We start from the raw sequence: 1,153,433 nt of genomic DNA on the forward strand, positions 1-1,153,433 counted from the left end.
CCACCCAATGAACCCCTAGCAGAGCACTTACCGGCCGTTCGTGGAAAAAAACTTGTCAAACGTCGCGACTCCACAGACTGTCAGCCCGACCGTGAATGAAAACCAAATTCTGAACATTTGCACTCTTACTAGGGCCCGGGTACCTATGGTGCAACAAACTGAAATACCTCAGAAGATAAAGGAAGTCCTGACTACACCTGTCTCTGACTTAATGCTGAACGGTATTTTCATAACAGGTCATTTTGGTTTGTCAAAAGACAACGGTGCTGTGCATGCACCTGCAATGTGGATTGTGATATTACAGTGTTGCTGTACAAATCTGGGCAACACACTCCCCTCCTGACCCTCGCCTCAGAGTGTTGAAGCTGCCTGCTCTGAACCATAGCGGAGGTGAGAGATGTCGCACACTCCTCTCAGGGGCCCCTGTAAGTTCACTTCATTTATGCTCTGCTTCTGAATCCGCTGCTGCCAGTCTCCATTCACATCTGCGCTGCCCTAGCCTGCTGCTGCTCCTGAGAGCGCCACCTCACACCTCCTTTTCCCTGTCTGGATCCCAGTCTGGGCTGTCACGTGCACCTAATTATGTACTCTGATTTTTTTGTACTTTTGGTGTGCACGGACCCAGTGGCTATGTGTACGTGCTTTGCATGTTTATAGTCAGTCACTCAGTGGAAAGGTATGTCGCTGGAAGAAGGGGGCCCGCAGCGTGTCGGCCGGCAGTGAGTAGGGTGCATGGAGAAGCTTTGACCTGAGTCCTCTTTTACGGAACAACCCTCACGTTTCGTGTCTTCAAAAATACAGCGTGTCTGCCTGTTTCGTATGATTATAAGAAGAAGTGATCTGGTAACTAAACTGCACTCTTTGGAACCAAAGATCCGGGTTTGCAAATTGGTTGCTTCTGTTGTGTGATCCTGCCCAAATTACCCGAGTGTCTTCCTCTGACCCGCGTCTCTTGTCTGGCAAAAATAAACGGGAGTGCCTCGGTGCATTGTGTAAAGTTTGCATTGTATGTTCTCCATGAAAAACATACTTATAGTTAAAAAATAACTTAATGATGGTAAGTGATGAGCATTATACGCGGTAGGTTGTATATGAGGTGCACTTGTTTACAAGTTGGATTCTGAACCAAACCGACACATCGGTGATTGCTGGCCATTTACTTAACCCTTATTTGTTTGATGCTGGAGGCGAGAGTGCGTATAAACTCCTCCCCCTCGTTAATCCAATTCCGCTTTGGAATTCAGAGATTCGTGCCTGCCCCGGTCACGCTAGAAGCTGTTATTTTTAAACATTAGCATATCTGCCAAGTCATCCCTGGTTATGAGATAGTTTAGTGTTTGTCCACGATTCACAAACATTTTGTGCTGGTTTTGTGTTACAAAAATGATGCAAATCGGAGAAGGTAAGATTAAAATGTTTGTGGTGCACACCTGCCAACTTAATTTTTAGTGATAAATGCAAAGATCTAGAAACAACGGTGCCACTTCTGCTTTGGCCCCCAAAATCAATATGTATGTGTCTAGATCTATGTGTGTGTGTGTGGTTCTGTATGTGTGTGTGTGTGTGGCTGTGTGTGTATGTGGCTCTGTGTATGTGTATGTGGCTCTGTGTATGTATGTGTGGCTCTGTGTGTGTGGCTTTGTGTGTGTGGCTCTGTGTAAGTGTGGGTGGCTCTGTGTGTGTGTGGGAGGCTCTATATGTGTGTGCCTCTGTGTGTGGCTCTGTGTGGATGGCTTTTTTTGTAGGTGGCTCTATGCGTGGGTGGCTCTCTGTGTGTGGGTAACTCTGTGTGTGTAGGTGGCTCTGTGTGGGTGGCTCTATTTGTGTGTGGGTTGCTCTGTGTACGTGGCTCTGTGTAGGTGGCTCTGTGTAGGTGGCTCTGTGTGGGTGGCTCTGTGTGGGTGGCTCTGTGTGTGTGGGTGGCTCTGTGTGTGTGGGTGGTTCTGTGTGTGTGGGTGGCTCTGTGTGTGTGGGTGGCTCTATTTGTCTGTGGGTGGCTCTGTGTGTGGGTGCAAATGCAATAGGTCTCGCATTTGAGAGAGATCACGCTATTGACATTGTAAATAACAATGCCGTTTCTTTAAATGTTTTAAAAACAAAAACATAAACAAGAATAATGTCATGAGCAATGCCAATAGCTCTAACTTTAACAATGCCGAGACCGTTGCATTGTAAATGCTTGTTCTCCTTACTCTTAGGACAATGTGCAACAATTTTAGGAGTAAAGTGTTTTGATTGGCAGTACTTCTCAATATTCCCAGGTTGCCTGTTCCCATGAGACCGGGCATGACACCCCCCCCCCAAATTGTATTCTTTTCAGTGAGTTCACAGGCGAAAGGTCCGAAGTAACAACATGTAAACCTTCTGGTATAGGTCACTATTGTCCTCTCAGTCATTCACACTAGTTTGGATTTTGCAGTCCTCCACGTCCCTATCCTTGACAAGGAACATCACGTCTTTTGTCGGAGGTCGCCTGGAGATCTTCAGAGCCATCGAGTCTGCGCAGTAGGCATCGCGCTCACATAACGGTGGCCACATCCGAACTCCATTTTCATACTGCGGCCTAGTAGGCCCGATTGCCAACTTTAAGCAAAACAAACATAAGGGTAATTAATATATCGAATTGAAGATTCTAATGTTTAATTCCATACTAACCCCAATATATTTTAGTATTTTCCTTTCTTATAGCAACATTTAAAGCAATAATACTCACCATTCCGCAACTCTGGAAGCACAAACCATCACAAAAGCAACATAACTCATGCAACTCTCTATTTCAACACATCCTACAGTTAGTTTGCGTACCATAGTTAATCATTGAATTATTAGCCATGCAATTAGCATTTTAGTTCCACGTGTATCTTGTGTTTATCAAGGTGCACTTAGTCAACCAGACAAACTTGGTTAGTTATAACACTCCACACAATTAGTACGAATTAATATTTAGAATGATTACGTAACTAATATTTTCATGCAAAATAGAGAAGGTATACACATTTTTGATTTACCTGCTCCATCAATCCCCCCTTTGGTGATTTTTAACATCACCACAAATCCCACTAAATGGTATAAATTTTCTTTGTGGAAATGATTACTCAGTTCCCTTACACTTGGTTAAGTTACATCATAGTCTCTCCCATCTCATCATCTCTTGTTTTCTTGTACATGTTTTCTTTCCATTCTTCTAGTTCTATATCATCTACTTCTCTTTCTCTCATCTCCTTCTCCTTTCTTTTCACAACCTCTCTTTTTCGAAACCACCTACTTGTCCATCTGTCTACATCACCCCATTTCCTTAACAAGGCAATACATTCTTTAATTTGAGTCAATCTCCCTGCAGTATTCAGATTTTCAATATCTTTCTCAGAAAAATCTACTCGATATGGCTTCTGTATTTATCTTATTTTCTCAAAGTCAATGCCCATTTCACTTGCTGTCTCTTCAAGTTTCTCATGCAAACTCCTCGCTCTCCAAGTTATACTCTTGCAGAGAAACATTAGTTTCTCATCCTAATATGCTTTTAATTTTTCAGTTGGAATAGTCCCTACTATTAATTCTTCCAATGTTACTTTCAATTTGCCACATCTAAAGGTTGAGGTTCTGTATCTTTTCGCTGTAAACTCCTTAACCAATTGCTTAATTCTTCAGAAGTGGAACCTACAGGGATTGTTTCACTTCTTATTCTCTCCGTATTTCTTTCGGGTGTTTCTGGTGCCGATTCTGTTGTCATCATGGTCTTACCTGCTGGACTTTCATTTATATTTTAGCAACCAATGGGGTAACCCAGTATCCCTCAGAACCTGGGCAATCTTATATCAAAAACACAATGGTTCTGTCGGGTAAAACCATATCTTACTAGGACTTTCATTTATAGTCAGATTTTTAGGAGTAATTAAACCTGATGTTCCTGCCATTTTTCCCCATGCATTTCCTCCAGATCCACTTCTCTCTGTCTCGATTCGTCTATTACTATTGTAGGGTACTGTTAAACCATGCTCACTATCTTTCTGTTCATCAAAGACAGGCATCACTGGCCCTATAGTTACAGGTACAGTTACAGCTTCCATATTTTTAGTTAATTCTCTAATTTTCTCAGTTAATTCCAGAGTAGTCCTAGCTAGTTCAGCCGAATTTTCATTTCCAGTCCTAACAGGTTGTGCCATTTCAGAGTCTCTAAATGGATTATTTTTCCCTAAATCAAGTGGCGTTTGCTCATAGTTTTTATTTAGCAGGGTTTCTTTTACCGGCGCGCTCGGCGTCAGCAACGTAGAATTTGGTTGATACGGGGGACGACTTTTATAAAAACATGTCCTCTAGCACTTCATCCTCCGATTCATTCACACCATACTTATAACCTGCTGACCCTGTATTGTTTCTCTTTTCGGTGCACTTTCTACCACTTATCTCTTCACCATTTCTCAATGGAAACATACCATCAGTCATGTTTGCACTCCGCCATCTTCTCATCTTGTCATCATGACTTTCCTGACCACAATGTCTACCAAACATGTAATTATACCTTCTTCCATTCCGATGCCATTCCCTTTCATACATCTCTTCTTCCCATTCTGTCAAAGCCTCAAACTGAGTAGGTCTAGGTCTCGGTTCTAACCTCATCATTCTTTCTCTTAAGTTTCTTAATACAGCTAAACTAAATGAACCACTTTCTGGAAACACTAGGACTCCATCTTCTTTTGTATACTTTGCCCAATTCTCTAGCCAAATACATGTATGGTACCCATATTTTGATACCATAAAAGATGCAGGCGATTTCGGTGGAGGAAGTATCTGTCCTTCCCTAGTCACAATTGGCTTATCCTTTTTAAATAGACTTTTAATTTTCCCAAACCATTACTTTTTCTCTTTCTCAGGGGGATCGTACTACATCATTCTTATTTATCCTTAGTTCTGAATCCCTAGACTTTCAAATCACTTCTTTTGCGGCTATTGCGTATGCTCTCCAATCCCAGCGCGACCCACACTAACGCACCAATCCAGTGCATCTACGTCACACCGGCAATTCTCCACTCCTAGCGCGGCTCACACCAACGCACCAATCCGTGAAGGCTTCGTCTCTCTATGGCTGGCCAATCCCAGCGCGGTCTTTCTGACGTCAGCGTTTTCCGCTACTCCTGCTTCTGCTGACCCCTCCTTTACAAAATTTATCGGCAAACTTTTTCTTACGTTTGCTTCAATCAAAATCTGTTAGTAACGACATAAAAACACCACCATTGCCTGTTTCGCTAAACCAAAGAGATAGTTTTATTCATTTACACAAGAATTCTGTATTTCCAGTAGGCAGCGCTTACCTCTACCCTACCATAGAATTATTCTGTTTCGCCGAAAAAGTAGCACTTCCCTCTACCTTACCCTTCTAACAAGCAAAAAGGCTAACAGTTTCACTGGGGATAAAACACATGTGGAAACTACACTGCTCCTGAGAATTAAGGCCAGAGTTTCACGAGAGAACCTGTTGCTATTGCACTCACACACATTCACACAGAAATGTCCCTAGCGATAACACACGACGATGTTATCAACTCGAAACCAGACAATGCGTTGTGCGACTTCACTTGTCACACATTTCCCCATGTACCTACAGGGCAACCAGAAAACACACTGTGCGACTTCACTTGCCACACATTTTCCCCGTTTACATACAGGGCTTCCAACTTCCTACATCCCGTAAGTCTTAAAAAACAACATAAAACGCAACACGACTCAACATAGAATGTTAGAACATAAATCAATAATCACCAAACCAATGCAATAAAACCATAACACTGCTACCAGAAAACTGCTCCAGCGGGAAAGGGCCAATTTACATATCCTCCCTATGTCACAGACTCGTCACCACATTAACTCATTCATACATTCATTCATTGGTGGGGCCCATAACACCAACACTCATACGTCTCACACTAGTCTGCACACAGGAGGAAAAAAAGGTGCTGGACATGTGGGGGTAACTTGTTACCTATCGGAAGAAATTCTTTTACATTATATACATTATAGACATCAGTACCTATAGAATCCTAACTTTAACATCAAGGCACTCCACCACTTGGTCGATGGACCAATTAGTTGGACTGGTTGATGGTGATTTGGAACCAGCTAAAACACATCTAAAGCTTCGGAACCTTTCAGTCAACCTTCAATACCTTATGAAAGAATAACCAACTCATTTCTTATTAATCAAGGTTTAGTTTATCTAATTAATTCACTCTGTTAGCATATTCAGGATTACAGTTCGTATCAGATTTCCATTAGCGATTTCAATCTTTAATCTCGAATATAAATTTACAGAACATTCATATTTACCTAAATTTGTACATTGGCGACCATTTCCAGAAGAACCCGTCAACCCACGGTATAAATCAAATCCCTTCAGATGGAATCTGCCCTTTTAGCTCAAGAGGAACCCAGGTAAGTCCAGGAAATCTCCCTCTGCACGACGCAGGCCTCACAATTAACCCAAGGACCAGGCGATCGCACCAGCAAATCGATTCTCCACACCCAGTCACCAGCGGGAAAATGATACAGACTTTTTTCCCTCATCTAAGTTCCCCCCTTATATATCCTTTTTCTCCTTACTCTTAGGACAATGGGCAACAATTTTAGGAGTAAAGTGTTCTGATTGGCTAAATCCCCTGAATCTTGCAATACTTCTCAATATTTCCAGGTTGCCTGTTCCCATGAGACCGGGCATGACATCCCCCCCAAATTGTATTCTTTTCAGTGAGTTCACAGGCAAAAGTTCCGAAGTAACAACATGTAAACCTTCTGGTATAGGTCGCTATTGTCCTCTCAGTCATTCACACTAGTTTTGATTTTGGCAGTCCTCCACGTCCCTATCCTTGACAAGGAACATCACGTCTTTTGTCGGAGGTCGCCTGGAGATCTTCAGAGCCATCCGAGTCTGCGCAGTAGGCATCGCGCTCACATGACGGTGGCCACATCCGAACTCCATTTTTATACTGCGGCCTAGTAGCTTTAAGCAAAACAAACATAACGGTAATTAATATATGGAACTGAAGATTCTAATGTTTAATCCCACACTAATCCCAATATATTTTAGTATTTTCCTAGCTTATAGCAACATTTAAAGCAATAATACTCACCATTCCGCAACTCTGGAAGCACAAACCATCACAAAAGCAACATGACTCATGCAATTCTCTATTTCAACACATCCTACAGTTAGTTTGCGTACCATAGTTAATCATTGAATTATTAGCCATGCAATTAGCAATAATGTCCCACGTGTATCTTGTGTTTATCAAGGTGCAAAGTTGGGTGGTTATAACACTCCACACAATTAGTACAAATTAATATTTAGAATGATTACGTAATTCATATTTTCATGCAAAATAGAGAAGGTATACCAATTTTTACTTTACCTGCTCCATCAGTGTAAATGTAACACAATAAAACTTATGCTAAATACACTAAACACAGTAATCAGGATTTATCAGAGATTGTGTAAAAAATTATCTTTGGACCTAGTTAAAACCTGCAAGAATTCGTATGTACACCTGGCAGTTTATACCTACCCTCTAACGGTGACAGTGATCACAAATTGTAAACCAGGAGTTGTACCCCCCTATTTATCAAGCATGTTAGCACTTTATTGGGAAAGAAAGTTCCTGGCTCTAAGGATCGGTGAATGGCCTTTTTTAAAGAACCTCCCAGAATGGCGCCGCCCAGATAACTACGCCCAATGTAGGTTGTGCGGCTACCATACTGAAGGAATGGAATATATAGTTTGCCTATGTCCCACAATGCTCACCGTCAGATGATTTTTACTGCGAGAAGAATGGATTAGGCTCGGAATTCGATCATGCCGCCAAGCCATAATAGCAGCCTTAAACCCGGAGAACACGAAGTTGAATATCGGGTTAACAAAACTTGTCACCAAGGCGTAAAAACTGTTGGAAGTCATTGGTGCCACTAACCACCCCCCATTATAGCAGCGCGGCACTCCATCCTTGGGTTCAGTAACAGTCCTCCGACCACCAATTAACTGCTGACCCTAACCTGGTCTTCGAGTCTAACATTAACTGTCAAAAAGCTCTGAAGAGTTTAAGTAAAATGTAAATTTTGCAACTCTCAGTAATTTTATATAGTGTTTCTTTTAAGAATACGCTGCAAGTGTTTTTATATTGTAAGTGCTTTAATTAACCAACAATAAAGTTCTTATGCACCTACCCTCTAATGGTGACAGATAGAAAATTATTATTTCTCAAAAAAAGGTGATTGCATTTTAGTAATCTGAAAGCTATTGATATTTTGCTTATTGTACATGTTCCTGAATCAACTTCTGATTAAAGAGACCTTTAAAAAGACAAACGATCCGGACAAACTTCAACACTAAGGGGCCGATTCCGATCCTGTATTTTTTTTTCCGTACGACTCGTATCCGTATTTTTTTCCGTACGAATCGTACAAGTCACGTCCGACCCGTGAAGTACGATTCGTACGGGAAAAAGTACATACGGATCAGCCCTATCCGTACGAATCAGATCGGGAAAAGTTGTACGAGACGTACCCGGACACTTTTCCGTACGAATCGTAAAAATGCAGTCCGACCGTACTAGTACGATCCGGACCGGCTTTCCGATTTACGATTTGTACGGAAAACGTCCGTCCCGTACACGGGGAATGACTTGTACATATGCAATGACTGTGTACGCACCGTACAGTAGCAATGTTGGTGTACGCACCGTACATATGCGATGGCGGTGTACGCACCGTACATAAGCGATGGTGGTGTATGCACCGTACATAAGCGATGGCGGTGTACGCACCATACATAGTAATGGGGGTGTTCGCATCGTACATAAGCGATGGCAGTGTACGCACCATACATAATCGATGGCGGTGTATGCACAGTACATAGCAATGGGGTTGTACGCACCGTACATAGCAATGGGGTTGTACGCACCATACATAGCAATGGGGGTGTACGCACCGTACATAGCGATGGGGGTGTTCGCACCGTACATAAGCGATGGCGGTGTACGCACCGGACATAGCAATGGCGGTGTACGCACCTACATAAGCGATGGCGGTGTACGCACCATACATAGCAATGGGGGTGTGCGCACCGTACATAAGCGATGGTGGTGTACACACCGTACATAAGCGATGGCGGTGTACGCACCGTACATAGCAATGGGGGTGTTCGCACCGTACATAGCAATGGCGGTGTACGCAGCGTACATAGCAATGGCGGTGTACGCACCGAACATACACAACGCATGGGGGTGTGTGTCTGTACGACTCGTACCCCTGTAACGTACTGAACCACGGACACTGTAAAACAGCACAAGGAGGGTCTATTCGACTCGCACAACACCACAAAAAAAGTCTACACTGCACAAAAAATGGAAAGGACTGACCTGGACACATCCAAACAGGTAAACAGAGGGGCAAACTCACAACCACCCCTTATAACACACCCACCAAAAATTGAAACTGAGCCACACCCACAAATGGGCCAATAAAAAGGGCCCACACGCACAAACCATGAGCCTTTGCAACAGACTCACTGCAGCTAGAGAGCACACACCAACAACTGCACCCATCCACCTTAATTATATATACCTTCACACAGCCTCCTTCACACATACCCCCTTTTCACATTCACACCCACACCGTCACATTCAGACCCACATACCCACAACCCTCCACTCCCTCACCCTACGCAATGCCCACAGACAAGAATCCAAAGTTCACAAGGGAGGAGCTGGAGATCCTTGTCAATGAAGTCATCAGAGTCGAACCACAGCTGTTTGGAACATTGGTCAGACAGACCAGCATAGCTGAAAAATCACGCCTGTGGCAGAGGATCGTCGATAGGGTGAATGCTGTTGCACCCATCCGAAGGACCAGGACCGAATGCCAAGCCAGATGGTACAATCTGCGGAGGGCGGTCAAGAGAAAAATGAATGACGACTACGCCCAGAGCAACATCACTGGAGGTGGTGCGCCCCGCAGACCAGTACATTACCATCCCTGGAAGGAGAAGGTGATGGCCATGCTTCCGCCGGTGGGAGTACATGGACTCCAGGGACTTGCAGAGCCTGGTGAGCACACAAACAACTTACGTAACATGGGGGTAATGGCATCCACACCCCAACTACACCAAATGCACGCAACTACCCCCAAGCCATCACTCGCCAGAACCACAGTCAAAAACTACGCTAATGCCAATAACATGTGTATGCCCCATTGAGAAAGCAAGGCCATGCTATGTCCCATGCTACATGAAGCACCAACCCAAGAATGGATGTCCGGTATGCTGGGAGGGTGGGTGGGACAAAACGCATGTTTGATTCATAAATCAGACACAATTGCCCTCATCCTATATGGCCCAGCTACATACCATGCACCATGCGCAATGCACAGGGATTGGGAAAGTACTGACAAGATAGCTCACACTTGGCCCTGGTGTAGGCAGCACAAGGTCCTCCTGTGACCAGTGCAAACACAAACACCAAGACAACAAGGTCAGATATCTAGGACAGGAACTCACACTCACTGTCATGGCAGCATGCTCCATGGGGGGACAGCTACATCACCTGGGAGCCCCAGGGCCAAATCACACTACACCCACCAGCAGGCCCTGTCACCCACACCCCTTACACAAGCAGACACCACCAGGACAGGCAATGGATTTACCCACTGTCACAATGGACATGCAACACAACAAGACCGATACATAGCCGAAGAAGCATCCAAGCCACAAATCGACATGTCAAAGACTCAGGAGAACATATCAATCTGTCCCCCGCAACATACCCATCCACAAGTGAACATTGAGGAGAATGCTAGGCACATACAACTACCTGGAGGAACAGTGCCAACTTGAATGTGTATGAAACATGCATGTTGCATGAAACAGCATTAACATTGTCGGTCTCTCACACACAGGGCAACGTGATGAATATCCCCCCAACAATGGGGGGAAGAATCACAGTCACAGGCTCGGGAGGAACCTGATCCCACCGGCAGCGACGCCTCTCAACACTCCGCGGATGACCCCGACCGACCTGGACCCTCTGGTTTCCAAGCCTCTGCAGCACCTGGTTCAGGAACATCTGTGCCAACCACCACCCCCATTCCTGCCACATCCCAGGAGACACCGAGGAGCCCTGCCCGCAGTGAACAACTGAGCTAGTCTGACCAGGAGGGACAAGGTGCGGCGGGCACCCAGGAGGAGGCAGACAACACCGCCACTGCCATCCCTCAGGGGTCCCGTAGACCCGATGTGCCCACAACGGCAGCCCAGGCTTGTGTGGGCAGGGGTGGTGGGAGTGGAGGACGGCGGAGGCGAGAACCTGACCAGCCAGCTGAAGGGACCGGTATGTCTCACATCCACAACATCATGGAGGCATACCGGCATGACACCAGGGAGTTCAGCCAGGTAGTGGTGACCCTCACAGAGATCAAGAACCAGCAGGCCGAGCAACACGCCAGTCAACAAGAACACCAAGGACGGATGGAGGCAAGACTGGCTGAGCTCCTGGCGGTGCAAAGGGGCATAAGCCATTCACTCCGTCGGATCGCCGACAACATGGGCAACCCTCCCTGTGCCACCAGGCGCAGACCACCACCAGCCACAGGGAGGGAGGAGGAGGAGGATTCGTCCGACGGAGCGTCCCAAGCATCGTCAAGGCCTGCATCTGTGGGTCCCGCGAGGAAGGTGGGTCGTCCACGGAAAAGACCATGAGAGGCAGCGGCCCATCCACATCTCCCAGGTCACCTGGCCTGGCACCTGGCCTTCATGTGCGACAGCATCACCTCATTGACTGACATCATCTGCCACATGGACTTGCTGGTCACAGTCTGACCAATGATGCCAAACACTGTGGTCTGGACTCTGATGACTTCAAATGCCAAGGATCACATCTCCCCCTGTGAACTTTGGATTCTATGGTCCCTGCATAGCACCTTTTTCTGTGCACAAATCACGCCCCAGAGCTATAAATAAAAAATGAATACATGAAATTTTATGTTGCAATCATTTAGCATGAGTCCACAACATATGTGTGGGGATATGTCGAAGTATGCCTGAGTGTGGAACAAACTCCAGCCATCCATACACTTGGATCCGAGTCTGGTCGAGGACGCACATGGGTCACAATGTATCACAAAATACAGGCATGGAGCCCAATACTCACCCGTGATGGCCTCAAGCTGCTGAGGGGGTGCTTGCAATACTGCTCAGACAGACCAATTTGGAAGAGTATCATGAAGGTGTGGAGGTCATGGGTCATGTTGATGTGCCCGGGAGGGAGTCCCGGCTCTGTTTGGCGAGGTGGGAGAACTATCTCCTGCATGCAGTTTTTATGTGGATGTGATGAATGATGGCCAGGGCAAGGTGGGCTGCATGGAGTTGGGCCAACGGGGTGTTGGATGACAGACATCCATGGTCGGTGTTGGGTCTGGGGTTGTGGACTGCCTCCTGAGTGTGGTTGAGGAGTCTGAAGGTGATCCTGCAGCACACAGTGAGCCATTGTACCTATCTCAGGTGGACGGTGATGTGTCTGGGGCAGGGGATGTTGCAGATGAGGTGTGCGGATGCACCCTAGATGTGGACAACTTCTCCTGCAGTTTTGCTGTTGTTCTCCGTAGAGGCCGGTGCTGTAGTTGAGTCGGCTGGTGTCGTGGACTAGGGGGACGGTCTGTCTTGCCTTGGAGTGGATCCATCTGTGGGTCATTTGCAGCATGTGGAGGGTGTCGCAGCATGAGGTACAGATGGTGGTGAGTTGCATGGTAATTGTGAGCGATGGGTCCATGATGAACACCAGCTTGCGTGCGAGGCCACTGGGTGCTGGTGCGGTGCACAGACCAGTGGGACACAAGGAGTTGACCCAGCTGTAAGGGGACAATCCTCAGATGATGACCTCTGTCCTGTCCAAGTCCAGCCTCAGGTGGCTGATGTTCAGCAATTCCTCAACGGATCTCATACCTTCTTGAAGTTTGGATCTGGCAATGGCTGGGTCTTTGGTGAGTTTGAGGAGCAGCTGGGTGTCAATGGCATACGAGATGATGAGGTCATGTGCGCATGTGATGGTGGAGAGGGGGGTCATGGAGACATTGAAGATCGTCACGCTGAGAGAAGAGCCCTGTGGCATGGGCCAGATGACCCCAGTGTACTACATGTTGCAGGGTGGAGGCAGACTCCCATGGCCTTGCTGGTGAGCGACTTTCTGATTTAACCCTGGGCCCTCCTCTGGATACCAGTGTTGGAGATGTGTGAGCTGATAGTGTGGTAGCACATGGTGTAGAATGCCATTGAGAGGTCAAGGGTGGTGGCCTCACCATTGTTGAGCATGGCAAAGTTGTCGTTGGTGGTGGCAATGCTGACGGTTGCAGTGGTGTGATTACTGTGGAAGAGGGTCTGGTGCCGGTTGCCTGGAGATGGTTGCATGGAGGAAAATTGTAATTTGCTTGTTGAGTGTCTTCCTGATGACATTTGCTGGGTAGGGAAGCAGGGTGATGTACCAGGAGATCCTGCGGTACTGCAGTCCATTGTTTAAAAAGGGCCTGGGTCTCTGCACCCATGGAATGTGGCAAACTCAAAGGAGACATTCAGGACGCGCTGGACGTGGGCTTCAAGGATGTGGAATGATGTGGTTTAGATGTTGTGTGGGAAGGGGCCTGATGGAGAGCCAGAGTGTATGTTGCACATGAGCCAGGTTGTGTACTTGCTGCTGATGGGAGTCCATAACCTGATGGGGGTTTGTCCTGTGGATAATAGTGCTGTCTGCCTCTGGGGGCCAAGGCTGTCGTGTATGCCCATGAGCTTGCAGTGGTACAAAGTTGCAAGGGATGTGATCTGCCTTGCAAGGGTGGGGTGTCTTGGATGGAGATCTGCTGTCAGTTCACTCACAATGCTGATGAGCTCCTTGATGTCGTGTGTTTGGGCGTCTCAGCACTATCTGAAGGATCTCCACTTGTCCTTGCTGATGATATGGTGATGGCTGTGTGTGGTGTTTTCCAGGGCTGTAAGGCAAATGATGGCTCTTTGTGTTGCAAGGTTTGCACAAGAGTCCGGCTAAGTCTGTAGGAGTGCAGTAGGTCTGCCTTGTCCCAGGTTCCTTAACTGTTGTTGTGCTTCACAGGAAAGTCCGTCAATGTGGCAAGATTGTTGGATCAGTTGCTGATCCAGTGCGTGAGGTTGCAGGGTGTGGCGGGGTTGTTGTTTTGAGTGTCCCACACAGCTTGTCTGTGGTGACTTACATCAAGCATCTTTGGGGGATCGGTAGCGGGGTGTGGGGCAGTGTGTTGCTTGTCGGAGACGTGGATTCAAATGTTGATGGACCAATGATGGATGGTGGTGTGGTTCCCCTCCAGCAAGAAGTTACTGGCCCTCAGCCACATGTAGCCCGTGGAGGTGAGGGCGTGCGTGCAGATGTACGTGTTGATGGCTTAGCGGAATAGTGGATGTAGGCCTGCAGATCTGTAGATGAGTGTTACTCTGAGGGTTGCCATGGAGTTGCTGCAAACCCGGATTTGTGACTCTGAGGGTGTACTTGTGAATAAATAGCAATTCATCCCCCGGGATTGGTGTTGCCGTCCCTGCGGGTGATCTTGTATGGAGATGGCAATGAAGACGTCATGTGCTGAGGATGCTTTTGTCCAGGTTACTGTCATGAAGGTGATGTGTGGGGCTGTTGTGTTGAGGAGGTAACAGAGTCCAATGGCGTGCTGGTGGACGGAGCGGGTGTGGAGTAGGAGGCACATTACCTGGTTGTTCTGACAGGGTCTTGTAGGCTGGGCAGCGCTGTGTAGGCAGTTGGAGTAGCACACTCGGCATGCGAAGGTGTCGTGTGTGTACTTAGGGGTTGCCTGATAGCAGGAGGATGATTGTCACGATGACATTGCTTGGAGAGTGGCTGCAGCATGAGCCTGTTGTGTGACGTGGGTCATGCAAAGACTAGAGGGTCGTGCACTGTGCATGTTGCAGGCGCAGACGTTCCTGCCTTTGGCACGGCGCTGGGGCTACAGTGGCACAGAAAAGCTGCTGCCTGCATTTCGAATGGGTGGAGGGGGAAGGGCAGAGCATTTTTGAGGCGTGGGGGTTGCAGAATCAGGGCACTCGGTGGGGCGGTGCCGCAGGTGAGGTAGCAGCAGGCGGAAGGGGTTAGAAATTAGGCAAAACGTAGCACACAAAGACAAGGTCTGAAAGGCACAGTGCAACAGGTGTATGTAAAGGAAGGAGTGTCAGGTTACTCATGGGTCACTCCGCGAAAATGTATGAACAATCACCATAAATTACAGCCACTGGATCAGGCAACAAAAAGCAGAGATGCGCAAAGGAGACACACCATCAGCAGGCGTTCATGTCTTGTTGTGGGGAGCAACCTGCACAAATACATACCCAACCAGGTACTTCATGCACAATAGAGATCATTAGCCATAAAGCACTGCATGCATGTTGCCAAAGTACACATACACACAGATGCTCAATCTTTGACAATTATGCCATAGAGGACGCATGCAAACTGTCACGAGAGCTGCAGTGACAGAGATGAGGCACTTTGGATTGTGCTGAACACCTTTATTCCACATACACACACAAAGGGATATGCATCCATATTAACAGACTCACAGGTCAGTTGACAGAACATGTGGGACATACGCTGGACACCCCCTTCACAACACGGATGATGTAAATCCCAATGAACTGGCACACAAGTTAAGGGGATGAACCAAACACATCCTGCTGCACACGGAGAGGCTGCAATTCCCCATGGAGCCTGTTGTTGTGATGTCCCTCACTATGTCCACCCGTAGCATCTGCAATGTTTCAGAGGCAAGGTTTACACACATTGATGCCTTCATCAGACGCCACACTCCACTACAGATGACTGTCAAGAAGGGTGACTATCATGTCATGGGAGTGATGCTACATGTTATATGCTCCATGGTGAGAAGACATGTATGCATGGTACCACAACATGCACAGAAGCAGTCCCCACACATTCCAAACCCGTACCACCACAAAAAATCCTTGCTGCAATCCTTACCAAAACTGACCTTTCCACATGTACGTGCATGGAACGCTGATTCAGCACACGTTGCAATCCTCATGAGGAATAGCAGGAGGACAACGAAGACACGAGCAGACAACAGGCGCAAAATACCTGGGAATGACAGACACACAAGAAGTCACCTAAAACAATTCTCACCGCACACATGGACATTTACCAAAACATGAACAATGTTTGACACATGTAAATTGCAAAGAAAGTCTCTCCGCAAAACTGTGTGGCATGACATCATCACTCGAGTGACACATCCAAGTCACTTTGCATTCAGTCAGCTGGACACACACATTGCAACACATGCCGCTCAATGCTACAAGCTTGCACACTCATACCCAGTGACTCACCATTATGAGAAGAAGTTGCGTATGAGCTGACTCCGGATATCATCCTCCTCCTCCTCCTCCTCATCACTAGCCTCGTGAGCAAGCCCTCAATCCTCCACGGGTGGATGTTCCTGCTCATCCGGATCCAGGATGAGTGGCACTGCCTTCTCAACTGCCATGTTGTGCAGAATGCAGCACACGAGGAAGATTCGGAAGACCTTCTCCGGGGCATAAGGGAGGGACGCGCCTGTCTTGTCCAGGCACCGGAATCGGCTCTTCAGGAGGCCAAACGTCCTCTCAATCACTCGCCTGGTCTGCCCGTGTGCATTGTTGTACCTGTGATCTGCAGCTGTCTGGCATTGGTCTTGGGACAGGCGGTGACCTGCAAGACATTGTTTGTAAGAATGAAGATTGAGAGTCTGCCAATATTAATGTCAATGAACATAGCACATGCTACACTGTTAATACACATCAGGTAACTATGGAGTCGGGTGTGTGTAATACATACAGGACACATTTGCCAGCTTGCTGGCACTCCTACAAAAAACCAGATACACCTGTTGATTGTCAAGTCAACATGACATGCCCTGAAATGATTTGGGGGCCAGTCTGAGTGAAGAGCCACAGATATCACCAGAGTGACACATAACCACATAGCTGCATTGGAAGGATGTCATCTCATCCAGACAGCTGACTGAAAGGCGCACGCACAGGTCACATGGAATGTCAAATGTACATATCAAACACAGTGCGATGAAGGGGTACACGTGGCAGCACAAAGACACAGCCATTGAGACAACGCACACATGTATGACTGGGAAAATATGATGTCCGATGCACACAGACCCTACAGCCGTGTGAATCCACATGTGGCAGGGTGTGCGTAGATGTGTTCCATGCCCATCTCCACACAGACCCCTGTTGGATGCACCAACAGCAGATGCAGTTGACGGCATACTGACATCAAGCTCATGGGCACACATGACACACACCTGCCATAGTCCCAAAGGGGCACGCTGATCGTGACAGGTCAGTTGATAGAGTGTCCCTGTCCCTGGCATCAGGAGACAGGTGCGGGTGTTGATGACTGTGCCATCCCACTGCTGCTGTGCATAACACAGTTGGACTACAGACACACCTGTGGCAAGTGTCAAGGTGATGTGTGCCACATAGTGCCCCATCACACATGACATGTGTCCACAGGTCATCACACATCAATTGTGCAACTAGATGAGATGACCTGTGCAATATCACTGGCTAACACACCTAGGGCCTGCACATGAAAGTATGCAATGACAAGTACTTGATGGACATCCTTGTGCGACTCGTAGCCCTCTATTCCTGGCATGTGTACGCCTGTATTACCATTGTAAGCGTGTGAAATGCGTACCCATACGTGTACGCACGAGTAGTACACGTACGTGTGCTACTATTGCGATCCCCTTACGGGTACGCACTAGTAGTACACGTACGTGTACTACTAGTTCGTACACGTACGTGTACACCTATGGCGATACCCTTATGGGTACGCACTAGTAGTACACGTACGTGTACGCACTAGTAGTACACGTACGTGTACTACCAGTGCATACCCGTAAGGGGATCGTACTAGTTGTACACGCACGTGTACTACTAGTGCGATCCCCTTACGGGTACGCACTAGTAGTACACGTACATGTACTACTAGTGCGTACACGTATGTGTACTACTATTGCGATCCCCTTACGTGTACGCACTAGTAGTACACGTACGTGTACTACTAGTGCGTCCCCATAAGGGGATCGCACTAGTAGTACACGTACGTGTACTGCTAGTGCGTACCCATAAGGGGATCGCAATAGTAGTACACGTACGTGTACTACTATTGCGATCCCCTTATGTGTACGCACTAGTAGTACACGTACGTGTACTACTAGTGCGTACACGTACGTGTACTACTAGTGCGTACACGTACGTGTCAAACGCACTGCACAACTGGTGCCGTAGGGGTACGTGTGAAACGCACAGTACCTGTGTGTGGATTTCAAAATTACATAGGGGGGACACATAAGGGACAAGTGGTAGGCCATAAATGCATGCTGGTTGTCATGGATACCGAGTTTTCAGTTGAAATTTGTCCATCAGGTGTCCTGGAAAAGTCAGTTGGCCACAAAATACAATGTCGCAAAGTGGTTGTTGACTTGACATGATGCTCAAATTTTGAACGATGCAAATGCTGTCACTGGTGTATGTTTAAAGGGATTGGAGTAAACATACAATGTGAATGATTCAGACCAATCACTATGTACTCCTCAAAATGAATGCCCCTCAGCAAGACAGATATAAGGCAGCCAGAACCCATGAGAGGGCACTTGCCTGCACAACTTAAGAGTCGACAACACTGCTGCTGTTTCTGCTTCCTCTGGCCATGTCACGTGCTGTGGAGAGGGCCCAGCCATTCACCCTGGAGGAGAATGAGGCCTTGCTGGACGTCCTCCTCCCACAGTAAACCAGCCTGTATGGGAGACCAGGGGAGCAGGTGAGTGCTGAGTCCACTACCTTTGCCTATGCACCTGTTGTGTGACAGTCAATATAGTGTCCAGGAGGGACACACATGCAATGTTGTTTAGAGTGTAACCCGGGGGGGGGTCATGCTTATGGCTCTCATGCAGAGCATGATGTAGTTCCTGTGTGCACTCCTCACTTGCATAGTGCTTACAGTGACTTTCACTGCATAGTGCATGACACATTCAGCTTGGCAAATCCTTGGTGGCTTTTTTTCCTGTTGTCCTGAGGTGATTCAGTGGCGGCTGGTGACATTTGAAAGTGGTGAGCCGTAAAGTTATCGTGGTACTGCACTGTGGCGAGCGAGCGTAGCGAGCGAGCCCGAACAACATACGGGGGTTCGGGGAGAAAATTTAGAAAAAAAGACTGGATAAATGGAGCATTTTCAAGCAAAAAGGTTGATAAAGCACTTGCGAAAGTGTTATGACAGGATCTGTAACAACATCCTCATATCCATCAACTTCACCCCAACACTCCCGCAATGTATGAAAGATTTGAAGACACACTTCTTCAAAGAATAGTACATCACAATGAAGTAACAAATCACTGGAGGAGCCACTGATTCATGATGCAAGTAAGAGAGGAGAAAATGTGTCAGAATGATGGCACACATTTTAATAGACTGAACAAAGTGAATTTTATTAATCAGCAGAACACATGCTAAAGCGTATTTCTAATGCAATCTGTTGCACCAGCCTTGGCACCAAAGCATTTCATGCTCCTTCCACAGATATTAAACAGAAGAGAGGTGCCCTCCGTGGCACTTGATCGAAACAGACTGTGCCCAGGTGCAAACCGCTTTATTACATTTTAGGCAAGATTCTCTTTGCAGTCCAAGGAGACTCGACTGTGGCATGTACTCAAGTTGACCATGTGTACTGAGACGGAAATAAAATCTCAAAATTCATCTTTTGTTACATCTTTGTGCACCTACTCCAAAACAGACATAACTTAAGGCAAGCCAGTTTTCAAGATTTTGCTAGACAACTCTTCAAATACAAGCATCAGACTTGCATGATCTTTAGAATGGGCCAGAGTGCATCCTCATCATTGCCAGGAGCCTACACGGTGAATCACCCCAGGCGAGGGCTGGTAAGGTGCGGGCAAGGGTGCCACATTTCCACACAAAACTGACCTCCGCATCCCCCCGATCAATCACTCCGTGGTTGCCCCTTCTTGGTTTACTTTCCGTCCCTCCGTGTTTAGCGCTCTAAGACCGGCCATACCCATGTCTGGGTGAATCACCCCAGGCGAGGGCTGGTAAGGTGCGGGCAAGGGTGCCATATTTCCACACGACACTGACCTCCGCATCCCCCCGATCAATCACTCCGTGGTTGCCCCTTCTTGGTTTACTTTCTGTCCCTCCGTGTTTAGCGCTCTAAGACCGGCCATACCCATGTCTGGATTTTATATCTGGCCTCCCCTCGAAGGACAGCACTCGGCGTCCTTTCCCTCTCCAGACAGCACCGACTGGCCTCCAATGCTGGCCCTCTCCTCTCCTGCAGAGTGCTGTGTGGCTGCCGCTATTTGTTACGCCTTCCATCGCTCAGTCTGCGGTGCCTGGGGACCGCGCGTGCTCCTCGAGGCACAAGCTCTCCGTGCTCTGTACCCCTAGCCCCCGCCCAGCACTGCCTTGTCTCTATAGCACTCCATACCCTACCTCCTCCCTGGCACAGCAGTCCATGCCCGCCCCTTGTCTCTACACCATTCCATGTCCGTTCAAATAAATTAAAAGAGTGAATATTTTGGGGTCGGATAAAACATGCACTTAGCCAGTAAGAATACCGTGCCCCTCCAATTACAGCCATCAATGTCCCATTCACAAAGAGATTGGTCCGTGTGGGACAAGGGAAGACTAAAAGTGAAAACCATCTGTGTCCCCGTCTATATCACTGTTGCAGGGGGTAGTGAATCTGATAAACTGTACACAAAGTTCATTCGCTCCGACAGGTTCCCTGTTTGCACGTCTCATCATTCCTTCATTCATCCACAGCATAAGTGGGGGAGTAGAATTCACGTGGGAACGAGCCATGCAGTATGTATATTAGAGTGAGTGCAGTGTACTTCTGTGGATATTGCAGTGTGTAGTGGGAAGCGTATCACATGGGTTTTAATAACTTGTTTCCATGTAGCGCCTCGCACAGCACTTCTCAGTATTCAAGTATTGCAAACAGCAAGTGTCACTCGATTTATTGCTACTCAATTTACCGATCTCGGGAAGATGAGAGGCTGTCTGAAGTGGTCTTGCCACAGCTAGATCATGTGAAACTCAGCCCACAGCAGAGGTCAACGGTGAGCGATCAATGTGGGTAAAAATTAGGCTTACCATACCTGTGCTAGTACATCCTCACATTTCGGGTTTGTGCTGATTCATGTGGGTATGAGAGGGCAACTGCTCTCTACACACTGAGCAGGTCTTCTGTTGTGGAGAGATGTGTTACACAGCTGCGAAGTCAAGTGGGCGGGCCTGGCATTTTAGACAACAGTGCTGTACATGCAGGGGTAGTTGAATCTCTGATTTTAATTTTAAAAGTCCTTCAAAATACACCATATTTACCGCACTAAAAGCGCTTTTCACGAACCGTCAGTTCAACAAACCCACGCGTTTATGACGTTGAAACGGCGTGACCTTTGATCCCTGATAACTTCTTGAGAAGTGACATCACCCACATAATGGGTTCATTTTTTATTTTTAAGAACATTCTGTATTGAGACTCAAAACGATGCAGTGAGTTAATAAACATTCATAAGCAACAAACAGCAAGGGTCCCGGAGTAGTATTTACAAGCCATAAAGCGCTTCAACGCCTTTCTTAGGGAAGTAAGCACTATAAAGTTACTATCGCAATACATAAAAACTCAGGCACTAACACCCCTATGTGTATAAGAACTCATTGGTTCGCTCACATGTGGGGCAAAGCAGGATAACAGAAATAAAGCGCTATTTTTTGTTAGACCAGACTGGAAACAGACCAGACTGAGGCTTCCTGTCCTGACTAAGCCACGGGCCCACATTAAGGTGGAAACAATGAGCTTGAAGGGAGAGTTTAGACATTCGGTTGAACGAGAGCGAGAGCGAGAGTGAAAGAGGGAGGAAAGGGAATGTGACCTAGGGAGGCGAAAATTGACAGAGGAAGCCGGTGAGAGAGAGAGAGAGAGTATAGAAGCCGAGAGAAAGTGACACAGAGCATGAGAGGGTGAGAAACAGAACCACTGAGAGTGAAAGAGAGGATTAGAGAAAGAGGGAGAGAGAGTGAGGGGTTTGGGAAAGACAGAAAGAGAGCGAGAGAAAGAGAGCGAGAGAGACGGAGTGTGTTTACCTTCAAGAACTGGGAGCAGAGGGTGCTCTAGAGGGTGGGGTGACGGATGCTGCACTACATGTCCTACAACTTAAGCAGGCGGCCTACAGGGCCCTCGTCACGGAGGCGGCCAGGGGCCTCTGTAGAGAGCAACAGGGGCGACTGTATGATGTGGGTGATAAGGCTGGTAAACTGCTTGCATGGTTGGATAAAAAGGAGAGAGCGAGTCGTGTGGTCCCGCTGATTGAGAGGATGGATGGTGTGCGTGTCACCGAGCCAGAAGACATTGTCTCTTGTTTCGCGGATTATTTCCGCGAGGTGTATTCCCCGGTTTCTCCTTGCTCGGAGGAGGATTCCCATGCCCTGCTTAGGGATATCGCGCTGCCGTCCCTTTCGGTGGAGGACAGGGTGTCGTTAGATGCCGCTCCTACCTCCGACGAAATTGCCCTCGCCATACGCTCGGTCGCATCCGGCAAGGCCATGGGCCCGAACGGCATCCCTATCGAGTTGTATAAGCTGCGACCGGATGTACTGGCACCCCACCTCCGCGCGATGTTCCTGGCGGCCCACTCGCTGGGCTCCCTCCCGCCGGACCAGCGTCTGGCTACAATCGTGGTGATTCACAAGGAAGGGAGACCCCGAGACCGGGTTACATCCTATCGGCCTATCTCGCTCTTGAATGCGGAGCCCAAAATCCTCGCCAAGGTGCTAGCGTGGGCGATCTGGTTCACCAAGACCAGTCCGGCTTTATTCCCCATCGTAGCACGGCCCTCAATCTGCGGCGCTTGCACGGGGTGCTCGCGCGTGTCCCGTTTGTGCGGGAGCCGGCCATATTGGCGTCCTTAGACGCCACCATGGCGTTTGACACGCTCGAGTGGCCATACATCTGGGCGATGCTGGCGAAGTTTGGATTTGGCCCGGGGTTCATCAGCTGGGTCAAATTGTTGTATTCGGGCCCATTGGCGCAGGTGGTGGTGAATGGAAGAGTATCGGTCCCATTCGAGCTGGGACGGGGCACGCGACAGGGCTGCCCCTTGTCGCCGCTCCTGTTCGCGCTGGCCTTGGAACCCCTGGCGGAGTGGCTGCGGTGGCACCCTTCCATCCGTGGTCTCCGTTGGACCCCCGAGTATGAGGACCGCGTGTCCCTATACGCTGACGATATCCTTTTGTACCTAGCCTCCCCGCGTAAATCACTGATTGTCCCGGTTGATGTTTTGCGCTCATTCGGCCGCAACTCAGGCCTTGTCATCAACTGGGCTAAATCATGTGTGTATGTGCTATCCGGGGAGGCTCCCGTCCTCCCGCGGGGCTGCCCGATCCAGATTGCCTCTCAGGGGTTTCGGTACCTGGGTGTTTATATTACTCTGGACCCGGAGGCCCGCTACGAGCGGAATTTGCTTCCCCCCCTCCAGCGCTTGAAGGAGGACGTCGCGCGCTGGCAGCGCCTGCCGCTTTCGCCGCTCGGCCGGGCGGCATTGTTTAAGATGGTGTCGTTGCCACGCTTCCTGTACGCTCTCCAGAACACTATGGATTTAGTCCCGGCGCGCTACTTTCGTGAGGTGGAGAGTCTACAGCGCCGCCTGTTCTGGGACGGGAGGCCGCGTATTGCCCTGGCGAAGTTGACGCTCCCATGGTACGACGGGGGGATTGCCCTCCCGGATATTAAACGGTATTACTGGGCCTCCCAGCTAGCTGCAATTAATCATGGCCTTTACGGGCCCGCCTTAAACTCGGCATTTGAAATGGACAAGATGCTCCTGCCTGGTGGCGACTATAATCGAGCGCTCTACTCTGGTGCGCCCGACCCCCGCCTGACGGGACCTACGCGTGTCATGGTGCGAGTATGGCACGCGGCTAATGCAGCTATGGGGTGGAAGGACCGTTTGACCCGGGCATCACCGTTGTACGCGTCTGAGCGATTGGGCTCCCTGTGGACCTCGAAGGGCTTCGAGAAGTGGGACACGATAGGCATCAGTAAAGTGGGGGATCTCTGGACGAGGGGGGGCTTTAAAACATTCGAGACGCTGCAGACGGAGTTTCAGCTGCAGGGCAGTGAATACTTTCGGTACTTGCAGGTCCGTCACGCACTGGGCTCCGTCTTCTCAGACGTCGCCTCCATCCCGGAGTCTTCCCCCCTGGAGGATAGAGTGCTGGATGGCCACGTTCCGGACAGCACGATCTCCCTTATTTACAAAAAATTGATTAATGACCGCTCGGGCTTGCTGACTGGCCTCCGCGAGGCTTGGGTTGCCGATGGGCTGGAGTTGGACGACGAGGACTGGATTTCCGCGGTGGCCTCTCCGAAGGAGGTGGCCATACCGGCTCGCCTTCGCTTCGTCCAGCTTAAGGTACTCCACCGGGTTTACATGACGGGGCCAAGGCTTCTGCGTATGGGCTATGCTGAGGATGGGTTGTGTAAGCGTGGGTGTGGTGCTTTGGCGACTTTTTTGCATATTTTGTGGGAATGCCCGAAGGTGGAGCGATTCTGGCGTGGTGTGCATGAGGTCCTGCGAGTGGTTACACATGTCGCGCTGCTGCCTGAAGCGAGGAGATGCCTGCTGAATGTGTGGGAACCAACTGACTACTCGGTTCCGCAGACGCGATGGGTGACTCTGGGATATATGATAGCTAAGCGTGACATTGCTCAATTGTGGGGATCCCAGAGGCCCCCGGCGGTGCCGGCCTGGAAAGAACACATGGATTGGTGCATGTTCCGAGAAAAGGTGGTGTATGTGGCGAGGGGTAAGCCTGGGGCATGGGTGAAAGTATGGGGCCCCTGGAACGCCTACCGCGGGGGTATCTGCGCGCCACCACTGCTGCCTGCTGCCTCACCAGCCCCGTCCCCTTAGTTGACTCCTTTCCCTAGCCCCGGGCACAGAGTTCCCCCAGTCCTCGATCTGTTCCCCTTCCCCTCTTTAGACTCCTGTGGATGGCGGGGGTCCCCCATTCGGGGAGCACGTGCTGTTACTTTCGATTGCGGGTTGCCTTGCGGGTGTGGTTTTTTCGTGTTGTTTGTATAAAATGAAACCGTATTGTGGGGTCAGAGCGATGTGGCCCACGACGTTGATACCTCCTGATTTTGCTTCTCTGCAACGCCAAGTGTTTTTTGAACGTATGTCATATGCTCCTGCCATTCTAGCGGCCGGCCGGAAGGTTGTAGGCCCATACTTGTATATTCTTGAGATTGCAATAAACGGTTTCAAAAAAAAAAAAAAAAAAAAAAGAACTGGGAGCAGATGACTAATAATTTAAGGTCACACTTGCCCCATGATTTATTGCGAAGTAAAGGATAACAGACACTTTGGAAGAACATTTGAGATTTTTAAAGATTCCGTTTTGATTGGCACGGTATGTAATTTAGACCCAGGCCTTTAGAATTTCCTTGGCGTCCTTTGGCAGGGAGATGAAAACACCCGCTCCGCGGGTTTCTCTCCCACCGTGGGCGCAGCAGCCGCTACTGGGCTGCTCACCACGGGCACTTCCCGCCTCATCCCGCGCACTGCCACGATACAACCTTACAGCCTAGCGGAGCCATCAAAGTTGTTAATGTAGGCTGCCGTTTACCTTCTAAAACCGTAGGTTTAAAGTTTTAAGAAGCGAATAATTCTTCTTCTTGTAAATCATTTCGTCTCCTTATAATTTTGTCAGTCCAAATAGCAAGGCCCCTGTGCCAATCTCTCACAGACTTCGCTTGCACTGTCTGAGCCAAAATTCAAAGAAGTACCCTTTTGATTCGTCTCTGCCATCCCCTCTCCCCCCACCCCCTCTACCTTGTCAGAGTTGTAAGAGTTCTGACGTTTCGCAGGTCCTGTCCAAGATTTCCGTGGTGCATTCTGGCACATGCGGGTTGGTTCGCGCGCAGGAAGGGGGCGGGGGTGGGGGATGAGAGAAGTGGAATGGTAATCTTCAGTAAAAAATAAAAAACTTACCTGCTTTCTCCAAAACCGCATCACCCACCGCCTCAGCTCCTGCTTGCTCTGGAGTCCTGGCGCCCTTTGAGGCAGCCTCCCTCCTCATGGGCCCTAAGACAATCTCAACGCTGCAATGGCAGCGTTGAGATTGGCGAGGTGCAGCGGACAGCACCCCAGCTGGGGGAGTGCGCATGACTGCTTTGTTCGGTACTGCGGCCGACCAAACAGTCTGTACCCACAACATGGGTAAGCCACTCCCCCCTGCCCGTGAGCAGCACCGCCCACCCGCCCGCCCCCAACCAGGCACAGAGGCACTTCTGCTTTCTCGCAATGCGAGAAGGCAGAAACATAAACAGTAGTTTTTACAGTTTATGTTTCTGCCTTCTCGCACTGCAAGAAAGTAGTGGGGCAATGCCCCCACGCCCCAATGGGGGAGCCGCTGCTGTTCAGTGGTCCCCCCGGTGTGACAGGTGACTGTACCCACACATGTGTATGAGTTGAGTTGACCTGTGGTGAGAGTGTCCAAATGATGTGTACGGCCTCATGGACCTTGATGTGTGTGAATGTTCCTTGTCATGTGGGTGAGTGTCTATGTGAAGTGTTGCACCACAGCTGCATGGTGGAGGCAACAGATCTACCCATCTGATGTGACAAGTAAGCCGTGCTTTGTGTCTGACTTGCAGAGCTAGCACGACACCTGTGACTCCCCACTGGCAAATGGCACATGTGCAGAGTGAGGGTTGTATCTGCTGTTGTTAATGACAGGCGAGTGATCTGTGCCTGGGTGTGTCTGTCTAGTCTGCTGAGGGTGCGTCAGTGGAGTGGGACATGTGACTGCTTGGCACGTGCTGGCCATCAGCCTGCTGTTGCATGTGCTGCACAGTGTGTGGCATGATCAGTGAGTGTGTTGCACCCCTCATGCCACCTGTTGACTTTCAATGCCATGTAGTGCATTGGCGCTTGCACACAGGGCTATTTCTTGTTGTGAATGAGGCAATTCATGTCAGCATCCTATGCCCTGTTTAACATTTCAAAGATGTTCTAATGTGTGTCTCTGGGACATGGAGCAGGTGTATTGATGTAGTGTCACTTTGTCATCCTGACAGGTAACTGCCTACGAGAAGGGGGTGATCTGGAACAAAGTCGTCAGGGCCGTGAGATCTGCGGGGGAGCGTAGTCGGCAGCTGCCACAGGTCCACAAGAGGTGGCAGGGCATCCGGTGCTGGACCCGGCGGATCGCCCGGGTCCAGCTGGGGCTCGACAGTCATCGCCCCCATGGCAGCCGCCGACGCCTGACCCCCCACATGAGACGTGTCCTGGCGGTGGTCTTCCCTGACCTCGATAGGCAGTTACAGGAGTGACTGCAGCAAGGAGGGGATAGGTACATGACTTTTGGTCATGTTATGTGTCGCCTGGTTTTGAAAGTGCTCTTTCGCATGAATACACACCCAGAGTTGATATGTGCAGTGCATTTTCTTTTCCCCAATGTCACCTGGGGCTCTTTTTCATCCCTTCCCCTCCTTGACATGTGTCCTTTGGTCTGTGTGTAATCACATTTGCACATGGTCATCTAGGGTGCCGGTAAATCTAAGTGCACATAGCTTTCTGCATCATGTTGGAGGGTGGTCTGTGACTTGTGTTGGTACCTTGCCTGTGCCATGACCTGTTCACTATGTTGAGGGTCCATATTTGTTGTCACTGATGATGATTCTCAACATAGGAGTGTGAGCTTTCAACTGAACCCCCTTGCAGCATGCATGACCAATTTTGTGGCCTCAGACATGATGTGCATGAGTGGGAGATATGCATAGTGCCATGACGGTTGAACATGGTACAGTCAGCTCATTCCAGGACCACGGAGCAGTGTGCCCACTACAGTCCCCTGAGACACCCTGGTCTCCTAATCATGTGTGTCATCCAACACTGTGCACATTCACTGTGGGTTCAGCATAGGTCTGCCTCAGTGGCATTGTTACCTGGCCTAGTTTGTATTTTTCAAATGTGTGCTCCATGTGTCCACTGGACAGGGATACACCATTTTGCTTGTGCATACTCACACTGGGCAGTGCCTGTGTGGCTATTCACAACAATCTGTTGATGGTTGTTTGTTACAAATATGTGTTGCCAGCCCCACGAGGTGATGTTGTGTCAATGAAGCAAGTTTTCAAGCACAGTTATTGTAACCCTGAATAAGAGGTGTCACTTCTTTATCTGTATCAGTCACATTGACTCAGGTATGGGGGGGGGTGCGGGAGGGGCATACCTGTGCAACCCTGATTTTTTATTGCCAGGTCTGACTTGTGTGTGAGAATTGGCTGTACAAAAAATCAACGTTCAGTGCACCTGTGATGGTGGCCAGTGCTTAATGTTCGTGCTTTGCAGCCTGTGTCAGTTTTTTACAAACATGTATCGTGCACATACATTTTTTGCACCTGTGTGTGGTTCAGATGCAACGCAGTTTTGACTTTGTGTGCTGACATCTGTGTCTACATTCTGGCTTGCCATGAGGGTGTCCCCACAGTACAGCTAGGCTTTTTCAAACCAATTGCAGGCCCATTAGCTTATGCATTGTCCTGGGTGTGGACATGTGTGCCACTCCAGATGACAGGCAGTAGGTCATATGTGTAGCCAACTGTGTAATCAGGTGACGGATAGCCATGTGACAAATGATATAATTCAAGTTGTTACTCTAAATAAATTGTACCTTGGCACTCACAGCACTTGTCAACAGTACTTCATGTTTTAAATGTGGTAATTTGATGATTTGTGTTGAGAACAATGTGGTGCCTGCATGAAAGATATCTCCCAAGGAAGTGCACACCAAACGGCATTTCCACTTTCATTGAACACACTGGCACCTTTTCAAAGAAGCCACTGTTAGAATTAATTGGTGTTGCAGATTCTCCATATACATGTTCCCACAGTGGTCTGGATTTTGTGAGACTCCTTTGTTGTTGGTGATACGAACTAACGAGTGTCAAGACATCAAGACCTCCGTGGGCACATGTATATGTACTTTCTGCAACACCATTTATTTCTAACTGTGGCTTCTTATAAAAGGTGTCAGCTTCTTCAATGACAGGGTAAATGTACTTTTGTGTGCACTGCCTTGTGCGACATATTTCATCCAGGCACATGAGTGTTCTTTACACAAGATGGCGAATTTCCACATTCAAAACATGTCGATTGTGTAAAGTATTGTGAGTCCCAAGGTAACAACATTTTTTTGTTTTGTGTTCCAAAGTACTTACAGGTCTCTGAGTGTGGTGACACCTTGAGTATTGAGGTGTGTTAGTTTACCTTGGGTGCACCACTACTTTTTATTTCAGGGTAAACAAGAGGTGGCATGACTTCATTGTATTGCTGTGCTCACCGGTTCACAGACACTAGCTTCTCAGTGTATTTCTCATTCAAGTTGTGGCCTGGTGTGTTCTTTTTTTCATGGTGTCCAAGTGGCAGTAAGGGGCATACATATGTGCGGAGTAATGTAGCTGTTACTCATGATGCATTGCCGGATATGCACTGTAACCAATTATTTTGTGCTCATGTGTCAGATGTATACAGGTGACTGATGCATTTTGGTTTCTTATCCTTGCCCACAGCATCATCAACCGAAACCGAGAGAGACACCTGCATGGACCTGGAGGAGGGACCCAGCGACAGTGCCGCCAGTGCTGTTGAGTGAGCAGGAGCCAGTGGCACGGAGGGCGAGGGGAGTCAGTTGGAGGACCTGTCTGGAGGCGAGAGCAGCTACGACACCGACGGGTCCGAGGCTGAACTCCCTGAGGAGGCGGAGGCTGCAACACCAACTGGCAGCATCCCCACAGAACTGTCCCCACCTCCTCCATTCCCATCTCCGCCCTCCCAGTTGCTCCCGTCCCTCCTGTCCGTGCAGCGTCCCACCATGTCTCCTTCGTGCCAGGCACCACACCCCCTGCCCCTGTCACCCCTGCTGCCCTCAATGAAGAGTCTGTGGACATACTGCGGGAGTTGCAGGTTGGGCAGGCATCGATGCTGAATGTCCTCCATGACCACACTAGACTGCTCACACAGGTGGTGTCGTTCATGGAGGGCATGTCAGCAACGATGTCTGACCAACGCAGGATTCTGCGGTCCATGGACTCTTGACTGACGGCAGCAGTTACTGCCCTGCAGCGCTCCGTCCCCCCTCCTACCCCGGACTCATCCACACTGCCCTCTCCCATGCCTGCCCAACGCACACCCAGACAGTCACGGGCACGCACCCCAACAGACACATCCAGCACACCCACAAGTAAGGCACAGCTCACACATCCTGGCACGCACACTCAGGGGGATGTAGGCACACCCACAGGGTCTGGGGGAAGATGACAGCCACACAGCCACAGTCATAGTCCGCAGTCCTCACAATCCAGTTCCTCCAAAACCACTCCCCTTAGCTCCCCTGCCAAACTGTCACCCAAGGACATCTACATGGCTGATCTGGCCCTCACCCCCACTGTGACACCACCCCACAAGCGGGCGAGGAAGTCCCCGGGCAGGGGAGTTGAGTCCCCCCCATGTCCACCCCCTCTCCAAAGAGCGCTGCACCCCATCCCTCGGCCACCACACCCTCCGTTGGCCCTGGGGTATCTTCAGGTGCAGGGGTTAGGATGGAGGCCCTAGCAGAAGTGTGCAGCGCCGTGTTCACCTCCACCTTTGGCGCTGCCCCGCCCCCTGTGGTGGAGACGTCCAGCCCTGCACCCACCACACCTACCCAACCCCCTCCTGTCCCTGCGGTGCCTGGTCCTGCCACAGATGATGCCCCCCCCCCCGGTCGACAAACCTTGAGGTTCGTTTGTGCAGGCAAGGTAGGGGTGGACGCGGTCCCCTACGTCCACCCTTGGACTCGAGAAATGGACTGACCATTGGCCTTTGTACATAGTCTTATTAATTTATTATTTTTCTGTGCTGAATAAAGCCTTTTCTTTTACTTTCAACACTATTGCATTTCAGGTACTTGATGTTGGTGATGAGGCTCATGAAGTTGGTGTTCTGGTAATGTGTTAGGGTTCTGAGATATTTTTTGTATGATGGTCATGAGGTGGACCATGGTTTCTGTGTGCCATCACAATGTCTGTGCAAATAATCATTGGTAGTGTGTGTTCATTTGCTTTGGAGACATTGTCCCAAGGAGTGTTCCTTCCTCTGTGGCACCTGACATCGTCCCTGCAAACAGTTGCACAATTGTTGTGCTGACCTGTGTCCACATTTCCTTTGTTGGTGACGGATCCCTTCAACAATGGCCATGCCTGCTCACCGATGTCTCCTGCTGAATCGTCTGTGCCATCCTTGCTAGTCACTGTACTTGTGTTTTGGGTATGTAGGAATGGCATCAGGGACAAATTGTCCCTTTTCAGCACTATGCATGTGTGTAATCACGGCCTAACACACAAATGGTACGTGTTATGCAGGGTATTTGGGCACCTGACTCACAATTGTGGGCATTGTATCTAGTGGCATTGAACCCTATTCCTTCCATGTGAGACAACATCTTGGTGGCTGGACCAGCACCTGGACATTCCTATCAGTCCTGGGATGTGCGTGACAGTGTGTGTTCCCTTTGGCTATCTTAGTTTTGTATGCAGTTACATGACTATACTGTCTGTTGGCATGAAATCAGGGTGTGTATTGTGCTGCATCCGTCATGGGTGGGTATGCATGTGTTATATGTCCTCACACCCACATGTGGTGTGTCATGCAGTGTGTGAAAGACATCCATCCTCCTGGGAGTGGGACATTGCTGGGAGTCCTCTGCACCCACCCCCATATGTCTGTCCACTGCTGGGAGTCATATGCACCCACCCCCATATGTCTGTCCACTGCTGGGAGTCATATGCACCCACCCCCATATGTCTGTCCACTGCTGGTAGTGATATGCACCCACCCCCATATGTCGGTCCACTGCTGGGAGTCATATGCACCCACCCCTCATATGTCTGTCCACTACTGGTAGTGATATGCACCCACCCCCATATGTCTGTCCACTGCTGGGAGTCATATGCACCCACCCCTCATATGTCTGGACACTGCTGGTAGTGATATGCACCCACCCCCATATCTCTGTCCACTGCTGGGAGTCCTCTGCACCCACCCCCATATGTCTGTCCACTGCTGGTAGTGATATGCACCCACCCCCATATGTCTGGACACTGCTGGTAGTGATATGCACCCACCCCCATATCTCTGTCCACTGCTGGGAGTACTCTGCACCCACCCCCATATGTCTGGACACTGCTGGTAGTGATATGAACCCACCCCCATATGTCTGGACACTGCTGGTAGTGATATGCACCCACCCCCATATGTCTGTCCACTGCTGGTAGTGATATGCACCCACCCCTCATATGTCTGTCCACTGCTGGGAGTCATATGCACCCAACCCTTATATATGTCTGGACACTGCTGGTAGTGATCTGCACCCACCAACATATGTCTGTCCACTGCTGGGAGTCCTATGCACCCACCCCCATATGTCTGTCCACTGCTGGGAGTCATATGCACCCACCCCCATATGTCTGTCCACTGCTCGGAGTCATATGCACCCACCCCCATATGTCTGTCCACTGCTGGTAGTGATATGCACCCACCCCCATATGTCTGTCCACTGCTGGGAGTCATATGCACCCACCCCTCATATGTCTATCCACTGCTGGTAGTGATATGCACCCACCCCCATATCTCTGTCCACTGCTGGGAGTCCTCTGCACCCACCCCTATATGTCTGTCCACTGCTGGTAGTGATATGCACCCACCCCCATATGTCTGGACACTGCTGGTAGTGATATGCACCCACCCCCATATGTCTGTCCACTGCTGGTAATGATATGCACCCACCCCTCATATGTCTGTCCACTGCTGGTAGTGATATGCACCCACCCCCATATGTCTGTCCACTGCTGGTAATGATATGCACCCACCCCTCATATGTCTGTCCACTGCTGGTAGTGATATGCACCCACCCTTCATATGTCTGTCCACTGCTGGGAGTCATATGCACCCAACCCTCATATGTCTGTCCACTGCTGGTAGTGATATGCACCCACCCCCATATGTCTGTACACTGCTGGTAGTGATATGCACCCACCCCCATATGTCGGTCCACTGCTGGGAGTCATATGCACCCACCCCCATATGTCTGTCCACTGCTGGGAGTCATATGCACCCACCCCCATATGTCAGTCCACTGCTGGGAGTCATATGCACCCACCCCCATATATCTGTCCACTGCTGGTAGTGATATGCACCCACCCCCATATGTCTGTCCACTGCTGGGAGTCATATGCACCCACCCCTCATATGTCTGTCCACTGCTGGTAGTGATCTGCACCCACCCCCATATGTCTGTCCACTGCTGATAGTGATATGCACCCACCCCTCATATGTCTGGACACTGCTGGGAGTCATATGCACCCACCCCTTATATGTCTGTCCACTGCTGGTAGTGATATGCACCCACCCCCATATGTCTGTCCACTCCTGGTAGTGATATGCACCCACCCCCATATGTCTGTCCACTGCTGGTAGTGATAGGCACCCAACCCTCATATGTCTGTCCACTGCTGGTAGTGATATGCACCCACCCCCATATGTCTGGACACTGCTGGGAGTCATATGCACCCACCCACGCACCCCCTAGGAGCTGTACACTGCTGGCCTGGACCTACACACACACCAATATGATGTTAACATGCTGGCCCAGTCCTCTAAGCCCACATTCATGGCGTGTGTACACCTCGTATCCCAAATGTACTGATGCCGTAGGGGTACGTGTGGTACGCACCATACCCACGCATGAATGCGTGGGTACGGTCCGTACCACTGTTGTAATGGTGCTGTAGGGGTACATGTGGTGCGCACCGTACCCACACATTCATGCGTGGGTATGGTCCGTAGCTGAGTTGTCATGGTGCCGTAGGGGTACGTGTGGTACGCACCGTACCCACGCATTCATGCGTGGGTACGGTCCGTACCACTGTTGTAATGGTGCCGTAGGGGTACGTGTGGTACGCACCGTACCCACGCATTCATGCGTGGGTACGGTCCGTACCTGAGTTGTCATGGCGCCGTAGGGGTACGTGTGGTATGCACCATACCCACGCATTCATGCATGGGTACGGTCCGTACCACTGTTGTAATGGTGCCGTAGGGGTACGTGTGGTATGCACCATACCCACGCATTTATGCGTGGGTACGGTCTGTACCTGAGTAGTCATGGTGCCGTAGGGGTACGTGTGGTATGCACCGTACCCACGCCTTCATGCGTGGGTACGGTCCGTACCTGAGTTGTCATGGTGCCGTAGGGGTAAGTGTGGTACGCACCGTACCCACGCATTCATGCGTGGGTATGGTCCGTACCACTGTTGTAATGGTGCCGTAGGGGTACATATGGTACGCACCGTACCCACGCATTCATGCGTGGGTACGGTCCGTACCTGAGTTGTCATGGTGCCGTAGGGGTACGTGTGGTACACACCGTACACGTCCACTTCTGTTGTTGCGGTACGCAGGGGTTGCTGGACAAGCCCCCCCAAGTGACCAGAGCCTGGTGGTAATGTATGTCCTACATATTATAAGTTTGGGTTTGTGTATGGGGTGTCTTTCCTGCCCCTCACCCCCACCCTGGCCCCTGGGTGTTGTTCTCACCTTCTGCGGCTTGTGCATCGGGTGCGGTGCACCAGGTCGTAGGCCAAGAGGACCGGGATGATACGTACGATGGGGTTCATGGCGTGTACGTCGCATACCGGAGCTCCGTTGCGTAGCGGTTCGCGTCGAACTCTGCTTTTCCGGCTATGTTTGACTCCCGTAAAAAAAAGAGCCGTACGGAGTGACGTAGGGACGAATCGTACTTGCTGGGCCGGAAACCGCTGCCTGAATAGGTCCGGACTTCACGTACAAGCTGTTCCGGATCAGAATTGTAGGTATTTTTTCCACGTACGGTCTTTTGTACGATTTGTACGGAAATAGGCTTTCTGTACGAATCGTACTTCCTAGGTTGTAGGGACAGTTTACCGGGTGCGAGTCGTACGGAGAAAACGCTCCGTACGACAATTCGTAGGGCCTTTTTACAGGATCGGAATCGGACCCTTAATGTTCAGACTGAATATCAGACTTTAACTACCAGGCGACAAGCATTGTTCTTTTGAACTGGGAGTAAAAATACCTATTACTTGAAATCCAGAAAGGAATTCTTGAGGCTACATAGATGACTGCTAAAAAACTATTCTACAATTAGGAAAAAAATATGGTTATATTTTAGCACTAGGAAAGCTACTGGCTTTTCACTTATGTAAAGATCGTTAGAATACTTTGACCCTCATTAAAAGTAGCATCTTAATGGTGTTACCGGCCCCATCAGAATGATAAAATCCACTGTGTTTCCGGAGATCTGTTTATTTTCACGTGAAGAAGTAGACAAAATCTCCATGTGAAAACCCAGGGTAAATGAGAAGTTACAAGAGGAATCATACCCCGTTGTACCCATTCTAATTGTTATTCCTCATTTATAAAAGAAACTCAGGGTCCAACTTGTAATACCCTAAATTTTCCACATCTCCAGAGTTACCATCACACCAGCCATTGGTAACTCCGAGGATGAGTGAAGAGACCTTTTTGCAGCAGATGACCACGAAGACGCAAACCCTGAACTCTCAGACTGAGTGCCAGAGACCTCGAACAGGTGACCACAAGTGCCGCTCTATTGAGCTGGGTGGAAGCACACCTCTGACTCATGTCTTGGCCTATCTAGAAAACTGCAATGCTTTATATCTTGACCTTCTAGATCAATGCTTCTACAAAATATGGCTATCAGAAGAGAATATGATCACGTTTCCCTACATTCAGTGCCTAATTTGAGCCCGGTGGTCGCAGCTGTGGCCCTCAGGCATTCATTTTTGGGGAGGACACTTACTTTTCCTCATCAGACTTTCACCCCGAGCAAGGGAGAGACAAACACAAAAGAGAGAAAGAGGAAGGAGAAGCAAGAAAAAAAAATAGTGACAAAGCGAGAAACCAGGGATGAAAAAGAGCCAGAAAGAATGAGATAAAGGCAAAGTGGTGAATGAAACAGGCATGAGATGAAATCAACCTAAAATAAATAAATAATGAAGAGCAAGAGGCTGTTCCGAGCATAGTGAAAAGATGTGGAAGCCTGGAAGCTTCAACATTAAGCCACAACTCTCATGTTTTTGCAAACAGTTTGAGACAGCCTTTACCATAACTATTGCACATTATCCTTCTGCTATACTTCCTTCACATGCCACAAAATCATGTGTTTTCATGTAATAAAAGAACCTAACAATTTCTCTCTCTCATCGGTTCTCGGCTCCACACATTTCTGCTCCTCCTGGCCTCTTATTGTGTGGCCCTTTTCACAACTTAAAGGTTTTCCTCACAACAAACCATGCCCCAATATGCCATAGCAAGTGCAGGTTTCTGGCATGTTGTGCTCTGCCTATGCCAAAACGCCATAGACAGTTACCACTGAAAGTGATCCATTCTCGAGTAGGCCATAACAGGTAGATCCATCACCACTAGGCCCACCTCAAATGCATCAGCAAGTAGCCTAAAAGGGTTTTAAGCAATGTAACCCTTTTCACTAATCAAAGTCTTTCTTCGCAAGTACCACCTCGCCTCCCCTGCATGCTGTCCCATGCCGAAACCTGCCCAGATAGTCCCACTGAGTGCTTCTGAAGGTGATCAAGTCTTGATTAGAGAATGCAAATAAAAATATCAGGACGGTGGTCTCCAAATGTAGTCAAAAAGTATCAGAGTCAAATTTCTTCAGCACTCAGCCACTAGCTCTCTCCTTTGTAGGCACCCACTCTAACAGAATTTCAGCATAGTAATTTTGCATTTGCAGTCTTCTACTCTTCCCTTTCATGCAACAAACTCCCACGTGTTTTTGTGCAAAAAAAGTGCTAACCATTCCTATATTTTACTGTTCCTACCCATTTCTGCACCGCCAAATCTCCCCTACTCTACCCGTGCGGGGGGAGGATCCCTGCACTGCAGGCATCACAGCAAAAGTTCACAAATGCATTCTGGTAAATGGAGTTCATGATCATATCAGCAGCTTACATGTGTTCACCATCAGCTGGTGCAGCCAGTGCTGGTATTTCTGAACGCCTTTATTCTGCAGGAAGTAGCAGGAACCTTTAAGGGTACTTGAAATGTTGCTTTTATTTCATCAGGTCAGAACCACTGGTGGCTTCACACCAAAGTACACAAAGAAATGATGGATGGAATGCTTGCATTAATCTCAGCCACTGGTAACTATTCGGGGTCACATCCCAATCCATAGTTATTTTGCATACCATGTCACCTCCATTTGGACCCAGCAAAATGCAAATCAGGCTTGACCCTGCTCCAATCGGAACACCATTGTAATCGATTCCACGCACCATTGTAACCCATTTCACAAATTAAAGGCTTACTTCACGCCAAGGCATACCCGATCCATAAAACAGTCCGGGCACGTTTCACAAAAAAGGTGTAAAGGTACTTAAGGAGACTTAAACCTTCTCTAGAAAGTGTTTTTACACTATTTGGCAATTCACAAAATAGTCAAAGTAGTTCACTTGGAAAGCTGCACAGGCGTAGGTTTCCAGGCATGCTACTACGAATGTCTTGTGACTTATTCCACGGGCAACTTTTTCCCCAGTGCCAATGTGTAATGGTACAGAGTGTACAATCACACACTGGGGAATTGCAGCCAGATTTTTTCTTTTTTTCTTTTCGCCACGGCGAAAACTTTTCTTTTCATAAAGAAACCCTTTCCTCCACATCCACTCCAAGTTTGGAGGTATCCATTACCCTTCCTACCTTGGAAATGGAGTTTCACCCAACCCTATAGTGGAGTAAACCTCCAATCATTTCCAGTTTGAGTAAGAATTAGAGTTTCTAAATGGCCACAAACTCTCAAGTTTGTGTGTGTTCACAAACTTACAAGACAAGGCACTCCTTGTTCAAACTACTCCTCACTCTTTGCGTTGGATTTACTACAGTCTTTTGGGGGAGGACAACACAGTAGTAAAACCATGCAAACCTGTCAAGAATCCTTTGTAAATTTCTAATGTGTAAATGAAGGCATTTTCATCTGTTAAAGTATGTGAACTACCACAAATGCCCTTGTGGCTCATGTTTTCGGCTTTCCTTCTGTGAATATCAAGTCAAAGAAACAAAAAAGATTCCCCTGCTTCAGCTTTTCGCACCATCGGTCCTGTCATCAATCTGCCATGGTCAACACTCTCACTACACATGCTTATTGTGCACAGAATATGTTCATAAGCGTTATAGCCTTACACTAGTAGTATTTCTGATAGAAAGCATGTCATGTTTTAGGTATGTGTGTACTGTCGTTAATTGCAGAACCACAATAAGGCTAAAGCAGACCGTTATTCTGAATACAACAGATATTCTTTCAGATACCACTTTGATGCACCATTGTAGGAGTAAACCATGAACTCTGGGTAGGTTGCAATATGCCTCTGATCTGATTACCTGAGCTCCTCTGTTCTCAGTTTTCTGTCCTTGCTGGTTGGCTCCTTACAGCTGAACACCATCATCAGGCTTCCTGTTCAGGCATTTGAGAGACCATGCATAGAATGCGCCAACACCATCATGTTGGACCCAGGCTCAAATCCAAGAACACTCCATCTTCGTTCAATTAAATAACAAAGGGTGGTAGCTACACCATGTCAGAGTCCCTTTGAGGGTTTGATATTGTAGCATGTGCGTTGTCACTCCTAGGACAGCAGAGGAATACTGATGCCAATCCGCCTCTCTCCCCTCTACCTTAGCCTCACCTACAGTAAAGTGTGCAGACTAGGAGGGGGAGAGAGAGAGAGAGAGAGAGAGAGAGAGAGAGAGAGAGAGAGAAAACACGATTTGATGGGTTCACTGTTGTTTTTTAAAGTCTATTATGACTTGATTTCGATAAGTGAATGGTAGAAGTCTATGTCCTTTGGATCCCAACTTGGAGAAAGGAAAGAGAGTTGAGAAACACTATGTTGGGATGGAAATGTCCAGGAGTGGTATACAGCATTTTTCCCTAACCTGAGTGCCCAACTGCGTGTATATCTGGAATTCTGGCTTTTACTTTGGCCCTGGCGTCATGCTAATCTAAGCATGTGTGCATAAGCCTAGGCCTGAATATAACGATGCAAGGTACTAGATCTGTCCTGTGACCTGGAGGGTTGCTCCAAGTGTGCCCTCGTTAGGGAAAGTGGACTACTGCCCCTAAAGCAGTGGTAGCAGAAATAGAGTAACTAGACCTTTTTTACTTGTATCATTGAGGGTAGAGGACTTCTGGCCCACCTGTGTAAAGTTCCACTGTTATGGGTTTTTATTAATAAAACGAATTTCGTTGCGTGCACTGCATCCCCAAATGCGATGCAGTGCTCGCAACAAAATTCGTTTTATTAATTTATATGTTAACTTACCTGTAAACCTCCGTAATCTATAGTTTACTACCCCCCACCCTGCCCCTCCCCCTCCCCACGTCACCGCCCTGCAGCTACTCCTACTACCGACCACGGCTGCATTTAACACAGTTGATTAAAGAACAAGACATTCCCAACAGGTGAGATGATTTGGGTTGACAACATGTAGGGGGAAAGGGCTGAGCAATGACAGGTTTCTGGAGTCTAGCCGAGGGGTGAGAAACATCTTCAGAGAGCTCTTTATTGTCTGCTTCTTCATCTGCTGATGAGAGTTCACAAGGGTCCCCACCTAGTGTGTGTTAATAAGAGCAGTTTACATTGTTTACACACTGCATCCCTCCCTCTATACTCTGAGGACTGAACTTGTTTTGTCAGAACCAGATTTGGCTGTGGAACAAAAGATGGGGGATCATCGTGAGTCAAAATTATGTTTCCGTGGCTTAGTTCCTAAGGTCTAGAGCCTCAATGTCTTTCTTCTTCATACTCTGGCAACAGCCCTGATGTTCCACATCAAAGTGATCTGAACTTGTCCTGAAGAAGATGAGTACAGAGTGAGACGCAACTCAGCAGGCCTCTCAGTAGTCGTACTGTGGGGTGTGTCACAGGAATCTCTGACCATGTGCCACACCATGTCTGAGACATAAGAGTCGGGAAGCTTGAGACATGACCTTTTTAATGTTGCTATGAAATGCTTGACTATGCCATTCGCTTGGGCCAAAAGGGTGTAATCTTGCAATGAAAAAAACCTGTGCATTTGTCAAAAGCCTTGCAGTCTCTTCCATTGGAGCAGGACCAATTGTTCGACTTGACAGTTGCAGGATTTCCAAAATTGAAGGAAAATCTTGTTTGCCTGTCTTTTAACTTCATCCGGCCCTTGAAGAGTTGGAAGAGTAACTTCTCCATTTCTGGTTCTTCTGAAGCCCTAGGTGGCCTTCACATTTAGCCTACAAATGACCTGGAGCAGTGCTGGAGCTGAACCTCAACAAACGCCCTGTCCCTTTATCTTTATTGATGACATATCCAATGAATAAATAAATACTAATGAATGTTACCTGGCAGATGGGTAATATTTTCATTGGTCAAAACATTGATGAATGTACTGTTGTTGATGACTAAGGTAATTTCTAATGCAGTGACATTGATATCTAGTACTAAATTCTATGACCATATCATCCTTTTCAGTTACACAGTGAATTGAATGGATGAAATCCTTCTAGTCTGTGACTTACCTTATTTGGCAGACTGAGAACAATCAGATGAGCTTTTGCATGCTAAAATTTCCACAGATCAGGACCAGGGGTCATCTACCCAGCAGACACTTGCAGCATTTCACACTACACCATATCTGGAAACATATAATAAGAATGAACTCACAAGTAGGTGGCAGAAACCGACATTGCAGACTATGGATAACAGGAATATGCTGGTTGAGAGAAATTGCACTGAGGGACATAGTAAGAGATGCTTTTTCACAAGGTAAAATCACCTTAGAAAACACTACAATTCCTAAAATTAGTATGGTGCCATTAACAAATAATTTATATTGTAACAAAAATATGTTATCACCCTTTATATGTTCTCCTTTTGGTGACCCGCAAAACCTGCCATTCACTACAATGCCTTTTAATGTAGTGCTATCATATATATTGGTCCCAAGATGGCTGGCAGCACTTCCTTGCTAAAATGCTGACAGTCAACCAGATCTCACCATGAGTTCTGAACATAGACTCTACCCAGACATACACATTTCTTTTGCCTTTAATATCTCCAAAACTACTGAACGTATTTACACCAAATCCCAAAAAGAGCTCTTTCTAGATCAAGAGCTAGCTTTCTGCCTAATGTGATGTACTTCCGTTCAGCAGTTCAGGCTGTAGTCATGTTCAGAATCCCTGTGGGAATTAACATGGGAAACACACTTTTTTGCCTCCCCCCCCCGCTTTTATCGGCCCCCGCTTGACAGATCACCCCGAAACTTTCCATGCACAACTAGAATCAGGAAGACACTTTTTGGGGAAAATGTTGTGAAGATTTGTCAAACGGGCGCCAAAGTTATAAACAAGTCAAAAAACTCTTTTCCTATGGAAACTAGGTCCTAACTATTACAACCTACTGGCGACCGCGTGTGTGTGTATATATATGATGGGACCGGGTTCCACATCCTACATTTACCCGGGAACCCCTGGCCGACAGACCTTTGGCTCCTGCTTAGAAGTGTAGAGGGGAGAAATATCTTGTCTAATAAGATTTGATTAGTTGGATAAACCATGACTCCAAAGAATCACTGACTCCAGGTTCTAATTTTAGTTAACGAACGAGGGTGTAGAAATGCATCGGAACTAATACAAAGCCAAATCTATGGGCAAAGTTCAATCTATGAAGCATACAAAGGATGGCCAGATCTAAAATCAGGACGCAGATAATCACTGCACCAACATCAAGAGTATTCTTCATTTGAGATTCGTAGGTGAAAAGCATTAGTCTGTCCCTACACTACCACTAACATGACATCCCTACTTAGCATTTCCCCAGGCAAGCTCAGGAAAAGGTGTCAGCGCGTGAAGACTTCCTAAGAAGTACACTCACGTTGAATGGGTCAAGTAGCATAAAGCTACAGAGCTCGTTCTAGGATGCTCCCTCTCTCTCCATCAGATCTCCTCTCCTAACTCAACTTCCAGGGCACTGTCCCTAATTCCAACATCAAAATTCTAGGACACACCCATCTTTGCATCACAAGATCATTCCATCCGGCTGGACACCTCCTCGTAGGTAACTTTCCAGTCGACTTCGATCCTCACAGCCTCTGGCTCGATGACCTTGATTCCCAGGCCTTCTCCTTTGAGAAAGAACACTCTCCCACATTATCAGCACTCCTTGTTCAAATGTATCCTCTCCTCTCCTCCCTATGCCTAACTCCTAAAACAAAAGCGTTATTCTAACTAACAAAGATGCATTTCTCCACTTGCAACAGAAATGTGAAAAAGAAAAGATTCTACATACACATGAACATTACAAATGCTTCAGTTATGAGAGCCAGGGAGAAATGCACAACGCCTACAGAAAATCGGCTAACATAAGAATCACCATAGATCTACGTTGAACACACATATACATGAGCATTATTACTGTGCACGTTTAAATCAATGCGTTACATAGCAGTAAATGAATTTCTCATTAGTCATTTGTAAAACGAGCATTAAGACTTTTCCATTTAAAGCACAGTTACAAGGTTAATTTCTTTACGTTGCACGAAATCCCTCTACCGCATCAATTTACACAAGAATATATGCGGGTGCAAACTACTCGTGTTTATAATGCACCCCTACAAATTGAAGAGCACTGTCGTGCTCTATCATATATATATATATATATATAATTTTATTTTTCAGAGTAACCACCCCAAGCCCCCACTCTTTTTTAAATCCCCTTACCTCCCTTTACCTCTACCTGCCTCTAACCTTAACTTCTTTCCACTTTTATCTCTACCCACTCCTTAACCTGAAAATTATCTTTATTTCTCTTTACCCATAACCACACCAAACACAACATTCATCCTTACCCCCTTTACTTGTACCTACCCCTTAAACCTAAAGTCACCCTTACCTCCCTTTACGGCTACCCACCCCTTAACCCTAAAATTATCCTTACCTCCATTAATCTCTTCCCACCCCAATCAACCTAAAATCAAATACCCCTTGCCCCTATTACCTCTACCTATGCCTTACACTTAAAATTGGTTTTAACTTAATGTTATTTAAAAAAACTGTGGCGTAAACTACTGCGAATTAAAGGTAAAAGCACAATAAAGTCATTTACCTATGTGATACTTAACTCGATTGTACAAATTACGAGGTAAAAAGTGCATGGTAACTGCAACATACTCAGACTACAGAAGAGCTCAGCCAATATGGACTAGTCCTTCAAGAAGTAGTGAAATTCGCGGTCTTTGAGGCCAGGGGTTGCCCCAAGAAATGGGATAGAAAGTGGTCACAGTGGAATGTGTATCGAGGAAATCTCTGTGTGTCACCTACTGTTGCAATGGGAATGAACACTCGTATGGGCCGGGAGGAGAGGTTATAATCCACAGTAAGTACTAACAGCTGGCATTTGATCTGTCGAGCATATTAGAGTTGTTGTCCGATCATGTATGTATGGCTTTGATGTAAAAACCAATAAACAAATTAAAAAAAAAAAAAAAAAAGAAGTAGTGAAATTGACCCACCACATCAACATTCCATGACTTGCATGTGTAAAATCTATGCTGCATACGTTAGGGCTTGAGGCTTTGTAGCTCTTACCGACTAATGCGCTTTTAGATTTTTGGACCATAAATGCACACTAGCCTTTGAACCCTTTTTAGATAATTTAGTCCGTCCACCTGCCAATGATTTGTATGGCAAATGTAGGTACAAGATCCTGCTATTGCAGGAGATGGGGCAAGAATTTCCATGCCAATGATAAGTACCCAGCATGCAAAGTAGAGATAGAGGGCCTGATTTAGACTGGAATAGAGGCTACTTGGTCGCAATGGTGACAGAGTTCTCTCGCCGCCAAAGCGAAGTTCAAACCGCCTCATTAAGAGTCAGACAGAAATTCAGTATGTAGATGGCGGAGACCACCCCGTCTCTCTCACCTACATAAACCTCCAACAGCCCGATGAAGAAATTGCCATCGGATTTTTGGCCATGTATTCACCCTATTTAGAATGGGAGAACACATGGCTAGTTTTCACTGTTTGTAAGGGGCAGTCAAAACTGCAAAATTACCCCAATGCCATAGAGAAAACCGCCATGGGGAAGGGGTCATTTTAAAATTTAATTTTCAAAAAACAAAACCCTGCTTTTTAGATTTTGTTTTTAAAAGTAAAAAAAGATTGAAAGTTTTACGTACGGCTCTGTCATCCATCAAACTTTTAATGTATTTACAGGAACAGTCATGACAGCGGTTCCTGGAAATGTCCACTGATCGGGTGGAGTACCCTCGCCATGACGGGAGTAACCTGCTATGGTGCCAGAACAAAATCCGTCCGCCAAACTCTAAATCAGACCTAGAGACAGTTGCACATTTGATGTGTTTTGTTAAGCTTATGTTTGCCCATGTAGGAAGTGGATCAAACTATTTGTCGAATGCTAGGGATAAGCTGTTATGCAGAAGCTCTGAGAGCTTTAAGAACTGATACAAGTGAAATTATTGTACATACAATGGTAAACGTTTTATGATTATGTGAACACTAAGAAATAAGTGCTGTGTCGTGGAAGCTGCTAATCTGTACGATGAACTGCTGATTTGTTCCCAGCAATATACATTTTTCTGAAATGTGCAAAAATGTATTGCAATTGGTCTTAAATTAATTCAAGAACAACTAATGGATTGTCATTGTTTGTATGTTTTATTATCTTGTGTTTTGTTGGGTCTTACCTGAAATAAACATAATTTGGAATAATAGGTCAATTCTATGGTCATGACCATTGGCTGGCCACCATAACCAAATCGAGTATATAAGCTTTGTCACCAGCCAAAAAGTGCAATACAAGCAGATGTTTTGGTGGAAGGACACAAATTCGACCCAATCAATTCATGTATTCAGGGAAACCAACATGTGCATGGAGTCTAAGCCCTTCTCTCTTTAGTATTTGCAAAGCCCTTTTTTGTTGATCACATAAGGTCGAGAGACATTACACTCTCAAGCATCAGACCTTAAAATCCATGTAGATTGATGCAGCTCTGGAAATCCCACACTGCTCCCAAACACAAAACTATACTCTGAATTAAAATGTTAATAGTGGAAGGGGAGGGGAGGGTACTGGGACTGCACTACATTCCTCATGATGGCCCTCCTCCCATCTGTTAGTCAGAAAAAGGAAGATCTCCCTTGGATCTCTATATGCCAACAATCATTCAAACACATAAAACTTTTTTTTAAACAAATGGCAGGGCAAGAATCGGCTTCAATGAAACAAACAAACTGTACAAAAATTCATTTATTAAAATAATTCACAATAGTATCCCACCTAGCAAGCAGTTGTACATATCAGTTAAAAAACAGTTGGGAAATAATTTCACCAACATGTAAACAGATTAAAATCAATTGGAGTTTAACATATGAAAAGGTGGCACACAATAAAACAAAGTACCAACAGTGAAAATCAATATCAATACATGATTGAATAATTCATAAAAACAAAAGAATTGGGAAAAAGAAGAACAAAGAGGGAAATTATTCCCATTCAACAAAGAAAATCACTAAATCAAAGAATCATCGGTTGTGATCCCAATAGAGATATGATTACATTGCATATATGACACAACCCATATTGTCATAGATTTTATCCGATTTTCTTTTTTTGTTAAAGCATCGACGCGTTTCGGTAGGCCACAGGTTAAAGCCAACACCTTCCTCAGGATATATTGCTGATCCCAATTAAGTTCTTAACGGTTCCTTTTTCTTTTATGAGTTCTTTTAAGCTTGCATGAAAAGTGGTGCCATAGGGCTAGTATTCCATCGGTTGACTTATGGACAATATTCTCATAGAAGTCTGTTACCGATATATCTTTAGTGCAGCCAGGTTGTGTAAATGCACTTCCTTGACCAAGGTTTTCTAAGTTTGAAGGAATCGTAGGTAGTTGTCCTATCAGATATCTTTAGGACTACTAACACACTTCCGACGTGGAGTGGATGGAACCTCCGATATAGAGCGTTCCTTTGACTAATTCGAAAGCCCTTCCAGCGTGGTTAAGATAGGCACTTAGATCCAATGCGTCCCTTAGCAGGGCTCAACGCGGTCCACAAGATGGATTCCTTCAAATGTATTGAACAATTGTTGGCATATAGAGATCCAAGGGAGATCTTCCTTTTTCTGACTAACGGTCTTGCTTGGCACCCCTCTCCCTTGGTACAGGGGTCCCTCTCTCTCTGTTTGAAACCTCCTCCCATCTGTACTGCTGCCAGAGAAAAACAAGCACCATACGTTAGCTAGTTATCTAAGACACTATAACAGCAATACGGTGTTCCGTGTGTGGCCCTGAAAGTTCAAACTCAGGCAGCCATAACAATGCTGCCTCTGGCAGCATGATAAATAAAATAATCACAGCTGTGTCGATGGGGACCACTTTTTCTATGGCAGCACACTATTCTGCCGTATCAAAACATGTACTTCTGAATACCAACATGTGGGTGGAACCAAAGCCCCTCCCTCTAATAATCTTGAAAGCTCTTTTTTAGGTTGATTGCATTAGGTCAGCACCAGCTGTGCTGTCAAGCCAGGCCTAAAAATAGCAAAGTTCAGGCAGGGACTGGAAAGGTAATATTCAGGAAGCTGCTGCAGCAATGCACAGGAGGAGAACAAGGAGTGCTTATACCAAGAGATAGTCTTCTGGTGCATACTTTCCTTGCTTCTGTTATACTCTTCATTAGCTGGAGATTTTCCAAAAGTGCCATTAGCGGCTGCTGCCAATCAGGCTTGGAGGGTGTGGGGGTGGGGAGAGTGGAGGTAGGAGGGAATTATAAATAAATACATTTTAAAAACCCACTTACCTGGATGCGGCCAGCCGCCGCCTTTCTTCCGACCTCTCGTTCACTTCCTGGCTTCTGTGGAAGCAGGAAGCACCCATGCTCCCCTGAGCCGATCACAACGTTGCAATGCAACATTGTTATTGGTGAGCACCCAGGCTCCCCTGAGCCAATCACAACGATGCAATGCAACATTGTTATTGGTGAGCACCCAGGCTCCCCTAAGCTAATCACACGATGTAATGCAGTGTTGTCATTGGTCTGAGCGCTTTGGTTCGAGGCTCAGACAGGGAATGGGACCCTGGGAATGTTCTCCACCCAGGCTGTAATGCAGCCTGGGTACAGAACAGTCAGTCAGTTTGGCTGGCCCCAGAGGGCCGGCCAAACATTCATGCACACTTAGGAGGGTGCCACCACTCCTCCCCCAGCATCTAAACAACTCAGCCCGGCCCCCCCCCCAAACAACAGAGACAGTATGTTTAAATAAAATTATAATAACATTAAATTATAATTTTATTTTTCCATTTTTAGTTGCTCACTCACTGAACAGTGAGGCAACGCTCCTCTGCCTTAACAAAGGAGCCGCCACTGAAAACCGCCCTTTAAACGTATTTCCTTTTTTTCTGCTAACTGTACTTATTTCATATCAAATTAGAACGACTCGTAATTTGATTTGAGGGGGAGGACGAAAACACATTATCCATTGTGTAACCTTTTATTTTGCGATGTCTGACTGTTCTATATTCAAGTTTTGTCACCCTCTCAGAGTGCTTTCTCCTCTGCTGTTAATCCCACCCCATCAACCTAAAATCAAATACCCCTTGCCCCTATTACCTCTACCTATGCCTTACACTTAAAGTGGATTGGGTACGGGCTATTCCAATTACCCCACCGCATCTCTGGCTGCTCAGACAGTGCTGCAACACTGCGCTTCTTGACTAGTACAGTTAATATCCACAAGATAGTGTGGTGGTACCCACCTTCACACCCTCCATCTTCACATCCCTGGTAGATACTGAACCAATATCATCACATATCCCCGATAGGTACCCATACCCACCATCACAGACATCTCTGGAAGTAATCCATAAACCCCACCTTGCAAACATTGCTATCAGGTACCTTCTTCAGGGATCACATACTACTGCAAGCAGCCCAATGCGATAACTGCACCCACCATTCCACAAAAAGATTGCACCAGCCATGGTAGACATCTCTTGTTGGTACCCGCTTTTGCCCACTTTTGGTATCCACTTTATTATTCAGCACAACTTTCTGGGAAATAAAAGCTCCTGTCAGTTCACACATCTTGTATAGGCATTTACACGGCCATTTCGGACCCCCTTAATAAGGGCCCACACCTACCATTTCACAAATCCATGGTAGGAACCTGCTGAAGCCAACCACACAGCTGTCATAGGTACGTAACCACATTTGCTATCCATCAATTCACTGGTTGACATCTGCTCCCAACATCTCACTATCACCTTGTATTTACTGGTTTATGAAATCTTAATATTGTTGGTTGCAATTTGCTGTCAACATCATGTCATCTTTGATTGGTACCTGCTTCTGCCATCGCTCACATTCCTGACAGTTAATTGTTTCTGGCATCATACACATCCTTGACCTGTACCTGCCATCAAACATCTCTGGTAGGTATTCTCTCCTATATAATATATATATATTGATACCGGCATCCTTCACATCTTTGGTCAGTCTTTACATCGACCATTTTACACATCCTTTATCTGTACCCACACTCCACTCACATACCTTTTGTAGATACTTTCTCCTCCTTCTCACACATCCTTTGTAGATACCTTGTACGGCATTCCCATTACTAGGCAAATGTTCCTGGCATCTCAAAACATCAATGATAGGTAATAGCAGCCCTATACATCCCTGGTACTTACTTGCTGCCACCATCATAGCATCCCTTGTGGAAGTTGTGAGAAGGTGGGTTGGTATATGCTGTCCACTAATTAAAGTGGGCACCTTGTACCAGGCCACACAACCCTTATGATGTCTGAGGTCAAAGATAACCTTATTGAAAGCTATCCTAGTGGTAGCTATGGAGAGCAGCCTTCAGGCTTCATCTTGAAGGAATGTAAAGCAGCTTGTTTTACCAGAATATCACCTCCTAAATGATTAAATGGAAGGAGAACCACACAGTGTTTATATAAAAATAAGTATGTATTAATATAACATTCTCTACTAGTCTCTACACAAGACTAGGGCACAAAGCACCCAATACTAAATCAATAGAACATTTATAAATAGCAAAATACACAGCGGCCTCCTGGGGGAGACTGAACCATATACTAAAAAAATGGTATACCAACAATGACTTCAACAGACACAGGGCCTAGAGCACGTAGAATCGCTGGGACCCCAAGGAACCACCCAGAGGAGTGACGCAGGGAGCCCACGGAGGACGGGTGCAGTGATGAAACACAGACGCGTGCTCCATACAACTCTATGGGAAAGTCGCGGTTGGAAATTTACAAGTTAAGGACACTTCTAAGAGGACTTCGAGCAAACCCTTTGGAACTTAGGAGGTTCTAAGGCCAACCCACCAGTGAGTACCGAAGTACCCGTGTTACCTATCCCAGAGGAGCCGGGTGCATAGGGGTCAAGTGGTGTCGGAAACCTTCATCAATTTCCAAGGGAAACTGCAAAGAATTCCTGCTGCCAGGAGGGCGAAGAGTGTCTGGTGGAATCCAAGCCTGGATTCGAGCTGAAAAAAACCTGAAAGTAGAGGGTTTAGAGTCTGGGTCACTTCAGGTGACCAGGGGCTCGGAAGTCGAATGTCCACCGATGTCGAGTGCTTCAGAAGTGAAGAAGCGTTGCTTGCCTTTGCAGCCATGGGGACCAGGAGACATCGAGGACAACCAGAGTCCAGAGGTGAGCTGTCCCATAAAAGATATTGAGAGCTGTGGGGTCGGTGTCCGGCTGAAGCACCAACAAGCCTTGGCAACTGCAACCCATGTGGTAGGAGGAAACAGGTTACGGTGTGGACCAGCAAGGTCCAGGGGACTCTCCAAACAATGGAGAGTCAGGGCACGTCTGGAGCAACCAGGTAAGCCCAAGAATTAGCAAGGTGACCCTTGCCAGGACCCACAGGACAACGGACCAGGGATCGCGAGGAGACATCAATCAAGCTAGCAAAATACCAGCCCACAGGACACTTGTGGAGTGGAGGTTGGAAATCTTTGGTGCAAACGCTGCTCGAGGTCGGGACTACACAGAGTCTAAAGCACAGGCTCAGGAATTGTCACTAAGCATATGCAACTGCAAAAATACATGGTGCACAGGGGTTCAGGTTGCACGGTCTCCACGAGGGATACTGGTCTCAGAATAGCTGAGAGGGCAGATGGACCTCAGGGACCTTCAGTAACCCACCTCCTGTGCTGCTGAAATCTTCTGAGTCCTCAGGAGCTCGGGAGAAGCCAACTGGTCAGATACGTTTAGGTGCCTGCTTTTGCAGGGGAGTAACTCCTTTACTCCAAGGGAGATTCTTCAGTCATCCAGCATCGTGCCGGCAGTCGAAATACTTGGTTTCTTCTTTGCAGAATCTTGTCCAGGTAAAATCTAAAGTCCTGTAGCCAGGTTACCCACTTCATACCCATGGGAAGGGGGTGGAAAGAGTCTGTGGACCCTCCTAGGGGAGGGGCAGGACAGAGGGGTGGCTACACCCATGTCCTTTTCCAGTTTCGCGCCAGAGCAGGAGCAAATGGCTCCTAGAACAGGTTTGAGCTGGATTGTACACAGGGACACCAAATGTGCCCCTAGTGCAGACTTTCTGGCACTCTAAGAGTACACCCACCCAGCCCCAATACACTAAATCCTGTCTGAGAGGTGGTTACACCTCCCTGTGACAGGATGCCTATTGTCATGCCTTCCTCTGGGCAAGCTTGGATCAGCAGCAGGAGAGCAGAATATTGTCTGTGGCTGGCAGCATCCATTTGTGCTGCCCAGGTTAAGAAAGCTGGTACCGGGTATACCAGTGACCCACATATGTCCCTTTAGAAGGGTGGAATCATACCTCCCACACCAGTTACTGGTGTGGAGGTATGATTCCAAGGTGTTTGACACCAAACACAACATGTTTCTAAGCAGCCGTTTTAAAGTTAGCATTTACCGCGAGGTTATAATGCACTTAAACATATATGTCTGGCTGCATCACAGATAACCCCGGAGAATGGTCTCCGAAGGCTGCAGAGGGGCTCTGCTCATGCAGGGGCACCCTCTCCCGTAAAACCCAGCACCCTGATAAGGGTATCCCAGAATCCGATCTGGAGTGTACCTAAAGTACATGCATATCAATCTACAGGAGAAAGCAGATAGACTGGGGTCCTGGATAGCAGTATCCCAGTCATACTAGGCCAAAAACAGTGTGACATCAGCAAAAAGTGGGGGTAACCATAAGAAGCAGATACTACTTTCCTACAGAAGTAAGCTCCCACATTCATAACATCGCCATGAAGTATTTGCTCCTTCTATCGCACAAAACCTGGAAAGTGCCTGTTCTTACCATGCCGCAAATCCGGCAAGATGGAGTTAGCTTGCAAATGCTGACGTTCGTCTGTTTGTACTCTGCAAGTCACAAGTTTGAATCCTGATGGAGCTAGCTCAGCTTTTCATACTTCTGAAGTTGATCCATGCTATTAAATTGGGTACTCCAGTAACATCTGTTATTTACAACTCTTAAAGACAAGAGTTGGTTACGAGTTGGTTATTCTGATTGTACAACTAAATATCCACAATAAAAAAATATTAATAGGTAAGTGCACATTGGGAAGTATAGATTTACTATTCCTAAATCCATAACTATGGACCATGAAGATATCTGTACTGTATATGTGGAATTAGGTATAGAAAATCTTACTTACTTACTTACCTGTTGATTAGTTTTATGCGATCAAGGAAACCATTCCATTTATTTCTTCCACTTTTTTGTGGTAGAATAAATTAATAGGATTTAGGGCCCAATTTATAATTTGGTGGAGAGGGTATTGTGTTACAACTGCGACAGAAGACCCTTTCTGCCAAACTGAAGGTCCGCCTACCTCATTTAGAGTTGGGCATATCTTTAGTATACTGATGGTGGAGACTACTTTGTCTCCACCGCTGACATACACCTCTATCGGCTCCACAGAGTAAAGGCTGTTGGGGGTTTTGTCTTTTGTCCACACACCCTATTTCAAGTGGGCGCTCAAATGGGCAGTTTTCACTGTACTTCATCAGCAGGTACAAACCTGGCTGTAAGAGACAGTGAAAACTGTAAAATGACCCCCAAGCCATGGGAGAAAACTCCAGTGGCATGGGGGTCATTATATTTTATTATCTTCAAGAAGAAAATCCAAAACAAGGATTTTCTTTTTGAAAATTAAAAAAAAACATTGAAAGTTTTCCTCAAGGCTTCATCATGTTGATGAAGCCATCTGTCAAACTTTCAAGGCATTTAGAGGAACCGCCGTAAGTTGTGGGCATCATAAAATTTGGAGGGCAAATACTCCCTCAGGATGAAAGAGTACTTTTCTCTGTCACCCTGATGGAGTAAATACCCATCTGCCAAACTCTAAATCAGGTAAAATTTTCATACATGGTTTAGGAATATAGAGGATACTTTTTGAGATAGCATGCACTCTGAGCATGTAAAAGTGTGGAATGCAACAACATTTTTTACATGTGGGATAGCATATACTGCATTTTAGCATTTGTATTTTGCTTACTATCCCCATATGAGCTCTTCAAGTGCATAGCCGCACAGATAGACAGCTACACCAAGATAAGTAAACGTATGTAGAAAAACACCAACCTACAATGAAAACTTAAATGTAAACTTGTAAAGCACTTTTTGATTTGGTTCTCCCTTGATTTTAGTGAGGGTTTGTATGTGGAACAGTGTTGATATGGTATGCCCTTGATCATTAAGTGGTTGTGAAAGGGCATCTGTTTGTAGACAGGGATGCAAGAATTTTGGTTGGCACTCATCTTTATGAATAAGATCACACAGATTCTCAGAGGGATCAGGTTGGGAATAACCAAGTCTTAATCATCTTTCCTAACTCAAAGTTATTCTCAGTGGCTGTAGGCTTTGCAGGTAGGGAATTCCATTGGCAGCTGGAATGGAGAAAGTAGTGCCACCAATGGTTTTCTTCCTGTAAGATGGAATTATTACATGTTGAATCAGCTAGTGGAGAGCCTTATGAATGGGGAAGATGTGTGTTTGTATGTTTAGATAGTAGCATTGATGCTAAATTCTGGATTCTCTGCAATTCACCTCACTCACCGCAGCCTCCAGTCCACCTCAACTTTGTGTTCCTCACCCTGGCCCGTACCCATCTAAATACCCTATTATCAAACCTGCTCAAAGCACATGAACACATTGCCACCCATACCGACTCAAGCAGCACACACATGCACCCTCCACAAAAAGAAAGTACTTGCATCCAAACGCACAGACACCACACCCACCACTGACAATACCTCAGCCACATACTCTCACCACTTCCTCCATCACATCTCCACAAAGCACAGGAGACAACACATGCACACACCACACCCCCACCACCACATCCCCACCCAGCGCATACACTTCACACCCACATGCACCACCACAACCACCATCAAGTCCATATACACAACACACACATCCACACCCACAGTCAGCACTCATCAGCAGTCACAACACACACCCCCTGCACTTCCACTGCACCAACAAACACAGACACATCACTCACACTAAATACACACATGAAAATCAGACATAAACAATCATGTACCCAACAGACACCAGAGAAAGAAGGCACAGCCATACTTTCAGCACATACACCTGCCACACATGCATCTGCACCCGCAACAGTCTACCTCTAAGACCCCACTCCCTCCCAAAGCCATTCCAAAGTTACCGACTGAGGATCTAACCTTTGACCTGGCCCTCTGCCCTCCCAACCTACCTACCACCCTTTCCACAAAGGTTCCAACCTCTGCCACACCCAAACCCATATCGTCCACCTCCAAATCCACCCCTAGTCCAGACCCATTAACCCCTTCCAAGGGTCAAACATCAGTCCACCCCTTGTGACTACCAAACCCCCCCACCTAAACATCAGTCCACCCCTTCCTCTTCCAAACCCCCACCTTCAAAACCCAAGGACACCCCTCCCAAACCAAAACGTCCCCCTCTCAAGTAACATCTTTGAGGTGCTTGCCAATATCCTTTCAGGCATAGAGTGACGCATACGTTATGCAAAATAGAAGCAAAGAACTCTAGGTAGTTCCTCAAGTTTAGGTGGAAAGCAGCTCCTGTATAGAGCACTCTCAACACCAGCGGCACTCTAGATCAGCTCACCCAAAATGTCTGCTTTTCTATTGATGCAGCGGTAATTTCACGCAAATTTCTGAATGCAAAACCTCATTACCTCCAATTCACCGCTTTAAAGGTACTGGACCCTTGCCACTGTATATTACCTTCAGGAGACTTTATATGAACATGAAAAATCAAAAATGCATTTAATATTTAAGCCAATAAAGAGAGTTGTGAGTATTTTTACAGGGTTTTATTTTCGTAGTTAAAAGTGAAGTTTTTCTGACCCTTTATTCATTAGTCAAATATCAATCAGGTTACAGAATTTGGAATTTAGGAAAAATATCATTAATACAGAACATATTACAGTCTGCATATGAGCATCACATGTAGAAAAGAAAATGTGGCGCAAAATGTCAGTCAAAACTCTTAAAGAGTTTCTAAGAAAAGAGTGAGTCTTGCAAGGCTAATCAATAATTAATAAATGGCAAAAATCTCCCATAAAGAGAAATAAATGCATAAGACAAATAAATCTTTTCAAAAACTAATTAATTAGTCAAAGCATGAACCTGTTCTATCCAGCTTCACTCTCTGCCCTGGTCTGATCCTCTGAATCTCTGTGCTACACAAGGAGTAAACCAGCCCCTCCTTCACAGACCATCAGAGGAATGTGATCTACCTTGCCAAAAATATGACGTGCAAGGACTCTCTGAAAAAAAATATGAGCAAAAGGCTCCCACCTCTCTCTGTCTCTCCTCGAACGCAATCTCCACCCAGGCTGCACCCGCGACGATTACATACCTAACCCATATGATGTCTGGCCTCATCTGCTGCCTTTCCTCTCTCCTCCTCCTAAAAGCAGCCAAGCAGCAAAAGGCACATGCCCCCAAAGAGTTCATTATTTATACTCTAATTCTTGGCAGACTATACTAATAATTGTTTCATATTCAGAGAAACCCTCACTCTGATTGGTTACCATAGATGACATGAAGGTCTCACCATCCTGTTCTCATTGCAAATTCCAAACCATACTGGTTTTAACAAAAGAAGCATTAATGATAAATATAATCATATATTTCAGCAACATTTACTAGGAAAAATGTTTCAGTCCAGTTTCCTGCATCCTGTGACATCGCACGCAGGATAAGCACATTCCACAAACACTGGTACCTTGCCAGAATAGCAAGAATTTAGAGTTCACAGTGGCCTTGAACTAGGTCTTCACTCGAGGCAAGCTGGTATAATCTGCGCATGCTCTCAAATTCAGCACCATTCTCAGCCTTGCTGGATTCACAGGCAGCCATTTTAGGCCCAAAAATAAAACAAACACAAAAACAATATTAATTTACGAAATAGAACCCATTCTGTTTACCACCCCCATACTAATACCTTGTATTATTTTCCCAAGCAAAAGCTATTAGTTTAAAGCAGCTTTTCTATTATTTGTGCACAACATGCAAAAATGTGCAACATAGCATATAACATGCACTAGTGCAAGTTTCAAAGTGCACACAGTTAATACACACTCATGGCAACATGCTCTAATGTTTTAAATGGCTTTTCATGCAAAAAGCTTTAGCCCCACTTGTAGAGTTTGGTGCATGGTTAATGAACACACATTATAAGATGTGTTATGAACTGAATATATTTGTCTAAATATGCAACAAAGCCAAAGTCTCTAGAGACAGGGAACAGGGAGTGTAATTTACAAGGAAAATGAGCTGGGTAGAGAACACATTCAATGATTATTTTCACAGCTAAAGAGGCCACTAAAATCACGAGTTTTCTCTACACTGCAAAAACACAGGTTAATTCAGCACAAACATTTCACACTGAAAGCATTGACCAGGCCTCATTTCATGTCTTTCATTTTGAATGCAAGCCTCTTGGCGCACTGGTGGTGGGGCAATGAGGTCCTCTTGTGTCCTGAGGACCTCAGGACACAAGTGGACTTCATACCCCGAGCAGCAGTTCGCTAGGATCTGCATTTGCAGAGTGGTGTAGAAAGGGGGCGTGGCCTCGGACCACCTCTCTGCAACGCAGCTCTGTGGCGCATATTGGCGGTACCTGGTGGGCTAGTTGGCCCCCAGGGACCCTCAGGAATGAAGGGGACTTAATACCCCAACTTAGAACGCGCCAGGAGGTGCGTTTGCAGAGTGGTGGAGAAAGGGGGCGTGGCCTGTGTCCACCTCTCATTAATCCCACTGTGTGGGACTTACTGGAGGTAAGACGTAGGCTAGTTGGCCCCTAAAGGACCACCAGCAGCGAAGGGGACTTCAATCCCCATCCAAGAGCGCGTCAGGGAGCGCGTTTGCAGAGTGGTGAGAAAAGGGGGCATGGCCTGCTATGAGAACTTAGCAATCCTGCTGTGTGGGACTTACTGGAGGTAATTGGAGGGATAGTTGGCCCCCAAGGTTGTCCTTGGTGGCCAACTACCCCTCTTGTTACATGCATTAAGTCCCACACAGTGGGATTGCTAAAACGTCTAAGGAGGACATGCCCCCCTTTCGCCAACACTCTGCAAATGCGCCTCCTGGGAGACTACGGGATGGGGGATGAAGTTCAATTTACTCCGGAAGGACTTTGGCGGCCAAGAAGCCCTCTTGGTACCTTGTCAAAGTCCTATGCAGCGGAATTCCTGAGCACTGGTCGGAGGCCCAGCACCCTTTCTCCACCATTCTGCAAATGTGACTACTACTTAAAGAAGCGTCTTTCTGCACCTCTGACTTGGAGGTAGTTTTAATCCCCCTGCCCTATTATGTACTAGGGCCTCACAGAGGAGGTCATGCCAATCACAGGGATACCCCAACGCATAGTGTTCCCTAGTGTATGTATGGGTTTTCACTGTATTCTAAGTGTCTTTTAGCATAGCACTGGCTCTAGGCCTAGTTAGTCAGAGTCAGTTACTACCGGTACCCGTCAGCAAAAAGTTGGGGGCACAGTATGTCTTTGCAACAAGGCCTCATTCTGCTTCTCTGTTGGTTCTTTTTGCACACATCTTGCTTCTTTCTGCACCTTTCTTCATCTTTCTGGACTTCTGTTGCCTCTTTCTGCGCCTTTCTTGCTCTTTCTACACATGTCCTACCTCTGTAGGCATAGTTAGAAATTAGCATTTAAAAAACCTTTGAAATTCACTGAAAAAACCATAGGTTTCAGGGACGTTATAGTTAGAAATTAGCATTTCAAAAACCTTTGAAATTCACTGAAAAAAACACAGGTTTCAGGGACGTTATAGTTAGAAATTAGCTTTTAAAAAACCTTACAAATTCACTGAAAAAAACACAGGTTTCAGGGACGTTATAGTTAGAAATTAGCATTTAAAAAACCTTAGAAATTCACTTAAAAAACACAGGTTTCAGGGACATTATAGTTAGTTGAACATTTCACTCGTACAAAACCAGTGAAATTCGGACGTTATAGTTAGTTCAGCTAACTATTACTCGTGCCCCCGCAATGCACTGCTGATGACATCATGCTCAGTGACATCAGTGATGACTTCACTGATGACATCTCAAATGACATCACTGATGACATCATCCACGTGATAATGTGATGCAACTTCTCACACCCTAATATAACCATTGATACACCCACTCTAAATTACAGACTGACATTCTCAAAACCATAGACACTCCAACACCAATAACTGCATACCCACTCACTGATTCTTAGGTCTACACACCCATCCACTCACTCACCCATACAGTCACTCATACTTTCGGTCACTCAATAGTACAGGACTATCATATGCACTCATACATCTATACAGACACTCACACACTGCCACTCATCCATAGAGTTACTCACACACCTAGTCAGTCATGCAAAGAATTAATCACACTCCCATTTACTCACCTATACAGTTATATACACACCACCTCACTTCCTCATACAGATACTAACACATACTTACGCTCTTATACAATCACTGATACAAGCACACACTCATCCATACAGCCACTCTCACAATCACTCACTCTCACTTATAGTCATTTATATACTCCAACAGTCACATATTCTGCCTTTTACATATGTAGTTACTCACACATGTACCACTGAGACATCCATTCACTCACCAACACACCCATACACACACTCACCCACCCATACAGTCCATCACAGAAGCACTCTTGAATCCATACACCCAGTGAATCACCCACTCACACATCTATGCATAGAGTCACACCCCCCCACCCACTCAAACACTCAGGCACCCATACAGATACTCAGACAACCAATCAATAACCCATATAGACACTCATGTAGCTATTCACAAACCCAAGCAGCCGCTTACACACCAACAGACAGACTGATACAGACATTCACACAGTTTAGTCACTAACCCATGCATTCAGTAAGATACATTTAATCACTCACTAATAGAGTCAGTCACGCACCTACTAAATCATCCATTCAGACACTCATACACCCACTCATTCTTCGATACACCTTGGCCTATATTTATTAAACATATTTAAACTTTACAGAAACACACAGTCACTGGATGATGTCATCAGTGATGTCATCAGTGATGTCATTTGAGATGTCATCAGTGATGTCACTGACCATGTCATGAGTGATGTAATTAATATGTGAAGTCCTCAGCAGTGCATTGCGGGGGCACGAGTTATAGTTAGCTGAACTAACTATAACATCTGAATTTCATTGGTTCTGTACGAGTGAAATGTCCAACTAACTATAACGTCCCTGAAACCTGTGGTTTTTCAGTGAATTTCTAAGTTTTTTAAATGCTAATTTCTAACAATAACGTCCCTGAAACCTGTGGTTTTTTCAGTGAATATATACATATATATATATATATATGATCCACAAATGGATGGGAACACCCGTTGCCTCCAGAACGAAGGGCGCGTCGAAGAAGAGACCTCCCAAACGCGGTCACAAATATTGTCCAAACTTCTCCAAACTTAAGAAAAGCAATCGACGCCGTGTCTGTGCTGAAAGTTATTTATTGCCAGCTGAAAAAGCTAGACGCGTTTCGCCTGTCCTGCAGGCTTGTTCACCAGCAGTTTAGTAAAGTTTTCCAAGGCAATTTAAAACAGTGAATGACGATCAAGTCACGTGATGGACTACAAGTATTAAAATAAACAACAGACTCGTAGTTCAACAAACTGCGATAGATAAACAATCCAGGCAAGTGCCACAGAGTATAAGACCAATTCATTACGGTCAATCGAACATAGTTTGAACTCAATAGATCTGAAATATTAGGTAACATTCAGCATTTATAACAAAAGATATTACCATAATGGTACTATCATATTGCTCGTTAAACATTTTAAACCAAGTCAGTATATAACTGGCAAAAGTAACACATTGCACGAGTAATTAGATCAAGTGATCAGACGCTCTGAATGTAATTTCAGCCGATATGCCAAAATAATAAATAATCAGATCAGAATGAAAATGAAAGTGAATATGAAGTTACTGCCCAAGTGGGCTACAATGGACATCAACAGAGAGTCTGTAACAGTTAATAGTAGCTATTTATAGTCCAAAATAGTGACGAAATCACACAATAAACAGAATACAACTAAAATCAAGTAGAAAAAGGGCGAGAGGATTCTATAAATGCGTGTGTAAGTCTTCTTCCATATTAAGACCATGTGGTGTTTTGGTATTAAGTCTAATGATATAGCAAGATTCTAGTTTGCGCAGTTTCTTTTCCCGGTTTCCACCCCGGCTGCCAGCTGGAACAGCATCAATTACATAATAGAGAAGACCATCAGGGTCTTTATTGTGACATCTGTCAAAATGCCGTGCCACGGGATAGCTTTTGTCCCCATTTTTGATGGCACGTAGGTGTTGTAACACCCTTTTATGCACAGGCAGAATCGTGGAGCCTACATATTTAAGGCCACAAGGGCACTGTAGTATGTAGACCGCATAGTCAGTCTTACATGTGTAATGGCCCTTGATTTGTTGGGTGGCTTTATGGGAAAACCCTGCTGGGAAACAAGTGATGTTTTTTCCATACATACAGGCCTTACATTTGTGGCATTTAATAAAACCATCCTTTCTTTGAAGCCAAGAGCCTGATGATTTCTTTTGATTGCTAGGCAACACATTGCTAACTAATGCTTGGTGCAAAGATCTGGCCTTTCTAAATGTAAATTGTGGTCTTCTTTGAACAATTTTACCCAACACTGGATCACTCCGAATGATGTGCCAATGCTTGTTAAAAATTGTTCTCAGCTTATCCTGTTGCTTGTTGTAAGTAGTGATAAACCTACATTGGTTGGTGTCTTTTGATGAATTTTTGGCTGACTTGGTATCTTTATTGAAAAGGATTTGTTCTCTGTTAGTTTTTTCAATTTTAGTGACAGCTTGATTGAGACCTTTTTATTATTTGGAAAGGCACCATGAAAAGTGCGCAAGATTTTGTTAAAGAGTTGCAATGTAACAACTTGAACCTGAAACTCACCAGTACTATCAGTGATTCTGAAATCAACTTTTTAGATTTAACACTGTACGTGAATGAGGGTAAATTGCACACTAAACTGTTCCGCAAGCCCACGGATGGGAATACATTATTACATGCATCTAGTTTCCATCCGGCTAAACTAGTCAATAGCATCCCCTATGGGGAATGTCTTAGAGCCAGGCGTAACTGCAGCAACCAACATGATTTTAATAAAGAACTTGCATGTTGGAAATCTCGTTTTCAAGCCAGATGCTATTCGGAAATCTGTCTCAATCAAGCTGTCACTAAAATTGAAAAAACTAACAGAGAACAAATCCTTTTCAATAAAGATACCAAGTCAGCCAAAAATTCATCAAAAGACACCAACCAATGTAGGTTTATCACTACTTACAACAAGCAACAGGATAAGCTGAGAACAATTTTTAACAAGCATTGGCACATCATTCGGAGTGATCCAGTGTTGGGTAAAATTGTTCAAAGAAGACCACAATTTACATTTAGAAAGGCCAGATCTTTGCACCAAGCATTAGTTAGCAATGTGTTACCTAGCAATCAAAAGAAATCATCAGGCTCTTGGCTTCAAAGAAAGGATGGTTTTATTAAATGCCACAAATGTAAGGCCTGTATGTATGGAAAAAACATCACTTGTTTCCCAGCAGGTTTTTCCCATAAAGCCACCCAACAAATCAAGGGCCATTACACATGTAAGACTGACTATGCGGTCTACATACTACAGTGCCCTTGTGGCCTTAAATATGTAGGCTCCACGATTCTGCCTGTGCATAAAAGGGTGTTACAACACCTACGTGCCATCAAAAATGGGGACAAAAGCTATCCCGTGGCACGGCATTTTGACAGATGTCACAATAAAGACCCTGATGGTCTTCTCTATTATGTAATTGATGCTGTTCCAGCTGGCAGCCGGGGTGGAAACCGGGAAAAGAAACTGCGCAAACTAGAATCTTGCTATATCATTAGACTTAATACCAAAACACCACATGGTCTTAATATGGAAGAAGACTTACACACGCATTTATAGAATCCTCTCGCCCTTTTTCTACTTGGTTTTAGTTGTATTCTGTTTATTGTGTGATTTCGTCACTATTTTGGACTATAAATAGCTACTATTAACTGTTACAGACTCTCTGTTGATGTCCATTGTAGCCCACTTGGGCAGTAACTTCATATTCACTTTCATTTTCATTCTGATCTGATTATTTATTATTTTGGCATATCGGCTGAAATTACATTCAGAGCGTCTGATCACTTGATCTAATTACTCGTGCAATGTGTTACTTTTGCCAGTTATATACTGACTTGGTTTAAAATGTTTAAAGAGCAATATGATAGTACCATTATGGTAATATCTTTTGTTATAAATGCTGAATGTTACCTAATATTTCAGATCTATTGAGTTCAAACTATGTTCGATTGACCGTAATGAATTGGTCTTATACTCTGTGGCACTTGCCTGGATTGTTTATCTATCGCAGTTTGTTGAACTACGAGTCTGTTGTTTATTTTAATACTTGTAGTCCATCACGTGACTTGATCGTCATTCACTGTTTTAAATTGCCTTGGAAAACTTTACTAAACTGCTAGTGAACAAGCCTGCAGGACAGGCGAAACACGTCTAGCTTTTTCAGCTGGCAATAAATAACTTTCAGCACAGACACGGCGTCGATTGCTTTTCTTAAGTCTGGAGAAGTTTGGACAATATATATATATATATAGATATATATATATATATTCACTGAAAAAACCACAGGTTTCACACATGTTATAGTTAGCTCGACATTTCACTTGTAAAAAACCAATGAAATTCCCCCGTTATAGTTAGTTCAGCTAACTATAACTCGCGCGCCCGCAATCCACTGCTGATGACGTCACATATTACATCACTCATGACATGGTCAGTGACATCACTCATGACATCACTCATGACATCTCAAATGACATCACTGATGACATCATCCATTGAGTATGTGTTTCTGAACAATTTTAATATGTTTAATATATATAGGGAAAGGCCTGTTGAAGAATGAGTGGGTGTACAAGTGTGTAAATGGATGATTTTCTTTGGTGCGTAACTGACTCTATAAGTGAGTCATTAAATGTATCTTACTGCAGACTAGTGACTAAACTGTGTAAATGTTTGTATGTGTCTGTATGTTGGTGTATAAGTGGTGGCATGGTTTTGTGAATACCTATATAAGTGTCTATATGAGTTATTGATTGCTTGTCTCAGTATCTGTATGGGTTCCTGAGTGTTTGTGTGGGTAGGGTGTGTGTGACTCTATGCATAGATGTGTGAGTGGGTGATTCTATGGGTGCATGGTTTTAAGAGTGCATCTGTGATGGACTGTATGGTTGAGTGAGTGTATGTATGGGTGTGTTAGGGATTGAATATATATCTCAGTGGTACATTTGTGACTAACTACATATGTGAAAGGCAGTATATATGTGTGTAAGAGTATATAAGTGGGTAGATGTGAGAGTGTGTGATTGTGAGAGTGACTGTATGGATGAGTGTGTGCTTGTATCAATGATTCTATAAGAGCGTAAGAATGTGATACTATTTTTATGAGTAAGTGAACTTGAGTGTGTATAACCGCATAGGTGAGTAAATGGGAGTGTGATTATTTGCATGACTGAGTAGGTGTGAGAGTACCTCTATGGATGATTGGTAGTGTGTGAGTGTCTATATAGGTGTATAAATGCATATGATAGTTTTGTGTGGAGTGACTGTAAGTATGAGTGACTGTACAGGTGAATGAGTGGAGGTGTATGTAGACCTAAGAGTTAATAAGTGGGTATGTAGTTATTGGTATTGCAGTATGTATGGTTTTGAGAATGGAACTCTTAAATTTTGAGTCGGTGTATCAAAGGTTATATTAGGTGTGAGAAGATGTGGTAATTTATCACATGGATGACATCATCAGTGATGTCATCAGTGATGTCATTTGAGATGTCATCAGTGATGTCATGAGTGATGTCACAGACCATGTCATGAGTGATGTAATATGTGACGTCATCAGCAGTGGATTGCGGGCACGCGAGTTATAGTTAGCTGAACTAACTATAACGGGGGAATTTCATTGGTTTTTTACGAGTGAAATGTCCAGTAACTATAACATGTGTGAAACCTATGGTTTTTCAGTGAATTTGCAAGGTTTTTTAAATGCTAATTCCTAACTATAACGTGTGTGAAATCTATGGTTTTTTTCAGTGAATTTGCAAGGTTTTTTAAATGCTAATTCCTAACTATAACATGTGTGAAACCTATGTTTTTTTTAGTGAATTTCAAATGTTTTTTAAATGCTAATTCCTAACTATAACGTGTGTGAAACCTATGGTTTTTTAAGTGAATTTGCAAGGTTTTTTAAATGCTAATTTATGAATGTGTTATAATATTTTTTAAATATTTATTTTACAATAAGCTACCTATATATATAGTTATAGATTAACTTTATCCTGTAATATGGAATGGCTCAGTTTTTTTTTTTTAAATTTGGATAGAGTTGAACAGCATAGTTAATATCTTCTATAAACTTATAAACACTTTTTTTTTAAAGTGTTTTTGATCGTGCGCGCACGGTGCACGCATGCGTACGTGCTCCGTGTGCGCATGCGTACGTGCTCTACATGCACATGCATACGTCATGCGTGCTCCGTACGCGCGTGCTCCGTACGCGCATGCACGCGTCATCCGTGCGCGCATGCGCGCGTGCTCTGTACGTGCATGCGTGCGTGCTCCGTGCGCGTACGCCCATGCGCGCGTGCTCCGTACGCGCACGGTGCGCGCACGGCAAGTCATGTGATTTAGAAACAACACTTTTCATTGGTTTATAGTAGTTTCAGGTCATGTGATAACACATTTCATTGGTTTAAAGTAGTTTCAGTTCCAGAAACTTCCAACACCACACCCACTCCCCTCATTATTACTTCTGATTCCCTGGGAGAAGGACCTGAGCAGCTTTTCCAGTACTCCAGTACTTGAGAATGGCAGAGCAGCAGTCATCTTCTGGGAGTGAGCAGGAGACCCGTGTGCCTTAGAGATAGAGGAAACAGAAAAACTCTTTTATATGGCAATTTTTCACTTTTCCAGAGGGGCAGAAGAAGGTGAATGCTCCAAAAGTCACCTGCACTCTTTGTGGTGGTGTCTTATCAAGAGGAGATCCTAAAAAGAAATACTCTTTTAGTATCTTCACTATGATCAGGCACGTTAGAGATGTACATCCTGTGGCTTATGCTCGAGCTGCTAGAGAAAACCCTCCAGCAGCTCAGCCGAGCACATCCGCAGCAGCTCAGCCGAGCACATCATCGGCAGCTCAGCCGAGCACTTCATCTGCGGCGGCAGCTTCACCTGCTTCTGTTCCTCTGGATATAGACCCTCTGTTTAAGAGGGTACATATACGGTGCAATGCGTGCAATGCTCTTCTCTCTTATGGGGACACCAGCATTCCCCTAATAGAGAGCACGATACAGCAGCACACGTGCGGCACCCTATAATTTTTGCCATTTTTTTGTTCCTCTGTCCCTCAATTAACACAACGGCTCTTTTTAGAGCCACCTAACATCTAAACACTTAAATTTGATTTTTAATTCTATTTTTTTAATGATTTTTTTCCTGCCGTGCGCGCACGGTGCGCGCACCTCGCGACGGTGCGCGCACGGTGCGCGCACCCCGCGATTTAAAATAAAATAAATGTTTTTTTCACCCTTCATGGTCCTTCAGGGACCCCCTGACAAAAGCTAGGGGGTCAGGAACTCTGTACCCTGTCCCCTTTTCACGTTCTCCACCTTTCTTTTTCACTGTTACACACAAAATGGCGGACAACACTTCCTGATTTCGACCGATTCGAATGTTGACTGACATGTAACCACCAATCAGAATTACGCTCGCGCGCGGCACCGTGCACGCCTATAGATATTTATGTACTTTTAACTGCAATTTTCTCAGGAACTACTGAACAGATTGACACCATATATGCAAAAGGCACATCCCTGACCTGAGGACTACCTCTTTGCCAAATTTCAAGTAGTTCTGTTCAGCCGTTCGGGCTGTACCTTCGACTAAAGGTCCTATGGGAAAATGCATGGGAATAAACGCGTTTTGGGACCCCACTTTTTTCTCAGCCCCCGCTTGACGAATCACCCCGAGACTTCTAGGGTAGGAGCTGAGCGGAGCGCCCCATTAGTTTTGAAAATTTCGCGAGGATCCGTCAACCGGCGCCAAAGTTATTCAAAATAGAATTTTCAGATTTCCTATGGAAACACGGTCCTAACTATAACTATCTACTGGCGACCGCCAGTAGATAATATATACACATATATATATTATATATATATATATATATATATATTTTGTTTAGTTATATGTTGTAATTGGTGGTTTTAACTGTAGTATCATTGAATATTATATTAAATTATTGTTTTATGTGTTACTCAAAGAATTTTTAAAGTAGATGTTCTGGTGACACTGGACCAATGAAGAGGTTTTCGCAGAGGAGAGATATGGGTTGGAGGGATTGTGTGTAGGAACTATCTTGCTGTTGCATGTTGAGTTCTTTGAAGTCATTTCATACTGAAATTGAAATTTTGTGTTAAAAGCCTTTGGCATAACACACTTGTGACATGACAATTGAAATAGTTGCCTGGCCCTTCTAGGTAAGGCAGCATTATACAAGATGATTAGGCTCCTAAAATTTCTTTACATCCTCCAAAATACTCCCCACAAGGTGCTGGGTGCCTTCTTTATGCCACTGCAGTCCTCTGCAGACACCTAAAGGTTACACAGATTTACGGGCAAATAGAAGAGACTTCACTGGAGCTTTAGATGTACGCGGCACCTTCACTCAAACCCGAGACTTGACACTTTTACTGAACACCTATGTTGAATTGTGAAGACCCCCTAGGCAAACTGAAAGCTAGATGGGAAGTAGACATGGGGGACTTTGGAGGAAGTGCACTGGGCGGACGCCAGTAGCTTCTGCACGCAGGCCCTGTCAAGTGCACTGCTTCAGTAAGGAAAAATCTGACACCCAAGGACACACCTGCACCTGTCGCCCTTGTGCCTTGAAGAAGAGAGCTAAAGCTGTCCCGCATCCCCGAGCATCGCAAGGCCTGAGCCGACTTGCTGGCTCAGCCCAACTGGCTTCCTAGCCAGAACCTGCAGCCTCTTTTTCCAGTGACCAATTGTAACGCCCTGAACGTCTCAGGATCGTTTAACAGACACGACAATGAGGACGCAACCACTTGTGAAGGGTTAGTTCTTTTAATGAAGGCAAATAAAATACAAAGAACAAACAAAAGTTATAGTCACTGGAATCCTCCAGGCTAAGTACGTTACCAGCCCACAGCACGGATGGTCCTAACCGTCCTCTGCATATACGCCGATCCCGGCGTATGCCAACAGAGGGCGGAAATGAAATGGCCGACAATGCCAATCGGTAGGCTGTGAGGGGCACGAAGAGTGTTGGGGAGAATCGAGGAGTCAGGGAAACACCCAGCCGGGGTCTCTACCTGAAGGGAGCAGCCGCTCAACCTCTTCCTCAGACTGCACCAGGACGCGGAGTCACCTCCTGGTGATGCGTCACCGATACCCCAATCACAAGCAAGAAGACTGAACCGAGAGCAGCCGCTCGATCGATCCTGTGGACTTCCGAGTCTGTAACGCGGCAAACACCTCCTGGTGTGCGTTACAGCTGGCAGTCCCTGTGTCTCTGGTCGGGCTGGGAGTTACGACTCCAACCAGCAATAGCGCCACTGCGCTTGGACTCAGCCGAGTCAAAAAGCGAAGCTCAATGGTTGACCGGTAGAGCTTCCGGGTCCTTCACAGGTGACGATGGGGCAAGACACGGCCCAGGGAGTAACGACTCGACCTACCTCCGTTCTTGCCTTACTGGAGCACCACTCCGGAACACTGCTCTTCACGAAGCAGGTACGTCGGTGTAAACACAATATCCGACAGCCTTGTACCTCCCGGTTCCTCCCTTTATAGGGCGTGTTTTCCTTGAGTTATGTAACAGCTCTCCTGTTTACATAAGGGCGTGTTTCCCTTGAGTTATGTAACAGCTCTCCTGTTTACATAAGGGCGTGTTTCCCTTGAGTTATGTAACAGCTCTCCTGTTTACATAAGGGCGTGTTTCCCTTGAGTTATGTAACAGCTCTCCTGTTTACATAAGGGCGTGTTTCCCTTGTATGACAGGAATTCTTGACAGTACATCCTCCCTCTCAGCGGCTCCCCACGGGTCCAGCGCTGGCAGGAAAACGCCGATGGAACAAGGAGACCAAGCGCGGAGCATGAACCCCTTCAGCCGGTTCCCATGAATGCTCCTCCGGGCCATAGCCTTTCCACGCAACCAGGTACCACAGCTTCCCCCTGCGCCATTTGGACGCCCGTATGCCCGACACTTCATACTCCACCTCTGACTCCACGCATACCGGCCTAGGTGTCCCAGACGGCTTGGAGGGTGCTGGTTTGAGCAATGATACATGAAAGACAGGGTGTATCCGCAATGACTGGGGCAAGCACACCTTCACGTTCACGGGACCCATACACTTGGTAATTCGATAGGGGCCCATGTACTTGGGATGGAACACACTGTTCTTTCGAAACCTCATGTTTCTTGTGGATATCCAGACGTAGTCTCCAGTGCGGTACAGTGGCCCGGGCCTTCTCTTCCTATCTGCCGCAGCCTTGTATCTTCTCTTGGCCTCTATTAGGACAGCCCTTGAGCGCATCAACGTGTCTTTTATGTGTGCCACCCTGTCCACTGTGGCGGGAATCCTGTCCTCTCTGAACGGATGTAGAAATGGCAAGAACCTGGGATGTTGGCCATAGTTGCTATAGAACGGAGATGACTGTGTGGAGCTGTGAGTGGCGTTGTTATAGGCTATCTCTGCAACCCATAGCAAGTCGACCCATTCTTCCCTGCCCTGGACCACAAAACATCGCAGATACTGTTTGAGCGTTTGGTTCAGGCGCTCGGTTTGGCCGTCCGTTTGAGGGTGGTAGCTGGTGGACAGGGCGGTCTTAACATGCAGCGCAGTGCACCAAGTCTTCCAGAATTGCGCAGTAAACTGCGACCCCCGGTCCGACACGATCACCCCAGGTAATCCATGCAGTCGTACCACATTCTTTAGGAGTAGTGACGCCAATTCCCCGGCCGTAGGGACTCTCTTGCAGGGGATGAAGTGCCCCATTTTCGTCAAGTAATCCACCACCACCAGTATTGCCGTCATCCCCTGGTCTACCGGTAGGCCCACCACGAAGTCCAGTGATATGCTATCCCATGGTCTTTCCGGGGTCGGAAGTGGATGTAAGAGCCCTTGGGTTCGGCCATGGTCGGCCTTCATGGTAGCACACGTAGGACACTCCTGTCCCCACCTCCTGACATCCACTCTCATGGTTGGCCACCAGAAATGCCGTCCCATGCTAGCCACCGTTTTTTCAAAGCCCAAATGACCTGCGCATGGAGAGTCATGGCACCAGATGAATGCTTGTTTCCTTAGCCTAGGCGTGGGTATCAATAGGCACCTGCCCTTCAGGGGTATCCCGTCCTTCAGCTGCCATTCTCTGTGACTGAGGAGCCACCTCCGCCATGCGAATGACCTGATCCCTCTCTTTATTCCCCTCAGGAAAGTATCCGGTTGGATAACCCCCAATACCATCCTCGGGGAAATGATGGAACGCTCGGTTGCAGGCAATGGTTCCTTAACTGCAGATTGACGGGACAGGGCGTCCGACTTCCGGTTTTCCGTCCCCGGCCGATATGTGATGCGGAAGTTGAACCCCGCAAAGAAGATCATCCACCGCAGCTGCCTGGGAGAAAGGTGTCTAGTGGCCGTCATGAACTGTAGGTTCCGATGGTCCGTGTACACCGATACCACATGTCTTGCCCCCATCAACCAATGCCTCCATTCGGTGAAGGCGTCCTTGATTGCGAGAAGCTCCTTCTCCGCAATATGGTAGTTGCGTTCGGCGTCGTTGAGTTTGCGGGACATGTACGCAACGGGATGAAGCACCCCTGTGTCGTGGTTGCGTTGGGACAAGATAGCCCCCAGCGCCACATCCGACGCGTCCGCTTCCACCACGTAGGGGAGATCCGGATCGGGGTGAGCCAACACCGGCGCCTTACCAAAGGCGCTTTTCAGGGCCTCAAAGGCTTTGTTCGCTTCATGGGACCAGACAAACTCCTTGGACTTCCTCAGTAGCTGTGTGATTGGGGCCACCACTCCTGAAAATCCATCTATAAACCGCCTGTAAAAGTTGGCGAAGCCAATGAAACTTTGGACGTCCTTCACGCTTTGGGGCACCGGCCATTCTTTCACCGCCTTGATCTTTCGTTCTGCCATCTCCTGTCCCTCTGGACTCAGCATCACTCCGAGGAATTCCACGGATGTGACGTGGAAGTCACACTTGCTGAGTTTACAAAACAGCATGTTTTCCCTCAGCTTTTGGAGCACAGCTTTGACGTGGTGTACGTGCTCCTCCACACTGGACGAATAGATGAGGATGTCGTCGATATATACGACCACGTAGATATCCAACTCCTCTCTGAATACCTCATTCAAAAAGTACTGAAAGGCTGCCGGGGCGTTGCACAGACCGAACGGCATGACGAGGTACTCAAAAAGGCCGAACCTGGTCTTAAAGGCGGTCTTCCACTCGTCTCCGTCCCTCATGCGCACCAGATGGTATGCCCCTTTCAAATCCAACTTGGTGTAGATACGAGCTTTCTTGACCTGTTCCAGAAGTACACTGATGAGAGGCAAGGGGTACCGATTTTTTATGGTTATCGCATTCAATGCCCTAAAGTCCACACAGGCTCTCAGCTCCCCATTAGACTTCGGGATGAAGAAGAGTGGCGAGGCGGCCGGAGACTTGGACGGGCGGATGAATCCTAGCTTGAGGAGTTTATCCAGGTACCCCCGGAGATGCACGTTTTCAGGCTCCGTCAGGGCATACAGCCTGCCGCTGGGAACGCTGGCCCCTGGCACCAGGTCGATCTGGCAGTCAAACTGTCTATGTGGTGGTAGCACTTCCGCCTTCACCTCATCAAATACGTCCTCAAAACTGTGATAAGCCTGGGGGAGAGCCACATCTTTTTCTGCCGCTGTAGCCACCGTCTGACTCCCGCTCTCATCTGCGTCAAGGGATTCCGTTCTTATTCCACAATGCAGGATGCAATACGGTGACGTCATTTCGATGCGATGTGTTGGCCAATCCACAAAGGGGTTGTGTTTCTGTAGCCACGGCAATCCCAATATGACGCCATATTGGGGCGCTCGGATGATGTTAAAATCGATTTGTTCCAAATGGTTCCTCCCATATCTCATCGGAAGGACCCCCGTGTGCTGTCCGATGGGCCCCGTCACCAATCGCCTTCCGTCTACCACATAGACGTCTTCGGGTACTGCTTTGGGAAGAAGCACTAGCCCTAGCCTGCATGCCTCGTTGTGGTCCATAAACATGCCAGTGGCCCCTGAATCCACCATGGCCACAACGGGTATCCACTGGTCATGCACTCCCACGTGCACCGTGATAAACAGGTGTCGTTGTCCCTTAGTGACCGAGTTGGAAAGTGAAGGGATGGATGAGTGACTCCGAGATGCCCCTTCTCTGGTCTTGGAGTCCTCTAGTTTTCCGCCGGTATGTCCACCACGGCTGTTACCGACCGGTTGGCCCGATAACGTGACGTCTTCGGTTTGGCAGGGCATTCACGTACGTAGTGGCCTTTTTTGCCACAATATAGGCACAATCCTTGTTTACGGCGTGACTCTTTCTCCGTGGCTGTGAGGCTCGCTCGTATTGCGCTGATGTCCATGGGTTCTCCCTTGGATGCGGTGGAAGTTTCAGGACTTCCCACCGTCACATAGGATGGAAGGGATTTTCCTTTTCTCCCATGATCCCCCTTTCTTTCACTTAGCCTATGTTCCAGCCGTAATACCAGGTTGATAAGGCCCTCACATGTCTTGGGTTGAGGGTCAATATGAGCCACGGCGTCCTTGAGCTCATCGCACAGCCCTTGATGGAAGAGCGCCGTCTGTTTAGCAACAGGCCACTTGGTTTCCGCAACCAGCCTTCGGAACGCGTTGAGATACTGCACCAGGTCGTTGGATCCCTGTCTCAACTCAAGCATTTCACGGTCCGCCGTGTACGAGTCAACCCTTCTGTCGAATACCTTCAGGAATTCCTCGCGAAAAGCACCCCAATCACATAAGAGGGGGTCGTCCCTGCTCACCAGAGGTACGGCCCATTGTGCCGCGTTTCCAGCCAAATAGGATATAAGGAAAGCCACACGAGCCTGACTCGTGGGGAACGCCTTTGGTTTGCACGATAAATGTAGCGCCACTTGTGTGAGGAATACCTGCACTGTGTTAGGATCCCCACTGTACCTCTCTGGTGTTGCCAAGGGGATGGCTACCGGCATTTCCACTACTACCGCAGGGGTCTGGTTCGTGAGGGAGGTGCTGGGCGTGAGCGGGTCCAATTGGATAGCATCCAGTCTGGCTTTTACATCGGCTGTTTCTTGCCTAGAGGCAGCCACTTCAACTTGCATGGCCGCTAAAGCAGCCAGCACATCATCAAGTGTTGCCATGTCTGTTATCGACCGGGAGACAGTTAGTGTTATTAAGGTCGGATATTTTGTAACGCCCTGAACGTCTCAGGATCGTTTAACAGACACGACAATGAGGACGCAACCACTTGTGAAGGGTTAGTTCTTTTAATGAAGGCAAATAAAATACAAAGAACAAACAAAAGTTATAGTCACTGGAATCCTCCAGGCTAAGTACGTTACCAGCCCACAGCACGGATGGTCCTAACCGTCCTCTGCATATACGCCGATCCCGGCGTATGCCAACAGAGGGCAGAAATGAAATGGCCGACAATGCCAATCGGTAGGCTGTGAGGGGCACGAAGAGTGTTGGGGAGAATCGAGGAGTCAGGGAAACACCCAGCCGGGGTCTCTACCTGAAGGGAGCAGCCGCTCAACCTCTTCCTCAGACTGCACCGGGACGCGGAGTCACCTCCTGGATGCGTCACCGATACCCCAATCACAAGCAAGAAGACTGAACCGAGAGCAGCCGCTCGATCGATCCTGTGGACTTCCGAGTCTGTAACGCGGCAAACACCTCCTGGTGTGCGTTACAGCTGGCAGTCCCTGTGTCTCTGGTCGGGCTGGGAGTTACGACTCCAACCAGCAATAGCGCCACTGCGCTTGGACTCAGCCGAGTCAAAAAGCGAAGCTCAATGGTTGACCGGTAGAGCTTCCGGGTCCTTCACAGGTGACGATGGGGCAAGACACGGCCCAGGGAGTAACGACTCGACCTACCTCCGTTCTTGCCTTACTGGAGCACCACTCCGGAACACTGCTCTTCACGAAGCAGGTACGTCGGTGTAAACACAATATCCGACAGCCTTGTACCTCCCGGTTCCTCCCTTTATAGGGCGTGTTTTCCTTGAGTTATGTAACAGCTCTCCTGTTTACATAAGGGCGTGTTTCCCTTGAGTTATGTAACAGCTCTCCTGTTTACATAAGGGCGTGTTTCCCTTGAGTTATGTAACAGCTCTCCTGTTTACATAAGGGCGTGTTTCCCTTGAGTTATGTAACAGCTCTCCTGTTTACATAAGGGCGTGTTTCCCTTGTATGACAGGAATTCTTGACACCAATCCTCATTGAAACTCATTGGGCTCCCGACACTGATTTGCACCCTGCACCCGGCTGCCCCGTCCTGCTGGTGGTGTACTATTAGTGTGCTGTTGGTGCTGCCTTGGACCTTTCCCATAAATCACCATAACTCCTAGAGATTGGTCATGTAAGTCGATGTATGGTACCTGTTTGCAGAACTTGTTCTTCCTTCCATAAGATAACATTGCAGAACTCAGAAATTGCACTGTGTCCACTTTTAAAAGTGAAAAGAATGTATATTTAAAAACGTACTTACCTTAATAATTTTTCTCTGATGTCAAATCATTTATAAAGGTACTTGGTATTTTTAATGGTGTGGAACTCCTTCTTGTGTTGTGTTGTCATTTATTATCATTGTGTGTATTTTACAAATGTCTTGCTCTCCTCTGTGTTAAGCCTAAGTCTGCTCGACCACACTACCCCCTAATAGAGCACTTTGGGTTGCATAGCAAGCCCCTGTCCACTCATAAGGGAACCCCTGAACTCTTTAAAAGGGTATACCAACTTATCGATTTATCACATATAGGGCTATCTTCCTACAGACTTGATTAATTCTGGGAGGGGTCTGATGCAAATGTTAAAATGTAGATGGGTGCTGATTGTGCTTTGAGGAACTCCTGCTTTGTTGCTGTTGTGAATGTATTACAGTAAATGGGAATTATTTAGGGCGAATCCTTGACCGGTCCATAGATAGGAGGCCCAGTCCAGAATTGTTCTCTCAATTCAACTTTCTATCATTTATAAGATTAAATGTATCATGGTGCACAGTATTCTGTTCTGCAGATAGCCAATGAGAAGCAGAGCCATTACTCTATTACTCTGTGTTGGACTTTACCCTTTCTGCAGGGTCCTCCCCAAACCTTTTGCCTTTTTGTTGGAGATTTAGAGCTCTGTGCATTTTACCACTGCTAACCAGTGCTAAAGTGCTTGTGCTCTCCCTTTTAAACATGGTAAAATTGGTTTACACCCAATTGGCACATTTCATTTGCTTTTAAGTCCCTAGTAAAGTGGTATTGCCTGCAAGGCTGGACTGGGAACCCAAAGGAGCCCTGGCAGTTGTGTCAGACCAGCCCCTGTGGGGGGTGGAGGGGTTGTGCAAGTGTGAAGCACTGCTGCTTTTGTTATAGGGGGCCAATATCGCAGCACTGCTCCAAAACCGGCCCCCAGTAACAACAGCTGCCCCTAACACTGCAAAACCGGCCCCCATCCTTCCAGCCTGGAAGGGGGGGCCGATTCTCGCTACAGCCAGTCCGGCTCTGATTGCCTGTAACCAGGGCCTGTAAATGAAATGCTACTAGTGGGTCTGCAGCACTTATTGTGCCGCACACTTACGTAGCCTATATAGCCAATGGGTAGGGTGCAGTGTATTTAAAAAGTTGGGCATGCACTTTTGACTTTTACATGTCCTGTTAGTGAAAAACTCTTAAATTAGTTGTTTTACTACTGCAAAGCCTACCACTCCCATAGGATAACAATAGGTTGCCTTATTACATGTAATAAGTGCTAACTTTTAATTGGGAACAGGTAAACATTTCATATTTGGTCTCTGGGAAATTGTGATTATTTAAAATCCTCTTTAATGGCAAAGTCAAATTTTAAATAACAATTTTGAAAATGTCACTTTAAGTAAGTTTGCATTTTCCTGCCCTAACTATTTGGTGCCCGCATCCTCTTCCTGGGTCACCTGACTGGGTGTAGTTGGCAGTTGAACTTTGTTTATTCCTCTCGAACAGCCACATAATAGAAGAAGTAGGTGTGCCTGAATGGGGAATCAACCGGCAAGATGGGGGGCGTAGCTGGGCGCAGTCCCACTTTCAACTGAATAGGCTGTGCCCTGCCTTCAAACAAAGGATTTGTCGCCACTGCATTGTTCAGGCAGCCAGCTTGGAGCCAGGGCAAGCGAGGCAGGGAATTTCAAGACCTTACAAGGGAATTATCTAGAAACGTCCTCTGCTTCAAAGTGGTCCCCAGGTACAAATATTGGACCCTCAGACCCAAATTTTCAGTACACAACGGGACCTGTGGATACTACAGAAGAAGGACTGCTGTGCTGCTTTACTGCCAGAAGGATTGCCACTCTGCTGTCCTACTACTTGGCTGCTCTGCTTGCTGAGAAGGTAGACTGGACCTACATCCTTCATCCTAGGCTGAAATGACTCCAAGGATCAGCAGACTGACCTCCAGTTTTGAGCTACAGGTACATAACAAGCTCCAGAGGCTCCCTGCAACTGCCCATTTCACTTGCTGCATAGACCTGCAACTGGACATGTGAGAGCCCTGCTTGTCTCTGCTGGAGTGAGTTCCTGATCCCTAAGAGCTGTCCCTCGTGTCCTGGATCCTTGGTGTGGCATCAATTGAGCTCTTTCCTCAAGAAAATGATAAATCCTAAGGCTTTGGGCTCTTCGTGAATACAAACTGGCCCATTTGTGCCATAATCTTACTGTTTGCGCCACCCGGCAACACAAAGTTCCAGTGAACCCAACTCTTCACATCACTGCGACCACCAGCAACGCCCGGCAGTGCGAGATCTGTACTTCGTGCTACAGCATTAACAGCTCACGGTGACCGCTAGCGCAAAGCTCCAGCAACAAGTATACGCAACACCTGACAGGATCTTTGCTGTACAGCAACGACCGCCGCCAAGCCCTGTCTGCTCTTTGCGCTACTTCAACAACCATCCGCGACTCTCTCCCTGCTCCCTGCCACCCCTGCCACTGCAAATGGAACTTTTTGCGCTGGAATTTAAAGGTAACTCTTTCAGCTGGACTAACCTATTCCCCTTATCTGGCCCGCTCTCCATTGCGGTCTGCCTTAACTTGTGCCTTTCACCTTGTTTTGCACAACCAGATAACGGTGAGTGGCATTTGGTGCTTTCAGGCGCTTTACTTACCTGAAATCTTTAAAATTGCATACCTCCAATTCTACTGATTGGATTTTTGTTGCTTCAGTGTCAAATAATGTATTAAATGTTACTCTATTTTTCTAAATTGGTGTGGGGGTTGTCTTGTGTTGTGTGTTCACTGTATTACTGTTTGTAGTGCTGCATAAATACTTTACGCATTGCCTCTAAGTTAAGCCTGATTGCTTTTGTGCCATGCTTCCAGAGGGTTAAGCACAGGTTAATTTGGGGTTTGCTTGTGACTTACCCCTGACAGAAATAGTGGCTGCTGCTTGAGTAGGGTTTCACCTCCTCAATCAGTAACCCAATTTCCAACACTCTGGGACTTAGATCTTGGCGGACGGGTTGCTGTCACAACAGTGATGGATGTACCATCTGCAGAAGTATGAATACCATGGGATATAATGAGAATTATATTTCGGCAGAAGGGATATTCGTCACGGTTGTGACTGAGTAACCTGTTTGCCAAGATCTAAATCAGGCCTTCTATTTGTGTTAACTGTATTTTTCAAATCATCCTAGATCAAGTTTCTGTGGATTCATCGCCTCTCCCTGGATGGAAGCCTGTTTTTGCTCCAGCAGTAAGTTTTTTACTTCCAAGAAGTTTGAAGTCTGGAAGAAAGCAGTTCTTTTTCTTAACTTACTGAGGAATGGTCCACTTGATATTGATCTGCAGTTGTTTGAGTCATCAAGATCCAGGGTATTTTTCATCAACAGTGCGAGTATAAATGAGGTCTTTAGGTCTGAGGTTAAAGAGTTGTTGATCATATTCATTGCTAGTTTTGCAGATGAAGTTTATAGTCGAGTATTCTTGAAATTTTGTGGTATACAAGAGTCTGATGGTGCTCTGGCAGATCCATTCCCTCTCAAGTAGTCTTAAAAGTAAGGAAGAGTAAGTTGTCGGATGGAATTTAGTGTTGGAATTTGTGTCTTGGTGGGAATTCCATTATATTCCTGTTCCGGCTGACAGTTTGCTTGATATATAGAGGTCTCATTTCTTTGCATAAGAGATTAAGTGGTCAAATATTAGGTGAAGTATTCCTGTGATTGAGGCATAGACATCGAGGCACATTCCAGATTTCAACATTTTGAAAGAATTCTGTGTACTTCATTGGGGTGGAATTTGCCATTTGAAATTCTTTTTGAATAGTGAGCTGTCTTCATTTCTTGGTCCTGTCTTTATACATTCTGCTGTGTGTTCTGAGTCATATTTTGACTGCTGCGTTTTTGAATTTATGCCACTCGAGTTGAAGTGAGTACGACTGAGGTTTTACATTTTTTCATTTCCTCATTTACCCATGGAGTCTTCTGTTTTATTGTAGATTGTGTTGATGTTTTCAGGGGGGTTAATTTTTCAATTGCTTTGTTCATTCTTTCATACAGATTTTGATTCAGATTTTCTACAGAGGTTATTTTCGCAAGGTTTGAGTTTGCTTCAAGCAGGTTTCAATAATTTCCATAGTCAGTTTGTTTCATTGTCTGTAGGTTGTAAGCCACAGGAGAGTTGATGATAGATTTTTTTTTTTTTTTTTTTTTTTTTTTAACGTGTAAATGGCTTCTATGTTTTTTAAGGTAGTCAGTCTGTTTTTTTCTTTTTTTTTTTTCTTTTTTTGTTGAAACCGTTTATTACAAAGTTCAAAGAATATACAAAGATGGGCCTACAACCTTCAGGCCGGCCGCTAGCAAGCAAGAGGAGCATAAGATACACACAGTAGAACGCAGGCAGCGGCAAAGGGAAACATACAGGAGTGAGCCGCGTTGATGGCCACACCATACGGTCCCCACATGACGGTTTCTTTTAAACATAAATAACAACAAACAAAATCCAACCACAAGGCAACCCACGATCGAAAACAGCAGCATGTGCTCCCCAGAAGGGGGACCCTACCAAACCATAGGAGTATCAAGGGGGGGGAGAAGGTCAGAACAGGGACTGGGTGGACTCAGTGCCCGGTACCGGAGAGCTAAACCGGCTAAGGGGACGGGGCAGGCGACGGATCGGGCAGTAACGGCGGGGCGCAGATTCCACCACGGTAGGCGTTCCAGGGGCCCCACACTTTCACCCATGTCCCAGGCTTACCTCTCGCTACATACACCACCTTTTCCCGAAACATGCACCAGTCCATATTTTCTTTCCAGGCCGAAACAGTCGGGGGCCTCTGGGAACCCCACAGCTGAGCAATATCGCGCTTGGCCACCATATATCCCAGAGTCACCCACCACGTCTGTGGCGCCGAATAGTCGGTTGGTTCCCACACGTTCAACAGGCATCTCCTCGCTTCGGGCAGCAGCGGCACACGCGTAACCACACGCAGGACCTCATGCACACCACGCCAGAATCGCTCCACCTCTGGGCATTCCCACAAAATATGAAGAAAGGTCCCCAAAGAACCACACCCACGCTTACACAACCCGTCCATAGCATAGCCCATTCGCAATAGCCTTGGCCCCGTTATGTAGACCCTATGGAGTATCTTGAGCTGGATGAAGCGAAGGCGGGCCGGTATGGCCACCTCTTTCGGGGAGGCCACCGCAGAGACCCAGTCCTCGTTGTCCAGCTCCAATCCATCGGCAACCCAAGCCTCGCGAAGATCAAGCAGCAATCCCACGCTGTCATTGATCAGTTTTTTATAGATTAACGAGATCGTGCTTTCCGGAACATGTCCATCCAGCACTCTATCTTCCAGAGGGGAGTACTCCGGGATGGAGGCAACGTCCGGGAAGGCGGAGCATAGTGCATGACGGATCTGCATATACCGAAAGTACTCCCTGTCTTGCAACTGGAATTCCGTCTGCAGCATCCCGAACGTTTTGAATCCCCCCCTCGTCCAGAGACCCCCACCCTGCTAATGCCTATCATGTCCCACTTCTCGAAGCCCTTCGAGGTCCACAAGGAGCCCAACTGCTCAGATGCGTACAGTGGTGGCGCCCGGGTCAAACGATCCTTCTACCCCATCGCTACATTAGCCGCGTGCCACACTCTTACCATGACACGCGTGGGGCCCGTAAGACGTGCGTCGAGCGAGTTGGAGTAGAGCGCTCGATTATAGTCACCACCCGGCAGTAGCATCTTATCCATTTCAAAGGCCGGGTTTAGGGCGGGCCCGTATAGGCCGTGATTAATCGCAGCCAGCTGGGAGGCCCAATAATACCGTTTAATATCCGGGAGAGCAATCCCCCCGTCATACCACGGGAGCGTCAGCTTCGCCAGGGCGATACGCGGTCTCCCGTCCCAGAACAGGCGGCGTTGCAAGCTCTCCACCTCGCGGAAGTAGCGCGCCGGGACGAGGTCCATTGTATTCTGCAGAGCGTACAGGAAACGCGGCAGCGACATCATCTTAAACAATGCCGCCCGGCCGAGCGGCGAGAGCGGCAAACGCCACCAACGCACGACATCCTCCTTCAGGCGCTGGAGGGGGGGCAGCAGGTTTCGATCATACCGGGCCTCCGCGTCTAGGGTGATGAAGACACCCAGGTACCTAAATCCCTGCGGGGCGATCTGGATAGGACAGCCCCGCGGAAGGATAGGAGCCTCCCCAGAGAGAACATACACGCACGATTTAGCCCAGTTGATGACGAGACCGGAGTTACGACCAAATGAGTGCAATACATCAACCAGGACTATCAGTGATTTACGTGGGGAAGCCAGGTACAGGAGAATATCGTCAGCATATAGAGACACGCGGTCCTCATACTCGGGGGTCCAGCGGAGACCACGAATAGAAGGTTCCCACCGCAGCCACTCCGCCAGGGGCTCCAAGGCAAGCGCAAAAAGAAGCGGCGATAACGGGCAGCCCTGCCGCGTGCCCCTGCCCAACTCAAACGGAGCCGACACTCTACCGTTCACAACCACCTGCGCCAGTGGGCCAGAGTACAACAATTTAACCCAGCTGATAAACCCTGGGCCAAACCCAAATTTCGCGAGCGTCGCCCAAATATATGGCCATTCAAGTGTGTCAAGATGGCCGGCTCCCGCATGAACGGGACACGTGCAAGCACCCCATGCAAACGCCGCAGGTTAAGCGCTGTGTTACGATGGGGGATAAAGCCGGACTGGTCCTGGTGGACCAAGTCACACACCACGCCGACCAGCCGATTGGCCAGAACCTTGGCAAGAATTTTGGGCTCCGCATTCAATAACGAAATGGGTCGATAGGATGTGACCCGGTCCCGAGGCCTCCCCTCCTTGTGGATAACCACGATGGTAGCCAGACGCTGGTCTAGCGGGAGGGAACCCACCGAGTGGGCCGCAAGGAACATAGCACGGAGATGCGGCGCCAGCGTATCCGGTCGCAGCTTATACAACTCGATGGGAAGACCATTAGGACCCATGGCCTTGCCGGAAGCGACCGAGCGTATGGCGAGGGCAATTTCTTCGGAGGTTGGAGCGGCGTCCAACAACACTCTGTCCTCCTCAGAAAGGGAAGGCAGCGCGATATCTCTGAGCAGGGCATGGGAATCCTCTTCAGAGCGGGAAGACACTGGAGAATATACCCCACGGAAATAGTCCGCGAAGCAGGAGACAATTTCCTCCGGTTCAGTGACACATACACCATTCATTTTCTCAATCAACGGGACAACACGACTCGCTCTCTCTTTTTTATCCAGCCACGCAATCAATTTACCAGCCTTATCACCCACATCATACAGTCTCCCCTGTTGCTCCCTACTGAGGCCCCTGGCTGCCTCGGTGACGATGGCCTTATAGGCCGCTTGCTTGAGTTGGAGAACATGTAATTTATCCTCCGTCACCCCACGTTCTAGATCCCCCTCCAACTCGGTTATCTCAGCTTCAACACGGGTCACCTCCTCCCGCTCGCGCCTCCGGGAGTGGGAAATAAGGGACAGGGCTTCTCCTCGGAGTACTGTCTTAAACGCCTCCCACAGTGAGACCGCCGAAGACACAGACCCCACATTCTCATCAAAATAGCGCTTAAGGGATTTAATCAACTCTGCGCGAATGGTGGGGTCACGCAGGTACCAGGGATTGATCGGGGCCACTCTACCCTCTCCCCTCGGCAAAATATCAAAGTGCAACAAGAGCGGAGAGTGGTCCGAAATACCCCGTGCCAAATGGCGCACTTCTCCCACCCTCCCTACATAAGCCGCTGGGACCAGGACATAATCTAGCCGTGAGAGACTACCATGGGCCCCTGAATGGAAGGTGTACTGTAGCTGCGTGGGATGTTTTAGACGCCAACAATCCACCAGCCCCAGGGTATCCAGGAGGCCAGATAACCACTCTTGGGCCCGGGGGAGATCCCTAGGGGGGTGACGATCCACAGTTCCGGAAACAACAGCATTAAAATCCCCCCCACCACTAGAATCCCCTCCGGAAGGCCAAGGAGGAGGTGCCCCAGGTCCGCAAAGGTGGTCGTCTGCAGCCCCGGTGGGACATATACTGACACAAAAACGATCACTTTGCCCTCCAGTCTGCCCACCAAAACCGTGTAACGTCCCCTATCGTCATGGTGCACCTCATCAATCTCCAACGGGAGCGAGTTCTTAACCATAATGCCCACACCTCTTGAACCGGACGTGAAGCCCGCATGGGCCACAAGGCGGTAGCCCCGTCGATTCATGGCGCAAAAGGAATTGCCAATGAGGTGCGTCTCCTGCAGAAAAACTATATCGGGCGAAGTTCGCTTCAAGAACTGCAGGACCACACCTCGTTTTATCCTGTCCCCCAGTCCATTAACATTCCAGGACAACAAACTCAGTCCCCTACCCCCCATCATAAACAGAAGTCATCACTCGTCCCCCAGAGAGCACTGTAGAGATAACACAAAGATACGTTTGCCTTGTGGTGGAAACGAACAACACCCCACCCCAACCCACCCATTCCAACAAAACTACCCCACCCTGCACCCCTGCATGAGCCCGGACAGCCCCCCCAACTTGCAGTGTGCCTGTCGCCCCTATAAAAGAAACTAGCTAGACCCCCTAGAGGAGGAAAGAGTACCCCTTCTAGACCCCATACAACCTCCATGGGAGGGGAATGTACAAAGACAGACGCTTGATCGAAAGTAGCATCGTATTTGTCCTGAGTGAGGCCCAGTATTGACCCCTCAGTCCCGATCCAGTGGGCCGCCTCCTCCCGCCGCCCCCCCCCGCCATCTCGATCACGATCCCCAGACAGAGTGTCCAGCCAGTCCCCTGCCGCTTCGGGACGATCAAAAAAGTGCGTGCGACCATCCACCTCCACTCGCAGCTTGGCCGGGAAGAGCATGGCGTACTTTAAGTTCAGGTCCCGGAGTCGGCGTTTAACGCCGAGGAAGCTCAGTCTTTGCTTCTGGACCGCCTGGGTGAAATCAGGGTAAAAGTTCACCTCCATATTGTCCAACTTAACCGGCCCATGTAGTCTGGAAGCTTGCAGGATAGCGTCTCTGTCCCGAAAATTAAAAATCCGGGCAATGAGAGGTCGCGGAGGGGCTCCGACCTTCGGCCTTCCCCCGGGAACCCTGTGGGCCCTCTCCACAGCAAAAAATTTACTCAGGCCCCGAGGCTGGAGATGGGTAGCAATCAGGTCCTCCACAAATAGATCCGCCGCCGCTTCCTCCCGTCCCTCGGGCACTCCGATGATGCGGACGTTATTCCTCCGGGCCCGACCCTCGGAATCCTCGAGGCGCCGATCCATAAGTGCGCTCGCCTGACTTAGCCGGCGTACCTCCAGTTGTAGTGCCGCCACCTCAGTCGTAAGGCCCGATGCGGTGTGGGCCAAAGAGTCAACTCGATCGTTGGTCTTGGAAAGATCGGCCCTCACCAGGCCAACGTCTACAAGGACCGCATCGATCTTCTGTGCCAGGGTGTCGAACCGCTGGCCTACCGAGGCCTTCATCTCGGAAATGGCGCCCATGACGTCGTGGAGAGTCAGATCCGTGGGCAAGTCCGGGGCATCAGAGGGGCCCTCAGGGGACTTATGCGGTCCGCCGGGAGATCCCCTCTGGAGGGTATAGCGGTCCATACTGTTGGCCGGATGGACGGTGCCACGTCGGGTCGGCTTGGTCTTTGACCGATCCCCATCTTGTTTCGTGGCCATCGCCGCTGGTCCCACAATCGAACCAGCCACGTCGTAGAGGGCAGGCAATCAGGGCCACGAGCTCCGGGGGGGCCACCCCAGATCGGCAGGGTGGGCCACAGCAGGCAGGCAGGCCGGGTCCCCCAGCGAGGCCACACCAACACAAAAGGCTCCGCGATCCACTTGCAGTAACGGCGAGAAAGCGAAAGCGAAAGTGCGGGGTACGCGACTCGCCAGGCCCGGCTCGCCGTTGTTGTTCACTTTGCCACTGGGTCACCCCCCAACGCAAATCCGGGGTTCGGCGAGAAGAAGGCCGCAAACCTCAATCAGTGCTCACTCCGGAACCCGGGGTCCAATGCGAGAACGGAAAACGGGTTCCACCTCAGCTCAGGCACACCAACACAGTCCCCTCAATCGAGGCAGGATGAATTCAGGATAAATGTAGGAGGTTGCGGAGGTCCTCGGGAGCCTCGCACCTACGCGGCCATCTTGGTTGCGCGCTAGGCTCCTCCCCCGATGATAGATTTTGATGGGGTGTTATAAGTAAAAGAAAGGTGGTAGAGATAGCTACACAAGTCTGTGTCAACTCTTTTAATCGTGATTGACTCTTGAGTATCGAAAATGACATCCAAGAAATGCCCAGTACCGTGAGTAGGTCCTGTGATCAGTTGATGGGAGATTTAAGACTTCCAAGGCATTAAGGTGTTATTCAGTGCAATAGTTTTGTTTGTCATACCAGATACTGAGGTCACCAAGGATGCACAGATTAGGGAATTTCATAATTATATCTGATACAATATCAAGAAGGTTATACATGAAAGAGAAAATTTGTTTGGTGTTAGCCTGTAAAATAATAGAAATGTGTAGGAGAAGGTGTGGGTAGGGATACACCGTTTAGAGGTGATTCATATTGTGTGAATCAAGAATCTTTTATTTTGGTAATGACAACTGATTCCTTGGACATAACAGTTGGTGTTGAAGGGGTGTGGCAGATGCCTGGTTTATGAAAAAGCCCAATGAGCCGAGGATTGAGTTTGCTGTACTTGTGCAAATAAGAGTTATAAGCAATTCCATTAAGGTTGGATAGGGGAGAACAACAATAGTGGATAAGACTAGGCTTCGCCCACTTCTTTTTTGGCTTCGCCTAAAACAGACTCCTGAGCTTTTCCACTATTCAGCTGCCATGTACAAATTGGTTAAGCTTGACTGTTTTTAAAAAATTGGCTGGTTTAACAACATCCAGAAATGGCTTGGAGCACTAGGCCTGGGTAATCTATGGAAAGTAACAGATACCAGTTCTCTTCCCTGCAGAGAGTTTGTTAAGTCGTATTACTTCAATTGGGTGGCAGAGAGAGTTATTACACACACACAAGCAGGCCGACTTACGTTAGCATTTCTGGAATTTAAGTTGTTAGGTGTATATGAGCAATATATGGAGATTATTACTATTCCTCAGGAAAGAAAGTTATACATTCAATTTAGGTTCGACTGTCTCCCTTTGAGATCGCTCACGGGATCATAGAACAGTGGCGCTTTGGCTACATCATGTTACAATCCATGTTGCCCTGAGATTGATGAGACGATAAAACACATTCTTTTTGTATGTTTGTCTTACAAATCTGTAAGACACAAATGGCTAGCCCCTCTTTGTAGACAATTGGGAACCCGTTGCCATCAGGAGGCATTGCGCATCCTCCGAACAGATATGAGGCCAGTGGTGGTATGCGCAGTGGCCAAATTCTTGGGTAAAGTGTGGCTCATCAGGAGGCTGTTAATACAGAATGTCTCAAGCAGACCCTTATTAAGTGATGTAATTTTAGCTCCCTCAGTTACTAGTCTAACCTGATGTCTCTATTCCTAGTTTGTCTAAATAAATTGAACACAGGAATAAGGCACAATCTACTAAGATTTTGCTTACGGTTTCCAGGCATTGTTTTGCATTAGGGCTAGGCCTAGAGATTGACTGAGGTCCATATAGATATGTATGCCCCTCTGCATGTTTCAAAGTATCCTTGCACATGACTCTAGCACTTTATTCATTTTAAAAGGTCCTTTTTCCCCTGAGGCTTTTGGAAAGGTTGTCTGGCTCTAGCAAATGGGTTATTATATACAAAATATTGTTTTAGATTGAGATTTTATCTGATGGATTTTTCTTAATGATATTGATGTTTAATACTTAATTTTGTTTTTAAAAATTATTTCAATTTTTATATTATATACTCCACAGGCAAGGGCCTTTGTGGGTATTTATACTGGATGATTTTTTTCTGGGAGATTCTTTGAACAGTGCATTCTACGTTTGATGTAAATAGGGACTTTATTAATTAAGATGCTATTTAACACTGTTATCATCTTAGGCTTTATAGTGTGATACGTCAAGTTCTGCTATTTAATATCTTTGACTGTGTATTGTACTGTATGCCTATATACTTTGATGGTCGTAAAGACCGAATAAAGTCTGATGATACGTAAATTGTTAGATAGGGGAAGATTAGGTCGCGTGTAGGTAGTCCTGGTTCTGTTCCCCAAAGATTGGGTAGAAAGTGAGGGCAGAGAAAAGTGAGATTCAGGGGACTGTAGAATTCACAAACTAAAGTGGGTACAAAATCTCAAAATATCAAGCAAACTATAATCAGCTTACAGATACATATTACAGAAAATGTCTATATGCAATCTAGGCAGGGTAATTATCCCTTCTGTGTCTTGAACAGGATTATAACATGTAGAAGAGAAAGCTCACACATTTTTCACTCTGTGGTAGGACCAGAAACAAAGATTTTCAAACTTAGCTATTATAACACTAGAAACCAATTTAAAGTAAAAAAAAAAAGTAAAACTCAATTCCTTCAACCAGTTTGCCGATTGTGGCATCCTGATTTGAATCAATAATTGAGGGAGAATCTCAAAAAGAGAAGATGCATTATGACCTTTGCCCAATTCTGGAGAAATTATTCTCAGACCTGGTGGTCAGCTGAAAAACGACAGGTCAGTGGATAATTTAAACAAGTGGCAAACAGAGCCCCAAGCTCAGACTCATGACATGGAATGTCAACGGGTTAGGGGACAAAATTAAGCGGGGTATTGTGCTGCAATATGTCCACCGTCAGGGACTTGATATGGTGCTGTTTCAAGAAACCCATCTAACAGGTAATTCCTGTATGGCCCTTAACAGGAAGGGATATCGGATGGTGGCACACTCGGGCTTCACCACGAGGTCCAGGGGGGTGGGGGTCCTCCTTTGTAAAGCCTGCCCTTATGTGATAGAAAACCTGTGGACTGATCCGCAGGGTAGATACGCTGCTTGTACGGGCATTTGGGAGGGCAGAGTCTTTAATGTTATCTCGGTATATGCCCCACCAGGTCTGCAACGTATGACACTAACAGATGTTGGGGCGCTATTATTGAACTTACCTGTGGGTACTCTGGTGATGGGGGGTGACTTTAACCTGACAATGAATGGCCAAATTGACAGATCCCCACCCAGACGTGACTCGACACATGGTTCAAAACTACATGACTTCACTAATGCCTTGGGGGTGGTAGATATCTGGAGATGGTCACATCCCCACGACACACTTTTCATGTTCCAATCCGGTGTGCACGGCAGTCAGTCACGAATTTACTACCTGTTTACCCACGCACGACATATACAAGACTTCACCGATTCCGCTTGCCTCGCGCGGGGAGTGTCGGATCAATCCCCGGTCCTGGCGGTCTTCGGAGCTCAACGTGCCACACAACCCGGTCCCATCATGATCCAGCCTTGGGCATTAAAGATCCCGCACATCAGGGAAAACGTATGGAAAGATACTGACTATTACTTTGAGGAGAACATAGGGTCTGTGAAATCGGCAATTACACTTTGGGGTGCATATGGGGTGGTGATAAAGGGAAGAGCACTGTCTATGATGGTGGGCCACAGGGCAAAGCGCAACCGGAGAGTGAGCAAACTGGAAAAGGAGATCCTAAGACTTGAACGTGCCACTGCGCAGAACCCTGGTCGGGATACTCAACATGACCTTAATATTAAGAGACAGGATTATAGGCAACAGCTCTTGGAGGACGCCAACAGGCGTGTTCTCGCCACCCGTCATAGAATATACGAACAGGGTGAGTGAACTGGGAATCTATTGGCAGGCTGGAACGTAAGGAACAGTCAGCGAGATGGGTGCGCGCAATTAAGGAGCCTGATGACGCTCTGATCACCGACCCCCATGGCATTACTGAGATGTTTGCGCACCACTATGAGCAAGTGTACGGTAGCCCACAACACTCATAAGCATCGTGGGCGGCAGATCGCCTTGCTACCATCGATGTAACATGTATCTCCCAACAGGATAGGGAGGCTTTAGACGTTGATCTCTCAGTTGATGAGATTCAGAAAGCCATTCAAGACGTTTGTGCGGGTAAGGCCATGGGCCCCAATGGGCTTCCGATTGAACTGCTAAAACCCATGGCTATGATGCTCGCCCCCACCCTTGCTGAATCTATATAATGAATGCTATGAGATTGGCCTCCTTCCGGCTGATCTCCGTGCCGGTTGACGAGTGCACATCATACCGACCCATATCGCTGATAACCGTGGAGGCCACAATTCTGACCAAACTGCTAGCTAACCGTCTGCTTCCCTATCTCACCGACTTAGTTCACCCAGACCAGTCGGAATTCATGCTGGGTCGGAACATGGCGCGAAATTTACGTCGAGTCCATAGCGTGCTAGGCCGTGTGGTGACACTAGAGGAAGAGGCGATATTGCTCACGCTTGACGCAAAAATGGCCTTCGACACCGTGGCATGGGATTATCTATTTGCAGTTCTGACCCGCATAGGGTTCGGACCCAAGTTGCTTAGATGGATCAGACTTTTATATACGCTCCCCATTGCACATGTCTCAGTGAACAACCACCGCTCCAATTCATTCCCCCTTTGTCGTGTACGAGGCAGGGCTGCCCTTTGTCGACGCTCCTCTTTGCCCTGGTCCTTGAACCTTTGGCGGTCTGGATTAGGGGGGACTCAGAGATCAGAAGTATCAAGTGGACGGACGAACACGGAGACCGCATATCAATATATGCAGACGATATTCTGCTCTACCTCGCCTCACCGGCACGCTCACTCCACCGCGTTCTCCATATTTTCCACATTTTTGGGTCCACTCCGGTTACCAGATAAACTGGTCCAAATCCCAGATGTATTCCCTCTGGAGTGACCCTCCGCAAAGTCCTCGGGGATATACCATTCCAGTAGCGTCCCAGGGTTTCCAATACCTTGGCATCTTTATAACATTAGACGCAACTTTGTTTTATGAACATAATCTGTTGGGACCGTTACAGAGATTTAAATCGGATGTCATCCACTGGAAGTCACTCCCCCTTACTCTTCTGGGACGGGCATCATTATTCAAGATGCTCGCCCTACCACGCTTCATTTATGCCCTGCAGAATACTCCCATTCCGGTCCCTGACTCCTACTTCTTGCAGATTGAGGCCGCTGTTAGAGACTTACTGTGGGATAACAGGCCACCTCGGATAGCTATGAACATACTCACTATGGGATGGTACGATGGCGGTATCGGGCTGCCGGACATGCGCCTCTACTACCAAGCGTCGCAATTAATCGCCATCAATAAATGGGTGTTTGGGTCACATGCCGACCCTAGCTTCCGCATCGACCTTTGGTTAATGGGGAAGGGAGGCTACAAGAGAGCTCTATACACAAAACACAAGAAATTACATTTCACTGGCCCCACGGCCCGCATAGTGGAAGTGTGGCATGGAGTCCAGCGGCGGATGGGCTGGCAGGGGCGCCTAACAGAGGCTACCCCCCTGTGGGAACCAGACATTTTTGGATGATTGAGTGCTTGTCCAGCGTTTGATAAATGGGAAATTATCGGAATTTCCACGGTGGGGGATATGTGGATTAAGGGCAAGAAAGCGTTGTTTGTGGATCTCCAACTCAAATATCAACTAGCACCCTCAGAATATTTTCGCTATCTCCAGATCAGCCATGCCATAGACGGTGCCCTCCCTAAAGGCACCCCCCTCCCAGACTCCTCCCCTCTCGAAGACAGACTATTGCTGGACCCAATGGACCGTAAGGCCATCTCCCTCACGTACAAGAAACTGATCAATAACCGGGCCGACCCGATGCAGAAGCTACGAGCAAGTTGGAAGGTGGATTTGGGGGAAATGGCTGACGAGGACTGGATAGAGGCTCTGACTTGCCCCCGAGTGGTGGCAGTCTCGATGCGACTCCGGCTTGTCCAGCTTAAGATCCTCCATCCGGTATACTTTGATGCTAAACTGTTATTTAGACTAGGTAGGAGACCAGACACGCTCTGCCTTATACACTGTAACCAAATTGGTACATTCATACACATCCTGTGGGAATGCCCCCACATACAACAATACTGGAAAGACGTCACTCGATAACTAACAAGGACTTGTGACAAACCCATACATCCATCTCCCACACTATGCCGCCTCAATATCTGGGAGGCAACAGACCTCACACAAACTGAACAATCATGGGCCACCAGGAGGTGGAGTATGGAGAAACGAAACATCGCCCAGACGTGGGGGTGAGTAATGTACCTCATTTACAAGATTGAGCAAAAGATATGGACCACGCAATGGTAGCGGAGAAAACTGTATATAAAGGTAGAGGATGCCCACGAAAATGGGATCAAAAGTGGGGACGCTGGAATAAATACAGGGGTGAAATCTGCATCTCTCACACGGTGGAATATAGAAGGGAGAGGCTTGCGGTGGTGGAGGAGTCGAGTGCAGACTTAATGACATAAATTCCGGGCTATCAATAACATAGTCTATAAGTGATGTTCCCTGACCCGAAGGCGTAATTGTAACCCTCATTGTACTGTTAAGCCTTGCACATTGTGTAATATTAGGTGCTCCTGGTGGATTGCAGATCGTAATGTCATGCTATAATGCTTGCAACCCCTGCTGAAATGCCTCTGTAATGTCATCATTGCTGCAGTTTTGTTTCTAAAAAATTGTTAAAAAAAAAATGAATAGAGAATCTATACTTACTTATTTCAACATACCTTCGCGATATTTTGGTACTCAATTTTTTTACACGATATTCTGTCCACACAATATTTTTGTTTCTGATATTCTGTCAATGATCCCTTGAGATTCAGCCGAACCATCTAATAAACCTATCAGAGGATATCTTGCAGGAGATGGATGCTCTCCATTTTGAAATGCTGACAAAGTATTCGAACATTGAGTTTTCTTTGTCACTAGGTGGAACCCTTTGTTGTTTTTCTTTAATACAAGGACATTGCATAACCAGCCCTTGGATGAGCAGAAGAAGCACCAATCCTTCCTTTCTGCAACGTCTGAGACTTCAGCGTCCACCAATTCCTGTTCCTAAAGGGAAAAATAGATCTCTCAAGGGCACCCAAGTGGACATGTGGTCTCCTAGAACTGCAGGCTATAGCCTTGAAAGCTTGTAACATCCATTCATTCACAGTTAGCAGACACTGATTCTGAACACGTTTTTGTTCTGCACCCCAATCTTGGTTGAAAAAATGGGTGAATCCTAATTAGAAGGCATTAACTTCCCTGGAGTACCTTATGGAATGCCTTGTCCTCCAAGGAGTTGGAGAAGAGTCCTTGGTATCAGATGCCTTTTCACCTGATGTTTAGTTATCATTGAACACCAATATTAAGAAGGAGTGAGAAGCTATACTAAGGCTGAACCCTCAGCGTCCCGAACTGTATTGAAAAACTACACTATGGATGGGTGATCTATCTCTCATAAATCCAAATTTTTCACAAGTCGCATGGCCCTTAGTATACCTCAAGTGAATGTGAATGTGTGATTTACACCCAGTTGAATTAGTGTGATCCCCATCTCTTGGATATTTTTGTTGGGTCCTCACCCACAGGTCCCACATGTGGCCTGCTTCATCATTGGGCCCACACCCACATCACCTTGTGTGAGTGGCTGGGCTCTACGTGTTTGTAAGCAGAGCGCTTAGACTACAACCAAGGAATTGTGAGTGAATTAAAATTGCCTCCTGGATCCAAATTGCTTTTGCTCAGAAGGTCCTTAGGCAAGGTTAAAAACAGTGAGATGTCCTAGAGGTATGATAGCCCTTGACATCAGATGGTCAACGTGTTTCAGTCATTTACTCCCCAGTGGGTCAATCAGCTTTCTTCAGGACCACAAATAACTTGTTAAATACCTGCGTGGTTTGGTTGCTAATTTCAACCTATCCACATGCATTCATATAAAGTTCAGTAAAGCAGACATGCAACTATACAGATCATAATTAAGACTCTTGGCTATAAAGAGAAAATATATGTCTTAAACATGTATATTTAAGACATTTTCAATGGAAGTCTAGTCCACTTTAATGAAAAAGAGAAAATGGGCCTCAGAGCGAATGTCTTGCTTTTTTGCCAAAAGGGTCTCTTTTAGCTTTTCAATGCATCCTCATGGGATGAGCGATTCATTTTCCCTTTCAACTTTGGAAAGAAAGGTCATTCTGCATGGCCAGAGTTCCAATCAGTCTTGGAATTCTGTCCCTCTTGCTTTTTATCTTCTGTTGGGATGGTAATGTCCACTGCATGGTGTACAGTCATGTTCTTCTGTCCTGAGTGCCAGACTGCATGGATCTGGTATCCAGGATTTTGGTAGTTGGCCCTAACCTCATAATAATTTTGTGTGTGTGGCCAGAGACCTATGCCTGTCGCTTGACATGAGTGAGGTTTTAGGCCTGTCCTATAACCTGGAGAGGCACACCAAGCATTCCTTCATTATACTATCAATGGACTACTGTCTCTATCCTGGGTTTAGCACATTGAAGGGTGGTGGAAGTGTACAGTATGTTTTGAATCTATACTAGCAACCAGACCTTTGTATATGTGTAACACGAGTGGCGGCCTACTGCCCCACTTGTGTAGTTTCACTTGTATGTGCTATTCGATATCCTAGCACTTATATCCCAATTGTATGTTGTGCATGTTAGAGTATATAGCCTACATGGAACATGCATAGTGTGTATGAAAGAACCACAGTAATGGGGGCCCTGTGCAGTCACTGGCCTGGAATTTTGAACATGATGGAGGTGAGGTTGTTTTAATAGAAAATGGAAGTTCCTTGCTGACATTCCTGGCGCTGGAGGGAGAAGTCCTAGAAACTGAAGTAGTGAGAGAGGACACAAGGCTCCTTTAGAAATTACAGAAGGCCTTTTGCTGGGAGGAGCTGTTGATTACTCTTTCTATAGCAATGCTATTTGGTAGATGATGGGATGAATGGTGGGACTGCAGTCTTTGTTGTTCAATGTAAAAGAGACCCTTGAATGAGGTTAGCCTTTTGTCTTTCCCCTGATCACTCTTCAGTATGGCTGATGACAGCCAGGTGTGGAAAGCTCACACCGCTTTGTGCCGCTATTGTGGGTGGTCCAGGCTGTGGACAACCCTGCTGTGAGAATCAGCACTGTACACAAAGGCTGTGTCTGGAGAGTAGCCTGGAATGTGCACTTGAAAGTAGAATGTTAGAAATGGAATTCCTAGTTGGCTGAGGTATGCACCCTAGCCAGGCAGGAACCACCATTCTAGTCAGGGTAAGCTGAGTACACACTAAAAGATAACATGTGCTCACTCTCTGTTAGCTTGACATGGAGCCGTCAGGCTTATCTGAAGAGGCAATGTGTGAAGTATTTATGCAACACACACACAAGGTAACACAATGAATACATCACAAAACGAATCCACACAGCTGCATAAAAAGGTGTCTGTATTATTGGCAAAAGAAGAAAAATATTACAAATATCTTTCAAGATATGCCCATTTAAAGAATACCAAGAATCACAGCGTTCAATACTTCTTGAGTGTCTAAAGGACACTCACATTCAAAGCGTTTTTTTTATAGTAGGTAAAAATGCAAGATTAGCAAACTCTGGAGTGTTGAAAGAACACTCTGCTTGGATTGGGCAGTCTCAGTATCACAGTTTTACACTACCAAGTGCAAACAGAGGAGTTGGAACAACAGAGCCCTGCTACTGAGGCAGACAATGCCATCTGTTAGTGGGAGCACAAAAGCTACTGGTAGCTACAAGGTCTTCTGTGAACCCATACTTGCTCCGAGCCCTGAGTAAAAGGGAAGCAGGTCTCAGGCGTCAGGCGGTCCAAGGCTGCTGGGGTGGGGATGACATAGTCGCTGCACTCCACATTGCCCAGACAATGTGTTAGAAGGAAATACAGCTGATCAGCTCATCACCCACCCCAAGGCGCCACTCTCATCTGGAGTATCCACTAACAGGGCACGGACGTGGGGGGTACAGAGCGTTGGCATCCCAAGGTGGAGTGCTTATCTTTAGAGAAGTGAAGCGTGGAGTCTGAGGAGGGTTCAGCTGCTGGATTCAGAGTCCCAATGCAGCATTTGTACAGCAAAAGTCTTTGATGACCCCGAGACTTTTAGGAACAGGGGGCAAGCCAACAAGCCCTCGGAGAACACTTGCAGCACAACAGAAGGGAAGCAGGCAGCAGCCCAGCACGTGAAAGCCGATCGCAGAGTGGCAGTCCTTCCTGCAGTACACCACTCACCAAGCAGAAGGCCAACACTGCAAAGCAGTTAGCAAAGTGGTGGTCCCTCCTGGCAGCACAGCAGTCCTTCTGGCAATGTGCAGATGTACAGCCAGCAATGTCTGGTTACAAGTAACATGCAGTGTACGATTTTAGGGGGTCAGAGCCCCAGTATTTATACCCAAAAGTGCCTTTGATGTAGGGGTGACTTCAAAGGAGTTCTCTGAATTGCACAAGGATCCCTTTCAACCTAGTACTGTCTGTCAGGCTATTGGTGGGGGGTTATCAGTACCTTGTATGTGGGTAGGACACTACCTATCCTAATGAAGTGTGAGCCCCTGCCACCCCTCCCAGACCAGGAAGATCCATCAGAATGCAGATGAATGCAGATTGAGTTGAGTGACTATCTAGAGGGAATGCACAAATGTAGCTATCACCCAGCCCAACCCAGACGTGTATGGAGACAGGCTGTCAGGCACCCAGAGCAATACGTACAGAGAAATGGCCACTTTCTAAAACAGTGAGGTTAAACCTAACTGCACCAGCAGGAAGAATTTATCATTACCATTCCTTAAAGATACAAAACATGAAAAAGCCACTCTGAAATATACAGCAGACACCGTCGATGTAAGTACAGCTTACTTTATTCTGCTGGTACCGATATCCATTGCCCAGAATGACCGTTATTGCCGGGCGCCTGCAATAGAATCTCACCAACGTTCTAACGGTGAAATGGGAGAGGGCAATGGGCTGGGGGAGGACGGGACGGACCATTTAGGAAAGGAATAACTTACAACACATCTCCCTTCTATATAATATTTGAAAAACACCAACATATAATGTGATGGATACAACAATTATGTCATACTGTAGTCTCTATGCCATATTGGCTTCTTGCATTGGTTTCTTAAACACCTTCCCTCGGAACTGGAAGAACACCAACATATAATGTAATAGATACAACAATTATGTCATACTGTAGTCTCTGTGCCATATTGGCTTCTTGCATTGGTTTCTTAAACACCATCCCTCAGAACTGGAAATAAATGGTTCATTGACTCGTTGGGCTTGCTTTCCAACAGGGTCACACAAATCGGTGCTATTATCTCTTGCTATTCTGTCCTGACTCCAAATTTGCCCATCCTCAAGACAAACCACATTTTTGAACACTTTAGTAATTCTTTTCCTTTCAGAAAACTTGGAGCTACTTGAAGGTGTGTGCCTGGGTAGTTTCACCCTTACCCATTCACCTTCTTTCCAGCTCGTCTTCTTCTCTGATACTTTGGTGTTGTACCTATCAATGTAGCGCCCTTGATGGCGCTCTATTCTTTCCATTATCTCATCTCTATTGACTGCCCCAACGTCATTTCCCACCAGCCATAGAGGACTTAATCTGGTGCCAGGTTCCCTTCCCTTAAGGGCCTTAAAAGGTGTAACTTTTGTTATTGAATGGGGTGTTATTAAATATGACCAAATCATGTTGTCTAATTCGGTCTTAATGTCAATACTTTTTATGGTGTTTAATTGAATACAATCCTTGATCATTCTGTTCACCCGTTCCACAAGGCCATTTGCCCTAGGACAATACAATGCTGAATATTGATGTTTCACAGAAAAGGTGTGCAAAAACTCTTTCATCAACACAGAAGTAAATTGGACACCATTGTCCGTTATCAATACCTTGGGTACTCCCTCCCTCCTGAATACCTCTTGGAGGAACTTGATAACTGTGCTGGTAACTACACTCTCGACAATTTTGATTTCAACCCATTTAGAGTGATAACCTACTAACGTTAGGATGAATTTACCATTCAACCCCTTGACATCAATGGGCCCAATGATATCCAATGCCAATTTATTCCAAGGTGCGTCTGGAACTTCCACAGCTGAAATCTTCCCCTTTTGTACATGTTTACTTTTATCACTATAAGCACAACTTATACATTGTCTTATATTCCTTTCCACCATGGAATCCATGCCTGGCCACCAGTAGTGTAATCTGATCTTGTTCTTTGTTAAACTACAACCTAAATGTCCTTCATGAGCTAACAATACAATTTTCTCCCGTAAATTTTCTGGAGGTACAAGTTTACTCCCTCTATACACATTATCATCCTGTATAAAGAGCTCATCTCTCACATCCCAGTATCCTCTTATACTGCTATCTAATTCTGAGCATCCACTGGGCCACCCTTTAGTTACAAAATCCTTCACACTCCTTAATGCAGGATCACTGCTAACACTCACCTTCCACTCATCTTCCTGAATGCCGTACATTACCCTTGCCACCACAAATTCATCCACCCCATAAAGATCTTCTCCAGTGGCGTGTAGCGGTAATCTAGATAAAAAGTCCGCTGCATGATTGCTAGGTCCTGGAATGTAAACAATTCTGAAGTTATACCCTTCCAACCCTAGAAACCATCTTGAAATTCTAGGCGTGGTCCTTTCAATATTTTTGACAGAAAAAACATTCACCAGGGGTTTGTGGTCTGTTTTTATGACAAATGGAATACCCCATAAGAACACCCTGAAATGCTTAACAGCCCAAAAGCATGCCAACGCCTCCCTTTCTACTACAGAGTAACGTGCTTCCGCCTCGGACAATGACCTGGATGCGAAAGCCACAATTCTTTCTACCCCATTGACCACCTGGCTCAAAGTTGCCCCTAACCCTTTGGTACTGGCATCTGTAGTGAGTATTGTGGGTTTACATGTGTCAAAATGTCCTAGGAAAGGTGCATTACTGATACATTCTTTAAGGTCATGGAATGCTTTTCCACAATCCTCATCCCATGCAAATCTAACATTTTTTTTTAACAATAATCTTAAAGGGTGCGTAATGTCCGCAAATTTTTTTACAAACTTGGAATAATATTCCGACAACCCAAGAAAGGATTTTACTTCATCTTTTGTAGTAGGTGTAGGTGCTGACTTGATCGCATTGATCAAGTTGATTTTGGGTTTTATTCCCTCACGCGATATTACATGCCCTAAATATGTCACTGATTTTACACCCATCTGACATTTTTCTTTTCTCAACGTCAGGCCCGCCACCTTTAACCTACTTAACACTTTCCTGAAGTTCTCATTGTGTTCCTTCTCATCTTCTCCAAAAATTAATAAGTCATCTTGGAAGCACAACACACAGTCTATACCATTAAGAATACCTTGCATCGCTCTCTGGAATACTGCGGCCGCAGAAGCCAGACCAAAAGGCATCTTGCGAAACCTGAACGCCCCAAGAGGCGTAATAAACGATGTTAAAGGTTTACTATCAGGGTGCAACTCGATCTGGTGGTATGCTGATGACAAATCAATTACTGAGAAGAACTCAGCCTCACCTATTTGACTTAACATCTCGTTGATGTTGGGTAAGGGATGTCTGTCAATCCATATATTGTTATTCAACTCCCTCAAATCAATGCATAATCTTATTGCTTTGTTGTCAGCCTTGGAAGTAATAACAATGGGAGCAACCCACTCCGCACTTTCAATAGGTTCAATGACATTCTGTCTGACTAACTTCTCTAATTCTTGTTTGAGGGGTTCCTTCAGCAAAATAGGCACATTCCTACATTTATATGCCACAGGTTTAGCGTTATCCTTTAGAATTATTTTGTGTTGATACTCCTTCAAACATCCTAATCTCTCTGTGAATACTTTAATTAATTCAGTGCCACAAACAGATCTGTCTACGAGAAGAACGGGAATTGCTGCACTGGGGTCGAGTTTGATTCCAAGATCTTTTTGGTGTGCCCACCCTAAAAGGTTCGAACCCTTCTTGGCTACATACACCTTACCTACTGTGCTACGTCCCTTGAACATGATCCTCATAACAGCCATTCCCACTAACGGTATAGGATCTTTGTTGTATCCCACAGGAACCACATCTGGTTCAATGAGCGACACAACTTTCTCATCAAACCTAGATAGAAATGTTTCACTATTAATGAATGTAAAAGGGGAGCATGAATCTGCATAGACCTCCACTTTTTGTCCCTCTAGTTCTATTTCACATTTGGGTAGGTCCACACTATTCACACTCATATTTCCTTCTACTTTGACCTGTAATACAAATCTACTATTACCCTCTTCTTGCTGATCAATAGTATTTACATTTTTCTCTGTCATGTCTTTGCACATACGCGCAAAATGTCCCTTGCGGTTACATTTTCTGCACAATGCCGTTCTAGCCCAACACCCCATGCTATTTGCTAAATGTCCAGTGCTGCCGCGCCTAAAGCATCTCAACTTGTTATCCATTGTCAATGTTTTCCTCTGATGCTCATTAAAATTTTCATACTTCTTCTTACTGTTTACAGCACACACATGTTTCAGTTCCTCACTTATTCTATTTACATCCTTGTCACTAGAGACAGACATCTCTTTTATACATACTGCCGTGTGCTCTATGCTCTTAGCAATTTCTATGGCTTTCCTTAAATCCGGATTCCCAACTAACAATTTTTCCTGTATCTTCTTATTGTTAGTACATCTCACTAACTGGTCCCTTATGAGTGAATCAGTCAACTCATTAAACTCGCATGTATTGGCCAATCCTCTCACAATAGCAATGTAATTGCTCACACTTTCGTTTTTCCTTTGGATTCTTCCATAGAACTTATGTCTTTCAAGAACTACATTAATTTCATCCGCAAACTGTAATTCCAACTTCCTTAAGGTGACATTATACACATCTCTTTCCTCCATTTCCTCATCATCTTCCTCAATATCCGGCAGACTATCAAATACTTTCCTTCCCTCTGCTCCTAGGTTATGAAGCAAAATATGCTGTCTACGTAGTGCTGAGAACCCACTTGCGCCAATAGCTATTAGATAAGTCTCAAAACCTTTTTTCCAATTTTTCCATGTCATACTGGGTTCCCCAGCTTCCGAAAGGAATGGAGGCGGTTGGCTCATACTTGCCGCTGCCATGTTACTCACTACACTTTCCTTAAGTGCTTACTGGAATCTAAAAATACTCTTGGCAATGGTTCTTTCTTTTTTTTTTCTCTTTTTCCCACTTGAACTGTTATGTGATCTCCTTTATTCCCACTTTTCCTGTCACCACACAGCTTCCAAAAGCTCTTCACAGAGATTTTCGCGTCACTTCACCTCATTTGAAATATAAAATATTCACGAAATTCACTGCTTACTCCCTATGAAGACTGTACTTGCCCCCTAGTTTAACTTACAGGATCCAGTCATCTGACACGGAAACTGTGCTAACCAGTCACACGTGGGGTTTACTTTCGCGCGTCACTCCCCAGGTTCTAGGTGCAAGAATGCTGTTCTTCCCCCTTAATTCAATATTTCCACTGCTGCAGCCACATACGTTATTCTCCAAGACGTGATACCCACCCGAATAGCAGAGCAGGTAACTTCAACTGCTACCACTTCAAACCCGGAGTAAATCAGTGAAGTGTTTCCTCTCAAAACGCCGGCCGAGATACTGACGCAGATTACGGATCTAGAGTTGCTGGAACACTATTCTCACATCTTACTCATGACCCGGATGACTTCTCCACTGCGCTTCTCCCCAGGGCTGCACATGCGTGTACTCGATCCTATCTTCACTGTAGCAACGCCCCTCACAACGCTGCTCCCTCAGATTACTCACGACCCGGATGTTTTCTCCAACACGCTCCTCCCCTGGGTTGTACTAGCGTGTACTGGTTCTTCGATGAAGCGGCGCCCCTCACATTTCACCGCAACCGAAGATACGGAAGATCTCCCTCCTCCTGCACTTCTTGTTCCGATTTTCCTTAAACCTCAAGCAGTGCAGATCCGTATCCTCTCTGGGCCACACACGAAGGGGATATCGATAGTTGCCCTTCCCGCAACACTCGTCGCCAGTGAAATATACAGCAGACACCGTCGATGTAAGTACAGCTTACTTTATTCTGCTGGTACCGATATCCATTGCCCAGAATGACCGTTATTGCCGGGCGCCTGCAATAGAATCTCACCAACGTTCTAACGGTGAAATGGGAGAGGGCAATGGGCTGGGGGAGGACGGGAAGGACCATTTAGGAAAGGAATAACTTACAACACACTCCTCTCTGATCAGGAATTACCCCTTAATAAGGCAAAAGGGAATTCCCAATGCTAACCTAGGAGAGGGGCAGGCCTTACAGTAGTGAAAACCAAATAGGCTGTTTCTCACTACCAAGACATGCAACCACAAGAATACATGTCCCACCTTTTACTTACATAGCACCCTGCCCTTTGGGCTACCTAGGGCCTACCTTAGGGGTGACTTATATCTAATAAAAGGGGAGTTTAAGGCTGGGCAAGTACTTTTAAATGCCAAGTCGAAGTAGCAGTACACTTCACACACAGGCATGGCAATGGCAGACCTAGGACAGGTTTGAAAGGCTACTTCTGTGGGTGGCAAATTCAGTGCTGCAGCCCGCTAGTATCATTACAAGTAAGTTACATATGTCAATCAGGTATAAACCAATTACACACATGTTTAGGGAAGAAGCACATGCACTTTAGCACTGATTACCAACAAAAGGATACAGCAAAACGTGGAGGTAAAACGCAAAAAGATTGGGGGAAGACCACCCTAAGGATGCCAGGTCTAACAGAGAACCACCCCAAACTTGTTCTGAAAGAGCAGACAGTGGATTCACATCTTTTGTCTGCTTTGAATGTATAAAGGTGCGGCCCATTTACCCATTAATTCCAATTCCAAGTTCTTTATGTCTAAGGAGGGTGTTTAATGAGGGATGTGCTCCCCAGAGTACTCAGGGAACTGCTGTACAACAAGAGCTGGTGTCTGGTTGACACCTAGCTTCCCAGAGGTTAGAGAACATACCCTGAGTCTATACCAAGTTGCAAGAGATGGTCGCTATCTGAAGCCCCTAGAAAACATCAACATGACCCTCTGTACACTGGATCTGCAGTAGCAGGGGCTACAGAGAGTGATCTGTGCTTCCCGGTGCCTGCAGGCTCTAGACTCTCCTATGATTTTTAGAAGGAATCTTGAAAACATGGTATCATGCTTCCAGTTATCGACTGTCGCTCTGCGCAAGTTAATTGACCAGGCATTACCTGTGCCACAATACAAAAAGTATTTTAATGCAGCGTAGCCTAAGTAATCAACTGTGGTGTGACTGGAACTGTCAACTCCCACCCATCCAGAGTGGCCCATCAATTTAATTTGGTCACCTACTGCAAATAATCTGGCCTGCTCATAGCAGCAAGCATTCAGTTCTGCACAGCCCAGGTAGGCTGCATCATGCACAGTGCACCTACCAAGATCCAGCACCCTTCTGAGACGCCTTCAAAAAGCAGGGCTGCCGCCGAGATGACTGTTAAGAAGGCCTGACTAGGAAGTGTCTTGCGCTCAGCCCAGAAGCAGAGGAGTGGACTAGCCATCAGAATCAGGGTAGCTACAGACATTCAACCTAATCTATAGACTTGCATAAGTATTGGTGAGAACCTGGACAAAGACCAATTGACTTTGCACTAGCTTAGGAGTGTTGGGGCAAAATGCACCTGGGGCGAGTCTTGCTAATTAGGCCCAAAAGGGGTGGAATCCACAAGAGCTGGGAGTCATGTCCATAGAGAGGAGAGGCACCATTGGACATTAGTATCAGGACACTAAGTTGCATTATGTATACTTCTGTGCGTGGTTCAATAAAGTACTTTTCTTTTTGAAAGTCAGGTACCAGATTGGACAATCTTTTATAAAAATGGAAGTGTGTTTGTTGAGTGCTGAGCTTGAGCACCACCACACTACTTCCATGAAAAGTATTTGTCTGCTTGCCATTGCTCCCCCTGATAGTCAAGTATTGAAATTGATTGCTCTTGGCCAAGGTTAGAGAGCAATAGCAGGACAGACCATGGGACATCAGAGGCAAATAGTCTTAACCTCCAAGTAGCCCTTGCTTGAAAAAGGGGTGAGACAATTCCGAAGGAGGAATCAATTTATCCATGGCTAGTTTATGAAGACAGGAGCTCAGTAGTTTCAGGGCCACTGAAGTAACTTTCTCAACCACCTCCTGCACCCTCTGCAAGTTCTCTCGCCACCATAATAATTGATTTCAAGCAAGAAGAAAATGGCCACAGGCATAGTCTGACTCAAGTCCTGAATGATTAGATAGTAAAATGAAAACACACACCTCAATACTTATAACAGGATAGCTCAGCCTCAGAACTTGATTTGGCAGTGGTGTGAACTATGGGATTGCTTGCTCCACTTTTTCCCTCAAAATGAAAATGAATATGTTGGTGTGTTTTGGCCATTGATTGTAATGATTCATCATAATGAAGCTTGACCATAAAAGCGTATTTAGCCCATGGTGGACTATACTCTGTTCTGCTAGGGCAGAAGAGGGATGTACTCCACTGCCCTGGAGGGCTACAGCCCGCAAAGTTTAGAGATCTCCCCCTGTCGGGCAGAGATCTTCATGTGTTCAGAGGAGCTATTTTCATGGTAGCTCCTCTAAAGGCACTGAAGATTTGTAGTGAGGATGTCACGTTCACTGCACCCGAATGGCAATGTTTTTTGTTAAAAATGCCCCTGGAATGCTTGGAGTTTTCACCTGTGAGGGGGGCAATTATTTGAGTCACTGTTTGGGAACGTCAGAAACATGTCAATCATACACAGCAATGAAAGACTCCGAAAATTATACAATTACACAATTAAAAACTAGTAATAGGAGTACCACTTATATGGACTTCTAGCATGAAAGGAAGACGCTACAAAAGCCATTCTGTTTATTGATATCACAGTTTGTGGTGTTGATTAGTGCTTTTGGTCATGTGGCTAATTTTGTTCTGAGAGTTCAAAAAATGTAAATTTTCCTAGCCTGGGTGTTAGAAAGGCTAGATTTTATTAAAGACACGTAGGCAAGTATAATGCAGTCTTTTCTTGTTTAATTTTAACAGCAGACAAGTAAGAACTACATTATCCAGAAAAAACAAGATCAGAACTACCAGATAACATCACAATGGGAACAGCCAATAGGACGTTGAGTAACCAAATAACTAACTTGACTGAGAACAGAAATTCCTCTCTTCTTGTAGTAAGTCAGTTAATGAGGTATAGAATTCAACAGAAGAATAGCACACAATGCAAGTAACATGGTAAACAAGGCTATGACGCAGTCCAAAAGAAGGTGAGGAGCATGAAGGAGATCAAGGTAGAACAATTCATGGAGAGAATTAGCATCTAGATTTTGAGAAAATAGCTCAGTGAGATTAGGAGGAAGCCACGCTGGAGGAAGGTGTTGGTATGGCAGAAAAAAGAAACCAGGGAGGGTTAATAAAAACAGTGGAGGTATAATACTTGCCTCTGTGTTTTTGATAAAAATCTAGCCTTTATAACAGCAAGGATAGGAAAATCAAAATGTTATTATAAGACCAGAGGCTCATATTATGCATGTTCAAAGCATTGCAATAACAGAATCAGAGACATGTGGAATTGATTTACAATAAAAGTTTCTAAAGTTCAGAAAGCTTGAGAGGCCATGGCTCCACTAGCTGAATGAGCACTAAAAGAATAAAGGTTAATTCCAGCTAAGGAGACGATCCATTTGACCTAACGAGCTAAAGCGGTAGAGGAAACGGGTTTATCGAGTTTTTAGTAACGAGATGGCAACTGATTAGAAGAAAGAGGTCTCAAATCTGCAGTGCAAGTAACATACATTTTTAGACAATGACCAACACATACTTTAGGTTGAGAAGGAAAAAAAGGATAATGAATTGTAATGGAAAGAAGACACATCTAATGCTCTCACATCTGAAACACATTTTAATTAAATTAAGCATAATAACATTGTTAATTTTGCAGACAGTTGCTTGAGAGAAAGCGATGCATTGTCATGTCATGCAATAAAAAATTGAAACACAAACTTTACACCCCACATAGGACATTTTACCTTTAAGTTGTGAAGGCTGGGAAAGGAAGACGGCCCTATACGCAGACGACATACTCATCTTTTCATCAAACATTGTAGATACGTTCCCAGCTGTTCTATATCAAGCAGAGGAGTTTGGTAAGATCTCGGGGTATGAGGACAAATGCAGGGAAAATGGAGGTAATGACTTGGAATTTAGAAGCAACTCAGTATCAAACCTCAAAAGTGATGAGATATCTGGGGGTGAAAATAGTGCATGAGATCGATAGAATCGCCAGAGTTAACATGTTTAACGTCACAAATTAGTGCCTGCGGCTTATGAATGGCTGGGCCCATTCCCCCTTGTCGATTTGTGGGAGGGTAAACTTGATTAAAATGATAATCTTACCAAAAATCACTTTCATCTTTAATACTATCCCTCTTCATATCGAAAAGTCCCTCATCGATAAACTCCAGCAGGCCATAAATTCCTTTATCTGGGCCAATAAGGAGATTAGAATCGCTTGGAAGAAACTAAGACGGAGGAGGGAGAAGGGGGGGTCATCCCTTCCAGACCTACAGTATTACGCTTGGGCATTCCAGTTAACTCACTTTAGAATGCTGTTAAAATCTCTGTATTACTCTGGCATAGGCTCAATGTTTTCAGCTATGCTGAAGGGGGCTAAATTGGGCAAAGACGGCTTTATGTTTAAATACGGAGACCCCAAGTTCTTCAAAAAGGTAAGACTAAAGTGTTACAGGCAGCAGCTAGACCTTGGGCCAGTATCAGAAAGTCGATGGGACTTAGTTACTATTCTAATCTCGCCCCTCTAAGGGACTCTCCCGATACACCAGATTGTTTGAAAGACAAGCTAGCACAACCAATGAGGAAAGCGGGGCTTAGTGTCTGGAGATATCTCGCCCAAGAGGGCATAATCTATTCTTGGTCATCACTACAGGTCACTCTGAAAGGAGAACTCTCCAGATTCAAATATATCCAGGTGAAGAGTTGGGTCCAGAGGATATTGAAGGGTCCATTAGGTGGGGGCAACTCATTGGAAGAACACTTGATGGAAAAACCACCACAGAAAAAGAAGTCTCCAGGTGGTATTGGGAGATCACAGAAATAATAGATGGAGATTTCAGACTTCCAGAAGAACCATGGGGTGCTTGCATACCGGGAGTCGCCTGGGAAGATCTGTGGCAAGTATCAATGAACACATTGATCATAACGGTTAAGCCTGCCTGGCTAAGGAGGAACCATTTTTTTCTATCCAAAGGGCTTACCAAACTCCTCAAAAGTTGTCGAAAATATCAACTGCCCCCCAGTGAGATCTGGGGAGCAGAGAACATTTTTCTCGCATTCCAGGCGTCTAAATGAGACAGCCACCAAAGGACTTCTCTGGATTCTTGAACGAATGAAACTGGATCTGAATAGGCGAGACCTATGCAAAGGTGTCGGATTTTTAGTGTTTGAAGGGCCCAATAGTTAAGAGGGCCCAGAAAAATATTCTGAATTGAGGAAGCTAGCAGATCTACTAACCAGGCTTGAGACCTGAGAGAAAAATTAGAACGAGTTAATAAATGATGGATCTCCTTTTCTAAGAGAGTGACTATGTGTTGAGGAAGCTGAAGAATAGAGTGAGAAGTGTGTAACAGGAAACCCAGAAACTCCCACTGTTGTGCAGGATCTAGAGCAGACTTCTGGGTATTGATAAGAAAATCTAAATCAAGAAGAAGATCTTGGCAAAGATGCAAATGAAAAAGAAGAAGCTTGTCTTGGTTCATGATAAGAAAGTCATTGAGGTAAACAATTAGACTAACTCCTTATGCTGGGAGAAAGGCCACAATCGGTTTAAGAATCTTGGTGAAACATCAAGGAGCTGAAGACAGACCAAAAGGAAGATACTTGTAATGATAAAAAGAATCCCCCCATTGAAACTGGAGATATTTTCTGTGAGAGGGACAAAGTGGAACAGTGAGGTAAGCATTTTGAAGGTATCGTCTAACCAACCAATAGTTTTGAAGGCGAATATCTCTGAGATGGAGAACAGTCTCCATTTTGAAATGATGATACACTCTGAAGTTGTTTAAGGTTTTGAGATTTAGAACATGTTGCAACTTTTTGTTCTTTTTCTGAGCCAGAAACATGGTGCTGAGAAAACCTGAAGGTTTGAAAAGGATTGGTTCTATAGCATGTTTGGAAAGAAGAGACTGAATTTCATTGTAGATGAGGAGATTTTGATCCTGAACAAAAAAGTAGACAATGAGGGAGATGAAATTGAACTGGAGTTTGGTAAAACTCTACGAGATACCCCTGAACTGACTGAATTACCAAGGGATCTGTAAAGAGAGAAAAACATAAATTTGGAAAAAGAGCCAATCTGCCTCCAATGGGAGGAAGGCCAGAATTGGAAACTCTTCCCGGACTATTCCCCTCCTTTGCATCTATATCCTATGAAGCACTAACCTCTAGATCAATGGGGATAGAATTGTGTTTTGTATCCGGATAGGTATCAACTTGCGATTCCTGGTCGAAGGAGCCTCTGTTGGCCTATTGACCCTTTGGAATCACAGCCGTTAATGCAACTCCTACCTTTGCCAGCCCTGGAAAAAAACAGAGAGGATAAAAAATGTATTTAGGGAAATTTTAGCTTTTTCCATAGTAGCAAAAGTAGAGACATATCTCCCCAATTCCTTGATAAATGAGTCACCGAGCAATAGTCCCTTGGCCAAGGGACCTTCCTCCTTATAAGCAAGAGAGCTAAGTTTGTTGTCAATTTTGAACAATAAACTTTTTCCTCTCTCTTGAGAAATATGAGCATTTGCATTACCCAGAATACAAATAGCCTGTTAGTCCCAATTAGAGAGAGTCTCAGGATCAGTCAAAGTGCCTTCCATCTTGGCTTCCTCAACCAGATCCAAAATTCTGGTTAGAGGACCCACCAAATCCAACATCCTGTGCTGACAAGAGGACCAAGCTCTGTCCACACCTTTTTTGGGATCTTTACCAAATTTTGTGAAGAACATCAACATATGTGGGTCAATTATAGGGGTGGCTGTGACGTTTCTAAGTAGGGAAGGATGGAAGCACTTAGATTTTAATTTGTTCCTAGTAGATTTATCTAAAGGGTTGGAAAGTAAGAGGAGATGTAATCTGCAACATGATCTGTAGGGTACCATTTAGTAGTGTTGGGGGGGTGGATATAAGAGGGGTTAAACATTGGCTCACCAAGGTGATCAACAAGTTCTATATGCACTGGGTGAGACTCACCACCGTCATCAGGAGAAATGTTCTGCATTTCCTCCGGAGGCCCATCATTAATAGGATCAGCCGATCCATCGATATCACCTGTGTCACCCAACACATTGTCATCATCATCATCAGTGTCTCGTAATTGGGATATGTATCAAGGGAAGAATGGGGTACCCGACATAGAAACCAGTAGCAGCCGGTGTCAGAGGAGAGGGGAGAGGCAGGTGGAGGCATGAAGACGATGAACAACGGAAAAAAGGATATAAAAAAAGAACTTACCTGCTGACTGCAGCCCGCCACATCGCCATCTTCTGCTCCTCTTGTGGCTCCACTACAGGCAGAGACTCCCCTGCAGCCAATCCTGAAGCTGCTCTCACGCATGAGAGCAGCTTCAGGATTGACCTGAGCGCCGATGATTTGTGCTCCCAGGGAGACTGGGAGCCTTTGCTTTACTGTCTCCAACCCAGCAACGCAGCTGGGTTGGGGAGAACATCAATGCGCATGACGGTTTGGTGGGCCAAACCATCATGCACATTGATAACAGTGCATACCACTCCCCGTGGGTGCCTGTTATACCCCTGGCCCCGTCCCCATGACTCCTGTAAACAAAATAAAACGATAATAAACATAAAGTTATCATACTTTTATTATTATTTACACAGCGGGCAAGGGGTGACGCTCCTCCGTTATAGTGGAGGAGCCGTGCCTGATAGAAACCTCTGGGTGGGAGGACCAAATTTCACTGCAACGCCTTTCGCAAATCCAACCAAGGTGGCTGCATGTTTCTTGCCCTTCAAAGGGCGTTCATTGGAGGAAGAAAACATTTTGGAAATGGAGGCTTTGAGATTTTTTGAAACATCCAGCATGGATACTAAAACTGTCTGCTGAACAGAATCCTTAATAAATTATCCTTAAAAAGTTGTGTATCCTCCTCTTCAGACATTTACTGTTTAGAAAATAAATGTCAGAGAAAAACTAAATAAACAATCAACTTATGAAGAAACAAAATGGAAGGCAAGGGTTAATATTGTGAGAACAAACAGTAATGTTCCTTTAAATTTCCTTTAAGGGAAGAGGAGATGAGAGAAAAAAAGGGTGAAACTCAAGGAAAGGGGAGTTAACCAAAGAGACTCCCACCGTAGACCAACTGAGGCAAGGAGAGGAGAAAACAACCGCCGCATGACATGGCGGGGCAAAGTAATGATGCTCCGCATCGGAAACAAAGACTGAAGAAGCAGTGAAGAGTGGAGTAGGAGTGACTGAAAATGGGACAGTAGAGGGCCCAAAGGGGAGATAGCTTAAGAGCAGACTCATCCCGTAACAGCAGACTGGAAAACCGTTATAATGAAGCATGTGACAAGAGCGTGTGAGGATGATGAAAGTGAATCTACCAGAAAGATGTCAGGTTAAAATTTTGCCAATAATAAATATACACAATCATATTAAAAATTGAATAAAAACACTAAAAGGAATTTATAAGTACTGCGAGCAGCAAGAAAAGAGGAACTGCTGTTCTCAGTCAAGTTAGTTATTTGGTTACCCGACATCCTATTGACTGTTCCCATTGTGATGTTATCCAGTAGTTCTGATGTTGTTTTTTCTGGTAAATATAGTTCTTGGCTGTCTACTGTTAAAATAAAGCAAGAGAAGAATGCATAATATGAGCCTCCTGTCTTGCAATAAAATTTGGGTACAGTAGTCTTTCAGCAATGTCACATGGCCTTCCATTAGAAGGAAAGGAAGAGTGTAAATCCCAAACCATGAAATAGAAATTAATATTTCCACAAATTATGTTTCTAAATGCCCCAAAATGGTGGCATGTTGACTCAGCAGGCAGCCACAGACGTATGCAGCAAGAAATCCATGTGCAATCAATAAATTAAAACCTGCTTCATTTCGACTTCAAGTCTCACTCAGTGCGAGTCAGACTCACACATTGGGAGTCCAGGTTAAGCTCCTACTTACAGTATGCTATATGTCACAATTAGGCAAAAAACAAGCTCTGCTATGTGTAGAGCAGCTCGTTAGAGCTATACAAAACAGTGACTGCTTCTATACATCTCACAATGACATTCAGACATGGGATCATATATATCATTATTTCAGAACAAGAAAGTAGAAGATTTGGGGGGAAAAAATCAGTTGAATGTATTTCTTGCATTGACTTCTATTGAGGCAGAGTCAATTTCAGAAGGCACACAACTAAAATAATGCCACTTTTTGCTTAATAAATTGTCAGTCTCCAGTCTGAATCGGGTCTATTAGCATGTATGATGTGATGATAGTAACAAAGCCCATCCCAGCAGATCTCTCCACTTCTTTTTCTCTTCTTTCAACAATGATGACTCCAGAAAAAAACATTAAAAATGTCAGGTTTGACAATCCAGGACAGTAACCAGCTAAACAGACTATGAACATAAGAAATATCATAAAGGGAACTGCAAAGCTGCACAAAGCTGCCAGCTTACTGAAATCCCAAATCTGCACATCGATATCTAACACCTTATCATCCACCATACTCCTAAGCCCTGAGTTCCATACTACAATAACTGCACCTCCGTGGTCATAATGCATATACATGCCAATAGACCTGATTGAGGTGGGAGACTTCCAACTTGTGAAGTCAAAAATTGCTTTATTTGTGTCTCTCTCGCTAAAAAGTGCTTCTGCTTCAAAGTAAACCAATGGGGAAAATACATTCCCCCAATTTTTTCCCCCAAAACTTCACACTTCCCAGTTTGACAACGTTGCCATGGAAACACTTACTTACAACACAGGATCACAGAACTAAGACAACAATCTTCCAACCACACACCTACATGGTGTATCTGGCTGCCCATGTAGGCAAGTGCTTCAGTACCCCACCTACATATGGATAACAAATGCTATATATACGATGTAGTACAATACAATACACACCCACCACAGGGTAGACCTTCTACAGATACTTTGACAAGAGGATTTGTTTTGGACACAATTGTCAGAATGCTACTCCGGGACTTTTGTAAACGAATCTACTTCATTTTAGATGTAGTTTGATTTTATAAATTTACTGATGATCCGTACCTTGTTGTCAGTGATGTCAAAGTATGAGACATCACAAATTTTGATTTAAAATATTGTGCAAATTAGCTTACACTCATAAAAAATTTCAAAACTTGTGAGCACTGCTTATTTTTAGTAAACAGTAGTTAATTTTGTGAATTAACCATAGTGTAAAACAGTGAGTGGTTTTTAGGGTTCACACGTCTTGAAAACTTCCGAAGTCGAGACTGATCCACAACCAGGGTGACGGTGCTGAGTCTTCAGTTATCACTGGAGCTGGGGCCTCCGGGTGTTGCGCCGACCGGTCCTCAGGAGCGGGTTGATGATTGAGGGGTCCACCTCTTGATCTAACCAAGCCTGATTGCCGTAACGGCACAGGTCAGCGGAAGGATCAAGCGAGGGAAGGAAAGGAAGGGAACACCAGGGAGGGAGATCTGTAAAGAGAAAGAACAGAACACACACCAATAAGGACCACCTCAAACATATGCAAGAATCAACACTTGTTTTCTGGACCTGTTATCTCCCCTAGCCCCTATACCTGTAAAGGAAAATAACATCCATTCTTATCATGGCGATGGTGAATTAAAGTTGAGGGTTGGTTGAGAGGTGGGCGGACTTTGCTTGTGGTGGGTTTTTTTTTCTGTAGCAATGACAAATAAACAATGGTCAACCCCCACAACAGGATCCTACTCTGGATAATGAGGCCCTACAGCATGAACCATCACATACCCTCCATTTGACTCCATCGTGCCTCACAGGGGTAGAGCGTAGCCCTCTACCACTCGTGATAACCCCTGTTAAGATAGAGTCATAGAATACACCATTTAGACAATACGACACGGTATTGCATCAATCACTGTATGCCCCCTCAAGCATTCACCACACTCTCCCCTTCGTGAGCTGTCGACACTGGTAGCGTAAAGTTATGTATATCATTTCATGCAAACAAGGTATGGCCCTGCGCAAATGAGCTTCCTTGTTCTGTGCTCTCCGGTCTCACTGGACCGTGCAATATTCCTATGGTCTTTTTCAGGCTATGCGACCCCACCCCGCCGGCCGAACACATCCAAAGCGAGAGCCTCGCTCTCCCCGCCTGCCGACAAATGCAGGCCGATTAAATCCACAAAGGTTCTTTCGCCAGCCTCTGTAGGAGCACCCGCTCAGACACGGAGGTTCCAAAGACTGTTGGTGCAAGCACCCTTACCGTACTCAAGGTAACGGACCTGGAACAAGGATCGGATGAAGAAGACGTCTCCACGAACGAATTTCCGACATCGGGAGGCCGGGGACTTCCTGCTTTATGCGTCTGGGGCGCGTAGTCTCGCGCGACGTGCTAAGCCCCATGGGAGATGTAGTTCGGGCGGCGCGGTGAGTGAACAACGTTGTTTCGCTGCCGGCGCTCGCCAGGGGGGTCCTGACAGTACATCCCTCCCGCACCGAGAGCGCACCTAAGGGCCGGGCTTCGATGGATGTGAGCGATGAAAGGCCGCCACCAACCGTGGAGCATGAATGCCCAAGGCCGGTTCCCAGGAGTTTTCCTCCGGACCGTAACCCTTCCATGCCACCAAATACCACACCTTCCCGCGGCGTAATTTCGAGTCCAATACCCTCAGGACTTCGTATTCCAGTTCGCTCTCCACCAGAACAGGCTGAGGCGGCCTCCGGAGTACTGCAGTAGATGGCTTCAAGAGGGAAACGTGGAACACTGGATGGATGCGCATGTGCGCCGGCAGTCTTAGTTTCACTGCCACCGGGCTGATTCTTTTCACGATCCTGTACGGCCCAATGTATTTGGGGTTAAACACACTACGTCTTTGGAAGTGGATGTTTCTAGTGGACAACCAAACAGTATCCCCGGTACAATACAAGGGCCCTTGCCGACGGTGTTTGTCAGCTGCTGCCTTGTAGCGCTCTTTCACTGCTCGGAGATGTACCTGTGCCTGAGTTAAAGTCTCCCGTATATGTGCCACCCGTGCGGACACTTCCGGCAGGGCGTGCTTCATCACCGGAGTAACAAAAGGGAGAAACCGCGGATGGTGGCCATAGTTACAATAGAAGGGGGAAGCTCCAGTTGAGCTGTGCTTGGCATTGCTATAGGCTATCTCCGCCAACCAAAGCTGTTCCACCCACTTGTTCGAACTGACGTCCACATAACAGCGGAGATATTGCTTGAGAGATTGATTCAGACGCTCCGTCTGACCGTCAGTTTGTGGGTGGAAGCTGATGGACAAGGCTGTGCTGATATGCAGGGCAGAGCACCATTTCCTCCAAAACTGCGCCGTAAATTGCGATCCACTGTCCGACACAATCACACTAGGCAGTCCGTGCAGACGTACCACGTTTTCCAACAACAATCCTGCCATCTGACCCGCCGTGGGCACCTGTTTACAGGCTATGAAGTGCCCCATCTTTGTTAAAAAGTCGATAACCACCATTATGGTCGTGCACCCCTGATCCAAGGGTAACCCGACTATGAAATCCACTGAAATGCGGTCCCATGGCTTCGTAGGCGTGGGTAGCGTCTATGGTCTGTTTTCATGGTGGCGCATGTAGCACAGGAGGACACCCACTTCTGTACATCCCCTCTTATCGAGGGCCACCAAAACTGTCGTAAGATGTGGTCTCTGGTCTTGTCCGCCCCAAGGTGCCCCGCACTGGGGGATGCGTGGCACCACAGGAATACTTGTTTTCTCAACCGTACCGAAGGAAGCAACAGACGGTTATTACGCATGGGGAACCCCCCATGGAGATGCCATTCTGGATGGAAGCGAAGCCAGGTCCTCCATTTGGCAGAAGCCACCCCTCTTTGGACCCCGAGAAGGAAGGTGTCCGGTTGTATGGCTCCTATCACCTGTCCCTTGGCAATGATGCTATCCATAGGAGCCCCCTCCGATCTCACGGTGGACGTTTGCCTTGTGAGGGCATCCGCCTTCCGGTTCTCGGCTCCTGGTCGGTAGGTGATGATGAAGTTGAAGCCGGCAAAAAACAACGTCCAGCGTAGCTGCCGGGGGGTCAGATGTCTAGCGGCGGCCATGAACTGTAAGTTCCGGTGGTCGGTATAGACCGTCACCACGTGTCTGGCTCCCATAAGGAAATGTCTCCACTCCCCGAAGGCCACCTTGATGGCCAGTAGCTCCTTTTCGGCTATCGGATAATTCCTCTCCGCAGCGTTCAGCTTCTTGGACATGTAAGCCACCGGGTGACGTTGCCCTGTGGTGGCATGTCTCTGTGACAAGACGGCGCCCACCGCGTCGTCAGAGGCGTCAGCCTCCACCACGTATGGTTTGTCAGGGTCTGGGTGCGACAGGATGGGAGCCGAAACGATGGCTGTTTTTAACGCCTCAAATGCCCTGTGGGCAGCCACGTCCCAAACAAATCGTTGAGATTTCCTTAACAACTGAGTGAGAGGGGCCACCAGCTTGGAGAATTGATGGATAAATCTCCGATAAAAGTTGGCAAAGCCAATGAAACATTGTACGTCACGTTCATTCCGAGGAGGCGGCCACACCTTCACCGCTGCAACTTTTCATTCAGCCATCTCCTGGCCGGCGGGACTCAGCATAACCCCCAGGAACTCCACTGTCCGAACGTGGAAATCGCACTTGCTTAGCTTACAGAAGAGGTTATGCTCCTGTAAGATACCGAGCACTGTCTTTACGTGTTGTATGTGGGAGACTTCATCGGTTGAATACACCAGAATGTCATCGATATACACCACAACATAGTGGTCCAAAATGTGCCGCAGAACATCATTGAGGAAATATTGGAATGCCGCCGGGGCGTTACACAGCCTGAACGGCATTACCAAATATTCAAATAGCCCGTAGCGGGTCTTAAATGCGGTCTTCCACTCGTCTCCGTGTCTCATGCGGACCAAGTGATATGCCCCCTTGAGGTCTAGCTTGGTGAAGATTGTTGCCTTTTTGACTTGTTCCAACAATACGCTTATTAGGGGCAGCGGGTACCGATTTTTTACGGTAATAGCATTCAACGCCCTGTAGTCCACACAAGCCCGTAACTCGCCATTGGCCTTCGGGATGAAAAAGAGTGGGGAAGCTGCCGGGGATTTGGACGGGCGAATAAAGCCCAATTCCAGGAGTTTGTCCAGATAGTTGCGTAGATGTTGTGTTTCGGGTTCCGTCAGGGCGTAGATACGACCGGTAGGGACCACAGCCCCAGGAACCAGGTCTATCCGACAATCGTATAGTCTGTGTGGCGGTAACGCCTCGGCCTGGACTTCACTAAACACTCGGTATTGCTGATAGACCTCGGGTAACTGGACGTCCTTTTCGGCGGCGGTGGCGGTGGCGATTACGGAACCCTGGGCTAACACCAGGGCGGGTTCCACCGACTTGTCAAGGCAATGCTTCAAACAACACGAGGATGACATGTGTACCGTTTTGTCCACCCAATCTATCACCGGATTGTGTCGCTGTAACCAGGGCAACCCAAATATAATCCTGTATTGTGGGGCTTGTATGATGCTAAAGATCACCTGTTCTTTATGGGAGTCCCCGTAGAAGACCTCTAGGCTTTCCGTGTTATACCCCACCGGACCCATACTCAATTGTCGGCCATCCACGGCGTATACCACCTCAGGCTTGTCTTTAGGCACTAATCGAATACCTGTCCTTTGTGCCACCCCTAAGTCCATAAACATGCCCGTAGCCCCAGAGTCCACCATGGCTGACATTCGGATTCTCTCTGAAGCTATGCTCAAATCCACCTGAATCAACAAATGTCCCCTGGCTACCGTCTCTTCTCCCGCCACAGAAGGACTCCAAGAAACCCCTTCGTCTTTCTTTGAGTCCGCTAGTTTTCCGACATCGCCTCTGTGCTTGCGGTGGCTAAGCGTGGGTTGCGAAAACGGCTTGGTTTTGGCTTCACAGGACACTCTCTAACGAAGTGCCCTCTTTTGCCGCAATAGAGACAAAGACCCTGCTTGTGGCGAGTCTCTTTTTGGGTAAAGGTCAACGCCGTTCTTACCGCCCCAATGTCCATAGGCTCACTGGAAGAAGCAGGACTGGTATGCGTGACCTTCTGTTTCTCCTGCGGGTGCGGGTATCTATCCTTCCGTCCTCCTTTCCTTTCGCTCAGCCGATGGTCTAACCTGAGCACCAAATTGATCAAGTCCTCACATGAGGAAGGCTGTGGGTCTATCTGGGCTATGACATCCTTGAGGTCTTCCCGCAACCCCTGATGAAATAGGGCAGCCTGTTTGCTTTCTGGCCACTTGGTTTCGGCCACCAGCCGTCGAAAGGAATTCAGATAGATGACCAGTTCCTTATCTCCCTGTCTGAGCTCAAGCAACTCCCTGTCCGCTGTATAGGAGTCCGCTCTCCTATCAAACACTCTCAGGAACTCTGCCATGAAGGCTTCCCAATCGTGCAACAGCGGATCGTCACAACTCACTAGCGGTACTGCCCATTGAGTAGGAGATCAAAAACGCCACCTTGGCCTGATTCGTGGGGAAGGACTTGGGCTTGCATGCAAAGTGAAGCATCACTTGCGTGAGGAATACATGTACGGTGTCCGGACCCCCATGATACCTTTCCGGAGAGGCTAGCGGGATGGATACGGGCATTACTACCACTACGGGAGCGGCCGGCCCTGCCACCGGGCCTATGGTAAACGGGTTTCTCTGAATACTATCCATCCTTGCTCGTAAATCAGCGGTCTCTTGTCGTGAGGTAGCTAGTTCACCCTGCATGGTAGCCAGGATGGCTAACACTTCCTCAAGAGTGGCCATCCTCAAAAACAACCCGACCGGGAGGACCGAAATTTGTGGGTCGGAAATTCTGTTGCGCCGACCGGTCCTCAGGAGCGGGTTGATGATTGAGGGGTCCACCTCTTGATCTAACCAAGCCTGATTGCCGTAACGGCACAGGTCAGTGGAAGGATAAACGTTGTTTTGCTGCCGGCGCTCGCCAGGGGGGTCCTGACACCGGGCCTCCAGTGAGTTGACATGCCCGGCACCTGCGTACAAAGTCATCTACAGCTTCTTCTAGGTTCAGGAACCAAATCTTCTCCCTCATCCTGGCTTTCATCCGTCTGGTGCCTTGGTGACCCTCATGTGCTAGAGCGGTCACTCGATCTTGGAGGGTCAGGGGTATGACATTGCGTGAGCCTCTCAATACCACACCGTTGGCTGCGGCGCTCAGTTCTTCATGAATTCGCCACACCTTCCCAAGGCGGGCTCGGTCTACTTCCTTCCATCCACTCACGTCGTGGAGAAAACCGGTCCATGATCCTTTCTGTATTGCCTCCAGCACTTTCTTTAGAACCATGTCCGACTGGGTATGAGTCTCACTTTCCGACATTGTCAGGGCTTTTGGGCAGGCTCATTATGTGACCATGTTGACAAACTCCTCTGTCAACTTTTCTTGGTCAGAGGTTTCTTCTGGGGCAACCGCTGGATGTCGTGACAAGAAATCCGCTGGATTTTTGGCACCTGGCCTGTATAATAGATCGAATTGATAGTGCTGGAGTTGAATCGCCCACCTTTCGATCCGTGGCAGCGGGTGAGGTGCGGTTCCTTTGAACAACGGAATGAGTGGTTGGTGGTCTGTTACTACACGGAACGGGTGCCCACTCAGATATAGATGGAAATGGTTGCAGGCCCACTTGATGGCAAGCGCTTCGCGCTGAATTTGTGAATACCTTGTTTCTGTTGCTGTCGGTGACTTGCTTGCGAATGCTAGCGGGACCCATGTTCCTGGGTCTGTTTCTTGTGACAGCAGGGCTCCCAGACCTACAGGGCTGGCGTCCACTATCAGTTCAGTTGGTCGCTTAGTATCGAAGTATGCCATGGTCGTCTTTCCAATAAAGACGACTTCACCTTGCAGAAAGCTTCCTCTTCCTCCGGACCCCACTTCCACACAACGTCCTTCTTTGTCAAGCTTCGCAATGGCTCTGCAACAGTTGCATGATTGGGTATGAATCTCCCACAGTACGTTGCCATGCCTAAAAAGCTTCGAACTTCTGACGCCGTTGTGGGGGCTGGAGCTAGTTGGATTGCTTGTGATTTTCGGGTATCTACTTTGACACCCTCCTGGCTGAAAACATAGCCAAAGAATTCAATAGATTTTCTAAAGAACTGGCACTTCTCCTTGTGGAGGGTCACCCCATGTTCGGCGAGGCGCTGGAGGGTGGCTCGGAGTTGCCGGTGATGATCCTCTAGGGTCGCTGAGTGTATTAAGATGTCATCGCTGACATTCAATACTCCTTGGAGCCCAGACAAGACTTCCCTCACGGCGTTTTGGAAAATTTCTGCGGCCGATGATATTCCAAGGTTTAGCCTTTTGTAACGTCTGAGCCCCAGGTGTGTCGAAAAGGTGGTTATATACCTGCTTTCCTCCGCCAACCTCAACTGGTGATATCCTGCGTTGAGGTCTAGTTTAGAAAACCACCTAGACCCGTTTAGATCAGCGAGGATATCATCCAAGGTGGGTGTTAAGTGCCTTTCCCTTTGTATTGCCTGATTAGCATGCGCATGTCTATGCAAAGTCTGATTTCTCCAGGCTGTTTCGGGTTTTCAGCAATTACCATGGGTGATACCCAGGGGGTTGGTCCAGTTACTTTTTCTATCACCCCTTGTTGTTCAAGTATAAGTAACTCCTGCTCAACCAATGGTCATAGGTGAAACGGGATGCGTCTGTGTCTGAGGGATACGGGCTTTACTGATGTGTCAATGTGTAAGCGCTCAGGGGGTCTAGGATATCTTCTGTTTGTAGAGTCCTCACCGCATTTGCGAAAGTCACTAGGCTTAGATCTTCGGCGGTGTGACTTTCCACTAGGATATCTGCTTCTCTATCGACCACATGGAACGTGGTTGTTACCTCGTGACTTTCTGACTTTACTTGAACAGTCATTTTGCCTTTTAGTGGTAGAGGCGTTTAGCTCCCATACGTGAGGATCCTTACTTTGGACGGTGTGAGTTGTGGTCTTGGGTTTAGTCTCTTGTAATGTTGGCTCCCCATCACATTGACTGAGGCCCCGTGTCAATGAGAGCCGTAACAGGGGATCCTGCAATCTCAATAGCCCATGTCGGCTGAGGACGTCGCCTCCTTTTAAGGTCGCTTGCAAATGATATGAGGAGGCACTCTTCTTCCTCGTCAGTGGACGGGTCTTCGAGGTATGTTCTGTGCTGTGGAGACGCCTTCAGTGTCCGTGCCATGTGGGGTTCCTCTAGCGAGAGGTGTCTTACTGCTTTTGTTGGTGGCCATCGTCCTGCAACTCCTCTGCCCCGCATACCCCCTCGGCATACGCTGGAGAAATGATTGGTAATCCCGCACTTCGAGCAAGTCTCCCCTTGGGCAGGGCACTCGCCTGGGGCGTGTTCTTCTCTGCCGCAGTACCCGCACTGCGACTGACGTGGCCTTCTCGTGGGCAATCGCCCTCGGTTGCCACGCCCTGGGGTGTGCGCTGCGTCCACCCACTCTATTTTGACTGTCACTGCTTGACCCGCTGTGGGCATAAGCGCCGCTTCCATCGCTGTGGACCTGACCTCGGACAGGTCGTGGGACCGCGCCTAGACAAGCATATCTTCCAGGGAGATTCGGGGTTCCCCAAGAATGAGCGTCCTTAGGGTTTTGTTTCTGAACCCTTGGATGAGTTGCGTGCGCACTTCTTTGACTGGATCATCCTCAGTGCATGTGCTGGCCAACTCCCTCAAGCGTGCGTGGAACGCGTCCATCGACTCGCCTTCTCTTTGACGGGCCTGTCGCAACTTAAAGCGCTCATAATCGGGATTTAGTTGAGGGTCGAAATAGGCATTGAGTGCCCTTACGGCTGCGTCGTAATCTGTGGAGGCCCCAGTGTTTGGTAGGTGCGCAAACAATTTGTATATCTCGTCCCCTGCGAAATGTAGCAGCAACGATCTCTTGACGGCGCCATCCGTTTCTCTGGTGGCGATGAAATAGTAGTCCAGCCGGCCAACCCACACGTTCCACCTTGGGGGTGCAGTTGCGGGATCAATCAGTTCACTAAACTGTGGTAGCGCGCTAACTTGAGAGAATATGGGTGCTGCTGGAGCTGCTGCTCCTGGTTGCTGTAGAGCTGCTGCTGCCCCCGCCTGATCTGTCATGGCTAAGCGTGGTGACACCGCCTACCTGCTTCCTGACGGCCTCTGATGTGTGTGACCTGACGTGCTTCCCCAGCTTGTGGCTGCTGTTACTTGTGTTTGACAGTGCTTGTTTCTGGCTTATAGCTGGACAGTCCTCCTTTCTCTTTTGAACTTGCCAGTGCTTGTTTCTTATGTGTGACTCCTTGTGATTCTTTTACATTGGACTCTGCCAATGCTTATTGATTTCCTGGGGCTGGACCTTGCCAGTGCTTGTTTATTTTTTTTCTCCCTCTGCCGGGGCCGCTGGGTGCTGTTGCTGCCTTTGTTCGATGGCAGCTTAATTGATCAGGCCGGTCTGTTCAGCGCACACGCGCTTCCTCAATTTCAGTGCGGCCTGGCCTGTGAGCGTCTCGCTTGCGTTCATGGGACTCCTCAGGCTTTCGCGCGGGCCTCAGCAGGACGCTGCCAGAAGCATCGACGCTTCGCTGCGGGGGAGAAGGAAATTCTTTCGGGCTGCGCTGTTGACGTTAGCGGTACCTTCTTCCACCGGCCTGTGGTTTTCCGCATGATGGTCCGCTTTCCTTCTCGCTTTCACTTTCTCAGCGAAGCACTCCGGAGGATCGGCTGGACCAGGCAATTCCGGCGGACGGGGAACAGCTGATGCGGTGAGGGTTTCTCTACGATCCCACCCTCGTCGCCAGTGTCAGGGCCTAGCAGTGGGGGTAGGCCATGAATATGAAATGAGGAGACTACTGACTCATAGTGCACAGGTATGGACCGGACGTTCTGAGCGACTCCGGCCCGTTTATTTAAAGCCTTCTGGCCACGCCTGGCCAGAAGGTGATACAATGTGTGTGTCATGTTGGGGTTGGGGGTCTCCACTCTCTGAGGCGGCCAACAACTAGACCGCTACAGTTACCATTTGTAAAGTGTCTTGTGTGCCATTGCACCCTGCACACAGCAGCTTTTAATTACTTTGGGTCTGATGTATAAATGCTTTTTGTGCCCAAAATGCTTTCACAAAATCAAACGTTCCAACCTCAAAAAGTAGTGTTGCAGTGCACTAAAAAACACTGAGACACAAGGATTTTCTACTTGTACATCCACCTTTGTCACCCATATGAATTGCATTAGGGAAGGGGGTGAAAGGGACTTCTCACGTTCACTTGTGATTCAGAAATCAACCTATCAGTGGTTTATGATGGCAAATCTGATGGCGAATTGATCCGTTGCAGATATCGTACTTAGGGTGGTAAGGGATGCGCTCTGGACAGGTTCCCTTCTCATCATTACGGCGGCGGCCTCGTGGCATGGGGGAGCAGACAGAGGTCCAAGGGCTACTGCATGCCCACCACCCCTATTTATTTTAAAGCAGCGACTGTCTTTTTACGGGGCATTGGCTATTTTTTATTTTTTTACAAGAAATGTGGTGGAGGGCAGCTGCCTCACAGGTTTCCATACATATGCTGGCAGCCAGGTGTAAGGGTTTTCAAAATGCCTCCTGCTTCATGAATATTAATGAAGCAGGAGGTTTTGCAGCCTCTCCCGAACATGCATTTTCAGTGGGATATGTTAGTACATCAGTTGCAACGCAGAATAGAGGGCGCAGCTGCACGACCCATAGGCGCGGTGAGCTTATCTTTTAGTTGAAGCAAATATGTTCATGCCGAAGATTGCACAGCATGAGACAGCATCTTTCAGCGGCCCTTCCATTGTATGCCGCAATGATGGCAAAAGAGGGCTCCGGAATTAGAATAAGGAAGTGCATCTTCAACAGGACTAACAGGTCAGCTGTAGGGACAGAATTAAAACAAGCATTGAAAATGCAAAAGGTCTCGCCTTTTATTAAGTTAAAACCATTTGCTTTGCTATACAATACCATTAGCAAAGCAAATGGCTTTAACTTAATCAAAGGCGCGACCTATTGCATTTTCAATGCTTGTTTATTGATGTACTTTTTAATTGCCACTAAACTCCCTCTTTTTAATTTTAAATGGAAGGAGTCATAGATTGCGAATTGCGATTATACTCCTAGTGCGGAAACTCTAGGTATACGAACTACACTCGGAACCATTTTATCTTTGATTTCATCGGGGAATAGCAGGGTCATTAACAAAATAAATGTGTTAAAGACATAAAAGAAGGACTGGGTGTAGTTGACTATTTGGAGCCGGTAGTGGTACATGGCTGACACCGAAGCATAGCGTCATATACAGGAACAATATCTTTTCTGTAAAATACAAAAAAATGATGAGACAGAGAACCCGCTACCATAAAGAAAAATTTACGTTCATATTACATACTTTTATTACAAATAAATAACAAGTTTAGTTTCGTAAAATGTGTAATGTTGAAAAACTTGCATAGACGAAAAGAAAGTCACCTTTAAGCTTGTAAAAATGTTTCCTTATTCTGAAAAACGTAACACAAAGTGGGTATTACAAAGGCGTCTCTGCCAGAATAGCCAGTCACCTCACTGAATGTAAAGTCCGTACCACTCTAAAATGGCCGCCACGATCTTACTTTCTGATTCACTCAGCCGAAAGTCAAGCCCTCGGTATACAGTTTCATCTTCTACAACATATCTTGACAGGTGCCGGTGGAACATATGTAAGTTGGGGTAAGCCATGGCCATCTAGCCTGTGACCCATAACAGCTGACCCATAACAGCCCCCACTGCACCGCGACAGTGACCCGGCCAAGAGCTAAGGCACGTCACAGGCGGCAACGTGTGCGGGACAGAGCATGGAGCGGGGACGGGCAGCCCGTCTTGGGGCTTTGGCTGGAGGCGGTGTTTGCGCACTGCTGCTGGGAGGCGTCTTGCTGGTTCAGTTCATCCTGGGATCCAAGAGGCGCACCGGCCGCAAGACAAAAATCATTGAGATGGTGAGTGCTGACCTTCATTCCACCCCCTTACAGCTGTATATCAGACCCCACACAGCAGTGCTCTGAATCGCAACGTGTACATCTGACAAGGGTATCCTGCAGAATCCTCCCAGAATCGATAATGGCCCTGTTAAAAAAATATAAAAAAAAGATTCATGCAACATACATTATTGCTGGAATATGAATTTACCTTTAAAATACAAGAGGCGTTCGGCAAAACGGGTACAGTTGATTTAATTAAACCCTTTGCGCAGTTACAGAAGCAGGTCTGAGGACTGTCTCAAAGTATAATCTGAACAGGGTTTTTATACATTTCTTTGGCTATCAGAATATTTCTGTTGATCCTTTTTTGGTCAAAGAAGCAGGCCTTGTCTGTGGAGTCCTAAATAAGGCCCCTGATAACAATGCTTGTGGGTCTCGACCTTGCATGGACACAGTGAGGGCCAGTGGATAACGTGTCCAGATGTGTTACATGAGGGATGTGTGATCACTGTGTGTGCTGCGTCCTGATTGGCTGTGTGTGCCTAACTTCATGTGGCATCTGACTTAATGGTGTTTTAGGTATGTGCGCACCCCTCTGGCCAAGTGTACTTAACTGGGTCCAATCTCCCTGGACCATTGTGGTGTTGCTGCTCTTATCTGGGTGATGGACCAGAATTTCTTGTTCTCACGTTTGTCTTCTGGCTATCTGCCATCCCACCTGTGACCTGTCAATCAGTAACCTCAGGCCTAGGTCGCATAGTCTGCCTGACCATGTACTTCTGAGTCGGGTTGATGGAGAGTTCATGACAGGTGAATTTGATAATAGTAATGCGATTTTGTTCTTATATACAAATGTATCATCATAAACATTAACACCGATTCTATCAATAGTACCAACATAAAGGTAGGATTTATATTTCGGCAGCCACTATTATTATATGACTACGATGACAGTACTCACTTACATAGAGCACTAACACGGTGTTCGGGAGACATTAACACTTAATTCTTAATCCTAACTGCAAGAGGCTCACTTCGCAGTTAGTACATATTTAAATGCCATTTTAGCAGTAATCGCACAAGAAAATTTAAGCGCACATTATATATTCCATTGCACGTTTTGGTTCAGAAAGTATAGAAATGGTTAGGGTTGTAAACTTGAATGGGCGGAGAGGCAATGACCAGGAATTGGCATTGTAATGTTGCTGGCTGTAGGGGTGTTTCCCTGAGCACCCCTGATATTTGGGCGAATGTGGTTTAATCGAGGTCACCTGAGCCCAGTGTGCTATAAACAGGGCGGTCAGCGTAACGGCAGTGTTTTGCACATACCCAAACTAAGCAAGTGATTATTTGCGCTAGCTGGTGCGTTTGGGACCTAAGTGGTAACCTGGCACCCTGGTGTGAACCAGCACATCCCTGATCAACAAATGGGGGCTCCGGACTGCCTAAGAACACAACAGTTGGTGACGAGGGCTGCTCGCCTACGCGCCCCCACACTGAATGCCTGCCACACTGAACATGTGCTCTGTGCTCGTTCTGCCAGCATCGGGCGTCGGCTGCAGTCGCTGCCTTGGCTGTTTTCTACCACGAAGTGTCTCAACACCATGCTACTTGGCAGGGGTATGGTATGATCCACGCCCGTTGAAGAGGCGCCACTCCCGCGCAGCAGTTCCACTTGCCCACGCCCAGCTGCCACATTTGGAGCCCAGGAAATCCGAATTGGTTCGCAGGCTGGAGGTAAAGTGTGGCACTGGCAAGGAGCATGATCTCACCCATAGCAGCCAGGGAGGGACATCAGATTCATGCATGCCTTATCGTGCCCCTATTTAGTTTCCAATTCACTGTACACACACAGGTGGGCTGTTTAGTGGTGTGCTGCTCTGGGTGTGTCTGCTTGCCTGCCCCAAGGAAGAAGGGAGCCATATTGCCCCCTCCCCCACCACCAAGCAGCGACCCTTGCTCTGACAAGCCTATCTCCCCCAAATTCCGGGGTAAAGCTAGCCTCAGGCTGACCACAGTGGCACGATGTCTTCTGTCCCGGCTATTTAACTTTTTCATAATCTCTAGTGCCCCTTCCTCGCAACCAGCAAAATGGGCCACATGGCTCGACTGCCTTGAAATGTACTATGTCATAGTGGGCCTGGAGGCCGACAGATGCTGCCCCATGCTTCTAAATTTAAGGGTCATTCGAATCTATAAACTCTCTTAAGTTAGTGGCGGAAGCAGGTCCCCCTTTCACCAATGTCACGCTCCAAAGCTGCTTTGACGGCACACTTTGCTCCTCTAGCCAACTTGGATTATGAGTGTTTCCTGCTACAAGAGGCTCAGCAGGCACCCGGGGAATCGGTGGATGAATTATATGCCAGACTCTGAGAACTCACTAGCACCTGCACCCTAAAGAACGAACTTGATGAGCTCTGGGTACAGTTCATATGAGTTTGTTCCTCTGGCAAGTTACGGGAGCAAATTCTACAAGTCTCTGGCATGAGCATGGCGGACATCCTCAAGCTGGGTAGGTCAAAGGAACTTTCAAAGGCTATAGTGGCCCACAAGGAGGTGGCCCTCCAACACAACATCAAGACAGAGCCATCCATCAGGTTACCAGTACACCAAGTCAAACACCAACAGACGTGATCAGCAGCAGTCATCCCAGCACAGCAGGTCATGTCGGTGGTGTGGAGGTGCCACTCTACATGCAGGTAAATTCCCTGCCAAAGGGAGGTAGTGCTCCTCCTGCAGAAAGATGAATCACTATACCAAAGTCTGCCGGTGTGCTCCACTTTAGAAAACACAAAAAAAAGCACCTACCTGCGGAGTGCGTGATGGCAGAGGAGGACGACAACATGGATAATGACACCATGGAAGGCACAGTGCATGTCATACAATCCTGTAAAATTAACCCAGGAACGAAGACCCAGGGGCCCCGGTGCATAATCAAGCTGGATGGCCAGCACATCACAGCCCTAGTAGACACAGGGACCTCCATCAATATCTTGCCCCCATCGTTGCTACAGGCCATGCCCACACTACCAGTTGTCTGCCCCATGGCCACCAGGGTGTACACGTTTGGCACTCACACATGTCTCCTGCTTGCTGGAGTCTTTACCTTGGTCATCGAACATCAGGGCAGGTCAACCAAAGCCAAGATGTATGTCACCAAGAGGGGATCGGACATGCTGCTCAGCTGCCACACTGCCCAACGAATCCAGTTGGTACATTTTGCTTTTGGGATTCATGCCAGTGCAGTAGACTTACGTTCTAGGTGAATTTGAGCACCTATTTAAAGGAATTGGCCCTTAATAAACCAAAAAGTTATTAAACACTGAAAAAAATCATTGAGCACACATCATTAAAAAAGTCCACTGTAAATATAGCACAAGTCCAGTTTCTAGTTGTCACATTCTTGAATCTTTATTACTTCTCTGCCAACATGTGTTTCGTTGCGAAGGCGTATCGCCCACGACTTTGTCAGGGCTAGAAAATGAACAAAATTTCCATTTACACAAGATATCCATAATATTACATTACCACTAGTATCCAACACCTCGTGATGAAATCACACATTATAAAAGTCATTAATTTCCAACAGATACCATATTGGTATACCCGCTGTTGAAACCCTTCAACAATAGTACAGATACATATTTCAATTACAGTACCGTACTCACAAAATATATAAAGAATTATCAATAACACAAAATGTTTTGTAAGGTCCGGTTACCACCAAATCCTCTTGGCACCTCTGTCCTGTCACATAACAACTTTCTCTACCCACATTGAATGACGGCACTACAAACGCCTCAGCTTTGGGATTTACAGCGCAGCTGAAGTGTTTCAGAACATTATCTGAGTAGTGCTAGCTGACTCCAGGGGATATTAAATTCTGGTACACAGCCCCTCCATTGAAGAACATATCCACAGAATGGTGTCCAAGGGCCTTCAGGAGAGTAGGCTTTCTCTCCACCAAGTGGGGAGAAATGTGAATTCCTTAAAGAAGATATGTGTTTCTTCGGCAATTGTTTTACGCAGAGAGAGTCACCCCTGATCCTGCCAAAGTCTGGGACATACAAGCTGCACCTGCACCCAACACAGTCACTGGTTTTTGCAGTTTTTCGGAATGCTGACTTACTGTGGTCATATTATGTGGAATCTCTCACAACTCCCAGAACCACTGAGAGAACTCACTAAAGCCTTAGCCCCCTGGCAATGTAATGCGGAGCAGGAACAGCCGTTCCAGGCTACGAAACAGGCACTATCGGAGGACACTACTGTGTCACATTTTAATCCAGGAAAAGATACCAAACTCTTTATGGATGCCAGCGCAACGCGCCTTGAAGCTGTTATATTCCAGAAACAGCAGTGTGGAAAGTGAGTTACCATGGCCTATGCCAGCAGCTTCTAATCCTGACTAAACAGAAGTATTCCCACATAGAAAAAGCAATACATTGGGGGTGCCATCATTCTATGTGTACCTGTCTGGCCATCCGTTCAGAGTGAACACAGACTACAACCTCTCAATGCATTTTTTAAGGGGTCGGCAGCAAAAACCCTGCCAAGGATTAAGAAATGGGTCCTCCAGTTGCAAGACTACAATTTCTCAGTCGAGTACAAGCCAGGGTCTCACAATACAGTGGACTATTGGTAGAGACACGCATGGTCAGCCACTCCTCAAGAAACTAAGGAAGCTATGGATACGAAGGATTATTTAAAAATGGTTGTGGAGTAATGTCGCCCTCTACCCATCTCCCTAGCTGGCATTATTGAGGTGACGGGACTGATGACTGCCTCCAGTCCACCATCGCTGCCACCCGCTCTAGGAAATGGGTCAACATACTTGCCAACTTGGCACACAACACAGCAGCGGCCTGATACACATTCCAATCCTTGCATAAAGTGAGGGGTGAGCTCACGGTGACTGCAGATGGATGCCTCCTCTGGGGACCTCATTTGGTAATACTGTCCCGTTTGACACATGATGGAAGCTCTTGCCCATGGGTCACACCAAGGAATCATCCGAACCAAGAATAGTCTGCGCAGTAAGTTGTAGTTCCCCAGCCTGGATGATATGGTTGAATGTGATTATGCCTAGGAGCAGGCAGTCCTAACCCTCCGCCGCCCATAATCCCTGAGCTAATCTTGGAAACCAATGGCACCGTGCCAGTGTGGATTTTGGCAGCCTTCCTGATGGTCGTTACCTGCTGTCATCATTGATGATTTTTCTGAATACCCAGAAGTGAAATTCATAGCATCTACATCCGTGGAGAAAACCATATCAAAGTTTCAAAAAGTCATGGCCACTCATAGTCGGATAAAAGAATTACGTACGGGCAATAGTCCCCCTTTCAATAGCCAGGAGGTGGCTAGCTATTTGTTGTCAAGGAACACCAAGCATCGCTAAATCTCTCCTTGTTGACCCCAGGCAAATGGTGATGCCAAGTGTTTCATGCGAACCATCAACAAGGTAATCCAGATTGCTCAAGCGGAGCAACAAAATATGAAAATGGCTGTCTATACGTTTCCAAAAGACTACTGACTCGCACCTCACCCCACCACTGGGGTAGCTCCCAGTATCCTCTGTTTCGGACAAAGGGTGTAAAACTAAATGCCACACCCTCCTCGGTTGGAGAGCACCCCAGCCAGTTACAGACTGGCCCCATCTTGGAGACGCACACAAAACCAAAAGATTTCCCAATGCAGGCGGGCTACGGTCTATAACATCCAAATCAATAACATGATGCTGGTACAAGATCACCACCTCTCGGAAGCAAATTCCGCCTGCCTTTTGAGTGTTTCCCATGGCAAGTCACGAGGATCCAAGGGACGATGGTAACGGCTATTAGTGGTCAGTTAACTGTAACTCGAACCATAACTCGAACTGTAACCATGAGGCACCTGTTGGCCCATCAAGGTGTGCTGTAACGCCTATGGGGTGCACGGAGAGATCATCCCCACCTGACGCTGCAGTAGATGAATTTGACTGAGCAGGATTACCTCCCTTAGTTTCAGAAGTGCCTTAGGACTTTGGTCCGAGCCCCAAGCCACTGACCACAGACTCCTCTACAATAGAGGACTCTGGGTGTGGTTTATCAAGATATAACCTCAGACGGAACCCTACTCCTTCACAGCAATTTCAGAATTATGTGGTTAGACCACTGCAGGTTGTTTGGGGTGGTCTCGCCAGATGGCACAAGGAACGTTCCAAGAATTCTGTGTTTTGTGTGTTAATAATGTGTTTTTTTGGAAGTTAAGGAGGAATGTAATGTTGATGGCCGTAGGGGTGTTTCCTTGAGCACCCCTGATAGTTTGGGCAATTGTGATTTGATCCAAGGTCACCTGACCCCTGTGTATAATAAACGGGCGGTGCCCCATCAGAACTAAGCGTGTGATTATTTGTGCTAGCCATTGCGTGCACCGCCTAAGTGGTAAGCCAGTGCCCCGGTATGAGCCAGCATGGCCCAATCACCATAAAGGGAGTCGGAACTGCCCAAGAACACAACAGCCATCTATCCTGCTGCGCAAACTGCATGTCCCTACCACTAGGGCCTTTTTAACAATGTCTTTCTTGGAATGTAACATACAAAACATATCAGCAGTAGTGGTAATGTTAACATTACAAATGCACAAAAATGTGACATGCTTTGATACAAACACAACTGTGGACGGGCCAAGTTTTAGCTGGTTATCCAACACAGTAGTGCCTGGCACCACAAGGGTTTTTAAAAGAACCCTCACGCACCAACCCAGTTGGTGTCATGTTTCATCATCGGGTTCCCAGCTGAGTAGCCGAATGCTACTCAGCTGTGCTGAGATACCTGATTACAGTGGAGCTGTTTTTTTGTGTGTAGTTGTGGTGAAGTGGTGAAATATAAAAATACCTCTGGGTTTGTAACTGATAGTTACTTTATTCCCAGCGGCTCAGGGTATGTTTAAAAACAATGAGTGGATAATAAATGAGACTAATAAATGTGTCTTAATTATCACTGGTCGACATGTTTCAGCCCTTTTGATAGATTTAATGGGGCTTTCTTCAGGACCTCTCTCACATAAAAGGTTAAAGTGCAAAAAAGTGAAAAAAGTGAATGGTAAAAATTGAAACCACGTTAATATGCATTTAAATACACACGCTAAGGTGTGCTGTATGCTGTGTGGACTAACTGTAATAAGCGTCCACCTCTTTGCGTATTCGTTGAATAACGAGAAGGCAGATCAGATCTGATCCCGGGAGGGGTTAGCCCCTGTAGCGCACTTTGGTCGAAGAGCTCGCCCGCTGTATAACCTACTCCGTCTCCTCAGGAACATGTTTCTTTGACATGGCACATGACCAACTTGGCTTCAGCTTTGCTAAAGATATGCCCTTCAAAACTAAGTGTTATAACTAGATGGACCTGTGAGCATAAGCTACATTTAAATGAGGCCCTCTTGCTCACCCGACCAGCTCTGAGAACTGAGACTATTTTATTGGTATAAAATTGTTGGGAAGTCGGAATATATGTGAAAACTACATAGTAACAACAAGTCCTGGACATCCGGTCACCCATGGTTATTAATGACAGGTTGTGAGCAATATGAACAGGGAGGTGTAAGAATATCGTCCAGTGAGATGCAAACCCATAACATCAGAGTGTCTCAGTCCCTTATATGATTCCGCTGGGCAACGCTGACTTTTTGACGGACAGCAGATTGCGTTCTGGGACCTGTACATTTCCTCCCAGCAAACAAAGTGTTGGTTAATAAGACTGGAATGTGTAAAGGTTTCATACACGTGAGACTGATTGCCAGCAGTGGAAACATCTGTACCACTGTGTATAGACTCCCTGCATATGTGTATGTGCAGACCATACCTGTGTTTTGTAACTCCCTGATATTCCTTGACTGCAAATCCTTCACGCATGCATACGTTTGTGTATATCACACATCTACTTGCATTTAGACTCTTTTGCTTACCTTTGTTGAGTCTCCCATTGACCTGTGGGCGTGGATCTCTATATGTTTATATACTCAGAGCCCATTCTCTCTTGCAGCAAACCTTTTAAAGCCTTAACTGTGGCTGTGAAGCACAGGACTCTCTGGGTCGGTGGACTGATGCTTTCCCAGAGACTGTGCTTTGCTTGTTCAAATGATGCTACTGTATTCATTCTCTCCACTGAATTTCTCAGAGGCTTTCCTGTTGCTGATCGATTCCACAGCCTGGATTGCTATTGATTACTCTCTTGTTTCAGGTAATGCTCAATCAGGACTACTTTCCGCAGTTTGAGCATTGGAATGTATAGTATTAATCTTTCTGCCCAGAAAGGTCTTCTGGTGGTTCCTAGTCACCGAAATCTTGGAATGGATTAATTTTCATGGTATCGTCTATGACTGATACCATTATTTTTGTATTTCATTATTGGATTTCGACAAGTTAACAGCAGTGCAAGCCTATCCCCACTTTCAACAACATTGTTGTAATTTTGTAACACAAAATCCACTGTTCTGTCACAAAACTTACATCAATTCAGCATCATGCATATGCAGTGCATATCTTACCCAGAGGAACACAGTCTTTAGCTTTGGAGGTTGCTGCAAGTCCAAAACCAACCCTGGTCAGAGAGGAGGGGCATGCAAGAGCATAACATGTGCTTAGTTACATCCACTACCACTGCTTAACATTGTAGTTTCTGGTTACAGGTTTTGTCTCTGCTTCCGAAGTAAGTAGGAGCTCTATTGTATGTGGTCAGGGTGATTTCGTATAATTTTTTAGGTCTCGGCTGGCGATAGCAGCACTCATGCGCTGCTCTCGGCATTCAAGAGCTTCTTGAAATCAATACGGTTGAGGAAGGGGACTTGAAGCCCCGCCCTCTCTTCCCATTGGCTCGTGTCATAGCTTAGGCTAGATGCTGGCATTCTATTGTTAAAGAGGCTTTTTAGTCCCTCCTTGTTGCCGCCCTGTCCACTTTTGGCCCCGCCCATCGGACTGGATCTTTTACTGGCGGCAGTACACACACTCCTTTAATTATTAGCTAGGCACTTTTTTCCCCATTATTGTAATGTGTTGCAATAACAATCGGACGCGCTTTTTGCCCTCGGGGTGAAAACAAAAATCTTACCTCTGCATAAGTGCCACTCGTCACTGCTTTCGAGGTAACTTCAAGGAGACTCGTTATAGTTCTTTCAGTCTCATCATTTCAGAACGGAAGCATTTTCAATGTTATATACAAGGAAGCTGTAGTTGTTGCTGATTTATCTTACACAAACAACAACCATTGACAAAGCCAATAGCCCTGGTTTGCTGTAGGTGTAATGTTACTTGCTTTATCAGTATTATATATCTGTATGCAATGACAGAAGCAGCAAAATACAAGTTGTCGTACACGTCCACCAGCAAGGCTCCGTTTAATGGCGCTGTGCGTCTTAATCTCCATGTCTGTCCAGCTGCAGGGTTGACTGTCGCGTTACAACCAGAACAGCAGAAATTGGAATTTGAGAACCATGATTGAATCTCGGCGGGCTCAAAATCCTGTGATTCTGGGCACTTCACTTCTCCCCGTGCCTCAAAACATGAATGTGATCTTGTGTAATTTAACCGGTGCTCATGCACAGTGATCCAATATCTTTGTGTGGAGTTCGCGCTATATAAAACTGCACTAAACGCTACTGCATCATGGTTTTACATTTGTTTTCATCTTGTTACTTAGAGGAGTCGAGAGAAATGCTGCGCATGGGCGGCCTGCTGTGCCACTTCTTTTCAATCTCCTAGTACTTGGGCTGGCTTCTCAGGCGTCTCTCCCGGCCCCAGCTGCACGAAAAACCTCTTGTGTGACTTCGCAAGTAGCCGCTCTTCCTCACACTTTTCAGGTTACTGCTGCTGCACTTTGACTCCAGGGAGCACTTCAGCTGCATGCCGCAGATCCTCTGCTGCCCCCCCTCCTACCCCACTGCCGGAGTCTTTAATGGTGCACTTGTATGTGCCCCCGACCGAGGCTAACAGAGGGCACCTTGGCCCCTGCACTGCAGTGGTTCGTAATCCTCGAAAGCGTTTGCCTCGAGTTTAACTGCAAACGTGAAGCACTCTTCATAATTTCACCACGCAGTACGCTGTTTATTTGCAGTCTGCACCCATTATTGTGTGCCCTTGTGCTTGTGCAAATTATCAAAGCAGTGCTTTCATTTAGCTACATAAATGCAAACATTCCGATTTTAAAACGCAACTGCCACTTTAATTTCAGGCGCCATTTACGGGTGCTTCTTGTTGTACATGTTTTGTGTTTAACGCACTATTCATTTATTTATAGCCTGTAAGATTTATTGCTCAATGTTTCTCATTTTTGTGCTGGAATGAGGGGAAAATGACATAATTGGCGTTAGTTTAACCCCAAAGCGCAGCGGCAGGGCTGTTTCAGAGGTCTCCCTTCTGTTGCTCTTCCCCGCACATCTATGCTTTTATGGCTCTCTCGCCAGTGTGCCTCTCTGCTCCGTGCACCTCCCCCACATGACGGATCTGGCATGCTGTCCTGCTCCTCTGTATTCTTTCTGCTCTGCCACACTTTTCACACACAACAGCTATTTATTTTCTCACTTGAGCGCCTGCCGAGCTGGGCCGCTTTGGTTCGCTAGGTGGCTCTTTTCCGTAAATGAGCTCCCTGACGAGATTTATGGCTGCGTCTGCTACTCCACCCTCCTACAGTGAGCCATTAGACTTCACATGTAATGTAACCAGGGCAGTGTCATAAACCCAGCACACTAGCAGATCATCACTTTGTATTTAGATTACTGTGCACTTTGTATGTCTGAGTTCTAATCCTCTTTCAAGAAACCTGTTTAGAGTTTGCATTTTTAAACATTTGAAATGCTGCTGAAGCCTTGTTCATTAAATCTGCATTCACCTCCTAAATTATGTTTAAAAAGTTATTTATTTTCCAAGTCATGGGCAAGGGATGGTTTAAAGTGCTGCATCCAAATTTTAATATCACCTGACACCCTTTATTTAAGTACTCTTTCTGACAGCATCTCCAGGATCTGTGTTTGTTTATTTTTTGGAAATGTTGTGGCGGTTTCTGTCTGGTAACTTTGCATCCAACAACTTACTAAGGCTAAAACAGGCCATGCAAACAGATATCATTTTGACAGTCCTCCTGCAGCTGTTTTTACCGTTATTCATAAAGGATAATAAAGTGCATTCAATATAGCCTTTGCACATACGTGCACATTAATCATTGCCACCTAATTACACTCCTCTAAATACCAGATAAATACATCCCACATAAAACCACTATGCCACACAGCAACCATCCGTACAAATACACTCCTCACCATGCCACATATTTCACTCAAAATACCACACAGTTCCACGCCACGCAATTCAGCTCCACACATTTCCATTCTGCACCACATAATTCAACAACAAACCACATAATTCAAATCAACACACTTACACAACAAATGCATCCAATCCACACCTCAAAATTCAACATCATGTCACACAATTCAACAGCTCACCACATAATTAAATTCCACTACATACCACGCCACAAGACAACATACCAATACATATATTTACACTCCATAACTCTCAATCCCATTCTACATAATTCCAGCTAATTTAATACCACATAATTACTATCCACATAATTCCACTACACAAATAAACACACACACAGTTCCACCCCACACAGTTCCACCCCACACAATTCCACAACTAACAAGTTCAATCCAATCCATATAATTAAACTCCACACTACATACATCCACTCCATAAACAAAAGACATTGTCATTTACAACCCCATTAACTCCAACTTTCATTAATGGGAGACCAATTGCATTGCAAATGCTTGTGTTTTTGTACTTTGTGGCAGATCTGCTCCACTGTATCTCTTGGGGCTCTAGAAACAAATTTGGTGGTGAAGAGTAAATTGTATTTTTCTTGACAACTTTTTAATTACAAAGTTCTTGTCTTTAATGGCCTGTAATTCCCATAGTTGAAAAAACAAGCATTTACCCTGCAATAGGTCTTGCATTTCGCGAGTTTGAGCTATTGGCAAGTGGGTTGCTGGATGCTGTTGGCGTAGGAGTGGTTGGTCATAAGAACTTGCAGGAGACACATGTGAACTCTCGTTCAACGTTGTGTGGTGCAATGTGGCAGCAGTGCGGTGAGCGGCAGCCAGGCCTGAAAACACAGAGGAGTGTAGCACAGTAGCCGGGCTTGGGACAGAACCAGGGTCCCTGGTGCTGGCCACGGTGCAGGTGCAGATAGGCGCAGCTGTGCCTGCTGCACGCATCCTTTCATCCGTTTTGCAGCTGCCATTAAGTAGTTCGTGGGAAAGAGGAGGAGTGCAGGGTGCCGTGGGCGGGAAACAGAAACCAGTTATGTCACTTCCTGTACGATGGATGATCGGAAATCCGGTGATGTCCCTTTCTGTGCAGATGGTTGATAGGAAATTAAGTTCTCTTTGTAGGTTTCTTCTATTGCCTAGATATAAGCCCTCATTTATTCCTCCTGCTTGCATTGCAGTATAGCAGGTTCAACATTCACACTACACATATAGCCAGCGTACCTTTGTGCATGACGGCGTTTACATGCATGAGCACATTGAAGCTTGGTACAATCAGACTACAGCATTAGTTCTGTATTGAAGAGATAAAAGGTGGAGAGATTGCGGCTCTTCTCGAGAGTACATATGGAAAGAAACTGTTTCCAAAGCCTGTGTTCCATACGTTTTATCTTGAGTAAAACAGATGCAGGCCATGGAACTGCTAAGCTCGGCGTTTCATTATTGCAAAATATTCAAGATCAGGATTGACTGAAAACTGGTAAATATAAAACTTTAGATCACTTTGCAATTAACACGACGGTGTCTTATTACAATGAGTGCTTGGCGCTGTACCCGTGTGCGCTGCACTGTAATGGCATTCTTGTAAAAAAAACATCGCTGGGGTAAAAATCTTTGACAACAGGGCACATAATTTGACAGATTAATTTCCCCTTCTTACTACCATACTCCCGTCGGTGCACTGTAGTCACCAGCAAGCCACTTTCGTCCTCATGAGAAGGAATGACAACAGCTGTTTCACCAACTCTCTGAGGAATACGGCTGGGTTTGGCAGGTACCATGCATGCAGTCGGTACAACTCGCAAAAAAAAAGCATTACAAATACAATAGGTCTTGCCTTTCATTAAGTTAAAGCCATTTGCTTTGCTATACAATACCATTAGCAAAGCAAATGGCTTTAACTTAATCAAAGGCGAGACCTATTGCATTTTCAATGCTTGTTACTTCTAGCTTAGTGACCTATTCTTCCTAAACTGATCCACCCATACCCTTCCCACCTCTTTGTCGAGTTAATGTAATAACATCTGATGCCACTTTGGCCCATTTACACAGGCCACGTAGCCAACTTTCTACATCCAGTGATTTTCTGGCTTTCCATACTGTTGCATTGTGCCGTTTAAACAATACGAGAACTTAATTTATAAACCTGCACAGATATTTGTTCCCTTTTGGTCTCGGCATTAGGCACAGCAAACACAGTTCCAGTGTACTGGGTATTGTCTGATCTAGCAGTTCGGGCACTGTTTACATCACTGTCTCCCATGTCTGATATAACCCTGGACATTCCTAGACCATATGGTAGAAGCCAGCTTTGCGTTGTTGGCATCTCAGGCATTCTGAGGATGCTCCCTCAACATTTGGTGTATGCGTTTCAGGGTGAGGCTTGTCTGGTGTAAGTAGTTGAATTGTGTGTATTGAATTCGGATTCAGAAATACTCTTTTGAGTTGTCCTGTTATTTTCTTCCACTTATTTTTTATTTGCCTCTCATTACTGGGTGAGCAGTGTAGTTCTCTGTGATGGTTTTCCTACCAGTGCCAGGTGATAATCGCCCCTGCAGAGGAGCAGATGTCGCCAGCTCCAATTGACACTTTCTCTACTGGGTACCTACTGCATGTTGTATTTGTCGCGCCTTCCGAATCCGAGTCCTCAGGGCTGTGTCGATGCTCTATGGGGGCCCACCTCTGAATCGACCCAAGTCTGGCGCATATAGAAATACACAGACTCTTGGGGCAATTGAGCGGGGGAAGGAAAGGATGGGGACTGCAGGGAGGGAGACCTGTGTGAAGAAACAATATAAATACCGAACCGCTGTATCTTTCTTCTTACTTCCCACTACACCTAACCCCTCTATTTCTCCTTTATCCTACCTGCAAAGAAAAAGATGGATGGCTCTGAGCATAGTCCGAGAGAAACCAATGGGGTATTGAAGGAGGCAAGCCAGGAGTAATCCGGACCGGTAACCAGGTGTCACTACTACCTTTCTTCCTCCGGAATGCTTAAGTGTTGGTTCCTGAGTAAAATGCAAAAAAGGAGGAAAACAAAACTACCGCACAACAAAGCGCTCTACTGTATAGCATATATCTGAGAACTCTCGTTTTGCTTATATGGCCACACCTGGCGGTTTGTATCTAAGGGAGCTCTGAGTTCAAAGCCACAAGTCACAATAGTTGCGTGTTTATCAAGCACCCACACCTTCCTTTTTTAACTGAACAAAGGTGATATTGCAGGAACGATAGCCCCTTTACACCAATTCAATCCATAGATCTGGAAGTGTGTTTTTTCCATTGTTCGAAAGTCACTTCACACACCCACTTTCACTGATATAAGACATCACTCTAAATGCTTGTCTTTTCCACGGTTCGATAGGCACCGCACACTTCCACGCACACTGACTAAATGCGCAAATGTGAATGCGTATCTTTCCCAAAGTACGAAAAGGCACTACACACTTCCACGCTCACTGACGAAATGCGCAAATGTGAGTGCGTATCTTTCCCACAGTACGAATGGCACAGCACACACACCCACGCTCACTGGTTAAAGGCGTAGACCCGGATGTGTGTCAATCGCGGGCACTATACCCTCCCTGCATAAATGACCACGTCTGGCCGTTTTCCAACAGGGAGAATGTTGCCCAAGCGCCTCTACGGGCGACAACTCTCCTCTGCATGTAACGGCTAAGGAAGCGCGTTACCGCCAACAGAGGAGATAGCGTGACCTGGGATGTCCGTCACCGGACCGGAGCAAGGATCTGGCGGTCCCAAGAGTTTGCACTCCAGAACCCTCTTACCGCTTTAGTGAAGAAGCCGGAGTTCCGATCTGCGCGGAAACAGACCACGGAGAGGAATAATCGGCAACGCCGCCCGGGGCTCCAGCCGCTTTGTTCCTGTTTTAGGCTCCGCCCCTGCGTTACGCACGCCACGCCCCGCTAAGGATTCTGGGGACTCTAGTTCCTGGCCGGAAATAAGCTTTTACAGCTAGCGTTACAACCGGCCAGGGAATCGTGACAGTATTACACTGTATGCTATAGAGTGTCAACCAACTATACAGTATGTATCATGTATATCTTGGAATGTATGAAGTCTCCTCTCTGTAAGTATAGTGGCAACTTGTGTAAGGGGCCCTCCAGGATTTCTTATCATTTGTCAACGTAATACTTTTTAGTTCGGGTACTGCCTGCAACAATAGCATTGGGGCATATGGGGGGTGATCCGCCAGAATTTTCTCACTACCAACATACGGGCTGTCTCCTTGGGCAGTTTTCCGTAGAGGCGTATTCTCCAGGACACGATAGATTTGTCAATAAATACACGTGCTACGACATCTCTCACTCCGCAGGGACCATCTGTCAGCTAGTGCATCGGCCATTGTAATTGTTTCACACCAAAGTACATTTCATAATTGAGACAACTCTTTTCTTTCCATGTCCCCATATTAAATCCGATAGGAGACTTTGAAGACCCTTTAATATGGATTTTGGGAGGAATATCGTCAACATAGCAAAGAAGTATAACAGCCTAGGTAGTATCCATATTTTAACTATCGCCATCATCAGACCCATAGGGGAGAGTGGTAGAGCGGTCCAAAATGGAATAGAGCAAGGTATTGATGTGAGAGCTCTACCCAGATTGCCTTTTGCAAGCTCTGTATCTGTGTGGTATATTTGAACTCCCAAGGATTTAATTGTGTTGGTGCGCTATTCTAACCTACTCCATAGTGCGAGACCACTGTAAGTATTGGGTATCTGTCTCAAATGCCGAAGACTGGATTTGGTCCAGTTGATTTTAATTTCTGATGGTGCTCTGAAGATCTAGGTCTCTATTAGTTTTGAAAGGGACTCACACATGTTGGGAAAGTAAATCAGTGCATCATCAGCATATAATGGTATCACCTGCCACCTCCCAAATGCTTTTATTCCCCAGCCCAGGGCTCTCATACGCAGCATGCACGCCAAGGGTTCCATGGCCAAAGCAAATATTAGCAAGGAGAGAGAGGGCATCCCTACCGAGTTCCCTTGCATATTTCAAACCGGTCAGAGATGGTCTGACTCTAATCCTTATTCTAGCCAGTAATCAATTTTACATAGCGTTCTCATCCAGCTAAAGAATTTTGGGCCCATTCTCTTGAGGCCTGCTAATTGAGTGTTTTAAATGCCTTTTCAATATCAAGGGATACAACCAGTCAGTTCTCAGTGGCCTCTTCACTTGTCCTTATCAGGCAGTAAATGTTTAGAAAATTGTTACTTTCAGGTATGAAACCATTTTGGTCCACGTGGAACTGGGACCAGACGCAAAGTATCAGTATATTTGCTGTATTTTCTCTAGTATAATCTAGGTTAGGAAAGAGAGAGGCTGGTTAGACTGCATGTCGGAGGGCTCTTGCTAAGGCGACACTACTATCCGTGTTTCCCTGAGGGATTTCAGGAGCAGATCTGCTACCCTTGCTTCCTCATACATGTGACACTGTTTCATTGTTATCTGTGCACTGTACATTGAATAAAATTCAATAGGAAGCCTATCTATTGCTGGGTTTAATTTCTTGCCATATGACCTATGGCTGTACGAATCTCCTCCACCAGGTGGGGCCTCTCCAGTTCACTATGAGTGAGTCAATTTGGGGTGATGGGGTTTAGTTTTTATTTTTATTCTTATTCTTTTTATTTAAGCAAAGTGAAACAAAATACAATTAACAAAATCAGTGCACATTTAGTACCATGTTACTTGTTGTGGGGCTCGCACCGTGATATCATATCCCTATTGGCAAGATCATATAGATTTAGGACATTACCGATCCTTTCCTCGGGACCCCATCCCCAGGATTTCTCAAATTGGTTTCTTTGCCCTGGTGGGTGTATTTGTGCACATATCGTGCCTCGATACTCATTCCACCTCCCCCAAACATTTGACCATTTGCCAGGGCAGCCCCTACTTTCATATATGGTTTTTTCAGCCACCATGCTCCAGTCCATGTCACTTTTCCAATCATTTAGACTAGGCGCCAATGGGGCTTTTCATAATCTAGCAATATTTTGTTTAGCTACAATAAATCCCAGTGTCACCCAGAGGCTGTCTTTACTAGTAAGATTGGTTTCACTCCAAATATTCAAAAGACACCACTGTGCTGACCTCTATGTAGTTATAGGGTGAATCTCACGCATAGAAAAGATAACTCCCTCCCAGTATACTTGCACTTCTGGACAATCCCATATGGTGTGGAGGAAGGTGGCCTCTTGCCCCCACCCCCTGGCGTCAGATGTATGATCTGTGGACTACTTTCAATTGTACACGCCTAAAACGTGAGTGGATCGCCATCTCCCTGGGTGAAGTTGAGCGTCCAACCAATCCTTATCTTCTATATGACTTAGGTCTTTTTCCCAGTGGATGCGGTGGGCGAGCAAGGAATCTAGAGAGTTATTCATGAGCTTATGATAAACCAATGATATCGCCTTTTTTCCAAACAGTCATCTAATGACCTGTCTTCTAACTGCGAGGAGTCTGGAAGTTCCTCTCCCTTTATCAGCTCTGCCCTCATTGCATGTCTAACTTGCAGGTATCTGAAGGTCTCGGAGGTAGCTAGCTGATATTCTTGTTGTAATGTCACGAAAGGTTTCACATCTCCCCCCACCCACAGGTCTCCAACCTCGAGATGCCAATCAAGTCCCACCTCTTCAAGCCGCTTTGCTTTACCAGAAGTCCCAAATGTGCAGTATCCCACAGTGGTCTCATCTTTGTGGGCTTATTCCTCCACCCCAGGGCTGTGAGCGCCTCTTTACAAACCTGTAGTGTAGTGTAGTGGAGGTTGGCTCAAAAAAGAAGTCCACCCTGCCCCTTCCATAAATGGCCCTTAAGTATCCACCTGGTTGCATGTTATGACGATCCATTTTATAGGCTGGGTCATCCTGGGGGTAGTGCACCCAATGATTTACCACTGTCAGCTGAGCCGCCCAATGGTACATTTGTAAGGCAGGGAGTGCCACTCCTCCATCGTACCACCCTCTTGTCAGTTTCTGCAGGGAGATCATTGGGGAGCTGCCATCCAACAGGAGTAATCGCATAACTGTTTCAATTGCTTGGAAGTATGCTTGGGAGATCTGGTAGGGGGAGTTATGCAGTACATAGAGAGAACGCGGCTGGGCCATCATTTTAAAAAGTGAGGCTCTAACCAAAAGAGAAGAGAAGGAGAGTTATCTTCAGTGCTGCACATCGCTGTGCAAGCAACAGAGCGGAGGTTCTAAGTTCCGATCGTAAACATTTCTATGATCTCTGGTAACATATATGCCTAAGTATTTAAACCCTTCCATCTGAACAGGTATTGCACATCCTCTAGGTAAGTCCGGCGGGGCTCCTGAGATCACATACAGCACTGGCTTCTCCCAATTTATTGTATACCCAGAGTATTTCCGATAGAGCTCGAATTTATGCAGGATCCTGGGCAATGTGGTTTCTTGAATGTACGGGGGCATTTGATCTGTGGTTGCTGGGGTGTGGTCTGCGTATAATGTGTTGTAATAGTTAGCAAAAGCTGTGTTTGTCTTCTTTTGAGTTGGCCATCGTACCTGCTGATGGTCTAAAAGCACCTATCGGGCCCATGCCAGTTCCTCCTTCAATAGCCATGCCACCAGCCTGCCAGTTCTCTCCCTGTCTCTGTGGTGCAAGGCTATGTATTCTCTTTAGTAGATTTTCCCCAACCTATTGGTTAGTTTTGTATGTTGCTGTCTGAGCTCGCAGAGGTGTACCACTTGCTAAGTCATCAGTATCACTGCTTCATTAAGGCGCATGTCATGTTCGACTTCTAGAATGTTTCAGAGTAAGGACCATTTCACTCCCCATGTTGTGTTAACACAAGGTCCTCATGCAACTGCTTTGCATGTTTCCTATTCAGTCGCCCTTGAAGAGGTCTATCCTTCGTTCTTGCTGAAATATTGTGAAGTGTGTGTTATATAGTTTCATGGAACGGCATATTGTGTAACGCCTCCTTTCACAACTTCCAGGTCGGTATTCTAGCTTTTCATTTGGCCCATAATAGCACTATTTTTAGTGGACAATGACCTGATATGGTGCGGTCCAGGTATTCAGAGTCAGTGTTTCGCAATCCAGTATTTTGCTGCAGATAAACAGATTTAGTTGTGTGTGGAGATGGTGTACTGGAGAACAAAATGAGTGTTCTCTATGGGTGGGGTGCGTCAATCTTCACACATTATGCACCATCCTACTCTTTGTCTAGCGCTGGAACTGTTGTCAGTCTACGGCAATTGTTGCTATGCATGGAGGATGGGTAGATGACTCCATGTCTGTATCTGGGACAAAATTCAAATCCCCCCTCCCCCCCCCCCCCCCCATAAGGAAGGGACCTATGAAGTATATGTCAATCAATCAATCCGGATTTATAAAGTGCGGCTAATCACCCGATAGGGTATCCAGGTGCTTAGTGTGAAAGGTAGTGTCAACTGGTCCAGAAAACCTGAGTGATTGGTGTTTGGTGCATAGATCGCTCTCAATGCCAAGAAGTCTCCGTCCATCTGCCTGTCTATGACCATATATCTACCCTCGGGGGTCAATCTTATTTGCATCCACCACAAATGGGACCCCTTATGTGATCCAGACCAGCGCACCTAAAGCATATGCCAAAAGGATTTACTATTCTTCTGTCCCGCCATCTGTTGCCAAACTTGTAGAGCTCTGAGTATACCAGGTGTGTTTGATTCAAGCAGGCTATATATATATGTACACATTTGCATTGAGATACATGTATACTTTGTGCCGTTTTCTTGGCATAGACCTGTCATTTATGTTCCATGTCTGAATATATTTAAGGATATAAACCCTGTTTTCCTCCACTATTTTGTGTCCCCATTGAGCCTGCTCTCCTTTGTGTTTGCTTCTACTGTGGCTCTATAGCGCCTTCCATGAAATCCTCCACGATCTCAAGTGTTGTCACTTGTTGCAAAATGGGATAGGTGCCCGACGGTGAAGTGCGTTGCGCCATTACTAAAACATGAACAATTATTGGAACATCCCCCTCAATATCCTCTGGCAGGGTGTATTACGTACACTCTGCCATTAACTTCTAATGAATGTAAACAAAAAAGTAGCATTCAAAAAAACCATGGCCATGCCCTGTTTTGGAATTTAGGTGTGTTTTCCTATATTGTAATGATCCACCTGCATCCCAAACAGGACCCCTCCAACTTTTCGTATGTCCACTGTACCAATGCCTAACGCATAACCATCAAAGAGTGGATGTCGGGTTCGACCTGTCAGGCTGTGTCACTTGCCAGCCTGGGTGTCCTGATTGGGCTGCTTTCTCGTGCCTCACTGGAACCATTGGTTCCAGTCTCGGAGTCCGATCCATGATCTGATCCCAGTACGTCGGAGGTGTTTTTTTGCTGTGTTGTATTACATCCAGTACCACTTGAGCTCTTGCTATGGGTGCCTGTTCATCGATAGGTGACTTTGGAATTCCTACCCTTGTCTTTTTTTTGCTCTCTTTCGCTTCCATCTCCCAACGGGTGTTGCTCCATCCATTGGGAATTACAATCCCGTCAGTTGCAACCACGGTGATTAGAAGAAGTGTGTTGTCTCCTTCCACTATCTGTAGCTTAGCGGAGAAGAGGAGGGCGTATTTCAAGCCCATGTGGCGCAGTTGTTGTTTGACTGCTATATAGGACTTGGGTACTTTTGTACATCCACAGTGTAGCCTGGGTAGGCCATCACGACCATGCCTTCTAATAGCTATGGGCCTTTGGTTTGCAAAAGCTGCAAGAGAAGGTCTCTGTAATTGAGCAGCCTAGAAATGAGGTGTTGCAGGGTGGCTTCTGGCTGTTGGGCCTTCCCAGGATTCGTTGCGCCCTTCCAATGTGGGATACTTTTCAAAATCTTCCGGCCAGCACGATCTCGGATTGCCGTTTCTCAAGAAAGTGTTCCACATTCCGTCCTTCAGTGCACTCAGGCAGTCCCAACATGCGAATATATTAATATGCCTTGAGCGGCCTTCAGCATTTTCCACACGCATTTGGAGTTCTTTCACCTCTGCTTTCATGTTTTGTAGTTGGGTTTACATATCCTACACCATGGGACACATCGAAGTTAACGCAGATTCCGTGTAGTCCCCATTCTGTTAATTTTATTTGGTCAGCTCTGAGCAGGTTTACCTCTACGGTGACAGCGTCTGTTTTATTTTCCAGTGTGGTTTTGGTGTCTTGTATTACTTGCAGTATCCTCTCAAATGTCCCGAATATTTCTCCAAGGCTGATTCCAACTGGCTCTTGGGGGGCGCTCCTGATGAGTTACGTCAACAGCTTCTTTAATATTTCTTTGGATGGAGTAGTTTGGGGCTTTACACTCTATATGATCTGCCATATATGCCCTTTAATATTTGTGGCATTTTTGCATTTAGTCGGCATGTGAGATCTTTGGTGGTGAACAAATTAATCTACTGGGTTATCGACTCCCAGGTCAGAATTAGTTTTCAAATAGGTATTCTAGAATCTACAGTTTTCTCTTTTTGATTTTCTCCTTTGATCCCTGTCCTCCTAGAGTACAACATGCACTTGTGGACATTATCAATCTGACTATAAATCAAATAATTAACTCTTCATTGGAATCCTCTAGTGTACCAGATAAGTGGAAGATTGCGGCGGTAAAATCCCTTCAAAAAAAAGAAAATCGCGGACCCTACCACCCTCTCCAATCTCAGACCAATCTCACTGTTACCATGGATGAGTAAAATAGTGGATAAGTTGGCCAACAAGCAACTAAATGACTATCTGCAGAAGGAAAACATTCTACACCCAAAACAATCTGGGTTCAGACCTGGCCATTCAACGAAATCAGTGCTGCTTCACACTACGGAAACCCTAAAGCTTGCCTTAGACCAGGGCAAAGATGCAGTACTGGATTTATCGGCCGCGTTCGACACGGTCTCCCACAACATTTTGCGAGACAGACTTGCGAAAAGTGGCATTACTAATAAGGCGCTTGCCTGGTTTTCTTCTTTTTTTTAAAGGACAGACGTAATATAGTCACCCTCGGCTGTCACAAGTCTGCAGAAAAGCAGCTAACATCAGGGTTGCCACAGGGCTCTTCCTTAAGCCCAACGTTATTTAACCTCTACATGACCCCGCTGCTTGTACTAATAGATACTTTCGATGTTGAAACCATTACATATACGCAGATGACACACAGATCATCCTTCCCAATGACAAAAACTCCACCGCGGCGGAAGAAAAATGCTATCACTGCCTACCGGCAGTCATGTACTGGATGAAACTCAACCATCTGAAATGTAACAGCCCAAAAACCTGAAATCATGCTGTTCGGGAAAGCCAATCTCTTCACGCCCAGTCAATAGTGGCCTGCAAACATGGTTCCACTGCCAAATACTGCAGACACAGTACGGAACCTAGGGATTAAGTTCGACCCCCACTTTATCCTTCCACAGTCAAGCACTTGCAGTGGTTGGCATGTGCTTTCACACCATAAAAATCTTGAGAAAGTTCCTGGACCTACTCCCTATGAATGCTAGGAAGACAGCTGCTGTAGCACTGGTTCTATCGCGTTTGGACTACTGCAACAGCCTGTATGCAGGAGTAAATAAGGCTGTTTAAAAAAAATTACAGGTGGTCCAGAATGCAGCAGCCAGGTTGGTGCTTAGGCTACCCAGAGGATCCCCGTCAGCTCTAAAACGCCTGCACTGGCTGCCAATTCATAAAAGGATCCGGATTAAAGTTTTAACAATCACTTCTAAAGCCATAAAAGCATCAGGGCCGACATATCTTAGGTCCAGAATACGCCCATATACCACACAACGCCTTTTGCGGTCTTCTTCGGGTAACTTTCTAGCCGCCCCCAGCTATCGTTTGAAAACTAAAGGAGGCAAAACCATAGCTGTTCTAGGAACCAAAGCCTGGAACATTTTACCGCTCCAGCTGAGATTGGCCCAATCAGAACTTCTGTTCAGGAAACTGTTGAAAACATGGATTTTCTCTGCCCCTGCCAACATTGTGCTCTCCATCATCTGATCTTCGTTTCTAATGCATCTCCCCTGCTGCGGTATACTAACTGACCTCTTGGTCACTTTCTGCTAGCGCCAAGATGCTCCTTGGAGTGAACGTAGCCAACAAATTGGACAACCCGTCTTGGAGCCCCTTCATTGAGCAGAAAGATATTTGCCTGCTCCAAGAGACGTGGGCAAGAGAAGACATCACCCACACGGGATTTGCAACATTCTCAACTCACGCATCCTGGGGGGGTAGAAGGCGCCCTTCTGGCGGCCTCGCAATATGGGTTGCCACCGACCTGGGTTGCAGGGCTGATGTACTTCCTACTAACTCGGCAGATATTCTTGCTGTATTGTTGGAATGGCCAAATGCCCAAAGTCTCCTGTTGATTAATATCTATTCCAGGCCAACTAACATCAACCAGGAATCACCCACTATTGCGGAGCTTGCTCTGTTCTTGAACAATATAGCAGAGGGCACCCCTTACCTCATAGGAGGAGATTTTAATTGCCACTATGAGCCCCTCTTGGGTACCATGGAAGGCCTGGCTATGGAGGAGGATCTCCTCTGGCATATAACGCCCCCGCAGGCTACGGCTCCAAAAACATGGTCCCCCCTGGCCCTACAAATTACCTCCCTAACTTTGAAATACGGCTTGCGGGCATGCAACGGAAGGTTTAACTCCGATATTCCGGCAAGATGTACTTTTAACAGGCAGGGTAGTGAGTCTAGGCTGGACTACATTCTGGTCCCCTTGCCCTCCTGGTCGCATATTAAAGATTTCTGGGTTACCAACAGGGACGATAGCGATCATAACGCCCTTGAATTAAATTATAGCCATCCCGGTCCAACGGCCACGGGGGAACAAAGGGAGGCAACTGAGGAGAGCCTGGTCCTTGGGAATAATAGGCGTAGTATAAAGTGGGAGTTAATATCTTCCCACCCGGTCAAATTACCTAATTTATATGCACAGGTAGTGCCCGTACTTGAAAAGGTGGAGGCGCGTATGATGAAAGACACCACCGTGGACACCCATTTCCAATTAGGACAGCTACATGCCGCCCTTGCTAAAACCCTTTCCGAATTTTTAACTAAAAAAATAACCAGGTCCAATGGAAAAACACCTGGCCCTCTCTGGTATAATGGTGCCTGTCGTAAGGCAAAAACTGATCATCTTAGATCAATCAAAGAAGGAAAGGGTAGTGAGGACATCAGGGCGAGGCGATTGGCATACAAGTATTTGACCTCTAATGCCAAAAGTGAGTGGGAACAGTCCGCTCCCATCACCACCGCGCACGGACGCGCATAAATTCGAACAGAGCCCCCGCGCCGCGGGACGCGCGCGGGCGACGCCGGGAGAAGCCCGGGACAAGGGCGGGCCGTCTGTGGCCTGAGGAGGCCGGGCTGGGCTATCCCTCTAAGTTCGTGTGTGAGACTACCATCGTTCGGTCCTCCTGTTGAGTTAACGTACAATATTATCTCTATGTTGATGGTAATTGGGAGCATTGCCACGCTCGTATAGCTACTAAGGAGGCTGACTATAATTGTTGCAGTATTTTGTGTGCTCTGGCGTTTACATTGGTTGTTCCCATTTAATTTTTGGTCTGGCACGCTTGTACTCATTTTTATGATCTCTTACTCTCGTTATGGCAAAAAATAACATCAAAGTTGCGGCTAAAGGGGGCTCGGGGACCTTGGATGCTTTCCTGAAGAAAGCGGAATCTGTTGTTGCCAGAGAAATCGAAATTGTTGAGAGGAGACTTTCCTTGGAACCAGTTTTATTGCCTAATTCTGGTTCACAATTGGATGTACTTGCTGCTGTCATTGACGTGAGGCTGGCTAGTTGTCCATCCGTTGTAGAGCCCGCATCAGAAGTTACTGATGCTGTTGCTCCACCTGTATTAGATCATACTGGTGGCTCTCTTCTCTCACCTCGAGCTACTCACTCTGGCCAATCTCGAGTATCACTGGGCTCCACTACTAACTTAAACAAGGGTAAAAGAAAAGCGACTAAGGGCCCTAATGGAACTCGTCAAAAAGTAAAACAATGCAGGAATGAAAAGCCTGCTATTGACCTAGTTCCCCAGGATTGTACGTTGGCCCCCCTGGCACAGGGGAATAAGACTCTTGGGTTAAATGCTAATACTGCTCAGGTTTCTGTCATTTCTGCTGGTTTTAATTTGATTGAAATTTTAAAGCTTATGGATGAGCAATTGAAGGTTTCTCTGTCGCCGGTTTTGAATAGACTTGATAAAATTGACGATAGACTTACTTTGATTGAGCGGCATATAGCTGGTCAGGAAACATCATTATCAAACCGTAATCTACAGGAGAGACCCATCTTATCTGGAGCTATTTCCAGAGTATCCGACCTAGCCGATTCTATGATATCCACTGTTGTAAGCGCTACTAATCCACCCGCAGTGGTCGCTGAACCATCTGGGGGTGTTATTGCGAGACCTCGGGATATGTTAAGGAGAGTAAGTTTGCCCCCTACACAGGTAGCCAAGGAATTTCCCCTGCATTTGCCACCAGAGGCTTGTCCTTATACTGTCATCCTGGCAAACGTTCCAGCTCCCACTGATGGGAAGGAAGAGAATTGGTCCCCTTTGAGGAACAAAGCCCTACATTTTTTAGCTGGAAAGACTGTTTTGGGGAGTCACCTTTTTGAGTGTTTTAAAATGGTAAGAAGGGTCCCCTGGGTTGGGAAGTTAAATAAGACACTTAAGGGTGACTGTGTTGTGGTGAGTTTCAGCTCCCCTGAATTGGTAGCCAACATTTTTAGACAGGCAGGGACGTCTAGATTACATGAGGATTATGTGAACATCCTCCCATTGGGGTTTTTTTATCCACCTCATTTACAGAGATGGAGTGGGAACAGTGGTTCTATTGTTCAACCTGTCCCTGCGACTAGGACTTTGGCCCTTAGTAACAGATACGAGGCCCTTAGCTCTCTGGATATAAATGACTGACTTTATGTAGTACATACCCAGTTTCTGGATATTGAATCCAGTTGGTTGTGTATGGAAGAAGAGGGAAACGTGATGCCTGTTAATTATAATACCGTTCTTTATGGTTCTGGTGATTGTCCCGCTACCCGAAAAACTTATCGGATAACGGTACTATCCGGTCGATAATTAAGTGCACTCAAGATGATCAGGCCAAGGTCCCCGCTGGCATATTCAATCATGTGCCTGTTGGGCCCCTTGTCAGCGAGGAGGTAGTGGACCCCTTTTCCCAACCATTGTCTTTGGGAAATAGTGTGGTACAAGTTAATGGTCCTGAGGGGGCAAACTTATCAGTAAATAAGGTCACAACTTTGTCATGGAATATAGCTGGGTTGAGAGCAAAAAGAGAGGATATATGTTGGAAGTCATTTCTCTCTACCTTTCACATAATTGCACTGCAAGAGACGTGGGAGGCTAGAGATTCTTTTTATTTGGACGGGTTTGAGTCATTTATTAAATATGCTGTGTCCTCATCCTCGGGGAGACCTAGGGGTGGTCTCTTGTTGTTATTCAGTCTTAAGTTGATGTATAGCACTGAACTTGTTGAGACTAGTTCACCCAATATATTGGCGGTTAAAGTTGCAGGTGATAATCTTCAGTCAATATTGGTTGTGAATTTTTATAACTCATATACGAGGATGGAGGAATTAGAGCATTTAAAGGCCTTATCCTCCTTTTTGGATGATTTTGATGCAAACAATGTTACACCTTATTATTTGTTATTGTTTGGCGATTTTAATATTCACATAAGCCAATCTAATTGTTCTGGAAATTTTAATCAGGTCTATTGCCCGCAGGAGGAAGCCCATTTTGATCATTCAAAGGGGGGGATGTTTCTAGACAGTATTGTATCTGCCTTCAATTTATTTGTGCCAATGCAAAATTTATTATTTCCCGTTCCCACATTTACTGGTCAGGGCCACAACAGTATTATTGATCATATATTAATTTCCTGTACTTTGAAGGATCAGATAGGTCCTTTTTGTGTCATTCCAAATGCCCTAAGTGATCACAATCCCCTATCTTTGGAATTAAATATTAATGCGGTGATTAGGCCTAATTATAGGACTATAATTTCTAATTCAAACATAGTCCCTATTAAACAGGGAACACGCCTGAGATGGGATGCTATCACTCCGATTGATTTTCTAGATAAATTATATCACAGTAATTTGGAGGATTTTAATATCTGCATAGCAACAGAATCTAAACCAGGGGATATTCTTGGTGCCTTTGAGAGAATAACCAGCCAGATTATGGATAATCTAACCCTCATCGGGAAACCAAGACCTAAGAAGCATAAAAACTGGTTTGATCAGGCATGTAGTAGTGCGCACTCCGCTCTTTTACTGGCCTTAAAAGATGGTGCGAAAGATACCAGCAGGATTGCGGAGGCAAGAAGATCCTTCAAAAAAACACTAAAGGCAAGGAAAATTTGTCTAAAAAATATGGCGTGGGAAGAATTGTCAGACGCTAGTGTCTTAAAAAGTAGTTCCCAATTCTGGAAGGTAATTAATAGCCCACTTTTTAATGAATGGGAAAATACTATTAATGATTGTCTTATTTCCCCAGACAAATGGGTGTCTCATTTTAGTGGGCTTTATTCTGAAATTCCAGAACAGAATCCAGTAAATTTTGGGGATATTAATCAGTCATCGAAAATTAATTTTAATGAGGCTGAAGTTCGGGACGCCATCGAGTCAATGGCAAAGGGCAAAGCACCTGGCCCCGATGGCATTCCCGCAGATTTGTACAAGGCAGATTCAAAATACTGGGCGAAACTTTTAACCTCAGTTTTTAATGCGGCAGCAAAGGAGGGTGTTCCTCGTTCTTGGGGTAAGACCGTGATAGTACCAATATTTAAGAAAGGTGCTAGAGAGGATCCGGTTTGCTATCGGCCTATTTCTCTTCTAGATTCTGCCATGAAAATAATGGGCAAAGTTGTCCTAGCAAGGTTAACAACTTGGTTGGAGGACAACTCCATTATTTCGGATCTACAATATGGGTTCAGAAAGGGAAGGAGCACGGTGAGTCAATGCCTTAATTTGCATCTTATTATTGGGAAGTATACGATTGCGAAGCAGGGGGTCTTACATTTAGCATTTATGGACCTGTCTACTGCTTTTGATTTGGTTAATCGACAAAAATTATGGGCTTCCCTGGCACTTATGGGTCTTGACCCTGTGCTGATTTCCTTTTTAGCACTCATACACGAAGATACTACTGCGGCGGTCCGTTATAATAAGGATGGGAATCTATCTGAAGCCTGGCAGGTGAAGCGTGGGGTAAGACAGGGGTGCATTCTTGCGCCCCTGCTTTTCTCGCTTTATATTAACAACCTGGGGGAAGTTTTGTCCTCATCTAGTAAAGACATACCAAGAGCAGGTACTAAGTTGATTCCCGCTTTGTTGTATGCGGATGATACGGTCTTGCTGGCAAGAACTGCGAGAGGCCTTCAAGCCCTTTTAAATGGTTTTAACGATTTTTTGGTCTCCTTGGACTTAGTAATACATTTTAAAAAATCACATTCAATGACAATAGGAGATGGAGCTGCAAAAAAGGTCAAATTCTTCTGCAACGCGCAGGAGCTTACCAAAGTGCAGACCTTTCCATATTTGGGGGTCACCTTTGATGACAGAGGATCATGGGTCACGCAACGTGCTCAGAAACAGAACATTCTCGCTAGGGCAACCGGAGCCTTGTTGGGTTTTGCAAAACGGTTGGGCTGCAAACCCTTGCCCGCGATTTTGAAGATATATAATGCTAAGTGCGTGCCTATGGCCCTGTATGGCAGTGAGGTCTGGGGCTATACGTCGCCAGTTGAGATTCAATTAATTGAGAATGCCTTTTATCGGAAACTATTGTCATTACCCGTTTCTACTTCAATCCTTAATATCCACGAAGACTTGGGGGCTGAGTACTTAATGGATCAGATTTCTGTTGCCCCATTAATGTGTTGGTTAAGGGTTTGGGCACAGCACCCTCCAAGCCTAAACCAGCTCATCATACAAGATTGTCTGGTTCTTGACAAAGCCTTGTGTATTCCTTGGCTGCGTTATATTAAATCTAAACTGGAGACTCTTGGCTATTTAGAATTATTTGATAGACCATGCGAGTTGTCTAAATCAGAAATAAAAGATTTTAAGTCTCAGTTCATGTGCAGGGCAAAGTTGTTGAGAGAAGGCGAGGAAGTGTGCAAACCATCTGTTAGGAGATTTGTCATGTTAAGTATTGGCAATGTGATTCAGCCATACTTGACCTATATAAATAATCCATTTCACTTGTTTTTATTGATTAGGTTTAAACATGGCATGTTACCTTGGCTCCTAGCTCACCCGAAGGGCTTTTTTAAAGAGGGCACCTTGGGCCTTTGTCCTTGTGATAATGCCTCTGAACAAAATACGCTGCATATGATTTTCTTCTGTAAATTTTACATTTTGCAACGTAAAAAATTTATTTGCCCCATTTTTAAGAACTGTCACTTTGAGCAAGTGAGGCCCGCGTTGGTATACTTGCAAATGCTGGGTTCTCCTCTTGTCTGTTTTGGAGTTGCCAGCTACCTTGCTGGGGCTATTAGAAGTAGAAACCGAATGTAGTTTAATATATCTTACCCTCATTTTTAGTACGTTTGATAGTCAGAGACTGGGCCTTTTTTTTTTTTTTTTTTTTTTCCTCTTCTTTCTTTTTTTGAAACTATAAAATAGTTTTATAATTTCTGGCTTGTCTTATTATTTTTTAATGTCAATGTTCGCCAAACATGTTTTAAGTATAATTGTAAATTGTGTATTGTTTGAAATTCCTTTGTAAATTATTCTCAAGTGTAACTATTTGCAAATGAAAGTTTGTGTATGCTTTGATGGTTCTAATTATTAACCGAATAAAGCTATTGTTGACTGACTGACTGACTGAGTGGGAACACGATAAATGGATTAAATTTACCAACTCCCTGGCCTGTGCGGACTCGCGCAAATTTTGGCGCTGCGTCAACACAGGCTCAGAGGAATTGACATCTGCCATAGAACCTAATATTTCAGCTAAGATATGGCAGAACCATTTTCAATCCCTCTACAAATTACCCGAGGACGCCAGGGCAAAGCCTAGCCAATCCCACTGCCCCGTCGAGACTGGCGAGCCGTTTACACTCAAGGAGGTACGTGTTGCCGTCCTTGGACTCGCATCAGGAAAGGCCCCAGGGCTGGATGGGCTGCCGGGTGATTTGTTTAGGCAGGAACCAGATGTCTGGTCCCCCTACCTTATGACTCTCTTCAATGCCATTCTTGGAGGCATGGCCGTGCCAGGTACTTGGCTGGGCGCAGAGATTGTGCCAATTTTCAAAAAGGGCTCACCTCTGCTCCCAGCCAACTACAGACCTATTAGTCTTATAGATGTTCCACAGAAGATCTTTGGCAGACTCATTCTAAATCGACTCCAGGAATGGATTGAAGATTCGGCGATCATGAGCCCTTATCAGGCAGGTTTCAGAAGAGGTATTTCTACCACTGACCAAATCTTCCGTCTAAATCTTTTATACTGGAAGACGGTGCTGATTGAGGGCGGCAGCCTGTACACAGTTTTTGTGGATCTTCGCGCCGCCTTTGACCTGGTGCCCAGGGACAAATTATGGGCGGTGCTAATGGACCTGGGGGTTCCTACTGACATTCTCTCAATTTTGAGAAGATTGCACCAGGGTAATTTTGCCAAGGACAGATGTGGAAGAGGACGCACTCTATCGGACGCTTTCCCCGTTGACAAGGGGGTTAGACAAGGATGTGTCCTTGCTCCGACCCTCTTCTTTCTTTTTGTCAACAGGGTTATAAATCATCTTAGCGCCCTGAGTAATATCGATGCCCCAAAGTTGGACGGCAGCAGGGTTCCTGCAATTATGTTTGCAGATGATACCCTGCTGCTTTCCAAATCCCCTATGGGTCTGCAACGGGTCCTGGATGGGTTCGCAAGCTTTTGTGTGGAACGCGGTCTGGAGATCAACGCTGCCAAAACGAAATACATGATCTTCAACCCGCCCCCTACCACACGCGCGAGCCCTACCATAGGGGCCTCTAGACTAGAGAGGGTCTATACCTTTGAATACTTGGGGATAGTTATTAATCATTCTATGACCTGGGACGCACACAAAACAAGGGCAAATATCAAATTGACTCAGTTGGTGGGCGGCATTGCCAGGATGACGAAAGGACTGACCTATAGGCCCCTAGGCCCTCGTATACAAATCTACAAAGTACAGGCTAGAGGGACAGTCACTTATGCAGTCGAAATCTGGGGGCACACGCTAATGCAGAAGCTTCAGGTAACGGAGAATACTTTTCTCAGGCAGTTGGCAGCCCTGCCTGTAAGTACACCTCTCCTCCCACTTAGACTAGATTTGGGTCTAAGACCGATTTCAGAGGAGTTGGGCCTGAAAACCCCTAACCTTCTGGTGCAAAATCTGGTCTTCGCCGGAACTCTCTAAATATAGAGCGGAGCTGGCAGAGATTTTGCGTCTTTGCAAGAATATACAAATTCCATGGTTAAGTTACATAAAGCACACTTGTGAGCTATTAGATAGATCAGATCTGTGGCACAACCCTGGAACAGCATGCCCCAGGGTCTCTCGCAAATTAATCTCGAAGGCTTATTACGAGCACTGCCTACGAGATGCTGTATCAAACGTGCGGGAGGGGTCCCACATTGCCTATTTCTTGGCCTTCAAAGACTCATACTATCTAGAGCCGACTTTTAATGACATGGGCCCACCACTCACAAGGAAGCTTTTTATTCAATGGCGCTATAATACTCTCCCTCTTAGGGCGTACACGGCACATTGGGCACACTCAGATCACACAGTCCTATGCCCATTTTGTAAGCACAAACAAGAGACAGATTTGCATGTTATATTTTTCTGCCCAGCGTACCAAAGACCTAGGATGTACTGGATTCGCCCTTTGCTTAGAAATCTGGGCTTTAAACAGTATTTCCCTGCTTTTAGAATATTGAAGACAGATCTTTCGGTTTCAATAGCCTTTGCTGTTGCTAAATTTTTAACGTCTATGTGGTTTATCCGTTTGCGTCATCTTAAATTACTTCAGCAGATGAACTAACTTGATGACTTATTTTAAATTGAGTAATTTCCTATTTTTTTAATGAAATATGAATACATTTATATTGTCATGATTTTATTGTATTTTTCTGTATTCTTTTATGGTCCGAGAGACCGAAATAGAGAGAAATAAATGAAATGAAATGAAATTCATAAAAGGATCCGGATTAAAGTTTTAACAATCACTTCTAAAGCCATAAAAGCATCAGGGCCGACATATCTTAGGTCCAGAATACGCCCATATACCACACAACGCCTTTTGCGGTCTTCTTCGGGTAACTTTCTAGCCGCCCCCAGCTATCGTTTGAAAACTAAAGGAGGCAAAACCATAGCTGTTCTAGGAACCAAAGCCTGGAACATTTTACCGCTCCAGCTGAGATTGGCCCAATCAGAACTTCTGTTCAGGAAACTGTTGAAAACATGGATTTTCTCTGCCCCTGACAATATTGTGCTCTCCATCATCTGATCTTCGTTTCTAATGCATCTCCCCCGCTGCGGTATACTAACTGACCTCTTGGTCACTTTCTGCTAGCGCCAAGATGCTCCTTGGAGTGAACGTAGTGCTTTATAAAAATACTCATTCATTCATTGAATCTGGGGAGAGGCAGAGAAACTGACTATTCAGTACTCAGTCACTACCTTAAATGCGTGTGTGCATAAATGTATTCATGTGTCTATATGCTCTACTATAGGACCATCATTGGCTCCTTTTTCCATTGAGAGTTTTGTTTTTTCATGGCAGTGAATACTCTCTTTTCATAGAACGTAGGAATTTGGCAACCCTAAAAATTATCTCGATGCAGTAAAGCACCTAATCCAAACAGGGCGGGTGTCCTTTACCAGTGCAGTGGCCGTACCTAGATGACATGGGCATGGCCTTATTAACCAGAGATATAGCATCTTTAGCTTGGAATGCCCCTTCTTGCAATGCCCAGTTTGACTCTGTTCATCTGAGCATGTCTATGAGTGTGACTAAATTTAGGATAAAATGTCCATAGTGCCATGCCGTTCTCTAGAAGCTTCTTCCCACCAGTGCATGATTTGTGTTGATGGCTCAAGGTGGTGGGCACTGACGCTCATTTTTGGGGACCAGGACTTTCTTTTTCATCTTCGTACTTTGATCCAGGGCATGAGAGAGACAGAAAAATAAGAAGAAAGGAGGATATAGAGATAGATTGGAAAATAGTGACAAACGGAAAAGTCATGCATGAAAAACAAAACCTACATGAGTGAGATCACGGACATAAAGTGAATGGTGGTAGTAGAAAGAGGTGTGAGGTTGACATAAGACTATGTAGTCTTGGCATTCAGCAATCCTCAGTGGCGCCTAAGAAAAACCTTGGTCATCTACACTTTATTAGATTATCACGTGCCAACGGAATTGCCTTTGGGGTCAGCACTGTTTTACTCCTCTGTAACTCCACGAGGGTGAGTGGACATTCCATTTGCTGTAAATATGTAGCTAAAGAATTTCTAGCTAGATTTAATATATTGGCATGCAGATAACTGGTTAACTTCTTTTCTTTCAATAAAGTATGTAGCGTTTTCGCTTTAGGGCACTCACACACATATTTTCTTTTGTTACTGCTGGTCCTCATCCTCTTCCATCTTATGTTGACCTCTGCTACCCATAGGGTGTACAGCAGAAAAAATGCTCGTTCTTGATTTTGCATGTTTCTTTTACCTTACAATTTCCACCCCCTACGCCTACTTAAGCTATTTATTAAATAACCATGAGATGAGTTATGGACATTAAGATTTATAATGCAAATACTGAGCTGGTCGAGACATGACGAGGCCTAATTTAACTTGTATTGTTACCTACCAAATCACAAACCTACCTTTAAAAAAAGTAGAAATGGAGAAATAAATGAAGGAAGAAATGAAAGTATTAAAAGGTATTGTTTTTCCTTGCCGCTCTATGTATATGTGCGCTTGGTGTGCAGCTTTCCCTTCTCTGATGCACAGCACATGAAGTAGAAATATGCCGAAGATCTCGCATTTCAAATGTCCTCTTGTATTTCAGTACAAGTTAAGAAAGCATGGAACTCTTTTTCCAGATAGGATCGTCCTATAAAATGTTTAGTTTGTGCTAGTTTGTTTGCCAGTTCACAATTATTCTTTGAGTTAGTACTATGCGCACCATGCTGTGACATGTACCTAAAACACCCAGAAGTGCAACATTATTTGTGGATTTGGAGAGAGAGGGGGAGAGAGAGGGAGAGGAAGAGGGAGAGGGAATTTCCAATAAAGTTTTGCGTTTATTAGCAGTGTGTTATACTCTGAGCCCATGGTATACAAATAATTTGAGTCTATACTTTTCTCGGCGCTCATATTATTTTGGATTGCTTTTTACTTACAATCTGGCTGATCCTTTAGAACTACAATTCCGACTTTTATAGGAATGATAACTACTTTGGTTGCTGAAGTTACTAAATCATTTATTTGGCAATGATGAATTTCTGTTCCCATTCCATGAGGCTTGGTAATTGGACAAGGGGCACGTTGCCAAAGTGGGACACCAGTCCTGTTGTTGGAGATTCCAGCTTTTTTAATTTGAAAGGTTTTTATTACATTTTTGTGAAGGAAAGGCATAGTCTCATAATAAAGACAATACAAAATTATTTGTGTATGCTTTTGTTACAGCTTTGAATAAACAGTGAGTGCATACCTACATCGTGGTTACTTCTGAAGCATTCTTGGTAAATAGGGAGAAAGGAGAAGAGGAATAGGAGAGCAGGGAGAGCCAGACCAAGGTTGACATTAGATTAGTGCTGGATGTACATTTGTAGTAATCAGTTTAAGATTTAACAGAGGAGGTGTTGTGTGGAAATGTTGGTCCTTTGTGTGTGAGCTAGGCATTTAGCATGAATATGAGGGTTTCACTTTTTGGATATATAGATCCAATGTGTTCCACATCTTGTGTCATGAGTGAGCGTGGGTGTTCATGTTGAACGCTGAATTATCTGCACTTCTAGCGATGCAGACCCAAGCCCAGTAGGTATGATAAGATCAGTTATGGTATGATTTCCATTTTCATAATATATTTTTGATCCCTATTGTTAGTAGTAAGTCGTGGAGATAGAGGTAGTTGGTGTTTTGATCAGGGGATAGTGATAGGGACAGCGGGTCTAAGTATACAGTGAAGTAATTGAGGGAGATATTAGTAAGGAATACTTTTCTTTTATATATAGTTTCACTTTCTGATCAGAACGGTTTAACTATCCAACATAAGTTTGATTCAATATGCCAGATTTGAAAAGTGTATCAGGTGTCCAACAGGCTTTATGTAGTGTCTATAGTTTGTGTTGCGATAAGATGGGAAATATTTTGTTTTTTTATGGAAGATTTGTAAATATCTCTCTGTGAATTTTGAGATATTGCTAGAGCAGAATCGTTTGGGGGAGTATATTGCACTTTATTTTGGATCTCTAAGTTGAGGTTTTTGTTAAAGTTGGAGTTCAGTATTTTATATATTCTAGCTGCAGCCTATGGGTGGAAGGATAGCATATAGATGAGGTCCGAGTACTGTGTTCTTTTGTGTTTGCTCAGTGTCACTTTGGGCTTGAATAAGCTATAGATATCAAAGTTATTTAAGTTGTAAGCACTTTGTAGCTCAGAAAAGGTCTTGGTGGTTACAGAGGAGCCTAAATCTTTAAAATATAAAAAAAAGCCATTGTTTGCCCAAATTGACCACAACTAGGATTTATCTTCTATCGTAATTTTTGTATTCCCCCAGACAAAAGCAAACTCCTACCCATGCATTTTATTGGTAAGGCTTTTGCCTAGATTTGTTTGGGCCATGATAGTATCCATGTTGATATAATAGGAATGTTGAACTTTACTTTTTTATCGTTAGTGTAGATAATAAGGAAAATAGTATTACAAAATGTTCTTCAATGTATGACCTTAAGGGTTTGTCATCTATTCTGGTGTGGGTCCACCATGTGCCTGTCTAGTTAAAAAGGCAATGTGATATTTGAAGGAGTTTGCAGGCTGACTGCACCTTCAGATTTATTAATTCTTAACAACATAGTAAGGGAAATTCTGCTTCTCTTATTTTTCCACATGGAGTCAGTTATCAACGTATCCAAATGTTTCAAAGGAGTTGTTTGACCGTTGAAGGGGGAGGGTGAAAGTGATACCATTGACTCGGGGTGAGTGAGAGATACCATAATTTTTATACATTCTAATCTACCCCCCCCCCCGCGTCTTATATTTGAGGGGGCATGTAGAAAATAGATCTTTCACTTTCTGAAGGAGGCTGGCTTCAATACGTTTTTTTGTGTTCTCCAGGATTCTCCTAAATTGTAGCCCAAGATGTTTAATTTGGATTGATTGCCATTGTATTTTTGTGTTAGTATTGATGGCACGCATAGATTGTTTAGGGGAACATTTTCAATTTTGTCTAGATTTAGGAAATAACCCAACACGTCGGAATACTGACTGATTGTGTTAAAAATTGCAGGAATGGCAGAATCCTCTTGTGAGAAAATCAAAACATCGTCAACATAAGCCGCCACTTTGTATGTGTCATTAGTGAAAGGAATTCCATTGATGGATGTTCATTCTGATTGCTGATAGCAGGGGTTCAGTTGCTGGTACGAATAGTAATGATATAAATGGGCAGCCTTTTCAGTCCTTTGGGAGAAATGTAGTTTTTCTCAGAGGTACCCATTAACCAGGATTCAGGCTGAAGGTTAGGTGTACAGAGCGAAGACTATGAGTTCAAATGTATTTTCTATGTTAAATTTATGCATGACTAAATGTAGAAAGGTCCGCTAAACCTTATCAAACACATTTTCTGCAGCCAGTGCCATGGCCAATATAGGGGAGGGTAGTGCATTAGCCTTTTCTATTACGTGATGAAAGAGCCTGATATTGTCAGAGCGAGTCTGCCTTTGACAAAGCCAGTTTGTGAGCTGTGAATCAGTAGTGGAAGATTTCTTTTCAAGTCTCAGTGCCCACATTTTGTTTAGAGTTTGCAGTTTACATTTAAAAAAAATAATTTTTATTGATTTTACATAACTTCAGTCAATCGTCCAATACAAATATCATTATCAACCAAGTACAATTCACTGTCCCCTTTTGAGCATGCAGTGTTTTCAATTGCATTTTAACCTTTGTTTTAGGCTACATTGTTCATACAGTGTGATACTATAGGACCTATGGATGGAAACAGTTTGCTAGTCCTTGCATTCTGTAGAGGTATACAGGAATCCTACAAATGCAAACTTATAACAAAGAACAGAACCCTCGCCAAGCGTGCCCCCAAACATTATACAGATATTCAAAAATACTAGAACATATGTGCACCAGCCCCTTCTAGAAGACCAGCAATCACATCACCTACGGATTTATGAAGCAATAGTATCGGCACACATCATTACATCTGGCCCTTTTATATGTCTTATTATCTCAAGGGTTTCAGCTAACAAGTTTACTAGTTCGCACTAGAAGTCTCCAATACTGTATCTATTTACATCACCCCAGTCGCTCCTCAGTATATAGGGTAGCACCCTCTGCTGTCGCCCACTTTTTGACCTCTCCGTTACACTTGCACCACGGGAACTCTCTGGGGACCTCCAGTACATTGCAATAGCCCGCTTAGCGAGCACCAAGGCCAGATCTAGAATTTTGGAGTCCACCCTTCTCTCTTACGATCACGTGGAGAGCCCCAATAGACTAGTCTTAACCATATGCAGGTCTATTCTGCCCACCAACCTCTCCAGCTCCTTGGTCACCGCCGACCAAATAGTTGTAATCACTGGGCAGCTCTATGTCATATGTATAAAATCCGCCTCCCTTAGAGCACACCTAGGGTATTGCTTATCGTGGGTTTCGGCTGTGACGCTGAGCCTACAGGAGATGTATGTGTATATGTGTATATATATATATATATATATATATATATATATATATATATATCTTTATTCGGGTGCAAAGGCATCCAAAAGATACAGTCAAACATTCATACAATAAAAGGAAAATACACCACATAATATATAAAAAACATTTAATGCAGCTAACATTTTTAAAACAGTACAAATTGATAAAACTCTGGGGGACAAGGCTGTACACACCCTTGTTCTAAAAAAAACTTGCAGGCCACACACGTTTAGTCAACTCTGGAAAGCCTAGATCTATAAGCGGCCTGCAAAAAACTTGGCACTGCACAGAGTGTAAAGGGATGGTTAAGTAACAGCTGTAAGTGCAAAAGTGCCACTGTGGCCTGCCTAAAAGTAAGACTTTTTAACAAGGGCCGGAGGAAGCGTTTTCTGGGCAAAGAATTTTTTTACACAATAGTACAAAATGTAACGTGTCCTGAGGAGATCGAAGATCGCAGATCGCATCACAGGGACCTCTTTGATCTGACGGAAAAAAGAAACCAGCCGGAGATACTAAAAAGTGTCAAAGCTGATTGAATCTAAAATGTGTGATTACAAATCTGTCGTGAGCCCTAGTTAGGGCCAAAAAGTATGGTTCAATACCTGGGACCGATTTTAACATTACATGGGACCTCACTGAAGGTTTACTAAGCTCAGTGTTTTCGCGATTCACAGTAAAAAATTTGTGATGTAGGTCTTTTACAATTTTAACGTCCACGAAACTTTAAAGTGTCATGTGCAAGGAAAATGTCTGGCCTTCCTATGGCCTGGAAAGACTCCTTTACGTATCGTATTCAAGACATTTTATTGCAATGATCCAATGCCAGACAATCTGATAGGATCATGCGGTTTAAACCCTTATGTTCGCATGTCAATATCTTTATCCAGCACACTAAACATTTGATTGCCACTTGATCCGCCAGATAACCAACCCCTAGCTCTTCATGCACAGACCAGGCTGGCGTGCCTTGGGGGACTCACAGGATCCGGTGCAGAAACCTATTTTCTGCCACCTGCAACCTGTGTGGTGGCACATACCCCCAAATTTCGCTGTTGTATAAAACTCTAGAAATGCCTTTAGACTTGTACAGTTTTAAGATGACCTCCTGGTTCCATGAACCCAATCTACCTGCAAAGCTAGTGATGGCTCCCAAGGATTTATTCAGGTAGCTCATCTTTCCATCTAAGAGGGCTTCCCACTGTAATTTGTCATCAAATAACACACCCAGATAGGGAAAAGCTGGGACCTTACCAAGAGTATGGTTGCCAGCTTTAAAACTTTTTGTCCGGAGCCCACGGGGGCACGCCACTAAAACATAGGACTTAGTAAAATTAACAGATAGGTCCCTCACCTGTCCATGAATGCCACAAAACCATCTATTAAAACCTGCAGGCCCTGGCACGTATGGGACATGAGCACTGCGTCATCGGCATAAAGTAGACATGGCAAAGCTCTCCTGCCTTGCTCTAGGGGAGTCTGACTGGAATGCCAAAAAGGCAGCCTCAAGGCATTAATATAAAGCGAGAATAAGAAAAGAGCTACAATACAGCCTTGTGCACCCCCTGTGTACAATTTAAATGATTAGAGAGGTGTCCCTCATGGGAAAATCTCGCTGCTGCCATTGTGTGGGCATGGAGGGATATAAGTAAATGGACAATGCAAGGATCCACTCCGAGAGAGGTTAATATGTCCCACAACTTAGTCCGGTTTACCCGGTCAAAAGCGAATGTAAGATCCCAAAAATCTAAGTACAGAGCGCCCGGTTGTGCCACTGTATATTTAGATATCAGGAGAGAACGATTGAGACATTGGTCCGTAGTTGACAGACTTTCCTAGAAGCCGTATTGGACATCTGAAAAAATCTGGTTATCTGTGGCCCACGAAGACAATCTGGATAAGAGTACCCAACCCAAGACCTTGACTACAGCATCAATGATGGAGATTGGACGATAAGATTGCGGGTTATACTTCTCTCCTTTTTAAAAAATTGGTTCTATAATGGCAGTGGACCAGGAGGGCAACATCCCCTTGGAGGCCACCGCATTTATGACTTGGGTCAATATAGGAGCCCAAACCTCGATGTTATCGCGGAAAAGGTCCTGGGGTATGCTGTCACGGCCCGGGGCCTTGTTTAGTGCCAACAACTCAATGCTTGAAGATAACTCCTCCATAGAAAAACCAATGAGGGAAACCGCCAGGCCGGAAGTTATGTCTACGCATCGGTCGCCCTGGCAGCCTACATTGTAAACTTTTTCATAATGGAACACTCACTGACCTGGCGTGATGTGATGGCACACGGACAATTTGACTGGATCTGCAAAGCATGGGCTATTGATGACTTTCCAAAATAAGGATGAATCCCTCAATTTGCCCGCTTTGGTTAAGTCCTCCCAAGCCTGCTTTTGGAGTTGGATTCTGCGCTCTTTCAGCGTCTCTTTATAAAAGCGTCGGCACAAGGACACTCTATCTTTCTCCCGTGGCACCTGTTTCAAGGCTGCTTTTAGCCTCCTTAAAGCCTGCGAACACTTGTGATCAAACCATTAGGGGGAAGCCGGGGCACGCCCCGCTGCCTGTGTGGTTAAAAGGCCAGAAACTACCTGAGCAATGGAAGAGAACAAGCTTAAAATTTGCTCGCTCGGTGTATGAGGTTCCAGACATGCTCCTATCACTTCCTGACATGAAGAAAAAAGACTATGGTTTCGGGGGCTTCTTGGGGGTTAGCCCAGCTCTATCAGCACAAGTGTAAGTGGATTGGGTCGCTAAAAGCACTGTGCTCTATAGTAAATGAACCGGGGATCACCCCCAATGGTGCTGTCACGAATATAAAGTCTATGATAGATGCAGAACCCCTTCCTTTATAGGTCGGGGGCAATTGAGAAGTAGACCCGGCATGCCACTGGTCTAGGGTGTGTACCAGGTTATGAGTAGCTAAGAGGCTGTTTAACACCTTCCCTTCCTTGGTGTGTTCCATGTGGAGGTCGTCCAAAAGCGGGCAAGGCTGGGCAATCAACTGATTCATCACAAAGAATGGGCACAAACGACAGTTGAAGTCGCCCACTAAAATAAGGTTCATGTGCCCACAACCCTCCTCCCTTATTGAGTCTAGGGCACAATTTAAGGCATTGAGATTGGAAGACCCGCCCTCCTCCCTCTTGGCATTATAAAAATTGATAATAACAAGTGTTAAGTGCTCTCCCCATGTGCAATTCTATACCCTGAAATACCTGAGAGTCCCACTTTAAAATCTTTGTATAATTCTAGATCCACAAATCTAATGAGACCCCCACTAGCTCGTCCCATGATTGAGCCTGATGCTGGGCAGAAGATAGTCTTATACACATCCATAAGAAAAATGAATCTTAGTCTCCCTCGTTTCCTGTAAGAATATGATTTTGTATGACCTAACAAACAGTAGTCATCTGTCGTCTGTAAACTTGGAATACCGACCTGCCATATTCCAGGAGATAAGACTAAATTCTCTACCAGGAGTATGGTTGGGGTTACCGGGTGTGGGTAATAAAGAGGCGCATGAGGGCTCACCTGGGGCGTGCGTTAATCACAGGAAGCTCGTGAGGGAGGAAAGCTGATAAAATCACATATGGGATATTAGTGAGGAGCTAGCTTCCTCAACACGCTGTATTAAAGGGCCTTGTTGTTGGAGTTGAACAGACGATTGTCTCCTCAACCTCCTGAAGGCAATCCAACTCATTCAGATCTGCACCGGGGCATAAGCGTTTGAAAGTAGCAACGGCTGCCCCATGCCTCCTCCAATAAGTCTGCCCCTTGTGAGGTTCCTCCCCTGAGGTGCCCAGCAGAGGTCTATAGAAAAAGCCCAGCTGGTGTAGTTTAATGCATGAGGTTGGGGAAAATAATTTAGATGCTCCAGAGAGGGTCTTCCATGCTAACTCTGGATATCGTACCAAGATAATGATGCAGTCTCCCTCAAAGGTTTTCCTTGATGGGCCTATCCACTCCACCCTCCGCGCCATCAAGATATCATTATGATCCCTGACAGAATACACAGAGTGCATTGCCAACCTATAGGAAGCTTTATTGATCCATTGGACCATAGATTCCTCTTTGTGAGCTGGTAGGCTGGGCACCCCTGACAGGACCACAGAGTAGGGGCACATGCTGGGGAAAAGTCGATCACTGGTAGCTGGAAATCTTTGGGTAGTTGCACCCCTCTTCCCCCAGTTGCACACTCTTCCCCCAGTTGCACACTCTTCCCCCAGTGGGCCTGTACCCTAGGGTACAGGCCCACTGGGGGAAGAGTGTCGACGTTTCGACCCTGGTGCAATGAAGGTAATTTATATCCTCTGTAGGCGGGTCTTCCTCACGATGGGGGGAGGGGAGGCAACCTAGGGTGAGGTACAGTCAGGATACAGCCCCTAAGGAAGACCCGCCTGCAGAGGATATAAATTACCCTCATTGCACCAGGGTGGAAACGTCGACACTCTCCCCCAGTGGGCCTGTACCTGATATCATCCCATGAATGTTCTCGGTGCATCATCAGAAAATCAAGAAATGAATATTTGTAAATCCATAAGGGACTGGCCTACCTGTAAAACTGGTGCTACTATGATCCATGACCAGTTTTACTAAGGATACCAGAATGTGTAATTGATTGGTTATTGAATTTGCCTTTTGGATTCTCCTCCTTTATATCTGTCCTATTTCACGAGCACTTTCCTTATTCACACTCCCCTTGTACTAACCTCTTTCTCTATTTGTAGCATTGAATATGGTGATCTGTTATAAAAGTAACTAAATAATAAACCGTCACTATTGGAGCAATATTTTGTGCCTTTGTGTCTTTTGAGGATATACTTGTTTGCATTGTAAAGAAAATGGTGGTACATTAATGATACAATGCTAGTTCTATATGTACCGGATGCCCTTTGACTAATGAATGTTTTTCATAACTGAATTGTAGCTTTAAAGAGGTCTAGGACTGTTCGTTACCCAGGTCCATGGACAATTGTGGGTTACCCCTTTATATCATAATGGATGCTCACCATAGCACCACGGATACCTGAATTATCCCAGTAATGCCCACAATTATACTAGGGTCACAGTTGTGCCAAGGCTGGAAACCAGAAGGATCAGGGATAAGACCACATATCAGTCATGACCATTAATATGCCAGGAATTGGTACATGTAGACCAGTCATGCTCAGAGTAGGTCTATGATGGCTGCCAGCATACCACAACTAGACCAAAAATACTAAAATAGTCAAGGATGACCATAATTATGCCATTGGCACTATTATGTCAGGAATGGACACAATTATGCCAAATATAACACTGTTATGTTGGTGCTAGCATATATATTTGGTGGTTCTTGGCACCAGGCATAGTTTCTGGAAGCAATAGTGTTTATTATGGGCACACACATAAATGTTGATGAGTCTCTTAATTTTCTCTGGTCTGGATCATACCCTGTTCTCCTCAGGACTTGAGCTGATCATGCATCTAACTGACACATTTTCACTCTGACTCCTGCAGTCCTGCGCTTTGGTGGGTCAGCACTGATTACAGCTCAGGCTACTGCTGCCATATTTTTTTGATGGTGCACTGTTCACACACATGTTGTGACTGATAAAGGAGGGACTGCAACATGGTCAATCTCCTTGTGGCTTAATTATATTGAGATTGGATACAGACTGTCATGTAGCAGGTCCTATAAGCTGGCACAGTGTGTGTTTGAGTGTTAGAATGAGTTACTGTGATAAGTTTGGCTGGCTGTCACTCTTAGGGTCTTTGGATGATCTGTGCTACTTTTTGGAGACCCCTGGGTTAGACCGAGCAACATGGGGTGCACCGTAACCCACAGTGCAAGATCTACCAGCCCCGAACACTGTATGCTGGACCATAACTCCCTTGGGCTTTAGGGAAGCATTCGCGTGCAGTGTACCACTGCTATTCAAGGGATTAGCGAGGGGCGTGGTATCAGCTAATGAGGGACACTCTGGAAGTTGTTAAGGTGGATGTTTAGCCACTGAAGTCAAAAGAATATTCATTTTGTTGGCCAAATCCCTGGGCGCTAACTCCAGCTTATCCAATCTATTCAGGAGCGGAGATAAGAGGTCCGTAAGAGTCACCGTGAAATTATGTAGAGCTGGCGCCAGGTGGGTCAGCAATTCATCCGCAATAAGCCCAGTTGCAGCCTTCGCATGTCCCTGGCGTGTGGTCACAGGAGCTTCCGTGGTCCTCTTGGCGTTCTGTAGCCGTTTAGGGACAGGCAAACTCGCAGGGTCAGAGGGTGTGGTGGATGGGGGGGGGGGGGGGGGGTGGGGGAGGCTCAAGCCTCGGGTAGGAGAGACTCAACTAGTGCCAAATGTGTGGACAATAGAGATGGAGCTGGGGGGGTGGCCATGACCTGGGCCTTGGGGATGAATGACAAGGTAGGTGAAAAACTTAGTCCCGAACATCCTATGTCTACTGAAAGCTGCCTCTCCGCCCGATCTATCTCCTTGTTGATAGCTCCCACAGCCTTTGCCAGAAATGTGTCAATTGTACGGCACGGCTGAATCGTAGTAGTCGCTGGCTGAGCCTTCCTTTTTCCCATTACACTGAGTCAAACAGGCCCCATGGCAAAAAGGACCAATTACCCAATAGACCCAGGCGGGCTACAATGGGTATGACTATACTTTGCTGGAGTTTGCTCAAATTCCTCATGGGTGCCCAGGATAACTAACCAAGTGGAAAGGGTCCTCACAAGTGATCCTGTGTCCTGGGGTCCTGAAGCAGTCCCTCCGGGCGCAGAGTGAAGGCGGCAATGGCCGCAGGGACTGCTGGGGCTTGGTGTCCTGGCTGCCACCTCCTTCAGCAACAGGTAACGGGCTCCCAGGCTGTGGGTCGAAGAACTCTTAATGTCACTGAGAGAGTGCTGTGTGGCGTCACTTTTTGTTGCGGGAAACCAGCAACCAAGCACAAGTTTACTAATAATATATCCTTTTAAACGCAATGTGTTATTTTTTTATTGAGTTAATATAATCCTTTGCCTGACTGGCTCAATTTTCTATCGTTTTCCTACTTCACTAATTTTAAACGACTCCTTCGGAAGATGGCTGTCGTTTAATTTCGTAGACCGGTGATTGCACGTAAGCCAGCCGTCATGAGTTAACTTTTTGGCCATATTGAAATGGTGCTGGTTGACAATGTTCTACTAGCCTTTAATATTTTTTAAACTGAGATCTAGAACAAACTAATTGTTGATAATCAATTGTGCTTTTGCAATTATTTACCAGTTAAGCAAAACTTCGAAGAGTTGAATTAATTGTAGGGTCGGTCTGCAAATTTGAAAATAAAATGTCTTTGTCCGTTTCTTGACAGACAAACGATGGCTGAAACACCGGCGGTGACATGACCTCGGCCATGACATAGTAGATCGTGTATTTAACCCGAAAGGGTCAAGCGTCACTACGCACGCGCGCGCAGTTAAGCATGGGTTATGGTTCAGAAAAAAAGAAAGCAGCATAGATATAACTGGGATTCGAGGTTTTTCCCTGATCACCCAACCATGAATAAGTATTTTTTGCCGCTGTCAGTGGTAGGCACTTCTATCGGCGGCACAATCATACTCAAGTGAGTGATAACTTTTAGACATATAGTTTTAAAAACTGATGCAAACCTCTTCCTATTACTGAGTGACACGACTAGCATATATACCTGTAAACCTTTCAAATTGTGACGTTTTTTCTAATGCACAATTTTGGATGATAAATTATTTAGAAGATTATTACTTGTTATGATTTTTTTTGTAGTAACTGCTGCAATAACAATGTTGCACGTAAAAGTATTTTATGTCATTTAGATTTTTTTTTTCACCTTTATACAGCTCAGGGCTTTTAATTGGATGAAAAAACTGGGGGTCTCTCATAGGAGCGTGGCCGATGTAAATGAGGAGGTGGCGAAAAAAACACTTAAACAAAAAATCTGTACTTAGCATAGTGTGATGCCCCCTGGTATTTTGTTTTTTTTGGTTCCAGTATCCTCTGAGCCCCACCCCCCTTCATCTTTACAATAAATAAGGTTATAAATAAGAGTATGCATTCATTTGTAATGTGACTTTTCTGTCTTTGTTCCCTTTAATTATCAGTCATGGATCATTCAGGCTGCCCTAGAACAGAATGAAAAGTGCTTTCTATTTATAGTTACTATTCGACGTATGCACAGATAAGTCAGTGTGGGACATCAAAATAATGAGCTGGCAACCCTAATCATAAGACTGGAAGTTTGTTACAGGATCATCACATTATTTATTTCTCCACTCTCAATCCCTGATTAATGCCATAATAGCAATAGTTCAACTTATATCTGAAACCCTACGCCGCTAGCAATAACATGCTGAGTTACTTCAAGTGTCTGTGAATACACCCTGCATTCAGACAACTCACTCGTCATTCTCACCCTTCACTTTCGCACTCACCTTGCACTCACAGCGATCACAATGGACTCACGCTGATCACCATGCACTCACATCATTCACCCGCTCACCCTGCACTCACAGTGATCACTCTGCACTCACAATGCACTTGTGCTGTTCACCCTGTACCTTACCCTGCAGTCACAGGAGCACACTGTTTACCGTGCACTAAGGTGACACTTCATTCACCTGTCCCCCTCACTGCTCAATCTGCAATCTCACTCAAACTAGCCCATCACTAACCATGCATTCATTCATCCGACCCTGCACTTACATCCACACCTAAATTCATATGGTCACCTCACTAACCCTGCAGTCACTCCTCTTACCCTACCCTCCCACTGTCGCATCGCTCACCATGCACTCACATGGGCACTGTTGCCATTCACACAGCCGGTTAATGTGCCTGCTACAAAGAACGTGTACCATGCAGATCACAGAACTGAGTGTGAGTAAACTATGAGTAGCGCTATTTAAAAATGAAATATTTGTCAGAAAGGTGCTATAGAGAGATGAGGTGCATTGTTGGTGAGTGGTAGTGAGGGAATGCATGGAGAAGGAGGAAATGGGTGGAGGTGCCAAAAAAGACTGTTGCACTGTGTGCAAACAGTGCTAGGCCAGCCCTGGCTAGGAGTGTTAGCCCCCCCTCCCCTCCCCCCCCCCCCCCCCCACTGAAATTCGGGTCTAGTTGCGCCCCGGATCCAGACATCTAATACAACAAGTAACCTTACACCTACAACAAGCCAGGGCTACGGGCTTTGTCAATAATTGTGAATTGCATATGATAAATAGGCAACAACTATGGCTTAGTCGTATATATTATTGAAAAGGCTTCCGTTCTTGTGGGTAAGGTTGTGGCATAAGGCTAGCGCTGCCGACTTTCGAGCTGAGAAAACAGGTGTTGAGCCTCACATTGGATCAACATCCTGTGATTCTAAACATTAAAATGTCCTTGAGTAAGGTAACTGGTACTCGTTTTTGAGCTATATCAAACTGAACAAGCATTGAAAATGCAATAGGCCTCGCCTTTTATTTATTTATTTTTTATATAAAAACTTTTTATTTCAAGTTACAAGTCAAAACATCATCAAGGCAGAGATTTTTCCATTTGTTTGACACATACATTGTTAATCATTAAACCACAGTTTCGGCTCTACGTTGCGTACAGTTACAATATATCTAATACATACCCCGTGGCACCCATTAAACATCCTCCGTCCTCCCTATCAATCCCCCTCCATGCTCCCTTCCGCCTGTTCTTTTGGTGGGTCACAGATGTTGCCTCTGTACTTATTCCATGCCCCCAGATCTTATTCCATTTTTGGGGACAGCCGCGGTTAATAAATACTGTTCTTTCCGCTACCATGACCGTGTCCATGTCTTTACACCATGCGCTAAGCGATGGCACCTCCATCGCCCCCCCCATTTCTGTGCTATATTACGTTTGGCTGTCATAATCCCCAGTGTCGCCCAATCTTGCGCCAACTGTGTTAAATCGTTTGGGTCCCATATATTCAGTAGACAACTCTTAGGCTCCGGCAAGAGGGATACTCCCACTGTCTGTGAAATCGCCTCATCACTTTCACCCGATATACCCCAATCTTCAGGCATTGCCATATCGTGTGGTAAAAGGTACCCTCCTCCCCACACCGCCTAAGACAATATGGGTGTGAAGCCCTGCCCATCTTAACCATGATGCATCTGGTGTAGTATGTTCTGTGCAGAATTTCGAGTTGTACTAATCTGAGTCTCGAGGGTATGCCCACTTCCTTTGGTGAGGACAGCGCCTCCTGCCATTCTGTGTCGTCCAGGTCACCCACATCACGGATCCATTGGTCCCTGAGAGACGTTGTGGGGTCCAGTAGGTTGTTAACTAACTTGCGGTAAGTGAATGATGTAGCTCGCTTATGCATATGATCTGTTAGTAACCTGTCCTCCAGAGGGGAGGCTTCCGGGACCACATCACCAGGTGATAGGGCCGTTGTAATTGCATGTTTTATCTGCGTATAGCGATCTATTTCAGTGGGTGCTAAATCGTACTGTTGCTGGAGGCGCTCGAAGGTGGCCACCCCCCCCCCCCCCCCTTATGCCACATGTCTCCCACTGTGGATATGCCAATGGCATCCCATTGATCAAAGCCTTTACTATTCCTGAGTCTTCCCAGCCTCCCCGTGTCCCATAGCGGAGTAAGTTGGGTTATGACCCCTTGCCAGCCCATCTTTGCCTGTGCTGCATGCCATATGGTGACTGTGTGTTTCGTGGGCCCTATTAATGTTCGAGTTTGCTTCTTGTTGTAGAGGGGGGACAGCATACTTCCTGTTCCTAATTGGATCCTGTCAGCCATAAATGCAGGATCCGCTTGTGCTGCATATACCCACTGATTATTCACTTTCAGCCGCGCTGCCCAGTAGTAGAGGTGTATATTTGGAAGCGCTATCCCCCCCATCATACCACCCTCGCACCAGTTTGGCCTGTGCTATGCGTGCTGGTTTGGGTCCCCACATTAAGTTGGAGACCTGGGCTGCAATTGCTCTGAAGTAGCTTGGGTGTATCGGGAATGGAGCATTTTCAATTACATATAGAAAACGAGGTAGTGCCATCATTTTAAAAAGCGCTGCCTTGCCTAGAAGAGTCGGCGGTAATGACTCCCAGTGTGCTGTGTCCCTTTTTAGACGCTCTAACGGAGGCGTTAGGTTTCTCTTGAAAAAGTCATCAGGGTCAGCCGTGACGTTGATGCCTAAATATTTAAACGTGTCGACCGCGATCTGCAACGGACAATCGGAAGGCAGTTGCGATGGGGGACCATGCAGCACAAACAAGGTGGATTTGGACCAGTTAATGGTGTACCCCGACGCCCGTCCGAAGAGTTTGCATATATTGAGGAGGACCAGTATGGAGCACCTGGGGGAAGCCATATACAATAAAATGTCGTCTGCATACAGGGAGATATGGTCATCCCATCCTGCTGCCCACCTGAGTCCCCTTATCATTGGTGCCCACCTTATCCATGCCGCCAACGGCTCCAGTACTAGGGCAAAGAGCAGCGGTGACAGGGGGCAGCCTTGACGCGTGCCCCTCGCAAGATGAAAGTCCCTGGAGATGTGCCCATTCGCCGTAACGTGAGTTATTGGCTTGGTGTACTGAAGGTGGACCCATGCACAAAAATGTAGGGCCAGAGCCCATGTGGCGAAGGACTGCGAATAAAAATGGCCACTCAACCATGTCAAACGCCATTCTGGCGTCTACGGAGAGTATAACCGCCGGTTCCTGTATAAATGGGATACGGGCCATGACTGCGTGCAGGCGCCGCAAGTTTAATGCCGTGCTCCTGCCTGGCATAAATTCGGACTGATCCGGATGGATCAGGGTCGATAGGTGCGGCGTGAGCCAAATTGCCAATAGTTTTGTCAGAATTTTTGCCTCTGCGTTAATTAATGATATCGGGCGATATGAAGTGCACTCCTCAGCAGGTTAGCCTGGTTTAGGTATTGTCACTATCGTGGCCGTCCGTTGGTCTAGTGGTAACTCGCCCATCGTCAAGCAGTCGGTGTACATATGCAACAAGTGCGGGGCTATGGTTCCTGCTACAGTTTTATAGAGTTGCACTGGTATACCGTTTGGTCCCGTTGCCTTGCCGGATTGTACTGAGGCCTCGCCTTTTATTAATGGTATTATATAGCAAAGCAAATGGCTTTAACTTAATAAAAGGTGAGGCCTATTGCATTTTCAATGCTTGTTAAAATATGCTCACCCTAAGATGGGACGGGTTACCACGTGTGTATGTTTGGTGCAAACAAACACACAACTACAAAGCAAATCAGAGTCTGTCGGATTATATCTAAATGCGTGCCTCTGTTTGCTCATGATTGTGTTTCTGCGTGTGAAGCATGGCTGCATGTATCTCTTCACTGTTGGTATTTGTTTTATGCCTCTGTGATCGCATTGTCGGTCCCACAGAGGGGCTCTCGCTGTCTATACCCCCCCCCCCAATTCTAATGCTTATGTGTGCATGTGTCGGTTTGCGTGCATTTGTGTTTGAATTTTTGACTGGATGTTTGCACGCACAACCTCACGCCACCAAACAAATGTCTTTTTGTTGCACACTTTCACTAAGCATGTCAAACGGTTTTTGCACGTGCAATGATTTATTTCCATCTATGATATGATAGGCAAACTAAAGGCACGACCTGTCATTACCACATAAAGACGCACAGCAGGTGCAGTCTCTCTTCCCTCAAACAATTCACACTGATAGACTGGCGAAACTGGATTACTTCTGACTAAGGCGGGAGTATCTCTTGTACCAACCACCCCGTAAAGCTGCATTGTGCCCGTCCACAGTTATTCAATTAAGAGGGTTCAGCTGATTCACAACAATAGGATTTCTTCACCAATGGAACTAATTATAAAGCACTTAGATCTTTTTTGTCGTGTAGAAAAATAGTGGCGCCATCCCTGTCTCTGGTATTCTGTCACAGCATTCTGAAAGGAGCCTTCTGTATTGTACTCTCACCAATTATTTGTATTAAATTCATTCATTCCGTTTAAAGAAGAAACCACTTTTAACTTGCAGTTTTGCAACTGGCTTAAATGCGTCGGGGACATTTCTGACTTCGAGTAGCCTGCAAGATCAAATGTCATTAAAGAATCCTTCCTACAGCTGGCCCACGGATTACAAGCCACGGTGGTTCTCGGAAGTTCCAACCACAATAAATATTTTATATTAATTTGTCGATCCCAAAGTTAAGTCAGGTCATTAAGAAATAGTGGCATTCGTTTATATGATTATCTCAAGATTTGACTTCCAGTCTAATTGGTGCTTTGCAGCTTGACTGGAGTTTGATCTGCACATTACAGGGTCCATCCAGAGCATGAGTTTACTGCAAGGCTTCATAACCATAGGCCGTAACTGCTTCTGCTTAGCTAAAATGAGTGATAAAATGTGTTTGCTATCAGGGGAATGGACGTTGTTGCACAACCTTCTCATGGCATAAACCAAAGAAGATGCCTGACCGTCAGTTCAGATCCCCATATAGTTATATATTTTAGCTCTTTTCATCGATACATCTGCTCGCTACCTGGCTATATTACATGTTCTTCTTCCACCCACCAGTACTGCTTACTTTTAATTTATTGCTAACTTTTCTTGGTTTTCCTTGATGTACATCTCTCAACCGTAACCTCCAGTCAGACAGATAATTTTAAATTGGAAAATCCACAAGAGACAAGTTAGGGGTAATGTGAGACTGCACATATTTCTTCTCCACCTGGGGACATTGTCATGTGAGCTAACACCTTTATTACACCTTCTGGAAAAGAAACATTTTAAATATTTGTGTTTTCCCAAACATATTGTACTGCATACACCTATTGAAAATAGTTGTATTTTAGAGTAGTCGACTAGGGACCGCACATTGTTTTAGTACCCACAAAGTTATGACTTTGTAGTGTGCAGGCTAACTCCATCATACTTCCATTGGAATATCTATTTTTCGGACCCTACTTCACATTTTCGACTGCGGAAAATCCACCTGTCCATTGCATTATCTAGAATTGTTAGTGCGTCTGCCAATGGTAAATGTACTACCTTCCAACTCAGTGCATAACAAAATTGTGGATTGATCCTCCGTGTGCACATTTCATTTGATAAGCGCAATAGTTGAATTATGAGGTTGAACCTGGCTATGCATATTTAAGGTCTAAGTGGTGAGTCAATGGCTCTCTAACATTAGACCTGTTGAACCGGGGAATTCCCTTACTAAAACTAGGTCTCTGATGAAGGTCAAGTTATTAGGTTAACAAATCAGAAAGAGGAGTGTTTGCATTCTCCAGCCATGCATTGGTGTCTTTTGACATTGCTGTTTGTAACCAAATAAGAACCTAAGATGTGAAAATTGAGATTCTATCTATGTCTTTCATAAGCTAAGACGGTTTTAGGTCTCGCCTATGCAGCACGCATGCGCTGCTTAGGAGACCTTTAGCCGTCGTACAACTCTTTTTCCAAGCACATACTCGTGCTTGTGGCGGCATTGCAGGAGTGTGCAGCGGCGCGCCACAAGCACGAGTGTGTGCTTTGAAAAAGAGCAAACAGCTGCTGCTGAGCGCGTGTGCACTCCCCCCATCCCTCCCACTTGTTTACTTCTTCAAGGCTCAAGCCCGCCCAGCTGCAAGAGTTGTCTCCTGTGTGTGCGCGCGTGCACTCCCCCACCCCTCCCACTTGTTTACTTCTTCAAGCCTCAAGGCTCAATCCCGCCCAGCTGCAAGAGATGTCTCCTGTACCGATATTCCATTTTGCAACTTATATAATTGTGCTATGTGCTGCTAAATGGTTTACGCAAAATAATTAACTACAGAAATATACTTAAACAGCAAGTTGTTAAGCTTTCTATTCCAGGACCAAATGGCTCAGTGCGTTTTATAATGCACTGTTTCCCGGACAATGACCCTCCAGGCTGTGTATTGTTCCAGTCCAGAACAGTAAAGGGTGCGCCCACGGGTAATTCTGACTAGGATCTAAAGATGCCTGTGCCCACATTCTTCGAAAGAGTATCCCAACTCCCCTTCCGCTCACCCCCCCTTTCCCACCCGAAGTTTGGTTTTAGGTGCGCATCTGCTGACTTTAATTCCATTCCGGAATTAAAAAGCAGCTGCTTTGCAACATGTAACACTTTAAAAATGTAAACATTTCTTCTATGGCGTCTTAGAGCTGAGATGATGCTCGACCGTGACTCAGCAAGGTGGGCTCCGAGAGGCGTCTCTTCTCCGATTCTCTGGTCCAACTCCACCCTGCTTTAACTCTTCTCCGGCCGCATTTCTTTCTCCACCCTTCCCTTTCTTCTCCCCCTCATCTCTGCTCTCCGCTCCCCTTTAACGGGCTTCCTTTTCGTCCACCCCTTTCTTTTCCTCTTATCTTCATTTCCCTTTTCAATACCCGTACTCCTCTTGCCTGCAGGGCCTTAATTGGGGCAGTTTAGGTGTTAGAGGTGTCTTCCGGGAGGTTGTGCCGTGGGCGTGACCGAGTAACAAACCAGCCTGGGGAGAGGAAGCAGACGGGCGGACTTTTGGCAACTGCGAAATATTAAACTGTTGCATGGCTAATAGAATTTTGTTGCGCTACTTACGGTGAGCCTATTCTCTACATGATGGCACATTCTTGATGCTCATTTGGCTTTTCCTCCTTCACGGTGGCCCATATTTACGTGCATTGAGCTTGATATGGTGAATTTTAATTCTTCCTTCTTTATGGCCCATTATTTACGCATATTGATTTCACTTCCTCAATCATTAGTGAACCTACTTATTGTGAAGCGATTTCTACATGCAGTGATTCTCACATGGCGCTTCTTTACTTGTAGAATCCACTATCCCTTAGTGGATCCTCCGAGCAACTACCTGGGTGGCTCACCCCTGGCACCCTTAATTTGTGCGTACTTCCTACCTCTGGGTGAGACCCTACGCCATTTCCTGGACCCGTACACACACGTGCTTCCTCCACCCTCTCTCTCTCTCTCTCCCTCTCTCTCTCTACCTCTCTCTCTACCTTTCTTCCTCCACCCCTCTTCCTCCACCCTCTCTCCCTCTACCTCTCTCTCTCTACCTCTCTATCTCTCTATCTCTCTACCTCTCTATCTCTCTCTCTCTACCTCTCGCTCTCCCTCTCTCTCTACCTCTCTCTCTCTCTCTCTCTCTCTCTCTCTCTCTCTCTCTCTCTCTCTCTCTCTCTCTCTACCTCTCCCTCTCTCTCTCTCTCTACCTCTACCTCTTTACACCTCTTTCTACCTCTCTCTACCTCTACCTCTCTACCTCTACCTCTCCCGCTCTCTCTCTTTCTACCTCTCTCTTTCTACCCCTCTCTCTCTCTCTACCTCTCTCTCTCTACCACTCTCGCTACCTCTCTCTACCACTCTCTCGCTACCTCTCTCTCTACCACTCTCTCGCTACCTCTCTCTCTACCACTCTCTCTCTACCTCTCTCTCTACCTCTCTCTCTCTACCGCTCTCTACCTCTCTCGCTACCTCTACCACTCTCTCTCTACGCACCTCTCTCTCTACGCACCTCTCTCTCTACGCACCTCTCTACACCCCTCTCTCTCTACGCACCTCTCTCTACACCCCTCTCTCTCTCTACGCACCTCTCTCTCTCTACGCACCTCTCTCTCTCTACGCACCTCTCTCTCTCTACGCACCTCTCTCTCTCTACGCACCTCTCTCTCTCTTCGCACCTCTCTCTTCGCACCTCTCTCTCTCTCTTCGCACCTCTCTCTCTCTCTTCGCACCTCTCTCTCTCTTCGCACATCTCTCTCTCTTCGCGCCTCTCACTCTCTTCGCACCTCTCACTCTCTCTTCGCACCTCTCACTCTCTCTTCGCACCTCTCTCTCTCGCTCTTCGCACCTCTCTCTCTCTCTCTACCCACCTCTCTCTCTACCCTCCTCTCTCTCTACCCTCCTCTCTCTCTCTCTCTCTCTCTTCGCACCTCTCTCTCTCTCTACCCACCTCTCTCTCTACCCACCTCTCTCTCTCTCTCTACACACCTCTCGCTCTCTCTACCTCTAATTGGTAGCCGGAGCCTGATAGCACTGCTTGTCCTTTAAAAAAAAAAAAAAAAACAAGCATCGGCATAGCCAATAGGTCTCGCCTTTAGGGCCTTATACGTGTTTAACCATGAAAGAGTTAATGTTGTTGCACCGAGGATATTGTGCTGCATAACTAAATACTTATAAGGTCCCAAATGCGAGACCGATTGGCTATGCCAATGTTTGTTTAAAATGAAAGTTATATTATATGCACCAATAAATGGCTTTTGGTCAGCCTGCATCAGCCATTTGCTTTCTTAGGCTCAGGACTCCTCCGTTTTAGGATTGAGGCAGGGTGTGGGTTTGCTTCATAGGGGGCGATGTTGCGAAGTAGTAGCAGGAGATTGCGGACTTAAAATGCATGCATGCTCACATGTTAAAAACAGACATTGTTTGAATTATATTACCTATTGCAAAGCCCCAAGCAGTAGTATTTATGCTCACATCGGTTGTGCTTGTCCTGTGCATTATTGCATATTTTCTATCTTGTGTACATTTTGCCTGTGGTGAATTACTTTTTTACTCCTAGCAGCACTTATCAGCAAGCACTATGGATTGCACGGAACAAGCAATCAAAAGACTCCCCGAAAGTAGTGCCGCACTTGTGGGAGCTAGTGCAAGCATTGGTAAAGCCAGTAGTACTTGCTTTAATGTACTAATAATAAATACACAGGCATGTCCAAATACTGTTTGCCAGGGTTGTCACTTTCAAGCCAGACCCATTGACTTTGCCAGTGTTTGTTAATTAAAGATGCTGTTCTAAAGAAAGAAATGGATCACAACGCTCCCTTCAAAAGAGTGAAATGTGCCCTTCTTAGAACTAGGCAAGTGCTCTGTTGCAAAGGAGGGGAGTCTAATGAGCAGTTGGCATGCAGGTGAAACTCGTGAATCAGGCAGCAGCCTGTCCATGGGATTGTCAACAAATGGGAACAAGCATTTGCAATGCAATAGGTCTCGCATTAGAAAAGTTTGAGCTTTTTGTATTGTAAATTGACTAATTTTTTATTTATGTGTTGGTATTGAAATATTGAAATTACTAGCTTTCTCATGTACAATGTCAATAGTTTTAACTGTTGCAAATGTGACACCTATAGCATTTGTAATGCAATATGTGTTGTATTTACGTGACTTAGATGTATTGATATTACAAATAACAATGGCTTTTAATTTTTGCAAATAATTAATACTTAAAAGTTAATGTAAATTATAATGGCAATCGTTTAAACTTTTGTTAATAACTCTTGTGAAGATTATGTTTCGTGTATTTAATTGCGCCTAAAATCCAAGAACAGAAGTTAAATATTATCATTTTTTGTGCCATTTGTAATGAAGCCTAAATATTGAGAGAACATATTAGAGCCAGTTGTTGTTGAATGGTTGTACAGATTGATACTGTGGTGGCGGTGAGTGATGTTGTGGTGGTGTCGAGTGATGCTGTGGCGTTAATTGATGCTGTGGTAGCGCATAGTGATGTAGTGGTGCCCTTGAGTGATGCTGTGGTGGTGCTAAATGATGCTGTGGTGATGCGATAGATAGAGTGCAATAGTCCGATAGATAGGATAGATAGATAAGATAGATAGATAGATAGATAGAGAGTGAGGGCGATAGATAGATAGAGTGTAATTATGTAGAATATAATTATGTGGCACTGAGTGGTTTTGTGTGGAGTGTATGTTGATTTTAGTGGCGTGTAATTATGTGGCATTGAGTGTTATTTTGAGTGTATCTTGCATTGTTTGCATTGTAATTAATTGGCACTGAGTGTTATTTGGAGTGCATGTGGCATTGAGTGTAGTGTAATTATGTGGTGTGTAATTATGTGGCGCTGAGTGGTATTTGAAGTGTATGTGGCATTGAGCACTGTGTAATTATGTGGTGTGTAACTATGTGGCACTGATTGGTTTTTGGAGTGTCTGTTGTATTGAGTGCATTGTAGTTATGTGGCATGTAATTATGTGGCTCTGAGTGGCATTTGGAGTGTATGTTGCATCGAGTGCAATGCAATTATGTGTTGTGTAATTATGTGGCCCTGAGTGATATTTGGGGTGTATGTTGAATTCAATGGAGTGTAAATATGTGGCGTGTAATTATGTGGCAGTAACTGGCATTTGCAGTGCATGTTGCATTGAGTGCAGTGTAATTATTTGGCGTGTAATTATGTGGCACTGAGTTGTATTTGAAGTGCATGTTGCCTCTAGTGAAGTGGAATATGCTCCCAACTTGCGACATTTAGGCCAGTAACCCCCAACGAGGTAGAAGCAACCATGAACAATATGAAAAGCGGATCACCTCTGGACCCTGCACCCATTAGATTCCTTAAAACCGTAGCTCCCGTCATCTCCCCCACGCTCACGGAGCTTATTAACAGCTCACTCGCTCAGGGATCTGTCCCCGCTAGCTGGAAAAGTGCGGTGGTGAAAGCACTCCTTAAAAAACCCCAGCTCGACCCAGCAGATATGGCAAACTACCGGCCAATATCACTCCTCCCTGGCATCAGCAAGGTAGCCGAGAAATTGGTCAACGGACAACTGTCTCAGTTTCTCGAGGCAAACAACATCCTACGGCAATCCCAAACTGGGTTCCGCCCGGGACACGGCACAGATACCGCCCTTCTTGCCGTCATCGAGGAGGCAAGGCGCATTCTAGATTCAGGAGGGCCAGTGGCAGTGATCCTCCTGGATCTTAGCGCAGCCTTCGACACAGTCAACCATCGTGTCCTTCTCCATCGGTTGGCGACAGCAGGGCTTACCGGGACGGCACTCAGCTGGATAGAGTCCTTCCTTACCGGACGCACGTTCCAGGTATGGGACGGCAACTACCACTCGTCCACCCTCCCCCTCACGAGCGGGGTCCCTCAGGGATCCTCCCTGAGCCCTACGCTTTTTAATGCATATATGGCCCCCCTTGAAGACGTAGTGACACCATTCGGTATAAAAATAGTGAGCTACGCCGATGACACACAACTGGTCGTCTCCCTATCCCAACTAGACGACCACCCAGACAACCTGGCAAACTGCCTCACTGAAATCCATGGTTGGATGTGTGAATCATCATTAAAACTAAACGGATCAAAAACCGAAGTGATGCTCATGGGTAAACAATGGGTGACCATCCCCCCAGCGGTCTGGCCAGACATGTTCGGGGAAATCCCCATCCCGAAACACGAAATTAAGACCCTCGGAGTCTGGCTAGAACCCGACCTCTCAATGAAGACGCAAGCGGCCAAAACTGCAGGTACTTGTTTTGGGCTTATGCGCACTACCCGCAGGATTCTTCCCCTACTTCCACCCGCGTCCAGGAAATTATTAGTCCAAGGGCTCATACTGTCACGGTTGGACTATAGTAATACGGTCTATTTGGGAGCGCCTGAGGCTACCCTGGCGAGACTGCAACGAACACAGAATGCAGCAGCCCGTCTACTCATGAACCTTCCCTCCAGAGTGTCAGCCAAACCTGCCATCAAGGCCCTGCACTGGCTCCCTGTGCGCCAAAGGGTGGAATTCAAAGCCATGTGCACGGCATACAAACTGATCAACGGATCAGGACCTGCGATTCTCAGCGGCCTGGTTACTCCATACAAAGCACCCAGAGCTCTACGGTCCGAAAACGAGCACCTAGCCAACATCCCCAAATTCAAAAGGACACGTACCGGAGGCCGACGCTTCTCTGTAAAAGCGTCCACTGGATGGAACTCCCTCCCACGTTCCCTCAGACTGGAACCCAGTTATCTGATTTTCAGAAAAAAACTTAAAACCCTTCTATTTCCTAAATAAAGCCCTCTCTCCTTCTCCCTCTCATCTGGATAACAAATTTTCATAGCGCGGGGATGCCCTCGGGTCACCAGGCGCTTTACAAGTCGCTAAATAAATAAAATAAAATAAATAAATGTGGTGTGTAATTATGTGGCACTGAGTGTTATTTGGAGTGTATGTTGCATTGAGTGCAGTGTAATTATGTGGCGTGTAAATATGTTGCACTGAGTGTAATTTGCAGTGTATATTGGATTGAGTGCAGTGTAATTACGTTGTGTCTAATTGTGTGGCTCTGAGTGGTATTTGGAGTGTATGTTGCATTGAGCGCAGTGTTATTATGTTGCGTGTAATTATGTGGCATTGAGTTGTTTTTGGAGTGTATGTTGCATTGAGCGCAGTGTAATTATGTGGAACTGAGTGCAATTTGGATTGTATGTTGCATTGAGTGTAGGGTAATTATGTCACATGTAAGTAGGTGGCATTTACTGGTATTAAGAGTGTATCTTGCAATTAGTGCAGTGTCATTTTGTGATGTGTAATTATATGGCATTGAGTGTTATTGTTTTGTGGGTTGTCGTATTGTGTGCATTGTAATTATGTAGCATATAAACATGTGGTGCTGAGGGGGCGTGGCTTGGCGCGCGAACAAGATGGCCGCAAGCTAGAGGAGCTCCGGCGCATCGGTGCCTGCATCCTGTAAAATATCCTGTCAGGGACCCCCATAGCGGCCGAAAATGATGGCGGAGACGGCTCGCCCACCCCCCGCTGCAGCGGTCTGCTGAGCGGAGCGAGAAGTTGCTGGGCGGCGGCTCGGGATCGCCTGAGGAGGGAGACCGGCGGCTGGTGAGGGGAGCTGGAGCCCTGCGGCCGGCCGCACACGCTACTGTGCGCCGCGGCTTGCCACGTGACCCCTGGGCCGTGACCGTTGGAGCGCTGGTTGTGGCGGCCTGGTGGCGCGGCGGAGCTTGGACCTCGGGAGCACACTGAGGGCATATCGGAGGTCCGCACCGGGAGCACCAGCGGCGGAGCGGCGATGCTCGGCAGGTCAGTGGCCGGAGGCGCGGACGCAGGAGGCGGCTGATCCCCGAGTGAGGGGCCTCTTGCCTGGCCGCCGCTTGGACGGGACGCGTCCGGAGCCTTAGCGGGGGTGGGCCCTGTGATCCGGGACCCGCCGGGGCCCGGCAGCCCGGAGGAGGCGGCGGAGGGGGCGCGCCCCCCTGCAGCGGCGATCGCGTGGCTGCCCCGGAGCGGAGACAGCAGACGGAGGAGGCGGCACGACCCCGGTGGGACCTGCAACTTGGGAGCCTCGGCCCTTGAGGAGGTGGAAGGCGAGGGATCACGACGCCCGACGCTTGGCGCGCTGCGAGACGCCCACCGACGGCGGGCACTTTCTGGCTCCCTACGTTGTGGCACCTGGACTGTGACGGTGACCGCTGAGCCGGGACGGGGGGCCGCCTGGAGTGCGGTGGGGCCCTGACACAGCGGCTGGCTCTGAAGAGGAGGGGCCTGCTGCGGCTAGACCGGGCCCATCTACCGGCGGACTGGACTACGGGCGGATGCCCACTGCACAACAGTTGGTTATGGGCCGGCTGCGCAATGCCCAGAAAGACGGCCGGGCCCCGGTGACGGGACTGGGCCCTGCCCCGGCGCCTGGGGACCCTGAAGCGGCCCCGCCCACTGCTCTACTGGCCGCCAAGCTGGACTCGGTACTGGCGGCTGTGGAGCGGATCGGCTCCTCGCTTGAACAGACTAGGTCGTCGTTGGAAGCCCGCATCGACAAGGTCACGGTCGACTTCACGCTGCTCCACGCGGACCACCGCAAGTTGGCGGACAAGGTAGAGCAGCAGGAGCAAACTCTCCAGGAGGTGCGACCAGTTGTGTCTACTCATACAGCCGCCCTCCAGGATCTCATTGACCGCGTCCATGCATTGGAGGACCGCGCGGAGGATGCAGAAGGGCGCTCTCGGCGCAACTACGTGCGCGTGGTGGGCCTGCCGGAGGGCGAGGAGGGGAGACAGCCGGAGCAGTATGTAGAAGTGTGGCTACGCAACCTGATCGGATCGGAGAAACTCTCCCCGCACTTCGTGGTGGAACGTGCCCACAGGGTCCCCACGCAGAGGCCCGCCCCGGGGTCCCGACCGCGGCCCTTCCTCTTCAAACTCCTCAACTATCGGGATAGGGACGTGGTGCTCCGCGAGACCCGGGGGATGGGCGACATCACTGTTGGCGGTGGACAGGTGCATTTCTTCCCGGACTACACTGCCCTGGTGCAGAGACGCCGCAGCAACTACCTGGCGGTGAAGCGTCGCCTGCGAGAACTAGGAATGTCATATGCTCTTTTGTTCCCCTCCCGCCTGCGGGTGGCCACCACGGATGGTGTCCGCTTCTTCGACACGCCATCTGAGGTCTGGGATTGGCTGGAGTACACGGGGCGCAGTGATGGCCGGCGGCCGCGGAGTCAGGAGGCTGCCACACCGCGCGGCAGGAGATCTCGCCAAAGGCAGGGAAGGAGGCGGCGGCACGCTGAGGGGCGGGGGCTGGGGGTGGCCCCCAGCCCGGAGAAGAGCAGACTGGAGCGCCAGGATGCGCTGGCGGCGGTGGCCACTCTCGGGTCGCCGGACGGCGGGAGTGGAGACGCTGCCCAAGAGCGGGGTGAAGTGTTGTCCAGCGGCTTATCCTCCCCATCAACTGTGATCTCTGACGACCAGCTGTTGCCGCTGGTCACTCCGCAGACATCGGACCAAGTGATGTAATATGAACGAAACTTTGAGGGATCTGGGGTCGCGGCTGGAGGTGCTCCTTGGGTATGGGTCCTGCAGCCCTCCGACGGACACTTTGTGGCTCCTGACCGTGCAGTGGGCGGAGGCATGAGCTGCGGATGGGAGCACGCCTGCTGCTGGACTACCGGGGACGGATGGACCAGGTGGGCTGCGGTGGTGGCTGAACTTCCGCCCCCCTGAGATAGGGCGGCTGCCCGAACTAGGGCTCATCTGCCTTTGTGGGTGGCGGGGTGGGGGGGGATCCTACACTCCCCGGGCCGGCGCTGCGCTCTGACTCTGGGGGTCCCTTCATGTCACATATACACAGGCATCCCTGCAGATGTGCACCCGCGCGGACTGACTCTCACTTGCCTGCCCCCTAGCCACAATTGGGCTTAGCTCTACTTAGCGAGCATTGATACATGGTTTGGACGATTACCCGTAGAGGGGTTCGCCCTGTCAGTTCAGTTGGCCTGTTTGGCTCGGTTTTTCGCACGGCTTCATGGTGGTGCGTAGTTGCGTTGAGGTGTTTATGTTGCAGCTTTCTACATAGTCAGGTGAAGGCCCGCCGCCCCCCGCCCCGGACGAGCGTCCCTACTCCCCTGCCACAGTATTACCCTTAGTCCTTTCCGCATGGCTGTTACAAATGTGATTACATGGAATGTCAGGGGCATGCATACACCGGTGTGGCGATACTCAGTCTATGCGTACATGCAGCGACACGCGGTGGCAATCGCTCTCCTGCAGGAGACACACATGACGGCCGGGGAACTGGGTAGGCTGCGTGCGCGCTGGAGGGGGCAGGTCTATGGCACCACGTGTTCGGCGCACGCTAGAGGCACGCTGATATGGATAAGGGCGGGTACCCCGTTTATCTGTCTGCAGGCGCTGGTGGACCCTGGTGGGAGGTACACCTTAGTTCATGGGAAACTAGATGGCCAGCAGGTGCTGCTGGGGTCTCTTTATGCGCCAAATGTGGAGCAGCCATCCTACCTGGCCAGCCTGTCGTCGGTGCTGGAACCGTTTGTTGGCCTCCCCTGGCTTTTGGGGGGGGGACTTTAATTCCGTGCTGGATGTGCACATGGACCGGTCCTTTCCGCCCCTGCGGGGCACGCAGGTGGGATCGAACGCCAGGGCCCTCGCCGCATGGCTGTCTCACTGGACGCTCACCGACCTGTGGCGGAATGCCCATCCGGGCGACCGAGTGTACTCCTACTACTCCGCGGTCCACGGCTTACATGTTCGGTTGGACAGGGTGGTGGGCACCCATTCGGTGCTTCCGTGGGTGGCCCGGGCGGAATACATGAGTCGGACGCACTCAGACCACAATCCACTTATTCTGGGGCTTCGCTGGAGGCCCGATAGGCCCCCAGTGCCGACGTGGCGTCTTCAGACAGCGGCGCTGGAGGACCCGGAATTTCGGGCCTCCCTGGGCACTGCAATCGAACAGTATTTTGATCTCAATGAGGGCTCCACGGATAGTGAGCTGATAGAGTGGGACGCGCATAAGGTGTACATCAGGGGCCATTGCATAGGTGCGACCTGGAATATTCGGAAGCAGTTGTCGGGGGCTCTCGCCTCCTTGGAATCTCGCCTCCTCTCATGGGAGGTGCGTGGTGAGGGGGGGGGGGGCTCGGACGCGAGCCATCTATCTGACCTCCGGGCGCAACATGCCGATCTCCTTGAGCGGCTCCGCTGCCTTAATTATGCGGCGCACTCGGCCCGGGTACACGCCACGTCAGACAGGGCAGGGAGGCTTCTGGCCTGGCTCATCCGGCAGGATGCGACCCGTACCCCCGTGGGTGCGATCGCGGGGCCGGACGGAGTGCTGGTTCACACGCAGTGGGAAATACATCGGGCGTTCACGGCACATTACACCTCTCTGTACCGGTCAACGGGCAGGAGGAATGCGTGTGATCTGGATGAGTTCCTGGAAGCGGTGGAATTACCGGTGGTTCCGGTGGAGTACCATGAGAGCCTGGAATGCCCCCCCACGATGGAGGAGATAGGGGACGCTATTTCCTCTTTAGCCTCAGGAAAAACGCCGGGACCGGACGGACTCCCGGCGGAATACTACAAAACTCACCGTGAGTCCCTTATCCCTAAGCTTCATAGTCTCTACTTGGCTGCCCTAGAGGAAGGCACATTGCCAGCGTCGCTGAAGGAGGCTTATCTGATCTCCCTGCTTAAGCCAGGGCGAGATGCCACGCAGCTGGGGTCCTATCGCCCACTCGCCCTACTCAACACGGACTATAAAATATTGGCGAAGGTGCTGGCGGAGAGATTGGCGCCGGTGGTGCCTACGCTGGTGCACGGCGACCAAAATGGTTTCGTGCCCAAGCGCAGCACTTCGCTTAATTTACGGCGGTTCTTTAGGGTGATGGGGGAGAGCACCCGACCATGGCCCAGGGCGGGCTGTTTGGTCCTGGACCTCGAGAAAGCCTTTGATTGCTTGGAATGGGGATACCTAGTGTCGACACTGTCGAGGTTCGGATTGGGGCTGGGCTTCCTGCAACTTGCGGCTCTGCTGTACAAAGGACCCACGGTGCGGGTGTGCACTGGCCTATATGTCTCGGATCCCATCGTAATTGGCCGGGGCACTAGGCAGGGGTGTCCGTTGTCACCCCTCCTGTTTGCGCTTGCAATGGAGCCGTTGGCGGCGACGCTCCGTGGGGAACTTGCGGATGGCATCCCGCTGGGGGACGCAACCCATCAGGTGTCCCTTTTTGCGGATGACCTCCTAGTATATGTCAGGGATGTATCTTCCATTCCTGAGGGGCTGGATCGCATCCTACACACCTTTGAGCGGCTCTCAGGCCTCCGAGTGAACGCGGCCAAATCCTGTCTGTACGCCTTTGGGGGCGACGTCCAGGACCCCGGCTACTGCCTTGGAGGAGTGCGTTTACAGTGGCAGCCGGACACCTTTCGCTATCTGGGTGTCCAGATCTATCGCCGCCCGGCGGACCTAGTGGAGGGTAATCTGGGACGCGCGGTGACCGCGATCCGGACCCAGATGGCGTTTTGGAGCACGCTTACCCTTTCGGTGACTGGCCGAATAGCGCTCGTTAAAATGGTGGTACTGCCCCGTCTGCTGTACTATTTTGCCAACTTGTCGGTGTACCTACCGGTGTCCTTCTTTGCGCCCCTCACGCGCTCCCTCCGCGACTTCATATGGGGAGCGGCGCGCCACAGAGTTGCGCTGCCGAAATTGTTCCTTCCCGTGGGTGGGGGCGGGCTCGGGATGCCCTGCCTGGAGCATTACTATCTGGCCGCACAGCTGCAGTGGGTGGCTCGCTGGCTGGCTGACAGGTGTCGTGAGGATACGGCGACAGCGGAGAATCCGCCGCTGTCATTGACCGAGCTCCTCAAGATTTTCACCCGACGATGGGAGTGCTGAAGCCTAAACCGTTGCTGTTAGTGGTGGCTTGTAAAAGCTACCGAAGAAGCCTCCGGCTGACGAGGGCCACGCTCCCATACGCCCCGGCCATCCCACTGGAGGGTTCCCCCTGTGGGCGAGACACGTTGGGAGCTGCGGAGTTACGGGATTGGCATGCGGTTGATATTCACACTATGGAGGACCTATACCATGAAGGGGGCCTCTTGCCGTTTGCGACCCTTGCAGAAGAGACGGGGCTGGCGCAGGGCCAGTTTCTCCGTCACCGGGCCCTGATAGAGACTCTGGTGGGTCACTGGGGGGACCTGCAGGTGGAACCGGAGCAGCATTTAGTGCTGCAGTATCTCCATGTTATGGGCCGAGGAGGACACCTGATCAAGTGGTTCGCTGGGGCCTTGCGGATTCATGCGGCGCCGAGTCTGGAGACACTGCGCGAGAAATGGGAGGGGGACCTTGCCCGCCCTATGGTAGACAGGGAATGGGAGGGAGCGCTGAGGGGGCCAAGGAGGGTGCCCCGAAATATGAGATTCCGTCAAATACAGTTTTTTGTCCTACACAGGGCCTACCTCACACCGGGCGCCATCAATAAGTATTTTTGCAGAACGGACGCGTGCTGCCCCCGTTGTGCGACGCTTGGCGCCGACCTGATCCACATGCTGTGGGGCTGCCCCACACTGCAGATATACTGGCAGGCGATACATGGGGAACTCCGCAGGTGTACAGGCCGGGAGATTCCATCGGAGTGGCCCACATACCTGCTGCATCTCTTTCCCCGACCGCCACCGGCTAAGATGGCCTGTCGTTTCCTTGATCTGGGGATAATAGTGGCTAAGCGGCTCATCACCAAGCGCTGGAAGGCAGATACCGCACCGCATGTGCGAGCGTGGCGTAGCTCTTTTATGGTGTGGGCGAAGGCAGAAGAGGTGGCGCTTCGGCGGGAAGAGACACTGGGCCTTAGGACGACGCCCGTCGCCGCCCAGTGGGGGGAAATGAGGCAGCTCCTGTCACAATCGGAGGAGGTGGCCCTGGGGGAGGGCACGGCTGCGCTATAGGAGCCGCGTTAGGCGATGGGGCACTGTTCACTTGACTGGGACTCCGCGCTGGTGGGTGCGACTGGCTGGCTGGCGAAGATAGTGCAAGCCGCAGATAGGATATCAGCGCCTGATTCCCTTTTTGAGTGGTGGGGGCCAGGGAGGGTGGAGCCTGATGGGAGAGGGGTCAGCGAAGTGGGGGCCGACTAGACTAGAAGACGCAAGCTGCTGTTGTACATTGTTTTAGTTGTTAGATTGTTGGAAGGACAGCTGCCCAGCTACAGACTGGGGAGTATAGCACTGTTTGTATAATTATTCGGGGAAGCACTGAGAATAGCACACAATTGGCATCGACGCTGGTGAGCGGATGCTCTCCACTAGGGCTGGGGCCATAACGATACGAATGGAGATGGATTTACTTATGACCTGACAGGTTATACCTTGGGACACAACCGGTTACAGTACACTTAATGTAACGCACCATGTTTGTATCAGTTATACATTGATGCCTGACTACAAGATTTATGTAACAATGCTATTTGATGAAGTATGATGTATTGTGTGGTTTTACCTGCAACGAAAACTCTAATAAACAGATTTCTAAATAAATAAACATGTGGTGCTGAGTGGTATTGTGTGGAGTGTGTGTGGCATTTAGTGCAGTGTAAATCTGTGGCGTGCAATTGTGTTGCATTTTGTGGTATATGTAGTGTATGTTTTATATAGTGCAGTGTACGGGAGCAGAGAGTAGAGAGGAGTGGATGTAGTGGCAGGTAAGAGTATTCGGTGTGTTTCTAGTGATGTAATATGTATCCCTTTGAAAAATAAAACTAACATTTTATTTTCCTTTAAGGTGTTGTTTTGAATATGTAAAAAATATAAATGAATCTTAAATTCAATATTTCCTGTTTTTTTGTTTTCTTTAATGTTGTGGCTGTTTTTTTGCTGTGTAATATAAAGTGTGCCGGTGTCTTTCGAAAGTGCTGTTGTTAAGAATGCGCTTGTTTGTTACGCATGCAGGGTAAACTATTTTTTGGGGTTGTTTGAGACGCGGGGTGCGTGTGATCAGTGCCTGTGTGTGTGAGCAGTGGGGCTGTGTGTGTGAAGTGCCTAAAGTTGCAAGAAAACATATGGTTATTTAAATCCTTAGACGCAGAATTAATGGAGCTAATGTTATCGACCTTAGAAGGATGAAAAGAGAATGAGCGCGGCATATGTTAACTTTGTAAGCGCAGAAAGCGTGCAGGGCAAACTTATTATTTTGGTTGTTTGTGACTCAGATCTGGTCAAAGCTGCAAGAAAACACGAAGGGGGGAGGGCGGGCTGTGTGCTGAAAGGCAAAGAGAACACTGGCATGAAAGTGAAATCGATGGATGGCAATGCGTCCGTGAGACTAGCCCTGTGGTGGGGGAGGGACAGTTGTGAGAGGCGCCATGAGGAAACAATCTCTCGGCATGCTGTGGCAGGGAAGGGGAAGCGCATTCCAGGCTGGGGAGCAGACCCTTTGAAGTATGATGCCGAGGCTGTGGCTACACGCGCCAGTGGGCTGAAGCGCTTCCCTAAACGGATTGCATGGCAGCACGATGCACGTGATTGTGCGCGTGCTCGCCATACAATCCACTTTTGGGAGCACTTTGAAATGCCCCTCTTACTAGAGTCTCGCATAGCGATTGCGTAAACGCAATAGCTAGGCGAGACCTAAAAAGTAGATTGAAAGAGAAGTATGAATTGAGACAGCCATGAATTGCTGCCTGAAGTAATTGACCTGAATTTGGGGAAAAACATGAATCTAAAATGTACCTGGATGGTCTGACTACCCAGGTTCTCCTTGGGTGGCACTAGGGAGTGAGTGCTTTGAGCGTCCCATTTGAGGTTACCCTTGCAATAAACTTTTCGACAGTTATTAAAATGTCAGGACTGGATGGCTTTTGTGTGAATTTTGCAAAATGTTACTAGTTTTGTTAAATGTGAGAGATCGATGTAGGAGTGAGGCTGCAGTTGCTGTCCTCACCGAGCTGGACTGGAATTAGAAATATGTGTTTTTTCCAAATGCCTGCCGTCATATCTGCAGACCTTGGTGGCTCAGCAAACAATCCTGTCAATAGAACAGGCTGTTTAGGTCTCACCTGACCCAGCGCATGCGCTGGTCTGGCGAGACATTTTCTGAGGACTCCAAAAAGTGCTACCAGGCCAGCCTAGAGCTACAGTGCATGTGCGCTGCGATTACCGCGATTACTTTCACTTTCGCGGCCGCTTTGATGTTTGATCGCGATCACTTTCGCGGCCGCAGGGCAGCTTTGATGTTCTCCGTGAGGCATCAATAGATTGCAGCAGTTAAAACAAGCATTGGCATAGTCAATAGGTCTCGCTTTTGGGACCTTATAAGTGTTTAGTTATGCAACTGTTGCATGGCTAAACACTTATAAGGTCCCAAAGGCGAGACCTATTGGCTATGCCAATGCTTGTTTTGTTTTTGTATCCCAATTAACCTCTCTCGAAAGTTTTGTAGGTGGTATTGGACAAACAAGTGAGTGAACGTTTGAATTAACCTCAGCCAGTGATAGATAAGTACTCGGCGTCGCATCTAGAACAAGTCAAGCTTTTAATGGGGCTTTTGTCTGCTGCTCTGCGCTCGTTGTTCGAGCTCCCACCACATAACACCTTTCAGCAGAGGAGGTGCTGGCCAGTGCTGCGCCACGGTCTTTTTGCGTGTTTTGTTACTCCGGGCGTGGGGTCATGGCATGATTGTGAAGATGCCAATCGGGTGCTGTAAAAGAGCTCAGGTGGGGGCGTCATGTTAGTGGTTTTTCGTACAGTCGTCTGTTGTGTGATGTGAGGATTTGAAAAATCACTAGCATTCTCTATCCCTCTCCAAACAGTTTCACAGCACTATACCGCTACCTGCACCGCCGGCACCACTCGGGTAAAAATGCACAATGTTTGCAATCGTGAGAGCGACGTGTTGAAAAGCCTGTCTGTGACTGACTTGTAACTGTGGGGTGCCCGAGACCCCTTTGTTTTGTTAATATGTGTAACACCCGCGGAGTTAAGCCTCTTTTGAAATCGGTGTATTTGTCAAATAAAGCATGTGATATCAGTATGAAAAAATAGTGCCCCCCTTCCCTTAACTATGTATTGTGTCTAGAAAGACTTCTTGTGACCGCTTGATTTAACACTTAATGGTTGTGTGTATTTAACAAAGTACTGCTTTTCCTTCTTAAAGATTAAACAAAAAGCATTGCCCCGTGGTGTAAAAGGTAGAGAGAAGAATAGTCCATCTAGTGGCTGAATTACACATTGTAATCAAATTCGGCTTCACTAAATTGTGTTATCTTGGTCAACTACTTTACTTCACTACGCCTTCTTTTCCGCTATAATTACATTTGACATCCTGAAGCCATTCGGTTCAAGGTGTGTGATATGCATCAAATTGACGACTACAATGTGGCTCCATCTATGGCTAGAATATAGTCATAAGGATGGGGCAAATGACAACTGATTGGCTTCTTGGTTCATAAATGGTATCACCAGGCAGGTGTCACATGTCATAAATGTTTCAAGTTAATGTTTAGAAATGATCCCTTCCAATAAATGCTTCAATCCATTGATATAATATAATATACTCAAGTGAAGATTCTCCAGATGTTAAAGAAAAAACTTTTTCAAATTTGGAAGAATCTTTATCATGCTTTCACATACAGTTATTTGCACGTGCTTACATACTTAATAGTTTAATGGCTCGGCTTGTGCGCTTGGGGGCCAAACCAGACCGTTTGCTTGCTTCTGACTCATCACTGTTAATTTGCTGCTTTGCCCACCTCCAGGAGTAGCCTGCAAGCCTTTCAACTTAACAGGTGTTTACTTTCCAACGGTATGAGCCGTAATAAGATGGCGTTCTCAAATACATTTAGCAGGAGCCTATTGCGTTAAGAGAAGTGATAGGTTGAAAGACAATCCCCACTGTTTATCAGTTAGGTTTACATTTAGGAGTAATCTTTAACTAGCGCTTAAGTTTTAATACTGCGCTACATAATTTTTTACATGGGCAACCGCAGCTTCCATAAACTGCATTCTTCAGACAAGAAGGAGCTGAATTAAGTATTACACTTTATAAGGAGCATTGTTCAGAAATAGGTTGGCCCTCCTAGAGTCAATTGCATGAAGAGAATGGGGTGTGTGATATACTGGACCGTTCATTGCATAGATTGAGTTTCTTAATATTGCAATGTTGGGCTGGCTCTGATGATTAGTAGGGGATGATGAACAAGCCTTAGCAGCAAAAAGTTATTGTACTCTTTGTAGCCAAGCCATCACAGAGGCGCCTAATCCCTCGGGTCTCACGTTTCCTAGGTGCTTTAGCAAAGTGTATTTATAGATTTGTAATAGTCAGCAAGCCTGCTGTCTTAATAATAATAACGAGGAAGCTTGCATGGCAATAGCGCTTGATGGCGCGATGTGCTATATTTTCTCTGTATTAAACATCTAAAAACATGTTCCTCAGAAACCTGTCAAACGAAAGAAAGGTCCAGAGGGTTCCACATTGATTTGGCCCCAGCCAGTGCAGGACACCTGGGGGTGATCCAGCCGGATTCTGGATCTGACAGCTATTATTGAGAAAAGATCCAGACTGACCCTAGTGAAACATTCTCAAGTTTGCCCAGTGTAATTGCTGATGCTGGACACGTTCAGTATCGCCCATGAGGGGCTCTCATTTCCTGCTGTACCTAAAACAAAGGCCTGATTAAAGGACCCTCAGGCCACCTTTTGTTCAGGTATCACCCTGGCTGGGGGATATCTGGCGCCTAACTCCTAGATTCCAATGCAATGGCAGGAAACCAAGGCAGGCAGCTGTATATCACTTCAGAAGTATTTAAACAAAACTATGATTGGGAGTCATCAGAGCCGGCTCCTCCATTTTAGCGGAGGGCAGCAAGCGCTGACGAATAAGTAAAATGGCATATCCATGCCATTTTACTTAACCGCCGCAGTGCGAGGGCAGGGAGCGGGGCAGATTCCTGCAATTGCAGGATTACAGCTGTTCCTGCAATTGCAGGATGACATCTGTCCCGGCAATTGCAGGATTACAGCTGTCCCTGCAGTTGCAGGATTACAGCTGCCCCTGCAGTTGCAGGATTACAGCTGCCCCTGCAGTTGCAGGATTACAGCTGCCCCTGCAGTGCGCATGTTGGGTTGGGTGGCTCTATTGCTATGGCCAGCCCAACATGAGCAGTGCGCACCCAGCAATCCTCTGGCTGTGAAAATAGTCGGAGGATGGCACAGGCACCCAACCTCAAAATGAGCGCTGGGTTAGCCTGCTCCCACCAATCCTGGAGTTGCTCTCAGCATGATTGCAACTCCAGGATTGGTTATATCGATGTCCACTGAACGGGAAGGAAGTCCCTCCCTTTCCTGCTCCTGGTGGACGCTGATCATGAGAGCGGTGCGCACTGGGGGTGAAGTATATGGGAGTTTGGTGCTGTAGCGCTCTACCATATATTTATACTTCTAGCCACCACTGCATGCATTTGACTATGTTAAATCCCAGTAAGTAAGAGTATGCATGCACTGTATGTCAAATGTATCGGTCTGCATGCATAATTACGCTAATTACAATTTAAATGTTACAGATGGCAACCCCACAGGTGTTTTTAATGGCTATTGTTAAGATGCCCGGGGGAGGGCAAGATGCGCTTGAAGTTTTTGCAGTTGGCACTGGTGTTGGCAAAACAGAGGGTGGCCTTGGATGGTTGAGTACGAGGGTGGCATCAATAGAATTATGTATAAAGATGTTGTTGAATGGGCCCTGGTGGAGGAAGTGGACATGATACTGGTCCGCATGAATAATAAGTTGGAAGAAGATTTAGTGGACTGGGCGGCCCTCAAGGGAACATGCATCAGAACATAAGAGAGGAAAGGGGGTGAAGTAACGGTGGGAGAAAGCACACAGGAAAGAGGCACACGTGATGTGAAGGAGCAAAAACTCTGACATGTACTGTTGAAAGCACTGTGGACATGATTAGTATAAAAGCGCTATGGGTCCAAACTTACATGGCGTGGACATGAAACTGAGGTAAAAGTGAAGGTGTCTGGTTCCCTAATGACAACGGAGGGTAATATTTGAGACTGTGTGATAACACTGTGATCGTTGTTGGTTTATAGTCTGTCTTTTCTGCACGTATACTTTACAAGTCGTTACTGATGGAATATGGTCTATTTGTATGTATACTGAATATGCCATTGTAATGTCCTTGTTGAAAGACACTGTAACATATAATAACTAATAAAGACTATACAAAAAAATAGCAATTTACACACACTAATAATTATTTATTAACTAAGTATATAGTACAACTCATATACATATAGGGTGTCGGAGTGTCTTTTAATCACACACACTACACGTGTTTCACCAATGAACATGCTTTCATTCAGAGACGAATATTAGTTTAGTAGTCAATTAAAACTACAAACATTGTTAAAATAAACAGTTAACATAAGGCCAATGTTAAAAAGGGAACCGATCAATATACAAACACATCAGGACAACATCATAAAACCATCTCCCCATACCCATATGACCTTCATTACTATGGGACCAGGATGCCTACCATTTGTAAAGTACCAGGGTGCATTCGTTCAGGACTAACATACACTGCCCCAGAATGTTATGACACGCTGAAAGTGCCGAAGTACTTAGATACATTTTTAACATGGTAGATCCCTGCTAGTAAAGAATCGAGGGGTCCTGTGGGCACATAGAGTGCTGGGGAATAAACAAAGAGAGCACATAATACAGTTTTCAGCAGTTAAACATTGGCACTAGGTGCCAGGCAGTTTCTAACAAGGGAATCTAACAGACCTTTTACATTAGCCTGATTATCTGAGCCCTGGCCATATGTGCAAGATAATGCATAAAGGGGGACAGCGCATGTGTTTACTGAGAATAACGCCCAATGTGGCGGGATAGGGAGCTAATGAATCCTAACCCTCCTTAGCACCCTGCTGTAATATGGGAAGCTTCCATAGTTTCTTGTGGGAGTTCTTCGCAGACAACAACCTTAGCCCCAGACTGAGCATGGCGATTCTCCTTAACCAGATCCTTAAAAATGGCCAACAATTGCACCAGACGGATGTTGAGCATTGTATTCCGTGTGTCCAACAACCCTGTTACTGCAGATCTGCAAGTCCTAATCCTTAATGCCTTAAATTCCTTCCTTAACAAGATTCTTGTTAAGGGCTAGGGCGCTCGACCTCGGACGTGGGAAACTGGGTTTGAGTCTGGGTAATGACGCTGAACCTCCTGTGATTCTGGGCAAATCATTTAATCTCCCCGTACCTAACAAAAACAAGCATTGGCATAGCCAATAGGTCTCGCCTTTGGGACCTTATAAGTGTTTAGCCATGCAACAGTTGATGTTGTTGCACCAAGGATATTGTGCCAGATAACTAAATACTTATAAGGTCCCAAAGGCGAGTCCTATTGGCTATGCCAATGCTTGTTTCCATAATCCTGCCACTATCATTTGATTATTGTAAGAGCAAAGTGGGATCTGTCATGGTGTGTACATATTGTGATGAGTGGCTTAAATTTGTAATCTTTTCAAAAAATCAATGTGCACAGATAATCTGTGCAAGTACTAGATTAGTTGCTCCAAAATAATAAGCTAATCAAGAAAAAAATAGCAGGTTAAGTGTAAAGCTTGTGGGTATGCAAACAGAAAAGTGGTATGTCGTCTGAGGTGACTGGCTAATGTGGGATCACAGCAGAATACAAACAAATATCCAAGTTCTTGTCAAATGTCATAGGGTAAGTGAAGCAACTATTATGGGGATATGCAAAAGTTAATATATTATGTTCTATTTGTATTACGATGTAATACATTTTGTGTTTTAAAAATGTTGTTCATTGTAAGTTTGTATTATCAATTTGCGAATTACTGTAGTACTGTTGCAGGTATTTAGTGCTTCAATCCACTAGGTGTGGTGCCAAAAAGCAGGTTCCTAGGTGTCCTGACAGCTGCTGCTTCCGCAATGTCACAGAATACCTTAAAACTTAACTCTGACAAAAAGTAAGATCCTCTGACATCTGGTCTATGAATTGGTGGCCTACACAGCTTGGATCATTACCCATCCGGTCAAGGAGTTTTATAAAATAAAAATAAAAAGTGGGACTTTAGTTAATTTGCTGTTGAAAGCACAACATCGTTTCAGTCTGCTACCATCATTTGAGGCTACTGGTCAAACAGTGTTAGTTTCTATTGGTTCCGGCTAGAAGACAGTGGTACAAGCAATCATCTTAACTAGGTTAGAAGCATCAGCATCCTATTTATGAGAAGGTGCTTTACAAAAACTTGCGTTATTCATAGCATTCACACAAAGCCTAATGTATTTATAAACTGAATTGTTTTATTACTGTCCACCATGAAGCTTTTGCTTCTCTACAGCACAGCTAGCCGAAAGTGGCAACATTTAAAAAATAGGTTAAGTGGTTCAGTATTCTGGTAAGAAAGGCATGGAATTAAAGGCCTTCTAGTTTAGCAGCCAAGATAAACCATTCTGTGTTCAGAAGGGACTCAAGACCTGGCTCTTACTTTGATTTTCATGCTCCCTCTGGTTTTAATTCAGTCTATTTACTAGAGTGCACTAGGACACTCAGGGGTAGCAGTGCATTTTCTTAAATTCATTAACATAACATGTTGGAACAGATTGTGTGTTACATCAAAGGGGGGGTGGGGGGGATATTTGTGTAATCTACTTTTATTAGACAACGGGAGGGTGTCCTGAAGGCAGACTATACCAAGGCCTTGCTTGCAATGAGTGTATATTTTAATCAACTCGTTTCATCAACTATTTGTGCAGAGAATTGGATTCATATTTAAATCAGCTTCATGTTTGCCCACAACGTACTACCTCACACTGCATGCATATCTAAATCAGTTTTGTTTTTTCCACTTGAAGCTGTTGTCCTAGCTGAAACAACGGAAGCAGGTCAAGTCTCTTTTCAAGAGCTTGCCTTTTTATCCTGAAATGTCTCTCCCTAATAGAAGTGGAAGTTGTGTGGGAGAAAATTCTACATGGGCAGAAATGTATCAGGTAAAATTAGAAAGAGCAGGGGCCACTGGGATTTAAGAAACGTATTGATGTCCCATAGAGCTAAGACAAAAGGGTGAGTTGGGCCGGCTGATTCATCTGTGCGCTGTCATGGCAACAATCTACCAAACGATTAATACCTAATCCTCGCAAGGGCACAGTGCTACCGTAGAATATTTTCTATGGTTTAAATAAACTGTCAAACTTCAATAATTAAGCCACTGCTGTCTTGTTAGCCATTGCACTTTTGTTTCTGGGACATGTAGTTTCACCTTGAGGATTAAATGTAGGACCTTAAACATTCAAGCTGGCAAGGTGTAGTTGGATTTATAGCCAGGCTTTAATTAAAGGGTCACAAAAAACGAAACTCCTGTATACAACAATATTAACAGAACCAGGAGGAAAGTTATCAGGCTGCGAAAGCGATACAAGGTCAAACCGATGGCAGGAAGTAGTCTGTGTGAGAGGCAGCAACATTACACCATATACGGCTCCTATGGAGAGACCCCGCCACCTCCCTCCACAGCGCCTTGAGATCCTAACGTTTGAGTAGTCACGCTTTACAAGAACCCTAATTGATTGAGAGACTGGTGCTCATCACAATGACCTTTGCAGGATGACCACTACGGCCATGGCGAAGGTGCTGTTTTCGTTTCCAAAGAAGATAATAGGTCTCTGAGCCCATCTGGACAAGATCTTGAGGGAGGTTGGCTATATCCAGTTTGCGCATTAAAGGGCCTACTAAATCTAAAAGCATCTCTTAACAAGCTTGCCATGACCGATCGATCCCTTTTTTAGGGTCGCAAACATATTTCCCCAGGAATGCATCCATATGCTCATCTATGCCTGGGGTGAGTGCTACCATATCCCCCAAGGATAGGCATGGCCATTCTGCACTCAGGCAGTTCCACACCTCCTTATCCAGCAGCTTATGAAGCAGCCCTGCGACAAAAGTCACAACCTTTTTTGTGGGGGTCATTTGGTTGAGCGTGTTTACCAAGCTCTCCGTATATAGCATATCTGAGTTGGGTTGGGGAGGTTCGTCCCCTGGTATGTTTTAAGCAATGTGGGAGAAGGGGCGCCATAATCTAGACCTCAACTCGAGTTCGGCCTCGGAATCAGATGGGGAGATAGTACCCTGTAGGGTCATGGGAGGATCTGTGAGAAAAGATGCCCCAATGGGCTGTGACCTCGAGGGTCCAGGTTTGGTGTGGTCTATGGGAGGGGGCTGGGTGTAATCCATAAAGGCCCATTTGAGCCTATCAAAGGCCTGAAGGAGCACGCTCCAGATGATACGGAGCACCATGGGAGGGAAAAACCCATCCGGCCACGCTGCTTCTTTGATCTAAATGCATGCACCAGCTTGGAAACAGCAAGACACAATCCACATCTAGAGTTGCTGCAACTCCATCTAGCAGCCAACATGTCGCACTGCAAGGCCCCAGGGCGACTTGTGGCATGAAAGGAAATCAGTAGCAGCCGTGGAGGAGCGACTAGTGTTTCCGCGGCCATATAAACGATGCAGTGAACAAAGTAGTATTTGTTAGAAAAGAAAAGCAAACTTTAATCAAATATGCTAACAAAAATAAGAAACAGACCGGAGGCCAGAGGCACTCAACTACGCTGTGGAGCAGCGAAGAAAGACGAGGCGCTGGCAACAATAGAGTACTTTTAAGGGGTCCAGCCTCTATCTCCGAGGTCTTCAAACTTTTGGATGCCGAGACCCCCCTGTCAAGATTTTGAGGCGAAAGGACCCCCTCCTGACAAAAATTTCTAAACCTGTAGGCAGGGCTACTGGAATTATGTGGCAGGTGAGGACCAAATTACGCGACAGGCTTGACTAAATTGTGTGGGAAGAAAATGTAAATGAGGTTATGTGATGCCGCATATTTTGGGATAGCATTGCTTCATTATTTTGACATTTGTTTCACACAGTAACACTGAGGAAAGATTTCACCCAATCAGTACCCGTTTATAACCAAAATACAGCAATTATCATCAGAAAGATTCCTAGTCAATCTTTGTGAAGGACCGTCCACTCTGCAGGAATACGTGCTGCCACATTAGAAGCTCACCTGGCCCTGGCCGGGAGAAGCAGGGGTTCCTTAAAACCCTGGCGGTTCTGTGCGGAGTTGAGCAGTTTACCCATGCAGCTTTCCTCTCACCCCTCCCTTCCATCCCTCTCTCCTCTCATAACCCCGGATCCCTCTCTCACTTTGCAGGCCATTTTCTTTCACCCCTTTTTACAACTTCGGAACTTTCCCCATTCACCCTCTCACTTCACCTTTAATCACCTCTTGCCATTCTGTCTTTTCACTGCCCTCATCTCGTAACAGTCTCCCGCATTTATCTCATGGCCTCTCTGGTCCTGTCACCTCCCGTGCCCCTCAGCACTTCTCATTCACCTCATCTCTCCATTCAAATTTGTGTCTGTTTGTATCTTACACATCCCCCATTCATCTTCTACATCTCCCCTATGTTCTAGCAGAAGCCCTCACCTTTGGCTCACACTCACTTCTTGCGTGTCCACACTTCTCTTCGGCAATTCACATTTCTCCTCATCCCTGACCTCTTCAATCAAATTCTCTCACTCCCTTGCTGTCCTCTATTATCCTCTCATCTCTCCTCACCAAGCATACGGGTCGGACCCATATGTTCCTCTCGGCATGTGCCACTCTGCTTATTGTTCCCTAATTCAAGAAGGCATGAGTTGTCTGTCTCGCTGTTTTGATGCAGGCCGCGCAGTTATGGAACGTGCACCCTCCTTTGCTTTGCTCCACCAAGAATCTGTTATCCTTTAGGAAGATATAAAAACCTTTCTCTATGCTCTGTAGGTTACCCCATTTGGCTGGTTCTCCTTCTGTGTGTTTCTCATTTGCCTTCAGGCAGCAGATGGTTATTAGCCCCAGGACATCTTTTGGTAACAGTAGCGCACTACAAATGTAAATAATAATAATAGGCAGAAGCAGGGGAGTCACTAGACCAGAACTTCGGAGGGGGGGGGGGCTAAAACTCCCAGCTAGGGCTGGTCCTAACACTGGTCTCACCCGGCGCAACAGTCTTTTTTGATGCCCCACCCCCGTTTCCTCCTTCTCCATGAATTCCTTCACTGCCACTCACCAACAATGCACCTCATCTCTCTATAGCACCTTTCTGACAAACATTTCATTTTTTTATAGCGCTACTCATAGTTTACTCACACTCATTTCTGTGATCTGCATGGTACATATTCTTTTTAGCAGGCACATTAACCCTCTGCACTGTGTGGGTGATAAGAGTGCACGGTGAGCGATGCAACAGTGTGAGAGTAGGGCAAGAGGAGTGACTGCAGGGTGAGTGAGGCGGCGTATGAATTTACGTGCGGATGCAAGTTCAGAATGGGATGAATGAATGTATGATTACTGATGGGCTTGTTTGAGTGAGTTGCATATTGAGCAGTGAGGGGGACAGGTGAGTGAAGTGTCACATGAGTGCAGGATGAGTAGTGTACTTGTGTGACTGCAGGGTGAGGTATAGGGTGAACAGCGCAAGTGCATTGTGAGTGCAGAGTGATCACTGCGAGTGCAGGGTGAGCGGGTGAATGGTGTGAGTGCATGGTGATAAGTGTGAGTGCATTGTGATCGCTGTGAGTGCAGGGTGAGCGTGAAAGTGAAGGGCGAGAATGACGAATGAGTTGTCTGAATGCAGGGTGCATTCACAGACCCATGAAGTAACTCAGCATGTTATTGACGGCGACGTAGAGTTTAAGACCTAAGTTAAACTATTGCGGCATTAATCGGGGATCGAGGGTGAAGGAAATAAATAATGTGCTGATCCTGCAACAAACTTCCAGTCCTATGGTTAGGGTTGCCAGCAGATTATTTTGATGGCCCAGTCGGTACAAAAATAAGCAGTCACCTAAAGCTGTATTTTCAGCACTTATCTGTGCATACTTCGAACAGCAAATGCACTTTTAATTGTGTTCTAGGGCTGCCTCAATGATACTCATAATTAAAGAGAACAAAGACAGAAAAGTCACATAACGAATGCGTACATCCTTTTTTTATTTATAAGTCTATTTAGTGTCAAGAGGAGATCTTCGCAGGCTCTTTAAACAAAACACAGCAGGTATTTTTCTTTTGGCAACCCTACTTTATATTCCTTTTCATTAAATGCATTCTCACACTACAGCAGTAAATGTAAAATACAAATGTAAGGAAAAGGCAGAGTTGGGGCCCAGGGGGAACTGGGGGTACTGGACCCAGAAAAAAAACTAAACCTCAGTAACCAGTTTACAAAGCCATGTAAATGGTCTTTAAAGACGTATGAAAAACTCGGGTGTGCCGGAGATAAAACTCCAGACACTGCCCAGTAGAGCCCCCAGCAGCTCGAGTTGCACTGCAGGAGCCCGGGCTGAGACACAGGACGGGGGAAGAGGGGGCTGAAGCCCTTGGGCCTGGGCAGAAGTGTGACTGGGAAGGCGCAACCCCCTTTGCATCGCACCACGGCCCCCCTGGGGGTCGCGCCCCACAGTTTGAAGACCCCTGCTCTATCTGATTGGACATTACTTCTGTTTGGAATGTTGTATTTTTCCCCGATGTTCATGGGAAATGAAGTACTTTCTGTTGTTATTCACCTTATAGCTGCTGTAAAAAAGTGAAGAGAAAATATAGTGTAATCCTGGTGGGTCCACTCAGCCATTCATCCATTTGAGGTCGATAAAATGAGTACCATTGAGTTGGGTAACAGTATACATCTGTTATTTCAGCGCTAAGATGCCCCGTTGCTGGGGTGAACGTGCGCTTTATAAATACACATGTTATGTTATGTTAATCCTCAGGGCCATAGTCACAGGGGGCATTTGAGTCCGCCCATGTTATTCGTCCACCCCCCCCCCCCCCAAACAACACAGGCAGCTTGTACGGTATTATTAAAACTCTTAATATTTGAATGCGCACAATGTAAAATGGAAGCATTCAGACTTGAAATGCAGCCTTACTAAAAGAAAGAAAACTCTGCAATGTGGCATCTTCAAAAAACACAGCAGTTTGTTGCGTTGCTGACAGCAGCCTACAGAAGGAGGAGGGCGGTTTGTCCTGGGTATGACCTCTGAGGGGGGAGGAATGATAGACCACTTGCCTGAAAAGTTAACTCCTCTCAGCATTGTCTCTGCTGAGTGCCTGCCGGATGTCTGACCTGACTAGAGAAAAAGAGCGGGCAGTTTCAAAGAAGGACAGAATATCTTTCTCTTTGCCTGTAGACTGCCTGAATTTTTCGGACATACAGGAACTGGAACTGAATCTTTCCCCAGACATGACACCCACTTTATAAACTGTGGTGTGGGTAAGTTTTGCATTTCTTTCACTTGTGCACTGTAGCAGAAAGGGAGCCACTGAACTTTCCTGATACATTGTAACAAGCAATGCGACAAAAGAAATGTTTGAAAAGCAAAGTTAGTCCTGCAGACGAGACCCCTGAAATCCTCGTACGTTATAGTTTGGAGCGCTAATGTACGTTTTAATTACAGCAATTGATTACACTGTCCGGATGATAACTGCGATTGGTATTTTCATGTATTCAGAGATTATCAAGTATTACTTTCACACAGTGGCAGGGGAGGGAATGAAGAAAAAAAACCAATACCGGTCTGCGGCCACAGCATCCTCTCGGTCCTCTTTGTCCGCTTCCAGGGCAGGAAGCAGCCGACTCCCAGCCTCCAATAGCCAATCCCAATGCTGCAATGCAGTGTTGTTATTGGTCTGAATGTCGTGGGTCAGCGCTCAGCCAGAGAATGGGAGGCTGGGCATGTTCGCCTTACAGGCTGTAATGCAGACTGCATGGAGAACATGCAAAGTGCTCATGACGGTTTGACCAGCCCGAAACGGCCGGCCAAAGCGTCCTGTATACTCACCTGAGCAAGGGGAAAATAACATGATAACAATTAGTTATTTTATTTATTCCTTTTTTGACCTGCTCAGTGGGGTGACGCTTCTCCGCCTTAGTGGAGGAGCTGCCATTGCGTAGAAATGGTGCCAGTGGGCCACATTATGTGTAACACAACCAACCACTCAAACGTTAAATCCAATCGCACTTTGCATTTTAGTTTTACTACACAAATCATGTCTGTAAACATCAGATCATGTAAGGTACTGTTGCGGGGATTCTGCTCATGCACAGAACTATGCACAGGAAACCAGGACCTCAGTGAATTGTGGTGTACCAAAAAACTCACCTCAGTACCCAGAACCCCTAACCGACTAGCATCAGTGTCTCATTCGTTCTCCATATCATTTCGAAGCTACCAATGATTAGACAACCCAGAGCAAGCAACTTAGAATACTCTCAGGAATGATGGGAATCAGAAACACCTTTTCGTTATTATTCTCATATCAGTCCACAACAAGAGTAATCAGAGACACGGAAAAGTTTAAAATGTTTATTTTTAACTACGTGCTCTAAGGTGCAGTACTTTGGCTAACATAAGCAGACAAATGATTAGAAATAAAACCATCAGCATTGTTACAATTCCATAGAAAATGAAGGGAGAAATCATATTAAAATGATAGTGAAAACAGGTCCTATAATATCCTGTGAACCACCCTCCCCTGGCTAGTAAGCTAGTTTTATATACTAATAGAAGGTCTCTAGGTTTGAATGGGGAACCCCATACCTCAAAGATCAGCTTATGTGAATCACATCACAGGATCAGCTCTGCTCTCTGTGTCTGGAAAGGTTTTCTCCATGTGTCTGAATTTGCATGCAAATGCAATATTAAAGGCACCAGAGTTTCAGATATTTGCAGCTGTGTGCTTGTTGTGTCTAGAGTGTGGGCCGATCAACCTGAATTTAACAGCATACATTGTTATTTGACCTTGACGGTTTCTGCACAAAGTGTTCAGACTAAGGTCGCGGTGCACATCTAGAGATGTGAACAACAGACCGTTCTCATGTGAATAAAAAGCAAGCAAGCAGTTTAACTTGTAATAACAGCTACGTTTAGTGTCGTGTGCAAAAGCAGCAAAGTGGCAAGATGGCGTTTAACTTCTAAAGCGCTTATGCTAACGTAGCAGTGTGTGCACATAAAACCCTGTCTTCGCTACACCCTCCCTTGATCGGACCACAAACAGAATAGGGAAGCAATGTAGGAACGCAGAGTTCAAGCTCGAGTGAGACAGAACCAAGTTCATATATTGCCAAGCCGTATAATTGGTAGTGAAAGTTCGAAACATTTGTTGGGAAAAAGCAAAAAACAAAAACATCACTATGGGGCGATACACAGCCCATATCGGAGTAAAAAAGAAAAATTTTAAAATTTCAAGTTAGTACGTGCGGAAGATGGATAATAGCCAATCTAATCCATCAACGTGTAGGCACAGGATGTTGCAACAGCCTCCAAGAGGAAGTCACTGTAATCTTCAGTAAATGAGTCAGCCATCCAGTCTAATGAAGTAAATGAACATACATGTTCTTCGATAACCGGAGCCTCTAGCACCATCAGAGGACAACTTGCGTGTTCTTCAAGATAACTTCGCGCCAGGAAGTCATGGGCTGCAGCATATATTTCCCAATTCCCTAGGATTCCGTGCGTAGCTCCACAGGCCATAATCCCGATACCAGAACAGTCCAACTCATGAGCCCCTAAGGGACTCATTAGTCGATCATAATCCGGGACAGGAGACGCCGTGTTCGACAGGCACAAATCCAGAGCCCATTCAAATGGACAATCTAGGCAATGGAAAACTGGTTGCACGCAAGTAAAGTATGAGAACTGGAAGGACAATCCATAGGGTACGCTCAAAGTGGCCAGAGGTAGGGTTCCATAGTATTCAAGCATCCGGTTGCGCAGTTGGAGCAGCCGGGGCAGGCTGTCGTGTGACACAGATCGTGCAGCCATTGCGGAGCAAACAAATCAACAGCAGCACACCAGCAGTCAAGGCGAGAATTAACGGAAGCCCACTGAAGACGCTGGAAAAAATAAAGTGAAAAAATGCCGGTATCACACCAAATATTGTTTGGAACAAGGTTACAAGGCCAGAGCCCACAACTTTGAAAAAATGTGCCAAGCCAGTTGTTGACGAGGCATTGAATATAGTGTGAATCAGAGCACCAAAATGAAGGGGGAGATCAGTATTTAAGAGCGTGCTCCTCGGTGCGGGTGTTTGCTACGTGAAGGACAAATGTTTCACGAGAGGAAGTCAGGGCGACTTCTTTTTGAGACAATAGAGCCCTTATTCTGCTCATCTTGTTTGAACTCTGCTTTCAAGGTTGATATGGAAGGCCAGATGGATACATCCAGTCTCCTATGCGGGGGTGGGAAAAGGACATTCTTACAACAGACTACTCGTTGGGAGACAGTTACAATGTACGGAATCCCTACAAGCATCCCGCAGCATGCCTTATTATTTAAAAGCAAATAACTACCGTTAGCTAATAACGTGAAAGTGGGTGTAATTGCTGGCACAGGATTTCCCTTCAGAATGCAAGCTAAATTCGGTACGTGAACGTTGCATGCGCCATGCAATTGGATGTTCCTACAAACTACAGAGTGATCAGGTGTGGAAGTGCAATCCTTTCCTTTTAAATATACCTCCTTACCCTCTCTCTCATGCACCTGTATGTAAATGGGAGTGACCAAACTTAATGTAGGAAAGCGGTACCCAGTGGTTCATATCTGCCTAAGGCTAAGGGTGGGCGTAGTTCGCGAAGTAGCACTTCGCGAAGCTACGCAAAGTGAAGTTCGCACTACGTGAGCTACGCGTAGCACTTCGCGAACTGCGTAGTAACATGTTCGCACTGTGCAAGATGTTGTTTTCAATGATTGCACAGTGCCGGTTGCTTGTCCGCACTGTGCAATCATTGAAAATGGCATCTTGCACAGTGCGAGCTGTAGTTTTCTGCTGCTCGAGTAGATTTTTACTCGAGCGGCAGCTTTCTCAACGCGAACTGGTAGTTTCTCATCGCGAGCGGTCGCGAGCATACGCGACCCCTCGCAATGAGAAACCTGACCTCCTCGCGTTGGGAATCTCGCCGGGAGGTTTATTTTCCATGCTCGCGATCGCGAACAAGGAAAAAGTCTCGCCGGGATGTCATTTTGCTTGCTCGCGGTCGCCAACTTGACGTTGAGGACCGCGAGCAAGCAAAAAATGACCGCAGCACTACGCAACACTACGCTACGCTTGTTCGCACTGTGCAGTTCGCGTAGTGCGAAGTAGCGCGAACTTCGCAAACTACGCGAGCGTAGTGTAGTGCTTCGCCCAGGCCTACCTAAGGCATAGTGTTTCATACATGAACTGAGCTTAAACAATGGAATAGGTAGAGTGATTAATCCATGGATAAGCCACACAGCTGAGTTTGATTCGGCCACAGAGAATGGTAAAGGTTCCAACTTTTCAATATGCAATAATGAGTATGTCGCATCCTTCATGGACATGAACTGTTGTTATCTGTCAGATTAAACGGCAGGAACAAAGATGATGTGTTCATGTAGTCCCAGGAACTTTCCCAGCCTTCAATGTTTGTAAAGTCCATGCAAACCGTATTATAGAACACAATTGATTTTGACCATGGTATAAAACAGACATATCATCCTGTACAATATCCACAACAGATGAAACAATATTATCTAATGTGTAAATTCTGGAAGGAAGGGTGTTAATGCTATTATCAATGACAGCAAGCACTTTTTCCAAATTTACTTGATCGATTGCTCTCAATCTAGAAGCAGCCTCAATTTGAGATCCTTTCCAAACTTCGTTGTAAAAAGCATACACCCGTCTTTTTGACCTGCCAACCACAGGGCCCTTAACAAAATCATTCAAATCTACATTGTCAGTTAATTTGGACAAATGAAGTTTAACTGACGCTAAGGTGGAGTGTTGAAGCCAATTTTGACATAATTTTCCTACTGAATAGGTAGTAACCGATTGGGAAGATTCAAATCGGGGGTCCACCCTAACCTGTGTATAACCGGGGAGCAGACCCAGAAAACGATGTTGACAGGAATCTGAACTTCTCTATCATAATAACCATCCTTGAGGATTCAGGGTAGAAATATTAAAGGATATATTAGTAATTAAGGACTGCAATTCATCAAGGTACATATCTGTGTGATTATCCCAGGTCGGATAAGCAGCCATATCAGGAATATTAGGGGAATTCATCTTTTTAGAAGTAGCCAATCCAAAGCAGGGGGTCTGAAAAATAGTAGAATTCAAAAATAACATATGGTTCGGAATGAGGCATGCACGATGCAAAGCCTCAGAACCTTGTCCCTGCCATGTTTTAGAACCCCAAACAGATTTAAGGTCAATGGTCTCTCTCCACAGCTCATAGTCCCCTATTGCTAATTCATCCATAAAGGACTTTGAATACAGTAATTTTGTATGTGTCAGTCTAACTCTGGAAGCTGTCTCAGCAGCCATTTTAAAATAAAAGGCTTCAGGTTTAGATGCACTGAAATCAGTAAAATATGTAAATTTTTTCTCTAGAGTTTTGCACCTGCCTTCAATGGGTGCTGGACAATGTTCCCATTGTGTATAATTATTGACATTTCTAAAGGTATTCACTTTATGCAGGAAATGATTGCCATAGTGTTGGTAGCAAAATAATTCTCCATAATTTGCTGTGTCTAAATACAAATCTTCAGCATCAAACGCAGCATAATATTTCAAATCAGAAAAAAGAGCCTCTACGGCTTGGACATCCCAATCATCAGAGCGTATGTTTTGTTTGACAACAGCACATTGGGGACATTAATCACCTCTGTGGGGCCATGAATTTGAAATTTAACCGCATTCCATACAATCCCATCTAACACAGGCCAGGCAGTAATGTTAACAAAAGTCTGGTCCCTCTTCATAATGTGTGATGAGTAGTGAGGAGCCAAAGTTCCATCAATTAATCTAATTGCAGATCTTTCTTTAAGACTATGTCCATTCACTAGATGAAAAAAGACAACCACAAATGCAATGGACATGAACACAAAAATAGATATGAGCACCAGCCAAATGTAAGTCCAAGGGGGAATTAAAAAATGTCTTTTAAACCAAACAGCAAAAATTGAAATTTTCGATGGGGCATTCGATGTGGTAGAGTTAGTGTCAAACGAAAAATGTGACTGGTCAACTGCACTTGATTGTAAACCAGGCAACGACACATCTGTGGGATAGGTATACTCAGTATCTTCAACGGGACCACCAGCCGGTGGAGGCAATAAAGGACTAGTAACTGTATGCATCTCGATGGCAATGTCAGGCGTGTTGGTATTTGCCAGAGCCAAAACAGAATTTCTCAGCATTGCTGGACAGAGACCGCTGGAGTCATACTAAAAAGAATCGGCCACTCTTTGTAGTTTGACATTGTCAATGGAGAGGTACCTGTTATCCTTGCGACCAGCAAGTGGAGGTAAAATGACTGTTCGTGTACCCTGCACGCCAAGCACTGGAACTGGAGCACGATTAGAGGGGCCGAACTCCTTGTTCTTCACCTTCTCACGGACCAGGTCACCAACTCGAGGTAGCCAGCCAACTACCGGACTCTGAAGTGCAGCATTAGTTGTGGAGGGCAAGTGTTCCTTTGCAAGACTGTCTCAGGTCTCTTGTATATTCTGTAATACAGCAGAATGATCATCTACATCAAAGGGTGCGGCTGACGCCGCCATGTCTAGACCATCAAGGTCCGGGACACACTTTTTTATGCCAAAGAGTATTTCGTATGGGGTCCGCCCACCTAGAGACCTTCAAGGAGATTATTAAGTGCACGTTGAACGCTATACAAATGGGCCAACCAGTTCCTGCCAGTACCTAAAACCCTAGCTGTCAAGGATTGCTTTAAATCACGGTTCATTCGCTCCACAACACTATTGCCTTCATGCCGGTATGGAGACGGAAATTTGACTTGGACCCCCAAAGATCTCATGGCATCCTTGTACGCCTTAGAGGCGAACGCTGGACCCTGGTCTGAATGGAGGGTACCACATGCAAAAATTCCCACAAAGACACGCAAATCCCTGATGACAGTTCGAGCACCAGCACTCCTTTGTGGCCAGATGCATAGAAAACGTGTGCACGAATCCACTGCAACTAAGATGTACTTACATGCACTATCAGAGGAGAAAGGACCGCAGTGATCCAAATAAACACACCCAAGTGGTTTATTAGATATGTACAACTGTGTTTGAGGTGTACGCGCAGCAGTCAAAGGTTTAATCTGCTGGCAATGTCACAATTGAGGACATAAGCACGAGTCTGTTTATACAATCCGAGCAACCTGTAAAGTTTTTGTAAAAGAGTAACAGTCGCAGAGACGCCGGCATGGGCAGATGCCATACCTTCGTGAGCGGCTGTTATCAAGGAAAGCTTGCAGTCCGCGTTGGGAATCAATCTGTCACCAACGTCGTTAATTCTCATGTAGGGATCTTTATCAGGACTTAAATGATAAGAGTATTTGGAAGGAAAAACTCTAGGGTAATTATCGCCCTTCTCTGTAGCAGCAATAGCTGCCAAGATGTCATCATCAATTTTACTTTTGGATCTTGTAAATGCTGCTACCAGATATGTTGCCACTGCCATTTTCGCTATTTCGTCAGCTAAACTGTTGCCAACAGCGTGAACACCTACGCGCTGGAGAGCAAGAGTATGAATCACATTCACGAGGGGCAGACGTTGTTTAAGTTCTGCGACTCGTACCCAAAGCATTTTATGTTTGGTTGTGCTACCTTTGGAATCACGATATTCATTTTGAGACCAAAAGAATAAATTGTCGTTGAAAGACTGAACACAGTAAAAAGAGTCACTCACAATAAGAGTAGTCACTCAAGGATCAGCAAACTCCAGTGCAAGCACCAGAGCACGTAGCTCTGCCAACTGAGCGGTACAATCACCCAATGTCTGCGTATGCACGACATCAGACTTGAATTCTCCGTTCACAAAAATACCAGCAACTATTGAGCAGGCCGCTAAATATGCATGATTAGATTCCATCGCCGGTTGCGCTGAAGCGTCAGTGTAAATGATACAATGGTAATCTTCAAGCGGGCGCAAAGACAGAGGAGCTGGATGAACAAATTCATACTGCAAATACTCCTGAGTCTGCGATGAGGCATCAAAGATAAAAGTGACATCCGGAGACGTCAAAGAAGTTGCCCATTGTATCCAACGCGGATACAAAGCTTTTGAATTTGGCACACTGGCTTTCGTCACTGCCTCAAGGGCAGGATACGGTGTGACGAACTGTTGAAAAGCGCATTTCAGTCGAAGTGTACAAGTGTGATTTGTAAGCAATAGGGACTGTGTCTCCTTCATTAAACGTTAAGTACGTGAAACCCACTGCACCTGGCACAATTCTTATTACGAGGTTAGTGTGATTGTCACGTGTCAATAAGTAGAAGCAAGAAGATCAGCCTGCAAAGATTGCAGGACAGCTGAATGTTCTGGCAGCCAGCTCGATTTGGAAAAAGTAGGTTGTACCAAGACATATAGCGGCTTGATACGCTGGGCATAATCGGGAATGTAAGTACGCCCGAAATTTTAAAAACCCAGCAAAGACTGTAGTTTTTTCAGAGTTGTCGGAACGCGCAAACATGCGCATTTCTCTAGGAAGTGAGGTGCTAAACCTCAACCTTCATTGTTGAGTTCATAGCCCAGAAACAACACTGTATACTCTGCAATGTGTGACACCAGGACTGTTTTTATAGCCCATGGCTAATCTTCTAAACTGTTTGTTTGCCGCCAGAAGTAGAGGCTGTCCATTGACTACTAATAGAGGACAGGTTATGGCTGTAAAAGCCATTGGAGATGTCAAGTGTGGTCTTAAACCTTTTTTTCATGAGACTATCAATGAGGGCAGAACTGTGGGTATTTTGTACCGTGCACGTCCGACAGTGAGAGTTCAAATCCCGATAATCCAAAACTAGGCAGTACGACCCATCAGGTTTGATTACAGTGAAAAGAGGATTATTCATGGGTGTCACACATGTTTCATTTACACCTTGATATTCCAATTGTTCAACGATTTCTGCGACATGAGATCTAGCTTCACGGCGCATGGGATATTGGGGTTGTGGCTGTGGCATAGACCGTAATGGAATCTCATGGCTTGGCGATAATTTATCCCACCCAAACTGAGTACGATACAACGCCGGAGCAAGCACTTGTGCCCACTCTTCTGCAAAGTTCTGAGCCTGCTCCTTCGGCACAGTGTGCGCGAAATATGGGAGGATTACCTCCTCCCCTCTAGGAGCGGCCAAAGCGAAAGCTGGGGGCAAGTCCGCCTCTGCCAACAAGATGTCATATGTAGAGGTCAGATTTTCCCAAAAAATCCCTTTTATGGTACGCTGTATGTCACCTTCAATTAAAAGGACTATGTCCTATAGTTTGTCAGGGGGAGCCACTCTAGTGTCAGCAATTTCTACAGTAATAAATGTCAGTTGCTGTCGCCTTCAGATATGGACGCAGTGCTTGCCGCACTATTGTAACCTCCGCTGCGCTCTCTAGCAGCTTTCGTGCCCATGTCAGGTTCCGGAGCTGTGTTCTCACTATCTGTGGCATACCTCGCTGCTAGTGCAGCAACTTTCTTTTTCTGAAACGCAGGTCGTTGACGTGCAAATTCGTCCTGCTTGCCTTTACCATCAGCCGGGCAGGGCTGCTCTCGTTCTTGAGGGGCACTCCGACCTTTGCCACGTTCACCTCCGCCGGACTGTGAGACCGATGTTTCCTGTGAAGAACGAGGAGAACGTTGTTCAGGGACCTGAAATCTAGTGCGATCGCGCAATTCATAAGTGCGTTCAGTAGTCACTGATATCGGTGACGCGGGACAAGACCCTTGTTTCTGTTGCTGCTTCCCCTGTTTCTTAGTTTTCCAATTTTGTTTAGGAAAAGCTGGACGGTTGTGTTTAGTAGACTTAACCGTCTGAGTTTGCGGTTGCTCTGTTGTTTTAGCAAAAGGCTTAACACCCAAACTATTGTGGCCAATGGTCTTCTAAGCCTCCGCAATAATTTTCGGTAACTGCCGGGGTTTATCGACGTCGTCGACGAGGCGTAGGGCATTCGACACTTGAAAGTTAACTGTATTTCCCTTGACGTTAGCAAGGATGAGATCAGCAACTACATCGAACACGCTGACAAGCCTCATTCCTAACTCGACCGCCGCCTCCGGACCGTGCTCATCCTGGACACGCTTGATCACGGAGGGCAGTACAGTCATAGACGGTGTGCCGAAGCACTAGACTGCTGCAAACACTTTACCCCAGTTCTCACAATCTGTTAGCTCTGGGACTAAGTCTTTCTGCAAACTAATGGTAAGGATCCTGTGTTTTTCCACAGGAGTAGAATTTGAAAATACCGTTTCCAGCTGGTCAAATTTCTCAGCAAGCCAATAAGGCATATCGTCCTTTTTCTGAGGGCACTTGCCCATTACCGAATTAACCATAACGGACTAATAGTAATCCCGGCCAGTCCAGCTGGTTGCGCCGCAACCCCAGGTGCCCCCACCTGGACATTGCGAGAGACGTATTGCACTAAATCCCTATGTACCGTAATCAAGGCGGTATGGAGTTGACGTAAGTCATCCACAGGGGCTTGCAAATAACGTGGATGTGGTGTGAACCCGGCCAAGACTGGCCAAGTGCCCCTGGAATAGACAAGGGACCTAACCGAACCGGTGTAACGGTGTGGGGGAGGACGCCATTGAACCAAATACGATGCTGCCAAGCAGAAATAGGAATTTCCTGCGTCCTATACGGCGTGTAATTAGCTGGAACTGCCGTAGGAGTGTATGCGTGAAACGTCTTATTGTCCACATTCACCTCTGGAAAATTAACCCAAGAGTAAAACAGCTCCATGGGGAACGATGCATCGGCACTCACCACAAAGATAATAGACATTCCATCGCGTGGCGCCCCGAACTGCGCCAAGTGACGCCGGAGAGGTGCGCTACTATACGCTGCAATAGCAACTTCAGCCATAAGGACGCAGAGAAGAAAAACTATCTATATTAAACCTTAACAGAAAAAGGGGCAGTAACTCAAAAAGAAACCTTTTTAATTGTCAAGCTTGAATGAACCTGTAAGTCAACTATATAGGTAGGTTTAAACCGTCACTCCCGTTAACCGGAAACAAGAGTGAGGGTGTTGTGGACAAATATAAGCACAACTAAGGCGTCTCAATCATAAGACCAAAACGTTGGGCGCCATGTTGCGGGGATTCTTCTAATGCACAGAACTATGCACAGGAAACCAGGACCTCAGTGAATTGTGGTGTACCAAAAGACTCACCTCAATACCCAGAACCTCTAACCGACTAGCATCAGTGTCTCATTCGTTCTCCATATCATTTCAAAGCTACCAATGATTAGACAACCAAGACCAAGCGACTTAGAATACTCTCAGGAATGGTGGGAATCAGAAACACCTTTTCGTTGTTATTCTCATATTAGTCCACAACAAGAGTAATCAGAGACACGGAAAAGTTTAAAATGTTTATTTTTAACTATGTGCTCTAAGGTGCAGTACTTTGGATAACATAAGCAGACAAATGATTAGAAATAAAACCATCAGCATTGTTACAATTCCATAGAAAATGAAGGGAGGAATCATATTAAAATTATAGTGGAAACAGGTCCTATAATAACTTGTGAACCACCCTCCCCTGGCTAGTAAGCTAGTTTTATATACTAGTAGAAGGTCTCTAGGTTTGAATGGGGAACCCCATACCTCAAAGATCAGCTTAGGTGAATCACATCACAGGATCAGCTCTGCTCTCTGTGTCTGGAAAGGTTTTCTCCAAGTGTCTGAATCATGCATGAAAATGCAATATTAAAGGCACCTGAGTTTCAGATATTTGCAGCTGTGTGCTTGCTGTGTCTAGAGCGTGTGCCGATCAACCTGAATTCAACAGCATACATTGTTATTTGACCTTGACGGTTTCTGCACACAGTGTTCAGACTAAGGTCGTGGTGCACGTCTAGAGATGTGAACAACAGACCGTTCTCATGTGAATAAAAAGCAAGCAAGCAGTTTTACTTGTAATAACAGCTACTTCCAGTGTCGTGTGCAAAAGTGGCAAGATGGTGTTTAACTTTTAAAGCACTTATGCTAACATAGCAATGTGTGCACATAAAACCCTGTCTTCACTACAGTACTGTTAGGTGAAATCAAGGACGACTCTAAAGTCTGCTACATGACCTGATGTTCCTTGGCAGCTTTGCACACCTGTCCCTGCTAGCAGTGTGCACATGTTTTGTGAGGGACTCTTGAAGTGATGATTGCTTCCTGTTCGTCTCTTTTGTAAATGTTAGTGACGTTTGCACAGTTGTTATCAATGGTGTATATTTTGTGAAGGTGAGTTTCAGCACCTGAACACCCTCCCGGGAGATACTGCGCTCTACAAATAAGCATACTATAACACTTGCTTCAAGTTATCTACCTGTTTTAAGAGCTGCTGCCTATGCTGCCCATGTTTTGTGCGAAGTTGTACACTTGTCTCCTACCATTCTTTGCCTATATTGCGAGGGAGCATTCTCCTGTTACTTCATATAAATATGTGAAGGACACTTGCACAGCTCATTACTGTGATGCACCATGTTGTGGGAGAGATGCCTGCCCAACTAATTTCCATGGATCAGCTGCTTTTCCTAAGAGTGATTTTTAGGGTCAAGCCTGTGAGAGCATGCGCCTTGCCTGCGAGACACTCTTGTATAGAGAAAAGGGCTTGGAGCCCGCCTGTTTCGTACCATTTTTAGGTCTCGCCTGACCCAGCGCATGTGCTGGTCTGGCGAGACTTTTTGTGAGGGCTCAAAAAAGTGCTACCACTGTAGCCTAGAGCTACAGTGCATGTGCGCGGGCGCGCGCGCCTCACTTTCGCGGCCGCACGCCGCTTTGATGTTCTCCGTGAGCCAGTTTTTTATTCTCCTGTTTATTACTTCTATGTAGTAATGGTGGCACCCATGGGCCGCCATTACTACAGAGCAGTAATAAACAGAAACAAGCATTGGCATAGCCAATAGGTCTCGCTTTTGGGACCTTATAAGTATTTAGTTATGCAACTGTTGCATGGCTAAACACTTATAAGGTCCCAAAAGCGAGACCTATTGGCTATGCCAAAGCTTGTTTGGCTTGCATGGCACTCTTCTTTACAGCCTTGTCATTCGTCACTGCAGGCCGAACATAATTTCCGTTCATCTCTGTGGAGCAGGGACCAAGCACTAATTGATTCAACATAATCAGTGTGTGTCCACTGCTCCTGACATGATTGAGGTACTATTTTGTTTTTTAAAACTTTTAGTGCCTTGCGAACAGAAGGCTTATGACTGGCAAAAAAACATACCCAGCAGGATAAACAAAATTGCAAAGATTTAATTTCGATAGTTAACTTAATTTATTTTATTTTCTCACTTTGCACTCATGTTTTATTTTATTTCTGATCATGGGTGCTGTTCTAAAATAATGAGGATCATGTTATTGCAAAGGAACATTAACACATAATCGTGCACTACAGCCCAAACCACCCCACTCCGCCCCATTCAATTCAATACACACAAGACCAATACAAACCACTCACCCCAATCAAATCCAATTCCAATCCATCACACTTGAATACTCTCAACCCACCCCACCCCAGTCTGCCCCACTCCAATCCAAAACAGTGTGCCCTGCTCCAATCCAAAACAATCTGCCCCACTCCAATCCACCCCACTGCAATCCAAAACAAGCTGCCCCACTCCAAACCATCCCACTCCAATCTAAAACAATCTGCACCAATCCAAAACAGTTTGTCCCACCAGTCCGCCCTGCCCAATCCATAACAATCCACCCCACTCCAATCCGAAACAATCTGCCCCACTCAATCCAAAACAATCTGCCTACTCCAATTCACTCTACTCCAATCTGCCCCACTCCAATGCAAAACTATTTGCCCCACTCCAATCTGCCCTTCTCCAGTCTACCCCACACAAGTCTGCCCCACTTCAATCCAATCCACCTCACCCCACTCCATCCCAATTCACCAATCTCCAATCCAACACAATCCCCACCACTCCAATCCAATCCAGTCCAATCCAAGCTACCCCACTCCAATCTACCACATCCAATCCACCCCACTCCAATCCGCCCACTCGATCCTGCCCCACTCCAATATAAAACAATCTTCTCCACTCTAATCTTCCCCAATCCAAAACAGTTTGCCCCACCAGTTTGCCCCACTCCAATCCAAAACAATCCGCCCCACTCCGATCCAAAACAGTCTGCTCCAATCCAAAACAATCTGCCTACTCCAATCCACCCCAAAACAATCCGCCCCACTCCAGTCCGCCCCGCTCCAACCTACCCTGCTCCAACCTGCCCTGCTCCAATCCAGTCCACTTCACCTCAGTTTATCCCACACCACCTCAATTCACCACACTCCAATCCTCCACAATCCACCCCACTACAACACAGTCCAGCCCAGACCAATTCAATCCAGCCCACTCCAATCTACCCCACTCCAGTTCAACCCACTTCAGTCCAAAACAATCTGCCAGGGGTGGCTCCTCCATGTGGGCGGAGGAGCATCGCCCCACTGCTTTCTCACAGTGTGAGAAGCAGTAACATAAAATGGTATGAATACCATTTTATGTTACTGCTTCTCTCACTGCGAGAGGCCGACCAAATCAGTCATGCGCACTCTGCCATTTTCTCCATGTAGGCTGCATGCAGCCTACATGGAGAAAATGGCCTCCCCATAGGCGCCTGGCTGGGTACCGTCCTCACCAATCATAACACTGCCATTGCAGTGTTGTGATTGGCTTAGTGGAGTGGAGGGAGGCTGCCTGCTTCCTGTGAGGAGAAGAGACGGCGCCGACCGGAACAGGCCAGCTAAAGTAAGTTATATTTTTAAATCATTTTAAATTAATCCTCCCTCCACCCACCCCCAAACTACCCCTCCGCCCACGACTACAGTGTGCTCCAATCCAAAACAATTTGCTCACTCCAGTCCAAAACAATCTACCCCACTCCAATCCAAAACACAATCTGCCCCACTCCAATCCAAAACACAATCTGCCCCACTCCAATCCAAAACACAATCTGCCCCACTCCAATCCAAAACAATCTGCCCCACTCTAATCCAAAATAATCTGCCCCACTCTAATCCAAAACAACCAGCCCGACTCCAATCCAAAACAATCTGCCCGACTCCAATCCAAAACAATCTGCCCGACTCCAATCCAAAACAACCTGCTCCGCTCCAACCCAAAACACCCTGTCCTTTTCCAATCTGCCCCACTCCAGTCCAAAACAATCTGCTCACTCCAATGTGCCCTACTCCAATCAAAATAATCTACCCTATTCCAATCCGAGACATTCAGCCCAACTTCAATCTGCTCCAATCCAACCCACCTCCCCTAATCCAATCCACTGTGCTCCTATCCAATCCACCCCTTCCCAAATTCAATTCACCCCACTCCAATCTAATCCACCCCACCCCACCTCAATCCAATCCACCCTACTGCAATCCAATCAACCCCAATGCAATCCAATCTAATCTACTCCAATCCACCCCATGCCAATCCAATCCAACCACTCCACTACAATCCACCCCACTCCACTCAATCCAACCCACTCAATCCAATCTACTCCAGTCCACTCCACTATCTCGATCCACTCTACCCTATTCAACCCCACTACACTCCAAACCACTCTACGACACTGTACTCTATGACACTCTCTGCCACCTAATGGCTGCTGTAATAAAGTTAAGAGAGAATACAGCGTAATCTAACCTCACCTCCTGTCCTGACATAGAATTGGCTTTTTATCCACCATGAGGCCTTTCAGCAGCCACAGATGCTGATAGGCTTTGTGAGTTCCACAGTCAAAATAATTGGGCATCATTGCCTGCGGTTGCGAGCAATAACTATTAATTACTAGCAATTATGGGCCCGAGTTGCAGAGTACTCCATAAAGAGGGTTAATTAAGAACCTTTATTGCCCTGCAGGCACGCTTACCACACCAACAAAACAAAAAAGCAGTGGAGCCAGAGCCGTAACTCACCAAGCAGCCACATAAAACAGCTCCTCAGTGCACTCCTCCACAGCCATTACCTTCAAGGGATCTTTTTTTTTTTGTTTAAATATCTTTATTAGGGTTTTTTTTTCCAAAAAATTTCCCCATTTGCTCATGGTACATATCATAACAGTTCTTCAGAAAACAAAGATTAAATCAGAGCAATGTTTCCAAATATACATTGCATTTTTGCGTCAATATTGTTGCGAGTAAACCACTCAGATTATTGCAGATCATAGTACAATGCGTTACAACATACACAATTTTCATCGAGTGACTATCGCTCCTAACACTCCCCTGATCAGCAGACCTACATATCCCTCCACAGTTCTTAATCGCCTGCGGAGAGAGAGGAGTACAGCCAAGTGAGACGTGAGGGAGAGAAAAAGATGCCAGTGCTACTTAATAACATTTCCTATAGCAGTAAGACCACCCTTATCAGATTGTCGTGCGAATGACAAGTGTTGAAAAACAATCTTCAGTGGCCAGTACACCAGGCCAACGAGGGACTGGTGCCAGAGGGAAATAGGAAGGAGAAAAGCAGATACCCCAACAAATTAAACCTTTTATATATAAACTATAAACAACAATTAAAAGGCTGCCTTCTAAAGACCGTTCCGAAAATCACTGCACTATAGAGTAGGGGACATTACCTTCAAGGGATCTTGTGGTACTCTTTAACCTTTCTGTTTTTACTACAGTTCATGTCAGGGAGAATGTGATCCCAGTCCAGTGGCGTCTGCTGACATTTAAAAGTTGTGAGGCGTAATCCTTGGTTCGAATTCCAATAAGCTTCTTCTTGAAGAGTTCTCTCACACTTTCTTGTTCAAAGGGTCTCATTTATAAGATGTGGCGTAGGAAAGCGCTGCAAGTCTTTTTGCTGCACTGCCCTACGCACAATTGAAAGGGCAGGTATGGACCGTACCTACGAGATAAGGTGTATTCCTGTCCTTTCAGCCAGCACCGGCGCACAATTTGGTACCTAGCGCCAACACAGGCAACCTTCTGCGTGGTTGGCACGATTGTTTTTGTCCAGGAACAGCCATCTTCCTGGACAAAAACAATCTATGGAGGCAGTGTCCTCCTTCTATGTGTGCTACAAATGCTATGAATACAGCACACGTAGAAAGAGGGAAAACCTAGGGGAAATGAAAACCTTTCTCCTCGTTATGCCTGCTCTGGGGAGTTGTAAGGTTTTGGCACTGCCCCAGGTTTACATAAGTTTGTAAATCTGGGGCAGCGTCAAAATCCATGGGTTTTGCATGGGAGTACCCACTGAAATGCCCGCATGGAACACCTCCTTGACACAGAGTAAGGCATTGCGCTGCTTTATCTTACTCCATGTCTATTAGGCCATGCAAAGCCACCCAGGGTGGCTTTGCGTTGCCTCATAGATATGATTGAGAGGCCTACGTCACTGGAGCGTCTAAAAAAGTGATTCTCCGGTGGCACAGGCCTCTTGTAAATAACCCCCTAAGTTTACTGTCTCACTTTGGCTCACTCTTTAATTCACGCAGTCTGTCATTTCACTCTGTCCCACTCTCTCACTCATTCTGAGTTACTCAGTCTTACTGTGCCTCACACACAGTAACACTCAGTTACACTCAGTCATTCTCCCTCACTCTCACACATACTTGTCCTTATTGTCACTCATTCTCACTCACTCTGACTTACTCCTTCACTGACTCTCTCTCACTTTAACTCATAGTCACACAGACATGCTCACAATGCTGGAATGACGCAGGCACCTTCATGCACCTGTGTCAGCAATCAATGTCACTAGCTGCCTCAGTTTGTTGCTGGACCCAAAGTGAGTCTGCATTTTATTTGTATTGTACCAAGAGTGAATAATAACTCTTGGGACAATAAAAATGGACCACTAAACAAGGAGGGTGTAGTATAGCTGTGTATCCCATAAAGTAGAGCCGCCGCTGGTCCTGGGGCACCAATCCATCTAACCAATCCATGCACTCAATCATCCATTCTTTCACTTATCCACCTTCCCCTTTCACTTCTCTACCCTCCCCTTTTATCCATCCTTTCAATCATCCATCCATTCTTTCGCTTCTTCAGCCACACTTTAGCTCCATATATTCATCCACCCTTTCACTCAGCCATCCATCCTTACAAACATCCATCCAGCCTTCGTCCCATGCATCTGTCCACTCATACATCCTTCCATTCATACATCCCTCCAGTTACCCTTTTACTTACTCGTCCATCTTTTCACTCACTCATCCAACAATTCATCCTCCATCAATTCACCCTTTCACTCATCCATCCTTTTGTCAACATTCATCCACCCCTCCTTTCACTCATCTATCCATTGTTTTACTCATCCATCTTTACTCACAGATCTTTTCGCTCACCCATCCACATTTTCACTCTATCTGTTCATTCACTCATACATTCTTTCACACTCCACCCAATTTTTAATTCTTCTATCCATTCTTTCACTCCTCTATCCATTCACCCTTCCACCTATCCACCCACCCATAAACCTTCTCTCTGTTTCAGCCCCCCCCCCTTTCACCCCACCCCACCACAAGGTCCCTTCGCTGCAATTGAAGTCTACATCAAAGCAGGAAATTGGGGCCTCAAGATAGAATATTTGCACGGAGAGACCAGCCTCGCACTCCCCATTAAACAGAAGCTTTGTGGAGTGGGAGGTAGAGGAGGCACAGCTCTTCTCGCAATACAACAGATACGAAGAGTCACCACTTTCCGAGGGTTATCTCACTCCAGTCCTGTGTGACTTTGTACCCAACACACTGCATGACTTTGTGAGGCGTTGTGGAAGGATCCCATGTACGAGAGTTTCAAACATGTCACGTCTTTGTTGACCTCCAAAACATTACAAATGTATATGTCTTTATAGACTTTATTGGGCTTTTATCATAAACTGTTTTCGTGGGGCCTTATACTTAACTAATATTGTATAGTAAAATGTATTTGTGTCCTGACTGCTCCTGTTGTCATCCTCTGTGTTGTAGTCAAAACTAATCAGTATTTTTTTTAATAGTTTTTCTCGCTAGTGAATATTTCATATCCTAACTATTTTGCATTTTTGTGTCCTGAACCCCCAGCTCTTTGTATAGAGTTATGTATTTAGCTTTCCCAAGCGAATTAAAGCAGAAGCAAGGGTGGTTTCGTGAAAGATCTGCTTTGATTTCTTTACTGAGTGAAGTGAGATCTGCGAACAGTTGAAATGTAACTACCAAGGATTACAGGTTTTAGACATGCCAGCAATAAAAGTTTGCTGACGCGTCTTTTCTTACCTAAATGTTGGTGATTCTAGGTGTAAATATGTTCTTTAGTGCATAGTAAGTGTAGTATAGCCTGCCTGGTGTGGTGTGTGTGGTTTTGCTAAGGTGGTCATTTGCAATCTACGGCATTGTCGATTATGAGGTCTACCTTCACAAAGGACGGTGATTTTTTGAGGAACCAGTGAGATGAAGCTAAGAGTAGGTGTTTGGTAGAGTTTCAAGTATACTTTTAGGTTGCCGAGTCCATGGTGTTAATGGGATCGCCACTCTGTTAGTGTGTTCTTGTGAATGTGTTTTGCGGATAAGGTATGGTTTGACTTACTATTCTAATGTCACTGTTTTTTGGTGCTGAGATCTTGACAGAAGTGAGAGCTAAACAAGAAGCATGAGAAATTGGCTTTAGTGACTAAATGCTGATAAATCATTCCATAAGTTCGCGTATGGCAGTTGTCAGAGGTAAGCATTTAAGAGTATCTACTTTGCAGGTTTTTCTGTGTGCAAGTTCTTGTGCTTGGGTAATTTCAAGATACAGAAGGGGGAGGGAGCACACTGCTTCACCTCCCAGCAAGTTCACCCCTTAGCATTATGGTAAATGCAGTTCACTTTAAATGCTTACTTGATTTTTTACTGAAGTGTTTCACCAAGGTTGGTGCAAGTTAGTGCTGTAAATCTCTAGACACTTGTTTCTGGAAATTATCCTTCATCAGTAGAGATAAAAAACGAAATTCATCTGGGGTTGCTGAGAAAGTTGCCCCAATCCTCTTAGGTCTCTGTACCCCTCTCTGGCGCACAGGTGCATCTCCAAAAGCTTGTCAGCTCAATGGCTCAAGAGAGCCTTTTCAAACAGAAGGGGGATGGGAGCACACTGCTTTACCTCCCAGCCTCTTCTGATGAAGGGCTGAACCCAGAGACACGTGTCTAGAGATATACAGCAATGTCTGCACCAACTGGCGCCTGGCGAACATTTCTGGGGGTCACGCTGCCGCTGACTTACTGTCCTCCTCCTCTGCTGCCCGTTTCCTTGCCTGTTCCCGCCTCCCGCCGCCGCAGTTCCACCCATCGCGGCCGCGGAGTGGAGGTGGGGACTACACAACCCAGGCTCCTTTGCGGCAGGGAAGCCGCCAACGCTGTTTTCGCGCCCGGAGGTGCATTAAAGGGAAGGCCAGCACCCGCGTCGCGGGACCGCACGCGGGCTAAGCCCGGGCAAAGGGTGGGCCGTCTGTGGCCGTCTGTGGCCGTCCGGGGCAGGTAGAGGCAGGGCTGGGCCTCCCCCCTTGGCTGGTCGTTGTACGTGTGCCCGTTGTGGAGATAAGGCCAGCCTACCCTTGGAAAATAACGCTGAGGTGACAATGGGTTTGGTTGTGTATATATACTCGTTACGGGTCTAGTTAACGATCATCCTATATATATTAGTTATTGTTACAGAGATATTGTTGGTGTAGTTAGTAGAAATGGGGAAAAATGCCCCTGAACAATCCCGTCCTAACACCAGGCAGAACAAATCTACAAATAACCCTCTTCCAAGTCTAACAGCCATAGACAGGATGCTACAAAAGACTATTGGGGTAGTTGCCACAGCGATAGAGAATACGGTAAGACGCCTCTCGCTTCCTATTGGCTCAGCCCCACCTTTATTACCTGTTAATTCATCTACAGTAATGGCCAATTCCTTTGACTCTATGTTAATGACATCATATGCTGGACTTCCAGGTGCAGATAAAAATCCTGAGACACTTATTAATCACCACATCTTGCACTCGGATTTGTCCCCCCTGGCAAGCAGACTTTCTACTACACCAGTATTGCAGGAGCAGGATTTAAGTACAGAACTCCATCTTATTAGTGATCCAACGGACTTTGATGGTAATAATACCCAATTGCTGACTAACAGTATATGTACGGACAGGACAAATGCTGAAATCTCGTCTGTTAGAACTAGAGGGCAAAAAGCCAAAAGTAAACAAAAGCACATCAATAAGGAGCAGCCTGTACATAAACATAGGGGTAAAGGCAGCCGAATACATCATAAAACGGCACTGAATTCGTTGGGCCAAAAGGGGGAACTATGTGAAGGTCAGTCAAGTGTTATAGATGTTCAGCTTAATGGAAAGAAGAATGAGGTTAGCGAAGAGAGTTTTTGGGTAAGAATGGAGACGCTGTTATCAACACTCTTAGGGCCAATTTGTGAGAAAATTAATGTTATTGAAGCCAGGGTAGGTTTTATTGAACAACACATAAAACAAATTCCCTACCCAACTAAGACTACTCAAGTCTTAACAGTCGCCCCCCCCATCTGTACCCACTCTAAATAAGGTTGTGCCTGGATCTGTCCCACATACGACCGAGGGTCCCAAGGATAAGTCAGGGGGAACAGTTACACAACGTATAGTTCCAAATAACTTACCGAAAACCATCAGTAATAATTTTAGTCGTCCTATTGATGGTGGAAGATGTGAAGAAAAGGACAAAGCATTGATGGAAAATGGTGTTACTTTAATGGAAGGCAATGGGAAACAAGGGGTCCAAACAACAGACCAGATAAAGGGCATACGTCACCTAGAAGATTTTAAAGGTAACACCGTACCACCTGTGATGAATTTACCACCAGAATGTGGAGCATATGTCACAGTTCTTTGTAATGTTCCCAGATTACGGGAAGGGCAATTTGAAACTAACGAAACCCTCAAAAATAAAACCCTTCATTGGTTAAATAAAAATTGTGGTTTTTCAACACTAGGCGCAGATCAGATTATACTTCCACAAAGAGTGGGTTGGATAGGTCCCACAATGAAAACATTTGATGGGGACTGTATCATAGTTAATTTTAGGTCACCGGTCTGGGCCCATAAAACTTTACTTAGGGCCCCTCCACCTTCTTGCCGGAAATTTAATACAACTTTATTGCCACTTGCCTATTTTTATAGACATTCGTTGGTAAATAACTCTGTCATTGACCATATGGCCTACCATTCTAGTAACAACTGGTTGCCCACAATATCGGTAACCCGTCCAGTGCGATCCCCTTTACCACTATATAATAGGTTCCAGTGTTTGATCCAAATGGAGGACAATGATTGACACAAAAATATAGCGGGGACCACTGACTTCAGGGAGGATGGTGAGTTCTAATTTACCAACAAGGCAAAGCGAAATAAGTAATACCCATTCTTTATTTATGGATCCCATTGCGATGAGTAAGACATTGGTTATTAATGAGACTGGTATTTTAACCACTAGTACATCTGCAGAGCCTTTAACGAGTGTGGATGTGCCCACAAACCCTAATAATTCTAAAGGAGCATTAACACAAGAAGGGTATACACTGACAACATGGAATATCGCAGGTCTCGGGAAAAAATTAGGTACGCCTTTTTGGCAGGATTTTATCACTTCCGGTAGCGATATAATGTGCCTACAAGAAACATGGAGCACAGACTATGTCACAGTCGAAGGCTATACATCATATTGTTTAAATGCTACACCTTCCCTAATAGGTAGAGCAAAGGGTGGATTACTGATGCTTATTTCCACCAAATTGATTGGATGTAAAATTGTAACCTATTCATTTATTGGTAATCATAGTCAAGTTTTGCGACTATCGTTCCCAAAGGGTAAGGATTTGGTGCTAATTAATCACTATAATAACAACTTTCATAAAGATAGGGGAGCTCCTTTAGATCCACTGGAAAAACAGATAGATAGGGTACTGAATATTTCAAATAAACTCGCGGTTATTTTGTGGGCAGGCGATTTTAATATTCAAGCGTGCCCCGCTACATATACTAACTCATATGGTTATATGAAGACCTATACTATTGCAGTGGGGGGCTAAGGATGATATGTTACATTTTCCACATTGTGAATATGGTATGACCCTTAATACATTAATGGCAAAATTCGATCTTGAGCTGTTAGATTGTACTATGAGAAAGGGCCATATCAAATGTCCAACATTTACTGGTAGGAATGCAAATAGTAATATAGACCATATCTTATTCTCGAAGAATAGTCCATATACGAACCTTTGGATATCAGAACAGGTGGTTAGTGACCACAATAGTATCTCTATAGTCCTGTTGGCCTGGGGCAACAGATTGACTAATACTGCTCATACAATCTTAGATATCCTCCCGATTAGGCCGAATGGTATGAGAATTAAGTGGGATGGCGTGGACCCACATAAGATACAATTGGATGTGGTCAGTACATGCAGAGACAGTATTAATTACTGTCTTAGTGAAGAGGCTACCGCCGAAATGTTATGTATGGAATTTTCTAATATAAATAATGCAATTAGGAGCATTTTAACTAGAAATACTAAAGGTTTGAAACAAGATGGAAAGAAGTGGTTTGATTCTGAATGTACTGAGATATCATTTAAATTAAAATCAGCATTAAGGACTAAGCCCCGTAACCAAATATTTGTCCGTAAGCTGCGAACCGATTATAAACAATCTGTTCTGGCGCACAAAAAGGTGATGAGATCAGATGCCTGGGACAAATTAAGTATGGCAAGTGAAACCAATAACACAAAACTTTTTGGGGAAATTGTAAATAGCCCCTTTTTAAAGGATGATCATATTCCTGAACTGACGTCTTATGTTAATTGCACGGAATGGATTGAACACTTTTCTAACATTTTTAATCCGGATAAGGTATTTTTAAATTCCTTTTTACCTAATGATTTTACATGGCCTTCATTAGCACTAACAATTAGTGTTGAGGAGGTGCGTGAAGGGATGGTAAACAGTAAAGGGGGCAAGGCACCAGGACCGGATGGTGTTCCGATTTATTTATATAAGGACGAAATGGACCTTTGGGCACCAATCCTCACAAGAATTTTTAATATTGCTGCTATGGGGAATTTCCCAACATCATGGGCCAAATCATTAATTGTTCCACTTTATAAAAAGGGTTCGCGCTCTGAAGCATGTAACTATCGCCCAATATCACTACTGGACTCTTCAATAAAAGTGATGAGTAGGGTGCTTTTAAAAAGACTGGAAACATGGGCCAAAGATTCAAAAATATTGACTCCAGTTCAATATGGTTTTAGGAAGGGCCTAGGGACCATCGAACAATGTTTAAATCTGGACCTACTTATTAATAAATACACAGTGGTGAAAGGGGGAAACCTGTTTTTATGCTTCGCAGACCTGAGTAGTGCGTTTGACCTAGTGGACCACTCGCTCCTTTGGTCAGTATTGCTCGAATTGGGAGCACCAAAAGAGATTGTGTTCTTTTTAGCAAGGGTTTACGAGAAACTTTCCTGCAGCGTACGATATGGATCTACTGGTGAGCGAACCCCGTTCTTTGATGTGCGAAGAGGTATCAGACAAGGGTGTGTACTGGCACCTTTCTTATTCTCCCTTTTTATTAATCAAATAGCCATGGTTTTAAATAATATCCCGGCTGATGCCCCCAAAATAGATAATACTGTTGTGTCTGTATTGTTATATGCGGACGATGCTGTTTTAATTTCACGTACCTCTTTAGGTCTTCAACGCCTTATTGATGCTTTTAATGATTTTATTAACGGCAGGAAATTGTTGATTAATAAACTAAAGACATATACCATGATATGTGATAAGAAATTAAAGTCACCGCGGTCTTTCTTTTTAGAAGGCTCAAAGATTCAAGCTGTTAAGACCTTTTGCTATTTAGGCATTAGCTTTGATGGAAATGGTAAATGGATTAATGAGCAAGAAAACATTAGACATAAAGTGATTAGAAATATCAATGGTATTTTTCGTTTTGCTGCAAAAATAGGGGACCATAGAATAAAAGATATGGTGACTATATATAACGCAAGATGTGTTTCTTCAGCCTTGTATGGAGCTGGATTATGGGGTTATTCCTCTACGGCCCAACTCCAAACAAATGAAAATAATTTCCATAAACGAATGCTATGTGTCCCGGTCTCAGCATCAACTGACCTAATACATCAAGAAACTGGTCTTAAATATATATCAGATCTGGCTGCCTTACGTCCTTTATTACTATGGCGTTCAATTTGGCACAAAAAGGAAACTGAGTTTACACAGTCCATAATTAAAGACTGCCTCAAGTTAGACCATTGTTCCCGCATTCCGTGGTTGAACTATATCATCCATTGGTATAACATATATTATTTGATATTACTATTTCTAAAGAGTCAGATTATGTAATACCGTTCTCCAAAAAAGAAATAAAAGATTCATTTTTGCTTTACAAGGTGGAAGAAATAAATAAATTGCTTAGGACCCAAAAGACCTCTGTATTTTACCGGCAGTTAAACCTTAAGAGTGGACTCCAGACATATTTGGTGGACGTGACCAGACAATCGCATCGATTTGTACTAGTACGTTTAAGGTTGGGCATTGCACACCATCTTGTATCCTTCCCCATAATCGGGGCAGGTTCTAACTTAAAGTGCCCTTGTGACAATGTTTTCAAACAAAGTTGTTGTCACTTTTTGTTATTTTGTAAATTTTATGTATTTTTAAGGAAATTTTATCTGAAACCTATCCTTTTAAAATACAATATTCGTTTAACAGTAGATGCCATGAAATTATTATGTTCTCTTCAGAGCTCAGATGTTTGCTTCCATGTCGCACTATTTATTTTGGAATGTAGAGCTGCTAGGAAATCTATAATAATATGACCAATGTGAAATTGTGTTTTGTTATGGCCCAATTTGCACTTATGCATAAGTCACTTTATTATAGCGAGGTAGAGTTTTCTACTTTGTTATGGCCTAATTTGCATTCATGCACAAGTCACTTTATTATGGCGAGGGAGAGCCCTCTACTATGATGAAAATCAATGTCTTTTGAGCACTTTAACATATGTAGTACTGACATGTTTGATTTTATTTTACTTTATTTCCAAATTGATGCAATACTACCATGTTAAGGCTTATTTTGCACTTATGCACAGGTCACTTTATTACAGTAAGGTGGAGCCCTCTACTCTGTTGAAAATCAATGTTTATCGAGTATTTTCATATATGTAGTTTTGACATATGTTTGATTTTATCCTTAATTGATGTAATACTTGTTTATTTATTGATGTATTTATGATTAGTGTACTACCATTCCCTACGAGATACTAGGGCCGGTTCAGGAATAACCTTTTTTTTTTTTTTAAATGTTTAAGATTATGCGGAATAATATTTCATTGTATTTTATTGTTTAGCTTATATGGTTGTATTCATACAAACCGAATAAAAGCTTTTTGAACTGAACTGTCTGCACCAACTTTGGTGAAAAACTACAGCTTAATTTCAAGTAAGCACTAATTTTGTACTGTATTTACCAGGATGCAAAGGGGCAAACTGTGCTGGGATGTGGAGGCAGTGTGCTCCCAACCCCCTTTCTTTTAATTTCAAGATACTGCTGTGTATGATCATCATATTTGTATGCTTTGCATGCCTCTAAACTCGCCTTTCTTTGGTGAGAAACACTTGCCTTGAGGGGGTTTTCCATCAGCTGACACTTCAGCTATTCTTTTTCACCTGCTTTGTTGCAGCAGGCTCCTTAACAAAAGCTGCACTGAAGAATATGCGTGAAGCAATAACAGCTTGTTTTTATATCGCACGTGACATGTTAGCCATTTATTGGTACTTAGTTTACCTTCAGGAGAGGCTGATCTGCGATTCAGAGTCGCAGCCTCTTTGTTTAAAGTTTAACTTATTTAGCTAGAGCTCTCAGCTGGAAGAAGGGTGCTAGGCAGAGCCCATGTATTCAAATAAATTATAATAATGCTTTCTTAAATATGCCATTACCCTTGAATCAATGTTTATCTAGTGTTTAAATGTAGTGATTTGAATACATGACTGAGAGCTAAAATAATGGCTTGCTACTAAACAAAAACAAAAATGCCCCTCCCAAATCGACAGTATCCCCCACCAAGCTGCTTCAAAATGTTGAGAGGTCTGGCTTTACTACCTTGGCTGCCCATCCATCAAGGCTCACAGAGAAACGATATAAATGTTGAAGAGCATAGGGGAGAGGATCAGTCCCAGAGGCACTCATTGTAGCATTGTGGTCAGGGTTCTCACTTTTGACTAAATTCCACTGATGTGGTGATGGCCCGGTGTCTGAGTTCAGTTAGGTGGCATGCTTCAGGTTTCAGGATTAAGAGGAGTTCGCCTTTGATGAACTTAATAGTGGCCGCTTTTGTGCTGCATTCCAATTGGAAACTTGACTGAAATGCCCCGAAAAGATTTGATGAAGACAGGCTGTGCTGGATGGAAAGCGCTCAAGTTTAATTTTTCTTTTAATAATATTAGTATTTTGATGGAGCAGTAATTGCTGCTGTTGCTGGCAGGATAGTGGAAGGTTCTAGAGAGGTTACTTGACCTTTTAGTGAACCACTGCTGGCAGGGACTGTGACATTAAATGTTTTGAGTCAGCTTAGGTCACAGTTCAAAGGTAAGCTTTGCCAAGAGAAGTGGATAATATGGTCTGTGTAGTATCTAGTGAGACTCCGAGGGCAGACGGCTTTTAATGAATGTTTTTTGGGGGTAGTGGTAACGTAGACCATTCCAGCTGTGGTGTTTGTCTTATGATCTGTATTTTCAGCTGACATTGAATTGAACTGATAATATCTTTTTGTGCATTTTAAACCAAGAGTTCTGAGATGAGGCGTATCCAGATAACATTTAATAAATCATACTTAAGACGAAAATTAAAATGGGCTTTCAGTACGTTTGGTAAATTAAAGCAGAGCATTTATTTGATAAAACGCACTCGGGGAACACCCGTGAAGAACCTGTCAGTGTTTGAGGCTTTGTTGTGCAATGTGCGGGATAAAAGTACAGACGTGTGACCTCTTCGCCAGACATTGATAAACGGCGGAGCTGACACCAGTCCAGACGGCTGCTGGCCTTGGCGGTTTCTGCAGATAGCAGTGCGGATCCTTTACCACTGACGTTGCGCATTCGGTTTGCCCGGTTTGTTGTAAACACTACGTGTCCACATTCTTTGTGACGTTTTCTCTATTTGTAGCCCTAGCACGGCTAGGCACACGCTTCAGAACGTAAGGAAACAGAAAGCTTGTCATGCTCTGCAACCACTGATACTTTACAGAGATAATAAATAGCATTTATTTTTCTTTGAAAGAAAATGTAATCATTCGGCAGCTGCACACTCTAAAGCGCATCGACGGAAGTAGAGTAAGAGCCACGCCCCTCGAAGTCAGAAGCACATACCCATTTCTGCTCTTGGGGCCAGTCCCGTGACTGGTCGTCGTTGTGATCCAAGTTTTTGGGTAAATCAAAATCTAAAAAGAAACACAAGAAGTCGAAGTGGGCCTTGTCCCAGCCTTCCCACTCTCCATCCGAGAGGTCGTGACATCAAGGTGCCCTGCGGTCTTGTTCCCAGTCACCTACTGAAGAGTAGATTCCGCAGCTGAATCCTTGCACCCCAAATGATCTGCTCCATTAGCAATGCCACAACAGATTAAGGCTGTTAAGGAGGCCATGCTCCGTATTTTAAAGCACCCTACAGGCTCCTTCTGGCCGCATGGATTCTCAGAGACCTCCAGTCAGGCTACTGCTGACAAGTCCCTCCTCTGCATTGTCTGTGCCTTTTGAACCCGCTTCAGGTTCAACTCCAACTCCGGTGCAACGATCTATGCCGGCTCGTACCGTACCGACACTGACACTGATACTGCCAGTGCCGGAGAAGGACTTTGATCCCATAATTTTATCCGACTCCAAGTCAAATCCATATTGAACTTGAATGAAGCCTTGCTGGAGCTCAGTCCCTACTTGCTCGGCTACCGTACACTCAAACTCTGATAAGACTGCACGTTTACCTAGGATCTGCTGTCCAGTGCTCTCGCAACTCTTTAGATTGGACCTGATCAGAGCCAACCAGTTTTTGGTGATGATGGTAATGGTGATTTTCCCCACAATATTTTGTTTAGACCTAGAAGAGACCGGTGAGCTGGACACTTCCCTTGACACAGGGCTGGTCTTCCTGTTGGTCCTTCTATGGAAGAGTCTGCTTCGTTCGCCATGGTCATTAGAAGGGCATCCCAAGTTTTAGAACTACAATTTGCCTTCCATTTGGGTAAAAACCAGCATCCTCGCAGAAGTGTTCCAACCTTGACAATCCTCACCTTACTTGAACCCCTGCTGCTGTTCAGTGAGTCCCTGACCGATTCCTTCATGAGCATTTTGACCAACCCCTGCTTTCAACTGATCACACTTTAGTATAGCTGCTTACCAGACAGGTGCAGAAAGTTCACATCTCTTTGTGCCTCTTTTGTGAATAGCTTAAACTGTAGACTGCCCTACTGTGAGGAGCATCACTCGATGCTGTGTCTAGAGAAAAGAAGTACAGTTTAAATGCCTTTTGCTCCAGCCACTAGTACCAGCGAGCGGGATGAAGTTTGGAAAGCTTGCCGCTCGGGAATGTGCTTGTGTACTATGCCACAAGGCATTTGTAACCACCTAAAAGGAAGGAGGCACTTGGGCCACAGAGTACGCTGCTTTGCTTTCTGTAAATTCCTCAACAGGTCAAAACATGAATTGATTCTGTGTGCAAGATTCCCTTGGAAGATCCTGAACACACATTTTAAATCAATACAATATTTCATATTGGGTACAGTAAAGAAGTACATTTTTAGTCGACAGTTTTCTGGGCACAATATAGATTATGCAGCCTGGGTAGTATGTTTATTTTGCAGGGAAACCCAAAGGTGGAGTGTGATTTTTCATGTGACGTAGTTATTGCTAGCACGATATCTAGGTCAATTTTAGATTGTAACCTGGGAGTTCCGCTACGTAACACATCTGAACAGCCGACCGAGCTGCAAGATCTTCTCCTGTGTTCCCTCCAGAGTGGGTCCCCTCATACTGATATACCAATGTATGTGGCTCTGGAACTCAACTATCCAATCCAAAAGCTTTTGCGCTTTGATCAGATATTCCCTCTCTAGTTTTTCTGTTCAAGGGTTCTCCAATGTTTTAGGTCTGTGGTGTAACCCTGTACGCAGCAGAGCGAGGAGTAGTGTGTTAATCGCTGCTATTTGTGCAGTGGATTTTATAAGATTTCATTTTGAAATTTTTGAAAATACCCTGAAATGCTGCTCATGCAGAAGAGTAGTGGTATTAATTATCCGTTGCTAGCTGTGCAGAAAGCTCAGTGTCAAACTATGTGTGCTATTTTTGTAAGGTTTGAATGACTAGCGTATGCAATGTAACCTGCTGCTTTTATAAGAACACTTGTGTCTGTAAATTTGGATCATATTCAAATTGTTTATCTGCTGCAGAGTGAGTTTTTGCCCACTGCGCCCATAGAAAGTGTGGAGCTCTAGTTTTGGGGATACTGACTTTGGTACTAACTTCCAAAGTGGGAATGGGAAAAACTAATATTTTATTTGCCTTGAATAGTAGATTGCTCTGGAAGGTATTTGTCCCTCATTGCACAAGATTTACTTACGGTAGAGACTTTTTTTTGTGAACGGATTTTATTGGTTTTACAAAACATAAAAACATTACCAGCTGCAATATGCATTTCTGTCTTTCTTTCACAGTGGGATTCAGAACACCATAGGTAAAGCAATGAGGAATCAACCCCAACCCCTGTACTGCCCACCCTCTGTCGTGCACCAAGATTGTTGTAAACCAGGTGAAATGTTAATTGTCACTGTAGACAGAACTGTTAGGTTATAACTCAGGTCCAACTCCTGTAAATTAATGCCTAATCCCTGCTCCCCATAATCCCAATACTGCAGTACCGGTTACTCAGTGAATGGGTATGTTCTAGGGTATGTTCGGCTATGATTCAAGTGGGAGGAGATCCCTGGTTTCTTTAGAGCTCCCATTAATACTTCCCAGGCTCTCTCTATATAATTCTGATAGAGACTTCTAACTGCTATTCCTCACCTTCGAGCATTTCCCAGGTGTGTGTCAGACCCGATCCGGAAAACCCTGAGCAGTGCCTCTACGCACCAGTAGGTGGTGTTGATCGGCTCCGCTTTGGTGTCAGAAGTGACGTGGCAGTGCTCTTTAAGCGCAACTCAGGTGCACTGACATCACTTTCTTTCTGTGCTAACAACGTGGATCTGGTGAGCTACCATGCTCATTTTTTGTCCAATTCTTTTTTTTTTTTTAACTCTTTGGTCCACTATTTTTGAGCTTTGCTCCTAGTGTGCTAGGGTAATGTATTTTGTCAAATCTACACGGTTTAAATCGTGCGGGGAATGTTAGATAGAGGCTTGTGTCTGATCCCCACTTGCTCTGTTTCTGGTGCCTGAAGTTGGGCCATGACTTTAAGGCCTGCATCGAGTGCAAGTTGGTGCACCTTATGGCAGTTCACGAGGGAGTGGCAACGCATAACAAGGCTCTGCGCATTTCCCGATCCTGTTCTCGGAGTAGATCTCACGGTCCTGTGGATAATCGTCTTTGCATTCTAAGACCTCTTCCTCCAAGTTGGTTGGGTGAGTCCAAGAAGCACACAAAGTCGTTGAAGCATTCTTCAGATTTTCCATCCAGCCACCGTGGTTCTAAGCCTTTCTCCCACATGCCACCTGCGGAGTCGACATACGGGTCCACTCGCTACTACCCCGAATTCCCTGGAGCTGACACCCACTCATTACGATGGCACGCCCCATGGAGCTGTGAGGTGCCTCAGCTGCTTTATGGCCGGCGTGTTAGCCCCCAACACTAGCTGGGCCCTCTGAGTCTGGTGAACATGCTGACCCGTTGCCTTTACCCACCCCAGCCCCAGTCCCCCTGGCTGCGAGACGACTAAACATCCACCCCAGCGCTGTCCAGACCATATCAACCTCTGGATTTGCTGCCTTTGGACGGCCCTTTATTCATGAGGGGGCAATGAGGAAGAAGGGTATGGTCCTTTTGAGGATGACCCTACCAGGAAGAAAACTGGTTCGAGGAGCTGGGTGATGCCAGCGGCCTGGACTCCTTCCCAGACTCAGGATCCTGTTTCGGAGGAAAGCACATCCTTCACAATCGTGACATGCAGGGCAGCTCAGGTCCTTGATCTAAAATAAAGTACAACTGGCACCTGGCAAAAGTCAAGCTGGAAGTCGTACAAGACTACAAATACCTGGGGGTTATGATCGATAACAAAGGCAACTACAAAGCACAATGTGAGGCAATAAAAAAGAGGGGACTAACGACAGCGGTGGCATTAAGAAATCTGAAAAATATGACCGCTGGACCAAGCTTTCTCCCTCTGACCAGGGGTGATACAGGCTAAACTAATTCCATCAATCACCTATGGAAGTGAAGCCATAAGAGGGGGAGACACGGAAACATTGAACGTTACCATTGCTAGAGCCCTGAGAATAATATACTGGTTGCCTGGACATACATCTCCGGCAAAAGTGAGACTAGAATTCGGGATGCAAAGACCAGAGCAGGCCCGCAAATGAGCTTTTGTTAAAACCTGGTACAAAATAATAAAGGGCAGCCAGAAACGCTAAACTCCTACTTGTAGAGGGAGCTAGAAGCCTCCGAGACCTGCCCAGCTAGACACTTCTTGGACACTGCACTGGACCAGCTGGGGTTACAGCAACTCTGGGAATAGTCGGGGTCCATGGCAAGCTTCAATCAAAAAAATTGTAAACAGTGTCAAAAACAAATCTATCATACAAGACAAAGCGGCCATGACAGAACGCGCACACGGCTGGCTCACTGTACAATCCTACAGCAAAGCGACTCCTCAAGCATACCTCCTATCTAACTTCTCCAAAACCACCAAAGAGAAGTTTCTGAAATTTCGGTTAGGCTTATTGCCATCCCCATATCATCTGCCGCTATGGTTACGCCCTCCTAAGTCGGCAGTCTGCCGTCTCTGTGGGGAAGGAGAGGAGGATATAGTCCACATCATAACCATATGCCGGGAACTAATGCAGGAGCGCCGGTCACTACTTAGACCAATCTTTAACAAGAAATAAATACGGTCCTGTAGACAAGCGGTGCTCTGAAGTTTCTCTGGTAAAGATATTCAACTAAGCTGCTGCCTGGTAAAAATTTTAACTGCTGCTGATCTCGGACTGAAAAGGATATCACCAGATCATCTGAGAAGTAGCACTGGAACCGGGATGGAGCCGGCCCGCTAACCCATTATGTAAAAGCCTTAACAGCGCTTTGTACATCAAGCACTAAGCATCCTTGCACATCCAAGCCTCGAAGAAAAACATCAACAGGCTAACCTCGGCCATTCTCGCATTGAGCAACAGAAGTTGATGCTGCACTACGCACTTTAAACTTGTACCCAATCGCCCGTCCTCATTCTGTTGCCAAGACTCTGTCCAGGGAGGTAATTCTACCTCACCAACTGCTGCTAAATTCTCACAAACAAAAAATGAAGAAACTGGACTATGGGTCACCAAGGCCGGTGGAGTGGATCTCTTCTGCAATTTTAAGTGTGTTCTTAACTGTGGCTATCAGCCTTTTTTTTTATTAATACATAGTTTATTTGTCAATTGCATACACATCGCAGAGCTCTGTACATCAGAATCATCTGCGATATCATACTGCACATTGTTACAGGAGCAATCGACTTTTATAGGTGTCATCCAAAAAAGTGGTAGAAATGCATAACATAATACAACCAGACCCCCCCCCCCCCCCCCCCCCGTGCCCCCTCACTCTCCCCGCCCCCGGAAGTCGCACAATGTCCACACAGTCCCTGCCACAACCTTAATATATGGCTATCAGCCTTTTAAATTGATGTTTTACTGTTTTATAGGAGACGGACAACTTTTGTAAAGGTTTTAATTAACTGTACAATAAACACATTACTTACTCCCATTTTTGGAAACTCCTCCCCTTCTGCCACCATTCCCAGGATGGCTGATGGAGGACCATCTCTACATGTTCTGCCAGAAAGTTCTCTCTTGTCCAAAGGAGCCATTGAGAGGGTGCCAGCGGCAGAAGTAGGATGTGGTTGCTATCTCAGCTACTTTCGGGTGCCGGAAAAGGATGGAGGACCCTCTCAGTGCCTTTCTATGGAAAGAAAAATTCAAGATGCTCACCTTGGCTCAGGCCTTGTCTACACTGGACCTTAGGGACTGGACGGTTTCATTGGACTTGCAGGATGCTTATTTTCACATTCTTCGTACTGAAAGCCCATGGGTGTTACATGTGGTTCATGTATGGCCACAAACATTTCCAGTTCCCTGTTCTCCACTTTGGTCTCACCTGTGCCTCCCCAGGTGTTCATGAAAGTGGTGGTGGTGGTTTCAGCTTATCTTCGGAGGTCAGGGATTCCAGTCTTCCCCCTACCTCGACAACTGACTGGTGAAGTCGGGCCCACCCCAGGCAGTTGTCACCCACCTCCAGACAATGGTGAACCTCCAGCATTCACTGGGTTACACATTCAATATGCTGAAGTCACACCTGAATCCATTCCAGACACTCCCTTTCATTGGAGCTATTCTGGATATAGTGCTGTTCCTCGCTTTCCCTCTGGAGCGGAGTGCCCAGGACATTAGGGCTGTGATCACTATGTTTTAACCTCTGTCCTGGATTTTAGTGACACTGAATCTGAGGTTACTGGGCCTGATGGCCTCCTGGATCCTACTGGTAAAGCACTGCTGATGGCACACGCAGGCTCTGCAATGGGATTTCAAGTCCCAGTGGGTGCAGCGTCAGGGGAATCTCTCTGAACTGGTCCAGATTTGAATGTATCCTGCAAAAGATATGCAGTGGTTTCTAATGAAACACGATTGGCCCAGTGGCAGACCCCTCTCCCGTACCCTACCTTTAGCTGATGGTGGTGATTGATGCGTCACTTCTGGTCTGGCCCAGCCACCAGGGAGAGGTGGAGATCAGAGGACTCTGTTCTCCAGTGGAGTCACAGCTCCACATCAACCTTATGCAAGGCGATTCACATGGCATTGAAAGCCTACCACGAATCCATCAGAGGAAGGTTGGTTCAAGTGTTCACTGACACCACCACCATGTGATTTTTCAACAAACGGGGTGGGGTGGGATTGCGGACCCTGTGCCTAAAGGTGCTGCGACTCTGGACATGGCTGCGACAGAACATCTTCCTGGTTGTGCAGCACCTAACGGAATCTCTGAATGCCAGGGTGGAGCAGTTCAGCCACAGATGCCTTGTGGATCACGAATGGCATCTACATCTGGAGGTGGTGTAAGAACTCTTCTGAAAATGATGAAAACCTTGGCTCAGTCTGTTCCCCTCTGCCGAGAATGCGCATTGTCAGCATTTCTGCGTTTTGGAGCTTCCAAAGCGGTTCTCGCTTAAAGACACTGCCCGTTTTAGATTGGGAGCCCTGTACGCCTTCCTACCAATACCGCTCCTCCTCTGAGTTCTCAAGAATTTTAGGACCAACACGGCTCAAGTCACCCTAGTGGTTCCATAGTGGGCAAGAAGAGTTTGGTGTCCCTAACTCCTGAGCATGAGCATCTGCTCTTTAGTCAGGGTGCCCCTTTGGAAGGACCTTCTGTCACAGCAACAGGGCAGGATTCTACAGCCAAACCTACACATGCTTCACCTTCATGCATGGAAATGGAGCAGCGACAGTTAAATGCCTATGATGTGCCTCCCGCGAGCTGTGACGTACTTTTGGCAGCAAGGCTTTTCTCGGCAAAAACCGCATACGCCTTCTGTTGGGACAGATTTGTGACTTGGTGCTACACTCGCCAAGTTGACCCACTCTCGGCCCCCTTGTTGGAGGTCTTAATGTTTGCGTTGTCCTTAGCCCAGCAAAGCCTTGCCCTGGGCACCGTTAAAAGTTTCCTTTCAGAATTATCTGCTTTTTTTGCGGTTGCCAGATCAGCCCTCGCTGTTTGTCACCAATAGTGATTCGTTTTCTTATGGGCCTGCAACATTTGTTTCTGCCTATCCCTTTCATCGTGCCCCAATGGGACCGTAATTTGGACCTTACGTTTCTCATTGGCTCACCATTCGAGTCTGTCCATATGTCCACTCAGACTTCTAACCCTCAAGGCGGCTTTCTTGGTGGCCATTACATCGGCTAAGAGGGTCAGCAAGTTACAAGCTGTCTGTTAACCCTCCATACCAGCTTCTACCCAGACAAACAAACTGGTTCTTCTGACTCATGCCTCTTTTCTTTTGAAGGTGGTTTCTCCCTTTCATATCAGCTAGACCATCATGCTGCCAACATTTTTCGCTCCGCCTCATCCTTCTAGAGAGGAGGAGGGACTTAACCGCCTGGACCCAAAGAGCTCTTTCTTTCTACATTGATGGTACCAAAGAACCTCGGGTGTACGATCAGCCCTTCATTGTGTTCACTGGAGTGAAAAAGGGTAAGACTGTGCAGAAACGGGCCACATCTCGATGGCTTGTATTACATATCGAGATCTGCTAGGCATTAGCTAAAATGCAGCCTCCTGAAAGTTTGAGTACTCATTCCACTAGTGCCAAGGCTGCTAAACCTGCTTTAGCACGTGAGGTACTTGTCCTGGGTATCTGCCAAGCAGCTACGTGAGCGTCCCCCATACAGCATTTCACCCACTCTGTCCTCCAGGACTTTTTGGTTTGAGCCAGTTCGCAGACCCACCTGTGGGGAGGTATTTCCTGCATATCTATTCTAAGATGAAGAATCTGTAGTTAGAAATCTCTAACAGATGAACAAATTATCTTTGGTAACACTTTTTCCAGTAGAGATTCCACACCCATCTTCCCTGCTCTGCAAACTGGGCTTTTCACTCTAAAGATCACATTAAACACTGCATACTAGTGAAACATTGTTTTTCATGGCTCTGTGTTTTTCGCACTGAAATAGTCCCAAAAGAAACTGATCTCAGTACACTGGGTTGGAGCTTATGTGGGCACCATGACGTCATTTCCAACGCAGATGCCGCCAATGTGGAGCCACTGGAAACCATCTACTTCTACCATTCTTGGGAATACTTAAAGCTTAACAATCTGTGGTTGGATAGATAGCTACCAGAAAAAGCTTTACCGAAAGTAAGTAACTTATTCATCAACCCTGCTGTACCAGGTACACTTTAATGACTAGACTACAAGTATTATCCATATCCTGTAAATATGCAGCTTTTTCATGTCTGCTTGGAGGTCTTCTAATATTAAGTTTATTTAACCAATCCTTGCCTGAGAGTGTGGGAGTTGATCAAGTGGTATAGGGTCTGATCTACTCGCCACAGTATGGCAGGTATATGCGGCCAAAGTCTCAATGTACCAAAGAGATTGAAATTTGCAAAATTGGTTAGGGGTGTTTAAAGCTGAAATGTTTTCAAGCAAATCAGGGTATATCTCTTTTTCTGAATTCGACGATTAAGATCCCTAAAATGTTACATTTAAAAAAGCAATTTTTAGACCAGGCTTGCCAGCAGTCATGATGATAGCACTCTGTTAGAGCTCCTTGGAGGGTCACCGATCCTGCACTGGTGAGAGGCCTGTCCCTGGGAGCCTTTGGATTAAAGTAGGCGTGAATGTGCTGGAGACACAGTCGTCTTGGAAGATCTGCTCAGATAGCTGAACATGTAGTGCCTGAGACATTCAGTATTGTGCATGGGAGTAGTAATAATCTGTGGTGTTTAACTGAAGTGGAGTGACACCCGGTGGTGGCAACTCGGCATCAGTGGAGTAACTGCTTCCAGCAAGGCTGCGATTTAACCTGGGCTGCGGTGCAGTATGCTGGTACCTGGGGAGACAGCCGGCACTGGATCTTGCTGGGCAGGATTGCAGACTCTCAGAGAGCCGATGAAGAATGTGGGCTCATGAGTCTCTAGGGATCATGATGTGTGGGTGGTAGAAACCTTGAGGCGGTGGCATAGAGAGGGTAGTGAAGTCAGTGGTGGACAAATTAAAAGGTTTGCATAACAGAGTGCCAGGGATAGAGCGGGAGCATGACTTGACATCAAGGAAGCTGCAAACGATGGAGAGCTAACTGGGAGGTACTTCCATAGTAGTGTTAGATCTGGAAGCCTTTAAAACTGATGCAATAAAGAAAATGACTTTGAAGTCCAAGATTGAGAGTCTAGATAATTTGCAAGGAAAGACCACACTCACTGTGCTGGGGGTCCCTGCATGGATTTAATCTGAGAATCTCTCAAAAGAACTGAGTGCGATGTTTAGTGGACTTCTAGAGGTGGGGTTGAAAGTATTTTACATATCGGTGAGGGACACTCTCCGGCTGCTGCAGAAAACTCGGGGAAACAGTGTGGTTACAGGAGGGACTGTCGGTGACCATGACAGAAGCTGAGCTGAGCAACCAGATACAAGTTATCAGGAAAGAGATGTTGGCTGGTAAGAAAGTGTCCCGGGGTAAAGAGCACATCAGCAATTGGCATAATGTAATCAGTTAGATATCTGGCATCCGTGAGGTGTATTTTGCTGGGAAGCAATAAATCTTAAAGGTTTGTAGCCAGCATGTCAGCAAATAAAATTGGGTAAAGGGGGCATGGCATACAGTGTTATTATATCGGGGTTGTCGTCCTTTGGTTTGTGTTCAGGCTGAAGGTCCTCAGAGGTGGCACTGGGGGTGTAGAGTAAGTATGTTACATTAAGTAGCTGTTTGGTTGACTATTGCATTCTCTCTCCTCAAAGTCTGTTTAACCTGGTGACACTAATATTTCGATGTTGTATTGCTCAAACTTCATTTTGATGATGTTGTTATTGTTGATTTATGACAATTATAATGCAATAAACAGATTGAAACATAAAAAAGCAGTTTTGGACTTGCTGAAGTTTCTTTCATCTTCTTGTCTGACTACATTCTCAGCCTATTTTAAGTGTTTGCCTACATCATTGTTTGTAAGATATATATGTATATCATTAATGGTGGACTCTGCTTCTGAATCTCCCTGTAAGAGTTTTGTGATCCTTGTAGCCTTTAACTAGGTTTGTGAATGCATATGTAGTACCTCCAAATGTGAAGGCAGTCAAGTATTGAGAGTCAGGCACTATGCTTTCAGAAAAGAACCATTATTTTGTTCAATCATTGTTTTTCATTTTTGGGTAAATTTGGGGGTTTTCTGCTCAGCATATGTTTGACAATGGGAGTTGAGCTTGTGATACTACAGTTCTAATCTCCAAGATCGCTCTGGTTTAGATACAGGAAAAATCAGAGTGTACTTAGAAGACTGATATGGAGTTTAATATGCACTGATACAATATCTCATCAGTAATCTTTTTTTATGGATATTTTAGGTTCAGGACAGAAAAGGTATTGGCACTGAATTTGTGTGTCATCGTCAAGGGAAGTAACTTGTGGTGTTCCTTTCCTATCCCATCCATTCTGAATTTTATGAAGGGTAAGAGATAGCTGCTTCTTCTGTGGGTGTCTTGATCACAAATTGTGGGGGCCATTCATTTTCTACCAACATTATAACCAATGCTTCAGCCAAATGAGTCCGAAAAAGTATTCTCATTTTGTCTGTGCCATCCTCAATTTGAATTTTAGGTTTTTAGATCACATCTACCTCATGAAGGTGCCCAGAGAGAGTCTCCCTTTAAATGTAATTATTCGTCACATTCTTGTTCGGAAGGAGCTGGAGAGTCTTGTGGGCTATTGTGATTTCTGCTGCACTTTGTAGAATCATTGTTGCCCAGGCACTCCTCGTTAGAACAACTTTCTGTGAGGCTTCTTTTATGCTGCTTTCTTATTCTTCCTCCAGATCTGTGATTTCTTTACTGAACTTGATTCCTCCCAATTCCTTGTACATTCTTGGTCCCTATGTGAGGTATATCCCTTTCCTGTCACCTTATCTGATGAAGACCGCTCATTCTTTGTGATGTCAGGATGCTCGCTTCTCCAACCATCTGAGTATCCAAGAGTGACTTCGGTCTGCTCGACCCTGTGAAGACTGAGGATAGTGCTCACCAGAATATTGATGTCCATCTAGGGCAGAGGTCTTCAAACTGGGGAACGGCCCCCTCTAGGGGTCCTTTAGTTATCCCAGGGGGTGCCAGACTCTTGTCAAAATAAGCACAATGCTGATAACAGTGCTTTGTTTTAAGTTGGGGAAAACGAGCGGTAGTAAGCCTCTCAGTAATGAGCCATCACTAACATGCTTTTCCATTTATATGGGAGTATGGGTCAAAAGGGAAGGGACTCCAAATATTCTTCAAAACCCCTACCCCACTATTGATACTTGTACACGTTTGGACTGGCTGATAAAAATAGTATGTTTGGCAATCATGTATTTGATTGCATTTTTAAAAGGGTAACACAGCTTAAGTGCTATATGCAATGTTTAATCTAGTCTAGATATATTAAAACAATGGCAATTGAAAGGAATATTTGTGAAAATCTTTGAGGAGGGGCCCCTAAAAAAATGTTGTTAACACTGGGGGGGCGCAGGATTAAAAAGTTTGAAGACCACTGATCTAGAGTTTGATATACTGATTTGCTCTTAACTATTATTCCTCCTGGTATTCTCTTTATAATCGGATGGTGGCTATAAGCCATGGGGTCCACCCAGTTTTAAGAACTATGTTTAGGATGTTTCATCTGTTCCTTCTTCTTGTCTGTGGAACCTGGGATATACATTTTGGGCATTTTTGGCTCTTTCTAGTGTCGAGAAGACACTCTAATCACCTGCTCTATGACCTGGAGGGTTCCTTTGCTTTAATTGTTGCCAAGAATTATCTCTGCAAAGAATCAGTTTCATAACAAGATCTATGTCTGGATGGGCCCCTTTTTCCCTTCTGGGCATACTTAAGTAACTCCTGTTGTTCAGTTCGAGAAGGTGTGTCATGGGTTGTGAGATATAGGGTAGCAAACATAGCCCTTTGCTGTGGCGTTGGAGCCATTCCTCGTCAATTTGTGCTCTCTTGGTGTGCAGTGTGAGGGTGTGCAGGATCTAATTGATTCATTTTACAGGCCGCCCAAAAGGGGCTCTCGTCCCTCTGAATTAGGCTACTCTCCATTAGTGTGTTTATACACTGCTGGTTGATGTTTGGAGTGGGCACAGTGTGTGGCTCTCTGTTCACTATGTTTGTAATAAATGTGTTCTCAGTTGCCTGTAAACCTCTGTAAAATGTCACCATGTCCTTCTATCTGCTACCTCTTGTTGATCTCTTGCTGGGTGGTGAGCGTACTCTACCAGAGCTGGTCTTGTTTGCCTTGTAGCATTAGATGACCACCTGGCGAATTAAATAACATGTGGTAACTTAGCCTGAAAACATTTTGTGTACTCTGAATCTGTAAGGAGAACCTTGAATAAACAATCTGTTAGTGTGTTTGCCGCCACCTTTATCGTAGCTGGATGACCAACTGTGGCGGCCCAACAAAAGGTTCTCTGTATTTCCCACATCTCTTCTCTTATATCACCTAGTGATTTCTGCATATACGAAGGTAAAGAAATGTTGGTGCATGTTTTATTGAATTGACCCCATCACGATAGCATTGTAAGGCACATTGTGAAAAAAGGTGAATGCGAGTAGAAGATTGGAGAAGTGAACAAAACAATGCACATGATCTCCGACACGAATAACATATTTTGACGACTGTTAGGGTAAATGCATTTCACAATAATATTGTTAAATATGGTAGCATGCTTGAGTTGATACGGATGCTCTATGCTAATCCAATAGCGCATGTGGCAGCCAATGGGCACATATCCGGAGACTTCCCACTGGCGCGGGGAACGCGCCAGGGGGTGTCCGCTGTCCCCGCTGCTCTTCGCATTGGTGCTGGAGCCGCTGGCGGCGTGGATCAGATGGGAACCGATGATTCGAGGGCTTCGATGGGCACCACACTGGGAAGACCGCATTTCCCTTTATGCAGATTATGTGCTGCTATACCTGGCATCCCCCAAATGCTCTATCCGAACGCTCTTAAATATCTGTGAAATATTCGGGCGGGTATCCGGATACACCATCAACTGGTCCAAATCGGTCCTATTTGTATTGCATGGTCCGACGCCGTTGCTTCCCGGGGATTGCCCGTTACAGGTCGCAGAGACGACCTTTAAATATTTAGGTATTCATATTACCTCTACACCTGAGGACTTCCAGCAAAGAAATCTTAGGCCCCCTCTGGAGCGGTTTCAGCGTGGTGCGAGAGTATGGCGCGGTCTGCCGTTGTCAATGCTGGGGCGGGCGGCACTTTTTAAAATGATGGCACTCCCACGTTTTTTGTATGTTTTGGAGAATACCCCGTTTCGAGTGCCACCGAGCTATTTTAAAACAATCGCGTCTGAAGTTTCGGGTCTGCTCTGGGGAAATAAACCGGCGCGCATTGGACAGGTAAAGCTGGTCAGAAGCTGGTACGACGGGGGTATAGCCCTCCCGAGTATACAACTATATTACTGGGCGACCCAATTAAAAGTGATTAACAGCTGGATGCACGCCTCTCAAACCGACCTGGCATTCCAGGGGGATAGACAGGGCCTGGGAGAGGATGGAGTCATGTCTGTGCTGTATAATAGAACAAGATCCAAACACCTGATTGGGCCAACAGCACACACGGTACATATATGGTATGAAGCACATGCCAGGCTGGGATGGAAGGGGGTTATTACACAAATGACTCCACTCTGGACATCTAGGCGCCTTGGGCGGTTGAAGAATAGTAAAGGCTTTGATAAATGGGATGTGATCGAGATATCTACGGCGGGTGATCTCTGGAAAAAGGGCGCGGTAATTTCGTTTGAGCAACTACAGACCAAGTATGAACTTGCTGCATCAGAATTCTATAGAAATATGCAAGTGAAGCATGCGCTACAGGCGGCTATACCTGCAGGCACCGTCCTGACTGAGGCCACTCCCTTAGAGGATAGATTACTGACTGAATATATGCATAAAAGGGCCACTTCATTCACCTATCGTAAGCTGGTAAATAATCTACCGGACCCTATGTTGGCGCTTAGACGGAAATGGGTCATAGATTTGGGAGAACTGGATGAGGGAGAGTGGCAGGAGGCGCTGTCGTCCCCTCGGGAGGTGGCAATAGCGGCGCGCATGCGGTTGATACATCTGAAAGTGCTTCACCGTACGTACTATACCAGAGTGACCCTCTTCAAAATAGGGACGGTTGCGCTTCAATTCTGTCTGAGGAAATGCGGGGAGGAGGGTACCTTTTATCACACAATATGGGACTGTCCGATGATTAGGGCATATTGGATCAAGGTAATGAGGACTGTGTCGCAAACCGTGGGGGACTCTGTGCTTCCGGAACCGAAACGTTGCTTATTAAACATATGGGAGCCAACTGACCTAACCCACCCGGCGCAGGATTGGGTAACACTGGGAACCATGGTTGCTAAAAGAAATATAGCAAGGAGGTGGAGGTCGAGTGAGTCTCCTACGCTGCGAGAATGGTGTACGGATATGGATGAAGCCATGGTAGCAGAAAGGGCAGTGTATTTACATCGGGGATGTCCCCAAAAATGGGCGCGAATCTGGGGAGACTGGAACAAATTCAGGGGATATATTTGTGACCCACCCCAGTCAGAAGATGTCTGAAGGTCGGAATAAAAGTAACGGAAGGAAAGTGATGGGGGCGGTGGGTGGTGCTGCAGATAAAAGATAAACGGAGTTGTGTACAAATGGTGCTTTCAGATACGTAAAAAGATATTTGTATTGTCAAGATGTAAGTGTGTCTAGATCATGTGAATTACTGATGGCCAATGTTCTTAATAAAAATTTACATAACAAATATGGTAGCATGCTAATGGATGTATGGATGATCTATTTTAAGAAATTGTAGTTTCTGATTTCAAAATGAACCTTGGCTGTCAAACTCTCATCTGACGGAGGACAGCACCCATAGTGGCCCTTGCAAGACCACCGCCTCCTGAAGTACTTATCTGGCCCACAAATTCGTTGCTTGATGCATCGTTTTTGTTGATTCGGTGGATCATATGAGAACTATAGGCCGTTATTGAGTGCACTGGGCCCACTGTAGGAACCGGATACCTGTAATGGGTATTGTGCTATATAGGCACACTCTCCGTGTACTCATTGCCTTGTGAGTGTTTGCATATAGAGTTGAAATTCTCATTGATTGAACAGTTTCATTGGCTACGTTGGAAATAGCAAAATTAAATTTGTTTTGCCGGTTCTTTCAAAGTACTTAATTATATTCTACTGTTTAAAAGTGTTTACCGCTATACTTTGTGCTTGCTGCACTGAGTAAGTGCTCTGACCATAATACCCTATTCTTCGGTGTAGGAAACTACAACTAAAAATGAATAGATATTGGAGACTGGTTTACCTGCTTCTTTCGGGGGACTTTAGAGGTTAAATGGAACATGCCATTGAAATATGCCTGGAGCTTGTGCACGCTTGGGGATATGGGGCGTTCCATATTCTGAAATGTAAAACGAAAGCACTCGCATTCGCACGCAAAGAAACCTGTTTTTAATGCTGATGGAGGCTCTGCCATCCAAAGCAAGGTTGTTATTCAAGGTCATCCCGTTACAGCCACGACGGCTTTGCCTTCTGTAACATATGCACAGGGATTAGCCCTAGATGCCCTCTGATTGGTTTCTCAGACCTCAATGTGTTTATGGTTATGTAATTATTATGTGCAAATAATCGCAAAGTGCAAATAGGATGGGGGAGGAAGAGGGGTTGGTAGTCGATCACCAGCCAGCTGTTAGCACATTTAGTTCTGCTAGTATTTATATGTCAGTAATTTTTGGCTATCTCGATTTACAGTATTTTTACGTGATCCAATATTGCATGCCTTTTTAATTTTTTATCATCCATATTTTTGTATTTTTCTTTTGCATATTTCGTTTTGATATATTTTGCTTCTCACTTATGTTTTCTTGCAGTGGTTGTTTTCTTCTTCTTTCTGGACACAAAGATTGAAGCCCACACGTCCCAGAATGAGAACTGGTGTTGAATAACTGATGACTTTCATAGTGGTAGTGAGGATTTGTACCCTTTCACACAACCGAAGTCATTGTGAACATGAGGTGGTAGTGAGGATTTGTACCCTTCCACACAACCGAAGTCATTATGAACATGAGGGAGGTATGGTCTCTTAAGCTGAGCTGCACCTAGCACCTTCCTGAATGGGTGCAGTTACATCCTAGCTCCCTGAATTATACTCGAATTCTCTCCCCGGATCACTGGCATTTCTGAAAGTTATCTTCTGTTACTTGCTTGTAACATGCACAGTACAAAATAAGGATCTGATTCACAAAACCTTTTCTGCAGATATGTCAGATTTAGTGTGGAATCCCCAAATCATGATTCCGGAATTGGTGCTATTAGTTTAGTCTGTGGAAGTTCTGTTAAGTGCACGAAATTATGGGGAGTGTGAAGTTGGGGGTGAATACAACTCATATGGACATTCACAGAGGATTAATTTGGTGGGTGTCCACATACATTTGTATGGTTTTCTAGCACTCCGTTTTAAACTTATGCCTGGAAAACGGAGGCTTATATGGTGCTGAGCGTTTGGGCAAGAGCCTAGAGCGCTGCCATTTTTAAGAGGGAAGACATTTTCAGCAATGCTATTAGATATTCTCGATTTTAGTTTTTTGTGAATAGTGCCAGAATTTAGAAATAGCTGTAACTCTTAGGCATACCTAGACACTTAATGAAACTTCCAAACTTTTGTGACTCAGACTTGGTATTGCCTGTGGTCTTCTCCCTGAGGATATGACATTGAGAGCCAAAGGTATCAAGGTGAAAAGGAATAGAATCCTCATTTACTATGAAACACTACAAATCTCCTTGCTCGGGATACTTATTAAATTAACATGAAAAATGGAGACCTTAAATCTTCCCGTGCCTCAGTTCCCTTCTACTCCAAATTGTCAAATTTAAAACAGGTTCACATCTAGCATTTAGGGCTACACACCTTTTCCAATGCTCACATCATCAGCAATGTTTAGTGTCAGTTTGTCTTCCTCTTTATAACGATAGGCTTCAGCTTCTGCTTTGTTTTTGTGGCATTACGTATACTGGGCAAAATCACTCGATTTTCTTTGAAGTCTCCAAGATAATTTATCCTATTTCCAAAACTGCATGATTTCGTTCTCTTGTATCCTATATATACAGACGACCGATTGAGACATCCTTACGATCTCTTTACCTCTTCATAGTTGGAGTCCTCGGATGATTGGGCAGTGAGAGATTATTTTTTTCACTCATCTCAGCATAAAAATTAGGAGGTTAAATTTCCTTTTTTTGCGGTTGGAGCGTTTGCTATTCTAGGGGACGCGCCAAACTTTGTTTTTTCTCTGCCAACAGCGAGTGGGGAACGGCCGAAGGGCTCTCTGCTGCTACAAACTCACCACCAGTGCCGCTGCTTGCCTCCTTGTCCCGCCGTGAGGGAAACGGCTGAACTTTGCCTACAACTACCAGGGGGCTTAGCGAATCGACGCTGAGCGTCACTAGAGGGCGCAGAGGTGTATACATTGTGGGAGAGCCTCCCGCAGCGCGGGATGCGCCAAACGTTGTTTTTTCTCTGCCAACAGCGAGGTGGGAACGGCCGAAGGGCTCTCTGCTGCTACAAACTCACCACCAGTGCCGCTGCTTGCCTCCTTGTTCCGCCGTGAGGGAAACGGCTGAACTTTGCCTTCAACTACCAGGGGGCTTAGCGAATCGACGCTGAGCGTCACTAGAGGGCGCAGAGGTGTATACATTTCGGGAGAGCCTCCCGCAGCGCGGGACGCGCCAAACTTTGTTTTTTCTCTGCCAACAGGGAGTGGGGAACGGCCGAAGGGCTCTCTGCTGCTACAAACTCACCACCAGTGCCGCTGCTTGCCCCCTTGTCCCGCCGTGAGGGAAACGGCTGAACTTTGCCTACAACTACCAGGGGGCTTAGCGAATCGATGCTGAGGGTCACTAGAGGGCGCAGAGGTGTATACATTTCGGGAGAGTGCCAGGAAGAGGCAGGGCAGGGCCTGTCCGCTAAGCTGTCGGGTGTGGCTGAGAGTTGTGATTTATGATAAGGTGGGCGGTGTAGCAAAGGCACTTTTGATGAGCTCATTTATTACCTTTTATCGTAGTATTTGTTTGCTGTTCTTCGTTATAGGTTGCTGAGTTGGCACTTGGGGAATGTGGGCTGCTTTTGTGTGGGGTGGGCTTTGGATTTACTATAACATGACCAAGAGGAGGGCTGTCGATAAGGTGGGGGGACACTAGATGATTACTTAATCAGGGCAGAGTCGGCATTGAATCTTGAGATCCAAGCTGTGGAACGTAGACTCTCTTTAGATCCCGCTTCTTCATTACCCTGTGCTCAGATACAGGGAGACCCACTCCTTTCTAGCAATCCCTGTACTGTTGTTAGCACCACTATCCCCCCATGCTTATTTCTCCTATCTCGGGGACGTTGGATACGCCCCAGGGCTGTGATAGTATCTTGTGCTCTCCCAGGGTTACAACAAGAGGGAGGTTGGCCCATAAAGGGAAAAAGAAAGAGGCTCCGAGCAAAAAAAGGAAAGGCCAAGGTATTAGTAAGCAATATGTCGTGCTGCCCCAACATGAGCCTAGAGGGACATCCGCAAAAGGGAAGAGTCTTGATCCTAAGACCAATACTTTGACTCAGGTTACGATCCAGCCTCTCTTGGATTCCTTAATTGTTAGTCTTAAGGACCATTTAGCTGGCCTTTTAGAACCTGTCTTACATAGATTGGATTTAGTGGCCGGAAGGTTGGATACGTTAGAAGCTAGACTTATTGGTGACAAGATTTCTGCCATAGGGCCTCCCTTACAGTCAAATGGGGTGATGTCCGTCGGTCTGACCAATGAGGTCTGTAATGTTAGACCGTCCAAGCCTTCGGGGGTCTTGCCAGTTATCCCTCCTATAGGGGAAGCGAAGGATCATAACCCTGGTTCAGAAGTGGTTTCAGTTAGGGGTACCATTTATCGCGACGAGCAAAGTCGCCCCCTTATGGGTAATAGGGTTGGTAATGAGGAGATGGGAGCTGGGGTTCTTAATACTCTTCCCAATTTACACCTCCCACCCCAAGCCACTCCCTACTCCATAGTCTTGGCTAATGTCCCACCTCTTATAGATGGGACCTATGAACACTGGTCAAACCTCAAGAACAAATCCCTGCATTATTTGGGTACTAAAGTAGGGAATAGCAAGGCCTTGTTCGATGATTTTAAAATGGTGAGGCATATTAACTGGATTGGCCAGTCTTACAAGTCCCTACCAGGTGACTGTGTGGTGTTGAGCTTTAGGTCCCCGTCATTGGTCGAATACATATTAGATGTTGCCTCCCACCAACCTTCAGTGTCCAACTCGATTAAAATTCTCCCACTAGGCTTCTTTTATAAGCCAGGGTGTATCCAATTTACGGGGGATAGTCGTGCTTTCTCGAGTTTCCCAGCAAGGTTTAACCAGCCCATTTTGACTTCTAATCGCTTTGATATCCTTTCAACACTGGAGGATAATGATTGACGTAGGGCTAGTTCTGCTTGTCATCTATCGATAGAACCTGGGGTCTCGGCTCCCTCATGTCAACTGAGCCCGGATATTGCCATGTTATCGCTTCCTAGAGTTACTTCTTGCTTGCCTAACCCCTCTGTTTCCATACAGTCTTCTTTTGTTAGTTTGGATGACCCATTGGTTGTGCCAGGTCAGGTGGTGGTAACCGGCCCTGTAAGTTCGCCCTTGAAGTTTGGGTCATGGAATATTGCAGGCTTGGGATCCAAGCTAGATATTCCTGATTGGGCCACTTTTATTGACGACTTTGAGATATGGTCGTTTCAAGAGACTTGGGCAACGGTCCCCCTTTTTCGTATAGGTTTTTTGAACTTTTTTAAACCTGCTGTTAAGGGCCATAGGGGTAGACCGATGGGCGGTCTAACCATGTGGGTTCGACAATGTGAGGGTGTTTCTGTGGTAGAGGTCCCAATCGATAGTCCAGACATTCTGATTATTAGGGTTCAATCTCTTAATGGCCTTAATCTCCTTATTATAAACATTTATGTGAGGGGCCTCCCGGGTGGTAAATGTTCACCCACTTGTCTCCTTTTGGAGAACTTTTTAGGGTTCGAATTGAAGTCCATTAATAAGATAGTGGGTGGAGACTTCAATATTTGTTTTGAGCCCTTGGGTGTTGACAGCGGGGATCTAACAGAGGTTGAAGACTCTCTCTGGGGTGTTCCCCAGCTGGAGTTGGATCCTGTAAGGAAATGGACACAAGCGGCCCTGTTCATGAAGGGTTTATGTTTAAATCAGGGAATGAGAGCCGTTAATGGGCGAACCAAATCTGATAGGTCAGGGAGGATGACCTTTGACAATGGTAGAACTGGGAGTCGAATTGACTATATTTTAGTCAATTTGGAGTTGTGGTCGCTTATTGAGGATATGGTGGTAACAAGCAGAGTAGAGAGTGACCATAACCCACTTGTCCTCTCTATTAATGATAATAGCTTTACTGGCTCTCTTACTATCCATGATGCCCGTGCCTCTGTGGATGTTATTCTCACTAACGATCAAAGAAGGGTGAGATGGCCGAAAATCGCCACTAGCGAGGCTTCTCGGGTGGCCATCAGGAATCTGGTCAGTAATACCATGGTAACACTCAACCGGCTGAAGTCCCAAGACTTGATTAAGGGTAATATTCGGGAAATTCACAATGTGCTCTTTACCGAACTTAAATCTTTTTTTGTTAGAACTACACCTCCTATCGGTAAAGGCAAAGAGTTGAGAACTTGTACATGGTTCAACAAGGGCTGCAGACTGGCCCAAAGTGCCCTGATACAGGCCATTAAATCTAGATTACCTACCACCATCCAAAAATGTAGGGCTGCATACAAATCTGCCCAACTAAAGGCCAAGCAAAACTGGGATGAGGACCGCTGGAGGGAGCTGTATCAGGCTTGTCAAGACCGTAATATGGTCCAATTTTGGCATCTTCTCAAATGGGGCAATTGCCCCTCGGATAATCGGCCCACTACCTATGTTGAGCCACAGCAGTGGGTTGCGTATTTTGAGAAGCAGTTTATGGTTAGTGATAGGTCGGTTTTCAATATTCCTCTATCTGATCCTGAAACCCCCTTGGAATTCTCTCCCTGTGAGGTCAAGTCTGTTTTAAAAAGTATTAGGAGTGGCAAAGCCCCGGGTCCCGAATGTATCCCTGCCGATTTATTCATCCAAGAGCAAGATGTACCTGACTATGCTAGTAAATGGCCTTGCGGGTGGTGCTGCTGTCCCCGACTCGTGGCTTGGGGCAGAGATACTGCCGATCTATAAGAAAGGCGATCGCTCTGCCCCGGCCAATTATTGACCGATTAGTCTTATTGACGCAGTACAAAAAATTATAGCCCGCCTTGTACTGAGACGTATACAAAACTGGATGATTGATTCTAATGTGCTGACCCCTCTCCAGGCGGGGTTTCGTTCACACATTGGTACCCTGGATCAAGCATTTAGGGTTGTACTTTTATACTGGAAGGAGGTTTTTTTGGGGGGGTGGTAAGCTCTATGCGGCCTTTGTGGACCTATGGTCTGCGTTTGACCTCGTGCCGAGGGCCACGTTATGGGAAGCACTTCTGGAGATGGGCATGGCCAAAGAATTGGTGTCTTTCCTGGTTACTATTCACGACAATACGTATGCCCGTGTTCGTTGGGGCAAACCAGGGGAGGTGACGGACAGTTAAAGTATCCAAAGGTGTTCGTCAAGGGTGCGTGCTTGCCCCCACCCTGTTTTCATTAGTTATTAACAGGGTCATAAGTTATTTCTCCAACCACCCGACTGATGCTCCCTCCTTGGCTGGAATGAAGATTCCCCTACTCATGTTCGCAGATGATACTCTTTTGATTTCAAAGACAAGACAGGGCTTGCAGCTAGCCCTGTCTCGTTTTGAGTTATTTTGTCGTGAACATGAGTTGGAAATAAACGTAGGAAAGACGAAGTTTATGGTTTTTCGAGGCCCTAGGCGCGTTAATGCGCGGGTATGTTTGGGTGGCGTCAGTTTGGATCAAACGGCTGTGTTTACTTATTTAGGGGTTACCTTTAGCGAGACCTGTAGCTGGTCACATCAGCTGGACCTCCTCGCTCTTAAACACACCCAACTAGGTGGAGCTCTGTTGAAAGAGCATAGTCATTCTTTAACAAAACCAATAGCTCCCCTAATGAAGATTTATGGCTCCAAGATCACTCCTGCCATTTTATATGGTGCTGAAATTTGGGGCTTTAGTAATTTGTCCAAACTGATGACTGCCCAGAACAAATTTCTCAGGTCAGCAATAGGGCTTCCACAATCAACACCGCGCATTCCATTATTGTATGACTTGGGAATCCAGCCCCTAGAGGATATGGCAGGGTATAGACCCCTGGTGTTTTGGCGACGCCTGTGGACCACACCCGAATTATCTATTTATGCTAAAGCCCTTTTGGAAGTTAAAGGGCTCGAGGGTTCACACAGGATATCATGGCTGTCTGGTGTTAAAACCCTGCTGACTGATCTTGGGATGGGTGACCTCTGGGCCAACCCAGACACTGCTGTTTTCCCGACGAAAATTGTTCTTCGGGACGCCTATTGGTGTATGATTAAGAACAGGAGATTTGCCTCCCTCTCGGGTAGCTCCATGACAGCTACATTTTATGCTCTTAAGGACGAGTCCGCTTACGAAGGTTACTGGGACACCATTATGAAACATCTTGATCGTAAACTGTATCATCAGTTTAGAGTGGGCGCCCTACCACTGCGAGGGCTCACTAAAAGCTGGAGCTCTCTTGGTAGTGATAAGTGCCCCTTTTGTGTGGATAAGATCGAATCTATGGATCACTTTCTTTTTTGTTCTCCAACATACCTTCTTCCACGACCTATATGGCTTCGTCCCGTATGCAGATTGATGAGTACCCGTTCTGCTCAGGTTGCCAGTAGAATTTTGAAAACGGATACATCTAAACCTGTTGTTATAGGTGTTGCCAAATTTATCAGCTGGGCTTGGATTCTTAGGTTACCGAAACTCAATCCTTGATATGTGTCCCACTTGGATTTAGTTGGTTTTTAAACTAGTGTTACCACTATGGTTTTAGGATAGATTTGTGTGTGTTTTTTAAAATTTTTCTATGTCTAGTCATCATGTTTTAATAATTTGACTACTATGAAATATTCTATATGATCTTAATATTTTTATCTTGTATTGCTATATGATATTGTATTGTACTCTATATGAATCTTTTTTCAATATGCGACTCGAATCACAATACCTGCGCTTCAGGAAGCAGCTAAAGACTCATCTCTTTCCCTAAGGTCTTAAGCCCTCCCCTTATTCGGAGTCTTTGTTCCCCCCCCCCCCCACCTCCCCCCTCCTTTTCTCTGCCCCTGGTCCGCTGAACTGTAGAATTAGGGTTCCTAGCGCTGGGATACCTCTGGGTAACTATGCGCTCTACAAAAATAAATAATAATAATAATAAGTATGTCTTTTATGATGACAATCGAATAAAGACTTCTTGACTGACTGACTGGCTATTCTAAAATTATGTTATCGAATTGTTTAATAATTAACAAGTTGACAGCATATGTACACCGTTGTGTTGAAAATCATAAAGGCTGGGCACATGAACTTCATAATGTAAAACATTTCACCAATTAGTGTGAAATTTACTCTGAATTTCTCATCACTCATTTTAACCAGCTACAAAAAAACATATTGAATTAATTAAATATTTCTAATGCGTACAGCTGCTCACAGCCAAGTGTCCCAGCGCTTAAACCAGTGGTAGAAAGAAAGAAAATGGAGAGAATTACTAAAGAGGGAAGAACCAATTTTTGATGAGTTTATGAAAAGTAGCCGCGGACGTTATAAGTTGAAGATGAACTGGGATGGAGTCTTAAAGTTTCACTGCCTCAAATGCAAAGGAACGACAGCCAATATGGGCCTTGCAGTATCAAGGTTTGACAAGGAGATTATGTCCTGATGACCTGAGGGCCCGAGTAGGTGTGCACCCGGGTAACAATATATGGAGGTATTTAAGGCCTTTTCCAATGACTGCCCGATAAGTATCGGTAAGTAGCTTCAATTGGATTCTTCTGTGAATAGGCAGCCAGTGGAGGGATTTTGGGTCTGATGAGACAGGCTGATGCTAGACGATGTTGAAGATCAGTCTCACCATAGGATTTTGGAATACTTGTAACTGATAAATCAGATTTTTGAGAGAGACGGCCAACATGAAATTTACATAATCCTCTCTGAAGGTTATCAGAGCGTGGACAACAGTTTACTGTGTAGCCTTAGGAATAAACTCAAAAATGTTCCCAAAGACCCTTATTATAAAGAAACAAGTAGCTGACATGGCGCATATATGTGGTGTGAAGGTGACGTTTGAGCCCACCTTAATGCCTAGATTTCTAGCCATCTGAATAGGGACTGGTGGGAAACCAAGTAAGTTAGGCCACCAGGTAGGCGACCAGGTGTATACTGACCAAAGTGGGTTACCTCTGTTTTCTCTGACTAAAATCTTAGGCAATCAAGGTTTATCCACCTTGCTACCTCAGAAAGATAGTTTTTAAAAATGATTTTGCAAAGTGCAGTCGGTTTTGGAAAGCATGACAACCAATTGTGTCATAATGTAGAATTGAATATGTGTTCTATACTTTACACATCTTTTTAGAAGTTCTGTTGATGAGTCTGTATTTTTCCTATTAGGCAAAGTATTGACAGTTTAAGTGAATGAGAAATGGATAGTGCATACACAGTGAGAGGGTTGAATGCATTTGCCCTCTGATTTGCTCAGTATTAATGTTATGTTCTCAAAAGTGATAGTGTTTCTGATGTAGCTTTAATGCATGGCAGGAGTGATATATATATTTTTACCGTATGGTTAGTGCTGGTTTGCTGTGATTTAGGTTTATTGGAAGAATGCTGCTTGAATATGATTTTGTGTTTTTAGGTCTCGCCTGACCCAGCGCATGCGATGGTCTGGCGAGCCTTTTTGAGAGGGCTCCAAATAGTGCTACCAGGCCACCCTAGAGCTACAGTGCATGTGCGTGGGCGCGCGCGCGCTTGACCTCGATTACTTTCGCGACCGCACGGCCGCTTGGCATAGCCAATAGGTCTCACTTTTGGGACCTTATAAGTATTTAGTTATGCAACTGTTGCATGGCTAAACACTTCTAAGGTCCCAAAGGCGAGACCTGTTGGCTATGCCAATGCTTGTTTAATTTAGGTTACTGCTTTATAGGTTTCACTGGTTTGCTGTGATTTCTGTTTATTGAAAGAATGCTGCTTGAATATGATTTTTTGTTTTTTACTTTAGGTTACTGCTTTATAGGTGTCACTAAATCCTACAAACTTTTAATCAAATTATACAAAAAATAAAAACCTTGGAACACAATCTCTTCATTCCTAATGATTTAAGCATTCAAAAAAATAATTGTGCTATAATCCCTTTCCTAACTAAAAGGATTAATTACCCTTCCCATATAGTTGTTGTTTATTTTCCTACTGCGAAGATCTTTTAAAGTGCTGACATTTACCCGTTTTTTGTCAGTAATCCTGTCTTCTTGACTTGCAAAGATATTAAAGTGCACTCTGGGTAAAGATTTTTGGCAGCTAAAGAGTCCAACGGTAATACTATGATGACCCCTTTATGACCAACGTTAGATATGTTGACACACTTCTCTCCTTCTCTTTCAGTGCTGTAACCATTTTCTTAATACATTCAGAACGTCATTCTCTCTATGTTGGCAAAACCTAATTTGAAATCACTGACTTCCTTCCAGTCAGTTTTGATGATATGGACATCTTGTCTGTGCCTGGGCTCGTTGAAGGCCAGTTTCTTTCTGCTTTACAGCATTCACTTTTTTCAGTCATCGTGGTACTTTTAATAATACATCTTTCATATTTTAGACAGTTAAAAATTTTATATCAACTAGGCAGTCTCACCTAGGGGTCTTTCCTACATCTCGGAACTTCCAAGACCATATGCATGTTGCATAATTTGGCTTCAAGACTTAACTTTAAGATTTTGTTATGGACACTCTTTTGCTTTTTTGTGCCTTACGATTCAACCATGTTCACTAAGCACTTTCCACAGGTTATTTTTCTCATTTGATTTTGACTTGCGTGCCCTTGCGTTCCATGCAAACACCCATCTCACCACGACAGAAGTAGCTTATGTGTTTTTCTAGAAATATGCCTCAGTAGGACCGATAAATGTCACTCCTGTTTTTTACTTACAAATGCATTTTTAGCACTAAGAATGAACTTAATATTATACAATTATTACTGCATTCCCTTAAAAGCAATTTATCCTATTATTCTAAAGTTCAACGGAATCCTATTCATTGTTAGGACTAGAAATTCTACCTTGAATTAACTTTTTTAATTCGTCAAAAAGTAAGGAGGTTTGTGCATTTATTATGTTTATTAGTAAAAACATTATTTCGTTTTCGGTTGCAAAACAAGAAGAAAGATGGTCGAGCCATACTTGAAAGTGTCATAGTGTGATGCATAAATTCTACGTTCCAGGCATCTTCACATATATTCTAAAAATCAACATTGGCTGGAGTGTATATATTCAATATGGCTAAGCAGTTTTTCACTTTTTAGGTCTCGCCTGGCGTAGGCTGCGCGCATGCGCAGTCTCGATGGCGAGATTTAGTGTTAACAAGGTATTTTCTGTAAGGGGCTTTAAGCTTTATGCTAAACGGTGGCCAGCCATTGGAACAGAGGTGTCGATGACGTTTTTGCTTCGCTTTTCGAGCCGTCCCATTTGGACGGACTCGCTTGCTTTGTGTTGGTCGCAAAGGGTTTCTTAACTTTATGGGGCCAAACACATGGCCCCATAAAGACAAGGAACCTTTTGGCAGGCGAGGCCGTCCAAGTGGCTCTGCAGAAAAAGCCGAGCAAATACGTCATGGCGATCTGCTCCGTACCCGCGGTCGACAACCGCCACTGGACTGTATGGGCCGGACAACGCCTCCGCCACAGGGCGAGACGACTGCATCTACTCAGCTGGCCTTGCAGCTGCCACGGATAGCAGATAGACCACTTTTACATCTTCATATTAGAAATTTGTTGCCCAGAGGTTCATTCCAGGATGCCAGGGTGACACGAAGGATCAGACAAGAGGTCTGCCTGGCAACTGCTTTCATGCACAGGCGATACCGTGGCTTACCCAGGGGCCAGGCTTCGAAGAGCTTTCTGCTCTACATCAAGTCCCTGGTGTCCCTTTCAGTAACCGCGCAGGGATCAGATTGAAACACGTCCACAACGCCTTCAGTACCACAGTGTATCCTAGCGCAACAGGCCGGAAATTGGGGTACACAGAGCTGGTACTTCTGAGACTTAACATTTACATCGACATGCTCTAAAGTTCCCAAACACAAAAACACTACACAAACCCCAAATGCTCTTGATTGTTGAATACTGTGCTCAATACTAGGAGACAGGTTCTTTGTAGGGGTGTCATAGGAGTTTGTACTCACTGCCTGACATCCGTAATGAAACAAAGCACTGCCTGGAATCTTTTAAACCACTAATTTAGGCACTAAGCCATAAACCACTAGCAATTCAATGAACGAACAAACAGTAAGAAGAGCGCAATGCACCAGCTTAACAAGCCACGTAACATCACTTCCACACCGAGAACATCGATCTGAGTAGTTTTAAATCAGCAGTGTAGCCGTCCGAGTTGAAAATTAATATTTACCGGACTCTGCGCCGTGCTGCAACCCTGAACCGGCTGTGGGCCCTTGGCACGCCCGCCGCTGCCATTTTGGATGGTGGCCCAGCGCTGAGAACCATATAGTGTTTCACTGAGTCATATTTACTCAGCAACCTGTGCCAAAATACCAGTTCAAGGAAATGACTTGCAATTATCCCATTAGCCCCCCTTCTCAGCCCGCCCTACATTGGAAAAGGGACCAATTACATACACAACCTCAGTTCTCTCTGGACGCGCACCTGGCAAGGGGAGTCGGCTTCTGTGAGACAGAGCGCTTTGAAGTAACTTGCACGCACTTGTCGGCCAGCCCTGAAAGGCCATAAAGAGCCAACACCCCCGCGAGAGCTGCGCGCCCCTCTGAAGTGGGCGGGCTATAAATAGCGACGGCGGGAAAGGCCGCAGCGGAGCTTGCTTCCAGGCAGGGCTGCAGTGTGCCCGCAGGTGGGATCGGGAGAGAGGATTATCGGACGGATAACAGGGATAAACGCGGGAAAGGGTCACAGCGCGGACAGGAATAGACCTCAGGCAAACGTGGCGACAGAGGGCTGGCTGGAAAAGTATCCAAACACCATGGGCACTTTATAGCTGGAGCAGGACTGCAGCAAAAGTAAAGAAATAGAAAAACATTTTATTTTCTATTTCTTTACATTTGATGCAGCAATAGGTATTGCATTTACAAAAGTTTAAGCTATTGGCATTGTATATGACGATGCGTTTTATTTGTTTTAAAACCCAAAACACAATTAAAAGGCATTGTCATTTACAATGCCAATAGCTCAAACTTGCATAAATGCACGACCTATTGCATTGCAAATGCTTGTTATCTAAAGGGAGCCACGTCTAGGTGATCACAATCCTGCTATTGGTTAATTTGTCACCCCAAGTTGTGGGGGAAGGAGTAAAAGAAATGAAGTAGATGCATCACCAGTTATTTCTCACTCATGAGGACCATCATTAAAAAGTCGGTTTTATGCTGTGTCACCTGGTTGTGGGGTGATCACAAGAGTTGGTAATTGATGGAATTTTTTTAACTAAGGGTACTGAAGTTCTTGCCGTTTAATAACCACTCCAATTTTTACATTAGGAAGATGGAGGTACACTCAGTAATGTTTTTTTCTGATATCAAATTTACTCCACTCTGATTTGAACTTAATCTTTTCCTTTCCTTAACCATAACTCAAAATGTTCTTGGAATACCTCTCCTCTAGGTATTTAAAAGAATCCTCTATCAAAAAGAAACTCTTGTATCTCTGCATGCAAGACTCGCCCATGGCAGCAATTTAAATTTGTGGTTGTGGAAGCCAGTTCTAAGACTGTCTATTTACTTTTTACGTAGGGCCAGGAAACAATTGAGATGCTGTTTGGGTGGTAAGAGGTGGGGGGTGTAAGGCCATTAAGAAGTGGGAGTTACTAATTTTTTAGCACCTTTGAATATATATTGTGCAAAATAATTCCTTCTCTGCTGGAGAATAATTCCTACCCTGTAGTCATCTTGCCCGTGCCCCACTGGCAAATTTATGAGCTAAAAAATAGTGTACAACTATCACCTTAATATTCTAAAGGATTTCTTTCTGGCCAGGGCACACTGAAGAGATGTAGAAAGTTTGCACCTGTTAAGGGGATTTTTCGCACTCCAGGCAAAGGGATATTCTGTACCCCTTTACATGTCAATGTTATCATGTTGGATGCCTTCTGACCATTGTGCTTCCTTCTCGACGATGATGATGATGATACTCTAGGTGGCTCCACCAGTCCCTCGTGCAGCATATCTGATGACACATCTTCCTTGTGTTTAGAAGTTCACATGTTTTTTAGACACATGATTATCCATGCGTGAAGCCATACAATATCTGTATATCATACTGAAACCGGCATTTCTACAGAAAAGCCCGCTAGGCGTTTGGGCTATGTGCGCACACGAGGCGATCTCTGGTTCGTTATTACCGCATCTTAAAAAGTATACAATTCACCGTGCATATTAGTTATGCCGTATAGTGACTATATGGCATGCGGGTCCGTTTGTGTTTGCTGAACTCGTTATGTTTCCATATCCGTCCATCCCACGCGCGACTCTGTTCTCGATATGAAGGGTTTCCTTTCTGTCAGTGACACATATACAGGGGCAGTAACCGCCGACATACGTGTCGATCGCAGAGGCTCTTAAGCAAAGCATCATGTATTCTCATTATGGGCGACGTCTCGGGGCCGCTGCCGGGTCAAAGGTTTGTGGTGCTCCTTGAGGGGTCGTGCCCTGGACGTGTGTCAGAATACGTACGGCGGGTGCAGGGCGCCAGCGCCCTTTGGGTTTTGCAGAGGGCTTTACTCGGGCTATATTTGGGAACGCCCTGAGAGGCCGGCGCCTGATGCTATATAAACCCTCCCCAGACGAGCACAATTTTCTTTCCTCTCGCTCCCCGGCGCAGCTGCTTCGGCGCATCCCCGTAAGTATGAGCGTCGAAGTAAACACGGCTTGCGCCGTCACAACAAGCTGCCAGCCGGGCTTGTTTTTCGCATAATAGGTCAGAACAGAAACTGGTAATCTTTACAAGAGAAGCTGCAGTTCATATATAGTGCTGCTATTCTTTTTTTTGATGGTGCAGTTCAAATCTAAAAGTAAGTGTTGGTTCGAAGCCCAATAAAGTAAATTCTACAAGATCGCAGAAGCTTTAGTGTAATTAACCAGCGTGAGATGTTAGCAACGGTTTCGATTGTCGACTCTTCTGCTGTGTGATCACCTGACTGCAGAACAATGGCCCGCTCTGCTTGAATGTTAAATGTCAGGCGAGTAGAGTCTCGTCCGTTTATGTTTACAGAGCTGTGGCATTGTGTTCGGAACCTGCTAGACTACATGTTTATTTCGCACAAGCAGTTTGATTCGGTAAGTAGGATGCCCATCATTTATCAGAAGCTCGACAGAGAAGATATTAAATCATTTTAAGATGAAAGAAAAAGAAAGGAAAACGTGCACTTTTACTTGTAAGGGATTTAATATTTTGATCGAGTGTCAGTAAAACGGAACTAAAACGATGCATAAGCAGGGGCAACTGTAAACACTAAAATATCCCTTAAACACATTTAGTTCATTTATATTTTTGATTGATGAGGGTTACAAATTTACAAAATTAAATTCTAATAATCATTAGGTAGACCGATCTTCCTTAAGGTGGAAAGGCGTAGTCTTGATTGGCCTCTGGGGCATGTGAAGAGGGTGGAGTGCTGTTTTAACTGTTGGGCAGGCCCATTGTGTTAAAGAGGTTTGCTTCCTTTTCGTTGGCAGTGTGCATGCAAGCCTTGCATCTCTGGACCCTGCTTGTCACCTATGCGGTTGCACTAGGACAACACTGTCAAGGACCGAAGAATCAGGACTGCCCTGATCCAAAGTCAAAGGTACAACTTCAAAACTTGTTTGTCAGTGCTCAGCTGTGGACCAGAAATATTGTGGCTTTCTAGTCTGCATTGAAAACTATGCCCTAGCAGCTTCAGTCAGGCAGTGGCACTAATTCCCCCAGAAATGAACCTACCAACATTTGAAAATATTATCAGTCTTCTGCTATGAATGTGCATATGGGTCTGTACATTCATGGGATAGAGCATAGCTTCAACTCCTCTCTCCTTAACATAATGCCCCATGGCATTTCTTTTTAATTTAATTCATTGTTTTCTGTGTAGGACTGGTGGAGCCAGGCAACTGTTTCAGTGCGGCCGTAGAGTAGGAAGCATGGGAAGGAACCCAGGGGACAAAATTAGGACTTGTAGGGAATCCAGTTCAGGGGCTTTCTGTAATATATGATCCTTCACATATTTCACAAACTGTTATGGTGCTGTCTGGCGTAACCTCAAGACAAATTTACAGGTTTGGAGCACATGGACAAAATGTGGGTAGCTGGTAAAACAGTGGAGAACTCTGGCCTCCAATCCTTTCCTTCTGTCCACTTTTGCACGCACTAACAGCTAAGAGTGTAATTCATATGAAAATTATACTCGCCTCCATTTGTGCATATTGCTAATTTCGTAGTGGAAATTTAGCTAGAGAGCAACGCAGCAATGATCAAAAAGAGCTGCAGAAACGCATGGATTAACATAGGGAATGGGGAGGAAGTAGTAATCAGTTGTTCTAGGTTGGGATCTGGTTGGATCTAGCAAAGTCACCACTAGTCCATAATACCACAATTTACAAATACATTTATAAAATAAAGTTACTTTAAGATTCAGACAAATCTGATGTGCAGCGGGTTGCCACCTCTGAAGGACCTCCTTTCTACAAATTTTTTATCCTTTAAAGGGCCACTAAAATGTCTGGTAACAGACTAAAATTACAGCTATGTAGCATGTTTGCAAAGTATGATACATTTTGTAGCAATTTCAGGACCCTATAAACCCCAGATTTACACTCCATAGTACAGTGCATGTTTTAAACGAGTTGTTGCTTAGGGGAATACATTTTGTCTCTGAAATGACCCATCATGGAGAACATTTTACTTTGAATTTAGTTTTTAAGATCAACTACTAAAGAGCAAGAGACTTAATCTTGCTTGTTTTCTTCAAGAGTCAATCAGAAAAGTCTGGGTCAGAATACGAATGCTGTCCAGTAGAAGGATAAAGGACCCGTTCACTTAAAAATTATGCCTGGCAGCGCTCATAACTACACCCTTCTATCAACAGGTTCCTAAATCATGCTACTCGTCCCACACATACCTCAGATTCAGACATTCTCCCACATAAACATTATTTTGAGGTATTCGTAGACAGTAGGCGTAATAGTGGTGCATACAGAATCTAGGGAGGAACTAATTGCTGATGCCAATAACTGATGTTACTTGAATATGTTCTTTTCTCTTCAAGTACTCTCTTCAAAGTAGTAACACCATATGCTTTGCTCAGTAATATCCACCTAGAGCGGGAATTTGCTAAGTTTATTTCTTGCAAGATGTGTTGATGTAAGAGAGCCTCACATACCTAAACTTTAATCCTAAAATCAGTTTCTACGCAATATTGTGCATAGGTACAGTCTAGTTGTTGTACTGGCCATGTTAGCCTTCAGGATCTTTATTTTTGCCCTGTAAATGTCGAAGTCTAGTTGTGCTGATGTGGCTGCCACTTTCTCAGTCTTCTCTTGCATCTGAAGATGGGTTTGGGAGAGTAGGGTCAGGTCTTCTGAAAAGTCCAGGTCGTCGAGCTGCATCCAAGGTGTACATTGGATTCCATTTCTTTTCCTTGCAGTGCATGTCTTCACGAAACAGTCTGTGGCCAGCAGTAAGAGAATAGGCTAGAGTAAACAACCCTGGTGGACTCTGGTCTTCACTTTGAAGGCTTCCTTGAGTTGTCCTCCATGGACCATCTTGCAGGCGATTCCCTCGTGAGAGTCCTTGATGATTAATGCACGTGTATGTGGCACAGTGTAGTGGTGGAGGAGTTTCCAAAGGGTCTCCCTGGTCACGATGTCGCGTGCCTTCCCATACTTTGCAAATGTTCTGGGCACTCAGAGTTCCAAAACGAGTCAAATGTCTGATCCAAAGAGTCGTATGAGAATCTGTCAGCTTTAATCCGAACCAACAATTCAAATCCTAGGCAAGCTTTTGACATTAGCGTTTTTTAAATTCTGACATTTACCCCAAATATTTTAGATGAGTTTGGAGAGATTCCAAATATTGAGGAAGAAGCTTAACACAACCCTTCTCTGAACCCTAAACCCCCTAGCAATGCTTTTACACTGTGCGTCCCTTAACCCCATAACTAACAAACCACCCCTTAATGCTGTTTCCTTAGTTTTAAAAAATTTACTATCACTTGAGCCTACCAATCCATGAACCCAAGTAATCCCTTACTACCCTTTATTAGCATTCTTCCCTGATTCTTAAAAAAACATTTTACTAGACTTCTGCCCTCTTCCCACACCACTTTAAATGCTCCCTTCTACGCCTACTACCAATACACGTATCTTTGCCCTAAAAGGCACACTTTTTTATTGTAAAGTTAATATTTTTTGTCGCCAGAACTTTTCTCATTCTTTTTTTCAGTTGACAACATTTTTGGCTCAACTTTTTTCAGCCTTCTTTTATCTCGCACTGTTTTTACTGCAAACTGTGAAAGGGGGGCAGCAAGCTATAGATCTTACTGCAGCCCTGAGTGATCTAAATCCGGAACAACTAGCAAGTCTCCCAACTCACATCAAAGGACACATCTTGGATCAGATGTGGACCACCAGACTCCCGTTGAGGGATCAGATGGTGGTCAGACCTTGTGGTTGGTCTGACCACCATCTGATTTCCTTTTCTGTGTTCCTGCCTAATTGGAATAGCTCCCCCATCAGACAGCCTATTATCGCAAAAAATAGGGCTCGTGTCAACCTCACAGCCTTCTGTCAGGCATTAAGAAGGTCCCCGCCTGAATCTAAGTAGTATATTGAGGTTTTTGAGCACGAAATCACGAGCTGGCTGAGGAAGGCCAGTAATGATCATGCTCCACTCCATAGAATTAGCCTATCAAGAACACATGAGGCTAATAAATGGGTTTCGGATGAGCTGAAACTAGCAAAACGAAAGCTCAGATAAACAGAGAGGAAATTGCGATCTAAGTGCTCGCCAGACTCTAAAATTATGTCTATTCAACATCTGAAAATGTACAAAACTCTCCTAAGGCAAACAAAGGTGATATTTTTTACAAGCAGAATTACAAACGCCTCTAATAATTCTAAAGAGACATTTAAGATTGTCTCAGACCTCTCCAACCCAGACAGAGTCACCCTCTCAGTCACTCCTACCCAAAATCTGTGACTCGCTCAACACCTTCTTTGTTAACAAAATTGAGGCTATTAAAAATAGCATTCCTTCCAGCCCTTTACACAATAATCCACAATCGGGTGTTGGGAATAGTCACATGATCTCTTGCTTCCCACACATATCGCAAGAGGACCTTGTCAATTTGCTGACAAAAGTTAAATCAGGGTCACAAAGTGATATTTGCCCACCAAAGGTCATAAAGGCGGTATGTACCAGATTTGCCTACTTGGTACTGTCACTCCTTAATCAGTCCATCAATTCTGTGTTGGTTCCCAGATCTTTTAAGAGAGCGATTATTGTTCCTATACTAAAGAAAGCGGGAGCAGATCCCACAGATATGAAAAACCTTAGCCTGGTTTCCCCCCTACCATACTTGGCAAAATTACTTGAGGCGCATGTAGCTCGCCATCTCTGCTCTTTCATTGAAGAAAAAAAAAGTTCTTGGACCCAATTCAGGCGCGATATAGGCCAGTGCACTCCACTGAGGCTGTGATCATTTCAGTTGTTGATGACATGCGGAAGGAAGCTGACCACTGTAATACTCAAGCCTTGGTGCTGATGGACCTGTCTGCGGCTTTTGACACGGTCAACCATGTCATTTTGGCTAACCGGGTCAGGACCACAGGGCTTCGGTATTCCGCTTTGAACTGGATCATTTGTTTTTTTTTGAGTGAGAGATCCTAATCAGTTAGGCTACCCCCCTTTGTGTCATCTGAGGTACAACTGAACTGCGGAGTACCACAAGGTTGTTCTTTCTCCTCACCTTTTTAATATCCATATCTGCCCCTTGATCAGTTCCCTTAAGAACAAGGAAATTAACTTGTTTAACTATGCTGATGATATGCAATTACTATTCACGATCGTTAAAAGCCCCACCGCTAGACAATAATTTCAGGACACTATGCTGTTCATCTGGGATTGATTGAACAGTAATCAGTTGAAGATGAATTCCGACAAAACTGAGATAGTTGTTACAGCAAGTAAGGTGGACCATTGGATCCCTTCACTCTGGCCCAGCGAGATGGGTCCCCCTCCCTCTCCTAAAAAGGCAGTAAAAAGCCTTGGGGTCATAATTGATGAAGAGTTATCATTTAAGCAGCAGGTAGGAGCTGTGACATCGGCCCGCTTCTGCCAACTGCGGCGCATGAAAAAGATCAAGAAATTCCTTACTAGGGAGACTCTGACCCAAGTAATAATAGCCCTAGTCAATTCTAGAATTGACTATACCAACTCCCTTTACTTGGGTCTTCCCAAAGTCCTATTGCGTCAATAGGGCTACAGGGGTGGGGAAATCATATCGCCCGACGCCCGAACCAAGTAGATTTTTATAATGGGCAAGAAGATTTATTGTCTATTTTGCCCGACGGACAAGTAGACATTAAACCACTAAAGATATTTGAGCTGTGGGCACTATGGGGCTCACAGCCAATTAGAAATGCGGTCTGAATGCTTTTGGAGGCCTTTCACTGTCTGGAAGCCCATGACTGGGCTGTATCTAGCCAGTGATTGGCGGGGGAGTCTTGCGCTAAACGTCAGTGTTCTAGCGCGGATTCAGTCATTGTTGCAGCCCACCTGCTCTTGGAACCCAGCTGCCGAACGTGCAAGGGCAGGCCCCGAGGCAGGAAACACTTTTTCCACTGCCAGGTCACAGCGCTGTGGGCCGAATGGTCTCTCTGCTGCGGATTGCTGCGTGGCTCGATCGCCCTGCCCCGTGGGATCCATCCAAGGCAGGTCACTGATCTTTGGTGCGCTGCTGCGCACTTCCTGGAGTCGGGAGCAACAAGTCGGTGTCTCCAGCAGCAGGTGAGTCCGTCTGATAATGGGTTTTGCAGCAGTCCAAGCTTTAAGAAAACAATATTAACCGTGATTCTGCATGCAATGGTCTGGATTCAGTGAGCGTGGGGCCAGGGTTAAATGTGTGGCATGTTAACAATTTACAATAAGGCGGGAACCTCTCCTTTTGCAATCTAGCAATGGAACCAGTACAGTGTGAAAACACGATGAAAGGAAGTTTACTATTGAGAGACATTGACCTTTACTTTGTCTCTGCTTTTATGGACAAGGTCACATTTGGGGGCACAGAGCGAACGATAATACTTTAAACACCTGGCAGGCTTACAGAAAATGAAGACTTGAAAGATTATGCGTGCGTTGTTAATAGAAACATTTTTTAAAGTGCATTGTTGTCCTGCTGTTAAACAAATCAAGCTATAGTCGAATAAAGGAAACACCACATAATGCAGAAGGCAGAAAGTATCTTCGTAATCCAGGCAATGCTATGTGTGCAGCGTATTTCACACTGTTCACCGAGATGTGGACCTCTCTTGGCGTCTGAAACGTTGCACTGTCCACATTTTGCCCAAGATGAGATCTCCTTTACCAATACCCTCCCCCACAGTCTTTTTTGCCTTTTCCTTATTCTGTTACCTCCCCCCTCATAGACCTTAAGTCTGTCACCAAAGCAATTTAAAGTACTGCCAATGGGAAAGTCCCAGGTCCTGATGGGGAATGCATTGATTTATTCAAGCATAACGTGGCGTTCTGGGCACCTCTTGTTACTAACATATTGAGGACAGCAGTGAAGGGAAAGGTGATTGATACCCGGAGAGAAGCCATTATAGTGCCCATCTACAAAAAAGGCAGAATGAAACCTACCAACATGTTACCGTTTGATCTCACTGCTCAATTCTACAGTTAAGATTTTGGGCCGTGTAATTTTTAACAAATGAGAGGACTGGGCAGAGGTACATTCCTTTTTTTTTTTACCAAGACAATATGGTTTTTACCCAGGCCTAAGAACTGTGGAACAAACATTTAACCTTACTCTCACCACAGGTAAATATGTTAAAAAGCCAGGAGTGGTGCCTTACACATGGCTTTCACGGACCTCTCCTGTGCTATTAACTTGGTTGATGGGGATCTGCTGTGGACTAGATGGCTAAAGCGGATATAGAGGCACCCCTTTTGGATCTCATAAAACCTTTACACTGGAATTCTCCAACAAGAGTTAATTTTACGAAGAACGGGGATTGCACTGCACCCATTAAAGTCACAAGAGGGGTCAGGCAAGGCTGTATTTTAGGATTTAGATCTGTTTTATGATTTTGTTTTAAAGAAGTGAAACAGAACTGCCCATCTACATCCATTGGCCGGTGTTGACTCGTATATTAAGCGCCATGAGCGTGTATCACAGAAAAACCAAGTAGAGAAATAAAATAGGAAAGGGATAGATATAAGAGGTTCAGAATAGGAAGGAGGGTACGTTCAGGCGTGCGCTGATATGAAGACGCTGGAGGGTATACTCAGGGAGATTGTTGGTCGTCCGTAGAGTTGCAGAGTTTAAACGCAGTACTTGTAGGTATCGGGGGCAGGATAATTCACGCAATTTGTCAGTTAAATATTTAAGGCAGGGTTGCCATATCTTGTTGAAAAGAAGGCAGCTGTGCATACCCATAGCCATCAGTTTTTCCATCCATATTATGTCCCAAAATTTATGTAGCCCGTCCAGTTGTGTTGGTACAGCATCCATACCCCATTTGGCGAGGAGGAGTTGCTTGGCTGCTCCCAATGCAAGGGTAATGCTCTGCCTCTAGTGGACTGAAGGGGATAAGTGAGTGGGTTGGGAAGAACCAAAAGAGCATAGCTTGCGAACCTGGGGATATCAGTTGTGAACATAGCATTTACCGCTTCCAAGACCCCTTCTCAGAAAGACTGCAACTTGGGACATTGCCATAAAAGATGTGTAAGCTTACCCTGTTGACCAGCGCCGGCAACAGCCATCCCCTGCGGGAGCCCAAGTGGCAATTCTGGCCAGTGTGAGGTACCAGTAGTGAGTAATTTTCAGGAGCATTTCTTCACTAGTCGTGTTAAGGGCAGATGTGTGCTTGGTGCAGAATGTCATTCCACTACCTGTCTGTAAAAGGTCTCCCACATTCCCCCTCGCATCTGGTGCACGTGGGTGAATTCAGGGGAATCTGTGGTGTAACAAAAAAAACATAAAGGTCGGAAAGTAGTTTCTTGTCAGTGAGAAGCCACTTTCCAAAAGGTGTTAGTACCTTACTGGCGTGCGTTCCAATCCAAGGCTGAGTCACCCAGTGTGTCACTGTCAGGTATAACCAGCTTACTTTGTCAGGGAGACCATAAGAGGACTTCAAGGTCGGGAAGTCCATAAGCCATTTAGCATCAAACAAGTCGCCCACCCGTTTGCAATTGGCTTCCTGCCAGGCCACGAATGCCAAGCCCAATGTGGCCGGAGGGAAGTCTGGGTTGCTTATCAGTGGCGTCTGTGGAGCTATTGGTAAATTTTTTGGCATCGACATTCAAAAGAGAGATGGGGCGGTTGGAGGAACAGCAATACGGGTAAACATCCTTGCCAAGGCCAGGGCAAGCTGCGGGGCGAAAGCCTTAATGAATTCAGCACTGTAGCTCTCCAGTCCCACTGCCGCCTTAGGCTATAGCTTTTGAATGGCTGTTAGGACTTCCTGCGAAGTGATATCTATATCCAGAGCTGTGAATTTAGTTGTGTAAGCAATGGGAGGGGGCCATCTGAGATAGATACGCCTGTACTTCAGCCTCCAGCAGGGGTTCTGCCATATAGAGGGTTGCATAGAATGCTCAAAAGACATCTGCAATGTCTTCGTCCTGATGTCGCAGGGTGCCATCTGCTCCCTGTATTTTGGGGATTCTCTGATCGGTTGCCTGCGCTCGGAGGCTTTGCGCAAACATGAGCCCCGCCTTGTTACCACCAGCATAATATTTCTGGCGAATACGAAGCAGTGCGTATTCCGCTCTCCTCATGTCTATCTCCAGTAGTTGTTTCTGGGCAGCTGTCAATTAATGGTGGACCGCTATCTAGGCCGCCCGGACATGGGTGGCCTCGAGCTCCCTAACATGTAACTCCGGCTGGTGACGTTTGGTCTATGTTTCCCTGTAGTAGACTGTGGCCAGGGCAATGAAATGGCCCCTGATCACAACCTTGAACATCTCACATAATGTAGCAACAGCAATGTTGGGTGTGCCATTAATTTTCAAAATGGAGTTTATGATCGCCAGGCTATCTGTATGTATTTGATTGTAATTGAGGAGTTTTACATTAAGCCGCCAGACCAATGGGGCCGGCGGACGTCTGCCAAGTTCGAGCCACAGCGTTATGGGGGAATGGTTAGAGAGCGCTGCCGCTCCAATGTCTACCGAGACCGTGTCTCGAGTCACCCCGGGGGAGGTGAGGAAATAATCGATACAGGCATATGTCTGGTGGGTAGCTGAGAAGAAAGTGTATTCCAAAATTGTGGGATGTTTGCATCGCCATATGTCAGTTAATCCTGCCTTCTCCAACCAGTGCCAAGTGCCCCAAGTGAGTCCCCTAACCTGTCTCGCCCTCAGGATAGACCGATCCCTATGTGTATCCATTGCGATATTGAAGTCCCCACCCACCACCAAGTCCTTGTCTGGGAGGTCACCAATCGGCCCAGTGAGTCCCTGAGGAGAGCTTCCTGACGTTCGTTAGGTGCATAGATTGTGTCCATAGTGTATCTAGTGCCCTGGATTAAGACATGCAACTCTAAGAGCCTGTACGGGATTTCCATAAAAACCATTCACCTCTCCTCAATAAATGGGTAGCAAACGAATAGCAACCCGCGCCCTCTTGGCTCCCCCATACTTGAAGTATTGGCGATCGAACCAGCGGGAGCGCAGCCTACGCCAATCATCATGGAGCAGGTGAGTTTCCTTTAGCATACAGATGTCGCATTTAGTGTCTTTAAGGAAGGGGAGGAGTGCTAAGAGAGGTTGACTCCGGAGCGCAGGGCTCACTGTCGGCAGCAGCACAGCTCAGCACCATGTGACTCTGGGCAATAGCTCACTTAATCTCCCCGACGGCCCCCAGCACCTTGACACCCTTAGGGTGAGTAGTTCGTACTTTACAAATAACAGATTTAGATTTCTCAGCACTTAGCTGGTGCGTTAAGGCCACGAACGTTGATGCCAAGTATCGACAGTACCATGCAAACACCAGAAAGAGGGTATGCCAGTACACCACTAACAGAAGGGCACGCCAAGCCTCCTATGGGGAAAATGCGGGGTCATCCATACGAGGGGTGGGGGGTAGGAGAGTAGAAAAGGGGAAGAAGACATTAGAAAAAGAAGTGAAACAGTAAATCGAATATGTCCTTCACCTGGGAACAACCAGACAGCACTGGGCCTATGGATGAGGAGCCCTGTTATGGGGACGTCACATGCGCAGCAGACTATAGGTCCAGCATATTGGGGAGCGCTCGAGCATCCTCAAGAGAGATTACACTCGGACCTCCTCCTGCCACACAAACTGGAGATGGACGGGATGACCCCATTTCTTTTAAATGTTCTGGGCCGTAGGAGATCCGTGAGGGGTGTGAGAGCTCTCCGTCGCTGCAGTGTCATCAGGTAGTGATCTTGGTAGAGCCATAGTCGTTGGGCCTCAAAGTCAATGAGTGACAGTTCCTGGGCAGTGGCCATGAAAACTTCCTTCTACCGGAAAGAATGGAGGCAGGTAAGTATGTCTTGAGGTTGGCCCGGCGCAGCAGCCAGTCGCCCAGCGCGATTTGCGTGTTGTCCAAAATGATCTCCTGGTCCCTCAGGGAAGGGGCTACATGCTTAAAGAGGCGAGTGACAAAGTCCTTGAGACTGCCTGGAATCCCCTGCAGGGTGACACCTTTGATTCATTAGTTAGAGCGACGGGACAGATTCTCAAGGTACTCAAACTGATAGCGGAGGTCTAAATTCTGGTCATGTAGGGCCAGCAACTGCTGGCGATGGCTCTCCAACTCCTCCTTCCGTGCATCTCGGCCTTCCTCTAGCGACGCCACTCTCAGGCCTACCACCTCAACATCATGGCATATCTCCCTAATCTCGGTAGCAATCTCTTGCTTGAGCCCCGTGAAGTTGTCCTGCAGGGTCCCAAACAGGTGCTCCAGGAACGTCTTGGTAATGGCGTCATCCTGAGCCAGTTCACCCCCTCGGGCGTTCTCTGCAGAGGGGTCTGGCGCTGTAGTCCAGGCATCCCCTCTCCTTTCTTCGCGGCAGACTTGGCAATGACGTCCCTGACCGATGGGTCTTTTTTCCCTGCACGATGGGAGGACATGGATTAAAGTCCCTGGCTATAATTGTCTGGTGTGTCTCATATTTGGTCAGCAGGTCATTAACCGTATTTACTAAGAGGACCATGGCCTGTTTCTTCAGGAGTGGTGCCAAGTTCAGGTAGCAATTTGCCAACAGCTGAAGTAGGGGCTGAAAGTTGAACTTTATACCTTTAATTAGGAAAACTTGAACGGCTTGCGACTTGGTTGGTATTTCCGTGGCCTCTATTTTACGGGCATGTTTAATGAAGAAAGAGAGACCGCCTGATGGTCGCCCAAATGTGTTGCGTCTTGAGGCAGCACTATGAAATTCGTAATAGCCTACTAGCGATGTAGTTGTCGTAGCACATGTCTCCTGGAGACACAAAATCTCACCATAAAAAAAGATAATCAAGAGCGGCTTTTTCTTTAAGAATGTTTTTGACCCCTTTATTTCTTTGAAATTACTATTAGTTTTTGTGCGCAGCCTTCTTCCTTTGGGGCATTTCGGTTCTGCCTGTCTGGGCTCATTGCTAGGAATAACTCCTGTGCTGGCTTCCATCCTCCACTGGGTTCCCTATTGGGGTCTGAAGATGCGCAGCCAATTGGTTGTCGCTGCAAATTATTCGGAGATCCTTTGGAATCTTGGGAAAAGCATTGGAGTTTCTCATGCTGTGGTGGTTGCGGTTTGTGCCATTCAAGACTGAATGGACCTCCGTACCCTGTGTGGGAGGGTGCAAGACATGCAGATATTTCTCCAGGCAGAGGGTTGTATGTCTATTCCCCAATCCGTAAGCTGTGGTGCTTCCTTGAGTGCTGCGAGTAGATGGCTCTGTAGCCAAAATCCCAGCAGGGTAGATTCACCATGAGTCTCTCCTTGCAGATTCTGGAATCTTACCCACTTATGGTTTTCTGACTGAATTGTGGCCAAAGATGGTAGATGGCTAAATAGACTCAAAATATTTCTCCTGTTCAGAGTGTCAAATGGCCCTTTTGCATAACACTTCAGAGTGAGCACTGCCTTGTACGTATGGGGGGGGGGCACATTTGGAGATGGGCATGTAGCTAGTCTGTTTATCTGAGGTAGAATTGAGGTGCCAAGGCCTTGGGTACCTGTTGTTAAGTTTCCTTTGTAACTATTATCTCTATTGGGTGCCGCCAAAGGCTGACTGTTGGATGGGATCGGCCAAGTGTACAGATGGGAAAGTGTCCTGCTGCTTGCTCATAGATTGTAGTACATGTAGCTGTGACTGGGGAGAACTGGGTACAGGCATCCGTCGTCTTCTTTGTGAGTACCATTGTGCTCACCTGGACGGGGCTTGCTTCATAAGGGTCAAGACATTCCAGTGAGTTCTTGTGCAAAATGGAGTCAATTGCCTCTTGACCCTTCCCCTCCCTTAATGGATGGTTGTGAGAGTTGGCTTTAAAATTGAAGATTGGATAGAGTGGCCCCGGAACGTTGGCTCTTAAGGTGTAAGGGTTCAAGGTGACTGCAGCACCGCTTTTTTGGCTTTTGATTTTTTTGCTTTGTTTCCTCAACTTTTTTCTTAGCCCTCCTAGATAAAGGGCCCATTGGACATTAATACTGGTTAGGGCCTTATTTTGTTGCCTCTTTGGGTTCCACGACAAAATTGAGGCTTGATTCCTGTAAGGAGGATAGAGGTTCAAGCTGATTGTCTGTGACCGAGGAGACCAAGATGAGCTCAGGACTGTCACTAATATTTGTTGATAAGCTGGAGGGTACGCCCCTTTGTACTTTCAGGGGCATGGATGACATCAGAACGGGCTTTCAGGCTTGATGATATTATATTATTCTTTGTTCTCCTAACTGTGGCGATTATCTCACCAAGTATCTCTGGCAGTATCGCCCACCTGTCAACGATAGCTGCGCATGAGCAATTAACACTTCATGGACCTCATGGTGTTTTGTATTCTCTCTTTCGATGGTGTCCAGCTTGTTGCTTAAAGTAACCAGACAGTGCGCCATCAATTGCAGGTCATCTATTTGTAGCTCCATTTTTGAGGACTGCAATATTCTTGCTATGGAGTTTTGTGCTGCATTATTGACTGGGGAATGTAAAGCATCGCTATGAGTTGTTTCTAGTATTTCTCTTGGTGATCCCCTGGGGACAATCTAGGTCCTAAACAGCTTTGGAGTAAGCGCCAGAGTTGTTTTGATTTTGGACTCAAGGTTTTGTAGAAAAGAAGCAGTTAGTTCGCCCATAGCCGTTTTTCCGTTGATTGTGCTGTTCTTTTCCGCTGTTGGACCAAAAGTATTTGGCGGAGTGTACCTCTTTGGTTCCGCGTGCCCTGTTGCATTGTTGAAATGAATTTGCACACTTGTTAGCTGCACTTTTTCTGCTTTTCCCTCAAATACCCCTGCATGCTCTATATTTTGCGTGTGAGCTAAGCCTGGCGTTGAGTGCTCGAATGCTTGAGAGATGAGGGAAACAGCTGAAGGATACCGTTGATTTGCTGTGTTTTGCCTCTGAACACCCCTAGCCCCAGGACACGACAAATTTGGCCGGTTACCACTCACTGTTACCCCCTTCCTTTTTAGGGACTGTGCATCTTGGGGAAAGGTTTGAATTACTACACCCCCTCTGGACTAACTTCCAGAATGTAGTCATTTCCTTACCCTTGAGAGTGCAAATCATAAGGCCCCAATTACACTGATATTAAGCCTGGTTCTTAGCACTGATCAGGGTCTCATACGTCTTTTTTTTATACAGTTAAATCCATCTCTTTCATTTGGGGCCTCCTTGCCCTTCATGCTATCCTCAACTTCTTCCTGGCGGCTAAGCACTCCTTATTGAACCAAGGCTGGTTTAAGGACCAACAGGGTTTATCCTTTTCCACCCCATGGTTACACATCCTCACTATAGGCTTGAAGCGTTTCAATACCTCTGCAATGGCTTAAAGGTTCCCTGCCAAGTCCCATCTCTAGACATTTAGAACTGCGTCAATAGGGACATTTATCTTTTGTTTATTCTTGTTGTCAGACGTTTTGGGAAAGCTACTTCCATCAGGATCACCCATTCCCTTTAGTGAGGAACAGTTAGTAAGTCTGATTTTAAACCCTATTGGTCACTATCCCTGATTCTTAGGACCCCAAAACTTCTACAAATGTCAAAGAACCATGCCTGTATAAACATGTAATCTATTGGGTAGCTCTGATTCCTGTGCAGGAATGTTTGAGCTGCAGGTATGTCCTACCTGAACCAACCATTTAGGCTAGCCAATCCTAGTGCGGAGAGAAATTTTATAAATTGCAAATCCTTATTAGATTGACTACTGTAGCTCTCTATATGGTATGCCAAAAAGAGGTATACTGTGCAAAGAGTGCAGGTATTCCTTGACTAGTGGACAGGGGCTTGCTCTAGCAAACCTAAATTGGTCTTCTAGGAGGTAGTGTTGTCGAGCAGCCTTAGGCTTATCGAAGACGAGTGTTGGACCACTGCACATACACGCAATAGTTAATAAATGATGCAAACAACTCAATAAGGAGATCCACACCAATTTATAAAAATAACACACCTTTATATAAGTTCAGGTACCAAGATCATCACAAACTGGTAAATACTTTCTAAAATAGCAGATTTGAAGAAAACTGGTTTTTGATACTTTAAATCGTAATTGAAGCACTTTGCGGCAATGTTAACTTAGGAAAAAAACATGTATTGCATTTGAGCACTCAATAGCGACTTACGGGGCCCATCTTCTGGACGATAAGGTGGGTATGGGGCATGGTCCCAGGCAACATCAACAGTCCACTTCGGGCGGCACTGGGGCGGCCGGGTGCAGAGGTGCCTTACAGCGTCTGGTGCCCCATTTTAATCTACGGAGATCTGTCTGTCGCAAAATTGGCTTCAAGCTCGGACTGGGGGGGACCTGTTGGGCTGAACCAACAAGGAGTCTCAACTCTTGCGATGCTCGGGGTCGTGAGGACACCTTTGGTCCTCTTCTCCAGGGGCCAGGAGCGACTGTCCTAGAGAACAAACAGTCTGAAACAGCAAAAATAGGTTTTTTTGTCCTGTCTGATACTCTTTATGTGCTGCATGCTTGTATGTACTAAATTCTAGACTGATAGTGTCCGTTTTTTAAGGATATTGAGTGCTGTCTCAAATTTCAGGAAGAATTATTCTTTGACGGTTGCATATTTGATTATAACAATCTCTCCTGTAGACAAGGATAGTTGATGCCAGAGAATGACTATTCATGCAAGGAAACACATATTCTTACTTCGTTCCAAAGCAGACTATTCATGCAAGGAAATACATATTCTTACTTATTTCCAAGGCAGACTTTAGCCCTAGCATTTGGTTTTTCCCACAATACAGTAAGTCTAAAGTGTATTTCAAAATGCTTTTCCCCATAGTAGAAAATTAAAGCTTTTTTTATATATATAATGTTATAAAACCTTTTTTTTCCAGAATTTAAGTAAAATTAGTGCAGAAATGTTGGTTAGGTGTCACTGAAAGTTTGTGAACAGTACTAAAACTTGATATACCTTTTTAGGGCTTAGATGTTGTGAAAAGTTGAATTGTAATTGAAATAATCCAATTCTTCTTTCAGAATATCTTTAAAGTTTACTCAGTAAAACATATGTTGGCCATTTTGTAATTTTGGCATTGCTTGTTAAAAATGTTCCTTTTAACACTACTATTTAATTTGAAAATGTTAATCCGTTTTATTTTTGTAATGTTATAGCTGACAATATAAAAAAAATATTATTTGTTTTTCAATGTACTTATTTTAAGAACATATTTCAAAATGTCTTACATGGTACACTGTATTGTGGGGAATTGTTTATAATTTGATATTGTCTGTTTAACCCCTTGTGTGCCCCGCCCTTTCCCCGCCCTGTGCCGGGCGTTGAATTAGCGGGCGGGGTTCATGACGAGATAGTCTCGTCATGGGCTCAGCGCAACCGCGCTCCATGACGAGACTATCTCGTCATGGGCACTGAAGGGGTTAAAGGTTCTACTCCAGTCAGTAATTTGTTGCACTTGTTCACAGTTTTTTAGGATATTTAAAATAATGGCACATTGTATAAAAGAGTTATACATGTGTTCGAGAATTTCAAAATAAGTAAAGCATTTTTTTTAACCTAATTCTTTTGTACCTGGCTTGTTTTACATTAAAAATAAATTTGTCATCGTAATGCATCTTACCAGTCAAGTGGAATTTTGTTTCTCCTGAATCATGTTGCAGCATTCCCCGGTTAGCGATCCATGGTATCTTTACAAAGTAACCACTCTTCTAACTTCACCTTAACCCCTTCGATGCTGCGCAGATTCCGCCGCTGTGCTGACGGAATCTTGCGCGGGTGTGGTCATGACGGAATGGTTCCGTCATGAGCACAGCTCAACCGTGGGTCATGACGGAACCATTCCGTCATGAGCACCGAAGGGGTTAATATACAATACTATATATTGTTAAAGTGCTGCATCCTCATTTCTGGACTGCAGTTTTGTAAGGGTGCTGTGTGCTTACAGCTTTAGATATTGCATCCTCTTTACCACTACACAAACCATCAAGCTCAGAACCCCTAATAATGAGACGCTTTTGTAGCAGGTGGCTGCCTTGTCAGAGAAAGTGAGACCTTTTATTTATAGCCAGAAGACTTGCTTTACAAGGTCATTCGTTAAGGCTATGCAGCTCTACTCAATACTGCTATATATACTTAATGCTGCTTTCACATTTGGCTTCCTACCAAAAATGTGTGGCATTTGCCACAGCTACCAATGCTATGGTTTGCTTCCTTGTGTAATTGCACTCTAGACAATATCATTTTTGTCTTTAAAAATATATATAATTGGGTTCATACACACAGCAAATAAACAAAAATAACATACTATTACAAATAGATATTTCCCCCAAAATAATACTGTAGCAATACTGTGGTGTTACAGCAGCAGTCAGCAATGCTTAACATACATTTTTAATAACATTTTTTATTAATGAAAAACAACCTTCCAGGCCTTACAGAATCAGCAGTGGCAAAGCAAAAATCAGTTTGAATTGGCAGTACATGAATTATACAGAGTGAGAGGATACTTAACACCTTGCTTAGTGCTGTATTGAGTCTTCTTGGCGGTGGATAACATCTGAATAGTTTACAAAAACCCCTGGAAATATGTGTAAACCCTCCACGTCGCAGAGCTCTAACGGCGTACACCCGGTGATACAGTTTCTCCTATCCCATCCTGCAGAGCCAGTAGTGTCCGCCTCTCCCTCCTCAACTCCACTGTAGGAGAGATGCATATATCGCCCCTATACTTGTTCTACTTCCCCTATTTACTGTCCCATTTTTTGGGGCACCCACGCCCCTTGAACACCGTCTTTTCAGCCACCATAACATAGACCATATCAAGAGCCCAGTCTCTCATCCGTGGTAGCACCCCTGAACCCTATTTTTGGGCGATATTACTTTTGGCTATGATTCAACCCATTGTTACCCAAGATTGTTCCATCTGGGTATGGTCTGTTGCGTCCCAGATGTTAAGGAGGCAAGTCTTGGGGGAGGGATGAACGGATTTGCCGCAGGCCCTGGACATTTGTCGGGTAAGATCTATCCAGTACTTTTGTATGTGGGCGCAGTCCCAGAGTATGTGTGTGAACGTGCCAGTCTGGTTGCAGTGTCTAAGGCAGAGTGCATCCGTCCTCCTACCCAACCTAAACAATAATGAGGCATCAAAGTAGACCCTGTGGAGTACCTTTAACTGGACAAGTCATAGTCTCTGTGGGATCGACACTTCCCGAGGGGAGGCGAGCGCATCTCTCCAATCATCATCCTCCATCGCACCAAGGTCACGCTCCCAGCCCACGCTTAGTTTCAGCATCGGGTCCATCCGGTTATTCACTAATTTTTCATCGGTTAGGGATATTAGGGTCATCGGGTCTAATAAGATTCGATCCTCCAGGGGGGAGGAGTCTGGAAGGGGGCAATCTCGGGGGAGGGCTGAGTCAATCGCATGGCTGATTTATAGATATCTAACGGTCTCCGTAGGGGCGAGGTGGTATTTCGCTTGTAGATCTGTGAACGTGGCTTTCCTACCCTTAACCCAAAGGTCCCCAACCGTGGAGATTCCAATCATGTCCCACTTGTCAAATTCCGGGCATGCACTAAGGTGTCCTAAGAGATCTGGCTCCCATAGCGGAGTAGCCTTTTGTGAGGTGGTTGTGCCACCCTAACTTGCACTGTACCGTGTGCCACGCTTCGACCGTACGGGCCGTGGGGCCTGTCAGACGCAATTTACGAGGATTGGTGTAAAGAGCCCTATTGTAAACCCCCTTCCCATCAGCCAGTGGTCTGTGCAGATATTGAGGTCATCGTGAGAGCCAAATACCCTTCTATTGATGGGTCCCAGTTGCGACGCCCGCACCCCTTCGATTTGCGAAAAGTAGGAGTCAGAGATCTGATATGGGGCATTCTCCAGGGCATATAAAAAGCGCGGAAAAGCAAGCATCTTATACAGGGAGGCGCGTCCCAACAACGTCGGGGGCAGTGACCTCCAATGCATGACATCCAATCTCAGACGTTCCAGGGGCTTCTTGAGGTTACGTTCATAGAAAAGATTCTCGTCTGGCGTGAGGAATAGGCCCAGGTATACAAAGCCCTGATCCACTACTGGGATGTTGTACCCCTTGGGCTGGGCGGGGGCTCGCCGCAGATGACATACATTTGTGATTTGGACCAGTTGATCCGATAACCCGAGTGCCCCCCGAATATGTGTAAGATATAGACAGCCCGACGTATGGATCGTGCCGGTGAGGCCAGATACTATAATATATCGTCCGCATAGAGCGATATACGATCTTCATGGTCGTAGGTCCATTTTAAGCCCCTGATCTCAGGGTCAATCCTTACCCAGACTGTAAGGGGCTCCAACACCATGGCAAAAAGGAGTGGCGACAGCAGGCAACCTTGCCTCGTGCCCTGCTGGAGGGGGAAAGAGGTAGAGCGGTGGTTATTAACTGAGACATGCGCCGTGGGTTGCCCATATAGCAGCCTGATCCACCCAATCAATTTAGGGCCCAGTCCCATACGGGCAAGTACAGTGAAAAGATATTCCCATTCAACCGTATCAAATGCCATAGTGGTGTCAAGTGACAGCAAGATCGCTTCTTCTTCAAGGCTATCAACCCGTCCCAACACCCCATTAACACGACGGAGATTCCTGGCGGTATTCCTACCCGGCATGAAGCCTGACTGATCAGGATGGATCAGGTCGGGAAGATAGGAGAGTAGGCGATTGGCCACCAGTTTAGCCAGGATTTTTGCTTCTACCCTCAATAGCGAGATGGGGCGGTGCGATTTGCATTCTTCCGCCAGCTTGCCAGGCTTATGAATCACCACAATCGCCGCATCGCGGATTTCAGGCGCCAGACGGCCCAGTTCGTAGCATTCGTTATATAGGTTCAACAAGTGGGGTGCCAACTTCACGGCCATAGGTTTGAGGAGCTCGATGGGCATACCATTAGGGACCATCGCTTTGCCCGACCTGACGTCTACTATAGCTTTTTGGACTTCCGCCGCTGAAAGGTCAGCTTCGAGTGACTCGCAATATTGCGGCGACAAACACGTCACATTTATAATGTCTAGGAGGTCTGTAGCCCATCGGGCCTGGGAGTTCTGTGGGACCCGGTAGACCTCTTCAAAATGCACTGCAAACACGTCAGCAATTCCCTGGGGGTCTGTGACGAGCGTGCCATCCTGACCAGTTATCGCCTTAATCCACCTAGCCGCCTGTTCCCTGAGCTCCAGCCACGCAAGAAGTTTACCCGTGCGCTCCCCCTGCTCATATATACGATGTCTCGTGGCCAGGGCTCGCAGAGTAGCGTCTTCTAGCAGGAGCTGTTTATAGTCGTGCCTCTTAAGGCCAATACTATGTTGAGTCTCCGGATTTGGGTCCGAGGCAAGGACCCTTTCCAATTGTAGAATATCGGTTTCCAACTCAGTCACCCTCTTGTTAAGCTCACGTTTATGTCCCATCATCCGCAACAATGCGCTCCCTTTAATTACCGCACCATACGCCCCCCAAAGTGTGGCCGCCGACTCGACTGACCCCACATTTTCTGTGAAGTAGAAGTTGGTGTCTTGGCGGAGTCCCTCCCTAATGTGGGGAACCTTCAACGCCCACGGCTGTATTCTAATAGTGGCAGGGCGTCCGAACTGTCTGGCACCAAAGACCGTCCTCACCAAGGAGTGATCAGAAATACCTTGTGCGAGTGTTGTGGGTTTCACAAATTCTTGTATGTCTTGTGCATGTGTGAATAAGTAATCGAGCCGGGATTGACTGCCATGTACTCCCAACTGGAGTGCGTAGTGTGTGTGCTGAGGGTTTAACCATCTCCACACATCTACTATACCCAAAGCGTCAGCGAACCTCTGTAGCTGGGAGCCCCGTGGTGGATCTTGACTCGACGGGAGTCTATCTCTGAGACCATTCATAACTAGGTTGAAGTCCCCCCCCTGTATCAAGGAGCCCATCGGCAATGCCAAAACCAATGTTCCAATCTCCTGCAGGGTTGGACGCTGCAAACCCGGCGGTGCATATACTGAGATGACATTTACTACTTTGCCCCCCCGAGAACGCCGCATACCTGCCAAGTGCATCAGTCCAGGTGCGCTGTATGATGCAGGGACAGCCCTTACGAAGAAGTATACCTACTACCCGGGAGCCTGTCGAGAACCCAGAATGGACGCACATGCGGTATCCCTTCTTGTTGAGTGCCATGCACGTATTGTCTATCAGGTGAGTGTCCTGCAGTAGTACTATGTCAAGGGCCTGTCGATGAATATGTTGTAGGATTTTACCTCATTTGATTTTATATCTCCCAGGCCGTTAACAGTCCCTGTCGGAGAGCCATCAAGACATAACCATCCCCCTCCTATTGACCGGAAAGGCGGGCAACGGCACCCCACGCGCCACCAGTCACTTCCCGGGCCAGCCCAAAGCGCTCCTCAACTCTGTACCCACCTTGAAATAGAGTACCACTGATCATCTTACTAGTGCCACATAGGATAAGCGTAGTCAAAAAAACACAGTTGCCTGGTGAACACCCCCATAAAAGAAACCCCAAAATTACCCCAACCCATGAAAACGCGCCCCTCTCCCTGCTTAGCGGGTCCAAAACCGCAACCCCCCCCCCCACCCCCCCAACATGCAGAGTACCTGTCGCCCACCCATATACAACTTCAGGGAACGTGCGCCACCCCCCTCCCCATCCGTCCAATCTAAAACCGGATAGACAATTCCCCCTCAACCCCAGGCCCCCCCACAAAACATTATTAAACATTGAGGCTTAAAACGGCCTCGGAGCAGTCTTTTTGTACCCAAGTCCTGGAGCTTCCACCCTTCATGCCCCTGATTCCAAGGTACAGTACTTGCATATCGGGAAACCGGTGGGCCGGCCAATCAAAAAGTCACTGGTAGGTTCATGGTGAGCCCTGATCTGTCCCCTGGGCCATGGTCCACCGCCCCCCACGCTGATCACAGTGCGCCCCTCATTTCCCATCTGAAGCAGTGCCTCCACGATCCCTCCACCCGGGGGTCAAGTCAACGTGAACATACGTAGCAGAGTTCCAGAACACCCCAGGAGGTCAGGGCCCAGTTCGTGCAACCTTACCATACCATGATTTAGCGTCCATCGGAGCTTGGAGCAGAACGTCTCTGTTGGCGCCAGTCCGCTGCATCAGAGGCCGCCGAGTGCCCCTTCCTTGATTTCTTTTCAGCCACATGCCAACCTTCCAGCCAGTCCCAAGCGTCTTCTGAGCGAGTGAAGAACCACGTTTTCCCATTCGATTCCACCCTCAACTTAGCGGGAAACAGCATGGCATATTTAACTTCATGATCCCGTAGGGCCCGTTTTAGATATTAATCTGTACACTAGTTTTCTACATTGGACAGCTAGACCAGCCACACTGAAAAATAGCTTTTGGGTGCTAGTCTCTGTATGTACATGTTAACATTAAATATCTCCATGCCCTTCTTTTAAATAGCATTCACTCTGCCTTGTGGGCTACACGGACAACATGGGGTAGCTGTCTGTCCTCCGCTAGCTCATCTATTGATGTGTGACATGTCTATGCTTTTTGGGGACTGACTGATTTGCTAATAGTTGATAGGGACTACATCTCCCATGATGCATTGCTGATTTTAGACAAAACATGTTCTGGAGTGGGATTCTTGCAAGGGGATTGGGGTTAGGGAGGGGAGACAGCATGCTGTGCATGCATCTTACCTTGTCTGTTGGATGCTGTTGCTGAGCTGTCCACATCCCCGATGCCACTGACGCTCTCCGGCTGGAGGGTGGACTCAACCATTTGCTCTAGGGCAGTCGAAGCAGGCGCAGTTGAGGTTCCCCCGCCTGTCTTCCTGGCTTGTTTCAGCCGGTCAGCCACTCTCTCCTTGGCACGTTTCCTCAGATCATACCATCGCTTCTTTAGGTCATCTGTTGAGCGATATGTGACGCCAATCACATTGATCTTCAGCTGGATCCCCAGCCAAATCCTCCTTTTTTGTGCCTCAGGGACGTGAAGAGGTTTCGTGCCAAAGAGCTGGTCATGATCTTTGACAACCTCCTCTATGAGGATCTCCAACTCCCTCTTACTAAACTTGTGCTTGCGCTTTCTTTCGCCAGCATCCTTCCCCTTTTCCTGTGAGGCCATGGTGCAGTTCCTCTGTGTTAGCTAGTTGGTAGCTGTGCAGCTCCTGTGCTCTTGCTCCTGTGCCTCCACCAGCTTCAGGATAAGTGCAGCTGCATGGGTGTGGCCACTTCCTGGTTGTGATGTCATCAGGCGGCACAGGATGGGCTGAATCTGGATTTTGCGATTTTTCAAACTCCCGGAATCGCTAATTACCGAATCGGTATTGCCGAATCGGTAATAACGATTCGGTAATGTGGATTCGGTATTTATAGCGATTTTTACCGATTCGGTGATTTTTAACCAATTTTTTCCTACATCGGAAATAGTGAGTTCTTAATAGCGAATCGGTAAAAATCGCTATTGAGGACTCGGTATTTGGGTTTTACCTACATAGGGCCCTTAGTCCTTTAAGTCTCAACACTAGAAGAATACACTTCTAAAGCCCCAAAGACTTCAGGGGATGCACTTAGAGATTCTCAGGGTGGCGGGCAACTAGGCAGTTGCAGAAAAGGCCTCTTGTAACTAATTGTATTCCTTTAGCATGAACAGAAGATCAGGCATATTCTCTTAAAGTCCAATTCTTTGTCCTCTCGGGTCACAAATAACAGACCCAGTTCCCTTCTTTTATTCCTCAGATCCATACGTTTTCTGAAGTAGGTACTTGAAGGTGCCCCATTCATGCCTGGCACTAGCTAGTGGGTGGGAATGACTAATTAACACCCTTAATTAATGGGGTCCTGTGCCCTTCCTTCCAAGTGTGCCCCACGTTTTATACGTAAAACCCAGAAAAAGAAGCCTGTTCGGACAAAAGCATAGTCCTTCAGCAACCAGACAGCGCATACAAATGAATCGCCTTGGCATCCGATTCTCTCTGTTTCAAGTGTTATGTGTTATATGGGGCTCAGGAGACCTGTCAAGCATGAATTAACACTGTGCTGTCAAAAGTAGGCCCACAGTCCCACCCTGCATATTCTGCCGAGCTCAGAGGAGTCATTTCTGCGCATTCTGGCCAGCCTGTTGTCTGCTCCTGGGGGGAATTTCACACGTTTTTCACATATATTCTAATGCTAATTACTGGCTGGGACCTGGGTAAGGATTATGCTAATTAGCCTTCTGATAGTTCAGGCAGGTAAAGGAGAACTTTATAAATATTTATTTAAGGGTAAACTTTCCTTCTTATAAAACATCTGGCTGCACAATTGAATTGGACTTTCAATGACTATTACAAATAGTTGCTTAATTATTTTTTAGCTGGTCCCATTCCTGAGACACAGTATTAGATATTAATCTGTACACTAGTTTTCTACATTGGACAGCTAGACCAGCCACACTGAAAAATAGCTTTTGGGTGCTAGTCTCTGTATGTACATGTTAACATTAAATATCTCCATGCCCTTCTTTTAAATAGCATTCACTCTGCCTTGTGGGCTACATGGACAACATGGGGTAACTTATTAATATTTAACTGCTCTGTTGAGTATGGTACATTAGATGCTGCAGTTCTCTAGTAGTATTTAACTTCCAGGCCCTGGGTACACGTTGGACCATGTAGGTTAAATACCTCTATTAAGAATATGCCAATTTGTCCATGTTGAAAGTGGGAGCACCTTCACTTTACCACTGGTTAGCTGGTTAAAGCGTACATAGTTGTAAATTCAGCAGAAATATAGTGTCCAGCAAAATGCAAAGTTTCCATGGTGCCCACACAGAAAAGGTGGACTTCTTACAAATTTAATTTGTTGCTTGTAAACAGCTAAGTGGTTTTGCTGCATAATACCACAAGTACTCAAATTGAAATATATATTCACATTAATAATTACCAACCGTTGTACATTTTATAAAAACAGAATGCTAAGTTCTTGCTTATTCTTAGAAATGTAAAAGAAAGATACATTACTCTCCGTCCATCCAAAAATCTTGTAAATACTCACAGAATCTAAGAAATATTTCAATTAATACAATAGAGTTAACGTGTTCAGTAGTAGCTTCAGAATGAATTCTTGTTTGTGTCTGTCTGTTTTGGGTACTCTGGGTTAAAGCTCACAACCCACAGCTTCACAAGCACTTCATTAATACTCTTTCTGTGGCTAGTTCCCATGCTTTAATCATCTGGATTGCATTTTCTCACATGTTTATACACCCCTCTTTCCCGCATCCCAGTAGGCACTATGCGTGGCTCCTCAAGAGCTGGATCTAGTCAGTATTACAACAGCATGTAGTCTTAAAATATTTTACGCAGCGTATTTGAATTGCCATTATTTTTATATCCATAGGGTATGCTTTAATCCTGACTAGATGCAGCACTTGTGGACCAACATTGTCGAGCCATGCTAGGTGCAGTTTTGTCAAAATGTTTCAGGTTTATGTTGAAGTAGGGTGGACATACATTTTATCCTGCCTACAATTATAAGTTCATAATAAACATTTTTATATAGTGCTTCTTATACCACTGTTAAGATACAATATCAAATTTTTATATTCAAAGTGTTTTATATAGCGCCAACGTGTTGCTTTTCTAATACTTCAGAGTACTTTGAAACCCTGGAAAGAGGAGGAGAAGGAGGAGGCAGAAACAGGGGTAAGTGACTTCAAACTGGATAGAATGAGTGTGAAGGGGGTTTAAAGATTGAGACCAGTACAGTGAATGTAGGGAGAGAAGGGCACTGAATTCATAGCTGAAAAGCGCGAGTATGGGGTGTGGACTACTCAGCTGTCTGCTCTCTATGTATGTTGCCAACAAATCACCCTCTGTCACTCTAGAACAACCGAAAAATGGTACATAAACACAAAATATAGACTACCGACGCAACAAAGCGAACTGTGCAGTGCCCCTCCACATTGCTGTTCTTGAACTCTTCCAAGAATACTGTATGAATGTTTGTAGCATTTCCTAGGTTACCAGCGAGATGGTAAAAAAACATTCCCTGGCATGGGAAGAGTCCCATAAAAGCTGTGCCAGGCAGCCCCCCTCTAAGTCCAGAGAAAGCTCTTCTTAAAGAGGTTATGTCTCTCTATTTAATGTGTTGGGCCAGACTCAACTCACATTCTCACCTGTCTGATCATGAGTGCAACAGCTCAAGAATCGTGACACTTAAGGAACGAACATATTTTAGGTACATACAAAGGTTGTCCGAAAAACCGTTATTTAAATGACACTAAGACTTTGCACACCTATGGGAAACAAGTATTGGCAAAGCTAATAGGTCACTACTATGATTGCTATTTGCATTGGCAGTGGTTTTTAGTTCTGCTGTACTGTGCAGCATGGGTAAAAATAGTTGTTTTTAAAAAGTACTAAGATGCTGCCAGTGCTAATGCACTTTTCTTTATTAAAGAAGTGAAGTGGGTTGTGGGATGAGACAACACAGAGGGAGGGCAGGAGAGAAGGATGCGGGTCAGGGGAGAGGGCATGTGAGAGACAACAGTGAAGCACTCGGACAACGGAGGGTCAGTGGGGTCTGGGAAGGCAAACCTAGGGCAGGCAGAGCAGAGGAAGCACACAGACAATGCAGGTTGGGTGGGAGGTGCTGGGGAACAAACTGACAACAGACGGTGAATGGGCCGAGCTGGAGGAGCAAATAGGTAAGGGGTGTTGGGGAAGCAAGAACAGCAGGGGAAGGTTGGCATGGAAGGGGGAAAAGAGGAACACTGAGAGGGGGGAAGTACACTAGGGAGACAGCTGGATACCGTGCACTCTTGTGGAGTACTCAAATAAAAAGAAAAAAGTAGTTCCTGAAAGATGAGCAGTGGAAGGACACAAGTATTGCGTCCATGCTCCAGGGAAGGGACAAACACAAGAAGAGGAAGGAAAGCCTAAGGAAGCAGATGAATGAAAAGCAAGCAAATCCGAGTGACAGTGAAGCCAACCAATGTAAGCAATAGGGATGGCTCTAAGCTCACTGTAAGATATCAAAATGTCTTGCATCAGACATGCGCCGTGTTGAATGAAACCTAAAAAATAACAAAGTAGGCAACTGTTTTTGAGTGAAGTCAGCAGGATTTTCTTTTATCGTAGATATTAATGGGTCCATGTATGTCTTTCGACTTTTGGCTAGACCACGGCTGCAATTTTTAGGCGAACTCAGTGTAAATATTGTTCCCCTCAAGTTGAGCTGGGCTTTGTGAAGTTACCTTCACATTTGGAAAGTTTTCTTGGATTTGTATCTTCTTTTTCGAATCCTGCATTTTTCTTCTTGTGGCTGAATCTAATGACTGTTCTACAAATGCTGTGGCTTAGATTGCAGAGAAAACCTTTTGATGTAAGGAAAATGGTTAGCACTCTCCTCTGGGGGAAGATAGTGAAGAGTATAGCGCATGTGATACGCTGGGTGGTCCCTTGATCAGTTCTTATGTTGAGACGTCTACAGATCATGAGCGATTCTAGTCATAGGCCGAAGAGGTTCCATGACCTTGACCTTGAAGTCGACTAGTAGGAGCCCACACTGAAGAGTTTTTCTGCTGATGAAAAAGCTCCAGGCAGGATTAGGTGCCAGCTGTCAGGATTCTTTGAGCACTGCATGTATGAAACACAGCGTCCATGATACCAACTGATCCCAAAAGTCAGCTGTTGAGCAAAGATTAAAATAGAACTCTTTGCACTTGTCCGGTCTGGGAGAGAATACAAAGCAATGATATGGCTTTGTTTTGCTATGTGACGAATGAGATAACTTGACTTAATTCTAATGTAAAGTTTTTCTAAAGACTTACTACCTTCTTCTATAACAGATTACATTTCTACTATTTTTCAGGCGTTGCCAGTTAGATTAGTTCTTGGAGAACAATTCTGTAGTTCACCCTCAAAGAAAAAAAAGATTGTTCAGGAGTTCTGTTCATACCTTATTGGTTTGTTTAATATACTTTAAGGTGTTTCTACTCCGCTCTTCAAAGATAGGTGCTGTAACTGAGCACTTTTTCTGTCTGTGATTATTGTTGTTGAGTTTCTGTAGTTAAGTTGATCTAATGTACAGTTCCAAAAAACACAATAGCTAAACCTTTTTGCTCGTTGGTGCACTTCTGTAACCTTGCAGTCACAACTGTGCAGATATTGGCAAACTCAGGTTTACAATTTATAGGACCTGATACCAATTCCTTATGTTAAATTAAGGTGACTTTTTTTCTGGGGCTCTAATTCTGGGATTTGTATTAGATCACTCATTGGGCATCTTTTAGCATCTCAATATAAAAAATACATACCCTCTGTTAGACCTTGCCTTCTCTGCAGAGTCACCCCCAAACTTTTTGCCTTCATCCCTCCTGTTTTCTGAACCCATTTGTTTGGCTTTTAGGACTGTGGTACAATTGCCTTACACTTGGTTAGTACATCTAATGTACTTCTAAGTCCCTTGTATATGGTAGAACGGGTAGCCAAGGCCTGTAAAGAATAAGCTAATAGTGGGCAGCAGTCCTCATTGTATCACCCAATAATAGTAGCCTTTTAAAACTTGTCTCAGGACTCCCAGTGTAGCCTGTAGTGCAGTTGTAAACTGCCAATTCAACCGGGCAAACTAAATCTTTTGCCATGCCTAAGCCTTCCTTTTCAATACATATAGGCCACCCCTAAAGTAGTCCCTAAACAGGGTAGGGTGCATTTGAAAAAGGTTTTACATGTCTTGGTAGTGAAAAACGACTTTTCACTTCTGTAAGGCCTACCAATCCACAGAATAACATTGGGTTACCTTATTACATTTGATAAATGGTAACGTGTTACTGGCAGCATGTAGAAATAACATATTTAGACTCAACTAAATTGTAATATAAAATCGTCTTTAATGGTAAACTCAGATTTTAGAGTAAGATTTTGAAAATGCCATGTTTAGAAAGTTGTCATTTTCCTGTCCTAAACTTTCTGAGGCCTTCTGAGTGTCCAGTTGCCTGGGCCTGATGATTGCTCCCCTATCAGGAATGTGTATTGGGCCCAGACAGTGAACAATGGCACATGGGTATAGATGCCGCCAGAGGGGAGGAAAGTAACTTTTCGGAACCATATGTGCGGGTAGACTAGATGATTCCCACACTTCAAAGGGTGGCACCGGGTATAAATATTGGACTTCCTGAGCCACTCATCAATACAGTTCTGGACCTGTGGACATTACAGAAGGACTGCCATGTTCCCAAGAGGACTGCCCTGCTGCTTGAGGCCTGCCTTGTTCTTCAGAGGTCTCCCCCCGATGCTTGAGGCCTGTCTTATTCTTCAGATGACTGCCTGCTGATTCCAAAGGACTTCCTTGCTACTTAAGCCCTGCCTTGCTCTTCAGAGGTCTCCCCTGCTGCTTGAAGTCTGCCATGCTCTCTGAGAAGGAAGACTGGGCCGGCTCCCTTCATCCCAGGATAACCTGAGCAACTCCAAAGGTTAGCTGACTTACCTTCTGTGCAAGCTCCAGAGGCCTCCGTGCCACTGCCCAGCTGACATGCTGCAACTGGCCCTGCCTGGACCCTCAACTGGACCTGCCTCAGCCCTGGTAACCTCTGCTAGAATGAGTTCCTGATCCCCAAGAGGTGCCTACCAGGACCCTTGTCCTTTGAAATTCTGAAGTTGTGACCTCTGTGCGCCGGACTTTGAAAAGGTACCTTTTTTAGTATGACTAATCTGGTACCTGTATCTGGCCCACACTCCATTGTTAACCGAAACGTGTGACTTTGCACTGGTCTAGCATGGCCAGATACCCAAGGTTAGCGATTTCTACTTCTTGGGGCTATTTTTACCTAAGCCTTTAAAATTGCATACATACGGTTGTCCATATTCGATTTTTGACTATTAAGCCTAATTTTATTTATTAAGTTTTACTTCATTTGTTTCCTCAATTGGTGTGAGATATCTCTTGTGGTGTTTTCTCTTTGTTAATGTTTGTGTGCTGAATAAATACTTTACATGTTGCCTCTCCGTTAAGCCTGAATGCTTGTGTGCCAAGCTTCCAAAAGGTTAAGCACAGGTTAATGTTGTGACTTTTGTGGTTCACTCTGACAAGGATTGTGGTTGTTGCTTGATAATGGCTTTCATTTCCCTCAATCAAAAACTCAATTTCTCACTTCTTGTCCATCACAAGGCCAGTATTGTGGTGCAGGTTTAATCTCCTACCTTGATTATGATAATGCTTCAAATGTGTACCTTTACAAGACTCTCTTGCACAGTCCTCAGATGATGCAGGTTGCCCCCATTTTATTAATCCATCAGTAAAAGCATCGTTTTCCTGGTCAGAAGTACTTATTTAATTATAATATGCATTTTTCATAATTGATTTCATATTAGGTTGTATACCATCCAGATTATCATAGTAGTGACCCAAGCTGATCCTATAAAAAGTATTCTTGACATAACAAAGCCAGGGAATGGACAGGGCCTTATCCAAATTCATACAATCTCTAATGATCGCTCTTGAAAATAGTAACTCTTCCGAAGTCCATACCTTTCCCCATAAGATCAATGGAGCAATATTTATTCTATCTCTGACATAGTCTAGGCCCACCTCGGAGTGACAAAATTTTGTAGAAGAGCTAGTTGGAATCATCAGTAATCTTTTCAAGAATTTATTTTCTAAAATTTGAATCTGGCTGCTTTTTTGGTGACCCCATACTCCTGCCCCATATGTTGCTACCGAGAGACACTTTGATTTATATAAAGTCAGCATTTCTGCCACTGGCTTATGTCCCAGTTTGGACGCAAAACGAAACAGCCCCTCTATAATTCTACTAGTATGTTGTACCCTGGTTACAATCAAATGGTCCCAATTTAATTTGTTATTAAAAACATTACCCAGGTATGTAAAATTGGGTACCTTGTCAATGATCTTTTAATTTACCACAAATGTTCGCGTTTTAGTCTGCTTGGGGCCACATACCATGACAAACTATTTGCTAAAATTTACTTTCAGGTCCAAACCCGTCATAAACTCAGTGAAAGCAATCAACACTAAGGCTATTGGCCGTTAAGGCCATCAAAACTGTGTCATCGGCATATGACAATAAGGGGACCAGCTGCCCTCCTATACTGGGATAATCCAGGTGCTGGTCTAATAAACATTTCTCCACCCCATTTGTGTATAAAAGAAATAAAAAAGGAGCCAGGATACAGCCCTGTCGAACGCCCTCTGTTGAGGCAATGGGCTTAGTCTTCTCTCCTCCTGGGCCGTAGCAGATAGAGACAGTGGTTGACGCATGAAGCCTGCGTAACAGGGTAATAAGAGCTTCCTCAAAGCCCATTTTCTCCATGAGTGTACATAACTTATCCCAACTCACTGTGCCAAATGCACTGGATAAGTCCATGAAGGCCAGGTGGATCGAACCTCCCCTAGCCTTCATGTACTTACCCATGACTAGAGAGAGTTTAAGACACTGTTCGCTTGTCCCCCTTCCTAAAACCGTATTGGGTAGGGGACATTAGACGAGTATCATCAGCCCATAATTCCAGGCGAGCCAGGATTACCCTACCCAGGACCTTGCATGTAGCATCAATTAAGGAAATGTGCCTGTAGCACACAGGGTCATGCCTGCTACCCCTCTTGTATATTGGTACCAACACTGCCTCTTTCCACGAACTAGGGATATTCCCATTGCTTCTCAAGGAAGAAAGGCAGAGTCTTCTTTGTAACATCAGGTTACGAATAGCTACAATGGGCTCAAGCTATTTTACTAAAAATTCTTAGTGGGTGCTTGGGGTGGCCAAACATCTGATCTTGATGCATTTTTTTTATTTGAAAGACAACTCTGCTGCTCATTGCATCTGTCTAGACTACTTGGCATTTACACTAGAGTGGGCATGGCTGTTTCATACCTGCTTATGTCGGCCCATCTTTCATGCCTGCCGGTGGAGATTCCATCATACCCAGGTGGAGATAAATGAGGAAGGAACCTTAAAAGGCCAGACATACAACAACTATCCCCACGATCTCTTAAAGGCCAGTATGCGGTTAGTTCTGACTTCTCCTCTTCACAAAACACCACCATAAACAATATTGGTCGTCGAGGGTTGTGTCCAATTCATTACGAAAGGAACATTTTCAATTCTAACAGACAACCTTACTTTGGGAGATAATTGGGTTTGAACAGGCCTTTCCAAAAACTATAATTTCAAATGACAAAACGTTTCTACAAATCACATTTGCTTGCAAATTCATATGACAATAAATACTTCTTGTTCTCCATAGCTATTGCTCTAAACCAACCATAGTTCAAGTCTCAACAACTGAAGGCTGCAAAGATCTACTAGAATTCTAAACAATGACTTTCAGGTTGTACACAGATTGCTGCAGCAGCAGGGGCTTAGCCTACCACACTATTTTACACAAGTGGTGTAGTTTCATTAGAGCCCCTTCCCTCTTCTACGCTGGGCTTTAAAGCATCACTTTCTTCAAGTTCAAAATTATAATTACATCTTGGTGCTAATTCTGTTTCAAATGCAATTACCCTCCCTCCTACTGTTGATTGCCCCAACCCACCCTCAATTTTCGTGTTGTCCCCTCCTTCACACATCCTTCCCCTTCCGCCCCATCAGCCATAAATTAAAAGCCCTATGACATGTCTGGCAGCACCAGCTGTGCCTTAGCATTTTTTTTTACTTTTTCATTCTACACAGTAGTCGCGCTGCTGTACATAATTGCTAAAAAGCATTGACAAAACTAATAGCTCTCCCGTAGTTGTGACCTATTGGCTTTGTCAATGCTTGTTTTCCTTATTTTCAACAGGTTACTGTTTTTCTGGCCATGCTTGTCCAAGTGGCAGGCCTGTTCCTACTGAGGGGGGAGGATTACATATGTAAACAGAGATCGCTATCCCCTCCAGCCCAACTGGGTGGGGGCCTGACTGAAAACTGCCCCTTCTTAGGAGCGTCAAAGAGCCAGTGTGAGGGACGTACACTGGGGGTAGCCAGGGCTAATAGTTGCATACAGCACTCTTGAGATCCCACTCGTAGTGTACTCACAGCCATGTAGGTCTCACTCTGTTCCCTCCAGTCACAGCCGTGTGGGTCTGCATCGGTTCACTGCTCACAGCCACGTGGGTCTCAATCAGTCAATCAAACAGGATTTGTAAAGTGCTGCCTATCACCCCAGAGGGTATTCAGGTGCTGTAGGGGAGGGAAGGCTCACCTTATTCACTCAACTCCCAGCCAAGTGGGTTTCACTCTCTTCATGGGTGTCAGTCACTCTTCTCAGACGTGGTTTCACTGTTCACTGCCCTCACAGCCATGTGGTTCTCACTCTGTTCACTCCACTCACACCCATGTGGTTCTCACTCTATTCTCTCCACTCAGAGCCATGTGGATCTCTGTTTACTGCACTCACAGCCAGGTTGAGGTCAAAGGTTCACTCTTCTCGGGCATGTGGTCTGACTCTGTTCGCAGCCATGCAGGTCTCCATCTGTTCACTGCACTTACAACCCAGCCACGTGGGTCTTACTATATTCACTGAACTCTGGGTCGTACTCAGCCTGGTCCATTCAGACGTGTGAGACTCGTTCTATGCACTGCACTCACATCAATGTGGGGCTCCCTCTGTTCACTGCACACACAAACGTTTCGTTTTTACTCTGTTCACTACACTTGTGGACATGGTTTACTCTGCTCATAGCCATGTGGGTCTCACTCTGTTCTCCGTGACTGCAATTCACAGGACATGGGACCCCTTCTGCTCACTGCTCTCCCAGGCACATGGTTCTCCCTCTGTTAGCTGCCCTCCGACCAACATGGGTCTCCCTCTGTTCACTGCACTCACAGCCTCGTAGGTCTCCCTCTGCTTAGTGCCCTCACAGCCATGTGGGCCCCACTGTGTCCATTGCGCCACAACCATTTTGATCTCACTCAGTTCTTAACCATGTGAGTCTCACTTGGTTCACTTCTCCCCCACAACAATGTAAGTCTCCGTCTATTCACTGTCACATCTGTATTGGTCTCTCACTCTTCCTTTCACACAGACATGTGGGGCTCACTGTGTTGACTCCACACACAGTAATGTGGGTCTCCCAATGTTCACTGCCCTCACAGACATGATTGCCTCATTCTGTTCATTGCCCTGACAGACACTTGGGTCACCTTTTATTAGCTACCCTCACAGACATGAGGATCTCTCTCATTCTGTTCACTGCCCTAACACACATGCATGACTCATTCTGTTAATTACTTTATTTTAGATCTGTGGATCTTGTTCTGTTCACTACATTCACACACAGGTGTGCCTGTTTATTTAGCTCACAGTTGTGGTGTCTTACTTTGTTTAACACACTCTTATAGCTGTGGTGTCTTACTGTTTGCTTCATTCTCACGGTTGTGTTGTCTTACTGTATTTTACTCATGCAGCTGTGGTGTTGTGGCTTATTTACTTCACTCTCATAGCTGTGTTGTCGTGACCTATTTGCTTCACTCTCACATTTATCTTACCTTACTGTTTACTTCACTCTCACTGCTGTTCTATCTTACTTTGTTAACTTCACTCTCACAGTTATAGTGCTTTACTCGGTTTACTTCACTCACATCTGTGGTGTCTTGGCCTGTTTACTCACAGCTGTGGTTTCTTACTCTGTTTACTTCACTCTCACTGCTGTATTGTCTTACTCAGTTTACTTCACTCTCACAGCTGTCATGGCTTACTATGTTAACTTCACACTCACAGGTGTGTGGTTCCTTACGCTGGTTACTTCCCTGTCATAGCTGTGGTATTTTACTCTGTTTACTTTAGTCTCACAGCTGTGGTGTCTCACTCTGTTCAATTCACTCTCAGCTGTGATGCCTTACCCTGTTTAGGTCACTCTCATTGCTGTGTTTTCTTACGCTCTTTACTTTCACAGCTGTGATGCCTTACTCTGTTTACTTCACTCACAGCTGTGGTGTTTTGGCCTGTTTAGTTCATTCATGTACCTTTGGATCTTTCTTTCACTCTCAAACCGGTGAGAGCTCACGGTTTACTGAACTTCCAGTATCGCGTCATTAGTGGACACCCTGTGTACGATTTTCATAAGTAAAGCCCTTGGTGCCTCAGCTGTAGTGCCAAAGTTCACTTTATCAACTTGGAATGCCTCCGTATGGGTAACAGATAGCAGCCTTAGCTGCAATGCCCATGGCACAAAAGTAATAACATAGTAATAAATGTCCCCAATGCAGCAGAATTTACATTCAATTATCAGCTTTAAATATATTTAGTAATTCAACCATTATTTTCAGCTTTTTCTACTTTCTGGAAATACACACATTTTTCAAATTGTGTATAGATATAATAATTAAACTGGGCTGAACAGAGGTGTGCTGCTTATTGGTAGCTGAATAGCTACCAGTAGCTCACAAATTACTCTTTTGAGACGACTACTCTACAGCAGTGATACGCTGAACTTACCTTAGTCAAGTCATACGGAGTCTCACTTAATACAACACTGTTGGAAACCGGGCAACCGGGTTAGCAGTCACCAGGTTCCCAGCACCATGGTAGCTTGGCTCGAGCGGTTGGGGTCAGGCACCGTGTTAAGCGTACGTCACACCCACACAATAACCATGCGTTCATCCGTTCCAAAAACGACACTACACCGTAAAAATAATGCAAGTCAAATTGAAAATATATATGTCTTTATCTTATTTTCTCTTAGTTGCAGGGTTCATAAAATAAATACAATACAATAAGATTTTCCTTAGAAGAGCAGGTCAATTAAATAATACTACATTGGAATTTCAATAAATAGGTTCAGGTCATAAATAAGCAAGGAATAAATAGGGTGCAATAAATACAGATGGCAAATAAATACAGTCAGACAATAAATATAGTGCAGGAATAAATTAGTGGATGACAATAAATAAAGCACCTCCAATAAATAAGGTAAAACAATCAATGACAGTTACAGTTCAAAGCATTTTCATGAGGTCACTTGGTCTTACTTTGCCCATACACAACTTAAGGACACTTGGATGGCATGGGGGTGTCCCACCTAGATTGGTCAAGGCTGGGGCCTAGGCTGAGGCAGAACAAGAGTAGTCTAAAGATCTGGCCCTCCAAACTACACAACCCTTTATGTAGGTCACTGTACCAGTCTCAGTTCACCCCTGGCACTCCCAGGCTGGTTCTAACACCCCTCTAGCCCCTAGAATGGTCTTTTAGGGCTCCACGGGACCTCAGACGCCCCCTCTACCACTTACTGCCCTTTTCAAGATGATCGGCTCCGCTCGGCACCGTGTCGACGCCGTGAGGCGGCTCCGGATCGATGTCGTTGGGCAGCCTCGATTCGATGTCGCTGGGCGGTCTCGACTCGATGTCGCTGGGCGGTCTCGACTCGATGTCGCTGGGCGGTCTCGACTCGATGTCGCTGGGCGGTCTCGACTCGATGTCGCTGGGCGGTCTCGACTCGATGTCGCTGGGCGGCCTCGGCTCGATGTCGCCTTCCGGCGTCACAGGGACTCGGACTCCCCACTTCCTGGTGTCTCCGGAGTGCGATCTCCACTCCCGACCTCCGGCGCGCTTCACCTCAGTTTCCGGCGACTCCGGTGGGCGGACTTCACTCCCCCGTCGACGCCTCACCTCGACCTCGGGTGACTCTTCACTCGACCTCCGGCGCCTCTCCACGACCTCCGTCGGCGCCCTCACTCGACCTCGGGTGACTCTCCACTCGACCTCCGGCGCCTCTCCACGACCTCCGTCGGCGCCCTCACCCGACCTCGGGTGACTCCTTACTCGACCTCTGGCGGCTCCGGGTACGACGTCTGCTTTCTGTCAGCGCCGCTTCTCGACCTCAGGCCCCAGGTCTCCAGGCCTCTCGACGTCAGGACTCCAGGAGGACACTGCTGAACAGGTCAGGAACTTGCTGTTCTTCTTCTTTAAGGCCTGTTCCAACTATTCAGTCCTTTAAGATGGTTCTTCTGATCTTGATCCCACACAGGGCTTTAGGTTGGGCTTGGTCAGTAGAGACTAGCATCAAGGGTGGGTTTCTGGACCCCACTCCAAGCACTGGTTTCCACCTCTGCTGCCTTACTCCGACCTCCTTCTATCTATGTCCTCTCTCTTCTCCAGTCAGATGCCAACTGCCACTCTGAGATGGCCTCCCAACATTCTAAACTGCCTCCCACTGTCCCAGGAGTCTAGAATGTTCTGGAAACCTCCAGTGAGTTCTGATGATGTCACAGGTGACAATGGGTGGCCACCATTTTGTGTCTCAGGCCCTCAGACAGAAGTTCCAGGGGTAGGGAAAATGGCTCCCTGACCCTGCATCAACACTAAAAAGTCTGGTGGTTCCCAAAAAGGAAAAATTATAATAGGGTTTGAGGCAAAAGTGGGACAAAATAAATAATGATGAGGAGGGACCACCCAAAGAGCTGACAGGTCTAACACGCGTCCCCCCCAGCTGAAAGTGGAGAGAGCTACCCAACCCCTTGGGAGTTCTCATCACTAAGGCGGAAATACCTTGAGAGACCGTCTGCATTGGCGTGGTCCACTCCAGGCCGATGTTCCACCTGAAAGTCCATTCCCTGTAGGGAGATAGACCTCCTTAGCAACTTGGGATTCTCCCCCTTCATCTGCATCAGCCACCGAAGGGGTCTGTGGTCGGTCTGAACTAGGAAGTGCGAGCCAAACAGGTATGGCCGCAACTTCTTCAGAGCCCATACCACGGCAAAGGCTTCACGCTCTATTGCACTCCACTTCTGTTCCCTGGGAAGTAGTCTCCGGGATAGGAAGACCATGGGTTGATCCAGACCCTCTTTATTGAGTTGCGATAACACTGCCCCAATGCCATGTTCCGATGCATCCGTCTGGACAATGAACTCCTTGGAAAAATCTGGGGCCCTTAAGACCGGGGCCTCGCACATGGCTTGCTTCAGTTTCACAAAGGCCTGCTGGCAAGCCTCCGTCCAGACTACCCGTCGAGGTTGTTTCTTGGACGTAAGCTCCGTGAAGGGGGCCACAATGGTACCATACCCCTTCACGAAGCGGCGGTAATATCCGGTGAGGCCCAGAAAAGCTCGGACCTCAGTCTGAGTCTTGGGGGGTTCCCAGGCCATGATAGCCTCGATTTTCGCCTGGAGGGGTTGCACCACTCCCCTACCCACCAAGTGTCCAAGGTACACTACCGACCCCTGCCCGATCTGGCATTTACTGGCCTTGATCGTTAAACCAGCGTGTTTCAGGGCCTGGAGAACAGCTTGCAGGTGACGCAAGTGATCCTCCCAGCTGTTACTGAAGACGGCAATGTCGTCCCGATAAGCAGCAGAGAAACTCTCCATTCCAGTGAGGATCTGGTTCACCAGACGCTGAGACGTGGCAGGTGCGTTCTTGAGCCCAAAGGGCATCACGCAGAACTGGTAGTGGCCCTTGGGCGTGGAGAAGGCTGACCTTTCCTTAGCTCCATCAGTCAGAGAGATCTGCCAGTACCCAGAAGTAAGGTCAAAGGTACTCAGATATTGGGCAGCTCCCAGCCGGTCAATCAGTTCATCCGCCATCGGGATCGGATGAGCATCAGTCTTGGTTACTGAGTTCAGTCCCCGGTAGTCCACACAGAACCTCAGTTCCGGTTGGGCTCCCGGTGGTGCAGCTTTTGGTACTAGTACCACCGGACTGGACCAGGGGCTGCTGGAAGGTTCAATCACTCCTAGCTCCAGCATCTTAGTGACTTCACTGTGAATGCTGGCCTTCACCTTGTCTGTCATCCGGTAGATCTTTGACTTCACAGGTGGGCTGTCTCCTGTGTCCACGTCATGGACGCACAGGTGAGTCCTACCCGGAACAAGGGAGAACAACGAAGAGTACTGCCCCAGGACCTGGCGGCAGTCCTCCTGCTGTTCAGGAGTTAGGGATGGGGAGAGAATCACTCCCTCCACCAACCCATCCTTCTCTTGAGACGCAAATAAGTCGGGGAGAGGCTCGCTTTCCACGTCCTCTGCTCCGTCAGTCACCATCAGCAATATGACTTCGGGCCTCTCATGGTGGGGTTTGAGGCGGTTGGCATGCAGCACCCGTAGGGGCTGGCGAGGGGTCTTCAGATCCACCAAGTAGGTAGCCTTACCCTTCTTCTCCAACACCTCAAAGGGTCCTGACCAGCGATCCTGGAGGGCGCTAAGCTCTCCTGGTTCGATCACCCACACCTTCTGGCCAGGCTCCAACTCCACCGGGTGAGCATTGTGGTCATACCACGCCTTCATCACTGCTTGGCTGGCTTCCAAGTTGTCAGAAGCTTGCTTCCACAACTTAGCCATTTGGCTCCGGAAGGCCAGCATGTAGCTCACCACGTCCTGGGGAAGCTTTCTGGGAGTTCTTTCCCATCCGTCTCTCACCAGGCTGAGAGGTCCACGCACAGGGTGCCCATACAAAAGCTCGAAGGGGCTGAAGCCCACTCCCTTCTGTGGCACTTCCCTGTAAGAAAACAATAGACAGGGTAGGAGGACGTCCCATTTCCTCCGCAGGCTTTCAGGCAGACTTCTGATCATGCCTTTCAAGGTTTTATTGAACCTCTCCACCAGACCATTGGTCTGGGGGTGGTAAGGAGTGGTGAACCGGTAGGTCACTCCACACTCCTTCCACATGGCCCGCATTTATGCTGACATGAAGTTGGTCCCCCTGTCGGACACAACTTCCTTGGGAAAACCCACTCGGGTAAAGATTCCCATCAGGGCCCTAGCCACAACAGGTGCAGTAATGGTCCTCAGAGGTATAGCCTCTGGGTACCGTGTGGCATGATCCACCAGAACCAGGATAAACCTGTGACCAGCTGTAGTAGGCGGATCTAACGGACCCACAATGTCGATGCCCACCCTTTCAAAGGGGGTGCTAACGACAGGAAGTGGTTCCAGGGGAGCTTTCAGCTTCACCCCTGTTTTCCCACTGGCTTGACAAGACACACACATCCGGCAGTAGGTGTCGGACGACACTTTCATATGAGGCCAATAAAAGTGTGGGACAAGCCGGGCAAAGGTCTTTTCTTGCCCCAGGTGTCCTGCCAAGGGGATCTCATGAGCCAATTCCAGGAGGAAGGCTCGGTAACGTTGAGGGACAACCAAGGCCCGTGACGATCCGTGCATGGGTGCCTTGGGTTCACTGTAGAGGAGGCCATCCTCCCAGTAAATATTGTAGTTCCCCTCAACGTTCCCTGCTGCCTGGGCTTCGGCCTGACGCCTCAGTCCCTCAAGGGTAGGACACTCCCTCTGGCCCTTGCAGAATTCCTCCCTGGTCGGCCCTCCCTCCACGTGCCACTCGGCCGGGATGGGTAGGTTCTCCAGTTCGGTAACATCCCCCCCCCGCGGACTCCTGGTCCACCACCTCCGGTGGCCTATCCGTCACACAGGGCGCGGATGCAGAGGCAGGCTCCTCCTGCCTTCGGTTCTTCCCGCCTGAACGAACTCCCCCTCCGGGTAGTCGCAGACCTTGTGCTGACACAGGCCCAGTCAGGTGTACCCAGCATCTCAGCATGAGTCCGGTATTCCACCTCCTTCCAAGCATTATGCTCCATGTCATTCCCCAGCAGACAATCGACTGGCACGGCAGGGCTTACGGCAACTCGAAGTAACCCTGCAACCCCTTCCCATTCAAATGGAACCTCGGCCACCGGATAGTGGCCCATTCTGCCATCAGCCATCGCGGCAGGGTGGAGTACATGGGGAATCACCTGCTCTGGAGACACCAGTTGGCTACGTACCATAGTCATACTGGCTCCTGTGTCTCTCAGAGCCTCCCCTCTTTGGCCATTGATGGTGACCCACTGCCCATACTTTGTGGTATTTGCGGGCACCTGGATCTTAGGAACCATCTCCCGTTCTCCCAGGGACACTAAAGTGACACCCGCCCACTCCCTTCCCTTATCTAAAGGCATCTCCTCCCCGAGCACTACACTAGCTACTCCGGGGGCCTTCCCTCCGATGGGAGGGGGTGGTCTTTTCGGGCACTTCACATCTCCCTTATAGTGTCCGACACCACCGCACTCGTAGCAATGGACAACCCTTGGCTGCTGACTCTGGCCAGGATTAGGGTTTCTGGGTGGGTTAGCCCTAGGGGTGAATCCTGTTCCCTTCCCTTGGAAACTATTTTGGGGGCCTTTAGAGAACTCAGTTTTCTTTTCCCCTCCCTCTTTCTTCTGGGGGGCGCCCTCTCTGGTCTTTTGAGAGTCCCCTCCAGTCCCCCTTGTGGACACCCGGGTACTAGCCCAAATGTCCGCCTCCTCAGCAAGCTTCCGGGGATTGGTCAGCTTGCTATCCACCAGGTGTTGACGCAGTTCAGGGAAACATTTTTCGAGCAGGTGTTCCTTCAACATCAAATCAAACAACCCCTCATAATCCCTCACCTCACTGCCTTGTATCCAACCCTCTAATGCCTTTTTTGCATAGTCCAGGAAATCCACCCAATTCTGTGTGCCCAGTTTGTGGCTACCCCGGAACTTCTGTCTGTACTTCTCGGGTGTTAGTCCAAACTTCCTCACGAGCGCCACTTTCATGGTGGGGTAGTGGGTCTGCTCATCCTGCTCCAGGGCCAATAATGTATCCCTACCAGCTGGAGGCATGTATCTATACAATCCCCCTCCCCAATATTTCTCTGGAACCCCATGGATTCTTAAAGAGACCTCATAGGCTGCTAGCCACCTGGCGATATCATCACCCGCACTATAGCTAGCTACTATGTCTTTTGGCAAATAGGGTTTGGATTCCCTGGTTATTTCTCTTTCTTCGCTGCCACCATTAGGAACAGGGTGTGCCCCGACCCGTAGGATCTGGAGATCTATCTCCCTGAGCCTCAACTCGTGAGCCATCCTCCGTTCCTCCTTTTCTTTCTCCAGCTTCGCCAATTCCCACGTGAGCTGTCTTTTCTCCCTCCGGTCAGTGAATTCTGCTTCTAATAAGCCGTTGCTAGAGACACTGCTGCCCTTCCTTGAAAGTGTTCTGGTCCCCGCTACTAGGTCCCCCACCTCAGGTTGGTACAAACCAGCCCCCTCGCTGTCAGGCTCTCCATCCCTGTCCTCCTTTTCAACCTTACTTTCTCATTGTGCCTCCCCCCAAGCCCTCAAGCTGGTTTGGAGCTCACCCTTCTTTGCACCTTGGGGACAAAACACCCCCTCTCGCTGACAAAACTCCCTGAGTTGGGCCACAGTGTAAGTTTCCACATCCTCCAACACAAACTCCATTTTGCCCACTCAGGATAGAAGACAGTTGCTTACAGAAGCTATGCAGGGGGGTACCTTTTGTAATACCTCCTCCCACCACCAGAAGTAAATTTGGAAAAAACAAAACTCAAAATTAGGAAGTCCGCTTGGAGAAAACTCCCGGTGTAGGCCTATGGACTACCCACAGTTATTGTCGAATAGACGCAAGCACAGCTCAATCCCACCGCTGAACACCAATTTTATGTTGGAAACCGGGCAACCGGGTTAGCAGTCACCAGGTTCCCAGCACAATGGTAGCTTGGCTCGAGCGGTTGGGGTCAGGCACCGTGTTAAGCGTACGTCACACCCACACAATAACCATGCGTTCATCCGTTCCAAAAACGACACTACACCGTAAAAATAATGCAAGTCAAATTGAAAATATATATGTCTTTATCTTATTTTCTCTAAGTTGCAGGTTTCATAAAATAAATACAATACAATAAGATTTTCCTTAGAAGAGCAGGTCAATTAAATAATACTACATTGGAATTTCAATAAATAGGTTCAGGTCATAAATAAGCAAGGAATAAATAGGGTGCAATAAATACAGATGGCAAATAAATACAGTCAGACAATAAATATAGTGCAGGAATAAATTAGTGGATGACAATAAATAAAGCACCTCCAATAAATAAGGTAAAACAATCAATGACAGTTACAGTTCAAAGCATTTTCATGAGGTCACTTGGTCTTACTTTGCCCATACACAACTTAAGGACACTTGGATGGCATGGGGGTGTCCCACCTAGATTGGTCAAGGCTGGGGCCTAGGCAGAGGCAGAACAAGAGTAGTCTAAAGATCTGGCCCTCCAAACTACACAACCCTTTATGTAGGTCACTGTACCAGTCTCAGTTCACCCCTGGCACTCCCAGGCTGGTTCTAACACCCCTCTAGCCCCTAGAATGGTCTTTTAGGGCTCCACGGGACCTCAGACGCCCCCTCTACCACTTACTGCCCTTTTCAAGATGATCGGCTCCGCTCGGCACCGTGTCGACGCCGTGAGGCGGCTCCGGATCGATGTCGTTGGGCAGCCTCGATTCGATGTCGCTGGGCGGTCTCGACTCGATGTCGCTGGGCGGTCTCGACTCGATGTCGCTGGGCGGTCTCGACTCGATGTCGCTGGGCGGTCTCGACTCGATGTCGCTGGGCGGTCTCGACTCGATGTCGCTGGGCGGTCTCGACTCGATGTCGCTGGGCGGTCTCGACTCGATGTCGCTGGGCGGCCTCGACTCTATGTCGCCTTCCGGCGTCACAGGGACTCGGACTCCCCACTTCCTGGTGTCTCCGGAGTGCGATCTCCACTCCCGACCTCCGGCGCGCTTCACCTCAGTTTCCGGCGACTCCGGTGGGCGGACTTCACTCCCCCGTCGACGCCTCACCTCGACCTCGGGTGACTATTCACTCGACCTCCGGCGCCTCTCCACGACCTCCGTCGGCGCCCTCACTCGACCTCGGGTGACTCTCCACTCGACCTCCGGCGCCTCTCCACGACCTCCGTCGGCGCCCTCACCCGACCTCGGGTGACTCCTTACTCGACCTCCGGTGTCTCTCCACGACCTCCGTCGGCGCCCTCACTCGACCTCTGGCGGCTCCGGGTACGACGTCTGCTTTCTGTCAGCGCCGCTTCTTGACCTCAGGCCCCAGGTCTCCAGGCTTCTCGACGTCAGAACTCCAGGATGACACTGCTGAACAGATCAGGAACTTGCTGTTCTTCTTCTTTAAGGCCTGTTCCAACTATTCAGTCCTTTAAGATGGTTCTTCTGATCTTGATCCCACACAGGGCTTTAGGTTGGGCTTGGTCAGTAGAGACTAGCATCAAGGGTGGGTTTCTGGACCCCACTCCAAGCACTGGTTTCCACCTCTGCTGCCTTACTCCGACCTCCTTCTATCTATGTCCTCTCTCTTCTCCAGTCAGATGCCAACTGCCACTCTGAGATGGCCTCCCAACATTCTAAACTGCCTCCCACTGTCCCAGGAGTCTAGAATGTTCTGGAAACCTCCAGTGAGTTCTGATGATGTCACAGGTGACACTGGGTGGCAACCATTTTGTGTCTCAGGCCCTCAGACAGAAGTTCCAGGGGTAGGGAAAATGGCTCCCTGACCCCGCATCAACACTAAAAAGTCTGGTGGTTCCCAAAAAGGAAAAATTATAATAGGGTTTGAGGCAAAAGTGGGACAAAATAAATAATGATGAGGAGGGACCACCCAAAGGGCTGACAGGTCTAACAAACACAATCCTAGATCTTAAGGTCTTGCCCTTGTGCAGTAAGTGTTGCAGTCTTTGGTTTTGCTCTGTTCTCTGCACTCATAACCATGAGGGTCTCACCCGTTTACTCATTTACCCCTGTGACCCTCCTCTTTGCTCTATCTTGACTTGAGGAATTCACGCAGTTGAACCTGAAAGTTCTTCTTAGTTGCTTTGGTCACCAGTTAGAGTTGTCTTACTCTCAAAGTGTACCTCGCTTTTGTTTACCCCAAGCCTGCGCAGTCTCACAAGCAAGGAGGGGGGGTAGTCGCTGTCTGCGAGTGTCTCTATGCGCGTACAGGGCTCAGTTGAGTCTCCTTGCAGTTTCCCTCCCAGGCACTGTCTCACAGTATGATCCTCTTGTAGACCAATATCTGTATCCAGCAGCTGAAAGGTGCAAGGTCCGAGAGAGTCCTGTCCTCTAGGACCAGCGTGTGGTCTGGCTGCAGCCTATCGGTGTGCTTGGAGGCTGCAGATTAGCCATTTCAAAAGATACCGCTGGTATTCTACACTAGCAACCTATAATAAGGGCCACTGGAATTATGCGATTCAGCGGCTGCAGCTTTTTCCTGCATAATTTTAGATTTGCCACATAATCCGTTATCTGCTGCATAATCTGCAGCTTTTTTAACAGTATAAAATGTTGTTTATAGTTTGGACAAATCAAAAGTTACAAAAATGGTGGCAATATGTTTTTGCATGCACTGGAAGGCCCTTCCCAAAGGTTAGTTGGTCATATTCCAGTTGCTTATTTCTGTATTTGGTTCTTAAACTAGTACTAATGTGGGGACATCTTTGCTCAGACAGTACTTCCACATGTAAAAATGACAAAGTAATGAAGTAATACTATCAAAAATATTCTGCATTATATCACATCATTTCCCTTTTTTTGCTGCATAAATTAGTCAACCATGGCGCATAATCTGGTGATCCCCTGTCACATTATTCCAGTGGCCCTACATATAATCCATTTTAGCGTTGATTGGAAGAGCATGCTAAACTTGAAGCAATGGGCAGGGCAGCCACCAACAGCGTCGGTTATTGAGCCACACTAACTAGAATACCTCATCACCTAAGGGGTAGTTGGGCTTTCCAGGCCTGCCTGCAAAGAGAGCTTGCAATGTCATTTGTGTAGCACAGCTGCTGTCTCATGAGCACACGTCTCACCTGACTTGTCACTTCCCGATCTCGTGTGGTTCAACCTCCCTTATATATCTAAGAACTGGGATGCAGTGTCTTATAACTAGTGATCATGGAAGTGTTCTTCATTTTCAGATTAGCCAGGCAATTCCCCGCATTTAGGAATAGATGTGCATTAATGAGTTAGAGTATTACAAAAGAGTTATGTGTCTGTAGTTACATAGATAAAATTCATAAGGTATATGATATAGTACCCAATAAGTATTTTTGTTGCAACAAAAGCAACTCAGGCATGAGGCGTTGCACACAGAACCACATGGAGTGCATGTTCTGGTTGAGACTAGAATACTGAAGCCAGGATATGGGGGTGTTAGTGACATGTCACACCCCTGTATGTTACTTAGACACCACCTAACCTCTGAAACTGTCCCTGTCACCTGCTGACTTATGGTGGTTCAGCTGTCGGGCTGGCCTTGATCCATCATCTGCTGTACTCTCTGTGCTATAGTCTATCTCTGTCTCTAAGCTCAGCCTTCCTTTCTTCCTGGCCATGGGTCTAACTGGATAGTTTACTTGACAACAATGTTCTGTCTGGAGAAGGGCTACCAACTATTATCTCCCAGCTATCTTCTCTGCAGAAGACACTTTATTTTATTCTCCTTCCCCTCCCCAGTATCAGCAATATTTGCTTGGTGCCTTGGTCAACACAGGTTTGGACTATGGAAGTAGGCTTTATATAGAGATATCATATCCGCAAGCTATATTTGCCCTGGAGTACAGGGTAACATTGGCTCCAGCTCTCCATTAATTTGACCATATTTCACGGAAAGCAGAACACTACAATGGCTCAAACTTGAAGATCACATTAGGTTCAAATTTGTGCCTGGTAGCAAAACCTTAAATGAAAAGGTGCTGGGTTGAATGACTCCAAATTTCTCCTTCTGTCGTCCACCAATCAATTTTTTACTGTCAGAAAAGGTTTCCACCATACACAGATTGGGAGGGTGAGCTTTCTTGTACCTAGTTTCATATAATGCCTTGCCAACGAATAACAGTCAGGAACTCTGATATTTAGGATTCTGTTCTAACCATTTTTCAATCATATCAGGGAGGAGTTGATAGAAATGGAATCTCTCAACACTGAAATATCCTGCTAGAGAGAATTTGTTGGATTAGACTCTTGAACTACTGCTGTAGTGTATAGAGGAGTGCTAATGGGCCAAGCCTTGTTTCTGTATTAGGCGGCTAACACACGTCTCTGCAACACCTGCGTCACAGAAAGGCCCAAACACTTCAAGGGCCTTGCAGCCCTTTAGTGGACCACCATTCAGCCCATGGACAATGACTGTGTGCAATATGAGAGACTCAAGAGCCCCTCGTCACATTCTGCATGGGAGCCCCATCATTTTGCATTACACCACTGTGCTCTGCTGCACCCTACCAGAGCCAACTGGACTTACTCTCTTTAGCCCCTACCATAGCCTGCTGTAGAGACGCTAATGGGCCCAGCCTTGGATCTTTACTGGACTTACTGTCTCCGGCCCCCACTGCGGCCTGTCGAAGAGTAGCTGAAGGATCAAACTTTAGATGTCTAGTACACCCTGCCAGACCTGACTGGGTTTACTCTCTTCGGCTCGTACCATGGCCAATCAAAGAACAGCTGATGGGGCCAAACTCCGGTTTCTCACAGAGCAGCAGAGATGATTAGACTACTTGTAATCCAGCTGCAGGGGCCACTCGCCATGCTTGTTATCGCCTGTCAGTGAGCTACTGACCAGTCTACACTCTGTGGTCCTAAAGACCACCTGTCCGGGCTTAGCTCCCTTTAGACTCTGCAATAGCCCATGAACAGAAGCTGTCTCCTTTTACAGCCCACCAGAAAGCAGATGTCAGATGTTCAATCTCTGGCTCCTGCTACAGTCCACAAGAGACCAGTTGTCCGATCTGGCCCCAGCTGTAGCCCACCAGAGAGCAGCAGTCTGGTCTGAGCTTTTTGGCCTCTTCTGCATCCTACCAGAATTATCTGGCAGGTCTGAGATCTCTGACCTCTTCTGCAGCCCACCAAAGAGCGGCTCTCAGTTCTGGGCTCTCACTACACCTGCTTCGGACACCGACAGGAATAGGGTACCTCTGGTTTCAGCAATACTCTGAGACGGCAGCAGACAACGCTAGGCCCTCGTCACTTCTAGAATCCATGAGACAGCCGTCAATGATGGAACCTAGTACTTTTTTACCTCTGCTGCAGCTATCAGAGACTAGCTAACCTTTGCCACAGTCAGGGCAGCTGCTATCACCTTGTACTCTTTTTCACCTTTACAGCAGACTGTCAGAGACCATCTGAGAGGGGTAGTCTCTCTAACCCTGCTAGAGACCTCCAGAGAGCAGCTGATGCAACCCGACAGTCGTTTACTTTTTCTGCAGCCTGTCAGAGACTAGATGAAATTGCTAGCATCTCACACCCCTTCTATAAACCTCCAGGGAGCAGCAGATGGAAACGTAAGCCATTCTAACAACCTTTTGTAGAGGAGCTGAAATTGCTAGAGCCTCAAACCCAAGTTACAAACCATCTGGAGTTCCAGGTGGAACCTTACGCCCTTTGAATTCTACTGCAGCCTATCAGAGACTAGATGAAAGTGCTAACCTCTCACACCCCTTTTACAAACGCCCCAGGGAGCAGATGATCATAATGTAAGCCCTTTGACCTCTACTAACAGCCTATCAGAGTGCAGCTGATAGGACTGGACACCGACTGCTGACACGTGACTGACAGTGCCCAAGGCGTAGCAGAAACCACTTCCCCATACCCGTCCAATCATTTTTGGGGGATAGACCCAACACATTCTCCTCCCCTCGCCCCACCCCGCTACCCACCGGCAGTGAGGTGTACCTTTTATACTTGACTTACCCTGACAGTGAATTGTACAAAAAAGCATCAGATCTCTAATCTGATAAGCGTGTGTGACTGGTGTACACAAGTGTGCCTCCCATTCCCACGTTCTGCAGTAACACTGCTATTCACTCCTGACAAAAACCATCGGGCTTTTTCCACAAAGTGCTTAAGCTGGGACTTCGTTTAGTGGAATTTGTGAGCAGTGCTATTGTTTATATTCAAATCTTCGCCAAGATGATAAAGCTCCCAGCAACCCTGGGCCTTCTGCAATGTGGCGTAGTCTTTCCTTTTTCTAGGAACATACGGTGGTGAAGTGACAAGGCCGTTAATAGGGGCGGGGATGCACAATTTCCTGGAAGGGAGTGGCTGTGCACTGTGAGCCTACATCAAGTGGAAGTCTTGGCACACTTTCCACAGTCAGGTGTTGTAAGAAAGGTTCCAAAAAAAGTCCCATTGTCTTTGCGAGCAGGTCGTCTTCCACCTTCTGGAGTATTAATGGCAGGTGAGATGTGAGCTCTGGGTGGGCCTCGTCATCCCCTAGAAGAAGTGGCAGGTCTCTGGCAAGAGCATCTCCTTACAAGTGGAGAAGGGCTCTGGGTGGGCATGATTGTCCCCTGGGTGAAAGGTTCAGCATCTCCCTCTGATGAGATCTCTACTTCTCGGGTAGTGAAAGAGTTCTAGGTGGGCATGCGCATGCCCTGACAGAAAGGTTCCACCTCTCCCACTGTTGAGACCTCTAGCCATCTGGTGGCAGGTGGTGAGAGAGTTCTGGGTCTGTATGGGGGTTCCACACACATCCTTCCCCATCCGCCCCACCAGCAATAAAAACAAGCATTGGCATAGCCAATAGGTCTCGCTTTTGGGACTGTATAAGTCGATGTTGTTGCACCAAGGATATTGTGCTGCATAACTAAATACTTATAAGGTCCCAAAAGCGAGACCTATTGGCTATGCCAATGCTTGTTTGTTTTACCATTGATATTATGTCAAAGGTATAATGTTGTGGATAATGTTAGCATTCCCAGCTGGCAGTGTGCTAGAGCAACGTTTCCCAAAAATGTGGGTCAAGACAATTTTTTGTGGGTCAGGAAAGTCCAAGCAATAATTAAAGATACCTTTAAATTCTGTGTTTATCTTGTCACGTTTGCCTTTGCTTCAAAGACAGAGGCCAAATGTTAGGCTATGTCTTCTGACAGATTACTGCTTATCTTCTAACATGGGATTGGTATTTACTTTTCTTTCTCTGACTAAAGTTAGAGGAGTTTTTATAGAGTGAAGTATGTGACAATCTTGCTGGAGTACAGCGAGTGTGAATGGTAAGGCTATAGGATGTCTATTTTTTGCAACACATAACAAAATGTCTATGCAAAGTTAGCGGCCATTTCAATGAGAAATGTGTTGTCTGTAAATGACAATGCGCTACCACCCAATACTTTAGTTACATCATAAAATCGCCCATCATGTCAATAAACATAGGTGGGTTGTGAATGTTTGTTCTAAAAAGTGGGTCATGGTTTTAAAATGTTTATGAACCACTGTAATAGAGAATAATGCCCTCTGAGGGATTATTGGACGTTGCTGGGAGTACTTTGTAGTCAGTCAGCCAGCACCTACATCAGCTGGGGCCTCTAAACTCTAGAAGGGCCTATACCTCACCCGCCCACTCAGTATCTGTGTAATATTTCTTCCTATCAGCTCTACAAGCGGCCCCCTCTCACAACCGTACTTATTTAGACTGCAGTGCTTGAAATGGATATGCAGATGGGTAGGTGATCACTAATATAGAGCACCTATTTTCTCCTCGGATGTGCCAGTACTATCCCATTAAAATTGTACTCCACCCTTGTTGAGAGGTGCTGTTATTTCCCCTTTTCAAAATAAATAAATGCAGGTACTTGGTGACTGACAGTATGCGCTGCGTGCCTGCAAGGTCTGCAGGGGTCTCTTCCTCACCTCCTTGTATAAACTGTGTGCTTGTAAGCTGTTCACACTGCCCTCGTCCTTAACTTGTTTGAGTTGTATTCTTGCCAGGTTTGTGTCACCCTCTCCCACCATCTGTGCCTGTGAGGCCTGTTCATGGTAAGCTCTGCAGAGAGCGGCCCCTCGGTACCTATGGCCATATTTCTTCTCTGCTGAAAAAGTAATGCCTCAAGCAAGACTATAAAGCACAGGACACACGCAAGACAGGAATTCAACCCCTGCGTCTGTGTAACTAAGCCTTGGGGCAATGATGGGAAGGCTGTAACTGTGTCTGTGCCTAGAGGAGGCAGTAGGGATCGCGGGCACTGGTGCAGACTGTCCTGGTTTGCCATTAAAATTTATTTTTCCGTGTCAGCGATCCTGCCAGAATAGTTTAAAATAAAACGACGACTGCTTCAGTGTTCCCCTCCCTCGGTGCATAAACACATTCCAGCCACATTATTAAATAACCGCCCTCTGCATGCGCTCGCAGCCCCTTAAAGATGCAGGTCACAGCTGCAGCCCGGTAAGGATAGAGGCCCGTTAGGATGAGCGTCGTTGAAGAGAGGAGCTGCGTCAGGAACGTCGTGATGGAATGTGAAAAGTACTTCCTCTCAATAACTTCCTGGTTCTGTTATGGTACAGCTTTGTGTCTTATCACCTAAAAGACCCGAGTCAACACTGAAACACGTCCCTCCTAAGCCATATAATAAACCATCAGTTTTATTAATACCGTACACCTAAGCTTGCCAGGGACATGACGCGTTTTATTAATTCAGCCATAGTACAATGCGGAAAGTATAAGTCTGATTTTCAAAATAATTTAAATCTGGGCACTTTGGATGCATCAATATTGTGAACAGAGACATGGGGGTTGTGGGCTGGAGATAGAACAGAACATTTACTTGTTAATCTTGAGCAGAGTTTTAAACAAGCATTGGCTGTACGCGCGCCTTGCGCTCAAAGTTCCACACAAAAAAAAAACGCTGCGAGACGCGCTCTGTGGTGGGGGAGGGGCATTGAAGCGAGGCTCGCGCGCTATGCCGAGCGAGAGGAAAGCCATATGGCGCCTCTGCTCATGCCTGTGCACGTGAACGCACGCAGAATGCCAGCCAAAAGTGTGGTCGCACTTTTAAAAGCCCTGTTTACTAAATGTCTCGCCGAGCAGCGCATGCGCTGACTCAGGCGAGTCCTAAAAAGCGCTAGGATGTGTCCAGCAGCACTGGCTTTGCCTTAGCATTTATTTATCTTTACTTTGTCATACTGTCAACAAACAACATCGCTAAAAAACATTGACAAAGCCAGTAGCCCTCACGTGGGCGAGACCTATTGGCTTTGCCAATGCTTGTTTTTATTCCACGTCTTTGGCCCCCACTTTCTATGAATATTCACTTTTACCTTTTCTGCTAAATCAAAGGGGAAGTTAACCGGAGAGTTGGAAGAAGTGGCAGGACTTTCTGCCATTGATCTTGGTCAGTAGTGGCTCTCAAAGACTAAAGGCTTCTGCATCTTTAGTAATTAGCCCTTTCATGGCCCATCCCGAGAGGATTTATTAGAATTTATGCTGTTCTCTGCCACTGCCCCGTGAAGGGAGTGTGTATTGTGCATGGATGTATAAATATAACGGCATTTAACCTCTGCAAAATCTAATTTCTGAAAAGGTTATCACAGATAGCTACTTGAATTTAGGGATTTAATAAATCTGGCTTTTCATAATTTCAAAATGTTGCAGATTAAATCAACCTTCATTTTTGTTAGAAGTCCCATTTATAACGGCTAACAGGTCTTTTGCGCATTAAATTTACGATTTGTGTGCAGTTGCCTGTTTTCATAGCACAATGGGAGAAAGTTGAAAACATTTTCCCCATGCTCAACATGAAATTTTAACAGCTAAATGCAGTGGGAAGCTGGGCACGAAAACACACTCCACTTTCTTTGCACTGTGAAGAACAGGCATCCACAGTTCTCAGCCAGCATGTCTGACTGAGATAGCTCGCTCTCTTGATTTTAGGATTGCAGTTCTACACGGGATAAAGGAATAGTCCAATTCATGACACAGGTGACATAGACAAGAAATGTACATGGCTGTACTCCTTGGAAGTTGGGCACAAGAATACAGTTTTATAGACCTAACTTTTTCTATTACTAGCAACGTAGGTTTGCCAACAGAAGGGATTATACATCGTGCCAACAGAAGTCTCATTATGCTTGGGATACTTATAGCACAAAACATCTTGATATAAAATGTTGCATAGAAAAGTCTGACACTTGGTTTAAACTATTGGAAGGTATTGAAAGGGACCTAGAGGGCCAGTTACGGGCCCCAGACCAGAGAGGGGAAGAAGATCAGACGACGAGACCTGAATTAAACACACTTTTCTGTAAGTCAGTCAGTTTCTCAGTACAAAAAAGCAAAATATCATGGAACAACTTCATAGGCACCCCGATGCCTAAATAAAGGGCTACCACGAGGCCTATTCACAGAACAGGACGACTCCAAAGCCTCGCAGTCTCTCATCTCCATTAATCCTCCGGTAAAGCTCTCCGCGTTATTTGTTTGCTTTGCGGGTCTGCTGACCTGCCCAAGTCTAGCTGGACTCAGCTGTGTGTTCCTGTTTCTGATTTATGTAGGTAATTGTATTATATAGCGCGTACTACCCCTGACGAGGCGTAGAAGCGCTTTTTTCTGATGTATGTCTGATTTGTGTTTCTCAAGTCTGCTGTCTCGTGCCTTTCATCACTGTGAGTCGTGCGTCTCTTTATCTGTGTGTCTATTCTGACTTCTGTTTATATATGCGGTCTCTTGCCTACGGTCTGATTCAGGTCCCAGCGGCCATACTGTGTCTGTGCAGTCTTCAGTCTATCTGATAATTGTGTTTGTGTCCAGTCCCTTTCTGTGCCTGCAATCTGCAACCTTGGTTTTTGTGCCTACAATCGCCTGTCTTTGATCTTTGTGGCTGTCCTCTGTATGTCTCTGTTCTTTGTCTATGCTTCCTGTCTCAACATCCCGCATTTTTGCCTTTATCTCTACAGTCACTTAACACGATCTGTCTCCGCAGTCTCCGACCCCTTATCGTCGCAGTCTCCGTCTCTGATCAGTGCCTGCGGTCTCTAATCTTTGCCTCTTCCGTCGCCTGTCTCAGATATGCATGGCAGTCTACGCAGCGTCTGATCCATGTCTCAGCAGTCCCCTCTGCCTCTGATCAGTGCCTCTGAAGTGGCCTGCACCTTATCAAGCCTAGGTGTGCCCTTCCTACACGTCTCTTATCACAGTGTCTACTGTCTCTAGCCCATGTCTCTGCAGTCACCTTTCTTAACACAGTCTGTGCAACCTGATCCGTGTGTCTGTCAGTCTAGGTCCACTCTCTCCCGGCAGCTCCGCTGTGTCATCTCTTGCCTCCAGACCCCGACCTCCTCCTTGGGAGGTTCGAGGCTGCTGCCCGCTTCTGCGCCTGCTGCCCGCTCCAACTGTGACCACACTGCCTACAACCACCGTAACCATTTCATAATTATTCTTTGTTGTGCCACTGTTATTGTGCCCATCTGAGTCTTGCTCTAATTCCACCACTGTTTTTATTTTCTCATGCCTGCATGTTCCTTTCGCCGCTGCTGCCCCTCCCCCCCAGAATTCCCCCTGGAAATTCCCCCCTGGAATTCCCCCGCTCCCGCCTCCCAGCCCCTCCTCCCTCCCACCTCCCCTACTTAATGGCAGCCGCTGTGCGTTCACGCAGTGGACGGTCGCCGCGGGTGCGCTGCTGGCGCGCCTCAAGCCCATTTGCACCCGTCCGCGACCTGACCGCAGCCAGCGCCAGGAACCCTGGACCTCCCACTACCCATCGCTACAACACCACGACCCTCCTTGCACTCAACCCTGGAAGACTTTGAGAATGCCAACAGGCTTCGCCGAACACGACCCACGGGCAGTTCTCCTGCTTCCACTGCCGCCAGACCCTCACCACCACCCCGGCCTCCAACCCAGCCGATGCCAGCACCGGCGACACCCTAAAATGCATCCTCCTCAACGTACGCTCCGTACACAAACACGCCATGGGAGTCTGGAACCTACTCGACTCTCTCGCCCGACATCGCCTTCTTCGCAGAGACCTGGACCAACGCATTCTCAGCCCCCGACATCAGCAACGCCATCCCAGACGGATACAAGATCCAGAGGAAAGACCGCCCCAACCACCCAGGAGGGGGCCTCGCCATCACCCTCAAGAGCACCCTCCCTTACCACCTCCAGCGAAACCTTCCCCTCCGCCGAACACCTGCACTTCCAGATCCAGACCACCCCCAAAGCCACACTCCGAGGAACCCTCGTCTACAGAACACCCTTCGCCACCACCATCACCGACTTCATTGCACCCCACGCCATCGCCTCGACAAACTACATACTCATTGGAGACCTGAACTTCCACCTCGACAACCCCAGCGACCTCCACTCCACTATTCTTCATGAAACATAAAGCGAGAAATCATTATATATAGTCTTTCAGTGTATTCACATCACTGCAGCAGGGCTTCAGAGGGAGGCTGTATATCCACAAGACAGCAACTGTTTATCTTCTCTCTCTTTTTTTTTTTTTAACATCCTGTAGTTCTGGCCTTTTTTGCCAGCGCCAACAAATCAATATGTGTACTCTGCTACCTACCCATTAGATGAAGGTTATGATTTTCTTCTGCTGCTTTAGTAAAGCTTCCCTCTTGACTTTAGGTGTTCCACGAACAACGTCCCCACATGTGAATCCCTCCTCAGGAGTCTATTAACTTTGAGGACCCGGATTTGATAAGTAGAGTAATTCCCAACTCTTTCGCTTGTAAAAATCTCTGAATTGCACCAGATCCTAACGTTCGCCTGTTGTGGCACCTCCAGAATTTGAAGGCAGGAGTTCTCTCGCACTAACACCTTCCTGTCCAGATGCACAAGAGTGGTGTAAGCAGTTTTCAAACCGCTGTCTGTGACTCTATTTTGTATACCACCTCTTTCTCTGATTCCAGAACTGTAAACCGGTCCTCAGGGCTTTTCATGATTTGTTTAGACATGGAGACCCAGCTTTGATCTCCTCTACGCCAATTTAAATAGGTGACTCTTAATTCTGATATGTTGGGTGGATCTCGCAATGTGCTCATGGCAGACATTATCTTGGAATCTCTCAGAGACTAATTGCCCCATCGGGGGCAGCCCCTTGAGGCTCCTCACCACTTATAGATTTTTAAAAAAAATATATATTTTTTATTAAAGAACAGCGGTCAGCACATTAGCAATGATGGGTGGACATTGTTCACATGGGAGCAAACAACAATCAGACATAATATTAAGCATGGTATGGGTTGAGCAAAGTACAGCAACACAGTGAGCTTTACAGTTTGGGAGACGACATGTCAGCAGTAGGAGGAGCCTGTGGCGGGGTGCAGCTCTCACCTCGGAAGGAGTTCCAAGCCCCCCATATCAGTGACCATTTATTTGGGCAGCCCCAGGCGAGGTAAACTGTCTTTTCACGAAACATACACCAATCCATGTATTTTTCCCAGTCCGCTACTGTTGGTGGGGTCGTGGCTCCCCATAGCTGGGCTATGTTCCGTTTTGCCACCATAAGGCCAAGGGTGACTCAGATCTTACCCATTCTGCTCAAGTCTGTCGGCTCCCACACATTTAGGAGGCACCTCTTGGCCTCCAATCAGATATCCATTTCAAGCCCCTCACTAAGAACAGAGTGTATCCCCCCTCCAATATGATTGAATGTGTGCGCACTCCCAGATGATGTGCATGAAAGTACCTTCGCCACGCACTGTCTTCTACATTCTCCTCCCTGTGCTCTCCCCATATGAACTAGACAGGGCCCAGTGACATATATCCTGTGTAGTATCTTCAACTGAACAATCCTCAGCCTTTGCCGATATAGCTACCTCTCTCGGGGAGGAGAGGGCCTCCTCATCGTCCAATTCGAGGCCATCTCTCTCCCATTTCTCTCTGACTGCCTGGAGGGAGGCCCTGGTGTTGGCGACCAGTTTTTTGTATGTGAGGGAGACCGTCTTCTCCGGTAAATAGCCATCAAATAGCCTATCCTTGAGGAGCGTGTATGGTGGGGGGGGGGGGGGTGGACCCTTTAGGAATACATGATTGCGTAGCATGCCAAACCTGAATGTATCGAAAGTACTCCGTCTGTGCGATTTCGTATTTTTGTTGCATAGTGTTAAGACATTACGCCACCCTTCTCCAAGAGGTCTCTGACAGTCGAGATCCCAATGAGATACCATTTGTCGAACCCCTTCGACTTCCAGAGGTCCCCAAGTATTTCCGAGTCCCAGAGTGGTTTCATCATCGTCAGTTTCCGTTCCCATCCCAGACTTTTTGTTGCCACGTGCCAGATGTGTACTGAGTGTTTAGTAGGCCCGGTAAGAGGGAAGCGCCGCAGCCTCGAATAGAGGGCTCTATTATAGTTTCCTCCTGGGAGAAGCCAGCGATCCATGGCGTATCCCCAGGGCCGGACTGGGAACTGAAAGCAGCCCTGGCAAATTTTGCCAGACCAGCCCCCGCCTGGCACGCAGCGAGCGAGCCCGACTGCTACTAGGGGGATTGGGGGGGGGGGGGGGGGGGTTCTCAAACCCCGAAAATTTTGGAAAAAGACAGACCAAAATGGTGAATTTTACAGCACCTTTTTCATTACATATTCAATTGTATCAACTTTCAAAGCACAGTAAATAGTAGATGATGACCTTAAAGAGCACCAGGTTACCCACCCAGTCATATGTACCCATAGACATTCTTTCAGAGAGCACCAAAAATAGACACAAGTAGTGAATCAGAGAGAACAAAGTAAAAGTGAGACCAGCCCCCACATGGTGTGTAGCGAGCAAGCAACCCCTTCTAGGGGGAGTTGTCCCCCCGAGAAAATTTTGGAGACAGAAAGGCCAAAACAACACATTTTTCATTACATATTAGATAGTATTAACTTTTAAAGCATAGTAAATGATTACCTTATGGAGCACCAGGATACTCCAACATAAATCATAGACATTCCTACAGAGAACACTAAAAAATGAAATGTCTAGCACGAAACATGAATTTAAATACAACCAATTTATTCTTCATATAAAATAGCATTAAGACATTTAAAAACGCACTTAACCTCAAACAATTGTGCAAAGGTTCAGAGTAAAAAGTGTACAAGACAATGTGCAAACATTAAAGGATTTTTATATCCTGAGTTTTGTAAACAGTGCTCAAATGAAGCATCTTATGTAAAGTGAGGCCTGAAACTGGAAATTCACACATAAGCACTGAGGCACTAACCCAGGCCTGATCACAACAGGCCAGAAAGCACGGAAACGTCACACATAAGCACCCAGGCCAGTAAGCATTGAAATGTCACAAATGAGCCTCCAGGTCACGGAGGCCAGAAACTAGGAAACGTCACACATAAGCACCCAGGCTGCCAGAAGGCATGGAAATGTCTCACATGGTACCCTAGCCAGAAAGCATGAAAAATTCACACAAAGGCACCCAGGCCAGTGGCACTGGAACACTTTTCAGAGTGTGGGTGCTGCCATCAATGTTGCCTGTACATCACTGAAGTCATGGGATTGTGAAAAATTCAAGAATCACACAAACAAGAGTAGCAATTCAGCCTTGCCTATTCCGGGACATATACAACTTAAAAGTATATGCCAAACTATTTAAATACACTGCACTCTGCATACTGAATCCTGCCTTATGGAAAGGGCTTGCACTAGTGATGACATCCTGGTGACATATGTAGTAAAAGGGAATATTTTTAGGCCTGGCAAAAGGTTCCTTTTGCCAGGTCAACATGGCAGTTTTACAACTTCACAGGCAGACTGGAATGACAGGCCCTGGCCTTGGCACATGTTTTTAATAGGCTACTTACGTGGGTGGCACAATAAGTGTTGCAGTCCCACTGGCAGCCTTTAATTTACAGTCCTTCGGTACATGTAGAACCACATTTCTAGGGACTTACAAGTAAATTTTCCAATTCGGAGTAAGCCAATTTTACCATGTTTAAAGGAGGGATCAGCTTATGCAAATACGATTTCCGGAGTCCGTGACAGAGTGCAGAGCAGCATCTAGAGACAGCACGGGCCTCACTATCACCGACGAGACGCGAGCCTCTGATGTTGCAAGAGCCACCAGGTTGCTGTTACTGTTAGTGACAACAGGGCAATGTTCAAAATTATTTTAATAATGCTTGAGTTGAAGGCGAGCCAGAGCATCAGGTATAAATACAGCACACAGATCTGTCCCAGAGAAGGAGCCGATAAATGGGTGAGCCCACTTTGGAATGAGAGGGGGTTTGGACAAGTTTACAAAGAATCCAAGATGACAGAGCACCTTGCATACCCGAGAAGTGACATTCAGCATGATCCTTTATGAATCATCCAGTCTTTCAGGCATGAATGGACAGAGATCACCAGCTTGTGGAGAAATCCCATGAATGAGCTCAGAGACTTGGTGAAGACACAGGGCAGATTTAAGGCTGGTAAATAGGACCCAAAATGAAAGTATAGCTCCGCCACACCTGCCGAAACACCTTAACCCAATGTGTGCGTTGTTTGTTACCACATTATATATACAGAAAGGAGAAAGCACTACAACATGTACAGGTAGTGTAAAACAAAATATAGGAAGGACATTGTATTCAATTAGAAATCATCTCATTTACTCATTTGTTTGTGGTGATTATAGTTATTCTCTAGCAGAGTTTCCTGGTTATATGACTTACATTTTGAAGGATCAACTCTTGCATTTATTCCAATGTAGTTGAGTAGCTAATGCCTTAAAGAGGTCCACAGATCACATCCGTGATTATGAAGACAGTGCCAGTGCATCCTGCTCCAAATGCTTTGCTTACTATGTAGAGCTTCTAGGGGGTTCCTGAACTGAATCCGCCTGACCTCCATGATAAGTTGTTCTGCAGCCTCCTACTCAGATCCCCGCTTAGCCCTCAGCATTGTGTCATATGACTGGGGCAGCCCTCAGGCCCCTAGGGGTCTCGCAGAATGTGGTCAGAAGAGACAAAGCTTTGGGCTTCATCTTGAAGACTATAGGGTTGCCTGAAGACCCTGTAACCTGAGGAAGAGCTCTCCGGGACGAGCCTGTGGGAATTATTTCACCCCTAAGAGATAGCTTTGCTGTCAGTTGCCTGGAACTAGTCATCTGTAACCGGAAAAATCTCTCTCCTGGCTTAGAACTACACAATTCTGAGTCCCCTGAATAGAATCCCTATGTGAACAAAAATGAATTAAATAAATCGTCAAACCATTTCTCTTTCTAATCTTGTGTGTGGGGTGACATTCTGGTTTGGCTTGTGTCTTTATCATTTGTATAGGCTCAAATGCCGGGGCCTCAAATTAGGTCGGTGGCCGAGGCCTAGGATTGTTTAACATGATCATGGCGACAGGTTTAAAATGTCCTTCAGCAGGGCTTTAAGTGGGATAAAAAAAATGGATTGGGGTGGGGGAGGGCTCTCAAAGGGGCATGGTTGATGTCATTGAGGCGGTGGCTTAAAATACCTAAGCTAATAGCCTGTGCTTAGCAGAGTGTCCGCCCGACTGGTATTTTGATGCATCTGTCATTGCATCCAGATACATAATACAGCAAGTAACATTATACCTACAACAAGCCAGCACTATTGGCTTTGTCAATGGATGTTAGTTGCACAAGATAAATAAGCGCCAACTATGGCTTCGTAGTATATAATATTGAAAATGCTTCAGTTCTGAAATGATGAGACTGAAAGAACGATAACGAGGCTCTTTGAAGTTGCAGTAAATGCAGCGAAGGGTGGCACTGCTGCAGAGTTGAGATTTTTTTGAGGGCGAGGGCAAAAATGGAGACCCCGATAGGGACCCGTCTCAGTGCATGCTTTTTAGAACTACACCGGCAGCACCCGGCCCACTTAAAGCCCTGTTCCTCAGCAGAACGAGACTGAGTGTGTGAAAGCAAACGCCTTCCATTTCTGCCCTTTTGCTGCCCCTTCCGTGTAGCATTGATGCTGACTAACATTATCCACTATACAAAAGCCCAATCAATTGGCATTGGCTGCACCTGTTTTTAAATGAGTTTGTTCCACAGCTGGGCGATAACTATTAGTCTGGCAAGGAAGTCTGTGACAGTCCCAGAGATGATGGAATCTACACTGGGGAAGTAAGGCAGTATTTATTGCACTTCACAACCAATGTGCTGCTATTTCACACGCATCTCTTTGCAAGGAGGCTCATGAAGGTGGATGTCACTGCATCTCCCACTAGAAGGCATGTGGCACTGTGTTCAAAGGCATCATTTTACAAGTAGCGACTGAATACACAAAGCGCTTCCAGTTAATTTGGAGAAATAGAAGAAGAACACAAACATAAAAAGAAGAGGATACACTGCGTGGGTATTCTGATTTATGTACTGATAGGCAATATTCTGAAGCATGCACGTAATTTGCTTCATGGCTGATGCTCACGGGGCTCCAGCCAGATCAAGCAAGAAGTGTCCCCACCTGCTGAGCTATTCTCACTTCTATTTCGAGATGAGGAAATATAACTGCCTGAATGGGCAGTTTCTCCGCGCCCTGTGCTGGCATCACAGTAGCATGGGAGTCGGTGGTTCAAATCTCGAAAGTATGTGCATCAACTAATATGTTACACTTCAGTTCTGAGACTGGTACCACCGCAGCCAGAATCTGGTGCCTAGTGTAAGCGACTAGAACAGACTGCTTGGTAATGAATTACGGTGGCCAGAGATAACATCTAATCAGATGTTTAAGGCATCATTAATCATGGGGGCGGCGTCTTGAGGCCTTTCAGGGTATCCCACGAACAATGCCGAGACGCCAACATCCCGCCTAGCAGATCACAGACTGTGAGAAGAACCAGCCCTCGAACACTGCCAGTCTGAACGGGTCCTGCTTTTTTAGGTCGAGCTTAGAGCAGCGCATGCACTGTTGCTTGCTCGACTTTTAGTAAGGGGGTTTTAAAAGTGCTACCCACAAGCTTTTCCTGGCCTAAAGTTTGTGTGCACGCTCGCGTGCACGCGCGCCATCTGCCTTTCTTATCTCATTAAGCCGTCAAGGCTCAATGCTTGTCAATTAGAGGCAATCGCTGCTGCTTAGCCCTGGCCCAAAAGTCAAACAAACGTCTGCCTTTCCATGTGTACGTGTTTTGGGATGTACCAAGTCATCAGGCAATCCGTTCCTCATTACACAGAATGCCTTTTGCAGCACAATGAAAACTCTGGAAAAACGTCAGTACTTTCTAATTAAGGTTAATATTGCTGATCAGAGGCTCGTCTGTGTCTGGCTCTCGCTGATCTGACTGTTCAGGCGCAGCAGAAAGTCCACGGTTCTTTTGGGATGCAAAATGTGTACATTTCGATAGTGTTTCGTTTTAGTCACTTGCTGCTGCTGGCCTCACGGCTTGCTTTTCTCCTGCATCACTAAACATTTCATGGCCTTGGTGGTAAGACCCTGCTGCTAGGTACAAGCATCTTTTACCACCACATCATAAAAGCAGGTTTGTGTAGGTGGTAATATGTGGCAAAACTATCTCTGCTTATTTGTTGTATTGGTTTTGATGTGTTCTGTAGTTTTAATTTAGTTTATTTGTGCTGCATTATTGCTATGTTGTACTGTACTTGATAGTATGCGTTATTTTGTGATTGTTTTTTGCATTGTGTCCTGTTAGGATGTGTTATTTTGTTTTTATGGATGTTATTTTGTTTTTATTTATGTTATTGTGTTCTGTTATATCACTGCTCCAGCTCTTTAACTACTTAGGACGCCTGTCAGCCCAAAACTACGCCTTAAGTGATCACGATCATTGCTCAGTTACGCGCTACAGCCCAACACATCAGCACCAGTGGCCTTTCTCTGAAGACTTCAAGTGCCCTTCGAGCAACTGACAAGAGGAGTTTAGATTTTTTTCCAGCATAAAAATGCAATAAATGTCAATGGCACATAGAAGTGATGACATTCCTCTTGGGTGCCACTTTCTAATATCTCACAGCAGATGGGCAATGCGATTTGAGCTAGCGCCAGCAACTGTGTGGGGGCAGAAAGCACATGTAACAATCTCTGCAAATACACAGTTACTGCACTATATGTTAAACGTCCTTTTTGCTTATAGGCTATCTCTAAACAGGTTACCACCAGAGGCCCAAATGATTAGGAACTGAGCATCATGCAAATCAGTTTATGCATGTACAGTATGAAAAAAGGCAGCTGCTGCAGCACACAGGCAACTCAAACTGGGCCTAAGCAAACAAAGCATCAGAGAATAAAACTTGCAAAGAGCATTCACTCTGATTAAGCACACCTATTGGCAACTGACGAAACACACAGAATTCAATTGAAGGGACCAAAGGATATGTTAAGCTTCCTTTTTTTTCTTTCCTCACAAAACTCTGTACATTAAAGAAGGGTCTTTAAGCGATTGATTAGTTTGGGGTTCTCTGGAAAATCTATGGAGACCATCATCTTTAATTTTCTGTGATTTCTCCATGGTTTCCTTCTACTGTTTCACAATCTGGTGCAGTTTACTTTTTAGAAAGCCATCAGGCAAGGGATTGTTTTCTCTAGTAGGATTGTAACTCCTGCCCGCTGGTTCCTAAATGCTGTCCTCCTTGCTTGGGAGCAACTAAAGCCCCTCCCCCCACGTCAGGACGATGCGTATGTGGCCGGCAATGGCCGCAATCGAGGAGCCCGAGTCTGAGGAACTACAACGCCTTCCTCACCACGGGTGCTAGATTATGTTAAACTTTTTGATTAATCTTGGGAAATTCGACTGCATCTTCCCAATGGATGTTTGCCTTCACAGCTAAAAGCTGGAAAAACAAGCATTGGCATAGCCAATAGGACTCGCTTTTGGGACCTTATAAGTGTTTAGCAATGCAGCACTTGATGTTGTTGCATCAAGAATATTGTGCTGGATAACTAAACACTTATAAGGTCCCAAAGGCGAGACCTATTGGCTATGCCAATGCTTGTCTTTGGTATCTCAGGGAAGGAGAGCCTTCCACTGCCATCAAAGTTGATGGTCTCTATGGACTGAAGGAAAATGACCACACATGTCAATCAAAACAAGAACCACTCCTCTACTGCAGGCACACAGGCCCATACGAACCCAAAACAGACTACATTAATAGCTGCATTCTCAAACATAAGTCAGTTCGTAAATCTCCGTATACAAAACATGGCTGCTGCTAAAGAAAATAATTCAATACAAGTTCAATGTTTTGCACGTGCAAGTGAATTCGAGCTTCACCATTTCAGAAATGTACATCAACAGCACAAGATTCCCTAACGCAGACAGCACAATCACGAGATGTGCATCAATCATGTGCACTTTCCTAACAGGACGGGCGCAAGGCAACATAAGAGGAAGCAGTGCAAGCTTCCCTCTCAGGCAGGTACATATCACGGTCTGCAGTATTTTTTTTTTTTTATAATGCAGAAGGCCAGTATAGCACAGCGACAGTGCACGCTTTGCCAACACGCATCAACACATTAGCATGGGCAGAATGACTGCAAGGTTTCTTCACACAAATTTCAGTGAGTAGGATAAGCTACCCTCACCTAGAAACCGTATAGGAGAATGCAGATTGAAAACAGCTAAAGCCATGGCAGATTTAGAATGCCCACAAAAGAAATGTGCATGCATTTAAATCCAAATGAGAATCATTTACGTAATTCACGATTACAAAATAGATGTAGAAGTACTTCTAAAGCATGAATGTGTCTGGCGCAGCAATAAAGGTCAGGAGCTCAAGGTACAGTTGAGATGGGTAACCAACAAGTAAGGTGGCAGTATTTAGTGAACAAGGGCTTCTTCGGGATCTTCTGAACTGCAGGATTTGAGCAGTTTTTAGGTCAGTCTGGATGCTGCTCCAGAACCTTGCTATAGAGGGCAGCGTTCTAGTCCTTTGGCCCAGTGTCTCCTAGTCTCCAATTTGGCAATGTTTTGGCTTCCTGGGCACACTGTCCACCTGAGATTGCCAAGTTCTGGTCTAGGTATGCAGGGTTGTTTCTGAAGTCCGTTTAAGTGACGCATGATGGTTTTAAACATGATGCAGCTCCACGGCCAGATTCAGCATGGCTACTTCAGTGAGGGGTTGCCTATTTTCTACATGCCAATGAGGAGCCCAGCAGCAGTATTTACGATTAGTTTAACATAGCTGGCAAGGTTTCAGAATGTTGTGTGTGAAATTTTCACAATTTCAGTGTAATTATGAGTGACATTTCAACTTCTATGAGTGACACTTTCTTGCAAGCAAAAATCAAGCAATGAAGAGGAGGGAAACATAGAAATATCAGACATTACACCCATTGGAGCATCCAGAAACTCTAAGGCCTTGCAACTGCTGCAAAGCACCAGAAATCAGGAGAGTGAGGCACACATTACAGCCAGCCAGGACACTGTATTAGACTTGACTATAGAACTGCTTGCTCAACCCTAATAAAAGTGATTAACAGCACTGTTGAGCGGTGTCTGCCCCAGTGGGCGCCCTGCTGCCTGCTGCCCAACCCCGCAGCACCAGATGACAGCAGCAGGCGGTGGCTGCCACAGAGCTACTACAAACACCAGGCTCTTCACTACGTGACGCTGGATGCACTGAAAGTTGGACCAGCACCAGCGTGGTCACTGCGCGCTAGATCTATAATTATAGGCTGCCATGACTAGGGCTGCCTGAAGCTTCAGAGCTCTCTTGGTCCTAAGAGGAGTTATCTCAGGCCAGTTCCCTAGGAATCACTGTGCGGCCTTAGTCCGCGTCCCACGCAGTGTGGGTGCTGCAAGATGGCATCAGGTTGACCACTGCTTAGAAAAGGTAGCTGCGTCTGATACCCGTTCTGCACACCATGTGATCATTGCCCAGACTGACCAGATAAGTTGCAGAGCCAGTGGTATCAGGCTAACACCATTGGCGCTGCGAGGCACAAGCCGGGACCAATGTAAAAGCCACCACTGTAGACTTTGATACGAAGTGTACAAATACAGGCACAGAGATGAACGTATTCAGCAGATGGGGCAAGACAGGTGTGACTGTGCGCGCATTATCAAGTATATGGTACCAGGTAATGTAGCTCTCCTGTATTGTATTCAGGGGCTGATGCTGTTCCTCCGTCTTTGGGTATCAGGTATGATGATCAGCTTGGCTTTCTGGAGTATCCAAAGCTGTTATTGTGTCTGTTAGTGAACAGAATGAATGCTTTTACCGTGTTACGGAGTCTCGTGTCACTATAAAAACAATTACAGAGGTTAAGCCCTTCCTAAGCAGAGCAACACATGTCCGGGATTTGTCATCCCTGTGTGCAATGTAAGAAGGACCTGAAAAAGCTCCTCAGAAGGTGCTAAATCAACGTATGCTCCTTATGTGCAGCGATGCTTGGAGAGCTGTTTCAGACACTGGCTTACGTCTGCCCCTGGGGATAGGAACACCTGTTATCTAGGCCACTAAGGCATCGGCTACAAGTGCCATCCCTCAGGCTGCTGCCACTGATGGCTGTCCTCACTCAGGCTGGAGGCTGCAATGGCGGAAGTACCGCTCGCCAGAAACTCATTCACCTACAATCCACCCAACCCGGCAATGCTAAATATGTGACGTATGTGCGCACCAGTACAGTGTATATCTACAGCCAGTTATTAGGAAGAGGATCGAAACTGCCGATCCTCCGCTTTAAGTTCACTGCAGAAGAAAAAAGGTACTTTTTTCCATGTTGCATTTCTATTTTTGCAATATATTGCTACGTCACGTCTTGTCTTTTTTATTTGACACTTTTTATGCATGGAAAAAGCTAGTGTCATTACAAATAATGAATTTCATAATTTTTACCTTCTTGCCCAATACATTGAGGCGGCAGGCCGTGGCTCCAGGTCGACCCCAGGGCTCTGGTCCTATCACCCAGACAGCCTAGGAATGCAGGCACTTCCGCTAAACATGGACAACAAGGACAGTTCAGGTGGTTCAAGCCCTGCTCCTTGGTCATTAAACCATACACATCTCGCTTTCATTCTTTTCCTGCTCTGCCTCCGACCAGCACTTTTTTCTGTCCCTTGTAATCTGCAGCGGCTCTCTCGTCCAGCCCTGCCGCTAATTTAAAAGTCTGAGCTGATCACGACTTGGTTGTGTGCCTGTGCCTCTCTGCTAGTGTGTGTCCCTATGTCCAAGTGATGCTCTTTGTACCTGTGTCTGGTTGTGTGCCTTTGCCTCTCTGTGTCCCTATGTTCAAGTCATGCTCTCTTTGTACCTGTGTCTGGCTGTGTGCCTGTGTCTCTCTGATTGCATCTCTATGTTCTAGTGTTCTCTTCTATTTCTTGTTGTTTAGTTGTGTGCCTTATCCTTTCTTTCCTGCTGGTGTCCCTCTGGTTCAGTTTTCAGAGTGGGGGTGCTGCCATCAAGGTAACTGCACTGAAGTCACAGGGGTTGTGAAAATTGCAAACATCACACAAAGAGCAAGTGTTACAAATGAGCCACACCCCTTCAGCAGGAGAGGAGTGAGGGTGTGGTATGTAGCCAGATGTGTATTAAGGGGCACACTCACAAATATACTACTAAAGGACTGTGTAGTAGCACAGTCATTTACAGACAGCACCTTTTCCATCGATATGAGCATTACAGGTGCACAGATATCCAGTTTTACTTGTGAAACTACCTACATCACAAACAATAATATTTCTGGAAATCTGTTTTTAGCAAATATTTGTTGTGTGCATCACCATGTAAAGTCTTGTGACTTTGTTTTGATCCTAGTAAAATCGTTGTTTCCTTCACACTTCTAAATTACAAAAAGTGTTTTTCTGGTTCCCTAACAGCTGACGGAGAAAGTAAAGAAAACACCAATCTCCAGGTTAAAAGATTTGTCTAAAGGGATGGCCTGGCGTTTGACCTCTGTATATGAACTCACAGAAAATGTGACAAAATAAAAACACAAGTTAAGGCGTTGTATTGCTCATTCACTTCTAAACTCCACGGTGGTTATTTAGGGGTTGCAGCAGAACCCCTGCAGCCCTACACTCAGTGCCTGTGGGTTGTAGCATTCCTCTCTATGCTGTATCTTTGTCTAGTTGTGTGTCTCTCTCCTCATGTCCATGGGTTCTAGTGTTTCTCTCTTTGTCTGGTTCTGTGCGTGTGTATTTCTGCTCCTGTCTCTTAAGTTCTAGTTTCCCCCCTCCTCCTCTTTGTCGGGTTGTGTACCTGTGTCTCTCTGGTCATTTACCTCTGTTCCCCTCTCTGCAACTTTGTTCAGTTGTGTGCCTGAATCTTTCTGTTCTACTGGTATCTCTCTTCTCTTCTCTATCGTTCCTGTCTCTATATCTTTATCTGGTTGTGTGTCTGTGTCCCTCTGCTCATATCACTGTGTTCTAGTGTTTTTGTCTTTCTATTTGTCTGGTTGTGTGTTTGTGAATCTATGGTTGTCTCTAAGTTCTAGTGTCCCCCTCTCTTCCTCTTTGTCGGGTTGTGTACCTGTCTCAGTCTGTTCATTTACCTCTGTTCCTGTCTCTGCATCTGTGCTCAGTTGTGTGCCTGTATCTTTCTGCTCTACTGGTGTACCTCTGCTCTATCGTTCTTCTCTCTGTATCTTTATCTGGGTGTGTGTCTGTGTCTACCTGCTCAAGTTCTCTAGAACAATCCGTAATGTATGTGAACAACTGCGCCCCACGGTCATCTGTCTTAATACAGAGAACCCCTTTCACGGCTGCGATGCCAGTTCCAGCAAACTCCAGGCAGGCTCTGTGTTTTGGTGATTAATAATCACGTGCTGTCGCAGGAGCCTTATTGCCGATTATCATGGGTAGGCCGGGGCCTAATGGCTTTTGCTTTTAATTGCGGCCCGGGCCTGATCACGCTGCTCTTCCCCCCCCCCCCCCCAGCCTGGCCATGAAACTCACGCTGGTGATGGCCTGGGCTGTCACTCACCTTTGGCTACGGGCGCTGGGCGGCAGACACGGGGGCAGGCTCCACTCCATCCATGCCTGCCAGTCTTTCAGTCGTCTCTGCCACGCGCACTTTTTTTGCCCGACCCGCCGACCCCCAATGCGCTTGCGCTGTCTCCAGACTCCACCCTAAGGGTGAATGACTTTACCGCGGCGCGCAGACTAAGCGTAGACGTCACTGCGCGACGCGCATCACGGTGCACCCACCCAACCCAGGTCAGAGGTCACAATTGGAATTTTAATAAATAAAATAAAATCGGGTGACATCAAGAACACGGTCCCGGACGGTGCGTGCAGCCCCAGTAGCAGCTGCATTTTATGCAGATTGTGCTTGTTTGCTCGGTCACGCCTCAGGGGCCAAATCGGCCCCAGCAACAAAACCGGCCCCCTGTCACCTCACCAAACCGGCCCCCACCCCATCCAGCCTACCGGGGGATTGCCCGGTGCCCGGAAGTGCCAGTCCGGCCCTGCGTATCCCGGATCATTCATGGGACGATATGTGCCATGATTGATGGCTGCCAGATGCGCGGCCCAGTAATATTTTCGTATGTCTGGGAGGCCAATACCCCCGTCATACCAGGTAAGGGCGAGCTTGGCTAGTGCAATTCTGGGCTTACCCTCCCACAACAATTCTCTTTGCAATCCCTCGATTTCCTCAAAATAGTGGGATGGCACCGGATCAGGGTAGTTCTGTAGTGCGTAAAGGAAGCGGGGCAGGGACATCATTTTAAATAGTGCTGCCCTACCCAAAAAGGAGAGAGGGAGTGACTTCCGGGCCGAGATGTCTCTTTTCAATTTTTGTAGGGGTGGCCGCAGGTTATTAGTGAATCGGGAGTTGTGGGTTATGAGTTACGAATATACCCAGGTATTTAAAACCTGTTGTGGTAATCTGTATAGGGCAGTCTTGGGGTATCCTCGGGGGCTCTCCGTGTAGAACATATAGAACAGATTTACTCCAGTTTATAGAGTATCCAGAGAACCTGCCAAAACTTGCAAATATGTCAAATACTGCAATCAGGGATGCCTGGGGAGCGGCTAGGAATAATAGGATATCGTCGGCATATTACGAAATGCGGTCCTCCCACGTTTCTGACCATCGAAAGCCGCGTACGACTGGATCCCTTCGAATCCAAGCGGTTCTAGTGCTAGAGCGAACAGCAGCTGGGACAATGGGCAGCCCTGACGGGTTCCCCGACCAAGTTCAAACACCTCCGATTTCTTGTTATTCACCACAACCTGCGCCATAGGCTCGGTATATAAAAGTCTAATCCAGCCGATAAATTCACGTCCAAAGCCTAATTTGGTCAATACCGCGAAGAGGTAAGGCCATTCTACAGTATTGAATGCCATTGAGGCATCGAGCGAAACTATGACCTCCGGTTCCTGTAGAGTAGCGAGTCTTCCCATCGCACCGTGCACCCTCCGGAGATTCAACGCTGTATTGCGCTGGGGCATGAACCCCGACTGGTTGGGGTGGACGATATAATTAATTACTTTGATCAGACGATTAGCTAGGAGCTTAGCAAGGATTTTAGGTTCTGCATTAAGGAGGGAAATAGGCCTATATGAGGTGCAAGTTGTCCTGGGTTTACCCTCCTTGTGGATGGTAATAAGCGTGGCTATGCGTTGGTCTCGTGGGAGCTTCCAGTGCTCTTTACTGTCAGTGAACATGGATCGGAGATAAGGGGCAAGCTTATCTGGGGCTAGTTTGTAGAGCTCAATCGGAAGGCCACTGGAGCCAAGCGCCTTGCCTGACCTGAGGCCACGAATCGTCAATTGTGATTTCGTCATTTGTACAGTCACTGTCCAGGAAATCTCTGTACTGATCTGTCAGGACCGCGAGGGCGATGTCTCTGAGAAGGGACTGAGAGTCTGTTTCAGTGTAAGAAGTGTGCGATCGGTAAATGTCTCTAAAATGTTCTGTAAATGTGTCGACGACAACCTGTGGATCCGATATGGAACAGCCGTCTCCATCCTTCAACTCCGGTACCAGGCGGGACGCTAGCTCCTTCTTGTCTAGCCACGCTAGAAGTTTACCTGCCTTGTCCCCAAGGCCGTATATCCTACCTGCCTGTTACCTTCCCATAGATTTGGCCCTGTCAGTTGCTATGGCCTTATATTCGTCTTGTTTGAGCTGTAGTGTATGAAGTTTTTCTTGCGTTACTTCCTCCCCTAGCTCCTCTTCCAGCTTAAGGACTGCCTCCTCGATTTCGACTAAGGCTTTCATTTTCTCCTTCCGGGTGCCAGCTATAAGAGAAAGCGCATGTCCCCGAAGGACCATTTTGAAGGCTTCCCATAGTGTTTGAGGGGAGCCTACAGAGCCTTCGTTATCTTGATAACACGGATCCATTGCCTGAAGCAGAGCCTTAGGTATTTTGGGGTCACGAAGGTGCCATGGGTTGATGGGAGCCACCCTACCCACCCCTCCCCGTGTCAGATGGGCCCATAGTGGAGAGTGGTCTAAAATGCCTCTTGCCATGTGTCTGACTTCATTAATGTGTATGATCTGGGAGGCTGGTATGATCAGGTAGTCTATACGGGAGAGACTGTTGTGCGCCCCAGAATAGAACGTGTATTGTATAGAGTCCGGGTGGCATATTCGCCATGCGTCGATGAGGCCCATAGCCTCCAGGAAATCAGGAGCCTTCTGGCCGAGACCCCAATATCTCGAGGGGGATGTCTGTCCATTGTTCCGGAGACCACTGCATTAAAGTCTCCCCCCATCAGCTATAGTCCCTCTGGAAGAGAGAGCAGTACACCCCCTATGTCTTTAAATGTGCGATTTTGCAAGCCTGGCGGCACATAGACGTGCATGGAAGTGATCGTGTGTCCCTCCCACTGCCCTGTAGAGCCAACGTATCTCCCAAGGTCGTCTGCCCACACGGATTGAATCATAAAGGGGAAGGAGTTTCGAACCATGATCCCCACCCCCCGGGAACCAGAGGTAAATCCAGTGTGTGCTATCAATTTATATCCCCACCTATTCAGCGCCTTACAGGTGTTCCCAATCAAGTGTGTTTCCTGGAGGAGGACCACATCCGGGGCATGCCTCTTAATATATTGCAAAACCATACATCTTTTGATCTTATCTGCAAGTCCATTAACGTTCCAGCTCAACAATTTTATGGAGCTACCTCTCTGCTCTCCTATAATTAGATAAGTGAATTAGCAATGTCTCCCATGTTACAACATTTTCGTGTTCTGAGTCGTCAAGAACAAAACAAAACTCCAAAACACCCTCCCTGCTCCCCTGCACCCTAGGCCATAACCAGCTCAAAAAAACAACCATGCAGAGTGCACGTCGCCCTAACGTTAACTAAAAGTAGAACTGTGGGGTTAAGACAGGAGCGACACCCCCCCCTCCCCCCCCGAAGTAGTTTATCATATACTGTCCCATCCTCAAATACCATATATCAGACGTTGTAACCGCAACTGATCGTACAAGGTCAGGTAGACAGGAGCTATAGTCGAAGTCCGATGCCTTCAGCAAGACCCGAGGCCGGCCACCTGTTTCCAAACAAGGGGGTTGCGCTGCAGCTCCGCGGGATCTGGTTCACAGAACATTTCCAGGACGGTCATATTGTCATCTTAGTGTGCGCCATGGTCTCAGACTTCCCGCGAGCCCTCCAGCCACTCCGCAGCAGTCTCAGGGGTGTCAAAGAATCAGGCTCTCCCATCTTTTTCCACCCGGAGTTGTGCCGGGAAGAGCATTGCGTGCTTCACTCCTTTGTAGCGCAGTGACTTTTTTATGGCCAGAAAAGATCTGCGCTGCCTTTGTACTGTTAGCGTGAAGTCAGGGAAAAAAGGAAATCTCTGCGTTCTCAAGCCGGAGCGGAGAGTTCATCCTAGCATTTTGTAAGATCACGTCCCTGTCGTGGTAGTTCAGTACCCGTGCGAGTATCGGTCGTGGGGGATGTGAGAAAGTGCCATCTTTCTTGCATGGTATGCCCCCACTTTTTGCTGAATTGCTGAATGTACTTTTACTGAGTGTGCTGCCAATCAGGTGCCCAGGGCCTATGTTCCTTCCCTAAAACACAAAACACAAATTGGCAAACCCTGGCCACATGTCAGCCCCTGGCAAATGGTACCCTAGGTACCCAGGGCCTTGTGACCAGGGAAGGCCTCTCAGGGCTGCAGCACTCATTGTGCCACCCTTAGAGGCCCTGTACCCTTACACACACACTGCCCTTGCAGGCTGAGTGTCTAGGTACAAGACAAAACAAAGAGTCGACATAACACACATCCCTGTGTGCCATGCCCACCACCTACACTGCCATGGCATACATCAGCCACCCCTCTAGCTGGGTGCTCTATGCCAATGGTGTGGGCTACAGTACCCAGGTCCATTCCTGGGCACTGTAAGTGCAGTGCTGCCATTTAAGAGTATATGGTGCTGGGAGCTCGTCAAACACGAACTCCACAGCACTATAATGGCAACACTGAAGACTGAGAAGTTTGGTATCAAACTTCTCAGCACATTAAACCCACACTGATGCCAGTGTGTGATTTAATGTACCAAGCACCCCAGATGGCATCTTAGAGATGTCCCCTGAAACCTAACCTACAATCCACGTCTGTTCTGAGGCTGCCTAGGCTGCCACACAGCAGACATGTTGCTGGACCCCTAAGTAGGAGAGCCCCTGCTCTCCTGGGTCTGCAACAATGCACATCCTGGGTGAGTTGCTAAATCTCCACCCCCAGGACGGGCAGGGGGAAGTTTCAAAGGCATGCTGCCTCTGTGAGCTTCCCCAGGCCACTGCAACCCCCCACTCTGGCGGGAAGCTTGGCCGGAAACCCCAAATAAGGACAGGGCATGTACCAGCCTGCCAACCCCACCCCTCAGGTGGGGGAGGTGAGGTGAAGCACATCTCTGGGCTCTCGCCATCTTGAAGATGGGAAGCTGTGCCCAATCAGGACTAGGCTACTGCCCCCCTCCCACAGGAGAGAGGCAGGATAGGGGGTGTACCCACCCCAGGACAGGGACCCATTGGTCCCTGCCCTTCACCTACCTGTAACGCCCCTAAATCTAGTATTTAGGGGCACCCTGAACCTTCCTTCCCCAGATTCCAGATTCCAAAATCCGAAGAAGAGCTAGAAGGAGACCTGCCCTGCAGCTGCTAAGAAGAGGAAGACACCAACTGCTTTGGCCCCAGCCCTACCGGCCTGTCGACCCTCGAACCTGCTCCTACTCCAACCCGGCATCTCTTGTGGCCAGCAACCTCACAAACCCCGGAGGACCTGGCTACCTTTTGACTCTAAGCCCCCTGGGACTCCCATGAGTAGAGGCTCTACTTAAAAACTACTTCTAATCCCTGGCAGCAGCCCGGAACCGCGAACCCAGCACACTCTGCACCCGCCAAGCCTGGCCTGTGCCGGAGTGAACAAAGACAACGAGGACGACCCCACGGCGACTGTGACCCCGAGTCCGGCACCCAAGGACCTCCCTCGACACTCCTGAAGAAGCATGCAGCTTCAGAACCAAGTGCCCCTCCAACCGCGATCAACAGAGGGTAAGCTTTCCCGACACCAAAAAGGCACCCCTGCACCCGGTGCCCCGCGGCCCCCTGTGCCCAATCCCGGGGTACCTACCTATCCTCCAACTCGCCAACTTACCTCTCGAAGTGGTGGTGGCTCCCGAAGAATCTTCGTCCCCGAGCTTGTAGTCTTTTTCTAAACCGGAGATTTCCCATTGAAATCAATTGAGCACCCGAAGGCTCAAAAGCACCCTGCACCCAGCCGCCCGAGTGGCCCTGGCAGTGCAACCTATCTACTTCCCCACGTGCCCTGAGTAAGTGACCAGGAGCCCAGCTCCCACAGCCGCGTGGCCTGCTAGTCAGCAGCCACCAACCAAGGCCCCCCTACCTCTCATAGGATAACATTGGGCCTAACTCTCTCTGCACCCGGCCGCCCTTGTGCCGCTGAGGGTGAACCAACTGTACCTACCTGACACTGGGAGACCCCTGAGTCTATGCCCAGAACCTTAACTCTGCCAGTCGAGTACTTACATTTAAACCGATAACTCAATTTCCTCCATAGGGTAACATTGACTGGCTTTTCCTGACATTTCTTCTAAGTGTGGACTTTTCAAAATTTAAAATATTCACCAAAATCAGCCGAGTAACGAAAACGAAAATACTCACCTGCTCTTAGGTGAGCTCCCAGTGCTGGATCTTGGTGCCCAGCACTGACTCTGAAAAATACGTACAACTGTACTTACCAGTAACCCAATTTTCTCCCATAGGAAACCATTGACTGTTTTTCTGTGAAATTTCTTCTAAGTGTCGATTTCTGCAAATGTTAAATATTCTTTAAAAATCGTATAATATCTGAAAACGTAATTACTTACCTGTTTTGGATAAAGGTCCCAGTACTGAGTCTAGGCACCCAGTACTTGATTACAAAAGTAACGAGAACATACTATACATGCAACTTGAATTTTCTGCCATAGGGAATCATTGACTGTTTTCTATGAAATATTTTTTAAGTGTCAACTTTTAAAATAGCAAAATATTGTCTAAAAATCAGCACAGTAATTAAGTCGACTTTTATCACTTGATTCCAAGTACTGACCCAGGACTGAATCTAGGATCCAGTCCTGGAGTTCCAAAAGTAATCCTAAAAGTAATCTGTGGCAAATAACGTGAAACTTCCATTGAACTCAATGCATTATTGTGTTTAGAATTGTGTTGCCTATTGCAACCACTTGTAACTTTCTACAAAAGTCAATTGCATATTGCAAAAGTATTTCTATAAAGCATCTGATTCTGAGAAAGTATATTTTAATATGTGTTGTTGGTTCTAAAATAAAACAAGCATATATTTTTTATATATAAACCATTGGCCTAGAGTTCAGTTATTGAGTGTGTGAGACCATATGCTGGCTGAGTGTGTGCAACACATGCTTTACACTGTCCTCTGATACTGCCTTATTGCTCGACCAAGCTACCACTTTAGAGAGTAAGGTTATATCTAACTTTAGCCTCTGCCAAACCTCTGGGGACTGTGGACTCTGTACACCCTGTACCTATTTAGAAACAGTATATACAGAGCCACTTTCGCACAGGGGAGCCCCAGGCTTTGGGCGCCCTTCAAGTACTCTGTGTGCCCTCTCTATCACAAAGAATTTTGATAGACCCTTCGGCTGCAGGTGATTGAGGATAAGGTCTTCAATAAAGAGGTCCGGGCCTGCCCTTCTGCCCGCTTCGGCACCCCCAGTATTTTAACGTTGCTGCGGCATGAGCGGCCTTCGTATTCATCTAGCTTACTTTCGGCTAGCTTCCTGATTTGTTGAAGCTCACGCATCTCCCCCTGCAGTTGCAAAGTGTCCTCCACCAGGCTCTACGTTTTGACCTCAAGTTGTTTGACTTTCTCACCGTTTCTGTGAAGGTCTGCTCTGATCATTGTCACCTCTGTAGAGATTGTGTCCATCCTCTGCTCCAGGGAGGATCGGACCCCTGAAATGGCTTCATGACCTCTTTAAGGGTTAACTCCGTGAGACCTTCCTCCGGATTGTCCGTCGTCTTGTCCCTCGCTGATTGGTCCCGGGCCATAGTTTTGGAAACTGCAAAGTGGTCGTGTCTACTCTGCTGGGTCATTCTGGATCCTTTTACCCCTGACATGGCGGTCAGCGTCTGTGCCCCTTTCACTTTTGACTGCGTCTGTAGGGCCCTCCCACCGCGGTGTCTAGGGGGCAGGTTTGTCACTGCTGCCAGGGTATAGTGACCAGGACAGTGTTGAGCGCGCTCAGCGTTTAGCGTCCGGTTAGCAGTAGCACTGTAGTTGTTAATCTGGACCCTCGCCAGTGAGGACAGCTCACTCTCGCGCTGGCAGATAGCTTCAGATACGTTGTGCTAGGCTGTGAGTCTGCCAACGGAGCTGCGCATGGTGGGGGAGGGGTATATGCACGTGTAGCAGGCGAGCGTGCCAGTCTCCAGATGAGGTGCGGGATATTCAGGCCCCTCCCCGTGCAGCAAATCGCCAGCTCGAGGGAGCCCCCGTCTAGGGATCGACTCACCTCCCCTCTCTGACAGTAGCGATGGCTCCGGGGGAGGGGGTAGTCTAGGATGCTCGTCACACCACTCCTCTGCTTGTCACCAAGGGCGAGCGGGCTGGTCTGCGGGCCCCAGGGGGTGCTGTTAATCGCCTGATGTCAGGGCGTGAGGCTGTGCAGCATCAACAAACTCCGCACTGGGGGAGCTTATCGGGCACTTTTACGATGCGCACTGGCCGTCACTCACCATGCCAGTCCCAGCCGTAGACTCTGCGGGCCCGCGGCAGCCAGAGTTCAGCACCTGGCCGCGGGCGAGATTCCGACGGCCGTTGTTCTTTACGTCGGTGGCTGCTTAGGGGCACGTCACAACCCGGCTCCGATCGCTCCGCAGGCCTTGGGTCTCGGCTCAGGGAAACTCTGGCTTCCAGACGATTTATGCTGCGGTTTTAATATCCACTGGGTCAGCCCCCACTCCACCAGCGTGTGGCACACGGAGGGACCGGATCAATGTGGTGGATGTACGTGGACAGGAGAGGAAGGACGGAGCTACTCCATCAGGCGGCCATCTCGCTACGCAGCGTAGCCACGACCCCCACCACTTATAGCTTTTGAAGTCGAGGCTTAGGGCAAAAGGTTCTTGGCATTTGGGTCCCTCTCTTTGGGTTCCATTGGTGCTATTCTCACAGTCAGCTAAATCAACACCAATCTGTTACATTAGGGCAGCTTATCTTCCTGATCTAGATGTAGCCTTCCCCATAGATGACTGGCATGTGGTCCTTCTCTAGCCACCTCTTCAGCTCCTTTGTCCATACTGCATCAGGCGTGGACAAAACCGCTCAGTGCCAGAGCACCGGGAGCCACCCCCATAAACCCCCACCCCCCCTTAAAGAAATAAATGCCTGCATGTTTGCTTCACTGCGTCCACTCCTGGCGTTACTAGAAAACAGTGAACCACCACAGGAAAACATGGGTCCCATTCTGATCTCCATCCACCGGCCAGGGCAGCTGACTCTTCTACTGGCCTGCATCAGCAGAGCTCTGTGCTTGGGCTTCCAAGAACTGCAGCCATCTTTGCAGCTCACTTCACACATTTTTTATGTCTAGCCTGGCGAAAGCAGCGCATGCGGTGCTCTCGCCATGCGAGTGCCTTTTGCAAACAATTCTCCCGAGGGCTTACATGCACGGGTCTGCATGGACAAAGATGGCTGCTCTCGCCATTTGTCCAAAGCAAACAGCATGCGCGTGTCCGTACGGACTGTGGACAGTCAGACGCCATCTTGCGAAGCTTTCGTTGTCGTAGCAATGAAAATGACGCTTCGCGTATGCAGCTTGTTTCCATTCTCGTCACATTGTATCCTTTCTACTTCGATGATGGACTTGGTGCATTAGACCGGAAGTATGGTTGACGGAAGATGGCGCTGTTTCCGGGCGCAGTGGAAGCCGACAGTTTGATGTAGTACTCCGAAAGCTGCTGTGGGTCCCTCTGTGACAGAGACCCTCTTGTGCGCAGCGCCCCACTATGAACTACATGCCGGGGACCGCAAGCCTCATAGAGGACATAGACAGTGAGTGTAGCTAGGATATTTCCCACTCTCTATTTAAGAGCAAGAGTTTTTTTTGTAGCCAGATTTAATTTCTCCCAACTTGTTTTTGTGTGTGTTTTATTATTGCGCAGCAGCTGTGCCGTGTTAGCTTTTCATGAGGTCTAGTTTCTAACATTATGTTCGCTGCAGGCGCCGGGAACTCTGGATGCAACTTTTGGTTAAAGCTGATACCGCCACTCCCTCCCCTGGATTTGTTTTTCAACAGTAGTGTGTGAAAACACTTTTTAGAAGCTGGGCCGCCTTTCTTTTGTTTCGCACGGTGCTGCATGTTCCTTGGAGCAGTTTAGGCTTCCCCCTCCTGCTTTGCATTATGAGCCCTCCCCCCACACTTTAAGCACAAACGCAGCCTTTCCCTTAAACAGACGGCAACGTTTCCTCATTCCTCCTCCCGCAGCCGTTCACTGCTCTGCCGAACCTCCTCCCAAGGGTCTCCCCGCTCCACCATGGCCATCACGAGCCGCCTTGATTCCACCGGTCCTTTACTTTGACGGCGCAAATCAGTGCAAGGAATAAATAACCCGTCTACACGGATGAACCCACCTGCACTTTGAAAGTGCTGAAACACACGGACACCCACACGGCTATGGAAGCCTAACCCTCCTGCACAGGTCCCGCATGCACCTACAAGGTTCGGGGTTCCGCAGCTGCTCCATGTATTTTCGGGCTGCTGCAGTTGTGAAATGAGCACAGGGACCGGAGGAGGTGTCCCGCATAGTCCCCGTGGATTTATTTTTACCTGTCATTGCTGGCTTTTAATTGTTGAATTTCAGCGGAGTGTTCAATAAACAAGTTACCTTGCTTTTTACTTCGGCACTACAGGCGTGTAGTGGTGCATGTTTGTTAGCATGACGCATGTGTAACTGTCTTAGTGTAAAATAAACATTTTAATAGACCCGGTAATGACCACTTCCCTCGTCTGTTCGGTCTAATCCCAATACCACAGACCAGTGCTGTGTAAGGGGGTTTGGAGGGATTACATGGTGTGGGGGTCACGTGGTACATCAGTCACTGGACAATACTCCACCGAAGCACAAAACATCTCACACTTATTTGAACCAACTTCCTAAGGTCTCTAAACCTTTAACTTTACCCGTCGAAAGCGAAGGAAAGCAAAGCATTTCATTCCAGTACATATTATTTCAGAAAATATTATTTTATTTTGGCCCAGCGCAGCTCTGTTCGAAGGTTCTGTACTGCAGGTGAACGTGTGAATATTTAAAACAGACTAACACGTTTTACTTCTGGTCCTCGCCCCAGTAGCATAGATTTCTCATAACTTTTAGGCTTACACCTGAAAAGGTTTGTGTTTGGTGTCAGAGTTGTTTTCTGCAGCTGATAACACGGCCCGCCACAAGTCCCACAATGCAGCTTTCTCTCAACTGCCGTTTACTCAACTCTTATTGGCTCTTCTTAAAACCGAGGAGCAAAAGAGGCCTGCCCAGGATCACACAGAGTGATATTGATAGAGCGGAGGATAATCTCAAACACTGGTTTAACCAAGATCACACAGAAGGTCAACTGGCCGACTAAATTTAAGCTGATGCAGGTGGAAGGGATGTGATGTGCCCCGGATTTTTATTTATCCAATTTTTTTTATAGGATGAAAATTACTCAAAGGTGCCAGTGCTCATAATAGAAATTGATTAGTACATACTGTACATAATATATTACTACAGTAGAGTATAAGAGCTGGGCATTACATAGGGCACAAAATTACATTGCCCGAAGATGTAGGTACATTTAAAAAGCCACACACATTGCAGTACAGTGCATGTTGCAGTAGTCGTGAAATGTGAGTAACAGTATTTCGACTTGTGCCAAGATGGAGTGCAGTGAATCTCAGGAGTGCAGTGAATCTCAAGGAACTGACTGGTGTGGAGAGTAAACCAGAAAGGTGAAACCTAGGGAGGAGAGGTTAGCTAAAATACCCTTGAAGGAGAAGCACTTTCAGGTGGTGCAAAGGTTCAGCGGTGAGAGTTCCCTCTTCTGGTCGCACTTCTTGAGAAGTATTGAACCGTGAGTCGTTCCTTTTAAAGGTCGGTGTTGTAGTAGGTGCTTCAGCATTTCTCAATAGTCTAGTGCCCCCAGCTATCTTACGTTTGTCAGCAGGGTACCATGGAGTGGATGTGTGTAGGGACTTATGAGTCATGCAAGCCGTCTTGTATATGGCTCTAAAGGTCAGGTATTTTACTTTGCCAATAGCTCTGGCTAAACACTTATAAGGTCCCACAGGCGGGACCTATTGGCTATGCCAATGCTTGTTTATCATTTAGTTAGGATGTGTGCAAACACAGTTCCTACAGAAATGCATTGTTAATAAATGTAAAAAACAGAAGAACGGCTTAGAGAACATAAAGATAATTATTTTCATCTATCCAAGTTCAGTTTACCCCAAATACAAAAGTATCTTTAAACAGATAATTACTTTTTAGTGCCAATAACGTATTCAATATAATACCCACAAACCTCAGATTTTGTAATTGCGTTACTTCTATGATGAAAGACATTCCAGATTTCTTATTTTGGGCATTAGGTTCAACCAATTGGATAACACGGGAGTGGAGTGAGATTTCCATTCGTTGTGATCGTGGCCATAAAAACAGTTCTGCTCTTCCAAGGAGTATCGAACCTGGACCTACACATATGTCTTCCAAAAAAGTTACAAATTGTGGCAGATAACACGTAAAAATAAGAAATCGAGTGTCACGGTGGGGATAAGACAAACACATATGAATCCAAACTAAGATATTAATGTACATGTATGTGTTTATAAAAAAAAAAGGTCGAAATGTAGTACAACACCCATATACCATAAAGCTGCATATGGATGAGTACAATCAAGCAAAAAAAAATCTGAACATAGGTATGTATTGTGTATGTAAAGCAGCAGAGCGTTGTACATTACAGTGGAGGCGATTTGGGAGACGGTCGTTGATCGTGTACATCAAGTGGGGATTGCCCATATATACGTTACATTTTTTTAAATTGAGTTTATGTGATTAGCTACTCAGCCACATTTCTTACACAGGCAAATGGAGTGCATTGTAGTGGTTCTTGTTTAATTGACTCTCTAAGACTAAACGGGACCAATGCTGATTAGATCCGGTCATTTGTAGGTGTTACAAAAATGATGCAGAAATTGCATTACACACGGAGATATATTCCTAGTTTACTTGTCTAGGCATAAATCGGTGTGGAATAAAGGAGTTAACATGAATCACGGACTAATAGATTGTCAGTTTTCACCAGATGCCTGAACCAGCAGACCCAGAGGAATGAAGTGATTAATTTCTGCTTCACCTGTCCTTTGGCAAAATCCCAACAATATGCCTTGTGAAAGAACGGAGACAGTGAGGTTTTGTGTTAACGTTGGTTCATAATGGCTTTCTGTATATTATTATGGTAACCTAGTGTGAATACAAGCATCATCATACACATCTGTAACCTTTAATCCTCCTGAGTAGCACGATGGCTAATCGTGGTTGAAGTGCTTAATGGGGGTGTATACATTTAAAAATTTAAAGAGTGAAAATAAAAAAGTACTCTATACACCTTAAAGTAGTACAATTTATATTCTATAAAATAAGTGCATTAACTTACTGACCCGTTGAACCAGCTCCCACAAGCTGCTGAGCGCGGATCTTGGATTAAGGGATGGCAATTGCGGAAGTTAAAAAGGGTAATTACTTGCCTTTATTAAAAAGGCGTTAAAAACTATGACTGTGAGTTTGCGCACATAACTGCATTGTGACTTGTTCATTAACTCACTGAGATGTGGTAGCTATATAGAAGCTAGCAGAAAAGTTAAACGCATTTTATGCATAGGTACATGAATCAATACACCAATTAGAGCCGTTTTGTGCCAGGGGTGAAGTGGCAGATAACCGATAAACGGACGCGACGAAATGCTGATTTACAGAGAGCCGTCATTCTTTCTCTAAATAAATGCTCTCTGTCAAAGGACACTTCCAGGTTGCCCCCTCCAGTTCTCCCTAGGCGGTGAAAGGGGCGAGTGACCAGGCCAGGTAGTAGCGAGTGGGGCTGGATTCACAGAGCCCAAGAGTAGGATTTCTGTCTTCTCTTTATTCCGGAATATCTAGTTTTTTTACCTCCATTGATGAACCCGTGAAAAGCATTGAGACGCCCTTGGGAGATACCAGGAATTGTTTTTGAACTTGAGACAGTTACATAAGGCACCAACTTCTTGGTACAAACTGCTTGGTACAAACCTCATGGGCTGGAGCCGTTAAATAACCCATTGAACAATGGTGTAGCTACGAGTGCTGAAAAGAAAGGTGGGGGACTGGAAGTACCTTGAGCCAGCCCTGCGAAGACTTCAAATACCGTACTGTAACAAAGAGAAGCCACGTAATTCTAACTTGAAGCTATGCCCCGGTGACCTCCTCCACTCGGGCGTCCTTTCACCTGGAGATCAGGAGTGCACTGGAAGCACTTTTACCGGAAGACTCCGCTCCATTCTCTAATCAACTTATACCGTAATGACGAGACTTGATAAATGTACCTCAAAAAATGTGAAAGACGACGATCGTCCTCTTAAAATTGTGCTCTTCACTTTACCCCCCTAACCAATGTTATCGACCCAGCATCTGTCTAATCTCAGACACCCCTCTCATCCACTGGCTGTCCCTATGGAAACCGCTTTCCTGTTCAGGCTAAATTCGCGTTAATGAATACCCTTAATGAAATATTCACCTTTACAGTCTTCCTTCCCACACATGGTTTGCAGCCCAGGCATTCTGTTTTCATGGTATCCCCTTGCAAAGATTATATTTTGCCACAATCTCAGAATATGTGCTATTCCACATATTTTCACGTGGCTGGAGGCTGTGAATTCCACCCAGGGTGGCTCATCGGAAGTATGTGGCTGTTCTCCCGAAAGAAGTGTTTGTTGATTTCAGTGTTTTACAACATTTTTTTTTTCTGAAACAAACATCTAATGTACTCAATACAGATCATCCCATCTTGCTTCTCTCACAGACGGGCCTAGGTTCATTTGACTTGAGGATTTGGATGTGTGTTGTGTTAAAAAACGTTTTATTTTTGTGGATACTACACCTTTTTTTCTCTCTTCGTAACTCCGCCTTTACTCTCTTCGTTTACTAAACCTGTTGCGCCTTTCCTTAAATATTTTCTAATATCTCCAATTTTATGTTTGCAGATGCCGGAATTTCAGAAGAAAACGGTCCACATTAAGGACACGAAGAGAGTGGAAGAAATTATCTGTGGCCTTATCAAGGGAGGTGCTTCCAAACTTCAGGTATGTCGAAATGCCAGCATGTAGGCTCCACCCTGATTAGTACAAAGCATGACCTGAAACACTATGCCGACTGCATAACCACTCATTCAGCTTAAACATGTTTAACATATAACTCACACAGGTTGGCAACCCATAGTTCTTCTCATCCCTTGCCTGATACTAGCGTACTAGACACATCTTCCCCTGCTTTTGGGGGGAGACTTCAGTGGGGTTCTGGATGCACAACTTGATCGTTTCCTACCCCCGCCCCCTGCTACATGCACCAGTTCATGCAACATCCAAGTCCCTTAGAGACTGGTTTGATCAATGATCCACGACAGACATATTGAGATGCAGCTACCCCCTTATAAAGAAATATTTCTTTTATTCCCCAGTGCACAACGTTCACATTTTTATTGTGGGCACAAGGGGATTGGTATCCGAAGTAGGTACGATTGAATATCTATGCAGGCCCATATCTGACCTTAGCCTGTCCAGTGTAACTATCAACTAGGGCAGATGACTGGCACCCATACCAGTGTGGCGGCTTCAAAGCGCTCCACTAGTTGACCCTACGTTTCAAGCCTCATTGGACGAAATCAGTGCAAACTTTGAAGAAAATGAGAGATCAACCTCCTCGCTACTTACAGAGTGGGAGGCCTTTAAATTAGTGGTGACTGGACGCTGTGCTGGTGAAGTCTCACATTGTCAGGCAGCTGAGGGACTTAAAGGCAAAATTTCAGAGTGCTGGAGTGCAAGGTAGCAGGCAAGCTCGAGGATCATGCCCTCGTTGAGACCAGGGAGGCCCACGTTGCTGTGGGTGAGCGACAGAGGTGGGTCGACCATACAGCCCTATGCGACATGCTAGCTTGCAGTAGGTGAAAACACGGGTAGACTCTATCTGGCTAGCTAGTTCAGACAGGAAGGAGTCAACCACTGGCTAAGGTCAAAGTCTCACAAGGGGTCCAACATGATTCCCAAGAGGCAATCAATAAGACATTCTATGAGTACTATGCTGAACTATATCGCAGGCAGGAGCACAGTACTAAGAAAGAAATTGATAGATTTCTGGCTGACATCCCACTCCTTTGTCTCGAAAGACAGGAAAAAAGACCACACTCCACCAGCCCATTTTGTCTCAAAAGTAAAAGATTCCTTATCGTCTCTTGCCCGTGGGAAAGTACCAGGCCCTGATGGACTTCCACTAGGATTTTATGCTACTTTCATGTCTCAGCTGACACCCAAGTTGAGTGCGCTAAATAATAAGGTATTCAAACTAGGCAGGTAGCCCCCCTACAGCTAGTGAAACCCTAATAATCTTCCTTCCTGAAGGGGGGGGATCCGGGAGAGAAAACCACATACTGTCGTCAATAGATTCTTTGGCCAGCAGACTCTGCACGTCAGTGCTTATACATGGTGAGCAAAAGGGCTTCATACCAGGTAGCAGTACGTCGCTGAACATCCGGCGGCTGTTTAAAATAATAAAAGTTACCTCAAATCAGTGGCCCAGTGTATTTGGGGAAAGTGTTTGACTCACTGAGAGTGCTTGGAAAATTCGGACTGTGATGTGGTTTTCGTAAATGAATGCCAGTACTGGACACATCTGTAGCTGGAGAACAACAGTAAAGTGATATGGACACAGTATTATCTGATGTGGAATGAGGCAGGGCTGCCTTATCTACTTCTTTCTCTTTGCGCTGGCAGTGGAGCTCTTTGCTGCACAGCTTAAAGTGGACAAAGAGGCGGGGGTGGGGGGGAATGGAGAGGCATATAATATTGTCTCCCTTTGTACAGATGCTCTCCTGTTATATATATATAATCTATATATATCTCTATATCGAATGCAAGGGCTGATCTCTGAACCATCACAAAAGTGCTGGACGACTGTGGGAGATTATCGGGCTGAAAGTTAACTTGGGGAAGTCCTGTTTCTTCCCACTGGACCCTGAGGCCACACAGGAACGAGTGGGCAGAAGCGGAGAAGCCATTAAGTAGGAGAGTGCCACTTTTTAAATACCTTGCGGTATAGATATATATTTGAAGCAACTGGTCTTTTAGAATGTAATGTCACACGTGCCCTTAGGTCCTTAAGTCCCAAGTAGCATTTTGGAGGACTCTGTCACTTACAGTTGCAGGAAGGAGAGCCCTAGCTAAAATGATTGCTTCCCTGCTTCTTGTCCCACTTCACAAACCTACTTTTATTCATTCTCAAATTGTATTTCTAAGAACGTCTTAGTCTACTGCTAGATTTCATATGGGATGGGAGATGGCATAGGATTGCGCTAAGAATTTCGAAAAGGCGGGCAGGACATATAGGCATGGGGCCCCTGACTTCGAATGGAACTACCTTCCAACTCAAACCCAGTGGATTGTCAGATGGAATGCTGGGTGCAACCCTCCTGGAGTTGCATACGGAGGAACGATCAGACTGCATTTCCCAGATCCTTGGTACACTTTCCAGGATGCAAACATCCCCACCATGTCTCCAGCGAGTGGCTGAATGTTGCCATTGGTATGTGCTGCAGCGCAGCTGTAACTCTGTGCCGTATTCAGACAATATTCTGTTGAATATGGTACTTACCTCCCTGGAATTGCAAAGCAGCAATGGAGTGGAAAGTTGAGTGTAAGTTAGGATAGCTGCAGTGGGAGAGCTGTTTGAAAATGAGGAACTGATGTCATTTGATGCTTTACTTTTTTCTTGCAATATAAATCTATAACAAAGGGGATGCACAAGCAAGGGGACATTAGAGATACAGAGCCGCAGACCTCAACTATTTGCAAGCACTATTTACCATTGGATTGTGAATGGAGTCTTATCACCTGGATATAAAGTCTGTTACTAGACCTAGGCGGGTTCCCTTTGAATAAGCTAAAAGAAAGGTGGGGAAACGTTATTGGTAGGCTGTTTCAAGATAAGGAGTGAGATAAAGTATTACAAAATCCTCAAAGTTTCTAGGAATGCCAGGTGCAGTACATTCAATACAACCAGTTAAACGGAGCCTATATAAGCAAACACACTATCAGTAAGCTGTATCCATGCGAAGTAGCAAACTGTCCTCGCTGTAAAGTCGACCAGGCTGGCTTCCTCTAGATGTTGTGGGAATGCACCATCATAGAAAAGTTATTTCGGGTAGGTGGGACACATTGAGCCTACAACAGGAAGGAGGCACTAAATGACTATAAAGGGTTGCACATGGGGCCTTGCCACCTACCCCAAAGTGGAACGGCCAAGGCAAACTTTGTGGATCTGTTGTTAGCACTGGGCAAGTGGGCCATCACCATGCACTGGAGAGCCAGTACGGTCCCACCCATCAGACATTGGGTGGATTACTCCTGTGAAATTCACAGACAGGAAGAGTACGTCGCTGCAGAGGGAGAAAGTGAGAGGCCTCAGAAACTTCCCATTTACCATGGAATGGAACAAACTAGCATTTTCATTCTGAGGGACCAAGAGTGATGGCAAACCACCTTAAAAGGACCGTGTTCAGTTACCCTGCGATGGATCTAGCTCATGCAATTCAAGCCACACTAGCTCCAGGTCTCCCTCCCCAACACATTAAATGTGCAAGTTCTTTACCACCTGTTCTGCCTCCCCCATCGCAGATAGCAAAGCCTCTCCGACATTATGCCACTGACACAGGCACCATGCACTCATAAGTTGGTCCAGGTCTAGCTCAGTCTTGATGGGACTTCCCCAGTGTTTGTTTAAAAAGTCAATACTGTGCTATCTTGCAGAGGAATTTTGAGTACACTTTGGACACAATCTCGACACAAACAAACCTAGATTACATAAAAGAGAAACATACTGGGGGTATTGATCCAACGAATACTCTAAAAGGCCACCTGTCGCACAACGTCAAAGAGAACTCTTGATGTACGACTGAAAATGTATCACAACGTTCTATTTGAATTGCCAATAAAACGATGGTAAAAAAGCATGTAATGCACACCGACACGCACGCTCGCTCACTCGCTCGCTCGCTCGCTCGCTCGCTCGCTCGCTCACTCACTCACTCACTCACTCACTCCCACACTTACTCTCAAACAGTGGCCGATAACAATACTGTTATGGTTAGATCGTGTTTCCATAGTAAAGGTTTTTTTTAGTTCTTGCCTGGTGTTAGCGCGCATGCGCTGCCCTCGCCATGCGAGGGCTTCTTGGAATCGATTCCAGAAGCTCGCTTTCTGCTCCGCCCATTTTGAGTTGGTGTGTGTCATTTTGCATCACCAATTATGCAAAACCGGGTGTTTTGATTGTCCAGGAGGCGTTTTAGTCCCTCTTGGTTACCACACTGTCCGCTTGTGGCCCCACCCACCGTTTCTTCTTGCTCCTTCTCACTAGCGTCAACCTTTCTCCTTCATGTTCTTTTCTCTGCCTTCTTCCTTGCTTCCACTTTTTCAACTTCACTCCACCTCTTACTTGTGTTCCTAAATTGCCTTTTTCCTTTATTTTCATTCCCCTTCTCCTTTCAACCCGTCCCATCCATTTTTGCCTCTTCCCCATCACTCCTCTATCCTGCTGGTCATTCATATTTTTCGATTCCCCTCTTTGCTATTTTCTTTCATATTTCTGCCCCCTCTCCCTTCTGCGTTTTCCGGTTTCTACGTTGTCCTCTCGCCTCTATCTCAGTTACGCATCTCATCCCTCCGCCTCTCCCATATCCCACGCGTCCTCCCCTCCCCCTGACGTCTCCCCCTTTTCCTCGCACCCCCTTCACACTTCATCCTCTGACTGGCCGTGTCCCCACCCAAATGGTGGTTTGCTTCAAGGGGCATGGCATGTACAATTTAGGGTGTGACTTACACATGTAAACTACATTTCTGTGATTCCCGTAGTGTGCCACCCATCTAGCATTTTGGTGCCTCTATGAGGTTTCGGTTATTTCATCCTAATGTTGTCCTGGGGCTTTCGGCCACAGTAGCACTGCCCGTTGGGCGGCTTGAAAAGGCAGTGTGTGCCAGAGTGCAAGACAGGCCATTCCATCACTGTCGCACCCAACTATATATACACAACAACCAACATACACCTAAAACCAGCCATGACTATTGGCTTTATCAATAATCGTAAAGTGTTTAGGATAAAGCATTCTACAAGAGTAACATGACACACTGAAAAAAAAGAAAGAAACCGACATCCTAAAAAAAAAAAAAAACATTTTTAGGGAATGCAAAATTAAATAAAACAAGTGAAATATATGCCAAATCACCAACGTGGATTACCTTAACAGTTTTTGCATTAATTGTTCAGTAATCGATCAGTGTTTTTACTGGTTAGGGACAGGACAATGGTATAGGGGCCGATAGGGACTGCTTCAATGTCTATTTTTAATTACTATCGGTCCCGAGTCCTGGATGGAACTGGCCCATTTAAAGCCCTGCTACTCTCTATGCATGCACACACAAACACACAGGGTCTTATTTACAAGCCTCTCACGCCACTGGTACGTCACTTTTCCAATATTAAAAGTGATGCATCAGCGGCGTAAGGGGCATGTATATAAGCCCCACAGTCTTTCCATGTCTTTCTCTTTTCCTCTCTCACAACATACACACATTTGTGTCTCTTATCACAGTCTCACACATACATGCCCTTACCCGCTTCAATTCCCACAACATGCACAGACACATTATCTCCACGCACAAAGTAATACTCTTTCCCATACAGTGGCAGTATGCTTTAAACTACTACACAACTACTACTACAATTCTAACAACCAAAAATCACAACATATCAAAAACAAACCCTAGTATATATACAAATACAAAACAATACCATTCACAAGGCAATTTGCTTTAACTTAAACAAAGGCGAGACCTATTGCATTTTCAATGCTTGTTTGTTTTCTTAATAATGTTTTCAACAAATTTGCGTTAAGCTTTCCAAAAAACAGCACCTCGACTTTGGTTTCTTCAAGTTTCATGCGGATCTGCTAAGCAGGGTCTAAGAAAAGGGGAGTTTCTAAATGTGCTGTTTCTCGTTTCAATACCCATAGGATTTTTTTGCTCTTCAGTATAGAAAATACAGCGGAACAGAAATACGTCAAATTTGGCATGAAGGGGGAACTTTACTCAAGCATTGTGTGTCTGTTGCTATGGTGTGAATCTGTTCTGTAGGTGTCATTAAATTAGCATGTACAATGTTGCTTAGGTTGGGCATGATACATTTGAAATATATGTAGACCGTTAATTTGCATATTCTCTACGGATTCGCTAATCCACAGAAGAGTCATGGCTCAAATAAACAAATAAAAATAAAGGCAATCCCTTGGACTAGGGAGCTTTTCCTCTGTCCGTGCATTACAGATTCACAAATTCATCCCTGGATTCGCTAATACACGTGGTCTGATTTCTCTTGCAGCCACTATTACCCCACACTGTGCAAAGAGAGCTGTGATGGAAAAAGGAACAAAACGCATAATTGGGCAGGGTGAACCTACCCTGACCCTCAGGGCCTTGCGGAGGGGCCCAGTATTAAAATCAAAATCAAAAAATGATTTTTTTATTATCCCAATTTCAAAGTATCTTTATTGAGATTTTATGCAAAAGCGGAACAGGAGCTGGTATCATGGTCTAGAGCCACAATGTACATGAAATGGTGTTTCAACTGATCAACAGACAAATGCCAGCAATAGACGTACATCTTAACAGTGAAGTAACCCCTGAGTCACCAGCTCAAGAAAGGAAGGAAGGAAAGAGTGAATAAAGGAAAAAAGTGGAAAGGAAAGCCGAAAGGGGAAGAGAAGAGAGAAAGAGATTATCTAGCGCCTCGAGCCTCATACTTAATATAGCCTAGTACAACAAATATCCGGCCAGTACAATATCCGTAAATGTGAAGCCCACATAGGAATCATCGATCAAAATAATGAAATCATGGCGGCTTATGAGAAGCAAAATATTCGTCCAGGGTAGACCATCTACTTCTCGTGGAGGTTTTCCAAGGTGACTGTTGCAAGACAATGTTATCTGCCCCCCTGAGGTGTATGACCCAGTTCATCCAGCAATTGTAGGAGGCCTTGCTAGTATCCTTCCAATTGGTGAGTACCATTTTAACTGCAGAAATCAACAGTAGATCAAGGAGAGCTCGGTCACCCTCCGACTGCAAATCCACCTGTAAAAAAGCAGTTACCACTGACTGTAGGATCCTGGGGAGTACACAGTTAAACAAATTATTCAAAAATAAGTAGACCCTATCCCAGAAGGGTTTCACTACAGGACAGTGTAAAATAAGGTGAGCCAAATCTCCTCTGCCTTGATTACAATTCCAACACACATCATCATCCTGGATCCCCATGGAGAACAGCCTAACCGGTGTCCAAAAGGCCTTGTGTAATAGCCAGAATTTCGTTTGGGAGAGAACTGGGGAAATCTTATTGCGTGTAACTGACCTCCATAACGGGGACCACGATTCTTCGGTTAGCTGATTAGCCGAAAGCAAGTTCCAGTAATCTACTACCTTAGAATTAAGCTTGGAGGATTTTGGACGCAAAAGTTGGTAAATCTGGGAGACCTGATGGCCAAGCCTATTAAGTTTTGATGCAAACGTGGGTAACGATGGGGAACTAGGGGACATTCTGGATTTCGCAATGGCAGCCCTCACTTTCAGGAAATTATAAAATTCAGTATCAGCTAAAAGGAAACGAGATTGAAGTTCCTTGAACGTAAATGGCTATGCATTATTTTCCAATTGATGGGGAAAAAAATACCTTTTTTGCACCAGGAGTCAAGGAATAATGGTTTACCATTATAAAGGAACTTGGAATTTAGCCAAAGCGATTCCATATTGGAGCCCTTCATACTGACATCCATGGACCTATCTATTTTTAAGAGAGCTAATTTAGTGTTCTTAAAGATGGACCTAGAGTGGGTGGCGACAAGACGATTAGCCGTGAGAATCGACAGGTAGTGTATGTCATTGAGGAGGGCCCCTTCCACTTCCAGCCACACTGGTATATAGTGATCAGGAGGAGAAACCCAAAGTAGGCCTTGCTTCGCCAAAAAGGCGTATTGGTAGAGACGAAAATCGGCCAGGTTAACGCCTCCCATTGTCTTGTCAAGCCTCAATTTTCGAATGCTAATTCTGGCTTTTTTACCGCGCCAAAGAAAGGATGTTAAAAGAGTATCTAATTTATGGTGAAAGGAGTCAGTTAATATAAGTGGCAGCATACTTATGAGATAATTAACTAAAGGAGTAACCATCATCTTGATAGTCTCAATTCTCCCCCACCACGTGATGAATTTTGGGGACCAGGCATCCAAAAGTTTCTTAATTTTCTGTAGGAGTACCTTTTCATTTTGATACAGGGTGTCCATAATGTTATTACCAAATTCAATCCCTAAATATTTAATAAAACTCGACTGCCATGTTAACCCAGAGTCCCCCAACATTTCGCTAGTGCAAAACACGTTTAATGGTTTAACTTCCGATTTGTCTCTATTGAGTTTATACCCGGAGTGTAAAGAATATAATGCAATCGTTTCCATTAGGGCTGTAATGGAGGAATCCGGACGTTCTGTAACTATCAAAATATCATCCGCATACGCGGCCAATTTGACACGTACACCATTGATGTCAATACCTGTAATATCCGAGTTGAGCTTGATGGCCTGAAGAAGAGGTTCCAATGCCAAGAGGAAAAGTGATGGAGATAGAGGGCATCCCTGTCTGGTACCCTGATAAAGAGGGAAGGACTCCGAAAGTGACCCTTTGACAGCAATACGGCCAGTCGGTTTTAAGTAAAGTGACATAACCATTTTAATAAAGTCCTTACCCAAACTAAAGAAATGCAGGCAACGTTCCAAGAACGACCAAGAGACTCTGTCGAAGGCCTTCTCGGCGTCTAACGTAATGGCAATAGAGGGTTCAGATTTAGTTGCAGCATTTTCTAATACATGGCATAACAGACGTGTGTTATCATTGGATAACCGGTTCCGGAGGAACCCCACCTGGGAATTGCTTATCAATTCATGAAGGACCAAATTTAGCCTGACTGCTAGAATTTTGGCATATATTTTGCCATCGACATAAGCGAAATAGGCCTATAATTTTTTGGATATACAGGGTCTTTCCCCTCCTTGGGAATAACAACAATGTTAGCTTCGGACATAGAATCAGGTGTGTGTCCCGTGTCAGCAATATGGTTAAAAACCTGTTTCATAGCAGGACCTAATTGGATTAAAAAGGATTTATAGAAGGATGCCGTGAAGCCATCTGGCCCTGGCGCTTTATTTTCTTTCAAGGACCTGACCGTCTTATCTATTTCCGAGCTGTTGATATCCATGACTAACATGGCAGAATCCTCTTCTGAGAGTTGCGGCAGGTTAAGATCACGGAGGAAAGCAGTGCACTTCTCAGTGTCAAAAGTCTGATTATTTGAATATAGGTCCTGGTAAAATTGTTTAAAAGTATTGAGAATGCCCTTGTGTGTTGTATGGGTTAGGTTATTAGCATCCTTGATTGAAGAGATAACATGTTGATTTTGTCTATGTTTAAGATATGAAGCTAAAAGTTTCCCTGCCTTGTTGGCCTCACATAGATTCAGCGCTTTAAATTTATTAATCCACACCCCCGCGCGTTCACTTAATATCTTATTGTACTCATGCTTCTTCTGTGTCAAAGTCAGCAATAGAGTAGAATCGTTTAAGGAGGCAATGTGGGCAGTCTCTAAGTCTCTAATTTCCCGTTCTAGCTGGAGTAGTCCCTGGTTCAGGCGTTTATTTATTTTTGTTTTTATAGCAATGACTAGCCCCCTTATAGTGGCCTTCAATGCATCCCAGTGTGTATTTATATTAGTATCAGACACCTTGTTATGACCAAGGTATTCTGAAATGGCCTCCGCAATCTTCTTTTTATCTTCAGGGTCTGATAAGACATCATTGTTAAACCGCCAACGTTTGGGAGTTTGTTCCTTGTGACGTCCGGTTAAGTTAAGAGAGATGCAAGAGTGATCAGAAATCAATCGTGGGGCTATATCAGAGGACTCAATGAGGCTGGTGTATGCCCCAGAGACAAGGATATAATCAATCCTAGTGTACGAGTTGTGAGGGGCCGAATAAAAAGTATAATCCCTTGTGTCTGGGTGCTGGAGTCTCCAGGGATCTTTGAGATTAAATTTAGAACAAATAGTGGTGAGCACAGCGTGTGAGCTCGTAGGTTGATAGTGGCAGTTGGACTGCCTGTCAATTATCGGGTCCAGGGGAAGGTTGAAGTCACCTGCCATTACTATAAGATCCTCCTGAGGAATACTATCTAACCTGTCAGAGACGCTGGTCCAAAAGGAGGGGTCATCCGTGTTAGGACCATAAATATTGAGCACATGTATTAAATCTTCGCCTCTCCTCAAGTGAGTGATCAAGAAACGACCTTCATTGTCGTGTGTGGAGGATTCTAGCATGATGTTAGCAGATCTCGAAATCAAGGTTATGACCCCTCGTTTCTTCTTAGCTGCTGGAGAGCATGCCAATTGCGAAATCCAGTTACCTTTAATGAGGTTATTGTCCACTTCGGAAAGTTTAGTCTCTTGTAACAGCACAATGTCACTTTTGGTCTTGGCTAAATACTCTAAGACCTTACGTCTTTTCACAGGGTGATTAAGACCCTTAACATTTAGAGACACCATCTTCAAATCGCTCGAAAGGGCACTTTGTTTGTTAGTGGCCATTAAGAACGGTTTCAAATGGTGAACTCAATAAGTATGGGTCTTGACATAGGAACAAATGCGAATAGTTTAAATACCACATAGCTGGCCTCATATGATAGTCAACAAAATCATACATCTGCAACAGCATTATACCCATGGAAGCCGGATAATCCCATCCCGAAAATTGCATATGGGATATAGGGCACCAGACATGTCTAGCGAGTAGGAGACGCCAGGTAAAGAGAAGAGTGAAGGAGAAGGAGAAAAAGAAAGAAAAGAAAAGAAAGAAAAGTAGAAGGAGAGCAGCTGAGGAATCAACTATGAAAACATTGAAAACGTTAATGAAAACGTGGACGCTCTCAACCCAATCCCCCCCCCTTCCCCTCCCTCCCCACCCCTACCGCAATACTTAGCATGTGGGAGGTGCGACGACAGAAGTGTCCACCCGCACTCCGGAGGAAGCATCATGGTCAGATCATATACATACCTTCCCAATACTCAACTATCAATCAACCTTCGGCTAAAAATGCAAGCCTAAAGAGAAACAAATACCGTCACATCCAAATACCATCCCAACCAATAAAGGACTTGTACAAACCAACAAATTACATATGAGTCGATACAATGCACCGGAACTTCTGAAGAAGACAATGTTAAGAGGAGTGAAGGAATCAGTGCATGCACTACCCCGGACCTGGTGAGGACTTCCTCTTACTGGCCAAGAGCTGTGATGAGTCCATGTCCTGAGTAGGAGGGCCTTCTAGATAGTTCGCAAGGGCTCTGGGATCGTTGAAAAAGAGGTGTTTCCCCCCCTCAGTGATCTTAAACCTAGTAGGACCGACAAAGGAGAACAGGATACCCTTGATCCTCATCTTGTCCCTAAGATTTAGGAAACCCCTACGTGTATCAACAGTAGGCTTCGAAAAATCTTGGGTAAAAATAATTTTGTGACCCTTCCAGGTGAGATGGTGATTTTTCCGGGCATAGCCAAGTATAGCTTCTACCTGTCGAAATCGCAGAGGCTTACATATGATTGGACGGACCCCCAGCCGTGGTGAGGATTTAAATGAAGGGATTCTGTGTGCTCTGTCCAATTCAAAAGGCTGATCAAACGATATGCCAGTAAACTTAGGAATCCAGTCCTCTAGAAAGGCTAAACAAGAGCCTAGAGCCTCCTCCGACCCCTCCGGAACACCAAGGATTCGGATGTTGCCTCTACGATTGTGGTCTTCCAACTCGGCTGTCTGTCTCAAGAGCATAGATGACATATTCTTCAGGGCATTTGTTTCATTGCATGACTTGGTTACGATGTCCTCAACATCACTGATCCTCTGTTCAGCTACAGAAAGTCTGTTATTCACAGTATTCATATCTGCTCTAATGGCCGTTATCTCCAGCTGTATAGTTTCTGTGGTTTGTTTGGTTGATTTGGCCAACTCATGGACATCAGCCAGCTTTTTAGGATTAGGTCCAATGTACTGTTGATATCTGGTTTCACTTTGATGGGTGAATCAGACTGTGAGGGTTCACCTTTATTTCTCTTGTGCACCAACTTAGATTTGCGGTCAGCCATTTTGGAGGGTTTTTAGGTCGTGGTAACAGTTGGATAATTAGTTGGTTTTTCGCTTGGTTAGCGAAATTATCTAGTGACTTCCAAAAGCGCCGTGCTAGGAGAAACAGGATGACTCAAAAAGGGCCCCTATGAAGATAGTAGCGGCTCTCTGTATGAATGCATGGACCTTATGTGGGTGATTATGAAGATCTAGTGGGCCAGTCGGCCACAACACTTGCAGATTGCCGTCAAATTACCCAGGTGTTGTAGGTGTTGTAGGATTAGCCGCCATAAGGCAGTGTGGCAATAAGTCGCAGCGAAAAGGTAGTGGTCCTAGTAGGTAGCCAGTGGTATCAGGTATTATAGCAGCGTGGATAAAGACGCCCGGGGAAGAGACCAAACCTATCCCCAGCTTGGTGAGCAAGTCTTACTCTCCGCAATTCGCACACAGAGCGCACAGGGCTTGGTGTGATGGCGCTTGGTGTACAGCTCCTTCCCTCCGTGATTCGCCACACATAGAATGCACAAGAGCCTCAGAGGTCAAAGACAGGATCTCAGCCGAGAGGAGCCAACAGGAGTGCCCAGGCCGCTATCTGCTGGATGACACGAGCCATGCTTAAATGAAGTGGCATTCAGGTGCTTGCATAATGCTGTAAGGGAGCATCCATCTAATCTCAATCAGACTCAAGGCATTTTCCTGGAATCGCGCTGGTCACTCCGAGGAACGACAGCTTTGGCTGACTGAGGTTAATGAGCGCTAGTGAAGCGTGGAGCCCCTCCGCATCGCCGCCATCTTGAGGTCAGGCATGCCGATGTGTTAACTAACAGCTCGCCGAAGTAACAGAAGGTGCTGAGAATACTGTGTCATCAAGGCGCCAACAGCGCTAGTAAGCAGCCATGAACGACAGACAATCGTGTACCTGCTGTGGGACATCGGATCAGCCGAACAGGGACATCTCGTTCGGACCTTCAGATAGGCGCCATTTTGTTTTCCATCGCAGCGCGTCGCGAAGCAAAACCCTCCGAAAAGTCGACTATTCAGGCTCCGCCATCGGGTTTAGAGGGCTCCTCAAACGCCAGACTCCTTACAAAGCGATGCCCGCACTACCAGATGCGCGAACAGTCGGTCGTAGGGCACGGGAAGGGCAGCGCTTCCCCCGGTCCGACGGAGTGACTAAATCAGGCGGTCATCTCCACTGCCGTCCAAGCCACGCCCCCAATGATTTTTTATTATAAGAATTAGCAGCACTTATGTTGGATTTGCTGAGCCCGGACTGTTTCACTGTCCTCCCGGGCCTCGCGTTTCACAAATCTGGCATTGGATATGGAAATTCTGCAAAAATATATATTTTTTAAAGTACTACTTGAAGCAGTGGTTTTCAAACTTTTTAATTCTGCTTCCCCCCCCAGTTTTAACAAAAAAAATCTTCGGGGCCCCCCTCAGAGATTTTCACAAATATTCCTTTCATTGTCAATGTTTTAATATGTCTAGACTTAATTAAACATCGCACATAGCACTTAAACTTTTTTGCAATACATGATTGCGAAACATACTATTTTGGTCAGCCAGGCCTAACATGTACAAGTATCCATAGTGTGATTATCGGACATGGGGGTAGGGGTTTTTAAGAATATTTGGAGTCCCTTCCATTTTGACACATACTCCCATATAAATGGAAAAGCATATTAGTGATGGCTCATTACAGAGAGGCTTACTGCCGCTCGTTTTTCCCCACTTAAAACAAAGCACTGTTATCAGCATAGTGCTTCTTTTGCCTAGAGTCTGGTGCTCCCCCGGGATAACTAAAGGACCCCTAGGGAGGCCTGCCCCCCGTGTTTAAAGACCTCTGACTTAGAGCTTTAATGTGGGACTTCGCCAATGGCCACACACTCAGTGGGAACATTTGTACAGGCATGCAAACCATAACCCTCACAGCTAGTGTATTGCTTATGACTTCACAATATTTATATCAGTAAATAGCAACAACTGAAAGTGAAATGAAATTAAACACCTTTTTAATAGGATCTATTCCATGGAAGGCATGGGCACCAGTACAATTAGGATTTCTAATTTATTTACTATGCTGTAAAAATGGGCCATCAGGTGTTGTCTGGGTGAATGAATAGAGTAGGTACCACAAACTACCCTAAACCCTTCATATATTCTCGAGGTTTTAGATCAGCTCCAGAAATGGCTGGTATATTGAACCTGTTTGTCGTGTTAGCGCCTGTCTGAATCGGTTCAGTCAACTTAGCTGCTGTAGTTTGATACGTAGATGTTTGGGTAAAATCCTCTAAACCCTGTATGTAGCCTTTTAGGATCTGGTTGTTCATAAACACAGATCGAGCGGTAGTCCACATTGAAGACTTTCATTAGACCTTCAAAAGACCATATAGTCCTCATCACCAACTATTTAGGCATGAAACATCAAGTCCACCATCAGCTCTGTGCTACTCCTGTCCCTAACGGTCAACCCATCAACACCCCTGTCCCCTAACAAGAGCCTTGACAGCTGTCCAGTTACTAACTTGCTGGGCCACATGTGGCCCAGCAAGGCCTTGCTTTTACCACATTGACCGCTACTGGCTCATGACACCCCTACTTAACTGCGAGCCTCCTCCGGCATCAGTGTGGCATGTGTACGGTATCTTCCCCATCCTCTCCTGCCTCCCCAAGCCCTTGATGATGTCCTATATATGCTTCTTTCCCCATCCAGACAGAGCTTCATTTATTTATTTATTTAAATGTTTTCTAAAGTGTGATCAAGACCCCGAATGGTGCCAGAGCACTGCAAACTGGATTGTGGATAGAGGAGTAAAATGCCCACATTGCAATTACTGGCTCCTCTTTAGCTCACCATCATTTAGCATATTTGTGTAATATCCTACTCGAGGACCTATGTCTGGTTCTTGAAGTGCATATGCAGCATCTTTCCGGACTCCGTTCTGTTAAGAGTCTTTTGGCCCTAAATACAAATTATTTGAGAACTTGCTCCTAAAAGGTGCCTGTGGGTGGCTTAGCAATCGCTTTGTCAATCTGCATAGATGTCTGCACCATTTCCCTTTGACCTCTTAGTATAGGCACGTCACATGATGACCATTTCGAGCTACTCCATCCTCCTGGAAGATCTGAATGTATGGACTTACAACCCACCCAACTGTTATGGGGAAAACACTGATTGAGGAAATGGCAATCACAATTTCTCTCAATTGACCAGCCACTCGCTACTATCAGCAAACCTCATAATCCCAGTAGATTTTATATCTAAATGGAATTGTTCCTCAGCAAATAAAAATGTGTATAGGCGAAGGGGAAACGTGTCCTGGTGTTTAGAGCCCTAACATTTTGGCTTTTCGTAAACAATGAATTCCGAACTATACAAAATGTTAACAACCAAGAAAATCTTTGAGTGAGGCATATCACAAAATTAGCAATCTTTAGATGCTCTATATGATAGCTGTATTGCACAAGATCATTTTATTTGCTTTTGTTATTTTTTGCAGGTTATCACAGACTTTGATATGACATTAAGCAGATTCTCTCATGGTGGGAAAAGATGTCCCACATGCCATAGTAAGTATATCTCTGCATTACTATCTATCTCTGCATCTTTATCTATAACACACCTACATTTCTTCAATAAGTCTTTGTAACTGTTATAGAGAACATAACACAAAAACACACCTACATTTTTGATTATCTATTTAATTTGTGTAATCTGTAGTTATCTGTGGCTGGTAAAATATGTCTGTGAGGACCACACTTCCTAAACTGATCTGGGCAGTGTTCAGTTGGCTGTTGTAGATAACTCCTTTCCTGTATATTTCCTTCCTTAGCCTTGCGTTTTAACTTGACCATCCCTTCCTACCAACACTATTTTTATCCCCCATCCATTGCTGTTCTCAACAGGCAGTACAACTGACTGGCAAACAGTGTTGTGTAGTGGGACACGGTTCCAAAGGAACACTACCATCTTACTGGCCGCTATAGGCACTTTGGAGACAGCCAATTAAATTTTAGTCAAGGTGTTATGTTTTTCTTAGTGGTTCTTGAATGTGGTGGTATTCAGCTAAAATATGAGGATCTGAGAGAAAGAAGATGGGTTATTTGTTTTGTCTGACCCTAGACCCTCAGTATTTTAGTTTGACAGGACTACTGTGCGAAGCCCTTCACCTGGACCATGGGACAAAAGGGGCTACAGGAGAGATTCATGAAGAGATTGTTGTTTTTTTATTTTTTATTTAGTATCTTTATTAGAGTTTCAAAGATAGAAACATGAGGCCAAAACAAGAGAAAAAGAAACCGCATATGTTATTGTTAACAATCACTTATCTCATTATCAGTGGGCACTTCATGCGAGTACAGAGTTGCCAGAGTGCCATTTCAATGTGTGTTGCGTAACGTTCACCGACTCTGTCACCATGATGATGCGCAGAGCAATATTCGGAGTTCCAGTATGGGCACCTACTAGCAATACTACATTCTGAAACATTACAGCGCCCTTTACCATCTCTGAGACATGCAAAGTAATGAGAAGACAGAAACCCAAACTAAAGCTTATAGCTTAAAGGAAAGTCTTGCTCAGTGATAGTTGCCCAGTGAACCATATACACGTGCTAGCGTGGGTAATGTCCCTAGATGTTCAAGACTCTGGTGTCATGCAGATCCACCCCATATGCGCTCTAATGCATTCCTGTGCAGGGCAGCAGCGCCTTCATCCCAACTACTATGCCCCCTCCCGATCATCTTCCCCAGTGCCAGTAGCATGGGGGTGTGAAAGTAGCCCAATCAAGCGAGATGGTTCATAGGTCTCATAGTCCCTGAAGCTATTGAGCACCTCCACCCACTGGACCGCAATGGCTTATTTATGCAGCTCTCCACATTCCTCTGCACGCAGCATTGCGGCCTCCGCCCAGGTCTCCACCTCTATTTGCCGCCAGCTATGCAGGAGGGCGTGTGGGGTTTTCCACTGTTGGGTAATATCACTGCGAGCTACCCCAATGCTAAGTCCAGGAATCTCCTGCCAACTCTTTTTTCAGGTTTCCGGGCATACAGTCTAAACTGGCATATTTCCACTGTATTCAATTGGTGTCTTCCCAGCGTGCATTCCAAGTCTGATGCAACTCTGAGCCAAAAACGGTTTGAGAGCATGTGGAGAAAGCCCGTTTCAGCATGGCGCATGTGGGGCAATGGGTAGCATGATATTGAGTCTGTGGGGTGTGAGATATGTGCTATGTAGATAGTTAAATTGTGTAAACTTAAATCTAGTATTGCGAGTGAAAGTATATGCATTCTAGAGTCTGGTCCCACTCCTTCCCAACTCAAGGTCTAGTCAACAGGTTGTCTACCCACATGTCCAATATCGTTTTGTAAAATCAAGACATCAAGTATCTGCCTTCATCGAAGGTTTGTAACCGTGTGAATTGGAGGTTCAGGTTCTAGAGCACCTAAACATTGCCTTACAGCTCCGGTTAATGCTCCAAAAGTAAAAAATTGAGCCCCGGGCAGATTGTCGTCTGTCATTAGTCATGCAAAATGACCCCTCCGAGTAACAGTCCCCTAGTGTTTCCATTCCCGCCTCGAACTAGGGCCGTAGCCGGCATGCTGTGGAGTACCCACCTCCAGCGGTCAGTAGGCCTGTCAAGGTGGTTGCAGGGGCATACAAAGTGGTAGTTCCCAATTGGCGGCACATCCCTTCCAAGCGTCTAAGGGCAATCTGGAAGAGCTTCGGTTTATGCAGTGACATGAGCCTGCCCTTCCTGTGTTGGTCACCATATTCACCCACCTCAGCCAAATGATGGCCCGTCAGACAGCAAGCAACCCAGTGTAACTCTGCCGCCAGGTAATAGAGCTCGTAGTCTGGGTCGCCCAGGCCACCCCTGGTCAGCTTACCCGTGCCACCCTGTTTCACTACCCATCCCATATCAGTTTCCGGGTCAGAGTGTTCAAGTAGCAAAACCGTGCTCCAGGACTGGGAGGTACACAAAATAATAAATTGCCCTAGGGAGGATACCTATTTTGGTCAGTGCTATGCGGGCCATAACCGGCATCTGTAGTATGCACCAAAAGTCCACACTGCCCGTAAGACCCCACAGTACTTGCCCGAGGTTGCCCTCTCTGATGTCCACATCTGTGTGGTACACTCTGATCCCCAAGAACTTTAAGGACATGTGTGATAGAGATTCTGTACCGGATCTGGAGGTCTCGTACAGTTGGCAAGGGAAGGCACAGGATTTTTTCCAATATGTGTGGAGGCCAGACACTCATCTGATCTCACCCAGCAGTTGGATGCTCTATGGGATGCCTATTTAGCCATTCCGCACAAAGACTAACGTCATCCGCATTCAGTGAACAGGTGTGAACACCATCCTGCAGTGGGATCCCTTCGCCTCAGCCCTCTGAGAGCAGCAGGAAAGTGAGTGGTTCAACCTCTAGAGCGAAAGGCATTGGCGAAAGGAGTCAACCCTCCTGTGTCACTCGGCCAATCTTGATAAGGGCAGAGATGAACTCGTCCGTACGTATGCGTGCGCTTGCATTTGCATACAGCAGCCCATTTGTTCCAGCCCTCCCAACGACTTCCGAGCCATGACCACATGCAGATAATAACCCTGGAGAGTATCAAAGGCCTTTCATATTTCCACATAGAGGACCAGTGCCTCAGGGAATCGGCTTTTATCCGGTTAATCTTTTTCACTTCTTTTTATTTATATGTTTATTTATTGTATTTTATACAGCAAAAACAAAAAAAGGACAAAATATAGCTAAAGCAATCACTCCCGCCCCTGAAAGAGCATACCACGTGTCAGGCTGTAAGCTACATATAAAATCCAGAAGGTATCATACACAAAAGTAACATTGAAATAGCAATGGTCTACAATGTTTAGTTAAGGATCAGATTCATCATCATTCAGTTCCATCCTTGGCCCCGTATGGCCTGTTGCAAGTGTGTTTCCACCACATCCCTGGTAACACCACCTTGCCCATATGTATCAGTTTGCGGCATAGCCCACATTCTGCTCTTACCCTTCGTCTATATTCCCCCATCCACTGCCTGCAGGTTGGTAGTCTGGATGTAATTTATTGTCTGGCTATACATTTCTTGGCCACCACCAACCCCAATTCGACCACCTTTTCCCCACGCTTAGTATGCTTTTTTCATGGTACTAAACCCAAAAGACTCAAATGTACTGAAGCCTGCACAGGCAAATCAGTCAAATCTTTCAAAACTGTGACCACCTCCTTCTAAAAAGCTTGTATCCTCTGGCATTCCCACCACATATGTATAAATGACCCTGCAACATTCCTTCATTTAGGGCAAGTCTCATTCTTAGAAGGGTCGATTCGGTGCATCCAATTCGGCGTGATACAATCACAATGTATGAATTTATAGTGAATCAATTTGGTTCTCGCATTACTTTACACCTTTCTACAGTTACCTAGAGCTTGGGACCATTCACAATCCTGCGGTGACCCTCCAACATCCACTTCCCGTTGGCGCCTCAAGGAATCTATACGCTGCATTTCTTTTGGTAAAAGTATAGCATATAATCTAGTGATGATTTTTCTTCCCCCTCCCATATCTGACAATAATTGATTAAGTAAGTGTGCATTGGGTTCCTGAGTGAAATCTGACCAGGCCTTGTGTATGGTTGCAGCCAATTCCGCATATGTCAGAAAACACATCCTCCCGGATTCCCATGTAACACAAAAGTCAGCATAACTCGTTAAACGGCCATCCTCGTATAGATCCCCATGGTATGTGGTGATGCGCCTCTGTCCCCATATTTTTGATACATTGGTGTCCCAGGACTGAGGCTCATGCGTCACAGTACCAGATGATATGAGTATATATACCCATCATTCTCTTGTTTAGTAGTCTGTTCCCAAATGGTTAATAACGTCCGAACCTGCAGTGGGAAGAACCCTCTCTTCTTTCTATGAATCAGTGGTAAAGCTAGTAATTCACGTGATTGGACTAATCTCTCTATCATACCTGTCACTGGGTCATCTAGCTGCTCCATAAACCACGTAGTCACATACTGTAAATGGCAAGCCTGATAATAACTGTAGAGATTCGGAGCCTTTAACCCTCCATTGTCCCATAATAGCTGCAGAACTTTCAGTCTAACACGAGCTCTCCCAGTGCCCCAATATAACAATTGGAGTAAAGCATCTAAATGTCTAAAACAGACATCTGGTATTCGCATCGGCATGTGCTGCAGTCCATATGAAACTCAGGGTAAGATCATCATTTGGCTGATTGCAATGCTCCCATGAGTGACAAAGGGAATTTCAGCCACCTATGTACGCTCCGCACCATCCAGAAAGGCTCCCACATACACATCATACATTTCAGTCTCCCTAGAGCTCATAAATACTCTTAAATATTTAATGGGGGTGATCTGTAACCGTATTCCAGGAAATTACTCCTCCCTCATGTCAAGGGTTTGTAGCGGGTATAAAACAGACTTATTCACATTTAACGTGAACCCCGAATGCATCCCCACTTCCATAATCGTATTCCGCACCTCAGGCCAGGAGCGCCTCGGGTCTCTCAAGGTTAATAACAGGTCATCAGCATAGAGGGAGATAACCTCATGTTTATTTCCAACCATTATACCATGTCCCTCATATCTAGTTTGTATCAGTCTCGCCGGAGGCTCTATTACCAAAGCAAAAAAAGTGGTGACAGGGGATAGCCCCGTCGTATCCCCCTTTCAACTGGCCAACTGTCTGAGAGCCTAGTGCCGACTTAAACTCTAGCTATACTTTCAGTGTCCAGCAGCCATACCCACTGTAAATAGGAATTACCCAGATTGTATTACTCCAACACTCGAGTCATAAACAGCTCCTTCCTGCTCCGTTTGTTAACTTATCAGGAAAGCCTTCCGAATATTAGTGGCAGTAGTGCGACCACCAGCAAATCCCGCCTAATCCGGATGAATCCATTCCCCTACCACCTGAGCCAAGCGATGAGCTAGGATCTTCCCCATAATTTTTACGTCTACATTTAACATTGACAAGGGAGCGGTATGATTCACAGTCAGCTGCATCCCTCCCCTGTTTGGGCAGAATCACTATATATGCTTCCCTCAGTGTAGCAGATAACACCCCTTGTTCAAAAGCCTCCCGCTACGTTTCCAACATTGGCGCACACAGCAAGTCAATTTATTCCTTATAAAATTCTACAGTTAAGTCATTGTTCCCCGGCACCTTCCATGTATTCACATTTTTAATAGCCCATGTAACATCTGACTCTTCAATCGGGGCATTTAAAATCTCCCACATAATATCACCTTCTGCTGCCAATTGCGCCTCCTCTATTATAAGAGTCATACTCAACTCATAGTGTTCGTTCTGCCTTTTATATAGAGTAGAGTAAAACTCTGCAAAATGGCACAAGATGTCTTCCGCTGTAACAAGCAACTCACCTTTTGCTTCTCTGATATTAACAACTGCATACCCTCCCCTATTTCTCTATTAACTAACCACGCCAGTAACCGACCTGGCTTGTCTCCCTGTTTGTGCTGAATCTCTGTATATGTTTTATAATCATGATAACTTAGGGCATCTCATGCCTCATCCAGCTCAACTTGCAATCTAGGACGATCTTACCATGTCTCTTCCATGTGTCGGGCCTGTCTTATCTCTTATGCGATTCTCCACTACGGTAACCTCGTATTGCAGTGTGCAACATACCTCATAAGATGTTGCCATGCACCTACCCCTAATAGTTACCTTGAAGGCCTCCCCTATAGTCCCAGCCGAGGGAACAGTCCCTCTATTGACAACAAATATTCCATCATCACTTCTCTTATAATCTCCCTATAGGCCTGATTCTGCTGGGCACGGGCTAGAACGTGCCATTGCGGCTGCGGTCCACATGTGCCTGGTTTTTCAACGTGCCCACCAGAGGAGCATGATCAGATAATGTACGATCGAGATAACATACCTCTCCGAAATATGCTGCCTGTCCTGGATGCACCAGCATATAATCAATCCTGGAAAAGTGCCATGCGGTGGTGAATAAAAAGAATAACCCCTAGTCTTACTATGCACTGCCCACCACATCTCAATCAGGTTCAACATATCCATACTCTTCAATAATGCCTTATACGCTCTACCCATTGGGCCTGCCACTTGCTGTGAGCTGTCAAGTTCCCTGTCCAGGATGCAATTCTAGTCTCCCATCCATATAATTTTGTAGTGGGGATAGAGTGTCGTCAACTGCGTCAGCTCATCAAAAAAATTTGATGTTCCTATATTTGGTGCTTAGGAAGTGAAAATCACCGAGTGTACCACTAATTTTCCCTACCACACCTACATAGGGACCATCCACGCTTTAAGTTCAAATCCACTTGCAGCTATACTCTACTATCCACCCACAGCATCACACCTCTGGCAGACAACGTGAAACTTGCATACCAAAATCTACCCGCCCACTTGGTTGTAAGTTTCTCATGCTCCCGGGTTAGCAAATGCGTTTCCTGCAGCATAATTATTTGGTCTCGTTGCCTATGCGCATATGACCAAATTCTCTGGCGCTTAACTGAGTTTTGGATACCTTTAATATTCCATGCCAAAAATGTTACCCCCGTGTTCACATACCTAATATGACCATATGTAGAAATACCAATGTTCCTGTCTTTAATTTAGTCACTGACTGCAGTTGCTCCTTTGCTATATGAACATCAACACCACACCTACCCCAACCTGGCATCCACAAACAACACAATAAGTGTCTCCCCCCCCAACCAACACAAACATACATCCCTGTTACAACATGACAATCCCCAGGGCCCCTGGAGAGGGCCCCCCCCCCCAGGTACATCAACATCATAAGTAGCACACATACCAAGAATAACCTGCATATCTCCAGCATCCATGCCCTTACCGACTTACTCACTGTTTTCATTCATCTGCAGCACACCCCCCTAAGTTCCTAAAATAAAGAAGTCGGCACACCATCCGCTCTATGAATAATAATGCATCAGGAACAGCATTTAGAACTGTGCTGTTGATCAATAACTTTCAAGACAATGCATAGCATCCTCAGCTCGATCAAAATGTTTTTGCTGTCCATGCAAATCAATTCGCAGTCGTGCAGGAAGAAATAATGCATAATTCCACCCCCTCTCCCTGAGATTCCGCTTGACTTCTACAAATGATTTACGCTTAGACTGAGTAGCTATACCACAGTTTGGGTAGAAAGAAATCTTATAACCATTATATTCCATGTCTTCTTGCGCTCGGGCCGCTGCCAGCACCCCCACTTTATCTCTGTAACGTAACAACTGTACAGTCAGCATGCGTGGGGGCGCACCAGGCTTAGGCCTTCCACCAGGGGTTCGAGGTACTCTGTCCACATGCAGGCCCTCCTCCACATTCAGTCCCGGCAATACTTTGGGGAGCCAGGTCTCCAGAAAAAGTTCTACAGGCACTGTCTCTGTACCCTCTGGTAATCCTAAAATATGCACATTATTGTGTCTCAATCGGTCTTCCAAATCTGCCAGCTTTGTTTCGTGTTGTCGCAAACACCTTTCCTGATCTTCTGACTGGCTAGTATGAGTTCCCAGTAGTTCCTCCACGTTATCTGCTCTATTGCCCAAATCAGCAACCCGGTTCCATATTTTGTCCCTACCCTGTCGTAAGAGCATCACAGCAGTCTCCACACCATCATTTCTTTCACTTATAGCTTTATTACGCTCCATTATCACGGTCTTAGAATCCATATTGGACGGGGGTACGGGTGCACCCTCCTCAGAGGGCGCACTCGTCGCCCCCGCCTAGCCATTCTAGCAAGGCTGTCATTGATTGTATTGCAGGACTTTGAGGCCCCCCCCGGGCTTTGCCGGCATGCAAGTAGGAGCAGGCCCCTCCTGGCGGCCACCCAGACTACTGCCGATTATAAAGCCTGGTTCCCTTACGTCTCCCACACTGGTCTGTGGAGTAGGTTTCTCAGTATCTGACGCCCTTCAGCTTCAACTATTGAGGTACACTTCGCTCCGGCATTATGATCTCACCATCAGCCACTTCACATATAAGGGCAGAGTCCCCCAGCACCAATCACAACCTTCCTCGTCCTATGTCGATGTCTGCCACCCTGCGTCGGTCCCTGTAATGAGGGCCAACTCCCTCCTCACTGTCTTCCTTACTGTCAACCCCTCATTCCCCAGCAACCAAGTACTTCCCCCACCTCACAGTATTGGGGCAAATTACAGTGGGAGGTGAGCACCGCTCACCTGCTTCTCCACTCCGCCGTCTTCTCTGTTGGCTCCGGCTGAGCCCCCCATGTAAAAAAAGAGACAAAGGCTCTAGCGTGGTGGATATATGTAATGTAAGGATGAGCTCACTTTCTTTTTGTCAAACTTATTTTATTGTCATTTTCAATTTCGTACACATCATACATAGTAATACATTCAATCATTGTCTTCGCTTACAGCCATTGTGAAGCTATTACATAGTACAGATCAAACATGAAAGCTGAAGTGGCGCCCCTTTGAATTCTAAGACATGTACTACCATGAATTATCTGATTTGTTTCCATCTATTACCCATAAAAGAAACCCTCCCCACCCCCCTAGTGTCTCTCATATATTCTGAAGCTAAGTCCTCCCTGAACAATTGTCATGGTATCGTCCCCTAGTGTATACCAAAGGAGAGGTGGGTCAGAGAGAGATCCACAGTTAGGATACAAAAGAAGATAAAGAAGGGAAAGAAAAAGAAAAATCTGAACTTAAAGTTGTAAGGCCTAGTTGAGGACCTGGGTGACTTCGGGTTGTAATTATAGCAGTGGAATGGGCTCTAGCAGAAATGGTGGTGTCACTCAGAATTGGAAAAGATGCAGCGCCCTGACTCTTGAGGGGCAGGTGGTTAACAGGAGCCCTTTAGATAAATAGCTGACCAGCGGGCCCGAGGCGGCGTATTCAACATTTTTATATTCATCCCTGAAAATATCGCTAATGCGTTCCATAGTGAGTGCTTTCCATAAACATGCGTGCCATTGTGTCAGGGCTGGTGCATCTTTCTTTTTCCAGGCGGCGGCTATGTTCTTCTTGGCTTCCCCCAAGCAGAGCCACATTATGGCTTGATCGGTCGTCGTTTGATATTTCAGGCAGGGGTCTCGGAGGCCTAGGAGTGCAAAATCTGGGGTTTCTGGTATCGGATATCCCAGAATCTCTTTAATTAGAGCTAGGATTTCCGTCCATACAGGCCGGATTGTCGGGCAATGCCACCATATGTGGCGAAAGTCCCCCAGTAGGCCACAACCCCCCTAAACAGAGGTCTGATGTGTTCGGGAATATCTGTTTTAGTTTAGTGGGGTATAGGTACCAGTCATAGAGTATCTTGTAGTGTGCCTCTTGTTACTCTAGAGTAGGCCCTTCCATTGTGTCTCTGTAAAATTATGGCCTAGTGTGCGCTCCTAGAATCCAGGGTGTCGTGGGCGCCTGGACGGTATTGTGTTTAATAGCAACGAGTAGAGGAAAGAAATAGCCCCTTTTGCTGTCTCTGCCCCCTTTACATAGCGTTCTAGCACAGTGAGTTCCCTCGTGGCTCCTTCTCTGATGGCAGTTTGTAGGACCCAGTTTGGCAATTGAATGTAGTGGAAGTATTGTGTGTGCGGGAGGTTAAACTCTCTTGGGCAATTTTCGATGGTCATTATATCCCAGTTATGAAAGATGTCAGCTAAAGTAAGGCATCCCCCTCTTTCCATGCGTAGAAGGGCCCTGACTGTAGCGCCGGAGGGAATGATAGATTGTGGTGTATGGGGGTGAATGGTGAGGGGAATATTGACCAGTCCGTCTGTGTCAGTACTGTGTCCCATATTTTCAAGGTTGTCCTAGTAGGTGTGCTTAAGTAGGCATTGGCGGGACGGTCCACCTTCGGTTTCCAGAGAACATCTCAAATCACCCTCACCGTAATTGCCCGATCCATGTGCAGCCAGTGTTTATCTGACTCCCGTTGGGACCACTCCACCATGACCCAGAGTTGCGTCGCTCTGTAATAGAGTATTAGGTCTGGCAACGCCATCCCTCCCTTGTCTGATGGCTTCTGTAATAGGTGGAATGGGAGCCTTGGTCTTTTATTTTGTCATATAAATTTCTTAAGGAGAGTGTGTACTCCCTGTAGGTAATCTCTCTCTAGGTCAATGGGCAGACTCTGGAATAAGTGCAAAATGTTCGGGAGACTTTGATGGCATGTGTTCTGCCAATCCATGATAAATATAATGGCGCCCATCGCTTAAGGTCTACTTGTAGCTGCCGTAAGAGTGGGGGGTAATTAGCTGCAAAGAGTGCCGAAATTTTAGGAGTACGTTTTATGCCGAGAAAAGTTAATTCCTTCTTGGGCCATTGGAATGGGGTTATGGCCATTAGTGCACTGATCCCTGCTTCCGTTATGGTCAGGTTGAGGAAGAAGGATTTGGGGAGGTTAATGTGTAGTCCAGCCACCTCCTCGAAGCTTTTCAGCCCCGACTGGAATGTTGTGAGAGAGTGATGCGGTTCTGTGTTAGTAAGATATCGTCTGCAAACAAGGAAATCTTGTGCTCATCTGGGCCGAAATCAATTCCCCTGATCATCAGATTCTCTATGATTTTTACCGCTAGGGGTTCGATGCGGAGGGCGAAGAGGAGCAGGGACAGCAGGCATCCCTGCCTCGCCCCCCTCAGCAGAAAAGGGTCCAAACTTGTCCAGTTGACAAGGATTCTGACGCTTGGGGCCGCAAGGTTGGCCTTCATCATGTTTATGAAGGCCTCACAGGAGCCAAACCTCTGAAGAGCTTGAAAGAGAAACTGGCAGTCTACTCTGTCAAACTCCTTATCGGCGTCTAGGCCTTTCAGGATTGCTGGGACTTGCTCTTTAGTAGTCTTTTCTATGAGATGTATTACTCTGTGGACATTGTCATGCGTCTGTCTACTCTTAATGAAGCCGGACTGATCCGGGTGGATCAGTCCCGCATTAGGTCCTGTAAGCGGGTGGCCAGGATTTTGGAGTATAGCTTAGCATCTAAGTTGAGAAGGGGTATGGGTCGATAAGAGCCGCATTGTGGTGGATCTTTCCCAGTTTTAGGGATCACTTTAATAAGTGCCTCGGCATGGATTGTGTCACCTGCTAGGTATTCGCAATGTGGTAAAACAGAGAGGTCAGTTGGGGGATCAGTTCTGTACTGAATGTTTTATAAAATTGCGCTGTCAGTCCATCTGGACCTGGTGATTTGTGCAATTTTAGTTCTGAAAGCGCCAGTCGCACTTCCTCCTCTGTTAAGGGCTCGCCTAGTTGTTCAGTCTGGGATGGGGTGACTTGTGGGAGTTCTACCGCTTTAAGGTAATCTGCTTGTGCTTGTAGGTTGGGTTGGTTGGCAGTGTATAGTGTATTGTAAAAGTCCCTAAATGGGCGCGCTTTCCCCGGATCATCCCGTGATGTGATCCCGGCCGGGCCTTGTATGTCCCCAATATATTCCTTCTCTCTCTTGATCCGTAGATATCGGGCTAGGTGGGATCCCACGTTGTTGCCTTGTGCGTACAAGGTCTGTTTAAGCCTTAGCAGTGTCAGTTTGCTCTATTAGAGTAGATAGTCTGCAGTTTTCCTTTTAGGGCTGTCACCTTTCTCTGCAGTGTCAGTGCGGGGGTTAGCCTTGTGGGTGTGTTTTCAAACTTTCAGTTCTCCTTTTAAGTTCATCCTTTCCTCCGCTCTCTGTTTGTTGAGGGTGGCCATCAGTGTTATGCATGGGCCCCTCATCACTGCTTGAATGCGTCCCATGTGTTTGCCCATGACGTGTTTTCTGGGTCGTTTAATTGGAAGAATTCTCTGATGGTTGTTCTAAGTGCGTCTCGCAGTGTTTTATCCCGAACTAGTGCATTGGGAAAGAACCATCTTCTGAATGTCGGTACGGGGCGATACCACTTCAGGGAGATTGACACCGGTGCGTGATCAGATATGATGATGGAGTGAATAGTGGCATCCCTGACGTATTTATTTAAGGCTTGACTCATGAAGATGTAGTCGAGTCTGGAGTAAGTGCAGTGAATGTGGGAGAAGGTGGTGTAATCTTTGTCTTTGAGCGTCTCTCCATGTGTGCTGTAGGCCCATTTCCTGGATGGCTTGTTTCGGAAAGCTCCCTGTGGGTGATTTGTTTGGATGTGTGCTGTCGGACCCTGAGTGCCAGGTGAGGTTGAAGTCCCCCATCATCATTATGTCTCCCACTGCAAATCTCCACAGTATGGCAAATGTATTGTGTATAAACGTTGCCGGGTTAGTATTAGGTGCATATACTGTTGCTATTGTGCACTGTTTCCCTTGGATCCGGTCCGTACCATAATTACCCTCCCTTCCTTGTCAGTTTTGTAATCTTCAGGTTGGAATTTGAGGGAAGAGTGGAATAGGAGAGTCACTCAATTATGTTTTGTGGAGGAGGAGGATTTATATATTAGCGGCTACGCCTTGTGTTTTCATCTGTGGTCTTCCGCTCTTTTAAGGTGTGTCTCCTGGAGTGCATCTATATCATAGTGTTGGTCAATGAGGTATGTCCAGATCTGGCTTTTGGAGGGGGCATTCATACCCCTAACGTTCCATGAGATTGTGGTGAGTACCATTATGGTGAAGTGTACCCTTTTGTATCCCAGGTTTCCATTGTCCCCTCCCTCTCCGAGCCGGCCCTTAGTCTCCTGATGTCTCGGGCCTCCCTCGCCCAGATTTGTCCTCCCCATGTCCCTTGTCACCCAGGCCTCTGAAATTAAAACCCCCAAACAACATAAAAGAAGGAAAGTAAAGATCTAACAGTATAATACTTAACAATAGGGCAAAGTATCCCCAAACTAGTTCACCATTATGCTAAACGTTATGCATCGGGGGCAAATTGGACCAATGTCTGCAGTTGAAATATCTATACATGTTCACGTTGAGAAGATACAATCGTTTCGCCTTCTTCGATCTTGTTGACACTATTCTTAGGCGTGCGCCTGGGCATTCGACGCGTATAGTGGTCGGATTTGTTATGACTATGTTGCGGAGTGGTTGTATAAGCTGAGTTGCCTCAAGTCTTTATGATGTCTGTCTAGTGTCCGCGCTTCTGCCCAGTCTCTTCCTTGATCTCCGTTATGTGGCATACTTAATTCAAAATCCAAGCCGAAAGGATAAGTCCGTCTATTTTTAATGTTGTCATGTCTCAGTTTTTCTGTGATGGGTCTAAATTGGTGTTGGTGCATGAGAGTCGCTGGCGAGCTATCCTTGTACAGGTCACATTTGAATCCCTGGAACTCCACTGTGTCCTTTTTCCTGGCAGCTTGTAGGATGGCTTCTTTTGAACGAGTGTAGTTTGCCAAGACGTCGCAAGGTCGGGGCTTACCTCCCTGATTAGGTCTCCCCACTCTGTGCACTCTTTCCAGTTTAATTTTGATGGCTGGTGTTGCCATTTTCTCTGCGAAGAGACCGATTATGAAAGCCTTGAGATCTGGGCCCTCTGCCCCTTCTGCCAGGATGCAGATTCTTATGTTCTCTCTTCTTGACCTGTTCTCCAGGTCTTCATTTTTCAGGAGGACCGCCCGTAGGTGAGTTTGTAGATCCTTTGTGGTGGATGTTATTTGATCCATTTGCTGCTCGAGGTCTGTAGCCTTGGTCTCAACATCCATCACTCTGGCTCCGACCGTGTCTATATCCTGTTGAAGCGTGACTAGTTAGCTACTAAGGTCTGCCCTTAAGTTTTCTAGTGAATTTGTCATGTCCGCCTTAAGTTCCTTCCGTAGTTCCTGTTTGAACTCTTGGAGCGACGCCAGGAGATCCTCCTTCGTTAGTGCCATTTCTGTCCCCCCTCCTGTGGTTGGTTGTGAATCTTTGGTGCTTGTGGGGGTGAAGTACGTGGAGACTCTATTGTTCTGCTGTTTTTTGGGCGGCATAAGGGCGCGCCCTGTTGCAACTACGTTACTTTGGTCGCAGTCAGGTTCCACCAGGGAGTTGGCGTTTGTGTGATCTCCTTGCCATTTCTGTGTCCCCTGGTGGGTCCTTCTGGGTCGCTTGTGGTGTAAATGGTTGCCTTAGGGCCTTGTGGTGAGGGCCTCGAGTCGTAGCCTGAGCATGGACAGCTCAATGGCTTCATTTTGTTCCCCGGCTTGTCGTGGTGGTGGATTCAGGCCCATTCTTCAACTGCTTTGTGGTTCCTCTCCCTCGTTGTCTTTGCTCACGTACCTGTGTGCCTCAGATCGCTATTCTTGTTGAGCTTTACGCTCTCCTGACGTAAAATCGCACATGAATGTATTTGCTGTGTGAGGGCCTTCCTGCTCTCTTTGTCATTTATGCTGCGCTGTTGTCCATTGCGATCTGACTGTCTGTCCGTATTCAGGCTTCTTTCTTCTTACCTTGCCTCTCGCACGGGTGCCAGATTAGGGTCAGGCATGAGGAGGCTATTGATTAGGAGACGGTTATTGCTTTACTGGAGTTCTCTGGTGCTGATTCGTGCCGACTTCAGAGTCCCTGGCTGCTTGATAGCCCCCACGTTGTTCGAACGAGGTTATTGGCCTTCCCACTGCTCTCCTTTTGTTGGGTCTTGCTGCTTCGCAATTTTAGGGTCAGGCATTAGGGGGCTATTGATGGGGAGCCGGTTATTACTTTACCAGAATTCTCTGGTGCTGATTAGTAGCGGCTTCAGGGTCTCTGCCTGCTTTATAGCCCCCACGTGGCTCGAGCGCTGTTAGTGGGCCCCCGTTACTCTCTTTTCATGGGTTCTTGCGGCCTTGCCATGAGCTTCCCACTCACTGCATCTCCAGGGCCGGTCCATGTTATTCCATGTAGCTCTGCATCGGGGGTGAGCAGCGCCACACGACTTCTCCACTGAGGCAGGGAATGCCTGACTTTGTTGCACGGGATCTCCTCTGCCACAGACGCAGGCCGTCTCCTCCGCGGGGCCTGCCTCTCGCCCGGACGTCGTTAATTGGCTGCCATCCGGTCGCCGCTTCTCCGGTTTGCCGCACCAGACTTGTCCTGGCCACTTGCCCTCTGCTCCCGGGTAAGGCTCACCTGTTTACGTGGATTGAAACAATCATTTTCATCTGTATTTCAGATTTCGGCCGTGGAGCCGTCGTGGATCATGTCTACACGGCCATCTTGGCTGGCCACGCCCCCATGAACTCACTTTTTATTTGTGGCTTCTGGCGGAGTAGCTCGTCTACTATTATTATTGTTTTTTCTTCAAGAACAAAGGAAAGAAGAATTTTAACTCGGTGCTAAAAGGGATTACTGGGCCGAATCTAGAAATGTACAAAGTTTAGACTGACATTCTTCTTCAGAGTTTTTTTAATCAAATAGTCATAAATAATAGTTCACAGTCAATAAATTGTTGTAACTCACAATCAGTTTTCAAGTGTACTCATACTAATAGCAAAACACGTAATATAATAGGTGAAGTAGGTACGCACAAATGATGGGTATATAGCCTTTCGTAATATAATAGGTGAAGTAGGTACGCACAAATGATGGGTACATAGCCTTTCTAGGGGCACCACTGGAAAACAGTCTACAGGTACCAGTATCACATTCATATTAGACCATCTCGTGCATTTCATAGATTAATTAGCTGCAAACATTAATTTTGTGGTCTAACCAAAATGGGTGTATATCTTTTTTTCTGTGTGCTGAATAGTGCTGGTCCTAGATGGTATGCTCTCCACTCCATCGACTTCTCTGTCGGCTCCAGCCGGGCCCCCACGTAGCCAGCCTAACCCGGTAGCTCGCGTCCCCTACGGATCCTGCAGAACATACAATGCAGAATTAGTTTGCCCTGGCCGAAGCACTCCACATTGTCCCAGCACCACCAGGTGGCCACGACTGCCCTCACTTGCGAAGCCGCATCCTCGATCTCGACTGCTCCTCCCCTCCCCCAAATGTTGTCAACAGGCCTCACTCACACACTGGTTAAGAACCCTGAAAAAACGATCTTCTGTTCCCGCTATGAGCGTCATGGGTGGGAGATGACTACATCTGTCCCACAGACAGTGACAGACCGCTTTCAAGACCGAGGGGGGGTCCCAATAACAGTGAGCCACCGGAACTCTGAGCAGATACGACCGCTCAGTCGGCCATCTTGACTTTGCCCCCGTATCCGCTTAATCTAAGATGCACTACAGGCACTGGATGTTGTGCGATGTGCATCGTTGTGAAATTAAGCCATTTTGGTCCTCATGCACCAATTCAGGGGGTACGGTTGCAGTCTATTCACTAGTACGTTGCTTAAGATTTTGTAATCAAGGCACAGCATAGAAAGTGGCTGGTACATTGTTAAATCAGTAGTGTCACCTTGCAACTTGAGGATAGATACAGTCGGGGCTTTTCTGGTTGTCTCTGTTGGCTGCCTGCAGTCTAAGGCCCTAGAATGCATCTCGTCACTTTTGGGACCAGTTGTGTGACAGAGGTCTGATAAAATTCAACAGGGAGGCCATCTGACCCGGGTGTCTTGCCCTGAGCCAGTGCTTTGTTCGCTGCTTTGATCTCAAGTTTTGTAGCCGGGACACCAAGGATTTTGCCTTCTCCTCAGGTAGTTGTGGCATGATCACCCTGTCCAAGAAGGCTTACAAGCGCCCACCCTCCGCAGAGTCAGTAGCTCTATATAACACCCTGTAGTACCTTGTAAATACTTTGTGAATGCCAGTTTGGGGGCAGATCAGTTCCCCTGTTGGCCCAGCTATCTTGGTAGTGGGTTTCCGCCTATCCTTAGCGCAGAACAACCATGCCAGCAGCTAGCCTGCACACCCCCTCCTCCACATGTGCAGTGATCTTGTATTCCTGCTTCCAAAAGGACTGGAGCATTCCCAATACCTCGGCCTGTTTCACTCGCTCCCTGAGCAAGGAAGGCGCTATCTCAGGGTGGCCCGGGACTGCCGTTTTTTGGTGCCAGATGGCACCCTCCAGTTGTGTTAGTTCTTTCCATAGAGAGCTTTCTCCCCTTACAAGCTGACTCAGGCAGTGTCTCTGCATCACAACTTTAAAGGAATCCCATTCTATATTTGCATGAGTGGTAGTCTGTGCTTTTGTGTCTAAGTACTGGGAGATTGTGTCCCCCAGGGGGTTTCTAAAGGTAGATTAATGTAAGTAGCCGCAGCTAGATCAGTACCCCTCTAGAGAAGGCAGAGTAGCTAGTCACATAAAGTTGCCCCTTCCAGTGCCTTTGCAATTTTGGTATTTCCGACCCAGTGAAATGTGCCTCTTTGAGGAGGGCCAGGTCTATCCCCTCAAACGTGCCCAGCCTTCTCAAGTTCCAAGTGAGGGAGGAGTAAAGTGTCATTTCTGCCATCTTGAGAGTGTTTTAGTGCCCTCTCCCTGCTTCCCCTGCCCTCCTTTCCCCAAGAAGTCCAAGCAATCATTTATTAAAACAGGGCAAGCATAAACAAAACTATCCAAAACTCCCACACCCCAGGTCACACTAGCAACGGCTCTCTGACCAAACCACAGACTAAACCCTAAACTTTAATACCATCCGCTTGTACAAAGATTTTTTCCTCGTGGTGAGATTTGGCTGCTGCGTCGAGCACCTTAGAAGTCGCTCCGTCTCCGACTTCCCTTTCCACAGGATTACAGTCCAGTTTACCGTGGTGGAGTCAGTCCGCCCCAGCATGGGTATCATGTAGCCCCAAGGCAAGTTGTGATGACCTGTTGACTCTAAACCACCTGTCAAAATGTTTGGTTGGGATCATCCCTACACCTGCCTAATGAAAGATGAAGGGATAAATGGTGCAGTTTCTTCAAGAGCGTCACAGTTCATCGAACAGTCTCTGGGTTATCTTGTGCCTGATTGCAATTTCCTCAGGCATGTTGTCAGAGGCTAGGCTTTCAGCCCAAGGACACCCCAAGTGAGGACGCTGCTTCCAGTGCCTCCACCCTCTCCCTTTCCGTCTGTCCCTTTGTTGGGCGCGCTCTGGCGCGGCTGTCTCGTCTACCTCGGCGGCAAGTTTTGTTCCGAATGGCCTGGGGACTCGTGGCCACCATTTATATGCCTCAAGCCAATCCCATGCTGCAGCACGGTCCTTAAAGAAAGTAGCGTGGTCATGCACTACAACCTTAAGGCGCACTGGGACTAGCCGCATGTGCTGGACACCAATCTCAGCAAGAAATGAGGCTGTCTGCTGTTGTACCTGCATCGTATAATCCGGGTAAATGGCCACCAAGGCATCATCTGCACAGAAGTGTCTGGATTCCCGGGCCTTTTGCACTATTAAGTTTCTATCTCAGAAGTGTAAGAAGCGAACAATTACTGACTATGGCGGCGTGCCCAGCGGCTGCAGTTTTGCCGGCACTCTGTGAGCCTTTCCAGCTCAAAAAATGGAAGAGCCCTTGGGAGGCAACCTCTCTAGTCAGCAAGGCCTCCAGAAACTTCACCATGTCCGCCTCCTCCACTTCTCCGGCAGACCAGTTATTCTGAAGTTATTTCGGTGGCTCCTGCCTTCTGCGTCCTCCAGCGGACGATCTAGGAGGCCACCAGCTGGTACAGCTCAGTATACTGTAGGCCCCGGACTGTGGGCTCCACTTTCTCCAGGGTAGCGGCATTATGTTGGAATTTATCCGCCTGTTTTTGATGGTCATCTAAGAGTATGTAGTCTAGCTTTTCAGGAGGGCCCGCAGGTCAGTCAGGGAGTTTCTGCCATTGTCATTCTGCATTCCCCAGGTGGGCCTGCGCCAGCGTGTCCCAGGGTGGTTTAGTGCGACCCATAGTACATTGGTATCCCACCTCTGAGTAAGTCGAGCCACTACAAGTCTCCAAATCTGTGGGCCCTCCTCAAGCGTATTGCATAGCCCCTCACTTCTTAAGGCCTCTGTAAATGTGAAGGAGCCATCTGCTTCTAGCTTCCGCTGGAGAGTCGATGTGAGGTCTCACCAATTCCCAACTGTGTGCCCCCAGGGAAGTCCCCTTTGCTGCAAAAAGTCTCCTGCCAGGCAGGGGGATGGTTTAGGTCCGATGGCCACCGTCCACATAGAGAATCGCTCAGATCCTTAATGCCCCTGGGACGCCCTCTCTTTGCAGGGTACAATCTCCAGAGCCCCCTGGTACTCCCTCCAGCCACTTTGTCTCCGCACCACAATAGAGACCCGACATGGAAGGCATATAGTCCCGAAGCTCTCCATGGGGGGAGGGGGGGAGGCACCAAGCCATCATGCTGGGAGCCGCTTCTTGGCCTGGAGCGGCCACCAGCAGCCCAGTATCACCTTCTCTGCTCTGCATCGGTGCTCTCAAGTACTCTGCCCCCCTGGTGTCAGGCTCGGGGAAGCTGCGCTGAAGTGGGGCAGTGTTGTGCTTCAGCTCCTAACCTAAGACGGGGCAGGCAGGCCGATCTCAGTGCTCCTGCCTGTTGGCCACCATATTAGAGGTCACGGCCTGACCAGGAACTTGTCCCTACTGTAGGCATTCATTGTCCCTCATTCCCTTCTGTGCCCCATCCAATGTCACCACCCACTTTGCCCATGCAGGATCCGTGGGGTAAACACTTGTGGTGCAGCTGTGAGGCGGTTCACTGTGCTTCCTGAGCTTGCAGCCATCTTGATGTGCGGCAAGCCATGGCCTGAAAAGATTTTGTTGTTTACACTAATGTTCACTCCACTCGAATTGAACAGTTACTCAATTAGTACTTATGACTTACCAACCGTGGCTTGAATGAGTTGTCAAGGCCTAGGCTACGAACAAGTTGCAGATGACACCATGATGATGCACATAAAATCATTGCTCAATCAGAGGTTCATCATTGCAAACAAATAATTTAATATTTTCATTAAGAAAGGACACAAATTGAAAATGGATTTTAAGTACGGTTTTATTTTTTTTATATTAGTATCAATAAAAATGGTCCCAGTGAAGTCTCCTTTAGTCATAAAAGTGACGTGCCTGCTTCACAATGCCAATACTGTTTGAGGATCTTTTTAATCCTTGTCTAAATATCCCTGTTTTATCTTCATACCTACCGCCTTCCCATTCACTGTTATTACCATGGTTTTGCATCTGATGCAGCAAAGAACTCAAAATTACCAGGAAATAGGAACCAAAAACATAATTAACCTCCCAGCTTCAATTCTGTCCACTTTCCACTGCTGCATTGACTTCATCTCGCCCACCGCTGGCTCTAGAACACCTCTTACTCCATACTTTCCATGAGATTTAACCCCCTTATGTTCTTCCTTTGGCCGCCTTGTGGCTAGTCCCCTCATGATAATTGGTTTGCAAAGGCAATCAGTCCTCCTAGCATCTGAGAGCTTATGCAAAATACTTTTGGGCATTTGTTGCAGTTTACATTAACAAATTCCTAATGAGCAAGAACAACCAAGCTTTTTCAGGATACACCTAGTTATTAGTTATAGTAGGCATACTTTTCTCCATGGCCAGGGTATAGCCATATTCTACCCAGTCTATATATAATTATCTCCCTCAAAGTACTGCAGAGTCTGCTTAAGTGCCAGCAGTGTTTGTGACATCATTCTCCAGCTTGTTGAGTGCAAAAGGTATATGTGTCCTATCTGTTTCCCAAAAGTAGCTCTTTGTTCAGCATAAAGAGGAATGCATAAAATGTTGGGTATGTTGACAAGGACGGCATTTTCTAATTGGCCACAATCCTCCCAACTTTTTCATTAAGTCTCAGTTGTACTTAGTGCCAGTAGTGTTCAATTGAAAAAAAAACTGTATGTATTGTCATCGAAATAGTGGTGCTCCTGTTAAATGGTTTGTGCCTTGATTTTCTTTTTTTTAATTTCCCTTACAGAGTTTTGTTGTCTACCTGCCCCTTGATAAAGTATCCAGAGTCTTATTTGAAAATACTGCAGCTTCTTTCTCTCAAGAACAATATATTCTGCTCTGCTTTCATTTGTTGGGGCAATTTGGTAACAGTCTGGCCAAACATGCCTCCCACCGAGGGCCACCCGTTTTAACCCATAGCTTAAAATCTTCCCATACCAAACCACATAATGGCATGAAAAGGACTGGGAAGTCAGGCAGACCTGTCCCCACCTTCCCATGTCTTTAAATGTGCAATGTAGCCAGGTTGAGCAGAAAAACATACATTTTGAGGATCTTCTTTTTGTAGTGTGCAAAGGAATTTCTGGTAATAATGTGCACGCCAATTCATGGACAACATAACATCAATGCTTCTCTGTAACCCAGCCAAAGAGGAACTTAAGCTGTGCAGTCCAGTGGTACTTGGTCAGATTTGGTATATCTTACCCCTTTACTTTAAATGCAGTACCTCCTGCCCCCATACACTATTGATCGTTTTTTCAGGAAGACATTTATGAGCTTCACTTGTAGCATCTGAAAAGGAGCAAAGGAATCTGTGCATACCCAACACAAGATAGTGACAAACTGTCTGTGATGTAGGATTTTTCGATTGGTAGAGACCAGTCTGTGTGATTAGCTTCAAAGATGCTCTTGAGTAGTCATTGTGACGTGGATCCCAGATACACATATAGATTTTCTTTGTTTTGTTCCATTAAAAAGAATAAAGCTTATCCATATTTACTCAATTGAGAGACTTGTGGGCAAAAACTATCCCATACTAATATTGAACTCTGACTCTGCTTGGTAAGAAGTTAGTTCTTTAATTAGAATGATGACTGGGATCTCTGATAAGTACATGTTGCAAAGACGTTATCTGCATGGATAGTGAGATTGAACATACCTTTTTCATAAGGAAATCTTTCTCTCATACCATTCATTTTTGATTCTCTATGACAGTAAGAACGTAAGTGTCTTGCCTCCTTGCTTTTGAGGATAGTATCTTGCCAGAGCCTGGGTAATGAATTTCAATACAACCGCCGTTGATGGCAATAATAGGACCAAAAATACTCTTAAATGTTTTCTCTAGGGGGGCGTTGCCAAGATGGCAGCAGAGTAGCACCGTTCTTCAGGGGCTCCGCTCGCCGATAAAGTGCATCCATCGGCAGCTTTGAGACCGGTAACCTGCAGGATCGCGGTCTCAGGTCATCCGTAATGCAAGCGGCACCTGTGCACCTGCTGTGGAGGGCGGACTCCGGTGCTGAACGACCGCCGCCGCTCTGAGGGTCCAGTGACGGCGGGAACGTGTAGGCCGCGCCAGGGCGACCGTTGGAGGGAGAAGGGCGCGGAGCCCGCGCCCTTGGCAGCTGTGCCTACTTGCGGAGTCCTGGAGATATCTGTCTGGCCGGAGGCATCGGCCCCGAGGGAGAGACCCTCATACACCGGCCGCGCCACGATGTTGAAGTGACAGCCCTGGAAGATGTGGAGTGACCGGCCCCAAAGGTGAGGAGCGGTGTGAGCTGCGGCATAACTCCGGAGGTGAGAGCGTGGCCTGGGTGGTTCGAGTGGCCCTCTCCCCCAGAGGGTGTTGCACCTGACTCCCTGGCAGCAAGACAGAGCGGGCTGAGCAATGCGGGCACCCCTGCGGTGGGGGATGGCGGCTAGGCCCAGTGAGGCGATCGCCGCGTGACGGCTACGCTGCGTGGACACTGTGCTGGGAGGCACGGTGGGCTTCCTTTGGGGAACCCTGTATGTGACTGGCCCACACAACGGAGATGCCAACTGGACAACAGGAGAGGCCTTAGCAATTGAGACTGACCCATCTTTCAATTGCCTGCCCCAACTTAGGCCTCAGTGACACGAGGGTCTCCCGGGCTTGGTGGTGGGGCGCTGCGCGGAGGTAGCGCCTGAAGTGGTGGGAGTCGACACACCATGTGGGGCCGCAGATGCACTCAGCCTGTATTGAGGATTGAGGAGCCCAAGCAGGGGGTGACTCAGTGGATCGTCCTGCCTGGAGGTAGCCCTGCAGTGCTCGTCTCTGCTCACTGGGGGCCTCGGCCGCGTGCCTCGCGCCAGCCGCGGCAGGTGGAGCGGGGGGAAGGGGCCCCTTAGTATCTTTAGGCGGGTCCCCCGAAGTCCCGCGACTGCCCCGGTTGTTGGGTGAAGCGATCAGGGCCCAGATGGCCCGATCGCCTCTCGCAGTGGCCGGTTCAGAAGAGTGCCAAGACCTACAGAGGATCAGTGACACCCCCCCCATCCCCCCGAGACAGGACTCGGCGGTCGTTGTAGGAGCACTGGGCCCCCCCCACCCCCCTGCGATCTGCCGGACATGGCCACCCAGCAAGGCAAAAAGGAAGTCCCAAGCAAGGAATCTTCCATTAAAGACTTACTCCAAAAGCCAGGATGGAAGAAGACTGGGGGGCTCGGCACTGACTCTCACGGGTCACACCCTGGTGATGCCACGATGGACCCTTTCACTGGGCATGCTGCCGAGCCCGTCCTGAAGGAATTCATGGAGCAGCTTTTCGGCACGCTGCGTGACGACTCTGCTTTGCTGCGACGAGACCTGGCCGCCGACATTAAGCAGCTCAGAGCGGATCTCGGCGAGGTAGGAGATAGAGTGGGCACTCTGGAGCGTAATGGGGACAGGCGAGAGGAAGAGCTTGCTGAACAAGCCCGAGAACTCATTGACCCCCGAGAGCGACATGAGGAGCTATACCTTAAGATGGAAGGTTTGGAAAATCGCTCGAGGCGCTCCAACATCCACATCAAAGGCGTACCACTCCAAGCGGACGGCGGCAAGCTCGAAGATTGGGTTCTCCGCCTCTTCAAGCACATGGCTCCGGCACTGAGGGATCAGGAGGTCACTCTAGATCGCACACACTGTGTCAGGCGCCCTGCCTCTGTCCCTAGCAGGCCACAGGAAGTGCTGACCTGCCTACAGTCCTACAGGCAGAAGGAGGTAATTATGGCCGCCACGCATGACCGTCTAACGGTGGAGTTCGAGGGCCTCCTGGTGGGTATGTACCAGGATCTCTCGCCCCTCACCCTCCAGAGGCATAAGGAGCTGCGACCAGCCAAGACCTTCCTCCGCGAGCAGGGAGTACGCTACAGATGGGGGCATCCGTTCCGACTTTCCTTCGTCTGGAACAAAGAAACTCATGGGGTGCGTAACTTCCAGGAGGAGAAGGCTGTCCTTGGAACCGCCTTGACAATGGCTGAAGATTCGGATTTGGATGCGGCAGAGGGTGACCCAGCCTCAGGGAGGATGAGAAGATCGGGCAGGAGACGGGCCCCCAGGAGGGGGGCCCAGACGAAGCCGTCCGAAGAGGAACGCCGAACAGAGAGGGAAGCTCTGCTACGAAAGATGATGGACCGGGAGGACTCTGCTGCCCAAGCCGGTAATTGACCCGAACAGTTGCTGTCCTGAGATCAAGTGTTGGGGAGAATGGTCTCAGCCTAGTGTTCTGAGATATCGTTCTTGGGGGGGGGGGGGGGAGTGGTTGGTGGGATAGGTTATCATTGGAAGAAGACTTTGAAGTCTCTTTCTGTTCTCTTTTCCTTTGCTTGCTTATCTCCTTTTCTCTCTTTCCTTCTCTCTCCCCTTTCTTCCCACAAGAGGGCTGCAGGCCTCATGTAGTTTGTGAGAACTGATGCCACCCCACAGACAGGTAGGGCAACTCATCGACCTTGGCGGCTGGGTGCGGCAGAAGGAGATGGGGAGGAAGGCTTGTGTACAAAACAAGGGCCCCCTGTAATTACTTGTGGTTCCTAGGACAGGGAAATTATTCTGAAAGGAACTACTATTCCTAGGCAACACAGGTAATAAATATACCAACAAGGACTCGGTGTACTACCAAAATTATTTTAAAACAATACATTTTATTTTTCATTATCAATTGATTAAAATAGAAATATCGACATCAAAAAACAAATGACAAGACAATGACATGGTGATCAATAGGATCATACATATGTGTTAATGTTGGATTATATACACCAAACCTGTTGTTGTGGAAAACATATAAAAAATACATAAACAGACATGAGAGGTGGCTAGATCTAAGTAGATGGAGATGTAAATCTCTACGCGTGTTTCGGCGTGAAAAAACGCCTTCTTCAGGAGAAGCCACTTGATTTCTGTATAAAAACATAAAAATCCATATAACATAACTTGACATAACATATAACACATTATCCATATGACATGACATAACAAAACCTATGACATAGTGAAGTACACTGTGTCTGAACATATAAAATAATGCGCAAAGTACATCAGAATAATTAAAGGTGCTTCACATTTACATTAAATCTAAAGAATTGTCCACAGATTGATTACGGTGAAATGAGAAATAACAGAGAAATGACTGGAAAGAAATTAAAGAATACATGACCAAAGAATTAAATAGATGGTTAGTCCAGAAATCTTTTTTTTTATAAGACCCTGAGTATTAAGTGATAACAAAACTGAAAAGTGGAAAGTATAAAGGAACCTTGAAAATACCCAGCAAGAGATTAGGCGCTTACCTAAAAACAACAAAATGTAGGAGACTTGGGCAAATGTGGTCCAAGAAGATAACAAAACAGAAAACTAAAAAGGGGAATTGGGAAAATAAGGAAGGAACTGTCAATCACAAGTTCATAATATAGTCTCAACTTAACAAGAATTTTTTCAAAATATACTATTTAAAGGTGATACCTGTCATTATTGTGTGGCCCAGACAAGGATATATCATCTGGACTGATACGGAAGATAAACTAACTGAATTTATTGAATGGCTTAATATGTGTGATACTAATTTGCACTTCACATCACACACCAAGTGGAATTCCTTGATATCCTTATTCGACATAATGAAGGATCTTTGGAGGTGGATTTATTTATTAAACCCATTGCACGTAATACATTATTACATTTCGACAGTTACAGAGAAATGACTGGAAAGAAATTAAAGAATACATGACCAAAGAATGAAATATGGTTAGTCCAGAATGTTTTTTTTTATATAAGACCCAGAGTATTAAATGATAACAGAACTGAAAAGTGGAAAGTATAAAGTAACCTTGAAAATACCCTGCGAGAGATTAGGCGCTTACCTAAAAGCAACAAAATGTAGGAGACTTGGCAAATGTGGTCCAAGAAGATAACAGAACAGAAAACTAAAAAGGGGAATTGGGAAAATAAGGAAGGAACTGTCAATCACATGTTCATAATATAGTCTCAACTTAACGAGATTTTTTCAAAATATACTATTTAAAGGTGATACCTGTCCTTATTATTGTGTGGCCCAGACAAGGATAAATGAAAGGGTCAAAATGAGGGTATACAACAATATCCCTTATGTGTATCTAAAAGAGATGATATATGAAAAAGGAAATTAAATTAGTAAAAGCAAAAAATAAACAAAACTAGTATTAAACCTTAATCAATATGGTCAAGGATATACCTGAATTAAATCAGTTCTCAAGAGTAGAATAATATACTCCAAGCAAAGAGACGCTTGAGCCCAAGACGTCTACAGAACGAAAATCGTAGATGAAAAACTGAAGCCAAGGTAGGTAAAATCAGGTCAGAAGGCAGGCAGTGAGTTGATATAAAACTAGAAAAACATAAACAAAATTATTTATTAAATTGGATCCTCAAATCTGCTTAGAGAACCAGCGAAAAACATCTGAGTATCAAAAATACCTGATCTTATGGGGTGTATCCTATGTAATGAGAATTAGTGGAGGACGGTAGATAATCAAATGCGAAGGCATGCCAATGGAAATGATGAAAGCCCACAGCATGGCATGATGCCTGTTAAATGCAACCAAAAATTAATGTAAGGAACTGAACTTATCCCTGTGCAAATGACTAACTACGATATTTCCCCAATATAAGGGCAGCTGTATATCACAGCGTGTCTATAAATACAGACAGGTTAAGTGAGGGACGGAAAAATAACAAAAACAAACCAAAGGTTATCTGGACCTTAACAGAGCACAGATGAGAACATGCTCAGTTTACTACAAGGTTGTAAGGCTAGTGTGTAATACGAGAGAGACAACCCAAGTTCTCTAGATAACTGAAGTATTATGTAAAATGGAATGCGACCAGACTGAAATAACACAAGCAATACAAAGATGAAATATAAAGACGCCCTAGATAAATTAAACGTATAATAATGTCATAAGAAGTGGGATACAGTACTCACGTGTCAGTCAGTGCATACGATATCCATGCTGCCTCCAAATGTAGATCAAAAGAAGGGAGCATATAGAGTGTCTATATATAGACGCTCACGAACACGCTATGACGGGTCGAGAACGGATGTCCGCGTCACGTGATAGATAAGAAATTTACGTTCTTCAGGTGCTAAAATGGTGACTGTCCCGAAAATAAAAAAGGTCTCCTGGGGAGGCCGAAGATTTGTATTCGGAGCCGTCAAGGCGTGGAATGATCTTCCGGCTCAGCTTAGAAATGCACCTGATCTGCTGTCCTTTAGAAGGGCACTGAAGACTTGGTTGTTTAATAATTAGAACTTTCTACTGTTATCTAATAATTAGATTTTTCTTGGCGATGGCCGGAAAGATTGGTAACTAGCGCCAGAACACCCCAAGGTAACTGCTGCGCTACTTTGGTGGGCCAGATGCTTGCCCCCGATGTGGTTATAGTGGAGCGACTTTTCTACACATGCTCTGGGACTGTCCGCAGGTGACAGGGTTTTGGGAGGAAGTGGCGACGCTACTCCTGACGGTGACAGAGAGGGACTTGGAGGTAGGCCCGGGGGTCTGCTTGCTACATGGCTTTCCGCACACAGCAAAGACTAAGATCACCAGTAGGTTTATTGATCTAGGGCTGGTCCTGGCCAAGCGGGAGATTACTTCTCATTGGAAGGCGCGGCAGGGCCCTAATTTCTTACGGTGGGCTAGGGAAATGGAGAAATGGGCGGGAAGTGAGGGGACTTATAGATTGTGCTTGGCTCGACGCAGTGACAATGAAAGATCGCACGAAGGGGCCCGGGCATGGATGGCTCTCCTGGACTTGTTCAAAGGTTCGGTTATGGGGGATGGGGGTGATCCGGTGGGGGATGACGGGACCCCGGTTCCTTGAGTGCACTATACAGGGCTTCCCCCCTCTGCTCTTGCGGTACTGTCTGTTGGGATTGCTGGGAGGCGGACTCGACGGGTGGTGGCTGAGGTTTTGATGTACATGTACTTCTGATAGGTACGGGCGACAGGCTTGGGTGGGTGGGTAGGGAGGAGGGGCTCGTTGGGGGGGATGTTGGGAGATGGGGTGGGGGTGTTTTAGCTGTCTCGCACACTCATGGTGGATTACTCCTGTGGATGCACTACCTAGTAGCACGGACATTATTGGGGTGAATGCTGTACAGAGGTAGCTTATGTGCCGGGGTGATTATTGCAAGATGTCCTGATTTGGCTGGGGGGAGGACTATGGGGGACGGGGATTGACTGCATTGTGTTCTGTGACCTAATAAAGTTTGTTTAAAAAAAAAAAAAAGGTAACTGCTGCGCTTTACAAATCAATTAACATAACATAACATGTGCGCCGTAGCGCACTCTATGGTGCATAGCAATATTGAAAATAAAAAACAACTAGTCTGCTAACCTATAATCTTTGAAAGTAGGGAAACCCAAGCCAGGGCCATGATGGGCCAAATACGAATGTCCGCGTCATGTGATGGAAACTGGAGAAACGTGCGCAGTAGCAGTCTATATGGTGCATGACAATATCCAAAATAAAAACCAAACAACTAGTTTGCTGACCTACAATCTATAAAAAAGAAATAGGAAAGCCCAGACCAGGGGTATAATGACCTGATCAAAAAAATGATGAAAGAAACAAATAGTGCAAATAACTAAAACAGATGAGATCAGTAGTTCCCAGAGTTACAACATCGGCTCTTAATAAAAAGCAGTAAGGCCAAAATTGAAGCATGATACATGAATTCGGTTAAATCAAAGGTGCACCTAATGATCAATAATTTATGGGGGTGATTAGAATATAATAAATCCTCATTTAGTATTGTATTTGATGGCATTCTCCCATGGCATGTCGTTGTTTAGACCCTTTTTATTAGATGACAAAGTGAAAATCCAAAACGCCTCCCGTTTTTTACGGATTTATTCACTTCTGGCAATGCCTATGGTATCTAAATTTTCAATTATAAACCAACGTATTTCAGTGGATTTATGTTTGAATTCCAAAAAATGCTTTACCTGAGGGGCGTTTATTTTAGATGTATGAATAGCTGAACGGTGTTCAGTAAGTCGGGTACAGAAGGGTCTTGAGGTTTCACCCACATATCCAAGTCCGCATGGGCAAATAAGCAAATAGATAACATTTTTTGTTTTACAGTTAGAGAACTTGTGCGGGCAGATGGTGTAGTCTTGGTATGTATAGCTCACGCCTTCAAGTGCACTTTCACATGCTTTGCAATTCGAGCATTTGTATGTACCTTTGATTGGGGATTTACCATCAAAAGTTTTCTGAACAAGTGGTAAACCTTCAGTAGATCTTGACCAAGTAATGAAATCCTTAATGTTTTTATTTCTGCGATGCGCAAACAAAGGTTTAGATTTCTCATGCTCTTCTGAATTGCTATTAAGAATATGCCAGTTGGAATTGACAATTTGGCGAGCTTTGTTGTTCATAGTAGATTGTCTAGTAATACAAACAAGTTGATTTGTGATCATCATAACTTTGGGTTGTAATAGGCAATCACGATCATAGAAGCGTGCTCATTTAAAGGACTCTCGGACTAGTCTGTGTGGATATCCACAAGAGAGAAATTTGGTTTTTAACAACCCTGCCTGAATATCAAAGTCCTCGATGTTAGAACAGTTCCTCTGGAGACAGAAGAATTGACTGAAAGGTATACTTTCTTTTTGGGCACGCGGATGGTAACAGTCGAAATGTAATAATGTATTATGTGCAGTGGGTTTAATAAATAAATCCACCTCCAAAGATCCTTCATTATGTCGAATAAGGATATCAAGGAATTCCACTTGGATTTTTATTCGTGTGTGATGTGAAGTGCAAATTAGTATCACACATATTAAGCCATTCAATAAATTCAGTTAGTTTATCTTCCGTATCAGTCCAGATGATATATCCTTGTCTGGGCCACACAATAATGACAGGTATCACCGTTAAATAGTATATTTTGAAAAAATTCTTGTTAAGTTTAGACTACATTATGAACTTGTGATTGACAGTTCCTTCCTTATTTTCCCAATTACCCTTTTTAGTTTTCTGTTTTGTTATCTTCTTGGAACGCATTTGCCAAGTCTCCTACATTTTGTTGTTTTTAGGTAAGCGCCTAATCTCTTGCAGGGTATTTTCAAGGTTACTTTATTCTTTCCACTTTTCAGTTTTGTTATCACTTAATACTCTGGGTCTTATTAAAAAAAAAAAAAGATTTCTGGACTAACCATCTATTTCATTCTTTGGTCATGTATTCTTTAATTTCATTCCAGTCATTTCTCTGTTATTTCTCATTTCACCGTAATCAATCTGTGGACAATTCTTTAGATTTAATGTAAATGTTAAGCACCTTTAATTATTCTGATGTACTTTGCGCATTATTTTATATGTTCAGACTCGGTGTACTTCACTATGTCATAGGTTTTGTTATGTCATGCCATATGGATAATGTGTTATATGTTATGTTATATGGATTTTTATGTTTTTATACAGAAATCAAGTGGCTTCTCCTGAAGAAGGCGTCTTTTTCACGCCGAAACGCGCGTAGAGATTTACATCTCCATCCACTTAGATCTAGCCCCCTCTCATGTCTGTTTATGTATTTTTTATATGTTTTACACAACAACAGGTTTTGTGTATATAATCCAACATTAACACATATGTATGATCCTATTGATCACCATGTCATTGTCTTGTCATTTGTTTTTTGATGTCGATATTTCTATTTTAATCAATTGATAATGAAAAATAAAATGTTTTGTTTTTAAATAATTTTGGTAGTACACCGAGTCCTTGTTGGTATGTTTATTACCTGATCTTCGCCAGGCTCTGTGTTGCCTAGGAATTGTTGTTCCTTTCAGATGGGGAGGAAGGCGCCACTTTAGATAGGAGGGTGGTCCTGCCGTGCATACTGGGGGAAGGCGGTCTGTGCCCTTTATTTGCTCTTCCTCTGTTGAGCTGCGCTGGCTGCTTGCTTCGATGCCCTGACCCTGCCAACCCTAACGCATGTTGGGACTGCCATGTTACATTAGAAGGCCAATATGAAGAGCTGCTGCGGGTGGGGGGGACTGTTGGCGCTGGGACCCCATGGTGGGGCATGTGAGGGGCGGAGCGGGTACCCTGCTGCCACTGGTTTCCTCCATGACAGGTTCGTCCAATGCGCGGTTGAGCCCCCTTTTACTCCCACATGACACATCTTAAAGTAGTCATTATGAGCTTCAATTTGCGGGTTCCTAACTCACCAGCAAAACGGTGTGCGCCTCTTGCCTTGTTGAAGGATGATAGGTGCTATATTTGCCTCCTACAGGAGACCCACCTCATGCGGGCGGACTGGAAGCGGCTTCAATCCCACTGGTTTATCAGACAATATTTTTCATCAGGAACGGGAAAGAAGGCTGGAGTGGCAATTCTTTGGCTACGCATTTTTGAGGGTGCTCCTGGGAGAGAGGTTATATACGATAGCCTCGGTCTATAGCCCCAACGAACACCAAGAGGCCTTCTTACGAGACGCTATAAGCTCGAGTCTGGAGTCCCCTGATGAGGACCTCGTCATCGGAGGGGATTTTAACCTGGTCCCCATTGCGGAGCAGGATAGGTCGACACTACGGATGGGGCACACGGGCTCGATCTCTGACATGATGCTTCAGAGGGAGGCGGGTCTCACAGACGCCTGGTGCCATCGCTTCCCGACAGCACAGGAGTACACCTTTTTCTCAGCGGCCCATCAAATGTACGCCCTCATTGACCTTTTTTGGACTTCACCTAGGGTCACGGCGTCTACCGAGGATGTATCTATTGGCGTGGCGGTGCTCTCGGACCATTCCCCGGTCATCTTGATGTTGCTTCTCCCTGGTGGTGCCTCGCGGCAGAGTTCGTGGCGCTTAAACCGCAAACTACTCACGTATGGCGCTAATATTATTGAACTACGAGCCACTATCAAAACGTACCTGGAGGTAAACGACGTGGGCTCGGTGGGCATTGCTATGCTTTGGGACGGGTCTGAATAAGGATCGCATGGCTAAGAGGGGGGAATTGGAGGACCAAATTTGAAAGCTGGAGGGGGTGCATCACCGTACGGGGCAGTCCAAACTCTGCGCCTACTCACACAGGCGATGAAGCAACTGCGGGCATTAGACCGCGCCGCATATGCCCTGCTCCGCACCAAACAGCGCTACTACGAAGGAGGGAACAAGGCGGGGAGACTCCTTGCACACGTTCTGCGGGCTGAGACTGCGATGCGTCGAATCGGGGAAATCATGACCGACCGGGGTGAGATCCTGCACGCAGATGGACACTTAGCGTCCGAATTTGAGGCCTTCTATAAGGCTCTCTATTCAGCCTATAATCTGGACCCTAATGCGGCCAGGGAATATGCGCAAGAGGCACCGGTGACCCCGCTGGTGGACCCGGTTGCAGCCAGTTTGGACGCGGACATCAGCCGTGATGAAGTTTTACGGGCTATCCAGTGACTTTCGGCTGGCAAGGTGCCGGGAGAGGACGTCTTCTCGGTTATTTTTTTTTTACTTTTGCGTTGGACCTCGCTCCCCTTCTGGCGAGGCTGTTTAAGACCTTTAGCACCTCTGGGGAAACTCACCCCGTCGATGTTAATGGCGAAGGTAGTGGTCATTCCCAAGCCGGGCAAGGACCCCCGTGAGTTTGCCTCATACCGCCCCATTTCCCCTGCTCAATGTGGACCTGAAGATCTTCACCAGTATTCTGGCTTCCAGACTCGCTCCCCACATGCAGGGCCTGGTGGACCCTGACCAGTCGTGTTTTATCCCGGATCGCAGTTGCGGGGATGGGACTCGCAGACTCTGCCTTTTACTTGCTAAGACGCAACTAACCCAGATCCCGGCGATACGTCTCTCTGTGGATGCCAAAAAGGCATTTGACCGGATCCACTGGACCTATTTGCAACAGGTCCTCTGCCGCGTCGGACTTGGGGACAGATTCCGGAGATGGGGGAATTGCGTATACCACGGCCCGCAGGCCGCATCCGGGTTAATGGGGCGGTCTGTCGTCCCTTCCAGGTCGGACGCGGCACACGACAGGGGTGTCCCCTTTCTCCCCACCTCTTCGCGCTCTATATGGAGCCATTCGCCGAAAGAGTCTGCCAACTCCCTTCGGTCACTGGGATCCCAATGGGGGACAGGGAACATAAGATCTCCTTATACGCAGATGACGTGCTCCATTTCTTAACGCACCTGATGCTCGCTCTTCCCCCTCTGCTGGTGGAGGTCGAGGCTTTCAGTGCGGCGTCGGAATTTAAAATTAACTTGAAAAAGACTAAGCCTTTGAGCCTCACCCTTCCAGCAGCGGACTGACACCAACTATCGCTTCACTTCCCATTTTCTTGGGCTGCTACCGATATCACATACCTGGGGTAATGGGTTTTCTCTACCACTGCGAAGACTGCTCAGGTGAACTACACGGAGGCTCCGAACAAAATGTGCCTTGAACTGAACAGTTGGAAGAAACATACCCTCTCCTGGTTAGGCAAGATGGCGGACGTCAAAATGCCGATTTTGCCCCGTCTTTTTTACATCATGCAGATGCTCCCCCTATGTCCGCCACCCATGACACTGGCTCAAATGCAGCAACTCATTAACAGCTTCATCTGGAGGGGTAAGAAAGCACGCATGGCACGACATCTCACATATTTGAAGCAGGACGAAGGCGACCTCGGTATCCGGCATCTCAGGTGCTACTATGAAGCGGCGCAATTGCGATGGATGGTTGAGTGGTATCAACTAGAGTCAGAAAAACATTGGTGTTTTATAGATAGTTGGGTTGCCGGAATCCATATCTGGAAGGTTCCCTGGCTACCCAGACGTTAACGACCGCTGGGTGCGTACCTCTCCCCAGTCCTGTGAGCCACTATGCAGGTGTGGGACAGGGTCCAAGAGAAGTGTCCGCTGTCCTCAGCCATTTCACCCTTGACCCATTTTATTTGGAACCCAGGTTTCCCCCCGGCCCTAGTGGGCAACGCCTACCTAAAATGGTAAGAGGCAAACTGTAAGCGTATAGGCGACCTCTTTGACGAGCAGGGAATTCTGGATCTCCCCAGATTAGTAGCTCACTATAGGATCCCCAAGGACGCGCACTGGCAGTACCTGGCGCTGCGCCATTGGGTCACACAGCCCCAGGTCTATTTGCATGCTGGTCGGCTCCTCACAAAATTTGAGATTTGGTACATCACCCGCACATCCAACAAACGCCTTCTGTCAGATATTTATGGCTTCCTCAACAAGGCGGGAACCCAGGCCAAATTCCCCGCACAGCATAGGCGGGAGGCGGAACTGAGCCGGGAGTTCTCCCTCAAGGAGTGGGCGGATAATATTCACAGGGCCCGGGCATCCTCGTGCAGCACCTCAGGGAAGGAAATGCTCCTGAAAATTGCACACTATTGGTATTATACCCCGTGAGGGTCGCCAAATGGAAGTCCCGTAGCAGCAATCTCTGTTGGCGCAACTGCGGGCAGGAGGGTACACTGTCCCATATCCTATGGCACTGCCTAAAGATACAGGCATTTTGGGAAACTATTCTGCCCCTAGTCGATCAGATATACCAGACAGAACTCCCACGATTTCCTAGTTACATCTTGCTGGGGCTACCCAACTCTCTCACATACCCTCTCCGGTATTCTAGGGGCAGGGCGATCACTTTAGCACTAGGGTCAGCCAAGCAGGTTCTCCTGGCAAAATGGGGCACGACCGACATCCCGACCAAGTTAGATTGGCTACACAAAATGTGGGAGGTTGTGGGGATGGAACAAATCACAGCGGGGATCAACCACACACTGCCTAAATTCGATAAGACCTGGGGCTCCACGGTGGCTTACTTATCCTCAGAGTTCATAGTGCTTACCTTTCCTTGCTACCTACGAGTCCTGCGATTCGCTACAACTCACATAACGAACCCTCCGCCTCCTCCAAAGGTCACTCAGCCCTAGCCCCCACCGAGTCACACCATAAGCCGTGGGTGGATACCTGTCCTCCAGCTTCTCTGTTTCCCTCAGTCTTTTCTTTGTTTTCTTTCACCTCCTCTTTGCTTCCTCTCTTCTCTCTTTAATAAAGTTTACTTTTGAAAAAATACGTTCCCCGCCTGCCGGTGGTTGTAGGTGGACGTAATGTTTAAGATTGCAGCATACTTAATAACAAGATTTAAACCATAAATTCTTTCTCTAGGTTGAGTGAGAGGGACATGACTGCCTTGTCCATGTATTTGTCCAGTGGCACAATTTGTTTCACTTGCTTTGTGTTGTCGCTGCCTGATGCCATTGTACAAACCCAGCCTGAGCATGGTGGACCAGATTAGGTATTAAGGAATGAAGCCTAGATGTCATTATTTTAGTGGAGGCTTAACTTAAGTATACAACACCGAGCTATAAGCTGCATATCAATGGATCTATTAGAGGTCTTAGAATCACATAGCCTCTGCCATCAGTCTTTAAAGTGTTCAATGCTTTTAACTTGTTAAAAAACTTTGCCAAAATGAGCAGGATTTGGTACACAGTGGACTTGAAGGGTGGGCTCCGGGATCTCATCTGGGCCTCGCACTCTGGAGTTCTTTAGTGAGCTGATTGCGTTAAACAACTCCCCTTAAACAACTCCCCTTAACAGAAATTTTTCTCCAGAGTTTGTCTGTAGGCTTGAAACTCTAAAGTTAACCTGCCTGTAGGGACTCTTTCTTCTTGGTCTAGGGTTCTTTTTCCAGAGCATAAAGTGCTTTATAAAATGTCTTGAATTGCACCACTTTTCCTTCATCAAAATGTCTTGTGCCCTCTAGATACCGGTATGAGTATCGATTCGTCTCCTTTTCAGTCTTCTTGCCAATGGACGGCTTGCCTGTTCCCCCTTCAGAATTATTTGGCTTACCTTTATGAAATGCTTCTGCCTCCAATAAGTCTTCAGTCAGCTTTTTTTTGCTTGTCTGTCTGATTATTTTGGCATGTATCTGCCAAGACTGTCTAATGTTCCATTGCTTTTAGGGTGTCCCAAACTATATTCTCTTTTCTCTACCTGTGTTCCTGTTAATGTTCTCAAATGCGTTTGATAGTCTCCAACTTTCCAACTGCGTCCTGCAATATCAAATTGTAAAGTTTCTGTGATCCTGGGATTGGTGGAGCACACCTAGGGCCACGGCGGCCCAGGCGTGCCGATCTTCAGACAGTGTTCTCTGGTATATTTCAATTATATCTGTACTAACCTTCAGTGGTTTTGCCGCTGTGAGGTAGTCGATCCAAGCATATTAACAGGTGGTCAGGCAATGTTAAATCAGTCCATTCTAGGAGATAGCCCCTCTCCAGATCTATTGGCCATAGTTACTTGAGCCTCTCTTTCCTCTGGGCAAATCACAGACCACCTACTGGGATTGAAATCGAGTTTTATCTGAGGAAGAATTCAGAACAGATTCTGGTCCACACATCCCAATAGCATCAGTGTTCAAAACATGAATCTATGAAGGGTTGACCTCTGACATTTTTCTTCTTTTGAATTTATAGCAAAAGCTTATGATTTCTTTGTGTACTTTTTATTGATATATATCTCTTCTTTGCTTGGCTATATCTGTAATAGTTGTTTCAGAATGATTGCCGAGTACTATACACCAAAGTTCTTGTTGGCCACTAAAGCCATGTAAAGATATGTGCATGTCCTAGGTTTCGACCTAAACTGATCTTTCCACAGCGGGTCCATTTTTTAAAGAAGATTATCACATTTCTTTTCTTTCAGAAACTGTAACAACCTCACTCTTGCTTGGGGAGTTCAACCCCATTACATTAAATGTAGAAAATCGAACTATCTTCATGTTCCTCTACAAATGCTGCCATATGTGGGAATCATCCAGTTCTTAAGTTCATGCTTTGAACTATTTCCATGGTCCTTTCTTCGTAGGAAGTCACATTAGGGTGACCACCTCGTTCCATGTCATTACGGTCAGTTTCCAGTCCTTGTCTTTTGTGGTAAATCCTAAAATAGTCTGGGTTTTGTAGTTTTGGTTTGAATCTATTGATCTAATTAGACTAATACACCACTTAGAATTGTTTTGAAGGTGAAATCCAAGGACTGGAAAGATTGTTAACAATAACATTGGGTGAACTCCTTACCCTAAATCAGGACAGTTCTTCCCCCTAAGGACCGAGGATTAGCATATTTTTGTCCATTTAACTCCTCTTCTTGGTGAGCGCCATTTATCTGGAGATGATTTACCTGTAATGTCCAAGAAGAGGTGTTTTATGTCTTTGTTGGTGACCTGGACCTGATTGTTAACTTACGTCTGACCTGTTGCCTCTCCATCAGCATTCATTAACGCCTATTGGGACTCGTATCTCTCCATGGTTGTGCTCAACAGTTCACCTTTTCAGGCATCTGCCCTAGCACACCGGGACCTAGCTCACAGGGCAGCATCTCTGGTGATTCACATGCACCTAACTGTTGTCACTGGGAACCGACTCAATGATCGGGGCCAGCCGTCTCAATAGAGGTACATGGTTATTTTATCAAGCTTCACTACAGTACAAAGAGTCCATTTAAAAAAAATTTTTTTTACTTGCATTTACTGAGGATAATTGTCTGCACCAAAAGCATTCAGGTAAGAATACCCTTTTTTTTGTACATAACCGTTTTTTAAGGTCGAGCCTAAGGGCAGCATGCATACGCTGCTCGCTCTGCGAGGCTTGCTGTATTAGGGTATGCACTGGAAGCCCCGCCCACTCTCCTCTCATATTTGTCATTGGCTTGCGTCATTGTCCTTCATATGTGCTGGCTTCTGATTCGCGATTAGGCTTCTTAGTCCCTCCTCTCCTTAGTACCGTCGTGTCTGCTTTTTTTTTTTGTATTTTTTTTTTTTTTGCATATTTATATAGCGCGAACTCGACCCAAAGGTATTGGAGCGCTTTACATGAGCACCAGTTAAGTTACACAAGGACAAGTTAATTTTTTTTTTTTGGTAGGCACCAGGAGAGTAAGTGATTTGCCCAGAATCACAGGAAGTGGAGTCGATCCCGAGGCTTGAACCTTGATTTCCCAGCTCCAAAGTCGGCAGTCTAGCCGTGAGACCACATCCTCTCCCCAAGTTTTGTAACCTGTCATGTTGACTGGCCCTCTTACTTGTCGTTACCACTTAGGTTTTAATTATAGTCTGTCTGGCCTATTTTCTTAAACTGCTTCAGGCAGGATGCAATTTCCCACAATGCTTTTTAGTAGCTTGTTGTGCTGTAACTTTTAAATATACTTTACACCTACCCCTCCCCCAACCCTCAGCTGCACGGACGCAGGGCTTCATGTTCCTGAAGCGAGCGCCCTTACAGGCACTTTCTCCATGTGCCACCATTGTTCCCACACTCTCTAATATCCATGGTTTTCAGCGTACTCTCTGCTCACCCACAGACTGGGGTTTTGGCCATTTCTGGGCCGTGAGACAGCGTGACTGTAACATGCTGTTCGTGCCGGCCAGCCAGCCCTGCCTTCTGCTGACTCTGGACATGCTGTGGCACTTAGAGTCCATAAACATGCCCAATGTCAATGACCTGCAAGCAGTCCTGTTTTCTTTGTTAAACCACCGAAAGACAGAAAGGCAGTATGATTTCCCCCACTGGGACAGAGTGTTAGGAATCCATGAAATGTGCTGCTGCTGGGGTGATTTACAAAAAAGATCATTTGTTGATTTGCGTTGTCCTGGTTGAGTCTGATCTCGTAGATGCTGCTAGTGGGCTTGAAACTGGGTTAATTAACAGAGGCCATGTGAAGTTTGAGCTATTCCGCCCCCTCATCCACCCAGCAATACTTTGCCGATTTATACACTACAACCCATCTTTGTGTGCGCGAGGCTTCCGGTGATCTATTCATTTTCTGTCATGAAAAGCAAATGCCCCACCCTCTACAAAATAGTGTTTGATGTAATGCAATCCATATGCAGTCCATCGCATGTCAAGTTCCACGCATCACGGTTTAGGGCAGCTCATTTTAGTGTCGGTCCTGGCATTACAAAAACAACAATTGATGGACAGAATGCAGAACAATGTCATACATTCACCCCAGTACAGAGATCTGGGCCTGAATCCATCGTTTTTTTGCTCACCATGCCGTTCCAGTTTGAACCCAGCCATATGCAAATCAGTCTTGACCCTGTGCCTCATGGGAACAGTCCAGCCCGAACTGCCAAGCCAGGTCCTCCCTGGACTGGAAACAAGCATCCTAGGACCGGTTTCGGAGTTTCACCCCTCTTCAGCCAGGATAGCTTGATTCCAGTGGCATGGAGAGCAAGGGACCCACGTCTGGGCATACCCTTCCCACTCGGGGTGACCAATGCAAAAACAACAATTGATGGACAGAATGCAGAACAATGTCATACATTCACCCCAGTACAGAGATCTGGGCCTGAATCCATCGTTTTTTTGCTCACCATGCCGTTGCAGTTTGAACCCAGCCATATGCAAATCAGTCTTGACCCTGTGCCTCATGGGAACAGTCCAGCCCGAACTGCCAAGCCAGGTCCTCCCTGGACTGGAAACAAGCATCCTAGGACCGGTTTCGGGGTTTCACCCCTCTTCAGCCAGGATAGCTTGATTCCAGTGGCATGGAGAGCAAGGGACCCACGTCTGGGCATACCCTTCCCACTCGGGGTGACCAATGCAAAAACAACAATTGATGGACAGAATGCAGAACAATGTCATACATTCACCCCAGTACAGAGATCTGGGCCTGAATCCATCGTTTTTTTGCTCACCATGCCGTTCCAGTTTGAACCCAGCCATATGCAAATCAGTCTTGACCCTGTGCCTCATGGGAACAGTCCAGCCCGAACTGCCAAGCCAGGTCCTCCCTGGACTGGAAACAAGCATCCTAGGACCGGTTTCGGGGTTTCACCCCTCTTCAGCCAGGATAGCTTGATTCCTGGCATTACAGCACTAAACTATAAAGTCACGCTTTTTGAAGCTCCCCTCTTACAGAATCGCTCTGGCACTTCAGCTTGCTTGTAGCTGTACAGCCAGAGACACTTCTCTGTTGTGTTCCCAAGGCAGTGTAAGCTACAGGGTGGGGGAGAGGTAACTGGTTTCCATAGATACCAGTGTATCAAGAGCGTGTGCAGTTCCTAACAGGAGGTGCGGGGAAAGGGGGGTCTTTCTTCGTGATGCCCTCACACACCCCGAGGGATGCCATGCTTCATCATTGGGCCATGCTGCTCTTTGGGCTGGCGCTGCAATGCCCGACGGGCTCCCGTAAATGGGGCTCTTTGGCGGAGATCTCTTGAAGAAGCCGTAGGGTGCGTGCGGGTGTGAAGGCTGGGTAGTTAACAGGTAGGTGGGTTAAAATAAGTCTGGAGCAGTCCTATTCTGGTATGATTTATTTGCTCCAGAGTATTAGGTCGAGTCTAGCGCAGCGCGATGGGAGGCTTCATGTAATCACTTCAAACTTCCCCGCAATTTCTCTTTATCTGTTTGGCAACTCCCACAGATTTGATTGACCTTTGCGTGTGGCTTTCAATAATGAAAGCACGCAAATGGCCAAAGGCGGGTGTATGTCCCACCTTTTCTCAAAATGTTCACTCCCATAGCGTTTTGGTGTCAGGAGCGAGCAGCAGCGCTCATTGTGGCAGCTGCATTCCTCCCTTGTATACCAAGCGCCCTGTTGTGCACTTTCATGTAATGGCGGCCACGGCGCGCCAATTTTTTTTTTTTTTTTGAGGTCTCGGCCTGACGTAGGCAGCGCATGCGCTGCCTCGCCATACGTGGCTTTTTGGAATCTATACGATTCCAAAAGCCTCATCCCAGCTCTGCCTTACCTTTTCATTCGTGCCCGTCATTGTGCGTCACAAATTATGCCAAAGCCAGTACAATGATTGCACTGTAGGCATGCCACTCACTGCTTGTTGCCACCCTGTCTCCTTTTATCCACGCCCTGCGGGATTGGATCTCTAACCGCCAGCACACAGTTCTTCATTAGGCGATGTGCACTTTTTTCTTCACTTTGCTGTACACATTCGTTAATTGCGTTAATTGTATACATTATAAAGGACGCAAATGTTTTTACTTTACCATATTTGCCTGAAAATTATTTCCTTTGCAACAATGTATGTTGTGCATATCCTTTATTCAACTCTCAACTCTAATAAAAAGGTTCTCCATTAGATGTGCTTTGCAGAAAACAATTAGGACCCAAATCAGAATAGCCATGAATATGTGTGACTAACGATTGTAGTACTCGCGGTCTACTTCTGAATTCAAGGAGTGAGCCTGAAATACTGAAAGGGAACGTCATAACAAAATCTTTTTGAATCGGATCCTTTATGTTCTTCGTTCATGCAATGCCCTCATACAGAAAAATGTCAGCAAAAGTCAAACCTGCATTAAAAAAAATCTGCATGCATTTGCCATTGAGCATTGAATAGCTCTGAAAAATAAATCTGATACTCAGAAGATATCTTTGCTCAAGCCAAGGTAAACTGGTAAATGAAGGCAAAAAACTGAGAACTTGGCAAAACTGTCTCAGCACTTTTGCGGGTGGTGTGTGTCCCATATTAGTAAAATTTGCCAAATGTTTGAGCTACAAATGTTACTTTCTAAGGTACAACTCTAATTATTCGAATAAAGGGGGCTGTCGACTCAGAAACCGCACATGTACAGAGCCTGCAGCTCGACAAACCATTCTATTTTCCACAGCCCTGATGAGTTATTCATCTAAAGACTGAGTCGAAACACAATTCCGAGGGGGGCTCCATAGCTTGAGTGCAGTGGAGTAACACAATAGCAGCTGCAGCGAGCATCTGCCTGGCATCTGGGCCTCACGTGCCTGCCACCTGAAGAGCCCAGGTCTCTGCGGGTGGGCTTTAGCCAGGTGGAGCAGGGCTGACGTCATGACAGGTGTACACAAGCCGAGCCAATGTAGGGTTTGAGCGCCCTTCTACCGACCAGTCACCTGTTACTCACTGGCCATAAAGCAAGCCAAGAGGGAGAAGGGGCTGGCAGCACAATGCTTTGCTTGCCTTTGTGAATAAACTATGCTTCGAGTCTGGAGACAAGCCCGGCAAGAAACTGTATAACAAGTCCATGTGAAATCAAAAGCAATACATGATTAATAAGAGCACTTTATAGGACGCTTAATTAGCCACGGGCTTTCAGCCATATGAATCTGCTGTATAAGAACATATTAAAACGTATTAACTGTCAATCAATGGTGTATGTGTTGTGTCTTGACCTTCTGTGCTCTGTGTGCCTGGAAGAGCTGTGCTGCTCCTGCCTGGAAGTTATGGGATGTCAAGTTGCCAATGCTGTGCCTGTGTCTGTTGGAAGCTACTACACACTCACTACTCTCTATTTTTCTCTACGACTCACTCTCTACTACACACACTATACTACACACTCACTACTCTCTACTACACACTCTACTGCACACTCTCTACTACACACTCTACTACACTACTACTCTCTACTACACACTCTCTACTACACTCTCTACTACACACTCTCTACTACACACTCTACTACACACTCTACTACACACTCTACTACACACTCTACTACACACTCTCTACTACACACTCTACTACACACTCTCTACTACACTACTACTCTCTACTACACTACTACTCACTCTACTACATACTCTACTACACTACTACTCTCGACTACTCACTCTCTACTACACACTCTACTACACTACTACTCTCTACTACACACTCTCTACTACTCTCTACTACACACTCTACTACTCACTCTGTACTACACACTCTACTACACTCACTACTCTGTGCTACACACTCTATTACACACTCTCTACTACTCACTCTCTACTACACACACTACTACACACTCTACTACTCTCTACTACTCACTCTACTACTCGCTCTACTACTCTCTACTATACACTCGACTACACACACTACTACTCTACTATTCTCTACTGCTCACTCTATACTACACACTACTACACTACTACTCTCTACTACACACTCTACTACACATTCTCTACTATACACTCTACTACACACTCTCTATCTACTATTCTCTACTACTCACTTTATACTGCACACTCTACTACACACTCACTACTCTCTACTACACTCTCCACTACACACTCTCCACTCTCTACTTCACACTCTACTACACTACTACTCTCTACTACTATCTCTACTACTCACTCTACTACACACACTCTACTACACACTCACTAATCTCTACTACACTCTCTACTACTCACTCTCTACTACTCACCCTGTACTACTCACTCTCTCCTACTCACTCTCTACTACTCTACTACACACTCTCTACTACACACTCTCTACTACACACTCTCTATTACACACTCTCTACTACACATTCTCTACTACACATTCTCTACTACTCACTCTCTACTCTCTACCTCTCTCTCTACTACTCTCTACCTCTAACTCTCTACCTCTCTACCTCTCTCTACGCGCACACATATACACCTATGTATATGCATATGCATTTATATATGTATGTGTGTGTATATGTGTGTGTATATATATATATATATATATACATATATACATATGCATATCTATATAAATACATGCATACATATATGCATACATATGCATGTTATGTACATGACAGTTTGAAAAACACTAAAAAAAGCAAAGCTAGAAAACCACCTAATTACAAACAAGATTGCTTTAACTTAAACGAGGGCGAGACCTATTGCATTTTCAATGCTTGTTTAGTTTCCATCCTGTTGTCCTTTACTTTGTTCCCGCCCCCTCCCGTTGCCCCGAGTCCCTGTGCGACGAGCTGAGCTGGCAGCTGAGTGAGGACAAGCAACTGGAGAGGGACCCGCGGCTCTCCTGCACTGTCTGGTACAGTTTGGTTTACATTACTGCGTCTATTTACATTACGCGGCCACCCTTCTGAGATCACTTCTTTTTTTATGTCAATTTGTACAATTATTTAGCGACCGCACGGGGGTGATTAAGTGATTTTTCCAGATTCACTGAGGCTCGAAGACTGGTCCTTGGGTCCAGAGTCGGCAGCTCTGATCTGATGCAGCCGCTCTTTGGAGGAGGTGAGGGGATAGAGTCGGACCACTCTGGGCGCTTGTTTTTAGGTCTCGCTTGACCCAGCGCTTGCGCTGGTCTGCTTGAGACTTTAAGTGAGGGCTTCAAAAAATGCTACCGCTGGCTACAGCTTGCAGTGCATGTGCACGGGCGCGCGCTTGAGCAGAGGCGCCATATGGCGGTATTACTGCTGCGAGCACACCACTCGCGCACATGCACTGCAAGCTGTGGCCATCATCGCGATCGCGATGACTTTCGCTTTCAGAGTGATCGCGATTACTTTCGCTTTTACTGTCGCGCGGCCAATGCTTGTTTCAGTAACTCCTAAGTTAACATTATTAGCCTGGATCGCGAAAAGTATGCTACTTACTAGCTGGCAGGTCATACTGGTCTGAAACACAGCTGACAAATGTGTTTTCGAGCAGCCACAGAAAGCAAACGAAACAGTGCATTGGCAAATGTCTATAAGACATTGGTTAACCTCTTCTAATTTAACAGGCTTCACCCCATCACTAAGTGATTTAATCCAACCCTGTACCCCTGTGTGCCCATTGGCCCCGGATCACAACTTGCTGCTTCGTACTCAAGCATCCCTGAGCATTATTTTCAACTGCCTGGAGTTTGGTCGTCTGCTTTGAAGAGAACCTGAAGCTCTCCATCCATATCTCCTCCAGTGCTTCCTCGACCTAGTTCCAAGTTCTGCATTACCCGTCTTTATAGAGTGAGAAAACTCGTTAGCGCTGTGGTAATAAAAAACGAATCCGTGTGAATTTCTCGTCTGCGTTCCACTCGTGTGTTTAGTTGCCAACAGATTTTCGTTACCCGCAACTTCAGCTTTTCATGGAACAGACATTAGGCTGAGCGCCTCTTCAAAACCCAGTTAATATTCTTTACTGCTTTTGAAATCTACCTGTATGGCTCCTTAACAGCTACATTTTGTCTGCACAGGGGATCACGTGTAACAACCAATGCGCCTGCGCTCTCGGAGTCCTCACGCAGACTTGGGTTTAGGCTCAGAATGGCTGCTCCAACAGCAGTTCCTCAACCCCCTGTGCCCCCCGTCTCTGGTGAAGTCTTGTGGGATATGGCTAGTCTAGCTGTCATGATGCGTACATGGCAATAGACAACACTGGTTACCCTCTTCTAACTAAACAATAAAGACAACATCGAGGGTAAGGCGATCTCCCATGGTGATAATATTGGGTGTGGTCTTGGTAAACCTTAGGAGACAAAAGTGGATTTTTGACGTGAATGAGACCACAGTTTTATCGCGTCTACTACAAATGTGTTTATATTCACACAATGACAGGTGTTCGTCACCAACGTAATCCTGTTTGGGGCGGGGCGGAGGTTGTGATTGAAAGCAAAGCAGTAATTATTTATTGAAGCTTTGTTTCATGTGCTAGATGTAATTTCACACTTCTGAAATAGCACACTAAAAGAACCCCATACATTAAGTAGGACACAAATGTACATAAAAGGGGATTTGATCACAGGTATCAACAAGCAGGAAATGGATTGATCAAATTCAGGCTCAAACAACGACTACAAAGGGGACAGGACGAAGGGATTAGATTAGTAAAACGGGGACTAGAGCACAAATTTAATAGGATTACAATGAAGATACACAGAACATGATATCCCCAGCGCTCGGTCTCAAAGGCGACAACTACTGAGGGAGTTGGTGATCTGCATTCTCGAAAATCATGCTGTACCCTACTTTGCTGCATAGCCCCAAATAACGCAATCAAGTTAGTTAATGGTATTTATATAGTGTACCTAGCCGAAAGGGAGAACAGCGCTGTACATAGTTCAAGACACTAGCAACACAATAGGAGTTAATAGGTTCCTAAAATCAAAAGAGGACTGTTACTCCTTCATGATTTAGTGTTCTTAAAAGGGGTGTGACTTCAGCTCTCTCCTAAACTGGAGTAGGATTGGCTTATCCCTAATGTATAAAGGGTGTCTTCTTAGAGCCCGAGTGCATAGATCAGGGGTTCCTAACCTGGGGTGCAACATTTTTTTTCCTAATTGCTTAATTTATATTTGCATTTTATTCCGGATTGAAAAAGCTTTTTTTATTCATCCGCAGTGCTGTATGATGTTAAAAAAATGACTATTTGGCTTTAAATGCGATATTACTTTTGTAGGAGGTGCGAACATTTCCTAGGGGTGCGGGCATAGAAACGGTTAGAAACCCCTTGCATAGATAGAGATGGCCTGTTGCCTTATTTTTTAGGTCACACCTACTAGACTGTGCATGTGTTGTCTGTTGCGTGACATAATGTTAGCCTATAGTAAGCTTAGTCTGCTCATTGTTTATAATTGATTGGCATCATTGTCACTAATTGGCTTGCTTCTTTTTCATGAGCTTGTGTGGGCTTTCGTTTCTCCTCTTCTGTTTGTCCATACCCTGGAGCATTACTTTTGGCCCACTGCTTATTTTTCAGGCACTACTTTTTTCTTTAAGCACTCCACAAGAGTGTGGGAGCCATCTGACACACTCCCTAATGTGCTTCTCTTACTCTCTGTTGCTCTCTCACTTGCCCATGTGTTTTTCCGCTTCACATTTAATATGGCTCTCCACACCCCCTTTCTCTCTCTCCACGAGTTTACTTTCCTCCAGACGTCCTCTATGCCCCCCCATATTGTTCCCCTAAAGTGCTGTCCTCGGTGATACCCCCACCGCTCTCTAGATTGCTCTGTCTTCCACATGTTTCATTGTTTGCGCTTAACTTCCACCGAACTTGAGAAAATTTGGATCTGCCTTGCCAGGGAGCATATGACTTTCAGAACACTTAGTTCAACTTCTCCGGGGAACAACTGTAGTTCTGCTACTAAAGAGGATTGGTGGCACCAAGAACCCCGGGGCATACAATCTGGTGTGCCACAGTGGGGGAGGTCAGGACCTCCCAATGTATTTATTTTTACGCTGAAGTGCACTGCACCTTCCCCATGCATAACACCAGATGTGCTCCTGCCCTCCCAGAGATGCTGCAGAGTAAGTGCCACAGAGGAGCAAATGGGTCACTCTTTTATGCTCCACACATTTTAGATTTGACTCTACGGTTTACATCATCACACTTTTTAGGTCTCACTTATCAGACCGCTTTTAGCTGTCCGTAGGCAAAACCCCTATTATCCATCACAAAGCTTTCAGTATGATGGAAAGGGGGGGGTAATTATGGGTATGGCTTAAAACATGAACAACAATCCTATGTTTCACACGGCATGCTGCCTGACCAGCATTTGGGTGCATTTTGTGTCTTTTCTGCTAATGTACTCCGCCATAGCTCACAACAAACGTGCCTTAAGTAAGCCAGACCTTTATTGGCTGGGTGGGTTCTTGTTAAAGTTTGATATAAATGAGTTTTTGTATATAATTGGTAATTACAAATAGTATATATGTGACCATCACATGCACACTAGAGAGATGAGCAGGATTTTATGAGCATGCAATCTGAACACTGTTCTGGGCCACAGACTCGCACTGCCTTCAGCTCCAAAGCTCTCAATCGTTATGACCACCCTCCCACCACGAGAACTCACCCGGACACCTAAATGTAACTCAGCTCGCATGTACCATGCAAACACTTGAAAACCCAATAGTTAAAACTTTCAGAGACGTCTTGGCTTTACCAATACCTAGTAAAGTAAATTCCAGTGACAATAGAACATTGTACTAAAGCAAAGATAGGTTACAAATGTAAAACAAATTCAAAACCTCTACTTAGGTAAAATATTTAATGTATATACAATTCAATTACACTTTATTTCGGCTATTGCCATAAAAGCAAATATAACCATACATTAAAAGAATAAAATCTTTAGCTCATTGGAAGTAGCATACCAATTGCCCGGACTAGGCTTTTATATTCTGTTTTCTTGCGTCACTTCTGTGTAGCCGCATTCTGGTGCAGCCATTTTGGTGGTGGTTCGGTGCCTGCTAAACGTCCAAGAGTGTAGTGTAAAATACAGAGCTGTCGACCTCGTGACTGGGGAACCAAATTCAAGTCTCTGCGTTGGGTCTCCCTCGTCCCTACAAAAAATAGGTAATCAGATAAATTAAATAATGGAAACAGAATTACAAATGCCTATCATACTGGGAATGGGGAGTATGATCAGCATTTCTAATTTTGCTTCCATTGTTTGATTTGTTCTTAGGCATATTTTGGATGGCAAATATGCCATATCTGAACAAATAAATATGTCTGAGAGGGTGTGGCGTAAGAAACAGAGCTGCCAACTTTGGGACTGCGGAACCGGGTTTGAGTCTTGGCTTCTGCTCTCCCCGTGCCTACAAATTAACCATGTACTGAGAAACCCACATCTGGGTTTGTGCTCAGAGTAGAGCCCAAAATATAAAGAGGCAGCGACAGAAGGGGAATATAACGTAGCTGTAATATAAATGGCGTCCAAAACATAAAGCGCAGCGTCCGTAAAGCGGGCTGTGTGCTCGTACGTGAGAAGAATGAACATATATTAAACAAGCATTGACATAGCCAATAGGTCTCGCTTTTGGGACTTTATAAGTATTTCGTTATGCAGCACAATATCCTAGGTGCAACAACATCAACTGTTGCATGACTAATACACTTATGACACTTATAAGGTCCCAAAGGCGAGACCTATTGGCTATGCCAATGCTTGTTGAATATTGCAGCACATTCCCAGTTGCCATATGAGGTGTCACGAAAGTGCTTTGATCACCGCCACTCTTTTGATTAATGCTGTGGCAGTGGAGAGGTACCCCCTGCTGTCACAAAGTGTATCTAATTTTTTAACCTCCCGCCCCATTAAATTTGCTCCCCAGCCTCTCTCCCACCGTCACTTTCCACCCTCATTGCACTACGCCAGAAAGCCAATGTAAGTGGCGGCAACTCGTTAAACAAAGCGCTGTACCTCATGATACCGTGGTCCGGGCACTGGCTGAAGCAGAGCGTGCCGTAAAATACAGGTATTTCGATGCAGGCTAAAACCTGAAGTCTCAAACAATACCATGCACTTGTTTTCAGTTGGTATTGTAAAATATGGGGGTCTTACAGCTTAGGTGGAGCTCGTTTTCGCCCTTGCACCCTGTGTTGCTCCCCCAACCTCATTCCCCCCCAACCCTCCCACCTCCCAGTGCTCGTTTCACCTGTGGCCCTCTAAAGGTGGTTACTAGACACAACACAGCTTGGCATAGCCTGCACCATTCAAACAGGCCTCTGCCCCGGGTGAGCTGCAGAGCCTCGGGGGTCACTTCTTCACTGCCCGTTGACGGACAGGCCCCTTCAGTGGCCTAGACCCTGTTTACTGCGCCTATGGTTAGTGGGGGTGGGGGAGCCATCCTTAGCTGCTGTAGGAGCCACCATCCACACACAACCAACATGCACACTAACCTGCTGTTCTTTTTCTGCCTCGGAGCCACACATTACACCGCATTGCATGAACCGTGACACGTGGAGTCATGTCTCGCTCCCAACACACAGTGTGCTCCTGGGCATGCATCTCATCTTTGCCCCTCCTAACTGTCTATCAGAGCCTGTGCCCTACGTCTTTGCACCCCTCCCTCCCTCGCACACCATCCCACACAGTCCCCAATCACCCCCAAAACACTTGAACCGGAGTCTGCCCCAGTTCATCTCGCTCTGAGCCTGTCTCTTCTGCTATCCAAAAACTCACGATCAGGCTCCCCTCCCCATGAGTCTTTCCCACTCCCCTCCCTACCTGGGGCCCTCTTTTCATCCCTTCCCCTCCTCCTGCAAACCTTTTGGAAACTTTCAGGTGAGTTTTAGCTCCCCCAGCTTATGCTCTGGCCCCTCCCACCTGTCCATTGACCTTCCTGCGCCCTGCTGCCACAGTCATGGCTGACTCTTGCATCTGCTCTTGCTGGCTGTCGGCTTATTGCAAAACTAGCCATCTCTTGCTTGATTGCACTCACAATTCCGTCATTCTGTCGGCCTGTTTCACCCTCACACTATCTGCCCTCTCTTGCCTTCGGTACCTTTCAGTTACTCTCAATGTCCCAAAGGCGAGACCTATTGGCTATGCCAATGCTTGTAAACCCTTTCTGTTGCCTATGTGAAAATGATACCTCCCCTTTTTAGGTCTCGCCTAGCTATTGCGTTTACGCATTCACTATGCGAGACTCTAGTAAGAGGCGCATTTCAAAGTGCTCACAAAAGTGGATTGCATGGCGAGCATGCGCACAATCACGTGCATCGTGCCGCAATGCAATCCGTTTGGGGAAGCGCTTCAGCCCACTGGCGCGTGCACGTGTAGCCACAGCCTCGGCATCATACTTCAAAGGGTTCGCTCCCCCGCCTGGAATGCGCTCCCCCGCCACAGCATGCAGAGAGATTGTTTCCTCATGGCGCCTCTCACAACTGTCCCTCCCCCACCACAGGGCTAGTCTCACGGACGCATTGCCATCCATCGATTTCACTTTCATGCCTGTGTTCTCTTTGCCTTTCAGCACACAGCCCGCCCTCCCCCCTCCGTGTTTTCTTGCAGCTTTGCCCAGATCGGAGTCTCAAACAACCAAAATAATAAGTTTGCCCTGCACGCTTTCTGCGCTTACAAAGTTAACATATGCCGCGCTCATTCCCTTTTCATCCTTCTAAGGTCGATAACATTAGCTCCATTAATTCTGCGTCTAAGGATTTAAATAACCATATGTTTTCTTGCAACTTTAGGCACTTCACACACACAGCCCCACTGCTCACACACACAGGCATCAAGGCAGCAACAGAATGGTCTCAGCCCCACCAGTGTTTGCCACACACACATACCTCTCGCATCTCGTGTTTTCTTCCAGCTTTGGCCCCTGTTCTCTTTGCCTTTCAGCACTCTGCTTACCCGTAACCACCATTTAACTAACATCCTGCCACACTCATTCCATTTTCATTCTCGCTTTCACTTTCATGCCCGTGTTCTCTTTGCCTTTCAGCACAGAGCTTCTCCGTAGCCACCATTTAACGACCATCCTGCCACACTCATTCCATTTTCATCCTCGCTTTCACTTTCATGCCCGTGTTGTCTTTGCCTTTCAGCACACAGCTTCTCCGTAGCCACCATTTAACGGCCATCCTGCCGTAAACACCATTTAACTACCATCCTTTTAGTTAAAATAAAAGAATTGCCTCTAAGGGTTTAAGGAACCATAGAAATACAAGGCAAGGCAACATACACTCCGAATGCCACTCAGAGCCACATAATTACATGCCACATAACTACAATGCACTCAATACAACAGACACTCCAAAAACCAATCAGTGCCACATAGTTACACACCACATAATTACACAGAGCTCAATGCCACATACACTTCAAATACCACTCCGCGCCACATAATTACACACCACATAATTACACTACACTCAATGCCACATGCACTCCAAATAACACTCAGTGCCATTTAATTACAATGCAAACAATGCAAGATACACTCAAAATAACACTCAATGCCACATAATTACATGCCACTAAAATCAACATACACTCCACACAAAACCACTCAGTGCCACATAATTATATTCTACATAATTACACTCTATCTATCTATCGCCCTCACTCTCTATCTATCTATCTTATCTATCTATCTTATTTATCTATCTATCTATCGGACTATTGCACTCTATCTATCTATCTATCTATCGCATCACCCCAGCATCACTCAGCACCACCACAGCATCACTCAAGGGCACCACTACATCACTATGCGCTACCACAGCATCAACTAACGCCACAGCATCACTCGACACCACCACAACATCACTCACCGCCACTACAGTATCAATCTGTACAACCATTCAACAACAACTGGCTCTAATATGTTCTCTCAATATTTAGGCTTTATTACAAATGGCACAAAAAAAATTATAATATTTAACTCCTGTTCTTGGATTTTAGGCGCAATTAAATTCACTAAACATAATCTTCACAAGAGTTATTAACAAAAGTTTAAACGATTGCCATTATAATTTACATTAACTTTTATTTAAGTATTAATTATTTGCAAAAATTAAAAGCCATTGTTATTTGTAATATCAATACATCTAAGTCACGTAAATACAACACATATTGCATTACAAATGCTATAGGTGTCACATTTGCAACAGTTAAAACTATTGACATTGTACATGAGAAAGCTAGTAATTTCAATATTTTCAATACCAACACATAGATAAAAAATTAGTCAATTTACAATACAAAAAGCTCAAATTTTCCTAATGCGAGACCTATTGCATTGCAAATGCTTGTTGTGCTTGAAAGTGACACAAATACCGAAGTGCTGGTAACTGTTTAGAATTGAGAAGTGAAATGTCCCAAACTTACTTTCATTGCAGGTGCACCAGTATTGTATCCTCCTGCTGTTAATTATATAGTTTTGATTTGAGGGCTAAGTGCTTATTTTCGTTCTGCAAGAAGTTGCAAAAACGTTACTTGGCTGGTTAAAAACAGGGAGAGGTGGGAAGAATGTTGTGTACAGTGGCACTAAATGCAGATATTTCCATTATTTGAGGCCCACGGTAGCTAGAGCGGACTATAACAAAACAAGCATTTGCAGTGCAATAGGTCTCGCATTTACTACATTTTAAGCTATTGGCATTGTAAATGACAATGCCTTTTATTTATCTGTTTTCAAAACCAACACTTAGATAAAAGGTTTGTCATTTACAATTTATAAAGGATTTTACTTCAGGCAGTCTCCCCAATGAGCCTCACGGTGTAAGGGCTCATGTAAAATACACTGGGTATTTTTCCAGTTATGGAAAAATGTGTGTAAGAAAAAAATGTGTGTAAGAAAAAATGTGAGCGAGGCGAGATGGCACCTCACGTGCGCAACACCAATTGAGCCTGCTGATTGGTACTCATCAGCTCTGCCCACTCTTGTCATCATCGGTTGCCATCACGCTCCAAAAAATATTAAACAAAGTGTCCACAAAGATAAACCCAAAAATGTGAAGGTAAGTGGTGAAGAAATCACATACCAAAGTACGACTGAATAGTGAGGATAAAGAATGAAAGTAAAAAATGAAGCAGATTCTCCCTCTATAGGTTCAAACTTTATTCTTCCTTAGATGTGCACCCAATTCAAAGCTTAAAAAGGTTGCTTAAAATGCATACCATTATGTAGTGCCAACATGTTTCATCGCCAAATGTGTTTGTAGCGATTTCGTCAGGGCAAATACAGTCGCTTGGCACACGTCAGGGACACTTCTTAGAGTTTCATTCGGGGACTGCCAAAAGTAAAAGACACATAACACTCAACCCTTTCCACATCCCATTCTACATGGATGGATATATATCTCTCATTTGGATCCATCAATTACCCTTATTGAGCCATGGCCTCGCGTACCAGCTCGTTCCTATAGATCACCCTTGGGCTCCTTGTGTGAGTCCTCGTGGTGGTTCAGCATTCAGCTGTAATGCCAATCTATAGATGGGGCAATTTCGATATAGTCAAATTTCTCTTGTTTTCATAATCATACCGGCACCATAAGACCTCTCACGGATACAGCGGGCCCATTGTTATTATTGTTGCTCTTATGGAACCCTCTCCTTTTGTTGTTTCACTACATACTTATCAGCGCTGGAATTGAAAGTGCCCGGTATGCTTTCATACAGACTGGTGTATTCTCACTCGTAAAACACAGCACCCTCACTACTGGGAACAAGGGGGGGGACCCTTATTTATACACTCCCTGGCAGGCCTGTAATTATCTCAAAACTTCGATATGTACAACAACACACAGGCATTAAGAGGGGTTTTTTTTTATATATCAACTCTGGCTAACGGCCACAGTTCCGTAGTACTTCCGCCCCCATTTTTTTAAAGGTATGGTCACAGTTTTACCCATGGAAAGTATTTATAAATCATTTAAAAACAGGATCGTAGGTAAATGGAGTAGTCTGCATCACATAGAGCCCCTCCTTCTCACTCACACCTCCTTACCACCCAAAGCCTCACGGAGCTCCTTTTCTCCGCCGGTCGGATGTGTTCTGTTCCCGCATCTGATTATATTCCTATCCAGGGAACACCCACTATCTCGCGTAACACTTATACGCGCCATTTTGGATTGGGGGGATTGTGAATTCAGGATCAATATTAAGCACTTACACGTGCCAGTCTCTATTCAATATTTCTTATATATATGGTTATATCCTGGGCAACAGTTTGGAAAATACCCACTGGGGTTTCTCTCCGGAGGACTCGTTGCTGATTCTTAGTGGGTCGCTACATGTACGCTTCCCTACATGTCTCCATACTTTTCTTTTGCCACTATGGGCGCCATCTTTGACTGGTAAAATAAGTGACTTAACTTTCTACAAGCCAATAAGGTTACTAGTTTCAGGTCCCTATTCCATCGCCTTTATCATTCTCAGGGGGGCCATTTTAAATTGGGGAGGTTGTGAATTCCGGATAAAAATTAAGCACTTACACGTGACAGTCTCTATTCAGTGTTTCTTACATATGGTTATGTCCTGGGCAACGGTATGGAAAATACCCACTGGGGTTCCTCTCCGGAGGACTCGTTGGTAATTCTTAGTGGGATGCTACCTATGCGCTTCCCCATATATCTCCATGCCTTACTTTTACCACTATGGGCGCCATCTTTGACTGGTAAAATAAGTGACAACTTTCTACAAGCCAATGAAGTTACTGCTTTCAAGTCCCTGTTACATCGCTCTTATCATTCTCAGGGGAGTTCTATCTGATGGTGCTGTATTCAATCTCTATTGGATGCACCTCTGACTTATTTCTTCTACTCTTATCTTTTGTGTTTTGTATGTATATCCCTCAATGTGTAGCTCCGATCTAAATGAACCCTACCATTATAGGATATATGTCTTGTTCATCTGTTGAAATATTATTTATTTTTATTGAGTAGAGGTATTGAGATTATCAAACTAATAGATGTTATCTCATAGTTCCACCCCTACAGACCTAGTCAGAACAGACAACAGATATGCAGAAGGAGTTGATAAGGCCGTAACGAATCACCCAATAGTAAGTTTAGTTCCATGTTACAACCACTCAGTAGCTTGCCCTCCCCCACTCAATTTGGTCATTTAGCCCAAATTGGTCGGACTTCTCCTGGAAAATCCATCTGGCTTCTTTTGAGGCCAGCAGATCTTCAACATTTGGGGGTGTACCCGTTATTTTCTCAAGGACCACCCACGTGAAGGTGTGCTTGGTATCATGACAGTGTTGTACCAGTTTGGTCGTAAGCTTGCCTGAAGGTTACATTGGCAAGTCAGTCTGAAGGGGTTAGACTGATGGTATCTGACGTGTTCCTCAAACTGGCCGACATAGATACAGGCCAGACTGGGCGCCATCGTCGCGCCCATTGAGGTACCTGTAGTTTGCAGGAACATGTTATCTTTATAACAGAAATAATTCCGTGTCAGGGCGAGTTCAATGCACTGTAGCACGAACCCCTTCCAGAGTAACATCTGCCTCTGGAAGCGGTACATAGATGACGTGTTTTGCATCTGGTCTGGACAAGAGGATGGGTTACTGGAGTTCCTTAACTGGCTCAACCATCAGGACCCTAGCCTCAGGTTCACATGGAATTACAGTAGCCAGACAGCAGTATATCTTGATCTAGATATCTATGAAGAAGGGGGCAGATAATGTTCCAGAGTACATCAAAAACCCACGGATAAGAATTCCCTCCTGTCCTACAACTCATATCACCCCAGAGTGCTCAGGGATAATTTACCCGTGGGACAGTTCCTTCGGTACCGTAGGAACTGTTCATCTACTACAACATTCTTGGACCAATCAGAAGAACTCTGTGCCAAACTTGTGATGAGGCAGTATCCTCGTAAGATCATTAGACAGGCTAAAAAAAGAGCAATGAACACCCCTCGGAGTGTTTTGCTTCAGAAAAATGAAAAAACAAGAGAAGACTGCCTACCTGTGGTTATGACGTTTGATCCTCTAGCCACATAGATTCGCCAGTCCATACGAAAACATTGGGCATTATTGTCTACCAAGGATTTCATCATGCCTCCCCCTAGGTTTGCTTTTAAAAGATCTAGCAACCTGGGGGATAAACTTGTACACACACGTGTAAAAATGGCACAGAGGCCGACAGAGTCGTCTATCCCTCCAGGACAATATCCATGTGGATGTTGCTCTGTGTGTGGATTGACTAAGAAAACCCAGAGTGTCTCCCTAAATTCAGAAAAAATCTGGTACTTGAAGTATTTTAGCAATTGCAATACCACGAATGTGGTCTACAGACTGACTTGCCAATGTAACCTTCAATATATAGGGCTTACAACGAGGAAGGTGAAGGTCAGAATGCAGGAACATCTTAGCACAATCAGAGCAGGCAAGCTTACGACCAAACTGGTACAACACTGTCATGATACCAAGCACACCTTCACGTGGGTGGTCCTTGAGAAAATAACGGGTACACCCCCAAATGTTGAAGATCTGCTGGCCTCAAAAGAAGCCAGATGGATTTTCCAGGAGAAGTCCGACCAATTTGGGCTAAATGACCAAATTGAGTGGGGTAGGGCAAGCTACTGAGTGGTTGTAACATGGAACTAAACTTACTATTGGGTGATTCGTTACGGCCTTATCAACTCCTTCTGCATATCTGTTGTCTGTTCTGACTAGGTCTGTAGGGGTGGAACTATGAGATAACATCTATTAGTTTGATAATCTCAATACCTCTACTCAATAAAAATAAATAATATTTCAACAGATGAACAAGACATATATCCTATAATGGTAGGGTTCATTTAGATCGGAGCTACACATTGAGGGATATACATACAAAACACAAAAGATAAGAGTAGAAGAAATAAGTCAGAGGTGCATCCAATAGAGATTGAATACAGCACCATCAGATAGAACTCCCCTGAGAATGATAAGAGCGATGTAACAGGGACTTGAAAGCAGTAACTTCATTGGCTTGTAGAAAGTTGTCACTTATTTTACCAGTCAAAGATGGCGCCCATAGTGGTAAAAGTAAGGCATGGAGATATATGGGGAAGCGCATAGGTAGCATCCCACTAAGAATTACCAACGAGTCCTCCGGAGAGGAACCCCAGTGGGTATTTTCCATACCGTTGCCCAGGACATAACCATATGTAAGAAACACTGAATAGAGACTGTCACGTGTAAGTGCTTAATTTTTATCCGGAATTCACAACCTCCCCAATTTAAAATGGCCCCCCTGAGAATGATAAAGGCGATGGAATAGGGACCTGAAACTAACCTTATTGGCTCGTAGAAAGTTAAGTCACTTATTTTACCAGTCAAAGATGGCGCCCATAGTGGCAAAAGAAAAGTATGGAGACATGTAGGGAAGCGTACATGTAGCGACCCACTAAGAATCAGCAACGAGTCCTCCGGAGAGAAACCCCAGTGGGTATTTTCCAAACTGTTGCCCAGGATATAACCATATATATAAGAAATATTGAATAGAGACTGGCACGTGTAAGTGCTTAATATTGATCCTGAATTCACAATCCCCCCAATCCAAAATGGCGCGTATAAGTGTTACGCGAGATAGTGGGCGTTCCCTGGATAGGAATATAATCAGATGCGGGAACAGAACACATCCGACCGGCGGAGAAAAGGAGCTCCGTGAGGCTTTGGGTGGTAAGGAGGTGTGAGTGAGAAGGAGGGGCTCTATGTGATGCAGACTACTCCATTTACCTACGATCCTGTTTTTAAATGATTTATTAATACTTTCCATGGGTAAAACTGTGACCATACCTTTGAAAAAATGGGGGCGGAAGTACTACGGAACTGTGGCCGTTAGCCAGAGTTGATATATAAAAAAAAAACCCCTCTTAATGCCTGTGTGTTGTTGTACATATCGAAGTTTTGAGATAATTACAGGCCTGCCAGGGAGTGTATAAATAAGGGTCCCCCCCCTTGTTCCCAGTAGTGAGGGTGCTGTGTTTTACGAGTGAGAATACACCAGTCTGTATGAAAGCATACCGGGCACTTTCAATTCCAGCGCTGATAAGTATGTAGTGAAACAACAAAAGGAGAGGGTTCCATAAGAGCAACAATAATAACAATGGGCCCGCTGTATCCGTGAGAGGTCTTATGGTGCCGGTATGATTATGAAAACAAGAGAAATTTGACTATATCGAAATTGCCCCATCTATAGATTGGCATTACAGCTGAATGCTGAACCACCACGAGGACTCACACAAGGAGCCCAAGGGTGATCTATAGGAACGAGCTGGTACGCGAGGCCATGGCTCAATAAGGGTAATTGATGGATCCAAATGAGAGATATATATCCATCCATGTAGAATGGGATGTGGAAAGGGTTGAGTGTTATGTGTCTTTTACTTTTGGCAGTCCCCGAATGAAACTCTAAGAAGTGTCCCTGACGTGTGCCAAGCGACTGTATTTGCCCTGACGAAATCGCTACAAACACATTTGGCGATGAAACATGTTGGCACTACATAATGGTATGCATATTAAGCAACCTTTTTAAGCTTTGAGTTGGGTGCACATCTAAGGAAGAATAAAGTTTGAACCTATAGAGGGTGCATCTGCTTCATTTTTTACTTTCATTCTTTATCCTCACTATTCAGTCGTACTTTGGTATGTGATTTCTTCACCACTTACCTTCACATTTTTGGGTTCATCTTTGTGGACACTTTGTTTAATATTTTTTGGAGCGTGATGGCAACCGATGATGACAAGAGTGGGCAGAGCTGATGAGTACCAATCAGCAGGCTCAATTGGTGTTGCGCACGTGAGGTGCCATCTCGCCTCGCTCACATTTTTTCTTACACACATTTTTTTCTTACACACATTTTTCCATAACTGGAAAAATACCCGGTGTATTTTACATGAGCCCTTACACCGTGAGGCTCATTGGGGAGACTGCCTGAAGTAAAATCCTTTATAAATCAAAAACTGAAGGTGGCTAGCTTGTTGGTGACTACCTCAAATTTGAAATACGGGGAGTACAAGATACCTAAAGTGATAGGGCTTGAACCACAGCTTATGGCCATTATACCTTCTAAGACCTAGGCCTGTGTAGATAAATATTGATTGAGAGGAGGGCGACCTAGGTCTTTTTCCCTCTGTAGCTCCTTATTGTGTGCTTGTCATTTACAATGCCAATAGCTCAAAGTCTCGCAAATGCGAGACCTATTGCATTGCAAATGCTTGTATTTGTAGTTTCTTGTACTGTGTTTTTTTACCTCCTTTTAGCCTCGGGGATTTTTAGAGATAATGCCTGTGGTTGCTGCAGTATTTCCTCAGGCAGGGTGTTCATATTTTCCATTCGTGGATATCTGGCTCATCAAATTGGATTGTCATGGAGATAGAAAATATCTAATATTTAACTTGCAGCGTATCCAGACTGAGAGAAATCTTGTTCCACTCTGTTGCATGGAGTACATTGCAGAACTGCAAGCTTTAAACAAAAGTCAACAAATAGAAGTAGTAGGCATCATTTACTTGGAAGCTGTAAGGCAGGACTGAAGCCCTGGAGAGTCCTTGTTGTGCGTACACAATTTATTCATTTGATTGGATGAGGACTACGTTGTAAGAATGGTGCATTTAAGGAATGTCTATATGTCTCCAAGTGCAGTAACAAGCCACTTTTGAACCATAAGCTTGGAGTTTGGTGATCACTGTAGTTCCTTGAACTCTGAAAGCAATTATGCAAGAGAAAAGCATGTTATTGTTTTACTTACTTATTAATGTTTTTTTCTTTTGACAGACATAATCGACAATTGTAAGTTCGTTACAGAGGAATGTCGGAAGAAGGTAACTGTATTTGTTTTTGTACAAACCGGACAAAGCAAATTACATTTTCAACATTGTATGACACACCACAATACATACAGTCATGATTACAACAAAAATGTATTTTAAAAATAGGCTTTATTCATAAATATATATTTTATACCTGTTCATAGACATTACAGTTCTCACCGTGCCCTCTTTAGCAAGGTTTCCAATTCTTATATCAATGTATTCGACCTCATAGTCTCAGGTTTTATCCAAGTGCCAAGGTCGATAAAATAAGTACCATTGAGTTAAGTAACATTGCACATCTGTTATTCATCATCACTATTCCTTTGGGTGTGCATGTACACTTTACACGCACAAATATTATTTTAGGCTTTAATAGTGTTGTATTGTGCATGACATTAACATATGTTCAGTGTTTCCCAGAGCAAGACCACGTAGTCTACAAAAGTGTGCAATGCAACCTCAATCATTTTCAACTGTAGCAGGTTCAATCTAATATGTATGATCAACTGTTGAGACTTGTGATCAGGAAGCTCAGCAAAAAATAATCTGTATTTACATTGTCTGTACACAAAGAGTCCTATGCATCTGCAATAGGATACTTGTTGAGACCTTGCATTCTTCTTTTTTAAAAACAAATCTTTATTCATTTTCCATTTGCGATCCACACAACCCCCACACCCACCACCCTCCTCACTTCAGACAGGTTATAATTAAAATATAGATACCAATATCTCATACACTAATAAACCAATCGATCAAATTCACTATATTCTTACAAAAGTGCAATAAATGTATCTATCACCTTCAGATTAAAGTGGCTCGTGCAGTATCTTCCTTTCCAACCATAATACATATTGAAGCTATCTTTCCTGACGGCCCCCAGTTTTATGCACATCATTGAGTTACCTATTCCTCCTACATTATTACCATTTTTAGGTCGAGCCTGTAACAGCGCGCATGCGCTGTTCTGGCGAAGACTTCATGTAAGGGCTTTCAAAAACTGACCTAACAATCGCACACGCTTGTGCGTGTGCTTTTTGTTTTATCCCACACTATTGGCCTTTGCGTGCGTCTTTTTAACAAAGACAGCACGCAATTGGCCAAAGGCGGGCACATTGCTCCGCCCATGGCCTATTGGTGTCGGTTACCCGCACGGCCGCCATGTGGTTTCAATTATCGTGCCCAGACACGGGCACGATAATTGAAACCAGATGTCTCGCTGTGGCGCTCGCACGCGCACCACTCGTTATAGACAGGGTGCTGCTTCTCAGTCACTTGAACCCTTTTAATTTTCATGCTTTAAAGGTGTGCTTACATTTCATTAAACACCTCTGATGCATTTAAAACTTACTTTTACCTAGCCCCCCCCCCCGTCCAACTCTTACTGTTCAATCTTTACCTTTTTTGTTTGATTAACATATGATAATCGTCTCATCTGTGCTGGTTAGTGTTAGAAAAGATGCGGGGCTAGCGTGCGGTTGCGAGTGAATGTTCAAAACATAGTAGGTTACAGTTCGTCATTAGTTTGTATAGCTGCCAGGCTGGACTGGGAGACATTGTTCCAAGTGAGTGGCAGGCCAACTGTCCCGTGGTACACACCGGGCACGGCTCAGGTTTGAGAGTGCCCGGAGACATGACGCAACAGAATGCATGATTGTGGGTCGCAAATGTGTGTCACGCTAGGCAAGTCCCACTTGGCTGCACCCCTACAATTGCGCACAAATCAAGAAACTGTGTCTTTATCTAGTGTCAGTCTTATTTCAATGACTGTGGCAAAAATTCACACACCTCACTAGGGGAAGATTATAGTAGTTCACTTGGAAAAGTAGCTCAGTAGTTTAATGCGCTCATTGAAGAGATTTATGTTTAACCGGTTAGTGACCTTGGAGTCCTGGAAATCCCAGACTTAGTCCGCCATACTCCCATGTTGGATAACATGCAGATCGCTGACATTGCTCATAGTAGCGTCTGCTATAATTCGACTACATACTTTTAGGTTTGAGTGCTATGTGAAAATAAAGATAGTGCTAATAACGTCACTGTCTGACGTCATACAGTCCTAGATTTGCAGTTCATTTACATGGTGGGAGTAGTAAATCTATGTCTTGGGAGCTACCCAATGGACTTTATATGTTAATTACAGGAAAAACGTGTTTCATTTATGCTGGGCATTTTAATGTTTAGCTGATATTCTTGGATAATTGTTTTGGATAACTATTTCCATTTAGTCGAACTTTGCAACTTTCTAACTTTGAATGTGCCTCCTATTAAGGGAAGTTTGAGGTACACATTGGCTGGAGTAGTACAGTAGGAAGACTCGTGTCATTCTAGGAAGACTTGTGACTTGAATGAGACTTCTGTGAGTCCAGGGAGGCTCCTGCGAGTTCAGGGAGACGTGTGACTTTACTGAGACACATGAGTTTACGGAACAGATGTGAGCCCAAGGACACTGCTGTGATTGCAGAGAGACTCAAGTGATAGCTGTAAGACTGTCTTAAATACTGGGAGCCTGTTGTGACTGTTGGAAGATGTGTGATTGTGACACTAGAGAAAGGACAGGTAGGCCTATATCAAATTATGAAGTCTCCTAGTGAGTTTAGGTGTACTTGAACTATGTGCATTCATTCTTTTTCTATACTCGAACAACATTTTTGTATAATAGTTTATTTCAATAAAATTGCCATTTTGAAATTTGATTTAATTATGTAACTTGTAGAACAGTTGTAATTTGTATGAAGTATGTATGTGCCAACCGCCTTACTATGTGCAAAATCTGACAGTTCTCGTGGTGCATTGCGGGTCCCAGTAACACTTTGAAAACCTCATAAGCCGTAAGAAATAACAAGCATTGACATAGTCAATAGGTCTTGCCTTTGGGACCTTATAAGTGTTTAGCCATGCAACAGTTGATGTTGTTGCACCAAGGATATTGTGCTGCATAACTAAATACTTATAAGGTCCCAAAGGCAAGACCTATTGGCTATGCCAATGCTTGTTGAATTTGAACCCAGCTATCTATGGGGGTGGGTCCAAATTTTCAGCCCTCTTCTCCACATATTCCTTCCTTTTTGTTTATAGATAGCCTTCTCCAAGTTAAATATGGCTAAAAACCTGGCTAATCATTGATAAAATGTATTTGCAATTGGGTTCAGCCAAGCAGAGGCAATACACAATCTTAAAACTGTCATAGCAATAAAAATTACTTAATGTCCTGTTCTGGCAAGGTTAGTTTCGGACACACCTAAGACCATTACATCATCAGTCAATATTATTTTAGTTTCAAGTACTTCAGTTAAGAATTTTCCTATATCTTTTTTTTACTTTTTGTAAACCTTTACATGATGCGAAAATATGTATGCGTTGAACAATGTACAGCGAGGGCAAAAGGTTCCCTTTCCACTCCCCCACTTGGCGATTTTGTCTGCGATGTAATACAAAAAGAAACAAGTTTTAACAAATTGTGCCTGTAGTCTGGTGGAAATTAAAATAGATTGTGACGTCTCATACGTGTACCTGAATGTCTCATTCGATATCCCTACTTTCATCTCCCATTTCAGTGCATATTTGTCCAAGTTCTCTGGTAGTGCTGCATTTATAAAAGTGTAAACCTCACCAATAGAGCTTACTTTATCGTGAAGTATTCTTTCAATCATTTCTATTTTCTCAAACTTGACCCGACCCCCCTCCTTGTCGTAACAAAAAATCTCTAATCTGGAGAAACTTCAACATCCCGCCAGTCTAGAGAAAAGCTTTTTTTCATTTCTTCAAAAGATCAAAACCCCGTGGAGGAAAAGAAGCACCCAACCTGCTTTTTCCCACTTCTTCATACACGATCCAGCAAAAATCTCTGGGAGATTATGGTTGTTGACTAATGGCGTATAAAGATTGTCTGCCATGCCAAGCACTTTCTGATGGCCCTCCATGCTTTATACACACTATACAGGGTTTTAAACCGGACTTTTTATTTATAGTAGCTATCATGCAATTGCCGCCACAGACAGCCCCAAGTCTCACTTCCCAACATAAGTTCAAAAACAGATGGTATTTTATCTGTCTGCATATCATCATGATTAATCTGCAATAGCTCTCGACTATATGTTAAAATGGATGCCCAATAATATAACTTTATATTCGGGAGTGCCATCCCTCCCCTATCCCTTGGTAAAGTAAGAAATGTATAGGCTCGTCGAGGTCGAGAGTAAGCCCAAATAAATCTAGAGAAAATCTGCTCATTTGCTTTAAACCATGATGATGTAAATTCTGGGCATATTGCTCTAAAAAGATATAAAACCTTTGGAAAAAAAGCATTTTAATAACATTACACCTTCCTGCAATATATAAATGTAGGTTATTAATGTGTTGAAGATCTTTTTGAATAGTAACCATAAGGGGTTCCACATTAGCCTAGATACCTAGATATGTGGCCTTTTATACAACCCGTACATCGGTCATCTTGGCCTTATCATTCAAGACAACCTCGGTTTTATCCTGATTGAGTGCATAGCCTGAGATTTGTCCAAAACGTCTAGCCTCTTCTTCAATAGCTATTATAGCTGTGTTTGGGTCAGCTGTCACCAGAGCGATTTCGTCTGCGTAGGCCAAGGTCCTAGTAGCCCAATTCTGAGACCATATAGGTGGAATTTGTGCGTTATCTTCTAATCTACGAATGAATGGGTCAATATAGATCGCAAATAGGAGCAGGGAGCAGAGACAGCCCTGCCTCGTGCCCCGGGAGATTGGAAATTTCCTGGATAATATGCCATTGACCATTACGACCGCTGTTGTGTCAACATATAGTAGCTTGACTGCCTGAATGAAAACATCCCCCTCTCCAATCCTAGACACACTAGCCCATAAATATTGCCAGGAGGCACTATCAAAGGCTTTTTCTGCATCCAATAAAATCAGGACCATAGGGTCTCCTGCAATATTGGTGATGTCAAACAGCGAGATGACCCTCTGAATATGATCTATAGTCGATCTCCCTGGTATAAATCCGTGTTGACGCTCCAAGATGAGGTATGATCGTGCAAGTCTGTTGGCTAACAGTTTCAAATATATTTTTGAATCGCCATTAATTAATGTGATTGGGCGATATGATCCAAGTTGTGCAGATGGTTTACTTTTCTCCCCAAAAATTTCAATTTTTGCACGTGACCATGAGCCCGGGGGTTGCCCACCATTAAATATATGTACCATTAAATCCGTAACAATGTTTTTCAACTAACCTGCAAAGACGGTATAAAATTTGGTCGGGATACAGTCTGTTCTTGTCGCTTTCCCTTTGGCCAAGCCCTTAATAGTCAATAAACCTTCCTCCCAGTCGGGTGGACAATCTAGACCGTGCTGATCCTCTTCCTCAAATGAACTGTAAGAGATGAGATATAAATATCTTTCAGTTTCACTCTGCGCATTGCCCACCTTTGCTGTATATAGAGTGTGATAAAACCACCCAAAGCCTCTCTTATATGTTCTGGATTCGTGGTCAGGCCTATCACCGGATCATTTACCTCTCGAATTATATTTAACAAGGTTTGCTGTCTTGTGCCACCGCCAACTGATGGCCAATTTGTGCATTAAGCTCATAACTCGCTTCTTTCTGTGCGATAGCTTTACTTACTGCTTTTTCAGTATATACATTAATAATTTCCACCTTAGCAATTGCGCCTTGCCTCTGTACATCTTCTAGATCCTCCTTTCCTCTCACAGCCCTCACCAATTCCTCTTCAACCGCCCCAGAATATCCTGCAGAATCTTTATAGAATGTTTATCGCGTTTATTACAATTTAAAGAATACCTCAACGTTTCGCCCTCGATTCCAGCCTTCATGGCATCCCATACAATTTCAATAGTGGCGCTCCCTAGATTGTCTCCCAGAAACCGTGGTATCCATTGCCTCATATATGTACAATATCCCATGTCTGACAGTAGGGATCGTTCAAATGTCCAGGGCCTTGTGTTGGAGTTAGCAAATGCCTATTTCTAGTCTACATATTAAAGGATTATGGTCAGATAAGACCCGTGGTAGTTTTTCTATTTGGCATTTTGATTTTATGGAATTAGACATAAACACATAATCCATTCGGGCATGTGTCAGATGCGGATTAGAGAAATATGTATATCCTACGGTTGCCGGGTTTACAGCCTGCCAGCCATCTACTAACCCGGGAGTTCTGATGCATATTTTTTAGCGCCCGAAATTGATTTGGTTTCCTGCCCACATATTGCCACCCCTCCTCCATAGACCAATCACTTGGTAAATTAATGTTAAAATCACCACAGACTATAAGTGGGAGAGGCCAGTGCGTAAGTTCATTTGCGATAACATCCACCACGGCAGGATCGTCACAGTTGCTTCCGTATACTGTACAGAGTGTAAACTTCTGTCCCGCATTGTATTGGATTTCAGTAATCGCCCCACGGCCATATCTATCAGACTCTGATAGATTAAACAGCAGCCCACCTCCTTTAGCCAGGATCGCCATGTCCTGAACCCTAGCCCCCTGTGTCGTAGCACTTATTCTAAACCCTAGTGTTTTCAACACATGTATCTGTGAGCCCTCTATATGAGCCTCTTGGAGGCATATAACGTTAGCACCCATTGATTGCAGCCATACCGCAACCTTCAGCCTTTTTCTCCCATCATTCAGACCAAATATATTAATCGATGAAATTTTCAATACCTCCATCTGGTTTTGTACCACATTCCTACCACAGCTGTTCCGTACTCTATGTCAATTTTATCCAGTTTCTCTTATTTATGAAAGATACTACCCAACTATTTGTACCCTCCAGAAAATCATGTGCCTCTGTCATGAACCTACTTATCACCTGTCTGAAACCCCCCCAGTCCTCCCTATTCCCGCCACCCTCCCTCCACCAATACCTAGACAGCCAGGCTCAATCATGAGCCTGTGTGGAAACATCTGAATCCTTCCACCTCACTTCCCCCACCCCCTCCTTTTAGCTACAGAAACACCTAGTTTACACTCCTATCCCATGCTGTGCCCGGTATCCTGGCTTGATTCCTCCATAATTGCCTTTAGTCCATTTTTTTATGTTTTAGAACCAAACGTCCTTTTTGTGATATCCTCCAGCATCCCCTGGGTTTGAAAAGCTGAAGTTCTGCCCTTGATGAATCACTTTGAGCCTAGCCGGATTTAGTAAAAATACCATGGCTCCTGTTGCTTGAAATGGGGTCATTAGTTGCCTAAACCGCCATCTCCATTCCAACGTTGCATGTGCAAAATCCAGTTTTGCGAAAAAGGAAAAACCTTCAAACTGTCTTTTGGAGTTGGGTATAGCTAAGTCAAAAACAGCCTGTTGGAGTAGAAAGTTGCCAAAGTTGACCAAAATGGCACGGGGTAATGAATTTCCTTCGGCTGCATGTCTTGATGGAGTCAGTGGGAATCTGTGGGCTCTTTGCAATTCTCTATCCCAATCCCAAAACGACAGTTCAGGAAAGGAGTCCTTTAACATCTTTACCACAAATTTCCTTATAACGTTTCCCTCAAAATTCTCAGGTACCCCAAGCAGCCTTAGATTATTCCGGGGTTGCCGGTTTTCATAGTCCTCAAGCTTCCACATGACATCTTTAAGAGCCTTATCTTGAGATGTAGATTGTGCCTGTAAGGTTTTCACTGTATTTTCCAGCACTTCTGTGCGTGACTATACCAGGTTCATTAGTTCCGCAATGTCCGAGCAGATTTTCCCTACTTTCCGAACTGATCCTTGCAGCTTCTCGGTGGCTAGCCTTGCGATTATCCGCTTTAACATCATCCTGAAAAGCTCTTAAAGATTGTAAAATCAAAGCTAATGATGGCTCGGTTGAATTCCTTCTTTTAGTATGATCCGGGTCTGCACCACCCACAGCCATGGAGTGTTTACCATCTTCACTGGGCATCTATGGTGACAACATTAGTGTTGTTGTAATCTCACCCCAGTTCTGCCGCCAGTTCTTGTTCTCCCAGGGTCTTTCGCCCTGAGATACCCTCTTAGCCTTTTTCTTTGCCGTGGTGAGTTTTTCTCCTGGGGTGCTATCTACTGAGGATGACCCAATCTCCTCATTGCTGCTGTTGGGGAGATCAATATCTGACACCTAGGATTCCTCTGTCAAGGAGAAAAACTTCTCTCCTCGCATATCTGGGTACTGGCAGCCTAGTTCTTTTGCTCCTGTTACCTCTACTCTCTTGGGGGATAATGTATTCGATGTTATATCTCTTCTTCCATCATTAGGCACATTATCACCTAGAGTTAAGATATCTATCTCTGTCCCGAGGGATTGTCCTTCCTTCATTAATGCCCTTCCATCCAGATTGGGTCCCAAGATTGGCATTGGTGCTTTTACCGCATCCTTCACAGCTTCATTCGGTCCGAGGCACCCATTTCCCCCCTCAGGGTCCTCTACCAGAGCGTTAGATATTGCCGTCTGGTTTGCCCCCAGTATTGCGCTATTCATGGCACCATCACCCATATTTTCCCCCTTTGAATTTACAGTCTTAGAGTCAGCTAGGGGTGAGAATATACTTGATATGGCTGGCTGTGTTCTCCCGAGTTCATTATGAATCTTCGTCTGCCCACTGTTCACTTTCCCTGGAGGATCATTTTTTCCCCCCTCCGGGTCTACTTTCCCTGATTTGTCCACTTTACTGGCACATAGATCCCCCTTTTTTACCTCATTCTTAGAGTCCATTCTGTCTTGTCGCAATGGGGCAGCCGCTGCAGTCACCCGCTGCTGCTTGCCTCTTCCTCGAGCAGTCATCGTTGCTGGATTTTTCTATAATCCTTCTGGGAACGCGTTGCTGTATCCTAGCAACCACTGCGGAGCATGAACACGCACAGCCCTGGAAGCCGCAGTGAGAAGCAGCCGCTCCAGAGCCTCCCAGCGATTTTCTCCGTGAATATACAGTCTGTGTACTGCCCGTCCTAAACACAATCGTGGCCACTTGAATACGCCACACGTTCCACTTAGGCTGATCGCTTCTCCATGCATACCAGCGGACAACGCGCGGGATAATTTCTTCAGCCTGGAGGAGAGAGGTAAGCGATGTTCTCTAGTCAGACATCATCTTGCCCGACCTTGCATTCTTCTTTGTGAAGTGCCTTACTTTCAGCTTGGACCCAGCATAATGTGACAGACCGCCAGGATTCAATGTGGGAGCTAAAGATTCCTTCCAGCGGGATGTGATAATGCGTTTTGCCAGCAGGAGGCCTAAGGCTATATAGCGGATAGTGGCTCTATGGCGTTTTGGGTGTTTGACCAGTCCCAGTGCACTGGATTCCCATTTACGTGGGATTGGCACTCCAGTATGGTTTGCCAAAGCCTGGAACACTTGGCTCCAGTAAGTCGATAAGGATAAACATCCCCATAACATTTGATGCATGATGTTTATATGCCGGATTGAAAAGAATTCTATTTATTTCCTTCAAATAAAACTTTTCAATTATAGTTTATGCACATTAAAATTTGGCCTAATTTTATTAGGAAAGGTTTTTGAGTTATTCTTAGAGCATGGTAGCGATGTAGAAGAGGGTATTGCAAAGCTCTTTTCTTTACAACTTTGTTAATAAAATGCTAAACTTCATATTTTTTGCAACTTTTACAAAATTTGAGACGTTGGAAAAAATCAAAATTTGTCAGGAACAGTCTGCTAGGTATAGCATGCCTGGGGAAGGAAATATTAGAAAAAAGAACCACTTTGCAGCAGAATTCTCCTGAAGAAAATCTTTTTTTTTAATGTAGGCCGAAAATTTCTGAAATCGCGAAAATGCAAGCTGAGTGACATGGGAAGTTGCCAGCTTCATCCGACTTAAAAGAAATTGTTTAAAACTTCACCCAGCTCTGATTTTTACCTCTCTCACAAATGCCATGCAGTAGTCATAACCTGAACACATCCCCAAATACATACCCCAGGAAATGTCTCATAGTCATGACAGTTGCATTAACTTTGCCCAATTAGGGGTTGAAAACAGCTTCTGGAGTACTATTACTAACATGCAATGAATGTAATGCAGGCAGTACATAGGCGGTTTCCTTGTTGTTCTACATAGAAAAAACTTCTTATGGCCCAAACTAATACTGCAAAGTAGCTCGCAATGATTCTGCTTCATAATCTCTCGTTAAGGGAACTAATGATAAGCCGCCATAAATTGTTAAAATTGATCACGCGCTTTTACTTAGTTAACTCGAGCCTTCAATTGCTACAGATTTGTATCATTGTTTAACTTTCCAATCAATCGTATTACCTTGATATTGAAGATTAGTAAGTAGCTCGGTGCAAGGCCAAATACACACAGTCTGACACACACGAAGTGTGTAATGTGTGCCTATCTCCCGAGCACGCGTGCGCGGCTTGCGCGTTGTTCACAAATAAAAAGACACTTCGGACCTGTAGGGATCGATGCCTAGCACACACCATGGAACTGGCTGCCAAATTGGAGTTCTTGGACGACAGCGACTTGGAAAGTGAAGCAAGTAGTTTGGTTGAGGTGGGGTGGTCATCGCCAGGCCCCACTATGTCGCTTCCAATTCATCCTCTGGGGAAGAACCCGCTCAGGTGCATGAAGAGGGGCCCACATCGTCGAGACTGATCCCTGAATCTAGGCCAACGCCCAAGACGACACCACGTACTGAGAGTACTGTCAACCCCCATGTAAAGAAGATCTTACACTCACTTTTACCACCTCCGCCATGGTACGCCATGATACCCACAGCCCTTAGGCTCAGGCTGGCACCATGAGCATGCCTCTGAGCCGAGAAGGGACGCAAGCGTTCTTGATCCCAGTCGGGCAACAAGGCCACAGCGTGGGAACAGCTCTGGCACTACGCTAGCACCGAAACACAAGTTGACACCGACTGAGCCACTGGCAGATACATCGGTACTGAAGGATGCCAAGCAGGCTGTAACCCCAATAAAATCATTGGATCCAGAGTGCTTCGGAATTGAAACAGTCCCGGTCCTGAGGACTGTAAAACAACATGTATACTCTACTGGCCAGAAGAAAATTCCCACCTCTGATGTTCCAACGCCACACAAAGTTTCTGAGGACACACCACTGGCTCCAAAGAAACAAAAGTCTCGTACACAAAGAGCGAGTGAAGGACAAGGCATTGTCTTTGAAGGACTGCAACTATTTATGTAAGAAAACGTAAAGAAAATGCCAAGAGACAGGCTCAGGATCAATCCTTGCCACAGACTCCACCAAAAATATTGCCACAATAACACAGGGCCACAACCCAATGACTTTCAGCCCCCAGATCACCACAAACAAACTTGCTCTGTCCACAAGAGGAAGGAGAGGGGGAAATGCAAGACACAGATTTCCAAGGAACACAGGATACCCACAATACCCCTGACCCATGGGATGAGTATGATGTGGCCCTGCCTGACCCAGAGATGAATCCGTCAATACCTAAGGCGTCGCCTCCAGATGACATATCCTGATACCACAGTGTCATCCAAAGAGCATACCACAAGCTCCCCAAGTGCACTACAGAGCAGCCACTGGCTTCCTAGTGGTAGCACTTTAGCACACAGCGCGCACAATTCAATATCTTCCAATGATAGGATCCATCCTAAACATATCCACAGACATCTTAAAGAATCCTGTCAAATTCAGGGTCCTAACTCCTCGCATAGAGAAGAAATACAGGCCATCTCCAACTGACCCTTTTTACATATGGGGACATCCCCCAGCAGATTTCTTTTTTATCACCACTGCCAAGAAAAGAGCTGCAGCACAAGGTGCTGGAGAGGCACCTCCTCCATACAAAGAAAGTTAAACAATTGGTACAGCAGGCAAAAGAGTAGCAGCATGTCATACAAACCACTGGAGGATCACCAATTCAGTTGGCCTACTCTCCCAATAAAATAGGGCTGCCTGGGATGAAATGCTATATCTGATGCAACATTTCCCAGATGAATACAAAAAATGAGGGGATGCAGATATCAAATGCAACAATCAAATGTGCATTAGACAGAGCTGACTCTACTGCAAGGGACATCGATGCATCAATCATGCTCCGTACACATGCGTGGCTACGCATATCCTGGTTCAAACCCTAGGTGCAGCAGCACATTCTTAATGTCCCTTTTGATGGGGAAAACCTTTTTGGGCCTGCTGTGGACACACAGAGAAAATAAAGGAGGACACTGACACATCCAAATCCTTTGGTACCTTACAGACAATCAAAATTTATCAAGTATTTCGACTTGGCCTCTGCGCACTTTTGCCAGCTTGCTGTTGCTATGGAACACCAAATCTAAATATATTGTATAATAAACAATTTTAAGAACCAAGGCTTTCAAAACATATGACTTCGTACGCAGAGTTTGTTGATCATTTTTTTCTTGCGAATTTTATTCGATTGAATTAAAGAGTGCTTATCTTGAGGCATAATTTCTTTACATATACACTTTAATGTCCATGAAATCAAATTTCCAAACATGCCCAATGCATTTCGGGCCACATCGGCCCTTCCTCAGGGGTTATAATCTGTAAATAATGTAAACAAAGTAAAACAATTTTATATACTGCTCTGCATGTGCAGGGGAACAATAAAGATTCTAATTCAATTCTTAGTTGGTGATTAAAGTAAAACATTGTAACTTGATTTAACAGTTCATAGTTCATACAAACAAAATATCGGCTTTTCATGATCGAACAGTTTGATTGTTCGCAATTGTGAATAAATAACCCTGCACCTTTATTTCACAAAAACCTCGTGAGTATAATTAACTTAATAACAGCGCTCTCACTAATAATCTCAACATTACGTATAGGTTGCAGTGCACATAGGCTAAAAAAAGAGAGAAATCTCACCAGAATGTTTGTCTGTAAACCAATAAATTGAATGAACGTGACTGATGCCTCTGATAAACGCCTAAAAAAAACAAACGAACGCCATGAGTCTCCTCACTTCAAAGCAAAAATACACATCCAAACAACAGACTTCTAATTACCTTAAGTTTCTGCAGAGAATGTTATCACTGATATACTTCATCAACCAGACCCAATGGAGTTAAATCCTGGTTCTGTTTCTCAAAGTTTTCGACCGACATACGCCAAACCTACCAACTTAAACTCATGCGCGAGACTAGAAAACAAAAAAGGACTATTCTCTATTTTTTCAGCCGCCATGTTTGAGTGGTGTAGGATACTTCAATAAAGTATCAATATTGATGATCTACTTTTAAACCTGTAATGATTCAGTAAACTAAAACGAATTATAGCCGAATGTCTTAAACACGGGAGCCTCAAACTACCCAACATAAAACTCACAATAGTTTTAGGAGCAGGCCCATGAAACCTCGATCTTGAAGATAAACAAAGAACCAATGAAAACCTACGTATAGTCGGTTGTTGCAAATGACTCACCAGTTCCTATTGGCAGAAACTCACCCGAATGCTAGAAAACAGTGTTATAAAAAACCGGTGTGGAAATAAAGATTACAAAAAGTGAAATAAAATACTGTGACTGTGACAGTAAAAAACATGAAAAACCAAGGATTTAGTTACAATGTTTCATCTTGTATATAAACCTAATACAGGTCATTGAAATCTATGAATCTTAAATTATTTATGATAAATTCTCATCTTTCAAGTAGTAAAATGCCTGGGTACCTTCACATATAGTACAGTTACAAAAAGCAGCCTAAGTCAACTTTATCATTGATCCCTTTGGGATCCTGGGTTTCTAGTCTTCTGATCCAGAATATTTCTCTCTGAAGTAGCATTTTGGTAAGATCTCTACCTGGTGTGGGGTTGATCATTTCAATCACTTGAAATTTTAATTGAGCAATTGTATGGCGATGTTGAGTCCAATGTACGGATAAACTGCTTTTGGTATTTTTATTACGAATAGTACTCTTGTGTTCTGAAATGCGGGTTTTAATTTTTCGTTCCGTTTTTCCTATGTATAATGATCCACATGGGCATTTAATGCTGTAAATAAGATTCTTTGAGTTGCAGTCTGCATTGATTTTGACTTTGATGGTTTCTCCAGTATGAGGATGTTGTATTGTGTTTCCGCATAAAACATTGTTACAATGTACACAATTCTGACATCGTCTCATTCCTTTGTATTCTTGAGTATGTGCTATGGGTTAATATTTTAACATTTCTTTCAAATTTCTGGATCTTTTATATGCAAAGATAGGTATATTGCCAAATAAATCTTTTAAATCACTTTTATGTTCTATAATCTCCCATCGTTTGTTTATTATCTTTTTTTAATTGGCTCGAACAGGTAGAAAATGTTAGCACAAAGACTTGTCTGTTTGTAGTTTTCTTTGGTTGAACTTCCAAAAGCGAATCACGTGTTTAGTTGACATTTTAGAAATTGCTTCATTTAAAATGTCTTCAGAATAACCTTTAGACAAATATCTTTCATTGAGGATGTTAACTTTTTTTTAAGTGAAATTCCTTCTGAGCAAATTCTCTTAGCTCTAAGCATCTGGGAATATGGAAGATTGTATATCAAATTCTGCGAATGGAAACTGTTGAATGATAATGCATTATTTTTGTCCGTGGACTTATGATAAACTTCCATACGTATATTATTTTCATCAGCTTTTACCAAAACATCCAAATATGATAATGATCTTTTATCAATCGTACTTGTGAGTTGTATATGTTCATCATACTGATTCAATTGTGCGATTTTCCTTTCTAGAAATTGCCTGTCGTTCCCCCAGATAAGGAAAATGTCATCGATATATCTACAGTATACAAGCAGATTATCTGTCCATTCTTTATCAGTGCTAATGAACTTGTCCTCAAACATAGCCATATAGGTATTTGCATATGCTGGGGCCCCAGCCAAACCCATTGAAGTACCTTTTAGCTGTAAGCAAAAGTTGTTTTCCCATTCAAAATAACTATGATGAAGACAGAAGTGTAATTTTTCAAGAACAAATACCTTATCTGCTCCTATTGTGGATTGTTTTAATAATGCCCATTCCAACTGCTTCCATCCCACCCCTGTGGGGGATGGTTGTGTACAATGTTTTCACATCCATTGTGCATAGTAAAATCTCTTTGTCAATGATAACCATCCGAAGTTTCTGTAGGAAATGTGTAGTGTCTTTTACATAGGATGACCAGTTTTGAACAAAAGGTTGTAAAAATAATCGATGTATTGTCCAATGGGTTCAAAAATCGTCCCACACCCTGTAACGATCGGTCTTAGAGGTGGATTGTGTAGATTTTTATGAATTTTGGGTAGCATATATAACCCTGGTCTCTTGGGGTTAGTTACTGTCAAGACATTTGTAGTTGTCTGGGTTATCCAACCCATTTCAGTAGCTTTCTCTAAAATGTTATTTAGAGTGACTGTTATTAGTTGAATGGGATCTTGATCCAACCGTAAATAAGTTTCAGAATCCGAAACATGTTCGTTCACTCTAGACATATAGAATGTCCTGTCCATAATAACTGTAGCGCCTCCTTTATCCGCTTTCTGGATCACTATTCTGGAGTCGAATTTTAAGGAGTTCAAAATGTTTTTATCATGTCGAGTGAAATTGGATCTCTTTGATGCTTTAACATTGATTTTAGTAAAATCATTTTTAACTAGGTTTTCGAAGGCATTCAATATTTTAGGGGATGTAGGTGCTTGAAATGTAGATCTCTTTTTAAATTCTATAAATTACAATTCTTTCCTTTCTGCTTCATTATCAGGTAGTGTAGCAAAAAAATGTCGTAGTCGTAGAGTTCTCATAAATTTAAATAAAGCTATTTCGTTCTCCAATGCTATAGTGTGATAAGTTGGTACATAACCTAATCCTTTATTTAAAAGTTGAATTTCCTTCGAGTTGAGTTGAACAGTCGAAATGTTTACCACTAAGGTATTTTCTGGCTTCTCAAATTCAATCTTGCTTTTTCTTTGACTTCTCCCGGTTTTCCTCCTTGTTTTCCTGGGGGTTGGCTGGGATCTATTTCTTGAGATAAAAAATATTTTGAAGTTGAGGCTTCAGTAGATGTAATTATTTCTTCTGATCTTGTCTTGTCTTTGGTTTTATCAATCCTGGGTGGAGATCTATTTAGTTGCGTATCCCCCCTCGGTTGCCACACTTTCCTCTGAAGAGGTGTTTACATTCTTTCTGAAATAAGCTCTCCTTTGAGCATACACCTCCGCGCATGTATACACCTCGTTGAGTTTGTAGTCTAGAGTGTCTCTTTTATATTTCCTGAGCTTCCCTTCTTGTATTTCCTTTGAATATATTTCCAATTTAACATCTATATCTTCAAGAACTTTATTCCAGTCTTCTGTATCCATCCTGGTTTCAAGATCCGTTTTAATCACTGAAATCTCCTCGGTGATATCTTTGATCACTACTGCTAATTCCTCTATTAATAATAAAATTAAGTCGAGGGAACATTTGTTGAGAATTGCTTACCAACGATCCATGAAATCCTTTTTAAGGTGAAATCTGAACAACATTGGTTTTATTGACAGTCTTAAACCCCTCAGGATCCTCTTAGCTCGGTGATATTGTACCAATGTGGAGGCATGTAGGCGTTGATTTAATTGTCTCCTTGTTAAGAATTCCAGTTGTTTTAGCTGTTGCTGTAGAGTGCTTCCCTGCACATTGAAAGATTTTACTTCATGTATTAGAGAATAAATCTCCGAAGCTTGCTCATTTGTGTATGCCAAAGTAGTTGCTCTGTTTTCCGTTCAGTTTGTTATGGCGTCAAATGACATGGTTGGGTGCTTCCTCTATGGCGGGCAGTTGAGTAGAAAAATTGGTTAGAAGAGGAGCACTGTTTGGAAATTTGATTTCATGGACATTAAAGTGTATATGTAAAGAAATTATGCCTCAAAATAAGCACTCTTGAATTCAATCGAATAAAATTTGCAAGAAAAGAATGATCAACAAACTTTGTGTACGAAGTCATATGTTTTGAAAGCCTTGGTTCTTAAAATTGTTTATTATACAATATATTTAGAGTTGGTGTTCCATAGCAACAGCAAGCTGGCAAAAGTGTGCAGAGGCCAAGTCGAAATACTTGATACATTTTGAGTTTTGAAAAAGGCGTGTTCAGGCAGCACGTCAGCCTCCGCAGCACGCCCACAAGGATAAAAGCAACAGTATTAAAAAATATAAGACTTTATTCAAGGAGTGCTCCTCTTCTAACCAATTTACCTTACAGACAAAGCCTCAAACGCAACAGCCTTTTTGACATCACCAGGGGCGAGGGGCAGCAAAAGCCTCTATCCCAGAAAACACCACATATCAGTGTTAGCAACAGCAAGATCATGGAGGCTACAAAAACAGAGGTAGAGGTAACCCCAACAAGGGCACCTCCACACCACCAAGTAAATGTCTTACCCACTTGTCTTACCCCCACTTGCCCCCGAGCCCAAAACGAGAGAAGTCTACAACCATTCCACCAGTTGTGGCCAAACATCACAGCAGACCAATGGGTACTACAAATAAACAGGCAAGGTTGTTTCCTAGAACTAACTCAACAGCCACCAAATATCCTGCCAAATGGTGATGTTAAATCCACAACATCTACATCTCCTAAAGGAAGGCGTTAATACTAAAAGAGGCCATAAAACTAGTCCCACTCAAACTTCAAAACAAAGGAGTCTACTCCCTTTATTTCCCTGCACCAATGAAAGACGGCTAACTACGGCCCGTGCTGGACCTGCGACAACTCAATCGCTACATACTATCCAAACACTTCCATATGGTCACATTGCAAGGTGTAATGCCACTACTGCAAGAGGGTGACTTCATGACTGCATTACAGCTAAATGAAGCTTACTTCCACATTCCAATCCACCCAGTACACAACAAATACCTATGGTTTGTGGTAAGTGGACGTCCTTATCAACTCAATGAGCTACCATTTGGGGTAACAACAGCCTCAAGGGTGTTTACAAAATTGTTATTATTAGCAGCAGAATTACGAAGGGAAAACATACATGGCTTTTCCTATCTAGACAACTGGCTGATCAAGAGTCCAAACAAAGCCAAATGTCTAATAGACACTCAAAATACATTCAACCTACTTCACCAATTGGGCTTCACTATCAATGCAACAAAATGTCATCTCCAACCACTCCAGGTACAACTAGGAGCGATACTCATATCAGTATCGGGGAAACAGCTTACCCCAATCCGCAAAGGGTTCGCAATCTCCAGAACCAACTGGGTCTTTTTCAGCCACATCATCACCTACCAGTCAAAATAGTGAGGCGCCTACTAGGGATGAGTGCATCATGCATAGCGATAGTGCCACATGCATGACTATACTTGAGACCTCTTCAAGAGTGTTTAGCATCGCAATGGTCACAAGTGGGGGGGGGAGGGGAGGACATGGAAGATCTAGTGTTGATTTCAGACAAGGTCCATCGGGCACTACAATGGTGGAACACCTCAAACATACTGAAGAGAAGAGCCTTCAAGGACCCAATCCTGCAGGTGACCATCACAACTGAAGCATCACTCAAGGGGATGCGGCGCTGATATGAAGGGCATTGTGGTTCAGGGACACTGGACCTCACAACAACAGACATGCACATCAACCTGCTGGAGCTTCTAGCCATCTATATCAAATCTATATCAAATCTGGGGGACGCATAAACAAAACTGCCCGTGGTTCAACGCTAAACTAAGAGTTCAGAAAACTGCACTGAAAAGAACCGAAAGAGAATGGCGCAAGACTCTCTCTGAAGAAACCAGAAAGAATTATCTAACCGAGAGACGAACCTACCATGGACTAATCAGAAAGACAAAAACAGCATATTTTACGAATAGGATCAGTGAGGCTGGTAACTCGACGAAAGAGCTGTTTTCACTCTACAAAACTCTTTCAAGCGGAAACCCAGCTATTGCCCCTGCTGACTGCTCGCCAGAATTGTGTGACAAAATCGCAGATTTTTTCTCAGATAAAATAACAAAAATCTACTCAGCATTCCCTACGCAGTCCAAAACCGGGGCAGACTTCGTTGAAAGCCCAAGGGAGTGGGGAGATAAACCTAGACTTATCAACTTTACTACCCCTCCCACGGAAGATCTTCTAAAAATCTGGAGGTCGGTGAAGTCGGGCTCTCCGAGAGACCCTACCACACCCAAACGCCTGACGGATAGTCTAAGGGTACTAGAACCATACATTATACATGTACTCGATGTATCTTTTACCACCAAGACAGTACTTAGGGAGTGGAAAAAGGCGGTGGTTCTGCCCCTCAGGAAGAAACCTACCATCAGTTTTGAGAAACTTGATAATCTCCGCCCAATTTCTCTCCTGCCCTACCTAGCCAAGGTGGCCGAAAAAACGGTAAATAAACAACTAATGGACTTCGTGGAAAAGGCTGCCTTATTGCACGACACCCAATTCGGATTCCGCCCCCGCCACTCTACAGAGTCCGCACTGCTTACTGCAGTTGAGACCCTACGTCAGGGGGTAGATGAGGGACACAACATGGCCCTCATCCTATTGGACCTGAGCGCAGCGTTCGACACTGTGGCGCACAACAACTTGCTACAGTGTCTGAACAACGGAGGTATATTCGAAGCTGCACTCCAATGGTTACAATCCTTCCTGACAGGGAGAAGCTTCCAGGTTCGCCAGGGCGACCACTACTCGAGAAACATAGGTTTGGGTCAGGGCGTCCCCCAGGGTTTGTCCCTGAGCCCAACCTTGTTTAATCTCTATGTCTCTCCAGTGGCTTCAATTGCCGTGAGTCACGGATTGAGCATCGTGTCATACGCCGATGACACGCAGCTGGCTATCTCCCTATCGCGTGCACCCGGTCTTGCGATGGACAGTTTCAGGAACTGCATGCAAGAACTTGCAGCCTGGATGTCCACCAACTGCCTTAAGTTAAACGGCAACAAGACCGAGGTGCTCGTTGTGGGGGGGAACCCATCTGTTTGGTCATCGGCGTGGTGGCCTCCATGTCTGGATGAAGCTCCCATACCCCGCCAGGGAGTAAAAAACCTAGGCGTATGGCTCGACACTGACCTATCTTTTGGACCCCAAATAGACCGAGTTGCAGGTGTCTGTTTTGGTGTCCTAAAAACCATAAGGAAGGTCCTTGACCTCCTTCCTATGTCAGCACGGAAAACACTGGTACATGCCCTTGTGACATCACGCCTAGATTACGGCAACCTACTTTACCTGGGTACCACCTGCAAAGCCATGAATCGCCTTCAGGTAATACAGAACGCGGCAGCCCGTCTCATCCTAAAAATCCCTAAACGATCAGACACCAAAGCCGCTCTCAAAACCCTCCACTGGTTGCCAGTAAAAAGCAGAGTGGAATTCAAAGCCCTCTGTACATGCCACCGCATCCTGGCTAAGAAATCTCCTATTCCACTCCAGAACTTAGTGACAAGGTATACACCTGCGCGCGAGCTGCGCTCCTCATATGAGGGCCTACTTAAGGTTCCTAGGGTCAAAAGAGCCCGTATGGGCGGACGCTCCTTCCGCTATCTGGCAGCGAAAAGCTGGAATTCCCTCCCTCTCCATCTCCGTCTGGATCCATCCGAATCCAGCTTCCGCAAGAACCTAAAAACACACCTGTTCTCCAGATAACAGATCACTGGTCTCCACCTCGCTCAGAGTTCTTCAGTTGCAGCGCGGGGACACGCTTTGGCGTAACCATGCGCTTTATAAGCAACCCTTAATAATAATATATGGCTCTCAAAGCATTCCTAAAAAACATTGCGGGAGGAAATGTCCTCCTACGAACAGACAATATGACTGAAATGTATTACATCCTGAAACAGGGGGGGGGGGGCATTCCATACAACTGTCACAACTAGCGTAGATCATATGGAAATGGGCATACAAACATAAAATTCTCCTCCTGGAACAATACATGCCAGGGCAGGAAAACTCCATTGCGCACAGCAACACGTTCAGAGTGGGAAATACACATTCCGTTACTGCACCAATACTTCCACAAGTGAGGACCTCCCACACTAGACCTGTTTACCTCTGCAAGAAAACTCAAATCTCTAGCCAAAGGAAATGCTCTATGGAAGAATTGGTCAGGGATTTTTGCTTACGCTTTTACTCCTCTCCCACTCATTCCATACGTGACTTTGACACTTATACTGATTGCTCCCACATGGGCTCGACAGCCATGGTACACAGCACTCCTAGAGCTATCCGTAGTACACCACGAAGCTACCCAACTATCTATCCTTCTCACTCACAGCAGGGGCAGGGTGAGACATCCCAATATACAGCAGCTCAATTTTGCAATCTGGCTCCTGAGGTCATAGAGTTTGAATACCTAAATCTACCTGCAGAATGCATGACTAATCTAAAATAGACCAGAAGACCAACCACAAGGGCTTGCTTTGCAGCTAAATGGAAACATTTGGTCTGCTACTGTGCATCCTTAAACATCAACCCTTCTTCACCAGCAGTACAACTAATCTGTTACTTGTTAACAATTAAAAAAAAAAAGGCACATTTAGCTTATACTTCAATACACTTACATTTAGTAGCCATTGCTGCATAGCTACAAAACAGAAAGCACCAATTGCTTTTCCGTACTACCGTCGTTATAGCCTTCATAGAAATATTCAAACGAGTCATTCCACCATGTACACCTCCAGTACCCATGTGGAATCTGAACATTGTCCTAACACAGCTTATGGGGCCACCATTTGGACCACTACACTACTGTCAAATACAATTTTCAACATGGAAGGTGGCCTTCCTTGTAGCAATAACATCGCTAAGAAGGGTTAGCAAAATACATGCGCTCACTGTGGAAAAACATATTTCCAAATGTTCCCAGACAAAATGCATTTACACACAAACCCTAAGTTCTTACCTAAAGTTATATCTCCTTTCCATTTAAATCAAAGTAACCTTTTGCTTTTCAAAACCAAAGACAGTCTCAGAGCGTGCTTTACATACACTTGATGTTAAACTGGCACTTCTGTAATCCTTGGAAAGTACAAAACCCTATGGAAACACAACAACTATTTGTTTTGTTTTTCAAATCCACATAAAGAGAAGGCTATTTCAAAATCAAGAGTAGCAAGATGGATTGTCAAATGTATCCAAATTTGTTATGCTAAAGCAAAACTAACATTAACAACCATGCCAAGGGCTCATTCGACAGGGAAGAAAGGAGCAACCATGGCCTTTTTGGGAAATATCGCTCTAAGTAACATTTGCAAAGCGGCAACATGGATAAACCTACATACATTTACAAAACATTGTACCTCTGTTCAAGCAAGACAACAAGCTCTAGTTGAACAAACAGTCCTTCATATTCTATGTCAAACAAATGCACCATCTCATGCCTAAAGCCACCTTAAGAGGGGTACTGCTTTACAATCTATGCATAGCATGTGTATCTGCATCCAACACATGCTACGAATGGAGTAGGTTACTTACCCTGTAAGCATCTATTCGTAGTGTGTAGTGCTGCAGATTCACATGCACCCTCTCGCCTCCCTGGTAGCTACTAGATGGTGAAAAAAATACACACAACTTTGCAGACTATATCATCCCTCTATAGATGGCAAGGGGGAAAAACATTATCTAACAAAGCAGTCGTTGAACATGCACAAAAACCTCAAGGAGGAGGAGAAACGACCCACAATGCCAATCATGAAACTTCCTCCGGGAAAAACAACTTGCAGAGTCAGGACCCAACACTAGATGGTAAGAGTATGCATAGCATGTGAATCTGCAACACTACACGCTACGAATAGATGCTTACATGGTAAGTAACATGCTACTTACACTTAGTGGGGCCTGGACAACCTGACCCCTCTCAGTAAACGGCAGACCAGGAGATGTTCCCCTACCAAGATGCAATTATACAGTACATGTCCCACAGAGAGCGCTGACCTGACCATGTTAATAGTCAGAATGTCCAGCCTGTCCTGAGACCGAAAGAAAATTCAACACATGCACTAGATCTGCCCCCACGGGATCTGGATTCCGTCCCATACACCAGCGGGACCAGCGATCTCACTCAGAGCCATACTGCTTATTGGTAGAGTCAGCCCAGGCCCTACGTATAAGAAGGGAAGCGTGTTCCGATCAGCCTGAGAAACCCAAGCATCTCCTGTTAGCTGCCATGCCATCAGCCGTAATAGGCTGCTCACCGCCAGCGGGTGTAAGTTGCCCTTGGCATCCATCAGAATATTCGGACTCCGGGGAAGTAGGATTGGAGAAGCCATAGAAAGTTCCAAAAGAACTGAAAACCTGGCTTGAGATCTCCAAACCGGGGTCACTCGGACCAGTGACGCCCTGTTTATTTTTGAGCTGTGCTGTCAACCTGGTTATCATTGTGAAGAGGCGTACTGCATATCCCCGAACTGCGTATAATCCTGCATGAAGGCATCCGTCACCAATGCCTGAGGATCTGGTCTCTAACTGAAGAACCAGTGCAATTGGTGTTCGAGTCGGGATGCAATGAGGTCCACCCAACATGGGCCTCACCTGCCCATGATCCTCTGGAACAAGAGCCTATCCAGCTTCCAAGTGCTATAATGCTTGAGATATTGCAAATTCCAATCTTCTGTGTGATTGAGTCTGCTGGGAACATATTCCGCTGTGACTAAAATTCGGTGAGCGAGGCGGAAGTGCCAGAAATGCTTGGAGAGGACTGCCAGGACCCTTGATCTTGTACCTTCGAAGCAGTTGATGTATTGAACTGCGGAGATATTGTCCAACTTTAGCAGGAGGCAGCAGGACACTCTGTCCCTTGGGAGCAAATTCTCCACAAAGGAGCTTGCGTGCAGTTCTAAGTAGTTGATGTGCAACCTGTTTTCCTGCTCCGAACACAGACCTCCCTCAAGTGGTAATGGCGCCACAGTGCGCTCCCTGCCAGATCAGCTCACGTCAGATTCGATCACCACGTCTAGAACGGACCCGAGAATGGCTCTGCCATTCCACGCTACCATGTGATCCTTCCACCAAGCAAGTTTTGCTCTGATGTCACCTGACAACCAAACATTTGCTGTTAAAGAGGTCTTTTCATAAATGAGGCACTTTCAGATGTTAAAGGGCCCAATAGTGTAAAGGACCTGGGAAGTTTCCTGTGTAGAGGACTCTAATAGTCCCACTATCCTGGCCAAATGTCAGAGGGAGGCATATTCCTTGCTCAAGGTGCGACGCAGCTCTTTCTGGATGAGGGCTACCTTGTTGTGAGGGAGCTTGAGCATCTGTTGAACTGTGCCGAAGAGGAAACTCAAGATGCAAATGCATTGTGAGGGAGTGAACTGAAAATTCTGTTTGTTGATATTAAAATCAAGATCCTGTAACGAAGAGCATGTCATCTTCAAGTGTTATAGCAAGCGGGAAGGATCCTGGTTCAGTAACAGGATGTCATCCAGGTAGGTGATCAACTGGACTCCCTCAACTGTAGTAACTCAGTGACCGATTTCAGCACCTTGGTGGACACCAAGGAGCAAAAGAAAGGCAGAAGGGTACAGCCACAAACTTGTATACCTAGCCTGCCCATTGGAACTATAAGAACCTGTTATGTGAAGGTAAGATGGATATTGTGAAGTAGGCATCCTTGTGATCTATTCTCGCCAACCCATCGCCTGAAAGTAAAATGTCCCGCAAGCGATGGGGTGCCTCCATCTTGAAATGGGGGTATAAATACCACCCAACTGTTGAACTACCTCAAGTTTATCACGGGACGCAGTCACTGCTCTTTTTTCTCAACTAGGAAAAGATTGCTGCGGAACCCACAAGGATGTAAGGTTGAGAGTACAAATGCTTCCTTCTCTAAGAGGGAATTGATTTTCTGAGATATTAGAAGGGAGTCCTCTCCTGAGAACATCATAGGTCTTGGTCTGTGTTGTTGTATCGGGGTTCCCTATTACTCTATTTGAAAGTTGGAAATGGTCTGTAACACCCATACGTCCCCTGTAACCTCCCATTCTCCCTCTTTTGGGTAGGAAGAAAGGGTCCTCCTTACCTGAGACTCCACTGGGGCATTGGTAGCACCATGGACGGTTCCTCTGACTGCACTTCTGCGCCCTCCCCCTCTGGTTGGGAAGAAGCCTCCCAAAAGCTTCTTGTCTTGGAACAGGGATATCCGGTGTCTTGGAATCTTTGGGAGGCTGGGGAATAGGGATGTCCGGAACATCACCGCCTGCCTCTACCATCCCTGCCAAAAGCTTGTTTGCCAGAGTCTTTTTTCATTGATTACTGGGCCTTGTCCAAAGAAAAGGCCGTAACGAACTTTCCAAGTTCCTCGACAAATGACTCTCCGAAGATTCCACCCTTTACCACTGCTCCAGCCTCTCAGGTGGCCAGTTCACCCTACTTGGAGCCAATCATTATCAACAAGGACCGTCACCTCTCCGTTGAGAGAGTGCAGTTGGCTTTTCCTATGAAACATAAGTCATGCTGTACTCATCTTGACAGAATCTTGGGGTTATTATGTTTCCAGTGTATTTTGTCTCTTCCCTAATGCCCAAAAGCTTAGTAAGAGGTTCTAGGGCATCTAACAACTTGTCCTGGCAATTTCTCCAGGAGCGATCGATCCCATTTTTGGGATCCTTGATAAACTTTGCAATGAAAGTGGACATCTTGCCATCAATTTCCGGCATTAGTGCATCCTCACTGTCAAAAGACGGTCTGTGGCATTCCGCCCATTGGTGGCACTACCATTTTTGTCCATTGGCTTCCGTATGCATGTAACAACTCTGTCAGTCGGAACTCACTACGCAGATCGGGGGTGGTAAATGTTCTCCCGGTTTAGCATGCCTTCTGGTTCTGCTGACCCCTGGGCTCCTATAGGAGGAGAAGAGGAACCTTACCTGGGACGTTTAGGGGCCCGTTCCGACCATCAAGGTCTGCTGCGCCCTCTTTCATCAGATTCGTCACCATAACAATCAGGGTCCACGAGTACTTCCTTGCAATCAATAGTCTTGGGCGGATGATTATCGTTGATGGGGGTAGGTCCAGCCACAACGGGGTCTACCATGTGGCTTGCTCTGCATTTCAGGAACGCCAGCCAAAGGCGTCTGAAGGAGGGGTTGATAACTCTGTAGCTAGATCCAACACTTTAGGGAACCCATGAGGTTCTAGTGGCCGCCAGGGGCCTGGTTCATTTCCTAACTGGAGGTTCACACTGCGCTGGGCAGCAATCATAATCTGCTAAGGGGTTTTAGCACTGTGGACACGGACCACTGCAGAGAATTCCTCATCTAGAGGAAACGGTATGGGGTCTTTGGCAGTCTCTGTTAGAGTCCTCCCTCAAAGTTCCTTCCATAGTGCTCAGGAACAGAGTATGATTATACTGCCAAGCTTTGGAATTGGAGGCTCAGTCTCTGTAATTCACTTGTAACGCCCTAATATACTACGGTCCCCGGGTGCTCCCCAAGCGGTAGTGGCCGGTAAAGCACCTGATGCTGTTGGTGGGAGGGAGGGAAAGAAGCCTAATATTCCCAGCGTATTGCACGTGTTCAGAAAGAACACGCTTACACAGTGATTCTACCAAGCTAATATTTTCAGCCTTTAGAAGAAATTGACCACCCTCCCTCCCTGCGTTGTGAGAACGATGTGCATGCTCGCGCTCTGATCGATCGTGTCAGCGATTGTCATCTGGAGCGCGAGCATCTCTGCGAGCACAGCACTTATAGTGGCACTGAACAGCCCTTTTGAGACTGAAAGTGTCTCCGCCGAGCACACTGGCCATACGACAGCCCATCGGGAGTAACCCAGAACTGAAACGCCTTAGCAAGCAAGATCCCGGAGGCTCCGCCAGGGAGAAGAGGTAAACACTCACACGCCCAACATGATGCGCCAGTTACCTAAGAAAACAAGCATTTGCAATGCAGTCAGTCTCGCCTTTGGGACCTTATATGTATTTAGCTATGCAGCACATTAGCCTGGGTGCTGAAACATCGACTGTTCTTTAACATGGAGAGAAAGTAAACACCAAACTGCGTGACACACCAGGTATGGGAACACATGGAGAGAAATATTGCCTTTCAGCAGGAAATGGTATAGTCCAAAGCTCTGTTTTTAATATAAAATCAGGGCCTTCGGTGGTCATATTACTGAGAATACAAGATTTGAAAAAAATATTATTGTCTACGGGTACTCGTGGAAGACAATTTCTGTGGACTGGAATCTAGAGAATGCTAAAGTAATTCTGGTATTTTACTGACCTCTGCTGATCGTTTGCTATCAAGAAAGTTAAATAGAGGCAGTTGGCAGAAATGTTTTAAAAAGAAAGTCCCTCAGCAGAAAGCAATACTGGTATTTTACTGACCTCTACTGGTCGTTTTCTATAAAGACAGTTAAATAGATGCAGTTGAACAGAACAAAAGTCCCTAAGCGGAAGCAGACAAGTCCTCGGGCTTATCTCCGGAGCCCACAAAGTACATACACATATAAGTATATACTAAAGTATATACAAGAGGTCTTGAATGCTCAACCTAAAAAAGAGAAGAAATAAAGATATTTCTCCTCGTTATGCCTCCCCTGGGGAGGTGTAGCATATTGCATATTCCCAGGTCTACCACTAATTGCAAACCTGGGAATACACCAAAATCCATTGAGTGGATGCGTGGGAACACCCACGCTCCACCCATGGTACGCCCCCCTGGGGTAGAGTAACGATAGACGATTTGTGCTGCCTTGGGTTACTCCATATTTATCAAGCCATGCAGGGCCATGTAAGGTGGCCTTGTGTGGCTTGTTAAATCTGACTTTAGTATTGCGTCACCCTTGAGTGACGCAACACTATGAAACATTTTGGGCCTATATGTGTGGTGCGCACTACACATGCAATTTGTTGAATGTTTTGCGAAATTTCAACATTTTCTGTACTAGCACTTGCTTCAATGAAGTGTTATTTTTTTTACGCTAACCTCGGTCTGGCTAGCCTAGTAGATCAAACTTTACGTCAAAAACTATGGATGCTTGCGCTAATCTAAGTGACACCCAAGTAACGCTCCCTTGATGCAAAACAGCACAAAGCCCTATTTGCACTGCAAAAAGGGCATTTTTTTGCGGTAGAAAGTAAATACCCCTACACAAGTTTGCACTGCTTCGCGACTAACTAATATTTGACTTTACCCTGGCACAAACCGTTATTAAATCTGACCCTAAGTTTATATTTAGCATGCCGGAGTGTCAAATTAGAAGAATAAAAGTATTTTTATGCTAAACGTTATTATGGCCAGAATTTCGACTACCCTAATGCCCTAACCACGGGGGGCTTTGCCAATTGCCCACTTTGCCCATTTCTTAAAAAGCCTGAGGCTCTCACCCAATTACTTGGAAGAGTGCATGTTAAAGTAAATTCCTTTTGATACCATACAGTGGTCTGTCCTCTCTCTCTGGGACCTCTGTCACACATCAGAGCCCTTTACCACATCTTTCTGATTCATCTCTTGCTGTGCTTTAAATAAATAGGGACTGTCCAGTAGTCAGTACTTGCACTTCTTTATTTTGGAAGGTAGACTAGTACCGGCACTTTTCAACTATGCTGCAGTACATTTAATGGGAAAGTTCTAGCACTTCTCAGGATCAAATGGGCGCTCTGAATAGACTGGAGAAGCACTTCTGTATTTCCATTTAAAGCACTGCGCTCTCATCCATCCTCAGCCTCCAATTATTGGCGTGTCTTGCAGAGGGTGGTTGCCTAGGAATGATTCAGTCCACAGTGCTCAGCTATCAAAAAATCTGTATAAAAAGCACAATTTAATCATTTTAGAAATACTGGGTTATTAATTAGGTAATATGTTTCTTGTAGGGACAAAACACGTGAAAATTCTTAGTAACCGAACACGACCACTGATGCCGAAACCTATCATGCGTACCAGATGGCGTTTATGGAGTCTGGGCAAGTGTTTTGTACTGTAATTACACTTTTACAGCACTTACGCCTGCGAGGAGCTGTGTCGCACTCAAGTGTCCACAGAAAGGAGTAGCGTGAAGATTCGGGATAGGGGGGGCAGAAGAGGGGGTTGGGGAGCGTTACAAGCCTAAAATACAGTGGTTTGCAGATAAACCAGGGGGACACCCACCTGTCTTGTCAGAAGTGGGGGTCCTGGACGAATGGCTGCACTTCTTGGAGTCAATGCCTTTCTTTGCCTGCTTGTCCTTCTTCCCATGCTGCTGCTTCTCCGCGGAGGCAGTTTTAGGATGCTGCTTGCTCACAGTCTTCACCTTCACTCCCTCCTGGGCCTCTTCCATACATGCCATTCTCCCGGGCATAGCCGGGGGGGGGGCCCCGAGCGCCGGGCTAACCATCTGTCGACAAAGCTTCGGTACAAATCCGGTGCGCCCTGCCTTGTCTGGCTAGTTAACTGCATTCAAAAGTTTAGGCTCATCCGGCCGTTCGGACAAACCCTTTACAAATATCGCTCTGTGGTCAGTGAACGTTTAGAGATGTCATTATAAAGCCCCAGTGGCCCCCAAAATGCACCGTCCCAGCCGCCAGGAAGGGAGCTCCTCAGCCGCACCCAGGACACCATGAGTAGCGCCTCTCCTGGCTGTAGGCGCCCAGTATCTGCACGATACCTCCGGTGATAGCCCGAGGTCTTCAGGTCCCTGGTAGCAGCTACAGCAGAACATGGTGGGAGCAGCAAGAGGCCATGGTAACTGGGTGCGTTGTTTGGCGGAGGAGGGTCCGGGGCAGGCTTAGGACAGGGAGCACAGTAGGGGCCATGTAGCAGCCCTTGAACAGCCAGGGGCGCAGTGACGAGCTAAAGTCATTGTCCGAGGGAGAGTATAGTATCTGGTAACCATCCCTGCAAGGCCACGCTGATGCATGCCATGCGCGCTCAACCCCCAAGCTATCGCAGAGCGGTGTACACCTTAAATAAAGAAGCCTGGGAAACAGAGGAGAATGGGAAAAGATAAAAACGGTTTTAGAGGAGTAAAGAATGTCCGAGACGGGACGGCAGAGAGCACCCACAGCTGCCACTCACCCGATATCTCCAGCAGCACATCCCGGAGGCTGATCTGCGCGCTCACACTTAGACATGTTCCAGGGCAAGAAAAAGAAGACAAAACACGCTAGGAGCACACACCCCTGCGTCACAGAAACAAACATGGCGTCGGCCTGTCGAAATGGGTCGTACTAAAAGAGTACAAGGCGGTAACCAAAAAGACCAATTACCAACCACGCGCCAGCGTTTAACATAAACGCAGACGCGAGCCAATTAGAAAGAAGGGCGTGGCTTAAAGTCCCCTTCTCAAACCGTATCGATTGCAAAAAGCCCTCGCATGGCGAGAGCAGCGCATGCGCGCTACTAACGCCAGGCGAGACCTAAAAACAGACATGCTATAACATTTGCTAGGCCGAATTGAAAAATCCCACAATATTTCAATTGGATATAATACATTTCAGTATAATAATATTCACAAGGAAGAACACGTATCTGGCTGTTGAGCAGAGAAGAAAGTGCAAGTTCTGTTCCTTTGGGGCTGTTATTATATAGAGACTGATAGATATGATTGGCTGTCTGAAAAATGTACTCTTAACTCATGAGAGTTGTAGTCCTTGGACCTGATATAGAATACTAAAATAGCGAAAATATATCAAACTAATTAAAAAACAATATTATATACATTTATATTTAAAAATATATATTATATACACTTAAAAAAAATAAGATATTGAAACATAAAAACACGATACTCTTATCTTCCATATTCTGTCCCACAATATTCTTGACATCACAATATTTTTGACACGATATTTTGACGGAATACCGTGTCCAGACAGTTTGGCACTTCTATCAGGATATTGAAACTGTGCAGATAGGTCTTTATTCCCCTTGTTCACTAAGGCTCTACTGCTGTTGTAGTACACCGCTGGAATGGAAAAAGGTGAATGAAATTTTCATTTAGGCGCAGGTGGAATCAAAATTGTTAGGTTTCTGAGTAGAAGAGTATATGTAGAAGTGTGTAAAACATATTGTTGCTGGATGGTTGTTAAAATGTCTTTCCAAATGTTTGGTCTTTGTAATGAAAGAACTTTGGCCTCTTTATTTCAGAATTACTTTATAGACTGTTGTGCTCTTGAGTCAGTGGGCATTATGTTGAAGAATGGTGGATACATGCAATCTGAAACCGTTCTCTGTATACAAATATGAGTAGTATACTCCTGGTTTGCCTTCAGGTTAGGGGAGACATGTTTTCTAAAGCTGGCCACCAATCTACTGCTGAGTTGTCTCCTTTTTAATCAGCATATATTCTGTAGCCAGTTTATATAGAATCACACTCATCCAGACATGATCCTACAAAGCTATATAATGTTGGGTTCATCAATTCAAAGTACAGACTGCATGAATCGTAAAGTGATAATGGTAACATTTGTGGATAGAGTTGGGCAAAAGGTGCAGGTGGTTTGCAATTTAATTGGTACTGGACCTATGACAAAATGGTAGTAGCAGTGATGTGGATGTAGTTGAATCTATTGTCAGAATGATCCTACAGTTGCATTCATGGTAAGCTGTATGCACACTCTTATAGCTTATGAAAATATTTTTATAGATTGTGATAAACAACACAGTGACTGGTAAGAGCTGCAGTCACTAAGTGATTTTTTTCTGTTATGTGTTTCATTCTATCCTTTTCTTCCTTTCTAGTTATATAAACTCAGAGACACCTATTATGCCATTGAAATTGACCCCAGCCTTACCATTGCAGAGAAGTATCCTTACATAGTTGAATGGTAAGTGCTTTGATTCATATACCATATTGAAATTCTGTTTGTTGCATGAAGAGTACAAAGTTCCTTAACTGGCACATTAAAGCTTAAACCATTTAGGAAACACTTGTGTCGGAAAGTAGGATCTGCTTTCATGGTCACTCCCACTTTTTGCTGGTGTCATTTTGTTTTTCTGACTAGTCTTACTGGGATCCAACTAATCAGGACCCCAGTCACTGTGCTCTCTCCCTATATTTGGACTATGGTAAGAACTTTGGTACCTTCCTAATCGGCTACTGGTGTACCCTTCTAAGTCCCTAGTATGTGGTACTAAGGTACCCGGGGCATAGGTACACCAGGAGTCGCCCATGTGGTGCAGCAGGTATCACGCCACCCATGGCAGACCACTCAAACTGTGACTACAGGCCTGCTATTGTAGCCTGTGTGAGCTGGTGCTAGCACCACTCACAACAGATGTGTTTCCTTATATCTGAGGTTACTGCACTGAAAACCTATGTCACCCCTAAGGTAGACCTTTCAATCCTGCAGGCAGGATGCTTTGTTATAAGTGTGATGGTGCCCTGCATGAGTAGGACACCCCCTACAAACCTAGAAGTCGATTCTCCCGGCTTTGTAAGTGCGGTCAGCCATTTTATACATATAGTGGATATCAGGTCAATTACGAGATGTCTAACTATATATTGGCTGCACCGAATCTGGTCATGTTTGGTATCAAACATGTTGGAATCCTACCCCAACACCAATCCCAGTGTTGGATGTAGAATCCCATGTACTGGGCGTCTCCCCTAGGGAGCCCCCCTGAATTCCCGGTACCAGCCTTTCAGGTTATAACAGCAAGCTAGTGCTGCTGCGACCACAGACACGATTTTACCCTGAACAGGGGAAGGTATAACAAGTTTGAAACCAGTATCCCTCGTCGGAACCGCTGCAGCAGTACCCCTGTGCACCGCGTCAACTTACAGTTTCCAAGGCTTGTTGACTCTCTTCTCCAGAGATCATCGGGCTCCAAGAAGCTCTAGCTTCCAGCATCTCCTGTTACCAATATCTTCGTCCTCACCGCATCCTCTGCACCGTGGGCCTACATTCTTGGTGAGCTGCTCGAGGTCCTCTTGCGCCTCATTTGCCTTCGGCCTGTGTGTCTCTTGAGGGTCTTCTTTGGCTCCAGTGGGCTCCCCTGCTTGCTTGGGGCCTGCTCTGACTCTCCTGTGTTTGGTGAGTCCCTTGGACCTTGACGGACACAGCACCTTCTTCGTTTTCCTCTTGTGTTGCTGCTGCCAAGGCTTGTTGGTGCTCCCGCTGGACACCGACTTCCTGGCTCTCGACTTACGATGTGGGACAGCTCATGAACGGCTCCTGGTCTTCCACAGCGTCGCCTGGCCCTCACAGCTGCATCGACACGGTCACCGTCAACTCTCCTGCATCTTCGTTCATCAGTGGTCATTGGTCTTCCGTGCCTGCTGGCCACTCTTGATTGGCATAGACTCTGTCCCCTCTGCTTGCAGGTATTCCTCTTCAAGAATCCAGCCTTGGATTCCACCGGACTCTTTCACCTTCTTTACCAGCGGCATCTTCACTGAAGTCCTCCATTGTGGTCTACTGCGGTTTCCGACGTCACTTCACACCTATGCACTTGGCTTTCCTGGTGTAGGTATCCTGGTTCCTATGATATCCACGGGTGGGGTGGATCTCCACCCTTCCATCTTCCCACTGGGTTTCTTCAGGGTCCTCTGGGAAGGGTCCTTCTTCTTGAAAACTGCAACTGCGACTTCCCCATTAACTTGTATTAAGCACGCAGTCGTGTTTCCACTCTGCACACGGCCTCCGTGGGGTTCCTGGGTACTTAACTTGGGTGGTTCCTTGGGTCCCCAGCTCTTCTAAATCTTCTTTGTCCAGTCTCAACTTTGGTCGTGGTTCGCATTCCACTTTATTAGTATATGGTTTGGTCTCCCCACTAGAGACCACTATGTATTTGTGCTACTTAACTGTTCTACTGTTGAGGTATTGTGTGTATTGTGAAAATATCTCCAGGTAGGAGATATACCAATGTAATAGTGAGTGTTTATAATAAATACATATTTTTATAACTACACTGTGTGGTTCTTTTTCTGTTAACCTACACTATATGATCAGTACTAGTTAAACAAGCTGCTTTACACTCCTTCTGAACTAAGCCTGAAGGCTGCTCTCCACAGCTACCACTTAGAGAGCTTTCTATGGTTGTATAAGACCGCTAAAATCACCATAAGGTTTGTTTGGAATAGAGCTGGGTGCTTCACTTAAATAAGTGTGCACCATATACTAAGCCAGCCTCCTACAACTGCAATTATCTAAATGATCCATGTGTTTCATGCATAATAAGTCCATAACTCATCCTTTAATTTAAGAAGCTTTGTGTTAAGTAGAATATATCAATCTGTTCTTCATTATCACCTGCAATATTCGAAGAAAGATTAATATCTTTCTGTTTTGTAAAAACTAATTGTTTAAAAATGTAAACCTTTCTGCAGTTTTTGAGTCCTTATAAATGTGCTTCCCTTAAAAGCATCAATATGTGAGTTGGGGGTCAGTTTGTTGTAGATAAGTTGTGCAGTATGCTGACACCTGTCCAATGCTACTTTGAATGAAATGACATGTCCCTGCTTAGTTACTGGGGTTCCTTTCACAGACACACGTAAGACCTACTTTAGATGTGCATTAATTGAAACTTGTTTGTATAGTGCATGCTCGGAAGTTAAAATAATAGCACATTGTTGTATTGGTTCAAGGGTATGAAGAACACTATTTCCTTTCTACCTAAATAGGTGACCTACTTGGCCACCAACTGTAAAATATAAATCCCAGACAATAATAAAAAATGGTGTACACCCACATGCAAGTGATTGTTTTTTATCCTGTGCGAGGATTGTGCCACCTGGCTTCTCTAGGAGCTTTTCAACATCTAGAGTGAGCCATAGGAGGAATCTAGAAGGTATGCCTGCTATTTGGTCCATATTTAATTCAGTTTGACCTATGTAGAGGCGCATTGGTGGAGAGTGGTATACCATTGACAGCACAATCTCAGGCTACAAAGAACTTCCTTGTCACTCTGCAGATTCTCATTTTCTGAAGCTAGTACTCGTGGGCTCTTGCAGCAACTGATATGTGCATAACCTCACATTGGTTGGGAAAGTTAAAATAAACAGCTTTCCATGAATGTTTGAAACTACAGAAGCCTAAAAATACAAGAATACCAACCAAGAAAGACACAGCCCTATGAAACTCTGAATGTGTCATTGGTAGGCAATGCTCAAATTTCGCTATATCACAGTATATTTGGAGTCATTGAAACTCTTATTGTGGGTTGATGCAGATAAGCATGGAACTGTAGTCTCCAGTCAACAGCGATGGTATTTCCGCCTACGGATAGGACCAGGAGAGGGGGAATCATTGAGGGGGGTAGGGATGATAAGCCTAGGGTGTCTGAAACTATCCATGAATGAAATTATTGTGCATATGACAGTGAAAGTTGTATATTTTGTTGGTTTATCTTCTTATCTAATCATTAATAAAAAAGATATTTAAAAACAAAATCATAAATCACATTACTGTAATGCCTCATTTACCACCTCCATCGGTTTTGTTGATGCCATATTGAGCTCCCAAGACTGTGCTGGTTGTTTTACTGAGAAGAATTTTCAGAAGAACTTCAAAGAAACCACATAGAAAAATCTCTTATAGGTATCTCTCTCTAATCTAAAAGGCTTACTTAGATTTAGAGTAAATCTGCTCTGATGTAGCAGACAGGAGAAGAAAATGTACTACTCAATAGACTATGGCACCTCTTAAACTTTATCAAATAGAGGACCTCTTCCAACAGCAAAGGCAAGTTATTGTTAGAAAATCAGCTGTAGAAGACTAAGCAGCATGTGCCTGTTATGATCATATGCTACGTCACCCCTAGCACAGAACACCGCACTACTCAGTATCGGCGTATGATAGTTTCTTGTATTGCGCTGTCAATGGGCTTCAAAATCCATATCAAATGTGGTATTTTATGTGGATTATTTGGGCGTTGAGGGCCATTCTCCTGGGTTTTGTGCTAAGTGATCTCTGATAGAGATTTCTAGCAGCAGATTCCTTGCCTTAGAATATTCCCCAGGCATCAGTCGGGATCCGGGACTTTTTGAGCAGTAAGTCTGTGTGCCAAGAGGTTTTTTCTTTCAACTCTGCGTTGGTGTAATTCACGCCAGAAGTGATGTGCATGGTGCATATATAGGCACCGCACTAGTGTGCCGACGTCAGTTCTTTTCTTTCCGGGCCAGTCCGCGCTGATCTGTTAAGAGGTATCTCTCAGTCAATTTTTGACTGTCTTTTTCTCGGCTTTTTGGGGGCAAGTTTTTGAGAATTTCATCTGGTGTGATAGGGATGTCCTGTAAGAAATCTGAATTTAAAGCCATGTGATGCCTGTCACAGGCAAATCTATGTGACAGAACCAAACTTGGTTTGTCTGTGGAACATGGAGAGAGACCACGACTCTCTAAGAACTGCAAGGACTGCCGCACGGTATTCTACCTTTACTTCGCTGCCACTACTACAATTTACCGGTTTCTACGCATTTTTTACTTTGCAGGTACGATTACTTTGCATGCTTTTATTACGCATGCTACAAGTTCGCAAATACCATTACTTCGCAAATAGGTTACTGCAATGCATGTAAGTTTTTCAAAAAATTACTTAAGTATTGTTAGAGTATTAAAATGCGCAAAAAATAAAATTAAACGTTTAATATAAAAGTTTTCCCAAGGTTTTAAAATAGTTTCTATGGATATAAATACCATAACTTCACAGGCTATCCACATCGTTGTTTTCATTTGGAGGTGCTTCCGATTCCAAATAATGCTGTGCGACTCTAATGCAGGAAGCAGGAAAAGTGGCAGGTGAACCACGAGGAGAGAGAGGTAAGTGGGGCTGTGTAGTTTTTAGGGTCGTGCAGGGGGTAGTCTAATAGGTTGTAGGGTTGTGTTTGTGTAGTGTACAGTTGTGTATTTGGGTTTAGGGTAGTGTGGGGGTCGTGAAGGGTTGGGAGTAGGGATAGGACTAGGACTAGGGGTCGGGTGAGGGAAGTGCAGGGGGTAGTGTTTTAGGGTAGTGTTGTGGTGTATGTGTAGTGTAGGGTAGTGTTTTAGGGTTTAGGGAAGTGTAGGGGGGGCGTGGAGGGTAGTGTTTGCGTGTAGGGAGCGGACTGGGTGAAGGGGGAGGGTCTTGCAGGGGGTAATGATTTAGGGTTTAGGGTAGTGCTATGGTGTTTGTGTAGGGTAGTGTTTTAGGGACGTGTCGGGGGTTGTGCAGGGTAGTGATTGAGTGTAGGGACAGGAAAAGGTCGTGCAGGGAGTAGTGATTTAGGGTTTAAGGTAGTGGTGTTATGGTTGTGTAGTGAGGGTAGTTTTTTAGGGTTTAGGGTAGTGTCGGGGAGATCGTGCTGGGTAGTGTTAGAGTGTAGGGCACTGACTGGGGGAAGGGGGATGGTTGTGTAGGGAGTAGTGGTTTAGGGTAGTGTAATGGTGTTTGAGTAGTGTATGGTAGAGTAGTGTTTGAGGGTTAGTGCATTCTTGTGATTAAAATGAAAAATGAATGTGTATAAATAGTGGCAGGTGCTACAATTAAGATTGAAAAGAAATTGTCGACATATCATAAAGCATTTTACAATTGATTGAATACTGATTTATACGTTTAATGTTCAATTTATGAACACACAATTAATTTATTATTTATAAAAAATAATACAGTTTTTTTACGGACATATAATATATTTAAAGGGTAAATGAAATAAATATGGAGTGATTACAAAACGTGTGTATTTTTTTTTTAAAAGGGTGTTTACTTTAATACACGAATAATAATATATTACCGATTTTTAAAAGTACTCCTCTACCTAAAACCTCTATTATGAACTAAAAACGCTTTGTAGTTGTCTGCGTACTAATGTTAAGCGAAGTAAAAGTATATTTATTTCATTTCAATGAACTTGCGAAGTAAAAGCATGCTCACTGAAAACATGCATAGTAATGATAATTGCGAAGTAAAAACATTGCACTAAAAAACATGCGCACTAATGGTATGCGAAGTAGCGTCATATATTCCTGCTGCACCATGCACCTGAAGGTGCTGATGGAGTGATCCCTCATGCTCCTTGCTGCCCGACATTGGCTGACCCCGTGACGTTCACAATCTCGGTTGTGAGGAAGGTCCCGGGACCGCTTGCGGAGCCACATCCAGCATTTGGTGTCTTGATTGAAGTCATCGGGTAAGTCCCACAGAAAGAAGTCATCGAAGAGGTCTTGGACTGCGCTACGCCTGTCCTAATCCATGGACGAGGCACAGGAGCGTTGGCACTGCAAGCCTCGCTCCTCAGCAGAGCCTGTGCCAAGGTCTGCTCTGTATCTCCCTGACTTTCCTGGAGTCAGAGCGACCCCCTGCCCAACTAAAAATTTCTTTGGGCCCCATGAGTTCGAGAGGGGCGCCCACTGGATACCGCCGGTGGGTTCGACATCTGCGCCAGTTGGGCCCTATTAATCTGGTGATGGATCTGGGGTGGTGCCACCCGTGAGAGCACAACCATCTTCTGCACCCGCTCCAGGACTAATGCTCCCAGCGCTACTAATGCCCCAAGGTGGCACCATCCCCATCTTCATTCCTGACTCCGACACCGAGCTGGGCGGGAGTTGTCCAGCGCTGACGGGACCATCCCCTCTGAGTTGAAGCCAGTACCTTTTCCATTAGCTGTGGGGCGCGACACCATCTCAGGGGTGGCGCGCACTCCACTCTAGCATTTCATTGTTTCCCACTTTCCTAATGGATGGGGCACAACGTGCCCATACTTTTGAGATTGTTAAAAAAAGTGAAAGCAATTTGGTTTCGGTTTCACAGTAAAGGAGACTCCCTGCCTCCCACTGCAGCTGAAGCATGTCAGCTGTCGGATTGAACAGTCCCGGGACGGTTAGTTCTTCACAAAAAGGAGGCAAAGTTTCTTTAAATTACATTAGTATGGGTATGTCAATTATTTAGAATTTGTAGAATGCACATTTAATTGCCTGTGTTATAAACTTTTTTGATGCTCAAATGCGTTGTAATTGTCGCGTGCCACCTTGGAATTTCTGAAGAATTGACATACCTCTTTCTATCCAATCAGTTAATTTGCACCCTTATGTTGAAATTGTGATGAAAATGAACATTTGTGAAAGAAACTGTTAACGGAAAATACAACACTGGAGATTCACTACTCTGATCAAATTAACGCATTGAGCACATCAGCTGGCTTTGCCTAAAGTTTCAATTATGCAATGATTTCATGAAGATAGTGTGGACATTTACTGAGTTGGCAACATTTAGGCACCTTGTACATGGACAAATTTATCATTAGTTTGCATTTTAAAGCAATTTTGTTTCTGTGTTAATGATTATGTTTTTTAAACTAAACATTTGGTGAGGAGAAATGTTTGCATGTTTCACTGTTTTATTTTTTATGGGTTGGAGAAGGGGCATGTAATGAGATATCATATTTTGTTTAGTTTCATGGTATTTTTGTCACGTGGGATGATTCAAATACTCTGGAGACGCTCATGGTCATTTAATCGTACATTAGCACTTCTGTGTTTGGCAAGATGGGGCGCGAATACGGTTCAAGGTATAATGCACATTCAAGTTGCAATTGAGAAACATGTTGTTGTAATGATGTTCCCGTTGAACATAGAGATGTATTAGCACGTTTTTGGTTTTAATGTCGGGTGATGGTTCACTGACACCGAGCATGTCGAGTAGCATCAAGATGAGGTCAAAGGTTTTAGTTTATGTGCATCATAATATGATCTTTGTCTACGCTTCGTTTTTTTTCTTCATTTTCACCTTTTTCAGTTCATTTTCATTTAGTATGTTCAATTCACTTTTTTTCTCATCTACTTTGTGATGGATGCATGTTACCAAAGGATAGATTATACCCCTAAAGGTGTGTATTAAATAACAATCCATAGGTGTTTGGGCAGGGCATTTGGATGGATATGTCTTTTATTTAATTGTAATTACCCCTGAATATGGTGGTCGAGTATGTAGTGTACCAGATTCCAAACATTTCTATCAGGTGGTGCGGGGGGCGGGGGGGGAGGCAACATCTAAAAAAGTTTGAAGACCTCTGCTGGAGAGGAAGGCGTATGGGAGGGGTCTGATGACCCTTAAGGACACCAGCATTCCCTAGATGACCCAAGGGGTATGAGGAACTGGCGGATGCAAGTGGGTTAAACATCTCACTGGACACCAGCTTTTGGTCTCCCCCCTACTGTGGCAACAGAGAATGGTGTCTCGTTTGCAATGGTGGTGCAGAGGGTGGCTGAGGTCTTGAACCTTTAGTTGCTCTCTGTGTCAGTCAAGGCGAATGTCTTGACAAAGGTGTTTCAACTGGGAGCTGCCCCCTCCGAACCCTTACTCCCATTTAATGAAGCCCTTAACAATGCCCTCTTCTGGGCTTGGTCTAAGCCCTGCACAGGTGCTCCTGTGCACAGGACAATTGCCTGCTGCCATCACCCTGCTTCTGGGGACCCCAGTTTTCGCACCCCAACCTGGAGAGCTTGCTGGTTCAACCCTGGCTCATTCCCTTATACTCTACCAGATAGGGAATCCAAGATGCTGGATTCCTTTGGTAAGAGGATGTTCTTTTCCGCCAACCTCGCAAGTGCTGCCTATTGTCTCTGATGATGCCCAAGCCATACTGTTGCAGGCAATTGCAGACACGCAGCGAAGTTCACCATCAGATATGGCTGGATACTACTGGCTCGCTGGGTAGAGCGGTTTTATTCTCTGTGTCCCTTGGGCGCCATGCCTGGCAGAGAACCACTGATTTTTCGAGGGATATCCAAGCTTCGCTAATGGACATGCCCTTCGAAGGCTCTCACCTTTTTGGTGTGAAGACGGACTCAGCACACGAGCGCTTAAGAATACCAGAGCTACAGCCAAGTCCCTGACCCTATCCATCAACCCTCGCCCCCCCTTCTGCCTTCCGCCCCTTTTGTGGCTACAGAAGGGGCTCACAACCATGTTCATTCCCACCTAGCCACTGTGGCCAACAGGCTTCCCAGCCATTTCATGACTGAGGATGCAGTTCCTACAGACCAAGTGGGGCCACTAGCCAGAGGTTGGCCCAGTGCACCCCCCATCCCTCGGCAGCCTCCAAACCCCTTTAGTGTGCCCTGATATCAACATGGGCATCCAGTGGTGGGTAGGGTATGTCATCACCTGCAGTACCAGAAGTTGATAACATCCGAAAAATGGGCTTTGCAGATAGTCCAAAGGGACTACTCCATCCCTTTTCTGGTCACCCGTCGACCTATGCCTCCACTTACGCTGGCTGACTGAGGACCATCTCTCCTTGCTCTATGAGGAAGTGTTGGCTATCTTGGGCAAGGGGGCATTAAGGAGGTGCTGGCATCAGAAGTATGTTGTGTTTACTATTCCTGCTTCTTTGCCCAAGAAGGATGAAGGCCTTCATCCTATCCTACACCTTCTCAACTTCATGAAAAAGGAGAAATTCAAAATGCTTACATTAGCTGAAGCCCTGTCTGCCCTGGACCCTGGAGACTGAATGGTAGCATTGGACTTGCAGGACCCATACTTTCACATTCCCGTCCTGCCTGCCCAAAGGCGGTACCTGTGGTTCACGGTGGCCAAGAGCAGTTCCAGTTTGCTGTGATCCTTTTTGGCCTCACCAGGACCTCGCATGTGTTCGTGAAAGTGATGGGGGTGGTTGCAGCACATCTGATGAGGTCAGTGGTTCCAGTCTTCCTCTTCCTCAACGACTGACTGTCATAAGTGGGCTCGCCCCAGGCAGTTGTCTCCAGACTACATCGGACCGCTTGCGTTCAGACACTTCCTTTCATCGGGGTCATTCTGGACACTGTGCAGAACGGTGAGTCCAGGATATATGGACTATGATACAGATGTTTCAACCTCTTTTCTGGATTTCGGTAAGACTGCTGGGTCTCATGGCCTCCAGCATCCTGCTAGTTACACATACCCATTGGCATGTGCGGGCTCTGTAGTGGGACCTGAAGTCCAGTAGGCACAGCATCAGGGAAATCTCTTCGACATGGTCTGGATCTCGGAGGGAACTGCAAAAGACCTTCAGTGGTGGGTTTAACCTTGATAGGGTCAACAGCTGACCCCTCTTCCGCCTCAGCCACAGTTTACAGTAATTGCAAAAATAACAGTTGATTGGTCCAGGGAAGACATGGCTTGGCAGTTCGGGCTGGACTGTTCCCATGAGGCACAGGGTCAAACTGATTTGCATATGGCCATGTCTGAACTGGGGTGGCAGAGTGGGCTAAAGAATGGTGATGGATTAAACCCAGATCAGTTGACTGGGGGTGAGTGCTTGCAATGTTCAACACTCCGTCCATCATTTCCTTTGGTTTTTGCTTTGTTCGCCATAAGTTGGCAGGGTATGCTCAGACGTGAGTCCCTTGCTCACTTTGTCACTGGATTCAAGCAAGCCTGGCTGAAGACGGCTGAAATGCCAGAAACCGGTCCTAGGAAGCTTGTTTCCGGCCCAGGGAAGACATGGCTTGGCAGTTCGGGCTGGACTGTTCCCATGAGGCACAGGGTCAGACTGATTTGCATATGGCCATGTCTGAACTGGGGTGGCAGAGTGGGCTAAAGAATGGTGATGGATTAAACCCAGATCAGTTGACTGGGGGTGAGTGCTTGCAATGTTCAACACTCCGTCCATCATTTCCTTTGGCTTTTGCTTTGTTCGCCATAAGTTGGCAGGGTATGCTCAGACGTGAGTCCCTTGCTCACTTTGTCACTGGATTCAAGCAAGCCTGGCTGAAGACGGCTGAAATGCCAGAAACCCGTCCTAGGAAGCTTGTTTCCGGTCCAGGGAAGACATGGCTTGGCAGTTCGGGCTGAACTGTTCCCATGAGGCACAGGGTCAGACTGATTTGCATATGGCCATGTCTGAACTGGGGTGGCAGAGTGGGCTAAAGAATGGTGATGGATTAAACCCAGATCAGTTGACTGGGGGTGAGTGCTTGCAATGTTCAACACTCCGTCCATCATTTCCTTTGGTTTTTGCACAGTTTACAGTAATGGCACATGCATCACTCCTGGGCTGGGGCAGCCATCTGGGAGAGGTGGAGATCAAAGGACTCTGGTCTCTGGCAGAGTCAGGGCTCCACATCAACTTGTTGGAGCGTTGGGTGAGCCGATTGGCATTAAGGGCCTTTCTTCCTTCAATCTGGGGAAGACTGGTGCAGGTGTTCATGGACAAAACCACCACCATGTGAACCTTTGCCTCTGGACATGACTGAACGTCAGCGCATTTCCCTGGTGGTTTAGCACCTGGTGGGCTCTCTGAACACCAGGGTGCAGGAACTCAGCCGTCGATCCCTTGCGGATCACAAATGTCATCTCCATCCAGTGGTGGAAGGTCTCTTTCAAGAGTGGGGAAAACCTTGGTTAGAAATGTTCACCACTACCGAGAAGGCGCAATGTCAGTACTTCTGTGCTCTGGAGTTTCCAAAGCAGATCTTGCTCAGAAAAGCTTTTTTGTATAGAATGTTTTTGGGATGCAAGGATCCATAAAACACGGTACAACAAGTAACTGGATAATATCAAATAAATAGACCTCAGTATGTTCATCAATCTCATAAAACCTCATCCCACAATAAGAGTAGAAAAAAGTAGAAAAGAAATGGAAAGAAAAATAGAAAACATAAAAGGGGAGATTTCAAGGGAGAATGAGAAGCATCTAGAATAAAAAATAATGTTGGAAGGTTCACTATTAGGCATCATAGTTTTGAGACTTGACAATTCGCATGCGGGTGATCCAGGCAGCGTACAGATATTTTTTCACCCCAACAACAATTACCTCTCTCGTGTTCGATTGTAAAGTGCGTAGTGCGTGAGCATAGTGACGAAAGCCCAAAAGATTGCATAGTGGCCTCAGCCATTGTTTTCATGGTCTGTCGAAGGCCGGACAGAAAAAGACAAAATGATGCAGAGTTTCTTCCGCTGACTTGCATTCGGGACACACATTAGAATTACAATACTGCGCCCCACAGTATATTCAGAAGCTGTTTAGCGGCCAGACCCCGTACCGCCATCATAGAAAATGTTGCAAGGGAATGGAACCTGGAAGAAAATAAAAAGATTCATAGGCGGGGGAAAGCTTGAGGTCTAAAAAGCAATCGGTGACACTACTTGTTTTGACACCTTTCAGATCCCTCAACCACAAAAACTCTTTCAGTCGTTCTTTGACCAGGGAGCGAAATACTTCTTTTGCCGTTACAGGAGTTTCCCAAAGCAAGGGCAACCCTCTCTTGTACAATATGGCTTTTATATAATTGAACCAAGCAATACCCTCACAACCTGGAGATTTAAGAAGAGCCCTGATCACAATTCTATAGGATTCTAGTTCATCTATAGACCATAGTCTAGGCCAAAAGAAGATAGGGCGACACATAGTAAGCTGATTTATAGGAACAATCCCCAAATCCAGCAGTTGGGTGAGGTGAGGAGAGCTCTGTGGAAGGTTGAGAATGCTCCTCACAAAACTTTTTTCGGTTTTACCAAGTTCCTCGCTTTTGACGTGTCCCCATAGTTCTACACCATAAATGCTTTGATGTTCTAGATCAGAGGTCTCCATTCTTTTCTGTCATAAGAGCTGCTTATGTTCATTGAAAATCATCCCGAGCTACTAGTATTAGAGGTGTTATAATAGTGACCACATCAGACAAGATCACGTTAGTGGGCACTATATGCAAGATTACTAGATGGGATCACCTCAGTGCAACAGGCGTAGTTGCCAGCACTAACTTCTCCCCAATACTGCATAAGGTCACTAAGCGGCGCAAGCCGCTTGCGGAACCTTGGGCGGATATAGTTGAAGATTGGGAAGCCCGTCACATGCTGCTACCGCCACCGGATTTAGACTTGGCTGACCCAGTAGCCTAAATTTAAGCTCGGGTATGAGAATATAGTAATGGACTTGGGACGCTTCGTGAGGACTTGGATACCTGAGATATAAAATAAGACGTCTAAGATAGACTGGTACGGTGAGACACAGTAGGATTGCCCTATCTCGCTTGGGCTCCACCCCTGGATACATGTATACCTTAACACACGGCACTTAACTCACTCACCTTCTAATGAAGAAACCCCCTGGTAGATGGTTGTTTACATTTAGTGTTTTTGTTTACAAATGTGTTATAGGATTATGTTTGACTATAGTTATAACTCCCATGTACTTTCATATTATCGATACCTGAGATGTGCTTGTAATTATAATAGTTGTGTTACAGAATGGAAGATAGGTCTACGGTAGACGGTCGGACTCCCAATTGAGCCTCTTTTGTCAATCAGCAGAAATACCTGGTTCATATCACTGTATGAAAGTGTAATATGTGTTGATTATCCTTTTTTTTTCTTTTCTTTCCTTTTCATTTCTTTTTTTTGTCTCTTTAACTCCTATTGTTTGGTTATGTACGTTCAGTACAAGTGCTGAACTCGGTTAATAGTGGATATTACAGGTCTCGAATGACAGACCATACTCATTTATCCTGACATAGAGATAATAGAATTTGTAATTGTCTGGGTGTTTCTTCTGGTTTGTAAAAGAGATGAGTACCAGAGTACTAATTAATGAAAAGAGGGGTTACCTACGTAGATGTGTAACAAAAACAATTGTATAATGTGAATTTGGAATTTAATATAAACTGTCAATAATAATGATATTTAAAAAAAAAAAAACTCCCCAACACTGCATGATTGTTAAAAATAAATATTTTTTTTTAATTTTTGACAATATAAACTTACAGTCAAAGAAATCATGAATGCACGATACAGATTGATGCTTGGGTAATCTCAGTTGACATAGGGTAAAAAGCAGATCAATAGGTCCTCTCAAAGAGAGCATGAGGTCGGAGTTCAATATAATACATGCATATATACTAAGGGTCAGGGCCATCTGTATTCCTTTCATCCAAGACGGGCCTGGTCCCACAATCGTCAAGTCTCTTTCCCTGATCCTCCCTGTGGGAAGGGCAGTCCCTCTTCTTCATCACCCAATTCCAAGACATAATATTATATCCACGGTGCCCATATCTTTCGAAATTTACGAGGACACACTGCATGATTTTTTTAATCAAATATCAGATGTGAATATATTTTGAAAATTCACCCATTTTTCTCCCAAAATCAGCATAGGATTTCTGAAAATATAAATATATTCATCTCAAATCCACACTTTTCAATGTTGAGTTTACGTATATTAATTCAACAGCTACTTACAGGTAACTGGGTGAGCTACTCGTTGAAGAAGCCTGTTCTAGATCTCCACTGCTGGTTCTAGAGAGTACGCATTGTCACGTTTGTGCAGTTTCGCTACGGCACCAGCTTCTTGTTGGAGTTGTATTGAACATCGCTTGATATGTGAAGACCAGCTCAATTTGTGATTCAGGCAGACCACCCAAATCCACAAACTTCTGAACTTTTTCTAATGCAACGCCCTGCACCAAAATACTTGCTCCAACCGATTTGTAAGGATTAAAAAACATAAATTTCGTTTTTATTACCATTTAGTTCAAAACCACGGCCACTACAGAAAATTAAAAAGCGATCAAGTAGTGCCTGCAGACCACGCAGGGTTTTAGAGATTAAAAGCGTATGGTCTGCAAAAAGTAGCATTGCAATTTTATGAGGGCCAAGTTTGGGTGCATTGTTGCCAGGAAAAACAAGTGCGTGCACTAAATCATTAATGTAAAGAGTAAACAATGTTGGGGCCAGCACACGGTCCTGCTGAACACCGGTTTCAATCTTGAAAGGGTCTGTCAGCTCACCGCAGTTGCCATACTTAACTCTGGCAGTATTGAGTGCATGCAACCTGATAAGGACAAACAGAAGACTGCAGTGAACACCCATCTTTTCCAGAACTTCCCACAGCTTGGCCCTGGGAATAGAATCTAAAGCTGTCTAGAGGTCTACAAAGACCACATAAAGATGGCCATTGTCTAGCAAGACTGTTTTCCAATATAGGGCACAGAAACTGAGTATTTGATCCTCCGTACTGACCCTAATTCTGAAACCTGAGAAAACAGAGCTATCCTCTGCCCAATCAACCAGTTGATCCAGTATAAAACAGAATAATTTCTGTGATGTGTCGCTAAGGCTGATGAGCATATAGTTCCCAGTGCCTTCTTTGGGCCCTTTTTTGTGAATCGGAACAATCTCTGCAGTCAACCAAACAGCAGCTGGAAATATGTGGCCCAGATCAAAGGTTTTGAAATAAAGAGATCTCCAGTAAGAGAATCGGGGCTGGGTGCTTTATGTGCTGGGAGTAGCACAAGCACCGTCATTACATATTTGGGATTGAAGGATATAGAGAGACCTTCATCTAAGGGAAGACTTAGGACATTCCTTAATTGAGCATTCTCAGGGTTGGTCTTAGCTACATAAAGGTTTTGGAAATGTCCACTCATGTAAATTATAATCGACACTGGTAGTGGCATTCCGCCTGCCCTGGGCCACAATTCCCCAAAAAAGTTTTAACATCCCTTGCTCTAACTGCTGCTACTGAGTCCTCCCACATCTCTTGTTCCCAGTCAGTTTTTGCCTGATGAAGTGCCTCTTTATTCTCCGTCCTTGTGTTAACAATGTTTTGCCTGCTTCCAGTTATTTAAGCTTAGTTTAAGGCTGCCTCTTGAGTTCCTGGAACTGAAATTTAACCAGAAACAGCGGGTTTGGACCCGTTGGGTCTTGTGGACGTCTTTACTAATTAAGGCTTTGGATAGAATTCTGATCTGTAGGTGACGGCCTCACTGTCTTCATTGAATCCAGGATATCAGCTACCCGATCATATATCTCAATCAATCAGGGATTTATAGAGCGCACTAATCACCCGTGAGAGTCTCAAGGCGCAGGTGGGTGTGGGTTAGAGTGCAGCTCCGTGGTCATCCGAAGAGGCAGGTCTTGAGATCTTTTTTGAAGAGGTGCAGTGTCGGGCTTCGTCTGATGAGGAGGGGGAGTTTGTTCCAGGTCTTGGCCGCGATGGAGAAGGATCTGCCACCCGTTCTGGCCCTGTGGATACGGGGGACCGTGGCTAGAGCTAGGTCAGCGAAGCAGAGGTTTCTCTTCGGTGTGTGGAAGGAGATTCTTTCATTGAGGTATTGAGGTCCGGTTTTATGGAGGGCCTTGTAGGCGTGTGAGTAGTTTAAAGATTATTCTTTTTTCGATGGGGAGCCAGTGGAGGTCGCGGAGGTAGGTGCTGCGTGACGTGGTCATGTCGAGTAGGATGCCGAGGTTTCGGTCGTAGACCGTAGGGGTGGGAGGGTTTCCGAGGGCGGGGGGCCACCGGGTGTCGTACCATGCAGAGGGGGTGGAGCCGACGATGAGGACTTCAGTTGTCTACGATTTTAGCTTTAGGCAGCTGCTGCTCATCCAGGATGCGACGTCCTTCATCCCTTCTTGAAAACTGTGCCTGGTGATGTCGGGTTCTTTGGTCATGGAAAGCATGAGCTGGGTGTCTTCGGCATATGAGACTGTTCAGTCCATGAATTCTGACGATGGTTGCGAGCGGGGCCATGTAGACGTTGTAGAGCATGGGGCGGAGGGAGGATCCTTGGGGTACTCCGCATCTGATCTCTGTGGGTTCGAAGAGCAAGGGCAGGAGTCTTATTCTTTGTGTTCTGCCTGAGAAAAAAGATCGAATCCAGTCTAAGGCATTTCCCCGGATGCCGTCATCGTGGAATCTGGTGGCTAGTGTGCAGTGGGAGACGTTGTCGTTGGCTGCTGAGAGGTCTAGGGGAATGAGGGCTGCAGTGTGGCCTTGATCGAGGAGGGTGCGTATGTCGTCGGTGGCGGGTATGAGGGCGGCCTCTGTGCTGTAGTTGATGCGGAATCCGGATTGAGAGGAGTCGAGGATGTTGGTGGTTTCTATGAAGTGAGTTAGCTGGGTGTTGGCTTTCTCAATAATTTTGGCGGCAAAGGGGAGAAGAGAGATGGGCCTGTAGTTCTAGAGGTCTGTTGGGTCTGCGGAGGGCTTCTTGAGGAGGGGTTTGACTTCGGCGCTTTTCCAGTCATCCGGGAACGTGGCTGTTTTGAGGGCGCAGTTGATTGTTCGTCGTAGTTCGGGTGCGATGGTGGCCCTGTAGAAGATGTGCAGTGGGCAGGTGTCAGTGGGTGCTCGAAGTGGATGCTTTTCATAGTCTTTGCGGTGTCTTCTGTGGTGACAGGGGTCCAGGTGAGGAGGGTAGGCTGGGTGGCGTCGCTGGTGGGGGGTGTTGGGTCGGTGCCGTGGTCTTGGTCGTCGAAGTTGGCGTAGAGCGTCCTGATCTTGTGGTGGAAGAAGGAGCAGAGTTTGTTGCAGAGGTCTTGGGAGGTAGGGACGTCGGTAGTTTCGTTCTTGGGTCTGTTAAATTCTTGTATGATAGCAAAGAGCTCCTTGGAGTTATTGGAGTTGGAGAGGATTCTGTCTTGAATGAAGTTTCTCCTAGTTGATTTGATGAGTTGGTGGTATGCCTTGGTAGCGGCTTTGTAGGCGGAGCGTGCTTCTGGGGTTTTGCTGTTCCGCCATGTTTTCTCCAGTTGTCGGCAAGAGCGCTTGGATTCTCGGAGGTCTGTGGTGAACCAGGTGGCTTTCGCATTGTCTCGCCTGGCGGAGTTCTGGAGGGGGGCGAGAGTGTTAATGCAATTGGCGATCCATTGGTGAAGGTCGTTTGCTGCTGTGCTGTTGTGGTAGGGGGGAGGAGTGCAGCTGAGGGTGGAGGTGAGGTGTTATTCTGTGATTTTTCTCCAGTTTCTGCTTGGGAGGCGTGGCGTGAGCTCGTGTGCAGTGGGTTTCAACAAGGAGAAATAGACGCAGTGGTGGTCCGTCCAGAGCGTTTCCGGGGAGTGACTGAAGTGAATGTATATCTGGGCCAAATTTTTTTGGGTCCTTATAAACAGCCTCCCATTTTAGGGCCCGCTTGTTATTCGAGATTGACAGGGCAACCCCAGAGTTCGGGGAAGCACGTTGATGAGTAGATTTATCTTCCTTAGGGATAAGATGACGGGGATTGTTCTCGCTGTTGTGGCGCTAAACAACTATCATATTTATAAGAGATGGCCATAACTGGAGGGACAGGAATATGTAATGGATGCAGCTCTTTTGTGATGTACATTTAAGTGTGGGCACCACTAAGGTCTGACAGGACCTACCGTAACAAGCCCTGAGACTAAAGTGAAGAGTTAAGCTCATCAATTGGTCAGCAATGGGAGAGCATCTTGTAGCAAGGCCGAGATCAAATGGAGGGACACCCCAAGCTGCATATTCTTTTTCGGTTAATTTAGAAGGTTCAGGTCAGAAGGGTTCGAAAGTAACATTGAAGTCTCCGGCGATGATTACCCTGTCATATTGTGGGAGGTAATGTAAGGCTTTTTTGCTTTTTCTTGAATACCCAGAGTATTAAATATTCTGTTTACCCCGCTTGGCCAGTTGTAGACATTAAAAGCATACCAAGAAGACTCGCCCCTAACAATAAAGCTCCATAATGTTTAAACCACACTATCAAGCCTCCAGCAGGCTGCCCCCTGAAGAAGTGGAAAAACAACAGTTGAAAAAACAACAGTTGATGGACAGAATGCAGAACAATGTCATACATTCAACCCAGTACAGAGATCTGGGACTAAATCCATCGTTTTTTTGCTCACCATGCCGTTCCAGTTTGAACCCAGCCATATGCAAATCAGTCTTGACCCTGTGCCTCATGGGTACAGTCCAGCCCTAACTGCCAAGCCAGGTCCTCCCTGGACTGGAAACAAGCATCCTAGGACCGGTTTCGGGGTTTCACGCCTCTTCAGCCAGGATAGCTTGATTCCAGTGGCATGGAGAGCACTGAAGAAGTGGGGCAGAAGTAGGTGGTAAACCTGTACCTGTACACTGACTGCACACATGATGTCTCTTGAAACATGCATAAATCAAATGTGTCAATAAAGATCCCCCAGTCCGGGTCCACCAGCTTGGATTTAAGTCCAGCTAAGTTGCTTGAGGGGATGTTCCAAATCCTATGCTGAGACCATGAATTGGGAGACGATGGAGTGGCCGTGGTGTAGTGGTAAAATTGAGGGGACCGAAGTTGTCCCCCTGGGGGAAGATCCATGTGATGAAGCTGCAACCTCTACAAGTCGATTTTCCTGGTGAGTGACCACAGGTGACAGGGTTCCAGACAAAACAGGCTTCTGGGCAAAATGGGGCAAGGTATAGGGCACTGACGGTTGGAGGTCTTAGAGCATGCCGAGCTAGGCAGAGAGCTGGAGGGTGTGACAACCAATGGAGATTTTTGGCCACTGCAAGAATGGGTTCACCAGAGAATAAATAGACCTCAATATGTTCATCAATCTCATAAAACCTCATCCCACAATAAGAGTAGGAAAAAGTTGAAAAGAAATGGAAAGAAAAATAGAAAACATAAGAGGGGAGATTTCAAGGGAGAAAGAGCAGCATCTAGAATAAAAAATAATGTTGGAAGGTTCACTATTAGGCATCATAGTTTTGAGACTTGACAATTCGCATGTGGATGATCCAGGCAGCGTACAGATATTTTGTCACCCCAACAACAATTACCTCTCTCGTGTCCGATCGTAAAGTGCGTAGTGTGTGAGCATAGTGACGAAAGCCCAAAAGATTGCATAGTGGCCTCAGCCATTGTTTTCATGGTCTGTCGTAGGCCGGACAGAAAAAGGCAAAATGATGCAGAGTTTCTTCCGCTGACTTGCATGCGGGACACACATTAGAATTACAATACTGCGCCCCCCAGTTTATTCAGAAGCTGTTTAGCGGCCAGACCCCGTACCTCCATCATAGAAAATGTTGCAAGGGAATGGAACCTGGAAGAAAATAAAAAAAAGATTCATAAGCTGGGAAAAGCTTGAGGTCTAAAAAGCAATCAGTAACACTACTTGTTTTGACACCTTTCAGATCCCTCAACCACAAAAACTCTTTCAGTCATTCTTTGACTAGGGAGCAAAATAATTGTAGCCGTCAGTACTGAGCATCAAGAGATGAAACAATTAAAGGGAGATTTTTCTCATAAGCCTAGGCAATTCTGAAGCTGGAGTGGCCATACCTAATGTCTGATCCCGTCTCGACTCTTGTGGGGAGCATAGGAAAGAAGGGCCTATAGAAGTACCCCAAAGGAAGTGCTTGAAAACGGCTTGCAAGGGTGCCAGCAAGTTCAACCGTCTAAAGATTCCACAGTCAAAGGGGACTTAACATTCACCAACACACAATGCCCCCCCCCCCCCCCGATAAGCTTTAGGATGGATCCCCAGCCATGATGAATGTCTGACTGAGAGGATCTCTTGGGTCAAATCGCAGTGCCACCTTGCATTGATTTGTAGCCAATGTGCTGAGTTTTTCCTCAATCACTCAGAACTTTCGCTAGTGTTAGGAAGTAGTTCAGCGACATCACAAAGGACAATTAAATATGGTGTGCACTCAGGAGGGAGTTGTATGTAGACTAAGGGGGGGCTACCATGGCGGGTAGATGGAGAACGTTTCTCACATTTTTCTGGATGCTGGGCCAAATTACTGGCTCTATCTCCACCCCCCTATCCCGAGTCCCTGTTTTTTTCTGGATACCAGTGGTCTCCGATGGGGGTGGTAATTGAGTTTGGACATAAGAATTTGAATAACCTATTACTGACTGGGAGTGAGTCTGATGAGGATGGAGGTAGGTCTAAGTCATGGAAACTTCAAATCCATCCTTTCAGGTGTTTGGGTTGGCCCCAGAATGCCAGACATTTCAATGGTATTAATAAGAGGTCTGATCTGTCATAGTGGATGGGAGTTTGTTTGACACTACCTCATGTTGAGATTATCCAGTAGTGTATTCTTTCTTTTGTGTGTGAATTACTTAGCACACTAGTTTCAGGTTGTTATTGGTTATGAATGATTCAAGTTGTTAGATTGGAGGATCAAACCTCTTTCTCTAGTGGAGACTGAAGTCTGCAATAAGATGTGGGTTGAAGTGTAGCAGGTGCTTTCTGCAATGAAGACGATCCTTTGTCCCACAAATAGAGAGTTTTCTCCTGCTGGATTAAACTTGGTTTTTCCCTTGTTCAACCACTGAACTTTAGGAAGTGATCATCCTCTTACGTGAAACTCCCATTTCCTCCTATTGGAGCGGATACCTAAACTGCTAGTTTAATTATGTTGTCTAAGTTTGTTTGCATAAGCGTTTTAGAAGTTAAACGTCATCTTGCCACTTTGCTGCTTTTGCACACGACACTACAGGTAGCTGTTATTATAAGTAATACTGCTTGCTTGCTTTTTCTTCACAATGTATGCTATTGAATTCAGGTTGATCGGCCCACGCTCTAGACACAACAAGCACACAGCTGCAAATATCTGAAACTCGGGTGCCTTTAATATTGCATTGCATGCATGCTCCTGACACACTTCGAGAAAACCTTTCCAGACACAGCGAGCAGTGCTGATCCTGTGATGTGATTCACCTAAGCTGATCTTTGAGGTATGGGGTTACCCATTCAAACCTAGAGACCTTCTATTATTATAAAACTAGCTTAGTAGCCAGGGGAGGGTGGTACACAAGGTATTATAGAACCTGTTTCCACTATCATTGTAATATGATTTCTCCCTTTGTTTTCTATGGAATTGTAACAATGCTGATGGTTTTATTTATTTTATTTTTTTAATAATTCTTTTTATTGAACATTCAAGAAAAACAAAAAAGAAAAAGGTCATGTTGCACAATCGGTCAATCGTTCCCAAGCCATGTAGCACAGCGTCCCCAGCAGGCAGTAGAATTATACAGTGATTTTTCGTACATTTTTTTTTTAAAAACATACTTTATTGATTTTTCCTTCAAGTTTCATATGTCCCACCATCACATTACATATTGGTAGTGTCTTCAGTCATTTCTTTATAACAATTGTACACATGTACGACATATTCTTACTATAAGTTAACTTGCGCATAATCAGTCTACATAGTAATCATAACAGGATACAATTCTTTTGGGATATCCATCCCAATTGATGGTGTTACGGTAACACGAAAAATACAAAAAAAACAGTCCCCAACTCCCTCCTCCCACCCCACCCCAGTCTCACTCGTACGGCTAAATCTGTCGCCTTTGGCATCTTCCGGTCTATATTCATGCCAGATCTACATGCGTATACAATACATCTCCCTGTCTTCTGCACAGTCTGTTGCGTAGCCTGTTTGGGTTCTTAATCTACATCTGACAATTTCAGGGCTTCCAGCATCCCATCCCACTCCATTGCAATTACCGTTTTTCGCAGGCCCCTTATTTCTTCTCTGTGCAGTGCCGCGCTCTCGGCAGTGCCCCACCTCAGTAATTCCATGTACCAGGTTAGTACATCTGGGGGCTTCCGCGATTTCCATCTCATAGTTCTATTACGTATAGCTAAGATGAGCACTAGGTTTATAAAGCGGTATTGCACTTTATGTTTGGACACTTGCTTACGGAGTCCTAAAATGCATTCTTCCATTGTGTTCTGCAGTTCCCGGTTTGCCGCTTCCCCTGTTCTATGCCTTACAGTGTCCCAGCATCCCCACACCTTTGGGCAGGTCCATAACATGTGGAGTAGGTGCGCTCCCTCCAGTGAGCATCTCGGGCAATAGTGCTGAGTTTGGGGAAACATTCTATCTAATTTATGGGGGGTGAGATAGGCTCGATGCAATACCATTGTCTGTATATATTTGAATTGTGTGTTCCTCGATGTCATTCTTGGGTGTTCCAGTATCCTTTCCCATTCTTTATCCGTTATGTCCCTTCCTATGTCACCTTCCCATGCAGCCCTCCGTGTGTCTAAAGCAGGTCTTGTATGCAAACCAATGCCTGTATAGAGCCATCTGATAAGGTGTCTGCCTCTTCCCATATAATAGACCAACTTGACCAGGTCATTGGTGTAGGGTTCTTGCCTTTGCAGTGCCCAGTGCGTTTTTATGTATCTCATCAGTGCAGCGAGTAATATGTACAAGTGTGTCGGGACTCCAGTTTCACTGACAAAGGAATCATGGTCTAGTAATACTCCATCCCCAAATAGATCCGACACTGTAGTAACCCCTGCTTCCAACCAGGGCTTTAGCTTGCGTTTCGTGATTTTGCCTCCCGGTGATGGGATCCCCAATAGGGGAATGTTGCCCGCATATGCCGGTATTGTGCGTGTGTATTGTAGTGCTGCCTTCCAACATCGGAGCGCCGTGGCCAATATTGGGAGGGGGGATCTCTCGGGGGGCCTGCTACCAGGTACTAACAGCATATGTAGTGCACCATTATCTATGTCCGTCTCTGTGTACCCTATTTCCTGTAGGTTGCGTCCCGCCATCCAGTATGACAGCCATTGTAATTGGCTTGCATAGTAATAGGCTTGCAGGTCTGGGACACCCAAACCTCCCATTCGTGTGCCTATTTGCAGCTTTTTCAAGCTTATCCGTCTTCAACCATTCCCCCAAATAAGTTCAGTAATCATTGTGTTTAGTAGTTTGAACGTGGCCTGCGGTACAATTACTGGTATGTTAGTGAAATAGTATAAGAGCCTTGGCAGCACCACCATTTTTGCAAGGGCCACCCTCCCCATAACAGATAATGGCAATGCCGTCCAGAATACTATACTGGATCACAGAGCCCGTATTGCTTTGTGCAGATTACCATCTATCATATCTTCATGTGTCCTATAAATTTGTATGCCTAGATACTTAAAATTAGTCGGGGCAACCACTAGCTGTGCGTCCCCAAAGTCTATTCTGTCTGTGTCTACATGTTCTGTGAAAAAGAATGCATGCGACTTCCCCACATTGATAGCCAAGCCAGACATAATTTCAAAGCGACGGAACGTGTCATATATTGAGGCTAGTGGTATATTGAGGTCTCGCAGATATAAAATGATGTTGTCTGCATACGCCGAAAACAAGTGTAATGCATTTCCCAACTGTATGCCCCATTCTGCAAATTCTTTCCTCAGTTATATGGCTAATGGTTCCAGTGCAAGTATGAAAATAAGAGCCGATAGAGGGCAGCCCTGTCTCGTCCCTTTATGTATGGAGTATTCCTCTGAGATGTGGCTACCAGTGCGGGCCCGTGCCGTAGGGGCCTTATACAGCAGACGTAACCAAGCAATGTATCCCTCTGGGATCCCAAATCTTGCCAGTGCCTGAAACATATAGTCCCAATTAATGGAATCGAAGGCTTGTCTTAAATCGAAGGAAAGACAGCCCGCATGTGGATACCGGCTCGGGGCCTCCGTCATTAGGTGGTACAATTTTCTAATATTTAACGATGTGCTTTGGGATGGCAAGAACCCGGTTTGGTCAATGTGAATTAATCTGGACAGGGATGGTAATAGCCTATTCGCCAGCACCTTGCTCAGTATTTTATATTCTGTGCTTAGTAGAGACAACGGTCGGTAGTTGGCCATATCTGTGGGGTCTCGTCCAGCCTTCGGAAGGGACATTACCAACGCTTGCGCCATTGTATTTGGTAAAGATCCCGTCTCCCATGCTGTTTTATATAACACCTCTAATTGAGGTACTAGGTATTCTGCGTATGTACTATAGAATTCTATAGGGAGCCCGTCTATGCCAGGGGTTTTGTTATGTGGAAGTCCCTTCAGGGCCACTCTAATCTCGGATTGGGTAATGGGCCCTGTTAGCTCTTTCTGAGCTGCGTCGGTGAGCTTTTGGTACGTCAGTTGAGAGAGGAAGGCTTCTGTTTGAGATTCTGTGGCACCGTCTGTTGCACTGTATAATACAGTGTAGTAGTGTCTAAAGACCGTGTTGATATCTGCCTGTGTATGAACTGTTGTCCCATCTACAGTTGCAATTTCATGTATAACCACCGTGGGGGGGGTCATCTCGGATTAATTTAGCAAGTAGGGCCCTAGATCTATCTGCTTCAGCGTGCGCTGCCCTCGTGTATGCTTGATAGTCTGACCCGCAGAGACCCTAGAAGTTCTGCATGTTTTATTCTCGCCTCTTGCAGTGAGCTCTTCCGGTCATAGTCTGTTATAGCCTCATGCTCCATTTTACCCATTTTGTCTTCCAACTCTATCAAAGCCTTATGGAGTTCCTGTTGAGCGCCCACTGGCACGCTTATCGCTTTCCCCCGAATTACTGCCTTAAAAGCGTCCCACTCTATGAGTCTGTTTGTCGCCGTGTTGCTATTCTCTGCAAAATAATGTTTAATGGTCTCTGAGAGGTCGCTCTGGAATACGGAGTCTTCCATTAGCTGCGGCCATAGCCGCCATGTGGGAACCGGCGTGGGCACCCTCCCCCATGCCAGTGTTATCTCCAGTGGGTTATGATCAGAAAAGGTTTTTGGTAGGTACGTGGCATTAAGCGTTTGCATAGCTATCCTGGCGAAGCAGTATATCCTGTCTATTCAGGTGTGCAGGTCATGCACTGCAGAATAATAGGAGTATTCCCTGTGTGTAGGATGTCTCATTCTCCAGACATTTCATAATTCCCACCCTTGCGCCCATCTATCCAAGGCCTCAGCTTGTTTGAGTACACCCGCTCCCTGTAGTGGCGGATGTGACCTATCTAGGGCGACGTCCATTACCGCATTGCAGTCTTCCCCCAGTAACCATGGCTGTGATTCCCATCCCGCCAGTGCCCCGCTTACTATGTCCCAGTATTTATCTTGCTCGAAATTCAGAGCATATACCATGCCCATTATTACAGGTTGCCCATCCAATGTACCCTTTACAAATATGTATCGTCCTAGTTTGTCCACCCTCTGCTCCAAGGCTGTAAATGGTACGCCATGCCGTATCCAAATAGTGGTTCCTCTTGCATAGCTGGAATAAGAGGTGGAAAAAAATTGCCCTCTCTATTTCTTACGTAGCTTCTCCACCTCACTGCTGACCATATGAGATTCCTGTAAATATACTATTTGTGCTCTACTACACTGTAGTTGCGCATGTGTCCTATGTCGCTTTTGTACCGTTCCCATACCCCGTATATTCCACGTTATTATAGTGTATTTACCCTGCGCAGTCATTGCAACTATTAGGTAGTTTTAGGGAGATGCGTGTGGCGCCTATGAAAAATAGCCTAACGTTCTTTTGCCATACCGTAAGACTTTCCCTCTCCATGAAAATCCCAATACTCGGTCTGGTCCTCCAACTATACCAGACCATACAACTTAACTGTAACAATAAACCCTCAATGGTCATGCAGAGCACCTTTGCCATGTGGGGGACATCGCTAGCGCCAATCATGTGGTGTAGTCTCCGAACAACGATTCAGTTGAGCTTCTACGGAACCTAGGCCCAATCATTAGTATACATTGTACTTGTACCTTCATTATTATATACATTTCACAAATACCCATTGTGTAGTTACATAACATATACTTGCGGGTACATTCAGCCATATAAGTCTTAATGACTTGCGGGGTCGCAGATGGGAACAGCGCCACACTGCCCTCAGAGTCCGATTTGTTCGTTACTTCTTCTGAGGAGGTCTTAACGTCCACCCCCGAAGCACGCGTAAACTTGGCTGCAGCTATAAGTGCCTTCGATTTGTTCTGCTGCATCTGTTGTGTGGTGAGGTATTGCCGTGCAGGAGTCCGATGCGTTCGCCGATTACTTCGCCCAGCGGACCTTCCAGAGCTCGCTTTGCTCTTAGCGGTGTGTTGGGAGTTAGGCAATGCGGCGCTTGTTAGTTCCATCACCTCTAGCCAATCTTCCACATCTCCAGGGCTTTCAAAGAAATAGGACTTTTGATCGTGTATGATTTTTAGGTGCGCCAGAAAAAGCAGTGCATAGTTCAGGTCTTGGTCTCGGAGCTTCTTCTTTATCGCTATGAAGGAGGAGCGCTGCCTTTGGACCAACATCGTGTAGTCCGGGTATAAGGAGATTTTTGTGTTCTCAAAATTTATTGGAGAAGACTCACAGGCTTTTTGTAGAAGAATGTCTCTGTCGCGGAAGTTCAGTAATTTCACAATTAGAGGCGGAGCTCCTGGTTTCGGACAGCCAGTAGGTATCCTGTGTGCTCTCTCTATGCAATATTGCGTCATTTCCTTCACTTTTCTCAGGCAGTCCAATGACACGGAGGTTATTACGTCGGGCCCTTCCTTCTGCGTCTTCCACCCTGTCGAGCATGGTAGCCACTTGATCTTGCAGCTGTGTGATCTTGGTGTCAGCTTGCGACTAACGCGGGACCACCTCCTCCAGCGTCGCAGCATTATCTTTCACTTTATCTGCTAGTTTAGCGTGGTCCGCTCTGAGTAAGTTAAGGCCCGTAGTTAGAGTACCAATTTGTAGTTCTGTCGCCTTCCTTGATTTGCGTACCTCTTGTAGTATAAGATCCAGCTTATCTACATGTGCCACTGTCTGTGAGGTACTCTCCGTCCCTGGTTTATGATTCGCAAGGGCGCCGCATCTTGTATGAAGTTCTGGTCGCCCTGGTCTTGCTGCTTCCCTATCTTATGCCCCATCCTGCAGTGCACTCCAACAGCAGACAGCTCGTGTGGAAGGGGCCCAATTTATAATGCGTCACTCTGAGATCACCAATGCGCCTCCCCAGCACCAGATACAGCTCCCGCACTACAGTGGTACTGCCCTCTCTCTTGACGCAGACCTCACAGAGTCACTCAGCCTACCGTCTAGTGCTCCGTCTCCCACTGTGTGGTATATCTCACAGTGCAGCCACCCTGTCGTGTTACGGGTCGGGGAGCCTCCGTTGATCCTCAGTGTCCACGCAATAGCTGCAATCCCTGCAACTATAGCTCCAGAGCCTTTACCGCTGCGTCATGCCCATTCTTCGCCCCCTCCAGTGGCCTTTAGGGACGCGGCTGGGCCCGGCCGCTCGGGGGGGATCGCGTGCTTCACGGGCCCACTAGTGTCCGCCGCATGCCGCTCACCACCTTGCCCTCCACAGTTGCGCACGTAGGACTCTTGCCCCTGTCTCCGGTCCCACTGGAGTTGCCCCTACAAAGCCTTGGGTATTAGTGAATACGTGTGCACTTCAGTCGTGCCACTGGGGGAATGCCGCTCACCACACTCCCCCAGGCAATCCTTTCCCAGCCACAGTCACTTGCAGGCGCTCCCTTCCACCCTTTGCCTCATAGCGCCCATTGCGGTTCATTCCGGGGCTATAATTCACCCGCACATCGCAGTCAGGGGTCTTAGTGCGAGCGCTTGGTCCCGCCTCACTTTCTGTCCATACCTGCAGGTTAGAGAATGCGGCTGAGCGCCGGGGCAATCCGTGAGGCGCGGCCTGCAGCACACCACTTACACGTTTCTCCCTCAGTATCAGAGGGTAGGCCGCTCCTCATCCCCGGTCTCGATTAGCCGCTGGGCCCGCCGCGCCGGCACTCAGCTCAAGTTTTGCCTTTGCGCAGTACCTGCCGGCGCGCCACCTTTAACCTCTCGGCGGCAAGGCAACTTGATCTCGCTGCCTTTTCGTCTACTTGCAGCCGCAGTCACACCATCTCTCGAGCGCTGGGATCAGTTGCCGCGGTCCCATTTTGGCCCTTCGCGCTCGGTACTCTGCTGCACTATGAGGCTGCCAGGCGCATAACTTCGGCTGTGGCCGTCGCTCCTACTTCACAGTGGCACCGAGTTGTCTCCGCTGTCCCCGCTCCGTGTTCTTACACTTTTACGGCGGTTCCGCAATGCTTAGGCCATTCAAGTCAGGATTATGCCGGCCAAGGTCCAGAGCTCCTCTAAAAAGCCGCCGCCATGCTTGGCTGCTAGCCATGCCCCCCTGATTTTTCGTACATTTGTGCGACAATTACCATTTGTTAATTTCATGGCGTTAATGGTTAGTCAAGGGTGGGGACACATGGGGGTTCACACACATTTCCACGATATACATTCCATTTAGTCCAGAGCCACGGGCCACATATACTATTTTTTCCCTTGGCATACTGTTCTGCTTGGGTTTTCGGATCAGGTGGAACCCGCTCAACAGAGCCTTTCTAACCCAAACCAGAACGTTACCCCCTCCCTAGGGCCTTTTTACACCTAAATAACCACATATATATGTACCACCTAAGGACAGGGAATTCCTATTATATATATATATATATATATCAAGACCTCACAGCCTCGCGATCTCAGACAGACCCAGAACTTCCTACCCAGACGGCAGCCACAGTCTCGCGGTCTCAGACAGACCCAGAACTTCCTACCCAGACGGCAGCCACAGTCTCGCGGTCTCAGACAGACCCAGAACTTCCTACCCAGACGGCAGTCACAGTCTCGCGATCTCAGACAGACCCAGAACTTCCTACCCAGACGGCAGCCACAGTCTCGCGGTCTCAGACAGACCCAGAACTTCCTACCCAGACGGCAGTCACAGTCTCGCGGTCTCAGACAGACCCAGAACTTCCTACCCAGACGGCAGCCACAGTCTCGCGGTCTCAGACAGACCCAGAACTTCCTACCCAGACGGCAGCCTTAGCCTCGCGGTCTCGAACAGACCCAGTACTTCCTACCCAGACGGCAGCTTTAGCACGAGCTCATCCTATTATTACCGTAGTACACGACAGGGGAATCGGGGTTACTATGTATCAGATCACACAAAGACTATTAGTTGAGCACAACCTGTTCTTTAGTTCGAGGGGCTCTTTTCTCCCTCATTCAGTTACCACTTACCTGATCAGGATTAACATCTGTTCATGTCAAGTTGAATCTGACTAGAAGAATAGGCTATCCTCCTATACAAGGATACACAACACATGCTGACTCACAACAAGCTAAATACTTTATTTAATTGCTACATGCACACTCACAGAATACATCATATATACAACCTGCAAGGAAAGTAAAAGGTTAAGTTATACACTTCAATAAAAAGGGGTCGACATCACCTTAGTCGTATGTAGCCTGTGCTCAATGGTCATCTAGGTTCCCTTCTCGTCTGTGCCTCGGCTTCGCCTGGAAGTCACACCTCCGCAGTCGCGGATCTACTCCCTTCTCCCTCTCCGAGTCACTGGAACCCCTTTCTCATCGGCTACTCTCTCCTCTTAGATTCAAGTTCGTCATCTGTCTTCCCTGAAATAAGTAGTAGCTTTTCTGCTAACGGCCAGGTGCCGCCTATGGACTAGAAGCAAGTGCCAATATCTAACTCAGACTTTCACTAATATAGAGGTGCATTCTCTCATGGAAAATTCCAGCTCGAAACCTGCCGCCCACCAAATTCCTGTACCTCCCCGTGCCAAGGACACGTTCCCAGCCGGCCGGCCTGATGTAGTGTCTTCGGCAGGGGAAAAAATACACTCCTTCGATAAGGGCCGGCCTGAACCGGTTCTCTCCGAGCGAATAACACCTCATAACTAAAATATCACCCTTCACCTAGAAATGTCCCAAGCTGCCGGGGCAGAAAGAAAGATGGAGTCTCTCCTGTCTGAGGCCTACCAGGCCTGAATTCAGCATGACTCCATGAAATACCCTCACTATAGGGCAGGTTATCCTTAATACTAACGAATCTATCCCCTAGGCTATGTATGTAAGCCCTGATCTATGGGGAGGAGCACAGGATCGTGTCAAAGTGTCTAATAAATAGGCTCTATTCACTACTCTAATCCTTAGACTTGGATGGAAAGAGACTGAAGTCATATTAATCGCTCTACAACACAAGAAGGCCGGGAAAATCGAGCAGTACATTGATTATCTTTTGCTTAAACATGGACATGGCTGCTCGGACTTTGAAGGCCTCTGCTGTTTTAACTTATCTGATCATACACAATCCATTCGTGCACACCTAGATAAGTTGCATGACTTAACGGATGAAGTTAGAAAACACATTGATCAGGGCTGGTTTGACTGGCTCTTTAATTGGTTACCGGACGTGCATATGTTACGCCACACATTAGGTGGCATTTTGATTGCTATCGCTGTTTTGATTTCTATCTGTTGCTTTATTCAGTGTATCCCTTCTCTGCTTCAATTCTGTACACTCGGTACTAGACATAGATCAGTTAGTTTTGTTTCATATTATTCTTCCACCGATGTTAGTTCTGTTTAATGGATGTATAATAGACTGAAGTCAAGGGTGAAATGTACTGCTCGATTTTCCCGGCCTTCTTGTGTTGTAGAGCGATTAATATGACTTCAGTCTCTTTCCATCCAAGTCTAAGGATTAGAGTAGTGAATAGAGCCTATTTATTAGACACTTTGACACGATCCTGTGCTCCTCCCCATAGATCAGGGCTTACATACATAGCCTAGGGGATAGATTCGTTAGTATTAAGGATAACCTGCCCTATAGTGAGGGTATTTCATGGAGTCATGCTGAATTCAGGCCTGGTAGGCCTCAGACAGGAGAGACTCCATCTTTCTTTCTGCCTCGGCAGCTTGGGACATTTCTAGGTGAAGGGTGATATTTTAGTTATGAGGTGTTATTCGCTCGGAGAGAACCGGTTCAGGCCGGCCCTTATCGAAGGAGTGTATTTTTTCCCCTGCCGAAGACACTACATCAGGCCGGCCGGCTGGGAACGTGTCCTTGGCACGGGGAGGTACAGGAATTTGGTGGGCGGCAGGTTTCGAGCTGGAATTTTCCATGAGAGAATGCACCTCTATATTAGTGAAAGTCTGAGTTAGATATTGGCACTTGCTTCTAGTCCATAGGCGGCACCTGGCCGTTAGCAGAAAAGCTACTACTTATTTCAGGGAAGACAGATGACGAACTTGAATCTAAGAGGAGAGAGTAGCCGATGAGAAAGGGGTTCCAGTGACTCGGAGAGGGAGAAGGGAGTAGATCCGCGACTGCGGAGGTGTGACTTCCAGGCGAAGCCGAGGCACAGACGAGAAGGGAACCTAGATGACCATTGAGCACAGGCTACATACGACTAAGGTGATGTCGACCCCTTTTTATTGAAGTGTATAACTTAACCTTTTACTTTCCTTGCAGGTTGTATATATGATGTATTCTGTGAGTGTGCATGTAGCAATTAAATAAAGTATTTAGCTTGTTGTGAGTCAGCATGTGTTGTGTATCCTTGTATAGGAGGATAGCCTATTCTTCTAGTCAGATTCAACTTGACATGAACAGATGTTAATCCTGATCAGGTAAGTGGTAACTGAATGAGGGAGAAAAGAGCCCCTCGAACTAAAGAACAGGTTGTGCTCAACTAATAGTCTTTGTGTGATCTGATACATAGTAACCCCGATTCCCCTGTCGTGTACTACGGTAATAATAGGATGAGCTCGTGCTAAAGCTGCCGTCTGGGTAGGAAGTACTGGGTCTGTTCGAGACCGCGAGGCTAAGGCTGCCGTCTGGGTAGGAAGTTCTGGGTCTGTCTGAGACCGCGAGACTGTGGCTGCCGTCTGGGTAGGAAGTTCTGGGTCTGTCTGAGACCGCGAGACTGTGACTGCCGTCTGGGTAGGAAGTTCTGGGTCTGTCTGAGACCGCGAGACTGTGGCTGCCGTCTGGGTAGGAAGTTCTGGGTCTGTCTGAGATCGCGAGACTGTGACTGCCGTCTGGGTAGGAAGTTCTGGGTCTGTCTGAGACCGCGAGACTGTGGCTGCCGTCTGGGTAGGAAGTTCTGGGTCTGTCTGAGACCGCGAGACTGTGGCTGCCGTCTGGGTAGGAAGTTCTGGGTCTGTCTGAGATCGCGAGGCTGTGAGGTCTTGATATATATATATATATATATAATAGGAATTCCCTGTCCTTAGGTGGTACATGTATATGTGGTTATTTAGGTGTAAAAAGGCCCTAGGGAGGGGGTAACGTTCTGGTTTGGGTTAGAAAGGCTCTGTTGAGCGGGTTCCACCTGATCCGAAAACCCAAGCAGAACACATACACCAATCCAGGTCGTTTTTCCAGGCCTCGAGTGTCGGTGGCGCCTCTGCTCCCCAAAGTCTCTCTATGTTTCTCATGGCTACCATCTGACCAAGTGTCACCCATGCCTTGCCCTTTGAATTCAAATCTGTAGGCTCCCAGATGTTTAGGAGACACCTTTTGGCCTCCAGCCTAAGGCCTACCCCCCATACTGTACTCATACATTTATGCACTTTTCTCCAGTAATGTTGGATTAGTGGGCATTCCCAGAGTATGTGCAGAAAGGTCCCCTCTAGGCCACACTTCCTCCTACACCTCTCATCATTACTCCTACCCATGAGGACTAGTTGTCTCCCACTGAAGTATACCCTATGTAGAATCTTTAATTGGATCAGTTTTAGTTTTGCTGAGATGGCTACCTCTTTAGGGGAAGAGAGTGCCTCTTTCCATTCCTCATCGTCTATTTCTAGACCGTCCCTCCCCCATTTTTCCCTCAGCGCCAGTAAAGGATTTGGAGTGTGGTGTATTAGCTTTTTGTATGTGAGGGCGATGCCCTTCTCTGGCAGGTGTCCATCAAGTAGTCTGTCCTCAAGAGGGGAGGACTCCGGGAGCGACGACCCAGCTGGAATGTTGGCCTGAAGGGAGTGTCTGACCTGAGCGTACCTAAAGTACTCCGATTGCGCCAGTTCGTGGGTCTGCTGTAGTGAAGTAAAGGACACCATTCCCTGCGGTCCCCAGAGGTCTTCTATACGGGAGATACCTATGAGATCCCACTTGTCAAACCCTTTAGATCGCCCCAGCGTGCCCAGAGCCTCAGGGTCCCAGAGTGGAGTCGCAAGTGTGAGTCTGTTGGCCCACCCCAAGTTCCGGTTGACTGCATGCCAAAGTTGTACGGAATGCCTTGTAGGCCCTGTGAGAGGAAATTTGGTTGGTTTAGAGTACAGTGTCCTCGTAAAATCTCCGCCCGGGAGGGTCCACCTATCCATACTGTATGCGGGCTCATCCCCATTGCTGTACATACACTGGTTTATAGCGGACAGGTGTGCTGCCCAGTAGTACTTTCTGATGTCGGGGAGGGCGATACCCCCATCGTACCAACTGAGGGTTAGCTTGTGGAGTTCTATGAGCGGTGTCCCGTTCCATAATAGGTCCCTTTGTGTAGATTCAATTTCTTTAAAATATGCCTGTGGGACCAAGTCTGGGTAGTTCTGAAGGTCATAGAGGAAACGCGGCAATGCCATCATTTTAAAAAGTGCTGCCCGTCCCAAGAGGGACAAGGGGAGTGTTTTCCAGTTGTCGGTGTCACGTCTGAACCTCTGCAGTGGCGGGAGCAGATTTCGCTCGTAGCAGGACTTGGCATTCTTTGTAATAAATATACCAAGGTATTTAAACCCTTCTGTGACTATTTGGATAGGGCAGACTTTTGGTATGGAAGGGGGACACCCATGTAGGACGTTTAATAGCGATTTGCTCCAGTTTATTTTGTATCCAGACTTCCTTCCGAAACTGGTGAATATGTCCAACACCACCCTTACCGACTTTTGAGGGGAGGCAAGATAGAGTAGGATGTCATCTGCGTATAGGGAGATCCGATCCTCCCATTCTTCTGCCCATTTAAGTCCCCGGATAGAGGAGTCCCGTCGTATCCAGGCCGCGAGCGGCTCAAGGGATAGCGTGAAGAGCAGTGGTGAGAGTGGACAGCCCTGCCTCATCCCCCTAGCGAGTGTGAATACTTCCGATAATTTGTTGTTTACGACTACCTGGGCTAATGGTTCCGTATAGAGGAGCTGCACCCATCCAATAAATTTAGGGCCAAAGCCCATCTTTTTTAGTACCACCATTAGGTATGCCAATTCAAGTGTGTCGAAAGCCATTGTTGCATCCAGTGACACTACTATTGCATCTTCTTGAATAGTGGAGCAACGCCCCAACACTCCATGGAGACGTCGCAAGTTAAGGGCAGTATTGCGGTGCGGCATAAAACCCGATTGATCCGAGTGTACCAGTTTAGCTATAACTGGCCGGAGTCTATTTGCCAAGAGCTTTGCAAGTATTTTGGGTTCTGCGTACAAGAGGGAGATCGGTCTATATGACGCACAGCTGACCTTTGGCTTTCCTTCTTTAGGGATGGCCACCAGTGTGGCGATACGCTGATCTCTTGGCAGTATTCCCACCTCTCTACTGTCTTCAAACATACGATTTAAGTAGGGCGCCACTTTATCTGACTTTAGCTTGTACAGCTCAATTGGTAGACCGTTAGGGCCTAATACCTTGCCCGGTCGGAGGTTGATGGTTTTATTTCTAATCATTTGTTTGCTTATGTTAGCCAAAGTACTGCATTTTAGAGCACGTAGTTAAAAATAAACATTTTAAACTTTTCCGTGTCTCTGATTACTCGCGTTGTGGGCTGATATGAGAATAACAACGAAAAGGTGTTCTTGATTCCCACCATTTCTAAGTCGCTTGTTCTGGGTTGTCTAATGATTGGTAGCTTCGATATGATACGGAGAACGAATGAGACAATGATGCTAGTCGGATAGGGGTTCTAGGTACTGAGGTGAGTTTTTTGGTACACCACAATTCACTGAGGTCCTGGTTTCCTGCGCATATTTCTGTGCATGAGCAGAATCCCCTCAACATGGCGCATCTAACGTTTTGGTCTTATGATGGAGACGCCTTAGTAGTGCTATATTTGTCCACAGCACCCTCACTCTTGTTTCCGGTTGACGAGAGTGACGGTTTAAACCTACCTATATAGTTGACTTATAGGTTCATTCAAGCTTGACAATTAAAAAGGTTTCTTTTTGAATTACTGACCCTTTTTGTGCTACGGTTTAATATAGATTGTTTTTCTTCTCTGCGTTCTTATGGCTGAAGTTGCTATTGCAGCGCATCGTCGAGCACCTCTCCGGCGTCACTTGACGCAGTTCGGGGTGCCAGACGATGGAATGTCTTATCTTTGTAGTGAGTGCCGATGCATCGTTCCCCTATGAGCTGTTTTAGTCTTGGGTTACTTTTCCGGAGGTGAATGCGGACGATAAGACGTTTCACGCATACACTCCTACGGCGGTTCCAGCTAATTACACGCCGTATAGGACACAGGAAATTCCAATTTTCGTTTGGCAGCATCGTATTTTGTTCAATGGCGCCCTCCCCCACACCGTAACTTCGGTTCGGTTAGGTCCCTTGTCCATTCCTGGGGCCACTTGGCCAGTCTTGGCCGGGTTCACACCACATCCACGATATTTGCTAGCCCCGCTGGATGACTTACATCAACTCCATACCGCCTTGATTGTGGTGCATAGGGCAGTAGTACAATACGTTTCTCACAATGTCCCGGTGGGGGCACCTGGGGTTGCGACGCAACCAGTTGGACCGGCCGGGGTCACTATTAGTCCCGTCATGGTTAATTCGGTAATGGGCAAGCACCCCCAGAATAAGGACGATATGCCTTATTGGCTTGCTGAGAAATTTGACCAGCTGGAAGCAGTATTTCCAAATTCTACTCCTGTGGAAAAACACAGGATCCTTACCTTTAGTTTGCAGAAAGACTTATTCCCAGAGGTAACAGATTGTGAGAACTGGGGTAAAGAGTTTGCAGCAGTCTACGCGAAGTGCTTCGGCACACCATCTATGACTGTATTGCCCTCCGTGATTAAGCGTGTTCAGGATGAGCACGGTCCGGAGGCGGCAGTCGAGTTGGGTATGAGGCTTGTCGGTGTGTTCGACATAGTTGCTGATCTCATCCTTGCTAACGTCAAGGGAGATGTGGTTAACTTTCAAGTGTCGAATGCCCTGCGCCTCGTCGACGACGACGATAAACCCCGGCAGTTACCGAAAATTATTGCGGAGGCTTATAAGACCATTAGCCGGAATAGTTTGGGGGTTAAGCCTTTTGCTAAAACAGTACAGCGGCACACTCAGACGGTTAAGTCTACTAAAGACGACCATCCTGTTTTTGGAAAGGCAAAGGGGGAGCAGCAACAGAAACAGGGGTCTTGTCCCGCATCGCCAATACCAGTGACTACTGAACGCACATATGATTTGCGCTATCGCACAAGAATTAGGTCTCCTGATAGATTTCAGGTTCCTGATCAACGTTCTCCTCATTCTTCACAGGAAACATCAGTCTCGCAAGCCGGTGGAGGTTAACGTGGCAGTGGTCGGGGTGCCCCACAAGAACGTGAGCAGCCCCGCCCGGCTGATGGTAAAGGCAAGCAGGACGAATTTGCACGTCAACGGCCTCCATTTCAGAAAAAGAAAGTTGCTGCACTAACAGCGAGGTATGCCACAGATAGTGAGAACACAGCTTCGGAACCTGACATGGGCACTAACGCTGCTAGACAGCGCATCTGAGGTTACAATAGTACGGCAAGCACTGCGTCCATATCTGAAGGCGACAGCAACTGACACGTTTATTACTGTAGAAGCTGCTTTTAGACTATATGACCTAGTCCTTTTAATTGAAGGTGACATACAACGTACCATAAAAGGGATTTTTTGGGGAAAATCTGACCTCTACATATGACATTTTGTTAGCAGAGGCGGACTGGCCCCCAGCTTTCGTTTTGGCCGCTCCCAGAGGGGAGGAGGTCATCCTCCCATCTTTCGCGCACACAGTGCCGAAGGAGCAAGCTCAGGACTTTGCAGAAGAATGGAGCGTTGTAGCGTACTCAGGTTGGGTGGGATAAATTATCACCAAGCACGGTCTATGCCACAGCCACAACCCCAATATCCCATGCGCGTGAAGCTAGATCTCACGTCGCAGAAATCCTTGGACAATTGGAATATCAAGGTGTAATTGAAACGTGTCACCCATGAATAATCCTCTTTTCACTGTAACCAAACCTGATGGGTCGTACCGCCTAGTTTTGGATTATCGGCATTTGAACTCTCATTGCCGGACGTTCGCGGTACAGAATACCCATAGTTCTGCCCTCGTTGACAGTCTCGTGAGAAAAAGGTTTAAGACCACACTTGACATTTCAAACAGCTTTTATAGCCATAACCTGTCCTCTATTAGTAGTCAATGGACAGCCTTTACTTCTGGCGGCAAACAAAAACAGTTTAAAAGATTAGCCATGGGCTACAAAAACAGTCCTGGCGTCTTTGCCGCACGTGTAGTCTCTCTGTTGGAGAGCATTGATGTGTACTCGTATGTTGATGATATTTATCTCGCAGACGACGAATTATGGCCGCATCTGTGTCGCGTTGACCGCATCATTGTTATGTTTGCGGACTTCAGTTACAAATGGGCTATGAACTCAACAACGCAGGACGAGGTTTAGCACCTCACTTCCTGGAGAAATGTGCAAGTTTGCGCGCTCCAACAGCTTTGAAAAAACTACAATATTTGCTGGGTTTTTTAAATTTCGGGCGTACTTACATTCCCGATTATGCCAAGGGTATCAAGCCGCTATATGCCTTGGTACAACCTACTTTTACCAAATCAAGCTGGCTGCCAGAACATTCAGCTATCCTGCACTCTTTGCAGGCTGATCTTCTTGCTTTTAAATACTTATTGACACGTGATAACCACACAAACCTTGTAATCAGAATTGTACCTGGCGCAGTGGGTTTTGCGTACTTGACATTTAATGAAGGGTACGCGGTCACTATTGCTTACAAGTCACACTTGTACACTTCGGCTGAAATTCACTTTTCCACCGTCGATGCATACGCAGACATTGGGTGATTTTACCGCCCAGTTGGCAGAGCTACGTGCTCTGGTGCTTGCACCGGAGTTTGCTGATCCTCGAGTGACTACTCTTATTGTGAGTGACTCATACTACTGTGTTCAATCTTTCAACGACAATTTATTCTTTTGGTCTCAAAATGAATATCGTGATTCCAAAGGTAGCACAATCAAACATAAAATGCTTTGGGTTCGAGTCGCAGAACTTAAACAACGTCTGCCGCTCGTGAATGTAATTCATACTCTTGGTCACGAGCGCGTAGGGGTACGCATTGTTGGCAACAGTTTAGCTGACGAAGCAGCGAAAACAGCAGTGGCGACATATTTGGTAACAGCAGTTACAAGATCCAAAAGTAAGATTGATGATGACATCTTGGCAGCAATTGCTGCAACAGAGAAGGGTGATAATTACCCTCGGGTTTCCCTTCTAAATACTCTTATCATTTAAGTCCTGGTAAAGATCCCTATGTGAGAATTAACGACGTTGGTGACAGGTTGATTCCCAACGCGGACCGCAGACTTGCTTTGATGACAGCCACTTACGAAGGTATGGCATCGGCACATGCAGGCGTCTCAGCGACTGTTACTATCTTACAACAACGTTACTGGTGGCGCGGATTGTATAAACAGACTCGTGATTATGTCCTTATTTGTGACATTTGCCAGCAGATTAAATCTTCGACTGCTGTGCGTCCACCTCAAACACAGTTGTACATATCTAATAAACCACTTGGGTGTGTTTATTTGGATCACTGCGGTCCTTTCTCCTCTGATACTGCGTATAAGTACATCTTAGTTGCATTGGATTCGTGCACACGTTTTCTATGGGTCTGGCCACAAAGGAGTGGGATTTACGTGTCTTTGTGGGAATTTTTGCATGTGGTACCCTCCATTCGGACCAGGGTCCGGCGTTCGCCTCTAAGGCGTACAAGGATGCAATGAGGTCTTTGGGGGTCCAAGTAACATTTTCGTCTCCATACCGGCCTGAGGGCAATAGTGTTGTGGAGCGAATGAACCGTGATTAAAGCAATCCTTGACAGCTAGGGTTTTAGGTACTGGCAGGAACTGGTTGGCCCATTTGTATAGCGTTCAACGTGCACTTAATAATCTTCCTAGAAGGTCTCTGGGTGGGCAGAACCCATACGAAATGCTCTTTGGCTTACAAATGTTTGCCCTGGATCTTGATGGTCTAGACATGGCGGCGTCGGCCGCACCCTTTGACGTAGATGATCATTCTGCTGTGTTACAGAATCTACAAGAGGCTTGAGACAGTCTTGCAAAGGAACACTTGCCCTCCACAACTGATGCTGCACTTCAGATTCTGGTAGTTGGCTGGCTACCTTGAGTTGGTGACATGGTCCGTGAGAAGGTGGAGAACAAGAAGGAGTTCGGCCCCTCTTATCGGGCACCTGTTCCAGTGCTTGGCGTGCAGGGTACAAGAACAGTCATTTTACCTCCACTTTCTGGTCGCAAGGATAACAGGTACATCTCCATTGACAATGTCAAACTACAACGAGTGGCCGATTCTTCTTAGTATGACTCCAGCGGTCTCTTGTCCAGCAATGCTGAGAAATTCTGTTTTGGCTCCGGCAAATACCAACAGGCCTGACATTGCCATCGAGATGCATTCAGTTACTAATCCTTTGTTGACTCCACCGGCTTGTGGTCCCCATGAAGATACTGAGTATGCCTATCCCACAGATGTGTCGTTGCCTGGTGTGCAATCAAGTGCAGTTGACCAGTCACGTTTTTCATTTGACACTAACTCTACAACATCGAATGCCCCTTCGAAATTTTCTATTTTTGCCGTTTGGTTTAAAAGACATTTTTTAATTCCCCCTTGGACTTACATTTGGCTGGTGCTTATATCCATTTTTTTGTTTATGTCGATTGAATTTGTGGTTGTCTTTTTTGTCTGGTGAATGGACATTATCTTACCGAAAGATCTGCAATTAGGTTAATTGATGGAACTTTGGCACCCCACTCCTCATCACACATCACGAAGAGGGACCAGACTTTTGTTAATATTACTACCTGGCCTGTGTTAGATGGGATTGTATGGGATGCTTTGAAATTTCAAATTCATGGCCCTACAGAGGTGATTAATGTCCCGAATGTACTTCGTGTTTCTATGGGGGATGTTGTGAAACAAAACATAAGCTCTGATGATTGGGATGTCCAAGCCGTCGAGGCTCTCTTTTCTGATTTGAAATATTATGCTGCTTTTGATGCTGAAGATTTGTATTTAGACTCAGCAAATTATGGAGAGTTGTTTTGCTACCAACATTATGGCAATCATTTCCTGCATAAAGCGAATACATTTTTAAATGTCGTTAATTATACACAATGGGAACATTGTCCAGCTCCCATTGAAGGCAGCTCCAAAACTCTAGTGAAAGAATTTACATATTTTACCGATTTCAGTGTATCTAAACCTGAAGCCTTTTATTTTAAAATGTCTGCTGGGTCATCTTCCAAAGTTAGACTGACACATACTAAATTGCTGTATTCGAAGTCCTTTATGGATGACTTAGCTATAGGCGGCTATGAGCTGTGGAAAGATACCATTGATCTTAAATCTGTTTGGGGTTCTAAAACCTGGCAGGTGCAAGGTTCCAAGGCCTTGCATCGTGCGTGCCTTATCCCGAACCATATATTATTTTTTAATTCTACCATTTTTCAGACCACCTGCTTTGGATTGGCTACTTCTAAAAAGATGAATGCCCCTACTGTTCCTGATCTAGGCGCTTATCCAACCTGGGATAATCACACAGATATGTTCCTTGATGAATTGCAGTCCCTAATTACTAATACATCCTTTAATATTTCCGCCCTGGATCCTCAAGGATGGTTATTATGGCAGAAGAGTTTAGATTCATGTCACCATCGTTTTCTAGGTCTGATCCCCGGTTATACACAGGTTAGAATAGACCCCCGATTTGAATCTTCCCATTCTGTTACTACCTATTCGGTAGGCAAATTATGTCAAAACTGGCTTAAACATTCCACCTTAGTGTCAGTTAAACTTCATTTGTCCAAATTAACTTAAGATGTAGATATGAATGATTTTGTTAAGGGCCCTGTGGGTGGCAGGTCCAAAAGATGGGTATATGCCTTTTACAACGAAGTTCGGAAATTATCTCAAAATGAAGCTGCTTCTAGATTGAGAGCAATTGATCAAGCAAATTTGGACAAAGTGCTTGCTGTCATTGATAATAGCATTAACACTCTTTCTTCCAGGAGTTACACATGAGATAATATTGTTTCATCTGTTGTGGATATTGTACAGGATGACAGTCCGTCTTATACCATGGTCAAAATCAATTGCGTTCTATAACACAGTTTGCATGGACTTTACAAACGTTGAAGGCTGGGAAAGTTCCCTGGGACTACATGAACACATCATCTTTATTCCTGCCGTTTAATCTGACTGATAAATAACAGTTCATGTCCATGAAGGATGTGACATATTCATTATTGCATATTGAAAAGTTGGAACCTTTACCATTCTCTGTGGCCGAATCAAACTCAGCTGTGTGGCTTATCCATGGGTTAATCACTTTACCTTTTCCATTGTTTTAAGTTCAGTTCATGTATGAAACACTATGCCTTAGGCAGATACGAACCACTAGGTACCGCTTTCCTACATGACGTTTGGTCGCTCCCATTTACATACAGGTGCATGAGAGAGGTTTATTTAAAAGGAGAGGATTGCTCTTCCACACCTGATCACTCAGTACTTTGTAGGAACATCCAATTGCATGGCGCTTGCAATGTTCACGCCCTGAATTTAGCTTGCATTTTGAAGGGAAATCCTGTGCCAGCAATTACACCAACTTTCACGTTATTAGCTAACGGTATCTATTTGCTTTTAAATAATGAGGCGTGTTGCGGGATGCTAGCAGGGATTCCGTACATTTTAATTGTCTCCCAACGAGTAGTCTGTTGTAAGAATTTGCTTTTCCCACCCCCGCATGGGAGACTCGATGTATCCATCTGGCTTTCCTTTTTTTTTTTTATTATTGTGAAAAAATACCTGGTACATTCAATAATACATGCGGTTTCATTACAATATTAATAAAAATCCCATATGCTTAAATCTGAAACATATACAATCATATAATACATTATACAATAAATAGGCTAGGGCATAACTTTCTTGAATAATTTAAAAATTGGAAAAAATGTCATTATTACAAAATAGACCTAGGCAGGTGTCTCCATATCAGAAATAGGTATCCGACACCCTTCATAAGCTATCCCAAAAGCTTTTTACAAACGAGAATCCCTCCAACCCTTAATAGGAGCCCATATATTTAATCCAAGTTCCCTCATTTACCTTCCTTTATGCATATATAGAGCGGATTCAATATTGTGTATTCCGAGGAGTCTAGCCAACCACATCTGAAAGGATGGTGCTACAGTATCCTTCCATCCTGCCGCGAGTAATATCCTAAGGACCGCCACAGATATAAATACAAAGGCTTCCTCCTCCTTGTTGAGTCCTAGGATACTATCGGTTCCTATTATCATTAGGGTAGGGGATAGGTAGATCTTAACTCCTAGCAACCCCTCCCAAAATTTCTCAATTTCTCCTCGAATTGCATTTCATTTATCACAATGATAGAACATATGCAGTAGATCAGCGGGCCCTAACATACACCGCGAGCATCTATCATCCTCCTTTTTGCCCCACATAAATAATTTAGCTGGTATAAAATATAAGTTAAAAAGAGTCTTATAATGTTGAGCTCTTAGATTCGTGGAGCGAAAGAGTTTCCCTGCTAGTTGCAATGCTCTATCTATATCCACATCCGGGTCCCCAAGTTTCGCTGCCCATGCACCTTCACATTTTTCCAAATCGTCCTGAATTCCTGATAATAGGGACCCATATATCAATTTGATCCCAGTTCCACCACCTAATAGATAATCCAATATATGAATTCTGCCCCCAGGGATAATCCGTGGTCTGATACCCATCAGAGTCTCACGAATCTGAAAAAACTTAAAGCTCTGACTATCCGGGATACCAAATCTCTGCTGAATATCTTCATATCTCATCAGGCTGCCCCCTCAAAGATATCACCTATTTTTTAGGTCTCGCTGGCGTTGCAGCGCGAAGCGCTGCCACCAACGAGTCTTATTGTTGCCGTGTTTGCTCCCAAGGGAGACAGACCAGGGCACGCGCAGCCATCGGGGTCTGTGGCCGCGCTTCTGAGACGCGCTTGCGCAGACGCACAGACACACACGCGCGCGCACACACACTCCGCCGCTGCCGACCCCCCTCTTCGCATCCCCGGCTGCCTAACGCGCGCGCACACACCTCGTTTACAGTTTCTGGTGATGTCATTTGGGCATCCGCTTAAACTGGCATTTTACTCAATTAACACCCATGTTCTGACATAACGACTTTACAATGCTTATTCACTACTTTCTCCATCACCCACTTCGTCCCAAATCCCGCCCTTCCCATAACCACCCTCATTGGGAGAGTATGGTTTTAGCCAAGTGTATTCAAAGTGAAGCAGTTACTACTAATTACGACTGTCACCACAGCCATGGCAGTGAATCCATACATACTCACTAAGGACCCATTTACCCACCCACTACCCTTACACAGTCCACGTCACCATCCATAGATTTCACAACTGATTACAACCTACAGTATCCCCCCACCCCCGTAAACACTGTCACTTAACACCTAAGAAGTATAGCTGCTTACGTGTTAGTAGCACTCCGAATGAAACCCTATCGTCACTGCTTCAGATGTTACAAACATGTCACGCACAGTCCCCCTATAACTGTCAGCCCACGTCCTTCTAGAAGCATGTGACCAACAGCACACCAAATAATGTTACCGTGCAACAGGTCTACATGTGACAAGCTCTTGCCACCGACCTTCCAAAGATGGCTTCCACCCCTCTTCTTCCTTCCTCTATATTGATTGGTTAAGTCGTCAAGTCTGCCGCTACTATTGGTGGAGCAGGGGATTCGGCCACCCTGCTGCCGGTGTGGATTTGGCTGTTTGGGGGATGTTGAGAACCGTCATGTCCGAAGAGGCAGCAGCGGCGCTTAGAGCCGTAAGGAGCAGGGTACAAGCGGCGGAGGCCCGAAGACCGCGGGTAAGATATTGAGGTGACCGAGGGCCGGGGATATGGGTAAAATGGTGTTTTGAGATATCAGGCGTTATACGTAGTAAGAGTTCAGGAGTAGCGGGGGCAGTGAGATCCGAGAGTTATAAGCAGCGGCCGCGGTGAGACCAAGGAGAACGTTAGTAAAGTGTTAAATGACTTAAGATACTGGAGGATGAATAAAGACCTAAGGTATGGCTGTCGAAAAGCTTTAGAGACATTGAGGCGTAGCCAGCATGTTTTGTACTTTGGAATACCCGCCACCTTCCTGCCAGGAGCCGAGGATATTCCGGTGAAGAAGGCGGGGTGATGGGTGCTTCCAAACTGACAAGCATTTGCAATGCAATAGGTCTCGCCAATTACGCAAGTTTAAGCTATTGGCACTGTACATGACAATGCCTTTTAATTTATGTTTTAAAAACGAAAACAAAAATGAAAGGCATTGTTATTTGCAATGTGAATAGCTCAAACTCGCGTAAATGCGAGGCCTATTGCATTGTAACTGCTTGTTTAATTCCATGCTGCTCCCAGAGCCTCCCCATTCTGTCGATACTAAATTGAGGGAACATATTGGCCTTCCATAGCGGTGTATAGTAGTTAATTTTGGGGATTGTTATTGATTTTTGCACTAATTTCCAAATCTCCCAAACACCATCTAGAATCTTATACCGCATTTTCGTATAATAACGCCTATCAGTTTTCCGGAGAAGAAGCCCCAGAGCTTCTCTGCCCAGTAATAATTAAAAAATGGAGGGTGGATTATTATTTCCAAATGGAGTGTCCGCTAAATTTGAGGCCGGGTCAAATAGAATCGCCATCTGGCTTAGCAGGCAAGCCCAATGATAAAATCTGATAATAGGAATTGCCAGCCCTCCCTTTTCTTGTGGAAGAGACAGATATCTCATAGAGCGCTTTATTTTACCATATTGCCAGATAAAATTCATAAAAATCGCCTCTATTGATTTTATTAGGCCTTCCTCAATCATAAACTGAATAGACCGAAAGAGATATAATACCTTGGGGAGCATGGTCATTTTAAGTACATTAGCTCTACCTATTACAGACAGATGCAACGCATCTATTCTTTGAAGGTCTGTTGTCATTGATTTTAGGAGCGGGATAAAGTTATCTTTTATAATTGTATCTGTTACAGAGCCTATCCTAACTCCCAAGTAAACCGCTGAATCAGAATACCTTGCATCTCGTCTTCTGATATTATTAGTGCAAATTATCTGAGATTTACTTTCGTTCAGCAGATACCCCGTACAACATCCAAATTCCCTAGTAATCTCTGTAATAGCTGGTTCCTGAGTAATTATGGCCAGATTGTCAGCATGCGCCAGCACTTTAGTCTCAAACCGATTAAAAACTACCGGCTTGATACTATTACAGCTTAATAATCTCCGTACCAGCGGGTCTATGTACAGGGCAAAAAAAATTGGTGAACAGGGACATCCCTGGCGTGTCCCTCTAGAAATTGAAAAAAATTCCGAGCTGGCTCCCATTATCTGGATTCTAGCCCTTGGATCGGAATACATAGCTTTAATAGCCCCCATTATTCTAGGTCCGAAGCCCCTTTGTTCCAATATCTCCCATAAATACTTCCACGTTATGCGATCAAAGGCCTTTTCCGCGTCCAGGAGGATCATGGCCATCCGCCCCCCCGTGACAGCTTGCACATCAAACAGTGTGATGGCCCGCCTGATGTGATCAGTTGTTCCTCGCCCTGGGATAAACCCATGCTGCCACGGGGAGACCAGACTGCCCACGACCCTTCCCAGACGTCTAGACAAAACCTTGGCATAGATCTTAGTATCCGTATTGATAAGGGATATTGGACGATAAGATCCGGGAATCTCCTTGGGCTTCCCTTTCTTATGGAACACAATAATATTGGTTTCTTTCCAGGATTCTGGAATTAAACCGGAGCATATTATGCTATTAAATAAATCCAATAGCATAGAGTCGATCTCATTCTGGATGCATTTATATACTTCAACCGGTATACCATCCTGCCCCGCAGCCTTTCCTGCAGCCAACCCCTGTAGTGATTCCTCCACATCACCTATTACCGGATCATTCTCCAACATTTCTTTATCCATATTACCCAGCTGGGGGCCTATATCTTCAAACCCCAGGCTAGCAACCTCGGAGCCACCCTCTTCTTTATACAATGTTTGATAAAAGTTTTTTAAAACTTTCAATATATCGGTTGGCTCCGTATACTCCTGATCCCCCTCTTGTATGTTTAAAATTATATTTCTGCTACTCTCTTGCCTGATCCGGAGTGCTAATAACCTGCCCGCCTGCTCACCAGTCTCGTACATCTTACCCCTATATGTCTGCTACTCATCTGCCGCTTTCTGGGCAAGCCAATTATGTAGCTCTGCTTTAATAGTAAGTATCTTCTGCTGACTCCCAACGGACTCGGACTTTAGCTCAATATCCTTTATATGCTGTTCTTCTGCCGCTGCTACCTGGCAGACCAATCTCTCATTCTCTAACCGAGCCTCTTTTTTTAATCTAGGCGTGAAGCTGATCGTCTCGCCTCTCAAGGCTGCCTTAAATGCGTCCCAAACATTATTTCTGGATGAGCTAAAGCGATTCAGATCAAAATAATCCTGTGCCCATTTCCTCAGATGCTCTACAAATCTGAAATCAGCTAATAGCTTCCTCTCGAAAGTCCACTTAGAGTAATTTTTATTTAAAGTACCTAAATCATACGACAAAATAAGTGGACTATGATCGGACAGCAATTTAGGCAGTTTTTTAATACTAACTTTCTCCATTTCTGATGATGAAATCAAAAGATAATCCAGCTTAGTATATTTCCTGAAAGGGCACGAATAATATGTGAAACCCGGATCGGTAGGTTCCTTATGTCCCCAGATGTCTGCTAAACCGTGCGATTCCAGTAATGAAGTCACTGCTCGAAATACCCTGGGCTTGCGGCCTACATAAACCGCATTACCTATAAAATCAGCAAATATATTCAGGTCTCCGCATACTATAATGGATCTTGGCCAGTTCAATAATTCAACTTCAAGATATTCAAAAATCTCAGGGTCATCCTGATTAGAACCATATATCGTACATATTGTAAATCCTAGATCATGTTCTACCATTGCCCACCTCCCATGGGAATCTGCCAGATGACGCTTAGCCCCTCCCAAAGTAGATCTGGCCAGTATTGCCACCCCTCTAACTGTAAATGTCTGTGAGGAACCGACCAATAACTCAAAACCCCTTATTCTTAACAGGTGTTTTTTTGCCCAAGGTAGATGGGTCTCCTGCACACATAGCACATCAACATAATTCGACCTTACAAAATACCCCATCATTTGCCTCTTCCTCCAGTTATTTAGACCCCCAATATTAACTGTACATATCTTAAGTTTCCCCAACTAACCCTATTGAGGTACCAAATTTCTTTTGATCCAGCCCATACATCTGAATAGAAACAGAAGGCCCTAACCCGTCAAAGAAATAGAACCAGATATTTTTTATTTTTTCCGCTTTTCCCCCCTGCTTCCCACCCCCCACCCCCTCCAACCCCCCCACCCTACCCTCCCCCACCACTCCCTCCACCCTCAAGAGACGCTCAGACCTAGGTCTGTGCATGTGATTTCTGCAGCATTAGCGGCCTGGTTCTACCTAGGCTAGTCACCATAGCTTCCTCTTACCCCCTTAATCCTACCAAGAGATAAGTCTTACACACAAAATTATCAGAGAGACAGAAGAAAAAGAAAAAAAAATCCCTCTCCACCCATCCTCCCATTTAAACCGTAAAGTCACCAAGACCAGACTCCTTTATTCTCCTTACAGCCTCCCCTTAACTAGACTTTTTATTTGTCCACCGCGTCTAGATACTCTCTAGCTTTTATCTCCAAGGTAAAGTAACATGTACGTCCCTCATGGATTACCTTAAGTTGTGCCGGGTTTATAAGATATATCTGGTTATTCTTCTCTAGGAACGGTTTATTAACTGTATCAGCCTCCAACGTCTCTCTACTGTTGAGTGGCAGAAGTCGGGGCGATCAAAAAATGAGACCCCCCAGTAGATCTCTTAGCTTCTGGTCTGTCCTTCTCTGAAATAGCCTGTCGCAGTAGAAAGTTCCCTAGGAACACCAAAATTGCTCGTGGTTTATCCCCCTCTCTCGCTGGGGCTCGTCGTTTAAACTGGGTACGGTGTGCTCTTTGGATTTCGGCAGTCCAGTTCCATTCCAGCAGCTCAGGAAAGGCGGACTTAAACAGTTCAGTTATGTACAGCCTAATGTCCGACCCTTCGACTCCCTCTGGCACCCCCAATACCCTAAGATTATTTCTCCTCTGTCTATTCTCGAATTCCTCGAGCTTCCAGTGGATGTCCTTAATCTTTGAACTTTGAGCCTCCACTTGGGATGACACACTGGCTGCTTCCACCTCAGTCGCAACTATTCTTTCTTCCAGGTTCGTCACTCTCTCGCCTACATTAAAACATGTCTTGGAGAGCTTCCTGACAACCCCCTGCATTTTTCTCATGGTGGCCTGCGCCTTGCGACTATCCTGATGCGTTTCTTTCCTGTGGGAGAGGATGGCCTGATGTATAACCTCTAGGGTAGGAGGGGTGGTACCAGTTACCGGGGGGAGTTTGCCCGAGAGTGGGGTAGCAGATGAATAGTCCCAACTTAAGTCTTTCCCTCCTCGATCTTGTACATCAGACTGTGCCTTAGGTTTCTTAGTTATAGTAGGGAGGTCTTGATCAGTGTCCTCATGGTCTGAATCCAAATTACTCCCCCCTAATGATGAGCTTCGATCATCATCATCAGACCACTCAGCCTTTTCGGAGACAGAAAAAAACCAGTCACTGGGCTCCTTATCTTTATCCAGATCTAATCTGTCATTATCTCCTCCTGGAAGATCCATCCCCCGCATCACATCGCCAGCCCCCTGCATTGAGGCAGATTGCTGTAACCCCCTCTCAGCTGTTGCTCCTTCAAATATAAAGGTCGTATCCACATTCTTACTGTTAGTATCTAAGTCTTGTCGCGCCCCCAAAGGGGCCATAGATACCATAGAAAGAGCTACTGTACAACCCCCCGCATTCTCTACTAGGAGGAGATCCCCTCACGACCGATACCATTGTCACTGGGGGCGGCTTCTGTAGCGGGTGTAACCTAGTGGTTGAGTTGGATTTAATGCCTTGGGTGCCTTGAGAAACTCCTTTGGACCTGCCCGAGCTCACCTCCTCATTCCACTTCCTTCTTACATTCTTCTCCGTGTTCAGGGCCCCTGCCGCCTCCGCTTGTTGTTCCCTGCCACGCATCAGCATATCGACTACCGAGGAGCCTGCCGGGCGGTTCTTCCCAGAGGCCCCACCTCTCCCCCTCCTCGGCTAATCCGGCGTGCGTGTCTGCCGTGGTTCGCTCGGCGTTTGCTCCAGGACACTCTGCTTAGCACATTTTTTCAAAGTTGTGGGCTCCTGCCTTGTGACCTCGTTCCAAACAATATTTGGTGTGATACTGGCATTTTTTCATTCTATTTTTTCCAGCGTTTTCGGCGAGCTTCCCTTAATCCTCGCCTTGACTGCTGGTGTGCTGCTGTTGGTTTGTTTGCTCCGCAATGGCTGCACGATCTGTATCACGCGACAGTCTGCCCCGGCTGCTCCAACTGCGCAACCGGATGCTTGAATACTATGGAACACTACCTTTGGCCACTTTGAGCATAGCCTATTGATTGTCCTTCCGGTTCTCATACTTTACTTGTGTGCAACCTGTTTTCCATTGCCTAGATTGTTCATTTGAATGGGCTCTGGATTTGTGCCTGTTGAACACGGCGTCTCCTGCCCCGGATTGTGATCGACTGATGAGTCCCTTAGTGGCTCATGAGTTGGACTGTTCTGCACGCAGCGGGACATACATGACGCGTTTGTGGCGCATTACCAGGGGTTATACGTGTCTCGTGCACGGGGCACGACCCAGGAACTACAACTTTATTTAGACGGGATGGAGCTGCCGAACCCTACACGCACACAACGGGACGAATTAAATAGTCCTCTTCTAGCTGAGGAAATACGGGACAGCATATTCTCATTGGCAAATGGTAAATCGCCGGGACCGTACGTGCATATATTGGTGCCAAGGCTGCTACAGGTGTACGAGTTGGCGATAGAGGAATCTACACTTACTGATTCGCAAAATGAGGCCTTGCTAGTGTCCCTCCTTAAGCCTGACAAAAATCCTGAATCGCTCGGCTCCTACCGTCCACTGGCACTCCTTAATACTGACTACAAAATATTTGCATCCCTACTTGCTAAGCGTCTCTCACCCCTGGTGAAGACATTGGTGCACCCAGACCAGAACGGTTTTGGACCCACTAGGAATACCTCGCTCAATCTCCGCAGATTTTTTAAAATACAGCAATATGCGACACTTAGGTGGCCCCGCTCCGGGTGCCTGGTACTGGACCTGGAGAAGGCCTTTGTTTCTCTGGAGTGGCCCTACCTGGTGGCGATGTTGTGCAAGTATGAGCTGGGTACTGCCTTTTTCAGTATGGTCCAATTGCTGTATCAGCGCCCTACAGTTCGGTCCGCACCGGCAGGCTTGTGTCTGCCCCCATTAGAGTGAGAAGAGGAACCCGCCCGGGTTGTCCGCTGTCCCCGCTCTTTTTCTCTTTAGCCATGGAGCCAGTTGCAATGCTACTCCGCAGTAGTGGTGAGGAATGGGGCATACAATTGGGGGATGGGACGCATGCTGTGTCTCTCTATGCCGACGACTTACTGCTCTATGTGCGTGATGTCACTGCCATACCTACGTCTATAGCGGAGGTGCTGAGGGTGTTTGAAGAAATGTCAGGCCTCCAGGTCAAGTGGGCAAAGTCCGGAGTGTACCCCTTTAGCGCATACACGGTAGAAACTGATGTACTCATTAATGGTTTGAGGCTCCCGTAGTACCCCACCACCTTTCGTTTTCTGGGAATCCACATCTATCGGACTCCAGATGATCTGTTGGAGGGCAATTTGATTAGGGCAATTTCGGCAATACGGGCCTCGGTGCATTTCTGGAAGTCACTGCCATTAAATGTCATGAGCCGAGTTACCCTGCTCAAAATGATTGTCCTACCAAAGTTACTGTACTATTTCTCTAACCTCCCGGTTTATGTTCCTACCAGGATTTCCGTGTACTGGAGCGTATGTCCCGAGACCTTATTTGGAATAAAGGCAGACCCAGAGTTGCGTTGTCGAAGCTGTATGCTCCCACCTCCCAGGGAGGGCTAGCTGTTCCCAATATGGAACTGTACTACATAGCAGCTCAGCTGCAGTGGGTGACGAGGTGGCTCAATGGCACTGCTCTGGATGATACGGCAACCTTGCAGCAGCCGTGGACTCACGCTCAATTATCTCACCTATACCATCCAGCTGCCAGGTCCCCCCGTCCGCTCCAACTACATCTGGGACTAGCACATAGATGTTACAAGAGGAGCTTATATCTTACCCGTGAGACGCTCCCATATGCCCCGATACTACCGCTCTTGGGGACGCCCAGAGGGAACATGGGTACCTCCGAAGTCGTTCTTAGGCACTGGCACGCAGTGGGTATAGACACTCTGGGTGACTTCTACAGAGACGGCGCCCTCTTGACGTTCGAGGCACTGGCGGAGGGCACTGACTTACCTGCTGGGCAATTTCTCCTACATGCCTCTCTTATACAAGCCCTTTCGTCATTCCTGGGTGATTTGACGACTGAGCCGCCGACACACCTGCTGCTGCAGTATCTACATGTAATGGGGGCAGGCTCACACATAGTGCACTGGCTGGTGACAGCCTTGCTCACACATACACTGAAACCAATGTTGGCGCTCCGTGCCCACTGGGAAGCTGACAGAGGCCGACCCTGGACAGACAAGGAATGGGCAACCATCTTAGCTGGAGCCACTTATATACCAAGGATCTCTAAATTCAGGCTAATACAGACTTACATGATACAAAGGGCGTATCTCTCTCCTGACAAAATAAACAGATATTTTAATATTGCTACATCTGAATGTCCTCGTTGTCAGCAGCTCGACGCAGATCTGCTCCACATGCTGTGGTCCTGCGCTTCCCTCCACCATTACTGGCGAGGCGTTGCAGCATTGGCGACCTGCACCGACACGTTCTTGCCGCTCACGTGGGAGATCTGCATTCTGGGGATCTATGTTAGGTCCAAGAAAAACAGAGTGACCTCACGGTTCAGAGACTTAGGACTAATAGTTGCCAAACGCTTGATAACAAAGCGGTGGAGGCAGGCAGACCCCCCAAAGATAATCAGTTGGACAGGCTCACTTAGGATATGGGCGTAGGCGGAGAGCACAGCATTGCATAGGGAAGAAACGGCGGGGCTCCGCATATACCCTATGGCACAACTCTGGGACACCATACTTACAGCATTTAGTAATGGTACCACCGGGGAAGGCGTAGGCACCCAACCAGCAGTCACATAGTAAACTTGCTGCAGGCCTCGGGAGGCGGGGAGCTAGTGGATGGTGTCGGACGGACACACCCCATTGAATCTTACCTTGTACAGTAGGTCTGCTGCAATGAACCCCTGCCCCCTTCTGTCCTGGCACTCCCCTCTTGACACCAGCCCTCAACACTCACACGAGTCCGAGCTTCACCCTAGTGTATTAGCATTTTGTGACTAATACACTACACAGACCCACACCCAGTACTGTAAAGGCTATTCCGATTGAAATTATTATTATTATTTTTAATTTTCTTTTTGATGCCAGCTCTTTCAATATGTTGTTTCATATGGTTATTATAATATTGAATACTTTATTGATGTGTGTAAGTATCTCCGTATTCCTTTTATTTTGGGACACATCCGCTCATCGGCCCAGTGCGTTGGCCACGTGAGCCTATTTTTACCATTTGCTAATGTTTAGGTAGTTCTTCCATAATGGCCTCAAGGATACCAACAATGCTGTCAAAAGATATTGGCGACTCCCCCTCCCTCTTTTCTCAAATCCCTCCTACAACGTCGATTGTACACTGTGGGACAATGCGGAGGACGGGTAATCACACAGATGTTGGAGGAAGCGACCTATTAGTAGCACACTGGTGCGCTAAAACACATTGAAAAACGTTCTGCTATATTATTGACGATTTATGATAGTACTGTCGAGATGTTGTAATGTGCTACTGGTGCAATGTTGCTGACATATCTGTCTTACCATGTGTTATATGAAAATGGACAAATATGGAACAGAAAGAAAAAATAAAAAAAATAAAAAACCAATAAAGATATTAAAAAAAAAAAAAAAAATGAGTTGGACTGTTCTGGTATCGGGATTATGACCTGTGCAGCTGCGCACGGAATTCTAGGGAATTGGGATATGTATGCAGCAGCCTGGCGCAAAGTTATCTTGAAGAACACGCAAGTTGTCCTCTGTTGGTGCTAGAGGCTCCGGTTATCAAAGAACATGTATGTTTGTTTACCTTATTAGATTGGATGGCTGAATCATTTACTGAACATTACAATTGCTTCCTGTTGGAGGCTGTTGCTACATACTGTGCCTACACGTTGATGGATTAGATTGGCAATTGTCCATCTTCCGCACATACTAACTCGAATTTTTTAATTGTTTTTTTTTCTTCTCCAAACTGGGCTGTATACCGCCCCGATTGATTTTTTGTTTTTTAATTTTTCCCAACAAACTTTTCGTATTTTTATCTACCAGTTATATGGATTGGCAATATATGAACTTGGTTCTGTCTCACTCGAACTTGAACTCTGCGTTCCTACATTGCTCCCCTATTTTGTTCGTGGTCCGATCAAGGGGGGGTGTAGTGAAGACAGGGTTTGTGCCTGCACACATTGCTATGTTAGCATAAGCGTTTTAGAAGTTAAACGTCATCTTGCCACTTTGCTGCTTTTGCACACGACACTACAGGTAGCTGTTATTAAAAGTAAAACTGCTTGCTTGCTTTTTCTTCACATGAGAACGGTCTGTTGTTCACATCCCTAGACTTACACCGCAACCTTAGTCTGAACACTGTGTACAGAAACCGTCAAGGTCAAATAACAATGAATGCTGTTGAATTCAGGTTGATCGGCCCACGCTCTAGACACAACAAGTACACAGCTGCAAATATCTGAAACGCAGGTGCCGTTAATATTGCATTGCATGCATGCTCCTGACACACTTGGAGAAAACCTTTCCAGACACAGAGCAGTGCTGATCCTGTGATGTGATTCACCTAAGCTGATCTTTGAGGTATGGGGTTCCCCATTCAAACCTAGAGACCTTCTATTATAAAACTAGCTTAGTAGCCAGGGGAGGGTGGTACACAAGGTTTTATAGGACCGTATTTCACTATCATTGTAATATGATTTCTCCCTTTGTTTTCTATGGAATTGTAACAAAGCAGATGGTTTTATTTCTAATCATTTATTTGCTTATGTTAGCCAAAGTACTGCATCTTAGAGCACGTAGTTAAAAATAAACATTTTAAGCTTTTCTATGTCTCTGATTACTCATGTTGTGGACTGATATGAGAATAACAACGAAAAGGTGTTCTTGATTCCCACCATCCCTGAGAGTATTCTAAGTCGCTTGTTCTGGGTTGTCTAATCATTGGTAGCTTCAATATGATACGGAGAACGAATGAGACACTGATGCTAGTCAGATAGGGGTTCTAGGTACTGAGGTGAGTTTTTTGGTACACCACAATTCACTGAGGTCCTGGTTTCCTGCGCACAGTTCTGTGCATGAGCAGAATCCCCGCAACAACTTGGGCCAGATGTACCTAATGGGGGAGCCAGTAGCTCTGTGCTATCTTTGTGCAATGCAGCATTGCAACATGGCTAGTTTTGTACTTTGTCCCCAATGCATCCTTTAGGCTCAATGCAAAGGAGAAGTGCTTACTGAGATGCACACGGCCCATCCCATGAACATTAATGGGGTGGGTGTGGCAGTGTGCCCTATTTCACATTTGTGATGATAGGTATGAACATTTTTCAATGCACAGCAGATCTCAATGCCTTCCTCCAATTCCGTTGGGATCCCTGTTTAATTTGACCAATTTCCCTGCCCTAGTCTTTTTTCTGACCCTCATAATCCAGTTCCATCAAAATACGAGTGTTCCAACTGGTTGTTACTGAATCAATTTAAGGTAAAAGTTGGTAATGATTGGAACAGGCACGGGTGGGTTAACAAACCAGTATCCTACAGGTATTTATGTTCAGAATTAACAAAGACGTTAGAAACAATAAGCATTGTACAAAATAACTTTTAATGTGTTGCATTTAAATTGCAGAATGTTAGAGTTTGAAAGATTATTGCAAAGCTTTGTTGATTTTTCATTTTGTTCTAGGTATGCAAAGTCGCACAAACTACTCATTGAACAACGTTTACGAAAGGACAAAGTTGCAGAAATGGTTAGAGAATCGGATGTTATGCTCAAGTAAGTCTCTTTTTTTTTGGTGTTGTGTATTTTATTGAAACACACAGCCTTTTTGATTGACGAGCAGTGTTTTTTAAAAATATTTTGTTTTGAATACACAGGCCCATAGCTAGAAGTATATTTTTAGAGGGGCATGGCCTTCAGCTATGACCAAGCTTTAAAGCTGTGCACTGTAGGTGCATTCTTTCACAAATACTGGTTTGTACTACTTATATTTTGACTCCAGGATATTGTAGTATAAGAATACTGAGGACAGAATATCAAACGGTAGGTGCATGTAGGATGCTATAGATTTACTATTCCTAACTCCACATACCTTGAATATATATATATCGGGTAGGTACATAAATGTGGAGTAAGGTATAAAAAATCTACAATTACGTACCTGTCGATATTTTTGATTCAATATTCTGTCCTCGATATTCTGTGCATTGATATTCTGGTTTCGATATTGAGTGTGCCATGTGATTATATGTGAAGGAATCTTTTTTGAGGTACGTATTCAAGCCCCCTGAATCAACTTTCCACTACCCAACTGTAAATTCTTTCAATTATATGGGATTTAGAATAGAATGGTGTAAAGTTCTAAAGTAGACTGACTCTCAACTTTGTATCTTTTCTAAACTGTTCAAGCTTTGTAAAATTCAAAGCTTATGTAGTTATATTAAAAAATAATTAATAAACTAGCTTAAGCTCAGAGCCCAATCTCCCACACCTCTTACCTCAGCTGATGGCTCTCCAGCCTCTGCACTCAACTCTTTTTGCTGGAGGGTGTCTTACTTGGGACATTCTGCATCAGGAAATCCTCACACCTGGAAGGTCCAAAGGGATAAAACTTACCTCCGGTACAATTAGGAAACATCTGCTTTGTAAAGTGTGGAGTTTCCTAACGCCGCCCAACTTTGTAAGTGAATTTTCAATTAAACTCACCACAGATATAAAATAACTTAACAGAGAGCTTAGTGCATATCCATCATGAACATTTGGAGACATTATTGGTGAACAGTGTGTTTTAAATATTTTCGAGGTGCAACAACTCTGAAAACTAAACCAAATTTAGTTTCCTTTTGTCTAGTGGTGGAAGAAGGTGCTGAGTTTGTTGCAGAGGTCTTGGGAGGGTGGGACGTCTGTGGTCTCACTGTTGGGCCTGGTGAACTCCTTGACGGCGGCAAAGAGTTCTTTGCTGTTGTGTGCATTGGCGTTGATTCTGTCTTAGACAAGCAAGTACTTTTCTGAGTGCTAAATGTAGAAAGCATGAAAATCTGTCCAGTCTACTAGAAATGGAAAATATTTACTTGCAGAGGGATTGATCAATATTACTGTAGGTGCAGAAAAAAATCAAGCTTCATTTTATGAAACAGTTAAGAGACTACCATATTTAAATTTACATTAGAAAGTCAAACCATCTCCTTAATGGAACTTGGACTTCTCAGCAAGAAGGGTGTATTTTCCAGGAACTATACTTTAAATGTAGATATTGCTGAAATGCTTTTAAAGAGAAGAAGTCAGCACTTCTCCCCAAGAGCGTACAGTATCAAATAAGCAAATTGCAGTTAAGCAACATTTTCGATCAAATAACCATGGTTAGATCTTGTTAGGACTTTGAAGACCTCTATGCAGGGTGTTTTTTTGATCTTACATTATGATCCCTTCTAAAAAATACAGTGCAAAAGTGTGCATTGAAATCACATTGGGCCAGGTCTATTGGCCAAAACATGATAAACTATAAATTCCACTTAAAATCGTCAATCACCTTTTTTCCACATGAATCTAGGTCTCATTTTGCTCCTTTAGGGTCTTTCTCTGACTTTCTCCCGACTCCCTATTCTCGGTCCCCACTGCCTTTCTCAGCCTTTTCCCCACTACCCCTTTCTGTTTGCTGCTGCATCCATCTTCCCACTCCTTTATCTCCTGCTCCCTCTTTAGCTTTTTATATTTAATCTCCTTTCTTTCTCTCAATTTTCTCTCCTTTTCAAAAATCTCTTCTATCTTTTTTCTATCTTCTCTGTACTTCTCAGTATTTTATATTCTCTCTCTAGCCTTCTTCTCCATAGACCATGAATGGCAATTAAACTTTCTCTTCGCTGTGAATGACCATTTCCAGCACCTGCCACCTTTATTAGGCCACTGTAATTTTCAATGTACCCCAGTCCCAGAAGCCTACCATCCCGTGGTCCTCCTGGAACTGGAGAAGTCCCTAGAATCATGGAACAAAGAAGTTAGTACAATGTGACCATCATATCCCTGCAGCTTGTTGTCAATTCTTGTTGAACAGGAGACCAGCCTGCCTGTATTTGGTGGGTTTTAACTGATTTAGGGTAGACTAACGATGACCGTTGGTGTCCACTACACTACCTTTACAGTGTGGTGGGGGTAAACGACCTTTACAAAGCGGGCTGAGCCATACGTGCCGTTTCTCCGCAAGCGTAACAACGCTTGCCTGAACTAAGCATCTGCCTTAACCACACATATGCTTGGTTAAGGCCAATAGCAGTCTAGTGGCCGGATGGGCAGGACAAGGAAGCGTCAGAACAAGAATCTACAGACACGGACAGGAAAGTAAGGCTGGGGCAGTAGTTTTAGGGCTCAGGGCGGGGGTAGAGGGTCTGGGTACTTTTAAGGGATGTCCCCTCCGCGGGTTAAGGTGGGAGGGAGTTTTTAGGGGTCGGGGTAAGTTTTAGGGCTCAGGGTGTGGTTTTGGATAGTTTTTTTAAAGGACGCAGGATTTTAGGCCTCGGGGAAGGGGTAGGGGCAGTTTTAAGGGCAACGCAGGCATAAGTTTTAGGGCTCAGGGTAGAGAGAGCTGGGGTTGGGGTAGTTTTTGGTAGGGGGCAGGGAGGGTAAGTTTTAAGGGTGGGTCTGTTTTAGGACACAAGGCGGGGGGAGCAGATAGGGGGATAGCATTTTACGGCTTGGGGCGGGTCGGGTGATAGCAATTTACCACATATATCCCTTTAGCAAACATTCCTTTAAAACTAAATTTGTTGTAAAGGCATGCGTGAAAAAGGAATAAGTGGATAAGACTCATTCGTTATTGGGACTGCCAAGCGTGCTTCTGTTATACAACCATGCTTCAGTCTTCAAGGGGTCATCTACAGTACTGGAAAATATAATGTTTCTTGTAAAAACACCAGAAACCTAATTGTTTCCAAAATCAAAGTTGGGACACAAGGGAAATGCTTCTCACGAGCCCAAGTTTTTTTTTTTTTTTGTTTAGCTCTATTGCAAAGCACGCTGTGTGCCGGGACGTTACACTTCAAAAGAAAAGCAGACCATGCTAATGTAATCTGCGAGGATCTGCTGATAACCTACCACACAGCATTTCCACACTTTTCGTGATCCAAGTAGTACTCCACTTCTGTGAGTGCGCAATCACCCATGAAAGGAAGGCTCCCTAAGCCCCCTAACTCACAAGGAAACATCAAGAGTTTGCGTTGCAAATTGACCCAGAGAAACCTGCCAGACCCAGACATTTCTGAAAACAAGGCACCTAGAGTAATCAGGGGTGGTTTGGCATGCTTAGATCCCAATATCTTTTCTTACCCAGAATTTTCTGCGAACGCCAAGCTTTGGCTACATCACAGATTTTCCTCATATTTATGTGAAGGAAAATTCTTACATCTGCGAGGATCCATAAAATTATTACCACCCAGTGTTCCCAGACTTCCCTACAATAAAAACGCTATGCCAAATGTTCACCAAGCATTATGCATTTAGTACATTAAGTACATCGGACTTCATAACAGCAATCTATTTACTATGACCATAAATTAGATAAAGCAGAATTTTAAAGGAGTCCATAAATTTCGAAATGCAGATTCATACTACACATTTTAAATTACAATAAATAAAAATCAGAAAATGTAAGTCAATGTTCTGTGGAGATATTTTGAGAGGTTAATCATCATACAATTCCTTTCAGCCTCAGCTGCCCTGATTGTGCTTTCCACACAATATTTGGTTTGAAGATATGAATCCTCAGCGTGTTTACCCTGACAGGGGTATCTAGATATTAAACCATTTCTGAAAGATAGTCTCTTATAGCAACCCTTTTGCCATAGAAGGTTATATTGGGGCATTTCAGACTCACACGACCGCTAGTTAGGCTATTTTCAACCCTATGAAGAAGGCACATTAACTCAACAAAGTATCTGGCACCTGCAAACAAAATAAAGATCTCTAGAGCAGATACATTGTTTACCAGGCTATATTTTACAACAGCCCACTGTACATTGGAGCAATGCCTTGTGACGACAGTCTCAGCTCTGGAGATTGGACACTGCTTCTGAATTGCTGGCAGGTTTAGGTAGCGACAACCAGTTATAAATCTGGAAAAGGAAAGCTCCTGAAAGTTACTGGCTTTAGAACATGACTCAATGTCATGTACAGTTGTGCAGTCTATTCACACAACAAATTCTTGTCTGACTTACTATATGTGAAAGGTGAAAAGGTAGTTCAGCTAACGCCCATTGAATTATTGGCCTTTTCAGTTGTGACTGGGAACTAGTCTTGGTACCACCATTCAGTTCTGCTCCTCATACACAACACTGTGCGTCTCTCAGGGGTCCATCATATCCCTTCTATTACTCAACATCTACCTAACCCCCTTACCAAACCTGATTAAATAATTCAACCTCACCTATTATAACTATGCAGATGACACCCAAATCATTTAAAAAAATGAATGGTTTGGAAGACCTCAACAATTTAAAACTTGAATGCTGCATTCAGGCCATAAACACATGGATGATGAATAGGTATCTCAAGCTAAATCCTGCACAACAGAGATTACGACCTACGTACAATGGCAAAAATACCAGCCTTTCTGCAAGATTGCCTAAGGAACAGGACACCCCTCTGACAATAGGAAGAGGAGTTGGAATCCTAGTATAACTAGGATTTAGACCTACATTTGATACCATAACGTCAAACAGATTGTCTTCTATACATTGAAAACACTGTTACATTCTCCTATACTTTAGATACCAGCAGAATCTGCAAGCGATTCTCCCACTCGTAATCTCCAAGTTTGACTATGCCAACAGCCTATACCTTGGCACACCCGCTTTCATCATATGCAAAATACAAATCGTCCAAAATTCTGCTGCAAGACTTCTCTGCCTTCACCCAAGAGAAAATATGACTAAAGTCTTGCAGTCACTCCACTGGCTACCAAGACAAGGCGCTTTGCATTGTGCACGGAGCCTCCAAGTAAACACCTACAAGCTACATTCAAGCAATATGAACAAAACAGGACACTATGCTCTAGGTTTGCACCACTTTTCATACCACCTTACCACAAGAAATCAGCAGGAGGTACTGCTTTCCCAGTACAAGCCGCCAAGGTCTGGAACTTACTACATGCCAGCATTCGAAGCATCCAGAAACGCATACACTTCAGAAGACAGTTGGAAACATGGCTATGTTCAAAACAACTACACCACCACACATTCCAGCAAAAGAACACAGAAAGAAAGCCACACCCTCAAGCTCAATCTTCAGTTTACAATCCATAGTGTGGTAACAACCCAAACAGCAAACTACTTTTAATAGGGAGGTAAGTTAAGGAGGGCTTGACCCATGGTTCTTTTGGGGTATTGTATAGTTATGTAATTTCATATATAACATTTCTGGTCTACATTAATACTAATACTATCACACTCAGCGGTCAGCCAACTGTAACTTATACCTCTTACATTCACATAAGACATATATGCTATGAAGATTGCCCATCACGGCACTGTGCAACCAATAAACCAGCCATCCCTAAATTAACATACATGGAATAACTGAAGAGATCTGTTACACACTGCAGGTCAATCGGAGGACCATAATCTAATCAATGATTACAGGTCTCAAATATTACAATCTGATCGCTTCTTTACAGCTCGCAGTGACACTCCGAAATGGGATGATAGTAACAATGCACATTCCAGGACACATCTCCAGTTCTCCCTCTCCCTCCAACCATACCAGCTCAGGCTCCCAACGATGCACAAAAGTTCTGATTCGACAACCAAGTGCAGTAACCGTCTAGGCAAACTAACTAAGTGCTTCCGTGCTGCACGTAAGGATAGTATGCACTATACACATGCTGTAAAGCAATACAGTACAATATATGACTTATGCAGCACCAACATTTGTATTTATCCTATTAAAATCTTTATCTGAAAGAAACACGTTAGTTATAGATTCCTTACCTTAGAATTACCCCCCTAGGCAGCAAGATGGCGGTCGGTCAGACGACCGAGTGAGCTGGCTTGAGAGCTCTCTCTGAGAAACCCTCCCACGGCGTTCTGGCCTCAGCCGAGAGATTATGCCTTAACAGAACGGTTCAACTTTAAAGCTTTCAGACGGGGAAGCACCGGGGATGATTTGGTGGCTGCTGCTGGTGTCTGCACCCTTGAAGGACCTGACTCGGGTGCTGAGTTCGTTCCGGACTGGACGCTGTTACCTGGCGGCATCTTTCCCTTCATCTCGGTGTTTTGCTCGGGGCAGCGGAATGGCGCCGAAACAAGCACCCAAGGCGGTGAAAGTCCGCGGTGGCGGCGATAGTGGCAGCAACAGTGGGTCTCTCTGCCCCCGCTAATGAGAGTTTAAATGCGGGAAACTAGGGCAACTTTGGCGGTGGCAGCAGTAGCAATCATTTAGAGCCTAATGTGAAAACAGCGCCGTGCCAAGGTAAACAAACAGTACCTTCGATTTTTAAAACTCAGTATATCAAGGGTAAGAAGGTCGCCCAGGGAGCAGAGAACTTGAAAATTAATGTTAAGGCAGCAACTTCTAGCGAGGTTATACCTGCTGCTGTGGATGTTGCTGTGCCTGATTGTGCCGCGGCGACCCGATGTCCGGACATGAACCCTGCAGCTAAATCTATAGAATCTATAGATGTCACAGCATTTGATATTACAAGGGCACTCGGTGGGCAGCCTGAGGAGAGCCTGAGGGATTCGGAGGATTTTGGCACTACTAAGACAGGTCTAACTCTAGGAGCTGTCTCAGGAGAAGAGTCCAGTCTCAAAAACAATCCTCTGGCCAGTGGCATTATGGGCAATGTAGTTCCGTTGAGGAATAAACATAGAACTCCCAGTCTAATGGTTAATGAGGCACAAGATAAGGTGGTTATGATTAAGCAAAGTATCCCGCAGGCATCTCACCAAGCTGAGGGTACGGTGGACAGTGATCTAATGGATAATTTCTTTTCATTGTCGGACCCTTCATCTTCATCCGAGGAAGAAGATTTAAGTAAAGACTGGGCTAATTATGATCCAGACAGCACCGGGCACGAAAAACTGTATATATCCAAGATAGGAACAGTCCGCAGACCTAAAGCACATGTGGAGGCAGGGGGGAGTCATGGGATTGCGGGTACTCTGGACTGGGATTACTCGTTCACAACCTCATTAGGCAACCCGTCTTTGGTAGATAAAGGAAATGTGGTATCTGCGATAAACCCGGCCCATGATCCCCCAAAGGAGATTACCCTCGATATGATTTACCAGATTATTGTTGCCCATCGCGCTGAGACCAGACTTGAGAGTGCCAGGGCCCAGGGGGCCTGTCGCAAACTTCAGAACGTCATCAGGAGGATGGCTAAGACTTGCACAGATATCGGTCTTAGGGTAGGAGAAGCGGAGGGTAGAATCTCTATGCTAGAAGACAAACTTGTTGTACAGAAAGGAGTTACAGAGGCATTAAAAAATCAGAAAGATGATGTTACATGGAAGCTCTCCGATTTAGAGAATCGGATGAGAAGGAATAACCTTCGGATATTAGGCATTCCAGAGGGGTCAGAAGGCGAGGACATGCGCCAGTTTGTGATAGAGCTTTTTACAGAGGCATTCCCGGAACTTAATCACTGGGATTGGAAGGTCGAGCTGCAGAGAGCCCACCGTTTCCCATTTCACCTAAAATCACAACCTGGTCAATCTAATGTATTACCCCGGGCTATCTTGATTTCTATTAATAATTTTTTAGCGTTTAAGGCTGTTTTTGATCTTGCTAGGCCTAATAGAAAAAGGGCTGCTAGGGGGTTTGATTTTTTTGGGAGGCTAGATTTTTGCCAGGCGACAGTTGAGCGAAGGTGGCAGCTTCGCCAACTAATTTCTTTATTTCAAGCTAAAGGGGCACAGGTAATTCTGCTTAATCCCGCAAAATTAAAAGTGATCCACAAGGGACAAACAAAGTTTTTCACTTCGGAAATACAGGCAAAGGAGTTTTTGCATCTAATATAAGGGGTCAGAGGTGGGGAACATAAGTGAAATGCTCCGTGGGAGGGGCTCACTCTCAGTGGGGGGCTCCCGGCTCTCCATCGTTAGGGACCTACGGTCCTTTTGCTGCGTAAAGGGGGTGGGGGTGAGGAGGGATGTTGGGGGTTTCGGGGTTTGGGGTATAGAGGGGGTAGATGGAGGGATTCTGGGGGTGGGATGGGTACGGGGGAAAAATGTTCCACAGTTTCATGTTTCTATGCAAGATTATTGTTATTGATTTTCAGATTGTAATATTGCAAATGCAAACTCCGAAGATTTATCTATGGCTAATATAGGCTTACGAATATGCTCCTTCAACGTATGTGGGCTTAATGGATATGATAAAAGGAAGAGAGTTCAGTCTGAGCTCAGGGTTATTAACCCAGATATAGTTTGTATACAGGAGACTCATCTCCCATGGCTCAAGCAGCAGAGTTTATTAGATCTGGGGTTTAACCTATTGGTTGCTTCTAAACAATCTAATATAGTTAGAGGGGTAGCAATATTAGCTAGACCCTCGGTAGTGGTCCCAGGACGGCAAATGGTAGATAATCAGGGGCGGTGGGCTATCTTGGGAGTGCTTAGTGGGGGAAGCAAGATTTACTTTATGTACAGTTTATGGGTCCAATCTGGATAAGGACACGGTTATGGAATATCTGAATGGTGAGCTAGCACTTTGGCCCTCGCCTTTAGTAGTATGTGGGGATATGAACATTAACCTGTCTGGTAACACACTTCAGCTGGGCACACAGCTCTTAGGTCGTATGCCTAAAGTGTTTAGGGCTCTGAGGTCTTTGCTTATGGATCTTGGACTGGTGGATGTCTGGGCCCCCATCATGTGCAGGATCCAGGATATACCTTTTTCTCTTGTCCCCATAAGAAGCTAGTCCGGTTGATTATTTTTTTACATCTGCCGCTTGGGCCTCTGAAGCTTTAATGCAAGTCTACCCTAGGGTCACATCGGACCATGCTCCTGTCGTTATTAGGGTTTCTAATATGGCGATACATAAGCCCCCTAAGTCTTTTACGTTTGATAGGAAGCTTCTCTTAGATCCAGCCTTTGTTTGCTACATGAAGAGTTGGATTAAAGATTTTTTCCTAATAAACAGAAACTCGCCGTCATGCAACATGGTCTGGGACTCGTTTAAAGCCTGTTTTAGAGGTGAGGTGCTGAGCTATGGGCTTTATGGAGGGATATGTTAGCAGACAGCGTGATTTCGGTTGAAAACTCCCATTAAAGTTGCCAGAAAAGTATGTCTTACAGCTTCATTGAGGGCACAGCATTATAAAACGTTTTTAAACTTGTATCGTACTCCTGCCGTTATGATGAAATGGGGTGGGACGGTGAATTTTGTAAATAATGGGAAATGCTTTTGCTGCAGGGGTGACAATGCCAATATTGTGCATATATTTTTCTTGTGTCCCAGCTTGGACAATTTTTGGGTCACATTGAAAAATTTATATCATTGGTTATTGGAAAGCCGATTCGATTTTCTGCTAGTATGATGTTATTAGGGATTGGGGAGGATCTTAAGGAGGGTCAACCTTTGTTTAAACACCGCTTTTTAATTTTTATAGTGGCAGCAGTGGCTCGACTCTGTATAGCCACTTCTTGGTTACAGCCTGAGGCCCCCTCTTTTGAAATATGGCGGTCAAAGTTTCATAACATCTTTAATTTAGAAGTCAGTTTATATGCACTTAAAAACCCCAGCAGACGAAAGTTTGGTTTTGCGATATGGGAACCCATGATTGAGTATTGTAGAGGGTAGCTATCGGTATTAGCGGCGGTGGTATTAATGTATTACTGAATAACTGATCGACCCCGTTGTCATGTATCATTTGTCTATGGTGTTTATAATTGTATTTCAATCAATCAATCAATCATGACATTTGTATAGCGCACTACTCACCCGGAAGGGTCTCAAGGCGCTGTGGGGGAGGGGTACGTTACTGCTCGAACAGCCAGGTCTTGAGCTGCTTCCTGAAGGAGAGATGGTCTTGGGTTAGCCGAAGGGGGATGGGGAGGGAGTTCCAAGTCTTGGCTGCCAGGTAGGAGAAGGATCTTCCTCCGCCGGTGGCTCTGTGGATGCGTGGTACGGTGGCGAGGGCGTGGCTGGTCGATCGTAGCTGGCGGGTGGGCGTGTAGAAGGTCATGCGGTCGTTGAGGTACTTGGGGCCCAGGTCGTGGAGAGCCTTGTGTGCGTGGGTGAGGAGTCTGAACGTGATTCTCTTGTTGACGGGTGCCAGTGCAGGTCTCTCAGGTGTCCGGTTATGTGGCTTTGTTGGGGGATGTCCAGGATGAGTCGTGCGGAGGCGTTCTGGATGCGTTGGAGTCTTTTTTGAAGTTTGGCTGTGGTTCCGGCGTAGAGGGTGTTCCCGTAGTCCAGTCAGCTGGTGACGAGTGCCTGGGTAACGGTCTTCCTGGTTTCTGTGGGGATCCATCTGAAGATCTTGCGGAGCATGCGCATGGTGTTGAAGCATGATGAGGAGACAGCGTTGACTTGTCTGGTCATCGAGAGGGAGGAGTCCAGGATGAAGCCCAGGTTGCGCGCGTGGTCTGTTGGTTTGGAAGTGGTGCCCAGGGCAGGGGGCCACCAGGAGTCGTCACAGGCGGAGGGGGATGATCCCAGGCTGAGGACTTCCGTCTTGTCTGAGTTCAGTTTCAGGCGGCTGTTCTTCATCCACTCGGCGACGTCTTTCATCCCTTCGTGTAGGCTGGCTCTGGCGGTGGCGGGGTCGTTGGTGAGGGAGAGGATCAGTTGGGTGTCGTCGGCGTAGGAGATGATGTTGAGGTTGTGTTGGCGTGCGATGGCTGCGAGGGGGCTCATGTAGACGTTGAAGAGGGTTGGGCTGAGTGATGATCCTTGTGGTACGCCGCAGATGACTTCAGTGGCCTCGGATCTGAACGGGGGGAGGCGGACTCTCTGGGTTCTTCCGGCGAGGAACGAGATGATCCACTCCAGTGCCTTCTCTTGGATTCCGATGTTGCTGAGGCGCTGCACTAGGGTGCGGTGGCAGACAGTGTCGAACGCAGCAGAGAGGTCCAGGAGGATGAGGGCCGCTGTTTCCCCGTTGTCAATCAGGGATCTGATGTCGTCGGTGGCTGCGATCAGGGCAGTCTCGGTGCTGTGGTTGGCCCGAAACCCGGACTGCGAGGGGTCGAGGGATCCGTTTGTCTCGAGGAAGGCGGCGAGCTGTCTGTTGACGTTCTTCTCGATGACTTTGGCAGGAAAAGGAAGGAGCGAGATGGGACGGTAGTTCTTGAGGTCGGTGGGGTCTGCCGTTGGTTTCTTCAGGAGGGCGCTAATCTCGGCGTGCTTCCAGCTCTCCGGGAAGGTGGCGGTGTGGAAGGAGGTGTCGATGATGTCCCGGAGATGGGGTGCGATGATGGCGTCGGCCTTGTTGAAGATGTGGTGGGGACAGGGGTCGGCGGGGGATCTGGAGTGGATGTTGTTCATCGTGCGGGTGGTGTCTTCGGTGCTGATTGGGGTCCAGTTGCAAAGGGTGGTGGTGGCGGGCGTTGGTTCGGTGGTAGGGTGCGTGGTCTGTGCGTCGAAGCTGTTGTGTATGTCGGTGATCTTGCGGTGGAAGAACGAGGCGAGTGAGTTGCAGAGGTCTTGCGAGGGAGTGATGTCGTTGTTTCCGGAGCTGGGGTTGGAGAACTCTTTGACGATGCTGAAGAGTTCCTTGTTGTCGTGGGTGTGTTGTCCAGTCTTTCTTTGAGTGCTGTCTTCTTGGTGGCGCGGATCAGCTGATGGTGTTTGCGGGTGGCGTGCTTGAGGGCGGTCCTGTTGTCTGTGGTCTGGTCGAGCCGCCAGGCTTTCTCGAGGGTGCGGCAGTTCTTCTTGGAGTCCTTGAGTTCGTAGGTGAACCAGGGGGTTTTCTTGCTGCCGGGTCTGTTGGGAGGGTTCTTTAGTGGTGCGAGGTCATCGGCGCAGGCGTTCAGCCACTTGGTGAGGTTGCTGGCTGCTTCGTTGGGGTCCGTTGTGCTGGTGGGAGGGTTCTGGCTGAGGGAGGCGGTGAGCTGCTCGGCGGTGATGTTGCTCCAGCTCCGGCGAGGAACCTGTTGCGGGTGATGGTGGGTCGTGGTTCTTCTGAAGCTGAAGTGGACGCAGCTGTGGTCGGTCCAGTGGAGTCCGGTGGAGTGGCTGAAGGAGATGTGCTTGCTGGATGAGAAGACGGGGTCAACCGTGTGGCCGGCGTAGTGGGTGGGGGTGTTCACCAGTTGCTTGAGTCCGAGGTTGGCGAGGTTGTCCAGCAGGGTGGTGGTGTTTCTGTCATTGTTGTTCTCCAGGTGGAAGTTGAGGTCCCCTAGGAGGATGTAGTCAACGGAGGGAAGGGCGTGCGGGCTGATGAAGTCTGCGATGTCTTCGCTGAATTGTGTGCGTGGTCCTGGGCGTCATAAGTAAGGAGCCGGGAGGGCGCGTCAGCTGGGTGGCGGGAGCGGGCGGCGAATGGGCTGGCGGGGGGGCGGGGCCGCAGGGAGGCAGCGGCGGGAAAGTCTGGGGCAGGCGGGCGGCTCAGTGGTGGCTGGGTCGCTCGGGAAGTGGCAGGCAGGAGAAGGCTGCAATCAGCGTCAGCTGGAGCAAGAGGGGGCGACCAGGCCTTGTTACAGGCACAGTGGTCTGTATGGCACATGAATGTAAAAATGTTGTTTTTCTTGAAACTGTGGCTACATAAATAAAGTCATTAAAAAAAAAAGAAAAAAAGAATTACCCCCAAGCGTCAGACTGGATCCGGAAAGTTTTTCGTCAGCAGTACCTCTACGTGTCGGAAGGTGGCGTCGGTAGGCTCCGCGTCCATCGTCGGCGTCGTGGTCGCCGAGATGACGTCGCGGCAGCTACTTAGATGCCGCCCTCGCGCGCTAACGTCAGTTCTGTTATTTCTTTTTCCACGCCAGACAGCGCAGATCCGGGAAGAGCGGTACCTCAGTCATTTTTTGACTAGCATTTTCTCAACTTTTGTTGAATTCTTTTCTCGAGTCTTCAACTCTGAAAGATGCACGAGGGATGCCCGGTTTCGAGGCCTGTGGATCCTGCCATCGTATCATGTCCGTGACAGATCCGCACCGTGTGTGTCTTTTTTGCCTGGAGCGCGACCCCGACCTCAAGTCGTGCTCCGACTGTCAGTTGTTGACGCTGAAGGCGGCTTTGCGGGAGTGGTCCTGAAAGCTGCTTGAACACTGGCAGTCGGCTCCACGCCGTTCGAGGTCCCAATCGAGAGGGAGGTCGAGGGACGGCTCGCTGAGCCATCGCCATTCCGGCTCGAAGTCAGCGAAGTCTTCGCACTCAGGGTCGGGTAAGTCGAAGCATAAGAAGTCGTCGAAGATGCATCGTCGCTCTTCAACTTCTCCTCGTCGGTCGGCCAATCCGACGAGGTGCGCGGGTGGTGCCACCCCTGCGGCTCCACGCGCGGAGCCTGAAGGTTCGACTCTGAGCTTCCCTCCCTTTTCAGGACCCGGAGCGACCCCCGCCCAGCTTCGTACGTTCTACGAGGCGATGCACGTCGTCTTTGGGTGGTCTGACCCTGCCGGCGAGCCTTCAGGTCCCGCGGACTCAGTCGGGGGGCCTAAGTCTTCGCTGCCGGCGGCTCCGACGCCCCCCTTGGTTCCAGGCGTGGATCTGGATTGGCGGCAGTTGACCTTGTTACGCCTCCACTGGCGCCGCTTCCTATGGCACCAATAATGCGCTCAACGCCGGTTGGCTCCCTGGCCGGCGTCGACCCTGGCCTTCTTCCCGATGTGGACACGGAGCCGACCGGCATCGTCCAACGTCTGATCCGGCGCCGGGTGGTGTTTTCATGCCCCTGTTCACTCCTGGGGTGCCTTTACACCAACAGTGGCACCCAGAGGACAATGAGGAGCTTATGATCCGTTGTGGGCTGGACACCGCCGACTCTCTGGGCAGGACCATTTCAACATCGGTAACGCTACGTTGCAACGCCTGGATGAGGTCCACTGGCTTTTCAGGGGATGTCCAGAACACTTTGATGGACATGCCCTTTAATGGCCGTCGCCTTTTTGGCAACAAAGCAGACAACGCTCTAGAGCGCTTCAAGGTCTCACGGGCTACGGCCAAGTTCTTGGGCCTCTCCTCCCGTCCGGCGCAGTCTGCTTTTCGCCCATTCGTGGCTACGGAAGGGGTGTCGCGCTACATCCCACCCAGGGCCACAGGCCGCAGCAAGTTACCCAACCTTCGCGCAGTCAGGGACGTGGGAACCAACGTTGTGGTTTAGGGGGCCAGCGGGCGGGCCTGTCCACCAACCCCCCCTCTGCAGCAGCCTCCAAACCCTCCTAGTCCGACCTTTCAGGCCCATCAAACGCCAGTGGGCGGCAGGATTCACCATCACCTCCTCCACTGGCGCACCATCACTTCGGACAGGTGGGTTTTGCAAATAGTCCAAAGGGGCTCCCCCCTCCCCTTCGAGACTACCCCTCCAGCCATGCCACCGCGGTACCACCGCATGTTGGAGGATCATCTGGCCCTTTTCCCTTCTCTTGGCCAAGGGGTACATCGAGCGCATTCCTGTCCCAGAAGTAGGTTGTGGTTCTTACTTCCACTACTTTCTGGTTCCCAAGAAGGACAATGGCCTGCGTCCTATCTTGGACCTCAGGCACGTCAACCGCTTCCTCCGGAAGGAGAAGTTCAAAATGTTGACGCTTGCTCAGGTCTTGTCTGCCCTCGACCTGCAAGACTGGATGGTAGCGTTGGACTTGCAGGACGCTTATTTCGACATCCCCATCCTGCCGGCCCACCGGCGTTACCTGCAGTTCATGGTAGGCACGAGCATTTTCAGTTTACCGTGCTCCCCTCTGGCCTTACCAGCGCCCCTCGGGTGTTCACGAAAGTGATGGCGGTGGTCGCAGCTCATCTGCGCAGATCAGGGGTTTCAGTCTTCCCCTATCTCGACGACTGGCTGTTGAAGGCAGGCTCGCCCCAGGCAGTCGTCTCCCACCTCCAGACTACGGCCGACTTCCTGCATATGCAGGGTTTCTCCATCAATGTGCCGAAGTCACACCAGACTCCCTCTCAGAATCTCTTTTTCATCTGAGCTGTTCTGGACACAATGCAGTTTCGGGCCTATCCTCCCAGACAGCCTCTATCTCGGATTTCAGTGGGAATTACTCTGGGGCTGCTGGGCCTCATGGCCTACTACATCCTGCTGGTGGATCATGCCTAGTGGCATATGTGGTCTCTGCAGTGGGACCTGAAGTTCCAGTGGGCGCAGCATCAGGGCAATCTTTCCGACTATGTCCAGATCTCAGAGGGGACTGTGTCACAGCTGCATTGGTGGCTACCAAACCAAGATTGGGTCAGAGGCAGATCCCTCTCCCTTACCCAACTAGATCTAATGGTAGTGACGTATACGTCACTTCTGGGATAGGGCAGCCATCTGGGGGAGGTGGAGATCAGAGGCGTATGGTTCCCGGTGGGGTCCGGGCTCCATAACAACCTCTTTGAGCGCCGGGCGATCAGACTGGCATTCCTTTCCTCTCTCAAGTTGGTGCAGATGTACACAAATAACATCAATGACATGTGGTACTGCAACAAACAGGGCGGGTGTGGTTGTGGACCCCTTGTCAGGAGGCTCTCCGCCTCTGGACATGGCTGGAACATCAGGGCATAACCCGGGTGGTTCAACACCTGGCAGGTTCTCTGAATGTCAGGGCGGACGAACTCAGCCGTCGGTGCTTGGTCGATCAAGAATGGCATCTTCGAGGGGTGTGGCTAAGCGCCGGCGAAGATGGCCGCTTAGTTCGGAGCTCCGTCGGAGCGGCGGCCTTCCCCACAGATATCCGACCATTACCAGGCATGCGGAGCGGCCACAGGGTGCAGCGGCCCTGCTGGTGACCTGTGCTCCTTAACCCTCGAAACCCCGGGGGCCGGGGACGCCTCCGCCGCGAAGTAACGGCGGCCGAACCGTGCGGCGCTGGGGAGAGCAGCAAAAACGGGAGGAGAGGGACACGCGACGTCCCGGACTCGCGGCCTACCCTCGAAGTGGCGAAATCGCTGGGCTGAACATCGGCGGCGGGGATCCTGCCCTGAGGTGAACGGCGGCTGGGACTGGACCTGTGTGGCAGAGTACCACCTTCCTTGTGGTGACCGAGGGCGGCCGGGCTCACCGCTACAACGATGGGCCGGTGGTGACGGAGGTGAGAAAGCGATATTGGAGGCCAGCGGGCAGCGCCAGGTTTGCGGTGTGGCGGCCCGCTCCTCCCTGGAGCCCGGCTTCCGTGCACCCCTGCATCTAGATGCCCCCCCAAAGAATCCCCCTGAGGCGGTGCCCGGAGGAGAAGCGCTAGTCCAGCACGGCCCGGGGGCAGGGCAGGACGGACATTCGATAACCCCCAGAGCGGAGGGGAGTGAGGCTGCACGCGCCTGGCGCCCCCCCTTTGGTTCTCCCTTGGGACACTGGAACGTGGTTCCCTTCACGATATCCGCTGACGGAGCACACCCCATCCTTGGGCCAGTTTGGAGGCGTCCCGGGGAGGCTTGGCGACAGACAGGACCATCCACCTACGCGGCGACTCGCTACCTGAGCGGCGGGGCTCCGCTGAGGGCCACGTGGCGGCCGGAGCGGCGGGCCGGTGGGTGCCGCAGACCCAGACGAGGGCCCAGCTTGAGGGTTCGTGAGGAAGCCGCACGGTGGGGTGTCACAGCAGGAGCGATCTCCCTCGCGGGCCGTTCTCGTGAAAAGGGGGCTTAGCGACAGATCCCATCATGAGGCCCAAGGGGACGGCGGCGGCTCAAGCTAAGAAGTTGGACAAATATACGGTCCCGAAGCAGCCCCCCCAGTCCGAGGGGACAGCCGGGGAGCAGGATACACCGGCGGAGCCCTCCCTGGCGGCCATCATGTCCACCATCCAGACACTGGGGACTACCCTTGAGACCAAAATCAACAAAATGTCCATCGAAATGAACCTTTTGCGCACAGACTTAAATAAAACGTCGGATAAGGCCAGAGCGAACGAGACCGACATCGCGGAACTCCAAGCCTCCTCCAGAAAGCTTGAGCAAAGGGTGAATGAGCTAGTACACCAGCACCGCCAGGTGGCCCTGAAGCTGGAGGATCAGGAAGGGAGGGCCCGAAGAAACAACGTCCGGGTGGTGGGGGTCCCGGAGGGTTCGGAAGGGCCTAGTGTGGACCTGTTCCTTGAGGATCTAATCCTTAACACCCTGAAGTCGAGGCGGCTCTCCGCTATGTTTTCGGTTGAAAGAGCCCATCGTGCGCCAGTCCCCAGGCCTAAACCAGGGGCCCCGCCGCGCACCATCATAGCCCGGATCCTCAACTTTAGAGCTAGGGACGGCATTCTTCAAGCTGCGAGGCAGAAAGGGGACATACAATACGAAAACGCGACGGTCAGATTTTTTCCTGACTTCACACTCAAGGTGCAATTGGAGCGTCGTTCGTATGAGGGGGTGAAAGCAGCATTGCGGGAGAGGGGCATCAAATACATGATGTTTTTCCCGGCGAAGCTCAAAGTTATTGACGGCAGTAGATCCCTCTTCTTCACTTCGCCTTCAGAGGTGCAGGACTGGCTGGAAAGGGGGGCTTCGTGTCAGACGGCCGGCACGGCGAGTGAGGACAGAGGCGCAGTGCGGACGGGCCCGATGGCCCCCCGAGCAGATGGGGCAGCGGTGGAGAAATTCAGTCAAGACTCCTGGCGTTCAAGATCCCGCAGTCCAGACATGAGGACCGCAGGGACGTTGGTGCTGTTGACTGGCGGGGGCCCCCCCCCTCTCAGAAGATTATCTGCTGAACTGTAATGTATATTCTCATTCCAAGACTTGATTGGGGGGGTTGTGCCCGGGGTGTCCACTCGGGGGTAGAGGCATCCCTCCTGGGGTGTGAGGGGAGGGCTCTGCGGGCGGAGGGGGGGCTGTGAACCTCCTGGCAGGCTCGGCATGGGTGGGGCGCCCCGCTTATAGATGGCCTCGACAGCTTCATTTGAGGTAGGGGCGGGGGAGCGTAGCGGGGGGGGGGGCTGTTACTGCCGTGGGGATATGCTTGCATGAACTGGACACCACTTGACAGGCTCATATTGGGGGTCGCCCACCGGCTGGAGTTGGTGCTAGCGCACGCCTCGCGGTTAGGTTCGTAAGAGGGAGGGTATCTCTCTCCTTCTTGTTTAGGGTGAAAGGCGCTCTGCTAGTTGGGGGATGTGGGTAGTTGTAAGCCTACACAGCAGGTTAGCAGGGAGGGGCGGGAGGCGCTGGCGGGGGGGGCAGTTTGGGGGGGGAGTTAGCGGGGTTAGCGGGGGAGTTTTTTTTTTATCGGTCACGAATACGCACTCTGTATGAGAGGGATCAGTGGGTCACAGCCTCCAGACGACAATACTGCATCATCTTTGGCAATGGCTATGAAGTGGGATAAGAGTATCAAGATGCTTAGCTGGAATGTTAATGGGTTGAGGGACAAGCTCAAGAGGAGTATAGTGCTCCAGTTTCTCAAACGGCACCTTCCGGATGTTGTCCTCTTGCAGGAGACGCACCTCATCGGAAATGCCTGTCAGGCACTCACCAGGTGGGGGTACACCTTGGCCGCCCACGCTGGCTTCACATCGGGATCCTGAGGGGTGGGCATTCTTCTCCGCCGTACCTTCCATTAGTGATCCAACGCACACACACTGACCCGCTGGGCCGCTACGCAGTACTCATAGGTAGGTGGGAGGGCCGCACGCTTAACCTGGTGACTTTGTATATTCCGCCTGGTCTCCAGAACCAATCCTATCAGGAGTTGGGGGCACTTCTCCTCTCCCTCCCCGAGGGGCTGCTCCTGGTTGGGGGGGATTTTAACGCAGTGGCGTCGGGGCATCTGGATAGATAGCCGCCACGGACCGTTGCTCCGGGACAGAGGTGGCTTGCCGACTTCCTGGAAACATATGGGCTGACATATGGCGCCTGTGCCACCCCACTCAGCTGCAATACACTTTCTTCTCGGGACCGCACCACACGTTCTCCAGGATAGAGTATCTACTTACCCCCCTACAGCATGACACAGTGATTCAAGACGTTAAACATTTAGCCAGGGGTTTATCGGATCATTCCCCGCTCTGGGCACACCTTGCATTTGGAGAGAGGAGGGTGGGCTGTATCGCGCCCATAAACTCCTGGTTGCTACGCAACCCCGAGATTAGGAAGGCTCTCACGCAGTCCATAGAGCGCTACTTTACCTAAAATGTCAGCACGGTTGAGAGCCCGTCCACCCTCTGGGAGGCCTTCAAAACTGTGGTAAGGGGGGCGGCCCTATCTAAAATTGACGGACGACGGAAGGAGAGGGAGAAGCAGATGCTCGAGATGGAACAGGACCTCCACGCTCTTGAGGGTGAAGCGCAGGTGCATGGGACCCTACAGACCCAGCATCAAATGCAGCTGAAGGTGGCTGAATATAAGGCCCTAGCCACGGAGGCGGCTAAGACACTAGCCATGCACAAAGGCGGGCAGTTGTATGACCAGGGGGACAAGGCGGGTAAGCTCATTGCTTGGCTAGATAAAAAGCAAATGGCACAGAGTAGTGGCCGAAATCCGCTCTGCGAAGGACGTTCCCCTGTCCGAGCCGCAGCAGATAATCGGCGAATTTGCCGCCCATTCTAAAGGTGTATACAGCAGTGCCACAAACCGAACGGAAGAGGACTCAACTGACCTCCTGAAGGATATCAGGCTGCCGGTGCTCTCAGAGGAGGACTGTGACGGGCTGGACGGCGACCTCACCGTCGCCGAACTGGTCAAAGCTATTGGAGACCTGCGGACGGGGAAGGCCTTGGGCCCAAACGGCATACCCATTGAGTTGTATAAGCTTAGGCCCGACAGTCTGGTTGTGCATCTCAAGAATATGTTCGATGACAGTATGGCACAGGGTAAACTGCCGAGAGACCAACGACTTGCCACCCTAGTGGCTATCCCCAAGGAGGGAAAACCCAGAGACCGCTGCTCCTCATATAGACCAATATCGTTGCTAAATGCCGAATCTAAGATACTGGCCAAGCTCCTGGCGAACCGGCTCAAACCGTTGCTCACTAAGCTGGTCCATCCAGACCAGTCGGGCTTCATGCCGCACCGGAACACAGCTCTCAATCTACGGCGGCTCCACGGTGTTATGAGGCGCTGCCAGACGATCCAAGAAGATGCGGTGGTGGTGTCATTGGATGCTACTATGGCATTTGTTACTCTGGAATGGCCCTATATGATGGCGGTTCTCAAGCGGCTGGGATTTGGTCCCAACTTTGTAGGATGGGTGCGTCTCCTCTATACCGAACCGTTGGCACAGGTGGTAGTCAACAACAGGGGCTCCGAGGTCTTCACACTCGAGAGGGGGACGAGACAGGGCTGCCCCCTCTCGCCCTTACTGTTTGCAGTCTGCCTCGAGCCGCTGGCGGCCTGGATAAGACAGGATCCATCGATACGAGGGCTGCGCTGGGCGGAGGGATGGGAGGACAGAATCTCGCTATACGCGGATGACGTCCTGCTCACCGGCAAAATCGTTCCGGGTTGCATTAGATATCCTTACCAGCTTCGGGAAAAACTCCGGCTACAGTATCAACTGGGGCAAATCGCTGCTTTATGTGTTGCGCGGAGCCCCCCCTCCTCTCCCTCGTGGGTGCCCGATTCAGGTAGCCACGGAGGGATTCCGATATTTAGGAATATACATTTCCGGGGATGCAAAAAAACGCTTTGATGCGAATCTCAGGCCGCCTCTGCAGAGGTTCCAAAGAGACGTGGCTGCATGGAGGAAGCTCCCGTTGACCTTGCTTGGGCGAGCGGCCCTTTTCAAAATGATGGCCCTGCCGCGTTTTCTTTATGCGCTTCAAAATTACCCGGATTTGGTGCCACACAGATACTTTGCCGATATCGAAGCCGCCCAGCGGGACTTGCTCTGGAATGGGGCGCCACGTATAACTCTCCAGAAGCTTACCTTGGGGTGGTACGACGGGGGCATAGCCCTGCCAGACATCCGCAAATATTACTGGGCGGCGCATCTCTCAGCCATCAACCAGGGCACGTACAGTAGTGGGGACGACCCGGGGTACGGGATGGACAGATGGCTCCTCCCCGGAGGGAACTTTGAGGCGGCACTCTATTCGCGCCCTGGGAAATTTCCCCTAACGGGACCTACGCAACACTCGGTCCAACTGTGGCATATTGTAAACCGAAAGCTGGGCTGGACTGATAAATTGACGAAGGCTACCCCACTCTGGGTGTCGGAGAAGCTCGGGTTACTGGGGCGCACCAAGGGATTCCGCAGTTGGGATCTAATCGGTATCTCCCGTATCGGGGACCTTTGGGGGGCTGAGGGTGTGCTGTCCTTCGCCGCCCTACAACAGTCACACGAATTAGCACAGAAAGAATATTTCCGCTATTTGCAGGTCCGCCACTCACTCACAACCAACATCCCACCGGGGACGCCTCTCCCGGAATCCTCCTCTCTAGAGGACAGACTACTAGACGGTCACTTGCCGGAAAGGGCGATATCCCTCACCTACAAAAAACTTGTGCACCACTCCCCGGATCCAATGGGGCCCCTCAGGGGGAGGTGGGAGGCAGATGGCCTGGAAATTGATGAGGAGGAGTGGAGGGAAGCGCTCTCCTCCCCTAAGGAGGTGGCGATCTCGGCCAAACTGCGCCTGATCCAACTTAAAATACTACATCGGGCATATGTCTCCGTCACTAGGCTGGAATTGATGGGGAGGAGCGTGGATGGGCTCTGTCGGAGGCGGTGTGGGGACAGGGGGACATTTCTTCATGTGTTATGGGAATGCCCACAGGTCCAAGCATACTGAGCAAAGATACATGACTGTATAAGTGAGGTGTGGGGAACTCGGTTACGGCCCGAAGCTAAGCGATGCCTCTTAAACATCTGGGAGCCCACGGACCTGCCAGTGAGGGGCAAAAAGTGGGCAACACTAAGGCTTACAGTGGCGAAACGTAACATTGCCCGCTTGTGGGGGGCGGAGGCACCACCACGGCTTGGAGTATGGAAAAATGACATGGACTGGTGCATGCTGCAGGAAAAGACAGTCTATGTCTCGAGAGGTTGCCCCAAGAGTTGGGTGTCGATATGGTCTCCCTGGAACGCCTACCGAGGCCATATCTGTGAGCCCCCAATCTCCCCGCCCCTTGAAGCACTGTTGTCCCAATGAAATTATGAATGAGAACCTGCTCTCTTTTACTCTCTTATATATATTGCGTTGCATATCCGCCAATCGATTGATGGCTGTACCATTGTATTTCTACTGCTCTGAAATGTGAAAGTGACCGTTTTGTTCCACTTTTGTTAATAAAAAGATTTTTTTTTTTAAAAAGAATGGCATCTTCATTCGGCGGTGGTGTAAGGTCTCTTTCAGCACTGGGGAGAGCCTTGGTTAGATCTGTTTGCCACAGAAGAGAACCCGGAATGTCAGCAGTATTGCGTGTTGGAGTTTCCAAGGCGGCACTTGCTCGGCGACGCATATTGTTGCGAGTGGAACTGCGGCCTCCTGTACGCCTTTCCGCCTGCCCTGAGTGCTCAAAAGATTAAGCGAAACTGGGCCCAAGTTATCCTTGTGGCTCCGGACTGGGCACTAAGAGTATGGTACCCCCCCTAGCTTTCGAGCATGGCCATCGATCCACCGATCCAACTGCCACTTTTGGAGGATCTTCTATCGGAGCAGCAGGTGACGGTTCTTCACCCGAACCTGTTCAATCTACACCTTCTTGCGTGGAGATTAGGCGGCGACAGTTAACAGCTTTCGAACTACAGCCGAAGTCTGTAATGTCATCTTGGCAGCCAGGCGTCCCTCCACTAAATCGGTATACGCCTGTAGATGCAACAATTTTGTGGCACGGTGCACAGAAAAAGGCTGTGGATCCCCTTTCTGCCCCTCTTTCAGAGGTCTTTATGTATATACTTTCTTTGCCCCAGCAGGGCTCTGCTCTGGGCACTCTCAAAGGTTATCTTGCAGCTATCTTTTCATTTCTTCGCCTGCCAGATCAGCCATCCTTGTTCACGTCTCGTATTGTTAACAGATTCTTTAAAGGCATTACTCATCTGTTTCCTCCATCTCCCTTCATAATGGCCCAGTGGGACTTGAATCTTGTTCTTGCATTTCTTATGTGTGCTCCTTTCGAGCCTCTTCAGAACTGTCCTCTCAGGCTCCTCACTCTCAAGGCTGCCTTCCTTGTTGCCATCACCTCTGCTCGCAGGGTAAGTGAGCTTCAGGCTCTATCTTCCAAGCCCCCTTTCTTCTCTGTGCATCCAGACAAAGTGGTGCTTAGAATAAGGCCTTTGTTCCTTCCTAAGGTGGTACACCATTTCATGTAGGACAATCTATCACCTTGCGCACCTTTTTCATACCGCCGCACCCTTCCAAGGAGGAAGAGAGACTCCACCGTCTGGACCCTAAACGTGCGCTGTCATTCTATCTCGACCGCACAAAAGACTTTCGGGTGGATGATCAACTCTTTGTTGGCTGTGTGTTGGCTGTGTGGGTGCCATAAAAGGCCAGGCTGTTCAAAAATTTACCATCTTGGGGGGCGTGGCCCGGTAAGGCGGAAGCGATCTGGGGACGCGTTGGAGGTGGGCGGGCTCCCCGGCCCCATAAGACAGTGCTGGCGCTTAATGCACCCGGAGGGAGGAGCCCGTGCAGGCCTCATTAGGCACTCGGAAGCTGCAATGATCGCCTGACCCTAAGATGGCTGCTGAAGAGGGCTCCCTCCATACAAGCACCCGAGCTCCCTGCGTAGGGGGTAAGACCTACTAGCTGCTGAGGAGACCCCCTGGAAGGACGCCTACAATGGTTGGGGAGACACGGAAGTAGACCAGGAGACTATTCAGCGGGGGCTCCTACTAGAGATCGCATCTATGCCACCGAAGAAGTCGCCCCCTAAAGTAACGAGTGATTTTGCACCGGCGGAGAAAGCTCACATTCAGGAGAAGGAACCCCCCGAAACAAGCATGGCCCTTACTAAGGAAGATTTGCTCAGTTCCCTCAAAGACTTTAAATCAGAGCTCCGGGACTCCTTGGCCCAACTAAAAGCGGATCTCTCCGAAAAAATGACTTCCATACAACAGGACGTGGACTCTATTGGCACGAGACTACTGGATGCTGAGTCCCACACTCAGGAGCTCGACAAGCGCACAACATCCACAGAGGATAAGCTGCAACTCCTACAGTCGCAACTGTATTTGGCTATCCTGAAGAGCGAAGATCTTGAAAACAGGTCACGGCGCGAGAATGATCGCATTAGGGACCTGGAGGAGCAGGCGGAAGGTCTGGACTTGGAGGCATTTGTAGAAGGTCTCTTTGCAGAGATATTGGGACCTAAAAGATTGAAAATTTAAATTGAAAGGGCACATAGGGTGGGACTAACCCTGCCTGGAGAGAGACGACGCACCCGGGATGTCCTGGTCAAACTCCACTCCTATAAGGTCAAAGAGGCTATTCTGCAGGAAGCCAGAAAAAAGGACACAATCTCTTTTCAGGATTTTAGATGTGTACTATTCCATGACCTGGCACCAGCGACCCTTCAAAGGCGCCAATCCTTCCGACCTCTCACAGAAAAACTCTGACATGACTAGATAAGATATTGCTGGACATACCCCTTTGGTCTGGCATTTGAGTATAAAAATAGACAGCGGCATATCACTGATCTCAAAGACAGTTTGGAGCTCCTTGGGTTGCCCATCCACGAAGAGGAGCTGCCGAGCTCACAGTCTGGACGAAGTGGCCCTTCTCGATCCACATCCACGAACTGGGAGACATTCACCAAGGGGAGGTCTCCCCAGCACTGAATTGCGGCACCCAGAGGGTCAGACAAGCTGGAAAGCTGCCAAATACGCATAAGGAGTCTGAAACATTTATCCCCGTGGGAACGAAACTACGCACTACTTAAAAGTCACGGCCTGGGATGACTTGAGGAAATGCGGTCTACTGGCTTGGCACCTACTACTGAGCAACCTAAAGTCAGTCTTGGCCCAAAGGAGACAAACGAGGTGCCTCACATAGATGGAACCTACGGGGTTCTGCGTGATACCGAGAAGTATTGAGCCATATATGACAATGATCACTGTAGCTCTACGAGCGCCTAACAGGAAGCAGCACACAGACTAAGGAGGGGTAACCAGCAACAATCAGGGGGAAGACGGTGCTATGCTTAACAGCTTTCGGCTGGGGTGTAGGCTGGCGCAACAAGGGCTCCTCATTCCATTTGTTCTGGGTTACTTTGGAAACTACTGCAGCTACATCGAGGTGTTGGGCGAGGGCCGGAACCTTCGGCTTGTCGCTCTCCACAAGAACTGTCGTACCAGCGGGACGCGTGAGGGTCTTGCGGACAATTTTTGTTGCTATTTGTTTTGGTTATGGGTTAGTTCTTAAGTTGGGGTTTAGGAGGGGGACCTCTGGTGGAGAAGCAGGGGGGGAAGAGTCGGGAGGGTTGGTGCTACGCTTTCTGGGGAGCTATTGGGGCAATGGCAACAAGACACAGGTGCGAGGTGTTGGGCTGGTGAGGAAGGTAGGGAGTCATCAGGGAACATGTATGGCAGGAAAGCTGGAACATCACGCATGATGATATCCATTACAACATGGAATATGAAGGGCTTGAATTCGCCATCCAAGAGGCACAAGATATGGAAATATCTGGAGGACCACCAATTCGATGTGGTGGCACTCCAAGAGATGCATCTTAAAAGGTCTGAGGAGCTGAGGCTTAGACATAGACATTATTCACTCACTTACAGATCCTCTGCCAAAACGAAGCATAATGGGGTGGCACTAATGTTCCACAATAATATTAAGTTTCAAACAGAGGGCATCCACACGGACAAAGAAGGGAGAGTGGTAATGGTGAACGGAAGCTCAGAGGGAGAACGGTGACATTTGTTTCGTCCTACGTCCCCAATTCTGGCCAAGCGTCCTTTGTACACACACTCTTGGATATGGTGGTAGGTTTTGCGGAGGGACACGTAATAGTCATGGGGGATTTTAACCTCACCTGCACCCCACCGATGACAGTTCCCAGCCACATAGATACTCAGGAGGCGGATTCTCTAAAGCCCTAAAGTAGGCCTTTGGGCACCTGGGTCTTTTTGATGCATGGCGATTTCTATACCCCACCACTAAAGATTACACGTACTACTCGCATGCCCCCCCCTCTCCCCCCCCCCCCCCCCCCCCCCCCCCGACGCAAGACAAGTCGCGCCGAGACGATCGGCGATTAAAGAATACTTCCAAACGAATGACCCAGGGGACACTTCTCCCCAGAATAACTGGGACGCCTATAAGCGGTCATCAGAGGGAAGTGCATTGCACTTGTGTTAGCCCTGAATAAGGAAAGGGCTAAGGAGCGGGAGGAACTGGAGGCGGCACTTTCCCACGTTGAAAAAGAGCACAAAACAAATCCCACACGTAGCCTAAAGCGCCAACTGGGGACTCTCAGGGGGAAATTGAGAGCGATCTACACAAACAGAGCTGAATTTACCTTACTCCGTCTCCGACGCTGTGCTTATGTGCACAGGGGAACAAGGTGGGCACACGTTTGGTGAGGCAGCTTAGGGAAAAAAGGGTGAGGGAAGATATTGGAATTTTTAAACAGGATGGGGAGTTGGAATTGGACGACACTGGCAAGGCCTCTTTCTTTGGAGCATTTTATCAGGATTTATATAAAGCGGCTCCCCCAGACATAACAGCCCAGAAGGCCTACTTGGACTCTTACGCTCCCTAGAATCTCGGAGACTTGCAGAGACCAACTGGACGCCTCAATTTCTGAAGAGGTGAGGTTTAAGCGCCCTGATCGCTCGAAGCACCTCAAGTCCCCGGAGACGGACGGACTGACAGCCCTCTTTTATAAGACGTACACATCAGAATTATTGCCCCACTTGACAACACTGTTCAACGACACAGCAACTAGACAGTTGGTCACCCCTACCATGGCAGAGGCCCTTATTACAGTGCTTCCAAAACAAGGGAAGAACCCGCAGCATTGCGCCTCGTACAGGCCGTTGGCCCTTTTAAATCTGGACGCGAAGCTATACTCAGCCATTCTAGCCACCCGCTTGGAAAACTTACTCCCCGACCTTATTCACCCAGACCAGTCTGGGTTTATCAAGGGGAGGCAGACGCACAATAACATCCGTAGGGCACTTCACCTTATCGAAAAAGCCAATAAATTTGAATTCCCAGTGATAGTCTTGGGACTAGAAGCAGAAAAAGCATTCGACAGAGTGGATGGCACTTCCTGTTTCTCACCCTGGAGAAATTTGGTTTGGGGAGCAGTTCATGTGAATGATACGGGCCAATTACGTTAGCCCCCGCTCTAGAGTTCAGGTTAATGGCATGAGCTTGGCGTTCTTTGAGCTGGGACGCGAAACAAGGCAGGGATGCTCCTTATCTCCCTTGCTGTTCGTGCTGACTATCGAGCCGCTGGCTGCCAGACTCAGGGCGAACCCGGATATTCAGGGGATCCGGTTTGGAGGTGACGAACATAAGGTGTCGCTATTTGCGGACGACTTATTGTTGACCCTCACAGCGCCCAGACTGTCCCTCCGAGCACTACAGCCAGAACTGTCATATTTTGAGAGAGCAGCAGGCTTCCTAGTCAACTTCTCCGAATCCTCGATGTTTAACTTGACATTACCAGAGGGAGAGAGGCTTTTAATACAGAAGGAATCTCCTTATATGTGGGCCCGACACAGTTTAACTTATTTGGGGATTCAGCTTACCCCCAGTATGGAAGGTCTGTTCCGGGCGAACTTACCTTCCCTACTCAGACAGGTTAAGCAAGACCTCCAATGTTGGAAACCACTGTTTCTCTCATGGCTAGGTAGGATTCACGCTGTCAAAATGTCCCTTCTCCCCAAACTGCTCTACTTATTTCAGGCACTTCCCATAGAAATAGACAAGGCATATCTAAAGGGAATAAGGACACTGAGGCACCGTTACATCTGGCAGGACAGTAGGGCACGGTTACCTTTCCACGTGTTACGTAGGCCGAGGGAAGGGGAGGGGTGGCTCTTCCGGACATCGAGCTTTACTTCAAGGCAGCACAGTTGAGGGTCATAACCGAATGGTCAATGCGGGAGTTGGACAAACACTGGCTCCACATGGACTGGGCCATTGTGGGGAGGTCAATTTGGGATGCGTTATGGAAACCAAAAAAGGATGGACCGCTCAATGCTTACCTTGGTACCCCGACCAGGACCACGCTGCGGACATGGGATGAGGTAGATAGTAACAGAGGTTGGACTTCTTTTCCCTCTCCCTATACTCCGATACACTTTAACCCTGACTTTCCCCCAGCACTTAAAGAGGGGCTGTTTGACGCATGGAGGGAGGGGGGCTGTAAGGTGATCTCTGATCTCTTTCACAACTATGACGTCCTCTCGTTTGAGAACTGCCAACGGGACTATGAGGTACCACCTTCTGAGCACTTCCATTACTTACAATTTAAGCATTGAGTACTACACCCACGAGTTAGGGAAGCGGCAACTAGCGACCTGACCCAGATAGAAAAACTAGTGCGGAAGATTTGCTCGACTAAGGGCATAATCTCCTTTCTCTATAAATTACTGCTTTCCACTACGAACGCGCCACAACCCCGATATAAATATGCTTGGGAAGAGACTCTGGGAATAGGTATTTCTAAAGAGGACTGGAAACACCTATGGACAGACATCCCTAAATTCAACCATTCACTTGACTTGAGGGAAGCACATTATAAGATCCTATTCGACTGGTACGTAGTACCTGCTATACTCAAAAAGCTCTTCCCCCTTACTTCCGATCTTTGCTGAAGGGGGTCTGGAATCCTCGGTGACTTCCGCCATATCTTGTGGGACTGTCCTACAATTAAACCATTCTGGGAAGAAATTCTAGCCCAAATGAAGGAGATACTAGCTTACCCGGTCCTGACCTCCATAGAGAAGGTCCTACTGGGCCTCAGGGATTCCACCCTAGAATATCAAACTAAGGCGGATAAGGCTATTATGTGGGCTTGTTTGGGTGCAGCTAAAAAGTAGATAGCGGCAAACTGGAAGAAAAGAGAGGCCCCCATCCTGGTGCAGTGGCATTCCCACTTATGGAAAATACTCACGATGGAACGTATGGCAGACATCTTTAGAGACAACTACAGGAACTTTGAATATAAGTGGGGTCCCTTGGTGGTATACCTTACAAAGGGGCTCCCGCTAGCCATCTGCCCCCCTACACTGAGAGGGCTCCACCTGTTCCAATTTTAGAGTCGACACGGGGGCTCTTCTAGATGACACGTAAAAGAGAGCGCCTATTGAGTTTTTGCTTGGTCCTAAATGCAAGTCAAAAGTGCTTTATTCGAGTATTACTCATAAAAGCAAACATACAAACATATAATAAAAAACAATTAAATCTGAGATGTCATATTGACATACGCACATTTCTAAAAAGAATACAAATTATTTTCAGAAAAAAAAAATATATATATACATAATCACAGGAGTAAAATTCATTAATGTTGTTAATGCAATTAAGTACAGTTTATAAAATCTTTATACTAAGAAAAGAACCATTTAGAATTTCATTTCACAGGTGTAAAGATCATGATGTTGATGATACAATTGAGTATAATTTGTAAAATCTTTATACTAAAAAAGAATCGTTTAAATTTTTTTTTCCAGATGACACGATAAAATACACTAAACAGAGAATAGACAGTACTCTAGCAGTCTCTGAGCGTCTAGGCAGAGAGTAGTCACCGAACTAGCAATCTCTGCCTGATTATCCATGCCCACCCCAGATACTTAGCGGTGGCAATTATAATCCAAGTTAAAGTAGTCGATCTAACTATGCGCAAAGCCACCATACTACTTTTAGTACCCAGGTTCCTACACATAGGTGCCAACCAAACACGCCTTGGAGTAGAGTATGGTTTGCAGGAGAACAAAAAATGTCCAAGTGTTTCATTACCTTCCCCACAAGCTGGGCATATAGCAGGGCCTCCTTCCCTCCACTTAGATGTTAGGTTACGAAGAGGAAGAGAGCCCGCCCTTAGTTGAAAAAGCAGTTTCCTATCCAAAGGTTTGGATATATAATCCCAATACAGTTCATACATGGGGTACAGTTTAACCTCAAGAAAACTAGCAGTCATGGACCCATAGTTGATACTGAGCAAACTCTTATTAGCAACATTTTCCCAAAAAATATTTTTTAGGGTTGTCTTATTAGGAAATGATGCCCCAGCTGGGTCGGTCCATAGTGCATTTAGGCCTAGTTCAGATAGTGCAAGTTTTAATAATTTGAACCATCTAATTCTATTAAAGCAATCTGCTTTAATAACGTCAGTGAACCCGGCCGCATAGTGAGTGAGCTCAGGTGTGGTCCATAATCTACGCCAATATAAAATTGGTCGTAGTTTGCCCATTTCCGAGATTTCTTTCCTGCCAAGCTCGTATCTCAGAGGCAATAACGGACTACTCTGTGGAGTACCCGTTAGTTTCCTAAAAAATTTGTTCTCTGAGATTTGTAACTCCTGTAGATTTTCATGCCCCCATAACTCAGCCCCATATAATGCTGACCCAATTGCTTTTGCCTCATATATAATCAGGGGTGGTTTGATCGGTTTAGTCAATGATTTCCTATGCTCCTTTATTATGGTTCCAGCTAATTGCTTATGCCTTAGAATTGCAATATTTAAATGCTGGTTCCACCTATTATCATTAGAAATGAGGATCCCCAGGTATGTAAATGATGATACAACCTCAAGAGTGCGTCCACTCATGGTAATGTTAGGTTTAAAATTTCGATACGGATTAAAAACCATGAGTTTTGTTTGACGCATTCACCTCCAGTCCGTGAACCCCACAAAACTTATCGAAAATGTCCAATGCATTTTGCAGTCCACTTGGAGTTTTAGATAAAATTAACGTGTCATCGGCGAACATTAAAATCGGAACTTTTACACCTGCAAGAGAGGGAGCATCCACTGCCTGTGATTGAATGCGGGGGACAATGCCATTAATAAAAAGGGTGAACAAAGTTGGTGCCATTGAGCACCCTTGCCGAACCCCACGCTCAACAAGAAATTCGGCTGTGTCTTTACCGTATCCACCCCATTGGATTTTAGCATAGGTGCCTTCATGTAATCTCATGATCAGAGTCAACAAGACTCCTGGGACCCCTAGGGCCACAAGTACTTCCCACAGTTTCGCCCTTGGTACCAGGTCGAAGGCAGCCCGCAAATCGACAAAAGCCGCATAAAGACTGCCCCCACCTAGCACCACAGTCCTCCACTGGATCAGCTGGAACCGAAAAACTTGGTCCACAGTACTAGGCCCTGCGAAACCCAGCCTGAAAGGGAGATAGAATATTAAATTCTTCCGCCCAATCGAGCAATCGATTAACAATCACTCGCCCAACGATTTTTTGCACTGTATCGATTAGGCTAATTGGGCGGTAGTTACAAGGCTGGGAACGATCACCCTTTTTGTACACAGGGATAATAACAGCACCCCGCCATGATACCGGGATAGCTGCACCCCTACCTATGTGGTTTATTAACAAGTGAATATATTTACACCACCTCCCAGTGTCATTTAAGAAAACGTCCGCTGGGACTCCATCAATGCCAGGAGCACGTCCACTATGTACGGTTCTGAGGGCCAACAGAATTTCACCCTTCGTGAAGACATTGTCCTCAGAAGTTGTATAGATAGGGCAGGTGTTATTTACAATCTGATCCCTGATAGCATACTGATCACTAAAAAAATGTATCCAGGCGTCCTGTGGGACGTTGTTATTACAAGCCTCTTCAGGCCTTTCTTGCCCCCATTTGACAATATGCCAAAATAATCTAGAATCTTTTCGATCACTAGCACACTTCAACTTGTCCCAATGGGCTTCGTCCCAATCTTTTTTCGCCTTGGCAATACAAATTTTGTATAACTTTCTGGCAGAGCGGATGGCCCCCAGGTTTTTGCTCTTGATTGCAACTCCCAAAGAAATTCGTGCCACCTTGCAAGCATGGTTATACCATTTAGCTGCTCTATGAACACGTGTCATCTTAGAATTCACTGGTTTCAGAAAGTAGCTTTTAATTTCTTGGAAAAGAGACTCATGTACTTCAATAGTGTTGACTTGACCTGAAGTGATCCCTGCTTCATCGTCTAGGGCCATAATGGCCTTATCGGTCGCAACTCCTATATTTTCTATAGCTTGCTGGTCGGTCCTAACACTTGTCCATCTTAACCTACGCATATCATTTGTTGGTACAATAAGCGGGGGTAGGGAATCATCCAGAGGAATAGAAGCATTGGATTCAGACGACCACCATTTGTGAGTAACACATAGCGGATTATGGTCACTCTCTAGCATTTCTGTTACAACCATATCTCTAACAGTTGGCCAAAGGGAAAGGCTACAAATAATATAGTCGATACGACTTTTGCTTCTCCCATTGTTAAAGGTCATAGCTGGTACTCTATCTGACTTTGTCCTTCCATTCAAAGCTCTTAACCCTTGTTCAAGGCACATTGCATTCAAACCCAGAATATCCTCAGTCCAACGAGTTACTGGGATAGTATCTAGTAAGGGGATGTCCCATTGTTTGTCTTCCTCTGCACCTACAAAGGCTTCGCCTGTATCTAGAGGTTCAAACGTACGGTTTAAATCCCCTGCAATTATTATGTTTTTCCCACTAGAATGTGTCTCAAGGAGATTATACAGGGTAAGAAGAACCTCAGATTTTCCTACATTTCCACCTCTGGCATAAGTATTATAAATATCGATGGATAAGGATAAATTACTCGTAAGTCTAATGAGCTGAATATCTTTTTGATCAGTCTCCACATTTTTTACAACGACCTTTAAAGATTGTTTGACCCATATAGTAAGGCCCCCCATCGGACGCCCTTTAGGGCCCTTGGAAGCTGGTACGTGAAAATGTAGGTACCCCAAAGCAAAAACGGGGTCACAAGCCCATGTTTCCTGAAAAATACAAACGTCAAACTTGCTAACAAACCTAAACCAATCACCACAATCCAGCTTGGAACATAGCCCGGCCACATTCCAGGATAATAAGTTCCCAATATCATGTGCCATTACAGGTTTGGGGCTAGAGTCAAGCCCGTTCATCACAGTATCGTTTAAACCATTGTATTTTACATTTTCGGTAATTGAATCAGCTATGGCCCCCATGTTAACAGTCTCAGGACGAGTACCTACTCGTTGACCTAGCTCATCAATAGAGCGTGACTCAGATGAATGGTGAAATGGTTGTCAATCACAAGCATCCAGGTTTGACAGGGCAGAAAATCTATGTTCGAGGCATATGAGCTGCAGATCACACACTGAGGATAAGATCGCCATCTGGTGTTGGGCTCGGATGATTGCAGGTTGTTGTTGTCTTCGGAAGAAGCCTTTGGTCACGAGGTTGGTGACTCCTCCCCTGGACAACAGTGCGCATGGGCATCCACTCCATCGGCAGATTGTTTTTTTCCGCCATTGGGTTCGGATGAACTTTTTTCCGCTCCAGCAGAAAACTTCTAGCAATCATTTTAAATACTTAATCTTCATTCCATCGACGTCGAACTCAACTCGGACCGGTTCCGCAAGCGGCTGATGGACAGGACACCCTTCAAAAAATGCCCCCAGTGTGGAGCGAAGTTCCCCCACAGTGACCACCACGAGGTTTGTAACCTCTGCCTGTCGCCGGAACACAACGAGTCCACCTGTCCAGCTTGTTCCGCTTTCCGTTCGAAGAAGACCCTCCGGGACCGAAGAGCTCAACGCCATATTATGGCCAAACCAGCTCCAGAACCGGAGGACATCTTTGCTCAAGATGTTCCCGAAGACGACACCGAAGATCTCGAGATCGTGTCCGAGGCCGACGATTCCGATGACCTCATCACTCCAGGGCAGCGTGTGAGTACCACCCCCCCTGCCCCTGCCCCATCCAAAAAAGCATTGGTCAAGACTCCGCCAGCTGGGCCCAGTCGCGACCGGAAATCCTCTTCAGAAGCCCCGCCCTCGGGCCCGGCTCCGAAGACATCTAAGCCTGTGGGTGGCTCGGGCTCGAGCAAACCTCACCTGATTGTGCCTTTAACACCCTCGGCACCCAAAAACCCACTGTCGGCACCGAAACAGGCTCCAAGACCGAAATCTCCTTCGGCACAGAAACGTTCCTCGGCACCGAAGTCTCCACCGGCACCGAGACGTTCTTCAACATCGATGCCTGAAAGTCCATCGGCACCGAAAACTCAGTCGGCACCGAAAACTCAGTCGGCACCGAAAACTCAGTCGGCACCGAAAACTCAGTCGGCACCGAAAACTCAGTCGGCACCGAAAACTCAGTCGGCACCGAAAACTCAGTCGGCACCGAAAACTCAGTCGGCACCGAAAACTCAATCGGCACCGAAAACTCAGTCGGCACCGAAAACTCAGTCGGCTCCGAAAAATCCATCGGACCCGAAAAAATCATCGGCGCCGAAAACTGCGTCCCCGCCGAAAAAAGCTCATAAAGACCCGAAGCGGACATCGCAGACACCACCTTCGGAGCCAGATGAACTTTTTCGACCAGATCCTACTCAAAAGCGGATCTACATCAATCCTAACACGGGACATGTGACTGCCATCCCATATAAAAAGCGGAAACTGGACACTACACCTCCCCCAGCTCCCATACGGAAAAAGGACTGTGCTACTTCACCACTTCGTCCTTCCTCTCCTGTTTTACCTCCTAACCCGTCCCCCCCTCCTCCTCCTGATTCTCCTTTACCTTTACCTTTACCATCTCCCTATCATTCACCTCCTCCACAGGATGATAATGATGACTTAGGGGGAGGGGCGGACCCTGATTTATTTAATGATCCTGTTGATCCAAACGACCCTTTTACGTTCCCAGACCCAGCACCCATGGATGACTGGTCTTATCCTATACCTGACATGCCTGACCCCACTACCTACCCCTCCAAGCCCTCCCCTCCTGATGACCACCTAGGGTTCGGCCAACTTATAAATAGGGCAGCAACATTCCACGGCGTCACAATGCACACAGACGCCCTTGAAGAGGACTTTCTCCTTGATACCTTTGAGCAGTCACAAAAGACTGTTCACATACTGCCCATGATCAAAGGGGTTATAAAGCATGCTACTGAAGTCTTTAAGGACCCTGTTCGAGCTAGGGTTCTCAACCCACGCATCGAAAAAAAGTACCGACCAGCCCCGCAAGACCCTGCATACATTAAGGCCCAGCTCCCTTTAGACTCCTTAGTCGTATCAAATGCCAGGAAGCGCGCTAACTCACAGACAACTGGAGAAACGCCTCCCCCAGACAAAGAGTCTAAGCTTTTAGAAGCCTCAGGCAAACGGGTCGCCGCGCAGGCGGCTAACCATTGGCGTATTGCGAATACCCAGGCCCTGTTAGCCAGGTATGATAGAGCGCATTATGACCAACTTGAGGACCTTATGCAACATCTGCCTGAACCCTTTAAGTCCCAGGCCTCTGACCTCATCCAAGAAGGCAAATTAATATCTAATGCCTCCATTAAATGCGCCTTAGATGCAGCAGACACTGCTTCTAGAGCGGTCAATACTAGCGTCTTACTCAGACGACATGCCTGGCTCCGTATTTCCGGTTTTAAACCGGAGGTTCAAACCGCAATTCTAGCTCAACCTTTCAACCAAGAGCAGCTATTTGGCCCTGCAGTGGATACTGCATTAGAAAAAATGAAAAAGGATAATGAAACTGCCAAGTCTATGGGAGCACTGCAGTCTCCTCAAAACCGGGGTTCCTTTCGTCGCTCCTTTTATAGAGGAGGCTCCAAAAACACATCAACTGAGACCACGTCCACCTTTAAAAATTCTGGACAAACATCCCCTAACAGAGGTTATTTCCGGGGAGGTTATAGGGGAAACAATAACAAAGGTCGAGGGCGGGGCAACAACAACAACACCCGCTCCTCACCAGCCACCAAACAGTGACTTGCCACCACTCCCCCCAGACCATTCCACTCCGGTCGGGGGGCGACTCCAACAATTCCTACCTGTCTGGACTTCCATCACCACAGACAGGTGGGTAAGACAAATTATCCAGTCTGGCTACTGCCTCGAACTCATACAATCCCCCCCAAACATACCGCCCAAACAACGTCCAATGTCCTCGCATCATCTCTCTCTCCTCAAACAAGAAGTTCAATCCCTGTTACAAAAACATGCGATAGAACCAGTCCCCCTTCAACATCAGGGAAAAGGGGTATATTCTCTATACTTCCTCATTCCCAAAAAGGACAAAACACTAAGGCCCATACTGGATCTCAGACTACTAAACCAGTATATACATTCGGATCATTTTCACATGACCACTCTCCAACAAGTCCTCCCACTTTTACAACAGGGAGACTTCCTCGCCACATTGGACCTCAAGGACGCATACTTTCACATCCCTATGCATCCCGCTCACAGAAAATATCTACGGTTTGTGGTAGATGGGCAACACTATCAATTTACAGTTCTCCCATTCGGAGTAACAACGGCACCCAGAGTGTTCACCAAGTGCCTAGCAGTCGTGGCAGCGCATCTCAGAAGACAACAGATCCATGTCTTCCCCTATCTGGACGATTGGCTCATAAAAGCCAATACATACCAAAAATGCGTTCTCCACACTCATCGCACGATTCAAACTCTCCACGATTTGGGATTCACTATCAACTACCCCAAATCCCACCTACAACCTTCCCACTTACATCAGTATCTAGGAGCAACCATAGATACATCCAAAGCCATTGCCTATCCCAGCACTGCCAGGATAGCCAGTATACAAAATCTCATCTCTCAATTTCAAACTCATCCATCTCTTCCAGCAAGAGTGTTCATGCAGCTCCTAGGCATGATGGCGTCATGCATCTCCATAGTCCCACACGCACGACTTCAAATGCGTCCCTTACAGGAATGCTTAGCACAACAGTGGAACCAAGCTCACGGACAACTTACCGATCTGGTGTTGGTGGACAGTCGCTCACTTCGCTCACTGAAATGGTGGAACACCATCAACCTGTCCAAAGGGAGACCGTTCTTAGAGCCTCTTCCACAAGTTGTGCTAACTACAGACGCATCTCTCACGGGGTGGGGAGCCCACCTCCTTCACCATACCACTCAGGGCAGATGGACCAGTCAACAAAAACTGCTCCACATCAACCACCTGGAACTCTTAGCAGTGTTCCTAGCACTAAAATCCTTTCAAATTCACCTAAAGAACAAAACTGTCCTCATACGCACAGACAACATGACGACAATGTATTATATACAGAAACAGGGAGGGACACACTCTCTCCAACTGTCCCAACTGGCACAGCAAATCTGGAGATGGGCAATTCCCCAAAACATCTACCTGTTAGCAGAACATCTCCCAGGGATCCACAATCAAGTGGCCGACCTCCTAAGTCGCCACACACAACAGATCCACGAATGGGAACTACACCCCAAGGTTCTACTCCCCTTCTTCCAAAAGTGGGGACAACCAGACATAGACCTGTTCGCCACTCCCGAAAACACAAAATGCCCAACCTTCGCCGCCAGGTTTCCACACCCACAGTCGAAGGGCAATGCCCTATGGATGAACTGGTCAGGCAGATTTGCGTACGCCTTTCCGCCTCTCCCACTAGTTCCATTTGTGGTACGCAAACTGAAACAACAGTCACTAACACTAATACTAGTGGCTCCCACTTGGGCACGTCAACCGTGGTTCACCACACTTCTGGAACTATCTTTAGTTCCACATCAAAAGCTACGCCTCTCCCCGGATCTGTTAACCCAGAACCATGGAGAAATCAGACACCCAGATCCTCAAACACTGAATCTAGCGATCTGGCTCCTGAGGTCCTAGAGTTCGGTTACCTTAATCTCCCTCCAGACTGTATGAATATCATAAAGGAAGCCAGACGCCCTACTACTAGAGCGTGTTATGCCGCGAAATGGAAACGATTTGCCATCTACTACGCTAATAATCACATACATCCATTGGATGCTTCCATCCAAAACATCATTTGCTATCTACTACACTTGCAAAGATGCAATCTAGCGTATTCCTCTATACGTTTACACCTAGCAGCCTTGGCAGCCTACTTGCAAAATAGGCAACACCTGTCCCTTTTTAAGGTACCAGCCATCAAAGCGTTTATGGAAGGTCTCAAAAGAATTCTTCCCCCAAGATTGCCACCTGCACCAGTGTGGAATCTCAATGTGGTTCTAACAAGACTCATGGGTCCCCCATTTGAACCTATGCACAAATGTGAATTGCAATTCCTAACATGGAAGGTAGCTTTCCTTATCGCAATCACTTCCCTGCGCAGAGTAAGTGAAATACAAGCCCTTACACTTGAGGAACCTTTCTTACAACTACACCGTAACAAAGTGGTTCTTAGGACAAACCCTAAATTTCTTCCAAAAGTGATTTCCCCTTTCCACCTTAACCAATCAGTAGAACTACCGGTCTTTTTTCCAAATCCAGACTCGGTAGCTGAAAGGGCCCTACATACCTTAGATGTCAAAAGAGCCTTGCTTTATTACATCGACAGGACAAAACCTTTTCGAAAGACAAAACAACTCTTTGTTGCTTTCGCGCCACCACACAAAGGCAACCCGATCTCCAAATCAGGAATAGCCCGGTGGATAGTTAAATGCATCCAAATATGCTACCTCAAGGCTAAACGTACACTTACAGTTCCCCCTAGGGCGCACTCCACGCGTAAAATAGGGGCTTCTATGGCCTTCTTAGGCAATATTCCCTTAGAAGACATTTGCAAGGCAGCCACATGGTCTACCACGCATACCTTCACTAAACACTATTGTGTTGACGTGCAGGCCAAACAACAGGCCTCCGTGGGCCAGGCTGTCCTAAAAACTTTATTTCAAGCTGCTGCAACGGATACAGGCGACCACCGCTAAGGGGAGCACTGCTGTATAATCTATCCTCAGTGTGTGATCTGCAGCTCATATGCCTCGAATGGAATATGCTACTTACCAGTATGCATCTGTTCTTGGCATGTAGAGCTGCAGAGTCACACACGCCCGCCCGCCTCCCCGGGACCTGTATCTGTTCCAGCATCCGTCTTACTTAGACATTACACATGGACATCCTTTCTTTCTTTTCTATATACTCCATCTTTTCCCATCATGGCGAAAAACAATCTGCCGATGGAGTGGATGCCCATGCGCACTGTTGTCCAGGGGAGGAGTCACCAACCTCGTGACCAAAGGCTTCTTCCGAAGACAACAACAACCTGCAATCATCCGAGCCCAACACCAGATGGCGATCTTATCCTCAGTGTGTGACTCTGCAGCTCTACATGCCAAGAACAGATGCATACTGGTAAGTAGCATATTCCTTTCCACACATAGACCCCATTCGCGAAATCCAGCATCATTACTACTCCTATTGGTCACAACATTCCATTTAGTTCTTAGAATACTAGGATTCGGACCTCTTCCTTTCCGAGGATAAAAAAAGTCCAGGGTCAATGGTACAATTGAAGTTGACCTTCGCTGTGGAGGCAAGATGTTAGGCAAGATGTTTGATAAAACCTCGGGGTCAGTGAAGTTAAGAACAACACAATCCCCTCTGAACCTCTTAACGCTGTTACCAATCCACTCAACCCTTCTGGCATTAACAAGTTCTACAGATAATTGTTGCTTTCCCCAAGGCGATATTACCATGTTGTTAGTAAGCCACGATAAAGATTTATTTAATAAAGAAGGGGCAGATTCGACCTCCCCAGAAGCCAAAGGGGGGACATTTGCAAGGACAAGAACTAATGGAGAGGCTTCAACTACAAGCTCGAAAGACCCTTTCCCCATGTTAGAATTATTAGTGGCAGAGACAGGGGGTATATCTACAAGGGCACCACTAGGTACATTAGACAGTGGTACAGGATTAGAGTCAGATCCACTATTCTCAACAAGTGATGTTTTACTCATTACTGGCTCTACCCTAGATACAACAACTTCAGTAATATTTCCTGTCTTCACCAAAGTTTTCTCTAGTAAACCACCTAGTCTATTAACCTCAGCGGTTAATTTATCAATTTTACTAACCAGGGGTTTAACTATACCTTTAATTTTTGTGTCCATCATGCTCCATAGTTTAGTAAATTGAGCGTTAGAAAGGGTTACGTGAGCTTCACTGAGCAGATCAACCTCCTCCTCCTCGTCCTCTAATATTTTCCTCGAAGGGGTTGCAATTTTGTTTCTGCCAGATCTTAGACCCCCTCGTTTTGGGATAACCTTACTTTTACCCCTAGTAACCCTCGGAGCTGGAACAAGGGAAGTAGAAAAAGGGGACTCAATGTTAGTGGATGTCACTGACACCCCTTCGCTATCACTGTTGGCTTCAGTAAGAACAACTACGCCACTAGGCAAAATGGGGTTTGTATCGTAAAGAGGGTCATGAGCCACATAAGATGTACTACTATTATGTAAAGCCGAGGAATCCCCATACTCTTTATCGGCCATTTGAAATTGGTTGGATGAATCTAATCCCAGTGAGGATCTCTTGTCGCTGTTAATTTTAGCCACAACTTGGATAAGATAATTATCTATAGTATTATTAGCTGGGGTTTGTTTTTTTCCAGGCATGAGTGAGGTAAATAAGGTGGCTGAGATAATCAATGCACTTGAAGCACAAGATTCAAATAGAAGTTATAATTACCCTAATTGGACCAAGCTGCTCATATGTACAAGAATAGTGAAAGTAGATTTTCAGGCAGGGTCCCTGGCCCAACCCAACCTAGTCCAACCTCGGACGGCCTCAGACGGTCCCGCCCTTGTCCCGGGCTTCTCCCGGCGCCGCCCGCGCGCGGTCCCGCGACGCGGGGAACGAGCTGTGAGTTTAAACTCCTCCAGGCGGGAAATCCGTGCTGAGGGTGGCGGCTTCCTGCCGCTAGGGCACGTGGGATTTGTAGTTCCTCCCAAGCTGCTGCGGCCGCACTGGTGACAAGGATTGCGGCGGCAGGATGGCTCCTACGATAGCGCCCAGGGGTGCTGCTGACAAGATCAGGAAAGCGAGGTAAGGCAGGATCCCAGTGGCTTACGCTCCCCAAGAACCAAGCAAACGTCCTAAATGCATCCTCTGAGTCAGAGGACGATATTAGCACGGGGAGGGAATGGTTAGCTTCTCCACCACGAGGCGGGGGAGGGGGGCAGGGCGGGATGGGGCGGGGGGGAGGGCGGGATGGGGTTGGAAGTTGGGGTTTGTAGACATTTGTATTCTTCTTATTTGTTTGTCTTCCGGGGTGGTTTATCTTTTGCTGGAAAATGCTTTAGCACCTAGGGCGATTGATGAGCAGCACTATCCAGCCCTTTCCCAATGATAAGAATTTCATTAGATTTACTAGTTTTCTTTTTGGAATGTTGTAGGCTTGTAGCCCAGATTATTTGGTATTGTGTTCAATATACTGAAATGCCAATGAAAAGAAATTTGACAAAAATGTACCATCTTTCGATAGGTTGGCCTTTGCATTAAAATCTGCTATGCTTTAGTGAAGAAGAATCCTCCAGTGGGGTTGCGTGCTCACTCCACTAGGGCTATGGCAGCAGCCACTCCATTGGCATGTGGAGTCCCACTCCTCGATATCTGACAGGCGGCAACGTGGGCATCTCTGCACACATTTACCAGACCCTATTGCCTGGACAGTCGAGTCCGGAGGGATGACTATTTTGCCCGTTCGGTCCTCCAGGACTATCTTGTGTGAACTTGGTTCGCAGACCCTCCTCCAAGGATGGTATTGCTGGGGTATCTATTCTAAGGTAAGCAATCTACAACTAACCGTCTCTATCAGATGAAAAAAACTACTTACCTCCGGTAATGATGTTTCTGGTGGCAGCAAATCAGGGGTGTGGAATTTTCCAAATAATCTACTTGTCCAAGGGACAAAATGCCACTGAGATCTACATGTCCTGTAAAATCCACTTGTCCCACCTACTCCCGTCCCACATCAAACATAAGGGCTCCGGCGGACAGAGAAACATTAATATATTTTTGTTTTATTAAAATCAGTAAACCATTAAATACTGTGCAATAAAAATGCTTAAGAAAAACTTGACAAGCGATATTATCCCTTTTATCCAAACATATAGAAATTGTAGAAATTAAACAATGAATGATCGTGCATGGCAGGAAGCTCTAAGACTCATATTAGCAATACTTCAACAGTTATGATAGATGTGGCCTTTTATGTCCGCACAAAACTCCTCTACAATTGCCAACCTCTTGTCTGTGGTGAAAAGTACCTTAAAATGTTGTACAATTGCCTCAGTATCAGAGAGCCCATATGTATAGAGTTCCTCTCTACCTTCTGGCCACAGTGTATAATCAAATGCCTGAAAACCTTGAACCGGCATGCAATTAAAATTTTCAAACCTCTTATCAATATACTTAAGGAAATAAGGGGCAAAAAGAAAGGAAAGAAAAAAATATATAAGGAATGAAGGAGGTAATTAAGAAAGGAAAGACAAAAGGGAAGAAAAACAGGAAAGGCAGAAAAGAAAGAAGGAAAAATGAAGGAGGCAGAACGGAAAGAAAGAAAATGAAAGGAAAGAGTGTATAGGAACCAGATTACACCCCATAAGTATTTTTTTTAAACTGCTGCAAATTAAACCCCATAAAATGTGTTTTTCTCCCTGAGCAAAGTTTATCAAAGAACCATTGAAGAGAGTCCACAGGAATGCCATGAAATAGCAGTAGCCGACTTAAAATGGAACTGATACAACTGAAATATGCCATGGACTCACTTCAAATGTGTCCTACGATCAGCTGGTATACTGAACGCAGCATGCATTTGAAAGTGCTTCCATTCTTATGAATAGGGCTCCCGGTTTTATGGTATTTATTTTTTTGACATTTCTGTCTGTATTTATCCATATTTATTATGAGTTTTGTGAAAAAAACAAAGCTGAAACTGGTATATTTCCACATTTATTTAACCAATAAATATGCATTCATGCTTGAATGCCTGCCAGGCTTCAGTGATATGAACACATGCAGAAGATAAATCAATGCACTTATGTGAAAATATGCACATTTCAGTATCAGCCTTGTGCATATCTACTGCTATTTAAGCCTCTTTACTAAAGTTCCTTTTTTAAACCCCCTGACCTATCAATCCACACAGTTATTGGCCTGGCAATCATGAAAAAGTGAATTTAGAATCACGCAAAAAGCACCCAATTTCCGTTTTCATCCACATTTAAAAATAAATACAGATAAGAAAATAAATGGTTTTATGTCTGTATTTATCTGTAAAAAGCAGTAAAAACGAAAAACAGGGAGCCTTAATTATGAAGAAAAAGTTAGTTTTGGTGAAATAAAATATTTGCCTAAGATCACACAATTTAAGCATGGAAGCTATGTTTTTTATTTATCAAGCCAGGTTCTCTTTCACAAAGAGTATCTAAATAGTTCCTGACCGTCAAGAATTCTGCAACATCACAAATAGCAGATAACTACTGTAAACAAACTGCACTCAAGAAGGATGTTGCACAATGTCACAACTAATGCACAACTAATTGCAACCAGTACGTACTTAACTCACTGCTTTAAAAAAATCATGATCACTAATAATGAACATCGGTCGCCAACAAGCCACTACCTATCCAGAATACTGGACTATCCCAGAGCATGCAGACATATCACAAATAACGGACAGTCATCACAAACATATATCCACTTGCTTCAAGTAAGACTGTAGAGATACAAATAACCAAAAGAATCCTGGACTTTGATTAAATAATGTAACATGAACGTGCATTTGCAGAGCTATTTGAGGACGAACTGAAGTGCATTGCAGAGCTATTCATAGAGGCCCAGCCCCCCTGTTTCACACAAGCACAGTCAGTCAGACTGATCTAGTTGTGTTCATTGTCAGAGCTCTGCATATCTATTTGTATAAACTAGCACATACCAAATGAACACACCACCAGAATTGAACTCCTGCCAAGTGAAATCAGCATTTTCTCTTCTTCTTTAATGGATGTACCCTTCATATCTTCCTCACCACCTCCCGATTTCACTTGTTTCTAACATTCTAGCCCAAGTTATTTTAAGACATGACTACGCTTGCATATGACCTTGAGACTCACTGAGAGTGCATTTCTAATAAACGAATTACTTTTTTTGCAGTTTAATAGCGCAAACGCTTTAGATGAGCACCAGTTACATTACTACAAGGACACGTTCATTTATTTCTAAAGTGTAGCACTATTGGCAGCTGCACGAGAAATATCAAATGATATGTGAACTTATGCAGAGCCTGCAGAGGGGACATTATTGTGTCAGACGCCAATAAAATATTAAGGCGATCATTGTAGTCTTCAGAGAGAAAAACAAAGTTTCTGCTAGAGGTACATCAGGTGCCTCCCTGTGACTCGCCTTAGGCATTCTCTGCTACACTTGTAGCACGGCGCGGCTGATGTGTGGCTCACTGTGACAGTTGCTCCCCTTATACACACAGTTAGGCAGTGCCCTTCCATACCACATAAGCACACGCCTGCAGTTCACTTTATGCCAATGTAGATCACGCTCAATCTCACTGCATGCGCTTTCCTTTCCTCGTGCCTCCACCTTCACTTTCTCCTTCTGAAGTTTTTAATCTGCTGCTGTATGTGAGCCTCTTCCTTCTCCCCAGTGCAGCACTGCCTCACTTTATCACGCCGGAACATTAAGCTGATTAATTGCCCAGGCAAAACACAAGCACCCTAGATTCCTCCTTTGTGATGTAATTCGAGAGCCTTTCGTGACCTTTTGCGATGGCGGGAGCGTTCTTCAGCAGAAATACTGACTTCTAAAGTGACTCCTAATCCCGGTCACAAAGAGCATCAGAACAGTGAGGCGGCTACTTTCGCTTTCCAAAATGAAATGTATTTTTAACCCCGCTTTCAGATGAGTCCGAAGTCCTGGCACTGATGTGGTGCAACTTGATATGTGCAGTGCTCATGCTACCGGCAATTAACTTTCAAGGGAACAGTTAAGCGTCCTTTTACAATTATGAGAGATAAACTGCAGCGACGACGCTGAGGCGCCGCTGCAGCTTAAAACAAATGCCCACAACGGGCTAAATTATTCCCGAAAAATAGGCACTGGCCAATTGAGAATCTTCTCACACTAATGGGAAAGATATCGCTCATTTGTGAGAGAAATTGCCCAATCAGTGTCAGACGTCTGGTATGAAAGGGAGTTTTAATCCACTCTGCATACCAATAGAAACGTGCGCAGTCGGCAAGAGCAGCGATGAGAGCCTGCGCTTTCTGCAGCCACAATGACGCTGCATTAGTGACGGTCCTCAGCAGGCAGACATTAAAGTTCTATTCCAATATCTCAGTGCAAGCTGTATGCAAGCAGGGAAAAATAACACTCTAGCACTCTAGCAGTGCTTTAATTTTACCTCAAATGTAAGTGCCTTGCTCGCGGCGGTCCCGAAGTTCAACTGCTTGCTGAGATTGGGTGACGTTTCACTCCCCAGCCAATCACTGGCTAGAGCCCAGTGAAGTCATGGGCTGCTGGCCAATCAGAGGCTCCAAAGGCGCTCGGCAAGCTTTTATGATTGGCTGTGAGCCCTAGAGTAGCCACAGCCTTTTTTTATTTACGTGATTTAATGTCTAATTGTCAGTCGGACAAAATAGACATTAAATCTTCTTGCCCATCAATAAAAACAACATGGTTCGGCCGTCGGGCAATAGGATTCCCCCATCCCTGAGCAAATGGCTGCAGTAGCTCACAAAGGCGGCAAGCGTTTGAAGCTTCCGCTTCGTGGACCCTGACCATCCTGGGGGAGGAGGCTTGGCCCCTCGTCCCAGAATGTGCTTTGTTTCAGGACCCCGAGAGTGGCCGGCTCTCGACCCAGGGGTCCAGAAACATGTTTGGTGGTGGCAGCTGGCGAGGAGCCTCTCAGCCAGGACACAAGAGTTAGGTTGTTTTTCAGGGAGCATCTCTAAGGTGTCCTCTGAGTGCATGTTTCATTAAATCCCACACTGGCATCAGTGTGGGTTTAATGTGCTGGGAAGTTTGGTACCAAACTTCCCAGTTTTCAGTAAAGGCGTTATGGTGCTGTGGAGTTCGTAATGACAAACTCCCAGCCCATATACTCTTTATGGCATTACTGCACTTACAATGCCTAAGAATGGACTTGGACACTGTAGGGGTACAGGGTTCATGCACCTGTACCCTCACCACTGGTATAGTGCACCCAGCTAGAGAAGTGGTTTACCTATGCCAGGGCAGGGATGTGTGCCATTTCGACTCTTCACTTTGCAATGGCCACATGTGTGTGTAAAGGTACAGGGAGTCAAAGGGTGGCACAATAAGTGCTGCTACCCTTAGAGGCCTTCCCTGATCACAGTGCCCTTTGTACCATTGGTACCTTTTACAGGGGACTTTCATGTGGCCAGAGAGTTGCCAATTCATTTTTGCAGCAGTACAGTTTAGGGAAAGAAGATAGACCCTGGGTACCTGTTTGGCAGGAACCCAGGGCACACTCAATGAAAGTACATCAACATTAGGCATTAAGTGGGAGCAACCATGCAAAAAGGGGTACTTTCCTACACCAAGCTGCTTAGATTTCACCCCCCCATATCACGATTGGCCAGTAGGGGCAAGAATTAATTGTGTCCTACCCGGCTGTCTTGCTATTACATCAGATCTGTAGGTGTTGCAGATTGGTATTGGTATGCCCTACCCTTCTCATTCTCTGCACCTCACATCCTGCCTGTTTTTCGTTCTGTCTCAAGTAGATCAATTGCTTTTGGCCAGTAGTGCAACGAAGAGGGTCCCAGAAGTGGAAAAAGGCGATTGATTTTACTCCTGCCATTTCTTGTCCCCCAAAAAATAATGGCTTGCTCAGGCCGTTATTTGTTCTTTGCCCTCTTAATGGCTTCCTGCAGAACGGCAAATTCAAGATGCTGATTTTGGCTTTTCGTCCTGGGGAGTGGGTGGTGTTTTTAGACTTGCAGGATACATACTTTCATATACCCGTCCTGCAGTCCCACAGACGGTACCTTTTGGTTTGTGATGCAGTTGGGGCATTTCCACTTTGCCACTTTCAGTTTACTGTCCTACCCTTTGACTACACCTCCGCCCTTTGGGTGTTTACAAAGATGATGGAGGGTGTTGTGGCACATCTTCACAGGTCAGGGCTACATGTGTTCCAGTACCCCGAAGAATGCTGCCAAAGGCAGAATTGTTGAAGTCCGTCATTGACTACCTCCAGATGACAGTAAGTCTTTTGTCATCCCTTTGTCTTTTATAGCCTCATGTAGATGCCTACTGACACCTGCGGGCCATGTGGTAGAACCCCTGCCTCCATTGGGATCAACCATGGGGTTGTGTTTAGGATAGTGTCCACGTTTTGAGTGAGAAAGCTTTGTACCTGTTATGCGGCAGGCCGTTTCCCTACCCTACCCAGAGCTTACAGTGGTGATGGGTTCATTGTCTCAGGTTTGGGACTGCCATCTGGGAGAAGTGGAGATCAAGGGCCTTTGGTCTCAAACTCCATGAAATTTGGTTGGCTCAGATGGTCTTCTTTCCACCTTTCAAGGGAAAGCTGGTTCAAGGCTTCACAGACAACACGACCTTCATGTGATATTGCCACAATCAGGGTGGTGTGGGGTCGTGGACCCTGATTCAGGAGGCGCTGTGCCATTGGAAATCACTGAACCTATAGGAATCTCCCTATTAGCCAATCATTGGGAGGAGCATTCAGTCTGCAGTTGGGGCTGATAACTTGTATACTTTCCCATCACTACGTCACCTGTCCCGCGTTCTGAAGAAGATCTCTAAAGACGGCGCATGGCTAGGAGGGTGTGGTACATCCTTTGTCAATTGCCACTCTGTACTGATTATTTAGCTGCACTTTGTATTGAAACGGCATTTGTTTTATTTTCATGTAATGTTTATCCCCAAGGACGGATTTGCATCAAATTTGACAGTCTCTTGGCATAATCAGCTAAGGTCCGGCATGCCAAATATCTTGTAGATCTGTGCAGGCGGTCGGGGAGTTAATGGAGGACGGTGAAAAAAAATGTGTTTTCCCGTTGTAGTTCCTACAGGAAATTTTATTCACACCTATTGTCTCAATGTGAAGTGAATTAATTTACACCAGACCTGGCATGAAAGGAGAAATTTACTCAGAAAGCATGCTTTTGTTGTGTTGGTGTATATCCGTTCATTTGTTTGAAATCTAAGCATCGGCAAAAAAGTTGCAGAGTGGACTTTACAGGGTTAACACTCTTTTATATTTGTGCTGTTTGGAATTTGCAAATCCTTTGCAAATCCAGAAATTCAACAAAAAAAAGTGTGATTGAATGAGGGAGGTTTTATTCAATTTTTTCCTTTTGGATCAGCAGTCTTCAAAGTTGGTATTCAACATGGCAAGATGTGTACCCCGAACCCAGGCATGCTTTCTACAGCTCATGCATCACCTGTCCTGTGTTTATGGTTAAGGATTCAAAAATGGAAATCCTGGCTTTGTAGTTTCAACATAGGATATGCAGGTCCAGAAAATGTGTTGGGGGAGGGGGGGGGGTTGCCACCTGAGGCAGATTTGGCGCATGAACTGGCCCTGCAGCAAACCCCTTCTGTGCATGGCTGTTGGCTGTAGTGTTTGGCTAACCCATGGCAGTGTGGGTGCATGCCTGACCTAAGGCTCTGTGATGTGGAAGATGCCCTTCCACATTGGTTTGAGTGCACGGCCAGGCTACAGGCCAGGCCCCGCGACTACCACCGTCTAGCACCCGGGGTTGGAAATTAAGTACATCAAAATAGCCATTCATTGAAAAAAATAGTTAACTGTTACGCTTCTAACTCAAGCATGAAAACCACTGAAATTCATCAGTTATGGTCGGGGTCGGACTGCCTGTAGGGCAGTCAAGCAATGCCCGATGGGCTGGTCTGACAGATCTGTGTATGGACCAATTTCTTTGCCAAGGAAGAGGAGAGCATTGGAGGGAGTGAAGTCCAGTGGGAAATCCTGTCTAGTGAATTTCCGTTGGGATGTGTGAGGAAACGGCTGCTGTACTGATAGTGTTTGCCCATGTGCTGGACAAGGTCGGCAACTGCCGTATGCCAGGAGACGGGCTCCGTAAAGTGAGCCATTGTCAACGCTGTGCTGATCAGGCCGGTGCACTGTTCCGCTGTGGATTGGCGACCCCATAAGCCAGGAGGGGCTGCAGTGCGGACACCTGCTGTGTCTAGAGGGTCGGTCCCTGTGTACAGTAGAGATGCGGTGACCTGTATGCCAGAGGGGGTCTCTAGGCCTAGCCAGAAGTGTGTACTGTCCCAGAATATCGGAGGAGGATTGAGGCCGCAGTGGGAACCCCCCACACATCTACTCCTGGAAGAGGGATCCTCACCTGGAACTTCTCATCACCTTGCCCCTGTCATGGGAGAGATCAAAAATACTTAACCTGCAATGAGGAACCCCCAGTCGCCGCAGGAGCATGAACGCGTGTGAGTGGAGTCTTGAGAGTCTGACTACAAGTTAGAATACCCTGGATGTTGCCAACAGTGAATGGAGAATAACCAGTATCACTAGCGCGAGAAGGAGGTGGGACCGGGAACCGCCAAGGAAACATTAGAGCCCTGACCATAGGGTGATTGCATAGTTGTTCGTGAATGTCATATTTTACCTTTGTGGTGTTAGCAGTAGAAGTAAAATAATTCTCTTTTTTCATAAAAGTGAGTATTTTACTGGACAGTGATTTATTGTGGCTGCTGCATGCATTTTGAGTTGTAAGCATGTGTTCACCCCCCTGTAATCACATCTCCCCCTGAGGGGAGCATTGGACTGCTCGGACCACACTATTTCTGAGAGTCAAGTGCTGAAGGGATACTTGGCCCAGTTGCTCAGAATCCATAATAGTTCGGCCCCGGGACATCAGGAGTAAAATGCCTCGAACCCATCGCTTGGGCCCAGTAAGTCGTGCTGCCCCGTAGCCCTCTGAGTTTCTGACACTTTTCTCACTGCAGGGACTCCCCCATGCATGTTCATTGTCAACTGTGCCACTCTAAGCAGTGTTTACTGAAGGAGCCGATTAAAATTCAGGCGACTCAACAGATTTGAGACTTCCTCGGGACACAAAGATAGCTCCACTTCCATAGCTTCTAACTGGGAAGCACATAAGGCAATTATTAAGGGTGAGGCGGTAGTCCAGGATGCACATATGAACAGAGTAAGAATACTGGAAATCAATAAGACCCAGGATAAGCTCAGGTAGAAGGAGATGGCCAATAAGGAACACACAACAGTAGGGCAAATTCGGAAAATGTGAGGTGACTCTTTTTGCAGACCAGTTAGAAGGCATGTATAATGTGAGACCTAGTCAAAAATCTATAGTAAAATTACCAGGCCAACAATTATTGACAGCCCGCCTCAAGGTGCAACACAGTAAGTCACGCTCACTCGAGATTACAGGTGAGGAAGATTAGCTGATGAGGCATGAGAATGAAAGGTCAAGGTATTTTGGCACTTTTATCAAGAACTTTACACAGCAGGGGATTAGCCCACTGAAAGGAGTAAGAGTAAACCTAAATCCAAAATCCATGCTTCCGGCTGAGCTTAACCGAGCTCCAGAAATGGGATTTGGTTTCCCTGATCATGGTAGCTGAGCTGTTAGCCATAGGTGAACTAAAGGCTGGAAAATCTCCAGGCCTGGATAGGTATTCTGCAGAATTTTACCAACTTTTGGGTGCCTCCTCGTACTAATCTTTTTAATATCTTTGCAAAGGTCACTTCAACTAAGGCAGAGGCGGATGTCCCCATGATCTTGAAGCATGGTAAGGATCATAGACTCTGTTAAATCTCTTAAGACTATTGCTCTTTTAAATGTCGGAGTTCAACTTTTTACAAAACATAATATAATGTAGGTCGAGTTCTGTGTCAAGCGGACTCCTGCAAAATTGCCTAGTGAGCACGTACTGCCCCACCTTATACTAAACCCTCCAGAACAAATAGTAAATCCATTAACAACAAAGTCAACATTCAACATCTAGTCCTCCAAATGAGGCTTTCTTGCTCCCTCCTTCACTGTAGATAAGTGCCTCATTAGGCCAATTGAGAAATGCCCAGTGTAGCATTCTCCTGATACCGTGTTGAAGACTTAAGCAAAAGAAAAGGCCCAAGGAAAAATGACCTAGATGTAGGGAATGTTTTGGTGTGGCCTAAGTTGATCGGTGGTTCTCAAAATGGTCATAGATCCACAGGTCTTGCTGATGTCAGTATTCACTTTCTTCAGCCATGGTTAAAACAAAAATCACGACTCCCTTGGAGGATGAGAATCTGTTCTCATTGGACTACACTGTTTGTATCCCCCGTTACTGCTTTCCTGAGGAGGTACCTCTACAAATGTGTCTCTTGGCTTTAGATTCTCTAGGACACCTTGCTAAACATGTATGTGGTGCTGCTCACCTCCACTCTTTGGCACTTCTTAAATTCTGATTCTATGGCTACCTCTTCTCGTCTGAAAGCTCCATCACTGGTCGGACTGTGATGTATTTGTCCATCAAATGGAACTACAGTTGCTCGGGGATGGTCCGTTCCATCACCATTGGCTGGTACACATGACTCTTTGCCAACGTAGTTGCTGCCAAATCCTGATATAGCTCCACTTAACTGCCCTTGGAAAGTATACATTCTTCCGACCTGCCCTTCCTTCAGCAGTTGCTCTCTTGTTGATTATGAAGAAAGCTTCACAACTATATATGTCAGGTGATCAGTAACCCTGGTAGATTATTGGCACACACAATAAGCTAGTTCGTTGGATACTGCGGATAAATTGTCTTTGCCAGTATCTTTCTAAGAGTAACTTCAACACATCTATCTATATCACCTTCTAATGCTTCTTTTCTCAGATATTTGATTGTGATATTGTCCCTCCTGGACATCTGTTGCATTTCCTTGCATTCATCCATGAGGGATTGTACTTAAGACTCCGTTGTAGAAGTAATGATGACATCACTAGTGTTAGACATTAACTTAAGCATCTAACATTGCCACTGTCGAGCCTAGGCCGTGCATATCTTCCTTGAGGTTGGTCATTTAATTTCTAGGGTGTGTGCGCTGCCTTGAGCGAACTTTCAACCGCGTATGTTCCAAGTCCTCTTTCAAATCAGCCAGGCAGGTGACCAGGTTATCCTTTTTAATGTAGGGTCCCTGCTTTATAGCCATGTGGCCGCCAACCATTCCTGTTTGGGTCTGCTATATGGTCGAAGTTGTATATCTTAGCGTAGCACATAAGAGTAATGCTGCATCAGTTTCATTGTTTTTGATGCATAATATATTGGTAGAGATATGTTAACTAGATACGCCCCTGAAACACTTTTGGGACACTGTCAAGGCAATAATTGACTGTTATAGCCAACTCAGAACTGAAGATGTGACATCCCTGCAAAGACATACTATATCCAACAATACTAGGAGTGCCAGGATCCCCGGAGCCTTGCAAATCCATGAGTTATAGTCCACCTAGCTTTGGTTAAAGACGGGAAGGCATCTTACCTCAGTGTCAGTAATGGATCAAGCCTGCTGTCCCACACTGCAAAAAGCTTGTTGCCTTACTTTCCATATGAAGAGAAGCATATACAGCTTAAGATTTAAGCCAGTGTAAACGGTGCCATTGCACAGCAGAAGTTCCTTGGTTGTGTGTTGTATATATCTCCACGTTCCTTAGTGCAATCTTGCTGCTCCAAAGATCAGATAACGGCAGGCTTCCAGAGCAGCATCCACTCTGACCCCGGGACTCACAGCAGTGCCATCAGTCTCCATCAGTGGAATAGCACCACAGCCCTTCACCTCATGGGCCATGAGCACTGCAAGGCCGCTTGGGTACCTCCTCCTCCTCTCCATCTATTATGTGAAGATTCTCAGCATTCCTGCTAAACAGGGGGCACATCCAACTTGTTTCCCTGGTATGGATCATCTAGGTAGCTCCTTGCCCAGACACCAGACCTGCCCCAGCCTACACCCAGTAGGTGACGGTTGCTATTTCAGGACTCAGCATAGTCAGCCGGAGCTCCAACCATGGTCAAGGACAGTTTGTCAGCTCCTTCCCAAAGATTATTTAGGCCTCCTAGTTCTCGCAGCCTGATCACATCAGTATTTCCATCTTATGCAGGGGGGATTTAGGGGATGCACATTATTGCTGTAATGATTTAAATTAATTCAACTGTTAAAAAAAATCTTAAATCCGTCTTGTGTGTGTGCTTTAATGGTTTGTTGACGCTTATTGCAGGTCAGTTACAGCATAGCTGACTCAGAGCTCATATAGAGAGCACTCACTCGGCCATATCTTGGACACTCCTTCAACCTGGTCTTAAGGCACACAAAGGAACATCATTTGGAAACTGACAAATCTCTTCCCTCTTTTATTACACAGATTCTGGACTCTTTCTGAACTCTCACAATGCTAAGGTTCTTGTTAATTTCACTGGAAGGTAATATCCCACATCCTTTGGACCTTTCCTAATTAGGAAGTCTGTTCATTTACATCATTGGTGTGCAAAGCAGTGAAGATGCTTGATTAGTCTTTACCAACTGCAAAGCCTCAGTTCAACATCCTGATGGACATGGAAACCCTTCTGCTATTCAACGAGGCATTACTGGAACAGGTACTGCCTGGGAGAAACATTTTTGGGGTTCAGCAGTTCAAAGAGATCGCTGAATGGCAATGGCCTGCACCATTGGTTCCCAAGCTCTTATCAGGATATCCTTCTCTGGAGAGCTGGGTGGTTCAGTTGTCATCTGTAGAGTCAAAAACAAATGCTGTTTTCACTGCCTCTTCATATAAAGAGTTTGAATGACCAGATTTCATAGGTAAAAAGGCTTTTGCTTCGAGCATCTTTGCCCTACACACCACCAACGCCTCCTTAAACAGTATGTCCATGTCTTGTGGGAACTGGCAAAGATAGCTGTGATAGCCTTCGAGATCATACGAAGAAGCCTCTTTAAGATCATCACACAGAGGAATACATTCCAAACGTGGTGCTTTTTGTGGCGGCACAGTGCAAGCGATATGGTGATAAATTGAAGAAAGTGCATATGTAAGAATTGCAATGGTCACAAATGAAGCTATAAAATTATACCCAGAGACATCAGCTTGTGTACAAGGATAATCTGTCCATGATTTAGTTGTGGCCAGGAAAAGGAAAGTTGACGTTTTGGCCCTTAGAATAATTTGACACAGGTCTTCATCAAGAAAATAGAAACAGATAGCAATCTATAAAATCAATGAATTTTCCCCAAGCTTTATGTACAATTTTAATTCTTTATTTCGGTCTATTTCAGACCATGAAAAGCACATAAACTCATCTCACACTTAACCTTTTACAAATAAAACACAAGCCATAACTGTAAAAAACATTTCCTTCAATTGAGACAATCATCAAAGTTATAAACTAACAGAGACATAACAAAAGCTAAGAGAGGTCCACTCTCGTACCTGTGGCTTATAATCAATGCACTCCTAATGTAATTCAGCACTGCATAGCAAATTTCAGAAGAACGGAGCTGCTGTAAATAAATACATTTGAAAAAACAACAACCCAGAGCAGGTAAGTGATGTCTAATATTCACTGCCCATAGAATGGGGAGCACACATTTTGTATGCAAAGTTTTATAGATAATGCAAAATAACATGAAGTGCATAGTGCTTTCCGCAGGAAAATTATCACAGGGGCATTTAGGGAGGGACCTGAACCAAGGACCCTGTGGGGAGAAGGCGCATACAAAGTGTATGAAACTCAATCTAGACCTGGTCAGATAAAACCTGTGCTGAGAGTTACAAATTAAAACAAGATATGACTTCTACCCCATAGTTGTAATCAGTTTAGAGTGAGCAGTTATCTTTTGCAGATTTTGTGCATTCTTTCCAAGAACTGTAAATGATAATCAATAAAAAGTGTTTTCACGCGTTCTTTGGACATCGATGAAGTGTTAGTATAAAAGTCAATGAGACCTAGTGGTTCAAAATATGCTTGCTATATTTCAACCACGGGTTCTCCCCTACCCTGTCCAGTGCTAAGCAGTTGTTCACAACCTGTCTAGTGAAAGTTGCTTCCAGGGTGCTGCAAAATCTTAAGCCATTAGAGTAACTGGGCAAGCTGGATGGCATCAGCTAGGTAGTTATAACCCAATTCTGCATGGCCTATATAGGTGGATACAGAGTTTGACGCTAAAATAATACGGCTCACAAATCTATTTTCAATGATCTGGAGTTTCTCGATATTTGCATAACTCCAAACACCAGTGCCATAAAGATTCACAGGGATGCATTTACTTTTATATATTAAGCACAACTCCCTTGGTGATTTAGATCCGAGCCAGGTAGAGAAGTGAAAAACTGCTTTAGTCACTCCCTGTAATTGTTGCGATATAATAATAGTTAAATGTGCTCAGCTCATAACGCTATCAAAATGTATCCCCAGATAATTAAAAGAAGGAACTCTGTCAATGTTAACCTCTCCAATCACATGGCTCCTGGATTCTGTATATTTAGGTCCAATGAGCATCGTAAATGACTATTATTCCTTAGGTCTAAATCAGATCTAAATGTAGTAAAAGACTCCAGGAGTAGTTGTAGACCATTAGCTGTTTGTGCAGGGCGTACCGCATCATTCATGTATAAAAGACAAGGAAAAGGTCAATGACCGGTCTGCGGCATATCTTTCCCTCTCTTAATTAAATATTGATCCAAACCAATATTATAAAGTAGGAATAAGAAAGGCGCCAAAATACAGCCCTGACGTATCCCTCTATTGGACTTAATAGAGCACTAGACGCCCCATATATTGGTATTACAATGCAAGCTCCTAAGCAGAGCGACGAGAGCTGGCTCAACTCACATGGATTCCACCATGATTCAAAGTTTGGAACGATTAACATTGTCAAAAGCACAGGAGAGGTCCATAAATGCTAAATTCAGGGCACCTCTCCAGAACTTGACATATTTACCAAATATGAGCAGTAGTTTGAGCCATTGCTCAACCGTACCTATCCCAGGCTGGTAGCCATATTGGATATTGATAGATTCTGCCCAAGTCTCTAAACGGGATAGGAGTACCCTCCCCAGAATCTTGGAAGTTGAGTCTAATAAAGAAATGGGTCTATACCAACTTGGTTCAGTTCTCTCCTCTTTCTTGTAGATGAGAACGATGATCGCCTCCTTCCAGGATGGTACTATAGGGCCAGTGATTAAAACCTGAAGAACATTTGTAATCAAAGGAGCCCATAAGTAAACATTTCACTTCAAGAGCACCATTGGCACATGGCTGGTCCCGGGGCTTTGCCCACCGGGCTATATTTGATGGCGGTGGCCACTTCTTTATTATCTATTGAAAGGCTAAGTGAAACAGCTGCTGTTGTATCTATGCAATCTCCTGGTTCTCCTCTTGGCGAAGGTTGAAGACATTTCCTGAATCAAAGATTTTGGAGACATGCGCTACCCAGTAATCGGCAGAAATAAGGCATTCTATCTTGGGTGTTTTATGATCAGTAAAGAAGGGGAGATTTGCCACTTCCCAAAACCGAGTTTGGTCATTCATCCCCTCACAGCTGCTTCCTAGTCATCCCACGCCTCTTTTTGTATTTCTTCCTTCCTAAGGTGAGCGCCTCTTTACAGGACTTTTGACAAGTTCCTTACCTCTGGGGCTAACCTTCAGCGATTAGAGGGTGCTTCTTAGATTCCCTCACTAATAAAAACGTGGACACCCTTTGACAAAGAGTAGTAAATCCATTGACGATCAAGGATGAATCAGCTTCTGAAGATAAGCATAGCTGAAAGGCCCTCTCTTCAGTCTGAAATAACTCTTGAACAAAAACTTTTGGATTTTTTTTGTTCCATTTTAGTCTTATACCTGTTTTAGCCGCGTAATCTATCTATCTAGGTTACTTTGCATTGTTACTTCTTAATGATTCTAGATTCAATACCAGGAATAATGGGTTGTGGTCACTCACACAGTTGTGATTAATGGAAAAGACAAGAATACGTGATGAAAGCTCATCAGAAATTACAATAAAATGGTGCTACATTTGACTTTTCCATAAAAAGTTGGAATTAACAAGTTGTGCTTTAGAACTAAGTTCATAACAAATAACAGCTGATTTTTAATAGAAATCCTGTGAAGAGCTTCCCCATAGGGGCTATGGCTTAAGTGAGTAATATCTGTTTATCTACTGGTTGCAATATAACGGTTATGGCATGTCTCAAAGAGCATCCTTGTTCCTGATTTTGTGTGCAAATGTTTGGTAATATGAAAAGGAATCATGTGAAATGAAATTCACAAGGCTTTTCTCCTCCAGTACTTTTCTGCACACTTCTATAAAGAAGCTAGACAGCAGGACTGCTACATAGCTCCTCAACCCTTGACACTCAGTTGCATACCAATTATTAATCACAGCCTCTCATTTTTCAGGTTCAAGAGTCTGTCAGGGTGTTCCTCTAGTTCTCTCAACATGCTTCAAGGTGATTTCTTTGTCTTCTTTAAGCTTTCATAGTCCTTCTCGCCTTTCATGTGTTGCAAGGCAATATCTAGTTTGGATTCTCTCCTCTATCGCATGCTTACCGGGGTCTTATGAATGAGATTGAGCAGGTTCAACTTGTTTGTGATGCAGGTCTGGGATATCTAGTACCTGTTTTGCCTCTGTTAGTGACCACAGCTGATAGAGTTGGCTTCCCCATTAAAAGAGCAGATTGAAGAGGTGATCCCATATGAATCCGATGTCTCTAGTCCTCAAGAATTCTGTATTTGGGGGGATTTCCAGTTTTTTTGTAGGTGATCCTAGATCGATCTTGCTAAAGCAACAATTGTCAGTCAAATATTATAGCTCCTTTCACCCTGGCAGATTCCAATATTTCTTCAATGAGTTTGAATTTGAGAATGTTTTTTAAGATGGCAGTGCATCGTTGGCTTCTGCTTGGCCCTTTTCCAACTCTATGGGTTGTATCTAGATGCATGTCTTCTGTTCTGTTAGCCAAGAAAATGAACTGAAAGAGTTGCGGCTTGTAACGAGAAGCACACAGGATTCTATTGTTTCTTCTTGAGCTGTTCTCGTGGTTTTCCATGTGCCATTGTAAATTTGTGTTCTAGTCTTTATTAACAGGTTCTGCGCAAGTTTCTATTTCCTCCTCTTGTGCGTTTCCTTTGTCCTCTACTGTGACGTCTCGGTTTTCCAGCTCTTCAAAATCTTTAGACCTCATACAGATCTTATCTCATCTTTCAAGGCAGAATTGTCTACCCGTAGGCTAAAAATGTTATCTCGTACACCCAGGTTTCTTCTGTCAGCACAAAAGGAGGAGTGCTTGTTGCGTTAGACGGACCATGGTTTGTCTGAGCAGAGGCTTCACCCCTTGATGCCCTGGTTGATAAACATGTCTTTTGAGGGCAATATCTTTATTGTGTTTTACAGTGGTCATTTGGGATTATCTCATGCATAGTCTATATCCTTACTTTTGGGGGATTTCAAAAAGCTGAAAGGCTGTTGGTTAGGTGGTGTAGGTATGACTGGGCATTGCTATACAGGAGCTCTTTGTGGTATATTTAAGTCTGTCACATGTATCTTTATGCTCTTTATGGCAACATAGTGGTCTGATAATAGTTCATTGAGGGCTACAACACCTTTTCAATCTCTGTATGGTCTGTTTCCTGGGCAAGAAAAAGTAGGAGTTTTCTCTTTGCCAATGGGAGCCTGCTTCTCCAAGTTCCCGTCAGCTTATTTTGTGCCTTGATCTCTGCCGGTCCTGGCCTCTGTTCTTGAGAGAGCCCCCCCTTCTCTTGTTGGTTCATTCTTTTGTCTGGCTCATTCTCTCATGAAAACTTGATTGGTCTCACATATCCCAGAGTTCTCCTTTGGCATGCGGCACACCACTTCTGCCCTATGGACTACCCCACAGATTGCGCTTGTGTGCTGCCTTGGTCCCATAGGGCTCCCTTTCCACGCTAATTTTACCGGTCGATTATGTGAGGAGCTCACTTTCTCACCTCCGTGCTGTGCCTCTGATCCCTGGCTCAGGTTGTTCTCAACCTGCAGGCTGCTGCTAGGAAGCCGGTCCATGGCCTCTATGGATTGGTGCATGCCTCGTATTGAGTTCCAGTGCCATCGCCAGTACTCTGCTACAGTGGTCTTTTGTGTGTTCCAGCTTTGCTTTTAGATTTGCTTTCCTTGTTGGTCCACAACAATGGATGTTCACTCACTCCAAAGTTTATCACAGACTCCTGCTTGGCCCTCGCGTTTCTGCCTTCCAAAGTGCAGTTACCATTATGTATGTCTCACAATCAGGCGGCCTTGTATGTGGTTGCATCTGATGGCTGGCCATCGGTTCGCAGCCACATTGCGTCTTTGTGCAGGAGTGGACAGTGTGAAATTTGGGAGATAGCTGTAGTAGGTGGAGACTCAAGCAGAGGAGTGCAAGACACATTCTACTCCTCCACCTTATTGTCTCTGACCAGAGTCGGTGCAGCTGTTTAAATGTGTTTTGTTGTAGTTTTTCAGGCTATTGTGTGTATTTGCAGTGCAGGTTTCAGTAAGAGATAGATATATATCACATACATGTATAGTAAACATGAGCCATGGGATTACATTATGGAACAAATTTATCACAGAATAAAAGACAAAATGTCCGGAGCTGCATGACTGTGGCCAAAGGTTGCAGTTCTTGTTCACTACACAGGATCACCAAAAGTGGATGTCCTAGCAAGCACAAGTTCTGCCAATTCTGTCCCAGAAAGCCTATGCTAAGACCGCCATCCCTGTTTACTTGAGATGTTGAGGGAATGTGATATACTTAGTAGAGGGTCAGTTCTGGGTTACTTAAAATATCTTGGAATTGACCTGAAATTATTTAAGTTGAAGTGATAAGTTTATTATAAGGTTATATTAAGATCCCCAAATTTGTCAGTTTAGATAGATACTTCAGTACTAACCAATCTTTTGACCTCACACATCATATCAGGGGTGAGATCTCTACAACTTTAATGAAATTACTGCAGAGACCATTAAATTAAGCTGTTGTGACAAAATAATGCATTCTAAAATTTGCCATTAGAATACTAATGAATGCACCCAAACGTTGTGTCATATCACTTAAATTCTCATAAGACACATAAACCTTTCTTTAATCACCAGGTTAATACATTGCCTGGTTGAACATATTCCAGAAATAAAATGGAAGAGTCGACAGAGAAACACATGACTTGAAATTTAAAAGAACGTAATATCATATACCTGTCACTTTGTTTTAAACTGTGTTTTAATTTCCGACTTAATCCCTAAAACTCCAAGTATCTTCATTCATTATGTTTCGGCTGTTTTAAAAAACTGTAATAAATGCACTAAAGCGTAGTTTTTGATAACTAAATTCTTTTTTTTTTTTTTTTTTTTTGCAGGGAAGGATATGAGCTTTTCTTTGATAAACTGAACGAACACAATATCCCTGTGTTTATATTTTCTGCTGGTATTGGAGATATATTGGAGGAAGTAATTCGTCAGTCTGGCGTCTACCATCCTAATGTCAAAGTTGTCTCGAACTTCATGGATTTTGATGATAATGTAAGTATAGACTAATACGTTTGAGCGAACAGTTAAAGCAAATAGGGTGATATATATCATATATCCTCTACAGTTTGAAGTTTCTGCAAACTTGGCCAGCCTGAAGATACTGGTGCTCAGCCACTTTCTACATGGTGGTAGTTATAATTGGCGACCAGCTCTGCCAACTCTTTAAAATTTCCTAATATTCCTCTTGTGACATAAGTCCAGTGTAAACCCAGGTGATGCTATTGCAATAGTCAAATAAATGTTGATATTTTCCTTCAAGAAAGAATCAATGTGGTTGCAGTAGTTTGACTAGAATACTGTAGCAACAATCAAAATAGTTTTATTGCATTGCGGGATAGGTATCTTTGATAAGAGAGTATTATATGGTGGTTGCCCCACCCACTGAAGGATATACATTCTGCTACTAGTAAGTGATTTGACACACATTTGGTTTTCTGAACTAGAATTTATAGGATATACTGACGGACACTTTTTCTGAAGACCAAATGTCATTATCTGAAGATGCATCAAAATGTACTTGTATTTATGAAGTTGTTTGTGGAAGACCCTGTGTGAATAGTGTACTCTCCATCTTTGATAGGATTTGTGATTCCTGCATGTTTATGGGCAGGTATCGATTATATTGTCATATAATAATTTCAGAATACACTGATAATTACTTTGTTCGAGGCATGTGAGCTGTAGATCACATGCTTTGCAAACTCCTGCCATCTAGTGTTGGTTCCGGATGTTTGCAAGTTATTTTTCTTTGAAGAAGTCTTTCCAGTCACGAGGTAAGGTGACTCCTCCTTTCGGTGATAGTGTGATCGACTCCATTGTTAGATTGTTTTTTTCTGCCATCGGGTTCGGATATGAATTGCTGCGCTCCGGTTCGAAACAGGTCTTCGTGTTCTCCTCGGTGCGCAATCCACTATACCTATGTCGGTATTGTTTCATACCCGTATCCCTCTTCTCCGCATATCGTATCGGTCGAAAAACAATTCAATTTAGTTTGAAAACTCGTGGAAAGCCGTCTGGCCTATCCATGTTGGTCCACCTTGCAGTCAATGGAACGGACTCCATTCAAATTCTGCCCTCGGTGCCAAGCAAAATACCTGCGCATCGACTCGCACAAAGTGTTCAACTTGTGCTAATCTCTAGAGCACAACGAACAAGACTGCAGATCCTTCCACTTCAAAAAAACTCCACGATTGTCGAGCTCAACGTCTTGAAATGCAAAGACAGAACATCGAATGCACGCCGGACATCTTCGGTGAAGGATCCGAGCAAGAAGAATTTGATGCACAAGGGGCGGAAGAGGAACAGGAAGAGCAGCCCTTATCGATTCCTGAATCGGACTCTGAGATGGAAGAGGACTTACCACAGGGTCAAGGTGCTGTGATTACCGAACACCCCTTGCCCAAAATCCAACTCAAACGAAGCAAAAGGCTTCGGTTCCACCTTCGCCTCTGGGACAAGGTCGGCACCAAGATGATGTTTCTAATGCCCACTTCCTGGCTCGACACTGAAACCCATTGTCCAGCCTTCCGGCACGGGATCGAGTCAGCCAAAGTCCGGCACCAAGCCAAACCCTTTGAGCTCAAAGCCGAAGACTGCTTCAGATTTCAAATCCTTGATGCTGAAAATGGCTTCGGAGCTCAAACCTTCCACTCCGAAAGGTCTTTCCATCCTGGCACCTCAGCGCAGAAACCGAAAAATAATCCTTCTAAGCTGCAGAATCCGATTCTCGACTTACCACCCCCCAAATCAGGGGGAAAAGAAAATTTACCTCAACCCTGAAACAGGACATCTTCTTTCCAAACTGCCTCTTAAACGTAAACCTAAGTTAGAGGACACACAATATAAGATTCTGTTAAAGAGGAAAAATGTTGGTACTAACCCTTCTCTTCCTCCACCATGTTCCCCTACACCTTCACCACCTTCTCCATTATTGGAACATTTACTTAACATACCACACAAGTGTCCACTCTCACAGCATGATGATAATGATGATGGAGATGATGAGGGAATGTAATTACCTGTAGATCCTTGGAAAGACTACACTATTGATCCACCTACAGATAATGACCCAGAACTTTACCCTGCAAAGCCTTCCCCTCCTGACGACAATGAAGGATATTTAGAGTTACGTGCTAGAGCTGCACAATATCTCGGGGTACAACTACCGAAACAATCACTAGAAGGAGATTTCTTGTTCATAGTGCACACAGATCTAGTCAGTTTTTTATGAATGCATTAATATTTTTTTATTTTATTAAATTATTTATGATTTATATATTTTTAAGTAATGTATTGGATAGTTAACATTTCCACATTCTTTCTGTATAATCATGTTTATATGTTGTGATATGTGTTAGCATAATAGAGACTTATACGCATGTAGTCAAATACTTATGTTATGAATGTAGTGACCTATATACATGTTAAGCACAAATATAAGGAGTATATAATTTCATCTATAAGTAATATGTACATTTGTACATTTCTTAAACATAAATATTTTTTAAGTATATGTATTTTCATTGCATTTGCACAAAGAAATTTCACATGTCCGACTACTTACATATAAACAAAATATACATCTTTACAAACATATGTATGCACCATTGGTGTCTTGTGTATAATATTGCTGTACTTTTGTATTTTAAATATGGTGGTCATGTAGGGAAGAGCCAGCTCTTTAGTAATCTTCGGAAGATAAGATGGTTGTCTTTGGATGTCATGTTTGGGGGTAATTAATTCCATAGTTTGGCTGCTTGAATAGAGAGAGAAGTTCAACTCGTGTTTTTATTTCATAGTATGCTGTTATTTTTAGGCAACAGTTGATGGACAGAATGCAGAACAATGTCATACATTCACCCCAGTACAGTGATCTGGGCCTAAATCCACAGTTTTTTTCCTCACCATGCCATTCCAGTTTGAACCCAGCCATTTGCAAATCAGTCTTGACCCTGTGCCTCATGGGAACAGTCCAGCCCGAACTGCCAAGCCAGGACCTTTCTGGACTGGAAACAAGCATCCTAGGACCGGTTTTGGGGTTTCACCCCTCTTCAGCCAGGATAGCTTTATTCCAATGGCATGGAGAGCACGGGACCCACGTCTGGGCATACCCGTCCCACTCGGGGTGACAAATGCAAAAACAACAGTTGATGGACAGAATGCAGAACAATATCATACATTCACCCCAGTACAGAGATCTGGGCCTAAATCCACCGTTTATTTGCTCACCATGCCATTCCAGTCTGAACACAGCCATATGCAAATCAGTCTTGACCCTGTGCCTCATGGGATCAGTCCAGCCTGAACTGCCAAGCCAGGTCCTCCCTGGACTGGAAACAAGCATCCTAGGACCGGCTTCGGGGTTTCACCCCTCTTCAGCCAGGATAGCTTGATTCCAGTGGCATGGAGAGCACGGCACCCACGTTTGGGCATACCCGTCCCACTCGGGGTGACAAATGCAAAACCAACAGTTGATGGACAGAATGCAGAACAATGTCATACATTCACCCCAGTACAGAGATCTGGGCCTAAATCCACCGTTTTTTTGCTCACCATGCCATTCCAGTTTGAACCCAGCCATATCCAAATCAATCTTGACCCTGTGCCTCATGGGAACAGTCCAGCCCAAACTTCCAAGCCAGGTCCTCCCTGGACTGGAAACCAGCATCCTTGAGGCACAGGGTCAGACTGATTTGCATATGGCCATGTCTGAACTGGGGTGGCGGAGTGAGCTAAAGAATGATGATGGATTAAAACCAGATGAGTTGACTGGGGGTGAGTGCTTGCAATGTTCAACACTCCGTCCATCATCCCCTTTGGTTTTGCTTTGTTCGCCCTACGTTGGCAGGGTATGCCCAGACATGGGTCCCTTGCTCACTTTGCCACTGGATTCAAGCTAGCCTGGCTGATGCCGGCTGATTAGCCAGAAAGCGGTCCCAGGATGCTTGTTTCCGGTCCAGGGAAGACATGGCTTGGCAGTTCGGGGCTGGACTGTTCCCATGCGGCACAGGGTCAGACTGATTTGCATATGGCCATGTCGGGACTGGGTTGCCGGAGTGAGCTAAAGAATGATGATCGATTAAACCCAGATCAGTTGACTGGGGGTGAGTGCTTGCAATGTTCAACACTCCGTCCATTGTAGTGGAGACAGGGTTTTATGCGCACACATTGCTATGTTAGCATAAGCGCTGTAGTAGTTAAACGCCATCTTGCCACTTTGCTGCTTTGGACACGACACTACAGGTAGCTGTTGTTACAAGTAAAACTGCTTGCTTTGTCTTCACATGAGAACGGTCTGTTGTTCACATCCCTAGACGTGCACTGCGACCTTAGTCTGAACACTGTGTGCAGAAGCCGTCAAGGTCAAATAACAATGTATGCTGTTGAATTCAGGTTGATCTGCCCACGCTCTAGACACAACAAGCACACAGCTGCAAATATCTGAAACTCTGGTGCCTTTAATATTGCATTTGCATGCATGATTCAGACACTTGGAGAAAACATTTCCAGACAGAGACCAGAGCTGATCCTGTGATGTGATTCACCTAAGCTGATCTTTGAGGTATGGGGTTCCCCATTCAAACCTAGAGACATTCTATTAGTTTATAAAACTAGTTTACTAGCCAAGGGAGGGTGGTTCACAAAGTATTATAGGATTTGTTTTCCACTATCATTTTTAATATGATTTCTCCCTTCATTTTCTATGATATCGTAACAATGCTGATTGTTTTATTTGTAATCATTTGTCTGCTTATGCTAGCCAAAGTACTGCACCTTAGAGCACATAGTTAAAAATAAACATTTTAAACTTTTCCGTGTCTCTGATTACTCTTGTTGTGGACTGATATGAGAATAATAACGAAAAGGTGTTTCTGATTCCCACCATTCCTGAGAGTATTCTAAGTCGCTTGTTCTGGGTTGTCTAATCATTGGTAGCTTCGAAATGATATGCAGAACGAATGAGACTCTGATGCTAGTCGGATAGGGGTTCTGGGTAATGAGGCGAGTTCTTTGGTACACCACAATTCACTGAGGTCCTGGTTTCCTGTGCATAGTTCTGTGCATGAGCATAATCCCCGCAACGTGGCGCACCTAACGTTTTGGTCTTATGATTGAGACGCCTTAGTAGTGCTTATATTTGTCCACAATACCCTCACTCTTGTTTCCGGTTGACGGGAGTGACGGTTTATACCTATCTTAATAGTTAATGTATAGGTTCTCTCAAGCTTGACAATTTAAAAAGGTTTCATTTTCAATTCTACCCTTTTTGTGCTACGGTTTAATATAGATTGTTTTTCTTCTCTGTGACCTTATGGCTGAAGTCGCTATTGCAGCGCATAGTCGCGCACCTCTTTGGTGTCACTTGACGCTGTTCGGGGTGACTGACGATGGGATGTCTATTATCTTTGTAGTGAGTGCCGATGCGTTTCCCCATGAGCTGTTTTACTCTTGGGTTACTTTGCCAGAGGTGAATGCGGATGATAAGACGTTTGACACATACACTCCTACGGCAGTCCCAGCTAATTACATGCCGTATAGGACGCAGGAAATTCCCATTTCTGCTTGGCAGCATCGTATTTGGTTCAATGGCGCCCTCCCCCACACCGTTACACTGGTTCGTTTGGGTCCCTTGTCTATTCCAGGGGCCACTTGGCCGGGTTCACACCACATCCACGTTATTTGCAAGCCCCGGAAGATGACTTACGTCAATTCCATACCGCCTTGATTACGGTACATAGAGCTTTTGTGAAATATGTCTCTCGCAATGTCCAGGTGGGTGCACCTGGGGTTGCGACGCAACCTGCTGGCCCAACCGGGATTACTATTAGTCCCGTCATGGTTATTTCGGTAATGGGCAAGCGCCCCCATAATAAGGACGATATGCCTTATTGGCTTGCTGAGAATTTTGAACAGCTGGAAGCAGTGTTTCCTAACTCTACTCCTGTGGAAAAACACAAGATCCTTACCATTAGTTTGCAGAAAGACTTAGTCCCAGAGGTAACTGATTGTGAGAACTGGGGTAAAGTGTTTGCAGCAGTCTACTCAAAGTGCTTTGGTACGCCGTCTATGACTGTACTGCCCTCCGTGATCAAGCGTGTTCAGGATCAGCACTGTCCAGAGGCGGCGGTCGAGTTAGGAATGAGGCTTGTCGACGTGTTCGACGTAGTTGCTGATCTTATCCTTGCTAACGTCAAGGGAGTTACGGTTAACTTTCAAGTGTTGAATGAGCTGCGCCTCGTCGCCGACGTTGATAAACCCCGGTAGTTACCAAAAATTATTGCGGAGGCTTATAAGACCATTAGCTGCATTAGTTTAGGCGTTAAGCCTTTTGCTAAAACACCGCAACTGCAAATTCAGACGGTTACGACTACTAAAGACGACCGTCCAGCTTTTCCTAAACAGAATTGGAAAACTAAGAAATAGGGGAAGCAGCAACAGAAACAGGGTCTCGTCCCGCGTCACCGGTTCAACTACTGAAACCACTTATGAGTTGCGCGATCACGCAAGAATTAGGTCTCCAGATAGATTTCAGGTTCCTGAACGACGTTCTCCTCGTTCTTCACAGGAAACATCGGTCTCACAGTCCGGTGGAGGAGAACGTGGCAAAGTTCAGGGTGCCCAACAAGGACTTGAGCAGCCCTGCCTGTTTGAAGATAAAGGCAAGCAGGAAGAGTTTGCACGTCAACGACCCCCGTTTCAGAAAAAGAAAGTTACTGCACTAACAGCGAGGTATGCCACAGATAGTGAGAACGCAGCTTCGGAACCTAACATGGGCACAAACGCTGCTAGACAGCACAGCGAAGGTTACAATAGTGTGACAAGCACTGCGTCCATATCTGAAGGCGACAGCAACTCACACAATTATCACTGTAGAAACTGCTGACACTAGAGTGGCTCCCCCTGACAGACTATATGACATAGTCATTTTAATAGAAGGTGAGATACAACGTACCATAAAGGGGATTTTTTGGGAAAATCTGACCTCTACATACGACATTTTGTTAGCAGAGGCGTACTTGACCCAGCTTTCGTTTTGGCCGCTCCCAGAAGGGAGGAGGTAATCCTCCCATCTTTCGCGCACACTGTGCCGAAGGAGCAAGCTCAAAACTTTGCAGAAGAGTGGGCACAGGTGCTTGCTCCGGCGTTGCACCGTACTTAGGTTGGGTGGGATAAATTGTCGCCATGCCATGAGATTCCATTACGGTCTATGCCCCAGTCACCAACCCCAATATCCCATGCGCCGAGAAGCTAGATCTCACATCGCAGAAATCCTTGAACAATTGGAATATCAAGGTGTAATTGAAACGTGTGTCACCCATGAATAATCCTCTTTTCACTGTAACCAAACCTGATGGGTCGTACCGCCTAGTTTTGGATTATCGGCATTTGAACTCTCATTGTCGAACATGCGCGGTACAAAATACCCAAAGTTTGGCTCTCGTTGATAGTCTTTTGAGAAAAAGGTTTAAGACCACCCTTGACATCTCCAATGGCTTTTATAGCCATAACCTGTCCTCTATTACCAGTCAGTGGACAGCCTTTACTTCAGGCGAAAAACAAAAGCAGTTTAAAAGATTAGCAATGTGCTACAAAAACAGTCCTGGAGTCTTTGCCGCGTGTATAGCCTCTCTGTTGGAGAGCATTGACCCTGATGCGTACTCGTATGTTGATGATCTCTATCTCACAAACGACGAATTATTGCCGCATCTGTGTCGCGTTGACCGCATCATAGTTTTGTTTGCGGACTTAGGTTACAAATTTAACTTTGCAAAATCACACATTGCAGAGTATATAGTGTTCTTTTTGGGCTATGAACTCAATAACGAAGGTCGAGTTTTAGCACCTCACTTCCTGGAGAAATGTGCATGTTTGCGCGCTCCAACAGCTCTGAAAAAACTACAATCTTTGCTGGGTTTTTTGAATTTCAGGTGTACTTACATTCCCGATTATGCCCAGCGTATCAAGCCGCTATATGCCTTGGTACAACCTACTTTTTCCAAATCAAGATGGCTGCCAGAATATTCAGCTATCCTGCAATCTTTGCAGGCTGATCTTCTTGCTTCAAAATACTTACTGACACGTGATAACCACACAAACCTGGTAATATGAATTGAGCCTGGCGCAGTGGGTTTCATGTACTTAACGTTCAATGAGGGAGACACAGTCCCTATTGCTTACAAGTCACATCTGTACACTTCGGCTGAAATGCGCTTTTCCACTGTCGAAAAAGTTTTGACTGCAGTGCAGATGGCGATTCTGAAAAGAGAACTCTGTCGCAAGGGAAACCCATGTTGGTTGTCACACCGTATCCTGCCCTAGAGGCAGTGACGAAAGCCAGTGTACCAAATTCTAAAGCTTTGCATCCACGTTGGATACAATGGGCCACTTCTTTGACGTCTCCTGATGTCACTTTCATCTTTGATGCCTCATTGCAGACTCGGGAGTTTTTGCAGTATGAATTTGTTCATCCTGCTCCTCTGTCCTTGCGCCCGTTTGAGGATTACCATTGTATCATTTACACTGACGGTTCGGCGCAACCGGTGACGGGATCTAAACATGCTTATTTAGCGGCCTGCGCAATAGTGGCTGGTACTTTCGTGAATGGTGAATTCAAGTCTGATGTCGTGCATGCGCAGACATTAGGTGATTGTACCGCCCAGTTGGCAGAGCTTCGTGCTCTGGTGCTTGCCCTGGAGTTTGCTGATCCTCGAGTGACTACTCTTATAGTGAGTGACTCTTTTTACTGTGTTCAGTCTTTCAACAACAATTTATTCTTTTGTTCTCAACATGAGTATCGTGATTCCAAAGGTATCACAATCAAGCATAAAATGCTTTGGGTTAGAGTCGCAGAACTTAAACAACGTCTGCCGCTCGTGAATGTAATTCATACTCTTGGGCACCAACGCATAGGTGTCCACGCTGTTGGCAACAGTTTAGCTGACGAAGCAGCGAAAACAGCAGTGGCAACATGTCTAGTAGCAGCAGTTTCAAGATCCAAATGTAAGATTGATGATGACATCTTGGCAGCAATTGCTGCGACAGAGAAGGGTGATAATTACCCTTGGGGTTTTCCTTCTAAATACTCATCATTTAAGTTCTGATAAAGTTTCCTATGTGAGAATTAACGACGTTGGTGACAGATTCCCAACGCGGACTGCAGACTTTCCTTGATAACAGCCGCTCACGAAGGTATGGCTTCTGCCCATGCAGGCGTTTCTGCGACTGTTACTATCTTACAACAACGTTACTGGTGGCGCGGATTGTATAAACAGACTCGTGCTTATGTCCTTAAGTGCGAAATTTACCAGCAGATTAAACCTTCGACTGCTGCGCGTCCACCTCACACAGTTGTACATATCTAATAAACCACTTGGGTGTGTTTATTTAGATCACTGCAGTCCTTTCTCCTCTGATACTGTGTATAAGTACATCATAGTTGCAGTGGATTCGTGCACACGTTTTCTATGGGTCTGGCCATAACGGAGTGCTGATGCTCGAACTGTCATCAGGGATTTGCATGTCTTTGTGGGAATTTTTGCATGTGGTACCCTTCATTCGGACCAGGGTCCAGCGTTCGCCTCTAAGGCGTACAAGGATGCCATGAGATCTTTGGGGGTCCAAGTCAAATTTTTGTCTCCATACCGGCCTAAGGGCAATAGTGTTGTGGAGCGAATGAACCGTGACTTACAGCAATCCCTGACAGCTAGGATTTTAGGCACTGGCAGGAACTGGTTGGCCCATTTGTATAGCGTTCAACATGCACTTAATAATCTCCCTAGAAGGTCTCTCGGTGGACGGACCCCATACGAAATGCTCTTTGGCATAAAGATGTTTGTCCCGGACCTTGATGGTCTAGACATGGCGTCGTCGGCCGCACCCTTTGACGTAGATGATCATTCTGCTGTATTACATAATCTACAAGAGACCTGAGACAGTCTTGCAAAGGAACACTTGCCCTCCACAACTAATGCTGCACTTCAGAGTCCGGTAGTTGGCTGGCTACCTCGAGTTGGTGACCTGGTCCGTGAGAAGGTGAAGAACAAGGAGTTCGGCCCCTCTAATTGTGCTCCAGTTCCGGTGCTTGGCGTGCAGGGTACAAGAACAGTCATTTTACCTCCACTTCCTGGTCGCAAGGATAGTAGGTACATCTCCATTGACAATGTCAAACTACAACGAGTGGCCGATTCTTCTTAGTATGACTCCAGCGGTCTCTTGTCCAGCAATGCTGAGAAATTCTGTTTTGGCTCCGGCAAATACCAACAGGCCTGACATTGCCATCGAGATGCATACAGTTACTAATTCTTTATTGACTCCACCGGCTGGTGGTCCTGTTGAAGATACTGAGTATACTTATCCCACAGATGTGTCGTTACCTGGTGTGCAATTAAGTGCAATTGACCAGTTACGTTTTTCATTTGACACTAACTCTACAACATCGAATGCCCCATCGAAAATTTCTATTTTTGCTGTTTGGTTTAAAAGACATTTTTTAATTCCCCCTAGGACTTACATTTGGCTCGTGCTCATAACTATTTTTTTGTTTATGTCGATTGGATTTGTGGTTGTATTTTTTCATCTAGTAAATGGACACTATCTAACCGAAAGATCTGCAATTAGATTAATTGATGGAACTTTGGCATCCCACTCCTCGTCGCACATCATGAAGAGAGACCAGATGTTTGTTTTTATTACTGCCTGGCCTGTGTTAGATGGGATGCTCTTAAATTTCAAATTCATGGTCCCACAGAGGTGATTAATGTCCCCAATGTACTTCGTGTTTCAATGGGGAAAGTTGTGAAACCAAACATACGCTCTGAGGATTGGGATGTCCAAGCCGTTGAGGCGCTTTTTTCAGATTTGTAATATTATGCTGCTTTTGATGCTGAAGATTTGTATTTAGACACAGCAAATTAAGGAGAATTGTTCTGTTACAAACACTATGGCAATCATTTCCTGCATAAAGCAAATACATTTAGAAATATCGTCAATTATACACAATGGGAACATTGTCGAGCACCAAATGAAGGCAGCTCCAAAACTCTAGTGAAAAAATGTACATCTTTTACTGATTTCAGTGTATCTAAACCTGAAGCCTTTTATTTCAAAATGGCTGCTGAGCCAGCTTCCAAAGTTAGACTGACCCATACTAAATTGTTGTATTCCAAGTCCTTTATGGATGGATTAGCTGTAGGGGGCTATGAGCTGTGGAAAGATACCATTGATCTTAAATCTGTTTGGGGTTCTAAAGCTTGACAGGTACAAGGCACAGAAGCACTGCATCGTGCATGCCTTATACCTAACCACCTACTGTTTTTGAATTCTACTATTTTTCAGACCTCCTGCTTTGGATTGGCTACTTCTAAAAAGATGAATTCCCCTTCTATTCCTGATCTGGGCGCTTATTCAACATGGGATAATTACACAGATCTCTCCCTTGATAAATTGCAGTCATTCATTACTAATACATCCTTCAATATTTCCAACTTAGATCCAGAAGGATGGCTATTATGGCAGAAAAATTAGGATTCCTGTCAACATCGTTTTCTGGGTCTACTCCCCGGTTATACACAGATTAGGGTGGACCCCCGATTTGAATCTTCTCATTCTGTTACTACCTATTCTGTATGAATGTTATGTCAAACCTGGCTGCAACATTCCACCTTGGCATCTGTTAAACTTCATTAGTCCAAATTAAATGACAAAGTAGATTTGAATGATTTTGTTAAGGGCCCTGTGGGTGGCAGGTCCAAAAGATGGGTGTATGCTGTTTACAACGAAGTTTGGAAATTATCTCAAATTGAAGCTGCGTCTAGATTAAGAGCTTTTGATCAAGCAAATTTGGAAAAATAGCTTGCTGTAATTGATAATAGCATTAACACCCTTTCTTCCAAAATTTATACATTAGATAATATTGTTTCATCTGTTGTATATATTGTACAGGATGATATGTCTGTTTTATACCATGGTCAAAATCAATTGCATTCTATAATGCAGTTTGCATGGACTTTACTAACATTGAAGGCCGGGAAAGTTCCCTACGACTACATGAACACATAGTCTTTATTCCTGCTGTTTAATCTGACTGCTAAACAACAGTTCATGGCCATGAAGGATGCAACATTCTCATTATTGCATATAGAAAAGTTGGAACCTTTACCATTCTCTGTGGCCGAATCGAACTCAGCTGTGTGGCTTATCCATGGATTGATCACTTTACCATTTCCATTGTTTAAGTTCAGTTCATGTATGAAACACTATGCCCTAGGCAGATACGAACCATTGGGTACCGCTTTCCTGCATGAAGTTTGGTCACTCCCATTTACATACAGGTGCCTGAGAGAGGATAAAGAGGTTTACTTAAAAGGAGAGGAATGCACTTCCACACCTGATCACTCAGTAGTCTGTAGGAACATCCAATTGCATGGCGCATGCAACGTTCACACACCAAATTTAGCTTGCATTTTGAAGCGAAATCCTGTGCCAGCAATTACACCCTCTTTCACGTTATTAGCTAACGGTAGTTATTTGCTTTTAAATAATGAAGCATGCTGCGGGATGCTAGTAGGGATTCCGTACATTGTAACTGTCTCACGACGGGTAGTGTGTTGTAAGAATGTCCTTTCCCACCCCCGCATGGGAGACTGGATGTATCCATCTGGCCTTCCATACCAACCTTGAAAGCAGAATTCAACAAGATGAGCAGAATAAGGGCTCTATTGTCTCAAAATGAAGTCGCCCTGACTTCCTCCCGTGAAACATTTGTCCTTCACGTAGCAGACACCCGCACCGAGGTGCATGCGCTGTTAAATACTGATCTCCCACTTCATTTCGGTGCTTTGATTCACACTATATTCAATGCCTCGTCAACAACTGGCTTGGTGCATTTTTTCAAAGTTGTGGGCTCCGGCCTTGTGACCGCCTTTCAAACAATAATTGGTGTGATACCGGCATTTTTTCATTTTATTTTTTCCAGCGTCTTCGGCGGGCTTCCGTTAATTCTCACCTTGACTGCTGGTGTGCTGCTGTTGGTTTGCTTGCTCCGCAATGGCTGCACGATCTGTCTCACACGACAGCCTGCCCCGGCTGCTTCAACTGCGCAACCGGATGCTTGAATACTATGGAACACTACCACTGGCCACTTTTGAGCGTAGCCTATGGATTATCCTTCCGGTTCTCATACTTTACTTGCATGCAGCCAGTTTTCCATTGCCTAGATTGTCCATTTGAATGGGCTCTGGATTTGTGCCTGTCGAACACGGCGTCTCCTGCCCCGGATTTTGATCGACTAATGAATCCCTTAGTGGCTCATGAGTTGGACTGTTCTGGTATCGGGATTATGGCCTGTGGAGCGGCGCACGGAGTCCTAGGGAATTGGGATATATATGCGGCAGCATATGACTTCCTGGCGCGACGTTACCTTGAAGAACACTTAAGTTGTCCTCTGATAGTGCTAGAGGCTCTGGTTATAGAAGAACATGTATGTTCATTTACTTAACTTGACTGGATGGCTGACTCTTTTACTGAACATTATAATGACTTCCTCTTGGATGCAGTTGCAATTTATTGTGCCTACACGTTGATGGATTAAATTGACAGTTCTTCTTCCGCACATCCTAATCCAGATTTTTTTCTTTTTCTTTTTTTACTCCTAATTGGGCTGTATACCGCCCCTGAGAGATGTTTTTATTTTTTGGTTTTCCCATCAAAATTTTCTAACTTTCACTACCAATTATATGGATTGGCAATAGATGAACTAGGTTCTGTCTCACTCGAACTTGAACTCTGCGTTCCTACATTCCTTCCCTATTCTGTTCGTGGTCCGATCAAGGGAGGGTGTAGTGGAGACAGGGTTTTATGTGCACACATTGCTATGTTAGCATAAGCGCTTTAGAAGTTAAACGCCATCTTGCCACTTTGCTGCTTTTGCACACGACACTACAGGTAGCTGTTATTATAAGTAAAGCTGCTTGCTTGCTTGCTTTTTCTTCACATGAGAACGGTCTGTTGTTCACATCCCTAGACGTGCACCGCGACCTTAGTCTGAACACTGTGTGCAGAAGCCATCACGGTCAAATAACAATGTATGCTGTTGAATTCAGGTTGATCGGCCCATGCTCTAGACAGAACAAGCACACAGCTACAAATATCTGAAACTCAAGTGCATTTAATATTGCATTTACATTCATGATTCAGACACTTGGAGAAAACCTTTCCAGACACTGAGAGCAGTGCTGATCCTGTGATGTGATTCACCTAAGCTGATCTTTGAGGTATGGGGTTCCCCATTCAAACCTAGAGATCTTCTATTAGTTTATAAAACTAGTTTACTAGCCAAGGGAGGGCGGTTCACAAAGTGTTATATGATCTGTTTTCCACTATCATTTTTAATATGATTTCTCCCTTCATTTTCTATGGTATTGTAACAACGCTGATGGTTTTATTTTTAATCATTTGTCTGCTTATGTTAGCCAAAGTACTGCACCTTAGAGCACGTAGTTAAAAATAAACATTTTAAACTTTTCCGGGTCTCTGATTACTCTTGTTGTTGACTGATATGAGAATAATAACGAAAAGGTGTTTCTGATTCCCACCATTCCTGAGAGTACTCTAAGTCGCTTGTTCTGGGTTGTCTAATCATTGGTAGCTTCGAAATGATATGGAGAACGAATGAGACACTGATGCTAGTCGGATAGGGGTTCTGGGTACTGAGGTGAGTTTTTTGGTACACCACAATTCACTGAGGTCCTGGTTTCCTGTGCATAGTTCTGTGCATGAGCAGAATCCCCGCAACACCATCATCCCCTTTGGTTTTGCTTTGTTCGCCCTAAGTTGGCAGGGTATGCCCAGATTTGGGTCCCTTGCTCACTTTGCCACTGGATTCAAGCTAGCCTGGCTGATGACGGCTGATTAGCCATAAACCGGTCCCAGGATGCTTGTTTGCGGTCCAGGGAAGATATGGCTTGGCAGTTCGGGCTGGACTGTTGGCATGAGGCACAGGGCCAGACTGATTTGCATATGTCCATGTCTGAACTGGGGTGGCGGAGTGAGCTAAAGAATGATGATGGATTAAACCCAGATCAGTTGACTGGGGGTGAGTGCTTGCAGTGTTCAACACTCCGTCTATCATCTCCTTTGGTTTTGCGTTATTTTGAGGCAGGCGCTAATCTGGAGCAGAGCTTTCTTTGTTGTATGTATTTTGTTATTTTCTTCCTGTTTAAAAGTGGTCCTATTCTATGTATTGATTTTGAGAGTGATACAAAGCAGCTTGAAGGTGGATCTTCTGTCAATTGGTAACGAATGTAGTGCCCTTAAGGCAGGGCAGATGTGGGCTTGTGGCATTCTATGTAGGAGCAGTCTTGCAGCAGAGTTTTTACTTTGTTGTTGTTTTTCATAGTTGATAAAGATGATCCATGATAGAGGATATTGGCGGTTCAAGTTTAGGAAGTATAAGAGATAGTAGTTTGGACCTTTTTTGGAAATCCCATGTGTGGAAAGATGTGTTGCAGAGTTTTCATAGTAATAAATCTTGATCTTGCTAACTTATCCAATTGGGTAGTTCATTGAAAGTTTAGAGTACATGATAATTCTGAGGTTTCTTACTTCTTTGATACTTCAAGAGTTGGTCCCAGATTGTCAGGCGAGGCGGAAAGTGAGGTCATAATTTTCCCAAATTCCACAGGTGATTAGTTAATTTTTGAACACATTCAATTTGAGATGGCTCTGTCATTCACTGATCAACGGCTCGGAGACAACAGAAGATATTTGTGTTTCCAATGTCTTTGGGCTTTCCAGTTTAAGAAGTATTTGTGTGTCATCTGCGTAGTTATAGCAGGTACACTAAAATTCATTGATCTTGCCGGTAATTATTTAATGTAGAGTAGATATTGAAAAGCATGGGTGAGATAATAGAGCCTTGAGGGACCCCTGTTTTTGTGATGTAGGGTTTGGATGAGAAAAGAGAAGTATGGATGACATCTGTTCTGTTTTGAAGATAGGATGTGATCCTTTCGAGAGCAGTGCCCTCTATTCTGGCTTCCCAGAGTTTTAGGATTAGGGTCTCATGATCAACTGTGTCCAATGCAGCTGAAAGGTCCAAGAGAAGTAGTGCAGTGACCCACTTTGTGGTTTGCTGTGTTTTTAAGGTCATCCCAGATGGGATTAGGGCATATCCCGTGTTTCTTCCTGGATAGAATCCTGTTTGGAAGTCAAAAAGTATGGAGTTATATTCAATGAGTTGAGACATCTGAGTGAATACTACTCTTTCTGTCAGTTTGCCAAGGAATGGTCCGTTTGCAATAGTTCTTTAGTTTGAGTCTTGAGGGTCCAGGTTTGTTTTCTTTAGTAATGAGTGTATGCATGTCTTTTTTAAGTCATGGGGGAAAACTTCTCTTGTCGCAGAATTTTTGATGATTGTTCTGACTGGGGTGGCAGCAGAGGTGGTTAAAAGGATGTTCTTGAAGATGTGTGGTGGACAAGGGTCAGAAGGGTAACCAGCCAGCCAGCCTGCTTGTTTTACCAAGATTCATAAATTCAGTTTCTGATAGTCGTTTGAAGGAATATAGAGCCTGGGTTAACATACCCTTGAGGGTAAATTGCTGGAAAAGGACTGGTGCTGGTGGTTATCTTTTGGTTTAAGTAGGAATCCAACATGTCTGCTTTGGTTGTGTAGTGATTTGCCAGTTTGTCATTAAAATCTTGGGAAATTGAACTGTTTTCTTAGTTGCATCTAGGTTTAAAAATGTTTGCATTTTGAATTTCTTTTTCATAGTAGCTTTTTGTAGTTTTTTTGATGACTTGAGTTTGTCTCGAGTGTTTGTTTTGAGCCAGATGCATTGCAGCTTTGCATTTTGTTGTTTTATCTTTCTGCATGTTTTGTTGTTTTTAGTGGAATAAGAATATCTAAAGTATCCTAAAGCCACTCAGTTTGTGGACTTTGAATTTATTGTGTCCAGATCTGTGTTGGATGTTAGTTGTTCTTCTAGGTTCTCGACATTTAGTTTGCCTCCAAAGTTGATATGTGCTTGCTGGTAAGGTGGCATTAGGTGTGGAGAGGTGTGGAGTCTTGTGTTGGAAAGCTATCAATTGGTGGTCTGACCACGTGACTTGAGTAATTGTTTGGAAAGTTACTAGCTTTGGATTGGCAAAAATGACATCTAGGATATTTTTTGGCAATGTGTGTGGGTTTGGAGACGATCTGATGTAGGTTCAGTCTGTCTAAGTTAGTGATTATAGTTCTGGGATGAGGCATGTTAGTTTTATCAAACCATATTTTAAGGTCACAAAGGATGCATACGTTGGAGTGTAATGTCAGAAGGTTTTACACTGTCTTGAAATGTGTTTGGGAATGTTCAATTGCTAGGTGGTGGTCTGTAATGAATGAGGAAGTTACAGGAGAAAGTTGGTGTAGGGTTCCATTTGGTGATGAGGGCCTCACAACCATGTTTGGAAACGTCCCTAGCTCTAGTGAGATTTTTTTTTTTCATTGAATATAACAGCTAGTCCGCCTCCTCTTTTGCCTATGCACTTGTGTGATAGTTTGATAGCCTGGAGGAAAAACTTTGTGCAATGCTAGAGCCATGACATCCCCAACCATGATTCGGTTATGAAGGGCAAGCCAGATTGTAGTGTGTCTTTGAGAAGGATGTTGATGATATGCTTGCTTGTAGAATGAGATTGTGCATTTATTTGTAGGAAGCTCAGAGATTGTGTTTTGGTGGTAGTGTTCAATTTGTTTTCTCAAAAAGTCCGTGGTATCCTTTGGGCTTGTAGTAGGTGGACTATTGGTGATGTTTACTGTATCTGCGTAACAATAGTGTTTGTCTATACATTAATCTTTTCTAACAGGCTTAGAAGACATTTTGTTGGACCTGTGTTTGCAGGTGGTGGTGATAGTGGTTGAGAGTAAGTTGGCGCGCTCTGCAGTTGTTTTGTGGTGTAGTCCTATTGAGTAATGGATGAGGAGATGAACAGCTGTGTTTTTGTTTGTCATTTGCATATGTTGAGTGTGGAAGGTGTATGTGTTAGGAGGTGGGGAAACATGTGGGTCATGTTTTAAGGTTCTAAATTGTGCTTTGGATGAAAGGCGAGTGGATGAGTGTTGTGTATTGGAGGAGTTTGTGTTTGATGGTGTCAATGTTTGAAAATGTGGGTGAAAGGTCGATTTTAGTAAGTGTATTATCTGTGTAGGCATGAGGTCGGGAGATTTTGTATTTTGTGATGGAAAGTAGCAAGTGATTTTGTGTGGTTTGTTTGATTTTGTGTGGTGTAAGGATGGGAAACATCCTTTATTACAAACCAGAATCACGCTGTGCCTTTACAATTTGGCAATAGAAAAAATGTGGTTACCATGCATTCAATTAGCACGCAAGTCGGTACACTGACTTGCTTTAGGGGAGCGCATTGGTAGAGCGGTGTTTGATTTGAAGTCTGACACCTTCTCTACTGTTGCGCACACTGGAGTTGGAATAGTAAATAATACTATTTCAAAGTCCAGCGCCACCCTAAGGCATTGTAACAATGCGTTCATTCTAATGCTGGTGTTGTGAAGGCATATAGGATTCCGTCATACAGCCGTAATGATATGCGATATTGGTGTAGTGAGTTTGTGTGGACGATTTGGATCTTAAGTGCTGGTGTGGAGGGTATGTTGAAGGGGAAATGAGATGTGATGTGCGTTGGAACAGTGTGTACAGGATGGGTGGGTTATGAGTGTTTGTAGTAGATTTGGTAGCAGGAAGAGGTAATGTGTGGTGCAGTAGAGTGTAAGGAGTGTTTAGTTGTGTGCTTTTGGTAAAAAAGCGGAGGGGGTGGTGTTGGAGGATGATATGAGGGAGGGTTAAGTATAGGGTCGGTGATGCTGGAATGGGGTCTGTTATGAGTAAGTAGAGGTTGGAGCTGTTTTTTTTTGTATGAAAAGGAAGTGTGTGTTTGGGATGATTAAGGTTGTGTATAATGTGGTTTTGTGTTGAGTAGATGTGTGGGTTTGATAGTGGTAGAGGCCAGAGTAGTGGTTTCTGTGAGTGTGAAGGATCTATTGTGTGGCAGTGGGAGCAGAATAGTAGATAGATTTTTTTTGTGGGGTTTTGTACTGGTGGTTGAGACATTGAAAATGCAGGTGGAGGTTCATCTTTGGGGCTCCCAACTGGGCTCCTAGAGTTCGATATCCCGCTCTGTTGAGCATGGCCATCGGTATTCCTCTCAGGCTGCCCCTTCAGCAGGATCATCTGGCTCAGCAGCAGGGGAGGGTTCTCCACCCGAACCTATCAATGCTCCGCCTTCATGCATGGAGATTGAGCTGCGACAGTTCTCAGCTTTCGACCTTCTGCCTAAAGTTTGCAATGTTATCTTTGCAGAGCAGCATCCCTCCACCAAGACAGTATTATTACCTGGCCTTTGGAATATGTTTGTGGCATGGTGCACAGACAAACAGGTTGACCCTTTAGCTACAGGCTACACCCCTTTCCGAAGTTCTCCGGGGTCTCCTTGCTGTAGCCCAGCAGGGCTCTGCATTGGGTATATTTAAGGGTTATTTGTCTGCCATTTCCGCTTGTTTGAGGCATGTGAGCTGTAGGTCACATACTTTGCATACTCCTACCACCTAGTGTTGGGTCCAGATGTTTGCAAGTTGCTTTTCTTCAAAGAAGTGTTTCAAATCACGAGGTAAGGTGACTCCTCCTGTCCGTGATAGGACGCATGGGCATCGACTCCATTGTTTTTTCCACCATCGGGTTCGGACGTGTATTGCTGTGCTCCGGTTCGATACCGTTATTCGGGTTCCCCCGGTGTGCAATCTACTCTACCCGCGTCGGTATTGTTTTGAACACGTATCCCACTTCTCCGCGTATCGTATCGGTCAAGGAAAATCTCTATTTCGATCGGAAAACTCCAGGAAGGCCGTTGGCCCTAACCGCGTCGGTCCACCTCACAGTCGATGGAACGGACTCCATTGAAATTCTGTCCTTGGTGCCACGTGGAGTATCCGCTCACCGACTCACACGAAGTGTGCAACTTGTGCTTATCTCTGGAGCACAACGAACAGGACTGTGACGCGTGCAGACCGTTTCGGTCTAAGAAAATGCTCCGCGGTCGTCTGACTCGACGTTGCGAAATGCAAAGCCAAAACATAGAATACATGCAGGACATCTTCGGTGAAGGATCCGAGCAAGAAGAATTCGATGCACAAGGGGCAGAAGGACAGGAAGAACTTGTCTCCATTCCGGAATCGGACTCTGAGATGGGAGACGACATACCGCAAGGTCAACGTCCCGCTTCGGTTCCACCCCCCGCCTTCGGGCCACGGTCAGCACCGAGAAGATGTTTCTGATGCCTCGGCTTCCGGCTCAGCTCCAAAACACGTTGTTAAGCATTCCGGGACGGGATCGAGTCGGCCAAAGTCAAGCACAAAGCCGAAACCTTCAGTCTCAAAGCCGAAAATTGTTCAGAGCCGAAACCCTTGACACTGAAATCAAAGATGGCTTTGGAACTGAAATCTTCTCTGCCGAAAAGTCATTCCACCCGGGCACTAAAGTCCTCTATGCCGAAACCAAAATATGTTCCTCCAAAGCTTCAGGATACGATTTTTGACTTTCCACCACCTAAATCGGAGCCGAAAGGGAATTTATATTAATCCCGATATAGGACATGTTCTTACTAAACCGCTTCAAAAGCACACACCTGAGTCAGAGGACACACATTATCACATTCCTTTGAAGAGTAAGAATGTCGGTACTAACCCCTCTCCACCTCCTCTTCTATCACATTCCCCTGCATCACCTTCCCCACCATTAGAACATTTACTTATTACACCAACTAACTCTCCACCACCACAACCTGATGAGGATGATGATGGAGATGGTGAGGATCATATTTTACCTTTAGATCCCCAGAAAGACTACAACACTGATGCACCCATAGACAATGACCCAGACCTTTACCCTGCAAAGCCTTACCCTCCTGACGACAATGTAGAATATCTAGTATTACTTGCTAGTGCTGCAGAATATCATGGGGGGGTACAATTACACAAGGAATCCCTAGAGGAAGATTCCATATTTGAAACGCTCAGTAACACACCACGTTCTTGTCAGACTCTCCCTATTCTCAAAGGCATGATGAGACATGCCAATGATATATTCAAAGACCCTATTCATGCTTGTATTCTCACCCCTAGAATAGACAAAAAATATAAGCCTGCTCTGTCTGATCCAGCTTTTATTTAAGGACACTTACCACTAGACTCTTTGATCGTCTCTAATGCCTGTAAACGGGCCAATTCACAAACTTCGTGGGATGCCCCACCTCCAGACAAGGAGTCAACATTGTTAGACGCCTCTGGTGAAAGAGTAGCAGCCCAAGCAGCGAATCATTGGCTCATTGCCAACACCCAGGCCCTACTAGCCAGGTATGATAGAGCACCCTGGGACGAAATGGAGCAATTACTCTAATATCTCACAGATGAGCACAAAGCTACAGCTCAAGATTTAGTGTAAGAAGGAAAGCTCATCTCCAATTCCTCTATTAGGTGTGCTTTAGATGCTGCTGACACCGCAGCTCGAGTGATAAACACTAGTGTGTTACTGAGGAGGCACACATGGTTGAGGATTTCTGGTTTTCAACCTGAAGTGCGACAATCCATTTTAAAGATTTCATTTGACAAAGAGCATCTCTTCGGACCTGAAGTAGATAAATCATTAGTGAAAATGAAGAAAAATACGGAAGTGGCTAAGTCAATGGGAGCACTACAGTCTCCTTCTAATCGTGGCTCCTTTCATCGCTCCTTTCATCGCTCCTTCTATCGTGGGGTGTCCAAAACCACGTCCTCAGACAATACGGCGGCCTCCTACAAAGGCAACAATCAATCCTCCTCCTCAAGAGGCTTCTTTAGAGGAGGATATAGAGGTAACAATGGCAAAGGTAGGGGCAACGGTTCCACATCACGTAATTCCCCCTCCCCTAACAAACAGGGACTTGCATACACTTCCTCCCCGATCATTTAACACCGGTCGTGGGACGTCTTCTACAATTCCTCCCCATTTGGCAATCCATAACCACAGACAAATGGTTGTTAGGAATTATCCAACATGGTTATTGCCTGGAGCTTACCAATAATCCTCCAAACGTCCATCCCACTCTCACAAAATGTCACCAGAAAATTTACACCTGCTCAAACAGCAAGTCCAGTCTCTCTTGCTAAAAGGAGCGATAGAGCCTGTACCGTTACAATATAAAGGGTCATGCGTGTACTCCCTGTATTTTCAAATTCCCAAAACGGACGCTCCTTGAGACCTATTGTGGACCTCAGAGAACTAAATCACTTCATACTGTCAGAGCATTTCTATACGGTGACACTTCAACAAGTGCTCCCACTTCTACAGCAGGGCGACTTTATGTCTACTTTAGACTTAAAGGACGCATATTTCCACAATCCAATTCACACCGCTCATCGCAAATATCTCAGATTCATGATAGCGGGTCATGATTACCAATTCAAACTACTACCATTTGGAATCACCACTGCTCCCAGAGTATTTACCAAATGCCTGAGAGTAGTCGCATCTCATCTCAGAAGACAGCACATCCATGGCTTCCCATCTCTGGACGACTGGCTCATCAAACCCAGCACTTATCAAAAGTGTCTCCAAGACACTCAAACCACAATTCACTTATTCACCAACTAGAGTTTACAGTGAATCAGTTGAAGTCTTATCTACAGCCTTCCAACACACAAACCTATCTGGGAGCCACTATAGACACTGAAAGAGTTCAAGGTTCTCCCAATGCAGACGGAATCCTCAGTATTCAGTCCCTTCTCACTCAGTTTCAGCCCAACCAATCATTACCAGCAGGAGTATTCATGCAACTGTTAGGAATGATGGCGTCTTGCATCGTAATTGTTCCCCACTCAAGACTTCACATGCGTCCCCTTCAAGAATGCTTAGCAAGTTAGTGGAACCAGTTGCAGGGTCAGTTGACCGATCTAGTGTTGGTAGATGGCCGCACTCATCGCTCTCTGCAACGGTGGAATCAACAACATTTATCCAAAGGGCGGCCTTTCATTGAGCCTGTTCCATAGACAGTGCTAACAGCAGACGCATCGCTCACAGGTTGGGGTACTCACCTATTCAATCACACAATCCCAGGTTTGTGGAGTCTAAAGTACAAGAGTCTCCATATAAATCACCTAGAGCTACTAGCAGTGCTTCTAGCACACAGAGCATTTCAGATTCACCTAATAGGCAAGGCTGTCCTAGTCCGCACAGACAACATGACAGCTATGTATTATATACAGAAACAAGGGGGGGACACACTCTCTCCAACTGTCACACCTAGCACAAGCCATTTGGACATGGGCTATACACCACAAGATTTATCTCCTGGCAGAACATCTTCCAAGAGTAAAGAATCAGATTGCAGACCTTCTCAGCAAATAGAGACAGCAAACCCACAAGTGGGAACTTCATCCCCAAATTCTCCTCCCCTACTTTCAGGAATGCACATAGACCTGTTCGCCACAGTTCAAAACGCAAAATACCCAAGCTTCGCCTCCAGGTTCCCACACCTGCTCTCCAAAGGCAATGCCCTATGGATGAACTGGTCTGGGATATTCGCCTACGCTTTTCTGCCTCTCCCACTCATTCCGTTGGTAGTTCGGAAGCTCAGACAAACATCCCTCAAACTAATTCTCATGGCGCCCACATGGGCACGTCAACTTTGGTTCACCACACTGCTGGAGCTCTCAGTATTTCCACACCAAAAGCTGCATCTCAACTTCAGAGTTCTCACTAAGAGCCATGGAGCAATCAGACATCCAGATCCCAAAGAACTCAACGTGGCGATTTGGCTACTGAAGTCATAGAGTTTGGTTATTTAGAATTACCACCAGACTGTATGAATATCCTAAAATAGACTAGAAAACCTACTACTAGGGCATGTTATGCAGAAAAATGGAAATGGTTTGGTATTTATTGCAACAATAACAATATCAATCCTCTTGATGCTTCTGAGCAAAACATAATCTTTTATCTGTTAAATTTACAGCAATCTGGATTAACCTATACATCCATTTGCTTACATCTAGCAACAGTAGCTCCATACTTACAAAACAGACAACACTTATCTCTATTCAGAGTACCAGTGATTAAAGCGTTTATGGAAGGATTAAAAAGGGTGATACCACCAAGCGTCCCATCTACGCCAGTATGGAACTTAAACATAGTCCTTACAAGGATAATGGGTACACTGTTTGAACCAATGCACAGGTGTCAATTATAATTCCTATCATGAAAGGTTGCTTTTATCATTGTAATCACTTCACTAAGGAGAGTTGGTGAACTTCAGGCACTAACTATACAAGAGCCTTTCTTTCAGCCTCACAAAGACAGAGTGGTTCTTCGAACCAATCCCAATTTTTTTCCTAAAGTAGTTTCTGCTTTTCATATCAATCAATCAGTTGGGTAACCTGTGTTCTTTCCCCAACCTGATTCTGTAGCAGAATGAGCTCTACACACACTAGATGTTAGAAGAGCTCTGCTATATTATGTGGAAAGAACAAAATCATTTTGCAAACCCAGCTTTTTGTTGCTTTTTCGCCATCACACAAAGGCAATCCTATATCTAAATCAGGCATTGCAAAATGGATTGTGAAATATATCCAGACATGCTATGTGAAAGTCAAAAAAACGTTGATAATACAACGTATAGCGCATTCCACTCGCAACATAGGGGCTACTATGGCCTTCTTAGGGAATATTCCCCTAGCTGACATCTGTAAGGCAGCAACATGGTCTGCACTGCACACATTCACCAAGCACTATTGTGTAGATGTGTTAGCGAGGCAACAAGCTAATGTAGGACTGGCAGTACTTATAACACTTTTTCAAACAACTGGAATGGCTACAGGTTAGCCACGGCTTTGGGAGTACACAGCTGAACGAGGGAGGACCGTTGAGCTGAAGGAGATTCATGCAAAGATTTCGAAAGCAACGAGGACAGATCCTACAGAAGTTAGAGTGCCTCAAAGAATTCTGGCATCGACATACAAAGAAGGATTAAGTGATAACTGGAGAGAAACGATGTCACAAGAAAACAGCCCATCAGTAGCTGAAACAAATTTACCAAGACCTCCAAGTCCTGAGGAGGACAAGGTTCGAAACGCGTTGGCCTGTGCTCATGGGATAAACAGCTGGGTGTGCCACGAGGGAATACATACATCTCTTTGTACCCATAAAGACAACACCCAGGCAGGACAAGAGGCAGGAGCCTTTTCTGATTATCTTTGAGTGTCCACCAGGTGTATTTGTAAATCAAGCACTGGTTACTTGTACATGTATTGTTTATGTACTGTTTTATGTATTGTATTGTGAACTGTGTTTTGCATTTTTTGGTGTTGCGTTACTAATTACTGTTTTGAATGTTTAATATTTCTTTGAAAAATATGTTGCCTTACAAGATGACATGAGAATAATGGCCCACTCTTGTTTGAAAAAAAAAGTACAAAAAGAAGTAAAATAAAAACACACGGGCTTTAGAACAAAGCACTTAAGTCATGTATGATTAATTAAAAACGATCTATCTGGACACTGTGTTTGTTAGTACAATTAAAGAGTGGTCTAGTCCAGATAGTGCACAGACCCAAGCCTTCCTTTTTCATAAAGTATAGTGTACGCAAAGCATGTGATCCACTGCTCACATGCCTTCGAACGGATAATGTTACTTACCCAGTAAGCATCTGTTCTAGACATGTAGAGCTGTAGATTCACATGCGCCCACCCGCCTCCCCGGGTACCTATAGTTGTTGCAGTTTCTTACTTTACATACATACGCATGGACATCTCTATTCTACACTTACTAACTCCATTCTCACCCTCTGCTGGAAAACAATCTAACAATGGGGTCAATGCCCATGCACACTATCACTGAAAGGAGGAGTCACCTTACCTTGTGACTGGAAAGACTTCTTTGAAGAAAAACAACTTGCAAACATCCGGACCCAACACTAGATGGCAGGAGTATGCAAAGCATGTGAATCTACAGCTCTACATACCAAGAATAGATGCTTATTGGTTAAGTAACATTATCCTTCTGTGGCTGCGAGATCAGCCCTCCTGCTTCAAGTCCCCCATTGTAAATAGGGTTCTTAAGGTCCTTCAACACGTTTCCTCCATTTCCCTTCATTATGCCTCAGTGGGACCTTAACATGGTTCTTACCTTCCTAATGTGTGCTCCCTTTGAACCACTTCATTCCTGCCTTCTTAGGCTTCTCAACATCAAGACGGCCTTTCTGGTGGCAATTACATCTTCTCGGAGGGTCAGTGAACTACATGCATTGTCATCTCAGCCTCCTTACATCTCCTCCTTCCCAGAAAAGCTGGTCCTTCTGACACAATCATCCTTCTTGCTGAAGGTGGTATCCCCTTACCAGGTAGGCGAATCCATTACCTTGCCCTACCTTCTATGCTCTGCCTAACCCTCTAAGGAAGAGGAGAGACTCCATCGGCTAGACCTAAAAAGAGCTTTGTCGTTCTACCTTGGCTGCGCAACACCGTTCTGGGTGGGCGATCAGCTCTTTGTGGGATAACTCAGAGCAAAGAAACAGGCCATCTCCCAATCGATCGTACTCTGCATTAAGATCTGCTACGCATTGGCCAAGAAGCAGGCCCCAGAGGGCTTGCGTGCTCATTCAACCAGAGCAAAAGCTGCGACCTCTGCGTTAGCATGCAGAGTTCCAGTCCTGTATATCTGCCAGGCAGCAATGTGGGCCTCACTACACACATTCAACAAACATAACTGCCTGTACAGTCAGGTGTGTTGGCATGGGCATTTTGCCTGTTAGATTCTGCAGGACTTTCTGGTTTAAATCATGTTCGCAGACCCACCTCCTGGAAGGTAAGGGTTTTGCGTCTAGAAGTCTCTATAAGATCAACAAGTTACTTACCTTTGGTAACGCTTTATCTGGTAGAGACTCTGTCTAGCCGCAGATTCCTTACCGACCCACTCATCCTCCGCCCTCTGCAAACGGATTTCTAGGTACAGGGCTGTTCCCTTTTCCAGGCCCTAGTTCCACACACCAGTGGTCCGTGTTCTTCATGGCTCTGCACTTCTGGCATGGAAAGTTTGAAAGAAACTGATGTCAGCACGCCTGAGTGGCACCTATATAGGCACTCCGTACCTTTCTTCTGGTGCTGACAACGCCACCTACCAATGTGCAGGGGCACTGTTCATGAAAAATATCTACATCCAGTCTGACACCTGGTGATAATTCCAAGGTAAGGAATCTGCGGCTGAATAGTCTTTATCAGATAAGTGTTACCAAAGGTAAGTAACTTGTTCTTTAACAAGATTGACGGGCTTCTAGCAAGTTGGGATTTCGCGGTCTCTTCTGTCCAGGGCAATCTGTATTACTGAAACGGTGAAGAAGTATTTTTCTAGTGCTTTGAGGAAAATACCAGCTGTAAACATTCCTCATTGTTTCCATTCTAAAATGTGTATCTCTCCTCAAAGCTTTGTGCTTACTTGCAGGGTGTGATTAAAGGCTTCAAGGGAGAATTAATTCATGTTTACAACAAGCACGATGGTGCCTTGAAGAACACAGAATATTTCAAGCAGTTAAAGGACAACAGCAATATAATTCTGTTGGGCGATTCCCTTGGAGATTTAACAATGGCTGATGGAGTGCCAAATGTTGAAAGCATCCTTAAGATTGGCTACTTGAATGATAAAGTAAGTATTAATGATGCAGTTCTTTTGAGTATTTTTTGACAATTGAATGGGGTACTCTGGGAGAAGTGACTTCACCATCCGGCTGTTGAATGTTGCAGATGTCAGGAATGTTTAATCTGGCAGAAAACAGTTGTTACACTGATGTTTGTGATTGCTTTTTTTATGGACATAATCTTGTAGGCAGTGCTTTCAAGTTATATTCACGCGTTTTATTTTCTTAGGTTTTAGCCTTTTGGCCTAGGGTACCATCTGGCTGAATAGAAATGTCCAATTGCCATGATCCAAAGGAGAGAGATTAAAAAAATATATATTTATTTATATACACATACATATACCGACATAAGTAGACCCGGCATCAGGCAGCTGCAGAAGGTTGTATTATCCTGCCTGTCGACCTGACTGAGAGAGCTGAGAAAGTAGGCACGGCTAGGAGCCACGCGATTAAGGTTCATGAGGGTCGGATCACTCGCCAGGAGAAGAAGAGGAGGACATCTTGAAAGGATAACAAACCCTGTTTCGATAGAGATCCTTTTTGATGAGATAGGCTAGATGCTTACCATGCAGCAGTATAAGGTGGCGCAGTGCTGTGCACATGTGATGAGATCTGTGGTAATCTGCAAACCAATTGTGTGAAATCTGGTAGAGCAGTACTAGCCTTTCATAATTCTGTGATGGATGCTACAAGCACCATCGAGTTGGATGGTAATACCCACTAATATTTAAGTAATGATTAAGAAAGTCCACTCAACTGTTGATCCTTTCGGCATCTGTAAATTTAGTACCATTACCATTTAATACCATTTAATTGTATAGTAAGGACATCTGTAATTTATAACACTTAGAGATTAGAAACCTGTAGTTAAGCACCATATAAAACAGGTTATTTATAATTTTGAATTTACTGTAGTGTAGGCTTTTAAATGGCCTGCATCTTTATTATCGTTAATGGTACGCCCCTGTGGTCTCAGTCTCCTGTTCATCTTGTGCTGGTTATTGGTAGCATGGATTATGAGAAACTGAACAAGATCACAAATAATCCTAGAAGAATGGAGCTTTTCCAATTCATTGTAAAACACAATAATAAACACAAAAATTATGTGGGATGATTCGTAGCCAAGTAAGTCTTTTGGCAGACCATCTATCACAAATTTAAATCCCCCAAGCCTAAAATTGCAAACTAGCCGAATGCAACGAGGCAGGAGTTTCTTAGAGCTTAACTCTCATTGTCCATGACATCACTAAGAACTCCTTGGAGAAAAATGTCCCTGTAATTGATGCTACACATCTATAATTCTGTATGTTATTTATGACTCACCTAGTGCTGTTAACTGTGAATACGAGATTCTAAATCTGGTTATTGATGACGATACGAGATTTATAAAGTACTCAGCTACTCAGAAGGAGTGTCCTGGCACGGATTCACTTATCTAAGGTAGGAACTGTAGGAAACCACTTTGGTTTCCCATTGTTGGTTCATCACAAAGAAATTCTAGACTTTCTGGGAGCATGACCGTCCGTAAATGCAGCACTGGAGAGCAGGGTTTCTTGGGAGAGGGGGAAGCTCAGAGGTTCGTGGACTGGGTGGCAGGAGGCCAGATACATAGTTCATTTATTTGATATTTGCAACAGGAAGGAGAGGCTGTGCTATGTATTGCTCCCCCATTACTCATCCGCTCATGCAGTTGAAAGCATGGGCAGATGGTTTTGTGGGCCATACATTACTTGCAATTATCCATGGATGACGTCAGGATGGAGCCGACCGGCGCCACCTCCAGGCGTGCAGAGGTATTGCTGGGGAAAAAGATTTTCCGGATCCAGTCTGACACCTGGGGATATTTTAAGTTAAGGAATCTGCAGCTAGACTGTGTCTCTACCAGATATATCGTTACCGAAGGTAAGTAACTCTTCCATTCACCCCAGTTTTCTGCTGCAAAGGTATCCTGGCACTGAGCAGGTGTGTGTCCCTAGCCCTGTATATGATAGGTTGGTTAATTGAAAAGCCAGGCATTCAGCTTCTTTGAAGAATTCAGAAAGAGAGGAGGCGGCTCTGATATGGTGTGGGAGGTCTTATCTGCTTTAGGAGGGATGTTAGAGAACGTCCGTCTCGTGATCTGGTTTCGTCTATTGGTGGGAGGTGTGCAGTTAGGAGTCCTGCAGAGCGAAGGTGTCTGACTGGTTGGTGGAAGGAGTTGCAACTTTTCAGGTAGGTGTGTCGGAATTTGTGTAGTGCATTCAGTGTGTGTATTTGAAGAGTTTGAAATGAGAGCGTTTGTGTATTAGGAGCCAGTGGAGCATCCTAAGGTTTGGTGTGTTGTGAGTTCCATGTGGGAAGTTGAGGGGGAATCTGGCTTCCGAATTCTGCATGCGATTGTTTTTATTCTTCTGATGAGTTGCTTGGTCATCCAGTGTAAAAGGTGCTCCCGTAGTCTAACCTGCTATGGAGTGACTGACAGTTTTATCAATGTTTTATCAATCGGGAGTGGAGTTGGCCTAACGACTAGGGCGCTCGACCTTGGACCTGGGGAACTGGGTTCGAGTCTCGGTAAAGACGCTGAACATCTTGTGATTCCGGGCAAATCCCTTAATCTCCCCGTGCCTAACAAAATATGAATGTGTGTCCTCATGTAACGGAACTGGTGCTATGTAAAGCGCTCTGATACCTGATTGGATTCGGGTCAAGTTTGCGCTATATAAAACTCTGCAAAAAAAAAAAAATGTTGCTTGGGAGCCATTTGAATATCTTCCTCTACATCTTCAGGTTGTGGAAGCAGGGTGCAGTGATGGCTTTGTCTTGTGCGGTCATGTCTGGTTTGCTGTTGATTTCAATGTTCCTGTAATGAGTGTGGGTGTATTTCAGTCTGGCCATCCACCAGTTGGACTCCCATGGTGAAGTGTTTTTGCTGGAGAAAACTACTTCTGCCTTGTCGGTGTTGAACTTTAGACAGTTAACGACTTTGCTTATGAAGGTGGTGAACTTGCTTCTTGTGTGGTTGGGGGCTTGCCCGAGAGGAAGTGTGTGTGTTGTGTGTCTTTGGCATAGGAGAGGATGTTAATGTTGTGTGCCTGAATGATGTTGGCCAAAGGGATAATGAATGCATTGCATATGGTGGGGTGAGCAATGAACCTTGAGGCACTCCGCAATAAGTTGGTAGGCTTCTGATGAGTAAGGTGCCTGGCAGACTGCTTCTGTTCTATCCATTCATAAGGAGCAGATCCAGCGGTGAGCGGATCCTTGAATGCCAGTCTCATGCAGGCACCTGATGACCGTGAGGAGAATGAGGGCTGCCATGTCTCCTTTATCAAGGATCATGTGACAGTTGTCTGTGGAAGAGATGATTATTGTTTCTGTACTGTGGTTAGGGCTGAATCTGGACTGCATTGCATTGAGGGACTGGTGGTTGCTGAGGTGGTCAGTGAGGCGTCAGATGATTACTTTCTCTAAGATCTTTGCTGTTAGGAGAAAGATGGGTCTGTAGTTGGAAAGCATGACTGAGTCAGTGGATGGTTTCTTGAGCTGGAGCATGACACAGACATGTTTCCAGCAATGTGGTTGAGTTGATGGAGGCATTGATGATGGGTGTTAGTGCTTCGCTGATAGGTAGGAATCCTTGGTGAAGGTGTGGTGGGGGCAGGGGAGACATGGGCCTCCGAGTGGATGGTAGCAGCAGTTTCGACAGTGGTGCTATTGGGCCACTATTACAGGGTTCTTTCTTCAGCCATGATGGGAAGTTGAGTTGTGATGGTGACTAGGTTTGGTTCAGGGTCAAAGTTGCTGTATATGCAGATAATTTTGTTATAAAATTCCAAAAGCTTATTGCAAAGATGTTGCAAGAGGGAAATTTTGCTGGTGGCTCTGAAATCTGTGATGGCAAAGATTTCCTTGCTGCTGTTAGTTCCAGCATCGATACAGTTTGCAAGAGCTGTGCGCTTGTTAATTCTTGGTGTAAGCATCTTATTACTGATTTGAAGAGGTCTTTCTCTGTGGTGTCTTCTAGACTTGTTCTCCATTTGCTCTGCAGTTGCTTGAAGTGGCATTTTATCAGCCTGAGTTTCTATGTGTACCAGTTGGCCTGTGGTCGGCCACCTGCCATTTGGTTGCAGTGGAAGGCAGGGTTCCTACGGCTGCTGTAGTGTAGCTGTGGAGGTTCTTGATGGCTTTCGGCAAGTTGCTAGTGTGCTTGGGACCATACGCTGAAAGGGCGGAAGCCCACTTCTCCTCTGTGAAGCTTTTCCAACTGCGGCTGGCAGTTCTGGAGGTAGTAGGTCTGTGGTGGTGCGGGATGGGTGTGCTGAAACTGACATGGGTGTGGTGTCTGTTCAGGTCATAGGTGCTGGCTTGTCGACTGTGATGGTGCTGATTGAGATGAAAATCGGGCCAGTATATGTCTGTCAGTATGGGTGAGCTTGGCAAAGTGCTGTGTGAGGCTGAATTTTCTAGAACTGCTGTAGAGTTTGGGCCAGTGCAGTCTAAGTGAAAGTTAAAGTTTTCAGGGAGGATGAAGGTGCTTGTGTAGATGATGAAGGGGTGTGACGAAGTCCATGAGGTCACTAGCGAAATTAGTGGGGGGTCCTGGTTGTTTGTTTAAGAAGGTTCCACCCAGGGAGAAGTTGGCTTTAATGCGTGTCTTGAGCACAAGGTGTTCCATATAGCTGGTGGGGGCATCCGAGTAGGTGGTGCAGCTGATGGTGTCTTTGAATTTGATGGCGACTCGACCTCAGGCTTGAGCTGAAGGTCTTAACTGGTAATCTTGTAGCCGGCGGGGATGGCTTTGGCGATGTCTAGTGGCTCCTAGTGACTGTTGGTTGCTCCAGTCCTGGTCTGCTAGACCATATTTTAAGGGAATACTTTGATAACTCCATCATACGTGGATGCAGGAACATGTTTTCTTTGGAAGAAGCATCTTGTCAAATATAGGACCGTTTCCCCACACCCTCTCGAGTTTTTTCAATCTCTCCAAATTAAAAGCACTCCGTGTTCCCTGATGTACCAAAAGGACCGTAAGACTGAAATGAGGTGCTCTAGGTGAATGAAATCCAAATAGCCCAAGTTCTTCATTCAGCCTTGTGCCTGTGGAAGCCAACTGGTTTCTAACCGATTGGTCCCATGATGTTTTCAAACCCCAAACCCAATCATGCAGCTTCCATGGTTACCCTTATTCTGAATCAATGAACCTTAAAATGCTTTGTAGCTTGACTTGCGTCTAAAAGAGCTCTTCCTGCACCCATAAATTTGAATAGGGTATGTTGGGGTCACATTTATTTGGTCCAATAACCATCTGCCAACTTTGGGCTAAATCAGCAGATATTCCCTGTTCCCTACATTAGTGCACAGCCAACACAGTTGTGTTGCTTATTTATAACATTACTGGTTGCAATTCTGCATTTCTCTATCTAGCTTGATTTCCCCTGCACCACTTATTTACAGACCTACAGTGCCTTGAAGGCAAGATGAATTGAAAGAGAGATAACGAAAAAGATAATGTGCAGTTGCCTGGTAGGACTAGCCTTAGAAAGTGCAGCAGTCCCAAGGATATCACTCTACTGCTACTCGAAGAGTTTTGTTCTACTTTTCTCCAATCTGCTGTCATCCTGGAAATGAGGTAATGTTTAGTGAGGTCCTAAATCGAGAGCATAACGAAAATCATTTTCACCAAAAACTGGACCTTTGCCTCCTTACCCAGAACCATAATATAACACCTTGCAGTCAGCAAATTTCTGGCATTGCAAAATAACATGTTTTGGTAGCTTTAGAAAATCAGTGCATATTATTTCTGTGCTCTGAGTTCAAGAGGGAAAACATAAAACATTAACATGTGCCAAAGCTCTTTTTTTCAAACAACCTGCTGTGTATAGAAATCAATGTTTTACTTATTCGATCACAACACCAGGAATTATATCAAGCATGGCATGAAGGATTATTGACTGACTGACTATTGATTGTCTATGCAACATTTTCCTAACCACCCTAAACAAAACCTCCTTTGGATGATCGCCTTGAGGCAACAAACCACCGCCAGTTAAAGTTTATCCATCATTATTAGTAGACCATATTGGACCAATTTGGGGGTGAGGATAAGCCCCATCACTATTTACCCTGGGTCAGTACCAAGCCCATGCCTCGCCAAGATGCATTGCGGAGCTGTGATTTTGCTTTCATAAAGTACTATTTGAGAAACATGCCTTATTCATCCTCCATTTCTATCACTACCAAGTAATTACAGCAGTTTTTCCTCTGATTACATAACGGAATTCAAGCAGGGTTCATGATTTTTTAAACCTTTGCTTTAAGTGTCTATGAGAGAGGGTAGCACTGTTTATCTTCTGTATAAAAGAAGTCCAGGTGTTAAAAGTGTTTGCTACTTACCTGATGTTTTGGTACCCACTTCCAGTTGTTTCTGTTGATGTTGTCGCACAACATAATTTTTGGGACAGTGTAACCCAAGCACATTATGTGCAGTAGTTTACATACATTCACGAACATGTCTTACTGCTAGGCCCTATCATTTGATAGGTTTCATAAGCCTATCTTCAGCCACTTGGTGTGGTCCCTTTATTCTGCAATGTAGTCCAGAGAAGTCTACTGAAAAACACCCTGCTACCTTTCCAACTCCTGAATTCATGTTCCCCAATCACCTAAGTAAAGTCATTTATATTTCAGTTTACTTTTCTACAGTAGACTGCATCACATGCAGCATGACAACACTTGTCTCTATTTTTGAGTGCAGGTAGGGAGTTACTTAAACCTAAATAAAAGGATGCAGTGTTTGAAGTTACTCTTCTAGTTTGGGATTGCCTTGACTTTTCTCTGGAACTTAATTCTTCAGCCATTTGTTTACGTAACATACATTCAATATGGATGAAAGCAGTTCATCAAGAAGAACCTTACATAAAGCTAACAGAATGCAGTGTGTACATCTCCGACTCTTAGCCTGCTGTTAAACTCCAAGCACATCTTAGCCTGGTTGGTAACAACCAGCGAAGTCCCCAAGAAACCGTATGACGTATCCAGCATGACTTTGCATCATACAGTTCAACACAAGGAAAGCAGTCTTCATAAGGACACTAGGGAGGCTGCAGAGGAGGCAATATTGGGACTGGTTAGATGCCCACTGCCACCGCAACAAGACAACGTGCCCAGCTCACATTTATCATTACTCCCTAAAATCTCTTGTATGTGTTAGATCAAATTTCTGGTCTCCCTATGAGGATACATACACTGACCTGGCTTCTATTCAGGGTTCCCTAACCAGGACTTTCTATACAGCTCCGTATTTCCCTCTTCCTCATTTTGTTAGGAGATTTTTCTGGGTTTGGTGTATAATTGTTGCTTCTTCCTTGATGTCTAATAGAATGGATCTCTGCAGGCCCCCTGTGACTGTATCCCTTTCTCTGACTACCCTTGTAGAGTGTACCTTTCCTAGGAATTGTCTTGTTGGCACACCTACCATGGTGTGACTGTTTATCTTCTCTGACTTTCATGTGACTCGTTCCATTCCAAAGGCTCCCAAACTCCCGTGCACATTTCCCTAGTAAAAGCATTGAAGTGTTTTGTTTAAAGGGTAAATCATAGGAATATTTTGTATGGAGAAGTGAGAGGCAAGAGAATACAGCTTCTTGTGAAGAGATTTATTTTGTTTGGAAAATAGATTCAGGCTAATGTTTCAGTATTTCAAATAAATATTTTGTAATGCTTTGTATGGGGAGTAAAAATTCATTTTTTTGTGTTCTACAGAGAATACAGTTGCAAGAACAATGTGTGTGGAGGACAAAGATTCCTTTGATTCTGCCTGTAGCTTCCTTTTATGCTGTTTTAACATACTCCCCATGGTTTCCATGTTAGCTTTTCCTTCTAGGATTTCTCATTTGGATGCTTGCTCTTCTAGGTATTTCTGCATTAAATTGGATTGTATCAGCATTTAAATAGTGCTTTTCACCAAAGCCTCCGAGCTCTAATCTGTCACTCAGTATGTCTCCCCGATCATACCAGCGCTTGGACGCCCTTGGGCAGCAACCGCGCTCAATAAATCTATTTCAATTCAATTCAATTCAATTTTCTGTCCCTTACAAAGACCAAAATGCTTTTGAGGCAAACAATCAAGCTTTATGCATGGTTAAAACCATATTAGTTAAGGGTTGCCTATGACAGAGATGTATCTGTTTCATGCATGTGGTTAAGATGCATGCTTCAGTCGTGTCACCGCGGCATGTTGCAGCCCAATTTGTTGAAGTGTAACCAATACATGTGATTGAAAAGATCAGTTTGCAAATAAAGACCTCTGCTGCTTGAGGGTTTGCCTTAATTGCCATTAAGTTTTTGGAAATAGACAGGTGTTTCCTGCCTTTCTTATTTCAAGGTGTTTTCAGATTATCCTTTTTTTCCAGGAGTGTGATTTAGAGCTTGCATGTTCGTACAGAGAAGACTGTTCCATCCATTTGTTATCTTTTAAAAGGGGAGTGGATCAAGAGTGGAGCCATTCTGAATCTGAGGTTCTCCTTTGACAGTAGAGACTGGGCTCTGTGGGAGAGTCCTGTTAATATAGTAATCGATGTATTTATCGGTAAAAATTAAACTTGGCCCTTTTAAGGTCTCGCTAGAGCCAGCGCATGCGTTGCTCTGCGAGGCATTTAGTAGGGGCTTTAAAAAGTGCTACCACAAGCTGCTTTGGCTGGCCTAGCGCTTGCGTTCACGCGCACGTGCAACCGCGCATGCAACCGCCAGCTTTCAGCGCCCGATCAGGCGCCATCTGTCTTTCCTCTCACTTAATTGCTTTAACGCTCCTACGCCCCTCCCCTCCCCCGCCGCGCTTCTTTCACTTTCGCGCGCGGCCAAGGCTTGTTTTTTTTCCTGTGTGCGGTGAATTTCAACCGGACCCGGGATGACACGCTCTCCCGCTTCTATGACCGTAATTTGTTTTATTTATTTTTATTTACTGTGTACAGTGGCTCAAGTCCTTTATTAAACATCCAGACATAGTTCAACTTCGCCAGTTCGAATAAATAGGACAGTTTTAGCAACGAGGACTATGCAGTTTGTATTTTATACCATCTAAGAACCAGTAGCTCTTCTCTCCGTCTTCTTTTTTCCTTTAACAGTACCTTCTCCCTCTGCAAAGCTTGTTTAGCTTTCTTCAGATTCTCCGCCGCCTCCTCCCTGCCCTGTTGGAAAGTGACCTGCTCGGGAGCCTCATCATCACTCTGTTTCGGGGTCCGCCATGTTGCCGTCTCGGATACACACATGTGCTTGCTCTGTCACCAATCACCTCCCGCAAGGTGGATGCGATAATTTGTCGTGTTCAAAACAATGTTTCGTTTGCAAAACAAGTGTCTATAGATTTGCATGTACAACACCGCGGTTGCACTGATTTCAGGCAAAATCTTTGAAACTTTTATGTATATTTTTGGTATTTTTACAGCATGAACCTGGCTGGAGAGCGACGAGCACTGCGCGTTGCTGTGTGGATTGTAGACAATATAAAACAAAGAACATCAAATGGGGATTGTACACGTTTTAACTATATATACTTATATTTAATTTTCACATTCTTACATTTGCCTTGCATTTCAGGTATCCCAGTCAGAAACAGGTTCCTAGAGTGATACAGTTTTCAGTCAAGTGACGAGAGAAAATAAACCATATCCTCATGTTCGAAATCCGCAGCCTATCCACCCTACCACATCTCCCTCTCGAAATAATGCAGCGAAGGATTCCAATGGTACAGAATTCGTATGACTGCACATAGAGTGTGCATGCGCTGCCCCACGTCATGCAAGAGTGTGTCCCTACCTGAGCATGTCTTTGCGCCGAAAGAAACGCTGCCTTTACAAATAATATGCATGATGGCAGCTTAACCTAATTTGTTGTGAAATGTTTCAACTGATCAATAAACAACTACAAATACAATCAACACAGCAGAATATGCCACCATGTATTTTTACATGGCCTATAGACTTAGCTGCTGCCACCAGCAGATGGTACTATCAAAAGTACTCAGTGTATCAACCTGGTTAACCTGGTGTGTAACCAGTGCACTTCGTTATGTAATCTGCCTCAGGCTGCCACGTGTTAATCTGCCATGTTTGTTCTGTCATCTGCCCAGGCAGCCTCCTTTGCAATCTGCCCCGGCCTGCCCTGTCCGCCCATAGACCCCATTTTGAAGCCGCCTGTTTGAATGAAGAGCAGATAATGTCTGCCCTAGGCTTACACCATTTCTTTTCAAGAAAAGCGGTGTTTGTGTCGGTAGTGTAAGGTTATATATTCAAATGCTTTTTTCGTTGTCTGGTCTTATTTTTTTTTTCCCAACCATGAACTGAGGTCTTATTAACCCAAGTCATGGAAAGTACTCAAGTTCCTTTTTCCTGTTTTGAGCGTGCATTCCCTTCTGGGTTAGAGAAACCACTTCCTGCCCTGCACCGGTGGAAGATTGTACCCACGAGTAGTATTTCTGCAAGTATTGCACGTAAGTATCCGTGCACACGCGCTTGATGTATTTATTTTTATCTAACTCTTGGAAAATTATAGGCTGCATAAAGTGGACGCCATTAGTTATGTTTACACATGCAGTCCTGCAGGCTAGAAAAGCTGGTCTGGGATTGTGTTTTTGTCCAAATGTATATGCATGCATGTGCATACAGTCTGCGAAGCAGGGGTTAGGGGGCCAGTGAATTAACGCCTATTTGACCTCACTGTGACAATCTGAATACCGGCAGAACCACTCAGTGTTTCATCATTCTAAGGTCGATTAAATAAATGCCATTGATCTGGGTGACAAATATTGCCTATCCAGCACCAGATGCTCCAGGTGCTGTGTGCGCGCTTTGCAGACATTATATTCATGTTCAGATGGCTATCTCCGTAAGGATATGTTTTAGCGCTAATTACTTACCACCGTTCAGTTCTAACTTAACAATACCTGCTGTCAGCAGTCAGTGTGAAAGGCAGATCAAATTGCAGAACTTGAAATAATGCTTAAACAATTAATGTGGTCACTAGATATATAGACTGGATGTTAGCAAAGACCTTTTGATTTAGGTCTGAGGTTAGCAAACGCCTTTTATTCACATTTTCTTCCACCAATTCAGCAGTCATTATGAGCAAGGCCACTGGCATTATGTGATGCTCTGGCTTTTTTCGCATAATTATCGATTTGCCACATAATCATCTGCAAGATTTTAACTAAAGTTTCTTTCTAGCGCAAACATATCAAAAGTCACTTAAAACGTTGACGTGTTCCCATGCAGGGGAAGGCTCCTTGCACAGGTTGACTGGTCATATTTCAGTTGCTAATTTCTGTTTGGTTGTTAAACTGGTACTAATGAGGTGACATATGTCTCACAGAGTACTGCCATGCGTAAAAATTGCAAAGTAATGAAGTGATACTATCAAATGTGCTGCATTATGCCACATAATTTGGCTTTTCTTGCCGCATAATTTATTCAACCTCAACGCATAATTTGGTGCTACCTATCTGTAAATAAAATCTGTCAAGTGCAAGTCCCCTCCCCTTACCACCACTTCTCTCTCCCCACCGCTCCTCCTCTTCTCTCGCTGCCGTCCATAGCTTTTGGGAGCATACATCGACTGGGTCTGGCACAATGGTATAGCAGCTCTCTTCTCAGAGTTCCGCCCTGCCTCGCTGCTCTCTCTCACAGTTTTCCCCAGCATCTGGGAATGGAGTTGTAGCTTCCTCTTCCCCCTCACAGGGAGGCTTTCATGACGTTCTTCAAAATTTATGACAAGTTAGTATAGTGGTTCTCTGGTAGACAGCTTTAAAATTGAAGCACGCTATATTAAATGCGGTAACGCTTAAACAACACATTTAAATACAGGCAAGGACATCTCCTTAATAATCTCTTGTAAGGTCCCAAAGACAAGACCTATTGGCTATGCCAATGCTTGTGAGTCACCCGTTCTGGACTTCACATCACCTAAACTCGCAAATATGTCATCAAGCAGGCCCTGAGACCTAGGCCTGGGATTACTGATTGATTGGGTCACAGGTGGGAGGGAGAGTACCTGGTAGGCAAACACTCAGGCAGGATATATTCTTGATCTGTCCCACAGATAATGTGCAGCGACATTACAATGGTCAGGGGAGATTGCCCCAATGACGACACATATCCGGAGGGGGTACGTGTGCTCCTAAAAACACCATAAAGTCAGATGCCACATGAATTAGAAACGATCAGGACCTATCACACGTAGTGATCAAGCGCTCCCCATACCAGCCATCTGGACACGTTCACCACTGGGAACACTGTGTCCACCCGAGTTTGAGACCCAGCTGTAGTAACCATTTGACCACTAATTTAAATTTTTTTATTTTAAAACTTATTTTTATTAAACAGTCGTTGGTATACCTTTACAGTAATACAGAGACTGTGTGACATCAGGAGGCTGTGAACAGAGGTAAATTATATATCACATGCAATTCTGTAATACATCTTGTTTTCTAGTCCCACTTGTACCCCTCCCTCTTTACATTGTTAGTTTCTGTATTTCTCCCTCGTGGTCCAGATCTTTTGCCATTTTGCTGTGCACCCTTTACTTTGATAGACCATTTTCTCCGCCTTTTGGCACCAATCTAGGTCACTTTCCCAGTCCCTAATCTTGTAGATCTTCAAAATTGAGCATGGTTCCCTTTCGCCAGATTTCTCCAAGGCGATCTATGCCAATGAGGTTCCATTAACGAAAGCCCTGTAGGTGTCTCACTTCCTTCATCAGGTCGCTTTCCCAGAGTGGGGTCTGTTCAGTCAGTTTTGCCTCCCACCCCGAGAGCTTTGTGGCTTCTCGCCAAGCTCGCACCACTATCTGTGTGTGCGTTGGAAGAGATTTCCCAAATTTCCTACAGTATAGTGCGGTTAGATGGCCACCGCTCTCCATAGCGTGCTGGTCTACCCGATATGTGGGCTCAGAGAGGGATGTGAAAACCCAGTCATTAACACTGATAAGTTGGGATGTCAGGTAAAAACTTCTGATGTCAGGGACCGCTAGTCTACCCTCATAGACTCTACATTGTAATTTACGCAGTGCTATGCGCGGGTTACTGCCTTCCCACAGTAGGCTGCATATTTCTCCTTCAATCGCCCTAAGGAATGTACTTGGGGCCTGATAAGGAGTGTTTTGCAGCACATATAGTAGGCAGGGGAGAGCCAGCATTTTGAATAGAACTGCCCGACCCATAAATGAGACTGGAAGTCATTGCCAATGAGTCACATCGTCCCGCAATCTCGCCAATTGTGAGTTCAGGTTGAGGGCCATGAATTTATCTTCCAACTTAGTTATGTGAATGCCCAGATACTCAAATTCCTCCCCTTGCACCAGAGCCGCACAGGCACACAAGTGACTTGTCCCAGTTTATTTGGTAGCCGGGATAGCTGCCAAAGAGCTGGAATATGTGAATGAGTCTGTGTAATGTCTGGCGGGGCTTATGAGCATAGAGTAAGATGTCCGCATACAAAGAGATACGTTCCTTCCATCCGCCCCCAATATCTATGCCATAAATCAAAGGATCACCCCGCACCCACTCTGCCAGCAGCTCTAGTGTCATCGAAAAAATCATAGATGAGTGTCCCTATGTAACGTGAATGATCTGAACACTGGCCCATTTACCCGGACTCTTGCTAGCGGTTTGCAGTATAGGAGATGGACCCATGCGCGAAACCACGGTCCGAAGCTTAGTCTAGTTAAAACCGCAAAGAGGTATGGCCATTTATACAATCCAATGAGAGGGTACCGCTGCAGCCTCTGATGGTCGGGTTGCTGTTTATGCATAACTCCATATAGACACCGAAGGATCAGCCTGGTGCTTCTATGCATTATGAATCCAACTAGTCTGGGTGGATTACTGTAAAGAGTATTGGATGTATCCGATTTGCTAGAACTTTTGCCAAAACATTAGCTTCAAAATTAAGTAAAAAATGGGTCTGTATGAGCTACATAGCTCTGGGGGTTTGTGACCTAGGGTGGGGTCCGGTGTCCCTACTCTTCCTTTTTGTTCCTCATGTTCTACTATTTCTTGTTCGAACTTTTCATATCTAGCTCGTCAATCTTTTCTCTGGCCCCTAGCCACTGCTGTAAATGCTTCCCACAGGGTGCAATGGGAACTGACCAACCCTGTATTCTCTTCAAAGTATTGTTCCGTTCTTTCCCTGAATTTATCTGAGAACTCTCTGTCCTTAAATTGCCAGGATTGCACACGTGGTGGGAGAGAATAATCCCGAATGGGGCCCTGGAGCACCACCTCTACTGGTGAATGGCCCGATATGCTCCTGGTTCTGTGTCATACGTCCATGAGCAGCCTGGCATGTATACTTTGTGTGAATATGTAGTCTAGGCGGGACCCACTGCCATGTGCAGCCAAAATGTGTGTGTATTGCCTGGTGTTCGGATTATATGAGCTCCATAGATTTATTAGCCCCATCGCCTCTGCAAATGCTCGCAGTGGTTCTGGCCCAATGGCCCTACCAGATGTCGTACCTCTATCCACCTCCGGAGACATCGTGGCATTCATGTCCCCGCCCAGAATTAGTATTCCTTGGGGCATGTCAAGCAGTATTTTGTTGAGCTCCGGAAGAGCCTCAACATGGAGTTTCGGTAGAACATATGTTAAGGGTTCGACCCTCCCATGTCCAGCTAGGGCCACATATTTGCCCGCAAGGTCAGGCCAAGCGCGGCCCGTCAAGAAGGGGGTCGCAGTTTTTGCTACAATCGTCACTCCTCTGGAGCGCAACGTAAATTCTGTGTGGGCCAGTAGAGTGCAGCCAAATTGATTGAGTGCCAAATAATGGTTACCGTGCAGAAGCGTCTCTTGAAGTAGTACTAGGTCGGGGGATTATCAACGTTAGTACTGTATGACCATGGTGTGTTTGATTTTCTTACCTAAACCATTGACATTCCACGTCTGGACTGTCAATGTGGTTGTAGATCGGTTTTCATTATGAACATTAATTTATGATTCTAAAGGCAGCAACCAACATTCCTCACAATATATGGTACGCTAGAAACCTTTAAGATCTGTCGTGTTTTTGTATATAGGAAGAACATCTACCAAATGTAAATTGAGACGATCCTCAGGTCTAGAGCCTGTAACTGTTCTCCCGGCCGAACGGTTTACTTAAATAAACTGTTCCTGTTTTGCCAAACGCTTCTTGCCTTCTTGTTTTTTTCTAAGGATTTCAAACTCAAGCAACAGTCCCATGTGAGAAATTAAGTGGAAGATTCTCATAGCAAAGAAGGCATTTTTGGTTTGGTAACAAGAGATCTAAAGTGACTGGTTACTCTGTCTAGATTTCCCTTTTGTCTGACCTTCAGGTTAATTTTGAGAGGGTCTGCCGTTCCTCCTTCCTCCATGGACTGTACATCATTGCTTTCCCTAGATACTCTTAGTCGATTGGTCCTTTACAAATGTACTTCCCATATAGCTCGTTGCCCTCCATAGGTACTTCATACAGTTGAATAACTTGATCAGAGCTGGACATATGGGTTTATACTCTCCCATCTCCTGCGGTGTTTAGCATTTCTCCCTAGGCTCATTTGTGGAGGGTTTACTTCCCCAGATATCCTCCGATTCTTACTCTGGCTCTCCATCTGGTTTTTTCTCTGCCCAATAAACCACTACAATGCACTAAAATGATTTGGATGGGTAATAAAGGCAGCATATTTCTTTTAATAAAGGACCATAATCATAATGCCTTTTGTGGAGAAGAAAGATTGACTATTTTCATGATGAGGCTCCCTTTCTGTTGATATCACTCTATCACAAATCTTCAGAGAGAAGGCTACCCATGCATAGTTTGCAGTGTGACTGGTTAATATGCTAAGAATGCCTCTATAGACATTGTTCACCACCGACCCTGTTTGTGGTTCCCCTTTCAGGCTCCATTTTAATTGGCATCCCAGGATTCATTTTACTAACATTTATGTTTCCTGGGGTCCCTTTGTGGCTGGCTGTCTGCTCTCAGGTATCTGACTGTCTTCATCCCAAGGTATTCCAATTTAACTAGTGTCCTACTGCATACTTGATTTATTGAAAAGCACAGGGAACAAGGTGCACTAATTTGGAACAAATAGAATAGAGGCGCTTTACATTTAAATGGTTAATTTAAAGACCCCGAGTCTTACAGCCAAAATTGATTAAATCCACCTCTTTTTCATTGATGCCTTTTAAATGGTTGAGATGGGGGCTGTGTGCTTGCCAAGCTCTGAAGGGGTCATGCATCTCCAGTGCAAATCCATTTTGGGCAGACTTGAATGGACCAGAAACCTGGGCATTTGGTTCATTGAGGAACATTGGGACAGGGGGACCCTACCTGTAGTCCTTGGGGCTTACAACAGCGTTGTTGGATACCACATGCTAGAGATAAGCCCAAGGCAGGCCTGCTGGAAGATGGGGCTTGAGACTTTGTTCACCAGTAGTGCAGACCTGTCATATATAAGGAGGATGGTGGTCGGTACAATGTTCCAGCTCTAGTTTGCTGCTATCTCATGTGATCAGATGGCACCGAAAAAAGAGCTGTCCTTCTGTGTTCTTTGGGGTGCCCTGGTTCTGTGGTGCCCAAGAAGAGGAAGGGGCAGCACAGAGAAGCAAGCGGCGATGAAGGCCTGGAGGCCGGGACACCTATTGACTGCCAGAACTACAGCCCCACAGGAGAATTCTGGGGAGCTCTAATATAGGAAAGGGCAAAGGGACATACCCCATAAGAGAACAAGGGAGAAAACAGAAAAGAAAGGGAGACATGTCAGACTCTTTCTTAGAGGTGTCACCCTAGGTCTGCGGAGAAAAAGACTGAAAACGAGGAAGAGGAACGTAGTGAATGATTGTAATTTCTGGCAACTCACACATGGCTGCCAGGTCACAGAATCTTTTCTTTTCAAAGGGGCATGGATATTAAAAGTTACCTCGATTGAGGCTATTTTTTCTATGCTCCATAAGAAGATAGGGAAGACTGAGAGTGAACTGCATGGAGGGGTGTGGCAGATTTCACAGTTGGAAACCACTGTCATGTAATTGGAATGTTCTGACAGAGAACAGAATGAGTTCCAGACTTGTGCCATCTGTGCACTGTGGTTCAACTTGAAACACATCAAGTGTATGTGGAAGATATCATGAGAGCCACAAATATTTGTGTCTTGAGTGTCCCAAGATCATCTCAACAGAGCCCCCCGTAAGTCAAGTGCTAGAGGTTTCGGGAGGAGAAAATCATGTACACCGAACCTTGAATTTTATTGTATTGTAATTGTATTTATATAGCGCTTACTACCCCTGACGAAGCGTTGAAGCGCGTTTTCGGCGAGTAGCACGCTACTCCGGAACCAATAAAGGATTAGTGGCGAATTAGTATAGTGAAATATGAAAGTAAATTGAGTGGTGGATGTGTTAGTCAGTTATTTTGATTGAGAAGGATAGTGGAGGGATAGAAGAGGGAAAAAGGTTTGCTACCCCAGAGGAGGTGTTGAAGCGCTTTTTTGGCCAGTAGCACGCTACTCCGAAACTCTTAAAAGATTATTAGTGAATCAGCATAGTGAAATATGAAATTAATTTGGGTGGTGGACATGTTAGTCTGTTATTTGGATTGAAAAAGACAGTAGAGGGATGGAAAGGGGAAACGATTTAGAAATCTTTTATTTATTTATTTATTTATTTATTTATTTTGTTTTGGATCTTATAGCAGTAGGAGGAAACTTGGGATGAGTAAAAGGGAGGTGGAGGGGGAAGAGTCAGAGGGAAGGGCTTAGAAAGGCTTGTTTTGGGGATCGGAATAGTAAAAGAGGCATGAGATGGTGCAAGAAGGGGTGGAGTAGGGAAGAGTCCAGAAAGGGTTATTTTGGGGATCATAGTAGTGGTATGGGGCTTGGAATGAATGAGAGAGTGGAGGTAGAGGAAATATTGATAGAGGTATAGGGTGAGACATAGGGTAGTGCATTGGAAGGAGTAGTAGAAAGAGGTTTGAGATGAGTCAGAGAGTTGAGGTAGAGGATATATTGAGAGCAATATAGGTTTAGACATAGGGTAGTGCATTGTATATGCAGAATTAGAATAAAAGTAGTAAATATATAGTCCCATAAGTACATGGAAGGTATATAGATGCATGAAGGAAGTTAGTATATGTAGATTAAAGTTTTATTTAATAATGGCTTTCAAGTGTGTTACACTTAATGTTCGAGGCATATGAGCTGCAGATTACACACTTTTGCATAGATCGCCATCTGGTGTTGGGCCCGGATGTTTGCAGTTTGTTTTTCCTCTTGGAAAGTCTTTGGAAGTCACGAGGTCGGTGACTCCTCCTTTGCATCATATTGCGCATGGTCTTCGGCTCCATCCTCAGATTGTTTTTTCCCGCCATCGGGCTCGGATGTGATCTTCGCGCTCCGGTTCCGAACAGCTCCAGTTCGACGTTCAACGCGCAATCCTTACCCCAATCGCTGTATTGTTTTGATCACGATCTCTTCAATCAACGCACCTTCTCATCGACACAAACCTTCGGTTCCAGTCGACGGCGGCCTTCGGGCCTACCCAGGCTCCGGTCCGGGCTCATGGAAAGAACTCCATTTAAAAAGTGCCCTCGATGTGGGTCCAAATTTCCCCACACCGATCTTCATGAGGTATGCAACCTTTGCCTCTCCCCAGAACACGAGGCTCGAGACTGTCCGACCTGTAAGTCTTTCCGATCCAAAAAGACTATTCTGGACCGAAGAGCCAGAAGGAACATGGTACACTCCTCGACGTCCATTCCAGTCGACATCTTCGGAGACGACGTCGACGATCTGGAACATCATCGTACCGAAGAGGACCTCGTCAGCGCTTCCGAGGCAGACGAGTCAGATGTGGAGGACATCACTCCGGCGCAGAGGGTCGTGAGTACCAATCTACCCCCTCCCACACCCGCACCGACACCCAAAAAGGCTTCAGTCACGCCTTCGCCTCCGGGCCTAGGCAAGACCAGAGACACTGCTTCACACACCCCACCTTCGGGCCCGGTGAAGAAGCCAAGTAAGCCTTCCGGCGGCTCGGGCTCGAGCCAGCCTGCCAGCGGTGCCGAGAAACACACTTCGGCACCGAAAAAGAAGACGGCCTCCACCTCGACACCGAGCTCCGCACCGATGCCCTCGGGGTCGAAACCCAGCCCTTTGGCACCGACGACCATTTTCGGTGCCGACCAAACCACACAAGGCCACCGACACTTCCAAGCCGAAGCCCATCTCGGCGCCGCCCAAGAGACCGGAGGGTCCCAAGCCGGGTTCTAAACATCAAACCGGCACGGAAAAAATCTAAAAAATCATCGACCCGATGCCTTCGGCGCCGACGGACCAAATTACCTCACCAGAGCTATTTACACCGGATCCCTTGCAAAAAACTCTCACCAAGGATCCAAAAACTGGACATTTGACACTCTCTACTAAGAAGAGACATTTGGAGAAGCCTGCTCCGCCTCCACCTCCAAAGAGGAAGGACTCTGCTACCTCTCCGTTCAGAATACCTTCCCCTCCCCCTCCACCTCCTCCTCCTCCTCCTTCCCCTTCCTCACCTCCACCCCCTCCGCCCTCTCCACCCCATCGTTCTCCTACTCAGTCTCCAGACGATGATGATCAGGGGGACCCATATGATGATACAGGGGATGTGCCACAAGAACCCACCCCTACAGGATCTCCAGATCCATGGGACGATTACAATATACCAGATACCCCCAACGTCCCACAAGACGATATTTACCCTTCTAGACCATCACCAGAAGATTCATTAGGGTTTAACCATCTTCTGCAACGAGCAGCACATTATCATGGGGTGGACATGCATAATGACCCTGTGGAGGAAGATTTCCTCCTAGACACATTCGATACTACACATAGGTCCACGTCCATACTGCCCATGCTCAAAGGGGTGGTAAAGCATGTGGCAGAAGTTTTTAAAGACCCAGTTAGAGCCAGGGTCCTTAACCCACGTATCAAAAAGAAATACAAACCTGCTCCCTCAGATCCCTCTTACATCAGAGGACCTGCGCCACTAGATTCCTTAGTGGTATCTACGGCACGTAAAAGGGCAAACTCACAAGCGTCGGGTGATGCACCACCACCTGACAAGGAGTCAAAACTGCTAGATGCTTCAGGCAAACGCACAGTATCCCAGGCCGCCAACATATGGCGTATAGCAAACACTCAGGCACTGCTGGCCAGATATGACAGGGCTCATTATGACGAATTAGAAAGCATAATGCACCATCTCCCTGAACAATATAAAAGTAAAGCCAACAAGTTAATTCAAGAGGGTAAAACAATCACAAACACCTCTATACGTTGTGCCCTAGATGCAGCAGACACAGCCTCCAGGGCCATTAACACCAGCGTCCTTCTCCGTCGTCATGCTTGGTTAAGGGTATCTGGGTTTAAACCAGAAGTACAAGCCTCCATCCTTAACCATCCCTTTGACCAGGAACATCTCTTCGGGTCAAAGGTGGATGAGGCCTTAGAAAAGATGAAAAAGGACACGGATACCGCAAAATCCATGGGGGCCTTACAGTCTCACCCGCCCAGACGCTCCTTTCGCCGCTCATCCTTTCGGAGTGCATCCAGAGGCTACTCCTCAGACACAGCGTTCACATCGTACAAGTCCCCTACTCAGACCACACCACCAGACGCCCAATGTCACAAGAACATTCAACATTGCTAAAGCAGGAGGTAATCTCCCTCCTACAAAAACAGGCAATAGAACACGTTCCTGTCAATCAACAAAATTTGGGGGTCTACTCCCTATATTTTCTAATACCAAAAAGGGACGAGACTCTACGACCTATTCTAGATCTCCGGCCCCTAAACACATACATACACTCAGACCATTTTCAAATGGTAACGCTTCAGCGGGTACTTCGGCTCCTCTCCCAGAACGACTTTCTCACCACACTGGGCTTGAAAGACGCATACTTCCACATTCCAGTACACCATGCTCACAGAAAGTACCTCAGATTTGTAGTGGACGGACAACACTACCAATTCAAAGTGCTCCCGTTCGGAGTCACAACAGCACCACGGGTATTCACCAAGTGCCTAGCGGTGGTGGCGGCACACCTGAGAAGACAGCACATTCACGTCTTCCCATACTTGGACGATTGGCTGATAAAAGCCACTTCATACAATCAATGTGTACACCACACCGCCACCACAATCCAACTACTTCACCAACTAGGCTTCACGGTGAACCACCAAAAGTCCCAGCTAACACCATCCCACATAAAACAATACCTCGGTGCCACCATAGACACCTCAAAAGCAATAGCCTACCCCAATCCGGCCAGGATTGCAAGCATTCAGGCTTTGTGACAAAAATTCATACCTCAACACTCCCTTCCAGCACGAGTGTTCATGCAACTAATAGGGATGATGGCCTCTTGAATTTTTATAGTGCCCCACGCAAGACTCCAGATGCGTCCACTCCAAGAGTGCTTAGCACACCAATGGAACCAGGCCCAGGGACAACTGACAGATCTGGTGTTGGTAGACGGTCGCACCCATCGCTTTCTGCAGTGGTGGAACACCACAAACCTTTCCAAAGGTCGACCGTTCCTGCACCCGGTTCCCCAGATAATACTAACAACGGACGCATCGCTCTCCGGCTCGGGGGGCTCATCTATTACACCTCACAATGCAGGGCACATGGACGCCGCAACAAAAGTTACTCCATAGCAACCATCTGGAGTTACTAGCAATCTTTCTAGCCCTGAAATCTTTTCAAACACAGATTTCAGGCAAGGCAGTCCTCATTCGCACACACAACATGACGGCCATGTATTATATTAAAAAACGAGGCGGCACACACTCTCCACAGCTCTCTCAATTAGCACAGAGCATATGGAGATGGGCAATTCCCGACAAAATCTTTCTCCTTGCTCAACATGTCCCAGGAGTCCAAAACACCGTGGCAGATCTGCTCAGCAGACAGACACAACAGATCCACGAGTGGGAACTTCACCCACAGGTTCTTCATCCGTTCTTTCAAATGTGGGGGCATCCTCAGATAGACCTCTTCGCCACCCATGAAAACGCCAAATACCCAAGCTTCGCCGCCAGATACCCACACCCATTGTCCAAACGAAATGCGATATGGATGAACTGGTCAGGCAAATTTGCGTACGCTTTTCTGCCTCTCCCACTCATTCCATTAGTGGTGCGAAAACTACAACAGCACTCCCTCACACTAATCCTAGTAGCTCCAACGTGGGCCAGACAACCGTGGTACACCACGCTGCTGGAACTCTCGGTAGTACCACACCAAAAGCTACACCTCTCACCATGCCTCCTTACCCAGAACCATGGAGAGATCAGGCACCCGGACCCAGCTCAGCTCAACCTCAGCTCTGGCTCCTGAAATCCTAGAATTCGGGTACCTAAATCTTCCCCCTGACTGTATGAACGTCATCAGAGAAGCTAGACGCCCTACCACTAGAGCCTGCTACGCTGCCAAGTGGAAAAGATTTGTTGATTATTGCCATAACAACACCATCAATCCTCTGGACGTGTCTATACAACACATCATAGGCTACTTACTCCACCTACAAAGGTGTAATCTAGCCTATACGTCCATTCAACTACACCTCGCAGCAATTGCAGCTTATTTACAAAACAGGCAACATCTATCACTCTTCAGAGTACCTGCCATTAAAGCCTTCATGGAAGGCCTGAAAAGAATAATTCCCCCCAGAGTACCACCCTCACCTGTGTGGAACTTAAATATCGTTCTCACAAGGCTAATGGGGCCTCCCTTCGAACCTTTGCATAAATGCGAACTGCAATTCCTAACATGGAAAACAGCTTTCCTTGTAGCCATCACTTCCCTTAGAAGGGTCAGTGAGATACAAGCACTTACCATACAAGAACCTTTTCTTCAAATGCACCAGAACAAGGTTGTTCTCCGTACCAACCCAAAATTCCTACCTAAAGTAATTTCCCCTTATCACCTAAACCAATCTGTAGAATTACCAGTATTTTTCTCGCAACCTCAGACCTTTGCACACGCTAGATGTCAAACGAGCCTTACTTTACTACATCCAGAGAACACAACCTTTCCGAAAGACCAAACAACTGTTCGTCTCTTTCTCTCAACCACACAAGGGCAACCCCATCTCAAAATCAGGGATAGCTAGGTGGATTGTAAAATGCATCCAGATTTGCTACCATAAAGCAAAACGAACGCTTTCCGTTCCCCCTAAAGCCCATTCTACACGAAGGAATGGGGCTTCCATGGCATTTCTAGGGAACATCCCATTAGATGATATCTGCAAAGCAGCTACATGGTCAACACCGCACACTTTCACCAAACACTATTGTGTAGATGTGCAAACTAAGCAACAAGCTAGTGTGGGCCAGGCTGTACTTAAAACACTATTTCAAACCACTGCAACAGATACCGTCGCTAAGGTTGGGAACTGCTATATAGTCTATGCAAAAGTGTGTAATCTGCAGCTCATATGCCTCGAACGGAATATGCTACTTACCAGTATGCATCTGTTCTTGGCATGTAGAGCTGCAGATCTACACACGCCTCCCCGGCTACCTTTATCTGTTCCAGTTTTATCTTATTTAGATACAACACACATGGGTTTCTTCACTGTTGTTACTACGCTCCATCTTTCCCTGCTGGCGAAAAACAATCTGAGGATGGAGCCGAAGCCCATGCGCAATACGATCCAAAGGAGGAGTCACCGTCCTCGTGACTTCCAAAGACTTTCCAAGAGGAAAAACAAACTGCAAACATCCGGGCCCAACACCAGATGGCGATCTATGCAAAAGTGTGTAGATCTGCAGCTCTACATGCCAAGAACAGATGCATACTGGTAAGTAGCATATTCCTTAATATATATATATATATCTCCAAAACGCTATGTAACAACAAAGTGTGGCGCACACTCGAGTTTGTAATGTACCAAAACTACTTTATTCTTGTCCCTTTGGCTGACAAACGCGTTTCGGCCATGATGGCTTTCGTCAATGTCAGCGTAAAAAACATTTCATAAAGTTCAAATACACGTCAATTACTGCTTCCTTTTGTCAACAAAAAGAACGGACTTGCGAACAAGTTACTGTCGGCACAGAATGTGGCGGCCATCTTAGAGAAGATAAGAGAACACGATTATTCTCTGTACACAATAAGTGTTCCTCTATTTTTCAGGCATATATTGACTGATTTGTTAAACAATCATGCCCTGAATGGGCTCACATAACATTAACGCCTGCAGCCCATATTATACATAGTCCTGACATATATTTGTCTAATAACGAAATGACCAAAAATCAAGCCCTGAATGAGCTCATAAAGCTTGACAGCTTAATTCCACATTGTAACAAATCTTAACAAATGTCTTTGCCGTTCCTTTACATATCTCAATGTAAAAATCAGTAGTGACGTGAACAGTAAAAACATCATGAAAATAAAAACAAAAAGTGAGAAAGATGAGAAAATTGAGAAAAATTAACAATGAATCCAGATGTACTATAAATGTACTTGGAAATTTGATAGAAAAGTGGGACAGTGGATGCCCGGAGCAATGGATGGTAGTACAGATACATACATACATACAATTGATTGATATGAATGAATAGTCATAAAGGATAATTGATATACTCATAACTTGTTCGATATACTATAATATGTCTGTACACCTTAAAGAACAGTACTCTTGGTCATAATGTTTTCTTTATAGCTTAACCTGCATTTACCCATAGTTCCTCTTTACAATTGAGTCCCTATGGGGCCAAAGTTCAAAGTTCCACTATATACTTGGACTCGGGCTGTCTTAGTATTCTTATTCTGTCACCTCCTCTCTTCAGGGGGGACACCTGATCAATACAGAAAAAGTTTAACAATTGGCTATTGCTTTTATGACGATCTGCAAAATGTCTCGCAACAGGATAGCTGCGGTCTTTTTTAGTTATAGCACGCACGTGCTCCAAGATTCACTTTTTTGTGTGGTGTATCGTGCTCCCACGTACCATAGGTTGCACGGACACATCAGACAATAATCAGTGAAGTCTGAGTTACAATTTAACAGTTTTGCAATGTGTCATCTGATCCCTGCCTGGAACCTGGAACTCTTTTACTGTGTTGCTGCTTTTACAAGCCGTACACTTTAGGCAAGGGTAAAAACCCTTCACGTTGCAAGAGCTATCTTCTGTTTTACTGAAATGACTATGAATTAACATATCTTTAATAGAGATGTTTTTCCTATACGTTATGCTAGGGTGGTGGGTGATAGTTTTACCAATCACCCCATCAGACTGAAGAAAATTCCAATGTTTCCCCAAGATCTGGCGGATTTCTCCAGAATCCATAGAATATGTTAATATCAGTCTAGTAACCTCATCATCATTGACTCGAGATGTTCTGTTAAGGAGCTCTTCACTCTTACGTTGAGATATATATATATATATATATATATATATATATATATATATATATATATTCTACTGGCGGTTGCCAGTAGATAGTTATAGTTAGGACCTATTTTCCATAGGAAATCCGCAACATTCTATTGGGAATATCTTTGGCGCCGGTTGATTAATCTTCGCAAAATTTTCCAAACTTTTGGCCATCTCCGCTCCGACCCTGAAAGTTTCATGGTGATTCGTCAAGCGGGGGCCGAGAAAAAACGGGGGTCCCAAAACGCATTTTCCCCAGGCAATTTCCCATAGGACCTGTTGTCGCGGCTACAGCCCGAACTGCTGAACGAAATTACACCAAATTTGGCAAGGAGGTAGTCCTCAGTTCAGACTCGTGCCTTTTGCTTAAATGGTGTAAATCCGTTCAGTAGTTCCTGAGAAAATTAGAGTTAAAAGTTAGTGATATCTATGGCCGGGGAGGATCCGCGGATCCTCCCCGCACCCTCCCCGAACCCTCCCGAGCACGAGCTGAATGCTAATTGGCTGCCAGCACTCTGAATCAGGAAGTGTTGTCAGCCATCTTGTTGCTTGGCAGAACCGAGGCACAAGAAAGCACAAAAACAAAGGCGCAAAACACAAGGGGGCAGGGTAGAAACACCCTGACCCCCTAGGCCTGCTCAGGGGGTCCCACAAGGACCCCCAGGGCCAAAAAAAAGTATTTTTTTTTTTTTTTAAATCGTCGAGATTCGCAAACCAAGCGCAAATTTCCGCCGAAAATTTTAAAAGAAGCGTGGGGCTCCCGCCCTTCTTTGGTAATTGGCCTGGGGGCAGAAATAAAAAAGTGTGGGGGGGTCCCAACCCCCCCCCCACACTGCCCCGGGGACCGCCACCCCCCCCGGGGCTCAGAGATACTATATGGGGGGGGCTCACGGCCCCCCTCCCAGCCCCGGGGACCGCCACCCCCCGGGGATTGAAAGTATTTGCGATGGGGGGGCTCTCAGGCCCTCCCCAGCCACAGGGACCGCCACCCCCCGGGGCAACTTGTCCGTGTGGGAGGGGGGCCACGCGGCCCCCCTCCTGGAGCCAATGATGGCCCTGGGGACCGCCACCCCCCAGGGCTGGCTCCTACATTGTGTCCCGGGGTGCCCACCCCCGGGACACTGCTGTTTGCAATGACAGGGCGGGAGCCTCGCGGCTCCCACCCTGTCATTGCAAACTGCTTTGCTTCATTGAAGCGAGAGCAGGGAAACCTGCTCTCGCTTCAATGAAGCAAAGCTGATTGCTTTTCCACATGGGGAGCAGCATGTTAGCTGCTCCCCATGTCGAAAAGCAATGCCGGCAGAAAAGATCGGGATCGGGCCGGAGGCCACGCCCCCTCCTTACACCACTCGGCAAACGCGCCCCCTGGCGCGTTTGCAGATGGGGAACTAATTCCCCTTGAATACTGGGGGTCCCTGGGGGCCAACTAGCCCACCAGGAACCTCCAGTATGCGCCAGGGGGCTGCGCTGCAGAGAGGTGTAATGAAACCACACCCCTTTTTACACCTCTCTGCAACGCAGCTCCGTGGCGCTTACTGGAGGTACCTGGTGGCCTAGTTGGCCGCTAGGGGACCTCAGGATTCAAGGGGACTTAATTCCCCAACTTAAAATGCGCCACGGGGCGTGTTGGCACAGTGGTGATGGTAGGGGGCGGGGCCTGAGGTGATACTGTGCAAACACGCCCTGTGGCGCGTTTTAAGTTGGGGAATTCATTCCTCTTCAATCGAGAGGTCCCCTAGGGGTCAACTAGCCCACCAGGTACCTCCAGTAAGCGCCACGGAGCTGCGTTGCAGAGTGTTGTAAAAAGGGGCGTGGCCTCTGAACACCTCTCTGCAATGCAGCTCCCTGGAGCATACTGGAGGTACCTGGTGGGCAAGTTGGCCGCCAGGGGACCTCAGGATTCAAGGGGACTTAATCCCCCAACTTAAAACACGCCACAGGGCGCATTTGCTCAGTGGTGAAGGTAGGGGGCGGGGCCTGAGGTGATATGTGTGCAAACACGCCCTGTGGCGCGTTTTAATTTAGGGAATTAATTCCTCTTCAATCCAGAGGTCCCCTAGGGGCCAACTAGCCCACCAGGTACCTCCAGGAAGCGCCACGGAGCTGCGTTGCAGAGTGTTGTAAAAAGGGGCGTGGCCTCTGAACACCGCTCTGCAACGCAGCTCCCTGACGCATACTGGAGGCACCTGGTGGGCTAGTTGGCCCCCAGGGGACCGCAGGATTGAAGAGGAATTAATTCCCCAACTTAAAACGCACCACAGGGCGTGTTTGCACACGTCACCTCAGGCCCCGCCCCCTTCCTTTACCATTGTACAAATATTCCTCTAAAATCAGCCGAACTACGAATTCCGATTTACTCACCTGTAATCAGAAGAGGACCCAGTGCTGCATCTTTTAGCCCAGCACAGACCCTGAAAAGTAATTCTAAGCGTACTTACCAGTAACTTGTATTTCCTTCCATAGGAATCCATTGTGTGGTTTTCACCAGAAAAGTTTCTAAGTGTCTATTTTCCCAAACTAAAAATATTCCTAAAAAATCGTCTGTATGACTTAAACACATTCTTTCAACTGTTTACAGGAGGTTGGCCAGTGCTGGATCCAGGATCCACCACTGAGTAAGAAAAAGTAATGATAACACTACTTACCTGTCTAAATGTCAACTTTTAAAATACAATAATATTCCTTAAAAATAACTACTGTAACCAAAGCGCTTTTACTCAACTGTTTACAGGAGATGTCCAAGGACTGAATCTAGGATCCAGTCCTGTGGTTAGAAAAGTAATCCATAAAGTAACTAATTGTATTTCACTAGAAATTCACATTGAGCTCAATGTCGCTTTGTGTTTGAAATTGTGTTGCCCATTGCAACAACTGTAACTACTGTACTTAAAAGTCTGTTGCCTATTTGCCAAGTATTTAAACTAAAGTAATTCATTCTGAGAAAGTATATTTTGTATTGTAATGTATAATGTAATTACAATGTAATGAAAAAAATATATCTAAAAATAAATAGTTTAAAAAATATAGTAAATCAGTATAAAAAAAAATCAGTATAACAATACATTCAAAATTGTCATTTACAAAACCTTTGAAATTCACTGAAAAAACCATAGGTTTCAGGCCTGATATAGTTAGGAATTAGCATTTAAAAAACCTTTGAAATTCACAGAAAAAAAACATAGGTTTCAGGGGCGTTATAGTTAGGAATTGGCATTTAAAAAACCTTAGAAATTCACTGAAAAAACCATAGGTTTCAGGGGCGTTATAGTTAGCTGGACATTTCCCTCGTACAAAACCCTAGAAATTCCCCCGTTATAGTTAGTTCAGCTAACTATAACTCGCGCCCCCGCAATGCACTGCTGATGACGTCACATATTACATCACTCATGACATGGTCAGTGACATCACTGATGACATCTGAAATGACATCACTGTATATATATATATATATATATATATATATATATATATATATATATATATATATATATATATATATATATATATATATATATATATATATATCCAAAAGAAGAGGCGCCAAGCCCGGTTCTGGACAAACACAGCTTTATTTCATTTGGCGCAGGCACAAACAGGATGAGATGAACCTGACGCGTTTCAGCGAGTTGCTTTTTTCAAAGGTTTAATCATCACGTGTGCAGTGTCAGGCTCGCCCTGCAGGGTTGGAGGCCCCCGACGACAGTGTGTGCTTGAGGATATTAATGGGGGGCATGACCCGCTCGCCTTTCTGCAAGCTTTTGGAATTACCGGCGATTATTGCAGTTTGAAGGTGAGAAAGGGAGCTGAAGGAGGCTGACACCTCCGTGAGGCAGGTTCTGGACACAGGCGCATTATTGAAATTGTGGGGCTACTTACAAGATGACTTTCTGTGCACCAGCTTTGTCTCACTGGCCATACTTACCTGCAACACCACTTCTGAGCTTGCGGTATGAATAACATCACTGTGATTACACCAGGAATTGTACTGTGGCTCAATGGTGAATTATGGGAGAGCGAGTATGGCAGGAGTGAGGCACTTACAATCATGGACTTCACCTGGGACACTGCACACGTGATGATTAAACCTTTGAAAAAAGCACCTCGCTGAAACGCGTCAGGTTCATCTCATCCTGTTTGTGCCTGCGCCAAATGAAATAAAGCTGTGTTTGTCCAGAACCGGGCTTGGCGCCTCTTCTTTTGGATTTAAATGTTGGAAAGTGCTGTCTTCCAATTTAGCCAGGCTCGCCCTGCAGGGTTGGAGGCCCCCGACGACAGTGTGTGCTTGAGGATATTAATGGGGGGCATGACCCGCTCGCCTTTCTGCAAGCTTTTGGAATTACCGGCGATTATTGCAGTTTGAAGGTGAGAAAGGGAGCTGAAGGAGGCTGACACCTCCGTGAGGCAGGTTCTGGACACAGGCGCATTATTGAAATTGTGGGGCTACTTACAAGATGACTTTCTGTGCACCAGCTTTGTCTCACTGGCCATACTTACCTGCAACACCACTTCTGAGCTTGCGGTATGAATAACATCACTGTGATTACACCAGGAATTGTACTGTGGCTCAATGGTGAATTATGGGAGAGCGAGTATGGCAGGAGTGAGGCACTTACAATCATGGACTTCACCTGGGACACTGCACACGTGATGATTAAACCTTTGAAAAAAGCAACTCGCTGAAACGCGTCAGGTTCATCTCATCCTGTTTGTGCCTGCGCCAAATGAAATAAAGCTGTGTTTGTCCAGAACCGGGCTTGGCGCCTCTTCTTTTGGATTTAAATGTTGGAAAGTGCTGTCTTCCAATTTAGCCAGGCTCGCCCTGCAGGGTTGGAGGCCCCCGACGACAGTGTGTGCTTGAGGATATTAATGGGGGGCATGACCCGCTCGCCTTTCTGCAAGCTTTTGGAATTACCGGCGATTATTGCAGTTTGAAGGTGAGAAAGGGAGCTGAAGGAGGCTGACACCTCCGTGAGGCAGGTTCTGGACACAGGCGCATTATTGAAATTGTGGGGCTACTTACAAGATGACTTTCTGTGCACCAGCTTTGTCTCACTGGCCATACTTACCTGCAACACCACTTCTGAGCTTGCGGTATGAATAACATCACTGTGATTACACCAGGAATTGTACTGTGGCTCAATGGTGAATTATGGGAGAGCGAGTATGGCAGGAGTGAGGCACTTACAATCATGGACTTCACCTGGGACACTGCACACGTGATGATTAAACCTTTGAAAAAAGCAACTCGCTGAAACGCGTCAGGTTCATCTCATCCTGTTTGTGCCTGCGCCAAATGAAATAAAGCTGTGTTTGTCCAGAACCGGGCTTGGCGCCTCTTCTTTTGGATTTAAATGTTGGAAAGTGCTGTCTTCCAATTTAGCCAGGCTCGCCCTGCAGGGTTGGAGGCCCCCGACGACAGTGTGTGCTTGAGGATATATATATATATACACACTTAAACACCTCTCAGCACTTCCTTTGCGGCGAACTGACAGAAACGGACCACCAGGACAAGTTAGTGGCAAAATTTTCTTCTTTTATTTTCAATTCCTCATTTCATGACGCGTTTCGGGCATCAAGTGCCCTTGATCACATACAGAGCTTATAGTACGTCATCTTTATATATGTATTGAATGGGAAAGAACACACCCCTATGGTACTAAACAGTGAAGAAACACTTTCTTTTTTTGGTTAATGTGCTCCAATGCTTACTTAAACATTCACGGTATTGGAAAACAGACTCTGTTACATTGTAAATCACATATATCAGTGATAAAAACAATCGTCATAGTGTGAATTATACATAAACAATTTAAAATGCATAAAACATACCAAAAAACATTACATTTTCAATAATAAATAAATATGTATAAATAGTTAAAATATACACATTGATTCACCATGACGAAAAAATATTATCAACAGTATTCTGTGCAAATGTCTGCCATTGGAAAAACATATGACTGCTTCAATGCGTTTTGTTTTCCAAACTGCAAGATACCAGCATAGTGCTATTTTTCACAGTACCTATTCGTAGTTTATAAAAGAAAGTGTCTCGTGCAAATTTTGTGCAAAATGTGCTCTTTAGGTATAGGTTTACCAAATTTATAAAGTGCTTAATACGTAACATTCACACTTTATGAATAAATAAATAACACAGAATTGTGATAAAAATTTATATAAAATGTGGTTAAAAAAAGCTACTCTTTGTAGGTATTCCTTTTAATTGAACGAGAAGTGCTAGTGCTTAATATTCATGATATCAAATGACAAAAAGTAAAAAAAAAAAAATTAAAATATCAATGAGTTTGTTCAAAAAGATTTCCATCCAGTGACTAAATTTAGTATTATCAGGGGTCAACTAGTTACTTACATCATTGTTTCTATAAATATCTATTCCTACAAAAGCTATTGGAAGATATGTGTTTTGAGTTAAGTTACAGAAACGTGTGTAAATCCTCTGTATTATTCAATCCATTCGGGAATTTACTATCGAGTTCTAAGATGGTTTTAGTTTCACGTTGTCTTAACATCTTCTCTCGATTTCCTCCCCTGCGATGTGCTGGGATTGAATCAATTACAAAGTAAGATAAGCATTTTACATCGTTGTCATGTGCTTCCTTGAAGTGGCGAGCAACCGGATAAGCCGGATCATTATTAACGATTGCTCGTAAATGCTGCAATATTCTTACGTGCACCTGAAGCTTGGTGCTTCCCACGTACCTAAGCCCACAAGTGCACGTAAGAACATAAACAGCAAATTCAGTACGACAGTTATAACTACCCTTTATACTTATCTCATTTTCTCTAAAGGGAGATTTGTACTGGGTTGTGTTCACTCCAAACTTGCATGCTCTGCATGATGTGCATTTAAAAAGGCCCTGTCTTGGTTTTAACCAAGATGTATTGCTATATATATATAATATTTTTTTGTAATTCAATAATGAAGCAACTTTAGATAAAGCATTCACTTATATACATGTTACACTCGTAGAATAATGTAACTATCAGTAATATGTACATTTGTTAAGCAGAACTAATGAATATCTGTATTTTTTTAAACATAATTATTCTTCACGGTTATACAAAGCAATACACATATATATGTACATATCTATAGTACACATAGAAAGCTTATATACAAAGGGATAGGCTGGATATTTCTGTTTGTGTTATGGGGGTTATGTGGGGAAGACACAATTCTTGAGTAGTTTTCTGAAGACAAGGTGGTTATTCGTGGATCTTATGTTGGGGGGGTAAAGAGTTCCTTAGTTTGGCTCCTTGAACAGAGAAGGATGTGCCACTCATGTTTTTTTGTATCTTGGAATTTTGAGGCAAGTTGCAACTCTAGAGCCGCGGTTCCTTTGTTGAATGTGTTTGGTGATTTTATTCCTGATGTAGAGCAGTCCCGTTCCATGCATCGCTTTGTGGGTGATACAAAGCAGCTTGAACGTGGATCTTCTGCCATCCGGTAGCCAATGCAGGGCTTTCAAGGCAGGGGAGATGTGGTCTTGCAGTTCTATATGTAAGAGTAGTGTGGAAGCCGAGTTCTGAATCCTTTGTAGTCTTTTCATGGTCTTTAAAGGTGATCTGTGGTAGAGTCTGTTGGCGTAATCGATTTTGGGAAGAACAAAGGAGATGGTAGCCTGGACCTTGAGTGGAAATCCTAAATGGGGGCAGATTAGTCGCCGACTTTTTATAGCAACAAAGCTTGAATGTTCTAGTTTGTCCCCTTGGTCATTCATGAATAGCTTGGAGTCCATGGTCAATCTGAGGTTTCTTACTTCCTTCGATAGTTTAGGCGGTGTTCACAGATCATCAGGCCACGCGGCGAGCGGGTCATGATGTTTCCAATCACCACATGAGAGTATTTCAGTCTTGGAATCATTCAATTTGAGATGGCTCCACGTCATCCATTGATTTACAGCTCTGAGACAACTGAAAATTGGCGAGTTTCCAATGTCTTTGGGGCATTTCAGTTGAAGGAGTATTTGCCTGTCATCTGCATAGTTATAGCACGCGAGGTGAAATTGATTGATCAGTGCCGGTAATGACTCATGTAGATGTTTAAAACATTGGGAAAGATGATAGAGCCTTGTGGGACCCCTGCATTTGTGAAGTATGGTTTGGAAAGGTGGGGTATGGATGACATTAGTTCTGTAACGAAGTTAGGATGAGATCCAGTCTAGAGCAGTCCTCTATTTGCAGGCTTCGTAGAGTCTTTGTATCAGAGTGTCATGGTCAACAGTGTCAAAGGCAGCCGAGAGGTCCAAGAGAAATAGCGCAAGAACTCTGTTGTGGTCAACTGTGTTCTTCAGGTCATCTCAGATGGTAAGGAGGGCAGATTCTGTGCCTCTTTATGGACAGAATCCTGTTTGGAATTCTGAAAGTATGGCATTATCTTCAGCGAATTGTGGCTTCTGGGCGAATGCTGCTCTTTCTTTCAGTTTGCCCAGGAAAGGACCATTTGTAATCAGTCTGTAGTTGTCGGGGTTCAACGGGTCCAAGTTTGTTTTCTTCAGTAATGGGCGTATGTATGACTTTTGAGTTCTTCTAGAAATATTCCAGTAGTTAAGGAGTTGTTGATGATTCTTCTTACTGGAGTGGAAGCAGAGGTTGTTAGAAGAATTGTCTTGAAGGTTTGCGGTGGACATGGGTCAGAAGGGCTGCAGGTAGGTCTGTTTGCTGTGACCAGGTCCATAAATTCATCATGTGAAATGTGTTGGACCGAATAGAGAGACTTGGTTAGAGTATTCTTGGATTGTTTTTTTGTAAAAGGGTCAGTGCTGGTGCTTAGTCTTTGTTTTAAGTATGAGTCCAACGTGTCTGCTTTGGCCGTGTAATGATTAGCCAGTTTGTCTTTGAAATCTTGAGTAACGGGATGAGCTCCTTCTAGGCAATTTGGTTTACAAAATTAATTGATTATTTTATAGTATTCTTTATTTGCACATTTAGTATTTTGAATTCTGTCTGAATAGTAGCTTTACTTCGCTTTTATGATAGCTGACTTGTATAATCTGTTAATATTCTGTAGGCAAAGTTTGTCTTGATTGGCGATTGTTTTGGACCAGGCACGTTGCAATTTTCTAATTTGTTGTTTTATTTCTTTTATCTCTGCATTTCTCCAAGGTGCTTGTTTTCTTTTGTTCTGTTGTGTGGTTGTTAGTGGTATAAGGAATCAAAAGCTTACTGTAGCCACTCATATAGTTTTCTAACAGTATTTATTGTTTCTAGTTCTGTACTTGATGTTAGTTGTGTTTCTAAGTGTTCCAAATTGAGTTTGTTCCACTGTCAATAAGTGGAAGCATGTAAGGTGGTTTTAGGTGCGTTGCTTAGTGTTGTTTTATGTTGGGAAGCAAGCAAAGAGTGGTCTGACCATGTGACTGGAGTCATTGTTTGAAAGGTAACTAGTTCTGTATTAGCAAAAATGACATCTTGGATGTGTCCAGCGATGTGTGTGGGTTTGTGAACAATCTGATACAGGTTCAATGCATATTGGGTTTGTCAAACGAAATGTCACCCAGAACGCATAAGTTGGAGTGTAGTGTTATCAGGTTTGAAACCGTGTCTAGTAGTGTGTCTGGGAATATTGCATTGCTAGGTCTTTAAAGGAGCAGGAAGTTGCAGGAGGAAGATAGTGTAGGATTGCATCTTTAGTGATATGTAATGTTTGCCTGAACACAACAGCTAGGCCACCTCCTTTTTTTTATATACGATTTTGGGTGATAGTTTGATAGCCTAGAAGAACGGCTTCATGGAGGACTGGAGTCATATCATCTCCCAACCTTGATTCGGTTATGAATAGTATGTCTAGTTTTGCGTCAATGAGTAGGTTGTAGACGTGATTTGTTTTTAGAGAGCAATCGAGCATTTATCATTAGACAGTTTGGAGAATGTGCTTTAGAGTGTGACTTTGTTTTGTAGAAGAGTGAGCAGTATTTTGTGGGCTTGTAGCAGGTGTATCCTTAGTGTGTTGTTATTAGGTATATGAGGATTAGCATTCGTATAGCTGTTCTGTATCGTGTTCCTCGTCCAGCAGGCTAGGAAGGCATTTTGATGGGTCTGGGTGTTTAGGATGGTGGAGACGGTGTTTGAGAGTGAGTTGGTGCGTTGTGTTGTTTTTGTGGTGTAACCTTGTTGTGCAGTAGACATGGAGAGGCGGTTAACCCCTTCAGTGCCACGCCCTTTCCCCCTCCTGTGCCGGGCGTTGCACTAGTGGGTGGGGTTCATGACGAGATAGTCTCGTCATGGGCACAGCACAACCGTGCTCCATGACGAGACTATCTCGTCATGGGCACTGAAGAGGTTAAAAGAGTTGCTGTATATGTGTTAGGTGTGGTGGAAGAGAGAACGTTTGGCATTGGAGTTTGTTCATTTGTGTAGTTTGAAAGGTGGGTGTATGTTTGTAGTTTGTTTTGGTAAGTATTATGAGGTGTTGCGCTTGAGAGATTTTGTTGTGCTGGTGTGCGTGATAAGTTTTGTTGTTGAGAAGTAGTGAAACGAGGTGCTAATGTATTTGTTTTATAAAATGGATTAGTTTGTATAGTATTGTTTGTGAATGAAAGTTGTTAGGTAAAAGGGGTTGGTATGTGTTTGTGAGTAGAGTGTATGTTGTGTGTAAGAGGGGATAATAAAGTAGAGTTGTGAGTGTTTGTTTTAGACTTTTTTGCTGCAACAGGTGATATGTGTGGTGCAGTGGAGTGTATGTGTTATAAGGTTGTGTTATTGTAGTAGAAAGAAGAGGAGGGTGTTGGTCGAAGAAATGATGGAAGGCTGAGTATAGGTTTGTTTGTGACAAAAAGGGGTCTGTTAGCAGTAATTAGAGAAGAGTGTGTGTGTATGGATGGGATATGGTTAAATATATTGTGGATCCTGGGTTGTGTTAGAGTGGATTGGTTAGGGGTATAGGATAGAGAGGTGTGCTGTTTGTAGGTGATGGTGGAAATGTGTGGTAGTTGGGATAGAATGTTGTATAGATGTGGTTTGTGGGGTTTTGTATTTGGTGCGGAGACATTGAATTTCGTATAGAGTTAGTTTATTGTAAGTGAGTAAAGTACATGTGCTGTGAGTGTGTTACTCTGGTTGTGGATGGGGTGGGGTGGGGCTGGTGTATATGAAACTGGGCATCTTTTCTGGCCCTAGTCTCAAACAGGCAATTGCCTTTGTCCTCTCTGCCCTTAGCCTCGACGTCCGGGCTGAGACACCCTGAAACCTCGTCTTAAATAGCCCTAGTAATCAGGTGACCCCTTCCGCCAATGGAACCCTAGCCCTAACCTTAACCAATGAAAACACTAGCCCTAAGCCCTAGAACCAATAGGAGACCAAGCCCTTACAGCCAATCACATCCCTAGTCCCAGCATCCAGTCCGGCACAAAACCCTAAGTCCTACGTCCAATAGAAAGCTGAACCCCAGCCCTAGTCCCAGCAGCCAATAATACAAGAAACCCAAACTCTACATCCAATAGAAAGCCAAACCCCAGCCCTAGTCCCAACCCTAGTACCAGCAGCCAATCATACGGGAAACTCAAACTCTACATCTAATAGAAAGCCAAACCTCAGCCCTAGTCCCAACCCCAGTCCCAGCAGCCAAACATACAGGAAACCCTAAACCTTTTTTCCAATAGAAAGCAGAACCCTAGCCCTAGTTCCAACCCTAGTCTTCCCAGCCAATCCTACAGGAAACCCTAAACCCTACGTCCAATAGAAAGCCCAGCCCCAGGAACCAATCCGGAACGCTAAACCTATCCACCAATCAGATCACTAGCCCTGAGCCCTACATCAATAGAATCACTGACCCAGGAACTAATCAGTACCCTCAAATACCCAGCCAATGAGAACACTAACACTAATCCAGTAGAAACACCAGATGCAACCACCAATCAGTGCACACATGTAGTATCAAATAGCAGCCTATATAAGGTCCCTGCGACGACAGGCAATGGTTGCTGGCCAGGGAGTTGTAAGCTTCTCCTCGATTCAGAATCTTATGAGAGACAGACAGGCTCAATCCACACTTTGGAGTTCTGCAGGTAAGGGCCTAACAAACTTTGCCCTCTAACAATACTGTTTGTGCAAATCTTTACTCACTCTGCTAGCTAAAAAAACACGAGTGTACAATTCCTAAAAAGCACAGCTTAAGCAGCTAACAACAGATTACAGCTGTCTCAGAGCACCCTATGTTCACTATCTGATGTATAATATCTCTGTTGGTAAGGGGTAATCTGGTTTTACTCACTTGCCAACACAAAATGGGAGCTGGGGGTGGATTGCTTAACACACAGGTCTGAGCACAGAGCAAGGGAGAAATTAGGAAGAAAAACAGGTAGTCACAAACAATGTGAAAAAACAACAGATTTTGGACTGCAAATCCCATAATTCAACAGGTAAAAATGAAACCAGCGCGGAAAGTAAAAACGATAAATTTCTAAACAAAACAAGTGAAAAATGATGCAATCACAAGCAGGTTAAAAGCTTCAATTTTTAAACTGGAACAATCACAAGCAAAACAGGTGAAAATGATGCAATCACGGTTGGAGGAAAATCGCTTTTTAAATTTCTGGAAAGAGACCAAACTAATCTGCCTTCTTACCACCTCCTGGTCCTTGGTTCACTGCAATCTAGGGCACAGGGAAACTGCAGCTCACAGAATGGAGGTGAATGTTTTGGGCTTCACCCAACAAACCCTTAAGAGGGCCTGGGCAGCTGTGAGAGGAGGGCTCAGGGTTGCTTGGGTGCTAGAGAGCCAATTGGCAAGCTTAAGCTGCTGCCCAGAGGGCTACATAGCTGCTCCTCAATTCAGAATCTCCTAGGAGACAGACAGGTTCAATCCACACTTTGGAGTTCTGCAGGTAAGGGCCTAACAAAATTTCCCCTATAATAATTCAGTTTGTACAAAACTTTACTCGCTCTCCTAGCCAAAAAACGACAATTGCTTTTTAAATTTCAGGAAAGAGACAGCACTAGTCTGCCTTCTTACCACCTCCTGGTCCTTGGCTCACTACAATCTTGGGTACAGGGAAACAGCTTATGGTATAACCATGGCAAGTGGCACAATGCACACTTCACTGGCTACTTTACCTGCTCTGTCTGGGCTTCAAGTCTATTCAGCACGGAAGCAGAGAGTGGTCGACAAAGCGGCCTGGAGCCATTTTTCACCAAGGTGAATCTTGGCTCGTAAAATGTAGAGGTTGCCCATGAGAGGCCTGAAGGGCTCTTCGGTTTACAAGGGCACGGTGATAACAGAGCTGAGTATCCGCTCCCCGATGGAACTGGTGCTGTATACAACCAGAATGAAGAGGGATGCCACTTTGCATGGACATAATGTCCTAATGTCCTCTGATTATTCAAACACAATGCAAAAGGAGCCATCTACAGTGCATCAAATATTACCTTATTAAATTGAATATTAGGGCATCTCTTTACCACCCCATGAAATTTGGGGTTGAATTTAATGATAAGCATATTTTCACATAAGCAGAGGCAGCAGACATTTTCCTGGAGGCTTGTCGAGATAAAGATGGAGACTCGGACATAGGTGACTGTTAAATCTTTTACTTTTTTTTCTCATTTCCTAATGAATGTTTATTTTTGCCAAAAAGTCTAAGTGGTGTTCCTGCTTTAACTTTACTGGGACACTTTAACACTCAATTAATGGACTAGCGATTGAGGTATATATTCCATAATTAAACCAAAATTACAATCTAGCGGTGAGTCCCACTTGCCCTCCATCACCCCTCTTTTTTAGGTCGAGGACCATCCGGTCTGCCGAAGGCAGAACCGGAAGTCGGAGATTTTATGTTTTGGAGAAGAGGGGCTTGCACCCGCCCCTCTTCTCCCCTCTTCTCCATTGGCTGGCCTCTTTAATGCTGGCCAGCCATTGGAGAAGAGCTTCGTCACTCCGAACAGGCCCCGTCCTTTTCGGATCGGGGGGCGTGTTTTTTGCAAGAAGTCTAATTATCTCCTCCAGCCAATGGCAAGAGGAGATAAAAGCAAAACACGCCCCCGAATCCGAAAACGTCACTGCGTTTCTCCGAGGCATTTCTGCTTCGCCTCGGAGAAAGGCAGTGGTGTCTTGCAGCTCAGCTCGTAGGTTTCCATTCCAATGATGTAGTCAGTGTCCCGGAGATCCCTGTGTAACCTGCAGGTTCGCACGTTCACTCACTGGTCAGGTAACTCCTTGAGTCCCTGAAGGCACCTGCGCCTCGAGGAACCCCCCAGGCCTTGCCCATTACTCCGTTCTTCTGTGATTGAGATGCGTGCATTTGAATGGTGGTGTAATTACACAACAAGCTTGTATTGTGGGGAAGCGCTGCCAGCTGTTGGGTCATGCGCTCATTGCTTTGCATACCTTGATTACACAGAGAGATGGAGAGTGTGAATAGTACCTGCCTCGGTCAGCATTTAAATGTAAAGCAGTGGGCGCGTCCTTGCCCCCCCCCCCCCCCATCCCGCACTCCTCAGTGTGCAGGGAAGGGTCCGGAATTGTTTCCAGTGACCCCACGGGCACTGCTGTGATAACAGGATTAATCATTGTTTTCTAATCGGGTGTGTGTGTGTGGGGGGGGCGGGGGCGGCGTAGGACGTTGCAGCTGCACAGGCCACATTTAAAGAACTAGGGTGCCGGTTGCCATGTGTGTCCCGGTGCCGCTGGGCTGGGTCCAGGCCTGTCCTGTTGGCGTTTATGAATCCTAGTGTCTGATAAATAACTTAAGCATTTGCAATGCAATCGGTCTCACATGAGTTACATTGTTGGGTATCGGCGCTTTAAACAGCAATGTTTATTTATGTGTGAGTTTACAATGAACCAGTAGCGGGGATCCAGAGAAAAAAAAAGCAACGCAAATGCAAGCAGATAAAGTAAACTGCGGCACTTGGCTCTTAAGAGAGGAGAGAGAGTGGAAGGGAAAGAAGCAAAAATGAAAAGGGCGTTTAAAAACAAACAAACCGCGTGGATGCCGCACAGCCGTGAGCTGCGAGCTTTAAGGTGCAGGCAGATGGGGCAACGATGCAATCCTGTGATGTTGAAATGCGCCCTGGCGGCACATGGTTGTAGATGGGCTCGTGGGTTTTTAGCTACGCTGGGCGCCCGAGCAGCAGAACGTATTGAGAACAGCCTTAGCCCCTGTGAAGACATAAATGCTGTTTCTTTAGTCTCAAGCTGGAAGTACCTAGAAGTACATGTCTGCCGGTTTATCCCTACGCCAGCCAAGGGAAGCGAACACCGGGTTTACTGCGTTAGAAAACGGAGGTGGCTAAAAAGAGGGGTGAAAGCAAGCGCGAGTGTGGCACCTAAGAGAAGGGGGGCTCATTTCGGCAACTTTGTCCAAAGGACTGCCAAGAGTGGAATTCCAAATTTAAGGGGGGACGGGCCTGCCCACGATGATTTGAGATGAGGAGGATGCCCAGGCAATAAAAAGCAAACTCGGGGTGCGCATGCGCAGCCTGCGCTCAGTTGCTGAATGATGAATGGATGGATGACTGGGTGAATTGAATCCACCTTGCCATTTATGTCCCATTTGCCGAAAATCGGCAACTTTGGACAAGGGAGTGCCGAGAGCAGAATTACAACTTTAAAGGGGGAATGGGATTTCCCAGGGGGCATTGAAATAAGAAGGATGGCTATGCAATAAAAAGCAAACTCGGCATGCGCTGCATAGGCGCACCTAATTACTGATTTTGCAGCTACTATTTACACGGTTTCTCTCCTCCTCCTCCTTTTGTTTTATATCTTTAAATAACATATTTACTTTATATTACATACATGCACCACTCCAAATACTCTTATGGTGATGTGTGTTTTTAGGTCGAGGACCATCCGGTCTGCCGAAGGCAGAACCGGAAGTCGGAGATTTTATGTTTTGGAGAAGAGGGGCTTCCACCTGCGTTTTTTTTTTTTTAAAAGCTGAAGCAATTGAAAACGTGCATTTGGAAGCAAACAGTGTTTATTGGCAACTGAAAATACACGTTTTTAGCTACATGTTTTAAAAACAAAAACATAAACAAAAATAATGTCATGAGCAATGCCAATAGCTCTAACTTTACCAATGCCGAGACCATTGCATTGTAAATGCTTGTCCTTAGTTAGACTTGATTCTAGGGGCTTTTGAGGAAGAATAGTTAAAACAGCCAGTGTTAAGATAACCTGAAGTCTGTTTAATTTTATTTTGAAATTTATACATTTGTGTATGTGACGTTGCAATATGTTCCCAGAAACAAAAGTTGGAATCTTAAATGGTTGCAGTGATTTAACAGGATGCCATGGCCCATGTTGTTGAAAGCTTTTCTACAGATCCAACAGGACAAGAGCAGCATGCCAACCTCCATATCTTAAATCCAACAGCTACTTTCCGTGTTCAAATTGACCATCTGTATACTTCTTTTGGAATGAAAACTAGACAAAAAATCTGAAAGTGTTAGTTATGTGTAAATGTGGAACTGTGTGACCTCATGTTCTATAATTTGGCCAACAAATGGCAAAGTAGAAACATGGCAAATACTTAATCAATTGGAATGTTCTTGTGTAGCCTTTGTAAAAAAAAAAAAAGAAAAAGAAAATAAGAAGAAAAATAAGAAAAAAATATACAAAAATAAAACAGACTTATTTAAAAGAGTTTTGCCTCCAGATCCGCTTCAGCTGGTGCAACGATCCATGATAATAAAGACCAGTGGGTAGTTGACATGGCATCAGTCGCTGCTGTTTTGTGTTACTTGGCCCATAAAGTTATTGTACATACATTCCCCATGATCCCATTTCCATCAAAAGACAAAATCAAGTCCCATCCAGATACTACCACTCTACTAATGCCCCCATTCCATTAGTTCCCCAGTATTCTTTCTATCTGAAATGTCCCCCATAGTTCATTGTAGCTTCTAGTGGACCCTTTTCGACTCATTTAATTTATTGAAATTATGAGAGTCCAGTATCTTCAAGTCCAAGCGGTGAGTCTGGGTGCTTGGTATTTCTCCCTTGTCTGGCGATAGTTTGGCCATCAAGATTGTAAAACAAAACTTATTACAAGCCATTTTATTAAACGTTAGCATAATTAAGCAACACTTCAAATGCAAAATCCCACAGCTAAGACAATCTTCCTTTGCATCCTATTTCAGTATATTCTTATGCCTAGACATGTATCAAGCATATATATTTGATATGCCTCCAGGGTCTTGCATCTGGGGAACTAATTTGTTCTTTTGTTTTCTGCTTTTACATTTTTGTTGGTGTAATATAAAAGTCAAACAAGTTATGTTAATGTTGAAACATATTTTTACCAATTCATATATAAACCTAAAGCCACGTCAGAGTTTTTTATTGCCCCACATAAATGCAGTGAGAGAAGACACTGTAAGTAATTCTTTATTGCTTGATTATCAAAAATCATTGCAATTCAAAATAATAAAAGCATGAGAAAAAAAAAAGATCCATTATTCACCAATGAATATACAACTGTGTACACATACAACAATGGTTATTTCTATAGTTACATGTCACACTAAAACATTGATACCGCAATTGCCCTTATTTTATCACAATTGTAAAAATTCATAAGTCAAACAACATCTGATCGGATTCCGAGGGATGTGCAATAACAACTATAGACATTATATGACATAGTGCAATAGCTATAGAAATGTCAAAGTGCGAAAATTGTAGACATTATAAGTCCTGGTCCAAATAAGCGATTAAAAGGTGTTTCCATATACTCTTTAGCTGCTAATCACAAAAATTGCCTAAGACAGAATCCTAAAAATCCAACTGCAAACGCATTCCAAGTGTGAATAACCTGGCAACAGCATCTATATATTTTCTAAAATGTACCTTGTCCTTAATTGCACACGGCAGATACCAGCAATTTTTCAGCAATTGATAAAAAATGTATCATCTGACATAATAGTGTAATTGATTCACCAGATAAACATAAAATAAAAACCTGGCTGGCTGATATAACTCCTGAATAAGAGCCTGGTGGGCCGATCTAACACCTGCGTTGAGGAATAGAGGTTTCAATAATGCACAGCGTATTTTAAGCAGTTTAGGACACACAAACACACACAATATGTAACAAGGATTCATGATGCCACCTGCACAGTCTACATTTCATATTTGGCCATTGTTGTATCATTATCGGTGTTCCTTTTTTAGTTGGGTATATGCCAAGTCTGAATTAGACAAATATTTCCTTCATGTGGGCCGTCAAATGGGCATTTAAATATGGCTGAATTCGCAAGGAATGATAGGAATTAATCACAGACCAGGCATGAGCTTTTGCCACTAAAGCTGCCTTATCCGTGCTTACTGAATGACTTGAAATCTTTTTTTTCAAAAAAATTGTTTAAAACTAGACATTGGCATTCCAGAAATCCCTGTCTGCAAATCAAAACTCTGAAGGCATGATGAAACGTGGGAATGCCAAACATATGCACAAGTAGAATGGGCTATTTCACGCCACCAATAATTTGCTAAAGAGTCAAGATCAGACAGGAATAGGGAATACATACATTTAAAAAAATGACCCTTGCGCCACCATGGATTCTCTTTGGAGCCCAAACTCCAGTCTTATTTCCGCTTGGCCAGTAGACCTTGGGATCCCAAAGATTGACTTGTATGCTTTAATGGCTAATAAATCCATTGTTTAGCATCTTGACCCCTTATAATAGGCGAGCCATAAGCAATTGTTGGTTGTAGCTCCGCACCCATAACTTTAGAAAGATGTTCATACGATTGGCACCTCAATGATTTGCGTAAACATTTAAAGGCATAAATTAAAGTCAAAGTTTTTGCACATAAACGCAGTGATCACTGCATTTAATTGTTTAACGAAAGAGTGCAGTAAATTATGTATATCAGTTCCTACATAAGTATAATATTTTAGGAAAAACTATCATTTAAAAAAATATGATTTAATAATATTTGTAATGTAATGTTAAAAAGGCATGTATAGCGCACACTGTCACCCCACGGGTATCCTGGCGCTGAGACTTACCCTGTTGTCAGTGTACATATAGATGACCTGCCCACACGTATTGATTAACTCGTATTACTCCTCCCTCGGGAAAAGCCATGTGTTAAGACTCTTCCTAAATGAGAGCAAAGTTTGGATTTGTCTGATATTTAAGGGGAGATCATTCCAGAGTCGTGAGGCTGCTACACCAAATGTTCTGCCACCCGTCCTAGTCTTCTTAAATCTCGTGGTGGTCACCAGATTTGTACTTGATGAGCGCAGGTTTCGCCTGGGAGTATACCAGGTAAATTTTTCCTGCAAGGATTTTAGACCCAGTCCATGTACTGCTCTAAACACAATACAGAGGGCTTTGAATTGTAATCTCTGACAGATTGGTAGCCTGTGATGGTCCTTCAGAGCCAGAGTAGTTGAGGCTCTACCCTGCCTATTTAGAGCCAATTTGGCTGCTATAGACTGAATCCTTTGCAACTTCAGTAACACTGAGTTAGGTGCTCCCAGATACAATGAGTTGCAATAGTTCAGCCTGCTCAATATTACGCTCCTCATTACTTGTGGTCTGGTAGTATCAGGCAGCATCATTGAATGGATCTGTCGTAATGCTGTTATCAGGGAGAAACATATGCCAACTGTTTTATTAACTTGTGACTCCAACTAGAGGTTATCATCCACCAAAACCCCCAAATTGTGCACTGTTCTAGCTGGAGTCAGGGGTTTATCTGTGGGGGTGAGTCTGATTCCGGAAGGAAAGGGACGATCAATTTTAGTCGTAGAGCAATATACTATCTCCATTTTATCTCCATTGAATTGTAGGGAGTTATTTCTGAGCCATTTTGTGATGTTTTGCATGCACCCCTGGAACTTATCCAGAGAAACTGCTTGGTTTCCATCTAAAGAGAACACCAATTGCGTGTCATCTGCATAGTTGACTATATCAATGTCAAAGGACTTAATAATAGGGAGAAGAGGACGCAGATAGATATTGAATAAAATTGGGCTTATTGCTGATCCCTGTGGTACCCCGTGGCGCACGGGGGTCTTAGAGGGGATGTAAAAGGTGGAATTATCACCGCCTGTTGTCTGCCTGTCAAATATGACTGCAGCCATTTCAGTGCCAGTCCTTTCACTCTAATGTTCTCAAGTCTTTTCAACAAAATACTATGATTCACAGTATCAAATTCGGCCGACATATCCAATAATACTAATACGGTCGGATTGCCGTTGTCGGCCTGCATTCTTAGGTTATCAAGTACTGTCACTAGGGCCGTTTCCGTCCTGTGCCCGGCCGAAAACCAAATTGAGCCTCATCTAACAAATGATTTTCTTCTAAATAAAGGGACGGGGATTTACTAACTGCCCGCTCCACATTTTTTACTGGGTAAGGCAGTAGGGAGATAGGCCTGAAGCTTGATGGACACTGAGGGTCGAGTGTGGTTTCTTGAGCAGTGGAGTCACCATTGCTTGCTTCCAACTTTCTGAAACAGTTTCTTTTTCCAGTGATTGGCAGCAGATCTGCCACAACCGAGGGAATATTTCTGAATGATATTCTTTCCATATCCTCTGCGGAAGAGGATACAACGGCGAGCCAGAGGACACACTCAGGGCTAGTTTATTAAATATTTTGTCAGTGGGAATTTGAAAGCACTCTAACACTGCTGGTTGATTGCTGTCAATTGCCTCTTCCTGTTGCTCTATCACTACTATTGAAGATAAATCCTTTTCCGCATCCAAGCTACTTTTATTATTTGATTCGAGACCATCAACAATCTTATTGATTTTTTCATCAAAGTAACCAGCAATATCATCACAAAGCTTTTGTGTCGCTCTAACCTTCTGTAGGAGAGTAGGGTCTGCTTTCTATGTTCACCCCCACTTTTTGCTTTTGCTTTACTGGTTTTCGACTTAGATGTGGCTGTGGGCCTGCTAATCAGACCCACAGCCCTGCTGTTCTCTCTCTAAATTACTACTATGTACTTTAGGTGCATAACCCATTTGGATAGGATCACCTTATTGGCCCCTGTACAGTGTACCCTAGGTACCCAGGGCATAGGTGTACCCTAGGCCTACCAGGGGCTGCAGCATGTATTGTGCCACCCCTGGCCTGGCCTTCCATTTTTGACACAACTGGCTGATCACTCAGCTGGGGCAAGGTCGTGTAATCACCCCTTGCTTAGGTGTAGTATTCCTATACCTAACTTACATATAGACACATGTGTACCTATCAGTCACTCCTATGGCAGGCCTTGACAATCCTGGAGGCAGAGTGCTTGGTAACATGTGAGATGGTGCTCTAGCATGAGCTGAGCCTGTCTGCAGCTTTCGGAACCATGTCCTTATAGCTGTTCTATGATATAGCCTACCATATACTCTTAAAGTACCTTATAATCTTAGACGGTTATGGTAACTATGGTTTGGCTTTATCAAAACATGTCGTGTAAGGTGTCTAACACTCGGGAATAATACCCCCATGCCATTTCTGGACATGAGAATATTATTCCCCCCTTCTAGAGGGAAAGACATGTTAAAATCATACTTCAACTGTTAGCCTCTGACCAAAGCCTCAGCATCACAAAATGGATGCTGCTGCCACGACACAAGTCTGACCTCCTGCAGCTGGGAGTGATCCCAGCCAGGGAGGCCTGGACAATAGGTTTCCTGCTTGGGGAGGTGCTAGCACCTCCCCAGACAGCCTTTAGTGTATTGGGGCAGGGTGGGCTGAAAGGAATGAGACATGCCTGGGGCACACAAGGTGTTCCTTGCATAGTCCAGTTCACACCGGCGCTGGGGCACTCCAGCCCCAGCTCTGGCGCGAAACTGGACAAAGGGAAGTGGGTGTAACCACCCCCTCCCAGGTCCCACCCATAAGGCGTGACCTAGCAGGTATCCCAGCCCCCCAGATTAGTATAAGAGTGGGAGTTGGGCCTCAAGACTTTAGATTATCCTGAACCTGCAAAACTGAACAGAAACTCTGGACCTTCGACATTCGACGAAAGAAGAAGACTGAAGAATCTCCCTTGTAGCCAAGGAGTGGCTACCCTGTGCAAACAGGCACCATCAAGAGACTACCCTTTGCTTTGTGAAACGTTCGACGAGGAACCGACTGCAGAGCCCGACCAGAGCCTTGATTTCCAGACTTCTCCGACCCTCATCCACATCTGCAGCAGAGCTGAGATCCGTGGAGGCGACGAGCGACGTGGGACCGGCTACCTGGGAAAAGTGGCTAGTAACTTACAGCGCAGCTTCTGAGGTACCCTCGAAGTTGTGCACCGGGGATTGAGAAGCCCCAACCCCAAGCACCATCTGCACCGAAGACCAGCCCCCCACACTCCACGAGTCCTGCGTGGGGCCCTTCAGCATTTTCCTGCTTGCCGCGTCTGTCCGGTTGCTTGCCCGCTGGCTAGTGGCCTCTGTGACGACGCTCCCTGAAATCTTCTGCGCTGGTTTGGCTCCTCCAGACTGGCTCCCGCTTCTCTGCAAAGAAGAAGCACCCCAGACCTTCCTGGTCTGCACCAGAAGCAAGTCCCTTGTTCTTCGTGGGTTCCGCTTGCCAAGGCTTGGTGAGTCCTAGTCCAACTTCGACGCCGCCGACAGCAAGAGCCTTCGTGGGACAGCTCGCCTCCTGGTCCTGGTCGTCCTCGACGCTTCCTGGTCCTCCTGGCTGCAGCGACAAGCTTCACCTTCACCTGCAACTCTTCACGACATCGCCTGGTTCCTTCCTGGTTCCACGTGGTCACTGGCTAGTGACCTTGACTCTGTCCCTTCTGCTTGCAGGTTTCTTCTCTTCTTGATCCCAGCCTTGGGATCCACCGGACACTCTTCACTGACTGCCTGTCAGCATCTTTCTTCAGGCATCCATAGGAGTCGACGACGAAAACGACGCATCTTCACCCCTATGCACCCGCAGCCTGTGGGCTAGGTAACTTGGGTACTCCGGTGCTCATCAGGATAGTGACTATCCTAGTGTCTAGTTTTCAAGTCTCAACTTCCTAGCTACTCCGGAAGTATCCTAAATCTATCTATTTCTAAACTGTAACATTGCTATTGACTTTTACGCATTACGCGTGAGTGTTTCCACTCTGCACACGAATCCCGTGGGCCTCCCACTTCCTAACTAACGCTAGTGTAGTGTAGCCCCAGCGATTCCCTAGGCCTAGGCCTATTCTATTTCCGTGACAGTGGTTCTTATACCACTTATTTAGTATATGGTTTGCGTGGCCCCTAGGGCCTAACTGTATTACTTACCTGTGTGACTTACTGTATGCATTAATAAGACTGTGTTGTACTTACCTCTAAACTCATAAAGAGTGCGGAGGGTTTGCTTAGAATAAATACACTTTATTTTATATATATATCTGTTGTGGTGTCCTTTCATTTGGTATTCAAGGGATTATATATGGTATCACAGCTGGCTTCACATGCCATTCAGAGTTTAGCCTAAGACTGCTCTTGTCCATGCTACCACTAGGATAGCTGGTCTATAAGGTTGACTTTACAACCAATCACCATAAGGGTATTTGGACTGATATAAGGTGTACACTATAACTAGTGACATCATACATCAGGCCAACTTCTCACATTGGTGAGCAGCGGTTGGGATCTGAGCTTGCTGTTGTAATACCATTGTAATCTTGAGATACTAAATTGAAAGATCACACAGATATTGTCTAGGTACGTATAACATAGATTATTATACTTAAGTCCTACTGGACTTTGTAGTTGTAGGTTGAAGGGAATAACACACCCTGACTACAACTACTAGAAAGGTTTAGTAGATACAACTAGTGTAGGTAGGTGCACACACCACACCCTCACTAGATCATGCCTCTGGGAGGAGATCAAGTAGATGCTCTCTCAGGAGGGGCAGGTCTGCAGAAGACCCCCTCTAGGTATGATACCTTAACATTCCAGGAGATGAGACAATTGTGTACCTCCAGAGGAATAAAACAGGGTGCAAACCCTACCCTCCTTCAGTTAAGACAACTCCTAGAGGAGTATGATGCTCAGAGGGCATCACAGGAAGGTGCCCTAGGCACAGAGGAGGGTCTACCCACCACAGAGGAGTCAGATGGGGCTTCAGATGGGGAGGTAGACAGCCAGAGCCAAGTAAGGAGACTTAGCCAGGCTAACTTAAGTTTACATGGGAGTTTGCATGGGGTCCCCCCATACAGACCCACAAGTAGACATTCACAGAGAAACAGGAAGGACAGATCCCCTTCAGGGGAATCCATCCACTCCCATGTCTCTAACATCTCTAATGCTTCCTCTCACAGGGGAATGACTTCACCTGAGAGAAAGGAGCATGCAGCCAGAATGAGGGAGGCTAATCTGAGGATTCAGAGGGAAGAACTTGCCCTTGCCAAAGAGAAGCTTGCTCTGGCTAGAGAACAAAAGTTAAGTGGGTTAGAACCCACTGGTGGCAGCAACATTCCTAGAGATAGAGACAGGCACTATGATAATAGAAACCTGAGCAAGATTGTCCCTCCCTACAAGTGTGGGGATGACATCCACAAATGGATAACTGCTTTGGAGAGAGCTTGCAAAGTACAGCAGGTACCCCAAAGTCAGTGGGCAGCTATCTTGTGGCTCTCCTTCTCTGAGAAAGGAAGAGACAAGCTCCTCACAGTTAGTGATGAGGATGCAGATAATTACACTGTCCTGAAGAGTGCTCTGATTGATGGGTTTGGCCTAACCACTGAACAATACAGGTTGTTGTTCAGGGATACCCAGAAGACACAGACTCAGGACTGGACTGACTTTGTAGATTGTGCCACTAAGGCTCTGGAAGGTTGGCTATTGGGAAGTAAGGTTAAGGACTATACAGGATTGTATAATTTGATCATGAGAGAACAAATACTTAACAACTGTCAAAACCAGCTATTGCATCAACACCTGATTGATTCTGATCTGACTTCTCCCCAAGAATTGGGAAAGAAGGCAGATAGATGGGTCAGGACTAGAGTTAAGCAGAAAAACCAGAACCAGGGCGGTGATCAGAAAAAGGCAGACCAGAAGGGTAATGATCAGAAACAAAAAGACCAGAAGTCTTCACCAGGCCCCCAAAAGGCTCAGGGGGAGGGTGGTTCCAAAAAGGATAAGAAGAAAGAAGGCCAAAAGAAACCATGGTGCAACTATTGTAAGTCTACCTCACATTGGTTTAGTGAGTGCACCAAAAAGGATAAGCCCCCAGCCACCATTGCCCCTAAGGCAACTGTACCCCCTAGTTCAGCTGTAAGTGGTGGTTCCCAGCAAAAGGGTGTAGTAGGGTTAACCCTGGGAACTGAGGAGGATTCTGGCCTAGTCAGAGTACCTACTCAGGCTGTCCTGATCTGTGATGGGGACTTAGCTTTGTCCTCTACTGTAGGCCCCAGTAACCTGGGCAAGTACAGACAGACACCTTTTATCAACCAAAGAATGGCTCAGGCCTACAGGGACACTGGGGCTAGTGTCACAATGGTGACACCTGCTTTCGTGGACCCTGGACAGATCATACTAGGTGAGAATTACCTAGTGACCAACGCTAGCAATGCCACTACCTCCCATAGTGTGGCTATTGTTAACTTCTCCTGGGGAGGGGTAACTGGCCTCAAGAAAGTTGTTGTTAGTTCAGACCTTCCTGTAGAGTGTTTACTGGGCAATGATCTTGAAACTTCAGTTTGGTCTGAAGTGGAGTATAGGACCCATGCAGAAATGCTGGGGATAGATGCACATGTCCTTGCTGTGACCAGGTCACAGGCCAAAAAGTGCAACACTGAACAAGTGCTGGATCCTGAAACTATGGACCAGTCACAATCCAAGAGAAAGAGCAGTAGGGTTAAGGCTGTGCCTTCCCCCCTGCCTCAGGTGGTGGATCAGTCCTCCCAGGAGGATGATTCTGAGAGCCCTGAAGGAACTGTCCTAGAAGAACTTGAACCTGATCAGGTTGAGTTCCTTGGGACAGGGGGACCTTCAAGGGCAGATCTGAGGCAGGCTCAATTAGACTGCCCCTCTCTTGAACCCCTCAGACAGCTGGCTGCTGCTGAGGCTGCAGGGAATGCTCAAGGTACCCATAGAGTGTATTGGGATGAAGGGCTACTGTACTCAGAGGCTAGAGACCCCAAGCCTGGTGCATCCAGGAGGTTGGTCATACCACTGAAGTTCAGAGGCTTCCTTCTAACCTTGGCCCATGATATTCCCCTTGCAGGACATTTAGGCCAGAACAAGACTTGGGACAGGCTTGTCCCTCACTTTCACTGGCCCCATATGTCAGAAGATACTAAGGAGTTTTGTCGCTCCTGTGTCACCTGCCAAGCCAGTGGCAAATCAGGTGGCACCACAAAGGCCCCCCTCATACCACTACCTGTGGTGGGGGTCCCCTTTGAAAGAGTGGGCATAGATATTGTAGGACCAATGGACCCACAAACAGCATCTGGGCACAGATTCATACTGGTGATAGTGGACCATGCCACCAGGTACCCAGAAGCAATTCCCCTGAGGACCACAACAGCTCCTGTTGTGGCAAGGGCCCTGCTTGGAGTATTCTCCAGAGTGGGCTTTCCAAAGGAGGTCATTTCTGACAGAGGTGCCAACTTTATGTCAGGATACTTGACTGCAATGTGGAAGGAGTGTGGTGTTAACTATAAGTTCACCACACCCTATCACCCACAGTGCAATGGGCTTGTTGAGAGATTCAACAAGACCCTAAAGGGAATGATAAAAGGATTACCAGACAAGCTTAGGCGAAGATGGGACATCCTTTTACCCTGCCTTCTGTTTGCTTACAGAGAGGTCCCACAAAAGGGGGTTGGCTACAGCCCTTTTGAGCTTTTGTTTGGGCATCCTGTAAGAGGACCCCTGTGTTTGGTGAAGGAAGGATGGGAGAGACCTCTCAGACAACCCAAACTAGACATAGTGGATTATGTACTTGGTCTCCGCTCCAGGATGGCAGAGTATATGAAGAAGGCTTCTAAAAACCTTGAGGCAAGCCAAGAACTCCAAAAAGCTTGGCATGACCAAAAGGCTGTACTGACTGTTTACCAGCCAGGGCAGAAAGTGTGGGTGTTGGAGCCAGTGGCCCCAGCAGCACTCCAAGACAAATGGTCTGGACCCCACACTATTGTTGAGAAAAAGGGAGAAGTCACCTACTTGGTGGACCTTGGGACTCCCAGAAGCCCCCACAGGGTGCTTCATGTCAACAGATTGAAGGCATATGTTGACAGGGCAGACATGGGGCTACTCATGGCTACAGATGAGGGGCAGGAGGAAGAGAGTGACCCTCTCCCAGACCTGTTGACTCAGAACCCTGATGATGGCTCAGTTGATGGTGTGGTCTTTTCTGACAGCCTCACTGTCCATCAGCAACAGGACTGCAGACAAGTTCTGCAGGCCTACAGACATATGTTCTCTCTGACCCCAAGTCAGACAAACTGGTGCACCCATGAGGTGGACACTGGTGACAGTCTGCCTGTGAAGAGTAAAATCTACAGGCAACCTGACCATGTCAGGGACTGCATAAAAGTTGAGGTACAAAAGATGTTGGAGCTGGGAGTCATTGAACCTTCAGAGAGCCCTTGGGCTAGTCCTGTAGTCCTTGTGCCAAAACCTCACACCCAAGATGGTAAGAGAGAGATGAGGTTTTGCGTGGATTACAGAGGTCTCAATGCTGTCACTAGGACAGATGCCCACCCAATACCTAGGGCAGATGAGCTCATTGACAGACTGGCAGCTGCTAAGTTTTTGAGCACATTTGACCTAACAGCAGGCTACTGGCAAATCAGACTAGCTGAGAGTGCAAAGGCCAAAACTGCTTTCTCGACCCCAGGAGGACATTATCAATTTGTGGTAATGCCCTTTGGTTTGAAGAATGCACCTGACACTTTCCAAAGGCTGGTGAATCAAGTCCTTACTGGGTTGGATGATTATTGTGCAGCTTATCTTGATGATATTGCTGTCTTTAGCTCCACCTGGGAGGATCACCTGGTCCACCTGAGGAATGTTTTAGAGGCCCTGCAAAAGGCAGGCCTCACTATCAAGGCCACTAAGTGCCAGATAGGGCAGAGCAAGGTTGTATACCTGGGCCACCTAGTTGGTGGGGGTCAGGTTCAACCACTGGAGAGCAAGATCCAGACCATAAAGGACTGGGCTCCTCCAACTACCCAGACTCAGGTCAGAGCTTTCTTGGGCCTGTCTGGGTACTACAGAAAGTTTGTTAAGAACTATGGGTCCATAGTGACACCACTTAATGACTTGACCTCCAAGAAGATGCCAAAGAAAGTTCAGTGGACAGCAAGCTGTCAAAAAGCATTTGATGACCTGAAGCAGGCCATGTGCAGTGCACCTATTCTGAAAAGTCCAGACTACTCTAAAGGGTTCATTGTCCAGACAGATGCTTCTGAGTTAGGTGTGGGAGCTGTTCTTTCACAACTGAATGTAGATGGTCAAGACCAGCCCATTGCTTTTATAAGTAGAAGGCTGACCCCTAGAGAGAAACGTTGGTCAGCTATTGAGAGGGAGGCCTTTGCTGTGGTTTGGGCCCTGAAGAAGCTGAGGCCATACTTGTTTGGCACTCACTTCAAGATTCAGACAGACCATAAGCCCCTCTTGTGGCTAAATCAGATGAAGGGTGAAAATCCCAAACTTCTTAGGTGGTCCATTTCCCTACAGGGGATGGACTTCACAGTGGAACATAGACCTGGGACTGACCATGCCAATGCAGATGGACTCTCCAGATATTTCCACTTAGAACATGAAGACTCAACTGGTCAAGGTTAGTTTAATGTCCCTAAGTTTGGGGGGGGGTTGTGTAGGAGAGTAGGGTCTGCTTTCTATGTTCACCCCCACTTTTTGCTTTTGCTTTACTGGTTTTCGACTTAGATGTGGCTGTGGGCCTGCTAATCAGACCCACAGCCCTGCTGTTCTCTCTCTAAATTACTACTATGTACTTTAGGTGCATAACCCATTTGGATAGGATCACCTTATTGGCCCCTGTACAGTGTACCCTAGGTACCCAGGGCATAGGTGTACCCTAGGCCTACCAGGGGCTGCAGCATGTATTGTGCCACCCCTGGCCTGGCCTTCCATTTTTGACACAACTGGCTGATCACTTAGCTGGGGCAAGGTCGTGTAATCACCCCTTGCTTAGGTGTAGTATTCCTATACCTAACTTACATATAGACACATGTGTACCTATCAGTCACTCCTATGGCAGGCCTTGACAATCCTGGAGGCAGAGTGCTTGGTAACATGTGAGATGGTGCTCTAGCATGAGCTGAGCCTGTCTGCAGCTTTCGGAACCATGTCCTTATAGCTGTTCTATGATATAGCCTACCATATACTCTTAAAGTACCTTATAATCTTAGACGGTTATGGTAACTATGGTTTGGCTTTATCAAAACATGTCGTGTAAGGTGTCTAACACTCGGGAATAATACCCCCATGCCATTTCTGGACATGAGAATATTATTCCCCCCTTCTAGAGGGAAAGACATGTTAAAATCATACTTCAACTGTTAGCCTCTGACCAAAGCCTCAGCATCACAAAATGGATGCTGCTGCCACGACACAAGTCTGACCTCCTGCAGCTGGGAGTGATCCCAGCCAGGGAGGCCTGGACAATAGGTTTCCTGCTTGGGGAGGTGCTAGCACCTCCCCAGACAGCCTTTAGTGTATTGGGGCAGGGTGGGCTGAAAGGAATGAGACATGCCTGGGGCACACAAGGTGTTCCTTGCATAGTCCAGTTCAAACCGGCGCTGGGGCACTCCAGCCCCAGCTCTGGCGCGAAACTGGACAAAGGGAAGTGGGTGTAACCACCCCCTCCCAGGTCCCACCCATAAGGCGTGACCTAGCAGGTATCCCAGCCCCCCAGATTAGTATAAGAGTGGGAGTTGGGCCTCAAGACTTTAGATTATCCTGAACCTGCAAAACTGAACAGAAACTCTGGACCTTCGACATTCGACGAAAGAAGAAGACTGAAGAATCTCCCTTGTAGCCAAGGAGTGGCTACCCTGTGCAAACAGGCACCATCAAGAGACTACCCTTTGCTTTGTGAAACGTTCGACGAGGAACCGACTGCAGAGCCCGACCAGAGCCTTGATTTCCAGACTTCTCCGACCCTCATCCACATCTGCAGCAGAGCTGAGATCCGTGGAGGCGACGAGCGACGTGGGACCGGCTACCTGGGAAAAGTGGCTAGTAACTTACAGCGCAGCTTCTGAGGTACCCTCGAAGTTGTGCACCGGGGATTGAGAAGCCCCAACCCCAAGCACCATCTGCACCGAAGACCAGCCCCCCACACTCCACGAGTCCTGCGTGGGGCCCTTCAGCATTTTCCTGCTTGCCGCGTCTGTCCGGTTGCTTGCCCGCTGGCTAGTGGCCTCTGTGACGACGCTCCCTGAAATCTTCTGCGCTGGTTTGGCTCCTCCAGACTGGCTCCCGCTTCTCTGCAAAGAAGAAGCACCCCAGACCTTCCTGGTCTGCACCAGAAGCAAGTCCCTTGTTCTTCGTGGGTTCCGCTTGCCAAGGCTTGGTGAGTCCTAGTCCAACTTCGACGCCGCCGACAGCAAGAGCCTTCGTGGGACAGCTCGCCTCCTGGTCCTGGTCGTCCTCGACGCTTCCTGGTCCTCCTGGCTGCAGCGACAAGCTTCACCTTCACCTGCAACTCTTCACGGCATCGCCTGGTTCCTTCCTGGTTCCACGTGGTCACTGGCTAGTGACCTTGACTCTGTCCCTTCTGCTTGCAGGTTTCTTCTCTTCTTGATCCCAGCCTTGGGATCCACCGGACACTCTTCACTGACTGCCTGTCAGCATCTTTCTTCAGGCATCCATAGGAGTCGACGACGAAAACGACGCATCTTCACCCCTATGCACCCGCAGCCTGTGGGCTAGGTAACTTGGGTACTCCGGTGCTCATCAGGATAGTGACTATCCTAGTGTCTAGTTTTCAAGTCTCAACTTCCTAGCTACTCCGGAAGTGTCCTAAATCTATCTATTTCTAAACTGTAACATTGCTATTGACTTTTACGCATTACGCGTGAGTGTTTCCACTCTGCACACGAATCCCGTGGGCCTCCCACTTCCTAACTAACGCTAGTGTAGTGTAGCCCCAGCGATTCCCTAGGCCTAGGCCTATTCTATTTCCGTGACAGTGGTTCTTATACCACTTATTTAGTATATGGTTTGCGTGGCCCCTAGGGCCTAACTGTATTACTTACCTGTGTGACTTACTGTATGCATTAATAAGACTGTGTTGTACTTACCTCTAAACTCATAAAGAGTGCGGAGGGTTTGCTTAGAATAAATACACTTTATTTTATATATATATCTGTTGTGGTGTCCTTTCATTTGGTATTCAAGGGATTATATATGGTATCACAGCTGGCTTCACATGCCATTCAGAGTTTAGCCTAAGACTGCTCTTGTCCATGCTACCACTAGGATAGCTGGTCTATAAGGTTGACTTTACAACCAATCACCATAAGGGTATTTGGACTGATATAAGGTGTACACTATAACTAGTGACATCATACATCAGGCCAACTTCTCACACCTTCTTTCTCACGCATGCTGGATTAGATCGGTCCTTTATTATAGTAAAAAGAGTTCTCGTAATGTTAGGTGCCTGCAGGATAGTTTTGGCATAATATTCGGCTTTTGACCTAACAATTGCTCCTTATTTAAGGCCTGTAATCAACCAATCAATCAATCATTTGTAAAGCGCACTGCATACCCGTGAGGGTATCAAGGCGCTGCCGGGGGAGGGGGGGGGGGTGCTGTTACTACTGGTCGAAAAGCCAGGTCTTGAGTCGTCTCCTGAAGGTCAGCAGGTCTTCGGTTTGTCGTAGGTTGAGGGGGAGGGAGTTCCAGGTCTTGGCGGCGCGGTGGGAGAAGGTCCTGCCTCCGGAAGTGGTTCTGCGGATGCGCGGGACCGTGGCCAGGGCGTGGTCAGCGAAGCGGAGTTTCCTGTTGGGTACGTAGAAGGATAGTCGACTGTTGAAATAGGCTGGGCCGGTCTTGTGGAGTGCCTTGTGTGCGTGGACCAGGAGCTTGAAGGAGATTCTTCTGTCGACGGGTCGCCAGTGCAGGTTCTTCAGGTGGGGGGTGATGTGGTAGCGGCGCGGGACGTCGAGGATTAGGCGTGCAGAGGCGTTCTGGATTCTTTGTAGTCTGTTGATGAGCTTCCACGAGGCTCCGGCGTAGAGGGCGTTTCCGTAGTCGAGTCTGCTGCTGACTAGGGCCTGGGTGACTGTTTTCCTCATGTTAGTCAGGATCCATCTGTAGATCTTGCAGAGCATGCGGAGGGTGTTAAAGCAGGTGGAGGAGACTGCATTGACTTGTTTGGTCATGGTGAGTTTCGAGTCGAGGATGACTCCCAGGTTGCGTGCGTGGTTGGTAGGGGCCGGGGGGGGGGAGGTCCCCAGTGAGGCGGGCCAACAGGAGTCATCCCATGCTGAGGGGTTGTGCCCGAGGATGAGGATCTCCGTCTTGTCTGAGTTCAGCTTAAGTCGGCATTCCTTCATCCAGTCGGCGACGGCCTTCATCCCTGGTGGAGGTTGGATTTGGCGGTGGAAGGGTCCTTGGTGAGGGAGAGGATCAGCTGCGTGTTGGCGGCGTAGGAGATTATGTTGAGGTTGTGCCGTCGAGCGATGCGTGCGAGTGGTGCCATGTGGACGTTGAACAGCGTAGGGCTGAGGGAGGATCCCTGTGGGACGACGCAGATGATCTCAGAGGCTTTGGCTCGAAACGGGGGGAGGCGGACTCTCTGAGTTCGGCCAGTGAGGAAGGATGTGGTCCAGTCCAGGACCTTCTCTCGGATCCCTGCGTCGTGGAGGCGCATGCGTAGTGTGCGGTGGCAGACGGTGTCGAAGGTGGCAGAGAGATCCAGGAGGATGAGGGCCGCCGTCTCGCCGTTGTCTAGAAGGATCCTGATGTCGTCTGTGGCGGCGATGAGGGCGGTATCGGTGCTGTGGTTGCTGCGGAATCCTGATTGGGAGGGGTCCAGGATGTTATTGTCTTCAAGGTGACGGGTGAGCTGGATGTTAACTATCTTCTCGATGACCTTTGCTGGGAACGGAAGCAGGGAGATGGGCCGGAAGTTCTTGGGGTCGCTCGGATCTGCCTTGGGTTTCTTCAGTAGGGCGTTGATCTCTGCGTGCTTCCAGTCCTAAGGGAAGGTGGCGGTCTCGAAGGAGAGGTTGATGATGTTGCGCAGGTGGGGTGCGATGGTACTGCCAGCTTTGTTGAAGATGTGGTGTGGGAGAGGGTCGGACGGGGATCCGGAATGGATTGTGCCCATGATCTTGATTGTGTCCTCGATGCTCACGTTGGCCCAGGTTGTCAGGGAGTCGTGGTCGGTGGGGTGCGGTGAGTCCGGTGTGTCGAGGCCTGTAGGGGTGGTCCGGGGGTTGAAACTGTCATGGATGTATCGGTGATTTTTCGGTGAAAGAAGGTGGCGAGGGAGTCACACAGGGTTTGCGATGGCGGGATGTCGTTGGCGCTAGAGCTGGGGTTGGAGAGTTCCTTCGCGATGTTGAAGAGCTCCTTGCTGTTGTGTGCGTTGTTGTCAAGGCGGTCTGTGAAGGAGGTCCTTTTGGCGGTCCTGATGAGGTGGTGGTGGTTGCGGATGGTGTCTTTGTGGGCAGTGCGGCTGTCCGGCATCTTGTCGCTGTGCCATATGATCTCCAGTTTCCGGCAGGTGCGCTTAGAAGCGAGGAGTTCCGGGGTGAACCAGCTGGCTCTTTTGCTGGTGTCTCTGTTGGTCGGCTTTCTCAACGGGCTACTGTGTTGGCGCAGTCACCATCCAGCGTCTGAGGGTGAGTGCACCAACGTCTGGGTTGGTGGGGTATGTCGGTGGGTTGAGTGCGAGGCTTGTCTGTAGTTGTTCTTCAATGACTTTGCCCCAGCAGCGGCGGGGGATCTGTAGGGTGCGGTGGTGTGTGAGGGGTTTTCGGAAGAAGGAGTGGATGCAGTGGTGGTCTGTCCAGGTGAGTTCGGAGGCGTGGCTAAAGGCGACGTGGGGCTTGAGGAGAAAATGGCATCAAGCGTGTGACCGGCAATGTGGGTCGGCGTCGTGACGAGCTGTTTTAGTCCGAGGTTGTTGATCAGGGTGGTGGAGGAGTTGTTGTCGTTGTTGTTCTCCAGATGATAGTTCAGGTCTTCGAGGAGGATGTAGTCGGTGGAGGTCAGCGTGTGCGTGCTGATGAGGTCGGCGATGGAGTCGCAGAATTGTGCTCGGGGTTCTGGCGGTCTGTAGACGAGGGTGCCTTTTAGGGTGGTCTTGGGGTCCGTGTGGATCTGGAAGTGCATGTGTTCGGTGGTGCTCAGGGTGTCATTGGTGTTTGTTGAGACCCTTATGGTCTTTGTGGACGATGGCGATTCCTCCTCCGGCCCCGTTGGTGCGGTCTCTGCGGGTGATCTTGTACCCGTCGGGGATGGGTATGGCTATGTCTAGCAAGGAGGCTTCGTTCATCCAGGCCTCGGTCAGGAAGGCGACGTCCGGGGATGCGGGGTCGAATAGGTCCCAGAGCTCGACGGCGTGTTTGCGTGCGGAGCGGGTGTTGATCAGGATGCATCTGAGCTGGTTGGGTTCCATCGTTGCGGGTGTCTCGGCGCCTTGGAGGCAGGAGAAGGAGAAGCTGCAGTTCCGGCAGGTGAAGGAACCATGGGTGCGCTTCGGAGTGGCTTTGCAGCAGGTGTGGGTTCTTCCTGGGTTGAGAGCGACGAGGATGTTGGCATCGTAGCGGAGGCGGTCTTCGTGGCTGGTGCGGGGGCAGGGGTTCTAGCGCTGGGCGCAGTCCAGGCGCGGACGGGCGCAGACGGGCTTGCCTTAGGCGCGCCAGCAGCGCGGCCGCCATATATGGGGAGGTGGGGAGGGAGGAGCAGCTGGGAGGTGGGGAGGGAGGAGCAGCTGGGAGGTGGAAGGCGTGTGTCAGGGGCAGCGATGGGCACGGAGGGGGCGGGGTCGCAGGGGAAGCAGCGGCGAGGACGGGAGCAGGGAAGCGGGGCGGCCGCAGGAAGGAGACGCAGCAAAGGGCACAGAATCAAAAATCAGGGCACAGAGTCAGCGATGGGCACAGAGTCAGCGAGGGGCACATAACAACGGGGGCACAGAACAACAAGGGGCACATAAGTCAGCGAGGGGCACAGAACAAGGGGGCACAGAATGAGCGGCGAGCGGGGGTGCACAGAAGAGGAGCGAGGGGACAGAGTTACAGGCACGATAGAGCGGATACGAACCTAAGGCTACCACTGGCCACCAGGGATGAGGCGCAGGTGGGAGCCTGCGGGTGGTGGAGGGCCTCGACGTCAGCGGCGGCAGTAGTTGTCAGCGGGGGTGCAGGCGGAGCTGCAGCGGGGAGGGAGCGACCTACCAGGAAGGTCAAGCGTCGCACTTTTTTTTAATCTGATTCATCGTAGGACCTTCTCCATTTTCTTTCAGCCTGTTTGCATTTTTTTCGCATCCGTTTCAGTTCTTCACTATACCAGGCGGCTGACGGATTCTTTCTGTTCTTTAGCCTTTTTACTGGAATAATCTGATCTAAAGTATAGTTTATTTGATCACAGAAGATCTGGTAGTTTTCTTCCACCGACTTACTAGGTGCAAATATATTCTGTCCTGAAAGAAGCGGCGACTGTCTATTTTTTAGTAGCTTAGCCCATTCTCTTCCTTGACGGAAGTTTGCTGACTGATTCGTATTGTTATTTAAACTGGGCAAGGTTATCACAAAATGAATTACAAAATGGTTTGTCCAGCATTGAGGTAATACTTCGACCACCTTTGCCTCCCTATGGTTAGCAAATACTAAATCTAGGATGTGGCCTCCTTGATGAGTCGGCTGGAGTACCAATTTGCTCTGCCAAATGTCTAAATGGGCAGGGTTCCCCATTTCTTAAGCGTCCGTAGGATTTCTGTCGTCAGGATTTTTCTTCTAAAGTTGGTCTGTCTCAATTCTAAATATTACAGATACTTTATTGTGTGGGAGATCTGTCTATTTATTCCCGTATATAGATGTTTGGTTGTTCCGGAGTTAAGTTGAAACAAGCTAATGATTCAAACTGTGCTCCCATCTCCTTAATAATTGGAAATACTTGTTAAGTTTCGGGTGCAACCACTTGACCATCATCTGCATATGCTGTAATCTTAATTTCCCATAAAGGCAATTGAATTGGTTTGATGCCTGGTTGTTCAGTCCGCATAATCCCAAATGGCTCCACGTATGAGTTACATAAGGTTTGTGACAGTGGCCATCCCTGAATTGTTCCTCTAGTAATTAAGAACCCAGTTGATGTTATTTCAATAACTGTTCCAATGGCAATCCTTTGATTAATTCCAAATTGAATCAACAGCTCCCACAAAAAGAGTCATTCTACCTGTTCATTAGCTTTTAAGACATCTAAGCAATAAACGGTAAAAGGTACTGTGACGTCTCTGAGCAATTTATCCGTATGGTGGCCAAATTAGTGTGTATAGTGGCTTCTCTTCCGAGGATAAACTCATTTTGCGGGGCGGGACCAAGGTTGCTATTACTTGGTTAATCCTAGATGCAATAATTATTGAGTAAATGTTATAGTCGGCACATAATAGTGATATTGATCTATAGGATTCCAGATGGTCAGAGAGCTTCTTCTTTTTGCAAAAGACCATTATTCAAGGTTGCCTCAGGAATCCAGTGGACACCCATGCCCAGATTTCCCTAGTCATCAAAAAAAGAGGAGAGCCATCTCTGGGATCCATGCTTGTTCTATTTTATTAGGAATTGCATCTGACGGTCATTATTTGCATAGACAAGCACTCTTGATCGTGTCTAGGTTCTTGCAAGGATATTGCCTTTATGAGTAGTTCCTGTTGATCGTTTGTTCATCTAGGCAAGTACAGCTGCTGGAAGAATCTATTCAACAGGTCCCCAATAAGTGGTTACATTATGTGGTATACAAGTACTCGTACTATTCCTTAAACTCCTCCTCTGCTATGCCACTCTGAGCACGGATCACATTAACTTCTTTTGTTTTTATCCCTGTCTGAGCTGCCACTCTTGAGTGGGTTAGTGTGACTAAGAATGTCCCAATGTTATCTTGCTGCTCATATCAAACATATCAAGGTTTCACACTTTGTTCACCCAGTACTTTATTGCTAATTGCTTTAATTTGGGATATAATTATCTGTATTTCTTACCAAATAATTAATAAGTGAGTATTCTCATTTGTCATCAGTTGCCTATGTGACACTGACACCTCGGCGGCAACTAGCTTTTTCTGGAACTTCTGCTCCTCCTCTAACTCAGGTGTGGTGTGTATGGATTTGCTACTCTTGTGTAAACCCCATATGGCAGCTTTTGTAGTATCTCACAAAATGCTAGTGGCCACAATCGTTTAGTTGATTCTTATAAATTATTTAACAAATTCTCTAAACTGTATTAGATAATACTTTATCCTGTAGAACCACTTCAGGGAAGGTCTCTACACAGATGTTCCAGAACCCCTAGGGCTTACACTAGAGGGGGGTGATCCAAAACCCAAAGGGGTTTAAATATAACTTTGATATCATGTACTAGACCGTTGCTGTCTAGATAATAGTCCTCGAGTGCTGTTGATGTACTTCCAACATGAAAACCAAGCTTTCTGCTAATGATTAGATGGCTTTTCTAAACAGGCATCTGAGCTCTCCTGCTTGGATGCTTAACCATGCTTTGCATTCTGTTAAAATCTCCTGCTGATAGATATTGGCCTTGTAACTTCAGAAGTAGTTTTCCAATTTTAGAATGTAATGTTGGGTCGTCCTTGTTGGGGCCATATATACAACATATATTTATAGTGATGGATCTGATCTTGATACCCATTACTACATATGTTCCTCCTGGAGCGGCCATTTTTTTTGTTTCGGTTTTTACAACACCCCTCAATGTTGACAGTCAGTATTAGTCTTGTGTTACTGCTGCTAGATAAGCCCATTGATATGCCTGGACCTGTAACGTATTCAACCAGTAATTGTTACAAAATGTCCTTAATGCTTGCATCTAATATCTGGTGGCTAGCCTGTCTTGCATGCAACATTATATCTCACCAGGGAGAGGAATAGCAATCAGAAATTGAACGTGCTTGAAATGTACCGTTGGGGTCTTACCTTTCCCTCCCAGGCTCTGAGCGCTGTTGACATAAGCACATTGAGGAGAAGTATTCATGTTCTATGATAGAAGTCTCTTCTTAATCTACCAGGCCTCCTCTTGACACCCACAACTGTCACTGTCAGGACTCTGGTAGCTCTCTCATTTCCAGGTTCTGACTTTCTGTACTTAAGCGGCCCTCCTTCAGCCTTCCGGTGGCCCTAGAATCCAGGAGGTACTTGTGCTGTGTGACAGATGTCCTCAGTAACCTGAGAGGGGAATCCTCTGTTGGCAGCCTAAGAGTCAGGAGCCCCCTCCATCCTCCAGCTTCTGGTCACCACTCACCAGTCTTCTGTCTCTTGGTTGTCTGCATCCCTGGCAGTTTTTCCAATTCTTCTGCTCATTTGTCAATCTGACAGGGTACTGTTTTTTCTTTTGTCCCTTCGGTTTCTTTCTCTTGACCCCGTGTCTAACACAGCATTATCCACATCTATGGCCGATGGGAGTGGGGTTTAAAGGGGCTTAGGCAGCAAGTTGTCTCCCAGGTTTACATGCAGCTGCCATGATTTTAGGTTTGCCTGCACAGTTTACTGTAACTATTTTTGTAGCCCCTTAACAAGGCAGAAAGAAGGTGCACAGACAAGCATACACAAAAGTAGTAGAGGAGGGATAAGCAATTGTTCCTCTAGAATTCATTTCCCTATCCTACTTTTTTTTTCTTTTTTTAAATAGACCTTCTCTATCCCGCCCCTTCATCCGTAGGTGATAGCAGCTTTCTGGACTCTAGGCTGTGAAGTCAAGGAAAAACCAAAGCTATTTACCAGTTGTAGGTCTCTGAAGAATCGAACTGAATGGACTTAGTCTCATTAGGTCTCGCTGAGCCAGCGCATGCGCTGCTCTGCGAGACATTTAGTGTGTGGGTTTTCAAAGTGCTGCCACAGGCTTTTGGGGGCCTCAAGCTTGCGTGCACGCGAGCGTTCACACGCACAGCCACCATCGCTTTCCTCCGTCACACAACTCCCGCTTCTCCCCCTCCCCCACCACAGATCGCTTTGCTCGCCGCGCTTGATCGCGATCACATTTGCAGGCCGCGTGGCCGTGTCACTTTCACGGCCGTGCGGCAATGCTTGTTTTTAGGGCTCGCCTTCACGCGCGCCAGATTTGAACAAGGTCTTGTAAGCTGCTGGGTACTGTGGTTCGAATCATTGATTGTGTCAAAAGGAGGTGAGTAGTAGCGCAAGGGTGCTTGACGTCGTTGTTCGTTGCTGTACGGTGGTGATGCCTGTCTGAGGTTGTCACGGCCTCCGCTTTCACTTTCCTTTGTATTTGCATGCTGTTAATTGACTTGCGTGCTGTTTATCACCCGCGCCTTTCATTTTATTTTAGCGCAGCTCCGCTTTCAATTTAAGGAGTGGCTGTCCGCCGCACTTCTACACACAGCAGGTATGTTAGTTTTTTACTGATTTCCATCTCGCCGCGCCTTTCATATCTGAAAGAAACACGTTAGTTAGATTCCTCACCTTAGAATATCCCCAGGCTGGATCCGGAAAGATTTTTGTAGCAATACCCCTTGCGCGTCGCTAGGATTCGTCTGTGGCTCCGCGTCCGTCGTCGGCGTCGTACGCCGGAATGACGTCATCGGAGTACTTAGACGCTGCCCTCGCGCGCTGACGTCAGTTCTTCTTTTTTCCGCGCCGGTAAGTGCCAATCTGGGAAGAGCTTACCCCTAGTCAGTTTTTTACTAACTTTTTGACTCTTTTAGTCTCTCGACTCGACTCTGGTGCCGGTAGGATGCCTGGTTTTAAAGCCTGTGACGTCTGTCATCGACAGATGTCGGTGACGGATCACCATCGCCGGTGCCTTTACTGCCTGGGGGCCGACCACGACGCGGAGTCGTGCCCCGACTGTCAGGCCTTAACATCGAAAGCTAGGCGGGAGCGGTCCCGTAAGCTTCTCGAGCTTCGACACTCGGCTCCGCGCCGCTCTCGGTCCCGGTCCAGGAGGAGGTCCAAGGACCGATCGCGGAGCCACAGCCATCGTCATCGCTCGTCGGGGTCTTCGGGTAAGTCGAAGCACTCCAAGAAGTCCAAGAGACGACATCGCTCTTCGGACTCCCCTCGCCGGTCGCGCGACTCGGCCGAGGGTCAGGGTGGTTCCACCCCTGCGGCTCAGTCAGAGCCGCAGGAGCCGCGTCCGTCCCCATACCCGCCTGTCCCTGGGACTGACGCGACTCCGGCGGAAGTCAGTGCCTTCCTCTCGGCCATGAGGGGCCTGGCTCCACCGTCGACGCCTGTAGGCCCGCCTTCGGGCCCCGCAGGTTCGACTGGGCGACCTCGCGTGCTGGCGGCTCCGGCCCGACGCCGTCGACGGCCCGACACCGCAGGTCCCCGAGGTATCCAGGCCTGGATCTCGGTCGGCGCCGGTCGACCTCACAACGCCTCCTCCGCCGGCGCCGACACCGGTTCCACCTCCGACGCCGTCCCCGGACGACGTCGTTCCCCAGTTTAGTCCGTGCCCGATGCCGGCGCGGCGCCGCCCAGCTCCGCTGCCAGTGCCGATTGGTGAACACTTCATCTACTGCCCGGCTCCGATCGTTCCTCCTGTTTATCGGGAATCGGATGACGAGGGCGACTGGGAGGGGTATGATGACACTATGGCCGCTCAGGCCCAACTTTCTCAGGACTGGGCAGAGGAATTGGGGGATGCCAGCGGTCTGGATACCTGGAAATGCTGGTTTCATCTCTCCTCCGACTTTGGCCTCGGAGGAGGGTGCAGCCTTCTCAGTGGTGCTGCGCAAGGCGGCCGAAGCCCTAGGGCTCGAGTTGCCTGCTGTGGCCGTGAGGACTAACGTCCTCACTGAGGTCCTTCAACCGACAGCAAGCTCCACTGAGCCTCTGCTGCAGTTTAATGAGGCCCTCATTGACGTTCTGCAGGGCACTTGGTCCAAGCCTTCCACAGTCCCTCCTGTGGACCGGAACGTTGCCCGGCGCCACCGCCCTGCTCCGGGCGACCCCAGTTTCCTCTCCCAACACCCCACCCCCGAGAGTCTGGTTATCCAGGCCTCAACCTCCCAATCCTCCTTCCCTTCCGCTCCTCCGGATCGGGAATCCAAGAGGTTGGAACAGTTTGGCAAGAAACTGTTCTCGTCCCTGAGTTTGGGACTGCGGTCTTTAAATACCGCTTGCCTGTTGGACCGTTATTCCCACTCTCCGTGGGATACGGTGGAGGACGTGCTGCCCTTGTGCCCGGTGGAGGCCCGGACACGACTCACTCAGGCACTTGCAGACGGTCGAGATGCAGCACGGCATGCCATACGGTGTGGACTTGACACCACGGATTCGCTGGGTCGGGCGATTTACACCACGGTGGCGCTTCGGCATCACGCCTGGCTGAGGTCCACGTCATTTTCGGGGGATGTCCAGAGTTCCCTCATGGACATGCCCTTTGATGGCACTCGCCTTTTTGGTGAGAAGGCGGACAGTGCGCTGGCTCGGTTCAAGGACTCCCGGGCCACGGCCAAGTCCTTGGGTCTTTCGGCCCCGCGGCCGCAAACTTCCGCCTTTCGTGGCCAAGGAAGGGGCGCCTCCTCACATCCGCCCAGCCACCGGCCGCAGAACCAACCTGCACGCGGTCGCGGACGTGGATTCCGCCGAGGCGGTACTGGAGGTCAACGTGCCGGTCAGTCCACATCCACCCCGGCAGCATCCGCCTCAAAGCCCTCCTAGTCCGAGCTTTCATGCCCATTCAACACCAGTGGGCGGCAGAGTTCGCCATCACCTGCTCCACTGGCGCTCCATCACGTCGGACAGGTGGGTGCTGCAAATTGTCCGAAGGGGCTACTCCATCCCCTTCGAGACGACCCCTCCAGCCATGCCACCGCTGAACCACCGTATGTCGGGGGATCATTTGCATCTTCTACGAGAGGAAGTTTCGGCCCTCTTGGCCAAAGAAGCCGTCGAGCGCGTTCCTGGTCCAGAATTAGGTCGTGGTTGTTATTCCCACTACTTTCTAGTTCCCAAGAAGGGCAAAGGGGGCCCGATCTTGGACCTCAGGAGCGTCAACGCCTTCCTCCGGAAGGACCGGTTCAATATGCTCACTTTAGCTCAGGTTCTGGCTGCCCTAGACCCTGGAGACTGGATGGTAGCGTTGGACTTGCAGGATGCTTATTTTCACATCCCCGTCCTGCCGGCCCACCGGCGTTGCCTGCGGTTCACGGTGGGTCAGGAGCACTTTCAGTTCACCGTGCTCCCCTTCGGCCTCACCAGTGCCCCTCGGGTGTTCACGAAAGTGATGGCGGTCGTCGCAGCTCATCTGCGCATATCAGGGGTTCCAGTCTTCCCCTATCTCGACGACTGGCTGTTGAAGGCGGGCTCGCCCCAGCAAGTCGTCTCCCACCTCCAGACTACGGCCGACCTCCTGCACTCGCTGGGGTTCTCCATCAATGTGCCAAAGTCGCACCTGAGTCCCTCCCAGAAGCTCCTTTTCATTGGAGCGGTTCTCGATTCGGCGCAGTTCCGGGTCTATCCGCCGGAACAGCGGGTCTGGGACATTCAGGCCCTGATTTCCATCTTCCGGCCTCTGTCCTGGGTTTCGGTCAGGTTGGTGCTGCGGCTTCTGGGGCTGATGGCCTCCTGCATCCTGTTGGTACCTCACGCCAGGTGGCGGATGCGGGCTCTGCAGTGGGACCTGAAGTTTCAGTGGGCCCAGCATCGAGGCAACCTGTCCGACCATGTCCTGATCTCGGAGGGCACTGCGAACCATCTGCAGTAGTGGCTCACAAATCGCGAATGGGTCAGCGGCAGATCCCTCTCCCTACCCCAACCGGAGCATGTCGTAGTGACGGATGCGTCCCTCCTGGGATGGGGGGGCCATTTGGGAGAGGCAGAGATAAGAGGACTCTGGTCTCCGGCGGAGACTCGGCTCCATATCAACCTATTGGAGCTGAGGGCGATCCGACTTGCACTGAAAGCCTTCCTTCCCTCTGTCCGGGGAAGTGTCGTGCAGGTGTTCACGGACAACACCACCGCCATGTGGTATTGCAACAAACAGGGCGGGTGGGGTCGTGGACCCTTTGTCAGGAGGCTCTGCGCCTCTGGACATGGCTGGAACATCAGGGCATCACCCTGGTGGTTCAACATCTGGCGGGCTCTCTGAACGCCAGAGCAGACGAACTCAGCCGCCGGTGCATGATGGATCACGAATGGCGTCTGAACTCGGACGTGGCGCAAGGTCTCTTTCTGCAGTGGGGAGAGCCTTGGTTAGATCTATTCGCCACCGAAGAGAACGTGCAATGTCATTAGTGCTGCGCGTTGGAATTTCCAAAGCGGCACTCGCTCGATGACGCTTTTCGTCGCGAATGGAGTTGCGGTCTGTTGTACGCCTTTCCGCCTATACCACTTCTGCCCAGAGTGCTGAAGAAGATCAGGCGCGACCGGGCCCAAGTCATCTTGGTGGCTCCGGATTGGGCACGAAGGTACTGGTATCCCGAGCTACTCAGTATGTCCATCGATCCCCCAATACGACTGCCTCTTCAGGAGGACCTTCTGTCGCAGCAGCAGGGGACGGTCCTCCACCCGAACCTGTCCAGCCTCCACCTCCATGCGTGGAGATTGAGCGGCGGCAGTTGATGCCATTTGACTTGCCTCCTGAAGTCTGTGATGTCATTCTGGCAGTCAGGCGTCCCTCCACAAAGACGGTATACGCCTGCCGGTGGAACAAATTTGTGGCATGGTTTACAGCAAAGGCTGTGGATCCCCTTTCTTCCCCTCTTTCTGAAGTTCTCCTCTTTCTTCTTTCTTTGGCCCAGCAGGGCTCTGCTCTGGGCACCTTGAAAGGTTATCTTGCTGCAATTTCTGCTTTCTTAAGGCTTCCTGATTAGCCTTCTCTTTTCAAGTCCCCTGTTGTCTCCCGTTTTCTCAAGGGCATTACTCATATGTTCCCTCCTGTTCCATTCGTAATGCCTCAGTGGGACTTGAACCTTGTTCTTACTTTTCTGATGTGTGCTCCCTTTGAGCCCCTTCACAACTGTCCACTTCGCCTACTGACTCTGAAAACTGCCTTCCTGGTGGCTATCACCTCCGCTAGGCGGGTGAGTGAGCTCCAGGCTCTGTCAGCTAAGCCTCCCTTCCCTTCGGTTCAACCGGATAAGGTTGTCCTCCGGACCCGTCCTTCTTTCCTTCCTAAAGTCGTGACTCCCTTTCACATCGGGCAATCTGTCACGCTGCCCACCTTCTTTCCGCATCCTTCAAAAGATGAAGAGAGGCTCCACCGTCTGGACCCAAAACGTTCGCTGTCATTTTATTTGGCCCGCACAAACCAGTTCCGGTGGACGACCAACTTTTTGTTGGATATGTAGGTGCGAAGAAGGTTAAAGCTGTGCACAAGCGGACCATCTTGCGATGGGTCGTGTTGTGTATTAAACTCTGCTATTCTTTGGCGAAAAAGGTCTCTCCTGTTGGGCTGCGAGCCCATTCAACCCGGGCCACAGCGGCGACAACTGCCCTGGGACGGGGAGTCCCCTTGCAGGACATCTTTCAGGCGGCGACGTGGGCTTCACTGCACACGTTCGCCAAGCACTATTGCCTGGACAGCCAAGTCCGGAGAGATGGCCACTTTGGCCGTTCTGTTCTCCAGGACTTTCTGGTGTGATCTTGGATCGCAGGCCCACCTCCGGAGTTGGTATTGCTGGGGTATATATTCTAAGGTGAGGAATCTAACTAATGTGTTTCTTTCAGATGAACAAATTACTTACCTTCGGTAATGATGTATCTGTAAGAAACATTAGTTAGTTAGATTCCTCACCGACTCACCCAGCCTCCCTGTTCTGCGAGCCGACATCTAGGGTTAAGGTTCCCCCTTTCAGGGCCCTAGATTTTTTGGCACCAGTGTCGGTCTCTTGCATGGCTCAGCGTCCCTGGCGCGGAAAGCTATGTATAAGAACTGACGTCAGCGCGCGAGGGCGGCGTCTAAGTACTCAGACAACGTCATTCCGGCGCACGACGCAGACGACGGACGCGGAGCCGCAGACGACGCCTAGCGACGCGCAAGGGGTATTGCTACAAAAATCTTTCCGGATCCAGCCTGACGCCTGGGGATGTTCTAAGGTGAGGAATCTAACTAACTAATGATTCTTACAGATACATCGTTACCGAAGGTAAGTAATTTGTTCTTTAGCTCCGCTACTCTTTCAATTTAAGGAGTAGCTGTCCGCCGCACTTCTACACACAGCAGGTATGTTAGTTATTTTCTGATTTCCTTCTCGTTTACAAGTGGTTATGGTATCTAAAGATGGCAGCTGGACCCGTTTGACTCAGATCATGCACCTCGTCCTTCTTCTGTGTCAGTGATCTAGGCTCTGTTTAGAGGATAGCTCTTACACTGCTGCAGATGGCGTTCAGGAGCGTGGCTTATTTCTTCGCAGAGCAAGTCAGCGTTTATTGGCTTGTAGTTTCTACAAGCCACATACATCGGTAAATGGATATGGCTGCTGTGTGCGAGGATTCTGCGGATACCCTCTAAACTTTGCAAGTCGTAGCACTAATCGCAGTAGCACTAATCGCAGGCTGTCGTTATCATAAGATTATTTTAACACAGCTGGTGTGATTAGGGGCTCACTGCCATATTGATCACTTGTTTTGCTTTGCCAAGGATCAGCGTGGCACGCCGTGTTCCATTTCCGCCCTCTCAATGCTGCAGCACATGGCACTGCTTGCACTTCACTTAATCTCCCCGGCATCCCCCAACAACACTTCCCACCCAGGACTGTGCATTTAAATAGCCACAGGCGTTCCCAGCTCTATTTATAAAGGGCGCAGCTACACCTAATTAAATTACTTAATAAGAGCACTGCTCAGGTGGCTTCTTCTTTAACATCATCTTGGACACTGCGGGGCAGATTTACAAGCCCCTTGCGCCACTTTTGCGTCACTTTTCCCATGTTAAAAGTGACGCAAAAGTGGCACAAGAGGCTTGTAACTCTGCCCCTGCATCTTTTTGCTTTGCCAAAGGATCAGCGCAGCACACCGCGGTTCATTTTAAAGCATGGTCCTTTCGGGGGCGGGAGGGTTGCTTCAACTTCATTTAATCACCCTGCGCCTTCCCCCAACTATAATGCTCACTCCAGAGCTTTGTGAGATGGCCACAGCAATGTCGAGCTGTTTGTGTAAAGGGCAGCAGCTACATGCTACAAGTAAGTGACTTTACTATTTAAATAAGAGCACTGTTTTTCAGCGTGTTTGTTTTCCTTGCCACCCTTTTCTCACCGTAGCGCTGCTTTCACTGAACAATCTCCCTGTACCTTCCCCCAACAACACTTCCCACCCCGGACTGTGAATATCATTGTAAAATAACCGCAGGCATTTCCAGCTCTCTTTCTAAAGGGCGGCAGCTACAGCTAATTACATTACACATTAAATAAGAGCACTGCTTTTCAGCTGAGCTCCCACACAGGGTGCGTTGTTGGGATTGCATAAATATTTCCCCTGTGACATGTTTCTGTGGGGAAGTGTCAAAGTCGGTAATAAAATAAACATTCCAAGACAGAAAGTACTCAGTATAAAAACATTTGATTTTTAAAACGCATCAGCTAGAATTACCAATTTGGAAAAGGAACAAGCATTGGCATAGCCAATAGGTCTCGCTTTTGGGACCTTATAAGTGTTTAGCCACGCAACAGTTGATGTTGTTGCACAAAGGATATTGTGCTGCATAAGTAAATACTTATAAGGTCCCAAAAGCGAGACCTATTGGCTATGCCAATGCTTGTTTTTAACTCGGAGGCAAAATGATTAACGGTGTGCTCAATTGTAAAATTGCTTTTAATAAAAAGTCATGAAATCTAATTAAACTTTCGAGAGATTATACATAAACACACTTTTATGGTTTCCCTCTTTCTGGTGTGACGTTGATGTAACTGTCTGGTGAAAATGATGTCAAGTTGTATAAAACAAAATGTAACCAAATTCTCTCAACATAATTACATTTTGCCCAGGTCTAAAAATGATCCAACTTTGCAAACGCCTAAAAATGGAAACCTTCTCTAGGTCTGACTCTGTTCTCCCACTCATGAATATAATGAGCCCTGTGGGCTGAACTTTGTCTACCACAGTGGTGGACTTGCTTGATAGATAACAGCCAATACCCTTTCGAACAATATGGCCTTCATACAAGCACAGGTCTTGTTGCACGTTTTGTAAACTGAACCTTGATTGTGGTTTCCAGAGGATGGTGTCCCAGTCCAGGCTTCCCGTTTTACCTGTTCACTTAAAAGGGACAGTTGCTGGTATATACGATAGACATTGGTTTCAGTTACCATTCTATACTACATGTAGAACGAAAGGGTGTATTTATTGCAGAGACCAACAACAGGTAGACGGATTGAAAAAACATTGACCTTTGTACTGAAGCCTTATAATTCACAGATAAGTGCTAGATAGTATTTTATATACAAGCTGATAGAGGCCCATGATCATTGCTTGTTGGGTAGGTATTTTATTTATTTTAATCGATATAGCGACATTCAGTATGTGCCAAATCATGAAGTGTTGAAGGTTCACGTGCTCTGTTTTTCCTGATCAGGTAGCCGTGTAACATTGTGAACTGAAGTACAATATGCATAAACTGAAACCCTTATTTTCCTTCTGACCCAAATAACACATTACAATATACATTAGTCATGTTGCGATTTGCATTATTCACAGTTTCTAGGTATATGTTTTCATGAATTTAACAGATATTTTCAGTTGAAATTGGCCATTATGACAATATGGTTTCAATTTTGTTTCTGATAATTAGGTGGACGAACTCTTAGAAAAATACATGGACTCCTACGATATTGTTTTGGTGAAAGATGAGACGCTGGATGTGGCAAATTCAATACTACAGAAGGTTCTGTAAACAACAGCCTAGAGTTTCATGCTTCCACGTGGGCAAATGGACAGATGCGTCCATGTGCAGTTTAAAGAGACACTTTGATTCATACTTTATTTGAATACTGTTTTTTTATTTGTTGTAATTTATGATATTTAATAACGGTTTTGTTATTTGAAAGATATCATCCTTTGTCTACTTAGGTTTTGTTCCTGTTAGCTCGCCACTTTCACTCACAGACTTTAAAGTCTGTGTATCTGTTTAATAATGTACGAGATTAACTCTACCTCTTAAAATTCGTTGTTTTAAACAGATTTCTACGTGTCTTTGTTTTCTTGTACCTATCTAGAAGAATACTGTATTTTTTAAACAAACTGAAAAGGTTATTTGAATTTCCAAATATATTGCACATGGTTTGAAGTGTTGTCTTTTTGTACATAATTGAGCGACCACTATGGTAATGAATAATAAAAGGTATTGCACTTTTCTGGTAGTGTATGTTGTTTGATCATTTGTTGTGTGTTTATGGCAATTCTGTTGATAATGTATTCTAATGTTTTTGTGTATACATTTAAGACGCGTAAGATGACCTTTATGAAGGAAGGATTATATAGTATAGATCAGTTTGTCAAGTCCTTTGGCCAGAACCCCTGCGGTATTGTCGTAAGACTGTAGTCTGGTTGGGCTCGATCAACAAATTGAAATGTTGAAAAGGCAGGTAGTCAACACTGTTGAGCTGGAAATGTAATATGAGTACCTGTCAACGAAAGGTTTGTAAAACGCCACAAAACTTACCAGTATGCTTTGGCTGCTACCATGTTGTAGGCTATTGCAATCTACTAGGAAAACGTGTAATTTATCGAGCAAACCTAGAAATAAATCTAATTTCATAAAAGTATGGATATCAATTCACAGTGTGCTGTTTTAAGTAGTAATACCACCATTGCAATTTAAGGTCATAAAACTTTACAACTAGCTTTATATCATGGCTCAATGTCCCAACCAAGTACAACTCTCCACCTAGCTCCTCCTCTCAGCAAATGAGCTCAGGACACGTGAATTAAAATACTGGACTATGCCAAATCTGTCACTAGAAACACTAGATTTAAATTGGTTATCCCCTCATGAGATATCTAAAATGTATTGTGGTGCTGGGGACAACTGTCCTAGATGTCTCCATCCTAGCACTCATTTCTATAGCATGGTCTCGATCATTGGGAAGTGGCTGAGAAGTAGTGTTAAGGAAAGACTCTCAGCAAATCATCTGGTTAGACTCCTTCAGGTTTGCTGTCAGGAGCTTTTGTTGATTACTCCTGATCATTTACATAACTTGAGAATTATCTGCTTAAACATGTGGACTTCCCACTAAGGTCTGGTTGGCTGTGTATCTCCTTCATGCCAAACCCATGGAGGAGAGGGCTCTAAGCTATACAAAGTGTGTTGCATCAGAAGCATAATATACACACGATTTAATTATATATTTTTTAAATTGTTCTTTACTAATTTTATAATTGATTCCACAATGACAAATACAAGCATTGGCATATGAATTCGTGAGAAGGGAGTTAGTATATAGGAAGTAAGCATGCGTCTAGAGTGTATGGGTAAACGGGTGAGTATGGTGCTAAACAGGAAGGGGAAACCCTTCAAACCCCTTAATATATGTAGGGTAAACCCTACAACAAAACAATGAAATATAATTCTGTGCACACATAAAAGTTAAAGCAAGTGAGTACTACAGTAGAAACAGCAAGAATATGTGGGTGAAAGGTGGGTGAACTAACAGAGCCTATAGTTATGTTACTCTACAAGTTAAAGTTATTGCTAGTGACACCACTATCTTGAAGGTAAGGAGTCGAACAAGACATTCGCCTGAATGGGGATGCCATTACGAAAGTCAACACAAGAGTCCGATCCCAACTGAGAAACAAACTGTGTTTGAGGAAACTGGTAAATCAACCTTTGAAAAAACATGCCCTTACATAGTGATGGCTGGCAAGGAGAGACACCTGAAAGCCAACAGGGCAGCTAGGTAACTCTTGACTGTCACAACTGCCAGCCCTTGCTGTGCAAGACACAATACAAAATGCAGGACGTCAAAAAGGTACTGATTTAATGAGACTGAATCCTTCTGACTCACAGCAGTGCACACATGTGTTCCTGTGACCCAGCATAAATGGATTTTGTAGTGGTTTTCTGGCAGCCAGGATAACGGCGGCTACTTTGTTAGGGAGGTAGTAAACGGACAGTAGCTGACACAGCTCAATCTCATGAGTGCAACCACAATGTTTAGGGATTGGGGTGGATGACCACACTATACTGCTGCGAGATCCACCCTGAATGGGAGAGGCAGAGGTGACCAAATGATAAGTGCGAACAGATCCGCGTGCCGGATCCTCCTTGCTCAATCTGGGGTGATCTGAATCAGCTGTGACGTTCAATCGAAGAGGAATCAGTGGAAACGTTTACAGCATGCCCTGAACATGGCTGTACCAGAAGGTATTTTCTAAGTAATCATTTAGAGAGACGTCTATGGTACAGAACTCGGATGCTTCCTTTTTTAAGCCACCGCAAAGAGGTCCACAGATGGATACCCCAATCCAGAGAACATTATTTCTGTCAATTGATGTAGTTTTAACTTGTATTCCTCCAGCAAGAGGCAATGAAGAGCATCCACTCTCACATTGAGGGAACCTTCCTGATGGGTCATTGGACCCATTTCGATAAGCAAATCACCTCTCAGAATAGGGTCCATGACCCCACATCAACCTGCCTGTTCTACAGGGCCGAGGTGTTGTTGAATGATAGGAATTAACTTGGCCTCCCGCTCCCTGATGGCCTTCCGATAAACAGGGAACATGCAGCAGCGTTGTGGTTAGAGCCAAGACAACATATGTAGATGTTGTGGGGATCTGATAGACATCCACTTGGGGCACGTACAATGGAAATTGCATGCTGAAACCTTTGGGAGTGACATTTGACCTAGTTGCTGTCCAAGCTAAGTACATTTTGTCTGTGAAGCAGCAAGAGTTCACTGGGACACATTAATGAGGTATGGTGAAGAAAAAACAAGAAATGAAGTCATCCTTCTAGTTGGTGCCCCAGATAGGGTGGGGTAAGAAACGTGGGAGTGATTGGGATGAAGCCACAGCATCCCCACCCTGAACACACTCTTTTAGTCAATTCATAATTGCATCCCAGGCTCTGGTGGTATCCACCATGCTCTAGCCCCTTTTTGCACCTCTTAAACCCAGCTCTTCCTCATATGCCACCTATCTCAGCAGTTCCCTTCTCCAACTGCCAATACTAGACTGGCCTCTTCTTTCCACCTCATGGTCGCCTGTGTTTTGGCCAGCACTAATGCTAAATCTTTGAATTTGTCAATCATCTGTTTCTTCTTGGGTTGAGGAAACATTTACAGAGTGCATAAATTTCAAGACTTATGGCAAGCTGTCTGTCGGTTGCTACTGTAATGTATTTAATCACTTCCTCAGTAAAGCAGCATGATTGTTTTGTATTTACCTTGATGGTATACATCAGCTTTAGCTCTAATATGTGGCAGGTTCACTATTTCTGCTTTCCATGTGTGTGTTTTTTTAATGACCCATTTTGTTGCTTTTATTGGTCAGCAACATAAACAAAACAAACTTGAAACTCGTGCCACGTGGGCCACAGTAGAAAACAGTGGACAGTTTAAGCATATTGCTAAAAATGTTGCTTAGAGATATCAAACATTTATATCCTAACCGCTAAGGTGGAGGCACACATCACTGTAACATTTGAGCGTAACATCAGCAGTCAGACTTCAGTCCAAATGCCCAAGATTCTGTCAAACTTCTGTGGAACCCTCCTCGCCTTATATGCCAGTTTTCAAGAGCGGCACAGGAATTCATGATCCAAAGCCATTTCTGTAGAGACGGGCCTGCCCGTCTCTCCAGTGTTTGGCCAGATCTCTTTTGGCTACGAGATATGTCATTGCCAGAAGTGCCCAGATAGCTCTGGAGTCTCCCACAGATTCCATTATCCCCAAGACCACTATTTTACGAGTTATCAGCGTTCAATATGCCTGCGCAGCTGGGCACATCCAAATAACTTGATAAAAAGTACCTGGAGTAGTCCCACAGCACAGATAAACTGGGTTGCGGGCCCGGCCCATGTGCCAGAGGCGTTCAGTGAGTAGTAGATTCTATGTAGGTATTTGAATTGGACTAGGCGAAATCTCATTGATATCACTAAAGCCCGAGGGGCTGTCATCGCCCCCACGCAGTTCTTATCATGCAAGATCCCTTCATCCTCCTCCCACCAGGTCCTTTGTGTTCCCAAGGGGTCTGGTGCATTTGTGAGCAAGGACTTGGAGAGCCCGGATATCCCACCCCTGCCCAGGGCATCCGTCACTAGTTTCCATTCGAGTGAGTTCTATTCGAGTAGCGCAATGTGCCTGTCTTTATAGTGCTCCAAGGCATGCCTCAACTGCAGGTAGTGGTAGGAGTGAAGGCAGAAGGCATCCACTAGGTTCTGAAAGAAGCACATGTGGATGTTTCTCCAGACGTCACCCAGCGTGGCGATTCCGATCAGGTCTCAAAGTCTGAATCCGTCCAGTTTTATAGTCCCTGCCAGCCACGTCTCATGGCACAGGGGTGTGGTTGCAGTGAATGTGCTGTGGCACCACATATGTCGGAGCGCCGAATGCCAGCAGCTGATAGCTACCTAGGTTAGTGGTGGCAATGAGCACGGGGGTCCCTGACCATATAATACAGAAAGCAATTAATGGGGATAAAAGAGCGAGTCTCTGGGCTGGGTCTCTCCTGGCTGCCTGGAATCAATCATCTATGTTAACAAGCCGCAAGGCCCAGTAATATAAGTGAATATCCACCTCATCCAACCCAGCTACATAAGGGGAGCAGAGGCATTTCGCAAAGGACACCTTGGGCGTTTTCTTAGCCCAGAGAAATAGGGTAATATGTGACTGTAATTTCATAAAGACAGGGGCGGTGTTGCATTGGGATAGTGCTATAGTACATAAAAGAAGCAGGGGATAGCCACGATCTTTAAAAGGGTCCGCTACCTGCCATGGGCAGCAGTAGCCAGGACCACTCGGACATATCACGCCGTGTTCCGGCTACCAGGAAGAGTACGTTGAGGTCCCAGTATCTTGGTTGGGTTAAGACGACCGACATACCCAGATAATGAAAGCTGTCACTCACCATCTTGAGGCACGGGTCCACCCACTCTCCCGACACCTCTCCACGGATAGGTACGAAAGTAGATTTGGACCAGTTGACCCTTGGACCCAAGGCCACACCGTAGATATCAAGGAGCTCCGTGAGTCTCGGGAGGGTGCGGTGGGGCTCCTATATAAAGAGGAGCATGTCGTCAGCTTATAGCAAGGCTCTTCCATGTGTGTTATCACCGATGGGTGTACAAGGAAATGCCCCTGAGGCAACTCAAAGTCCTACATCAGTTCCCTTAACTCCAGTAATGTACCCCCTTTGTATAAGTGCCCTGTCGCCTGCTAGGTGTTTATGCCTTTCTAGCAGTGCACAAGGTAAAAGGCATGAAGCATTCTATTGGGTGTCTGGAGTATAAGGCACCTTTGTGCGGGTATTCTGAAGAAGTCTAGTCCAGCAGACATGTGTCCCTGTGCCACTGGGGCCCTTTTTTAAGCTATAACATGACCCTGGTCAGTCCTAACAGTTTGGGCTCATGGCTCCACGATTCTTATGCCTGGGTAATCCTCTCTGCCACCCACCATAACATCCACTGCAGTTGAGCAGCTAAGTAATAACCGGCCATATCCCCTTCTTGCATTTGGAGCTGAAGCTTAGCTAAGGCCACACAGTACCTCTCAGTCACTGTATCAGATCTGTAGGTAAGACAGGCATTTCCGTGAACCAAGGCATCTTATTTCCGTGAACCATCTTGCAGGTATTACAATAGGTAGTATGGTGTAAAGACACAACAACCGAGGAAGCACCACCGTCTTATCAGTGGTAATTCTCTGTGTTACTGATATCGGTAGTCCTCAAACTGCACATTGTTTCCCAATGCTGAACCTACTGATTTCATGTTTCCATCTAGCAAATCTTATTCGGTACAGTACAGCTGCACTCCTAATATCTTATAGTTACAGGATCCCATTTCATTCAAGCAATCAAATTCTTTTATTTGCAAGAAACAAAGTCTCATAGAAGTAGAACACACTTTTAGCTTCAACAAATACAACTAGAAGTGTCATAAAATTGTCAATAAATAAAAAGGAAAATGCAAATACATCAATACGTCAACACCTCTATTCATAAAAAATGTGTTTCTAAAAAAGTCAGATTTGCATCAAATACCAATCATCGCACAAGTCCAACCCATCAAATTATTGCACAATACCTCAGTCGGATCCATAAGGATGCAGGGCTAGATTCTATCTTTACATAATAGAAAATTCAGGAACCAGGCCAATATAGCCCAATTACTGTAGCTCATCCAGGTTACAACCACATAAAAATATATTTTAAATACCTCCTCAGCCACATTATCTGAGCCTATATCAAATTCTGTCCCCCCGATTGGCCCAGTCAGAATATAATCAACAGAGTATCACAGTTATGGGCATTGATGTGCATGGAGAAAAGTGTGTTGTGCAGACAGGCACCGGAACCTTCATTGACCTCGTGGATTCCTACTCAGGGGATTCTCCTGATAAAATGTGCAGCATATCACACATACAGCCAATAAAGTGCATAGCACAAAGTGCAAGGCGCAAAAAAGGTGCAAAAAAACAATGTTATCAAAAGCTTAATTTCACCTGACGTTTTGAAAGGCCCTAGTTGACCACTTCATTTCATTAACCAAGCTTGCCTCCCAATAGAATCAAGAAAGGCCTGAATAAAGTAGAAAACAAATCTGGCCAGCAAGATGGAACAAGTACTAGTCTAGAGCAACAATAATTGGTGGAATCGTGTCATTGGATGATGCAATTTGCGCAGGAATTGACTTGTAGCAATGGCCACATCCCGATGACGCAACCCAGGGTAATTAGTCAGAACCACTTTGTAGTTTACCGATTTCTTAAAGGATTTAAACCCATGTATGTTCCATATATGGACCCTGCCCAGCGATAGATGCCCTGTCTCCTACCAATCAATCTTTTCTGCTCCTCGATTGAGCCAAGCTAAATTCTGACAACCTTGCATGGCTTTTAAAAAGGGAAACTCTACTCCCCCAGAACTATATCGCTGGTGGGTGGATCTCTCTTCTCTCCAGACATTACGGTAATATCTCCTCACTTCGGTATAATGAGACATATCTCGAATACCCCTGGCATAGACTCTATCCTTTTGAAACTTATTGGTCACTGTTCTCTCTTGTGGCCCATCTTGTTCCTACCGGCTCCTGTCCTCTCCTGTTTTAGGTCCTACACCCAATGATCTGGGTAGGTTTATCTGATTGCCTTTTAGTCCACTATGTTTGGTCAGAAATGACACTTTCCTGAGAAGGTCTCCCTTCTCCATCTGGCTAGTATTCATGCCCTCTTAATCATTACCATCACACATGCAAATCCCATTTGCTACTTGTGCAGGAGCCGATGCTTTAACCAAACTCTTCACCTCCATCGAGGTGGGCAACACACTCGTTAGTTCTGCACCTGCTATAGTCTTAAAGTTAACTAATACCAGATCTCTTGAGGAAATATTCTTCAAACTTTTAATGCTTGAAAAAATACTTAGAAGCCTTGATTGATTGAAAGGACAGTTGGCAAAGGACCGCATCTTCATCTTAAACTGGGGTTTAAAGAATAGCCACTGCTGTGGCCAAAGACTAGTGACGTCCCTCAGCTACACTATAGGGGCCTTCTAGAGACCGCTTGGCTTCACTCTTGCCAGATTTACTTTTAGTGGTTGCAGGTTTAGATAGGGATCTTTTAACATGGGTTGTTCCCCGAATTCCCTCCTCTCTTTCTGTTCCTTGATTTTCCCTATCTTCGAATAGCTTTCCCCGATCTTCTTAAGCCAGTCTTAACATACTCCGCGCCCCCCCCACGTCCCCCCCGGTAGCTGAATGCTTGCCCTTCTCTGAGTGCACTACCTTGGCCAGACACCCAGATGGTACCCTGAAGGGATTGTTTACGCACCCTCGGCCTCTTGAAGCCTTTAACGCCTCCCCTCCTCCTGACTGCCCCCCTATCACATCCCATTCTGCCTGACATATTAATACTGAATTTTGACACGACCCTTCTCTTTCCAAAGAGACTTCCTCTTTCCAAAACTTGATAATGGCATTTTGAGGAAAAAGATCATCCCCCATCTGCTTGCACAGTAGTTAGCACGTTCACTATGGGGTCAAATGGTCCCCTCTTTCACCTGTCAGCCCTCCATGGTCCTATCCTTTAGCGTTCTACTTATGCTTTCTAGGAGCTGTATTTGATTGACCTTTAGGTATTATCATCACTAAGCCCTATAACTTTCCCTGAAAGGTTACTTGCATAAGGGATAGGAGATTCAGCATTTTCAAATCTTAGGCAAGCCCCCTTGAAATTGGGCTTGTCTATGGGCTCACAGTTATCTCGGGGGGACTGTTTCTTCAAACCAACAGCCCAGTCTCGTACTCTGAGGATGACAGCCCCTCAATTTGGGAGTGACAAGATGATTTTAGGTGGTTTAGCCCCACTGAGCCTCCTTGCTGCGTTAGAAACCCCTTCTTTAGGTTAGATAGACTAGCTTGCTCAGACTCTCCTTCCTCCGGCTTGGCACTATCAGAGGGTGAATGGAGAGGCTCTGTTACAGTTGCCTTTTCATCAGATAAATTATTTTGAACAAGTTTTGGTACCCTTAAAATTGGGTCAGTAACATTCTTTCTGGTATTTTCGTTTTTTAGTCTTGGGGTGGACCACCCCCACCCCGTGAAACACTCTGCGATAAAACTACACATTGCTTCGACACTTCAACATAATCTCGTTTCCCCACAAACTTGGATAGGACATCAACGCTACCGTCACACCTTTACTAATTGCTACCGGTGACAGTGCTGACATTTCACTTGGGCAGAGGGGAATGGTAACATCCATTATTGTTTTCTCAGACATGACAAATTCCACCCCCCCTTACATCCTTCTGCAATCCTGCTGCACTCTCTTTGGCATCATTGTCTTGGACGTCATTGATGTTGACATTAACATTACCCAACTCCTCATTTGCCGCTCCCTCAGGTATATCAGCTGCTGGCCTTCTAACTTTAAAATGCCTTGTAACAAAATCCCTTAGGGATTATGGCAGCCCAATAAATGCCCTGATAGACCTCTGCTTTTGCTACCTCTAAATACCTAGGGAGTTGGTCACAGGGGTAACTCCTTTAGATGAGTTTGGTAGGGACTCCCATGAAGGCTCCGGTATACCCTCCACAGTAACTTGCTTACAGCTGAATGGAGAGGGGTGAAAGGACCCCCCCCCCCCCTTTCTCATCCTGTTGGAATACTATTACATCTGCATCCACACCCTGTAAAATGTTAACATTCACATTAGAATTTGCATTCCCAGCATCTCTAGTAGAAAAGTTCACACTGGTCTGAGCGCCTACAGCCGGCATTGCTGGAGGATCCTCAATATTGTTTTCAATAGTGCCCTCCACAGAGAGAAACAAGTTTGGGCCACCAAAGCTCTCAGGTCCATTAATGACGGTGTATCCCTTCTGGTAGCCTGCAAGACTAAGCTCACCGATAACAGGAGACTCTAGAAGTCTTATCTGTCCTATGTGGCCTGAAAGCGCAGCCACAGGGCTATCAGAGCAGAGGGTGGTACAGCGGAGTCACTTAATCTTTCTGTTCCTTTAAAGATGCTTTTCTCCAAACAGCGCCGATTGGAGAGTTCAACCCCTGCCACCTTGCCTCTTGATCTCAGCAAACGATCTGTCACGATTGGACTCCTGGGTTATCTAGATGATACTGTCCCAGCGTAGGATGAACAATGAGAGCGCTGGGTACCAGAGCGGTTGGAATGATCCAGAAATGTCCAACTGCCACCAAGGGTATTGCAAGTACACAAGACGGCAGGGCAGCCCACATTTTTTCCCGCACGAATAGATAGGGGCAAATTGAAAGCAGCTGGGAACAAATTAATTAAAGAGGAAAGCAGAGGGCCACTCTGGGCACAAGCCACACCACACCCTAGGCGAGCCGCTTCCGTGCACCTGGAAAACACCCTCCGCAGACGTGTAGTACATTTCCCTTATCCTTTTCCTTATCACCTCAACACCAACATGACCCCTTACTCACAGTAGCCCCTCAGCTTAAATATCGGGAAACCTGAGGCTACACCACATTGTTCTTGTCCCTAAACTGTTTCTTAGATAGTTCAGTTTTTACAAATTTTCGCAACAGATCTGACCTCCATTTCTTCACAGCCACTATCTCGGCAGGGTTAGGCACGGAACCACGAGAGTCAAAAGTCAGGAGCAATTGGTAACTGCCAAACAAAAGGCAGGTTGATGAGAAGTTCAATGGCCTATGGTATTTGGTACCTGGTGCTCTGGAACCCGGTGATCTCACCAATTATTTGTGTGGCTTGCCACACACTTTCAAAGTTAAACTGTTGCGACATCTCGCCCAGCATCTAGCTGTGCAGCTTGATGCTGGGCCAGATGTAGCAACAGTTTAACTTTGTAATTCTATGTCCGTGCTACTTGGACAGAGCACGGGTTCAAGCATGCACGCCAAAATCCTGCCTTTGAGCACTTACACAATTGTTGAACTTTGAATGAAGTTAGGTGTGCATTCTATCATCTGCTTACGTCTGCTACACACTTTGCCACATGCCTCTGTCACTGCCATTTCAGCCTATCGCTGGGACTACTACTTCTCTTGACTGACGTGCAAGTACACACTAGATTACAATTCACTTGTAACCCTGAACAGTACCCAAACCTGTTAAGAGCACTGATGCTGTTCCTAGAGTTTGCATGTGTCACGCAGCAGCAACAGCATGTTGCCCGCATACTAGGAAATATAACTTGTGGTCTTAGGCCCTGTTATGCCCTCATATAGATCTTGTTGCTCTTGCCAATGGTTCTACTGCAGTGAGGCGACAAAAAACATCCCTGCCCTGTACCCTCCCCCTGAAGATAAGCCAGAGATGATGTCAGTTCAGGCACAAGCAGAAGGTTTTGGATACATTAGTTTCATCCATTCCCTAAATCGTTCCCACCAGCCACATTCTATCTAAAACCCCATACATATAGTCCAATCTTAAGGTATTGACAACTTTTTCTTTGACTAATTATGATATCCGTGCAGGCATCAACAGGGTGGGTTAAAATGTCTGCTAACCTTCTAATGACCAATATGGTGTTCCTCCCAGGGATAAACCCATTCTAGTCTAAGTGAATCAGTTTCTGTATAATTGATGGCTGCCAGGCTGCTAATATCCTACTTAATATCTTATAGTTATCATTAACTACACAGACACAAACTTCCTCTTAGTCTCTGCTCTGTTTATGCAAGGCTAACAACTACATCCTCCAACCACAAGTGCGCCAGGAGGCGTGTTTGCACAGTGATGGTAAAAGGGGTGGGACCTCCTGCAACTTACCGGGCCCCCTTTTTAAAAACAATTATTATTAGGGTAGGGGGGCTGCATGGCCCCCCTTCCCTGTGCCAATTTTGCACCTGGGACCCCATCCCCCAGTGCCGTGCCATGCCTTTTCTGGATGGAGGAGGTGAGCCACACGGCCCCACCAGGCCAATTTCGGCCCTTAGGACCCTATCCCCCAGGGCCTGGCCTTTTTGTTATCTTTTTACTATTTTTATTTTATTATTAAAGTGAAGGGGGTGAGCGTCGCCCCTCCCGGGCCGATATGGGCCCTGGAGACCCTATTTCTCTGGTGCGGGGGCCCTGGTCGCACCCAGTCACCAAGGATGGTGAGGTCCCCATGGTCCCTGCCGGCTCTCCGCCTTCTGCGGGAGCCGGCATTGCTTTTGGACAGAGGAAACTGCTGAACATGCAATTCTGCTCCGCTTCTAGTAAGCGGGAGCATTTTGTATGCTCTCACTTACTAGAAACACCCCCGCATTATTATTAAAACTGCCCCCAAGGCCTGATCCCATGGGTTCCTTCGTTGTCCTGGAGGGGGCGGTAGGAGACCGCGCACTCAACCTGTTGTCGATTTACTCCCCACTTCTCAGATGGGGTCTACACTCAAGCAGCTCGCGGAGTTGATCGCTGCCCTGCCTCCGGGGATGACTATTATCGGTGATGTCACAGGGATCCCCTCGGCCTCTAGGACCTCTCAGGCCAAACACTTGTCTGGCTGGGCGGCTGGACTGGGGCTCTTCGACGCCTGTAGACTCTGGCATCCCACAGCCAGTCAATATACTCATACATCGGCATCCCATCACAGTCATGCCCGGATAGACTACGTCTTCCTCCTGGCTCTTGACTGCCGCACGATCAAGGAGATAACCATACTTCCTCTGGGTATTTCCGACCATTCCCCAGTGGCACTGTGGATTGGGGATCTGCCGAGCACATTGAGGCCGATATGGCGGCTGAATGCCTGGTTTCTCCAAGATAAAGACTTCCGTGAATCGGTGGACGGGGAGCTCCGGCAATTTTTCACCACTAATCAGGGATCCGTTTCCTCCCCCGCCACCCTGTGGGAGGTGGGCAAAGCCACCATTCGTGGGTTCGCTAAGAGTCAGCTCAAACTCAGTCGCACCGAACAGGAATCCCGGATCACCCTCCTGGAGGCTCGGGCTACTCTCATCGAGGGAAGCCCACCTGAGGAGCGAACTGAGGCCCTGAATAGGAGGCTGCAGGATGAGATCAGGTTGACTTCCATGGAGGCTGCGAAGCTGCTTTGGATGTCCTCGGTGGCGCGCATATACGGGTGGGGGAATAAAAATGGCAAGCTTCTCCATCGACTGGCCACCTATCAGTTGGCCAATCGTATTATCCCTGAGGTGCAGGACTCAAGCGGCGAGACCTAACGATCTCCAGCAGCGATAACTCAGTGCTTTGCCACCTACTGTGCCGCCCTCTACGCCGGCGCAGCCTTCGCGGCGGTTGCTCCCTGATTTACTTCACCGGGAGGGAATTTCTCTTTCACGCCTCAGCAAGACCGATGCTGAGGTGCTGGACCTCCCGATTGCTCCCGAGGAGATCAATGAAGCGATCTCCCACATGGTGTCTGGTAAGACACCGGGTCCGGACGGTTTTCCCCAAAAGTTCTACGCGCGCTACCGCGACACGCTGGTGCCCCATTTGCTGGAGCTGTACGATGAGGCGGTTGATAAGGGCTCATTTCACTCTGAGACCGACATGGCCACCATTGCGGTGATCCCTAAATCTCAGCCGCCCTTGAGGCATTGTACCGATTACCGGCTCATCTCTCTTATTAATACGGAGCTCAAAATCTTTGCTACTGGCCTGGCCAACCGTGTGCGGCCATACTTGGCCACATTGGTTCATCCTGACCAGTGCGGTTTTATGCCCGCCCAGGGTACTCGTCACTGGCTCCGGTGCCTTCACCTCACTCTAGCAAATCGCCAGTGCCTGACCCCGTACCGCTCCCTCCTCCTTATAGATTTTGAAAAGGCATTTGATTCGGTGGACTGGCGATTTTTGGAGGCGGTCTTGGTAGAGATGGGCTTCGGGGAGCGCTTCCGCCGGCTTGTGAAAACGCTATATTGCTGACTGAGGGCCCGAGTGCTGGTTAATGGGGCCATGTCCCTGTCTTTCCCTATCTGCAGGGGCACCATGCAGGGCTGCCCCCTGTCGCCCCTCCTCTTCGCCCTTGCAATGGAACCCCTGGTGTGCCTGGTGCGCTCTGATGAGCTCATCCAGGGATGGAGATGGCCCGGACACGGCGAGGACAAAATTGCTCTTTACGCTGATGACGTCCTCCTGTACCTGGCTGACCCCGCGTGGTCGGAACCCCGATGCCTCCGAGCACTGACCCTTTTTGAGCAAGTTTCTGGCCTCCGAGTGAACTCTGCCAAATCCGTCCTGGTCCCCCATCATCTTTCCCGTGAGTGCTTCGACTGGCAGTCCACAATACCCCTCCGGAGGCAGTCCTTTAAGTATCTCGGGATCTGGGTGGCCCTCTTTCCTGATCTAACCTGGGCGCTGAACGTCATCCCAGTGGTGAAGAAGGCCCGGGCCGATCTCCTTCGATGGCAGTCGTTGCCCCTGAACCCTATGGGTAAAATTGCGTTATTGAAGATGATGATATTGCCCAGGTTCCTCTATATGATCCAGAATACGCTCCTGCTTTTCTCCCGTGCGTGGTTCAAAGACATGGGTAGCCTAGCTGTCAAATTTCTTGGGGGGGGGGGGGGGGGGGGGTCAACGGCCTCGCCTGGCCCTCACGCAATGTCGGATCCCACCTTACGATGGCAGTCTGAGGATGACAAACCTATATCTTTACTATCTGGTGACCCGCCTTCTTGTAGTGCATGACTGGTTCAACGGGGGATGGCCGGATCCGTCCTACCGGTTGGAGCTTCACACTCTGGGTCTGCCCAGTATTCAGGGGATGCTATACGGTAACACCATTCCCGGAGTGCTGCCGGAGATCACACGCGGGGTCCTCCTGGCCTGGCGGGCCTCCCTACGCCACACTCATTGGACCGGGAAGCTGACCCAACGCACTCCACTCTGGCAGGACACCCAGCTCCGAGGAGTGGCAGGATTATCCGGCTTCAGGGTATGGGACTTAATCAGAATCTCACAGTTGGGAGATGTCGGGAAGGGGGGGACACATCCATACTTTTCAAGATATACAACGTACCTTCTCATTACATCCTTCACAGTTCTTTCGCTATTTACAGTTGCGACATGCCATCCACTCACACGTCCCGGAGGGCACGACTCTGCCTGACTACAGCCCGTCGGAGGCCCAGGTTCTGAATGGCAACTTGGGGGAGGGGGGATCTCCCGCATCTATCGCTCTCTTAGGTGACTCTGACTGGCGCGACGCCCTAATGGCCCCTAAGTTAATCACTGTCTCAGCGCGGATCCGACTGGTGCAATTATTCTACTTACACACTGCCTATCTCACGCCGCTGCGCCTCCACCGAGCAGGTCTTCGTTCAGAGGCGTCCTGTCCGCGCTGTTCACATCCTCATGCAGACTTTTTCCACATGGTATGGTCATGCTCACCCATCACACACTTTTGGGAATCCGTGCTGGGGGAACTCACTGAGGTCCTGGGATGGGAGGTGCCCTTTAATCCCACCAACATACTCCTAGGTATCACTGAGGGACTGGACGGTTCTCGCGCAGATAAGCTCTTCCTCAACACGGCCCTAGTGGTGGCAAAGAGAGACATTGCACGATGCTGGCTGAATCCTACGGCTCCTGCCCTGTCCCGATGGCACAGAGGAGTGGACTGGTGTGCGGCGCAGGAGCGCTCTGTGTATGAGGCTAGGGGTTGTCCTAAGAAATTCCGTAAGGTGTGGGGTAAATGGGTGGGGGCGATAGACGACTAATACTCTGTTTGGACATTGTGGGATGTGGTGAGCGCCAGGTTTAACCCCTTCAACCACTGGATATTATTGTGCAGTGTTATGGCATATAATGTTCTCGGGTGCATTGTATATTGAACCGACTGTGTATACTTCGTTTGTGTTGTGTGCCTTCTTCAAAAACTCAATAAAATTGGTTATCAAAAAAAAAAAACCTGCCCCCAAGATTTGGTTCACCTGGGTGCTTAATGAAAAAGCTGTGAATTTGGGGCAAAATATAATGTAAAGGTTTTAATTCCCGGCGGGGTTCCTATGGGATCCCCCCAGCATATCTGGGGGGTCAGAGTATTCCTACCCTACACCCTTTTAAAAAAACATTTTTTGTGGGATTCTGCTTCAAGCCGATTCCCAAGATGGCTGCCAACACTTCCTGGTTTAAGTGTTGGCAGCCAATCAAATTTTAGTTGGAACCCGGAGTCCACTGCAAGGACTTGCATCCCCAGATATCTATATTTTTTAAACTTCAATATTTCTAGAACTACTGAATGGATTTACACCAAATTACAAAAAGCATGCTTTCTGGACCGACATCTAGCTTTCTGCAAAATTTGGTGAAATTCCGTTCAACAGTTCAGGCTGTAGTTTTGTTAAAAAAATTCCCATAGACAAGTTATTGGCAAAACAAAAAACACTTTTCCTATGGAAACTTTGGTCCTAACTATAACTACTTGCTATATATACTGTATGTGTTGGATATACTAACATACCAGATGAGAACCAGATGAGCAACTATATCTTTGTGAATTCCTTGCTCATAATGGCGTTGCACTTAGTCTACTCCTTTTAATAGTCAAAACTAGGTAAGTGGAACTCTCGTACTTCTGAGGAACCTGCCATTCCCAAACATACCTGGCACTGATATTTTGATTTTTCAGAACTAATTTCCCCATAGCAACCCACTCTGACACAGCGAAAACTGCAACTTTCTCAACCCCCGCAATCCTGGAAAGGCGAGCAACCACCCTCTCATCCAAACTAAGATGAGCGATGTGCGGGCTGTGTGTTGCTTTGTGGGGACATGGGGCATGCTAGTCCTCAGTGTTACGATGAAGTTCATCTTTGGTTACATATTTTAGAAAGGCCTACCATCATTTGCTGTGTTTCTGAAGGATATTGTATTTCAAAGACAGCCTGTTTCTGGATTGACTTTTTCTTTAAGTTTTACAATATTCAAAGCCTCCCCCGCTAAGTCTACCCAGTAGTCTAGTCCATTACGCCATAGTTTGTGTCCTGGTTCCTGGTTCCTCTGATGAGTTTGGAGCTATGCATCTGGTAGCGGCTATCGGCCAGTTCGAGGAGTCTCTCCGAGACCCAAGACCTAAAAGGCATAGTTCTGGTTTTAGGACTCTGTTCGACCTAATGTTAGTTTGATTGTTTTTTTCAAGAAGTATCCATTCTTGAACACGTCAAAACCATGTTGTGGAATTTAGCTTTTGGTATGCCTCATCTAGTACACCAGCCACCAGTCATTTTCTGTTCTCTCTCCCCAGGTCTTGTGCCCATTTGTCTGGCACTCCTGCAGGCTTAGTTTTGCATTCTGGTAGTACTACCCTGAAAAGCAAGATTATTGCCTCCCCCCTACAACCCCAGTGTGAATAATAACTCTAGGACACTGAACACAGGTGATTCAGTGGTAATTTTAACTGCCAGGATCATATGTAGGGACCCTACTAGTTTGCCATATCTAAGGAACTGTCCTTTCGGGATTTCGTGGTCTCACGTGAAAGCTCATTAAATGCTGACCCTCAATAGATCACCAGTATCTGGACTCAGTTTGGGCAGCGCTTTTCCACATATGGTGGTCAGTGCTAATAATGGATGAGACCTTAGGGCCAAACACTGCCTTGCATTGCCTTGTATTGAGGCATTGCATCCAGAGGTATCTAACTACTTTGGGCAGCTGTGGTATTTGTTTGCAGGTTCGTTAGTTATCAGTTGTGAGAACCATCAAGCTACCCTTTGCAGTTGTGCTGCTATGTAACATACCTCATAATTTGGGGGCATCCAGATCTCTGTCTGGGCTTGGGACCTGGTGTTTCTCCATATCAGGGCCACTAATAGGATATTCCGTTTAAAAAAAAAAAAGATTATTTTTATTAACCAAAAAAAACAAATGCTTCAGAAGCATTAGAGTATACATAGAGTAAGTTTGGCATATATAGATAAGAAATATTACCACAATTCAACCCTCCCATTAGCCCTCCCGCTCCACCCGTCGAGCATAGTTCACAATCAATCAACAGTAATCTTGAACATACCTGCAGCCCATTACGAAACTGGGTACTGCCCGGTTCTGTAACCTACCCAGGCCCCCCATATCTTCTCCCATTTGTGTGGGCATCCCCTGCTCTGATATACTGCCTGCTCAGCCCGCTGGCACCAATCTAAATCATTTTCCCAGGATTCCACCATTGGAACTACACTGGAACCCCATGCACAGGCAATGTTGCGTTTTGCCACCACCCCCTGCCAGTGCGAACCATGTCGTTGCTCCTTTGGGCCATACTATTTCTCCTGTCACCCCCAGGATATGCCATCGCACTTCGAGTGGAACCTGTTCCCCTACTACCAATGTCATCGCTCTGGCAACGCCCGCCCAGAAAGCCTGAATCTTGGGGCAGGCCCACAATATGTGGAAGAAAGTTCCTGTCTCACCACAGCCCGATACACTGTACCGAGGTACAATGGCCCATGTGGTACTGTACGTCCTCGAGGCGTAAGACTGATGCAGGATGCGCAGTTGGATCAACCTAAATCTTGCTCGTACCGCTATCTCTCTGGGGCCCTGCAGGGCCTCTAGCCAGTCATATTCCTCGAGGAGACCCACATCCAATTCCCATGCCGCACGCAAGGGTCCCAGACAGTCAGGTGTATTGTTAATTAGCTTTTTGTAAGTGAGGGATATTGCCTTATCAATCATCGGGTCAAGGAGGAGTCCGTCTTCAAGTGGTGTATACTCCGGTATAAAGTCCCCTTCCTTCAGGTGGCAGTGAAGTGCGTGTCGCAACTGTAAGTATCTGAAGTGTTCGGTCATACCCATATGAAACTCTGTCTGAAGACAGTCAAATGTTATCATTTTCCCTTTTATCCAAACGTCCCCCAGGAGATCAATGCCTATGCTACTCCACCTCTGGAAACCCTTCAGACGCCTCACTTCTCTTAGAAAGTCGCCCTCCCACAGTGGCATTTGTTCGGTAAGTCTGGCCTCCCAACCAATCATTTTGGTCGCCTTCCGCCATGCCGTAACAACTGTCTGAGTATGTTTCGGAAGAGGCGGGGTGCCCTTCCTCCCCCCGTACAGAGCAGCCAGGTAGCTGCCCACTCCCATTGCAAATCGGTCAACCTGGTAGGCAGGCTCCTCAGTCGGCGAAAAGACCCACCCGTTAATATTAGCAAGCTGAGCTGCCCAGTAATATTTTCGGATATCCGGTACCACCAGCCCCCTTCATAGACCCCCTTCTGCAATTTCTTTAGGGCAATCCTAGGACAGCCCCGCCCCCCCACCCCCTTCCCACAGCAATGTTCGCTGTTCAGATTCAACTGCGCGGAAGAATGCTTCCGCAATCAAGAATGGGGTATTTTGTATGGCGTAGAGGAGACGCGGGAGGGCCATCATTTTGAACAAGACTGCCCTTCCCATAAGGGAGACCGGTAAGCGCTGCCAATGGGCCACATCCCTTTTCAACCTGTCTAGCTGTGAATGTACATTTAGTTGCATGAACCCCTCCTCTGTTTTGGTGATCCAGATACCCAAGTATTTAAAAGAATCCTTGTGAACCAGCTCTTTACATGCCGACGTCAGGACCGGGGTTCCCCTGCAAGAGTGTATACCAAGGATTTGTCCCAGTTTATACGATAGCCAGAGTATTGGCCAAAGGACCGAATGATATGGGTAAGCCTATGAAAGGACTGCCTAGGTCTTTGGGCGTAGAGCAGGATATCATCCGTGTAGAGGGAGATACCTTCTTCCCCCCCCCCCACACATCAATGCCTCTCACCAGCGGATCCCCTCTTATCCATGAGGTCAACGGTTCAAGTGCAAGCGCAAAGAGGACCAGAGAGAGCGGGCAGCCCTGTCGCGTACCCGTATGCAGCCGAAAAACATTGAGCACCATTCCATTAACCCTGACCAGTGCCAGTGGGGCTGTGTAAAGCAGTTCAATCCAGGTGCGGAAGCCCAGTCAAAATCCAAGCTTGGCGAGAACAGCAAACAAATATGGCCACTCGATACTATCAAAAGCCATGTGGGCATCAAGTGATAGGAGTGCCACCTAATCGTCCGGGCGCTGCTGCACCATGTACATTACCCCGTATAAACGACGAACATTCAGTCTGGTGTTTCTGTGCGGCATGAATCCAGACTGATCCGGGTTAATCAAAGACTATATCACCGGAGATAGTCTGTTTGCAAATGCCTCAAAATTTAGGAGTGAAATAGGCCGGTATGAACTACAACAATCTTGCGGTTTGCCTCTCTTAGGGATTACGACAATAGTAGCCATCCTCAGGAGGCAATTGACCCTTCGCCCTCGCCTCTTGGAACATATGGAGCATGTAGATTGCCAAGTACTCTGCCACACATTTGTATAGTTCCGCCGGGAACCCGTTCGGGCCTGCCGCTTTCCCAGACTGAAGGTCCCATATGGCGCCCTCGATCTCCCCTGTAGAGAAGTCTGCGTCAGCCACCTCCCGGTCCTCCACACTGAGCACTGGTAAAGCTATATCCCTCAGAAATTCCGTGCAATCCTCCACCCCCCTATCTGTCTGGGTCTGATAAATCCCCTCATAATATTGGGCCAACGCCTCTGCTATGGCTGCGCCTGACCCTTCACCATACCGTCAAAGGTCCATATCTCCGAGACCCAGTTACGACCTCTATCCCTTTTCTCCAACCATGCTATAAGTTTATTTGCCTTATCGCCTAGGTCGTATATGCGTCTTTGCATCGCTATAGAGTGCGTACGAGCTGTGTTTTCCTCTAGATCTCTGAGCTCTTTTTGTTTGAGTCGAAGTGTGTGTAGACGTTCTGCATCGCCCCCCAGTTCTGGTCCTAACGCAGATTCAAGAGCTGTAACCTCTTGCTCCAAACTATCGCATTGGGCCCTCTGTTCTTTGCATCTAGCCCCAGCAGTCGCTTGCACGAAGTCCCTGGCCACCGCTTCATTATAAGCCTCCCCCAATATACAGTCGGATTGCACAGATCCCAGGTTTTCTGTAAAATATTGCTCAGTATGGTCCTCATATTGCTTCCTAAACTCCTGGTCTTTGAATAAAAAGGGATCTAAGCGCAGAGGTAAAGTCCAGGCCCTGACCGGGCCTCGCAGAAGCACCTCCACCGGGGAGTGATCACTTATTCCCCGGGCCCTGTGACAGCCCGCCTTGAAGAGTCCAACGGAGGTAGTGTGTGTGAAATTGTAGTCCAAACGAGACCCACTACCGTGCGCCGTGGAGATGTGAGTGTATTGTCTGGCAGCGGGATTACGTAACCTCCACAGGTCCACCAGCCCCATCGGAGTCGCGAAGACTTTCAATGGCCGCACCCCCCAGCCCTAAGGAAGCTCGCATCTCGGTCTAGTTCAGGCGACATCGTTTCATTCTTGTCCCCTCCCAGGATGACAGTACCCACTGGCATGTCCAATAGTAATTTTCTGAGTTCTGGGAAGGTCACCCCATGCATTCTCGGAGGGATATACACTGAGCATATATTAAGATTATGCCCCTCCCACATTCCTGACAGCGCAGCGTATCAACCTAAATGATTGCACCATGTGCAAGATAGCACTAGTGGCAATGAGTTCCTAAGCAGTATCGCTGTCCCCATAGAACCAGTTGTAAACCCAGCATGTGTAACAAGCGTATACCCAAACCAGTTAAGCGCTAGGTAATTATTTCCCTTCAGGTGCGTTCCCTGCATGAGCACTATGTCCGGGGAGTGTCAACGGAGATATTGTAACACCCTAGTCCTTTTAATTTTGTCCCCCAGACAATTCACATTCCACGATAACACCTTTAGTTTTTGGATGTGTTGCGAGGCCACTCGAAAGGAGCATGTAGTAAAAATCCACCCACCTTCAACTCTCCCCCACCCCCTATGTATCGGCATGTATCCTACTGTCCAAAGACCCAGGTCACTTCGGATGGCATTGGTATTCTGAAGATTACATAACAAATCTGTACAAAAAGACCCCTTGAACTACAACCCCCCTCCCGGCTACCCTGCTCCGTAGGCCTAAAACTACCCACACCCCAACTAGCAGAGTACCTGTCGCCTAATAAACACTCAAAAATTGAAGCGGCTGCCGAGGGTCGCCGCCCGAAGTCCTGGTAAGGCCGCAACCCAGCCCGAGTACCAAAAAGTTCAGTTGCAGAGCACTACCACAGTTCACAGAGCTACCCCACATGAGGATTGCAAAGACCCATTAACTAAACATGACTGTATACGTTACGTGATTCAGCTGCAAGTTCCTTAAACTACAAGTCTGAGTCACAAATATTATTTTCCAAGAGCCTCTGAGGCCGCTGAGCTCAATGATCGTGACCGCCCAGATCGTTTCTTTCGCCGATCTAGCCCCTTGGGTCCACTGGAAGATCCGGATAAACGATCTCGAGTGTCTCTCCAGCCGTCCTCTCTACGCTGATTGTTCTGCTGTGCTCGCCCCTCGTCCAACCCTCTTGTACATCCGATGGGGCTGTGAAAAAGCAGTTTCTACCATTGTCAATGACTTTAAGTTTCGCCGGAAAAAACATCATGTACTTTATGCCCCTCACCCTTAGGGCACGCTTCACTCCATCAAAGGAGCGGCGTTCCTGCTGCACCTTTAAAGTAAAATTCGGGATAAACCTAATGATCGTAATCTCATACAGAAGGTCGCCATGGAGGCGAGCAGCCTGCAGGATAGAGTCCCGGTCCCTATAGTTCAGGATCCTTGCGATGATTGTCCTGGGGGGAACCCCCAGTTTTGGCGGAGGGACTGGAGCTCTGTGGGTCCTTTTCACGGCAAAGAAGGTGGAGAATCGTTTAGGTTTAAGATGGTTCAATATTAGGTCCTCCAGAAAAAGGTGCATGCTAGGGCCTTCCGCCCCCTCAGGGACCCCAAACACCCATATGTTGTTCCGACGGGCCCTACCTTCCTAGTCCACCAGCTTCAGAGCCACCTGTTTGTGCTGATGAACTAATTGCTGAACCCGCTCTTCCAACCTGCGTGTGGTGGATTGCAGTTCTGCTATGTTCGTCTCTGCCGTTGTAACCCTCTTCGAGGTTTTGGTCATATCAGCACGGATCAAGTTAATTTCAATAGAAACTTTATCGATCTTTGTTTCCAGCGTCGTTCCAAGAGCTTGAATGGCCGCCATTATAGAGCTTAAAGACGGTTCGGGTGCCTCCTCCTGGCCCCGAATGGCCCCTTCGTGCGTGAGCAACTGTTTCGGAACCGCATATTTGTCCAGTTTGTTAGACTGCACTTGCAAGGCTCCTTTAGGCTACATCTTACACCGGGCAGAGCCACAGGAAAGATGACAAATGGTGAACACCCAGAGCGCACTCGAATTTCGTTGTCACTCCAAGTGGGCCCTGTCGCCAGACCTTGTCGTCGTCGGTAGCTACCCACCGAGACAGGGCTCCCAGCACATCCACAGGTGTCCCTGTAGGGTACCACATCCACAATAGTCGCCCCACTCAAGTGTTGATATGTGCCCAAAGCCAGCGCCGGAGTTATTTGTACTACGGAGCCTATTCCTTCCCTCTAGAGATGGCGTCACACTGGAAAACAGGGATACGGTGAGGCCTTATGTATCCTATCCGCCACCGGGTCAGGAACTGCACCCCGCCTCAGCACCTGCAAAACGTTGTGTGGGGCGCGACCGCTCTTCAACCCCAGGAAGTAGTGCAACTGTAGGCCCGCACCCACCGTGGACTTCTCCGTCGTAGGCGCCTTAGAATCGCCCATGTGAAATTGGCAGAAGAAAGAGGCACCCAGACCCCAACTGCAAATACAGTCTACTATGTCCGGATCCAGAAGCAGAGATAAAGGAACAGGATGGCCACGGGTGAGGCCACACTCACAATCACTCAAGTGGGCCTTACTGCACAAGGATCCCAGCAGCAGGATACAACGAACCATGCGGGGGGTTCCGCCCGCTCAGGCCCGGCTCTGGGAGGTCACCTGTTTATGTCCCACAATCAATCGGCCTCTATGCCGCTGCTGCCCGACGACGCCCGAACCCACCGGTCGCACTGTGGGCGGGGGAGTGCTGTGCAGGATACCTCGTTAACGCACGGGCCCAGGGTGTGGCAGATCAATGGCGCAGTAACAGCATCAGGCTCCTCTCATCACGGCCGCAGGGTGGGGGCCGGCCTCCGCTACGGCCCTCAATGTCTCAGGTATATGCGATCCGTGCGGGGCACATCCACCCCCACCTGCTCAGGTCCAAAGCGATGGGCCGTAGAGCAGAGTCCCACCGCTGCACAGTAATCCCGCCACCGCCAGACACCTCCGGTCACCTCAATTCTTACCGGGTGGATCCGGTGGCACGGCACAGGATCTCGGGGGCCAGATGTAAACGTCCCCAGGCCACACACATCAGCATCTCGATCTCGCGGCTCAGGATGATCCGACATCCGGATGCGTCCTACGCAAGCACCGCCCAGCCACTCTAGAGGCCTCCACATTAGACGGCCGCACCAACTCACCGTCGCCTTTCTCCGTCAGTGCGAGTCGTAGCTCCCGTTTCCAGACACCAAACGACAGCGCTTGGTGTCCCGCTGCTCCGCTGATACTTGTAGTGATGCAAACACAGGATTTCATCTGGATATCGCGGGCCTTCGCCACGCGGCCCTGGTGGAGCTCTTGCTTTACGCTGCCATATTGGCAGACGCCAGGCCACACACTAGGATATTCAGTTTTTAGGTCTCGCCTGACCCAGCGCATGCGCTGGTCTGGCGAGACTTATTGAGAGGGCTCCAAAAAGTGCTACCAGGCCAGCCTAGAGCTACAGTGCATGTGCGCGGGCGCGCGCGCCGCGCTTTCCCGCGATTACTTTCACTTTGATGTTTGATCGTGATCGCGATCACTTTCACTTTCGCGGCCGCACAGCTGCTTTGCATAGCCAATAGGTCTCGCTTTTGGGACCTTATAAGTGTTTAGTTATGCAACTGTTGCATGGCTAAACACTTATAAGGTCCCAAAGGCGAGACCTATTGGCTATGCCAATGCTTGTTAAACTTGTTCCCATAACAGCAGGGGAAGAATGACCATTTTTGAAAACATTGTCCATTATTGTGATCTGCAATGTGTTCCAGATGTTTATGCTGTTTTGTATCAGTTCGACCGCTCTGCCTACATTTCTTTATACTACAGCTGAGGGTGAGGGATAAACTTGTACACCTAGGTGCCTAACAACATCAGGAAAAACATAATCCGAGCCCTCATCATCAGCGGATTGGACTTCGGAATCACTCTCTAAGCAGGAATCACCAGCTAACTTACAAAAAGTCTTCAGACTGTCTGGACTGCAACTTCCAGGCTGGTCATCAACCTCCCCCACGGTCTCACGTCACCCCACACCTAAAGGAGCAACACTGGCTCCCTATACATAGAGCCTATTCATCACTTCTCAAATTCTGCAAGAAGCTGAACATCTGGCTCTTTCAGCAATGCTCTCAAGGCCAGAACCAGTATACCCTCATATATGATTAGGTTCTATAAACATCCTCATAACATAACAGGTACTTAAATATTGTTGTCTCCCATTATAGTGGGTGCCTGTGCTGGTGGATGCGTCAAGGCCTGGGTGGGTTGGATTGGAACTGCACATGATTTTGCCCAATATACTCTTAGACTGGACCCTTGTCTGAATGCGGTTAATGCTATTACATCTTGATCAAGTACTTTCGTGATATCTTCTAGATACACCAATTTGTCATCCACATAAAGAGATACAGTGTGCTGCGATCCTGATATTTTGATGCCCATTGCTATTGAGAACGTTGGTCAGTGGTTCCATCAACAAGGTAAACCATGGTGACAGTGGGCACCCTTGTCTGAATAGGGCATGGGTCAGATGTCATGCATCAGTTTGATTGGAATACGAATTGGACCAAGTAAGTAGAGATTTCGACTCCAAATAACGAGACAGTTGGCGAATAACTGCTTTCTCCACCCGTATCGATAGCAATGTTAGCAAGGAAGTAGCGCGATAGTTACTTATGGTCTTGGGATCTGCTGTAAATGTTTTGAAGAGAGAAACAACCAGAGTTGAGGATTGTTGCAAAAGAGGTTGATAAATTGCAAAGATTACCAAGTGCAGGATAAATAGTATCCGGATGAAGAGAAGAGGGAGGTGTGGCATGGTTCCAAAGGGGAACCAGACTTGCTAGAGCTGATGGAAATGTGAATTTCTTCTAGGGAAATATGAGTAAACTCTGCTAAAGAGGAACTGCAAGGTGCAGTGGAGGGAGACCCCAAGAAAGGCATGGAGTTGACAGATGGTTGTTTGTTGAAGCCATATTGAATCTACATAATGTTTTGAAAACTAAGTGATAGGTCCCAGTAAAATCCCTGTGTGGGAGCAATAATATTGCTGCAAATGTAAAGTTAAAGAAAACATTTTTTTCAGTGGAATAGATTTCCCTAGGTGCATTATCAGCGGTGTCAAATTTTTCTAGCGAGGAAGTCAATTTGTGTGGAACAGACCAGGCAAGGATATATATATATATATTTTTTATTGCTACTGTATATTCATATATGGCTTCCAGATTGTAAGATTTTCGCCAGATGGGTTCAAGGGCTTTACAGTGGCGTTTGGCAGTGTGATTCATTTGTTTACCATGGGGCTGAATGGGATCTGCAGTGTGGACCATGATGGTTGAGAGGAAGGAATAGCATTGACTGTACCCGTAACTGAGTTATTAAAATTAGTGGAGGCTGTGTTGATCGGATAAGATTAAGTTAGAGGGCTTCAATTTTTCCCATAGCTGCTGGGTACAGACAGTGGGACCCGGGAGGTCTGACCAGTAGAATTGCAAAATGGCATGACCCGGTGAGTTGAGATGGATTAGATGACTTAAGCAAGGACATGTTGATAACAAAAAATAGCTTCCAGAATTTGCTAAAAAGATGGATAGGAGATTAAACTATTGGCAAGAAACCCATGAGCAAAATGGCATCTATAAGGGATGCCGAGTCGGGGAAAAAGAGTGTTGTTTTTAAATTGAGAGCACAAAGTATGAAAGGGGATAAGATTTCATTGAAATGCTGAAATAACTCCTAGGACAAAGAGGACAATAAATAAAATCACTGGAGAAGGAGCAGGTGGGGCTGAGTTTGAGAGTACAGGATACATTCCCTATTAGAAAACACAGAGGGGTTAAGATGGATACAGGAGAAAATGAAACCGATAAATGATGACAAGCCTGCCAACATGCTTGAAGAGATGATAGAGAAGCAGCATGGAATGGCCAGAAAGAACGGGTAGAGCTATATCCAGAGCGTAGCTATTGTGTCTCAATGTTCCTGTTAGAACTGGGGGTCTCTAGTTGGCAGAGGTAGTTACCTTTGACCAAATAGGGACTCTTACTTCTAAGTCAGGGAAAGGAGATTACACTACTGGATAACCCTTGCTCACCCCCTTGGTAGCTTGGCTCGAGCAGATAGGCTTTTCTCAGAGGCAGTGTGTTAAGCATTTGTGGACACATACAGTAATACAGTGAAAACACTACAGATGGACACCACACAGGTTTTATAAAAATAAGTATTCTTTAGATAGGCTTAACACAAGACCACAAACGACAAAAATCCACAATACTGTACTTACAATTGACTTAAAGATGGTAGAATTAACTTAGTTCAAGTTGATGGTAAATGCGACACAGTTCTCACAAAAGTACCTGGATGCATAACGTAAAATAAACAAATGGCTCGCAGCGTTGGAGATGCGTCGATTCCTTGCTTCAGGGGAGACGATGCGTCGCGCCTCAATGCTTGCGCAGAGTAAGGGATGCGTCTTGATCCTTACCGGAGAGGAATGCGCACATTCTCGTGATGCCTTCCGGTTGCGATGCGATAAGATGGCGCTTCGATGCGATGATCCGGTGCGATGCGATAAGATGGCGCCCTTGATGCGACGATGTGCAGACGATGCGTGCACACCCTGGCAGCTGTGCGGCGAACTCTGTACTTTGGAGCCGCGACAGGCCCTGCGACACGCTTCTCCGGTGATGCGACGGTGACCCCTACAGTGGTGACACACTTCTCCGGTGATGCGACGGCAGACAGCTGCGATGAAGACGCTTCTCAGGAGATGCAGCTGCGGCAGCGGCACGCTTCTCCGGCGATGCGACGATAACAGCTGCGGCGGCGACACACTTCTTGTTGCGTCGTGCTTCCAGCTCCCAGCGACACGCAGGCTTCTGCAGATAGAATTCCCAGCAAGGAAATTCAGAGGGGAGCTGGTGGTGAAGTCTTTTGTCCCTGAGGCTTCAGCAGGAGGCAAACACAAGTTCAAGCCCTTGGAGTAATATTCTACAAGATGATGAAAGTCCTTTGAAAATTCCTTCTCCTCTCCTTTGCACTGAAGATACCACTGTAGGCCAACCCAGCACACTGGCAGGGGGGCAGTACATCTCCTACAACTTCCTTTGGTTCTTCTCCTTGGCAGAGGTTCGTCTTGTTGTTCCAGAAGTGATCTAAAGTTTTGGGGTCTGGGTCCCCATATTTATACTACTATTCTTTTTGTTCTCTGAAGGCAGAGAGGCCTTTGCCTAGTCCAAACCAGTTCTGGTCAGTCCTGGAGCACTTTGTTGACAAGACTCCTTCTTTCCTTTCACAGTGCAGGCCAGGGACATCAGACACACCACCGGAGGTGGAGCCAGCATTGTGGAGCGAAGGCACAGCCCTATTCAGGTCACAGGTGCAGCTCCTCCCACCCATCTACATGCAGATCTCTCTATTCAGCCCTGTGCTGACTCACCCTGTCTCCTGGAATCCCCCAGCACCTGTCACTCAAACTCCAGACACACAATACACAACCTAGAAGAGGCAGGCTTGGACAGTAAAGCAAGAACATACCTACTTTCTAAAAGTGGTATTTTCAAACACAGAGTGTTAAAACCAACTTCACTAAAATATGTATTTTATCATTCTGAGTTCAGGCATACTAAACTCGAATTTCTACCTAGTTCCCTGAGTCAGTTAGGATTATAAGATGTAATAATCAAACTGCCCATTCTGGCCTATGGGGAACAGGTAGCCTTGCAATAGTGAAAAACGAAAAATGGCTGTAATTCACTATTGGGACATGCCACACACTCCAGGGCATGTCCTACCTTATACTTACAATGCACCCTGCCCATGGGCCTACCATAGGGGTGTCTGATATGAAGAAAAGGGAAGGTTTAGAGACTGGCAAGTGGGTGCACTTGGCCAGTCAACATGGCAGTCAGAGACTGCACACAGGCTCTGCAATGGCAGGCCTGAGACACACTTTACAAGCTGCTTCTGTGGGTGGCACAACCAGTGCTGCAAGCCCACCAGCAGCATTTGATTAACAAGCCCTGGGCACACATGGTGCACTATACTAGGGTCTGACAAGTAAATTAAATAATCCAATCATGGAGTCACTAATCAATACATCAATTTAACATAGGGAGCACTTGCACTGTGGCACTGAATAGCAGTGGCACAGTGTCCAAAGCATCTAAACAGGCAAAACATGTCAAAAACAGAGGCGGCAATCAGAAAAAATGGAAGGGAGACTCACGCCAATGGTACCAGGTCCAACAGTTCCAGTGAGAAAATAAGTGTCAGATGGCTGAGAAGTATAAACAATATCAAATATCCAAGTAATGTTTTGGATAGAGAACTACCATTTAAGAAGTGTTTGGCCAGCTGACAAAGTTACGAATTAGTGGATGATCTGCGGATAAAATGGAATAGGTGGATTAAGATAACATGAGGAAGGAATTGGAATACAGAATCCACAGCACAAACGTAGTGGGTAGTAGAAGTTCGAGAAGGAGAACAGAAGGTGGAGTTGGCCTACTGTGGGTACTGCCACTTATGTGCTGGGTAACACCAAAATTTGAAGGGCCAGAGTTTGTGGATGCGGTTTGAGTACAGACAGGCTTGCATGTTCTGCCCCCAAGAAATAAAGGAGGGATAAAGTAAGAGCACAAACTGAGCCCAGCAATTCCTGGCCCGACTGGAACACCACAGTGGACTTGCTGGGAATGAAAAAAGAACTAAAATAAACATGAGAAACAAACCCATAAAATGAATACAATTTTTCCATTGAGTGGTGAATGCATTTGGAGCAAAGCACCTCCACAAAGTACAAGGAGACAGAGGAACACCACACTGCCTTGGTTGGAAGCAAGTCAACAGTGGCGTAGCAGGCATATTTCACTGTGGGATCAGAGCCTGCAGGATCAGATATACCTTGCTAAAGCTGAAATGTAAGGGGTGTGCAGGTGAGTAAAATGGTTAGTCTCTGATGTAGGGGTTTAAGATTTGCCATATGTCTACTAATTCCCTGTTTAATCAGCACTTTGAAATTGCCTTTGCTACTTTTGTCGCAGTCGAAAACAGAGGTCTGGGGATGAGGTTTGTTTAGTGGGTCCCACCCCATTCAGTCTCTTCAATGCTTTTAAAGTCATCCCCAGTATCAAAGGTAAGTGTTCATAATTCACTAAAACTTCAGATAATGAATCCAGGCAGTCTACTGAATCCACACTAGGTGCATAAATGGCTGGCCCGGACTATTTCTGTCCATATGATTATACTGTTACACAGACACATCTTCCCTCCTGATCTGGCTGCCCTCTCTATGGGATGAAAAGCACCCAAGGTATAACCCAGACAAGAGTTCCCCTAGCATATTCTGAGTATCCTGGGATAAAGACCTGATCTCTCCATTGCTTTTTCAGTTATTTCCCTTCCCTCTGCGTTAAATGGGTTTCTTACAAGGCTATCTGTAACCCCTCCTTTGATGCGGTAAGAATTGACTCCTATGCCACATGGCCACATTGTTTAGGGAACTGATATTCCATGCTATGACCATGTATTTATCTAACATAACACCACTGATTACACTATTTGGACTTAATTGTGTCATCTCCTGATGGGCTCCTCATCAGCCATTATTTAACATCCATTAAGTATAAATGAGTTGCAGTCTTACCCATAACAGCAAAGCATGTGCTCTTAAGCAAGTTCAGTGTTAGTGCTGGTGTCTAGTACTCGCACCTGGGGCAGTTCTAGTCTGCACACTGTATGGTTTAGGGCCTTTTCACAATGCACACTTTTATCGATGTCACATAGAGACGTGTATATCATCAGAATTACAATTATTCATGATAAAGTGCCAGTGCTTAGATTGGATCTCAAGTCTCCCACCTGTCCAAGGAGTGCCAGCTTTCTGTCATGGCATGTATTTCTTTCCAAATGCAGCCTCCCGTAACAATGCAGTGGCCTACCACTGACAGATCCCTAGGGTGACAGTTCGAACTATCAATTATTGGATACCACTGCATTTTATAAATGACTGAAGTTGCAAAAGCGGTAAAACTGATTTTGGGTTACTTGTGTAACTTTGGCAGTTCCGGCTGGACCGTTCCTATTGGAGAAGGGTGAAGACTGACTGGCATACGGCTGGGTCAAAACGGAGGTGGCATGGTGTGCAAAATAATGATGGATTGGGATGTGGCCCGAGAAATTATTTGTGCCTATTATTAATTCAAGCATTTCATCCATAATTTTCTGATGAATACATCTACCTGTGGATTACTCACCTTTTCAATATCCCCCATGTGCAGTATTCCACGGAAACGTTTCTCTCTGGCTCTCCCATGTCCACGAGGATGTCATTACACCACGGGTCCACACACAACTCCGCGTGACGTCATTGAAGCCATAAGACGACCTTGTTGGCGTGCTGTCAGTTCCCATTTTTCCACGAAGTCGACGCGTAAAAATATTTCTTTGGCTCTCCATATTGTGGACATTTCTTCCTTTTTTGTAGGTGCAACGTTGTTGCAAGTGAAGATGTTTCTTCCACGGAAGTCAGGATTCAAGCCCTGCAGGGATACGAGGGTCAAATGTCCATCACTAACCCACATAACAATTGCCTTTGGTGCCTGTCGTCTGATCATGATGTCGATGCTTGTTCGTCGTGTCAACAGATGAACCCGAAAGCTTCGAAAAAAAAGGGACGCAACGCTTTTCATGGCAAAGGCTAAAAAGCAGAAGAAAGGTTGTTGAAGGTCCCAGCTTCGACCGGAGTTTGCCTTCTCCCCGTACCTCGAGTTCGTCCAAACTGAAGCACAAGAAATTGCGGCCCCATGGTTCTCGGCATCTCTCTTGCAGGGATGTTTCACCGAAGTCTGTGCCCCTGGTTCCGAAGACTCGTGAGGGAAAAGGGGAGATATCTCCAACTCCATCTCCAAGGGTGCCTCCGGCCCCAAGGCCGCCAAATCTGACTGAACAGCCTCTGGTGGAGCCAGATTCGGATCCAGTGTTCCTCCATCACCTTTGGCACCAGTACCGCCTAACCAGGAACAGGAGTATCCCACATTCCTGACTCCGGGGTCTGATCCATCGACTTTCTTAAATGCTATGTTTAGCATTTTTGCGAGGGTTGCGACTCCATCTGGTGCTCTGGCTGGCCCCATGGGTTGATTTTCATACTCGTTAGGAGGCTTCTCAGCACATTTCCAACAGGCGCCTTTTATGCCGATTACTCCGGTGAGCAGGCCTCCACCAGCAGCAGTGGGCGCCAAGACTACTGACGCCATTGCCAGTGCAAGAAGGGCGAGAGTCTCTGACGCCGATTGATCCTTCTCTGGCGCCTTCTGGATCTGAACCGGCGCTGTATCGTCCGGAACCAGTTCCACCAGCTTTTGAGAAACTACCGGTGTTGTTGCCTAAGTCACAGACGCCAGTTATGGTGCCGTTGATGCCGAAGATAAGATCTCGAAGAGAGGCTTAGAGACTTTTTAATTGATTAGCGATATTTGAGTGAAGATCAGGAATGGGAAGAGGGCAAAATTATGGTTTTGGACCCAGTTTTTTTTATTTATTTATTTATTTATTTTTTTTGAAACCGTTTATTACAAGACTCAAAAAATATACAAATATGGGCCTACAACCTTCCGGCCGGCCGCTAGCAATAAAAGGAGCATACGATATACATTTATAAAACACATAGTGCTGCGGCCTAGCATGCACAGGAGGTAACATCGTTGCGAGCCACACTATCAGACCCCACTATACGATTCCATTTTAAACTTAAAGAACAACAAATACAAACAAACCCACAAGGCAATCCTCAATCGGAAATAGCAACACGTGCTCCCCTAGAGGGGGGATCCTAGCCATCCATTGGAATCTCAAGAGGGGTGGGAGAGATCAGAACTAGGGCTGGGTACACCTAATGCCCAGGTACCGGGGGGATGAGTTGGCTAAGGGGACGGCGACGGATCGGGCAATAACGGTGGAGCACAGATTCCCCCGCGGTAGGCGTTCCAGGGGCCCCACACTTTCACCCATGTCGCAGGCTTACCTCTCGCCACATACACCACCTTTTCCCGAAACATGCACCAATCCATATGTTCCTTCCAGGCCGAGACAGTCGGGGGCCTCTGGGATCCCCACAGCTGGGCAATATCACGCTTGGCAACCATATACCCCAGAGTCACCCACCACGTCTGCGGCACCGAGTAATCGGTAGGCTCCCACACATTCAACAGGCATCTCCTCGCTTCGGGCAACAGCGCCACATGCGTGACCACTCGCAGCACCTCATGCACACCACGCCAGAACCCCTCCACCTCCGGGCACTCCCACAAGATATGCAGAAAAGTCCCCAGCGCACCACACCCACGCTTACACAAACCATCCTCAGCATAGCCCATACGCAGGAGCTTTGGCCCCGTCATGTAGACCCTGTGGAGTATCTTGAGCTGGACGAAACGAAGGCGAGCCGGTATGGCCACCTCTTTCGGGGAGGCCACCGCGGAGATCCAGTCCTCGTCGTCCAGCTCCAGCCCATCGGCTACCCAAGCCTCACGAAGGGCAGTCAACAAGTCTGAGCGGTCGTTGATCAGTTTTTGTAGATCAGTGAGATCGTGCTGTCGTGGACGTGTCCATCCAGCACTCTATCCTCCAGGGGGGAACACTCCGGGATGGAGGCAACGTCTGGAAAGACGGAGCCCAGCGCATGCCGGACCTGCAAATACCGAAAGTACTCGCTGCCCTGCAACTGAAATTCCGTCTGCAGCATCTCGAACGTTTTAAATCCTCCCCTCGTCCAGAGATCCCCCACTTTGCTAATGCCTATTAAATCCCACTTCTCAAAGCCCTTCGAGGTCCACAAGGAGCCCAACCGCTCAGATGCGTATAGTGGTGACGCCCGGGTCAAACGGTCCTTCCACCCCATCGCAGCATTGGCCGCGTGCCACACTCGCACCATGACACGCGTGGGGCCCGTTAGGCGAGCGTCGGGCGCGCTAGAGTAGAGAGCTCGATTATGGTCACCACCTGGAAGTAGCATCCGATCCATTTCAAACGCCGGGTTTAAGGCGGGCCCATATAGGCCCTGATTAATCGCAGCTAGCTGGGAGGCCCAATAATACCGTTTAATATCCGGGAGGGCAATCCCCCCGTCATACCAGGGGAGCGTCAGCTTAGCCAGGGCAATACGTGGCCTCCCGTCCCAGAACAGGCGGCGCTGCAAACTCTCCACTTCGCGGAAGTAGCGCGCTGGGACGAGGTCCATAGTGTTCTGCAACGCGTATAGGAAACGCGGCAGCGACATCATTTTAAACAATGCCGCCCGGCCGAGCGGCGAAAGCGGCAAACGCCGCCAGCGCGCGACATCCTCTTTCAGACGCTGGAGGGGGGGAAGCAAGTTCCGATCATACCGAGCCTCCGGGTCCAGAGTAATGAAGACACCCAGGTACCTAAATCCCTGCGGGGCGACCTGGATCGGACAGCCCCGCGGGAGGATAGGAGCCTCCCCAGAGAGAACATACACACACGATTTAGCCCAGTTGATGACCAGACCGGAGTTACGACCGAATGAATGCAAAACATCAACCAGTACTATGAGTGATTTACGTGGGGAAGCTAGGTACAAGAGGATGTCATCAGCGTATAGGGATACGCGGTCCTCATACTCAGGGGTCCAGCGGAGACCACGGATGGAAGGCTCCCACCGCAGCCACTCCGCCAGGGGCTCCAAGGCAAGTGCAAAGAGGAGCGGCGATAAGGGGCAGCCCTGCCGTGTGCCCCGGCCCAGCCCGAACGGAGCCGACACTCTTCCGTTCACCACCAACTGCGCCAATGGGCCCGAATACAGCAATTTGACCCAACTGATGAACCCTGGGCCAAATCCAAACTTCGCAAGCATCGCCCAGATATATGGCCATTCAAGCGTGTCAAACGCCATGGTGGCGTCTAAGGACACCAAAACGGCCGGCTCCCGTATGAACGGGGCACGTGCGAGCACACCGTGCAAACGCCGCAGATTAAGGGCTGTGCTGCGATGGGGAATAAAGCCAGATTGGTCCTGATGAACCAAATCGCCCACCACGCCGACCAGCCGATTGGCCAGTACCTTGGCGAGAATCTTGGGCTCCGCATTCAGTAGCGAAATGGGCCGATAGGATGTAACCCGGTCCCGAGGTCTCCCTTCCTTGTGGATGACCACGATTGTAGCCAGACGCTGGTCCGGCGGGAGGGAGCCCACCGAGTGTGCCGCCAGGAACATAGCCCGGAGGTGGGGTGCCAGCGTATCCGGTCGCCACTTGTACAACTCGATAGGGAGACCATTCGGACCCATGGCCTTGCCGGAAGCGACCGAGCGTATGGCGAGGGCGATCTCGTCGGAGGTGGGAGCGGCGTCCAACGACACACTGTCCTCCCCGGAAACGGACGGCAGCGCGATATCACTGAGCAGGGCACGGGAATCCTCTTCCGAGCAGGGAGACACCGGGGAATACACCCCATGGAAATAATCCGCGAAGCAGGAGACAATTTCTTCTGGCTCAGTCACACACACACCATCCGGTTTCTCAATCAGCGGGACCACACGATTCGCTCTCTCTTTTTTGTCCAACCACGCTATAAGTTTACCAGCCTTATCACCCACATCATACAGTCGCCCCTGTTGCTCTCTACTGAGGCCCCTGGCCGCCTCCGTGACGAGGGCCCTGTAGGCCGCTTGCTTGAGTTGGAGGACATGTAATGCAGCATCCGTCACCCCACCTTCTAGGTTCCCCTCCAACTCGGCTATTTCAGCCTCCATCCGAGTCACCTCCTCCCGCTCGCGCCTCCGGGCGTGGGAAATAAGGGATAGGGCCTCCCCTCGGAGTACTGTCTTGAAGGCCTCCCATAGCGGTATGGCCGAAGGCACAGACCCCACATTCTCATCAAAATATCGCTGAAGGGATTTAATCAATTCAGCGCGAATGGTGGGGTCGCGCAGGTACCAAGGATTGATTGGGACCACCCTACCCTCACCCCTCGGAAAGACATCAAAGTGCAGTAGGAGCGGGGAGTGGTCCTAAATACCCCGTGGCAAATGGCGCACCTCTCCCACCCTCCCAGCATAGGCCGCCGGGACAAGGACATAGTCTAGTCGTGAGAGACTACCATGGGCTCCCGAGTGGAAAGTGTACTGCAGCTGCGTGGGGTGTTTTAAACGCCAGCAGTCCACTAATCCAAATGTATCCAAGAGGCCGGGTAGCCACGCCTGTGCCCGGGGGAGGTCCCTAGGGGGGTGACGATCCAAAGACCCAGATACCACCGCATTAAAATCCCCCCCCACAACTAAAAGCCCCCCCGGAAGGCCAAGGAGAAGGCGCCCAAGGTCCGCAAAGGTGGTCGACTGCAGCCCCGGTGGGATGTATACTGACACAAAGACAACCACTTTGCCCTCCAGTCTTCCCACCAAGACCGTATAACGTCCCCTGTCATCGTGGAGCACCTCATCAATCTCCAACGGGAGCGAGTTCTTCACCATGATGCCCACACCCCGTGAGCCGGACGTGAAGCCCGAGTGAGCCACTAGGCGATAGCCACGCCGATTCATGGCGCAGAAGGAGTTACCAATGAGGTGTGTCTCCTGCAGAAAGACTACATCGGGCGAGATTCGCTTCAAAAACTGCAGGACCACACCCCGTTTGATCCTGTCCCCCAGTCCATTCACATTCCAAGACAACAAAGTTAGTTCCCTACCCCCCATCATATACAGAAGCCATCATTCGTCCCCCGGAGAGCACTTTAGAACTAACACAATAATACGTTTGCCTTGTGATAAAAACGAACAACACCCCATCCCTACCCACCCACCCCAACAGAACTCCCCCCTCCCTGCACCCCTGCATGAGCCCAAACAGCCCCCGCAACGTGCAGTGTGCCTGTCGCCCCATATATAGTTAGACTAACTAAACCCCCTAGAGGAGGAGGGAGAACCCCCAATAGACCCAACACAACCTCCATAGGAGGGGAACTTACAAAAACTGAAGCAGAATCAAAAGTGGCATCATTTTCGTCCAGAGTGAGGCCCAATATTAGACCCTCAGTCCTGATCCAGCGTGCCATCTCCCCCCGCCGCCCCCCCCCCCGTCCCCCCGATCACGATCCCCGGGCAGAGTATCCAGCCAGTCCCCGGCCGCTTCGAGACGATCAAAGAAGTGCGTGCGACCATCCACCTCCACACGCAGCTTGGCCGGGAAAAGCATGGCGTATTTGAGGTTTAGGTCCCGAAGATGGCGTTTGACGCCTAGGAAGCTCAGTCTCTGCTTCTGGACCGCTGGGGTGAAATCAGGATAAAAATTAACCTCCATATTGTCAAGCTTGACCGGTCCATGCAGTCTGGAGGTTTGCAGGATAGCGTCTCTATCCCGAAAATTGAAAATCCGGGCGATGAGAGGTTTCGGAGGGGCTCCGACCTTCGGCCTTCCCCCGGGAACCCTGTGGGCCCTCTCCACAGCGAAGAATTTGCTCAGCCCCCGTGGCTGGAGATGGGTAGCAATCAGGTCCTCCACAAAGAGGTCCGCCGCCGCCTCCTCGCGTCCCTCGGGCACCCCGATAATGCGGATGTTGTTCCTCCGTGCCCGACTTTCGGAGTCCTCCAGGCGTCGATCCATAAGCGCAGTCGCCTGACTAAGCCGGCGCACCTCTGTTTGCAAGGCCGCCACATCTGTCGTTAGGCCCGATGCGGTGTGGGCCAAAGACTCTACTCGGTCGTTGGTTTTGGAAAGATCGGCCCTCACCAGGCCAACATCCACGAGGACCGAGTCAATCTTCTGCGCCAGTGTATCAAACCGCTGGCCCACCGAGGCCTTCATCTCGGCAATGGCGCCCATAACATCTCGCAGAGTCAGATCTGCGGGCAGGTCTGGGGCATCAGGAGGGCTCTCAGGGGACTTGCGCGGTCCATCGGGAGATCCCTTCTGGAGGGTATAGCGGTCCATACTGTTGGACTGATGGACGGCGCCACGCCGGGTCGATTTGGTCTTTGCCCGGTCTCCATCTTGTTTCGTGGCCATGGCCACCAGTCTCCCAGTCGCACCAGCCACGTCGTGTAGGGCAGGAAAGCAGGGCCACAAGCTCCGGGGGGGCCCCCTCAGAGCAGCGGGGTGAATCACAGCCTGCAGGCAGGCAGGGTCTCCCAGCAAGGCCACACCACACCAACACCAAGGGCTCTGCGACCCAACCTCGCAGAGACGACAAGGTGGTGCGAAAGCGAAAGCGAAAGTGCGGGGTACGCGAGTCGCCAGGCCCTGCCTGCCGCTGTTGTTCACTTTATCACTGGATCACCCCACAGCGCAAATCCGGGGTCCGGCGAGGGGAAGGCCGCACACCTCAATCGGTGCTCTCTCCGGTGTCCGAGGTCCGATTCGGAAGCGGGAAACGGGTGCCACCTCAGCTCAGGTTCACCAACATAGTCCCCTCATCCAGGGCAGGATAATTTCAGGATAATCGTAGGAGGTTGCGGAGGTCCTCGGGAGCCTCGCACCTACGCGGCCATCTTGGTTGTGCGCTAGGCTCCTCCTCCCTGGACCCAGATTTGAAGGACTGGAGGGGCAAACGGTCTAGATACCTCTCCGGAGTGGGAATTGCTATACCCGAAGTGTATTGCACCACCTGAGGTGACATCTTAACACTCTGTGACCAGGAAGGCGGCAGAAATGTTAAAGTTGCCACTACCTTCAGCGGAGTTGAAGTCACATTTTTTGACTGAGGTGCTTCATTCGTCAGCATCATTATCGGAGCTGCTTTCACCATTGAATGACGCTCTTACTGAAACTATCCTTGAAATTTGGCAAAAGTCTGTGTCTTCAGCAGCAGTGTCAAGGACCATTGCCAGGAGGTACAAGCCGGCTTCAAAGGATCCAGTGTTTTTGTCCATGCATCCATGCCTGAAAGCTTGGTAGTCCAGGCTTCTTGTTCCACCAAACTGTCACCTGGTTCTTTTTCCACAGGCCTAGCTGACAGGGAGTCTAACCGGATGGAGCAGTCAGCCAACAAAGTCTTCTCCACCTGTACTATGGCCCTAAAATCAACCAATGCTACATGCTTATTAGGGTGCTATATTCATGCTTTAATGGACTCTGCAAGGGAAGTAGTTCTGAAGTTTCCTGGGGATCTCCAAGGACATTTTTCGGAGCTCCTGAATGATACACAAGCAGCAGCTCACCAGGTGATATGGTTAGGTCTCGTTGGCAAGTGCTATGGGTTCTTCTGTTCCCACAAGGAGACGTTCCTGGTTGAGGGGGTAGGGCTTCTCCCCGGATGTACAGGCAACATTAGTGGGTTTGCCTTTTGATGATTCGTGGCCGTTTGGTGCTAAGGTGGATTCTGCTCTGCAAAGATTTAAAGACAGTAAAGCGACTGTAAGGTCTTTAGGTCTTCAGTCGCAACCAGAGGATTACAGACAGTTCTGTAGGTTCTGGGGTTTTCGCTGGAATGTGTCCTTTCGAGGGAGAAATTTGCAGCAGCAACAGTAGCAGGCCTCAAATCCCCTTTATAGAAGCTACAGAGGAACGACAGAGGTCATCAGCGTAGATCTGCCCATCAACCAGCCTGCTCTTTTTCCTCCCTAGCCAATGATGCTGGAAAGCAGCTCTAGCTTCACCATCTTAGAGAATGCTTGCTCAGTGGGAGGACTGGTGGCCTATTTTCTGCCTCACTGGAGGTCTGTCACTACAGAGCTCTGGGTTTGTAGGCATCTTAGAGAATGTGTATGTCCTACCCTTTCAGGAGTATCCCTCTCCCTTTCCTCCCCAACAAGGTTTTTATGAGGAAGAGCATCTTCTGCTCCTCCAGCAGGAAGTGCAAACACTGCTTCAGAAGGGTGCACTAGAATTTGTTCCAGAGCAGGAATAGGATCAGGGATGTTATTACTGATAATTTCTTTTTCCCAGAAAGGACGGTCGTTTACGGCCAATCCTTGACCTCAGGATTATGAACTTGTTCCTCAAGCAGGAAAAGTTCAAAATGTGGACCCTGGCATAGGTGTTTCTTACTCTGGAAAAGGAAGACTGGATGGTTTCTATTGATTTGCAGGATGTGTATTTTCATATCCCCATTCTGAAAATCGCATCGGAAGTATCTCTGTTTTACTGTGGGGTCTCAGATTTATCAGTTTGCGGTCCTTCTGTTTGATTTTACTTACACAACTTGAGTGTTCATGAAGGTGATGGCGGTGGTCACAGCGCATCTTAGAAGGTCGGGGGGATAGCAGTATTCCCTTATTTGGATGACTTGCTGATCAAAGCCAAGTCGCAAGGGATGGTGTTCCACCATTTGCAGTTGACAACACAACTGTTGTTCAGCCTTGGTTTTTCAATAAATGAGCCCAAGTCTCTCCTAGAGCCCTCTCAGTGCACCCTGTTCATAGGGGCAGTACTGGACTCAACAGTGAGTCGTGCCTTCCTGCCTCCTCAGAGGATTCAGGACATTCAGCCTATGATTTTACTGTTTTAGGGCAGAGCTTTGGTTCCAGTCCTGAGGGTCTGGCGCCTGCTCGGTCTGTTAGCCTCCTGTAAACTGTTGGTCAACCATGGATGTTGGCACGAAGGCTCTTCAGTGGTGCCTCCGCAGGCAGTAGTTTCAGCACAAAAGAGATCTCAAGGAGTTGGTCAAGATCTCCAGAGACACTGCAGCAGATCTTCAATGGTGCGGTGTGCCCGGCAATCTATCTCAAGGGAAGCCGTTTCACGCAACACCTCCGGTGGCCACAGTAGTAACGGATGCCTCCATTCTAGGGTGGGGAGCTCATCTTGGGAATTTGGAGATCAAAGGTCTTTGGTCTCCAGAAGAAAGATCGTTGCATATCAATCTTCTGGATTTGAGGGCATTACGTCTGGCTCTCAAGGCCTTCCTCCCTTAACTTTGTGGTTATTCAATTCAAATTTTGATAGACAATACTACTATGATAAGCTCGCCAGCTCTGGTTCTGGGCTCAGGGCCATCGGATTTGCATAACTGCAAATCACTTGGCCGGAATTCGGAATGTATGTATGGACATTCTCAGTTGGCATTATACAGCTGATCATGAGTGGCGTCTCCATCTTGAAGTGGTTCGGCACATTGTCGGGCTGTGGGGAATCCCTAAATTATACCCGTTTTCCACTCACGAGAACGTGTACTGCCCGTCGCTCTGCAGCCTCCAGCATCTAATGCAGGGAGCATTGGGCGACACGTTCCAACTGGACTGGGCCTCCTAGCTGGTTTAAGCGTTTCCAACCATACCCTAGATTCCTCGAGTTCTGAAGAAGATTCACCAAGACCTTGCACGAGTCATATTATTAGAGCTAAATTGGCTGCGAAGGGTGTGGTACACAGACCTTCTTTACTTCTCATTGTACCCTCCGCTCCATCTCCCACTTAGGGCAAACCTCCTCTTGCAGTCGCAGGTTCTACACCCCTGCCTCCAGAGCCTGCACCTGCATGCCCGGAGATTGAACGGGGCAACCCGAGTTCTTTCTCTCTCCCACCTGGTGTGGTGGATGTTGTTTTATCAGCCAGAAGACACTCCAACAAGTCAGTCTATACTGGCAGATGGGCAACATTTGAGAAATGGTGTGGAGAGAATTCAATTGATCGTTTGAAGGCCCATTTGTCGGATGTTTTGAGTTTTGCGCTTTCCCTGGTGCAGCAAGAATGAACAGCTGCAGCAGTTAAGGGGTATTTGTCTGCCCTATTGGCATTCATTTTTTTGCCTGATCAACCTTCCCTTTTCAAGTCTCCTATAGTATTAAGAATCATTAAGAGGCTTACTAATAAGTTCCCTCCCACTGTTTTTTGTGCCTCAGTGAGATTTTAATCTAGTCCTTACATATCTTATATGTTCTCCATTTGAACCCTTACATAGTTGCCCGATGAGGCTTCTTACTTTTAAGACTATATCTTTAGTAGTAATAACCTCTGCTAGAAGGGTGAGTTGCAGGCGCTTAATACTTGTGGATAAGTTGGTACTTAGAACCAGAGCTGCTTTCCTGCCACAGGTGATTACTCCTTTCCATTTGAGACAGTCAATTAGTGTGCCTACCTTTTACCATACCCCGCATTCATCAAAGGAGGAGGAGAGTGTACACCTTTTGGACCCTAAAAGGGCTGTGAGGGTCTATATAGATAGAACTTGTGAGTTCAGCATGGATTGCCAGCTGTTTGTTGGATATGTGGGAAAAATGAGAAGGAAAGCAATGAACAAGAGGACTTTGTCCAGATGGATAACCCTATGTATCAAAATCTGCTACACAACTGTTAAGAAGGAACTACCTCTAGGTATTAGAGCTCATTCTACTAGAGCGAAGTCTTCAACCTCTGCTTTGGCTAGATGTGTCCCTGTGATTGACATTTGCAAAACTGCTACTTGGGCCTCCCTCCACACTTTTGCAAAACATTATTGCTTGGGTTCGGAAGTTAGGAGGGACGGCCATTTTGCTTGTTCTGTTTTACCCTGATTTTTTGGTATAGGCAGGCAGATTCCCACCCACAGGTTGATGTATCCATTGAAAGAACAAGTTACTTACCTTCGGTGAAGCTTTTTCTGGTGGATATAGTATCTATCGATGGATTCCTCACTGACCCACCCACTTCCCCATTGCCTGTCTGCGTATACCGAAAATAAGTTTGGTTATAGGTCATATATGAAGTTTCTAATGAGAAAAAATGTGAGACTTATGATTATGCTATTGTATATGCATTTTAAGTGCTTTCAGTTATTTTTTTATAGTTGTATGAGATTGTGTTGGCATATGCTGCGTACGTTATGGCATATGTATTGTTGGTTCACCTATTCGCCTTGGAGGCATGGAAAAAATGGGTGGAAACTGATGTCATCATGCCGACGAGGTCTTCTTATGACTCCGATGACATCATGCAGAGTTGTGTGCGGAGCCTTGGTTGTGATGTCCTCATCGATGTGGGAGAGCTAGAGGGAAAAGTTTCTGAGGAATGCTGCACATGGGGGATATTCAAAAGGTGAGGAATCCACAGTTAGATCCTGTATCCACCAGAAAAAACGTTAATGAAGGTAAGTAACTTGTTCTTTTGTTCAGTTCAGTGTATAGTTGCAAAAGACCACCTCTTCTAGGTTATATGTGAAAGTTAATATACGAACTTAGGTTATGTGGGTGAGGAGTACATAACATCTTTCTCTGTAACCAGCAATGTCTCATGTGACATTTGTGCTACACTATTGTTTCGAAAGCCTGGTTGTGTAGCCAAACATCTTTACAGAATGTTTTTGCTGCCTTCAAAGAATTTCTTTACAAACTAAAAACTATGGGAGAAAGATTTCTTGGACCAGCAAAGTGGCCACTCACACATTTCTCTTAGTCATTTGGTGAGCTTTTTAAACTGATTCTGAGCCACAAAAAACGTCCTATTGTCTTGAATAAAATTAAGTCTTTGTGGGCCTGATTTACATTCGTCCGGATGGGTTACTCGGTCAAAACAGTGACGGACATCCCGTCCACCAAAATATAAATCCCATAGAATATAATGGGATTGATATTTAGGTGGACAGGATATCTGTCACCCTTGTGACAAAGTAACCCGTCTGCTGAGATCTAAATCAGGCCCTATGTCACTTAAAAAGAACTATGTTTTATTTCACAATCTCTTTTAAAGCTGAAGGTAAAACTTCTGGCCACTTCAGTTTCAATCTGACCCTGTTAACTTGTGTGCCATTCTCATTCAGTCCATGCATAGTCCACAGAGTGGCTGTCCTATATATCTACAGTTATTTAACTTTTTAAAACCATTTGGGCATTTTAGGCAAAGCATAGTACAATAAACACCAGTTATTCAGCACCAAAGTGCCCAGGGGGATGAACATGGTGTGATTTACAAATGCACGTGTTATATTACAGCACCATTAAATGTTATCAGCCAAAGTAAAAAAATAATACAAGGCAAATCACAAGGTGTTGATAAAATAGTTTAATTTATCAAAATTCTATTATGATGTACTACTCATAATTTGGAAAATCTTCCAAGGAACTTTTTTCACAAAGTACTTTACAAGAGAAAAAGACATTACAAACACTGTGTTTTTGAGAAAGAAAAACCTCAACATCAGTCAACTTAATACTGCGAAAATAACGCCAGTCCCCTTAATGCCGCAATGTAGTCATGACTATGTATGCTTTACAAATTCCTCTCTTAGTCTGCAATGAAACAGCAGCAATGTGGATACATTTCTGAAGTTCTCAAAGTAACAACATAAAGCTACAATATAATGCAAATTCCTAGTACTTGAATGGGGGAATCACCACGTTAAATCCAATGACTCATTTTGCTGTAACGGCTTTTGTCAGATTTGACAAAGGCGGTTACAACGTAACATGTCATTGGATTAAACGTGGTGATTAATATTTCAGAGTGTCAGCTTGTTCCTTATATTTAATTGTGGTACTATTTATTTCTTCGGGATCTATAATGTATATGTTGTTATTTGGGGGGTAAATCACCTATTTCCCCCTTCTTTATTTTTTAAATACACACACACTTTTCAGATTTAAAGTTACCCTTACCTTTCACCTTATTTACTTATCTGTCTTCCTGACATTACTGTTCGTGATATTTCTTAAACCCGTAAATATTGGAACAAATTTTTACATCCCAATGTTTCTTTTAAAAACAATGTAATCACATCACCGAGTTGGAGACCATAGAAAACAAACCACTTGTACAGGGTGCAGAACGCACCTCCGATTGCTTCCAAAGTTACAGGCGACACATGTAAAAGGCATGAAAAAGACATCCATCATTCTGGATTGTCACACATAATTCTTTATAGATTAGCACACACCTAATAAGAATTCGGATGTTTGGGATAGTGTTTTCTGTATGGTGTGGCATTTAACCCTGGCCTAGTATTTCCAGTATTTGACTAAGCTCTGAAAAGCAGAGATGCAATCAACATAGTTATTCTTTACCTTATTTGGGTCAACCCAAACCACATAAACATTTGTTCTTGGAAATTAGCTTAAAGTATTTATACGTGCCCCTACATTCTCCATGCCACATCCACCTTACCTCGGGTACTAGAAGCTCACAAATCCCAAAGTGCACCCATAACAGAGAGGGAACATCCTTGTGACAATAGGACTATGTCCTGAGGTTTGGCTTTGCTTTCACTCAGAGCACTCAATTACATTTTGAAATGGAATCTCCTCAGTTGAGTTTGTTGTGCCATTTCATCAAAGAAGTAAAAAAGCATTTAACTAACTTAGATCCAGAAGAAAACAGGAACAACATACTATATTGCTGAATAAAGCAGTAAATCTAGGAAAGAAAAACTTGCTGGGTTAGAACACGATGGGGACTATTCGCAAACAGCATTTCGTAGTACGTTTAGTAGTACTATTACAATGCTATTCACAAACCTATGACTGTAAATAATCACCACCACCTCTCCAATCTTTTCTACTTTGAGATCCTCACACATGTAGGTTTATTATTTAGTAGTAAATGTGGGAGGAACTAAGGGGATTGGTTTAAAAATAGGGCATACCTACTACAAAATTTGAGGGGTTTAAGGAGAAGTTAAGGGAGTGTTAGGGAGGGACACGTGCCAACCCACAAAAGAGTAAACCCATTACTATTCACAAAGTGCACTTCTAAAGTTACTGCAGCCAAAAGGGACCCAACATAGTACTAAATTACTCCTGCTCAGAGCTGAAGTAGTTCAGCACCACACAACGCCAACCGCTGGTGCTGAAATACATTCCCCTAGAAATAAATGAATGTAGGGGCTTGAAATAAAACCCCACATAAAGAAACATTAATTAAATAAAATTATTGAAAATAGTTAAATATAAATGAATATAATCTAATGTTAAAGATATATAAATAAAATATGCATTTAATTGTAAAAGATTTTAACAACCTTTGTTTAATTTGACAACATTAATATAACAATATTACTTTTAATTCTATACATCACTTTCAATAGTTAATGCATAATATTTTTTTACTGTGTGTGGTAATGTATTTTTAATTTCAACTTAATTTGTATTTAATTTTAAAATGAATTACAGATTTAACTTAAAATTAAGTTAATAAAGCTGTAAGGTTTTGTTAATTTTGTTCAACGTTTAAAATAAATATATAAACTTAATTTAAATAATACTGGACATGCAAACGTTTTTATTAATTTTTCGAGTTTAAAAAATGTTTTTTTTTTACTTGCTCTTATACTTTACCATAGTTGGACTCTGCAGTCGCGACAGAGATCTCGGTATGGTAAAATATAGGGAAAATGTACAAAAGTTTGTTAAAGCTGGAAAAAAACTTTTAAAAAACCTTTATATTCAATATTAATGTTTTAATTAATTTTATACTTTTATTTTCGATGTAGAAAAAATACTACAGCGCTGATAACTATGATTTACATTTTTAACTGCAATATATTAAATGACAGAAAAAATATTTTGCTGCAGTTTAAATTAAAAGAAACCATCTAAAATAAAGCATTTTTTTAAATTATCCATTAAACATTATTAAAGTAGTTTGTATAATTTAAATTAATGTAAACTTTTATTAAAATGTTACATTCATTTTTCAATTAAAAAATGGTTGAAATGTTTTATAATTAAATAATAAATGTTTTATTTTCAGCCTTTTCTAACCATACATATTCATTTATATTTTTTACCATTTGAAATAATTTAATTTAATTTAATAAACATTATTTCCTATGGAGTGTTATTTCAAATCCCTATCCCTTATTTTCTATGAGAGGGTTTTGCAGTACCAGTGATTGGCTACATGTGGTGCTGGACTTACTACTGTTTCTTTTTGGCAATAGTAACTTACACTCATAGTATTGGCTCCATGCTCATTTTCAGGAGGTGGAGACGTTCAAGTCTACACTTTTGAGTATGCTTACACATAGATTTTGTGAATAGTCAAAAGTAGTAAAGTAACTCAAAAGTGTAAGAGTAAACTTGCAGTGTACTTTACCTTTGTGAATGGCTCCGGATATTTGTAGGCAATGACAAGATTTTGAAAGTGGTATAAACTTCTATATGTTTAGGGTAACCCTTGGACCAAAAAAGTGACTGATTCATATCTTGATGGGATATACACGTTATGAAGTACATATTCAGAATGGCAAAATATTTCAAGTGATGGAATGTCACACTTTTGTTGATGCAGACTGAACAGTTGCATGATTTCTTTTGTGCCTGAGTTGCTTATTAGGATTTTCTCTTTCCAGGAATTATAGAAAGCAGTCCTGACCGTAAGTATCCAATCGGAAGCTTTTACATGTATTCTCGGCTCATTTGTAACGGAACAATATTTATGTATAAACCTCACTAAGGCCCAATGGATTAGTATAACGTATGCATATGAAAGGCATTTTAGAATATATGTTAGTGTCATTCTAAAACAACCCAGAGGAAAGGAATACTTGTAGTTCTAAGGAACAATTCTGCAATAGTGTGAAAGGAAAGGTGTACTTGGATTGTTGTCTGCCTTTGCTATATCACAAGAGGAAGGTATTTTGTTTCCTTTGGTAAGCCTGAAAATGTCCACCTCGTTGCTTAATACCCCACTTTCTGCAGTAGGCATAGGACCAATGTGTTCTTTACGGAGCTGAAGTACATTGCTAACCAAGAAGACAGCTTGGTTTTACAATGGAGTCCTAAACAGTTTCCTTTTCACCAAAGGACACCAAAGAATCAAGATTTTTGCTTCCTTCGGACTTTAATGCAATTCTGTGTATTGTCCTTTGAATTATTTCACTTAACAAGTATCCCAGGGAATGGAACACAGTCAACCAATCAGAAGGGACTGTTTAGCACATAATGCCCTCTTATAACAGAGCAACTGGGTCTACCTTCATGCACATTTTAACAAAATACACACCAGAAGGTACATTTTCAGCATAACCTTACACTACTGTTTCTGTTTAAGAAACTCCTTGGGAAACATATTTTCAAAAGGAAAACGTCTTAAAAAAATTAAGCCACTCTTGCCATCACGACTAAGGAGCTACATACAAAAAAACTGAATTGCTGTTTAAGACCACCAACATTGACGCAGTGATAATTCCCGGCCTGTTGCCAAAGTGTTCATGTACTGCCCTGTGTTTACAAGCTGCTGCATCATTTACACAGCTTCATATCCAAGGCGTAACACAATCTAAAGCAATATGTTGAACAAGACTTGGATTAAAATCTCCTCCATCTTCTTTCTGTGTCTACTAGAAAACTGCAGTGGCATGTCAATATAAAGTGCACTGCTAAGTTCACTTGTTGGCACACTCCTCATCAAACCACCAGTAATAAAATAGTTATCCGTGCTGGCACGCTGATCTTGCGTTTGCAGGTCTTTGAAACCATAATGCTTCGAGTGATGCTCACCGGAAAACAATGTATTTTCACCATATTTGTAAATATCTTACTAAGGCACCGATTACACACGCAACCAGCAACAACAGACCCCTCCCTCCCCATCCTTTCATGGTGAATTGACTGCATACTCCAAATGTTCCTTTGGTGCTGTACATACAAAATACAGACGTGCACATAGGAGCAGCACATCCGCCAGGTTATCATTACAGTTCATCGTGGTGTTGTTCCTGATCTTTCAATTTGAACTCTTCTGCTGTCATTTTCCCATCTTCATTACGGTCTTGATTCTTGAACATATTTTCAATAATTTTGGCAGAGTCAAAACCTGGGGCTAGTTTCCCTTTACCTGCCTCCACTTGAGCATGAATGTATTCAGAGAACTGAAATGAGAACAAGTTTTACAGAATTATTAATTGGGAATCAAAACATGCTTCGGCTTGTGTAAGAAAAATGCACACACTTATCGTTTGAATATTTATTCACTGCACATAATCAAATTTTCACAGTTCTAGTATCACAAACTGCTCATCATGAACTATGTATGGCTCAGAAATGTATTTGATCTTTCCTTGTTAGTATCCAATCTGAATCTTTCACTTGTATTCTCAACTGATTTATAATGGGACAATACTTATGTAAAACCCTCACTAGGTTAATTTCACGTTCAGATTCCATGTGGCGGATTCAATGTTGACTTGAACTAGTAGCGTTTTAACCCATTCTCTTTGCCACGTGTCCCTTGTCAGTGCAGTATATACCACAATAAACCAGGCTTTTGATTTACCAATTAATGTTTCGCTTAGTCACAATCTTTGCATATGTTTATTGTCGAGGAAGCTACCATGCTCTCATCAATCTAAAACAAATTCTATAGAGTAAAATAAATTGAATCTCAAAAGGCACACATTGCCATAGTAGTGATTTGAACTTAAGGGAATTCTTTGTGTGTATGGATATTCTGCTTGTGAAAGGGCAGAATTATGTCACTCACAGTGAAAATAGCCAATGGCTGAAGTGGGCTGACCCACTGCCCCATGTTGCATGCTGTAGGTGGAATAAAAATGTGAATAACACAACAACAGACCAATGGTTGAAGAGGGCTGCTGGGAGCGCCTATACTAAAGTACATTGTAAATATAATTTTAGTATAATCAAATGGTCATGGCTAACGCCAGACCTAAAAATGACTGAGAGGTATGAATGATCCCACTCATGCCCAGGTGCCTCCTGCCATACAACAGTTCTACTTTGCCCAACATGAGCTCTTTGTAGGAATGTCCTCCTTTTAAAAAAAAAATGGTCATGCCCACTTTTTTGCCTGGTATTCGATGCAATCTTGACAGAAGTCCACTGAGTTCCTGCTACCCAGGTCTCCAGTGCCAGATCCCTTTCCCTAAAACTGTACAATTGTTCCCCCAATTGGCAATATCTTTAGCACCCCCTGTAAGTCCTAGTAAATGGTACCCCGATACCCAGGGCAGGGAGACTAAAGAGGTCCCTAGGGGCTGCAGCATGTATTGTGCCACCTTAAGGGACCCTCACCACACTCATGCAAACTGCCACTGCAGGCTCTGTGACATGGTGCAGAGAAAAGTGAAGACACAACATGGCACACCTCTTGTGTGTCATGCCTGAAGACACTGCAAGTAATATGAGTAAGTCACCCCTACAGCAGGCCTTACAGCCCTCAGGCATGGTGCATTATATTGCATGAGAGGAGATATCTGCATGACAGATATACCCCTGTGATGACCATGTCGATTCTTGGACATTGCCAGTGAACAGGAAAGCCATCTTGAGTATAGGTACTGGGTCCTGATGATTACGAATTCCCCAGCTACATGATGGCTTCACTCAAACTAAAGATGTTTGGTATCAAACATCTCGTATTAATAAGCCCACACTGATTCCAGTAATGGATTTATTAATAGGGCACCTTAAAGATGCTCCTTGAAAACCTATCGACTACTAGTGTACTGGCTTATTGGTGTCGATCAGCCTGCCACCATAGACAGGTTTTCTGGCCCCCTGCAGGTGAGAGCTCACACTCTCTGAGGGCAGAAACAATGCCTGCTCCGGCCAGAGGTGTTGTCACCTCCTCCAAGCAGGATGGCTAAGTAATCAGCAAATCAAGACAGGAGGAATAAAAGGACTCTGCCAACTTTGATATGCGACCCAGGCTTCCCCAGACAGGGATAATGTCACCCCCTGCCCCAGGCCCATTTGGCAACAGGACAGGCGAACAAATCAGCTGGTCTGGAGGCTTGTTTCCTATCAGACTAGTTTCACCACTAAGGTGGGCTACCTGATGTGAACACAAAATAAATAATTCCATCTTGGCTTTTGGTGGAATTAGGCCCACTGGGTCAGAGTAATACCACCTTCCCACGGGAAGCGGTCATATAGAGAGTGTAGTCACCCTAAAGGTAAGCAGCCCATTGGCTACTGCCTGTCACTCCCCTTAATGCCCCTAAATAGAGTATTTAGGACACACTCCTGATGCCATGAAGTTAGATTCAACGGACCCAGAAGAAGAGGAAAAAAAAAAGTCTCTAAAACGAGAACGGAAGATTGGCTGTGGACTTTTGGCACAAAACCCTGCCTGCCTGCACCAGTCTACAACCATGAAGAAACCGGCTAGTCCTGCAGCTGACCTCTACCAAGAACCCCGATAAACTGCCAGCCCGTCACAAATTGCCTGCAATCTCCCTTGGAGTAGAGGAGCTACTCCCCTGCAGTGCAATAAAACAGCAGAGTCCGGTTTACTGTACTGCCACTCCCAAGTCGTACAGACGCAGCAGCCACCCAGGAAGAGGTCACAGTGCTCTGGAAGGTCAGATCCCTCTCCCCACCAAGTGGGAAGACGCCAGGACCAACCGGAGCCGCACAGCACCACTACCGAAGGTACTGGACCCCTTGAAGCAACCAAGGCCTGTTTAAGTCCGATCAGGACTCTAACAACACCTAGACAAGCGGCCGTCGAGGGACGTCTACACTGCAGAGACCCACTTCCAGAGTCGCCCAGCTGTCCTGATCTTTGCACCCACAACCGGCAAGACCGACAACCGCAAGGCCCTGCAAAGCAACAGCCCAGCCGACCATGCCCCTCTGCATCGGAGCGCCCTCAGCCTAGGTTACCGAGAACCAACTGTACTTCCTTTCTCCCAGACCCTTGGGAACCAAGCCCCCCATTCGGAGCACCCGGACTTGTCCCCAAGTCCTTCTCTGCAGCCTGTTTCCAGATGGCCCCCCTTCTTTCTAACGGCGTAGTGCGCATGGCTACAAACCCGACCAGTACCTCTGCACCCGACCGCCCCTGGGCAAGTAACAAGAAACTGCTGATGGTACTTTGGCCCCCTATGACCTTAAGTCCTGAAGGAGACCCCCAGAAACAGAACGCAAATACCTGTATTCAACATATGCCTTTTTTTCCCCCATAGGAAACTATTGCTGCGAAAAGACGCATTTAAGTGAACATTTTACTTGCCTGTAAAATTTGATAGTTAAAAAAGTACTTACTTGCTAACACAGGTCTTGTATCAAAAATGTATATACAAATATGAGTTATTTTCTAAACTTGTCTCGGATTCTTTCTTGAGTGTGTGTCTCATTTATTGCTTCTGTGAGTACAACAAATGCTTAGCACCAATCTCTGGTAAGCCTAAGCTGCTAGTCCACATTACTACAAAAGAGAGCATTTAGTGTTATCGCTTTTGGTTCTGTAAACCAATAAGGGTTGACTGGACTCTCTACACAGTGTACCTCGGTTTGGTCCACTAGATAGAGAGTCAACTTCTTATACTCCTGTAATGTATGTCTACAGCACTGTCATGCAGACATACATTAGAGACAGGATGGCAGGTTGTTTGTGCAGGGATTGTGGTATGTGGGACTACACTATGCGAGTAACCTAAACTTAATGTTGCATCTGGTACACCATCTTCCTCATTACATGCGAGGCAATTTAGAGAAAGGTATTTCTCAGTTTGGGATGACAAAGCTCAGGGGCAAATTTACTAGAAACACAAAGAAGAGCAACAACCAAAGTTGCAGCACACAGCCATATTTACTAAATATGGCCTGCTGCTGTTACCCTACACTCGGACACAAACAGGCTGCTTAGTGCCATGCACACAACGTTGCATCATGGCACACAGGTTTGTGCGTCATATCTAGCATAGATTTTGTAGTACAAAACCATGTAGCAAGAACATTTTGAAAACATTTCACACATTGGCTGTATGCTGTACAGTGCAGCACAAATACAATGTGTGAACTGGAGAAATACATATATTTCTCCAACTCTGTGCTTGCCTGAAGCAGACATTATTTTCTGATGAAAAAAACAGGTCTTACAATTTTAGAAAATGTGTCTGTGTCCAAAAACATTGTTGGTTGCTCTATAACGTCCAAGACCCACCCAAGTAACACTCCCTTGACGCAAAGTGGCACGGGGCACAAAGAGCTAATTCTGCTGAAAAAAGACACTTTTGTGCTGGAAAGTTAGAAAAATGCTACTTACCAGTATGCATCAGTTCATGGCATGTAGAGCTGCAGAATGATATACTTGTGCATAGATCGCCATCTGGTGTTGGGCTCGGATGTTTGCACTTTGTTTTTGTATTGGAAGAAGTTCTTTGTAGTCACGAGATAGGTGACTCCTCCTTAGGACGATAGTGAGCATGGGCATTGACTCCATCCTCAGATTGTTTATCGCCATAAAGGGTGACGATGGAGTTTGTGAGAAACAGTAAGAGATGTCCATGTGTGATGTATCCAAGTAAGATAGCACTGCAACATATAAAGGTACCCGGGGAGGCGGTGGGCGTATATAATTCTGCAGCTCTACAAGCCAAGAACAGATGCATACTGGTAAGTAGCATTTTCTGTTCGAGGCATATGAGCTGCAGAATATATACTTGTGCATAGACTGTACAGCAGTACTCTCCCTAGCGGTGGCCATCTGAATCTGTTGCAGTGGTTTGAAAAAAGTGTCTTTAGTACAGCCTGGCTCACACTAGCCTGTTGTTTTGCCTGCACATCTACACAATAGTGTTTTGTGAAAGTGTGCGGTGTAGCCCATGTTGATGCTTTACAAATGTCATCTATGGGAATGTTCCCTAAGAATGCCATAGAAGCCCCTAGCTTGCGAGTGGAATGCGCTGTACGGGGAATGGATAATGTACGCTTTGCTTTTTGGTAGCATATCTGGATACATTTAACGATCCACCTGGCAATTCCAGCTTTTGATAGAGGATTGCCTTTATGTGGTGGTGAGGAAGCTACAAAATGTTGTTTAGTTTTCCTGAAAGCTTTTGTCCTTTAAATGTAGTAAAGGATAGCTCTTTTGACGTCAAGCATATGAAGAGCCCATTCTGCTACTGAGTCTGGTTGAGGAAAAAAGACTAGTAGTTCAACAGACTGGTTAAGGCAGAAAGCAGAAATGACTTTTTGTAAGAATTTAGGGTTTAGGTTTGGCCTAGGAATCACATTGTTGTGATGTATTTGTAAAAATGGTTCCTGTATGGTTAATGCCTGGAGTTCACTAACTCTTCTGAGAGATGTGATCGCCACAAAGAAAGCTACTTTCCATGTGAAAAATTGTAGCTCACATTTATGTAAAGGTTCAAATGGGGACCCATGAGCCTGGTAAGGACAATTTTTAGATTCCACACTGGAGAGGGTGGAACTCTGGGAGGAATTATTCTTTTAAGGCCTTCCATTAATGCTTTAATGGGAGGTACCCTAAACAATGACAAGTGTTGTCTGTTCTGTAGGTAAGCAGCTATGGCAGCAAGATGTAATCGTACAGATGTGAATGCTGGATTACATTTTTATAGATTCAGGAGGTAACACAATGTTTTGAATTGAAGCAATCTAGAGGATTGATTTTGGTGTTATTGCAGTAGATCACAAATCTGTTCCATTTAGCTGCATAGCATGCTCTAGTGGTAGGACGTCTAGCCTCTTTAATGACGTTCATACAGTCTGGAGGGAGATTGAGGTAACCAAACTATAAGACTTCAGGAGCCAGATCGCTAGGTTCAGTTGAGCTGGATCTGGATGCCTTATCTCTCCATGTTTCTGCATGGGAAGCTTTGGGGAACGGTGCAACTTTTGATGTGGAACTATTCAGAGTTCCAAAAGGGTTGTGAACCATGGTTGCCGGGCCCATGTTGGAGCAACTAGGATCATTGTGAGAGACTGTTGTTTGAGCTTCCGCACCAGTAATGGAATGAGCGGGAGAGGCGGAAAAGCCTATGCAAATCTGCCTGACCAGTTCATCCATATCGCATTGCCTTTGGACAATGGGTGTGGATACCTGGAGGCGAAGCTTGGGCATTTTGTGTTTAAATGTGCGGTGAACAGATCTATGTCTGGGTGGCCCCACATTTGAAAAAACGGACGAAGAACTTGCAGATGAAGTTCCCATTTGTGGATCTGTTGTTTCTGGCGACTGAGCAGATCCGCAATCTGATTGTGTTCCTCTAGAAGATGTTCTGCTAAAAGGTATATTTTTTGAGGAATGGCCCATCTCCATATGTTTTGCGCTAGGCCTGAAAGCTGCAGAAAGTGTGTCCCTCCCCCTGTTTCTGTATATAGTACATTGCTGTCATATTGTCCGTACGGACGAGGACAGCTTTGTGTACGAGATGTATTTGGAATGATTTTAATGTTATAAAAAAATCGCCGTAATTCGAGGTGGTTGATGTGGAGCAGTTTGTTGGTGGGTCCAGATACCCTGAATGGTGTAGTTTAAGAGATGAGCTCTCCAGCCGGTGAGCGATGCGTCCACTGTTAGCACTATCTGTGGAACCGGGTCTAGGAAGAGCCGCCCTTTGGAAAGGTTTTGTGTGTTCCACCACTGCAGAGAGCGATGTGTGCGGCTGTCTACCAACACCAGATCTGTAAGCTGACCTTGAGCCTGGTTCCACTGATGTGCCAAACATTCTTGTAATGGACGCATTTGGAGTCTTGCATAAGGTACGATTAAAATGCAAGAGGCCATCATCCCTATTAGTTGCATAAACACTCGAGCTGGTAGTGAGTGTTGAGGTTGAAATTTTGTTATAAGAGCTTGCATGCTGGCTATTCTGGCTGGGTTGGGGTATGCAAGTGCTTTTGAAGTATCTATTGTGGCGTCTAGATACTGTTGGGTGTGGGACGGTTGAAGATGTGACTTGGTGAGGTTTATTGTGTATCCTAAGTTGTGCAGCAGCTGGATTGTTTTGTGTGTGTGGTACACACAATCACTGCGTGACTTGGCTTCTATGAGCCAGTCGTCGAGGTAAGGAAACACATGAATGTGTTGTCTTCGCAAGTAAGCTGCTACTACTGCGAGACATTTTGTGAAGACTCTGGGTGCTGTAGTGACTCCGAATAGGAGCACTTTGAACTGGTAGTGCTGACTGTCCACTACAAACCGTAGATATTTCCTGTGAGCAGGGTGAATAGGAATGTGAAAGTAGGCGTCCTTGAGATCTATAGTGGCTAGGAAATTGCCTTGTTGGAGCAATGGGAGGACCTGTTGGAGAGAGACCATGTGAAAGTGGTCGGATTGTATGTACAGGTTTAACGTTCTGAGGTCTAATATTGGCTTGAGAGTACTGTCCTTTTTTGGGATGAGGAAGTAAAGGGAGTAAACCCCTGTGCCTTGATGGTGTATGGGAACTGGTTCTAGTGCTTGATTTTGCAAGAGAGAGAGAGAGAATCTCTTGTTTTAGAAGTATGAGATCGGACGTTGTTTGGGTGGTATGTGTGGAGGAGTAGAGGTAAGTTCCAGGCATTAACCATACTGGATAATTTGTGTCACCCACCTGTCTGTGGTGATGGAATTCCAGACAGCTAGGAACTGTGATAGTCTTCCCCCCGACCAGAGTGGAATGGTCTGGGCGGAGCGGAGGTGCGGGTGTTATTACCGCGGTCTCTTCCTTTGTTATTTCCTCTGTAACCCTCTCTAAAATATCCTCTGTTAGAGGAAGTTTGAGTGGGGCTTTTGTAGGAAGAAGAAGTGTTGTCTGTCCCAATGGTCTTGGAGGCGCCCCTGTTAAAGGAGCGAAGAAAGGAACCTCTAGTTGTTGGTGACTGCAAGGCCCCCATTGATTTAGCTGTTTCAGTGTCTTTCTTCATCTTCTCTAAAGATGTGTCTACCGCAGGTCCAAACAAGTGTTCTTGATCAAAAGGTTGATTAAGAATTTGAGGCTATACCTCTTGTTTAAAACCAGATATGCATAGCCATGCTTGCCTGCGCAGTAAAACACTTGTGTTAACGGCACGAGATGCTGTGTCCGCTGCATCAAGAGCATATTTGATAGAGGTGTTTGTAATTAGTTTTCCCTCTTGTATGAGGTTGTTAGCTTTAGACCTATATTGTTCTGGAAGATGTTGCATGAATGTCTCAAGCTCATCAAAATGCACCCCATCATACCTGGCCAACAAAGCTTGGACGTTGGCAATGCGCCAGAAATTTGCCGCCTGTGATGCAACTGATTTACCAGATGCGTCAAAATAATTTAGATTCTTTATCCGGAGGAGGAGCATCACCTGTTATTTGGGAATTTGCCAGTTTACGGGCATTTGACACTACCAGAGAATCTAGAGGGAGCTATCCCTTGATATAAGCTGGATCATTTGGAGCTGGTTTATATTTTTTATCAACTCTGGGGTTGAGAATTCTAGCCCTGACAGGGTCTTTAAACACATCAGGGACATGTTTATTCATACCTTTTAACATAGGTAAAGTACTTGTTGACTTCTGTGAATGTATAAAAGTCTCTAATAAAAACTCTTCCTCCAAAGGGTCTGAGTGTAATTCTACTCTATGATATTTGGCTGCTCCAGTTAGGAGTTGCGCAAAACCTATGTTGTCGTCCGGAGGGGATGGTTTAGATGGGTATGAGTCAGGCTCAGGTATATCTGGGATATTATTATAATCGTCCCAAGGGTCAGGTGGTGGGATACTGTGGATATCATCATCATCATCCCCTTGTGGGTCTACTTCCCCATCCCCACCCTCAAAGTCATCTTCATCATCTTGTGGTGCAGGTGAAGAAGGAAGCAGTGGAGAGTGTACTGGAGAAAGTGGTGTAGTTGGAAGATTTGGAGGGGGAGAGGATGATTTGAAAGGTGAAGTTGCTATGTCTTTCTTCTTTAAGGGTATCTTAGGTGCCTCTGAGGTGTTTAATTTCCTATTTTTAGGTGATATTGTTGCGATATGACCGGCAACAGAGTCAATGTGTAGAGTTTTTTGTTTTGGATCCGAGAGATCTGGTTGAAACAGTTCCTTTGAGCTATTATCTTTCTTTGACTTTGGTTCCGAGTGGTGCTTTGCTTAAGGCTCTGTAGCTTTAGGAGGGGTCTTGGTCTCCTTATGCTTTGATGGAGTTTTCTTGTCCGAAATCTTTTTTGGCTCTGAAGATTTATGGAGTTTTTCAGTACCGAGGGCTTTCCCTCGGTGTGTTTAGGTGCCTAAGCGCACGGCATCGAAGCCATCTTCGGTGTCGATAGAACAGGGCGTGGCACAATCTGTGGTTTCGGCATTTGATTCGGTGCCGGAGATGGTTTTTCGGTACCACTATTTGGTTAGCACGATCTCGAGCCGTCTGAAGGCTTGTCTCTGGACTTTGGAGCTGAGCGCGAGGGCGGGGCATCTGAAGTATTATCGCAGTGTCAACCTGAGTCCGAAGGCGAAGGTGTCACTGGAGCCTTATCTTTTGTTTTAGATGGGGCAGGGGTCTGGATCTGGGTACTCATGATCCGTTGACCTGGAGTAACCGTCTGATCCTCGGCATCTGCATCGTCGGCCTCGGAGACTCTGATGTCCTCATCCTCCGGTTCTTGTTCTTCTGGAACATCGGGGCCTGCATTGAAGATGTTGTCTGGCGCCAAGATAGTTGATAGAGACATTATGTGTCATCGAGTCCGACGATCACGTATGGTCTTCTTTGATCGGAAGGAAGCACAGGCCTCAAAGTCTTTGTCCTCGTTTTCTGGAGAGAGGCAAAGGTTACAGACCTCGTGGAGATCAGTGTGTGGGAATTTAGCAACACACAGGGGGCATTTTTTGAATGGAGTTCTTTTCATTGACTGCAGGGCCTGATGGCACAAATAGGCCCAACGGACCGCTTCGATGACCGGAATCGAAGGTCTTGATTAATTTTTGGATGCGCGACGAAGGGGAATGCAATCGAAACAATACCGTCGAGCAGGGTGAGGGATTGCACATCGAAGGGGGATCGAGTACGACACCGACCCAGAGCGCAGCAATTTACATCCGAACCCGATGGCGGAAAAAAACAATCTGAGGATGGAATCGATGCCCATGCGCACTACCGTCCTAAGGAGGAGTCACCTATCTCGTGACTACAAAGAACTTCTTCCAATACAAAAACAAAGTGCGAACATACAAGCCCAACACCAGATGGCGATCTATGCACAAGTGTATATTCTGCAGCTCATATGCTTCGAACATACACTTTCTAGTATACACGCCACCTTGTATCACATTGCGTGACTTTGTGGCACCGCAGTCTTGATAAATTTGCCCCTATGTGTCACTTTTACAAAGGACTTGCAATAAATGCATACCAAACCCATCCAAGTGGCAGCTTTGCATGTAACATTGACAAGAACATGCCTTGGAAAAACACTTACACTGCTTTTGCCTTAACTGCGTGTGCTTGGGTGCCTCCTAGTGCCCAATTACAAGTGGTCCGGAGAGGAATTCCCACATGACAGACCTGGCATCATGACTACTTAACAAAGACAATACTTCAGAGACTGCCCTCCTAAAACCCTTTCTTTGCTGGAATTTCATTAATGTTCTGACAAAGAAAAATAATGAATAATGCTATTCTGGGAATCTCAGAGCTGATATGGTCAACTGTCACAGGGCTGGAACCCAGATTAGACCATGTTAATGAGGCAAAAGATTATACATGAAGTTCTAGTGCCTGGTCAAGTACCTCTGCCAAAGGAAGTGTGGACATTGGGGACACAATGGCAGATTACTACAGTTGTAGAGTCCAAGCTACCGTATATCTTGCACATCTTTCTAAATAGGAGCTAAAGAGAGGAACAACCAGATGTGGGTCACCCAGCTGAACGAAGGAAGGAAGAATTTTTCTGTCCAGGTTACTACCTTCCGGTCCAAGGAAGACGAGAGAACACTAGGGGCGGTGGGTTAAGAGGCCCTTGGGCAAGATTAACAGAAGAGGAAACGCTCCACAACTGCCACTGAGCCCTGCATCCGAGAGCACCCACTAGGTCAAGACCATTAGGCTGAGTGATTGGCTGATCTCCAACAACAGGGGAGTTGTAGGCATACCTCTCTGGGGTCTGATAGCGTGTCTACAGCAGATACCAGGAATAGTGGGGCTGACACACACCCAAAGCAGAACTAAAAGGACGTAGTGCCTCATGCCTAGCGGCCCTCTTCGGTGGGAGAATGGTGCTGTAGGAAGACGGACAGCCGTGTCAGGCTTTAGTGGTGCACAACCCGTGAAAAGGAGCAGATGGTGGGAGATGTGGGCCCAGCACCAGAAAGCAGCCTGGGTGGACGCTGAAGTTCCCCAAAGCAGTTGTTTCAACAGGGGTTCTCCATGGGGATTGATCCGCACTGATTTTTACAACTCAACAACAGAGAGTGATTCACTGTTAGAGAACACACTTTTGTATAAATCATGCACATTTAAATTGCTTTAATTCATTGTAGGATCTGGGCTTCTATCTTTCCTTTGGGTGTTTGGGTGACTGTTTACAGGGGGTCGACCTCGATGCCCCTGGGAGACGACCTTGGAACCTTGGACATTTTTAGAGACACACCTGCATTGAATTAGCACACAAGGAATGCAAGACGTCAAATATTTTAACGATGACTTGCATACTTCTTGTTGTGCTTTGATTTTCCGTTTTTGTTCTATGTTGATTAACGTATGATACTGGTGTGACAATCCTACATTAAATTAAAGCAGATGGCACCGCCGGCTTCTTTGGTAAACTTGGGACCTGGACTGCTTGTGTTCAGTTTTAAAGTGAACCTAAGCAAATCAGAGGCTTTGAGCTTTAACATCCCAAGGGAGTACCCAGTCTGGCTGACACAACAATCCTGATTTAGGTGGAACACCTATTCCATATGATACTTGAGGATACACTGAACTCCAACCCCATCTTGTTTGTTCTTGAAAATCGCTGTCCTTAATTTTTGGATGTAAATTTTGGTGTACACTTCTGATTGTCTCTGGCATGTTACAATTTAAGTCCTGATGGTGAGCCGATAAGTTTAGTGGATCAAAACGCCATTGAGAGATTGTACAGACCCACTATAATAATTTGAAATAGGTGGGCTTTACTGATTCTTTGAAGTGTGACACACATCTTTCACATTTTGTCACTTCCACTTGAGACCGAGCACTTTTTTTCATCATCCCACTGTTATTTGTGTATACATATATATATTCCCTAAAAGAAACAAAGGTTATAGGGACGTTATAGTTAGGAAACAGAATTTAGAAAAACTTCGATATTCACTGCAAAAAAACAAAGGTTACAGGAACGCTACAGTTGGCCTCAGATTTAATTAGCAAAACACCTGTGAAAATCAACAGTTATAGTTACCCAAGCTAACTATAACTTACGCCCCCTGAAATGCACTGCTTATGACCTCACATATTACATCACTCATGACATGGTCAGGGACATCGCTGATGACATCTCAAATGACATCACTGATGACAGCATCCACATAAATACACATCCACCCACTCATACCCATACAACCTCACATAAACCCAATCACATACCCACACAACCACCCACATACCCATTCAAAGGCCCATAAAAGTATTCACACCACCACTCACTCATCCATAGAGCCACTCACACACCCACTCATACAACCACTAATTCCCCCATACAGCTACTCATACAACCAGTCACTCAGAACCACACACTTACCCATACAGCTACTCACACACCCACTGACCAACCCTCACAACCACTTACATACCCATTCATACAAGTACTCCCACATCAGTTCACTCACCCATACACCCATTCAGACAGAGAAACATTCTCCAATACGGTCACTCACACACCAACTCACTTAACCATAAAACCACTGAAACAGCTTCTCTCACCCATACAGCCACTTACACACCTAGTCACTCACTCATACACCCATTCAGACACCCACTCACTCACCCATACAGTCACTCATACAGTCACACATACACCCATTCAGACCCCCACTCACTGACCCACTCATACAGCCGCTTACTCGTCCTTACAATCACTGACACGCCCAGTTACTCACCAATACAGCCACTAGGTCAGCCACACAGGTACTCAAACACCCACTTAAACACCCATGCAGCCTCTCACACACCAATACAGACACCAACTCACACACGGGTACACACAGTGACACATCCACTTGTATATTAACTTTTGTAGTAGCATGGTGTACATGTTTACCAATCGTAAACTCTTATAAAACTCTTACACTCACTGGATGATATCGTCACTGACTATGTCATGAGTGATGTAATATGTGAGGTCATAAGCAGTGCATTGCAGGGGCTTAAGTTATAGTTCGCTCCGGTAACTATAACTGCTGAATTTCACTGAGCTTGTACAAGTAAAATCTGAGCCTACCTATAACATCCCTGTAACCTTTGGTTTCTTTCAGTGAATTTCTATGGCTTTTTAATGTTATTTCCTAACTCTAACGTCCCTGTTACCTTTGGTCTTTTCAGTAAATTTCAAAGGTTTTTTTTTTAATGTTATTTCCCACCTATAACATGCCTCTAACCTTTGTTTTTTTGTGTGATTTTCTAAGAATTTTTAATGTTATTTCCTAACTATAACGTCCTTGTAACCTTTGGCTTTTTTAGTGAATTTCAAAGTTTAATTTTTTTTTTTATTTCCTAACTGTAACCTGTAACCTTTGAGAGTGGGTGTGTGTGAGTGCGTGAGTGTCTCACTGGGTGTGTGAGTGTCTGAGTGGGTCTGTGAGTGGGTATGAGAGTGTCCGAGAGGGTTTGCTAGTCAGTATGAGAGTGTCCGACTGGGTTTGAGAGTGCTTCAATAAGTGTGTGTCAGTCTGTTAATAAGTGCATGCGGTCCTCATGCCAGCTCCCCTCTCCGAGGGTCCTCCTGTCTAGCTTGCCAGCAGTCTGCTACCCTCTGCTGCCTTCTGTTTTGTGCCTCCTCTGCTCATTTTTCTGCCTCTTTTCTGCTCACTCCTGCCCTCTGTTTTGACTCTTTGTGTCCGTTATTTTGCCTCTTTCTGCTCATTTTTGACCATTATTTTGGCTCTTTCTGCTCGTTTCTGACCTTTATTCTGATGTCACATCCACAGCGCCTACATACCCCTACAGGTGACAGTGATGCGCTATACAAATGCTGATTGATTTTTTTCCATGCGCAACACTTTTTCTGTGAGATGAACTGAATTAAACTGTTTTTGTTTTTTTATATTGATCAGGGAACAACACAATGATTTGTACTGGTTTTGTTTACATTTTCTTTTTTCGTCAAGTACAAAGTTTCTGTTAATTGTCCCACACAGATACCACTATTTCAGAATCCTCTGGAACATAAAACTGACTAATGACAGTGCGGGCATTCAAAGAGATGTCACATTTTGTGAACACCATAATCTGATCACCAATAAAAGTCGCTGCAGAGGAGGGAAACCAGTAGCATATGGATTCAATAAAGGTTAAAAAAAACAAAAAAAATGAAAATTCCAACACATTTAGTTCTTTGGCTCAATGCAGATTTTTGACCTGGTGTATCGATAGGAAATAAATAGGAACGTGATATTTTGAGGGGAGAGCATGGACCTTTGACTATATTCAGAATCGTGTATAGTGCTCTTATCAAGGAGGCACTTAGCTTGCAACAAGGAGTATTCTGGAATCGCTACGCTAGTAATACTGCTCCCCTTGAGACTGATATACATTAACACAGACGATTTCCGAACTTTGGAGTGAATTTTCACCTTCATGCATGCCCTGACAAAGTTCAATTTCTGAACGAAACGCGTTGGCTGAGACTCTTCTCACACTATTGTTGGACAATCAAAATAAAGACTTTTTCTATTAAAAAAAACTGACCACTAGGTGTGATATAAAATAACAATTTGGTGGTGCACTGCTCCAACTTTTCTCTTTAAATTTCATTGATCTGCTTGGCAGTTTGCATCTTTTAGCGGCGGATGCAGGAGCGTTTGTGTGCACACCAACATCAACTATACTATCAAATTACATTTTATGGGAGCGGGTGATGGTGGGGTCCCGACTCGGCGGATTTCTGGAGGCAATGGGGCTAGTGGACACCTGACGACATCGACATCCCACGGCGCGTCAGTACACTTTCCACTCTGCGGTGCATAATAGCTTATCACGAATAGACCACTTTCTGGCCTCCTCGGAGAGTCTCAGACGGGTAGACTCAGTGGACATCCGGCCCAGAGGCATATCAGATCGCTCACCTCTGGTCTTAACATACAAGTATCACCAAGGGGGTAGGCGGCGAATATTCCCCATATTTCCGGGTTACTTGAGAGTTCCCAAGATTATGAAATCCATACGCAAATCTACATAGCAATACTTCGGGGATAATGTCGGGACGGTCCAGTCCCCGTCCACCCTCTGGGAGGCCTATAAAACAGTGCTCCGGGGGCAGGCTATAGCTATAAGAAAGAACAGCGTAGCAAACTCACTGCCCTAGAATCTGAGCTACAAAAGGCGGATACACAGCATTCGCGGGACCAGACTCCCGATACGGCCCACGCCCTACGCCTACAACAACAATTGTATAGGGAACATCTGAGGGAGGTGACTGAACGTGGGCTGGCAACAACAAGACACAAAATATATGAGACCGGAGATGAAGCAGGGAAACTGTTGGCGTGGCTCGATAAGAGGGAGAGGGATAGAAAATGGATAGCACAGCTCAAAATGACAGATAATGTGATGAACGCCGACCCACGAGCCATAGTACACAGGCTGGCGCAACATTTTCAGCAGGTGTACACGACACAGTCAGAGATGACAATGGAAGAGGCAATGACATACATCAGGGATATAGAGATGCCCAAGCTCGTCCCAGAGACAGCCCTTGTGTTGGAGGCGGATTTGACAACTGAGGAGCTACAGGTGGCAATTGGCTCCTTGCAGACGGGAAAAGCGCTAGGACCTAATGGAATCCCCGTAGAGCTCCATAAAAAGTTGGCAGGGACGGTGGCCCCACACCTACTGAATATATACCGGGATAGCTTGATAAAGGGAGAACTCCCGCGGGATCAACGTGTGGCCACAATAGTGGCGATCCCCAAGCCGGGGAAGCCCCCAGAAGAATGTACATCCTATCGCCCCATTTCCTTAATTAATGCGGAGGCTAAAATATTAGCGATGGTCCCTGGTTCACCCGGATCAATCGGGGTTTATGCCTAATAGGAACACAGCGCTAAATCTGAGGCGACTGCATGGAGTGATGGCCCGTATACCTTACCTTCAGGAACCAGCAGTTATCCTGTCACTGGACGCCCGTATGGCGTTCGATATGGTGGAGTGGCCCTTCCTATTTGCGGTCTTGACACACTTAGGGTTTGGCCCAAGGTTTTGTGCATGGGTAAGCCTACTCTATACAAAGCCGATGGCCCATGTAACGGCTAATGGACACATATCCGAGGACTTCCCACTGTCCCGAGGCACGAGGCAGGGCTGTCCGCTGTCACCGTTAGTGGTTGCACTGGTGTTGGAGCCACTGGCGGCATGGATCAGGTGGGAGCCTCAAATACGTGGACTGAGATGGACGGCAGACTGGGAAGATCGCATTTCGCTTTATGCGGATGACGTTCTGCTTTACCTGGCCTCCCCTGGACGCTCCATCCTGGTGCTTCTCAATTTGTGTGACCAATTTGGTCGCGCATCGGGCTACACTCTCAATTGGTCCAAGTCAAGACTTTTCATACTCCGAGGCCCGCCGCCACAGCTCCCGGAGGATTGCCCATTGCAAATCTCGGTAGTGGGATTCCAATATTTGGGAATCTACATCACTCCGGATCCCGAGGTATTTTTTAAGCAAAATCTCTTGCCCCCCCTGGACCGTCTAAAAAGAGATGTCACCCATTGGGGGACTCTCCCCCTAACGCTGCTGGGGAAGGCAGCGCTTTTTAAGATGATGGCGCTACCTCGATTTCTGTACGCCCTCGAAAATACGCCATACTCAGTGCCGCCCGCGTATTTCAAGCACATTGCGGCACAAGTCGCGGGGCTAATGTGGGGGAGCAAACCGGCGCGCATCGCACAACGCAAGCTTTACAAAGGGTGGTTTGATGGGGGCATTGCGCTGCCGGACATCCAGCTATATTATTGGGCGGCGCACTTGATAGTCATTAATCAATGGGTGCATGCTCCACAGGCGAATCCCGCCTATAAGGCAGATAGAAGTGGGTTTGGGGCGGAAGGCATGATGTGTGCACTATATAACAAAAAGCGCGCACCGATGCTACTCGGACCCACTAGGTTGACGGTTGACATCTGGCATATAGCACAGGCTAAAATGGGATGGGCAGGAAAGATAACACAGCTCACACCTCTGTGGGTGACACAGCGGCTGGGCGGCTTGGGACAATGCAAGGGCTTTGACAAGTGGGATACAATTGGAATATCTACAGTGGGTGACATGTGGCATAAGGGGGGGGGAGTAGCCACGTTCGAGCATCTTAGGGAGCATTACGACCTGGCGCCCTCTGAACGCTTTAGATACCTGCAGATTAGACATGCGCTACGGGCGGCTGTTCCGCCGGGCACAGTGGTCCCTGAAGCCACCCCCTTGGAGGATAGGCTTTTGACAGATCGCATGTATAAACGAGCCATTTCCTTCACATATAGAAAGATAGTGAACAACCTCCCGGACCCGCACGGGGCGCTCAGGAAAAAATGGGCACGAGAGGTGGGCGATTCCGACGACTATGAATGGCGAGAGGCACCAGCATCACCGCGGGAGGTGGGGATACCGTCCAGACTTAAACTTGTACAATTAAAAATCCTTCATAGAGCTTATTACACTAGATGTATCCTACACACAATAGGGTTGGCACCACATCCGTATTGCCTGAGAAGTTGTGGGGAGGAGGGCACATTCCTCCATATCTTGTGGGAATGTCCCAGGATAGCAGAATATTGGGTAAAAGTGATCAGGACTATCTCACAAGTGGTGGAAATATCACTGGCGCCTGAGCCTAGAAGATGCATTCTAAATGTGTGGGAGACAAATGACCTCACCCGCCCTGCACAGGAGTGGGTAACAATGGGGATAATGGTGGCAAAGCACAATATCGCACAAAAGTGGGGAGCGAAAGAGACACCGTCACTGGCAGTCTGGTGTAGGGATCTTGATTTGGCCATGGTGGCAGAGAAAACAGTATTTTTAAATAGGGGTTGCCCCGGGAAATGGATCAAGATATGGGGGGCATGGAATAAATACAGGGGAAACCCCCTGAGTTTGAAGTAGAGGAGGACTCAGACAATGAAAATGGAGGAGAGTTGGAAATGTAATACGAGGACACTTGCCAGTTTAAAGAAATGTTTGCGATTTTATAATACCAAGTGCCACAATGTTCATCAATGCAAAGGTAATGATTACGTGTATTTGTTCAATTATGTCCGAAAAGTCTATGCCTTGAGCAAGAAAAAAAATAATAAAAACAGTTTAAAAAAAAAAAAAAAAATTACATTTTATGGGAATATAGTAAGGAGGTGCGGCTTTTGGAGTCCGCCGTTAATTCTTTTTTTTCTAAAGGAAATAAATAGCGCTCCTTTCAAGGGGAACACTGCACCCATAATGAACAGGAAGCTCTGAAATTGCCACATGCCCCGGTCTTCACCAGGCCGCACGTGCCATAAATAACGATAGTTCAGTCCTCATTACTCGAGCAGCCTTACAGGGCTTTTACAGCTGCTCGTGTAAAGAGTACAGGTGTTCCCTTATGAGTGGGCAGGGGCTTGCTATGTAAATACCAAAGTGCTCTGTTAGGCGGTAGTATGGTCGAGCATCCTTAGGCTTATTATAGAGGAGTGCAAGACATCTGAAAATACACACAATTGTCAATAAATGAGACACACGACTCAAGGACATCCACACCAATTTATAGAAATAGCAAGCATCTTTCTATATGTTTATGTATCAGAATAAAATTGTTCAGGTAAGTATTTTTTTGAAGAGAAATACTTTTCAGATCAAAAAGTCGACAGTGCAATTTCTGAGTTCTACAATGTTAACCTATGGGAGGAAAACCATATGTGGTTTACTAGTTCTTGTCAGCAACTTACGGGACCCTTCTTCAGAAGTTAAGGTGAGTAGTGGGCAAGGTCCAAGGCAGCACCAGCAGAACATCACCAGCTGCACTAGGGCAGGCGTTTGCAGAGGTGCAAAACAGCGTTGGGTGCCCAATGTTATCCAATGGAGAACAGTCGAAGTAGAAAGAGGCTGCAGGAGGGGACTGAGGGGCCCGTCCAGTGAAACCAACCAGTGGCTTCAGACCTTGCACTGTTGGGGGACGTGGGGACACCTTTGGTCCTCTTCTCCTCGGGACGGGGCATCCAGGTGCAGAAGGTCTTTAGGATGGCAGGCTTCTCCATCTGGCAACACTTACGGTTGAGGGGGCCTTGTAACAGAGGCTGCAGGCGACGTCGGGAGTTCACGAGGAGTCACTCCAAACTGTACTCCGTACCCTAAGGGCTTGGGGACCACACTGATACAGTAGGCCCACTTTGACATAGGCTGGGGGGGCTCGGGTGCAGTAGTGCTTGACGGCGTCGGAGTCCAGATGGGCCTTATTTTGCTGTCTGCAGGTTGCAGGGGACAATTCTGCTATCCCTCGGGAAGCCTTGGTTCCTGGGTGAAGGCTGGCAGGTATCCCAGGCTTTGGTGACTCAGGAGCTGCAGGACAAGTCAAACTTTGGTGCAATAGGTGAAGTCAGCAGGAAGGCCGGCAGGGTTGGTGCTAAGTCTGCTGCTGAGTCTTCTGTTCTTGCTAGCAACTCTTCCCGTCTATCTTCTTTCTTCGGTCGTCAGGATCTTTTTCTCTGGTGCCAGGGGCTCCCCTAAATTCTGGATCGTGGGGCATTAGGGGAGTGTAGGGTAGTAGCCAATGGGCTACTGAGGGTCATTACACCCCATATATGACCACTTCCTGTTGGAAGTGGGCATAACTCTGTCCCAGAATTCCTAAGTATTCCATCACAAAGATGGCTACTTCTGAAAAGTAATATCTATCTCAGTTTAACCCACCTTTGGGGTAAAAGTAGCCTGGGGTGGCACGCCTACCTGACTAGCCTGTCCAAGTGCCTAAGGGGCTCTGGACAAGGGGGTCGGCTTCCTATCCTGCGAGGGCGAGCCAGATTCGCATTTCAAAGGTGGCAGCACTTTGAAGCTTTCCGGCCTAGGAGGGCTAATTAGCAGGTCATCCTGTGGGAGGGGGTGTGACACCCTCTTCCCAGACAGGCTTTTGTTCTGGGTCTCTTGAGAGAAAAGGCTCTCACCCTAGGCGGTCAGAACAGGTGGCAGGCTGGCAGAAACAAGTCAGGGAGCACACAAAAAGCTTGCGTGTTTTGAGGAGGCACCTCTAAGGTGCCCTCTGGATGCATGTATTGGTAAATTCATCACTGGAATCAGTGTGGGTTTATTAACACAAGATGTTTGATACCAAACATCCCTAGCCATCATGTAGCTGGGTAACTCATTTTCACCACTGTCCAGCACATGTTTTAAATTGGCTTCCCTGGTCACTTGTACTGGCAGTAATAGGATTGACCAGTAAAGGGGCATATCTGCTCATGCAGGTATACCCTCACATGTAATATTCAGCACCCTCCCTTAGGGCTGTCAGGCCTGCTGTAGGGGTGACTTACAAATATTACATGCAGCGTTTGGAAACATGGCACACAGGGATGAGTGACACGTTATGTTTTCACTTTTGTCTGCACCAAGTCACGCAGCCTGCAATGGCAGCCTTGCATGTGCTTTGTGAGGGGTCCCTGAGGGTGGCACAATTCATGCTGCTGCCCTTAGGGACCCTCTTTAGTACCTCAGGCCCTAGGTACCATTGGTACCATTTACTAGGGACATACAGAATGTGGTAAAGGTATTACATTTGGGGGAAACAGTTGAACATTTTTAGGTAAAGAACACTGGTATTGGGGACCTGGTTAGCAGGAAGCCAGTACACTTTAGTCAAAGTTGCATCAAATACCAGGCAAAAAATGGGGGGAGGGGGGGGGGGGGGGTAAGGCAACAAGAACCCAGCTCCCTACACATATCAATGTCATTATCGGCATCTGGCTGAGTTGTGTTGCGTGAGTTCACCAGCAGCAAGCGCACTCTCAAAGGCCTAATGCTAAGAAAGGCTTACCCAGTTTGCTTGGTTGTGGTACTAGTGTCATTTGGGGCAGGGTTGTTCTTTGTACCAGTGCCACAAATGACGGCTGTGCTTGTACCTTCACAGGGGTGGGGAAGTGTTGGAGCATTTTTTGAGATCATGGGGCTGAAAAATAGTGAAATGTTTACTGGCAAGTACACTGTGTTACTGGTCATTGGAAACAATGTATTCCTATTTGGGTTGTCAATTCTCCTTGAATTACAAAGGCTCGGCAGTCAAGGCTTAGATATAGTATATACAAATATAAAGGGGAAAAAGGAGAAATATTAATATCCAACTAGATAAAAATGTTTAGTCCAAATGTAGAAAAAATACCAGTACCCAGAACAGACAACCGATGTGTAAGTTATCTTAATATTCATAAGGAGGATGCTACTAGTGAAATATACATCTGGCAGTGCAAGAAATCCCCATTTAAAAAAACAAAAAACATTAGAAAGAGAGGATGAGGAACAGGACACACCTCCTAAATCTATAACTTATAAATGTTTGTGAACCCCTCACTGAAGCAGCACCAAGTCAGCAAGGGTCAGTTTAATCAATATGATCCCCTGTGTATTCCTTATCGGTGTTCAAAGAATGAGGATACAAATATTTAATGGTATTTTTCTGTTTTATGAAAGACATTTTCATAGAAGGCAATGTTTTGTATCACTGTGTTATAAACAGCTGACACAAACTTAACACCTTAACCCCTTCGAAGCTCATGACGGAACGGTTCCGTCATGAGCGTCGGTTGAGCTGTGCTCATGACGGAACCGTTCCGTCATGACCACGCCCGCGCAGGTAACGGTCAGCACCGCGGGGGAATCCGCCCCGCATGGAAGGGGTTAAAGAAACCTGGTGGCAGACACAGCCCTTCCTCATTAGTTCCTTCATTGTTAAAGCTAAACAGACAAGCAAGCAGTGAACTGACACCTACCTCTTCTATGGGAACTTCTCCATTCCTGTCTTTATCGATTTCTTCAAAAAGATTTGTAGGTACTTCTTCATTCCATATAAACATGTATCCTTCTGGTAGACCAGGTATAAGCTCCAGTAGCTCAATATCAAAAACCAAGACAGCACTTCCCGGCACTTCTCCCTCTGCAACACAATTGTTGAAATACAGACGATTACACTGATGTTGTGTCTCTTTCTCTTATTAGAATACGCCCACCACTTCTGTAGCCACATTAACACCTTATTAAGTAAATGTCACGCAACATCCAGCAAGAAAGATATAATTCACAGAAAAGCAAAGTCTGACTTCTCTTGTCCAAGCCTGCTACCACATGCAGCCTCCTTACTGGTCTTGTCTACTGGAAACAGACAAATAATGTGCTCAACATGTTTCATGAGAAAAAAGGTCTACTTGCTTTCTATTTCTGACTCACAAAGAATTAAAACCCCAAATGGGCACAGATACTTAGTATATCCATCCACGGATTTACCTTTTTTTCGTGGTAAGAAAACAAGCAGAAGAAACACATATGTACAAGCGGTGGTCAGACCCCAAGTAAATAAACAGAATGTAGTTCAGCCTTAGGGGTTCTTTCTCTGGCTTTTCCTGGCATATGGCACATTCCCGACAGTGTCTTTTTAGGTCCTCATAAACTCCTGGCCAGTAAAAGCATCTTAACACGCTCTGAGTGGTTTTCTCTACCCCGGTGTGTCCTGCGGTAAGATGGGAGTGCGCAAAAAACAGTATCTGCTCCCTAAAAGGTCGCAGTACTACCAATTGTGCTGTATCCTCTTTTTTTTCTTTTCTATATAACAACCCTTCTTTAGAAAAAAACAAGGGATAGGTCGGAGGTATGCGGTCCATTTCTTCTTTGGCTGCTCTCCATACATTTTGTAGGGTAGGGTCATTGGTTTGGGAAGACCTGAAATTCCTATCTAGGAGCCATGGTTCGTGAGTGAGGAGGGCCGTCTGAGGGACTTTCTCGGGGCTAACCTGTTGTGCCCTTTCTCTATATCTCTGCACGGTATTTAGGAACATACTAAGGAATCTGGTATTGTTGGTTCCTATTATCAGGTCTTTCGGAGGGTATCCCATGACCCCATCTTTTATAACCGAAACAGAACCACCCTCAGGGGTAATAACCATTTCTGCTACCGGGTACGGTTTGACGCCACCGTGAACGCACCTTATATGTACAAGGGCGTCCAGTACGATCTGTGATATCTCAACTAGCTCCCCTTGGATCACTGACTGCCTGCACCCCAAATCTAACAATGACTTAACCCATCGTCCATTCACAAGTACACTCACATGAAATGTGTGTCTTAACTCTGCAGTGTATAGGATGGACTTCGGTATACATCCTATGTCCATAGGTTCCTCCGTGGTTTTTCTTGAAGGGCAAAGCCTGGCAATGTGGCTCCAGTCGCCACATTCGAAGCATTGGGGTCCCCGGGAAAAAGTGACCTTAGGTCGTTGGGGACGTGCCTTTGGTTGGTCTGTACTGGGTTTGCTGTTACTCCTTTTTTCTTGTTTCCCCTGTCCGGGGCGGCTGTGTTTTTCGGCTTCCCATAAAGGAATACGCGGTTGAGCATGAGAGAAAGATGTAGCCATCTCTACCGCCTGCTCCGTGGTGAGATGGGTGTGTTGTCTTAACCCTCTTTGCGTGTTATATGGTAATGCCTCCATGTACTGTTCCAGATATATCCGGTCCATTATCCCCTCTTTACTGCTTTCCCCTGGTTTCAGCCACTTGTCTGCAGCAGCTTTAAGGTGAAAAAACAAACAGTCTTGGGGTTTTCTCCTGGAGCTCCTTTTTCCTTTCGAAACTGCACCCGATAGGCTTCTGCATCCAGTCCCAAATGATCCAGGATAACGGTTTTGATTTCTGGATAAGGTGTATTACCAGTAGCGTTGGCTACTTGATAGGCAGCTTGCGCCTCTCTGGAAAGCAGGGGAGCCAAATAGAAGGGCCATTTCTCCACAGGCCATCCACAAGCCCGTGCGGCCCATTCAGAATTGAGGAGGAAAGCGTCTGGATCCTCCCCACTAACGTATTTTTGTAAGGAAACACCAGGAGGCCCCTGAGGGCTGTTCTTCATAGTCTGCATCCGAGATGTTACCAGGACCTGGTCCTCCGCTAACTTGTGGAGTTTTATTCCGTTGAGTACAAAGTATCTTCTTTACGTCAGGGAAGAGTTCGAGGTTGGTTCCTTCCGGGGTCCTCTTCTCCCAGCACCCGCTTTTCCTCAGAGAAAACAAGAGAAAATAGGTGGAGGAACCGCGAGTCCTTTAATCTGATGCGAAGCCTAAGGGGACAGGGAGTGAGGGACCATCAGTGCCGACGAGCAATGCTACAGATGTGAATAAGTGTAAGGGAAAGGGTATAGCAGGCAGACAGAGTGAGTGTATTCCTTCTATTCACCGGTCTTCCCTTTCCTCCCGGCCCAACCCGAAATTCTTGCCCATACCTGGCAGAGCCACGCTCCTCCAGGAGTGTGGCAGGATGTAGCGCAGGATCTTTGGCCTTCGGGCTCTTCCAGAAGCCCACTCTCTGCTTACCTCGCAGGCAGCAGCGGGGTCTTAGCGTCAAGTGATGGAGAAGCACTTCTCCACGCTTCTCGTCCGGCATCCTCTTCCTCGTTTCGCCTTCCGTGTTCGGGCCACACCCCCATAGCCTCGGTGCTGTTCTGTTTAAACACTGGGACAGGAACGGTGACGTTGACTCTGGGGGCGGGGCTAACAAAGTAAGAGTTCCAGTTAAAGGAACTGCAGTGGGCACCAGCCGCCTTCCCCGTGGTAGCGGCTTCTCCACACCAACATCCCACCACTCCTGGGTCGTAACAGCTCCCTCCCTGGGCACGGGGAACTCTGGGGACTCGTGACAGTGACTTACTAATATATGCCCACAGTAATGATCTGTGAACGTGTGTGGTGTTATATATATATATATATATCATTTCATTCATTTTGATAACTTTATTTCGGTCGGAGACCATAAAAGCACAGAATAAATAACAAGAAAATTACACATTTCATTTAAAACAATAAATAATGTCAAGTTAATACAATAGTTAAAAAATGTATTAAACTGATGTTATCAAAAGACTCATTTGGTAAAAGACAAAAGTGTTTAAAGAAAACTTTTCCTTCTGCGCCAGAACCCATGTAAAAAACGAGACATAGCAAAAACAATTGGGGGGTGAGTATCATATCTTAAGACCCTGCATGCGAGCATGCAGTGTCTAAACCCTAAGTTCTTGCAAATGGTAATGAGCCACTTTTTCCTTATTGAATGGTATGCAGGACAGAAAAACAAGACATGACATATATCTTCACTGCTATGATTACATGCCGGGCAGACTGCATTTTCCGATCTTGTCCATTTGCAGGTGAATACTCTAAGCGGTAAGGTACCATACCTCAACTGCAAATAAAGCTTCCTAGCAAGAGACGGATAAATTACATCAAGAAAGGCCTCTGCTCTTGTTTCTAGTTTTACTAGGAGAAACTCATTAGTGAGTTTCCCCAAAGAGCTTGAACCATGTAAGGTTGCTAATCTCAGCTCCCTTATGTGGCCTCTTAGATCAGGTTTAGAAATCCGTATGCAGGCTACCTCCGGTAGTTCCCAGAGATCGGTCCTGCCGATCTTTATGCTGAGAGCCTTAATATGGGATAGCCATGGAATGTTCTTGCTTTTAATTAATGGCCAGACCTCTAGGAATTCTTCTCTGAAAGGTGCCAGTTCATGCACCGTCCAGAGCCTTTTCCAGTAGAGTAAAGGTCGGAGAATTGCCAAGTCTTCAATTGGTTCTAGCCCCAGGTCGAGGCGTAGGGGGATGAGCGGTGTACTTACAGGAAGGCCAACGAGTCTTCTCATAAAGCCCTGCTCAACCAGGGTTAATTTGGCAATGTTTTTATGGCCCCATAACTCCGCCCCGTACAATGAAGCTGATCTAGCTTGCAATCGGTATATTTCAGCTACTGGAGCTGCTGGTTTATATACCGAGGCTTGCTGGACTTTGCAAAGGCCCCCTGCTATTTGAGACAGCCTCAGCCATGATTTTACGATTTGAGGTCCCCAATCAAAATTCTCGGTCAACGTAATTCCAAGGTAGACAAAAGTCCTGACTCTCTCGAGGGGGGAGCCATTTAAGGTAGGATTTGGTCGAGTCTGTTTGGGAGGATTGAAGATCATGAATTTAGTCTTTTCTAGATTGATCTCCAAGCCTCTGGAAGTACAGAATGCCAGGAAACCATCCAAGATGCGCTGGATGCCCGATGATGTTTTAGATATCAGCAGAGTATCATCGGCAAACATCAGAGCGGTCACTCTACCGGTAGCCAATCTTGGGGCGTCATTATTAGGGACATCAGCCAGGTGAGTAACAAGACCATTGATGTATAGGCTGAACAATGTTGGAGCCAGAACGCATCCTTGGCGCACTCCCTTCCTTACGGGAAAACGTGAGGATAAATCGCCGTGTCTCCCGCATCTAACCTGGGCGTAATTACCACTGTGAAATCTAGTCAAGATATCCAACAGGTAGGGTGGGAGACCCATTTCTGCCAGGACTTCCCATAGTTTTTCTCTTGGGACAAGATCAAAGGCAGCTCGCAGGTCCACAAAGATGAGGTAGAGACTGCCACCCTCTACTTTCACACTTTTCCAATATAGAACCTGGAGCCGGAAGATCTGGTCAATGGTGGAAATCCCAGATCTGAACCCTGCCTGTAATGTAGTCAAGATGTTGTTATCATCCACCCATTCCTGTATTCTATCCAAGATAATCCTGCCCATTAATTTCTGGGTGGTGTCAATAAGGCTAATTGGTCTATAATTAGCCGGCTTCAATGGGCAGCCTTTTTTAAATATGGGAACTATCTCCGCGCCCAACCAAGTGTCTGGCAAAGCGGCCCCCATCAGAATGGAATTGAATAGTACCACCAAATACGGGGCCCAGATTTTTGGTTGGGAGCGGAATAAGTCCGGTGGTATTTTATCCAGGCCAGGTGCTTTGTTAGAAAGGAGCTTGTTTATTGCGATTTCTACTTCTTTAAGAGTGATAGCCACAGGAAGTTCTGTCACAGGAGTGGCTACACCCATCAAAGATGGTTGAGGCTGGCATACATGTGAAGGTGCTAAAATAAAAGGGCGAGGATGAATCTCAGCATTAGATATACTAGGATCAATTCCTCTCATCAAACTAGACTCGAGAGACATGTCTGTAGAAGAAAGGTCCTCCGAATCCCCATACAGTTCCCCAAAATGGGATTCCCAAACTTGTGGAGCTATGTTAGCAACAAGGGATGGTACTACCCCATTCCCGTCAGAGTTCACAATGGCCCAAAACGCCTTAGGATCTCTACATATAAGAGCTAATCTTAGATCCTCCCATCTTTGCTCCTCCCAATCCATCTTCCCCCTGGCGATAGCCTTCTTATAGTCTAGACGAAGTTTCTTTATGTTGGTCCTGTCGTTACCTTTGATTGCCGCGAGCAGGTCCTTTTTTGCTTTTCTACAGGGTTCCTTATACCAGGGGTGTGATCTAAGCTGGTGTTGTTTGTTTCCCACTGGGTTAAATAGGCCCCTCAGATTATTAACTAAGTGAGTATGGATCTTAGTTGAGTCACTCAAGTTGTCTATACCTACATCCCCCATTGCGGAAAGAGATGGCAAAGCTGTCTGATATACCTGCGCAAGTTTAGCAGGGGATTTCAAAAAATAGGGCCATTTTATTCTCCTCCTATTATTAGAAAGAAGTACCGGGAGTATAGGGCTATTTGAATTGGGAGGAGAGTTAGTTAGACCAAAACTACCCGGTTTCAAAGTCAGGACAAGGGCGTTGTGGTCGCTATCTTGCCTGGGGTGGATTTCAAACTCTAATAAATTGCCCCAATGTCTTGCTTCCATTAATATATAGTCGATATTAGATTTTTGGCCTGGTCTGTTGAACGTGGGATGGCCTGGGCAATCGGGTTCCAATCTCCCATTACAGGCCCTTAGGGATAGTGCAAGAGTTAAAGATTTAATTTTTAAAAACGAGCGGAGTCCAGGCTCTGACAGGAGACATCTGTGGTTCACGTATATGCCAGAACTGATCTTCTTCGTCTGCCTCGCCCATATTAGGAGGCTCAAGGGGTTCAAATTGGCAGTTAAGGTCGCCTCCTATTATTAATTGCGGTGGGGGGTCTAAAGACAATATAAAATGCTTTAATGCATCTATTACACCAGATTCTTGGCCATTCTTGACTGGCCTTGAATAGACGTTTATTAAAGCAACCGATGGTTTGTCTTTTAGGGTTAAAAGGACGCATTGAACATCCAGGGAGTTAGTTGGAATCACGGTTGCCTGGGCTCCCAAATGAGTCCCTACCCAAATTGAAAGACCACCCGAAGGCCTCCCTCTGCCACTTGTGGTTGCCAAAGTGTCGAAAGTGGCATAACCAATCCTTGAATTTTCTTCGGTGGCCCACGTTTCTTGCATAAGGCAGATGTCATGAGTACCTACAAAATCACTCCATTCCAAGTAAGATAACTTGTTTTTTATCCCTGCCACATTCCAAGACAATATTTTTATTCCCTCGCCTAGTGCTCTATTCCTATTTACTGGGTCGCCAGGCGTAGAATCTGTGCAGAATTCAGTTGTTTGAGGGTTTGTTGCTGTTGTGGCGCCCAGAAGGTTGACATTACACAGAAGATCATCAGGGGGAACAACCAAGTCTTCATGGGTGGTTTGTTTTATTTCCACTCTTGCGGTCAGGGGAGAAGATACTGGCAGAGATTCTAAAATTGCACTCACATATCTATCCTTTTCTACAGCTGATTGGACGCCCATAGCTTTGTCAGGTTGGGGTACAGGACTCGAGTACACGACTGGTCAGTCCACCTCCTCCAACACACTGAATCTATTTTTTTGGGCAAAAAGTGACAACAAGGGCATATTCTGGGTCTCTTCCACTGATCTAGCGTACAATTTATTTTGGCCCCCCGCCCAACTCATACCCCTGATCTGACCTACTCTATGCTGTGGGGCTGGATAGAAATATGACAGATGTAATGGGATAATTTGAGTGTTAGGTCTAAAGGGTGTCCTGTTGCAGATATAATTTACAGCAAGTGGATGTCTAAAATTGACAATGACACAATTTCCTGTGATGGACTTAGGAGTAGGCCCAATCCAATCTAGTCTCCGAACACCCAGAATTTCTCCAGAGATGTTATAGGGGAGGGGGCTGTTTAAATTGAACCAGTGTATACATTTGTTTTTTAGATCCGAGAAATCCTCGTTCTTCCCTTTAAGTAGGGGGGGAACACCAGCAAGCACAACAACATACGGGAGAGATTCAGGTGGCAAGTCAATACAGGGTAATGCAGTGTTAGGTCCCTCAGTAAGAGTATTTCTATGATCTCTAGCTCGACTGTCTGGATATTTTTCCCCCGCATTGGTAATCTCCCTCTGTGTTCTGGAACTTTCTGGGTCTGTAGTCCCAGTCAGAGAAATAGTTGCAGCGGGAGCAATCATGTCAACTATTTGAGGGGGAGCAGGGAAGGTTTCAGTGGCGGCGGAAACGTTGTTGTCGGCAAGAACAGGACAAGGGGGGAAGTTAGTGGAGTCTGTAGGCTGCTTGGTTTTGCCAAAGCCGGCGTTGTTAATGGTGGAGACCAATCTGTCCAACCTAGACAGGAGGGATTTAAAATGGGAACCAAGTAGATGTTCGATATGGGCCTGGAGATCTAAAATCATATGAGTGGCCCACAGAGGAGCCTGCGTGGGGGGCAGGGTAGGAGAACTATCGATCGGTGCAGAGGATATATATATATAGCGTAACATGCCTGAATACATTTCACAGTCTACCTAGCAATGCCTGCTCTACATATTGGCTTACTTTTGTAGGGACTAGCATAAGCAACAAAGAGCTAGTCTTACGAAATAACTTTTTTTGTAAACATAATACATATGTACCCGCTGACCAGCTAGTGTGTGCGCAAGGTTCTCTCCACAACAGAATTAGGATGTGATAAGAAAATTAGCAGTCTCAATAGTCTAATTCAAATGGAATTAGGTGGGAACTTGTGATTTGTACGACGGACCACCCATTTCCCTATGTACTTGAGTAAATGGCTCTTGAGCAGTGAGTGACTGTAACTCATTAATATGCACAAAAGTAGTTACAATGACAAGAAAAGCACCCTTATACGAAAGGAAATGAAATTTTCTCAAAGCAACATACACAGTGAGTTACCATGCCAATATTCTTCCCTGCATCAATCGGTGACCTCAGCGACCACGGGAGACGTTGACTCTTTCCTTACTAGTTTGCCCCTACTCCGTGTCACTCCGGAACAGAGAGTTGACTTAGACAGTCCTATCACACTATTTGAAATTCAGGAAGCCATTTGTGCTCTTGCCACCGGAAAGGCCGTAGAGCGGACGGGTCTACTGACTAAATTTGATAAGACATATGCCCTGCTTTTAGCCTCACTCCTGTAAACACTATATGATAAGGCCATATTAGCCTCCTGCCTACCTGCTACTCTCCAAGAGGCATTGCTCATATCCCTACTCTCCAAGAGGCATTGCTCATATCCCTCCTTAAGCCAGACAGGGACCCTACTGTGCTGAGCTCTTACAGACCGTTGGCTCTACTAAATACTTATTATAAAGGTTTAGCAAACATACTAGCTGACCGCCTGGCACCCTTAGTCCCAGTACTGGTACACCCAGACCAGAATGGGTTTGTTAAAGCCCGTAACACCACGTTCATCCTACAGAGATTCTTCCAGATCTTGGAGTATGTCCCCCGCGCGTGCGCCACAACTTTGATTGGAATGGGCCTTTTAATTTGATGTACTCCAGTTTTGTGGCCTCAGGAACCGTTTTATCAGGAGGGTGAAACTTTTATATACCCTACCACTAGGCAGGGTGAAAACAGGCACGTTCATTTCTGACCCTATCCCGGTACACAGGGGCACCTGACAAGGATACCCATAATATCCATTGCTCTTTTGACTGGCAATGGAGTAATCTGCGCTTGCCCTTCAAGCATGCAGCCGAGATTGGGGGAATACCACTGGGTGATTGGCTTTATTCGATATCTCATTACGCAGATGACCTACTCCTATATCTTACCTACGATGTTGGACCCTGCCTTTTGCCTTAATGGAGTTTGTCTGGCCTGGCAGGCAACCACATTTCGATATTTGGGGATACGAGTATATCACACATCTGCAGACTTCTTTAATGTCTTTAGGTGTTAGGTCCTCATGGATTTTATGATATCTGCATCTTCTTTAATTAGTTTCCAACATTTCTTCCACCTGGGGACTAAAAAGATGTTCCCCATTGAATGGAATGTTGAGGAAGTGTTGTTGAACCTCCTGTTTAAAACCTGAAGCCAAGTGTGTGTGTGTGGACCAAGACACTAGAGTTAACACCAGTGCTTAATTTGAGCCGGTGGTTTCCGGTGCTCGGCACTGGCATTTAATTGTCAACACCGGAGCTTGTGACAGTCTGCCACAAGGTTGCACTGTCTGGCTAATTTAGAGAGAACCACAACAGTTAATTATTAAAGCAATATACATAAAAAATGACTATTACCTTTCACCAAAGCCCTTCTAATAGCTTTGGGGGCCTGGAACAGCCCGAATTGTCACACTTGTAGGAGTGTGATGATTAGTACTTGTGTTAATATAGTTGGCAGCATAGCAGGGGCAATGTGTGGTTCAAGCTGCAGTGGCCTCCTGACGAGAGCCCTGACACTTATTTATTTACAAATTAAGTAGTGGTTAACACTGTGGGAGGCAGTATCTGCGGAGTCTAGGGCGTATGTTTGCTTTGGAGATCAATTTCCCCTCCACAACTAGCTACTCACCACTTTCCCTACAGGCGTCAGGGAGATGCCGCATAACAGAGGAAGGGTCCTGTTTCTGGTAGTGTGAACCACCAGAAAGTCTGTGGGAACCTGGCCCCTGATGTAAAGGGGTCCTTAGTAGTGGTCTTGTATTTTTTTCTCTATGCAGGATGTAACCACCCTGGACCTGATTTGGTCTTTCAAATTATCAGGGGACAACCTGAATAGACCCTTCAGCATAGGTAAGAATTGAACACTACATTCAGTCTTACAGAGGTTCTGAACCTAAAAGCAGTCATCGTTTTCTACTATGTGCATGGCAACCTACCGGAGACAAGCCGCTCTCTGTATGACAGCATGGGATGCCGTAGTGTCAGCTGGTGGGGATGGTTTCGCCAAGTATTACTCTAAGTCGTGATCCTTGGAGGGGAGGGTTGACATTGTAATCATCCTATTGGTCATCCCCATCACCTGAACCTGTGGCCTGATCATATGAGTCAATCTCCCTGAATGGGCTATATGGGTCTGAGAGAGTGGACTGACCCTTCTGGGGGCTGTGACAGAGGTAGAGGGGGAGGCAGTGGTAAGACTGGCCTTGGTGGTGGAGGTGGGTAAGTGAGAAGTGGACAGTGCCTAATTTGGTGTAGTGGGTGGAGGTGCAGCTGGAGGAGGCTTCTAGGGACTAAGTGCCAAGGAGCTTCATACTCAAGTTCCTCAATGAAAATGAGCCTCCTATTCTTTGGATTTGGAGGCAACAAAAAAATTGGCCTTGTCTGCGCAGGCTTTGCTGAAACCATGCCTGTTTCAGGGTGTATAAAGAGACGCTACTGTTTAATGTCACGCTCCTCTGCAAATCTCTCAATGATGGGAGCCTCGGAATTTGAACTAAGGGGTGTTTTCGATTTTGGCTCTGCCCTTGGCGGCAGTGTTTTGGAATCTGAGAAGGTGTCGACGTAGGGTTTGGATGGTGTCTCAGCTCCATTGGGAGTCCAAGGGAAGACAATGGACCAGAGGCCCTCTTTTTAGTTTGTACGAGGCTCGATGACAGACTTTAAGGAATGGTGCTTTCGCCCAGGAACAGAACAGTTTCAGAAGGTGTGCTTTTACCCACGGCTGGGAGCAGTACTTATGAACCTCAGGGTTTTGTTTGTACTTGGTCCCACCAGAGTCAACGCCGAAGGGTTTTTACTTCTCTTCGCTGGAGACTTCTGAAAATACCATCTTGGGACAAGAAGTGCGCAGTCTGCCAGAGGGGCCGGCCATTTCTTCCTTGATTTTGTGGAGACCCTGCTTCCCTAGCAGATATAGAGTATAAGACAGCAATTGAAAATGCATCTTCAAATATGTCTAGATTCTTTTCCTCCAGTACCATAGCACCTTCTTGCAACAGAAGGCATGACAGGAGTTGTACATGGGTTTCTAGTAACAGACCTCATGCTAATCAGCTGAGGAGTAATTTGAGTTACAATATGCGCAGAAACTAAAGGAAGTTTGCTCCATCTGCCGACATTCTCCAAGGCCCAGTCTTCAAGTCCTTTGTAACTGAAAGGAGATCAGACTGAGTGACATGTTCCAGGTCATTGATCCAATTGTGTGGACTGGAGCAAACACAATTGTTTTTGGCCAGAACCAATAAACTGAGGCAGGATGCCAAGTAACCGCAATGAAACATGTTGGTCTCTGAGCTGTAGCTTAACAAATCCAAACCCAATAGCAGGAAAAAATAATCTAATGGTGGAGTTGGAGCCCATGCGGATTATGAGCACAGGGGGGTGTCATTCAACATCTTGTCATTCAAAACTTCTTTGATGAAAAACAACTTGTAGTCCAACACTAGATAGCAGGAATATGCAAAGCGTGTATCTACAGCCACACATGCTATAAACACATTTCTCCTTGTTAACATCTGATTCAAAGCAGCGTTAACTTTTGACCAAGATCCACAAAAGGGCTCCTTCCCAGCGCAAAATTTCATTTTTACTGGAACGTAAATACCCTTGCAAGACTTTGCTTTACACTGGCACAAAGTTTCTGTAATTCTAGGCATAAGTGTAACATGACACAACAACAGTGTAACCCTGTCACCCTTTGGATATTAGTTCGTGATGAACAGACACCTAGGTGTTCTGTGAAGCAATTTTGTCATTATCATTTTACACATAACAAAAAGCACATATTAATATAGAACATTGATCATGACCACATTCAAACTGCCCTTTTGCATGTTTTGATGTATGCACTGGGGGCCCTGTTGCATCCTGTAAAGTGAGTTATTCTGTATGATTATTGTTAGATTTGGGGGTCTCGAGTTGGCACAGGTAGGTACTTGTGACAAATAGGGACCCTTGCCTCTAGTCAGGGTAAGGGGGTACACTCCTATAATAACCCCTGATCACCCCCTTGGTAGCTTGGCACGAGCAGACAGGCTTATCTCAGAGGCAGTGTGTAAAGCGTTTGTGGATGAACCTTTTGTTCATCTACTTGCTATAATTATTTACCTAATTAGCTTCTTTCCTTACATATAGCAAGTTTATCAGTTTAGTAGGGGTCCCCTTTTTTCCAAATAGTGTAAAGCGTTTGTGACCACATACAGTAATCCAGTGACAACACTACAAATGGACACCACACAGGTTTTATATCAAAAATAAGTATACTTTATATAGATTTACCACAAGACCATAATACGACAATAATACACAATACTATTATTTTAAGATGGTAGTTTTTAGCTTAGTTCAGTTCAGTTCTTAAGATGCAACACTTTGCGTCAATGTACCTTACGATGGGTTTCGCTTCCACGACAAGTAATGTCGCAGCGATGGAAATGCGGCAAAGTTCTGGTGCAAAGAAATAAAGACGTGAAGATCTTCCAGATGCGGCACGCTTCTCCGGGGATGCGAGAAGTTCTCGGTTCAATGCGTGGACTGCAGCGGCGACACCCTTGTTCAGAAGTGCGACGGCAACAGTTTCAGCTGCGACACTCTTCTCCCAGTTTGCGTGAAGCTTCCGCACAATGTGACAACTACAGCAGCGACATCCTTGTTCAGAAATGCGATGGCAGCAGCTCCGACGGCGGCGCGCTTCTCTTGGGATGATAAGGCGCTTTCCTCGATGCGGTGCAATGCGACAGTTCCAGAGGTGACACCCTTGTTCAGAAGAGCGACGGCAGCAGCAGCGACGGCGACACGCTTCGGCTTCGTTGAGTTGCGCTTCCAGCTCCTTGCGACACGCAGTCCCTCAGAAGGCCCAAAACAGCAGCAGGCACTTCCAAAGAACTCTGGGGAGCTGGGGGTTGAAGTCTGTTGTCCCTGAGACTTCATCAGGAGGCACGCTCTGTTCCAAGCCCTTGGAGATCCTTACTAGTTGAAATAAGCACACAAAGTCTCTTCTCCTTCCTTTGGCAGTCAGGCAAACCACTGCAGGCCAATCCCCCAAGCAGCACTTCAGCTTAGGGATAGTATCTCCTCAGTTTCTTCAGGTTCCGCTCCTCAGTAAAGGTTTCTTCTTGTTCCAAAAGTGATCTAATTTCTTGTGATCAGGGTCCCAATATTTCTACCCCAAAATCCACTGTCCTCTCAGGGCAGAGGGGCCTTTGCCCAGTCCAAACCAGTTCTAGAGCACTCTGTTTACATGACTCCTTCTTTCCTTTCACAGTGCAGGGCAGAAACATCAGATGCCCCACAGGAGGTGAAGCCAGCATTGTGGAGGGAAAGCACAGCCCTGGAGCACTTTGTTGACAAGATTCCTTCTCTCCTTTCACAGTGCAGGGCAGAGACATCAGACGCACCACAGGGGGTGGAGACAGCACTGTGGGGGGCAGGCACTGTCCTATTCAGGTCCCAGGTGCAACTCCTCCCTCCCATCTAGATGCAGATCTCTCTATTCACCACTGGGCGGACTCACCCTGTCTCCTGGAATCCGCCACCCCTGTCACTCAAACCCCAGACAAGGAATACACAACCTAGCAGAGGCAGGTTTGAATGGTTATACAAGAAAATACCTACTTTCTAAAAGTGGTATTTTCAAACACAGAATGTTAAAACCAACTTCACTAAAATATGTGTTTTATCATTCTGAGTTCAGGCATACTAAATTCGAATTTCTACCATGTTCCCTGAGTCAGTTAGGATTATCAGATGTAATAATCAAACTGCCCATTCTGGCCTATGGAGAACAGGTAGCCTTGCAATAGTGAAAACCAAAAATGGCTGTAATTCACTATAAGGACATGCCACACACACCAGGGCATGTCCTACCTGATACTTACAATGCACCCTGCCCTTGGGCCTACCATAGGGTTGTCTGATATGAAGAAAAGGGAAGGTTTAGGGACTGGCAAGTGGGTGCACTTGCCCAGTCAGCATGACAGTACCAGACTGCACGCAGGCTCTGCAATGGCAGACCTTAGACACATTTTACAAGGCTGTCTCTGTGGGTGGCACAACCAGTGCTGCAAGCCCAGCAGCAGCATTTGGATTTACAAGCCCTGGGCACACTCAGTGCACCATACTAGGGTCTGACAAGTAAACCAAATCAGTCAATCATGGAATCACTAATCAATACATTCATTTACAATAGGGAGAGCATATGCACTTTAGCACTGATCAGCAGTGGTAAAGTGCCCAGAGTCATAAAACAGCCAACAACAGGTCAGAAAAACTATAGGAGGAAGGCAAAAAGTTCAGGGATGACCCTGCAAAAAGGGCCAAGTCCAACAATTATGCATAAAGATGGCGCTTCATAGCAGATCTGCGTTTGGGCATGGCACGTTTTATACGGATGTGTACCAGCACATTAAACAGTTAAAAGCCAGCTGGAGAAGCTTTTATCCCCCTAATATGGTTTAGAAAGCCAGTGCCACAGGATCTTGAAAGGCTAGTGTGGAGAGTTATAGGTAGGATCTTTGTTAAAGATGCAGCTGCTTAACAAAGACACTTACAATTACACTGACTTTTAATCAAATGTAGCCCCTTTTCTCACATCTGATATGTGTGATATTTTAACAGAGAGGTGTTTGTCTAGACACTTAGGATTATGACCCAGCTGAATAGAATAAGGTTTTGACACAGCAGTGGGTGAAGAATCTCTTTGAAGCAACAATTCTTTATGTGGGCCTTTTTTTCCATTTACTTGGAGTCAAATATATTGTACTCACATTCGAATGTAGGCAAGGTACAATTGGAGCTTGAATTGATCAGGGAACCATTGAGTGACATGAGAAGCTGTTTATCACTGTAAGCCTGAAACTGGAATCTTCAGTCCTCTGTGATATTAAGAATTGGGCACCAGTACATGTTAAATGGTCCAGAAGCATGGTGGACTTTGAACCGAAAATACCTGCATTACTAATTTTCATCAGTCAGGAAAACCATCTGCAGCTTTTTTTTGGGGGAAACATGTTATTATCAGTAACAAAAATAAAATAATACAAAAGAAATAGCTGGGTACATTAGGCATTGCCTACATCATATGAGTCCAGTGCGGGTCAGTTACACAGGTATAATAATATCACAAAGTGTTGTAAGTTACATACTAAGATATAGCAAGAGAAAAATTTTCAGAGCGACGATCCCGGCCTTTGCTTCGCCTCCTTGTTGGACCCCTTGGGTTAATCGCTCAGGTCAAGGTCCGAGTCTGGTGTTGGAGGGGCACAGATGTTACCATGGAATGAGTTCCATCTACCCCATACCCGTGCCCACTTTTGGGGACACCCTCTGCGTATGAAGACTGCTTTTTCGGCCAGCATTGAGCTATCCATGTCCCGACACCATCGTCCCCTCTGGGGAGCCGTCGGTACCCCCCAGTGTTGTGCAATATTACGTTTTGCCAGCATGATCCCCAAAGTTGCCCAGTCTTGTGCTGCATGATTCAGGTCAGTTGGTTCCCATATATTGAGGAGGCACCGCTTTGGTTCGGGAGGAACTGGGAAACCACTCACACTCGTAATTGTGTCCATCACCTCCTCCCAATAAAATGCTATGTGCGGGCATTCCCAGAATGTATGGTAGAATGTACCCCTTGCCCCACAGCCGCGCAGACAAAGTGGTGTTGTAGCTCGACCGATTTTGTGGAGCATGTCCTGTGTAGGACCTTCAGCTGTACCAGCCGTAGCCGGGAAGGGATCGACACCTCCCTCGGGGACGCTAGTGCTTCCTGCCAGTCCTGTTCATCTATGTCTCCAAGGTCTGCCCGCCATTTATCCCGCAGAGCTAGTGTGGGGTCTTTTTGGTTATTAATAAGTTTGCGGTAGGTGAGGGAAATGGCTTTCTTGGTAAGGTGGTCCGTAAGAAGACGGTCCTCGAGTGGGGACGATTCAGGAAGAGCCGTGCCTCTAGGTATTGCCCTTGTGAGTGCATGCTTAATTTGTGTATAATGGAAGAGTTCTGTATCGGCCATTTGATATGTCGTCTGTAGTTGAGTAAAAGTCACCACGTCTCCTTTTTTCCACAGGTCCCCAACTCTGGAGATTCCGATCAAGTCCCATTGTGCAAACCCCTTGCTATTGCGGAGTGTACCCAGTTTTGGTGTATCCCACAATGGTGTGTGTTGTGTCATTACTCCTTCCCACCCGAGCGCTCGTTGCGCTATGAACCATGTGTGTATTGTGTGCGCGGTTGGACCCCTCCATATATCTTTTTTGTTCTTGTGGTAAAGTGCCCTTAGCGGTGCCCCAGTCCCAAAAGCATGCCAGTCGAGCCGGAGAGACGGCTCATCCCGAGGGTCGTAAAGCCATTGGTTTACTATACCATCTGCAGCTTTTGAAGACAAATACGAGGGTCTACTGTATGAAGCGAGACAGAAATGTCCAATGACCTTTGAAGTGAATATAACTGACCTGAATCTATAATGTGATGGCTATTTTCTGTGATGTTCAACATCAAGAAACTGGATTTGTTAAAAATTGGATAATCTGACATTCAGGATATTGGGCCAATCAATGGTGACCCTGAAATTGTTCGACCACGACTGCCTCAAAATTTTCACCCAGCACATCTCGCAGGGTGATAGCTACTTAATGTACTTCATGCCAAAGTCTGATTTTTTTTTAAAGCTCAGTAATGGTGGTTATTTTCAGTGCCACAGGTACAACTTCATCTATCAATGAAAGGTTGATAATAACTGAGACTTTAATGGCAAAAGGATTTGGGAAAACTGCCAATGTTCATGCTGGGTTAAAATCGTCCTCCCCATCTGTAGATAATCATTCTTTATGTTCACAATGAAGAACACAAATTTAGGAGAAGTGAGCCTCAGGACAATGGTTTTGGGGTGAGTCTCAGGACAATGATTTTGGATTCCTATTCTGAAGAAACTACTGCCATACAGTTTATTGATCAATCATATCCCTGACCAGCTATTCCTTCAATCGAGGCCTAATGAAAACTTCCTCTCACTATATATTTGCTAGTGAAATGTCAGCAGCTAATAACTTACCAACTCCAGCCTCTCCATAACCAAGATGGGGTGGGATGATGACTGTACGCTTCTCGCCTACACACATGTTCTGGAGACCCATATCCATTCCCAGAACGACTTGTCCAGATCCGAGGACTATATTGTAGGTTTTTCCATAATCAATCCTAGAAACAAAATAAAACATAACTTTTATTACTGAATAACACTGCATACTTTATTGAGCCGTTTTAATTTAGAACTCATATGTTGAATTCAATCCATTCAGTCCTCACTCTGCTGATTTCTTTTGTTAGATGCAGCTCATTTTTTTTGGGCTTACTTATTGCGTGTTTTTGGAGGAACTACAAACCCCCTATATCCTGTGACATGAAGGGTCTATCGGATGTAACAGAATATTGCTTTTGTAAATCATGACAAAAAAAATGCAGATGAAAAAGTTGTTTTTACTACTTGTTTTCACAATTTTTTTTATTTCAACAGTTTGTTTATTTGGGGAACAAAATGTTGAAATAAACAACAAATGCACTTTATTCTCCCGTCAGCAATGTGAAATGCTACATATTTCTATGCAAATTCAATACTTTACTTTGAATAGATGTAGCTGGCGAACCCCTAGGCATTCTAGTGGCGTAGCAATGGCTTTTGCCGCCTCGTGGTGGCTACAAGATCGGGGATTGGGGCTGTCGATCAATTCCTGCATTTGCTGTCCCGCCAGCCGCAAGTAAGGGGGGGGGTGGTAGGCTGCCGCCCCCAAAACTCATACCGCCTGGGGTGGACCACCCCCCTTACTATGCCACTGATATAGTGACAGCTTTACAGGTATTTAGAACAGTGCATCACAGCTGCATTCAACAGTCTTTTATGGTGCAACAAGGGTATAGACTGTTTATGGGAGGGGGGTGGTGATCAATTCCTGCGTTTGCTGTCCCGCGCACCTGCAGGTGGGGGGTGGGGGGGGGGGGGGGTAGGCTGCCGCCCCCAAAGCTCATAGCTGCCAAGGTTTCAGATGCTATGTGTGCCATTTTCATAATTCCAGTGTAATTATGAGTGACATTTTAATGACTATGAGTGACACTTTCTCGCATGCAAAATCAAGCAAGGAAGACTAGGAAACATATAAATATCAGCAATTGCACCCATTTGAGCAACAAGACTCTCTAAGAAGATGTTAAAACTGGAGCTGAAAAGATCGGTTTGCGATATGCTATGATGTCATTCACCTATTTGATGTTGCTTGCTGCTCTTTGTCGTTGGTTGTTTGAAAATCAATAAACAAATATTTTTTTAAAATATGCGGACTGTTTTCCAGATTGGGTCTCATCACTTGAAAGCACACATCACCGTTCGCTGGGGCACTGAATGTACCCAAGGTGCAGGCTCCACTACTGAAATTTTGAGCAGGTGTTCCTCTTTAATTTCTTCTGCTCTGACAAAAGTAAAATTTTATTAAGAGCACTGATAGTTTTACAAGTTCAGAGATTATAAGTAATGTTTAGTGTTGCACTTACTTCCTTAGATTTGAGGTAGGCTGATACATGTTCTCACAGCTGTAGGCAGCAGCCCGGCCTGAGTCGTTCGCGGGATCATGAATATACCACACTACGCACTCTGCACAGAGCGCGCAGCGGGCTGAAAGTGGCGCGCAGTAATCTCTGCAGTGCTTCAGGGCGGCAGCAGGCTCACAACGGCGGGTCAGCAGCAGCTAATGCAGGAGGGGTCGGGTGAGCTTCAGAGGGGCCGAGGCAGCCGGCGGTGGTGCGAGCGGTGGCCTGCTCATCACCTCAGCTGCCCCGGACCTTTTATAATAATACTCTGCTCCTACCTCTTGTCATGACTGATCCGTCCAGTGAATACAGGTGTGCATTATTGAGGGGGCACCAAAATAATGAATGCGGCATGGCGGGCTGTGGCAAACGAAAGAAAAAAACTTCTGCTCACCCTGCCGCGCTCTCACTGAGAGTTACTGATACAGTGTAAGTTGCAATCACATGACCTCACCATGTAACGTGAATGCCGTGGGTACCCCGGGCCGGCCGCAGCAGCTGGGCTAATTATGAATGCTCATTGCTGCAGCCAGAGCTGCAATGAGCCACCAGTTTGGCGCGACGCTCCTGGCCTGCCATTAATGAGTAGACTTTGCAAACTACTACAATCACACACTCTGCCAGACTCGCAGCAAGCTGCCCGCGCTGCTTGCTCATCGGGAGTGCACTGTTTGGCCAGGGCATCGACTTCCTTTGCACCGGCGGTGGTGTCAAGGAGGCAATACAAATGTGTGACTTTTCATTTTCGTGCGGTGATGCGGACCACTGCACAAAAATGCGTTAGTATCACGCCTGATGCGTGATACTTGGCAGGGCTGAAAGCTCATGCTGCCGGAGGTAGACCGCCCCGCACCCCCTCCTGCTACCCAACTGATAGAGTGACAGCAAGGCGCGCAATGCCCATTTAGCTCAAAGGGCTTCAGCCCCCCCGTCGTGTGTGTCAGCCCGGGCTGAGACAGCTTCTCGGGCACACACACAGCCGCACGTAAGTACTTCACAGGTCTTTAAAAGACGATGTACTTGTTAATGAGGCTTTGTTGTTCTTTCACCCCTTCTTAGAGCCCCTGCATCTTCACTCGGCCGATTGCTAGAAAGTATCTATTGGCTCATCAGGTAATTGTCTGGCTTTGCGCAGCAGGAAGCAGTGGCTCAAAGGGTGCCGTTAGGGCTCGTTTCAGCGTGCCATACGTCAACGGCAGTCCGACTTCTATGACGGATTTTCCCAAATTGTGGATAGCTGCACCTCCTAAATGCAGGAGAATAGGACGTTGTCTATCATCGTCCAATGCCACAGCTGCAAAGTACGTCTTGAGGCGCTCCACCCATTCTTTCTACTTCACAGCTTGAGCAGATGGAGGATCATCAACTAGGAATGGCTCAACGGGGCCTATGGCTGTCACAGTGTTATCTATGGATGGCTAGAGTTACATAGCGGGCTCACCCACTGACGGAAACATAAGACTAGATGGCTGATTCACAAAATATTTATAAATTACAGTATGCGGGACATACACTCTTGCGTGGTTTATGGTTTATAAGTCTTTGGCTGATTGACAAACATTTTTGACACATGAGCAGCATTAATCGTTGCTGATTTACAAATATTTTTGACATATGAGAAGCATAAATCATGCAGATCATTATGTACCTCGTGTATATGTTGCTCACGTACATTGCCGGCTCACACCTGTTTTACTAACTATATGTGCACCCTGTATGCATTGCATGTACACAGTACACAAACATACGGATAAAAAACCTAACAAATTTTAAATTTTTCTATTGATTTTTTTTTCAATTACATTTTTAATCATGTAACAAACTGATTTTTTTTAACTGATTTTTTTTTAATTACATTATTATTCCCTCAAATGTCACTCCTTTCTTAACACAGTTTAAAAACTGGGAGTACTGATGTACAGTCCCACACTTTCCGCATCACTTATATTTAAACCATACATGTATGGATGAGTGAATGAAATGTGCTCCAATTTGTTTGTGAATACTCACAAACGCATGAGTAGTTTTATGTCTCTGGAATGCATTTCCTTGACCACTTTTCTGACACACCTCTAAGTTCAAAAGTAATTCTGCCTTGATAAAGCTGTCTGTGTAAACTACTTTTATTACTCATGCAAATGTTTACATAAGCAGAAATTACATTTCGTACTGTAAGCTAAAATTCCCCCAACAAAATAGACCCAATTGTTTTTACTTCCCTGAAAAAACACTCCCCACAATATACTTCCCTCCAACTCTTCCATCACTGCTTGTCTTGAGTGAGGAGAATGGACCTTTTTTTAGCAAGACTTGCGTTTCTTTAAAGGAGCAAGAATAGTGTTCCTCCTTTTCTACCATAAATTAATGTGCTTTTCGGAAATGCATGATTTCTTCATGTCTTCACCCTCTCAAACATTTCATAAAGTTTCTCTTGAAAAGTAGGCACTTTACCAAATCTAGAGGCCTTTATTTTCGTGTGAATCTATTCTGAATCTGACTTTTTCTATATTCTTCATTTTCAGCAACACATCCAATTATTTTCATCTGACATCCCATTCTACAGAGTGTCTTCCTTGCCCCACAAAGGAGACTAGCAAATATCACACCACAGAGGAAGGTATATAGTGTTGATACACTTGTCCTAGCATACAAAACATTGCATTGAGTGTTTAAAGTCCCAAGGATATATACTCAAGCCCCTGAGCAACTCTGTTCATTAGCCTTCCTGGTAGGCGTAAAGCAGCTGCACGCTAGAGTCCTCTTTTGGTATTATTAGGCTTTGAAAGGTGTTGAAAAAGTTGAAAAATGACACAAATATATTTTACAACAATTGCAGTAAATAACAGCATGCTGGACAACAATGGCACAAGTACTCTGCATACCACATGAAGTCTGCAGTAGGGCACTGGACAGTCACACCGAGTAAAAGCCAGACAACTGATCACTCATGTTACTTGAGCGTAGTAAAGTTCTGCGGAATTTAAGCAAGTGCCTAATATGTCAGGGAAGGAGGGTGAATAGTTTGGGGACTAAAGAAAAGGCTCATCATTTCACCAGGACTGGAAACAGAATCCACCTTCAAGAACCAGTTAAAGAGAGTGAAGGCACTGTAAACATAGCACATTTGTGTCAATTCGAACTCCTTCACCTAAAAGAAAAGGGTGTGATGATCTATACAGATCCATTACAAAAAACATAAATTCAATGTCACTAGACAAAACTTATCTTGGACTTTAGTCCCTGAAGGATACTCACGTGGAGTCTAGAAGTGTGCCGTCCATGAGTGTGGCATTGTAGTGGTACTTCAGATAATCTCCTTTCTTGCTCAGCTCAGTGCAGTTGTCGGGCTTGTAGTGTGTTGTAATGCTAACAGAGTCCGAAGGGTTATGGAAGTCAATCACATGAATGTCGAAGATCAAAACCGCAGAGCCTGGAATCTTCCCTGCATTGGAAGCAGAAAAAGAAAATGTAAAAACATAACAGATCCAACTTAGGTTTTTTTTTACCACCCTATCACTATATTTCTCTTTTACCGGACCTAGAAGATTGCTTCACCATGAACATAATACTCTTTTAAATCATTCAGACGATGAAATTCAATCAAGACATAACTGAACCAACCACCCTTCAAAGGAAAAACTGTAGACGTATTTCTTAAATGGCGGACCCTGAAACTGCTGGACTGGATAGACAATTTTGCTATCCTTATCCAAAACAAGTAAAGTCCAAACACTCTAAGCAAAAGTTTGCTTATACCAACACTTCAACTAGAACACAGCACCAAAATTACTATAACCAATATCAACTACATCGTATATGCACTCAATCTAACCTTGACAAACGGTGTCCTCAAATATGTTCTGCTCAAGCTACATTCCTTCAAATCTAAGCCAGCTGCACTAAGGTACACACAAGAAATCACTGACAGCAAACAACCTAAAGGCTAGAAAGGAACAGAATAATGCCCAACTTCAGGATGCCCTTGGAAAATTGTAAACATTCTAAATGCATGTCTTCCCACCACAACCAAAGAATTGGGGGTCACCACTGAGACAAGTACACAAATACCTATGGAACCAGTGTTGGAACACTGGGGATGTAAAAGCGAACATGCAAGAGATGGGCTGGTAAGGATTTGTGGGATAATTTCACACCTATCTGTGTCAAGAGACTTGCCAACTATGGTGCACCTAAAGGAAGTATTTAAGTCTTTTCACACTCCAAGCAGAAAGAGGCCAGCCATATGAGACCTCCTCAACTAATCGGTGTCTCATGAGCTCTGAGTGATCACACTGATAGAGTGGATACAGATAACCTGAACAATCAATGTATTGCACTCTCACCCACTGCAGGACACAAGATTTGTATTATCAACACAAATTACACAAGGTGAAGGAGGGACGGCTGAGGGGAGTTACAGAAGAATCGAAGACCTTCATTTACTAAAGCTTTGTGTGGGCACGCATGCGATGCAATGCAATTTAGCACTGTGCAAGCAGGCCTTTAGAATGGCAAGTAAACCAAGACTATCTTTCGAGTCACAATGCTCCAAGTGAGTGCCTCTGCAAAATGTCAGTGAATGACAGCCCAACTGATCTCTTAATAGCAGTAGTCCAGGCGCAAGCAGGGGTTCACAACAGTAATCTTTCTCGGAATGTCAATGCTAAATTGAGTGTTGGGGAGGGTTGGACATTGATGTGGAGTAAGTGGGGAAACTACCTGAGGCAAAGGAAAGAAAATATAAACAGGAGATCAAGTTCCTAAAATTGCTGAACTGCATTGGTCTGAAAATAGTCAATGGAAAAAAGAACCACAATTACATGGAGAGGGCCCACCTATGTAGCCAAAGTGTGATCCTACTCTGGACTATGGTGGAGAAGGTCCTAACCAGAGTCTAATGAGATCATAGCCACTATCCAGACTCACTAGTACCGTCTTCATCTGGCAAGTGTGACACCATCAACCAATCTTTCAACAACAAACATGACAAGACCAATCACCACACTGACATAAAAGACCAAGCTACTACCACCCCTATCAATCTACCAAGAAACACACCCAAATGGGCCATCTATCAGACATTCTTGCAGCCATTACTTACATCCTCCATTCCACATCTCCGCAAAACCCCTCAAGCCACTTCTGAATACAGTCAACACTGCCATTTAATACAGTACCTTCCCTGATGCACGACAATAAGAAAGATGCTTTCATTATTGAATAAATCACACTTCATATCCCACAACCTTTCCAACAGCCATCCAGGATCAGACCGACAGCAACCACTTCTTACATATGTATAGGCCTGTCATTAAACATGATGCAGCATTGAGCAAACAACTATCCAAATTATAGACAGCACGCTGCAAGTCACAAAGTCATTGCTAAACTTCTCGGCAAAACAATCAACCATCAAATTCCATTTAATGTGCTTCAACACATATGGGATTTAATAACACTATACTACTATGGCCTTCCTACCTCTCTAAGTGATATCAGTTCATCCAGATTGGAACCACCAGATTCAGCTGCTTCTACTGACTTGTCATTGAACCTTATTGGAATTCTCCTCTAAAACCGCAAAAATCAAGATTCACAAGTATTTCAATTCTACAAATGTATCTGAATGTCTCCACAATCAAGGACATGCACCAACTCAAAGTCTGCCTCTGCCTCATTTAAAACTGGATGTGTAGTGATTGCCTTAATCCGTAATTGATGAAGACTGAATTCATCATTTTTGTAAACGGGTACAAAGAAGTGCAGATCTAGTAACGGCTCTTTGACAGGAAGCTAGATGCATTCACATCTCTAGTTTCTGAAAATACAGAACATGTTACCTGCCCTCAGTAATGGTCTTTCTGGTGGATACTCTATCTAATTGCAGATTCCTCACGTTTTGAATATTCCCTAGGTGCCAGACTAGATCTGAAAAACTTCACAGCAGATTTCCTGTGCACCACCAAGTGGCACGTTGTGGTACCGCACTGGCTCAACACTCCACCAGAAGTGATGGAGCAGAGCAGCATATAAGCCACCATTGCAACTTGTCAATTTATTATCTCTTTCCTTTTCCGCACCTTCAAATGCAAAGAATAGATCAATTGCTGGAGACTGTGTGCTAATCTCTATCGTGGGACCTTTTCGTTAAAAAGGCCTGGGAAGGAAGGAGTGCAACAAGGAATCTGTGGTCAGATTTAGTATTCTCCAGAAAGAGCATTACCAAAAGTAGCTAACTTGTTTTTCTGATGAATACTTCTAACCACAGATTCTCACCTTTTGAAAAGATCCCAAAGCAGTACATTCCCAAGGTGGAAGGTCTGTAGAGTGGGCTTAAATCAAAAAGTCTTGCAAGACCGAGCAACCAATCTGGCTGTTGAGGCAACAGTGCTTCATAAAAGTATGTGCCAATGACCACATCACTTTCAAATATCAAAAACAGGTATTCCCCATGCCAGCTCTGTCGCAGCTGCCTTGGCTCTGTTGGTATGAGCCTTCAAGTATTGCTGCTTGGCCAGAGAGTAGCAGATTTTGTTACAAAGGACTATCCATCTTCACAAGGTTCTCTTCTACAGTGATGTACTCTTTTGATCCCATGAAAATCTGAAAAAGAACGGATTGTCCAACCACTGGTCTTTTGTGCAGGCAAAGTAAAAACTTAACTCTCTCTTCAGGTCAAGTTGATGGAAGCTCTCTTAGGAATATTCATCTTTACAAGGTTCTCTTCTACACGGACGTACTCTTTTCTGCCCCTGAAAATCTGAAAAAGGACTCATAGTCCGAAAGGTGGTCTTTTGTGCAGGCCAAGTAAAATCTCAACTCTCTCTTCAAGTCAAGGCGATGGAGGCTCTCTTCTTTTTAAAGTCAAGACGGTGAAAAGAAAGCCAGCAATGTGATTGGCTGGCTAACATGGAAGGGTGTAACAACTTTTGGAATGAAGGCCACCCTGGTTTTCAGCATCAAGGAATATGGAAAAAGGTGGTATAAGGAGGTTGTGCCAAAAGCACCCACAAATTGCACTGACAAAATGCCAATGAGAAACACAATTTTTAGTATCAAGTGTTTTAAGGAGCAACTATGCATAGGCTTGAATGGTGTGCACATCAAGAAAGTAATGACCAGGTAGATCCCACTGAGGCAACAAAAATGGCTTGGGGGGGGGGGAGGGGACATATGTGTCAAACATTTTATAAAATGCATCACCACTAGTGATTTGAACAAAGATGGCTGGTCTGGCAAACACAGAAAAGCAGACAATGCTGACAAGTAACCTTTTGCCGCCACAACTGAAAGGCCCTGCTAAGCAAACAAAAGTGCAAAGAAAAGACTTCAGAAAGTCTAGCTTGGAAGAAATAGGACATCCAGGCACCATATCAAGCAACAAACGTTTCATAGTGCCCAGCATAGATAAACTTAGCTGAAGGGTATCAGACAGCAAGGATGACATCCATCACTTCGACGGGCAGGTCAAAAGCATTTACTTGAAGCTGCTCAGTCTCCACAGCCTGGAGGGATAGGTTGTGGAGACATAAATGCAGGACCTTTCCCTGCTACTGAGACAGAAGGTCATCTGTAGTAAAAAGCCTTATTGGAGGGCAGATGCTTATGCCAACTGATTGAAGATGCCCTTCACCACCTGCGGGTAAACACACCACCCGTGCTCTGCAGCACACTTGCTCAACTTGTTGACTCTGACATTCAAGGAACCTGCTAGATGGTTCATGACCAAAAACACGTTCTGTTGTTCCAGAAACTTCCATAGAGCAGAGCTTCCTGACACAAGACCCACTCTGCCATGCTTTGTGCAGTACAACATGGTAGCGGCATTGTCAGTGACAACCTGTACCGTCCGCCCCTTGATAGATGACAGGAAGGCTTTCAGGAGTAAACAGATCACCTGCAACACCATGAGGTTGATGTGGAGCTTGCTTTCCACAGTAGACCAGAGGCCTCTGATCGCCGCATGCCCTAGGGGACTCTCCCAACCCACTACTGATGAATCTGACATCATCATGAGTTCTGGGGGGGGGAAGCGGTCTGCTGCAGGTCAGGTGGAAGTCTGTCAGCCACTACTGCCGACCCCAATCAGTCTCCTGCAAGATCATCATGGTGTTGGAGAGTCAGCCCTTATGCTAGGCACACTGGGACATGAGGTTCCGCTACAGGGCCCTAATTTGTTATCGGTTATGTTATGTGGATCTGTAAAGCGCACTATTACCCGTGAGGGTATCCTTGCACTGAACAGATGTGTGCGCCTAACACGGCGTAGAGAAGGTTGGCCAATTGAAAAGCCAGGTCTTCAGTGTCTTGCAGAATTCAAGAAGAGAGGAGGAGCCTCTGTTGTGGAGTAGGAGGCCATTCCATACTTTAGGAGCAATGTAAGAGAACGCCTCTTTTCCGGATATAGGGAAGAGGTGTGGCACAGCGGCCAGGGCGGCTGACTCCAGAGCCCGGGGCTCACGGTTAGATCCCCGGCGCTGGCGGCAGATCAGCCCAGCACCAAGTGACTCTGGGCAATAGCTCGCTTAATCTTCCCGACGGTCCCCAGTGCCTTGACACCCTCGGGTAATTGTTCGCGCTTTACAAATACTGGACATTTACATGTATATAGTTTTGTGTATACGTGGGATGTGTGCGAGTAGGAGTTCTGCAGAGAAGAGGTGTGGGTGGTTGGTGGAAGGCGATGCGACTGGTCAGGTTGTGGGGCCTAAGTAGTGTTGTGCCTTGAATGTGTGTGAGGAGTTGAAATGAGCACGTATGTGTATCAGGAGCCAGTGGATCTCCCGGAGTTGTGGTGCAATGTAAGTTCTGTGTGGGAGGCTGAGTATGAGGATGAGGCTGGCTGTCGAGTTCTGGATGGATTGTAGTCTTCTGTTAGTTGCTTGGTGATCTTGGGTAGAGGGTGTTCATATAGTCCAACCTGCTAGTGTCTAAGGTGTGAGTGACAGTTTTTCTTGTGTTTCTTGGGAGCCATTTAATGTTCTTCCTCAGCATCTTCAAATGTGGAAGCAGGATACAGTGACGACGTTGACTTGTACTGTTGTGTCCGTTTTGCTGTTAATGATGATTCCGAGGCTCCTGGCATAGGTGAAGGGTGTGGGTCCAAGTTAGGCCAGCTACCAGTTGGAGTTCTATGGCAAGATGCTTTTTGAAGAGGATCACTACTTCTGTCTTGTCGGTAGAAAACTTGAGAAAGTTGGATTTTCATCCAGTTAGTGACTTCGGTCATGTAGGAGGGGATCTTGTTTCTTTGGTTGGGGGTTGTGTCCGAGAGGGAAAGTATGAGTTGCATGTTGTCGGTGTAGGGTGTTCATGTCAGGTGTGCAGGTGATAGATAACGCTGGGAAAAGGGATCATGCATGCATTTAAGAGGATAGGGCTGAGTGATCAACCATGAGGAGCTCCGTGAATTAGTTTGCAGGCCTTCAAGGAGTAAGGAACCAAGCCGACAGCTTGTGTTCTTTCTGTTGAGAAGAAGCAGATCCAGTGGAAAATAGGTCCTTGGATGGCAATCTCGGGCAGGTGTCTGATGAAGAAGTGGTGAGAGACTGTGTCAAAATCTGGAGTGAGGTCCAATAAAACAAGGGCTGTCGTATCTCGTCTGTCAGGGATCACACGTTTGTCGTCTGAGGCGGCATTGAGTGTTGTTTCTGTATTGTGGTTGGGCCTGAATCCAGACTGTGTGGCATCAAAAGAGCTGGTGGTTGCTGAGGTAGTCGGTGAGGCATCTGTTCATTAACTTCTTTGCAATCATGGCCGGGTATGGCAAGAGGGAGATGACTGTGTAGTTGGAGAGCGTGGTTGGGTCAGTGGATAGTTTACTGAGCAGGGGCATGACGGTGGATTGTTTCCAGAAGTCCGCAAATGTGGCTGAGGCCGTGGAGGCATTGAGGATGGGTGTTAGTGTTTCGTTGATTAGTAGGAGTCCTCTGCTGGAGGCATGGTGAGGGCAAGGGTGGAGCCTCAAGAGCATCTTCTTCATGGTAGCTGTGGTTTCAATAGTAGCGACAGCAGGACAAGAGGTCATGGTATGCTATTTGGCCATGTTGGGAAGTTGATTTGTGACAGTGATGGAGTACAATTCAGTTCCGAAGCTGTTGTACATGGAGATGATTTTGTAGCGGAAGAATTCTGAGAACTTGTTGCAAAGGTTTTGCTGGGGTGATATTGCTGTAGGTGGCAGGAGGCGCAGTGAAATCTTTAATGAAGGCGAAGATTTCCTCATTGCTTTTTGTACCAGCTTTGATGTGGTTTGCAACAGCTGCACGCTTGGTTTTCGTGACTGCTGATGGTAGCCTCTAAGGGTGGATTACACAAAGTCTTTATTTATGGAGTTTTGACTTGTTCTCCATCTGCACTCGAGTATCTTGCAAAGGTGTTTCGTCATCCTGAGTTCCTCTGAGTAGCAGATGTCCTGAGGTCAGGCTTGTGTTGCTGGGTTGAGCTTGAGGTGAGCCAGGGAGTTGGGCCATGCACAGGCTAAGGAGGCCAGGAGACCAAGAATCAATCTTTATTCAGAACTGACCAAAAAATGTTGGGAGCATATCCTGAATATCAGATTTTCTGCAGAGAGAGTAGGAGGGAGGGGTAGGTGTTGAACATCACCGAGAACAATACTGCCCCAATGCATGAGACTCTCCGCCAGGGGGTCAAGTGTGACTTTGGCTCATTGATTGAAATCCACAATGATGTCAAGAGGATGGCCATAATTTGGAGAAGGTCCACAGCTGACTGTTGTAAGCTCATACTGAGAAGCCAATCATCACAGATAGGGGAATACATGTACTCCTAAATTTCAAGAATTAGTAGCAACCATTGCCATCACTTTCAAGCAGTGCTTAATTTGAGCAGGTGGATTCCAATGCTCGGCGCTGGCACTTAATTATCAACACCAGCACTTATAATAGTCTACCACATGGTGGCACTGTTTGTTTGATTTTCAGACAAGCTCAACAACAGTTGATTATTAGTTCAATATACTTCAAAAAATGACTAATATCTGCCGCCAAAGCCATTCTTATAGCTTTGGAGGCCTGGGATAGCCAGAGTTGTCACACTTGTAGGAGTGCAATGGTTAGTAGCTGTGTTGTACCTGTAATTGACAGCAATGACAGCGGCAATGGGCAGTGCAAACGGATGTGGCCTCCTGACAAGGGTCCTGGTACTTACGTTTTTATTTTTTACACAAATTAAGCACTGCTTTCATGAGCACCTGAGGCGCTGAGGTAAGGCCAATTAGGAACACAGAGAACTGAAAGTTTTCTTTGTCCACCTGAAACCATAGGTAATGTCTTTTGGACTGATTAGCAGATATACGTCCTGGAAGTCCATGGACACCATCCAGTCTCCTGGGTTCAACGCAGACAGAATTTGAGTGCTCTTGAACATCTTGAATTTGTCTTTTGGCATTCAGATGGCGAGCGTCTATAATGGGCCTGAGACCCCAATCTTTTTTAGGATGAGGAAATAGTGGGAATAACACCCCTCACATTTCTCTGAGTCTGGAACCCACTAAATGTTGGAGAGCAATAAAGTACCTCCTGCATCAGGACTTGCAAGTGCTCCCCTGTAGTTCATTCTGATATGGGAGGCAAACAGGCGTGGGGGAAATGAAAGGTAGGTCATAACCCCTTTGAACTATCTGTCAGGCCCATATGATGTAATGGATCTCCTGCAGGGGAGGAAAGGTTGGCTCTTACTCTCCACCAGCCTAGCATGTGCCATAGAGGTCAAACTAAAGTGGCTTGGTAGCCATTGCAGCCAGGCAGACGGAGTTTGAAGTTTGTTGCTGCTGTCCTGCACAGTGTCTGCCAGTGCCACAGCCCAGAAAAGGACTAACTGGGTTACCCCACCATTAGCATCGATGGCTGTCACTGTCGATAGGCCAAGCCCCTGGAATAACCTCTAAACTTTTTTACTAAACAGCCTACATCCAAAAGATGTAGAAACTCAGAACTGTTGGGGAATTTGTTGTGCTGGTGTCAACAGTCCTAAGAATCATTGAGTGGCTCGGCTGACTTTGAACCTCAATAGAGTCGAGTCTGCCTTGTCCCCAAAATGTCTGGATCCATCGAAGAGCCAATCCGTTAAGAACACCTGTACACTGCCTGAAATTCCTGCAGACCTCAGCCATGCATAACTCTAGAGGACCATGCTGGTACCAAGAGTCCTTTAAATGTAATCTATGACATCCAGGGCAGCATGAATCGCAAACTTTGTTGCATCCTGTCCGTCAAGTATGGTTTGAGCCAAATAAACTCTGGGCTCTTTTGGGACCACCAGCAAGATATCTCTGGCCATGTCTCAGAGAGCATGTGTGTATATGCCCAGCAACTTAACGGAGATTAAGGAAGTCAGTGCCAAACTAGCAAATGATAACATTCTCTTGCTGAATGCATCAATCTGTTTGGATTGCCTGTCTGGGGACTAGCCGGAAAAGAGTGAAAGTTAACCTTGCTAGTGGAACATGCACAGTAAGTCTCTCAGGTGTAAGATGTTTAGTTAAAAAGTCTGTATCAAGAGGCCCAGGTCTACGTCACCAGGCTTACCGGTCTGCTAACTGGTGGGCAAGAAAAGCGTTTTGACCATGTAGCCGTTGAAGTGGCAGTAAGGCCCTCTTTTAAAGGTAACAATAGCTCAGAAGTTGTAGGCCCTGGCTGTAAAATCTGTGTGAGGACATATGACTTTGTTTCAATGAAGTTCAACTGCAATTCTAGCACCTCAGCTGCCCTACTGACTACCTCTACGAATGCAGCTCTTTCCTCGATTGGTGGTCCATGTGGTAAGTCAAAATTGATTTCAGGGGATGTGTCTAACCAATCAGCATTTTGTAGGTTTTAGGTATGCATCATCAGAATAAGGAAGCAGAGCTTCTCCCTACTCTTCATTATCAGTATCCTGAAGGACCTTACAGAGGGACCCCACCTGGATACTATATAGGCTTGTGCCAAGACAGGTTCAGCATCTGACATGGGTGTCAGCATCAGGTCATCCATAGGTACCATTACAGTTGGCATCAGCGGGAACTGACATGGAGCCTGTATCGGGTATTGAAGGCTGTACCAGAACTGCTTTGGCCCAGAAACAGGTCCAAAAGGGGCAGACGGCGTTAAGTGAGGACCCGCCAGCTGCATTCCAACTGGAGGACCATACAGCTCCTTGTTGCCTCAAGGCACACCAGAGAGGGTCAGTTCTGCACTGAAAATTTGCAGCTTAGCCCCCCTGAAAGCTACATCTGCTGCTAGGTTAATGACGGCCTGGAAAAGTTGGGGCATGTCGGGATCAGTAGAAGAATCAGCTCCGAAGCTGGGGAGGTTAAAGGGGTTCAATGTTCATCTTGACGCCCTCACACCTTCTCTTCAGAACTAGACTGGCAGTAAGAGTAAAGTCCTCCTTCCTCTTTTTATGCTTGCTTTCGGACTTTGACTTACCCAGGGGCTTCAAGCTGGAAGTGGTCTGTCTGTGGGTGCAGCCTCATGAATGAGACCAGGCCCAAGATTTGGAGTAGGGCTTGTCCTTTGACTACAAAATGTTCTTGTGTTTGACGATGTAGAGCTTGACCTCACAATCTCATATCACATGTGCATAATAGTGCACTTGTTTCATGACTTAAAAGTCTTGGCTAGAGCCCAGGCACAAGAGAAAACACCTTATGTGGGATCTGTGACTGCTTCCTGAGCTTAATAGTTTGAAGCCTTTAGATTATGGAGGGGACAAAGTTCTCTAGCACACTGTAGGAACATTTAGGGGTCATTGGAAGACTGACAAAAGATCGGAGCAGAGCTCTGAATCCGCAAAGGAAGGCACAAAAAGAAAAGGAAGGAATTGTCGTCAACACACAAGAGTGGCTCTTACTGAGGCCCTGCTCCATCATTTCACAACCACTAACCCTGAAATGGTCCTCTACCATCCGAACAATGGTAAATTATTAATTTCGAGTGTGCCATTCTGCACACTGGCTCCAGTAAAAGACGTTTTGCAGGGTGCTGCTGGTCTCATAAAAGGACGTATGGAATATGACCGCTACACTCCTTAGTGCAGTATTTACACTGTCTGTCTCCCTTCATCACCTAGCAGAAACATGAACTATCTCAGGAGGTTAATACACCACGTGAAACCATGGCTTCACCAAACTTAAAATAAATAAATGGACAAAGGGAAAGGATCAGATGCCAATCTTTTTCTAGCTTTGCACCCGGGATCTTAAGCAACAACCCCTATGCATCAGGGTCACTCCTTTAAACCCGGCAAGAAAGGAGTTTAATAAATATTTCTTCAGAAAGGACTATCCACCAATAAGGAACCGTCATGATCTCCTGGTCTTACGGCTCTACGACATGAGACTTCTCCTTCCCCCTCCCCCTGAAAATATAATAAACATAACATAACAAGAATATTTGTTGTTGGTGGGGGCTGAGGGCATCAAGATGGCGGTCACACTCAGAGTAGTCTGGACCCCTTCCGTAATCCCCGGCCTCATCTGCATGGCCAAAAACTGGTAGTATTCCCCACAGCTCCTACTGCTGAAAAAGAGGTGTTGCTCGATGTTTCCTGTGCCGCCAGTGCCAACTGTGGTGCCTATGAGCAGACAAACCCACGGCACAAGATGGTGGCTCCGGCCCGCGGGTCGGGTCTCCGGCCTGTGCTGCTAGTCAGGACGGCAGTGTCAGGCGGAGATATTTTCCCCACCTCCCATTCCTATGCTCCTGGATCACTGAGGGCACCTCCCAGGATCAAGCACGGCCTTGCTCGGTTGCTCTAGGCCCAAATTTACTCACCGCAGGGGTTGAGAGCTGGGCCCAGGCTGCTGACATTCCTGCTGCCCCCATTAACTGAAGTTGGAATGATCCCTGCCATTCCTACATTACATACCCTGTGAGGCATCTGCATAACCTCAATCTTCAGTCTCCCCAGGTGCCGATAGTTGGTTGAGAGCAGGGCCCACCCAGGCAAGACTGCGGAGGGTCCTCCCTTGTTGTTAACACAGAGCCCTTGTCCAGGATGCCTAGGCTCAGAGGCACAAATTGATTTTTTGTTCATTTCTAGCTCATCAAGGTATGACAGAGTTCACCATGCTGGGTTTGCCTGGGGGTCCAGAGGAGTGAAAATCCTGTTACGGCACTCCTTCCCTTGGTAGTGACTTAGACTTTGTCCGATCCCCAGGGCCGATATATGGACCTAATACATGGCACAGTGAAAGGACGCCCACTGAATCTACTGTGCATTTACGCCCCCGTGGTGCTGGAATCCTTCTTGATTTAATATGGGCTACTCAAAATTATTCAACTTGTGAAGTATGTCCACTGCAGATCAGAATTCATCACTGAACAGCAGATATTGTCTTCCTTTGCTCTTGCAATTGATGAAGACTTATCAACTGTCTCTCATTTGAACGGAGGAGCTAAGAATGGGTTCAGAGAGGAAATTTTATTGAAAAAAAAGAAATCTGGAACCGTTCAATAAATTAAATGCGGGCAATGGGCTCGAAGAACTCAGTAAACTGGCCGGAGCAGAGAGAACAGCATCTAAAACAAGAGGGTCACTGCACCTATTTTCAAACATTTGGTCATATTTCTGAAAATTTACTGTTAAATCTGACAATACACTGCTTCTGGTGGAAACTAGGGGCCCTATTTAAAAAGGTAGTTTGGTCCTAAACATAAGTTTATGGGCAAATTCACTATTTTCTTTACACCTGCCAGGAATTCACAAAGGGATTCCTCATAGCACAAATCTATTTACATTTGCGGAGATCTCTGCCACAGCAACGAAGTTATGCAAACACGTAAATTCCAGACAAGGAGCCCGAATGTGGACGTTCCAAGGCATGGGTAGTATTGAACGTTTGTGTATACTACAAACATGTATGTTTGTGGGAATTCATCAACTCCTCTCATTACAATTACCACAATGAAAATAGAAGGTTTTTTGCTCAAGCCAAGAAGTGGAGAAAATCTCTTTCCAGTGAGAGAATGGAGCACTTCCAGATTCAGTTGAGGTGCAGCAGATGGGGTTTCTCCACCAGGAAAAATATTTTCCCAGTAGAGAAAAAATATGTTTGCCTCTATGGAGATCTTTCAGCTATGGAGATCTTCAAACAGTGGGAATAGTATCACGATGCATTGTGCAGTTTTCTGTACAGACTCCTGGGAATGTTTGTTAACTCCAGAAAGTAGAAAATCTACGCTCACACATAGGTGTAAATCTGCAAATGTAGATGTACTATTTTCTTTGTGAATCAGAGACTAGCACACTATAGCTTTACATATGGTGTCTTTCAGAACGTTTTTGTTTTATTTTTCCCCATCCCTATTCAATTCTGTATGTTATTGCGTTTTATCGTCAACTATAAGAGACATTTTAATGGCAGCAAGCTAAGCACATTGAAATAACAAAGATGACTGGTAAATGGCAAATTTATAACAGTCGCAAGCCCTCAGAATCAGTTAATATGAGGGTTTGGGCCGCTAAAACACTTTTTGTAATTTACTAAACCCAATTAACGATTCAGAAAAGGTTTTATGAAGGGTTACATGGAGTAAGTAAACATTAAGAAATTGCTTTTTGAAAAGGGTGTATCAAAGGCGTGCCTTTCAAATACCAATTCTTTAAGTGACGTATTCATGTTTTCAGAACAAAATCCGGTCAAAATTTCTTTATATTTTACCACCATATCTAAATTGGTGGTGAGCCATTCACAAAAGGGACGGGGTCACGAATGAGTTGACAAAAGTGTTTTTTATTAGTCAGTGGTCCATAGGACCACTGCCTACTCCTGAAAAAGGTTTAACCTTTTTAAAAAAAAATATTTTTTAAATGCGTTCAACTTTCCTTTTAGGAAAACGGGGTTTCATTTAAAAAATAAGACTGCTTTATTTATAAGCAATCAGCTTTATTTTAAAGCAATCAGCTTTATTTAAAAGCAATCACAGACTTCGTGGTCTAATGACCCCACCATGCCACCATGCCTGTGACTCTAGCTAATCGGAGTGGGTCGCAATGGTTGACCTGCCTTCTGTATACTAGTGAGGTAGGTCAAATTGTGACCACAACGATTCTGAATTTTGTGACCCAACCTAGTACATAGGTCGGTTTGCATAATTCCTTTCCATTCACAGGAAGTCAGTGTGCAATTTACGACCACCTTTCGAGAATGGAAAATTCCTAAATCAATTACTTCGTTTTACAATAGCTATCTTTCTAATCCTCTTCTAAACATGAAAGTGCTGTTCAATTGAGCCCTGGAGCTGAAGCATAAAGGCTCACAGCAATTAACAGTGACAAGATCCTGTGTGCGGATATTCAATCCATACTTCTCTGTTTACCACAGGCAACCAGCTTTGCTTTTTGGCTTTCCTATTGCAGACCTTAAACAGAACAATACCATTCTCAACCTCTCCAGTGAGCACAGCTAATGCTATGTCAACCCTTTTTGTGAACTTAAAAATATTCTGATTAAAATGAGATCTGTACTTCATTCACAGATTTTTAAAAAAGGAACCCATGTCAGACTAAAGAAGATCTAGTTGCTGATTATACACTTTAATGTAGCTCATCTAGGACTGCAAATCCAAGTAGATCCTGTAGTGTCAGTTTCTCTACTAAAGTTTCATAGTTCATCCTTACTAGGAAACAAAGGAAATACTGTTACATTTCTTCTCACAGTACCTCAATTAAAGTTAACCCCAACAGAAGGAATACGTTTTGTATTCAGGAGGCCAAAACCATGAATTCCCTTCACCACAGAGAATATGTGACGTTACAACGTGATCAGTTACATCGGGGTACGTTACATTGCAGTTATTACAACGCAAGTCGTTACAACGACTTGCTCTAGAGGCGCTGGACTTAGGAATAGTATGATTTACTATTCCAACTTCAGCCTACGTAACTGTAGGGAAGGTGTTGGAATAGTAAATCATACTATTCCTTAGTGTATAGCGCCATCCAGTGCAAGTCGTTGTAATGACTTGCGTTGTAATGGCCACGATGTAAATGTATCGCGCAGTAATGACCGCGTTGTAAAGGTCGTTCACACCATAGATTGCCTTTAATGAACTCCAGTGCCCAGGATCTCATAGGGTTAGTGTGTGCCACACAATGTAGTTAGACAATCACCTTCCTGTGGAAATAACCAGATTAATTTAATTTTGATTTCCACTTTCCAGAGCTTACAAAAAAAAAAGCAAAAGACACCTACCACTTCCTTCTTCCCCATATCCAAGATGTGGTGGAATAGTAATTCTTCTTCTCTCTCCAATACAAACGCCAATTAAACCTTGATCCATCCCAGCAATCACATATCTTTTGCCGATGTAAGTGTCATAGGTGCGGTTCCGTGAGTAGCTAAGGAAAGTAGAAGATTAAAGTATATGAAGGGGTTTGTAGTACTGCACTATCCTACAACCATAACAAGAGATTTTGTGCAGTCGAAATAACTACAGTTTTGGGTCAGCGGACATACAAGGTCAGTGTCAGCCTGGCAGAAGTTTTGCTTCCACCAGGATAAGACACTCACTCCCGGCTGTCAGCTCAGTAGAAAGACCAACCTCATTTTGAGTTTTCACCATCAACAGTTGCCTTGCAGTGTGGATGAACCCCAAACTTCCTCCAACTGTTGGCAGGTACAGGTCACTCCAGACACACAGAATATTGGGGCATTTCCGCCACTCCTGCTCCTAATGCACGTGACCAACCATTCAGGGGGAATCTCCATTGTTCTCTTGACTGATGCAATAGGGAAGCATCTTCCTCCAGCTTCAACGATGCAGGGACATCTGTATGTTGAAAGTGGTACTCATGCTTTCCAATTACAATGAACGTGAAAGAGGATATGTATTGCTACTGACTGTATCTGCGGCCGCCTACTATCAAAGTGTAACAAAGGTGATTTAATTTGTTTGTTTGCTTGTGATGTGACCAGTGATGCTAATGACCGTGACATTTCTGATGTCATAACCAACATGTGGGAGGACACGAGGGACCTATGGTTGTGAAGCTCAGCATAAATGATGAATGTCAATGTTTTTTAGGTTTTCAATTGTAACCTTTTCTTCTTTTACGTGAATAACTGAAGGCCTGTGTTTTAGGCCTTTAGCATCTTAGTGAGTGTATATATGTTCTGCATTTAATAGGCAGATTCTCAATAATTGGAAGGCGTATGCGCATATTCTGGTTGTCCTTATAAATATGGGAAGCTCCGTTTGCTCTTGCCCCGGGGTAATGCCAGCTGCCAATGATGGTGTTAAATGGAAAGAAAAGCAATGGGCATCCTTGCCTATGTCGCCTGAAATCGGCCTCCTATTAGCACGAGCCGTCACATAGTCACTCTACTTTCCATGTAGAGTCAAATTCAAATGACAAATGTGTGAAAAAATACAAATTCTTTAAGATTCACGTTACTTCTATTTCCTGTGGTACCAGGTCAGACAAGAAACAAAGCTATAGATGATCGCTCTACACACATGCCTTCAATTAGAAATCTGAAGTAGAAACAATAGTGAGTTTTCAACTATTTGTGCTGTGCATCCTTTTAGGAGCTAGCTGAGTGTCTGTATTATTCCACATTATCTCACAAGTGTGAGATATCAAGCACACTTTAACAATACGGTCAGGACAAATGCAAAGGAAATGATAAAAACAAATACTTATTTCTTAAAACTGGTAATGTAACTTTGATAATCCAATGTTTCTTAGCGTGGTAGTCTGTGGATGATGAATTCATTGCAGCGATAAAAGCATTGCAGTGTCTTACCTAGAATCAAACAATGTGCCATCAAGAAGTGACCCATTGTAATGATATCTGAGGAAGTCCCCGACTTTGCTGTGTCGCTTGCAGGATTCAGGCACAAACTGGATGTTGACAGTAATACTATCTTTCGGGTTGTGAAGATCCAGCAAGGCAACGTCAAAGACTAAAGATGCTTGAGGTGGAATGTCTTTGCCTGAAAATTGGAGAAAATTTAGAAATGTAACAAGCCTATATGATTTACATTTGACAGGCACATTTTTATGTACTACCATACAGCTTTTAGTTGTCTGGTTGCAAAAGACCTTTTGTGGAGAATACAAAGAACTTACAGTGGCTTAGAACCTGCCCATCGCTTCCATTGCTAGGCTTTGTTGTCACTCTTATGTGCTTCTTATTTGATGGTCTTCCTTCCTCTTATTGTGCGTGTCCCTTGCCTGAAGCATAAGCCCTTTACCATCCTTTTGATTGGCAGATTTGTATCACTTTTAGGGAACTACTTTTTTCTTTTTCATTAAGCCCTCCATGAGAGTGTGTGTGTTTTCTAGCTCTCTTCCTCTTCTCCCCTGCAATATACGTCCTCCTGTAATCCATGTAATTTTGTCACTTGTGTGCTGCCCGCTCTCTTTCTATCTCTCTTGTGTCCTTCTCCCCACCACAACTTTCCACCCCCACGCTACAACACAAAAAAAGCACTTTTGTGCACTTTTAAAATTTACAAACCTAAGTGGCGCCTGCTATCTCAGATTGGTCAATAAAAAAAAGAAAACTGGTGCTCGTGTGTCTATACATAATAATGCGTGTACGCTACTACAGAAAGCCGCGATTGGCAACAGTGGGTGCGTCATCATGCCTTTTCTTCATTCTTTTTGCTGAAGCTGCAGAGAATCAGCTAAAAGCATTGGCAATGAAATAGAGCAACAAGGCGAGACCTACTGGCTTTGAAAATGCTTGCTGAATTAGTTTCCTACTTTCTTATGCTACCCAGGAGCAAATAGGTGAGTACATCACATTTAAAATTTTTAAAACTAAAACGTTCCCAATTTTTAAATCAATTATTGAATGAGACGGGAAAACAAGCCTTTTATTTGTTTGCATCAGTTGTTCATATATGGGAAAAGAGGACAATTGGCTCTTTTGTAGGGGAAAGTCCCACTCTACCTAGAAATACGTAATTTATAAGTGGAACAGTCAAAATCCAGAACCCATTTGACAAAACCAAGAAATTCTATTCTGATTTTTCTTGCTCTCACCGGAAGATCTAAAACAAAACATTTCCTCAAAAAACCAACCTCACATATTGTCATCAACCACTATTAAGTTTTATTTGTGGGTTCCTAGCTTGCTACTACAACAACTCTTTCCTAAAACACACGCACCCAGTGACTTTCAGGTTTGGTGTGATGTGCTGTGCACAGCAAGCCTCTATAACACAACGACAGTTACAGGACAGTTACGGAATACAGGGAGACAGGATATCCTCGCACTATATGTTCCTGTCTTTATGTAAAAAATAACCCTGGAGAAAGCCTGCCGTCTGAGCCTATGCTCCAACACTGTAAAATCTTTGTTGGCCAGCTCAAGATAAAAACACTATATAAACCATGCATTTAAATATTTTCTTCTAGCAAAAAATAGTTGTGAGACTTACGCTTTAAGAAAGAGCAAACATATGTAGGCAAAAAAGAAAGCAAATGAATAAATAATTGTAGCTTTACCATCTCCTTCTTCTCCGTACGCTAAGAAAGGAGGCACGGTGATGATTCGCTTTTCTCCAACACACATTCCAAGCAGACCCTTGTCCATGCCAGGGATTAGCCAGCCAATTCCCACATATGTGTCATAGGTCCTCATACGATTGTGACTGTAAGAAACAACAAGTTGGTTAAATTCTAAGATTTCCCTGGAACAAAAATACATATTTTTAACAGTAAAAGAGTTGCAAGATTATCATGTTCATCTACCAAGCAATTACCATCAAAATCACTGAATAAGACAATTATTTTTTAAATAAATTATAAGTCAAAAGACTATTTCATATTTGTATTATTAGCAGAATTGTGCGGTCACATGTTTTGTTAGTTCAAAGAAAGCTATCAAATAATAGACGTACTTCAAAGCCTAGGATATACGAGAAAGGTAATGAAAAATGTTTGTCATACTTCTGCATATGGTAGCGATGCTGCTGCTTGTGCACAACTATTTGAGTTAGCGTGATTACCTTTTGAGGAGCAGTAATAGATTGAAACGCAAACAGTATTTTTTAATTATACCGTGTATATTAAAGTTCTTAACATGATCTGAACTTTTTTGATGTGCAAAGCATGTGACGAATTAACAAGTTTAGTATACACTGTGCTAAGAACAGATTATTGAAAACTGTCACTCAGAGCTAGGAGCTTTACACCAACATAAGCAAAATGGGAAACTGCAAATAAAAGTGAATGTAGGACAATAGATCATGAATGTAGGCAATGCACTCTGACTACTGATATTTTTGAAATGAGAGAGAGGGATATAAATGTATTGACTGGCCACGTATTAGTTGCAGATGTCCCCTTTCTGAAGCCTTTCTCGCCTGATCTTTCCCAGGGGACCCTTACCAGCCCTATGGCCAGGGGGTTGGTCTTCACACCATCTGTGATAAGTATAAAATGCGTATATTTCCTGCATGTACTGCTGTCTCTATCCTCTCCTTTCTGAGCAACGTCAATCTATTGAATTTGTGAGAGTATCTGAATTGATTGAATCTTCCTCCCTAATGATTGAAGGTGTCCGTGGTGTATTTGAATGGTTCACTTATATTTAAACTTTAGATAAAGGTTTTGAAAACTTCCTGAGGCTGTGTTTATTATTATAGATAAATTATTTGCAAGAAAGGTTATGTGCCTCATCACCATCAACTTCTTCCAACTAATTTGGTTCATCGACCAAATGGAAAGAACTTATTGATCAGTGATAAACAAACACCCCTCAGCGGTTAACCAGGTGAATTAGAGTGTGAGTTATTGATGGGCCCATGTGAAAATATGGTATTGGAGTATCTGTTGTTGGTACGCCGCTGGATGAGTTTTCTGGTAGCAGAGTAATGGATATTATTGACTAGTTTGGTGATGAGTATTGATTACTGATTATTGATTTATGTTTTAACAAACCCGTTTGCGTCGCGTTTTATGTTGTCTGTAAACACAGGTATAGTGATACCTGGAACTCCCGGGAAGGAATAGCGGGTGGTGGAAGTAGCCACACTGCTCTGAGATTACTCGTCCGTTGGAATAACACTGAGAAGCTATGCAGGGCTGGCAGTGTTAAAGTAGGGACTATTTCGTGTAAAAGTGAGAGTGATTGAAAGCAGAGAGTTTGCTGGTGAAACTTTGCTGTTATATCAGCTAGAAAGGGTAACACTGAAGGAGTAGCAGGTTCTTCCGAGCTAAAGTGACAGCAAAAGAGTTCACTGTGCAACTTTGGTCTTACATAACCTGGAAAGGGTAAAACCGAAGGAGTAGCAGATTTGTCTGAGCTCGAGTGAAGAGTAAACGGAAGACTTTAATCAATGAAGAGTGAGCGGAAAGTTTTACTCGCAGTGTATGAAGTGTAAACCGAAGTGCTTACTCAATGAAGAGTAAGCGGAATGTGTTACTTGCAGTGAAAATAAATCTATCCTTTGTTTAGTGGAACAGGCAGAGAAGCGAATGTTTTTATGTTGTTACTAACGAAGAATTTAATGAAAAGTATTGAGAAAAGTCATCACATTACCCTGTAAAGGGAGGGTCAGTCGCCGGAGTTAGACTGACGTCACAGCGTGCCGCGCTGGGATTGGTGGAAACAGCGGGCGTGTGTGACAAACGCAGATTGTAAAGGAGCGGTCAGTAGTAAGGAGTGATACTGATTTCACAAAAGGCCGCGCTGGGATTGGTCAAACCACAAGTGTGAGCCCGAGTTTGATTGGTTGAGAAATTAGAAGCTACTTTAGGATTGCATAAAGAAAAATTATATGCAAAATTGGGAAAAGGCTATTGTAGGTAATCGCCCAGATAGGAGATTTTTAGGATTTGCAGAATACAACTTTATACATTGATACTTACGCAAATGTATAGAGAGGAGAGAAAAATGTAATTGAAAAAAAGAATTAAGAATTTCTTTAAGAAAGACAAGCCCGTATTGACTAGAGAAGGGATCCCTATCCCTCCACCAAAAACACCTGCTTCATTCATGACGATGGAGAGAGGTGATCATACCTGTGTATGGATGGATAATTGGGTAAATTACACAAAAGGTGATGGAGTCTCAGCTTTCCCAGAATATGGTACATTTAATGGGAGAGTTCTTCAGAATTTGAGAATGAGTGATTTAGAACCAATAGCAAGATTAACTCAGTATGAAGCTTTAGAAGAATGGGAGTCACATGAGAGAGAGAAGCATGGAAGAGGGAAAATGAAGGAATTTTTTTCCAGATATATGAATGGATGACGAGAAGATCAGATGAAACAATGGAGGAGAGCAATGGTATCAGAAGGGTTATATCCAGTGTTGATGACTGAAGAACAGACAGGAAGTAAGTCTAGAGAGAAAACCAAGCACATGAGTGTGACAGGGTATGGTGAATCAGAGGATGAATTTCTAGAGGATATTTTAACTATAAATCCTCCCCATATTAGGAAGGGCTCAATAGAGTAGTCACCCCAAGTGCCACAGTATTAGGAACTCCTTTAGTTACGCAAATTTTGCATGATAGTTCAATAAATAGAGTACTCCAAGAAAAAGAAATTGAGGCTTTGAACAAAAATAGAGAAGAATTAATACAGAAAATAAATCAATTGAATTTGCCCGCAGATGCCCTGTCAGTACCTGTAACTATAGGTCCTGTTATACCATTCTTCGGGAATAAAGCGAATGCTCAAAATTCTCAAACTGTACCTGCCCCAATGAGCAACTCCAGAACAGAAATAATAATTGCGGAAGATCAAGCCAGTGAGTGCAGTTCAGTCATTTCGTTAATGGATCTCCCTATAGGAGAGCCAGTAATTGGAACTCCAAAAAGAAGTTTACCTGATCATGGGAGGGAAAGAGGGACGTGGCACCTCCAATCACTAAAAGTACAACAGCGGTCACTTCAGAAGATTTGGAAAGGTGGTCACAGGGAATAGAAGGACGTAGTTCAGTCCCAAAGATTTTAGATATTTATAAATTGAAAGTGAAGTTAGAGGAAATGATTGCTGGAAATGTGGGATTAGGAAGATTGAATGATTACAATGAAGAAGAATTGTTGTTTGTATGTAGGAGTATTACGCGAAATGCAAAGGTGTATCATGAAAAATTGATGGAAATGGCTGCAGAAATTGGAATAGACATAGTAAAATCTAAGGGGTTTCAAAAACCCTATCGAGTGGAATTCACAGACAAGGATTTGGAAAACATGAATGTGTCTGGTAGAAAATTACAAGTAAAAGAATTAATGAACATTTTGCAGAAGTGGGGAGATATGGACAAGTGGAAAACTAGGTGGACAAAAAAAAAAGAGGAAGCAAAGACTAGGGAAGCGTCGACATCTGCTTTCTAATTGAAAGACACAGAAAAGGTGGAGAGGTTGTGTCCCATGAGAGAAGTACCTGGTGGTGGATATGTTCATGTCCCATGGAGCAGACAGGATATTTTGTCATTTACAAATTACTTTCCGAAATTGAGAGAAAAACCCGTGGAGTGGTACAAGCAGGTTGAGAGGTTGTGAAGGTGTCGAAGGTTTTGTTGAAGGACCTGGATGGTTTGTTTGACATTGTGGTACCTGCAGATTTGTGGACAGGGTGTAAAATCACAGTCAATTGGCCGAGTGAGGAGTATCCAAGAGATGCTGAAACAGAAGTACCCTCATATGATGTGATGAAAAAGTATCATCAAGTGATTACTTTCTTAAAAGGGAAAATTCCCCCAAAAGAGACAGATTGGGTAAAGATAGACAGGACAACTCAGGAATCAAATGAGTCTGTACATGCCTATTTTGAAAGGCTGTTACAGGTGTTCAAGCAGTACAGCAGTTTTGAGAATATTGTCGATAAGGATATGGGACATTTTGAGTATCGGTTTGTGTATGGCTTGAAACCAGAGATTATTCAGATGATTCAGCAGCATATGACTTGCTGGCAGAGCAAAAGCATTGACAATATTTTAAAGTACGCCAAATATTGTGGCGACGATATTGAAGCCAGACTTAAAAAGTTAAAAGAGAAGATGATGTGGGCACAAGTGAAATTAGCAGAACAGCAGGAATTAAAATTAAATGTAGAGACTGACAAAGGGTTGAACCAGAGTGATCAGGGAATGAATGATGGTACATTGAGAGGGCGAATGAATAGAGAGGTTGAGAAAAAGAAGTTTCCATGTCATGGATGAGCAAAGCTTGGACATTGGAGAAATGAGTGTACGAATATTCAGAATAAAAATGGGCCAAATCAAAATTTAAACCCACAGACGCAGACTGAAGGGGTTGTGAATCAGCCACAGCAGGTAGTTGATCCACAGTATCAGGTGCCTCCAGCTCCTATGCCAAACTTTGTGAACCCTCAAAAGCACAACACGCACGCCGGATTTCCAGGAGGAAGTGGTAAGAAAAATTCTGTGATTTCACAATATCTTTTGAAAAGTACTGACAGTGACTCAGATGATCGACGGTGCCTGAGAGGGGAGGAAGAAGAGTGCGTACTTGGCGCATCCTTGCTGGTAGATCAGTCAGGTTCATTTATTGATGGGAAAGTAGAAGGTAATGATATCACTTTTCTATTGGATACTGGTGCGACCCGTTCTACAGTGAGAACAGCAGACATCCCAAACCTACCCCTCTCGGGAGATAGTATCCCAGTCGTTGGTGTTTCAAACCAACAAATTAAAACCCCACCTACAAGGCCAATAGAAGTGCATATTGGTACTTTTAAAGATTATGCATCGATTTATTGTTTCTGATTCTAGTCCTGTAAATGTATTAGGTAGAGACCGGCTGTGCGAGATGAACTGCACAATTCTATTGCACACCGGATGGTGTTGCTTTCCAAACCACTGATGAAGATATTGCCTATAAAATAATGTTGGGCAAAGCACGGTACTGAAGTGAATTAAATGTTTTCTCTAATGACTTCAAATGAATTACCAGAAGAGTTAAGAACTACAGTGAATCCAGAGGTGTGGGACTTTATGGGAAAAGAAATTGGATTGATGGCAAATGTAGATCCTGTGAAAGTGACAGTGAAAGAAGGTGCAGTCTATCCAAACACCCGACAATACAAGATGAGTCCAGAAGTGCTTTAGAAATAGAACAAATGATTGAACAAGGCATTTTAAAAGAAATAATGAGCAGTCCTTGTAATTCAAAGATTTACAGATTCAAGTGTGCTGCTCACCAGTCAGGTAATGACTATGTGACAGCCGGTAACAGATATGCTGACCAAATTGCTAAATATTGCGCAAAGACTAATATGGCACTGAATCGAAAAATTGAAACAAGTGAAAACAGATGCCAACTTATGTTTTTCTCAGCTCCAGAAACATGGGAAGAGGTAAGGCAGTTACAGGATCAGGTTGAGGTTGAGGCGAGCAAAAAGGAAATCTGGTTACGGGCAGGTTGCACCAGAAGAGCAGAAGATAAGGTGTGGGTGTACCCTGACGGTAGACCAGTTATGCCAGACTGCTTACTTTCACCAATAGCCCGTTTGTATCATGGTGACACACATGTAGGCAGGGATGCCATGATTAGACTTTTCAGACAAAATTGGTATAATCCAAGGTTCAGGGTGGTCGCTGAGAGCCTTTGCCAGAGATGCTTAATTTGTCAACAGCAAAACCCAGGCAGGAAAACAGTAGTCAGTTGGGGAAAAATGGGAAAGGCCGAAGGTCCATTTGTGGGACTACAAATAGATTTCATTGAGTTACCTCCATGTAAAGGACTGAAGTATGTCCTTGTTATAGTGTGTTTGTTTTCACGATGGGTGGAGGCATATCCCACTAGGAGAAATGATGGTCTCACAGTTGCCAAGTTATTGTTGAGAGAACTCATCCCATGTTTCGGTTTCCCAGTCACTTTGGAATCAGATAGAGGACCTCATTTTAACAATGAGGTAATTCGATTAATATGTAAAGCATTCAAAATTGATCAGAAACTGCACTCTGCATACCGCCCAGAGGCCTCTGGAGTGGTTGAACAAATGAATGGCACAATCAAATCAAGACTGGCTAAAGTGTGTGCATCCACATCATTGTCATGGCCAGATGCATTGCCTCTTGGGTTGATGAGACTCCAAAGTATTCCTGACAGGAAAACCGGACTAAGTCCCCACGAAATCATCATGGGAAGGGCAATGAGACAAGCATTTATTCCTGGAAATAAATTGATGAGTATAAATGATGATTTGGTATTGGACTATTACAGAGGATTGAGTGACCTAGTGTGTTCTGTCTCTCACCAGGTTGGAGAAGACGCATTTGCCAGGTAGTCAACGCAAGCGCATGATTTGAATCCTGGAGACTGGGTGGTAGTGAAGAAACACGCCAGGAAAACGTGCCTAGCACCGAGGTGGGATGATCCTCGTAAAGTCATACTGGTTACTACCACTGCAGTAAAGTGTGCAGGTTTACCCAATTGGATTCATGCTAGTCATACCAAACGGGTACCAGCCCCTTCTGAGACTGAACAACTGACGGAGACAGTTGAAGTAGCTGAAGGTTGTGAAGTCGAAGAATCTAGAGAACTGGATTCTGAAATAGTAGACTTGGAACAACCGAGCACAAGCCAGGAGGGATGGATACCAGAATTTGATCTACTTTAAGTAATTGTCCAAACAAGAAACAGAACAAGATTAGACAGACAGGACGATAGTGAGGACCAGATAGGTGTAGAATAACACGCTCAGGAAGAAGAGAACGAAGCATATCCAGAATCTGAGCAGGAACAGACAGGGAAAGAAGAACATACTCAGGTAAATGAAACAAACTATTTTCAATCTTGAGGAGGGACAGTTAGGAGAAGAAGAACAAGGTTGGGTAGCAGCCAAGCAAACTGCAATAAGACCTGATCAGGACCAGTTAGGAAAAGAAGAACAAGTTTGGGTAGAAGAAGAAGTACACGGTAAACACAGTCCCAAACAGGACTAGCTAGAAGAATGAGAAAATGGTCAGGTGGTCGAGAAAATAAACAAAAGACCTGAGCAGGAAAAGATAGAAAGTAAGACAACTGAGACAGAACAAATTGTGCCAAACCTCTGTAATAATAAAAGAACACTGAATAAAGACCAAGAGGGTGAAAGTGCTTTACAAATAAAAAGAGCCAGAAATGGTGACAACTGGCCAGGAGGAGTGAAAAGACTGAGATATGTTCTGAAAAGAATAATTGAAAAACCAGAACAAGTGAATGAGATCTCAAGTCAAACCCGGACAAGACAAAAGAAAGAGAGAAACTTAAGAAGAAGTCCGAGATTGAAAACTCTGAACAATAAGTATCAAGGCCCTGAATGGACCTACATTATATTGGAAGAGTTTGAGAATCTGGACATAAGAGAGGAATCTGAAAATCAGAATCCTACACCAGTAAAAGAAAAAGAGTGAGATTTCTTTAAATTAAATTCTGAAAATTCTAGGTGTTAAAGTAAGAGAAGAAATTATCTTCTCGGATTAAAAAGACATGAAACAGAGTTACTGAGCAACCGAAACGAAATTGTGTACAAAGATTTTGTAAAGCATTTATATGTAGTATTATAATTGTGATACTAATATGGGTATTTTTAACAGTAGCAGTTCCGTTACTAAGGACAACAAACAATAAAAATGACACAAGTACTAATGAGAATACAGCTACATACAAAAGGGAAAAGGTAGAATTACACGCAGCAAATGAGACAGATTTCCATCACACAGTGACAGATAATGACACATCATTAAATGTCTTCACAAAGTTATTAATAGAATATGTTGACACAATGGAAGTTAGTGATTGTTATGTTTGTATGAAGTTACCACTGTCAGTGTCAGAGGGGATCACATACCAACACATACCTTTGACATATGGTATATCATGTGGTGTATTAGCAAGTCTGTTTTTTGCAACTGGAAAATTACAGTATTATTATTCAAACTTAGATGTAGTATTTTCAGAACTTCCTATTCGAGGGAACATGAATCCAGTACTTAGTGCTCAGAATGCACAGTTCATGGGTGAATTCTTCCTGACGATGAAGTCTATAGATTTAGTTAAAGCACCCAAAAACAATTTAACATGTACATTATGAGAAGAGGAAAAGATATTTCTGAATTTAGTTGAGGAAAGAAGGCAGGACTTCCAAAAGAAGGCTGTTGAACAGAAAACTCATGTTCCAACATTTGCTGAAAGGGAGGGAATTTATACCGCTGGCAAGGCTCATGCTGCGATTTCCCTGGACTTTGTAAAGGAAGGGAAGATCTGCATTCATAGATTAAAGACAGATTACAATAACATATTAATTGGTTCCAGTGAATGTGAACACAACTTCCTAATCATGGGAGGTTGGGGACTAAAAGGGGGAACTGATTCTATATTTCCTGGGATTTATTATGTGGGTGGTAATAATGCTTATTCTAAGCTACCTGCACAATGGTATGGAAGCTGCTACCTGGAGATTGTATTTCCGAAAATATATCATATAAAAAGAATCACTGGAAGCAATGAAAACTCTAATGGACTAACACAAACAAAGAGGGCTAGTTTTTCAGAAATTGTAGGTGATATATTTAATGCAATAATACCTTCAGTGGGAGTCCTACTAAATTCACGTAGAATGTGTCAGTTATCGACAGTAGTTGACTGATACTGCTGGAGGTTTCTTGATGATCAATACAGAGACGGTTGCAATCAGATCAATGGTTTTACAAAATTGTCTTGCACTTGATATTCTATTGGCAAAGGAGGGCGGAGTCTGTGGAATGTTGCAAATTCAACATTGTTGCACTTACATTCCTGACAAAAGTAACGAAATTAAAGGGTACATAAAGAGTATTATGAAATTTCATGAAAGTTTGAAACCACTGGCGGTTGACAGCATGTGGGAGAGACAAACAAAAGGTGTACCTTCAATAGGGACTTGGTTTACTAATATAGGGAAAGGTCTTTTAGGTCAAATAGTTTTGCCCCTAGGAGGCGTGACAATCCTAACAGTAATGATTTGGTGCAAGTGTTGTAAAAGGAGGTGAAAATATGAAGTAAATGAAAAAGGAAGGAAAAGAAAGAGGGAAAATGACGAAATAGAGATGAAGTAAATAAAAGGCAAACTTTATAAAGACATGAAATATTTTGAGAACAATGAGAAAGAAGGGAAAATGGGAACGGAAATGGAGCTTAGAGAATACTGAAAGTTGGTATCTGTTTTAGGGTGGGTAGTTTATGATGGCATAAGATGCCATCAGAGAGGGGATTGATGGAGCAAGGACTCATTTATGTGAAACTTGCTCGAATTCAATTCACTCGTTTAACTTATTAACATGAAATTATTAATTGTGTCTTGTGATTAATCCTCACACATTACATTTACATTACAGACAGTGAAGCTTGCCTATGTGTTTACTAACCATTAATACGGATAGCGGACTAAAAGTGCGGCTTTAACATGGAAAACTTTACTGCGCATGCGTCAATTGCATCTACGTAATGTGACGTTTAACAGCTTTGGAGGGAATTTCTCGCGCATGTGCAGAATGCACTAACATGGCGTCTTCAAGACCCACATGCCTTGCACCTGCTTTGCTATCTAGAAAACGTTTTATTTACGAAGAGCTAGTGCAGGGAAAGTAATAATGAATAAAGGGGAATAGAGTAGATGTAGGTGGTATATAGTGAAATCATGTATTTCTTGAATTAATATTTTCTCTTTTGACCTTTTCATTAGTTCATATTTGGGCCTTCTTGCCATAACCCGAGTATTTGAGTGAAAGCCGCCTGCGCATGTGTGACCTCTACTTCCCCTGGAAGAATGATCCCATGATTGGACTACATCCAAGGCCATCGACTGCTAAACCCTGGGAACTCAGATGTCAGAAGTGCAGTGGCTGAAGTCATATGAACGTTATTGATAAAAATGTTTCAACTATGAATAAACTCGGGTGGGAATAAAGTAAAATGCATATTAATAAGGGGATGGGTTTGGGAACAAAGAGAAATGCTATGCCATCATGGTGTGATGACCAAACACCCCTTGCCTGTCCAATCAGAATTCGTATTTTTGTGATATTGCAACTTTAGGGGGTGGTACATGAATCCCAAAAGGCATAACTAAGGTAGTTTAGTTAGTTGGGTGTGCATGATCCTGAGAAAATGCTGAGAGGGAAGATGCTGTCGGAGTTATTGATGATGCTGATGCTGTGAAATACTGAAGAAGACTTAATAGAGAATTATCTATCTAAAGCAATAGATTGGAAGAAGATCGCGGAAGAATCTCGAGGAGGAAGAGAGTGTCAGAGAGGGGTGCGACGTGTTCGGCGGTTTAGAGAGGTCCACTGTCCTTTCTTAATTCCTGTCCTGAAGCCTTTGTCGCCTAATCTTTCCCTGGGGACCCTTACCAGCCCTTTGGCCAGGGGGTTGGTCTTCACACCATCTGTGGTAGCGATAAAATTTGTATATTTCCTGCATGTACTGCTGTTTCTTTCCTTTCCTTTCTGAGCAACGTCAATCTATTGAATTTGTGAGAGTATCTGAATTGATTGAATCTTCCTCCCTAATGATTGAAGGTGTCCGTGGTGTATTTGAATGGTTCACTCACATTTAAACTTTAGATAAAGGTTTTGAAAACTTCCTGAGTCTGTGTTTATTATTATAGATGACTTATTTGCAAGAAATGTTATGTGCATCATCACCATCAACTAGTTCCAACTAATTTGGTTAATCGACCAAATGGAAAGAACTTATTTATCATAAATAAACAAACACCCCCAGCGGTTAACCAGATGAATTAGAGTGTATGAGTTATTGATGGGCCCAGGTGAATATATGGTATTGGAGTATCTGTAGTTGGTGCGCCGCTGGATCAGTGGGATTAGCACCGGTTTGGCTATCAGAGCTATTGTGGCCTCTGCCACCAGTGGGGCCAGTCTGCAGGTCTGGGACATTTGGTTGCAGACCCCAGTTAGTAGGAGTGTCTACAGTGGGGCACAGTGCTTACAAAAGCGTTGTAAAGCCTTCAGGGCCCGAAACCATACTTAGTTTCAGGTGCTTCATAGCCGTCAAAATCTCTGATTTCAAGATAGGCTTGTCTAAGTCCTCTCTGTCATCACCAGAAAGGCGCAGTATGGAGAGAGACTGCATGTAATTGTGTTGAGCATCTGTGTCAGAGTGGTCAGCTTTATACAGGGTACTATAATATTGATGGAATGCATCAGCCTTTTTCTCTTCTAAGGAGCACAGGGTGCCTGCTGCATTCAGGAATTCTTGGATATACCGCTTGGAGCGCTGGACAAGCAGGTTGTTCAGCAAGAAGAAGCCTGCTTTATTTCCCCTCTCATAGAATCAGGTACCCGATCGGGATAGAATGTAGTTGGCCTTGTTGTATTCCCGGATTGCGGATTTAGCCACCGAGTACGGTAAGATTCCACCAGAGTTTCTTAGAGGGTTGGATTTATGAAGTTGCTCTGCCCGGAGCAAATTATACCCGAGTTGGAGGAGTTCAACCTCTCTCATCCACTTAAGTCTACTAGCCTCTCTGATAAACACCCGTTTCGCCACTGTTTTTAGGGCGTTCCATACCATTCAGGGGCTCACCTCATCCGTATGACTGAGTTGGAGGTATTCTTGTATGGAGGACGTTATCTAATGCCGTGCCACCCGATCCCTTAAGAGAGAGTCATTCAGTCTCCAGGCACCCCACTTATGTGTCAGGTTGGGGCTAGGGCAGGAAAACAACATCTGGACCGGGTCATGGTCCAAATGCGTCATTGATTCTAGGAAACATCATCATCTTGGGGTAGTAGCCTTTTATCTAACAGGTAGTCCATTTTGGCATGATATTGTGGGCTGCTGAAAAATTGGAATAATCCATTATTAACGTCATGTCGGTATCTCAGACCCAGTGCTTGGAGGAAAGTTTTGCACCACGCTTACACGGTTGGTGTACCTCTCAGTCCCAGTTGTGAGGGGTCGAGGTTAGTGTGCATGACGTAATTAAGGTCGCCCCCAATTAAGGATGGTGATCCCTGGCTCCAGCTAGCTTTTGCACAAAGGGTATTACAAATGCCTCTTGGCCAGTGTTCGGACAATATATGTTGCGTATCAAAATAGGAGTGCCCTCCCAGAAGCCCATTAGCAACAGTTACCTCCCCAAGTCGTTGGTCAGGAGCTTCTGCTCACAGAACCTTGCAAGGTCCCTACGTAAAATTGCAACCCCTGCTATTTTGGTGGGGGCCAAGGCATGGTCCTGGAGCGGGAAGTATCTAGAGCGTAGTTGGTGCTGGTCCCCTTTGAGTAGGTGTCTCCTGGAGCAAACAGATATCTGTACTAGACCTTTTCAACTCATCCAAAACACTACGAGACATATTTACGAGGAAGTGGCGGAGCGCGGCATTAGCCTCCTTGGCTTAACCCCACGCTCCGCCACTTCTGAAACGCAGGGCTGCACCGTATTTACAAGGATACGGTGCAGGCCTGCGTTTTCCCCTGTGTTGGTGCTAATTTAGCCACCTAGTGCCAACGCAGACACCCTTGCACCATAGTACAATGGTGCTTGTATTGCAGGGGAAGGTTGTCTATGTGCAGGATGGTGTCCCTTCCTGACCATAATAAATCTGAAATTGCGTTTTATAACTTCTATGTGTGCTGCTTAATGCAGCACACATAGAAGTTGCAAAACATCATTTTATTTTAATGATTGTTTATGTGCAGGAAGGAACACCTTCCTGCACATTAACAATCAGTGGGGAACACAGATGGATGCAATACCACCTTACACCAGATGCATACGCAGACCCATTCACCCACGGCCACGGTGACTGGGACTCAGTTTAGCTACCCACACCTATACTCTCACCTTGACCACAACTCACGCTTTACTGGTTTTAACATATAACATCCGGGGCCTAAAGAGACCAACAAAGAGGCTTAGGGGCATATTTACAAGCCACCCAGTACTTGATTTGTAAAACAAGAAGTGCCCGGGTTCGCGTCAGGAGGCCACTGCAGCTTGAACACACATTGCCCAGCAATGCTGCCAATGACGGAACCTACAAAAATACTAACCATCACACTCCTACAAGTGTGAGAATTCGGACTATTTCAGCCCCCCCCAAAGCTATAAGAATGGCTTGGGCGGCAGATAATAGTCGTTTATAATGTATATTGAAATAATAATTAACTGTTGTTTTGGTCCTCTCCAAATTAGTCTGACAGCTCCACCTGTGGCAAACTGTCACAAGTGCCGGTGTGGACAATTAAGTGCCGGTGCTAAGCACCAGAAACTACCGGCTCAAATTAAGCTCTGTCTCCACCACAACATCACTTTTTCTGACATTGTGGTGGCAATAGGGGCTTCGCCTTACTTACAAGGCAGCGTTAAGTCACGTAACGTGGCTTAACGCTGCCTTGTAAATAAGTCACCCTTTCGTTCTATAACTAGCGGGAAAAGGGCGGGCAATGGGTGTTGTGGTGGGCATTCCACTGCAACACCGATTGATTTTGACTCTGCCCCATATTTACAAGGGTGACGTAAATATGGGGCAGCGCCAAAATTAAGACCAGGGAAAACCTGGTCTTACCTTGGCGCAATGTGGAGAAATCTTTAATTTCTCCTTGTTTTTGCTGTTTCTATGTGTGCTGCGTTGTGCAGCACACAAAGAAAAAGAAAAAGGCCACTGATTATTAACACCTTCCTGCACATAAACAATCAATAAAATAAAATGGATGCCCTGGAGAAGCCCGCCACGCATGCGCTGCTCGCTCTGCGAGACTGCTGTAGTGGAATATGGGAGAGAAGCCGCGCCGATTTTTCATTTGCTTGTGTCATTGTCTTTCGTAAATGCTGCCTTCGGATTCGTTAATAGGCTTGTTAGTCCCTCCTTAGTACAGCCTTGTCTGCACTAGTACCCTCCCATGGCGTCTGGCATTTCACGGGATCTGTTATTTAGTCTGTAAGCACTATTTAAGTCAATGAGTTTCTCTTACTGCAGGCCGGACATGCGCTGCCTCAGCTGAAACTGCTTGTATTTTATAAAGCAGCACGGTGACCCCATAATACATGTGCCTGCTTTCAATCTCTTTAACCCGTAATTATCTTGTGTCTGTTTCAACACCCCCTCAAGTAAAATGGATTTATAAATGATTAGCAAATTAAGTCATGTGAATTCCAGGTAGCACACAATCCAGTGCTAATGAGCTGAAGCTGGCAACAGCACATTTGTGTTCCATGTCATCTGTACTAAAGCCACCTGACGGGTTGTTTTCAAAAGTCTGTTTTATTAACAACACCACCACCACCAATACCACCACCTCCACCAATACCACCACCACCACCAATACCCCCACCAACATCAACACCACTACCACCACCAATAAATACCACCACCAATATGACCACCAATACCACCGCCAACACCACCACCAACACCACCAATACCACCACCATCAATACCATCACCACCTCCACCACGACCAATACCACCACCACCAATACCACCATCATCAAAACCAATACCACCGCCAATGCCGATTCCAATGCTACCGCCAATACCACCAACAATACCACCACCACCAATACCACCACTACCACCACCACCAATACCACCATCAACACCACCACCATCAATAATAATGCCAATACCATCACCAATACCACCACTAATACCACCACCACCACCAATACAACCACCAATAACACCACCAACACCAATACAACCACCAATACCACCACCATCAATACCACCACAACCACCACCAATAACACCAATACCACCACCACCAATACATCAATACCACTACCACCACCACCAAAACCAATATCACCACCACTAACAATACCACCACCAATATCACCACCACCACCAATACCACCAACAATACCACCACCACCAATACCACCACCGCCACTAATACCACCACCAATATCACCACTACAACCAATACCACCACCCCCATTACCACCACCAATACCACTACCACCACCACCAATATCACCACCACCACCAATACCACCACGAATATCACCACCATCACCAACAATACCACCATCACCAACAATACCACCATCACCAACAATACCACCACCACTTATACCACCATCACCACTAATATCACCACCACCAATACCACCACCACTAATACCACCACCACAACTACCAATATCACCACCACCACCAATACCCCCACTACCACCACAAATACCACCACCGCTACCAACACCACTAATACCACCACCACCAATACTACCACCACCACCAATACTACCACCATCAATACCACCACCTGAGCGCCTCTCGCTCACTAGTAATAGCAGGGACACTGTACGAGGCCGGAGCTGTAGCCGAGACAATCCCTCCCTCCCTCCATGCCTGCCATAAAGCACAGTCCGCCCTGCACCAGGAGGTGAAGCCAGGGCCCTACTCCAGCTGGAGGATTTTTTATTAGGCCAAATATAGCAATGACATTACGCAATGCCACACTGCACATTCAAATCATGGAGAGGGCAGGAAATAGCCCCCCTCCCGCTCTTCCTCCTGAACCGCGACAGTGTAATCACAGAGCGAAAGGTGCTGGAGCGCTTTGTTAGTGTTTAAACTCAGATCATATGTAACTCTCACTTCACACTTTGTGTCTGTGTAATTTACAACACTTACACATCTTCTTCACTGCACTATTTATCACTACTTTGAAGACGTCGCAGGCCGGTCTCTTCCTCTGATGTATACAATATAACAAGCGGTCGAGAAGGCCCTTTATTGCAATGCAATAGGTCTTGCTTTTGTGAGAGTTTAAGCTATTAGTATTGTAAATGACAAAGCCTTTTATTTATGTTTTAAAACCTAAAACATAAATAAAAGGCATTGTCATTTACAATGCCAATAGTTCAAACTTGCGTGAATGCGAGACCTATTGCATTGCAAATGCTTGTTGATGGGTGCAGTCACGCCGCCTCTCTCTCCGCCTAACCAAACAGGTCGAATTTGGGACTGGAGAGAACCCCGGGTGCTGGGCAGCATCACTGGCACCTATGATGCCCGCTTTCAGCGGGAAGTAGATCCCATGGAGTTGGAAGACGATGGAGCACCAGCAGGAGTAGGCCGTGTTCGGCTGCAGTCCACGCTCCTCTCTACGTTTATTTTATACAGAGCCCATATCCTGTGCATTGATAGCAATAGCAGAAGTAGCCTTTACTTAGCAGGGTGACATCCAGTGAATGTATCTAAACACATCCCTACCACCCACACAGGTAGGCCATGTTAATACCAATGTACTACCCTTGAATAATTGTATGTTTCTGTTTGTAACATTACACCATATCTTTATTATGAATGTGGACACAAAATGGTCTCAACACTTATATTGTAATTTCATAGGTCTCAGATATCTTCATCCTTGTCATGTGTTCCTTGAAGGTATTGTGTGGTCTGCACATCTGCCATCTGCCATCACCTCCCCTTCTGCTTCAACCAGTGCCCTGATACATGGACTAGCCACACACACAACAAACGCATGGGAAAGGTTGGTAAGTCTTAAGCAGGATCATATGCAAACTGTATAAGACATTATTTCGCTCTGCAAAAGTGTTAGGATATGTAACATATTACTCCATTTCATAATATATACCCCATGTTCGGCATGTATCAAACATAACTTCTAATGGATGAACTTTATGTGCAATCTCTCTGTTCCTATGTCACTGACTACATCCTTCAATTGTGCAGCTTTATTGGTAAGTCTATGTATAGTCCCTTACTACAAACTCTATCCACCAATGTCCTTATTGCATACAATTGTTAAGTGATATTTTTGAGACTATAGTAACTACCACACTCTCTCACGCCTTGTCAGAATATGGCTACAAATAACAACTTTAACCCATTTTTCGGTTGAAGCTGCAGAACATTCGAAGATTTTACCATTATCAATTTGTCCAGAGGAATCTCTGTTGTATTTTAGGGGACCCCTTGAACATGACTTTTCCCTATATTACTCTATTAGATTAATGGCTGGTGTTTTCAAGAGGTTTAGCGCGGTGATACTTCTGGGCGACTTCCTGCTCTCTATAAATGCTAAAAAAAACTGTGATGCGATCAATCAATGTCATTTATGACGTCCATCACATTGTGTGATGTCATTTTGGGACGTGGGGTATAGTTTATGTAGTTAATCATAACTGAGCAATTTCAGGGAGTTTTCAGTTACAACTTCACTTCTGCTGTGTTTTTAAGGGTCTGTCTATCTATCTATCTATCTATCTATCTATCTATCTATCTATCTATCTATCTATCTATCTATCTATCTATCTATCTATCTATCTATCTGTCTATCTATCTATCTATCTGTCTATCTATCTATCTGTCTATCTATATATCTATCTATCTATCTATCACAAAGGTGATAGCACCCCTGTACTTATGGTTAAGTCAGCGTTTTTATTAAAAAGGCATTTTTGTTTTCTTTATAACTTTGGTGCCAATTGACAAATTAGCACAAACCTTAAAAAAGACGTAAAATGTCGTGGTAAATTTCTTGCAAATTCGTCAAGTAGGGACCTAAAAATAGGATTCCCCAAAATTGAAATTTCTCATTTTAACCCCTCATAGGGTTCTTTGCTCCTCGATACAGAAATACAGTTAAACATAATTATACTAAACTTGGCATATCAATGGTCCTAACCATTAATGAGCATCAGTAGCAACTAGCACTAATAAACATTAATGGGGTTTCGTAGTAATAAAAACACCCATTAGTGGCAGCATTAAATGCTGCATTATTAGCCCGGCTGATTGGGAGTCAAGCAGAAAAATGCATCAATGCCCCAGGCATTAATGACCATCAATGGTGCCATGCAGTAATGAGACTCAGTGGAGGCAACATTAATACATTTTAGTAGACCCAAAATTAGTTAACTTTAAAGGCCCGAAGCTACCATGATTGTCAATGGCTCCATGGAGTAATGTACATCAATTGTGTCAAGTAGTAATGAGACTCAATGGCAGCAGCATTAGTGGCTTTTATTTTCACCCTCAATCCCAATCCTGCCCAAGGGTGTGAAATGGTGGGAGTGCCTGTCCCCATCTTGTTTAGACCAACCAAGACTTAGCCAAGGCCTTGGAAAGCTGTCTCTGACCTTTTACAACGCCCTTTGCATTGCCCCTGAGCAGAGGAGAATTACTGCTTTAAAAAAGGGCCTGGGCACCCCCTGTGCAAAAGTGGTATAATTCAGAACTCGTATAGGGCATGGCTTGCTTTGCTTTAACTCCCTCTTAGTGCTCGTCAACACCTAGAAAACATGAAACACTTCTTTTAAATCACTGTTTAAATATTTAACTGGTTTGTCAGGAGGTGAGGCTCCATAAAGCATTTCTATTTCTTGTTTTAAATTTTACTTCTACAGAAAATGTCACATCCATGTTGACAAATAGTTTGCACCACTCCCGTCCTTTCCCAAGGACCAAGAGTGATTTTTGCCCCATGGCCCCACACCATGTCAAAGGACACAGGTGGGCTGGCTTTTGCCTTTTGTTCAATAAAGAAAATATTTTTTCCCCGTTTTCCGGTGCCTGGCCTGACAAGTGCACTATTCACAGTGGCAAAAAGGATGCAATGCTGAGGCAGCTGTCAGCTTCTGTGGTCCTACTTGGCTCTTAACAGTTTGTGGGCAAAGGAGGACTATAGGAGTTGCCTCTGGCTTCCTTTAACTACCCAGGCCTCTTTCAACTAAAAAAACAATGGAGGAGGGGCAGTTAGCAGATGCCCTGGGGATTGAGTGGCTCAATGATTAGAGCGGCAGACCCTGATGCAGAGGTCTAGCCCGGGACCAGGGTTCAATTCCCCGCCTCGGTGGGTCTTGGGCTAAAAAAAAAAAAAATCCACGGACCTGATAAATCTCGCCTTGGTGCCATTCCAATCATTGGGTCCCACTGTGCAACTCTGGGCAATAGCTTGCTTAATCTCCACAACGGCCCCCACAACGCTAAGGATGCCTGGCCTCCACCTTGGGGGTGCCCAGGAGTGGACGCCTCACAGGGAAAAGCCAGGATGGGTTCCACAGTGGTATTCGTACAAGCGCCTTGAGACCCTTGCGGGTGAGTAGTGCGCTATACAAGTATCAATTTACAATTTACATTGTGGGAATGAAGCACCCGCCACATACCCTCCAGCATTGTTGAGTATGGGTGTAGCTTCTACCAACTGTGGGATAGAGGAGATCAAGTACAACTCTAGCCCTTTAAAAAGGCTAAAGAAGAGGGCACCAAATAGCCCAAAGCCAAGGGTGGGGGGCAGAAACAACCCATAGTCAAGTACTGCAGGGGGCACGCAAAATTAAATATTTTCTCTGTTGGCCGATGGACACGGCGTAAGGGTGGAAGACATAAACAACCATACTCGGCCCTTCATCAAAGCTAGGGAGAGAGGCGAAAAGAGCAAAGCGGGATGAGACTGTGAAGGGAAATGACCAACACAGACGCTGCAGCCACTTGGAAAGGGAGACTTTTTTACACTTCTGCCATGTCACAAATCCACTGATTTTCTGTGACCCCTTTGATTGGCTCCTCTTTGGAGTTACTGGGCTGATGATCCTGTGGGCACACCGCATCCTTGGAGTGCTACTTAACCTGAAAAGATTTTCAGTCACATTTCCAAGCACAGTAAACTGATGTGTTACTCTGTTGATGAAGGGCAATGGTCCAGAAACATGCGTACACAGATACACTGCAATGGCTGCACCGACAATTGTGAGCACTTCAATACTTGTCAGTAAACTAAATTGAGTTTTATCATGCAGTTCCATAATACATCTCGGACAACATATGTGCTGATATGCCAGGTAGTGTGCCCTACTCTGTAATTTGACTGGCTCCTCCTTGGAATTACTGACTTGATGAGTCCCCTTAAATAAAACTGTGCTCTTGGAGTAAAGTTTAACTTAAAAATACTATGAGAAGCAGCATTTCGATCAACCCCAAGCTAAAGTGTTACTCTCTGCTGATGCAGGACAATAATCCAGAAATATGTGTGCAGAGATACACAGCCAATAACGGTGCACACTCCAATATTTCTGAGTAAAGTTGTGAGTGTGATTGTGCACTGCATTTACGATAATGCAACTTGGAGAAAATGTGTGGTGGTATGCTAGGCAGTGAGCTCCCCTCCACCCTACGTCTTAAGCCACTCGACTCCGCAAGAATGCAACAAAGGCTCTTTTCTTTTTCATCCCTTAGTGGCCTATGAACCATGCTTTTAGTAGAGTAACGTTCTTTTCATGTTTAAACAACCCATATGTGTTGTTATCCCTGTGTTGATCTATGAGGATGTGGGCTAACGGCTAGAGCGGGCGACCTCGAAGAGGGAGAACCGGTTCGAGTTTCTACAGGGACACTAAACATCCTGTGATTCGGGGCAAATCACTTAATCTCTCCGTGCCTAACAAAATGAATATGTTAGTCTGTAAGGCAACTGGTGCTTATGTAAAGCGCTCTGATAGCTTCGGGTCAAATTCGCGCTATATAAAACCCTGGGGGGAAAAATGTTCACACTCGTGAAGATACAGTTGGAAAATGTTTCAGAGCGAATTCGGTCATCATATTAAATAATGCTTACTAACATTGATAAAATTAAGCCAATCAGAACTCTTATTTTGTTTTTTGAATGTTTATCTCACAGGGAAAGCCAGGACAGGTTCCCCAGCGGTCTACAGTGCCGGGACGCCCCGTTGCTGGGGCAGCTGTGCGCTTTACAAGTCTACAACATTACAACATTACATTACATTATGTTTAAATTCAGCCATGTTAAATCTAAAAAATAAACATTTGTTTTAGCATCAGCTTTACAACTTATGCCTTTTTGACCAAATCTACACAAAATGTAGCATGATAAAAGTCTGTATATGCAGTTCACTTGTTCACCAGGTGGAAGATGGTGGCCTGAGGGACAGATAACGTTATTAATAAGGCAACAATAGGCTTTCCTGTGCAGTTTTGTGTCAACCTCAATTACAGGAGCGGTTTGGAACAGGGTTTTACCTTTGAAATAAGAATCTCTATTAGCAAATGTGCTTAATTTGGGAGCTAAATAGGAGAAAAAACATCAAATCCTGCAATGGTTCCCAACTATATAGAAATGGTCCACAAATGCTTTACTTATCATGGTGTTTTCAGATAAACGTTGGCCAATCAGCCGGTAAACAAACCAGACATATAATTTTGGGAAAGGAAAATTTGAGTCACTTCAAAAAGCTACCTGGAGTCAAACAGAGTCCCATCCAGAAGTGTGCCATTGTAGTGATATCGGATAAAGTCTGACACTTGAACAGTGCGAGAGCAGTCATCAGGTTTGTGATAAGTTTCCACCTCAATTGAGTCATCGGCATTCCATATGTCCATTAAAAGAACATCAAAATGGAGCACTGCATCTGGAGGTATTACGCCAGCTGTAAATGTAGAGGAACACATCAGCCCACTATCCAACAAACAACTTTAACCTCAATTTTTCACAGATTTCAAAAAGAAAAAAACACAAATGAAGAAATGAAGACTTCAAACAGTGCATATGTATGTCGAATCTGAAATATACAGAGTCATGGCACTAAACACCTGCCTACTGATCTTCAAAGCATGACAATGGATTATTAAATGATAAGAATAAAAAAATAATAGAAAAAGACTCATATACTCACTGCCACTATGAAGGACCATACAATCATGAACACAAGTAATTGATTATATTAATTAAAAATAGGGGATCACAGTCGAATGTTACAGTCAAATAAAAGAAAAAAAGGCCATTAACTTAAACTACAACCAAAAATTGAGATTACTTGAATGACATTTATCACAAAAGCTTAAATGACCAGTCGGTATGGCATAATAAATGGCATAAGTGCCATTGTCCTGATACTCCTTGAAGTTTTGCTGCCAACAATTCAGAGGAACACCGAATCATCCTGGAAAGGATGGAAAATTAGGCAAGAATTTCTAAATTTGCATTGGGAATGCCCCAAAAGTAAGAATTAATTAAATGTACCCACGGGATCTTTCCTGCTCTTCAACTTCTACTCTTGTTCAGCTCCTCCAGCAAACTAGGTGATTCACCATGTTTAGCTGAAGAACAGCCTAGAATACTAGGGTAAGATAAAATATAAGTCAGGAAACATGTTCTACTAGTTGAAGGAGAGCTTTCTTCGTAGGAATTTGCATGAGTTTCTATTCAAGTCATTTTCAAGTCAAGTAATATCTTTACTTCAATAACCTTGGGCAACTAAGTGGTTTCTGTTGACTGAAGGAATGGACAAAACTTAAGCTGGCTCATTGCCCAACAGCTTATAACATCCCACAGAAGCGACCTAAGTAGACTTTCTCCTTCAAGATTTTTAGAGCTCTGAAGTGCCTGAAAGGAAAGAAGTAGTACTCGCTAAAACTCATACATTAGCATGTGTAGTTCCTTTAAAAAAAATAAAAAAAAACGTTTTTGAGATGTGCTGCTTCTGGGCGTTTTCATGTTTGGAGATATGCATCCTTTTTTCTCAAAACAGTCTTGTGCTATTCAGAAGATCACTGTTATCCTGAGCAATGCTGTCCTCACTCCAGAGGTACCAAACACAATTCCTCCAGAAATGGGCGAACACTGCCTCTGATCTTTACCAATTAAAACTTACTGTTTAGTATCTATGGCTAAGTGAATATCCACAACTAGATTGCCATGCACCTTCTGATTCACAAGGTATCAAAAGGCATGAGCACCCAGACAAAATATTACAAGGATTAGCAACATTTTGGGGATTTGTATTCCTACATCTCACCAGAATGAGAGGATTCATTTACACCCGAACATAAGAGGTGGGAAAGCACTCATCTAATTTACACAATGCTACCATTTGTCGGTTGGTATCAGACCTAGCTTGTAAAGTCTAGCCGGATCTTATTAAAGTATCTTGCCCCAACAGATGGTAAAGTAAGCAAACAGCAGTTTGTCAAAACCACTGCAGTTTAACATTTTCTTTCATATATTTAAGAATATTCCACTCTGATCGAATCATATGGGTAAAAGATGGACACTTTGAGTGTACTACTAACAAGAAAGTCAATTTGGTGAAACGGCTTCATTATGGAACATCTTTATATTTTGAGATTAACACAAATGGTACGTGAGCTATAAGTCGCATCACAATAATAAATTAGCAATTTGCAGTGGGTGGCACTTGCAGTGTCAATAACATTATGGGGAAGTTAGCATCTTCCAAATCGACATATGCTAGGAAACCACCACTATTGATGGCTGAAGGATGTCAAGGAGAAGGAGGGTGACCCTCCTGAGACACTGCTGCTTGATGAACAAGCTGAACTTCCTTAGGTACATGATAGGGCATTACTCATCAGACTTCTTCTGACCAAGGACGAACCTTGAATAGAAGCACTGGTGTTTTTACGCGTTCATCACCCATGCTTGCGGAAGGGTTTGAAGAGATTTCCATCTGTAATTACAGATGGTTTTCTTTCATTGTAGATAGTATATTTCTTGCTCTAAACACGTACATTTTTTAACTGTGAGATTTACAGAAAAGCACAATGAAACTGTACAAACGTGCAAGGGAATTCGTAACCTAGCCCTTAATTCCAATCTTCTGGTTTCAAGGGCGGAGGGGGAGTCATATGTGTCAGGCACGGACCTGTCACCTGTTCAATAAGGGGCATCTGCTTTTGCGCTACTCTTGATTACATAGTGGACATTGGCCAGCCGTTGTCAGTAATAGGCTAGTTGGAGGTACGGGTAAACATTACAGAAGAAGGAATGGCAGATGTCTCTTTGATAGTAGATTTGGCACCTGTAGGATGAAAAATAATGGTGGCATTGAAAGCTGCAGTGTCTGCTTTGTTGTCTACAGGGCTTTAACCACATGTTTGCCAAAAAAGTGCTGGTCTTCGAATAGCATGTCACTAACTCTGGATTGAACTTCCATGGGAAAGAGGTGCTCCACAGCCAACCACATCTGTGCAGGCCAGTTCCTGTAGCCAGAGCTAGTATTGGAGGTGACTAAGAAAGGCATGGATAGGAGCTGAAGAAACAAATTCTCCCTCTCAGAGGATGACATTGGCTTATGTGCAGTAGTCTTCACGAACCTTCTCCAGTAAAGATTACACTTCTTGCCATAGGACCAGGGCATGATAGCGCTGGCACTAGCTACCTTAATGGATGAGGCAACAAATCAGCGGATTCTCTTTACTGTTTTGACTTTTACGTTTCTTCATGGTCTGGAGGAACAATGCACGGTGAATAAGGACTGCAAGATCGCCTCAAAACTGTGCTGGAAATAAAGGAGACAATTTTATTATTTGTAAGGAAAGCGGTTGATGTATTTGGAGCCTTGTATTTGTTCATGGCATGGATCCTTTGGCTAGGTTTCAACACACATGTTAGATCTTCCTTTATGTGGTACAGGCCTGAACGATCATATCCTAAAAGTTGAATAAAATGACGGTTTGCGGAGGTTGAACTTGTGAAAGCCTCGATCGACTAGCCATGGAAATTGAGGAGAGGAGTCCCTCGAGGGTTCTGGGTTGGGATCTTCAGTGGATACACTGTTGTCCCATTCATAGTTCCAACCCTCTGATGGTGCATCACCTTAATCAATAAACAGTACGAAATCTTTGGGTCTATACAGAAAACGTTATAATTGTGTGGCACATCACTACTGAAACTTAACAAGCCTATCAACACAGAACCAATGGCTATACCACACAGCATAAACTGTGGGTATTTCCCTTTAAAGGACGAAATCCCTCACTCACCGGAGGTGACATGCTTCATCATTTGGGATTCTCCTCCCAAAGGAAAAACCTAGTTCCTTTGAGGGCTACAACCCCCTCTCTACGAGGGAGGAGCTCAGGGATGTTTTCAGATATTGGTGGAATGTTATAAATCCACATATGACGAGCAAAGTGTGAGTGAGGGCGCAGCGCAAAGCAAAAAGTAAACATCACCTTAATCCCCATTTGTGACCATCCAAGCTGTTTCCATTGTCACTGAACTTGTCTGTATCATCTTCTTTTCCTCCTCTTTTTCTGTGGGTCCTGGCACTAAACGTTTGTGTTGAACTGTGACAGAAGGCTGTGGAGAACTAGTGGGTGGTGACTGTGCAGGTTAAAGAGGTGGCAGCACCAGCTGGATTGACTGAGGCACTGATGACCATATCTATGCTAAAGGAGACTTAGGCAGAGCATCTGTGGTTTCAAGAGAGGAGCTTGAGATTGCGGCTGGAACAAGGGCTGCCCAGGAGACTCAGGATGGATGTAATACATAGGCACTGTAAGCAGATCATACAACTCATGCATCATTCAAAATGTTCCAAAAGTCCACAGGAACTTGGGCCATGGGAGGGTTAGAAAACATAGGTTGATCAAGAAAGGACCTCTGTCTGAATCGGAAGACCAGATGATCCTGGTAGAGGTTGTCATCTATGGAGCCATAAAGCTGGAACTGAATATCTAGATTATGCACCCCTTCGGCTTGACAGCTGTCTGGAAGGTCATCATCATATGAATAAACCTGTGCAAATTCTTCATCCTCTGCATCCTTCTCTCCGTAGTTGCTGGTCTTTTTTTCCTCCCTTCATGAAGACAATTCAAAAAGTTGAGATTGGTTTGCAGAGTGATTCTACTAGGTGGGACTGCAGGCCGAGAAGTAATCATTGCTAAGACAAGTCTCTGTGGTATCGCTAATAGGGTATTCATCTACAATGTTTTTTAGATGAAGTACTGGCCATCCACAATGCTATTGGTGTGGGGGGGGCGTTGACTTAGTGGTCCAAAGGGAAGTAGACAGAGGAGAATTGACAGCGTATGGGCAGGAATTGGCAGAGCAGGCATGCCGAGTGTCATTGACAATGATAGAATTGGCAGAATGATGAAGCATTTGCAGACTAAGCAATCGGTGATGTGTGATGCTAAGTCTTGGATATTAATGGAGGGAAGATTAGTGACATGGCCATTGATGTAGGAATTGAAGACACACATCCAGATGTAGCAGGTAACACTGTTGATGAAGTGCCCGAAGGCCAGAGTTTCTTGGCCTAATTGTTGGGGCTTGGTTCAGAACAAAGAATCTGCATCTTAAAGGCAAGTGCAGAGTGTTTTGTGGAGAGTGCAGTAGAGCGTCTGATAAATAGACTGTTGCGCTCTTTGGAGAGGACAAAATCCAGCTTTCACTTCTCATCTTTCAAGTCAGGATGGTTGTTCTTCATAGTTTCCATTCCATCAGAAAGGTCATAAGAGCTAAGCTACTCCCTTCTATCACATATGGCCAATTAGTATTTCCTGCGGCGTTAATTAACATCATGGAACGTGCCAATTGGCGAGCGTTCAAGCAGATTTTCCATATCCCCGCCCTTGCCCGCAACTCTTTGGTACGACTTGAATTCGGGCTCAACAAACAATGTTATGAACATTGGGCATCGATTGTTGGGTATTATCGAGGGGCCGGTGCTGCACCATCGAACACAATGAAAGCAATGTTGAAGGAAATATTTTTGAAAAGCAATAATCCATGGGCAAATGGCCTCCTTACTGCCTGCACTGAACTGCACCTTGATAAATCTAATTGGCAGGATTTTATTTACCAACCCGGAATATTAAAATCCATTTTAAAAAAACAAGTTAGACTATTATCTAAGGAAGACGACATGAAGGAACTAGTGTCTTCCAGTAGCAACATCAGGTTACTAGCTAGCTCCTTCCAAGATAAATTGAGACAGCCATACCTTGATGCCGCCTTGAACAAGACAATCTTAAAGCAAATCTTGTCAGTGAGACTCATGATACTGCAGATAAAAGACATCAACACTAGCTGGAAAACACTAGAGGCAGTTACCACTTGCAGACTGTGCCACCAGCCCGAGGAATCCATGGCTCACTTGGTTTGCATGTGCCACAGTTTGAATTACGCACGTTGCACTTTACTGAAACCACTGTTTCTACAATATGGCATACGTACTTGTACAGATTCCATGAAACTTCTTTTTAATTTGGAGATTCCAATAAAACTTGCTAGATTAGCGAAATGTGCACATCAGGTGAAAGAACTTTTAAGCAAAGACTCGGTCATGGACTAGCTTCAAACTGGTATCTATACCTTTTACTTGTTGTTCATGGTCTACAGTCGTGACTATTAGAGATGTTTAATGCAACAATTATGTTTTAGCCATGATTAATAGATTTGTTAATTGAAATGATCATGTTTTTTTTCTAAGATTGAAGAAAGTGTTTGCCCAGTTTCTTTTGTAACAAATTTAATTAATTGATACAATAACTAAATTCATTCATAGTTTCCTCGCCTGAAGAGGCAGCCTTTAGAACCAGCTGGAGCCAGTCTACTCTGTCTTAACCTGTCTCTACAATGAAAGTGTTGAATACACTGCATTCTTTGCTGAATGTCCAGATTAGTGAAGGGAATAAATAGAGTCTGAGTGGGAGTTGTCATTTTGCACTTTTTTTCGCTCCACATAAGTCAGAGACCGGAAGAGTGTTTTCTTTTTCAAATGTGTATCAGCCATTAGATGACAGTTGGACCCAGCTCTTAACCAACAAGCCAAAAAAGCGGAAAAGCTCACCACCTGCAGATGGTGGTGAGATAAATTTGTACAAGGGAGAGATGACCACCAGAAGTGTAGGAAAATCTTTCTGGACTAAAGAAGTGCAGATATATGAGGATTCCCTTCAATAACTAAATATGCAATAGGAAATCTTAGCAGTTGAAAGGCTGAGAGGGGTTGGAGCTGTTGTGTCTCTCCACCTCATTGTCTCACGTTCAGGTCACAAAATGAGATAGATGGGCTACATTAGTCTATGACGGTTTGACTGTTAATTAACTGCATATGTACACTACAAACATTGACTACTAAGGATGCACAGCCTTACTAGAGAAAGTATTTCGAGCATGTCAATCTATAAAAGATCCAATGCTATAGGACTGTGAATTCTTTAAACAATGCTTCAAGGCGTAGCAGGTTCCTGAGCACAAGCACCAACACTATGTTGTAGAGTCTAACCAGCCATCATTTTCAATGTATTCCACACTAGTGAATAGAGTTTGATCCATTCTTATGTCCAGGGGGATGGAGGTGTGTAGTATTTTGACATTTGAAGAGAACTTTCATAGTTCATTCTCCATGGATGTGCATTACTGAACAGAATGCCAAACAGTAATCAATGTAAGGGATGTGATATATAGCTAATAATTAGTACAGGTAGTCCATAATACAGTCTACCCAAATGGAATCACTAGCTACTGTTTGTGTCAAGAAAGTATTGCTTGCAGAATGTGTCCAGAGTAGGCTCAAACAAAGCGTAAATTACGTCAGCGTGATTTGCAAAACTTCATGAATTTTGCATTACGCTTGTTACTCAAAATTCATGAAATTGAGTCATGTCAAGTAATGACAGCACCATCTGCATCAAAATGGTAGTGCAGGAGCTGGGGAACAACTCAAACAAGCAGAAGGCAAGTAGTGTTTCAGACTATTTGTTTTAGCATAAAATGTGTCCCCAAATCAGTTTGACACAAGGATGCATTCTGAGTTAAATATAGCAGTAAGGAATATGCTACTTACCAGTATGCATCTGTTCTTGGCATGTAGAGCTGCAGAGTTGTACACTTAGCATAGATCGCCATCTGGTGTTGGGCCCGGATGTTTGCAGTTTGTTTTTGTTCTTTGGACAGTCTTTGGAAGTCACGAGTTCGGTGACTCCTCCTTCGGTCCGTACTGCGCATGGGCTTCGGCTCCATCCTCAGATTGTTTTTTCGCCAACAGGGAAATGATGGAGCGTAGTAATAACAGTGAGAAACCCATGTGTGTTGTATCTAAATAAGATGGACTGGAACGGATACAGGTAGCCGGGGAGGCGGGTGGGCGTGTACAACTCTGCAGCTCTACATGCCAAGAACAGATGCATACTGGTAAGTAGCATATTCCGTTCGAGGCATATGAGCTGCAGATTGTACACTTAGCATAGATTATATAGCAGTACCCAACCTTAGCGCCGACCACCGGTATCCGTTGCAGCGGTTTGTCTTTAGTACAGCCTGGCCCACACTAGCTTGCTGCTTGGAATGCACGTCTACACAGTAATGTTTTGTGAAGGTGTGCGGTGTTGACCATGTGGCTGCTTTGCAGATGTCATCTAAGGGTATGTTCCCTAGAAAAGCCATAGAAGCCCCTAACTTTCTAGTAGAGTGGGCTTTAGGTGGAACAGATAATGTTCTTTTTGCCTTTTGATAGCAAATTTGTATACACTTTACAATCCACCTAGCTATCCCTGATTTAGAGATGGGGTTGCCTTTATGTGGTGGAGAGAAGGAAACGAACAATTGTTTAGTCTTCCTGAAAGGTTGCGTTCTTTGTATGTAGTACAGCAAAGCCCTCTTAACATCAAGTGTGTGTAAGGCCCTTTCTGCAACAGATTGAGGTTGCGAGAAAAAGACAGGTAATTCCACCGATTGGTTGAGATGGAAGGGGGAAATGACCTTGGGCAGAAACTTCGGATTTGTACGAAGTATGACCTTGCTGTGATGTATTTGTAGGAAGGGTTCCTGTATAGTGAACGCTTGTATTTCACCAACCCCTCTAAGGGAAGTGATAGCTACGAGGAAAGCTGTTTTCCAGGTGAGGAACTGTAGCTCACATTTATGCATTGGTTCGAAGGGTGGACCCATTAGCCGTGTAAGAACTACATTTAGATTCCACACAGGGGAAGGTGGTGCCCTGGGAGGAATTACTCGTTTAAGGCCTTCCATAAAGGCTTTAATAGCGGGCACTCTGAACAGTGATAAATGCTGTCTGTTTTGTAGATAAGCAGCAATCGCTGCTAGGTGTAGGCGTATGGATGAATATGCCAGGTTACACCTGTGAAGATGGAGCAGATAGCATATGATGTGCTGTATGGATGCATCTAAAGGGTTGATTGTATTGTTACGGCAGTAAATTACAAATCTTTTCCACTTTGCGGCATAGCATGCTCTAGTGGTAGGACGTCTGGCTTCCATGATAATGTTCATACAATCAGGGGGAAGGTTAAGGTAACCAAATTCTAAGATTTTAGGAGCCAGATTGCAAGGTTGAGCTGAGCTGGGTCCGGGTGCCTGATTTCTCCATGGTTCTGGGTTAGGAGGCATGGGGACAGGTGCAGTTTTTGATGTGGTACCACTGATAGCTGTAGTAGTGTGGTGTACCACGGCTGCCTGGCCCATGTTGGGGCTACCAGAATGAGTGTGAGGGAGTGCTGCTGTAGCTTCCTTACCACTAACGGAATTAGTGGGAGAGGTGGAAAGGCGTATGCAAATCTGCCTGACCAGTTCATCCATATCGCATTGCCTTTGGACAATGGGTGTGGGTATCTGGTGGCGATGCTTGGGCATTTTTTGTTTTCGTGGGTGGCGAAGAGGTCTATCTGAGGATGCCCCCACTTTTGGAAGAATGGGTGAAGAATTTGTGGATGCAGTTCCCATTCGTGTAGTTGTTGCGTTTGTCTGCTGAGCAGATCTGCCATGGTGTTTTGTACGCCTGGAACGTGCTGCGCCAGGAGAAAGATGTTTTGGGGAATTGCCCATCTCCATATGCTCTGGGCTAAACGGGAGAGCTGGGGAGAGTGTGTCCCCCCCTGTTTTTGGATATAATACATTGCAGTCATGTTGTCTGTGCAAATGAGGACTGCTTTGCCCGAAATCTGTTTTTGAAAGGATTTTAGGGCTAGAAAGATCGCCAAGAGCTCCAGATGTTTGATGTGGAGCGATTTTTGCTGCGGCGTCCATAGACCTTGCATTGTGAGGTGTAAGAGGTGCGCTCCCCAGCCGGAGAGCGATGCGTCCGCTGTTAGAATCACCTGAGGAACCGGGTCCAGGAACGGCCGCCCTTTGGAAAGGTTTGTGGTGTTCCACCACTGCAGAGAGTGATGGGTGCGGCCGTCCACCAACACCAGATCCGTCGGCTGACCCTGGGCCTGGTTCCACTGTTGTGCTAGGCACTCTTGAAGTGGACGCATGTGGAGTCTTGCATGGGGCACTATGAAAATGCAGGACGCATTCCTATGAGCTTCATAAACACTCTTGCTGGAAGAGAGTGTTGAGGAAGGAATGTTTTGCGCAAGGCTTGCATGCTTGCGATTCTGGCTGAGTTTGGATAGGCAATACCTTTGGAGGTGTCTATAGTGGCCCCGAGATATTGCTTTGTGTGAGATGGTAGGAGGTGGGACTTTTGGTAGTTCACCGTGAAGCCTAGCTGGTGGAGCAGTTGAATGGTGCTGTTGGTATGTTGCGCACATTGGTTGTAGGACGCGGCTTTTATAAGCCAGTCGTCTAAGTAAGGGAAGACGTGAATATGTTGGCGTCTGAGGTGTGCTGCTACAACTGCTAGGCATTTGGTAAACACCCATGGTGCGGTGGTGACCCCGAAGGGGAGAACTGTGAACTGGTAATGTTGGCCGTCCACCACAAACCTGAGGTACTTCCTGTGAGAAGGGTGTATTGGAATGTGAAAGTATGCGTCTTTCAGATCCAAGGTAGTAAGAAAGTCTCCCTGGCAAAGGAGCGGGAGGACTTGTTGTAGGGTGACCATGTGGAAATGGTCTGAATGTATGTATGCAGTTAGAGGCCGGAGGTCCAAAATGGGCCTCAGGGTCCCGTCTTTCTTTGGTATTAAGAAATACAGAGAGTAGACCCCTAGATTTTGCTGATTGACGGGAACCTGCTCTATAGCGTGTTTTTGGAGGAGGGAGAGTACCTCCTGTTTGAGCAGTGTGGAATGTTCTTGAGACATTGGACGGTGCCTTGGTGGGATATTGGGTGGGGTAGATGTTAGCTTGAGACAGTACCCTGACCGAATAATTTGGGTCACCCATTTGTCCGATGTTATGGACTCCCATGCGTGGATAAAGTTTTGTAGTCTGCCCCCGACCGGAGTGGGATGGTCTGGGGGGAGCGAAGGGGAGTCATTGTGCAGGCGGGGTGGCAGAACGGGTGGTGTTAGTTTTGCCCCTGCCCTTATTGTTGTTGCCTCTGTAACCACCCCTTTGGTAGCCCTTTGAAAAGGTATTTTGAGGAGGGGACTTGTAGGAGGTAGAGGCGCTATCGGTGGAGTAGCCTCTGCCTGTGCTACGAAAGGATGAGAGTTGAAAGGAGCGCTTAGGGGCCTGTGATTGTAGTGCCCCCATAGACTTTGCTGTGTCTGTGTCCTTTTTCATCTTTTCTAATGCTTCGTCCACCTTTGGCCCAAAGAGAGTTTGTTGGTCAAAGGGGTGATTTAGTATGGACGCCTGGACTTCAGGCTTGAACCCTGAGATCCTGAGCCAGGCATGACGACGAAGCAAGACACTAGTATTTATGGCTCTAGAAGCAGTGTCAGCTGCATCGAGGGCACACTTAATGGAGGTGTTAGTAATTAGGTTACCCTCCTGTATCAGTTCATGAGCCTTGCGTTTGTGTTTTTCTGGGAGGTGCTGCATAAGAGCCTCAAGCTCGTCGTAGTGTGCTCTTTCATAGCGCGCACGTAGCGCTTGTGTGTTTGCAATGCGCCACATGTTTGCAGCTTGGGAGGCGGTGCGTTTGCCAGACGCGTCTAGAAGTTTGGATTCCTTATCTGGCGGTGGGGCTTCTCCTGAGGACTGGGAGTTAGCCCGCTTTCTAGCTGTGGACACAACTAGGGAATCTAAGGGAGCAGGGCCCTTAATGTATGCAGGGTCTGTGGGTGCCGCCTTGTACTTTTTTTCTATTCTAGGGTTCAATACCCTGGCCCTGACAGGGTCTTTGAACACCTCTGCAGCATGCTTGGTGACACCTTTAAGCATGGGCAAGATAGATGTGGACTTGTCCTGAATGTCAAATGTGTCCAGTAGGAAGTCGTCTTCCACTGGTTCACTATGCATTTCCACCCCATGGTAGTGTGCTGCTCTCTGCACTAAGTGGTGAAACCCTAAGGAGTCCTGTGGAGGAGACGGCCTGGATGGGTATAGGTCGTCCTGAGGCATATCCGGTATGTCAGGGTTTTGGTAGTCTTCCCATGGGTCTGGGGTCCCCGGTGGAGTGGGGTCCATTGGGGCATCAGCGGGGTCATAATCTGGATCCCCGTAATCCGGATCTGGGGACGGGGTCGGGGAGTGATGAGGTAAGGGTGGCGGAGACCTGGGAGGGGGAGGGGGTGGAGGAGGTGGAGGAGGCGGAGGAGGAGGTAGTGGGGAGGGCACTCGGAGAGGAGAAGTAGCAGAGTCCTTCCGCTTGGGCGGTGGAGGAGGAGCCGGTGTGTCAAGACGTCTTTTCTTGACAACTAAAGTCAATAGCCCAGTCTTTGGATCTTTAAATAGAGTCTTTTGCAAAGGGTCTGGTGTAAAGAGATCCAATGGCGCCGAATCGTCCGCTGGCGCCGATGTTTTCGGAGCCGAGGGTTTCGATGGTTTCTGTGCGCCATGCTTTTTTGGAACCTCCGTTTTTTTCGGCGTCGAAGGAGTTTTCCGCGCCGGAGCGTCGGTGCCGACAGATTTGTGTTTGTGTTTTGTCGGCACCGAGAGTCCAGGCTTCGGCACCGGTGGCTTCGGAGTCGAGCTGGGTATCACTTTCTTCGGTGCCGGATGGTGTTTTTCGGCACCAGGCGCTGGCTGGCTCGAGCCCGAGCTGCCGTGAGACTTCTGAGGCTTCGACACCGGGCCCGGAGGTGGGGTGATAGAAGCTGTGTGCTTGGTTTTGCCCAGGCCTGCAGGCGAGGGTGTAACCTGAGTCTCTTTGGTTTTGGGCGCGGGGGTGGGTACAGTACTTACGACCCGTTGCGCCGGTGTGATGTCCTCCACGTCGGAGTCGTCGGCCTCGGAAGCGCTGACGACGTCGTCCTCCTGCTCGGTGTGTAGTTGCCCCGAAGCTCCGGCGTCGTCGCCGAAGATGTCCGGTGGAGCTGCGGTCGATGAGTGCGCCATGGTGCGTCGAGCTCTTCGATCCCGGATGGTCTTTTTTGATCGAAAAGACTTACAGGCGGGGCAGTCTCTAGCCTCGTGTTCTGGAGAGAGGCAAAGGTTACACACCTGATGGAGGTCGGTGTGGGGAAATTTAGACCCACATTTTGGGCACTTTTTGAACGGAGTCCTTTCCATCGGCCGGGACCGGAGTCGAGGAGGGCCCGAAGGCCGGTGCCGATGTACGGGATGGAGAAAAGTGCCGCTTCGAGAGATGAAGATATGATGAAGAAACTCGAAGAACGAGGATTTTCCGTCGAGGCTGGAACCGTAGAAGTTCGAAGCCGGAGCACGAAGTATCACATCCGAGCCCGATGGCGGAAAAAAACAATCTGAGGATGGAGCCGAAGCCCATGCGCAGTACGGACCGAAGGAGGAGTCACCGAACTCGTGACTTCCAAAGACTGTCCAAAGAACAAAAACAAACTGCAAACATCCGGGCCCAACACCAGATGGCGATCTATGCTAAGTGTACAATCTGCAGCTCATATGCCTCGAACATAACAATTTCAGGGTGTTTCGCTGATTTTTAAAAAAAACTTCACGTAATAAGGTAAAAGCAAATTACACAAATTTGCCTAGTCCAGTGAATTCCAGCTCAAAAGGGAAGAATCCAGCATCCCTTCCTTTGAAAGGGTGTCAGCAATAAGCATATTATGAATGTTCACTGACACGAGAGGTCCACTGTTACAGGATGCTGGCTGCAGAATGGATTCTGCGTTATGGGCACCTGCTTATTGATAATGTCACGTCTGTATAGTCCAAGCCACCAGTAGTAGCTCACTACGAATAGATTACTGTAAAAATTTTATTTGATCGTGACCCCTTCCTTTTAGGAAGGCTTAAAGTTAGTTAGAGAGGGTCATTATACTTCATACGGCAAGCAGAGCCTGGATTGAGTTCAAACTAATGAAGCATATAATTTTACTCTGACAGCATACCATCTATTCCTACAAGGCAACTGTGTACTGGATATAACGCCAAACACCACAGCTATCCTTCATGTAAAAAAATTTAAAAAATGTAGGGACTAAGGTCAGGAAACCCTGACATCATGATGGAAAATGTGTGCAGAGAGGGAGGGTACTCATTTTCTGTTAGCACCGTAGTTGCTAGATCATCACAGAATGTTTCACTTTTACAAGCTAGCATGATCACCAAACAAACTGAGAAAGCAAAGAATGTGCCTAGGACCATATTTAAAATAGTAGACTCCTTCCTGAATCCGAAATCCTGCAATCAAACCACGCATACCTGTCAACAATTTGTTGATAGTCTGCCCTTTTTTTTCCACGATAAAGTGCTCAAAATGTATTCACGATTCAAAGATTGTCTGAATAATGATCAATCCAAGTCCCTACCTATACCTCAAGTCATCCAACCATAGCTATCCACGCTTTGACAGGATGGCTTTGGAGGTCACAGAAAGGATTATTTTACAATCCAGATCGGGCTCCCCACTAGACGTCTGCCACACATAATGAAGCGAGCAAAGAATGGCCTTAATCCCCAGATTAATGACTAGCTCAATCGTTCCTTAAAATCCAGAACAGTTCCCACATTAGGGAAGAAGCAATGGTGCTCACTCTGCTGAAAAAGGCAAACCTGGACCCACTAAACCCAAGCAACAATAGGCCCGTATCCCTACTTCAGGCGATGGCTAAAAAATGCTAGAAACTTGGGTAAATGGACAGATCATGAAGTTCACAGTTGAGAATAACTCTCTCCATCCCTTTTAGTCCGGCTTTGAGCCGGCTTTAGTGCTGAATCCGCCCTTCTTGAAGTAACAGACTTAATATACAGCTTGATTCGGGAAACAAATATTAGTCCTGCTCGACCTATTGGCGGCTTTTGATACGGTCTCACATGAGATCCTGCTGCGCTGACTAGAAGAAATGGGCATAACAGGCACTGTATGGAAATGGCTAAAGTCCTTTCTTACGTGCAGACAGCAAGCAGTCTACTTATGCCCCTAAACCTCAGAAATCAAAGAAACAGTGTGGGGTAACTCAGGGATCAGCCCTACTCAATTCAACATATATATGGCACCACTTGCAGCGGTGGCACAAGCCTGGAGTTTCAAGGTTGTGTCATACGCTGATGACACTCAACTTTCAAGGCTTTCTTTTGGCAGTGGCAAAATGAATGTTTAAGAACTGCATAAATTCGGACAAGTCTGAGATCTTAGTTTTCGGAAACTCCTCTCATCTGGACACAGAAGGATTTTGGAGGTCTGAGCTGGGTGTTCCCCCACCTCCCACCACAGTGGCCAAAAACCTGGATGTCAAATTTGACACCTCACTGTCCTTCAATTCACAAGCCAAAGCCACAATCGGAACATGCTTTGCTTCCCTGAAATCTCTCATAAATTCCTACCAAATAACACTCGCAAATGTATCACTCGTGCCCTAATAATATCCAGGCAGGATTATGCAAATATCCTGCTCCTCGGCCCCCTCTAGTGCTTGTAAACAGATTACAATGGGTACAGAACACTGCAGCTCGCCTGGTCCTGAATATCCCAAAATACAATTCAATTCGTAAGGGATTGAAAACACTTCACTGGCTTCCTATCTGCCAAATAATTACATTTAAAGCACTCTTACTCACTTTTAGAGCTGTAAATTTGACAGGCCCACGCTACAATCAGAACAAAGTAACAAGATACCAGCTTGGACCTCCCCACCAAAATCTCTTAGTTGTGCTACAAATTCACAAATCCGAAGCTTGAGGCAGGGCCTTCTCCTATGTGACATCTACACTTTGGAACTTGCTTCCGAATTATTTTAGGAATATACTGACGCAGTCCATGTTTAAGGCTCAGCTAAAAACTCATATTTTTAAAGATCTGTGGATGCTCTCTTGTCTCTCACTCAAATGTTATAACTAGTCTTCCCGCCTGCTTATATCTGCAATTAGCGCCTGGACACTCCTGCTGGAGCAGCTGTCTTGCTTTATAAATCAGTCCTGCCAAGTATCACGCATCAGGGGTGATGCTAATGCATTTCAGTGTGGTGGTCCGCATCACAGCACTGAAATGCATTGTCACGCATTTCTGCAGATATATCAGCTGTCACTGTGAAGCACTGTGGAAGGCACTGTGTGTGGTAGGTGGCAGCGCCCTGCCTGTGCCCTGTGAGCAATGCTCCCACAGGCTTGATGGCTCCCAGCGGAGCTAAGGCGCTGCTGGCAGTCTCACCGTGCTACAATGTATCTTTATGTGATTATTCTGCAGCGCCACGCAGCTCTGATTCAGAGAACCTTACTTAGGGCTGGGCCCAGTCAGGTTGTTTTGATACAATTGGCCGGTGCGCAGCAGGGGACGGCACGTCCTACTAAAGCGACGCAGGAAGCTTGAGGGGAAGGTCGGCGCCTTGGGGCCTCACTGGTATGCGGGTGGTTGGCGCTGTCTTGTCTCAAAGCTGCTGTCTGTTGCTGAGTGCTAATAGGGGATGGCCGCCCGCGCTGTGGGGCATTTGATGGCTGTCGCCCGATGTGAATTTAATATTGCTGAACCCAGCCGAGGGAGACTGCAGTGGACCTCGTGGGAGTCGTCCGTCACACTCACTGTAAGGTTCATTCAGTGGTTGCCACGAAGACAGAACTCACAGCAGCGACAGTCAGCTGTTTAGACTAAGATGAACGGAATTTGAAATTTTAAAGGAAAAAAAATGAACCGATCCTTTTCTGTTTCTTCTGCTTATCTTCTTTGTGCCTGGAAATTTAGTCCGAAAAAGACAGGCGGGTTGCACACATTTAAAAAGCTGGAGCAAAATAAATCTGCTAAATCCACATGGAAAGAAGGAATCTTCATTTTTGACAGAAAAAAACTTGCCGCTTATTAGGACTAGCTCTATATGCAGTGTGGCCCCGCTCGGCCGGCAGCTAGCCTTTAGGTTTTTTTTAGCAGTACCAAGCGCCTAGAGGTGATAAAGTTCACGATGATTGCAGCGGGGGTGGATTCTTGACAAGAAATTATGTTAGCGCCGAACAATGCAGCCACAGGGAGCAGTCACAATTTATGTAAAGTCTTATTTATTCAGCCTATACATATTTCCCAAATTTTCATTGTTTGATTTTGCGCGCAAGAAAGTGTCACTCATAATTAAACATATAGTTTCTTACCTGTCGGTGTAGTTTTGCAGCTTGAAGACTTTCTGGATTCACTATGCTGTGCATTATTCCGCCATCTAGTGGTTGGGTCTGGAATTGTAGTATTTCTTCTCTTTTTTTTTTTTCGTGGCCCAGTTGGGTGTCGACATACCACCATTTGGTGTCCTTTGTGACGTCGACGCGCTTCCTCCGGAAGCTCCCACCTTTGGTCGCCATCTTCGGATTCTTTTTTCTGTCTTTGTTTTCCTATTTTAATCCTTGTAAAAGTCTTTTCACCTTCTACCCCCCTTTATCCTCCCGTCTCATCTTTCTGGCGGAGGAGGGTGGGTTCGCTAGTGAATCCAGAAAGTCTTCAAGCTTCAAAACTACACTGACAGGTAAGAAATTTTACGTTTTGCAGTGTGAATCTTTCTGGATTCACTATGCTGTGCATCGACTTTGTAGCAGTTTCTCCTCATAGTGGAGGTTGGGTGGAAGATGAGCACTGGTTACTGAAAATGTGTTGTAAGACCTTCTGTCCCACTTGCGCTTCTTTGTTCATTTGCATATCCACACAGTAGTGCTTAGAGAACGTATCCACTGACGACCATGTTGCCGCTTGGCAAATGTCTTGGATAGGTGTGTTTGCTAGAAACGCAATTGTTGCTCATTTCTTCCTTGTTGAGTGAGCATGCACTGCTCCTTGTAATGGCTGGGCTGCCTGCTTGTGGCAGAGCAGGATGGCTCGCGCAATCCATCGTGCAATGGTATTTTTGGTAACAGGTCGTCCCAAAAAACTGCTGGCGAAGGATACAAAAAATTGCTTTGTTTTTCTGCATTCTTTTGTCCTTTCCATATAGTGCATCACTGCCCTCCTGGCGTCCAGTGTGTGTGAGGCTCGTTCTGTGCTCGTGGACGGCTTTTGGAAAAAACTTGGTATTTGAACTGTCTGGTTGATGAGGAACTTAGACACCACCTTTGGCATGAAATGCGGGTCCGTTCTCATGACAATCCTATCACTGTGTATTTGCAGGTAGGGTTCTTAGAGCGTTAACGCTTGTAATTCACTTACTTTTCGTAGTGATGTGATAGCCACTAGGAAGGCTGTCTTTAGTGTGAGCATATGCAGTGTAGCTTTGTGAGTAGGCTCTAACTGTGCTTTCATTAGCTGTGTGAGCACTACATTGAGGTTCCATGCTGGCATTCTGCCTGGAGGAGCGATCCTTTTTGCACCTTCTAGGAATCTTTTTACCACTTGTGATGTGAAGAAACTTTTCACTGTTTCTCCTCTTGTGCAAGCCACAATTGCCGCTAAGTGGACACTTAGGGACGTGTAGCTTAGCTTGTTTTGCAGTCGATGCGTTAAGTATCTTAGTACTGTCGATTTCTTAGTAATCTTTGTTTGCAGATTTTCCCTAATGCACCATGCGGTGAATCTTTTCCACTTTGCTACGTAGCACTTCCTTGTGATCGGTCTCCTTGCCTCTCTGAGTACCGCCATTGTACTTGCCGGCAATTTGAGGATTGCAAACTCTAGGTCCTCAGGAGCTATGCAGCTAGGTTGAGGCTTTCTGGTTCTGGGTATAGTACTCTTCCGCTTTGCATTGTTAGCAGGTCCTTCCTGGTGGGGAACCTGTGTGCGTGCGTTTGCGACATCTCCATGATGTATGAGAACCATGTTTGTCTGGCCCATTGGGGTGCTATCCGGATGAGCGTCATGCTGCTGATCCTGCACTTGTTCAGCACTCTGAGTAGTAGTGGTATTGGTGGAAAAGCGTATGCAAATGTCCCTGACCAGCTTATCCATAGCGCATTCCCCAGGGACTGTTTGGATGGTACCCTGGATGCGAAGTTTTGGCATTTTGCATTTTGGTGTGTTGCAAAGAGGTCTATTTGCGGAGTCCCCCATTTGTGGAATACCTTCTGGATTTCCTGTTGGTTGATCTCCCACTCGTGGGATGCTGACGACTGTCTGCTGAGCCAGTCTGCCTCTACATTGTCCCTCCCTGGTAGATGTATTGCTAATAGGTCTATCTTTCTGGGGATTGCCCATCTCCATATTTCCTGCTCTAGCCGTGAGAGTGTCACTGAATGTGTCCCTCCTTGCTTGTTGATGTAGAACATGGTAGCTGTATTGTCTGTTTGTATCAGTACTGTTCCCGTACAGCAGTTTCTGAAAGGCCTTTAAGGCCAGGAACACTGTCTTGCGTTCTAGGTAGTTGATGTGCTTTATTGCATCCTGATGTCCCCACAACCCCCTTACTTTGAGGTTATTTGTGTGTGCTCCCCACCATTTCTGGGAGGCGTCTGTCGTAATGGTTACAGCTGGAGTTAGTTGTGTAAATGATCTCCCCTGTGCTAAGTTCTTCTGGTTCCACCACGCTATTTCTTTCTGTACTGTTTGTGTGACAACCACTAGATCCTCCCAACTCCCTGTTGCTTGTGACCATTGCTGCTGGATCCATTCTTGGAATGGCCTCATGTGTAGGCGAATATTTGGTACCAAATGTATGCATGATGCCATCATCCCCATCAGTTTGCTCACAGTCCTCACTGTCAGAGCTTGCCCCTTGTGGTAAAGACGCGTCTCCTTGCATATAGCCAGAGTCCTCATTGCACACGGAATCACCGTGCATTGTATGGTGTTGATTTCTGCCCCTAAGAACCTCTTCAGCTGTTCTGGTTCTATTGACGTCTTCTCCCAATGGATTGAAAACCCCAGTTGTGCCAGCGTCTGTATCACTATCTCTATGTGCTTCCTGCACTTGTGGTAAGAGCTTGCTTTTGCCAGCCAGTCGTCAAGGTATGGGTATACATGTATCCCCTTCCTCCTTAAGTGTGCTGCTACTACTGCCAGACATTTTGTGAAGACTCTTGGTGCTGATTTTAGTCCGAAAGCCAGTACTGTGAACTGGTAGTGATTTGTGCCTATTGCAAACTTGAGGAGGTGTTTGTGTTTGCTGTTGATGGGGATGTGCAAGTAGGCGTCCTTTAAGTCTATAGTCGCCATGTAGTCTCCTTTTTGCAGTTGAGGTATGACCTCTTGGAGGGAGGTCATCTTGAACTTTTGTGTTTTCTGAACCTGTTTAGGAATCTGAGGTCTAAAATTGGGCGTAATGTTCCGTCTACCTTTGGTATGAGGAAGTGGGTCGAGTATACCCCTTTGTTTCTTTGTTTTTGTGGCACAATTTCTATGGCTCTTTTCTTTAGCAATTCTCTTACTTCCTCCCTCAAGTGTGTCAGCTCCTTTGTTATGCACACTCTGACCTTTGGCCTTCTGTTTTTCGGTGGCCTTTCCAGGTCGATACAGTACCCATATTGTATGAGTTCTAATATCCATTTGTCTGATGTTATTTTCCTCCACTCCTGAAGGAAGTGTCTTAATCTGCCTCCTACCGATGATGTGTGTTGGAGGAGTCTTTGAATGTTTTGAGTCTTTGCTGGTTTTTGTCTCTTTTTGCACTTCCTGAGGTCTCATCCAGGAGTACGTTGTTTCTGTTGGTGAGTCACTTTCCTGTGGGAGGCTGACTTCACCTCTGGCCATTTCCCCTTCCTCGGCCGTGCCCTCGAAAGGATTGTCCTCGGGGCTGGTACTGCCAGTTTTGCTGCTGTTGTCCCTGCTGCTGTCCCTGGTTACCTCCTTGATAACTTTGCTGGGTGGTTTGGTGTGTTGCCCCAGACTGATGATTTCCTCTGCCTGTGGGTCTCCTGGAAGGTGTTCCAATTCTCAAACCTCTGAACAGCAGCGCCCCCATAGATCTCGCTGTTTCGTTATCTTTCTTCAGCTGCTTCAATTTTTCATCAACTGGTGCTCCAAACAGTTGTTCCCCGTTGAAGGGTGTGTTGAGGATGTTGTTTTGGACCTCATTCTTGAAACCTGAAATTCTTAACCAGGCATATCTCCTTTCTGTCATCCCCAGCATCATCTGCCTGCTCAATGTCTCTGCTGCGTCCAGGGCTGACTTTAAACATGTATTAGCCATGTTCTTTCCCTCTTCTACCAGGTGGCTTGCTCTCCTCTGGTATTGTTCTGGGACATGCTTGAGCAGTTCTCCCACTTCTTCCCAGTGCTGGTATGCGTGTCTGTTGATGAGCGCATTGGAGTTGGCGATGCGCCATTGTATGGCTGCACTCCTTTCCATCTTCCTACCTATCATGTCCATCTTCTTGCTTTCTTTGTCTGGTGGAGGGCCAGAGTTTGTGGGTATATTTGCTCTTTTCCGAGCTGTGGATGTAATGATGGAGTCGGCTGGTACGGACCCTCTGAAGTACATGGTGTCCTTCGAAGAATGTTTATATTTCTTCTCTGCTCATGGAGTCACAGCTTTACACATGGCAGGCTCTTTGAATGCCTCCTTCCCCTAGTCCAGCACACTTGGGAGCATGGGCAGGAACTGGCTTCTAGTCTGTGAAGGCAGCAAGGTCTCCAAGAGGAAGCAAGACTGGGGTTTCTCTTCCTCTAACTGCACCCATACGTCTCAGCCGCCCTTTTGATGACTTGATTGTAGATCCCTATGTCGTCCGGCGGTGAAGGCCTCGACGGATATGGGTCTACGCCCTCTTCCGGTGACTCGGCGTCGAGATCTTCCCATGGCAAGTCTTGAGCCTCCGAAGAAGTCGACTCTTGGTAAGTCTCATCTTCTTCCCCTTCGCCTGTCCCGTAGTACAGGTCCTCTTCCTGTTCCTCTCCAGGTTCAGGTGTGTTTGGCGCTTCAAATTCCTCGACGCCCTTTCCTGTTTCGGGTGTAGTCTTCAACGGTATGCTGTAGGATTTTAGCTTTTCCTCGAAGTCTTTCTTGCGTTGCAAGATGTTAGCTATTTCGGCCTCGAGCCTACTTCTTTTCTTCTCCATCTCCGCAGAGTGATCGGCTTTGAAGGCCTCGACCTTCCTCTTCGCGGTTGTCGACGTCGAAGTCGAAACCTGTCTCGGCCCTTCGCCTTTCGACGTCGAGGCCTCTTTTTCATGGCTGCTCTTCGGCGCCTTTCCCTTGTCTTGGGATTTCGCCGTCTGGTGGTCCTTCTCAGAGGATCCAACGGACTGTTTGTCCCTGGATGCCGTGGTCGACGTCGAGTGCTTCGACTGCCCTGCACCTTTCGAGGACTTTGGATCGCCTTTGCGAGTCTCAGTGGAGGGTTTAGTGTTCGACGACTCTCTTACCTCCTTCGATGTTTCTTCTCGACCTCGACGACCACGACGTCTTCTGGTCCTTCTGCTACATTGTCTTCCTCTCCGCTGGAGAGTCCCAAGTCTCGTAGCGATGGGGGCGTTCCTTTCCCCTGCATATTGTAGTTTGCTCTTCTCTGTCTCTCCCTTACTCTGAGAGTCTTCGGGATGAACGCTGCACAGGCGTTGCAGTCCTCGCTTCGATGGTTGACCGGCAGGCAGAGATTGCAAACCGGATGCTGGTCCTTCTGCGCGTACTTGTGGTGGCAGTTTGCGCAGAATTTGAACGGAGTCTTGTCCATCACCGCGCCCAGGGAGCCCCCTGTATGCGCATTCTCCTTCGAAAAACGTCGAATTCTTCAAAGTTCTCTGAACTTTAGTCGAGTTTCTTCTTACTCGGTCTCCGGTGTCTTCTCCGGTGATTTATTACGATCTTTCGTCGATTCTTCTCTTCAAAGTTCTTGGAGCTCCTTCCTGTTGATCCAGACCCAACGGCGAAAAAAAGAATCTGAAGATGACGACCAAAGGTGGGAGCTTCCGGAGGAAGCGCGTCGATGTCACGAAGGACACCAAATGGTGGTATGTCGACGCCCACCTGGGCCACGAAAAAAAAAAAAGAGAAGAAATACTACAATTCCGGACCCAACCACTAGATGGCGGAATAATGCACAGCATAGTGATCCAGAAAGATTCACGCTGCAAACCTATAATTATGAAAATGTCACACATAGCAATCTGAAATCTTGGCAGCTATGATAAATCTACGTCATTCATTCATTCAAGATCAGCTGAACAGATAGGACACATAAGAAAAAATCCTTGCAGAGGAGATACTGTTCCAGGGCATTGGAGCTACTGCTTTGGGTCAATTAGCAATGAGGGATAACAGATGCCACTATATGTTCGCACTGTTAATAAAAGAAGCAGGTTCATTGTCCAGCTTGATGTAAGTGACCTAGCAATAGATACGTGGAAAGTTTTTAGCTTCTTTTACTAACAACACCAAGCTATTTGTTTTGGCCCCACAGGCTATGAAAAGCAAACGTGGCAACTCTTACAATGGCTGAGTGCCACTAACATCAGTCTTCTGCAAGGTGAAAGCTCTATCTTCAGTTGTCTGTAACAGACAGCCCTGCAGACAATGATACAGAGCGAGTGCTGAGTCAGCACTTTGCTCCCGACTTGATGGTTTCCTCTCTATCTCAGTGCCCAGCTCGTCATTAAATAGCTTTTCTCTCCATACTTGCTTTTATCCCTCCCCTCCAGCATTTCTCCTTTACAGTTGCTTTTGTCTAGCTGAGATGTATCCTTCCACTGCTGACATCATGGAACTATATTTTTTTGTTTCGTTTAGAGGTGCACTTAATTCTTTCACATTAAGCAAGGTACCAGATGCAGGCTTGGTGGACCTCTGCATGGTGTAATTTCCTGTGCATCCCGACACCTCCTTTACCGACTGTTGTTTCATCTTTCTTTGTTCTCCCACTGCCCCACTCCCGCTCCACTTTTTAAATGCACCAGCACTGACAAAGCAAATAGTGGTGACCAGCCATTCTGAAGGTCTATTTCTTAGACTCTCAAGATGGCCACCACATTGTCTGATACAAAGTAGTGAGACACAAAGCTGAGTGATGTAACATAGCAGCCATCTTTAAAGTATAGAAAATAATATTTCCATACTTACAAGGTGGCTACACGTTGATGGGGATGTAGGGATTTCTCCATGTGACAAAATGTTTATCCCGTGGTGGAAAGGAATTTGCAGGTGTTGATGCACTTCTGCTAAGATCATATACACCCTTCATATTTACACACAGATAAATGCTTTGTGGGTATTCCTGGAACTTTTTGGAGAACTCCAAAAAATATAAATCTATTCCAAACATATGTATGAACAAATGGGCGAAGATTTACAGCTTGTTTACAAATCAGACTGACCGTCGTACAATTCCACCATAAAAGAAAATGACAGCTGTTATATTACATAATCACAGGAATGAGCTGGAAAGACCACAAGTACTGACATGGCTGGACGATTGTAAAGTCAATTACTGAGGCTTCCAAAAAATATTAATAAAAAGCTGCAATCGGTGCATAATGAGACAGTAGGTATTAAACAAGGGGATAACATTAAGCTTGCACTGAGGGCTCCTGGGGGCGGCAATCGCAGATTGTCCGCCCCCGGGCAGCTTCGGGCAGTGGTATGCCCTGGACAGGTGGTGCGCGCGCTGATTGGCTGATTCAGCAGCGCGAGGCTGTCATTCCAACCGTCGCGCTTCGTGTTTTCTGAGGTGGTGAGGTAGGGGGGCTCATTTATTCGGTATTTGACGGTTTGACAAAGTTTTTCTTGATATTTATTAGCGCAAACTGGATATGGAGGCAGATGCTTCTGTTCGTGAAGCGCTACGTGTACTTTGCGAGGCAGGGAGGGAAGACCTTTTAATTCCTGGGGTTTTGGAGCAGGCTTGGGTAGGTGTGGAGCGCAAGCCACGCAGGGCTGCTGGTGGAGTAGCGGCAGCGGTGGTAGCTTGCGCCTCAAGCGATGTCTCACCAGTGCCTTCACTTGGGGTGGTTAGTTTGAGGGAGGAGGGCTCCCTGGTACGAGGTGTGTGTATGCCCCGGCCTCCTGCGTTGCCATCAGCTCCTACGCAATTGAAGAGAGGGAGGGGCAGGCCACGCACGCGTGCGACAAATATCTTGCCTAAGGCTAAGGAAGCTGGTGTACAGGGGGGCATGCATTTTTCTAAAGTAAGGCAGGGTGCTGGGGATAAAGAAAATACGCCACCTAGTGCTGTTTCAACGGTAACACATGACAGTGAGGTGGAAAAGCAAGCATTTACAAACAGCAAGCAAGATATTTTTATTTTTAACAAGAAACAATTCAATGTTTCAGGTTTCTCTTCACAGTCATCGGAAGAGAGGTGTTTGTCACCAATTTTTTCTAACGCAAAGGGTGACGTTTTGGCAAAAATTCCTTTGACAAAACAGAGCGAAGAGGTGGGACCGGTCGCATCCAAGCTGGCTGAGGCAGTTGTATTAGGGGATGTTTTAATGGACCCCACATGCCAGACAGTGGAGGGTCAGGTGCCTGAATTTTTTGGGAAAGGGGCAGAAGGGCAATGGGTCTGGATGCCGAAAGAAATTATGAACAAGGCCAGACTTTCCCGGTTGAAAGGAGGCAGATCACAACCAGCTGCAAGTTTAAGCGGCTGGCAGCCCACCGTGGGCGAGACGCTGCCATGCACAAAAAAGGGCAGTGGAGTCATATCGGCCAGGCCTTTTGCATCCTGCAACGTACGAAGTAAGGAGGATGGGGATTTTCAAGCGAAATTCCCAACACCGTTGGATGTCACAAGAGCGTCTCGCTTTAAGGGACCCATTAACTGGAATGTATATGATGGGGGAGTTGGGGACGGGGAGCTTCCTGGGGGCAGTGGCGGGGGTGGTAGAGTAGGTGAGGCTGGGGTGGTAGGTTTTATGTCTGTGGACGACGAAGGTGCATCTTTGGAAGAAGGGGAAATCGAGGATGAGGAAGCACTTGCGAAAACTTTCCCCTTTTCTTTGCGGGATAAGGGGGGGTCTACTAAAGATATCTCCAGAAATTATTTTTCGCAGGAAACTGCCAGTGATGGTGCTTCAAAAGGGACCAAGACCAGAAATAGCGCTAAGGGAATGAAGAGGAGAATTTTGTCCGAAGACAGTTCGGCCATAAAAGCAGGTGAGGTGCTCTTTCGTCCTCGTCCAAAACGCTTATGTTTTGATAAGGGGGTTGGCACAGATGGTGGGGGCGCTAAAGGCGAATTGGAAGAGGCCACTAGCCCTGTAGTTGCAGGCGCTGTAGTTCAGGCGGGCAAGCAGGTTGTAGTGGCAGGTCCAGATAAGGGTGCGAAACCAGAAGGAGATATATCGCAGTCCTCAGGTTTAAAACGCTTGCCCTATATGGGTTTATCAATGCCACTGGGTGCTCATTTGTCCAAGGTCACGAAGGAGAAAATATGGAAGGGGGAGTTTGTGGATGTGTTTAAACTCCTTCATAGAGAGGTTCAGGCAAAAGAAGGGTCCAAAGAAGAGGCTTGGGAGTTAGCTAGGAGACCTCGGGTGCCAACCAATATAGATAATTGGACGTCTGCTTTTCTCATTTTCGCGAGTGTTTATTGTGAAAAGTTCCCCGAGACGTCAGTGGCTATTTTTAAATATGTGGATACCATCAGGAAAGCGGCCATGGAATTTGGTGGGTTTGCATGGTTGCATTATGATGAAGAGTTTCGGGCACGTTTAGTCATTATACCGGATAAACCATGGGGTGAAGTGGATAATGAACTTTGGGTGCAATGGATGTACCCACAAAGGCCACCTCCATCCATGCATACGGCGAGTGGCCTAGCAGTGCCCGGTCGGCCCTTTCCGAGCAGACCCACTCTGTGGGGGGTGGGGAATTGGAACAGACAACAGCCTTCCATTTCTGGCGCATGCTGGAATTTTAATAAGGGATTCTGTGCCAAAAACCCATGCACATATAAGCATGAATGTCAGCGATGTGGTGGGAAGCACGCGGTCACCCAGTGTTTTGGGGAGCAATTACATTGGGGGAGCGGTTTGCCAGTCAGAGGAAGGGGAGGTGTTTTCCAACCTACTAACAAGGGCTTCTACACCAATTAATATAGATAGGTTGAGAGTGCTTTTAACATGCTATCCGGACACTCAAGAGGCAGCACTGCTTGACTGGGGTTTCAGGGAAGGGTTCAGGTTAGGTTACCAGGGAGCCAGATATTGTCGTTTTGCAAAGAATTTGAAGTCCGCAGAGGATTTCCCACAAATTGTGAGGGACAAGTTGTTGACTGAAGTGGCAGAGGGCAGAATGGCTGGTCCTTTTGATATATAGCCATTACATGATCTTATGGTGTCCCCCTTGGGTGTGGTCCCTAAGAAAGTCGAGGGGGAATTTAGGATGATCCACCATCTCCCCTGGCCCCATGGTACATCCATCAATGATTTCATTGCCAAGGAAGATTCCATGGTAAAGTTTGCCTCTGTAGATACGGCTTTAGGGATGGTAAGAATGGCGGGGGAGGGTTCTGAGCTGGCATAAAGTCGGCGTTTCAGTTACTACCTGTTCATCCCTCGGATTTTTCCCTTTTGGGTATTCATTTTAAGGGACAATTTTTTGTGGATAAGGCCCTCCCTATGGGGTGCGCGATATCCTGCAGACTTTTTTAATCTTTTAGTTCATTTTTGCAGTGGAGCTTTTCTTGGGCGACGGGCCACATGAGTGTAACACATTATTTAGATGATTTTTTATTTGTGGGTGCTTCAGGTTCCCATCAATGCGGAAAAGCGTTACATGATTTTCAATCTTTCGCACAGGAGATGGGTGTTCCACTGGCACCTGAAAAAACGGAAGGGCCCAGCTGTTGTTTAACATACCTGGGTATTGAGATTGATACAATTAAGATGGAAGCCAGACTTCCGGAGAAAAAAGTTCTTGAAATCACCCGACTATTGGAATATGCCACAAAAGCAGACAAATTAAAGTTGCTTGAGGTTCAATGTTTGCTTGGCCATTTGAACTTTGCCTGTAGGGTGGTACGGGCAGGCAGGGCATTTTGCAGACGCTTGGGGTTTGCCATGTCGGGCTGTTGGCTTCCACACCATCGGATCAGAATTACTATCAATATGAGGGCTGATTTGGAAGTGTGGTTGTTGAGATTTTAAGAGCGTAACTATCTGGTCTTTAGAAGAAGATTTCTTATGGCAAATACAGCTCTATTCTGATGCTTCGGGGGCCAATGGTTTTGGCCTATTTTGGGATGGGAGGTGGTGTGCGGAGCAGTGGCCACACTCTTGGATTTCTGAGAAACGGAGCATAGCCTTCCTGGAACTGTTCCCACTTGTAGTTGCATTGACTATCTGGGGTCCAAAATTGGCCGATAGAAAGGTAGTTTTCAATGTCGATAACAAAACTGTAGTGGACCTAGTCAATGGGCAAAAAGTCAAGGATAAGCACTTGTTGAAGCTATTACAGAATTTTATATTGGGGTGCTTGCATTTTAACATCATTTTCAAAGCTAAACATGTTGCGGGAGTGGACAATAACATCGCAGACGCCCTGTCTCGTTTTCAGTGGGCGAGATTCCGTGTTTTGGCGCCCGGAGCAGATTGTCAGAAGACTCCGGTCCCCCAAGAGGTGTGGGATTTGGCGATTTGACTACTCAGCGTCTCATCGAGAGCTCTTTAGCTAACAGCACCAAATTGGCCTACAGACGAACTTGGCTGGAGTTTTTAGATTCAGGGGCTAAGTATAGACCATCGACTGAGATAGGCTTATGGCAGTGTAGAGATGATGTAAGTAATTTCATTATGGGTAACATACAACGGAGTGTATCGTCCACCACGATAGCTGGGAAATTATCAGGGGTGGCATTTTATGGAAAATTCTTCTGGGGCTATGAGCCTTCTGTGGGAGAGATGGGGTGGAGAATGTTGCAGGGCTGGGCGAAAACGATAAGGAGGGGTCAACACAAACGAGAACCAATGTCTTTGGAATTATTGTATAAAGTTACAAGTGTTTTAGCGGTGGTTTGTTTTTCCCACTTTGAATGTTGTCTTTTTAAACTCTGTATGATTTGGCTCTTTTTTGGAGCTTTTAGGATTTCAGAATTGCTGGGTACAACTCACATTGAGGGCCTCAAGGTTCACAACGTTTCTTTATTTTGCTCCTCTATTTGTATTTTTCTAGAAAGATCAAAAACGGACCAAACAGGTAAAGGGGCAAAAGTGTTTTTGCAAGCCATAGATGGTCCTTTATGCCCCAGGCAAGCATGGTGCGAGTTTTTGTTAGTGGGAGGGGCAACCTCAGATTATGTTTTTAGGCATCAAGATGGGTCCCGTCTCCAAGCTGCTCAAATCCTAGCAGTTATGCGCAAAGCTTTGAAGAAGATAGGGGAGAATCCTGTCAATTTTGGGACACATTCTTTCCGAATAGGAGCAGCTTCAGAAGCTGCCAGGTGGGGGTTTTCGCTCAGTGAGGTTCAGAAACTAGGTCGCTGGACCTCAGACTGCTGTTTACGTTACATTAGAACTTTAGAGGGTGATGTTTCAAAGTCAGGATGTTAATTGTTTTTTCTTTTCAGGTGTGTCGGCCGGTAACATTTTGTCTCAACGCCAAGTCTGGATCATTGGACACTCCTTCATTAAGTGGGCCGCTAAACAAGCTGAAAAACGTCATTTTGGTAGGAACTTGGGTTTCCGCTCAGATGAAGTCGTATTGTCCTGGTTTGGGAAAAGCGGCATGAGGTGGGGTCAGCTCCTGCCTCTCATGAGTGAGTTTTCTTGTAAAAATAAACCGGAAATGTTGCTGATCCATCTTGGTGAAAACGACCTAATACAATTATCAGGTCTTGGTTTAATTATTGATATGAAGGCAGATCTCAAAATTTTGTTAAAAACTTGGCCCGACACACAACTAGTTTTGACGGCACTAATGCCACGAAGGGTTTGGAAAGGCGCAGAAAGGTTTACAGCAGTCGAGAGAGCACGGAAGAAGGCGAATAGAGACCTGCATCGTTTTTGCCACAGTGCTGGTGTAGACTGGTTGGGTCATGAGTCAATAACAAAAGATGATTATCAATTTTTTCGACATGATGGTGTCCACCTATCTTTTATAGGTAATGAAATTTATATTTTGAATGTAAAAGAGATGGTCTCTAAAATACTTCAGTCTAATACCTGGTGTTAGGCTACGCTGTTTTAGCGACAGCGTCACTGTTATATCAACACTTGTTTGAAGTTTTGGAAATTTCTTTTGCGAATACAATGATAATTGTTTCCCCCACCGCCCCTCCCCCCCCCCCCGTTTTCCCCCAAAAATGTCTCCATCTTCACCCAATCCCCCCCCCCCCCCCCCCCCCCGTTTCTTCATATATAAAGCGGTAAGAGGTTTTGGGGGACGTTATTTTGCCGGGAGTTTTTTCTGCAAATGTCATGGAACAATTTGGGGTTTTGTAGACAAATATGGACCATGCGGCATAATGATATGTTGTGAATAAAATTTCACCTGTTGGGCGACAGTGGTGGTATGATTTCTATTAACTGACGATGAGCGTCCAGTTAACAATATAGGGTTTTTTCCAAGGGGGGGGGGGGGGGGGGGGGGGGAACAGGAAAAACTTCTGTGTTAGGGTTTTTCCTGGTGGCAGAGTGGGAGGAGAGCAAGACAGGCAGGAAGGGTTGGGGGCATCACGAATAGTTCCGGACAGAGGGAAGCAAGAGGGCGAGGTTGGAGGCAAGGGGTAGGCAGGAGAGGTAGATAGGGGTTTGGGGAGGAGGATTAGGCTGAACAACGTGGGGGAAGTTGGTTGTTGGGGAAAATTCAGTAGGGGCGGGGGGTGATAGGTCGGATTATGTATTGTTGTACAAATGATGTATTATTCTGCCCACCTGTCCAATAAAGCGGCCTTTTACCCCCTTACTTGGCTTGGGGTCATTATTATTGCCCGATGTGAGATCTAAGTTAAAGAGGCAGCATATCTGCTTAGTGCTTCATGCTTCCGGAACTTACGAACAGATATACAAAACGGTATTGTGGCCGCAAACGCTGTGCAAATTCACAGGGTTTGCAACCGTAAAGCGGCTTTCTTAATGTACAAAAGCTCCTTTATGAGTCGGAAAATTCTTTTAATGTCGTAAAGGAGTTTTGAGACCCTTTCCGAATTTCAAAATTGAGCTGGGTTTGAAAGGGATGTCTCCCTTCTATTTGAAATTCAGTAGAGGATAGATCAATGGTTTGTGACTATAATTGCGGTCACAAATAATCGATTAGCTCAAAAGGGTTGCAAAGTGTGACCTGCCAAATGAATATTCATTAGGTAGGTCATTTTATGACCCGATGCTGCACATCCCTGGTTTGCGAACGAGAATAGTAAATCTTCCGCCAAAATTTCCAGAACACACTCAAAACTGTTCCTCGTGGCACTCCTTCGGACAGTTTGAAAGCTGTCAATATGGCACAATACAACCGATACAAATAAGGTTGCTTAAAACGTCTAGTCCATGAAGTTCAAGCAGGTAAGATTAGCTCAACGATGGAACTTTCTGCATATTTCATTTTATTCATAAATAAAATATTGTGACTATTCCATTCTGATTTAACATATGTGCAGCAGATGAAACTGCATACATCTGGCTAACAATAAAAAGCTGTGCTTTGCTGTTCCCTAAACCCTCAACTCAAGTTACACATTTGTATTGATGGCAAAGCCATTGCAGAAAGATGGGCGAATTTTGTTGCAATAATACGTCTGCATTCAAACTCAATAACTTCTTTCAATAATTATAGTAAGGAATTAATACAGTATGTTAAACTATCACTGTGAGCGGACAGCGTGTTGAAAACATAAGCATGTGCTAAAGAAAATAACAACTCAAAAATGTTGTACAGATGTCTGGACTTACAAACTCCTTCATTCCCATAGGCAAGCTTTGGTGGGACCTTCACAAATCGACGCTCGTTCACGCACATTCCAATGAGCGCTTTGTCCATTCCTGCAATGAGCTGCCCCTTTCCAACAAACACGTTGTAGGTGGAACCTCTGTCATAGCTAAAATAAAAATGTATATCATATTCATTAGGTAACCAATCACCTCAAGGCGGAAAAAAAATAAAGGAGCAGCAGACTTTTCAGGAACATAGCAGACACTGAGGGACCAGTTTTAGAACATAGGTAGAGATTCACATGTCATAAACTTACATTTATAACGTGTGTGGATTTCTATATATTTGGTGTACACCAATATCCCCAGCAACACACATGCAAATTCTAGATTTACATGCATGTTTCTTTTGGACTATACGTACTCCTGATGATTATCTGTAGTGTGGACAATCCCCCAATAATGGATCTGCACATTAAACTTTTAAAATATTTTTTCTAACACCGGTAATGATGGAGAAACACCTTACCCCTATCCTTGTGCTTTAGACTAAAAATAATCTGCAATAGTTTGAGATTTTCCCAAGCCCTAAATGATATTTGTGTTTGAAAAATTTAACACATGTATATTCTGAGACTCTCAACTTGGCATATCGGACTTCACAATCAAACTTTACCGAAATGGAATTATCTATGCAAATCATTTTATGAAATGGCCTACTACCCCTTTACAGTTCAAAGAGATGACAATGAACACCTGCTAATCTTTGTTAATATTGTTTATGTTGATTACAAATTTGAAAGATTGAAACAAATTTCCACATTCATAAATTCAAAGAAAGTTACAACTGGAAAATGTTTTGTTCTTTTTTTAAGCCAGGTAAAAACAGTGTCAAATTAGAAACAATACCACTATATAAATAATCCATATGTGAACAAGTCTTCTATTCAGTCAGTTATCACTAGTAGCTTGTTTTTCGATTGACTACTTAATCTGATATGCAATTAAATATGTCAGATCAAGTCATTTGGCGCACACTTTTTGAAGCTTATTTTTTTTGTTAAATTCTTAATCCAATAAGTACTTCACTCTTCCACAAAGTAAGTAATTCATTAAAATACAGAATAAACGCCATCCTTAGTACTCCATTCTTTTTCTGTTTGAACACCTTCAAGAGTTTTCTCATACTTCTCCCTGAACTCTAACAGAACATGACTTTTCAATGGTACTTAAAGGTGAAACCTATTCCTCTCTACAGTGCTATTCTCCCTATCTGTAACTTCTTTGGTGCCAAAGGATATAATGACATCATGATGGCCCTCCTCACTTCTAATGAGAAACTTTTTGAAACGATTTTGTTACATTTCCTTCACGCAGCAAAGCATATAATTATTAACAATGATCAACGTACAGTACACAACATGTCCTCAAGCAGGGAACATTTTCTCGAACATCCAAGTCTTATCTACTCAAGAATTCTACTCCATGTGGTGAAGCATATCAATACACCCTTCTGATTAGAGAATGAACAAAACTGATATGACAAACTCTAAAACTTGTGTGGGTCTGAGTTAACAAATCCACCTCACTTTAACATCATTTAAACTAAGGAGAACGCTTCACCCTCCAGGCCATTGCAACACATCTATTTGCAAGTGTAAGGGTGCAATGATAAATTTGATACACTTTATTGTGCTGTTACTATTTTATGGTGTACCTTGGCAATGGTAGCTGTCTTCAGACAATGGATTGTGTGAGGCAGTCCCCTTCAGCTATTGGTTTAAGACAGTGTCAATGACATCTGTGATCAATCCGCAGCACTATTTCTCTCAGCATCATGCTATTGCATTTAAGAGTAATATTTAGTCCCCTGGGCTGCTATCTGGAATCGCTAAAATAAATATAGCTCGAACATGGGGGCAGAGAGACCGCCACAGGTTTTAGATTGGGAGACAGATGTAGACTGTTGTCAGAGAACCAAGCACGTGGTCTACCAGAGTAAGGGATGCCCTAAGAAATGGGTGAAAATGTAGGAGGGGTGGAGCAGATATAGAGGCGGTCGAGGGATAGTGCAGGAGGGGGGTAAATCCCATTCCTCGAGATGGTAACATAGAAATTCTAATGCTAAGTGCAGTGTGGTACTGCTCCAACGCTGTACTTACATGTTTTATGGTGACAGTCATGTGTAAGATGTTATGCCTAACAATGCAGTTACTTGCTGGATGTAAAAATGTTTATGCTTCTTGTAAACTGAGCAACCGTTTAATAAAAAGATCTTTAGAAAAAACAAAATCCCCCCTCCCTGGTGGTGATGTCACTGCAACGCATGAGGATTATATCCGAAAGCAGCAGCAGGCAGGGTCTAATTGCTGAAAGGAGAAACAATCTTGTAACGGAGGCTTCACCAAATAAAAGTAACACATTTCACATGATGAACAAATGCTTACTTGAAGTATGATATAAGTACATAAATACAATAGAGTATTTTCAAGTGTTATTTTTAAATAACATCATTATTTTGCTAAAAAAAAAGTGCTGCATGAAAATACAGATTTTATTCAAAAACAACATTTTTTTTTTTTTTTTTTTAGGTTCATGGTTGACCAATGTGATTATCTTTTTTTTTTTTTTTTTTTTGTTAAATTTTATTGTGCAGAGAAAAAGGGTACAAGCACGGGCCTACCACCTCCTGGGCCGGCCGCTAGTATTCAGAAATGATCAAGCAGTTCAAAAAACACTGACTGGCCCACAGGGGCTCCGCTAAATTACAGGAGATCAGACTGCACATAAGGGACGTCAGGATATACCCTTTTTACATAAATATCAACAAAAGTAAAGAAAAACAAAAAACAAGGCGAAAAACATTGAAAGGGCGTCTAACCACAGTAGAGGAACTCCACACCCGACCACCCTAGGGTGGTCAATAAAAAGGGGGGGGTCTGAGAGGGAGGGGGGGGTCACGGGAAAACCAAATCTATACACAGATGAACAAATTAAGCAAGGAACCCTCAAGGATCAGGGGGACAAGGCAACCTCAGACGTATCCACCAGGGGGGGGAGAACAGATAGTCCCTCGATACACATTCCACTGACCCCAGATTCTACCCCACGCCCCCGGTTTACCACGAGCCACATACACCGACTTCTCCCTGAACATGCACCAGTCCATGTTCTCCTTCCATACGGACACGGTGGGAGGCCGTTGGGAACCCAAAAGCTGCGCAATATCTCTCTTTGCGATCATGTTCCCAAGGGCCGCCCACCGAGCCTGGGCCGCATTATAGTCATTGGGCTCCCACACATTCAGAACACATCGGCGCACCTCCGGCAGCAGAGCGACCCCAGTGACTCGTTTAATAACATCATGCACCTGGCGCCAATATTCCGCCACCTCGCGGCACTCCCAGAGGATGTGGAGAAAGGTGGCACTGAGCCCGCAGCCACGCTTACAGAGCCCGTCATCAGAAAACCCCATCGAGACCAAACGGGGACCCGTCACATAGACACGATGGAGAATCTTAAGCTGGACCAGACGGAGACGGGCCGGGATAGCAACCTCCTTAGGGGATGACAGCGCAGACTGCCAGTCCTCGTCGTCCAACTCAACCCCATCACCCGTCCACGCCTCCCGAAGACGCACCAAGAGATCAGCCCGATAATTTATTCGTTTTTCATAAATCAGGGAGATAGTACTGTCGGGGACGTGTCCGTCGAGTATACGGTCCTCGAGAGGCGAAGAGACAGGGACCGTGGTCCCCTCCCCAAAGACCGAGAGCAGGGCGTGCCGAACCTGGGCATAGCGGAAGAACTCCCTTTCACTAAGCTCGTACTCGCTCTGAAGCGCCGCGAAGGATTTAACCGCGCCTTTAACCCATAGGTCCCCCACTCTGCTAATGCCGATCGTATCCCAGTGCTCAAAGCCTTTCGTTGTCCAGAGGCTTCCCAAGCGCTCTGAGGCGAATAAAGGAGTAGCACACGTTAAACGCTCACTCCAGCCCACAGCTACATTCGCCGCCTTCCACACACGTACCGCAATCCTAGTAGGGCCCGTGAGGGTCCTTCCGGCAGACCGAGAGTAAAGCGCTCTGTTATAGTTACCGCCGGGAAGCAGGAATGTATCCATCTCGTATGCCGGGTTCGAACCAGGAGCGTACGTAGCATGGTTAATGGCAGCCAGCTGGGAGGCCCAATAGTACCTTCTAATGTCAGGAAGCGCGATGCCCCCGTCATACCAGGGAAGAGTCAGCTTTGCCAAAGCGATACGCGCACGACCGTCCCAAACCAGTCTCCTCTGCAAACTCTCCACTTCCCTAAAGTAGGCCGCCGGAATGATATCGAAGGAGTTCTGGAGTGCGTAAAGAAATCTGGGAAGGGACATCATTTTAAACAGTGCTGCGCGACCAAGTGGAGACAAGGGCAACTTACACCACCGAGCCGTATCCACCCTCAAACGCCGGAGGGGAGACAGGAGATTCTGCTCGTAGCGGACCGCCGGATCCAACGAAACGTACACCCCCAAGTATTTAAAGCCGGATTGAAATGTTTGGATCGGAAGCCGAGGCGGCAAGAGAGGAAGGCCACCGGAGATAGGATACACGCAAGATTTGGACCAGTTAATTATCAAACCCGAATTTCTCCCGAAGGAAGTAAGAACATCAAAAAGCACATTGAGCGACTTCCGCGGCGAGGTGAGGTACAAAAGAATGTCATCCGCGTACAACGAGACCCGATCCTCGAAGCCCGGGGCCCACCGGATCCCTCTGATCGAGGGCTCCCAGCGGAGCCAGGCAGCGAGCGGTTCCAAGGCGAGAGCAAAGAGCAAAGGGGACAACGGGCACCCCTGCCTAGTACCCCTCCCGAGAGCGAAGGGCCGAGAAACCCGCCCATTGACAACAACCTGAGCCATTGGTCCAGCATAGAGGAGCTTAACCCAACTAATAAATCCCTCCCCAAAGCCAAACTTCGCCAAGACGGCCCAAAGGAATGGCCACTCGATGGTATCAAAGGCCATCGTGGCGTCTAAGGAAACCAATATGGCCGGTTCAGAGAAGTACTCCGCCCTAGCGAGGACGCCATGGAGACGCCGCAAGTTGAGAGCGGTATTACGATGCGGGATAAAGCCGCATTGATCCGGATGTATCAAATCACATATAACTCTCAGCAAGCGATTAGCGAGGACCTTGGCAAGGATTTTCGGTTCGGCATTTAGTAGGGAAATAGGCCTATATGAGGCACAGCGGTCTCGTGGCTTACCGTCCTTGGGAATCACAACTATGGTAGCCAGACGCTGGTCGTCGGGAAGGGAACCTCGCTCGAGCGACTCCAGAAACATACGACGGAGGAAGGGCGCGATTTTATCCGGGCGTAGTTTATACAGTTCAATCGGCAGTCCGTTGGGGCCCATAGCCTTGCCCGAGCGAAGGGAACGAATCGCGGTAGCAATCTCATCGACAGACAGAGAGGCCTCCATCTGCTCACGGTCCTCGACGGATAAGCCGGGCAAGGCAATATCCCGCAGCAAGAGACGAGAGTCATCCTCATCTCTATCAGACACCGGGGAGTACACCGCCCGGAGGTGGTCCGCAAAACACTCCACAATCTCACCAGGGTCAGTCACACACACTCCATCCGAAACCCGAAGCTCCGGGACCACACGATTCACTCTCTCCTTCTTATCCAACCAAGCAATCAGTTTACCCGCCTTGTCCCCGGCATCATACAACCTACCCTGCTGCTCCCTATACATGGTCTTGGCAGCGTCAGTAACAAGAGACTTATATTCAAACTGCTTCAAGCTGAGGGCGTGAAGCCCATCCTGAGTGACACCCGTCTCCAGAGCTGCCTCCAGCCCCGATATTTCAGTCTCCAGCTTCACCACCGCCTCATTCTTAACCCTCTTAGCCTCCACTATCTGGGATAGGGCGTGCCCGCGGAGCACTGCTTTGAAGGCTTCCCACAGGGACACTGAGGACAGCACCGACCCCTCATTCTCGAGAAAATACTGATCAATCGACTTAACAAGGCTATCACGAATCTTGGGGTCTCGCAAGTACCAAGGGTTAATAGGGGCGATCCGCCCAGCGGACCGCGTCCCGGTGTCAAAAAGCAACCACAGTGGGGAATGATCAGAGATACCCCGGGCCAGGTGCTTAACCTCTCGAATCCGGGCAGTCTGGGCCGCGGGCATAAGAAAATAATCCAATCTGGAGAGACTCCCATGGGCCCCAGAGTGAAATGTGTACTGACACTGTGTCGGATGCATTAACCTCCAACAATCCACCAGACCGAGGGTATCCAAGAGCCCGCCGAGCCACGCCTGGGCAGCAGGGAGGGCCCTGGGCGGGTGGTGATCCAGATCTCCCGAAACAACCGAATTAAAATCCCCACCCATAAGCAAAAGACTGTCAGGAAGCTCAAGCAGCATACGACCCAAGTCTGAGAAAGTGGAGTTCTGGAGGCCCGGGGGAACATAAACCGAAACCAAGGAAAGGGACTGTCCCTCCCACCTCCCAGTCAGGGCCGCATAGCGCCCTCTATCGTCTAGGACAACCCTGGTGATCTCTAGCGGAAGTGAAGATCGTAGGAGAATGCCCACCCCTCTAGAGCCGGTGGTGAAACCGGAATGGGCCACGAGTCGGTAGCCCCCCCTGTTCATGGCATGACAAACATTACCAACCAAATGCGTCTCCTGTAAGAATACCACATCAGGAGTCAAACGACGCAAATATTGCAGCACAACACCCCGTTTGATACGATCCCCCAATCCATTGACGTTCCAAGACATCAATCTCAACCCGTCCCCCCCATCCCCTCCAGTAGGTCAAGGGTCCCCCAACAAATAGCGCGACACCTGAAACTGAAACAGAGCCAATACCTCGCCTTGAAAACAAAAAACACAAATCCAAACAACCCCTCCCACCCCCCCCTCCCCCCACCCCCAATTCAACTCCCCCCACCCTGCACCCCTGCGGTCCAAAAAACCACCCCAACTTGCAGTGTGCCTGTCGCCCTAGAAACCCCATTCTACGAAAAGACCCCGGAGGAGGAAAGGGACCCGTCCCTGCCCGCCCCCAACACAGATCATAATTAAACAAAATGTACAAAAGAAGTAGAACCCAGCCGAACAAAACAAAATGTCAAAGTCAAGGACCAAAAGTCACTCCGAAAGAGGCCCGCCACCCTCGGTACAACCAGAAGGCCCAGGCCGGTCACCCCGGTCCGGTAGAGAATCCAGCCAGTCACTCACAGTTGCAGGACAGTCAAAAAAGGTAGTCCGGTCTTTGTATTCCACTCGGAGCCTAGCAGGAAAAAGCATAGAGTACTTAAGACCCAGGTCCCGGAGACGACGCTTCACCCCCTGGAAGCCCATCCGCTGCTTCTGGACAAGTTGGGTGAAGTCCGGGAAAAAGTTAACGGATGAGTTCTCATATCGGACCGGGCCATGTACCCGTGAGGCCTGCAGAATCGTATCTCGGTCTCTGTAGTGAAAAAGTTTTGCAACAATAGGCCTCGGGGGAGCCCCCGGTCGCGGCCGACCGCCTGGGACTCGATGGGCCCGCTCCACGGCAAAGAACTTACTCAGGCCAGTGGGGGCAAGCTGGTTGAGGATGAGATCCTCAACCATAAGATCAACCGGGCGATTGTCGGAGGTCTCTGGAACACCTATGACGCGGATGTTATTGCGTCGAGCCCGTCCCTCGAAGTCCTCCAGCCGCCGGGCCATCAGGTCGTTGGCCGACTTGAGGTCGCCAAGAGCAGTCTGCAGGTCCGACACATCCGTACCAAGGGTGGACGTCCGCAAATCCAGCGATTGAACCCTCTCATTGGTCTTAGAGAGATCCGCCCGAATTAGCGTAACATCAATGGCCACCGTGTCGATTTTACGGGCCAAGGCCTCGTACTGCTTAGCGATGGTCTCCTTGATGCCGTTAATGGCGCCCATGATGTCCTGCAATGACAAATCCGGAGGGACGGACGGAACACCACCAGCGTCATCCGGGAGAACACTGGCCGCCCCAGGGGACCCTTTACCTTGGGTGTAGCGGTCCATGTTGTTAGTCTGGACCGGTCCCCCACGCAGGGATGTCTTGGTCTTATGCCTCTCGGGATCCCCCCTGCCACCCATGTTGAACCACACTCGCCGAAGGGGACCACCGAGCGAGCGGCGAAGGGGCACAGGCGAAGCAGACACGAGCCGTACCAGAGACCGCAATGTGGCGGTGCGAGAGGATCAAAGTCAATGGGCACACTGGTATCAGGCGGAGGCAAAGGCACCAAGCGAAGGCCGAGTGAAAACCCAGCCGCACAAAGCAACTCCACTGTCCAGCCACTCGGAGATCCAAAAGTGAAACCGAAAGTGATGGGACGGCCGCTGGCACAGCCCCGATGCCGTTGTTGTTCAACTATGCCCCGGCTCCACAGTTCACCTTCGCACCGGGCACAGCCATCAGCTGGGCCTCAAAAGTTCAAACCACCATAGATCAGGTCTCCCAGGTCCGATTTGGTTTCTGAAAAGAGTTTAGGGTTCAGCCAACGTTCATCTTCCAGAATCCGTCAACCAAGTCAGGATAAAGTCAGGATAAGTTCCGAGGAGCAGCGAGGGTCCGGGGAGCCCTGTGCTCACGCGACCATCTTGGATGCGTGCTAGGCTCCTCCTCCCCCAAAAACAACATTTGATCAGTATTATAGGGCTTTTACATACCTATTTAAATGATTTTTTAACTAACCACCTTATGTGGTTTGTGTTGCTTCAAGTAAGGAAGTCTATTTTTAAGATGGCTTTCCTACCCCATATGTGTAAGGGCATGTAATACCTTTATTTTTGATTATTGTTTTATTTAGTTACTGCATCTGTGCCTTCAATGTACCCTTTAATGTACCCTTTCTAAATCTGGAATGTTCCTGGGAAATCTACAGCACTGGCTCAGATGCTACTAACTCTTGAGCTAACCAGTACTTTCTGCTGTTGTCGATCGTTTCTTTTTATATTAAAACTTTGGACTTGTTTTCAATAGACTCCTTGGACTACCTTCTTAAGGTGTTCTTATCCAGCAAGAATACTCAATTTTTTGTACCAGGAGTGGGATAAGAATTAAGAGCAGGGGAGGAGCGGCACAAAAACCCAGCAACCCACCAAAGCAGAATGAAAAAAATATATAACATTGAACATGTATCCTGGAAACATGGTGTACTGTGTGCAACATTGAATTTATAGTGAGATTGGCTGTAACAATTGTTTAATAACGGTGTGTTTTCCTTTGTTTATATCAGTTACCTGTGCCAACGGTAGGAGCGTGAGATTGAGTGAAATCCAATGGCGGACACCACGCAGATTCTTAATGCTGATGAGGACATGCATTGAGAGGGCTGTACCACAACCCCAGGTTCATCAAGAAGAGCCTCTGTGACTGTAGAGCCAGCTATCAGTTGGGGGCCACATGCAACACTTGCACAACACTACCAGATAGCACTGCAAGCATCATGATGTTTCCTAAAGTGCGCCTGTGTGAGAAGCTAGTGGCCATTTTGGCTTAGCTGTTTTTTCACGTTAACCTATTAGAGTCTGCAACTGAGTTAATCGGAAAAATAGATGAAGTACTAAGGATTGTTTTGTTAACTTTTCCCCGCATTTATCCCAAACTTTTTTCAGAATCCATGCTATGCGGAGCAAATATACTGTAAGCTGGAATATTATCTTTCTTTGGTATTTACTATACTTTATTTGTTGAACTCTACCCTATCTGGCACCTAATATTGCCACAAGTCAAAACAATGTACAGCCTCCACCATTTATTCAAAGAGCTGGCAAACCTGAAATTAAGTGGAAACAATGGCTTTGTATATTTGAAAATTATTTAATAGTCATTGGAGCAAAAAAGAATGATCTATCAAGAAAATTGGCCTTTTTATTTAATCATCTCAGTATCCTCTTGTAATGGCTCTTAATGATAAAAATATTGATTGGGATGTTTACTTTGAAGATAAAGGGAGAATACGGAAGCAGTACTCAGGAGTCTAGTGTCTTATTAGAAAGACACAATTATTTCAAGCATAAACAGGGCAGCAATGAATAAGTAGAAGAATTTATTTCTGCAATAATTGTAGTCCCATCAACATGCAAATTTGAAAATAACATTGACACGTATATTAGAGACCAATTTGTGTTCAACTGCTTTTTGACGAAGACACTGAGACGTTTCTTACATGAATAAACCCAACTTTGTCTGAAATAATTGATATGGAAAACAGCATTCAAAGATTGATTATTTAATCTCAGGTTTTATCCAGTCAAGAGGGCTCATTGCCTGTATCTTGTATTTCTGATGATAACTCTATTTATGTTGTGAATGCTAGAATTAGCACACTCAGGAAAGGTCAAACAAATTGCTGTAGATGTGGTTTGAAAAATAACACATTGTGTCCTGTGTTAAGAAAGAAATGCAATAATTGCAGAAAGATGGGACATTTTCAGTCTGTTTGTAGGACACAAGGGAAGGGAATTTTTTTAAAATCAGCAATGCACAAAGAAACAATTTTAAAATTAGCAATGTTAATGTGCAAGTGTCACACGGAAAACACATATGAAAGCGCCCAATACAGTGAATGCTGTTAAAACAGCATCTGTAGCTCATAATAGGGTAGTCATCCAACTTGTAGAAACATTTGGGAAGTTAGAGGCATGGTGGGAGGAGCAAAAGATAGGGAACGTAGCGAGGGTCACCTCAAATCAACACACATTTTAAAAGCCATAGGGGGTGGAGACTCATGATGCAGACTACATTTCCCATGAGGCAAAGCGGAAGTGATAGCGAACCCCAGGGGAACGGCGTCATCACCAGGAAGCAAACAGAGTCTATTTAATGTGGCTGTTCTCTCAAGACGCTGATGATTATTCCGGTAGAGACTTAGGAATTCTCTTCATGGTACGGTGCAGTAAGGGTGACCTTGCATCACTATTCGGCCCCTTCAGTGTTTTTACTTAATCAAAGTGGATGGAGTTTTGGATTAGGTGAATTAAGGCTGGCAAGGACTTCCGTGTTGCCTTCTCCTTTATGGTTTTTGTTTTATTGAGACTTCTCTCCGTGGGAGTCACGACTCCTGCTTGTGCATGAGATACAAAAATTGTATCAGCCAGGTCATTTGTTTCCAAAATCAGCAATGTGCACTTAGATACTGATTTACTTTTGTGTTTAAAAACAGAGGCATTACTTTATTGTTACTAACTATTGGGTGTAATTTCATACTTTGGATTTAGGAAACTACCTTGGCTCCACGAGTGAATGGCATGCTTAGGAGCAATAAACTGCTAACTTGATCCGGGTGATACACATTAAGATTTCTTACCTGCAATAATTTATTTTTGTTCTAGCAGGGGGTTCAAGACGCGTTTTCCTGCTCTTCCCCTTTGAGGTGAACTACTGACTTGTTATTGGTGTGTATTATTTAACCACAGAAGATAGTGTGCAAAGGTTCTCTGGAAAAACAAGAGGAAAACCTTGATCTTGGCATAACTATATTATTAGGGATTGTATTTATTCTATTACAGAGATAACTTTTACAGAAGGATTAATGCATCGAGGTTGAAAAGCCGCTGATGTTTTCTTCATCGTAGGACACTGGACCCTTTTTTTTTCAGATACTTTCATTAATTCTCATTACGGTTAGTCATATAAAGGAATTAAGAAAAAACAATTGTATGATATATATGCTATCTCCCTTTCAGAACGTTTACACCGCTGATCCCTACCCTCTTCTTCCCTCGCTTGATCTTACAAACTTCTCAGATATTATAGCCCTTCGGAGTTGGGGCTATCGAGAGGTGGACCCATTTTGAGCCTCGAACCGTTCCTGAGGAGTGATCTGAGTTGACAGCAAGAGTGTACTAGTGAATACAGTAATGCGCTATTGCCAGTTGATAATAAGAGCTGTGTTACTTCCGACAGTAAGATTAAAGGACCTTTATGTCAAGCCAAAATTAATGACAGAAGTTTAATAACAATGGCCGAACCAGGAGCACTCTTTACCATTTTAACAGATACAGCTTTTATAAATATTGGAGTACTAATTTCCCCTTAAAAAAAACTCATGTACAGCCTAAAGCCTTTGGTGGACATTAACATGCTTCAATATTTTGATGTTCTTTTGGAATGTCTAGGGAGACAAGTTCGGACAAAATTCTATGTTGCTGTCCAAGGATGGGATAATGTCGGGTGGAAAGACATAGCAATGTTAGGTATTTTATTACAACCAGATCATGAGAATCTCATTGTTTTTGGTTAAAGGTCTAATTTGGCTTAAAATACCAATGAAGACATTGTTCGGTCAATAATCTCATAATTTCCTAATGTGTTTAAAAACAAAATTGGAATGGATAAAGATTTTGAGCACTGTTGTTACATTAAAGCAGAATGCTACTCCAACCACTTATAAGGTTAGACCTGTACCACTCAATGTGAGAAAAGACCTGAAACTTCTGCTTGACAAACTTTGTAATAAAGGCATCATACAACCAACAAATCCATCTGAATGGGTTTCTCTGGTCGTATTAATAAGAAAACGTTCCGGTGATTTATGTTCATGTGTGAACCTTCACTCCTTGAACCTGAATATTTTGTCAGCTACATTACCATGTTGTATATATTACCAAGTAAACTAGAAATGATTGCTAACCCTTGTGAAGCTAGGTATTTTTCAACAACTGATTTACATTTTTCTTATCACTAGATTGTTTTAAGTAAAGAACACCAAGATCTCACTACCTGTGTCACCTTTCTTGGTACCTTCAGATATTTACGGATGCCCTTTGGTTTGGCATCAGCAACTACTGTGTTACAAAAAACAATGGACACACTGTTTGGAAAACTGGACAATGTTAAGGCTTTCCAAGAGGCCATATTATTTTTTACCAAAGAGAAATATTTTTTTTTGTTTTAATTTCTTTATTAGCACTTAATTAAACAACAACAAATAAATCCGTTATGCATAGGAACAAATATGCTGGAGATTTAATAATGCCACATCTCATGTTACTAGTACAGATGTGCACAACAAAGTACATAGATGAGCAGTCTAAGTAGTTATAGACATGTTGGCCAAAGGAATTCTCCCTGTACCATCCTGCATTTAGCCATAATAACCTATGAGTCGATGCCCCCATGCCTCCCAGGAAGGTTCTTAAAAACATAAGTCCAGTGGCACACCTGTGTTGCAAGGCCCCAGGTGCTCTCGGGCCGCCCGTATACGCCCCCGGTTCCTCACTCATGGCGGCCTCTCATCATTTTTGGCCTCCAGTTTAATTACACAGGCATCCCATGCGGTCACCATCGAGTCCCCATTGCCTGCAGTCTAGCCAAGATGATTATATCCATCTTTGCTCTTTGGTGATCAGTTTGGACAAGTTGCTGCCGAAGGACGGGATATTGTAGGGTGGTAATGCCTTGATGATATTCTGACCTTGCCACTGCAAATACATGCTGGACACGTTTTAGCGTCAGATAGGTCTGGTGGGAGTAATTAAATTGCGTGTTTCTGAACCTTGGATTCAAAGAAACCTTCTTCACATGTTGTATGCCCCTCGCCAACTGCTTGTCCGTCAGTGTGGTGTGTAGGTCCAGCTACCATCTGGTCCTGTCAGTTCAGCCAAATAATTCTGGGAGTGTAGGGCCAGATATAGCGTAATTATGACTTTCCCTTTTGTTGCCGTATGATAGTATAGCTTGTAAGGGTAGGGATGTGGGTGGTTCAGCGCACCCCAGGTCACACTGAGTGGAAATAACGTGTTGTGTTGTATGTAAGAAATCGGCCTGGTGGTACCTGATACATGTCTCTGATTAGCTAGAAGGTCTGCAGAACACCCCCCTCATATAGGTCCTCAGTTAGTTGCACTTTCGCCTTTGTCCATATGCAGGCATCATATTGCGGCAGGAAATCCACTCTTGCTTGAAAAGACCATATAGGTAGGTGGGAGCATAGGGAGGGTGTGCCCTAGTGATGCGTATCTATTTATTCCAGCATCTGTGCGCTGTCCTCATCAAGTGGGTTTCATGTATGTTACTGTGCCATTGCCCCACGGAGCAACCACGTGAAGATGTGTTCCTCCACTAGAATTCATTGAACCTCCACTCTTTCAGAGTTCGGAGCTGTCCCCAGCAATCGCATTGGCCATTGTACTTGTGCCTCAGTATAGTATAGCTCATAATTTGAAGCTTTCAACCTTGTTTAATAAATGATGTTGCGTACTGGCCAGTAATACCATTTTCCTGCCCATCCCTCAAATCAAGTCCGACAGCAGACCATGCAACTCACTAAAGAACCTCCCGGGGAGGAAGACTGACAGAGCCGCATATAAATATAGCAACTGGGGCAGTATTAGTATTTTTGCTATTGCCATGCGGCCCAGTGGCGATACTGGTAGCAACACCCAAATTCGGAGGGAACGTCGAACCGAAGCAACTGCCAGAGTGAAATTACTGTAAATTAAATCAGTGATAGAGTGATAGACATGCACTCCCAAATATTTAAACATGTCTCACTGCCATGAAAGTCTGGTAGGCCATATCGACTCTCTGTGAAAGTCAGGCATCCGCTGCAACAGGAACAAGCAGGACTTGTCTCAGTTAATTTTGAGGCTGGATAGCTCCCCAAATAGGTTTAATGTTTCCATCAGGTGTGGAAATGATGTGCATGCATTCCCCAGGTAAATTAGCATGTCATCCTCATACAAAGAGACTATGTGCCACCCCCCTGAAGCCTGCACACTCCACTGTTGGTCCAACATGCACAACAGGCACACCAGCGGCTTCATAGCTAGTGTGAAAATGAGCAGTGAGATTGGGCATCCCTGCCTGGTGCCCCTGTGCATCTCAATTTTTTTAGATCAACATCCGCATCTGAACCCATGCCGTTGGCTGTCAGTAGAGCGTCTTCACCCAATGCAGGATATCTGGGCCTGTTCCAATGTGTTCAAGAACCGCCAGGAGGTATGTCCAGTCTAGGGTGCCGATTGCCTTCTTAATGTCCAAAAACACCGCCAAGCAGTTCTCCAAATTACTGACCTGGGATCCCATCAATTTCACCAGTCTACAAATATTAAGAAAGGTACCGTGGTCCGATATAAAACCAATTTTGATCACAATGCACTAGCGAGCTTATTATTGGCATCAACCTGTTCGCTGGGAGCTTCCTCAGTATTTTATAATCTAAGTTTAGTAGTGAGAGAGGCCGATAGGATCGGACAGCCAATGGGTCACGGCCAGGTTTGGGGAGCCCCACAATCATGGCTTCCCAAGGAAACTGAGGTAATAAACCCTTCTCTTTTGCTTCACCATACATTGCCAACAGCTTCGGGGGAAGCCATCCATACCTTGAGCTTTAGTTCGTGCCATATGCGATATAGCCCTACGGATCTCTTCTACCTGCAATGGTTCACCCAGTTCAGCCCGCTGCAACTGATCCAGTTGGGGAAGCAGGATCCCTCATAGTAAACCCTGAATTTTATCTTCAGTGACACAATCATTCGCAGCGTACAACGTACAATAGTAAGTGACAAATGCTGTTTTAATATCTATTTGGGCATTGAGTATTGTGCAGTCTGGGCAAGGTGTGGCGCCCCATAGAAGGGTGAGATGTTTCCTCCCGCAACAGCCATGCAAGCAATTTATCAACGCATTCGCCCTCTGCGTGCTACAGGTCCAGGTATTCACTATAATCCAGTTTTGGGAACCTGTCAGTCGATTCTCTATATGTCCTCTTAAGACATTGGAGCTGACGCCTACCATCAGAGCGAAGTGGAGTTAACATTTCTAAATCTTGAACCCACCTATCTGTGTCAGACAAACGTATCATCAGAATTAACATGTGAGAATGAGATATGTTTAAGAAATAACGTGGTCAAACCACCAGAAGATTTGCTTGAGAATTAAGATGGGCCATAAAGGGCATTTAAATATTTCAGCTACTTGCAAAATAATTAAGATGATTTTACTGATGTCATTCAATGGACAATCAGGTTGGTAGCATCATTAATGTATACCCGCAGTGTATTCTTTCTGACAAACACTGGTTAACAGTAGAGAACCATTACATCCTGTTCTACTACCTAGTTGTCCTTGTGACAAACCCGTATTGGACTTTTCAGGACCCTTTCAAATGCAAGTGGATATATTATGCCTTTGTTTATTCTCAAAATACTAGAAATGTCATAATATTAATAGAGAATGCTTTCCATCTAAAAGGTTCTCCTAAGGAGATTGTAACAGACAATGGCACTCATTTTCTATGTGATTAAATTAACAATTTTTAAGAAAGCATGACAAAAAACACAAATTGCACTCTGTGGTCCTTCTGCTAATGGTCGTGTTGAAAGAGTGAATTGATTATTGAAAGGGGGAAGTGAGTAGTTGTATCTAAGAAAAAATGTGGGCTTATTTTACTACTCCTCATTCAACAACAAGAAACGCCTTTCAAATTGTTAAGAGGAAGGAATACAAAGTCTAGACTTGTTCTTAAGTGGTTGAATACAACTTGTAAATCTGTTGACAGAATTGAAGGAAATCTTAGTGAGATGTGGGAGGGATATTCTCAAACAAATTAAACAAAAAATGAATTATGATTGCAGGAAAATGTGAAGGAACTGGATTTCATAGTTGAAACTTGGTTCTCATTCAAAAACCTTACAGAGTAAGGAAGGGAGAATGGGGTTTATTTCTGCGGGAAAAATTTGAGTAAAGCTTCTGTGTTATTATTGTGTACCGGGTTAGCGGAACAAAAATAGTTGTGTTCCTATTTCTAATTCGGAAGCAGAGATTTTCAGTAATGCCATTACAGGGATGGGTGAATCTCTGCTAGATACCTCAAACGCTATGATTTCCACTGAGATTGGACTTGGTCTCACTAGTAAGAACAAACTATCAGTTATTGAGAGTCATAGGTCTTGATCTGGCAATACTTTATTTTCACTGAATATTATCATTACTTTTGATTAACATCCACCGGGAATTGAGGCAAGAGGTGCTGCTACATTACTATGTAGTGAAAAATCTTAAACAAAGAGGCAAGATGTGCAGTACACAGAGTGAAATTACCAAATAGGTTATCAGATTTTGAGTTGTCTTAAATTGTTTCTCTTGTACTTTTTTGTTCTTTATGAGGAAAGAGGGGTAATTTAATGCCGGTTAAAATGTGGCTTATTGTTTTATTTATTTAATTATTGCATCTGTACCTGTAATGAACCCTTTCTACATATGGGATGTTTCTGGCAACTCGAGAGCACTAGAATTCTGGTTCAGATGCAGCTGTCTCTTGAACTGATCAGTACTTTCCAGTGTTGTAGGTCGTTTACTTTTGGATTAAAAAGCTTTGAACTTGTTTTGCATCGACTCCTTGGATTTCTTCTTCTAGTGTTTTTATCGAGCAAGCATACTACATGGTGAAACTGGCTATAAACTGTGTGAGCCAGCTGCTAAGGCCCAACAGTTGCTAGTAGTCTATTTTTAGGTTTGATAAGGTTTGACATGTAATACTTGAATAGCATGGAGTATATAAGCCCCAGGAAGTCTGCTGCGCTCACAAAGCAACAAAAAAATTAAAAGCATAACTGCAATTTTGTCTTTGTAAGCTGCATGTAAAAGACTTTATGCAACACCTAATGGTCATTATAACGTTTTCCATCCTAAAATAGATGGTCCCCGCAATAAAAGATACCGTGGGTCCCACTAACTTACAGAGTGTGGAACTAACAAGAATAATGAAGAATTTCCAGGGGAATCAGTGATTCCAGGTCTGAGTCCCTCTGTATTTGCTTTCTGTCCAGTTGTCCCAGAGATTTCAGCCAGCTGCTTTCAGCACCAGGGAATCTCCGGGGGGAAAAGAATGTTTGAGTAAACTCAAGTCCCAATGTGCCTGGTCAAAGGGTTACAGCCCCATCGGAACTATTGGTCTGTTGTAAAGTGGGCATTAGAGGAATAAAAAGAACAGACAGTAGCCATATTTATATATGTTTCAATTATCTGGAGTGACTATGTTTACCGCTCATATCAGGAGTATTTTATAGACACTTTCTGTAGTTAAAACCTGAGAGCATGGTTGCTCGCAAACATTTTCCCTGGGGCAAAAAAGTATGGTCTGTGGTGCGACCAAGAGTCGCATTGATGCCAGTAGGATGGGAGCTGTGGAGGTCGGATGTAAGTTGTCCATAGGGGAAGCCAAGCATGCACATGTTTTGGTTAGTGAGTCGTGGAGTTATTTTGAGGGTTTAATTCCTACAACCCACTTTATTAACCACCTAGTTCCTAGTAGAGTCATAGATTTGATAATACTGGGTTATGGTGTATCTGGGTTACTATCCCTCTACCGCACCCTGGGGTAAACCATGTCTACTTGATATTCCTACCATTGCCAAGTCAAGTGTACAAAGGAAGTAACTTGATTATTGAACTGGAATGTAATAGAATCTTAGGCCTCACATGTCCTTTTTTTAAATATAACTTTATTGGCATTTTAGGAATCACGCAGACATCTTTACAAGGAAATAAAAACCATGTTACATACAAGTTCTCGTACGGCGTCACAATATCCTTTTGCCATTAGTCTCTAATCTGTAAACATAAGGAGTTTCTTAGAAACATCCTGATTAAGGTATCGAGTGCTATCAAAAACAAGCATTGGCATAGCCAATAGGTCTCGCTTTTGGGAGCTTATAAGTATTTATTTATGCAGCACAATATCCTTGCTGCAACAACAGCAACTGTTGCATGACGTAACACTTATATGGTCCCAAAGGCGAGACCTATCAACTATGCCAATGCTTGTTCTCTCTTGTACTCAGTAAATGTCTGATGAAACAAAAATGTGCTGGCCCCCAGAAATTAGTGCAGCACGCTGTTCAGGACTTTAGGGGAGCTGCGCTGCTTTTACTGTGAGTGAGTGAGTGAGTGAGTGAGTGAGTGAGTGAGTGAGTGAGTGAGTGAGTGAGTGAGTGAGAGAGAGAGAGAGAGAGAGAGAGAGAGAGAGAGAGAGAGAGAGAGAGAGAGAGAGAGAGAGAGAGAGAGAGTGAATACCCTTGGGCAGCACACTTTATTTCTCGGCTGGCAGCACAATCTCTTCGTGTGATGGAGGGATTCACGAGAAACCACAACGTAGTGGTGACCTACTTTTAGAGTTGCGGCTATGATACTGGATTGGATGGAGGAATTTACAAAAAACAAGCATGAGCCAAGCCAATAGGTCTGGTCTGGATTTAAAGTGACAGCGCATGCACTGCAAACACAGGAATGCAGGAATGCATTTTCATGCGATAAAACATTAAAGCCAGACCTATTGACATGGTAGTGGTGGTAGTGGAGATATTGGTGGTGGTTACACCAGTAGTGTTGGTAGCATCATTAGTGGTACTGGCGGTGGTGTGACAATGGGAGAATGGGCTGGTGGTGGGTTTTGTTTTAGGGTAGTGGTAGCGTTGATACTTATTGTGATGGAATTCACATAACGTGAGTTTGTAAAGTAAACGTTCGCCCAAGTCTTGGACCTTCTGGCTCTGAAATAACAGATGTTTATTGTTATCCAACTCAATGTTACTCATTTTATTGATGTCGGAAGGACGAAAGGCTGAGTGGACCTGCTGGGATTCAAACCTGTGACCATTAGGTCAAACACAAATCCCGGAGCTGGATGTCTTAATCCACTGATCCACCAATCTCTTATTAGTGGTGACACAGCTGTCACGAGTTAGTGGTATTTGTGGTGGTGGCATCTGTCATGGCAGGTGGTGGTGTGATATTGGTAGTGTTGCTGATGGTTGTGGGGTGTTGTGATTTAACTGGTATGGTGTTATTGGTGCTGGTGTGGTATTGGTGGTGGCAGTATAATTATTGGTCGTGGTGGAGCTGGTAACATATTGGTAGTGATACTGGTGGTAGGGTGTAAATATTGTTGATGGTGGTATTGGTGATGGTGTATAGGTGATGTGTGGTAACAGTGATGGTGTAGTTCATCTAGGCGGTGGAGATATTGGTGGCGGTCATATTGGTGTATTTGGTTTGGTTTTAGTACTGGTTGTAGTATTGATGGTATCTGTACTGGTGGAGGCAGTATTGCCAGTAATAGTGGTATTTCATGTTTACGAGAAAAAAAAATGTGACAAAAAGTCTGGTGGTTGAGTGGACAATTTAGATCTAGAATAGTCCCTTGTGCACACATTCCATTGGTGGTGGGATGATATACCAAACAGCCAATAGCATGAAGTCAAAGAAAAATACTCCTCTCTGCATGGCCAACAGCCGCTCTCTGTATATCTTAAATAATTGATAGTAAAAGGTGTGACACAAACTAAAGTCATTTGGAGCCAGGTTTAAAAATGTGTATTCTTTAAAGGAAAAGGTGGGACGAGGCTGCTCAAATGTAGAGGGTGAAAATATCAAAATGTTCTTTCTGTAAGAATGAAAGGGCGTGCAGCTACAGGTGTGCACAAAGCAGAGCCTATGTGCAGCTTCTCGCAGGTTGCAAGCAGAACATGTTCATGGTTTATCTGCAACAACGGGCGCTGGCAGACAGGCAGCTCCGATAAACGTCACTTCAAATTCCAGATAGGGATGGAACAGAATGCTGCAGATATGACACGTCATTCTATCTCCGGACAAGCTGGGAACCAGTGCCAGGACCTAGAGAAAAGCCTTCCGGGTCAGTATTTCCACAGATGGGCCCTGTGTCATAATTCTGTGATGAGCAGCCAGCAAAAGAAACCCAACTTACTAATACAGGAAAATACGTACACATTCATTACACAGCCTGGGAGGCCTGCATGTTGTTTGTGTATCAAAAGATTGTTTTAAATATTTACAGCAGAAAACTGCAGATTCCTTATTTTAAACAACTGCTTCCCCATGTTGTCACCATAGAGAATAAGCACTTGTGACATTCGACAAAACAACAAATGTTTATGGAGACACCAAGACGAAGGCAAACATTGGCAAATTCAGTAAGTCTGCTCTTGGCAAACCTGCATTTTTTAAACAAACATTTGCAATAGGCATTAAAACTGGAAAAGTAATACAATGTAAAGGTAAAAAAAAAACTACCAATAAAAGGTGGCATGAATGTTTTACCCCCCAAAAAATATAATATAATATATATATATATATATATATATATATATATAATCGTACTATTGCACTCTCGTCAGGAAGCAATAACCGCTACGAGTCCATCAGTCAATGAAAGATCGTATTTTATTTCATAGTATAGAGCATCAGCCAGATAATTACCCAACGTGTTTTGGCGAAACTCGCCTTGGTCACTGGTAAGTGAAAGTCTTCAAAAACACAAATTTAAGACTTCATGTTGCGTACAACGTCATATACATAAACATAGATGACAGACTTACACATCAATCTGTAACATAAAAGTGGCGGCCATTTTAGAACAGTCTTATTTCCATTGTAACCTAGATATTTAGTAAATAAAGTTCTAGTTGACAAAATACTAACATTTAAGTACACACCGGGTTTCTCCACAAACTCAAGTGTGTCTAATGCGATCTTAACCAATTCTCATACCCATTTATTCATGAAATCATTGCCTCCAATTCCCAGTGGTTTTGTATGCCGTATTTTTCTTCGTAAGTAGTTACATATTAACAAATACATGAAAGTGAAGATATTGAGAGTGACATCTCGGAAGATGGAATCCAACAAATCAGTGAACCTGTTATTTCCAAAAAGCCGATACATTTTTGGGAGGAATTCCGTCTGATGAATCTCTCATCGAATCAACCAAATTGGCAAATAGACAGGGGACGAGGCAGAGGAAGGGGCTCTCGAGGCCGAGAAAGAGGAAAATCCACAGAAACAACACCGCCCACAAACAATCGAGGAGGGGTGGATGGTGGAAGAAAAACAGTAACCCCAGTGGGAGTAGAAACAAGGGGACAAAAGAGACGCGGAAAATGAAGAATTGCCGTAATGTGGTAAATCTCTCCTCACGTTCCCTAACTGTGGTAGAACATGATGTTTTACAGTTTGATTTATCCTTTTGCCCAACCTCTTTACTTTCATATCCCCAAGAAAGAATTGATCTATTTCATTTTACTAGGAAGCTGAGGTTGCACAAGTGGAATGAATTAAAAGTTAAGAACTTGGTGCAACTTAAAACAGGAAGTAATCAGAATCCTGTTGTTGAAACCATTAATGAAATAGAAACCCTGATTGCACTTAAAGAATTGGAAGCAGAGAATGCAGATGATGCTGAAGTAGCACAAATAGATGCGGTGTCATTGGGTTTTAAGACGGATCTGAATTGCCCTAATAAGTTTAAACTGAAATCAATATTTAATCCGACTTTACCAGTATGTGGGATAGATATTTTTGAGACACTAGTCATCAAAGATCTAAAGAACCTTGCCAAGAAGAAGGTATGGCAGGGTGATAATTTGACTAGAGAACAGCGGCTGGCTCTAACATCTTTGCAATCTGATTCTAACATTGTAATTCGCCAGTCAGATAAGGGCGGTAATGTGGTTATTCAGAATACCAATGATTACATAAAGGAGGGAGTTCGTCAATTACAGTGTAAGGACTGCTATGAGCAAGTGTCACTCACTATCATTGAGGAATCCAATGCTAGGTACCATGGGCTGCTGAAATCTTGGTAGACAATAGGTATTTTAGAATGGGACGGATTTGCCTTTTTGATGAATCGGAATCCCAAAATTGCCATACTGTATCTATTGCCTAAACTGCACAAAAATGCCGTGAGTCCGCCAGGGAGGCCCATTGTGTCGTCAATGGGCTGCCTATTAGAGAAAACATCAAAATACATTGATTACTTCTTGCATCCCTATGTAGAAAAACTACCCTCATTTCTAAAGGACAGCAGACACTTTTTGAGTTTGATTAAGGATTTTGAGTGGAGAGAGGGCTATTTTTTGATCACGTTAGATGTCTGTAGCCTTTATACATCAATCAGACACGCCCAAGGAATTCAAGCCTGCCAACATTTTCTTAACTCTCGTTCCATCTCCTTTCTTAAGCACAATGAGATGCTATTACAGATGATGACCTATTGCCTGGAGAATAATTTCTTCATTTTTGATGGAATTTACTTTAGGCAAAAGCAAGGAACTGCGATGGGCACCTGTTTTGCTCCCAGCTTCGCTAATTTGTTCATGGGTTGCTGGGAGCAGCAGGTGTCAAAAACACAACATCTGTACCGCAGCCATGTCAAACTTTGGCTGCGGTACATTGATGATCTTTTTATCATTTGGGGTGGTTCTGAATCACAGGCAAATGAATTCATCTCTGCTTTAAATCAGAATGAGATGAATCTGAAGTTCGAAGGCACTGTAAGCAATCATAGTGTGGAATTTTTGGATCTACATATACAGGCAGTGGGGAACAGATTGGTTTCTAAGCTCTTTCGAAAATCCACGGCAGGTAACACCTTGCTCTACGCAGAGAGTGGACACCCCAAAACATTGATCCGCAGCATTCCTTATGGGGAGTTCCTCCGTGCACGGAGAAACTGTAGTCTGGAGACGGATTTTATTGTGGAGAGTGAATGCATGACTCAAAGATTCTTAGAGCGAGGTTATACTCCTAAGGTCATTGAGGAAGCATTGACGAAGGTGAAGAGATTCACGCAGAATGAATTGCTGGTACCTAGAGACAAAGGGGATGATGATTTGAATGATGGGGTTATAAGATTTATAACCACGTATCATTCTAATTCCTGGGAAATACGTAAGTGTTTAAATCAACATTGGAAGATTCTAACAACTGAACCTACACTGAAAGACAAAATAGGTCCTTTGCCAAGTATCACTTATAGGAAGTCTGATTCCCTCAAAGATAAGCTCTGTAAGAATGAGGTAACAAGTAACTACAACACTAACAGTGACATACAAGGATTTTTTACCTGTATGTCCTGTAAAGCGTGTAAGTTCAGTACCAATGTTAAGAAAGTGTACTATCCTGTCAGCGACACAGAGAGAAACATAAGTAAACATCTTACTTGTATGTCGGACTTTTGTGTTTATGTTTTGGTTTGCCCTTGTGGAAAGAAGTATGTGGGTAGTACGATGTTCACTGCAAAGAAACGGGTTTTGGAACATCAAAGGGCAATCCACAACAGGGACAAACTGTCTCCAGTTGCCAGACACTTTGAGGGATTCCATAAGAGTAATCGAAACTTACTGAAATTCTTTGTTATCGATAGGGTGTTGGCAACACAAAGAGGGGGTGACAGGATACGCAAACTCCGGCAGTTGGAGTCAAGGTATATTCTAGATCTGAACACCAAAATCCCTGAAGGATTAAATTCTGAGGAGGAGATGTCTTGGCATTTGGGGGAATGATGGTGTTTGATGGGAGGGGCCATTATTGCTAAACTTTTGTCATCATTATGATGGTATCCTACCCCGGATATTTATGGTATCCCACCCCAGATGTTTCTTGATATTTCCTTATGTCCTTATGTGCAGTGGGGAATGTCTAGTTCGTTGTCTGTTTTTTTTGCTATTGTTTACTTTTCAGTGAATTCTCTGTGAAGAACTTTTTAGTAATGATGAACTCTGCTATTGGAGCGGTTATGTGCTTCTATGTGATTGTGTGTATCTACTCATCCATTTGGTTTAATTTTGTCGAATGTTATAGGATGTATGTTGAATATTCTGTGGTAGGCGAAGCTGTACGACATGAAGTCCAGTCTTTTTCTCTTTCTTTTTCTCGTGTTTCACATTGTGATTTCTTCATCTGGATCTCTTCTTCCTTTTATTTCAGTCTCTGTAGATCTTCATGAGCAATGAAGAAGCCCTGGCTATTACATCTGATATTGGAAAATACTTATGTCCACTTGGACTGAATGGGTTTGCTATAAACATTGCAGTACTATTGATATGCTGATAGAGAATCTATGTGTGCTATGTCTTATTTGATTTTGATAATGATTTTCATTTTCATTATTTAAACTGTATGAACTTAACCCCACTGGGGGCGTGCTTTCTTGAAGTGATGCTGCTATGTTACAGGAACTTTAGCTATAGCAACTGCAAGATGAGCGGGAGCATATTAGCCTTCATGCTCTTACAGCCATTGAAGAAAGTGGTAGTATCTCTTATGCCGTTAATGGATACATTATGTATTTGTTAATATGTAACTACTTATGAAGAAAAATACGGCATACAAAACCACTGGGAATTGGAGGCAATGATTTCATGAATAAATGGGTATGAGAATTGGTGAAGATCGCATTAGACACACTTGAGTTTGTGGAGAAACCCGGTGTGTACTTAAATGTTAGTATTTTGTCAACTAGAACTTTATTTACTAAATATCTAGGTTACAATGGAAATAAGACTGTTCCAAAATGGCCGCCACTTTTATGTTACAGATTGATGTGTAAGTCTGTCGTCTATGTTTATGTATATGACGTTGTACGCAACATGAAGTCTTAAATTTGTGTTTTTGAAGACTTTCACTTACCCGTGACCAAGGCGAGTTTCGCCGAAACGCGTTGGGTAATTATCTGGCTGATGCTCTATACTATGAAATAAAATACGATCTTTCATTGACGGATGGACTCGTAGCGGTTATTGCTTCCTGACGAGAGTGCAATAGTACTTTGGTACTCAGTGAAAATGATGTAAATAATTGGGCTGCTTCGGACCCTTAACTGCACCGACGCTGAAAGTGTCCCGGTTTCTCTGAAGAAGTGAAAGTTGATATATATATATATATATATATATATATATATATATATATATATATATATAGATATTACCTACTGGCGGTCGCCAGTAGGTAGTTATAGTTAGGACCACGTTTCCATAGGAAATCCGCAACATTCTATTTTGAATAACTTTTGCGCCGGTCGACGAATCCTTGCGAATTTTTCAAAATAGATGGGGCGCTACGCTCCGCTCCTACCCTGAAAGTCTCGGGGGGATTCGTCAAGCGGGGGCTGAGATAAAAGGGGGGTCCCAAAACGCGTTTTTCCCATGCATTTTTCCATAGGACCTTTAGACACAGCTACAGCCCGAACGGCTGAACAGAATTACTTGAAATTTGGCAGAGAGGTAGTCCTCAGGTCAAGGAAGTGCCTTTTGTAGGTTTGGTGTAAATCTGTTCAGTAGATTCTGAGAAAATAGCCTTTAAATCAATATATATATCTGAGCCAGCTTACGGTGCGCTTACGGTGCGCTTACCGTATGCGTACGGTGACGTGCGCGAGCGCGATTCTGATTGGCTGTTAGATCTTAGTAAACATTCGAATCGGTCGAAACCAGGAAGCGGCGGCCGCCATTTTCTCTCTCGCACTCAGAGTGTGGATTAAAAAACAAAGGACAAAAACATGTAAAGGAGCTGTTTAGCCAGCTCCAAAGCACCTAGCCATGTTGAGGGAGTCCCCAAAGATCCCCCAAGGCCAAAAACGGAATTTTAATTTTTTCGCTAATTTCGCCGATTACGCTTACCGTACGCGTACGGTAAAAAATGATAGAAAAAAAAAAATTATCCACACCCTCCCCACCCCGTGTGCAAATGGTGCCCCAAGGGCACCATTTGTGCATGGCTCTACACATTTAAAAAAAAAAAATATATAACCTTTCACAACGAAGCGCATCATATGTCCTCCATGTGCACACGGTGCGCGAAGCGCATCGTGCGTACATGGCCCATCTAGCGTAACGTGGGCACGCGGTGCGCGTAGCGTACCGCGTGCCCACCGTGCGTGCACGGCACTAACTGCGTAAAGTGGGCGCGCACGCCACGAATGGCGTAAAGTAACTTAGCATTTAAAAAACCGTACAAATTCACTGAAAAAACCATAGGTTTCACACACGTTATAGTTAGGAATTAGCATTTAAAAAACCTTGCAAATTCACTGAAAAAACCATAGGTTTCACACATGTTATAGTTAGCGGAAATTTTACTGATAAAAAACCAATGAAATTCCCCCGTTATAGTTAGTGCAGGAAACTATAACTCACGCGACCGCAATCTTCTGCTGATGACATATGTGTCTTTATGAAAAAAAAATATTTGTAATATATGTATAGCTAAAAATTTATGGAAGAAGACATGGGCAAATAAGTGTCTAAATACAGTATTAGCATCAGCAGAGGATTGCGGTCGCGTGAGTTATAGTTTCCTGCACTAACTATAACGGGGGAATTTCATTGTTTTTTTATCAGTAAAATTTCCGCTAACTATAACATGTGTGAAACCTATGGTTTTTTCAGTGAATATATATATATATTCACTGAAAAAACCATAGGTTTCACACACGTTATAGTTAGGAATTAGCATTTAAAAAACCTTGCAAATTCACTGAAAAAACCATAGGTTTCACACAAGTTATAGTTAGCTGTACATTTCACTCGTAAAAAACCAATGAAATTCCACGTTATAGTTAGTGCAGGCAACTATAACTCACGCGACCGCAATCCTCTGCTGATGACATATGTGTCTTTATGAAAAAAAAATATTTGTAATATATGTATAGCTAAAATTTAATGGAAGAAGACATGGGCAAATAAGTGTCTAAATACAGTATTAGCATCAGCAGAGGATTGCGGTCGCGTGAGTTATAGTTGCCTGTTGCAGTTCGTTCCGTGCGCGCACCGTGCACCCACTTTACGCAGTTAGTGCCGTGCACGCACGGTGCCCAAGTTACGCTGGATGGGCCATGTACGCACGATGCGCTTCGCGCACCGTCCGTACACGGAGGACATATTATGCGCTTCGTTGTGAAAGGTTATCTATTAAATGTTCCGTTATATATTGATTTAAATGCTATTTTCTCAGGAACTACTGAACAGATTTACACCAGACCTACAAAAGGCACTTCCTTGACCTGTAGACTACCTCTCTGCCAAATTTCAAGTAACTCTGTTCAGCCGTTCGGGCTGTAGCTGTGTCTAAAGGTCCTATGGAAAAATGCATGGGGAAAAGGCGTTTTGGGACCCCCCTTTTTTCTCAGCCCCCGCTTGACGAATCCCCCCGAGACTTTCAGGGTAGGAGCGGAGCGTAGCGCCCCATTAGTTTTGAAAATTTCGCGAGGATTCGTCGACCGGCGCCAAAGTTATTCCAAATAGAATGTTGCGGATTTCCTATGGAAACATGGTCCTAACTATAACTATCTACTGGCGACCGCCAGTAGATAATATATATATATATATATATATATATATATTCACTGAAAAAACCATAGGTTTCACACATGTTATAGTTAGCGGAAATTTTACTGATAAAAAACCAATGAAATTGCCCCGTTATAGTTAGTGCTGGCAACTATAACTCACGCGACCGCAATCCTCTGCTGATGCTAATACTGTATTTAGACACTTATTTGCCCATGTCTTCTTCCATACATTTTTAGCTATACATATATTACAAATATTTTTTTTTATAAAGACACATATGTCATCAGCAGAAGATTGCGGTCGCGTGAGTTATAGTTGCCAGCACTAACTATAACGGGGCAATTTCATTGGTTTTTTATCAGTAAAATTTCCGCTAACTATAACATGTGTGAAACCTATGGTTTTTTCAGTGAATTTGCAAGGTTTTTTAAATGCTAATTCCTAACTATAACGTGTGTGAAACCTATGTTTTTTTCAGTGAATTTGTACGGTTTTTTAAATGCTAAGTTACTTTACGCCATTCGAGGCGTGCGCGCCCACTTAACGCAGTGCGTTCCGTGCACGGTTTTTATCAACTTTAATAAGCCCTGTACATTTGGTGGCCTTCGGCCACCAAAAGCACAGGGGGTGGGGTCAATGTGGATAGTGTTTTTTTTATTTCGATTTTATAATTTCATGTTGCCAAAATATAGTTTTTTTACTGATGTGATAAGCCCTGTACATTTGGTGGCCTACGGCCACCAAAAGCACAGGGGGTGGGGTAAGTGTGGATAGTGTTTTTTTTATTTCTATTTTTTACCGTACGCTTACGGTAAGCGTACGGTAAGCGTACTCGGCGAAATTGCCGAAAAAAAAATAAAACCGTTTTTGCTCTTGGGGAATGTTTGGGGACTCCCTCAACATGACTATGTGGGAGGGAGTTGTCAAAACAGCCCCGTAACATGTTTTTGGGCATCATGTTTGATAAATAACACTCAGTGCGAGAGACAAAATGGCGGACGCCGCTTCCTGGTTTCGGCCGATTCGAATGTTTACTAGGATCTAAGAGCCAATCAGAATCGCGCTCGCGCACGCCACCGTACGCGTACGGTAAGCGTAGGGTAAGCGTACCGTAAGTGGGCTCAGATATATATATTGATTTAAAGGCTATTTTCTCAGAATCTACTGAACAGATTTACACCAAACCTACATAAGGCACTTCCTTGACATAGGGACTACCTCTCTGCCAAATTTCTAGTAATTCTGTTCAGCCGTTCGGGCTGTAGCTCTGTCTAAAGGTCCTATGGAAAAATGCATGGGAAAAACGCGTTTTGGGACCCCCCTTTTATCTCAGCCCCCGCTTGACGAATCCCCCCGAGACTTTCAGGGTAGGAGCGGAGCGTAGCACCCCACCTATTTTGAGAAATTCGCGAGGATTCATCGACCGGCGCCAAAGTTATTCAAAATAGAATGTTGCGGATTTCCTATGGAAAAGGGGTCCTAACTATAACTACCTACTGGCGACCGCCAGTAGGTAATATATATATATATATATATATATATATATATATATATATATATATATAGTTATAGTTATGGTTAGGACCTATTTTCCATAGGAAATCCGCAACATTCTATTTGGAATAACGTTGGCGCCGATTGATGAATCTTCGCAAAATTTTCCAAACTTTGGCCAGCTCCGGTCCGCTCCTATCCTGAAAATTTCACGGTGATTCGTCAAGCGGGGGCCGAGAAAAAAGGGGGGCCTCAAAATGCGTTTTCCCCATGTATTTTCCCAGAGGATCTGTTGACGCAGCTACAGCCCGAACTGCTGAACGGAATTACACCAAATTTGGCAAAGAGATAGTCCTCAGTTCAGACTCGTGCCTTTTGCTTAAATGGTGTAAACCGTTCAGTAGTTCCTGAGAAAATTAGAGTTAAAAAGATAGATATATCTGGGCGGAGCCTAACCACACATCTCATCGTGAGATCTGATTGGCTGTCAGTAAGTACTTCACCCAAGAAGTGTTGGCAGCCATCTTGGGACCAATATACATGATAGCACCTCATTAAAAAGCATTGCAGTTAATAGAAGGTTTTAAGACTTTAGTTACATTATAAATCATTTGTTGATGGTACCATACTCATTTTAGGAATTGTGGTGTGTTCTAAGGTGATTTTACCATGTGAAAAAGCCTTCTGCTGTGATACCATGAATCATGTTTGAGAGAAAACTATTTTCTCATGTTTTTCCCACAGAGGTTTGGAAGGTGATCTATAAGCTAAACTGAGAGCATATTTTCTGTAAATTCACATTATCTTTCTCAGTCATGTGAGAATGAATTCTGACATTCTCAGTAAAACATGTACATCCAACAAGGGCAGAGACTGTCAGTTGATTCCTTTGTGTTCTACTGCAGTTTCCCAGAGTGTTTTAAAGAACAACTAGAGCGCTAACAGTCCTACTTATGACAAACGTATTGCACACCTGAAGCCATCTTGATTGGAATAAAGTGGTAACTCTTAAAACATTTAATTTAAAAAGGAACACAATGAGGGGGTTCATTTTGCCTTAGAAATTATGATTAGTGCTGAAGAAAGAAAAATTAGGGCACATGCAGACTGAAACATGCACTTTCAATACCAGCAGCAGACTTCCGAGCAGTAGCTTTACTACAGTGATCTCATGAGCAACTAGAGTGCTAACATTCAGAATTTATGGCAAATGTGTGAAACATCTGAATACCTTCTTGATGGAACCAAAGTAAAAAAATGAAAGTATTTCCTACTGAGGAGACTGCAGTAAATGAGGAAATTAGGAAACTTCATAACAAATAAATCTCCCAAGATGGCCACCAGAGACAAAAGAGCCCAAATGCAGCACAAATATCACCCAGATGTAGCCCAAATGTAGCCCAATGACAGAAGTGTGCAAAACACTTATTTTTTGTGTATTTGCAGTTTTATAAGTGCAGACTTGTCAGGTATTGGAGTGCTTTACATGAGCATTGGTTACATCACACAAGATCAAATTCATGTTGGTTGCAGACATGGGGAGATTAAGTGATTTGACCAGAATCACAGAATGTTGAGCTGAAGCAGAAACTCCAACCTGGTTCCCTAGTTGCAAAGTCTGCAGCTCTGGAAGTAACACCACGTCCTCTCCCCTAAGTGCAACATTTAATCAAGTGGTCGACTGGATAAAAAAACATAAAGATTACAAATAATTTAAAAGTTCTTTGTCTCTATTTGAAAACTCAGCAAATATGTCCTCATTTTAGTTTTTTAGAGCACTAACCATAATTTTGATGCAAATAAGACCCTCTCATATATGTAATTTCTAAAGGAAATGCTCTAGGTATTACAGTTTTGATTACATCAAGATGACGTCAGGCGTTCCACACTTTTGTAATAAATATAGAATGTTTGCAATCTAGTTGTTCATTGGGATACTGTTGAGAGGCAGAGGCCAGGGGCACGGACTCTGAAAAATGAAGGCAGGTAGGAGAGTGCAGAGGCAACAAATTGACCACACCGGGCAGGCAGGAAGGGCAGTGGCAGCACAACAGACTATGGAGGGCAGTGGAAAGGGGGGCAGGGGCAACAAACCAACAATACAGGACTGGCAAGAGAGGCTGTGGCAATATAATAGACCATTGTGGGCAGAAGGAAGAGGCAGTGGTAGTACAACCATTCATGCCAACAGACCCGTTACAGCCAGGAAACGTCCAATGTTTTTAAGCTCAAATGGGCTTTATATGATCCGTCTCCTGTCTACAATCTCCTCTTTTTCAATGTAACCCAAAGGAGAAAATCAATACCCCAGTTTTTTTTTCAAAATCTCCCTCTTACCAAGTTCAAAATGTTCGCAAGTATGGTACATTGGATCATGGTAGGCAGGAGGAATTGGGGTAGGGACATGGACTCGGATAACAGAGGACAGGAGGGACATGGAGAGGTGCACCAAACTGACCCTACAGTGCAGGCATCAGGGTTTGCAGCAGCACAATACACCACACAGGGCATGCGGGACGGGAGTGCAGCACAACAATCCATAGAAAGCAATAGGGAGGGGACAGGACCATGCACATGGACAACAGAGAGGAAAGAGGCAATGGTAGCTAGCTGACCATAATGGACAGACAGGAGAGAAAGCTGCAGCATAACAGAACATAAAGGGCAGGAGGGACAGATCAGGGGCATTACAATGGAACAGACAAGCCAGGAGGGAGGGAATAGGGGTCTGCACATGGAGACAGAGGGCTGGGGGCAAGGGGGCAGGGCAGGAGCAGCAAGATGACCATGGAGGTCAGGCAGGATGGGCACTAGAAACAACACACCATGGAGAGCAACAATGAGACTATGATGGCATACACACAGACCATGGAGGGAAGGTGGGAGGGGGTCAGGGGCAGCTAGCTGACCACACAGGGAAGGTGGGAGGGGCCATGGCAGCACAGAAGACCATGCATGGCAAGCAGGAGGGTTAGTTGCAGCACAATGGCTATGATGGGAAAGAAGGAGGGTGCACGGGCATGCACAAAGGACCATGGAGGATAGAAGGGAGGGTCAGGACCTGGGCACAGACAAGAGAGTTCAGGGGAAGGGGCCTCACAACAGTCCGCGCGGGCAGGCAGGAGGAGCAGTTGCAGCACAACAGACCAGGGAGGGCAGAAGGGTGTGGCAGTAAAATGGACCATGGAGGACAGGAGGAAGGGGATAGGGGCATGGCATGTGGACAGGCAGGGTGGAGGTGGCAGGGACAGGTTACAGTCATCTGACAATGCTAGGCAGGTGGGAGGGGAGTGGCAGCTCAACAGAACACTCAGAGTAGATAGGAGTGGCAGGTCCATGGAACATAGTGGGCAAAAAGGATGGAGCAGGGGCATGCACAAAGACATCGGAGGGCCGGGGGAAGGAGAATAGGGGCAGCAAGCTAAGCACAGAGGCTAAGCAGGAGGTCAATGATGGGCCATAGAATTGGGCAATGGAGGGCAGGAGGAGTGGACTGGTACATCATGCTAAATGGAGGGCAGTGGCAGCAGCACATCAGACCATGCATGGCAGGAGGGAGGAGGCTAGTCCATGGATTCAGACAACAGAGGATAGGGAGGAGGTGGATGGGGCAGCAAGCTAACTGTTCAGAGAAGGTGGGTATTAGGAACTTTATTGTTTTTAAAATGTGTGTCTGTGCGAACTACTTAAAATATGAACAAGTATGCATCATAATCTCACTTTTATTCAGGAAGAAGAGGACGTTTGTGACTGTGACTCCGGGCTCACTTGGCAGAAACACCCCCTGACCCTCTACCCCATCGCAAAATGTAATGCCCGTAAAAAGGGTAGGTGGACGCAGTGTTATATAGAACATAGTCCTGAGAGCACGATTGAAAATGAAAACTAGATGTAGTATATGGTATAAACTATGCACCAAAAAGTGTGATATAAGATGAACCGGGGCATGAAATATAATATGCAATACATTGTGCGCAATGACAGATTCATTGGAGAGCGCGAGATGGCACTAGCGCATGCAATGCGATATGCGCCTTGGAGTGTAATATGCACAGGGCAGTGTTGTGTAACCTAACTAGTCTCTAAAGTTGTAATATAAAATATGTGCTGGGGAGTGTAACGTTGCATATGCACTGTGACAAAGATATGGATCCCAGATTGCAATATGTATGGCACAGCGCTGTGCGTTATAACATAGGCATCGAGGAAGGCACGTTAGATGGGGCAATATAACCAGTGCGAAGGCAAGTGTGGCATGACATATTCACGGGGTGGTGTTACAGAGCACATGGGCTAGAGAGTGTCAGAGCATACGCACTAGCTGGTGGAATACACAGAGGTGTGTGGCACTCGGCGGGCATTGGTGGGTGTAACACAGCATTGGGCTCAGCCAGGAGCACGCTGTGACTCTCAAGTGAGGTTTGTCTCCTTTCCAGAGAGTAAAATAAAAAGTATTACACATCCGGCGGTGGATGTGTGTTTTATTAACTGTGAGGGGGGTTTCTTGCATAGTTTGGTCGAATTTTTGTCGAATCCCTTTGAATGGCTTGGTGTGCATGTGTATTAAATGTGCCCGTCAATAGCTACCCATGTTTGTATAAATAAACGACAAGGGTGACAACTTGGAGAGTACCCACCGGCGGGGGCGCCCCAGGATTAGGCACGGTAGGGTGTCAGACACGTCAGAGCTTCACTAGCGGTGTAAATACATTCCACGTGGATTCATTGTATGCATAGTCGCCTTTTAATGAATATCACGCAAATCGTCATGATGATAGGTACATACGGTTTGTCCAGTTTTGTCCTAGGTGTTTCTATAAATATATATTTTTTTAAATATAATAAAAAACAAAGGCCGGCCCCGGGGGATGGGGTCCCCGGGGCCATAAGTGGCCTGAGGAGGGGGGCAACGTAACCCCCTCCTAAAGAATTTTTTAAAAAAAGACCATGACCCGGGGGTTGGGGTCCTCGGGCCGATTAAGGCCTTGGGAGGGGGGGCCACACGGCCCCCTTCCAAATTAATTTTTTTCAACAAAAGAAATTAGGGTGCAGGCCCTGGAGAATGGGGTCCCCAGGGCCAAAAAATTAGAAAAAGAAGGGGGGGCCACACAGCCCTCCTTCTTGAAAAAATAAAATAAATAAAAGACCGACATCGTGCCGGAGGCCACGCCCCCTCCTTGCAGCACTCTGCGAACGCGCCCCCTGTCCAGTTGTAAGTTGGGGAATTAATTCCCTTTCAATACTGAGGGTCCCTGAGAGCCAACTAGCCCAACAGGTATCTCCAGTATGCGCCAGGGAGCTGCGTTGCAAACAGGTGTTTTGAGGCCACGCCCCTTTTTACACCTCTATGCAACGTAGCTCTGTGGCGCTTACTGGAGGTACCTAGTGGGCTAGTTTGACCCTAGGGACCCTTAGGATTCAAGGGGACTTAATCTCTCAACTTAGAACAGCCACAGGGCGCGTTTACACAGTGGTGAAGGGAGGGGACGGGGCCTGAGGTGACGTGTGCAAACACGCCCTGTGGCACGTTTTACGTTGGGGAAATAATTCCCTTTCAATCCTGAGGGACCCTGGGGGCCAACTAGCCCACCAGGTGCTTCCAGTAAGCGCCACTGCTCTGCGTTGCAGAGAGGTGGTGCAGGCCGTGCCCCTTTTTACACCTCTCTGCAATGGCACTTACTGGACGTACCTAGTGGGCTATTTTGCCCCTAGGGACCCTCAGGATTCAAGGGGACTTAATCTCCCAACTCAAAACGGCCACAGGGTGTGTTTACACAGTGGGGAAGGGACGGGGCCTGAGGGGACATGTGCAAAGACGCCCTGTGGCGCGTTTTAAGAGGTAGTTTTAATCCCCTGCCCTATTATATACTAGGGGCTTACAGAGGAGGTCAGGCTAATCACAGGGGGACCCCAACGCATAGTGTTCTCTAGTGTATGTAGGTGTTTTCACTGTATTCTGAGTGTCTTTTAACATAGCACTGGCTCTAGGACTGGTTAGTCAGACTCAGTTACCAGCAGTATCCGTCTGAAAAAGTTGAGGGTACACGATGATTTTGCAACAATGCTTCTTTCTGCTCTTCTGTTTGTTCTTTCTGCACGTTATCCTTCTTCCTGCACTTTTCTTCGTCCTTGAGGACTTTTGTAGCTTATTTCTGCATTTCTTTTTTTTCTTTCTGTGCGTTTTTTCTTCTTTCTTCACATGTCCTATCTCTGTAGGCATAGTTAGAAATTAGCATTTAAAAAACCTTTGAAATTCATTGAAAAAAACCATAGGTTTCAGGCACGTTATAGTTAGGAATTAGCATTTAAAAAACCTTAGAAATTCACTGAAGAAACCATAGGTTTCAGGGGCGTTATAGTTAGCTGGACTTTTCCCTCGTACAAAACCATTGAAATTCCCCCGTTATAGTTAGTTCAGCTAACTATAACTCGCGCGCCCGCAATGCACTGCTGATGACGTCACATATTACATCACTCATGACATGGTCAGTGATATCACTCATGACATCACTCATGACATCACTCATGACATCACTCATGACATCACTGGTGACATCATCCTTGTGATAGAGTGGCAGACCTCCTCTCCCCCTAATATAACCTTTGATACACACATTCAAAAATAGATACTAAAATTTTCAAAACAATGGACATACCAATACCAGTTTCAACAACCTATTCAGAAATTCTAAGATCCACATATACATCCACTCATTCACCAACAGTCCTATACAGTCATTCATACATGTAATCACTCATCATATGTACTCATACACCTATACATCCTGTTACACAACGCCACTCATCCATAGAGTCACTCATGCTAATAAAGAATCAAACATCCATTTACTTGCATATACAGTTATACACACACCACCACACTTACCTCTACAGAAGCTTACACATACTTAGTCTTTTAAACAATCACTTATAGAAACACATACTTATTCATACAGGATCTCACATATACTCACTTATATACACCAATAGTCACATATACTAGTTTCAAACATATATAGTTACTCATAAAGACACTATTGAGACAGTCATTCACTCACTAACACACCCATGCACGCACTCATCCACCCATACAGTCCTGCACACATGCTGTCTTCAACACATACAAACAGTGAGTCACTCATTCATGCACCTATGCACTACGTAATACCCCCCACTGAACCATACAGACACTCAGTCACTCATACTGATACTCAAAAAACCAAGTAATAACCCATATAGACACTCATGTAGCTACTCACCAACCCATGCAGCCACTTATACACAAAGTGAGAGACTGATACAGATATTTACATATTTAAACATTACTCACTAAGCCATGTATTCACTAAGATACACTTAATCAGTCAATTATACAATCAATTTTTCCAAAACAAATCATCCATTTAGACACTTATATACCCATTTATTCTTCCATCGACCTTGAGATATACATATATAAAACATATGTAATTTTCAGAAAAACACACATTCACTGGATGATGTCATCAGTGATGTCATTTGAGATGTCATGAGTGATGTCACGGACCATGTCATGAGTGATGTAATATGTGACGTCATCAGCAGTGCATTGCGGGCGCGCGAGTTATAGTTAGCTGAACTAACTATAACGGGGGAATTTCAATGGTTTTGTATGAGTAAAAAGTCCAGCTAACTATAACGCCCCTGAAACCTATGGTTTCTTCAGTGAATTTCTAAGGTTTTTTAAATGCTAATTCCTAACTATAACGTGCCTGAAACCTATGGTTTTTTCAGGGAAAATATATATATATATATATATATATATTCACTTAAAAAACCATAGGTTTCACACATGTTATAGTTAGCTGGACATTTCACTCGTAAAAAACCAATGAAATTCCCCCGTTATAGTTAGTTCAGATAACTATAACTCGCGTGCCCGCAATCCACTGCTGATGACGTCACATATTACATCACTCATGACATGGTCAGTGGCATCACTCATGACATCACTGATGACATCATCCTTGTGATAGAGTGGCGGTCGCGCGAGTTATAGTTATCTGAACTAACTATAACGGGGGAATTTCATTGGTTTTTTACGAGTGAAATATCCAGCTATCTATAACATGTGTGAAACCTATGGTTTTTTAAGTGAATTTGCAAGATTTTTTAAATGCTAATTCCTAACTATAACGTGTGTGAAACGTATGGTTTTTTAAGTGAATTTGTAAGGTTTTTTAAATGCTAAGTTATGTATGTTTTATTATATTTTTTATATATTTATTTAACACTCGTTTAAAATGTTTTATTTATTTTTTTAAGGTTTTTCACCGTGCACGGTGAGCGCACCCCGCGATTTTTCCCCCAAAAAATAAAATGTTTTTTTCACCCTTCGGGGTCCTTCAGGGACCCCCGACAAAGGCTAGGGGGTCAGGAACGCTCTACCCTGCCCCCTTTTCACGTTCTCCACCTTTCTTTTTCCCTGTCACACACACAAAATGGCGGCCGACGCTTCCTGATTTCGACCGATTCGAACGTTGACTGACATGTAACCACCAATCAGAATTACGCTCGCGCACGTTAAGGTGCGCGCACGGTGCGCGCACGGTGCGCGTTTATAGATATTTATGTGCTTTTAACTGCAATTTTCTCAGGAACTACTGAACAGATTGACACCATATATGCAAAAGGCACATGCCTGACCTGAGGACTACCTCTTTGCCAAATTTCAAATAATTCTGTTCAGCCGTTCGGGCTGTACCTTCGACTAAAGGTCCTATGGGAAAATGCATGGGGAAAACGTGTTTTGGGACCCCCCTTTTTTCTCAGCCCCCGCTTGACGAATCACCCGAGACTTTCAGGGTAGGAACTGAGCGCAGCGCCCCAATAGTTTTGAAAATTTCGCGAGGATTCGTCAACCGGCGCCAAAGTTATACAAAATAGAATTTTCAGATTTCCTATGGAAACACGGTCCTAACTATAACTATCTACTGGCGACCGCCAGTAGATAATATATATATAATTAAACCACTGCACAAATAGATAAAAGCCGATTGGCCTACCAGCCTTGATACTGAAACGAATACAGTTTAGGTGGATGTACACGCGTGCAAGAGAAAAACACTATCACTCACAGGGAAGGGGAAGGCTGTAGTGGGCTGGCAATGCCCTAGGCTTTAGTCTGAGGGGGAAGAAAGCAAAATACGAATAACACCTCAACAAACCAACAAATGAAGAACGCGGTTTGAAAGCCCCTCTATGTATGCACCGGTGCAGTTTATTATGATTTTTTGTTGGAAACATGACCCTGGAAAAACAAGCCAGAACAAAAAAGGAGCTTGGAAGGTGGCAAGCGTGGATGGTGGCATCTGCTCTTAAGTCTAAACAGGCTGCTTTCATATGCAGAGACTCCAAAAACTACACCACTGATAGTGAAGTTTAGACTCCAGGACACAACATTCACTATAAGCAAGCACTGGCAAAGTCAATAAATGTGGTGTTGGCAAGCTGGTGCAAAGGGTGTTTTTAATTTTTATTTCAAGCATATGGCATAAATATTAAAAAAGAATAAAAAAACAAAAAACTTGCCACTGACTAAACATGGTAGTCATATGCTTGCAAAAGAAAATTAACCACCAAATACGAAAGAATGACTAATAAAAAAGAATACAGAATCTAAAGAAAAAAAAGGAATTGACTAAATATTGGCCCAGCAGCTACAGCATTGAAGTGGACGTCTTTTTTAGGCGGCTTGCACATTACAAAACACAACAACAACAAAACCGGCGACTCTCCTTGCATTTACACGCCGTGCTGGCACGTCCAAAATCGTCCAAAAGTCGACAGATGGATGACAGGCACTCGGAAATCAAGGAGAGGTAGGGGTTAAATTTTGATGCTTCGTCTGGTGGACAACATTTATTTTTGACATGTAACACTGCGACTGAGACAGAGGCACCTTTGACGGAAATTAACCGCATCAACAAAAACAAGCATTTGCAATGCAATAGGTCTCGCATTTGCGAGAGTTTGAGCTATTGGCATTGTAAATGACAATGCCTTTTATTTATGTGTTGGTTTTTAAAACATCAATAAAAGGAATTGTCATTTACAAGGCCAATAGCTTAAACTCTCGCAAATGCGAGACCTAGTGCATTGCAAATGCTTGTTTTTAATATGCTACAGTTATCCATACAAAGATCCTGGAAAAACAGATCAGTTAAATACCCTGGAAGCTTGCGAACCAGAGCGACGAGCTCTGTGAAAACTGAATGCCAACAATTACCTCTCAGCCAGCGAGGAGAGGGCTTGGAGCAGCCTTTACCCAAACTACTTTAACCTCAGAGGGGCAGGAAATGCACGAGTTCACTCAGCAGACGAAAAGCAGAGCAAAGAAATGTACAGGAGCAAGAAATAAAATCTAGAGTCCGTGAAACTGAAAACGAATAAGCGATAGACCACGAATTATTTCTACCTGCTGAAAGGTGCAGAGGCGTGCACACACTTCAACTATGCTTGAGGACTCCCCCATATATCCAGTGTCTAGTGATCACGGTGGGTTATTAGTGATGGAGAATGTGAGGCGTTAAGGTGGTGCGACACACAACTCAAAACATAAATAACACTATTTACAACACCACGCCCATATCTATTATACCTCAGACTGCCACAAACACAACTACAACAGGGCAGCTGGTTTTAACCCAATGAGCACTGAGCAGGTCTACCAACTTAGAAGATGTGAAAGCAAATCAATGAGGCCTTCTACACTCACCTCTCACATGCCATAATATGTATCTACGGTACAATCAATAAAACAGAACCACCAAGCAGAAAGGCGTCTCACAGCACAAAACCATACCCACAAAGCTACAGGCGGAACCAGGCTCCAGTCTGCGATCAAACCTCAGGAGTATTTGGAGAGTCATCCCCAGGCAGACGAAAGCACTAGGAAGCCATGCTAGAGGAAAAACCGCATCTGGATGCGGCAAAAAAGCAAGCAAGAACAAAATGCTATTTTAAGTAACAGATGAATAAAAACGAGCGTACCATATGTTGGTAGCTGGTCTTGGGCCAGCCCTGCATGCACATTTTTCAAATGTCAATAGTACAATATAATCTAGGACTTTTTACTTTTGAAAAAGTAAACTTTTCGTGGGATTACTCTACAGAATAATTGTGTCTATATGCGTACACTCGGGTTCAAAGGAAAAAACATCGACTGAACATTAAGGTTATCGAATCCAAGAAATAGTGGTGCTATTGACACACAATATTTTGAGCAAACCGTGGGTTGTACTCGCAAGGGCTGTGCTTTGTACACAGCTTACTGACAATGCCTCAATCAGTTCTACATCCATATGGTCAAGCCCCTGCGCATATTACTAATCACCCCCATGAGCACACAGTGTGCACCAGATAAATAGTCTAGGATCCCTAAAACAAGTGTTGTGTAATGTAATTTCGAAAGAGCCCCTCCAACCCGAGATACCTTTATTTTAGCAGCATCGTCCCCTACAAGGTAGAATGGTGGCCTTTCAGTGCCTTGAATAACTAGGTGCTTATGCAGAGTTCAAATCCTACATACGTCGTGGTATAATGTATACAGCCTGCAGTACAACTGTCAATCTAGATTTTGATTGAACAACCAACTGTTCACTAATCTGCTGAGCAATAAATAAAGTTACTCGAGTGAAACTCGATACAGAACGGCTCTAAAAATACCTTAGCAATGACACCTGGACTATCCTTTCATATGCTGTCCAGCTCCCTTCCCCAAGACCTCAATAACATTACAAAGGCACTTTAAATGCAATTAAGTGCAGGCACTGGACCCACCACAGTGTTTTCTGGCAATGAACATGTTTCCCTTTTAAATGCGGGATTAACCCGGGGCAAGAGCAAAACTGTCGGTCAGAAAAAAGTCACCACAGTCACGGCGCCCACTCAAAGCACTTTAAATCCTCTTTTTATGAGGTTTTGGAAACACCGAATCACAGCTGTGACAAAGCACAGAAGTATAGCACTTATATAGATACAAAAAAGCAACAGTTTTAGCTTTGGAAACTCAAGCTTTCGTCTACAATTCATTCAGTGAATGTTCTAGATTACTTTTAGAACGATCAGTTGGTTGTGCATTCGAAAAAAAAAGCTTCAGTTATGTATGTCTCACATTTTTTAAATATTTTCAAAACCACGATGGTACTCGGTAAATTAGAAAGGTTATCAAGTAATTATATGACCTTCGATCAATACGATGCCTAATGGGGGGGGGGGGGGGTGGAGGGGCAGAATTTGTATTCACCCGCTTGCTAACCTCGTTTCTACAGCTGTAACAATATTGCGAGCAGTACCGGGCATCTGTGGCTGACGGGGCCAGTCTCTGCGGTGAACCGGAGTCTGTCTAAGAAAGAGTCTCTCTGACCGACAGGAGGTGAGACATGAAAGGGAAGACAGGTCAGGGTGAGAGGAAGAGCGAACGCGTGGACAGAGAAGGGAGGAGCGAAGGAAAGAGGTACGGGAGGAAGAGGTAAACTTAATGCATTCAAAAGAGAGGAGGGGACATGGCGCAGGGAGAGGTGACAAGGAGATAAAACATGAAAAGAGATGGCAGGCAGGTGAGAGAGAAGAAAGAGGACAATGGGGGAAGGGACAATGCAAAGTAACATAGGGAAGAAAAGAGAAGTAGTAACGGGAAAGAGGGTTTGATAGAGAGCGAGTGAGACAGGAGAGAGACAGCAGAGAGATAACAGGAGAGGAGAAGTGAAGCGAACAAGGTCTGTCAGCAACATTTAAATAAGCTTTGGCACCGCGGCTGCGAAACTGCCGCGAAAGTGAAAGTGATCGCAATCGCGATTACGATCGCGTGCAACGGAGGGCGTGCGTGCACGTTCACGTGCACAGTAGCTTTAGGCCACGGCAGCACTTTGAACAAGCGTGCTCTGAAGCTGACGAAGAGGGAGTGGGAGGGGGGAGTGGGAGGGGGGAGTGGAGGCGGGCACGCAGGCTGCCAAATGGTTATATTTTTTTTTGTTTAAACGGAAGCAAAAACGAAAATGCATTTGATTAGCAATAACAGATTTGGAAGGAGGTGCCCTGACGGAGCGTGTGTGTTAACAGTGCTATATTAGCGAGAATCGATCTCGAAGGAGGTGCAGTGACGGAGCGTGTGTGGAGCAAACCAAGAGGACAATTAACAACTAAAGACTGCTCTCATTTATAATAAAAAAATACAACTCTGCTTTAAATTGTCCGAGTGCGTTCGGTTGATTAGCAAGGACAGATCTGGAAGGAGGTGCACGGGGTATGTTTGGCAGGGCTTGGAGAAGGGTTTCCATCACGGCGAAAGTGAAAGCAAACGAGTGGTTTCAGGACTCCAAATGGTGCGCGCGCCCGGACGGGTCACATGCACTGTAGTTGGAGGCCTGCAAAGCCACTGTTTGCACTTCCAAAACGCGCTTACTATAAGTCTCGCCAGAGCAGCGCTAAAGCGCTGGCTCAGGCGAGACCTAAAAAGTACCTTTTTACTATGTTTAGCATAAACTGGGAATATATATATATTTTTTAATTTCATCATTTTACTCCAATATTCCCCACAGATTTTGTTATATGTTTTCTAAGCTTAGACTATCTTTAACACTATTAATTCACTTTGCGGACATACGCAACAGCACTGTCCACACAGGCTGCAGGACCAAAGCGCGGCGGAGGAAAGACACATGGCGCTGCGCGCGTGCACACTCACGTGCACGAAAACATTAGGCCACAGGCAGCACTTTGAAAAGCCGTACACTAAATGTCTCAGTCAGACCAGCGCCTGCGCTGGATCAGGCGAGACCTAAAAGAAGGACCACCCAACCAGGTGTACAATTTACTGAGCTGGGCAGCTACAAAACACACAACCTCTACTGGTAGACAGGGGCTGTGGGAATGTATTATCCATGGTACTAAGAGACTTGACATCTAATCCTGGCTATACCACTTTGCAAAAATATGCTGGTTTTGAGCTCTGTATTTAAAGTCTGTGAAGGTTCCACAGCACAGAGGCATTTCTTTGGTTAGAGTGGTCCCTGAGTCTCACCATCAGAAACCTTAACAACCCTGTAGTTGGGTAATGAGCGAGCAAGATGGAAACTATGGAACAAGATGGCATTTTTTTTATCAATCAGAGATAGGAAAAATATAAATCAAACTAAACATTGGGAGTAAGTATGTGATAAATGCAGGATGGTAACCAAGTAATCATTGGATTCTACCCATGGGGAGAGAACACCCTAGTTTCATTGCCCACTCAATAACATATGGTATAGTCTGAAAGGTATGAATCTTGAAACAAGGAGTAATGCACTGTGGTGTTCTTGCCTCACCAAATTATTTGATAAAAGTTAAATCATATACCTCCTATGGGTTTGCCCCCTTACTTGCCAACATGTGATAGAGGTGGGCGAGCCACAGAATGTTCAGGAAAAGCTCAAGCCAGATGTCTGTCTCATGCTTAGCTCAAAGTTCTCTTGGATCCTCGAGCCCAAAGTGAGATGGCTTGTGTTTGCCACCCATGCTAACATCATGCCCCAAGACCCATCTAGTGGCTGGATTGCACAATGTGAAACCAGAAAACCTTGGCTCAATTACGGCTTTCTCACTTGCCCAAACTCTGTGATCTTAGGCAACTGTTTTACTTCGCCTCCTTATTCATGATAGTGAGCACCTTGAAATACATAAGTTCAACATGTGTGCTGCATCACATCTTCTCTTATGTTTGATTTAATAAACTATAATGTTGTTCTATGTATAACAACAGTCTGGACCACCCAGAGGGTGCACATGACAAATGACATGCCTCTTGGTTAACTAATGGAATTGTCAGGGTGGGGAGAGGCATGGATGTGTTTACCTTCATGTTTGAGAAATACCACTTTTAATAACTGTCTCTCAATGCAGAAATGTCATCTAATGTACTAAGATGAAATGATTCTGCCTGTTAATGAAATACACTTTTTGGAATTGTCAAGAGACTATCATATTTTTACTTTTTTATACAATGTCTTTAAAAACTAAGGTGTTCCTAAAGATAAATGGTGCAGGGCACATTCTTTGCTTCTTTCCTTTACTTCCGATAACATGTAAATAAATGCTTGTCGTAGTGCTAAGTGGAGTAAACAGTAGTCCCGTGCTGTTTACTTGTGTTACAATGGCAGCACCCGAGCTTTAGCATTAAACATCTTAACCCCTTCAGCGAGGCGCGGATTACCGCGCCGTGCTGAAGGTTCGCTGCGCGGGCGGGGCCGTGACGGAGTGGTTCCGTCATGCGCACAGCGCGACCGACGCGCATGATGGAACCACTCCGTCATAAGCAGCGATGAGGCTAAGCTAAAGCGCAGTTGCTGCAATTGCTTCAAAAGTAAAGAGCCAGAAACAAAACATAAAACAATTCTTTACTTTTGAAGCAATCACGGCACCCAATCTTTGGCTTAAGATGTTAAAAGCTAAAGCACGGGTGCTGCCATTACAACAAAAGTTAATAAACAGATGAAAAAAAATCATGCAGCCGCGTTTGGGGCCACAAATAACCGTGCCGTGCTAGTTACATGAAAAAAAAAAGCGTTGCGGGAGAGAATGTGTTGCCTGTAACAGCAGTCAAAGAAAGACATTTAACAAAATAGTGCTTCAGGGCTGTATTTACAAAGTACAGAGTAACAACACGTGTAACAGGGGGTGTCCTCATGGGAGGTTACAAGAAGAGAAAGGCAGTACTAAGGAGGAACTACTAAGTCTATTGACCAATGAAAAGCCACGCAGGAGCCAATCAACAAGATGGGTGGAAAGTGGGATGAGCTTCAAGTCCATACCTGAATACAGCACGTCTCGAAGAGACGGCACAATCACTGCCTAGCCAGGACCTAGAAAGGAGTTAGGCTGATCCCCTTCATGGGACTAAGAGTGTTAATAAATGTATAAAGTTAGGGTTCAGATTTAAAATCGTTAGACAGTCTGTCCATAATATGCTTTACCATTTTCATTTTGTTATGGGCAGCCTCAGTGTACTACAGGACGATTGCCACAGCCCCTTTAATCGAATACTAAGAAATTGCATCTTCTCATGAATCATTTTGCACATTCATTTAACAGGCATACCACAAATAACTTAGGCTATTCAGCATCATGCCTTATGTAACCCCTTCAGCAAAAGAAAAAACTGTTTTAGGCCTGCCAGATGCACTTCTTTCTGCTCCATACTTTGTAAATGAATTAACACAGCAAAGGCTGTGTGAGCAAAAGCCTAAAACGTCACTTCCCCACAAACTGCACCTTAGTCTACTTGCCCCAAAGGAGGTGCAAGAGATAGTTCCATAACTGAACACATTCAAATTGCTTCTTTGGACCATGTTCAGGAACAGAGTCCATCTAGAAGTTAAAATCAATATCACCAGATTACCTCAACAGTGAAGAATGAGCAGACACTACAGGATTCAAGCAGACATAGAACAGTGTGCACCTAAGGCTTATGTGGGAGGAGTGTGAGGACAGTGTATCTCATGCTGGTATCAAGACGAGGCACTTGGGTGGGAGAGGAGGTTCACTGGTGGAGGCCAAACATAATGTTGAGATGTGAATGCTTGGCTCAGGAAGAGGAGGGGTTAAAATCTGGTTGGATGCTGATAAGTATATGCTGGTCTTTGTCATAACAGAGAAGGGGGAAATATCATGCACCCTGATGTGGCGGAGTCTAATATTTTCAGTCCATTTCTGATTCAACTTGGTCAGTGGGCTGTTGGGAGGCAACTCTGGTATCGGGTGAGGGGGCACAGGGTTTTCTCAGCCACTGTGCACATTCCTTAGTTGAAGGGGGCTCCCAGAAAAGCAAAACGCAAAAGGAAGACAAGAGTGCTTGATTTTCCAAACAGTCATCGCATGAAGACCACTGTGACAAGTCAATTGTTTTCAAACCGTTTCCGGAATTAAATGTCTAGTTAGGAGGTACCAAGGTAGTTTAAAGTGCTCGTCTAATTATGCAGATTAGTAGGGTGCACATTTCACGTGGGAGGATATGCTGGTGCCTGAGTAGAAGGCTATCTGGCCTGTCTGAGGTGGGCTATTGGAAGAACCAGATTTTCTGTTTCTTGCAAAATTTGAAGATGGATCTGGAGGCTCTGATGTCATTCCAGGCTTTGGGGTGGTGTAGGCTAAAGTGCAGCCCCAACTTTGTCTTGCTCTATGCTGGCGACAAGGGCAAGAAATAGGCTAGCCAAGTGGAGGTGTTGGTGGGGTGTGAAAAAAGATGCAGCTGTTGAGGTAGGCTAGTCCTCGAATCTATAAATCTTTGTAAGTGTGTGTGAGGAGTTTGAAAAGAGAGCACTTGTGAACTGGAAGCTTACTTTTCTGTTTCACATTAATATCCAAACTACCTAGACCGGTGTCCTCTGGTGGTTCACAAGCCCTACTTAGGGGGTCCGTGACTGTTTTACAAAATTGAATAATTTAGAAATTAACAAATTAAAATGAATATGTATATACAATTAAAGTAGCAAAACAGAAACTTGAAAACCTTTGCTACGTTTGATTGTGAATTAAACAAAATATTTCAATATTTGAGCATTTGTTTGGTGTATACTTGTTTTTGTATATTTTTTGTATTGTTTTGAGGTTCAAATCATAGAAATTGCTTAGGTAGGGGATCCCTGTTTTCCAATGACTCAGAGGGGGTACTTGGATTCAATGAATGATTGAATGGAGGTCCACAAAAGTCTAAAGGTAAAAACTGCTTATCTAGACAACTTCAGAACTAATAGTCAAACAACTACACCCTGGAGCGGATAAGATGATTCACCAGTGCAAGAGATATTTATTTCCAGGAGCACTGTCATAACAAGAGCACAGAAGGCATCTTGTACAAAAAGACCAATGGGAGGCAGAAGAGCACAAATGAAGAACGACAAAGGCAGAAGCATGATTAAGGTTGATATAAACAAGGCTGTATAATGCTAATATAATATGCTTATATCCCATTTTCCCAAGAAATGCCAATGACTCTTATGTTAAACGAAAATATTGATTCATTTAAATGTCCCCACCCCTTACAAAAGGAATATGCTACTTACCAGTATGCATCTGTTCTTGGCATGTAGAGCTGCAGAGCCACACACTTAGGATAAGATCGCCATCTGGTGTTGGGCTCGGATGATTGCAGGTTGTTGTTGTCTTCGGAAGAAGCCTTTTGGTCACGAGATAGGTGACTCCTCCGCTGGACAACAGTGCGCATGGGCATCCACTCCATCCTCAGATTGTTTTTCGCCATGATGGGAAATGATGGAGTGTATAAGAATAAAGAGAAAGGATGTCCATGTGTAATGTCTAATTAAGACAATGCTGGAACAGATACAGGTCCCGGGGAGGTGGGTGGGCGTGTGTGGCTCTGCAGCTCTACATGCCAAGAACAGATGCATACTGGTAAGTAGCATATTCCGTTCGAGGCATATGAGCTGCAGATCACACACTTAAGATAGACTATATAGCAGTGTCTCCCCTAGCGGTGGTCACCTGTATCCGTTGCAGCAGTTTGGAATAGAGTTTTTAGGACAGCTTGGCCTACGGAAGCTTGTTGTTTGGATTGCACATCAACACAGTAATGTTTAGTGAAGGTGTGTGTGGTAGACCATGTGGCTGCTTTGCAAATATCTTCTAAGGGAATGTTCCCTAAGAATGCCATGGAAGCCCCTATTTTACGTGTGGAGTGCGCTCTAGGGGGAACTGTAAGAGTGCGTTTAGCTTTTTGGTAACATATTTGGATACATCTAACTATCCACCTGGCTATACCTGATTTTGAAATGGGGTTGCCTTTATGTGGTGGAGAGAAAGCAACAAACAGTTGTTTGGTTTTGCGAAAAGGTTTGGTTCTGTTGATGTAATAAAGCAAGTCTCTTTTAACATCTAAGGTATGAAGGGCTCTCTCAGCTACTGAGTCTGGATTAGGGAAGAAGACTGGCAGCTCGACTGATTGGTTAAGATGGAAAGGGGAAATGACTTTTGGTAGGAATTTTGGGTTTGTTCGATGTAGTTGTAGGAATGGTTCTTCAATAGTTAAGGCCTGTATCTCACTTACCCTTCGCAGGGATGTGATTGCGATAAGGAAAGCCACTTTCCATGTAAGGAATTGCAGTTCGCATTTATGCATAGGTTCAAATGGAGGGCCCATGAGCCTTGTTAGAACAATATTTAGATTCCACACTGGGGAAGGTGGTAATCTTGGAAGAATAATTCTTTTGAGACCTTCCATGAAGGCTTTGATGGCTGGTACCTTAAATAGTGACAAGTGTTGTCGATTTTGTAAGTAGGCTGCTAACGCTGCTAGGTGTAGACGTATGGAGGAATACGCTAAATTGCATCTTTGCAAGTGTAGTAAATAGCAAATAATGTTTTGGATGGAAGCATCCAGTGGACGTATATTATTGTTAGTGCAGTAAATGGCAAATCTTTTCCATTTTGCAGCATAACATGCCCTTGTAGTAGGTCTTCTAGCTTCTTTTATGATATTCATACAGTCTGGTGGGAGATTGAGGTAACCGAACTCTAAGACTTCAGGAGCCAGATCGCCAAGTTCAGTTGCTGTGGATCTGGGTGTCTGATTTCTCCATGGTTCTGGGTTAATAAGGCCGGGGAAAGGCGCAGTTTTTGATGTGGAACTAGCGATAGTTCCAGAAGTGTCGTGAACCAGGGTTGACGTGCCCAAGTGGGAGCTACTAGAATCAGTTTTAGAGACTGTTGTTTGAGCTTGCGTACCACAAATGGAATGAGTGGGAGAGGCGGAAAAGCATACGCAAATCTGCCTGACCAGTTCATCCATATTGCATTGCCCTTTGACTGTGGGTGTGGAAACCTGGCGGCGAAGGTTGGGCATTTCGCGTTTTCGTGTGTGGCGAACAGGTCTATGTCTGGTTGGCCCCATTTTTGGAAGAATGGGAGTAGGACTTTGGGGTGTAATTCCCATTCGTGGATTTGTTGTGTCTGTCGACTTAGGAGATCGGCAACCTGGTTGTGAACCCCTGGAAGGTGTTCCGCTAGCAGGTAGATGTTTTGGGGAATTGCCCATCTCCAGATGTTCTGTGCGAGTTGGGACAGTTGGAGAGAATGTGTCCCACCCTGTTTTTGTATGTAATACATGGTCGTCATGTTGTCTGTACGGATGAGGACAGTTTTGTTCCTTACGATGTACTTGAAAGGATTTCAGTGCTAGGAACACCGCTAGAAGATCTAGGTGATTGATATGGAGCAGTTTTTGTTGAGTGGTCCATCTGCCCTGAGTGGTGTGTTGAAGGAGATGGGCTCCCCGCCCTGTGAGAGATGCGTCGGTTGTCAACACTACTTGTGGAAGAGGCTCTAAGAACGGTCGCCCTTTGGACAGGTTGATGGTGTTCCACCATTTCAGTGAGCGAAGTGAGCGACTGTCCACCAACACCAGATCGGTAAGTTGTCCGTGAGCCTGGTTCCACTGTTGTGCTAGACATTCTTGCAAGGGACGCATTTGAAGTCGTGCGTGAGGCACAATGGAGATGCATGATGCCATCATGCCTAGCAGTTGCATAAACACTCTTGCTGGAAGAGAGTGTGGAGTTTGAAATTTTAAGATGAGGCTTTGTATGTTGGCTATCCTGGCTGTGCTGGGATAAGCTATGGCCTTGGAAGTATTTCTGGTGGCTCACAGATATTGATGTATGTGGGAGGGTTGCAGTTGAGATTTGGGATAGTTGATGGTAAATCCCAAGTTGTGTAAGGTTTGAATAGTGCGGTGAGTGTGGAGAACGCATTTGTCAAAAGTATTGGCTTTCATGAGCCAATCGTCGAGATACGGGAAGACATGGATTTGTTGTCTCCTGAGGTGCGCTGCCACTACTGCTAAGCACTTGGTGAATGCCCTGGGTGCAGTTGTTACTCCGAATGGGAGGACCGTAAACTGATAGTGCTGTCCGTCTACCACAAATCTTAGGTACTTCCTGTGAGCAGGATGCATGGGGATGTGAAAGCATGGGTCCTTGAGGTCCAATGTGGCAAGGAAGTCGTCTTGTTGAAGTAGTGGGAGGACTTGTTGGAGAGTGATCATATGGAAGTGATCTGAGTGTATGTACTGATTTAGTAGTCTGAGGTCGAGTATGGGTCTTAAGGTCTCGTCCTTTTTGGGAATTAGGAAGTATAGAGAATATACTCCTGTACCCTGATGTTGGAGTGGAACTGGTTCTATTGCGTGTTTTTGAAGCAAGGACCGAATTTCCTGTTTGAGGAGTGTAAGATGGTGTGGTGACATTGGACGGTGTTTGGGTGGTATGTGTGGGGGGGTGTTTGTGAGTTCGAGGCAGTAACCAAACTGGATAATTTGTCTTACCCACTTGTCTGTTGTAATGGAATTCCAGACAGGTAGGAACTGTTGGAGTCTTCCCCCGATCGGAGTGGAATGGTCTGGGGGGAGTGGAGGCAAGTCACTGTTTAGTGGCTGGAGAGGTGCGGGTGTTGGTATTGCCCCGACCTCGGCCCTTGGTGTTGTTTCCCCTATATCCTCCTCTAAAATATCCTCTGTTAGGGGATGTTTGTGAGGAGGTTTTGAAAGTGGAAGAGGTGTCTGTTCCAACATTTTTGGAGGCTCCCCTATAGAAGGAGCGTCGAAAGGAGCCTCGCGGTTGTGGAGACTGTAATGCTCCCATTGATTTAGCAGTCTCGTTATCTTTTTTCATCTTCTCAAGTGCAGTATCTACTGCGGGCCCAAATAGTTGCTCTTGGTTGAATGGTTGACCAAGTATTGTTGTCTGTACTTCCGGCTTAACCCCTTCAGTGCCCGCCCCTTTCCCCGCCCAGTGCCGGCCGTTGCATTAGCGGGCGGGGTCTATGACGAGCTGGACTCGTCATGGGCACAGCGCCACCGCGGCCCATGACGAGTCCAGCTCGTCATGGGCACTGAAGGGGTTAAAGCCTGAAATACGTAGCCATGCATGGCGTCTAAGTAGTATGCTTGTGTTGACCGCCCCAGAAGCAGTGTCCGCGGCGTCTAGTGCACATTTGATTGATGCGTTAGATATGAGTTTTCCCTCTTGGATGAGGTCATTGGCCTGGGATTTGTACTGATCTGGCAGGTGTTGTAAAAGATCTTCTAACTGATCATAATGAGCCCTATCATACCGGGCTAATAGGGCTTGTGTGTTGGCAATACGCCAATGGTTAGCAGCTTGTGCTGCAACTCTTTTGCCCGAGGCCTCTAATAGCTTGGACTCTTTGTCTGGGGGCGGTGTGTCTCCTGTTGTTTGGGAGTTAGCCTGCTTTCTTGCATTTGAGACTACTAAAGAGTCTAGAGGGAGCTGTGCTTTAATGTACGCGGGATCTTGTGGGGCAGGTCGATATTTTTTTTCAATTCGGGGGTTAAGAACCCTAGCTCTGACAGGGTCTTTAAAAACCTCTGTGGCGTGTTTTATGACTCCTTTAATCATGGGCAAGATCTGAACTGATTTTTGAGACTGTTCGAATGTGTCTAGAAGAAAGTCTTCTTCGGGTGTATCTGAGTGCATGGTGACGCCATGGAAAAGTGACGCCCTGTTTATCAGCTGCCCAAACCCTAGGTGATCATCTGGAGGGGAGGGTTTGGAGGGGTACGTAGTGGGATCAGAAATATCAGGTAAAGGGTAAGCCCAGTCATCTAAGGGTGCCGTATCCGGGAGTGTGAAAGGATCATTAGGATCATTAAGGTCATCCGGATCACCCCCTAAGTCATCATCATCATCCTGTGGAGGTGGTGTATGTGAAGGAGATGGTAGAGGAGAAGGAGATGGGGGCAGGGGGGTGGGATGAGAGGTGATATAGGAGATGAAGGACGAATGGGTGAGGTGGCGAAGTCCTTCTTCTTTATGGGGTCCAGCTTCCTTTTCTTGTATGGCACAGCGGTGACATGTCCGGTTTTTGGATTGATATAAATCCTTTTTTGCGTGGGATCAGGGCGAAAAAGTTCTTCATTGTCCGAAAGTGGCTTTGGTGCCGACTTTTTCGGTTCAGATCTATGTTTTGGATGATCGGTAGAGTCTTTTTGGACTTGACAGTTTTTTCGGTACCGATGATGGTTTCGGTGCCGATGATGATTTCGGTGCCGGTGGGGATTTCGGTGCCGAAGAACGTTTCGGTGCCGGTGGAGATTTCGGTCTCGATGGTTTCGGAGCCTGCTTCGGTGCCGAGAGGTTGAGTCTTCGGTGCCGAAGGTATTGTGGGCACAATAACATGTGGTTTGCTCGAGCCCGAGCCACCTGTAGGCTTATATTTCTTCGGAGCCGAGCCCGAGGGCGGGGCTTCTGAAGACGATTTTCGGTCGCGACTGGGGCCAGCTGGCGGAGTCTTGACCAATGCATTTTTTTGGGGGGTTGGGGTAGGGGCACTGGTACTCACTCGTTGCCCCGGAGTGATGAGGTCATCGGAATAGTCCGCTTCGGATACGATTTGGAGGTCTTCGGAATCTTCTTCCGGCACATCCTGGGCAAAGATGTCCTCTGGTTCTGGAGCTGGTCTGGCCATGATATGGCATCGAGCTCTTTGGTCCCGGATGGTTTTCTTGGATCGGAATGCGGCGCAGGCTGGACAGCTGGATTTGTTATGTTACGGCGAGAGGCACAGGTTGCAGACCTCGTGGTGGTCACTGTGGGGGAACTTTGCTCCACATTGGGGGCATTTTTTAAAAGGTGTCCTTTCCATGAGCCGTATCCGGAACCGGTACGATTGGACTTCGACGTCGAGTTGTAATGGTTTTTCGCTTCAAAAGCTAGATTTTCAGAAGTTTTCAGCCGGAGTGGAAAAGTTCATCTGAACCCAATGGCGGAAAAAAACAATCTGAGGATGGAGTGGATGCCCATGCGCACTGTTGTCCAGAGGAGGAGTCACCTATCTCGTGACCAAAAGGCTTCTTCCGAAGACAACAACAACCTGCAATCATCCAAGCCCAACACCAGATGGCGATCTTATCCTAAGTGTGTGATCTGCAGCTCATATGCCTCGAACCTACTGTACCACATTTCTAATTACTGACCTAGCATACCATCCTCAATCAATACCTACTGGTCCCTCTCCAGGCCTGGCCATATTAGAAGCAGTGTTGCCATACCTCAAAAGTTATCTTTATAGCTACAGCCTTTGGAAAAACGAATCAATGTAACCACAACACACATTTTGAAAGAAACTTTTAATTTCTTGGTGATCTAACCACCCACATCAGATACCTGTAAACATTTACAAATTGTACACTCCCCTGTCCTACTCTCCTTCCACAGCCTGTGTCTCACAGTCCAGGACGGATGGAGGGCATTTCATCTGATTTTGCATGAGAGAATGTCCTTCTTCTCTCTGTGATCAGCGTAAGAGTATTAATGCACTGGTACATTTTGGCTATGTGGCGTGAGCCTTAGGGGAGACACATATCCTCCCGTCCCTGCTCCTGACAAATGCCCCCCTCCCCGACTGGAGATGATACACCTTCCCCTTTTGTAGCTTTCATATTACAGAGCTAGAGCTATGAGATTGGTAAAATATGTTTATGCATTACACTGTTGAAGGGTTCAGCTGCTCTGCAAGTGAATACTGATAAACAATAGGTGATAAGTGTAGTGGTCAGTGTTTATGTATCATATGTATGGATTGACAGAAGCTGGGAACGCAAGTTTGTGTAGGGATTCTGTACTTGTATTCAACCGGGGGAGCTCAGCAAGTGTAAATTTGCTAGAGATAGTGTACTCCAATTTAAATGAACAGCATGCATTTGCTTTGAACTGGACCGGTAACAATTTCATGTAAGCCAAACTAGAATGCCCTGTAGCTCAGCCGATTATGACTGCGGAGTCTGCAACCATAAGCCAGCTAGTACAGTGTATTTTTCTGATCCTGACCACCATGCAATGGGGTCAGAGGCAACTACATTTCTCCACAAGCTGTGGAAATACGGAACACTGCCAACTCTCAAATTGAAGGTTTCCCAAAATATGGTTGTGACGATTTCTCCCACAACAAGGTGTTTAAATGTAAAGGCAAGCATTTAAATGTTAGTGATTGATTTATGTGTATCTACATATTGAAGCTTCTGCTTTGTCACCAGTTCCGCCACAAGCTTCAATAAAATATACAAATATTAAAACAGGTGAGTTAATATACACGCTGCGGATTTCTATTTTATACATTTCATTTCTCTTACTAATATCCACCATAAAAAACATGTAAAGATGTTTTTCATATTCCATGTAAAAATCTGAACTAGAACATTTGTAATTATATAGGCACTTGGCAACAGGAGTGGCACATCTACACTCGTTCCCATGTACTCTCAATGCCCTTGAGCAGCGATGGAGACTATGTGCCCGATTTATGTTTTGGTTGAGCTGGTACGGAGAGCCTCTGCACCAAACTGAAGGTCTGTCTGCCTCATTTAGAGTCGGGTGGACTTTTAGTATGTCGACAGCGGAGGCTACTCTGTCTCCGCTGTCAAAATACACCTCTAAAACCGACATAGTAAAGGCTGTCGGAGGTTTTGCCATTTGTCTACCCGCTCTATTTAAAGAGGGCGAACCAATGGCAAGTGTTCACTGTCTGTGGTAAGGGGCAATGAAAACTGCAAAATGACCTCCACGCCATAAGAGAAAATTCCCTTGGCAAGGGGCTCACTGTTTTTTTTTTTATTTCAAAAACAAAAAACCTGCTTTGGGAACATGTTTTCTAAAGGAAAAAAAAACATTGAAAGCTTGCCGTACGGCTCCAACATGTTGACAGAGCCGCCTGTCAAACTATCACTGCATTACAGAGATGTCAGTTGGGCCGGCGAACATCTCTAAATTTGGCAGGAGGGTATTCTGTCAGGGCAATTGAGTTCTTTACTGATGGAATAAATCCCATCCTCCAAAGTCAATATCAGGCCCATAGGCCCTCCCCTCAGCGACATCTTAAAACAACATGAACATGCTATTATGTTTAGTAAAATGTTGTGTACTATCGAAAAAAGCTCACAATGGCACATCATTAAATGCATTTGTTGGACAACCTGCTATGGACCTAAAAATTATCTAATATATAGCGCCTTTCAAACTTCTCCCAGCCCATAAACACTTCAAAGCAACCACTCTCCTGCCATTTCCCCAGCTTCCCCATGTTCTATGCCATTAGCTATTTTTTGGAGCAATCAATCCCCTGGTTGACCTATAGGCATTCTTCCTCGTTACTGAGCCTTCCTCAGCCTGGAGCTACTGGCCTGTTGCCTGCCTGCTAGCAGCCGCGGTGCAGCCATTAGGGCGTTGGGGCGTAGCCCCCCCCCCCCGCCCTCAGCTCCCTCGGCGTCTTTGAACTTAAGTAAACTGAATCAGTTTACTTAAGTTCAAAGACGCCGAGGGAGAACTGACAATCATGTCAGTCAGCATGACGTTGGACCGCCCACCCCCTTCACAGTCTGAAGGGGGTGGGCGGACCGGCGTCATGTTGACTGACATGATTGTCAGACGGACCAGGGGCAACAGGCAGCAGCACAAGTGCGCATGAGTGGGGAAGGTGAGCGAATTTTCGCGCTGTGCCCAGTCATGCGTACTAGTGTCTGCTCTGGCTGGTGCATGCCCATTAGGAGAGCGAGGGTTGAGCAAAGGCTTAAACCTCGGTCTCCTAATGGGCCGGCGGGCGAGCAGTAACCATGCCCTAAGCCAATCCTGGCGCTGCTGACAGCGCCACGATTGGCTGAGAGCCTGAGAGGGGCTGTAGGCGCCAACGGACCCGAGGCGGCGCGGACTTGATCAGGACCTCAGGTAGGATAAGGATTTTTTTATTTATTTTAACACTCCCCCCTCAGCCCCCACCCCCGCGCAACCCCCCACACACCCCCCGTGAGCCGCAACTGGTGCATATGCACATTTGTTTTGTATGTGCAGCCTGTATCACTCTTTGTCACTGTGTAGCCCAGGCAGTATGTGGCCATAATTCCGAGCACCCCTTCTCTGTTTACTCAGCACCCCCTGGACATGTGCCCCCGATGTACCTCTGTGCCACCTTGTGTCTGTGATGCTCTGTGACCTTCACAACTGCCTGCGCGCAGCCCGTCCCTCTGTGCAGCCCCGCGGGCCATGTCTCTTACAACTGCCTTTATGCAGTCTCTCTTATATGTACCCCCTGGATGTGTCTGTGTGCACACTTGTCTCTCTGTGCCACGGACCCATATGTGCACATCCCTGCTGTTTACATCCCCTGCCTCCGCCTGTGTGCACTATTGCGTATGTGCACATCTGTGCCGCTGTGTGCGCGCACTATTGTCTCTGTGTGCAGATTTGGGTGCCATGGGTGGGTGGATGGATGATGGCCGGACAGATGTCTGGTTACTTTTCATCTTGTAATGAAGTGCTGTGAAGCCCAATTCGAGGATTTATGTGCAATAGATAAGGGCACTGAATCGGTCACTTATTGAATAGTGCCCGCTGGGACGCCCACACTCAGTCTGGCCCTCATAATAGATCTTCAGAGCCGATGCCCACACTAAGGCTGGCACTCGTAATATTGATCACAGAATCATGCTCACATCAAAGGTGACATTGGCAATGGAGTAGAGTTGCGGAGGGGGTGGCATTGGTAATAGTGCTTAGTGGATCATGGCATTGAAAAAAAAGCTCCGAGTTGAATGCCCACACCAACGCTGGCATTGGTACCGGGACCATCTCTAAGGTGCATACCTGGTTTCGCTGCGATGTATGCACCACCAACGTTGGCACACCCTCTGGAGTGTGGCTACATGAGCTTGCGATCCACAACCAGGCCATGCCCTGGTGTAGTCTCCATGCCCCTCAGGAGGGCACCTGTTCACCAGAGCAGCAGGTGCTAAGATGGGTGACTCTAGACACGCGTGGATGTGTCACACTGGCCTCTTTTACACACCCCTGCTGTGGACAGCGGCCCCTGCAGGTCTCCACCACCGCGTCAGGCCCAGTGGCAGCAGCAAGGCACTGTACAGGGTAGCTGGGCTCCTCGAACCATCACTGCAGGTGCACGGAGACAGATGGCACATGAGAAACCCACCAGTGTGCCAGGCGCTGACCTCATCTGCATGGCCCTAAGGCTGGCAGATGTCCCCTTTGGAATCACACAAACAACACACCCTAAAGCAGAGCCTTTCGGTACTGTGAGATCCCCACCCAGCAGGGCAGTCTCTTACCTCATCATTCGTCTCCGAGAACCCACCAGCTCACCCCTGATGCACTCCCTTGATTCACAGTTCTGGCCTCCCTGACTCAAGCCTAATTGTATGTGGGAGGGTGTGTGCGTGCTTTGGGAGTTCCATTGGCACCGCCTGGCATCAGCAGAAGGCTGGTTGTGGATCCCTGCCCACTCTCTGAACAAGAGAACACACTGGGGTTGGTTTCTTTCTGTCAGCAGTACTTCCACGTGAGGCTGGCGATGAGGCTGGCAGCCCGGTGGGCGCTGGCTGCCAAGGGGACAGGGGGCTTGCCAGGTATGTGAACGAGGGCCTGACACGGTTCCGTCTGCACCTGTGGATCACGGGGTGTCCCTCAGACTCCGTGCCCGTGGGCAAACATGCCTCAAGCGCAGCACTCCTACGTTTGGGGGTGTGTGCACACCTCCAGGTATCCCAAGGCAGCCATAAATAGATCATTCAGCCATAGTCAGTTCTGTGTATTCCAATCTTGTAAGTCCAGCATTTATAACTGAAATGGTGGTATCTCGGGCGATAGTGGGCAGATCATTTTTATTAATTTGTTATTTCTGCACAGATCTCTGTTGTTTCATGTTACCCATAATAGCTCATGCCCTCCTCGTTCTTTCTTTGTATTTTTAGAATTTTTGTCCTGAATTCCTAATGAAGGAGCTGCCACTCATTGTGACCTTCGGCAATTTGTTTTTATTGCATTGTGCCTCGACATGCATCTCTCTTTCCCCGTGCCAGGCTGAACAGCTGTCTCTGGGTTTGGGTGCTTGGTTACCACTCTGTATAGAGCAGCATACACTGGGTTTTGATCTCTGTGTCTGTATATCCTGTTTATCAAATTGGCTGCTTCTATCTCCTGAACTTTGTTAATTTACCTCCGTCTTCTCCACCTTTCTTCAATTCCCCCTCTTCTCCATCTCCCTTTCCGCTCTTTTTTTTGGGACTGCCCTCCTTCCCTTCACCTCCTTTTACTCCCCCTCTCACTGGAATAGTGGATTGGACGCCTAGTGCCACAATCATGTACAGACTGCGCTAGACTGTTTGCCGGCCCACTAATGCACCTGTCCTGCGGTGATCTGCCCCTTCGCAGTTTGTAGGGGTCCACTCACAAAGGCGCAGTGCAGGGGTCACCCAATGTACGTTTCTGGCATATGTCGTCCTCGTTTGCACCTGCTCCTGGGCTGACTGCACAGGTGTTTTATTCTTCTCTACGTCCCATCGCACAGTGTGCCAATCAGTGAAGTGTAAAACAGATGTTTTCGTAGTAGTTGTCATTTTCCACATATTGGTTCCTCTGTGCATCTCTTGTTTCTCTTCGAAAGGGTCAGCAGTAAACCTGGTTGGAGGACAGCTTTCTGGCTTGTTGATTATCAGTGTCTAAGATGTGTTGAGATGAGGAACTTGTAGATAAGCCTGTGAGGGCAGTTTATGGCCAGCACTAATTGCTTTATTAACCTTCCTGTTTCCTCAAATTTGCTTACAAAATGCACCATTTCTCCACTCTTTTTTCAAAATTTTATTGGGGGAATATCACCCCAAACCCCCCCGTAGGTTGTTTATGCTCGCTCGCTACGCTCGCTCGCCGCAGTGCAGTTCGACAATAATGTTACGCCTTACCCCTTTCAAATGCCACCAGCCACCACTGCCTGCTAGCACTTGGAACAGCAATGCTGTATCTTAACTATTATCCTACAATAAATTAATCCCCTAAAAATATATAATTTGAAAACATACAATTTAAAACTAACTTTACTTCTCCTGGGGATGTAACTGCCAACCGGTTTAACCTTCCCAGTTGTTAATTTGGATACCCCTTACAGTAGTTTTCTATCTTGACAAACTGTTCCATGAATGCCTTCACCTCCATCAGATAGGGTCACAACGAACGGTGCATCCCTTCCTGTCTGACCAATGATGAGTACTTGAGGGCTACAGGCCTGATTCACAGTATAGTGGAGGGTACATCATCACAATCGTGACGAATATCTTGTCCACTTTATTACATGGGCCCCAGAATATACTGCACTTCTAATAAGGCGAACTAAACATCCTTCACATCTATGACAGAGTAACCCGGCTGCTAAACTCTAAATCAGGCACGGTCTTCATGCCACACCCAACCAATGTTGTTTAGCATGGAACAATAAGCTGACTTCTTTGCACATCCAATTAATGGTTACAGATTTACATGCTTTCCCACCATGTAAGGAAGGAGTTTCATCCAAACAATTTCAGCATCCCGCTACCTAATTTGCACTCCTAATAAAGTCATTTTTTTTGATGATTTATAAGTTCTAAACCTATCAGATACACACTGCGAGTCTCACACAGGAGACAGTCGTCTGAAGCTTTGTTCTTTAAGCATGGTAAACACTCATCCCATCTCATGGCTCGTCATGTCCACTGACTATCTACCTTTTTGTAGGATATGTCGGACTGTTTGCTGTATTTCAACAGAATGGCCAAAGCTCCAGGCTTCTAGTTAATAATGTCTGACGAACTATTAGGTGCTACATGATGCTAAAGAAAATGAAAAGACTACCTGCAATGTATTTCCCTTATTAGGTCGAAGCGTACCAGACAGCGCAGCTGTGTGGTTTGCTGAAGACACCTTGGGGACATTCAGAAAACTTCCCTGGGAATGCATTTCGCCCATTGCTTACCATTGGGTCTGTAACTTGTAACTCACATTTTGTGGCTTTCTATTTGCTGGCTTTATTTATTTTAGGCTGTCCAGTGTGAGTTCATCCCTCCCAAGAAGTAAAGCTTTTTCACACCAACTCCTCTTGTATTCTTCCAACAGTGCTCCTTTCTGTATCCATTGTTGTTTGAAAGGAACCAGGTACAACTACGTTCATACATTTGTGATTGTCACCACACCTGAATGCCCTTCAGTACGGTCACTGAGCCCCCGCAGGATCTTATCTCTTATGTGCTTTGCTGAGTTATAACGTAAACGAAGGCGTCATCTGGACACTCTCGTCTCTGGACTGACCTGCCGTACTTAGCAGGTTGCCTTCAATTATTTTTGTGGGGCAGAACTCTGCCAGTCCCCCCTGCTCTTTGTATTTCGAAGAAGCCACTTTCTGTTTCACCTAATCCAACCTGCAATGTGGAGGTAGCACCACAGCTTTCTCCTCCTTTCCCGCTTATGCTACTCTCCTAGTGGAAGGCTCTCAGTCACCCTTGCCATTTCCTCAGTTCAGTGATACACCATCCAATGCTCTTTGGACTGCAGGATTTTCAAGCCTCACTGCCTTCAATCTATTGCCCCTGTCCCATGGACCTTCTTAAATTGTGACGGACACCGCCCAATTTCCCAGCAATCTTTTACATTACATCTATGGGCTAAATTGTATTATTCCACCAAAGGTCTAGAAAGAGATACATATGTTGTTATGCATCTGCCATATAGCGGCCTGTTCCCATTGCACGCGAGTGGAGGGCTAGGCCGCCCCTCGCCAGTCAAGTTGCCATTTTGCAGCTTCGGCAATATAGTGCTGTGATGTGTATAAAAGGTGGTGGTGCACTGCACTGTCGAAAAATCCAGCACTACAAGTAAATACTAATCCTAAATAGAATATAGGTGTAGTGGTAAAAATGTATAGATTGAGATACTAAAATAGTGGATAAACAGGCTAAATAATTTTGTGTGTGCTTATCAATTGTACGTTTTCTAGAATCAAAGGACTACAATTTTACAAATACAGCATGCATTTACCTTAGTCTAGGTCTGTGACGATCTGACCTAAGCCAGACTGGCATGCCCTTGCTGAAGTAATAGTAGAGTGAATAATTGAGGAGTCTTCAACCATATGCCAACTAGCATAGTGTGTTTTTATCTTAATCACCTCGAACTGAGGGTAAAACTGTGGATTTAAACATCTCCACAAGCTGCAGGAATATAGGACATTGGCAACTCTCACAGTGAACGTTTCCAAACTGATATTGAAGGTGTCTCCTCGTGTCACTCTCTTCCTGAGGGGAACATATGGAAGAAGTCTAAATGGAGGCTGTGGTATCTGAAAAGTACCAGAACACATGGAGCCCCAAATACTAAATTAAAACATATCTTTTGACAACCCTAAGTTAAAGGCACAAAGCTCTGGCAAAAACAAGACAATCTTGAAGTTAATTTGTAGTTGAAGTAAGCCTCTTCCCATGCTAGATGGAGTTTTACGGTCCAATTCACAAAAGTCATACTTTAGTTAAAAATGGTGTCATCAATAAACTGATTCAAAATTTGTGGGCAAAATCTGAATGTTTAGGCGATTCGAAAAGATTTCTATGTGCAGCATGGTTGGAAAACATTTCAATGTTCACCTCGTTCAAAATGAGGACATGTCAAGACGTGCAAAGCAATGTAACTGGATCTTGAAGAAGGGACACTTCCGTGTAGTTGCATGCCCAAGTAAGTATGTATAAGATGCTATAGATTTACCCAGTAAGAACGTTTCTTTGGGAAAAGAATTATTGCACAAAGTTACCTTGTAGAAAACATCCTTGTTCTGCTCAAGCTATGAGGGAATAATTTTCAGGTCTCATTTGACAGCACGGCTGTCCGTCAGATCTACTGTTACCAATGCTTTTAAAATACAAATCGAGGGTTTTGGCTCACCTAGAGGAGTATTTCTCTTCCATTCCAGTCTCTTGAGGTATCATTCTGCCTCCTGTGGAGCATTTGCACTGCAGTACATGAAGGACTAATTTACAAGCGGCACCTAGACACCTAGCTTGCCACTTGCCTGCAGTTTCCAGTTCCTGCTTGTTCCAGACTGATGCAGTGACACCGCAGCTGCTCGGGTTTCAAGATGAGGTTTTTCCTACCGGGTTTTCCCACTCACCGTTCTTCCCACCAACAGAAGCCCCGCCTAGCCCAGCACCTACTTAATGTAGGCTGCAGCGCAACCGCACAGCACAATCTGGTGCAGCGGCGGCCAAAAGTAAGCCCGTCTGCATCCGGACCTCGCCCCAGCAGCATGATTGCTGGCCCTCCCACCGCCAAAGATACACCATCGCCGAACTCAACACCCTCGACCCCAGACGCTGCAACAAAGACTACCACTGTGCCGACCCACACTACATGGTAGGACCTTTCACCTGCACCCACTGCCACTTCACCTGCCACTGCACACATCAGCCAACCGACCAATCCCACCCCGAACACACTACAGAGACCACCTGAACTAAAACACCAACTCACATGCACCCTTTTCGACAAAAGCTCACTATGCAAGCATTCTACTGAATTATCAGACCTCATCTCCACACTCGTACCAGACATCTTCTTACTCACAGAGACCTGGCTCAAACCCACATCCACCGTAGATATTGCCACAGCGATCCCCGAAGGATGTAAAATAACTCATCGGGACCGCACCAACAACCTGGGAGGAGGAACAGCCACCATCCACAAAGAGACAATACAATGTACCACCACCACTGACAATACCACTCCCCCCATGGAACATCTCAACTTCAAATTCTACACGGATGACAAGACAGCCATCAGAGACACCCTTGCATTCCGACCATCAGGCCCGCGCTTTAGTTTCTGCAACACCATCGCAGACTTCATTGCGCCCCTAGCATTAGACTCCAAGGACATTTTCCTCGACGACCTAAAGGTCCACATCGACAACCCCAACAACAAAAGCACCACACACCTTCTTGACAATATGAGCAGCCTCGAACAGACCCAGATCGTCTACGACCCTACACACATTGCAGGACACACGCTGGACCCAATTTTTGGCTCCAGCAACTGCGTCAAATACAGCCATGTCACAGAACTCAGATGGAAAGATCATTCCATCATCCACTACAGCATCTCCAGCCCCAGCACAGCCACCCCCAAGATGACCAACACCCCCCACCGGAAGTGAAACAAAATTTCATGGACCAGCTGGATGAACGCACTCAACACCTCCAACCCTGCTATCGCCACCAACCTCGAACAGGGTATGAAAAACTTCAACGCCTGGATCACCAATTGCACAAACGGCATTGCCCTCATCATCAAGAGCAACATCCAGAGAAAATCCTCCAAAAAAGGCCAGCTGGTACACCAATGAACTCAGAGCGGCAAAATGAGATAGCAAACAGTTGGAGAGGAGATAGCACACCAGCAAGGACACCTCCGGCAGCCTTCAAGACTTCCCGCAACCTAAACCACTGCCTGTTGAGGGCAACAAAGTGGGCATCTCTTGCATCATGCATCGAAACCAGCGCCAACAACACAAAGGAAATCTTCAACATAGTTATGGAATCCTGCATCCTGGCTGCCAGCAAAAACAACATCACACCCTCACAGGAGCTGTGCGACAACCTCATCCCCTTCTTCCACTACAAGATAGCAACGATATACAGAAACTTCAAACCCTAACCCACACCTATGGGCTTACTAGACAGATACGCCATCACCGTAACCAACATGAACCACACACTTACCACCTGGAACATCCTCTCCACCCAGGACACCACCTACACCATAAAATCCATCCACTCGGGAGCTCCCACAGACCCATGCTCGAACCAAATCTTCCACCTCGGAAACTAAAGGATTGGCCAGAAACTCACCACCCTACTCAACACCTTTATAATCACTGCAACATTTCCGACACCTGGAAACACAATGAAGTCAGACCACTACTCAAAAATCCCTCCGCTGACTCAAACAAACTAAAACAAATACTGGCTAATCATCCTGCTACCATTCCCAGTGAAGGTACTGGAAAAGATCATCAACAATCAACTCATGACACGCCTGAAGTAGAGACAGCTACTCGACGCCTCCGAATCCAGCTTCCGCAGCAATCAAAGCACTGAAACCGCACCCGAAACCGAACCCTCCTCGACCGAGGAGAAACAGCAGCTTTGATCCTCCTTGATCTCTCGGCAGTCTTCGACACCATATCCCACCACACACTAATCGAAAGTCTCCACCACATCGGCATCCAAGGGTATGCGCTCAGATGAATCACCTCCTTCCTTACTGAAAGAACCCAAAGGATCCACCTCCCACCTTTCACCTCTGAACCCATGGAAATAACCTGCAGTGTCCCCCAGGGCTCATCCCTCAGCCCCACGCTCTTCAAAAAAGATATGACCCCACAGGCCAACATCGTCAGATCCCACTGTCTCAACATAATTTCCTACGCAGACAACACCAAACTCATCCTCTCACCCACCGACGACCCCACCACCACCAGAACCAGCTTCCATAGATGCATGAGAAATGTCTCCAACTGGATGAAGAACAACTGCCTGCTGATGAACACAGACAAGACGGAAGCACTGATAGTTAGCAACAGTAGCAACACATAGAACGACTCCTGGTGGCCATCAGACCTAGGACCCGCTCCCACTCCCTCAAACCACACCAGAAACCTTGGAATCATTGACAACAACCTCAACATGAGATCACAGATCAACGCCATCTCCTCCACCTGCTTCCTTAATCTGTGCATCCTACGCAAGAGCTTCAAATGGCTACCCCCTACACATGAGACACAGTAACACAAGACCTCATCACCAGCCGACTGGACTATGGCAATGCCCTCTACGTAGGAATCGCCGCACACCTTTTACAGAGACTTCAGAACATACAGAATGCTGCAGCCAGGCTCATCCTTGGCCTTCCCCGACGAACCCACATTACACCCCACCGCAGAAAACTCCACTGGCTCCCCGTGCAGAAGTGATGCCAATTCAAACTGCTGACCCATGCACACAAGACTCTACAAACCAAGGAACCACCTACATTAACCCCCACCTGAACTTCCACAATTCATCGAGAAGACTACACTTCACCACCCTTTCACCTGCCCGTACTCCCTGCATCTACCAAAGCAGAAGTGGAGGACGCTCCTTCTCCCACATCGCAGCAAAGACCTGGAACAGATTGCCCACGCACCTTCGGACTATCCCCTCACTTCCGGAATTCCCAATGGCCTTCAAGACCTGGCTCTACGAATAAGCCTACGTGGCCTGGAAGCACCTGGACACCCTATCGTGTGATTTGGTGCGCTTTATAAATCCTGATGTATTATTATTTATTTCAAAAGTACACTAAATCATCACACGTTCCATGTTTTACCTCAAAGAAGTGCTGTATACTGAAATCAATTGTTTTATGTTTTGCTTGTCCACTGTAGAAAGCTTTTTAAAATGTTTTAGGGAGGCTCAAAATGCAAGCAAAACTTACTGGTTTTACGATTGTTTGGCTTAACTAGTGCCTAAACTGGATAGTGGCAGTTTAGGAGCAAGGTCAATTACAGAAATCAGTTTCTCAACTTTTGTAAATCAGAAAGCGTTTACACTGAATATGCTCCTTCGTTGATATAAATTTAATTTGCTTTGTCTGTTTTTGGTCACGCATTCGGCACTCCAGGTTTCCTTATGCATGTTACGTCATTAATATTCCATCTATTCTTTTACACATTTACAGTTAAACACAGTCGGCGTCTACGCAATTGGCGTAAGCTTATTTCTACCGTGAATGGTGGACATACTGTTCACACGCAGCATTCTGCTTTTAGAGAATAGGGAAGCAGACAGGGGAAGTTTCTGACACCTCCTACCAACAAGATTGCGGTGTAAGTGGGAAGAACTTATGGAACAAAGATGTAAACCGTCATCAAATCGAGATCACAATGAACTATAAGCCAAGGCTCTTGAATTACATGATTAGAATCATTATCATATGTTGAGCTGTAATACAAGAATGCTTTGGGCCTAACAAGATGGAAAACAATGTTTCATATTAACAAACGGGCTGGGGATACGGAGAGGAGGGGTAAGTAGTGTGATATTCTATTACAGGGTTAGATTTAAAGGAGCAAGAAAAGGTTGCTTTACTCTTTTTAATGAAACTAAAATATATACACTATGGAATATTAAACTTATGTCAAATGTCGTCATATAAAGATCTGGTTCTTTTCTAATTATTAGTATGTTTCCTAATTTAGAATCGCTACTTAAAAATGCCAATGCATTTGCCTTCTGGTATGCAATAAAGTTTTTATTTATTGATGACGTAAGGGTCGTTATGTCATTGTTGTGAATTATGGAGCAGTGCTGTCAATTAAAAGAGCTGAAATTACTAGTTTGTCGAACGCTACGAAAGCATAGGGGTAACTGGAAAGTAATGTCCTTACAACACTGATGCAACAAATGTACAAAAACCAAATGCCACTGGTGCCTTCAGAGACACTACATGTCAAAATCTACATTCTTACAACAAATATGAACACACCAAAGCAAAAACTGAACTCTAATTCTCCCTTAACACTTGAACAATGATTTGCGAATCACAAGTCTGTAAGGTGCAAAAACTTTCACTCACAGAGCAGTGGCTTGGAGAACTTTGTATCCAGGAACGAATTTGAGAGAATTTAGAATGCCAGCATCCAAGTTCTCAAGCAGGCTAGCAAAAAGCAATAACCCTACTCATATTATAACATATATGTTGAGGACCTCGCCTGTTATCGGGAAGAACCGGAAATGCGCACTAACAGCTTCGATAGCCTACTAGCCTGAACAGGAGGAAAAAAAGAGCAGAGGAAGTGTGGTTCAAAGTGCTCAGCAAGACAGTTGCCTGAAGAAAGGAATTAGGGCCACTAGGAAGCAGGAGCACCAGGCAGCAGCTAAGGCACTGACTGTCAATGTTTGAATGGCTACCCACATCAACAGGGCAACAGCCCTCACCATGCTTCATCTATTAGATAGTGTTGAATATAGGATTCTGATCTTCTCCAGGACACACTGGCCTTGGATTGGCTACACCCCTCTCTCTCATATAGTTCCCAGGCATTCTCTCTGCCCCTATTGACATCACAGCCACGCCTCTGAACTGCAGAGGACCCCAGGGCTCCTCACAGTCACCCATGTTTGTCAGCCTCTTGATTTAGCCACTGGCTCGGTTCTCTGGTACCCACTACTGCACTTTCTACTGACTCAACCTGAATATAAAATGTAAATCATCGTGGTCGGTGGCAGCTTTTAACTTCGAGTCATCTCTTCTGCATTATCTAAGTGAGCGGAGAATAGAATGAAGGCTTATTTTCAGTTGCTTGTGTGTCGTACCGGTGCTTTCTGGTGTCTGGGTTCTTGAGTTCTGTTGCCTTTCACTGTAACCCTAATACTTTTGTTTTTCTGACTTCAGAGCATTATTAAATCTTCTCCCATGTTGAGCCATTATATGTTATGTACTTATCAGCTAACAATATACTCTTGTCCCTGACTACACAATTTGCTTGCTGTGGCAAGGTAACGTGAGTGCCAACAATGCATTTCCTTCTCTATTCTGGCACCTACCTTCTGTAACTCTCTATCCTCCTTTGAGAGCAGTTTTGATCTTGATGCGTTTTACCCACTCACACCCTTTCCCTCCACCTTTGTATATAAATGGCCTCAAAATGAAAGAAAATAAATGTGATATGCCATGCTGTCCAAGGTAGGCAAATTACTACATAGTTACGTTTTAGTACAGGGATATTTATTGTTAATGCTAACAATAAATTAAATGTGTATCATACGAATTTCAATGTAAGAAATTGTGTTCAAGTTTTAAATTGCTGAAGTGTTTGATACAAATGACAACATACAAGTCACCTGAAATGTGTGGTTCTTAATTTACTTTACTAAGCAGCATACAAGCTGTAAACGTTTCCTGTCATACATTTTTCATTGGTGTGCTTTGCACAGATTTACACGTGATGCCATACTTTAGTAGATCTTTTTAATTCCTATATTGTTTCCAAAGTAGGTTCTACACAACGACCGAGACCCACTCTAGTGGGACGACTTAAGACTGCAGCAAAAAAAGCCTTTTCAATCAGACTACTTCCGTATTAACTACCACGATCGTATATAGCAATGTCTCTAATAGGGATTTACTAAAAAAAACTGTCTTTGTACCATGTGACTGCTCGACCCAACCAGACCTCAGGACCTTTTTGAAAAAAAAAAATGTTTTTTTCTAGCACGAAAGACATAATTTGAAAACTCATGGTGATTGGCTTGAGAATGCTGCCAACCAAAGACTTTCCTTGTCACACCTTTTAGCTGTCCATTCTCTCGGAGAACATGTATCTGAGTGGGCTGTGCTCAATGTTACATCTCTGGCATGTCAGTGCCCTTGTCTTCTCACATAGTGGCAGACAGCCAAATGGTGCCGTGGTCTTCTCCTCAAGCTTCGTAAAGAAAGAAGGATGTGGGAGACCCAGCTTGATTGCGATCTGAAACACATCATTACCAACTTTAAACATGTTTCTCAGTGCAGGGGATCAGACTGAAGATTTTTGTTATTGCCTATGAGAGTCTGACTTGAGCGGGACAACTAATATTACAACAAAACTGGTCCTATTCAGGTTATTTATACATAGAGAGAACTCTTTTTTTAGTTGGCCTGCATCTTTGCTCGTTAACTGTTCTGTTTACTTGTACAGTGAAACTTCTGTGGCATCATTTGCTTGCCATCTTTATCTTCCGTACCTCCCCCCCACTCCTCCCACAATGCTTCTTGCTTCATATCCCTTAATCTCCCCGTGCCTCTGCCTCAACCCTCCCACAACACTCCTCGCAGGCTCCCACCACTCCTCTAAGGCCACTGCTTGTTTTTTTGTTCCTTTACAAATGCTTCGATTTAGTCTCAGGGAAATTAAACAATCAGCCCATTATCAAAGAATGTTGAGCCTGATAGAAGACTTGAACAGGCAGCTCTCACCGCTGTGCCATATCCTTTGCCTAGTCATGTTGCAGAGTGCAGTACCATTTATGGCAAAAAGAGGTCCCAAAGGACACCCAGTGTGACAGCCTGTGGTACTGCAACCTCACAACACTGCTTGTTTTAACTTTGAGTCGGAACTGACATTTGCACTCCCAGAGCTATGACACCATTGAAGGTTTACTACATAAAAAAACAACATAATGGAGTTCTTTATTTTATTAAGATAGGGAGGGCATATCTATTGCATAGGTAAAACACATTAGCATTTATAATGCCAATATCTCCAATTCCAACAAATGTGAGACCTATTGCATTTCCAATGCTTGTTGGTTCTGTTTGCAATTTGGGCCCTGCCTTAATGTCAGATGAAAATGTCAGTGCTGTAGTCCCTCTAGAAGATCATAAGCATAATTTCATATGACTTAGTAAGGCGTCTGTATGTTGGGAGTGAGACAGTGACTATGCTTAAAAACTCCCCCCAAAAATAAGAACAGACCAAAAGTTTAAAAAAAAAACTAACTCACACCCATTAATAGCAGTAATTACCAAGCTGTCCTATTGGGCTGCACCCATAATGCACCAGTAGGGATTCTTGGGAGCCAAGTGGAAGTGAGGCGTGGATTAAGACAGAAGTACACATTTACGTGCAAAGGCAAGGGATTTTGGCTGATAGCATTACATCACGTCACATAGATGGACGCTGCTAGTCTGCTCCGTATAGTTAGTAGGGTAACGAAAGGCACCACTAAGTGGCCCCCATTAGCAGAAACAGACAGCTAAAAAAGTGGCTCTCATTTGCAAAAACAGAAATGGCCCTCATTTGCAGAAACAGACAGCTAAAATGTGCAAATTGGGGCGGTTTTGAACTTGTAAATACATGCTTAATAGCTGTTTTGCATGGTATGCTTAAACAGGTGCATTTGTGCTTGCTACAGGCAATGTTTTGGTAATATCATGGGAATCAACAGTAAAAGAAAAGACACACACGACAATAAAACAGGACCACAAACAGTCAAAAAACGGTCCCCACACACTGCCCTTATAGACCAGCCCATCAGGCACCTCTAGATTGCTCGAAAGGCCAGTCCGACCATGGATAGATGGGATTCGACCCCGGGGTTTTAAAATATAAATGTCAATGCACACAACTTTCTACGAGGTTAGGTTCTGCACTAGGAAATTATGATAGCGACAAAATTTAGTTCTGAAGAAAATGAGGTGAGAGGTGATGGAGAAAGTTTATCTCCTTCACCTCTCAAAATGTAAAGACAAAAAATATAAAATACAACCTTTTGTGCACTAATAGCGTTAAAAGATGTTACTGTGGAATCTTAAAACAGCAGATTATAATTGAGTGCGACCATTCCACCCCCCTCGGGTGTGTGGCCAAGCAAGCACGAAAAAGATTTTTTTATGAGGTCTGTTTTCTAGGGAGAATGTAACCTCAAGAATGTCTCGCGGCTTAAGATGTGAAGCACTTTCCACGGGAAGAGAAGGGGAAATCCAAAGACGTGGACAATTCCATAAATTGCAACGAAATTGGAGTAGCCCGCTTCATGCCTCTACTTGCCCTGAATTCGGACAAAAAGCCCCTACAGGCGTCTGTACATCTTCATTGGAGATACTGTGCTTCTTCAAACATAAGTAGAGCAGAAATGCTACTTTTGTTCCATTTCTTCATGGAGGTAAACGGAGCATTCTGCCTGAAGGACTAGGAAATAACAATACATGTAAATGATACAGAAAGGTTGAAGCAGTCACAAGGAACATAGGTAAAAGAATCCAGATGCATAAAGCAGCACAGGCCGTGAATACAAGACTGTAGCCTATGTGTTCCTACTCTCCACTGACATTAGACAGTTGAGGAGACAAATATTCAAGCACTGTGAGAGAATGGGCTTTAAAGAATGAATTTAACATAGGACTCTTATTTATGACTTTGCAACACTAGAAACAGCCATAAAGAACACAAAGTACTTGCTCAGTCCCAAACACTTAAGCAGCAAAGATATCCCTTCCCGGTACATGAAAGTGTGCTATCCTCGCCCTCCACTTAAATAAGAAACACATCCCCTGCTCGAGAAGAACCAGGCCTGGCTATGTCCATGTCCGCTCCCAAGGAAACGGGGCCTGAGGGATACTCACCCGTGCCAAAGAGAGTCTCCTCAAGGCTTATGAAGCACCTAAACAGATTTTAAATGTGCAAAAGACCTTAAAATTGACTTACCTGCTTTGGGCGATCAATCGAACGGAATACTGTTTCAGCAAATGTCAATATATGCGTTTTTCAGAGGCAATAGTCCATGAAGGTTGAGGAGTCTGCTAAAAGTGCAAAACGAATTCTGTGTATTAAAAACCCAACCAAGCATGTATGATGAGCGGAGCAATTCCTGTTTATTTCCTGAATGGAATCATTGGGTGGATTTTAGACCTTCTTCTTCAGAGGCAAACTGGACAATATTTTAACTCGGTCCATTACCCATTTAACAGGCTTAATCAGGTGGCCTAGGTCCTATGGGATATGTCTGAAGATCAGCTATTGGTGTATAAAGAATACCCCCACTAGCAGTAAATCCTCATGCAGGTCTAAGTCACTGGATGGTGAGGACACTCTCGGAGCAGTGGTTTGCCAAAACACCTAGGAAATGCTTTAATGTAAATTGGAATCTGGTGCTGTCTCTAGACAGCAGGGGTGTAACATAAGTCCCTGCAGCCCCCACGGTGCGGGGGCGAGTTCAAGGGGGCCCCCTCAGCAAAAGTGGTAGGTAGTGGGCCAGGGAGAGGGGGCTCCCTGTACTTTGCAGGGGGGCCTAAAGTTTTGTTACACCACTGCCAGACAGCTAGGGCACTCAAGGGAAGTTTTTGTAGGTGGACAGCCTAGACTTAGCCTGGCCTCCTCCCCCAGCCTGAGATGTTTTTGCTAGGCCTGCTAGGAAGGCAGATGGACTGCAAACATATGAACTACAGTTATAATAAAACCAAACTTTGGTTTATGAGGAGCAGTGATTGTTAAATAGGGTGTTATGTGCTCAACTACCAACACATAGCTCAAACGACAACACAGCTATGTTGCTATGCAATGTTTGACCCACTTTTTCAAATACTGCTCCAACCCTTAAAAATGCCTGCAGGGTCAGATTCACTTGCTATGCTTCTTTGGTTTAATAAGAGGATTATATTAACACATTTTACAGCTGCTTTCGATCTTACATTTCCACAAGCAAGGAGGTAGTGACAGGGGACTAGTGGTCAAAGTGGAGACACCTTTGAGTCCATGAAACTTTCAGAGTTCCACTTCTGAAGCGGTTACTGCTCTTGTTAGACTGGTGCAACGAATTCTGTCTGCTAGATATAGTGCTAAGTTTTGTAGGAGACACAGTGTACTACGTACACAGCCCTACATTTAAATAAGGTTACAACCAGTGGATGTATACATTTGTAGGCATGAACTCCACTAGCCTTTGTCTGATTGTCAACAAGCAACTTAATGGACAAAATGGAATCACTACACTTTGTTTACAATGACAATATTTACCGTTGATATAGAACAAACTGCATGATCTGTTACTTGTCTAACCTAAGAAATATTAATTTCTGGGTCACCATGCCTAACTACATATGTATCTGTATTTGTACGGTGGAATTTATATAGTGTTTTTATCCAAAGCACTGTTACTCCACATGTTCAGCAAAAAGCTAAAAAAAGTTAGATGTAGCAGAAAAACTATGTTTACCGAAAGCAAGGCTAAACAACTGTAGTGAAAGAATATACTCCAGTCGAGGCCAAAACCAAGAATTGAGCCTTCAGATGTGGTTTAAACACAGTTAAAGTTGCAGAGAGTCTCGCGGACACCGGTAGGTCATTACAATGTTTTGGGCCCTACATAATAAGGAACCAGATATAAAAAGAAGCACAAGGAGATAAAAACAAATCAATATGCCCTGATTGGCGAAACTCGAATGTCTGATAGGCTGATAATTACGATGTAAATAGTAGAGATAAGGCGAAGAATCCATAACACATTTGAGGACAGTACACAAATAATGATATCTTAAACTGAATGCAACAGGTAACCAACCAAAACGAGACAGAATGGGTGAGGCCTGCAACAGGCCTACATAAAGTAAATGACAATATTTTAAATGCGTCAAAACAAGACATTAAGTAAGAAGATTGACGGCACAAGAGAACATGGAGGAAAGGCCAAGACTGGCCTCAGATTACTCAGAAATGTCTGCAGCTAAAGTACAACCTAATGAGTTCCCCTCCCTTCATGATTATTGCCCAAACATGCTTTGCAGTACAACAGCATTTCAAAATTGGTGAAAATCACAGTTGGATTACTTTCATTAATATGATGGTCGATTTATAAAAAGGTCTCCAACACTACCTGGAAAAAGAGTATTAGCCAAGCTCAAACATCAGTCTGTTCCCCTAACTTGCTGCTATGCCCCACCCTGATGTTTGTTTCCAGCCAGGACCCTTTTGGTGAAAGTAATTACATAGAAGCAATACCAATTAAATTTTGCCAGTTATACTTCGTGGATGATTCTATGGTGCTTGCAACGCTTATCAGGAGGGTAATTGACAGAAAGGAAAAGCTATATGTGCATATCATCCATGGTTGGTGAGTTTGAATACCTCCACCGACCAACAGGAACCGTATGACAACTTATTTTTCTGTGATGCAAGCAATGCGCTGAGATGATATGAGGCAACGTACAACTGAAGCTGGAAGCAGAAAGGTGGAAAGCCATTTTGAATTGGAGGCTTTACCTGTTGAAAATAAATTGTTGTAATGATCTATTGGGCAAATAGGGATTGTCTGCAAAAGAAGTCTCTCTGTGTTAAAGTAAGCACACAGAAAGACTTCAGATCTATCCGAGTGGCATTTACCCTGCCGCTTCCGCACAGGGATGTAGCTAGGAGCAGACATGAGATATATGACATATTATAGTCCTGCCTAGCGTAAGATTGACAATTCTTGCCATATGACGGGTATTCCTGGTACGTAAAAGTGATAAATTAGTATGCATAATAAAACCAGTCTGCATCTGCTTTACTGCATATTTGGGGATCACGTCTATTTTGCTAAAAAATAAAGAGATGCTGCTATTTCTGGACAAACATGTTTCCTTCATTAAAATAATAGGCTTTAATGTGGCGGTATCGAGTTCACATATACAAATGGGAATTTGAGAGCAAACTTTTTAATTTTGTTTGAAACTGACAAGCTTGTGTGTGGGGAAAAAATGATTTCCAAAATATATATATAAAGTTGATACAGAGTGCTAATTAATGCTGAGATCATGAGACTTATAACATAGGATACATATTATATCTGTTAATTCATGATGTCTCTGGAGGTCTTTCTTCATCTACATTGCTATAGCTTTTTATGACATTTCCACAACTGGTGTCTGAGGAATGAGTCTAAAATGCACAACACATGACTGAGAATCCACGTGGAGAGGGCAGACTGGTACCGTTTAAGAACGCTTACTGCGAAAGAGTTAATTATTTTTCAAAAACTGATAGGCCAATGTGAAATTGTAGAATTGTTCAACTATCTGAAAATCTTTGGCAATTTCTTAAGAAAACTGTGCTGAAAATAATCAAGTGACCACCACATTTTCTCATTTTCCTTGGCGAAGATGAACGCCCAACAGTTCTGGTTAATTTCTGCCTTGCTAGGCACACTGTGAAGGACTTGAATACTTCATCAGTGTTAGGTCATAACATTTGGCTTGCTTTTCAGTCTGCTCGTGGGAGAATTGTGCCCAGAATTTCAAATATTTTCTCAGGGAAGAACACATTTTAAAGGAACTAGTGGAAGTCAGGCCTGCTTGTTGTAGTTTGAATTAGACATTTACATGCCTGTGCTTTTAAAGTTCACCAGTCTGCATGTGCTCCACAGTGGCATTTCAACAAGCACCACTTACTGAGGTGCCTGGAAGAGAGCATTTGCCTGGGTTTAGGGAGGTGACTAGTAATGCGAGGATCAAGCTTACACAGTTTTATTACTAGCACCAAGCATATCCGACCCTGCAGCATTTGCATTGAATCCACAGAGCTTGTGCGGATGCTTGCTATAGGTGCGGGTCTGCTGCAGGTCTGCTGCAGCATCCTTTCTCCACATGACGTGGGACTGTCACAAATTACAGGGATTCTGGGGAGAGGTCATACAGATCCTCTGGGAGGTCACAGTCTACTTGGGGTGCTTCCGACACCTAAGCATGGGGCCAAGAAGAGCCATCGGTTCGCACTCTTGGGACTGGTGCTGGCCAAGTGACGGGTGGCCATCGATTGGATGCAACACGCCACACTGACAATAAGTAAGTGGATGGCGGAGATTCATTAGTGGGGTGTGGTGGAGGAGAGGCGGCTGCGAGCATTGTGCGCTGACGATCATGCTGAACATGATTTGGAACTATAGTAAGGCATGTTAGATGGTTTGTTGGAGGTGGATATGCCGGCTGATGCCCCCCCTCACTGCCTCTCAGGATCCGGAGCCAGAGTCGTCCCCTGTGGAGGGTTAGAACGCTGATTTGGAAGTTGGATATGGATTAGTACTTATAGCAGTGTGTCTCAGTGTGGCGGTGGCAGCATGTTGGGGGCCGCTGTGGCCATTCCCTTTCCTTACCTTTCTTTCCGCCACTGTTCCTTTTATTCTTGCCCACCTCTTGTATTTTGTTCATCTCCACCCCTTCCCCTTTAGAGGAAGTGGATGGGAGGGTCTTTAGTCTTGGTGAAGAACTGCACTGCTCCCTTGCTGCTGCTGTTGATTTAGGTATAGTCTGTTGTGCTTCAGTTGTTTTATTTTGCAATGTTTCTTTTATATATTTGGATAATCGTTGTTGTCGCATTGATTATCACATAGGACCGCATACGGCTCTGTTTTCTTACACATTATTTGTACTGCACTACTGTTTCTTAAACATTATTTGCACTGTGCTATTGTACCTTAAATTTTTGCAAATCACCCTAAACACGTTTTAAAATAAACAATCAGGGGCCACCATTTTCCACGTTCTCTGGGGATTCGATCCGTTGCGAATTTTAGGGCAGTCCCAGTTTGAGTTTCCAAACAACTACGCTTTTCATTCATTCATGGACTCTACTGGTCGGGTCCAGCGCCAGCAGGCAATCTGCATCTCCGCACTGTAGTGTGAGGTCAGCCCAACAACCTCAGAGATACTAAAACAATAGCTATGCAAAATAAAAGCGTGAGTTGTACTTCTGCGAGCACCAAAATGATAAAAACTAGTTCATTTCAATGGGGAAAATTGATGGGAGAGATTGCGAAAGAGGTCCTAGGAGTCTGGCTTTTGGGTGGGGTGAGTAAAAGTGAGTTTTTATTAGGTGTCCATGGAGCGGACGGTCTGTTTGGCCAGATGTGTTTTAAGATTTTAATGAATTCCAGAGCAACTGGTTTGTCCTTAAATGTCAGAAGGAGGGTTTGCAACGTTCTATTTAGTTTGCCGCGAGCTTGTAATCAATGACTGATCGATCATCTGTGGACTCAATACAGTCAAGAAGCGAGGGAGTATGAGGTGATGAGAAGGTGCAGATAAATCAGGGGGGCTCGGTATGTCGCTGCGCTAGCATCCATGGGGAGGTCCTGCTGGTTTGAACAGCTTCTACCTATAGCTGGGATGATTCTGTGGGAACGATTTACACGTCTAATCGGAGTCCTTAGCTTTGCACTGTGACGCAGTTCAGAAAGTCAGATTGTAAATACGTATTCATTTCAGGGCTGGATTAATTGAATCACTTCTAGTAGGTTCGAGGCATTTTCAGTATCATGGAAACTAATGTTAGACTAGCGAGGCTTTGCGAGTCCCGGGAGACTTGGGCTGGAAAGCATGTGAAATAGTCACATGTGAGATTATATTTGTGACATCCAGGCGCCTGGTGACCTGTCATTTTACGAGCCCGTTCGCCTCCCCTCCTCACCTGGAGTCGAACTTGCTGCCGTCCGGGAAGGTGCCGTGGTAGTGGTAGCGCACGAAGTCACCGACTGCGACCTCGCGGGGGCAGACATCAGGCACGGAGCGGCGCTCCACATGCACGTCGTCCAGCGGCACCGGCGGCGCGTCATTGCAGGCCACCAAGCTCATCAGCAGGCAGGCCGTCTGCAACCAGGCTAGGGCCTGCCACCAGCGCCGGCTGCAGGACATGGCCTGGCGCAGAGGAACGGGGACTGGGGGCTGAGAAGAAAGCAAGCCGGAGGGGGAAGGGCGGTGCTGGGAGAAGCTAGTAAGGCGAGTTAGAAGGGGAGCAAGCCCCTGAGCTGAGGCGAAAAGGATCAGAGGAGCGGTGGTGGGAAAGAAGGACGGTGGTGGGAAAGAAGGACGCAAAGTGAGTAACCGAGAGGTAGGACACAGAAGAGAAATGAGCCCTGGGAGGTAGAGCTAGGCAGGGAAGAAAAATAGAATGAGAGACAAGCACAGCCGTCAAAGCAGGATGCTGCGAGCGTTAAAGCGGCTGCAGAAAGAGGTGACAGGGAAGCAGAGCGGAATGCCCGTACAAGAGGGCTTCTTTCCCTCGTGGCAAGGAAGAGCTGTGCCGGTGCGCTCTCCGTCTGTCTTTCAAGCAGTTTTGCAAACGTGGAAAACGAAAAAAAGATGTCATCCCGAACCGCCCACCGCTAAAAAGTCATAGCCTGCGGGAGTGAGAGGAGGAATTTCCCTCCCCCTGCTCATGTTACAGCTGGGACTGGAGAATGTTTTAACATGCGCATCTCTTCTAAGCCTGTTTAAACGGTAGAGCCTGGGGTCTAAGTTGTTCAAGAGCAAGTCAGAGGTTAATTTTAGAAAAGCACGATGTCGTGTTAGCTAGCAAAATGTAGTCTAGCAAAATGTAGTCCTATCTTTGTGCCATTTTTTAAAGTACATCAAAGAAAAGAGACGGCAAGTAGCTTCGAAAGACTGCCTGGAAAGTGCCCAGAATCGCCTTACGTGGCTGCAGTGTTGGCAAACAGCATCCTCTATGCCCCGCCCCGCCTCCCCTCTCATCGTGTGCAGTTCAGGAGAGAAATTGTTTGTAGAGCGGCAGATGTAACCCCAATGTATCACTACTCCACGACACTGCTACAGTGCTACGAGAAGTATACACACGAAGGCAATGTATACACACCAAGACAACGAAACAGCCCCACAGCTGCTGTCCACGCGTTTAAATCGCAGAGCCTCCACTTGGAGTTAAACAACATTTTGTGGACATGTGACTTCGTTATTCCTCCATACCTAGGACGGAAAATACAGATTGCAACTCCCTCTCTGTATTCTTTCTGTAGTATTTTTCTCCGAACTGTGGCACTGTGTGGACCATAGTGTGACCCACCCCTGCATTATTGTGACAGGAGGTTTAGATTTCACAGAGACAAAGATAATGGCGAACCATCTTTACCGTAAACTCTAGCAGCAAAAGCTAATTAAAAAATCCTTAAAAACAAAGCACAATGTCAGCGTGCAAAACCCATACATTGAATCTCTTTTCGACGCACTGGCATCGGGTCACGGTGTAGTTCCTACAGGACTTTGGTGCTCCCCGCTGGGCCTGTCTCTCTTAATAAGCAAAGCAAAACCAAAGGGGATGATAGACAGAGTGTTGAACATTGCAAGCACTCACCCCCAGTCAACTGATATGGGTTTAATCCATCATCATTCTTTAGCTCACTCCACCACCCCAGTTCAGACATGGCCATATGCAAATCAGTCTGACCCTGTGCCCTTTGGTTTTTCTTTATTCGCCCTAAATTGGCAGGGTGTGCCCAGACGTGGGTCCCTTACTCACTTTGCCACTGGATTCAAGAAAGCCTGGCTGATGAGGGTTATGAACCCGAAACCGGTCCCAGGATGCTTGTTTCCGGTCCAGGGAAGACATGGCTTGGCAGTTCGGGCTGGACTGTTCCCATGAGGCACAGCGTCGGACTGATTTGCATATGGCCATGTCTGAACTGGGGTGGCGGAGTGAGCTAAAGAATGATGATGGATTAAACCCAGATCAGTTGACTGGGGGTGAGTGCTTGCAATGTTCAACACTCCGTCCATCATCCCTTTTGGTTTTGCTCTCTTAATAAGCAAACCAAATAATGTACAGAAGGCACCCCAGCCAATATGGGACCAAAACAGCATGCTTCATCAGAGTAAAAGGCTGCTTTATTAGGACAGGTAAGAGGTTGACCTTTAACATTACATAACATTGAATAATCCCCACCTCACTAATACATTGAATAAACTATCCCCACCAACCTTAAACCTTCCCCCTACATGAAATAATCTCCCAGCTGAAACAACTCATCATTCGACAACACCCCTTTCTTCTCACTCATCATCCTTCAACACAAGCCCAGCTGCTCCCATCTGCTCCAAGGACGCCCCCCCCCCAGCAAGGCCCTATACCTTTAGCAGTGGTACCTCTGAGGCTGAGGCCCACCTGCGCCCTAATAAAAGACACCACACCTGTTTGTTTTGAAGAGTAAAGGCTGCAGTTGATTGGCTGCTTTCACTTACAAGAGATCCTTTCAATTTGCTTTCCTTTGCATTTAAATAGAAGATAGGTTTGTAATATTTCCTTCCCATGAACGTTCATTGCCAGGCACTCCTTTCTCTACAGGCTGACCACTGTACCGATACCATCCAATGATTCCTCCAGTCAGACGTACCAGGTGGCTGTGAAGTTGTTACCCTACAGTAACCGTGCTTAATTATTCATGACAAACCAACAGACTGTCCATATTCTACACAGCGAGAAATTCATACACCTTCAGTTACTCTGGTAGTCGTGCTTCATTCAGCCAGGCACACCAAGTGCCCCTTCACTTCCAGTGGCTGCGGTTCAATGGTTGCAATTGTGCACCCAACATGCTTTGTTACCTTCAGTCTATCAAGCTTGCCCGTTGGCCGTTCACTTCCAAAAACCGTGCACCAGCAAACACCGTATGGGCCTTCACTTCAGGTGGCCGTGCTTCAACACTCACCCGTAAGCATATGCCCTGTTTCATTTCGCTTTGTGCAATCAGGCATGTCGGATGGTTGTCCACTTCCTGTAGCCTTGTTTCAGGCAGTCCAGCACTCTGAGTGGCTTTTCACTTCCAGTGGCCATGCTTCACTCACCTTCACTTCGAATATGGCTACTCTAGGGCTGTACCACTCTCTATCCAAACTTGTCCTTACAGCTGAACGTTCACTGCCGACATTAAATGCCTTGCCCCATCATTTCTGTCATTGTCCCCGTGGCCATGTCAAAGTATTGTATTGTATTGTGATTGTATTTATATAGCGCTTACTACCACTGATGAAGCGTGAAAGCGCTTTTTCGGCGAGTAACCCGCTACTCCGGAACCCAAGAAGGATTAGTGTTGAATTAGTATAGTGAAATATGAAAGTAATTTGAGTGGTGGATAGGTTAGTCAGTTATTTGGATTCAGAAGGATAGCGGAGGGATACAAGAGGGAAAAAGGTTTGCATTTACATAGCGCTTGTTACCCCTGATGGGGTGTTGAAGCGCTTTTTTTGGCGAGTAGTACGCTACTCCGGAACCCATAAAAGATTAGTGGTGAATTAGTATAGTGAAATATGAAAGTAATTTGAGTGGTGGATGTTAGTCAGTTGTTTGGATTGAGAAGGATAGCGGAGGGATAGAAGAGGGGGAAAAGGTTTGCATTTATATGGCACTTGTTACCTCTAATCGGGTGTTGAAGCACTTTCTTGGTGAGTAGCACGCTACTATGGACCCCATAAGGATTAGTTGTGAATTAGTATAGCAAAATATGAAAGTAATTTGAGTGATGGATATTAATCAGTTATTTGGATTGAGAAGGATAGTGGAGGGATAGAGGAGGGAAAAAGGTTTGCATTTATATAGCAGTTGTTACCCCTATTGGTGTGTTGAAGTGCTTTTTTGGCAAGTAGCATGCTACTCTGGAACCCATTAAAGGATTTGTGGTGAATTAGTATAGTGAAATATGAAAGTAATTTGAGTGGTGGTTATTAGTCAGTTATTTGGATTGAGAAGGATAGCGGAGGGATAGAAGAGGGAAAAAGGGTTGCATTTATATAGTGCGTGCTGCCCCTAATGAGGTGTTGAAGTGCTTTTTTCGGTGAGTAGCACGCTACTAGTGGTGAATAAGTATAGAGAGATATGAAAATTGATAAGTGGACATGTTAGTCTGTTATTTTGATTGAAAAGGATAGTGGAGGGATAGAAGAGTGAGGGATTTAGATTTTTTTTTTGGAACGTCATAGCAGTAGTGGGAGGCTAGGGATGAGTGAAAAGGGATGTGGAGGGGAAGAGTCAGAGGGAAGAGTTTAGAAAGGCTTGCTTTGGGAGATCAGTATTGTTAGAACTGGGGGTCTCTAGTTTGCTGAGGTAGGTACCTTAGTCCAAATAGGGACCCTTGCTTCTAGTCAGGATATTTATTTATTTTATTTTAGGTTTTTCTAAAGCGCGTAGTCACCCAAAAGGTATCCCAGCGCTGAACCTCTTACTCACAGGGGGGAGAGTCGGGAGAGAAAAGAGAAAATAGCTCAGGGAAAGAGTAGGGTTTTGAGAGATTTTCTGAATCTCAGGAGATTTGGTTCTGCTCTGAGGCTCAGGGGAAGTGCGTTCCATTTATTTCCCGTGTTGACCGAGAAACGGCGGCCACCTACACGGGCTTTCTTTACCTTGGGGATCGTGATGAAGTTTCCATGTTCGGAACGAAGAGCTCTCGTGGGTCTATAGGGTTTGATCCAGTTATTTAGGATTGGGGGGCCCGAGTTGTGAAGTACCTTGTGGGCCAGACAAAGGGCCTTGAAAGTTACCCTTTCCCTGATGGGGAGCCAATGCAGCGTCCTCAATGCGGGCTTGGCAGATGTTCTGGCCGGGGTGTTAGTTAGAATTCGGGCTGCGGCATTTTGAGCTTTTTGCAGAGTTTGGAGAGTGGATTCTGGGGATCCCAGGTAAATGGCGTTGCTGAAATCCAGCCTAGATAAAATTAGGCCTTGGATCAGCAGGCGACGCGACTGGAAAGGCAGTAGAGGGATCACCTTCCTGCAGGATCTAAGTAGTCCGTAGCATATGCCGGCCGTCTTTCTTGCCTGTGTCCTAAAGGTGAGATCAGTCTCCAGCCACACTCCGAGACTCTTGACCTCCGTCTTGGGGGTGGGGGGTTCACCCAAGCAGGCGAGCCAGGTGTTATGGGGGAGGGTCGTGGTGTTATGCCCTAGGAGCAGAATCTCTGTTTTGGAGCCGTTTAATTTAAGGGCAGAGTCACTCATCCACTGATGTATGTTGGAAAGGCAGTCGTGGAGATTGGAGGGCTCTAGCTTGGGGTGGGAGAGCGTCACCACCAGCTGTGTATCGTCGGCGTAGCTGACGATGGTGACTCCAAAGGGTGAGACCATTTTCTCCAGTGGGGCCATGTACACGTTAAACAACGTGGGGCTCAAGGATGAGCCCTGTGGCACACCACACTGGAGGGGGATGGAGGGGGAGCGGCTTTCACCTTCCCAAACTTGAAAGGAGCGTCGGGAGAGGAAAGACGAGAGCCATTTCAGCGCCATGTCTTTTACCCCGATGTTATCGAGGCGTTGGATTAAGACCTGATGACTGACCGTGTCAAAGGCCGCGCTCAGGTCTAGGAGGACCACTGCCACTGATCCTCCTGTATCGATAATTTCCCTGGTCTTTTCTACTGCTACGAGAAGAGCAGTGTCCGTACCCTGACCTGGTCTAAAGCCTGTCTGTGAGTCATTGAGAAGTTGATTTGACTCCAGGAAGTGCGACAATTTTTTATTTACAAGTTTTTCGGCGACCTTACCTATCCAGGGGAGGAGTGAGATAGGTCTATAGTTGGATAGATCTGCCGGGTCTAGAGAGGGCTTTTTGAGGAGCCCTTTTACGACAGCCTCCTTCCAGTTTGAAGGGACCTCTCCCTGTGTCAACGAGATGTTAATGAGGGCTGTCAATTGGGAGACTATGGTCTGAGAGATGTTTTTGACGAACCGTATGGGGACTGGGTCGCTAGGGGCTCCGCTCTGGGTTGATGTGAGTGTAGCCATCACCTCCTCTTCTGTAACTGGACCAAACGACGCTAGATAAGGCTTGTCGGGTGGGGGCGGCTGTTCCTTAGCTCTCTCTATGGAATCAGGGTTAGCGTCAGGAAGGGAGGTGAGGATTTTTTTGATTTTTTCGTCAAAGAAGGTGGCCAACTTGACGCATTTTTTCTCCGCTGCTTGGGGGTCCATGGGTTCCTGCGGGGGGTCAGGGACATGGATGAGCTCTTTGAGAATGGAGAAAGTCTCCTTGGCTGAACAGGAGGAGCTTTTTATTTTTTCCTCGTAGAAGTCACATTTTGCGTTGTGGAGGGCACGTTTGTACGTTTTCATGGAGGATTGGTAAGCACTTTTCTCTGCCGTTGACTTGTTTTTCCTCCAGGTACGTTCTGACTTTTTGCATTCCTTCTTAAGAGCGTTGAGGGCAGGTGTATACCAGGGAGCGGGGATGATTCTTTTGACGTGTTTTAAGGTATTGGTAAGTGGGATGAGACTGTCTAGGGGGTGGGCTAGCCAATTGTTAAGTTCTCTGTCCGCGGTATTCGGGTCCGTGGATAGAGGGCCGCTAGTTTCACGTAATTTGGCTTCCCATTCCTCTGGTACTAACTTGTACCACCGTCTAGTTCGGATCCTAGTTTTCTGTTTGAGTGCTGGTGTCGTTTTGAGTGACCAGTGCATAGGGATTAGCATATGGTCTGTCCAAGGTAGAGAGGTGGGATCCTGGGCATTTAGGTTTTTGATGTTGGTGAAGATTGGATCCAGGAGTTGTCCTTTCTCATGGGTGGCCTTAGAGTTTCGAAGATGGAGATCGGCTGTGGTGAGATCAGCCAGTAAGTTGGCTGCGGCATTGTCCGCGGGGTCAAGAAAGTGCATGTTAAGGTCCCCTATGAGGAGGAAGTTAGAGACTGAAATAGTCTTGAGTGAAATGTAATCCATCAGAGTACTGGTGAATTCTCCTAGAGAGCCTGGCAGACGGTACACTAACAGTCCCGAGAGGGAGATAGATGGTGAGATCTGGATGGTGAAATTACAGTTTTCACAATCTTTGACGGTTCCACATTCAATTCTACATTTGAGATGGTCTTTGTAGAGTATGGCTAGACCACCACCTCTCCCGACTGGTCTATTCAGGCAGCAAATTTGGTAGCCGGGGGGTGTTGCATTGACCATGTCGAAGTCGCTGTGCGGGGTCAGCCATGTTTCGGTCAGGAACAATATGTCTAGCATCAGATCCTGGACGAGGATGTTGGTTTCGTGGGCGTGTTTTACTAGGGATCTGCAATTCAGGAGGCCAAGCCGGAGTTCTTGGTGGCGTTCCATTTCCTCAGATTTGTTACAGAGGATACATCCTGCAAAGGGGGCGTCTTCCTTGAGGATGTAATTGCACTGGGGATGTTTTTTTGGATTCCAGGCAAGCAGTGTATCTTGGGTGTAAGAGATACGTTTCTGCGGTTTGGGCATAGTGTCTAGGCCTGAGGCCGTCTGGGCCCGGACGGGCCCAGACGGGCTTGCCTTTGGCGCGCCTTTGGCGCGCTGACGGCGCGCCCGCTGCGCCCGTCCGCTGCACGTCCGGTGATTGCACATCCTTATAGGTGGGGAAGGGGGCGGGTGGGCGTGGCCTAAGGTAGGCGTGGCCTCGGTTCCTCGCCGTCAATGGCGGCAAAAAGTGAGTTTTTGCTTTGTTCGTTGCAGCGAAGGGTTCGCTGTTTGAGCGTTTCTCGAGCCCGCTGCTGAGGTGCCTGCCGGGTGAGTGCGCTTTAAAATACAGTTTAATCAATGGTGACACAAGAAATAATCAAATTTTAAAAAACGGAGGTCTCCCGGCTTCCGCCTCAGGAGATTGCAAGGTTCTGATTGATGTACGCTGACAACAGCGTTTTTATATTGTGGCGGGTGGGCGTGGCCTAAGGTAGGCGTGGCCTCGGTTCCTCGCCGTCAATGGCGGCAAAAAGTGAGTTTTTGCTTTGTTCGTTGCAGCGAAGGGTTCGCTGTTTGAGCGTTTCTCGAGCCCGCTGCTGAGGTGCCTGCCGGGTGAGTGCGCTTTAAAATACAGTTTAATCAATGGTGACACAAGAAATAATCAAATTTTAAAAAACGGAGGTCTCCCGGCTTCCGCCTCAGGAGATTGCAAGGAGGGACACATCCTTAGATAACCCCTGCTCACCCCCTGGTAGCTTGGCACGAGCAGCCAGGCTTATCTCCAAGGCAATGTGTAAAGTATTTGCAACCACACTCTCAGTAACACAGTGATAACACCACAAATGGACACCACACTGGTTTAATAAAAATAGCGGTATATTTATAGACGGGAATACGATGAGACCAAATTATAGAAAACCAACATATGCGTATTCGTAATAATTCACTTGGCCGGTTATTAGGCCAGCAATCACTTGTAGGTTCTTGCGGTATTAATGAGCAATTCACGATCTCTAATGCAGTCCTAATGCAATGCTATACAGTTCGTAACGTAGTTATAAGACAGTCCTAAATTCAAGAATCAGGCAGTTCGTAATGCAAGAATAATGCGATTCGTAATGCAAGATGCAGGCAGTTCGTAATGCAATAATAATGCGGTTTGTAATGCAAAAATCAGGCAGTTCGTAATGCAATAATAATGCGGTTCATAAAGCAAAAATCAGGTAGTTCGTAATGCAATAATAATGCGGTAAGCCAATCTGCGCGGTCAACTCGGGCACCACTAGGCCCCAACACCAGAGACAATGGTCATAGGCTTAAAGGGGCAGCCCCGGTACTGCTGGGCAGGTACGGGCTGCTCAGGGACTCAGCGCGTCTAACGCTGTGCAGCGGGAGAGAGCTCGGAGCACTCCTGTACTACTCCTGCACCCCTCCCCAGGCCACACATGCTTGCGGTTCTCGACCGGAGTCCAAGCCTTACCTGGGGGGGGTGCGCAGCCTCGCTCTCTCTCTCTCCCCGCTCGTCGAACGTCCTGCTGGGAGATCCCGATCACGTTGCGGCTCTGTTTCTAGGCAACGCTGTAGCCGGACGGGTTACGGCGCTGCCTTCTCCTTCGTTGATGATCTTCGGCAGATACCTTTTGCCGAACAATGATCACGATCCCTTTCGCCTTGTAGCTTCCTTAGCTTCAAGAAATCCTTTAACACGTTGCGGCTCGGGCCGGCGGCGGTGATCCTTGCTCACAGCCTTAGTTACGATGAGGGCTCGGGCCACAAACAGCAATACAGCAGTGTGGACGACGTTTCACGCTGCGGGGGCAATGCGATCACGGGGCACTTCGTAAACAGTACCATGGACCACACAGCAGTCTCAGGTGTGCAAAAGAATCACGCACACAGCGTTGCTGAGACACAGTCCTTAGTTTCAATTAAGCCTTTAACAGGTTGCGGCACGGGCCGGCGGCGGCAATCTTTACTCACAGCATCAGTTACGATGACGGCTCAGGCCACAAACAGCAATGCAGTAGCGTGGACGTTGTTTCACGCTGCAGGGGAATGCGATCACGGGGCACCTCGTAAACAGTACCACGGACCACATGGCAGTCAAAGGCGTGCCAAAGACCCACGCACCAAGTGTTGCTGAGACACGGTTAGATACTTTTATGTTCCTTAGTTTCCACAACAGGGGACCAGCTCTCCTCGGGCCCTTGGAGACACGCTACATCAGGACACAGAACACAGCAAAGTCCTCACAAGCAGGGGGACACAGCACACAGCAAAGTCCTTTGTACTCTGCTTAGTCAAATCAGCAAATGCAGGCCAGCCCCAGAACACACAGCAAGGGCAGTCCTTCTCTTCAGTCTGTTCAGCTGTTCTTCTTTGTCAGAGGTTCCTCTTGATCACAAAGTAGGTTCAATCCTTTTTCAGTCTGGATTTCAGTCTTGAGTTCAGGGGTTTCAGCTCTCACATTTATACCCCTAAATGCCTTTGAAGTCTTTGTGTTCAGGGGGCTCTGACCTCAGTCCAAACCAGACCTGGGTGTCTTCCTGCCAGTACACACCCTCTTCCTTTGATAGTCAGGGTCTGGGGCCCAGACGCTCAGCAGAAGGTGGAGCCATCCTTTTGTGGCAGTAACACAGCCCTCTTCACATCCAGGGGGCTACTCCCCCCCTCATCAAATGCAGGCCAGCCTGTTGCTGTCTCACCTTCTCCACCCTGGGGTCAGGAGGCTTCCCAGTCCCTGTCACATCTAAACCCAGGCAGGCAATATACAACCAGGCAGAGGCACACAGGATGGTTTAAGACAAGAAACCAGCCACTTCTAAAAGCGTGGTTTCTAAACACACAATTCAAAAACCACCTTCACAAAAAGATGTGTTATTAAATTTTGATTTCAGGCCCACTAAACTCTATCCCTCCATCTTATGCCCATGGGAAAATATGCTGGAAACATGGGACACAGCATCCCCCATTCTGTCCTATGGGCAAGATGGCCTTGCAACAGTGAAAAACGAATTTGGAAGTATTTTACTGTCAGGACATGGTACACACCTCAGTACATCTCCTACCTTTCACATATACTGTACCCTGCCCAGGGGAGTACCTTGGGCCTACTATAGGGGTGTCTGATGTGCACAAAAAGGGAAGATAAGGCCTGGCAAGTGGGTGCACTTGTCAGGACAACAGGGCAGTTAACAAACTGCACACAGGCAGTTCAGTGGCAGGCCTGAGATCTCTTCTTAGGGCTACTTGTGTGGGTGGCACAATTAGTGCTGCAGGCCCACCAGTAGCATTTGCATTACCAGCCCTGGCACACATAGTGCACTTTACTAGGGACTTCACCAGTAAGTCAAACATACCAATTATGGACAACCAATTACCATAACACTTTATACAGGGAGCACTTGCACTTTGACACTGATCAGCAGTGGCAAAGTGCCCAAAGCATCTAAGTCGGCAACATTATTTCAGAAAAAGGTCTAGGAGAAAGGCAAAAAGTTTAAGTAACTTTAGCCAAAAAGGGCCAAGTCCAACACAACCCCCTCCCAGCCTAAAGCCAGGGTAGGCCAATCAACTACCTTGATGGACTCCCTTCCTTGGGGCGAAAGAACCAGCACACATGCCTGCCACTGCTGGGACACCCTCCTGTTCTATGCCTCCCTGACTCCAGGGGATTCCCTTGGTTACTACTCCCTGGGCCAACTAAGCTACTCCACTGATACTTCCTGGCAGTCTGGGGACCCCTAGGGGTGCTTGTCCCTTGCCAACTCCAGGCGGGATTACCCTGGTGACTTCTAGGGGACCCAGCCCTTCTGACTGGGCCCTGAGCCATGAGTTCTCCTACTGGGGAACATCTCCCTTTCTCAACCTTCCGTCTAGACTTCTGGGCCTGCCCCTAGGAATGGCACCAACAAACTTCAGGACTGCGAGAGCCCTGGCTACAGATGCCCCACAACCTCCCGACTCTACGTGTTTTTCCTCGCACAGCTGGCAAGTAGGTTCCAGACCTTCAACTGGGTGCTCCTAAAGATCCCTCCAGGCTCTGGGTCGGGGCTGCGGACCCCCGGGGACGCCGCTTACACTCCCTCCCTCTCCTTTGAGACAGGGTGCTAGCTTGCACGCCCCCCTACTTCTCTGGGACCTGACTGCACCACTCTGTCCTTCTTCCCTCCCACGGGACCGGAAGATCTCTGCGTCGCTGCTGGGATTGCCCCTTAGTGCCTCTTCAGACCCTCTGTCCCTTAACCAGGTGTCTGTCTCTGGTGCAAGCTCCTGGGATTCAAAGAGCTCGCACTCTAACAGGTGTTGGCGCAACTCTTGAAAAATGATTACTGAGCCCGGGTTTCCTGGGGCCCTAATTGAGCAATCCCTTCAAATCATTCGCCATGCTAACCATCACCCAATCATCCAGTGCACGTGTGTACTCATCTGCACCCCCACCCCAAGGACTGGATTTCAGTTCCTTCAAGTTCCTGAATTTCTGCCTGTACTATTCAGGAGTGAGCTCATACTTGAGGCATAAAGCCTCCTTCATATTGGCGTAGGTCAGGGTTCCCGCCCTCTCTAAAGGTGGTAAAGCATCCCTCCCAGAAGCCTCAAAGTGTTTCCATAGGCCCGTCCCCCATTGCTTCTCAGGCACCTCATTCATCCTCAGTGCGATCTCATATGCTGTGAACCACGTATAAATATCATCACCCCTTTGGTAATCTCGCACTAAGTCTTTGGGAATGTACACCTTACCCGCTGGCACTGGCTGTGCGCTGCCACCATTCGAACTGGACTCCACCTGTTTAGCCTTAATGTCCAGTTCCCTCATGCTTAACTCATGAGCTAAGAGAATCTTTTTCTCTTCCAAGGCGAGAGCGTTCTTGCTCTCCTCTGCTCGCTTTTGACTTTCAATGAGCAGCTTTTTCTCCTCTGCTTGAGCATTACGTTTTAAAACCTCCAACTTATGCTCTCTGACCCTTTGGTTTTCCTCCAGCTCCTCTGGGGAAAAGGTCCTCCCTGAGTGGTTACTACCAGCCCCTGAGGCTGGTCCTTCCACCGGCAAATCCTGTGGACCAAATCCATTTCCTGCGTCATCCTCATCCACCTCAGCATCACCTGTCTCCTGAGCCTCTTTGGCTTCCCACCAGGCCCTCAAGGCTGTTTGCAGCTCTTCCTTCTTAGCGCTACTTTTCATGGGACATCCCAAAGCTCTGCTGAATTGCCTCAATTGATCAACATTGTAGGTAAGCAATGCCTCAATGTCGAATTCCAATTCTGCGCCTCACTGGCTACTTGGCTCCTTTGAGACATGATGTGTGGCTTAACGGTCGATCAAAAATAGAACCAAAAATCAAAAACACAATATGTGGTTACGTCGTGGTCTGCGCTAAAACTAGTGATGTACACCAATCACTGTGAGTCAGTTGCAAATACAAGTTCAAATCCCCAACCGCTGACCACCAATGTTAGAACTGGGGGTCTCTAGTTGGCTGAGGTAGGTACCTTAGTCCAAATAGGGACCCTTGCTTCTAGTCAGGGTAAGGAGGGACACACCCTTAGATAACCCCTGCTCATCCCCTGGTAGCTTGGCATGAGCAACCAGGCTTATCTCCAAGGCAAAGTGTAAAGTATTTGCAGCCACACTCCCAGTAACACAGTGATAACACCACAAATGGACACCACACTGGTTTCATAAAAATATCGGTATCTTTATAGAAAGGAATACCATGAGACCAAATGATAGAAAACCAACATATGCTTATTCGTAATATTTCACTTGGCCCGTTATTAGGCCAGCAGTCATTTGTAGGTTCTTGCGGTATTAATGAGCAATTCACGATCTCTAATGCAGTCCTAATGCAATCCTATGCAGTTCGTAATGTAGTAATAAGACAGTCCTTAATGCAAGAATCAGGCAGCTCATAATGCAAGAATAATGCGATTCGTAATGCAAGAATCAGGCAGTTCGTAATGCAATAATAATGTGGTTCGTAATGCAAAAATCAGGCAGTTTGTAATGCAATAATAATGCGGTTCTTAATGCAAAAATCAGGAAGTTCGTAATGCAATAATAATGCGGTAAGCCAATCTGTGCGGTCAACCTGGGCACCACTAGGCCCCAACACAAGAGACAACGGTCATAGGCTTAAAGGGGTGGCCACGGTACTGCTGGGCATGTAGGGGCCGATCGGGGACTTAGCGCATCTAACGCAGTGCAGCGGGATAGAGCTTGGAGCGCTCCTGTACTCCTCCTGCACACCTCCCCAGGCCACACATGCTTGCGGCTCCGACCGGAGTCAAAGCCTTACCTGGGGGGGGGGGGGGTGCACTGCCTCGCTCTCTCTCTCTCCCCGCTCGTCGGACGTCCTGCTGGGCGATCCCGATCACGTTGTGGCTCTGTTGCTAGGCGACGCTGTAGCTGGACGGGCTACGGCGCTGCCTTCTCCTTCATTGATGATCTTGGGCAGATTCCTTTCGACGAACAGCGATCACGATCCCTTTTGCCTTGTAGCTTCCTTAGCTTCAAGAAATCCTTTAGCACGTTGTAGCTCGGTCCGGCGGCGGTGATCCTTACAAACAGCCTCAGTTACGATGACGGCTCGGGCCACAAACGGCAATACAGCAGTGTGGACAATGTTTCACGCTGCGGGGTCAAAGCGATCACGGGGCACCTCGTAAACAGTACCACGGACCACAGAGCAGTGTCAGGCGTGCAAAAGCATCACGCACTCAGCGTAGCTGAGACACAGTCCTTAGATTCAATTAAGTCTTTAGCAGGTTGCGGCACAGACCGGCGGCGGCGATCTTTACTCACAGCCTCAGTTACGATGATGGCTCGGGCCACAAACAGCAATGCAGCAGCGTGGACGATGTTTCACGCTGCGGGGGCAATGCGATCACGGGGCACCTCGTAAACAGTACCACGGACCACACGACAGTCACAGGCGTGCAAAAGCACAACGCACAGCATTGATGAGACAGAGTCCTTAGTTTCAATTAAGCCTTTAGCAAGTTGCACCTCGGGCCAGTGGCAGTGATCTTTACTCACAGCCTCAATTACGATGACGGCTTGGGCCACAAACAGCAATGCAGCAACGTGGACGATGTTTCACGCTGCGGGGGCAATGTGATTACGGGGCACCTCTTAAACAGTACCACGGACCACACGGCAGTCTCAGGCGTGCAAAAGCACCACGCACCAAGCGGCACTGAGACACGGTTGGAAACTTTTATGTTCCTGAGTTTCCACAACAGGGGACCAGCTCTCCTCGGGCCCTTAGAGACACGCTACTTCAGGACACAGCACACAGCAAAGTCCTCACAAGCAGGGGGACACAGCACACAGCAAAATCCCTTGTACTCTACTTAGTCAAATCAGCAAACTGCAGGCCAGCCCCAGAACACACAGCAAGGGCAGTCCTTCTCTTCAGTCTCTTCAGCTGTTCTTCTTTGGCAGAGGTTCCTCTTGATCACAAAGTAGGTTCAATCCTTTCAGTCTGGATTTCAGTCTTGAGTTCAGGGGTTTCAGCGCTCACATTTATACCCCTAAATGCCTTTGAAGTCTTTGTGTTCAGGGGCCTCTGACCTCGGTCCAAACCAGACCTGGGTGTCTTCCTGCCAGTGCACACCCTCCTCCTTTGATAGTCAGGGTCTTGGGCCCATATGCTCAGCAGGAGGTAGAACCATCCTTTTGTGGTAACAGAACAGCCCTCTTCACATCCAGGGGGCTAATCCTCCCCCCCACATCAAATGCAAGTCAGCCTGTTGCTGTCTCACCTTCTCCACCCTGGGGTCAGGAGGCTTCCCAGTCCCTGTCACATCTAAACCCAGGCAGGCAATATACAACCAGGCAGAGGCACACAGGATGGTTTAAGACAAGAAACCTGCCACTTCTAAAAGCGTGGTTTCTAAACATACAATTCAAAAACCATCTTCACAAAAAGATGTGTTATTAAATTCTGAGTTCCGGCACATGAGTTCCGGCACACTAAACTCCATCTCTCCATCTTATGCCTATGGGACGATATGCTGTAAACAAGGGACACAGCATTCCCCATTCTGTCCTATGGGCAAGATGGCCTTGCAACAGTGAAAAACGAATTTGGAAGTATTTCACTGTCAGGACATGGTACACACCTCAGTTAGTACATGTCCTACCTTTCACATACACTGCACCCTGCCCGGGGGGTATCTTGGGCCTACTATAGGGGTGCCTGATGTGCATAAAAAGGGAAGGTAAGGCCTGGCAAGTGGGTGCACTTGTCAGGACAACAGGGCAGTTAACAAACTGCGTGCAGGCACTGCAGTGGCAGGCCTGAGATCTCTTCTTAGGGCTACTTGTGTGGGTGGCACAATTAGTGCTGCAGGCCCCACTAGTAGCATTTGCATTACCAGCCCTGGCACACAGTGCACTTTACTAGGGACTTCACTAGTAAGTCAAACATACCAATTATGGACAACCAATTACCATAACACTTTATACAGGGAGCACTTGCACTTTGACACTGATGAGCAGTGGCAAAGTGCCCAAAGCATCTAAGTCGGCAACATTATGTCAGAATAAGGTCTAGGAGGAAGGCAAAAAGTTTAAGGAACTTTAGCCAAAAAGGGCCAAGTGCGACAAGTATAGTAAAAGAGGTGTCAGATGGTGCGAGGAGGGGTAGAGTAGGCGAGAGTCTAGAAAGGGCTATTTTGGGGGTCATAGGAGTGGTATGGGGTTTGAGATGAATGAGAGAGTGGGTGTAGAGGATATATTGATATAGGTATAGGGTGGTGCATTGGAAAGTGTAGTAGAAAGAGTTTTGAGATGAGTAAGCGAGTTGAGGTAGAAGATATATTCAGAGAGGTATAGGGTGAGAAATAGAGTAGAGCATTGGATATGCTGAATTAGAAGAAAGTCATAAATATATAGATCCATAAGTACATGGAAAGTTTATAGATGCATAAAGGAAGTAAGTAGATGTAGATTAAATATATTGATAGAGGTATAGGGTGAGAAATAGGGTAGTGCATTGAATATGCATTTGTTTTTTGAGGAAAGTAATTAAGACATAGATCCAGGTACATGGAAGGTATATAGATGCATAAAGGAAGTAAATATAAGTAGATTAAAGATGCATTCAATAAACTCTGGTCTTCAAGCGTTGTACTTGAAAAATTTATTTATTTATTCAATTTTTTTTAAACATAATTATTCGTCATGTTTATACAAAGCAATACACATATATAGGTACCTATCTATAGTACTAATAAATGCCTATATACAGAGGGATATGCTGTATATTTCTGTTTACGTATGGTACTTATGTGAGGAAGAGCCAATTCTTGAGTAGATTTCTGAAGATAAGGTGGTTGTTGGTGGATCTTATGTTGGCGGGTAAAGAGTTCCATATTTTGGCTGCTTGAACAGAGAACGATGTGCCACCCATGGTTGTTTTTTTGTATCTTGGTATTTTGAGGCGAGGTGCCATTCAAGAGCAGAAGTTCCTATGATGAATGTGTTTGGTGATTTTATTCCTGATGAAGAGCGGTCCCATTCCATGTATCGCTTTGTGGGTGATACAAAGCAGCTTGAACGTGGATCTTTTGGCAACCGGTAACCAATGCAGGGCTTTCAAGGAATGGGAGATGTGGTCTCGCAGTTTGATATGCAAGAGTAGTCTGGCAGCCGTGTTCTGAATCCGTTGTAGTCTTTTCATAGTCGCTAGAGGCTATAAGGATATTGGCATAATCGAGTTTGGACAGAACAAGGGAGATGGTAGCTTGGACCTTGTGTGGAAATCCCAAATGGGGGAAGATTTGTTGCAGAGTTTTTATAGTAACAAAGCTTGATCTTGCTAGTTTGTCCACTTGGGCATTCATTGACAGCTTGGAGTCCATGGTCATTAATACTTTAGGCGGTGATCCCAGTTCATCAGGCCAGGCAGCAAGCGGGTCATCATGTTTTCAATCGCCACACATGAGTATTTCCTTTTTGGAAGCATTCAATTTCAGATGGCTCCACGTCATCCACTAATCCACGGCTCCGAGATGACTGAAAATTGGCGACTTTCCGATGTCTTTGGGGCATTCCATTTGAAGGAGTATTTGCGTGTCATCTGCATAGTTATAGCACGTGAATTGAAATTGATTGATCAGTACTGATAATGACTTCATGTAGATGTTGAAAATCTTGGGCGAGATGATAGAGCCTTGTGGGACCCCTGCTTTTGTGGAGTATGGTTTGGATGAGAAAGGTGGGGTATGGATGATATTAGTTCTGTTTCGAAGATAGGACATTATCCAGTCTAAAGCAGTCCCCTCTATGCCGGCTTTGTAGAGTCTTTGTATCAGAGTGTCATGGTCAACCGTGTCAAAAGCAGCCAAGAGGTCCAAGAGGAGTAGAGCAGCAACCCCGTTGCGGTCAACTGTGTCCTTCAGGTCATCCCAGATGGCAAGGAGGGCAGATTCTGTGCTTCTTCCCGGACCGAATCCCAGTTAGAAGTCTGAAAGTATGGAATTGTGACAAATGGGCAAACGCTGCTTTTTCTATCAGTTTGCCCAGGAAAGGTCCATTTGTAATTGGTCTGTAGTTGTCAGGGTTCAATGATTCCATGTTTGTTTTCTTCAGTAATGGACCTTTGTATGACTTTTTGAGTTCTTCTGGAAATATTCCGGTAGTTAAGGAATCGTTGATGATTCTTCTTACTGGATTGGCAGCAGAGGTTGTTAGAAGAATTGTCTTGAAAGTTTGTGGCGGACACGGGGCAGAAGGGCTGCCGGCAGGCCTGCTTGCTTTGACCAGGTTAATACATTCATTGTGTGAAATGTGTTGGAAGGAATGGAGAGGCTGAGTTAGAGTATTCTTGGATTGTTGTTTTGTAAAAGGGTTAGTGCTGGTGCTTTGTCTCTGTTTTAAGTACGAGTCCAATGTGTCCAGGGATGGCATTATAGTGACATACTCGTGGCATAGGCGTACTCGCCGTTGCTACTACATTATCCAGAGTTCTATGGGGCTATTTGCTGGTATGACGAGCAGTGTGCGACCTACTATGTTTATGTATTTAAGCTCCCTCGAGCGATTTGGGCTGACGAGCCTTGGTTCCGCACCTGCGCGCCGTGAGAGGTATTTTACCTTTAATATTTTGGCAGTCTACTTGGCACCCCACATACCTACCTGCTCCCTGCTGACGAGAGGCAATTACCTCGAAACACGTGTCCAGGGATGGCATTATAGTGACATACTCGTGACATAGGCGTACTCGCCGTTGCTACTACATTATCCAGAGTTCTATGGGGCTATTTGCTGGTATGACGAGCAGTGTGCGACCTACTATGTTTATGTATTTAAGCTCCCTCGAGCGATTTGGGCTGACGAGCCTTGGTTCCGCACCTGCGCGCCGTGAGAGGTATTTTACCTTTAATATTTTGGCAGTCTACTTGGCACCCCACATACCTACCTGCTCCCTGCTGACGAGAGGCAATTACCTCGAAACACGTGTCCAGGGATGGCATTATAGTGACATACTCGTGGCATAGGCGTACTCGCCGTTGCTACTACATTATCCAGAGTTCTATGGGGCTATTTGCTGGTATGACGAGCAGTGTGCGACCTACTATGTTTATGTATTTAAGCTCCCTCGAGCGATTTGGTCTGACGAGCCTTGGTTCCGCACCTGCGCGCCGTGAGAGGTATTTTACCTTTAATATTTTGGCAGTCTACTTGGCACCCCACATACCTACCTGCTCCCTGCTGACGAGAGGCAATTACCTCGAAACACGTGTCCAGGGATGGCATTATAGTGACATACTCGTGGCATAGGCGTACTCGCCGTTGCTACTACATTATCCAGAGTTCTATGGGGCTATTTGCTGGTATGACGAGCAGTGTGCGACCTACTATGTTTATGTATTTAAGCTCCCTCGAGCGATTTGGGCTGACGAGCCTTGGTTCCGCACCTGCGCGCCGTGAGAGGTATTTTACCTTTAATATTTTGGCAGTCTACTTGGCACCCCACATACCTACCTGCTCCCTGCTGACGAGAGGCAATTACCTCGAAACACGTGTCCAGGGATGGCATTATAGTGACATACTCGTGGCATAGGCGTACTCGCCGTTGCTACTACATTATCCAGAGTTCTATGGGGCTATTTGCTGGTATGACGAGCAGTGTGCGACCTACTATGTTTATGTATTTAAGCTCCCTCGAGCGATTTGGGCTTACGAGCCTTGGTTCCGCACCTGCGCGCCGTGAGAGGTATTTTACCTTTAATATTTTGGCAGTCTACTTGGCACCCCACATACCTACCTGCTCCCTGCTGACGAGAGGCAATTACCTCGAAACACGTGTCCAGGGATGGCATTATAGTGACATACTCGTGGCATAGGCGTACTCGCCGTTGCTACTACATTATCCAGAGTTCTATGGGGCTATTTGCTGGTATGACGAGCAGTGTGCGACCTACTATGTTTATGTATTTAAGCTCCCTCGAGCGATTTGGGCTGACGAGCCTTGGTTCCGCACCTGCGCGCCGTGAGAGGTATTTTACCTTTAATATTTTGGCAGTCTACTTGGCACCCCACATACCTAACTGCTCCCTGCTGACGAGAGGCAATTACCTCGAAACACGTGTCCAGGGATGGCATTATAGTGACATACTCGTGGCATAGGCGTACTCGCCGTTGCTACTACATTATCCAGAGTTCTATGGGGCTATTTGCTGGTATGACGAGCAGTGTGCGACCTACTATGTTTATCAATATGTCTGCTTTGTCCGTGTAATGATTTTCCAGTTTGTCTGTGAGATCTTGAGTAACGGGGTGAATTCCTTCTAGGCAATTTGGTTTACGAAATTCATTGAGTATTTTATAGAATTCTTTATTTGCACATTTAGCATATTGAATTCTGTGTGAATGGTACATTTTCTTTGCTTTTTTGATAGCTGACTTGTATTATCTGTTAATTTTCTGTAGGCGAAGTTTGTCTTGTTTGTTTTTTGTTTTGAGCCAGGCACGTTGCAGCTTTCTAATTTGTAGTTTTATGTCTTTTATCTCTGTATTTCTCCAAGGTGCTTCTTTTCTATTGCTCTTTTGTTTGGTTTTGAGTGGTATCAGGATATCAAAAGCTTCCTGTAGCCACTCATATAGTTTTTTAACAGAATGTATTGTTTCCAGATCAGAACTGGATGTTAGTTGTGTTTCTAAGTGTTCCAAATTGAGTTTGTTTCATGGTCGATAGGTGGATGCACATAAGGTGGGTTTAGGAGAGTCGCTTAGGGTTGTTTTATGTTGGAAAGCAAGCAAATGGTCTGACCATGTGTCCGTAGTTATAGTTTGAAGATATGGAGAACAGGTCCTGCCGGAATAACATTCGTATCAGGGGAGTTCCCTCTGGGTCCGAGGGATCAGACATCGCTACCTACATCCAGGACCTCTTCCGGGCCATCCTAGAGGATGGCCCAGAGCTGACTATTCGACTGGACATGATACACAGAGTAGGTCCCAGGCAACCGCCTAAAGTCCCTCCACTGGATATTCTCACCTGTGACCACTAAAGGAGCGTATTCTCCAGAGGGCCAGAGGTAAACACCCTCTGCAATACCAAGGTTCCCATCTGGTCCTCTACTAAGACCTTGTGGTGTCCATCCTCCAGAAACGGAAATACTTCTCCCCCATTACCTCAAACCTTCGCGCAGCAGGGGTGCGCAACTCCTGGGGGCATCCCTTTCGTATTATCTTTAAACATGCAAGGAAACTGCATCAAATTAGATCCTTGGAGGAGGCTCTTCGCATACTCGACTTGGAGGACGACTCTTCCGCGGGGGAGAGGAGTAGGCCTAACGGCTAGGGCAGTTGACCTCGAATCTGGGGAACTGGGTTCGAGTCTCGGCAATGATGCTGAACATCCTGTGATTCTGGGCAAATCACTTAATCTCCCCCGTGCCTAACAAAAAATGAATGTGTCCTCATGTAATGCAACTGGTGCAATGTAAGCGCTCTGATACCCAATTCGGGTCAAGTTTACGCTATATATATGTGTGTGTGTGTGTGTGTGTGTGTATATATATATATATATACATATATATATATATATATATATTCCTTTCTCCCAGCGGGTTTGTTTCGGATCCGAGCCCGTTGTCAGGTGGTGCATAGGTGCCGGAAAACCAGAAAAACCGGCAAATCAATGTCGATCCAATAGTAAATAAACAAAGCACACTCAGAGTCACGGGTATTTTCAAAGTGGCAGTAGTTTAATCTTCGCTACGCGTTTCGACACACAGAGTGTCTTGATCACATGAATATACGAACATGTCAAGGTGATTTAAATAAAGTTCATTAAAGTGAATTCACACGAAACATGGTAATAGAAATGGGACTCTCCCTTAGTTAGTCAATTGAGATGTCATAGTGCGGCAGACATATTGGAACGTCCAAAATCAACATTTTTATGCGCAAATTATAGTCATACCTTGTTTTTTAAGCGTCGTTTTTTAAGCGAAATTGCTCAATAGACACCAAAGAATTACTTGCATATATAGTTAAGATATACATGAGATACGCATGTATGTACATATTTACAATATTTACATTTGCTAATAAGTGCATTGCTGTACATTTCTATCATTTGCGTGTTGTGTCCTATTCCAGGGCTGCCTAGCCGTTATTAATCTAGTAATCCTTTTGCTTGACAGTATTTAATCGCTACAATGTGGCACATGTTTTCGTTTTGCCACGGTGTCTCATTTAGATGCAAAGTATTCAGTCGCTCTAGTGGCTTGATAAACAAAGGGTCTATTGTTCACATATTTTGGCGGTCTAGTGCCAAGGCCGACTATATGTTAAAACGTAAACTTGATTCGGCAATAATCAGATATTAATTGCAACATCGTATGAGCTAAGAGTACATTTAAAGGTTACTGTCCTGACTCAATCCATGACAACGTGAAAAGTGAAAAATAAAAAAATAAATAAAAAACAAAAAACACAAAAACCCAAAGCACAACACCATAACCAATTCTATTTCCAAAATGGATAGAAATTCATAAAATTCTCTTATCTGTGTGCAGTGCAGTCCCGAGCCCGGGGAAGAAAAGGTTAGGGAACCCGTGAGAAGTCAAATACGTAGTGGGCCCCTTCCTTTCCTCCTGTAAAAGACACAAAATAAGAGATATATAGCCATTACATTCTCGAAGAGAAACCAGGGGACATATGTATCCAAGAAAGAGAAGACATGAAGAAACAAAAACAGCATGCTCATAAAACTTCTCACAATACAATTTTGATACTAGATGATTGTTTTTCAATCTCTATGGAGGTGAGAGGCTAGTTCCTCATCTAAATTATGCCCTCCGGGGAATCTAGTCTCCAACTCAAGTATCCATTTAGACTCCTGTTGTCTCAGTTTAAGGTCTCTATTGCCACCACGTGGATTTGAAACTATTTGTTCGATGGCAAAGTACCGTAACAAGGAGTTATTGGATTGATGAAACTCCAAAAAGTGCCTAGCAATTGGGTATTGAATATTAACATTAGTAATTGCACGGAGATGTTCCATCACACGTTTTTTCACCATGCAAATTGTACTCCCTACATACCTGCGTTTGCAGGGACATTCTAGTACATAAACAATACACTTGCTACTGCATGTTAGAAACTGGTTGATTTTCCACTTTTTCTTTCTCCCCGGGATGTCAAATTCTTTTACAGAGTGACTAAATTTGCAGGCTCTGCAGTGCCCGCAAGGGAAGAATCCTTTAAGGTCATGGAAATGATGACTTTTGTGTTCAGTAATATCGCCTCTTACCAGTATATCTTTTAGACTTTTACCCCTCTTATAGGTGATCAGTGGTTTTTTTCCTATATCCTTCCCTATAATGGCATCAGTCTGGAGAATTTTCCAATTCTCGGTAAGTAATTTGCATACAGTTCCTGATCTATTGTTGTATGTAGTCACAAGTCTGATGTTATTTTCTGTGGTTACGGGGTCATTAGTTTTGTGTTCCAGTGCCTTAGATCTACTTACACTTTCGATTTTATGTACTGCATTATTGAGAACCCATTCAGGGTAACCTCTCTGTCGGAATCTTTCGAGCATGTTGTTTTTTTCTTCTAAAAATTTGTGATCTGTGCTGCAATTCCTCCTTGCCCTGAGTAGTTCCCCGTATGGAATACTCCACTTCAGGGGTTCTGGGTGGCCACTCAGTGCATGGAGCAGGCTGTTCCCAGCTGTGTCTTTCCTATGTAAACTCGTAACAAGTTTCCCGTCAATGACCTCAATATGGGTGTCTAGGAACTCCACCTCCCTTTCGCTGATGTTAGATGTTAATCGAATATTGTATGGATTTGTGTTGAGCTCATTTATGAACTCGATAGCTTTTTGTTTGTCACCACTCCAAACAATAAACAAATTATCGATATACCTTAACCATACTACCACTGATTTGAAGTATTTCGTAAGGGATGCATTTGATCGGATTTCTTCTTCCCATTTCCCTAGGAAAAGATTTGCAAACCCAGGTGCGAAGCACGTTCCCATAGCCGTGCCTCGCACCTGCCTGTAGAGTATCCCATCAAACATGAAGATGTTATTTTTCAAGCATATCATCATCATGTCGGCCAACATGCGTGTATGCTCGAGATAGATGATGTCTCTAGTGCCTAAGAAGTGCATACAGGCTTGGACTCCCTGGACGTGGTCTATTATAGTGTATAATGAGTTCACGTCCAGGGTAATCAGGTGGTAATCTTCGTTCCAAATGAGACCGTCTAATTTATTCAGAAAATCTTTCGTGTCTTTGACGAATGATGGTAACTTTGAGACATAATCCTTTAAAAACTGATCCACATATTTGGATACGTTTTCATTCACACTACCCATGGAGGACACAATTGGTCTCCCTGGTGGAATAGTGGGGTGTTTATGAAGTTTAGGGAGAAGATACAGGATGGGCAGTTTTGGAAAATCACGTTTCAGAAAGCAGTATTCTTGCCAGGAAATGATACCCAATTCCTGCCAGTCTGACAATCTTTGCCATGTTTTAACAATGCTAGCGTTATATGTTGTAGTATCACATATACAATAATATTCATTGTTGCTGAGTTGTTCTTTTGCTTCATTAATATACAGATCCTTGCTCCAGAGGACAATGTTTCCACCTTTATCTGATGGTCGTACGACCAGATTCTTGTCTTTCGATAGAGACAGAATAAATTCACACTGTTTGTTGGACAAGTTTTGTGTTCCTCTGGGGTTGTAATTTTTATGTTTCTGTTTCTTGAGTTCTTTGGTCACAACATCATGAAATGTATCGATAGCATCGTGGGGGAGATTGGGATAGAATACTGAACGGGGTTTGAATTGGGTACAAGCTGATTTGTCTGTTATTACATCCTCTGCATCAGCAGAGTAGGGTGCTCCCAGATCTATTATTGCATCCAATGTGTCAGCATCTCCCACCGTCAATCCTGGATGTGTAGAAATGTCAAATAAAGGGGTCATATTTTGTTGTCCTTCACTATTGTTCAAAATATGCCACTTTTTCAGTTTTACTTTTCTGATAAATTTAAAAATATCAATGCGCGTATTAGTGTAATTAAAAAGTTCTGTGGGACAAAAGGTTAGACCAAGACATAAAGTAGATTTTTCAAAATAGGACAAAGTACGTGCAGAGAGGTTTACTATGGTTTTGTTTACCATTTGGGCATCCATTACAGCGTTGATTTTGAGCCTCTCTTTCTTGTTCCCATGGGCTCCATTCTTCTTTCCACGTTTCCGCTTGAGGCGTCTTTGCTTACTGCGCCCCTGCCTCTGCCTCTTCCTCTTCCTCTGCCTCTCCCCCGTCCTCTCTGTGGTGGAACAGGCGTTGTCATTGTCTTCCCTGATTGTCGACTCCTCTTCATTACCCCGAACTCGTCCAAAAAAGTAGCCTGGTGTGTTATGACATCTACATCCGACATAGAGCTCGTTGTGTGTATTGACACATCTGTATCTGAATCAGTTAATTCTGGATGTGTTACCACACTTATATCAGTGGTAACTGATTCTTTAGTTGTTGTATTTTGATTATACAGATGGTCATATTTGTGACTATACGTCAGGATTCGTCCTGTTTCGTAGTCTACACAGTCTCTGTGTAATTTCCTTTGTTTCCGTTGTTTTATATCCTCTTCGTACTTGTTTAATCTTCCTTTGAGTTCCTTTTTAAACTCCTGTATGACTGTTTGATCTGTATGTTTCTTGAAATTTTCTTCAATTTCTGCTATCTCTTTGATGATGTTCTCTCGTTCCTCCCAAGCATACTTGATGAGTATCGTCATCATATTTTTAGAGCTTTCTGCAGAATTATTCGCCCAGTCATCGAGCATTCGCGGGTTCGGTGATTCATGCGAGGGAGTGATGTATATTCGCAATCCTCTGGGTATCATTTTTTTCTCTATGTAGTCTTCCAGGGACGTTGCTTCCCACCATTTTGAACTTTCTTGTTTTTTTAATTTTTCATACTTGCGTAATATGACATTCAACTCACTGTCCTTCTTGGTATTGGTATCTGAAATTCCAGTAGACTTTCCTTTGCCTGGCGCACGTGCAAAAAGGGATTGTGCAGCAGCACGTCTTTCTCTTTCTTCATCCATATTTATCTGGAAAAGTTCGTTTCTAATTGGAACTTTGTAGTTCCTCGAGGATTGAATGATTGGTATACAGTCCCCCAACAATGCTCAGGTTGGCTAATACCTGTAACACTGGCTTTGAATGGTATTATTTCTCTTTAATCAGTTTTCGTGCTGAAGTTCGTTCTAAACTACTGCCACGTTACACCCGGACTCCCCGCCAACAATGGGCGGTTCCTGATGCCACTGTGTAATTTCTTACGTTGCCGCGGAGGTATTTGGGAAATGCGTGTTCATACCAATCCATGTGGCTTAGCGCAATGTTACGATTCGAGATAGTCTTTTATTTACATTTCAAGTGGTATCAATCGTAAATGCTGTTATAATTCCCCCTCTCGTCTCCTTTTCATAGAAGTAAGTACTCCCCCCAGGTACCGCCGCTAGTGGAAGAACCCCCCGCCTAGAAAACAGCGGTGTTCCCCCTCTTCGCTACAGTCCCGGGGCCGAGCTTACCTCTAAACTGAAGAATCACGGCAGTTCTGCTACTCCTTTGTAGTCCCGGCAAATCGGTGGTGGCTGGCTCACGGTTCCTCACACGTAATTCCTTTCTCCCAGCGGGTTTGTTTCGGATCCAAGCCCGTTGTCAGGTGGTGCATAGGTGCCGGAAAACCAGAAAAACCGGCAAATCAATGTCGATCCAATAGTAAATAAACAAAGCACACTCAGAGTCACGGGTATTTTCAAAGTGGCAGTAGTTTAATCTTCGCTACGCGTTTCGACACACAGAGTGTCTTGATCACACGAATATACGAACATGTCAAGGTGATTTAAATAAAGTTCTTTAAAGTGAATTCACACGAAACATGGTAATAGAAATGGGACTCTCCCTTAGTTAGTCAATTGAGATGTCATAGTGCGGCAGACATATTGGAACGTCCAAAATCAACATTTTTATGCGCAAATTATAGTCATACCTTGTTTTTTAAGCGTCGTTTTTTAAGCGAAATTGCTCAATAGACACCAAAGAATTACTTGCATATATAGTTAAGATATACATGAGATACGCATGTATGTACATATTTACAATATTTACATTTGCTAATAAGTGCATTGCTGTACATTTCTATCATTTGCGTGTTGTGTCCTATTCCAGGGCTGCCTAGCCGTTATTAATCTAGTAATCCTTTTGCTTGACAGTATTTAATCGCTACAATGTGGCACATGTTTTCGTTTTGCCACGGTGTCTCATTTAGATGCAAAGTATTCAGTCGCTCTAGTGGCTTGATAAACAAAGGGTCTATTGTTCACATATTTTGGCGGTCTAGTGCCAAGGCCGACTATATGTTAAAACGTAAACTTGATTCGGCAATAATCAGATATTAATTGCAACATCGTATGAGCTAAGAGTACATTTAAAGGTTACTGTCCTGACTCAATCCATGACAACGTGAAAAGTGAAAAATAAAAAAAAAAATAAAAAACAAAAAACACAAAAACCCAAAGCACAACACCATAACCAATTCTATTTCCAAAATGGATAGAAATTCATAAAATTCTCTTATCTGTGTGCAGTGCAGTCCCGAGCCCGGGGAAGAAAAGGTTAGGGAACCCGTGAGAAGTCAAATACGTAGTGGGCCCCTTCCTTTCCTCCTGTAAAAGACACAAAATAAGAGATATATAGCCATTACATTCTCGAAGAGAAACCAGGGGACATATGTATCCAAGAAAGAGAAGACATGAAGAAACAAAAACAGCATGCTCATAAAACTTCTCACAATACAATTTTGATACTAGATGATTGTTTTTCAATCTCTATGGAGGTGAGAGGCTAGTTCCTCATCTAAATTATGCCCTCCGGGGAATCTAGTCTCCAACTCAAGTATCCATTTAGACTCCTGTTGTCTCAGTTTAAGGTCTCTATTGCCACCACGTGGATTTGAAACTATTTGTTCGATGGCAAAGTACCGTAACAAGGAGTTATTGGATTGATGAAACTCCAAAAAGTGCCTAGCAATTGGGTATTGAATATTAACATTAGTAATTGCACGGAGATGTTCCATCACACGTTTTTTCACCATGCAAATTGTACTCCCTACATACCTGCGTTTGCAGGGACATTCTAGTACATAAACAATACAATTGCTACTGCATGTTAGAAACTCTGAGTGTGCTTTGTTTATTTACTATTGGATCGACATATATATATATATATATATATATATATATATATATATATATCCAAAACAACTCCAGATCAAAAGAAAAGAAGAGCGCCCGACCAGACTTCAGGGATAAACTGTTCACCAAAAATAACTGGCTGGAATACTCCGTGCCTTTCGCTTTGGAACATTGCGGGCGGGTCCTGCTCCTTTTCAATACATCCAAGCCCAATTTGTTCGCAGGGAGCATGGATAACTTCCGGGCGGTCAGTGCGCTGGGGGCGAACAACCCCCATTGAAAACCAAAACAACTCCAAATCAAAAGAAAAGAAGTGTGCCCGACCAGACTTCAGGGATTAACTGGCACTCTTTATTCAGCAAAATAACAGCCTCTTTCAATGTCCTTCCTAACGCGTTTCAACTACATGAGTAGTCTTGTTCACAGGTGAGCTGCATGTAAGGATTTTGTGGCGTGGTTTCCTACTTTATACGCCTTCTTGGACCACGCCCTCTGTGCGTTGTTCTACAATACTGCAAATCCCAAAATGCACTTAAAAAGTCAAAAGTCTCCAGTTCATTTTGCATTTTTCTGTTAATCACTTTCCCATTGTATTGTCATTCACGGGTGTTTTCACAGTGCAAATGTTAAAATAATGAGTTCATTTGAAGTTGTATATCTTGCTCGTATTAATGGCTGTTATTGAAATGTCTCAATATTCGAAAGTACCTGCATGCCTGAAGTCTGTGCGTGAAGGACACATGTGCTTCACCTTCCCACGCCTCACGGTGTTCAACAAAAATAACTGGCTATATATATATACAAAAAAGAAATCCACCCGGGATGGCGGAGGGGGACAGGGGAGTCGAGCGACCAACCTAGGGGTGGCCCGGAGCCTCTCCGGCTGGTTCCCGACCAGACTGGGACACTATAGCTAGAGAGAAACAGTTAGTCATAGACTCCCTGGCTGGAGCGGCCTCGAGACCTGCTTCGCCCTAGCCGGTGGTCCCCCTTCCTGAGGTTCTGTTCCTGCTCAGCTGCTCACGGCCTCTTCCCCCCCTCCCCAGCTCTACTTTGACAGTACGTAGGATTATTCGAAGGCTGGGTCTGGGTGGGGAGTGGGAGCCGCATCCACGGCTCCTCTAGCGACAATATGGACACTGCAGAATTGGACTCTAACTTTTTTGATTCTTGTTCTGTTTTTTGTTGTTATTGTTATTTGAGGTTCTGGGTGTTTTTGGAATTTCCATGGTTGTATGGACCTGGTAATCGCTGTTATAAGCTTGGGGCCTTCACATTCTTTGTCATAATCGGCTTCATTTACATTTCACTTACAACCCTCTACCTACACATGAATATCCTGGGCATTGCTCTATCCAACAAACCCTAATGACAGATCCTCACTTTAAATTTCAAGGGTCTCAATCACCCCCTGAAGAGGACTTCTTTCCTGTCTTACCTAGAACACTCTGGGGCTCACATGTGCCTATTACAGGAGATGCAACTTCTTCCCAGGGACGAACACAGACTGCGCTCCAAACACTTTCCACGCCAACTCTTTTCATCCCTCCCGAATAAGTCAGCGGGGGTAGATTATCTAATTTCCCGACACTTCAAATATGGGGTATTAGCCAAAATGGCTGAAATCCGAGGCAGACCTTTGGCGTACTCATTACAAATTGGCACGGACACAATCACAATAACGTCCGTTTACTCACTTAATGAAAGACAAGAGGCCTTTCTGAAACAAGCAGTGACAGTGGTTATGGCAGCCTCATAATGTCTGGTTTTGGTAGGGGAAGACTTAAAGCTTGTCCTTGATAACGCCATGGACCGATCAGCACAATGACAGGGGCAGACAGGCGCGCTTTCTGGGGAGGGCCTGTCTTGGCTCCATACTAGGGGCTCACTGATCTTTGGAGGAACATACACCCGCAGTCCCGAGACTATGTAGATCAAATCACTCAAACAATCAGGGACTTCTTGGCTATTAACTATACCCTAGATGTGTCAGTCTCCATTTTGTGGGACATCTTGAAGGCTGTGGTCAGAGGCGAGTTTATTGCTATATCAGCGATGAAAAACAAAGAACATAGGGAAAAAGGGATACCATTTTTAAACAAGTTGAGAAGCTTGAGCACATACATAAACGCACTGGAGCCCCCCAGGTATGGAGGCAGTTGGGAGCAGCCAGAACTCAATTAGAGGAAATTGATACAGATAGGGCAGAATACGGAGCACTCCGCTTAAAACATAAATTCTACGTAGGGGGGCGATCGGGTAGGCCGCCTCCTTGCCAACAGGCTGAGGATTCAGTGACAGGAGCAACGGATCCAGGAGATCCTTGACTCCGAGAAAAGGGCGCAGACTGACGACGTACACCACATAGCCGCAGCATTTCATGATTATTACCAATCGATTTACTCTGCGCAGAGCCTGCAGCCGGAGGAGATCTCATCATACCTCCAGGCAGCTCAACATCTACCCTCACCTCGATGCAAAGGGAGGAGCTTTACTGCCCAATCACGACTGCGGAGGTCATTGCATGTATAGCCCTATTAAAGCCGACGCGGTCCCCTGGACCTGATGGCTTCACAGCCATCTTTTATAAAACCTTTTGTACGATCCTGGCTCCCCTCCTCACCCGACTCTTCAACGATCTTGTGTCCTCAGCCGCCTTACCTCCATCGATGAAAATAGCCTCTATTGGTGTGATACCCAAACCAGGGAAAGACAAGACTCAATGCTCTTCCTATAGGCCGATCTCCCTCTTAAATATAGACTTTAGGGGGCGTGGCTAGCAGCCGAAGCAAATGGCGGCTGGCTACCGGAGATCCACATTCCCGACATATATCCGACAATATCCTGACCCCACAAAAGCAGCCTTCGTACAGGAAAAGATGGTTCCCAGCACCAGGGACACCGTTAGCAGACAACTGGCTACACTGGCACCAACTCGAGTCGGTAATCACTGGCAAAACTCGAGGCGGACGGCGGCTGGCGACTGTGACGGCTTCCGGACCCAAAGCAGAAGAGACAGAGATTCCAGCGAAATTTGCCAATAGTTGACCAGAGATGACTCCCCTTAGCCGCGCGGCGACTGATGTACCTGGCGCCGGGGAAGATTAGAGCCTGCCCGGGGAAAAGAGAAGGCGCGCAGGAGGTGTGCTTTTGAACCTGCCGGTTGCAGCCGCTACTGGAGGTCCCGGCTTGCAGGCCTATACGGTCGAAAGCGACGGAGGCTGCCCCGAGTCCCGGTGTCGCTGGGGGAGGTACCAGCGCATCGCGCGGAGAAGAAGAGGTAGGTCACAGCCACGTTGAGGTTAGAAACTTTGGATGGACCCACCAACGCTTGTGGGTGTGCTCCTGAGTGCCCCCGAGTAGATATTGATGATTTCGCGGGCCGCGCCGAGCTGCTAGCGCGATAGAAGAGGCACCGCCAACAGGATCTGGGCCCCAGCGGGTGGTGCTGTGTGAGTGGGGCTGCCGCTTGCTTCGGTGGTGCCCCGGGGACTGCAGGCTGTGGGGGGGAGGTGTCTGGGGGCTCAGGGCCTAACAACAACCAGTGGCCTGAGCTCTCCGCCACCTTCTCACTGTTCCTGCCTGGGCCACAGCTGCATGTTGAAACCCCCCCAGTGGACCAGAGCTGACGTCCGTGGCAGAGGGGGCTGATACTCACCCCTGAGGCTTCTGAGTGAGGTGGGAGCACTCGCTACAGGATAACAAAGGCTGCAATCAGCAAAGGGGGAAGAGGCAGATTTCGGGAACAGCGCAGGAGGTGCCGGTGTTGAGATCCGACCCCTCCCTGATGATCTGGGGAGGTTTGCTGCGGCGGTACAGGGCGATAAAGTTCTGCTGACTTGACGGCTGCAGAGGGCTGAAGCGGAGGGAAGTCCTAGCCCGGGCAACGTCGTAGTCAGAGTCTGCAGGACACTTACGCATGCAGGAAGCCTACCCACTGGAGCCATATATTGCGGCGATAACAGGATCTCTGTAGGCTAATCCTAGACACAACTGGCAGTGGGCCTGCGATAATACGCATCTGCTTGGCACCTCCTATCTACTGATGGCCCATAGGCCGCACAGTCAGCCATGGTCACGGGAAGAGGCCCGAAAGCGAGCGTACAGGGCAAACTTGCATAATTCGCATGGAATAAGACTGGGGAGGACCGGGAGATGCAGCGAACAGAGGACCCAGGGTCACAAAAAGAGTCGGGACCGCAGTCAGAACCTACCCTACGGGACGTGCTGGAGGCCATCAGTGGAGTGAGGTCCTCCCTGGATTCTGTCACCACTGAAGTATCCCTACTACGGGCGGACTTTCGGAAAATTGACAAAAAAGTTAAAGACCTCAAATTGGTCACGTCGTCGCTGCAGGACGACACGGCTCAACTCCAAACCCAGGTTGCCGAGCTTCAGAGCCAACACGTGAAGCAGGTGCAACAGCTAGATGAGTATGAAGGAAGGGCCCGCAGGAATAATATCCGTATTTTAGGTGTGCCTGAACGGGCGGAGGGGCCGGCAGCGGACCTCTTTGTTGAAGATATTATAGTGAAACATCTGCAGCCAAAAAGTCTCTCCAAGTATTTCTCCATTGAACGAGCACATCGGGTCCCGGGAGGAAGGCCAAAACCTGGGGCCCCTCCGAGACCACTAATAGCCCGGGTATTTAACTATAGAGACAGAGATATTATTCTGCAAACGGCACGGGCGGGGCCCCCACTACAGGTAGAAAACAGCGACATAACGTTCTTCCCAGACTTCACAGCCAAGGTCCAGGCACAACGGCGTAGCTTTCAGGCAGTGAAGAAAGAGCTCCGGGATCGAGAAATGAAATACGCCATGTTGTTTCCAACGAAACTGAGAGTGGAATCAGAAGGAAAGACGTGGTTCTTCACCTCGCCAGAAGACGCGTGGGAATGGCTGGAGGGATGGCATAGAATTGGTGGCCACCGTCGAGATCGAAATACAGGGACAAGAAGGCACAGAGAGACCGAGGAGACTCTTTCAGAGGATGGCCCCGCTGGTACTAAGGACACATAGGCGTAACCTTTGTGGTGCAGATGTACAGATGATGGGGACTGCAGAGAATTCTACCTCCAGGGGTGCTTCTGGATATTGGTGAGAACGTTCCTATTATAATAAGTGACTTACTGGTTTGGAGGGCATTTGATATAGCATTTGTTACTGTTGCTCGGCCTTATTTGAGATTAGTGTTATTTTGTTCCTCCATGGGTCGGGCTGGGAGCTCCTAGAATGGAGGTATACCACTGATTGCTGTAGGCGGGGATGGGAGACCGCGCACCCACATTTTTTGGTATTTTTGGGAGGGGGAGAGGCACTCTGCCTAGTTGGGGAGTGGGTAGTTCTAAATCCACGGGCAGGGAGGCAGGGAGGGGGGCGGTGATGGGGTGGGGGGTTAGGTGTTCATTGTCTTTAGGAATGTTTGATTCACAAAGTAGCTTATGCATACTGCCACATGTACAGTCCGCACCAGATTTTAATAGTGGGGAGGTCGAGCCAGGCCATGCCCTGGCTATACCACTACGGGGGATTGTTAAACACGTACTCCTGCTAAATTGTTGCATTTTTACTGTCATCACTTTGAATGATGGGGGGTAAAACGGATTCATCGATCTCTATACTTTCCTGGAACGTAAACGGACTGGGAGATGAAATTAAACGAGGGGTTGTCCAGCAGTATCTGAAACGGCAGGCCCCGGACATAGTATTGTTGCAAGAAACGCACATGGTGGGGAAGAAAGGTAAAGCGCTCACACGATGGGGGTACAAACTCCTAGTACACGCTGACTTTACTACGGGATCCAGGGGAACTGGGATTCTAGTTAAGAAGAACCTAGCTATCATGGTAAAGAATACCTGGGCGGACCCGGGGGGTAGATTTGCTGTCCTGGAGGCCCAATGGGAGGGGAGAGCACTTAACATAATTTCAGTATACCTGTCTCCTGCGTTGGGTAAAGCAGCTTTGATGGCTCTTGGAAAAATCTTGACCGACCTTCCGGTGGGCACACTGGTTATGGGGGAGATTACAACATGATCATGGAGGAAGATAAGGATAGATACCCCCGGCGGGCGGGGACACGTCTTAATGTGCAAATGAAAGAATTTACCACAGCTATGGGTTTAGTAGATGTGTGGCGTACCTTGAAACCTAATTATACCCACTACACGCACTATTCAAATGCGCATAGAAGCGCATCTCAAATTGATTATTTCCTAACGCATGTAGCCTCCATTGGAGGTTTTCAAAAACCAATGTCCTGCCAAGAGGCATCTCAGATCACTCTCCGGTTACAGTTGAACTTACACACTGGGAGAAACAGCCACGTTCCACAATAGTTTTAAACCCGTGGTTACTGAAAATCCCGGATATTAAAGCAGAACCATGTCAGCAAACCTGTAATTATTTAAATGAAAATGCTGGCTCGGTAGAGTCAGCGCAAACTTTATGGGAGGCCTGTAAAGAGGTGCTAATGGGACATGCCTTTTCCCTGAAAGTGGGCTACATAAAGAAGAAGCATAGCCAGTTAGCCCACTTGGAAGACGAGCTTCGTGAATTAGAACAAGATAGCTCAGATAAACCCTCAGAGGAAGCGCTGCATCACCTCGAAATAAAACAAGAAGAGTATAGGATTAAAACTAGGGAACATATGTTGGCCAAACACCTCAACATACAACATCGTTTATATGAACTCGGAGACAGAACTGGGAAGACGCTGGCCTGGTTGGAAAAGAGAGAGCAAGGGGAGAGATGGGTATCGAGCCTGACCATGTCTAATGGCAGCATTATAACACATCCCAAAGATATAGCGCAAGCTTTTGCAGATCATCTAGAGCTCTCCCTCCACCGCATACACTGCGGAGGATTCCTGTCAACTCCTTTCTGATAGCAATATAACAACTCTTTCAGAAACGGATAGAGACGCACTGGAATGTGACCTGACAGATGAAGAGATTCAAAAGGCGATAAGCCAAATTCACTCAGGGAAGGCCATGGGGCCTAATGGGCTCCCCATTGAATTCTTGAAAGCAACGGCCTCACAAGTTTCCCCTCATCTACGGGCCATGTACAATGAAAGCTACGAGCAAGGGAAGCTGCCCAGAGACCAGCGAGTAGCATCTATAGTTGTAATCCGTAAACCAGGGAAGCCTGGGGATCAGTGCGCTTCCTACCGGCCGATCTCATTGATCAACACGGAAGCTAAGATCCTAGCTAAAGTTCTGGCCACCAGATTGGTCCCGGTTATCTCATCATTGGTGCACCCTGACCAGTCTGGGTTTATGCCGGGGCGCAACACAGCACTGAACATTTCGCCGACTTAACAATGTGCTGGCACGGAGGGAATTCCTGGAGGAGGATGCTGTGGTGTTATCATTAGATGCCTCTATGGCGTTTGATTCCATTGAGTGGCCATATTTGTTTGAAGTCTTGACCAAGATGGGATTTGGTCCGAAATTTTTAGGCTGGATCAAACTACTCTACACAGATATAAAGGGCCAAGTGAGAGTTAATAACTATACCTCACGCATATTCACACTGCGAAGGGGAACCCGACAGGGCTGTCCTCTGTCCCCATTGATATTTTCTTTGATGCTGGAACCACTGGCCGCCTGGATCCGTCGAGATGGGATGGTGCGGGGCCTGAAATGGGTCAGGAAGATCGAATATCCCTATATGCAGACGATATCTTGCTGTACCTAGCCTCCCCATATAAGTCCATTCGTGGAGTCCTGGATATTGTCACAAATTTTGGAAAGTACTCTGGCTATCAAATAAATTGGAGTAAATCAATACTGTTTATGCTCCGGGGGCGGGTTCCCCGTCTTCCCCCAAACTGTGCAGTCGAGGTGGCGGGGGACGGCTTTCGATATATGCTAAGTCTGACCCTGCCCTTTTTTATGGTCGTAACCTGGCCCGGCTCAAAATAGATGTTAAACATTGGAGATCCTTGCCTTTGTCACTGATTGGTCGTGCTGCCCTGTTTAAGATGCTGGCACTCCCCCGCTTTTTATATATCCTTCAGAATTGCCCATATCGAGTTCCAGACGCATATTTCACAGAGGTGGAGAGTGAGGTTAGAACCCTGCTCTGGGATGGAAGGGCCCCCCGCATTGCCACCAAAAAACTAACGAAAGGTTGGTACGATGGAGGAATAGCCCTCCCAGACCTTAGACTTTACTACTGGGCCTCGCAACTAGTGGTGATAAACCAGTGGATTTACCGCTCTCCTAATGATCCCGCATATATGCTTGACAGATATCAGACGGGCGTTCAGGCTATCTAGGAGCGCTGTACTCCACCTCATCATCTGAGTCTTGATCTACAACAAGAGGGATGCATATATGGCCTCTATAGGCATTCCATTTGCCCCACACTTTCCCCCATTTCTTCGGGCACCCTCTGTGAATATACGTAGCCTTCTCAGCCACCATGATCATGTCCATATCCTTACACCACTCTGTCAGGGTTGGGTCTTGCGCCGCCCCCCATTTTTTAACTATATTCTACTTAGTTATCATCATCCCCGTTATTGCCCATTGTCTATCCGCGTGGTTGAGGTGCGTTGGCTCCCATATGTTCAATAGGCAACACCTGGGATCAAGCGGGACTGGGTTCTCGCTAACCTCTGTGATAGTATCCATCACTGCCGTCCAATATACTGTAATTAGCGGACACTCCCACAAAGTATGATAAAATGTGCCTAATTCGTCACATTGGCACATACAGCGTGGGTCGGTGGCTCTACCTATCTTATGCATTGTCACCCTTGTGTAGTAGGTCCTATGCAGTATTTTTAGCTGTATCAGACGCAGCCTAGAGGAAACCGCTACCTTTCTAGGCGATGCAATTGTGTCCTGGCAGTCGGTGTCATCTAAGTCCCCATCCTCTGCCCGCCAGATTGCCCGGAGTCATACCAGGGGGTCCGTTTGATTATTAACAATTTTTCGGTAAGTGAGAGAAAATGCTTTCTTGTCTAAGTGGTCTGTCAACAGTCGGTCCTCTAAGGGGGATGATTCAGGGAATTCCCCCACTGCTGGAATAGCTGCTTCTAGTGCATGTTTAACCTGCATATATCGAAGCTTTTCACCAGGAGCCATTTCGTAGTGTTCCTGCAGGTAGGTAAAGCTGACGACCTTTACCTCTTTCCAGAGATCCCCCAGCCGGGAGATCCCTATCAAGTCCCACTTTGGAAACCCCTTGCTCTTTCCCAGGGTACCCAGCCTGCCGGTGTCCCATAGTGGGATGTATTGCGTACGTTTGTCAGCTCACCCCAGGTGCCGTGTCACTGTGTGCCAAACATGAACCGTGTGCGCTGTTGGTCCCAGTAGGCCCAGCGTTTTCTGTTTGCTGTAGAGTACCCTATTGACTCCCCCCGTTCCCAAAGCTACTCTGTCTAAGCGGTATACTGGGCCACTGTCAGGTGTGTGAATCCACTGATTGATTACCGTCAATTGTGAGGCCCAATAGTATGCCCGGACGTCGGGTAAAGCGATACCCCCGTCGTACCAGCTTCTAATCAGTTTACACGCGGCCACTGTTGCCGGCTTGCTATCCCAAAGGAGATTAGTGACTTCCGTGTTTAAAGCTGTAAAATACGAGTCGGGGACTCAGCAGGGCGTGTTGTGTGGGGCATAGAGAAATCTGGACAATGCCATCATTTTAAAAAGGGCCGCTTAGCCCAGTAGGGTGAGCGGCAACGCTCGCCAATGTTTAATATCTCGCCTCTGTAACGGTGCTTGAAGATTGAGCGCCTGGAATTCTTCTGGGTCGGACATTACATATATCCCTAAGTACTTAAAGCTATCTGTTACTACCTTGACCATACATCCCCTAGGCAGCCGGGGAGGTGATCCATGCAGAATATACAGCACTGATTTCTCCCAATTAATCGTGTATCCTGACACCAACCCAAACACCTCACAGATGTTTAGCAGTGCATGAAGGGACCGTGTGGGGGAAGCTATATACACCAGGACATCATCGGCATAGAGGGAGATACGATCCTCCCATCTAGTTGCCCGATACCTCTTATCTAACCAAGCAAGGAGTTTGCCGGCTTTGTCACCTGATTCTTAGACCCTATGTTGAACTGTTGTTATTCGGGTCTTGGCATCTACCCAGAGGTATTCTTTATATTCCTGTTGTTTGTGTTGGCATCTGAGGGGTCTTCGGCGTGCTGGGATTCCAAATGGTGCACTTTCTGTTCTAGGGCTTCTATCTCTTTTTTCTTGTCTTTTTTATGACCTTCAATAAGCGAGATGCCCTGCCCCCGGAGGACTGGTTTGTACGCCTCCCATAAAATTAGCGGCGAGGAGACCGAAGCTTCATTTTCTTTATAGTAATGCGTTGTTGTAGTTAACTCTTTCCTAATCATAGGATTGTGCAGGAATCCCAGATATATAGGGTACACACAATGCTTGGTGGGGGCGTGTAATCTAAACTCCGCCATTACCGGGGAGTGATCAGAGATTCCCCTGGGCAGATGCGATACCGCCCCAAACCTTCCCATATTGTCCATTTTTGTAATGATGTAATCTATGCGGGAGAGGCTATTGTGTGCCCTGGAGTGAAAAGTATATTGTCTCATGTGTGGATTTTGAAACTGCCAGGTGTCCAGCAAGCCATGTGCCTCTAGGAAATCAGTCAAGCGTGATTTAAGACGGTGTTGAGGTCGGGCGGATGAAAGGTGACTGCGTCATCTAACGTCATGTTAAAGTTGCCCCCCAGTATCAAGTCTCCCTCCGGCAGCGTAAGCAAGAACGCGCCCACAGCCTGGAAGGCCATCGAGTGCAAGGCGGGTGGGATATACACGGTCACTAGGTTAAGTAGACGGCCTTCCCATTGGACCAAGGTCACAGTAAACCGACCCTGATCATCTTTGAAAGTGCGGTGAACAATAAGAGGGAATTCCTTTCTAACCCGGACTCCCACCCCTCGGGACCCTGAGGTAAATTCTGAATGTACTACGAGCTTAAACCCCCATCGGTCCAGTACTTTACACATGGATCCCACTAAATGTGTTTACTGTAGCAGTGCGACTGCTGGGGCCCTTTGTTTTAGATATTGCAACACCAACCACCTCTTTACCTTGTCTCTCAGACCATTAACATTCCAGGAGATAAACAATAGCGTTGGTGTTATGGTGTGTTGCGTCTTTGGGTTAGGTGAGGTCTTACATGGTGTGGGTCCCTATCACAGACCGGATATTTGAGGTTACGTGTACATATGTTCTCACAGAGAGTGTGTCTAATTGTTTGCAGGTCTTCAACCATTATAACAATATCAACAAAAGAAACTACATTCCCAAAACTTTTAGTACCCCTTAGAAAATGTCCCTCCCCCTCCCTGCCTCCCTGCATGACGGACTTAAAACTACCCGCCTCCCCAACTTTGCAGAGTGCTTATGTCCCATACCCAGTTACCTTAGTGGGGTTCTGTCCCTCCTTCCAACCCCCCTCGTCTCATCATGAAGTAATGATTAATTTGGTCCTGAATTCAACACCACCAAACAAGTGAACGTGTGGTAATAGTAGTGTTCAGTGAGATGTCCATACTACAGCTTTATCCCCCTCTCCTGGGTACTAGCAGGTGAATGTCGTAAGCCTTTGGGTGGAGGAACCGCAGTTTTGTTCCAGCCACGGTACAGTCTTAGGTTTAGTCCCTGTCTGGCCAGTGCCGTTCAGGTGAACCGCCCTGCGGTATTGGAGTAGCATTAGATTCAGACCGTGCACTCGTTGTTGACGTTTGATGCAATCTGCCGTGTTGTTTCCCTGATGCTGCCGCTGGGAGCCACCCCTCCAGCCAGTCCCGGGCTTCCTCCGGCGCATGGAAGAACCACACCTTGCCCTCCGCCTCTACCCTCAGACGCGCCGGGAACAGCATGGAGTATTTCAGCTCCCTATTCCTGAGTTCTTTCTTAACCTCCAGGATTTTGTGACATTGTTTGGTGAATGCTGCGGTGTAGTCGGGAAAGAAGGTAATAGTTTTGTCTTCAAATCGGACTGGCGGCGCAATTTGTGCAGTTTGTAAAATTATGTCTCTGTCCCTAAAATTAAAAATGCGGGCCAGGATCGGTCTAGAGGGTGCCTCGGTCTACCTTCAGGGACTCGGTGTGTTCTTTCCACCGAGAAATAATTTGAGAGTCCTTTGGGTTGCAGGCGCTGTTGAATGATTTCCTCTACAAATAGGTCAGCTGCTCGTTCCTCTGCATCCTCCGGCACCCCAATAATGTGAACATTGTTGCGCTGAGACCGACCTTCATAGTCATCGAGTTTGTCGGTAAGTACCTTGGTTTCTGTCTCTAAGAGGCACACTTTTCGTTGGAGTTCTTTGGTCTCGGTACATAAATTCTCGGTGGTCGTCTCTACTTCCTTGACGCTGGCGCTCATGTTCTTGAAATCAGCCCTGAGCAGGGAGAGCTCGGATGATACTGAGCCGATTTTCCCATCCAAATTCATATGCACTTTGTTCAGAGAGGTTAGTATGTCCTGTAGCGTGACCTCTGATCCGCCTCCCACGGGTGCATCCACTGCGTGGCCTGTTGGATGTTCTACCAAGTCTTGCTGGTCTTTAGTGTAGGCATACTTCTCTAATTTGGATTGCTGAATAGTGCGTTGTCCGCGGCCCCCCATCTCCACTCCTGGCGTTGTGTTGCACTGTTAGGGTACAATCGGGCGGTAGTACTCACCGCTGCCAGCCAAGGAGACTCTGCGTCCCCTGCGGCCTTTCGAGTTTCCTATCCCCAATCTGAGAATCTGCAGCCGCCCCTTTCTTCACAACGCCAGGTTCGGCCCCGCACTGTTGCTTGAGCAGGTTATTTATTGCCAGTGGGGTCCGCTACGTGCGTCCTGGGGGCCAGCACGCTTGCACCCTCCTGCTGCCGGGGCTCCTCACCACGGATTGGGCTCCTGGACGTCGCAGGTATGCCAAGCGGTACCACCTTCCCCACCGGGCATTCACCGCGCCAGTGGCCCTCCGTTGCAGTAAGTCAAGGACCGATATTGTGCAGGGGTGGGGGGGCCCACAGCTCACAATTGTCCTTTGTACCTTCTGGCGCCGATTGCTAGCTGGTGTCTTCTGCTCTGAGGCTCAGCGTCGCAGCTCAGGCCACGGCAGTGTCTCCAACCACCGGAGGGGGGACCGAAAGAAGAAGCCCGCAGAGGTCCGGACGGGTCGGAAACCTAAGCCCAGGGCGCCGCTGCCCCAGCCAGTGCTCCCCATGGCCCCGGTTGCCTGAATCCAACTGCAGAGGGCCGCTCACGGGTCTTCACCGAGCCTGACACACTTGGCACAGGTGCTCCGTGTACTCGAGGCCCCGGCTTTTTCCCCTCATGTAGGCCGCAGATCGTCCACACGGTGCTGCGCCGGCTCAAATTACTTTCGTCCCAATTTGGGACCGTCACCGTCTGACGAGTGCGGTCCGATGCCTGTGCCACCGCTCATTGACCATCAAGAGATGGGGATTATTGCCCAGATTGTCAGAGATGTCCGAAGGGGTCTCGGAGCTCCACTAGGCAGCGGCTATTTCGTTTGGCTGCTAGCCACGCCCTCCCCCACATTTGAATTCTTAGAAAACTACAAATCCCAGGATAGCTTGCGGGATTCTGTAGTTCTCATGACGCCATTGATCGCCGTCACTAGAAACAATTAGGAAACCACACAGGTTGACTATTGGCCCTTCAAGCATAAAAATTGACACTTCCTCTCCGGTCGGATACCTCCGGTTCCAGCTCTTGTCAGGCCCGGGGTACCGACAGAGAGGTAAGCGACCACAGCGGTGCTCGCATGCGCCTTTGCTTTCCTGCAATTTCTCTTCACGCTTAGTAAGCTAAAAGTCAGTGCGTGCAGATAAGTTTGCCCACTTTTCTTTGTGACCTTTTTCTATGTGACTACTGCTTAACAGTTCTGATACATTGTGTGGTACTGGGCTGTTTAAAGTGTCTTGTGGGCTCCTTTCTGGTTTACTGATGGTTAAGATAAATAGGCATAAGTCTCCTTTATAATTACACCATTACAACTTTTTGGCATTGCCGCATGTCATGAAAATGTTTTAGTGCTTTTAGAGTCCTTCTATTGAGACACATAGAATTAATGCACATTTAGTAATAGTAAGAAAAACATATGCACTCTCGGATGAGTTAGTTAAACGTGGGTTGAGATCTCCTTCATACTGTTCTAATTTTTTCCCACCAGCAATGTGCCCCCTATTGATTTGCCCATTTGGTTCAACATTCTGCGTTAATGTACAAATTGATGAACTATCACTATATTAGGTTGTTGATTCTTACAGATTATCAGCAGCGTCCACAACCATTCTTGTTGTGGTATTGGATGGAAATTCCAGCCACAAAAAACTTTCACACAGTCCTTAGGGGACTGCACTGTGCAGTTGGGTGAATTTAAAGCTTTACTTATTACACTAGAACATACAGAGTCTGAATTCCCCACACTCATAGTGTGTAATTTGAATTATTGTGTTCAGTCTTTTAATTACAATTTGCACTATTGGCACCTAAATGGATTCAAAGACTCTAATGGCAACACTATAAAGAATACAATGCTTTGGTTAAAAGTGGCAAACCTATGGACTCATGTCATTCATACATTGAGCCATCAGCGTGTGGGACCACACATTGTGGGGAATTCCTTGGCTGATGAAATGGCCAAATCTGCAGTTGTGATTACTTGTCCTCATACGAGGGTAGATGAAGATATATTAGCTGCCGTTTCTGCATTATATGATGGTACCGTTTTGCCTAAAGGAGCTCCAGCAAAATACACATACAATTTAAATAAACAAAAGGTTCCCTTTGTTACCATTCTGGGGGTTGATAATCATTTGATTCCCAACCAAGACCGCAGGCTAGCCTTAGTGATAGCTGCACATAAAGGTGTTGCTTCTGCACACACTGGTGTGGCAGCCACAATATCATAGCTACAGCAACATTATTGATGTTATGGTTTGTATAAGCAGGCCAAGAAATATGTCCTTTCTTGTGGCATTTGTCAACAAATTGAAAGTTCCACTGTAGCACACAAACCGCAGACGTTCAGCAGACGCTTGCACTGTTATTAAAGATTTGCAAGTCTTTGGAACACATCCATGCACTACATTCCACACAGACCAGGGCCCTGCTTTCGCTTCAAAAGCATATAGGGATACTATGGCTTCCCTGGGTGTAGAGGTTTGTTACTCTTCTCTATACGTACCGAGGGAAATTCAGTTGTGGAGAGGATGAACCGTGACTTAAAGCAATCCTTAACTGAAAGAGTATTAGGTACAGGGTGTCATTGGATTCATCACCTCTTTGGGGTGGAAAGAACTCTATATTATCTATATAATCTCCCTAAACAATCTCTGGGTCACCAGGCCCCATACGAAGTCTTTTTGGACATAAAATGTATGTTCCAGACCTTGACGGTCTTGACATTTTGGCGGCAGCCACGCCCGTTGACATAAGTGATCGTTGTGCTGTCATACAGGATTCACAAAACTTCTGCGACGGTCAATCCAACGAGTAGTTGAAGATGTCTGACTCTGATGGAATGAAGGAAGGGAAAGCACTTTCAAGCTGGATTCAACAACTTGGGGATCTTGTTCGTCAAAATATTGTTGTAAAGAAGGAATTTGGCCCATAAAACCTCACATCTATGCCAGTTCTTGCCATTCAAGGTACAAGAACTGTAATATTTCCACCGCGTGCTGGTTCTAAAGCAATAATTTTGTCTTTATTGATTGTATCAGTTTACATCATGTGGCCAATTCTAAACAGTAGGCCACGAGGAGTCTTGGTAGTTTGCTAACTCTTCTTGCTACCATACAGGAAATTCCTCTACAGCTTGTCAGCAACAGCAAAGCTGTTTCTCCCCAGCTGGGGGTCAGGTGAAGAATGACCTTTGGTTACTTCCTTATACCACTATAAATGTCAGCTATACAAGGGATGTATGTTTCCTGCAGATTATGTTGTTTATACTGATCCACCTCTAGAGGAATTCATCAGTTCTCTTACTTCACCTGTGGCTCCAGTTTTTCAGCAGACTGCTTTTGGTTACTTTGTGGGAACAGATGACTTCTCATCCAACACCTTTGACAGTGCTATTTACACTTTGCCTACATAGGCTTGTGTTTTCCTTTAATTACTGAAATGCACTTATCTGGTCCGTCCTTTGATATGTTTTTGGATGTGTTTTCCTTTCATTGCTGAAATGCACTTATCTAGTCCATCCTTGGATATGTATTTGGATAACACTTTCCTTGGTTTTCCTATTTCTTTCAATTGGATTTGTGACTGTTTTCGTCTTGCTCATTATCTTCCAGAACGCTCTGCCACAGAACTGGTCGATGAAGTGTTGAAGCCTTGCTCATCTTCCCATAAACTAAAAAAAGACCTGTCCCCTGTGATATCTTCAGCCCTACAGAAATACTGCAGATTCCTTTTGTCTTTTAGGTCTCTATAGGCCAGACTTCTTTAATATGTGGGGTGCGCCCCCCTGGGGGGCGTGCCATCATCTCAGGGGGGGGCGTGTACTCCACCGGAAAATGTCCCCTGTTTCTAAACGTCAAAAGTATGTTTACTTCCTGCATTTCTTCCCCTTTTCAAATGGGGCTTTTGGATTGGCGAACTCCTTCACAGCAGCCAATCAGCACTCAGTAACATCACCACTGACGTTACACCAATGAAGGGGACAGCTATACCGATGGCAGGAAGTGCCGCGAAATCAGGAGCATAAAGCTCCTGAATTCATGTACTTTTTGGTTAGTGTGGCGTTTCTTCACTCCTGCCATTTGCTGCCTTTCACTGTCTTCGTTGGTTCTTGTCTTGTCGAGGTTATCCTGGTGTATGATCTGCAGTTTACTTCATCGACATGAAGAATTCTAGTGCTGGTGCCCTGGCGTTCTCCTGCTGCTGTTGGAAGATTGAAACCACCAACAGGTAAGTTTATAACACTTTTATTTTCTCCCTATTATTTGTGGCCTTATGTGCAAACATTCTCCTTTCAATGCTGCCTAGTTTTCTCAGTCGGGCGGAGGTGGGCGGGGGAGGAGGCTGGGGGGAGAGAGGGAAAATCAAAGAGACATGACATGCCCAAGTTTTCTCAGTCGGGCGGAGGTGGGCAGGGAAGGAGGCTGGGGGGAGAGAGGGAAAATCGAAGAGACACGACATGCCCAAGTTTTCTCAGTCGGGCGGAGGTGGGCAGGGAAGGAGGCTGGGGGGAGAGAGGGAAAATCGAAGAGACACGACATGCTCATACTGATTTTAAGTATCTTGCAACGGGGCACGACCTGCTCATAATTTTGTAATTTAAAGACACCTCAAGGCCGGAAGGACTGTCAGTAACAGAGGAGTGTTTATCTTCTGGGAGACTTGCAAATGTGTTCTCTGTACCCCGGTTGTGCAAGGTATTGTAATCAGAAACTGCTGTTGAACCGTTCTCTCTAAAGGATTCTGTTAATGTACAAATGGTAATCTTTTCTTGTTGGAATAGGGTGCATCATGTAAAGTTGATGTGGAAGAGAGAAGGGAAGCTTGGAACAAACGTCCCCTCACCCAAGCTAGTAAACAGTTACCAGCAAACTCTAGCACTCGTGTTTAGCAGATTGTGCACATAAAATCTATTTAGAAAGGGCCTGTGGCTATCCGTACTCCCTTATGCTGCAACTGCACTCTGCCTGGCTGCTATCTCCACCCTTCCTCCCTCACACACACATGTATGCCCATGGACTTTTCTTTTACAAATCAGCAATGTCATTGTCTTCAGAATACATCATGTAGTTAATGAAAGTGAGCCGAGCAGCGCTGGTTACACTGAGTCACCTAATAATTAGGAAAATATGGGCTTTGAAAGTAAACGCATTTTCATCTTAAATACTAATTTTTCCATTTAGGTATATGTATAATAATTCAACCAAGCAAAGGCTTGTAATTCTGTAGGCTGGGCTGCACACAGGAGAGATACTCATGGGTAGCTAGAGAGCTACCAGTAGCTTGCAAGCTACTTTTTGGAGAAGCCTGATCTACTGTTACTCTGACTTGGTATGCTATGAAAATGTGCTTTTGCTGGTGCAGTCACGTTGCTCAAATGGGTGCAATTTCAGATATTTATGTTTCCCTCGTCTTCATTGCTTGATTTGTATCACTCATAGTCAGTCATAATTACACTGTGTTGGAAACCGGGCAACCGGGTTAGCAGTCACCAGGTTCCCAGCACAGTGGTAACTTGGCTCGAGCGGTTGGGGGTCAGGCACCGTGTTAAGCGTACGTCACACCCTCACAATAACCATGCGTTCATCCGTTCCAAAAACGACACTACACCGTAAAAATTATGGGAGACAAGTTGAAAATATATATGTCTTTATCTTATTTTCTCTTAGTTGCAGATTTCATAACATAAATACAATACAATAGGATTTTTCTACAAAAGAGCAGGTCAAATAAATAATGCTACTTTGGAATTTCAATAAATAGGTTCAGGTCATCATTAAGCAAAGAATAATTAGGGTGCAATAAATACAGACGGCAAATAAATATAGTCAGTCAATAAATACAGTGCAAGAATAAATTAGTGGAAGACAATAAATGAAGCACCTTCAATAAATAAAGTAAAGCAATCAATGACAGTTACAGATCAGATCACTTTCATGAGGTAACTTGGTCTTACTTTGCCCATACACAGCTTGTGGTCATTTAGATGGTATGGGGGTGTCCCACCTAGATTGGTCAAGGCTGGGGCCTAAGCTGAGGCAGAATGAGGATAACCTAAAGATCTGGCCCTCCAAACTACACAGCCCCTCACAGATGTCACTGCACCAGTCTTAGTTCACCCCTGGCACTCCCAGGCTGGTTCTAACACCCCTCTAGCCCCTAGAATGGTCTTTTAGGGCTCCACGGGGCCTCAGACGCCCCCTCTACCACTTACTGCCCTTTTCACGATGATCGGCTCCGCTCGTCACCGTGTCGACGCCGTGAGGCGGCTCCAGATCGATGTCGCTGGGCGGCCTCGACTCGATGTCGCTGGGCGGTCTCGACTCGATGTCGCTGGGCGGTCTCGACTCGATGTCGCTGGGCGGTCTCGACTCGATGTCGCTGGGCGGTCTCGACTCGATGTCGTCTTCCGGCGTCGCAGGGACACGGTCTCCCCGCTTCCGGGTGTCTCCGGAGTGCGATCTCCACTCCCGACCTCCGGCGCTCTTCACCTCAGTTTCCGACGACTCCGGTGGGCGGACTTCACTCCCCCGTCGACGCCTCACCTCGACCTCGGGTGAATCTCCACTCGACCTCCGGCGCCACTCCACGACCTCCGTCGGCGCCCTCACCTCGACCTCGGGTGAATCTCCACTCGACCTCCGGCGCCTCTCCACGACCTCCGTCGGCGCCCTCACTCGACCTCTGGCGGCTCCGGGTACGACGTCTGCTTTCTGTCAGCGCCGCTTCTCTACCTCAGGCCCCAGGTCTCCAGGCTTCTCGACGTCAGGACTCCAGGAGGACACCACTGAACAGGTCAGGAACTTGCTGTTCTTCCTCTTTAAGGCCTGTTTCAAATGTTCAGTTCCTAAAGATGGTTCTTCTGGTCTTGGTCCCACACAGGGCTTTAGGCTGGGCTTGGTCAGTAGGGACTAGCATCAAGGGTGGGTTTCTGGACCCCACTCCAAGCACTGGTTTCCACCCCTGCTGCCTTACGCCGACCTCCTTCTATATCTGTCCTCTCTCTTCTCCAGTCAGTTGCCAACTGCCACTCTGAGATGGCCTCCCAACATTCTAAACTGCCTCCCACTGTCACAGGGTTCTAGAATGTTACAGAAGGTTCTAGAAACCTCCAGTGGGTTCTGGTGATGTCACAGGTGACAATGGGTGGCCACCATTTTGTGGCTCAGGCCCTCAGACAGAAATTCCAGGGGTAGGGAAAATGGCTCCCTGACCCTGCATCAACACTAAAAAGTCTGGTGGTTCCCAAAAAGGAAAAATTATAATAGGGTTTGAGGCAGAAGTGGGACAAAATAAATAATGATGAGGAGGGACCACCCAAAGGGCTGACAGGTCTAACACACTGAAATTATGAAAATGTCACACATTGCAATGCAGAGCAAGGTTATTTTAAATGAAATTGCAATGGGGCAGGACGTGCCTATACTTCTGTAGTGTAAAGAAACATCTCTGGGGGTTTCAGGAAGGCCCATAGGAATAGAGCAAGGGAGAAACAAACTCTGTGTGCCCAATTATAGACAACAAAAACCTGGAACACGGCGCCTTCTGCTGTTTCAAGAGATTTTCATTTTTACATTATTACAAAATCGCCTGCACTCACAAGGGAATCACTAATTCACTCTTAGACAGCCACTTGTTACCAGACAACAGAAGTACACGAGGGCAAAGACGTTTTATTTTCAGGAAGCAGAGAAAGAGTGCCTCATCCTCACGGAATCTGTGCACACAGCACAGAGAAAAAAACACATGTAACCAGAGAGTCTCGCACCACAAACACATGAAGGGAGTGAACAGATTTAATATTTCGTGAGAGGCTGATATGAAAGCTTTTGAAGAACTTCACTGTTTACAGGTGTTGCGCACGCAGGGCGTTGCTTTCTTCAGCACACTGGTGCCTTCTTGCTTTGATTCTAGTTGCACCACTATACTGCTATCTAATGTGGGTTATTTCCATTGGTTGCTACAGCTTTCACTTGGGTGTTTAATTCACCCCCTCCCATGCCCCATGCCCTACCACTTTTTATTTGCAGCAGCCGCTTCTAGAACCAGGGCAACAAAATGGACCGGCGATCAAGACCTTGCCACCACTGTCAGTAACTGTGCAGTGTTTGAGGAGCCCGTCACATATTTTGCAGTCTCTATTTCCCATTGTTTATCCAATGTGAAAAGCCATTTAAATGTCATTTTGAGGACTCTATTTCATTTAATGTCATATGTATATACATCTTTTCTATGTTTCCACAAAAAACTGCAGGTTTGAGGAACTGCTTCCTTTCCCAAAGCCACTGGCACAGCAGCTCAACTATTCTATGTGCTCTTTGAATATGAGGCCTTATGGGTAGGAAACACACTAGGTGCTTGCAGGGCCAGCTTTAGAGCTAAGGGCGCCTGGTGCGACAATCTTTTTTGGCATCCCAACCCCCAATAACCTCCATCTCCACGGACTCCCTCACAACCACCTTCCATAGTGTCACTCAACTCTCCACAGTCCCTTTCTTGCATGCATTTCTGTCGTTTTATATTTCTACTCATACCAACCATAGGGTGTCAGAGCACTTTGCATCACACACATGTTATACACAGTGCTTAATTTGTGTAAAAGAACCAACAAAATAGGTGCTGGTGTTCAAAGCTCTGCTCAAATGCCCAAAGCCAACAATATTAAATGTTAGTTTTCCAAATATGTTGTTTTGTAATCTGTCATGCCTTTAATCCACTACCAGTCACACCCTGCACCTTTATCTCACTTTTGCAGTTTCCTGCTTTCTCCCTCTGTGGCTTTTTTCTGTTTTTCTTTTCCTCTTTGTTCCCCTTTGTGTGTTTGTTTATTCCTCTCTTTCTCTAGGTAAATGTGCGATGAGGAAAAATAAGTGACGGTCAGCAAAAATGAGTGCCGGTGGAACCTAAAGACAACCACCGGATTAAATTGAGCACTGGTTACTCAGAGGCAATGAATCTTATATGTATGAAGCATTCTATAGGAAATGTTACACAAAACAGTGAGGAATACCGTTGTGCGATCTGCATGGTATACATTCTTTGCAGCAGGCACATTAACCCTCTACGCTACATTATGAGTCAAAAATGCCACTAGACAAAACTTCATCTCTCTTCAGCAGAAAGATTAATCACCTGCGTTTTCTTGACATTTCTATTGTTTCCTGAAAACTGCTCGACAGCAAGAAAAACAGCAAGTACTTTTAAAACCAAAAGTTATTGAACACATCGGCTGTACAGCACTAAAGCGGACCCTGGGAAATTGTTTGGTCAGTATGGGCTTGACTTTGGGGTTTTTAGGCTTTTTGGGAAAAAGTCAAATTGGGGATTATACCCAAGGAATATTTTGGCCATAAAATGCCCCAGTTTTCTAGGACTTTATGCTGTACAATGGATCATTTGATTTCATAAAACAATACAACTAAGCAAACCCCACCCTCTAAGTTTGCGTTTGTCCACTATGCTCGTTTGCATGCTGTACTTGGATTGATACTTCCCACCCCATCAAATTGAAGGGGAGAGATGTGGTTTTGTAGCCAGAGCTGTTGACTTTGTAAGTGGGGAGCCGGGTTTGAATCCCATTCTCGGTGCAACATCAAGTGATCTTGGATGAAATAATGTAATTTATCCATGAGTAATGAAAACAAAGCTCATTTAAAGTGTTCCAGTGCCCAGGAGTTTGTACAATGTAAAACTGTGAAAAAATTATATTTTTAAAGTCATTTATTGGCATTCATTTTTCCCAATATATCAAGGTGGTGTCTTAACCGATGAAGTCTTAGCCTGGGCATAGTGTGGAAATGTGGATTTTCCTGATCAGTTATGTCCCCTATCTTGGACCCCAACGGTTCTATATGCATGTTACAAGTACATGTATGTTCCCTCCAGTTCCAGTTTCTAAGACGCAAACATATGAGTGTCTACCGTCAACATGTTCTCTGTCAGATCCGCCATCAATGGGCTGGATATTCGATTCCTAGGTATGACGGGCCACCGACTTTATATGGCTAAGTTACTCCATTTTTACAGTTCAGGCGAGTAGGCCCGATTCTGTCCTCAAAGCCTTTCCCTGCTCTCTGTCTCTGACAGCTTCAGCTTGAGCTCGCATCTGTATCCATGAACTTTGTCCTACTCCCTGTGCAGCTAACGGTGCCTGCCTCGGCCAGTTTTCGCCTGTCTGCCAAGAAGTTGTATTTCACCTTCGAATTATCTATTCTGCTCTCCAGCCGATGCATTCCTGTCCAGTGATTTAGGTAAACATTTCCTTTAGCTCACAAGCAAAGGACTCAGCTTTTCCGTCCTCCTGCAAGTGATTCATAGCCCTGTTGCCATGGAAAGTTTTCTATCCCTCGCTTCTCATATAGACACTTAGACGCTTGTACACGTACACAGTCAGTATAGAATAGATTCTGTCCGAGAGTCTCTTCCTTGTGGATAACATAGTTCTTTAAACATAGGATGTTAGATATGATTTGGGATTAGGTTGACTTGACCCCAGACTTCTCGTCTCCACATGTAGAGCTAAATGTCAAGTCCCCTTCACCCCCTAGTTGCACGTCAATTACACGTCATGCTGCCGCGCGCGCATCTATGCCAAGTATTATCTTATAGATCCACCTATGTCTGATAATTCTAACCAATCATGTTTCTTTTATTCCTTATTACGCCTAGTTTCGATTATGTCACTGTTTTGTCACTTTTCTTATCAAATGTTACGCCTTCTACATTCGTTTCATTGTAATGCACTTATTATAAAAATACATGTCTGTTAATAAATTATTGTACTTCACTTCCTGAACCCTCGTGGTGACGGAACCTGAAGGCCGCGACTCGAGTCGGCCATTTTGAATGGAATAAAGCCCATTAGAAAACCTCTTATACCACGGATTCTGCCTCTTGTTATTTTGAGCTATTTACTTTATTTTAAGATTCCGTATGAAATTCAGTCCGGTAATATTTATTTTATTTACCACAATAGGAAAGATTTATATTTTTAATACAACATTTTTAGAAGGTACAGTGTGGCGGTACGGAGTATCCCAGTAGCCCTTCTTATCCCTTTTATAGATGCCATTTAGCAGCACACATTATATGGACAATTTTTGATGCTGTAGAATTCTGTTTCCCAAGTGCTTTTTTTGCTCTGACCTTCCCTCTGCAATATGGCACAGGCCTAAGAGCAAAGACTAGGGCCCTATGAAAATGATGTACAACCTCTTGAGCCGGTCAGAGATGTGCCCGTACTTAAACCGCTCAATAACCGTGATTAAGACTTCTGGATTTGAGAATCAAAGGCAGTGCAAGTTTCGCATAGTGGTGGTCTGTGGGTCATAAAAAAAATCCAAATACATGCTCATCTAATCCTTCGCCTCTCTGCAGATGAACTGCACGTGTTGAAATATTGGCAATGCAAAAGTAAAGGAAACTTGTCGCTTACAGGAGAGTGGGTGTGTTGGTTATGGGGGATATTGAAGTGAAGGAGCTCCAAGGTAGTACATTCAAGATCAATGTAACAAACTTGAAAGAATGGAAAGCTAACGTGGCCCTGCCAGAAATCAAATTCTTAACTTGGAAATCATGGCTATCTTACCAGCCGTCAGGACTTGAAAGTAATAACTTGCAGATCATGGCATACTTTATTTGCCCTTAAGATAAGGCAGCAGGTAACTTCTAGGCATGTCATTCACTCCCTTGCCAATCACTATGATTCTGATCTCAGGGGAGCTTTCATGATGTCTCATGCAAAACATATTAAGAACATGCAAATAATATTTCTTAAACATTTTCTCTTCATTGATAGGGAAAACGCTTTTTGATCGCTAGGCAGAGGACTCCTATTCAAGCAGCAGGAACATCAGAGGAAGGGAATAAGAAGGTACGCATTTGTTTTTGAGTGATGGGTGAAGAGGCAGTGCTGAAGTTTGCCCTCACGAACCTTTGAACAATTAACTTGCAGAGCCTCAACGGTGGTATACAGTGTATACATACTGCAGCAATTATGGAGGCACCTACTTAAAGCCTGGATGAGCTGGAATTACTTTTTATCCACTTATCATAAAATTATTTTTGTATCTAAATTGTTTATTTATAATAGAAGAAGAATTTTTGTGAAGATGTTTTTGAAACTAAAAAACCTGCTCTACCTCATGAAGCTGTAAAATTGTAGCCATGTACTCTTCATTAACATGCAGCTTCGGAATTTTGCATCTTAGATTAAGCACACATTTGACATGGACCGTTTCCTGCTGCCAAAAGATGGTAGAGTGGTCAAGCGAAAGGCTGAAACAGAAACAGATGGAGAGAGAAAAGCTGCAAAAACACGGAAATATGATGCCTCCTTTTTGGACTTTGGGTTCACCTGCATTGTTAGTGGAGAAAGTAGACCACAGTGTGTGGTTTGTGGCGTGATCTTAGCTAATGACAGCTTGAAGCCAACTTTGAAACGAAACATGGGTCTCTGGCAGGAAAAAGCAGAGATTTTTTGGCCAGGAAGTTGCAGGACATAACTCAGCAGAAAGAAGAGGTGAAACATGTGGCAAATACTCCAGCAAATGCATTAAAAGCTTCATACCAATTAGCATACCACATTGCTAAAAACAAAAGGCCCTTTGTAGATGGAGAAAAAGTGATTCTCCCAGCATTGCTCGACGTGGCTAGGACAATGCTTGGTGAAAAAGCAGCGGAAAAGTTCAAAAGCATACCCATCTCAGACACAACAGTTTGCTGCCGCATCTCTGACATGTCAGAAGATATCCAGGGACGGCTCATAGCCCGGTTGAAATCAAGTTTGTTTGCTGTGCAAGTAGATGAAGCAACTGACGTGTCAAAGGATGCCCATTTAATTGCTTATGTTCGATACTGTTATGAAACACTATTATTGGAAGATTTTTTATTTTGCAAGCCAATCAAGGGGCGAGCAACAGGTTCTGATTTGTTTGACATTATCAATGACTTCTTGAATATCCATGGCTTAAATTGGGAAAACTGTGTTGGAATCTGCACAGATGGTGCTCCTTCAATGTATGGTGCTAGGGCTGGCCTAAAAGCTAACGTGTTGAAAGTGGCTCCACATATTCTGTGGACCCACTGTATGATACACCGGGAAGCCCTTGCGGTTCGAAACATAGACAGTGAACTTGAAGATGTGCTTAATTCTGCTATAAATATAGAACATTTTATGAAGACCCATCCCACAAGAGCTCGTCTTTTTGCAATTTTATGTGCAGAAATGGGAGCTGAGCATGATGGCTTGCTGTTTCATACAGAAGTGCGGTGGTTATCCCGGCGGAAAGTGCTGACTCGCATCTTGGAATTAAGGAATGAAGTACGGCAGTTTCTTCTGTGTTTGGACCCTGGCAAAGCAGAACAGCTATGCAATCCCCGCTGGCTTGTGCTTTTAGCATACCTTGCTGACATTTTCGAGAAATTAAATTCCCTGAATCTGTCTCTGCAAGGAGCTGAAATCACTTCTATTACCAAGAACAAAAGAATAACTGCATTCAAGAAGAAGCTGGAATTATGGAGAAGACTAGTGGAAGAGGGCCTGTTTGAGTCGTTTCCGTGTTTAGTAGATGCTCTTGAGGAGACTGAATATGAACTTCCAAGTGTTGGTGAGATAATAAAAAATCACCTGACGTCTCTCAGGAACAGTTTACAAAAGTATTTTCCTGAGGACAGCGATCACTTCAATGACTGGGTCTTTCAATCATTTCTGGCAGAGGTGGGGAGCCATCTCCCGATTCGCATGCAGGAAGAACTGATTGATCTCCAAAGTGACCGCACTCTGCAGATGCAATTCAGCAAAGTCTCAATGGGAGAGTTTTGGCTGAAAATGTCTGCAGAACATTCAGCTTTGAGAGAAACTGCTATCAAAACTCTCTTGCCTTTCAGCTCGTCCTATTTATGTGAGGTTGGGTTCTCAGCACTTGCGGTGTTAAAGACTAAGTACCGGTCAAGACTAGATGTGGAGCACAACCCGAGGATGGCAGTAGCAAAAATCCATCCACAGATTGACCGTCTCTGTGGCGAAAAACAGGCACACCCATTACATTAATGTTAGCCGTGTTATTATCAATCTATGTCAAATCATGTGTTATATGTGTAAAACAAAGCTTCATAGAAAAAATAATTTGCGCACATTTCATCTTGGAAATGTTTGATTTAAACTGTGTAATAAGCCTCTGTCATTTAACCACACCCACTCACAAACCTGCAGTTTACTAAACACTCTTATTGTGTTTAACATTATTTGCCAGATATGGCCCGTGATATGCAGGTGGCAGTCGATTATATAGTGTACCAGATTCCAGAAATTTCTGTTGGGTGGGGGGCTACAAAAGTTTGAAGATCTCTGCTATAGGGGATGTTATTATACCTGTGTTATATTCTGAAGATTGGAATGTTGATACTGTAAACTCCATTCTCTCAGAGTTGGAATATTTCACTGTTGTTGAAAGTGACGACATGTATCAAATTTCTGTTAACTATGGTGAAATGTTCTGTTATCATCATTATAGACAGTCCTATTTACATCGAGCTAGTGTTCAATGCACACTTTTGAATTACACACAATGGGGACACTGTCCAACTCCCGCACACAGGTGCTCAAAAACATATAGGGATCAATTCACATATATTTCTGGACATGAAGCATTAGACCCAAAATCCTTTTATTCTGAACGTGTTCCTACATCAGCAAAGAAATACTTGCTGATGCAAACTAAGCTAATATATACAGATTTGTTTGTCAAAGTTATCTTTAAAAGGATACGAGAACTGGAGGGATACCATTGACATGAAATTGTTTTGGTGTGTCAAACACTGACAAGTTCAGGGGACAGACACTCCTTTAGGGCCTGTTTAATTCCAACAAAAATGATCCAGTTCACCAGACTACTTGTCTAGGATTTGCTAAAATTAAACTCATTAATTCTCCCAAAATTCCTTCCTTTGCCCGATTTGATAATTGCCAAAATGTTACAAATTATTCTGAAGAACAGCTCAATAATATGGTGCAGAATGGTACATTTAACATCTCACTTTCAGGTCCAATTGGGTGATTATTGTGGCCAGTGGACACAAATGTTGTTACACTTGTTTTTTTAATTCCACACCGGCGGTATGGAAATTGTGACATCAATGGTTGAAACATTCCACTCTGTCTGCAGTAAAACACCATCTTCCCCTCCTGTCTGAAGACATGGACCTATCCGATTTCTTGTTGGGTCCTAAGTCCCCGTGTTCTAAAATATTCATTTATGCAACTTACAATGCAATTCGGTAATAGTCACAAATGGAAGCAGTTGCACGTTTAAGACAAATCGAACAAGTTAATTTGGATAAAGCATTTGCTGTTTTTGATAATAGCATTAATGCATTGTCTTCTTGCATTCACCTGTTAAATAACATTGTGTTGTCTGTTCTTGATATTATGCAAAATGACATGTCTTTATTATGCCATGGGCAAAGTCAGCTTAGATCTTTTATGCATTTTAGTTGGACACATCAGGTGCTCAAGAACAGCTACGTCCCCTGGCGTTACCTTAATTCGACACAGCCATTTTTGCCTCTCAATCTGACATGTAAACAGTGACTCATTGCCAAAAAAGTTGCTACATACACATTGTTAAATATAGAGAAGTTAGAACAGTTGTCCTTTATTGTAGCTGGAACACCCTCTACTGCATGGTTAATGCACTGTATAATATCTTTGCTGATTTTCACATTCCAATTCACATTTTGCATGAAACATTTACCGAGAGGTAGATATGGAGTCCTTGGAGGAAGCTTTATCCACGAATTGTGGACACTCCCTTTCGACTTCTGATGTGAAGAAGCCAACAGAGAGATATTTCTTACTGGAAAGGAGTGCAACTCATCCATTGGCCACTCATTTGTTTGTAAACACATTAGAATTCACATGGCTCAGCGCGTTTGGCAGCCTTTACTCTCTTATCTCATGCGCATCAAATTCACTTGCTTCAGTCCCCCGAAGCTCAGAGCCTTGCAACTCTTCCCAAGCGAATGAAAGGTGCATGAACCCCAGTTTGTTGGTAGCTCAGTCGTACTGGGATTGCTAGTTAGTCTCCCCGCTGTCATCGGCCCGGTCCCCCCTCCCTCTCCCTGCGTAGTCTGCGGCGCTCAAGCACCACTTGACATGTCATGACCTGTGTGGTTATTGTTACTTTTCTCTTATTGTTATTCTTTTTCTACTACAGCTGCCATGGAGAATTCTCCTCAGCATACCCTTACACCTCGCCTACGGGGTTAGCAAAAGTTTGGGGCCTTTCTGGGTTGCCCGTCGTTAGCTGGCCCTGTGGGGCAATATTTATACTTACTGCTACCACACATTAGTCGTCTTGGTCTGGGGCCTTGGACCCTGGACTTAATCAGCACATGTTGCCCCTTGTTGGTTGTCGGTCACTTATGACTCTTGGGCTTTTCCACACCTCCATTAATCCTTGCTACACTGTTTTACTTGATGCAGCCGGCCCGAAGTGGTTGTAGGTGACTTGCTGTGTATCTGTAAATTGCTATGCTGGCTATTTCGTAACACTGCCCGCCCAAATAGGGTTGTAGGCCTTATGCTGTGTTCACCAATATTTGCCTGCAATAAAGGTTTTTGAAACTGGAAAAAAAAAAGAATTCATGTGGCATTTAACACTTCTGTAGCGAATTTGGCTTGTTTTCTAAAAGGAATATCAGCCCCTTCACTTCTCCCATTCATTACTGTCCTTTCCACTGGAAATTACTTAATATTAAGCGATCAAGACCTGCTGCAATAACATCCTTTTCCCACACACACATGTCGTTTCTGATAGTTCGTCGTGGCCTTCAATTCCAACTTTGAAGGCAGACTTTAGCAAGCTAAACAGACTAAAAGCCTTATTTTTTCTAAAGGGTGTGGCATTAGCATCTGCCCAAGAAACCTTTGAACTTTAGGTTGCAAAGATGTCTAGTGAAATACAGTCACTTTAAAGCACAAATCTCCCACAGCATTTTGGTGAGCTTGTACCTCACATCTTTAATACTGCCATTATCACTTGTTTCTTTAAAACAATTGGAACTGGCTTAGTCTATACCTTTCAGAAAATCTTTGAAGTAATACCGTCCGTTATACCATTAACTTGCAGCTGCTTCAAGATGCATGGTATGAGTTGCTCCCTACTAGGGAGAAGGGTGCCACTGCAGCAGGATTTCCGAACTTCGACTCTAACAACACAGATGCAGGACTACAGACTACTTCTTCTTCATCGGCTGATAATGAGGATCATGCCTGCTCTTTGGAGCTTTTGAATGGGGTTCTTCAGAGATCATCTCATGAGGAGACTGAATCCGTTCTCGATTCGCTAAACATTTGATCTTGTGGAAGAACTCTTGGGTGCCCAGTCCTCAATCTAATTCGGCCACCCTTTCGAAATTTTCAGTTTAATTAAATATATATATATATATATATATATATATATATATATATATATATATATATATATATATATATATATATATATATATATGTATATATGTATATATATATATATATATGCATGCATAATTCAATGCGATGCTAGGAAGCATGATTATTATGCTTCCTAGCATCGCATTGAATTTGCTTAGCTTGTGACATTTATTATTTTGTTAGTCACTATGTTACTTTCCCGACTAAAGAAGGGGTGTAGTGATGTCCCTTCTGAGCCTACCTTTGTTCTCCCTTAGTTTAGGGTTCTACCTGCTTTAGGCTGCTTCTACTAGCACAGTCGCACATGACATCTCTAACAAGAACAATTGGTTTTACTTCGCACAATACCCTGCATTCTGCGCAACCACTTGGCAGAATTACCCCCATCCATCACCTACCTGGAAGCATCACACTGCATTCTGGGCTGTGCAGTCCATAAGAGATCCGAGGACTGGCAACAGGTGAGCTGTGACTTGTGGGGGCGGAGCTTACTTGTACTAACAAAAGGAAGGCAGGACTTTCATGATGCGAAGGGAAGCTTTTTGAATTCTTGGGCGCTGAGGAAGGCAAATATACGCCGAAATGCATTCGCCACAACATGCAATAAAGAGCTTCTTCGAATTTCCCCTGTGTGGCCTCTGCTCTTTGCCCGTGAAGGAGTGTATCGGATATAAATTTCATGTCAGCCAGAGACGTGATTCAGAAGGTCCCGCTCCACAAGAGGCCCGGACTTTACTGGCTCTGTTTTTGGCAGTTTTGGGTTTTCCGAGTAATCGGATGGTCTGGACCCGCTTCCATGCTTGGGAAGAGAGAAGGGCGGTCGGAGGTATTCTACCTCACACAGGGCGGCTTGCATTGCCAGTCTGTCCCCGCCTAATGGATTCCTGAACACTGAAGCTGGAGCGTTTGGGGACTCGAGGAGGCGCCTTTTTGCACATCAACTCTAACAAGAACAATTGGTTTTACTTCGCACAATACCCTGCATTCTGCGCAACCACTTGGCAGAATTACCCCCATCCATCACCTACCTGGAAGCATTACACTGCATTCTGGGCTGTGCAGTCCATAAGAGATCCGAGGACTGGCAACAGGTGAGCTGTGACTTGTGGGGGCGGAGCTTACTTGTACTAACAAAAGGAAGGCAGGACTTTCATGATGCGAAGGGAAGCTTTTTGAATTCTTGGGCGCTGAGGAAGGCAAATATACGCCGAAATGCATTCGCCACAACATGCAATAAAGAGCTTCTTCGAATTTCCCCTGTGTGGCCTCTGCTCTTTGCCCGTGAAGGAGTGTATCGGATATAAATTTCATGTCAGCCAGAGACGTGATTCAGAGGGTCCCGCTCCACAAGAGGCCCGGACTTTACTGGCTCTGTTTTTGGCAGTTTTGGGTTTTCCGAGTAATCGGATGGTCTGGACCCGCTTCCATGCTTGGGAAGAGAGAAGGGCGGTCGCGAGGTATTCTACCTCACACAGGGCGGCTTGCATTGCCAGTCTGTCCCCGCCTAATGGATTCCTGAACACTGAAGCTGGAGCGTTTGGGGACTCGAGGAGGCGCCTTTTTGCACATCAACTCTAACAAGAACAATTGGTTTTACTTCGCACAATACCCTGCATTCTGCGCAACCACTTGGCAGAATTACCCCCATCCATCACCTACCTGGAAGCATTACACTGCATTCTGGGCTGTGCAGTCCATAAGAGATCCGAGGACTGGCAACAGGTGAGCTGTGACTTGTGGGGGCGGAGCTTACTTGTACTAACAAAAGGAAGGCAGGACTTTCATGATGCGAAGGGAAGCTTTTTGAATTCTTGGGCGCTGAGGAAGGCAAATATACGCCGAAATGCATTCGCCACAACATGCAATAAAGAGCTTCTTCGAATTTCCCCTGTGTGGCCTCTGCTCTTTGCCCGTGAAGGAGTGTATCGGATATAAATTTCATGTCAGCCAGAGACGTGATTCAGAGGGTCCCGCTCCACAAGAGGCCCGGACTTTACTGGCTCTGTTTTTGGCAGTTTTGGGTTTTCCGAGTAATCGGATGGTCTGGACCCGCTTCCATGCTTGGGAAGAGAGAAGGGCGGTCGCGAGGTATTCTACCTCACACAGGGCGGCTTGCATTGCCAGTCTGTCCCCGCCTAATGGATTCCTGAACACTGAAGCTGGAGCGTTTGGGGACTCGAGGAGGCGCCTTTTTGCACATCAACTCTAACAAGAACAATTGGTTTTACTTCGCACAATACCCTGCATTCTGCGCAACCACTTGGCAGAATTACCCCCATCCATCACCTACCTGGAAGCATTACACTGCATTCTGGGCTGTGCAGTCCATAAGAGATCCGAGGACTGGCAACAGGTGAGCTGTGACTTGTGGGGGCGGAGCTTACTTGTACTAACAAAAGGAAGGCAGGACTTTCATGATGCGAAGGGAAGCTTTTTGAATTCTTGGGCGCTGAGGAAGGCAAATATACGCCGAAATGCATTCGCCACAACATGCAATAAAGAGCTTCTTCGAATTTCCCCTGTGTGGCCTCTGCTCTTTGCCCGTGAAGGAGTGTATCGGATATAAATTTCATGTCAGCCAGAGACGTGATTCAGAGGGTCCCGCTCCACAAGAGGCCCGGACTTTACTGGCTCTGTTTTTGGCAGTTTTGGGTTTTCCGAGTAATCGGATGGTCTGGACCCGCTTCCATGCTTGGGAAGAGAGAAGGGCGGTCGCGAGGTATTCTACCTCACACAGGGCGGCTTGCATTGCCAGTCTGTCCCCGCCTAATGGATTCCTGAACACTGAAGCTGGAGCGTTTGGGGACTCGAGGAGGCGCCTTTTTGCACATCAACTCTAACAAGAACAATTGGTTTTACTTCGCACAATACCCTGCATTCTGCGCAACCACTTGGCAGAATTACCCCCATCCATCACCTACCTGGAAGCATTACACTGCATTCTGGGCTGTGCAGTCCATAAGAGATCCGAGGACTGGCAACAGGTGAGCTGTGACTTGTGGGGGCGGAGCTTACTTGTACTAACAAAAGGAAGGCAGGACTTTCATGATGCGAAGGGAAGCTTTTTGAATTCTTGGGCGCTGAGGAAGGCAAATATACGCCGAAATGCATTCGCCACAACATGCAATAAAGAGCTTCTTCGAATTTCCCCTGTGTGGCCTCTGCTCTTTGCCCGTGAAGGAGTGTATCGGATATAAATTTCATGTCAGCCAGAGACGTGATTCAGAGGGTCCCGCTCCACAAGAGGCCCGGACTTTACTGGCTCTGTTTTTGGCAGTTTTGGGTTTTCCGAGTAATCGGATGGTCTGGACCCGCTTCCATGCTTGGGAAGAGAGAAGGGCGGTCGCGAGGTATTCTACCTCACACAGGGCGGCTTGCATTGCCAGTCTGTCCCCGCCTAATGGATTCCTGAACACTGAAGCTGGAGCGTTTGGGGACTCGAGGAGGCGCCTTTTTGCACATCAACTCTAACAAGAACAATTGGTTTTACTTCGCACAATACCCTGCATTCTGCGCAACCACTTGGCAGAATTACCCCCATCCATCACCTACCTGGAAGCATTACACTGCATTCTGGGCTGTGCAGTCCATAAGAGATCCGAGGACTGGCAACAGGTGAGCTGTGACTTGTGGGGGCGGAGCTTACTTGTACTAACAAAAGGAAGGCAGGACTTTCATGATGCGAAGGGAAGCTTTTTGAATTCTTGGGCGCTGAGGAAGGCAAATATACGCCGAAATGCATTCGCCACAACATGCAATAAAGAGCTTCTTCGAATTTCCCCTGTGTGGCCTCTGCTCTTTGCCCGTGAAGGAGTGTATCGGATATATATATATATATATATATATATATATATATATATATATATATATATATATATATATATATATATATATATATATATATATATATATATATATATATATATATATGTATATATATATATATATATGTATATATATATATATATATGCATGCATAATTCAATGCGATGCTAGGAAGCATGATTATTATGCTTCCTAGCATCGCATTGAATTTGCTTAGCTTGTGACATTTATTATTTTGTTAGTCACTATGTTACTTTCCCGACTAAAGAAGGGGTGTAGTGATGTCCCTTCTGAGCCTACCTTTGTTCTCCCTTAGTTTAGGGTTCTACCTGCTTTAGGCTGCTTCTACTAGCACAGTCGCACATGACATCTTTGTTTTTGACATTATTTTAGAAATATGCTGTACACGTTGTTTTGTTATTCAGTGACTCTTCTTGGGATTTCGTATGCACATTTCGTACAAGGATGTTTAGAATACATAACAACATTTTGTACTGTTTTCTGCTCAGTCAACAACAGCTCCTAATGTTTTCAGACATAACACGGTAGTCCAGCTGCAGCTTTCCAAAACAATTGTTTTGTCATATAACTTGTGTTTTGTCCATTTGTGTGCAGAGAGGAGGATTCCGGTAGAAAGACCTTTCATGGGATGAAGGCACACCAGGTATGGGGTATGTTGCTAATTTCAGAGATCACTAATATATCCCTTTGCTTACACAGTAAAGATAGGCCTAGACAGATAGATAATTTCCCATGGTTGGGTTGTTCATTCTATACAGTCTGCTAGTAATGTTAATTATTTCGCTTGGTTGTATTTGTCTATTAATCGCAGCACATCTGCTTCATAATAGACTATGATAGTTTCCATAAATGTTTATGTTCCAGGTTTGTCAAAATCACCTGGTACTCTGGGAAGGTTAGGAGTTCAGCAGGCACAGTGAGCTAGCTTGAATGTAGGTTGCAAGATACAGACGTTGTAGAGAGACACAGTCCCTACTTTCTGACGTCTTGACATCCCAAAGCACAGTTCTGTTTACCAGCAGAATCCATGAGACAAACATGGTACTGTATCCAACTTGCGCTCCATTGCAGTCGTCCTGAACATTTGACCTGGTCCAGCACGACTAGATAACCGAGGTTAGCGCTTTATGCTTTTAGGTGCTATTTTACATTTTATTCTTTAAAATTCATAACTCTGGTTCTACTATTTTTCTAACTTGGTGTGGGGTTTTTTGTGTGGTGTTTTCACTTTTTTTTACTGTTTGAAGTGTTGCACAAATAAATGTGTTACTTCTAAGTTAAGCCTGGCTGCTCTGTGCCAAACTATCAGGGAGTTGAGCACAGGTTAATTTGAGGTTTGCTTGTACCTTACCCTGATAAGGATTGTGGTTGCTGCTTGACCAGGGCTCACACTCCAGTCAACCAGTAATCCAATTTCTCACAAGCCCGATATCAACAATTTAGCAAATTAGTACTGGTTTTGTGAACATTTAACTGTGGAATGAACCATGTATTGTCCCTCGGCATGTGGATTACTATATATTGCTAGGATACAGCCATTGCATTGTTGAATCATCACCATTCGGAGCATCATTCCCAAAAAAGGACTGCCAATAAAATCATTACAACTAGTTGAATATTCGTATCGTTATTATTTATAGTAAGCCATTGTGTGACTTATTGGGGCTGATTCACAAAGGCATTTATGAGTCTATGAAGTAGCGTCCCTGTAGCAGTCTTTTACGTACTTGTACATGCCTTTGTGAATTAGCTACAAAACACCTAAAATGTAGATATTCATATTCAATTAGTACAAGTAGGAAGGCTTGTACCTTCTTTACACTTCTACTGATAGGTAGTTGGAGGTTGCAGGCTGATTCACGGAGACATGAACGAGTGTAAAGGAGTATTCCAGTAGTATACTTCCTGTCCTCAGAAATGCTTTTGGGAATTACCCTAGATACTGTATAAATGTATTCTGTTTCAACCTGAACACAATACATTGCCCTTGACCTTTTATCCATCCATTCACTCATCCACTGAATTATCCAGTAATCTTTGCATTCAGTCATCCATCCACACACTTGAACATCTATCAATTTATGCAGCCTCTCAGTCAACCATGAACTTATTCTCTTGTTGATCCCACTGATTCCAGCCAATCGGTGAAGAAGCCGACATGTATAACTTTTTAAATAATTGTCTTTTTTAGTGCAAATAGCTAAGACAACCTCCCAGAGAGCTGTCAGGGTAACAAAAACAGCTGCCCCATCAAGGCAAAAAGCAGACCCAAATTAGACATAGCTGATCCTGACTATACTTCACTTCCTTCAGTGGCTCTTGAAAGAGTGTTGTCTTCCTATTTTCCAGCTCTTGAGGTGCACTGATAAGATTTTGCATGCAAGAAAACAACAGGTTCTCCCTATTAAAAATAGAAGATCACCAATAACGGAGTCCCTTCTGGACTGAACCAAAGCAATAATTTCCTGCTATGTAAGCGATCCTACCAGCACCAGGCTGAAAATAAAACATGAGCATCCATATTCATGTCTGCAGCATTCCTGTTGTTGGTCGATTTTAATTAGTAACTCTATGACTTTGTATTGTACCTGCTGCTCAGCTAGGGTGACTGTGGTGTGGAATGTTGGTGTGTGATGATGCTGTTGAATGTTGGGTGTGAGTGAGTCATTTGGAGAATGGGCTGAGCAGCAGTAAGGCTGCTCCTGGTGGGGGTCTTCATTACAACTCTGATCTTAACAACTTAATAAAGCAACTTACCTTTTCTACACCTGGACTACCGGACTTCTTCACCCATTACAACATTTTGACGACGATTTGATGTAAGAACTACACATGAGGACCTTTCTTAAGTACCTATTCAAGAAGCTAAAGTGGGAAGAAAGTACTGAAGGAACATTTCATCGCGCTGCAGCCCCACCAGTGTCCTGTTTCATGAGACAGCCTACCAGCAGGGCGTGTTTCGGTCTGCCTCAGTTTTAAATATCAAACAGTTGAGTTGGGAGCTTGTTTGGCTGCTTGTTTCTAGCGGATCTCAGGTGGCAATGTTCCATGATTAATGTTGGGATAACGGTCAGCTGGATGTGGAATTTTGAAGCTGACTGAAGCGGTGACTTTTGGTTTTCAATTTCGATGTGGAGCCAGGTTGCGCACCGACAGTTTCTCATATATCTGGTGAACGCTCATTAGATCTCTGGTTGAGCATCGCTGGAATTTGTTTGAGGATACTGTTCACTCGGATGCTGGTATACGTAGTGTGTACGGCATGCTTGGAGGTTATGGTATTTTGGATGGCACTTTGTTTCAAACTATGGCTTCTGCACGAACCCTAGCGCCAGTCTACAAGTCTCCTCACAACTGTTAAAACACAACATGCAAGCGTTCCCTTACCGTTGCTATTGTGGGGCATGCTGGTGCTGCAGGCCCATCGATGATCACATTCCAATGCTGTCGTGGAGGAGTGTTGTGCAGCGATGTTTGGTGCATGCATGTGCCGGGAGCCACGCAGCATGTCGGCGATGAATGGAGATATACGGGCGGGGCCTTGCCTGTCGGCTCAGATGGGAGGCTGGCAGGCAATGTTGTGATGGAGAACTAGGAAGCGTGGTTCAGATTGCCTCAAGGTGAGGCACGGAGTACTTGGCAAAGCTGTGCTCGTGGGCGACAACCCGGCTGGGATCGGATTGCTTGAACACCTTGGGGAGGTGAGGAGTGATGACTCAGCTGGGGAGGGACTCCACAGCTGAGTGCGGCTTCAGGTGGAACTGTGACCCGGCAGTGGAGGTTAACACTTTACAGGCAGAACCTCCTTGTGTGAGGGGCTCGCAGCATGGAGAGGGCACCGCTGATTGGCACCTTGAGGGTCATGAATTCTGTGGCAATTTCGGGACTGGGATCCCTGGATGCAGATCGTGCTGCATGTGAGCCTTGGAGCAGGTACTTGTTGTTCTTGGTCTGGAATTTGGGGATGTCGGCAAGGTTCTCAATGTTTTTGCATTCTGGATCAGCAACTTGGGATTGATGGTGAACTGTTGTGAAATGTCACTCACCTTGGACTTTGGGGGGCAAGTTTGGCCTCTTGGTTAGCATTCTTGGTTGCCAGCCTGCTGCCATGGTTTTTGTTGTTCCTTTCAAGTTGGGCCACATGACCAGAATATTACATACAGTCATACTTTTACTTCTTTGTTAAGACATGTATGTGTGTGAATTCCTCCCCTATAGTGCAGGTTCCCTGTGCTTGGGAATCATTTCTGACTTTGTCAGGTTGTTGTTTTTTGTCACTTTGGATGACTGTGTGGGGTGTGATTCACCCATTGCGTACATTATTCTAGAATCCCTTCTCACATTCGATAACTATGTGGGTTGTGAGTCACCCATTGCTTACACTTATTCTATAACTCCCTTGTCACTTTGAATGACTGTGTCGGTGTGAACCCCCCCATTTCGTACATTATTCTATAATTCCTTGTCACTTTGGATGACTGTGTGGGGTGTGAGTCACCCATTGCTTACACTTATTCTAGAATTCCCTTGTCACTTTGGATGACTGTGTGCAGTGTGATCCTCCCCATTACATACATTAATCTAGAATCCCTTGTCACTTTGGATGACTGTGTGGGGTGTGAGTCACCCAATTGCTTACACTTATTCTAGATTCCTTTGTCACTTTGGATTACTGTGTGGGGTGTGATCCACACATTGCGTACATTATTCTAGAATTCCTTGTCAATTTGGATGACTGTGCGGGGTGTGATTCACCAATTTTTTGTTGATTTCCTAACCCTCCTGTGAGGCAAGTTTAGTTTTCTTCATGTTGGTTCCTACTGCACGTTCGTTGGTTGGTTTCCTGGGTGGTGTCTTCCGTGCCATCCTGGCCAGCTTGTATGTGTGTGGCATATGGGGTTTTGTAGTTGAGGCGGGGTGAGGTAGAGCGTGTGATTTGTTTTTTGTATGGTGTAAAGGGAGAAGATGTGAGTGATGTTGTGTTTATTTGTTTAGAGGAGTTGTGGGTTACGTGGTGTTTTATTTATTACCTAATTCATTTATATTCATCTTTGCATGCATGGACTTCCTCCATTACTACATGAATAAGATTGCATTTTAATATGTTGACTTTTACCATCCTTACATTCTTTATGTTGACGTTCAACATATTCATGGAGAAGTATCAATGCTAATCTTGCTCCAGCCTGTTTTACTTGCATTATCGCTTACCATCTTTTCATTTTATAGGTTACATGCATGTTTTCAGATTTTATTGAACTGTGTTTTCATGCATAGTCCTTTTTTTATTATTGTTTCCTCTAACGTGTTACATGCCTGTGCAACCCATATTTCCATTCAAGGGTCTTTTCTTTTTGTTATGCATTCGTGAGATGTATGGGTAGTAGCAAAGTTATTCTTGCTCATTTAAAGAAAGGAGATGTGTTGTACCTGCTGCTCAGCCAGGGTGACTATGGTGTGGAATGTGGGTGTGTGGTGATGCTTTGGAATGTTGGATGAGTGAGAGAGTCAGTTGGAGAATGGGCTGAGCAGCAGGTAGGCTGCTCTGGTGGGCCCTTCATTACAACTCTGATCTTAACATATTAATAAAGCAACTTACCTTTTCTACACCTGGACTACCGGACATCTTCATTCATTACCACACTTTGGTTGCCAAGTTATAACATCTTCTTTATTGGTCATAAGACAGGCTACAGGCTACGCGCAAGACACATCTTGTCTGCCACCAGCCTCATACCCCACAATAACTGCCCACTTATTACACACATAACATTCAATCCATTTCCCATCATATTTTATGACTCGCCTTGAATTCAAATCTAACATACTCTGCACATACAACACCCTAAAATAAGACACACACACATCCTTCTAATGAATACAAACCTAGAAAAACTACACCAAACCCAAAGCAACTAAACCAAGAGTAACTCACTGTCCTTCGGGACTGCAGATAACTGACAAGCACGCATATGAATCACACACTGAGTTACTTCTCTCAGCCAATCAGGGTACAAAGGGTCGCACATACATGCGCACACACACACAAACACAAGCACGCATCGACTGTTATGTCAAGTGACTTGCTTCACTGCATCATTCAAACTTGCTTTCAGACAGTTTGTATAAGTACTCAACAGCTAGGAGGTCGTGCAAAGTGCCCTATGCAAATATCCGAGGATATTACAGGCGTTCTAATAGAGTAGAAAAATGTACAGCCGTATTTAGCAGCCGACAATTGTTCACGCTTACTGAAAGTCATACACACACAAATAAAATACATTCATATTCCTAAACAAGAAGCATGAACATAACATTGAAATCAAATATGAATACTGCTGAAACCTCGGCCTCAGAGTAATTTGCTTTATGTCATTGTGCCTCAGTCAAGATAATAAATCTGACAGAATTACGAATTGAAAACGCAATTAAAGACGGATATTATCTTTATTGTTAAGGTTAGTATTTAGATGGAAATCTTTGTCGGACACTGTTTTGTGAAAACTAGTGACCCTCTATGTCCCAATGGCGTGTGCTTTTATCGTCTTGAAATAAGAAATAAAGAAAGATATTAAAAAAAAGAATCCTAACAGAAGAGCAAAACTCCTCTCCAACCCACTGATTGTGGTTCCCAGTTGGGGCGCAATATCTCTGAAAGAAGAGCGCATGACGGGGCTTCCGGCTACTTAACGGGCAGCTGCTTTTGTTGACATTCCACTGCTTACGTGAGGTTGGAATCCTATGATGTCATTCACACGGTTGCGTAGCAATGATGACGCCTTTATCGTGGATAACAACAGGCAGGATGACATGACGGTTCACACAAACAAAAGAAGACTGGTAGGTAAGCAACGTGCATCATGGTCCCATAATGGCAGGCAGATGGACAGGATAACCATGCCCATAGTCTCTGGAAGCCCTGTCCTAACTGCCAGATGGGAGCGATTCAACGGGAGTCCCCGGGCAAGCCCCCATCCGACAAGCAGCCCTGTACCCACACTTAGACAGAGCAAAGGACTAAACATATTTCCCAGTTTTATTAGAGCTTCTATCCTCAAGACACTTGGTGCCCCGACTCGCTAATTGTAAAAATAAGAAATATTTATCCTGGAATGCCCTTGAGTCCACAGTCTAGATTTAACATGTAATTGTCAATCACATCAGAAGTGATTATGCTTCCTTCTGTATCATATTTGTGTAAACTTCCTGTTACTGCGTTGGCTCAAAGTAAAAAACACATTCACGGGGCAAAACTAGATAGGCCTAAACAACCATGCAGCCTCACACCATCAGGAGACAAAAACAATGTAACAGACCACACCAGAGAGGTATTTGACGACGAGGCAGCTCAGTCCCTCAGTCTTACAGAATCAGGGGGCAGATGTATCAAGCCCTTTTCCTGTTCGCAAACGGGACGATTCTCAGAATCAGCCCGTTTGCGAAGGAGAAAAGACCTTTTGGGATGTATCATCCCAAAAGGGCATCGCAAATTAGAGAATCGCAAATTTTGCGATTCTCTATTTTGCGATTGCATTTAAGGAATCGAATTTGCGATTCCTTAAATGCAATGTATGAAGCCTAGAAAAAGTGCAATTTGGCCGTAAGGAATCGCAAATTACCACCAACTTCAAGTTGGTGGTAATTTGCGATTTCTTTGAAAAATGCACTTTTTGGCATTTTTCAAAGTGCCATGTGACGCACAGACATGCCCTTAGGGCATATCCGTGCGCCACATGTGCACACATACATATTTCAGGGGTGGCACCCTTGAAATTGCATTCTCATTTTGCGATTCTCAAATTTCAAATCGCAAAATGAGAATGCCTTCCCATTCATTCTATGAGCCTCCTAGCCCATAGGAAGGAATGAGAAGGCATTCCTTAATTGCGATTAGCAATTTGCTAATCGCAATTAAGGAATGCCAAGGAATCGCAAAACATTTGCAAATTTTTTATTACATCCCGTTTTGCGGTTCTCAAATAGCGATTCCCTAAAAATCGCTATTTGAGAATCGCAAAAACGGAATTTGATACATATGCCCCCAGATTCCTTCACTCCCCGAGTGGGGAACGTAGCATCAAAATGTTAGAAAACATCCACACCCCTTCCTACTCCTACCATAAGAATGGATAGTAGAAAGCGGAACACATTCCAAATAATAGCACTAAAAAGCCTTAATTATAGCTCTACAACAGGAAACCACCGATCCTTGAACAGGAAGTCATACGCTTAAATCAAGGCACTAGCAACATTTCATGCTAAAATCCTAGTAATGCCCACCAGCTGTAGGCTGCTTGGTAGACCTTCTGTTCTGTATGTTGTATTTATGCGTGTATGAGATTTTCTATAGCGAGAAACTGGCCAAAAGGAGAAGAGCACTGCACATGCTCAAATACAAGCATAAAGCCAACAAATAAGAGGGGAGGAAACTGGGTTGTGGATGGTTAATACATTGTGATGTTGTTTTCTTTAAAGAGGTAATTCTTCAACTATTTTCTAAAATGGAGCTGTGTTGGGGGTGGGCCTGCTGGATACTGGAATTTTGGTCCAGATCCTGGGAGCATGGATAGAAAAGGCTTGCTGTTTAGGTTTTTCTATTTTACACTTCTTAGTATGCAGTCTAGTGGTGTTCTAACTGTGGGTGTGCCGAGATCCACCATAAATTGTGAGCTTATAGCTTTGGTGGTATCCACGGGCTACTCTCTTCTAGTGAGGTTCCCACGGGGCTCGAGGACAATCCACACGCCTGCAGGTTCCTGGATCCCCTCCCCCTCACTGATCCCTCATCCTATCTGGGTCTCTTGTGGCCGCAGTGACATTGGGTCCGGTCCCCGGCCATGGGAAGGGACAAGGGCCCCAGGCCAGCGCCGGCGGCCACACAGACCAAAATGGATCGGTTTACTACTTCAGAGTCGGAACCTTCTGGGGGGGCAGCGGGGTGATCTTCCCCCCTCCAGACAAGGACCTGGCTACCATCCTTCAGGCCATCAGTGCCTCTCAGGCGTCCATAGAGGGGAAGATAGGGGAAATCAAGGTGGACGTGTCCCTCCTCAGACAGGACCTTCGCAACACCACCGCCCGACTGACAGAGGCCGAATCCTGCATCTCCACAACTGAGGACGACATCTCCCAACTGAAGGATCAGGTGGCCCAACTTTGAGCTCGTACCGGGGAGCTCCACAGGCGTGCCGAGGATGCTGAGAACCGCGCACGCCGCAACAACCTTCGCCTGGTGGGGTTTCCCGAGGGGGTGGAAGCCGGGCAAGCGGCCACCTTTGCGGAACAATGGTTTCAGTCCTGGATGCCGGGGGAGGCTTTGTCAACTTTGTTTGTTGTAGAAAGGGCCTACAGGTCCTTGGCGCCTAGGCCTCCTCCCGGTGCCCCACCCCACCCCATCATCCTTAAAATTCTCAACTTCAAGGACCGTGATGCCATCTTACGGGCGGCCAGGGTGAAGGGTCCCCTCAAGTTCCAAAATCACGTTATTATGGTATTCCCAGACTACACCAGGGAAGTTCAGGATCTCCGGTGCTCCTACACGGAGGATAAGAAGAAGCTGCACACTCTGGGCATGCAATACCAGCTCCAATTCCCGGCACGCCTTCGAGTCATTTTTCAGGGCAAGACACAATTTTTTTAATCTCCCCACTGTCCGCACTGCACAAGCCAAACAATTGAGGTCTTGGTCCGAGTCCCTGGGCCTCTGTGATGCCTGGCGCGCGTGGCTCCCGCGCGCTGCCCATTTTACTCACACCTCCGCAGCCCACCACACGCAGGCACGCATAGACATGATCTTTCTCCCCGTGACTGACTGCTTGACAGGGGAATTTCAGACCACTTGCCGATACTCCTCAGTACCGGATCCCCCACTCCCTCGGCCCGTCAAACGTGGAGGATAAATGTATGGTTCCTCCAAGATAAAGACTTCCGGAAGGCGGTAGGGAAGGAGCTCGAGCATTACTTCCTCACCAACGAGGGCTCCATATTCTCCCCGGGACCCTATGGGAGGCTGGGAAAGCCACAATTCGGGAGTTTGTGAAAGGGCAACTTAAAAAGCAGAGGCAGGAGCAACACCGGGAAATCACTGCAAAGGAAGTGCAGGCACCTCGTTTGGAGCAGTCCCTTTCCCAGCTTGATGACGCGATCCAAAGCCGACAACTAGTCCTTCTTCGGTCCGAGATTAGGCAACTATCTCTGGATGCGGCCAAGCTACTCTGAAGGTCATCAGTGGCACGAGTCTATGGATGGGGGGATAAAAACGGCGCGATTTTACACAGGCTGGCTACCTTCCCCAGGGCGAGCCGAATAATTCCGGAAGTGGTCGACGATCAAGGTTCGGTCTTCATCGCCCCCTCAACGATGGCAAGCACGTTCGCCAGCTACTATCGGCGGTTGTATGCCGCACAACCACCCGAATCGTCGCTCCGTGATCTCCTTGGACTGAGCCACGTCAGTCTCCCCCAGTTAGAGACGGCAGCTCGGGAGGATCTTGACCGCCCCCTCTCTAAGAAAGAAATCGAGTAAGCCATTTCTCTTTCGTCCCCGGGCAAGACTCCGAGACCAGTTGGTCTTCCCCAAGAGTACTATGCAGCCTATCGCGACACACTGGTGCCCCACTTGGCTGGCCTTTTTCAAGAAGCCATTGAGCGGGGTTCCTTCCCGCCAGAGACGGACATAGCCACAATCATGGTCCTTCCAAAATCCCAGCCTCCCTCCCGTCGTTGCGCGGACTATCACCCCATATCCCTCCTCAATACCGAAATCAAACTCTATGCCACCATCTTGGCCCAACGGCTAAAGCCATATCTGCCCAAGTTGGTACATCCGAACCAATGTGGCTTCATGCCCGCCCGCGCGACCAGACACTGCCTTCGGAGGGTGCAGCTGGCTTTGGCCCACCGACACCTCCTTACTCCCTACTTGGCCCTCCTCCTTATTGATGTCGAAAAAGCCTTTGACTCGGTGGACTGGGTGTATCTCCAGGATGTGTTGGCTGAGATGGGATTTGGGCCCCGGTCCCAAGAACTGGTCTGTGTGCTGTACACGCAGCCGCAGCCACGGGTGCTGGTGAATGGCGTCCTGTCCGAGGCCTTTCCCATAGCGAGGGGTACGCGGCAGGGCTGCCCCCTTCGCCCCTGTTGTTTGCCCTGACCATGGAACCCTTGGGGGTCCTGGTGCGGGCTGACACCCGTGTTAGGGGATGGGAGTGGCCCGGCACCGAAACGGACAAGATCGCGCTCTACGCAGACGATGGCCTGGTTTTTCAGGCGGAGCCCGCCTCCTCTGGGCCGCGTTGCCTCCAGTTGTTGCGAGCATTTGGGCAGGCGTCGGGTCTTCGGCTGAACCCTGGGAAATCAGTATTGGTCCTACTTCACCTGTCAAGGGACTGTTATGATTGGCAGTCTAATATTCCGATCCGACGCAACTCCTTTAAGTACCTGGGAATATGGGTTACCACGCTCCCGGAGCTGGGCTGGTCCCTCAATGTAACCCCGCTGGAAACCCCTCTGGTCCAAAAGGCTAAAGCAGACCTCCAGAAATGGAGGGCGCTGCCCCTGAACCCGGGTGGCCTTGTTTAAAATGTTGATTCTCCCCAGGTTCCTCTATGTCCTCCAGAACACCCCGTTCTGTTTTCCCAGACCCTGGTTTAAGGAGTTGGATGGGCTCGTTACCAAATTTTTATGGGGCGGTGGGAGGTCGCGCCTGGCTCTCTCCACGTGCCGGATCTCTTGCTTTGATGGGGGCATGGCCATGACGCATCTGTACCTCTACTTTTTAGCCACACGATTGGTTTAACGGGGGATGGTCCGACCCAGCCTACTGGTTGGAGCTGTGCGAACTGGGGTTTTCTAAAGTACAGACCATGTTGTACGGGGTACCTGTCCCGCTTCAGCTGCCTGAGGTGACACGTTCAGTATTCCGGCTTGGCGGGCTTCGCTGCGCCACACCGGCTGGACCCGCAAATTGACCCAATGTATCCCCCTCTGGCAAGGGGCTTGGCTACGGGAAGTGAGGGTAGAAAAAAGGTAATTAAATGATAATTATGTGAGTGAGCGATAGCTGAGAAAGAGTGGGGAGAAGGGTGAAAGAGGTAATAAAGAGACATATATGTAATCAAGAAACAACTGATAAGGAAAGGTAGCAGTGATGATTAAGAGTCACTAGAAAGAGAGGGAGAGGTGAGAGAGAAAAAAACAGGTGACACAGAGGTGAATAATATGTAAGGGGGAAAAGACAGACAACCCAGTAGAGAAGAGATGACAAAAACAGCATGGGAGCAAAGGCGTGAGTTAAAAGACAGAGAAGGTTAGGGGAGAATCATAGGAAACGGAAGACGTGAAGGAGAGAGTAAAAAGAGGTCACATGAGGTAGAATATTAGTAGGAGAAGAAACAGATGGGTAGAATAGCTACGGGAAGGGGAAACCTGCAGAGGAGTAGAACACAAAGGAGAAAAGTGAGCATGTCCTATTACAAATATAGATTATCATTCTGGTGTTCTATTGTGGAGAATGTTTATGTATGTAGAGTGCCAGGGGCATATCAAAGGCCCCTGCAGCCCCTGCGGTGCGGGGGGGCCACAAGCTCCAGGGGGCCCCTTCAGCCCAGAACCCTGTCAGCAGAGCTCCTGAGTGTGGTCAGAGTGGGCCCCCTTCATGCTCTTTGCAGGTGGGCCCCCTCAAGTTTCGTTACGCCACTGTAGAGTGCTGGCCACTGCACAAAGAACAGCATCACCCGGTAGAGCAATAATTTATCCTTAGGTGTACATTTTCTTGAAATGGCTGGTTTTTAACAGTTTCTCAGTTGCCTAGTTATCTGAAGGCAATATGTAACATAGAGAAACCACGAAGATAGCAAAGAAGGCTTCACTGGAATGACTTTTACAGTATCTCCGAGAGATAGGTCTCATTGGAGCTGAAAATGTCAAATGTCTTCCGTGGCAGTATCTTCTAATGACTTTTTAAGGCACAAAACACCTTTGTAATAAATAGCTCTACGAGCCATACACAGTACCCTTAATTCTATGGAGCACAACATAATATGGTTTCTTCCCTCTGTAAATCAATCACATAGCCTGGTCTTGAGCCATCTGGAACATGTAAATCTGTCCAGAAGTTATCTTGACATGAAATGAAGGACATTGTCATAGTACATACAAAATAAAATGATAACCCTCATATATGCTGCTCTTTTCATTGAGCCCAAGAATGGAAGAAGATTTCTGGCCAGTCTGGAATAAACCTTTCATTTCTGTCCTCATTTTGGCTACTAAAGAGAGTTGATGGCCAGTATAGACTCTCAGGGTCTTAACGGTAGATCTGGTTCATGATGCTGCCGTAAGGAACTCCGGCCACGAAAACAGAGACTACGAATAGCCACTCCATTTTGTGATATTAAATTTTTTCTGCCATTGAAAGTTGGTTTACTTACTCATCCCTTCAAGAAGCTGTTATTTGCTCTCTCTCTATTGTCAGACATGAGGGGATAGAATACAACAAACCTCACTATATAATGGTGCATGCCTCCTGATTTACAAGAAGAGGCAGCACCAAGCCTCAGGATGATGGCAGTCGAATTTCTGCCTTTCAAGATTGCGTCTTTGAACTTGCCACAACAAATGGTTCTGGAGTGAAATGGTAATCAGCAGTAGAGTTGACCAGCTGTAGACTAGCCAGAGATGGCAAAGAAACCGGACGCCTCGAGTGACGCATGCCTGGTAATAAAGGTATCTGTCTGACCCGAGCTGAATATAGTAGGCAAGTTAAAAAGTAGCACAGTAGTACCGAAAAAGGCAAAGAGTACCATTTGGAACTCACAACCTGTAGGAAATCTGGAAGAGTAAGAGAGTAGACGCTAAGGGATAGGCAAGGAGAAGAACGTGGAGCAGTGGTATGCAGGAGGATGCATAGATGAGCTGGAGAAGTTCGAAATGCTGTGGAACACTGACAGTTGGAGCTAAACTCCTTTTTTAGGTATACTGATACTTGAGCATGTTCAAGTGATCAGAGTTTTCTTAAAGGCATGTGCTGTATTCCGTTTACTGACATGTGCCAGACAACAGCTAATTCTGTGCTTGGTTTGGTTGCTGATGCAGGCTCTTGGATGAAGGCAATCATTCCATGATTAAATGTGGCCACTAGGAGGCCACAATCTCTGTGAGCCATTAAAAATGTGGGAACAGAGCCTGGAAACTACCTTCCTCCAGATGAAACCTTATTTGGGTGTCATATTTAGTGCTGAAAGTTCAGTCCAGTTGGCAATCCAGCCATATATCCTTTAAAAAACAACGGCTAGACTGCAGAAACTTATGGTAAGTAAAACTTACAAACATGCTGCTGGATCATTTCATGTGCCACTTCCTCCGACACTTGGTCAATACTGGCAAATATGAACTTGGTCTAAAATTGTCAGTCATCCATGGGCAGACCTTCTTTTTTGAAGGTGGGGAGTCACAACAGCTGTTTTCATCTATTGTGAGACCACACCCTCTTGCCATACCATGGGAAGATACCACAACATGCTGCTGTTCAGGGACCCAACAGAGCATCACCCAGTGAGATAGGGAGGAAAACAAATGAATCCCTGACTAGATAATATTCATATTTTGTGCTGGATTATAATGATCTTGTGTTGAAAGGCAAGAGTCCCAGTTGGTCACAAAACTCTGTGAAGGTAATGCCATCAGGAAGACGCCTGATGGATGTGGTAGCTAACTGAACCCCCTAGCAGCACAATGTTATGGCTTCAATTTTTGTAGTAATATAATACATATGTCTGCCTTTTCCAGTTCCTAAAGGAGCTGTAGGTGCTGCCTACAGCAAGCTCTGTCTTCCTCAAATTCTCTCTTCCTCCATCTTCTTTCTGCTGTTCTACTCATCTCCCTTTAGTGATAAATGGACAAACTAAACCAGGGTTTAGACTTATGCCTATCAGATAGACTGACAGAGGCACCAACATCTTCAAACACGTGTTTATGGTTTAATAAAAAGCCTCAAGGTTTCTGCCTACTTTGTCCCCAAATCCTGAAATAAAGTATTGAGCTTGTCAGTGCTTAGTGTTTTTATGCATTTGCACTACATAGCCTTCTGATTGATTGATTTTCATTCTTGTCTACAGTTGTTTGCATTCCAGGGCCTGCCATTTCCTCACTTAAATAAAAGGTCTTTTTAGATCTTCTGATTTCCTCTCTGCCAGCCCCAGCATTGCATACACTAAGAACAATAGTAATTTGTCTAAGATGCATCTCTTTCTTGTATCAGTAACATACCTACTCCCCAGTTTAGGACCCCGTTTGGTTGATGCCATGTAGTGTGTGCAGCCGGCAGACCTTTTTTCACTTGAGATACAACACAGTCTCAAACCACAGCCTGAAGATTTGTGTAATCTGGGAATAGATCTGCAGAAAGTGCATATATCTTGTGAAGTTCTGAAAGTCCTTGCAAAGGTGAAAGGTGAGGGACATAGATTGCATGTAGGTGAGCAGGGCCCCTTCATCGCATCTTGCAGCTGGGCCCCCTAAGGTTTTGTTACGCCACTGAAGAGGATGGAGGAGAGGCGGCGGCCATAACTAGGTATGTGATTTCATTTTTTAACCCACCATCCCGTCCCTTAGGAGCCGCCACTGGTAGGTTTGTACTGTATCTTGTTTATTGTTTTTGTCAAATAACAGGAATTCTGTCTTAGTCGGGCAAGCTTCAGGTGGGAGTTGGACATCTAGGTCTGGATGATGTGCAAGCAGTGCTTGAGGCTTTCGATGTCTGAAGCAGAGAAGACTTTCAAATAGAGTTGTGTATTATCAGCAGATTGGTGAATCTTGATACTGTTATCTGTGAGTAGATCACCAATCATCTCCATGTATAACTTGAAGAGGAAAGGAGACAGTATAGAGCCCAAGGGGACTCAGCAGATGGTAGGGATCCTTTGTTACCTAGACATCCTTATGTGATCAAACTGGTATAGACTGGAAATGTAAGAGGAGAACCAGTGAAGGGCTGTAGCGATGAATCCCATTCCAGACTTCACGGTGCATATGAGAGAAGGATGGTCAACTGTGCCCATATAGTACACTGCCACATATGTTTCTTTTTTTTCTCATCCTCTGTCTTTACAACACTTTTCGCACTAACATTTCTAAGTCTGCCTCTTTCTCCATTTCACAGTGCCTATTTCTCTTTACAGCATTCCCAGTTTCTATTATGTTCTTGTTCTTTACTCTGTTATCCTGTAGTGCTTTGAAATGCATAAAGGTTTACAATTTGGAGAACAGATATACAACATGTTTGGACAAAATTTGGAAAAAAATACATCAAATCCCTTTTTTGGTATTGAATGAATTGAAGTAAAAAAAACATACACAGAGTGAGTGCTGACAAGTATTAATATGTGGGACTATTTTGGAATATAGGTGAATGCACCATAAATAAACGGAATCTTTTCATTTCAAAGCAAGTGCGAAATTGATCATTATTCAAATAAAATTAGCCAAAGTAAGTTAAGTGTAGATATTTGAAAATTAAATATTTTTAATTAAGCATGATAATTCCAGTTGATATGTTACTTTTTTATGTGTTGAATGAACAATGGATTCAGCAGGTGGGTGTAGAAATCCTCAAATGTAAAGCATACATGTCTAAAATGTTTAGTTTAAAATAATACTTTGACTGACGCGTGTTCTATGACGTGTTTAAGGTTCTTTTTTTTTTTTATAATTCTTTTTTATTAAACATACATCGGTTCGAATAAACATTACAGAGGGTCAGCCAGTTTGTACATTGCAATAATCACAGGAGATAAAGCTTTTAATCATTACCTAAGATGGGAATGTCACGGGGTGAGGGGGTCGTCTTTCTCATTACATCTAGGCGGCACACAGATCTCTCCACGGTAGGTATTCCAAGGACCCCACACACGAGACCACTTTTTGGGGCATCCCCTTGCCAGGTAAACCGTCTTCTCTCTGAACATGCACCAATCAAGGTTCCCCTCCCAGGCTTCTAGTGTGGGTGAGTGAGGTGCTCCCCATAGTTGAGCAATATTTATTTTTGCTAGCATGAACCCTAGAGTAGCCCACTGTGTCTGGTGAGTGTTTAGGTCTGTACGTTCCCAGATATTGAGAAGGCATTGTCGCGCCTCAGGGCGGGGGCAAACCTGCAACACCTTGTTGATAGTGTCATGTATCTTGAGCCAGAAAGAGCTGACCAGCGGACACTCCCAAATTATGTGCATGAACGTCCCTATATGACCACAGCGCCGTTTACAGTCCCCATTTTCTGACCACCTCATGTGTACCAAACAGGGCCCTGTGATGTATATTTTATGGAGGATCTTAAGCTGTACCAGCCTCAGACGCGCCGGAATAGCAACCACTCTGGGGAAGACACTTTCATCTGCCAGTCCTCATCATCTATCTCCACCCCATCCTGCATCCATTTCTCTTGCAGTGATTGGAGGGGATCCGCCATATGATTGATTAACCTCTTGTAAATCAAGGAGATCGTTTTTTTGGGAAGGTGTCCATCTAAAATTCTGTCCTCCAGTGGAGAGGCCTCTGGAGAGACACTCCCCTTAGGTAAAGAAGACTGGAGTGAGTGCTGGACCTGCAAGTAGCGGAAGTGTTCAGTGTCTGCCAGTTCATATTCCGTCTGGACGTTTTAAAGGATTTGACACCTCCGACCCCCCAAACGTCTTTAATGGACGAGATGCAAATAAGATCCCACCTGTCAAACCCCTTCGATCTCCACAGATCAATCAGTTATTCAAAGTCCCAAAGTGGGGTGGCCAATGTCAGTCTTTGTCTCCATCCGAGAGAGTTAGTGGCGTCATGCCAGATCTGGACGGAATTTTTAGTAGGGCCAGTCAAAGTGTATCTCCTAGGCCGGGAGTACAATGCTCTGTTGTAGTTGCCTCCTGGAAGAAGCCATTTATCCATGGTGTAGCCGGGATCGTCAATGCGACCATACGTGCCATGGTTAATGGCTGCTAAATGAGCTGCCCAATAGTATTTCTTAATATCTGGGAGGCTTATGCCTCCATCGTACCAATTTAGTGTCAACTTATTCAGGACAAAATCGAGGTTTACTGTCCCATAGCAGGTCCCTCTGTAGGCCTTCAATCTCCTTAAAGTAACATGCCGGAACAGGGTCAAGGGTGTTCTCTAGGGTGTAGAGGAATCTAGGCAAGGACATCATTTTGAACAGACCGGCCCTGCCCAAGAGGGAAAGGGGGAGTGACTTCCAGCTGGCAATATCATTTTTAAGCTTACGGAGGGGGGGAAGAAGATTTTGGGTATAACGGGCCAAGGGATCTAGTGAGATAAAAATTCCCAGATATTTATAGCCAACAGTGTTAATTTGTATTGGGCAGTTTCCAGGAGGGACGGGTGGATCTCCCCTCAGAACAAACAAAAGGGACTTACCCCAGTTGACGGTAAACCCAGAGTATCTGCCAAACACCGCAAAGATATCTAACACTACTATAAGAGATTTCTTAGGGGAGGCCAAATAAAGCAGTATATCGTCAGCATAGAGTGAGGTGCGGTCTTCCCAACCGGGGGACCATTTCAATCCCCGTATCATTGGATCCCAGCGGAGCCAAGCTTCTAGGGGCTCCAGAGCCAGGGTGAAAAGGAGAGGCAAGAGCAGGCAACCTTGGCGGGTCCACCGACTAAGCAGGAACGCCACTGACAATTTATTATTTACTACCACCTGAGCTAGGGGTTCCTTATTTAAGACACGTACCCACTTGATGTAAGTTGGGCCGAATCCCATCTTAGCCAAAACTGCCCAGAGGTAAGGCCATTCAATGGTGTCAAACGCCATGGTCGCTTCCAGGGACACTATCACTGCGGGCTCTCGGAGGGTATGCTCTCTGTCTATTACCCCATGGACTCTACGCATATTCAAGGCCGTGTTTCTGCGTGGCATAAAGCCAGATTGGTCTGGATGTACTAAACCACTAATTACTTTGACCAAGCGATAGGCTAAGAGTTTGGCTAGGATTTTAGGTTCGGCGTTCAGAAGGAAAAATGGCCGATATGAGGCGCAATCCATTTTGCGTTTCCCTTCTTTATGAATGGTGACTATGGTGGCTATCCTCTCTTCCCTGGGCAATGATCCGGCTTCCATAGATTCCTCAAACATATATTTTAAATATGGGGAGAATTTATTGGGTCGTAATTTATATATGGGGTGGCCATATATAAGGGCCAAGAGCTTTCCCCGAATTTAAGGAGCGGATCGCTTGCGCTATCTCCTCCGTTGTCAAGTTGCTTTCCAGAAAGTCACGGTCTTCTAGGGAGAGGCGGGGGAGCTTAATGTCCTGCAACAATTCCTGAGAGTCTTCCTCAGTGTGTGAGGTCACTGTTGTATAAACAGCCCGGAAATGACTGGCGAATCTGTCAACTATTTCTTGTGGATCCGTGACATATATGTCTCCTTCCACTCTGAGCCCTGGGATTGGCCTGCTCGCCCACTCCCGTCTGTCCAGCCACGCAATGAGTTTCCCTGCTTTATCCCCCAGGTCGTACAGTCTACCCAGTCGCTCTCTACCCAGAGTTTTGGCCCTGTCAGTAACTAGGGCCTTGTAGTCGTGCTGTTTCAGGCTCAGGAGATGTAGCTTCTCTGGCGTCACCCCAGATTCCAGGTCACTCTCCAAACTATAAATTTCAGCTTCGATGTATAGAACTTCTTTCTGTTTTTTTTTTTCGCCAGAGATCAATGATAAAGCCTGACACCGAATTACAGTCTTGACTGCTTCCCATAGGGACTGGGATGATTAAACGGATCCCACATTATCGGAGAAGTAATCGTCCATGGCCTTGATAAGGTTTTTACGGATTTTCGGATTGCTGAGGTGCCAAGGATTGATTGTGGCTAATCTTCCTACTTTGTTCTGGTTAAGGATCATGTGGATCCATACTGGTGAGTGATCGGAAATGCCTCTAGCTAGGTGTTTGATTTTGTGTATGTGAGTGACTTGTGCAGCCGGCAATAGGCAGTAGTCTAAGCGGGAAAGGCTGTGGTGCACCCCAGAGTGAAAGGTGTGCTGTACCTGGACTGGGTGATAAGTTCTCCATCCATCAACTAGGCCCATGGCTTCAAGAAAGTCAGGCGACCAGCGGGAAGAGGACCCCACCTCCCGTGGGGGATATCGGTCCAGCGTGCCTGAGACCTCCGCATTAAAGTCGCCCCCGAGGACTAAGAGGCCATCCGGAATGGTGAGGAGGACTATACCCAGGTCCGCAAAGGTGGTACATTGCAGGCCCGGAGGGACGTATACGGACATGAAGGTGATGAGACGGCCCTCCCACATTCCCGAAATACCAACGTATCTGCCCCGATCATCTGCCCACATGGAACTTATAGTAAGGGGGAGTGTGTTTTTCACCATGATACCCACACCTCTGGAACCGGAGGTGAACCCCGCGTGTGCGGCCATTTTGTATCCCCCTCTATGCATTGCTCTACATAGGTTTCCTACCAGGTGCGGAGCAGGACAATATCCGGTGCCCGTCTTTTGATGTATTGGAGAACTACACTGCATTTAATTTTGTCCCTGAGCCCGTTAACATTCCAACTTAATATTTTAACATTTCCGTCCCCCATTACACTTGTCCTCCAATTTGTGAGTCTCGGAACCCTCTATATTGACAAATTCGGCACCCCTTCTGCAAATGAAACCATACTTAACCTTGATGCAAAAATTACACAACAAAAAATTAACAAAATTTCCCCCTCCCAACAACCCCACACCCTGCTGCCCTGCACTCTGGGCATGAAACTGCCCATTATGAACTTGCAGAGTGCCTGTCACCCTGACGAAAAACTAGAAGTAGAAGAAAATAGGGGTGTAGCATGCCGTTCCTCTGCCCCCCTTTAAAAACTAGATTATGTAACCCCAAGCAGAAACCACACCTCAAAGTCTTGAGTCTCAAACAGTCAAGGAGAAGTTCCTCCCCGGTCACCGACAGAATGACTGCCCAGTACCTGACTCAGCCCCGTTATGGGCAGGAAGTGTCTAAATTGACACTAACTCACTGTCGCGGGTTCTCATCTGGTAGGCTGCAGTGATCCCTCATCTCTGGAGCAACGATCTTGCGGGCTCCGGTCCTTCCTACTCTCAATCCAGTCCGCTGCCTCTTCAGCATGTTCGAAGAACCAGGTCCTCCCCTCCGCCTCGACCCGAAGACGTGCTGAAAACAACATGGAGTACTTCAGGCCTCTGTCCCTAAGCCCCCTCTTCACTGCAAGGAAAGTTTGACTCATCTTTTTCACCCTCTGAGTGAAGTCTGGAAAGAAGGTGACGTCTGCCTTCTCATAGCAGAGAGGGCCCCCGCCCTTGCGTTCTGGAGAATAACATCTCTGTCCCGAAAGTTCAACACTCTCACCAGCATAGGGCGCGGAGATGCCCCGGGCTTCGGATGCCCCCCCCCCAGGTACCCTGCGATTTCCACCTGCTTAACTTTCTCATAAAGTTTGGTGAGATCAGCCCTGATCAAGTTTACGTCAATAGCAATAGTGTCCATTTTGTGTTCAAGGGAGGTTTTGACACTGGTGATAACGTCCATGACATCTTTTAAGGAAAGTTTCTGGTCCTCGTCAACCTGGTTCCCCAGGGATGCACCTCTAGACTGACGGCTCTATATCATGTCCTTGGGCAATGTGTAGCGATCTAGTTTGTTGGACTGCATCGGCTTAGTCCCTCTCGATCCCGAGGGCTTATTTCTGTCCATTTTGGCTGCACCTCACTTTACAGGTACCCCACTAGTGCTCCGATCTGACTCCAACGGGGCAAATATGGAGGGGGAGAGCTACCCCCTTCTTGGTAGGCAGGAGAAAACTGGCTGTGAGGGTGCCTGGACGGCGATCCAAAGAGAGAGGGGGGGAACCGTGGAATGTGTCCGAGTGTCCCTCAAGCACCCAATCCTTGCTGCGACAGACGGCGTTGAGGCGCTGGTTAAGATTGCGTCTTGAGTGGCCGCTGTAAACCCACTCCGTGTTGCGAGCGATTCTGGACACCCGCTGGCACTAAGTATGGGGCAGGCTGGCTCAATCAATATCTCCCAACTCACTGGCTGGGGAACTGGACTTTATCAAGGGGTTCCAAGCCTTCAATGTTTCATCACGTTGTGCGGGGGGGGGGGGGAGCACTGACTCCTATTGGGTCGCACTGGCGCTTCAACCAAAGCGCGGATAGCCCAGTGAGAGGGGGAGGCCCCCACTCCATGACGTAATCCCATGACTCCCCGTCACCCTACCACACCTCAGGGCTTGTGTCGCGGTGCGACGGTCTGGCGCAACGGAGCAATGGCGTCCCAGCTCACAGTTTCGCTCCCAGCCTCCGTGAAAGCTCAAGGCTGCAGTGAGCTTTACTCATCAGGCCCGTGCTGGTCACTCTGTCCGTGTAGCTCCGGAGGGTGAATGGTCCCCAGGGCCTTCGTCCAGGCCCGTGGTTTGCACAGGGAGCAAGCGGCTCCGCCCGCCACAGCTGCGGCGTCTGTCTGCACTTCGTTCCCTGGCTTCAGTGCGGCAAGCAGGCCTCGCTGAGTCAGCTCCGGTATTTTGGGGCACAGGTGTCTGTCGAGCTCGGGGGAAGCAGGAATCTCCTCCATCGGACCTCCGGTGTACTGTCTGCACCTCAGGGAAAACGAATCAGGGCGGCGGATAGGCGAGGGGGATGCAGGGCTCACGGAGCTATAACGTTAGACGGCCATTACACTTCGATGCGTAGCCACACCCCCGTGTTTAAGGTTCTTAATGCAAAAATTAGGAAGATGCTGTATGTAAGAAAGGTACGGTATAATAAAAGTGACTACAGATAAAGTCAATAGATGAATCCATACCATCAGGAACACCCTTATCCAACCCTGAAATTTACTGAATAAACCAATTTATTGGGGAGTTATAATCCTGTCTTCGAATGAACAAAACGGACGTAGGTTATTTAACATTTTCAGATCCCAGGTCCAGGTTTCTCTAGAACACATGGAAATTACTATGCAGTCAGCACTTTAAAGATCTGAGGAACTCTCCTTTTAGCTGTCAGCAGCTGAGGAAAACATTCCATTAACAGTATACAAATAGTCCTCATGCAACGACCCAGTCCATAGCTTCTTCCCACCCGAGGTCCCCCTCTATCCGCTTCCCATGTCATTCACTCCTGTGGCCCGGTCCCCTCTCCAGCTGTGCCAGCCTAGGTGGGCAGGGGATCCCTCAGCTGCATGTAATATATGTATGGAATAGGTTCCAAGTCCTTCCGTGTTTCGGCATTGCGTCCTGTACCAAGGCAGTGAGTTTTTCCATTATGTGAATATTTCAAACTTTAGTCCACCACATGCCTAAAGTCAATGGAGTCAGCGCTCGCTACTGCTGTACCACTATCAAGCAGGCAGCCAATAGCAGTGATGTGAGTAGTCTGGTTGTAGAGAGGGAAAGTGGGGACAACCTTTCGTCATCTATCATGCCCAACAGGGCCAACATCGGTTGCATGGGGGTTTACATTGGTGATATCTCTTACAACACCCATTACTTGAGCCCAGAACTGCTGTGTGTACAGGTACTCCCACCACATGTGCAGGTATGTCCCCCTCTCACCACAGCCCCTCTAATATGTGTCAGAAGTGTTTACCATGACATTAAGTCAGATGGGCATCATATACCAGCCGAGCATTATTTTAAAATCATTTGCCCTGTGTTGAAGACAGAATGACGAGGGTGCAGACTGTCTCCATATGAGAATCAATCAATCAATCAGGTTTCTTGTAAAGCGCGACTACTCACCTGTTAGGGTCTCAAGGCGTTCAGCCAGTTCCTAGCCGAACCCTCAGCCCACTTTTGCATGTATGAAAGCTGTAGCTTTGGGATGGGGCTCTTCAGCACTCTGTATAAACGAGACAACACTGGTATTTCCCTCTGTAAACATGTTTTAAATGTTTGTGTTTCATGTGCTCCACTGATATCGGTTGTCGTGCTCAGTGTAATAGTTGTATGACTCCGTTTAAATCTTTAGGGCCCAGCAAGAAGTCATTAGCACACTGGTCACAAGTCTTAGGGGCCCCCTCTTTGCATAACTGTTGTAGGCATAGTTGTTACCCTCCTCCCCTTGTCTGGTAGTGTTTGTCCATCATCCCTGGAGGGAAATCAGGGTTCCCAGTGACTGGAGACAGGGGCAAGGGGTAGGTCTTTATCCCCTTTGTCCTCTGGGCCTTGGACCAATAGTATAGGCTTACATTTGTGGACCACCTCAGAGTGGGGCCAGAGCCTCGCAGGGGCAGCAAGAGAAAATCATGCACGGGAACAGGGCTTGTCCGCATCTGGAGAACACCACACAATAGCTGGGCTAATCTGAGCTGCCAGGACATATCGCTCGACATCAGGTACCCCTAAACCCTCCTCCTCCATGCCTCTCATCAGCATGGATCAAGCTACCCAAGGCTGCCTTCCGCCTCATATGAAGGAGCACATTTTACGGTTTAGTTGTTTTAGGGTATCCGGGGAAACACGCATCAGGAAGGTACAAAAGAGGTGCATCAATCTGGGAAATAAGATTCATCTTCATGCAGTTTATCCTGCTCACCCAAGAAAACTCAAGCCTGCCCCGTCTGTATAGGTCCTTGAACTGTCCAAGAGTGGTGGAACATTGCTAGTGAATACCTCCTCTACAGTGGGCGGGATTGTAATTCCTAGGTACTGAATCCCTATTGGAATCCATCCCAATCCCTGTTTCAGCATGACCTCTTTGAAGGTGTGACTTTTTCTTCCCACTACTGTCAATTTTTTACAGTTCACCCGGAATCCCATTGCAAGGTGAAAGCGCTCCTACTCCTACTCCTACTCCTAATAGTCCATGTAATGCTCTAGCTGGGTTAGTCAGACAACATAGGACATTGTCTGTAAAAAGCAGCAACTTTATTGGTCCCTGTTTGGATGGCACGCTTGTGATCAATTGATTACCGATGATTCTATGGTATAGGGGGTCCATTGTTAGGAAGAAGATCAAGGGCGAAAGAGGGCAGCCCTGACTGGTGCCTCTCCTGAGAGGGATCGACTCAGAGACAAGAGTGTATTCAAAGCTTCTTTGTGGGTCCGGCAGAGTTAGCTAGTATGAACACCTTCATCCGGGACGCCAAAGATGTCTTGTAGTGGGTCTTCTTCAAGAATAACCAATCAAAGTGGTTGAAGGCCTTCTCTGCATTGAGGAATGGGAGTACCTCCGTTCCAGTGACCACTGCCTTATCGACCACGTTTAATTCCAAGCTAATATTGTCGCCCAGCTCTTTATTCCTAATGAAATCTGCCTGATACATGGATATCAACCACAGCAGAAACCTCACCCAATTGACAATGCTGGATTTTCCCCCAAATCTTTGAACCACAATTCAATAGTGAAATTGGGCAATATGACCAACAGATTCTTGTCCGGCTCAAGGATCAGTGTGAGAAAGGATTCCATCATTAAGGGTGTTACTTCTCGAGTGTCCAGGAATGAGTTCGAAACCTTTTTAAATGTGGAGCAAATAGGCCAGCGAAAGCCTTGTAAAAGGAGTTTGAAAACCCATCCGGGCTGGAGGCTTTATTGTTCAGAAAGGAATTTTTTGCTGTCAGAATTTTCTCTTCCGTTATCTCCCTCTCTGGCCTCTGAGTCCAGATTGGACAGGGAGATCGCCACCAGATAACCATCCTGAGCTACTTGGGAGTATTGTTCCTGACAGTAAACCACAGGGTAATATTGTGTAAAGTCGCTCTCTACAGGTGAACCCTGGGCATCCAACACAGGCTAAATGCAGTTTTGCATCCTGTGGGAGCATATTTTATGTGCAAGGAGTCGATCTTCTTTTTCACCCCACTCATAAAATAACTTTTTCATCCAAAGCAGTTTGCGCGAGGCATCCTTAGCCAAGACCCCTTCCATCTCTCCTCTATCCTCACATAGCGACCTCTAACTGTTGCAACATGGTTTAGTTTTCAGATCAGTTTCCAGTCTGGCTTTCTCGGCCTCCAGCTCCAACCGTTGAGCATGGGCCAGCTGTAGGAAAGATAAGGTATGACTAATAAAGTACGACCACCTTATCGTCATACCATATGGTGGCCCATGGCAACTCCTTTGTCTCATTTTCTTTCAAATAATTTGTTACTGCCTCTCATATGTTCTCTTGCAGAACAGGGATCTGGAACGCTATCTTAGTAATTTTCCAGAATTTTGGGCGGGTCGTCTAGGGAGGGGGGGGAGGTGTTACAGACATGGGTACCGTTACTAGGGCATGCATCTGTGTACCTATTGCTGAGGAATCCACCCAGGACAAAACTGGTGGAGAGCCGAAAATGTAATCAATCTTAGAATGAGATCGATGGACATGCGAGCAGTGTGTGTAATCCATTTCTTCCATGTGATGTCTGCACCACACCCCTATTAGCTTTAGGTCATCAAGGCTCTGGGTCTAGAAGGGTGGGGAGTACAGTTATTTCAATGTGGGGCCCGATCTGTCTATAGCCGGCTCCAATGCTAAATTGAAGTTTCCCCCAACACTAGATTGTCATGGGTGGTCAGGAAAGGGCACAACTAAGCATAAAATTGGTCCTTATGGTTATTAGGGTCATAGAATGAGACTATTGTCACCGTCTCACCTCCCATCGACCCCTGATCAGAATGACCCTCCGTCCCGATCACTGTGGGTCGAGGTTAGATGGAAGGGGACCCACGCAACCTAAAGGATCATTACTCCCTTCTTTTTTGTTTGTGCAGAGGAAAAGAACTGACAAGGAAAGTATCACAATGTTCATCGTTTTGTGTCGGCTACCAATAGGACGGTCTCTTGGAGAAGAGCTATGTCTAGACTCTTGTTGGCAAGCCAGTGTAAAACTAACTTCCTCTTAACTGGGGAATTGAGACCCTGCATGTTCAGTGTCGCTAATTTCAAACACTTAGGGGCCTGAGGTGTAGATGTAGTTAGGGGAGATGTGGGTATTGTACTGAATCGTGCCACTCTACCGCTAGAGAGACAGCTGAGGAAAGCGCGCTCAGTTCAGTACTACATTTCGCCAATGCGCATTCTGACCATTGGGAAAAGTATAACAGAACAACGAACGTTGGAACAACCATAACTAGCAAATAGATACAAGCCAAGTAACAGTCATCGGCTGTCATCCATGATGGAGTGCCTCTCCTCTCTCCTGCTCCATCTTGGTGGGCCCTAACAGGCCATCTATGGCAATAAGTCCTTGTGTTCCACACCAAAAGGGTGTGAGTGTGGTGAGCTCTCCAAAGTCAGACTCAGCGTGGCAAACAGACTGAAAATGCTCTTCAGTGATGGCAAGTCAGTTAGTCATCCCCCCCACCCCCCAGGGGAAGGGGAGGTCTATTGATATTTGCGAGCTTCAATCCTCCCCTCTTTCCTAGTTTGCCGCCTTCTTCATCCAGGGCGATAGCAGTCCAGCTGTGCGTCTACAGAATAGGAGTAGTCCTCGAGACCAAATAGTGCCACCTCTTTTTCATGCTTAGTAATAAAAGCTGGCTTTTCTTTGTAGGACAATAACACTTGCATTGAAAATCCCCAGTGCTATCGGATTTTAAGCTCTCTGAGGTAGTCAGTGGCTTTCTTCAGCAATTTGCACTTGGCCAGGGTCAGGACAGAGACATCTTGAAACAACGCTAGAGACAAGCCTCAGAACACTAAGGGGTCTGTCTGTCTCGCTGCCTCTATAATTTGCACCTTCCGTCAGAAGAGGTGGACCATTGCTAAAACATCTGGTGTCAACTTATCACTTAGTATGCATTGTAAACTCTATTTGTCCGTTCACGTTCTATCAGTGTGTTGCCAGTGTCATGCGAAACAGATCCTGAACATACTGCGGCAACTCGGACACGGATTCTGGGAACCCCTCTGATCCATATGTTGTTCTGTCTGGACCTACTTTGTCCATCCTTAGAATTGTACCTAAGCCACTGCCATCTCTTTTCCAGTTAATCAACTTGCACTACCAGTTCATCCCTCTCATGAGGGTCTTCTGTGAACACCACTTCCAGATAGTCATTTCTGTTGTGTCCAGGTTTTGGCTTGCATGCTCAAGGTCGGTGAGCGATTTCACAAAGTTTTGGCGCAGTAGCCTCATCTTGTCCTTGAAGGCAGACATCAGCTGCAAGATGTCGCTTTTTGTGGCAGGGGCCTGTGCATCAGCACCATCAGATGCATGCTGAGAGGTTCCGCCATTAACTGGAGGCAATGTGTGGGCCATAGCTATGGTACTTGGGTTTTGGAGGAGCTCTTTAATTGAGGAGGTACCTCATGTTCCTGAACGGGATTTCACCATTTGGACTGGTGGGTAGCCAGGAGCGAAGTGCACCAGATGCTGAGGGTGCCATCCAAGTCCAGTCTTGCACAGGGGGGGGGGGGGGATGGGGGGGGGATGGGAGCCCTCCTTTGTAGCTCTCCTTACCGTAAGGCCCAGTCTCTCTACCCTCTGCTGCACTTTGCTGGGGCAAAAGACCTAACCCCGGCACATTCTACCCGCAGTCTTGCCTCCTCACCTGGGTATTGCATTGCCCAAGGCCAGCGGTATTCTGCCACACTCCTCTCTTCCTTACCCGCCTTCAGGCCCCACTCCAAAAATGTGCTCCCACCCAAGCTGCTCGGACGGGGGAGAGCACAACTTTTCCACTGTTTCAATGTTCGCAGGCTCCTGCTGGTACTTCTCAGAAGGCTCCCTGTGTCTTCCCGACAGCCCGCCTGGCCACACGAGGCCCATCTTTCTGAGGGTGGTCTGGTCACTCACCCAGCACTGCTCCAGCCATTCTTCCCCTGGGCCTGCTGAATCACTTCACTGTGGCCATTTTACATCTCAGCCGCGTAGGCGTGAGGCATGGGGATCATTACCAGAGGTCAAAGTTTGCTTTCTACAGCCCCTGGGCCGATCAAACATCTTCTCCTGGTGGGGCTACGCCTCCTGCAGCTTGCTCACTTGATTTTGGAGGGTCATGCCACAAGAAGCACCAGGATCGCATGACGAAGGGTTTGGTTGCCCACAGAGCTTTGTAAGGATACGTCTACATGGCCACGCCCCCCACAGACTCAAGATCTACATTACAATGCTCGGTAGAAGAACAGACTAGAGTATGGTGTCACGATGACATGGATTCATCTGGTAACCTTAATAATAGTTAAGACCAGGCGCATGAAAGTATCAGTAAACATATAAGCTTCTTACACTGGTACCTATACAGTTAGTAGAACAGAAATGTTGACTGAGAATGGATGTGGACACTGGAATCACAGCTATTACATGGTAATTAAGATTGGGCAAGAAAAATAATTTAATGATTTGTTTATGCTCAGCTTCAGAAGCCCCCCAAAAAAAGAGTATCACTGCTTCCATTGGTGCAGAGTTCTGTAAATGAGCACAGGAAGAATGTATGCTTAAGTCCAAAAGGGAACTGTTTTTCCCTTGCTTAATTTATATGTCCAACCTTCAAAATCTGGTTGCAAGTTATATACTTATGTGGATGACACATAGCTAGTGTTTTGGCTTTTCAGTTCCTACTCTCCATATGATTAACACATTGAATGTCTTTGCAACATAAAAACCTGTATACTTTGAGTTTGGCTTAAAATAAACTTGGAGTGAATTGAGATATATGGGCCTTTACCAATCTCAAGAGAACAAGTAAAAAGCCTGGGTGTTAAATTAGACAACAAACTCAAGATGGACACTTAAATATCAGCAGTTGTTTCTTTTATCTACATAAACTTCACTCTATACTTCCTTTGCTGTATGAAGCCGTAGGAAAACAGTGGTTTGCTGCAATTATTGGTTCTAGGATTGATTGCGTAATTCTTTGTGCCTAGGAATGACCAAAATTCCAATTAACAAACTCTAGCTTATTCAAAATCAAGCTGCCAGATTACTTTCGCCTCTCACTTTTCCTTTGTCGAAGATTAGTCTCCATGAACATCACTAGCTCGAAGTCTCTTAGAGGATCATCTTTAAGGCTATCTGCTTAGACTATCAATGTCTTTTTGGTTATTTACCTCTATTCCTTAAGAATAAATTCACAAAATACCCTACTTGTCTTCATCTGTGCACCTTCTCCTCCAATCTCTTAACCAGTGGCTGTTTCCGCAAAGTCTCCATTGGAGGCAGATCATTTTCTCTCCTTGCTCCTACGCTGTGAAATTAATTGGCCTATGATTTCCAGTCACCTTAATCTTAGCTAACTTAAACCTATGAGATATCACTTCTCAAACAAGTTGTTTCTAAAATTAGACATTCATTCCCTATCGTTCAGTGCTAATAGATCTTCATTTAATAGAGTGCTTTACAAATGTTCAATAACAACATAGCATTTTCAAGATGTTATAATATGAAGTGCGATTTGTATATTTTTTTGTTGTTAAATTTCGATATAAAGAAATAATTGATCCAAATCCTTATGCTCGAACATTGGTATAGATCAGTTAACAAAACAGTTAAGTTGATGCTCATTGGTGTCATACCAAAAATAATTACTCAATAGTGAACTACATAAAGAAAGTCTGTTCATACTCAAATATTTGTAGTCTTTATTAAGATGTTTTTATGTAGATGATATTTGTGATACTGTGTTAATGAATAATTTAATGTGTGTACAGAACACTAACGTAGCTGGAATAAAAATGTTATATTTAGAAGTTAGATGAGAGTTGGGTTGCAGCTGAGTGACAACCCGTTGTAATGCAGTCTAAATTAAGCACCACTTCAAGATATTAGAAAGAGCTATTGAGTTGTCTCTGCACTTTGACCTACATTACCATATTAAACATATGTACAAGTTATAGGGCTCGTGCGGCCAAGGCTTCTCAAATACATGGCACCACATTACACTTCATTTGCCAGCCATCTCATCATATTTTAGCACAAAAACATTCACTTTAAATGTAGGACATTTACTTTACTCATTGAAAAATGGCCCAAACAATTGTACACATCCTTTCGTTTAAAACATAATTTTGAAGGTGTTTGGACAAAATATTGATTTAAAAATATCGGAAGACAGAAATATCGGAAATCAAATATCGTGACACGAAAATATTGTGTTGTACAAATATCGTTGACAAGAATATATTTTTTTAGATAAGTAATATCTTTGTAAACAATATCAATATTTTAATTTCGTTTTCACTCGTATAGTGGTTAAATATATTGTTTTTTAATTACTTAAATATGTTTTCAATTTTTTAACAATTTTTCATAGTAATTTATAGTGTCATAGTGGGTTTTTCTGTATCTAGGGGAATGAGGTAGGAAGTTAGTTAGGTGATAAATTATTCTCCAGCATTGTATCTTTAATAAATTCACATGCTTGAATCTTATCTTTTGTCATGGTGGGAGTCCCACAGTAACAGTAATTACAGCAGTGCTAATACATAAGCATTAAGAATCACATTGATAACAATAGACATTGCTAGCCAATTTGCATTGTTTTAATGCATCCAAACTTCAACCAATCAGAGCAGAGACCCTGAAGTATTCATCCCTTGTAGAGCCACCATAACTCAGATTTCTTACCGCACTTCGTGTGTTAGTGAACTCTCTGAGCTCTGCTCAGTCACAGTGTTACTTTTGTCAACTTTTAACCTGTCAGCTCTTCAAAATATTTCTTGACCTTCAAGCAACATCTGAGGTACAGTCTTTTGGGATTATTTCCCTGTTTTTGCCATGTCAGAGGAATCTAACAAAAAGCTGTTCAGGCCTTGTAAATTGTGTGGAAAACCAAGACTTTTCTCTGAAGACCCTCACAAGGAAAATTCTATATTGACTGTACCCTCACCATAAGCCTAAGGAGTGCAAACATTGTCACACTTTTTCTGTCAAAATCCTAAGGACCATGAAACCAGGCTTCTTTCTCTTGCTCCAGAAAAAGAATGTTCAACCTGAGTCTGATTCTGAGTGTGAAGAAAGGGGGTACTCTTCCCCAAAGAAACACAAAAATGAGGGTTCGTCCTCATTTGACAAAGACACTAAAAGAACAAAATCCCAAAGCAGGGATACCAGTGTCCAGAGGTCTTGAAGTAAAGAACCTACTGGACCTTCTCCCTCTCACAGAAAAACTCCTTCTTTACCATCATCTGTTCACCTTTCAAGGAACCTTCTGTAAAGAATATCAGTCTGTCAATGGATCTGTTGGCAAAGATCATATCGCTGACGGTCACTTTGATGATGTAGAAAGCGTCGGTGTACGCATCCCCATCAGTACAGGTGACTACGAAGGCATCTCCCAGGCCTACTACCGGGACTACGACAAAAACATCTTCTTCGTCGTTGAAGAGACCGTCGTCGACAGCAAGAATTTAGATGGCAGCACTGTCGACGCCCTTGGACCCTTCTCAGACACTCCCATCTACGAAGATTCCATCCGGGGCAACGCCGTTGATGGCCACGTTGACAACCCCATAAACGGCAGTAAAACAGACTGTGTTTATACCGGATGATGGCATTCCAAAACACACTTATAATGATATTTCCAAGGTGTCCCCTATACCTCCAATGAGTCTTCTGGAGATGCAGTAATCAGGTGATGAGGGTCCCTTTGACCCTGCTTACAGTCCTACACAACTTAACATCAAATGCCAGCACACTGATGATGAGGATGCCTATCGGGGTGCTGCTAGATACCTAGAAGATGACTTTTCTTTTTGGGACCGACACCAGCAGTCCCTTTAGGGCTATGACACTTTTCAGGAGCATTACCCATATAATGATCCTGAGGAAGAACAGCATTATGGGCAAGAGGAAACAGTTATGGTCCCTATATCTCTGGTCACTGATTTGCGCTTGATGTTGAATGATTACTATAAAAGGTTTCTGGAAGCAAATGCTCCAGAACAACATATACTGGCCCGTTCGGAAGCTCTATAGGTGGTATCCCTTCCAAAGAGCACTATAAGACCACAGCAAAAGGAAGGGCAATAATACCTCCAATTACAATTTAAGATACGTTTGCAGATAATGATGGGGATCAACAGCCTGAGGAAGGTGAGATTCCTTCTGGGTCAGCAAGTGATCACCCAGAATGGTATGACTATGTGGCTCCATTATCTGCTTCGCCTTCTCCAACCCCGGCAAACTTACCTCCACCAGATATTGGAGGTTTTCACCAGCTCCTCTAAAGAGCATCCCTCTCCTGTGCAGGCATACCAAATGCTTTCTGTACGACTGATCCATTCTCATAGTAGAATACATATTGCGGGAGGGGTTGAAGCTAATGAAGACACCAGCTTCAGTGACAGCAGTTGTCCCTAAGCTGGACAATAAGTGTAAAGTGCTAGACAATTCTCCAAATGTCTTATCGGTCAGCCTCGCCCTGACTCAGTCTTTATGGAGGCAGCACAGTGGCACTCAAAAAATCTGTCTACTCCTTGCTCTGCCCCTCCGGACAAGGAGGGTAGAAGATTGGACAATCTAGACAAAAGTTTCTCTGCTATGGCGGCAACATCGATAAGAGTGTCCAATGCACTGGCTATATTGGGGAAATATCATTGCCAGATGTGTCAGGATTTCTGGAATACCTCCCAGAGAACAAAAGGAGGGAAGCAAGCGAAATTCTGCTGGAGGGGGACTAGGCCTCCTCAGAGATTATTGAGGCAGCCATGGATACCTCATCTACAGCTTTTCGCCAGATGGTAGGAGCTGCTGTTTTATGCCTCCATGGTTGGCGAAGGACAACATCATTCCACCCAGAAATGCCAGCTAAGATTCTTGACATGCCACTTTTTGGGAAGCATGTGGATGATGCTTTGCAGTGTATACAATTGGACACGTAGACTGGTCGTTTCCTAGGTACTTTACAACAGTGAAGCTTCCAGCCCTTTCAAGGGGGCAGAGGGAGAAGACACCCAGAGTACTTTGCCAACAGAACAGGTAGCAACCACATGTCCAACAAGGGTATCACCTGCAATACCCATCTCAACAGCCATACAGGATGGAAGCAGCATCATCGTACACCAGACAACCATCACTAAGACATCCTCCGGCTGGAGGAAAATCTCAAGATTCGGTGTGCCAGCACAACACAGGTTTCTATTCCAACTTCTTCCTCATCAAAAAGAAGCCAGGGAAGTGCAGACAAATGATGGACTTGAGGCTCTTAAACAAATTCATCAAGAAACAATGTTTCAGGATGCTGTCCTTGCAAGAGATCATGCAACTCGTGAATACAGTGTATTACATGACATCTCTGGATCTTCTAGATACGTACCTCCAAATCCCCATTCCCGTAAAGCATAGACAATTCCTACGATTTGAGGTTGCAGGGTGCTATTATCAATTCAAAGTGCTTCCTTTTGGGCAACGATCAGCCCCCAGGGTCCTCACCAAATGCATGGCGCCGGTGGCTTCCTTTTTTAGAACGGTGCACCAGGTGTTTCTGTACCTGCACAGTTGGCTTATAAAAGGACCCACTTCTCCTTGTTCAAGAAAATGTACTTGGGCCTGTCTGAGGCTGTTCAGTACTCTAGGCCTCAAGCTGAACAGAGGAAACTTATCTCAAACCTCATCCGGGACAGCAGATTTTCTGGGGGCAATCCTAGATACAAATCTTTCCAAGGCCTTACCAACTGCAGACAGAATTAATTGCCTAAGAACAATAACAGCTGCCCTCTCGGGAAGAAGGTTTTTATACAAACAAAGGGGTTTACCCGTTTTAACCCTCTGGCACCTGGGTAAATACACAACATATGAAAAATATATAGTGCCTTGGGATGGATATAAATTTGATTACATGAAGAAATAGTTTAGTTATCTCTATCAAAAGTACTTCATTTTAATCGAAAAAATCTATATATATTTTGTGAAATCAATCCAGAATCCAATGTGCCACAACCACCAAAAAAAATTTAGAGTAATGTATGTCAAAAAATATTTATATGGTATTTATAGTACGTTTTTCTTCACATTCTTTCAATACATATATACATCTTTGTCTCTTAATCACAATCTGCAATTGTCTATCTCTCCATAACAATATGCAATTGTCTCTTTGCCCTACTAATCAAAAAGGATGTTTACAATGATTTAAATCACATTCCTTGAATGAAAATCACTCTATTAAAGCAATACAATGGATTGTTTTTTCACAAATACATTATTAAGTGTTCTTTTAACTGTTTCGTCACAGTTAAATTTCATCTGAGTGTCTCCAAAATAAATGTCGACGCGTTTCAGCCTATATAATTTTAGGCCTCTTCAGGACTAGGGCAGTCAATTGCGCATGTTCTCAATTCCACATCAAACTCGGTCTGTCCACTGCAATGAAGTTCACGAGGAAAGTAAAGTGAACTCCTATCTATCCCAAAGTTATTGCGTAAATGGGGGACGGCTCACACATATTAGTGCTTAGTCAAAACGAAAGTATCTTTAGTTGTTTCTCCTCGAGTCTGTTTCTTCAAAAACGTTAACCTGCTCAATCTTGTTTTGAAAACTGAACGTCTCTAGGATCCGGCCAATATCGAATCACGCCGTCTGGACAGACTAGTATGACAGCAAAGTACGGTCTTCGTATTTCTCCAAAATAAGATCCGTGAGCTCCGATCGCATGCACTTTTTTAGAACGGTGCACCAGGTGTTTCTGTACCTGCACAGTTGGCTTATAAAAGGACCCACTTCTCCTTGTTCAAGAAAATCTACTTGGGCCTGTCTGAGGCTGTTCAGTACTCTAGGCCTCAAGCTGAACAGAGGAAACTTATCTCAAACCTCATCCGGGACAGCAGATTTTCTGGGGGCAATCCTAGATACAAATCTTTCCAAGGCCTTACCAACTGCAGACAGAATTAATTGCCTAAGAACAATAACAGCTGCCCTCTCGGGAAGAAGGTTCACTTCTGTCCGGAAGTACAAGTCAATGTTGGCAATTATGCCATCTTGCATCCCGTTGTTAGCAAACTGTTGTCTTCGCTCTTCGCATGCTGCCATTGCAGAAATAACTAGATGATCAATGGGTTCAGTACCAGGGCACCTTCAACGATGCAGTGTCTATAACCTCGACAATGAGCTTGGTGATGTCTTGGTAAACAGACACAGCCAATATCTCTGAAGGTCTATCGCTCGTTCCCTTACAACCCCATATAGTTGGGACAACAGAGGCCTCCCTGGATGGCTGGGGAACTCATTTGCAGGACTTGGAGAGTAATGAAAAATGGTCCGCTCTCCCAGGAGACACTGAAACACATAAATCTTCTGGAGATGAAAGCAGTTTTCCTAGACCTTCAAGCTTTAATTCCCAGGTTCTGCAACAATGTTTTATCTCACCAAACAAGAAGGAACTAGATCGCAGATTCTGTCAGCTCTAGCTCAGCAAATCTAGAACTTGTTGATTCTTCATAACATCACCCTGAAAATGGAACATGTTCCTGGGGTAGAGAATGGATTCCCTTAGGAGAATAGGCAAACAATGAGTGGGAACTGAATCAGTGGCAGTTACTACAGGTGTTTCAATGTTGGGGTACTCCAAATCTAAAAAAATGCAAATTTTATGCCAGCAGGTTTCTACATATGAAATCTTGGGGAATGCATTTCACGTAGCTTAGACGGGGATGTTCCTGTGCGCTTTTCCTCCTTTTCTGCTGATTCCAAAATGTTCGCAAAATGAAACAGAAGCCTTGCTGTCTCATATTCATAGCTCCGGCATGGCATGGCCAAGGCAGTACAGGTGTACTGAGCTTCTTCTCCTTTCAGAGTGTACTCATTTTCCATTCCGTCCGACATAAGATCTTCTTTCAATGAAGGTGGGCCAGATTGTCCATCCACAGATACGTTCGATTAACTTGTCAGCTTGGCTGCTCAAGACAATGAGTTTGGGACTCTAAACTTGTAAATTTGATTCATTGTTTTCATTTTTTTAACACACACACGCACATATATATATATATATCAGCTCCCTACTCGTATCCCAAAGGAAACAAGACGACCGCACACAATTTCCAGGGGTATTTTCGGTTCTTTTATTTTACCGAATAAAGCAGAACAGGACGCGTTTCGGCGTTGCGCCTTTTTCCACTGTGAGTGGGAATGGGGTAAAAGTGCATTTAAATAATACAACAAACATAGAAACAAGACAGCGATCTTAGCCATTACTTGCTCACTTGGCAATAGCATAAAGAAGGGACTAACATATTGTTACATCTCTCAGCGCCATCTTGAAATAAATGTAGTGTTTAGAAGCTTGCCAGATAACTCATATATATACATATTTACATTTTTGCGATCACTGCATGATTGAGCTCTGAATGAGCACTCGGTATAACTCATCATTGTTTTATATATAAAGAAACTTGCCAAAAAGTACATGTATATACATATTTACATATCTGAAATCACTGCATGATTAAGCTCTGTATGAGCATTTGCTAGATCCCATCATTTGTGCTGGAAAACATATATTATGTTCAAACATGAACGTTTATTGCAACATCATTAAATAGTAAAGACACAATATATCAACCAATATGAGGAAGCCCGTTAGTCTCACCATGGCAACCTCATGAAATTATAATGATCTAATCATTATTAAATTCGGACCAAAAGAAATTCAAGGAACTGTCTGTTAAAAAGTCTCATCACAGTATCCAGAGTACAACATACTAAATGATTTCAATCTTATAGAAACCAGCTACTAGTTCAGGGTTTACGCAGTGATAAGAACAAAAAAGAAAGCGGACAGTCAACATAACATACTCTACAGATTTGAGCCCTGAATGGGCAATTTTAAGCATAAGTGAGATCTACAATATTACTCATACTGCACCATCTAATTGTTGTAATTCATCGTAAAGATATACAACATTAGAGTAACCTTGCTGGAGTCTTAAACCTGTGTAATTCATTTCACTAGTAATATTGTGGTAGGAAGATAATTTTGTATCCATAATTAAACATTCGTTGTAAATTAGTAAATTCGTACAGCATATCACAGAATAAACCAAAAAACAAAATGACAGAAACCAAAAAACCAAAGAACAGGCAAAGCACCAAATTCCATGGACAGCAAATTGTAACCTATCCAAAATGGATTGCTAGCTCTTCTTCTGTATTCAATCCCAGGGGGGCTTTAGTCTGCAGATCAACTATGTATCTTGCTTCCAGCCGTATAGCAATTTAATATATAAAATGTTAATAAATATTTTTTTATTGAGAGTTTAATATTTTTTCTACATTCATGAGTTTACTCATATATTTAATGTGTTTGAAGAGAAGTATTTTCCCTAACCTTGCTTAGACTGCAGTAGAAATAGTAAAATTAACCTCTTTGCAGTTCAATACTTTCCCGACTCTTGTGCTGTTTGGAGTAGGAATATTAAATTTCACTCTTTCCCTATTGTTTTGGAAAACAGTAATGGGAATTGTATATTTTACTCCTCTAAAGTCCAACACTTCCCTACTGTTGCTCTGACTGGAGTAGGAATAGTACATTTTACCCTTCTGAAATCCAATGATTTCCCTACTTTTGCCCTTTTTGGATTGAGAAAGGTAAATTTCACTTCTCCAAAATCCAAAACTTTCCCTTCTGTTGCACAGACTGGAGTGGGAAAAGTAAGTTCTACTCCTCCGAAATCCATCACTTTCCCTACTGTTGCACTGATGGAGTGTGAATAGTAAAGTAAAGTCCATCACATTCCTTACCGCTGTGTAGACTGCAGGGCCGGACTGGGAACCAATACCGGCCCTGGCAAAGTGCTCTGCCACTCCCTGGGGGCTTTGGGGGGACGGCTCAGCTGTTTGCCAGCGCCAGTTTTGGCCGATTTTGTTACAGGGCCAATATTGCAGCTATGCTGTAAAAACGTCCGTTACAAAAAGGGCCCCATAGGAGCCCAAAACCGGCCCCCACCCTAGCGGCCCACCGGGGAAACTCCTGGTGCCCGCCACAGCCAGTCCGTCCCTAGTAGACTGGAGTAGGAATATTAAATTTAACCCCCCGAAGGCCAACTCTTTCCCTTCTGTTGCCTAGATTGAAGTGGGAATAGTACATCTAAAGCCTCCGAAGTCCAACACTTTTCCTAATATCGTAGTGACAGGAGTATTAATACGGAGGTATTACAATTTTAATTTAGAATGATAAAGTTATAACTATAACTTTTGAATTTCTTAGGTTTTTGTTATGTTAAAAATATGTTTATAATCATATCATGTTGTTTATTATGCCATGAATTATTTTCTGTGTATTTTTTGATACCCATGTTACTTTCGTGGAAGATCAAAGTTCATTATGAACATAAGCAGCATCTACGTGCTTCCTCGAAAGTATTGCGGTACCTCCATAAATTTCGCAAATGATATTTACACCTAAGATGTTTTTTGTAATTTAAAATATGGACTCAAGGTTTTGAGATACTACCGCAGTACTTTCACTTTATTTAAACAGCATTTCATTGGCTTAGGAAATAGGAAATGTATACCCCTTAGCCCCATTCCATTTTTTTTTTTTTGTTTGTTTGTTTTTTAAACCGTTTATTACAAAATTCAAAATATATACAAAGATGGGCCTACAACCTTCCGGCCGGCCGCTAGCAGACAAAAGGAGCATATGTTACATACTGTAAAGCGCATGTTGCGGCTGAGGAGAATGCACAGGAGTTAGCAGCGTTGATAGCCACACCATCCGGACCCCACTGAACGGTTTCATTTTAAACTTAAATAACAACAAGAAAAACAAACCCACAAGGCAACCCACAATCGGAAACAGCAGCATGTGCTCCCCTGGAAGGGGGACCCTACCAATCCATAGGAGTATCAAGAGGGGGAAGAGATCAGGACAGGGACTGGGTGAACTCAATGCCCGGCACCGGGGAGATAAGTCGGCTAAGGGGACGGGGCAGGCGATGGATCGGGCAATAACGGCGGGGCACAGATTCCCCCGCGGTAGGCGTTCCAGGGGCCCCATACTTTCACCCATGTCCCAGGCTTACCCCTCGCCACATACACCACATTTTCCCGAAACATGCACCAATCCATATTTTCCTTCCAGGCCGAGACAGTCGGGGACCTCTGGGAGCCCCACAGTTGGGCAATATCGCGCTTGGCCACCATATATCCCAGAGTCACCCACCACGTCTGTGGCGCCGAGTAGTCGGTAGGTTCCCACACATTCAACAGGCATCTCCTCGCTTCGGGCAGCAGCGCCACACGCGTAACTACTTGCAAGACCTCATGCACACCACGCCAGAATCGCTCCACCTCCGGGCATTCCCACAAGATATGCAGAAAGGTCCCCAAAGCACCACACCCACGCTTACACAACCCGTCCACAGCATAGCCCATACGCAGGAGCCTTGGCCCCGTCATGCAGACCCTGTGGAGTATCTTGAGCTGGACGAAGCGAAGGCGGGCCGGTATGGCCACCTCTTTCGGGGAGGCCACCGCAGAGATCCAGTCCTCGTCGTCCAGCTCCAGTCCATCGGCAACCCAAGCCTCACGAAGGGTAGTCAGCAATCCCGAGCGGTCATTAATCAGTTTTTTATAGATTAGTGAGATCGTGCTTTCCGGAACATGTCCATCCAGCACTCTATCCTCCAGGGGGGAATACTCTGGGATGGAGGCAACGTCCGGGAAGACGGAGCAGAGTGCATGACGGATCTGCAGATACCGAAAGTACTCCCTGTCCTGCAACTGGAATTCCGTCTGCAGCATCTCGAACGTTTTGAATCCCCCCCTCGTCCAGAGATCCCCCACCCTGCTGATGCCTATCATGTCCCACTTCTCGAAGCCCTTCGAGGTCCACAGGGAGCCCAACTGCTCAGATGCGTATAGTGGTGACGCCCGGGTCAAACGATCCTTCCACCCCATCGCTACATTAGCCGCGTGCCACACTCGTACCATGACACGCGTGGGGCCCGTCAGACGTGCGTCGAGCGAGCTGGAGTAGAGCGCTCGGTTATAGTCACCACCCGGCAGTAGCATCTTATCCATTTCAAAGGCCGGGTTTAGGGCGGGCCCGTATAGGCCGTGATTAATCGCAGCCAGCTGGGAGGCTCAATAGTACCGTTTGATATCCGGGAGGGCAATCCCCCCGTCATACCATGGGAGCGTCAGCTTCGCCAGGGCGATACGCGGCCTCCCGTCCCAGAACAGGCGGCGTTGCAAACTCTCCACCTCGCGGAAGTAGCGCGCCGGGACGAGGTCCATAGTATTCTGCAGAGCGTACAGGAAACGCGGCAGCGACATCATCTTAAACAATGCCGCCCGGCCGAGCGGCGAAAGCGGCAAGCGCCGCCAGCGCGCGACATCCTCCTTCAGGCGCTGGAGGGGGGGAAGCAAGTTCCGATCATACCGGGCCTCCGGGTCCAGAGTAATGAAGACACCCAGGTACCTAAATCCCTGCGGGGCGATCTGGATAGGACAGCCCCGCGGGAGGATAGGAGCCTCCCCAGAGAGAACATACACGCACGATTTAGCCCAGTTCATGACAAGGCCGGAGTTACGACCAAATGAATGCAAAACATCAACCAGCACTATCAGTGATTTACGTGGGGAAGCTAGGTACAAGAGGATGTCATCAGCGTATAGAGATACGCGGTCCTCATACTCGGGGGTCCAACGGAGACCACGGATAGAAGGATGCCACCGCAGCCACTCCGCCAGGGGCTCCAAGGCAAGCGCAAAAAGGAGCGGCGATAAAGGGCAGCCCTGCCGCGTGCCCCTGCCCAACTCGAACGGAGCCGACACTCTACCGTTCACCACCACCTGCGCCAGTGGGCCCGAATACAACAACTTGACCCAACTGATAAACCCTGCGCCAAATCCAAACTTCGCGATCGTCGCCCAGATGTATGGTCATTCAAGTGTGTCAAACGCCATAGTGGCGTCCAAGGACGCCAAAATGGCCGGTTCCCGTATGAACGGGACACGTGCGAGCACCCCATGCAAACGCCGCAAGTTAAGGGCTGTGTTGCAATGGGGAATAAAGCCGGACTGGTCCTGGTGAACCAAGTCACCCACTACGCCGACCAGCCGATTGGCAAGACCTTGGTGAGAATTTTGGGCTCCGCATTCAGTAGCGAAATGGGCCGATAGGATGTAACCCGGTCCCGAGGCCTCCCCTCCTTGTGGATAACCACGATGGTAGCCAGACGCTGGTCCAGCGGGAGGGAGCCCACCGAGTGGGCCGCAAGGAACATAGCCCGGAGATGTGGCGCCAGCGTATCCGGTCGCAACTTATACAACTCGATGGGAAGACCATTAGGACCCATGGCCTTGCCGGAAGCGACCGAACGTATGGCGAGGGCGATTTCGTCGGAGGTTGGAGCGGCGTCCAACGACACTCTGTCCTCCTCCGAAAGGGAAGGCAGCGCGATATCCCTGAGCAGGGCATGGGAATCCTCTTCAGAGCGGGAAGACACCGGGGAATACACCCCACGGAAATAATCCGCGAAGCAGGAGACAATTTCTTCTGGTTCAGTGACACACACACCATCCGTTTTCTCAATCAGCGGGACCACACGACTCGCTCTCTCCTTTTTGTCCAGCCACGCAATCAATTTACCAGCCTTATCACCCACATCATACAGTCTCCCCTGTTGCTCTCTACTGAGGCCCCTGGCCGCCTCCGTGACGAGGGCCCTATAGGCCGCTTGCTTGAGTTGGAGAACATGTAATGCGGCATCCGTCACCCCACAGTCTAGATTACCCTCCAACTCGGTTATCTCAGCCTCCACACGGGTCACCTCCTCCCGCTCGCGCCTCCGGGAGTGGGAAATAAGGGACAGGGCCTCTCCTCGGAGTACTGTCTTGAACGCCTCCCACAGTGAGACAGCCGATGGCACGGACCCCACATTCTCATCAAAATAGCGCTTAAGGGATTTAATCAACTCTGCGCGAATGGTGGGGTCATGCAGGTACCAGGGATTGATCGGGACCACCCTACCCTCTCCCCTCGGAAAAATATCAAAGTGCAGCAGGAGCGGGGAGTGGTCCGAGATACCCCGTGCCAAATGGCGCACCTCTCCCACCCTCCCCACATAAGCTGCCGGGACCAGGACATAATCCAGCCGTGAGAGACTACCATGGGCCCCCGAATGGAAGGTATACTGTAGCTGCGTGGGATGTTTTAAACGCCAACAATCCACCAATCCCAAAGTATCCAAGAGGCCGGAGAGCCACGCTTGGGCCTGGGGGAGGTCCCTGGGGGGGTGACGATCCACAGTCCCGGAAACTACCGCATTGAAATCCCCCCCCACCACTCGAATCCCCCCCGGAAGGCCAAGGAGGAGGCGCCCCAGATCCGCAAAGGTAGTCGACTGCAGCCCCGGCGGGACATAGACTGACACAAAAACGACCACTCTGCCCTCCATTCTTCCCACCAAAACCGTGTAACGTCCCCTGTCGTCGTGGAGCACCTCATCAATCTCCAACGGGAGCGAGTTCTTAACCATAATGCCCACACCCCTTGAACCAGACGTGAAGCCCGAATGGGCCACAAGGCGGTAGCCCCGCCGATTCATGGCGCAAAAGGAGTTGCCAATGAGGTGTGTCTCCTGCAGAAAAACTATATCGGGCGAGATTGGCTTCAAGAACTGCAGGACCTCACCTCGTTTAATCCTGTCCCCCAGTCCATTCACGTTCCAGGACAACAAAGTTAGTTCCCTACCCCCCATTATAAACAGAAGCCATCACTCGTCCCCCAGAGAGCACTATAGAGCTAACACAATGATACGTTTGCCTTGTGGTGAAAACGAACAACACCCCATCCCAACCCACCCACCCCAACAAAACTCCCCCCTCCCTGCACCCCTGCATGAGCCCGGACAGCCCCCCCAACGTGCAGTGTGCCTGTCGCCCCATATATAATAAAACTAGCTAAACCCCCTAGAGGAGGAAGGAGAACCCCCAGTAGACCCCACACAACCTCCGTAGGAGGGGAAATTATACAGACAGATGCTTAATCGAAAGTGGCATCATATTCGTCCAGAGTGAGGTCCAATATTAACCCCTCAGTCCCGATCCAGTGGGCCGTCTCCTCCCGCCGCCCCCCCTCACCCCCCCGATCACGATCCCCAGACAGAGTGTCCAGCCAGTCCCCGGCCGCTTCGGGACGATCAAAAAAGTGCGTGCGACCCTCTACCTCCACTCGCAGCTTGGCCGGGAATAGCATAGCGTATTTTAAGTTTAGGTCCCGAAGACGGCGTTTGACGCCTAGGAAGCTCAGTCTCTGCTTCTGGACCGCTGGGGTGAAATCAGGGTAAAAGTTCACCTCCATATTTTCAAGCTTGACCGGCCCATGCAGTCTGGAGGCTTGCAGGATAGCGTCCCTGTCCCGAAAGTTGAAAATCCGGGCGATGAGAGGGCGCGGAGGGGCCCCGACCTTCGGCCTTCCCCCGGGAACCCTGTGGGCCCTCTCCACGGCAAAGAATTTACTCAGCCCCCGAGGCTGGAGATGGGTAGCGATCAGGTCCTCCACAAATAGGTCTGCCGCCGCTTCCTCCCGTCCCTCGGGTACCCCGATGATGCGGATGTTATTCCTCCGGGCCCGACTCTCGGAGTCCTCCAGGCGCCGATCCATAAGTGCGCTCGCCTGACTAAGCCGGCGCACCTCTGTTTGTAGTGCCGCCACCTCAGTCGTAAGGCCCGATGCGGTGTGGGCCAAAGAATCAACTCGGTCGTTGGTCTTGGAAAGATCGGCCCTCACCAGGCCAACATCCACGAGGACCGCGTCGATCTTCTGTGCCAGTGTGTCAAACCGCTGGCCCACCGAGGCCTTCATCTCGGCAATGGCGCCCATGACGTCCCGCAGAGTCAGATCCGTGGGCAGGTCCGGGGCATCAGGAGGGCCCTCAGGGGACTTGTGCGGTCCGCCGGGAGATCCCTTCTGGAGGGTATAGCGGTCCATACTGTTGGCCTGATGGACGGTGCCACGCCGGGTCGACTTGGTCTTTGACCGGTCTCCATCTTGTTTCGTGGCCATCGCCACAGGCCTCCCAATCGAACCAGCAACGCCGTGGAGGGCAGGCAATCAGGGCCACGAGCTCCGGGGGGGCCACCCCTAGATCAGCGGGGTGGGTCACAGCCGGCAGGCAGGCAGGGTCTCCCAGCGAGGCCACACCAACACAAAGAGCCCCGCGACCCAACCCTGCAGAGACGGCAAGGGGGTGCGAAAGCGAAAGCGAAAGTGTGGGGTGCGCGACTCGCCAGGCCCGGCCCGCCGCTGTTGTTCACTTTGTCACTGGGTCACCCCTCAGCGCAAATCCGGGGTCCGGCGTGGAGAAGGCCGCAAACTTCAATCGGTGCTCACTCCGGCACCCGAGGTCCGATTTGAAAACGGGAAACGGGTACCACCTCAGCTCAGGCTCACCAACACAGTCCCCTCATCTGAGACAGGATAAATTCAGGATAGTCGTAGGAGGTTGCGGAGGTCCTCGGGAGCCTCGCACCTACGCGGCCATCTTGGTTGCCAGCCCCATTCCATTTGATATCTTCAAAAGAGAAGGTTTACTCTGTGGAAGAGGGAATATCTTTTTTTCAGAAGCCACCTTGCAACTTTTGGATTACTGCAATGGCTGAAGATGATGATCCAGTGCTGTTGGAACAGTAGGGAGAAGAGGTGGCATCGAGGAAGAAATTAAAGGAATCCATTGCATGGGATTTCTCAGAATTTCAACCTAGAGTCAAAAGAATTAATGCAAAACTTGTTATATTAAACCTAAGTAACATAGTTATTTCACATGGAAACATCAAACAATGCTCCTTTGGTACCACAGGAATAAGAAAACACCTCCATGCAAACCATTCCACCAGGTTGGCGCATGCAGAGTGAAGGCGCCAGAAGGAATTAGAAGAGGCCAAAACCGGAACATCTGCAGCGGCCACTTACTTTTACGTTGCTCCAACACCTTCATCTTCTTCTGCTGCATCAGCACCTTCACCACCACTGTTAGACCTGTCAGCCCTTTGGGTGGTCCCTCCTCATCATTATTTATTTTGTCCCACTTTTGCCTCAAACCCTGTTATAATTTTTCCTTTTTGGGAACCACCAGACTTTTTAGTGTTGATGCAGGGTCAGGGAGCCATTTTCCCTACCCCTGGAACTTCTGTCTGAGGGCCTGAGACACAAAATGGTGGCCACCTGTGACATCACCAGAACCCACTGGAGGTTTCGAGAACCTTCTGTAACATTCTAGAACCCTGTGACAGTGGGAGGCAGTTTAGAATGTTGGGAGGCCATCTCAGAGTGGCAGTTGGCAACTGACTGGAGAAGAGAGAGGACAGAGATAGAAGGAGGTCGGAGTAAGGCAGCAGAGGTGGAAACCAGTGCTTGGAGTGATGATCGCACTCCGGAGACACCAGGAAGTGGGGAGTCCGAGTCCCTGCGACGCCGGAAGGCGACATCGAGACGAGGCCGCCCAGCGACATCGAGTCGAGACCGCCCAGCGACATCGAGTCGAGACCGCCCAGCGACATCGAGTCGAGACCGCCCAGCGACATCGAGTCGAGGCCGCCCAACGACATCGATCCGTAGCCGCCTCACGGCGTCGACACGGTGCCGAGCGGAGCCGATCATCTTAAAAAGGGCAGTAAGTGGTAGAGGGGGCATCTGAGGCCCTGTGGAGTCCTAAAAGACCATCCTAGAGGTTAACCCCTTCGGTGCTCATGACGGAACGGTTCCGTCATGAGCGTCGGTTGAGCTGTGCTCATGACGGAACCGATCCGTCATGACCACGCCCGCGCAAGCAACGGTCAGCACCGCGGGGGAATCCGCCCCGCATGGAAGGGGTTAAAAAGGGGTGTTAGAACCAGCCTGAGAGTGCCAGGGGTGAACTGAGACTGGTACAGTGACCTACCTAAAGAGCTGTGTAGTTTGGAGGGCCAGATCTGTAGATTACTCTTGTTCTGCCTCAGCTTAGGCCCCAGCCTTGATCAATTTAGGTGGAACACCCCCATGCCATCCAAGTGTCCTTAAGTTGTGTATGGGCAAAGTAAGACCAAGTGACCTCATGAAAATGATTTGAACTGTAACTGTCATTGATTGTTTTACCTTATTTATTGAGGTGCTTTATTTATTGTCATCCACTAATTTATTCCTGCACTATATTTATTGTCTGACTGTATTTATTTGCCATCTGTATTTATTGCCCATCTATTTATTCTGTGCTTAATGAGGACCTGAACCTATTTATTGAAATTGCAAAATAGTATTATTTAATTGACCTGCTCTTTTGAAGGAAAACCTTATTGTATTGTATTTATGTAATGAAACCTGCAACTAAGAGAAAATAAGATAAAGACATATATATTTTCTATTTGACTTGCATTATTTTTACGGTGTAGTGTCGTTTTTGGAACGGATGAACGCATGGTTATTCTGAGGGTGTGACGTACGCTTAGCACGGTGCCTGACCCCAACCGCTCGAGCCAAGCTACCACTGTGCTGGGAACCTGGTGACTGCTAACCCGGTTGCCCGGTTTCCAACATAAAATTGGTGTTCAGTGGTGGGATAGAGCTGTGCTTGCGTCTACTCGACAATAACTGTGGGTAGTCCATAGGTCTACACCGGGAGTTTTCTCCAAGCGGACTTCCTAATTTCGAGTTTTGTTTTTTCCAAATTTACTTATGGTGGTGGGAGGAGGTATTACAAAAGGTACCCCCCTGCATAGCTTCTGTAAGCAACTGTCTTCTATCCTGAGTGGGCAAAATGGAGTTTGTGTTGGAGGATCTGGAAACTTACACTGTGACCCAACTCAGAGAGTTTTGTCAGAGAGAGGGGGTGTTATGTCCCCAAGGTGCAAAGAAGGGTGAACTCCAGACCAGCTTGAGGGCTTGGGGGGAGGCACGACGAGAAAGTAAGGTTGAGAAGGAGGATAGGGATGGAGAGCCTGACAGCGAGGGGGCTGGTTTGTACCAACCTGAGGTGGGGAACCTAGTGGAGGGGCCCAGAACACTTTCAAGGAAGGGCAGCAGTGCCTCTAGTGGCGGCTTATCAGAAGCAGTATTGATTGACCGGAGAGAGAAAAGACAACTCACATGGGATTTGGCGAAGCTGGAGAATGAAAAAGAGGAACGGAGGATGGCTCACGAGTTGAGGCTCAGGGAGATAGACCTCCAGATCCTACGGGTCGGGGCCTACCCTGTTCCTAATGGTGGCAGCGAAGAAAGAGAAATCACCAGGGAACCCAAACCCTATTTGCCGAAAGACATAGTAGCCAGCTATAGTGCAGGAGATGATATCGCCAAGTGGCTAGTGGCCTATGAGATCTCATTAAGAGTCCATGGGGTTCCAGAGAAATATTGGGGAGGGGGATTGTATAAATACATGCCTCCAGCTGGTAGGGATACATTATTGGCCCTAGAGCAGGATGAGCAGACCCACTACCCCACCATGAAAGTGGCGCTCGTGAGGAAGTTTGGACTAACACCCGAGAAGTATAGACAGAAGTTCCGGGGTAGCCACAAACTGGGCACACAGAATTGGGTGGATTTCCTGGACTATGCAAAGAAGGCATTAGAGGGTTGGATACAAGGCAGTGAGGTGAGGGACTACGAGGGGTTGTTTGATTTGATGTTGAAGGAACACCTGCTCGAAAAATGTTTCCCTGAACTGCGTCAACACCTGGTGGATAGCAAGCTGACCAATCCCCGGAAGCTTGCTGAGGAGGCGGACATTTGGGCTAGTACCCGAGTGTCCACAAGGGGGACTGGAGGGGACTCTCAAAAGACCGGACAGGGCACCCCCCAGAAGAAAGAGGGAGGGGAAAAGAAAACGGAGTTCTCTAAAGGCCCCCAAAATAGTTCCCAAGGGAAGGGAACGGGATTCACCCCTAGGGCTAACCCACCCAGAAACCCTAATCCTGGCCAGAGTCAGCAGCCAAGGGTTGTCCATTGCTTCGAGTGCGGTGGTGTCGGACACTATAAGGGAGATGTGAAGTGCCCGAAAAGACCACCCCCTCCAATCGGAGGAAAGGCCCCCGGAGTAGCTAGTGTAGTGCTCGGGGAGGAGATGCCTTTAGATAAGGGAAGGGAGCGGGTGGGTGTCACTTTAGTGTCCCTGGGAGAACGGGAGATGGTTCCTAAGATCCAGGTGCCCGCAAATACCACAAAGTATGGGCAATGGGTCACCATCAACGGCCAAAGAGGGGAGGCTCTGAGAGACACAGGAGCCAGTAAGACTATGGTACGTAGCCAACTGGTGTCTCCAGAGCAGGTGATTCCCCATGTACTCCACCCTGCCGCGATGGCTGACGGCAGAATGGGCCACTATCCGGTGGCCGAGGTTCCATTTGAATGGGAAGGGGTTGCAGGGTTACTTCGAGTTGCCGTAAGCCCTGCCGTGCCAGTCGATTGTCTGCTGGGGAATGACATGGAGCATAATGCTTGGAAGGAGGTGGAATACCGGACTCATGCTGAGATGCTGGGTATACCTGACTGGGCCTGTGTCAGCACAAGGTCTGCGACTACCCGGAGGGGGAGTTCGTTTAGGCAGGAGCCTGGAACAAAGGCACCGCCGGCTGCCAATCAAGGGAAGAACCGAAGGCAGGAGGAGCCTGCCTCGGCATCCGAGCCCCGTGTGACGGATAGGCCACCGGAGGAGGTGGACCAGGAGTCCGCGGAGGGGGATGTTACCAAAACTGGAGAACCTACCCATCCCGGCCGAGTGGCACGTGGAGGGAGGGCCGACCAGGGAGGAATTCTGCAAGGGCCAGAGGGAGTGTCCTACCCTTGAGGAACTGAGGCGACAGGCCGAAGCCCAGGCAGCAGGGAACGTTGAGGGGAACTACAATATTTACTGGGAGGATGGCCTCCTCTACAGTGAACCCAAGGCACCCATGCACGGATCGTCACGGGCCTTGGTTGTCCCTCAACGTTACCGAGCCTTCCTTCTGGAATTGGCTCATGAGATCCCCTTGGCAGGACACCTGGGGCAAGACAAGACCTTTGCCCGGCTTGTCCCACACTTTTATTGGCCTCAAATGAAAGTGTCGTCCGACACCTACTGCCGGACGTGCGTGTCTTGTCAAGCCAGTGGGAAAACAGGGGTGAAGCTGAAAGCTCCCCTGGAACCACTTCCTGTCGTTAGCACCCCCTTTGAAAGGGTGGGCATCGACATTTTGGGTCCGTTAGATCCGCCTACTACAGCTGGTCACAGGTTTATCCTGGTTCTGGTGGATCATGCCACACGGTACCCAGAGGCCATACCTCTGAGGACCATTACTGCACCTGTTGTGGCTTGGGCCCTGATGGGAATCTTTACCCGAGTGGGTTTTCCCAAGGAAGTTGTGTCCGACAGGGGGACCAACTTCATGTCAGCATACATGCGGGCGATGTGGAAGGAGTGTGGAGTGACCTACCGGTTCACCACTCCTTACCACCCCCAGACCAATGGTCTGGTGGAGAGGTTCAATAAAACCTTGAAAGGCATGATCAGAAGTCTGCCTGAAAGCCTGCGGAGGAAATGGGACGTCCTCCTACCCTGTCTATTGTTTTCTTACAGGGAAGTGCCACAGAAGGGAGTGGGCTTCAGCCCCTTCGAGCTTTTGTATGGGCACCCTGTGCGTGGACCTCTCAGCCTGGTGAGAGACGGATGGGAAAGAACTCCCAGAAAGCTTCCCCAGGACGTGGTGAGCTACATGCTGGCCTTCCGGAGCCAAATGGCTAAGTTGTGGAAGCAAGCTTCTGACAACTTGGAAGCCAGCCAAGCAGTGATGAAGGCGTGGTATGACCACAATGCTCACCCGGTGGAGTTGGAGCCTGGCCAGAAGGTGTGGGTGATCGAACCAGGAGAGCTTAGCGCCCTCCAGGATCGCTGGTCAGGACCCTTTGAGGTGTTGGAGAAGAAGGGTAAGGCTACCTACTTGGTGGACCTGAAGACCCCTCGTCAGCCCCTACGGGTGCTGCATGCCAACCGCCTCAAACCCCACCATGAGAGGCCCGAAGTCATATTGTTAATGGTGACTGACGGAGCAGAGGACGTGGAAAGCGAGCCTCTCCCCGACTTATTTGCGTCTCAAGAGAAGGATGGGTTGGTGGAGGGAGTGATTCTCTCCCCGTCCCTAACTCCTGAACAGCAGGAGGACTGCCGCCAGGTCCTGGGGCAGTACTCTTCGTTGTTCTCCCTTGTTCCGGGTAGGACTCACCTGTGCGTCCATGACGTGGACACAGGAGACAGCCCACCTGTGAAGTCAAAGATCTACCGGATGACAGACAAGGTGAAGGCCAGCATTCACAGTGAAGTCACTAGGATGCTGGAGCTAGGAGTGATTGAACCTTCCAGCAGCCCCTGGTCCAGTCCGGTGGTATTAGTACCAAAAGCTGTACCACCGGGTGCCCAACCGGAACTGAGGTTCTGTGTGGACTACCGGGGACTGAACTCAGTAACCAAGACTGATGCTCATCCGATTCCAAGGGCGGATGAATTGATTGACCGGCTGGGAGCTGCCCAATATCTGAGTACCTTTGACCTTACTTCCGGGTACTGGCAGATCTCTCTGACTGATGGAGCTAAGGAAAGGTCAGCCTTCTCCACGCCCAAGGGCCACTACCAGTTCTGCGTGATGCCCTTTGGGCTCAAGAACGCCCCTGCCACGTTTCAGCGTCTGGTGAACCAGATCCTCACTGGAATGGAGAGTTTCTCTGCTGCTTATCTGGACGACATTGCCGTCTTCAGTAACAGCTGGGAGGATCACTTGCGGCACCTGCAAACTGTTCTCCAGGCCCTGAAGCAAGCTGGTTTAACGATCAAGGCCAGTAAATGCCAGATCGGGCAGGGGTCGGTAGTGTACCTTGGACACTTGGTGGGTAGGGGAGCGGTGCAACCCCTCCAGGCGAAAATCGAGGCTATCATGGCCTGGGAACCCCCCAAGACTCAGACTGAGGTCCGAGCTTTTCTGGGCCTCACCGGATATTACCGCCGCTTCGTGAAGGGGTATGGGACCATTGTGGCCCCCCTCACGGAGCTTACGTTTAAGAAACAACCTCGACGGGTAGTCTGGACGGAGGCTTGTCAGCAGGCCTTTGTGAAACTGAAGCAAGCCATGTGCGAGGCCCCGGTCTTAAGGGCCCCAGATTTTTCCAAGGAGTTCATTGTCCAGACGGATGCATCGGAACATGGCATTGGGGCAGTGTTATCGCAACTCAATGAAGAGGGTCTGGATCAACCCGTGGTCTTCATTTCCCGGAGACTACTTCCCAGGGAACAGAAGTGGAGTGCAATAGAGCGTGAAGCCTTTGCAGTGGTATGGGCTCTGAAGAAGTTGCGGCCATACCTGTTTGGCTCGCACTTCCTAGTTCAAACCGACCACAGACCCCTTCGTTGGCTGATGCAGATGAAGGGGGAGAATCCCAAGTTGCTAAGGTGGTCTATCTCCCTACAGGGAATGGACTTTCAGGTGGAACATCGGCCTGGAGTGGACCACGCCAATGCAGACGGTCTCTCAAGGTATTTCCGCCTTAGTGATGAGAACTCCCAAGGGGTTGGGTAGCTCTCCCCACTTTCAGCTGGGGGGGACGCGTGTTAGACCTGTCAGCCCTTTGGGTGGTCCCTCCTCATCATTTTTTATTTTGTCCCACTTTTGCCTCAAACCCTGTTATAATTTTTCCTTTTTGGGAACCACCAGACTTTTTAGTGTTGATGCAGGGTCAGGGAGCCATTTTCCCTACCCCTGGAACTTCTGTCTGAGGGCCTGAGACACAAAATGGTGGCCACCTGTGACATCACCAGAACCCACTGGAGGTTTCTAGAACCTTCTGTAACATTCTAGAACCCTGTGACAGTGGGAGGCAGTTTAGAATGTTGGGAGGCCATCTCAGAGTGGCAGTTGGCAACTGACTGGAGAAGAGAGAGGACAGAGATAGAAGGAGGTCGGAGTAAGGCAGCAGAGGTGGAAACCAGTGCTTGGAGTGGGGTCCAGAAACCCACCCTTGATGCTAGTCTCTACTGACCAAGCCCAACCTAAAGCCCTGTGTGGGATCAAGACCAGAAGAACCATCTTAAAGGACTGAATATTTGGAACAGGCCTTAAAGAAGAAGAACAGCAAGCTCCTGACCTGTTCAGCAGTGTCTTCCTGGAGTCCTCACGCCGAGAAGCCTGGAGACCTGGGGCCTGAGGTAGAGAAGCGGCGCTGACAGAAAGCAGACGTCGTACCTGGAGCCACCAGAGGTCGAGTGAGGGCGCCGACGGAGGTCGTGGAGTGGCACCGGAGGTCGAGTAAGGAATCACCCGAGGTCGAGTGAGGGCGCCGACGGAGGTCGTGGAGAGGTGCCGGAGGTCGAGTCGGGAGTCACCTGAGGTCGAGGTGAGGCGTCGACGGGGGAGTGAAGTCCGCCCACCGGAGTCGCCGGAAACTGAGGTGAAGCGCGCCGGAGGTCGGGAGTGGAGATCGCACTCCGGAGACACCAGGAAGTGGGGAGTCCGAGTCCCTGCGACGCCGGAAGGCGACATCGAGACGAGGCCGCCCAGCGACATCGAGTCGAGACCGCCCAGCGACATCGAGTCGAGACCGCCCAGCGACATCGAGTCGAGACCGCCCAGCGACATCGAGTCAAGGCCGCCCAACGACATCGATCCGGAGCCGCCTCACGGCGTCGACACGGTGCCGAGCGGAGCCGATCATCTTAAAAAGGGCAGTAAGTGGTAGAGGGGGCATCTGAGGCCCTGTGGAGTCCTAAAAGACCATCCTAGAGGTTAAAAAGGGGTGTTAGAACCAGCCTGAGAGTGCCAGGGGTGAACTGAGACTGGTACAGTGACCTACCTAAAGAGCTGTGTAGTTTGGAGGGCCAGATCTGTAGATTACTCTTGTTCTGCCTCAGCTTAGGCCCCAGCCTTGATCAATTTAGGTGGAACACCCCCATGCCATCCAAGTGTCCTTAAGTTGTGTATGGGCAAAGTAAGACCAAGTGACCTCATGAAAATGATTTGAACTGTAACTGTCATTGATTGTTTTACCTTATTTATTGAGGTGCTTTATTTATTGTCATCCACTAATTTATTCCTGCACTATATTTATTGTCTGACTGTATTTATTTGCCATCTGTATTTATTGCCCATCTATTTATTCTGTGCTTAATGAGGACCTGAACCTATTTATTGAAATTGCAAAATAGTATTATTTAATTGACCTGCTCTTTTGAAGGAAAACCTTATTGTATTGTATTTATGTAATGAAACCTGCAACTAAGAGAAAATAAGATAAAGACATATATATTTTCAATTTGATTTGTATTATTTTTACGGTGTAGTGTCGTTTTTGGAACGGATGAACGCATGGTTATTGTGAGGGTGTGACGTATGCTTAGCACGGTGCCTGACCTCAACCGCTCGAGCCAAGCTACCACTGTGCTGGGAACCTGGTGACTGCTAACCCGGTTGCCCGGTTTCCAACATAAAATTGGTGTTCAGTGGTGGGATAGAGCTGTGCTTGCGTCTACTCGACAATAACTGTGGGTAGTCCATAGGCCTACACCGGGAGTTTTGTTTTTTGCAAATTTACTTCTGGTGGTGGGAGGAGGTATTACAAAAGGTACCCCCCTGCATCTGTCTCTCCAGTAGCATCGTTTACTTCTTTGGCTCTAACTGCCCCTCCACCCAGTGTATCTGTCCCTCCCCCGACATGTGCTCCTTGTACCACAGTACCAATACATCTTTTGAGGCAGAACTGTGACATTGTAGCGCACTATGCCAGTACAGCAACATACTGTCTCCTCTGACATACTATCACTTTTGTAGGAGAGAGGGATATGACCATCCATCGTGAGCTTGTCATGGCTTTTTTGCCTTTAGTGTTCTCCTGATTCCTGTTCAGACTATTGTTTTAGTTGGTCATGTTGATCTTGTAAAAAAAAACATTCCAGAATTTTTTTTTAAATCTCAAAAGATAACGAACTTCTACCAATTTTTACCGTAATTCTTCAGGTATTAGAAGTAATATTGTAATTCATATAGAGAGAAATGGTAAGTGTAAGGTAAGTTAAACATATGTCTTATGGTGGTTTCATAGTATATGGTAAGTTAATAATTGACTACTACAGTGATAACTGAATTGCCTTAATGGTCGCAGGTATTCCTTTTTGGGTTGCCGCCAACTGGGAGTGATGGTGGGCAGATGCTTGCATCTGTTCTTGTAGGAGGCAACTGCATCCTTCAGTCTGAATGCTCTGGGTTGGTAAGCCACTGGGTAGTGTGTCTGGACGGTAACACTGGGTAGCTTGGAGCAGAAGTTCAGTTTGTGTGTCCTTGTTTCCTGTCAGTGGCGGGCTTGTGGGGATGGATGTACTTTGACAGCGGTCTGAGTCTTCTCTAGCATGCCTTTCAGGTCTGGCCACTCTTGATCTTCCCTCCTAGGCTTCAGCTTACATCAGGTTTCCCAGTGTGAACCTGCAGGTCACACTTCCTTCTCTTCCTAATGCGTCAGCATGCATCTTCTTTCTATTTATGCTGGCAAGAGTTCTCAGTGCTTGAAGTTTGTCTCCTTCTTCTGGGTGCAACAATGTGCAACTTCTTTAGGACCGGCCAACAGGGCATCTTCAGTAGTCTACTCTTTGTAGTCCGGCCAGTGGCCTTAGGTGTTGGACTCCAGCTTGGTGATAATCAGGGTAGTTGCTGATCCAATTCTCCTTGTCTGTTCCTGGCCAGCTGCAACCTCTCTTGAGCTGTGGCAGTGGAGCCTACGGTCACTCTTCCTATTGGGCTGTGTCTGTATAGCGCTTGGTGTGCTTGGCGTGATTCTCCTGTGTCTTGCACCCTGACCATGGTGGAAAGGGACTCTTCTTTAGGATTATGTTGTCCAATAGTCACAGTTTCTCCGGCTTGCTAGTGTACCGTCCACCGGGCCCTAGACCCGGGTTTATGGAATCATGGTGCAAAACTTTGGAACCATTGGTCACTACTTCTCATACCACCATTCTTGGCGATTTTAACTACCATCTTGAGAAGGAACAGGACAATGACTCACGTCACCTCCTTGAACCTGTGTCATCCCTGGGTTTTGAGCAACTTGTTCAATCTCCCACCCACATCGCCGGCCATACCTTAGACCGCATATTCACCAATCACTGTAACTTAATGATTGAAGATGTACAGCCTCTTAGCTGGGTAGATCATTCGTTGATTATGTTCAAGGTCCGTTATAATATCCCCATTATTGCTGAGGAAAGCATCACCCAAAAGGTATATCTGCTGCAGGGGACTGAGCAAGCTATCAGCCCACAAATGGGAGGTTGCTCTGGGCTCAGCTGAGGTTGGGAGGCATAGCCCATTCCCCACTACGGCAGAGAGTTTTCACAACTGGATCACTGAAGCCCTAGATATTGCTGCCACTTTTAAAGCCTGCATTTTTAAAAGAGCCAAACCGGCATCACCTTGGTTTTCTGATGAACTCCGATCACTTAGAAGGGAGTGTTGCAGACAGGATCGTAGATGGAGGTTGGACCCTTGTACTAGGGAGAAAGCCAAGCAGAAAGTTCTGCTCCAGAAGTATAAACTTGCCATGTTTCAAGCTAAATCTCACTTCCTTACTAATAAGATCCTCGCTGCAGACAATTCTTCTTGCATGCCTTTCAAGGTGATCAAGGAGATCTCCGATCCTTCCGGGACACATTTGCTGCCTCCTTTTCAAGACCTCTCTGACAGAATAGCTGCCTATTTCGAGGACAAGGTCCTTAAAATCTTTCGGGAGCTTGACCATATGGAAATGGAAGAACCAGAGGTCGAGGAGGTCGCTCAGAATCAAGTGATAGGGAGTGCCCCTTTTAGTCTTGCAACTTTTCCCCAGATTACTGTTCAAAAACTCTGGCTCTCCTCAGGGGCCTTAAGTCTGGCTCTCCCTCAGACCCCTGCACGCCCCTCACTCTCAAGATGGTCCCCAACCCGGCTGCAGACTTCCTGTGCAAGGTGTTTAACAACATCCTCCGATCCGGCTGCTATCCGGACAATTGGAAGGAGGCTATTGTTACACCTCTACTCAAGAAACCCAATGCTAATCCCTCTGAATTGAAGAATTTTCACCCCATCTCACATCTCCCTGCTCCAGCAAAAATCCTAGAGAAATTCATCAACACTGAGTTGATGAATTATTTGGACTGTCACAAGATCTTAGATCAGCCTCAAAATGGTTTCCGCGCCAACCACAGCACAGAGTCCGCCCTTATTGCTGCAACTGATCACATCCGCATGCAGGTTGACCAGGGTGGCTTGGTAGTGCTGATTATGCTCAATCTGTCGGCTGCTTTTGACACCGTTTCCTTTAATCGGATGGTCCAACGTCTGCAAGAGCTGGGAGTTTTGGATAAGGCCTTGCACATCCTCCACTCCTTCCTGACAGAGAGAAATAAAATCATTACCCACGGGGGTTTCAGATCTAAGGCCTTCAGCCTACCCTGTGGCGTTGCCCAGGGGTCATCTCTGAGCCCTACCCTCTTTAATGTGTATGCAACCCGACTGGCCAAGCTGGTAAGATCCTTTGGATTCCAGGTGATTTCCTATGCAGACGACACGCAGATCATTGTTTCTATCTCCAATGATCTGCAGTCGGAAGCAGGAAAATTTAACCAGTGCATTCCCAGCACTATCAGATGGATGCAGAATAACTCCTTTAAGATTAATGCAGAGAAAACTGAGGTCCTAGTTTTTGGTCCACATACCTCAATCTGGTCGAACGCCTGGTGGCCGGCTGATTGCAGTCCCCTCCCTGTTCCGGCTAGGACAGTCAAAAACCTAGGGGTCATTTTTTAAGGGGGCCTGACTTTCGAGTCTCAGGTCAGCCGCACTATAGCACTGCATCGACCCACCATCATTTTGCATTAGTCACCTCCTGGCTTGACTACTGCAATGCCTTGTACCTTAATATCAGCACAGCCTCCCTGAACAGGCTTCAGGTTGTCCAAAAAGCGGCTGCCAGGCTGATCCTTAATATCCCTAAATGGCAATCAGCAAAGGAGGGGCTTCGTACTCTGCATTGGCTCCCTATTAGGAAGCGAATTTCTTTCAAAGTCCTGTGTGCAGTTTACAAGGCCTTGCAGGAGCTGAAAACCATGTTTCAATGGTACGTGCCTGGGAGAGCTCTGAGATCTTCCTCCCAGAGAAGATTCTCCCCTAAAGTTCGCTAAAACAGATGGGGCGGTCGCTCCTTCTCTGTGGTGGCCGCAAAACTCTGGATTACCCTGCCCTCTCCGATCTCCCATGCGGAATCGCTCCCAGTGTTCAAAAAGCTGCTGAAGACTTGCCTTTTCTCATTTTAGTCAGCAGCTCTGCATCCTCCTCTCTCTTCTCAACCACCCAGATCCTTGGCACCTATGGGTTTTAGTGCGCTTTATAAATCCTCATCCTATCCTATCCTATCTTGGTGGGGAACAAAGGCAGGTGCTGCAGGGTTGCAAGGGATGTTAGCTTGTTTGTTCTGCTTCCTGTGGTAATGGCAGGTGGCCACTAGGGGATGTGGGGTGCTCTCTGCAAACCTGTCAGGTTCACAACACCTGAATGCTTCAGCCCCGGCTATGATGAGGGACGCAGGGGAAGGGCTGCTCCCGTTTCTGCTGGCACTTGGGCTGAGTTGGGTGGGGAGATTGTAGCTCTATGTTACTCCTCTTACAGAGACACCAGCAACTTTGGAAGGCGGTGGGTGTCTGGCACCTAGCACACAGACTCCTCAGGCAGCATCCACCAGTTTGTCCTTTGCTTATCTATTATTTTCTTAGTTCCTTATATGAGGCAAGGTGCCCTCTTGAAGCCAACTGCGGGTGCCATGCTGCCTCCTGTCATGTTTTTGTTCTTGAGTGCGGTGGGCTAATGGATTGTCTGCAGGGTTGGGCTGCCTGCTTCTGCCTCTGCCTCCTATGGGCTGGCTGCATCCCAGTGCTGCATATCATGTAGGTGCACTTCACAGGCCCCAAACCTTGCCTCAGTCTGCATTATCTCCAACGGCTTCAGCACACACTGGATAGGCTTCTCAGCCTTTGAGGCAGTTTCCACCCATGGCGCCTCCAGAGGGTCAGGGCTGCAGTTTCTTTTGACGCTGTCAAGCGTGATGAGCAGTTCCCCTGCAGCCTTCCTCACCAATAGTGCTACAGTGCTGGCGGCGATATCCTCTCCTTTCAGAGCAGGATGTGGTATTTTGTCTAAACCGCTCACAGTCAGAGGCAACCGCCCGTATGTTCAGGACAGTGCGTAGGCTAGGTCCAGTCCACCTAATCCCCAATATAGTGCTATGGGGCCCTACACCCGGATGGTGATTATTGAATGACACGGACACTATTCATATAGTTAGAGAACTGGTCCAGGGCACATGTGTCTGACCCCTTTTATTTGCAGGGTCACCTGAGACACCCGTGATGGATGGGTGTGGGGTAGGTGTTAGTAGTTGTTAGTGCAGTCTCAGGAGAGGGGCTGCATCGTTACTTGTCCAGCACCCATATATATATATATATATATATATATATAAAATATATATATATATATAAAGTCCAATCCTCACTCCACACGAAGAATGAGGCTGACATATGCTGGGGTACACAAAGAGGATTTATTCCAAATAGTTGACAAGCACAAAAGCTGCAAATGTTCAGGAAACGCTAGGCAGACGCGTTTCAGCCGGTAAGCTTTCTTCAGTGCCGGTTTCCAAACCGAGCCTCTCACCTGGGGGTCATTTAATGTCCTGTGACGCTCATATAGCAACTCTCATTGGCTGGATGTTGCAACCCCGCCTCTGTTTAAAAAGGATATTGCATCTCGTGCTTCACTGAGTCCAGGTGCATGCTGGTCAACGTAGTCTAATGCGGGAGTCCGTAAAGTGAGGGACTTCCAAACACCAAGTAGTGTCCCAACTTTGTTAGCTTTCAGGTCACGTTTACCCTCAGCATCCCGGAACCAAAATAAAGATGTTAAATTGAAACCTAAATTTGTGTCCCCTGCAGCCAATGCTGCATCCTCTCTCCCAATGCGGAACACAGTGCTGATGAAGCCGCGTATAGGGGTGCGAAAAATAACAAGGATGAGAGAACAATGGGACTCTTTTGTTGTACTTCCACTAATAGTAAATGGAAGAATGTGCTCTTTTCAATTTATCACTATAGATCACTATATTTTTTAGGATTACTTAGTCACAGTAATTTTATTTCACTTTGGTAGAAAGTTAATTATTTTCTATATACATAAAAAAAACTACAGCACCCCCAATGCATTTGGATGCTCAGACCACCAAACAGGAAATGATGCAACTGCATGTTTGAATGTTTTTTAAAGTATGTGGTAATGAGCGGTCAGTTGATCGTGAGCAACGTATCTGGAATACAGAAACGCGTAGGTCATCTCGCTTTCCCTGCAAATGAAGGAGTGGAAAAGAATAAAATAATCTATGCTGAAGAGACTACGGGAGTGCGTCTCGTTTTTATTTCCAACTGGAGGAATTGAGGTGAGATAAGTAAGCTGCGTGGTTCTGCCGTGGGGAGCCGCACCCCTATTGAGCGCTGCAAGTCCCGGTGTAATGGAACCGGCGTGTTGAAAAATATATATATATATATATATTTATATCACAGAAAGTTTCTCGTCGATGATGACAAAAAAAGGAAGTTCCAGCCCAATTCCATACACGCAATAGGATTTATTTTAGTATGGCATGTAGCAAGTCAAATGCCCGACGCGTTTCGGTGCAGCCGCACCTTGATCACGGGTCAATTGTTTGTTTGTAAAAATCAAATATATATAGTGCACTTTACAAATTGACATCAAAATAAAGCAGTCCATGCCGTGCGCGCCTCGCCTTTTTTTACGCAGTAACATTTGTTTTTTTCTCCCTTGTGGGTCCTTTAATTTATTTAATAAATGTGATTGTTACTTCTTTATTTTTTACTTTTTATTTTTTTTTCCGTGCGCGTACGGTAAGCTTACCGTACGCGTACCCCGCGATTTTTTTTTTAAATTATTAAATTTATTTTTCATACTTTTGGGTCCTTCTTGGACCCCCTGACAAACACTAGGGGGTCTGCAACTCTCTTCGTTGCCCCCGTTTCACGTTCCCCACCTTTGTTTCTCAGTGCGAGAGACAGAAAATGGCGGCTGACCATGTCATGAGTGATGTAATATGTGACGTCATCAGCAGTGCATTGCGGGCGCACGAGTTCTAGTTAGCTGAACTAACTATAACGGGGGAATTTCAATGGTTTTGTACAAGTGAAAAGTCCAGCTAACTATAACACCCCTGAAACCTATGGTTTTTTCAGTGAATTTCTGAGGTTTTTTAAATGCTAATTCCTAACTATAACGTGCCTGAAACCTATGTTTTTTTCTGTGAATTTCAAAGGTTTTTTAAATGCTAATTTCTAACTATGCCTACAGAGATAGGACATGTGAAGAAAGAAGAAAAAATGCACAGAAAGAAAAAAAAGAAGTGCAGAAAGAAGCAACAGAAGTCCTCAAAGACGAAGAAAAGTGCAGGAAGAAGGATAACGTGCAGAAAGAACAAAAAGAAGAGCAGAAAGAAGCCTTGTTGCAAAATCATCCTGTACCCTCAACTTTTTCAGACGGATACTGGTGGTAACTGAGTCTGACTAACCAGTCCTAGAGCCAGTGCTATGTTAAAAGACACTTAGAATATAGTGAAAACACCTACATACACTAGGGAACATTATGCATTGGGGTCCCCCTGTGATTAGCATGACCTCCTCTGTAAGCCCCTAGTATATAATAGGGCAGGGGGATTAAAACTACCTCTTAAAACAGGCCACAGGGCGTTTTTGCACATGTTAACTCAGGCCCCGTCCCCTCCCTTCACCACTGTGTAAACACGCCCTGTGTCTGTTTTTAGTTGGGAGATTAAGTTCATTTGAATCCTGAGGGTCCCTAGGGTCCAACTAGCCCACTAGGTACCTCCAGTAAGTGCCACAGAGCTGCGTTGCAGAGAGGTGTAAAAAGTGGCACGGCCTGGACCACCTCTCTACAATGCAGATCAGTGGCGCTTACTGGAAGCACTTGGTGGGCTAGTTAGCCCCCAGGGGCCCTCAGTATTGAAGGAAAATTATAACCCCAATTTAAAACGTGCCATAGTGCGTGTTTGCACACTCCACCTCAGGCCCCGTCCCCTCCCTTCACCACTGTGTAAACGCGCCCTGTGGCTGTTCTAAGTTGAGAGATTAAGTCCCCTTGAATCCTAAGGGTCCCTAGGGTCAAACTAGACCGCTAGGTACCTCCAGTAAGCGCCACAGAGCTGCGTTGCAGAGAGGTGTAAAAAGGGTCTTGGCCTCAGAACACCTGTCTGCAGCACAGCTCCCTGGTGCATACTGGAGATGCCTGTTGGGCTAGTTGGCCCTCAGGGACCCTCAGTATTGAAGAGGAATTAATTCCCCAACTTACAACTCGCCAGGGGGCGCGTTTGCAGAGTGCTGCAAGGAGGGGGCGTGGCCTCCGGCACGATGCCAGTCTTTTATTTATTTTATAAGAAGGGGGGCTGTGTGGTTCCCCTTCTTATTCTAATTTGTTGGCCCTGATGACCCCATCCCCCAGGGCCTGTCTCCTAATTATATTTTTTTGACCCCAATCCCCAGGGCCGGCCACTGTTTTTTATTATTTAAAAAAAATATATATATTTATAGACACACCTAGGACATGCTGGACAAACCATACGTACCTATCACCATGACGATTTGCGTGATATTCATTAAAAGGCGACTATGCATACAATGAATCCACGTGGAATGTATTTACACCACTAGTGAAGCTCTGACATGTCTGATGCCCTACCGTGCCTAATCCCGGTAGACACCCTTTTCGTTTATTTATACAAACATGGGTAGCTATTGACGGGCACATTTAATACACATGCACACCAAGCCATTCAAAGGGGATTCGACAAAAATTCGACCAAAACTATGCAAGAAACCCCCCTCACGGTTAATAAAACACACATCCACTGCCGGATGTGTAATACTTTTTATTTTACTCTCTGGAAAGGGGACGAACATCACTTGAGAGTCACAGCGCGCTCCTGGCAGAGCCCAATGCTGTGTTACACCCACCATTGCCTGCTGAGTGCCACACACCTCTGTGTTGTATTCCACTAGCTAGTGCATATGCTATGACACTCTCTAGCCCATGTGCACTGTAACACCACCCCGTGAATATGTCATGCCACACTTGTCTTCGCACGGGTTATATTGCCCCATCTAACGTGCCTTCCTCGATGCCTATGTTATAACGCACAGTGCTATGCCATACATATTACAATCTGGGATCCATATCTTTGTCACAGTGCATATGCAACGTTACACTCCCCAGCACATATTTTATATTACAACTTTAGAGACTAGTTAGGTTACACAACACTGCCCTGTGCATATTACACTCCAAGGCGCATATCGCATAGCACGCGCTAGTGCCTGTGCTATCTTGCGCTCTCCAATGAATCTGTCATTGCGCACAATGTATTGCATATTATATTTCACGCCCGGTTCATCTTATATCACACGTTTTGGTGCATAGTTTATACCATACACTATATCTAGTTTTCATTTTCAATCGTGCTCTCAGGACTATGTTCTATATAACACTGTGTTCACCTACCCTTTTCACGGGCATTACATTTTGCGATAGGGGGTGGAGGGTCAGGGGGTGTTTCTGCCAAGTGAGCCCGGAGTCACAGTCACAAACGTCCTCTTCTTCCTGAATAAAAGTGAGATTATGCTGCATACTTGTTCATATTTTAAGTAGTTCGCACAGACACACGTTTTAAAAACAATAAAGTTCCTAATACCCGCCTTCTCTGAACAGTTAGCTTGCTGCCCCATCCCCCTCCTCCCTATCCTCTGTTGTGTGAATCCATGGACTAGCCTCCTCCCTCCTGCCATGCATGGTCTGATGTGCTGCCACTGCCCTCAATTTAGTATGATGTACCAGTCCACTCCTCCTGCCCTCCATTGCCCAATTCTATGCCCCATCATTGACCTCCCGCTTAAACTCTGTGCTTAGCTTGCTGCCCCTATTCTCCTTCCCCCTGCCCTCCGATGTCTTTGTGTATGCCCCTGCTCCATCCTTTTTGCCCACCATGTTCCATGGACCTGCCACTCCTATCTACTCTGAGTGTTCTGTTGAGCTGCCATTCCCCTCCCACCTGCCTAGCATTGTCAGATGACTGTAACCTGTCCCTGCCACCTCCACCCTGCCTGTCCACATGCCATGCCCCTATCCTCTTCCTCCTGTCCTACATGGTCCATTGTACTGCCACACCCTTCTGCCCTCCCTTGTCTGTTGTGCTGCAACTGCTCCTCCTGCCTGCCCCGTGCGGTCTGTTGTGAGGCCCCTTCCCCTGAACTTTCTTGTCTGTGCACAGGTCCTGACCCTCCCTTCTATCCTCCATCGTCCTTTGTGCATGCCCCTACACCCTCCTTCTTGCCCATCATAGCCATTGTGCTACCACTAACCCTCCCACTTGCCATGCATGGTCTTCTGTGCTGCCATGGCCCCTCCCACCTTCCCTGTGTGGTCAGTTAGCTGCCCCTGAACCCCTCCCACCTTCCCTCCATGGTCTGTGTGTATGCCATCACAGTCTCACTGTTGCTCTTCATGGTGTGTCTTGCTTCTAGTGCCCATCCTGCCTGACCTCCATGGCTATCTTGCTGCTCCTGCCCTGCCCCCTTGCCCCCAGCCCTCTGTTTACATGTGCAGACCCCTACTCCCTCCCTCCTGGCTTGTCTGTTCCATTGTAATGCCCCTGATCCATCCCTCCTGCCCTTTATGGTCTGTTATGCTGCAGCTTTCTCTCCTGTCTGTCCATTATGGTCCTGCCTCTTTCCCCTCTGTTCTCTGTTGTCCATGTGCATGGTCCTGTCCCCTCCCTCTTGCTTTCTATGGATTGTTGTGCTGCACTCCCGTCCCGCATGCCCTGTGTGGTGTATTGTGCTGCTGCAAACCCTGATGCCTGCCCTGCAGGGTCAGTTTGGTGCACCTCTCCATGTCCCTCCTGTCCTCTGTTATCCAAGTCCATGTCCCTACCCCATTTCCTTCCATGATCCAATGTACCATACTTGCGAACATTTTGAACTTGGTAAGAGGGAAATTTTGGAAAAAAAACTGGGGTATTGATTTTCCCCTTTGAGTTACATTGAAAAAGAGGAGATTGTACACAGGAGACAGATAAAATAAAGCCCATTTGAGCTTAAAAACATTGGACGTTTCCTGGCTGAATCGGGTCTGTTGGCATGTATGGTTGTACTACCATTGCCTCTTCCTTCTGCCCACATTGGTCTATTACATTGCCACAGCCTCTCTTGCAAGTCCTGTATTGTTGGTTTGTTGCCCCTGCCCCCCTTTCCACTGCCCTCCATAGTCTGTTGTGCTGCCACGGCCCTTCCTGCCTGCTCAGTGTGGTTAAATGGTTGCCTTTGCACCCTCCTACCTGCCTTCAATTTTCAGAGTCCGTGACCTGGCCTCTGCCTCTCAACAGTATCCTAATGAACAACTAGATTGCTAACATTCTATATTTATTACAAAAGTGTGGAACGCCTGACGTCATCTTGATGTAATCAAAACTGTAATACCTAGAGCATTTCCTTTAGAAATTACATATATGAGAGGGTCTTATTGGCATCAAAATTATGGTTAGTGCTCTAAAAGACCAAAATAAGGACATATTTTCTGAGTTTTCAAATAGCGAGAAAGCACTTTTAAATTATTTGTTACCTTTATGTTTTTTTATCCAGTTGACCACTTGATTAAATGTTGCACTTAGGGGAGAGGATGTGGTGTTACTTCCAGAACTGCAGACTTTGCAACTGGGGAACCAGGTTGAAGTTTCTGCTTCAGCTCGACATTCTGTGATTCTGGTCAAATCACTTAGTCTCCCCATGTCTACAACCAAAATGAATTTGTTCTTGTGTGATGTAACCAATGCTCATGTAAAGCACTCCAATACCTGACAAGTCTGCACTATATAACACTGCAAAAACACAAAATAATAAGTGTTTTGCACACTTCTGTCATTGGGCTATATTTGGGCTACATCTGGGTGATTTTGGGCTACATTTGGGCTCTTTTGTCTCCGGTGGCCATCTTGGGAGATTTATTTGTTATGAAGTTTCCTAATTTCCTCATGTACTGCAGTCTCCTCAGTAGGAAATGCTTTCATTTTTTTACTTTGATTCCATCATGAAGGTATTCAGATATGTCACACATTTGCCATACATTCTGAATGTTAGCACTCTAGTTGCTCATTAGATCACTGTAGTAAAACTACTGTTCACCATGGAAGTCTGCTCCTGGTATTAAAAGTGCATGTTTCAGTCTGCATGTCAGTATTTTTTAATGAAATAGAAGAGGATTTGAGAAGTCACTCAAAGTGTACCCTCATTTTCTTTCTTCAGCATTAATCATAATTTCTATGGCAAAATGAACCCCCTCATTGTGTTCCTTTTTAAATTAAATGTTTTAAGTGTTACCAGTTTATTCCAATCAAGATGGCTTCAGGTGTGCCATACTTTTGTCATAATGAAGACAGTAAGCGCTCTAGTTGTTTTTAAGAACACTCTGGGACATTTTGTCATTGGGCTATACTTGGGCTACATCTGGGTGATATTTGGGCTACATTTGGGCTCTTTTGTCTCTGGTGGCCATCTTGGCAGACTTATTTGTTATGAAGTTTCCTAATTTCCTCATTTACTGCAGTCTCCTCAGTAGGAAATACTTTCAGTTTTTTACTTTGATTCCAAAGGCATTCAGATGTGTCACACATTTGCCATAAATTCAGAATGTTAGCACTCTTTTTGCTCATTAGATCACTGTAGTAAAGCTACTGCTCACCAGGGAAAACTGCTGCTGGTATTGAAAGTGCATGTTTCAGTCTGCATGTCAGAATTTTTTAATGAAATAGAAGAGGATTTGAGAAGTCACTCAAAATGTGCCCTAATTTATCTTTCTGCAGCACTAATCATACTTTTTATGGAAAAATGAACCCCCTCATTTTGTTCCTTTTTAAATTAAATGTTTTAAGAGTTACCACTTTAATCCAAGCAAGATGGCTTCAGGTGTGCCATACGTTTATCATAAGTAGGACTGTTAGCGCTCTAGTTGTTCTTTGGAACACTCTGGGAAGCTGCAGTAGAACACAAAGGAATCAACTGACAGTCTCTGCCCTTGTTGGATGTACATGTTTTACTGAGAATGTCAGACTTCATTCTCACATGACTGAGAAAGATAATGTGAATTTACAGAAACTAAGCTCTCAGTTTAGCTTATAGATCACCTTCCAAACCTCTGTGGGAAAAGCATGAGAAAATATTTTTCTCTCAATCATGATATCCCAGCAGAAGGCTTTTTCACATGGTGAAATCACCTTAGAACATACCACAATTCCTAAAATGAGTATGGTACCATCAACAAATGATTTATAATGTAACTAAAGTCTTAAAACCTTCTATTAACTGCAATGCTTTTTAATGAGGTGCTATCATGTATATTGGTCCCAAGATGGTTGCCAACACTTCTTGGATGAAGTGCTGACAGCCAATCAGATCTCAGGATGAGATGTGTGGTTAGGCTCCGCCCACATATATATATGATTTTACTTTTGATTTTCTCAGGAACTACTGAACAGATTGACACAAGACCTGCAAAAGGCACATCCCTGACCTGAGGACTACCTCTCTGTCTGCCAAATTTCAAGTAATTCTGTTCAGCCGTTCGGGCTGTACCTTGGACTAAAGGTCCCTATGGAAAATTGCATGGGGAAAACGCGTTTTGGGACCCCCGTTTTTCTCAGCCCCCGCTTGACGAATCCCCCCGAGACTTTCAGGGTAGGAGCGGAGCGGAGCGCCCCACTTATTTTGAAAATTTCGTGAGGATTCGTCGACCGGCGCCAAAGTTATTCCAAATAGAATGTTGCAGATTTCCTATGGAAACACGGTCCTAACTATAACTATCTACTGGCGACCGCCAGTAGATAATATATATATATATATATATATATATATATATATATATATATATATTATCTACTGGCGGTCGCAGGGTGTGCGCACAGTGAAAAACCAGAAAAAGAAATTAAAAAAAAATACAGAACTTAGCATTTAAAAAACCGTACAAATTCACTGAAAAAACCATAGGTTTCACACACGTTATAGTTAGGAATTATCATTTACAAAACCTTGCAAATTCACTTAAAAAACCATAGGTTTCACACATGTTATAGTTAGTTGTACATTTCACTCGTAAAAAACCAATGAAATTCCACGTTATAGTTAGATCAGGTAACTATAACTTGCGCGACCGCAATCCACAAAGTTATTCCAAATAGAATGTTGCGGATTTCCTATGGAAACACGGTCCTAACTATAACTATCTACTGGCGACCGCCAGTAGATAATATATACATATATATATATATATATATACATATATATATATATATATATATATATATATATATATATATATATATATATATATATATATCAAAACCAGTCCAAGCTTGCAGATAAAGAAGATAAAGAAGGCACTGACTCCGTGGTTTAGTTACCAAGGCAAGATAGATTTATTCCAAAATGACCCAGACGCGTTTCGGCGGCGGACCGCCTTGCTCACTACATCTGGTTCGTCACATGTCATCGTATATATACATTTCAAGACTGACAGGTATACGCTGGTTGGTTGTCACAGCAACCGTGTGAAGGCAACAAACATAGAAGAGTTTGCTGCATGAGCATGATGGTGCAAAAAAATGGTGAGGGTGCTGAAAATTAAATCAAATGCTGTGTGTTTGTGTGCTTAGTCATAATTGTTATAAACTGCACAATTATTTTGCCACTGTGTCTGCAAAAACCTCACGCACTGATTATGTATTTAGTCTAAATTTACAACAAATAAATAATTGAATTTATAAATTATATACTGTGACAGTGTTTACAAACCCAGAACAGTGAGAGAACCTATACCACTTTGGTTTACTGTCTCGAGTACTGAAGTGAAATTACAAACAGGGATACGCTCATAGTTACATTATACTATTAAGAGTTACTCCCCTGTCTGAACCCGCTGTCTGTAGGAGTACCAGGTGTGTTACAATGTGCTCAGGGAAGTCCTCAGTTAAAGTTGATACATCAGACACATAGTAACCTGTGTTACAGATTTGATAAATGCAGGTGCACTGAAGTAAGGTGTATTAAGGCAGGATGTATGAATTTAAGAGTTTGTCGGTGTCATTCAAGGAGAGTAACATAGAGTGCTGCCCAAGTGGGCTGAGGTGTAAAGTATTCTGCCTATGGCTATGCGTTGGGTGTCTGAATTAAACTAGGACAGACTTGGTTCTGCTGTGTGGGTTGTGTGTAAAAAAAACAAAAGTTAAAACTGTGTCAACTGAAACTTATAAAAACTATCAAGTAGTGAGGACCTGACGTTGCGGACAGGGTTTAAGATGCGGGACAAGCGACTAGGATATTAGAGATGCACATTAAGGACCTCGTCAGCATTCATCCCATTCGGGATTTTGGAATCTAGCAGGATTATGTATCTAGATTCAAGCCTTCTCAGTGATAATTGTCTATTGCCACCCCTGATGTTACATCTATCTATCTATCTATCTATCTATCTATCTATCTATCTATCTATCTATCTATCTATCTATCTATCTATCTATCTATCTATCTATCTATCTATCTATCTATCTATCTATCTATCTATCTATCTATCTATCTATCTATCTATATATATATATATATATATATATATATATATATATATATATATATATATATATATATTTGCTAATAATTTGGGAGCACTTCAGAAGCAGCCAGAGTTTGCCTGGGTTAATTAACCCTGACACGATGGAGGAGTGAAGAGTGTATTAATGGCAGGTACCCGCACAATGGATTTGTTTTTTTGAACACCATGCTAGTCCTTCCTCTCTGTCAAGTATTTAAATGAATGAGTAACTGATCCTCATATTGGCATATGATTAAGACCTTGCGGTCGAAACGCGTAATGCTTTGCTGGTACCTGCGTAATTAAAAGAACTTTGTCCTACTTTACTCCCGATTGGAGGGCTTGTTTACTCACATGGTGAAGGCAGTGTGAGTTTGCTTTTGGAGATATATATATATATATATATATATATATATATGTGTTTCCTCTGGTTCTTCGTTCCGTAGGGACCCTTGTGGCATATTGTGCGCGCAAGCCCCGAGCGCGTTTGAGGAAACCCGCCTTCCAAAGAGGCCAGAGACTTCAAGGGCAGCTTCGGCAACTTTCTTCTTCCAAGGTATTGGTAAATCTCTGGCACACCGCATTCACCAGCAAGGCTCTGCTGCGGATCGCAGCCCGTGATTTCACGGAGGTCTTCGGATTATTTAACCGTGACTAGAGGGCAACTTGCACAGGGACATATGCGGTTAAGGCGTAAAGCGGGGCCCGGATGGGAACTTCATTTCATCAGCAACTGGGTCGCCATTCAGCGGTTATACGTTTGAATATCCAGGACTCGTGAAGAGATTTAGTGGGTTCATGCTGGACATTCACCCGGGATGGAGTGGCAGTGCATTCTGGGTCCTGTGGTTTGCCGATGCAGCCACAGGGATTGGTCACGGTTTTCTAACTCACCTGGGCTGCACCAATGGGACAAACGATATGAACATTTAAAAGCTGAACTGGTTGTAAGGGCCGATGTTGTAGCAGGCATTTGAGAAAGGCATTACGTCCGAAACGCGTCATGCCATGCTGGAATAAAGTTCTTACCTGCAATTCCCGCTGTGTTTCCTCTAGTTCTTCGTTCCGTAGGAACCCTTGTGGCATATTGTGCGCGCAAGCCCCGAGCGCGTTTGAGGAAACCCGCCTTCCAAAGAGGCCAGAGACTTCAAGGGCAGCTTCGGCAACTTTCTTCTTCCAAGGTATTGGTAAATCTCTGGCACACCGCATTCACCAGCAAGGCTCTGCTGCGGATCGCAGCCCGTGATTTCACGGAGGTCTTCGGATTATTTAACCGTGACTAGAGGGCAACTTGCACAGGGACATATGCGGTTAAGGCGTAAAGCGGGGCCCGGATGGGAACTTCATTTCATCAGCAACTGGGTCGCCATTCAGCGGTTATACGTTTGAATATCCAGGACTCGTGAAGAGATTTAGTGGGTTCATGCTGGACATTCACCCGGGATGGAGTGGCAGTGCATTCTGGGTCCTGTGGTTTGCCGATGCAGCCACAGGGATTGGTCACGGTTTTCTAACTCACCTGGGCTGCACCAATGGGACAAACGATATGAACATTTAAAAGCTGAACTGGTTGTAAGGGCTGATGTTGTAGCAGGCATTTGAGAAAGGCATTACGTCCGAAACGCGTCATGCCATGCTGGAATAAAGTTCTTACCTGCAATTCCCGCTGTGTTTCCTCTGGTTCTTCGTTCCGTAGGAACCCTTGTGGCATATTGTGCGCGCAAGCCCCGAGCGCGTTTGAGGAAACCCGCCTTCCAAAGAGGCCAGAGACTTCAAGGGCAGCTTCGGCAACTTTCTTCTTCCAAGGTATTGGTAAATCTCTGGCACACCGCATTCACCAGCAAGGCTCTGCTGCGGATCGCAGCCCGTGATTTCACAGAGGTCTTCGGATTATTTAACCGTGACTAGAGGGCAACTTGCACAGGGACATATGCGGTTAAGGCGTAAAGCGGGGCCCGGATGGGAACTTCATTTCATCAGCAACTGGGTCGCCATTCAGCGGTTATACGTTTGAATATCCAGGACTCGTGAAGAGATTTAGTGGGTTCATGCTGGACATTCACCCGGGATGGAGTGGCAGTGCATTCTGGGTCCTGTGGTTTGCCGATGCAGCCACAGGGATTGGTCACGGTTTTCTAACTCACCTGGGCTGCACCAATGGGACAAACGATATGAACATTTAAAAGCTGAACTGGTTGTAAGGGCCGATGTTGTAGCAGGCATTTGAGAAAGGCATTACGTCCGAAACGCGTCATGCCATGCTGGAATAAAGTTCTTACCTGCAATTCCCGCTGTGTTTTCTCTGGTTCTTCGTTCCGTAGGAACCCTTGTGGCATATTGTGCGCGCAAGCCCCGAGCGCGTTTGAGGAAACCCGCCTTCCAAAGAGGCCAGAGACTTCAAGGGCAGCTTCGGCAACTTTCTTCTTCCAAGGTATTGGTAAATCTCTGGCACACCGCATTCACCAGCAAGGCTCTGCTGCGGATCGCAGCCCGTGATTTCACAGAGGTCTTCGGATTATTTAACTGTGACTAGAGGGCAACTTGCACAGGGACATATGCGGTTAAGGCGTAAAGCGGGGCCCGGATGGGAACTTCATTTCATCAGCAACTGGGTCGCCATTCAGCGGTTATACGTTTGAATATCCAGGACTCGTGAAGAGATTTAGTGGGTTCATGCTGGACATTCACCCGGGATGGAGTGGCAGTGCATTCTGGGTCCTGTGGTTTGCCGATGCAGCCACAGGGATTGGTCACGGTTTTCTAACTCACCTGGGCTGCACCAATGGGACAAACGATATGAACATTTAAAAGCTGAACTGGTTGTAAGGGCCGATGTTGTAGCAGGCATTTGAGAAAGGCATTACGTCTGAAACGCGTCATGCCATGCTGGAATAAAGTTCTTACCTGCAATTCCCGCTGTGTTTCCTCTGGTTCTTCGTTCCGTAGGAACCCTTGTGGCATATATATATATTATCTACTGGCGGTCGCCAGTAGATAGTTATAGTTAGGACCGTGTTTGCATAGGAAATCTGAAAATTCTATTTTGAATAACTTTGGCGCGGGTTGAGGTATCCTCGCGAATTTTTCAAAATAGGTGGGGCGCTCCGCTCCGCTCCTACCCTGAAAGTCTCGGGGTGATTAGTCAAGCGGGGGCCGAGAAAAAAGGGGGGTCCCAAAACGCGTTTTCCCCATGCATTTTTCCATAGGGACCTTTAGTCGAAGGTACAGCCCGAACGGCTGAACAGAATTATTTGAAATTTGGCAGAGAGGTAGTCCTCAGGTCAGGGATGTGCCTTTTGAATATCTGAAGTAAATCTGTTCTGTAGTTCCTGAGAATATTTCAGTTAAAAGTACATATATATCTATAAGCGCGCACCGTGCGCGTACGGTAAGCATACCGTACGCGCACGCTGCCGTGCGCGAGCGTAATTCTGATTGGTGGTTACATGACAGTAAACATTCCAGTCGGTCGAAATCAGGAAGTGTCGGCCGCCATTTTGTGTGTCTCACACTAAAAAACAAAGGTGGATAACGTGAAAAGGGGTCAAGGTAGAGAGTTGCAGACCCCGTAGCCTTTGTCAGGGGGTCCAAAAAGACTCAGAAGTGTGAAAAATACATTTTTTTTTTTTTTTTTTAAACGCGGGGTACGCGTACCGTGCGCGTACGGTAAGCGTACGCCGGAAAAACCTTAAAAAAAAAAATATTAATAAATACATAACTTAGCATTTAAAAAAAACGTACAAATTCACTTAAAAAACCATAGGTTTCACACACGTTATAGTTAGGAATTAGCATTTAAAAAACCTTGCAAATTCACTTAAAAAACCATAGGTTTCACACAGGTTATAGTTAGGTGGACATTTCCCTCGTAAAAAACCAATGAAATTCCCCCGTTATAGTTAGATCAGATAACTATAACTCGCGCGGCCGCCCCTCTATCACAAGGATGATGTCATCAGTGATGTCATGAGTGATGCCACTGACCATGTCATGAGTGATGTAATATGTGACGCCATCAGCAGTGGATTGCGGTCGCGCGAGTTATAGTTATCTGATCTAACTATAACGGGGGAATTTCATTGTTTTTTTACGAGGGAAATGTCCACCTAACTATAACCTGTGTGAAACCTATGGTTTTTTAAGTGAATATATATATATATATATATATATTCACTGAAAAAACCATAGGTTTCACACACGTTATAATTAGGAATTAGCATTTAAAAAACCTTGCAAATTCACTGAAAAAACCATAGGTTTCACACATGTTATAGTTAGCGGAAATTTTACTGATAAAAAACCAATGAAATTGCCCCGTTATAGTTAGTGCTGGCAACTATAACTCACGCGACCGCAATCCTCTGCTGATGCTAATACTGTATTTAGACACTTATTTGCCCATGTCTTCTTCCATACATTTTTAGCTATACATATATTACAAATATTTTTTTTTCATAAAGACACATATGTCATCAGCAGAAGATTGCGGTCGCGTGAGTTATAGTTGCCAGCACTAACTATAACGGGGCAATTTCATTGGTTTTTTATCAGTAAAATTTCCGCTAACTATAACATGTGTGAAACCTATGGTTTTTTCAGTGAATTTGCAAGGTTTTTTAAATGCTAATTCCTAATTATAACGTGTGTGAAACCTATGGTTTTTTCAGTGAATTTGTACGGTTTTTTAAATGCTAAGTTACTTTACGCCATTCGTGGCGTGCGCGCCCACTTAACGCAGTTCGTTCCGTGCGCGCACGGTGCGCTTCGCGCACCGTGCGCGCGCAGTGAGCACGCGGTGCGCTTCGCGCACCGCGCACCCACTTTACGCAGTTAGTGCCGTGCCCACGTTACGCTAGATGGGCCATGTACGCACGATGCGCTTCGCGCACCGTGCGCACATGGAGGACATATTATGCGCTTCCTTGTGATAGGTAATCTGTTGAAATTTTTTGGGGAATTTCTGTGCTCTAATAAGCCAAGCACAAACGGCCACCATTTGCACACGGGGTGGAGAAAGTGTGGATTTTTTTTTTTTTTAATTTTTGACCGTACGCGTACGGTAAGCGTACGGTAAGCGTAATCGGCGAAATTGCCGAAAAAAAAAAAATACCGTTTTTGCTCTTGGGCGATGTTTGGGGACTCCCTCAACATGACTATGTGGGAGGGAGTTGTCAAAACAGCCCCGTAACATGTTTTTGGGCATCATGTTTGATAAATAACACTCAGTGCGAGAGACAAAATGGCGGACGCCGCTTCCTGGTTTCGGCCGATTCGAATGTTTACTAAGATCTAAGAGCCAATCAGAATCGCGCTCGCGCACGCCACCGTACGCTTACGGTAAGCGTACGGTAAGCGTACCGTAAGCGGGCTCAGATATATATATTGATTTAAAGGCTATTTTCTCAGAATCTACTGAACAGATTTACACCAAACCTACAAAAGGCACTTCCTTGACCTAGGGACTACCTCTCTGACAAATTTCTAGTAATTCTGTTCAGCCGTTCGGGCTGTAGCTCGTTCTAAAGGTCCTATGGAAAAATGCATGGGAAAAACGCGTTTTGGGACCCCCCTTTTATCTCAGCCCCCGCTTGACGAATCCCCCCGAGACTTTCAGGGTAGGAGCGGAGCGTAGCGCCCCACCTATTTTGAGAAATTCGCGAGGATTCATCGACCGGCGCCAAAGTTATTCAAAATAGAATGTTGCGGATTTCCTATGGAAAAGGGGTCCTAACTATAACTACCTACTGGCGACCGCCAGTAGGTAATATATATATATATATATATATATATATATATATAATATACATTACAAACTTTGCACTTATGGTTTGATTGCAAGGGGGATATTATAAAGTTGTGACAGCCATTCCTATGATACTGTGACATACTTGCTTATGCTAATTAGTCCCCAACTATTTTTAAGGATTTGCTACTTCCCTTTGGGGTTCTACTATTTTTTAAGGATTTGTTACCTCCTTTCGTGGTTCTATGGAGGGCAAAATGGGTGCCATGCATTGGTTGGATGGTGGTGCACAAACGTAATAACTGAGTGGCTTACATGCAATATATGGCACAAACGCCAGGCTCAGTATCGTTGCGATTACCTGGAGCTATGCCCTACCAATAATTGAGGGAATCTGGCTGCCATGATAATAAAAATGGTACTTTCACCCTGCATGAAATTGTAGCAAAGTTGTTAATAGATCTGGCGCAACAACATTGTAGGTTAAAGCTTTAAAGCAGGGTGTCTACACTGCTTGTCAGATGTTAAACATTCCAGATATGATCAATAACCAAATCAACACAAGAATCTAGTTCAGGCCACCAATAATGCTTCTTAAACATTTTTTAGTGGGTGTTGCCCTTAGATGACCTTCATGTGCTATTTTGATATGTTTTTTACACAACTTCACTGGTGGTACAAACCACTCATGGCTAACTAACAAAGCCCCTTTGATGGATAACTCTGTGGCTACCTGAGAAAAACTTCTTTAGGTTGTTGTAATTTATAGAGACAGTCCGTGAAACTGTGGGAGCGAGCTGGATCCCCAGGTACGGCAGTGACTCGGCAGTCCACTGTAGTGGAAAACGATCCTTAAGGCGAGCCATATGGTCGCGAAAGATTGATAGGGCGAGCGCCTGTGACTTCTTAACATTAACTCAGAATCCTGAGGCCAAACCAAACAGGGACAGCTCCTCTAGAAACGCCAGAAGAGATATACTTGGGTTAACTAAAGAGGCTAAGACATCGTCCGCTTATATGCTAATTGCGTTACAACAAACAAATGATGGACGGAATGCTGACAATGCAGACATTCTCCCCCAGTCAAGAGATCTGGGTTAAATCCATCGTTCTTTTGCCCACTACGCCACCCCAGTTTAGACATGGCCATATGCAAATCAGTCTTGACCCTGTGCCTCATGGGAACAGTCCAGCCCGAACTGCCAAGCCATGTCTTCCCTGGACCGGAATCAAGCATCCTAGGACCGGTTTCTGGCTATCAGCCGTCATCAGCCAAGATAGCTTGACTCCAGTGGCGTAGTGAGCATGGGTCCCACGTCTGGGAATACCCATCCCACTTAGGGTGAAAAGCGTTACAACAAACAAATGATGGACGGAATGCTGACAATGCAGACATTCTCCCCCAGTCAAGAGATCTGGGTTAAATCCATCGTTCTTTTGCCCACTACGCCACCCCAGTTTAGACATGGCCATATGCAAATCAGTCTTGACCCTGTGCCTCATGGGAACAGTCCAGCCCGAACTGCCAAGCCATGTCTTCCCTGGACCGGAATCAAGCATCCTAGGACCGGTTTCTGGCTATCAGCCGTCATCAGCCAAGATAGCTTGACTCCAGTGGCGTAGTGAGCACGGGTCCCACGTCTGGGAATACCCATCCCACTTAGGGCAAAAAGCGTTACAACAAACAAATGATGGACGGAATGCTGACAATGCAGACATTCTCCCCCAGTCAAGAGATCTGGGTTAAATCCATTGTTCTTTTGCCCACTACGCCACCCCAGTTTAGACATGGCCATATGCAAATCAGTCTTGACCCTGTGCCTCATGGGAACAGTCCAGCCCGAACTGCCAAGCCATGTCTTCCCTGGACCGGAATCAAGCATCCTAGGACCGGTTTCTGGCTATCAGCCGTCATCAGCCAAGATAGCTTGACTCCAGTGGCGTAGTGAGCACGGGTCCCACGTCTGGGAATACCCATCCCACTTAGGGCGAAAAGCATTACAACAAACAAATGATGGACGGAATGCTGACAATGCAGACATTCTCCCCCCGTCAAGAGATCTGGGTTAAATCCATCGTTCTTTTGCCCACTACGCCACCCCAGTTTAGACATGGCCATATGCAAATCAGTCTTGACCCTGTGCCTCATGGGAACAGTCCAGCCCGAACTGCCAAGCCATGTCTTCCCTGGACCGGAATCAAGCATCCTAGGACCGGTTTCTGGCTATCAGCCGTCATCAGCCAAGATAGCTTGACTCCAGTGGCGTAGTGAGCACGGGTCCCATGTCTGGGAATACCCATCCTACTTAGGGCGAAAAGCGTTACAACAAACAAATGATGGACGGAATGCTGACAATGCAGACATTCTCCCCCAGTCAAGAGATCTGGGTTAAATCCATCGTTCTTTTGCCCACTACGCCACCCCAGTTTAGACATGGCCATATGCAAATCAGTCTTGACCCTGTGCCTCATGGGAACAGTCCAGCCCGAACTGCCAAGCCATGTCTTCCCTGGACCGGAATCAAGCATCCTAGGACCGGTTTCTGGCTATCAGCCGTCATCAGCCAAGATAGCTTGACTCCAGTGGCGTAGTGAGCACGGGTCCCACGTCTGGGAATACCCATCCCACTTAGGGCGAAAAGCGTTACAACAAACAAATGATGGACGGAATGCTGACAATGCAGACATTCTCCCCCAGTCAAGAGATCTGGGTTAAATCCATCGTTCTTTTGCCCACTACGCCACCCCAGTTTAGACATGGCCATATGCAAATCAGTCTTGACCCTGTGCCTCATGGGAACAGTCCAGCCCGAACTGCCAAGCCATGTCTTCCCTGGACCGGAATCAAGCATCCTAGGACCGGTTTCTGGCTATCAGCCGTCATCAGCCAAGATAGCTTGACTCCAGTGGCGTAGTGAGCACGGGTCCCACGTCTGGGAATACCCATCCCACTTAGGGCGAAAAGCGTTACAACAAGTGGGAAGGGTATGCTCAGACGTGAGTCCCTTGCTCTCCATGCCACTGGAATCAAGCTATCCTGGCTGGCGAGGGCTGAAAGCCCGAAACCGGTCCTAGGATGCTTGTTTCCAGTCCAGGGAGGACCTGGCTTGGCAGTTCGGGCTGGACTGTTCCCATGGGGCACAGGGTCAAGACTGATTTGCATATGGCTGGGTTCAAACTGGAATGGCATGGTGAGCAAAAAAACGATGGATTTAGGCCCAGATCTCTGTACTGGGGTGAATGTATGACATTGTTCTGCATTCTGTCCATCAATTGTTATTTTTGCATTTGTCACCCCGAGTGGGAAGGGTATGCTCAGACGTGAGTCCCTTGCTCTCCATGCCACTGGAATCAAGCTATCCTGGCTGACGAGGGCTGAAAGCCCGAAACCGGTCCTAGGATGCTTGTTTCCAGTCCAGGGAAGACCTGGCTTGGCAGTTCGGGCTGGACTGTTCCCATGGGGCACAGGGTCAAGACTGATTTGCATATGGCTGGGTTCAAACTGGAATGGCATGGTGAGCAAAAAAACGATGGATTTAGGCCCAGATCTCTGTACTGGGGTGAATGTATGACATTGTTCTGCATTCTGTCCATCAATTGTTATTTTTGTATATGCTAATTGTGCGTCTTAGCCCCCAAAGGGGATTGTCATAAATCCAGGATTGTCCCTGATCCAGTGGGCCAGTGACTCCATGTACAAGGCAAACAGCAGAGGCGACAGAAGGCAACCCTGCCTCCTACCACTGCTGATGGGGAAAGGCGAGGAGGTGATACAACTTACCCTGACTGTTGTCGTGGGTGAGCTGTAGCAGTTCGCTACCCAGGCTTGGAAATGGCTTCCCAGTCCGAAGTAGGCAAGAGTCTGCTCTAGATAATGCCAGTTTACACGGTCGAACGTCTCTCTGCATCAACTGTGAGCAAGAGAGCCTCAACATCTGAGTGATCAGCCTTATCTATCAAGTATAGGATTTGTTTTGTATTATCACTACATTGTCGTTGATAAAGGAACCAAGCTTGATCGGGGTCAATAATACCCAGCAGTTGGGGGCCCAGGCGTGCTGCGAGTATGCTCGTAAAGCGCATAATATATACCTTTCAGAGTGATATTGGAAGGTAAGAACTACATTCCTGTTTGACCTTCCCTGGCTTAGGGATAACAACTATGGCCGCCATCAACATGGAGGGCGGGATGTACCAAGGACCCCAAAACGAGTTGAACAATCTAGTGAGTATGGGAGCCAGGATCTGGCAGAAGGTTTCATAAAAACCTGCTGAGTATCCATCCGGACCCAATGATTTTAGGAGCTTCAAGCTAGAGATCGCCGAAATGACCTCTTCTAGTTTAATGGGGGAGTCTAGTGAGGCCGCCTGTGCTTGTGTGAGGCTGGATGTGTGTGCCTTTTTCAGATATGAGGCGATGTCTTGTGGGTCTAGATCTTGTCCCGAGTATAGGTCCGCATAAAAGTCCTGGAATTCCTTTGCTATGGATTTATCGTCTACCAGTGTCCCTCCTCCCTGTGACCTTAGAGAGTGAACTCCTATTTGCTGCCGCTGGGCCCTCATTTTGTTGGCTAGTAGCCATCCGGGTTTATCCCCTCCGATATAAAAGGAGTGTTTCAACCGGAGAGCTGCATATTCTGCCCTGTCTAGGTCCAGATCTGTAAGTTGAGTACGCGCCACACGTAGTTGGATCCACACTCTCGGGGCCCCCTGTGTGCTTTGAAATTTAAACAAATTTCTTAAAGAACAATCCTTCCTTCTAAGAAGTCTTTCTGATGCTTCAGGAAGGAGGTTACCTCACCTCCTGAATCTTCAAGATGTGGTACTTTCATGTCCTTATACATCAAAATCACAGGCTCATAATTGAATGGATAGCACATTATTCACAGTTGGGGAATGGTTTCAGAGTGTTGTATTTCTTGTGACTTTTATGTGAAAAGCATTTTGGTGTCATACATGAATGATGAGAGAGGTGCTCTTATTTGTTGAGAGTGCCCAGGGACACCCAACATGAGGGCTGTAAACAGTAAAGAGAGAAGACCAGGATCCCACACATTGGCCACCGGGACACACACTATGAGGGCCACAAACTAGTGATGGAATAGAGAAGCCCATGGTGAACTGCTGGCAAGAATAAGAGGCAGAACAGCCTAAAGAACTGGAACTGAATAAGCAGAGCATGCTGCCTCATGGTGGCTGCCCTAAAGAATCTCAACCATGTTCCTGCAAGACTTTCAAATCTCGTGAGAATGGCTGACATTTTGGGCATGGCTGGCCATAAAAGTTGCTCTTAAGCCATGGCTCACCGGATGTTATTTTTTTACTCATCTGAAGGAATCAGCACTGGCATGTCTCAGTTGCAGTTTCTCAGAATCCTGGACATTTGTAGCAGCTTCCAGCCTTTTTGTTTCTACTGCAACCCGAATTAAATGAAAAAAAAGACATCAACAAGCAGGAGCCACGCCAAAACCAGTACAATAGTCGCATGCACCAATCAGTGGGGATACTTACTGTCAGGAAATCTGAATCCAGGATGCAGTGCCCTCTCGCACAGGAGTAGAACCTGAAAAAAACAAGAAAAGACAAGAGTTAAGATTGTAAACCTTTTCCAAGTACTTAAAACCTGTACGCGAAGGCTATACCACAAACTGTATAAAAAGTTAAACATGTTTGATTTGTATGATTCATGCTTGGGAAGAAATCTAGCAAATTAAAGGAAGTCCCCAAAAGGCAAAAATCCATGTGTTATTATTCAAGAACCCTAAGAGACAATTGTTATGAATTTCTGAACAGATAGACAATTGTTGAGGGGGTCATTTATTATGAACCTCTGAAGAGAAACACAGCTATTGTGTCTTGTAGGGGGCAATCAAACATAGACATTTCAATGAGTAACGACCTGATGATTCTCTGTATCGTTTTTCTAGGGGTTTTACAGATCAATCTAGCTCCTGCCTTTTCTAGCAATAGTCATGGAGAAAGCCATCAATTTTCAACTGGCAGACCGCCCAGAACTCCATCAACTCCTAGACAGCTCTCAATCAGGCTTTTGCTTCAACCACAGCACAGAGACAGCCCTCATTGCAGCAACCGATGACTTCGGAAGCATTGTCAAACCAAGAAAAGGCCCCACTCATCCTCCTCAACCTCTCTGCAGTTTTTGATACGGTCTCCCACAAGTCACTCATCAGAAAGTTTCAGCACTTGGGATCTGCAGACTGGCCCTCAAGTGAATATCCTCGTTCCTCACAAACAGAACTCAATGATTTAGATTCCCCCACTACACCTCAGAACCTAAGAAACTCATCAGCTGTTCCTTCAAGGATCGTCGCTCAGCCCTCGTGGACTTCGTTAGAGCCCACAGCATTAACATAGTATGCTATGCTGACAGCACACAGCTCGTCCTCTCATTTACTGACTCAACCAGCACCGCCAAAGCAAACTTCACCAACTGCATGTGCAACGTCGCTGCTTGGATGAAATACAACTGCCTCCAGCTCAACACAGACAAAAATGAAGTCCTGCTCTTCAACAGCAACTCCCCCTGGGATGCCTCTTGGTGGCCTCAGAACTCCCCCCCCCCCCCCTCATCATGCTTCCACATCATGCTAATGCTACGCAATATTTTCAAGTGGATCCCATTGAACACTAAACAAACGGTCACCCAGGCTCTTATCAAAAGTAGACGAGATTACAGAAACGCCCTCTACATCAGAATCCCAGCCCATGTCCTATGCCGGCTTCAAACCACCCAGAACGCTGCCACCAGACTCATCCTGAACATTACGCAAAATAACCACATCTCTCCACACCTCAATAATCTCCACTGGCTCACAGTCCAGGAAAGATGTAAGTTCAAGCTACTCACCCACACCTACAAAGCTCTCCACAGCACCGGTCCAGCATACCTCAACCACCGTCTCAACTTCTACCAATCCTCCAGACACCTTCGATCTGCGTCCCAGGCTAGAGCACACCTCCCTCGCATCAAGAAGATCAGAAGCGTAGGACGATTCTTTTCATACCTCACAGTCAAGACCTTGAACAATCCCCCGAAACACCTCAGAACCTCCCCCTCCTTCATGGACTTCTGAAGGAACCTCAAGACATGGCTCTTCCAGATGAAACAGGCATGATCTCCTCCTATCCCCTACTCACCAGTGCTTAATTTGTGCCGGTGCTTTCCGGTGCTCACCACCGGCACCTATTTATCAGGGCCGGGTCGACACCTGAGTGCCAACTCGAATCAACGAATGCACGACACAAAACAACTGCAGTGTTCACACTCTTTCACCTGAGTCCCCGGTGAAGAGTGCTTGTGAAGCAGTGCCCGGCTCCAAACATTCGTCATGTATGGAGCTGTGGTGGGGGCATGAGACCTTGGCTGACGGATCCGATTTCACCGGACGCATAGATGTAAGGTAATTTTCTGTGCTGCCTTTCACGTAGAATTCCATGATCACTGAAGTTTGGAGAGACTCGCAATACGGCATCTGCGTAAGTACATTAAACGGGAAATATTTTTATTGTGAACATGGGGACTTAATTGTATGCATTGGCAGTGTCGCATGTAAAAAGGATCAAGCTGCTGTAAGTTACAAAGAGGAGTTTATCACCATAATTGAGGCCATGATAGGGTCCGCTACTGGAAGATGGCACACCTACTTGGAACAGTCGTTTATGCGTGTATATTTTAACATGAAAGAATAAAGACAGAGCCAATAATAAATGCATGCCAATTTGCCTTCAGTCTGTGTTGCCGGGGGCAGGCCACTGGATTTGTTACTGTGGGACGGCGTGCGTGCGTAACCTTTTTTTAAAATTCCACGACCCCGACACACACACATGAGTCACGATGCATTTGCATGGGCAGGTCATCACGACGGTACTATTATTTGAAGCAGCCAGCATGTCGTTCAGTGTGCAACAGCAGGCCTCTTCTCAATAAAGGCAGTAAGTAACCAACGCTGCTTTTTCTTTTGAGCTTGGTCACCGTGATGGTTGATAAACTTGTTATGAGCGACTCCGAGAAATCATGCCACCGGCATCGGGCACTGTGTGCAATCCCCTGGGCAGGAAAGCTGGAAGGGCACGTCTTAAGCCCATTCTGTTTGCATTCTTGTCAATCTCACTTTTATCTCACTCCTTAGCCTTGGCTTTTTCCTCAAAACCAATCACATACAGCGAGGCCCAAATGCAACACGTTCTTTAAGATCAGTGGAAAGGAGACAAGATAGGGCACATAATGGTGGAAAAATATGTTTAGCGGTTTAGTAGCGTTTGGCACAAATCGCTTCACATCAACACCTAATTCAATCTCGATGTAATTTTATGCACATCCAAGGAAGAAAGGTTTAAATCGGCGGTTCTCATCCAAATTCATTGTGTCTGCTGGATCTGAGATTTCGTGAGTGTTGTTGCAAGCTGTTTTCCATTTTATACAAGTGTGTATTATTCTCATTGCGCTAAATCTTGCAGAGAACAATGTGGAAAGGAGGCGCTGGTCTTCATGGTACTAAATCCTAGCTTCTTGAACATTCCGATTCGCACAGATAGGTTGGCTGTGTCACCCTGGATTACCGAGAATTGCATTATTTGTTAATATGTCAGCCGTGCAAGAGAGTCTTTTATCACCTGTCATCTTTCACAAGCACAAGGCTCTGTTCTATCCCACTCAGGGCAAGCTATGTAATTGGCTCCTCTGTCTTTGGGCTACAGGTTTTTTTGGGGGGAAATTGGTGTTGAGCAATTCTTGTGCCTGAGTGTGTCGGGCCAGTAAATGCTTTCACAGGCAATACAATGAATTACTAATGATTACATTATGCCGTGCTAGAAGCCAGGGGTTGTGTTTGTGACAATAGAAGTGCTGTGATGATGATGGTAGGAATAACAACAGCACTTATGTAGCACACAGTACCACTTGCCTTGTCTCTAGGCCCTGATAACTGTATTAATACTCAGCACACTCATATAGCATACCATTCAATTTGTGTATGTTTATTTGTGTCAGACTGTGTCTGGGATCCATTTCTATGCCACCTACTAAAGTAAACCTTGACTGTTCATTAGCCTCTTTTCTTGTTACTCACAGGGCCCTGTTTGTGCCTAGTTGCTGCTGGTTAGTTCCTTCACCCGAGGTTTTTAAATCAAATATATCTTATCCCCAGCGCCAAATAGCCCACTCACCGCCTGGATACCCTCACAGGTGATTTGCTGCGCTCTACAAATGCATATAACATAACAACCCAGGGGTGCAATTTCAACATAAATTAAGATGCCCGAAGACATAAACGGTTTTCTGTGAGAAAGAGAAAATGTTAAGAGAAGGTAGGAGGTCTTATGTATAAATACGGTGAGTGAAAGTTGGATAAAAGTGCACACCACAAATTCTCTTCCTTTACACATGCAGCCGGGTAATCGACATTGAACTAAACAGGTACAGATGAAGCAGCATAGGAGATTGAGGGGTGCTCCAGGTGCATGCAGGACTGGCAGGAGCTTGATCGCCCTCAACTGAAGCGCCTTCTCTCTCTTCTCACCCCATTCTCTTTTCCCTTATTGGCTAGCGCCATTTTTAAATGACTATTTAGTATTAAGTTGAGGAGAAGCTGACAGGGGGTTTGGGTACCAGCATCTGTGAACTTGTCTTGTTTCCACAGGATCTTGCACACCTCAGGTTAGTGTGCCTAGTGCTAGCTGCGTCTTGGGGCACAGAATCTAGCAGTATGGTGGGTGAAGAGGTGTAAGAAAATGGCACACAAATTATAATTATAGTTAGGACTACATCATATAGGCAGCTACACAGTGCCAACATAGCCCGAGGGAAAGCAGGATGCTGTGCGCATGTACACCAGAAAAATGGGAGGGGCAGTAAAACATATGACAACACACACATGATGAAGATGCTGTAAAATGTGTAAAGTTACACCAAATAGTAAAGTGTGGGATTTGGTGACATGAGCAGAAACAATGCACCTCTTTTAAAGGCAGGAATACTGTCTCAAGCATCTAGTAAAATGTAAAGCAAATTAGAAGTTATGCTTGAAAGTGGATACATCGTAATGAGAGTTAAACTGTATTTGCCTACAGACAAAAGATGCGTTATAATAGTGGAACCTCTAACATCAGCATGCCTGTGGGCCAGAGCAATGGCACAACCCTGAAAGGGGCCACACTTCTGGGTATATGCACCAAGTTTGAATCATGAAACAGCATCAGTGGCACAACTTGACAAAGTACAACTCTTCTCTTATCATGGTAGAAGTTATCATGCTTGAAAGTGGATAAAAAGTAACAAAGCTAAAATTATGTTTGACTACAGAAAAAAAATGTCTTGCGAAAATATTGGTACTTCTAAGACCAGAATGCGTCTAAGCCGTAATAATGACAGGGGGTTGAACCAAAATGACGAAGGGTGATGTTGTTACTCTGGTTTTCCTATACGTGTGATTACTACCCACTCAGAGATTTAGTACTAGGCTGAAAAGGAGTGGTCTAATGTCCTGATCTGATGCACAATGTATTATTTTTCAGGGGCAAAGCTGTATCATCCATGAACATTCATAGTGCCTCCTTCCAAGTCGGTAAGTTTATTGAACTCCCATGTTAGTTCCAAAGTCTGAGAATAACAGAATGACAAAAATGAGAGAGTAATTAGAACGTTTGTTTACATGTGTGACCTCTTGCGCCAGGATATAAGCACGACTCTCCGAAAAACCAGGTTCATGCTCACTGACTTAGAATCCACCTAAAACTCTGGCTATGCTCCAAACACCCTTTCCCTGGGTCTTGTGTTAAAGGCTGCGGGTCAATAATGAAAGCAGGTCCTGCCCCTTATGCAGTGAAATATGATCTCACCGGTGCTGTGAAATCACCCAGATGGTTTGGGATTCCGACAGTAGTGATTCACATAGTGTTTACATTGAGGACTCCTCTGCATCCCGTGTGCTTTGCACCTAAGGAGAAGACACTGATGTGGATAGTCTTGGGGAACCTGCCTGTAATTGGCTCCAACCTGTCCTTGTCACAACTCATCTAGCCCAAAGGACAGTACAGACCCTCTCAGTTCTTCGGAAGTGGTCCTGCTTCTCTCTAAGTTCCTCTATAAACGAGATATTCTCTGCTCCCTGCAACCCACTGTAAGCTTGGCAGGGCCATAGCCTGAAGAGCGGCCCCAGGAGGAGCTGTGCATGCGCTCCTCATTCTCCGCGAAGAGCATGACTCCCTGGATACCACCAATGTGTACTCGCACACACATTGCAACCTTCAGAACATACCAATCAGATCCCAGCAGTAACTGTCTACCCTCTGGTATCAGCACCTAAGCATGACCTCTTGCCCCATCCTCCCCTCCTGAATAAAGATACATTGTTGAGATTCCTTCGGGCTGCCCAAGTGTGGCTCAGCCAGAGCCCTGCAAAGCTTGGCACCTGCTGCAATTAGTAAACACTTCTCAGACATATTTCCTTACACAAGAGGGAAGACAACCCTACACTGTACAATCTCTGAAGTGTACATTGAACTGAGAGGAAAGACCTTTTAGCAATAATAGGGATGAGAGAACAAAATAAATTGTAGATTGGCATTTATTGATGTTCAAGGATTCAGCTGTTGGAGGCGCACTTTCTATTTAAAATGAAAGATAAAAAGGCTAAATTACCTTCAAAGACCTAATGCATTAAAGCCTAAGTCACTAGCCCATTCTGATTCAAGTCTAAAGCTGAATAAGAGCAGCTGAAGCCCTAGACTAACACTGTATAGAAACCACTCATCCCCTCTTTTACATGATACTGGTGCTAACATATGTGCTCATCACTGACTGGTCTATCTAGACCAGTGTTTCCCAAACTGTGTAACAATTTTTGGCGTGTCTGGAAAGTACAAGCAATAAATAAAGATGCCTTTAAATTCTATGTTTATCTTGTGACATTTACTTTGCTTTGAAGACAGAGGTCACATTTCAGGCTATGTCTTCTGACAAATTGCTGTTTATTCTTTTAACATGGGGATTATTTACTTTTCTTTCTCTGAATGCAAAGTGAGAGGAGTTTTTAAAGTGAATAATGTGACAATCTTGCTGGAGTACAGGGACTGTAAGAGGAAAGCCTGTAGGATGTCATTTTATTGCAACACACCAAAAAATGTAAATAGCTGTAAATGAAGGGCATGCATTCAGCAGTTAGGAAAGCAAAACTGAATCATTTTGTCTGTAATTCTGAAGCCTGCTGGAAACAGAGGTTTAATTGGATCAAAATACATCAAAACACTTTGCTTTGTGATGCACACATGATAAATATTCACACAAGACCGATTTCCGCACATTATCATTTGTGTGCTATATAGTAGTCTCAGATCAGTAAAACTCTGTCTGTGCAAATTAAGTGGCCATTTCAATGGAAAATGTGCTATCTGTAAGTGACAATGAGCTACCACAGAATGCTTTAGATACATTAAAAAATTGTCCCACCTAATGTCCTTTAAAGGTAGGTGGGTCGTGAAAAATTGTTATCCTAAAAATTGGGTTGTGGTTCTAAAAAGTTTTGAAAGCACTGATCTAGACATTTACTGTCAGGAGTTTTTCTTGATATCTCATTGCTGACCTAGATTCTCTAACCTGTTATCGGACATGCATCAGCAATTCCACGAACAATGTGTGTTGACTGCTATTTTTACTGTAGGAATGAATAGAGTCCCTAACAGATTATCACCTTTAAACACATCCATGAGACCTGTTACAACACTTTGGTCATTATGTTTTGCAGAAAAAAGACAATTAAATCAGAAAAATGAATCAAAGAATTTTATTGTCAGATGAGTGGAGGACAGCATTTACAAAAGCCAAACCACGTGTACCTGCAGTGAGTATATTACATTGTTTTTTGGAGGGAATAAAAGTACTGTTTTTTCTCAAATTAAACTTCATTCAGTTAATCATTTTACTAACTTGGGGACTCTTGTCTTCCTGCATGCATCATGAATACAGCAGGGTGTGTGATCAGCAGGTATGCCCACAGGACCTTGTTTGAGAAATATGGAATTCCTTCGCCTTTTTAGATTGGCCCATTTGCTTGTGGGTCCCTTCCTGGATCAAACCTTTATCCTCTGCTGGTCAAAACAACGCCCTGTATTAGTAAGCTACTTTTTACGTTATGTCAACAGACCATGATACAATTAAATGAAGGAAAAGGAGCAATGACAAATATTTGTTGAATTACTGTGAAGGCAATCATTTGCACATCTTGCACAACCTCCTCCCCAACCAATGAGGGTAGATTTTAGAATAATTCACAGAAAAAGTTCAAAAGGAGGTAATGTTGACATGGTTGTAATGCTGACTGCAGCACAAAACCTCAAAAGGCAGGACATTTCCAAGCTTAGGTACTAACTTAACAGCACACCTTCATAGAAGTTGGGATATTTCACACTCTGTAATTCTGATCTTTTACATTTGGATGTCCATGTGTTTTAACTCTTTCCCTCACCTTACCCAAGTCAAGTCAATTAATCTTTATTCGGATATAAAAATACCCACAAAAGAACATGACACATACAAAATAAGACATTTCATGATTAAAACACGTTATGCATGGTTAAAAAACATTTAAAATACTTCACATCAACGGGAGTTGGCCAGAGCAACAGCGCTAAAATAACAGGAACATGGGGATTGTAGGGCCACTAGGTAAAAAAGACCCCGAACATAGCAGCATGATATGAAGTGATAAAATACAAGAGTTTGGCAAATTTAAAACGGGATACCATAACGTGGGCCAGGCCTCTGTAAACAACATAATACACCATTATAACAGTAAGCCAGCCCATACATATTAGTAAATGGGTCCTTGGCTAGTAAAAATGTTAAGAGAAAATGCAAAGGAACTGCATAAAAACAACTACCAAAAAACAAGGAACCATGGCTACGTTTATGCGTCCCACCCATCCTTAACCTCTGAAACCAAGGTAGCTACACCTCATTTCTAGTCTTCCTAAATTTTACAGCTAATCTTAAAAAGTTCACAGTGTAGAACAACGTAAGGGGGTCAGAGGAAAGTTTCAAAAACAAGAGTGCCACTTTAACCTGGGTAAATTTATTATTTCTTAAAATGGATTTTAAAAATAAAACCCTCGGGTACTCATATAAAGAACAAAAAAAGACAAAATGAAGAGTATCCTGCGGAGATCTCAGATCGCAGCCGCAAGGACCCTTTATGTCAACGTTTGCTGTGTACCCTGCAGGAACAGATAAAATATGATGCAAAAGATTCAATCTGAATCTAGTCATTAAAAATCTATCATTTTTGTTATATATATACGCCAGGTAGGGTTCCAGACCCGGTAATGATTTTGTTAACAGGTGGCCGCTCACTGAGACTTTCAGGAGTTCGCTATCCTCCCTTTCACAGGCTAAGCGCCGAAGAAATTCAGATTTTATAACACCCTTAACTCGAGGCGTGAGAGTCGCGGGCTCATCAAAATAGTTGGCAAATCCCAACCATTTCAGGGTGTCCTTTACATATTGATCCAGGGTATCCGGAGGCCTTTATCTCGATTAATACAATCCTCAAGTATTTGTCTGCTTAGACTAGCCTCGGGATTGGTCCGAATTTTTATCCAACAAGTGATGGGTTTAAGGCTTAACCTATCACTAATATAGGTGAGGCCTAGCTCCTCATGGACAATATAGGCAGGCGTACTTTGGGGCACTTGCAAGACCCTCCTGAGGAACTTATTTTCCTCAGTTTGTATCAAAGACGTATTTCTAAAGCCCCATACCTCGCTCCCATACAAGATTTTGGCACAGCATATTGAACTGTACAAGTGCAAAATTTCGTTTGGTGACCAACAACCTAATCTTTTGGCACGGTTCATGATTGAACCCATCGCACTAATTAATTGACTACATTTGTCAGAGATCAGTGTTTTAAAGTTAAGGCATTTGTCAAATGTGATCCCTAAATAATTAAAAACCTTAACTTTTTCTAGTTTGTGAGCCCCGATTTTAAAAATGAAATTCTTTGTCGGTCTTTTCCCTGTTTCCATTATATATGATTTAGTGAGGTTGGGAGATAAATCTAAATCCGCCATAAAACTGCCAAAACCGTCAATAAGAGACTGGAGTCCCCTTCCTGTGCGGGACAAAAGAACCGCATCGTCCGCGTATAGGAGGACAGGTATACTTCTCTTACCTATACGAGGACAGTCTACCCCCAGCTCTACAAGTGCCTTATCTAAACCGTTGATGTATAACATAAATAGAAAGGGCGCCAGAATGCATCCTTGTCTTACCCCCCTGGTACACAGAAAATGTTCCGTTAGGTTCCCCTCGTCGCTGTATCTGACCTGTGCTGTTGTATTCAAATCTAGCATTCTTAGGATATATATCAAACCTGGGTCAACGCCAAGGAGCCCAAAAATTTCCCACAATTTCCTTTGTTTTACCCGGTCAAAAGCCCCAGTTAAGTCCATAAAGGCCAAAAACACCGTCCCCTCGCCTAGCAGGGTATACTTGGCCACCAGATGGTAAAGATTGAGGCACTGGTCCGTTGTGGAGCGGCCATTCCTAAACCCATACTGGGAGGCTGTAATGATGTCGTTTTCCTCGGCCCAGATTGTCAGACGGTTGAGAATGACCTTTCCTAGGACTTTCGCTGTCACGTCTATTAGTGAAATCGGACAATAGCATTGCGGATCACTCCTGTTTCCCTTTTTAAACAGGGGTACAATACTAGCCGTGGACCATGACCTGGGCATTCCTTCTTCTACTGCAGTATTAAAAACTCTGGTGAGTATAGGGGCCCATAGATCAACCTGACATTTAAATAGGTCTGGGGGAATCCCATCCGGGCCTGGAGCCTTATTTCTTGTCAGGGCGTTTATTCCTTCCTTAATCTCGCCCACCAAAAAACGCGTCCACGTACTAGGTAGAATGCCTACATCTGGGGTGTGTGGGTCGACAGAGCAGCCATGATTATACACATTTTTAAAGTGTAACATCCATGCTTCGGGCAAAATATGGCAAGCCACTTTCGGATTATTCGGAGCCTGGAAACAGGGATCATTAATAACCCTCCAGAAACTGTTCATATACCTTACCCAATTTTAGGCCAGGTGTTTACACACCATAACTTTGCTAAGGATGGGGATAAGGGCCTTTGTTTGCATCCTCTCTTGCCAAAGGGAGGGGATTTGAGGCATATGTAGCATTTCACCCCTCTCCTTGCAAAATGGTGAAAGTGTTTTTTTCACACCCGCCCATGCTGCAGCTTGGAGGTACAATCATGGCTCTCCTGCATTGATCAAATTTGGATAAGGGTTTATGTCTCACCTGCAGTCTTACACAAGGGTTGGGATATATTATACATCCCAACCTTGTGCAAGAGTGGGCCAGTGGGCTTTTTCATAATTTTGGCCCTCACCTTGCTGATATATTTTTTCTCCTCTGCCCTACCAAACAGGGGGGATGTATTTTTCACTCTTACTCTCACCCTGGGCCAAGGTCAACCAGGGAGTATGTTATCACTGCACACTTGGCCCTTTTCCTGCATTTTCCAGCGGTCCTTGCACAAGAGCGGAAATCATTTTTACTCACTCTACCTTGCCCAAGGGCTGTGTGGTCTTTAGGCCCTATGCCTGACCTAAAGGAGGAGGGGACAGATTTTTTACATTCCTGTCCCTTGCCCGTGGGTGAGGGTGGTGTGTACTCCTCCAGCCACCTCTGTCTTCCCCTCCGCCATGGCAAAGAGGAGATGATATATTAATATATTATGTGTTTTTTTTGTAAAAAATAATTTGCCAGTGTTCAAAAACTTCGGGTGAGTGAGAAAAAAGAATATAATCAAGCAAGCAATAGATGGCTTTTTGACAGTGTTCATTTTGTAAAAACATAAAATAAGCATCAGGCCCCGAATGTAAGGGTTGCATAAATACGAAGGCTGGTTAGTCTTTATTTCACCTTGGCCGGGAATAAATCCTTTAAGTAGCAAAAATAATTTAATCATCACATCTGCGAAAAGGGAGGAAAAGCAGGTTTATTGCATATGCACAGAATAAGACAGCGGGGAGAGTGACCGCACTATAAGAGAAGCACAAGTCAGTCTCAAATTACACACGCTGCAAGTCCATTCTTATAATACTATTTTTGGCAAACAGCCATAACTTCAATACAATATTAACAATAGAAAAAGCTTCCTGCATTTCCGTTCTGTCCCACCCAGTATGCACACATTTTCCTCAAAGCGCAGCTTTCCTGTTTTCGTGACTCTAGTAGTCATGCTACCTATACAGATCTATGTTTGGAACATCCTCTGTTGCTCTAAATTTCCTGCAACATATTCAAGTCATGAAAGTTCACAGAAACACTCACTAGGAGGAAAAAACACTTAAAGGTTAGACCACATTTAAACCTTTTTTCCAAAGCAGGCTGTATATCATTACCAGATAAATGTGCAACTTATACATTCATTTTAACCATACACTTAAACAGCTTCATACAACATTTCTTTCTTTACACAATGATAATGTTTCACAGTTTCTGCGTGAGAGACAGGTAACACAGAATAATGAACAGAACCATTAAGGCCTAAAACTAAATTTGGGGTTTGATTCCTTTCATTCCCCTCTCTAGTTGATTCTTCAACTACTTCTTCATTACCCCTGTACACTTCTCCCAGCTCTGTATTTTGCATCTCTTTATTTCTTATTATAGAAAACATACCTCCACTTTAGCTGCACCCCTCTTGCAACATACTAAAATATTCTGAAATACTAGGCACATCAATGGCGACAGAACATTTATTGGCAACAAGGCCTTAAACAACCCGACATCCAGGACAGCACCCAGTCGAGCCAGCCAGTGAACCTCTCATCTGGAGCATCCCCCTCTTTCTTCATCTGTGTATGCAAATTATGCAAAGTCAATATGGCCTGAGTCTGGTTTCCTTCACCTTCATCATTTGCTGGTATAAAAGTGCAGCATACAGAACAAATCTTTTTACATACCCCTCCTTTGATTGGTGCCATCAAGTTCAAAATATAACGATGCTCCATTACCATAAGTCTGATTGAAGGCAGTTCCTCTTTAATGGCATGAAAGCCATCTTCAGTCGCATTAATGGTTTTCATCAATTCCCACTGGGTAATTTGGACCCAGCGAGCTGTTGCTTTTGCTTGAAATATGGGTAACAGACTCCCAAAAAAGGTTTGGCCGTCATTGAACAGCCTATACTCTTTGGGCTCATCCAGCCACACTGAAGGCCCAAAGTACTCAGCCATCCTTTCTCTTCTGTGATGATGCAGCATAGCTGATGCTTTACTCGTAGAATGCAAATGCAAATCTTTTATTTCTTTTGCTGGGATTATCATAGATGGGGTATGTAGAGTCACCCAACAACAGATTCCACTCCAGTCGGGGGGTAGTCCTGGCGCAAGAGGTCACACTGCTGGAAAAAATCCATAAGGCTGGAGGTATCGCCCTGCATATCGGCATTGTATATACATGAGCTACAATTGAGATTCCTTCCCACTTTAACAATACCATTTCCTTGAAAGCAAATAGAAAATCTCATTAGTTTCACAGCCAGCTTAGGTTTAGGTTCAGTCCATGTATATCTTTGTATGTTTTCATCCCATACTTGCTGACATGATCCTTTTATATCATCAAATCTTAAAGGACTATTTATTTCTGTGTCATTCCATAAAGATATGGTCCTACATGTGAACCTAGCTCCAGTAAACCATTTATTATTGGCAAATATTGATGCTTCAATACTTAATATTGGCCTGGCTGCACAATCTGGGGGAAGGGGGTTGGCAGAATAATTACTACAGGTGGATGATGGATTAGATCTCCCTAGAATACCTCATTTCAATACCGCTTCCTCCCAATTTACATAACTATATTTCTGCCCTCTCACTTCATTCTGGATATCTCTTTCATCATCTCTGTTTTATCTGTCAGAATTTGTAAAATTTCTGGGGTTGTATCAAATTTAGTTGCATTAACTCAGGCAGTCACAGAACTAACATGAGTTGGCTGTAACTGCGCTTTTATCCTACACAAAGAAAGATACAATAAACAGTTCATTACATTAACAGGCACTTCTTTAGGATACGCTAAAGGGAGCATTTCAATGGCATGGGGAATAAGAGAACATACATAACAACTATCATTTTGTGTATTGGTACCTATATTATACATATTTTTATACCACAAATTATCAAGTAAAGAATCATGCTGAGGGTGTCTATCCGTTCCATTAAAAACAGCTCTGCAAAAGCGTAATATTTCTTCCCTATGAGTGGCGTCTTTTGCATCTACATACCACTATACAATAGCAAATTATCAGAGTAATAATCATAACCACTGAACTCATTATTATAATAAAAAATATAATTTAACTGTCTCTTCATTGTGTCATTTATTCTTTGACCATTGCCTCCTCCTCTCTCAGTGGGAGAGAGGCCGAAAATAGAATAAGGTCCGTTACATGCACCCAGTACCACATCCCCTCCACTTGTACTGCTGTTGGTGTGCTCTGTGTTACTTGGCAGGGGCCTAGAAACTTGGGGTCTTTCCATGTCCTCACGAAGTTGTGCACAAAGACCCAGGAACTGATGCATATTGCTGTAGACAGAGGCTGGGGTGGCGCAGTACTGTCGGCCTGTTGCAGCGAAACCTGTCTAGAATAAACCTGTATAGCTTTTGTTAATACAGAAATGTATGCATTCATTTCTTGCCAAACACTTTCTGATGCAGACTTGGTATCAGAACAAATTATTTTATTTTGTTTGAAGGAAAAATTAGAATGCCTACTTTTTATGACTTGGTGAGGGATTCAAATGATGATCATTTGAAGGCGCATTTCTCATTGCATACACAGCAAGGGGAAGGCAGTAAAGCCAATTCTTTTCAGTGTCTCACACATTTTTGACACTTTTTTTTCTAATAAGCCGTACATCCTTTCGACTATTCCATTACTTTTTGGGTGGTAAACTGAAGTAAACTGGTGTTCCACTCCCAATAGTTTAGTAATTTGCTGAAATACTTTGTTAGCGAAGTGTTTGCCATTATCGCTGCGCATTGCCGCTGGAACCCCCCACCTCAGTATGACTTCTCTCACCAGGAATGTGGCTGCCTGGTCAGCATCACAACCGGAGCAGGGAATCCGCTTCAATCCATCTTGAAAACGGACACATCACTTCTAACAAGTACCTATAGCCGTTACATTTTTGTATCATATCTACAAAGTCTATGTGTAACTCTATGAAAAGACCTATTGGTCTTGGAATGGAGGATGAAGGAATTTTTGGTGATCTCTTATTAGAGTACTAATAACACACACAACATGAAACTAGGAATACATCAACTAATGATCCTTGATTGGAGATAAACCAGGTTTTATTTAATTCATTCATCATTACTCTGTTAGAATTATGTGTTGGTAAATTAAGTTGTCGAAGGGCTTTTATAAGTAGGGACTGGGGCATTATAACTTTACCTGAAGTTGCTGATCTATAAAGGAGATCTGGAAATCCAGTCACTCCCTCTTGATTTCCAGAGTTCTTTCTCATGTTGTGGTGCTGCATTTTGAATGTCTAATAATGCCTTTGTAGAAATATTCTCATAGTGTTTTATCTCAACTTCATACCCTGCATCTAAAGTGTGCATACTGCTTGTTTTCGTTGCATATAAACTATCTTCCTTCACTGCTGTATCAGCAGCTTCATTTTCCTTAGACACCAAATCTGTACCTTTTGTTTGTGCCTGGCACTTAACCACTGCTACTTGACATGGTGTTTGCAATGCAGCAATAAGGTCAGATAAGAGATGATGGTGCGCTACTGGTGTCCCATCAGATTTGAGAAATCCTGGTCATTTCAATCTCTTTAGCTCTGAGTGAACTGTGGAAGCTACATATCCTGAATCAGTGTATATCGTTACTAGCTGATCCTGACAAGCCTGTAGGGCCGTTACCAATGCTTTTAATTCAGCCACTTGGTCTGAGTCTTGGGATGGCAAGGGTAAGAGGTGCAATGTGTGTGAGGTATATTCAGTAGGTGTACCAATAGCCTCAACAACAGCTGCAACTGTATGCCTTTTGCCTGTCTCCTGGTCCATCCATAAGGAAATATCAATAAACAATTGTCGACCATCAGACAAGGGGTCCTCATGTGCCAGGTGATTGTCCTCCTCCAATGTTACACCACAGTATCAGTAACAGATCAGTGGGCTCTAGTGGATGCATAAAAAAAGTTGCAGGATTGGCTCAGTGCACAATGCAGATAGAAGGGTTTGACTGTATTACTTCATAACCTGTCGCTTTTTGAGTGGTCAGTGCACAGCAAATGGAGCGTGCTCAATGTACTGGGCATCTTGCTGTAATACTCTTTTCTATAGCAAAAGCTGCTGCTGCAAGCACTTGCTCACAAGGAAAGTGACCTTTCATTACTGGATCTAATAGTCCACTAATATAGACAATGAGTTTGTGACCCATCGGGTATTTTTGAGTAAGGACTGATATCATGGAACCCTCTGTGGCAGCGGAAAACAGAAAAAATCTCTTTGTATAGTCTCGATTTACTAGCACTGGGGCTGAGGCAATTGCTTCTTTCAATGTCTGAAATGCACTTACACTGTCATCAATCCACTGTATGTCTGTGTTGTCAGCCTGCTTTATTACATATAATAGTGATTGTATGATGGTAGCATAAGCAAATACCCACTGACGTACAAAATTACAAAGGCCTAGAAATTCTTGCATGTCTTTTACTGTCTTGCGCTGCGACTGATAACGTAAAGTTTGTATTCTAAAACCTGCTATCTTTTTGCCTTCTGCAGACAACACTTGGCCCAAATACAGCACTTCCTGTTGCACAAACTGTAATGTTTTCCTTTCCACTTTATATCCCTTAGTAGCAAGTACCATTAGATTGACAGTGTCCAAAACACATTCCGATTCTGTTTTACTACATATTAGTAAATCATCTACATATTGCATACTGTACTGTCTGACTGGAAATTTAACAAATCATCTATCAACAGTGTATTAAACACAGATGGAGACTCACAAAAGCCTTGTGATAGTCTAGAGTAATCAATTATTTCACCATAAAAAATGAAGGCCATCAAATAGCTACTGTCAGGATGTAAAGGTATGTTAAAAAACATTCTTTAGATCCCCCACAGAAAACCACTTGCTGTCACTTGGTATATTAGTCAATATCACAGATCGGTCTGGCACTGTGGGGTATTCTGCTAATACTATGGCATTAAGTGGCAAAAATCCTGAACCATCCTCCTAGTATTACCTTAAGTTTTTTTACAGGATACATTGCGGTGTTACAAGGTGATGGACAGGAATACTGGACTCCCTGATCCTTTAGTCTTTGTATTGTCCCTCAAATACCTTCTTTTGATTGTTATACACAGGGCAATTGTGCACCTGGCTTCAACTTTACCGTAAATGGTTCTGCAGATAGTATTAGTCCTACCTCATCTGGAACTGATGTCCATAGACAAGGTGGGACCGCTGCAAACGCTTCAATATTACGGGAGGGGGATGGCACAACTGGTAACGTGGTCTATGCATGGTAAACACACCAGAACAAGGGTGCAAAGTGTGTGTATATTATCTCAGTCCTGGTGGGATCGTCTGAAAAGAGTTCTAAGTCAGAAATGTCTCATGGTCTCAGACCAGGCATAAGAAAAATCAGGACCTTCCAAATTCCTCCATCATTATCTGATGCCACCAGGGCGCCCCACCCACTGGTTATTTCCATGTACTCAAGGTAAAGGGTATTCACCTGTCCCAGTTTGTCACCACTAACTTGCCTCCGGAAAATCAGTCTAGGTGGCAATTCCATCCATCTCCCTAAAAGTATTTCCTCAGTTTTCAGAACCTTATGTACTGCATCTGCTAGTAACTTATAATACACTGGCTCTGCCCTTCCAGCCACATTTTCTCTGGTATTCTTAGCAGATATATCCCACATTTTGCTTGACCTGATATTTCACATGTCATGGACCCATTAGAGGAAAACCTTATTGTCATGTTTAATTTAGACATGATACCCCTTACAAATAAATTTGCTGGTGAGTTTGGAGAATAAAGGAGACACTACTGCGTTTGCACTCCTGCCACCTCTATGGGCACATATGTTGTGTATGGAATGCGCTGTACTTCACCAGAGAAGCCCTGCGTATTCATTTATTTTGTTTGTTTGATCTGTTTATTGAATTTCGACATATGTGATAAGCAATACAACCATACATAATATTTGCGGGACCAGTAAACATTTACAAATATCAAATTGTTCAGAACGGCATACCAAAAAATATACCAGTTGATGGGTGTTCAATCCAAGTCCGTGCAACATAGTGACTTATATTCAATACAACATAATACTTCATATTGATCATGGCCTATTGCTATTACAGCAAATAATGAAATTACAGGTGATGTTGTCACATACAAATTTGTTCTACATGCATCTTTCTAATAACTCCTATCAGCCTTGTCATAACATCAGGGTTGGTGAACACACTTTATATATAAAACATTAAAACTTTGAACTACAAATCATAAAGAAAAAGAAAAAGAAGGGAGAGCAGGGTAAGCTAAATTATAGGAAGCTATCCATGGCTGCTACAATAATGCCAGTTTGATAGAAATAGATATGTCAGCTTTGGCATCATACCACGATATGCTGGGTCAGTCAGTATGCATGATATATGATGAATGTTCCAGACTACCTTGTTGCCAGGGCGTGCTACGACTCATGCGCAAACTAGATTAGTTGTTATTAGGAATGTCTGAGGGGCCATCCTGGTTTATTGCCACTTGTAGCGTTGTCAGGATTGTATAGCAGGCTGTCGAAATGGGGTATTTGCGTAGTCCAATCATGTCCTCCCTTAATAAAGAGACAGCTTCAGCCTTAGCCCAGTTCAGCATAGATTGTCCATCGACGCGTGATGAGTCTTTTGCCCATGGCTAGTCCCAGGCCTAAGAAACTAGAAGGGGCCTTGTGTCTCTTATCTCTAGGAAATATTCCTGAGATGCAAGCCTCACACGTGCTCAGCAAAGATCTGCCTGTGCTTCTGATCAACAGTTGAATCACACCATGCCAGTATTCTTGCAGCCTGGGGCATGACCACAACATATGTAGAAGATCGGCATCTACCATTTTGCAGCGTGGGCAACAAGCATCCCTTCTATTAAAGTACCTATTAATTTTATCTGGGGTTAGATGAGCTCTGTGAACTATATAGAATTAAATCAACCTAAATCTTACATTTCTAGGAATAAATTCAGATTTTCCACAGTTAGGATGGCTGATATTATGAATATTTCTTTAATTGCTAACTCACAGCAGCAACTACTAAACAATTAAAAAGAACTTAGAATAGTACTCTTAACATTCTAAAGTCTATTTTATCCTGTGTGAGGCAGCCATCTTCCTTCTATTTTGCTGCGAACTCTCCGCCACATCGAATCGTGAATATAAACTAAATAACAGAAGAAGCCATAGATGTTCAAAAAATAAAATGTCCAAAATCCACATTAGGCAGTTACTTCTTGAAGTCTCCTCCTGAAAAAAAATCACAAAAAAAAATTAATGGTTGGGGGGGCGTGGCCTGCAGCCGATCTCAATGGCCGCACTCTAGAGAAGCTCCGGGGAGAGACGCGGAATCCCTAAAGCATCCGATCATCCATCCGAAAATTAATTGTGCCTCAGGGACACCAACAACAAGTGCCACGCTGGGAGCACCGATTGCGCTGCTCCATGTCCGGCGGGGGCACGTCGTAAGCCAAGGGAAGAGCACAGCGGAATGCGGCCTGGCGGACCGTTGGGAGCCGGGGAGTAGCGTAGGCCGCAAGTGGCCGGAAGTGCCTGTATTCCAGGGGGCGGCGGAAGGTACGGTGAGCGCCCGTACTACCGGCGAGCGCTACAGGAGGATCGCGGCACCGGTGCACGCTCCCGGTGAGTGATCCTGCGTCCCCCCTCCATCGGGGGCCTACACAAAGCGCTGGCAGTACAGGTGCACGCCTCAGGCCTCGAGGCGCGCCTGAGAAGCAGAGGTGGGGGCGAAGTGCTGACAAGGACCCAGCCGACTCCGACACAGAACAGCTGAGCGGCGAGGGGCAGGAGAGCTCCATTTTGTCTACTCCGGGGGCTACTGGTGCAGGGAGAGGTCTGAGGGGCCATATAAGAAGCGCTGGATGTCTGGGGCCTGCGGGGCTCACTACCAAATAACTCTGCACACCTAAGGACTGTAGCAGTGCCCTGAATGGTTGTAGAGGGGGACAAGTAGATGCATCAGGAGCAGCCTAGCTGGGCTGGAGAGCCCCCTGCTTCAGAGGAGTGACTAGAGGTCAATCTGGCCTTGCAGCCCAGACTGAAAGGGAGTACGGCAAGGATAAAGGCGCCACTTCCCCCGACGGCGGAATTAACGGCTGTCAGAGGGCAAAGCAAGGCAGGGCGATGTTGTGCCCCTGTTGCTGCGAACTTTCATTACTGGTCCAGTCTGAGCGACATAGAACCCCACTTGCACAGGGTCGGCGGCGTGGCGGGAAAACCGACAGGCCGCGCGTGGAGTGCGCTCCTGCGGCAGGCGGCGGCGACTACCAGTCGGAGCTGCATCCCTGTGGCAGAGATGGGGGTTAGGGGCCCGCGTACGAACTCACAAGCCAAACTGGACAAATACACCTATAATAAGCATGCTCCTGCGGAGCCTGAACGCAGGGATATCCCTCTGTTAGACCTGTCAGCCCTTTGGGTGGTCCCTCCTCATCATTATTTATTTTGTCCCACTTTTGCCTCAAACCCTGTTAGTATTTTTCTTTTTGGGAACCACCAGACTTTTTAGTGTTGATGCAGGGTCAGGGAGCCATTTTCCCTACCCCTGGAACTTCTGTCTGAGGGCCTGAAACACAAAATGGTGGCCACCCATTGTCACCTGAGACATAGCTGGAACCTACTAGTACCTTCCAGAACATTCTAGAACCCTGTGACAGTGTGAGGCAGGTTTAGAATGTTGGGAAGCCAGCTCAGAGTTGGCAGTTGGAGTAGGCAGTTGGCACCTGACTGGAGAGGAGAGAGGACAGAGAAACAGAAGGAGGAGGGAGTAAGGCAGCAGGGGTGGAAACTTGTGCCTGGAGTGGGGTCCAGAAACCCACCCTTGATACTAGTCCCTACTGACCAAGCCCAGCCTAAAGCCCTGTGTGGGATAAAGACCAGAAAATCATCTTAAGGACCTGAACAGCCGGAACAGGCCTTAAAGGAGAAGAACAGCAAGTTCCTGACCTGTTTGGTGGAATCCTCCTGGAGACCCGACGTCGAGAAGCCTGGAGACCTGGAGCCCGAGGTGGAGAAGCGGCGCTGACAGAAGGCAGACGTCGTACCCGGAGCCGCTAGAGGTCGAGTGAGGGCGCCGACGGAGGTCGTGGAGAGACACCGGAGGTCGAGTAGAAGTCACCTGAGGTCGAGGTGAGGCGTCGACGGGGGAGTGAAGTCCACCCTCCGGAGTCGCCGGAAGCTGAAGTAAAGCGCGCAGGAGGTCGGGAGTGGAGGTCGCACTCCGGAGTCGCCTGAGGTCGAGGCGAAGCGCGCAGGAGGTCGGGAGTGGAGATCGCACTCCGGAGTCGCCGGAACCCGAAGTGGAGCCGACGGAGGTCGGGAGTGGAGGTCGCACTCCGGAGTCGCCCGGAAGCGGGGGAACCGTGACCGTGTGACGCCGGAACGCGACATCGAGCCGAGGCCGCCCAGCGACATCAATCCGGAGCCGCCTCACGGCATCGACCCGGCGTCAGGTAAAGCAGATCGACGCAACATCGAACCGAGGCCGGCCAGCGACATCGAATCGGAGCCGCCTCACGGCATCGACACGGCGCCAAGTGGAACAGATCGACGCGACATCGAACCGGAGCCGCCCAGCGACGTCGACCCGGCGCCGAGCGGAGCCGATCTTCGTGAAAAGGGCAGTAAGTGGTAGAAAGGGCATCTGAGGCCCTGTGGAGCCCTAAAAGACCATTCTTGGGGCTAGAGGGGTGATAGGATCAACCTGAGAGTGCTAGGGGGTGAACTGAGACTGGTGCAGGGACCTGTGTGAGGGACTGTGTAGTTGGAAGAGTCAGAACCTTAGGTTTCCCTCATTCTATCTCAGCTTAGGCCCCAGCCTTGACCACTCTAGGTGGGACATCCCCAGGCCACCCCAGTGACCATAAGCTGTACTTGGGCATGGTAAAATCAATCTACCTCATAAATGTGATCTGATTTGCAATTGTTTGATTGCTTATATTATTTATTGAAGGTGTTTTATTTATTGTCTGACCGTATTTATTCCTGCCTTGTATTTATTGTCTGACAGTATTTATTTGCCCTATGTATTTATCGCACCTCTATTTATTCCTTGTGTATTTATGACCTAATCCTATTTATTGCACCTGCAAAGTGTTATTATTTAATTGACCTACTATTTCTGAAGAAGATCCTTTTGTATTGTATTTGTGTCATAACCCTGCAACTAAGAGAAAAATTAAGATAAACACAAAGAGATTCTTTCATAAATTTTTACGGTGTAGAGTCGTTTTTGGAACGGATGAACGCATGGTTATTGTGAGGGTGTGACGTAAGCTTAACACGGTGCCTGACCCCCGACCGCTCGAGCCAAGCTACCCCTTGTGTTGGGAAAAACCGGGTGACTGCTAACCCGGTTGCCCAGGGTTTTCTAACATAATTGGTGTTCAGCGGTGGGATAGAGCTGTGCTTGCGTCCACTCGACAATAACTGTGGGTAGTCCATAGGCCTACACCGGGAGTTTTCTCAAAGCGGACTTCCTAATTCTGAGTTTTGTTTTTTCCAAATTTACTCTGGTGGTGGGAGGAGGTATTACAAAAGGTACCCCCCTGCATAGCTTCTGTAAACACCTGTCTTCTATTCTGAGTGGGCAAAATGGAGTTTGTGTTGGAAGATGTGGAAACTTACACTGTGGTCCAACTCAGAGAGTTTTGTCAGCGAGAGGGGGTGTATTGTCCCCCAGGTGCCAAGAAGGCTGAACTCCAGACCAGCTTGAGGGCTTGGGGGGAGGCACGACGGGAAAGTAAGGCTGAGCAGGAGGACAGGGATGGAGAGCCTGTTAGCGAGGGGGCTGGGTTGTACCAACCTGAGGTGGGGAACCTGTTAGCGGGGCCCAGAACACTTTCCAGGAAGGGCAGCACTGTCTCTAGCGGTGGCTTATCTGAAGCAGAGTTAACGGACCGGAGGGAGAAAAGACAGCTCACATGGGAGTTGGCAAAGCTGGAGAAAGAGAAGGAGGGACAGAGGATGGCTCACGAGTTGAGGCTGAGGGAAATAGATCTCCAGATCCTACAAGTCGGGGCACACACTGTTCCTAATGGTGACAGCAAAGACAAAGAAATCACCAGGGAACCCAAACCCTTTCTGCCGAAAGACATAGTAGCTAGCTATAGTGCGGGCGACGATATCGCCAAGTGGCTAGCGGCCTATGAGGTCTCTTTAAGGGCCCATGGGGTGCCAGAGAAGTACTGGGGAGGGGGATTGTGCAAATACATGCCTCCAGCTGGTAGGGATGCATTATTGGCCCTAGAGCAGGATGAGCAGACCCACTACCCCACCATGAAAGTGGCGCTCGTAAGAAAGTTTGGACTAACACCCGAGAAGTACAGACAGAAGTTCCGGGGTAGCCACAAACTGGGCACACAGAATTGGGTGGATTTCCTGGACTATGCAAAGAAGGCATTAGAGGGTTGGATTCAGGGCAGTGAGGTGAGGGACTACGAGGGGTTGTTTGATTTAATGTTGAAGGAACACCTGCTCGAAAAATGTTTCCCTGAACTGCGTCAACACCTGGTGGATAGCAAGCTGACCAATCCCCGGAAGCTTGCTGAGGAGGCGGACATTTGGGCTAGTACCCGGGTGTCCACAAGGGGGACTGGAGGGGATACTCAAAAGGCCGGACAGGGCGCCCCCCAGAAGAAAGAGGGAGGGGAAAAGAAAAAGGAGTTCTCTAAAGGCCCCCAAAATAACTTCCAATGAAAGGGAACAGGATTCACCCCTAGGGCTAACCCACCCAGAAACCCTAATCCTGGCCAGAGTCAGCAGCCAAGGGTTGTCCATTGCTTCGAGTGCGGTGGCGTCGGACACTATAAGGGAGATGCGAAGTGCCCGAAAAGACCACCCCCTCCCATTGGAGGAAAGGCCCCCGGAGTAGCTAGTGTAGTGCTCGGGGAGGAGATGCCCTTAACTAAGGGAAGGGAGTGGGCGGGTGTCACTTTAGTGTCCCTGGGAGAACGGGAGATGGTTCCTAAGATCCAGGTGCCCGCAAATACCATAAAGTATGGGCAGTGGGTCACCATCAACGGGCAAAGAGGGGAGGCTCTGAGAGACACAGGAGCCAGTATGACTATGGTACGTAGCCAACTGGTGTCTCCAGAGCAGGTAATTCCCGATGTACTCCACCCAGCCGCGATGGCTGACGGCAGAACCGGCCACTATCCGGTGGCCGAGGTTCCCTTTGAATGGGAGGGGGTTGCAGGTTCACTTCGAGTTGCCGTAAGCCCTGCCGTGCCGGTCGATTGTCTACTGGGGAATGACATGGAGCACAATGCTTGGAAGGAGGTGGAATACCGGACTCATGCTGAGATGCTGGGTACACCTGACTGGGCCTGTGTTAGCACAGGGTCCGCGACTACCCGGAGAGGGAGTTTGTTTCGACTGGAGCCTGGAACAAAGGCACAGCCGGCTGCCGACCAAGGGAAGAACCGAGGACAGGAGGAGCCTGCCTCGGCATCCCCGCCCCGTGTGACGGATAGGCCACCGGAGGTGGTGGACCAGGAGTCCGCGGTGGGGGATGTTACCAAACTGGAGGACCTACCCATCCCGGCCGAGTTGGCACGTGGAGGGAGGGCCGACCAGGGAGGAATTCTGCAAGGGCCAGAGGGAGTGCCCTACCCTTGAGGGACTAAGGCGACAGGCCGAAGCCCAGGCAGCAGGGAACGTTGAGGGGAACTACAACCTTTACTGGGAGGATGGCCTCCTCTACAGTGAACCCAAGGCGCCCATGCACGGATCGTTACGGGCCTTGGTTGTCCCTCAACGTTACCGAGCCTTCCTACTGGAATTGGCTCACGAGATCCCCTTGGCAGGACACCTGGGGCAAGACAAGACCTTCGCCCGTCTTGTCCCACACTTTTATTGGCCTCAAATGAAAGTGTCGTCCGACACCTACTGCCGGACATGTGTGTCTTGCCAAGCCAGTGGGAAAACAGGGGTGAAGCTGAAAGCTCCCCTGGAACCACTTCCTGTCGTTAGCACCCCCTTTGAAAGGGTGGGCATCGACATTGTGGGTCCATTAGATCCGCCTACTACAGCTGGTCACAGGTTTATCCTGGTTCTGGTGGATCATGCCACACGGTACCCAGAGGCTATACCTCTAAGGACCATTACAGCACCTGTTGTGGCTAGGGCCCTGATGGGAATCTTTACCCGAGTGGGTTTTCCCAAGGAAGTTGTGTCCGACAGGGGGACCAACTTCATGTCAGCATACATGCGGGCCATGTGGAAGGAGTGTGGAGTGACCTACCGGTTCACAACTCCTTACCACCCCCAGACCAATGGTCTGGTGGAGAGGTTTAACAAAACCTTGAAAGGCATGATTAGAAGTCTGCCTGAAAGCCTGCGGAGGAAATGGGACGTCCTCCTACCCTGTCTATTGTATTCCTACAGGGAAGTGCCACAGAAGGGAGTGGGCTTCAGCCCCTTCGAGCTTTTGTATGGGCACCCTGTGCGTGGACCTCTCAGCCTGGTGAGAGACGGATGGGAAAGAACTCCCAGAAAGCCTCCCCAGGACGTGGTGAGCTACATGCTGGCCTTCCGGAGCCAAATGGCTAAGTTGTGGAAGCAAGCTTCTGACAACTTGGAGGCCAGCCAAGCAGTAATGAAGGCGTGGTATGACCACAACGCTCACCCGGTGGAATTGGAGCCTGGCCAGAAGGTGTGGGTGATCGAACCAGGAGAGCTTAGCGCCCTCCAGGATCGCTGGTCAGGACCCTTTGAGGTATTGGAGAAGAAGGGTAAGGCTACCTACTTGGTGGATCTTAAGACCCCTCGTCAGCCCCTACGGGTGCTGCATGCCAACCGCCTCAAACCCCACCACGAGAGGCCCAAAGTCATTTTGATGATGGTGACTGACGGAGCAGAGGACGTGGAAAGCGAGCCTCTCCCCGATTTGTTTGCGTCTCAAGAGAAGGATGGGTCGGTGAAGGGAGTGATTCTCTCCCCATCTCTAACTCCTGAACAGCAGGAGGACTGCCGCCAGGTCCTGGGACAGTACTCTTCGTTGTTCTCCCTTGTTCCGGGTAGGACTCACCTGTGCGTCCATGATGTGGACACAGGAGACAGCCCACCTGTGAAGTCCAAGATCTACCGGATGTCAGACAAGGTGAAGGCCAGCATTCACAGTGAAGTCACTAAGATGCTGGAGCTAGGATTGATCGAACCTTCCAGCAGCCCCTGGTCCAGTCCGGTGGTGCTAGTACCAAAAGCCGCACCACCGGGTGCCCAACCGGAATTGAGGTTCTGTGTGGACTACCTGGGACTGAACTCAGTAACCAAGACTGATGCTCATCCGATCCCAAGGGCGGATTAATTGATTGACCGGCTGGGAGCTGCCCAATATCTAAGTACCTTTGACCTTACTTCTGGGTACTGGCAGATCTCTCTGTCTGACGGAGCTAGGGAAAGGTCAGCCTTCTCCACGCCCAAAGGCCACTACCAGTTCTGTGTGATGCCCTTTGGGCTCAAGAACGCACCTGCCACGTTTCAGCGTCTGGTGAACCAGATCCTCACTGGAATGGAGAGTTTCTCTGCTGCTTATCTGGATGACATAGCCGTCTTCAGTAACAGCTGGGAGGATCACTTGCGTCACCTGCAAGCTGTTCTCCAGGCCCTGAGACAAGCTGGTTTAACGATCAAGGCCAGCAAGTGCCAGATCGGGCAGGGGTCGGTAGTGTACCTTGGACACTTGGTGGGTAGGGGAGCGGTGCAACCCCTCCAGGCGAAGATCGAGGCCATCATGGCCTGGGAACCCCCCAAGACTCAGACTGAGGTCCGAGCTTTTCTGGGCCTCACCGGATATTACCGCCGCTTCGTGAAGGGATACGGTACCATTGTGGCCCCCCTCACGGAGCTTACGTCCAAGAAACAACCTCGACGGGTAGTCTGGACGGAGGCTTGTCAGCAGGCCTTTGTAAAACTGAAGCAAGCCATGTGCGAGGCCCCGGTCCTACGGGCCCCAGACTTTTCCAAGGAGTTCATTGTCCAGACGGATGCATCGGAACATGGTATTGGGGCAGTGTTATCGCAACTCAATGAAGAGGGTCTGGATCAACCCGTGGTCTTCCTATCCCGGAGACTACTCCCCAGGGAACAGAAGTGGAGTGCAATAGAGCGTGAAGCCTTTGCAGTGGTATGGGCTCTGAAGAAGTTGCGGCCATACCTGTTTGGCTCGCACTTCCTAGTTCAGACCGACCACCGACCCCTTCGGTGGCTGATGCAGATGAAGGGGGAGAATCCCAAGTTGCTAAGGTGGTCTATCTCCCTACAGGGAATGGACTTTCAGGTGGAACATCGGCCTGGAGTGGACCACGCCAATGCAGACGGTCTCTCAAGGTATTTCCGCCTTAGTGATGAGAACTCCCAAGGGGTTGGGTAGCTCTCCCCACTTTCAGCTGGGGGGACGCGTGTTAGACCTGTCAGCCCTTTGGGTGGTCCCTCCTCATCATTATTTATTTTGTCCCACTTTTGCCTCAAACCCTGTTAGTATTTTTCTTTTTGGGAACCACCAGACTTTTTAGTGTTGATGCAGGGTCAGGGAGCCATTTTCCCTACCCCTGGAACTTCTGTCTGAGGGCCTGAAACACAAAATGGTGGCCACCCATTGTCACCTGAGACATAGCTGGAACCTACTAGTACCTTCCAGAACATTCTAGAACCCTGTGACAGTGTGAGGCAGGTTTAGAATGTTGGGAAGCCAGCTCAGAGTTGGCAGTTGGAGTAGGCAGTTGGCACCTGACTGGAGAGGAGAGAGGACAGAGAAACAGAAGGAGGAGGGAGTAAGGCAGCAGGGGTGGAAACTTGTGCCTGGAGTGGGGTCCAGAAACCCACCCTTGATACTAGTCCCTACTGACCAAGCCCAGCCTAAAGCCCTGTGTGGGATAAAGACCAGAAAATCATCTTAAGGACCTGAACAGCCGGAACAGGCCTTAAAGGAGAAGAACAGCAAGTTCCTGACCTGTTTGGTGGAATCCTCCTGGAGACCCGACGTCGAGAAGCCTGGAGACCTGGAGCCCGAGGTGGAGAAGCGGCGCTGACAGAAGGCAGACGTCGTACCCGGAGCCGCTAGAGGTCGAGTGAGGGCGCCGACGGAGGTCGTGGAGAGACACCGGAGGTCGAGTAGAAGTCACCTGAGGTCGAGGTGAGGCGTCGACGGGGGAGTGAAGTCCGCCCTCCGGAGTCGCCGGAAGCTGAAGTAAAGCGCGCAGGAGGTCGGGAGTGGAGGTCGCACTCCGGAGTCGCCTGAGGTCGAGGCGAAGCGCGCAGGAGGTCGGGAGTGGAGATCGCACTCCGGAGTCGCCGGAACCCGAAGTGGAGCCGACGGAGGTCGGGAGTGGAGGTCGCACTCCGGAGTCGCCCGGAAGCAGGGGAACCGTGACCCTGTGACGCCGGAACACGACATCGAGCCGAGGCCGCCCAGCGACATCAATCCGGAGCCGCCTCACGGCATCGACCCGGCGTCAGGTAAAGCAGATCGACGCAACATCGAACCGAGGCCAGCCAGCGACATCGAATCGGAGCCGCCTCACGGCATCGACACGGCGCCAAGTGGAACAGATCGACGCGACATCGAACCGGAGCCGCCCAGCGACGTCGACCCGGCGCCGAGCGGAGCCGATCTTCGTGAAAAGGGCAGTAAGTGGTAGAAAGGGCATCTGAGGCCCTGTGGAGCCCTAAAAGACCATTCGTGGGGCTAGAGGGGTGATAGGATCAACCTGAGAGTGCTAGGGGGTGAACTGAGACTGGTGCAGGGACCTGTGTGAGGGACTGTGTAGTTGGAAGAGTCAGAACCTTAGGTTTCCCTCATTCTATCTCAGCTTAGGCCCCAGCCTTGACCACTCTAGGTGGGACATCCCCAGGCCACCCCAGTGACCATAAGCTGTACTTGGGCATGGTAAAATCAATCTACCTCATAAATGTGATCTGATTTGCAATTGTTTGATTGCTTATATTATTTATTGAAGGTGTTTTATTTATTGTCTGACCGTATTTATTCCTGCCTTGTATTTATTGTCTGACAGTATTTATTTGCCCTATGTATTTATCGCACCTCTATTTATTCCTTGTGTATTTATGACCTAATCCTATTTATTGCACCTGCAAAGTGTTATTATTTAATTGACCTGCTATTTCTGAAGAAGATCCTTTTGTATTGTATTTGTGTCATAACCCTGTAACTAAGAGAAAAATTAAGATAAACACAAAGAGATTCTTTCATAAATTTTTACGGTGTAGAGTCGTTTTTGGAACGGATGAACGCATGGTTATTGTGAGGGTGTGACGTACGCTTAACACGGTGCCTGACCCCCGACCGCTCGAGCCAAGCTACCCCTTGTGTTGGGAAAAACCAGGTGACTGCTAACCCGGTTGCCCGGGGTTTTCTAACACCCTCATAAAGACTCCGAGCCGCCGGGGCGACAAAAGTGACGCTGGAAGATATTATGGAGGCCCTTACCAGTGTGCAATCGACGGTGGGCACCATCTCCACTGATGTTTCCTTCCTTGGAGCAGACTGCCAGAAAATGACCGCCAGGGTCAATGAGGTGGAACAACTGACGAAAGCGCTGTCGCGAGACACCGCCGCTCTACTCAGTAGGGTCCCCCATCTAGAAGCAGAAAATCGGAGTATGGCAGAGAAGTTGGACGACCAGGAAGGGCGCTCTCGACGTAACAACATACGAATCACGGGCATTCCTGAGAGCGACGGGCATCCGGCCATGGATCTCTATGTCGAGGAGCTCATAAAAACCAAAGTTCAGCCCAGAGGGCTCTCGCATTTCTTCTCTGTGGAAAGACCACACAGGGTGCCAGGGGGCAAGCCCAAACCCGCCGCTCCCACCAGGCCGGTCCTGGCCCGCATTTTCAACCATCGCGACAGAGATGTAATACTCCAAACGGCGAGGGTGGCCCCCCCCACTGCGAGTCCAGAACGCGGTGGTGTCCTTCTTTCCGGATTATACGGCAGCAGTATCGAAACGTCGCAGGAACTTCCTTGAAGTAAAGAAAGAACTTAGGCGCAGAGAACTACCAAATTCCATGTTGTTTCCGGCAAAACTGCGCGTGGTGGCGGATGGAAAAACGCGGTTTTTTGAATCACCAGAAGGGGCCCACGACTGGCTCGAGGGATGGCGACGAGCTGAGGGATCCCAGCGGACAGAGAAGCGACAGCGGCGCCCTGGGGACGCCGACGGCGCCGTGAAACATAGCCCGGGACGTGAGGATCTGGGGTGCACCGCAGTTTATCCAGAATAGACTACTTCCTAGCTCCAGCGGATTGCCTGAAACACGTTGACAATATCGAGATAAGACCCAGAGGGGATGTCTGACCACTCCCCGGTGCAGATGATGTACACATACCACCATGCAGCTAGGCGACGTACCTATCCCATTTACCCTGGTTACTTGCAGGTCCCAGAGATCAAGAAGGCTGTGATTACGGTGACAAAACACTACTTTCAGAAGAATGTTCAGACGGTAGACTCCCCGACAACTCCGTGGGAGGCATATAAGACTGTCCTTAGGGGACAGGCCATAGTTTCGATCGCAGGGCATAAACGGGAGAAGCAGCGGGAACTACATGATATAGAGCTGGAGTTGCATGACAGTGAGGCCCAGCACACCAGCGACCCAACGCCAGATACAGCCCAGAAATTGCATCTTAAACAGCAACAGCACAGGGGATACCTTGAAGGTATGACCAGGTCACGTCTAACGGCCACGCAACATAAGATATATGAATCTGGGGATAAAGCTGGAAAACTTCTGGCATGGCTAGATAAACGGGAACGGGGTAGTAAATGGATAGCGAGGATCAGGGCGAGGGAGGGACAAATCACAACGGATCCACACACAATAGTGCACAAACTGGCGCACCATTTCCAGCAGGTGTATGAGTCGTCTTCGGAGATGACACCAGAAGTGGCGCTGACACATATACAGGATATTGCCATGCCTAAGCTCACTCCGGAGGCGGCCCTCACGCTGGAGGCAGACCTCACAGAAGAGGAGCTGCAGGTGGCGATTGGGTCATTGCAATCCGGCAAAGCAATGGGACCAAATGGCATACCAGTTGAACTCTATAAAAAGGTAGCAGGGACCATAGCCCCGCACTTGCTACACATGTACACCGACTGCTTGACGATGGGCGAGTTACCACTAGACCAGCGAACGGCCACAATAGTGGCAATACCCAAACCAGGCAAACCTGCTGAAGACTGCACCTCGTATCGCCCGATATCATTAATTAATGCAGAGGCGAAAATTTTGGCAAAGCTATTGGCAATTAGGCTAAGGCCGCACCTGTTGACCCTGGTCCACCCGGATCAGTCCGGATTTATGCCAGGTAGAAGTACGGCATTAAACTTGCGGCGCCTGCACGGAGTAATGGCCCGTATCCCATATCTACAGGAACCGGCGGTTATACTCTCCCTGGACGCCAGAATGGCGTTTGACATGGTCGAGTGGCCATTTCTATTCGCAGTCCTTCGTCACATGGGCTTCGGCCCTAAATTTTGTGCATGGGTCCGCCTTTTATACACCAAGCCAGTGGCGCACGTTACGGCTAATGGGCACATCTCTAATGACTTTCCTCAAGCGAGGGGCACACGTCAAGGCTGCCCCCTGTCCCCGCTGCTCTTTGCCCTGGTACTGGAGCCATTGGTGGCATGGATCAGGTGGGAGCCAACGATGAGAGGACTCAGGTGGGCAGCAGGATGGGAGGACCGCATCTCTCTGTATGCGGACGACATCTTACTATATATGGCCTCCCCAGGCGTTCCATACTGGTCCTCCTCAATATATGCGAACTCTTCAGACGGGCGTCCGGGTACACCATTAACTGGTCCAAATCTACCTTGTATGTACTACACGGCCCCCCACCACAACTTCCAGATCACGGTTGACACGTTTAAATATTTAGGTATCTATGTCACGGCTGACTCTGATGACTTCTTCAAAAGAAACCTGATGCCCCCACTGGAGCGCCTAAAAAGGGACACAGCGCACTGGGGGTTATTGCCGCTGACTCTTCTAGGGAGGGCAGCGCTTTTTAAAATGATTGCGCTTCCTCGATTCCTATATGTGTTGGAAAATGCCCCATTCCCGGTACATCCAAGCTATTTTAAAGCAATTGCAGCCCAGGTCTCCAACTTAATGTGGGGAAACAAACCGGCACGCATAGCACAGGCCAAGCTGGTACGGGGGTGGTATGATGGGGGATAGCGCTCCCAAATATACAACTATATTACTGGGCGGCGCAATTGAAGGTGATTAATCAGTGGGTACACGTAGCACAAGCGGATCCTGCATTTAAGGCTGACAGATTTCTATTAGGAACAGGAAGTATGCTGTCCCCCTCTATAATAAGAAGCAAACTCGTACATTAATAGGGCCCACAAAACACACAGTTACCATAGGGCACGTAGCACAGGCAAAACTGGGCTGGCAAGGGGTCATAACCCAACTCACTCCTCTATGGGACACGGGGAAACTGGGACGACTTAGGAATAGTAAGGGCTTTGATCAATGGGATGCCATCGGCATATCCACGGTGGGGGACATGTGGCATAAGGGGGGAGTGGCCACCTTCGAGCGCCTCCAGCAACAGTATGAGTTAGCGCCCACTGAAATCTATCGATACACACAGATAAAGCATGCACTGACAACGGCCCTGCCACCTGGTACTGCGGTCCCGGAAGCTTCCCCTCTGGAGGATAGGTTACTGACAGACTACATGCATAAGCAGGCTACGTCATTCACTTACCGTAAGTTAGTTAACAACCTACCGGACCCCACGACGCCACTTAGGGACCAATGGATCCGCAACGTAGGTGACCTGGATGACACAGCGTGGCAGGAAGCACTGTCCTCACCAAGGGAAGTGGGTATACCCTCGAGACTCAAATTGGTGCAGCTCAAAATTCTGCACCAAACCTATTACACCAGATGCATCATGTTTAAGATGGGTAGAGCCTCGCACCCATATTGTCTTAGGCGATGTGGGGAAGAGGGTACCTTTTATCATACCATATGGCAATGCCCGAAGATTAGGGTCTATTGGGTGAAAGTGATGAGGGCGATTTCGCAGGCAGAGGGAGTGTCCCTCTTGCCGGAGCCCAAGAGTTGTCTGCTAAATGTATGGGAACCAAATGACCTAACACAGTTGGCGCAAGACAGGGCAACACTGGGCATCATGATGGCTAAACACAACATAGCGCAGAAGTGGGGGGCGGTGGAGGTACCGCCCCTTAGCGCATGGTGTAAAGATATGCACACGGCTAAGGTAACAGAGAGAACAGTGTTCATTAACCGCGGCTGCCCCCAAGAATGGAACAGGATCTGGGGGGCAAGGAATAAATATAGGGGCAACATCTGTGACCCGCCAAGAGAACAGGCGGATGAGAGCTTTGATGGGGACCATTAAGGAGGGAGGAGGATGTTCAATGTGAGCTACTGGGTATGAATTTGTTATATTGCGCTTTAACGCAGCAAAGTGCTGGGATTGTGGTCTATTGCTTAATACTATGTATGTCCAACATATGGAAAAACTCTGCCTTGATGATGTTATGTTTGATAAAATAAAAAAGATCTCACAAAAAAAAAATTAATGGGTGGGAATGAAAAACAGGGAGGGATAATATCAGCCTCCATGTCTTTAATAAAATCATGATTTTCTACCCATCCTAACAGTGGAAAATCTGAATTTTATGGCAAGGCACGGAGGCCAATATTATGCATGTTTAAAGCCTCGCCATAATATTCCTAACGGCAGATTCCACAGGCTTTAAATAGAACTTCTTAAATACGGACTCTGATGACCAATCAGCAGCAGCTAAGATCCCATGCAAACCTCCCCACAAAAGAAGAGCTTTAGAAGCCATAGCCCCTCTTGCAGAAAGTGCTCCAAATTTAGATAAATCTATTCCTGCCCTTCTCATGACCGCCCTGACCCAACGAGCCAAGGTAGGAGCAGACACTGCCTTGTGCTGGGGCCTGTAAGAAATGATCAATTGAGATCCCACATCGCACCTCAAACATTCCGTTCTTCTCTCATACTCATGCAAACATCTAACCACCCACAGCTTCCTGCATTCATCTAAAAAAGGATAAAAAATAGTCCAAGACATAGTTTTGGTCCTTTTAGTGCCATTGAAACAAACCCCTTCATGTACAAAGCTACGACCAGAAATCTCCAGCACTATAAGGTCCGAAACTCTTCTAAAAGAAACCAAACATAACAACATAACCAACTTCACTGAAAGATCCCTCAAGTTTAAAAACTCATTTTCGCTCCAAGACAGCAACTCCTTAAGGACCTGATCCACGTTCCAAAGTGAAGAATATTTTGCCCCTGGCGATGCCTTTATACGAACACTTCTTAACAATCTCTTTACCACATCATGTTGACTGACTGGCAAACAGTCTACTAAATCATGACCAGCAGAAATGGCCGACCTTGCAATGTTTACTGCACTGTAAGACTTCCCCCAAGAAAATATTCTGTCAAATAGTTCACAACCTCTACCACAGGTACTGATACGGGATCCAGACCCCACGCAGAACACCAACAAAGCCATCTTTTCCAGGCCAACCTATATGCTTTTGAAGTCCCAGGTGCCCACGACTCTTTAATGTATTTCTAAGCTTCCAATGATAAGCCCGAGACTTGCCAGGCTCTCCCGAAACCAACCAGGCCATCAAACTTAAATGACCTTTAAGAACCAACTTGTGAAACTGCCCTGACGGGTTCGTCAACAACTCTGGGACCACTGGAAGAAGTACCGGGTCGGCAATCAGCATTTCCAGAATGTCTGGAAACCAAACTTGTGAAGTCCAGAAAGGAGTTATTAACACTAACTCGCCTCTCTCCTTCCTTACTTTCAGAAGTACCCTTTGTATTAACGCAAAAGGGGGAAAAGCATAATTGCGATACATTCCTCAGACCTGCAGAAAAGCATCTACTGCTTCTGCTGCTGGATCCGGCCTCCCACTGAAGAACCTGTAAATCTGTGCATTCACCCTGTTTGCAAACAAGTCTATAACCATAGGAGCCCACCCCCTGTCTAAAGCAACGAACATCTCCCTGTTCAACTTCCAATCACTGTAATCCATCAACTGTCTTGAATTCCAACCTCCACTGAATTGTGAGCCCCCGGAAGATATTGAGCAAGAATCATGATGTTTCTGCTTAGACAGTAATGCCAAAATTCCTTCGCTAAATCTGCAAGAGCCTTTGAGCGTGGTCCCCCTAATTTGTTTACATATCTCACAGCCGAAATGTTGTCCATCTTCAATAGAACGCAACATTTTGACTGATCTTTGATAAAACTCTTTATCACAAAGAAACCTGCCATCAATTCTAAATAATTGATGTGCATTTCCTTCTCCTGTCCTGACCATTTCCCACCAGTTGTCAGAGAGCCACATCTCGCTCCCCATCCCTGCAAACTGGCATCCGATTCTATTACTACATCTGGGTTCGCTCCGAAAATTGTCCTTCCATTCCAAGCTTCTAGGTTTTCCAGTCACCACCTTAACTCCTCTCTTGTCTCCAAATCCAACTGAACACCCCTGAGAATAACTCACTCCCTTGAGCAAAAGCCGAGTTTTAATCCTTGCTAATTGCCTCAGAGTTACCCATTTGTTTACCAACAACCTCTTTATTTCCTTGCAAATTTTCTTTCCCTTCTCTATCGGCAATCTCAACACACAGTCCAACGTCCAAATCTGAAAACCCAAGAAAACAGTCTCCTGACTTGGCACCAAACAAGACTTCTTTCTGTTCACAACAAATCCTAAGTCCTCTATCACTCGAACTGTCAAGGTGGTGTGCTCTTGAGCTAACTCCTTGCTCTGAGCCATAATCAGGATATTGTCTAAATAGATGATTAGCCTGAACCCTCTAATCCGCATCCATGCTGCTATCGGTCTCTTTACCTTTGTAAAGCACCAAGGTGCTGAGGTTAAACCAAAGGGGAGGCTTTTGAACCTCCATATGGTTCCCTTCCATTGGAACTTCTAAAGATCCCTCTGATCCTCGCAAACTGGGATGGTCAAGTAAGCGTCCTTTAGATCCAAACGGGTCAACCAGTCCCCTTCTCTTAAAATATCCCTCAACATATGAATACCTTCCATCTTGAAGTGGTTGTATTCCACCCAACCGTTCAATTCTTTCAGATTCATGACCGATCTCATGCCCTTGTCCTCTTTCTCCACCAGAGAAATATTGCTTACAAAACCCAGTGATGATTCTGAAGCAATCTCTATTGCACCTTTTTTCTACAATTCCAAAACCTCCTGATCTACTAATCTTTCTTCCTCTTTTGAAAACCTTAGGGGGGACTGCCGCTTCACCTGTACCGGATTCTCCACAAAATATATTCAATATCCATTTACCCTTTGTAACACCCAAGGATCGAAAGTAATTTCCCTCCATCTGTCTATAAAAAGGGCGAGTTTGCCACTGTAGTAAAAGAGCCACTCTTGTGGTTTGGCACCCTATGATGACCTTCAACTACCACCATTTTCCTTGACTTTAGTGTGTTATTTTACCCTAGCCTTAATGTAGGATGGTCCTACATATGCCTGCTTCTCTTCTGTCTTGTAAGCTTGCTGTCTTTTAGTGGGAGCTATCTTACTATTGGCTTTAACATGGCTTCATATCATCTTGTTCTCTGACTTTGACTATTGGCTTTGGCATGGTCTCATGCCATCTTGCTTTCTAACTTTTCCTTGCTTCTGCGTGCACAGAATTATGAGTTCTTACTATTGGCTTTGACATGGCCTCATGTCTGATTTTGCCTTGCTCTTGCCTACACAGCAGTGCTTGCGATTCATATTCAAGGTCTTTTTCTCTCCTCACTTGTTTTTCGCATCTCACTGACAAGAGAGAACTGGATATTATCTGTTGAATGTGCATACTCGGAGCCATAATACAGGGGCCTGGCCAGCCACTGTTTTTGGCCTTGACGCAGACTGGCACAAGCCAGCTCGGTTCTTTCTAATGAGAAAGGGGGCGAGGTTTGCTAGAAGCTTCACCTCACATTGAATAGTATTAAAGCTAAAGGCTTTGGCAGCCCAAGAGGAAGTTCACCACAGAGTAGAAGTACTGCTATGACGGTGTCGGAACTTGGGTCCCGGCTGGTACTTCTTCCTGGGCTGTTGAAAGGGCTTCCCCAGCTGACGATGGAAAGAATGTTGCATAGCCAGTCGGTGAGGTGTTCCTAACCACTCTCTTTCTCTCTCTCTTGTATATATATTTTCTACTCTCTGCTACCTGTACATATTGCATTTTATTCTAATGGTTTATTGTAGGTAATTGGCATTTCAGAATCTGCATTTACTGATATATTTGGCCTACCGTTTTCATTAATAGACTTATGTTTGTTATATTCCATACATTTGGATTTGCTTTCTTGGCCCTCCATAAGGAAGTGCTGCGTAATTGCCTTGTGTTTTGGGGGTGCTGTGCAAAGTGTACTATTTAAAAGGTGCAGTGGTGTAAGGTACCTCACCTTAAGGGAGTGTTGAGTTTTACCTCTGTCTTAATGTCTTAAGGGAGTGTTGGGGTATTGGGTGTGGCTTGACGGTGAGCAGCCACATTCATTACATCTTGGCGTCATGGCTCACAGGATTCGAAAATTAAAAGGAGAAAAAATATGTTTTTTTTTTTAATTGAAGGCAGATTCACAGATACCAATTGATATATTTGGATGGGAGGTAGTCCCATATAGTGCGCTAGCCCATGAGTGGGCTAATTGTGCTGGATTAAGTGAGAATTGCAGTGTGTGTTTAGCTACTGATTACGCTAAATTGCACCCCTGTCTTCCTCCTAACAATTACCATCCTGGATCTTTTATTTACCTACTAAACAGTGGTGGAGGGGAAAAACATTTCATAACACGATGACAATAGTATACCTGAAAGTACCACGGACTCTGACTTTAGGTTTGTCAATTTATTATAAGGCCAAGAATAATAAGATGTACACACATCGTCAGATTATCATATAAAGATATAAGAAAATCAATACAGATAGTAATTTGGCATAACAAAAATAGAATGGTAAATTCGAGGATCAGAATGTAACTCAAAACTGACACAGAGTCTAGGTCCCTTTTCATCAGAAATAAAACAAATCTGTCCCTACACTATACTAAGAGGAGATGCTATCTAGTACCCTTCCATCTATTCCCAAAGGTGTAGTCACGTGTTGACTTCCTAAGAAGTACTCACGTCAAATGGGCTAATGCGCTTAAGGCTAGGAGCGAGCGAGTTCTAGGATGCTCCTTCCTCTCCAAAACCTAGCAGAAGTATGGGGTCTCTGTCCCTGCGCATTATACAATATAGAATTTGATTCTTGGTTTCATCCTGGTAAAATTTCCCATTGTAACTTTTTCTATGTGGGGAGGTTCACACTTTCTATTTAAGTCTTCTTTGTTAGGTATGGTGACCTTGATTCTCTGGCCCGCCAGACACGAAAGATACCCTCCCTTCTCACTTCCAACTGTCTTCAAAGCATTCCTTGTATCTTCTCCAATCTGAAAATAACGAGTTGGCATCCGATACCTGCAATAGGATGAGAACACTGCTATTTCTTGGAAACAACATGCATTTAATTATTTATTTCTCGAGAAGCCAAGGAGGTGCAAAAACAAGTACAGTCTTAGGCCTAGAACGTTCGGCAACTTTAAACAAAAACGATTATATTATATGGCTGTAAATCGTCCTGCTCTCTGAATATGTAGGCATGACGATACATACATGATCATTTTATAACATTGCACTACAATGAATGTGTAAATGAGACTAGTGAATACATGTGCATGATCACAAAACACTGCAACCAATATATTGGTGCGTAAGTTCATGACAACTATGACTATAATACACCCATACAGAATAGAGTGCTGAAAGCGCTCTATCAGTTCCCTCCTCTTATGACTAGTGTCATAACACCATATTTCATTCTTTCAGAATTTCCTCCTTGTAGAGAAGACCGACCTAAACAGAAGATGTAGCTTGCTGTCCGTGTCTAAATCTCTCTAACCCTTTAAGATGCTGGTAATGACTGTCCTGCAGTCTTTACATTTGCTGTTCTCGTTTCTTCAAGACATTTTCTTGATGTCTAGCTCTTTGCCATTTGCATGCTTTGATGACTCCCAATAATATAATTATGCAAACGACAGTTATGATAATGGGTTTCAAGATATAACCCATAATTCCCTGTCCCAAACTGCCAAACCAACTGCCAATTTGTCCGAAACCCTTTCCAAAGTGATCCCAGAGTCCCTCAGCAGCCAAATTACTCAATTCTTGATGGATATCTGAAATATTGGCAATATATTTCCTTATATCCCGACTATTGTCTGGAATATAAGTGCAGCACTGTTGGACTCTCAAACGTTTACAGTCTCCTCCAGCTTTTGCTAGTAGGACGTCTAAAGCAAGACGATTTTGAAGAACCATAGCCCATATCGAGACCATCTCACCATCCACTAATAACAGAATTTGTGCTGTATTCACGGAGAGTTTATCCACTATTGTTGCCAGCTTTAGAATTTTTACATCATTCAAAACCACACCTATACTAGGTATCATGGCTCCAAACACATCACCAATGATTTCTCCAGCACTTACACCACGTTTTCCCCTATGAGAGCTTTTGCCTTCCAAGGGCCACAAATCATCCACATGAAATATCTTGGGAAATACGATGGCTAAATAACATGTCCCATACCAATTCTTGGGCAGTTTCACATACGCATTCTTACCACACACAAAATAAACATTAGGCACTATGGTCAATTTATCCAATAGTGAATTTCTTATGGACTCTTCAATCAGAAAAACGTGTTCACAATCACTTTCACCCACGAATATTTTGTCGTAATATGTGGACGGATGTCTAATGCACAACTTTCCTTTCTGCTGAAAGTCTAAAGCTATGGGTCCTGAACTCCCCTTTGCCTTGTGATATAATTCCTCTTTGGTCCATGGCAATACCTTATGCTTCTGATCTGGATGAAACAAAATTTGCCTATTTCGATCTTCTATCTGATCTACTAATTACTTTTCAATGTCAGTTAACATGCAGGTTAAATTGTGTCTGTGTGCATAGGACATGTCTAGAGTGATGGTAGGCATGAAGTACTTAGACATGCGCTCTACTTCCTTGTAATAATCATATTTGTTCATGTATTTTAGGACTGGCACTTCAGAGAGTACCACATCATAATTCGAGAAATAATATTCAAAATGGGCTTTGCTGTAAAAATACTTAATAGTACACTGCATGTAATGCCATAAGTCACAGATAAGTGATGGTATCGTATGCCTTCCTCTACTGAAGCTGGAAATTGCATGCACACATAGCAGTATTTCACTTCCATTGTGTCCACGCACTCGTACAACAAATGTGCATATGCATTCAGCGTGAAATCACCCTTTGACAAATCTACATGCAATCTACGACTAGTTTCCTTGATCATTTCCTTACCTTTCATAGATGGACCGTCTTCTATATTGACATTTGAACCAGGTGGGGTAAGAGTAGGATGTTCCCCATTCTTTTCATCATTGGGAGACTCAATCAAAGATGTGACAATCACCACAATTATGACAAGCAGTACTACTGCTATTAAAGTTCCAATAATACATTTTTGTTTTCGATTAGATGTTTCGGAAGCCATGTTTCCACTGTCGTATTGGACACACTAAAGCAACGTTGAGAGTCTCTGTTTTCTTTTCTGTACTTTTAGTTCCAAATTACAATGTCCTTATTGATTTCTTCACTCGATTATTGCTGAATTTAGTCCATCAATACTAAGCCTATTGTAGAGAAGTAGTCAGTCCTAATCCTGAATTCTTCTCTCTATTGAACGGACCCTAATTTTAAATCTTCTTTTACTGGAGGCTAGGTTATCTTCTTTCTAATGCCTAATAAGTTCTTTAATCAGATCACAGTTTTAAGCTTCATCTCTAATGAGGTTAGAGCGAAGTATTTGGAGAGCCATTTGCAGGATTTCGTGCCCATTGGCAAAACCCGCCAGGAGAACGCCAAACCCGACGCAACTTTTACCGTTGGTAGACTGTCCTCCAGAGGTACACAACAGCGACTCCACCAACCAGACACAAACAAACCTCTCGTTGCCAATATTCAACCTCACTAATTTCCAACTGAATGAATCTGAATTATCCATCCTTAGCAAGGGTCTTTCCTTTGTACCCACGACTAGGACTAACTTTTTGGACCTTCAAACCGAAATGCTTAGATTTTTTCGTAAGATCAGACTACAGAGTTTTTTTCTGTTGAATCCTCTTCCACCGAAAACATCCAACACCCCATTGAGACCCCCATCCACTTTCTCCCCGTCAGCCAGCATGGTTCCATCTGAGGTTTCCTGCTTTGAAAAATTGGTACTTAAAGACCTCTCCCAACTAGCTACAAAACACCAGTTCATTCCGTACAACATTGCACTAGAAGAGAAAAAAGCACTTCAAACTCTCAAGTCCAACGCCTTAGTGGTTATCAAACCCGCAGATAAAGGCGGTGGCATAGTATTACAAGACACTACCACCTATAAAAACGAAATATTGAGGCAGCTAGCTAATACAGATCACTATTCCAAACTTCCAACAAACCCGACCAATGAGCTTAAACAGATGATTCAACAGACAACCCAATCAGGTCTGGAACAAGGTTTTTTATCTAAGCATGAATATGATTTTCTGAATACCAAGGCCCCACGCATACCAGTCATCTACACTTTGCCAAAGATCCATAAGGATAGTTCCAACCCCCCTGGACGGCCCATCGTGTCAGGCTGCGGGTCTATTCTAGAGCCATTGGGTCTCTATGTTGACTACTTTATCAAGGAGTTTGTTCCATCTACCCCGTATTACGTTAGAGACAGTATGCAGATGATTACCCTGGTAGAAAACCACAGGTTCAACCCCTCCATTGATACACTCTGCACGTTAGATGTTGAGTCTCTTTACACAAACATTCCGCAACGAGACGCATTACTCATCATTGAGACTACTTTAGACACTCGTATTAGGCCACATGCTGTACCCACTATTTTCATCTTACAGCTCCTCGAGATTTGTCTGACTAGAAACTTTTTTCTATTTGATGGTCATTATTACCAGCAAACCAAGGGAACATCCATGGGAGCAGTTTTCGCACCGAATCTGGCTATCCTTTATATGAATGCCCTTGAGGTGAATTTCATATTGACCCAACAAAACCCCTTCCAATCTGCCATAACATTATGGAAACGTTATATTGACGACATTTTTTTCATTTGGCATGATACCCAAACCATGCTTTTCAACTTCCTCCACTGGCTTAACAATAATTGTGGAGGTCTCAAGTTCACACTCACATACAACAAATCATCCATACCATTCCTTGATCTAAACGTAATACATGATGAGGGACACCTGATCACCAGCCTCTTCAGGAAAGCCACCGAACGTAACACTCTCCTAAAATACAGTAGCAGCCATCCTAGGGCCCTTAGAGACTCTCTTCCCTACTCACAATACTTACGCATCAGACGCAACTGCACCCTAAAGGAGGATTATTTCAGGGAAGCCAAAACACTTAGCGACAAACTAACATCAAGAGGTTACCCCAAAAAACTAATTCGCAGTGCCCTGAAAAGAGCATGGTACTGTCCCAGGGATGCTCTCTTGGAACCCAAAACCAAGAGAAGTGAAAACCGCCTAGTGTGTGTCACCACATTTTCCCCATCTTCCAACAAAGTACGCAAAAGTATTCTTAAGCACTGGAATGTGTTAAATGCTGGAATACTAAATCTTGAAAGACCTCTCTTTGCCTTCAAAAGAAACAAAAATATCAGAGACCATCTGATAAGAGCGGCACTCCCTGAGACTAGAAACACTGGCACGCTCCTCGAACATTGGTCCTTACCCGCAGTTACTGGACACAACAAGTGTGGCAATTGCTCTGTATGTGTATTCACTACTGACTGTAAAGAGTTTGTGTTTGGTAACATACGTAAACCCCATAATCATTTCAGTAATTGTAACACCAGCAATGTCATTTACGCAATTCTGTGCCCCTGTGACATGATTTATATAGGACAAACGACACAGAAAATCCGGATCAGAATCTGCCAACACAGAAGCAGATTGAGGTGTAAAACACCAAACGCACCGCTGGTGGAACATTTCGAATCAGCTGGTCATACTGAGGATGACATTCATTGGACAGTCGTCACTGTTGTCAAAATCCCTCCAAGAGGTGCAGACATTTCACAGCTTTTGAATAAAGAAGAATTAAAATGGATTTTGAAAACGGGAAGCATTCACAGTGGATTGAACCGCTTAGAGGATTGGACCTCCTTACTATGATCATACAATTGGAACTGTCCGCAAAACACTCACCGCAAAACTACCACCTGACTTTAAGAAACATTAACAAATTTTTTGTTTTGTTCCCATTGCTATTGTGCTCTTCATGTTTCATAAATGTAATGGCTTATAATTCCATGTACCACGTCTTCGAATGTCATTCTCTGTTCTTCTACCCTTGTTTTTATCCTCACCACGCGCCGTCTTTCACTCACCCAATATGGCGCCCTCATTTCGCCTTGTTTCTCATCACCAGCGAGCACTGCGTTACTATTAGCAACCATTAGGACATGTGACTGATCACCTGATCTAGCCACCTTCACATCATACCGGCGCGAGCACTCCTCCACCACAACTCTTCCGGCACTGACCGAGACGTTGCTTTGCCGACTCCCCCGGAACGTGACTACATCATCACATCGTGGTATGTCTTTTACTTCCAAACCGACGGCTCCCCACCCCCGTATTTACGATGTGATTACTTCCAGTAATTTACCTTATTGTTCCGACAGATTTTTCGTTACCGCGTGATTTATTACCCTCGCGGACCTAGGTAAGCCGCCTTTCCCTTTCCCTTCAAACACTGCACTTCCGATCCACTCCTCGAGCTTGTATGACCTCCTTATTTCTATATTTTTATTCCAGACCGATTCCGTGTTTCTAACGGTCGCTTAGTTTTCTCAACTAAGCTGACACATCTTCCTTGCTGTTATCCAAGACAGCACGAGGTAAATGGTCAACCGCCTATCACGCCTAGCTCTCCTGACACAGTTTCCGTAGCAGTTAACTCGCTCTCCTCACTTGCGACATCCACAGTTCCTAAATCTTAGACACACCTTTAGTTTTTACATGATACAAACCACGCACTTCTCCATAGTCGATATGCCTTAATACTCGCGGCAACCACGACCTCCCATTATTTACACGGCCTGCCACGAAGCATGTTCCACTGCAATTCGATCCGTGTCCGATAGTTCACTTAGCCATTCTGATCATAATTAGCCCGTGTTCTGACAAAAAACTGTCTTATTATGTTGTAACTTTATTTAAACTTAAATTATTATGTTTTTTCCTAATTATTTTTTTCCCCCCCCTTTTTTCCCTCCTTATTGTACCACGTTGGTTTTTGTTAATTGTTGTATATTCAGGCATTTTTATAGGCAATCATATTAATCAGTCCTGATGATGATCCTAACACCCCCCAGTAAGGATCGAAACGTCGTCGACTTTGTTGTTCACCTTACACTATGATTACTTATGTGTATGAAATGTCGTGAAGGTGACTAGGATGTTTCACTATCTGCTATTCTTGTCATAAGAAACATCGCTTCAATTGCCTGTGTGTGTTTTTTCAAAAATTCATGTCCTCTTGATATGTAAGCCATAGGATACAGGCTTGTGTCCCACCATTGCTTTGCTTACATCTTGTTACATCATCGTAAAACATTTTGCTTATTAAAGCTGCCTTGTCCGGCTGGACATAGGCTATAATATAGTACCTATTGTGGCTATATTGATTATTGCTTGTGACATTTCTTCGTTTTCAGGGACCACTGTCTCTTATAATACGTAACTTCCCAAGGTCCCTGACCAATTGCTTTGGGTGCCCTTGTCCCTTTGTTACCATTTGCAGGATTTCAGCACAAATGTCTCCCAATTCCAAGGCAGTAAGCTGTTGACCAAAAGAAGGGAAAACAACTTGATTAAGGATCAAGAATCGCAGTCCACTCAATCTGGGTGGATTCAGAACTTGTAGTGTCAGGGTTCTAAAGGCTTCAACTCCCGGGACTAACAGCTGAATATCAATCGAGAGGGTGTTCCCTCCGTAGCTCACTGTTCAGGTTCCCGGTCTCCCAGAATTCCTCGGTCCCTGCTGTGAGAAGTTGGCCTGATGTATGATGTCACTAGTTCTAGTGTACACCTTATATCAGTCCAAACAACCCCTATGGTGATTGGTTGTAAAGTCAACCTTATAGACCAGCTATCCTAGTGGTAGCATGGACAAGAGCAGTCTTAGGCTAAACTCTGAATGGCATGTGAAGCCAGCTGTGATACCATATATAATCCCTTGAATACCAAATGAAAGGACACTACAACAGATATATATATAAAATAAAGTGTATTTATTCTAGTCAAACCCTCCGCACTCTTTATGAGATTAGAGGTAAGTACAACACAGTCTTATTTAAGCATACATTAAGTCACACAGGTAAGTAATACAGTTAGGCCCTAGGGGCCACGCAAACCATATACTAAGTAAGTGGTATAAGGACCACTGTCACGGAAATAGGATAGGCCTAGGCCTAGGGAATCGCTGGGGCTACACTGCACTAGCAACAGTTAGGAAGTGGGAGGCCCACGGGATTCAGGTGCAGAGTGGAAACACTCACGCGTAATGCGTAAAAGTCGATAGAAATAGTAGTTGTTAGCAATTAACAGTTTAAGGACACTTCTGAAGCAGCTAGAGAGTCGAGACTCGGAAACTAGACCCTAGGATAGTCACTACCCTTGTGAGCACCGAGGTACCCAAGTTACCTAGCCCACGGACTGCGGGTGCATAGGTGTGAACTTGCGTCGGGTTTCGTCGTGGACTTCTATGGATGCCTGAAGGAAAGTTGCTGACAGGCAGTCAGTGAAGAGTGTCCGGTGGATCCCAAGGCTGGGATCAAGAAGAGAGGATACCTGCAAGCAGAAGGGACAGAGTCAAGGTCACTAGCCAGTGACCACGTGGAACCAGGAAGGAACCAGGCGATGTTGTGAAGATTGCAGGTGAAGGTGAAGCTTGTCGCTGCAGCCACGGGGACCAGGAAACGTCGAGGACAACCAGGACCAGGAGGCGAGCTGTCCCACAAAGGCTCTTGCTGTCGGCGGCGTCGAAGTTGAACTAGGACTCATCAAGCCTCGGCAAGCGGAACCCACGAAGAACGGAGGACTTGCTTCTGGTGCAGACCAGGAAGGTCTGGGGTGCTTCTCTTTTGCAAGGAAGCGGGAGCCAGTCTGGAGGAGCCAAACCAGCAGTGAAGATTTCTGGATGCGTCGTCACAAAGGCCACTAGCCAACGGGCAAGCAACCGGACAGGCGCGGCAAGCAGGAAAATGCAGAAGGGCCCCACGCAGGACTCGTGGAGTGTGGGGGGCTGATCTTCGGTGCTTGGGGTTGGGGCTTCTCAATCCCCAGTGCACAACTTCGAGGGTACCTCAGAAGCTGCGCTGGAAGATACTCGCCACTTTTCCCAGGTAGCCGGTCCCACGTCTCTCGTCGCCTCCACGGATCTCAGCTCGGCTGTGGATGTGGATCAGGGTCGGAGAAGTCTGGAAGTCAAGGCTCTGGTCGGGCTCTGCAGTCGGTCCCTCGTAGAACTTCAGCAAAGCAAAGGGTAGTCTCTTGATGGTGCCTGTTTGCACAGGGTAGCCAATCCTTGGCCACAAGGGAGATTCTTCAGTCTTCTTCTTTCGTCGAATGTCGACGGTCCAGAGTTTCTGTTCAAGTTGCAGGTTCAGGATAATCTAATCTCCTGGGGCCCAGCTACCACTCTTATCCAAATCTGGGGGGCTGGGTTACCTGCTAGGTCACGCCTTATGGGTGGGACCTGGGAGGGGGGTGGTTACACCCCCTTCCCTTTGTCCAGTTTCGCGCCAGGACTGGGGCTGGAGAGCCCCAGCACCGGTTTGAACTGGACTATGCACGGGACACCTTGTGTGCCCCAGGCATGTCTCATTCTTTTCATCCCTCGCTGCCCCAATACACTAAGGCCTGTCTGGGGTGGTGCTCGAACCTCCCAAGGCAGGAAACCTATTGTCCAAGCCTCCCTTGCCGGGATCACTCCCAGCAGCAGGAGGTCAGACTTGTGTCTGTGGCAGCAGCATCCATTTTGTGATGCTGAGGCTTTGGTTAACTTTAACCGGGTAAGTAGGTTACAACATGTCTTCTCCCTCTAGAAGGGAGGGATAATATCCTCATCCCCAGAAATGGGATGGGGGTATTATTCCAAAGTGTTAGACACCTTACACGACATGTTTTGATAAAGCCCAACCATAGTTACCATAACCGTTTAAGATTATAAGGCACTTTAAGAGTATATGGTAGGCTATATCATAGAACAGCTATAAGGACATGGTTCCGAAAGCTGCAGACAGGCTCAGCTCATGCTAGAGCACCATCTCACATGTTACCAAGCACTCTGCCTCCAGGATTGTTAAGGCCTGCCATAGGAGTGGCTGATAGGTACACATGCGTCTATATATAAGGTAGATATAGATATACTATATCTAAGCAAGGGGTGATTACACGACCTTGCCCCAGCTGAGTGATCAGCCAGTTGTGTCTGATTGGAAGGCCAGACCAGGGGTGGCATAATACATGCTGCAGCCCCTGGGAGGCCTAGGGTACACCTATGCCCTGGGTACCTAGGGTACACTGTACAGGGTCCAATAAGGTGATCCTTACCAATTGTGTATGTACCTAGGGTACATGGAGTCCATTTTAAGGAGTGAGCAGACAGCCTGAGACCCTGAATGGCAGGATCTCAGGCCAACTAAGTCGAAAAACCAGCTAGACACTAGGCAAAAAGTTGGGGGTAACCATAGTCAGATATCCACCTTCCTACACAACCCCCCCCAAACGAAAGGAGATAAGGCTGGCCTTGACAAGGTAAGCCTCTATTGCCTAAGTGGCCATATAAGGAAGAACCAGCACTGGCATGGTTACCCCCTGTCTCATGGTCCACTAAGCAATCCCTCATCCTAAAGGTATCATAGGGTCTCCACCATAGGGAATCTCTACCTTGGGTGTGTCTTTGCAAAGTAAAAGGCTGGTGTTGAGATGGAGTACTGAAGTGAGTGTCCTCAAAGTGAGGCCTCAGCTTCCTCCAATCATCCTCCACCATGGATGCCTTTCTTTCTTTAACTGAGTTGCACTGTGCTCTCAGGGTCAGCCTCTGGCTACCTAAAGCTGGAGGCTGGGTCCCTTTTGTGGGCTTAGTGGAGGGACAGGTCAGGTTTGGGGCCCTAAGGTCCCATGTTTGCCTGTGCCCAACAGAATCCCTCTGGGGGAGGTCCCTAACTACCTGTAAAGGGGATCCCTCAGGAATGTTTTTACCCATCACCTGGCTAGGGCTACTAGCCAGGCAATCCTCATTCTTTTGATGGGGGGGTTCTTGTGGACAGGGGCCCTCTTGGGGTCCACTGGCCTCCCTGACCTCTGCAGCCCTGGGCTGACTGAGGCAGGGTAGAGCGAGGCAGGCTACCTGCACCAGACTGGGTCCCACCTTGGAAGGGGCCACTGACATCAGAGGTTCTGCCAGGCCAGGTCTGGCTACCTCTGGGGCAGTTCCTTCACAAGGGGTGAGGTCAGATCCCTGAGGAGGCTGACCTTTTCCTAATGTCTGGGGAGAGGGAGACTTTTCTTCCTCCCCACTACTCTCTGTTTGTGTGGAGTGATCCATAGTTTCAGGCTTCACCACACCTATGTCAGTCTGAGTATGGGCTGAGACCATTACAGCCTTGCCAACCTTTTCAGGGAGGCACTCAGTTTGGGTTTGAGCTGTGACTGTCACAGCTCTGCCAATCTCTACAGGGAAGTTTATCTTTGCCTGGGCTGTGGCTACCACTGCCCTTCCAACCTTTTCAGGGAGGAAATCTACTTGGACAGGGGTTGTGGCTGGCACAACCCCACTACCCTTTTGTGAAAGGCCTACCATTTTAGAATAGGTGTCTTGTTCAACTCTAGCCCAAGCTGAGAGTTCTAAGTCATTCCCCAGTAAGCAGTCCACAGGCAAGGTTGGAGACACTGCCACCCTTTTAGGGCCAGTGACACCTCCCCAGCTGAGACATACCTCTGCCATGGGATGACTGTTCTGTTTGCCATCAATGTTAGTTACCTGGTATGAGAAACCAGGCAAAAGCTGCTCAGAGGGAACTAGCCTATGGGCCACCATAGTGATGCTAGCTCCAGTGTCTCTGTAGGCCTCAGCTTTTCTACCATTGATGTAGGGCTCCTGTCTGTACCTACCCAAAGTGTTGGGACAGGCAGTGAAGTTGGCAAACCCCATGCCACCATCACAGACAAGAGTAGCTGCTGTAGGGGAATTGGCTAAGCCAGGGTCCCCCTGTGTTCCCCAAGAAAACCCAACCACATTTTTGGGGGCACTCCCACCACCTGGGGGATTACTGCTGACAGTAATAGGCGGTGTGACAGGAGTAGTTGGAGGAACAGTTTTGTTTTTAGCCTTTGGGCAAATGCTGTCAGTTTTCCAATGCCCAGGAGTTTTACACTCATGGCAGTAAGGCTTTTTAACTGTGGTAGAGGAGGGAGCTTGGGACCCACCACCCTGTGTGGAGTTTTGGGGCCCTGAGGAAGATTTCTCTTTTGTTTTATCCCCACCCTTCTCTTGAGGCTTGGTGGTATCTTTCTTTTGGTCACCACCCTGATTTTTAGGCCTAATCCTGGTCCTGACCCATTTATCTGCCCTCTTTCCCAATTCTTGGGGAGAGGTCAAATCTGAGTCTACCAGGTGTTGATGGAGAAGCTGGTTCTGACAATTACTAAGGATCTGCTCCCTCATAATCAAGTTGTACAATCCTGTATAGTCCTGCACCTTGCTGCCAGTTAACCAACCTTCCAAAGCCTTAGTGGCACAATCCACAAAATCAGACCAGTCCTGTGTCTGTGTCTTCTGGGTGTCTCTGAACAACAACCTATATTGCTCAGTGGTTAAGCCAAACCCATCTATCAGAGCACTCTTCAGGACTTTGTAATTGTTAGCATCCTCATCACTGACTGTGAGGAGCTTGTCTCTACCTTTGTCAGAAAAGGAGAGCCACAAGATAGCTGCCCACTGACTCTGGGGTACCTGCTGTACTTTGCAGGCCCTCTCCAAAGCAGTCATCCACTTGTGGATGTCATCCCCATTCTGATATGGGGGGGACTATCTTGCTTAGGTTTCTATGGTCATAAGACCTATCCCTATCTCTAGGAATGTTGCTGCCACCAGTGGGTTCTGACCCACACAATTTTTGCTCTCTAGCCAGAGCAAGCTTCTCCTTGGCAAGGGCAAGTTCTTCCCTCTGAATCCTCAGATTAGCTTCCCTCATTCTGGCTTCATGCTCCTTTCTCTCAGGGGAAGTCATTCCCCTGTGAGAGGAAGCATTAGAGATGCTAGAGACATGGGAGTGGATGGATTCCCTTGAAGGGGATCTGTCCCTCCTACTTCTCCGGGTAAGCCCACTTGGGGGTCTGTATAGGGGGACCCCATGCAAACTCCCATGTAAGCTTAGGTTAGCCTGGCTAAGTCTTCCTACTTGGCCCTGGCTGTCTACCTCTTCATCTGAAGTCCCATCTGACTCATCTGTGGTGGGTAGACCCTTATCTACAGCTATGGCACCATACTTGGCAGCTCTTTCAGCATCATAGGCCTCCAGAAGCTCCACTAGCTGTCTAAGGGTAGGGTTGGAACCCTGTTTTAATCTCCTGGAGGTACACAGTTGTCTCATCTCCTGGAAAGTGAATGCATCATATCTAGAGGGAATCTGTCCAGGATTCTCCTCTCCTGAGGGAGTATCAGTGTGATCTCCATTCAGGGACATGATTCTAGTGAGGGTGTGGTGTGTGCACCTACCTACACTAGTTGTATCTACTAAACCTCTCTAGTAGTTGTAGTCAGGGTGTGTTACTCTCTTCAACCTACAACCACTAAGTCCAGTAGGACTTAAGTATCATAATCTATGTTATATGTACCTAAACAATATCTGTGTGATCTTTCAATTTAGTATCTCAAGATTACAATGGTATTACAACAGCAAGCTCAGATCCCAACCGCTGCTCACCAATGTGAGAAGTTGGCCTGATGTATGATGTCACTAGTTCTAGTGTACACCTTATATCAGTCCAAACAACCCTTATGGTGATTGGTTGTAAAGTCAACCTTATAGACCAGCTATCCTAGTGGTAGCATGGACAAGAGCAGTCTTAGGCTAAACTCTGAATGGCATGTGAAGCCAGCTGTGATACCATATATAATCCCTTGAATACCAAATGAAAGGACACCACAACAGATATATATATATAAAATAAAGTGTATTTATTCTAGTCAAACCCTCTGCACTCTTTATGAGATTAGAGGTAAGTACAACACAGTCTTATTTAAGCATACATTAAGTCACACAGGTAAGTAATACAGTTAGGCCCTAGGGGCCACGCAAACCATATACTAAGTAAGTGGTATAAGGACCACTGTCACGGAAATAGGATAGGCCTAGGCCTAGGGAATCGCTGGGGCTACACTGCACTAGCAACAGTTAGGAAGTGGGAGGTCCACGGGATTCAGGTGCAGAGTGGAAACACTCACGCGTAATGCGTAAAAGTCGATAGAAATAGTAGTTGTTAGCAATTAACAGTTTAAGGACACTTCTGAAGCAGCTAGAGAGTCGAGACTCGGAAACTAGACCCTAGGATAGTCACTACCCTTGTGAGCACCGAGGTACCCAAGTTACCTAGCCCACGGACTGCGGGTGCATAGGTGTGAACTTGCGTCGGGTTTCGTCGTGGACTTCTATGGATGCCTGAAGGAAAGTTGCTGACAGGCAGTCAGTGAAGAGTGTCTGGTGGATCCCAAGGCTGGGATCAAGAAGAGAGGATACCTGCAAGCAGAAGGGACAGAGTCAAGGTCACTAGCCAGTGACCACGTGGAACCAGGAAGGAACCAGGCGATGTCGTGAAGATTGCAGGTGAAGGTGAAGCTTGTCGCTGCAGCCACGGGGACAGGAAACGTCGAGGACGACCAGGACCAGGAGGAGAGCTGTCCCACGAAGGCTCTTGCTGTCGGCGGTGTCGAAGTTGAACTAGGACTCACCAAGCCTCGGCAAGCGGAACCCACGAAGAACGGAGGACTTGCTTCTGGGAGGTCTGGGGTGCTTCTCTTTTGCAAGGAAGCGGGAGCCAGTCTGGAGGAGCTAAACCAGCAGTGAAGATTTCTGGATGCGTCGTCACAAAGGCCACTAGCCAACGGGCAAGCAACCGGACAGGCGCGGCAAGCAGGAAAATGCACAAGGGCCCCACGCAGGACTCGTGGAGTGTGGGGGGCTGATCTTCGGTGCAGATGGTGCTTGGGGTTGGGGCTTCTCAATCCCCGGTGCACAACTTCGAGGGTACCTCAGAAGCTGCGCTGGAAGATACTCGCCACTTTTCCCAGGTAGCCAGTCCCACATCTCTCGTCGCCTCCACGGATCTCAGCTCGGCTGTGGATGTGGATCAGGGTCGGAGAAGTCTGGAAGTCAAGGCTCTGGTCGGGCTCTGCAGTCGGTCCCTCGTAGAACTTCAGCAAAGCAAAGGGTAGTCTCTTGATGGTGCCTGTTTGCACAGGGTAGCCACTCCTTGGCCACAAGGGAGATTCTTCAGTCTTCTTCTTTCGTCGAATGTCGAAGGTCCAGAGTTTCTGTTCAAGTTGCAGGTTCAGGATAATCTAATCTCCTGGGGCCCAGCTACCACTCTTATCCAAATCTGGGGGGCTGGGTTACCTGCTAGGTCGCGCCTTATGGGTGGGACCTGGGAGGGGGGTGGTTACACCCCCTTCCCTTTGTCCAGTTTCGTGCCAGAACTGGGGCTGGAGAGCCCCAGCACCGGTTTGAACTGGACTATGCATGGGACACCTTGTGTGCCCCAGGCATGTCTCATTCTTTTCATCCCTCCCTGCCCAAATACACTAAGGCCTGTCTGGGGTGGTGCTCGCACCTCCCAAGGCAGGAAACCTATTGTCCAAGCCTCCCTTGCCGGGATCACTCCCAGCAGCAGGAGGTCAGACTTGTGTCTGTGGCAGCAGCATCCATTTTGTGATGCTGAGGCTTTGGTTAACTTTAACCGGGTAAGTAGGTTACAACATGTCTTCTCCCTCTAGAAGGGAGGGATAATATCCTCATCCCCAGAAATGGGATGGGGGTATTATTCCAAAGTGTTAGACACCTTACACAACATGTTTTGATAAAGCCCAACCATAGTTACCATAACCGTTTAAGATTATAAGGCACTTTAAGAGTATATGGTAGGCTATATCATAGAACAGCTATAAGGACATGGTTCCGAAAGCTGCAGACAGGCTCAGCTCATGCTAGAGCACCATCTCACATGTTACCAAGCACTCTGCCTCCAGGATTGTTAAGGCCTGCCATAGGAGTGGCTGATAGGTACACATGCGTCTATATATAAGGTAGATATAGATATACTATATCTAAGCAAGGGGTGATTACACGACCGTGCCCCAGCTGAGTGATCAGCCAGTTGTGTCTGATTGGAAGGCCAGACCAGGGGTGGCATAATACATGCTGCAGCCCCTGGGAGGCCTAGGGTACGCCTATGCCCTGGGTACCCAGGGTACACTGTACAGGGTCCAATAAGGTGATCCTTACCAATTGTGTATGTTCCTAGGGTACATGGAGTCCATTTTAAGGAGAGAGCAGAGAGCCTGAGACCCTGAATGGCAGGATCTCAGGCCAACTAAGTCGAAAAACCAGCTAGACACTAGGCAAAAAGTTGGGGGTAACCATAGTCAGATATCCACCTTCCTACACCTGCATCTGCAACCAAATATGTCCACTCAGGAGATGCGTACTTCTGAGACGGAGTTCTTTTTCTTCTGGAGTGCCTTAGATCATCCAAATTATCTTCTTGTTCACTTTGTTCGGATTTGGACGTTTCAGGAATCGGAGCAAGATTTTTCTCAGATACAAGTCTTATGTTCAGCCTTTCTTTTCTTGCTGGCCGCATTTCTGATCTGGCACTTGCTCTCTGCTCTTCCTCTTTGTCTGTTCCTTCTGTCCTTCTGCGCCAGTCCGTTCACTCTGGTCTGGTTCAAAGGATACTTCCACAATGTCATCAATCTCAGGCTCTGTGGTTTGCTCTTCCGCAGGCAATTCTCTTTCTCCTCGTGCTGTTTCTCCCTGTATGTCTTCTGATTCAGTTGTTCTTCGGGCAATATGAGGAATGGGTGCTTCCTCTACCGGCTCCGGAACCTTGCGGGTATGTGAAGCATTAATCCAATGCGGTAGTCCTCCACACTTCACCGCTGTATTCGTGACCAATATCACCTGATATGGTCCTCTCCAGCGGGCATCCAGACAGCTCTTCCGCATGTGCTTGCGTACAAGAACCCAGTCTCCGGGGTTTAGATCATGCAGCAGGTCTCTCGAGGTGGATGCAGTTGCAGCCTCAACCTGGTGGGACACAGAATTAAACCACATCAGATAGTCCTCTACAATAGTCCAACACCATATCATCAGTGATATTAATCAATGCTGTTGCTGGCACCATAGGCAATCTCATAGCTCTCCCTGTCAGTATTTCATGAGGGGATAGCCCTGTCCTTCTATCAGGAGTGCTACGCAAACTCATGAGAACAAGTGGCAGACTATCTGGCCACTTCATTGCAGTCGATGAACACACCTTAGCCACTCTCATTTTGATCGTGCCATTCACTTGTTCCACTAGACCAGATGCTTCTGGTCTGTAGCTGCAATGCAATCTCTGGTCTATGTTTAAAGCAGCACACAACAGTTTCATGAGTTCACTATGGAAGTGAGTTCATCTATCTGTTTCCACTGAGGTCGGAAATCCGTATCTTGGGATAAGTTCTCGTAATACCAGCTTTGCCACAGTGAGACTATCACATTGTCGAGTTGGATAAGCCGCAGCCCAACGTGAAAAGATACACACCACCACCAAAACATATCTCAGCCTATTGCATCTTGGCATCTCAATAAATCCAATTGTATTCTGTTAAAGGGACCTCCTGATCTCCCAATGTGACTCATTGTAACCACAGTTCCTTTTCCTGCATTCATTTACTGACATGTAACACATCTATGACACACTTCTTCAGCAATCACACGAAAGCGTGGATTAAACCATGTCTGCCTGAACACTCGCACCATGGCATCTCATCCCAGATGAAGTGCTCTGTGAATCTGCCTTGCCATTGGGCTCAACAAACAATTAGGAAGTATTGCTCTATTATCAGTTGACACCCAATGCCATCATCTCTCTCTTTTCACAGCCTGCTCTGACCCATGAAGCAGTTTCTTCCTCTGAGACTTCATCTTGTAACCGTTTCTCCTCATCCCATGTATCAGCTACAGCTAACATCATGCTGAGCTCGGTCTCTTCTGTGCTTTCTCCTGTATATTGCCATTTAAAAACACATGCATGTATGACACAAAAACGAGCTACTTCGTCGGCATAGTTATTGCCCTTTGTGCCAAAATCTTCTCCCTTTCTGTGAGCAGCGCACTTTACAACTGCTATGGCCTTGGGCTTTTGCAAAGCGTCCAATAGTTGGCGCACATATTCAGCATTTCGAATTGGAGACCCTGAGGATGTTAGTAATCCCCTTTGAGACCACAGCTGACCAAAATCATGAACTACACCAAACCCGTATTGACTGTCCATATGGATCGTCACTCGGACTCCATGTGAAATAGTACAGGCATGTATCAATGCAATGATTTCCACTACCTGAGCAGAGAATACTCTATTTAAACAGTCAGCCTCTACTACTCTGGTGATGGTGCATACATCAAATACTGCTCTTAGGTACCCTTCATTGTCTCTTAGACATGAACCATCAACAAAAAGGATGAAGTCAGAGTCAGGTAAAGGTTCATCGACAATGTCAGGTCTGGATTTGGTAGATAGTTCAGTGACATCCAGACAGTCATGCTCTTCACAATTTTCATCTCCATCTTCTTGGGGGACAGGCAACAATGTAGCGGGGTTCAGAGTGGTGCAACGTCTCAACGTGACATTTTCAGATGCTAAAATAACTTTCTCATACTTAGTCAACCTATTGTTCGTGAGGTGTTGAGTTTTCGTTCTAGTTATCAACAATTCAACAGAATAGGGTACATACACGATTAACGGATGATCCATCACGATGCTCTCGCATCTTTCAATGCTGACCCCAGTTGCAGCAACGGATTTCAGACATCCTGGCAATTCAGAAGCTACTGGATCTAATGCAGCTGAAAAATAGGCCACTGGTCTACGGGCACCCCATGTGTCTGTACAAGGACCGCTAATGCACATTCTTCCTTCTCACAGCAGAAGAGCAAAAACGCTTTATTATAGTCTGGCATTCCAAGAGCTGGGGCACGACATATGCTTTCTCGCAACTCATGGAAGGCTCTCAAGCACTCTTCATCCCATGGTACCGGATCACTGATGTCTTTTCGTGTCAATCTTAACAGAGGCTTTGCTTGTAAGGAAAGGTTTGGGATCCACTGTCGACAATAGCCGACCATACCCAAAAACATGCAGACTTCTTTTTGTGTTTTCAGAGTTCCCATTTGCAAGATCGCCTCTATGCGATCTGGTGACACTCTTCGCTTTCCTTTCTCAATACGATGTCCCAGATACTGAACTTCAGGTAGACAGTATTGTAATTTGTTTGGAGCCACCTTGTGTCCATCCAAATGGTTTAACAAAGCCACAGTTTCGATCCTGCACGCATCCTCATTTTCTGAGGCGACCAAAAGTTTGTCTATATATTGAACCAGGACTGATTTCTGGGGCATCACCAGTCCTTCGAGATTCTTTTTCAGGCACTGGCTAAAGATGGAGGGGCTTTCTGTATATCCTTGTGGGATTCTACACCATGTTAAGACACAGTCGCCCATCCGAAATGCAAATAAATACTGGCTATCTTCGTGTAATGGTATGGAAAGAAACGCCTTACACAAATCTATGACGGTAAACCATTCTGCTTCACAAGGTATTTGAAAGAGAATCACAGCTGGATTTGATACCACGGGACAACAGGGAATCACAATTTCATTAATCCTGCGCAAATCTTTTACTATCCTATACTTGCCGCTAGGCTTCTGTAGTCCCATAATCGGTGAATTACAGGGACTTCCTCGTATCTCCTTCAGAATGCCCTGTGCAATCATTGACTCAATGACAGGAGTTATTCCAGCCACTGTCTCCGCAGACAGTTTGTACTGTGGGGTTCTTGGAAATTCAGCATTCGGTCTCACCTGTATCTTCACAGGTTCCACACCTCGGATTAACCTTGTCTCCTCACCGGTGAAATCCCACACTTGCGGGTCAATTGAGTCTCGCAAATCATGCAGCAATTCTGCTTTTGTAAGAACCACCAACAGTTCTGCACACATGCTCATATTAGCCATTTTGAAATCAGCGTCGTCATCATAAGTCTGCAACTCCACACCTCTCGAAGTGCATGAGATGTTACAATTTAATTTGCACAACAAATCACGGCCCAAAAGACAGAGCGGACTTGTATTGCATACCACAAATTGGTGCTTATCCTTGAACGGCCCTATCCTGACAGGTAATGCATTAGTTAATGGGTTAGTCATTCTCTGATTACTGACACTCACTACTTGAATCGATAGACCAGAAAGAGATACATTGGGGACCACATCTGTTCTTACTGTAGAACGCGCAGCTCCAGTATCTAATGAAAAGGTGACAGGATATCCGTTCACATCTTCATCTACAAACGGCCCACTCTGATCTACCTCCAATATAGTATAGTTGTTTGGGATGCCTTTAAGGCAGGGGTTAGAGGGGAAACTTTAAGTTTTAGCTTACGGCGACAAAAGATGGAAAGCCTAAGAGAAAGAGAGATAAGGGAGGAATTAAATAATCTTGAGGGAATCTTAGCTACAGCCATTAGTACCGGTAAAGGAATAGATAGGATACTTTCACAGTTAGCTATTAAAAAGGCCGAGATAGGTGATCATTTGGCTAAAAAAGCAGCAGAAATGTTTTGGGCTAAAAAAACAGCATTGCTATGAATTTAATGAGAGAATAGGCCACACGCTGGCAGTAAGAGCTAGGCAGAAAACCTCGGCCGAGACGATTTCTGAAATCTATGATACCAGCAGAAAGATTATTACCGATGCAGTAGGTATTCGGGAAGTTTTTAGGTTATTCTATCAGCAATTATACTCTGGTGGACCTGCCGCTATACCTGGTGGTATTCGTGAATATTTAGATAACATACCCAGTCAGAAGGTTGATTCTATAGATAGGGAGAAACTCGAGAGGGTTTTCTCCGAGGAAGAAATAATGGGTGCTCTACAAGATCTACCGTCTGGTAAAGCTGTCGGCCCAGATCAGATTCCGTTGGAATTTTATAAAATTTTTATTGATTCGTTAGGACAGGATCTGGTGGAGGTTATTCTATCAGCACAAAGGGGGGATTCTACCCCCGAGTCTTGGGCGGGGGCAGATGTTGTTATATTTTTGAAAAAGGATAAACCAGCCAAGGATCCTGGCTCCTATCGCCCAATCACCCTAATGAACAGTGATGTTAAAATCTTCTCAAAAATCTTGGCCATGAGATTAAATGGTATTTTGGGAAAAACTATCCATCCGTGCCAACATGGGTTCATTATGGGCCAGGTAACCACGCAACATATAAGGCGCATGATCACCCTTTTTGATGTGACGGAGATCTCAGGGGACCTTATGTCTGTGTTACTACTAGATGCTGAAAAGGCATTTGATAGGGTCTCCTGGGATTTTCTTTGGGAGGCCATGAGGTGGTTCGGGTTGGGAGAAGGATTTATTAAAGCTGTTCAAGTATTATACTTGGCCCCAACAGCTCGGTTGAAGATTAATGGCAATTATGCATCCCCATTTTATATACAGAGGGGGACCAGGCAGGGCTGTCCCTCTTCTCCATTGCTGTTTGCCATCTATATTGATCCCCTGTTACGATTATTTGAGGCTAATAGTGGAATCCGACCAGTTGTGTGCCAGGGGATAGAAACTAAAGTTCTTGCATACGCTGATGACGTGGCTATTATTACAACGGATCCGCAATTGGCTTTGGAAAGGCTTGAGTCAATTTCCAGTGAGTTTGGTACTTTTACAGGATATGCATTAAATAAAACTAAGACTCAAATTATTAAGAACCGTCTTATTAATTTTGAAGATACTCGTGTTGTTGATTCAGCCGTTTATTTGGGGAAACGTGTCACCTCAGATCTTGGGAAATTGGTTGCCGTTAATATGGAGCCAGTAATCAGTAAAGCGAGGGTGGATTTTGTTAGATTAAATAATCTCCATCTCTCTCTTGTGGGACGGTGTAATCTCATTAAGATGCTATTTTTACCAAAAGTATTGTATTAGTTTAGGTCAATTCCCTTAGAATTTCAAAAATCTTGGTTTATTATTTTAGAAGGTTTAGTTAATAGGTTTATTTGGGCACATGGGAAAACTAGGCGGGCTCTTCGGCTTATGTGTTTATCACGGGAGAAAGGAGGATTTTCGGTGCCGGATTTTCGTAGTTATTATTGGGCAGCAGCTCTGCAATATATGAGGATATTGGTAGGGTCGTGTTCCGGGGAAATGGAAAGGGAAAATGATCTCCCGGATGTTTATAGACTATTATTGGGCCAAAATGCCGAATATTGTTTTTTTAAATTTACAGAACCCAGTTATTACAAACGTACAACATTTAAGAAGCTTTTAAGATATGGGGGGGGGGGCTAAAGAAAAAGATTGGATTAGGGAGGCTCAATTTCTACACAGTTTTGTTTAAAAATCCAATGCTTCCTGAGGTATTTTCGGATGAAACCATGGCTGGATGGGCTAGCAAGGGTATCCGTCAGGCCGGGGATATAATAGAAAAGCAAGGCTTTCGACAATTCAAAGATAAACAGAAGGTCTTTGGGTTGGAAAGTTGTAATTTTTTTAAGTACCTACAACTTCGTAGTTTTTTCTGTAAGAAAAGTGGTGGGGCATGGGGGTTCGCTAGCAATAGCATAATTGATACTATGAAAAGGGGTGCTAAGGGGACAATTACGTTAATCCATGCAGAATTGATTAATTTGAAACAAGATGATTTAATCAAACATGAGGGTAAGTGGGCTGAGCGAGTGGGGGCTGTCCCCGTAACAGTTGTGAAATCTTTAAAGTTGGGTCAGTCAGTTCTATTTTTGGCTGGGCTTTAGGCACAACATTTTAAAACAGTTTTTTCTTTATATTATACCCGGGCCAAAATAGCACAATGGGGCGGCTCTACAGGGACTTTATGCCCACGGTGTGGGGGATCGGAAGCGGATCTGGTGCATATGTTTGCTTCCTGTCCGAGGTTGCAGGCATTGTTGGACTCAATTATGGAATACTTAGATCATATACTTGGGGTAAAAACAATATTAACCCATGAAATTATTTTGTTAGGATTAAGTTCTTCAAATCAGGATAAGACTGCTTATCAATTTATCTTTGTTGCTATGGCGGTTTTAAGGATAAATATTGCCTCTGCTTGGTTAGATCCCCTTCCTCCTACATTTCAACAATGGCTAGCTCGCTTACTTTCCATATATACAATAGAAAGTGCAATTTATGAAAGGAAGGGAAAAAAAGCGAAATTATTGGGCAAAAATATTTGGGCACCTTTAATAAAATGGAAGGAATCAATATAATTTGACCTATTTTGTTTAGGAAGATAATGATGGCTGATAAGAAGGGCGAATTAGGTTCTCCTTAATGTTTTATAGGAGTGTTTTATGTGCTTGCTTTCCCTTTTGCTCCCTGCTCCTTCTCTTTTTTTTTCTTTTTTCTTGCTGTTATTTGTACACTTTTTGTTTTTTAAGATCTGCTATCTGTCTCATGAGGTATAATTTTTTGTGGATATTTGTTTGCTGTATGATGTTATGTACCTGCACTGATCTCTCATGGTTAATGGGGGATTAAAATCTTAATAAAGATGATAAAAAAATAAATAAATAAATAAAATCACGGCCCAAAAGACAGAGCGGACTTGTATAGCAAAACACAAACTGGTGCTTATCCTTGAACGGCCCTATCCTGACAGGTAATGCATTAGTTAACGGGTTAGTCATTCTCTGATTACTGACACCCACTACTTGAATCGATTGTCCAGAAAGAGATACATTGGGGACCACATCTGTTCTTACTGTGGAACGCGCAGCACCAGTATCTAATGAAAAGGGGACAGGATATCCGTTCACATCTTCATCTACAAACGGCCCACTCTGATCTACCTCCAATATAGTATCGAGAGGGCATTCTTCCTGTGATGCAGCCGGATTCTTGTCTACCTTACCATCACCAAGAATCCTCTCAGGTCGCCAGGATCTTTTTATCTGCTAAATAGTGTAGAGGGGAGGAAATTCAATCCTTGGTACATAATCAATAGAATCAAATCTCTGTTCCAAAGGACCACTGACTCCGAATCTAAATTTTTTAGGATTTTATTACAACCAAGAATAACTGCACATACAAACACCTCAATACAAGGTGAAGGAAATAATGGGCACTAATACAAAAGATAACCTATGCAGGAGTCTCATTCGACTCAGAATAAGAAGAATAATCAATTCCAATAACATCAGAAATGCGATAATTAGTCCAGTCTCTACATTAGAAGTCATTAGCCTAAAAGGAAAACAGTTAGTCTATCCCTACTCTATCTCTAAGGTGACATCCCTACTTAGCATTTTCCCTCCCCGGCAAGAGAGTGAAAGGTGTCAGAAGTGAAGACTTCCTTAGAAGTGCACTCACTTAGAGCTCGCTCTAAGATGCTCCTTCTAGCTTCCCATCTAAACCTCAACTGCTCAACCCTCAGGCACTGTCCCTAATACAAAATCCCATCCTCAGGTTCAACCGCCTCTGTCTCACGGGCCAAACCTCTTCTGCTTCTGTGGCACGTCCGCCCTCCCTCTTGGTACCCTGTGCACTACTTCCTTCTTCGGCTGAATTTGACTCTACTCCACCAACAGCAATACTTTCTCCGTCCGAGTCAAATTCGGGGCCTTGATTGGCACAACCCCTTTCAGCTCGATCCAGTGCACAACCAACTGTGTCAGCAACCCTCACAGCTTGACTTGCCCTCTCAAATGGCCCTGCCACCTCAGCTGGATTTTCATTCGCGAGAGGGGCTGTTTCTTCCAAGGGTGCTGGAACTCTGCGGGTATGGGAGGCATGCACCCAGTTCGGCAACCCTCCACACTTCACTGCCGTGTTCGTGACCAGTATTACCTGGTACGGGCCACGCCAACGAACATCCAGGCAGCTCTTCCTCACGTGTTTGCGAACAAGCGCCCAATCCCCCGGGCACAGGTCGTGGCACAGGTCACTTGTGGCTGGAACAGTTGCTGCTTGTACCTACTGGGACACAGAACGGACTACGTCAGCCAGTCCCTTACAGTAGTCGAGAATTAAGTCATCAGTGATGCTAATTAGAGCAGTAGCAGGTATCGCTGGTAATCGCATTACCCTCCCCATCAGGATCTCGTGAGGCGACAACCCCGTTCTCCTATCGGGAACACTACGAAGGCTCATGAGGACCAAGGGCAATGCATCAGGCCATTTCAGAGATGTCGAAGAACACACTTTTGTCATCCGTGCTTTCAAAGTTCCATTAACCTGTTCCACAATCCCAGAAGCCTCTGGTCGGTAGCTGCAATATAACCTCTGATCCACATTCAAGGCAGCACAGAGCAATTTCATGATCTCACTGTGGAAATGTGTCCCTCTGTCTGACTACAAAGAGGTCGGAAAACAGAACCTAGGGATAAGTTCCCTCAGCAACAGCTTAGCTACAGTGAGTGTGTCACACCTACGTGTTGGGTAAGCCTCTACCCACCTTGAAAAGACACATACCACAACTAAGATGTACCTCAGCCCATTACACTTCGTCATCTCAATGAAATCCAGCTGCATTCTATTGAAAGACCCTCCTGATCTTCCAATGTGACTCAAGGTTACAGCAGTTTTCTTTCCTGCATTCATCTGTTGACACGTGACACACCTCTGACATACAGCTTCAGCAACTGCACGAAACTTCGGATTGTACCATGTCTGTCTGAACACTCGCACCATTGCATCTCTGCCAAGATGTACTGCACCATGTATCAATATTGCCATTGGGCTCAACAGACTTTCCGGTAGCACAGCTCGACCATCACTCGAGATCCACACATCCGCATCTCCCTTCTCACATCCTGACCTCATCCAGCCTTCTCGTTCTTGATCGGTAACCTCATCCTGCAATCGTTTTAGTTCCTCCCAAGTATCGGCCATGGCTAACATCATGCTGAGCTCGGTTCTTTCTTGGCTTTCTCCAGTGTAACCTCCTGTAAATATGCATCCTTGTTCTGCACAAAAACGAGCAACCTCATCTGCATAGTTATTTCCCAGTGAAACAAAGTCACTCCCTTTACTGTGAGCAGAACATTTAACAACCGCAATTTCCTTGGGACATTGTAATGCTTCCAACAATTGTCTCACATATTCCCCATTTCTGATTGGCAAACCTGAAGATGTCATGAATCCTCTCTGTGACCATAACTGTCCGAAGTCATGGACCACACCAAACCTGTACTGACTGTCAGTGTAAATCGTTATCCGGATCTGATCAGCAGCCAAACAAGCATGAGTCAAGGCAATGATTTCAGCTACCTGTGCGGAGTGTACTCCTTCTAAACAAGCAGCTTCAACCACTCCTGTGATGGTACATACAGCAAACGCTGCTCTTAATCGGCCAACATCGTCTCTTAAACATGAACCGTCCACAAAGAAAATTTCATCGGGGTCAAGGAGCGGTTTATCAACAATGTCTGGTCTCGGTTTGGTGCATAGTTCAGGCACATCGAGACAGTCGTGATCCTCACAATCTTTACCATCTGCATTTGGAATGGGCATCAATGTTGTGGGATTCAAAACAGAACACCTCTTCAAAGTCACATTTTCTGCAGCCAGTATAACTTGCTCATAGCGTGTTAATCGATTATTTGTGAGGTGCTGTGTTTTAGGCCTCGTCATCAACAATTCGACAGAATGTGGTACATAAACTGTAAGTGGGTGTCCCATGACAATACTCTCACACCTTTCAATGTTGACACCTGTTGCAGCAACGGATTCAAGACATCTGGGCAACGCAGAAGCTACTGGATCTAAAGTAGCTGAAAAATAGGCAACTGGTCTACGGACACCTCCATGATTCTGAGTCAGAACTGACAATGCACAGCCCTCTCTCTCACAACATAACAACGTGAAAGCCTTGTTGTAATCAGGCATTCCCAAAGCTGGAGCGCAACACATAGCTTCTCTCAGCCTTAAAAACGACATCAAACAGTCATTGTCCCATGGTACCGGATCACTCACATCTTTGTGCGTCAGCCGCTGTAAAGGCTTCGCTTCAAAGGAGAAGTTGGGAATCCATTGGTGGCAGTAGCCAACCATCCCCAAGAACATTCTGACTTCTCTCTGTGTGGTAGGCACAGGCATGTTCATAATGGCCTCAATACGATCTGGTGACACCTTCCTCTTGCCCTTCTCAATTCTGTGACCCAAATACTGCACTTCACTCAGACATTACTGCAACTTGTTTGGGGACACCTTGTGTCCATTCTCTGCCAAATGATTCAGTAAAGCAATGGTATCAACTCTGCAAGCGTCTTCTGTTTCTGAGGCAATAAGCAAGTTATCAATGTTTTGCACCAGAACGGAGTTCTGCGGCAACACAAGACTCTTAAGATTCTTCTTCAAGATCTGATTAAAGATCGATGGACTCTCTGTGTACCCCTGGGGGATACGACACCACGTTAACACACAGTTTTCCAGCCGTAAAGCAAAAAGAAATTGGCTTTCCTAATGAAGTGGAATCGAGAAGAATGCTTGACACAGATCAATCACTGTAAACCACTCAGCTTCGCATGGAATCTGAAACAGGATCACATTTGTATTCGGTACCACCGGACAGCATGGAACAACTATCTTGTTGACCTTTCGCAGGTCCTGCACGATCCTGAATTTTCCACTCAGTTTCTGTAGTCCCATGATAGGTGAATTACATGGGCTACCCATGATCTCCTTCAGAATTCCTTGCTTGATCATAGATTCGATTAAAGGTTTGATTCCTGCAATAGTCACGGGCGACAAATTGTACTGGGGCGTCCTAGCGAATTCTACGTTCGGTTTAACCTGAATCTTCACTGGCTCTACACCTTTAATCAACCCAATCTCCTCTCCAGTGAAGTCCCACATCTTAAGTGACACAGAATCCCTCAAGTCAAGTGGAAGTTCCTCCACTGTCAGCGCTGGGTACATTTCTATGCACAAGTGCTGATTAGCAACTTTAAAGGTCGCATCATCATCCTTTGTCTGTACTTCAACTCCCTTCGGTGTACAATAGATGGTGCAATTCAGTTTGCACAACAGATCTCTTCCTAACCGGCAAACTGTACTCGAGTAACACACCACGAACTGGTGTTGATCCTGACAAGTTCCTATTCTCACAGGAATCGGCTCTGTAAATGGACTGGTCATTTTCTTGTTTGCTACTCCAACAACTTGGATTGATTGTCCCGAGAGGGGTAGGTTAGGGACTTCTGCAGATCTCACAGTAGACCGGGTAGCACCAGTGTCAACCAAAAAGGTGGTAGGGTGACCATCAACATTTGCTTCTACAAATGGTCCCCTCTGGTCTACCTCCAAGACTGCTCCAAGTGTGCAGTCCTCCTCCCCTTTCAGACACCGTCATGCTAACGGGTCTGGACGGAACTCCTCATACCCTTCGAACAAGGGCATCTGTTGATAAGTCCGAGCTCCCTGCTGAACATATTAAACTCTAGGTGGCCGGGGAACTTGTACCTGCGGACTAAAAGTCCCCCCTTTCACCGACCTTGGTCTAGTCACTGTAGTAACTGCTTCAGGTACGGGTACCTGAGCTATCTCTACTTCTTGCTGCACTTGGTTTATTGGATGCAAAGGACACTCGCGTTTCCAATGCCCAATCTGGTGACAAAGATGACACGCGGTGGTCTTCTTCAATGTCGTCACATCCATTCCGGTCTTAGGATCAACTGGCTTTGGTCTTCCCTGACCTTGGACATTCTGATTTCCTCCTTGGTTATTTCCCTTCCTCCTTCCTAACGTACCTCCACTGGGCTGAACTTGAGCCGTTTGCATCTGAACAAGCATCAATTTGTCCTTCAACTTCCTGTGCTTCGATTCTAATTCATCACTGCAGTATCTGGCATACCGCAAGATCTCATCCACCGGCTTGTTCTGCCAGCAAATCAGATGTTGCTGTATCATGAGACTAATCTCTGGTCTCAAACCCAACACAAACTTCGAAACGAACTGTCCCATGTCTTTTGTATCTAAGGCATCTAATCCGCTGTACTGCTTAAAGGCCTGTAAGAGTCTTTCATAGTACTCATGCACCGTTTCCTTTGGTTCTTGGACTGTCCGATCGATCTTAACCCAATCAATATCCTGAGGTGAAACTTTCGACTTTAGCCATGTAATCACCTGCTCCAACTTCTTCATAACTATGGGTGACTGACCATTTGAGATAGGATCTCTTTCGGGCTCTGAAGTCGGTCATTCAACCGCAATTTTACATGCAGACCATAAATCGCCTGGAACCACAATGTCAAACAACGTGTTCAAATCAATCCACAACACCTTCAAGATCTTAACAAAACAATCAACCTGCTTATACCACTCAACTGGCTTCTCCCTCAACCGAGGGAAATCGTTTGTGAATGCAGCCAAATCACTCCTACTCCAAGGCACTTGCACGTAACCTCAATTCTGTACCTCTTGTAAAGGGAAATTTCCTATATCTGCCGTCCCTCCCCCTGGAGGTGGCGTCTCTCCTACCATCTTCTTAGAACTCTTCTTCTTGGACCACCTTTCCTCCCATTTATCAAGCATGATCCATGCACGCATTGCTATGATCAAGTCCTTGATATCGGTCCTCAACCCCATGACCCTTTTCTCTTCCAGTTCTTGGTCACTATACTGCAATCTATGGCTTCTCTGCAATGACTTCGTTTTAGACAGATCCAACTCATACCTTTTGGCCAACTCTGACAATTTCTCATGTGTAGTTCTTGCTTTGCGAGTCACATCCTTCGCTACAAAAAGTAACTCATCTTGTTCATACATGTATATCCTTTCAAGAGGCAGATTTCCATTTATTATTTCATCTACTTCTGCTTTCAATCTTACTGCATCCAACATCCTCTCTTTCAGAGCGCCCTTCAATATTTCTCGACAAGCTGTCCCATTCCGTTCGTCGTACTCACAATTCTGTTCTTGAGGTCTATTCTCTTCTGTCATATTCCTAGAGACTGGTCGGTTTCCTGAATTACCTTGCTCCTCACTCTCTACGTTTCTCTCTCACTGATTCCTCACAGGTGGTATCCACATTCTCAAATCGGATCTTGACTCGGCCAAAGACCTTGGTCTTACTGATCTCGCATCCACCTGTCCCCTAGAGGAATCTGTGATGGCTGGCAATGGCGTAGGTCTCAGAGTCTGCTCCAGCCTACACACTGTCCTGTTTCCCTCAGCCACACTCCTTGATCCCGTAGCTGACTGTGCTAGACTGCCAACTCTCTCTTGATCTGGATCGTAAACTGAAACAATGGGTCCAATAGTAACCGGTACCTTTAAAGCATCCGGTAACCTCCCACCTCCCCCAACTTCTGTGCTTGCTACAGACTGAATTTTCATGTCCTCAGTTCCTGTCGAGATTTTCCCTACTACTCTCACCTCTGACTGAGTCTGTAACCCACTAGTCCCTTCTGCTGGAGCCGACTTCCCTTCAAAGGAATCTGGATTGAATGGAGGTGGTCTCTCGGACAACAACCTCTCTACTAAGCTGTCATCTGTATCACTGTCATCCTCGTCTACACTCTTTGTTTTAGCACTGTCGGTTTTCTCTAGTAGTGGGTACAATCTATCTCCCTCTATCGTTTCTACTCTCTAGCGCATCCCACCTTGCATCCTGGAATGCCCTAATTGACTTCTTCACCCTTTCTTGACTTCGATCTCTTTTCCTGTCATACGCTGCTCTGATCCATGCATGCAATGCCTCAAACTGAGTTGGTCTCGGCAGAGGTCGCAACGAAGACATTACAGATTTCAACTGATACACCACCACATTTTCAAGCCAAATTATAGTATGCAATCCCACATTCCTTGCCATATAATGTGTCGGAGTATCCTCGGGAGGGGCTTCTTCTCCCCCTCGAGTAACCACATGTTCGTCACCTCTACATAATTCTCGGAAAACCTTAAAACATTTCATAATGAACACATTTTTGATCGCCCACAATGTTTTCTTTCCCTTCCTAATGTCAATCCACCAATAGCAGCGCGACTCACACCAACCAACCCATCGCAGCGCAACACCTTCTGATGTCACACTTCCTCCACCTGCAGCAGTTCCCCTCTTTTACAATTCACGTCTCACCCTTGCATTCGTCCTATTCACACTCTGAAGTAATTATCTGTCCACGAAACGACCGGACAATCACTTCTCTGACTGCCTACAACAGTCTCTTGAAATTGTTGACCTCAAACCTGGCAACTGTCTGTCCGCAACACATCCGGACAATCGCCTCAACTGATAGGCTTCAATCGCTCAATGTTCCACATACAACAACCCACGACCAGCGTCGGTTACTCACACACTCACACATTCGCTCCCCCTATCTCGGTCTGGGTAATCGATGATGTCTCACGATTCCCTTTCAGCAAATTCTACCTTGGGTGTCTTCTACACCACAACTTCTCAGACTACTCATCGAGTCTAAGAATGCCCGGGCTGCGCGTGCTCACAGCCTGATCTCACAATCACTCAACTCTCATGCTAACTCCGCAAGACATCACACAATCAAATCAACACCACAATCTACAAAACATATCACCCTATTCATACTCACTCCTCCACAAACTGCTGCTTTCCGCCGCACCGCTACTTTCCATCAATCTCCATCAACTGCCGTCGTCTGCCGCTCACCGTCAAATGGGTCACCATCACTCTACTTCTGTGGGCCTCTAAAATCTCTTATCTTGAACTAGATCTCCCCTCACTATCAGAGATAACCATCCTACTCTGCTACCAACTGATGCAGCCGGATTCTTGTCTACCTTACCATCACCAAGAATCCTCTCAGGTCGCCAGGATCTTTTTATCTGCTAAATAGTGTAGAGGGGAGGAAATTAAATCCTTAGTACATAATCAACAGAATCAAATCTCGGTTCCAAAGGTCCACTGATTCCGAATCTACATTTTTTAGGATTTTATTACAATCAAGAATAACTGCACATACAAACACCTCAATACAAGGTGAAGGAAATAAATGGGCACTAATACAAAAGATAACCTACGCAGGAGTCTCATTCGACTCAGAATAAGAAGAATAATCAATCCCAATAACATCAGAAATGCGATAATTAGTCCAGTCTCTACATTAGAAGTCATTAGCCTAAAAGGAAAACAGTTAGTCTATCCCTACTCTATCTCTAAGGTGATGTCCCTACTTAGCATTTTCCCTCCCTGGTAAGAGACTAAAAGGTGTCAGAAGTGAAGACTTCCTTAGAAGTGCACTCACTTAGTCAGAGCTCGCTCTAAGATGCTCCTTCTAACTTCCCATCTAAACCTACACTGCTCAACCCTCAGGCCCTGTCCCTAATACAAAATCCCAAAAACATAGAACACGCCCTTCGGCACATCTCTTCAGCCAGGTCTTCTTCTAGTACTTTTCCAGTGAAACTTGTACTCCATCCAACGACGGTTAGCTTGACCTTGGGTCCCAGGCACCATCTCTGCTGAAAGTATCATCCTTAAATTCCAGTGTACTCCCATATTGGCTTCTCGTACCATCCTAACTCCTAAAACAAAGACCTAGTCTCTCTAACGAGCTAAATGTCCTTGCACCTGCAACAGAAACATGAGAACGAGAAACTTTTCACTTCTCTAAGATTTTCCATCATCCTGAAACCCCAAAGCCTTTACCAAGGGAAATCATTTTCGGCCTACAACATGTAGCTAACATAAGAAATGAACAGGCCTTTTTCTTTAAACGTATATGCGATCAGGCCTTTACACTGTTAAACACACTCTTTAAAATCACACTAAACATTAACTTCATTACTTTTTATACGTGAATAAGCAAACTACACGTGCAACTTTAATATGGTGCACGTTAAACCTAATACATTGTATTACATGAAACCAATCATTATGCATTGACTAAAATACATTTGCAGTGAACTACGACATTACTCTTCATGAAAAGCATGGTTACATTTCTAATCACACTTTTGTTAAAACAGATTCCAATGATACATTTTTATGTCACACCTAAATACTACTTCGATTAATATGTGGGTGCGGACTAAAAGTGAATATGATGCACCCCTACAAATTTCAGAATAACGTGGCGCTCTATCACCTGCACCCCCCTCTGGTACTCTAGAGGGCCCTGAGATTGATCATATCTATCTCGTATTTCAAAATACGGCATCTGTTGATATGTCTGATTGTACGTGGGTATTCTGGGAGGCTGTGGCACCTGTACTTGTGGCTCGCAACCTCCGTACATGGACCTAGCTCTAGTCACTGTCTGTAGAGTCTCGCTCATGTGTCCCTCTCCTTCATATTGAATCTGATTAGCAGGATTCAATCGACACTCGTGCTTCCAGTGTCCCGTCTTGTGACAATAATGGCAGGCAGTCACCTTGTGCCACCTACTCACTTGTACTCATCTCTGTACCTCTTCCTCGTCCCTGACCTGGTTGGGTTGTCATTTGTTGACCCACACCTCGGCCACTTCCTCTGCCTCGACCTATACCTCCTCCAACCCCCTGCATGTAGTCTGCACTTCTCAACTGAGCCAGCATCACCTTGTCTTTCAATTTCTTCTGTGCTGATTCCACTTGATCGCTACAATATTTAGCATACCGCAATATTTCATCCACCGACTTATTCTGTTAACATATCAGGTGGTGTTGTATCATCACACTAATATCAGATTTCAAACCCAACACAAACTTAGAGACAAACTGTTCCATATCCTTTTCATCAATAGTATCCAATCCACTATGCTGTTTGAAAGCCAATAACAATCGTTCATAGTAATCATTTACTGATTCCTTAGGCTCTTGAGTTGTACGGTCGATTTTAAGCCAATCAACAATCTGCGGTGCTACCTTAGACTGCAACCAAGTAATTACTTGCTCATATTTCCTCATGACATCAAGTGTAGGACCATGTGTTACTGAATCTCTTGGTGGCTCTGCTGTTGGCCACTCAATAGCAATTTTGCATGCAGCCCACAAATCTGCCAGGACCACTATATAAAACTAAGTTTCAAATCGATCCACAACACCTTCGATATCTTGACAAACCGGTCTCTCTGCTTATACCATTCTGCAGGTTTTTCCCTCAATCGAGGAAAATCATTGGTAAAAGCAGCCAAATCACCTCTGCTCCACGGCACATGTACATGCCCTCCATTCTGTACTTCTCTCAAAGGGAAATTGCCATTGGCTTCCATCCCTCCCCCTGGAGGGGAGGTGGTACCTATTCCGGTCTTAGCGCTTTTCCTTTTAGCCCACCTCTCTTCCCATCTGTCTATTGCTTTCCAAGCTTGCATGCCTATTACCAGTTCCCTAATCTGGGCTTACAACCCAACAGTTCGCTTTTCCTCCAACTCCTTGTCTGTGTAATTTAGTCTGCAAGAACCCTGCATCATCTTTGTCTTTGTCAAATCAACATCATACTTTCGTGCTGACTGCCATAGGGCATCATAAGCCCGCTTTGCCTTTCTTGTAATATCTTTGGCTACAAACAACAATTCATTCGGGTCATATGTCTCAATTCTTTCCAGAGGCAAATTCCCTTCTACCACTTCATCTATTTCCACCTTCAATCGAACTACATCCAACATTGGCGCCCTTATTGCACTCTGCAACACTTTCTGATTTCTTTCCTTTTCTACATCTTCTCTGTTACAACTCTGTGTTCTTCTTCAAATTGCTCCTTCTTCCCTCTTTGCTGCTGAACGATCTTCTCTATCCCAGCTCCTACTCCTCCAGTGATTACCTGCACACACACCTTGCGGCCCACACAGTATCCTGAAAGGCTCTGCCCTCGTCCTTTCTTCTCTTGGCAACATTGACTCTCTCACTGGTTGTACCCACATTCGGAGGTCTGACCTAGAATTTGTCAAGATTCCTGTTGGTCTCCTTTCTGACCCACAATCCATTCATAATGGATCTGCAGTAGCAGGCAATGGAGTACTATAAGCCACAGGTACCTGTCCTAAAACCTGCTCCCGTTTGTGTAAGGCTTCCCCCAGATATTGTCTCTTCCCTGTCACTGGTGTATTGCTGACTGTCATTCTGTCTCTCATCAGGAGTATATATGGGGACTACTGGTCCAATGGTAAATGGCACTGATAGGGCATCTGGTAACTTCATATTCCCTGCAGACTGGGCTGGTTCATAATTGTGGTATCTCATTCCCCCTGACCCTCCTGGGATCCCTACCATAGCTATTTGTCTCTTGACTCCAGTTGGCTGTTCTTCCAATCCCACCTCACCTGCTCCTACTGTCTCCTCTAATGGTTGCGACCTCTCTGTCTCTGTCTTGGAGTCACAAGATGGTGGTCATTCTACTAAGAGCCTGTCCAGAAAACTATCGTCTGTATCACTATCCTCATCTTTCTTACTCTTTCCCTCTGATTCTCCTGCTAACATTCGAAAGGGATACAAGCGCTCTCCTTCCATCGTGTCTACTCTCCATCGTTTCAGCTGTACATCCCATCTGGCATCTTGATATGCCTTCATTGCTCTCCTCATTCGTCCCTGTGATGTCTCTCGTTTTTTTGCTAATGCAGCTCTCATAGAAGCGTCTAAAGCCTCAAATTGTGTGGGTCGAGGTGGAGGTTTAAGGGCAGCCATCATCCCCCTCAGCTGGCACAAGACCTCCATACGAAATGACCCATAACGAGGGAAAGCCAATTCCCCTTTCTTCTCTGTGATTTTATGCCAATTCTGAAGCCAAACAATTGTATGCAAACCCACATTTGTTGCCATATAATGTGCAGGGGTATCCTCCGGTGGAGCTTCCTCTCCAACCTGAGTCACCACCCCTCTGTCACCTTTGCACAAATCTCTCAAACCCCGAAAGCAACGCATCATGACAATCGATCGATTTTCAACCCACAATCCAATAGTCGACTACAAATGCAAAGCAACCAATCACAGCGCAGCGTTACACCAACCAACCAATCCCAGCACGGTGCACCCTGACGTCACTACTCACTCCTTGCAGCGGCTTACCCACCTTTACAATTTCGCTTCGTACACTCGCTTACACATTCACTTCTACAAGTAACTGTATAACCCAAAGTTATTAACCAAGTAACCGGTCCTACCACAGTCACAATAACTTACAGTTACAATAACAAGTAATTGTCTGTCCGCCAAAAGATCAAAAGCACACTCACACAAGAACACGCATCTGCTATGACCACCGGCCTGCGTTGGTCACATACTCATTGCGATCCACCGCACTCACACAAAGTTCCCTGACACAAGTGAACAGTCGATAGCGCTTCACGACTTCCACAATTTACTCAGACAATTACATTACAATACTATCCCGGGATCTTGGACTTCTCATGAGCCCGTTCACCAAATTACCTGAGCCGCACGTGTTCGAACCAGTACTAATATCCACAATCACCCAACAAGCATCCCAACTCCGCAAAACATCACGCAAATAAAACACACCGCAATCTAACAATCTTCACAAGACCATTCATACTCACGCCGCCCTTCTAGTTCCGCCACACCGTCAACGACTGCCAGTTTCCGCCACTCTTCGCCGATGTTCTGTCTGCAGCATCCGGACCTCGACCTCGACTCTTCTTACTCTGCCCTATAGTTCTCCTTTCCCCTCACTATTTAGGGGTAAACCATCCTCTGCTATCATTTGATTACGCTAAATTGGACCCCTGTCTTCCTCCTAACAATTATCATTCTGGATCTTTTATTTACCTACTAAACAGTGGTGGAGGGGAAAAACATTTCATAACACGATGACAATAGTATACCTGAAAGTACCACGGACTCTGACTTTAGGTTTGTCAATTTATTATAAGGCCAAGAATAATAAGATGTACAGACATAGTAAGATTAACATATAAAGATATAAGAAAATCAATACAGAGCCAATTCTACGAATACAAGTAATTCGGCATAACAAAAATAGAATGGTAAATTCGAGGATCAGAATGCAACTCAAAACTGACACAGAGTCTAGGACCCTTTTCATCAGAAATAAAACAAATCTGTCCCCACACTATACTAAGAGGAGATGGTATCTAGTACCCTTCCATCTATTCCCAAAGGTGTCAGCCCGTGTTGACTTCCTAAGAAGTACTCACGTCAAATGGGCTAAGGCGCTTAAGGCTAGGAGCGAGTGAGTTCTAGGATGCTCCCTTCTCTCCGAAAGCTAGCAGAAGTCTGAGGTCTCTGTCCCTGTGCATCATGCAATATAGAATTCGATTCTTGGTTTCATCCTGGTAAAATTTTCCATTGCAACTTTTTCTATGTGGGGAGGTTCACACTTTCTAATGAAGTCTTCTTAGTTCGGCGTGGTGACCTTTATTCCCAGACCAGCCAGACATGAAAGATACCCTCCCTTCTCGCTTCCAACTGTCTTTAAAGCATTCCTGGTATCTTCTCCAATCTGAAAATAACAAGTTGGCATTCCAATACCTGCAGTAGGATGAAAACACTGCTATTTCTTGGAAACAACATGCATTTCATTATTTATTTCTCGAGAAGCCAAGGAGGTGCAAAAACAAGTACAGTCTTAGGCCTAGAAAGTTGGGCAACTTTAAACAAAAACGATTACATTATATGGCTATAAATCGTCCTGCTCTCTGAATATGCAGACATGACGATACATACATGATCATTTTATAACATTGCACTACAATGAATGTGTAAATGAGACTAATGAATACATGTGCATGATCACAAAACACTGCAAACAATATATTGGTGCGTAAGTGCATGACAACTGTGACTATAATGCACCCATACAAAATAGAGTGCTGAAAACGCCCTATTACTACATTAGGCAGAAAAGGGCTGGATCCCCTTAAGTGTTTATTTAGAAATGCATACAAAATATGTTCAGTTGCAAAATGAATGTGAAATATTAGAGAAGCGATTTGTTGAAGCCAAAAATACCTCTATGATGTTAACCTGTCAGAATAAATTATTGCAAAGATAAGTTGGAAACCTCCCAGACTGTGGCAGAGAAGGCTACAGTCGGTATCACGCAAAACAAGTATAGAAAAAGCAGAGGAAGAGCTAATAAGAGAACAGTGCGTCTAGCTATTGCAAAGGTTGGTATTGACTGGGATCCTGAAATGTGGGTTGTTCTTTGTTTGACACGGTCAGTGGACCGCCTTTGGGAAAAGCAGAAATACTGAAATGTATATTTGTTTTGACATAGGAAAAGTGCAAAATTAGGAAAATGTTAAGAGAAATGCATATTTAAATTGAGACAGTGCTGTGTATATTTGTGCTCAAAAAGACATGTATTTTAAAAGTGCATGCAGGGATGTGCTCTTCTCCCCTTCTATGAGGTCAGGAGGGAAAGGCTGTTTATCGTCTCAGACATGAAGGGCCTCATGTAGGTAGCCAAATACCGGTCGGTAACGGCCGATTTTCGGTAATTATACCGTTACCGACCGGTATTTTGGCTTTTGGTATGTAGGGGGTGAATTTCTGTATTCGGAATTTACCGAATCGGTAAAATTACCGATTCGGTAATTTTACCGATTCGGTAATTTTACCGATTCGGTAAATTCCGAATACAGAAATCAGATGTAGGGGGACTGTGTGGGTGTTGTTTAGAGTCGGTATTTACCACCAACTAATAGTTGGTGGTAAATAAAGTATGGATGAGTAAAAGCATTGAAAAGCGCTTAGAAGTGTGCACATGTGGCAGACATACATGCCCTTAGGGCATGTATGTGTGCCACATGTGCACACATGGCCGAATCAGGGGTGCAACAGGGTGTCAATGTGACACCCTGCCACCCTTGCATGTGCTCCCCCATTACCGAATCGGTATTTACAGATTCGGTAATGAGGCATACCTTCCCATCAATGGGAAGGTATGCCTCATTACCGAATCGGTAAATACCGATTCGGTAATTACCGACTCACTCCGATTCGGTAACATTTACCGAATTTTTACCTACATACACTTTACCGATTCTTAAATACCGAATCGCTATGATTCGGTATTTTAGAATCGGTAAAGTGTATGCCACCTACATGAGGCCCGAAATGCGTTCTGGGATTGGGTGGCTCGTAGAAATCTGGTGCAAGGGAAGAAATGAAATACACTGTTCGTTCCTCATTGACAGCGTCTTTGAAGTAAATGTTTGGAAGGCTTGCAAATAGGCGCAGTTTTCCTCCTTCCCTATGCAAAAAAAAAAAAAAAAGGAGAGGGTTTGTTGCTGGCAGGCTCGCACTGGCTCTTCTTGGGCTTGATGATAAGCAAATGGAATTCTGAAGGAGGGGGCCCAGAGCAGACAGAGAGGCATGAAAGGGTTTTGAGATACGTGGTTTGGAGGATATGAAAGTGAGCAAAATGCATAAGTTTCACAAGCAGAAATAAAAAGAGAATTAAAACATGTACCGAGCTCTGAAGCCATTTGTCTTGACCAGCTAGGATGAGTCAGATGTGAAAGATGTGAGCTTGGAGAACGTGCCAGTTGGTTCCGGCCTCACAGAAGGTCTTAATTAATTCAGCCAGAAAGGAATGTGCAGGACATGTCGGTGAATAATGAATTTTTCTCTACATAAAAAATAGCTATTTTGGAAAAAGAAATGGTTTTAAAAGCATGGTCAATTCAGAAATGTGACAGTGTATTTTGTGCTCCAGTTCAGGAGAAGTGTAATATTTTTAGTTATAGTGAAGAACAGGAAAGAAAAAAAAGAAGAGTGTACTTTTAAATTCAGAAGCTGAACAAATACAGATGCTTTGGTGTTATTGCGCATTGAAAGATACTGGGCAGAGGGCAATAGAATACAGTGTGATTTATCAGGTCCTAATAAAAAATCCAGGGGTGAAGATTGAGATATAGGATTCCCCAGGGAGTACTGCAAAGCGCAGCTACAGCTACTATGCATGACCGAACATTTAATTTCCTTACAAATGAAAAGGCTAAAAGCTTGGAGACAGAGGTGGTGACACACGATTCAAATTTGGTGTGCATGATTAAATTTGAGCACCTAGGAGATAAAGACCATACAAACAGGTGGGCAGACAATGAAGGGATGTATATCCCCCTAGATTTACTCAGAACTATGATTTCTATGTATCAGGATGCACAAGTGCAGTTAGATAGGATTGTGGAGAAGCAGCAGACTGCATTTGAATTTGCAAAAGAGGCTATTCAGCATGCTTTGGATTTGTGGCAGAAGCAGGGAAGAACGAAAGTACCTTTAGAGTTTTGGACCAAGAAATTGCCAGAGGCTGGAGAGAGATACACTCCCTTTGAAAAACAGTTGCTTGCATGCTATTGGGCTCTAGTGGATACTGAGCAATTGACTCTAGGGCACGATGTGATTCTGAGACCTGAGATTCCTATAGACCCAAGACTCACAGAATTGCACATGCGCAGGAAGCCAGCATAATCAAATGGAAGTGGTATGTACAGGATAGGCCCGATTAGGTCCCAAAGACACCGTGGTGTTGCATGAGTAGGTGGCGCAGATGCCAATGGAAGAGACAGAAGTGTTGCATGATGTACCTGAAATACAGGAGTCTCCTGTAAGGTGGGGTGAGCCATTTAGCGAATTGTCCATGGAGGACAAGAAGCATGTGTGGTTTACTGATGGTGCAGCCAGGTATGTAGGGGCTAAGAGGCACCGGAAGGCGGTTTCATACAATCCTGTGACCCAGAAGTCGATGACCACTACTGGAGAAGGAAAGAGTAGTCAGTTTGCAGAACTATATGCTGTGTACCAAGCTTTGAAAGAAGAATTGCCAGGAAAATGTCATATTTACACTGATTCAAGGTCCACTACCAAAGGGTTAGCAACTTGGCTTCCCACGGGGCATGCTCATAATTGGATGATAAATGCAAAGGAAGTATGGGGCAAGGAATTGTGGAAAGAGAATTGGACCATGTTGACACAAAGTACAGTTACTGTGTATTTGATTAAAACTGTGATTTTGCAGTGTCCTGTTTGTCAGACCAGTCACACAGGAGGTGAAGGGTGAGTTGAAGGAAGGAAAATTACCAGAGCAGATGGAATGCCTTGGGCTTCTGCCAATTGATAAAGGGAGCACGTATTCAGCAGCGAGTGGAGAAATAGTCAGGAAGGAGACTTCCCCAGCCCTTCTTGCTGTGCAGGGAAAATGAGAGTTTCACTCTCATACCAAGGATTCAGAGGCTAAAGCGTGGGTAGAATTCTCAGACAATTCCCCTGAGCGGTGCAAATAGGAATGATAATATTGTACTTTCAGAAATGCAAAACAGGAACAGGAAAAATGTGTGCTTTTTGAAAATGTTCTTTGCAAGAAGAGTGATGCTTGTTTCTTTTTTCAGGTCCTCTTACTGCTACACGTTGGTGTGCTTTGTGCCTGAGTCCCTGTATGCACGGGACCCTTCCTTTCCCCTCCTCCTTCCCATCCCCTACCCTCCCCTCTCCCCCGCAAGCCTGGAGTGATCACCGGACGGTGGTAGCTGACATCCTGTGGCTGAACGGACAGGACGGGGTTCTCCTTTGCCTAAACCAATGTACTGATGTATTGGAGATGGAGTTCCAACAAAATGCGTGTGGGCTGTGTGTCTTTCACACAGAAGGACGTTGTGCTGCAATTAGAGCAGATGTTTTCTGAGCTAGAGATTGAAGAAAATCTGATATTGCTTTTATTTTTTAGCAGATACGTTTGGCTGCTTTAGCAGTAGAAGTTCCAGTATTAGCCATTAGAGACATTAGGAGCGTTATTGAGTTCAAAAGCTTGATTCATTTATTTTGTGTATCCATCAAATATGTATCCAGATATGCATGAGCTATTTCTGTGCTTTCAGTTCAGCACATGAATTGCTGCTTCAACATGTATTTAGGATATGTAGTTCTTTACTCACTTTCAATTTTAGTTGTGTTTCTTCAGTTATGAAATATAGTCTTTCAATCATGGCTATGTTTTCAGTTACAACTTGCTTTACAGTAATGATTATCACATGCTTTTTTTTATTTCATAGTTTTATATTTGTGTCTTTCACTTATGAAATGAGGTTTTTCACTTGTAGTTGTGTTTCTAATTAGGAAATGCAGTTTTTGTGCTTTCACTAGTGGTGGTGTCTTTAGTTAAGAGGTTCAGTTTTTGATATATGTGAATGGTGATAGTCGAGGGTCATGGGGTGGAATGTAGTAAAAGAGCCACTCTTGTGGTTTGGCACCCTATGATGACCCTCAACTACCACCATTTTCCTTGACTTTAGTGTGTTATTTTACCCTAGCCTTAATGTAGGATGGTCCTGCATGTGCCTGCTTCTCTTCTGTCTTGTAATCTTGCTGTCTTTTAGTGGGAGCTGTCTTACTATTGGCTTTAAAATGGCTTCATATCATTTTGTTCTCTGACTTTGACTATTGACTTTGGCATGGTCTCATGCCATCTTGATTTCTAACTTTTCCTTGCTTCTGCGTGCACAGAATTATGAGTTCTTACTATTGGCTTTGACATGGCCTCATGTCTGATTTTGCCTTGGTCCTACCGACACAGCAGTGCTTGCGATTCATATTCAAGGTCTTTTTCGCTCCTCACTTGTTTTTCGCACCTCACTGACCAGAGAGAACTGGATATTATCTGTGGAATGTGCATACTCTGCCTCGGAGCCATAATACAGGGGCCTGGCCAGCCACTGTTTTTGGCCTTGACACAGACTGGTACAAGCCAGCTTGGTTCTTTCTAATGAGAAAGTAGGCGAGGTTTGCTAGAAGCTTCGCCTCACATTGAATAGTATTAAAGTTAGAGGCTTTGGCAGCCCAAGAGGAAGTTCACCACAGAGTAGACGTACTGCTGTGACAGTGTCAGAACTTGGGTCCCGGCTGGTACTTCTTCCTGGGCTGTTGAAAGGGCTTCCCCAGCTGACGATGGAAAGAATGTTGCATAGCCAGTCGGTGAGGTGTTCCTAACCACTCTCTTTCTCTCTCTCTTGTATATATATTTTCTACTCTCTGCTACCTGTACATATTGCATTTTATTCTAATGGTTTATTGTAGGTAATTGGCATTTCAGAATCTGCATTTACTGATATATTTGACCTACCGTTTTCATGAATAAACTTATGTATGTTATATTCCATACATTTGGATTTGTTTTCTTGCCCCGCCATAAGGAAGTGCTGCGTAATTGCCTTGTCTTTTGGGGGTGCTGTTCAAAGTGTACTATTTAAAAGGTGCAGTGGTGAAAAGTACCTCACCTTAAGGGAGTGTTGAGTTTTACCTCTGTCTTAAGGGAGTGTTGGGGTATTGGGTGTGGCTTAATGCTGAGCAGCCACATTCATTACGGCCACCCAATTTTTGTTGAATAGACAAAAGGTTGTTTTGCAAACATACCTTGGTTCCTTGTCCTTCTTTCTCCTCCAAATCGACTTCTTCCTCACTGTCTTTGAGGATAGAATCCTGGAGAATAATATCCTGCTTGGAAGTATCCGGGTCTGTACCCATGGGAGAACGAACTCTGTGCCTCGGCCAGGGAATCGACCCCGCATTCGCCCGGCCGAGCTAAAAACCTTTCTAATATCCTTCAAATTTATTCAAGAAAGTAAGCATCTTCCCATCCAGCTCTGGCATATACGCCACCTTATTAGAAAGGGAGAGTCTCGGACACTCCGAACGGAGTCTTGTCCTAACATCCTTTTGGCATTTTTCTCCTCATCCAGTACTCCACGTACTGAGCAACTTGTTTAGACGGGACCCACTGTGGAGAGAGAGGGTGTTGAATTGTACTGGGTTCAAACATGAGATCACCTAAAGGATGTACATCTTTATCCAAACTTTGTTTGTCATCCTTCTCCTTCTTAACCCTCTGATTCCTAATCTTATCCTCTGGTGAATCAAAAGCTGAGGAACATGTAATTATTATATCTCCACTACTGGATTATTCATCACATGCAATAATCTTGCGTTCCCCTTTTGCAGCCTTTATAGCCTTCTCTTTGTACTCCTTATGAGATTTCTTTCCTACGCCTTTCTGATTAAGGGCCTCCTTTGCCCTTGAAACCCTCTCTTTTTCGCGATTTTTCTATTCTGGGATGCTTTTCTAGCTCTTCCAGAAGATGAGGTGTTTCCAACCACCTCTTTAACAGACCAATATTGTTCCTCATTATGCCTCTCTGTCAATCTGCTTTCTAATTTCTCCATGCAATCCTCCAGTTTTTTACCTAACTGGGATGCCAAAGCAGAGACTGCCTTATCTACACATTCCTGAAACTTGCCCTCCATACCAGCATCCACCAAAATATTATCCTCCATACTAAATGTCGAAAGAAACTAAAACACAGATTGTTATTTTCTGAAAATACACAAATCCAATCCACTACAGACCTTATTAATCCAAAATATTTCCTCACAAATGCTAAATTAAGATCCAGCCACAGGCGAGATAACCCTTGAAACAACTCGTGACCCTGACTGGAATAACTCCGTAGTAAAAACGGTAACTCAACCTCACACGAGTCCCAAAAGATGGCCGTATTAACTACAATGTTAAAAATCCCCAAATACCCAAACTAAGATGGCCACCTTATCATGTGACCTCTCTATGGCGGCCAAACTGGTTCAATCTGTCAAGATTGTCAGGTAAGACAAGCCAAGTCTTCCCTTTATTTACAAAAGCTTTCAAATTCTTTTTTTTTTGTCAAAATTATTTTTATTACAGTAAAATAACAGACACAAACAGAAAGACCCCCAAAAAAAGGGGTGAAGACATGCGACAATTCCGCCATATTTCCCACGCAGGGGAGGTGCACAAGATGAGGGGGGCCGCCATGACTGACAAAGGTCCCGTTGTCCGGCCCGGCAGGGCAGTTGCGTGTAAGAGGATATGAGTGGCCAAGACTGGGTCGCCGACTCGGATGCACTACAGTTGGACCAGGTCAGTCCTACCTAAATGACGGCTCATCCAGGACCCGCATTTCGGGCCCGACCCTCTCGAATTCCGGACTGTCACAATAGTCACTCAAACCCGAAAAAAACAACCAGGGAAACTCCCCACCTCCCTCAAACAACCCCCCCCTCCCCCCACCCTCCAGTGGTGGAAGCACACTCTCACACATACCGTTGCCAGCTTCCTGTACCAGTCACACTTGAAATAGATGTAGGGCTCTAATCGACGGTGGGCACACTGCAGCTGGTAGCCCCCGAGAGAGGAAGCGCACTAAGGGTCCCCAGCGGAAGACAAAGTTCTTAAAATCCCCCAAAAATACATCCGCCATCCGCTCCATGCTCAACAACTTCCACAACCTCGCATGCCAGAGAGAGATCGCTCGGGCTTCCCTCTTTTTCCAGGCCGCTGCCAGAGTAATTTTCGCAGCTCCAGTACAGAGCCAGAAGATTTTTTTGTCCGCTCGGGTCTGATGTTCTAATAGCGGGTCTCTAAGGCCCAACAGTACTTGCCCCAGGGAGTCCACAATAGGATACCCCAGGATGTCTTTAACCTGGGCCAGGATCTCCTCCCAATAGGGGCGGATAATCGGGCAGTCCCACCAGATATGCCGGAAATCCCCCAGCAATCCACAACCTCTCCAACATCTGTCCGAAGTATTCGGGAAGATGCGATGGAGCTAGGCAGGGGGGAGGTACCAGTCCATCATGGTTTTAACATGCGCCTCCCGCAGCGCCATCGAGTGATTGTGTCTGGCCAAATCACACCACAGATGGGACCACTCCTCGTCCGTGATGGCCCGACCAAGGAGTTCCTCCCAGTGGCCCATATAGCGTGGCCTAGGCGTGGCAGTTGTGGCAAGGAGGTGGCTATAAATAAAGGAGATAGCCCCACGCATGGTCGAGGTGCGGGAGAGGAAGGCCTCAAAGGGGGTAGGCAGCCGAGTTGCCGCCTCCCGTACTGACGGGGATAAGGCCCAGTGTAGCAACTGACCGTGGCGGAACCTTTCCGTTTCAGTTATCCCGTAGTCCCGCTCACAGTTCGGGAAGGTCAACGGGGCGCAACCGTGGAACAAGTGCGTGAGGGCCAAGCAGCCTCCCTTTCTCCAGGCGTCGAAGGGCCCCTCTTTAAGCGCTGGCGGAAAAGCCGGGTTGAAGTGCAGGGGGGTGAAGGGCGATGGGAAGGTGGTCCACCTCTCGTCCCCGGAGACCGTATCCCAAACCTTAAGGGTGGTGCCGGTAGGGGTGCTAAGATAAGCCTTCCTGGGCCTGTCCCCCTTAGGTTTCCACACCAGGTCCCAGATCGTGCGGCCTGCCACACTCCTATCCATGTGCAGCCAATGCTTTTCCGAAAGCGGCTGGGTCCACTCTACCAAGACCCTCAATTGCGCTGCCTTGTAATAGAGTTGCATATCGGGGAGACCCATCCCTCCCTCCGCCCGCGACCGCCGAAGAGTGGCGAAGGAAAAGCGGGCCCTGCTCCCCTGCCATACAAAGCGCAGCATGAGCGACTTTATGCGGCGAAAAAAGTCGCCATCTAAGACAATGGGAAGAGCCTGAAAGAGGTATAATAACTTCGGGAGGAGCGTAATCTTGATCGCCTGAATCCTGCCCATCCAGGAGATAAACATCGGCTTCCAGCGCCGTAGCTCCGCCTGAATAGTCGCCAAGAGCGGGGGGAAGTTAGCCGCGTAGAGCTTGCCCACTGTGGGGGTCAAACAGACCCCCAGATACATCAGCGAGGACTGAGACCACGGCAGGGACGAGAGCGGGCGAAGCCGTTCCACCTCCGCCGAAGAGAGCGTAAGGTTGAGGATATAGGATTTACTATAATTGACTCTGAACCCCGCTACGTCCTCAAAGTGCGCCAGGGTGGTCTGCACATGAGGAAGAGAGTGCGCCGGATCCGCAAGGGAGAGGAGGACATCGTCCGCGAAGAGGGAGATCTTATGTTGTTCCCCCGTGAAGGGCAGGCCCCGGATATCCGGATGTTCCCGGATCGCCATTGCGAGAGGCACGATACTCAGGGCGAACAGCAAAGGGGAGAGAGGGCAACCCTGAGGCGTCCCCCGCGAGAAGAAGGGGGACAGGTGCCCATTCACCGCAACTCTGGACCGGGGGCTGCTATAGTTGGCTTTGAGCATGGTCACAAACTTGTCAGAGAAACAAAAGGCCTGCAGAGTGCGGAACAGGAACCGCCAATCCACCCGATCAAACGCCTTCTCGGCGTCCAACCCAAGCAACACCGCCGGGATACGGAACCGGTTGGCCTTCTCAATAAGATGGACCACTCGTCTAACGTTGTCATGGGTCTGCCTCCCCTTGATGAAGCCGGACTGGTCTGGGTGGATCAGTACCGGCATCAGATCCTGCATGCGCGACGCCACAATAGAGGAGTAGAGTTTAGCATCAAGGTTGAGGAGGGCTATCGGTCGGAAAGATACGCAGACAGAGGGGTCCTTTCCCGGTTTGGGGATCACTGAGATAACCGCCTCCGCCATTGAGTCCGAGGATACTCCCGCCTGGGCCATCTCATTAAACAGGCGAACCAGAAACCCACTGATCTCCCCCGCAAAGGTTTGGTAGAACAGGGCCGTGAAGCCATCCGCGCCAGGCGCCTTGTGGGGTTTCAAAGCCTTGATGGCGTCCAGCACTTCCGCGCTAGTGATGGGGGCAGATAGCAAGTCGTTCCATTCGGAAGAGACGCGGGGAAGTGGGTGAGCGCGCAGGAAGTCCTCCTGGGCAGTGGGGTCCAAGTCGTCCCCTGAGTATAGTGCAGCATAGAAGTCCCCGAAGAGTGCTGCTTTGGTTGCGTCGTTGTGTTGCAGCGAGCCGGCGGCATCCCTTATGCCCCCTATATATTCCCTCTCCCGTTTGTGACGTAACTGACGGGCCAAGTGTCTCCCCACCTTGTTCCCCTGGGAGTAAGAAAGATGGCGGAGCTTCAAAAGGGTGAACTCTGCCCTGTTGTTGTAGTGGGCTCGAAGCTTGCCCCTGATAGCCGTGAGAGAGCGCAACGTCAGCCTGGACGGATTGGTTTTATGTGCCTGCTCCAGTGTCGCGAGCTCTCCCTCCAGTGCCTCCCGATCCGCTCTCCGCAGCCGGTTGAGTGCCGCGTTGAGGGCCAAGCAGCTCCCTCGGATCGACGCCTTGAAGGCGTCCCAGGTAGTAAAAATCGACGTGTCCCGCACCGGGTTAAGCTGAAAGAATTCCCTGATTGCCTTGCGGAGGTCATTACAAGAAGACTCATCCCGCACCACTGACGCCGGGAAAAACCATCTACGCGGCGCAGACCCCTCAGGAGCCCACTGAAAACCCAGCGCCAGTAAGCTATGATCAGAAACAGAGAGGGGGAATATCTTCGCGTCTCTCAAGGACCCCCGTAGGGATTGGCTGTAGAAAATGTGATCCAGGCGGGAGTAGGAGCTGTGGACTTGGGAAAAAAAGGTGTAATCACGGGAGAGGGGGTGTAGAGACTGCCACCCGTCCCGTAGACCGAGCTCCTCGAAGCGTTGACGAGTCTCCTCTGAGAAGAGACCGGCCTCAGCTCTCCGCTGGTGAGAACAGTCCAAGTCCCCGTCCCAGACTAAATTAAAGTCACCCATCAGAAAGAGACCTCCCTCCACAAAGTCTTCTACCGAACGCAACAGTTCCAGGAGGAACCGATTTTGCCCAGCATTGGGTGCATACACCACTATGAACGAGCAAGTTTTGCCGAGGAGCACTCCTTTCACAACCAGCCATCTGCCTTCCCTATCGCTGCGCACCCCCAACGGTTGAAACTGAAGGGTTGAGCGGAACATCAGGGCTACGCCTCTATGCTTGGACCCCGCCGAGGACCTGTAGATAAGAGGGAATTGCCTGTGCTTGAGACGGGACTCGTCACTCCGGGCCAGGTGTGTCTCCTGGAGTCCCACCACATCCAGGTGGTGATCCAGGATGTATTTCCAGACCTTTTGGCGTTTCTGCGGCGAGTTCAGCCCCTTCACATTCCAAGTACCTAGGGCAACAGGCATCCTATCACACTCCCCTCTCCGTTCTCCGCCGGCTCTTCCCCCATGCCACACAGCCACCTCACATCACCACCAGCACGTCCATCCCCCCCTCCCCAGCATCGTGCTAGCAACGCCTCTCGGGGCCATCGCTCACGGAGCCCAACCCCGGAAAGTACCCGGGCACATCCCGGGTCGTCATGCGGCACCCCGGGCCCATCAGCCAGTAAGTGCCCCACGCCTGGACATGGCAAAAAGACCAAAGACCCAGTCCAATTCCGCCCCGACTCCCCCACCCGCAGCTAAATAGTACACCGTCACTCATTCCAGGACCGCGCTCCATACCCCGCCCAACAGACAGCTCGCACGGCGCTCGCACACTCTCTCCCTGGTCTCCACCACTGGACCCTCCCACCCCCAACCCCTTCCAACTCAACCCCCCCCACCCCTCCCTCATCCCGGGAACCCCCCAACCAGGGACCCCCCAACGAAAAACAAAAATAACCTGCATATTCCGTAACCCCAAACCCGGGACCACTGTAGTTATCCCCCAAGTTCCTGAGGCGGTACGACCGCTCCCATCCCTCCAGTAAACAGGTCCAGGGTGTCTCCTCCCAAAGTACATCAATCCCGAGTGGTACCTGAAAGGAGGACGGCCCTCCGGCGCCGATCAAACTGAGGCCCCCCGGGTGGTTAGGCAGCAGAAGAAGAGTCCTGCACGGCTGCCTCCGTCACATTCACCACCGAGGCCACCGCAGCGTCCCTCTCCTGCACGCTGGTCTCAGGGTCCGGCCGACCCGGGGCAACCGGACGCCCCACTCGTTGCCAAGGGAAGGAGCGCTGACGCCGCCCCGCAGGCGAGCCCCCAGCGGAGGGGACCCGTCGTCCAAGCCAAGGAGGTCCCTGGCAGCCTGCAGAGAGAGGATCTGAATCAACCGATTTTGCCATCTAAAAATCAGCCGGAACGGGTGCCCCCAGGAATAGGTGATGTTCTGGCTTCGCAAGAAAGACGTTACGGGGCGAAAGTCACGGCGTTTCTGCAGCGTCGACGCCGCCAGATCTTGAAATAGCTGGGGACGGTGGTCCCGATAAAGCAGAGATGGAAGCCCTCTCGCCCTCCGGAGAATTCGCTCCTTGAGCTGAAAGTCGTGGACGCAAACCAAAATGTCCGGGGGAGGAGCCCCTGTCCCTCTGGGCAACCCCACCCGGTGCACTCTGTCCATCCGTACTTCACGGACGTCATCCTCTCCCAAAATCTGCAGAAACAGGCCCTCTACATAGCCCCGCAGGTCCCCAGCCTCTCCGTCCCAGGGCACCGAGCGAATGCGGATATTGTTCCGCCGGGACCGGTTTTCTAAGTCCTCCGCATGGGCCTGGAGGTCCAAATTCTGTTCCGTAAGCCGGAGAACATCTTGCTGAAGTTGATGAACATCGCCAGCGATCCCCAAATCGTGCTCCTCCAGGGTTGCCACCCTCTCACCAATACCATCCACGTCTCGTCGGACCTCCCGGAGGTCAGAAGCCAGCTGGGAGCGGAGGCTAGTGATGTCCTCCTTGATAGCATTAAACAGTTCCAGCATGAAAGCCTTTGTGACAGGCGCATCATCCTCAGGTGGCTTAGAGGAAGCACCAGCGCCGGGCGGCGTCAAGGGCGTCTGTCCCCGTTGCGAACCCTCTCGTCCGGTTTTGCCCCCACGGGTCTTACCCGACATCTTGTCCTGGGCACGGTAGCTCAGTGCCAACCAGTGGTAGGCTGCGCGTCTCCACCGCCGGTACTGCTTCAGTACGTGCCCTCACAGCCAGCGGGGGGCAGTTTCCGGCCACGGCCACTCCGCAGTTCGCACCCAGGCACCGCCCGGCCCACAGTCGGGGGCCGAATGGTCCAGCACTGGAGCCGCTCCACCACACTCCCGGCACAAGGCGACTCTTTGCGCGGCCCCCGTCTACTCTCGAGGCACACGAGCGGGTTGGTCGCGGGGCGATGATCCCTCCAGCAGTCGTCGGGAAGCGCCCCAGAAGCAGCGCCCACTCTCCGGGCCCCAACCCGGGCCCACCGGGTCCTCACGGGGAGCGCCCGGGTCCAGATGGCAGCCCCACCACCCTCGGCTCCTCTGATAGTCCGACTGGGTCAGCACAGGCCCTCCATCTGCTGCAAAGCACGCTCTGTCTCCCACGTTCAGAGCCTCCCAGGTGCCGATTGACGGTGGCTCCCCGTGGTCGCAGCTCAGTGTCCGCCTCCCTGCGTGTAGAAGCTTCGGGGGCTCGTGCTCTCCCCCTCACGCCGCCTCCTCGAGCTAGGTCGATCGGGGCCGCCTCTGGGCCCACAGGCCCTCGCGTCCGCGATGTGCTCAGATTTTGCCCCCCTCACTCGGGCGGGACTTCTTGCCTCCTCAGTGCCCACCGCTGCAGTCCCTCGTAGGCTGGGGCGCTCCGCTCTCGCCCGCTCGATGTCCGTGCTTCCTAGCTGCCGCCAGGCGCGCGCCTCCCTCTCCGGCAGCCGAGTTCCACCGAGTCGGCCTCACGCCGCAGGCGAGGTCCCGGCTCCTCCTTCGCCCGTCACCTCACAGGCCCCCGACATTACAGGTCCGCCAGCGCCTCAGGGGAATCCGCCGGTGGCTCCAAGTCGTCCCCGCCACCGTCGGAGATCAAGGGCTACCGCCGCCAGGTCGCGGAGGTCCCCGGGAGGCCGCTAGTGCAAAGCTATGCCGGTTCGGCACTGGAGGGACCTAAGAGAGTGTCCTACACCGCCGCCATCTTGACTCCGCCCCCTCTCAAATTCTTTTTTATTAAAATGTTGTTCATCCTAGTAAATAACGATGGCACAAGCTTATTCCCTGAAATGGATCAGATTTTAGAGCTCTCTCGCCCCGAGACCTCACGCTCATTTACTCAAGGCTCACAGCGCGAGCAAAACGCTCGCGCTCTCAACATGTTTACTTTTCAAATTCCTTTGTTCGTGCGAGGATATTTTCATTCGCGCTCGTTTACCCTTAAATGTTGATGTGCTTGCAAACTCGTTTCAACGATCCTCAGCTTTGAACACAAAAATACACAGTCTAACGTGACCAGGATAAATATAACTCTACAACTAAACTTAATTAAAAACGATGACACATTTCCATGAAACTAAAAATTTTAAAACTATTCCACCATGTAATTCGACCATTTACAGCAAGGTTTCTAATCAAAATACAACTTAATATAAATAAATTCTATAAATAAATACATTTAAATACAAATGAATTTCCAGATAAAGAAATCATTCTTTCCAAACTCATCCATTCTTAAAATAAACCACACTTTCCTCCAAAAACAATAAAATGAAAGCAGAGAAATTAAAATATCTTGGCTGTGAGCAGCAACAAAGAAGGAAGATGGCTGCCTCACACAGGATAAAATAGACCTTAGAATGTTAAGATTACTATTCTAAGTTCTTTTTAATTGTTTTGTAGTTGCTGCTGTGAGTTAGCAATTAAAGAAATATGCATAATATTGGCCTCCGTGCCTTGCCATAAAATCTAGGGCTCTCTATCAACATGGCCCATTCTTTGGGTGTACAAGGTTGTGTCTGATCTGCGTTCCATCTATTACGCAAGGGTGTTAAATCACTCATAGTATGTTCGTGTATGGATTCTGCAAACCATTTTATTAGGTGCCGCCCTGTGCCTATCACATGTATACTGCATCAGGAGATGTGTCGGGAGGTCCTGTGATATATTGCCCCAGTGATGCCCCAACATGGCTATCCAAGTGGCGCGATTTAGGAATTGTCCAGGACGGACACCCTCTTCTTCAGTCAAAGAAAGGAAGGGCTGTAGTGTGCCACCCGTATATAGTTCTCCCAGCGTATGTATATCAGCGACATGCCAATCCGTGAGTTCTGCTGCTCTAACTTTGCCCCCGTCTTTCTGCATGTCTATTAATGGGATTGTTGGCGCTTATTATGTGACATGCTTAGTAAGATGCAGAGCTCTGTGGAAACATTTCTGAGCTATCTGCACCAGGAGAGGAAGTGAAGTGTGTGACCTAGTGTAAGGATGAAAGGTAAAAAGGAGCCTGTCCAACGTGTACGAGGGACCCCATTCCACGGTATCTGTAAGAAGTAGCTCTTCTGCCCATTTTGTGTATCGGGGATGACCGGGGCTATCACCTGCAGATCCCTCATATAAAGCAAGATATCATCTGCATAAAGCAACATGGCATGCGTTTTCTCTCCAACTGTATGCCTCAGTGTTCTGCTGATTGACGCAGGGCCATAGCCAAAAACTTTATAGCCGGGATATTTTTATATGGGGAAAGAGGGCAGCCCTGCCTAGTCCCTCTACAAATTGGTATGGGCCTTGAGAATAAGGTTCCTAATCGGACACGTACCGCCGGTGTTCCATACTGTAGCCTGACTAAACTCAGGAAGTACGGCCCAAACCCAAATCGTAGCAACACAGCAAACATATAAGGCCACTACACCGTGTCAAAGGCTTTCTCTAGGTCCAGGACTAGGCAGCCTGCTGCCCGCCAAGCAGCCGTAGAGCTGCACATTACCTGGAAAAACCTACGAATATTTACCGTGGTGTTTCAGGCTGGGACAAAGCCATTCTGATCCTGGTGAACCAGGTGTAAGGTGCCAATCGACCTGCCAGAACACCTGCCAGTACCTTGTAGTCCCCATTTAGCAGTGCCAAGGGTCGGTAGGCACTTGCATGAGTGGGGTCTCTATCCGGTTTTGGAAGGGTAATCAGCGTTGCTTCTGTAATGGAAGCTGGGAGAGAGGTACCCTCCAAGGCCTCCGCATACACCCTCAATAGTTGCAGGCTTAACAGATCAGCATAAGTCTTATAAAATTTGTGAGGGAAGCCGTCCGGTTCAGGGACCTTGCCAGATGGCAGAGCTCGCATCGTGCCTCTCACTTTCTCCAGCGCAAGCGGAGTATCCAATTTTCTACGCTGTTCAGGGAGAGTGAGAAAGGTAAGACCATCTAGAAAGGAGTATATGTCTGACTCAGGGACATTCAAGGCCAACCTATATAGTTTAGTAAAGAGTGTCGTCAGTTCACTGTGGATTTCATGCTGTGTGTACTCAAGTCTGATTTCCAGCGATTGAAGTGCAGTAATGGGCCCTATGGCTTGATCCTGTTTGATCAGCTAGGCTAATAAGGAAGCGGCTCTATCAGCTTTAGCGCGTGCCGTCGCTGAATGCACCGCATAGTTCAAACACCGCTGGCGTTCCAGGAGTACTGAGTGTTTTTTACGCGCCTCTAATAGCCTGGCGTGGTCCAGAGCGCCTTCCAGTGCTTGGGTTTCTAATGTCAATAGGTTCTTTTCCATTATGAGTAGCTCCAATTCTATTTGCCTCTTCAAACCACAACCCAGCCCTAGACACTTCCCCCGTAATGTAATTTTCATGGCAGCCCACTCCACCATAGTAGATGAGGCTGTCCCGGTGTTATGTGTGAAGTACTCATTGATGGCCTCTATTGAGTCCCGGGAGGACAGGTCTTCCAACATTGCCGGTTGCAGCCACCACGTAGGGATATTGGGGATCCCGCATTCCCATGCCACTGTAATGTAATGTGGATTGTGCTCAGAGTGCGTGCGACATCGGTGTTCCAAGCCCCTTATGAAGGGAAGAAGGGGGATGAACCTTGAAACCTATCCAGTCCTACCTGTAGATCGTGAGGTACCTAGTAGAACGAGTATACCCTCTCTTCCGGGTTACGTTACCTCCACCTGTCGACCAGGCACCCAGCCACACAATACCATGGAATTGGATGTGGCAATCGTGCATTTTAGGGGAAGAAAAAATCGATTCAATCTAGTGTCCAGAACTCTATTAAAATCCCCTCTAATCAGCTTCGGAATGTCACACCATTTTGTTAATATTTGGGAAAACGATCTAAGGAATTGACCCTGATCCGTGTTAGGATCATACACATTACCTAACAGAATGTAGTGCCCTTCTAGCCTGCCTTTTAAAAATACATATCTGCCGTTTTTATCGGCAAGGACCTCCTCTGTTGCAAAGGGTGTACCCGGGTGGATCCAAATTAGAGCCCCACGTGCAAACAGTGACTAATCGGTGGCATACACCATAACCCTCCATTTTCTTTGCAGCCTGACCGTTTCAACCTTATCTAAGTGTGTTTCTTGTAATAGGGCAATGCGCACATTATGTCTCTTGAGGTAGGAATAGACCGCATATCTGGGAGATGGTGTGCAAAAACCCTGCACTTTCCATGTGAGTATAGTGTGGTCTGTCATGACACTACTTTAATCGAAGGTGAGATGTAACCTGACCCCTGCATATAGTCACATGTATAAGTTGGCACAGCGCAGTATCGTCACCCGGTCCCCCTAAAAAAACCACTACAACTAAAAGAAAGTGAATAAGCTGACCAGACAATAGAGAAACATTACCAGATTGGTCTCCATAAACCAGAGGTACTGCCCAAACCGCAACAGAGAGAAAACTTTCTGTGTAACCAACTGATTCCCTTTGTAAAGGAAAATATGAGGGGGTGTAGGGCTGTGCAGGACATGTCACTGTGAAATCCCGAGATGTCTCCTGTCGTAGCATCCAATAATGTATACAACTAACATAACCCGCAGACACCATACGTAGGCCTACATTTTTTGCCAATCATGCAGACCCCCCAATATAGTGAACAATACAAGAGAAATAGTACCAAATATCTTTGGGATGCAGCTCTCCAGACAGTTCATGACGCCATCACCGCAACCTCAACTTTTATACCATACCATCAGAAGTCTGTGGTGTGACATCAGGCATCCTCAGCGATACAACGTCCGATAGTCTGGCTGCCGATCAGCTTTCATCTTCTGAGGAGTGGATCGGAGTCCCCTCCTTACTGATTGACTCTGCAGTGTCAGCTATTCTCTCCGCTACTCAAACCGCCACCTGTCATTCCTGTCTGATTTACTCTGGGGCAGGTGCTGCCGACCGGACCTGGTTCTGTTTCCTGGGCCGCCGACGGCAAAACCTCATTCCACTTGTCTCTCCATTCCTGGTGCCTGGAGTGCCCGTAGGTCTGGGGCCTGAGAACCGGCCCATGGTTTCCACCAGTCCCAGGTGTCTTGGGGCATATCAAGGATCCTCATATTCCCTTCAGTGACCACACGGAGTCTTGCTGGATGAAACAGCCAGTACGAATGTCCAGTTGTCTGATTTTCTGTTTAAACATGTAGGAAAGATCCTCCTTGGCACTGAACTCTTATTGTGTAGCCTGGGAAGCAGAGGACCCTTGCATTATTAAATTTGATCTCCGGCATCTTCCTGGTCCCTCGCAGGATCATGTCTCTGTCTCTGAAGTGTAGCAGTTTAAATATGAGTGGGCATGCCCCAGTGCCTGGCACTGGTCTCCTGCCCAGGATGCGGTGTGTACATTCTATGGTGAAAAAGGTAGAGGAGGGAAGTATAACCTTAAACCATTGTTCAATAAAGGCTACTGCGTCTTGACCTTCCACTCCTTCTGGTAGCCCAATTAGCCCAATCAGGCAAACATTATTACTCCTGGAGCGACCTTCTGCATCTTCCACTCGGTCTTCCAGTTGTCGTATTCTGGCCTCATGTGCATTTTGTTGTTTTTCCAGAAAGTCAGTAGCAGGTTTCAGGTCTGTAACATCGTGTTCCATAGCAGTGACCCTGTCCTTCAGCTTCCGGTTATCCGCATGCAGTACCGCGATGGAGTAAGGACGTCGATCAGATCGTTTCCTGTTGTAAAAAATCACGCTGTGCCCTGGATTGCCTGATTCATTCAGTCAACTTTTGCCACAAATACGGATCTGAATATTACGTTCCATGGATGGTTTGAGCACCACCGCCATGGTCTATATCTACTGAATAACAGGAATTGTCCTTAGCTGGCCCTTGCCATGTTACGGGCATTGGAGTAACCAGGTTTTGGACTCCAATTGAGCATTGCAAGAGTGATGAGGGTCACCCGTCCCCCGTGTCCTGAGGAAGAACCGTATAGCTGAGGTATTAAAGTCCCTCTTTTGCCGATAAGCCAGATCGAAACATCGACGCTACCCCCTATCGCACCTGGACCAATTTCCCCTTCCTCATTACCCCTGTTTTGTAAGGAAGCTCTCCTTACAAATTCAAATGAATAATTTGCATGTGGCCAGGTTGCATCTAACTGTTTATTGATTATCAGTTGTGTACAGTCTTGTAAATATATGCCCTTTACTTTTCTACACACTTTGAGCTCTCTTGACTCCTATATATACACTTGAGCACTCCTTCTTACATGTTCCCTAGAACATTTTCCTACCTTCTGGACCCTCTAATGATTGTTCCTTTAAATGACTAAATAAATATATTGTAATAATACTTAGTGGTTTTTTCTGCACATATATTTTCACGATTTACAGACGTTTGGGAGCTGATTAATGTAAGCTCAAATAAGTTGTTAATTCTGTTAATCTAACTCATCCTTGAATAATTGGTCCAGGATAATTTTTTATTTATAATAACCGATACCCAGGTCCAGGGACCTTTTGAGAATACCCCATTGTTTATAATGGTTGTGTAGGGTCAAGCGCAACTTTATCTATTTTGGATTCCATCGACTCCCTGGACCGCTCTATGACATTCAAGACGGCGTCTAATCGATCATGTGGGGGTCCTGCTGTGCGAGTGGTTGCGTTTGATCCGATCCTTTAGTTTGAGTTTGAGTTTTAAAGAATTTATAGAGCGCTCGTACACCAGGCGGTTTCTTGGCGCTATGCAATTACTGCTGCTCAAGGGGCAAAAGAGCTAAGGGATCAAGGTGGTTTAAGATTGGAAGGCTTCAGTAAAGAGGAATGTTTTGAGGCCTTTACGGAATAAGGGATATTGGGAGCAAGACCTCAATTGGAGTGGGAGAGAGTTCCAAAAGGCGGGGGCCGTGGTAGAGAATTTGGAACCTCCCCACTTTTTCCGTTTGAAGCGAGGAACCACCAGCAGTTGCTGGGTTGTAGAGCGCAGTTCTCTAGGAGGGATATAGTCTTGAATGGCTGTGTTGATAAAAGCCGGGGCAATGCCAGACCGGGCTTTAAAGATGGTACAGCCAAGCTTGAAAAGAGTGCGTTGCCGAACAGGGAGCCAGTGGAGGGATCTAAGAAGGGGAGTAACATGTTGTGACCTGGGTGAGTTAAAAACCAGTCGGGCCGACTGGTTTTGAACTAGTTGTAGGCGCCTCACGAGGTACGCAGGCATGCCATGATAAAGGGCATTGCCATAGTCCAAGCGAGACGTCACCATGGCCAAAAGTATTAATTTAAGGGCAGATGGAGAGAAAAAACGTGAAACTTTCCGGATAGTTCTGAGGGAGAGGAAAGCTGAGGAGACAACGGCACTGACTTGAGAATGGAGAGAGAGTTGATTATTGATTTTGAATCCCAGAGTTTTGACAGAGGGGACTGGCGTGGGTGGAAGGCCTAGAGAGGAGGGCCAGAAAGAGGAGGACCATGGACTGGAGCAACCACCCGTCAACACCAATTCCGTTTTGTCGGTATTGAGTTTCAGGTGGTTGAAATTCATCCAGTCCTGGATAAAACTCATGATGAACTGAAAATTAGCAATTGACTGGGAGGAGGGAGAGAGAGAAAAAATAAGCTGGAGGTCATCTGCGTAGTTGTAGACAGAGACCTCCAGTTGCTGTAGTGCAAAAATAAGAGGGGCAATGTAAAGATTGAATAGCAGAGGGGATAGGGAGGATCCTTGGGGGACCCCGCACTGGACTGGGCGATAGTCAGCTGAATACTCGCCCAGGCGAACCGCTTGGGTACGCCCACTCAGGAAGGAGGAGAGCCATAACAGGGCAGTCCCTCCGATTCCCGCCGCCTCGACACGTGAAAGTAAGATGGTATGATCCACCGTGTCGAATGCGGCGGAGAGATCAAGAAGGACCAAGGCCTGGGGCTGACTGGAATCCATACCTTCTCGAAGATTGTCCAGGACCGATATAATTACTGACTCGGTTGAGTGTGCGGGGCGGAACCCAGCCTGCCTTGGGGCCAAGAGGCTGTGGCTTTCCACAAATTGGCTCAAGGTTCTGACCACATGACGTTCCAGCACCTTTGCCAGGAAGGGCAGAAGGTATATGGGGCAGTAATTGACAAGGTTTGAGGAATCCGCGCCAGGTTTTTTTAAAATAGGTACAATCACCGCTGATTTGAGTGCAGGGGTAACAATACCCTGGGATAAGGAGCTGTTGAGAAACGAGAGAGGAGGAATAGGGCAGTGGGAATAAACCTGCTTCAGGATATAGGCAGGGCAGGGGTCCAAGGGGGAGCCGGATTTAACCATAGAGAGAATAGAAGTGAAAGAATCGGTTGTGAGGGGGGGAATGGAGTCCAAACGAGCCACGGCAGAAGGGCAGTGGGGATCGGTAAAAGAGGAAGATGGGGGAGGAATCTTGGCCTTGATCGTACTGATTTTATCAAGGAAGAAGGAATTAAGGGAGTCACAAAGTGATTGAGAAGGAAGGGGTTTGAGAGAAGCTCTGTCAGAATAAGCCAGGTCTTGGACGATGGAAAATATTTCTCTGGGCCGGTTCTCCGCAAGATGAATTTTTGATGAGAAGTAAGCCTTTTTGGCTTCCAAAATAGACTTCTTATATTGGGCTAAGAGGGTGGTGTATTGGAGTCTAAAGGTGGGGCAGTAATCTCGTCTCCAAAGACGTTCCGCTTGGCGGAGGTTGAGTTTTTGAGTCTTAAGGTCGTTGGTAAACCATCGGTTGGCATCTTTGAAGCGTTTGGACGAGATGCATTTTAGAGGGGCGATGGAGTCGCAGCCAGCCCGCAGCCAGCTGTTGATAGATTCAGCTTGTGCTGAGGATGGCAGCCCTGAGAGATCGGGGCTAGATGAGGAGAGTGTGGCCGACAAAGCCGCTGCATCGACGCGGTTCCAAGACCGGGCCCAGATGTTTTTGGCAGGAAGGGGTTTGGGAAGTGAATGGGGGCATAAAGAAAAGGTGATCAAAAAGTGATCCGACCAAACACAGGGAGAGATGGAAAGTGAAGTGACCGGGCAGTCTCGGTACCAAATTTGGTCTAGGATATGTCCCAGTCTATGAGTGGGAGCTTGGACCGCGGGAATAAAATTGAGCGAGCGAAGTGAGTCTGAGAACTCCTTGGAAGTTGCACATTCCTCGGGGTCTGAGGGCCAAAAGTTGAAGTCTCCGAGGACTACAATGGAAGAATGGTCGACAACTAGAGTAGCCATCAGGTCTTGGAAGTTGGGAAGGAACGATTGCGGGGAAGATGGAGGTCGGTAAATAAGAACACACGTGAGAGGGGGGGTCAGGGAAGGTGAACGGGCAACTAAACAGTCTGATGAGCCCAGGGAGGGGAATGCTAAAGGTTGGAACGCAAGTTCTTTGCGGGCAATCAGGGCCACCCCTCCACCGGGCTTTCCAGAGGAACGGTCGACACGAATAGCGTAATAGGCTGGAGGGAGTATAGCCAGTACGGAGGGGAGAGAACTGTCCGAGAACCAAGTCTCAGTAAGGAAGAGTATGTCGGGCTTGTGGGACTCCAATACCGAGAAAAGATCGAGCTGATGTTTAACTGCCGATCTGGTATTAAGATACATTGCGGAGACGGCTGTGGGAGGGTGGTCAGTGACAGACGAGGCTAGGGGACAACTGGTACGGGGCAGGGACTGGGCATTCGATTGGGATGAAGTTTGAGTGGATAAGAGGCCATATTTGGTAATTTGATTGACGGTGGCGTTCGCTAATGGCCACTTGCCTTGTAGCTTGGTCAACTGCGAGCTGGAATAATGGATGAAAAGGGTAGCGTGACCAGCCTCTGGCCTCGGTCGGTCGCGGACGGGCGCAGACGGGCTTTCCTTAGGCGCGCCTTCGGCGCGCCATCGGCGCGCCCGCTGCGCTCGTCCGCTGCGCTTCCTATGGAGGCACATTTTTATGGGATGAGAGTGGAAAGGTGGTGGGCGTGGCCTCCGGAGGGGGCGTGGCCTAAGATCGGAGCAAGGCGCTGGGGTAGCGTTTCCCCGCCGTTTCCTGTCAGCGGTGACCCCGCTTGCCAGCTCAGGTAATTTCGGTGGTTAAGATTATTTTAAAAACACAAGAACACAAAGGTAATTTTAAAAATTGAGCACTCTCCCGGCTTTCCGCCTCAGGAGCAGGGTAACAACAGGTAGTGACGCTTGTAATCAGCGTCCCTTTTAAGCCGTGGGCGGT

General features: G+C 46.0%; 3 protein-coding genes across 8 annotated transcripts; 2 read left to right on the forward strand and 1 right to left on the reverse strand.

Moving 5' to 3' along the window:
• The first annotated feature begins 121,812 nt into the window (after positions 1-121,812).
• Positions 121,813-670,717, forward strand: NT5C3A (5'-nucleotidase, cytosolic IIIA). Of its 6 annotated transcripts, none has more exons than XM_085607494.1 (11): positions 121,987-122,139; positions 262,528-262,637; positions 287,304-287,354; positions 344,802-344,900; positions 360,573-360,642; positions 420,736-420,782; positions 452,339-452,424; positions 508,359-508,448; positions 569,050-569,212; positions 596,738-596,938; positions 670,156-670,717. In XM_085607494.1, exons 2-11 carry the CDS (start codon positions 262,533-262,535, stop codon positions 670,255-670,257), a joined length of 1,014 nt encoding a protein of 337 aa, XP_085463620.1. In that variant the 5' UTR covers positions 121,987-122,139; positions 262,528-262,532; the 3' UTR covers positions 670,258-670,717. The 6 variants fall into 6 exon arrangements, with proteins under 6 accessions (XP_085463621.1, XP_085463618.1, XP_085463623.1 ...); XM_085607493.1 differs by lacking the exon at positions 121,987-122,139 and adding an exon at positions 261,363-261,691; XM_085607492.1 differs by lacking the exon at positions 262,528-262,637 and having other exon boundaries at positions 121,826-122,139.
• Positions 670,718-714,174: 43,457 nt separating this feature from the next.
• FKBP9 (FKBP prolyl isomerase 9) lies at positions 714,175-912,556 on the reverse strand. Its single transcript, XM_085607498.1, has 10 exons — positions 911,887-912,556; positions 834,423-834,568; positions 802,977-803,166; positions 781,288-781,433; positions 779,576-779,765; positions 778,022-778,167; positions 763,078-763,264; positions 758,297-758,442; positions 740,987-741,150; positions 714,175-718,993 (listed from the first exon to the last, which is right to left on the reverse strand). Exons 1-10 carry the CDS (start codon positions 912,108-912,110, stop codon positions 718,817-718,819), a joined length of 1,716 nt encoding a protein of 571 aa, XP_085463624.1. The 5' UTR covers positions 912,111-912,556; the 3' UTR covers positions 714,175-718,816.
• Positions 912,557-965,509: 52,953 nt separating this feature from the next.
• Positions 965,510-970,208, forward strand: LOC146823210 (zinc finger BED domain-containing protein 5-like). The gene is made up of 3 exons (XM_085606387.1): positions 965,510-966,681; positions 969,066-969,123; positions 969,981-970,208. Exons 1-3 carry the CDS (start codon positions 965,510-965,512, stop codon positions 970,206-970,208), a joined length of 1,458 nt encoding a protein of 485 aa, XP_085462513.1.
• The last annotated feature ends 183,225 nt before the right edge of the window (positions 970,209-1,153,433 follow it).

Source organism: Triturus cristatus, chromosome 5_2, assembly GCF_964204655.1.
Source record: "Triturus cristatus chromosome 5_2, aTriCri1.1, whole genome shotgun sequence".
Taxonomy (NCBI): Eukaryota; Metazoa; Chordata; class Amphibia; order Caudata; family Salamandridae; genus Triturus; species Triturus cristatus.

What these genes read in the sequence shown, in the direction of transcription:
- FKBP9 (XM_085607498.1), bottom strand. Translation starts at nt 912,110, where the DNA reads ATGTCCTGCAGCCGGCGCTGGTGGCAGGCCCTAGCCTGGTTGCAGACG. An exon ending in GTACGGAGAAGAAGGAGATG is followed by an intron (nt 779,766 to 781,287) that starts GTAAAGCTACAA and finishes TCCAATTTTCAG; the next exon opens with GCAAAGACATTCCACCTCAA. An exon ending in TTATGGAGAGGCTGGAGTTG is followed by an intron (nt 741,151 to 758,296) that starts GTAAGTTATTAG and finishes ATTGTGTTGCAG; the next exon opens with AGGGAGAAGTGCCGGGAAGT.
- NT5C3A (XM_085607492.1), top strand. Translation starts at nt 121,999, where the DNA reads ATGGAGCGGGGACGGGCAGCCCGTCTTGGGGCTTTGGCTGGAGGCGGT. An exon ending in AGACAAAAATCATTGAGATG is followed by an intron (nt 122,140 to 287,303) that starts GTGAGTGCTGAC and finishes CTAATACTTCAG; the next exon opens with AGTACTTTGAAACCCTGGAA. An exon ending in AAGATGTCCCACATGCCATA is followed by an intron (nt 360,643 to 420,735) that starts GTAAGTATATCT and finishes TTCTTTTGACAG; the next exon opens with ACATAATCGACAATTGTAAG.
- LOC146823210 (XM_085606387.1), top strand. Translation starts at nt 965,510, where the DNA reads ATGCTTGGTGAAAAAGCAGCGGAAAAGTTCAAAAGCATACCCATCTCA. An exon ending in GGAGAGTTTTGGCTGAAAAT is followed by an intron (nt 966,682 to 969,065) that starts GTCTGCAGAACA and finishes TTTCTACTACAG; the next exon opens with CTGCCATGGAGAATTCTCCT. An exon ending in CGCCTACGGGGTTAGCAAAA is followed by an intron (nt 969,124 to 969,980) that starts GTTTGGGGCCTT and finishes ATTAACTTGCAG; the next exon opens with CTGCTTCAAGATGCATGGTA.